Source organism: Pogoniulus pusillus, chromosome Z (genome assembly GCF_015220805.1).
Source record: "Pogoniulus pusillus isolate bPogPus1 chromosome Z, bPogPus1.pri, whole genome shotgun sequence".
Lineage (NCBI taxonomy): Eukaryota > Metazoa > Chordata > Aves > Piciformes > Lybiidae > Pogoniulus > Pogoniulus pusillus.
The window spans coordinates 6,033,830-7,187,262 of record NC_087309.1 but is presented as its reverse complement, the minus strand read 5'-3'; the positions used below and the strand labels follow the sequence as shown (position 1 = coordinate 7,187,262).

Sequence of the window (1,153,433 nt, the reverse complement as noted above, 5' to 3'; positions counted from 1 at the left end):
CGGCATTCGCATCGCAAACAACCAGCTCAAGACTGCACCGTTCCGGACAAGGGCCCGATCCTTACGAGCCCCGGGAGTCAGCATTCAGCTCGACCGGACCCGTGGAGCCTCGGACAACGTGCCTTAAAATCCATAAAGACTTTGAAACTTCTCTGAACTGCATTTGGGACAGTGAGTAATTAATGAACTTCTATTTGAAGCTGAATAACTTCTCAAGACTTCAATGAACTCTCTCATATCATAGACTCTCTTCATTTTAGTCATTCTGTATATTAAATCTCAACTACGAACCAAGAATCTACGCGGGATAATTACAAATGAGTTTGGGGAAGGGGATTTCTAGTGTATAATATTAAATTACTTATACCTTTTTATAAAACATCGGCCTCGCATATCATTACTTCTAAACCTCCCCCCCCCAAACAAACTTTCCCGTCCGAGACAGTCTAGTTGACTGGCTAGGGCTGGGTGCTAGGTTAGACTGGATGATCTTGGAAGTCTCTTCTGACCTGGTCAATTCTATGATTCTACATCTGGAGAAATTAAGAAGGAGAAGGAAAAGAAGAAAAATCTGAGTCATGAAGATAGGATAAGTCATGGAAATTTTTTTTTGCTCCTTGTATTTCTGATGTTTTTATGTGAGACTTTATTAAAGCATATTTTCTTCCTTATGTTTGTTGGTATTAATGCTGGTGCTCATTTCCCAAAGACTTGAACAAGCACCTCATTGTTGGGCAAGGTCTTAAGTAGAGGAGATCCAAAGTTTTGGAAACAAGCACTGATTCGTAGACCAAAGAAATTGCAGTTAGTGTGCAAGCTATGGCCCTTAGCATGCCAGCAACTGGCATGATCCTGACAATCAATTTCACCAGCCAATTACCTCATAAGAAAAAAAGTCCTATCAGGTGAAAGGCTAGAAAAAGAAATAGAAGGTAACCAGTCTAAAAGATGTGTCCTGATTGTCAAAGCAGTCTGAATTACCATAAGTCATTAAAATGTTCTGAGAGTGACGGTTGTTCATGGGTAAAACATCTCTTAACAGGGTAGGCTCTGTGCCCTTGTGGCTGAACTCAGGAAACTGAATGTTTTTGCATTTTTCTATGGGATTGGAAATAAAAGGGCAGTTATTATCAATGACACAGCAACTTCTGCTACTTTAGCACAAGATGGCATTGAATTAAACAACAACAAAAAATTTGTGTTTGCTACGCCTACAACACGAAGCTCTTTTGAAGCCCCTATGACAAGAGGGATGTGCAGAAGCTGAAGCGTGTCCAGAGAAGGGCCATGAGGATGCTCAGAGGGCTGCAGCAGCTCTCCTGTGAGGACAGACTGAAAGAGTTGGGGCTGTTCAGCCTGCAGAAGAGGAGGGTCCCAGGTGAACTTGTGGTGGCATTCCAGTATCTGAAGGGGGCTAAAAAAAAGCTGGGGAGGGAATTTTTAGGCTATCAAGGAGTGACAGAAGGGGGAATGGAGCAAGGCTGGAGGTGGGTAGGTTCAGATTGGATGTGAGGAGGAAGTTGTTCAGCATGAGAGTGATGAGAGCCTGGAATGAGTTGCCCAGGGAGGTGTTTGAGGCCCTGTCCCTGGAGGTGTTTAAGGCCAGGCTGGACGAGGCTCTGACCAACTTCCTCTAGGGTAGGGTGTCCCAGCCCAAGGCAGAGGGGTTGAAACTGGATGACTGTGATACTGTGATACTGTGATCCTTGTGGTCCCTTCCACTCTTAACTGACTCTATGACTCTATAATTCTCTTAACAATGCAGTTTCAAATTATTTTATTTCTGTGGTGGGGAGGTACATATTTCAAATGGAAACTCTTTTTGGTTTTCATTTGCCTTTTTTTAGTTCATCGTCTATCAAATCAACAGAACTGCAGTTGCTCTTCTGCTAATGTTTTTTTTTCTGAACACCACTTCTGGAAGAGAATGCCTTCCAGTATACTTAAGACTAAAACTTCCAAAAAAATGAAGGAACTCAAAATAGTAGCTGGGATCATGGAAAATCATGATTTAATAGGAAAATATATATCATTTTTTTACCTTTGGTCATAGAATCATAGAATCATAGAATCAACCAGGTTGAAAGAGACCTCCAAGATCAGCCAGTCCAACCTAGCACCCAGCCCTAGCCAGTCAATTAGACCATGGCACTAAGTGCCTCATCCAGTCTTTGCTTGAAGACCTCCAGGGACAGTGACTCCACCACCTCCCTGGGCAGCCCATTCCAATGCCAATCACTCTCTCTGTGAAGAAATGAAGAACTTCCTCCTAACATCCAGCCTAGACCAACCCCAGCACAACTTGAGACTGTGTCCCCTTGTTCTGTTGCTGGTTGCCTGGGAGAAGAGGCCACCCCCCACCTGGCTACAATGTCCCTTCAGGTAGTAATATGATCACCCCTGAGCTTTTTTTTTTTTTTTTTTTTTTTCAGCCTGATTATTTTGTGAATGAACTTTCTGTATAGAAAGAAAGGTAATTTCTTTCAAGTCATAGAATCGTAGAATCATAAAATCATAGAATCAACCAGGTTGGAAGAGACCCCCAAGATCATCCAGGCCAACCTAGCACCCAGCCCTAGCCAATCAACCAGACCATGACACTAAGTGTCTCATCCAGGTTTTGCTTGAACACCTCCAGGGAGGACGATTCCACCACCCACTGGGTAGCCCATTGCAATGCCAATCACTCTCTCTGGGAAGACCTTCCTCCTTAACATCCAGCCTAGACCTCTCCGAGTACAACTTGAGACTGTCCCCTTGTTCTGTTACTGGTCGCTTGGGAGAAGAGACCAGCCCATGGACTGCCCCAGGAGGTGGTGGAGATGCCCTCCCTCAAGGTGTTCAAGGAGAGACCAACTTCCACCCAGCTAGTTTCTCTTCAGATAGTTGCAGACAGCAATGAGGTCAGCCCTGAGCCTCCTCTTCTGCAGGCTGCACACTCCCAGCTACCTCAGCCTCTCCTCACAGGGCTGTGTTCCAGGCCTTTCCCCAGCATCGTTGCCCTTCTTTAGACACATTCTAGTATCAAAACATCTTTCTTGAATTGAGGAGCCCAAAACTGGATGCAGTACCACAGGTGAGGCCTGACCAGTCACTGTCAGAAGCTGGTGGAGGTGAGATCGGGGTACTGACGAGTCGACTCAGCTGCTAGCAATGCAGTACATGTTATTAAGGCAGTGCAATACTTTATATACTACTCAGGACAGGCGTGCACAATTAGTTTGGGGTTGGCACAAGTGGACAGTACAGATTGGCTCAGAGTTATGTGTAAGGTACAGACAGGTTGCTCTGTATCAAAACAACCTGAGGTGTCCACCCCAGGGGGCTGGCAGGCTCAGCCCCCTGCAGCTGTGTGTGGGGTGTTCATTGTTTGCAGCTTGGTTTCCTGAGCCAGAGGTGAGCCCAAGGACACTTCCCAGCTCATGTCTTGCTAGCGGGAGAATTCTCCCACAGTCGTTTCTGGAGGTGTTCAAGAAAAGCCTGGGTGAGGCATTTTGTGACATGGTCTAGTTGATTGGACAGAGCTGGCTGATAGGTTGGACTGGATGATATTGGAGGTCTCTTCTAAGCTGGTAGGGTCTATGGTTCTATGATTCTATGATCGCCCAGCCCTGTCCCATCAGGGTTCCTGCATGTAAGTAACTCCCACCAGACAGAAGGCAGGAGGGAGGGGAAAGGAGAACAAATTTGCCTTGCTGCCATCTTATAAAGTGATGGCAGAATTATGGGATTGCATAACAATTGCACTTTCCTGTGTCAATCCTTAGACCCCTCTACTCCCTAGAGGATTTTTTTTAACTCTATAGATCCCAGCTTATGAGTGGAAGAAGCTTAGGATGCATCTCTAGCTCCTCATTCCATAGTCTCTAATTAGTTGTCATTTAAACTGACTGCAATCTAAAGTTTCTAACTTAAGTCCTGTTTGGAAGAGAGATTTGAAAGTGCCAGTTTACTGTTGTCAATAATGAATCCACTACCCAGAGCGAAACCAGAGTCCTACCACCAAATCAACAGGCTTTATTTCCATGACATTGATTTTTTTTTCTGGGCTTACAAACTCAGCTGATTTACCTCCCACATTCAAAACTGACAGAGAGGAACAGGATGTCCCTCATTTCTCCTGCCTACAAAATGAAGCCTTTGCAAAGTTTCAATAAATAAATAAATAAATAAGCCCAGCACAAACCACAGACCACAGTTAGCAGCAATGAATTACTGACCCAGAAAACACTTAGAGAGCTGACAGAGGGTTTTGTGTTAACAACTACTTATTATCAGTTAGATCCATCTAAATTATTATAATCTCTGTGCTCCATCTAGCAATCATGTTTCCTTACAGGGACTACGGTTCTGCAAGTGTTTCAATGATATGCTTATCTGTATGCACACAAGTGGGCTCAGGAAAAGCCATGATACTGTGCATAAAAGATAACCCTGTCAGCAATCAGGTGTTTGATGTTAAATTGCAGATTTAAGAGCTCAACTCGGGCATGAAGGATATTTTTTTGATACTTACTTCATTAAGCATTTTGCTGTAAATTCTGCCGAGTCATTAAGTTCATGTATCAAACTGTGGAAAATCATAAAATCATAGAATCAAGCAGTTTGGAAGAGACCTCCAAGATCATCCAGTCCAACCTAGCACCCAGCCCTGGCCAATCAACTAGACCATGGCACTAAGTGCCTCATTCAGGCTTTTCTTGAGCACCTCCAGCGATGGTGCCTCCACCACCTCCGTGGGCAGCCCATTCCAATGCCAATCACTCTCTCTGCCAAGAACTTCCTCCCAACATCCAGCCTGGATCTCTTCCAGCACAACTTGAGACTGTGTCCCCTTCTTCTGTTGCTGGTTGCCTGGCAGAAGAGACCAACCCCACCTGGCTACAACCTCCCTAAAAATCCAGTTCTGATTCAAATGAGTATACTAAGAGCAATGTTTCCACAAAGTTGGGGGGGGGGGTGGGGTGGGGGTTTAAGTGGATGTTTCAGTGAGCTCAAAACACATGATTTTGATTTTACTGCTATTTCTGATTCTTCCAAGTGCTCATCTGGACAATTTCCATGGAAGATTCAGCCAGCAATAAAAACACATAATTTTGTATTTCTGATGAAAGAGCATTTGAAACACATATAGCCAAATTAATTTGAATTTTAAAGTGGAATAATACTTCGAACTGTTTACTTGTGCCACGTTCTTGGTTTTGAAAAATTATCCACAAGGGCATTGAAGAAGAATAAACAGACTGAACTGTGATCCATCAGAGGTAAGTATGTATTTAGAGAAATAATCAATCAGAATTTCTTACAGTATATCCAAAAATGTTCTTCTGATACAGAAATGATTGCAGTTGAAAACTCTTCCAGTCAAAAGAGCACATATTTCAGCATTCATCTTCAGGATAAAGATATGTATGAGGAATACACAAAACCCATAAGATTTATGATATTTCTGCAGTGAATGTTAGCAGTCAAACTGTCTGCCTGATATAGCTAAAGCCAATACCAGTCTGCCTGGCAATTTTTTGCTAAGCATATTTGATATGAAACCAAACAATCAAAAAGTCAGTGCATTTCAGAGCACTGCTGCCCAGACTCCTGATCTTCCAGGACAGCTGGACTCCTGAAGTGGCAGATGGAATTAGGGACCAGTATAGTCCCCCTCTAATCCATGAGGAAGAAATAAGGGACCTGGTGAGACACTTGGATCCCCACAAGTCCATGGGACCAGATGGGATCCATCTTAGGGTGCTGAGGGAGCTGGCAGCTGAGCTGGCCAAGCCACTCTCCATCATTTATCAGCTGTCCTGGCTCACTGGAGAGGTCCCCAGAGACTGGAAGCTGCCAAATTTGATACTCATTCACAAGAAGGGCCAGAGGGAGGAACCAGGAAACTACAGAGCTGTGAGCCTGACCTCAGTGCCAGGCAAGGTGATGGAACAGGACATCTTGAGTGCCATCACAAAGCACCTACAGGATGGCCAAGGGATCAGGCACAGCCAGCATGGGTTTAGGAAGGGCAGGTCCTGCCTCACCAACCTGATCTCCTTTTATGATCAGGTTCCCTGCCTGGTGAATGTGGGGAAGGCTGTGGATGGAGTCTACCTGGACTTCAGCAAAGCCTTTGACACTGTCTGCCACGAGAAGCTCCTGGCCAAGCTGGCAGCTCATGGCTTGGACAGATTCACTCTGTGCTGGGTCAGAAACTGGCTGGACAGCTGAGCCCAGAGAGTGGTGGTGAATGGTGCCACATCCAGTTGGCAGCTGTCACTAGTGGTGTTCTCCAAGGATCAGTGCTGGGCCCAGTCCTGTTCAATATCTTTATTGATGATCTGGACGAGGGCATTGAGTCCAGCATCAGTAAGTTTGCAGATGACACCAAACTAGGAGCAGGTGTTGATCTGTTGGAAAGTAGGAGAGCCCTGCAGAGGGACCTGGCCAGGCTGGATGGGTGGGCAGAGGCCAATGGGATGACATTTAATAAGGCCAAGTGCAGGGTTCTGCACTTTGGCCACACCAACCCCAAGTAGTGCTACAGGCTGGGGACTGAGTGTCTGGAGAGCAGCCAGGCAGAAAGGGACCGGGGGTTACTGATAGATAGGAGGCTGAAGATGAGGCAGCAGTGTGCCCAGGTGGGCAAGAGAGCCAATGGCATCCTGGCCTGCATCAGAAAGAGTGTGGCCAGTAGGACAAGGGAGGTTATTCTTGCCCTGTACTCAGCACTGGTCAGGGCACACCTTGAGTGCTGTGTCCAGTTCTGGGCCCCTCAATTCAAGAGAGATGTTGAGGTGCTGGAAAGTGTCCAGAGAAGGACAACAAAGCTGGCGAGGGGCCTGGAGCACAAACCCTGTGAGCAGAGAGGCTGAGGGAGCTGGGGGTGTTTAGCCTGGAGAAGAGGAGGCTCTGGGCAGACCTCATTGCTGTCTACAACTACCTGAAGGGAGGCTGTAGCCGGGTGGGGGATGGCCTCTTCTGCCAGGCAACAAGAAATAGAACAGAGAGACACAGTCTTGAGTTGCGCTGGGGGAAGTCTAGGCTGGATGTTAGGAGGAAGTTGTTGCCAGAGAGAGTGATTGGCATTGGAATGGGCTGCCCAGGGAGGTGGTGGAGTCACCGTCCCTGGAAGTCTTCAAGCAAAGCCTGGCTGAGGCACTTAGTGCCATGGTCTAGTTGACTGGATAAGGCTGGGTGCTAGGTTGGACTGGCTGATCTTGCAGGTCTCTTCCAACCTGATTGATTCTATGATTCTAAGACGTGAATGTTCTAAGAAGTGTCTGTATGAACGTGGAATCATAGAATGATAGAAACAGCCAGGTTGGAAGAGACCTCCAAGATCATCTAGTCCAACCTAGCTTCCAGCCCTGTCCAATCAACTAAGTGCCTCATCCAGTCTTGTCTTCAGCACCTCCAGGGACAGTGACTCCACCACCTCCCTGGGCAGCCCATTCCGATCACTCTCTCTGGCAACAACTTCCTCCTAACATTCAGCCTAGACCTCCTCCAGCACAACCTGAGACTGTGTTCCATTGTTTGTTGCTACTTGCCTGGCAGAGGAGACCAACTCCACTTGGCTACAGTCTCCCTTCAGGCAGTTGTGGAGAGCAATGAGGTCTGCCCTGAGCCTTCTCTTCTCCAGGCTAAACACCCCCAGATCCCTCAGCCTCTCCTCATGTGCCTATCTGCAGGCACAAATGATTCTCGTGGAATTGTGGCATTCTCTTTAACATTGATCTCAAAACAAAGAAATCTGCTTCATTCCCACAACCTGTTTACCATGCCTTTCAACTTGCTTTTGAGTTCTGACCCATCATATATTTCTTCTTTCCGGCTAGAAGTGGATGAGATTCATCAGCTACTTTGGAACAGTGAATGTGCACTTTTTTTCACAAGCTGTGTTCTCAGTTTTGGCCATTACTCATATTGTCCAAACAAGTGAAAAGGAGACCCCATTCCATGAATTCACTCCAAATCATTTCAGATTGTCCTGGCCAGGATCAGAATAATTATAGTATAGCTGCTCCAGCCTCTATCTGTGTTGTTTTGATAGAGTTCCTGAGGATTTTGAATTCATGTTTAATGATACAATTCTCAAATTACAGAATCACAGGATATCAGGGGCTGGAAGTTACCCTGAAAGCTCATCCAGTCCAACCTTACTGCAGAACAGGGTCATCTATACCAAATCACACAGGAATGTGTCCAGGCAGGTTTTTAATATCTCCAGAGAGGGATAATCCACAACTCCCCTAGGCAGCCTGTTCCAGAGTTCTGTCACTCTCACAGGGAATAAATTCCTCCTCAGGTTTCCATGGAACTTCCTACGCCTCTGCTTCCACCTATTGCCCCTTGTCCCATCACTGGGCATCACCCAGCAGAGCCTGGCTCCAGTCCTCTGGCACTCACCCTTTGCATATTTATAAACACTAAGGAGGTCTCCTCTCAATCTCCACTTCTCCAAGCTAAAGAGCCCCATCTCACTCAGTCTCTCATAATAGAGATGTAAGAGAGATGATGGGTATGGAAATCACCTGTTTCACTCTCAGAAACACACAGATTATTTACAAGAAAATATGGAATCCAGTTTTATTTAAGAGTATTTTCTCCACATTTATCTTCTTACTAACACAGGCTTTTACTTCTAAAAGTCTAAAATTCTGTCTTAGGAGACAATTAAAGAAGGAAAAAATAATTTCAAAAGAATCTAAATCTTTGCATAAATTGAAGAACATTGGCTAGAAGAGAGAACTAAACAAAATGCAACCTACAAAGTTCTGGAAGAAATAAAAGAAGTGGACACTCTCAGCAAACTGTAGCTTGTGCAGACATGGAGAAGATCTGTTCTTGCCAAAGATAAATGCAGGAAAGGAGGAAATAAAATGCCAAAGTCTTTGCCAAATGTTGCTCAACTTCTTGTAATTTGGGGATTTGACTTGCAAAATATCAGGTCAGTTGTAGAACTTTCTTTTCCTCCAAGATCTTTATAAAGGAACCGCAGCAAAAATCAATGAGTAGAGATTAACTTTAGAGCTTGGTTACCAATCAGGATGTGGTGAGCTCTGTTTATCTGTCTCGGGTGTCTGTTGTTCTCCTATTACATTAAAGATATACTTGAAGCAGCTACCATGACAAGGATTGTGAAATGACTCATCTAATGTGACCTTGGCAATCTCCATCCTGTTCCTATTAGGCCTTTGCAAAAACTTCATTTGTTCTGTTTGACACTCAGTGGAACTTTCTTGAGGTTGCATTTGTCACATTAAGCCAAGCTCCTCTACTGCTTTTGAAAAAGGCATGGGCTGGGGCATAGATTGATACCTTCTCCTTTTGCATTAACATATTGAAGAATGTGTAAGACTTCTGATATGAGAAGTTATCAGAGAAAAAGAACTGCATAAGAAGTGGAAGAAAGGAGAGCTAGAATGAGGGACACATTAGGAAGCTGCCTGAGCACCAACAGACCTGGTTCAAAGACCTACAGCTCAGTTACAATTAAATCCAACCACGGAGATCAAGTGGAACAGCAAAAGTTTGTACAGGTACATTAATGGCAAAAGGGGAAGACTCAGGAAGATGTGGACCCCCTCAGAAAGGAAACAGGAGAACTAGTGATAAGTGATAAGCAGAAGGATGAGGTTCTCAGTGACTTCCTATGTATAAATCACCAGTTTCATTTTACAAGCTGTGAGCAGTCAGTTATAATAGCAAAAAAATAGGGACAAGTGCTGCATAGATAGTAAAGTTCATTTGGAGTCGACCTGTTTTCCCAGACATTTGCTGCATTTTGTTGTTTCATAAAGGGACAGAAAGAATCCAGGACACAACTTACAGGTCCAGTGCTTGACAAATTCCATATAGCAATCAATATGGGATCCATTCTAGGGTGCTGAGAGAGCTGGCAGCTGAGCTGGCCAAGCCACTCTCCATCATTTATCAGCAGTCCTGGCTCACTGGAGAGGTCCCCAAAGACTGGAAGCTGCCAATGTGATACTCATTCACAAGAAGGGCCAGAGGGAGGAACCAGGAAATTACAGCCTGTGAGCCTCACCTCAGTGCCAGGCAAGGTGATGGAACAGGTCATCTTGGGTGCCATCACAAAGCACCTACAGGATGGCCAAGGGATCAGGCCCAGCCAGCATGGGTTTAGGAAGGGCAGGTCCTGCCTCACCAACCTGATCTCCTTTTATGATCAGGTTCCCTGCCTGGTGAATGTGGGGCAGGCTGTGGATGTAGTCTACCTGGACTGCAGCAAAGCCTTTGACACTGTCTGCCACGAGAAGCTCCTGGCCAAGCTGGCAGCTCATGGCTTGGACAGATTCACTGTGTGCTGGGTAAGGAACTGGCTGGATGGCAGAGCTCAGAGAGTGGTGGTGATTGGTGCCACATCCAGTTGGCAGCCAGTCACTAGTGGTGTTCCCCAAGAATCAGTGCTGGGCCCAGTCCTCTTCAATATCTTTATTGATGATCTGGATGAGGGGATTGAGTCCAGCATCAGTAAGTTTGCAGATGACACCAAGCTAGGAGCAGGTGTTGATCTGTTGGAAAGTAGGAGAGCCCTGCAGAGGGACCTGGACAGGCTGGATGGGTGGGCAGGGGCCAATGGGATGAGATTTAACAAGGCCAAGTGCGGAGTTCTACACTTTGGAGACAACAACCCCAAGCAGCACTACAGGCTGGGGACAGAGTGTCTGGAGAGAAGCCAGGAGGAAAGGGACCTGGGGGTGTGTGATGGTTTGGGCTCTTACCCGTCCCCCCCCCCCCCCCACTTTTTGAATTGCCCCAGCTAACTCAGACAGGCTCCAGGAATATAAATGAAGCTATTTATTTACAAGCAGCAAATATACAAGCAGCTATTTACAGTATATACAGTTATACACAGAAATATACAAAGGATAAACAATACAGAAGCACAACTCTCCTCCCAGAAACCTGAGTCCCCAGGAGGGGCTCTCAAACCACCCCAACACCTCCCCTTGCCCTCTCAACCTTACCCCAGTTCTCAGAAAGAAGAGAGGTGCAGCCAAGAGGATAAGGAGGAAAGTTAGTGGGAGCAAGGTTAATGAGAAACAGCTTTGTCAAAGCCCAGAAACAAAGTGAGAGACAAAATGGAGAATGTTTTTTTCTTCTTCCCAGAGCTCTCAGCGTGCCTGTGAGAGGAGTAGACACAACCATGTTTTCATTTCACTGCCCATTATCTAGTTCTTTTACCAAAACATTCCAGCTTGCTTCAAACTAGCACAGGGTGCTGATAGATAGTAGCTGAAGATGAGGCAGCAGTGTGCCCAGGTGGCCAAGAGGGCCAATGGCATCCTGGCCTGCATCAGGAACAGTGTGGCCAGCAGGACAAGGGAGGTTATTCTTCCCCTGTACTCAACACTGGTCAGGCCACATCTTGAGTGCTGTGTCCAGTTCTGGGCTCCTCAATTCAAGAGAGATGTTGAGGTGCTGAAACATGTCCAGAGAAGGGCAACAAAGCTGGTGAGGGGCCTGGAACACAAACCCTATGAGGAGAGGCTGAGGGAGCTGGGCCTGTTTAGCCTGGAGAAGAGGAGGCTCAGGGGTGATCTTATTACTGTCTACAACTACCTGAAGGGAGACTGTAGCCAGGTGGGGGGTGACCTCTTCTCCCAGGCAACCAGCAATAGAACAAGAGGATGCAGTCTCAAGTTGTGCCGGGGTAGGTCTAGGCTGGATGTTAGGAGGAAGTTCTTCACAGAGAGAGTGATTTCCCATTGGAATGGGCTGCCCAGGGAGGTGGTGGAGGCACCGTCCCTGGAGGTCTTCAAGAAAAGATTGGATGAGGCACTTAGTGCCATGGTCCAGTTGATTGGTTAGGGCTGGGTGCTAGGTTGGACTGGATGATCTTGGAGGTCTCTTCCAACCTGGTTGATTCTATGATTCTATGATTCTATGATAACTACCTGAGGGGTGGTTGTAGCCAGGTGGGAGGTGGTCTCTTCTGTCAGGCAATCATTAACAGAACAAGGGTACACAGTCTCAAGTTGTGCTGGGGGAGGTCTAGGCTGGATGTTAGGAGGAAGTTGTTGTCAGAGAGAGTGATTGGTATTGGAATGGGCTGCCCAGGGAGGTGGTGGAGTTGCCGTCTCTTCTAACCTGTTGATTCTATGATTCTATGATTCTAAGAGACCTCTTCCTGGGGATGTCTTCACAGCTTGGTCAGTAGCTGAAAGTACATGAGTATCCATTTCTAATGAAATATAGACATATATAACAACGTTATCTACCTAGCAGTCTGTCTCTTTTTCAAGTATTTCAGTCCTTCCTTATAGAATCTTTGAATCAACCAGGTTGAAGAGACCTCGAAGATCATCCACTCCAATGTATCACCCAGCCCTAGCCAATCAACTGGACCATGGCACTAAGTGCCTCATCCGGGCTTTTCTTGAAAACCTTCAGGGACAGCAACTCCATCACCTCTCTGGGCAGCCCATTCCAATATCAAACCTGTATCCAACTGAAATTGAAATTTCATCTGTGACCAAACCAGGAGCTTTACCTCTTCATCTGGTGATTCAGAGAAAATACAATAGAAATTGTGGATTAAGAATTGTTCTCAGTACTTGAGTGATGTCCTGCCATACTATGTTAAGTAACAGGGTTACAATAAAGCTCAGGGTGCTGTTTCTCTTCTCACGCTTTGGTATTGTGATGTTCTTGCAATTTTTACCTCTCAAATGACTGGTCAAATCCCTGGTGGAATAGGGATGTGCTCTACACAAGCAAATTTTAAACACTGTACAAAGAATAACTCCTAAATTGTCATCAGAAACAAGCAGTTTTGATTACTGCAGAATTGAAGAATGAGAATCTTTTCTGTAGAACAGACAGTATCATCTAAGGAACCAAAATGTCAAGCTGAGATGTAGCTGTACAGGTACTACATCCCAGAGGTTTTGTAACTTCTGATTTGAGTATCAGGGAAAATGAATAGAATCATAGAAGCAGTCAGGGTTGAAAGGGACCACAAGCATCATCTAGTTTCAACATCCCTACCATGGGCAGGAACACCCTACCCTAGAGCAGGCTGCCCACAGCCTCATCCAGCCTGGCCTTAAACACCTCCAGCCATGGGGCCTCAACCACTTCCCTGGGCAACCCATTCCAGCCTTTCACCACTCTCATGCTCAACAACTTCCTTCTCACGTCCAGCCTGAACCTACCCATCTCCAGCTTTGCTCCATTCCCCCTAGTTTTGTCACTCCCTGAGACCCTAAAAAGTCTCTCCCCAGCTTTCTTGTAGGCCCCTTTCAGTTATTGAAATTCCACAAGAAGGTCACCTGGGAGCCTCCTCTTCTCCAGACTGCACAGCCCCAACTCTTTCAGTCTGCCCTCATAGCAGAGCTGCTCCAGCCCTTTGAGCATCCTTGTGACCCTTCCCTGGTCATGCTCCAGTACCTCCACGTCCCTCTTGTAACAGGGGCTCCAGAACTGGATGCAGTACTCCAGGTGGGGGGTCAACAAAGCAGAGCAGAGGGGGAGAATCACCTCCCTTAACCTGCTGGCCACACTGATGCAGTCCAGGCTCTGGTTTGCCCTCTGGGCTGCAAGCTCACACTGCTGGCTCATGTTGAGCTTCTTATCCACCAGCACCCCCAGGTCCCTCTCCTTAGGGTTGCTCTCCAGCCAGTCACAATACTAGGTATCCAAGGAAACACCTAACTGAATGTTTCAAGAAATTTGTTATAAAGTCACTGTTGAGTATTGAAATGCTCCACATGAGACACCAGAGAGTCAGATGCTAGTTCTAGCAGTATTACAAACAAACATAAAGAGCAAATAAGTATAGAAATCATAAAAAGTAAACCACTATCTTTCAAGAGATCCAACCACCAGCCCCAAACCAGCATACTTATGATGGCTTTTATGGGTGCCCCTCATGCTCTTAGTGTGGGCACTGTCCTCCCCTCAGCAGCTTAGCCTCTATAGACAAGATCATTCCTGCTGGAGTTTTGTGACACTTGATTCAATCTAAAGACAAGGCAAAAAATAGATTTTTTTCCCTCCTGCTGGATTCTCCATATCTGAAAATTGTTATCAATTACTGTCCTAATGCTCTCCTCTTCAGCCTGAATAGAGTTGACACCTTCAGTTTCTGTGCATAGGTCCTGTCTCTAGATATTTTTGTGTTACAGAACTTTTGTTCTTTTTCATTTTATGGGTTCTCTTCACTTGCTCCATGATTGTTGAAAAGGGGAGAAAGGATGAGGAAGCAGGAAATTCCCTATATTTCCCTAATGCAGAGGAGATGTTTGAGATGGAGCTTTACCAAGGTCAAGTGAAATTGCTCTGTGACTCTCACAGTCTTCCTGTTCACAGGGCAATTGTTTGCTGTTTTCACAAGAGCATGACGCTGCTGATTCACACCTATTGATGACCTTTTGTTGTAAGCTACAGATGCTTCTCTTCCACGTTTCTCCATAGAGTACTGTACTCCACAATCAGTGGTTCAGCTGATTGTCCTTTGAGAAAGGAAGTCTTGTATTTGGGATAAGTTTGTGATGTCTGATTTTCTCTTCTCAGCACATGTTACTTTAATTTACCAGGACCATTTTGCATGCTAATAGTGTCCTTGAATGCCCTGGCAGTCCCTTCTGGATGTGCACATGGTCAGTCACTTCTAGGCCTTATGAGATCATGATGTGAACAACATAAATCATGAAGCAGAGCATATGCTCTGATGTTTCTCTTTTTCATCTATGTGAATAAATTAAACACACATAGGACTTTTGTCTACCAACTGCGTAGACTCTGTTCACATGAACAGCGTTTGGAGGACCTCTGCTACAAGGACAGAGTGAAAGAGTTGGGGCTGTTCAGTCTGGGGAACAGGAGGGTCCCAGGTGACCTTCTTGTGACATTCCAGTACCTGGGGGGGGGGGCTACAAGAAAGCTAGGGAGGGACTTTTTAGGGTCTCAGGAAGGTACAGAACTAGGGGGAATAGAGCAAAGCTGGAGATGGGTAGGTTCAGGCTGGACGTGAGAAGGAAGTTGTTGAGCATGAGAGTGGTGAAAGGCTGGAATGGGTTGCCCAGAGAAGTGGTTGAGGCCCCATGGCTGGAGGTGTTTAAGGCCAGGCTGGATGAGGCTTTGGGCAGCCTGCTCTAGGGTAGGGTGTCCTTGCCCGTGGTAAGGATGTTGGAACTAGATGATCCTTGTGGTCCCTTCCAAACCTTACTGCTTCTATGATTCTACGACATTACTGAACTCCAGCACACAATACCTACATCCAAATCTTGTATGTATTGGGTCTGACTCTGTACTGGCAACTGACCACTACACAGGGATCACTGGAGAGGGTAACTTCTTTCTCTCCCAGAACTGTGTCACAATTACAGAATCACAGAATCATAGAATCAGTCAGAGTTGGAAGGGACCACAATGATCACTTCTTGGCCTTTTGGCTAAGATCAAGTGTAGTGTAGAACTATATAATTGTCTAATAAGTCTCAGTGCTTGGGAATTTTGTCTAGTTTTCTGTTTAATTTACTACTATGGACTTTACCACACTGTTAGCAGTCAGGCAAACATAATAAAAGTTCTACCCAGGTATCTGAAACCTGATAGCAAACTCTCTGCTAGGAACAAGTCTGCAAGCAAGAACTTTTGTGTCTGAAGACGGTTATCAAGACAAGGAGTTTGTAAAGAGAATGTCTATCTATCTGTCTGCTGACGTAAAGCAGTAAGTTACCCTTTGAATTTCATCTGAATCAAAAGCTTTCTTGAGTGAAGGGGTTAAAAATGGGGAATATTTTAACAGAAAATTTGCAAGAAGGACTGCCCCAGCTAAAGGACTCACTGATCCCAGTTACAGCACAAGTGCAGGGTGTTACCATGCACAAAAACATTTCAGTCACTCAGGAAGAGTTTGTACCAAGAAAGAGATGAAATCCCAGGGCCAATGGGAAACAATGGTTTAAGCTTTGGTATATCTGCTCTGCTATGTTGCTCCTGCTAGATGTACCACTAATTCTGACAGATCATGTTCATGGTTTTCAGCTGAAGGACAGCACAATGCTTCTTCTTTCCCTTGTGACCAATCATTCATCAATGCATCAAACACAGTACAAGATTGGGCATGAGTTTGGCACTAGCAGGGATGTTCTGTAACCTCCAGGGCTGTCATTTGTTGGTTTGTTAGAGACAGGAGACTGTTCTGTTTATTCAGGTTCTTGTACTGGAGACTATGCTGTAACATTTCAGGTTATGCAAGTATTTATAGGCTGAATAAAGCAGCATTTGATAAACATGTTGACTGTGCAATGGGCTTTGGGATCTACTTGCTCATGTGCTACACAGGACTAACTCTGGATTCTGAAAATGCCATCTGATAGCCATGGGGCTTTAAATGTGCTTAAAGATTGCTGCTTTGGGGAAACAACAAAAAACATGTGAGGGCTGGGGAATCTAATCTCCAAGTTTCTCCCTCAGCCTTACCTAAATCATCTCAGGAGCATGCAATACAGTGTATGTTATGGACAGTTTGGCTAGGCTGAGCATGATGCACAAGAAGACAGTATCTCATGTCACCCATCAATCACCCAGGATCAATATGGAGCTTCATAGCTGATAATACTTTGCTCATCTCATGGAGAATGGGATCCTGGAAAGCTCTGTCTCTGAGGAAAAAGGAATTAAACCAAACCAACACAACCCTGAGAGGTTACTGTGAATAGTCTTGCAAACTTTCAGCCCAACTCACATGCAAGCTCTCTGGGGCTGACAGGAATGGCTGACAAATTCCACCTCTCTCACACACATTGGCAAGTGTTTGTGAACTCACCCCTAATCTTAACAGCAGGGGTGTTCAGCTATTTCTGCTTGCTATTTTTGCTTGAATATATCTTATTCATTTTCCAGCTACTCTTTCTTTTCCAGAGACCTAAATGCTAAAGAACTCTGATGTTGAGGAGCCATCTCCCTGTACAAAAGCTAGTTAAGCCTTCCAGGTAGGGGATACCCAGAAACAAGCTACTGCTAATTTCTCCTCCTTCTATGGATTCAACTGCAACTCTTTTATTCTTTAAACAAATGCCTTTACAACAGTGATATATTAGTTTTTTCTTAAACTTAGCTCAATTAAAATTTCTTTCCTAGAGGTAAAAGGGAGCAAGTTCAACAGAATGGATAGAAGAAACACAGCTCTGCCACAGTTCTGCCACAATAGGGTGGCAGAAATAAAGCCTTATGGGGATATTTGCACAGATCCGCCCAGGGAGTGGGAGAATGAGCACCAGCTTCTCAACGCTGTGTCAGATTGCACAGAATGGGACTGTCACCCACTTCCTTCTCCATTATATAAGACAAAATTTCCTTGCTTACTTAATTCTGGGCTTTACCTGACAGAGTGAGGAAAGAGAACAGCGTAATGCAGCACAGGGATTCACAAACAGCTAATGGAATGGCAAGCAGGATAATCATGTCTTAAGGTGTGTCCAAGCCTGCTAGGTTGTCAGTGCTTCACTCTGCATGGCCTTCTCTGAAGTATTTGACAGGCATCTTGGGGATTCTTTAGGACAGTCTGCAGCCTGATGTGCCCTGACTTGTCAAATCATTTGCTTCTAATCATAAAATCATAGAATCAAGCAGGTTGGAAGAGACCTACAAGATCATCCTGTCCAACCCATCCCCCAGCTCTGTCCAATCAACCAGACCATGGCACTGAGTGCCTCAGCCAGGATTTGCTTCAAAACCTTCAGGGACGGTGACTCCGCCACCTCCCTGGGCAGCCCATTCCAATGCCAATCACTCTCTCTGCCAACAACTTCCTCCTAACATCCAGCCTAGATATATATTTCATCATTATTTTCTTTTCAAAAGCAATGATCTAATTTCTCTCATTAGAATATTCCAATTAGCCTCAAACCACTGAATATTCCAATTAACCTCAAACCACCACAAGATGATAACTTGTGTGCATCTGAGTGCTGTAGCAGATCACCCATCACTGCCTTATTTATTGCTATGACCTCATTCTGATTCCCCTCTCTGACTCCTAGTTCAAGAGGTTGAGTGTCCAGGGAAATGCTGATTTAAGTGCTAAAGACTGTTGCAAAGTAGGCATTAAGCAGGCCACTCTCTGAGAGTCTTCCTTTAATTTTTGACTATAAGGTTGTTTTCCTGTCTTGGGTCCTGTCCTTTTTTTTTTCCCTAGAGACATTTTCTCAGCTGTGTTTTGTTTCTTTACCCAGAGAAACCTATGTTTTGTGTCCACCTCTGCTATTTACTAACAAAGTAATCAAGAGACAGAAATATGCTAGATTGGATTTAATTCATGAAAAACATGAGTCAGATGCTGAAATAAAATTAATTGTTTGCCTTTTTTATTGGTTTAGTTTGGTGTGGTTGTATTGTGGTCTATTGCTCAGACATGAACACCTTTGCAGTATCTGGCCTGGAATTTATTTTTTAAATTAAACATTTTGGGTATTGCAAAGCAAGATTAATTCAGGATGTTATATACAGGTCAAGAAATACATTTTTAATGCAACATAATGCAAGTTCTCCACATCAGTTTCTCCATTTCAGTGAGCAAGTAACATTTTGCTTCACTGAAGCTAAAGCAGACAGTCACAAAAGTTGGCTTCACTGCCTAATGCTTCTCATGTCCTGTCACTTTTCAAAGTTCTGCTGTAACCTGGATTTTTTTTGCCCTCTGGAATAAATGAATATAAAAAATCTTTTTGTCAAATGTAAACATTTTCTTCCACTCTATTATGGAAGGCTAAGAGGCCTATTAGACGTCCTGGCTTGCCTCACCCTTCTGCTGATGGGGGGAAGCAAGGGCAGAGGGGGAAACAAAGGTTTGGGCCATTTTGTCCCTTCCGAAAGTGCTGAACAGCTATCCACAGGTGTTTAGGTACTTGTTGGCGTCTTGCCCAAATAAGGGTGAGCAAGCCCTGGTTGCACCTAACATGGTCAGTTTTGCAAATGCCATTTTGATTGGTGAATCTCTGTGGCCAAAGGAGCCTTTGCACTCGGGCAAGTTATGTAAATGGAACTAAGCTGCAAGCAGTTGAGCTGCTTCTGTCTGGCTGCCTCTGCCTCACTGCTCTTGGACAACGTGTTCTGCCCTGCCTTGTGATTCAGACCGTCTTAGCCTTGATGTTTTGGGCTTGAACTACCTGGAAACTTAAGTGCCTCAAGTTTCCCAGGAGAAGGCATTTAAGTGCCTCACAACATGGTGAGAAGTGCCACAGAGTTGGTGCTCTCTGTACATCTGCAAGAGATCCTGCCTGCACCTCTGCAAACCTCTGTGCCAAGAGGAACCAGGATCAGGTCAGAGATCATCTGCCTCTTTCCCAGCACCCTGGGAAGATCTAGAAGCCTCTCAACAGACAAGCATATCCAACACTGCCACAAGGGAGGCAGGGACTATCTTGAAATGTCTATTCCACAGCAGTGAGTAGCAGACTGTCGCTAGGGCTTCAGGCTGCCTATTTGCAAGTGAGGCAAAGCCATTTTGTGGCTAAACTTTTCCAGTTGTCTGGTTCTCATAAATGAATGATTTGCCCATAAGCATCCTTGTGAAAATTTCCTAAACTAATTAGAAACCAAATTTAACTAATTTGTATAAAGTTGTGGGCAGGGCTTTCCAGAAATAAAATTAACTGCATATTTTATAATTCCTGCCTCTTTAATTGCCACAACCAATTCACACTCTCTCAGCTGAAGAAAGAGAAGTTTATATTAATTCTTTTTGCCATTTCCCCCCCTTGTTTCCACCATAGTTGACTGCTTATTAGGCCTCTTATCTGGTGGTTATGTTTATTAGGCCTCTTATCTGGTGAAATTATGTCTACAACTCCCTGAAGGGAGGTTGTAGCCAGGTGGGGTTGGTCTCTTCTGCCAGGCAACCAGCAACAGAACAAAAGGACACAGTCGCAAGTAGTGCTGGGGAAGGCAGAGGCTGGATGTTGGGAAGAAGTTGTTGGCAGAGAGAGTGATTGGCATTGGAATGGGCTGCCCAGGGAGGTGGTGAAGTCATCGTCCCTGGAAGTATTCAAGAAGAGACTGGCTGAGGCACTTAGTGCCATGGTCTAGTTGACTGGCTAGGGCTGGGTGCTAGGTTGGACTGGATGATCTTCAAGGTCTCCTCCATCCTGGTTGATTCTATGATTCTTCACCTTATGTTAAGATTCCTAAGCTGTGCATTAAATTCATTGTGTTTCTGAATCTCTATTAACAGTTGACTTAGAGAAGAATTAAATGTGTGGCCGTATTAATGCAGCTTCATTTGTTCTCAGCTACATTTGTTTGTTGTTATTTTCACAATGAACTATAAGAGCATCCAAACAGACAGAAGTTGGAGAGAGCTGTAAGTGATGCCTGAGGCATGAAAAGTTTGATTTCATCTGGAATATTGATTTTGATTTACTAATTTGATGCTGTTTATTTTTCTACTATAATCTATAGAGCTACTTCAATGTACCATGAGGAGGAGAGAATTCTGAATATCTATACTGTGGATAGCAAGTAGGATAGCATAGTAAGTAGGATAGCATAGCAAGTAAAATTCAAATGTTCAGGAACATTTTCAGTTTGCCCTTTGTAACAAGTAAATAACTGAACAAAACAATTTCTAGAGCAGGAACAAGTAGCTAAATTTAGGTTAGATTGTAGTGAGCTTTTTTGCATCTGTACTTTAGTTAGATGTTGGTTGAATGAGACAACAACCACCAATCAACCAACCAACCAGACAGTAAATCAAACAGTAAACCATCCAAAGAAGAGCCATAGAAATTTCTCTATTCAGGTCTCATCATGTGTATGCAGATAGAATGCGTGTGGAGTTAATCCACCAGTGTCTCCTGATGCTTGTAAACTATGTAACCTTGTAAAGTACAAAAGTACTTACAAATGGAAGATTAGAAAGAGATATGAATGTTACAGAATCACAGAATCTTAGAGGCTGGAAGGGACATCCAGAGATCATCAAATCCAGCTCCCCTGCCAAAGCAGGATCCCCTAGGGTAGTTCACATGGGAATGCATGCAGGTGGGATAGAAAGTCTGCAGATAAGGAAACTCCACCACCTCTCTGTCAGCCTCCCCTCACTGCAAAGAAGTTTCTCCTCATGTTGATCTGAAACCTTCTCTGTTCCACTTTGTAGCTGTTGCTCCTTGTCTCATTGCTGCTGAGCAGTGAAAAGAGCTTGGCCCCAGCCACTCGACACCCACCCCTCAGATATTTGCACACATTGATCAGATCTCCTTTCAGTCTTCTCCAGACTAAAGATCCCCAGGGCCCTCAGACTCAGTTCTTAGAATATCAGAGGAAATTCTCCTCACATGTTTCTCCAGAGAGGAAAGAAAGAAAGATTCTGCCATTCAGAGGTTTTGGTAAAATGAGGCTACACACGGAGGTAGCAGAAGAGTGACGGTTAAGTTTGTAACAGTGCTACTGGGATGCCTTAAAACCTGTGTAGGTTTTCTTTATAAACAGATTTCTATTTTATTCCAAAGTTTTCCCCAGGTCCAAAAGGCAAAGATCACTGAATTTTGATTTGTTTTCCACTTGTCTCCTCTGTCTGTCATAAACAGTATGGTCCTTACCAAAGATTTATGATTTATCAGGGCATATTTCATCTGGACATTGCTCTCTGCTATTGCAGAAGTCCAAGATTTGGTGGACTTCTTTATTGATTGTTTGTTTTGGTGAACTAATACAAATTCTGAGGACAGGAAGAAGGGTTGAAACATTTCATGTTACGTCCTAGACAAATGCATGTGGCATTGAGACTTTCTTTGTGTTTTCACTGTTATATCTGCTTCATTTCTTACATAGATGGTGCTCAAAACAGGGTGTACGTGTGCATGTATGTGCAGTGCTGCAGCATATTCATGTGGCCAGTGTAGCTGACATGGCCTGATTCTAAGTCCCTCCATCTGTGTTCAGAGCAGGAGCATGCAGCCCTGCAACTTCATAGAGTTTTGTCTGGACTGGAGAGGAAAAAGTGAAAGCATTCCTACTGTTGGGAGTGGCAGTCAGAGAGAAAGGCAATGGATGGGCCAGCTGGCCAATATGTTTTTAGATAAATCAAATGGCTCCTGTATGCTTAGGGGCAGTAATTAATCCTGTCTCTGGGACAGAAACTCGTTGCCTTTTTAGAAGAACTGGAAAAACTGTTACTCTTGTCAGCAGTCTGGTTACAGATTTGTAAGGGTATGTTATTCCATTCTTTGCTCCTCCAAGACAGATTGAGGGCCCTAAAGAAAGCAAAAATGTGGATTAGGAGAATTAGATTCAAGACGCCATAAATTATCTCATGGTAGGTTCCAATATCAGGTTCCAATCTGGCAGTGTGGTACACCAAGGATGGATTAAGGCATTCTTTTGAGAGGCTGGGGAATGGGAGTGGAAATCATTTTTCTACCTTCACTTCGGGTAATGTTGTAGGTGTGTCAGTGTTATTTTGTATGAATAGCCTCTGAAAACTGTTACAGACAAGCTTGCACATTAAAAACCCCCAATATATTTTGTACAGAATTGTAACTGTTTATACATCACATCAAAGAACCCTGTTTTTCTAATGATGTCTGTGAAAAACAATAGCTTGCTAGCCTTCTTATGTGAAAAACAATAGCTTGCTAGCCTTCTTATGCTATCATAATTGCAAGCTTTTGATCACTGGAAGAGCTAAAATATTTTGCCTGGTTTCCCTTATACTTTTGAGTTTCCTTTATTTACTCCAGTGATTTGCTCCACTGACATTTGGTATATCCAACTTCAAGTGCTGATGGCCCAGGTCAACACATTCATGTGTGAGTATCACAGGCAGTCCGATGCAGTGGGTTGACTCCTCAGGCACGGTAAAGCTCCACATTCTATTTTCAGACTGTGGTATCTCTATGTTACTTCTGAAATGAGGAGCAGGACTGAATGTACACATTAACTTGGTGTATCACCTTGCTGCAGGACTTCAAACAAAAGGCCCTACAAAGGTTTTGCTGATCTGTTAGGTTTATTAACCTGTTGTGTGGCTCTGGCCAGCCTGATCTAGGGCAGAGTGCCCCTGCTTATGGCAGGGGAGTTCGAACTAGATGATCCTTGTGGTCCCTTCCAACACTGAGCAGAAATCTGTCCTGTCACTTTTAATGTAATGATCTTTCTTCACTACACTCTTCATCTACAGTTCTGATCAATGTGCTGACCTTCATTTTACAAGCCAAATCATCCCATTAATTTCTCATAGAATCAAAGAATGGTTTGGGTTGTAAGAAACCACAAAGATCATCTGATTCTCTGCCATGGACAGGGACACATTCCACTAAACCAGATTGCCTAAGGCCCCATCTAACCAGGCCTTGAACACTTCCAGGAATTAGGCATCTGCAAATTCCCTGGGCAACTTGTTCCACTGTAAAGAATTTCTTTCTAATATATCACTTAAGCCTACCATTTATCTCTACAAGCCCTTGTAAAAAGTACTCCCCCAGCTTTTCTAAGGCCTCCTTCAGGTACCTGAAGGCTGCTATGAGATCTCCCAAGAGCCTTCATTTTTCCAGTCTGCACAGCCAAACTTCTGTAGCTTATCCTCATAGGGGAGATGTTCTCTGATCATCTTCGTGGCCCTCCTTTAGACCTGCTCCAACAGTTCCATGTCCTTCTTGTGATGATCTAGATGAAGGGATTGAGTCCAGCATCAGTAAGTTTGCAGATGACACCAAGCTAGGAGCAGGTGTGGATCTGTTGGAAGGCAGGAAGCCCTGCAGAGGGACCTAGACAGGCTGGATGGGTGGGCAGAGGCCAATGGGATGAGATTTAACAAGGCTAAGTGCAGGGTTCTGCACTTTGGCCACAACAACCCCAAGCAGTGATACAGGCTGGGGACTGAGTGGCTGGAGAGCAGCCAGGCAGAAAGGGACCTGGGGGTGCTGGTAGATAATAGGCTGAAGATGAGGCAGCAGTGTGCCCAGGTGGCCAGGAGAGCCATTGGCATCCTGGCCTGCATCAAGAACAGTGTGGCCAGTAGGACAAGGGAGGTTATTCTTGCCCTGTACTCAGCACTGGTCAGGCCACACCTTGAGTACTGTGTCCAGTTCTGGGCCCCTCAATTCAAGAGAGATGTTGAGATACTGGAAGGTGTCCAGAGAAGGGCAATGAAGCTGGTGAGAGGCCTAGAATGCAAACCCTCTAAGGAGAGGCTGAGGGAGCTGAAGGTGTGCAGCCTGGAAAAGAGGAGGCTCAGGGGTGACTTCATTGCTCTCTACAACTACCTGAAGGGAGGTTGTAGCCAGGTGGGGCTTGGTCTCTTCTCCCAGACAACCAGCAACAGAAGAAGGGGACACAGTCTCAAGTTGTGCCAGGGGAGATTTAGGCTGGATGTTAGGAGGAAGTTGTTGGCAGAGAGAGTGATTAGCATTGGAATGTGCTGCCCAGGGAGGTGGTGGAGGCACCGTCCCTGCAGGTGTTCAAGGAAAGCCTGGATGAGGCACTTAGTGCTGTGGTCTGGTTGACTGGCTAGGGCTGGGTGCTAGGTTGGACTGGCTGATCTTGCAGGTCTCTTCCAACCTGGTTGATTCTATGATTCTATGATGATTCTAAGGAGAGGGAGAAAGAGAGAAAGGGAAGGAGAAAGCGAGGAGGGAGGGAAGGAAGGAAGGAAGGAAGGAAGGAAGGAAGGAAGGAAGGAAGGAAGGAAGGAAGGAAGGAGGGAAGGAGGGAAGGAGGGAAGGAGGGAAGGAGGGAAGGAGGGAAGGAGGGAAGGAGGGAAGGAAGGAAGGAAGGAAGGAAGGAAGGAAGGAAGGAAGGAAGGAAGGAAGGAAGGAAGGAAGGAAGGGAGGAAGGGAGGAAGGGAGGAAGGGAGGAAGGGAGGAAGGGAGGAAGGGAGGAAGGGAGGAAGGGAGGAAGGGAGGAAGGGAGGAAGGGAGGAAGGGAGGAAGGGAGGAAGGGAGGAAGGGAGGAAGGGAGGAAGGGAGGAAGGGAGGAAGGGAGGAAGGGAGGAAGGGAGGAAGGGAGGAAGGGAGGAAGGGAGGAAGGAAGGAAGGAAGGAAGGAAGGAAGGAAGGAAGGAAGGAAGGAAGGAAGGAAGGAAGGAAGGAAGGAAGGAAGGAAGGAAGGAAGGAAGGAAGGAAGGAAGGAAGGAAGAGGTGGGGGGAGAAGAAAGAGAGAGAAGAAGGGAAGGAAGGAGAAGGATGGAAGGAAAAAAGAGCCAGGCAATGAAAAATGTGGAATTACTTTATTATGCATTACTCCCTAAAGCTAAATATTGCTCAAGCTCTCTGCCAACTCCTTTGGCAAGTTAAGTTATTCCAAACAATAATAAAGGCGTACTGATAATTTTCCACTTTATTTGTATTGAATGTCCATTTATTAAATATTTTTTTCCTATCAGTTTCTTTCCAAGAATGCTTAAAATGTGTTTACCTGTATGTGAAGTACTGAACTGGTAGCAGCAAGAGATACCAGTCAACATGGTGATCAGCTCTGGTTTTGCAGGCAGTTAGTGGAGCGAGAAAGCAAGCTTCTGAGTGTTTGCAAGCATCAGATAGCAGCTCTCTGTGCTGTGCCCATAACCTGCTATAAAAGCAGGACAGAGTGGATCCGAGAGGCAGTCAGATCATTTTCTATTTGATTTCTGTGTTTGCTGGAAGGAAACACAAATACACAGCAAATTTTGCTAGTGTAACACTAATGCTGACAGTGAGTATGAGGTTATGTAAAGTAAGGTGAATGTAAAGGTGAAAAATGTAATGGTGGGAAGTGCATGCAGTGGCTGAATGAAAAAAATCAGGATGTTAAGGGAGAGCATTTTTTTTTTTTAAGCTATAAAATGATCTGGATGAAATATGTACATGTTTATAGTTTGGCATCTGGCGTGTGTTACATGACTAACTTTGTTTGAAGAAACTCTGCCAGCCCTTCCAAGTCCCTCCCTATTAATAAGAACTGTAGTTCATAAAAAGGCAGGCTACATGCTGCCAGTTCAAGTGCTCTGAGAAATGTCCTTCAAAATGTCAACGATTTGGATTGCTGCCTTTGTGCTTGAGCCACCCGTGCAGGGGAAATCTTTCCCTATCTGCCTGGGCATGCCTGTGGAACAGTGTCAGCTGCCAGTACCATGGTTGAATCTGCAGGAATACCATTCTAGAACTTGTACCCTCATCTGACTGCTGTGAATTTTCTTTTTGAGTCTTTTTGTGTGCAGGTGAGAACAGTCATTAGAGTAATCTCAATTCTAGCCTGAGGCTTCATCTGGACTATAAGTGAGGACTATATTGCATGATTCAGTTTGATGTAAACCAGTACTACATCAAAACTGGCATTGTCCCACTCACTCTCCTCTTCCACTATGAACTCAAAATGAAATCCTGATGTGGATAGCTATATCATTTCTTTGAACTTTACTGATGATATAACCTTGGTACTGCATCCCTTGGGTCAGTATAGAATTTAAAACTAAGAAATCTCTAAAAATTAAATACAGTGTTGAATTCATGATTCATCTGAATATGGAACTAGACCTTTCCTATGAGCATATTTTCTTGGGTGAGATTTGATGCATGCCAAACAATTATTTTTAAGTGTTGGAGATAAAAGCTTTCAAGGTACCAACCCCAAAACTGAACTTGTAAGAAGTGCACCATGTGAGCTTGACAAGAACATGACATACTTAACACTGGCAAGGCCACACCTTGAGTCCTGTGCCTAGGGAGGTGGTGGAGTTGTCATGCCTGGAGGTGTTGGAGCAAAGCCTGCATGAGGCACTTAGTGCCATGGTCTAGTTGAAGGGTCAGGGCTGGGTGCTAGGATGGACTGGATGACCTTGCAGATAACCACCTCTTCTCTAGGAAGATCTTTCCCATAACATCCAGCCTAATGGCTCTCTTGGCCACCTGGGCACACTGCTGCCTCATCTTCAGCCTACTATCTACCAGTACCCCCAGGTCCTTTTCTTCCTGGATGCTCTCCAGACACTCTGTCCATGGCCTGTAACACTGCTTGGGGTTGTGGCCAAGTGTAGAACCCTGCACTTGGCCTTGTTCAGTCTCATCCCATTGGCCTCTGCCCACCCATCCAGCCTGTCTAGGTCCCTCTGCAGGGCTTTCCTACCGTCCAACAGATCCACAGCTGCTCCTAGCTTGGTGTCATCTGCAAACTTACTGATGCTGGACCCAATCCCCTCGTCCAGATCATCAAAAAATGTATTGAACAGGACTGGGCGCAGCACTGATCCCTGGGGATAAGACTAGGACTCACAGCACTAACATTTTTGGGATCAGGATTAAGTCTGTAAACTTCAGACTGGCTTATTAAAAAGGTACCCAAATAAGATACAGCTTCATAATTCCTGCCCTGCTTCAAATAGAAGGATAGCTTTTCTCAAAAATGTTTCCAAAATAAACTTTCTTTTTCTCTTAATCCATCCAAGCATCATCATGGCCATTCATACTCTGTTCACTCAGTCATTCCTATAACGCTTTTCATGTCCTGTTCTGCAAAGCATTTTATATAATTAAGCTAAAGAATACCTTTAGGCTTGAACACACAGCCTGGGAGCAGGTCAGAACTAGAAATTTTGTTCCAGTATCTCGTCATAAGCAGTAAACTTAAGAGTGTCCTCATATGCCACTGAGCAAGCTAATTGTTCCACTGACACGCCTGTTGCAGGGCTGGGACACTGAAGGCTTTGCTGTTCTTTCTCTTCTTCTGTGTGAGTCCCCCAAAACCTCTTACTTTCACCCATCCCTAATTACTAAGGCAGTGTCTCTAGCCAGTTAAGTCTCCTGTAAGCTAAGCTCTTCTGTCTTCTTGTGTCCAGCAACTGCTTAAAATAACCCCACAACTTTTTTAACTGGAAATGCTTTTTATTTTTCCTCCTGACAATTCCCATCTAGAAGAAGAGGCACACACATAAGATAAAAGCCCATATTCTTGTGTCTGAGCTTAAAATTATGATTTACTCTTGGGGTGATAAAATCTCTTTCTTTTGGACTGTTGACTTTGATGCAGAGATGGGAAGTTGCCGTACTCCCCCCCCCCCAATTCTCATGGTGCCTCTCTGATGGAAATATATCAGCTTCAGCATGCTTGTTCTTCCATTCTTCTTAGGTAATTCCTTTTAAAAGTACAATATGTCCTTTAATGACGGAAGAAACAAAAATCTTACACGTTTCTGACAGTCAAATGAGGAGCAGGAACCCCTTACAACAGGATTCTGTTGAACATGCATGTTAATAAAGCTAAGATGCAAAATGTGCTTACATCTTCCTATTACCTTTTACTGGTTGCAAGGTAACTCACTCTTCTTGCATGACCATACTTAGGGCATTTGTACAATCTACAAGTGAGATCAGGTTCTCTGCCTGTGTTAGTCCATGCTGTGTCACTGACTTCCATGATTCCTTCCAAATAATACCATTTAATGATCTAGTTCAAACCTCTCATAAGTAAAAGGTCATTATCAGGCATTTAAGTCATAGAATCATAGAATCATAGAATCATAGAATCAACCAGGTTGGAAGAGACCTCCAAGATCATCGAGTCCAACCTATCACCCAGCCCTAGCCAGTCAACTAGACCATGGCACTGAGTGCCTCATCCAGTCTTTTCTTGAAGACCCCCAGGGACGGGGGTCCTGTATGTTTCCCTTTCTAGTTAATAGATGGCACTGATGTGCTTCTTCGGAAAAAAAGATTGTATGTATTTTGCATAGTTAAAGTGTTTTAGCCATTTTTACTTTCTCCTAACTGGAACTGTGCTGTCTCCTTACATTGCCTTTGAGTCTTCAAGACTTCAAGACGCTCCACCTTTTCTGCTGCATTGTGTGAAGTGGTCCTGCCTCTGACACACCACTGCACACACCATTTGCTGGGCTTGAGTGGACTTTGCTGAAATGATGGCTTATGGCAGATGTCCAGACAGCTTGCATTAAGATATTCTTCTCGTAAGAGGTGAGATTTTAGGGCTCAGTTTATTTTCTTACACTTACACCTTGTGAGAGAAGGCTGGGCTGATGAAAAGGCTGTCATTCTCTGTGCTTCACAAGATTGCTGTCATCATAGAGTTGTGTAAGGGGACTGCAATTGCTCTCCACCACCTGCTCATGTCACCCAAAAATCAGAACCCTGCTCACCAAAACCAGTAAAACCAGCCACGGGGCACTTTGAGGTGAAGTGAACAAAGGGGATCATTTAATTTGCCTAGGACAACAGTGGATAATAAAGCATGGAAAAGGTGTTGAAAGGTAAAATGATGGTTCTGTTTACCAGTTCTCCTGTGTCACAAAGTACACTCTTATATAAGGTTTCGCTGTTAAAAAAGCTAAACAGACAATTCAAAAACTATTGTGCACTCAGTCAATGCTGACATCCTCACTATGGCTGCCTGTCTCTCTTCTTCCAGTGTCGGGGTCCAGAGGCTGGCAAGACACAGATCGGGGCACTGACAACTCGACTCAGTAGCTTGCTATGCATCAGTACAATTTTATTAGGGTAGTGCAGTGTCTTATATAGTGCTCAGAGGAGGTGTATCCAGCCAGCCTGGGAATGGCACAAGTGGACAGTACAGATTGGCCTCAAGCCACGTGCAGGGTGCAGATAGGTTATCCTGTAGCAAAAACAACCTGTGGTTCCACCCCAGGGGGTTGGCAGGCTCAGCCCCCTGAAGCTGTGCCCGCCACAGGGGCCGGCAGGTCCAGCCCTCTGCAGGTGTGCATGGGTTGATCACAGTCCACAGCCTAGCTTCTCCCATCACAAGGTCTCATGTTTACAGCTCATGCCCCGCTGCGGGAGGACTTCTCCCACATTCCAGGGATAAGTCTTCTTCTGAGACTGGGCAACTTCTGAAGCTTATTGCATTCTTTTGAGATAGTGACTTAACTGTCTGCTGTCAAATCGAGAAAGTGGATGGAAATGACTTTTGTCTAGTCCCTGAGGTTGGGTGAAAAGGACTGCCATTAAAATCTCCTTCTAAAGCAGAATCACAGAATGACAGAATGTCAGGGTCTGGAAGGGACCTCAAAAGCTCATCCAGTCCAACCCCCCTGCCAGAGCAGGATCACCTAGACCAGATCACATAGGAACACAGCCCGGTGGGTTTTGAGTATCTCCAGAGAGGGAGACTCCAAAATCCCCCTGGGCAGCCTGCTCCAGTGTTCTGAACAGTACTGTGCTGCTCAATGGATGTTAAGATCAGAATTAAAGCAATCATAAACAGGTTTAGATGAAGGAGGGTGTGCAATACCATAAGTACATCATATGGAAATTAGTTGTTTGTTTTTTTTTAACTAACCATCTTCCTTTAACACAAGGCTTTCTAATTCAACTCTTCTTGTCACCTGTCCTGGAGTCCTGTACCCCTAAATTCCTCTCCTGCCCGGACTTCGGGGGGAAAGGGGAAAAGCCGCCTGGTTTCCCTCCCCCCTCACCTGCCCTGCAGCCGTGAACGGGGGGAGGACTGCCCCGTGAGTTCCCGCGCTGGAGCCAGACTGGGATTGGCCGTGCGCTTTCGCGCCTAAGGTGTGGTAACTCTGCCCTTTGTCTAGCGAAGGTTATAAATATTGGGGGTCTTCCTGCCTTTGGGGTTCCCGCTTTGGAGTTTGCCTGTGCCTGAGCGTACGAGCCTGCCTGAGCTCATGCACTCTCCTCGCCTTGACTGCAGAGAGACCTTCAAAGGATTTGCTTTCCCATTGATACCTTTGTAAGACCTGAATACCTCTTAACGACTCTTAATCATTCACCTGCAGCCGCTGAAAGGTGGAGAAAGACAGACCGTGAGCAAGCCAGCCCGATCGTGAGTTATTTGGCTCAGCTTAACTTTGGTAAGAAACCGCTATTAATTAATAGCTAAAGCCTTTTCCAACTTCTGACTTCCAAAATAGTCATATTATTGATAGTATCCCTGTAGGTAATTCTCATGCGACCAAATCTGCTAATTAAACTAAATTAATCTTTGTATATATAGTTTTGGGGGCAGGTTTTTGGGAAATAAAATTAACTATTTTTGTATAATTTCCTGACTCGGCCACACATTAATTCCTGCCTCCGCAACATCACCTATTCATGAGGAGTTTGGCAGGCACATGCCAAACCAACTGCTATTTGTTAATAAAGACAAGAAAAGCAAGCAACAGGTTTTGACAGCCTAGTCTCTGACTAACCAAAAACTATGGAAAACCAGGGCTAAGTGTTCCTTTTCTTCTCCTTCCTCACTGCTCACAGAAACCTCTGTGATGATAAACTTGCCTTTTCACAGAATTTAAGTCCCATCACTCTAACATGATCTTATAGAATCATAGAATCACAGAATCATAGAATCAATCAGGTTGGAAGAGACCTCCAAGATCATCCAGTCCAACCTAGCACCAAGCCCTATCCAGCTAACTAGACCATGCTGGTGGATGACAACTTGTCCACGGGACAGCAATGTGCCCTTGTGGCCAAGAAGGCCAATGGGATCCTAGGCTGCATTAAGAAAAGTCTGTCCAGCATATCAAGGAAGCTTCTCTTTCTCTCTACTCTACCCTGCTGAGAACTCATCTTGATTACTCTGCTCAATTTTCACAGTATCACAGTATCACCAAGGTTGGAAGGGACCTCATAGATCATCAAGTCCATCAAACCCTGCTAAGTTGCTGACTGTGATGAACTCTTAATCCGAAACTGAACAACTTCAAAGACTCAAAGAACTCTTCAAAGAACCATAGACTCTCTTTTATTTACCATTTTTTGAAATGTTACTCTAGCCTAATCGAGAATAATTCACGTGTGTAACTCGGTTCTCGGGAGGGGATCTTCACATTTAGCAATGAATCACTTGGTCTCTGCAAGCCACCCTCGCACGTTTTCCCCATCAATTTCTCATGAAACTGCATTCCACGACAGACCTGAGGCTTTTTAGTGGAAGAGAAGACTGAGAGGGGATTTAACCAATGTTTATTAATATCTGAGGCTGTTAGGAAGAGTGGGACAGGCTCTGCTCACTGCCTCCCTGGGATAGGACAAGGACCAATGGGTAGTGCAGGAGGTTCCACCTCAACACAAGGGGGAACTTCTTTACTGTAAGAGTTACAGAGCACTGGAATAGGTTCTCCAGAGAGGTTGCAGAGTTTCCTCCTCTGGAGACTTTCAAGGCCTGTCTGGATGTGTTCCTCTGTGACCTGAGCTAGATTGTATGGTCCTTCTCTGGCAGAGGGGTTGGACTCAATGATCTCTTTGGGTCCCTTCCGACCCTTGACATCCTGTGAGCCTGTGATCTGAGACTTGGCATCCTTCAATCAGATCTTCTCACAAGCCCAAAACCAGGCATCTTTCCACGCTGCGCCTGAGATGTTCCAATGGAATCAGGTTCATATAAACAAGCTGCAATCTTTTTTTTTTGTTTTTGCTTTTGTTTTTTTGGAGTATTTTTACTTCTAAAAAGAGAAATGCTGATGGCATCCCCTTCATTTTTACTCCTCATTGAGAATAATAGTCTAGTAAAAGAAGGATTGGGAGTGGAGAGCTCTAGATTCAACATCTAGTCAGGGTGAAAGTGTTAAAGTTCACATCTCAAATTATGACAGAAATAGGTCTGAAAAACTTCATAGAAAGTGAATGCAGATACTTCCAATGGTATCAGAGTATGAGCTACTGGAACGTGTCCAGAGAAGGGCCACAAAGATGGTGAGGGGCCTGGAGCACAGCCCTGTGAGGAGAGGCTGAGGGAGCTGGGGGTGTGCAGCCTGCAGCAGAGGAGGCTCAGGGCAGACCTCATTGCTGTCTACAACTACCTGAAGGGGGGTTGTAGCCAGGTGAGCTTTGGTCTCTTCTGCCAGGCACCCAGCCACAGAACAAGGGGACACAGTCTCAAGTTGTGCCAGGGGAGGTCTGGGCTGGATGTTAGGAGGAAGTTCTTCCCAGAGAAAGTGATTGGCATTGGAATGGGCTGCCCAGATGTCCTGGAGTCCTGTATACCCCTAAATTCTTCTCCTGCTGTGACTTCGGGGGAGAGGGAAAGCCACTTGGTTCCCCCCACCCCTCGCCTGCCCTGTGGGTGTGAAGGCAGTGAGCAAAGGGGTCCTGCCCGCATGAGGAGTGCCCCGTGCAGTGCCCGCACTGGAATCAGGCTGGGATTGGCTGTGCCCTTTTGTGCCTAAGGTATGGTAACTCTGCCCTTTGTCTAGTGAGGGTATAAATATTGGGGGGCTTCCCGCCTTTGGGGGTTCCCACCTTGGAGTTCGTCCCTGCCTGGACGTTCTTGCCTGCCTGAACCTTCGTGCTTCCCCACAATCTTGCCTCTCCTGGATGCAGAGAGATATTCAAAGACTGCTTCACCCATTGACACCTTTTGTAAGAGCCGAATACCTCTTAACGACTCTTCGACAGCTTCTGAAAAGGAACAGAGGGACAGACCTCACCAGGAAGTCAGCCTGATCGTGAGTTATTTTGGCTCAACTTTATTAGTAAGAAAATGCTATTAACTAATAGCTAAACACTTTTCCAACTTCTGACTTCCAAATTAGTCAGATTATCCATGGTATCCTTGTAGATAATTCTCAAGTGACTGAATCTGTTAATTAAACTAAATTAATCTTTGTATATATAGTTTTGGGGGTGGGTTTTTGGGAAAATAAAACAACTCTATTTTGTATAAAATTCCCTACTCAGCCACACATTAATTCCTGCCTCCACAACACCAGAGAGGTGGTGGAGTCACTGCCCCTGGAAGTGTTCAACCAAAGCCTGGATGAGGCATTCAGTGTCATGGTCTAGTTGACTGGGTAGGACTGGGTGCTAGGTTGGACTGGATGATGTTGGAGGTCTTTTCTAACCTGCCTGATTCTATGACTCTACTGTTCCCAGGAAGTAGGAATCAAAATGGCTTTCCAGTAAGCACATTATTATATGGACAACTTCATGTCTTAATGAGCCTGATAAGAAACCTTCAAATATGTCTTTTTCCATTACTAACTGCTCTCATTGCTCATAGAGTGAGTCGTAACAAAAGTCCCCAAACAGAACTCACATTTAAGTCTGTAGGATTGCAGGTGATATCTTCCTCTGCTTTCACTGAGTCTGGTCTTGCCTGCCTTAGCAAAGCAGCTGTGTTTGTATGGTTAAATGTTCCACTGGTGTCCTGTTATTTTTGGAAACTGAAAACTTTTGGTCAAAAACATTTCCACAGCAACCCAAAACTTTCTCTTTGGGAAGTCTGCCCAGACTCATATTGCCCAGGGAGTCTGCTTGTCCCATGCCACAATACTCTTGTGTTTCTTGGGAAGGGAGAGAGTGTTCTGTGTGATCTGTTAAGGTGATCCTGCTCTGGCAGGTGGGTTGGATTGGATGATCTTCCAAGGTCCCCTCCAGCCCCTGACATTCTGTGAGTCTGTGAGAGTGTCTACATTTTAGCACAAGGTGGCAATAAAAAGGCCTCAATTTTGTCTTCTTGCATCTTCCTCAGGTGTCTGACCAAACTCCAGAGAGAGCTGGAGTGGTTTGCTGTGGAATTTTGGAAATAGACTGCATTAACCTTCACCTTTGTATTCCATCTGCTGGTGTTCAATGCTTGCTGCTCAGTCCACTCAAAACTGTAATGGGCTTGATAAAATGCATGCAGTCTGTGGCTATCTCCTCCTTCAGGTTAAAACTACTTCCTACCTTCTGAGCATGGTCCTGAGAAGAGAACAGAGTCATGGAAGGAGAGACTTGATATACTGTCATCACTTCACCAAGGTGGTAAGTTGGACTCAGTGCTTGAAGGTCTTTTCCAGCCTAATTCTGCCATTCTGTGAAGGGTCATATAAAAAAAAACCAAACGTCTTTAGGGGGTAAGAAGTTTTAAAATGAATGAAAAATGCTATAGTTACTTAAGTGGGTTTTTTTTGTTTGTTTGTTTGTTAGGTTTTTTTTTATATATAAGAAATACCTTTACAGTTTACAAGATTATTGCTTAAACTTAGTTCTCTACCAGCAACTGAAGAGCTAAAGGAGAGTCAGAAAAGGTCTGCTAATGTAGAGGCACTGCTTGAATTGTAACCTAGATTTCCCAGCAGCTTACCCCTTTCAATCTTGGAATACAGTTAAGGTTTTGTGATTTATTTTGACAGACCTGGAATCTGGCCTTCAGATTCACAGTATTTGTAGTCTTTCTCCCAGAAGGACTGTATATCATTTTTATCAACACTCAGAGTTGAAGGTCTCTTTAGAGCCAAGAAAATGACACTTGCAGAGCCACTGCCCATCAAATTTTCATGAATCATGTTGCACTAAATGAAAAATAGAAAAAATAAATTCTGAGAATTAATGCATAAATTTATCTACCTCTGTTTGATTCCCACATGAAGCAGGTACTGAACATCTGCTTGAATACAGCCCAGGTCTTTTTTTCCACACAAAACAAATTCCTTTTACAACAGTTGCAAGGTTTTGCAGTGTGCAGCATATGGGATGTACAACGCAAAACTGACCATTTCCCATTGGAATGGGCTGCCCAGGGAGGTGGTGGAGGCATCGTGCCTGGAGGTTTCAAGCAAAGCCTGGATGGGGCACTTAGTGCCATGGTCTGGTTGACTGGATAGGGCTGGGTGCTAGGTTGGACTGGATGATCTTCAAGGTCTCTTCCAACCTGGTTGATTCTATGATTCTATGACTAAGACTCCAGATATTATTTATGAACTTTAATCCATACTACTTAATATCCTCCTGTCAGCTCACTCCTCCTTCACCTTTTTTTCCCCTTTTCTTTATTTTTTTTTATATAACTATTGGAAACTGCTGCTTTTGCATGTGATGGTTTGGGTGTTCCCTGCCCCCCACACTTTATAAATCACCCAGACTAGACTCAGCTGGCTCTGGAAATGGAATGCAGCTTATATTTACAGCTGACACAATATACAAGGAGATATTTACAGTATCACAGTATCATCAGGGTTGGAAGAGACCTCATAGATCATCAAGTCCAAGCCTTTACCACAGAGCTCAAGGCTAGACTATGGCACCAAGTGCCACATCCAACCTCGCCTTGAACAGCCCCAGGGACGGCAACTCCACCACCTCCCCGGGCAGCCCATTCCGGTGTCCAATGACTCTCTCAGTGAAGAACTTTCTCCTCACCTCCAGCCTAAATCTCCCCTGGTGCAGCCTGAGGCTGTGTCCTCTTGTTCTGGTGCTGGCCACCTGAGAGAAGAGAGCAACCTCCTCCTGGCCACAACCACCCTTCAGGTAGTTGTAGACAGTAATAAGGTCTCCCCTGAGCCTCCTCTTCTCCAGGCTAAACAACCCCAGCTCCCTCAGCCTCTCTTCATAGGGCTTGTGCTCCAGGCCTCTCACCAGCCTTGTCGCCCTTCTCTGGACACGCTCAAGCATCTCAACGTCCCTTCTAAACTGGAGGGCCCAGAACTGAACACAGTACTCAGTATATACAGTTATAGACAGAAATAGACAAGGTAAAAGGTAATACAGAAACACAACAGCCCTCCCATAAACCTGAGTCCCCAGGAGGGGCTCCCAACCACCCCTACACCTTCCTCCTACCCCTCTCAACCTTACCCCAGTCCACGGGAGAACGGAGGTTTGGGAGGGGAGGTTGTCATGGAGGGTAGCAGAAGGCCTTAGCAGGCCTCCCTGTTGTGAAGGTTACAGTGTCTCACATTAATGCCAAGAGCATCGCAAAACCAAAACAGTCCTTCAGTCCCATGAGAAAGTCTCTCCCTGGTCAAGATAAAAGGTAACCAATGGCCACTGTTTTGGTTAGGGGGAAGGGCAGTTCTCATGCCCGCTCCACACCTGGTGTGGGCTGAGCTTGGGGTGGTCTTAGAAATTGTTTTGGTAAGAATTCTCCAGTTGTATAGATTGATTATAACTTTGTGCCAATCTGTAAGAATAACATAAAATAGCCTGGGCTGGAGGGTTACACCTCTTTGAACATTATAAACTGGTGTGCCTGCCTGGATCGGGAGCTTGCTGGTACCTGCTCCTACCTGCTCGCTCGCTCGCCTGCCTGCCTGCCTGCCTCGCTCCTGCCCAGTGACCTCTCACTCCTGATCGGCCCTGCCCAACGAGGGGCCCGCAGAGGCCTGAAACCCGCTTGGGCCCGATCCTGATGAACAAAGGGACACCGCCCAAACTTTGAGTCCTGCTAATCTGAACCGCTGAATCGTGAGTAAACCAAAGAAAGAACTCCTCACCTAAAGACTGAGTAACTTTAAAGACTCAAAAGAACTCTAAGAAAATCACAGACTCTCTTTATTTGCTATTTTCTGAAATGTTATTCTACAACTTCAAACCCAAAGAATTCACCTGGGGAATTTAGTTAGGGAGGGGATCTCCGTGTTTGAGCAATAAATCACTTGAACTATACAAGTGAGCCTTCACGTATTTTCCCCACAACCTCCCAAACTACCTTCCGTGACAGAGGTTAGGAGGCAAAGTCCAAAATGGAGAGTGAGGTTAGAGACATGCAGCTCAGCCAGCAGCCCCAGAGAGAGTGGTGCAGAGTGTTATCTAATGCTTTTATTTCTTGTTCCTATACTTCTCAGCAAGACTGTGAGTGAAGTAGACATCACCATTGTTTTCTTCTCACAGCCTGTAATCTAGATCTTCTCACCAAAACATTCTAGCTAGCTTCAAACTAGCACATTAAGCCATTAAAATATGTTTTTTTCAGTAAGGCATCACAATGAGTAACAACATCCCATTCTTGTAGATGTTTAAGGCCAGTGTAGGGTGTTCCTGCCCATGGCATGGGGGTTGGAACTAGATGATCCTTGTGTTCTCTTCCAACCTTGACTGAATCTATGATTCTGTGATTCTATGATTCAATCCCTAACACAGATATGGCACTTGATACAGGTGTGCTGGTGGCTCATTGTATTTGAGAGGCTTAAATTAACTGTCACTAGCCTCCAAAAAATAGTAATAGCCTCTAACTAACTATAAAAAGAGAATTTTCTTTTAATTGTTTTTTACTCTGCTTCCTGTTGCAGCTTTTTTTTTTTTTTGGCTTAGGCATTGTTTACAGCAAAATGTGCAAAATTATACCAAACAGAAGAGCCTCACACTTGTCTTCCAAAATTTACATGGACATATTTAAGGGAAACAGAGATTGTCAACACTGATACCAGAGAGACTGAGAGCCCTGGAGCTGTTTAATCTGGAGAAGAGAAGCCTGAGAGGAGATCTGATCAAAATGTACAAATAATCTGAGGGCTGGGTGTCAAGTGCTTGGGGCCAATATTTTTTCACTTCCCAGCACCACTAAGACAAGGAGCAGCACCTACAAACTGGAACAGAGAAGGTTTCAGCTCAACATGAGGAGAAACTTGTTTGCAGTAAGGGTGACAGAGCCCTGGAGCAGGCTGCCCAGAGAGGTTGTGGAGTCTCCTTCTCTGAGAACTTTCCAAACTCTCTTGGACACATTCCAGTGCAAACTACCCTAGGGGATCCTGCCTTGGCAGAGGGGTTGGACTCAATGATCTCTGGAGGTCCTTTCCAGCCTGTAAAGTTGTGTGATTCTGTGACAGTCTCTTGAAACAGTAGTACACTCATGTGTTCTAGGGTTACTTAGAAGTGAGGAGGCTCTGGGGTGACCTCATTGCTGTCTACAACTACCTGAAAGGAGGCTGTAGCCAGGTGGGGGTTGGTCTCTTCTCTTAGGCAACCAGCAACAGAACAAGGGGACACAGTCTCAAGTTGTGGCAGGGGAGGTCTAGGCTGGATGTCAGGAGGAAGTTGTTGGCAGAGAGAGTGATTTGCATTGGAAGGGGCTGCCCAGGGAGGTGGTGGAGTTGTGGTCCCTGGAGGTGTTGAAGAAAAGCCTGGGTGAGGCACTTAGTGCCATGGTCTGTTTGATTGGACAGGGCTGGGTGAAACATTTGACTGGATGATCTTGGAGGTCTCTTCCAGCCTGGTTGATTCTATGATTCTATGCTTACACACAGCTGAGTGTGATGTTAGCTTCTGGCTTATGCTACGGCTCTTGCACTGGACTGTTACTATCTGTTGATGGAAGCTCAGAATAAAACACTGATTTCAGTGTAAAGTCTGCATGAAAATGATTACAATGAATAACTCCAGCTACAGTAACTACAAATCTTAGATTTAAATAGCTGCTGCAGATCTGAGTCTTTATGTATTTTTTTATCTAAAACTAACCTCAAATCCAGGGACTGGGACCAATCCCAGGCACAGATACAGGCTGGTTGGGGCATGGCTGAAAGCAGCCCTGAGGAAAAGGACCTGGGGATCTGGAGTGATGAAAAGGTCAACATAAGCCTGCAGTGTGAGTGCAGCCCAGACAGAAACTGTGTGCTGGGCTGCAGCAAGAGTAGTGTGGGCAGCAGGGCAAGGGAGGGGATTCTGACCCTTCATTCTGCTCTCCTCAGACCCCACCTGGAGTACTGTGTGCAGTTCTGGAGCCTCCAACACAAGAAGGACATGGAACTGCTGGAGCCAGTCCAGAGGAGGCCACCAAGATGCTCAGAGGCCTGCAGCAGCTCTGCTATGAGGACAGGCTGAGAGAGTTGTGGCTCTGCAGCCTGCAGAAGAGAAGGCTTTGAGACCTTCCATTAGCCTTCCAGTATCTGAAGTGTGACTACAGGAAGGTTGGGGAAGAACTATTGATAAGGTCTTGTAATGACAGGACAAGGGGTAATGGGTTTAAATTGGCAGAGGAGAGATTTAAACTGGATGTTAGGAAAGAGTTCTTTTGAGTGAGGATGGTGAGACACTGGCACAGGTTGCCCAGGGAGGTTGTGGCTGCTCCTACCCTGGAGGTGTTCAAGGCCAGGTTGGGTGAGGCCTTGAGTGACCTGTTCTGGTAGAAGGTGTCTCTGCCTATGGTGGGAGGTTGCAACTGGCTGATCTTTGAGGTCCCTTCCAAGCTAAACCATTCTATCATTCCAATAAACCAACATGTATGGCCCTACGACTGCTGAGAAATCTGTATCTTCCAGGCCAGGCCAGAATCCTTGATTACTTAGGATAATGAGCTGAGAATCTCCCCCCAGAGCAGTCCATTTGGTCTAAAGCCCAAAAAAAAGGACTGATTTAAATGGCTACTTCTCACATTTTATAACTGGTGAAGCCCTAGTGCCTTCATTTTAAAATGGGGAAGATGCAGCTTCAGTTCTGGCCTTAATCTGTAGCAACTGAAACCTACTGCCCACATAGGAGAAATCTTGCGCCCTGGTCAGGGAGGAGTGTTTGTTACTTCTCCCTGTGGTGGAGGTGCCGTAGGCCTGAAAACAGAGGCCTCCCTATGCCTCTACATGCCTGGACATGTTTTCCTGCCAGGACCCCTGGTAGTAAACAGGTTGTGTAACACACACACACCCAGCCCGTGGATTCCTGGGGTCCACCCATGTGATCCTCATATTTGGGAGGGTCCAGGCAAACAGCTCCTGCCTATTAAGGTAAGGTTTGGCTTACTGCCAGCCTGATTGGTCACTTTGGATGGCCAAAGGACCATGAATCTCAGCCCGCAGTCTATAAAGAGGGGTGCAAAGGTGCACCACGTGTTCAGAGTGTTCAGACTTATCTCTCTGACCCTGCCTGCAGCATAGCTCAGCTCTCTGATCCACATTGCAGCGTCCTGTTGCCTGACTTGCTTGCAAGGCCTAGACATAGAGTCTGGCCCTCACCTACATGCTCACTGAGGCTTAGACCTCGTGCATTGATTTCAATTTGCAGTTAACCTGTCTGTGTACCTTTAGAAGCAGAGCACATTCAAGCCTGCACCTGATACATGTATGGGGAGCCGATAGCCCCTAAGCCTAGAGCCAGATGTGCATGTTGGCCAGCTACTTTGCTTTATCTATGGAGCAGAGACTTCCAGCTTTAGCCTGGTAAGAAGAACCAGGAGAGCACACTTTCTAGATTGTCTCAAACCCACACACACAGCCTTCTAGCTGTGCAAAGGACCCTGCCAGAAACTGCATGGATAACCTCCTTCTTTTGCTCCTGGAATCCTGCCAGCTGATCATCCCTGGACTCACCATATCCAGCAGCAGCATTGAGGCAGAGATCACTTCACCAGGACAAAAGATTAGAGGAAACCTGTTTACCCCAGAGACTGGGAAGATTTATCATCCCATCTCAAGCCAGGAAGATTCCAGCCCCTGGAAGTCCAGACTCTGGGCACAGGCTGTGATGCAACTCTGGGAGGGTGATTAATAATTAAGAGCAAAACTTATAAGAAAAGCTTCAATTCTTTTGTAATATAAGTCACCTCTGCCTTAGAGCAGACACAGTTTTCAGCCCCTGCTGGACATAGCTCCTAAGCGGCATTAAGCCAAAAGGGAAATCTCTTTCTCTGTCTATAGTTGATACTTGACAGTTATTAACCAGACCCCTATATATATATATCATATGCCAATTGTTTCCATGAATTTGCACAAAAGAACTAATAAGTGGTTGGGTTGGCAAGAGTTTGTAAATATTAATTTGAATAAATATATTTCTATAAAAAATTAATACCACCTCAAATTAATTTCTCACCTCCCCCAAGTAAGGGAGGCTAGAGAAACCCCCTCTGTAACACTCCCTCCCTGTAAGGATGTGCTGCAGTGAGTGAGAGATGTGTTGATGTGCTGGTGGTTCAAAATATCAGAGCAGTAGAGGACCATGAGGCTGGCTATGACCCTGCTGCTCCCTGACTTGGGTAGTCAAGATGATCAGATATGGGATTGCAGACTGCCCTAGAGGCTGCAGCACTTCCATGCATATCATCTGTACATTTCTAAGTGCTTGGTCTTTTTGTAGATCATGAGTACTAGTCATCAGATTTTTAACTTCAGTGGAGCAATCCACATCCTTTTGTGATCACCAAAGTACTGAAAAGCTGCTTCATCTGTTATTTCCAATGCAGACAGAAGAACTACTTTTATGTCTTTACAGTGAAGGCACCGGAGCAAAAGAAATGGAGTTATTTTGATTTGAAATTATGAATCAACTCTTTGATAGAGAATGACTGGTTCCTGTGAGTATTGGACCGTGCAATGGTTTCCCTTACTTTTAAAATACAATTTTGTTGTGGTTTCTTCACAAGAAGTTGTTGCAGAGGGGTATTCTGCAACCTACGCCTATTTGGCAGAGGGGAGAAATTAATTAATGCTAGAGGATATTTATAAAAATATATGTATTTATTAACTTCCAATACTTCAACTCTCACCACCCCCAACCACTGAACTTTAATATTGACAGGGTTCTTTACACAGAATATATATATTCTAGGATATATATCTACAGAAAACTTATTCATAACTAGCAAACATTCAAACTATTAACACAGAGAGAGAGCTTCCCCGTGGCTCAATGCCGCCTGAGGACTTATACTGTTTGCCCAGCAAAGCTGAGCTGAAAACTGTTCTCTGTTTTATGGCAGAGATAATAGAAATTACAGAGGCCCCTACTCATGATTCTTATCAATTATTAATCACCCTCCGGGGCTGCGACAGCCTATTGCAAGTGTCTAATTCTTCAGGATCTCTGTCTGTGGACTTCTAGGCTGGAATACTCCGGCGTCAGGAGAAATGGCAGGCTCTGCTCCTTACTGCTGCTGGATTCTGCTGGCTGCTCTCTCCAGGGATACACAGGCAGAATCCCCAGGTGCAGAGGCAGGACTCCATGCAGTCTTAGCACAGGTCCAATGCTTGCTCCTCAGACCAATCAAATGCAGACAAATGGGTCTGCTTCTGGCAACCCACGGCAATGAGCACACCAGGCACTCATACAAAGGCAGGCATAAAGCTGCAAGGAAGTATGCAGGCAGGCAAGCAAGCATGTGGCGGAGCCTCAAGTAATGTGGGGAAGGCTGCACGTGAGCCTGTGCACTCCTATTTATCAAATGTGGGCTGAGAGTTAATGGTCTCATTGGCCACTTGAATAACCAATCAGGTTGGCAGTCAGCCAAACCCTACCACACTCAGTAAAACCCACAGGCCTGGACTCCAGGTATGGGGATCATGTAGGCCCATCACCAGACAGGCCCGAGCTGGGCATGTCTGGTGACATATAAAATCAAGTGTCCCTTTGTTCTTGTTTACCCCTGGTGCAGGTAGAGAGACATGTCCAGGCAGAGCAGGCATAAATAAGCCTGGTTTTGGGCCTACAGGCCCTCCACAACAGAAATTTGGAGGGGCTACACCCAGGACAGTCAAGAGAACCAGCCAGTAGGATATCAACACTGTAACATCACGCCCACTGCATAAAGGGTTCTCTGCCGCAGGCAGCTGGGCTTAAAACCATAACAAAGTCATGGTAGCATTGTATTACAAAGGTAGACAAGGAGGTACAACTTCATGACAAGTGGTGAGAGTAGAACTCATGTTTGTAAAGTGCTAGGTACAGCACAGAATTAAAAACAGACCTCCTGCATCTATAATAGATAAACTAAGGATATAAACGAAAGATAGTCGGATCCTCAATTCAAAAAAGATGTTCAGAAACTGGAACATGTCCAGAGAAGGGCAATTAACCTGGGGGAGGGGCCTGCAACAGAGCCCTGTGAAGACAGGATGAGGGAGCTGGAGATGTGCAGCCTGGAGAAGAGGAAGCTCAGGGGTGACCTCATTGATGTCTACAACTACCTGAAGGGAGGTTGTAGCCAGATGGGATTGATCTCTTCTCCCAGACAACCAGCAAAAGAACAAGGGGGCACAGTCTCGAGTTGTGCTGTGGGAGGTCTAGACTGGATGTTAGGAGGAAGCTGTTGGCAGAGAGAGTGATTGGCATTGGAATGGGCTGCCCAGGGAGGTGGTGGAAGCACCGTCCCTGGAGGTCTTCAAGAAAAGACTGGATGAGGCACTCGGTGCCATGATCTGGTTGATTGGCTAGGGCTGGGTGCTAGGTTGGACTGGATGATCTTGGAGGTCTCTTCCAACCTGGTTGATTCTGTGATTCCATGATACACCAGATTTTCCCTTGGCTGAATTGCCATTGCAAAAGCACACACTAGTGTTCAGCTTTGGCTAAGAGCCTTCCAGAACTTCAGTTCAGTCCCGTACGTTTCTCAGAACCAGATCTATTTTGACCTGTGAGGAAAACAAGTAGCAGAGTGAATAATTTAAAAAAACTAGGAGCATGCCACTTTTCAGCCCCACATTTCATAGCTGCAGGAAGAGCTGAGCATAGGTGTGGTTGAAAGCTCAGATGGCAGCTGCCATGATAATATCTCCAGGTCATTAAAATACAGGAAATGCCAAAAAAAATCTTCGGGGGATCATGGGTTTTGGGATTAGTAAATTAGTTTTATCTCTTTGTAGAATTCAAAGAACTTGAGAACGACTTTGGGGGGATTACTGAGGAAAATTGTATATTTAGACTTCTCAAAATCCCACTGTCAGTTCTCACAAACTGAACTGCCCAGGGATCTCTAGCAAGAGAGAGTTATTATACATCTGGGAAGAACATGTGATAGTTTCCAACTTCCTTCATAACAACAACAACAAAAAAAATCACTTTGCTAAATCATTCGCAACCGAAATGGCTTAGTCTAAAAGATTATAGGGGTATTTTTTTCCACTGCATTGTCTTTCTAACAGCAAACTTAAAGTAATTTTAACTACTACAAGTTTTAATAAATGGCTTCAGAAGGCTGTAGCTATCCAAGACACAGCCTCTTTTAAAACAGAATGGCCTGGGGAAAATGCCATTGTATCACAAAGTTAGTGCATATATTTATATATATATGTATATATGTTGAGGTGCTGGAACGTGTCCAGAGACGGGCCACAAAGCTGGAAAGAGGACTGGAACACAGCCCTGTGAGGAGAGGCTGAGGGAGCTGGGGGTGTGCAGCCTGCAGAAGAGGAGGCTCAGGGCAGACCTCATTGCTGTCTACAACTACCTGAAGGGAGATTGTAGCCAGATGGGGATCAGTCTCTTCTCTCAGACAACCAGCAACAGAACAAGGGGACACAGTCTTGAGTTGTGGCAGAGGAGGTCTAGGCTGGATGTTAGGAAGAAGTTGTTGGCAGAGAGAGTGATTGGCATTGGAATGGGCTGCCCAGGGAGGTGATGGACTCAGTGCCATGGTCTAGTTGATTGGGCAGGGCTGGGTGATAGGTTGGGCTGGATGATCTTGGAGATCTCTTCCAACCTGGTCGATTCTAGGATTCTATTATATACATATATATATATATATATATATATATATATATATATACGCACCAGTAAAGTTATTATCAACATCTGAAGATACACTTCTTCAAATTTCTGGGAATTAAATAGGTGCTTCAATCCATTTCCTTGTTTCCTGGTTTATGAATAGCAGTTACCAGCTATCAGAAAGTCATTAAGTACCTGTTCAATGACTTCATTTGGTCCAGGGCTTATTGTTCTGAACCAGGAAGGCTTCCTTAAACTCTTCAGTAAAGTGACAGAGTTCATGTGGTCTTCTGGTCACTGCACATGTTTAGTTATGTTGTATCATGTGACTACATGGATCAATAGAAAAATAGGGCATTTTTTTCTGCTTATCTATGATGAGTTTGGTCAGCTCTCTGGGTCAACTCCCATTCCAGCTTTAAATCTCTATTACACACACTGAATAGTGACTCGTAATACAACCACACTGTCACACGGTGTTGTCATGGAGGCGATTTCTCTGTTAGGGGGAGGTGAGAAATTAATTTGAGGACGTACTAATTTTTTATTAAATTATTTATTAAAATTAATATTTACAAATTTGTACCACCCCCAACCACTATGTAATCAGGTTCGTTGTGCAAGTTTATGAAGACAGCTTGGGATATATTTACAGGGATTTGATTATTAAATGGAAATATCAAATTATCAACAACTATAGACAGAGAGAAATTCCCTTAGGCTTAATGCCTCTTAACAACTATGCTGTTTGCCCAGCAAGGGCTGAAACTGTGTCTGCTCTTTAGATAGAGGTAACTTATATTACAAAGGATTTGAAGCTTACTTAGGTGTGTTGTTCTTAAGTATTAATCATTAATCACCCTCCTGGAATTCAGTCACAGTGTGTGCCCAGTATTTGGGGTCTTGGTGAAGGCTGGTCTGTCCCGGCTTGCAGGGGAATGATAAGTGTTCCCAGTCTCTGGGGTAAATGGGATTTTCTCTAACCTTCTCTCCTGGAGTGGTCTCTGCCTTGGAGCTGCGGCTTCTGGATGCTGCGCGTGTCCAGGGATGATCAGCTGGCAGGTTTTCCCTGGTGCAGGAGAAGGATCTGTCCTTGCAGCTTCTAACACGGTCTCACAGCTAGCAGGCTGTGTTTGCAGGTTTGCAGACAGTCTGGAAGGGCTGCTGGGCCTGGATCATTCCAGACTTACAGAACAGCTGGCAGTCAGGGTCTATGCCGTGCTGCAGGGAGATGGTCTCCGTAGATAAATGTAAGGCAGCAAACCAGTATGTATGGCTGCTCTAGGCTTAGGCAGGGGCTCTCAGCTCCCCATATATGTATGAAGTGCAGGCGTGCAGGCGCTCTGCTTCTCAAAGGGTTTGCAGACAACTTCACTGCGCCTTGAGATCAGTGCAAGAGGTCTGTGCCTCAGTAATGCTTGCAAGTGAGTAAGGCCTGATCCTGTGTCTAAGCCATGCAAGCAGGTCAGGGCAGCAGAGTGCTGCTGTGGATCAGAGCTGAGTCTGAACGCTCTAAATGTTCTGACCTTATGAACAGTCTGGACGGTCTGACTACGTGGTGCTGCTGTGCACCCCTCTTTATAGACTCTGGGTGGAGATTTGTGGCTCATTGGACATCTAAAGTGACCAGCCAGGTTGGCAGTAAGCCAAACTTTACCCCACAGGCAGTAGGTGTTTGCCTGGAGCCTCCCGGTAGGGGATCACCTGGGCGGACCCCGGGGTACATGGACTGGGTGTGTGTGTGTGTTACACAACCTGTTTACTGCCTCTTGAGTCCTGGCAGAGAAACATGTCCAGGCATGTAGAGGCATAGAGAAGCCTCATTTTTGGGGCTGCTGCCCCTTCACCACAGGTGTATCACCTATGGAGACTTGGAGTCATCTATGGAGATAAACAAGACCAAGTGCAAGGTCCTGCATCTGGGTAAGGGCAATCCCAAGCACAACTCCAGGCTGAGTAGTGGGTGTCTGGAGAGCAACTCTGAAGAAAGGGAATTGGGGGTGCTGGTAGACAAGAAGCTCAACGTAAGCCAGCAGTGTGCACTTGCAGCCCCAAAAGCCAACGAGATTCTGGGCTGCATCAGGAGTAGTGTGGCAGCAGGGCCAGGGAGGTGATTCTTCCTCTCTGCTCCACTCTGTTGAGACCACCTGGAGTACTGCATCCAGTCCTGGAGCCCTCATTACAAGAGCGATGTGGAAATGCTGGAGAGTGTCCAGAGAAGGGCCACTGGGATGCTCAGAGGGCTGGAGCAGCTCTGCTGTGAGGACAGACTGAAAGAGTTGGCGCTGTTGAGTCTGGAGAACAGGAGGCTCCCAGATGACCTTCTTGTGGCCTTCCAGGATATGAAGGGAGCCTACAAAAAAGATGGGGAGGGACTATTTAGTACTATCACGGAGTGACAGGACTAGGGAATGGAGCAAAGCTGGAGATGGGTAGGTTCAGGCTGGACATGAGGAGGAAGTTGTTGAGCATGAGAGTGGTGAGAGGCTGGAATGGGTTGCCCAGGGAGGTGGTTGAGGCCCCGTCCCTGGAGGTGTTTAAGGCCAGGCTGGATGAGGCTGTGGCCAGCCTGATCTAGAGTAGGGTGTCCCTGCCCATGTCAGGGGCATTGGAACTAGATGATCCCTGTGGTGCCTTCCAACCCTGACTGCTTCTATGATTCTATAAAGTCTCCAAACAGCTATCAATCCTTGTCCAGAAAGAAGGTGACTATGGGCCAGCATGCACTCAGAGCATAGAAATGTAACAGTCCCAAACATTTGTTAGCTCAGCTGATGTGCTTCTCCTGCTCCCTTAATTGTGTTAAAGTTAACTGGGACCGTTTATGTCAGTAAGAGCTCACCACAGCACAGAAGTCTTGCAAAATCTGTTCCCCTCCTGGGGAAAGCATGGAGGAGGGTATCTGAGCCTGTGTATGGGGAGCAGATGGCAGTAACAGGAAGAGAAGTCACTGATGGCCAAATATCCAGAATTTAGTCTTCCCCTTTTACAACTTTTCCCTTCCCATTAATTATTTTTAGTCACTCTGTCTACAATTACTTGAGCTTTGTTGGGACTTTGACACTGTTGGTTTCATCCTAGCAGTTAAAAAGACTATGTGCCAAACTTTGAGTCAAGGCACTTCAATGTGGAGCCACTGAAGACTCTACACTAACTAGAAATGTCTTTCCCTATTCGGTGTGCATTGCCCTCACATCTAGACAAAAGCACATTTTTTTAGCTGGTGGAATTCCCAACATATTTCTAGCCAGGCACTATGTGCTGTAGCAGAATTGAGGTCTGAAGGGCGGAGGGCAAATTTCACAAGCAAGGACACATGTGCACAAGCTGCTCTCACTTCTCCTTCTGGCAATGCTCTGAAGTGACTTCACCAAGCAGGCATCCCTCTTGAAAGTCCTGAAGACTGTGATTGTGCTGTGGTAGTAAAATCCATCTGCTGAACCTCAAAGTAAGCAATTTAGTTACAGAATTTAAGGGGGTTTTATATAACAGAAATGTGACAGAAGAGATTTTTCAGTGCCTGGACAAGAAACAGCTTAATATTATGGGGGCTAATAATTGAGTTTTCATTGAAAGAATCTATGAATGAGTGCTGTAAACACAGGGTAGTGTAATCCAAACTGAGGGAAGAGTGTAAATCATAATGAAAGAGGCAATTTCTCCATAAGAGAAAACAGGATGATACTCATAAGGAGTTCAGTTACCTTTGCTAAAAGGGTGGCAAGAGTGGTGGCTATTGTGCAAGTCTCCCCAGACTGCTTCTTAGACTTGGTGAATCTCTTCTAACAGCAAAGGTGCATCAGCTGATGTGTCAGCTCCTCTTGTGCTCTGTGTGTGGTGGTCTCAGTATCTCCTTTTTGCACTGAGGTAGAGGTCAAGGCCTATGTGCCGTTTAAAAGCACTCACTTTTGAATTAATTAAAATAAGAATAATATTGAAAAGTGGTCAGATTGCTTCCTCAGTTGTCATCAGCATATTCAGTCTCTGGAAACTTACATCTTGCAAGCAGGATAACCACGTTTTCCTTATTTCTAGCCTTATCATCACCTCTACAAAGTCCTCTCACAGGTCTTGTTGGGAAAGTGGTGCTCTAGTCTTATTCTAAACAAAACAAAAATAATGCTGATGCCCTGGGCTGCATCCAAGTCTTTCTGTAGGTGCTGTATTTGTGGACTTCTGCATTCGCCCATTTCTCAGCCACTTGATAATATAGTAAGATATAAAAATAATCAGTAAGAAACTAATTTAAGACTAGCAAACACCAGAGGCATACATTTACAGGATTACAGGATATTAAGGGCTGGAAGAAATCCAAAGAGATCATTGAGTCCAACCCCCCTGCCAGAGCAGGACCATACAATCTAACACAGAGGAACTCATCCAGACAGGCCTTGTAAGTCTCCAGGGAAGGAGACTCCACATCTTTTCTAGGGAGCTTTTTCCAGTGCTCTGTCACCCTTACAGTAAATTTCCCCCTTGTGTTGAGGTGGAATCATAGAATCAACCAGGTTGAAGGAGAACTCCAAGATCATCCAGTCCAACCTAGCACCCAGCCCTATCCAGTCAACTAGACCATGGCACTAAGTGCCCCATTCAGGCTTTTCTTGAATACCTTCAGGGACAGTGACTCCACCACCTCCCTGGGCAGCCCATTCCAATGCCAGTCACTCTCTCTGCCAATAACTTCCTCCTAACATCCAGCCTAGATCTCCCACGGCACAACTTGAGACTGTGTCCCCTTGTTCTGTTGCTGGTTTGTCCTGGATTCCTGTATACCTCTAAATTCCTCTCCTGCCATGGCTTGAATGAGAGGGGGAAAGCTGCCTGGTTCCCCTCATCCTAGCCTGCCCTGCAGGCATTAAGGCAGTGAGCAAAGGGGTCCTGCCCGCATGAGGAGTGCCCCGTGCAGTGCCCGCGCTGGAATCAGGCTGGGATTGGCTGTGCCCTTTTGCGCCTAAGGTGTGGTAACTCTGCCCTTTGTCTAGAGAGGGTATAAATATTGGGGGCTTCCCGCCTTTGGGGGTTCCCACCTTGGAGTTCATCCCACTTGGAGTTCGATACTGCCTGAACCTTCGTGCTTGCCTGAGAGTTCTACCCCCCACTCTCGCCTGGCCTGGATACAGAAAGAGCTTCAAAGAACTGCTTCATCCATTGACATCCTTTGTAAGCCTAACAACCCTTAACGATCCACCTGCAGCTTCAGAAAGGGAACAAGAGGGACAGATCACACGAGGAAGTCAGCCTGACCGTGAGTTATTTTGGCTCAACTTTATTAGTAAGAAAAATGCTATTAATTAATAGCTAAAGCCTTTTCCAACTTCTGACTTCCAAAATAGTCAGATTCTTGATGGCATCCCTGTAGATATTCTCAAGCAACTGAATCTGTTAATTAAACTAAATCAATCTTTGTATATATAGATTTGGGGGTGGGTTTTGGGAAAATAAAATAACTCTATTTTTGTATAAAAATTCCTGCCTCAGCCACACATTAATTCCTGCCTCCACAACTTTGCCTGGCAGAAGAGACCAACCCCCACCTGGCTACAACCCCCCTTCAGGTAGTTGTAGACAGCAATGAGGTCTGCCCTGAGCCTCCTCTTCTGCAGGCTGCACACCCCCAGCTCCCTCAGCCTCTCCTCATAGGGTTTGTGTTCCAGGCCTTTCACCAGCTTTGATGCCCTTCTCTGGACATATTCCAGCACCTCAACATCTCTCTTGAATTGAGGGGCCCAGAACTGGACACAGTACTCAAGGTGTGGCCTGACCAGCATTGAGTACAGGGGAAGAACAACCTCCTCTACACCCATTTACTCTCCCTTTTCTTTCATTGTACTTAGTCCTGTTTTTTTTTTTTTCCTCTGTCATCACAGAGCTGTTGTTGGTTGGTTTTTTTGTGGTTTTTTTTTTTTTTTCCAATTCCTATGTGTAGAGACGGCTTTAAAATCTTTGCTTGGGAACAACCAATGGAACACACTTCACTCAGTAGTTTTGATTTCTCTGAGTGTCCGTTTGTATCAGTGACACTTTCACAGTACAAGCAACTGAAAACAGCAGTGAGGAATCCTATAGGAGAAGCATTCTGTTGGGTTTTTTTTCATTGCATTCTGTTGGGTTTTTTTTTCATTGCTTTCTGGTACTTTCTGAATAGCTGGATGCTCTTGTAACTTCTAAAAATACACTTTGAAATTAAGTCTGTGCCCATCTACCAAGATAGTTCATACTGGCAAGAATTGCTACAGTAGAGCAGTTTGGGAAAATCACAGAATCACAGAATGTCAGGGGCTGGAAGGGACCACCAAAGCTCTTCCAGTCCAACCACCCTGCCAGAGTAGGATCACCTAGACCAGGTCACACAGGAACACACCCAGGCAGGTTTTGAATATTTGCAGAGAGGGACACTGCACAACCTCTCTGGGCAGCCTGTTCCAGTGCTCTGTCATCCTCACAGGGAAAAAATTCCTCCTGATGTTTCTGTGGAAATTTCTTTGCCTCAGCTTCCACCCATTGGCCCTTGTTCTGTCATTGGGCATCACTGAACAGAGCCTGTCTCCAGCCTCCTGGCACTCACCACTTACATATTTATAAACACTGATGAGGTCATCTCTCAGTCTCCTCTTCTCCAATCTAAAGATCCCCAGCTACCTCAGGCTCTCCTCATAACACAGATGTTCCATTCCTTTAATCACCTTTTTGGCTCTGTGCTGGACTCTCTCAAGCAGTTCTATGTCTGTCTTGAACTAGAGGGCCCAGAACTGGACACAGCAGTCCAGATGTGGCCTCACCAGGCAAAGTAGAGGGATAGAAGAACCTTTCTTGACCTCCTAATCACAGCCCTTCTAATACACCCCAGAATGCCATTGCCCCTCCTGGCCACAAGACCATACCCTTTGAAATCAAATAATTTTGTACTAATTAATTTATTAGTTTTTCCTTGCACCTGGACTTGGTTTTACTATCAAAGTTTATTTAGTAAATGTAGCAGTTAAAGTCTTTTTAGAATACTCTAATAAGAGAAACTGGTACAGAATCTGAATGAGCAGGGCATTGTTTCTAAAAAGAATAATATTCATGGAATCAACCAGTTTGGAAGACACCTCCAAGATTGCCCACTCCAACCTAGCACCCAGCCCCATGCAGTCATCTAGACCTTGGCACTAAGTGCCTCATCCAGGCTTTGCTTGAACACCTCCAGGCACAGAGACTCCACCACCTCCCTGGGCAGCCCATTCCAATGCCAATCACTCTCTCTGGCAAGAACTTCCTCCTAACATTCAGCCTAGACCTCCTCTGGCACAACTTGAGGCTATTTCCCCTTGTTCTGTTGCTGGTTGCCTGGCAGAAGAGACCAACCCCACCTGGCTACAACCTCCTTTCAGGTAGTTGTAGACAGCAACGAGGTCTGCTCTGAGCCTCTTCACGTCTATATCAATAGCTTGAATTAGGGGGGAGGGGGCTGGGGAGGAGGGGGGGGATGGTGTTTCCAACCCACCATAGTAAAAAATTCCATAAAGGTAGAGATGTGAAGCTGAATCTTTCACTGTAAGGTATTTAATGAATACAAGTTTCATGGCAAAACTCAGACTTAATTCCTTCATAGATCGCTGCAACCCATTTTGAATTTTTAAAAAATCTAAATACAAAACACTGTTTTATATCAAAACTATCAGCTTCTTTCCCTACCCCCACCTCCAAGCTTAAAATCGAGCAAAAAAATAATTGTTTACACTTGATTTGATCACCCGAATTCAAGACCTGTAGTTAGAATAATCTTGAATCATTATATCAGCCTGCAATCTTTTATGAGGTTTGTCAGCTCCTGATCCTGCTGTGTTTAGCATGCAAGTAGTCTCAGCTGCAGTAGAGGCTCCTCTTCTTCCAGCTGATCTTTGCTCCACTAGCAGCTCTGACGGACTATTCCAGCTTTCCTCCCAGATTCTGTTGTTTTAGCTCTCTGAAAGAATGTAACATTGTGAACCGAGACGCGTTATTGCACGCGGGATGACTTTAAATAAATTCTTCTGAATCTTTGCCCCCACGAGACTCTTAAAAAGGTTTTAGTAGTTCATATCTTACAAGAGACAAAGCTGTATTTTTTTTCCCCCTTTCTCAGCTATTATCCTCTGCTAAATGCTGTTGCTCTGTACTAGAAGTGCCAATACGGGTGCATTTCTCTAGGCACTGTTTGAACTGCCAGTTTAAACCCATTACCCCTCATCCTGTTATTACAAGACCTTGTAAATAATCCCTCCCCAGCCCTCCTGCAGGCTCTCTTCAGATACTGAAAGACCACTCCACTGTCTCCTAAAAACCATCTCTTCTGTAGGCTGAAGAGCCCCAACTCTTGTAGCCTGTCCTCATAGCAGAGCTGCTGCAGGCCTCTGAGCATCCTCATAGCCCTCCTGTGGACTTGCTCCAACAATTCCATGTCCTTGTGTTGGGGGCTCCAGAACTGCACACAGTATTCCAGGTGGGGTTTTGAGTAAAGGGTCAGAACCCCCTCTCATGCCCTGCTGGCTATGCTGCTCTCATTAGTAGCAGCATTATCTACGAAAGTGCCCTGAGCTTCAGCAGCAGCTCAGATGTTCCAGATTTGCTCAGCAAGGGAGTGAATTCCTCCTCATGATATTGAGCAAAAGCTGTCATTATGACAGAGACTCATCTCCATCTGAGAGATGGGCAACTGCTCCATGGACACTTTGATTTAGTGTTACAAGGGAGAGCCAGACCCATTACTGGTCAAAGGTGTGGGCTAGTAAATAGTACTAAGTATTGTACTCAGAGCAAAGAAGCTCTACACTGCTTTGTGTTACACTCTACATAGACTAATTATGGTTTATAAGGTTGTATACACTGTTTACATAATGCATATAGTGTGTACCTCACTGTGTTTATATGTAACTTGCTGTGTTTGTATAAGACAGCCTAATCCATATGTGACAAATTTTACCAAGGGGTATCCACTGCCCAAAGAGGCAATATGCTTGTGCCCAAGGTAATCCACACAAGATACTCTGTCCACAGAGGTGTAATTAACACCCCACATTAAAGTGGCCCATTGGCCAGGGCATGGTATTGTCCTGGAAGGCTAAAAGGCCTATTAGATGTCCTGGCTTGACCCATCCTTCTGCTGATGGCAGAAGAAAGGGCAGGAGGAAAACAAAGTCTTGGGCCATTATGTCCCCACCCAAAGTGATAAACAGCTACCCACAAGTGTTTAGGTACTTGCTGGAGTCTTGCCCAAATAAGGGTGAGCAAGCCCTGGTTTCACCTAATATGGTCAGTTTCACAGTATCACAGTATCATCAAGGTTGGAAGAGACCTCATAGATCATCAAGTCAAACCCTTTACCACAGAGCTCAAGGCCAGACCATGACACCAAGTGCCACGTCCAATCTTGCCTTGAACAGCTCCAGGGACGGCGACTCCACCACCTCCCCGGGCAGCCCATTCCAGTGCCCAATGACTCTCTCAGGGAAGAACTTTCTCCTCACCTCCAGCCTAAATCTCCCCTGGCGCAGCCTGAGGCTGTGTCCTCTCATTCTGGCACTGGCCACCTGAGAGAAGAGAGCAACCTCCTCTTGGCCACAACCACCCCTCAGGTACTTGTAGACAGCAACTCTCCTCATAGGGCTGGTGCTCAAGGCCTCTCCCCAGCCTCGTTGCCCTTCTCTGGACACGCTCAAGCATCTCAACGTCCCTTTTAAACTGTGGGGCCCAGAACTGAACACAGTACTCAAGGTGTGGTCTAACCAGTGCAGAGTACAGGGGCAGAATGACCTCCCTGCTCCTGCTGACCACACCATTCCTGATGCAGGCCAGGATGCCACTGGCTCTCTTGGCCACATGGGCACACTGCTGGCTCATGTTCAGGTGGGTATCAATCAGCACCCCCAGATCCCTCTCTGTCTGGCTGCTCTCCAGCCACTCTGACCCCAGCCTGTATCTCTGCATGGGGCTGTTGTGGCCAAAGTGCAGCACTCTGCACTTGGAGCTATTGAATGCCATACCATTGGACTCTGCCCATCTGTTCAGGTGGTCAAGGTCCCGCTGCAGAGCCCTTCTGCCTTCCAACTCAGTCACATCTGCCCCCAGCTTAGTGTCATCTGCAAACTTGCTGATGACTGACTCCATGCCCTCATCCAGATCATCTATGAAGATGTTAAAGAGGATGGGGCCCAGCACTGATCCCTGAGGGACACCACTAGTGACAGCTGCCAGCTGGATGTGGCACCATTCACCACCACTCTCTGGGTCTGGCCCTCCAGCCAGTTCCTAACCCAACACAGAGTGTTGCCATCCAAGCCATGGGCTGACAGCTTAGCCAGCAGTTTGCTGTGGGGGACAGTGTCAAAGGCCTTGCTGAAGTCCAGATAGGCCAGAGCTAGGGATAAAAGCAGCAGCCCAGCTGAAGTGCATGTACACTAATTCACGCAGTACGGGTAGCAAACAAGAGGAGCTGGAAGCTCTGGTGCTGGAGGAAAACTATGATATTGTTGCCATCACTGAAACGTGGTGGGATGGCTCACATGATTGGAGTGCTGTAATCAATGGCTACAGACTCTTCAGGAGAGACAGGCAAGGGAGAAGAGGTGGGGGAGTGGCTCTGTATATTAGGGATGCTCTGGATGTTATGGAGGTAGAAATCAAGGATGATCAAGTTGAGTCATTATGGGTGAGACTTAAGGTGAAGGCCAACAAGACTGATGTCCTGGTTGGAGTCTGTTATAGACCACATAACCAGGAAGAAGAGGTTGATGTATTACTTTTTAAACAACTGGAGGCTGCCTCAAGATCACCTGCCCTTGTTCTGGTGGGCGACTTTAACCTACCAGACGTCTTCTGGGACTTCAACGCTGCAGAGAAGAAGCAGTCTAGAAGGTTTCTGCAGTGTGTGGAAGACAACTTCTTATCCCAGCTGTTACATGAGCCTACCAGGGGGCAGCCCTGCTTGACCTGCTGCTCACAAATAGAGAGGGGCTGGTAGGGGATGTGGTGGTTGGAGGCTGCCTGGGGTCCAGTGACCATGAAATTATAGAGTGTTCAATACATGGAGAAACCAGGAGGGGCATCAACAGAACCTCCACACTGGACTGCCCAAGGGCAGACTTCAGCCTATTTAAGGAACTAACTCAGAAAGTTCCTTGGGAAAGAGCCCTCAGAAACAAAGAGTCCAGGAAGGTTGGACCTGCTTCAAGAAAGAACTCCTGAAGGCACATGTCTTGGGTTAAAATGCAAGTTCCCAGAGACTCTTATAAATTTAATAGACCCAATGACAATTTATAGAATTTTTAGAGTGCCCTCCCCTCTTCCCCCTCCTTTTCCCAAAAGATAGGGAGAGAGAGAAAGGTGGGGACACCCAAATAAATCAATCTCACTCGATTTGGAAGTTAAAAAGGAAAAGTTTAACAATAACTTAGAAAAGGTATTGGAGGTAGGGGAGTTTACAAAGGATAAGGAAGGGAAAACAGCAAAATACAAAAAAGGGATGGATACAACCCGAGCAATGTGATGGTGTCTCTGCCTCGTGGCTGCCACATGGTGTGCTGGTATGCAGTATGAGTGTGTGTGTCAAGAGGTAGCGAAGGAAAAAGAGGGTGAGGAGCAGGAAGTGCTCCTCTTTTATACCACAGGAAGTGGGGGGAGTGGGCTAACCATCACCTGGAGTGTGGCCGACCCCTGGGGAGGAACCGAGACCCCCTAGGGTCAGGTTCAGGGTTACTCCCCCAGGAGTGTTAACCCTGTGCAGCACAGGAGCAGACAGTGCCATTGAGCCAGCAGAGGAGCCGACGAGGGAGGCAGCCAGACTGGATGGGCAGGGAGCTGCTGAAGGAATTAAAGATTAAAAAGAGAGTGTATCACCTTTGGAAAAGAGGAGAGGTGTCCCAGGAGAAGTTGCTAGGTCTTGTAGACGAAAAATTAGAGAGGCAAAAGCCCACTTGGAGCTTAGGCTGGCCATAGCTGTCAAGGAAAATAAAAAGTGTTTCTTTAAATGTATGAATGGCAAGAGAAGGGCCAAGGACAACCTCCAGTCCTTGTTAGATAGAGAGGGGAACATAGTGACAAAGGATGAGGAAAAGGCAGAGGTGCTCAACATCTTCTTTGCCTCAGTCTTCACTAGTGGGACAGGTTGTCTCCAGGACAGCTGGACTCCTGAAGTGGTGGCTGGAGTCAGGGACCAGTACAGTCCCCCTGTGATCCATGAGGAAGCAGTAAGGGACTTGCTGCGTCATTTGGATCCCCACAAGTCCACGGGACCGGATGGGATCCACCCTAGGGTGCTGAGAGAGCTGGCAGCTGAGCTGGCCAAGCCACTCTCCATCATTTATCAGCAGTCCTGGCTCACTGGAGAGGTCCCTGAAGACTGGAAGCTGCCAATGTGATACCCATTCACAAGAAGGGTCGTAAGGAGGAGCCAGAAAACTGCAGACCTGTGAGCCTGACCTCAGTGCCAGGCAAGGTGATGGAACAGGTCATCTTGGGTGCCATCACAAAGCACCTACAGGATGGCCAAGGGATCAGGCCCAGCCAGCATGGGTTTAGGAAGGGCAGGTCCTGCCTCACCAACCTGATCTCCTTTTATGATCAGGTTACCCGCCTGGTGAATGTGGGGAAGGCTGTGGATGTAGTCTACTTGGACTTCAGCAGAGCCCTTGACACTGTCTGCCACAAGAAGCTCCTGGCCAAGCTGGCAGCTCATGGTTTGGACAGATTCACTCTGTGCTGGATCAAGAACTGGCTGGATGGCAGAGCCCAGAGAGTGGTGGTGAATGGTGCCACATCCAGTTGGCAGCTGTCACTAGTGGTGTGCCCCAGGGCCAGTGCTGGGCCAGTCCTGTTCAATATCTTTATTGATGACCTGGACGAGGGGATTGAGTCCAGTATCAGTAAGTTTGCAGATGACATGAAGCTAGGAGTAGGTGTGGATCTGTTGGAAGGTAGGAGAGCCCTGCAGAGGGACCTGGCCAGGCTGGATGGGTGGGCAGAGGCCAATGGGATGAGATTGAACAAGGCCAAGTGCAGGGTTCTGCACGTTGGCCACAACAACCACAAGCAGCACTACAGGCTGGGGACTGAGTGGCTGGAGAGCAGCCAGGAGGAAAGGGACCTGGGGGTACTGATAGATAGTAGCTGAAGATGAGGCAGCAGTGTGCCCAGGTGGCCAAGAGAGCCAATGGCATCCTGGCCTGCATCAGGAACAATGTGGCCAGTAGGACAAGGGAGGTTATTCTTCCCCTGTACTCAACACTGGTCAGGCCACACCTTGAGTACTGTGTCCAGTTCTGGGCCCCTCAATTCAAGAGAGATGTTGAGGTGCTGGAACGTGTCCAGAGAAGGGAGACAAAGCTGGTGAAGGGCCTGGAGCAGAAACCCTATGAGGAGAGGTTCAGGGAGCTGGGGTTGTTTAGCCTGGAGAAGAGGAGGCTCAGGGGTGATCTTATTACTGTCTACAACTACCTGAAGGGGCATTGTAGCCAGGTGGGGGGTGGCCTCTTCTCCCAGGTAACCAGCAATAGAACAAGGGGACACAGTCTCAAGTTGTGCCAGGGTAGGTCTAGGCTGGATGTTAGGAGGAAGTTCTTCACAGAGAGAGTGATTGCATTGGAATGGGCTGCCCAGGGAGGTGGTGGAGTCACTGTCCCTGGGAGTCTTCAAGCAAAGCCTGGATGAGGCACTTAGTGCCATGGTCTAGTTGACTGTCTAGGGCTGGGTGATAGGTTGGACTGGTTGATCTTGGTGGTCTCTTCCAACTTGGTTGATTCTATGATTCTGTGTGACAGTTTGGGTGTTACCTGACCCCCCACTCTTATGAAATTACCCTGAGTAGACTCAGACAGGTGGAAATTAAGAAATGAAGCTTTATATTTACAGTTAGCACAATATACAAGCAGGTATTTGAATCACATACAGTTATATACAGAAATATACAAGGTAAATGTAATACAGAAACACAACAGACCTCCCCCAGGAGGGACTCCCAACCCAATCCCCCTTTCCCCCTACCTCTTTGCCTCCCTTCAGAGATAACCAGATCAACCCACGTATATCTCACATGATAAATCTGGAGATCTGAGGTGAGATGTCAAGAAGACAAGGAGGTTAGAGGAAAAAGGGCCAGATCAGATCAGAGTTAAGGCAGAGGCAGCCACAGAGATGAGACTGCCAGAAAGAAGGCACAGCCAGAAGTGAGAACTGAGCAGTGTGTGAGAAGTGTCGTATCTATTTTTTTATTAGTTGTGTTTATCAGCAGAAGAATGGGTGATGTAGGGCACATGTTGATTTCTTTCTTGTCACAGCTAAGGATTTCATTTCTCTCAGTAAAATATTCAAATTAATCTCAAATCAGCACAAAACTTAAGTGCCTCAAGTTTAGCAGGAGAAGGCACTAAGTCACTCACAATGTAGTGAGAAGTGCTATTGACATGGTGCTCTCTGCACATCTGCAAGAGATCCTGCCTGCACCTCTTCAAACCTCCATGCCAAGAGGAGCCAAGATCAGGTCAGAGATTATCTGCCTCTTTCCCAGCCTCCCGCTAGAGCCTACGGAGATCAGGTAGCCTCTCAGTGGCTATCAAGACACTAAGCAGTTCAAACACTGACACAAAGGAGCCAGGGACTACCTTGAAATTTCCATTTCACCACAGTCAGTAGAACAGACTTTCTCTAAGGCTCCAGATGGCCTATTCATAAGTGGCTAAACTTTTTCCAATTTTCTGATTCTCCTAAATGAATGAATTGCCCATAAGTATCTTTACGAAGGTTTTCCCAACCGAATTAGAACCCAAATTTAACTGCTTTCATAGAATCATAGAATCATAGAATCAACCAGGTTGGAAGACACCTCCAAGGTCATCTAGTCCAACCTATCATCCAGCCCTAACCAATCAACTAGACCATGGCACTAAGTGCCTCATCCAATCTTTTCTTGAAGACCCCCAGGGGACGGTGCCTCCACCACCTCCCTGGGCAGCCCATTCCAATGCCAATCACTCTCTCTGTGAAGAACTTCTTCCTAACATCCAGCCTATACCTACCCTGGCACAACTTGAGACTGTGTCCCCTTGTTCTATTGCTGGTTACCTGGGAGAAGAGGCCACCCCCCACCTGGCTACAATGCCCCTTCAGGTAGTTGTAGACAGTAATAAGATCACCCCTGAGCCTCCTCTTCTCCAGGCTAAACACCCTCAGCTCCCTCAACCTCTCCTCATAGGATTTGTGCTCCAGGCCCCTCACCAGCTTTGTTGCCCTTCTCTGGACACGTTCCAGCACCTCAACATCTCTCTTGAATTGAGGGGCCCAGAACTGGACACAGTACTCAAGGTGTGGCCTGACCAGTGCTGAGTACAGGGGAAGAATAACCTCCCTTGTCCTACTGGCCACACTCTTCCTGATGCAGGCCAGGATGCCATTGGCTCTCTTGGCCACCTGGGCACACTGCTGGCTCATCTTCAGCTTACTATCTATCAGTACCCCCAGGTCCCTTTTCAGAAATAAAATAACTACATATTTTATAATTCCTGCCTCGTGAATTGCCCCAACTAAATCAATGTTAACATCAGGCGAAATGCACATATAGCCAAAAGTGTAGTCGTGCAATTCTGAAAATCACAGAATAAAAGAATCATAGAGCCATAGAATGGTTTGGGTTGGAAAGACCTGTAAAGATCACCTAGTCATAGGATCATAGAATCAGAGAACCAACCAGGTTTTAAGAGAACTCCAAGATCATCCAGTCCAACCTAGCACCCAGCCCTATCCAATCAACTAGAGCACGACAAACATCTTCAACTAGATCAGGTTGCTCAGAGCGCCATCAAGTCTGACCCTGAATCACAGACTCACAGAAGCATTCAAGTTGGAAAGAATCCTCAGGATCAACAAGCCTGACTGAGAACTCTGCTCTAAAAGATTCACCCTAAACCACATCCTCAAGCACCACATTCAAACAACTTTTAAACACATCCAGGGTTGATGACTCAGCTACCTCTCTGGGTAGCTCATTCCAATGCCTGACCACTCTTGCTGAGAAAACAATTTTCCTATTGTCCAGTTTAAACCTACCCAGTTGCAGCTTGAGGCCATTCCCTCTTGTTCTATCACTAATTACCTGTGAGAAGAGACCAGCACCAACCTCTCCACAATGTCCTTTCAGGTAGCTGTAGACAGCAATGAGGTCTCGCCTCAACCTCCTCTTCTCCAAACTAACCATCCCCATCTCCTTCAGTCACACCTCATAAGGATCCTCACCACTTTATTTCACATAATCCTCTGGTTAGCCTTAGGGTAGCTGGAAGGAAGTGCCCAAACAGCTTGTAAAGCTCCAGGCCCTTCCCCAGGCTTCTTGCCCTCCTCTGCACTCACTCCAGCACCTCCACACCTCTCTCGTAATGAGGTGGCCAAAACTGAACACAATACTTGAGGCATAGCTTCACCAGAGCAGAGTCCAAGGGGGCAATCACCTCTCTATTGCAGCATTGCTAATTCCAGCCAGGATGCCATTGGCTTTGCCACCTGGGCACTCTAGTGGCTCATATTCATCTGCATGTCTATTACAACCCCCTCATCCCTTTCTGCCAGGCACCTCTCCAGCCACATTACCCCAAACCTGTAGCACTGCTTGGGGTTGTTGTGGCCCAAGTGCAGGACGTGGCACCTGGCCTTGTTGAAACTCATCCCATTAACATTGGCCCATCCATCCAATCTATCCAAGTCCCTCTGTAGAGCCTCCCTACCCTCATGCAGATCAACACTGCCACCCAACTTAGTGTCATCTGCAAGCTTACTGTTGGCATACTCTATGTCTTCATCAAGATCAGCAATAGAGATGTTAAACAGAAGAGGTCTCAACACAGAGCCCTGAGGAAATGTTTCCAGGGGTGAATCTTTGACTATGTCTCTTGGTCAAAGAGGCAACCTATACACTATCCTCATTGTGAAACTTTTTTTCCCTTGTATTTACTCTAAATCTACCCTCTTTTGATTTAAAACCATTACCCCTTGTCCTATTCAAATGAGTCCTTCTAAAGACTGTCTTCACCTTTGTGATAAGGCCACCTTGAAGTACTAAGATCTCCCTGCAGCCTTCTCTTCTGCAGGCTGCACATCAGTTCCCCAGACTCTCTTCACACATCAGGTGCTCCAATGTTCTGATACATTCTGTGGTGCTCCTCTGTTTCCATTCCAAAGTCCATGCCTTCCTTGTGCTGAGACTCTAGAGCTGGATGCACTGTAACAGGTGAGGTCTCACTAGAGCAGAGGGACATAATCACCTCCCTCAATCTGTTGTCTGTGCTTCTTTAGATGTAGCCCAGGTATGGCTGTTTTCTGGACTACAATTACCATTGTGTATTGACAGCTCATGTCCAGCTTTTTATCCATCAGTATTCCCAAATCTTCCTCTGCAGGGGTACTCCCTATTCCAAGAATAAAGTCATAGAATCATAGAATCATCCAGGTTGGAAGAGACCTCCAAGATCATCCAGTCCAACCTAGCACCCAGCCCTAGCCAGTCAACCAGACCATGGCACCAAGTGCCTCATCCAGTCTCTTCTTGAACACCTCCAGGGACGGTGCCTCCATCACTTCCCTGGGCAGCCCATTCCAATGGGAAATAACACTCTGTGAAGTATGTACTGACACTGAGGATTGCCCCAACCCAGATGCAGGACCCTGCATGTGGCCTTTACTGAACTTCAAGGGGATGGTTCTTGTGATTTTCTAGGTCTCTTTGGATGACCTCTTGTCCTCCAAGTGTGTCTATATATTACCAATATGTTATCCCTCAGGCATGACAAAATATTTACTGCCATTTCTGCATCATCATAGCCAAGAACAGGCTCACCACACTTTACCTGATGCCAGTTCATCTTGATTTTTCTGAAGTATTATCTACGTAAGGAAAACCTGTAATGAAAACAAAACGAAACCCCAGCAATAAAAAAACCCACCCAAACAACAAACCAACCTTCATATGTGGAAAACATTGAGGAAATAACTGAGTTTATCCAAAGTTAGAGTTAAATGCCATGTTTTGATGAGCTCTCTTATTGATTTTTTTCTTTCACTTGAATTATCATAGCTGACATTGTCTCACCATCCATAATATGGTTTATTTAATGCAAGTTCTTTCTAAGAGATAGAGCGTCAGGAAGAGACTGCAAATGTAATTTCATAGATTTGGAGTAAGCATGACCTTAATCTAATTGGGTCCTTAGTTTCTTCTCCTGTAGCTAAAGAAAAGGCACCATAACATTGCATTATTTGATTGTGAGCTCTTTGGTATCTTCCTCTGTGTTTGTACGATGTCTAGTGCCATGGAGACTTCTTCCCACTTAGGGCCTGTGGGTGCTGCTGCAATATAAATAAAAGAGAATAAAGGAAGTGAAATGAAAGAAGAAATTGCTATAGTCATTCTATCTGTGAAGCTGATGTTCTCCCCTTCTAGCAACCCAGGTAGAAATGTAGACATTTCCTCAGAAAATCGTGGTGCAGAGGAATAATTGTCCTTGTGGTTAATCTTCAGGAGAGAATTAGAACAGAATTAGGCTGAGAAACCTGCTTCTATCTAGAAAACTCCAGGACCATATTTATGGCCTGATCTAGGCCTTTTGTCTAAAAAGCAATAAACAGCCATCATGAGAAGTGGCAGAGTCAAGAAGAGTTTAAAGGCTGGAATTTATTAGAACAATGTTTCCTCATACCTAGCACTAAACTTTCCTCCACATAATGTTCATTACATTTCCTTGTTGGAAACAATGAGATTTGCTTTTAAAAAACTATTTGTCCCAGCCCACTCTCTTGTTTAGAAGTTTCCTGTAAGTGCCAAACCTTGTGTATTCCTTTTGGAGCCTTGAACATGGGGAAACACTTATCTGCAGATGATCATACAAGTGAGGCTACAGCATATGCCATTTTGAAGACCTGTTAGCTCTTTCTGAAAAGCTAGAAGCAAACTGGACTCTGAGGTCCTCAGAACTCTGTAAAAGAAGTCCAAGATTTTAAACAGAAAACTTGAAAATACTTTTTTCAGCATCATACCTTTGTTCTTCATCTTCTGGTGTAGTCTTAGTATGCTACCACCCTTACAAGTTGCTTGGGACAGAGAGTTGAACTGAATTAAATGAGTTAATGCCACCAAGCAGTGTAGCTCTGATTGCAGTGGTCCCCTTGAAATCACCTAGGGCACACCTTCCTATTGGAGACCTGTGGGAATAGGAACACTTCAATTCTGTTTGCTCCAAGTAGTCTTGAGTAATCTTCACAAATTTATCACACTGTCAGTGTTGTTTATATATCCCTTGCATTATCCAGTCTGCTTCTAATACATGTGGAAAGACGGCCTGAAGGAGCTCTCCAAAACCCATAGTGGGTGTGTGGCAGACATTAATTTAAAAATTGACCCTTTTTCACCTTCATTTCACACTGCACAGCAGGATCCTGACCACTTTATTTCATGTAATCCTCTGGTTAGCCTTAGGGTAGCTGGAAGGAAGTGCCCAAACAGCTTGTAAAGCTGCAAATCACTTTTTGCTCAACCAAAGAAATAATTCAGCCATACTTGCCTCAAGGCCCTGCGCAGAGTAAGGAAGGGACGAATCATTTTCCTCATGCACAGTCCCTCCAAAATGCAAAGGCTATTACTCAGCAGTAACCCTGTGACAACTAGTTTACATTTTCATACCACTGTGTAAATACACCCCTCCTCCCCATGCCGCTGTGGGGTAGGGAAGTAAAGGTTTGCTATCTTCTTCACAGCTGGGAGAGCTGGTACAACCAGTGTGTAACAGCAAGGCACAGCTCTGAGCTCCTTTGGAAGAGCAAAAAAGAAATATCATAGTTGTAGAAATATCTGTTGGCAGAGAGCTGCCAAGAACATTTAGTTCAACATCCTGCTCTGAGCAGGACTATTTCCAGCACAAGATTCACTCACTCGCGGCTGTATAAATATTAAGTAACCACTGAGATCTGGAGAGATTTTTCATACTGTCACAAAAGATCCATAATCTACCAGTTTGGATTGCTGCAGGATTCTGTGTTGGGTTTCTTTTTCTCCCCTTACAAATCACAGGTATTTGTTTTACAAATGCAGCGCAAGCCGTCAGTATTTATTTTGCTGCCACACATCAGAGGGGCTACCAAACATTGTTCTTCAGTAGGTTAAATCCTATCTGTTTTCTTCTTAGAAATTTATTTTGAGGCACATAGAATCACTTTCAGCAACCTTCTGTAACCTAAGCATATAATTTCTTCTCATCCCACACAGCATGCTAGGTTGGAGGTGTGTCACTGTAAACACAACTCTTCTATGCCTAATGGAATGACAACTTACAATTTTAGCTGTTAACTATTCTCTTCCAACACTATTTTTGTCAGTTTTAAGCAAGGTATGTGCTCCCAGATTAAAGGATTGACAGCAGATTCACACACTGAACAAGACGTGCTTATTTCCTCAAGAAATTCTGATCGGGGTACCCCAAATTCCTCTCTTCTTCCTCTCACTCCATGGGTTTGAATGGGAGAAGAAAGGTGGGAGAATCTTCTTTCGTCCCCTGCCCTGCAGGCTTGAAGTGGGGCAGCAAAAGGTGCCTTTCTGCATGTGGGCTGACCCATGTGGAAGCCTGCACTGGAATCAGGCTGGTGGTTGGTTGTTCTTTTGTGCCCAGTATAAATGTTAAGCAGACACTTTGTCTAGGAAAAGGAGAAACAGAGCAAGGGTTCCTGTCTTAAAGGTTCCCATCTTGAGAGTTCCCATCTTGAGAATCCCCTGCCACTGTGAAGGTTAAGTTCTCCACTTTTGGACGGTTCCTACTTGTTGGAGAGTTTCTTGCTAACAGGACATGAAATGATAAACATGAGCAATCTGTGCTGGGAGGTGTCCTTGAGTCCATCTTGGGAGTTAAGATACCAGGCCCTGGGTAGCACCCCCTACAGGCAGCTGCAGGGGGTGGAGTGCCAGCTGCATGTGGGCAGAGTTAGCCAGCCCCAGAGGCTGACCCTCATATTGTTATGGTATATTACCCTATCCATGCCTTACATGTAACCCTGTACCGTCTATATGTAACCAATCTTAGTTGAGCACGCCTCTTGCAAGAAAGCATATAACTTACTGCATCAAGGTAATAAAATGGACTATGACCATCTAACCATATTGGTGCTCCACCGGCACCTACTCTTCTGTGGCTCTTGGTTTTATCCTGTCTCTGCTTTTGGACAGCTCTCCCCACTTTTGCAGCCTTTTGTGCAAACCTGCAGGCTTGGCAAGCCCTGGGGTCCTTAGAGAGAGAGACAGCGGCATCTGGACTGCTGCCTCTCAGACCATATCAGTAGCCAACTTCCTGGCTGCCTCTCAGACTGGGGGATCCTAGCAGTTTTGGCACTGTTTGCCTTTCACTGTTGGGAAGGCAGCATCGTTCCACAACCATTCCACTCAGGAAGAAGTGCTCAAGACATTTCCAAGTTTGGCGGCTCTGTGACTTGTCTCAAGATTCTATGGTGTGGATCTCTATTATTGGATATTGTCTGCAGCATCAGAAGGCTGCTCCTGCAGAGGAATCGAGCAAGAGATCATTGCTGAGTACCTATTTCACCTTCATGAGTAAGCTTTTCCCTTAATCTTCTGCTCGGCCTGATTGATAGTGGGGTAAAGCTGTGTTTATAGCTTAGCCTTTTTCATTTCCTGGCTTCCTAAATACCAACATTTATCTATATTATCCTTTTTTTGGAAGATATTCCAAATGGACCTGAATCTGTTAATGAACTAAATTAATTTTGTGTATAGTTTTGGGGGTGACGTTCCAGAAAAATAAAATTATTGTATTTTCTGTAATTCCTGACTTGCCCACATTAATTCCCTGCCTCCATGACAAATTCCTGAAGCATTGTATGGAAAGAAGTCAATGAACATGGTGTTACTGTAAAGTGGTCATCCTCCGGACCAGAAGTGAGCAGTGCTAAAGCTGATGAGCAGGGAAAAGGCTGAGACAGTAAAATATACCATGGCACTAAGTATCTCAGCCAGGCTTTGCTTAGAGACCTTCAGGGATGATGACTCCACCACCTCCCTGGGCAGCCCATTCCAATGCCAATCACTCTCCCTGTGAAGAACTTCCTGGTAACATCCAGCCTATACTTCCCCCAGCACAACTTGAGACTGTGTCCCCTTCTTCTGTTGCTGCTTGCCTGGGAGAAGAGGCCAACTCCCACCTGGCTACAGCCTCCCTTCATGTAGTTGTAGACAGCAATGAGGTTTGCCCTGAGCCTCCTCTTCTCCACCCTAAACACCCCCAGCTCCCTCAGTCTCTCCTTATAGGGTTTGTGTTCCTTTCACCAGCTTTGTTGCCCTTCTCTGGACACGTTCCAGCACCTCAACATCTCTCTTGAATTGAGGAGCCCAGAACTGGACACAGGACTCAAGGTGTGGCCTGACCAGTGTTGAGTACAGGGGCAGAATAACCTCCCTTGTCCTGCTGGCCACACTGTTCCTGATCCAGGCCAGGATGCTATTGGCTCTCCTAGCTACAAGGGCACACTGCTGGCTCATCTTCAGCCTACTGCCACTTTTTTCAAAGACACCCTGGTGCTTCATACAGGATAGCACATCCACAAACCCTTGACCAAGGATCCCTGGTCCTTGTGTAGACTGATTTTACACTGCTTCCATTATGCAAGATAATAAAGGTTCCTGTGCCTGCTGTTTTATTTTACTGCCATTCAATTCAATAGAGGAGCTCCTGCTTTGCACTGTGACTGCAATATATTACAGTTGTCATTGAAAGTAATAATTTACTATATAATAATTTTCATCTTCTTGTAAGCAGAAGATCTATAGTATATTATAGAAGCAAATAGGGACAAAACTTTTAGCAAATTATAATTTCTTGGTCTGTAGTCTGCTTAGATTCAGTCATGTTTAACTCATCAAAGGATGCTTCTGTGCTTCTGAAAAGATGGAATTTTCTTCCATAAGCATGCATGAGAAAGTGTAAGGAAATGACATTCCATTAATCTTTATGGCACTTAGATAATATTGTAGTCTATACTAAGCTAATAGATTAGTAAGATAATAATGCAAAGTACCATATACATAAATGACATCTCTTACTGCCATCATAAATGATACAGTAGCAACCATCAAACCCCCCATGACAAACTCCAGCAAAATACCCTGTCAACATCAAGGATGAGGACAAGGAAGTTCACAGTATGGTTTATTTTTGGTCTGTTAGAGCCTGATATATAAGAGATGTTACAAAACAAAAGGTTACAGGAGTCTGATTGCTACCTGTCATTTTGAAAATTGAAATGTATTTCTACTCATGAAAGGCCTCATTTAAGAAAGTAGAACAGACATCAGGAGGGGAAAGTTGTCACACTGCAAGTGACCTGTCCAAGAAGGCCAATGGGATCTTGAGCTGCATTAAAAGGACTGTGGTCAGCAGATCCAGGAAAGCTCTCCTCCCTCTCTAGTCTGCCCTGCTGAGACTCCACCTGAACTACTGCATTCAGTTTTAGGGTCCCCAGTTCAGGAGGGACAGGAATCTACTGAAGAGAGTCCAAGGGAGGGCTAAGAAGATGATGAAGAGGCTGAAGCACTGCCCTGTGAGGAGAGGCTGAGGGACCTGGGGCTGTTTGGTCTGGGGAAGAGAAATATCTGAAGGCTGGGAGTCAAGAGGGAGGGGACAAACTCTTCTCAGTCATGTCTTGGCATAGGACACAAGGACAAGAGATAATGGGTGTAAACCACACTACAGGAAGTTCTACCTCCACATGAGGAAGAACTTCTTTACTGTAAGGGTCATGGAGCACTGGAACAGGCTCCCCAGAGATGTTGTGGAGTTTCCTTTTCTGGAGACTTTCAAGACCCATATAGATGCATTCCTGCACAACTTGAGCTAGATTCTCTGGTCCTGCTCTGGCGGAGGGGAGTGTGTGGTGTGTGGACTCAAAGACCTCTGGAGACCCCTTCCAACCTCTGACATCCTGTGATCCTGTGATGATTTTCAAAGCTGACAACACAAGAATAACACCATATGGACATTTATAGGAACATGAAGGTATCACAGTATCACAGTATCACAGTATCACAGTATCACCAAGGTTGGAAGAGACCTCACAGATCATCAAGTCCAACCCTTTACCACAGTGCCCAAGGCTAGACCATGGCACCAAGTGCCACATCCAACCTTGCCTTGAACTGCCCCAGGGATGACGACTCCACCACCTCCCCAGGCAGCCCATTCCAGTGCCCAATGACTCTCTCAGTGAAGAATTTTCTCCTCACCTCGAGCCTAAATTTCCCCTGGTGCAGCCTGAGGCTGTGTCCTCTTGTTCTGGTGCTGGCCACCTGAGAGAAGAGAGCAACCTCCTCCTGGCCACAACCACCCCTCAGGTAGTTGTAGACAGTAATAAGGTCACCCCTGAGCCTCCTCTTCTCCAGGCTAAACAACCCCAGCTCCCTCAGCCTCACCTCGTAGGGCTTGTGCTCGAGGCCTCTCACCAGCCTCAACGCCCTTCTCTGGACACATTCAAGCATCTCAGTGTCCTTCCTAAACTGGGGGGCCCAGAACTGAACGCAGTACTCGAGATGTGGTCTGACCAGTGCAGAGTACAGGGGCAGAATGACCTCCCTGCTCCTGCTGACCACACCATTCCTGATGCAGGCCAGGATGCCACTGGCTCTCTTGGCCACCTGGGCACACTGCTGGCTCATGTTCAGGCGGGTATCAATCAGTACCCCCAGATCCCTTTCTGTCTGGCTGCTCTCCAGCCACTCCGACCCCAGCCTATATCTCTGCATGGGGTTGTTGTGGCCAAAGTGCAGCACTCTGCACTTGGAGCTATTGAACCCCATCCCATTGGCCTCTGCCCATCTGTCCAGGTGGTCAAGGTCCCGCTGCAGAGCCCTTCTGCCTTCCAACTCAGTCACATCTGCCCCCAGCTTAGTGTCATCTGCACACTTGCTGATGACTGACTCCATGCCCTCATCCAGATCATCTATGAAGATGTTAAAGAGGATGGGGCCCAGCACTGATCCCTGAGGGACACCACTAGTGACTGGCCGCCAGCTGCATGTGGCACCATTCACCACCACTCTCTGGGTCCGGCCCTCCAGCCAGTTTCTAACCCAGCACAAAGCTGACATTTTCATTGTCTGATTGGCCAGAACTGAAAAGCATTCTGGAGCAATCCACTGAAAATATTCAGTCATCAGATTTGGTTTGTTATAGTTAGACAACTTCCACCCTTCTATCAATTCTAATCTGTCTTCTCTTTCTTCATCTTGCAGGGGGAGGAGAGGAGGGAGTGTCTTAGTTTGAAGTCCAGCTGCAGCTGAGCACCACATGGCCACTTCACACAACTCATGTGTTTGGATTTTGGTTTTGGAAACATTGGACAGCATTTAAATCAGTTTTCAGTGTGCAAAATTTCCCCCTGTTTTCTGGCTGCAGTATTTCACTAACCAATCACTTGATTTTGCCTCTAGCTTTAGTAATATTAATGCTTTGCCTAAGAAACATTAAATCTTTGCAACTCTTTAATGAACTAGTGTTACAAACTGTGCTGCTTGTTATAATTGCTTGCTGTGGGCCATGGCTTGAGCCAGGGCTCAAAAGGCCTGCAGACCAGTGTGACCAAGGCCTTGCCATGCAGGACTCCAGGCAATTCAGTGTGCATTATGCCAGAGACATAATATTGTGTTACAGCCGAAATATATACACTCAGCCAGTAGAGCACATGTCTACCCATTAGCAGAATTAGTCAAGGACAAGCACTACATCAGCATAAACCACGCCTTGTTATTCTCGTTAATGAGGTGTCCATTGTCTATCACTTCTGAGATAAGGTAGCCTGCAGCTGGTGGGAAGCTTGTGTGCTAGTTTGAAGCTATCAAGAATGTTTTGATGAGAAGAACTAGATTACAGCCTGTGAAAGGAAAACAAGGGTGATGTCTACTTTGCTCATAGGCTTGCTGAGATGTATAAAAACATAAGTCAAAACATAGATGACACTCTCGGCACCACTCCCACTCAGGCTGCTGGCTGAGCTGCATCTCTCTAACCTCACCCTCCATTTTGGGCTAACCCACTTTGCTTCTTAACCCCCTGGCCGAACCTCCATTCTTCCTTGGGACTGGGGTAAGGTTGAGAGGCATAGGAGGGAAGGTGCAGGGGTGGTTGTGAGCCCCTCCTGGGGACTCAGGTTTCTAGGAGGGCTGTTGTGTTTCTGTATTACCTTTTACCTTGTCTATTTCTGTCTATAACTGTATATACTGTAAATATCTGCTTGTATATTGTGCTAGCTGTAAATATAAGCTGCATTCAAATTTCCAGAGCCAGCTGAGTCTAGTCTGGGTGATTTATAAAGTGTGAGAGGGCAGGGAACACCCAAACCATCACACTTTCTTATTTATCCTTCTTCATTCCACTCCCACAGCCCTTCTGCACTCTGCATTCCCACAAAATGGGATTCAGTGATTACTTGGAGAGTTCAGGAGAGTTCTACTTTTCAGCTTCTAACCTTTTCTTTTCCCATGTAGGATTTCACCTTTTTGTTGTTTTGTGGTATTGGTCTCTTTTGTTTTCCATAGTTCTGCTCAGATCCGCTGCAAGCTGAGTGTAAGAAGAAATGTTTTGTTGTATTGCCTCATGTTGGTTTTTTTTTCTTTATGCCAAAGAGTTCAGCACATCTCTCTTAGTTAAAATTACATATTTTGAGACAGAAAGAACATCAGAGTTGATTCCTAAATTCTTGAATTTTCAAAATTACTTGATGTGCAGTAGTCTACTCATCATGAGTGAAGGATAATGCAAAATTAATAATCTGCATTAATTTTGATATCCAGGCAATGATTGGTAATAGCTATGAAAACTGCTTATTAACATTGAAACTTGCCAGAAACTTATTCACAGGTTCAAAAACTCACAGGTTGGAAATTTATACAGGCAGGGCAGAGGCAAAACCTGAGCACTTATTTCTTACAGTGGCAAACCCAAATGTTGTACTGGAAGAGGCTTTTAAGTGTTTACTCACAAAATTATAGATCAGTCAGTACCCAAAGCAGGTGGGATTCTGGAAAGGAGGACAGACTGAGGACACAGTTGGAAGATACCACAAGGATGATCTAGTTCCAATCTCCCTGACATGGACAGGGACTCCCTACCCTAAAGCAGGCTGGACAGAGCTCCATCCAGCCCAGCCTTAAACACCGCCAGGGACAGAGCCTCAACCACCTCCTTGGGCAACCCTCTCTGGGCTCTCGCCACTCTCATGCTGAACAGCTTCCTCCTCATGGCCAGGCTGAAATCTTTCTACCTCCAGTTTTACTCCATTCCCCCTAATCCTATCATTCCCTGATAGCCTGAAAAGTCCCTCCCCAGCACTTTTGTAGGCCACTTTTTGTAGGCCACTTTTTGTAGGCACCTTATGGAAGGCCACAAGAAGGTCACCTGGGAGCCTCCTCTTCTCCAGACTCAACAGCCCCAACTCTTTCAGCCTTCCCTCATAGAAGATCTGCTCCATCCCTCTGAGCATCCCAGTGGCCCTTCACTGGACACACTTGTCCTGGAGTCCTGTACCCCTAAATGCCTCTCCTGCCCGGGACTTCGGGGGGAAAGGGGAAAAGCTGCCTGGTTTCCCTCCCCCCTTGCCTGCCCTGCAGCCGTGAAGGGGGGGAGGACTGCCCCGTGAGTTCCCGCGCTGGAGCCAGGCTGGGATTGGCCGTGCGCTTTTGCGCCTAAGGTGTGGTAACTCTGCCCTTTGTCTAGCGAAGGTTATAACTATTGGGGGTCTTCCTGCCTTTGGGGTTCCCGCTTTGGAGTTTGCCTGTGCCTGGACGTATGTGTCTGCCTGAGCTCACACACTCCCCTGTGCCTGGACTGCAGAGACCTTCAGGGATTTGCTTTCCTATTGACACCTTTGTGTGCCTAACGACCCTTAACGACCTCTTAACGATTCACCTGCAGCCACTGGAAAAGAAGAAGAACACAGACCGCACGAGTCAGCCGGAGTGAGTTATTTGGCTTAGCTTAATTTAGTAAGAAACTGCTATTAATTAATAGCTGAGTCCTTTTCCAACTTCTGATTTCCAAAATAGTCAGATTATTGATGGTATCCTTGTAGGTTAATTCTCATGCAACTGAATCTGCTTATTAAACTAAATTAATCTTTGTATATATAGTTGTGGGGGCAGGTTTTTGGGAAAATAAAAAATAACTATTTTTGATAAATTCCCGACTCGGCCACATATTAATTCCTACTCTCTGCAACAACGCTCCAGCACATCCACATCCCTCTTGTAGTAGGGGCTCCAGAACTGGATGTAACTGGGGTCTCAACAGAGCAGAGCAGAGCAGAGGTGGAGAATCGCCTCCCTTGACCTGCTGGCCACACTTCTCCTGATGCAGCCCAGGATCTGGTTGGCCCTCCAGGCTGCAAGTGCACACTGTTGGCTCATGTTGAGCTTCTCATCCACCAGCACCCTCAAGTCCCTCTCCTCAGGGCTGCTCTCCAGCCACTCACTGCCCAGTCTGGATTTGTTCTTGGGATTGCCTTTACCCAGATGCAGGACCCTGCATTTGGTCTTGTTGAAGCTCCTGAGTTTGGCTTGTGGCCACCTCTGCAGCCTGTCCAGTTCCTTCTGGATGGATCCCTTCCCTCCAGCCTGTCTGCTGCACCACACAGCTTGGTGTCGTCAGCAAGCTTGCTGAGGGTGCACTCAATGCCTCTGTCCATGGCACCCACAAAGGTGTTGAACAAGACTGGTCCCAGGACTGATCCCTGAAGGACCCCACTTGTCACTGGTCTCCACTTGGACATGGACCCATTGACAGCCACTCTTTGGGTGCTGCCATCAAGGCAGTCCTTTATCCATCTCGTGCTCCATCCATCAAACCCAGGTGTCACCAGCTTGGAGACCAGGATGTGGTGCACGACAGTGCCAAAGGTCTTGCTCAGGTCCAGGTAAATGACATCAGTTGCTTGCCTCACCTATTCATGTTGTGACCTGTTCATACAAGGCCACCAATTTCTGTGCAAACTCTCCTAGGGGATCCTGCCTTGGCAGGGGTGTTGGACTTGATGATCTCTGGAAGTCCCTTCCAAACTCTAAAGTTCTGTGATTGTATGATTTTGTGAATGATGTGAATGTGGTACTGACTAAACAAATGCAAATTTCAGTTCAAAAGTTGGCCAAAAATTCCAAGTACTTCTTGATTTTAGATTAATCTGTGTAAATCCAGGAAGTTAAATGAGTTGATTGAAAAAAAAAAAAAAAAAAAAAAAAAAAAAAAAAAAAAGTGAATTAGTTTCTGACTCTTAGAAAAAAATGTTCCAGTTGAAGCTTTCCAAGAATTAGCACTTATTCATTGTCATCAAATCTAAGGCTATCTGCACAAAAAGTCAGGTATGTGTCAAACTGGAAAGAAAACAAGCCTCATTTGTCTTTAAAATTTATGTTATGACAAGTTCAATGGCTTTTTTACTCTGTGATACCTCAAATTATTTGACAGTCCAACATTTTAGTGTGTGTTAACTTTGGGTATACTGACATCCATGTAAATTGGGAAGTATACTGAATGAGGAAAAAAATTTGCAGAGAGAGAAGCCCAGCTGCTATTGCCTTGAGCATCTGGCACTCAGAAGTTCATACAGTGCTAAAAAAAGTCAGCAGACAATGAGAAAAAAAATGAAAAGCACAGGGATATGTTAACATTCTTGGATCTCCATTTAAGTCAATTCTCAACATACACAGAATGAGTCACCATAACTGTCCAGACTCCTGTCAGTCCCTTGGGCATGGTAGTCAGCTGCATTCAGTGTTTCATTGACTCAGATGTATCAGTTTACTGCTTTATATGCTTTCTTATTTTGCCAAGTTGTCTCCTTTCTGATATCCTTTTTCCCCAGTGGTCTATTTGGGAATCACTGCCTTTGAGTGTTCACACACTGAGATAGCACTTAGTCATCTCTGTGATGGTGTTCATATTACTATGTGAACTTAGTTTCTGGGAATACAGTCATTTGCTCTGCTCTTCAGATAACTGAGAAGTACACTAACCTATTACAGTCTGAGCTTACTCCATGGACTCTTTTTTTTTAAGTGTGCTTGATGTAGCCTCTCTTTCCTCAAGGTCACCTACCCTGATGAGACCTCACCTGGAATATGGTGCTCAGTTTCAGGCTCCCCAGTTCATGAGGAACAGGGATCTACTTCAAAGAGCCCAACAAAAGGCTAGGAAGATGCTGAAGGGGATGGAGCACTGCCCTATGAGGAGAAGCTGAGAGATTTGGAGCTGTTTGGTCTGGGGAAGAGAAGACTTAGAGGGGATTCAACCTATGTTTATAAATATCTGAGGGCTGGGGGTCAAGAGGGAGGGGACAAACTCTTCTCAGTTGTGTCTTGGGATAGGACAACAGGTAATGGATGTAAACTACAGTGCAGAAAGTTTCACCTTACCATGAGGGAGCATTCTTTACTGCAAGAGTGACAGAGCACTGGAACAGACTGCCCAGAGAGGTTGTGGAGTCCTCTTTTTCACAGGTTTTCAAGTACCTTCTGGATGCATTCCTGTGTGACCTGAGCTGGATTCTCTGATCCTGCTCTGGCAGAGGGGTTGGACTCAATGATCTCTGGAGGTCACTTCCAACTCCTAACATCCTGTGATCCTTAGAGCCTGTCACTTGCTTGCTCTTACTTAAGCAACAGTAGTGAATTCAGGTGTCAGTGGGATCCTGGATCCTGCCCTGGTTTGGGAATTCTCTGTGTGTAGTTTGGTTAAGTCTGGAAAGCCAGGGATTTATTAATTTGTATTACTTAGGATGTGGTATGCACCCTTAAAAAAAAAAAAAAAAAAAAAAAAACAAAAAAAAGAAAAAAAAGAGCTGAATCAGAGCTCTTAGAGTGGAAAACTGGAAGATGTCTATAATCTAGTTCATCACTCTGTGACTTCACAAGCCTCTGAACAGGCATGTGCCAGGCATAGCCACATGCCAGAAACCATGGCCCAAAATTTACAAGACATATGACATAGGTAAACAGCTAGAGAGAACAAGAGTTTTGTTTCCATCTTAAGTGTGTGTTATAGGAAGAGAATGGACATGGGATTGCCCTTTTGTGTCCAGTTCTGGGCTCCTCGATTCAAGAGAGGTGTAGAGGTGCTGGAACATGTCCAGAGAAGGGCGACAAAGCTGGTGAGGTGCCTGGAGCACAGCCCTGTGAGGAGAGGCTGAGGGAGCTGGGGGTGTGCAGCCTGCAGAAGAGGAGGCTCAGGGCAGACCTCATTGCTGTCTACAACTACCTGAAGGGAGATTGGTCATGCATAGGCTGGGGTTGCTGCTGGGATCATTATTTTCTCAGACATCCAGGGAGATTTAGAGGTCCAGTGGCAATGTATGAAAGTGAAATAACCATCACAGGAGAAATCATTATTTGGAAAATAAAATTTAGTTTGTGGTTGGTCATCAGAAGATAGGAAAGTCAGCCAAAACCCAGAAAGGAGTATTATCTTCAGTGTTGAGGGGAGATTACTAGTTCGAGTAGAACACTTGGCTGATCTAGGGTTGGACTCGATGAGTCCATTCCAACCCCTGACATCCTGTGATCTGAGATTACACAGTGAGGTTTAACAACCTGTTAACATCCCAGAAAGGAGAATATGTGTCCTGATTTACAGCGGTGTTGTGTGCCTCAGGGACATCAATTCAGAGCAGGAAAGTGATGCTCAATGTATTTGAAAACAAGATCAGTACTTTCAACCAGGAGTAAAAGTCCTGTAGCTAGTTTTGACAGTGACATTTATTTGGTTGATTCCCTTTCACTTCCTTCTGGGCTTGGTGTTTCCAGGTTGAAATTATAGAAGCTGGTATTTTGGCATCTCTTCAAATAAAACAAACATTTACAGATGTACATAACGAAGCATTTTGTGAAATATGAGGCCGGTATATGTAAATATGAATCTATTAAGTGTGTTGGGAGGTCAATCTGCTTAGTCAGAGGTGGGAAATGACCCAAAGAAAAGCTGGGACTTGCCCAGGATCGTGGTGAAGAGGCAGTGTCAGAATTCTCAGTACCTGAGTCATCTACTTGACTGAGTTATCCACACTTCTGTCAGTACATGGCTTCATATACAATGTATCCTGCTCTCTTCCTTTCTCTCACCCTTTATTTGCTCCTAAATTCAGTGCTTCTAACACTTATAATAGGTTCAAATCTCTATGTGTGTCTGTTAGTCAGACTGGCTGTCTCTCTCCTTATTCTTTCTTATCATTCTGTCTTCTCCAGGATTTGTGTCTACCATTTTTCACTGACCAAACCAACTAAAATCATTCCCAGACTGCAAACTTGACATTATTTTGCATTGTCAGGAAAAAGAATGACTTTGTTTACAGCCTGTGGTTGTCTTAATCAGTGAATTGGCACAAGTACAAGTACTTCAATCATTGTCACTTAATCTAGCCCCTGTCTCCATACGAAACTCCACTGCTGTCAAACTGCACATGTCTTACCTGTAGACAGCACCATTTTTGTCTGCAGCTGGAGCCAATCTCATGATGTCATGGGTCAGAAACAAGCAGATAATAGCAGAAAATTATCTTCTCAAAATAATCCCATGATGTGCAAGTCATTTTATGACTTGGGAGATGGGATACTACAGCTGTGCATGGCTGACAAAATGGCAGTATCAGCTGCAGCTGCATTTGCTACAAATGGGAGCATTCTCAACAGTCCATTTATGGCCATATACACAGCATTTTTCCACCAAACACCAAAAGAAAACTAAGTTATACCAGGCAGTTCCTTGACACCTGAAAATGTTCTTTCTCCTTTATATTCAACTTTTTTGAGTGCCACAACTCTGTTTCAGGGTAACACTGGTTAAGAGTTGCAGTGTTTAATTTATAGTTGTATAACACAACAGCACTGCTTGCCTGGAGAAATTATTATAAGCATATTTGGACAATAGTCTCCTGCTTTGTGTTTACACAATGATTACAAGGGAAAATGTAACAGAAGTATGTATTTAATATTCTCAGATTTAAAATTCATGCTACAAGGAGTGTCATCCTGCTGCAGTAGTTGTTACTCATCACTTTGGATCCACAGTCACAATATTAAAAAACACTGTCATCACGTTGGGTAATGTGTAGCATAACTACAGCACCTGGCTTTCAGTGAGGGAAGTCTCAGGTTTTCAGTTGGTTTTGACTGGCTAGCATTAAAATGAAGGCTGCTGGAATCTCTGTGTGGACATGCCCACAAAACCAATGGACATGTCTCTTAATGGGCAAAGAGCAAAGAGCTTTGCAAAAGGCAAAACCAGCAGTCAAACTTCTCGAGTTGGGCAGATAACCTTTGGAAAAATCACAAGAATGGATATTTAATATATTGAAGTTTATGCAAATGAGCCTTCAACACCACCAGCTGCTGATTCAGGATTATCCGTATGTATGAAGCAAGCACAAGAATCATCAAAGCCTCCTCATCCCTCTCTCTTAATCTGTGGTAATTTTGATTTATAATTAAAACTCCTTAACCTTCTCACAAACCCAACAATTTACTGGATGGAACAATTAATATTCTTAGAGGTCATAAAGGCCTGTCCAACTGTGTAGAAGAGAAGAAAAAAAGTGGGTTAGCTTTTAAGTGTGTTGACCAGCAGCTATGTGAGGACATTAGGTGCTGTGGAGAAGCATGATGCAAAGTCTTGCATGCCAGGCAGGGCTCTGTCAGGGCTGGCAGCAGAAACTGCTGAGCACAAGAGTATGCCCAGTGCTGCATCCTACCCTCTTCAGCCTAAGACTCTTTGCACATGGACTACAATCCTAACTTTTTCATGTGAATCACAGAATCCCAGAATCACACAGATTGTTGGAGGCTGGAAAAATCATCTTGGTCAACTTCCATGCCAGCCAGGACCACCTGCAGCAGGTCATGCAGGAACACATCTAGGCAGGTTCTTGAACGTCTCTTATGAAGCAGACTTCACAACTTCTTTGGGCAGCCTGTTACAGTGGTCTGTCACTCACACAGTGAAAAAGTTTTTTCCTTATGTTTCTGTGGAACCTTCACTCCATTCATCTTTGTGGCTCTGCACTTGACTCTTTCAAGCAGATCTCTGTGCTTCTTGAGCCAAGGGGCCTGTAACTGGCCACAATAATCCAAATGCAGCCTCATCAAGAGCAGAGGGGGCAAAGAACCTCACTCAGCCTACTCACCACAGCTCTTTTAACACACCCCAGGATGGCACTGGCCTTCTTAGCCACAAGAGCACATTTCTGGCTCATGGTCATCCTGTTGCCCACCAGGACCCCTAGGTCCTTTTCCCCAGGTTTGTCTGCTCTCCAGCAGATCATCCCTCAACCTATACTGATCCCTGGGGTTGTTCTTTCACAGATGTCAGGCTCTACACTTGGTCTTGTATAATTTCATGAAGTTTCTCCCTGCCCAACTCTCAGCCTGTCCAAGTCTACTTTCTGGTGTGGCAACCACTGCAGTCAGTTTGTGTCATCAGCAAATTTGCTGACAGAGCACTCTGTGCCCTCATCCAGGTCATTGTTGAATATACTGAATATCAGTGGTCCCAGCACAGACCCCTGAGGGACCTCACTAGCTACAGGCCTCCAGCTATACTCTGTTGAAATGACCACAAACTCTCTGACTTCCTTCCTTCAACCATTTCACAATCCACTTTGCTACCTTACCAGGGAAGGATGATGCTGATATTCTTAATCTGATTCAAAAGACTAAATAGAATGTGATATTTTGCTTAAAGGTAGTTAGATATAGGCCCTGTTTTGGATGATAGCTGAGTTCTCAACAGCACCTGGGGAGCTGAGAAGCCTAAACTGAATGCCTTCTTAGCCTGAAGAGATTTAAGCCCATTTGTCTCAATTCATAGAATCATAGAATCACAGAATCATCCAGGTTGGAAGAGACCTCCAAGATCATCCAGGCCAACCTAGCGCCCAGCCCTAGCCAGTCAACTAGACCATGGCACTAAGTGCCTCAGCCAGGATTTGCTTGAACACCTCAAGGGACGGTGCCTCCACCACCTCCCTGGGCAGCCCATTCCAATGCCAATCACTCTCTCTGTGAAGAACTTCCTCCTAACATCCAGCCTAGACCTACCCTGGCACAACTTGAGACTGTGTCCCACTGATTAGGGAAGGAGACTCCACCCTGTCAGGTCCACTTCATTCCTGTGTGGTATTTTTAAATCCCTAACTGTATGCAGCACTGAATTCACATATATTCTGGCAATGCAAGGTGTTTATAAACTATACCTTGGATCTATCAGAGGATAATAAATGTATCCAAAATAACTGACAGGATAAATAATTTCAATAAATCCAAGCCCTTCTCAACTGACTTTCTTAGACCACACCATCAAGTGGAGCTTTAGAGTTTCATGCAATGTCAAATACACAGAGATAAAACACCCTCTTTGGGTAAAATACTACAGTTTCATGTCTCCTGTCACAAGAATTCTTCTCTAATAATAAGAAACAACATATTTATTCATATGTTCCTTATCAGTAAAGTAACAGTGTTTGACAGCTCTCTCTGTTCAACCTCTGTCAGACTGCAGCTTTTTGCTTTCCAAAAAGCTTGGGTGTCTGTTTTCTGCCCGCCAAGTAGCAAGATACAACCACATAGCAAAGTGTCAAAACAGATTAGTCACCTCAACTTCAAAATTTTAGAGCTCTTTTGATCTGCAGATGGAACAACAAATTAGAGGAAGGGTGAAAATATGCGAAGCTGCACAAGATCTACAGGTAGATCTTTGTTATTTCATTCAGCTGTTAATCTCAGCAAATTCTGAAACTTCTACACTTGTAAACCACTTCAGTTGTGCTATGCATTCCATTAATTCCATTGCAGAATATGACATATTGCAGGTGAGATGTTCATATAGGTGGGGAAAATGAAAATATACAAACCATCAGACGTACTGCTCTTAATATAAGGCTTAGAATCATAGAATCATAGAATCAACCAGGTTGGAAGAGACCTCCAAGATCATCCAGTCCAACCTATCACCCAACCCTAACCAATCAACTAGACCATGGCACTAAGTGCCTCATCCAGTCTTTTCTTGAAGACCCCCAGGGACGGTGCCTCCACCACCTCCCTGGGCATCCCATTCCAATGGGAAATCTTAATTGGTAAGGGAGAGAGCAAAATAGAATCATAGAACCAGTCAGGGTTGGAAGGCACCACAAGGATCAACTAGTTCCAACCCCCCTGACATGCCCAGGGACACCCTACCCTAGATCAGGCTGGCCACAGTCTCATCCACTCTGGCCTTAAACACCTCCAGGGATGGGGCCTCAAGCACCTCCCTGGGCATCCCATTTCAGCCTCTCACCACTCTCATGCTCAACAACTTCCTCCTTACATCCAGGCTGAATCTCCCCACCTCTAGCTTTGTTCCATTCCCCTTAGTCCTCTCACTCCTTGAGAGCCTAAAAAGTCAATCCCTGGTTTTCTGCTTTCTTGTAAGCCCCCTTCATATCCTGGAAGGGCACAAGAAGGTCACCTGGGAGCCTCCTCTTCTCCAGACTGAACAGCCCCAACTCTTTCAGTCTGTCCTCATAGCAGAGCTTCTCCAGCCCTCTGATCATTCTTGTGGCCCTTCTCTGGACACACTCCAGCACATCCACATCTCTCTTACAATGGGGGCTCCAGAACTGGATGCAGTACTCTAGGTGAAATTATCAATGACTGCAAGTTACTTGCATGGACAAATAAAAGCCATCTGTTTTCTTCATGACAAAAGACAAGAGAGATGCACAGGGATACATTCCAGACAAGTGTGTACATGGTGACAGGGCTGATCAGGGAAGGAGTTGCAGAGATTCTCCACTCTGTGATGACAGATTATAATGGGTAGTTGTACTAGGGGGGATTTAGCCCTGTTAGCCTCCTTCATCTTCCACATAAATCTTTTACTACAACAGATTTACTTAGCATGTATCTCAGTGATTTACTAAAGGTAATGAGCGATGAAATGGTTTGGCCTGCAGCCAATCTACATTGCTGATAGTTTTAATGTGTTCAGAGCCTGGCTGCTTTTGGAAGAGCACTTTGTACAGCAGTTAGCAGAGTGAAGGCTGAGCTTCCCCAGCCTGCCCAGATTCTTAGGCTCATATGAAGTTCCCTCAGCAGAGCCTTCATGCTTTGCTTTACAGCTTGCAAAATTTGCATACATGTGAATCTGAATAGTTAATTATAGTGATGATGGTAGAGCTGCTTCATCCCTTTTTACATTTTCAGCATTATATCAAAATGGCTTTCTAAGTCAGATTTTCAGATGCCCTTCACCTTATGTATTTATTTCCATCATAGTAAAATAAATCCTTTTTGGCCAGAAAATAGCAGCCTCATGACTCTCTTATTGCTCTCTGGTGAAGCAGCCTGTGTAACTGTGTCACGGAGTTTTCTCACACAGAAAGCCTGATTCCTACTTACAAGAGCCTGAGAGTGAAATAAATTACTCACAGGGGAATATGTAACTTTAGCCTTCAAGAGAAATCCCAAATTTTAGACATGAATGGAATTAATTCAAAGCAAGGGTAAGAAGGTATTGAGTAGGAAGAGCCAGCATGGGCTTCCCAAAAACAAATCATGTCTGATTAGCCTGACAGACTTTAGTCAGAAGATTCTGTGGCCAAGAGGCAGGGGCAGGCAGGGAAAAGCACAGAGGGTGTCAGTTACCTGGCATTTAGGAAGGTTTTAACATCTTTTTCAGTAATATCCTTACAGTCAGACTGATTAGGTAGAGAGCAGATGAGCAGATTATGAGGTGGAAAGTAAACTGTCTGAACCAGAAGACTCAAGAGTGTGAAGTTCGGTCCACCACGTGTGACTGGTCTTGCTTAGGGACTAACAGGAGTGCAATATTTGTTAAGATCTCCGTAAACCTTTTGGAACTAGGAACAGAAGGCATCCTAAACAAGTAAGTCATAGTATCACAGAATGCTTTAAGTTGGAAGAGACCTCAAGGATCATCCAGTTCCAACACCCTACCATAGGCATGGACATGTCGCTCTAGAACAGATCACTCCAGGCCTCATCCAACCTGGACTTGAACACCTTCAGGGAGGGAACATGCACAGCCTCCCTGGGCAACCTGTGCCAGTGTCTCTCCACCCTCACTGCAAAGAACTTCTTCCTAATAGCCAGTTTAAATCTCCCATTTACCAGTTTAAACCCATTACTCTTATCTTGTCATTACAAGACCTTGTCAATAGTCTGTCCCCAGCCCTTCTGTAGGTTCCCTTCAGATACTGGAAGGCTAATAATATAAAGTCTCAAAGCCTTCTCTTCTGCAGGCTGCAGAGCCCCAACTCTTGTAGCCTGCCCTCATAACAGAGCTGCTGCAGCCCTCTGAGCATCTTGGTGGCCTCCTCTGGACTGGCTCAAACAGTTCCATGTCCTTCTTGTGTTGGAGGCTCCAGAACTACACACACTACTCCAGGTGGGTTCTGATAAGTCCTACCTATCCTTAACACAAACCATGCTAGACAGTAGTGCATTCTAGGGGCCATTTGTATGGAAAGCAGCTTTGCAGGAAAGAATCCCGGGATGTTCCATGGACAATGAGTTAAGGATAAAACAGCAGTCTGTCACTGGATCATAGAATCATCCTTGACGGGCATAGGAATCAGAGGATCCTTGAAAGGCACTACATACTGAGTGGCATTAACAAGGATCCAGCTGGCAGATCAAGGGAAGTGATTATTTCCCCTCAGGTAACATTCTTTTGTCCACACCTGGCATACCTTTCAATTTTCCCAGCAGATACTGACAGATAAGAACAAAACACTGAAAGTACAACAAAGGGCCACTGAAATGATTAAGAGCTGAAATTGTTTTAAGGAAAGACTGAGGAGACTAGCTTTTCACAACGTATCTCTCTGGAGAAGGCTAAAGAAGAATTGAATTCTTTTATTCGACTTTGCAAAGGAGAAAGGCAAGCTGTAAAGGAGGAGTCAGACATATCTCAAAACTGCCTAACAATGGATCTAGAACTGCACCTTTCATCAGAAGACATCAAAGAAAATGTCAAGTAAATACAAAAAGAAAAAAAAATCACAATAAGAGTGGCTAAGCAGGTAAAGAGCAGCTTTCCCAGAGAAGCTGTGGTTTCTCATTCCTTGATATTCAGAATTCCATTGGAGATGACCCTAGGTAGCGTAATCTCACTAATCTATCTAAGCATACTACACCAGAAAACCTCTAGAGGTCCTTTTCAACCTAAATTATTTTATGACTCTCTGACTGCCAGTCAAAAGAAGCTCAGGGATTTTGTCTCACTGGAAAGGACAACTGATGTGAAAACCCGATTTTTGATATAATAGGGTTTCAAAAAAGAAGGTCTTAGTTTAGTTAAAATCTGTTTACTTTATTGTGTGGCAGCTAAGAAAAATCAATTGCTAAAACTTACACTCAGAACAATGTACTGCATTTTATTCTCAGGCAGGAGTCACCCTGGCTGAACATATGATGAAAACTACTGAGGTGAAGGTGGTCCTCAACAGATTTTCTAGCAAGCGTCCCAGTCTCTGCATAGTCACAGAGCAGATGACCTTCCAGCTTAGACACTGCTGGTCTTTATTTCCAAAGGTCAGTTACCATTTAGCATATTCTGCTGCTTTCCAGTGCAACATTCAGAGAAATTTTTATATGCATTTGGTCACAATACAATACGCTCCCCATATTTTGCTAGTATAGACACTTGGACTACATAAGTGGTAAAAAAACTTAAATGCAAAACATCAGTGGAACTGAACACCAGGAGGAGGAATAGTCTACTGCATGTCATCACAGAATGTCTAGGGGCTGGAAGGGACCTCAAAAGCTCATCCAGTCCAACCCCCTTGCCAGAGCAGGATGTTCAATATCAGATCACGCAGGAACACGTCCAGGCAGGTTTTGATTATCTCCAGAGAGGGTGACTACACAACCCCCCGGGCAGTCTGTTCCAATGTTTCATCACCCTCACAGGGAAAATATTCCTCCTCTTGCTTAAATGAAACTTTCTATGCCTCAGCTTCCACGCAGTACCCCTTGTCTTGTTGTCAGGCATCACCTAGCAGAGCCTGATTCCATCCTCCTGGCACTCATCTTTACATATTTATAACTATTGATGAGGTCACCACTCAGTCTCCTCTTCTCCAAGCAGCACAGCCCCAGCTCTCTTGGGCTCTCCTCATAACAGAGATGTTCCACTCCATCACCTTTGTGGCTCTGCAATGGACTCTCTCAAGCAGTTTTATGTCCCTCTAGAACTGGGGCCCCCAGAACTGGACACAGTACTCCAGATGTGGCCTCATCAGGGCAGAGTAGAGGAGCAGGAGAACCTCTCTCAACCAATCTAGAGGGGTTGTTTCTTGTTTGATAATATGCTCAATATAGGAAACAGAATAGAATAAATAAAGGGGTGGAATGTGGTAGTTCAAGGGATCCTGGATCTCCCTTAAAAAACCATAGGGACAGAGGCCCACCCCAGGTTGACGGATCTGCTCATTCCAGGATATTGTAATGTGGTTATTCCATTCCATCTTCCAGTATCATAGCTTAAAAGGCTGTGCCTGACTTATAACCCTTCCCTTCTCTTCCCTACCTTTCCTCTCTTCACTTATTCTCTCCAGGAACAGTATACGTTCTTAACTCATGGTTTTTAGGGGAGATGGCTCCTATATGGCAGGGAACTGAAACGTGTCATGTAGCCTGTTGAGACTTTGTAGGCCCTAGATGGGGAGGGCAGTTTCAGCCTAACCTCAGGCCAACCGAGGATGGAAGGGGTGGAGGATTCTAGAAGGCCAGTTTGGGCATAATGAGTTATGTACTTATTCTACCTGATCGCTTTTTGTACACAGGCTCTTGTAAATTGAATTTCTCCTTAAACTTCCAATCAGTGTGCAGTATCCTCATTCTTGCTCTTGAAATTGTTGTAAGAGTCATTTCTATCCTCCAATCCCGGGTAGCTCATGGTCTCAAGCTGGGACAACATTGAATATTACTGACAAGTCAGACCTAGCGTTGAGAGCATTACAACTGCCACAACAGAAGTTTGTTCAGTCTTTCTCCTACCTTGGTGTGTTTACAGATTGTCTTAGCAATACATAAAGCCTAGAAATTGTCTGGGTCTCTTCAGGTCTCCAGAAATGTGCCCTTATCAAAGATTTTTCCACTTCTTCTAGAGAAAGAGTAAAGGACACTTCGTAGTGAGGCTGTGCAAATGTAAAAACAAAATTCAAAACATGTGAAAAAATGTAATTTGGTGCACAGTTGTGCAAAAGCAAGAGGGTCTGTCTTGCTTAGCAGACCATTCAGTCAAAAAGAGAAGACTTGAATTTCAAACAGTGAGAATCTCAGATGTCTTTATCAGGTGCCCAGTTTTCTTGGTGTCCAAATACCTCCTTGGATACATCCATTCATGGCTTCAAAGAAGAGAAAAGTCTTGCTTTGGGCTGCCCATTAACTCAGGCATTAATTAAGTTTCAATTACTTAGTGCTGTGTGCATGACTTCAGTGTTAGGACAGAAGTGAGCTGCAATTCTAGGCATCTGGAGAATATTAAGTTCAAAATTAAGGTAACTACATGGTTAAAAGCATTTGACTTTAGATGGCAATTAAATGAGGAGTTTCTAGACCATGATGCCATATGCAGGCATCTAATTCTACTGTAGTCCTGTTTTGGGAATCTGTGTTGTCTTTGGCACCATGTATTTTAAATGTCCAGTTGAATTTGGTCATGGAAAATGAATGGGAAATGTGCTTTAGAAGCCCTATTTAAATTTCTTGGCAAAAGATTTAACATTCACATAGGCACTACTTTAAATATTAATTTTTTTTTTGAGATTTAAAGAGGAGTATACATACCAAGGGATCTGGGGACAAGTATAGCTGTATGCATAGGCAGAAAACCAGAAACCTTGCTCAATCAAATGCCTTGAAAAGAGGAACACGCTGGTTTCACTTCCAGATGAGAAGCTGAATCCATAACCTTATTAGGATCTAACCACATTTCAAGTTCCACTCACAGTGGTCATGGATTAAGCTTATTACCTAGAAGATTATATTAACTACCAGCTCAAATAGACATTAACATCATTATAAGTATCTCTTTGTTCACTGATCATTAAAAATCATGCAAATTAAGCTATTAAAATAATTGATAGAGTTAATATCTTCTCAACACCTAATGCTCTGTGACATTCCTGAACTTTAAGTGGATGCAACAAAGTCTTTTTATAATGTCTTTTTATCTCTCTCTTTTCAGATATACATATTTCCAATACGATTTATATTCACATATCTATACATAAATACATATATAGATATATTACAAGTCCATGGGACCAGATGGGATCCACTCTATGGTGCTGAGGTGGCAGATGAGCTCATCATTTTTGAACAGTCCTGCCTTACTGGGGACTGAAGACTGGAAGATGCCAATGTGGTGCCCATCCACAAGAAGAGTGGGAGGGAGGAATCAGGAAATGATAGACCTGTCAGCCTGACCTCAGTGCCAGGCAAGGTGATGGAACAGGTCATCTTGAGTGCCATCACAAAGCACCTACAGGATGGCCAAGGGATCAGGCCCAGCCAGCATGGGTTTAGGAAGGGCAGATCCTGTCTCACCAACCTGATCTTCTTCTGTGCTCAGATTACCTGCCTGGTGAATGTGGGGCAGGCTGTGGATGTAGTCTACCTGGACTCCACAACAGCCTCTGACACCATCTGCCACAACAAGCTCCTGGCAAAGCTGGCAGCTAATGGTTTGGACAGATTCACTCTGTGCTGGGTCAATAACTGGCTGGAAGGCTGGGCCCAGAGAGTGATGGTGAATGGTGCCACATCCAGTTGGCAGCTGTCACTAGTGGTGTTCCCCAAGGATCAGTGCTGGGCCCAGTCCTGTTCAATATCTTTACTGAGGATCTGGAACAGAGGATTGAGTCCAGTATCAGTAAGTCTGCAGATGGCACTAATCTAGGAGCTGGCGTTGATCTGTTGGAAGGTAGGAGAGCCCTGCAGAGTGTGGTGGAGAGGCAGCAGCCCCAAAACTGAGGCTTACCCATGCCTCTACATGCCCGGACATGTTTTTCTGCCAGGACCCACAAGGCAGAAAACAAGTTGTGTAACACACACATCCAGTCCGTGTGCCCCTGTGGTCCACCCAGGTAATCTCCTATTGGGAGGTCCAGGCATGTCTCTACTGCCTATTGGGGCAAGGTTTGGCTTATTGCCAATCTGATTGGTCATTTTAGATGTCCAACGAGCCACGAATCTCAGCCCAGAGCACATAAAGAGAGAGGGGTGCATAGCAGCACCACATGGTCAGACAATCCAGAGGTTCAACCCATTCAGAAGCTTAGAGCATTTAGACTCAGCTCTGATCCACAGCAGCATCCTGCTGCACTGACCTGCTTGTATGGCCTAGACACAGGATCAGGCCTTACTCACTTGCAAGCATTACAGAGGCTCAGACCTCATGCATTGATCTCAAGGCACAGCCAAGCTACCTGCAAATCCTTTGAGAAGCAGAGCACATTCATGCCTGCACACCATACATAAGCCTAGAGCTATCTTGATTCATCTACGGAGCTCGTCTCCCTGCAGCACGGCATAAACCCTGCTTGCCTGGCACAAATGCAACTTGCCAGCTATTCTGTAACTCTGGAAAGACCCAGAGCCCAGCAGACCCTCAGACTGTCTGCAAACCTGCAAACACAGCCTGCTAGCTGTGAGACCGTGTTAGAAGCTACACGGACAAATCCTTCTCCTGCACCTGGAATTCCTGCCAGCTGACCATCCCTGTACAGGGCATCCAGAAGAAGCAACAGCTCCAAGGCAGAGACTACTTCACCCCAGGAGAGAAGGTTAGAGAAATACTGTTACCCCAGAGACTGGGAAACCTTGTCATTCCCTACAAGCTGGGACAGACTCCAGCTCACCAAGACCCAAATACTGAGCACATGCTGAGACAGATTCCCGGGAGGATGATTAATGATTAATACTCAAGAGCAACATATAAATAAGCTTTAAACCTTTGTAATATAAGTTATCTCTATCTGAGGAGCACACACAGTTTCAGCCCTTGCTGGGCAAACACTAGAGTTGTTAAGAGGCATTAAGCCTAAGAAAATATTTCTCTCTGTCAATAATTGTTAATAATTTGATATTTTCACTCAATAATCAATCCCTGTAAATATATATATCCAAATCTATTTTCATAACTTTGCATAAGAACCTGGATTTCATAGTGGTTGGGGGTGGTATAAAATTGTAAATATTAATTTTTAATAAATAATTTTATAAAAAATCGAAACTGCCTCAAATTAATTTCTCAACTCCCCCTAATGGAGGAGAAACAGAGAAATCCCCTCCACGACACAGAGGGACCCTGGACAGGATGGATGGGTGGGCAGAGGCCAATGGGTTGAGACTGAACAAGGCCAAGTGCAGGGTTCTGCACTTTGGCCACAACAACCCCAAGCAGTGCTACAGGCTGGGGACAGAGTGGCTGGAGAGCAGCCAGGAGGAAAGGGACCTGGGGGTACTGGTAGATAGTAGGCTGAAGATGAGGCAGCAGTGTGCCCAGGTGGCCAAGAGAGCCAATGGCATCCTGGCCTGCATCAGGAACAGTGTGGCCAGTAGGACAAGGGAGGTTATTCTCCCCTTGTACTCAGCACTGGTCAGGCCACACCTTCAGTGCTGTGTCCAGTTCTGGGCTCCTCAGCACAAGAGAGATGTTGATATACTGGAACGCATCCAGAGAAGAGCAGCAAAGCTGGTGAGAGGCCTGGAACCCTATGAGGAGAGGTTGAGGGAGCTGGGGTTGTTTAGCCTGGAGGGAGGCTCAGGGGTGACCTCATTGCTGTCTCAAATTACCTGAAGGGAGGTTGTAGCCAGGTGGGGTTGGTCTCTTCTCCCAGACAACCAGCAACAGAACAAGGGGACACAGTCTCAAGTTATGTTGGGGCGGTCTAAGGTGGATGTTAGAAGGAAGTTGTTCCTAGAGTGATTGGCATTGGAATGGGCTGCTCAGGGAGGTGTTGGAGTCACCGTCCCTGGAGACGTTCAAGCAAAGCCTGGATGGAGCACTTAGAGCCGTGTTCTATTTGACTGGCTAGGGCTGGGTGCTAGGTTGGACTGGATTATCTTGGAGGTCTCTTCCAACCTGTTTGATTTTATGACCTATGTGTGCCTTATATATTGTGACTCTGATAAAGTGGTAGATCTCGTACAGTTTATGCAGACGATGATCTATCCTGTTATTTAGTCACAGTAAGCACAACTTAAGCCATAAAAAATTTTGGATGGTTACTAGCAAAACAATGATCTTGTTTCTTAACGTCTGCACTGTATTTGGTAGGTCCTGAACAAAACTTACTCCCTTGTTCTAGTGTTATTATTGAAGAGTCACATAGACTCAAAAGGAAGTCTGTTCCTACCAGCCATATCTTAATGGCCATGAACCCAAGGCAAATTTTGCTCTCTGTGTATTCAGGAGAAGATCACAGAATCACAGGATACTAGAGGCTGGAAGAGACCTCCATAAATCCTTGAGTCCAACTCCCCTGCCAGAGCAGAATCATAAAATTTAGCTCAGGTCACACAGGAACACATCCAGACAGGCCTTGAAATTCTTCTCCAGAGAAGGAGACTCCACAGCCTCTCTGGGCAGCCTGTTCCAGTGCTTCATGACCCTAACAGACATGCTGTTGGTGTTGCTGACAACACCTCCCAGCAAACCATGCACTCTGCCAGAGGCTGCTGTGATAACCTTAGGATAGCTCATGTCCTGGGTAAGTCAGCTTTCTTTGCTTCAGCAAACAAGGATGTGGAATCTGGGATCATCTTTTGTCACTGTTGAACATTCTGATTCCCTCAGCAGCATCTATGCCAGATCTGATGTTTGTCTTATGGTGTAATCCTCTCCTGAACATCACAGTTAAATTGCTCACTAGTCCCTTGTGGCTTAGAATCCACAACCACCCTGAGACTGGATGAACAACTGGACAGCCACCTCCCAGAGAGGTGCTGATCTGTGCTACCTCCTGCTTGCAATTTTCATCCACTGCTACTAGCACAGTACCCACTCCCCAAATGTACTAAATAGTCACAAGATAAAGACAAGAGGTAGAGACTGCAACTATACAGTAAGTCCTTTGATTAGAGTTTTTTTCTTTCTTGCCCTGATTTAGAGCCAACAGAGATGAAGTTAAGCAGATCATCTGGATAAGAAAATTAATACAAACTCTTATTGAGCTGACACTGTGGCATGCTGGGTGTTCTTTTAAACAGGTTAAAATGCTGAGCATTAAGCAACGACTTAATCCCATGCTAGTTAGAAGACAACATTTTAAAAGCCCAGAAGTGAAAACTAAAAGAGCATATCTAAATTCAGAAGGAATAATTCCAATCCAAGATTTCTTTGTGCTAAAGTGTATTCCTCTAGCATGAGACACGTAGAGATGTCTCTTTCCAGAAAAAACTATGGCCTCTATGGTCCTCCTCCAGACCTCCTTTAACACCAGTCAGTCTCCCTTCCCCTGCACTGGCAGGGGGGTTGGGACTAGATGATCCTTGTGGTCCCTTCCAACCCTGGGGAAAAAAAAAATATAGCTTGCACTTGGAGTTTATGACAAAGCTGACATTGCTTGTAGGCAGCAGCTGCAAACATTGCAATAATATTTCCATACCTGAGATTCTGAGTTCAGTGGTGGTGGGTATTGCCCTTCATACTCTGTCAGTATCTTAAATATTTTTTTTTGAAGCCCAAGCATTTTTTCTTATATGGGATCTGGCTCTTAGTAACCTGCTTCATAGGGTTAACACTTCAGGGGGAGCAACCCTGAACCTGACCCTAGGGGTCTTGACCCCTCCCCAGGGGTGGGTCTGAACACCACTAGGTGATGCTTAGCGCACTCCCCCCTTCCTATTCCATAAAAACAGGGGAACTTCCTGCTCCTCTCTCTCTCTGCCTCACTCTCTGCATCACTCTGCTCCCTGTATACCATCTGTTCCTGGTTTCTCTACCACGTGGCCATCACCCATGAGGGGGTCAAAGCCACCATCAAAAACTCGGGTTGTATTTATACATTTTGTATTTTGCTGTTCACCCTTCCTTATACCTTTTGTAGACTTCCCTACCTCAGATACCTCTTTTAAGTTATTGTTAAACTTTTCTTTTTAACTTCCAAATCGAGTGAGATTGATTTATTTGGGTGTGCTTACCTTTCCTCTCTACTTCTAACTCCTTTCTTTTGGGAAAGGAGGGAGGAGAGGGAAGGGAACTTTATAAATTGTTATTGGTTCTATCAAATTTGTCTGAGTCTCTGGGAACTTAAATTAGAACCGAGACACCTGCTGTCTCTGAGCATGGAGTGTGTGCGAGTCTATTTTGACGGCTTTTTTTTTTTGAACTTCACTATAAAACACGGGTGAGAAATGTCTTATGATACTTTTATGTATTCAAAGATCCCGAAAGGTGACATACAACACTGGCAGCAATGTCAGCCATAGAAAAAATAAGCTAACTGATACTGGAAATCACAGTAATACAAAGGAATTAGTTTAAGTCTAGCCTGGTGATGAAAATCTCGAGGCCCCAACCTTCATGAGGTAGAATCATAGAATCATAGAATCAACCAGGTTGGAAGAGACCTCCAAGATCATCCAGTCCAACCTAGCACCCTGCCCTATCCAATCAACTAGACCATGGCACTAAGTGCCTCATCCAGGCTTTGCTTGAACACCCCCAGGGATGGTGCCTCCACCACCTCCCTGGGCAGCCCATTCCAATGGGAAATCACTCTCTCTGTGAAGAACTTCTTCCTAATATCCAGCCTAGACCTACCCTGGCACAACTTGAGACTGTGTCCCCTTGTTCTATTGCTGGTTGCCTGGGAGAAGAGACCAACCCCCACCTGGCTACAACCTCCCTTCAGGTAGTTGTAGACAGTAATAAGATCACTCCTGAACCTCCTCTTCTCCAGGCTAAACACCCCCAGCTCCCTCAACCTCTCCTCACAGGATTTGTGCTCCAGGCCTCTCACCAGCTTTGTTGCCCTTCTCTGGACATGTTCCAGCACCTCAACATCTCTCTTGAATTGAGGGGCCCAGAACTGGACACAGAACTCAAGGTGTGGCCTGACCAGTGCTGAGTACAGGGGAAGAATAACCTCCCTTGTCCTACTGGCCACACTGTTCCTGATGCAGGCCAGGATGCCATTGGCTCTCTTGGCCACCTGGGCACACTGCTGCCTCACCTTCAGCCTACTATCCACCAGTACCCCCAGGTCCCTTTCCTCCTGGCTGCTCTCCAGCCACTCTGTCCCCAGCCTGTAGCACTGCTTGGGGTTGTTGTGGCCAAAGTGCAGGTACCAGCATCTTTCCACAAGCATAACTTAATCAGATGGCTATTTATCATGTTGCATTGTTCAGTGATATTCCTTTACCAGAAAGTGATCTGTAGCTCACAGCAACAGCTCCAAACTCTTTCAAACCTATACAAACTGGGCAGATAGCATCCAGAACTATTTGTTTGCCTTGCAACAGTTATTTCACAGACTCTGTGCAGACTGAAATTACCTCAGCTCTACACAGACTGAAACGATACCTTCCTATTCTATTTGTAGGATGGACAAAACCAAACACTTCATGTTGTTTTTACAAAGTACACAACCTGTGCTGGCGTTGCACCCTAGAGTAACAATCTTGGACACCAATATGGTTAGATAATCGTTCTCTGTTTATTTCTGTGTTACAGTGAGTTATTTGCCTTCTTGGAAGAGGTGTGCATAGCTAACTCGGTTTAAGATTGGTACATGTGGAAAGTGCAGGTTGGCTTAAGGTTATGTGTGAGGTATAGATAAGTGAATTTACATAAACAACCTGTAGGGTCAGCCCACTGTGGCTGGCTGACTCTGCCCCCTGCAGCTGCATATGGGGTATGTTATTCACTGTCTGGTTTCCTGCCTCCGAGATGGATTCAAGGACACTCTGCAGCACAGGGTTGCTCATTACTTATCAGTTCATGTCCTGTTAGCAAGAAATCCCTCCACACCATCTGCAAGATATATGTTGAAAGAGAACTGCTAAGAACCCACCCTACACTCGCCATTCTCAAGCTAAGCCTGGAAAGGACTGTGAGGTCCACTAAGTGCATTAAAATGTCTCGTATGTGGTGAAGGTTCATTTCAAAGTACTATTTGTTTTAAAAATGTGAAGTCTAATTATTACTGCTAATTACACAAATGCATACAAAGAAGACTACACATTTCAAAGGGAAAAGTTAATGCTTAAAGTAGCCCACAAGAGCATGCGGTTAGAAAGAACAGATGAGGTTTAATTGCCTTAATGTCTCTGAAATGAAGGACGAAAAGGAAATAATTCTGAAGTTCTTGTAAAATGCTCTGTAAAGTTGCTGCTGATGCTGTAAGCTGTCGAATCTTAGAATCAACCAGGTTGGAAGAGACCTCCAAGATCATCCAGTTGAACGCATTACCCAGCCCTATCCAGTCAACTAGACCATGGCACTAAATGCCTCAGTCAGGCTTTGCTTGAACACCTCCAGGGATGGTCACTCCACTACTTCCCTGGGCAGCCCATTCCAATGCCAATCACTCTCTCGGTGAAGAACTTCCTCCTAACATCCAGCTTATACCTCCCCTAGCAGAGCTTAGAATCATAGGATCAGTCAGGATTGGAAGGGACCACGAGGATCATCATCCAATGCCAATCCCCCTGCCATGGGCAGGGACACCATAGCCTAGATCAGGCTGGCCACAGCCTCATCCAGCCTGGCCTTAAACACCTCCTGGCATGGGGACTCAACCACCTCCCTGAGCAACCCCTTCCAGGATCTCACTCTCTCATGCTGAACACCTTCCTCCTCATGTCTAGCCTGAACCTACCCATCTCCAGCTTCGCTCCATTTCCCCTAGTCATGTCACTCCCTGAGAGCCTAAAAAGTCCTTCCATTTTTTTTGGTAGCCCACTTCAGGTCCTTGAAGGCCACAAGAAGGTCACCTGGAAGCCTTCTCTTCTCCAGCCTCTCCAGCCTAAACTCTTTCAGTCTCTCCTCATAGCAGAGGTGCTCCAGCCCTCTGATCACCCTTGTGGCCCTTCTCTGGACACACTCTAGCATGTCCACATCCTTCTTGTACTGCGGGCTTCAGAATCAGTTAGAATTATGATCACACTGGAGCTTGTACTCCTCTTTGTGTCTCTTCCTTTCATAGAATCATAGAATCATAGAATCAACCAGGTTGGAAGAGACCTCCAAGATCATCCAGTCCAACCTATCACCCAGCCCTATCCAATCAACTAGACCATGGCACTAAGTATTGACTGAGGCTAAAAGAAAAATGAGATTCAATGAAAGACTGATTTATATACAAGGTATTAATATTATCAATGTCAGTGTGTGTGGGATTCATTAAAAAGGGTTTGAGAAGCTATTATCCCTCACACTGGGGCACATAAACCCAACTCTGATTAGAAAGGCAAGGAAGACATTTCTGAGGTCTGTAGAAGCCATGAGCTTCCCAAGCATTTGGTAGCAGGCACACACACAGACAAAACAATAAATTACTCAGATCTCTGTGAAAATTGAATATTGATGTCTTGTGCTCCTGGTTTGAAAAACAAAGAGCATAAAGTAATGACTGCATGGGCCAAGACTTTCTCATGTTTCAGTCAGAGGGCAACAACAACTGCCAAAGTAAAGCTTCAACAAAGGAACTATGCAGCCTTTCTGACTTTGTTTTGTTGTGGGTTTTGGGGTTTTATTGGTTTGTTGTTCGGGTTTTTTTCCCCTAAATGTTATGAATCACAGAGGGAGATAATCTCATTGATCAGGTTTATGAACCTAAGTCCCAAATTAGAATCACAGAATTAACCAGGTTGGAAAAGACCTCTAGGATCATCAAGTCCAACTTATTGTCTAATCTTTCTAATTAACTAAACCATGGCAGTAAATGTCTCATCCAGCTTCCTACTGTGACCCTGTGATCCTGCGCTGGAGCGGGTCCAGAGAAGGGTAGCAAAGCTGGTAAAAGATCTGAAGAAATAGTCTTCTCTTTCTTCTCCCTCTCAAGAGGATGGAGGCACCGTCCCTGGGGGTCTTCAAGAAAAGACTAGATGAGGCACTTAGTGCCATGGTCTAGTTGATTGGTTAGGGCTGGGTGATAGGTTGGACTGGATGATCTTGGAGGTCTCTTCCAACCTGGTTGATTCTGTGATTCTATGATTCTATGATTCTAATCTACAGCTACTTGAAAGCAGGTTGTGGCAAGATTAGTCTTGGTCTCTGCTCCCTACTAACAAGTGACTGGTTGAGAGGAAATGACCTCAAGTTGCACCATGAGAGGATTAAATAGGACATCAAAAGAAACAACTTCCCTGAAAGGATTATCAAACACTAGAACAGGCTCCTTAGGGCAGTGGGTTGACTGTCATCCCTGGAGGTGTTCAAAACCTGCAGAGATGTGATATTCAGGGACATAATTTATCAGCTGACTTGGCAGAGTTAGGTTGTCGTTGGAGGAAATGATCTTTAACTTGTTTTACAACTGAAACTATTCTATGATTCTATGACATTTTGGAAAAATAATTGAATGGAAATGACATTTGTTCTACCCATGTGTGTCAAAACTTTCTGTTTTAAAGTAGAAAAGAAATTTAATTTTGTAGAATCATAGAGTCAAATAGGTTGGAAGAGACCTCCAAGGTCATCCAGTCCAACCTACCACCCAGCCCCGCCCAGTCGACTAGACCATGGCACTAAATGCCTCATCCAGGCTTTTCTATAATGTTTAGGTCTCTAATTTAAAGCCTTAACACAAGATATTGTAGCACTTAACAATTGCCATTTTATCAAACAATCATGGAATCAGGGAATAATGGGGGCTCTAAGAGTCCTCTGAGGGTCATCAAGTCCAGCCCCACTGATAAAGCAGGTTCAGCTAGATCAGGTTGCACAGAAATGTGTCCAGACAGGTTTCAAAAGTTGCCAGACAAACAGACTCCATAACATCTCTGAGCAGCCTATTCCAGTGCTCCATCACATTCCAAGTAAATAAGTTTTTCTTTATCTTTAGGTGAAACTTCTTGTTCTCTAATTTCTGCCCACTGTCCTTTGTCCTGTCACTAGATACCACTCTCTTCACACTTACCTTGACCACTAAGGGTAAAGAGGCCCAGGTCTCTTAGCCTCCCCTCATAAGAGAGATGCTCTAGTCCCTTGATTGTCTTTATAACCCTCCATTGCATTCTCTCCAGTAGTTTTTTGTCCTTCTTGAGCTGGGAAGCCTAGAACTGGACATAGTACTCCAGGTGTGGCCTTACCAGTGGAGAGGAGGAGGAGAACCTCCCTCAAATTGCTTGTCACATTCTTCTTAATGCACTCCAGGATGCCATTGGCCTTCTTGACCACAAGGGTATGTTGCTTCGTCATGGTCATCTTGTCCACCAATCCCAGGTTCTTCTCTGCAGAGATGCTCTCCAGCAGATCAATCCCTAACCTGTACTATCATATGCAGTTGTTCTCTCCCAGTTGCCAAATGCTAGGCTTGTCCTAGTTTAGCTTCATTACGCCCCACTCTGCCCAACTACAGACTGTCCAGGTCTCACTGGGTGCTGGAACAGCCTTTGGTGTGTCAGGCACTACTCCCAGTTTTGTGTCCTCAGCACACATCCTGACAGTACACTTCACCCCTTCTTCCAGGTCATTGGTAAAGCTGAACAAGACTGGAGCCAGGACTGAGCCCTGATAAGTACCACTAGCCACAGGACTTCAATTAGACCATTGACCACAACCCTCTGAGCTCTGTCATTTAACCAGTTTTCAATCCACTTCAATGTTCACCCATCTAACTCATACTTTCTAAACTTATCTATGAGGATGTTATGCAAGACACTGTCAAAGGCCTTGCTAAAGTTGAGGTGGACAACACCCACTGATCTCCCCTCATCTACTCAACTAGTTGATTTATTATTAAAGATCATCAGATTGGTCAATTATGACTTGCCCTTCATAAATCCGTGTTGACTACTCTTGGTAATCTTCTTTTCCTCTACGTGCTTAAAGATGACCTCAAAAATGAGCTGTTTCATCACCTTTCCAGGGGTGGACATGAGGCTGATTTGCCTGTAGTTTTCCAGGTCTTATTTCTTGCCCTTTTTGAAATGCAGTGACATGAGCTTTCTTCCAGTCCTCAGACACCTTGTCTTTTCTCCTTTCAAAAATAAAGGAGAGTGGCTTAGCAGGTTCCTTCATCCTTCATGAGTGCATCTTATAAGGGCCCATGGATTTGTGGGTGTCCAGCCTATCTAGATGTTCTCTAACCCAGTCTTTCTAGGTAGAATCCCACTTCCTCCAGGCGTTCTCTTTTACCTCCTGAAGGTTGGTCTTAACCATCAAGACTGAAGCAAGGAAGGCATTCCTAGAATCATAGAATCAACAAGGTGGGAAGGACCTCCAAGATCATCCAGTCCAACTTGTTGTGGAGGAGCTGAAGCCCAAAACAGAGGCCTCCATGTGCCTCTACATGCCTGGACATGTTTTTCTGCCAGGATCCATGGTAGTAAACAGGTTGTGTAACATACACTCACAATCCGTGTATCCCTGGGGTCCGTCCAGGTGATCCCCTATTTGGGAGGGTCCAGTCAAACTCCTCCTACCTATTAAGGTAAGGTTTGGCTTACTGCCAACCTGATTGGTCACTTTGGATGGCCAAAGGACCATGAATCTCAGCCCACAGTCTATAAAGAGGGGTGTAAAGGAGCAGCACATGTTCAGAGTGTTCAGACTTAGCTGCTCAGACTCAGCTCTGGTCAGATCTGTTCAGATCCAGCTCTCTGACCTTGCCTGCAGTGCAGCACAGCTCAGCTCTCTGATCCACATAGCAGCATCCTGCTGCCTGACTTGTTTGCAAGGCTCAGACCTCTTGCATTGATCACAATTCACAGTTAACCTGTCTGTGTACCTTTAGAAGCAGAGCACATTCAAGCCTGCACCTGATACATATATGGGGAGCCGATAGTCCCCTAAGCCTAGAGCCAGCAGTGCATACCAGCCAGCTACCTTGCATTTATCTACAGAGCACAGGCTCCCAGCTTTAGCCTGGTAAGAAGGGCCAAGACGTCAGACCTTCTAGATTGTCTGCAAACCCATAAACACAGCCTGCTAGCTGTGAAAGGACCATGCCAGAAGCTGCACGGACAACATTCTCCTCTTGTTCCTGGAATCTTGCGAGCTGATCATCCCTGGACATGCAGCATCCAGAAAACCAGCAGAGTCGAGGCAGAGACCTTTCCACGCCAGGAGGACAAAAGGTTAGAGAAAACCTGTTTACCCCAGAGACTGGGAAGGCTTATCATTTCTCCTCACAAGCCGGGAAGATTCCAGCCTCACAAAGTCCAGACACTGGGCACAGGCTGTGACACAACCCTGGGAGGGTGATCAATAATTAATAGCAACACATTTAAGTAAGCTTCAATTCTTTTGTAATATAAGTTGTCTCTGCCTTAGAGCAGACACAGTTTCAGCCCCTGCTAGGCAAACAGCATAGCTCTTAACCAGGCATTAAGCCTGAGGGAAATCTCTCTCTGTCTATAGTTGATATTTAACAATTATTAACCAGATCCCTGTGCATATCATATCCAAATAATTTTCATAAATTTTCACTAGAACTAATCAGTGGTTGAGGGTGGCAGGAGTTTGTAAATATTAATTTTAATAAATAATTTTAATAAATAATTTTAATAAAAAATTAATACCACCTCAGATTAATTTGTCACCTCCCCCTAATAAGGGAGGCATAGAGAAACCCCCTCCGTAACAAACCTAGCACCCAGCCCTATCCAGTCAACTAGACCATGGCACTAAGGGCCTCATTGAGTCTTCTCTTGAACACCTCCAGGGGCGGTGACTCCACCACCTCCCTGGGCAGCCCATTCCAATGGCAAATCACTCTCTCTGTGAAGAATTTCCATCTAACATCCAGCCTATTCAAGTAACTCCACCTATGCCCTTTGTCACCAGGACACCCATCTCATTCAGCACCAGGCTCACATTTTGCTTAGTATTCCTTTTCCTACTGATGTACTTGAAGAAGCCTTCCTTGTTTTCTTTAACATCTCTAATTAGATGTGATTCCAAGAGAGCCTCATCTTTTCCTTATTGAATTCCTACATACTGTGGCAATATTCCTGTATTCCTCCCAAGTGGCCAGTCCCTTTTTCTATGTACAGTGAACTTTCTTATCCCACTTCAGCTTTCCCAGTAGCCTCTTGCTCATCCAAGCAGGTCTCTGGCCTTCTTTTCTTGATTTCTTGCTCATAGGAATGCATCTGTCTTGAGCTTGGTCTCTGAATATTAACCACCTCTCTTGGGCCACTCTACTTTCTAGAACTATTCCTCTAAGTAGGCATCATCCTTGAATAAGAATAATCACTGAGATTTTACTGGTTATTTTGTCTTAAATCTTGCTTAGAAAATTGATGATCATAGAATGGTTTAGGTTGGAAGGGACCTGAAGGATCATCCAGTTCCAACATACACACACACCCCCCATAGGCAGGGACACCTCTCACTAGAGCAGGTCACTCAAGGCCTCGTCCAGCCTGGCCTTGAACACCTCCAGGGAGGGAGCAGCCACAACCTCCCTGGGCAACCTGTGCCAGTGTCTCACCATCCTCACTGCAAACAGCTTCTTCCTAACATCTAGTTTCACTCTCCCTCTGCCAGTTTAAACCCATTACCCCTCATCCTGTCATTACAAGACCTTGTCAATAGCCCCTCCCCAGCCCTCCCGTAGGTCCTCTTCAAATACTGGAAGACCACTCCAAGATCTCCTTGAAGCCTTCTCTTCTCCAAGATGCGGAGCCCCAACTGATGTAGCCTGTCCTCATAGCTGAGCTGCTGCAGCCCTCTGAGCATCTTTGTGGCCCTCCTCTGGACTCGCCCTAACAGTTCCAAGTCCTTCTTGTGTTGGGGGCTCCAGAGCTGTATTTTTATTGAATTATAATATTTGGCCAAAGCAAAAATGTAGATTTTGCAGAGATGTCACTAGGTCACTGCAATCTTCAACAGCAGCCAAGACTCATTTCCATTGAAAAAGAAATGAGGAAAACCAGACAATTTCAATTAAAAAAAAAAAAAAAAAGAGTGCTTTGACAGAATTCCTTTCCAAAATGTTTGCATGGTTCTGTTTCTTTTTTTTTTTTTTTGGGTGTTGTTTTTTTTTTCATCCCAGCTCATAATAAAAACAATTTTTGAAACTTCAACATTTTGTTATGTGCTGGAACTGCTTCTCACTGCCCAACTCTGCTTTTTTTATTGAATCCTTGTGTTCCAACTAATATGCTTTTGGTACTTTTTGTTCCCAAGTCAGAGATCCTGACTGAAAATCTGGATACACATTTAAATATATATTTATTTGGAAACAGGCACATTTCTATTTAAATCTATATTTATTTCTTAGAATCATAGAATCAACCAGGTTGGAAGAGACCTCTAACATCATCCAGTCCAGCCTAGCACCCATCGCTAGCCAGTCAACTAGACCATGCCACTAAGTGCCTCACCTAGGCTTTTACTGAACACTTCCAGGGACAGTGACTCCACCACCTCCCTGGGCAGCCCATTCCAATGCCAATCACTCTCTCTGACAACAACTTCCTCCTAACATCCAGCCTAGACCTCACCCTGAACCACGTGAGACTGTCTCCTTGTTCTGTTGCTGGGTGCCTGGGAGAAGTTACCAACCCCAACCTGGCTACAGCCTCCTTTCAGGTAGTTATAAACAGCAATGAGGTCTGCCCTGAGCCTCCTCTTCTGCAGGCTAAACACCCCCAGCTCCCTCAGCCTCTCCTCACTGGGCTGTGCTCCAGGCCCCTCACCAGCTTTGTTGCCCTTCTCTGGACATGTTCCAGTATCTCAACATCTCTCTTGAACTGGAGTGCTGCTTGGGGTTGTTGTGGCCAAAGTGAGGAACCCTGCACTTAGCCTTGTTCAATCTCATCCCATTGGCCTCTGCCCACCCATCCAGCCTGTCTAGATCCCTCTGCAGGGCTCTCCTACCTTCCAACAGATCCACACCTGCTCCTAGGTTAGTGTCATCTGCAAACTTTCTGATGCTGGACTCAATCCCCTCGTCCAGATCATCAATAAAGATATTGAACAGGACTGGGCCCAGCACTGATCCTTGGGGCACACCACTAGTGACAGCTGCCAACTGGATGTGGCACCATTCACCATCACTCTCTGGGCCCAGCCCTCCAGTCAGTTATTGACCCATATCAGAATGAATCTGTCTGATTTATAGGTGTTTTCCTCAGAGTTCATAGGTGGGAGCAATCCCTCTGTGGGTTAGGTTACCAAAGAAAAGTTTTGGAGTTTTCAATTTAAAAAAAAAATATCCTGCAATTCAGAGCAAAATACCTGACAAAGTTAATATTCCAGTGATGACAGTACTGTGTTTAATGACTATTAGCTTCATGTACTATTCCTCTTTTTTTTCTTTTTTTTTTTTTTTTTTTGTGAATGTATAATGGTTTTAGTATGGTGGAAATGCCTTTATAAACCTCAATTAAAACATGTAAATAGATGATATAAGTATGCATGCATAGAATCACCACATATTGGAGCTTTTTAGACTTTTTAATTCCTCCAGAACCTCATAAAAATCACTTTTGAAGTCTAAATTTAAACAACTTTTTCTGACACGTATAAAAGCTGCACATACAAATTGCCAAACTGCATCTCACCACTTGGGGTTTTGATTTACAGAGCTCTAGCTGGGGACAGTTTAATAAACAAGGGTTGGGAAATCCTAATTACGTCTGTGTGCCATTTATGAAGTCAGTAGTTCTACTTGTATAATGTTTGGCCTAATCATGTGAATTTCATTCTGCCCAGAGTATTACACTCATTTATATAACCACCCCCTTTATTTCTGGTTTCTGCATTTGTTGTAGGAATAGTGAAGCTCTTGAGACTGTTTAGCTTGGAATCTTTCTTGTGACTGCCAATGAATGGATTCTGTTATGTAGAATTTTCTGTTGCATATTTGCTGACAATTATAGCTCACTTCCACATTTGTATTACAGAGAGAATCATGGAATCAACCAGGTTGGAAGAGACCTCCAAGATCATCCAGTCCAACCTAGCACCCAGTCCTGTCCAATCAAACAGACCATGGCACTAAGTGCCTCATCCAGGCATTGCTTGAACACCTCCAGGGATGCTGACTCAACCACCTCCCTGGGCAGCCCATTCCAATGTCAATCACTCTCTCTGACAACAACTTCCTCCTAACATCCAGCCTAGACCTCCCCTGCCACAACTTGAGACTGTGTCCCCTTGTTCTGTTGCTGGTTGCCTGGGAGAAGAGACCAACCCCACCTGGCTACAATGCCCCTTCAGGTAGTTGTAGACGGCAATGAGGTCACCCCTGAGCCTCGTCTTTTCCAGACTAAACACCCCCAGCTCCCTCAGCCTCTCCTCATAGGGTTTATGTTCCAGGCCCCTCAACAGCTTCTTTGCCCTTCTCTGGACATGTTCCAGTATCTCAACATCTCTCTTGAATTGAGGAGCCCAGGACTGGACACAGCACTCAAGGTATGGCCTGACCAGTGATGAGTACAGGGGAGAATAACCTCCCTTGTCCTGCTGGCCACACTGTTCCTGATGCAGGCCAGGATGCCATTGGCTCTCTTGGCCACCTGGGCACACTGCTGCCTCATCTTCAGCTACTATCTACCAGCACCCCAAGGGCCCTTCCTGGCTGCTCTCCAGCCACTCTGTCCCCAGCCTGTAGTACTGCTTGGGGTTCCTGTGGCCAAAGTGGAGAACCCTGCACTTGGCCTTGTTCAATCTCATCCCATTGGCCTCTGCCCACCCATCCAGCCTGTCCAGGTCCCTCTGCAGGGCTCTCCTACCTTCCAACAGATCAACACCTGGTCCTAGCTTGGTGTCATCTGCAAACTTACTGATGCTGGACTCAATCCCCTCGTCCAGGTCATCAATAAAGATATTGAACAGGACTGGGCCCAGCACAAAAAAAAAAGAAAAAAAGGAAAAAAAAAAAAAAAGAGGCACTGCAATACCAGGACAATGTGCAGAGCGGACAGGGCAAGCTCCGGATCCGACTCCCATGCCCAAAAATCTGTTTAATATGAAGTCCTCTCATCAAGGACATATCAGATATTAAACTCACTGAAGGTGAGTGACACATTTAGCTACCTGTAGCATCATTTTTACCATCCTTATTGAAATAACCTTAATGCCACTAGGAAGAATTTATATTTCTTTTCTGGTATGATGAGTTAAGGAACTCCCACACACACAATTGAAATTCACCAGACCAGCTCAGATGGTTTGGAAGTAACATGAAGTTATATTTACAGCTATGTTTACATGAAGTTATGTTTTACAACAAATCCATATTTGCAGCAAAGCTAAATTTACAGGCATATATGCATGATATATTTACAGGTATTTCCAATTATATACAAATTAGAAATAATACAGAATTCCAAATTCCTTCCTGGGCAAAGAAACTGCCCAGAAGGGGCTCAAAGCCAACCTCTGTCTCTCCCAGACAGACAAACAATCAGCAAAGCTTACTTGTTAGAGAAACATAGAACAGTTTAGGTTGGAAAGGACCTCAAAGATCATCTAGTTCCAAACCCCAATCATAAGCAGGGACACTTCCCACTAGAACAGGTTGCTAAAGGCTTCATCTAACCTAGCCAGGGAGGGTGTAGTTGTTAGTGGGAGATATTAGAGTGGAGCAAAGGAGATGTGAAAGGAATAACAGCTCTGAAGCAGAAGAACTAATTGTTTATCTTTTTATCCCTTTCAACAAACCAATGAATGATATAGACCTTGTTATTAATTTCTTTTTACAACCAATGATTTAATTCCTCTCATTAGAATATTCCAATTAGCCTCAAATCAACACATCTGGTTTGTTTTGTTTTGTTTAATTTTTAATTCTTAAATTCTTTTTAAGGAATTGTGATAAGCATGACTTTTGTGAAATCAAGGATGGCAAACAATCAGAACTTCAGACCAACAGAGTTTACGTAGAAGTAAAATGTAAGCATTAGGCAAAAAAATAAACTAAAAAAGTAATCACTCTAGCATGATTCATGACAGTGTCAGTATATCAAAGCAATGTAAATAACATTTAATTGAGAAGGCCAAGAAAGCCAATGGCATCCTGGCCTGGATCAGGAACAGTGTGGCCACTCCTTGAGTACTGTGTCCAGTTCTGGGCTCTTCAATTCAAGAGAGATGTTGAGACACTGGAACATACCAGAGGAGGGTAACAAACCTGGTGAGAGGCCTGGAGCACAGCCCTGTGGGAAGAGGCTGAGGGAGCTGGGGGTGTGCAGCCTGCACAAGAGGAGGCTCAGGGGGAACCTCATTCCTGTCTACAGCTACCTGAAGAGAGGGTGTAGCCAGGTAGGGTTGGTCTCTTCTGCCAGGCAACCAGCAACAGAACAAGGGGACGCAGTCTCAGGTTGTGTTGGGGGAGATTACAGGCTGGATGTTGTTAGGAAGTTGTTGGCAGAGAGAGTGATTGGCATTGGAATGGGCTGCCCAGGGAGGTGGTGGAGTCTCCATCCCTGGAGGTGTTCAAGAAGAGACTGGATGAGGCACTTAGTGCCATGGTCTAGTTGATTGGCTAGGGCTGGGTGCTAGGTTGGACTGGATGATGTTGGAGGTCTCTTCCATCCTGGTTGATTCTATGATTCTATGATTTTAAAATACAGTAGCGTATATACTACATAAAGTCTTAAGTGCTCCAAAGAATTGCTATTGCATCATTCTAGTACACTGGGAATGTGTATAGCTTTCATTAACTGTTCAAAGAGTCCAATTTACTGAAAGTTACATTTGCAATTTATATTCCATTTGTCTCCCTGTCTGTAGTGTGTTGTATGTTTACATGTGAATACATAAGCATGTGCTCTAAGGAATCGTGACCTAAACGCCTGTGCTTTTCAGGTTGCAGGACTTTTGTCAGCAGAACAATGTAGCCCCGCTGAAATGCCAAATATTTTTCATGTCCAGTTGGACAATTTGTTCCCATAATTTCCAGACAATGATAGTACACCTTATAAAATCATGCTTCCTTAATGTTTATCATTCAGGAAACAGAAGGACTGGACTTAGTTGAATAAATAGAGGTTTGTTGTTTCCCTAATTATTAAACTAATACTGTCCTCCGTCCATCATTACAAATTCATTTCTTAAATCATAAGTAAATACTAGTAAGTATAATGGCTTGCACTTTGTAAAGGAAGTAACTAGACAGTTTCCTACATTTGATGCCATTGTAGCCTGTGAAATCATAAGATGTGATGTTTCCAGGCACTGGCTTCAAAGCATTCTTCATATCTATACATCTAAACAAAGGCCAAAGTGCTGCAGAATTGTGTGTGTTAAGAATCATGTTCCTCTGTGTGCTAGTTTGAGTCTAGATGGGATGTTTTAGTGAGAGGAATTAGAATAGAGGCTGTGAAAAGGAAACAGTGGTGGTGTCTGTTTCGCTCATAGGCTTGCTGAGATGTATAAAAACAAGAACATAAATAAAGATAACAGAGTTGTTCTCTGGCTTTGGCTGACTCCCTTCTCTCTCTAACCTGCTGTCTGTGTACCTAATCCTTCTGCTTCCTAACTCCCCTGGCCAATTCTCCAAACTCACCTTGAATGTAAGGCAAAGTCTGGGGTAAGGTAGAGGGGTGGAAAGGAGGTGGAAAGCTGGTTAGGAGCCCCTCCTGGGGACTCTGGTTTCTGAGAAGGCTGTTGTGTTCCTGTATTAATTTTCAACTTGTATATTTCTGCATGTAGCTGTATATATTGTCTATATCTGCTTGCATATTATGCTCAGCTGTAAATATAGAGCTTCATTCTGACTTCCAGGCTTTGCTGAGTCTAGTCTGGGCAATCTCATTAGAATGGGGGTGGTGGAGTGAGTAACACACAAACCATCACACTGAAAAAAGAGTGCAAAGGAGAATGGAAAAGTCATACAATCCTTCTATAGCTGAAGAAACACCAAAACCCAGCATATTTGACCCCAGACTTTACCAACAGTCAAAACTAATTGGTAAGGGAAAAGGGTTTTTTTTGCATTTCTAATTGGCTGATTACCATCAGTGAGTGCGATTATATATTTTCTTCTCCTTTATGTTAGCTGTTATATGAATGTATACATACCAGAAAAGTCATTAAACATAAGCTCTAGTCAGGTATCCAACAGCAGCTACTGCAGAGTGCTTCTGTTCTAATGACAGAGGGAAAATGCAATTGTGTGAGTAATCTGGAGTGCTATTTCTTGGTAGTTTTAGTAGATGAAGAGTTGAAGGAAATGAGTGGTATTGGTAAGCACTTTTATTCCTTTTATGTGGTTTGTAGGAGAACAAGAAATGCTGAGCCAATACTGGGAATTAGGTTCTGAACTCTTCTTGAAGTCACATTAAAGACATTACAGACTTTGAAAGGATGGAGATTTTTAAACCTTATTAAATTGTCTTTTTCAGACTAGAGAATACTAAAGGGTGTCCTGAGGGATATTCTTTGTTGTTGGCATAAAGTGTTTTCAACCTTCAGGTAGTACATTCAAATTCTGCAAAAGGTACTGTAAGTGCTGGCAGTGATAATTCAAGTTTCTTGCTTCAATTCAGAAAGTGATCCACACATTAAAGTGCTGGTTTATGATATTTGTATGTTCACTTGTGTTCCTCTGGGTACAACAAATGTTTTCTTTCTGTAAATTGACAGTGAGGCAATGAGACAACATAAAAATACATCAATACAGTAAAATGTGAAATAAACAATATTCTCAGATGAGGAAAAGAAATTGTATCTTATAGCTAAAGGCTATGGGTTTTAGTCATAGATAAAATGGCTACAAATACCAAATAGAATCACAGAATTGTTGAGGCTGGAATAGACCTCCAAGATCAAGTCCAGCCTATAACCTAACACCACCACATCAGCTAAACCATGCCACCAACTGCCACATCCAATCTTTTCTTAAAGATCTCCAGGGATGTTGACTCCACCACCTCCCTGGGCAGCCCATTCCAGTGCCTAATCATCCATTCTGTGAGGAAGTGTTTCTAATATCTGACCTAAAGCTCCCCTGGCACAGCTTCAGACCATGCCCTCTTGTACTGTCACAAGTTGCCTGGGAGAAGAGCCTGACACCCAGCTGACTACAGCTTCCCTTCAGGTAGCTGTAGAGAGTGATTTGGTCCCCTCTAAGTCTCCTCTTCAGGTTAAACAACCCCTCAGCTCCCTCAGACTCTTGTCATTAGCCTTTCTCTCCAGCCCCCTCTCCAGTCTCATCGCTCTCCTCTGGACGTACACCAGCACCTCAGTATCCCTCTTGCAATGAGGGGCCCAAAGCTGCACACAATGCTCAAGGTGAGGCCTCACCAGTGCAGGGCAGAATGACATCTCTGGTCCTGCTGGCCACACTATTCCTGATACAGGCCAAGATGCCATTGGCTTTCTGTGCCACTGTTGTGGAGGAAGGAATTAATGTGTGGCCGAGTCGGAAACTTATACAAAAATAGTTATCTTTATTTTCCCAAAAACCCACCCCCAAAACTACACATACAAAGATTAATTTAGTTTAATTAGCAGATTCAGTCGCATGAGAATTATCTACAGGGATACCGTCAATAATCTGACTATTTTGGAAGTCAGAAGTTGGAAAAGGCTTTAGCTGTTAATTAATAGCAGTTTTCTTATGAATAAAGTTAAGCTGAGCCAAATTAACTCACAGTCAGGCTGACTTGCTGGCGGTCTGTCTCTCTTTCTCGCTCCCTTTTCAGCAGCTGTAGGTGGATCGTTAAGAAACGTTAGGATCACAAAGGTGTCAATGGGGAAGCAATCCTTTTGAAGATCTCTCTGCAGCCAAGGTGAGGGAAGAGTGTGTGAGCTCAGGCAGACACATACGTCCAGGCACAGGCAAACTCCAAAGCGGGAACCCCAAAGGCAGGAAGACCCCCAATAGTTATAACCTTCGCTAGACAAAGGGCAGAGTTACCACACCTTAGGCGTGAAAGCGCACGGCCAATCCCAGCCTGGCTCCAGCGCGGGAACTCACAGGGCAGTCCTCGTGTGGGCAGGACCCCCCCCCTTTGCTCACCCCCTTCACGGCTGCAGGGCAGGCGAGAGGGGAGGGAAACCAGACGGCTTTCCCTCTTCCCCCCGATGTCCAGGCAGGAGAGGAATTTAGGGGTACAGGACTCCAGGACAGCCACCTATGCACACTGCTGGCTCATGCCCAGCCAGCTGTCAACCAGCACTCCCAGGTCCCTCAGACAGGCTGCCCTCCAGCCACTCATCCTCCAGTCTGTAGTGATGCAAGTATCTTGATATAAATACTACATCTAGGTAGAAATGTCACATCTAGGTGTAGATGTTTCTAGAACTGAAGCACCTGAGTGAAATCCCACACATCCCACTCACCTCCACACAGGCAATGTGGGAGAACTGGAGAGTGAAAAGTCTCAGCCTGTGTCCCACTTTCTATGCCCAGAGAAGAGAGAGAACAGCAAAAGCTGGAGAGGCACATCAGCCTCCCTGAATTAAAGCTATTCCTTGGGATGTGCCTGGAAAGGAATGCCTGCCCCATTTGCTTGGGCCAAGCACATCACAAGGCTGTGCTTGAAGTCTGACCCTTGACATACTCCTGAGCTGAGTACAAAGCACTGTCCCTCCCAGTGAGAAAAGTTGGTTTGGGAGAATTAAAGGCTCTTATGATATGTCCTTCTAATCTGTCTTCAGAGATTGGATAATCAAGGAAAGGGTTATTTAAGTCTATGTTTTACAAGTGAAACTCTAGGCAGAGATTTCTTAAGCTACTGTCAAACCTGCGCTAGTAAATCTTTCCAGAGTAAAGCAAAAGCTTAGTTTATGTACACCTGCAGCAAAGCCAATTTGCACACATCTGTGCCCAACGTAATAAATTTGGGCTGGGTAAGAGATTAGTAAGTGTTCAAAGAACAGGAACAGAGTCCCAAGGTCATATCTATACTATTTCAAATCAAAGGTGGCTTATATGGCAATGGGTTAGGTTTCTCTACACTTCTAGCACAGCAGCAAGAGAGTGAGAGCAGACAGATTCCATTTGCAAACATCTCTTGGACTGGAGTGGAAAAAGCCCTCTGTAGTCCACTGAACAGACACAGATACTTCCAATCCACTATTCCCTTCATGTATTTCAGATTGCCTGGTTTAGGATGATATTAATTGTTCCCAGGTCTGATTTCCTTCTGAGAACAACCTAAAGACACAGCTTTAGAGGTTTCCATCATATTTTTGTTGGAAATGTACAACGTATTAAAAAATTAACCCTGTGCTCTACATCCTTCCAGAATCTGCTGAGTTCTAGCACAGGCTTTAGAGGAAGGCAACAGGTTTGGGTTTCAAAGAGACATTCTAAGAAGATGAAAAGCAAACTTTCAAGGGTTGCTCTGACCATGGAAGAGAAGAGGTTTGTTTTATTTTCGTTTTCATGTAGCATCAAAGGTAGAGTCTTTTTAATCTCAGCAGAATCCAAATGCTCTTCATGAGAAAAAAATGAAGCAATCTGCCATAAAGCTATGCCAGAAAGTGGAAGCAAGCAGATGCAGGTTACTGGAAGATGCTAGTGTAGGACCTGGTGAACAAACACACCGCTGAGGTTGTCATATTGCCTCACATTGAAACTTATGCAAGTATTTCATTACTCTGCATTTTTGTCTGGTTGCAGGCTCCTGTTTCATGGCCTCTTTGTATGCGAGCACACAGCACTGTGGTCTATCAGCAGGGCCTCTCAGCTCTGACTCTGCAAATGCAATTGCATGGTGGCCAGCCTCTGGCAAGAAGAACCACACTTGCATAGAATTGCTGGACCTACAGCTGTGGTCTCCACTGGCTGAAAGGAGTCATGACACCACACAGCTTTCCTGCAGGCCTTTTGTGGCTTGTTTTGAGGCATCTGCTGTGATTTTCAGAGTTGCAATGTGGTATAAAACCAAGGCAGTTTCATACAGTTTCAGGTTTCATTGCTAACCTTCCAAGCAACTCCCTGAGTAAGATGCAGGCAAGAATTTCATGACCTTAATTTCCCATACGATTGACTCATTCTACCTCTTGCTGTAAACTCTTGATTTCTTAATGTATTTTCCTTTCATCTACTGCTTACAGCTGTCATATTTGTTAGAAAATATTACTGCCATTAACACTAGAAGTACTGAGGTAGCTGCACTCCCATTCCCAAGGCAACTGGGAAATTTTTGGAAGTGGTCAGTGTACCACACATAGGCATCATAGAATCATAGACTCATAGAATCATAGAATCAACCAGGTTGGAAGAGACCTCCAAGATCATCCAGTCCAACCTATCACCCAGCCCTATCCAGTCAACCAGACCATGGCACTGAGTGCCTCATTCAGGCTTTGCTTGAACACCCCCAGGACGGTGCCTCCACCACCTCCCTGGGCAGCCCATTCCAATGGGAAATCACTCTCTCTGTGAAGAACTTCTTCCTAATATCCAGCCTAGACCTACCCTGGCACAACTTGAGACTGTGTCCCCTTGTTCTGTTGCTGGTTGCCTGGGAGAAGAGGCCACCCCCCACCTGGCTACAATGCCCCTTCAGGTAGTTGTAGACAGTAATAAGATCACCCCTGAGCCTCCTCTTCTCCAGGCTAAACACCCCCAGCTCCCTCAACCTCTCCTCATAGGATTTGTGCTCCAGGCCCCTCACCAGCATTGTCGCCCTTCTCTGGACATGTTCCAGCACCTCAACATCTCTCTTGAATTGAGGGGCCCAGAACTGGACACAGTACTCAAGGTGTGGCCTGACCAGTGCTGAGTACAGGGCAAGAATAACCTCCCTTGTCCTACTGGCCACACTATTCCTGATGCAGGCCAGGATGCCATTGGCTCTCTTGGCCACCTGGGCACACTGCTGCCTCATCTTCAGCTTATTATCTATCAGGACCCCCAGGTCTCTTTCCTCCTGGCTGCTCTCCAGCCACTCAGTCCCCAGCCTATAGCGCTGCTTGGGGTTGTTGTGGCCGAAGTGCAGAACCTTGCACTTAGCCTTGTTAAATCTCATCCCATTGGCCTCTGCCCACCCATCCAGCCTGTCCAGGTCCCTCTGCAGGGCTCTCCTACCTTCCAACAGATCAACACCTGCTCCTAGCTTGGTGTCATCTGCAAACTTACTGATGCTGGACTCAATCCCCTCATCCAAATCATCAGTAAAGACATTGAACAGGACTGGGCCCAGCACCTATCCTTGGGGAACACCACTAGTGACAGCTGCCAACTGGATGTGGCACCGTTCACCACCACTCTCTGAGCTCTGCCATCCAGCCAGTTCTTGATCCAGCACATGTTCTTATCTACATAAACAAGCAAACTCTAATCACTCTTTTTATTTACAAATTCCACTATAAAAAATGGCTGAGCTCTGTTTTATACGTGGGCTGTTACATGGATGTATACTTCCAGCGCTGCCACAGCAACACCACAGTTACTTTGGTCTCTTGTGTCCTGCCTCTCACACTTTCCTTATGAGGCATGTAAAGCCACAGTCCCAGCTACTGCACAATGCCAGCTTCCTTCCAGTGCCTGCCATCAAACAGCACTAGTTAGCAGATAAGGATGTGATGCTTCTCTGTGTCCTATCTTCATCCCAGGTCTACTTATATCACATTAATTTCCCTCCACACAAACAGCATCCCTACTTTTCCTACCAAAATTCATTAACTCTGCTTGCAGCTTCCATCATTATTTAGGCTTAGTGTAATGACAGCATTTAAGAGCCGTAGCCACCAACTGGGACTCCCACATGCCAGGCACTGCATTAAGAAAAACAAAAAGATAACCAGCTGCCCCAGAATGTTTACAGTGACATCAGTCTGGTTCCCAGACTGATTGCTTCTCTCAGAAAGAAAATAAAATTACAGTGGCCAGCTGTCATTTTGGTTAACAAATCATGAAACTGAAAATTGTAAAAATTGTGTCCAGTAATGTTGTAGGATTTAATTAGCCTCTTTGAGAAGGGCAGAACCATTAGAACTGCTAAAGTGCCAGTTAAGAGATTCTCAGGCTGGGGGGACACGAAACCAGTCATGTGGATCAGTAGCATTAATCAAAGAGGAAGAAACATATTGAAATTCTGCTTTCTACTCTCCCATACGTGACTGATGTCTACTTCTCTTAAAGAAAACTTATAACTCTGGACTTCCTGGTAATGACAGAAGCCATCTTCCAGAAAAGGAAGTAAGAAATCATTTGGTGGACAAGAGCAATGGTCATAGAATCATAGAATGCACATTGTTTAACTAGACCTCTTGAGGTCATCAAGTTAAACTCCCCTACAGTATGTAGGCACTTCCCCAGACGTAGAGTCTAGTGCAGAGCCACAAAGATGCTGAAGGGAGTGGAACATCTCTGTCACAAGGAAAGCCTGAGAGGGCTAGGGCTCTTTAGCTTGGAGAAGAGGAGACTGAGAGGCGACCTCATCAATGTTTGTAAATACATAAAGGTGAGTGTCAGGAGGATGGAGCCAGGCTCTGATCAGTGATGCCCAAGGACAGGACAAGGGGCAATGGGTGGAAGCTGGGACACATGTGGTTTCATTTAAGCATGAGGAGGAATTTTTTTCCCTGTGAGGGTGACAGAGTGCTGGAACAGACTGCCCAGCATGAGTGTGGAGTCTCCCTCTCTGGAGATATTCAAAACCTGTCTGGACGCATTCCTGTGTGATCTGGTATAGGTGATCCTGCTCTGGCAGCGGGGTTGGACTGGATGAGTTTTGGAGATCCCTGCCAGCCCCTGACATTCTGTGATTCTGTGATTCTGTATCAAGTTGCTCCGAGTCCCATCAAGCCTGACGTTGAATGTCTCCAGGGATGGGGCCTCCACCACCTCCTTGGCCAACCTGTTCTGGTTTTCCATCTTCATAGTAAAGACCTTCTTCCTAATGTCCAAATGATTTTATCATACAAAAGTAAATATGACTTGGAAAAGGGAACACATGCTTTTGTACAAATTATCCACAGACATTACAGCAATGATTTTTCTGCTTTGAAAAGAGTGAAGATGCCAAAGCCAATCATAGAATCAACCAGGTTGGAAGAGACCTCCAAGATCATCCAGTCCAACCTAGCACTCAGCCCTAGACAGTCAACTAGACCATGGCACTAAGTGCCTCATCCAGGCTTTGCTTCAACACTTCCAGGGACAGTGACTCCACCACCTCCCTGGGCAGCCCATTCCAATGCCAATCACTCTCTCTGCCAACAACTTCCTCCTAACACCCAGCCTGTACTTCCCTCAGCACAACTTGAGACTGTGTCCCCTTGTTCTGTTGCTGGTTGTCTGGGAGAAGAAACCAACCCCCACCCGACTACAACCTCCCTTCAGGTAGTTGTAGTCACCCTCGAGCCTCCTCTTCTGCAGGCTGCACACCCCCAGCTTCCTCAGCCTCTCCTCATAGAGTTTGTGTGACTCACAGGGCAGTGTGACCCGCATAGAGCACATTGACATCCATTTCAGTTCAAAACTTTAACCAGTTGTGATTGATGTGTCTAGAAAAGGATTTTGGTACCAAATATCTCAATCTGGACTTCATACTCTTTATGGTATCTGTGAAACTCTGTGAAACTCATACTCTTTATGGTATCTGTGGAATATAGTGAAAACTGTATTCCACACATTACAGGAGTTTCTTGCAATCAAGTTAAACAGGCAATGAAACGATCTGAACAATGGAGTACCAGGAGCACTTAAGTGCCTTAAATATAGCAAGGAGATTTCATGGGTGGAGTGGAAATGTTCATTCCTTGGAAATAAGTTGGAAGAGACTGTCTCGAGAGAGAAAATGAAGCTCCAGAAGCCTTGAGAAAGGCCCAACAGACAAAAATTCTACACCAGAGATATTTTTTTCAGGCACTATATTTACGCTAAAAGGGGTGAGAAGGTTAAAGGATGGTACACCAATATTGCAGTCCGTGCTGAAGAGAACAGACCATGGTTCTTCATGCAACACAGTACTAGCCAACTGCTCCCAAACACGCCATGTTTCCTGGGAACAACTTGCTGGAGCAAGTAATATTCATTTTGAGGAATGGGAATGACTGGTGCTTCACTCAGCTGTAAAACTTCCTCAGTCAGAATAAAACTGATAGAAATTATATATATATATATATATATATATATTTAATCCTGATCACAAATGTGCAATATGAGGCTCTGAAGTATCACGCACTACACACTCCATGATGTCAAACATTAGATAAGAAGGATGATATTATTTGTTGTTTTTTTTTTTCTAATGGAGCAATTCCTAAATTTCTTTATCCTTTTTTTTTTTCTCTTGCCAACTGCTCTGTGAACTCAAGAAGTCTAATAGCCTAGTGGTGAATCATTATTCTTTGATTATGGCTTCATAATTATAGAGTATGACACAAGCCCATTGTGATGCAGACTTGGAAGTTATTCAAAGAGGTTTTATCCTTTTTACTTCTTCTTTTTATAGCTACACAGATCCATTTTATAACTGTATTAAGGCACTTGAAGGCTTGCATTACCAAGCCATTATTACACTTCTCAAGTGCCTGACAGTGGAGTGCCGCTCACCTTCTGCCTTACAGAAAGGATGTATTTTATGCAGGTCACAGATAGCATTCTCAGATTTCTCTCTCTGAGGATATCTCATACATTTTGCAGCATGCCTTTAAAAATGGGAAATCATCAAATTTACAGATATCATTCAGTTTCAATACAGATTTTTTTCTGCCTCGCTCACACCCCCCACCCCCCCCCCACCCCCAATAAACTTAGTCTAGAAGGGAAATTGAACTGATCTACTTCTTATCAAACAGAATTTTAATGAAAAAAAGTAACACTCTAATGTCATGCATGTGACATTAATAATATATGTCACAGAATATTTTGTCCACTAGTGAGAGATCATAGAATCAACCAGGTTGGAGGAGACCTCCAAGATCCAGACCAACGTAGCACCCAGCCCTATCCAGGCAACTAGACATGAGGTCCTCAAACTCTTTAAACAGGGGGCTGCTTCACTGTCCCTCAGACACTATTTGGGGCGGGACTATGGTTTGGTTCCAGCCCAGTCCCAGTGGGCGCTTGGGGGCTGCGGAGGCTGGTGAGCGGATTAAGTGGCAGGAAGTGGCTGCTTGGTGTCCCACTCAGTCCCTGGCAGGTGTGTGTGTGTGTACTGTAAATACCGGTGGGATGGATTGAGGACCCTGGGGGGGCGTATCCAGCCCGTGGGCCACAGTTTGGGGACCCCTGAACTACACCATGGCACTAAGTACCTCATCCAGGCTTTGCTTGAACACCTCCAGGGGCAGCGACTCCACCACCTCCCTGGGCAGCCCATTCCAATGCCAATCACTCTCTCTGCCAACAACTTCCTCCTAACATCCAGCCTAGACCTACCCCAGAACAACTTAAGGCTGTGTCCCCTTGTTCTGTTGCTGGTTGCCTGGGAGAAGAGACCAACCCCACTTGGCTACAATGTCCCTTCAGGTAGTTGTAGACAGCAATGAGGTCTGCCCTCAGCCTCCTCTTCTCCAGGCTGCACACCCCCAGCTCCCTCAGCCTCTCCTCACAGGTCTGTGCTCCAGGCATCTCACCAGCTTTCTGGACTTTCCTTCTCTGGACATGTTCCAGTACCTCAGCATCTCTCTTGAATTGAGGAGCCCAGAACTGGATGCAGTACTCAAGGTGTAGCCTGAGCAGTGCTGAGTACAGGGGAAGAATAACCTCCCTTGTCCTACTGGCCACACTGTTCTTGATCCAGGCCAGGATGCCATTGGCTCTCCTGGATACCTGGGCATGCTGCTGGCTCACATTCAGCTCCTATCTACCAGTACCCCCAGCTCCCTTTCTGCCTGTCTGCCCTCCAGCCACTCTGGCCCCAGCCTGTAGTGGCTTCTTGGGGTTGTTGTGGCCAAAGTGCAGAATCCTGCTCTTGGCCTTGTAGTTGTACCATTTTTTTGTACTCAGATTAATTGAGAGAAACCAAGGGCTTTAATTTAATAATACGAAATAAGGAATTATGAAAAGAGACATTAAAAGCAGTCTAGTGAAAATCCACATTTAATAACATACAGCATAGTAAACTTGGCCAACATGTTTGAGGTAGTGATGCAGTATGCAGAACAAATTTCTTGATGACGTAGAAACCACAAAAGTCCGTCCTACTTTTCATTTCATCACGTGCTGGGAAATTCCTGTCTATTTACGTTGACTCTCATTCTGAAAGTTCTGGAAACCTGAAAATTGTCTGAAGGCATCTACATCCCTTCAGAAGTAATTTATCTCTCTGCAGATTGCTGTAGTTTAGATTTTGGGGGAGGGGTTATTTGTTTTATTTGGTTTGGGGGGGGTGGGGAGTTCTTTGTTTGTTGGTTTGTTTTTTCACTTCCTACCTTTTCAGTACCAGACATTCCTAACATTGGTGAGATTGACAGCGCCACAAATATAAGTACTGCATGAGGCACTTAGTGCCATGGTCTTGTTAATTGGACAGGGTGATCTTGAAGATCTCTTCCAACCTGGTTGTTTCTGTGATTCTATGATTCTGTGAAATACAGAAAATCAACAGAGAAAACCAGACACAGAATAACAGAATTAACCAGTTTGGAGAAGACCTCAGGGTCTACAACTACCTGAAGGGAGGTTGTAGCCAGGTGGGGTTGGTCTCTTCTCCCAGACAACCAGCAACAGAACAAGGGGACACAGTCTCAAGTTGTGCTGGGGGAAGCATAGGTTGGATGTAAGGAGGAAGTTGTTGGCAGAGAGTGTGATTGGCATTGGAATGGGCTGCCCAGGGAGGTGGTGGAGTCGTTGTCCTTGGAGGTGTTCAAGGAAAGCCTGGATGAGGCACTTAGTGCCATGGTCTAGTTGACTGGCTAGGGCTGGGTACTAGGTTGGACTGGATGATCTTGGAGGTCTCTTCCAACCTGGTTGATTCTATGATTCTATGACCTTCGAAGTCATCAAGTCCAGCCTGTCACCTAACACATTCTAATTAACTAAACCATGGCACTAAGTGCCTCATCCAATCCTAGGCAACTACCAGATGAAGACAGCTTTTGATTAGCTAAATATTAGCGAACCTGCAGCTCCTGTTTTGTATGTGTCACTGCTACCCAACTCTAGATACTTTGACAAGAAGGAAGAACATCAGGGAACAAGGCATGGCTTACTTTCTGGAGAAGGCTGCAAAATTTTTTACTCAGTAGGTGTAAGAGGAATGATAGCATAAGCAGTTGTGTGCTATGGAAAGAATTCTTTTTAAGACAAGTATCTGACTGAAGCAGCATGCATTATTGGATTGGATCATATCTAGCTGTGGGTGACAGGGAAACACCATGAACTCTCAATTACAAAACCAACTTCCCAGAACCTAAAAGAGGAGTGATATTTATTATATGCTTAGAGAATTAATATGCTGGATGAAATGACACTCACCTGTGATTGTTTCTCTCACCAGGCAGTAGCTGGGTAACAGCAGGCCAACAACAAGGACAAAAAATCCCAGGTTTACATAGCAAGTCAATTTGATTTGTTTTGTGTTTTATATGTAACAGATTTGTTATGAGATTAATCAGATACTGTCTTTCCTTACAGGCTGTGGCAATGCACATCAGTCCTGTGACCTGAAAGCCTCTGAAATGCATATATGAAAGTAGCACTTTTGTCCTGCTCATGCCTCTTTTTGCATCGGAGGTGAGAATGACATTTTTCAGGGGCTTAAGTGACTGTGCTTTTCTGGCATTGCCCCTCACAGTGCTGTTCCTAGTGACAGGGCAGCGTCCAGAGGAGTGGCAGCAGCATCAGAGTGCCTTTGTGCTCTGTTCACAGGTAACCCCTGCCAGAAGACTGAGGTCTGGAAAGCACAGTGCACAGAGCATATAAGCAGCAAGCCAAAAGAAGTAGAGCACTCTGTGGGCTTGCTAAAGATTACAAGGCACATGTATGATCCTGCTCAACCCACCTCCACACAGAAACACTGTAGGGAGATCAGGAATATCTTCAGGCTAATTCAGATTTTTGTCTTGCATATCAGCAGCCATAGGTTAAGCTGTGCCTTAACTGCAGTCCTGGGCTTATCAAGCCGTCAACAGAGAAGTGCTGTTTCAAGAAAAGCAAATCTGGTTGTTTTTTTTTTCACTGTTGTGGACTTGTTTTGGGGTAGTTGTGTTGTTGGTTTTTTTTTAAATCAGTTTAGTAAATAAGTAAAAACCTACTTGATAAAAGGAAAATGTTGTGTTTAAGGACACTGCAGCCCAAACTAAAGTCATCACTACCAGCTTGGTTATGAAGCCTTTATTGTTCAGGTCTGGTTGGGCTTCTGTGCCAGACATTTTGTTTTCTTTCCTGTGGTCTGAGTTAGAAGCAAAATCCAAGTGAAAGAGTAGTTTTGGTCCAGGTGTGGCTATAGAAAGAAACACAGTCATCACCAACCAGATTTCACAGTACCTCTTCAGTGAGCTACCATTTACTAGCTGAGCTAGGGTCACTCTGCATGTGGATTCTTCCTGCCCTAGGCTAAGTAACTCAAATTAGCTCAGCATCTGTGAGAAGAACGAGCTCCTATAAATTCCTAGACATTGTCACAGACAAGCAACAACCAGTTGGATATTGGTAGCACACAGCTGGTGCATAGGAATGTATGTGAGTCCTTACTCTCACAAACCAAATTGCTATTAAACATCATATTATGAAGTGAAGTCACTTACCAGATCAGTTCCTTTTCCTGCCAGTTGCAAAATGCTTGTCAGCTTTACAGGAATAACACCAAGTGCCTAAGTGTGATTTTACTTGACTGCCACTTGGAGTTAAGCACTTAACCATTTTCCCTGAGGTCAGTTAAATCTGTATGTTCTGTTCTCAGGACCTTAAAGGGAGAATTTGCTATTTCTGTGGGGTTCAGTAACTCTTGATAATTTAGTTAGCTAGGATGTATCACTAATGAAAATCTTATGGTGGGCTGATATGTTATTGTTTTGTTTTGTTCTTCACAGCATCTGGAATTAGTAACATGGGGCAAAAATGGTTTTAATTTAAAAGTGATACTTTAGTTAAGCATAGTGGGAGAAAGGTCAAATGATCACACAACACAAATATGACCAGCCTTTCAACTGTGTGCTTTCTTGTGGGCAAGTAATGGAGACAAACATTGTTTCGAACCAAAGGCACTTGGAAGTGGCTGCCCTGAGGAACAGTTATACTTTTAACTGCTGGTGGATCCAACTTTCTGAAATGCAGATACTGATAAAGATAGATAACCTCAAACATCTCCATTTAATTATGATTATCATTAAAAAACAAACAAAAAAAATCCCAACCAATCAAACAATCAAAAAAAAAAAAAAGAACAAAAAGAAAACACCCCCACAATATAAAAATCTCCTAAAGAACCTCATCACTGTGAATAAAGCAGAACAGAAAGATGATTATGGTTTTACAAAATGCTCTTTGTATATAAATATATATATATTTGAAATAAGGAGTGAAAGACAAAAAATCATAGAATCATAGAATCAACTGTTGGAAGAGACCTCCAAGATCATCCAGCCCAACCTAGCACCCAGCCCTAGCCAGACAACTAGAACATGGCACTAAGTGCCTCATCCAGGCTTTGCTTCAACACCTCCAGAGATGGCAACTTCACCACTTCCCTGGGCAGCCCATTCCAATGCCAATCACTCTCTCTGCCAACAACTTCCTCCTAACATCCAGCCTGTACTTCCTCCGGCACACTTGAGACTGTGTCCCCTTGTTCTGTTGCTGGTTTCCTGGGACAAGAGATGAACCCCCACCTGGATACAGCCTCTGTCGTGGTAGGCCTGATAGGCCCAAAATAGGCTTATCCATGTCCTGCCTTGCCTAGCCATGTTTTTCTGCTCCACCAGAGAGGCAAGCACAGGAAACAGACGCAAGGCCTGGAGCCATAGAGTCTGGCCTGCCCAGGGTCCTGTGGTGTAAGGTACACACTTAGCTTGTGCCTGCCTAGTTCCCAAGCTAGGGAAAAGCAAGCCTGTGGCTTTGCCTAATATGGCAAGGTTTGGCTAACTGCCATCCTGAGTGGCTATTCTGTGTCCAAAGGACAATTAATCTCAGCCCACACTGATAAAAGGAGATGCGCAGGTGAACAACCTGCTTTAGCTTCCCTGCTTTGCTCCCCTGCTCTTTGCCATACTCTCTCTGCTGTGCCCAGCCCTGCTGCTCTTGCACACTGCCTTATTGCTTGCCTCCTAAACTCCACTGCCGCCAGTTACCAGGAGCAGACTCTGAATGTCTGCACGCGATCGGCCTGTGTGGCTGATCATACTGTGGCCAGTGTGACATGGTGCTGAGACTGCACCTGAAGGTGCCTCTGCACCTGAAGATCCTGCCTAGAATTCCTGGACATATACACAGATGGTCCAGAAGAAGCCAGGAGAACAAGGTCAGAGATTGTTTGCATCCTGTCCCCAGAAGCTGGGAAGATTCAAGCCTCAACATCCAACAAGACAGAGTCCCCTGAAAGCATCTGGGCAGTGTTTGGACTGTGGCTAGCCCCTGTGAGGGTAAGAGTGAGTAAATGCTCAATGCCTCTCTGTAATTCTCTACTGCCTTCTGCCATAGAGCAGAAAGAGCTTGAGCCCAGCTATTGGGCAAGTGGCATATTGGCCGCAAGCGGCATTTGACCGCAGGAATAATCTCTTCCAGTTAAATTAATGTTTCTATATTTTGCTGGTTACATCAGATGTAGATGTTACCCACAGAATGTTTCCATGACCATGTAAGAACCAAAATATTATTAAAATCAGTGGTAAGGGGTGGCAGAGAGCTCTAAATAGCAACATTAATAAACAATCTTAATTGTGGAAAACATCATCTTACAGCAATTAATTTCCCCTCCCCAACAGCCTCCCTTCAGGTAGTTGTAGACAGCAATGAGGTCACTCCTGAGCCTCCTCTTCTCCAGCCTAAACAGGCCCAGCTCCCTCAGCCTCTCCTCATAGGCTTTGTGTTCCAGGCCCCTCACCAGCTTTGTTGCCCTTCTCTGGACACATTCCAGTATCTCAACATCTCTCTTGAATTGAGGAGCCCAGAACTGGACACAGCACTCAAGCTGTGGCCTGACCAGTGCTGAGTACAGGGAAAGAATAACCTCCCTTGTCCTGCTGGCCACACTGCTCCTGATGTAGGCCAGGATGCCATTGGCTCTCTTGGCCACCTGGGCACACTGCTGCCTCATCTTCATCTCCTATCTACTGATATCTCCAGGTCCCTTTCTTCCTAGCTGCTCTCCAGCCACTCTGTCCCCAGCTTGTAGTTCTGCTTGGGCTCTCCTACCTTCCAACAGATCCACAACTGCTCCTAGCTTGGTGTCATCTGCAAACTTACTGATGCTGGACTCAATTCTCCAGATCATCAGTAAAGATATTGAACAGGACTGGGCCCAGCACTAATTCATGGGGAACACCACTGGTGACAGCTGCAAACTGGATGTGGCATCATTCACCACCACTCTCTGGGCCTGACCTTCCAGACAGTTCTTGACCCAAGATGGTAATCTGCACAAACACAGTACTGCATAGGCTTTCATAGTTTAAAATGAGTTATTGTTTGTATCAATTATAGTTAGTGAATTAACAGTAAATCTTTTGTCTGGGTTGGTCTCTTCTCCCAGGCAACCAGGGACAGAACAAGGAGACACAGCCTAAAGCTGCCTCAGGGCAGGTTTAGGCTGGAGGTTAGGAAGAAGTTCTTTACAGCAAGAGTCATTGGCATTGGAATGGGCTGCCCTGGGACATGGTAAAGTCACCATCCTGGAGATGCTTAAGAAGAGGTTGGATGAGACATTTAGTGCCATGGTTTAGGTCTTTTCCAACCTGGTTAATTCTGTGATTTTGTCCGTGGAGTTTCTTCCATTCCGTTATCTCACCGTTTACAGGGTTGCCTGGAACACTGAATTTTTCTTGAGTCACTGCCCCATGTGCAGAGAGCTTCAATGCTAATTTGTAAACACTTAACATTTAAATGCCTTATTCTCATTAGTAAGACTAGGGTTGTAAACCAGAATAACTGATGTATCTCTAAGATCCATAGTTATGTATAATAACAGAAGTCCACAGAGGAGGCTTTTGCATTAATTCATTCTCCTGTAATTTCCATTCATTCTTAACTATTTCATATTTTTTTACATACAGTCAGGAAGTCAGAAAGAGGTGAGACAGAGCAGAAAGAAGCATTCATACCCAGCTGCATACACACTAAGCAAGTGAATGATATTTTGGAAGGCATATGCCATTCTTCATTGAGCAGTGCCATCTCTAATGTGTGTCTCAGCTCTTAGAATTCCTGACACTTTACAACTATTTGATGCTTACAGGAACACTTAAAATTTGTAGCCTCTTTTAAGCAGCCTTGCCTTTGTCATTTTACCTTCTTTGTGCTTAGCCATTTCATGTGTCTCAGTTCTAATTTTAATTCCCAGAGACTCAAATATATTTGATAGAACCAATAACAGTTTTTTTCAGACTGCCCTTCCCTCTTTCCCCTTCTTTACCAAAAGAAAGAAAATGAGATGTAGAGAGAGGGAAAAGGATAGCACACCCAAATAAGTAATCTCACTCTGATTTGGAAGTTAAAAGTGTTATGGAGGGGTTTGAGTCTGCACTTGGGGTTAGATATGAGGCCAATTTTGAAGGTTTTTAAAATAATTTAATAACATATACAAAGAGAATTTCCCCCAAACTTCTGTGCAGTTAACCCACACAAATTCTTTGTATGCAGTTAGTGAAACTATTTTACAGAATATCTATTTACAGCAGGATTAAGCAATTTGGTAGAGGTTTGGAAAGGTCCTGATCAAAGAGTCTTGTGGCCTAAAGTGCCGCTGGGAAAGTCAATGAAATTTCTTAGCTACTCAAATCGAGAGAGTTCAGTTACTCACTAATTGGAAGTCACAGTCTCTGTGGTCCCAAATATGTGTAGCGAAAGCCACGTAGTTGATCCTCGTGGATCTAAATAATTCAGTTCAAATTTTGGGGCACGCTGAGAAGATTCCATGGGCCAGATCGGGCTGATGCAGCGAGCTGGAGTGGTGGCAGGCTGGAGCAGTGGCCAGCTGGAAACGCCTTGGTCGATTGCCCAAGGATTGGTGCAAAGTATCGTGGGACAAAGAGTCATATATAGCGAATAAAGATAGTGGTCCCAGGCGATGAAGAGGCTAGGAGAGGTGAGCGGAGCATGGTGGCAGGAGGCGAGAGGCACTTTGTTTACCTGAATCACCCTATTTATCAAATGCGGGCTGAGATTAATGGGTCCTTTGGCCATTAGAGTGATCAATCAGTTAGCCAAACCTTACCATAATACGCAAAAGGCACTTGCCTGGACTCTCCCAGATATGGGGATCACATGGACTTGCCCCAGGGAGACACAAGCTGGGTGTGTGGGGGCTTACACAACCTGTTTACAACCAGGGGTCCTGGCAGAAAAACATGTCCAGGCAAGCATAAGCATGTGAATAAGCCTATTTGGGCCTATGTGACTCTCCACCAAAGAAAAGAAAAGTTAACAATAAGTTTTAAAAAAGGTATCTGAAGTAGGGAAGTTACAAAGGTATAGAGAAGGGAAAACAAATACAAAATGTCTAGATACAACCAGACTTTTGATGGTAGGGGGCTTGTCTGCCTTGTGGGTGATGGCCACGTGGTAAAACAAAGAGAACCAGGAACAGGATGGTGATGCTGGTAAGCAGGGAGGCAGGGAGTGCAGAGAGAGAGAGAAGAGGAAGTCCCTTTGCTTTTGTAGACCTTTAGACAGGAAGGGGGAGTGGGCTAACCATGAATCACTTGGTGGTGTTCAGACCTGCCCCTGGGAGGGCTCAAGACAACCTAGGGTCAGGTTCAGTGTCACTCCCCCTGGAGGGCTCTCCTATTGGTCAAGGAATGAGCATGGCCTGACCCCAAACCCACCATCATAACCCCTTGAGTCACCCAAAGGAGAATCTGGTGGGAAGGTCAAAGCTGTCCCTCTCCCAGGCTGCTACCTCCTTCTCCCGGAGACTGAGAAGATCTCATCTTCTGAAAGAGGAACGTGTGTCTTCTGACCACAGCATCATTTTTGGTTTGGCTCCAAGTAAATTAACATTTTAAAAAGCAATCACAGTTTCCCTTTCAACACAATTATGCAAAAAACCAGAACCCTACAAACTTAGCAGAGAAACCATGGATTCCTGAAGAATCTGAAGTGGTTCCTAAGCTACTGCTACATTTTTTTCCCCCAAAGACATCTGCTTCTATTTGTGCATTTCTCCAGATTCTAAAGATAGAATAGAGAGAACTCAGTGTTAAAATCATACGCACAGTTGTGCTGAAACTGCTGCAGCCCTTTTAATGGCCATGTTTCAGATTGAGAGGGAGAAAGACTGGGAGTGACTGGTAGAGATCAGCTTCCTGCTGTGAACATAGTTTTGAGGTTTTGAATATCCAGTATACCAGAAGGGAGTGCTAGCCACTGAAATAACCTGCTAAGTTTCTTAGCAGAGTTTCTAACGCTGTCTCAGTAATTATTTTCAAGGTGTTTTCCAAATATGGCACTTCAGGAATCTGATCCTGTGAGCCCATTTCTGGGAAGGTCTTTGTCTTGGAAGGCTAAGAGGCCTATTAGTCCTGCCTTACTCCACTCTTCTGCTGATGAAGGAAGCAAGGGCAGGAGGGAAACAAAGGCTTGGGCCATTTTGTCCCCTCCCAAAGAGATAAACAGGTACCCAGGGGTGTTTATGTACTTGTTGGTACCTAACAACCCAAATAAAGGTGAGCAAGCCCTGGGTTCACCTAGTATGGTCAGTTTCATAAATGCCATTTTGATTGGTGAATCTCTGTGGCCTTCACACTCGGGCAAATGATATAAATTGAGCTAAATTGCAAGCAGTTGAGCTGCTTCTGCCTCACGGTCACTGCCTCGCGGAGCTGTCTCTGCGTTACTGCTCTTGGGCAATGTGTTGTGCTCTGCCTTGTGCTTCAGACCAGCTTAGACCAGTTTAGCCCTGATATTTTGGGCTTGAACTACCTGGAAACTTGAGTGCCTCAAGTTTCCCAGGAGAAGGCATTTAAGTGCCTCATGATGTGTCAGGAAGTGCCACTGACATTGTGCCCTCTGCACATCTGCAAGAGATCCTGCCCACACCTCTGCAAACCTCCATGTCAAGAGGAACCAGGATCAGGTCAGAGATCCTCTGCCTCTTTCCCAGCACCCTGCTAGAGCCTGGGAAGGTCTGGAAGCCTCTCAATAGCTGAGCAGTTCCAGCACTGCCACAAAGGAGCCAGGCACTATCTGGAGATTTCTACTCCACCACAGTGAGTAGCACAGACTGTCCTTAGGGCTCCAGGCTGCCTATTTGTAAGTGAGGTAAAGCCATTTTGTGGCTAAACTTTGCCAAATTTTCTGGTTCTCCTAAATGAATGAATTGCCCATAAGTATCCTTGTGAAGAGTTTCCTGACCAAATTAGAACCCAAAAGTAGCTAATTAGTGTATAGCTGTGGGTAGGGCTTTCCAGAAACAAAATTAACTATGTGTTTTATAATTCTTGCCTCGTTAATTGCCCCAACTTAATCTTATGTAAATTCCAGGTACAAACAGTAAAAACTGCCAAGTGCCACCAGAATGTTCTGAGGTAAGCATTTTGCTTATTTTCCTCCTTTCTTACAAAAAAAAAATAATAGCAAAGCAGATCACAAATTGTTACACCATGTAGTGCACGCATGCAGGACTCTTCTTATTCATACCTAATATATGACCTTAAAAAGTTGCATGAGATGACCCTTTGTGAAGGTTAGTGTCTCAGTCTGCCATTTTAATCGAATATACCAGGTCAAAGCTGCTATAGATGATCATAAATCTTTAACTGTTCTCTGAAAATATGACCTTCTTAAATGCAGCAGTTAAAAACAACCACACGTTTGAAAAACATGGATTGTAACCCAGGCAGCTGTACTGCTTGATTTGGGAATTTGCAAAGTAGTATCAGGTTTTAGGGATCTGAAAATTGTCTTTTCAGCACTGAAGTATAGTTCAAATTCCAGCAGCAGAAGTCCTATTCAAGGTCACAGAATCACAGAAAACGTCCGGTTGGAAGAGACTTCAAAGATCATCCATGTCCAACCTGCGACCCACTTGAGGTTCAATCCTAAACCATGTACCTAAGCACCAGATCCACACGCTGCTTAAACACCTCCAGGGATGATGAGTCCACCAGTGCCCTGAGCAGACCATTCCAGTGTTTGAGAACCCTCTCTGTGAAGAAATATTTCCTAACATCCAGCCTAAACGTCCCCGGGCACAGCTTGAAACTATTTCATCTAGTCCTGCTGCTTGCCAACGAGGAGAAATGACTGCATAAAGCCTATTTAGTATCTTACTACTCTCTTAGTATTGACTTATCTCCATTGAGCAACCATTTCAAAATTCCCAGAGTTCAGAAATCACAATTTTATGTCATTTCCATCTCTTTGAAACATTCAGACCTTCTGAGGACTAAAACACAAGAGCCTGAAAATTCCTAGACTGCATCCACAAGACCCCTGAAATGTTAACTTATGACCTTGGGATCACTACTGGGATAATCCAGATAAAGACAAGACTCCCAAAATGTGTCAAGAAGTAAGTCAAATTCAGGTGTTTAAATAAACAGAAAGGCTGCCCTGCTTTCTGTCGGAGTGCCATCTGAGTCCAAACACATTCCCACAAAAGGCTCCCAATTTCACTAATAAATATGCTGTGATTGAAATTAGAAGCATGGTGGTAAAAACTCCCCCAATTATTGTTTCTTCAAGTGAGTTTTTTGCTTCTGTCTTTGAAAACCAAAATCTCCTTAATACGAAAGACCACAAAACAGCAAGCGGTAAACCAGCAGGCAGCGATTGCCCTTGTCCTGGTTCAGTGGAGGAACTAATTCACATTTTAACCACTCACTTATCTCCTATGAAAAAAGAGTGAAAGCTGTGGGGAAGGAGTCTGCCAAAACACTTATTATATGAATTATGTCTGTTTAAAAAAGCCTTACTAGAGTTTTTCATTTGTGTTCCCACACAGTGCATGAACCTTTCACAGTGACCTTGCTCTTATGTGGGACGCAGTGCTGAAGGTTGAGGAAGAAAAATGGTGCTGGACTGCTAGGAGATGCTGTAGAAGCATGTTAACATAGGCCTGTTTGAGATCATAGCCTGAAAATCACTTCATCTCTTTTATTTCAACAGGAAAAAAAAAAAAAAAAAGTAGGTAAGATTCACTGTCTGTATTAGAGTTTGTGGTATAGAACATACTAAATATAGTCAAGCTATGTAAAGTGGAGCAGTGATGTTCTTTGGCTCTTTTCCAGGAGCTGTGCAGAGGAAAAGCCAGTTACTTTCAGCTCAGGGCAATGTGAGTCATTTGTCACTGACATATACACTAAAGACAACAAAGATCCTACAGAAACCTGTAAGGAGTGTTACTGAAAACATCTCTGCCCTCTGTGGTGAGAAGCTCCTGACAAGACAAAGACATTTTCTTGAATTCTGACTCATTTTCAGGGATGAATCTTTCCCTTAGAGATTTGGTCTTGGTTTGCCAGTGAAACAGCATAGGTGCAGGCAAATCCTCAGGTGAGTGTGCTGGGTTTCACTTACAGCAGTAAGTGCAGCAAACAGGATTCCTTGCACTCAGTACATTACCAAGGAGACAGCCTCCCTGTGCTCTCCCTCACAAGGCAATCCAGTATGTTCTCACTGCATCACAAATCAATGTACCATAATTGAACCCTGACTCCTGCCCTAAGTAGAGCTATAGAGCAGCATCAATCTTCCTTCTGAGTGAAGCTGACATGCGGGGCTCCTCCACAGCTTCTCAAAGTTGGGCAGACTAATCTGTGTGCTAATTCTCCTTTAGAAAGGGACCAGTAAAGAATGCAAAAGAAAAAGAAGAGCAAAATGAAAGAAAGGAAAAGGAAAAGGAAAAGGAAAAGGAAAAGGAAAAGGAAAAGGAAAAGGAAAAGGAAAAGGAAAAGGAAAAAGGGAGAGGAGGGGAAGGGAAGGGAGGAGAGGGAAGTGGAGGGGAGGAGAGTGAGCTAAGTTTTCAAAATGGGAACTGAAGTGAGGAGCAGTTTAATGATCAGCAGTGTAATCATATGGCCTTTGCTCTTGCTCAGAAGCAATGGAGGGGATAAAGGTCTGGTACCAGTTCCAGCAAGCCAATACAACACAGGTCTGTACTCTTGAGAAGGCTGTGCCTGAAAGACTGGACAGGGCTCAGGTTCCTGCCCTGTGGCAGCCAGATTACAGCAGTTCTCTTTAAAGGAATTGCAGTGTGTAGAAAAATCAGACCTTTTGGAGTCAGGCCTGATCCTGGCAACTCCAGCCCCCCGAGGCAGACAGAGGATGTGCAGGTGATGGCACACACTACTGCAAGAATGGTGGAAGTAAGAGGAGGTCCAGCGAGACCTGGACAGACTGAGATCTGGGCACAGAGGAACCTGATGAGGTTCAACATAGATAAATGCAGAGTCCTGCACCTGGGGAGAAGTAATAAACTGCACCAGTACAGGCTGGGAGGTGATCTGCTGGAGAGCAGTCCTGTGGAGAGGGACCTGGGAGAGCTGGTGAACAAGAAGCTCTCCATAGGACAGCAGTCAGAGAATGATGAATCATGGAATGGTTTAGGTTGGAAGGGACCTCAAGGATCATCCAACTCCAACCCCCTGTCATAGACATAGGGACACCTCCCACTAGAACAATGTGCCCTTGTGGCCAAGAAGGCCAGTGGGGTCCTGGGGTGCATTAAGGGGATTGTGTCCAGAAGATCAAAGGAGATTCTCCTACATTCTGCTCTGCCCTGGTGATATCTCACTTGGAACACTGTGTTGAGTTTGGGGCTCCCCAGTTCAAGAGGGACAGGGATCTGCTGGAAAGAGTCCAAAGGACGGCTATGAAGATTCCAAAGGGGCTGGAACACTGCCCCATGAGAAGAGGCTGAGGGACCTGGGACTTTTTGGTCTGGAGAAGACTAGAAGGGATCTAATCAATGTTCATAAATATCTGAGGGCTGGGAGTCAAGAGGGAGGGTACAAACTCTTCTCAGTTGTGCCCTAGGATGGGACAAGGAGCAATGGGTATAAGCTGCAGCATAGGAGGTTCCATAGGAGGGGGAACTTCTTGACTGTAAGGGTCACAGAGGATCGGAACAGGTTCGACAGAGAGGTTGTGGAGTCTCCCTCTCTGAGGACTTTCAAGGTCTGTCCGGAAGTGTCCCTGTATGACCTGAGCTAGATTGTATGGTCCTGCTCTGGCAGGGGGGGTTGGACTCAGTGATCATGTTGTGTCTCTTCCAGCCCCTAATATCCTGTGATCCTGTGACTTCAAGGGACCTGTGTAAGCAAAAGCCCCTAAAGCCACTGGAAACTGCTTTTATGGCATCCATCCCTGAGAGCATCATGAGTGGGATGTTGTTTTCACTGCTTACTGCTTTTCTACTTCAGCTTTCTCTTTGTTCATGTGAAGTGTGCACACGTGATTATGAACTGCTTGTTGCAAAGATAAGGGAATGTGGGGTGCTGGCCAATTCCATTTTCCATTACTCCTTTGGGGTTTTTGTTTCCTACTTCTATGCTGCTTTTCTGTCTCCTATTTTTGCCTTTTTTTCCATCTCCTTCCTTCTATGGCAATGAGCAGAATACGCTCCTCAGAACATGCCAGCCAGGCCCTGTAGGACTTGCCCTCACTGCTTGAGCAGAAATCTGGGTTATGGGGTGTTTTCTGTTGGTTTGCTGGGTTCTTTTTGTTGCTGTTGCTCTTTTAAAGACAAATAAATCTGATAGAGAAAATCAGTTCATATTAAAACACATAGACACTATGCCTTAACATCAACTTAATATGGAGCCTAACCTGAGACTGTTCCTGTCTCAGTGTCACAATGCATTTGCCTTTTTTTTTGTTTTCCTTCACCTGTGGATATGAATACTTCTGCACAAACTTACATTCAGTTAAAAAAAGATAAAGAATTACTATGATTATGGTTTCAAAGGTATTTTTGTGGACATGTAGATCTCTTTGGAAAGTAAAACGAAGCAAGAATGTTGATGGAAACTGCAGAAACAACTGGGGTGGTACAAAAGACTTCTTTTGCCAAAACAGTGCATTTACTGCCATTTTTTTGACGGAAAATGTGTATGTTTTTCCATGTTGGCCTCATTCACTCTGAATATCTTACATTCCTATAAAATGGCATCCTTCCTAGAACACATCACATTGTGTACCAGAGTGAAGAGCTCCTCGCTGGAGAAATCAGTACCATTTGGTGCTATACTTCCCTTGGGGATTTCTTTATTCTGCTACATTTGTTGATGTTGTTACATCCTTTGGTTGGTAGTAGAAATAGATTTAAGGTTGTTTTCTTAAACCAACCTCACTAAATTCATCAGCTTGTGCTAGAAGCAGGAGTACGTTGTATTTTGGGAAACATAGCAGACTTAAAGGCAGCAGTCTTCATGGATACATAGATGAACGGATACATGCTTGGATTTAGAATCATAGAATCGACCAGGTTGGAAAAGACCTCCAAGATCATCCAGTCCAACCTAGCACCCAGTCCTGAACAATCAAACAGACCATGGCACTAAGTGCCTCAGCCAGGCTTTGCTTGAACACCTCCAGGGACAGTGACTCCACCATCTCCCTGGGCAGCCCATTCCAATGCCAATCACTCTCTCTGCCAACAACTTCCTCCTAACATCCAGCCTAGACCTTCCCTGGCACAACTGGAGACTGCGTCCCCTTCTTCTGTTACTGGCTGCCTGGGAAGAGAGGTCAGCCCCCACCTGGCTACAAACTTCCCTTCAGGTAGTTGTAGACAGCAATGAGGTCTGCCCTGAGCCTCCTCTTCTCCACTCTGCACACCTCCAGCTCCCTCAGCCTCTCCAGGCCTCTCACCAGCACATAAGTGCTGCAAAACACAGCTTGCAGGTTAAACATTTTAAGTTAGTCTGCACTATAAGATACCAGGAATCTGGGCACGGCTGATGGCATTTCTAAGCACCCTAATTCGACACAGGATGAGGCCTGATTGCTTGGAAATGGGGAATGAAAATCTCGCCGACAGTTTCATGGAGAGCAGCAGCAGCAGCTCCCTGCCACCACGCTGGCAGTGACACTGTCTTCAAACAATTGTTCTGGGAATAAATGTGTTTAAATTTGGCCTTTGAACGTGCTCTGCTCTGGTGGCATGGTTCAGAGGGTTAATTTGGTGTCATTCTGATTAAAGAAATGTTAACAATATGCGACTCAGCGTAGAGGTTAACATAGTTGGAAGATAGCCGAGAGAATAGCTTTAACTACAGGCTGGTGAGATCCTGGGGTGTATTAGGAAGAGTGTGTCCAGCAGATCAACTGAGGATCTCCTACCCCACTACTCTGCCCTGGTGAGTCCTCATCTTGAGTACTGCATTCAGTTTGGGGCTCCCCAGTTCAGAAGGGACAGGGATCTTCAGGGCGGAGTCCAACAGAGCACTATAAGGATGATTAGGGGACTGTAGTACTGCCTGATAAGGAGAGGCTGAAACATGGGGCTTTTTAGTTTACAGAAGAGAAGACTGAGAGGGGATCTAATAAATGTTTATAAATATCTGAGGGATGGGGGTCAGGAAGGGTGGGACAGGCTCTGCTCACTTGTTCCCTGGGATAGGACAAGGAGCAATGGATAGAAGCTGCAGCATAGGAGGTTCCACCTCAGCACAAGGGGGAACTTCTTTACTGTAGGGGTCCCAGAGCACTGGAACAGGCTCCCCAGAAAGATTGTGCAGTCTTCCTCTCTGAAGATTTTCAAGGCACACCTGGATGCATTCCTGTGTAAACTGAGCTGGATTGTATGGTCCTGCTCTGGCAGGGGAGTTGGACTGGATGATCTCTTTAGGTCCCTTCCAACTCCTGACATCCTGTGAGCCTGTGATCTGGTTTTACTTTTCTCTCAGTGCCCACAATAGCAATTGAAAGTTCAAAGTATGCACCCAAGAGCAATCTGCTGGAGTTTGACAGGGTGATGCCATTTGTTGTGCATGAGGTTTCAGAAGATTGCCTTCTGGCACTTGAAAACAGGATATTACCTGCTTGATGCTCTCTGGTACCCAAGCATAGGCATCACTCTGAGTACTTTTCCTCTCATCCTTCCTTAGAAAAGCAGAATTGCCAAACCACCATTAAGTAGCAGCTTCACACCGATTGACTGCACTCTGGTGTGAAAGCTGAGTTGGTTTTATACAGTGGATGGAGACGAAACCTGGCCAGGATGGACTTCAGGCTTACACCAGATCTGAGCAAGATGCCAAAAAGATGGTTTGGGAGAGGGGTGGGAAACTGCAGGCACAATGTGATACCTAATTTCTGGAATAGTGTTAGTCTCCTGCTATCTGGATAAGCCCAGGAGAGATACTGTTGGCTGATTGAAATTTCCCTGGTCTTATCCCCAGGATATTGGCTAGCTTCTGACTGATGAAGCAAGCAGCAATCTGTTTGTTTCCTCTTTTCCCTGGCTCAGATACGGCTCAACAAGTGAGGTCCCTTTGGAAAAAACTCCGTGGTTTGGAGATTGCTTCCAGCATTGTGCTCCTTCCACTCTTTCTGGCTAGCTTCTGCCCTGAATAGGTCTTGCAAGCTCTTTCCCTAATCAGACCTGGAGAGATCTTTGGATTCTTGTTGTTACAGGCAGTGTTTTGATCGTCTTGAGCTTAATGACGGTGACGATAGGGTTGAGTGTTCATGGGTAAGAATCTGAGGAAAAGCCAAGAAGGCAGATACCCTGGTGGGAGTCTGTTATAGACTACAAGCCAGGAAGAAGAGGCAGACAAAATACTCTTTAGGCTGATGATTGCTGGCTCTTGTTCTTGGCAGGGAGGGTCCTTTAACTTCCCCTGAAAATATAACACAACAGAGAGGGAGCAGTCCTGAAAGTTCCTATAGTGTAGGAGGGAACCAGCTAGAAAATGTGCCCTGCTGGACCTGCTGCTTGTGAATAGAGAAGTATTTGTGGGTGATGGAATGGCGGCAAACCACCTTGGGCACTGTAGTCATGCAGTGATGTCGATCTCAGTTGTTGGAGAAGTAAAGAGGGGGAGTTAGCAGAGACGATGCTTTGGACTTCCAGCATGCAGATTTTGGCCTGTTTCAGAGACTGGTCAACAGAGGCAGTACTTATCGCTGGAGAGGCCATACCTGGAGTACTGCCGTCAGTTTTGGTGTCCTCACTACAAAAAAGACAGTGAGGTGCTGGAGCATGTCCAGATAAGGGCAACAAAGCTGGTGAAAGGTTTGGAGAACAGATCTTACAAGCTGCCTACCCCAGATGAGGGAACTGAAATTGTTTAGTCTGGAGAAAAGGAAGCTGATGGGAGACCTTACTGCTCTCTACAGCTGCCTGTAAGGAGACTGTAGCAAGGTGCATGTCTGTCTCTTCTCCTTAGTGATATGTGATAGGACGAGAGCAAATGGCCTCAAGCTGCACAAGGGGAGGTTTAAATTGGTTGTTAGAAGAAAATGCTTCATTGAAAGACTTATCAGACACTGAAACAAGCTCCCCAAAGAGGTAGTTGAACCCCTGTTCCTGGGAGTGTTTAAAAGATGCATAGATGTGGTACTAAGGGTCATGGGTTAGCACCAGACGTGAGAAAGTTAGGTAATGATTGGAGTTGGTGATCTTGAAGTTCTTTTCCAGCTGAAATGGTAAACAAACTAAACAAACTCCATTTCCATGTCTTCACATCAACCTGTACAATTCCTAAGGTTATTTCCCAAAAAACTAATAAGAAGCTCCCAATCACTTCTGGTTTGTAGGCTCTAACCCAGACCTGCCACATCTTGCAGTCAAAAGCCCTCTGGTTACTACTTTATCTGCTAGACTTCTCCTGACAGAGAGGTTATCTATATAAATTAAGTCTAGCCATTGCATGGGTACAAATTCAGTTACCATGGCCTTTTAAAACATCTTTAATTAAAAAGAAAGAAATATCATGCCCATCAGCCTCCGCAGTCTGAGGCCTCCAGCCGTCTCTGTCCTGACTGATGAGGAGAAGCAGTGATTGTCTCCTGGCACTGCCATCATCTGAAACACCTCAGCCCTGCCTGTAACCAACGATTTGCGTCATCCTTGTCCAGTCATACTCATCATGCTTTGCTTGAGCCATCCACATGGTCCAACACGGTGAAACATCTGAACTGTCTCTGAATGATGGCAGTTACAAGATTGCAGAATGTTAGGGGTTGGAAGGGACACAAAGAGATCATTGAGTCCCACCTCCCCCTGCCAGAGCAGGACCATATGACCTATCTCAGGTCACACAGGAGTGCATCCAGACAGGCCTTGAAAGTCTCCAGAGAAGGAAATTCCACAGCCTCTCTGGGGAGCCTGTTCCAGTGCTCTGGGACCCATATAGTCAAGAAGTTCCCCTTTGTGTTGAATGGAACCCCCTGTGCTGCAGCTTACACCCATTGCTCCTTGTCCTATCCCAGGGAACAAGTGAGCAGAGCCTGTCCCCCTGCTCCTGACACCCAGTGCTCAGATATTTGCATACATTTATTAGATCCCCTCTCAGTCTTCTCTTTTCCAGTCTAAACAGCCCCAGTTCCCTCAGTTTCTCCTCATCAAGCTGTGCTCCAGTCCCCTAATCATCCTTGTAGCCCTCTGCTGGACCTTCTTCAGCACAGCCCTGTCCCTCTTAAACTAAACTCAGATAAAGCATCAAAATAGTTGTGTTTACACAAAGATTCATCACTTTTCTGTGGACTTCTGTTATTTATTCTGCTTCATTTCCCCAAGACCTTAAAATGGATCCCAAAATTCAGTGCTGGTGTGTCTGTCTTCTACTGCGACTGTGAGAACAGAGCTGTAGCCCAGCCCCATTGCACCAAGTATTCATCACTGGCTGCAACCCCACAGCCACCACCTGCTGTCTGTGTCTGCACTGTACCATAACAACAAGTACTCTGCTTCGTCCAGGCAAGCTAGAAATAATGGCTAGAGCAACTTTAAGCAATCAGCAAAGCTTAAAATTAGCATGACTACGTTAATTATGTTTCAGTGTAAGATTTGGGTTCTACTAATGAAGAAACTACAATGCTGATTGTTGGCCTGGGTCTGTTATTAGGGAGGAGTACACAGATATCACATGACATTTCTGTTCTAAACAGCAGAAATTCTGTAGTGCCATCAAAGATAAGACATTAGGAATACCTTGATATGCTTTGTTTGATTCTAGCCTAATAATGGCTTCTGAAACACTCAAAACAGTGTGTTGGTTTTTTTTTTCACAGTTCAAGGACCAGATGTATCTGGAGTCAACTTGTAGTGGGGACCAAAGATTTAAAATAAATAAACAAATAAAAGAACAACAAAAAACAAACAAGCAAACAAACCAAACCAAAACAACAGCAAAAAACCCTAACAAGTTAACTCTCAGAGATTTCTTTCCTCCATTGCACTAACAACGATGAGATTTGGGCCATTTTGCAGAGAACATCTTTCATTTTGAGTGTTTTGTTTTCCTTTCTTGTTGCTTACATTTTTCCTTTCACCTCAGTGGATGGGAGTGTTGCGGAGGGGATTTTTCTTATTCCTTCCTTATTAGGGGGAGGTGAGAAATTAATCTGAGGTGGCATTATTTTTTTATAAAATTATTTATTAAAATTAATATTTACAAATTTGTACCACCCCCAACCACTATGAAATCAAGTTCTTTTGTGCAAGGTTATGAAAACAGTAGGGATATGATATATTTATGTACAGGGATTGGATTATTAAATGGAAATATCAAATTATCAACAACTATAGATAGAGAGAAAGATTCCCTTAGGCTTAAGGCCTGCTTAGGAGCTATGCTGTTTGCCCAGCAGGGGCTGAAACTGTGTGTGTTCTGAAACAGAAGTAACTTATTTTACAAAGGAATTAAAGCTTGCTTAAATGTGTATTAATACTTAAGTATTAATAATCACCCTCCCAGGATTGTGTCACAGCGTGTGCCCAGTATTTGGGTCTTGGTGAAGCTGAAATCTGTCCCAGCTTGCAGGTGAATGATAAGTGTTCCCAGTCTCTGGGGTAAACAGGATTTCTCTGACCTTCTCTCCTGGAGTGAAGTGGTCTCTGCCTTGGTGCTGCTGCTTCTTCTGGATGCCGTGTGTCCAGGGATGGTCAGCTGTCAGGGTTTCCAGGTGCAGGAGGAGGATTTGTCCATGCAGCTTCTAGCACAGTCATCTCACAGCTAGCAGGCTGTGTTTGTAGGTTACCAGACGGTCTGGAAGGTCTGCTGAGCCTGGATTCTCCAGGCTTACAGGGCAGCTAGCAAGCAGGGTCTGCCAGGCTGCAGGGAGACTTGAGCTCCATAGATAAATGCAGGATAGCAGTCAGTGTGTGCGGCTGCTCTAGGCTTAGGCAGGGGCTCTCAGCTCCCCATATATGTATGAAGTGCAGGTGTGCAGGCGCTCTGCTTCTCAAAGGGTTCACAGACAGCTTCACTCGCCTTGAGATCAGTGCAAGTGAGTAAGTAAGGGCCTGATCCTGTATCTAGGCCATGCAAGCAGGTCTGTGCTGCTATGTGGATCAGAGAGCTGAGCTCGAACCTCTGAACACTCTGAACACTCTGAACACGTGGTCCACCTTTGCACTCCTCTTTATAGACTTTGAGCAGAGATTCGTGGCTCATTTGGCCATATAAAGTGACCAATCAGGCTGGCAGTAAGCCAAACCCTACCTCAATAGGCAGTAGATGTTTGCCTGGACCCTCCCAATAGGAGATTACCTGGGTGGACCCCAGGGGTACACGAACTGGGTGTGTGTTTGTTACACAACCTGTTCACTACCTCGTGGGTCCTGGCAGAAAAACATGTCCAGGCATGTAGAGGCATAGAGAAGCCTCAGTTTTGGGGCTGCGGCACCTCCACCACAGGGAGGAGTGAGGAAGACTCTGATATCTGTGACATCCAACTTGAGCTCTAGACCTCATCATCCTTTGCCATTTCCAAGCATTATGTTTAAGCATTATGTTCCAAACATTGCTGTTAGGAGGAAGTTGTTGCCAGAGAGAGTGACTGGCATTGGAATGGGCTGCCCAGGGAGGTGGTGGAATCATCATCCCTGGAGATGTTGAAGCAAAGCCTGGATGGGGCACTTAGTGCCGTGGTCTAGTTGAGTGGTTAGGGTTGGGTGCCAGGTTGGAGTGGATGATCTTGGAGGTTTCTTCCAACCTGGTTGATTCTATGATTCTATGATTCAAACACATCATAGAATCGTAGGATCAACCTAGATCAATCCTGATCTAGGATATGGTGTCCCTGCCCATGGCAGGGGTGTTGGAACTAGATGATCCTTGTCGTCCCTTCCAACTCTAACTGGTTCTATGATTCTAGGTTGGTCGAGAACTCCAAGATCATCCAGTCCAACCTAGCACCCAGCCCTGCCCAATCAACTACACCATGGCACTAAGTGCTTCGGCCAGACTTTGCTTGAACATCTCCAGGATGGCAACTCCACCACCAACCTGGGCAGTCCATTCCAGTGCAAATCACTCTCTCTGGCAAGAGCTTCCTCCTAACATCCAGCCTAGACCTACCACGGCACAACTTGAGACTGTGTCCCCTTGTTCTGTTGCTGGTTGCCTGGGTGTATAGGGTTAACACTCCAGGGGGAGTAACCCTGAACCTGACCCTAGGGAACTTGGTCCCTCCCCAGGGATGAGTCACACTCCAGGTGATGGTTAGCCCACTCCCCACCACTTCCTGTCCTATAAAGGAGAGGGGCTTCCTGTTCCTCCCTCTCTTTTCTTCACTCTCGCTCTCACCGCACACCACACTCCACACATCTCTGCCTGCATACCAGCACACCACGAGGCAGACACAGCCACCATCACACACACGGGTTGTATTTATACCCTTTGTATTTTGCTATTTTCCCTTCCCTATCCTTTGTAAACTCCCCTACCTCCAATACCTTTCTAAGTTATTGTTAAACTTTTCCTTTTGACTTCCAAATCGAGTGAGATTGATTTATCGGGGGGTGCTTATCTCTCTCTCTCCCTATATCTAATCCCTATCTTTGGGAATGGAAGGGGGAGAGGGGAGGGCACTCTATAAATTGTTATTGGGTCTATCAAATTTATTAGAGTCTCTGAGAATTTGAATTAGAACCCAAGACACTGGGAGAAGAGGCCACCCCCCACCTGGCTACAGCCTCCCTTCAGGTAGTTGTAGACAGCAATGAAGTCACCCCTGAGCCTCCTCTTCTCCAGGCTAAACAACCCCAGCTCCCTCAGCCTCTCCTCATAGCGTTTGTGCTGGACACGTTCCAGCACCTCAATCATAGAATCAACCAGGTTAGAAGACACCTCCGAGATTATCCAGTCTAACCTAGCACCCAGCCCTAGCCAATCAACCAGATCGTGGCCAAAGTGCCTCATCCAGGTTTTGCTTGAACACCTCCAGGGACAGTGACTCCACCACCTCCCTGGGCAGCCCAGTCCAATGCCAATCACTCTCTCTGGCAGCAACTTCCTCCTAACATCTGGCCTAGACCTCCCCTGGCACTTGTGACTGTGTCCCTTGTTCTGTTGCTGGTTGCCTGGCAGAAGAGACCAACCCCATCTGGCTACAACCTCCCTTCTGTTACTTATTCTGTTTCATCTCCTCACAGGACTGTGCTCCAGCCCCCTCACCAGCCCTGGACCCTTCTCTGAACACAATGAAGCACTTGAACATCTTTCTTAAATGGAGAGGCCCAGAACTGGACGCATGTGGCTTGGTGCTTGGCTGTTCATAGAATCATAGAATCATAGAATCAACCAGGTTGGAAGAGACCTCCAACATCATCCAGTCCAACCTATCACCCAGCCCTAGCCAGTCAACTAGACCATGGCACTGAGTGCCTCATCCAGTCTTTTCTTGAAGACCCCCAGGGATGGTGCCTCCACCACCTCCCTGGGCAGCCCATTCCAATGGGAAATCACTCTCTCTGTGAAGAACTTCTTCCTAACATCCAGCCTATACCTACCCTGGCACAACTGTTATTGCTATTCAGCTTTTTAGCCAGTGGAGTCAAGTTCTATGTGAATTTCCCTTACATACTTTGTTAATAATTTCCTTTAAAAAATATCAAAACATAGCAACAAAACCTACAAATCCAACCACAAACCATAATTTGGAGACCTATGAAAAAAATTTACAAGCACATTTAGGGGTCTTAAGAGATAGGTAGATGCCTAACAGACTTCTCTGGGATATTTAAGTGAGGTACACAATTCCTTGTTTAAGGCACCTTTGACCACATTCAAAACCAGAAGTTTAGGTTCTCAAATTGGTCAGAAATTTTACCTAAGTAACAATGAATGTTGTGTAAAGTTTTTAACATTTAATGTAGATTGATTATTCTCATCTGGGGATATCACGGTCCAGATCTTACAGAAACTCTGCCCACTGACTCACTGTCTTGAAATGTTTGTAATCATCTGGAGTTTTTTGTTTAGTTTTTTTTTTAACAGATTCAACATAGAATCATAGATCCAGTCAGGGTTGGAAGGAACCACAAGGGTCATCCAGTTCCAACCCCCCCTGCCATAGACAGGGGCACCTCACACTATATCAGGCCATCTCTCCAGTCAGCCTCATCCAGCCTGACCTTAAACATCTCCAGGGATGAGGCTCCACCACCTCCCTGGCCAACCCATTCCAGGCTCTCACCACCTTCATGCTGAACAACTTCTTCTTAACATCCAGTCTGAATCTATCGATTTCTAGCTTTGCTCCATTCCCCTCAGTCCTATCACTACCTGACAGCCTAAAGAGTCCCTCCTCAGCTTTCTTGCAGGCCCCCTTCAGATACTGGAAGGTCACAATAAGGTCACCTCAGAGCCTTCTCCTCTCCAGACTGAACAGCCCCAACTCCCTCAATCTCTCCTCATAGCACAGGTGCTGCAGCCTCTGCAGCCATCCTCATGGGCCTTCTCTGGACACCTTCCAGCACATCAGGCTTTCTAGATTGAGATGAAATATCAATAAAGGGATAAAACAGGACTTCTTCTCTTTCTAAATAGACATCCCATGGGATTCCTCAAGTAATCATGCTTTTTTTAGTTATGTTAAATCCGTAAAGTCAGATTCTTCAGAGTGTCACATAGCATGACAACAGGGTAGAGAAAGAAGATTAGGGCAAAGTCACTCCAGATGCTGGAGAAATTTACCATAATATATAAAGAAGCCAACCCTTCCCTGAGAGGTATGCTTACATGTGTATTTTATTGCAGACAGCTGGGCTTTTTTTCTCCCAACTGCATTTCTAGCTGGAGATCCAGAAGGAATGTTGCTGAAACCAAGCTGCCTATTCACTCAGGAAATTAGAAGTCTTTGCATCAGCTCTGAGTCACATGTTCTTCAGAAGTTTGTATTTACAGCTTCATTAGTTTCTTGTTTTGACACTGGGATGCTATGACTGAGGCTGTTGTCTCAGTGGTCTGGAAGCAATTCTTGGATTCATATTTATCTGACTTACAGAAGTAGTGATGAAGATGTTCACTCTGATAATGAGAGCCTGACCTCAGTCTCTACAGACTACACTTGCTCAGGTGGTGACTTTTTGATCAGTCATAATGAAGAGGATTCCCACAGAAATATGTGATGGACCAGTTTGATGTGGAGTCATTCCTAAGAAAAGAAACATAATGATAATGAACTGTGGAAAGAACATGTGATGGTTTGGGTGTTCCCCCCCCTCCCCCCCCCCACACACACACACTTTAGAAATCACCCAGACTAGATTCAGCTGGTTCTGGAAACATGAATTAAGCTTATATTTACAGCTGGCACAATATACAAGCAGATATTTACAGTATATACAGTTATAGACAGAAATAGACAAGATAAAAGGTAATACAGAAACACAACTCCCCTCCCAGAAACCTGAGTCCCCAGGAGGGGCTCCCAACCACCCCTGCACCATCCCCCTACCTCTCTCAACCCTACCCCAGTCCCAAGGAAGAATGGAGGTTTGGACAGAGATTAGGAAGCAAAGTGGGTTAGTCCAAATGGAAGGTGAAGTTAGAGAGTAAGATGTTGCTCAGCCAGCAGCCCAAGCAAGAGTGATAGAAAAATGATGAGAGTGTTATCTAATGTTTTTCTTTCTTGTTCCCATACATCTCAACGAGAAAGTGAGAGAAGTAGACATCACTGTTGTTTTCCTTTCACAGCCTGTAATCTAGTTCTTCTCACCAAAACATTCTAGCTAGCTTCAAACTAGCACAGAACATGACCTAACTTTTGAAAATGCAGAATTAGAGATTTATTGGTGTCCATTTACAACGTATCTTTAAGAACTACTTCACTAGACCTCACTGGAGTGTTGTCATTGTTCTCAGTGTGACTGATTACTCTGCTTTCTGGAAAAGGGTAAATCAAAATAAAACCTTTAGCAGTCACTAGAGTGCTGTCCTCATAACAAACACACAATATCAATTTGCTGAGGAGACGGTCAAAAAAAAAAGGCGGGGAAGAAATAAAAAAGTAATGGTGGCTGTGAGAGAGGATTTATCTTGGGTTTTCATAACGCAATAACATCAGAAAACTAGAGCGAGTTGCAACTAGAAAGGCCACATGCTAAAAGGTAATTTCAACAAAAGGCTGCACCCAAAGAGTGGCTGCCAATGGCTCCATGGCCAAGTGGAGGCCAGTGACAAGTGGAGTCCCTCAGGGATCAGCCCTGGGGCCAGTCTTGTTCAACATCTTTGTCAGTGACATGGACAGAGGCAAGTTTGCTGGCCACACCAAACTGTGTGGTGCAGCAGACAGGCTGGAGGGCAGGGATCCATCCAGAAGGAACTGGACAGGCTGGAGAGGTGGGCACAAGCCAACCTTATGAGGTTCAACAAGAACAAGTGCAAGGTCCTGCGTTTGGGTCAAGGCAATCCCAAGCACAAATCTAGGCTGGGCAGTGAGTGGCTGGAGAGCAGCCCTGAAGAGAGAGACTTGGGGGTGCTGGTGGATGAGATCAACATGAGCCAGCAGTGTGCACTTGCAGCCCAGAGGGCCAACCAGAGCCTGGGCTGCATCAAGAGAAGTGTGGCCAGCAGGGCGAGGGAGGTGGGTAGGTTCAAACTGGACTTGAGGAGGAAGTTTTGCAGCATGAGAGTGGTGAGACCCCAGAGTGGGTTGCCCAGGGATGTAGCTGAGGCCCCATCCCTGGAGGTGTTTAATTCCAGGCTGGCCAACCTAGTCTAGGGTAGGGTGTCCCTGCCCATGGCAAGGGGTTTGGAACTAGATGATTGTCATGGAGGGTGGCAAAGCCCCTGAAAGGTCCCCGTGTCATGAAGGTTACAGTGTCTCACATTGTAAGCCAGAAGCATCGTAAAACCAAAACAATCTTCCAGTCCCATGAGAAGTTTCCTCCCTAGTGAAGATAAAGGTAAACATCAACCAATGTTTTCCAGCTTTCAGCCTTGGTTTTCATGCACACTGACCACCTGCTGATGGGCCAAGCTTTGAGTGGTCTTACAGGTTGTTTTGGTAAGAACTGTCCAATTGTGCAGGTTGATTATAACTTTGTACCAATCTGTAAAAATATCATAAAAATTGTCGGAACTGGTGAACACACCTCTTTGGAACATTATAAAATGGTGTGTCTGCCTGGATCGGGGTATGCTTCAAGCTACCAACCTACCAGCTACCTGCCTGCAGCCCATTCAGCCTGCTCCAGCATGGTCGCCTGCTTCGGCCTCAGCCCGGCGTAGGACTGCTGACGCCCGATCCTGGCCGGGGAAAGGGACAACGCCCTAGTAGTGCTTCAAAACCCTGCTAAGCTGCTGACTGTGAGTAGACTGATGAACTCTTAAAATCAAGACTGAACAACTTCAAAGACTCAAGGAACTCTCTAAAGAATCATAGACTCTCTTTTATTTACCATTTTCTGAAATGTTACTCTAGCCTCATCAAAGAATTCACCTGGGTAACTTAGTTTTCGGGAAGGGGATCTTTGCATTTAGCAATAAATCACTTGGTCTTTACAAGCCAGCCTCACATGTTTTCCCCATCAATTTCTCGTGAAACTGCGTTCCATGACAATGATCCTTGTGGTCCCTTCAAACCCTGAGAGATTCTGTGGAGAGCATAAAATGTGGTTTCAGTCCTGAACTTCTCTGTAAGAATACATTTTCATACCCATTTTATACCAGCACGCATATCAGAGAGTTTCTAGAGCTGCTACATGCACCTGAGTCTGGAAGAGACCTCTGAGATCAACCAGTCTGATGCCCCTGCTACAGCAGATTCACCTACAGCAAGTTAACACAAAATTGTCTCCAGGCAAATTTTGAGTCTCTCTGGAGATTCTGCAACTTTTCATGGCAGTCTGTTCAAGTGTTCTCTCATCCTCAAACTTAGACTTCAGTTTACCTTTTCTGCATTTTGAAAAGAACATGGCTGAGTTGAGAGAAAGGGGTGGGAACAAGTTGCTGGGTAAAGAGATGTGTTAGGGGGACAGTATAGGTGAGAAATGTTAGTTTTTTTATGGGAAGGATGGAGGGGTAACCTGTGAACAGGCTGTTGCTCAGGAATCACAGAATCACATAATTTCTTAGATTGGCAAAGATCTTCAAGACCTTCAAGTCCAATCAAAGAATCATAGAGTGGTTTAGGTTGGAAGGGACCTCAAATATCATCTACTTCAGATCCCCCACCATAGGCAGAGACACCTCCCATTAGAACAGATCACTCAAGACCTCATCCAACCAGGCCTTGAACACCTCCAGGCACAGAGCAGCTGCAACCTCCCTGGGAAACCTGTGCCAGTGTCGCACTACCCTCACTGCAAAGGACTTCTTCATAATGCAGTTCTTCTAATTTGTCATCTTTGAAACTGCCAACATGACCAGAGAATTGGGTGATGAATGGACTGATAGTCATCCAAAACACAATTCAGAGTTTTTTTCTATTGTGGGCAGAGAGCTGAGAGGTTTGGGTAGTGCAGACAGCAGAAGCTCTCCCTAACACAGCAACCACAGAAAGGAGGACAGGAAAGCATTTCCACCCAGCACAATTAACTATTACAAAACCAACTACAAGGAGAGTTGACAAAGGCTTCTGTGTAGAGGAAGGGCAGAAGAACAAGGATGCTTGGTAAAGGAATCAAAAGTAGAGAGGAGTGCTGCTAGAGAAGACTTCTCTTGGCAGGAGTATGGAGAGGAGAAAGGAGTTGGATGTTGCATACTTCAGCAGACATGGGATTCAGAATATTAAAGAGGAAATGGCAGCTGATATAGCTCAAAGAGAAGATACCACTCTGAATGCTGGCGGAGTTTCTCATACTCATTCACATGGCTGAGGCTGATAAATATTTGCATTAACAAACTTAGCTCTAAAGGTAGGAACAAATTACATTCTTTATTTGAATAACAAATGTGAGGAAATTAACATGCAAGGCCTGGGAATAAAGAGAAACTTATGATCAGCTGTGAATATCATGAGTGAAAAACCCACAGGTATGAGTTGACCACAGGACAACAATGAAAAATCAAAGCAATGTAGTTACAATAAAAGGCAAGAACATTCCCAGGAGCTGCCCACAGTAAAAACATTCTTTGGTTGTGCAAGGTATTGATGATAATTTGCTTATTTTGTGCTCCAGAATTGTCAATAAAGCCTCAAGACAGACCAAACACAGAGACTGACCACTAAGGTGCTAAAGGACTTCAGTTTTAGGTAAAGTTAGGCTGAATAAATATTAAGACTATGTTTGCTCTAAATAAATTTCTATACTAGTTTGAGCCTAGCTGGGATATTTTAGTGAGGAATTAGATTACAGGCTGTGAAAAGGGAATAATGGTGATGTCTACTGCACTCATAGGCTTGCTGAGATGTATAAGAACAAGAACACAAATGAAGACAACTGTCACAGAGGGGTATTCTGCTGCCTACGCTGATTTTGGCAGAAGGGAAAAATTAATTGGTGTGAGATAATATATGTATTTATTAAACTCAATATTCTGAACTGTCGCCACCCCCAACCACTGTATATTAATATTAAAAGGATTCTATATGGCCATGAAAACATTCTAGGATTAGTATCTACAGTAACTTATTAATAACTAGCAAACACTCAAACTATAAACAGAGAGAGGATTTTTCCCCATGGCAAATGCTGTTTGGGGTCTATATTCTATTTGCCCAACAGAGTGGGCTGGAACTCTTTCTGCTCTATGGCAGAGACAACAGATATTACAGAGGCATTAAAGCATTCACTTATAATTCTTATTAGTTATCAATCACCCTCTGGGGCTACATCACAGCCTATTACTAGTGTCCAAACTTCAGGGGAGTCTTTGCCTGTGAACTTTGAGGCTGGAATCCTCTCAGCTTGAGGAGAAAGGAGATTCTTCCCAATTTCTGGGAAAATGATAGCCTCTGACCTTGTTCTCCTAGCGATGGATGCAATCTCTGCCCTTGTCTCCTGGCTTCTTCTGGATGCTCTATCCAGGAATTGTTAGGCAGGATTTCAGGTGCAGAGGCAGGATGCTGTGCAGTCTCAGCACAATGTAAATCTGGCCAGACAGGCCGATTCCATGCAGACAATTCAGAGTCTGCTTCCTGGTAATTTAGCAGCAGTGGCACTTTCTAGGCAATGATAGGCAGCGGGCATGCAAGGTGTGCATGGCTGCTTGGGAGTCTGCACTCCGTAGGTAAAGGTAGGCAATACAGGATCTGGTCCTGATAGCACAGTGGCGTGCAAGTGTGTACAGCTGGCTGGGAGACTATGGGCTCCACATATATATAGGCAGGCGTAAGTGAGCTCTGCAAGTGAGCAGGGGAGACCGAGCCATTGGGAGAGTCCGAGCTATGCAGGGGCGTCCAAGCACGTTGCTTACCTGTATACCCCTATTTATTGAATGTGGGCTGAGATTGCTGGCCCTTGGCCACTAAAATGACCAATCAGGTTGGCAGTCAGCCAAACCTTGCCATAATAGGCAAAAGCCACAGGCCTGGACTTTCCAAATATGGGAATCACATGGGCTTACCCCAGGGAGACACGAGCTGGGTGTGTGGGGGCTTACACAATGTGTTTACAAACACCTTACACAACACAGACCCTGGGCAGGCCAGACTTTGTGGCACCAGGTCTGTTGTGCCCCTTTTATCCATTTTATGTGTTTACCTCAGGTTTAGGCAGAAAAGCATGTCCAGGCAAGACAAGGCATAAACAAGCCTATTTTTGGGCCTACAGGCCCTCCACAACAACAACTGAGTTGCTCTTGGGCTTTGGCTGCATGCACTTCTCTCTCTAACCTGCTGTCTGTGTAACTAATCCTTCTGCTTCCTAACCCCCCTGGCCAATTCTGCAAACTCACCTTGAATGTGAGGCAAAGTCTGGGATAAGGTAGAGGGATGGAAGGGAGGTGGAAGGGTGGTTGGGAGCCCCTCCTGGGGACTCTGGTTTCTGAGAGGGGTGTTGTATTCTGGTATTATTTTCAGCTTGTATATTTCTGTATATGGCTGTATATAAACCCTATGAGGAGAAGCTGAGAGAGCTGAGGTTGTGTCGCCTGGAGAAGAGGAGGCTCAGGAGTGACCTCATTGCTGTCTACAACTACCTGAAGGGACATTGCAGCCAGGTGCGGGTTGGTCTCTTCTCCCAGATAACCAGCTATAGAACAAGGGGACACAGTCTCATGTTGTGCTAAGGGAAGTATAGAATCACAGAATCACAGAACTAACCAGATTGGAAAAGACCTCTAAGATCATCGAGTCCAACCTATCACCTAACCCTTCTAATTAACTAACTCAGGGCACTAACTAAGCCTCCTCTTAAACACCTCCATTTCCTCTTGTCCTGTTGTTAATTACTTGGGAAAAGAGGCCAATACTAACCTCATTACTGTGATGGAACAGAATGTGTTTTGTTCACTAAAAGTAGGATAACAGGAGACTAGCCACCTGAATTTGGGCAAACATCACATGCAAGTATGTACCTGCTTAATAAGCTTTAAGTTCCAGGAACTCAAGTCAGAGGATCTACCTTACCTGAGGAGGACTGCCCGCCCTCATCGCGACGATCGCCAGGAGGTAGAGGAGGAGCCCTTGGCAACAGCAACACACATGCTCAGAGTATCACAGGGAGGGCACATTAACGGGATAGAGCGGACTATAAAAGGAAGGACCGGAACCGGCTCGGTGCGGCAGTGGGCGGAGCGGAGACTCCCCTGTCACCCAGCGCTGATTTTTGCCTATACCTTGCTTGCTGTAATTAATAAAATTCTTAATTCGGCTATACTGACTCAGCGTGTTCTAAATCTATCACAATTACTACCTCTTTTTAGCTAGCTCTAGACAGATAATAGTGAAAATAAAACATAGATGAAAGCTGCATTAACTCTCTCAGCCATGCCAGTTTCTAAACACAGAATAGAAGTGCTAGAATACAGAATTCCATGGAATATGGCTGGATGTTAGGAGGAAGCTCTTCACAGAGAGAGTGATTTCCCATTGGAATGGGCTGCCCAGGGAGGTGGTGGAATCATCATCCCTGGAGGTGTTCAAGAAAAGCCTGGATGAGGCCCTTAGTGTCATGGTCCAGATGATTGGGCAGGGCTGGGTGCTAGGTTGGACTTGATGATGTTGGAGGTCTTTTCCAACCTGGTTGATTCTATGATTCTATGATATTGTAACTATCTACTTGTATATTGTACTAAGCCTTAAATATTGATTCTAATGTCCTGCTTGGCTGAGTCTAGTCTGTGTGATTTCATAGGAGTGGAGGAGCAGGTGACACCCAAACCATCACAATTTCCAGTGTAAGGGACACTGGGAGAAAAGCAAAGGGTTACTTATGTTGCAGGACAAGACTTGCACAGGAACTAGGTATTCAAAATGGTCACGAGAGCATTTCAGCTGAGAACTATGAATACAAAAAGTGGCTGTGCATTAAAAAATACTATTCCAGCAGCAGTAAGTTTTTGGATGGTATTAAAATATAAGAGCATGCTTGATGTGGTGGTTCTACGTGCTTTGAGTCAACAGATACTGTCATTTTCATTGTGTCTGTGTGGAATTTTCCCCTTTTCACTTTCATCATGTGGCCAGGTGGGGGTTGGTCTCTTCTCCCAGGCAACCAGCAACAGAACAAGGGGACACAGTCTCAAGTTGTGCCAGGGGAGGCATAGGCTGGATGTTAGGAGGAAGTTCTTCACAGAGAGAGTGATCGGCATTGGAATGGGCTGCCCAGGGAGGTGGTGGAGTCACCATCCCTGGAGGTGTTCAAGAAGGCTGGCTGAGACACTTAAAGCTGTGGTCTAGTTGATTGTCTAGGGAGGGCTGTGTGCTAGGTTGGAGAGGATGATCTTGGAGGTCTCTTCCAACCTTACTGATTCTATGATTCTATGATTAAATCTCTATTCAAAACTCACCATCATCTCCAACCTATGTTCCTAGTGTTCAAGTGCTTTCTTCTCTAGGAGATATTTCTTACCTTTCAAATCTAGATAATTTCTGTCATTAAACACTGTAGGCCAGCTTCTATAGCTAATTTTTTAATCTGTATCCTCCACCCTCTGGCCATCTTCCACTGTCACATTAGCTCTTTGTTTGGGTTTTCTTTTGCCTAGTTCCTACTGTTAAAGGGAAAAAAAGACTATTTCCTGAATTCTCATAGTTCTTGCCTCAGCTCACAGTTTGTTTCTGAGGCTCTGAACTAGATCAGCTCTGTCTCTTAGTTCAGGCTTGGCAGCCACTGCCAATCTGCAGTGATCAAAGGCAGGAAGCATCTAGCACACCCTCATCCCCAGAGTTCTGGCCTTGTTGCAACACAATCCCAGCACAGTCCCTAAAGTATGGTTCTCTGGGCTGTGATGTCTTGCACACCCACACAGAGGCTTGTTGACTTCACTGCCTCTCTGTCCATGCATGATATATTATCGCTTTTCTTCCACACTTAGGGCACTTTCTTCAGGAAAAAAAAATCTTCATACTGTTTGGAATTCTCCAGAGGCAGAAAAATGTAAGAACTGGAGCTAGGCAGCCGTTTGTGTCTTTGCAACACATAAAGCTGTGCTGGGACATGTTTGCTTTGGGTTTGAATTCCCCCACCCCCTTCTAACAAGCACAAATCTTCCTTTTTACTTGGTTAGCGTTCTTTGCAATACAAATTCAGGCTTTGCCTTTCTCCCAGGAGCGAGTGATGACAGGAGAACTGCTGAATGGTGATGTCATGATAGACTAGAGAGAATGCAGTTGAGTAATTTGACAGGAAATCTGACTTTTGGTTGGACTGTGCACAGTCCTTAGGGTTTCTCTTACTGTTTAGCCACTCCGATACAGTGACTGATCCTTGTACCATTTAAAGGAAGTCACGAGAGGTCACAATAAAAATCTTTAAAACCCATTAGAGTTTCTCACAAAGTAAAAAAGGAAGAATAAAACTGATTCTCAAAATGGTTCCAAAGGATGTAGACTTTTGCTTCCATACACCGTATGTTTGAAGAGAACCTGGAGTGTATTAGCAAGAATGTGTCCAGCAGATCGAGGTTCTTTTCTCTTTCTACTCTGTCCTGGTGAGACCTCACCTTGAATACTGCATTCAGTCTGGGGCTCCCCAGTTTAAGAGACACAAGGATCTGCTGGAGAGAGTTCAATGGATGGTTACAAGGATGATTAGGGGGCTGGAACTGATGAGGAGAGGCTGAGGGACCCAGGGCTTTTCAGTCTGAAAAAAAGACTGAGAGGGAATTTAACCAATGTTAACAAATATCTGAGGGCTGGGGGTCAAGAAGAGTGGGACAGGCTAGCTCACTTGCTCCCTGGGATAGGACAAGGATCAACGGATGTAATCTGCAGCACAGGAGGTTCCACCTCAGAACAAGGGCAGACGCAGTCAGGGACCAGTAAAGTCTCCCTGTAATCCAGGAGGCAGCAGTAAGAGGCCTGCTGAGCCACTTGGATGCTCACAAGTCCATGGAACCAGGTGGGATCCACCCTAGGGTGCTGATAGAGCTGGCAGCTGAGCTGGCCAAGCCACTCTCCATCATTTATCAACAGTCCTGCCTCATTGGAGAGGTCCCTGAAGACTGGAAGCTGCCAATGTGATACCCATTCACAAGAAGGGTCATAAGGAGGAGCCAGAAAACTACAGAGCTGTGAGCCTGACCTCAGTGCCAGGCAAGGTCACAGAACAGGTCATCTTGAGTGCCATCACAAAGCACCTACAGGATGGCCAAGGGATCAGGCCCAGCCAGCATGGGTTTAGGAAGGGCAGGTCCTGTCTCACCAACCTGATCTCCTTTTATGATCAGGTTGCCTGCCTGGTGAATGTGAGGCAGGCTGCGGATGGAGTCTACCTGGACTGCAGCAAAGCCTCTGACACTGTCTGTCACAAGCAGCTCCTGGCCAAGCTGGCAGCTCATGGTTTGGACAGATTCACTCTGTGCTGGATCAAGAACTGTCTGGATGGCAGAATGAAGGGACACAGTCTTAATTTGGGACGGGGGAAGTATAGGCTGGATGTTAGGAGGAAGTCTTTGCCAGAGAGAGTGATTGGCATTGGAATGGGCTGCCCAGGGAGGTGGTGGAGTCACCGTCCCTGGAGGTGTTGAAGCAAAGCCTGGATGAGGCACTTAGTGCCATGGTCTAGTTGACTGGATAGGGCTGGGTGCTAGGTTGGTCTGGATGAGCTTGGAGGTCTCTTCCAACCTGGCTGATTCTATTATTCTATGATTTCCTTTTAATGTACTCTACACACTTAACCCTCAACTTGCAACTCTCTCATGAATGGGAAGAAGAAAACAAGGTTGCACCTTGTCTGATGGTGGCTGGATTTATATCCTAACACTGGAAATGAATGAGGCTGTGGTAAGACATCTATGAACAAGTATGTAGCTAGAAAAGGAGATGTTGCCTTACATCTCCATATCTCACAGGATATTAGGGGTTGTGAGGGACCCCAGGAGATCATCGAGTCCAATTCCCCTGCCATGGGCAGGGATACTCTACCCTAGATCAGGCTGGCCACAGCCTCACCCAGCATGGCCTTAAACACTTCCAGGGATGGGACCTCAACCACCTCCCTGGGCAACCCATTCCAGCCTCTCATCACTCTCATGCTCAACAACTTCCTCTTCACCTCCACTCTGAATCTCCTCACTTCCGGCTTTGCTCCATTCCCCCCAGTCCTGGCACTCCCTGAGAGCCTAAAAAGTTGCTCCCCAGCTTTTTTGTAGGCCCCCTTCAGATGCTGAAAGGCTACAAGAAGGTCACCTGGGAGCCTCCTCTTCTTTACCCTGAACAACTCCAACTCTTTCAGTCTGTCCTCATAGCAAAGGTGTTCCAGCCCTTTGATCATCCTTGTGGCCCTTCTCTTTTGCAGGGAGCAGGGCAGGTTACTTCACTGCCAGCTGCTGGGTGGGCTGGTGAAAGGGCTGCTCATTGCAGTGGCTAAGGACATGCAAACAGCGTGGAATGAATCCACAAGCCTGAAAAATACTGTGGCATAAAGAAAGAGAAGCCAAACTGCTGGCTCGCTGCAGCTGCAAGACCATTCCTACCCCAGAACAATTCCAGAAAGAGGCTTGCCTGGATGTCCAGATAACAGTTTCTACTAAGGTGCCCCTCCACTTCCTGTATGTGAAGGAAGGAGAAGAGACACCAATAGCTAAAAGGAGAAGAGTGACCAATAGCTGAAACACAACTAGTCAAAAAGAATACACATTTTGTTTATCAAAAGACACAGGCTCGGCTGTGTGAAAGGCCATACGGAAACACAGTCTGACAAACCCTGGGATCTGATCAATTGAAACTGAGCTGTAATATACTATTCAGTTAGCCTCTTTCCAAATAATTCAGTTGATCTAATAAAATAAGCTTTTTTTCTTTATTGAACCACATTATTTTGGGAGAAAATACGATTCAAATTATTAATTTCCTCCCATTAAGTAGTATCAACATTATCCGCTTCCCAGGATAAAGTTTCTATTAGGTGTATTGGATAAAACACTTAGCTTAATTGTCTTTGCTGTCCTTTTCCTTGCTAATAATTTGACCCTCTGTATTCATTTGATATGACTGAAAAAAAAAAAAAAAAAGGTTTTCTTTATTTCTTTCCAATGTTGTCTAAATAAGCCTAAACCTAGTGGATGGAAACAAGCTTGGCTGCAGAGCAGAGAAAAATATCTGAGGCTATACCTCAAAACTACTGCAGCAGTAGAGGCTTGGTCAATGAGTGCTTTGATAGGCTTTAGTCTTCTTGAGCCACACTTTGCATTGTTAGGCACACCAAATATGCAGCAATGCAGGTACTGGATGGGAAGGAAGTGTTGTGAAGGAGGTTGTCTGGGTTTTGGGGGAATGAAATATGAGGCCGAATTTAAAAGGGTTTAAATAATTTAATATCATACACACAAGGAATCCCCCCTTCCCCAAACTTATTTACAGCTACCCCACACAAGTTCTTTGTATGTGGTTGTGAAATTATATTACAGAATGTCTATTTACGGCAAAATTTGGAATTTAGTAGAGGTTTGAAAGGATTTAGAAAGAGAGTCTGTGGCATGAAAGTGCCACTGATAAATTATGGAGAGTTTATGATGTCTTAGATTGAGTTTGCTCAGTTACTCACTGGCAGGAGTCAGTTTCGATGGTCCCAAATATCGTGGGTTTGAATAGTTCAGCTCAGGGGTTATTGGGGCGCGCTGTCTGAGGATTCCATGGGCACAGTCAATCTGGGAGCGGCGGCTGGAGCAGCGGCTGGCCGGGAGTGCCTTGTTCAGTTCTCTGGGCTGATGTGAGATGCCGTGGGCTGGAATCATGCAGCGGCGGTGGCCCCCAAAAGTGGCAAAGCGGCTAGGAGCGGTGGGTGGTAGAGAAAGGCAGTAGAGAGGAGCGAGGGGCGAGATAGCAGAAACACTGAATTGCCCATTTTATGAGGTCTGAACCCAACTGATGGCCCTTAGCCACAATTCTGTCCAGTGAGGGCTTGGCAACAGGCCAAAGCATACCAAATAAGGTGAAGTCCAGGGGTCCGGTACCCCCAAATATGGAGAGGGGTCATGCAGATCCCCACCCTAGGCACGTGAGCTTACATAACATGTTTACTTCGACCTTCAAGCAGGCCAGGCCAGACTCGAGGGCACCAGTTCTACTGTCCCACTTTCTCCCCCTTAACTTGCTTTCCCCAAGTTTAGGCAGGGTAACACCCTTCGGGGGGACAACATGTCCGGGCATGAATAGATTTGTAAACATGGCCATATGGGGCCTGTGCAACCCTCCACCATGGGAAGTCCATTTATGTATGCATTATCTGCTAAAGTTAGGGTAATCCAGGTTTCATCAATCACTACTTCATGAAGAACTGAAGGAATCAACAGAACTTCTGAGCGTGTTTATATGAAGCACACCTTCTACTCTCAGTTATGAGAGTTAGCTTGTATTTGCATTTCATGCTGAACATGGTGTGGTAATGAACATCAGCCTGAGAGCAGCACATGCACGTTGGCAGGCAGCCACACTGGAATCTGCAAAGGGAGCAAGGTCCCAGTTTCCCTTTCCCTGGTCAGCCTCTTTGTATGTACATGCCAGCGTAAGGCGAATGAGTAATGAGCTGCTGTGCATCGTCAGAGAGCTGAGGGAGATAGTTTCATAGTATCTTCACACTCTCAGGTCATGGTTTGAATAAGCAGATTAGAAGCTGTACAGAAGTTTAAGTCCAGGATTGGGTGACCTAGAGAACCATCAGAATCAGCAATATATGATGGACCAAAATCAGGTACATTGGTCATATCTGATGTTGGTCATGTGCTAGTTTGAGCCTAGCTGGGATATTTTGATGAGAAGAATTAGATTATAGGCTGTGAAAAGGAAACAATGGTGATGTCTGCTGCACTCATTGCCTTGCTGAGATGTATAAAACCAAAAACACAAGCATAGAAAGCAGAGCTGCTCTCTGGCTTTGACTGCTTCCTCTCTCTCTCTAACCTGTTAACCCTTCTGCTTCCTAACCCCCCTAGCCAATTCTCCAAATTCACCTTGAGTGTGAGGCAAAGTCTGAGATAAGGTAGAGGGGTGAGTCTGAGTATATTCTGGGTGATTTTCTTAAGGGAGGGAGAGGCGAGTAACACCCAAACCATCACAGGTTGGTAGACTGGCAAGGCATGGGCTGACTTCTTGTTCTTGCTCAGTAGGTGAGCCCTGGGCACTTTCTGTCTCCATTTGCAACACAATAGAAAGGATGCTAATGTTGAATAATAAGTGTGTCCTGTAATTTTAACAGTATTACAGTATTATCAGGGTGGGAAGAGACTTCATAGATCATCAAGTCCAACTCTTCACCACAGAGCTCAAGGCTAGACCATGGCACCAAGTGCCATGTCCAATCTTGCCTTGAACAGCTCCAGGGACGGTGACTCCACCACCTCCCCGGGCAGCCCATTCCAGGGTCCAATGACTCTCTCAGGGAAGAACTTTCTCCTCACCTCCAGCCTAAATCTCCCCTGGCGCAGCCTGAGGCTGTGTCCTCTTGTTCTGGTGCTGGCCACCTGAGAGAAGAGAGCAACCTCCCCCTGGCCACAACCACTCCTCAGGTAGTTGTAGACAGCAATAAGGTCTCCCCTGAGCCTCCTCTTCTCCAGGCTAACCAATCCCAGCTCCCTCAGCCTCTCCTCGTAGGGCTGTGCTCGAGGCCTCTCACCAGCCTCGTCGCCCTTCTCTGGACACGCTCAAGCATCTCAATGTCCCTCCTAAACTGGGGGGCCCAGAACTGAACACAGTACTCAAGGTGTGGTCTAACCAGTGCAGAGTACAGGGGCAGAATGACCTCCCTGCTCCTGCTGACCACACCATTCCTGATGCAGGCCAGGATGCCACTGGCTCTCTTGGACACATGGGCACACTGCTGGCTCATGTTCAGGCGGGTATCAATCAGCACCCCCAGATCCCTCTCTGTCTGGCTGCTCTCCAGCCACTCCGACCTCAGCCTGTATCTCTGCATGGGGTTGTTGTGGCCAAAGTGCAGCACCCTGCACTTGGAGCTATTGAACACCATCCCATTGGACTCTGCCCATCTGTGCAGGTGGTCAAGGTCCCGCTGCAGAGCCCTTCTGCCCTCCAACCCAGTCACATCTGCCCCCAGCTTAGTGTCATCTGCAAACTTGCTGATGACTGACTCCATGCCCTCATCCAGATCATCTATGAAGATGTTAAAGAGGATGGGGCCCAGCACAGATCCCTGAGGGACGCCACTAGTGACAGCTGCCAGCTGGATGTGGCACCATTCACCCACTCCCTGGGTCCGGCCCTCCAGCCAGTTCCTAACCCAGCACAGAGTGTTGCCATCCAAGCCATGGGCTGACAGCTTAGCCAGCAGTTTGCTGTGGGGGACAGTGTCAAAGGCCTTGCTGAAGTCCAGACAGACCACATCCACAGGCCTCCCCACATCCACCAAGCGGCTCACCTGATCATAGAAGGAGATCAGGTTGGAGAGGCAGGATCTGCCCTTCCTAAACCCATGCTGGCTGGACCTGAGCCCTTTGCCATCCCTCAGGGGCGCTCTTATCACCCCCAAGATAACCTGCTCCATCAGTTTCCCTGGCACTGAGGTCAGGCTGACAGGTCTGTAGTTCCCAGGTTCCTCCATCCGACCCTTCTTGTGGATGGGGACCACGTTGGCAGTTTCCAGTCTCCTGGGACCTCTCTGGTAAGCCAGACTGCTGGAAAATGATGGAGAGTGGCTTGGCCAGCTCAGCTGCCAGCTCTCTCAGCACCCTGGGATGGATCCCATCTGGTCCCATGGACTTGTGGGTGTCCAGATGGCTCAGCAGGTCCTGAACTAATTCTTCATGAATTTCCAGGGGAACACACTGCTCCCTGACCCCATCCCCCAGTTCAAGAGGCCACTTGCCGTGAACTCCTCCCTCCTTGCTGTTGAAAACTGCGGCTTTGATGCTTCTCAGCATCAAAGATTGGGTTGGTAGTGAGCTGCAGGTTAACATGTGATGGCAAAAAGTAAACCACAGTTTACTGGTACACTTGGTGTTCAAAAGGACTAACCCAGTGCATGAGGATGTTTTTAAACAGGAAAAAAAAATAGAAGAAGAAGGAATAAACCTCACACAAACAAGCAGAAGTGGGATGGTGAGGAGGGTGCTAGGTGCTTTTAGTGCCCTGGTCTAGACAACTGGATAGGGCTGAGTGCTAGGTTGGACTGGATGATCTTGGAGGCCTCTTCCAATGTGATTGATTCTATGATTCTATTAAAAAACCCACAAAACCAAGGAAACAAACACAAAAGAAGCAGCCAAACAAACAAAGAAACAAAAAATAGCGAGCAGGATTTTAAAATGAAACTTTCCTCTCTGTAACACTTATCTGTGAGAAAATCATGAGGAAGAGATGATCTGTAACTTTTCTACTTTTCTGCAACTTTAATATTGCCAGGAGGTGAAATCCTACATGGGAAAAGGCATACAAATATATTCTCAGCCCATTCTGGAAAACTCTAGGCTGCTGCTATTTCCACCTATCTCCCACTGTGTGCTGGGCTGCAGCAAGAGCAGTGTGACCAGCAGGGCAAGGGGGGGGATTCTGACCCTTAGCTCTGCTCTCCCCAGACCCCACCTGTGTGCAGTTCTGTGTGCAGTTCTGGAGCCCTCAACACAAGAAGGACTTGAAACTGTTGGAACAAGTTTAGAAGAGGCCACCAAGGTGCTCAGAGGGCTGCAGCAGCTCTGCCATGAGAACAGGTTGGGAGAGTTGGGGTTCTGCAGCCTGGAGAAGAGAAGGCTGCCAGGAGACCTTGCAGTGATCTTCCAGTATTTGAAGTGGGCTACAGCAAGGCTGGGGAGGAATTGTTTACAAGGACTTTTAATGACAGGCTGAAAAGTAATGGGTTTAAATTGGCAGAGGGGAGATTTAGGCTGATTGTTAGGAAGAAGTTCTTTTCCAGTGAAAGTGGTGAGAAACTGGCACAGGTTGCCCAGGGAGGTTGTTGCTGCTCCCTCCCTGGAGGTATTGAAAGCCAGATTGGGTGAGGCCTTGAGTAACCTGTTCTAGTGGGAGGTGTCCCTGCCTATGGCAGGGGTTGGAACTGGATGAGCTTTTAGGTCCTTTCACAGAATCATACAATCAACATGTTTGAAAGAGACCTCCAGTCCAACCTAGCACCCAGCGCTGAACAATCAACCAGACCATGGCACTGAGGGCCTCAGCCATTCTTTTCTTGAGCACCTCCAGGGATGGTGACTCCACCACCTCCCTGGGCAGCCCATTCCAATGCCAATCACTCTCTCTGACAACAACTTCCTCCTAACATCCAGCCTAGACCTCCCCCAGCACAACTTGAGACTGTGTCCCCTTCTTCTACTGCTGGTTGCCTGGCAGAACGGACCAACTCCACCTGGCTACAGCCTTCCTTCAGGTAGTTGTTGACAGCATCATCCTAGTATTATTGGTTATTGTCATGTCCTGTCATAAATAAGAGTTTGCAACGACCCACAGGCATTAATCCTACTTCAATGGTATTGTTGCATGAAAGTGTGGTTAAGTTACATGTTCTGCATGAAGAACAGTGTGTGAAATCCTGCAAATAGCTCATTCATATCCCTTGGCTACAGAGAAAAGTTGATGGATTATAAGGGTGGATGATTTATGATTTGTTTCATTAGGCATAAGAATGTTAAGAATCTTGGCATAAGAATGCCAAAGCTATCTGTCAATTAAGAAAAGGAGTATGTTTTGACTTGAGAAGGAAAAGTTTGGAAGAGCAAAGGATATGAGCCTGAATTCATCCTTCATTAACTCATGAAGTGACTGGGTAGAAATGTCCTGCTCCACCTTGAAATTGACTTTTCCTCCCTTTTCTTCATTGCCTGCAAGCCTAGGCTTTAAAGATTGCAGTGCATATCGTGGCTATGATGAGCAGCAAAACAGCTTGCTAGCTACTGCCAGGCAGCAAGGAAACCTTGGGGTAGTAGATACATGCACAGTTTACTTTTATTTCTACTCATCCTTGTCCATAGCTTCTGTAACCATGTTGGCTATGTTTGGATTTTGTAAATAAAATGCTTTTACTTGCTTTTACTCTAACCTGGCCAGGAATAAGGATGACTTCAAAGCATCTGGTGAACATCAAAATGCACCATCCAAGGAGGCATGCAGACCTTTGCATCTGGTGATCACTCACTACTGCAGACTGAAGTGCTCCAATACGTTTCTCCAGGACAGCTAAAACAAGGGGTACAAATTATTTCCATTAAGATGCAGAGGTGCTATTGGAAGTTGGTTTCTATGGCACAGGCTTTACAGAAGAGAGGAGCAGAGACAAATTCTGGTCCTAGCTGTGTCATAAAAATTGCTTGGGCTGTACCAGCTAAGCAAACCCAGACCCTCCTGTTAACAAAGTGAACAGAGACTCCAGCAGGCAACCAAGGTCATCCAAGACATTTGCTGTATAACCTATATGGGATCTTGAGTATATTGGTTTGCATCCTCACACTTAGATATTTGTATGCTGTATTGAACATTGAGAACATGTTGGGGTTTTGGCAAGGGGTAGGTATTTGTTTCTTCAGTTGTTGTTTTGGATTTGACTTTTTTTTCCTTTGTTTTGTTTTTTTCTGTTATGATTTTGCTGGTCCAAGTAAATCAGTGTGAATCATAAGACTAAAAAAAGTGTACTGTGGTTGGTTGAGCATGCTGGATGGCAGGTGCTCATCCAACTGCTGTCTCACTTCCCCCTCCTCAACAGGATGGGGAGAAAATACACTGAAATGCTCATAGCTATAGATACATCAAGGAACATTGCTCACCTATTACCATCACAGGCAAAACAGACAGCTTCAGGAAGAATAATTTGCTTTATTGCCAATTAATAACAGAGTATGATAGCAAGAATTAACACAAAACTAAACTCACCTTCCTCTCCCCTCTTCTTCTCAGGATCAGTTTTACTCCTCTCCTACCTCCTCCTCTGCCTGCTAAGCAGCATAGGGCAACAGAGAATGGGGGTTGTGGTTGGTCCATTACACTTTATCTCTACTGCCCCTTCTTATTTACACTGTCCTCCTGCTCCACCATGGAGTCCCTCCCAAAGTGGATCCCTCATTCATCTGTCCATCATTGGTCCTTCCCGTTGGCTGTAGTCTTCATAAACTTCTCCACCATGGGTTTCTTCCATGATTGTCCTGGAGTCCTGTATACCCCTAAATTCCTCTCCCTCTGTGGCTTGAATGGGAGAGGAAAAGCTGCCTGTTTCCCCCCTCCCCCACCTTGTCCTGCAGGCGTGAAGGGGGAGAGCAAGGGGCCCTTCAGTGCCTGCGCTGGAATCAGGCTGTGATTGGCTGTAGTCTTCGCACCTAGGAAGTGGTAAGTCTGCTCTTTGTCTAGGGAGGGCATGAATATTGGGGACTACCCACTCTTGGGGTTCCCGCCATAGAGATCGTGCATGCCTGAGCATTTGTGCCTGCCTGAGACTTCCCCCTGCCCCCTCACCTGGCCTGGATAGATTCTACAGACAGACCCCAGTGCTCCAGAGGACTGCTTCACCCATTAACACCTTTCGTGCAAACCTGAATACATCTTAACTACCCTCCTGCTGCTTCTGAGAGAGAACCCAAGAAGACAAATAGCAGTCCACTCTTTTCAGGCCACTGGACCAAGTTAGCCTGACCGTGAGTTATTTTGGCTCAGCTTTATTATTAAGTGGGAAACACTATTCATTAATAGCTAAAGCCTTTTCCAACTTCTGGCTACCAAAATAGTCAGATTATCGATGGCATCCTGTAGACCTTCTCAAGGAACTGAAACTGGTAATTAAAACTAAATTAATTTCTATATATATAGTTTTGAGGGCAGGCTTTTGGGAAAATACAATAATTCTATTTTTAATATAAAATTCCTGACTTGGCCACATTAATTCCCTACCTCCACAACAATGAGATATAGTCTTTCAGAAGTGGACTGCTCCACAGGACCTGACAGAAATCCTCCTACTGCAAGGACTCCCCTCCATAACCCATACCTCCTAGAGGGTCCTCCCTGAGCTGTTGCACGGATATCTCTTGTGGCATGTTCCTCCTGAGGTTGCATAGCAGCAGCTAACACCACCATGCTCTTCCTCAGGGGATGAAAATTCATCTCTGCTGTGCTGGGAGCACCTCCCCATGTCCTTCACTGACCTTAGCGTCTGCATATCTGTTTGTCTCACTTGTTCTCACTCCTCTCTCACACACAGATGCTGCATAGTGGGATTTTTTTACTGTTTCTTAAGTATGTTACCACAAAAGAGTGAGCAATGTCATTTTGGCCAGCAGCAAGCCCATGTCTCTTCTCACAGACTCCAACCCTGAAGCCTCCCTGCAACCAGAACTTTGCTGTGTAAACCCAATATCCCCAAAAAGAAAAGTAAAACTTCCAAAGAGTCTCTATATTATCAGAACTGGTCTGTGATGAATGAGTTCACAACTTAAGTATTAACATATTCCAGACCTTTCATCCGTTTTAGAACAGGCTACTGTTCTGTTTTCATAGAATCATAGAATCAGTGAGGGTTGGAAGGGACCACAAGGATCACCCAGTTCCAGCTCCACTGCCATAGGCAGGGACACATCACACAAGAGCAAGCTGTCCAGAGCCTCATCCAGCCTGGCCTTAAACACTTCCAGGGATGAGGCTTCACCTCCTCCCCGGACAACTCATTCCATGCTCTCACCACCCTCATGATGAAGAACTTCTTCCTAACATCCAGTCTGAATCTACCCATTTCTAGCTTTATTCCATTCCCCCCCCAGTCCTATCACTACCTGACATCCTAAAAAGTCCCTCCCCAGTTTTCTTTTAGGCCTCCTTCAGAAATGGAAATGTCACAATAAGGTCATCTCAGAGCCTTCTCCTCTCCACTGAACAGCCTCAACTTCCTCAGTCTGTCCTCATAGCAGAGCTGCTGCAGCCCTCTGATCATCCTCATGGCCCTTCTCTGGACATGCTGCAGCACATCCATATCCCTATTGTAATGGGGGCTCCAGAACTGGACCCAGTACTCCATGTGGGGTCTCACCAGTGCAGAGTAGACGGGGAGGATCACTTCCCTTGACCTGCTGGCCACATTCCTCTTAATGCAGCTCAGGATCTGGTTGGCAGTTCAATCATTCAGCCTAAAAGAGTAAACTGTACCAGCACAGGCCCAGTAACAAATCACCCAGGTCAAGCAATGAACAGCAGTCCAGGTAAGGAAGTCTCAACGAATACCATAACTATAGGGGTTAGACTGCCATAAGAAACACCATTTAAAATTTCTAGCTGTGTCATATAGAAGAGTCAGTGATTGTTTACCAAGGGTGCAACTTGTTATTAACAATCTGTGCACACTCTCAGGTTGTATAATCATCTTAGCTCTTTCATTAACGGGTTAAGAAATGTCATGAGACCCTTGAACTTCTTGCAATGTTTTCAATGTTTTCTACTTTTGTTAAATAAATAAATAAATAAGACATATGAAAATATCTTTCCAACACTGTTTTGGTACTTCTGATAATAGATGCCTGGCACCAGTACAGGTGTAGGGATCCCTTGCTGGAAAGCAGTTCCATGGAGAAAGCCCTTGGAGTGCTGGTGGGCAGCAAGTTCTGCATGAGCCAGCAATGTGCCCTTGCGGCCAAGAGAGCCAATGGCATCCCCTGGGCTGCATGAGGAAAAGTGTGGCCAGCAGGGCTAGGGAGGTTCTTCTTCCCCTCTGCTCTGCCCTGGTGAGAGCACAGCTGGAATACTGTGTCCAGTTTTTGGCTCCCTAGTTCAGGAGAGACAGAGACCTCAGGAGAGAGCAGAGAGACACAAGAATGGTTGGGAACCTTGAGCATCTCCTCTGCAAAAAGAGACTGGGAGCCCTGGGGCTGTTTAGTCTGGAGAAGAGAAGGCTGAGAGGAGATCTGATCAATGTGTACAAATATCAGAGGATTGGGTGTCAAGTGGCAGGGTCCAATCTCTTTTTGGTAGTGAGCAGCAATAAAAAAGGAGCAACAGCTACAGACTGGAACAGAGAAAGTTTCAACTCAACCTGAGGAGAAACTTCTTTCCAGTGTGGGTGACAGAGCCTTTGAACAGGCTGCCCAGAGAGGCTGTGGAGTCTCTTTCTCTGGAGACTTTCCAAACCCTCCTGGATGCATTATAAACATTGATTAGATCCCCTCTAATCCCCTTTCTTGGCCCCTCTAATCCCCACTACAGAAAGTAGCTGCATGAAGCTCATGCAGACCCAAGCTATCTGAATATTCTTTGTCAAAGTCCACCAAGGGCAAATAAGCACAAAACTGAAGCACAAATAAACAAAGGGTAATTAAGCACAAAACTGAAGCAAAAAAAATTAATCAGTTTGGGTCTTGCTTGCTTGTGACACATCAAATAATGGGTGTAAGGGTCTTCTTAGAGCCTCTGGAGAAAACATACTTCTGCAAACAACTTGTTTGTTCCAAACACAAATAGAGTTTCATAAGCTTAGGGAACCTGATCTGAGTTTGGCATGAAAACTCTCCCTCCCCTTAACAAGCTGCTTCTTGAAGGCAAACTGCATGCAGCACTTATTAGTAAGCATGTAGCTGGTTAAAAAGTAGATACAATTCCTCCCACCAGCTCAGCTTTGCAGACCCCCTACAGCACTGTGTTTAAATTTCAGGCTCTCAGCATGAAAAGAGAAAACACTACTAAGCCACAGCAGCCCCAGTGAAGTGCCAGTATATTGGAACCAGGCAATGCCAGGAGAACCCAAGGGAGTTGTGCTTGCTTTGCCCAAAGAGGAGAGGGCCAAGGATGGGACTCTGTTGTATTCAGCTGTGCTGGTTTGGGGCTACTTGAAATATTTTAATGAGAGAAATTAAATCCTTGGCTGTGAGAGGAAAATAACAGTGACACCTATGTTACTCATTCTTCTGAGAAACACAGGTAGTCAAAGTATACATAAGGCACTCCTCACTTAGTTCTCTCTTCTCTGTTGGTCTGTGTATCTGGTTGCATCTTGCCTTAACTCCTTTGCATGAGATCTGTGTAATCCAACCTAACTTTTTTCATCTAACCTCCTTGTTTCTTTTGACATCTCACCTCCAATCACTGCAGATTTATCATGTGAGCTACAGGGAGATTGATCTGGTTATTTCTGAGAGGGGGGTAAGAAGGAGGGGGAGGGGAAGGGGTTGGTTTGGGAGCCTTCTGGGCAGTCTGACTGTTTCAGGAGGGATTTGTACATCTCTGTATTACTTTTAATTTGTATATAACTGCAAGTATCAGAGTATACTGTGTATACATTGATATATATATACACATTTATATACACTTGGAAATTTTGCTAGGCTGTAAATATAACTGAAGGAGCTGGGATTGTTTAGCCTGGAGAAGAGGAGGCTCAGGGGTGACCTCATTGCTGTCTACTACTACCTGAAGGGAGGCTGTAGCCAGTGGGGGTTGATCTCTTCTGCCAGGCACTCAGCAACAGAACAAGGGGACACAGTCTCAAGCTGTGCCGGGGGAGGTCTAGGCTGGATGTTAGGAAGAAGTTGTTGGCAGAGAGAGTGATTGGCATTGGAATGGGCTGCCCAGGGAGGTGGTGGAGTCACCGTGCCTGGAGGTGTTGAAGAAAAAGCCTGGATGAGGCACTTATTGCCATGGTCTGTTTGATTGTTCAGGACTGGGTGCTAGGTTGGACTGGATAATGTTGGAGATCTCTTCCAACCTGGTTGGAACCAGTCTCTTCTTGAACACCTCCAGGGATGGTGACTCCACCACCTCCCTGGGCAGCCCATTCCAATGCCAATCACTCTCTCTGCTAACAACTTCCTAACAACATCCAGCCTAGACCTCCCCTGGCACAACTTGAGACTGTGTCGTCCCCTACTTCTGTTGCTGCTTGCCTGGCAGAAGAGACCAATCCCACCTGGCTACAACCTCCCTTCAGGTAGTTGTAGATAGCAATGAGATCACCCCTGAGCCTCCTCTTCTTCAGGGTGCACACCCCCAGCTCCCTCAGCCTCTCCTCACAGGGCTGTACTCCAGGCTCCTCACCAGCTTTGTCGTCCTTCTCTGGACACATTCCAGAACCTCAACATCTCTCTTGAATTGAGAGCCTCAGAACAGGACTTACTGAAGGTGTGGCCTTGGATATGGCCTTGTTTTGAGCATGTAGTTGGATTAGATAAACTCAGAAAGTCCCTGCTGGTCTAAATTGCTCTATATCCCCATTGCTTCATCAAAAACTAGGATTCTAGAACACAATACTATTTCAGTGCCTAAACAAACTTGAACAACAAACCCCAAATATCTCAAATGTTAAAAATCTTGAGGTCAGGTCTCTTTACTGATGTCTCTTCTCAATCATAAGAGATGTCTTGCAAAGCACTTAAAACTCATTAGCCTGGGGAAAAAAAAAAAGACAAACCAATACAAAGTCACCAGGAAATGAAGAGGAAAGATTGTTTGCTATTTGTCTTCTGTGCTTCTGTGTTCAAGAAAAGGCTGGTTGAGGCATTTAGTGCCATGGTCTAGACAATTGGATAGGGCTGGGTGCTAGGTTGAAGTGGATGAGCTTGGAGGTCTCTTCCAACCTGGTTGATTCTATGATTGCTTGCTATTTGTCTTCTGTGCTTTTGGTGTTGTATTTTTTAATTGATTTTTTTGTTTTCTTTTCTTTGTTGTTGGGTTTGGGTTTGGGTTTTTTTGCACCACACTGTATGCTGAGGTTCTTATTTGCAATCCTCTTAATGTTGTTTTCAAGACCTGAATCTTTCTTTTTCTTCCCAGCAAAATGCCAGCTATTGCAAAACACCACAGTGAAATAAATGCAACACTGAATCTTTGGGGTTTTTTTTCCCTCAGGTCCCTATGCTAAATTGAAATTACAGTTCCAATGTCTTGAGAGCATTAATGTGAGTTAAAAAAAAAAAAAAACTTGAAAGATTGTGGAGGCTTTAGTTAGCTGTTGGAAGGAAACGCTTTGTAGGTGTTACAACAAATATTGTTTTACTGGTTGCTAAGAAGTACTTCTGGAAAATCCCTTTAAATTAATTTAATTTATCTTCATGAGTGCTTCTGTAAAAATGCTGCATTTCTGCACCAGCTGTGGAAATCTGCTGCTGATGTTGCCAAGAGCAGGTTCCATTTAAACAGGCACATGTGCATAAATATTTAAATGTTAATGGGGAGACAACAGCAGCAAAATCATTTCCAGTGCCTTATATTGTGTTTTATGTGATTTAATGTAAAAGCAATACCAGATACCTCTCTTGTTCAGCTTTAGTCCATAAGAAGACGAATGCAAAATGCTCAAAGTCTAATTACCTTTAAAAATAATCATTGCCGAGAGTGCCTGGGGAGCAGCCAGGAAGAAAGGAAGTTGAGGGTACTGGTAGATAGTAACTGAACATGAGCCAGCAGTGTGCTCAGATGGCCAAGAAAGCCAATGGCATCCTGGCCTGCATCAGGAACAGTGTGGCCAGTAGGACAAGAAAGGTTATTCTGCCCCTGTACTCAGCACTGCTCAGGCCACACCTTGAGGGCTGTGTGCAGTTCTGGGCTCCTCAATTCAAGAGAGATGTTGAGGTGCTGGAACATGTCCAGAGAAGGGCAACAAAGCTGGTGAGGGGCCTGGAGCACAAACCCTATGAGGAGAGGCTGAGGGAGCTGGGGGTGTGCAGCCTGCAGAAGAGGAGGCTCAGGGGTGACCTCATTGCTGTCTACAACTACCTGAAGGGAGGTTGTATCCAGGTGGGGTTGGTCTCTTCCTCCAGACACCCAGCAACAGAAGTAGGGGACACAGTCTCAAGTTGTGCCAGGGGAGGTCTAGGCTGGATGTGAGGAGGAAGTTCTTGCCAGAGAGAGTGATTTGCACTGGAATGGGTTGCCCAGGGAGGTGATGGAGTTGCTGTCCATGGAGATGTTCAAGAAGAGACTGGATGAGGGCACTTAGTGCCATGGTCTAGTTGATTTGACAGGGTTGGGTGCTAGGTTGGACTGGATGATCTTGGAGGTCTCATCCAACCTGTCTGATTCTGTGATTCCAGGATTCTATGAGAATAGATAAGTAAACAGAAATATTGGCTTTCAAAATGGGTAAAAAACTAAAGACTTTTACTTAAAGTAAGTCAAGCTGCTCTGGAATGAAGGAATCACAGAATTAACCAGGTTGGAAAATACCTCTATGATCATGAAGTCAAATCTATCACCTAATCCTTCTAATTAACTAAACCATGGCACCACATGACTCATCCAGCCTCCTAAGAAAAACTTTCTGAACACATCTTCTTTCCAAATATGAGCTAAAATAAATAGTGGAAAGTTTGTAGGCTGCCTTTTGGACTATGGGAAATCAGGCTTTTCCCTTCCAGACTCTCCTTCACTCTTTAGGCACCCTGGAAGTGCCCCACAAGTAATTTATTAATTACACTTTATTTCCTCCCACTCTCTCAAAATATTTTGAAAAGCTCAAGTGAAGGTTGGATTCATCTCAGTGACCTTGGCATTACTTTGATTTGATAACAATCCCATCCCTGCCCCCGTACCTCACCCCACCCCACTGCCCCTCTACCCCATATTAAGTTATTCTCCCAAAACTATAAATACAGAAATGAATATGCAAACAGTTAAATAAATAAATTATTTAGTGTGGTTACATGCATAAATTTAGCCAACTTTGTACCTTGCATCAGCTCCAGAGCAAACCCATTGGCTTGTGATTATTGCTAAATATTTTCTACATTTAGGTTAGATGTGGTGGAGTAAAAAAAAAAAAAAAAAAAAGGCAAACAAAACAACAAAACAGCCAAATTATGTTTTAATGCACTTGCAACTTGTTCCTATTTTTAATAGAAAGTTTTGTGGAATGCTTTTAACCCCATGTGTCCTGGTAGGCCTGATAGGCCAAAAATGGGCTTATCCATGTCCTGTCTTGCCCAGGCATGTTTATCTGCTTTTCCCCCTTCTGCTGTGGGGAGAAGCAACCATGGGAAGGAGGATGAAGAACCTGGATCCACTGAGTCTAAGGACTCTGGCTTTTCCAGACATGTTCCCCTGCTCCTCCTCCTTCTGTGTTGGGGGAAGCAAGTGCAGGAAAGGAAAACAAAACCCCTGGCTTCACCTAATATGGTCAAGCTTGAAGAAGTGCCATTCTGATTGGCTAATCTATGTCCAATGTCTCATTAGTCTCAGGCTGTATTGATAAAAATGGATGAGCAAGTAGCACAGAGTGCTGCTGTTGCCTCATTTCATCCTGAAACTGCCTGTAAACTTCACTGCCTTGAGTTTACCAGGAACAGGATCTAACTGCCTGCATGCAATTAGCCTGCATAGCCAGCGTGACATTGTGCCAAGACTGCACATGGCATTGCATCCTGCCTGCCTCTCTGCAAGGCTTCTGCTGAAACAGGAATCAAGAGGAACCAGGTCAGAGGCTATGCCATAGACTCCCAGTTTCCTGAGAAAAGAGCCTGGGAAACTCCAAAGCCTCTAACAGCTTTGAGTCCACCAACAGCAACCCCTCCACATGCTTTGGGTACTGTCATATACTATTTTGTGAGTAAATACTTAAAGCCTCTTGTAATTCCCTAATTGCCTTCTGACATAAGCAGAAAGGACTTTCCTGTGTCCATATAGCAGATAAGCAGCATAATTAACCACAGGTACCTTCTCTTCCAGTGTAATGCTTGCTTTTGCCACTTGTTTCTTAAACAAGTGTTCTGATTTTGCCTCTTCCCTGTGTGTATAATTTTCCAAACTGTGTGTTTTGAACCTTGTGAATGAGTTTTCTGGTGAGATTTGGTGTTAATAAACAGTTTTCATAGTTATTAACAATCTTTGCCTGGATATCAAGATTAATTCAGATTATTCATTTTGCATAATTTGCCACACCCCAAGTGAAGTGTGTTCTCAGCAAATTTATTGTTAATAACAAGAATTTTTCCTCTCTATGGTTAGGTGTTATGAAGTTTATGTCTCAAATGCAAATTACTTGAGGTACAGAGGTTACGTGAACTGTGGCATTGCCTCAATACAACTACAAACCAGCAGGCATCACACCTCACTAAGCACTAGGAAGCTGCATCACTCAATAGATCAAAACAAAACCACAACCTGCTAAAGAATCTTCACAAAACTGATGTATTTTCTTTTTTCTTCTTTTTTTTTTAAAGCTCTCCAACACACCAGGTTTTATGCTATGTTGACTGATAGGCCTGGGTGATAGGATGGACTGGATGATCTTGGAGGTCTCTTCCAACCTGGTTGATTCTATGATTTACTCTGTTCACAAATTCCCCATAACTACTTGATGTATATGCAAAATTATCCCCCAGATTCCCTATTGTCTCTGTTTCAGGGGATTAGAAATCTTAGCCTGAAAGGTGATGAGGATGAATTGTTACAAAAAGCAATGTGTTTGACCCTATTCTGCTCCATGCCAGGCTGTGCCTCGTCTCAGAATTTTTTTTACTCCAGTATTATCCTGCAATATTTGGATGAAGCATGCTGATACTTCAGGATGATTTGCATTGATTTAGAATCATAGGATCATGGAATGCGTTGGGTTGCTAGGGACCTTAATGATCATCTAACAAGGCCAAGTGCAGGGTTCTACACTTTGGCCACAACAACCCCAAGCAGCGCTATAAGCTGGGGACTGAGTGGCTGGAGAGCAGCCAGGAGGAAAGGGACCTGGGGGTACTGATAGATAGTAAGCTGAAGATGAGGCAGCAGTGTGCCCAGGTGGCCAAGAGAGCCAATGGCATCCTGGCCTGCATCAGGAACAATGTGGCCAGTAGGACAAGGGAGGTTATTCTTCCCCTGTACTCAGCACTGGTCAGGCCACATCTTGAGTACTGTGTCCAGTTCTGGGCCCGTCAATTCAAGAAAGATGTTGAGGTGCTGGAACATGTCCAGAGAAGGGCAACAAAGCTAGTGAGGGGCCTGGAACACAAACCCTATGAGGAGTGGTTGAGGGAGGTGGGCCTGTTTAGCTTGGAGAAGAGGAGGCTCAGGGGTGATCTTTTTACTGTCTGCAACTGCCTGAGGGGGCATTGTAGCCAGGTGGGGGTTGGCCTCTTCTCCCAGGCAACCAGCAATAGAACAAGGGGACACAGTCTCAAGTTGTGCCAGGGTAGGTCTAGGCTGGATGTTAGGAAGAAGATCTTCACAGAGAGAGTGATTTCCCATTGGAATGGGCTGCCCAGGGAGGTGGTGGAGGCACCGTCCCTGGGGGTCTTCAAGAAAAGCCTGGATGAGGCACTTAGTGCCATGGTCTAGTTGATTGGTTAGGGCTGGGTGATAGGTTGGACTAGATGATCTTGGAGGTCTCTTCCAACCTGGTTGATTCTATGATTCTATGATTCTATAATCTATTTCTAATCCACTGCCATGGGTAGGGACACCAGAGTGATCATAGCTCCATCCACACTGGCACTTCCAGGATTGGAACCTCCACAATTTCTTGGTGTAACCTGTTCCAGGGTCTCACCATTTTCACAGTGAAGAATTTCTTCTTAATGTCCACTGTAAATCTATCTGCTTCCAGATTGAAGACATTACTTCTGATCCTGTCACTACATGCCTTTGTGAAAAATCCTTCTCTAGATATCCTTCAAATACTGGAGGGCTGCTCTAAAGACTTCTTGAAGACTTCTCCAGGTAGAACAATAGTCTCAGGGTGTCTTCATAGGAAAGGTGCTCCAGCAATCTGATCAGCTTCATGGCTCTCCTCTGGACCTGCTCCAACTGTTTCATGTCCTCCTTGTGTTGAGATCTCCAGAGGTAGACACAATTCAACAACTGGGGTCTCATGAGAGCAGCGTAAAGGGGGAAAATCACTTCCCTTGACCTGCTGGCCACATTTGTTTTCACCTGGCCCAGGATACAGTTGGCTTTCCAGGCCACCAGCACACCTTGCAAGCTCATGTTGAGCTTCTCACCAAGCAGTGCTTTCAAGTCCTCCTCCTCAGGACTTCTTTCTAGCCATTCCCAACACTGCCTCTGTTTGGGCTTGAAATGGCTGTAACTCAGGTGCAGGACCCCTGCACTTAGCTTAATTGGACTTCATGAAGTTGGTACTGGCCACCTCTCAAGCCTGTTGAGGCCTCTCTGGATGGCATCCCTTCCTTCCAGCATGTTGATTGCACCACATTGCTTGGCGTTGTCAGCTAAGTTGACGAAGGTGCACTTCATCCTCCTGTTCATGTCACTAGCAAAGATGTCTGGTGGTTGGACCCTGGCTGGGGGCCAAATGCCTGCCAAAGCCAGTCTGTCACTCCCCTTCTTAGATGGACAGAGGAGAGGGGGAAATATAATGAAAGCAAGTGCTAAGATAGAAGCAATTTAATGATAATGCTAAGCACAAGCAGTGGACTGAGTGTGGAAGCAAAAGCAAAGAGAGATGTTACTCTCTGCTTCCTGCCAGCACATGGTGGGTGCTTACTGTTGTGGAGAGCAGGAATTAATATGTGGCCGAGTCAGGAATTTATCAAAAATAGTTATTTTTTATTTTCCCAAAAACCCGCCCCCACAACTATATATACAAAGATTAATTTAGTTTAATAAGCAGATTCAGTCGCTTGAGAATTAACCTACACAGATACCATCAATAATCTGACTATATTGGAAGTCAGAAGTTGGAAAAGGACTCAGCTATTAATTAATAGCAGTTTCTTACTAAATTAAGCTAAGCCAAATAACTCAGGCTGACTCGTGCGGTCTGTGTTCCTCTTCCTTTCAACACCTGCAGGTGAATTGTTAAATGGTCGTTAAGGGTCGTTAGGCACACAAAGGTGTCAATAGGAAAGCAAATCCCTGAAGGTCTCTCTGCAGTCCAGGCACAGGGGAGTGTGTGAGCTCAGGCAGACACATACGTCCAGGCACAGGCAAACTCCAAAGCGGGAACCCCAAAGGCAGGAAGACCTCCAATAGTTATAACCTTCGCTAGACAAAGGGCAGAGTTACCACACCTTAGGCGCGACAGCGCACGGCCAATCCCAGCCTGGCTCCAGTGCGGGAACTCACGGGGCAGTCCTCCCCCCCTTCACGGCTGCAGGGCAGGCGAGGGGGGAGGGAAACCAGGCGGCTTTTCCCCTTTCCCCCCGAACTCCCAGGCAGGAGAGGAATTTAGGGGTACAGGACTCCAGGACACTTACTCCTGGAAAGCAGGACTTTAACATGTGTAGCAGTTTCTCTGGAGGACAGATGCCATGGGTGAGCATCCCTCACTTCCCTCTTCCACTTAGTTCTCCTGTCTGAGCTGATGTCATATGGCATGGAATATTCCTTTAGCCAGTTTGGGTCAGCTGGCTCAGCTGTGTCCCCTCCCAAGATCTTGCCTATCCCTCAGTGCACTCTTGAGGTGGGGAAATGCTGGCAAAGCACAGCCTGGATACTTGTTCAGCACTAGCCAAAACACTGCTGTGTTACCAGTTACAGCACTGCGAAGCACAGCATTAGGAAGATGCTCTGAAGAGAATTAACTCCAGCACAGCCAAACCAAATACAAGATGTTAAACAGCACTGGTTTCAGAAGCAACTCATGGGAAACACCACTCAACACTCTGCTTAGACATTGAGCCATGGTCTATCACTCTTTGTATGTGTTCAACAAGCCAATTCCTTATCCACTGAGTCATCACAGGATCACAGAATGATAAGGGTCCTAGATGGGACCTCTGGGTATGATCTAGTCCAACCCCTTTGCTAGAGCAGGGTCACCTCAAGCAGGCTGCACAGGACACCATCCAGGCTGGTTTTGAATGACTCCAGATATGGAGACCTCAATACCTGTCTGGGCAGCCTATTTCAGTGCTCTACAGCCCTCAAAGAAGTGCCTCCTCCAGTTCAGATAGAACTGCCTGTGTTCAAGTTTGTGTCTGTTAATTCTTGTCCTGTCACTGGCCATCACTGAAAAAAGATTGGCCATGTTCTCCTGACACCCACCCTTTAAATATCTATAAGCATTGGTAAGATCCCCCCTCAGTTCTCTCTTTTTTAGGCTGAAAAGGCCCAAGTCCTGTAGCACTTCTTCATAAGACAGACGTTATAGTCTCTCATCGTCTTTGCAGCCCTTTGCTGTGCTCTCTCAAGCAGCTTCCTGCCCTTCTTAAACTGTGATGCCCAGAATTTTATGAAGTACTTCAGATGAAACCTCATCAGAGCAGAGTAAATGGGGAGCACAACCTCCCTCAACTTGTTTGCCACACTCTTCTTAGCACACCCCAGATGGAATTGGATTTCTTGTCCACAAAGGCATGTTGATGGCTCATAGTCATTCTGCTGCCCACCAGAACTGACAGGACTCTTTTTCTATATTAGCTCAGCCTCTAAGCTGTATTGGTGCAAGAGTTTATTCCTGCCTAGGTGCAGTACCCCACTCTTGACCTTGTTGAATTTCAAAAGGCTGGTCTCTGCCCAGCTGTCCAGCAAATCCAGGTCACACAGGATGTCAGCACAGTCTTCAGGTGTATCAGCCATCTCTCCAACTTTTGTGTCATCATCAAATGTGCTGAGAGTACAGTCCAACCCTTCCACCTGTCAGATCCATGTGTTTTCCATTTAGAGACCAAAATGTAGGGAGCACCGTCAAATGCTTTGCATAAGTCTGGGTGCACAATTTCAGTTCCTCTTCCCTTGTCCTTAATTTCTGTTACTTCATCATAGAAGGCCACCAAACTTGTCAGGCAGAATTTTCCCTTGCTAAAGTCACAGTGGCACCCACCAATCACCTCCCCATTTTTCATGTGCCTTAGCAGGGTTTCCAGGAGGATGTCCTCTACTCCATGCTGATGAGACTACACATGGAGTATTGGGTCCAGTTCTGGAGCTCCTGTTAAAAGAGGGATATGGATGTGCTGGAAGGTGTCCAGAGAAGGGCCACGAGGATGATCAGAGGGCTGCAGCACCTCTGCTGTGAGGACAGACTGAGGAGGTTGGGGCTGTTCAGCCTGGAGAAGAGAAGGTTCTGAGGTGACCTTATTGTGACCATTCAGTATCTCAAAGGGGCTACAAAAAAAGCTGAGGAGGGACTTTTTAGGATGTTGGGTAGTGATAGGACTAGGGGGAATGGAACAAAGCTAGAAATGGGTAGATTCAGACTGGATGTTAGGAAGAAGTTGTTCAGCATGAGAGTAGTGAGAGCCTGGAATGGGTTGCCCAGGGAGGAGGTGGAAGCCTCATCCCTGAAGATGTTTAGGGCCAGGCTGCATGAGTCTCTAGACAGCCTGCTCTAGTGTGATGTGTCCCTGCTCATGGCAGTAGAGTTGGAACTGGATGATCATTGGGGTCCCTTACAACCCTGACTGATTCTATGATTCTGTGATCTTGTAGGGCAGAGAGGTGAGTCTGACTGCCCTGTAATTCCCTGGATCATCCTTTTAAAACTTTCTGAAAATGGGGATTATGTATTCCAATTTCCAGTTCCAGCAGACAGCCATAACTTGGCAACTTTATCCACACTGGTTGCACTGCTCATAAAATACTAGGCCAATTTCCACTGTATGTCATGGCTGCCAAATACAGAAGATGTTCTCTAATCCTGCTCTGTTCTTTGCCACATTGTCATATACAGGTGTTAAATGTAATATGAGACATCTGAAAAGAAGATTTGTCAGGAAAATATAGTAAAACATAGACTATCCAGAGAGTGCTTGGAGCATTTGTCATAGATTGCAAAAACAGTAGTTGGTTGGGGGCCTCCTGTGGGTTGTATCCTAAAAAAGAGGAGTAGAACAAAACTGGGGCAAGACTATGTGAAAAATAATAAAATGTTTCTTTGAGAACAAAAGAAACAAGAATAGCAAAAGAGAAGTAGTGGCCTCTTGGAAAACAGGCCTTAAAAAGCTGTGGAAATAAGGCTAGAGAAACACTTGTTTACACTTGTAAAGGATTCTGCACTTTGGCCACAACAACCCCAAGCAGTGCTATAGGCTGGGGACAGAGTTGCTGAGAGCAGCCAGGCAGAAAGGGAGCTGGGGGTACTGATACATAGTAGTCTGAAGATGAGGCAGCAGTGTGCCCAGGTGGCCAGGAAAGCCAATGGTATCCTGGCCTGGATCAGGACAGTGTGGCCAGCAGGACAAGGAGGTTATTCTGCCCCTGTACTCAACACTGGTCAGGCCACACCTTGAGTGCTGTGTCCAGTTCTGGGCTCCTCAATTCAAGAGAGAAGCTGAGATGCTGGAATGTGTCCAGAGAAGGGTGATGAAGGTGGTGAGAGGCCTGGAACACAAACCCTATGAGGAAAGGCTGAGGGAGCTGGGGCTGTGCAGCCTGAAGAAGAGGAGGCTCAGGGGGACCTCACTGCTGTCTACAACTACCTGAAGGGAGGCTGTAGCCAGGTGGGGGTTGGTCTTTTCTCCCAGGCAACCAGCAACAGAACAAGAGGACACAGTCTCAAGTTGTGATAGGGGAGGTCTAGGCTGGATGTTAGGAGGAAGTTGTTGGCAGAGAGGGTGACTGGCATTGGAATGGGCTGCCCAGGGAGGTGGTGGAGTCACTGTCCCTGGAGGTGTGGAAGATAAACCTGGATGAGGCACTTAGTGCCATGGTCTGGTTGACTGGACAGGGCTGGGTGCTAGGTTGGAGTGGATGATGTTGGAGGTCTCTTCCAACCTGCTTGATTCTATGATTCTATACAGAAATTACAAAGCTATTAGTCAAATGTAAAAGAAGGAGCAGGATCAAAGCCTTCACTACACAGAAAGGATGCAGGATTGGAGGAGCATTACACTGAGATAGAACACACAGACAAAAGAAATTTTGCAGAAAGGAGAAACTAGGACAAATTGTTAAGAACAAATATAAATAAGCATGCACAGTTAAAACCAGAAAGAACAAGTCACTAAAAGAGTCACAGCTAACAAGAGACCTGAAGATACTTGTTCTGGAAGCAGAAAGAAGCCCCAGGGGAGCACTGACTCAATATTCATTGCTAAATGATGCTGAGAAACCAAAGCTCTTGATGTCTTTTTTGTATTAATATTCACTGTAAAGGTCCACTAAAAAGGTCCACTAGAAGCATCTGTCTAATACCAGTGAGAAAAGGGCAGTATTTCAGAATAGAATCAATAAGAGCAGTTTAGAGACTAGATCATATCCTCCAATAAATTTGTGGGTTTTTTTAAGCCATGGAAGCCTGAAAACTACAATGTGAATAACTGCCCAAAGCAATGTCAGAACTGCTGAGTGCTAAACTCTAAAAGGTCTTGCACCAAAAGAATGACTAAAGCTATACTGGGCTCTTTAATAAAAGCTAGAATGAAGACACATCAAGTTACTGGATTGTTACATATATTCCTAAAGTACTGTAGTGGTTTAGCTGTTCCCCACCCCACCACACTTAAGAAGGTACCCCAGCTAACTCAGTCGGACTCTGGCAATATAAATGAAGCTATTTATTTACAGCTAGCACAACATACAAGCAGCTATTTACAGTATATACAATTATAGATAGAAATATACAAGATAAAAACAATACAGAAACACAACTCCCCTCCCAGAAACCTGAGTCTCCAGAAGGGGCTCTCAACCACCCCTGCACCTTTCCCCGGCCCCTCTCAACCTTATCCCAGTCCTAAGAAGAAAAGAGGTTCAGCCAAGAGGTTAAGAAGCAAGGTTAGTGGCAGTGAGGTTAAGGAGCTGCAGCTGAGTTCAGAAGCCAGACAGAAAGTGAAGACAAAATGGAGAAAGTGTTATCTAATGTTTACTTTCTTGTTCCCATACCTCTCAGCGAGACTAATTCAGAAAGTTCCTTGGGAAATAGCCCTTAGAAACAAAGGGGTCCAGGAAGGTTGGAGCTACTTCAAGAAAGAACTCCTGAAGGCACAGGAGCAGGCAGTGCCACTGAGCCGGAAGATGAGCCGAGGAGGGAGGCAGCCAGGCTGGATGGGCAGGGAGCTGCTGAAGGAATTAAAGATTAAAAAGAGAGTGTATCACCTTTGGAAAAGAGGGGAGGTGTCCCAGGAGAAGTTCAAGGAGGTTGCTAGGTCTTGTAGAGGAAAAATTAGAGAGGCAAAAGCCCACTTGGAGCTCAGGCTGGCCACGGCTGCCAAGGGAAATAAAAAGTGTTTCTTTAAATATATGAATGGCAAGAGAAGGGCCAAGGACAACCTCCAGTCCTTGTTAGATAGAGAGGGGAACATAGTGACAAAGGATGAGGAAAAGGCAGAGGTGCTTAACACCTTCTTTGCCTCAATCTTCACTAGTGGGACAGGTTGTCTCCAGGACAGCTGGACTTCTGAAGTGGTGGCTGGAGTCAGGGACCAGTACAGTCCCCCTCTAATCCATGAGGAAGCAGTAAGGGATCTGCTGAGTCACTTGGATCCTCACAAGTCCATGGGACCGGATGGGATCCACCCTAGGGTGCTGAGAGAGCTGGCAGCTGAGTTGGCCAAGCCACTCTCCATCATTTATCAGCAGTCCTGGCTCACTGGAGAGGTCCCTGAAGACTGGAAGCTGGCCAATGTGATTCCCATACACAAGAAGGGTCGTAAGGAGGAGCCAGAAAACTACAGACCTGTGAGCCTGACCTCAGTGCCAGGCAAGGTCATGGAACAGGGCATCTTGGGTGCCATCACAAAGCACCTACAGGATAGTCAAGGGATCAGGCCCAGCCAGCATGGGTTTAGGAAGGGCAGGTTTTGTCTCACCAACCTGATCTCCTTTTATGATCAGGTTACCCACCTGGTGAATGTGGGGCAGGCTGTGGATGTAGTCTACTTGGACTTCAGCAAAGCCTTTGACACTGTCTGCCACAAGAAGCTCCTAGCCAAGCTGGCAGCTCATGGTTTGGACAGATTCACTCTGTGCTGGATCAAGAACTGTCTGGATGGCAGAGCTCAGAGAGTGGTGGTGAATGGTGCCACATCCAGTTGGCAGCCAATCACAAGTGGTGTTCCCCAAGGATCAGTGCTGGGCCCAGTCCTGTTCAATATCTTTATTGATGATCTGGATGAGGGGATTGAGTCCAGCATCAGTAAGTTTGCAGATGACACCAAGCTAGGAGCAGGTGTGGATCTGTTGGAAGGTAGGAGAGCCCTGCAGAGGGACCTGGACAGGCTGGATGGGTGGGCAGAGGCCAATGGGATGAGATTGAACAAGGCCAAGTGCAGGGTTCTGCACTTCGGCCACAATAACCCCAAGCAGCGCTATAGGCTGGGGACTGAGTGTCTAGAGAGCAGCCAGGAGGAAAGGGACCTGGGGGTACTGATAGATAGTAAGCTGAAGATGAGGCAGCAGTGTGCCCAGGTGGCCAAGAGAGCCAATGGCATCCTGGCCTGCATCAGGAACAATGTGGCCAGTAGGACAAGGGAGGTTATTCTTCCCCTGTACTCAGCACTGGTCAGGCCACACCTTGAGTACTGTGTCCAGTTCTGGGTCCCTCAATTCAAGAAAGATGTTGAGGTGCTGGAACATGTCCAGAGAAGGGCAACGAAGCTGGTGAGGGGCCTGGAACACAAATCCTATGAGGAGAGGTTGAGGGAACTGGGCCTGTTTAGCTTGGAGAAGAGGAGGCTCAGGGGTGATCTTATTACTGTCTACAACTACCTGAAGGGGCATTGTAGCCAGGTGGGGGTTGGCCTCTTCTCCCAGGCAACCAGCAATAGAACAAGGGGACACAGTCTCAAGTTGTGCCAGGGTAGGTCTAGGCTGGATGTTAGGAAGAAGTTCTTCACAGAGAGAGTGATTTGCCATTGGAATGGGCTGCCCAGGGAGGTGGTGGAGGCACCGTCCCTGGGGGTCTTCAAGCAAAGCCTGGATGAGGCACTTAGTGCCATGGTCTAGTTGACTGGCTGGGGCTGGGTGATAGGTTGGACTCGGTGATCTTGGAGGTCTCTTCCAACCTGGTTGATTCTGTGATTCTGTGATTCTGTGACTGTGAGGGAAGGAGACATAACCATTGTTTTTCTTTCACAGCCAATTATCTACTTTCTCTCACCAAAACATTCTAGCCTGCTTCAAACTAGCACAAGTACATAATAACTGAATGAGATACATACATGATCTAAAGACCATTACCAAGTATAGGCAGAACAAGAATTACTGTTGTAGGATCACAGGATGGTAGGGGCTGGAAGGGACCCCAAAAGATCATCCAGTCCAACACCCCTGCCAGAGCAGGACATACAAGCTAGTTCAGGTTACATAGGAACTCATCCAGACAGGCCTTGGAAGTCTCCAGAGAAGGAGACTCCATAACCTCTCTGGGGAGCCTGTTCCAGTGCTTTGTCACCCTTACAGTAAAGTTCCCCCTTGTGTTGAGGTGGAACCTCCTGTGCTGCAGCTTACACCCATTGATCCTTGTCCTATCACAGGGAACAAGTGAGCAGAGCCTGTCCCTCCTCTCCTGAACTCCAGCCCTCAGAGATTTAGAAACATTTACTTAATCTCAGTGTCCTCTTCTCCAGACTAAACAGCCCCAGGTACCTCAGCCTCTCCTCATCAGGCAGTGCTCCAGTCCCCTAATCATCCTTGTAGCCCTCCACTGGACTCTCTCCAGCAGATCCCTGTCCCTCTTAATAGGGGGAGCCCAAAACTGAATGCAGTACTCAAGATGAGGTCTCACCAGGGCAGAGTAGAGGGGAAGAAGAACCTCCCTCAATCTACCGGACATACTCTTAATGCAGCCCAGATCTCATGTGCCTTCTTGGCCACAAGGACACATTGCTGTCCCACAGACAACTTACTATCTACTAGCACTCCCAAGTCCCTCTCCACAGGGCTGCTCTCCATCAGATCACCTTCCAGCTTGTACTGGTGCAGTTTATTACTCCTTCCCAGGTGCAGGACTCTGCACTTATACATCATGACACTACAAAGAAAATACAAACTCAAGGCTGCAGCAATGCAGCTCATCAAATGAGAAACAATACTTAGCACTGACAGGGTCCCAGCACCATGTCTTGTTTTGCTTCACTAGCTTTATGTGAATAAAAAGAGTGCAGAGAGTGGTTAAACACTCAGAAGGTCAGAAAACATGAGTTGTGGACACAAGCCCAAGGAAATCACATTGGTTTGGCTATTGAAGAGGAGCTTGAGAGATGGCACGTGCAGAAAAGACTCTCAAGAAATGAAGGGCATAAAAATCCTCCTTCTCTTCAACAAATAAGACATAAAGGTACCATGCTTTCATTGCCATGAAAACTCAGATGAAACACAAATAAGTGCTGTATAATCCTAAAAACAGAATTCAGACCCTGCACACACTGGAGAGTCATCACCGGACTTTGGTGAGACATTAGAATCATAGAGTCATAGAATCAACCAGGCTAGAAGAGACCTCCAAGATCATCCAGTCCAACCTGGCACCCAGTCCTAGACAATCAACTAGATCATGGTACTAAATGCCTCATCCAGGCTTGTTTTTAACACCTCCAGGAACAGTGACTCCACCACCTCCTTGGGCAGTCCATCCAATGGCAAATCACTTTCTCTGTCAAGAGCTTCCTCCTAACATCCATGGTTGCCTGGGAGAAGAGACCAACCCCCACCTGGCAACAACTTCCCTTCAGATAGTTGTAGGCAGCAGTGAGGTCACTCCTGAGCCTCCTCTTCTCCAGGCAAACATATGTGAGAATTGGCAGAGGTACGGAGGCAGAGTGTTCACGTTTTAAGGTCTATTCTGTCCTTACTTTCCAGTAGTCTCTAACAGATACTGCCATATGTGACCTGGCAAATGCAAAAAAAGGTTGTGTAATCTCAGTACCTCTTATCCACCAGCATCATTCAGCCCTTTTGTTTGTTAAAACAACCAGGCTTTGAAAGTCTCCTTGATGAAAAGCTAGTTTCTTAGAACATTCACTGGAAAGTAGAAATTCAAACTGTTGGGGAAATAGTTCTCTTCAGAAGCCAAATAAAAGAGTTCAGAGAGAAAGTTGGCTGTGGGCAACATCCTGTCTCAGGGAAAGAGCCACATCCAGACTTCTGACTCCCACAAGAGTCATGCCTCAGCTGTGTCAGAGTCACTGTGGTGAGCTGTCAATGGCTTCTTCTAGGAAGCCATCACAAATCCACCTGCTGACATGTACTGAACAGGCAAATGACATCATGGAGCAAAGGAGAATCATGCTCAAGGTTACATGAAGGACACATAAGGATGCGGGTGTAAAATCTTAGTGCCAAACTACAAATTTAGGTTGCTTTTTATGGGGGCTGTCTTGAACCACATCAAGATGTCACAGGATCACAGGATGTTAGGGATTGGAAGGGACCCAAGGAGATCATCAAGTCCAACCCCTCTTACCAGAGCAGGACCTCACAATCTGGCACAGGTTGCCCTCCAGGTTCAAGTGGCTCTTCCAGGTGCCAGTAAAATGGTGCCATGGGTGTATAAAAAAAATCATTTTTCTTCTACACTTGTCAGGATTAATTAATTTCCTACTTTTATATTGCAGATGAAGATAGCTTCCTGATTATTGGGAACCTAGAGCACTATCTGCTCCAAAACCCACACTTTTTTCTCTATTTATCATGCCGTCAAGCACAAAATCTTTGCAATAACCTTTCTCATCCATATATGGGCCTCCAGTGAAAAATTTTGGTGAGTATTTATGCAACATGAATCTATCAAGCCACACCTTGAGTCCTGTGTCCAGTTCTGGGCTCCTCAATTCAAGAGAGGTGTTGAGATACTGGAATGTGTCCAGGGAAGGGCAACAAAGCTGGTGAGAGGCCTGGAACACAAACCCTATGAGCAGAAGCTGAGGGAGCTGGGGGTGTGCAGCCTGCAGAAGAGGAGGCTCAGGGCAGACCTCATTGCTGTCTACAACTACCTGAAAGGAGGCTGCAGCCAGGTGGGGGTTGGTCTCTTCTCTCAGGCAGTCAGCAACAGAAGTAGGAGACACAGTCTCAAGTTGTGCCAGGGGAGGTCTAGTCTGGATGTTAGGAGGAATTTCTTGTCAGAGAGAGTGACTGGCATTGGAATGGGCTGCCCAGGGAGGTGGTGGAGTTGCCATCCCTGGAGGTGTTGAAGCAAAGTCTGGATGAGGCACTTAGTACCATGGCTGGTTGATTTGACAGGGTTGGGTGCTAGGTTGGACTGGATGATCTTGGAAGTCTCTTAATTCTATGATTCTATGATCACTTCTGAGCATAAGACAAAAAGAAAAATAGGTTGTTTCACTTGTAAAAAAAAAAAACAACAACAACAACAACCACAAAATTTAAACATAGCCTGGCTGTACTGCTTTTGTAACACAGCTTTGCTTGTGTAAGATTCAATTTTTAATCAAGGCCAGTCACTGACAGAGATGGCAGCAAAAGTCAGAAGTGACTTGTCCACATTTTTTCCAATCCTCCACACTGTGTTGCTTTCACAGAGGCTCTACAGAGAAATTCTCTGAAGTTGTTGTGGAGAGCAGGAATTAATATGTGGCCGAGTCGGGAATTTATCAAAAATAGTTATTTTTTATTTCCCAAAAACCTGCCCCCACAACTATATATACAAAGATTAATTTAGTTTAATAAGCAGATTCAGTTGCATGAGAATTAAACTACACGGATACCATCCATAATCTGACTATTTTGGAAGTCAGAAGTTGGAAAAGGACTCAGCTATTAATTAATAGCAGTTTCTTACTAAATTAAGCTAAGCCAAATAACTCACTCAGGCTGGCTCCTGCGGTCTGTCTTCCTCTTCCTTTCCAGCGGCTGCAGGGGAATCCTTAAGGGTCGTTAAGGGTCGTTAGGCACACAAAGGTGTCAATAGGAAAGCAAATCCCTGAAGGTCTCTCTGCAGTCCAGGCACAGGGGAGTGTGTGAGCTCAGGCAGACACATACGTCCAGGCACAGGCAAACTCCAAAGCGGGAACCCCAAAGGCAGGAAGACCCCCAATAGTTATAACCTTCGCTAGACAAAGGGCAGAGTTACCACACCTTAGGCGCGACAGCACACGGCCAATCCCAGCCTGGCTCCAGCGCGGGAACTCACGGGGCAGTCGCCCCCTTCACGGCTGCAGGGCAGGCGAGGGGGGAGGGAAACCAGGCAGCTTTTCCCCTTTCCCCCTGAAGTCCAGGCAGGAGAGGAATCTAGGGGTACAGGACTCCAGGACAGAAGTATGTCAGGAAAATAAAGCTGTCATGACTTTGAGTCAGGCTAGAGAGGTTAAAGATGTGTCAGGTGGTCTTTTGGGTCAGATGGATACACAGTTAGAAATTAATGTCAAGCAGAATAAGTTGGTCTTGGCCCCTGGCTTTTGTCTTTCCCCTCAGAGATGGGGATACTATGTCTGAGGATATCTAAGCTCCTCAGGAATCACACCAGGCTCCAACATGATTAGGAGTGAAAGGGAGATGAAATTACAGTCAGCTTATCCCATAGCTCTTGTCACTGTATAGAACAAAAGAAAACACAGTTGATCTATCTCATAGAGGACATGGACATACCATGAGGTCCTTCTCCTCCTGTCGTCTGCCCTGGTGAGACCACACCTGCAATAATGTGTCCACATTTGAGCTCCCCAGTTCTGGAGAGACATGGACCTGCTGGAGAGAGCTCAGAAGAGAGCCATGAGCATGATCTGGGGACTTGAGCATCTCCCCTACATAGAGTCTGAGAGCTCTGAGGTTGTTTAGCCTGGAGAAGAGAAGACTGAGAGGAGATGTGATCAATGTGCACAAATACCTGAGGGGTTAGTGTCCACTGTCTGGGATCAATCTCTTTTTGATGGTAAGCAACAATAAGACAAGGAGCAACGGCTACAAAATTGTATCAGAGAAGGCTTCAGCTCAACATGACAAGAAATTTCTTTGCAATGAGGGTGACAGGGCCCTGGAACAGGCTGCCCAGTTAGGTTGTGGAGTCTTCTTCTCAGAAGACTTTCTAAACCCACCAGGATGCATTCCTTTGAGAACTACCCTAGGGGATCCTGCCTTGGCAGAGGGGTTGGACTGGGTGATGTCTGGAGGTCCTTTTCAACCTGTATGGTTCTGTGACTCTGTGACTTATTTTTATTGTCACCAACTTGGTTGCATGTGCTGAAGAGCTGAGTACCAGACACAGGAGCATAGCAGGATCTTACTTGTATCTCAGCAATGCTGGCTGAGCAATCTCAGCAATGCAAAATTGGTCCTTCAGCTGTTACCGGAAGCTGGCATCTAGGCAGGCTTTGCATGCCCTGGGTTGTGCCCAGGGTTCATCAACTGCTTTTAATGTGTTGTACTGGAAATGCTTCTCAGAGTGTGACCCCTTGCTGGCACATTCAGTCAAGAGATGTTTGTTGTGCTATTTAGATTCAGGACAAAGTTTCTTCTTCAGAAAAAAAACAAATCTCAATTAGAGAAAAGGCTGCTAATTTCCCACTTGAGAGTGGTCTCTTGGTGGTATGTAAAATGAAATGAATCAAGGGAGAATTTATATACCAAGCAGCAATTCCATTGCAGCTATCATGTATGTCTTCAAGAAATTAAAATGCTCTAAAAATTTTGTTTGTTGAAGTGCATAACTCACATTAGTAATCTGCAAAACAATCTCAGTTTGTGGTGAGGTTTCCTGAGCCTATTCAAGATGCCACCTTGCCAATAAGGTCAATTGTGCTAGTTTGAAGCAGGCTGGAATGTTTTGGTGAGAAAAAGTAGATAATTGGCTATGAAAGGAAAACATTGGTGATGTCTCCTTCCCTCACAGTCTCGCTGAGAGCTATGGGAACAAGAAGGGTAAACATTAGATAACTTTCACCATTTTCTCACTCTGCTTTTGGCTTCAGACCGAGCCACATCTCCTTAACCTCGCTGCCACTAACATTGCTTCTTAACCTCTTGGCTGCACCTCCTTTCTTCCTGAGAACTGGGGTAAGGTTGAGAGGGGTAGGGGGAGGTGCAGGGGTGGTTGAGAGCCCCTCCTGGGGACTCAGGTTTCTGGGAGGGGAGTTGTGTTTCTGTATTACTTTTAACTTGTATATTTCTGTATATTTCTGTATATACTGTAAATAGTTGCTTGTATATCGTGCTAGCTGTAAATAAATAGCTTCATTTATATTCCCAGAGCCCATCTGAGTTAGCTGGGTGTTTCTAAAAAGTGGGGGGGGGGGGGGGGGGGGGGGGGGGGCGGGATAGAAGCCAAACCACCACAGTCAATTTACACCAGTATCTTGTGTCATAAGATGTACCCAGTTGTCAATCAACTCTCTATCAAGCTGTCTCAAAACAAGAAAACAGAGAGGAAGAAGTTCACTTTTCTGAAGGAGATAACTGTGAAATAGCATAATTCTGGTTGTAAGATGAATTTTTAGTGAGATGGTGTTTTATCCTCAACATTTCAAGTAGACAAACCAAGCAAGCCAGGACAAATGTCCGGAGCAAACAGACATGTCTCTTTTTTCCTGTCCATACTATAGAATCATAGAATCAACCAGGTTGGAAGACACCTCCAAGGTCATCCAGTCTAACCTAGCACCCAGCCCTAGACAATCAAGTAGACAATGGCACTAAGTGCCTCAACCAGACTTTGCTTGATCACCTCCAGGGATGGCAGCTCCACCACCTCCCTGGGCAGCCCATTCTAATGCAAATCACTCTCTCTGACAACAGCTTCCTCCTAACATCCAGCCTAGACCTCCCTTGGCACAGCTTAAGACTGTGTCCCCTTGTTCTGTTGCTGGTTGCCTGGCAGAAGAGACCAACTCCCACCTGGCTACAACCTCCCTTCAGGTAGTTGTAGACAGCAATGAGGTCACCTCTGAGCCTCCTCTTCTGCAGGTTGCACACCCCCAGCTCACTCAGCCTTTCCTCATAGTGCTTGTAAATAGCTTGTCTTTATTTTTGGCCATTTGGGAAACAAAATGCTGGTCATCCAATTACAGCTCCCTTCTTCCACAGAGGATGACAGGGAACAGTTCCCTCAGCGTTTTCACTTCACCAAGCAGCTAGGAGCAGGATGCATACGTTCTTTCTCAGTAGCCAGCAGGGTTTATTTCCACAGAACATTCTCTTTGTGTGATGTGGTCACACAGGGTTTAAAAAAAAAATAGGAGATACATAAAGATTCGATCTTTTATCAAGCAACATCACCCAGGAAACTCCTTGGTGTTTATAGGTGTAAAGTTTTCTTCTTGTGTTACAGAATCACAGAATTAACCAGGTTGGAAAAGACCTCCAGGATCATTGAGTCCAACTTGTCACCTAACCCTTCTGATTAACTGAATCATTGCACTAAGTGCTTCATCCTGTCTCCAGCCCTGGAAAACAGTAAAAATGATAATGAGTAGTGGTACCTATGAACCTGTGCAGATAAAAGAAAAGCCATCAAGCCATCCAGAACTTCACTATATATCCTGCACACTACGAAAACAAGAACACTTCTCTGATCACAAACTAGTCTCTGATTCTAATTTTATTTTCACTGATGATGTGGCTTCTCAAACCAGTACCCTGCCAAGGAAGCCATCCTCCCAGATTTAGGAGTAGCTGCAGTTCTCTGATGAAAGCAGGGAACCTCTACTCTGTCCTGGTGAGACCTCATCTTGAATATTGCATTCACTTTTGAGCTTTCCAGTTTGAGAGGGATAGGGATCTGTTTGAGAGAGTCCAGTGGAGGGCTACAAGGATGATCAGAGGATTGGAACACTGCCTTGTGAGGAGGAGCTGAAGGACCTGGGACTTTTTAGTCTGGAGATGACTGAGAGGGAATTGATCAATGTTTGTAAATATCTGAGGTCAGGAAGGGGAGACAGGCTCTGCTCACTTGCTCCCTGGGATAGGACAAGGAACAATGGTGTAGGCTGCAGCACAGGAGGTTCCACCTCAACACAGGGGGAACTTCTTGAGTGTAAGGGTTACAGAGCACTGGAACAGGATGCCCAGAGAGATTGTGGAGTCTCCTTCTCTGAAGACTGTCAAGGCCTGTCTTGATGGGTGGCCAGTGCCAGAAAGAGAGGACACAGCCTCAAGCTGCTCCAGGGGAAATTTAGGTTCAAAGTGAGGAGAAAGTTCTTCACTGAGAGAGTCATTGGACACTGGAATGGGCTGCCTGGGGAGGTGGTGGAGTCGCCATCCCTGGGGCTGTTCAAGGCAAGGTTGGACGTGGCACTTGGTGCCATGGTGTAGCCTTGAGCTCTGTGGTAAAGGGTTGGACTTGATGATCTATGAGGTCTCTTCCAACCTTGGTGATACTGTGATACTGTGATACTGTGATGTGTTCCTGTGTGACCTCAGCTACATTGTATGGTCCTGCTCTGGCAAGGAGGTCTCTTTAGGTCCATTCCAACCCTGACTGCGTCTATGATTCTACAATTCTATGATTGTATACACCTGAGGGAATCAAAGGTGCACACACTCAACTATACAAGTCCCACTCAATGTGTCCCCCTTCACCCCCTTCACCCCCTTATCAAGCTGTGGGTGCTATCATAGAATCATAGAATCAACCAGGTTGGAAGAGACCTCCAAGATCATCCAGTCCACACTAGCACCCAGCCCTATCCAATCAACCAGACCATGGCCCTAAGTGCCTCATCCAGTCTTTTCTTGAAGACCCCCAGGGATGGTGCATACACCACCTCCCTGGGCAGCCCATTCCTATGGGAAATCACTCTCTCTGGGAAGAACTTCTTCCTAATATCCAGCCTATACCTAGCCTTGCACAACTTGAGACTGTGTCCCCTTGTTCTATTGCTGGTTACCTGGGAGAAGAGGCCACCCCCCACCTGGCTACAATGCCCCTTCAGGTAGTTGTAGACAGTAATAAGATCACCCCTAAGGCTCCTCTTCTCCAGGCTAAACAACCCCAGCTCCCTCAACCTCTCCTCATAGGGTTTGGGTTCCAAGCCCCTCACCAGCTTTGTTGCCCTTCTCTGGACATGTTCCATGTCTATCTTGTTGGAAATAGGATCTAGGGAGAATTACATTTAAGATCAGACTTTACTTAGCAAAATTCTAGGTGGACTAGGAAAACTCTTTCTGCAAGTAGCACTCAGTTTGTTTAGTTTAAGTTTTGGTAACCATTTAATTCCAGCTGCTAGGAACTGGTACACATTTTGTCACTGGAACTACTGAGTCAAAACACATTATGTCTTTAATGGGGCTTTTGGCAAGCGTGGTATGCTACTATGGAGGCTGAGACAAACAAAACTAATAGTTTATATCATGTTTTACAAATAGAAATCAATGCTTAGGACCAAAAGAAAAAATGCCAGTAGGACAAGGGAGGTTATTCTGCCCCTGTATTCAGCACTGGTCAGGCCACACCTTGAGTGCTGTGTCCAGTTCTGGGTCCTTCAATTCAAGAGAGGTGTTGAGGTACTGGAATTCATCCAGGAAAGGGCAATGAAGCTGGTGAGGGGCCTGGAGCACAGACCCTGTGAGGAGAGGCTGAAGGAGATGAGGGTGTGCAGCCTGGAGAAGAGGAGGCTCAGGGGTGACCTCATTGCTGTCTACAACTACCTGAAGGGAGGCTGTAGCCAGGTGGGAGCTGGTCTCTTGTGCCAGGCAACCAGCAGTAGAACAAGGGGACACAGTTTGAAGTTGTGCCAAAGGAGGTCTAGGCTGGATGTTAGGAGGAAGTTGTTGGCAGAGAGAGTGATTGGCATTGGACTGGGCTGCCCAGGGAGGTGGTGGAGTCACTGTCCCTGGAGGTGTTGAAGCAAAGCCTGGCTGAGGCACTTAGTGCCATTGTCTACTTGATTGTCTAGGGCTGGGTGCTAGGTTAGACTGGATGATGTTGGAGGTCTCTTCCAACCTGGTTGATTCTATGATTCTATACTCTCAGTAAATAATTATTTACGGAGAAATGTAGGGGATGTATTACCCTTCTGTTCATTATACCTGTGTTGAAAACTCATCAACAAAACAGGTGGTGGCTGACAAATACAGACACCACTCAGAAGGGGATACATTTTTAGAAGGTTAGTGAAATCAGTATAAATCTTTCAGTCTGAATTTCCTGCTTTGGAGAGGGTGAGTTCTCTAAATCTTGTGCCTGTTGCATCTTCACTTTTGTGATGGATGATGCAGAATGAATTATCTGTATTAATTTTGATATCCAGGCAATGACTGTTAATAGCTATGAAAACTGTTTATTAACATTGAAACTCACCAGAAACTTATTCACAAGTTCAAAAATGCACAGGTTGGAAATTTACACAGGCAGGGCACAGGAAAAAACCTGAGCACTTATTTCTTACAGTGGCAAACACAAATATTACACTGGAAGAGGCTTTTAAGTGTTTACTCATGAAATCATTATTACTTGACTCACGGGTGCTAGCCACAGTCCAGACAGCACCCAAACGCTTTCAGGGAACTCTGTCTTGTCAGCTGATGAGACTTGATTCTTCCCAGGCTTCTGGGGAAAGGAGGCAGACAATCTCTGACCTTGTCTCCTGGCTCCTCTGGATGATCTGTGTATCTCCAGGACTTCCAGCCTTAGCAGGAAACTTTCAGGTGCAGGCAGGATGTCTTGCCATGTGCAGTCCCAGCACAATGTCACATTGGGGACTATGCAGGCCAACCACATGCAGTCATTTGGAGCCTGTTCCTGGTCAGCTCTCCAGGCAAATTCAGGATGCAAAATGAGGTGGCAGCAGCCCCTGTGTTACCTTCTTATCACTTTTATCCATATCCAGCCCAAGATTAATGGGGCCTTGGACACAGATTAGCCAATTGGGATGGCACTTTGCCAAGCCTCACCGTATTGGATGAAGCTAGGGCTTTCATCCTCCCCTCCCGTGGTTGCCTCCCCCAGCACAGGAGGAGCAGGGAAACACATCTGGGCAAGACAACATGGATAAGCCCATGTTTGCCCTATCGAGCCTACCACCACAGCATTAAAACTTGAAACTTGCTACATCTTTCAAATCAAGCATACTTGGGCCTATTTCTAGCAGCTGTTTGGCTCCAAGTACAAGTTTCTTATTTCATCTGCAAAGCTCAGAAATGACATCATAAATGCATTTTTTAAAATGAGAAATTCCTTGTTCAAAGGGTTATTTGTAATGTCTTCTACAGAGGAAGATGAGAGACTTTGTTAGATAAAGACATGCCTGGGGATTAGGGAACTGGAGAGTATAAAGCCAGTCTCCCACAGAAGCAAACTCTTTCAACACACTGTGCTGACCCAAACTTTGCGTTTGGTAGCAGGTTTTGGATGTCCTGGAATTAATAACTTTAATACATTCCTCTTTCCATTTGAATGTAGTCTATTTATTCAGACTTGTGCCACAGACTATGCGCAAGCAAAGAAAGAAAGAAATGACGTGGCAAAATTGTGTGAAATGAATGCTTTCAAGGGCTCCTGTTGCAATTTCATTCTATACCAATCCCATGTGTCAGTATAGGTTGTGGACTAACCTGCTGGAGAGCAGCGAAGGGGAGATCGACTTGGGAGTCCTGATGGATGGAAAGATGGCCATGAGCCAGCAGTGTGCTCTTGTGGCAAGGAAGGCCAATGCCATCCTGGGGTGTATTGGAAAGGCCGTTGTTAGTAGGCTAAGGGAGGTTCTCCTTCCCCTCTACCCTGTCCTGGTGAGGCCTCATCTGGAGTATTGTGTCCAGTTCTGGGCCCCCCAGCTCAAGAAGGACAGGGAGCTGATTGAGAAAGTCCATTTTAGAGCCACAAAAAATGATTAAGGATGTTGAACATCTTCCTTATGAGGAGAGCCTGAAGGAGCTGGGGGTGTTAGCTTGGAGAGGAGGAGACTAAGGGGTGACCTCACCAATGATTATAAATATGTAAGGGGTGAGTGCCAGGAGGATGGAGCCAGGCTCTGTTGGGTGACAGGACAATGAGCAATGGATGGATGTCGAGGTATAGGAGGTTCCATGTGAGCCTGAGGAAGAATTTTTCCCCTGCAAGGGTGACAGCACTGGAACAGGTTGCCCAGGGAGGTTGTGGAATCTCCCTCTCTGGAGATATTCAAGAACCATCTGGATGTGTTCCAGTGTGATCTGCTCTAGGTGATCCTGCTTTGGCAGGAGGGCTGGACCAGATGATCTTTTAAGGTCACTTCTAGCCCCTCACATTTTATGACCCTATGATTCTATAGCCTTCCCTCTGCTTTTATTCTTGAGTAGGACCATGGCAGGATAGGGACTGGAGGAGCTCAAATCACCCATAGTAGCCATAAGACCTCTTTGCATGGCCTCAACACCAAGCCCCTTCAATCTCTGCTCTCCAGAGATGGGGATCAGGCACCCATCATCCTGCACTGAGACACAGGGATGGTCACATTGATCCTGCAGTGCAACAGAGAAACCATGACTTGAATTTGAACACAGCAATAAGCATATTTCTACAAGGGATATTTGACTTCGGTGGCTCTTGGGATTATACAATTCCAACAGTCATAAATCAATAATACAGAGATTGAGTGGTGAGTATCTGGACAGCAGCCCTGAGGAAAAGGACCTGGGTGTCTGAGTTGATGAAAAGCTCAACATAAGCCTGCAGTGTGAGTGCAGCCCAGACAGCAACCATGTGCTGGGCTGTAGCAAGAGCAGTGTGGCCAGCAGGGCAAGGGAGGGGATTCTGCCCCTTTGCTCTGCTCTCCTCAGACCCCACCTGGAATACTGTGTGCAGTTCTGGAGCTCTCAACTGTCATGGATGGAGTATTTTGTGACCTACACTGATTAGGCAGAGGGGAGAAAGTAAGTAATGTGAGAGATATTTATAAAAATATGTGTATATATATATATATATAAACTTCCAATATTCCAACTCTCGCCACCCCCAACCCCTGAACTTTAATATTAAAAGGATTCTTTTACATGGTGATGAAGACATTATGGGAATATATATCTACAGAAACTTACTGAGCTGAAAGCTGCTCTCAGCTTTATGGCAGAAGCAATAGAAATTACAGAGGTATTTCAGGTATTTACTCACAATTCGGATTAACAAGAAATCACCCTCCAGGCTATGTCACAGCCTATTGCAAGTGTCCAGTTCTTCAGGGTCTCTGTCTGTGCACTTTGAGGCTGGAATCCTCTGGTTTCAGGGGAAATGGCAGTCTCTGACCTTGCTGCTGGCTTCTGCTGGCTGCTCTCTCCAGGGGTACACAGGCAGGATCTCCAGGTGCAGAGGCAGGACTCCATGCAGTCTGAGCACGGGTCCAACGCTTGCTCCTCAGGCCAATCGAATGCAGACAAGTGGGTCTGCTCCTGGCAACCCATGGCAATGTGCACACCAGGCACTCATACAAAAGCAGGCATAAAGCTGCAAGGAAGTACTCAGGCAGGCAAGCAAGCATGTGGCAGAGCCACAAGTAATGTGGGGCAGGCTGCATCTAAGCCTGTGCACCCCTATTTATTAAATGTGAGCCGAGAGTTACTGGTCTCATTGGCCACTCGAATGGCCAATCAGGTTGGCAGTCAGCCAAACCTTACCATACTAGGCAAAACCCACAGGCCTGGACTGTCTGAAATATGGGAATCACATGGGCTTACACCAGGGAGACACGAGCTGGGCGTTGTTGCGGAGAGCAGGATTTGATACGTGGCCGAGTCGAGAATTTATCAAAAATAGATTTTTTTTATTTTCCCAAAAACCCACCCCCACAACTATATATACAAAGATTAATTTAGTTTAATAAGCAGATTCAGTCGCTTGAGAATTAAATCTACAAGGATACCATCAATAATCTGACTATATTTGGAAGTCAGAGGTTGGAAAAGGACTCAGCTATTAATTAATAGCAGTTTCTTACTAAATTAAGCTAAGCCAAATAACTCACTCAGGCTGGCTCGTGTGGTCTGTGTTCCTCTTCCTTTCCAGCAGCTGCAGGAGTCGTTAAGGGTCGTTAAGGGTCGTTAGGCACACAAAGGTGTGCCTAACAGGAAAGCGAATCCTTGGTCTCTCTGCAGTCCAGGCACAGGGGAGTGTGTGAGCTCAGGCAGACACATACGTCCAGGCACAGGCAAACTCCAAAGCAGGAACCCCAAAGGCGGGAAGACCCCCAATAGTTATAACCTTCGCTAGACAAAGGGCAGAGTTACCACACCTTAGGCGCGAAAGCGCACGGCCAATCCCAGCCTGGCTCCAGCGCGGGAACTCACGGGGCAGTCCTCCCCCCCTTCATGGCTGCAGGGCAGGCGAGGGGGGGGGAAATCAGGCAGCTTTTCCTCTTTCCCCCCGAAGTCCGGGCAGGAGAGGAATTTAGGGGTACAGGACTCCAGGACAGGCATGTGGGGGCTTACACAATCAGGTGTCCTGGGCAACTGACTTTATGGCCCCGCTCTGTTTTGCCCCTTTGTTCTCATTTACGCCTGGTGCAGGCAGAGAGACATGTCCAGGCAGAGCAGGCATAAATAAGCCTGCTTTTGGGCCTACAGGCCCTCCACAACACCAACACAAGAAGGACATAGAACTGTAGGAGGCAGTCCAGGGGAGGCCACGAAGATGCTCAGAGATCTGCAGCAGCTCTGCTCTGAAAACAGGCTGAGAGAGTTGGGGCTCTGCAACCTGGAGAAGAGAAGGCTTCGAGGAGACCTTGGAGTGATCTTCCAGTATTTGAAGGGGGCTACAGGAAGGCTGGGGAGTGACTATTGACAAGGTCTTGTAATGACAGGGCAAGGAGTAATGGGCTTTAACTGGCAGAGGGGAGATTGAAATCAGATGTTAGGAAAGGGTTCTTTGCAGTGAGGGTGGTGAGACATTGACACAGGTTGCCCAGGGAGGTTGTGAATACTGCTTCCCTGAAAGTGTTCAAGGCCAGGTTGGATGAGGCCTTGAGTGAGTTCTAGTGGGAGGTGTCCAGTCCTATGGTGAGGGAACTGTATGAGCTTTCAGGTCCCTTCCAACTTAAACTATTCTATGATTCTGTGATTGTATGATATGTTTGCTCTCCTTATCATATGGAGGAAAATACAGCATTACTTTTAGGTCATCACATCGCATGCAACAGATGGTTTCAAGCTGACTGTTTAAGCCTTTGTCTGTTTTTTGTTGCAAAGAAAATCATCGAAGTTAGACCTATATGGGTTATCTATATGCTGAAATCTCTTATTTCAAATACTTCACAAAAAAAAAACATACTAATAATTTAACTTGTACAGAAGTGGGAGCAAGTTCACAGTAATGTCTTACACAGCACAGTAGAATCACTAAATGTGCTGCCCAGGGAGGTGGTGGAGGCACTGTCCCTGGAGGTGTTCAAAAAAGCCTGGATGAAGCACTTAGTGCCATGATCTAGTTGACTGGCTAGGGCTGGGGGACAGGTTGGACTGGATGATCTTGGAGGTCTCTTCCAATCTGGTTGATTCTATGATTCTATGAGATGTTTAAATATAAGAGTCCCGTAGACTACCAAAGCTCCAAGATAACAGAAGAGCTCCATTTCGTTGACTAAACTAACTTGTTTAACATCAAGACCATGTTCTATGGGACTGAAGAAATTCACTCACAGTAGCCTTGTTACAATTTCTATACAGTGGAAAGAATCATAGAATCATAGAATGGTTTAGGTTGGAAGGGACCTGAAGGATCATCCAGTTCCAACCCCCTGCCTTAGGCAAGGACACCTCCCACTAGGACAGAAAGAAACAAGATATGAGACATCCTTTTGAAGGCCCCAAATAATGCAATATCTAGACAGGGATAATCACATGTTGTGAAAATGTGTGTAGTTTACGTCAATATGTGATGCAGCAAGTTCTGCAAGATACTCCTGTAAATCAATTCTTGCTCTTTTAACTTCTCAGCGCTGTAAAAACAGCTTCAGGCTTAACACCCACTACAGCAGCAACTGGACAATGACTAAGAAAGCAAATCTGGTTTGCTTTCCAAGGACTTTCCTCAGGGTAAGACCATTTAGGTTAATAAAACGCAGAGCAGAATAGAAGAAACCCCAACACTGTGATGATGGCATTCAATTGTTCTTCATGCCCAGTGGGAGAAGGAAAATGATTCAGTTTAATTTGTTCTGAAAAAAAAACAAACCCTACCACTGGAAAAAAGCTACCTTTGTTGTTGTTGAAGGAAGTCTTTCTCTAGAGGATCTTAAAACACATAAAATATATTCAGTCATTTTCCAAACAAGAAATTCCTCTGTCGTGCATATTTGGGAAACATGTTTAGATAAATCAGGCAGCTTCAGAGATAAGATGCATGTTGAAACCATTTGTGTAGTGGCTCATCACAGGACGAGGTAAGGGTTTGAATGGATATTTGTGTTCTGTTTGGCATTCAGATTATTTTGTTACTGAAGAGCTGGTGCAAACTTACAGGTTTCAGCTACCTGACATTTTCTCTTAGATAAGATTTTTTGTGCTGTCTTGGGTAAGCAGATCAATTATTTACAAAATAAGTAGAGCCATGAGGATGAATGGGGAGCTTGAGCATCTCCCCTGCAAAGAGAGATTGAGAGCCTTGGGGATGTTTAGTCTGGAGAAGAGAAGGATCTGATCAATGTGCACAAATATCTGAGCTGTGGGTGTCAAGTGGCTGGGGCCAAGCTCTTTTTGGTGGTCAGCAGCAATAAGACAAGCAGCAAGAGCTACAAACTGGAACAGAGAAGGTTTCAGCTCAACATGAGGAGAATCTTCTTTCCAGTCCTCTGAGCATCTTCGTGGCCTCCTCTGGAATTGCTCCTACAGTTCTACAACCTTCTTGTGTTTGGGGCTCCAAAACTGTTCACAGCACTCAAAGTGGGGTCTCACAAGAGCAGAGTAAAGGGAGTAGAGGGTAGCAAGGAGTGCTGCACAGTGAAGAAGAGGTAATGACAAACGAGCACACATGCTCCCATCGAAGACTGATATTTTTAACCCAAATTAAATGCTAAACATGCTGCACTAAAGTGTGTGCTTGAGTGAGAAGTTTTCCAAGTTCACCTGCAATAATATCAAACCACCTAAAGTAAGTGAAAGATGAAGAATCAGATCCTACCTTTCCTTATGGCTAAGGTAAAATCTTTCAAAGACTTTAATGTGAAATTAATACATTTGGACTATGTAGTCCCACTGAGTAGGTTTTACATGTTTGATTCATTATGGCATGTTTTTTGTATTGATATTCAGAGCAGATGATTTATTTCCTTAAAAAAAAATGCAACCCCCCCCAGAAAAAAAAATAACAAAGTTTTGCTTACTGCCTGGTTTCAAAGGAAAGTAAACAGCCTCAACTAAGAGGAAAGGTTCCTTTGGGTGGCCTGGAAATATACACAGTGAAACTAGAAAAGCAAAAGCATTTCACAGACTGTTTATAAGACTCGAGGGGGGGGGAGGGGGGGAGGGGGGAGCCAACAAGGCACTATAAATGTCCTAAGCTTTATTTCAGTTACAACATCAGTTACTTTGGGTGGGGAAATGGTCCCTACAGGATGCAAGACAGACACAGGAAAAATGTGGGATTTGCTTATAGCAAATTAAAACCAGATCAATTGATTATCAGGGGACAGCATTCAGATCTCTGCTCTGCTGAAAGGAAGTGCCATAAAAGTTGCTGTTTCTCGCAGAATGAAAGTCCAAATTGAGGTCCAAGTGTGAGCTCAGTGAGATGCTCAGATCACTTGAGTCTTTAATAATGCAGATAAAAAATGAACAGAGATACGTTCCTGCATGTTTGGTTCATCTAGGAACACTCATCTGCATACCACAGTCTTAGTCCAATGAATTATGCCTCACCAAAGATGTAAGAGGGATGTGCCACCATCCCAGCTGCACGGTGAGAAGGATCGTAGCACAGAAACTCATGATGTCTGAATAGTCTGTCACTTAGTCACTTGTTCCCATTTACACATCTCCATGTCCATAAGATCACCCTTACCCCTAGTGTTACAGAGGACCACCAGCAGCACAGCCCCTGTCATCTCCTTAGCCATCTCACCATGATGGATACGTTTATGTCTGAGCAACTGGTCCTCAGAAAGCCCAGTTCTGTTCAAAGCCTTTCAGAAGAGCCCAACAGCCAAACAGGCAAAGAATAATAACTTGGAGAGTTAATACACAGATGGGGAGCAGACAAGCTGGGGGAAAACAGAGCTCATGGCTCTACTGCTGCATGAACTCTCTGCTATTTTTCCCCCACAGAAGGAGCACAGAGGCAGGAAGGGTTGTGACAGCCTCAGGACCACAATATGCCATAGACAAGGACCCTCTGTGAACCAAGGCAAGCTGACAATATCTCCCTCAGGATCCCACTGGCACCAAACTCAGTGATCTGGGCTTGACCATGACGGGTAGGAGAATTAGTCACAATTGTTTGGCTCTAGACAACGTTAGAATAAATAGCTGCTCAGTCTTCAAGCTGAAGTGCAGATGTGCATCAGCCAGACTGTTACACAAATCTGTTTCTCTTTTCTTGTCCTGAACGCGAACCAAAACCTCCAGAAAGGAAAGATAAAGATTGTCCACAAAAAATAAGCTATCTGTGAACTTCATGGCACACTGCCTGATCTCCAAAAAACTGAACAGCTCTGTGAGCAACAGTGGCATGGATGAAACCTGATTGCCTGCAGCTTTGTACCCGAGGGTTGCTTGGGAATGCCCAGACTCCAGCACTTCTCCACAGATGGTGTTTACATTTATTTTGCTTGCTAGTGCAAGACAAAACCTGTAGAAGTAATGAAGCTGGAGGCAAGCAGGACATGGCATCACTGCACAGCTAGAATAGCTCTATGTTGCACAAGTCATGGTACTAGGGGTTTTAAATCTCACCTGTCAGACATGGGTGAACCTGGCCAACAGCTGAATAGACAGTGGAAGCAGAAAGAGCAGCAGGACAGCACAAGCAAAATGAATCACAGAATCACTGAATGTCAGGGGCTGGAAGGGACCTTGAAATCTCACCCAGACCAACCCTCCTGCAAGAGAAGGATCACCTAGAACAGATCACACAGGAATACATCCAGGTGGCTTTTGAATCTCTCCAGAGATGAGCTGCTGCAAGTGGCCTTCCTCTGAAGCTAAGCTCCCTGTTATGTTAAAAGTGTTTTTACTGCCCCTCAGGATTTTAACCCAGAAGATTCATGGATACACACAGATGTGTGATATTGTTTTGCACAGCAGTGTTTTCTGTTTGACAATGCACTTTCCTTTAACCAATGTTGGTATGGAAAAATGAGCTTTACTGACTATTTACATTGATAAGATTATTTGACATGAAACTATTTGCAGATAAAATATTATGGATAGTTCTATGTTGATTCACTCAGAAGAATAAACCAATATTCACCCACACTAATTAGACTTGAATCATAGAATCACAGAATCAAGCAGGTCTGAAGAGACCTCCAACATCATCCAGTCCAACCTATCCCCCAGCCCTAGCCAGTCAACCAGACCATGGCACTAAGTGCCTCATTCAGGCTATGCTTGAACACCTCCAGGGACGGTGCCTCCACCACCTCCCTGGGCAGCCCATTCCAATGCCAATCACTCTCTCTGTGAAGAACTTCCTCCTAACATCCAGCCTAGACCTCCCCCAGCACAACTTGAGACTGTGTCCCCTTGTTCTGCTGCTGGTTGCCTGGCAGAAGAGACTAACCCCCACCTGGCTACAACTTCCTTTCAGGTAGTTGTAGACAGCAATGAGGTCACCTCTGAGCCTCCTCTTCTCCAGGCTAAACAATCCCCAGCTCCCTCAGCCTCTCCTCAGAGGGCTGTGTTCCAGGCCCCTCCCCAGCTTTGTCGCCCTTCTCTGGACTCCTTCCAGTACCTCAACATCTCTCTTGAAGTGAGGATCCCAGAACTGGACACAGCACTCAAGGTGTGGCCTAACCAGTGCTGAGTACAGGGGCAGAATAACCTCCCTTGTGCTACTGGCCACACTGTTCCTGATGCAGGCCAGGATACCATTGGCTCTCCTGGCCACCTGGGCACACTGCTGCCTCATCTTAAGCCTACTATCTACCAGCACCTCTGGGTCCCTTTCTTCCTGGCTGCTCTCCAGCCGCTCTCTCTCCAGCCTGTAGTGCTGCTTGGGGTTGTTGTGGCCAAGTGCAGAATCCTGTTAAATCTCATCCCATTGGCCTCTTACCACCCATCCAGCTTGGCAAGGTGTCTCTGTAGGGTTCTTCTACTCCCCAACAGATCAACAACTCATCCTTAAAAAATAATGGACAAGTTCTGGTAGCAGCATGAGCTACTCCCATGGCAATTGAATGTGACTCTACAAGTGGATCTAAGCTCAAAGTGGGAGCCTATTCTTTAAAAAACTTTTCTTCAAATAATTTAATTTATGAGTACAGAGGTAGTAGCTGTAAAAAAAAAAAAAAAAAAAAAAAAAAAAAAAAGTGGAAACAGGGAACTGGAGGGTTGTTTTGTTTTGTTTTGTTTTCCCAGTAAAGTGTGGTTAGTATTTCGTGTTTCACAGAACCTGCATGGCTTCCCACAAGATGATACCACCTCATCACAACAAACAGAAATGGGAGGTCTGCTGCAGAAAGTAGCTACTCCATTGCCATTTTGAAAAGCTCTCTCTTCAATTCTTAGCCTGTGTTGCATAGTAGGAAACTATTTCTAACTTTCCTAAGCTATTTTGGCACATGCTCTTTGCCCTCCAGTTCACGAAATATTACAAGTTCATGCAGTGTACTTGCTCTGATTTTCCAAACGTTCCGCATGATTATGACAAAACTTACTCCATAGGCAAAACAGTAAGAAACCTTGCAAAGGAGAATAAGCATCAAAGTGGAAATACAGACCAAACCTTTATAATTAGCACATTAATTATGCCTCAGCTTCTTTGTAGTCAGCCAACAGCTGTGTAGCACTCACTCTGCAGTCAACAACAGGTCCATAAAAAACAGAGAGGTTGCATGGAGCCTTCTGCTTTTTAAAATGTCTCTGAGGCTGTTTCTGAAGAGGATAGTGTTTAAACTATTTTCTCCCTTTCTGCCTCTGCTGTTATCCTGGTTACTGCTTTCCACCAGTGGAATGTATATTAGGTTTGAAACTTTTTTGTTTTACACTTTCATAAACACTCTCGCCTCAGTGTTTTCCTACTCATCAGTTCATGTATGAAGTGGCCTATCTTATTCAGTGCTGGCTTAGCATCTTTAGAGACATCTATAATCTGGTCTGGGCAACTGCTGAAGCTCTCACTACAGTCAAAGGAGAGAGGTGGATAATTCAGAGCATCAAGAGAGGTTATTCTGCTCCTGCACTCAACACTGGTCGGGCCACACCTTGAATACTGTATCTAGTTCTGGGGCCCTCAATTCAAGAGAGATGTTGAGATGCTGGAACGTGTTCAGAGAAGGGCAACACAAACCCTATGAGGAGAGTCTGAGGGAGCTGTGAGTGTGCAGCCTGGAGAAGAGGAGGCTCAGGGGTGACCTCATTGCTGTCTACAACTACCTGAAGGGAGGTTGTAGCCAGGTGGGGGTTGGTCTCTTCTCCCAGGCAACCAGCAACAGAACAAGGGCACACATTCTCAAGTCGTACTAGGGGAGGTCTAGGCTGGATGTTAGGAGGAAGTTGTTGGCAGAGAGAGTGATTGGCCTTGGAATGGGCTGCCCAGGGAGGTGGTGGAGTCACCGTCCCTGGAGCTGTTGATGATAAACCTGGATGAGGCACTTAGTGCCATGGTCTAGTTGATTGGATAGTGCTGGGTGCTAGGTTGGACTGGGTAATCTTGGAGATCTCTTCCAACCTTACTGATTCTGTGATTCTATTATTTGGTCTGGGCAGCTGCTGAAGCTCCCACTACAGTCAAAGGATAGAGGTGGACAATTCAGAGCATCAATTGAGACATCAATACTTTTTGTGCTTAATTACTCTCCACGACAGCACGTTTTCTGCATCCATTGCAAGATGAACTTTCCATGAGTTGATATAGAATTATGTCCAGGCTTTCTACTGTCAGGAAACTTTAAGGACTGAAATTGTGATGGAATGGCTGAATCAACTTCATAATATTAGCAGTTCATACATCCTCATCTGTGATTATATATTCACACTGCTCACAAAGCAATGCACCTCAGCATGGTGCAAGATGAAAAATTCCATGGGATGTTCTGCAGAAAAATAAAAGGTAATAATTGAATCACATTTTTATTTTGTGGAAAAATGGCTGCTGCCACTTTGAAGTGTAGAGGTAAATTTAGAGACCTTTGTTCAAAATGCAAATTTATTTCCATTTCCTTCTCCCAAAAATCACAGAGACAGTAATTCTGTCTAGGCCCTGATTAAGTGCACACTCTGAGTGGAAAAGGCTGACGCATGTACTTGCGTGGGAAGCAAATGGGAGTCTGCTTCAGAAAGAACTTTTTGTTGTGAGCAAGAGTCAAGAGGCATGGAAAGCTGACTACCTCATTAGGTTAATTTTTACAAAGGCCCCATCCATCAATCTGCATTTTGAAAAATTAGATTTATAGAATTTATTTTGATTGTTGAAAGCAGACAGCATGTCAAAGGCAAGCTTCTTGCTTGAAAGATCCGCTCTTACATAGCTCCTCCAATGAATAGTCATGAAAAAGATTATTTTTTCCCCTTCCCTTCAGTAATCTATGAACTAGCACCATGATGCTACCTTGTGTAGGATAAAGGAGACAAGATAAGGGGCACCAGGATAAAGACATGGGTTGGAACTAGATGATCCTTGATTCTACGTTTCTTCCAGGCACCACTGACTAAATTCCAATCATTTCCACCGGACATAGACTCCAGTTACAATTTATTTATACAGGAGATGTTTGTTTCTGGTTGGTTTTGCAAGATGAGTAATTTTCAGATCCTGCTGGAAAACAATGGTGTTTAGAGTATGCTGGTAGGATATGCTGTTAGATATGCTGTTCTGGGCCCCTCAATTCAAGGGAGATCTTGAGATACTGGAAGGTGTCCAGAGAAGGGTGACAAAGCTGGTGAGGGGCCTGGAACACAAACCCTATGAGGAGAGGCTGAGGGAGCTGGGGATGTGCAAGCCTGGAGAAGAGGAGGCTCATAGGGGTGATCTCATTGCCGTCTACAACTCAGGAGCAAAGAAAAAGAAATTGTACTTCAAATTTTATACCTTTCAGCAAATCAATGAACGATACAGACTTTATCATTGTTTGCTTTTTACTACCAATTAGCTAATTTCTCTCATTATTAGCTTGGGGGAGACTGAGAGGTGCCCTCCTCAATGTTTATAAGTATGTAAAGGAGAGTGCCAGGAGGCTGGAGCCAGGCTCTGCTGGGTGATGCCCAGTGACAGGACAAGGGGCAGTGGGTGAAAATTGAAGCATAGAAATTCCATGAAAACATGAGGAGTAGTATTTTCCCTGTGAGGGTGACAGAACACTGGAACAGGCTGCCCAGGGAGATTGTGGAGTCTCTCTGGAGAATCTGCCTGGATGCGTTCCTGTGTAATCTGGTCTAGAATCGTAGAATCATAGAATCAGTCAGGGTCGGAAGACACCACAAGGATCACCTAGTTCCAACCCCACCTGCCATGGGCAGGGACACCCTACCCTAGATCAGGCTGGCCAGAGCCCCATCCATCCTGGTCTTAAACACCTCCAGGGATGGGGCCTCAACCACCTCCCTGGGGAACCCATTCCAGCCTCTCACCACTCTCATGTTCAACAACTTCCTCCTCACATCCACTCTGACTCTCCCCACCTCCAGCTTTGCTCCACTCCCCCTAGTCTTGTCACTCCCTGATATCCTGAAAGGTCCCTCCCCAGCTTTTTTTGTAGGTCCCCTTCAGATCCTGGAAGGCCACAAGGTCACCTGGGAGCCTCCTCTTCTCCAGACTGCACAGCCCCAACTCTTTCAGTCTGTCCTCACAGCAGAGCTGCTGCAGCCCTCTGAGCATCCCTGTGGCCCTTCTCTGGACACCTTCCAGCATGGCCACATCCTTGTAATAGCGTCTCCAGAGCTGGACGCAGTACTCCAGGTGGCTTCTCACCAGAGCAGAGTAGAGGGGGAGAATCACCTCCCTGGATCTGCTGGCCACACTTCTGATGCAGCCCAGGCTCTGGTTGGCTTTTTGGGCTGCAAGTGCACACTGCTGGCTCATGTTGAGCCTCTCATCCACCAACACCCCCAGGTCCCTCTCCTCAGGGATCCTGCTCTGGCAGGAGGTTTCAAGGTCCCTTCCAGTCCCTGACATGCTGTGATTTTGTGATTCTGTGGTTCTGTGTAATATTCCATTTAGCCTCAAATCAGCACAGAGGTGTGAGAGACTAAATTTAGTCTCTCTCCTCTGGCCCAAGACAACAGGAAAAGAGTGTTTTTTCTACTTTTACGTACTTGTGTATGTAAAATCAAGGTAGCCCACAGATAACAGGTTTGGCTACACTTTTACAGGATACTTTCAAGGTACCATTCTTTATGCTGAACAGAACCAACACTTAGAGAACACTAACGTTTTCACATGTCTACAACTACCTGAAGGGTGGTTGTGGCCAGGAGGAGGTTGCTCTCTTCTCTCAGGTGGCCAGCACCAGAACGAGAGGACACAGCCTCAGGCTGCACCAGGGGAAATTTAGGCTCGAGGTGAGGAGAAAATTCTTCCCTGAGAGAGTCATTGGACACTGGAATGGGCTGCCCGGGGAGGTGGTGGTGTCGCCATCCCTGGAGCTGTTCAAGGCAGGACTGGACGTGGCACTTGGTGCCATGGTCTGGCCTTGAGCTCTGTGGTAAAGGGTTGGACTTGATGATCTATGAGGTCTCTTCCAACCCTGATGGTACTACTATGATACTACTACTATGATACATGGTACTTTGTCAGCAGGTGCTATGTGCTCATCCTTTGGATTTTTGTCCTCCTGCCCTTCTACTTGTTTATTTACAGAAAACAGACTTCTGAGGACAAAGTGAGTCAAAAACTTCTGCTAATGCTTTGTTTACGAGTACCTAAAAATAAGAATGATGTTAGTCATTCTGCTATTTAGGGACCTTATCTAGGGTTTGTGGACTTAATCATACAAATCACTGACATTTGGTTCAAGATTAGATTACATTATGCATCTTCTATTACATTTTGCATTATTGTATTATACAACCTTCTCTAAAAAAGAACAGCTTCAACCTCATCCATTTACTTATAGCCAGATTAAGACATAAGGGAGTGGATTGTCCAGGGCATATGAAACCACTGGGAGATCATGAGCTTTTCATACAGGGTTAACATCTTTTGAAAAAAAAAAAAAGGCAAAGCAAACAGTAAAAAACCACTTATATGCTAGAAAGGTTAACACTTTCTTCAATGAATTCTTGCTGTGCTAGTTGGAAGCTAGCTGGGATATTTTGGTGAGAAGAATTAGATGATAGGCTGTGAAAAGGAAACAATGGGGATCTCTGCTGCACTCATAGGCTTGCTGAGATGCATAAGAACAAGAACACAAATATAGATAACAGAGTTGCTCTCTGGCTCTGCCTTCATGCACTTCTCTAACTTGCTGTCTAACTAATCCATCTGCTTCCTAACCCCCCTGGCCAATCCCTCAAACTCACTTTGAACATAAGGCAAAGTCTGGGGGAAGGCAGAGGGGTGGAAAGAAAGGTGGCAGGGTGGTTGGGAGCCCCTCCTGGGGACTCTGGTTTCTGGGAGGGCTGATGTGTTTCTGTATTAATTTTCAACTTGTATATTACTATATATAGCTGTATATACTGTAAATATCTGCTTGTATCTTGTGCTGAGCTGTAAATATAAAGCTTCATTCTTTTTAATTTCCAGCCACTGACTCTAGTCTGGGTAATTTTCTTAAGTGGGGGAGGCATCTAATACCTAAACCATCACACTTGCATGGTAAAAAAACATCTTTCATATGTAAACCTCTTCATGAAGAAATCTAATTAAAATCAGGGATTGGGGATATTTTGTGTGTGCATGCAATTTCCAGTAACTGAGTGTTTCAAGAACACCTTTAATCTCAGTGAAGGCAGAGGCCAACTCTTCCACTCAGCCACAGAAGAAATCATCTATTACTCACATACCCACACCTCTGCAGACCTGGCGCAAGGCCTGGACAGCTATTCCAGAAGCATACAGTCAACAGATAGATAGAAGAATCCTGGCACTGGTTCCTCTAGGATGGCTGTATCCTCAGCAGTGACTATATTACTGATCTCTTAAAACTAGTTAAAAAGACAAATTGGATTGGCAATCCAATTCTTCTCTGGTGTCAGGGAGAAAAGGAGGCAAGTCAGTGCTGACAAGTTTGTCAATCTACTTGCCTTTTTCCTGCACATTCATGCAGACTTTGCATTTCTCTCATCTCTTCATGCAAGAATAAAAGCCAGAAACATAGGTAGTAGCCTCTGGGCTATAATTCATAGAAGCATGGAATGGCTTGTGTTTGAAGGGATCTTTAAAGGTCATCTAGTCCAAACTTGCTTGAATCAGCAGGGCCATCTTTAACTGGATGACGTAGCTTGAAGCCCCATGTCATGGTTTGGGAGTTTCACACACACACATCAGATTAACCAGACTAACTCATCAGGCTGGAAGTTAAGGAATGAGGCTATATTTACAACATGCACAAATATACAAGTACATATATACAAAATATAATCAGATATTTACAATTACATACAAGTTAAAAGTAATACAGAAATTCAAAATCCCTTCTGAACAGTCAGATTGCCCAAGAGGGCTCCTGACCAACTCCCCTTCCCCTCCCTCCACCACCCCAGTACCAATCTCAGAAGTAACCAGATAAATCTCTGTATAGCTTACATGATAACTCTGCAGAGATCTGAGGTGAGATGTCAAAGGCCCACAAGGAGGTTGGAGGAAATGGTGAGATTGGATTACACAGGTTTCATGCAAAAGATGGAACCAGACACACAGATCAAGAGAGAAGTAAGAAATGAGTGAGAGGCAGGTGCCTTATCTCATATTTTGACTACTTATGTGACTCAGCAGAACAAAGGAGTGCTCAGGGGTGACCTCATTGCTATCTACAACTACCTGAAGGGAGGCTGTAGCATGTGGGGTTGGTCTCTTCTTTCAGACAGCCAGCAATAAAACAAGGGCACACAGTGTGAAGTTGCGGCAGGGGAGGTCTAGGCTGGATGTTAGGAGGAAGTTTTTCACAGAGAGAGTGATTGGCATTGGAATGGGCTGCCCAGGGAGGTGGTGGAGTCACCATGCCTGGAGATGTTCAAGCAAAACCTGGATGAGTCATGTAGTGCCATGGTCTAGATGACTGGCTAGGGCTGGATACTCTGTTGGACTGGATGATCTTGGAGGTCTCTTCCAACCTGTTTGAATCTATGATTCTGTTATACTATGATTCTATCTGCTAATAAATGAACTTTCAAAACATGGCACATTTCAGGTGGATCTCTTAATTTCTGCTAATAAATGTGTTTAAGCCAGGCAACCTCACAGACTCAAGAGTGGATGAATTTGCAAACAAAGGTGTTGGGCAAGTGTCCATACGTGTCTGTCATAAAGCCTTTCTGCATCTGTTCTGTTTCACAGGCTATCCCCACCTACATTGTGTAAATTATTTTGCTAGCATAATGACAAAGAGCACAGTTTTGTCTGCTTTTGTTCATTGTGAAGACCACAAATAGCACTGAAAGAGAGAACACAGTGAACTCCTACAACTACTGTGACTGTGGTAGTAGTATTTACATCACATTTCCTCTGCACCATTGCTATTTAATGAGAGTCTACACTAAAATAATTTAAAAAACAAACAAACAAACCAAAAACAGGCATAAAATAACATATTCTACCTCCCAGAAGCCAACAACATCCCGTTCCTCAAATCAGCATCTAATTTAGATATGTGTGTTTGGTTTATGATGTCAATCGAACGTCATTGCTCAATGTTTTTTCCTTTTCAACTCACACTGCAAAAGCTCATGTACATTGTCAGAGAGTACTGTTTAATTAGCCACAGTGACAGGAAAAACAACCTACAAATGCAAGGCTTAAGAGAAATCGAGAGCATAAAAATTGTGTTCCCCCATACATCTTGAATATCAGCCTGAGACATTGTAATTCTGCAGGGAAAGGTAGACTGTAAAAAAAGAGAGAGAGGTGAGACTATGAAAAGAAAAACAATTAATATTCCTCGTTGTTATAGAGGGGTTTGAGTCTGAGTTTGGGGTGAGATATGAGGCCAATTTGAAGGTTATTGAATAATTTATTAATATATACAAAGATAATTTCCCCCAAACTTATGTACATCTAACCCACACAAATCCTTTGATACAGTTGGTAAAACTATTTGACAGAATGTCTATATACAGCCAAATTAATCAACTTGGTAGAGGTCTTAGAAATGTTCTGGTGTCCTGGAGTCTTGTACCCCTAAATTCCTCTCCTGCCTGGGACTTCGGGGGGAAAGGGGAAAAGCTGCCTGGTTTCCCTCCCCCCTCGCCTGCCCTGCAGCTGTGAAGGAGGGGAGGACTGCCCTGTGAGTTCCCGCGCTGGAGCCAGGCTGGAATTGGCCGTGCGCTGTCGCGCCTAAGGTGTGGTAACTCTGCCCTTTGTCTAGCGAAGGTTATAACTATTGGGGGTCTTCCTGCCTTTGGGGTTCCCGCTTTGGAGTTTGCCTGTGCCTGGACATATGTGTCTGCCTGAGCTCACACACTCCCCTCGGCTGGACTGCAGAGAGACCTTCAAGGATTTGCTTTCCTATTGACACCTTTGTGTGCCTAACGACCCTTAATGACCTCTTAACGATTCACCTGCAGCCGTTGAAAGGAAGAGGAAGACAGACCGCACGAGCCAGCCTGAGTTATTTGGCTTAGCTTAATTTAGTAAGAAACCGCTATTAATTAATAGCTGAGGCCTTTTCCAACTTCTGACTCCCAAAATAGTCAGATTGTTGATAGTATCCCTGTAGTTTAATTCTCATGCGACTGAATCTGCTTATTAAACTAAATTAATCTTTGTATATATAGTTGTGGGGGCGGGTTTTTGGGAAAATAAAAAATAACTATTTTTGATAAATTCCCGACTCGGCCACATATTAATTCCTGCTCTCCGCAACATCTGGTCAGAGAGTCTTGTGGCATAAAGTGCCGCTGCTAAAGTTAGTAAAATTCCTTAGCAACTTGAATCAAGAGAGTTCAAATACTCACTAGCTGGAAGTCTCAGTGTCTGTGGTCCCAAAGTATATACAGCGAAAGCCACGTGGTTGATTTCAGGTGGAGCTGATAGGTCAATTCTAATTGGGGCTGTCTGAAAAGATTCCACAGGCACGATTGGGCTGATGCGGCAAGCTGGAGTGGCGGCCAGCCGGGAACGCCTCGTTCTATCATCCACTGGGTCGGTGCAGAGTGTCATGGAACAAAGGGTCATGTAAAGCTGACAAAGGTAGCAGCCCCAGGCAGTAGGCTGTCTGGGAGAGGTGAGCGGAGGAGGTGGCAAGAGCATCTTGTTCACCTGGATTGCCCTATTTATCAGATGTGGGCCGAGATTGATGGTCCTTTGGCCACAATATCATCCAATAGGCTTCTGGCAGTCAGCCAAAACACACCAAATTAGGAAGGGCCCACAGGTCTAGTACCCCCAAACATGGAGATAGCATGGGCCTTACACCCAGTGGGCCATAAGCTAAGCGCATGGACTTTTACAACCACTTACACATCTGCATTACACAACCTGGACCCTGGACAGGCCAGACTTTGTGGCACCAGGCCTATTGTGTCCCTTTTGTCCGTTTAATGTGCTTACCTCTGGTTTGGGCAGAAAAACATGTCCAGGCAAGGCAAGGCATATGTAAGCCTATTTGGACCTCTGTGGCTCCCCACTGCACTCATTGCCTGGCTCTGGTGTTTTACTCAATGCTTTTCTTCTGTGTCCACAGCAGAAGATATGATGCAAACTATCAGAGATGTGAGAAGGATTTGCAGAACAGAGCTTCCGAGACTAAAACAAAGAGGAGAAATAGGGCAGGAAGAAGAGAGTAACAACATGAAGAAGTGCAGTAAATTAGGTAAGAAAGGTCCACTGGGGAAAGACAACATGCTCAATACTCAGGCCATTGTAGAATCATATAATCAGGTCCTTCTGTTTAGCTAAACCAAACCTGACTCTGTACCACCGTAACTCATGTATTTGCATCTTGACAGAAATTTGCATCTTGACAGAAATTTGAACACATCTCCACTACTTTTGCATAATTCCTAACTGCTATTATACCTGACCTTATTTAAAAAGAATCCCAGGTCCACACCGTGTATCAGCAGACAGAAACAGCACAGCAAATCAACTGAAGAACTAAAACTTGGCCCTAGAAGCAAGCTTGCAAATATCCAAGCAAAATGAAGCCTGACTGCAAACTCTTTTGCAAGACACAGTGGCACTAGATTCATCGTACCAAATCTTCATAAAGACAAAAAGTAATGCTATATTTTATATGAAGAGGAAATCTCCCTTGCAGTCTCACTTCCTGAAGTGTCTATGTGACAAAGATAATGCTGCAGAAATACAGGAAGTGGTTAGGCTGTGAAAGGTACAGTACACACCATGCTACAATTTAAACTATTTTTTCACTTAGGAATCCTTTACTAATTTTTACCCAACTTTCTGATAAAAAGCAAATTTATGCCAGTCTACAATCTATCTCAATCTGGAACTGCCTGTCTCATTTTGCTTCTTCTCTGAAGAAGCAATTGTCGCTCTAAAGAAGAATTTTATCATCAAAAATGGAGATGCAATTTTACCATCATAACAAAACCCAACAGAATCTCATAGAAAATCACAAACTCACAGAACTTTAGAGGTTGGAAGGGACCTCCAGAGACCATTGAGTCCAACCGCTCTGCTAAGGCAGGATCCCCTAGGGTAGTTGGAACAGGAATGCATCCAGGTGGGTTTGGAAAGGTCTCAGAGAAGGAGACTCCAGAACCTTTCTAGGCAGCCTGTTCTGGGGCTCTGTCACTCTCACTGCAAAGAAGTTTCCCCTCCTGTTTAGCTGAAACCTTCCTGTCGTGGGGGGTTCGTTTGGGTTTTGGGGGAATGAAATATGAGGCCAAATTTTAAAAGGGTTTAAATAATTTAATATTATATACACAAGGTATCCCCCCTCCCCAAAACTTATTTACAGCTACCCCACACAAGTTCTTTGTATGCGGTTTTGAGATTATATTACAGAATGTCTATGTACAACAAATTAGAAATTTAGCAAAGATTTTAAAGGATTTAGGAAGAGAGTCTGTGGCATGAAAGTGCCACGGGTAAGCTATTCAGAGATTATTCTGTCTTAGATTGAGTTTCTCAATTACTCACTGGCTGGAGTCAGTTTTTGATGGTCCCAAATATCGTGGGTTTGAATAATTCAGGGGTTATTGGGGCGCGCTGCCTGGAGTTCCATGGGCACGGTGAAGCTGGGAACGGCGGCTGGAGCGGTGGCTGGCCGGGAGCGCCTTGGTCAGTTGCCTGGGCTGGTGCCTTGGGCTGTAGTCATGCAGCAGCGGTGGTCCCCAAAAGCGTCTAGAAGCGGCTAGGAGTAGCAGGTGGGTGGTAAAAGGTGGCAAGGAGTGAGAGGCAAGATGCAAGGTAGGTAGGTAGGTAGGTAGCGGGGACACTGTATTGTCCTCTTTTATGAGTTTTGACCCCGCAACTGATGGTCCTTGGGCCACAATTCTGTCCAATGAGGGCTTGGCAACAGGCCAAAACATACCAAATAAGGTGAAGTCTGAGGGTCCAGTACCCCCAAGTATGGAGAGGGCTCAGGTGGATTCCCCACCCTAGGCGCGTGAGCTTATGTAACCTGTTTACTTTGACCTTTGAGGAGGCAACCCAGACTGGAAGGCACCAAGGCTATTGTGTCCCATTGTCCCCCTTAACTTGTTTACCCAAGTATAGGCAGGGCAACACTCTTCGGGGGAACAACATGTCCGGGCATGAATAGATTCATAAACGTAGTCATTTAAGGCCTGTGCAACCCTCCACCACACCTTCCCTGTTCCACTTTGTAGCTGTTGCTCCTTGTCTTATTGCTTCTGACCACCAAAAAGATATTGGCCCCAGGCACTTAACACCCACCCCTCAGATATTTGTGCACATTGATCAGATAATAGAATCATAGAATCAATCAGGTTGGAAGAGACCTCCAACATCATCCAGTCCAACCTATCACCCAGCCCTAGCCAGTCAACTAGACCATGGCACTAAGTGCCTCATCCAGGCTTTGCTTCAACACCTCCAGGGATGGTGACTCCACCACCTCCCTGGGCAGCCCATTCCAATGGGAAATCACTCTCTCTGACAACAACTTCCTCCTAACATCCAGCCTAGACCTACCCCAGCACAACTTGAGACTGTGTCCCCTTGTTCTATTGCTGGTTACCTGGGAGAAGAGGCCACCCCCCACCTGGCTACAATGCCCCTTCAGGTAGTTGTAGACAGTAATAAGATCACCCCTGAGCCTCCTCTTCTCCAGGCTAAACAGGCCCAGCTCCCTCAACCTCTCCTCATGGGGTTTATGCTCCAGGCCCTTCACCAGCTTTGTTGCCCTTCTCTGGACATGTTCCAGCACCTCAACATCTTTCTTGAGTTGAGGGACCCAGAACTGGACACAGTACTCAAGGTGTGGCCTGACCAGTGTTGAGTACAGGGGAAGAATAACCTCCCTTGTCCTACTGGCCACACTGTTTCTGATGCAGGCCAGGATGCCATTGGATCTCTTGGCTACCTGGGCACACTGCTGGCTCAACTTCAGCCTACTCTCTACCAACATCCCCAGGTCCCTTTCTTCATGGCTGCTCTCCAGCCACTCTGCCCCAGCCTGGATCTCCTCTCAGACTTCCCTTCTCCACACTATACAGCCCCAGGACTCTCAGTCTTTCTTCAAGGGCAAATGCTCAAGTCTCCCAATCATCCTCTCCACTGGACTGACAGGTCTTTGTCTCTCTTGAACTGGGGAGCCCAAAAGTGGACACAGTATTCTAGATGTGGTCTCACCAGGGAAGAGTTGAGGGGAAAAAGAACCTCAGAACATGCTAAGTAGGGTTAACTGAGTGACTTTCCACATACCCGCCTGGTGAATGTGGGGCAGGCTGTGGATGTAGTCTACTTGGACTTCAGCAAAGCCTTTGACACAGTCTGCCACAAGAAGCTCCTAGCCAAGCTGGCAGCTCATGGTTTGGACAGATTCACTCTGTCCTGGATCAAGAACTGGCTGGATGGCAGAGCTCAGAGAGTGGTGGTGAATGGTGCCACATCCAGTTGGCAGCTGACACTAGTGGTGTTCCCCAAGGATCAGTGCTGGGCCCAGTCCTGTTCAATATCTTTATTGATGATCTGGACGAGGGGATTGAGTCCATCATCAGTAAGTTTGCAGATGACACCAAGCTAGGAGCAGGTGTTGATCTGTTGGAAGGTAGGAGAGCCCTGCAGAGGGACCTGGACAGGCTGGATGGGTGGGCAGAGGCCAATGGGATGAGATTTAACAAGGCCAAGTGCAAGGTTCTGCACTTTGGCCACAACAACCCCAAGCAGCGCTATAGGCTGGGGACTGAGTGGCTGGAGAGCAGCCAGGAAGAAAGGGACCTGGGGGTACTGATAGATAGTAAGCTGAAGATGAGGCAGCAGTGTGCCCAGGTGGCCATGAGAGCCAATGGCATCCTGGCCTGCATCAGGAACAGTGTGGCCAGTAGGACAAGGGAGGTTATTCTTCCCCTGTACTCAACACTGGTCAGGCCACACCTTGAGTGCTGTGTCCAGTTCTGGGTCCCTCAACTCAAGAAAGATGTTGAGGTGCTGGAACATGTCCAGAAAAGGGCAACAAAGCTGGTGAGGGGCCTGGAGCACAAATCCTATGAGGAGAGGTTGAGGGAGCTGGGCCTGTTTAGCCTGGAGAAGAGGAGGCTCAGGGGTGATCTTATTACTGTCTACAACTACCTGAAGGGTCATTGTAGCCAGGTGGGGGGTGGCCTCTTCTGCCAGGCAACCAGCAATAGAACAAGGGGACACAGTCCCCAGTTGTGCCAGGGTAGGTATAGCCTGGATATTAGGAAGAAGTTCTTCACAGAGAGAGTGATTTCCCATTGGAATGGGCTGCCCAGGGAGGTGGTGGAGGCACCATCCCTGGGGGTCTTCAAGAAAAGACTGGATGAGGCACTTAGTGCCATGGTCTGGTTGATTGGATAGGGCTGGGTGATAGGTTGGACTGGATGATCTTGGAGGTCTCTTCCAACCTGGTTGATTCTATGATTCTATGATACACCCCCCACCCCACCCCCCCCCCCAATATAATTAAATAAGCACCCTAGCCTTAACTATTCTTGTTTCATTGCTGTTTACAGTGCTTATATTTTTCCTTTAATCAAAACTTCAGTCTTATGACATCAACATATTAGAAGTCAAATGATAAAACAAAAGATGCTTTTGCAGTGTTTATTCAAGGGATTAATAGCCTGAATTAAGGCATTTGAGATCTACGCACTGAAATAATAAACTATTTCATCTCTGTATGAAGTCAGGGAGCATATTTTGGTACTCAGTAACTCTGGAAGAGAAGCCACTTAATATGCAAGGATTCAGATAATGAACTTTATATGAAAAATTTAATCGACATTTAAGTAGTGATGCTCTTGCTTCATTTTAGACATGTTTAAAATAAACTTGAATGCGTAAACTTTAACCTGCAGAACAAGTATATATGTCTTCTACTTCATTGTGATTTACAGAACCTGCATCACAGCACATGGTCTTATAACAAAGGGAATGGCTTGGCTACTACAGTCCCTTAAACATAACTGAATCATAGAATCATAGAATCAGTCAAGGTTGAAAGGGACTGCAAGGATTTTCTAGTTCCACCCCCCCAGTTATAGGCAGGGACAAACTACCCTAGATCAGGCTGGCCAGAATAATAGTTGGCAACAATACAAATCCAATGGAGTTACTGGAGGTTTATTCCAGTGTAACTGAGAGGTAAGGTGCAACATTAATAAAAGTAAAAACCCAGAGGTAGAAAATTTGGTAATGCTCCAACTGGGCTTCTGTAAGCCATCAGCAAGTGCTCTATCCCTTCCATTTATTTCCATGCACCCCTGTCTCATTTCCCTGATTGTGCTCCAATACCAAAGATAGGAAGAAGGAGCAGAATCCTCTCCTACTGTAACTGTGGTTGTCATTCTCCCTGCCTGGATGTTATACATTTCAACCCCCACTTTTTTAAGAAAGAGGGGCAAACAACAGATATCCAACAGCTCCATCCTACACTGAAGGTACAGCCTAAATCATAGAATCATAGAATCAATGAGTTTGGAAGAGACCTCCAAGATCATCCAGTCAAACCTATCAACCCAGCCCTATCCAATCAACCAGACCATGGCACTAAGTGCCTCATCCAGCCTTGTCTTGAATACCTCCAGGGACAGTCCTCTACCATCTCCCTGGGCAGCCCATTCCAATGGGCTCTTTCTGTCAATCACTCTCTCTGGCAAGAACTTCCTCTTAACATCCAGCCTGTACCTCCCCTGGCACAACTTGAGACTGTGTCCCCTTTTTGTATTGCTTGTTGCCTAACAGACCACCCCCACCTGGCTACAGCCTCCCTTCAGGTAGTTGTAGACAGAAATGAGATCATTCTGAGCCTCCTCTTTTCCAGGCTAAGTAACCCTAGCTCCCTCAGCCTCTCCTCATGGTAGGGAACATAAAGGCATTAATAATTAACAGGTGATGACTTAATGAAAAGTATTCACAATTATGCCCAGTGACAGGCCATGTAAACCTAATTTCTCAGACACTGTTGCTTTTAAGTCTGGTAATATCCTATTGTCTAAAAGCAATGTCTTAGTGTATCATTAATTGATGATAGTGTATTTCAGTGACTAGACATTGTTTCAAAAATATAAGTTAATGTTACCTTGGGAATGTCAACAACTGACATCCTACAATAAATCAAGTCCAAATATTCATGTGTGCCGTATTAGCAGACAATGGAAGGGATTGTTTTCCTTCACATGCTGTAACATATGAGTTTGAAATAAGACTTTTGTCATTTAGTTATTTCAATTTTTTTTTCATGCATTATTAAACTTTCAGGCTAAGAGAATTCAAGTTCTCAATCATGAATGAGAGTAAATTTCAACTCACAACTCTGAAACAGCAGCCAAAGAGACATCAACTCGTGCCTATGCTGAATTTACACTTCCAGAAGACAGATAGCACTGATACCAGTCCCAGCACAAGGTCCTGTGGACTTCACAGCATGCATAGAATGGTTTAGGTTGGAAGGGACCTCAATGATCATCCAGTTCCTACTCCTTGCCATAGGCAGTGACAAGTCCCACTAGAACAGGTCACTCAAAGCCTCCTCCAACCTGGCATTGGACACTTCCAGGGAGGGAGCAGCCACAACCTCCCTGGCAACTTGTGCCAGTGTCTCACCACCCTCACTGGAAACAATTTCTTAGTAACACCCAATTTAAATCTCCCCTCTGCTAGTTTAAACCCATTCCTCCTCATCCTGTCATTACAAGACCTTGTCAATAGTCACTCCCCAGCCTTCCTGTAGCCCTCTTCAGATCCTGGAAGGCCACTCCAAGGTCTCCTCGAAGCCTTCTCTTCTCCAGGCTGCAGAGCCCCAAACTCTCTCAGCCTGTCCTTAGAGCAGAGCTGTCGCAGGCCTCTGAGCATCTTGGTGGTCTCCTCTGGACTGCCTCCTACAGTTCCATGTCCTTCTCGTGTTAGGGGCTCCAGACCTGCACAGAGTACTCCAGGTGGGGGCTGATAAGAGCAGAGTAAAGGGGTAGAATCCCCTCCCTTGCCCTGCTGCCCACACTGCTCTTGCTGCAGCCCAGCACACAGTTGCTGTCTGGGCTGCACTCACACTGCAGGCTCATGTTGAGCTTTTCATCAGCCCAGACCCCCAGGTCCTGTTCCTCAGGGAGACCCTCAGACTTTCCCCACCCAGCCTGGAATTGTGCCTGGGATTGCACCGACTTAGGTGCAGGACCTTACACTTGGCCTTGTTGAATGTTATGAGGCTGGCCTGGGCCCACCTCTGCTGCCTGTCCAGGTCCCTCTGGATGGATCCCTTCCCACTAGCAAGTCGACTGCATTTCTATTCAATCTCTACCACTGATTGCAAGTGTTAGCCAAATCTATGCCACATAAAAGTAGTAAAAAAACAGTCAGTATTTACTACAAACTTTCAAGGACTTTCCCAGTTCCAGAAGATACTTTTCTTGACTGTCGACATATCAAAAAGACATCAAGTTTTTTTCCAGATGCTAAAAGCATAAAAGAGAGAGTTGAATAGTGGTGCTTCTAGTTACAGAATCATGGAATCTCCTTATTCTGTTACTGGTTTCCTAGCAGAAGAGTCCAACCCCACCTGGCTGCAGCTTCCCTTCAGGTAGCAATGAGGTCACCCCTCAGCCTCCTCTTCTCCAGGCTAAACACCCCCAGCTCCCTCAGCCTCTCCTCATAGCGTTTCTGTTGCCCTTCTCTGGACACCTTCCAGCACCTCAACATCTCTCTTGAATTGAGGGGCCCAGAACTGGACACAGCACTCAAGGTGTGGTATGACCAGTGCTGAGTACAGGGGAAAAGTAACCTCCCTTGTCCCACACTGCAGGAGAAAAATTAGAGAGGCTAAGGCCCAGCTAGAACTTAGGCTGCCACCTCTGTGAAGGATAATAAAAAGCACTTTTATAAATTCATCAATGCTAAAAAGAAGGGCAAGAAGAGCCTCCACGCCTTACTGGAGCAGGAGGGGAACACTATAACTGATGATGAGGAAAGGGCTGAGGTCCTGAATGCCTTCTTCACCACAGTTTTCAACAGCAAAGAGGGAGGAGGAGGCAAGTGGCCTCTTGAACTGGGGGATGGGGTCAGGGAGCAGTGTGTTCCCCTGGAAATTCATGAGGAATTAGTTCAGGACCTGCTGAGCCACCTGGACACCCACAAGTCCATGGGACCAGATGGGATCCATCCCAGGGTGCTGAGAGAGCTGGCAGCTGAGCTGGCTAAGCCACTCTCCATCATTTTCCAGCAGTCCTGGCTCACTGGAGAGGTCCCAGGAGACTGGAAACTGCCAACGTGGTCCCCATCCACAAGAAGGGTTGGATGGAGGAACCTGGGAACTACAGACCTGTCAGCCTGACCTCAGTGCCAGGGAAACTGATGGAGCAGGTTCTCTTGGGGGTGATGAGAGCGCACCTGAGGGATGGCAAAGGGCTCAGGTCCAGCCAGCATGGGTTTAGGAAGGGCAGATCCTGCCTCTCCAACCTGACCTCCTTCTATGATCAGGTGAGCCACTTGGTGGATGTGGGGAGGCCTGTGGATGTGGTCTATCTGGACTTCAGCAAGGCCTTTGACACTGTCCCCCACAGCAAACTGCTGGCTAAGCTGTCAGCCCATGGCTTGGATGGCAACACTCTGTGCTGGGTTAGGAACTGGCTGGAGGGCCGGACCCAGAGAGTGGTGGTGAATGGTGCCACATCCAGCTGGCGGCTGCCACTAGTGGTGTCCCTCAGGGATCAGTGCTGGGCCCCATCCTCTTTAACATCTTCATAGATGATCTGGATGAGGGCATGGAGTCAGTCATCAGAAAGTGTGCAGATGACACCAAGCTGGGGGCAGATGTGATTGGGTTGGAGGGCAGAAGGGCTCTGCAGCAGGACTTTGACCGCCTGGACAGATTGGCAGTGCTGGGTGCTGCACTTTGGCCACAACAACCCCATGCAGAGATACAGGCTGGGGTCGGAGTGGCTGGAGAGCAGCCAGACAGAGAGGGATCTGGGGGTGCTGATTGATACCCACCTGAACATGAGCCAGCAGTGTGCCCAGGTGGCCAAGAGAGCCAGTGGCATCCTGGCCTGCATCAGGAATGGTGTGGTCAGCAGGAGCAGGGAGGTCATTCTGCCCCTGTACTCTGCACTGGTTAGACCACACCTTGAGTACTGTGTCCAGTTCTGGGCCCCCCAGTTTAGGAGGGACATTGAGATGCTTGAGCGTGTCCAGAGAAGGGCGATGAGGCTGGGGAGAGGCCTTGAGCACAGCCCTACGAGGAGAGGCTGAGGGAGCTGGGATTGGTTAGCCTGGAGAAGAGGAGGCTCAGGGGTGACCTTATTGCTGTCTACAACTACCTGAGGGGTGACATGGTCACCTGGTGCCATGGTCTAGCCTTGAGCTCTGTGCTAAAGGGTTGGACTTGATGATCTGTGAGATCTCTTCCAACCCTGATGATACTGTGATACTGTGATACTGTTCCTGATGCAGGCCAGGATCCCGTTTGCTCTCTTGGTCACCTGGGCACACTGCTGGCTCATCTTCAGCCTACTATCTATCAATACCCCCAGGTCCTTTTCTTCCTGGCTGCTCTCAGCCACTCTGTCCCCAGCCTGTAGCGCTGCTTGGGGTTGTTGTGGCCAAAGTGCATAACCCTTCACTTGGCATTGTTCAATCTCATCCCCCGGCCTCTGTTCACCTATCCAGCCTGCCTAGGTCCCTTTGCAGGGCTAGAGTACTCTACCTAGGTGTGGAAACCTGTTTATATTGTAGGTTCTGATTTGGGAAATCTGGAATTTGCAAGCATCACTTTTTTCTAGCTTCGGTCCCATTTTACCACTGAAAATGTTTCAATGTTTGTGTAGCTCAGAAATATCATGTCTTAAAATTAATTCTCTTTACAGAGGCATCATTTTTTATGTGGCAATGTTATTTGTAGCTGGGGTGTTCAGATTCAGGCATGACAGCCCAAAATTGTTGGGATTTGCAGAAACTTTACCTTTATCTTTTGATCCTGAAAAAAAAGATTTTAAGAAATTGGGTGTGGGAATATGTAGGTCTTAGCAACATGGTAGAGACCTGGCAGTGCTGTGAGATCTTGTCTCCATGCATCTGCCTTTATGGAAATGAATTTTTTAATCAGACAGATTTTTTTTTCACCTAAGTGGCAATTCTTTCTTAACTGTGTCAGATCTGTATGCAAATGTAGAGACAAAAAATGGGCAGATGCACAGGGAGCCCTTTTCTGATGAGGCAACACAGCTGCAAGCATGGATAGAAACTCCCTTATATGGTCAGAGGCACAACCACCTGTGAGGCACCTGCTTGTGAAACACTATGTGAAAGGCAGAAGCTCAGAGGCATTCCGCATGAGCCTGCTAGATTGGAGGAGACTCCTGCCCAACTGCAAAGGTGTGCCTCTGTGTAATAAGACTGAAAGTAATTGATAAGGTAAAGCAGGGCATGCAGAGGAATGTGCAACCTTGAAGTTCACCAAACAAAGCTTTCTCCATGGAGAGGGAAATCCTGAGTGTTGCTCCCTGTTCCCAGGTTGATCAGGCATTTTGCAAAAGCTCAGCAATGAATCCTGAAAACCCAAGAATCTTCTTTTCCCCCTCCCTTTTCCTAATGTGTATAAAAGCCTGCACCGAGGTACTCAACCCCTGTGCTTCATCAGAACAAGGAAGGTTTCACTAGTTAGAATTTACATTTTTACACCAATTTAAGCAGTGATTTTTTTTTCCTAACTGTTCCCCTATACTGACTCGCACATTCACATCTTGTCTCTGTTTTGTTGCAAGACAACTGTTCAAATCTGTGGCTTAAAGGTTTAATCTCACCTTCAGTCCATCTCCACCAACATTTGTCAGCCAGAATAATCCTCTTCTATCAGAGCAGACAGCCCAGGATGCATATGTCCACTCAGAGAGTCTGGAGGACTAGCTCTGCATACACTGTTTCTTATGTCTTAATTCTTACTGAGGGACTCTACTCCATAGAACTGCACGAAAATGTAGCTGCTCTTGTTTCTAAAGACTTTTCTTTCCTAATGCAGAGAATTTGGCCTACAGCTTAAAATCTTTTCTCATCCTTTTAATAAATTCATTTCAGTCTTAAAGCCTACCCCCTCTGTTATTACGATGAGCCCAACCAGTGTTACAGGTTCCTCTGCAGAGTCACAAAACTTGTAGTTCTTGTTCTTTTTCTTGAATTGGCTCACAAAGGCTACCCCTGCTCCCTGAGGGTCACAAGGAGTTTGAAGCTCTTTGAGTATCAATAAGTACACAGCAGTGATTTCTGGGGAGCTACATCTTGCCACTCACTGCCACTGTGTTGGCATGAAGATCTGGGAGTGGAAGATCTACCCAGACTGATAGTATGACCTTGGGAATACATTCTCAAAAGGTATGAGACACTTACATGGTATTTTGCTGTTCCTGCTCCTCTTCATTCCACTCCCAAATTTCGAACTCAGAAGAGCTCAAAATCTCAAAACAAAATTATCCACTTTAAACTCACAGACAGATTCTCATGAACAGACAGAGCAAAGCTGAAGCACACAGCTTGCATCCTTGCCACGTGGAGATAAACAGAATGATGGGTGGGGTGTTTTTTGTTCTGATGCCTTTTCCTAGGTTACCGTTGAGTCAGCATCCCAGATGCACATCTGTCAGAATCAGTGATAACATAAAGAGGGACAGGGATCTGCTGGAGAGGGTTCAGCAGAGGAATGCAAGGATTATTAGGGGACTGGAGTGCATGGCTTAGGAGGAGAGGCTGAGCAACTTGGAACTTTTTAGTCTGAAAAAGAGAAGACTGAGTGGGGATTTGATAAATGTTTATAAATATCTGAGGGCTGGCCAGGAGCAGGGGACAAGCTCTGCTCACATGCTTCCTGTGATAGGACAAGGAGCAATGGGTGTAAGTTGCAGCACAGGAGGTTCCACCTCAACAGAGGGGGGAACTTGTTTATTGTAAGGGTCCCAGAGCACTGGAACAGGCTCCCCAGAGAGGTTGTGGAGTCTCCTTCTCTGGAGCCTTTCAAGGCCTGTCTGGATGTGTTCCTCTGTGATGTGTGTTAGATAGTATCGTCCTGCTCTGGCAGGGGGGTTGGACTCGATGATCTCCTTGGGTCCCTTCCAATCCTTAACAGCCTGTGATCCTGTGTGATCCTGCCAGTTGTACACTCAACATTTAAGATCCTTACCTCATAGCTTTTATTTTTTTCTCCTGTATAAAAATGGACATAAATCTACCCTATTATCTCAGTGAGATTTCCCAGGGCCATAAAGATGATGTTGACAGCTGGAAAGTGAATCAGATAACTAACTGGAGATTTGGGAATATAACTGTAACAGCCTTTTATATAATTTTGGCCACACTGCTTAAGGTGCTTCTTGAAATATAAATGTTTTTACACATCAAAGTTGTTGTTATTATTAAAAAAAGAAAACAAGACTGTTGTATTTTGCTGCTGTGCTACACATGTCTGGTTTACTGGGCTACATAGTAGAACATATGATCACATCTGTTTTCTCTGCTTTAACACTGAAAAAGGATGCTTTCCCATTTTACATGTTGAAAATGTGTTGTGCTGCATGGTTATTATACTCATAATGGGGAGTGACCTCATTGCTGTCTACAACTACCTGAAGGGAGGTTGGTCACTTCTCCCAAGCAACCACCAATAGAACAAGGGGACAGAGTCTTAGGTTGTGCTGGGGGAAGCATAGCCTGAATGTTAGGAGGAAGTTGTTGGCAGAGAGAGTGATTGGCATTGGAATGGGCTGCCCAGGGAGGTGGTGGAGTCACCATACCTGGAGGTGTTCAGGAAAAGACTGGATGTGGCACTTAGTGCCATGGTCTAGTTGACTGGCTAGGGCTGGGTGCTAGGTTGGACTGGATGATCTTGGAGGTCTCTTCCAACCTGGTTGATTCTATGATTCTATGATTCATCGAAACAGCAGAACAAGAAGGCCTGGAAATGGTGTTGTCATGTTTTGTGGTTTCTTTCAAATAGCAAGCTTTCTGGATGGTGCAAATGTTTATCACTCATATGGTTTGTTATCTTCTGTGGCCATATCCTGGAGTACCCCAAATTCCTTTCTTCTTCCTTCCCCTACGTGGGTTTGAATGGAAGAAGAAGGTGCAAAAACTGATTTCCCACCACCACCCTGTGGGCTTGAAGGGGCAACAGCAAAAGCTGCCTTTCCACACATGTGCTGGCCCATGTGGAAGCCTGTGCTGCCCATCGGCAGATGGACACTTTGTCTAGAAAAGCAAATAGAGCAAGGGAGAAGGCTAAAAGGTTCCTATCTTGAGAGTTCCTGCCGTGAGAGCCTCTGCAGTGAGATTTCCCCGCCTTCAGAGTCCCTGCCTTCAGAACATCAACCTTAAGAGCCCTGCCTTGAGAGCCCCCACCTTGAAAGGTCCTGTCTTGAGAGTTCCCTGTCTTTACAGAGTGCCTGACAGGACAGGTTCTTGTCATGAATGGACCATCCCTATGTTTTGTATGACTCTTGGTTTTACCCTGTCCCTGCTTTTGGATGGTTGTCCCCACTTTTTCACTCTTCTGTGCAAACCTGCAGTCTTGGAAAGATCTGGGGTCCTTTGAGAGAGCCACTGGCAGCATCCAGATCAGCCCCACTTAGACCATATCAGCAGCCAACTTCCTGACTTCCTCCTGGACTGGGAGACCCTAGCAGTTTTGGCTCTTCCCTGATGCTGTGAAGGCAACATTGCTCCATGATCATCCCACTTGTGTAAGGAGTGCTCGAGATATTTCTGAGTTTGGTGGCTCTGTCACTCACCTTGGGATTCTGCTGCACGGACATACACTAATACACTATTGCATATTGCCTGCAGAGTCAGGTGGCTGCTCCTGCAGAGGAATCCAGCAAAGGATCATTGCTGAATGCCTATCTCACCTCTGTGAGTAAGACCTGCTGTTCCCCTAATCTTCTGCTCAACCTGATTAAGAGTGGGGTAAAGTTGTGTTTATAGCTTAGCCTTTTCCATTTCCTGACTTCCTAAATATCTAAATTTGTCTATGATGTCCTTTCTTTGAAGAAATTCCTGAGCAAACTGAATCTGTAAATAAACCTAAACTAATTCTTGTATATAGTTTGAGGGCAGGAGTCCCAGGAAAATAAAATAATCCTATTTTTATAATTCCTGACTCAGCCACGTTAATTCCCTGCCTCCCTGACAGGCCATGACACAGAAATTGTTTGGCCAAGAGGGCATTTCACATAATTAATTCCTACTGAGGATCAAATTGCACCACTATAAATAAATAAACAAACAAGTAAACAAACAAATAAATGTGAAAATATCTTAAGTATAAGGAGTGAAATAAAAACTATGTCAGCCCTCCCTTAGATTAACCTGTTACTTATTTAACAAGAACAGCTGAGAATGTAAAGTGTTTTCTTTCTATCCAAATAAGATTGTATGCTTAAAAAACACCTTTGGCAGAGGGAAAAGTGGTGGATCAAACACCATTTGCAATGTTGGCAGGCCCAGAGCAGAGACCTCTTATAGCTCCACCCCAAGCAGGTGGGTTAGAATCATAGAATTAGTCAAGGTTGGAAGGGAACACAGGGATCATCTAGTTCCAACCCCCCTACCATGGCCTGAGACACCCTACCCTAGAGCAGGCTGGTCACAGCCTCTCCCAGCCTGCCCTTAAACACCTCCAGGGACAGGGCCCCAACCACCTCCCTGGGCAACCCATTCCAGCCTCTCACCACTCTCATGATGAGCAACTTCCACCTCACCTCCACTCTGACTCTCCCCACCTCCAGCTTTGCTCCATTTCCCCCCAGTCCTGTCACTCCCTGATAGCCTAAGAAGTCTCTCCCCAGCCTTTTTGTAGGTCCCCTTCAGATACTGGAAGGCCACAAGAAGGTCACCTGGGAGCCTCCTCTTCTCCAGACTGCACAGCCCCAACTCTTTCAGTCTGTCCTCACAGAAGAGCTGCTCCAGCCCTCTGATCATCCCAGTGGCCCTTCTCTGGACATGCTCCAGCACCCATAGGTTTCACTTAGAGAAATTTAAGGTACACATTGGGCATGTCCTGCAGATCTGGAAGATCCGAGGCTACTCTCCTTTTCCACCATCAGGTAAAACCATGACATTTTTACATTGAAACATTTCCACGTGGTAAAAAATTGGAAAGAAACAGAAGAGAGAGTTCATAAATGGCACATTCAGACCCAAGTATTACACCATTGCAGTAAATCAATGTCAAAGCAACAGAAAGTGAAATCCTCTTAAATCAGTCAACACAAAGAGAGACATTTTTGTGCACATGTTCTAAGATGAATTTTGAACATAAAAAAAATGCATGTGGAATCTTAACATTGAATCATAGTATGGTATGGGTTGGAAGGGACCTCAAAGATCTTCTAGTTCCAACTCCCTGCCATGGGCAGGGACATTCTTCCACTAAACCAGGTTGCTCAAGGTCCTGGACAACCTGACCTTGAGCACTTCCAGGCAGGGAGCATGCACAACTTCCCCAGTTAACCTTTTCCAGTCTCTCATGTCCCTCATTGTAAAGAATTTCTTCCTAATATCCATTCTAAATCTATCCTCTTCCACCTTAAAGCCATTAATCCTTGTCCAATCACTCCAAGTTCTTGGGTGAAGTCCCTCCCCGGATTTGTTGTAGGGCTCCTACACTGGAAGGCAGCTATAAGATCTTTCCAGAGCCTTCCCTTCTGCAGGCTCAATAGCCTCAATTACAGAATCACAGAATTGACCAGGTTGGAAATGACCTTCAAGATCATCAAGTCCAACCTAGCACCTAACACCTTCTAATTAAGTAAACCATGGCACTGAGTACCTCATCCAGTCTCCTTTTAAACACCTCCAGGGACAGTGACTCCACCACCTCCAGCTCTTCAAGTGCGAACTGGACACAAGGACACCCTCAGGACTAAGTCAAAGCTCCAAACTAGTGCCCTGTGGGTTGATTTCTGCTCTAGACACTGAAGTATTCCTTGCTAGGTCCCTCCTGCATGCAAGGCTTCAAGGAAAAGATATGAGAAAGTGCTTCAGATCACTGATCATCTTTGTGGACCTCTCCTGGACTTGTTTCAACAGGTCAATACACTTAGTTTGGGGGTCCCAGAATTAGATGCAATATTCCAAGTTTTCAGGATATCAGAGAGTGACAGGGCTAGGGGGAGTGGAGCAAAGCTGGAGTTGGGTAGGTTCAGGCTGGCTGTGAGGAGGAAGTTGTTGAGCATGAGAGTGGTGAGAGCCTGGAAGGGGCTGCCCAGGGAGGTGGTTGAGATCCTGTCCCTGGAGGTGTTTAAGGCCAGAGTGGATGATGTTGTGGCCAGCCTGATCTAGGGTAGACAGTCCCTGCTCATGGCAGGGGAGTTGGAACTGACTGATCCTTGTGGTCTCTTCCAACCCTAACTGATTCTATGATTCTAAGTGGGGTCTCACAGGATTTGAAATTTGAGTCCCACTCCCTCAACACTTGAAAATAAAAACAGTCCTGTGCTTGTCTTCATGTTGTACATGGTAGCAGTTCTCAAGTCTTGATCTATGTTGCTATTATTTTTATTATTATTCTCAGGCCATGTATGTCACAGAATCACAGAATGTCAGGGCCTGAAAGGGACCCTGAAAGCTCACCCAGTCCACCCCCACTGCCAGATCAAGGTCACCTATACCAGATCACGCAGGAATGAGACCAGGTGGGGTTTGAATATCTCCAGAGAGAGAGACTCCACAACTCCTTGGGCAGCCTGTTCCAGTGTTCTGTCACCTTCACAGGGAAAAAAAATCCTCCTCGTGTTTGAATGAAACTTCCTATGCCTCAGCTTCCACCCATTGCCTCTTGTCCTGTCATCGGGCATCACCTAGCAGAGCCTCGCTCCATCCTCCTGGCACTCACATTTCACATATTTATAGACACTGATGAGGTCACCTCTCAGTCTTCTCCAAGCTAAAGAGCCACAACTCCCTCAGGCTCTTCTCATTAGCAAGATGTTCCATTCCCTTCATCATCTTTGTGGCTCTATGCTGGACTCTCTCAAGCAGTTGTATGTCCCTGAACCAAAGAGCCAAGAACTGGACACAGTACTACATATGCAGCCTCACCAGGGCAGAGTAGAGGGGCAGGAGAAACTCTCTCCACCTACTAACTACAGCCCTTCTAATACACCCCAGAATGTCATTGGCCCTCCTAGCCGTGAGTGGACATTGCTGGCTCATGATCAAATGTCATCTCATTATTTTTGATGCCAAAAAAAGTGACAGAGATTGGCAAGAAGAGGATCAGTTTGGCAAATGTAACGAAAAGAAACCCTTAACTGTTGATCTAGTACAAGCTTATCTCTTGTTACTCCATGAAAATGAAAATGCTGGCTGTTGCTTTCCAGCATTATCAAACAGAAGTTTCTTACAGCACATTAAGTTCAAGACAGATGGTTTTTGCATATCATTATTGCATTTTTAATGTCACACACTGTACATGCATGCACTAAAAACAAGCAGATAAAAATTGTTCTTCATTCATGTATGGTTTTGTAATTCTCTATAATTTATTATGCACTAAAAAGTATTCACACAGAAAATAAAGCACGTGTGCTATATTGCCCCCTCACAACAGAGGAATATTCTATGCACCTGAAAAGCTAGAATACAAATAGCTGTGCATAAATCAAGCCCACCAAGCAATAGGTTTTCAGCAAAAAAAAAACAATAGCTCTTTGAGAACAGATAAATTAATATGGTATGAAGCTGAAATCCTCTTGGATACTGCTTGCCGTTTGGATATCCTCAAAACCAGTAACAAACGAGAAGCATCCAGGCTTTTACAATTGGCATTATTCTTGTGTTTGAATAAACATTTCCTTTTCTAACCACAGTCCACTCATTTATTTGCTTGTGCTCTTATTTCCTTTGGAATCTCTAGCTGTTATGGAAAAATCCACAGCCAAATGGGAGGCATGAGGAAAAAATGACAAAGTTTCCACATAGGGCTGTGTCACTGGTATGGCATGTTGAAAACCTGTGGGTCTCTCTGGATCCACCACTATCACCAGTATCAGGTCTATCTGCAGTATTTATAGCATGCTGATTGGTATCTCAGCAGCAAAGAAAACATTTTTAAAGGGGTAGAGAGGTGTTAAAAATCAGCTGTAGGATCATCCTCTTTGCAGTTGAATGCTAGAATCTGGAGGCTTTCCCTCATCCAGTCTGTCTCTTTCTCTTCCAGTTTTCACCTAGAGACTTTGGTGATAGGTTTACTGGGGAAAGAAACTGAATTTGCCTTTAGCTGTGGAAAGAAACAATCCAGGGTTTGTCCAAACCTCCCTGGCAAAGATACACTAGAAAGTCTTACTTGGGAGTTCTCTGGCTAACACAGAATTGGGAACATTTCTTCTTAAGAGAATTCACCTCATCCCATGTCATTTTATAAACTCATTTTAAATAGTTGCAAAGAATAAACGTGTTTTTTAAATGGTAATAGCAATGTGGACTTTATATCTACTTGCCTATGTGTGTTTGCGTGTTTCATGTGTTCCCTCATAGGAAGAAAGAAAAAAAACTGCTTTCTCCTGCTTTCTCAAAACAATCTTCATCCTTTTCCCATGCATCACATCCTAAAAAGAGCACAATATGATGAACTATTACCTCACTCAGAAAAGTTCTCAAGAAGATAATAGAAAAGCTTTTAATGCAATTTGGCTTCCCAAAGGATATTTCTACATGGGTAGATGCTTTTCAAGACAGCCTGGCCCTGACACAAGATGCATCAGAAGGATCTAGAAAAGATGCTTCTCCCCGGACTGGGCTCAGTTTTGGTGCCTTCTGCTCCTTAAATACGGAATTTGCAGCATCATTGTCCAAGCAAATTTGTTGGGTTTTTTAGCTTGTTTTTTTGACAAATCTCTGGTATTGTTTTAGTACACTATTGTTTCACAGTAAAATGTAAGGCAGAAAACCTTCTTGCAAAGGTTTTGTGGAAGTTTGTGGTATCCTTGCCTGGATCAGGAACAGTGTGGCCAGCAGGACAAGGGAGGTTATTCTGCCCCTGTACTCAGCACTGGTCAGGCCACACCATGAGTGCTGTGTCCAGTTCTGGGCTCCTCAATTCAAGAGAGATGTTGAGGTGCTGGAAGGTGTTCAGAGAAGGGTGACAAGGCTGGTGAGGGGCCTGGAGCACAGCCCTATGAGGAGAGGCTGAGGGAGCTGGGGGTGTGCAGCCTGCAGAGGAGGAGGCTCAGGGGTGACCTCATTTCTATCTGCAGCTACCTGAAGGGAGTCTGTAGCCAGGTGGGGTTGGTCTCTTCTGCCAGACAACCAGCAATAGAACAAGGGGACACAGTCCCCAGTTGTGTTGGCGGAGGTCTAGGCTGGATGTTAGGAGGAAGTTGTTGGCAGAGAGAGTGATTGGCATTGGAATGGGTTGCCCAGGGAGGTGGTGGAGTCACTGTCCCTGGAGGTATTCAAGCAAAGCAAAGCCTGGATGAGGCACTTAGTGCCATGGTCTAGTTGATTGTCTAGGGCTTGGTGCTAGGTTGGAGTGGATGATCTTGGAGTGGAGGTCTCTTCCAACCTGGCTGATTCTATGAGTCTATGATTTTAGTCTTGATACTATTTATTGTTGCTCCAGAGGCTGTGATTAGCATAAGGCACTGTAAACAGTAGCACTGTCAAGAAATTATTTTTTTAAGGATATCCAGTGTGATTTGCACCATGTGCATCAAAGCTCATACAGAAGGACAGTAACATAAATCTGTGTGATTTTAGAAGGACTATGTTAGAGATGTGCATTTCAAAATACTTGTAGCTTACTACTTGTCAGCACTTACATTACAAATTTCTTCTCTTTTGATGGACAACTCAGATTCTAGTGAAGGAGTTGTGAAGATGGTGTCTCCACTGTGATTTGAAGGATAAGAGTCTGGCCGCAGATGGAAAGAGGTGTTTGCTAGCATGGAAGAGCACTCCATGTTGAAAAGGAAACCCAAACCATTTTGAACATTTCTCACATGTCCAGTTAGCATCTTTTCATATTCTCATTGCTACACCTGCAGGCTCTCCTAGGCTGTCAGGGGCACTTTCTCCTTACAAACCCCGTGCTCTCGCAGGACTGGGAACACTAGCTTGGCAGTTATGTATCCTGCTCTCCTCCTTTGGCAAATTGCTTTGCTATGAATTTTGGAGGTTAGTACTAAAAATCTTGACTTGTTAAAAGGCTTCAGAAAATATTTTGTGAATAATGGACTGCAGAAGGTTGTGATGCACAAGGAATTTTTCTGATGTCTGTGTGCAAGGCATGGACTCTTGCTGCTGAAGCACACTGTCTCCTGGACAAAGCACTGGCTGGACAGGAGGACCCAGAGAGTGGTGGTCAATGGAGTTAAATCCACTTGGTGGCCAGGCACTAGTGGTGTTCCTCAGGGATCTGTGTTGGAACCACTTATCTTTAACATCTTTATTGATAACCTTGATTCAGACATAGAAAGTATCAGCAGTAAGTTTGTAGGTGACACCAAGTTAGGTGGCAGCATTGATTTGCATGAGGGTAGGGAGGCTCTCCAGAGGGACTCGGATAGGCTTAGATCAACGAGCCAAGATTAATGGGATGAGTTTCAACAAGGCCAAATGCCAGGTCCTGCACTTGAGTCACAATTCCAAGCAATGCTACTGGCTTGGGAAAGTGTGGCCTGGCAGAAAGGATCTGGGGGCTGTAATAGACAGGAGCTGAATATGAGCCAGCAGTGTGGCCCAGTCAGCAAGGAGAACCAATGACATCCTGGCTTGTATTAAAAATGCTGTGACCAGCAGGAATAGGGAGGTGATTGTGCCCTTGGACTCAGCTTTGGTGAGGCCACACCTTGAGTATTGTGTTCAATTTTGGGCACAACAACACAGGAGAGATGCGGAGATGCTGGAGCAGGTCCAGAGGAGGGCAACAAAGCTGGGGAAGGTTCTGGAGAATGAATCATATGAGGAGCAACTGAGGGAGCTGGGGATGGTTAGTTTGGAGAACAGGAGGCTGAGGACAGACCTCACTGCTGTCTACAAGTACCTGAAGAGACATTGTGGAAAGGGTGATGCTAGTCTCTTGTCACAGGTAATTTGAGACAGAACAAAGGGTAATGGCCTCAAGCTGAGGCTGGGGAGGTTTAGATTGGACATTAGGAAAAAGTTTTTCACAAAGAGAGTGGTCAGGGACTGGAATGAGCTGCCCAGGGAGGTGGTGGAGTCACCAACCATGGATGTGTTTAAGGGCCACTTGGATGTGATGCTTAGAGACATGGTTTAAGGTGAGTCATGTAGAGTAGAGTTCTAGGTTGGACTTGGTGATCTTGAGGGACTTTTCCAACCTGGGTGTTTCTGTGATTCTGTGAAGCCATTTCCAATCTGAAGTTACTATGCCAACTTGGACACTTAAATATTTATTCTAGTCTTCAGTAAGTGTTGACTGCTGTTAGTGTCTTGTTGGCTGAAATAAATTAGCTTTGCAGTGAGAGTTGTGTTGGTTACCTAGATTAGTTTCCAGGAAGTGAAGGTATACTCTGAGGTTTGTGGTCCCTAGAAGATGGGTTGTTTCATAAACTGGACTCCTGGTATCTGAAGTCAACACTAGGAATTTTGGCATGTATTTTGTGTATCTTTTCCCAACTATGATGAAATCTCAGTCATCTTTTTTGCCCCTTGATCCTTAGCATCCCTTTTTAAATTACTATTTATGACATTCTGAAACCTTTGTTGTCTTGCTCTGCAAAGAAATATTTATGCAGTCAATAGAAAGACCTATTCTTCAGGAGTTAGTGAGTTTCCTGCAACTGCCAAAGCACAGGATTGCAGGATATTAGAGGTTGGAAGGGACCCAAAGAGATCATTCAGCCCAACCCCTCCTGCCAGAACAGGACCACACGATCTAGCACAGATCACAGAGGAACACAACCAGACAGGCCTTGTAAGTCTCCAGGGAAGGAGGCTGAAGCAAATGCAATGTTCTGCACACAGAAGGTTTATTACTAGTAAGACAAAAGACCAATAGTCCCATCAAAGAGGGGGATCAAGTGCAAGCTGCTTTAAATGACAGCACTTAAACCAGGAAATAATGGGATTTTTACAAGGCTAAGCCACAACCGACTTTCATAGAAAGACTTATCAAAGTTTAAACATATAAAACACAAACATGCTCATGAATTCCAGGGTAGTCTTTGATCTTAGCTGACATCCTTGGTATGTTTGTCATTTAATGCCTTCAAGAAAAGCAACTTTCCCACTAGTATAAAAAAAAAAAGGCTGCTAGTGCTGCCATATTCCCTTGCAATTATACATAAATGCAGTTAATTGGCTTTTTTCTTCTGGGTGTAGTAACTCTTAAATAGACCTCTGGATGGCAGAGCCCAGAGAGTGGTGGTGAATGGTGCCACATCCAGTTGGCAGCTGGCACTAGTGGTGTGCCCCAGGGATCAGTGCTGGGCCCAGTCCTGTTCAATATCTTTATTGATGATCTGGATGAGGGGATTGAGTCCAGCATCAGTAAGTTTGCAGATGACACCAAGCTAGGAGCAGGTGTGGATCTGTTGGAAGGTAGGAGAGCCCTGCAGAGGGACCTGGCCAGGCTGGATGGGTGGGCAGAGGCCAATGGGATGAGATTGAACAAGGCCAAGTGCAGGATTCTACACTTTGGCCACAACAACCCCAAGCAGCACTACAGGCTGGGGACTGAGTGATTGAGAGCAGCCAGGCAGAAAGGTACTTGGGGGTACTGATAGACAGTAGGCTGAAGATGAGGCAGCAGTGTGCCCAGGTGGCCAAGATAGTCAATGGCATCCTGGCCTGCATCAGGAACAGTGTGGCCAGCAGGACAAGGGAGGTTATTCTGCCCCTGTACTCAGCACTGGTCAGGCCACACCTTGAGTACTGTGTCCAGTTCTGGGCCCCTCAATTCAAGAGAGATGTTGAGGTGCTGGAAGGTGTCCAGAGAAGGGCAACAAAGCTGGTGAGGGACCTGGAACACAAACCCTATGAGGAGAGGCTGAGGGAGCTGGGGTTGTTTAGCCTGGAGAAGAGGAGGCTCAGGGGTGACCTCATTGTTGTTTACAGCTACCTGAAGGGAGGCTGCAGCCAGGTGGGGGTTGGCCTCTTCTCCCAGGCAACCACCAGTAGAACAAGGGGACACAATCTCAAGTTGTGCCCGGGGAGGTCTAGGCTGGATGTTAGGAGGAAGTTCTTCACAGAGAGAGTGATTGGCATTGGGATGGGCTGCCCAGAGGGGTGGTGGAATCGCTGTCCCTGGAGGTGTTCAAGCAAAGCAAAGCCTGGATGAGGCACTTAGTGGCATGGTCTGGTTGACTGGCTAGGGCTGGGTGCTGGGTTGGACTGGATGATCTTGGAGGTCTCTTCCAACCTGGTTGATTCTATGAATCTATGACTTTGAACCATTAAATAACTTTCCAAATGCTAGTTGGTAACATTACGCTCGTAGACTTGGGGAAATCCAAGGGCTGGGAAAGTGATGCCAAAAGAGGAGTTAATTTTTGCCTTGACTTCCCTATGTGGGCTGTGTTTCCCTGCACTTACTCTACACTGACTTTTATTTGCCACCCCTATTAAGATAAGCAAGGGAGAGACAAGTGATCGGAATCCACACTCAGGGTGAGTCACAGCTTCTTGCCACATGAAAAGAGAAGTAAGCACAGAGAAAGAGGAAATGAAGTTTTCCACTTACAACATGTCAAAGTTCTTTAAAATTCAATCATTTGGGTGTAAAATACTTTTCTGGTTGTCCGGCACCCTCAAAAATGATAAGATGCTTAAAATGGCATCTGTTCTGAAGGCTCTCATATCAAAGCCCAGGATAGGAATCAGCAAATGACAGCTGTTTCTAAATTATATGTCTTTCCTGAATTAAATGTGGATGCATTTATCTATATACATATCTAGAGATACCATCAAAATAAATTTATTTACTCGTGTATTTGAAAGACCAAATTGCCAGCAAAGGATACTGCAGCAGCAAAGTCTTATTTCATAACAAATCCTCCCTGATTACCACACAATAACCTATTGGACATTAGAGAATATTTTTAAAGGGTCACTAAGCCCTTTTGGAGTTCATGGAGTTCATGAAGTTTCAGGTATGATTAATATGGAGTTAAGCTCTGAAGTTTTGTAGCTGGGAACCAGTGTTAGAAAATTCCACAGACCGTTTCCTATCAGAAAACTCATAGTCAACCTATGATGAAAAGAGTACCAAAAATAGTTGTTTACTGTTTTATCCTCAGCAGCAGTAAGGACCCATTTGTCAGATGCTAGAGGAGTCTGCAGGAGACAGCAGCACAGTGTGTCAGCTTTCACAGCAGTTGGCAGACCACAGGATACTCCTCTGTTGTAAAAGCAGGTTTACTGAAATCCTGCAAGCTGCTACAAGCAAGTTTGATTACCATGTGAAGTCACCATGAGGTCAGTCACAATCGGTTGCAACCCCTGCCTGTTACTGAGTCCAGGTAAATAGCAACAAGCTGTGTCTCTATTAGACTTAATTGGAGGTTTAGCTACTTGATCTTTCTCTGATCTCACCCAATGGTCCTAAAATAAGCTAACATCAAAAGCCTTTAAGGAACTTTTGCATGATTATGACATACAAGCCAGTAACTCCATTTTATTAGCATTTGCATGCAAAACTTGTTCATGACATATAGAATCACAGAATCAACCAGGTTGGAAGAGACCTCCAGGATAGGTCCAACCTATCTCCCAGCCCTAGCCAGTCAACTAGACCACAGAATCATAGAATCATAGAATGATAGAATCAACCAGGTTGGAAGAGACATCCAAGATCATCCACTCCAACCTAGCACCCAGCCCTATCCAATCAACTAGACCATGGCACTAAGTGCCTCATACAGTTTTTTCTTGAAGACCTCCAGGGACGGTGCCTCCACCACCTCCCTGGGCAGCCCATTCCAATGCCAATCACTCTCTCTGTGAAGAACTTCCTCCTAACATCCAGCCTAGACCTCCCCCAGCACAACTTGAGACTGTGTCCCCTTGTTCTGTTGCTGGTTGCCTGGGAGAAGAGACCACCCCCACCTGGCTACAATGTTACTTCAGGTAGTTGTAGACAGTAATAAGATCACCCCTGAGCCTCCACTAACCCACCCCAGCTCCCTCAGCCTCTCCTCATAGGATTTGTGCTCCAGGCCTCTCACCAGCTTTGTTGCCCTTCTCTGGACATGTTCCAGCACCTCAACATCTCTCTTGAATTGAGGGGCCCAGAACTGGACACAGTACTCAAGGTGTAGCCTGACCAGTGCTGAGTACAGGGGCAGAATAACCAACCTTGTCCTACTGGCCACACTGTTCCTGATGCAGGCCAGGATGCCATTGGCTCTCTTGGCTACCTGGGCACTCTGGCTGATCTTCAGCCTACTCTCTACCAATATCCCCAGGTCCCTTTCCTCTTGGCTGCTCTCCAGACACTCAGTCCCCAGCCTGTAGTGCTGCTTGGGGATGTTGTTGCCAAAGTGCAGAACCCTGCACTTGGTCTTGTTCAGTTTCATCTCATTGGCCTCTGCCCACCCATCCAGCCTGTCCAGGTCCCTCTGCAGGGCTCTCCTACCTTCCAACAGCTCCACACCTGCTCCTAGCTTGGTGTCATCTGCAAACTTACTGATGATGGACTCAATGCCCTCGTCCACATCATCAATAAAGGTATTGAACAGGACTGGGCCCAGCACTGATCCTTGGGGAACACCACTAGTGACAGCTGCCAACTGGATGTGGCACCATTCACCACCACTCTCTGAGCTCTGCCATCCAGCCAGTTCTTGATCCAGCACAGAGTGGATCTGTCCAAACCATGAGCTGCCAGCTTGGCTTGGGGCTTCTTGTGGCAGACAGTGTCAAAGGCTTTGCTGAAGTCCAGGTAGACTACATCCACAGCCTGCCCCCCATTCACCAGGCAGGGAACCTGATCATAAAAGGAGATCAGGTTGGTGAGACAAAACCTGCCCTTCCTAAACCCATGCTGGCTGGGCCTGATCCCTTGGCCATCCTGTAGGTGCTTTGTGATGGCACCCAAGATGACCTGTTCCATCACCTTGCCTGGCACTGAGGTCAGGCTGACAGGTCTGTAGTTTTCTGTCTCCTCCTTACGACCCTTCTTGTGAATGGGAATCACATTGGCCAGCTTCCAGTCTTCAGGGACCTCTCCAGTGAGCCAGGACTGCTGCTAAATGATGGAGAGTGGCTTGGCCAGCTCAGCTGCCAGCTCTCTCAGCACCCTAGGGTGGATCCCATCCAGTCCCATGGACTTGTGAGGATCCAAATGATGCAGCAGGTCCCCTACTGCTTCCTCATGGATTAGAGGGGGACTGTACTGGTCCCTGACTCCATCCACCACTTCAGGAGTCCAGCTGTCCTGGAGACAACCTGTCCCACTAGTGAAGATTGAGGCAAAGAAGGTGTTAAGCACCTCTGCCTTTTCCTCATCCTTTGTCACTATGTTCCCCTCTCTATCTAACAAGGACTGGAGGTTGTCCTTGGCCCTTCTCTTGCCATTCATATATTTAAAGAAACACTTTTTATTTTCCTTGGCAGCCGTGGCCAGCCTGAGCTCCAAGTGGGCTTTTGCCTCTCTAATTTTTCCTCTACAAGACCTAGCAACCTCCTTGAACTTCTCCTGGGACACCTCCCCTCTTTTCCAAAGGTGATACACTCTCTTTTTAATCTTTAATTCCTTCAGCAGCTCCCTGCCCATCCAGCCTGGCTGCCTCCCTCATCGGCTCATCTTCTGGCTCAGTGGCACTGCCTGCTCCTGTGCCTTCAGGAGTTCTTTCTTGAAGCAGCTCCAACCTTCCTGGACCCCTTTGTTTCTAAGGGCTATTTCCCAAGGGACTTTCTGAATTAGTTCCTTAAATAGGCTGAAGTCTGCCCTTGGGCAGTCCAGTGTGGAGGTTCTGTTGATGCCCCTCCTGGTTTCTCCATGTATTGAACACTCTATAATTTCATGGTCACTGGACCCCAGGCAGCCTCCAACCACCACATCCCCTACCAGCCCCTCTCTATTTGTGAACAGCAGGTCAAGCAGGGCTGCCCCCTGGTAGGCTCATGTAACAGCTGGGATAGGAAGTTGTCTTCCACACATTCCAGAAACCTTCCAGACTGCTTCTTCTCTGCAGTGTTTAAGTCCCAGCAGATGTCTGGTAGGTTAAAGTCGCCCACCAGAACAAGGGCAGGTGATCTTGAGGCAGCCTCCAGTTGCTTAAAGAGTAATAAATCAACCTCTTCTTCCTGGTTGGGTGGTCTGTAACAGACTCCAACCAGGATATCAGCCTTGTTGGCCTTCGCCTTAAGTCTCACCCATAATGACTCAACTTGATCATCTTTGATTTCTACCTCCATGACATCCAGAGCATCCCTAATATACAGAGCTACTCCCTCACCTTTTCTCCCTTGCCTGTCTCTCCTGAAGAGTCTGTAGCCATTGATTACAGCACTCCAATCATGTGAGCCATCCCACCACGTTTCAGTGATGGCAACAATATCATAGTTTTCCTCCAGCACCAGAGCTTCCAGCTCCTCTTGTTTGTTACCCATACTGTATCACAGTATCACAGTATTATCAAGGTTGGAAGAGACCTCACAGATCATCAAGTCCAACCTTTTACCACAGAGCTCAAGGCCAGACCATGGCACCAAGTGCCACGTCCAATCCTGCCTTGAACAGCCCCAGGGACAGCGAGTCCACCACCTCCCCGGGCAGCCCATTCCAGTGTCCAATGACTCTCTCAGGGAAGAACTTTCTCCTCACCTCCAGCCTAAATCTCCCCTGGCGCAGCCTGAGGCTGTGTCCTCTTGTTCTGGTGCTGGCCACCTGAGAGAAGAGAGCAACCTCCTCCTGGCCACAACCACCCCTCAGGTAGTTGTAGACAGCAATAAGGTCACCCCTGAGCCTCCTCTTCTCCAGGCTAACCAATCCCAGCTCCCTCAGCCTCTCCTCGTAGGGCTGTGCTCAAGGCCTCTCCCCAGCCTCGTCGCCCTTCTCTGGACACACTCAAGCATCTCGATGTCCTTCCTAAACTGGGGGGCCCAGAACTGAACACAGTACTCAAGGTGTGGTCTAACCAGTGCAGAGTCCAGGGGCAGAATGACCTCCCTGCTCCTGCTGACCACACCATTCCTGATGCAGGCCAGGATGCCACTGGCTCTCTTGGCCACCTGGGCACACTGCTGGCTCATGTTCAGGCGGGTATCAATCAGCACCCCCAGATCCCTCTCTGTCTGGCTGCTCTCCAGCCACTCCGACCCCAGCCTGTATCTCTGCATGGGGTTGTTGTGGCCAAAGTGCAGCACCCTGCACTTGGAGCCATTGAATGCCATCCCCTTGGACTCTGCCCATCTGTCCAGGTGGTCAAGGTCCTGCTGCAGAGCCCTTCTGCCCTCCAACCCAGTCACATCTGCCTCTAGCTTGGTGTCATCTGCAAACTTGCTGATGACTGACTCCATGCCCTCATCCAGATCATCTATGAAGATGTTAAAGAGGATGGGGCCCAGCACAGATCCCTGAGGGACACCACTAGTGACAGCTGCCAGCTGCATGTGGCACCATTCACCACCACTCTCTGGGTCTGGTCCTCCAGCCAGTTCCTAACCCAGCACAGAGTGTTACCATCCAAGCCATGGGCTGACAGCTTAGCCAGCAGTTTGCTGTGGGGGACAGTGTCAAAGGCCTTGCTGAAGTCCAGATAGACCACATCCACAGGCCTCCCCACATCCACCAAGTGGCTCACCTGATCATAGAAGGAGATCAGGTTGGAGAGGCAGGATCTACCCTTCCTAAACCCATGCTGGCTCGACCTGAGCCCTTTGCCATCCCTCAGGTGCGCTCTTATCACCCCCAAGATAACCTGCTCCATCAGTTTCCCTGACACTGAGGTCAGGCTGACAGGTCTGTAGTTCCCAGGTTCCTCCATCCGACCCTTCTTGTGGATGGGGACCACGTTGGCAGTTTCCAGTCTCCTGGGACCTCTCCAGTGAGCCAGGACTGCTGGAAAATGATGGAGAGCAGCTTGGCCAGCTCAGCTGCCAGCTCTCTCAGCACCCTGGGATGGATCCCATCTGGTCACACGGACTTGTGGGTGTCCAGGTGGCTCAGCAGGTCCTGAACTAATTCCTCATGAATTTCCAGGGGAACACACTGCTCCCTGACCCCATCCCCCAGTTCAAGAGGCCACTTGCCCTGAATTCCTCCCTCCTTACTGTTGAAAACTGTGGTGAAGAAGGCATTCAGGACCTCAGCCCTTTCCTCATCATCAGTTATAGTGTTCCACTCCTGCTCCAGTAAGCAGTGGAGGCTCTTCTTGCCCTTCTTTTTAGCATTGATACATTTATAAAAGTGCTTTTTATTATCCTTCACAGAGGTGGCAGCCTAAGTTCTAGCTGGGCCTTAGCCTCTCCAATTTTTCTCCTGCATAATCTGGCTACCTCCTTAAACACGTCAGGAGAAGCCTTCCCCTCCTTCCAAAGGTGATACACCCTCTTTTTTTCCCCCAATTCCTTCAGGAGCTGTTTGCTCATCCAGGCTGGTCGCCTTCCCCGCCGGCTCATCTTTCGGCACATGGGAACTGCCAGCTCCTGTGCCTTCAAGAGCTCCTTTTTAAAGTAGGTCCAACCATCCTGGACCCCTTTGTTCCCAAGGACTGCTGCCCAGGGGACTTTGGAAATAAGTTTCTTAAGCAAATTAAAGTTTGCCCTCCGAAAGTCCAAGGTGTGGGTTTTGTTGCAGTGTCTCCCTATCTCCCTGCATATTGAAAACTCCACTATCTCATGATCACTATACCCCAGGCAGCCTCCCACTGTCACATCTCCTACCAGCCCTTCTCTGTTGGAGAGCAGCTGGTCAAGCTGAGCTTGACCCCTAGTAGGCTCACTTAACAGCTGGGTAATGAAGCTGTCCTCCATGCACTCTGGAAATCTGCATGCATTAGTGTACATGCTCTTCAGCTGGGCTGCTGCTTTTACCCCTAGCTCTAGCCTACCATCCTCAATTTCCTGTGATTTATCTCTGGTGCTGTCATGTTTAACCCCCTCCCCCTCCATTCTAGTTTAAAGCCCTCTCAACAAGCCCAGCCAGGGTCCTTCTCCCCTTCTGTGATAGTTGTATCCCATCTGTTGCTTGCAGACCTGTGGCAAGATGAAGTTCCCCAAGATCAAAGAATCCAAAGTTATGTTGGAGGCATCAATCTCTGAGCCACTTGTTCATCAAATGCACTTTCCTATTCCTCTCTGCATTCCAACCTTTGGCTAAGGGTATAGATGAAAAGATTACCTGTGCCCCTGCTCCCTCAACTGCTTTCCCCAGTGTCTTAAAGTCCCTTTTGATAGCTTTTAGCCCTCTGTTATTAATCTCATCATTCCCTGCCTGTATGACTAATAAGGGATAGTAATCAGAGGGCTGCACTACAGTAGGCAGCCTCCTGGTAACATCCCTGACCCGGGCTCCAGGGAGGCAGCAGAGCTCCCTGTGGAAGGGGTCTGGCCGGCATATGGGGCCCTCTGTTCCCTGCAGAAGGGAATCACCAATAACAATCACCCTCCTCTTTTTCTTCTGGGTACTTGTTCTGATCCGAGGGGGCAACTGATTTGTTTCAGTTGCCCTCCCAGCCGGTGATGCTTCTGCCTGCTCCAAGATCACCTCATCCTCGACCCCTAGTGCCCTATATCTGTTATGTAAGGGCAGCTGGGGATGTGAGGATGGCTGGAAGGGTTTTCCCTTGCCTCTTCTGGCAGGCACCTGCATCCATTCTTCTTGGCTGCTTAGTTCATCTCCCTCTGGCAAGGGGGACTGCAGAGCATGTTGCTCTCTTTTACATTCCCTTTCAGCCTTCGTTCAGCCACCAGGTTAAGCAGACAATCAATCTGCTCACACCTAACGCAGCCAATGCCTGTGCCTCCCTCGACTTCGAGTGCCAGGCTCCAGCACTCCTCACATCCAGTCCTCTGCACACCTGCATTCCTACAGGTGGGCTCTGTTTGGGTGCCCACAGTTTTACAAGTATTGTACAGCTTGGACCTAGTTTGCACCATGTCTGGCTTTCTTGGAAGTCTGATGGGAGTTGTTGGGTTGGGGTTTTCTTTTTGTTTCTTTTTTTCTTCCCCCCGGCGCACGCTGCGCTGGGCTCAGCAGAGACAGCAGCGAGCTCCTCATTTGAATCTGCCACTTCTCGTTGTTTAAATCTGCCGCTCGCCAGGCACCGCCCCCTGCCTCACCTTCTGGTGAGCACTTAGCCTCTGCCACCTCCCTGCCACCTTCTGAGGTCCTTGGATCGAGAGAGCTGCAAAATGGAGGAGAAAAAGGCTTCGAGAAAGCGCGTTTCAGCTGAGCTAGCCTCGGTCTTGCTCTCTTGCCGAACCAGGCTGTGGCTTCGCCTCTGCCGCTCCTCGTTTAAATCTGCCGCTCGCCAGGCACCGCCCTCTGACTCACCTTCCTGCGAGCACTTAGCGCCTGCCGCTCCCTGCCTCCCTCTGGGCTCCTCAGATCGAGAGAGCCTCAAAATGGAGGAGAAAAAAGGCTGCGAGAAAGCGCGTTTCAGCTGAGCTAGCCTCGGTCCTGCTCTCTTGCCGAACCAGGCTGTAATTACCGTTTTAAAACAGATAAACATTTCAAAATGCTAGAATGCAACAAAAGAAAAACATTTAGTCTTGAGAAGATAAGGCTGAGAAGGGATCTTTTCAACATCTACAAATATCTGAGAGGTGGGTATCAAGATGAAGGTGCCAGTCTCTTTTCAGCAGTGCCCAGTAATAGGACAAGGAACAACAGGTACAAGGTGGAACACAGAAGGTTCCAACTCCACACTAGACAACGTAACTTTGCAGTGTGGGTGATGAAGCACTGGAGTAGGCTGCTCAGAAAGGTTGTGGTTCCTACTCTGGATACTTTCAAGATCTGCCTGGATGCATTCTTGTATGGCCTGCCCTAGGTGATCCTGGAGTGATAGGGGGTTGGACTAGATGATCTCTACAACTCCTTTTCAAACCCTAATAGTCTGTGATTTTGCAATTGCATTTGTGGTTGAACATGAGGCAGCAGTGTGGCCAGGTGGCCAGGAAAGCCAGTGGTATCCTGGCCTGCAACAGGAACAGTGTGGCCAGCAGGACAAGGGAGGTTATTCTGCCCCTGTATTCAACGCTTATCAGGCCACACCTCGAGTACTGTGTCCAGTTCTGGACTCTTGAATTCAAGAGAGATGTTGAAATACTAGTACACGTCCAGAGATGGTCAACAAACCTGGTGAAGGGCCTGGAATACAAACCCTATGAGGAGAGGCTGAGGGAGCTGGGGGTGTGCATCCTGCAGAAGAGGAGGCTCAGGGCAGACCTCATTGCTGTCTACAACTACCTGAAGGGAGGCTGTATCCAGATGGGAGTTGGTCTCTTCTGCCAGGCAAGCAAGCAGCAACAGAACAAGGTGACACAGTCTCAAGTTGTGCCGGGCGAGGTCTAGGCTGGATGTTAAGAGGAGGAAGTTGTTGTCAGAGAGAGTGATTGTCTTTGGAATGGGCTGCCCAGGGAGGTGGTGGAGTCACTGTCCTTGGAGGTGTTGAAGAAAGGCCTGGCTGAGGCACTTAGTGCCATGGTCTGGTTGATTGGCTAGGGCTGGGTACTAGGTTGGACTGGATGATCTTGGAGGTCTCTTCCAACCTGGTTGATTCTATGATTCTATGATTCATGGAATTATTTGTCTTACCTGGATCCTTCAGATTACAAATGTTTCCCAAGACCTATGCTTTCTGTATTTGACTTAACAATCCTAAATATTTCACTGTTGTCAACACTTCACTAGCAACTTATCTTGTCTATCTTGAATATTGTGTCACTCCAAGAGCCTTTCTGCTGACACCCTGTTCTGCCAGAACAGCCTTTGCAGGCTGACAGCAAGCAGTTTTATCTTATTGAGCCGTATGCACTGATAACATTGGAACCATCCTCAAAGTGAATGAAACTGAAAACTGAGGAATCTAGTAATGAGTAATACCCAAAAGCTACACAATAGTTTTAAAGACTTTTGGAAGAAAAGGACATATGTGAAAGTAATGTATATCCAAAACCAGATCTGCCTTATTAGTAGCCTCTGATAAGAGCTGCTGCTTTTATTCAAAATGTGGAGCAAAAAAAAAAATGACAGTGAAAATGTGTATCAATAAAATAACCTTGATTGATAAAGTCTTAATTGCTTATCTCTCAAAAGCTAAGCAAACAACTCTTTGAAGATCAGAATGAAACACGGAGATCCCTGCAGCTTGAAAGGCTTGCACCTTTCCCTCACCAGTTTGTATCTCTCTACTACTAGTTTTAATATTTTATGCTATTGAAAAGCCTCAAGGCATGAAATAAAATCCCTTGGAGTTCATTGGCAATTTAAAACAAACAAATAAATAAAGGACAGTTCCCACCTTGGGAACCTGTTAATCTAAGTAGACAACAGAGACAAAAGGTAGCGAGAAAGGAGATATTATAGAATCATAGAATGTCAGGGGCTGGAAGTGACCGCAAAAGATCATCTGATCCAGCCCTCCTGCCAGAGCAGGATCACCTAGGGCAGATCACACAGGAACACATCCAGATGGTTCTTTAATATCTCCAGAGAGGGAGACTCCACAACCTCCCTGGGCAGCTGGTTCCAGTGCTTTATTATTATGGGCAAGTTAAGGAGAAAAACTATCAAACATTCTTAGGTCCTAAAAACTTACTTTAAATATCACTCCTAGATTTGTAAATACCTATCTGTGTATGACTCCTGCCTGTCTACAAAAGTACAACCATAGGTGACTTGGCCAAAGTTATGGAGAATGCCTATAGATAAACCAGTTGTGGGACCCTGATTTTTATAGTGTCAATCTGACTGAATCACTTCATTGCATTACTGTTTGTTGACATCCTTATTCAGAAACCATGAACTGTATATTTATGTCACAGTAATTTGGGTAAAGTCCTGTCTACATCATGTCTTTGGAGGATCTTACACCTTGTTATGGCCCTAGCCTCAGTCAGGGTCACAGTATCACAGTATCATCAGGGTTGGAAGAGACCTCACAGATCATCAAGTCCAAACCTTTATCACAGAGCTCAAGGCTAGACCATGGCACCAAGTGCCACATCCAACCTTGCCTTGAACAGCCCCAGGGACGGCGACTCCACCACCTCCTCAGGCAGCCCATTCCAGTGTCCAATGACTCTCTCAGTGAAGAACTTTCTCCTCACCTCCAGCCTAAATCTCCCCTGGCACAGCCTGAGGCTGTGTCCTCTCGTTCTGGTGCTGGCCACCTGAGAGAAGAGAACAACCTCCTCCTGGCCACAACCACCCCTCAGGTAGTTGTAGACAGCAATAAGGTCACCCCTGAGCCTCCTCTTCTCCAGGCTAACCAATCCCAGCTCCCTCAGCCTCTCCTCGTAGGGCTGTGCTCAAGGCCTCTCCCCAGCCTCAACGCCCTTCTCTGGACACGCTCAAGCGTCTCAATGTCCCTCCTAAACTGGGGGGCCCAGAACTGAACACAGTCCTCAAGGTGTGGTCTAACCAGTGCAGAGTACAGGGGCAGAATGACCTCCCTGCTCCTGCTGACCACACCATTCCTGATGCAGGTCAGGATGCCACTGGCTCTCTTGGCCACCTGGGCACACTGCTGGCTCATGTTCAGGTGGGTATCAATCAGCACCCCCAGATCCCTCTCTGTCTGGCTGCTCTCCAGCCACTCCGACCCCAGCCTGTATCTCTGCATGGGGTTGTTGTGGCCAAAGTGCAGCACCCTGCACTTGGAGCTATTGAACGCACCCTAGCAAATCTATCCTTTTCACAAAAAGATTAAAGACTCCCCGAGTGCTTTGACCTCCTGCACATTTGGGTTTAATTATGACTGAAACACAGTGAAAATGTAGCCTTTCACATGTAAGACAAGCTGCCCTGTAAAATGATGGATTTTAGATGTGTATGTTCATAAACAGTCCAGGAAGGAAACTGTGGAGACCAAAGAAGAGTGGTGTAGGAAGCAAACCAGTAAACAACAGTTCATGTGCATTTCATTTATATTTTGTTCTCTCTATAAACAGTAAATTATATCAAGGCTGGGAGCCAGAAAGGACAGGCAGGAGTGATGGCACCTTGAGTTTTGAAAACTAAAAACTTATTTGAAACCTGAGTTTTCCCAGGAAAGGCTTCAGTATTACTTTATTTTATAAGCATTATCTGGGATCATATTTTGCTTGATTCAATTTGTATTTTTACAATATAGCTGAATATTAAAACCTCAGAGTAATGGTTTAGAGGGGTGTTTTCGTTTTGCATTCCTCCTTTATTGCTTTTCAAGAGATTCTGTGAAGTTGCAAATGAGCCTGTGAAGGATGGAAAACTGGTTTGCTTTGCAGTTATATTTGTCTCATAACGTTAACTCCCTTCTAACCTGTGTAGTGCTATCTCCTGTAGCCTCAAGCAATAAAGCCTGCTATTCTGGTTTTCAAAGGTCAGGCTAAAGGATTTTGTGTATTTGCTTCTACATGGGACTTGCAACTCAGGCATGTAGGGAATGATACTCCTCAGAGGTCTTGCAGTGACCCTTCCACACCTTGGGAAGGGCTGGTGATGGAAAACAATCCTAATCAGATTTATGTTCATGCTCCAGGCAAAAGGAAACCACACAATTTTACTGAAAGAGATGTGAAATTGAGGTGCCTACTAACTATGGCAGTCTCATTAACTCCCTTGTTCATCTGAAACAACAGCATAAAGTAGTGCATAAAGCATATGCATCACTGCACACTTCCCTGCAGAAAACACCTGGTGGAACTACCCCACACTACACAGGGAAGGCAGGGACTGTGCTGGCATTTGGTGATTTTGTGGTGGAGGGAGACAGGCGTTAAAATCTGGAAGTACTCCTGGCAATGTGCAGTCTGAAGTTTCCCCTCTGCCTGATTTTCCAGCCCTGCAATGAAGCAGGATGAACCATCAGCAGTTTGGTACCTTTTATGGCCAAAGGAAGACTTGTTGGTTTCTAGCACAGAAAAAACTCATGGCTCATGTGTTTTGATCACTGTAATCCCACCTGTGAACAAGATTTAGCCTGGAGAAGAGGACGGTCAGGGGGGACCTCATTATTGTCTACAACTGCCAGAAGGGAGGTTGTAGCCAGGTGGGGTTGGTCTCTTCTGCCAGGCAAGCAGCAACAGAAGAAGGGGACACAGTCTCAAGTTGTGCCAGGGGAGGTCTAGGCTGGATGTTAGGAGGAAGTTGTTGCCAGAGAGAGTGATTTGCATTGGAATGGGCTGCCCAGGGAGGTGGTGGAGTCACCATCCCTGGAGGTGTTCAAGAAAAGAGTGGATGAGGCACTTAGTGCCATGGTGTAGTTGACTGAATAGGGCTGGGGGATAGGTTGGACTGGATGGTTTTGGAGGTCTCTTCCAACCTGGTTGATTCTATGATTCTATAATTCTATGACTGGCTAGGGCTGGGTGCTAGGTTGGACTGGATGATCTTGGGGTCTCTTCTAACCTGGTTGATTGTATGATTCTAAGATTTTTGCACTGGCATGCCAGATCAGACCTACTTGCAGCTGCCCAAATAGTCCTTTAGGCAGCTTCTGTACATGCACTTCCAAGAAAGCATTCGGGTAGTGTCCTTCTTGGCACTGGCTGGAAACATTCCTACTCACAAGACAGCAAAATCAAGTACCAATTCATAGTGAGAACTTTCTTTATTGGGCATGGATATTTAAAACTCTCCTAAGCTCTGTTGTGAGCAATGACCCAGGCAGGGAAGTACTGAAAAGTTGGGGTTTATAGAACCTTGCCATTGCAGCAAACAACTGACAAAAAAATCATATCAAACATCCTCCATGCCCAAAATCCTAAGTAATCAGGAGAAGATAAAAACCATTTCTGGTTTCAATATCATAGCTCTAGATCAGAGATAAAGCATAAAATTCCTGAACTTAGGTGTGCTGGCTTGAGGCTAAATGCAATATTTTAATGGTATAAATCAGATCATTGACTATGAAAAGAAAATAATAGTGATGTCTGTATCACCCATTGGTTTTGTTTAGGGATATAAAAATAAGAATCAATAACAAAGTTTCTCAGTCTCTGGCTGATGCTTGCTATTGTTGCAGAGGGGGATTCTCAGTACCTATGCCTATTTGGCGAAGGGGAAAAATTAATTGGGGCAATATAAGTTTTATATAAAAATATAGATTTATTAAATTCAATATTCTGAACTCTTGGCATCCCCGACCACTGTATATTAATATTAAAGTTTGTACACAGTTATGAAAACAATCTATGAGAAAATATGTACAGGGAATTTGTTATTTAACTAATGAACATTCAAACTATAAACAGAGAGAGGAGTTTTCCCTGAGGCTTAATGCCACTTGGGATCTTTATGTTATTTGCCCAGCAGAGCGGGCTGGAACTCTTTCTGCTCTATGGCAGAGGTGACTTATATTACAGAGGTATTAAAGCCTTTACTCACAACTCTTATTATTAATCACCCCCTGGGGCTGCATCACTGCCTATGTCTAATGTCCAGACTTCTGGGGTCTCTGCCAGTGGACTCTGAGTCTGGAATACTCCCAGCTTGAGGTGAAAGGATAAATCTTCCCAGCTTCTGGGGAAATAGGTTTTCTCTAACCTTTGTTCTCCTGGCAAAGAGGCGATCTCTGCCTTTGGTGCTGCTGGCTTCTTCTGGATGCTTCTGTCCAGGAATTCTCAACTGGCAGGATCTCAGGAGAATGTTGTGCTGTCCCTGGCACAGTTGTTCACAGCTTCAAGCCATGTGTGTGTATGTAGACAATCCACAGTCTGCTTCCTGGTTATCTCAGCAGCAGTGGCTTTTACCAGGCAATGATACACAGCGGGCATGCAAAGTGTGTGCGGCTGCTGGGAGTCTGAGCTCCGTAGGTAAAGCAATGCAAGAACTAGTCCTAATAACACCATAGCATGCAGATGTGCACAGCTGGCTTAGGAGGCTATGGGCTCCTTATATATATATGTGTGCAGGCTTAAATGAGCTCTGCATCTAAGGTACGCAGGCAGGTGAGCTGCGAATGAGTCAAAGCATGAGGGTCTGAGCCTCTGAGCATTGAAGCTATTCAATGGCATCCGAGCGTGGGGGTTTGAGTGGCTGAGCACTGCAAGCGAGGGTGAGAGCTGTGTCTGAGCCGTGCAGGTGAGTCAGAGCTGAGCTGAGCTGAGCTGCGGGTAGGGTCAGAGCACGTTGTTTACCTGTGCACCACTATTTATTGAATGTGGGCTGAGATTAATGGCCTCTTTGGCCACTAGAATGTCCAATCAGGTTGGCAGTCAGCCAAACCTTACCATAATAGGCAGAAGCTCTTGCCTGGACTTTCCCCAAATATGGAGATCACATGGATTTACCCCAGGGAGACACAAGCTGGGTGTGTGTGGCTTACACAACTTGTTTACAAGCAGGGGTCCTGGCAGAAACACATGTCCAGGCAAGGCAAGGCATAAAAGAGCCTCTTTTGGGGCCTACAGGCCCTCCACAACAGCTATATGAACTGTCTCTGCTTGAATCTGTGTAATCCAACCTAATAATTCTCCTCCTAACCTATGGTCAGTTTTTTCTGCATCTCACTCTTGCACATAAGCCTTCTGAGATAAGGAAGGGGGTAGGAAGAAGAAGGGGCGTTAGTTCAGTGCCCTCTTGCTTTTCAGGAGGGGTTTAGAGTTCTGTTTTTCAGGAGAGGTTTAGAGTTTATTACTTTTAACTCGCATATGATTGCATGTAGTTGTAAATTTCTGTATACATAACTTGTAAATATGTTGTGCACTGTGAAACACAGCTTCATCCTTCCAGTTAGATGAGTTAGTCTGGTGAATCCTGAGGGGAGAGAACTCCCAAGCCACCACATTATGTTTCAACTGGCAGCTTTAATTCATCAGTGTCTACAAATAACCCTTCAAAATCATCATCCAACACAAGTGGTAGTCTGCATTTCAGCTGTTTCAGTTTCGCAGCGTTTACACTGACCACAAGAACATGATCTTTTAGCATCTTGTTAATCAGAAGATGATCTTTTAACACCTTGTTCATCATTTCTGCAGTCTTGATCCCTAGGTCATTCCCTAATAGTTTCAAAGCATTGCAATAGACCCTCTGTAAATGATTCATTATGACAAGCCACAGCCACACTAACTACTTATACATTCTAAACTGTGCTGTTCCCAGGAATCTCTGGATGTTGTTACCGCCATATAACACAACTCTGCAGAAGAGTTAATGGGACTACAGTCACATTTCAGGGAGCACACCTTCAAGGCCACACCTTGAGTACTGTGTCCAGTTCTGGGCCCCTCAATTCAAAAGAGATGTTGAGGTGCTGGAATGTGTCCAGAGAAGGGTAACAAGGCTGGTGAAGGGCCTGGAACACAAACCCTATGAGGAGAGGCTGAGGGAACTGGGGGTGTGCAGCCTGCAGAAGAGGAGGCTCAGGGCAGACCTCATTGCTGTCTACAACTACCTGAAGGGAGGTTGTAGCCAGGTGGGGTTGGTCTTTTCTGCCAGACAACCAGCAACAGAACAAGGGGACACAGCCTCAAGTTGTGCCAGGGGAGGTCTGGGCTGGATGTTAGGAGGAAGTTGTTGTCAGAGAGAGTGATTGGCATTGGAATGGGCTGCCCAGGGAGGTGGTGGAGTCACTGTTCTTGGAGGTGTTCAAGCAAAGCCTGGATGAGGCACTTAGTGCCATGGTCTACATGACTGGCTAGGGCTGGGTGCTAGGTTGGACTGGATGATGTTGGAAGTCTCTTCCAACCTGGTTGGCTCTATGATTCTACGATTCTATGGAAAGCAAGGTCTGCTGCAGGAGATCTGAAACAAGAGACAGTGAGATGCTTTAAGCCTCCAAATTTAAGAAACAATTTGAACGTATTTTGAGATACAGGTAAGAATAGAGTGCAGAGGAGAACTTAGGGGCATTGTAATGCAACCTAAATTCCTGTAGTTCAATGCAGAAAAGCCAGCACAGGCCCTGAAAGGTATTTTGCCACATTGTCAAACAGCACTTTTCCCAGTAAAGCTACATTTTTTAACCCAGGGCGAGGCCGATTTGGCTACACATTCCAGTTGTTGGACTAGCACCTTTTCCTGCTGTCGTGTAAGTCTAAGCACTGGGTTGTTTCATAGGGCTCTCTCTCAGGGAAAGTCTTGATGCCCTCAGAGAGGCTGCCAAAAGATACGAAAGGATGAGACCATTGCATGATTCATGTCTGAAACTTCCCACGATCACCTTATAAAGCAAGAGTATCAAGGACAGAAGCCCTAAGACTCCAGGATGTGTTCCTAATATCCTTATTTGCAATGCTACTAGGTGTTCTACCTACATGCCATGCACATCCCACACTGCTTCCAGAAGATTAATTTTTTTTATCACCAATTAAATGTTAATAATGGCTTGAGCTAAGCAGTGTCAGTATCTGTTATGCCCAAGTGACATACTTCTGACAGTATACATACACATCTGCAAGTGTTCCAGGGTGTGTGCTAATGCTGAAGATGGATGGATGGGTGGGCTGGATGGGTGAGCAGAGGCCAATGGGATGAGATTGAACAAGGCCAAGTGCAGGGTTTTGCACTTTGGCCACAACAACCCCAAGCAGCACTACAGGCTGGGCAGACAGTGGCTGGAGAGCAACCAAGAAGAAAGGGAACTGGGGATGCTGGTAGATAGTAGGCTGAAGATGAGGCAGCAGTGTGCCCAGGTGGCCAAGAGAGCCAATGGCATCCTGGCCTGCATCAGGAACAGTGTGGCCAGCAGGACAAGGAAGGATTTTATTCCCCTGTACTCAACACTGGTCAGGCCACACCTTGAGTACTGTGTCCAGTTCTGGGCCCCTCAATTCAAGAGAGATGTTGAGGTACTGGAATGTGTCCAGAGAAGAGCAACAAGGCTGGTGAGGAGCCTGGAACACAAACCCTATGAGGAGAGGCTGAGGGAGCTGGTGGTGTTTAGCCTGGAGAAGAGGAGGCTAAGGGGTGACCTCATTGCTGTCTACAACTACCTGAAGGGAGGTTGTAGCCAGGTGGGGTTGGTCTCTTCTCCCAGACAACCAGCAATAGAACAAGGAGACACAGTCTCAAGTTGTGCCAGAGGAGGTCTAGGCTGGATGTTAGGAGGAAGTTCTTGCCAGAGAGAGTGATTTCCCATTGGAATGAGCTATCCAGGAAGGTGGTGGAGTCACCATCCCTGGAGGTGTTGAAGAAAAGCCTGGATGAGGCTCTTAGTGCCATGGTCTACTTGACTGGCTAGGGCTGCGTGCTAGGTTGGACTGGATGATGTTGGAGGTCTCTTCCAACCTGATTGATTTTGTGATTCTGTGATCTAGAGATTTTGGGTATTAAGTGGAGTCCTTCCATTGAATTCCATAGACATCAAATACTTCATTCTGTGAAAAGCACATTGCCAAATGTATTTATAGGAAGACTTTTCCCCTCTATTATTTAACACCATCACTAAAATCTAAACAATGGTTGTGTTTTCATCAGTTTTATGCAGTGGAAAGTAGAGTCCACACTTGCCAAATTAATTCTGGCTTTACTGTAATGTCTCTTGAGAGTCATGGCTGGCAACATGAATCAACTAAGGGCTAATTTTCACCTTCTCTGCACTGCCAGAAACAGAAAATCATCCAAAAAACTACCCATTTTACCAGCACTTAAAAAAAAAAAAAAAAAAGTTTGAGGAATAAAACATGAGAAAAATAGAACATTCTTGTAGATGAGTGTTCACTTCAGTGAGAGGTCAAATTTTTCCTCTGTGAAATGATCACACGACATCTTATCATGTGCTTGTCCTTATGTGTGCGCTGCTTGAAGAAGTGAAAGTCATTATTTCTGCTGCAACATTTGCCTTCTGGGTGGGACAGTCCCCAGACTTGTGCCGATGACTGCTCTCTGACCACTGCCTTTCTGGGACACTGTTCAGTCAGACTTCTTAAGGGCTAGAGATGGTGTTTTTTTCTTTAGTCTTGTATCATATAAACAGGTCAGTGTTGTGAAAGAGTTTTACAGCCCTCCACCATAGTCAGAAATTACCTTTGGAGACAAGTGTTATGCCTAGCAATATCTTTTATTATACGTAAGGAGTGACTGCCATCCACTTCAACAGATGTAATCATCGTGCTCGAGTTTTGCCTAAGGGCTGCATGTGGTAGGTTTAAAAGACTTGGCTGTAATACCTGAAGAGAAGTGTTAGAGCACACCATAAGCTCATTCACTACTTTTCCCTCCTTTTGCAGAGAAGCTAGCCAGCATCTAAGCTTATGCATCAGTGAACAGTTGTGTGTTGTATCAAAGAGTGTTCACCTGTAAATACTGAAAGTGAACTCTAAACTATACTTCAGCCAATGGCACAGTTCTCTTTGGAGCTGATTTAGATGTGTCCTGAATGGAAAGTGGAGAAGACAGAAGGGAAAATACTGAAAGGGAGGCAGCACAAAGAGAAGAGAAAGCTGAACTGCTTTGGATTTATAATGTCAGTAAAATGCAGATTTGGATCAGAGCCACACTAAGTATCAGTTCCCTACAGCTCAGGCATCAAAATGATCTTGCCACAATTGACCCAGCTGTGGATCAGGTTCTTCCATTTCAAGTGATTTTCCCTCCTTGGCACTGTTGTGTACCCTCCATGTCCCACTGCAGTCTTTCCCTCTACTTTTTGTGATTCCAGCTCACCTAGACATGGGGAGAGATAATGTCAAGGTCATCACATTAAACACTACACCATAGAATCATAGAACCAACCAGGTTGGAAGGGACCTCCAAGATCATCCAGTCCGACCTAGCACCCAGCCCTAGCCAGTCAACCAGACCATGGCACTAAGTGACTCATCCAGTCTTTGCTTGAACACCTCCAGGGATGGTGACTCCACCACCTCCCTGGGCAGCCCATTCCAATGCCAATCACTCTCTCTGCCAACAACTTCCTCCTCCTAACATCCAGCCTATACTTCCCCCTATCACAATTTGAGACTGTGTCCCCTTGTTCTATTGCTGGTTGCCTGGGAGAAGAGACCAACCCCCACATGACTACAATGTCCCTTCAGGTAGTTGTAGACAGCAATGAGCTCTGCCCTGAGCCTCCTCTTCAAGCTAAACAAACCCAGCTCCCTCAGCCTTTCCTCATAGGGTTTTTGTTCCAGGCCCCTCACCAGCTTTGTTGCCCTTCTATGGACACGTTCCAGCACCTCAACAGCTCTCTTGAGCTCAGGATTGTGCAGTCTGAAGGAGTACAACTTGAGGATTTATCTTCATAACACCCTTTCTGTCCCATTGAATGTGCTCCATTGCACTTAAAGTAAGCAAGGGCAAGCACTGGATACCAGAAAATACAGAGTGGCTTCAGCTCACAGGATTCAGGCTGTGGGAGGCAACAAGCAGACCTTTTGCTTTTCCTGAAAATGGAATTTCCCGAAAATGGAATTTCCCATCTTGCTTGTTTCCTGCTGGTACAGGAAACAGTAACACAGGGCAATACATTTCAAATGAAACTGTAGTTCTCATTAAAACTCTCTACTCAGTACTGCATTGTACCAAACAACATGGACAGGGTAGCCAGGATAATTGTCAGTGCTGTAACAAGTTGTGTAATAACATGTAAACCTTTCTGCATAAAAGGAATTATGTCATAACACAGTTGGCTTGGCTTTTGCACAAAGTTCTGCACCTGAGATGAATCACTTTGGTCCACAGTCTTGTAGCACTCTCTCTTTTTGCAGTGTGCTATATAAATGCTTCTATCAGGTGCAGCTAAGCCACAAACACTGTGAGAGCTGAATGTCCAGTGAGGGCTGAATGTCCAGAACACCTCAGTGTGTCATGCTCCACTAAGAACATGTGCAAGTGAAAGCAATATCCAGTATGCCAGCAAAGATTTGCTTGGCCTTGGTCAAACAAAGGGGTAATTAGCAGAAGTTAACATCAGTATGATTTTAGCAATAAAGTCTGTGTGAATCTTCAGAATGGGCAGAGCCCTTTGAAGAGAGTCAGAAAGTGTGTCTGTGTTGTGCAAGCATGTGCAAAGAGGAAATTCTGAGCTAGCACATACCCAAACTGGTATATCTACATGGCATAGCAGAATTCCAGGTTACCAGCCTGTGTCTTGGAAGCAGGATAACAGCATCAGTGTGATACCGCACCCATGTAATGAGCTTGGCATCACTGTGCTGACATTGTGATCCTCCCCTGGATTCCAGGACTCCATTAGCTCAGGAATCCATGCAACGTGCTGCACTGCACAGAAGGGACAGGCTGCAAGTTACATGGAGCTTTGGACCATGTGCAAAATGAAGCCTTCAAGGGAACCAAGAAAAGCGGCACTTGAAGTATCAGAAGAAGAAGATGAAGAGTATTAGATGTGACTTCAAACAAGGAAAGTCAGGGATAGAAAGTTAATAAAAGAATTAGTATGAGGAGACAAATCAAATCTACAGTTGCCCAGCACAAAACATGTGCATGCAAAAAGCAGCTCAGTAATATCTGGCCTTGTGTTAGCTCAGTGCACTGAGGTGAGCTTCACACCAGAAGAAACAAGGAATTAAACCACTCAGCATAATTTAGCTGTAACATTTGGATTCAATAGGTATGAGAAACCTGGGCTTCATTCTCTGTTGCTCATTCTGAAATAAAAAATTTGCAATCCTACCTCTTAAAAAAAGGCTTTTTCAATTGTCTCGTGGGAGATCTGATTTTTTGCACAACACTGCAGAAGTCTAGGGAACTTAAAACTCCTAATTCTTTCCTGCCTCATTCTGAGAATCTTGTTTTGCATGAAACATAAGATCCCTTATATAAACTATCTCTAAAATACTGTGGCTGAAAACAGATCTCACTGGTTGGTACAGTTTTATGAGCTGATTAAAACAGTATTTAGATTATGGAACATCCGTTACAGAAATGAATGCCAATGCACCCAGTGGATGTTGAAACCACTTTGTCAAAAGAGTTTTGATAGTCTCTCCTACCATGCAACTAACTCTGAGACAAAACCATCAGGAATATGAGTAGGTAGTTCTATTAAAAAAACAGAGAAGTTAAAAATTCCCTCAGCATTGGTTTTGGATATAAACCAGCAATACATTGGCTGTAAAGCAGACATTCTATTACTTAATAACTACTTTTATCTTATATTTTAAATCAGCCTCTTCTATAACAGCACAAGCAGCATGAATATTCCTGAAAAGCCTAATGTTTGTCCTTGTATCAGCATCTCTGAGTTTAACCATGTCTGAAAATTAGAGCAGATTAAGTCATAGAATCATAGAATCAGCCAGGTTGGAAGAAGCCAGGTTGCTTTAAATTCATTAGTGCATTTTGGATGCTCTTTTGACAAACATGAATGCTGGCTATACTTCAGCATTATCTGCTGTACTTCACTCATAGAATCATAGAATCACAGAAGCAACAAGGTTGGAAGAGATCCCCCAAGATCATCCAGTCCAACCTATCACCCAGCCCTGTCCAATCAACTAGACCATGGCACTAAGTGTCTCATTCAGGCTTTGCTTGAACACCTCCAGGGATGGCAACTCCACCACCACCCTGAGCAGCCCATTCCCATGCCAATCACTCTCTCTGCCAACAACTTCCTCCTAACATCCAGCCTAGACCTCCCCCTTGCACAACTTGAGGCTGTGTCCCCCTTGTTCTGTTGCTTGTTGCCTGGCAGAAGAGACCAACCCCAATCTGGCTACAACCTCCCTTCAGGTAGTTCTCTCTTCTTTGCTAGCCACTTTAAAGAATTAAGAAAATCCAACATTTTAGCACATCTCATTCCCTGTCTTCAGGCCAGTAAATGTAGTGTCAGCACAGAACTGCTGTACCATTATGCTAAAGGTCATATTTTCACTAAAGGAGAAAGGCTGCTCCCACTAAACTCCCTGAAGCACTCTTCCTACCAACAGGTTGGAGTCTCCATATCCTTGATAAGTTTCACGTGGCCAAACTGAATCTGCTACCAGCAGAGACTTGAACATGACAAGGCTGCTGCATTCTCTCTGTTAATGAAGTCAAGGTTGTATCTTTTTGCTGCAAAACGTTCTTTCAGAAGGAAGTATGAAATCAAAGGTCACCTCTCCATCTGCACTGCTTCGTATTTGTCACTTCTTATGTTACTTCCTCTTGCGATCTATTTATAACTTCCTTGTATGAGCTGTCACACCACAAATTTGTATGACCCAGTTAACACATACACAATTGCTTCACTGATTGCATTATTAACCATCTTGGTTTTCTAGGTCATAAATTCAGATCCTATTTGTGCATCTGCATTTGCCCTACTTTAGAAAATGACCAATCCACTTGAAGCTGAGTGTGTAAAACACGCAGATGGCTGTAATCTGCTTTCTGCATGACATGCAGTGTTTAAAGGGAGTATCTGAGCAATGTGATGCCTCCTTAAACACAGCTTCACTGCATTCTCACTTAAAATTCATTACCTATGAAACATGTTGAGGGCAAGACAGAAGCAACCAAAGGTATCGGTAACCAAAGCAGAGGACAGTGATCTTGTTAAAAGCTTGATCTAATGTAAAGAGCTGGTAGATCTGACAAACCCACACATCCACAGCCAGGGCGAAACTTTGGCAGAGCAAATTCTTCTGCTGTCTAGCTCTAGACATTCCTGCAAGGTTTCCATCATCACTTTAGTGTCATCTTCTCAAGTTTTCTTTCAGAGAACCTGTAGAAAATCTGGCTTAGTGTTCATACCTATCATTGAAATGTACTTCGAAGGTTCTACTCAAAAGGGTATGTCTTAGTGATGAGCTGAGATTGGATCTGCCCTTAGAAACGATACAAATAACAGGTGCCTCAAGGTCATCTCACACTTGGTTAAAGCTAACTTTACTACACCTTATACAGTGCAGTAGAAACTTCTACCCCAGCAGAAGTTATTTCCAACCTCTGAAAACACAAGACCTTTATTTTATTCTGTATCAAACTATTCACTCAGATATTACATGGCCCTTAGCAGAATACTATATTTGAATTTTTGATGGCCACTTTGTCATATTTTTTGAAAACATTCATGTTTCTGCTTGAGAGTGGAAGTGAACTTTATACTACTTCTATGCCATGCCAAAGAAATGTGATTATTTTCAAGCAAATTTCCCAGTGAGTTTTTAGTTTTTTTTTTCATCTATTAGGTATCAGGTTGCAATTTCATCTATATAAAAGCATTTGCAAGATTGTTATCATGTATTCTATGATTCTATTTGTCATAGAATCAATCAAGTTGGAAGAGACCTCAAAGATCATCCAGCCTAACCTACCACCCAGCCCTAGCCAATCAACTAGACCATGGCACTAAGTGCCTCATCCAGACTTTTCCTAAACACCTCCAAGGATGCTGATTCCGCCACCTCCCTGGGCAGCCCATTCCAATGCCAGTCACTCTCTGCCAACCACTTCCTCCTAACATCCAGCCTTCTTAGAAAGGAAAGATCATTCAGAACAAATAAGAAGGAACAGAACTGTCCTCCACTACAATCTGTTCTTCAAATGCTTATGTTGCAGATAGCAGTCTTGCTCTTATCTCTTCTCCCAGGATTCAAAAATGTTGTACTTGCCTCTCTTACTCATTTTATCTGTTACAATCTGCCTTGCTTGTGCCTCCCCCAGACAAAAGCATATTCAGGAAAAAAAAATGTTCATGAATATGCTGAACATTCTTTTTGATTATTTGAAAGCTTAAATGTGTTACAACAGTGGATTTACCTTTTTTTTTTTTTTTTTATGTACAGAATAAAGTTGAACCCAGATATCCGTTTTCTTTCCTTCTTCCCAACTTAAGTTAAAAGCATATGTTTTCAAACTCACCAGAAATGGCACATTCTCTAAAAAAGGTTTCACTTTTCTACAGTAAACTAATAATTTGGGGGTAGTATTTTTGATAATCAAATGTCCTAGGCTATTTATTGCCTCCCATCTAGTCATAACACAGAGTGCAGAATCATACAGACTTTGGTCACAGATAAACCAGGTACTTGAAAGAAATAGAGGTCAGGAAGGACAGGCTCGTGAATCTGGTGGCTAAAGAACAACACCTATTAATACAAATATACAATATCAACATAAAAACATATATTAAGATACAATCCTCAGAGTGTTTAGAGCGGAAACAGAGAGGAGTCCCCTCAGGCATCAGCCCCATGCTTGTGATCCCTTGTTTTCATATAATATTGTGTTTTGGAAAGTAGTATGGTAAATACTTTGAGATTAAATCCTCTCTGGTGAATCAAAACAAGAGGCTGGGACAGCCTGACCCTTAATTTAATCAAGGAACTTTATGATGCTATAAATGCCCTCACAAAGCCTGATTCTGCTCTGAGATACATTAACTTCGAAATCATTCACTATAAATTCAGGGCTATAGCTGATAACAGCTATAGTTAGGCTCATTATGCACAAGTAATATGCATTGACCTGTTACACACCTAATATGTTATATCTGATAATGATAAAATTCCAAGCATAAGGACAGAATCAAGTAAGCAGATTTAAATGCAAAGTCTATACCCTATGGAGCTATGCAGAAGTTTCTTTACACCAACAATTTCTCTAATTTACACCACCAGTGCATAAACACAGTTCCACATCTACCAACTACTGTTGCAGTCTACCAATGTGAACAGTGTTTTGGGGGTGTATTATTTGGATCCAGCTGACAAACCAAACTTACAGTAAACCAATGTAGCATAATGACTGAATATACTTCATAGATTTTTCAAAGAGTGTAAAGAAGTCCTGATCTGAGAAAGATGAAAGCTAGCATTTTTCAAAGAATCAAAAGTAAGTTTGCAGATGACACCAAGCTAGGAGCAAGTGTGGATCTGTTGGAAGGTAGGAGAGCCCTGCAAAGGGACCTAGACAGGCTGGATAGGTGGGCAGAGGCCAATGGGATGAGATTGAAGAAAGCCAAGTGCAGGGTTCTGCACTTTGGCCACGACAACCCCAAGCAGCACTACAGGCTGGGGACAGAGTGGCTGAGAGCAGCCAGGCAGAGAGGGACCTGGGGGTACTGGTTGGCAGCTGAAAATGAGCCAGCAGTGTGCCCAGGTGGCCAAGAGAGCCAATGGCATCCTGGCCTGCATCAGGAACAGTGTGGCCAGCAGGACAAGGGAGGTTATTCTTCCCCTGTACTCAACACTGGTCAGGCCACACCTTGAGTCCTGTGTCCAGTTCTGGGGCCTTCCATTGAAGAAAGAAGTTGAGATGATTGAATGTGTCCAGAGAAGGGCAGTAAGGCTGGGGAGGGACCTGGAGCACAGCCCTATGAGGAGAGGCTGAGGGAGCTGGGGGTGTTTAGCCTGGAGAAGAGGAGGCTCAGGGCAGACCTCATTGCTATCTGCAACTACTTGAAGAGAGTCTGTAGCCAGGTGGGGTTGGTTTCTTCTCCCAGGTAACCAGCAACAGAACAAGAGGACATAGCCTCAAGCTGCACCAGGTAGGTTTATCTGGATGTTAGGGAGAAGTTCTTCATGGAAAAAGTGATTGACATTGGAATGGGCTTCCCAGGTAGATGGTGGAGTCACCATGCCAGGAGTTTAAAAGGAGAGCAGATGAAGCACTTAGTGCCATGGTTTAGTTAATGAGAAAATGTTGGGTGCTAGGTTGGACTCAATGATCTTGAAGGTCTTCTCCAACCTGGTTAATTCTGTCGTTCTGTGAAATTCTGGAGAACACTTAACCTGATTTCATACAGATTGCAGTAGACATCAGATGTAAGTGCTTTGCAAGAATGCTAAGCTCCAAAAGTACCCACCTGGAGTCTTTATAACCCCGCACTTAATTCTTGAACTACAAAAAATTGAGTGGAAAAAATGAGTAGGGGAGGAAAGAGGTCTGTATGGATGACCAAGTTGCTGCTGGGAGAAAATCATGTGGAAGAAAGGAGTTCACAGGATGTGGAAAAATAGACTGATTGCTTGGGAGAATTGTAGTACACTGTCAGGGTGTGTAGGAATGCAACAAGGGAGGCCAAAGCCATCTTAGAATTAAATAGGGCAAAGGAAGTGAAAGAGCACTAGGAGGGCTTCTTCAAATACATCAGTAGTAAAAGGAATATCAGGAGAAATGTGGGCCTACTGCTGATTGAGGTGAGCCCTGGTCACAGGGGATGAAGATGGAGTTACTGAATGCCTTCTTTGCTTCAGTCTTTACTGTTAAGAGCAGCCTTCAGGAATCCCAGACCACGGAAGTAAGAGATGGGAGGAAAACTGGAACATCTGTCTTATGAGGAAAGGGTGAGGGACATGGGGCTATTTAGTCTGGAGAAGACTGAGATGAGATCTTACTAATGTTTATAAATATCTGCAGACTGGATGTCAAGATGAGGACAGCCTCCTTTTGGTGTTGCCCTGTGGTAGGATATGGGGCAATGGATGCAAACCAGAACACAGGAAATTCCATCTCAACACAGCACCAAACTTCTTTATCATAAGGGTGATGGAGCACTGGAGCTGGCTGCCCAGAGAGGCTGTGAAGCCTCCTTCTCTGAAGACTTTCAAGAACCATCTGGATGCATTCCTGTGTGACATGCTTTGGCAAGGTGGCAAGGACAGACTCAATGCCCCTCAGAGGTCCCTTCCAACTCCTTCTAGTCTACAATTCTATGACTCTATGATAATTCTGTTTTGTATAAAATTTTTAATAAAAACAAGGATTTCACTTCCATTATAATGTGGTCTGGTCACTTTAAGTTCACAGGATCACAGGATGCCTGGCTTTCTGCCTAAATACAGAACAATTCTTACTACAGAATAAGAAGTGAAAAGAGAGTGGTCTATCTTGCCTTGCTTAAGAAAGTTTATGTAGCAGGTTAAAGTTAAGGACAAGAATCAACAAAGCCTATGAAGGAGAAAAGATTTTTCTCTGCTGCAGTGTGCACTATTTCACATTGTGTAGGTCCTACAGAATCATAGAATGGTGAGGTTCACAGGATCACAGGATGTCAGGGGTTGGAAGACACCTCCAGAGATCATCGAATACAACACCCTTGCCAGAGCAGGACCATGCAATCTATCTCAGGTCACACAGGAACGTATCCAGACAGGCCTTGAAAGTCTGAAGAGAAGAAGACTCCACAACCTCTCTGGACAGCCTGTGCCAGTGCCCTGAGACCCTTACAGTAAATGTTCCCCTTGTGTTGAGGTGAAACCTCCTGTGCTGCAAGTTACACCCACTGCTCCTTGTCCTATCTGAGGGAGCAAGTGACCAGAGCCTGTCCCCCCACTCCTGACCTCCATCCCTCAGATAGTTATAAACATTGATTAAATAAATTCCCTCTCAGTCTTCTCTTTTCCAGAATAAAAGCCCCAGGTTCCTCAGCCTCTTCTCATATGGCAGTGCCCTCCAATCCCCTAATCACCCTCCTAGCCCTCCACTGGACCCTCTCCAGCAGATCCCTGTCCCTCTCAAACTGTGGAGCCCAAAACTGAATGCAGTATTCAAATGAGGTCTCATCAGGGCAGAGTAGAGGGGAAGGAGAACCTCCCTTGATCTGCTGGACACACTCTTCTTAATACACTCCAAGATCTCATTAGCCTTCTTGGCCACAAGGACACATTGCTGTCCCATAGCTAACTTGTTATCCACCAGTTGGTTGTTTTTGGCAGCACAATAACCTCTAGGAAGTTGATGCAAAACCTAACACTATGCCTTTCACGTCAGTGCTGCAAATATAACAGAGTCCCCTCTGATACCAGATCATTTCTCCAAGATCCACATGTCTAAAATATAACCTTCTGTTCAACAGCAAGAAAATATGATTCACACTGAGATAACACTGATGGAGCTGCCTCAGTATAAAAACAACCTTCTTGGAACACAAGAAGTGCTGCGAGAGAGATTGATGCAAGTGTTTCCAGATAAGAAAGTTGTACCAATCGTAGATGTACTGATTTACTTGAGTATTTTGTAAGGAACATGGTGATTTATTCAAATATCATAGCCCCAGTGTTTGAAAGCTTTACAATCATGTACATTTATGGGCATCTTTAAACATGTGTAGCAGGATGAGTTGTCCATCACATAACTACATTTTAAGTTTATTTCTTTAAAAAAAAAAAATCCAAACAAAAAGGGGGAAACAAATAAAGCAAACAACAACAGAAAGAAAAATTAAAAGCCAAACATATTGAGCAGAGCACAAGTAGCATGATCAGAGAGTCAGTCAGGTTGGAAGAGACCTCCAACATCATCCAGTCCAACCTAGCACCCAGCCCTAGCCAATCAACCAGACCATGGCACTAAGTGCCTCATCCAGGCTTTTCCTGAACATCTCCAGGGACAGCAACTCCACCACCTCCCTGGGCAGCCCATTCCAATGCCAATCACTCTCTCTGCCAGCAACTTCCTCCTGACATCCAGCCTAGACCTCCCATGCCACAACTTGAGATTGTGTCCCCTTGATCTATTGCTGGTTGCCTGGGAGAAGAGACCAACCCCACCTGGCTACAAGCTCTCTTCAGGTAGTTGTAGCCAGCAATGAGGTCACCCCTTAGCCTCCTCTTCTCCAGGCTAAACAACCCCAGCTCCCTCAGCCTCTCCTCATAGGGTTTGTGCTCCAGGCTCCTTACCAGTTTTGTTACCCTTCTTCAGACAAATTCCAGCACCTCAACATCTCTCTTGAATTGAGGAGCCCAGAACTGCACACAGCATTCAAGGTGTAGCTTAACCAGTGCTGAGTACAGGGGCAGAATAACCTCCCTTGTCCTGCTGGCCACACTGCTCCTGATCCAACACAGGATGTCATTGGCTCTCTTGGCCACCTGGGCACACAGTTCCAAAGTTAATTAACAGGAAAAACACTTGGGCATGTAGGATATCCACTCGTGTGTGGAAAACAAGGTCACATTTCCTCTGAATCACAAAATACACCAGGTTGGAGAAGACCACTAGGCTCATCAAGTCCAACCTCTCACCTAATCCTTCTAATTAACTGAACTATGGCACTAAGTGCCTCATCCAGCTTCCTTTTAAACACCTCCAGGAATGGCAACTCCACCACCTCCCCAGGAAGCCAATTCCAATGCCAACCACTCTTTCTATGAAGAATTTCTTCCTAATGTCCAGGCTAAACCTGCCCTGATGTAGTCTGAGACTCTGTCTTCTTGCCAATGGCATCCTGGCCTGCATCAGGAACAGTGTGGCCAGTAGGACAAGGGAGGTTATTCTGTCCCTGTGCTCAGCACTGGTCAGGCCACACCTTGAGTGCTGTGTCCAGTTCTGGGCCCCTCAATTCAAGAGAGATGTTGAGGTGCTGGAACATGTCCAGAGAAGGGCAATGAAGCTGGTGAGGGGCTTGGAACCCAAACCCTATGAGGAGAGGCTGAGGGAGCTGGAGGTGTGCAGCCTGGAGAAGAGGAGGCTCAGGGGTGACCTCATTGCTGTCTACAACTACCTGAAGGGAGGTTGTAGCCAGGTGGGGGTGGCCTCTTCTGCCAGGCAACCAGCAACAGAACAAGGGGACACAGTCTCAAGCTGTGCCAGGGAAAGTATAGGCTGGATGTTAGGAAGAAGTTCTTCGCAGAGAGAGTGATTGGCATTGGAATGGGCTGCCCAGGGAGGTGGTGGAGTCACCGTCCCTGGAGGTGTTCAAGAAAAGCCTGGATGAGGCACTTAGTGCCATGGTCCAGTTGACTGGCTATGGCTGGGTGCTAGGTTGGACTGGATAATGTTGGAGGTCTCTTCCAACCTGATTGATTCTAACAAGGAAAATTGGTACACAGCCTTTGCACAGACTACTGCAGTTAGGTCATCTGCCCAAAAAGTATCATACAAAGACTCAAGCCTAGGCTTGAATCTCTGAAGGTAATGTGGGGAAAAGTCCATCTGAAAAGCAAGCCACTGTTGTGTTACCCCTGTGAGATGAATATACTTGCGAAAAACACCTCAGCTTAGGCTTTAATGATTTGTTTTGTTTTACTACAGCTTAGGGTTTTTTTTCCCTCTTTGTAGAAATTGATTCTACCTTCAGCTGAAGTTTTTTTTTTCTATTTCTAATCAAAGACAAATTCTCCTGGACCTTGGCAGGTTCACTTTTAAATATAAAATGTTAACTAAAGTAAGATAAATACTTAGAACAAACAATTCTGTCTGCCTTGATGAAACACTGGGCTGTACTGTGAGGCTGCGCAGTACATACAGAACATTTTCTTCCATTCATAGGTAGCTTTTTCTATGCAGACAAAACCCACAGCAAACCTAGGCATGTGCTACAGCACACACAGTGCACAGCAGCAGAGCAGACAGAACTTGGTTCTTATTGCTGCTTCACATTTTTTAGATTAGGCAAGGCCCCAAGCTTTCTTCAATCAGTATGCTGTGGTTTGGGTCCTGCTCCAGATGACTAACATCTTGGTGGAACTATTTTCAGTTAAGGGATTATTTGTATACTCCCTCCTGAATACTGATCCTACCACATCCACTTTGTGTCACAGCCCTAAACAAAAGGAGAAGAACTGCTGCCAGTGTTTCTTCTGTGATCTTTGCGTGAGCACCCTTGTCCACATTGCTGCCCACTCACTCTTCCTGGCACTGAAAGACTGCTGTGGGAATTGCACAGCCATTGAGATGGCACCTTCACACACAAACCAAACACAGCTTCTGTTTCTTCATGCCTGATTTCAAACATCATTCCATTCGCTTGTTATTTTTCTGGGGAGGACCCCCTCGGCTTTCCCTTGCTGTTAAAGTACTTGAGCAGTGCAAAAGAATTAAAGCCTGTGCTAATAGGGTGTCAACGCACTCGACAAGCAGCTTCACTAGTGTTATGGGTACACAGACTTACTAAGGAAATGAGAGAAGCAACCTATCTTCTTCCATTTCAGAAACAAACACAATGCTTTTGTGGACAATTCATTACTAGGACATGTATTATGCATAGAATCATAGAATCAATCAGGGTTGGAAGGGACCACAAGGATCATCTAGTTCCAACACCCCTGCCATGGGCAGCGACACCCTACTCTAGGTCAGGACACTACCCTAGATCAGATTATTGTTGTTTTAGCATTCAACAGCAAGTGGCTGTATCCATTTGCTACTTCAGAATACTGTGCTTCTCAAGACTTTCCCACTTGTGATGCAGATGGGTCCTGCTCGATGTGCTGCTATCTTATGAATCTGTCTTTGAGGATCCTGTTTCTTCTTGTGCATTGCAGAAGGAACCAAGGGCTTTGGATTCCACTGCAGGGATTATGTACCTAATCACCCAGCCCTGCAAGCCTCAGCACTGCAACACTTAAATTCCCATTTGGATGGAGTCCTAATTTACTGTACAATTCCTCAAGTCTGGAGTAGTACATTGGCAATGCATTCACAAACAGTGATCAAATTGCTTTGTCTGACATAAAGGACTTCTCCCTGGGAGAATGGTCTGAACTTTCACAGAAGGAACCCTGGCATGTTTCCCCTGTTTAGGATTTAGAACCACACAGAGATTTTTCTTCTGGACTTCAAGAAGATAAGTGGACCTAAAAATGTTGTCTGTCCTTCTATTAGTGGTAGGAAACTGTACACCATGTCCACATTCATACGGATAAGGCACAGGCAAAGTAACATGCTTGTTTAAGAGCTGTAGGTGCAGTGCAGTGTGAGATCAACAGCACTGTGACCTCGATGCACTCTGCCCTCCTCAGCTGAGGCAGTATTCTGCAGAGCATGCTGGCTGTTGTGGATTTTATCTTCATGTGCGTGCTTCCCTCTGTTCAATATATGCAAAGCCTTAGAGCCTTAATGAGGGTTAGAATGCAAGCAAGCAGCAGAGCATGGTGGTCTAAATTTCACCATCTAATCGTAGGAACCTTTCTGACACATAAACTGGCACACTAATCAGTCTTCACCCTCTGCACAGCCAAAGGAGTCACTTAAGTGTACCTGCAGGGGATCAGCCATATCCCAAGTGGGCTGAACTACCTTCCAGAGCTGCTTACTTGCCCCCAATTGGGCAAGAAGGCAATGTAAAGCAAGCTCCTAGTTTAGACACCTCAGACAGATGTTGCATTTTAAATTAGATGAATCCAGGCCCATGAGCTGTACCAGGCAATGCTGACAACACACCCAACTCTCACAAGGAAGTGCAGAATGTTATGCAGCATTTGTAAATCAGCATCCTGACATCTCTTTCCCTTCTATGGCTCTGCACTCAAGAAGCTGATTGTGATTTACCTTGCTGCAACAACTGATAAGTCCACATCCAGGTTGCCTTAATTAAAAGCAACTATGTTAGATAAGCACAAGTAGAGACACATCAGATTAAAAAAAAAAAAAAATCAGAACAATTTTAAATACACCTCAGGTTAAAATTACTCTGAAAAGTGCTAAGTAGGCTAAGTGTGGACTTCTTTTCTGTTGTTCCTGTAATATGATGACAAAGTTTTAGTTCCTAGCTCCTTGTCTGAGAAAAGTCACCTCCTTCCTTTTGTCTGTCTGGTACTCCAAGCACTTGCAGACATTTGTCGTTGGTAAGCTTCTTGAAGCTAGCTACTTGAAATTGCATTTAACTTGATACTACTTCTGTATTTCACACTGGCTGGCTTTCAAAAACAATTGTAAGAGTTTAGGAATATTTCCCCTAGCCAAACCAATGCTCTTGCATGAATAACTGATTGTTCTCTTTTTCCTTCCCTGAAAGTTGTTTGCTCAATATAAACAATCTTCTCTGAGGGACTTCCATGAAGAAATTTGATTTGGCAAGGCTCTGTAGTGACTGTGTTGGAGAAAGATACTCTGACTTCCCTTGCATGAGCTATGCAAGCTAAATCTCCCAGGATTAAGTAGTTTCATATCTACAAGCAGAAAGGGAACTCAAGCATTGTATACACAGTGTATTTCTCCTGTGGAGGATCAGGACCAGCTCTAGACGAAGGTGAATTAGGGCAGTCACTTAGGGTTGCTTTCTGCAGTGGTAGGCAGAGAAGCCACAGACTCACAGTGCACTGGCAAGGTGAATTTAGCAGTCTTAACACCACCACAGAATCAGAATCAAATATTGATGAGGAACACAGAGATCTTTTTGAAAGCAAGATCCCCTTTCTCTCTTCTCTGCACCTGCAGCAATGTGAGTAGCAAAACAGAAGCTCATTTCATGCACATCCTGTCTTGGCTTTACTGCCTCCCTGATAACAGCAGGATAAGCCTAGCCATGGCTTGCCATCCTTTCTGTGGCAGTTCTGCTGGGCCCACATGGCTGAGATATCTCAAAGCACTTCTGCCTAGAACTTTCTGCTTGCTGTGGAGGGCATTGGACTAGATGACGTTCAAAGGCCTGTTCCAACCCAAAGCGTTCTATTACTCTAATCTCATTTATGTGAATGTCCTGGAAGTCCTGTGTACCCCTAAATTCCTCTCTCTCCATGGCTTGAATGGGTGGGGGAAAGCCGCCTGGTTCCCCACCTCACCTGCCCTGCAGGCATGAAGGGGGTGAGCAAAGGGGTCCTGCCCGCATGAGGAGTGCCCTGTGCAGTGCCCGCGCTGGGATCTGGCTGGGATTGGCTGTGTCCTTTCACGCCTAACGAAGTGGTAACTCTGTCCTTTGTCTAGCAAGGGTATAAATTGGGGGGCTTCCAGCCTTTGGGGGTTCCTGCCTTGGACTTGGTTACTGCCTGGACGTCGATGCCTGCCTGAGACTCCCCCCCCCCCCCCTCGCTCGCCTAAGGTGAATACAGAAAGCTTCAAATGATTGCTTCCCCATAGACACCTTTGTAAGAGCTGAATACCTCTTAACAACTCTCCCACAGCTTCTGCAGGAGAATGAGAGAGACAAACCTCACCAGGAAGCCAGCCTGACTGTGAGTTATTTTGGCTCAACTTTATTAGTAAGAAACCTGCTATTAATTAATAGCTAAAGCCTTTTCCAACTTCTGGCTTCCAAAATAGTCAGATTATTGATGGTATCCCTGTAGATAATTCTCATGCAACTGAATCTGCTAATTAAAGTAAATTAATCTTTGTATGTATAGTGTTGGGGGTGGGTTTTTGGGAAAATAAAATAACTATTTTTGTATAAAATTCCCGACTCGGCCACACATTAATTCCTGCCTCCACAACAGTGAGTATGGAGGGGAGAAATAAAGTTTTAAGAGTAAAATCAGAGTCCAGAGCTAGATCTGACAAACAAGAGGGAAGGAGCCACTGTGGTAAAAGACGGGGAAGTGTCAGAAGAGGTGCTGGTGAAGGAGAGGACTCACTACACAGAAGGAACATAGAAACCTGGTATTCCAGAGGTATGACCAAAGAAATGTCTGATTGCAGAACTGTCTAGGCTAAGGCAGAATTTGGGATTATCAAATGTGAGGATTAAATATCTTGGTTCAGCATCTGGAGACAAAAACACATGTAAGATCTTTGGGAAAAACATGGTGTTAAATGCACATCTGCTTCTATGGACTTAGAATCATAGAATTAGTCAGGGTTGGAAGGGACCACAAGCATCATCCAGTTCCAACACCCTAGGGACACCCTACCCTAGATCAGGCTGGCCAGAGCCATTTCAGCCTGGCCTTAAACACCTACAGCCATGGGGCCTCAACCACCTCCCTGGGCAACCCATTCCAGCCTCTCACCACTCTTATGCTCAACAACTTCCTCCTCATGTCCACTCTGACTCTCCCCACCTCCAGCTTTGCTCCATTCCCCCCAGTCCTGGTACTCCCTGATCACCTAAAATGTCCCTCCCCAGCTTTTTTGTAGGTCCCCTTCAGATCCTGGAAGGCCACAAGAAGGTCACCTGGGAGCTTCCTCTTCTCCAGACTGCACAGCCCCAACTCTTTCCATCTGCCCTCATAGCAGAGGTGCTCCAGTCCTCTGAGCATCCTTGTGGCCCTTCTCTGGACACATTCCAGCACATCCACATCCTTCTTGTAATAGGGGCTCCAGAACTTGCAAACCACATGGAGACACTGTCTTGACAACTTCTCCAAATCACAGAATTACACAGAATTAACCAGGTTGGAAAAGACCTCTGAGATCATTGAGTCCAACCTATCACCTAACCCTTCTAATTAACCAAAGCATGGCACTAAGTGCCTGATCCAACATTCTTTTAAACACCTCCAGGGATGATGACTCCACCACCTCCCTGGGCAGCCTATTCCAAAGGTCAATCACTCTTTCTGCTATCATCTATATCCATGCAGGTTCATTCGTCTTAGAACTCCTGTAGGCTGCTGTTGTGGAGGCAGGAATTAATGTGTTGTTATTTATTGTTAATGTTGGAAAAGGCTAAGCTATATATATATTAATAGGTTACTAAATTGTAAGGGGGATCATCTATCACTCAATTTCTAGACAAAGATGCTCATTACCACCTGGGTGGGATTGTCCTGGAGTCCTGTATCACTAAATTCCTCTCCTGCCCAGACTTCAGGGGAAGAGGAAAAGCCGTCTGGTTTCCCCCCCGCCCCCCTCACATGCCCTGCAACTGTGAAGGGGGGGAGCAAAGGGGTCCTGCCCACATGAGGGCTGCCCCGTGAGTTCCCGCGCTGGAGCCAGGCTGGGATTGGCCGTGCGCTTTCACGCCTAAGGTGTGGTAACTCTGCCCTTTGTCTAGCGACAGTTATAAATATTGGAGTCTTCCTGCCTTTGGGGTTCCCACTTTGGAGTTTTCCATGCCTGGACGTACGTGTCTGCCTGAGACTTTCTTCCCCTACTCTCCCCTCACCTTGGCTGCAGAGAGACCTTCAAAAGCATTGCTTCCCCATTGACACCTTTGTAAGAGCTGAATACCTCTTAACGATCCTCCTACAGCTGCTGAAAGGTGAACGACAGAGGCAGACTGTGAGTGAGTCAGCCTGATCGTGAGTTATTTTGGCTCAATTTATTAGTAAGAAAAATGCTATAATTTAATAGCTAAAGCCTTTTCCAACTTCTGACTTCCAAAATAGTCAGATTATTGATGGTATCCCTGTAGATAATTCTCATGCGACTGCATCTGCTAATTAAACTCAATCAATCTTTGTATATATAGTTTTGGCAGCGGATTTTTGGGAAAATAAAATAACAATTTTTGTATAAAATTCTCGACTCGGCCACACATTAATTCCTGCCTCCACAACAGCTGCCTAACTAAGTACATTTATGATACAGCTTCCGAATTTCAGAAATGATATGTACTCAGGAGACAATTAGAATTTGAATAGTTGCACAAGCAATCTGTTCCCAGACCTGCAATTCAGTAGATTGCTGAATTAGGAGACTATTTCTATGAACAAGTTCTTCCACTAAATCACACAGGCATTCATCAGCATATCATAGCATACAAGCTTCAGAAAAGTGTATTGGCCTAAGAAAATCTACCCAAAGCTTACTGATCAGACAAAAAGAGGGTCAGTCTTTCTAGAAAGGGCTTGCATGCTTGGCAGCAAAAGGCTTTACAGTTATGGAATGCAACAGTGAAACACACATGTAAATGATGCATAGGCAAACACATCCTCATTTCAATAACCTTAATTGAAGTTTGATTGCATGTGAGCTAGATAAACACACATCTGTTGCAGTTAGCTGTATTTACAGTATCACACAGTATCACAGTATCGTCAGGGTTGGAAGAGACCTCACAGATCATCAAGTCCAACCCTTCACCACAGAGCTCAAGGCCAGACCATGGCACCAAGTGCCATGTCCAACCTTGCCTTAAACAGCTCCAGGGACGGTGACTCCATCACCTCCCCGGGCAGCCCATTCCAGTGCCCAATGACTCTCTCAGGGAAGAACTTTCTCCTCACCTCCAGCCTAAATTTCCCCTGGCGTAGCTTGAGGCTGTGTCCTCTCGTTCTGGTGCTGGCCACCTGAGAGAAGAGAGCAACCTCCCCCTGGCCACAACCACCCCTCAGGTAGTTGTAGACAGCAATAAGGTCACCCCTGAGCCTCCTCTTCTCCAGGCTAACCAATCCCAGCTCCCTCAGCCTCTCCTCGTAGGGCTGTGCTCAAGGTCTCTCCCCAGCCTCAATGCCCTTCTCTGGACACGCTCAAGCATCTCAATGTCCCTCCTAAACTGGGGGGCCCAGAACTGAACACAGTCCTCAAGGTGTGGTCTAACCAGTGCAGAGTACAGGGGCAGAATGACCTCCCTGCTCCTGCTGACCACACCATTCCTGATGCAGGCCAGGATGTCACTGGCTCTCTTGGCCACCTGGGCACACTGCTGGCTCTTGTTCAGGTGGGTATCAATCAGCACCCCCAGATCCCTCTCTGTCTGGCTGCTCTCCAGCCACTCCAACCACAGCCTGTATCTCTGCATGGGGTTGTTATGGCCAAAGTGCAGCACCTGGCACTTGGAGCTATTGAACCCCATCCCATTGGACTCTGCCCATCTGTCCAGGCAGTCAAGGTCCTGCTGCAGAGCCCTTCTGCCTTCCAACTCAGTCACATCTGCCCCCAGCTTAGTGTCATCTGCAACCTTGCTGATGACTGACTCCATGCCCTCATCCAGATCATCTATGAAGATGTTAAAGAGGATGGGGCCCAGCACAGATCCCTGAGGGACACCACTAGTGACAGCTGCCAGCTGCATGTGGCACCATTCACCACCACTCTCTGGGTCCGGCCCTCCAGCCAGTTCCTAACCCAGCACAGAGTGTTGCCATCCAAGCCATGGGCTGACAGCTTAGCCAGCAGTTTGCTGTGGGGGACAGTGCCAAAGGCCTTGCTGAAGTCCAGACAGAGCACATCCACAGGCCTCCCCACATCCACCAAGCGGCTCACCTGATCGTAGAAGGAGATCAGGTTGGAGAGGCAGGATCTGCCCTTCCTAAACCCATGCTGGATGGACCTGAGCTCTTTGCCATCCCTCAGGTGCACTCTTATCACCCCCAAGATAACCTGCTCCATCAGTTTCCCTGGCACTGAGGTCAGGCTGACAGGTCTGTAGTTCCCAGGTTCCTCCATCCAACCCTTCTTGCGGATGGGGACCATGTTGGCAGTTTCCAGTCTCCTGGGACCTCTCCGGTGAGCCAGGACTGCTGGAAAATGATGGAGAACGGCTCTTATCCTCATTTACTTGTAATAATTTAAATAATGAGCCGGCAGTGTGCCCAGGTGGCCAAGAGAGCCAATGGCATCCTGGCCTGCATTAGGAACAGTGTGGCCAGTAGAATGAGGGAAGTTATTCTGCCCCTGTACTCAGCACTGGTCAGGCCACACCTTGAGTACTGTGTCCAGTTCTGGGCTCCTCAATTCCAGAATGATGTTGAGGTGCTGGAATGTGTCCAGAGAAGGGTAATGAATCTGATGAGGGGCCTGGAACACAAAGCCTATGAGGAGAGGCTGAGGGAGTGCAGCCTGGAGAAGAGGAGGCTCAGGGGTGATCTTATTACTGTCTACAACTACCTGAAGGGAGTCTGTAGCCAGGTGGGGGTTGGTCTCTTCTGCCTGGCAACCAGCAACAGAACAAGAGGACACAGTCTCAAGTTGTGGCATGGGAGGTCTAGGCTGGATGTTAGGAGGAAGTTGCTGGCAGAGAGAGTGATTGGCATTGGAATGGGCTGCCCAGGGAGGTGTTGGAGTCACCATTCCTGAAGGTGTTCAAGAAAAGCCTGGCTGAGGCACTTAGTGCCATGGTCTGTCTGATTGGCTAGGGCTGGGTGCTAGGTTGGACAGGATGCTCTTGGAGGTCTCTTCCAACCTAGTTGATTCTATTCTATGATCCCTTCCAACCTGAACCACTCTATAAAATCCTCTGATAAACAGAAGTAATTAGCCATCTGCAATTTTCCTGAGTGATGAAAGAAAGTTAGCACTTCAATGGCCTCAAATTTGGCAGTCACTGAGGCATTTCTTGAAATAATTATAGATATTCATCTATGTCATAGTCATCTTACACAAAACTGCTTTGTTTCTCAACATGATCACTACACAGGAACTACAAATTAGTCTATCAATTTATGAGACAGATAAAGGGAAAGGTTCCTTAATGCTTTTTATGTCATTCCATTAATCTGTTTGGTTTTTTAAACACCATATATGCAGTTTTATTTAAATTACAACTTATTTTGTACCAGTTAGTATTCAGCTGGCAGTTTAATGCAATAAATTAGCTTGTAGCAGTGTAGAAATATGGTTGGTTTTAGGCTAAAATCTTAAGGAGTGCATTTGGCAGAGAACTATGTTGTGATTTATGTTCCTTGGTGTGAGCAAAGACACAAGGAAAAGACAAATACTCTTTTTCAATAAGAGTGCTAATAACTGTATTTCTTAGCATTATAGTAGCTATAAATAGTGAAGTATTATTCTTTGCTGTTTATCTGTTACTCCTGGGCAGGAACTCAAGTGGAAGATGAAAGATGTAGTAGAAGCTTTTGAACAAACGCAGTAGAATTTAAGGCCTTTTTTGAAACAGACATTTTGAGGCAAGAAAATTTGGCAGTCTTGACTTTTTCCTCCATGGGAAGACACTAAATACTTGCTTCGAAGAAACATGCCTAGAGTAGACACTTGATACCACCTATGCAATGTCCTTATACTCATCAAAAACTGTTTGAGGGAGGATTCATTATCACAGCTGAGATAATGTAGTTTCAGTTCCCAGTCCCACTGCTGACCACTTAATTTTCTTTATTGTAGAAAGGTTTTCAGGTTTTGTTTCAGTTTTGTTTGATTTCATTGTACTGCATTTTGATCTCATTAAAGCATTTCAATTATGAAACTATTTGCTTAGTTAATTAGCCCTCTGACACTCTTTACCAATAGGAGAACTCAACACACTAATGGCAATTAAATTACAAATCAAGAAAATAATACTAAAGGAAAAAAAAAACAAATCCAATTAAAAACTCTCCTGTACTCCAGTTTCTGATGGCATATGCCTAAGAATTTGGGGAGAAGGTTGTTGGTTGGTTGTTATTTTTTGAATTAACAATTGCTTTATGTCAGCATATCAGATTTGTCCCTGATCTAGGGTAGGGTGCCCCTGCCCGTGGCATGGGGGTTAGAACTAGATGATACTGGTCAGCAGGAGCAGGGAGGTCATTCTGCCCCTGTACTCTGCACTGGTTAGACCACACCTTGAGGACTGTGTTCAGTTCTGGGCCCCCCAGTTTAGGAGGGACATTGAGATGCTTGAGCATGTCCAGAGAAGGGCGACGAGGCTGGGGAGAGGCCTTGAGCACAGCCCTACGAGGAGAGGCTGAGGGAGCTGGGATTGGTTAGCCTGGAGAAGAGGAGGCTCAGGGGTGACCTTATCGCTGTCTACAACTACCTGAGGGGTGGTTGTGGCCAGGGGGAGGTTGCTCTCTTCTCTCAGGTGGCCAGCACCAGAACGAGAGGACACAGCCTCAGGCTGTGCCAGGGGAAATTTAGGCTGGAGGTGAGGAGAAAGTTCTTCCCTGAGAGAGTCATTGGACACTGGAATGGGCTGCCCGGGGAGGTGGTGGAATCGCTGTCCCTGGAGCTGTTCAAGGCAAGATTGGACGTGGCACTTGGTGCCATGGTCTGGCCTTGAGCTCTGTGGTAAAGGGTTGGACTTGATGATCTGTGAGGTCTCTTCCAACCCTGATGATACTGTGATACTGTGATCCTTGTGGTCCTTTCCAACCCTGACTGATTCTATGATTCTATGACTCTGTGATGCATTTTTAATTCTTCTTCAATTCTTTTTAGTTTTGATGGGGAACAAAATCCAGAGAGTTGGATGCAGGATCTATTTTTTTTTTTTTTTTAATTTACAGGTTAGTTCTAGAACGTATCTGCAAATATTTAGACATTTTATGAAGTGAAATAATGATTTTATAAGTTAAAAACAAATCATAGGTTTCTGCAAATCATGGAATCACAGAATCATAGAATCAGTCAGGGTTGGAATGGACCACAAGGATCATCTAGTTCCAACCCCCTGCCATGGGCAGGGAAACCCTGCCCTAGATCAGGCTGGCCACAGCCTCATCCAGCCTGGCCTTAAACACCTCCAGCCATGGGGTCTCAACCACCTCCCTGGGAAACCCCTGCCAGGCTCTCACCACTCTCATGATGAGCAACTTCCTCCTCACGTCCCGCCTGACCCTGCCTGTCTCCAGCTTTGCTCCATTTCCCCTACTCCTGTCACTCTCTGATAGTACTAAAGAGTCCCTCCCCATCTTTTTTGTAGGCCCCCTTCAGATACTGGAAGACCACAAGAAGGTCACCTGGGAGCCTCCTCTTCTTCATTAAGTATGAAACTGCAAAGAAATACTGTATCTTTAAATATTAAGCAGCCTTGTTATTGTGCTCTCAGAGTAAATTCAACTCTCTAAGCAACACCATCTGGCAAGTAAGTTATGTTGACAAGGTTTGCTCACAAAGCCTGAGCTCAGTCCCCACTTCCTTGTTTCTCAGGCTCTGATTTACCATTTTCCCTACAGCTGAAATACATCAACTGGCTGAAATGCTGGGCCAGATCCTGAATTCTGCTGAGACTGGCTAAGTAGCTGCTTGGCAAATACAATGGAAGAGGAGAAAGAGTTGATGGTGGAAGCATGGATTAAGGGAAATAGGACAGACTAAAGGCCAGCAGCATGATCAGACTGTGGAGTCTGTGAGGAGACTCAGCTGAAATCCAGCAGTCCCACAGCTGTGGTGAAACAGAGCGTTCATACCTCCTTTCATCAAGATCTGATGCAACGCGTGTCCATGTTTCAATTGATAATGCTTAGTTTTGCATAGAGAAAATACCAACAAATCTCTTACTCAAATTCAAATTAAAGGACCCACAAGCAGTCGACAGGAAGATAATCAGAATTAATTCAAATGGGATCCTCTCTTGCCAACAGACAAGCCCACTATAATTTCTTTTATTCCTCCATGAACAACTTGTGAACTTTCATGACAGTGAAGTTAAAAGACTTTTGATAGATCCAGGGAAATACAACTGCCTGTTATCCCCCCTTCATTCAGTCCCCTGCTGGAAGCTATCCAGTTGTTATGAACCTAGCAATGTCCAGAGAAACAAAAACATCTGCAATTACTAAAAACCAAGACCAGACTGTGCCTCACAGCCTAGCAAATCAGAACACTTTGAGAAAAGCCAGCATACTGCTGTAAGTGCAAATCACACAGCTATCAATATTATTATGCTGCCCCACTGCAGAAGGATTAGTTCATTGTGCTTCAGCTGTGCACAGTAAAGCTGAACACTCTATGATGCTTTGTGCACACTAATACCAAGATCAGAAGAGGATCTCATGACACCATGCAAAACATCATGCTTCCCTGTCCTTGTTGGGTGACAAGTTACTTTCAGTAAGTGCTGCCAAAAACTCACGCTGGTCACCACCAGACAGTAGTAGTTTTTCCTCCTCTTCATTTCTGCTTTCACCATATTGAGAGCTAAACATGTCCTTTGATGAAATGAGAGATGAGATTTCAAAAACATGAAACAAAACTTGCTGAGGAGAAAAAAACAGAACAACAAACCCAAAAGTAGAGAAATCTAAAATCAAAACCAACCAACATGTCTTGATGTAGTAAGACAATCAGTGTGAATTACACATCGTGCAAGATTTTATTGCAACTATTAGCATGATTCCTTTTTTCTTTGGTTGAAAAGTCAGTATAAGGCCTTGCAGTGAACTGCTTTGTGATGCATTTTAAGTATGTCACAAGTTCATGAGTACTGGATAAATAAGACCGGTAGCGTAACAGTATAGGTTAGCTTAGATCTTTTGTATATGTGTGTACTGATCCGGCATAATAGAGGCACTGGGTAAACATGTGGCAAGGCAGAATACAATGCAAACCCTATGAGGAGAGGCTGAGGGAGCTGGGGGTGTGCAGCCTGCAGAAGAGGAGGCTCGGGGGGATCTCACTGCTGTCTACAACTACCTGAAGGGACATTGTAGCCAGGTGGGGGTTGATCTCTTCTCCCAGGCAACCAGCAACAGAAGAAGGGGACACAGTCTCAAATTGTGCCAGAGAAGGTCTAGGCTGGATGTTAGGAGGAAGTTGTTGCCAGAGAGAGTGATTGGCATTGGAATGGGCTGCCCAAGGAGGTGGTGGAGTCACCATCCATGGAGGTGTTCAAGAAAAGGCTGGCTGAGGCATTTAGTGCTATAGTCTAGATGTCTGGCTAGGGTTGGGTGCTAGGTTGGACTGGATGACGTTAGAGGTGTCTTCCAACCTGGTTGATTCTATGATTCTATGATTTAGTTATCCAGCCTTTTAGTAAGCACTGGAAAGCAAATATCAGACATCAGCTTTCTTCCAAAAAGTAACTCATCATTTAGCCAGATTTGGAAATGTGAGGATGTGAATTGTTGAGAACTAAGCACTTATTACCAGTGTATTTGATTTTCAGATGCCTAACTCCTAGCTTTTCCTAAGCGCATCCCCATTCAGAAAAAAAGTAACTGCCTCAAGCCATTTAAAACAGCCAGTAGATAGCTGAATATGCTCCTCCCGCATGAATGCTGATGATTCAAATGAGAGGGCACATGGAGCACAGGGAAGTCAACAAAATGTGCAATAATACAACTCTCCACAGGAAGGCGCTATGGAGAAAGTGCAGACTTGGAGCTGAAGGAGAGTCCTGGAATGGACTTCATTGCACAAAAGTCAAGGAGCAGCTAAGCTTTCTTCTGCTTCCAGATGCTTTGAGTCATCAGCAGGGCTTTCATCCTCTGGCTTTGTTTCAAGACTCGTAGCATGCAAATTGCATCTTCTGAAACAAACTTTTCTAGTGAGTCCACTTAACAACACTTTTCCTTGTCAGGGTATGCTTGCCTTCTTTCTCTCTCTTTTGCATTTAAACTGACTGCATTCTTCAGGATTTTAAGTCCTTTGCACAGATACATATACATTTTCTTCTTTTTTTCATATTTTACAGTGCTTTTGAAAGGAAACTTGCTGGGGAGAGGGAAAAAGAAAGGCTGGTAGCAAAACCTCACTCAAGCATTGGCAAAATATGGATGAAACAAACCTTCAACTGGAAAGGGTATCTTCTTTCAAATTAAAGACCTCACATTGTGCCTCCTGTTCCATTAGGTCACTCTGAGTTTCCAGGATATCAGCTCACAAAGCAGGACTGCGAGATTAAGTTTTCATTAAGAAGATGTCATGACAAGTGAAATGCGTTCTGACAGAAGCACCCCAAGATCCTGAATGATGCAATCATTTTTTTTCCCACCTTCTGTGGTAGAGTACATTTTGAATTGCTTATCTTCTTTATCCAATCTGAGTCATTGATGATGCCTTTTATTTATTAAAGGGAGTAATTTTTACTGAGAGATAATATGAAACTGGAAAAGGGAAACAATCACACACTCTCAGAGGGCCTCACTGTCTGACATTCTTTGGACAGGCAGAGTAAGCTGCTGCTAAACTGCTGTCCTGCCCTGAAATCCTGGTGCAAGGAGGTGCCATCTCCCTGGAATTAGGTCATCACAGCAGATCTCGGCTAGTGTAAACTCTGCAGCTAGTGTAAACTCTGTGCACTCTTCAGCCAAATTCCCAGCTAGGAGTGACTGTTTGTCCAGTAGTATGCAGAAACAAAACTTTGCCCTGCTTTCTCATGCAGCAAAGGGCACAAAGAGTCCTTTTCCTCTTTTACAAGGACCTAATAGCCACTTTCTTTTCCTTAGGAAGAAATATTAAAGCTGAGCGCGCTACACACATTTACTGTAGACTGAGACTAAGCAGTGACCCTTGAAAAGCTCTGAAGATCAGCTGCAAAAACCTCAATGCTTGTGCCACTGCTTTTCCACATATTCTGCCACATATGTCCCTGTTACAAGCATTACAGCAGGAGCCACCTATATTTGCTCACAGCTGTGTTCTGTAGGAGGCATTCCTAAATTCATGGTTCTCTGACAGTGAGAAACGTAAAGACTTTAATCTCATTTCATTCAGACAGTTGAATAATTCCTCTATAGGTTGCTTGGGATGGTAGAATAAAGATGTATCAATAGTCTTCTAATTGCTTTTTTTTAAGTTTCATTTTTCAATTAATTCAGAGAACCATAGAATGGTTTAGGTTGAAGGGACCTCAAGGATTATCCAGTTCCAACTCCCCTGTCACAGGCAGGGACACCTCCCACTAAAACAGGTTGCTCAAGGCCTCATCCAACCTAGCCTTGAACACCTGCAGGGAGGGAGCAGCCACAGCCTCCCTGGGCAACCTGTGCCAGTGTCTCACCACCCTCACTGCAAAGAACTTCCTAACATCTAGTTTGAATCTCCCCTCTGCCATTTTAAATCCATTACTCCTTGTCCTGTCCTTACAAGACCTTGTCAATAGTCCCTCCCCAGCCTTCCTGTAGCCCCCTTCAGACACTGGAAGGCCACTATACAGTCTTCTCGAAGCCTTCTCTTCTCCAGGCTGCAAAGCCACAATTCTCATAGCCTGTCCTCATAGCAGAGCTGCTGCAGCCCTCTGAGTATCTCCTCTGGACTGGCTCCAACAGCTCCCTGTCTTTCTTGTGTTGGACATATAGATAAAGAAACTAGCACTATATTTATTTTTCTATTTGGAACCTTGGTACAAGCTTTTGAGAGAAGATGAAGGGATTGCAGACAAGATAGGGAGGTTCTTGAACACCTTCCCTGGAAGTGTTCAAGAAAAGCCTGGATGAGACACTTAGTGCCATGGTCTAGTTGATTGGACAGGGCTGGGTGCTAGGTTGGACTGGATGATCTTGGAGGTCTCTTCCAACCTGGTTGATTCTATGAGTCTATGATTTAAAGCACTTTTGTTTGTGCATAAGCTCTCCAAACGGTGTAAAAACACAAGGAAAAGAAGGCATGAAAGGACTTGTCCAATTTCACAGAAACTATGGAAGCAACTGCAATGAGATGTCCCCAGCATACCAGCCTGGAGTGCTAACTTGTCCTAGAGTCCTGGATACCCAAAATTCCTCTCCCTCTGTGGTTTGAATGGGAGAGGGAAAGGCATGAAAAGACCTGTTTTCTCCCCCTGTCCTGCAGGCGTGGAGGGGGGAGCAACGGACCCTTCCAGCATGAGGGGTGCCCGTGCAGTGCCCACGCTGGAATCGGGCTGTGATTGGCTGTGGTCTTCACACCTAGGCAGTGGTAACTCTGTTCTTTGTCTAGGAAGGGTATAAATATTGGGAGACTTCCCACCTTGGGGTTCTCACCTTAGAGTTCTCCCCCCGCCTGGGTAGATTGTGCAAGAAAGAGTCCCCCGGCACTCCGAAGGATAAGCTTCTGAGGGACAGGACCATCCCTGCTTTGGGTGGTTTCCACCATTAGCACCCTTTATGCAGGCTCAATAGTTCTTAATGATCCTTGGACTGCTCTGAAAGAGAGGGAGGGGACAAGCATCTGGACCGCTTCCTTTCAGCCAGCCTCACTCACCTGTGAGTTAAAAAAAATTTAAAACTAAATTAACTTCTGTATATAGTCTTGGGGGCAGGTTTTTGGGAAAATAAAATAACTCCATTTTTCCATAAATTCCTGACTTGGCCATGTTAATTCCCTGCCTCCACAACATAACTGTGAAAGAATACTGCTTCCCGTTTAACACCTACTCTTCATAAGTATTGTATTTAATCTCTCTATCTTCCTGTCAACAAGTAGTAAACGACATATTGCTCATAGGAAATTATAAGCTAGGTTTGTGTATTATGTGTACACAAAGTATATCAAACATAATAATTTAGTGCTTGCCATTTAGTTCAGTACTTCCAAGAAACATGGAAAGTGACTTAGAGCAATGCCAGCTGAGCAGGAACTGCATAGAAGGTGAACTGCTCTCCAAACAGGGAAATCTCTCTGCCAATCTTTTTGAAGGCACTTCCTTCTCTCACTGTTACTTTTCCTTCAGCTCAGCTTTCAAGATTATCGATTACCTCACACAGAAGTTTTGAACTGAGCTCTGAACTGGCAGTGAGATTCACTTACAAAGCAGTAGCTTGCCGGCTTCATGTGAACTGTAGTCCAATTTTATTGATTCTTGAAATGTTTACATTTTCCATGACATTTTTCTCACATTTAGAACTGTGCTAACAACAGAATAATAAAATAAGATAAAACAAAAGTGCTTTTCCTCAATGTGAAGGGAAAAAAAAAAAAAACCACCATGCTGTAGTTCCACCTAAACCTTTTCCTGTTAAGGATTGGTCATGCCTGATGTTTCTGATTAACAACATTCTTTCCTTGGGAAAAAAAAAAAAAAACCCAAAACTTTCTTTTATTATGCAAAAAAATCATGAAAGTCTTAAATCAACAGATACAACATGGATTTGATTTTGTTCTGTCATGCTACAAAGATTGGCAAGAAACTCTAATTAAAGAGTCAATGGCTCAGTGATGAAAGCTTCCTTCCAACAGCCAGCATTGTAAGCGTACCTAAATGGGAGACGTTTTTTCTCTCAGAGATACAGAATGATAGGAACATCACTGGATCTATTTTTAAACTATTTTTCAACCATTTTAAAGCCATAATTTAAGTGACTATAGTTTAAAAAAAAAAAAAAAATAAAAGGCAAAAGCAAGCAACCAAGCAAACAACAGCAACAAATAAAGACAGGAGTTGAAGATGGGAGTTGAAGATGGAAACAAAGGCAGACTAACTGACTGACTTCCAGAACTAGGCAGTATCATGTAACTTTCTGGAAATGACCTACAATAACGAGAGTTGCATTATACAAGATTCAAAGACATAAAAACCAGACGTACACTTTGATGAGGATGAGAAAAAACTGGCACTAACCATAAACAACATGGATAAATAGCACCTCTCAACCTTGTAAACTCAGAACAGAGAAATTTTGTAAGAGCTTTACTTGCCAGAAACTATAATTTCCACAGCATCTTTAAATTAATGTTGTTGCAAAATGTAGAATCTCTTCATATCAGTTCTTTGTTTTAAATTCTATTCCTATGAGTCAATGTTTTAATTTTTTTTTTATTTAACATGAATTTTAAGAGTCAACAGTAATTTCAAAATAGACTTTTTGATCAAAGCTGTATTGTGCCATAATGTAAAACAGTTCTCTCCTTTTTCCTCTCCAAGCACAAGGACAAAAGCTTTTATAAAAGTCTTTCAAAGATGATTCTGACATCTTTTTTTTTTCTTTTATGTTTAGAAATTCTCAGCTAAAATACAGATCAGAAGATTTACTGAATAAAAGTCAATGTTTTCTTAAATCATAGGATTGTTTGGGTTGCAGCCTCCAAGATCATCTAGTTTCAATCACTCTACCACAGGCAGGAACACCTCCTTCTAAACCAGGTTGCTCAAGGGCCCATCCAAACTGGCTTTGAATGCTGCTGGGGCTGGAGCCTCTATAACTGTTCTGCATAACCTCTTCCAGTGCCTTACCACCTTTGTGGTGAAGAATTTCTTCCCCATGTCTAATCTAAAGCTATCTTCTACCAGTTTGAAGACATCAATGCTTGTCCTGTCTCTACATGACTTTGTAAAAACCCCCTCTCTAGCTATTGTGTAGGACCTCTTCATATACTGGAAGACTGTTCTAAGGTTTCCCCAGAGACTTCTCTTCTCCAGTACAACCTCAACTCTCACAGCCTGTCCTTACAGGAGAGATGCTCTCCTCCAGACTTATGCTAACAGTTCCATGTCCTTCTGCTGGGGGCTCCAGAGCTGGACACAATAATCCAGGTGAGGTCTCATGAGACAGGAGTAGAGGGGGAAAAATCACCTCCTTTGATCTGCCAGCCAAGCATCTTTTGACACAACTCAGGATACAGCTAGCTTCCTGGGCTGCCAGAGCAGATTGCTGGCTCATGTCAAGTGCCTCATCAACCAGCATGCCCCAAGTCTTTCTCCCCAGGACTTCACTCTATCCATTCTCCACACAGTCTGTGTTTGTGCTTGTGATGGTTTGGGTGTTCCCCGCCCCCCCACACTTTAGAAATACCCAGACTAGTCTCAGTCGGCTCTGGGAATATAAATGAAGCTATTTATTTACAGCTAGCACAATATACAAGCAGCTATTTACAGTACATACAGTTATAGACAGAAATAGACAAGGAAAAAGTAATACAGAAACACAACTCCCCTCCCAGAAACCTGAGTCCCCAGGAGGGGCTCTCAAACATCCCTGTGCCTTCCCCCTACCCCTCTCAACCTTACCCCAGTCCTAAGGAAGAATAGAGGTTCAGCCAAGAGGTTAAGAAGCAAAGGTGAGTGGAGGGTGTGTTAGAGAGATGCAGCACAGACAGAGCCCAAGGCAGAGAGTGAGACAAAGAATGGCAAGAGTGTTATCTAATGTATTTGTTTCTTCTTCAACAAAACTCTGAGGGGAGTAGACATCACCATTGATTTCCTTTCACAGCCTATGATCTAGTTCTTCTCAGCAAAACATTCTACTGCGCTTCAAACTAGCACAGTGCTTGAGACTACCTTGACACAGGTGCAGACCTTTGTACATGTCTTTGTTCAACTTCATAGGGTTATCACTGGCTCACTTCTCAAGCCTGTCAAGGTCACCTGGAAGGCATCTCTTTCCTCTAGCAAATGTGCTGCACCACACAGCTTGGCATCAGTGGCAAACTTGTTGAGGGTGCTCTTGATCCCACTGTTCATATAGCTGACAAAGATGCTAATCAGCACTGGTGCCAGCACTGACCCCTGAGGGACATCACTTGTCTCAACTTGTCTCTATGTAGAGTGGTGGAGCACGTTCATCAAGCCGATTCCTTACCCACAGAGTGGCCCATGTCTTTTCCATGTAGAGAATGAGGGACAGTGCCAAATGCTTTGCACAAGTCAGGGTAGAGTCTTCCAGTTACTATTCCATTGTCCATCACCCCTGTTACCCCATCATAGAAGGTCACCAAATCTGTCAGGCACAATTTGCTTTCAGTGGAACCACGTTGGCTGCCAACTGTCACCTTCTCATTTTTCATGTAACTTAGAGCTTCCAAGAGGATGTTCTCTGTTATCATCCTGGGCATTGAGATGACCTGTGGCAACCTGGGTCTTCTGTTTTTTCCTCCTTGAAAACGAGGGTTATGTTTCCCCTTTCCCAGTCAGTGGGAACTCCACCGTGACTTTTCAAATATAATGGAAAGCAGATTAGCAAGTTCATCGACCAGTTCCCTCAGGATCTGAAGATGGATCCAGTCAGGTTCCATGGACTTGTGTTCCTTCAGATTCTTTAGGTGGTCTCAAAGCTGATCTTAAGTTGCAGTGGGCAGGTTTTTTGGTTGTTGGTTGTTGGGGTTTTTTTTCCCCCACTTCCTTCTGTTACCGTCTGTAAAGTGGACATTATGGTTAGAGTTCTTGTCCATGAAGACTAAGGTGAAAAAGTTGTTGAGTACCTGTCCAAAATGCAGATGGTTTATATAAAACAAGTAATTAATAAAATACCAACATTCCTTCAGAAGCAATCACTTGTGTAAAGTGCTCAACCCATCTCAAACTTACAAACATAGAATCAACCATGCTGGAAGAGATCTCCAAGATCAGCCAGTCCAACCTAGCATCCAGCCCTGTCCAGTCAACTAGATCATGGCACTAAGTGCCTCATCCAGGCTTTCCTTCAACACCTCCATGGATGGCGACTCCATCACCTCCCTGGGCAGCCCATTCCAATGCCAATCACTCTCTCTGTGAAGAACTTCCTCCTCACATCCAGCCTATACCTCCCCTGGCACAACTTGAGACTGTGTCCCCTTGTTCTGTTGCTGGTTGTCTGGGAGAAGAGACCAACCCCACCTGGATACAACCTCCCTTCAGGTAGTTGTAGACATGTAGACATGTTTCTCTTATTCCTCCTCTGTTAGGGGGAGGTGAGAGATTAATTTGAGGGGGTATTAATTTTTTATGAAATTATTTACTAAAATTAATATTTACAAATTGGTACCACCCCCAACCACTATGTCTGTCTACAACTACCTGAGGGGTTGTGGCCAGGAGGAGGTTGCTCTCTTCTCTCAGGTGGCCAGCACCAGAACAAGAGGTCACAGCCTTCAGGCTGCGCCAGGGGAGATTTAGGCTGGAGGTGAGGAGAAAGTTCTTCACTGAGAGAGTCACTGGACACTGGAATGGGCTGCCCGGGGAGGTGGTGGAGTCGCCGTCCCTGGGCTGTTCAAGGCAGGATTGGACGTGGCACTTGGTGCCATGGTCTAGCCTTGAGCTCTGTGGTAAAGGGTTGGACTTGATGATCTGTGAGGTCTCTTCCAACCCTGATGATACTGTGATATTGTGATACTGTAATCAGGTTCGTTGTGCAAGGTTATGAAAACAGGTGGGATATATTTACAGGGATTTGATTATTAAATGGAAATATCAAATTATCAACAACTACAGACAGAGAGAAAGATTCCCTTAGGCTTAATGCCTCTTAACAACTATACTGTCTGCCCAGCAAGGGCTGAAACTGTGTCTGCTCTTAAGACAGAGGTAACTTATATTACAAAGGAATTAAAGCTTGCTTAGATGTGTTGCTCTTAAGTATTAATTATTAATCACCCTCCCGGGATTGTGTCACAGTGTGTGCCCAGTATTCAGGTCTTGGTGAGGCTGGAATCTGTCCCGGCTTGCAGGTGAATTGATAAGTGTTCCCAGTCTCTGGGGTAAACAAGATTTCTCTGACCTCTCCTGGTGAAGTGGTCTCTGCCTTGGTGCTGCTGCTTCTTCTGGATGCCATGTCCAGGGATGATCAGCTGGCAGGATTTCCAGATGCAGGAGGAGGATTTGTCCGTGTAGCTTCTAACACGGCCTCACAGCTAGCAGGCTGTGTTTGTAGGTTTGCAGACAGTCTGGAAGGTCTGCTGGGCCTAGACTTTTCCAGGCTTACAGGACAGCTGCCAAGCAGGGTCTATGCCGGGCTGCAGGGAGACTTGAGCTCCATAGATAAATGCAGGATAGCAGCCAGTCTGTACGGCTGCTCTAGGCTTAGGCAGGGGCTCTCAGCTCCCCATATATGTATGAAGTGCAGGCGTGCAGCTGCTCTGCTTCTCAAAGGGTTCACAGACAGCTTCACTGCGCCTTGAGATCAGTGCAAGAGGGCTGAGCCTCAGTAATGTTTGCAAGAGAGTAAGAGCCTGACTCTGTCTAGGCCATGCAAGCAGGTCTGTGCTGCTATGTGGATCAGAGAGCTGAGCTTGATCCTCTGAATGCTCTGAACACTCTGAACACTCTGAACACGTCGTGCACCTTTGCACCCCTCTTTATAGATTCTGAGCCGAGATTCATGGCTCATTTGGCAATCTAAAGTGACCAATCAGGCTGGCAGTAAGCCAAACCTTACCTTAATAGGCAGTAGCTGTTTGCCTGGACCCTCCCAATAGGGGATTACCTGGGTGGACCCCAGGGGTACACGGACTGGGGGTGTCTGTGTTACACAACCTGTTTACTGCCATAGGTCCCTGGTAGAAAAACATGTCCAGGCATGTAGAGGCCTAGAGAGGCCTCAGTTTTGGGGCTGCTGCCCCTCCACCACAAGACAGCAGTGAGGTCACCCCTGAGCCTCCTCTTCTCCAGGCTAAACACCCCCAGCTCGGTCAGCCTCTCCTCATAGACTTTTTGCTCCAGGGCCCTCAACAGCCTTGGTGCCCTTCTCTGGACACATTCCAGTGCCTCAACATCTTTCTTCAATGGAGGAGCCCAAAACTGGACAGAAGACTCAAGGTGTGTCCTGACCAGTGCTGAGTACAGGAGCAGAATAACCTCCCTTGTCCTACTGGCCACACTGTTCCTGATCTAGACTAGGATGCCCCTGGGAACCTGACCTGTGACAGGAAAAATGTGGCTGGTTAATTAGTAAATGCTTGTTTGAGCTGGGTAATTCAGCACCTTAAGAATTCTGAGCATACTGTGAGGTTCTAAACTGCAGCAGGACTTTGAAAACTCCAACCACTGCAGGAAGTGTTCAGATCCCAGCAAAATACTGGGTTTGGAACTTCATACTTGCTGGTCTAGTGCTGGATTTTATTGGTTTTGTTTCCATTAAGGGAGGATAATCTCAACTAAGCCACTGATAGCTTAAAGTGCAGTATTTTTTTCAGTGCTTCTCTACACCAGAATACTCTTACTCTCCTTCAGAGGTTTAAGTCAATGCATATACTCATGATTCCAAAGTACTCATTATTAAGAACAGATTAAAGTGTTGCAGTTTCTAAACTTATTTCTTAGTTTTAAGGTGGTGTGAAATCAAAAGGAAAAGCAGCTGAAGGGAGTTTAAACAAGCAATGCTAGAAGCTGTTTGAAAGCTCCCTAGAGCTGTAGAAAAGCTCCCTAGAGCTGTAGATGCTGTTTAGAAATTTATCCTGCCACCTTTTGTGGCTGTAAGCAACCCTTAACTGCTTCAGCAATGACATTGGACATGTAAAAGAATTTACAGGATCGGGGCCAAACATTGCAATTGATTATTCTTTCTGCATCTCCAAATATAAAATAAATATTGTTGTGCAACAAATCACTTTTTCACTTCTTTTTTTTTTTTTTTTTTTGTTCTCATTTTAGGGGGAACAAAGTCAGGTCTTAAAAGCTAAAACAAAAAGAGTAAAGAAATTGCATTAAAGGAAGCTAAACAGAGTGATGTTTTGGTGGAGTTAACAACTGAATTGTACTCAGGTCACTTGACAAGATACCCAGAATTTCTCATTTTAGAGCTGCTAAGCACAGAGAACTATGGCCAAAACATACAGAAAATATATTGGCATGTGTTAGAAAATTGCTGGGTTTTGGAAGGGATTGCCTGGTTTTTGTCAATTATAGTTTTACTTTTGTTTGCTCATTATTTACAATTTCTGCCCTATTTCTATGTGCAGAACAGAAGAATTACAGACTTATTGATGGGAGTTTAAGTTCAGAGTAGCCAGGCAGAGACAGACCTGGGGGTACTGATTGGCAGCTGAACATGAGCCAGAAGTGCCCAGGAGACCAAGAAGGCCAATGGCACCTTGCCCTGGATCAGGAATAGTGTGGCCAGTAGATCCAGGGAAGTCCTTCTGCCCCTGAACTCAGCACTGGTCAGGCCACACCTTCAGTACTGTGTCCAGTTCTGGGCTCCACCATTGAAGATGTTGAGACACTTGAATGTGTCCAGAGAAGGACACCAAGGCTGGTGAGAGGCCTGGAGCACAGCCCTGTGAGGAGAGGCTGAGGGAGCTGGGGGTGTGCAGCCTGCAGAAGAGGAGGCTCAGGGCAGACCTCATTGCTGTCCACAACTGTCTGAAACGAGGTTATAGCCAGGAAGGTTTGGTCTCTTCTGCCAGGCACACAGGGACAGAACAAGACACAGCCTCCAGCTGTGCCGGGGCAGGTTTAGGCTGGATGTTAGGAAGAAGCTCTTTACAGCAAGAGTGATTGGCATTGGAATGGGCTGCCTGGGGAGGTGGTGGAGTCACCATCCCTGGAGGTGTTTAAAAGGAGACTGGATGAGGCACTTAGTGCCATGGTTTATTTAATTAGAAGGTGCTGGGTGATAGGTTGGACTCAATGATCTCAAAGTTCTTCTCCAACCTTGTTAATTCTGTGAGTCTGTCATAATTTGGTCTCGAATGATATTTATTTATGTTAATTATTAACTTGCAGTAGCTTCTCCTTTAGCTTTTAATATATTCTGCAGATTATTTCTTTGGGATAAATAAAATTCACAGGGGAAATTTAGGAGACATACATGAGCTGGGAATTGGGTTTGGCCATTCCAAACTGATGTATGCATCAGTAACTGCAACACCAGAAATTCCAGAGATTACAGATTTCAATTCATGTGGTCCTCTGTGTGCACATCAGTAGATTTCCCACGGAGACAGAGGCTTATGGTTATATGATTCTATGATACTTCCTTTCAGAGGAGACGATTTATGGAGGACCAATACTGTCTGGGAGTTCCTGCTGCCTTGAACAGTGAGAGCAATTAGTATGGCAATTATGAGTTACAGCTGGGCTGTTTGCAATGCTCAAATTAAGTGCTAGTTAGTATCTATTCAGTGTCTTCAAAAGAGTTTAACTACATGGTTTATTAGAAAAACAGGGGTAGCTATGTCAGATAATTAGGGGAAGTCAAACAGAAATTGTCTCTGTGAAGCAGAACAAAATTTTAAAAAGGAAATTATCTGAATCACAGGTCTTTAGGGGTTGGAAGGGACCTCCAGAGATCATCAAGTCCAACTCCCCTGACAAGGCAGGATTCTCTAGAGTAGTTCACACAGGAATGCATCCAGCTGGGTTTGGAAAGTCTCCAGAGAAGGAGACTCCACAACCTCTCTGGGCAGCCTGTTCCAGGGCTCTCTCACTGGAAAGAAGTTTCTCCTCATGTTAAGATGAAACCTTCTCTATTTCACCTTGTAGCTGTTGCTCCTTGGCTTATTGTTGCTGACCAGTGGAAAGAGATTGGCCTCAGCCACTTGACACACACCCCTCAGATATTTGTACACATTGATCATATCTCCTCTCAGCCTTCTCTTCTCCAGACCCAACAGCCCCAGGGCTCTCAGTCTCTCTTCATACAGGAGACGATCAAGTCCCCCACTCATCCTCATGACTCTCTTCTGGACTCTTTCCACCAGATCCCTGTCTCTCCTGAACTGAGGAGCTCAAAACTGGACACAATATTCCAGGTGTGGTCTCACCAGGGCAGAGTAGAGGCGGAGGAGAATCTCCCTAGACCTGATGAGTATCTTCTTACTTCCTATATTTTATGTAGAGCACTTGAACGAGATATTTTTGTTTCTGAAGTTAATGGGTAATTCTGGAGGTCCATAGTGAGCTTAAAACTGTCACTGCTCTCCACAGTTTTAGTTTTGAAGTTTATTACTTTTAAGTTTATAATTTAGTTCAGATAATTCCCCAGAGTTCAGCTAGCACAGAAATGCAGCCTGGCCTCAGTTGCAGTTCTTCGATGTACAGTGCTGTGGAGGCAGGAGTCGCCGTCCCTGGGGCTGTTCAAGGCAAGATTGGACATGGCACTTGGTGCCATGGTCTAGCCTTGAGCTCTGTGGTAAAGGGTTGGACTTGATGATCTGTGAGGTCTCTTCCAATCCTGACAATACTGTGTGATACTGTGACAATGTGTGGCCGAGTCAGGAATTTATACAAAAATAGTTATTTTATTTCCCAAAAACCCGCCCCCAAAACTATATATACAAAGATTGATTGAGTTTAATTAGCAGATTCAGTCGCATGAGAATCATCTACAGGGATACCATCAATAATCTGACTATTTTGGAAGTCAGAAGTTGGAAAAGGTTTTAGCTATTATAGCATTTTTCTTACTAATAAATTGAGCCAAAATAACTCATGATCAGGCTGACTCGCTCGCAGTCTGCCTCTGTCGTTCACCTTTCAGAGGCTGTAGGAGGATCGTTAAGAGGTATTCAGCTCTTACAAAGGTGTCAATGGGGAAGCAACGCTTTTGAAGGTCTCTCTGCAGCCAAGGCGAGAGGACAGTAGGGGAAGAAAGTCTCAGGCAGACACGTACATCCAGGCATGGAAAACTCCAAGTGGGAACCCCAAAGGCAGGAAGACTCCAATAGTTATAACTGTCGCTAGACAAAGGGCAGAGTTACCACACCTTAGGCACGGAAGTGCACGGCCAATCCCAGCCTGATTCCAGCGTGGTAACTCACGGGGCAGTCCTCGTGTGGGCAGGACCCCTTTGCTCACTCCCTTCACAGCTGCAGGGCAGGTGAGGTGGGGGGGGGGGGGGAACCAGGCGGCTTTGCCTCTTCCCCCGAAGTCCGGACAGGAGAGGAATTTAGGGGTACAGGACTCCAGGACATACAGTTATAAGCAGATGTCCTGGTCAAAAGGACTTGACCACCTATCACTAGGGAAACCCTAAGATCAGCCACTCAGTGTGATCATGGAGTCATAGAAGGGAGTTCAAAAAGCGGGGGAAAGAGAGGAACCAGGAGACACAGCACACATAATTTTCTACTATTTCTCTTGAGGAAAGGACCTCTGAACAAACTCATTCAAAACACTTATACCACTCCTGGCATGAGCAAAGCCCAGTTCCTTAACGTTAAAAAAGGGAAGTCCTCAGAGGATCACAGGATCATAGGATGTTAGGGGTTGGAAGAGACCCAAAGAGATCATTGAGTTCAACCTCCCTGCTAGAGCAGCACCGTACAATCTAGCTCAGGGCACACAAGAACACATCCAGACAGGACTTGAAAGTCTTCAGAGAAGGAGACTCCACAACCTCTCTGGGCAGCCTGTTCCAGTACTCTGTGATCCTTATAGTAAAGAAGTTCCCCTCGTGCTGAGGTGGAACCTCCTGTGCTGCAGCTTATATACATTGTTTCTTGTCCTATCTGAGGGAGCAAGTGAGCAGAGCATGTCCCCCCCTCCTGACCTCTAGCCCTCAGATATTTACAAACACTGATGAGATCCCCTCTCAGTCTTCTCTTCACCAGAGCAGAAAACCCCAGGTCCCTCAGCCTTTCCTCACACAGCAGTGCTCCAGCATAAAATATTATCTGTTCTTTGCTACTCTCATGTGAACTCATCAGAATCACAGTGAAACAGAAGGATGCACTTACTGAAAACAGTGCAAAAAACCTAGCTGGACTTCCTAAAAGCATGAACTCACATCATCTTCTTACATAGGCTGCAGTATGGAAGATCTGGTGGAAAAGCTACCTGAAGCTTAGCCAGGTGGGGTTGGTCTCTTCTCCCAGGCAACCGGCAACAGAACAAGGGGATACAGTCCCAGGTTGTGCCGGGGGAGGTCTTGGCTGGATGTGAGGAGGAAGTTGTTGGCAGAGAAAGTGATTGGCATTGGAATGGGCTGCCCAGGGAGGTGGTGGAGTCACTGTCCCTGGAGGTGTTCAGAGAAAGCCTGGGCGAGGCACTCAGTGCCATGGTCTAATTGCTTCTCTAGGGCTGGGTGCTAGATTGAACTGGATGATGTTGAAGGTCTCTTTCAACCTGGTTGATTCTATGATTCTTAAGTTTGATTCTATGTAGGAAACATTTCATATCATAGGTTCAACCCAGGATATATTATTTTTAAAAAGTTGTATGCAGCTACTCCTATTTAGCTACACAACAGAGAGCTGAACACTTGTGTTGAATGCTGGAGCATTCGTACACCTTATCTCACCAAACTGCTTCCAAAGATACATTGAAGAACAATTGTGACCCAACTGACATCCTCAGTAGCCTATAGCACAAACCCAAACTGCATCCCTGGCTCTGTTTTGTCTTTGTACTGATATCCTCACAGACCACCAGCAGGCCAGTGAGAGAAGAACTCCTTTTGCAGAAGCCATGGTGACTTCTTCCCAACAGGCTGTGCTCGTTCAAGAAGACGCCGCACCAGAAAGACACCTGGAGCAGCTCTGCTACGAGGACAGACTACAACAGTTGGGGCTCTGCAGCCTGGAAAAGAGAAGACCTTGGAGTGCCCTTCCAGTACCTGAAGGGGGCTACAGGAGTCCTGGGGAGGGACTATTTACAAGGTCTTGTAATGACAGGACAAGAAGTAATGGGCTTAAACTGGTAGAGAGGAGATTTAAACTGGCTGTTAGGAAGAAGTTCTTTGCAGTGAGGGTGGTGAGACACTGGCACAGGTTGTCCATGGAGGCTGGGGATGATCTCTTCCTGGAGGTGTTCAAAGCCAGGTTGGACGAGGCCTTGAGCAACCTGTTCTAGTGGGAGGTGTCCCTGCTTATGGCGGGGGGTTAGAACTGGATGAGCTTTGAGGTCACCTCAAACCTAAACCATTCTATGATGCTATGATTTTGTTTATTATAGACTTCAGCATTTAACCAGGTATGGAAACAGGTCTGTAGTTCCCTGTAGTCCTCCACAGCCTTCTGTGCACACGGGATTGCAATGGACCCTGCTTTGGAGCTAAAGCTGTTTACAGGTCTTGGGCAGCCATTCTGCAGCTTCACATCAGAAACCCTCTGGTGCTGCCAGCAGAACAAGACACCCAGTTTACCTGCTTTGTCTAATACTTCCTTAACACTCACCTCAAATTCACCTAGCTCCTCTGACCTATTGTAAAGGGTTAACACCCCTGGGGGAGTGATCTTGACCCTGACCCCTGGTCCTCCTGACTCCTCCACTGCAGTGGTCCTGAGCCTTACTCCAGGTGTAGTGTTTAGCCCACTCTCATGTACTCTATAGCGCCCTGCAAAAACAGAAGAACTTCCTGTTCTCTCTTGTCCTGCTTCCTTGCCTGACAGCATCAGCTTCCTATTCCTGCTGCTCTTTGCTTCACCACGTGGCCATCAATCCACGAGGCAGACAAAACCCATTGCCATCAATCTGGTTGTGTGTATATATATTGTATCTTGTTTTCCCTTCCCTATACCTATTTGTAACTCCCCGACCTTAAATACCTTTTATTTTTCTCTTTTAACTTATAATTTAAACTTATAATTTTTTCTCTTTTAACTTCCAAATCAAAGTGAGACTATTTATTTGGGTCTGTTTTACCTTTTCCTCTCTACATCTAATTCCTTTTCTTTGAAAAAGGGGGGGGGGGGGGGGGGGGGAAGGGAAAGGCATCCTATAAATTGTTATTGGCTCTATTAACTATATTTGAGTCTCTGGGAAATTTAAACTAGAATCAAGACACCTATCTGCTACAGCAAGAATAATAGAATCATAGAATCAACCAGGTTGGAAGAGACCTCCAACATCATCCAGTAAAACCTAGTACCCAGCCCTAGCCAGTCAACTAGACCATGGCACTAAGTGCCTCATCCAAGCTTTGCTTGAACACTTCCAGGGACAGGCTTTGCTTCAACACCTCCAGGGTTGGCAACTCCACCACCTCCCTGGGCAGCCCATTCCAATGCCAATCACTCTCTCTGCGAAGAACTTCATCCTAACATCCAGACTATACTTCCCCCAGCAGAACTTGAGCATCATGTGTGCAGAAAATCTTCCCAGTTATTTCCCCAGCCTGCCAGAAAAGTGTCTAATATTGTGATAGAAGCTGTCAGTTTTTCCTGTGGTTTAGCAAGCATTTCCTCTTTCAAACATACAATTAAACATTTGATCTAAAATTCTCTTGCCTCTCTGAAGAAAGGAGCATTCCAGAGAGTGTCTTAAAGGTTAGTCTAGGATCACACCACACAGTTAAATGTAGCATTTATCCCTGCATATCATTTTAACAGAGAACAGTATCTGCAACGGCAGATATATGTACACCAGGAAGAAAATACAAGGCACACTTTTAAAGGGTAAGAAGAAAACCTGCAAGACTAATAAATGGGCAAATATTAGCTTTCCATTTCCTATTGAAAATAAAAGCCACCCAACCTTGTAATTCATAACAGTACATCTTGTAACACAACATCCTATGATTCCCCACTATTGCTTCCTGGATTCTCTCTTTATATTTGAACTGCCATACACTCATCCCTGCTTGTGGTTTGCCAGGAAGAAAGAGAGTAAATAGCTTAGATGATGAGGTTATCTGAAAAGATGTACTTTTGTCTACCAGAGATTCTTTCTGTCTCAGACTCACCAAGCTACGATTTTCACTAAGATTTTCAATTCAAAACAGAAAAGTAAAGAAATCCCTCCCTGAAGTGAAGCACACTTTATTCTGCAGAGCTCATTTTGCTTACATGTTTGCCAAACAAGAGTTTAACCAGACAAACCTCCTCTCTGTAAATCATGAGAAATCCATCATCTCTTGGGAAAAAAACAGTCACAAGTAAATTTTCTAGCCATCACAAGTTACTTTAGAAACCTACTTTCATTATTAGACATATGAAGGTGTCATTTTACTCTCTGAATTAAAAATTATTTTTACTGTTGCTTTGCTAATAGAATAACCATTCTCAGATTAGATTCACGGAATCATAGAATCATAGAATCAACCAGGCTGGAAGAGACCTCCAAGATCATCCACTCCAACCTATCACCCAGCCCTGTCCAATCAACTAGACCATAGAATCATAGAATCAACCAGGTTGGAAGAGATCTCCAAGATCATCCAGTCCAACCTAGCACCCAGCCCTGGCCAATCAGCGAGACCATGGCACTAAGTGCCTCAGCCAGGCTCTGCTTCAACACCTCCAGGCACACAGACTCCACCACCTCCCTGGGCAGCCCATTCCAATGCCAATCACTCTCTGTGAAGAACTTCCTCCTAACATCCAGCCTAGACCTCTCCTGGCACAACTTGAGACTGTGTCTTCTTGTTCTGTTGCTGCTTGTCTGGGAGAAGAGACCAACGTCACCTGACTACAGCCTCCCTCCAGGTAGTTGTAGACATTTTAGACAAATTACCTCAGATTTTTTTTTTTTTTGCTTTTTTCCAAGCCTCTCTTTAACTTTATAAAAATCCAAATAATCAATACAATACTGGAAGCTTGTGCTACCTTTGAATCAGAAAAGCCTAGGAAAGTTAGATGAATAAAAAATCTGCTTTTGCTAGCTTAAACAGTCATAACTGGTTGTTTATGGAACTCCTATTCATTTGAAATTACTGCCAATAGAATGAGTATCAACTAGCAGAACACCAGCTTCTGGACCAACAAATTTTATATCTGTTGTACCTAAAGTTTTATATGTCAGCCATTCAAGTCTATGTTGTCTTGGATGGCAGAGTGAAACCTTAAGACCTGCTAACCTGCATGATGATTCTTTGTAAAAGCATGAGGTTGGTACACAGATTTAAATGATCTATTTTTAATAGACAATTGTCAGTTTTAACTGACATTGAATTAGCTGGTAAAGTGAACCCTTAAGAAACCAAAACTAACATCACATAATGGCTTCAAACATCTCAGAAGAATGCCTTCAATGCTAGGATTGTTGTTCAAGATTAGGGTCTCATATCAGGAAGCTTGTGCTTGCATGATAAGTCATACTTGTTTTACAGCACCAAGATTATCTGGTAACTTATGATCATGTAAACACAAAAAGGATCTTCATGTTAATAATCCCACTGCTGTTCCCAACTACCCTATCTATATTAACTGAAGATAACAGCACCTGGAGATCATAAAATAAAACATTTTATTATTTTTTCCTGGTCTTCCTTAACATTCAATATGTTAACATGCATGTGTGCAGGAAGAGCATTTTAATACTTCTCTGGCTCGTATAATTATGGAGAGATTGAAAAGGGAAATCTAAATTCTGAGACTCTTCAAAGAACTTGAAAGTTCATAGAATCATAGAATCTTAGACTCATGGAATCACAGAATCATAGAATCACAGAGTGATAGAATTGTGGGGGTTGGAAGGGACCTCTGGAGATCATCGAGTTCAATCCTCCTGCTGAGGCAGAATCAGCTAGGGCAGGTCAAACAGGAGCACATTCAGATGGGTCCAGAAAGTCTCTAGAGAAGGAGACTCCTCAACCTCAATGGGCAGTCTCCTCCTGGTGTTAAAATTGGAACACATAACAAGAAGACAAACAGCATCCTGGACTGGATCAGGAATAGTGTGGCCAGCAAGGCCAGGGCAGCAACTGTCCCATGTACTTGGCACTGGTGAGGACACAGCTTGAATATTGAATTCAGTTTTGGGGCGCTAACTCCAAGAAAGACTTTGAGGGACTAGAATGTGTCCAGAGAAGGGTAAAGAAGCTGGTGAAGCATCTGGAAAGCAAATTTGTTGAGAAGCAGCTGAGGGAACTGCGATTGCTCAGCATGGAGAAAAGAGGATTAAAGCGCATGGACTCAATGAGCCCAGAGTTCTGCCAACATTGCTCATAGGATCCACACAGCCCCACACCCTCACCAACTCTGCAGATTAAAGTTCCAAACACCCATGTTCTTAGTCTTCAAAACTGAAACCAATTCTGTAACAAGATACATTATGATGTCTGAGAAAGGGAGAAGAATAAAAACAGATCCAGCAGAGAAAGAAATAGCTGAGTGTCTCTTCACTGCTCTGATTGCCTTTAGCATTCTGCACTAGGGCGTAATTTGGACACACTTTCACAGAGATCAATGCTTATGTTTCCAATTCCTCAGATCTCAGAGCTGAGTCTAGATTATCTGGTGGAAAATATGAAGAAAAAAAAAAGTAAAAGAGGGCACATTTTTAAGTCTTGCTCAGCTTTGTCTATAGGTTATGCTGTACATTGTACAATGGTCTCAGAATCACTCATGATGACTTCTCATGAAAATGGCAGTTGTTAGTCTGCCAAAGGAGGCTTAGGGGTGATCTCATTGCTCTCTGCAACTACCTGAAGGGAGGCTGTAGGCAGGTTGGTCTCTTCTCCCAGGCAACCAGTGACAGAACAAGGGGACACAGTCTCAAGTTATGCCAGAGGAGGTCTAGGCTGGACGTTAGGAGGAAGTTCTTCACAGAGACAGTGATTGGCATTGGAATGGGCTGCCCAGGGGGATGGTGGAGTTGCCATCCCTGAAGGCATTCAAGAAAAGCCTAGATGAGGCATTCAGTGCCATGGTCTGGTTGATTGGATAGGGCTGGGTGCTAGGTTGGGCTGGATGATCTTGGATGTCTCTTCCAACCTCATTGATTCTATGATTCCATGATTCTATTGTGCTAGTTTGAGGCCAATTGGGATATTTTTAATGAGAAAAATTATATCATTTGTTATGAAAAGAAAATAATGATGAAGCCTCTATCAGTCATTGGTTTGCTAAACAGACTGCCTCTTCTCTGCAGTATTAAAGTCCCAGCAGATGTCTGGCAGGATAAAAAGCCAAAGTCTAAACAATTTGTCCCTCTTTTCTCTGAGACATTTCTTTTATTCACTTTTCCCTTGATATCTTCCACTAACAGATAACAAGTAAGATTTGCTGATTGTTTCATCTGTCTGGAGGGGAGAGAAAGAGAGAGGCTTTGAGCCCCTTCTAGTCTTCTTTTTTTCTGTCTGAGAGGGAGTTTGAATTTCTGTGTTACTTCTCAATTGTACGTAATTGTAAACACCTGTAAATATGCTGTGCATATATGCTTGTAAATTCAGCTTTGTTGTAAACATAGCTACAATTCAATTCAGGAGAGATGTTGAGGTGCTGGAACGTGTCCAGAGAAGGGCAACAAAGCTGGTGAGGGGCCTGGAACACAAATCCTATGAGGAGAGGTTGAGGGAGCTGGGCCTGTTTAGCCTGGAGAAGAGGAGGCTCAGGGGTGATCTTATTACTGTCTACAACTACCTGAAGGGGCATTGTAGCCAGGTGGGGGTTGGCCTCTTCTCCCAGATAACCAGCAATAGAACAAGGGGACACAGTCTCAAGTTGTGCCAGGGTAGGTCTAGGCTGGATGTTAGGAAGAAGTTCTTCCCAGAGAGAGTGATTTCCCATTGGAATGGGCTGCCCAGGGAGGTGGTGGAGGCACCGTCCCTGGAGGTGTTCAAGAAAAGCCTGGATGAGGCACTCAGTGCCATGGTCTAGTTGACTGGATAGGTCTGGGTGATAGGTTGGACTCGATGATCTTGGAGGTCTCTTCCAACCTGGTTGATTCTATGATTCTATGATTCTTTATCTTACTTGCAAACTGTCTGAGCTGGTCTGGTAATTTTCATTTGGGGGGTGGGGAGGGTGGAGTGGGGTATGTGATTTTTCTCAACCCACCACATACATGCCAAGTACTGCTAGAAACCTGTTGTATTTGCTATGTGCTTGCCTTTATTGGGTGTTAAAGGCTTCCCCGACTTGTTGACATAACAAGGAAACAATACTCAGTTTCCATTTCAGAGGATGAAATCCTGCAGGTCTCTCTGTGAGTACTGCAAACAGCAAGCCTGCAAATTGCCCAGTAACCTTCAATATAGAATCACAGAATTAACCAGGTTGGAAGAGACCTCCAACATCATCCAGTCCAACCTAGCACCCAGCCCTAGCTAATCAACTAGATCATGACACTATGTGAGGGCCAGGGCCTAGAAACAAAGAAGGATTTAGCCAAATCATCTGCTTGTCACAAGAGCTCCCCAAATCCCAAGCAGAGTTTTTCAGACTCTGACCTCCACTCCTTGGTCCAGTCCCATAGGTGACTGCTGTTGCCCATACAGAAATCTTTCTAGTTTCAGCCTAAAACCAGTGTAAAAATTAACCTAGCAAAAAACAGGTTCAAAATAAACAAAGTCTGTGATTACAAAACAAGTAACCAGGGCATGAAATTGCTTGACAAAAGATGTTTAGGATGATGAGAGTTCAAATGGATTTATGTCACCAGGCAGATTTATAATGAAGATTACTACATAGAAATGCTCATGAAGTCTCAAATATGAAAATGTTTATTGGACTATATGATGGTATGAAATCATGTCAGACCTATGTGCTTAGTTCTTACACTTTTCTGACCCATACTCAACTTGTGGTCAGTACTGGCACACAGCACACACTGAGGAGGTGCCTCCTTTACACCTGAAATTTGTCTCTCTTCTGAGAAACAATCCATAAATGGTTTTGGGAGATCCACACACCTAATAAAAGCAACTGGAAGTTGACTGCATTTCCTCCCTTTTAATGTATTAAAGCATTCTTCTCAGGCACAGACAAATCAAGTCCAATTTCCTTCCATGCCTAAGGGGAGCAGATTCTCCCTGCCAAGATAAATGTTCTAAGCATAATGATGTAAACTTGTTCCCATGTGTAGCTCCTTTAATCTCATCTGATTTTTTTTCCTGCCTTCTAATATTCAATTAAGTATTCATTAATTCAATAAAATTTAGTTCTCACTCCTTTTTGCAATGAGTGTTTAATAAACCTTTACAGAAGCAGGCTGTTGAGGTATGTCGTGAAGGGTCCTCCGTAACAAGATCATGGAATCATAGAATCAACCAGGTTGGAAGAGACCTCCAAGATCATCCAGTCCAACCTATCACCCTGCCCTATCCAATCAACTAGACCATGGCCCTAAGTGCCTCATCCAGGCTTTTCTTGAAGACTCCCAGGGATGGTGCCTCCACCACCTCCCTGGGCAGCCCATTCCAATGGGAAATCACTCTCTCTGTGAAGAACTTCTTCCTAATATCCAGCCTACACCTACCCTGGCACAACTTGAGACTGTGTCTCCTTGTTCTATTGCTGGTTACCTGGGAGAAGAGGCCAACCCCCACCTGGCTACAATGCCATTTCAGGTAGTTGTAGGATTTACAGAATCTCTTGTCTTCCCTCTTTCATTAGTCACTGTGCACTGTAACTACAGTTGTGGGTTCCCCTAGAAAGCAGGATGCTGCAACCTCCAGCAGTGCAACATCTAAGCCTGCTGGCTCTGAGCAACTACTGACCCCAAGCATCCCTTACAGATGGATGACAACTGTACACAGCCTCCCATCACTCCACAACTACCTGGACTCTCCAAGCTCATCCTTGCCATGCCACAGTTGCTGTTGTAAATTCTTGAGCCTGTGTTGCTAGAAACTTCATTGTGTGCCATTGTGGCAAGCAGAAGGTCACAGGCCTGCATTTTTATTGCCTAATAAAAGGAAAGAGTGAGTTCTGCAGAAACTCTAAATGCAAAGTTTATACTACAAAGATGCACATTTTCCATAGCACATCAACTTGCCAGTCTTAGAAAAAGGACAGGCAAAAAAACCCTGTTTGTCTTCCAGACTCAGCCCCCTCACTTCTACAGTGTTCAGCTTGTGGTGATGTAGCCTGCAAGGGCTAAGTAATGCTACGGATACTTGATTCCTGTACCTGAACTGAAAGAAGAACATTGTTGTGCTTTTTTCATCCAGTCCAAAACTAAATACCATCAAGATTTCCCATGAATCATGAGTGTTCTAAGCTTGAAGAGAAAAACTCAATATGTATAGGACTGTCTCATATAAGATTATCCTTAGGGATAAGCCTTGTTTATGCGTTTTGTCCAAGAACAGATTAAAGTGAATCACCAACAGAATATGAGTCAACAAAGTAATACTCTTGCAGAAAAACAGGCAAACGCCATACTCAGATGTTTATCCACAAGTATTGCTTTCTGCACTGCTGATCACCAGTCAGGCCTTTGGGAGAGTAACACATTCAGTCTTCACAGCTGCCCTTCAGAAAAAAAAATTGTGGATTACCTGCACAGGGCACACAAGAAATGAACTAATATTTTCAGAGCTACAGAAACAATAAGTATGCAGAAAAGACAGAATTGAGAGGATTTTACCCATAACATAGCACACTGCAGCTGCAAACAATCTTTAAACACATATCAACTTGTCTGCAAAAAGAAAGAGCATAGTATGTTTTCACAGTCAGAACAAATAACACAATATATTGGGTTGGGAAGTTTCCCCCCAGCAACTGAAATTTACCAGACCAGCTCATAAGTCTTGGAAGTAAGATGGAGCTGTATTGACAGCAAAGTTAGATTTACAAGCATATATACGCAATGTATTTACAGGTATTTACAATTATATACCACTGAGAAATAATACAGGAATCCAAACTTCCTCCTCCCCAGACAAAGAAAAGAAGCCTAGAAGGGCCCAATGCCACCCTCCCTCTCTCTCCCAGACAGAAAACAACCAGCAAGGTTAATGTGTTATCTATTAGTTGAGGTTAGCGGAAGATATTAAAGTGGAGCAAAGAAGTGAAGAAATCCTTTGCCCCAGAGCAAAGAGGGGCAAACTGTTCATACTTTGGCTTTTGATTCCTTTTATCAAACCAATGAATGGTATAGACTTTACCACTATTATTCTTTTACAACCAATGATCTAATTTCTCTCATCAGAACATTCCAATCAGCCTTAAACCACTACAATCCACCCCTCTGTTTCATTCAGTGTTTTGCGTAAAGTTATCTGCCTGGTCTAAAATGATGTTTAGGGTGATGAATAGTAAAGTCCATCTTTTCAGTTCATTCTTCATTCAGACTATCTCAGATGTAGATCATTCAAAAGCTCAGAAAACAAGAAACAGTTTCTCTCTTCACAGATGAGATGAAAACAGGAAGTCCCCCAGATGACTCAGGGTTCATGGTCATGTGCCACAGAGTCCTCATGGATCCTTCCTTTGGGTGTTATGTTGTACCTGAAACCAAATCCTAACAGTTTGTGTTATACGCTCTGAACTTAAACTGTCTCAGCTAACGTTACAATACACTGGATTTAACCATTCTGCTGCATTACCCAGTAGGTGTGACCAGGACCTTCAGCAGACACCACCCCTCGGACAGGTTTCCCTTGGCCCGAAGGAGAAAATACCCAAACAGTTTTCCCTAACAGATTCTTTTCACGTACAACAGGAGCTTTATCACCGTCTACTGTTTGGACCAAGTCTGATTGTGCAGGTCCTGCTTTGTTTACAGAACCTCTACTATTTACCAACCAGGTAGCTTGTGCTAAATGTTTGTCCTGTTTTTTTGAAGTTCCATCCCACTACCCCCCCCCCCCCCCTTGCCTTCTAGGGTGGTTTTCAGCAAACCATTGTAGCATTCAATCTTTCTTGAGGTTAGTGCATAGTAGGGAATGTGGTAGACCCACTCAGTACTGTGCTCTTTGGCCCAGTTTTTTTACAAGATTGTTTTTGAAACGAGTTCCACTGATTTAATTCTCTCTGGAATTCCATGTCTACACATGATTTGTTCAAAGAAATGCTCAGGATGAATACTGGGTAGTTTCAGACTAGACATTAGGAAGAAATTCTTTACCGTGAGGGTGGTGAGGCATTGGAACAGGTTGCTCAGGGAGGTCATGGATGCCTCTTCCCTGAAGGTGTTCAATGCCAGGTTGGATGAGGCCTTGAGCAGGATGGTCTAGTGGAAGGGAGTTGGAATTAGATGATCTTTAAGGTCTCTTTCAACCCAAACCATCCTACGAATCTAAGAATCTTTCTGACATCTGGGACAATGAAACATTGGAGTAAGCTGCAGAAGGAGATAATGAAGTTTCCAGCTTTTAAAAATAGACTGTAGGCATTTATGTCAAGAACACAAAATAACCTGCCTCCTTGATATCCCTACCAACTTCCTTTGTAGCCAAGTGGTCACTTAACTGAAAAGTGAAAAATCACTGGATTTTGATTTTTCTGATGGGTTGTAAAGCAGCTTTAGGTGAGCTGGCAGGTTACTGTACCCTGCTGTGGGGTAAGAACAGTAGTTTTAACCTTTTCTCAGTGGAAGAAACAGTTACATCTCTCACACACTGTAGAACTATGACTTCTAGGCTGTTGCAAACAGCTTTAACAGTTCTTTTAGTAAAGTTGTTATAGAATCATAGAATCAGTCAGGATTGGAAGGGACCACAAGGATCAACTAGGTCCAAACCCCCTGCCATAGGCAGAGACACCCTAGATCAGGCTGGCCAGAGCTTCAGCCAGCCTGGCCTTAAATACCTCCAGGGATGGGGCCTCAACCACCTCCCTGGGCAACCCATTCCAGCCTCTCACCACTCTCATGCTCAACAACTTCCTCCTCATGTCCAGTCTGAACCTACCCACCTCCAGCTTTGCTCCATTCCCCCTAGTCCTGTCACTCCCTGAATGCCTAAAAAGTGCCTCTCCATCTTTTTTTTTTAGGCCCCTTTCAGGTGCTGGAAGGCCACAAGAAAGTCACTTTGGATCCTTCTCTTCTGCAGACTGCACAGCCCCAACTCTTTCAGTCTGTGCTCACAGCAGAGCTGCTCCAGCCCTCTGAGCATCCTCATGGCCCTCTCTGGACACACTCCAGCATCTCCACATCCCTCTTGTAATGGGGGCTCCAGAACTGGATGCAGTACTCCAGGTGGGGTCTCAGCAGAGTGGAGCAGAGGGGGAGAATCAACTCACTCGAAACGCTGAAGCATGAGTGTGAAGCCAGTCTATAGGATACTTCCTTGAAGCCCTGCATGCTGCCTTCTACGTCTTTCCTCTAATAGCCACTTAACAGTGAATGTGCAGTAGAAATTATCCCTGTCATGCACATAGCAGAAATCAGTCACCACTTCTAAATAGAGAGGTAAAAAATGACATCTGGTGAAAAAGAAATCCCTTTTACTCCAGTACCTCAGAGTCTGATTTTCTGTTGCCTTACATGTGCTGAAGTTGGTATGCATAGCCTGGAGTTGAAAGGTCTCCAGGACTAAGAGTATGGCAGGAAGCATTCTTCAGTGTCTCCTTGAGTTTTCAGTTAGGTAAGGCGGTTACATTTCATGCTTCTCTAGGTGGAAAAGATGTAGCTTTGGTCCTCTGGCCTCCACCCACAGAGCCTTCATTCTGTCCAAGTCTGCTCTGAAGAACTGTGGGCTGAATGGAAGGAGGCAGCAAAGGCTGAAGTTGGCCCGGTCCTTCCACAGGTGGCAATGAGTGGGTAAAGGAAGCTAATTATATCCTCCTACCAAAACTGAGCATCTTTTTAAGAGCTGGCACAGTCTAGACCTTACAAGCCTTCCTGTCCTACTCTGTGTCATGCTTAACCCAAAAAAAAAAAAAAAAAAAAAAAAAAAAGGGAGAGAGAGAGGGAGAGAAATAACATTTGCAGATGTTTTGAGGGTTTTTTTTGATCAACAATATTCTACTTTATTAACTGTGAGGTTGGTCTCATGTTTCCTCAGATGTGTCATGTTAATTCTTGCCACACTAGATTGCACAAATCATGCTGGCTTGCTGGATCAGACACAAAGTGAAGTGGCTGTCCTAATTATGTGTAATATCCACAAGGTCTTTTAGACATTTTACAGACTAAAAGTTTCAGCAGTAGAGTCACACTGCCAAAAAACGTGGGGGAGGGGAGGGGGAAGCATTCCAGAATGCTGTGAGTTTAAGTTTGAGTCAGTGAGAGTTTCAAGGATACTGAAAGAAGCTGGAGCCTCCTGGGGTTTAGTTTTGTTTTAATTGTTTCCATAGGAAGGTATCTCTTTCTAAACTGGAGATCAACTGCACAGAGACATGTCTGCAGAGAACTTTGCTGCTCTCTCAGTGGCACTCCACAAGAAGATATAGAGGACCTTTCTGTACTACTGTATACAGCTATGCTGGTGGACTGCCCGTGCCATAGCAAACGTAGCTATTGGTCTCACTGAGCGAATTTGGACCAGAAAGGTCAGGTTCAGACACAGCCACACAAGGTTAATTGTACATAACACCTAAGAGGCAATAATTGGGCATCAATCAGTGCATTCAGTGTTTGAAGATATAGACCTGTTTCTGAAAGCAGATAAAAATGCAAGCCCAGTAGCATTTATTTCCAAAGTCAGTGGCTATATCTCTCAGCCCAACACAGTTTGTTTTTTCTAACTGATTTTCAAAAGACTGAATAAAATGAGTCAGCAGGGAAGGTCATTATGAGCTATACAAACATCTAGCTGGGGCAAGCATAGAAGCAATGACTCAAACACAGCCCTTAGCAGAAGTACCTGCTATGCAGAACGGAGTATCTCAGTCAGATATAGCAACTCCAACAGGATAAAGAACAGAAGTAAAATAAAAATTTCAAAATCAGCATGAATTATGAGAACTACTGCTCCACACTGGCTCTAGCTACAAATTAAGTTTCACAGGGTCACTCTTCCTTACAGCTGATTTCCTAAAGGGACAGATCTGAAACAGATCTGAGTTGAGTGCAGGTTATGGGAGGCCACAGAGGGGTCTGCAGCACAAGTAGCACTTTGCTTATACCAGACTTTCTTCCTGTTCTGTAGTAAATCACAGCTGTGATTAAAGAGGCTAGCCAAAGACCACATAAATTTAGCATGCAACGTGCTGGGTGCACCACAGGAGATGTGTGGTTGAAGTCAACTGGTTCCAGACTAGCAATTGCTTCTTCAGGAGTTATTCCCTTCTAAAGCTCAGCCCTCCTAGCCTTATGGTGAGCAGAGTAGGCATGACAGAGAAATTCTTGTTTAATGCTGCTGGAAAACTTAAGGGCTTTCCTTCTATTTCATTATCAGAAAGCAATGCAACATGCATGCATAAGGGTATAGTAACACACCAACCTACAAGCCTGATATTGAAACAATGCACATCTCTTAGCCACAATCAAACGGGAAATATTTGCATTCCAAATAAAAGGAGAGGGGAGGGAAGAAGGGAAGGGCTTGGAAGGCAATTTAAATTGAATGAATTAATAGGAAAGTAAACGGTGCTTACAACCACTTCTCTGCAGAATATGCCTGATGTTAATCTCGTTCACTTGGCTGACTCACCGACTTGAAGTTAAGCATGTGCCGAACAGGGATTTAAATCACTGTAATGTCAAAATCCTAACTGACGTCATTTGTGAGAGTTCCTTTACTTATGTTGTCCAGAGCTTGATATATTGTATTGATTCATTGTTCTTTGGCCGACTCTGTGACCCAGACTCTGGCTGGGAAAATCATTACTGCTTCAAAACATTTTCCTCTTTAAACTCTTTCCTAACACAGATAGAGGGTCTAGTTCTTTCCTTTTTTCAGCTTACCCAAAGCTACCTCCTGTACTTTAAACTGATTTCTTTTCTGTGCTGCTGTTGAGAGAAATTTAGCTTGCTTGTGATTGTGTTTAACATAAGTCAATAATTACTTTTCTGGTGAGTCTCCTATGCTGATAGGACGAGGTCAAGTGCCAGAATCCATTGTTAATGGAACAATTTTTAAATCGCTGAGAGTGGAATTCAGGCGTTAAACAAGAGCTTGGTCATACAGCCAACAGGTATGCTCTTAAATTAGACATCTGTGATGGACAATCCTAGAAAGAACTCACTTGCCTATACTTTTACTGTCTTGGCTGTTTCATGCAAGCTAGTGCTAGAGAACAATCTCAGCAGTTTAGTGTACTCATACACATTTGTGCAACAACAAATTTTATCGACCATATATTCATCTTACACATTTTTAGGCTAAAAGCAAGGACTAAACTTGCAAGTAAAGTTCACATGAACAGGGACAGTATAAATGTTCAATAGTGAGTTGACCTGTCTGGATGTGTTCCTCTGTGATTTGTGTTAGATAGGATTATCTTGCTCTGGCAGGAGGGGTTGGACGCGATGATCTCCTTGGGTCCTTTCCAACTCCTAACATCCTGTGAGCTTGTGAGCCTGTGACATATTATGTACAATTTTGTTTCTTAATAGAACTGTGATGGGTATAAATAAACTAATAAGATATCTCATTATTACCTGTGCAAGGTAATAAATCTTTATGGTATATTAAGTAGAAAATAGGGTTAAGGGTTTCTTTGAATATTTATTAATATAATATTATAATATATGGTAATATATATTATATATAAACACACATATATATTATATTATTTATTAATATAAATATTTTCTTTTAACTCTCTCAAGCAAACAGAAGAATTACTGGATGTTATTTTACCACAAGATAACTGAAAAGGAGTTAGGCAGCTTTCAGAAGTATTTGAGAGTGCCACTGAAGACCATAAAAGAATTTCAACAGCTGTAGAAAAGTACAGTGGCTGAATCTTCTGATTCATAAATCAATAATGTGACAAATAAAGCAAGCAGATATAGATGGAAAAAACTCGCTGTAAGAAATGCTATGAAAAAAAATTATTTAGTAATTTTTGTTTCAGTTTTTCTTTTTCCTGTATTAGGAAAACAAAGAAAGAAAAGGAAGAAGGGAGCAAGTGGGATGGACAGACAAATTTTAACTCTGTCCTCCCTTTTACCTACTGCAGCTTGGGAACTAGAGCATGATTAGCTACTCCAATTCACACATTGAATCATAGAATCAACCAGGTTGGAAGAGACCTCCAAGATCATCCAGTCCAACCTAGCACCCAGCCCTGTCCAGTCAACTAGACCATGGCACCAAGTGCCTCATCCAGTCTCTTCTTGAACACCTCCAGGGATGGCAACTTCACCACCTCCCTGGGCAGCCCATTCCAATGCCAATCACTCTCTCTGGCAAGAATTTCATCCTAACATCCAGCCTATACTTCCCCCGGCACAACTTGAGGCTGTGTCCCCTTGTTCCGTTGCTGGTTGCCTGGGAGAAGAGACCAACCCCACCTGGCTACAGCCTCCCTTCAGCTAGTTGTAGACAGCAATGAGGTCACCCCTGAACCTCCTCTTCTCTAGGCTAAACAACTCCAGCTCCCTCAGCCTCTCCTCATAGGGTTTGTGTTCCAGGCCCTTCACCAGCCTTGTTGCCCTTCTCTGGACACCTTCCAGCACCTCAACATCTCTCTTAAATTGAGGGGCCCAGAACTGGACACAGCACTCAAGGTGTGGCCTGACCAGTGTTGAGTACAGGGGCAGAATAACCTCCGTTGTCCTACTGGCCACACTGTTCCTGATGCAGGCCAGGATGCCATTGGCTGTCTTGGCCACCTGGGCACACTGCTGCCTCATCTTCAGCTACTATCTACCAGTACCCCCAGGTCCCTAAGTATTTACTTGAGTAAAATACTTAGGAAAGCAGTGTCCTGAAAGAGACTTCCCTGGATTTTGAATAAATTTCAGATAATGAAGAGTTGGAATGTGTAAAGCTTCCTCTTGTCTCCCATTTGTTTCTTTAGGGAAAGAAAAGCACGTGCACCAAGAGACTAGAAGTTACCCAAATCTCTTACTATACTCCATACTTTGTTCTGCCAGGACGAAATTATGATGTAGTCAAAGAGTTTTGTGCCAAGCAAAACCATAACACATGCATTACCACTTGCATAGGAACACTAGTTCAGAACTCCTGTCTCTGAGGTCAATGGATGTGATACAGAAGAATAATACCCCTGGTGCTTTATGCAACAGTGTCTAAGCTAATTCTCAAGCTATTCCAGCCAAAACCACACATTCAACATTCTCAGCCAATGAAACATCCTAAGTGGGGCTGTAAGACAGCAAGACTGCCATTCTAATGTAAAGACAGACCTAGGGTATAGAAATTACTTTCATAACTGATTGGTCATTACAGAGTATTAAATTACTGAAAGGAAAAATGCTTCTTTCTTCTTTTGAATCATATGTGGATAAGCATACATAAAGCATAACATTTAATCTCACTGGCCTTGGAAAGATGAATCAATTTAAGAATGGCCATTTAAAGCTGATTTATGCAACTGCAGTTACAATGTGGTCTAAAGCATTAGCTGAACTAATAGAAACCAGACTTGTGAAGGAATTAATTAGCTATTTTTGAGGAATAAATTTTGTGTGCTTATGCCAAGAACCTAAAAGATATGTCAGAACCTATGGACCTATATTTCAGCCAAAGAACTTGTTAATTGATTTTTCTTTTTGACAAAAATATGGGGAGGGCAGAGGGGAGAGGGTGTGGAATGTGAGAGGATACAGATAAATTCCACAGAATCACAGAAGCACCCAGGTTGGCAAAGCCCCTCAGGATCACCAGGTCCAATCTAGAACTCTACAATGTTCACCTTAAACCATTTCCCTGAGCACCACATTCAAACGACCCTTAAACACATCCCTGAGCAGCTCATTCCAGTCCCTGACCACTCTCTCTGCGAAAAACTTTTTCCTAATATCCAATCTAAACCTCCCCAGCCTCAGCTTGAGGCCATTCCCCCTTGTTATGTCTCAAATTACCTGTGAGAAGAGACCAGCAGCAGCCTCTCCACAATGTCCCTTCAGGTAGTTGCAGACAGCAATGAGGTCTCCCTCAGCCTCCTCTTCCTCAAACTAACCATACCCACATCCCTCAGTCACTCTTCATAAGATTTATTCTTCAGGCCTTTCCCAGCTTTGTTGTCCTCCTCTGGAACCACTCCAGCACCACCACATCTCTCTTGTATTGTGGTCCCCAAAACTGAACACAGTACAGTATTACAGTATCACAGTATCACAGTATCATAAAGGTTGGAAGAGACCTCACAGATCATCAAGTCCAACCCTTTACCACAGAGCTCAAGGCCAGACCATGGCACCAAGTGCCACGTCCAATCCTGCCGTAAACAGCTCCAGGGATGGCGACTCCACCACCTCCCTGGGTAGCCCATTCCAGTGTCCAATGACTCTCTCAGGGAAGAACTTTCTCCTCACCTCCAGCCTAAATTTCCCCTGGCACAGCCTGAGGCGGTGTCCTCTTGTTCTGGTGCTGGCCACCTGAGAGAAGAGAGCAACCTCCCCCTGGCCACAACCACCCCTCAGGTAGTTGTAGACAGATATAAGGTCACCCCTGAGCCTCCTCTTCAAGTGTGGCCTCACCAAAGCTGAGTCCAAGGGGACAATCACCTCCCTACTCCTACCACAGCATTTTTAACACAAGCCAGGATGCCAGCCTAAATAACACAGCAGAGTTTTGTTGTTGTTGTTGTTGTTGTTGTTGTTTTTTAATGAGGGGATTTCACTGCTAGAAAGAAAAAAATCATGATGGTAAATTATTTCTAGGCGTAGTGAAAGAGAAGCACATGTGATAAGCAGAGAGCTCCGGAAGAATGAGGAGTTTGCTTTTCTCATTAAAGTCTTTCTTATCTTGTGCAATAAGCTCATTTACTAGGAAAATAAAGACTGCTATAGACATGTACAGTGCCTGAAGCTTGCTTGAGTTGTGCAAGATTAAACAGCCTCTTCGATTCCAGATATCCTTTTCAAACAACTTCAGAAACTGACCAAAGAATTTAAATTATTATTGTTAGCATTTATGGTAATATTTCACTTTTATATGTTTTCTTTTTAAGTTTTCAGAACCACTTACACCAGCAGCTGTGCATGTATTGGTTTGGATGAATAGACAGGAAACAGTACACTGCTGTCTGGAATTTTATGGGGGTGACAAAATAACATGCACAGGACTGCGGCACAAGAAGTAGTACTATGTAACCAGAGAGCTATTTTCATTCAATCCATTGTATCAGCATTTACTCTGAATTCCATCTTATATGAGAGCCTCCTATCTTCAACTATCTTGTGCACATCACATATGCTTAATACTAACAGTCTGTTGTATATGAGTGTGTGTGAAGTTTCTTAAAGGCTGTTACGAGACCTTTAGAGTAGCAGCAAACAGCCAGTACCTGTATATGGTGCTTCAGCATCAAAGCCATGAGGCAAGAGGATTAAAATTAAAAGCCTGCTCTTTAATACATGCTGACAAGTTTAATGTGCCATTAAAACATGCAACACAATTCATAGAATCATAAAATCAGTCAAGGTTGGAAGGGACCACAAGGATCATGCAGTTCCAACACCCCTGCCATGCCCAGGGACACCCTACCCTAGAGCAGGCTGCCCACAGCCTCAGCCAGCCTGGCCTTAAACACCTCCAGCCATGGGGCCTCAATCACTCCCTGGGCAACCCATTCCAGCCTCTCACCACTCTCATGCTCAACAACTTCCTCCTCACATCCAGTCTGACTCTATCCACCTCCAGCTTTTCTCCACTCCCCCCAGTCCTGTCACTCCCTGAGAGCCTAAAAAATCACTCCCCAGCTTTTTTGTAGGCCTCTTTCAGATTCTGAAAGGCCACCAGAAGGTCACCTGGGAGTCTCCTCTGCTCCAGCCTGCACAGCCCAAACTCTTTCAGTCTGTTCTCATAGCAAAGCTGCTGCAGCCCTCTGATCCTTCTCGTGTCCCTTCTCTGGACACATTCCAGCATCTCCACATCCCTCTTGTAATGGGGGCTCCAGAACTGGACACAGTACTCCAGGTGGGGTCTCAGCAGAGCACAGTAGAAGGGGAGAATCACCTCCCTGGCCCTGCTTGCCACACTTCTCCTGATGCAGCCCAGGATCTGCTTGGCTTTCTGGGCTGCAAGTGCAAACTGCTGGCTCATGTTGAGTCTCTCATCCACCAACACCCCCTAGTCCTTCTCCTCAGGGCTGCTCTTCAGCCAGTCAATGCCCTGTCTGGATTTGTGGTTGGGATTGCCTTGACCCAGATACAGGACACTGCACTTGGTCTTGTTGAGCCTCCTCGTGTTGGCTTCTGCCCACCTCTCCAGCCTGTCCAGGTCCCTAAGGATGGATCCTTTCCCTGCAGCCTGTCTGCTGCACCACACAGCTTGGTGTCGTCAGCAAACTTGCTGAGGGTGCACTCATTGCCTCTGTCCATGGCACCCACAAAGATTTTGAACAAGACTGGTCCCAGGACTGATCCCTGAGGGACTCCACTTGTTCCTGGCCTCCACTTGAACATGGATGTGTTGATAGCCACTCTTTGGGTGCAGCCATCAATCCAGTTCTTTATCCATCTTGTGGTCCACCATCAAACCCATGTGTCACCACCTTGACACTGTGACTTGATTACTTGTAATTAAATACTCTCTTGGTTCTTAAATGTTAAAATGAATTTTTTTTTGTTAACTGTATATTCTTTTATGGTTAAACAAGCTAGAAATCCCTGCTCCCCTGTTGTTATTTATATTATGCCAAGAGTGAGCCATGCAAGCTACAGCCCTGAAAAGCTAGGTGACCAACATCTAATGGAAAGTTTCCTTCAAGAGTATAATATTTATTTCAGTATAGGTCAGCAGGAGCCTTTCTGTTGCATTCCATTAAATTGCTCTAAAGTGCTTTTCTAATTATGCAGCATCTTTATGCAGATGAAAATCGTGCTCTTTCTATGCAGTTCTACAAGTTCTGTCCTCATAGGAGAGCACTTTTTTAAAAAGGCACTTTGCTTGTTTTCCACACAAACTCTCTGTCTGCCCTGTTATATAAACCTCAAAGAATTCAGATGCCTTGTGCACTAAGTGTGAAAGGATTTCCTTCTTACACTCCTCCAAGAAGGGGTTTGACAGCTACTCCCAAATAGGCCTATTTGGTCTGTTGGGTTTTAAAATTAATTGCTGGTTACTTTCTTTTTTTAATTGTAATTCTCTGTGTCCTCTGCTACAACAGAAATGAATCTCAGTTAAAATTCTGTTCCAGTGATTAACTTCTCCCTCTTTAAGATTCTCATACATAAAATTACTTTGGCTGCCAGGGTGCTTAATGATAGAGATACAGCATCAAGTGATTTACACTTCCCATAATTCTCCTTGATGTTGCTTTCTTCAAAGTGTTTTATTTTCCATTCATTCCAGATGAAAAAAATGCAAATTAATGGTTCAAAAATGGGATCCTTTTATCTTTACCAAGACTGAACGTGTCAGAGTAAAAACACTGACATAAAAACTTCATTACAATTAAAATTACAAAAAGACTGATGCTATTTCTTTACATACCCTAATTATTTACTTAATCAGTTTATAAAACAAAATGTTTTTCTACCACATGCTGAACAATGTGAGATAAGCTTTATTTATCTCTAAGCTGAAGGGAGGTTGTAGCCAGGTGGGGGTTGGTCTCTTCTCCCAGACAACCAGCAACAGAACAAGGGGACACAGTCTCAAGTTGTGCCAGGGCAGGTCTAGGCTGGATGTCAGAAGGAAGTTGTTGCCAGAGAGAGTGATTGGCATTGGAATGGGCTGCCCAGGGAGGTGGTGGAGTCACCATCCCTGGAGGTGTTGAAGAAAAGGCTGGATGAGGCACTTAGTGCCATGGTCTAGTTGACTGGATAGGCCTGGATGATAAGTTGGACTGGATGATCTTGGAGGTCTCTCCAATCTGGTTGATTCTATGATTCTAAGTACTTCAATTGTATAACAAATAATACATGTATTTTACAGGCAAAATGTTTATTTACCTTCATACTACATCACTAACCTTTAATATATACTCTCTCTAATTCCTAAGGACAAGTGTCCATGACACAATAGACACTTGACACAGCTAGCAATAACTTCCTATGAAATCTAATGTATAATCAGTCAAGGAACAATAGTTATACACAGATATCCTGATAATCCCTTATATAGGATTTCTGTCTTTCTGTTTACTAAGGTATATTCACTCCCTTATTCTGATCTCTCTGGTTTTTCTGGGCCACTACATCTAAGAAAGATGTTGAGGTGCTCGAAGGTGTCCAGAGAAGGGCAGCAAGGCTGGTGAGTGGACTGAAGCACAGCCTGTGAGGAGAGGCTGAGGGAGCTAGGGGTGTGCAGCCTGCAGAAGAGGAGGCTCAGGGCAGACCTCATTGCTGTCTACAACTACCTGAAGGGAGGTTGTGGCCAAGTGGGACTTGGTCTTTTCTGCCAGGCAACCAGCAACAGAATAAGAGGACATAAACCTGCACCAGGGCAGGTTTAGACTGAATGTCAGGAAGATCTTCACAGCAATAGTGATTGGCATTGGAATGGACTGCTTGAGGAGGTTGTGAAGCTACCATGCCTGGAAATTTTTAAAAAGTGACTGGAGTGCCATGATTTAGTTAATTGGAAGGTGTTGGGTGATAGGTTGGACTCAATCATCTTAGAGTTCTTTTCCAACCTGGTTAATTCTGTGATTCAGTTATCTTCTTGCAACTCAGACTTGAGTTTTCGGTGTCATTAGTTAAACATTTTGACATTTAGGTCCTGAACACCAAGACTGCTCAAATCCAGCAAAGCAGTTACATACATGAATAGTTTTAAGCCCCTGATCACCCCTAGTGTTACTTATTGGGAAATCAGAAAAAAAAAAATCAAAATGAGTTAAAATTTCAGTCTTCCAGAAGATCATGCATTTGCCGCACAGCTGAATCATGTGTGGTCTCTCCTCCAGGCAAGCAGCAAGAGAACAAGGGGACACAGTCTCAAGTTGTGCCAAGGGAGGTCTAGGCTGGATGTTAGGAGGAAGCTCTTGCCAGAGACAGTGATTGCCATTGGAATGGGCTGCCCAGGGAGGTGTGGAGTTGCCATCCCTGGAGGTGTTCAATGAAAGACTGGATGAGGCACTTAGTGCCATGGTCTAGTTGATTGGACAGGGCTGGGTGCTAGGGTGGACTGGATGATCTTGGAGGTCTCTTGCAACCTGGCTGATTCTATGATTCTATGAAATGAGTTTCAAACATTGGGCTCAAACCTGTAAACAGTGTACCTACTCTGAAACTTCATGAATGGTTTATGAATAGGCACCAGTTTATGATACAGTTATTGATCATTCCAATTTGTTCACGATATATTGCCATGTTAAGGCTTATTAACTTCTTCAGTCTTCTTCTGATAAGATAGCAGCATTTATCTTTCATCTGGAATAATCAGTTTGTCTCTCCTTGATATGTATTGGCTCCCAATAGAAGATTTCCATCTCTTCCATGAAGAGACTGGGATGACATGGAAAAATGTCAGAGGTTATAAACTGGTCAGAAAGGGAGAAGATTTGGAGAGGTACGGGGACATTCACCTGCTATGCCCATAAATGGTAAATACAACTCACCATCTTTGACAGAGGCATAGTCCAGATTTGGGTCCTGGTCTGTCTGTGATACTGAGGACAGGACTTACCTGACAGACATATGCTGATATCACCATGGTCTTCTCAAACTTCTTTTGATCTGGAGTTGGTTTATTTTCATACTTAGATGTAAAAAGAGGTCACCACTGTTCTATTCATCCTACTTGAGGTTAGAGTATGTTGTGGAGGCAGGGAATTAATGTGGCCAAGTCAGGAATTATAAAAATAGAGTGATCTTGTTTTCCTGCAACCCCATCCCCAAACTGTATACAAAACTAGTTTAAGTTTATTTAAAATAATTTAAGTTTATTTACGGATTCTAGTTCAATTGGGAGTTCTTCAAAAGGATGCTATGAACAAATGTAGAGATTTATGAAGTCAGGAAATGGAAAAGGCTAAGCTGTAAACACAGCCTTACCCCACTATCAATCAGGATGAGCAGAGAGTTAAGGGAACAGCAGCTTTTACGCACAGAGGTGAGATAGGTATTCAACGATGATCCCTTGCTGGATTTCTCTGCTCTCAGCTGCGTCCTGATGCTGCAAGCAATACCCAATAGTGCAGATCCACACAGCAGAAACCCAAGACAAGTGGCAAAGCCGCCAAAATCAGAAATGTCTCAAGACTTGTCTGCCACAAGACAGGGATTTGTGGAAGTGATGCTGCCTCAGCAGCATCAGGGGAGAGACAAACTATTAGCATCTCCCCAGTCCAGAAGGCAGCCAGCAAATTGGCTGCTGATATGGTCCAAGAGTAGCTGGTCTACGTGCAGCCAGCAGCTCTCTTAAAGGACCCCAGGGCTTGCCAAGCCTGTAAGTTTGCACAGAATTGTGCAAAAGTAGTGAGAACCTTCCAAAAGCAGGGATGGTGTAAAACTAAGAGCTGTGCAAAAAAAGTAGAAGCCATCCAAAAGCAGGGACAGCCAAAAATGGGAATTCTGGGAATTCTGTCATGACAGGAACCTGTCCTGTCGGGCACTCTGTCAAGGCAGGAGCTCTTTCAAGGGGTAAACCACCTCATGCCCTCTCCCTTGCTCTATTTATGCTCTTCTAGACCAAGTGCCCATTTGCCATTTTATAGTGGGCACAAAACCCAGCCAACCACCAGCCCAACTCCAGCATATTCTTCCACACCAGTGAGTGCATGTACAGAAAGGCTCCTCCTGCTGTCCCTGCCTCAGGCCTGCATGGTGGGGGTGGGAAGCAGGTTTTGCACCTTCTCCCCATTGAAATGCAGGGGGGTTGGGGGAGAGGAGAAGAAAGGAATTTGGAGTACTCCAGTGTGGGAATGCAGAGTGCAGAAGAGCTGTGGGAACAGAGTGAAGGAGAATAACAAGAAGTGGATTCTGACCTTGATTCCCACCATCTGCAGACTACCTTATCTCAGAAGGGACAATGGACACCTCATTAACGAGAATAACAAGGTGTGGTTTATGCTGACATAGTGGGTTGTCCTTGACTAATTATGCTAATGGGTAGGCATGTGCTCTACTGGCATGGATAAGGCAGTCTGTCAGAGCCTGTGTTTCTCTTCTGGCTGGATCCGTGTAACTCAACTAATCATTCTGCTTCTAACCCCCCTTGTCAATCCCTGCAACTCCCCTTGCACATAAGGCAAACTCTGGGATAAGAGAAGGGGGTGGAAAGAAGGTGGAAGGGTGTTTGTGAGCCCCTGCTGAGGACTCTGATTTCTGAGAGGGGTATTGTGTCTCTGTATTACTTTTAACTTGTATATTTCTGAAGGTAGCTGTAAATACCTGCAATATATTGTAAATATCTGCAATATATTGTAAATATCTGCTTGTATATTGTGCTAAGATGTGAATATAAAGCTTCGTTCCTTAACTTCCAGCTGGCTGAATCTAGTCTAGGTGAAGTCACTGGGGAGGGGGGTGGATTGGGCAACTCACAAATCAACTAAGCTGGGGGCAGATGTGACTGGATTGGAGGGCAGAAGGGCTCTGCAGCGGGACCTTGACCTGCTGGACAGATGGGCAGAGTCCAATGGGATGGGGTTCAATAGCTCCAAGTGCAGGGTGCTGCACTTTGGCCACAACAACCCCATGCAGAGATATAGGCTGGGGTCAGAGTGGCTGGAGAGCAGCCAGACAGAGAGGGATCTGGGGGTGCTGATTGATACCCACCTGAACATGAGCCAGCAGTGTGCCCAGGTGGCCAAGAGAGCCAGTGGCATCCTGGCCTGCATCAGGAATGGTGTGGTCAGCAGGAGCAGGGAGGTCATTCTGCCCCTGTACTCTGCACTGGTTAGACCACACCTTGAGTGCTGTGTTCAGTTCTGGGTCCCCCAGTTTAGGAAGGACACTGAGATGCTTGAGCGTGTCCAGAGAAGGGCGACGAGGCTGGGGAGAGGCCTTGAGCACAGCCCTATGAGGAGAGGCTGAGGGAGCTGGGATTGGTTAGCCTGGAGAAGAGGAGGCTCAGGGGTGACTTTATTCCTGTCTACAACTACCTGAGGGGTGGTTGTGGCCAGGAGGAGATTGCTGTCTTCTCTCAGGTGGCCAGCACCAGAACGAGAGGACACAGCCTCAGGCTGCGCCAGGGGAAATTTAGGCTGGAGGTGAGGAGAAAGTTCTTCCCTGAGAGAGTCATTGGACACTGGAATGGGCTGCCCGGGGAGGTGGTGGAGTCGCCGTCCCTGGAGCTGTTCAAGGCAGGATTGGACGTGGCACTTGGTGCCATGGTCTGGCCTTGAGCTCTGTGGTAAAGGGTTGGACTTGATGATCTGTGAGGTCTCTCTTCCAATCCTAACAATACTGTGATACTGTGTAATACTGTGATACTGTGACTTTATCAACATAAAGGTAAAATTGTGTAATGTGTCATTGCATCAGGATCAGTCTGAAAGTGGCAGTATTATGCTCTTCAAGCATTTGTAAAGAAATCTGTAACAAACTCTGTATTAGTTTAGGTAACAGTATCTGCCTTTTGTTCAAACACAGAGAGGTTTCTGAAATGAAAGGCTTTGTACAGAAAGTTTTTTTTTACTTAGTTTTGAAGACGATCAGTGTCAACTATTGTCAAAATTCAACTTTTATTAGCATTCTGGGAAATTCATTTATCTTTCATTTTAGACCCAAATGTTCTTAGCACTTTGCTTCATTCAATATTTGGTTTATTGCTTGTGTGCATCCAAATTGGTTTTCACTTAAATACAGAAGTATACTTTGGTACCATGTACAGACTTTTCATTTCATTACTGCAGAAGATCACACACACTCATAGTAGTAATCAAGCATTATCAGATATAATTATTAAACTATACAATTAAGCGTGATGGTTTGGTTGTTCCCCAGCCCCCCACACTTTGGAAATCACCCAGACTAGACTCAGCCAGCTCTGGAAATGGAATGAAGCTTGTATTTACAGCTAGCACAATATACAAGCAGATATTTACAGTATATACAGTTATAGACAGAAATAGACAAGGTAAAAGGTAATACAGAAACACAACTCCCCTCCCAGAAACCTGAAACCCCAGGAGGGGCTCTCAGCCACCCCTTCACCTTCCCCCTACCCCTTTCAACCTTACCCCAGTCCCAAAGAAAAATGGAGGTTTGGCCAGAGGGTTAGGAAGCAAAGTGGGTTAGCCCAAAAATGGAGGGTGAGGTTAGAGAGTAAGATATAGCTCAGCCAGCAGCCCAAGAGAGAGTGATGCCGAGTGTGTTACCTGTGTTTTGACTTATGTTTTTATACCTCTCAGCAAGCCTATGAGGGAAGTAGACATCACCACTGTTTTCTATCCACAGCCTGTAATCTAATTCTTCTCACCAAAACATTCTAGCCTGTTTCAAACTAGCACATTAAGTCACACCAAATTCTGTGCAAGTTCGACATCTCAGTGAAGGAGGTAGTTCTACACAAAGAAATTAACAATTTAAGTTTTCATGTTGAGTTGTAGTCTTGAGAACCAACATAAAAATCTTACATAACTGACAAAAGAACAGAGAGAAAAGTTACAGGGCAGTGTGTGCTAGCTTGAGCCTAGCTAGGGATATTTTGATGAGAAGAATTAGATTACAGGCTGTGAAAAGGAAACAGTGGTGATGTCTGCTGCACTCATAGGCTTGCTGAGGTGTATAAGAACAAGAACATAAACATAAATATTGCAGTTGTTTGCTCTCTGTCTTCGGGGCTGCACTTTAACCTAACCTGCTGTCTGTGTGACTAATCTATCTGCTTCCTAACCTGCCTGGCCAACCCTCCAAACTCACCTTGAACATAAGGCAAAGTCTGGGATAAGGTAAAGGGGTGGGGAGAAGGTGGAAGGGTGGATGAAAGCCCCTCCTGGGGATTCTGGTTTCTGGGAGGGCTGTTGTGTTTCTGTATTACTTTTTAACTTGTCTATTTCTGTATATGCTGTAAATATCTGCTTGTACATTGTGCTAAGCTGTAAATATAGCTTCATTCTTCAATTTCCATCTCATTTGACTCTAGTCTGCACAATTTTCTTAGGTATGGGGGGGGGGGGGGGGGGGGGGGCAACACCCAAACCAAAACACAGTGCCTAACAAATGAGGGAGACTGCATAGATTTTAATAAATACTTTGTGTACATGGATTTGAGGTTGGAATCTCTGAACAAACTGACAGCTTAGGATTCTGGTCGAGAGACTCTCATATTTCCCACCTCTCACTGTTGTAATGGCAAAAGACCCTCAGCATAACCACGTGGTAAATTCCTTATTGGCACCTACACATAGGGATAATTTATCATCCAGCCTTCTTCTACAATAATTCCATTAAGAATCATGCTCAAAATGTATGGAAAAAATCTTCTATAAAGACTAATTAAAAAAAAAAAAAAGATGGCTCCCATGTCTTTTATCAGCCTATGTGATTCAGACTCTCTGTCTTAAACAAGGCATGTCTTTTGATCAAGAAAAAGCAAAACTTGTTTAGATTTACCTGGGGGTACTGATAGATAGTAAGCTGAAGATGAGCCAGCAGTGTGCCCAGGTGGCCAAGAGAGTCAATGGCATCCTGGCCTGCATCAGGAACAGTATGGCCAGTAGGACAAGGGAGGTTATTCTTCCCCTGGACTCAGCACTGGTCAGGCCACACCTTGAGTACTGTGTCCAGTTCTGGGCCCCTCAATTCAAGAAGGATGTTGAGGTGCTGGAAGGTGTCGAGAGAAGGGCAACAAAGCTGGTGAGGGGTCTGGAACACAAATCCTATGAGGATAGGTTGAGGGAGCTGGGCCTGTTTAGCCTGGAGAAGAGGAGGCTCAGGGGGGAATCTTATTACTGTCTACAACTACCTGAAGGGGCATTGTAGCCAGGTGGGGTTGGCCTCTTCTCCCAGGTAACCAGCAATAGAACAAGGGGACACAGTCTCAAGTTGTGCCAGGGGAGGTATAGGCTGGATGTTAGGAAGAAGTTCTTCACAGAGAGAGTGAGTGGCATTGGAATCACTCTCCAGGGAGGTGGTGGAGGCACCGTCCCTGGGGGTCTTCAAGAAAAGACTGGATGAGGCACTTAGTGCCATGGTCTAGTTGATTGGATAGGGCTGGGTGCTAGGTTGGACTGGATGATCTTGGAGGTCTCTTCCAACCTGGTTGATTCTATGATTCTATGATTCTATGATTTGATTACAAATCTCTTAATAGAGTTTAATTCTTCACAATGGCTGACAGAAGGTCTGGGACATCTGCATTTACCTCAGGCTTGATAGATCTGCAGCTAACTGATCCAGGAAGCGATCTAGGAATTCAACCATTATGAATCTTCCATTTACCCATGCCCATTGTGACTAATCACTGAACTTCTCCTACTACCATTCCTCTTTCACCCAAACACTCTGCCTTTTTTTTTTTTTTCCTACCTTTTCCAGGACAGCTTATCTTTTCCTTTCCAATTCTTTCCCTTTTACTTTTCAAGCTGTTCAGCCAAATGCCTAGTACATGTTCCATCGTCATTTCAGTTGCGGATAAGGTCTCATTGTATTCCACCCAGACAAGAACTGCTTTCTGAAAACAGTTCACATTTGCAGTCTCTTCCAGTCTCCCTTAGCATTAAAATTTCCCTTACTCACTGTCTTCATGTGGTTTTTCCCCTATAGAAATGACTGTTGCTGGGTCTCAGGAGAGCGCAGTTGTGCCGCAGCACCTTTTTCAGCTTGCGTCACTAGAACATCATAGTCTGGAACCGGTTTTCCATCTTGCGGTTCACCCATTTTATTTCCTCTGCTCTCTCTCAATTCTCAGCAAGGAGATTGTATTTTTTTTTTTCTTTTTTGGTCTTTCTTAACTGTGGGGCTTAAGGGATCACTCTATTGCAGTTACTTGTGGCTTGGCATTCTCTCTGTTTCTCTCGTTTTACAACACTGCTCTCCCACCATCTCAAAATTCTAAGGTAGTTAGTTCTCCCCAGTTATGAAGCCAATAAAAAAAAAAATAGAAAGGAAAAAAGGAAAACATTTTTCTTTCTACCACTTTCTGTTTTCATTTAGACTTAGTAATTGAAGGGCCATTGCTGCATCTGGAAACTAAGAGATGCCACTTAATCCTGATTACCTTCATTATCTGCAATCACAAAAGAAGTCACAGTCCATGTATGCACTAAGGCTGCTAACATATTAAGCTCTCATCAATGGCATTTTTTGCACTTGCTGAAGTCAAGTTTATCTTCAGTGTTGGGACTGAATTTGAACTGTGTAGAACATTCCCCGTGTAAGAAAGTAGTAGGGAGTAAATTGCTTATTAAATGCATTAATCTTTACATATAATTGTTATTACATATGGATTACATTTTCACCTTTCAGCGCTTTCACAAGAGCCTATTTAAAGACATTCTCCACCAAATACTAATGCAAAGGCAATCTCTGTGTCAGCAAACTCCACAGATATAATGGTCTTAGTATAAATTGTGACAGAACATATTCCATAACAATAATGAAGGTAGTAAAGGTTTTACACATCTGTGTTCCTTAACAGAGTTCATTTTAAAATGCTCTACTCCTTATTACAGAAATAACTAGTTTGGACTTGCTAAAATGAATGTATACCAAGTTTCACATGTATCCTAGGTATAATAGAGAGGCTGAGGGAGCTCAGGGTGTGCATCCTGGAGAAGAGGAGGCTCAGGGGAGACCTCACTGCTGTCTATAACTACCCAAAGGGAGGCTGTAGCCAGGTGGGAGTTGGTCTCTTCTGCCAGGCAACCAGCAACAGAACAAGGGGACACAGTCTCAAGTTGTGCCAAGGAAGGTCTAGGCTGGATGTTAGGAGGAAGTTGTTGGCAGAGAGAGTGCTTGGCATTGGAATAAGCTGCCCAGAGAGGTTTATCATAGAAGGGATTTTATCATAGAATCAACCAGGTTGGAAGAGACCTCAAAGATCATCCAGTCCAACCTATCACCCAGCCCTAGCCAGTCAACTAGACCATGGCACTAAGTGCCTCATCCAGTCTTTTCTTGAAGACCCCCAGGGACGGTGCCTCCACCACCTCCCTGGGCAGCCCATTCCAATGGGAAATCACTCTCTCTGTGAAGAACTTCTTCCTAACATCCAGCCTATACCTACCCTGGCACAACTTGAGACTGTGTCCCCTTGTTCTATTGCTGGTTACCTGGGAGAAGAGGCCAACCCCCACCTGGCTACAATGTCCCTTCAGGTAGTTGTAGACAGTAATAAGATCACCCCTGAGCCTCCTCTTCTCCAGGCTAAACAGGCCCAGTTCTCTCAACCTCTCCTCATAGGATTTGTGTTCCAGGCCCCTCACCAGCTTCGTTGCCCTTCTCTGGACATGTTCCAGTACCTCAACATCTTTCTTGAATTGAGGGGCCCAGAACTGGACACAGTACTCAAGGTGTGGCCTGACCAGTGCTGAGTACAGGGGAAGAATAACCTCCCTTGTCCTGCTGGCCACACTGTTCCTGATGCAGGCCAGGATGCCATTGGCTCTCTTGGCCACCTGGGCACACTGCTGGCTCATCTTCAGCTTACTATCTATCAGTACCCCCAGGTCCCTTTCCTCCTGGCTGCTCTCCAGCCACTCAGTCCCCAGCCTATAGCGCTGCTTGGGGTTATTGTGGCCGAAGTGCAGAACCCTGCACTTGGCCTTGTTAAATCTCATCTCATTGGCCTCTGCCCACCCATCCAGCCTGTCCAGGTCCCTCTGCAGGGCTCTCCTACCTTCCAACAGATCAACACCTGCTCCTAGGTGGTGGAGTCACCGTCCCTGGAGGTGTTCAAGGAAAGTTTGGATGAGGCACTTAGAATCATAGTATCAACCAGGTTGGAAGAGACCTCCAAGATCATCCAGCCTAACCTATCCCTCATCCCTAGCCAGTCAACTAGACCATGGCACTACGTGCCTCATCCAGGCTTTTCTTGAAGACCTCCAGGGACAGTGCCTCCACCTAGTGCCATGGTCTAGTTGATTGGACAGGGCTGGATGGTAGTTTGGACTGGATGATGTTGGAGGTATCTTCCAACCTGGTTGATTCTATGTTTCTATGATAATACTATCTACAATTAATACAGCCTCAGTTATTCTGGCATCATTTCAGTCTGATTAGAAGTACACTCATGGGAGAGCAGCATTAGGTGAACATCAAGGCCACAGAAAGCAAATGCAAACATTAACTTCTGTAATACCCAGCAGATGTCAAACAATTTTCAATCTAATGATAAATAAATAACTGTGGAATTGCTTTGCCAATCAATTACTGTAAATTACCAAGCTTCCTTCTAGTATCTTGATGTTATTTTCTTTTCCTCAACAATTAACACAGACTACTATGCTAATGCACCTACACTGTTTTATGAGGAAAGATAGACTCAGTTTCTTACCGTATTTTAAATACCAAAACCTTTGTATTTATGGTGGATTATAACCTTATTTTAACAAGATAAAATGTTCCCCACATTTATCTGAACTATGCAGTCTGCTTAGTCATACGATGAAGAACTTAAATCAAACCTTTAGAATGCCACACTCGAAGTGGACTCTTGACTAGGCTTTATCCTTGGAAATACATCCACTCAGGTAGTTCATTTACAGCAATAAACCTTCTCACAGCCAGTTACATTTCTCTCTTGGCTTCAATGTGGTTGGACCACATGCTTAAAGGTAATAATTACAGAAAATGGATTGTGTCATAACAAAAAGAGTGCAGCAGGGATGGATAGCCCTGCATACCCAGCCACTCAGCCAGTAAGGAAAAACACGTGCACATCTTCCTGATGAATTATGGGATATTGTTGTCATTGCTTCCAGGAACAAAATGCAAAGGGCATAGCGACTGCTACACCGCAAGTAAATAAGAAAACAGTGATTATCTCATCAGCAAAGCTTCTAGGTTCTGGTGTGTAATGCTTGCACTCTTTTAAATGCTCTTTCAAAATCCTTTGTTTATTTTTTTTTTCCTGTAAGCCATCAAATGATGCTTAGAAAAGAGTTGACTTTTTCTTCAGTCTGAGGATTATTTCCTGAATTCAGATAAGCTGTGAATTGCAATAAATTTCAGAACAAAAGATAAGAAGACTGCTACCCATGATAACAGAATACCCAGGGGTCAGTCTCTTCTCCCAGGCAACCAGCAACAGAACAAGGGGACACAGTCTCAAGTTTTGTAGGGGAAAGTATAGGCTGGATGTTAGGAGGAAGTTGTTGGCAGAGAGAGTGATTGGCATTGGAATGGGCTGCCTAGGGAGGTGGTGGAGTCACTGTCCCTGGAGGTGTTCCGATAAAGCCTGGGGGAGGCACTTAGTGCCATGGTCTGGTTGCTTGTCTAGGGCTGGGTGCTAGGTTGGACTGGATGATCTTGGAGGTCTCTTCCAACCTGGTTGATTCTATGATTCTATGAAATAGTGGTTTTCATATTAAAATATGTATTGCCCAGGTGGCCAAGAGAGCCAGTGGCATCCTGGCCTGCATCAGGAATGGTGTGGTCAGCAGGAGCAGGGAGGTCATTCTGCCCCTGTACTCTGCACTGCTTAGACCACACCTTGAGGACTGTGTTCAGTTCTGGGCCCCCCAGTTTAGGAGGGACATTGAGATGCTTGAGCGTGTCCAGAGAAAGGCGACGAGGCTGGGGAGAGGCCTTGAGCACAGCCCTACGAGGAGAGGCTGAGGGAGCTGGGATTGGTTAGCCTGGAGAAGAGGAGGCTCAGGGGTGACCTTATTGCTGTCTACAACTACCTGAAGGGTGGTTGTGGCCAGGAGGAGGTTGCTCTCTTCTCTCAGGTGGCCAGCACCAGAACAAGAGGACACAGCCTCAGGCTGCGCCAGGGGAGATTTAGGCTGGAGGTGAGGAGAAAGTTCTTCACTGAGAGAGTCATTGGACACTGGAATGGGCTGCCCGGGGAGGTGGTGGAGTCGCCGTCCCTGGAGCTGTTCAAGGCAGGATTGGACGTGGCACTTGGTGCCATGGTCTAGCCTTGAGCTCTGTGGTAAAGGCTTGGACTTGATGATCTGTGAGGTCTCTTCCAACCCTGATGATACTGTGATACTGTGATTCCTTGTCTATAAATCAATCTGTGAAGGTCAGACTGGTATCTTTTCTTCTACAGAATATGAAAATTTTCCAGAGAGCTCCATATTAAGGTGCATGTGGTCTTTGCAGAAAGCTGTACTGGATGCACAAAACCACAAGTTCCAAAGCAATTATTTCTGATGTGATATTGGTGTTTTTAAAAGGCAGGAAAAACACATCTTCTCATGGAACTATTTTGACTTTCCTGTACTTGTAATAATGCACTCTGAGGTTGGAACAGGGGAATAAAATACCTTTGCTCTAGGACTCTGTGCTAATTTGAAGCAAGCTAGAATGTTTTGGTAAAAGAACTAGATAACAGGCAGTGAAATGAAAAAAAATTGTGTCTTCTTCTCTCACAGTCTCGCTGAAAACTCTGGGAAGAAGAAGTAAAACTTTCTCCATTTTGTCTTTCATTCTGCCTTTGTCTTCAGACCTAATCACATCTCATTAACCTTGCTCCCACTAACCATGCTTCCTAACCTCTTGGCTGCACCTCTCTTCTTCCTGAGAACTGGGGTAAGGTTGAGAGAGCAAGGGGAGGGGTTGGGGTGGTTTGAGAGCCCCTCCTGGGGACTCAGGTTTCTGGGAGGGGAGTTAAACTTCTGTATTGTTTATCCTTTGTATATTTCTGTATATAACTGTATATATTGTAAATAGCTGGTTGTATATTTGCTGCTGTAAAATAAATAGCTTCATTTATATTCCCAGAGGCTGTCTGAGTTAGCTGGGGCAAATCCAAAAGTGTGGGGGGGCGGGTTAATGCCCAAACCATCACATTTTTAATTGGCACCCAATGTGGGGCTAAATTTACTTGAGTGACTGTTCATTGGCTCTAGGAATTAAAATGGAGGCTAATAAGGCAGCTATTGTACTTGTGTGGGGCATTATTCTGGTCTGGTTTTGTTTTCTTGGCATTTAGTTGGATAAAGGCTCAAATTGTTGCTTATTTCATTGATTTAGCTTATAAGAAGGCTAAAGCCAAAGTTTCAAGCATGTTCTTGGCCTGGGGTGATTTTATCCTTGGTTATGCTGGTTTTAATGTCTCTGAAAACCTTACCAGTAATATTACAGGAGCTCTCATCAATAATGTTACAATCAATCGAAATTCTGCTTTATCCACTGCTCTTATGAGGGTCATCCAGCCCCAAACTGAAATGCCAAGTCCATGCAAGGATTTTTACAGAAAAGAGACCATGGAGGGATTGATGTGCATTAATCTGGCTCTTATGATTTTAATATTCATATTAATTTTGGCATTATTTGTGAAAAATTCAAAACCAGCTTCTGTAAGAACTAGGAAAAATTCTGTGTCTCAAATGCAGTCTCTTTCACAGCAAAACAAGGGAACACAGTTATCTGCTTCCCCCCTGCCAGCCTCTCCTCCCTCCTCTCCAAATTCTGGGAACATGGCCAATGTTCCTGCAGGTAATATAAACAGTAATAAGGACAACAATAACAATGGGCAGAGTTTGGCAGGAGTCCCAGGAGCACGGGCAGGTACCCAAAATCAGAATATTCCTAGCAACAATGATAGCACGTCAGGGTTGGCAGGCATCCCAGGAGGACAGGCAAATAATCCCACTAATGCTGGTAACGCTAGCCCAGTCAGTCCAAATCCTAATGACACCAGCTCAGCCAATTCGAATCCCCAGCCAGCAGACCAGAATCAGAGTCTTGTTAAAAGTAAGGCAGATTTGAACTCACAAGCTCCCAGTCAGACCCCCAATAATTAAAACCCTCCAGCAGACACGTCCAAGTCTGTTGCTGTTCAGGCCCTTCTAGCACCTGCTAAGGCAAAAGCTAAGACAAAGTGTGGTTCACAGGAGGATGTAAGAGAGGGGACCTCTGGTGATCAGCAGCAAGAGGAGGAAGAGGAGATAGTTAGTCTGCGAGACCTCGCAAATGTGCTGAGACATCAATACTCAAATGAGAAGAGTGCTGTGAGGTTGGCTGCCAAGAGAGAGGATGGTTCCAATGAGTTTAAGAGTGCTATGAGGAAGGTTCTGTTAGGCCAGGGACAACCAGATCAACAGGAGGATGAGGAGGACGATGACATCCAGGACTCCAATGATCCACTCAGAGAGGTCAGGGAAGTTAGAAAGGAATACTCAAAGGAATCAGGTGAGCCAATCTTAAGCTGGCTAGTGAGATGCCGTGGCATTGGTGTTAATGCCCTGCAGGTAGGAGACAAGTCTGCCAAGCAGCTGGGACCACTCACTAAGGAGAGTGGAGTGGACAAATACCTGGCAAGTCCTCTTGGTAAGGTTAGCTTGTGGACACGCCTTCTGTTGGCTGTGGCTATGAGATATCCTTCCCGAGATGATCTTCCCTGGGCTGCCAAGAAGTGGAACACCATTGAGCAGGGAATTAAGCTTCTGAAGGAGTTTGCTGTGAAGGAAGTGCTTTATGGAGATCATGGCACTCATGAGCCCGATGATACTCCTTTGGGAACAGGTCTGTCCTGGAGTCCTGTACCCCTAAATTCCTCTCCTGCCCGGACTTCGGGGGGAAAGGGGAAAAGCCGCCTGGTTTCCCCCCCCCCCTCGCCTGCCCTGCAGCCGAGAAGGGGGCGGCGACTGCCCCGTGAGTTCCCGCGCTGGAGCCAGGCTGGGATTGGCCGTGCGCTTTCGCGCCTAAAGTGTGGTAACTCTGCCCTTTGTCTAGCGAAGGGTATAAATATTGGGGGTCTTCCCGCCTTTGGGGTTCCCGCTTTGGATTTTGCGTGTGCCTGGACGAGTTCGCTCACTCTCCTGTGCCTGGACTGCAGAGAGACTAAGGACTTGCTTTGGTGTTAGGCACACACCTTTGTCTGCTTAACGACCCTTAACGACCCTTAACGACTCCTGCAGCCGCTGGAGGAGGAAGACAGACCGCACGAGCCAGCCTGAGTGAGTTATTTGGCTTAGCTTAATTTAGTAAGAAACCGCTATTAATTAATAGCTGAGGCCTTTTCCAAAAACTGACTTCCAAATATATATAGTCAGATTATTAATGGTATCCTCGTAGAATTCTCATGCAACTGAACCTGTTTATCAAACGAAATTAATCTTTGTATATATAGTTGTGAGGGCGGGTTTTGTAAAAAATAAAAAATATCTATTTTTGATAAATTTTCTTCTCGGCCACGAATTAATCCTGCCCTCCGCAACAAGGTCTCATGAGGAAGCTTATTAATCTTGCTCCTTCATCCTATGCTAACATCTTGGCTAGCAAATTTCTAGCAAGGAGTGATAATGGAAGGTCTTTCACTGTTGGTGAATCCACTGATCAGCTCAGGCAGATTGAGGACATACTCAAAATCTTTTATGTCTTTGAAATGAATGTTTTCATCTTCATGTATTCAAGAAACAGCAGCTTGATATTTCCAGTTGTTAATCATAGAATGCAGTAGTTGGAAAGGACCTCTAAAGGTCATTTATGCCAACCCCCCTGCAGTAAGCAGGGACACAGAATCATAGAACCAATCAGGTCAGAAGAGACCTCCAAGATCACTCCAACCTATCACTCAGTCCTGTCCACTCAATTAGACCATGGCACTAAGTGCTTCGTTCAGGCTTTGCTTCAACACCTCCAGGGACGGTGACTCCGCCACCTCCCTGGGCAGCCCATTCCAATGCCAATCACTCTCTCTGACAACAACTTCCTCCTAACATCCAGCCTAGACCTCCCCCAGCACAATTGGAGACTGTGTCCCCTTGTTCTGTTGCTGGTTGCCTGGCAGAAGAGACCAACCCCCACCTGCCTACAGCCTCCCTTCAGGCAGTTGTAGACAGCAATGAGGTCATCTCTGTGCCTCCTCTTCCCCCAGAATCCATACATCTCCATCTAGATCAGATAGCACAGAGACACAGAGACTCATCAAGTCTGGCCTTGTGTGGTAGTCTGAGGCATCACAAGTTTCCTTAAGAAAACAACAGAGACAAACTCCTGTCTCAGGGGGCAGACCTGGTGGTCCCAGGATATTGTAACACTGTTATTCTATTCTGCTCTCCAGTATCACAGCTTACAAGGCAGTGCCAGGTTGATGTCATTCTCTTCTCCTCCCTGCCTCTCCTCCCTTCACATCTCTCTCTGAGTAGAGCGTGCGTCCCTCCTTATCTCATGGTCTCTGTTTGGGACATGCCTCTAGCTGGCAGGGAATTTAGAGCTGCCTGCTGAGCCCTTGTAGGCCTAAGATGGGGAGGGCAGTTGTGGCCTATCCTCAGGCCTGCTGTGGGTGGAAGGGACGGAGGATTCTGGATGGTTTTAGTCCAGGAGACTTGGCTTAGCTTGTGGATGTATCCATTCTACCTGATTGCTTTTTGCGTATATGCACCGGTAAATAGAATCTCCATTTAAACTTCCAATTGGTGTGTACTATATTCATTCTTACTCTTCAAAGGGAGTAAGAGTCTTTTCTGCCCTCCAGTTCTGGGTAGCTCCTGGCCCTAAAATGGGATGCCTTGAAAGTTTCCAGGGATGGGGCATCCACCATCACCCTAGGATCACAGGATCACAGAATGTTAGGGGTTGAAAGGCACCTCTGGAGATCATCGAGTTGGGGACTGATGTGATGGAAAACAGGAAAGGGGAAAAGGTCCTGGAGGTCCTAGTGGACAGAAGGTTGACCATGAGCCAGAAATGTGCTCTTGAGGCCAGGAGGGCCAATGCTACCCTGGGGTGTATTAGAAGGACTGTGGTTAGTGGGTCAAGAGAGATTCTCCTGCCCCTCTACTCTGTCCTGCTGAGGCCATGTCTGGAATACTGTGTCCAGTTCTGGGGCCCCCAGTTCAAGAGGGACATCGACCTGCTTGAGAGAGTCCAGCACAGAGCCACAAAGATGATTATAGACTCATAGAATCATAGAATCAACCAGGTTGGAAAAGACTTCCAAGATCATCCAGTCCAACGGAACATCTCTGTTATGAGGAGAGACTGAGGGAGCTGGGGCTGTGCTGCCTGAGGAAGAGGAGACTGAGAGGTGACCTCATCAATGTTTAGAATTATGTACAGGTGAGGAGGAGGATGGAGCCAGGCTCTGCTGGGTGATGCCTGATGACAGGGCAAGGGGCAGAGAATATTTTTTTTTCTCTGTGAGCATGACAGAACACTGGAACAGGTTGCCCAGGGGAGTTGTGGAGTCTCCCTGTCTGGAGATATTCAAAACCCTGGAGTCATTCCCATGTGATCTGAAATTAGGAGATCCTGCTCTGGCAGGGGGTTGGACTGGATGAGCATTGGAGGTCCCTTCCTGCCCCTGACATTCTGTGATTCTGTTAGTTCAACCTCAGTGCCAGAGCAGGACCATAAAATTTAACTCAGGTCACAGAAGAACACATCCAGACTGGAAAGTCTCCAGGGAAGGAGACTCCACAGCCTCTCTAGGCAGCCTGTTCCAGTGCTCCATCACCTTTACAGTAAAGAAGTTTCTCCTTGTGTTCAGGTGGAATTTGCTTTGCTGTGGTTTACATCCGTTGCCCCTTGTCTTATCACAGGACACAAGTGAGAAGAGGCTGACCCTTCCTTCTTGACACCCAACCCTCATGTATGAATCAGCTCCTGTTGACACACCAACTCTTCCTTCACTGAAGGTGGGTCTGTGTTTGCAAGTTTTGCTCTCATTGTCTGGGACCCAGCAGTGTTGGTAAAGGCAGAAGTGAAGAAGGTGTTGAAGACTTCTGCCTTTTCAGCACTGTAGGTGTCTAGTTCAGCTCCCCTGTTTAATAGTGGGTCTGGAGTATCTTTCTGCTTGTTGTTGATGTAGTCAAAGAACCCTTCCTTGAAGTTTTTGACATTTCATGAGGTTTCAAAGTTTCTCAACAATTTGTTAAGATGGATAATAGGACTGCATCAGTCACCACTGAGTAAGTCTGCTCATTTCTTTGTTGCACCACATGCCCTCTAACTTTCAAACTCTACTCCACAAGCCCATTGTACTGGCATGATTTGGTACTGCTCTCAAAATAAAATGACCTGGTCCTTCTGTCACTGACTCCTTTCAAACTGCATGCCAGCTTCATTACAGCACCACTGGTTGCACATCAGCACAGCCACAGGCTAAAGAACTGATCCAAATGAAATGTCACCTTTTAATTTTTTTCTGAGCAACAGTCAATACAGGAAAATTGATAGAGGATGCCCTAAGAAGCACCTCTCACTTATGCCAGACTAAAATCATAGAATCATAGAATCAACCAGGTTGGAAGAGACCTCCAAGATCATCCAGTTCAACCTAGCACCCAGCCCTGTCAAATCAACTGGACGTGAGGAGGAAGTTCTTCACCATGAGAGTGGTGAGAGCCTAGAATGGGTTGCCCAGGGAGGTGGTTGAGGCCCTGTCCCTGGGGTTGTTTAAGTCCAGGCTGGATGGGGCTTGTCCAGCCTGATCTAGGTGTTGGGGAGGGGAAATTAATTGCTGCAAGATGATATTTTCCACAATTAATACTGTTTATTAATTTTGCTACTCAGAGCTCTCTGCCACCCCTGACCACTGATTTTAATAATATTTGGTTTTTACACGGTCATGGAAACATTCTGTGGCTAACATCTACATATAATGTAACCAGCAAAATATAGAAACACTAATTGATCTGGAAGAGATTATTCCTGCAGTCAAATTCCGCTTGCAGCCAATATGCTGCTTGCCCAGTAGCTGGGCTCAAGCTCTTTCTGCTCTATGGCAGAAGGCAGTAGAGAATCACAAAGAGGCACTGAGCATTTACTCACAGATTATTATTATTATTATTATTATTATTATTACCCTCACAGGGGCTGGCCACAGTCCAGACAGTGCCCAGATGCTTTCAGGGGACTCTGTCTTGTGGGACATTGAGGCTTGAATCTTCCTGGCTTCTGGGCACAGGACGCAGACAATCTCTGACCTTGTCTCCTGGCTTCTTCTGGACCATTTGTGTATATGTCCAGGAATTCTAGGCAGGACCTTCAGGTGCAGAGGCAGATGTGGTGCAGTCTCAGCATGGTGTCATGCTGACCACACAGCGAATGCATGCAGGCATCCAGGGTCTGCTCCTGGTAACTGGCGGCAGTGGAGTTTAGCAGGCAGCAATAAGGCAGTGTGCAATAGCAGCAGGGCTGGGCACAGCAGAGAGAGCAGGCACAGAGCAGGGAAGCAAAGCAGGGAAGCAAAAGCAGGTTGTTCACTTGCCTATCTCCTTTTGTCAGTGTGGGCCAAGATTAATTGCCCTTTGGACACAGAATAGCCACTCAGGCTGGCAGTTAGCCAAACCTTACCATATTAGGCAAAGCCACAGGCTCACTTTTCCCTAATTTGGGAAAAGCACAGGCCTTGCACTAGGCAGGCACAAGCTAAGTGTGTACCTTACACCACAGGACCCTGGGCAGGCCAGACTCAGTGGCTCCAGGTTCTTTTGTGTCCATTTCCCATGCTTGCCTCTCTGGTGGAGCACAAAACCATGCCTAGGCAAGGCAGGACATGTATAAGCCTATTTTGGGCCTATCAGGCCTACCACAACACTAGGGTAGGGTGTCCCTGCCCATGGCAGGGTTTTGGAACTAGATGATCCTTGTGCTCCCTTCCAACCCTGACTGATTCTACGATTCTAATCTATGACTCAACTTGAAGAAACCTCCAGAGACCATCTAATGCAACCTCCCTGCCAAAGCACCTAGGGTGCCTCGCACAGGAACACACCCAGGCAGGTTTTGAAAGTCTTCAGAGAAGGAGACTCCACAACATCTCTGGGCAGCCTGCTCCAGTGCTCCACCACTATAATTTCTCCTTATGGTGGAAAATGTAAAGGATACACATACTTTATTATGTCAGACAAAGTGAGAAGATTCCTTTTGAAGTGAATCTCCCAGCTGTTGCCAGTTGCATTCTGGCTGGTGTTATAGGGTGTTCTTAAAGTTCATATACTGGGTTTCCTCCAGATTAAATGGTGCTGAAGATGTACTTCAGGAGCACAATGAGTAACTCCAACTGTAAATGGGAATTCTGCTCATGAGAAGACTCTAGAGTTACTCCTAAGTAAACTTCTGACACATATGCAGTGTGACTGCATCCTCCAGGCCAATTAGTTGAGTTTCATTGTCCCACTGAACTGACTTGCCTCTGTTTCAGCATGTGACTTGCCAAAACAGACACAGTGAGGGAGAGATAAATGAATGACGTACCCAGCTCCCGGCAGTCTTTCTGCTCTTCAATAAAAAAATCATTCTTCAGTTGATCTCTCCAAGTGCCTGTTTAATGTTTTGCACAATACAGGAAAACTGAAGCATAAGGTCTCAATTCAGTGCCAACATACAGCATGATCTCGTGATGAGAATGCAGTTTCAAAAGGGTAAACTTTGCTTTCTCTCCAGCAGCTTAGGCAGCTCTGTGCAGTTGGCTGTTTTCATTCTGTTTATGTTTCTTAAAAGCACATGAAATGAAACCCAGTTTTCTGCTCTTCTGTGAGGAAAACAAAGAGGGGGAAATTATTTAGGCATCAACTACTTTTTCCTGACTTTTTATTAGCTGAACCTAAAATATGAAATATTTGCATTGATTTTCCCCAGCAATTGTCAATTCTTTGAGATCATTGAGCCCAACCAATCAGCCAAGACCTTCTAATTAAATAAACCATGGCATAAGTGTCTCATCCAGTCTCTTTTCAATTACTTCCAGGGATGGTGACTCCACCACCTCCCTGGGCAGCCCATTCTAGCACCAATCAGTCTTGCTGTGAAGTGCTTCTTCCTAACATCCAGACTAAGCCTGTCCTGGCACAGCTTGAGGCCATGTCCTCTTGTTCTGCTGCTGGGTGCCTGGCAGAAGAGGCCACCCTCCACCTGGCTACAACCTCCCTTCAGGTAGTTGTAGACAGCAATGAGGTCTGCCCTGAGCCTCCTCTTCTCCAGGCTTCACACCCCCAGCCAGCAGTGTGCACTTGAAGCCTGGAGGGCCAACCAGAGCCTGGGCTGCATCAGGAGAAGTGTGGCCAGCAGGGCCAGGGAGGGGATTCTCCCCCTCTACTGCACTCTGGTGAGACCCCACCTGGAGTACTGTGTCCAGTTTTGGAGCCCCCATTACAAGCAGGATGTGGAAATGATGGAGTGTGTCCAGAGAAGGGCCAGGAGGATGCTCAGAGGGCTGCAGCAGCTCTGCTGTGAGGACAGACTGAAAGAGTTGGGGCTGTTCAGTCTGGAGAAGAGGAGGCTCCCAGGTGACCTTCTTGTGGCCTTCCAGGATCTGAAGGGGACCTACAAAAAAGCCAGGCAGGGACTTTTGAGGTTATTGGAGAGTGGCAGGACTGTGGAGAATGGAGCAAAGCTGGAGATGGGTAGGTTCAGAGTGGATGTGAGGAGGAAGTTGTTGAGCATGAGAGTGGTGAGAGGCTGGAATGGGTTGCCCAGGGAGGTGGTTGAGGCCCCATCCCTGAAGGTGTTTAAGGCCAGGCTGGAATGGGCTCTGGCCAGCCTGATCTAGGGTAGGGTGTCTCAGGCCATGGCAGGGGGATTGGAACGAGATGATCCTTGTGGTGCCTTCCAACCCTGACTGATTCTATGATTCTATGAAAGTAGTTCTGTGGGGTAATGATGCCCCAGCTATATAAGGAACATCAACACATGGATATGCACAATGCAGTCTAACTCCATAAAGACATCAGACTACATGCTGGGCAGTTAGGGGAATGTATGAAGAAAATGGAAAGAAGAGTCACAGCTATTCAGCTGGTTTGAATGTTCATGAGACCTTGTGAAGGAGTCTCTTTTCCAACCTATATGAATCCTAATACCTTGAAACTACCCCAACATGAAGAAGAACTTGTTTACTGTAAGGGTGATGGAGCTCTGGAACAGGTGGCCCAGAGATGTTGTGGAGTCTCCTGTGAAGACTTTCAAGACCTGTCTGGACACATTCTTTTGTGACCTGCCCTAGGCATGTCTGTTTTGGTGAGGGGGTTGAACTATGTCTCAAGAAAGCCCTTCCAGCCCCTACAATACTATGATTCTGCAGTTCTATGGTATTTGTTTTGCCAGTGCACAAGCCTTACCCAGGTGGCAAGGCTACAATGCATTACCCACAAAGGCCAATGGAATGATGTTCATTATCTTAGCCCTAGAGCCCTAAGGCTCCAACTAACAGCTTACAGCATAGAGCTTAAATTTCCATCTAGATGGTTATATTAATATAGGAACAACTTATGGCATCTGAGCGATCACAGTGGAACCCATGTGTGCTAGTTTGAAGCTAGCTAGAATGTTTTGGTGAGAAGAACTAGGTCACAGGCTGTGAAAGAGAAACAAAGGTGATGTCTACTTTACTCATAGGCTTGCTGAGAAGTATAAGAACAAGAATCCAAACATAGATGCTCTTCGTCTGGCCTCTGAGCATCTTCTCTCTAACAGCACCGTCCATCTCTTTGATTAAACCACTTGCTCCCTAACCCTCTGGCCAACCCTCCATTCTTCTTTGAGGCACAAGACAACATCTGGGGCAAGGGAGGGGGGTGGGAGAAGGTGGAAGGGCAGTTGGGAGCCCCTCCTGGGGACTCAGGCTTCTGGGAGGGCTTTGTGTTTCTGTATTATCTTTTACCTTGTCTATTTCTGTCTATAACTGTATATACTGTGAATATCTGCTTGTATGTTGTGCTAGCTGTGAATATAAGCTTCACTCAAATTTCCAGAGCTGGCTGAGTCTAGCCTGGGTGATTTCCAAAGTGCTTTCTTTTGGCCTCCAGATGCACGAGTTCCTCTATCATAATAAACTAGTATCTTGATATATCCAGTGTACAATTTGTTAAGGTCATGAGCAGAAAAACTACATAGTACATGGTGCAGAGCCCTGCCAAAAAGATCCAGAACAGCTCTTCACAAACACTAGATTAAAAGTTCTGAAACAGTGATTTTCTTATTGATATCAGCAGGTTTGCAGATGGCACCAAGTTGTGTGGCACAGTCCACTTGGAAGAGGGCAGGGATCCATCCCATCCAGAGGGACCTGGACAGGCTGCAGAGGTGGGCCCAGACCAACCTCATGACATTCAACAAGGCCAAGTGTAAGGTCCTGCACCTGGGTGTGTGCAGTCCCAAGCACAACTCCAGGCTGGGTGGGAAATGGCTGAGAGCAGCCCTGAGGAAAAGGACCTGGGGGTCTGGGGTGGTGAAAAGCTCAACATGAGCCTGCAGTGTGAGTGCAGCCCAGACACAACCATGTGCTGGGCTGCAGCAAGAGCAGTGTGGGCAGCAGGGCAAGGGAGGGAATTCTGCCCCTTGGATCTCATAGAATCATAGAATCAACCAGGTTGGAAGAGATCTCCAAGATCATCCAGTTCAACCTATCCCCCATCTCTATCCAGTCAACTAGACCATCTGCTCTCCTCAGACCCCACCTGGAGTACAGTGTGCAGTTCTGGAGCTCCCAGCACAAGAAGGACATGGAACTGCTTGAGTCAGTGCAGAGGAGGCCGTGAAGATGCTAGAGGGCTGCAGTAGCTCTGCTATGAGGACAGGCTGAGTCCGGAGAAGAAAAGGCTTTGAGGAGATCTAGGAGTGGCCTTCCAGTATCTGAAGAGAGCCTACAGGAAGGCTGTGGAGGGACTACTGACAAGGTGTGGTAATGACAGGACGAGGAGGAATGGGGTTGAACTGGCAAAGGAGAGATTCAAACTAAATGTTAGGAAGTTCTTTGCAGTGAGGGTGGTGAGACACTGGCACAGGTTGCCCAAGGAGGCTGTGGCTGCTCTCTCCCTGGAGGTGTTCAAGGTCAGGTTGACTGAGACCTTGGGAGACCTATTCTAGTGGGAGGTGTCCCTAGCTGTAATGCGGGGTTGGAACTGGTTGAGCTTTGAGGTCCCTTCTGACCTAAACCATTTTATAATTCTATGATCTACTCCTGGGGGGAAAAAAGCTGCCTATTACAAGAGATAGAATCATTGAATCATAGAATCATAGAATAATACAATCAACCAGGCTGGAGGAGACCTCCAAGATCATCCAGTCCAATCTAGCACCCAGCCCTAGCCAGTCAACTACACCATGGCACTGAGTGCCTCATCCAGGCTTTTCTTCAACACCTCCAGGGACGGTGCCTCCACCACCTCCCTGGGCAGCCCATTCCAATGCCAGTCACTCTCTCTGTGAAGAACTTCTTCCTAACATCCAGACTGTACTTCCCAGGCACAACTTGAGACTGTGTCCCCTTGTTCTATTGCTGGTTGCCTGGGAGAAGAGGCCACCCCCCACCTGGCTACAGCCTCCCTTCAGGTAGTTGTAGACAGCAATGAGGTCTGCCCTGAGCCTCCTCTTCTCCAGGCTAAACAGGCCCAGCTCCCTCAGCCTCTCCTCATAGGGTTTGTGTTCCAGGACCCTCACCAGCTTTGTCGCCCTGCCCTGGACACCTTCCAGCACCTCAACATCTCTCTCCAATTGAGGAGCCCAGAACTGGACACAGCACTCAAGCCCTAGCCAGTCAACTAGACTATGGCACTAAGTGCCTCATCCAGTCTTCTCTTGATGACCTCAAGGGACGGTGCCTCCACCACCTCCCTGGGCAGCCCATTCCAATGCCAATCACTCTCTCTGCCAACAACTTCCTCCTAACATCCAGCCTAGACCTACCCCAGCACAACTTGACTTTTTACTTTCAGCAAGTGATAGTATAAGAATGGACCAAGGCATGATGTTTTAATTAAATATCTGAAATAGTTTTCTCTGTGCCTATGTCTATGGACTACTCATGTTTTTACATGAATTTTAGGGCACCCATAGCCCTAACTAGCACACTACAAGCACAGAAGTTGCATTTTCTTCTCAAAAATAAATACAGTCAAATTTTAGACATGGTAGAAGCAGGAAGCCTTTAAAGAACTGAAAGAAATGAAGGGTGAGTGAACAGTAGGTTAAAGACTGGTGATTCCAGAAATCCATTACAGTCAACTGCTCTTTAAACCTGTTACCCTCAATGGTTGGCTCAAGACACTCTTTGCTTGATTATAAATCTTTTGAAAATTCACTGTATTTCCTAAGACTTTGACCATCTAAACACTCTAAACAGAATTAATATCTCTGTAAAGCCTGCTGCAAGCTCCAATGTAGGTGGATCTACATGAGTGTACATACTCACAAGCTTTATACCTCATTATTTGTCTTCTAATCTTTTTATTAATTAAGCAACTTCATGTCATATTTTTGGCATGCATATAAAATACTTGCACTTTCTTCAATTAAATGTACAGAAAGCCAGGCTGACTTACATTGCTAAACTGTAGGGTAAGCTTGACCCACTTAAATGGCATCAGTTTCCCTTGTCTCAGTACAACTAGAACCAAACAGGAATGACACTGGCAAGATAAAACCTAACTACAGAATGCAAACAGATACTCATTATGTGTATATTTAAATATGAGTGAATCCTGCTCAAGGAATGAGCTGAGAAATTTAATTCCTCTATAGGGTTGTCATTATTTGCCGTGCAGAAGGAAAATCATTGCAGAGCTCAGAAGAGCTAATAGATACAGCAGAAGCTTATCAGCATTGTGGTAGGAAGTCAATTTGCATAAAGCATGTGACAGCGAGCTCCAGTCATATTTCTCACCCTAAATCAGTATTACAGAAGCATATATTGCCTTTAAAGACTCCACTTATACTAGAAATATGCCCCGTTTATGTCTCAGGAACAAGGAGCAGACATGAACCTGGCAGTAATTTAAGTTAAAGTAAGCTGACTCAAAGGCCAAAAAATGGGACTAACATCTTCTTTTGTCACTCTGTAAAACTGCTATAGCCCAGTCCTCTTGAAGGGCTTGATGTCTTAAAAAAAAACAAAGGTCATGCACATGGTGGACTTGGACTGGCAATATCAATAGTTGGACTCAATGATCTTCAAGGTCACTCCCAACCAAAACAATTCTATGACTCTATGATTCAATGTCACAGAATCATAGAATGGTTTAGGTTGGAAGGGACTCCAGGGATCACCCAGTTCCAACCCCTACCATAGGCAGGGAAACCATTCAATAGGACAAGTCACTCAAAGCCTCATCCAACCTGGCCTTGAACACCTCCAGGGAGAGAGCAGCCACAACCTCCCTGTGCAACCTGTGTCAGTGACTCACCACCCTCACTGCAAACAACTTCTTCCTGACATCTAGATTGAACTACCTTGTTCTGTCATGACAAGACCTTGTCAATAGAATCATGGAACCATAGAATCAACCAGGTTGGAAGATACCTCCAACATCATGCAGTCCAACCTAGCACCCAGCCCTAGCCAGTCAACCAGACCATGGCACTAAGTGCCTCAGCCAGGCTTTTCTTGAACACCTCCAGGGACGGTGCCTCCACCACCTCCCTGGGCAGCCCATTCCAATGCCAATCACTCTCTCTGGCAACAACTTCCTCCTAACATCCAGCCTAGACCTCCCCTGGCACAACTTGAGACTGTGTCCCCTTCTTCTATTGCTGCTTGACTGGGAGAAGAGGCCACCCCCAACCTGGCTACAGCCTCCCTTCAGGTAGTTGTAGACAGCAATGAGGTCTGCCCTGAGCCTCCTCTTCTCCAGGCTGCACACCCCCAACTCCCTCAGCCTCTCCTCATAGGGTTTGTGTTCCAGGCCCCTCACCTGCTTCATTGCCCTTCTCTGGACATGTTCCAGCACCTCAACATCTCTCTTGAATTGAGGGGCCCAGAACTGGACACAGAACTGGACATAGTCCCTCCACAGCCTTCCTGCAGGCCCCCATTAGATATTGGAAGGCCACTCCAAGATCTACTCAAAGCTTTCTCTTCTCCAGGCTGCAGAGCCCCAACTCTCTTAGCCTGTCCTCATAAAGGCTGTTGCAGCCCTCTGAGCATCTTGGTGGCCTCCTCTGGATTTGTTCTAACAGTTCCATGTCCTTCCTGTGTTGGGGGCTCCAGAACTGCATACAGGACTCCAGGTGGGGTCTGAGCACAGCAGAGCCAAGGGGCAGAATCCCCTTCCTTGCCCTGCTGCCCACACTGCTCTTGCTGCAGCCCAGCACAGGGTTGCTGTCTGAGCTGCACTCACACTGCAGGCTCATGTTGAGCTTTTCATCACCCCAGACCCAATAACATTCAACAAACTCCCCTCATTTATGCCCTTCTGCAATCCTCACTGGTGCCAATTCTACTTGCAGAAGATTGCAGTGGTTCACAAATTACCCTTTCTGATCCCTCACAAACCTGAACAGCACCCACAAGGGCTGCTTCTCCCAGTCTAGCAAGTTTGTCTTCAGGTACACTATTTGCACACTGTCCCCAGTTGTTACTGCAGTCATTAGTACATAATCTGAATTATCTGGTACATGGATGTTTTGATTGCTTCTCATGACCAGTAGTCTAGCATCAGAACAGATATCAATGAGCAGATCAGGACCTTTTTTTTCCCTAAGGAAGAAGAATGAATTTTGCTGTCTCAGAACATTATTTCCTGAACTGATGGCTCATCCTCAGCCCCAGACTTCGTCATTCCATTGTCTGAAGAGATTTGCTTAAGAGAGAATTTCTGCCTTACTTTCCCAAATTAGTCTTAGAAATATGGGCATCTGCCCTAATGAGAATAAAACAAAAGAAAAAGCATCCACAGGCAGCATCGTGTGACTGATGACATGTGAGCATAATGGTACAATAGAAAAGGAGTAAGTCCAAAAATTCAGTTGCTGCTGTGTGAACTGTACTCATTGGGGAAAAAAAAATCACTTGGTATTATCATGGCAAAAGGCACAGAGAGGAAAAGTAATTGCTCAAACCTGTAATTTAATTTTTTTTCCCCATGGGCATTTCTTACCTCTGAGTATTTCTGTAAAAGGCATGGATTTTGCATGTGAGCTATAGTAGCTTACAGCATCCTCACCATAAGCATTTGCAGCATGATTTATCTTGGAATATGTTGGGCAAAAATTATTAGCAGATGAATGGGTTTTACACAAACATGAGGTAATAGCTGACATATGACAGCATAAACACTCTTTCACATATCCACAGGATGTGAAAGGATTCTCTCTCCCAGGAGTGTGATGGTTTGGTTGTTCCCCAGCCCCCCACACTTTGGAAATCACCCAGATCAGACTCAGCCAGCTCTGGAAATTGAATGCAGCTTATATTTACAGCTAGCACAATATGCAAGCAGATATTTACACTATATACAGTTATAGACAGAAATAGACAAGGGAAAAGGTAATACAGAAACACAACTCCCCTCCCAGAAACCTGAGTCCCCAGGAGGGGCTCTCAACCACCCCTGCACCTTCCCTCCTATGCCTCTCAACCTTACCCCAGTCCCAAGGGAGAATGGAGGTTCGGACAGGGGGGTTAGGAAGCAAAGTGGGTTAGCCCAAAATGGAGGGTGAGGTTAGAGAGTAAGATGCAGCTCAGCCAGCAGCCCCAGCAGAAGCAAGAGGAGACTTCTTTATCTATGATTTGCTTTTATTCTTATACCTCTCAGTAAGCCTATGAGGGAAGTAGACATCACCACTGTTTTCCTTTCACAGCCTGTAATGTAGACCTTCTCACCAAAACATTCTAGCTGGCTTCAAACTAGCACACAGGAGACATGGAGAAGCAGACAGTAGAACAGGTTGGGAAGCACTGACTGAGCAAGGGATTGAAAGCAAGTTTACCAGAGGGATGTAAGAAATGTGTTTCTACAAACAAATGCAGAGAGAAATGAAATACCTCCACGTGAGCTAGCACCAGTGCTGAAAACAGTGCACTGCTCTAGCAGAGTGCTCTTCAAGGCAAGGTTCTACTTCATACCAAGCTAATAATCATGGGCATTGCTATGCTAATGGCTTCCCACCTAACACCCTTAGATGTGGCTTATCACGCCTTTGGACAGTACTCTTTTGCACGGTCATTGCAGAGGGCTCTTAGTACACAGAGGTGAGTTTCAAGAGCACAGCCTGACAAGGCCAGCTGCTGAAAGCTGCTTGTAGGAGAGAAAACAAAAAGGCATAAGCAGGCTCCATAAGCCAGTCATCATCTGAAAAATGAGTGTTGAATACCTTAGGTCATCTCTTTAGCAACTGTAAGCTGGCACAAAGCCACTGAAATCTGAGAGCTTTGCAAAACACTAGCAGTTGGGACACGGGCACAAAATTAGTTCCAGTGCTGAGTATTTACTTCTGAATGTGTTTACTTGTGCATTATGCACTGGATCCTCCTTTCTTAATTACAGCAATCATCTGTGTACTTACCAAGCTGCCTTGTATAACTATGTTCTTTGGGCACAAATGTCCCCCTTCAGAAAATGTTGTCCTAAGGGTGAGAAATAGATGCAGAGAGCCAATATTCACAGATGCTCACTCTGGTAAAAAACGTGGGAATTTTATCTTTGAAAAGGCATCTATGCCTATTTACTGGCAGCTGATAGGTGATAAAATCAATTCTACAAGTTAACAAGACTAACAGGATATGTTTAGAAAAGGGAGTGGAGAGTCACACACAGAAAACCAAGCTGCCAGCTAAAACAATTCGCTGGTTCTTGGACAGCTACATCACCTGGCTTTGCAAGGAGTAAAACAGATGGCAAATGTTAGCACAAATGATCTTACAAACAGCATTTCATAAGGGACAAATATGTACTGTCTAGTATATGCAAAGGATATCTAACCTTTATTATCCAAGCTGCAATAGTGGATAACTCTGGCTATAACCTTGCTCTTGGCCTTCTCATACCCAAGTCATGTGAGCAAAGTTTTTTGCACGTCACTTGTAGCTGAAATAACAGGAAATCAGTAGCTACCTATACCAATTTATTCCATATTGACCTCACTGGAATCCTTTGATGGTGCTATCATCCATTCCAAGTTCTATGGTATGTTCTATATTCTATGCTATGCTCTACGGTCATCCATTCCAAGTCCATGCTATCATCATTCCAAGTTCTTCATGTTTTTTCAGACTGCATTTAAAAGATTGGTTTCAGCCACTGTAGCTGGCTTGGAAATATGTAGAACACTGATTTGGGTAGGGAGCTGCATAATGGTAGCTGGTGTGCCAGTCTGAAGCTAGCTAGGATTTTTTGGTGAGAAGAATTAGGTGATAGGCTGTGGTATGGTAATGGTAATGTCTGCTGCACTCAAAGGCTTGCTGAGGTGTATAAAAATAAGAACAAAAATATAGATACCAGAGTTGCTCTCTGGCTTTGGCTGCATGCCCTTCACTCTAACTTGCTGCCTAACTAATCCATCTGCTTCCTAACCCCTCTGGCCAACTTTCCATACTCACCTTGAATGTAAGGCAAAGTCTGGGATAAGGTAGAGGGGCGGAAAGGAGGTGGAAGGGTGTTCAGGAGCCCTTCCTGGGGGACTCTGGTTTCTGGGAGGGCTGTTGTGTTTCTGTATTACTTTTTTAACTTGTATATCTCTGTATACAGTTATATATACTGTAAATATCTGCTTGTATATTGTGCTAAGCTGTAAATATAAAGCTTCATTCTTTAATTTCCATCTGCTGAGTCCAGTCAGGGTGATTTTTTTAAGTGGGGAGGTGGGTACACCCAAAGCATCACAGCTGGTCACTTGAGTTTTACACAGTTTTGCATACATGCACTGCATTGCATGTTCCACAGTAGCAGAGTTCTATGCTTGTCCACATCAGAACTACTTCATTCAGGTTGGGCATGTTGGTGTGAATTGCTATCACACCTAAGACTTCAAGACAGGTACTTCCTCCTCCCCACAAGAAAGCCTGAAAAACAACTGGTGAAACTCTAGAGATTAGGGCCAAATAACCTCGGGCAATTCTAAAATGCTTGTTGAGATCTGAATGGTGACAAAATACTAATTCTGTAAGTAAACATTTGAGAAAAGCTTTATATGAGCAATCAGAAGAAGTCTGCAGATAGGTGGAGTGGCTGATAAACCATGGGCATGGTAAAGATTTGAAAGCAAAGCACATAGAAAAGTGTAACCCACGAATAAAGGTGAAGGTGGGATATTCAACCCTGCAAACCACAGTGAGTCATTCAAGAAAAGTAACAAGCAATGCAAATAGCAAAATCTGCAGATGGCACAGCTTTGCCACAAGTAATCGGGATTAAAGGCTGTGAGAAGAATCAGAATATCTTTACATGGCCAAGCACATTGGGAGAAACAAATAAAATTCAGGACTATGCCATTCAAAGCAAGGAAGTTCTTTACAGTGAGGGTGGTGAAACACTGGCTACAGGTGGCCCAGGGAGGTTGTGGATGCTCCCTTCCTGGAGGTGTTCAAGGCTAGGTCGGATGAGGCTTGCTGTAGTGGGATGGGAGGTGTCCCTGCCTATGGCAGGGGGTTGGAACTAAATGATCTTTGAGGCCACTTCCAACCTAAACCTTTCTGATTCTATGGCCTAATCTGAACATTTTTAGGTTTCAGCTGTCATTCACCAATGAGCAGGTAGCTAAGAATGCTGGTCAGTGTGTAAAAACGTCCCAAAAGGCAAATGAAAGGCAAAGATGCTCAAATAAATATTATTATCTCCTTAGAGAAAGCATCAATGAAAGACACTGCTCAGTCCTTTTTACCTAGTTGCAAAATTTCAAAAAACTGAGAGCTGTAGGACAAACACAGAAAGCTTAGTCAAGTCTCATTCTTGTTTCATCCTCCCTGTGTGGGCTAACTAACAGTTTTGCCCAGGCAAGGGATAATATTCATGTGATGAACTCAGAACAGCATTGGACTGCCAAACAATGCACACAATGGCCCATCACTCAGGATCAGAGCAGTGTTCAAGTTGTGCCAGGGGAGGTCTAGGCTGGCTGTTAAGAGGAAGTTGTTGTCAGAGAGCATGATTGGCATTGGAATGGGCTGGGTCTGGTTGATTGGCTAGGGCTGGGTGCTAGGTTGGCCTGGGTGATCTTGGAAGTCTCTTCCAACCTTGTTGATTCTATGATTCCATGATTCTAAACAAAGGTAAACATTCTGAGGCTATTAATGCCACCTCTACCCAGCAAGTGAATTTTTCATTGCTGATGAGCCAAGCCCCAAAAGACAAATTGAGTTTAAAAGATCTCAGCTGATGACAGGCATCTGGGAACAGCAATATTGGAAGCGTGAATGGAAAAAAGCAGCAGATTTGAGATTTGGGCTTTCCTGCTCTTTTGATGAAATGTTTTTACATGACTACCTCTTTTGGCCCTGCTCATCATTGAAAATGTGTCAGCTATGTGCTGTCTATGGAACTACATTTTACAGGAGCTATTGTCACTGTTTTTTTTAAAGAGATCTCTCAGAAATTAAACTGAATTATATTTAGATAGAAATACAGAGATTTACACTACAAAGCAATTATCCTATCTATGGCAAACCCCCTTGAATTTTTCCCCGTCTCCAAAAAAACTAAATCTACACTCCCCAGTGCTCCAATCCTCCCTGCCTCCCAATGCCTCCACCATCCAAAGAGGCCTAAACAAATCTCTGGAGGCCTACCACTTACATGTTCTTACCAATAAAGTATCTTTACACACACACACAGGGCAGAAGGAGGAGGAAAGGAGAGCATGCTGACCTTGTTGTGAGCTTATAACAAGATAGCAGAATTATGGGACTGAATAACAATCTTCTAGTCCCCAGAAAATTTTTTAACCCTATAGCCTCAACCTTGGACAGTTATATATGAACAAGAAATGGTAGAGCTTGGAACAATAATAATTAGAAACCTAGGAAGAAGCATCTGTGAAAAAAGGAATGCCTACCCTTGGAAAGAGAAAAGTGAAGATGGAATCTAAAAACAAACTGCAGATATTCTCTGTCCTGGCAGGGCATAAATGATGCCAGGCAGGTTTAACCCTGGATCTCCTCCTTCTGCTGTTCTGGAGTCTGGAAGAGAGCAGGTGAGCAAACAATAAGGGTTCCCCCCCCCCCACACACACACACACCCTGCAAAGCCTTGCGGGCTAGAGGGCTTAGCACCTCGTGTCAGGTATCTCTTGTGCTGCCCTCAATGTGCCTGTATAGTTGAAGGAGGCGTGATGCTTTGAATTCATTGGCCAGAACAATGGTGCTAGTGCCTATTGGCCAGTTTGGTTTCAAAATCGAGTATATACAGGGGGATGATTTAGAAAACTGCGCTTTTCTACAACAGACTTTCTGCAATTAGCCTTTCTGCACCATGCTTTTCTCTGCAGGGAGCATCTCCTCTTTTGCATCTTGTTAACAGGTGGCCACATGTATGCAGCTCACACTAGTGGCTTAGTGGCATCTCCTTCCTCCTCTGCCTAAAATATTTGTATTTTACCCTGGGACCATCACGACTGTGAAAGCACTTTTCATACAGTGACTTATTCAGGGACCAAAGGCTTTGTGAGCGTTGAGGAGGGGAAATTAATTGCTGCGAGATTATATTTTCCACAATTAATATTGTTTATTAATGTTGCTACTCAGAGCTCTCTGCCACCACCACCCCCCCACACACACACTGATTTTAATAATATTTTGGCTCTTACACAGTCATGGAAACATTCTGTGGATAATATCTCATCTGATATAACCAGCAAAATACAGAAACATCAATTGAACTGGAAGAGACTATTGCTGTGGTCAGTGCTGCTTGCAGCCAATATGCTGCTTGCCCAGTAGGTGGGCTCAAGCTCTTTCTGCTCTATGGCAGAAGGCAGTAGAGAATTACAAAGAGGCACTGAGCATTTACTCACAGATTATTATTATTATTATTATTATTACCCTCACAGGGGCTGGCCACAGTCCAGACAGTGCCCAGATGCTTTCAGGGGACTCTGTCTTGTTGGACATTGATGCTTGAATCTTCCTGGCTTCTGGGCACAGGACACAGACAATCTCTGACCTTGTCTTGTGGTTTCTTCTAGACCATCTGTGTATATGTCCAGGAATTCTAGGCAGGACCTTCAGGTGCAGAGGCAGATGTGGTGCAGTCTCAGCACGATGTCACGCTGGCCACACAGGCCGATTGCGTGCAGACATCCAGGGTCTGCTCCTGGTAACTGGCGGCAGTGGAGTTTAGTAGGCAGCAATAAGGCAGTGTGCAACAGCAGCAGGGCTGGGCACAGCAGAGGGAGCAGGCAAAGAGCAGGGGAGCAAAGTAGGACAGCAAAAGTAGGTTGTTCACCTGCATATCTCCTTTTATCAATGTAGGCTGAGATTAATTGCCCTTTGGACACAAGAATTGCCCTCTTCTATGACTGCCACTTACTCTGCTACTAAACTGCCAGAACTTGAGGGTTGGTTAATATTTTTCCCACCACTGAAAAATATGACAAAGGGATAACAAATAGAGAAATAGATGTAGTCAGCACCTGTCTGAGAAGCCAGGAGGACTTCATGTGCTACAAATCAATACGGTACTGTTGTGGATGCAGGGAATTAACGTGGCCAAGTCAGGAATTATAAAAAACAGAATTATCTTATTTTCCTGGAACCCCACCCCCAAAACTGTATACAAAAATTAGTTTAGTTTATTAACATATTCAGTTCGCTCGGGAATTTCTTCTGAAAGGATATTATAGATAAATTTAGGTGTTTAGGAAGTCAGTAAATGGAAAAGGCTAAGCTATAAACACAGCTTTACCCCACTATCAATCAAGCTGAGCAGAAGATTAAAGGAATTGCGTGTCTTACTTATAGAGGTGAGATAGGCATTCAGCAATGATCCCTTGCCAGATTCCTCTACAGGAGCAGCCTTCTGACGCTGCAGGCACTATCCAATAATAGAGATCCATGCCACAGAAGCCCTTAGGTGAGTGGTAGAGCTGCCTAACTCGGAAATGTCTTGTACATCTCTTCCCACGTGGGATGGTCATGGAATTATGCTGCCTTCACATTGGTAGAAGAGAACCAAAACTGCTAGGGTCCCTAGTCTGGGCGACAGCCACGAAGTTGGCTACAGATAGAGTCTGAGAGAAGGTGGTCCAGATGCTTCTGGCTCTCTCTCAATGGACCCCAGGGCTTACCAAGCCTGCAGGTTTGCACAGAAGGGTGCAAAGTGGGGAGAACTGTCCAAAAGCAGGGACAGAGCAAAAACAAGAGCTGTACAAAAGGTAGGGGCCATGTGAAAGCAGGGATGGTCCAGTCATGGCAGGAACTTGTTTTTCACAGTGGCAGGGGACTCTCAAGACGGGAACTAGACAAAATGTTCATTTACCATTTATACTAGGCATGAAAACCCAGCCAACCACCAGCATGATACCAGCACGGCTTCCACATGTGTCAGCCCATGTGCAGAAAGGCACCCCCTGCTGCCTTCACAGTATCACAGTATCACAGTATCATCAGAGTTGGAAGAGACCTCACAGATCATCAAGTCCAGCCCTTTACCACAGAGCTCAAGGCTAGACCATGGCACCAAGTGCCATGTCCAATCCTGCCTTGAACAGCTCCAGGGACGGCGACTCCACCACCTCCCTGGGCAGCCCATTCCAGTGTCCAATGACTCTCTCAGTGAAGAACTTTCTCCTCACCTCAAGCCTGCAGGGCAGTGGGAGGAAAAGCAGTTTTTGTGCTTTCTTCTCCCATTCAAACCTGTGGAGGGGGAGGGGGAAGGAGTTCAGGGTACCCCTGGACAAGTGCAGAACACATAAGCTGGCTCATAACCTGATAATAATTAATAAAATAAAATAAATCAGACTTCAAAGAAGTCCCTTTTAAAATGCCAGCAGAGAAACAATATATTGAATATATGAGGTGTGAATTACTGCCCTATAAGAAAATTGTCTAAGGCACAAAAACAAAGGACAATAAATAGTCAATTTATTTATTGAAGAACTAAGTTGACCACGGTAAGATCAAGCTGCTTGTTTCTTTTTATGTACAACTGAAACATAAGTGGAACAAAGGCTGACTAGTAAGCAAGAAAAATCTGCAGGTGCTTCGATGTTATTTAAGGTGGTCAAGTCCAGACAGGACTGTGAGAAGTTTACAAGAGTAACCATCAAGTAACCACTAAAATGGCAAATGAGACTCAATGTTAGTACACACAAAATAGCCCATATTGGACAGAGGAAAAAGAGAGCATACTTTCATCATCCTAATTTAATTGTGTGAACATGTGAAAATAGTCTGGTATCACTGCAGAAAACTCATTAAAGATCTCAGCTTGGTGCTGAGCTGTGGTAAAAAAAGCAGACATGATGTTGTGAAGGATAAGACATTGGATGGTGAATAATACAGAAAGTATTGTAATGCCATGATATACATCAGTGGTGGAGTCTCATCTGGAATGCTGCATGTGCTTCTGATTACCCAGTTTCAAAAAGGCTACTGCAGAACTAGGCAGGATTCAGAGAAAAGCAATGCAAATGATCAAAGGACTGGAAGACTCACATACAATAACCAGAAAGGGTGAAAAAAACCCTACTTGACTTCTGAAAGGAATATATTGTCAAGTAACAAATGTGTCCTATGATGAAGCACGGAGAAACCAAATAAAGGTTCTCCTTCTCCCTGCCGTGTGACACATGAACGAGCTCATCACCTGACATGAAAACATAACAGATTGAAAAACAGAAAAGGAGATATTTCACATCTAACACGTAATTAATCTGTATTAAGCAGAAGCACGATTAAAGACAACTACTTAGTCACTTTCTTTCTATATGTTATGAAGCAATTCTAAAGAAAACAATTAACTACAGAGAGCTAACAAAACTTAGGTGGAACAGCTAATGAATTTGGGATAAGGAGTAAGCCAAACCTAGAAGGCAGATTACCCTCTGGTTTACAAGCAATATTGTGTACTACCTCAGCTACCTGGCAGTGGCCAAGTTTGACTGCACCTTGCTGAACTAAATCAGCCACAAAACAGATCTGACTTCGGCCCCTTCCCTGCACCTGTGAGAGGTAACGGAGTGGTGTGCCTTGTACACCAGCAATGAAGACAGTGCAGACAGGAGTCGTTCAGAAAAGAGCACACCACCACTGAAAAGACACAGTGAAAAGCAATTTATAGGAGATTATCAAAACCCATTCATCAGAGCTAAATTTAAGAATGAGAGGAATGCTAAACTAAACCGGCTGACCATGGAAGAAGCAAGGATGCCCTGAACACAATTATAAGCTCGATGTAAACAAGGTTAAAAGGTAACTTTACTAAGGCAGAGATGTGAATACACGACTGACAGAAATCAACCTAGAGTCAGAAAGCTCTTTCTATGCCTCTTCTAGCACCAAGTAACCAACTCAATAGTGGAAACATAACAAATTATGCCACATGGCAGCGAAGGTGTGCTGGCACAAGCCTCAGCAAAGGCATGCTTATGAGCTTTACAATTGAGTTAATGTATTATAAACAGCTGGGAAAGCAGAATCTCAGTCTGGAAAGTGACTCTAAGAATGACTGTAGCTTGAAATATCACAAAGACACATATTTCTAAGCATGCATCTGAGGAGACTTTTAGGCACAAGTTTCAGTGATGCTAAGAGGAGTTATGCTTTTAGGTCCTGTTGATAGTCAAAATAAATTGTTAATTGTCTATGCAGCTTTGCATATCTCCTCTTGATAGTAATAACATTCTGTGGCTGTATATATGTGTGTGTGTGTTTGCTTATACAAGCAAATTTCTCCCTCTCCCTCTCTCCCTCTTTCTCTCTCTCTCTCTCTCTCTCCATATATATATATAAAAATATATATATATGGATATACAGGCAAAATTAAAATGGCCAGGACCATTTTCTGGCATGGGTCATGAACAGATTTGGTCTCTACAACAAAAGTGCCTTAGACTGCAAAATAGAGAAGGCACAACCTAGCAATAGATCATAGAATCACAGAATCAACCAGATTGGAAGAGAGTTCCAACATCATCCAGTCCAACCTAGCACCCAGCCCTGTCCAATCAACCAGACCATGGCACTAAGGGCCTCATCCAGGCTTTGCTTCAACACCTCCAGGGACAGCGACTCCACCACCTCCTTGGGCAGCCCATTCCAATGCCAATCACTCTCTCTGCCAACAACTTCCTCCTAACATCCAGCCTAGACCTCCCCTGGCACAGTTGGAGGCTGTGTCCCCTTGTTCTGTTGCTGGTTGCCTGAGAGAAGAGCCCAACCCCACCTGGCTACAACCTCCCTTCAGGTAGTTGTAGACAGCAATGAGGTCACCCCTGAGCCTCCTCTTCTGCAGGCTGCACAGCCCCAGCTCCCTCAGCCTCTCCTCACAGGGCTGTGCTCCAAGCCCCTCACCAGCTTCGTTGCCCTTCTCTGGACACGTTCTAGTATCTCAACATCTCTCTTGAATTGAGTGGCACAGTACTGGACACAGTACTCAAGATATTGAATAGCATCATCTCCCAGGTTTTGCCAATGAATTGCCTGGGAAAGGAGCAGCTGGCTTGGGAGAACACAAAGCAGTGTCTCTTCTGGCAATGCAGAAGCAGAGAAGACCCAGTTCTAGGGCCAGATGTCCTAGTACTGCTTGCTAGCACAAAGCAGCTTTGAACTGATGCACCTGATACAAGCATCTGAGCGGTGACTGTTTGGTTGCTCTTTGTGTTTCATCTTTGTGTTTGAGCTTTGCTTGTTTTTTTGGGGGGTTTTTGGGGGGTTTTGTTTCATTGTTCTGTGGAGTTTTTTTTTTAATTCTGGTGGTAAGTTTTTGGGTTTTTTTCTTTACAATAGAAAGAACACAAAATAAAATGAAATTCATTATTTTTCATTGATGTCACTACAGGAAGACCAAAGTGGATTATTTTCCTCTCCTGAAAAAAACAAAGCAAAACAAAACAAAAACATAAAAACAATGCACTTGGATGCTCTTAGTTCACACAAAGTGAAATGCATGTGATATTCACATGACACTGGAGCCAGAACACGGCAACAACATAAAAGCCATATATGGGCAAGGAGGCAGACTGCTGCCTTCTACCATGCAAGGCCTTATGACAACATCATACTGTGGGATCTGCATGACTAAAATTAGGCAAAGCAATATTCTCCCTGAAAGAAAGGCAAGGCAGCCTGTAAGCAGTAGCCAGAGGCAACTTTAGACGTGTCAATTCAGCTGTGTAAAGAATGTGCCAGTCTCACTGCTGGAATAGTTTCCAGACTTAATATACAGAACTAGTCATTAAAAATGAGGGGGAGTAACATGAAAGGGTGAGGCATATGGCACACAGTGTGCTACCACAGCATACCATATATACCAGATAATAGGGTGCATTAGAAAATCCATTTACACTTTCACTGCTGACAAGTACAGCCACTGCCAATTAACCTCTCTCTCCACCTCAACCTCAGCTTCTGTTTCAGGGTAAATTCCTAGCCCTAATGAATCAACAGGAAATTTGCCATAAAAATTAGCAAGAACAATATTTACTTGTTCTGCAAGTGTTTATACTCTCCTAGTTCAGATAAAGTGTTACAGATTTTAATACATACCCCTTGTTTCACAACCCTGCCCCCACGCACACATTGGTGTCCTTAAATTTTTAAGATTCCTCTTTTTCACTATTATTTTGGAATAGCAGCAGCAGGAAAACATTCAACCACTCAGATTACTGTCAGACTCAAAAGAGCTGGGTAGGTGTCGAACAGCACACCTCTCTTTTCGTGGTAAGAGAACGTCATCTCATTATGTCTAGAACATCTCATTTCTAGTTCCAAACACACTTCCATCCTTGTTATGAGTGGGTCCTCCATACAGTGAGCAAGCTGAAGTGTAAGCAACATCAGCCATCTCAGTTAAGTGCAGTTCTGCATGGCACCAGGTCAAAGCTGATACCACTAGTGGAAGACTCTGCAATGCCAATCACTCTCTGATGGCTCAGAGCCTAATACTGCTCCATGAACACCATATCATAGATTCATAGAATCAACCAGGTTGCAAGAGACCTCCAACATCATCCAGTCCAACCTACACCCAGCCCTAGCCAGTCAACCAGACCATGGCACTAAGTGCCTCATCCAGGCTTTTCTTGAACACCTTCAGGGATGGCGACTCCACCACCTCCCTGGGCAGCCCATCCCAATGGCAAATCATTGTCCCTGTACAAACCTTACCATCACCTTCTGTCGTAACAGTATTTGACCCTCCATCACAAGTGACATCCCACTACTTTCTGTTAAACCATATGATAAAATATTAGTAACCTAAGGGGTCTGAAGAGATCTGCCCCAAAACAACACAAGAGGGTAACGTGCCACTCTAGAGGAACTGTGCAGCTTACTTTTCCATAAACAGAGTGCACGGATCAACGTTGGTGACTGACAAACACTGACAGTGAGGAGCTACACGCACCATGTAAAGCATTCCAATGCAACAACAGGTCACTTTGATCCATTACACAAGAAAACACTGCTGAGCTCACTCAGGAAAAAAAGAGAGAAAGATCATGCAGAAACCTGTTTCGGTTTTGAGGCTGCTTGAGTTAATATTGTGTAATGCACTTAAAGGCTCTGTGTGAACTCAGAGCTACTGAATGAACTGATGAAGCTGACGATATGCGCACAGAGAATTTCTGAAAGGAGAAGGTGAGCACAACATTAAAACAATTAACTTGCATAACATACTCCATAGTCCGGGACAGTTCAGTTTAGACAGAAATTAATGCTGAAATACTCTCTTTGAACAAATTCCAACACTTTTCACCATTGCAAAGTCCATCTGTAGCACACTTTCTGACACTGAATAGTCAGCCCCCACTGATAACCATAGAATCAAAGAATCAACCGGCTTGGAAGAGACCTCCAACATCATCCAGCCCAACCAAGCACCCAGCCCTGATCAGTCAACTAGACCATGGCACTGAGTGCCTCATCCAGGCTTTCCTTGAACATCTCCAGGGACGGTGCCTCCACCACCTCCCTGGGCAGCCCATTCCAGTGCCGATCACTCTCTCTGCCAACAGCTTCCTCCTAACATCCAGCCTAGACCTGCCCCAGCACAACTTGAGAGTGTGTCTCCTTCTTCTGTTGCTGGTTTTCTGGCAGAAAAGAGCAACCCCACCTGGCTACAGCCTCCCTTCAGGTAGTTGTAGACAGCAATGAGGTCCTCCCTGAGCCTCCTCTTCTCCAGGCTGCACTCCCTCAGCGTCTTCTCACAGAGCTGTGTTCCAGGCCTCTCACCACCTTCATTGCCCTTCTCTGGACACGTTCCAGCACCTCAACATCGCTCTCCAATTGAGGAGCCCAGAACTGGACACAGTACTCAAGGTGTGGTCTGACCAGTGCTGAGTACAGGGGAAGAATAACCTCCCTTGTCCTACTGGCCACACTGTTCCTGATGCAGGCCAGGATGCCATTGGCTCTCTTGGCCACCTGGGCACACTGCTGCCTCATCTTCAGCTACTGTCTACCAGCAGCCCCAGGTCCCTCTCTGCCTGGCTGCTCTCCAGCCATTCTGACCTCAGCCTGTATTGCTGCTTGGAGTTATTGTGGCCAAAGTGCAGAACCCTGCACACATGGTCTTGTTAAGTCTCAGCCCATTGGCCTCTGCCCACCCATCCAGCCTGTCCAGGTCCCTCTGCAGGGCTCTCCAACCCTCCAACAGACCCACACCTGCTCCTAGCTTGGTGTCATCTGCAAACTTACTGATGCTGGACTCAATCCCCTGCTCCAGATCATTAATAAAGATGTTGAACAGGACTGGGCCCAGCACTGATCCCTGGGGAACACCACTAGTGCCAGCTGCCAACTGGATGTGGCACCATTCACCAACACTTCTCTGGGTCCAGCCCTCCAGCCAGCTCTTGATCCATATCAGAGTGAATCTGTTCAAGCCCTGAGCTGCCAGCTTTGCCAGGAGCTTGTTGTGGCAGATGTTGTCAAAGGATTTGCAGGAGTCCAGGTAGACTACAATCCAGATCGACTACAGGATGATCCAGTCCAAACTATCAGTACTATCCACAGTTCTATACATGTTATGGCACTGTTCAGCATAGGAAATGCTACAACTCAGCTTTGTCTGCACTTTTCACTACATTGAGACACCAATAGAAAGGGAGTTGCATGAAGTTTTAAGGGCTGTCCTCTTCTCCCAGGCAACCAGCAACAGAACAAGGGGACACAGTCACAGGTTGTGCCGAGGGAAGTACAGGCTGGATGTTAGGAGGAAGTTCTTCACAGAGAGAGTGATTGGCATTGGAATGGGCTGCCCAGGGAGGTGGTGGAGTCACTGTCCCTGGAGGTGTTCAAGAAAAGCCTGGACGACGCACTTGGTGCCATGGTCTAGTTGACTGGCTAGGGCTGGGTACTAGGTTGGACTGGATGATCTTGGAGGTCTCTTCCAACCTAGATGATTCTATGATTCATAAATAGAAATAGTATGTAAAAGGCCACAGGAAGTCCACCCACTCTGAGATGACTTTACACTACATTCATACTGTAAGAGATATTTCTAATTAATTTCCTGTGTGACATTCTGCCATTTTGGGAGATTTAATGACAATTTTTAAAAGCAATTCACCTTCTGGGTGAAAAACCTTCCTTTACCCAACACATAGGTCTTAGGTACAATGTCTAAGAAGGAAGGAGTTACTGCATCCAGTTCTGGAGCCCCTATTACAAGAGGGATGTGGAGATGCTGGAGCATGTCCAGAGAAGGGCCATGAGGATACTCAGAAGGTTGGAGCAGCTCTGCTGTGAAGACAGACTGAAAGAGTTGGGGCTGTTCAGTCTGCAGAAGAGGAGGCTCCCAGGTGACCTTCTTGTGGCCTTTCAGTATCTGAAGGGCCACAACAATGCTGGGGAGGGACTTTTGAGGCTCTCAGGGAGTGACAGGACTAGGGGGAGTGGAGCAAAGCTGGAGGTGGATAGAGTCAGACTGGATGTGAGGAGGAAGTTGTTCATCATGAGAGTGGTGAGAGCCTGGAATGGGTTTCCCAGGGAGGTGGTTGAGGTCCCATGGCTGGAGGTGTTTAAGGCCAGGCTGGATGAGGCTATAGCCAGCCTGCTCTAGGGCAGAGTGTCCCTGCCCATGGCAGGGGGGTTGGAACTGGATGATCCCTGTAGTCCCTTCCAACCCTGACTGATTCTGTGATTCGACCATTTGTTTTGTCCACAAGAAACATTTACTATAAAAGGAGAATGGAACAAACAGCAAACTCATCTTAGTGCAAAGTTTGTATACCTGATGTATACATGATTTATTTGTCATGTATTCATTTGTATACAGGCTTTATTTGGCAATCTTCTTTCCATGGTGGTTTAGTAGTTCTCCAAAACGGAACACCAATGAAGCAATGTTAATAAAAGCAGTTGTCCAAACAAGTGGGACCATCAAAATACATTTGTATTACTTAAGTTAAACTGACTCCTTTATTGCATTCATCCAAGCTCTTTTACTATGGGGACACTGTCCTCAGCTCAAGTACAAAAAGATAAAAGTACTACAGCAATCCAGCGGTCAAGTGAAACAATAATGTACTAACCTAGTAAAACAATTTCATTCCAAAATAGCAAATGATATATTAGAAGACAAAATATCAACTCCTCTTACATACAAACATGTCCAATGATTTGTACATTTTTGTACCTTGGTGATCACTAACAGTGTTACCAGCCAAAAATGGCGTTAACTCAGTATAGGAGATCAACAACCACTACCTTAATCAAAACTCATTGTGGGAACATTGTGGCCAGTAGGACAAGGGAGGTTATTCTCCTACACTCAACACTGATCAGGCCACACCTTCAGTACTGTGTCCAGTTACAGGGCCCTCAATTCAAGAGAGATGTTGAGATACTGGACTGTCTCCAGAGAAGGGCAATGAAGCTGGTGAGGGGCCTGGAGCACAGTGCTGTGAGGAGGGGCTAAGGGAGCCTGCAGAAGAGGAGGCTCAGGGCAGACCTCATTGCTGTCTACAACTACCTGAAGGGAGGTTGTAGCCAGGAGGGGTTGGTCTCTTCCTCCAGACAACCAGCAACAGAACAAGGGGACACAGTCTCAAATTGTGCCAGGGGAGGTATAGGCTGGATGTTAGGAGGAAGTTCTTGGCAGAGAGAGTGATTGGCATTGGAATGGGCTGCCCAGGGAGGTGGTGGAGGCACCATCCCTGGAGGTGTTCAAGAAAAGCCTGGATGAGGCACTTAGTGCCATGGTCTGGTTGATTGGACGGGGCTGGGTGCTAAGTTGGACTGGATGATGTTGGAAGTCTCTTCCAACCTGGTTGATTCTATGATGCTATGAAAGGCAACCTAAGAAATTAATCACATAACTTAAGATAAAGGTGATCAATATTTATTTCTAAAACAACAACAAAAATGGCTTCTTGTATACAAAATCTTCCATATTTATCATGTGTCAAAAATGGTTTATAAACAAGGGAAGTACATATCAAGAATATTGCCATGCAGCATAAAGAGGATGAAATACACCCTGGAATGTTCAGGTCCAGAGCCAGAATAAACTGTTATCTTTATGTTCCACTTCAGCCTTTGTGCTGATTTCTAGTAAAATTCATTTTTGAGAAGAATTTTAAGATGGTTCTAAGTGGGAAACTTACTCCAAGTGGATGCTGATGTTGAAATTCTGGTCCCACCACAGTTAACAGCTGTGGCTGCTGCTGACTTCAGTTAAACTAGGCTTTCAAACAGCTTTTGTAGAGGTATTTCTACCTGTCAGGACACGATCTTTTCAGGAACAGCACACACAAATGTCTCAGGGTACAAAAAGGTAACACATTCTGGGATTTAATGAAGTTACTCCCTTACTATGTATAGAATAAAGCAGACAGATTTTCTGCTGTTAAAGAAATAGCTAACAAAATTCCTTCTTTCTTCCACAGAACAGTCACACATATTTTAACACCACTTGAAGCAATGGAACTTCATGTGCATGAAGAAACTTAGTCTAAAAATAGCAATTTCTGGTAAATTCATAAGAGAATTCTGCTGACACCAAATAAGATGAACAAAAATTTAGCTCTTGTAGATAACTTCCTGAATAAATGATTTTAGCAGGGCCAGTAGATGTTTGAGAGGAGTCTGGGCAAGAAAGACTTAATTCAGCATTTCCACCTGAAGGACAGACTTTTAAAACATTGTCTTTTGATACTGAGATAATGGTTTTGGTGATATATGTTTAATACCAGAGGACATTGGAAAGAAAGCCTAGAAATAAATAATCCCTTTGCACCCTGGCATAGTCCTCATAGTATTTTATCACTACAATTATTTTCATCTCACACACTCATTTTCCATTATTTCATTGTATTACCCAGTCCTTCAAGGAAGTTTCATTTCCCTTTAGTGTGGTGAAAATACAAAGCTCTTGAGTAATTGTCTTCAGGTCAAAAGCCAGCGTTTTAAGCCTCTTGTTTCCTTCACCAGAATAAGCAAGTGAAAACAAGAGCTAAAGCACATACAGAGAGTTTTACCCCCACTGCAATGAACAGCATTCAACCAAAAGAAAGGTCCATACAAAAACTTTCCCTACTGACTCTCTTTTGGTTCCTTGAAATGTGTTTGCAAGCTAAAGCTCAGTCCTGATTAATGTGTAATGTCAAACTAGAAGGGCGACGAAGCTGGTGAGGGGCCTGGAGAACAGCCCTATAAGGAGAGGCTGAGGGAGCTGAGGGTGTGCAGCCTGCAGAAGAGGAGGCTCAGGGCAGACCTCATTACTGTCTACAATTACCTGAAGGGAGGTTGTAGCCAGGTGGGGTTGGTCTCTTCTCTCAGGCAAGAAGCAACAGGACAAGGGGACACAGTCTCAAGTTGTGCTGGGGGAAGTATAGGCTGGATTCTAGGAGGAAGTTCTTCACAGAGAGAGTGATTGGCATTGGAATGGGCTGCCCAGGGAGGTGGTGGAGTTGCTGTCCCTGGAGGTGTTGAAGCAAAGCCTGGTTGAGGCACCTAGTGCCATGGTCTGGTTGACTGGCCAGGACTGGGTGCTAGGTTGGACTGGATGATCCTGGAGGTCTCTTCGTCTCTTCCAAGCTGGTTGATTCTTTGATTCTATGAATATCTTTACATTGTTAGGATTTCTTGCAAAAGTATACCATGTAATTCTGCTTTATTCATGGTGACTGAGGTACTGTCACCCTCCTACAATGACCACAATGATCTCCACTGAGGAGAATAAAAAGACTACTGTTTGTAAACTTTTCTTGTAAAAGCACATCAAAGAAAGCAAGCTCACAAATTTCCCTTCTATTAATTCAGCATATCTTGGATGTTTCTACAAGTTCCTAGGCAAAAGGTAAAAGGAAAACAACCCATCTGGGAAATTAAACCATATTCAGTGGGGAAAGAATATCAAGAGACATGAAGAGACTACAGGAAAAGCAGGAACTATGGATATCTGAACTAACAGTGTGGTGTTTGCCCATTAAACTCAGAGATAGTAATACTAATGGTATTGTGTTCCATATTAACACACAACATCAATACACAGAGTAAGGGCTCATTGTGAACTGTGACACACATTGTTTAGTTTTCCTGTCATAGTGTTGTTCATATGGGTAGCAGTTTGTAGAATCAAACCCATCCACCTCAGTTTCATTGGAAGGAAACCTACATTACAATAAAATCTTAATTTTGTTTGAAACATGATTTAGAAAAAAAATCAAATCACTTAAGGTAAAGAATGAAATCAACTAAATGCAGCTCCACTGAAATTGTGCTTTCAGTTGAAACCAACTGAATTTATTGCCATAGTTAAGCGGAATCAGTAGATTTAACTTACAGAATAAAGCTGCAGGCAGCAAGGGATAGCCACAGAATCACAGAAACATCCAGGCTGGAAAAGACCTTCAGGATCACCAAGTCATGGAATCAATGAATCAACCAGATTGGAAGAGACCTCCAACATCATCCAGTCCTACCTAGACACTCAAGTAGACCATGGCACTAAGTGCCTCATCCAGGCTTTGCTTCAACACCTCCAGGGATGGTGCCTCCACCACCTCCCTGGGCAGCCCATTCCAATGCCAATCACTCTCTCTGCCAACCACTTCCTCCTAATATCCAGCCTAAATCTCCCCCAGCACAGCTTGAGGCAAGCAGCAAGAGAACAAGGGGACACAGTCTCAAGTTGGGCCAGGGGAGGTCTAGGCTGGATGTTAGGAAGAAGTTCTTCACAGAGAGAGTGATTGGCATTGGAATGGGCTGCCCAGGGAGGTGGTGGAGTCACTGTCCCTGGAGGTGTTCAAGAAGAGACTGGATGAGGCACTTAGTGCCATGGTCTGGTTGATTGGATGGGGCTGGGTGCTAGGTTGGACTGGATGATCTTGGAGGTCCCTTCCAACCTGGCTGATCCTACGATTTTATATAAGGCCTTGTTAATGCCAAGGATATACAGGTAGCTTTGCCAGAAGACAAACTACAAAATTTAGGCCTTGAAGCATCCCAAAGAACAAGACAGTATTACATGAAGTTTGACAGTGCCACAAGTTTCAGGGACAAAGTGAAGATCAAGTGGCAAGGGCAAGCTGAAAGGCAATGAGCAAGAGTAAGAGTGTATACTCCTACTGGGAAGCCAAATTCTACCTAGGTCAGAGCTTCCTTATGAAAAACTAGCAGCAACATCTTATAGTGTGCTCTACAAACATAGTTCATTAACACTTTTAAACTGGCAAAAAACTGCACACCTTAGTAGCCCTCCAAACCTGAAGCTTTAACCCACACAAGCAATATGCTGGAAAATATCTGCTGGAAAAAGAGCTGCTTAATTGTTCATTTCCCTAAACCATTCATCACTGTCAGTCTAACTCTCTTGTGCAATATTTGAGCCTTCCACTTACTGTAACAGCAATTTTAGCTTTCAGAAGGCTTCCCCTTCCTCTTAAAGACTGAAATTCATTTTGCAATTCTGTTCATTTTATTTATAAATATTTAATTTTCATTTGCCTCCTTAAAATTTGTTCTGAGTGGATAGTAACATGAATTTATTATGAAGTGCATTTATCTTTCTGTACCTCATTAGTGCTCGAGAGTTCTGTTGCCTCTACTAAGCATTCTGCTAAACAAACTTACAGAGGCCAAATTCAAGCACATGAAGGAAATTGAGTATAATTGTAGGATACAGTTCTTCTTTTCTGCCCCTCTGAAACCTCCCTCAAAACCACATTCAGAAATGGCATTAATGCTAGCAACCTGAACACAGGAGGTCAGGTGGCCAAGAGTGCCAATGGCATCCTGGCCTGCATCAGGAACAGTGTGGCCAGCAGGATGAGGGAGGTTATTTTGCCCCTGTACTCAGCACTGGTCAGGCCACACCTTGAGTACTGTGTCCAGTTCTGGGCTCCTCAATTCAAGAGAGATGTTGAGATGCTGGAATGTATCCAGAGAAGGGCAACAAAGCTGGTGAGGGGCCTGGAACACAAACCCTATGAGGAGAGGCTGAGGGAGCTGGGGGTGTGCAGCCTGGAGAAGAGGAGGCTCAGGAGTGACCTCATTGCTGTCTCCAACTACCTGAAGGGAGGCTGTAGCCAGGTGGGAGTTGGTCTCTTCTCCCAGACAACCAGCAACAGAACAAGGGGACACAGTCTCAAGTTGGGCCAGGAGAGGTCTAGGCTGGATGTTAGGAGGAAGTTGTTGGCAGAGAGAGTGATTGGCATTGGAATGGGCTGCCCAGGGAGGTGGTGGAGTTACCGTCCCTGGAGATGTTCAAGCAAAGCCTGGATGAGGCACTTAGTGCCATGGTCTGGTTGACTGGCTAGGGCTGGGTGCTAGGTTGGACTGGATGATGTTGGAGGTCTCTTCCAACCTGGTTGATTCTATGATTCTATGATTCTATGATCTTGACTAGTTTTCACTCCCCTGTTCCCTATATAAATTGCATCAACATCATTTCCAGGAATAACCCCCAAGTAGAAGTTGCTGGGTGAACACACACCCAGCATTAAGAAAAAGGTGGAAAAAAAGTCAGTCTTTCAAATGAAAGAAGAAACTCTGACTCGTGGCTTGTAGTCATTATCCAATATTAATTGATACTTGCTATTATCCAGTATCACTTAACATTAAGTTTAATCACTGTTCACATTTCTCTGAGACATTAACACTTCTGAATGAATTGGACACTTCAAATGAAACTGGAGGCTGCTTGAAAAAAATCCCCAACATGCAGCTTGTCAGTGAGAGAATAACTGACATTGAAAAAACGGAACTTATAACCCATCTGCTCATCTCATCATGACAACACCTGACGACGTTTTCAGTGGGCCTTCACTTCAACCACAGCTAGCAAATATTCTGACAACATAAATGTGATGAAAACACCAGCCAGGAACAGCAGAGATTATCTTGATCTCTTCTTGCTTTAGAAGAAGAGGAGGCTCCGAGGTGACCTTCTTGTGGCTTTCCACTGTCTGAAGGAGGCCTACAAAAAAGCTGGGAGGGACTTCTGAGGCTCTCAGGGAGTGACAGGACTAGAGGGAATGGAGGAAGGCTGGAGGTGGGTGGGTTTAGAGTGGAGGTGAGGAAGAAGTTGTTCAGCATGAGAGTGGTGAGAGGCTGGAATGGGTTGCCCAGGGAGGTGGTTAAGGCCCTGTCCCTGGAGGTGTTTAAGGCCAGGTTGGCTGAAGCTCTGGCCAGCCTGATCTAGGGTAGGGTGTCTCAGGCCATGGCAGGGGGATTGGAACTAGGTGATCCCTGTGGTCCCCTCCAACCCTGACTGATTCTATTCTATGACTCTTTCACAAAGGTGCATCACTACAGTTTCATAGGAACTGCTTATAATAAATCACAGGATCACAGAATTTTATCTGTCATTTTAATGTGGAATTTTATTTGTCATTTGAAAACTTTTATGATGCAACTTTCTTGGCTAACTATCAGAAAATCCTCTGACCTCTTCCCTGGTAGGGGGAGATTATAGAGAAGTTAGCAAATGGCGACACTAAGCATATCTGCAGAATTTTTCCCCTAAGACCAGCACCACAACAACTTTATGTGCTATCAGTAAGACCACCAAGGAATCAGATTTTCTCATCAGTACAATTTTTCTCATCTGGAGAGAAAAAAAAAAAAAAAAGTAAAAGCAGTTAATTTAGTTTTGAATTATTATATAAATCATTGCAGTAAGTACTGTAGCTGAACACACAGAGAGAGTGTCTTGCCATTGTAATGGGATGCCCAGGGAGGTGGTGGAGTTGCCATCCCTGGACATGTTCAAGAAAAGCCTGGATAAGGCACTTAGTGCCATGGTCTGGTTGACTGGACAGGGCTGGGTGCTAGGTTGGATTGGATGATCTGGCTTGATGGCCACACTCAAAGAGTGGCTGTTAACAGGTCCATGTCCAAGTGGAGTCCCTCAGGGATCAGTCCTGGGATCAGTCTTGTTCAACTTCTTTGTGGGTGCCCATGGACAGAGGCACTGAGTGCAGCCTCAGCAAGTTTGCTGACGACACCAAGCTGTGTGGTGCAGCAGACAGGCTGGAGGGCAGGGATCCATCCAGAGGGACCTGCACAGGCTGAAGAGGTGGGCAGAAGCCAACCTCAAGAGGTTCAGCAAGACCAAGTGCAAGGTCCTGCATCTGGGTCAAGGCAATCCCAAGCACAACTGAGCCGTGATTGGCTGGAGAGCAGCTCTGAGGAGAGGGACTTGGGGTGCTGGTGCATGAGAAGCTCAACAGGAGCCAGCAGTGTGCACTTGCAGCCTGGAGGGCCAACCAGAGCCTGGGCTGCATCAGGAGAAGTGTGGCCAACAGGTCAAAGGAGGTGATTTTCCCCCTCTACTGCACTCTGGTGAGACCCCACCTGGAGTACTGGAGCCCTCATTACAGGAAGGATGTGGATGTGCTGGAGTGCTTCCAGAGAAGGGCCACTGGGATGCTCAGAGGGCTGCAGCAGCCCTGCTATGAGGGCAGACTGAAAGAGTTGAGGCTGTTCAGTCTGGAGAAGAGGAGGCTCCCAGGTGACCTTCTTGTGGCCTTCCAGGATCTGAAGAGTAGGCTATCAGGGAGTGACAGGACTAGGGGGAATGGAGCAAAGCTGGAGGTGGTGAGGTTCAGAGTGGATGTGAAGAGGAAGTTGTTGAGCATGAGAGTGGTGAGAGGCTGGAATGGGTTTCCCAGGGACGTGGTTGAGGCCCCACCCCTGGAGGTGTTTAATGCCAGACTGGCTGAGTCTGTGGGCAGTTTGATCTAGGATAGGGTGTCCCTGCTCATGGCAGAGGGGTTGGAACTGGATGATCCTTGTGGTCCCTTCAAACCATGACTGATTCTATGATTCTATGATCTTGGAGGCCTCTTCCAGCCTGGTTGATTCTATGATTCTATGCTATCCTTCTGAATGGAAACCACCTACAATACTGGTATTGCTAGCTTAATGCAGTACAGAAGGAAAAAAATGGAGTAACACTGCAAACATTTAACAAAATTATTAAAAGACTAAGAGCTTCTTACTCTGCACAGATAAAAGGGCTAGATAATATATGTTGGGCCTCAATGAAAATGCATTATGCTCTTAAATCAGTGGGGACGCATACAGGCAAAACTACCTCTGCTGGTGCTCTTGACTGCCATGATGATGCATTTTCTTTAAAATGGAATGATATTAATATCTGTGCGTACCTCAGATAAAACAAGCAGCATTTTGAAAAGTCCATGCTGATCTGCTAAAACAGGCAGTGCAGTTCTCTGTATCACTAAAGTACCCATTAATCTGCCATGCTGTGATAGTTCAGATCTCTAACCAGGTTTCCACCCCCCCTTAAATAATGAACTTTAAACCAGGTTTTGTAGTTCATAGAAGATTAGGTATTGCTCTAACACATTCTCTTCTTATTCCCAGACAAAACATAATGCTTAGGGTAGCCACCAAGGTCCTACAATAACAGACATACTTTTTCAAAATACTATTCACTACAGATTCTTCTGGCACTTAAGTTTCCTTAATAGGAACTAGTCCAAAAACTGCTGTCTACAACATCAGATTTGTAAGAACAGACCCTGGCCTGTATCAGGAACAGTGTTGCCAGTAGGACAAGGGGTATTATTCTTCCCCTGTACTCAATATTGATCAGGCCACACCTTCAGTACTATGTCCAGTTCTGGGCTTCTCACTTCAAGAGAAATGTTGAGTTGCTGGAACATGTCCAGAGAAGCATGACAAAGCTGGTGAAAGGCCTGGAACACAAACCCTGTGAGGACAGTCTGAGGGAGCTGGGGTTGTTGAGCCCGAAGAAGAGGCTCAGGGCAGACCTCATTGCTGTCTGAAGGGAGGCTGTAGCCAGGTGGGGTTGGTCTCTTCTCTCAGACAACCAGCAACAGAACAAGGGGACACAGTCTCATGTTGTGCAAGGGGAAATATAGACTGGATGTTAGGAGGAAGTTCTTCACAGAGAGAGTGATTGGTATTGGAATGAGCTGCCCAGGGAGGTGGTGGAGGCACTGTCCCTGGGGGTGTTCAAGAAACGCCTGGATGAGGCACTTAGTGCCATGGTCTGGTTGACTGGACAGGGCTGGGTGCTAGGTTGGATTGGATGATCTTGGAGGTCTCTTCCAACCTGGTTGATTCTATGATTCTATGAGTCTGTAGTCCTATAATCTGCATAGATCCCAAATGCTGGAAGAATTCAGATCACTGATAAAAATGACTGGCACAGATGATTCTTACTGTCTAAAATGGTGTGCATTTGCATAACATACTGGATGAGCCATCAATCACTCAGGAGGTGACTACCAATTATTATCCACTAATCAATAAAAACTCGGATAATAATTCAGATAGATTGCTTAGTTCCTATAGGAAACAAAAAGGAAGCATTAAAAAAACACTCATTCTATTACAGAATGTTAGGGGTTGGAAGTGACCTTGAAGGTTCAACCAGTCCAACCCCCCTGCCAGAGCAGGATCACCTATAGTAGGTCACAGAGGAACATATCTAGGTGGGTTCTGAATGTCTCCAGAGAAAGGGACTCCACCACCTCTCTGGGGAGTCTGTTCCAATATTCTGTCACCCTCACAATGGAACCTCTTATGCTCCATCTTGCACCTTGCTCCTTGTCTTATCATTGGGCACCACCGAAAAGAGCTTGGCTCCAATCTCCTGACACTTGTCCTACATATATTTATAAATATGAATGAGGACATTTCTCAGTGTCCTCTTCTCCAAGCAGCAGAGCCCCAGCTCGCTCAGCCTCTCCTCATAAGGGTGATTTTTCACTTCCTTAATAACCTTTGCGATTCTGTGCTGGGGTCTTTCAAGCAGCTCCTGTCCTTGAACTAAGTGGCCCAGATCTGGATGCAATACTGTAGATGCAGCCTCACCAGGGCAGAGGGTGAGGAGAATCTCTCGTGATCTGCTAGCCATTGCCCTTAGAATCATAGAATCATAGAATCAACCAGGTTCGAAGAGACCTCCAACATCATCCAGTCCAACCTAGCACCCAGCCCTAGCCAGTCAACTAGACCATGGCACTGAGTGCCTCATCCAGTCTTCTCTTGAACACCTTCAGGGACGGTGCCTACACCACCTCCCTGGGCAGCCCATTCCAATGCCAATCACTCTCTCTGACAACAACTTCCTCCTAACATCCAGCCTATATTTTCCCCGGCACAACTTGTGACTGTGTCCCCTTGTTCTGTTGCTGGTTGCCTAGGAGGAGAGACCAACCCCCACCTGGCTACAGCCTCCCTTCAGGTAGTTGTAGATAGCAATGAGGTCTGCCCTGAGCCTCCTCTTCTCCAGGCTAAACAAGCCCAGCTCCCTCAGTCTCTCCTCATAAGGTTTATGTTCCAGGCCACTCACCAGCTTCTAATACACCCAGGATGCCACTGGCCTTCTTGGCCATAAGGGTACACTGCTGAATCACAGCCATCCTTCTGTCCACCAGGGCCCTCAAGGTCATTTTTCCATATACTGTTCTCCAACAGATCAGTCCCCAACCTATACTGGTATGTGAGGGTGTTCTTTCTGAGTTGCAAGACTCTATGCTTGTCCTTGTTGCATTTAATTCCATTTCTCCCTGTCCAGCTCTCCAGCCTGTTCAGGTATCTTTGTCATACATTAGCCAAGTTGGTTAATATAGCAGAAAGCATTCCAATAATGAAGTGACAAAAGCTTAAAACAACCTGCTGGAACTACTAACAAGAAAATAAGCTTTAAACAGATACTTGGAACTGAGAAATTCTCACAGGAGTAAGCGGCATCATATATGGAAAAGAGAAGCCACAAAAACAGGAGACACAAAGAGAAGGTTTGAGGGATACATGCAACACAGAAAGATCAAAGCAGTGACAGCAGCACAAGAGATTATGTGGGATTTTACAAATACTTTATGTTATCATTGGTATTCATGGTTAGATCTGTGTAAGTACACTACACAGAGAATTTAGGTACTTTATTTGGTGGTCAAGTTCCAAAATTAGATACTCAGGCATCAGCACGATTACTTAACCCTGAATATCAGCACACTCAGCTGCTATTGCTCAAGATAGCTGACAAGTCTAGTACCATCTTAATTCTAATCAGTTTCACTTCTGTTGGTATCTGTGGATAGTTCCATGTGTCTGCTGCCCTCAGCTATGACAACCTAATGAAGGATATCCTCAGAAAAATAAACTGAAGACAGACAGCAAGACTAATGATAAGCATTCCCTGGAGCTAGAGGCTTAAAACCTATTTCTCTTTATTCTGAGTAGTGTGAGCTAATCCAGGAACTGATCTTTTGCACTTCCAATTATTATTTAATTATTCCACAGAAAGCAAAACACTTCAAAAGGAGACATTGCAACCATTCCACCTCAGAGTATTTTATAGCCAGGATACTTTCCTGGAAGATAGGAGACACTGATTAGAGCTCCCTCAGGCAGAGGAAGGAACCAAATGCAAGCCTGCTGCCTTTTAACTGCTGAGCTAATGCATAGCATGCACTGGGAGTGGCAGGCAAGGAACAGAACAGTAGGAGGGTTTGCACCAAAAAGGCTGTGTGGCTGATTTCAGAAAAGGAATCCTGAGATGAAGGAGATTATGGTATCCCAGGGCCAGACGACACTGCTTCAGGCACTGTCCTATCTGAAGTTCTTTTCAAGATCTCTCCGAAGCAGGTCTCCATTCAGCCTGTTAGGCTTTGCATATAACTTTCCTTTTCATAGCAGCTGCCTAAGCAGCTCACCTTAATGATGTTGATTTACTAATCCTGAGTAGGTATCACAAAGCTAAAGGTTGCAGCAACTTGTGTGCTGCTTTGTGAGTGTGGCGTTCAGCAAGCTAGAGAAGAAGTCAGGGAGCAAGGTGTCACTGCCATTGTGGGGAATACATTGATGTGATGACTTGGGCAGCAGAACAATTCTGGGTGGGCACCCGGCAATAGACTTAAAAGTGAACAGCCCAGACTGTATGCACTTACTGCAACTGAATAGAAAGTCACAAGGAAATGAGAGAAATCCTTTTGGGTGTACAGTAAAGCTCAGACAAAAAGCACCTACAAAACAAGATTTCTTCAACTCCATTTTTCCAAATGCTCTTGTTGTGTTCCTTTCTTCCATCAAGTCTTAGCACTAAGCCTCTCACAATTTGCATGCCGCACTAGCTGCCTTCCTGAAAACTACCATCTTTCCACAGCCTCACAGATAATATCCCTTCCATCATCACATTAATAACATTAACATGATTAACCATTAATCATTAAAATAAAACATTCTATGTGCATATGTCTCCCTGAACACACATAAAACTACTTTGGATTATTTGTAACACAGACTAATTTCCCCTAATTAGGGATACTGGATTAGATTCCCAGTTGTGATATGAATCAGTACATTTCCAAGAAACTATCTGATTTACATCACATGTGTATGTCGCTTCTTTAATTAGTATGCATCAGGACATTATTCAGGAATGCTTTCCACATGGCATACATATCCATGAACTGAGTGATACATCACATAACATGCATTTCTTCCAGATCTGAGATGTCAGAGATGGTGTCCCACAACACTGCTATACTTGCACCTGTTCAGGTAGGTGTGGCTGAAGCATTACTACAATAAGCATATTACAAATATATATGCAGGAAGAAATTACATGCAAGGAGGTATAAACCTTAGAGATTTCAATAGATCGTTATCACCCAAGAAGAAACACTAGTCTTTTGCACTGTTTGCACAGGACCACAGCATGTCAGGGCTTAGAAGGGACGCAAAGAGATCATCCTGTCTAACCTGCCTGCCAGAACAGGACCATACAATCTAGCTCAGGACACACAGGAATGCATCCAGATGTACCTTGTAAGTCTCCAGAGAAGGAGACTCCACAATCTCTCTGGGGAGCCTGGTCCAGGGCTGCTTTGATCCTTACAGTAAAGAAGTTCCTCCTTGTGTTGAAGTGAAACCTCCTGTGCTGCAGCTTACACCCATTGCTTCTTGTCCTGTGACAAGGAGCAAGTGAGCAGAGCCTGCCCCTCCCTCCTTACCCCCAGCCCTCAGATGTTTATAAACACTGATATCCCCTCTCAGTCTTCTCTTCTGCAGACTAAAAACCCCCAAGTTCCCTCAGTCTCTCTTCATCAGGCAGTGCTCCAGTCCCCTAATCATCCTCATAGCCCTCCATTGGACCCTCTCCAGCAGATCCCTGTCCCTCTTAAACTGGGGAACCCAAAACTGAATGCAGTATTCAAGATGGGGTCTCACCAGGGCAGAGAAGAGGCAGAGGAGAACCTCCCTTGACCTGCTTGACACACTCTCCTTAATGCACCCCTTTGTTTCTTTCTCTCTTGTCAACACATCTGAAGGAATCTCCCACAGCACAGAAAGAGTTGGAACAAAATTGATACATCCTGAAGTACCATTTTTCTAAGAACCACCCCATCGTTTCCAGGATTAGATAACTCATGTCAAGCACATTAAAGTCAGTTTATCTAAGAAAGGATGGAAAGCACACGGGCACTTCATTTACCATGCTAAAGCAAACAGTCCTAAAATCCTTCACATGACATGGTGGCAGCTTCCTCCTCCTCAGATTAAATAAGGACTGCAGTCACTCCACTTCCTACATCTATCCTGAAGTTCTTAAATAAGTCTGCAAGCTGAAGTACATCATCATAATAAAAAGAATATAATAACAACAAAAACAACCGTGAAGCGCTCTAGAGACAACGACAGAGCACTTAAGCTTTTTATCCTAAGCAACTAGGAAAGAATCACATAGAGTTCCTTGAAAATGTTTAGACCTCAGCAATCAACAACCTTTCTAAAATGAATACCAGGCTCAGCAGCACTGCACAAGATATCACAAGCCTGTATGATCACAGGTAATTACTCATACTCGATGCGATTTGAGCTTTCATCACAGTATCAAAACTGTTACAGCTGCATACAGTAGCTGTAGCAACTGAATGTTTAGTCAAGAATACTTAGATTATCTCATGTCTCATCTGAAATGTGCACACATGCAAAACTCAGCTACAATTTAGTGATACACATGCTGAAATTACATAGAAAAGAGAGCCAACAATGCCAGGGTACATACACCAAGGTTTATCTTGTGGAAAGTTACAATTCCTGTTGACATGTGGAAGTTCAGGCTGTTGCAATCAAAAAGGCGTGTTTGCAAGTCTTGCATTCATAATTACACAAACATTCCTCCACCCTTAATGTCAAACACACTGAATGCCTTTCCAGCAGTGAGGGAGGCTTTCCAGCTGGTGAAGAAGACAGCATCATGAGCTCAATTTGTTTATCATTTGAAACTATTATCTATCTACATTTCTAAAGAGAATGGATTTTTTTTTTGTTAGTCTGCTCCTCTACCACAACCAGATGCTATAATAATGGATAAGATACATACATACTAGATGAAGATTCACTTACAAACTGCTCCAAAATGTTACTAAGCTAATGCATACCTTTAATAAATGGTGAGTTCCTTATTATGGAATGCAGTGGTTCAAAGTTTACTTATACCTATTTAAAGTATCCTAATTGCCATCATATAACATTATTCATCTGTGATAAGGTTACGTTCTGAATTAGCCAGATGTTATCCTTTTGCAAACTGCTTACTAGTGGAACAGTATAAAGTTCAAACTAAATATATCAAAACAACCCTAAAGGAGTCTGTCTCTTCTAGACAAAGATATTTCTACTGAGACTACAAGGGACAGCCAAGTAACAATCGTGGTACTAACCAGACTACTTTGCCTTAGTGTTCACTGGCAAGGGATTCTAACTCCACCCCCCAGGCTCCAGAAAATGAGGCTAGGGAGTGGGAATAATAGAATCATAGAATCAACCAGGTTGGAAGAGACCTCCAACATCATCCAGTCCAACCTAGCACCCAGCCCTAGCCAGTCAACTAGACCATGGCACCGAGTGCCTCATCCAGGCTTTTCTTCAACACCTCCAAGGGACAGTGACTCCACCACCTCCCTGGGCAGCCCATTCCAATGCCAATCACTCTCTCTGTGAAGAACTTCCTCCTAACATCCAGCCTATACCTACCCCAGCACAACATGAGACTGTGTCCCCTTGTTAGAATCATAGAATCATAGAATCATAGAATCAACCAGGTTGGAAGAGACCTCAAAGATCATCCAGTCCAACCTAGCACCCAGCCCTAGCCAGTCAACTAGACCATGGCACTGAGTGCCTCATCCAGTCTTTTCTTGAAGACCCCCAGGGACGGTGCCTCCACCACCTCCCTGGGCAGCCCATTCCAATGGGAAATCACTCTCTCTGTGAAAAACTTCTTCCTAACATCCAGCCTATACCTACCCTGGCACAACTTGAGACTGTGTCCCCTTGTTCTATTGCTGGTTACCTGGGAGAAGAGGCCAACCCCCACCTGGCTACAATGTCCCTTCAGGTAGTTGTAGACAGTAATAAGATCACCCCTGAGCCTCCTCTTCTCCAGGCTAAACAGGCCCAGTTCTCTCAACCTCTCCTCATAGGATTTGTGTTCCAGGCCCCTCACCAGCTTCGTTGCCCTTCTCTGGACATGTTCCAGTACCTCAACATCTTTCTTGAATTGAGGGGCCCAGAACTGGACACAGTACTCAAGGTGTGGCCTGACCAGTGCTGAGTACAGGGGAAGAATAACCTCCCTTGTCCTGCTGGCCACACTGTTCCTGATGCAGGCCAGGATGCCATTGGCTCTCTTGGCCACCTGGGCACACTGCTGGCTCATCTTCAGCTTACTATCTATCAGTACCCCCAGGTCCCTTTCCTCCTGGCTGCTCTCCAGCCACTCAGTCCCCAGCCTATAGCGCTGCTTGGGGTTATTGTGGCCGAAGTGCAGAACCCTGCACTTGGCCTTGTTAAATCTCATCTCATTGGCCTCTGCCCACCCATCCAGCCTGTCCAGGTCCCTCTGCAGGGCTCTCCTACCTTCCAACAGATCAACACCTGCTCCTAGCTTGGTGTCATCTGCAAACTTACTGATGCTGGACTCAATCTCCTGGTCCAGATCATCAATAAAGATATTGAACAGGATCGTTCTAGAAAACTCCTGAAATAAAATGCTGACAGATAGTTTTGACCCATTAAATTCAGTACATCTTAATTTTAGACTGTACACATAGTGTTCAATGGGAATTTGTTGTGAAAGTCCAAAATAGGCCTCAGCATAAGGACATGGAACGACTGGAGCAGGCCCAGAGGGCCATGAAGATGATCAGAGTGTTGGAGCACCTTCCCTGTGGAGACAGGCTGTAAGACCTAGGGCTATTCAGCCTAGAGAGAAGGCAGCTCTGGGTAGTCCTTACAGAGGCCTTCCAGTAGCTGAAATGGACATACAATAAAGTTGGGAAGGTACTATTTACAAGAAAGAATAAACAGAGACTGGAGGAGGACAAATTTAGACTAGATATCAGAAAGAGATTCTTGCCAGTGAGGGTCACGAGAGCCAGAGCCAGGTTGCAGAGGGAGGTCGTGGATGCCCACTGCCTGGAGGTGTTTGATGCCAGGCTGGATGAAGCCTTGAGCAATCTGGTCTAGTGGAGAGTGTCCTCGCCTATGGCATGAGGTTTGAGAATAGATTATCTTTAAGATGCCTTTCAATGCAAACCATTTTATGAATCTGTGAATCTGTTGTGTGACTTTGGAAGACCTATCATGGATTCCTCCACCTTCTTTTATATAATGGTGTTTAAACAGACAACAATCTTGGATCGGTACTCAGGCCTGCAGTCATCCTAAATTAGCAAGATTACTAACCAAAGTGCCTGCATAATTGGTGGAGATCATGATAAAAATCTTCTGCTGGTCCATATAAAAGCACTTCTGTATTCCTTTGATCATGTAGAATATGGAGTTAGAAACTGAATCGAGGTAATTGGTTTTATCTGTATTGCTCCAAAGTAAAGAAGTTAGATACATTAATCATCCCTCCTATAGTCTGAGGGGTTTATTCCAATAAACAAAAAAACCCTAATAATATATTATATCTGAAGAAAAGTCAAACCCAGAAGACTTACTGGACTACTTGGCTTAGACTTACTTTAAAACAAGTTTTTAAAAAATCATGAGGAGATGAAATGCTGCTTTGGATGGAAACAAATTCTGAGCAATGAGGCTTCATTGAACCATGGCAGCAGAATAGCTGCAGATCTGCACATCCTTCCTGTTATCCATTAAAAGATTCAATGATCACATCAAGGTTGCTTCGGCTGCTCTTCATGACTAACAGATGCAGAAGCTTACTAGCAGGACTGCTCCTGAATCATAGAATCATGGAATGCTTTAAGTTGGAAGGGACCTCAAAGATCATCCAGTCTCAACCCCCTGCCATAGGCAGAGACACCTCCCACTAGAACAGGTTGCCTCATCCAATCTGGCCTTGAATACCTCCAGGGAGGGAGCAGCCACAACCTCCCCAGGCAACCTGTGCCAGTGTCTCACCACCCTCACCGTAAAGAATCCTTTCCTAACATCTACTTCAAATCTCCCCTCTTCCAGTTTAAACCCTTTACCCCTTGTCCTGTCATTACAAGACCTTATAAATAGTCCCTCCCCAGCCTTCTTGTAAAATAAGAGAGCTCAGAATGAGTTGTCTCCAGAAACTCTCAGCAGTTTGTGTCTCACCACCACAACTAAGATACCCTTCCCTAAAGTGATAAGGCACAACTGCATTGTTTCAGATGTCAGAGTTTTTAAGCAGCTATCAACAAGCCAAATACTCTTGTTCTTCAACTAGAAAAATTTTAGGCATCCATAAAGTTTCACGTTGAATCTCCCGTACTAGGTAACAAATGAAAGTCAATTAGCTCTTAATTGTTGGGCTGTTATTACAACTGCTCTCAGCACAAGCAAACTGCAGTAATTCTTGAAGGGCAAATGAAGTGCTTGGTAGCAGGACAGGAATGAGTCTGTTGCTGAATTTGGCTGCCTTTTCCAGTTCCGGCCTAAGCACATACCTTAGCCTAACAGTATGTTTCAGCAGTTGTTAATTTGATGAGGTCAGTCTGGTGAAGCTAATTTTTATTGCTCTATCTCAAATAAAAGGAAATGGGAATCATTAAGTTACCTTCCCTGACCATCCCTTGAACACACCTAGCTTCCTAGAGGATAAAGTACCCTCTACTGGAATAACGGAGAATTTACAGGCAAGAAAACTTCTCTGCAAACTTTTTGCACATCTTCTTCTAGGCATTCAGGTGCAAATGCAGTGTGACAGTTGTTGAAGGCTTACTAAAGCTTGGGTTTATACCAGTATCCTCTTAGTGAAAGAGGACTCACCTATTGCATTAATCATTCCCACAAAATCAGTCTTTTTTTTTTTTCCGACGACCTTCAGTATTTTTCTATGAAGCAAGCTGCACTTGAGCAAGAGAGCATCCAGCAGCTTGTTTGTTTGCATTATTTTTCTTGGTCTTGGAATCTTTCAGAATTAAAAGCTTAGTGTGATATAATTTATCCTGTGCAAGATTTGATTACATACAGTAGATACACAGTCTACAAACACTTCCTGAATAACTGCAATTGCAAGCACTTATAAAAAGGAAAAACCTTTCCCAAAGAGCCCAGCCTCAGCACTTATTAGGAGAATTCTTCCACCAAGTAACGAAAGAGCCACTGCGTTGCACTAGTAATTGTTCATTCATCCTGACAGCTGGAAATGCTTTCAAGCCCAGCCCCACAGTGGGCAGGATGGTACAAGAAGCAGCTTCTATTAAACTTTCAGCTGATCATAATTCATGTCTATCCTTAAATCACATGCCCAAGCAGAGGCAACCTAAAGCCTCAGCATATACAATAAAAGATTCTGCTCTTTTTCCAAAGATGGTCCAGGTGCTCTACACAGAAGGAAACACATTTTATCTCTAAAATTACTGACATCTCTTCCAGGGATGCTTCATCAGGGTGAAAAGAGAAAACACAATTTGTAAAAAGGCAGGATATTTTGCAGGGAATTTACAGTTCATTTTACAAGGAGGTGTTGAATAAAAAACAAAGCCAAGTATGACAATAAAGAAAGGAATGCTACAAAACTATTATCGTAAGTTAAGCCACTTCCAGGACTATTAATCCAGCTACAAAAATTACTGGTCCACTGATTTCATCACAAGTGTCTTCAGTACACAGCCTTTAACACTTGATAGAAGTTTCAACTTTCAAACTGAGCTGCAGAGTTTCAGTTCTTTCTCCAAAGCTACTGAATATGGCTGTTTAAAACACTCTCAGGTCCCATTATCACACTTCAAGAAAAAAAAGAAAACATAAAGAAACAAGAAATTCTGCTACTTTGCTGACATTTCTGGCACAGTTACCATCAGAGAGTTACAATAATCAGAATCCTTGGAAAGAGTGTTTAGCCTTCACATCTCTCAAGGAGAGCTAGGCTCAAATAGGACCTGCCAGATAACTACTTCCTGTGCAATGCTGGGCTGTTTCTGCTTCCACCACAGCTGCCAATTACCTTACCTTGTCACAACAAAATGAATCACCACATGCAGCCAACTACAGAAAGCTAAAACAACAGCTTCTCCCAAGCAACCAGCAATAGAACAAGGGGACACAGTCTCAAGTTGTGCTGGGGGAGGTCTAGGCTGGATGTTAGGAGGAGGTTCTTCACAGAGAGAGTGATTGGCATTGGAATGGGCTGCCCAGGGAGGTGGTGGAGGCACCGTCCCTGGAGGTGTTCAAGAAAAGACTGGATGAGGCACTTAGTGCCATGATCTAGATGACTGGATAGGACTGGGCGCTAGGTTGGACTGGATGATGTTGGAGGTCTCTTCCAACCTGTTTGATTCTATGAACACCAAAATTTCCTATTTACAAAGCACATTTTGTAAAACCAATACACCATACGTCCTAAAAAGGCATTCACTGAAGGTGCCTCAGTTGTGCCCGAGGAATTTCATCCACATCTTTTTTTGCACAGGGTGACAGGTAATTCTTGGTGCTTTCTGTGAACTTCTCTTTCATACTGCAAGCTACTGAAAGGCAAATGAGAATTGTCAAAATTAAAAAAAAAAAAAAACAGGGGAAAAAAGCATAAATAATGGTTGAGGAAGCTAATATAATCTATACTGCTCAAAAAATGATTGGGGAAAAATAAATAAAAGAATTTTAACTGTTAATGCAGACTCTGTAATTGCTAAAATGGAACTACATATTGCTGCAAAGACAAATGTTATTGCAGAGGAAAAAGTCATTCAGTGTACTATAAAATTTAACAGCATCGCTTCAACAGGAAAAGAAACCCCAAACTTCAGTAGCATGATTGACTAATATGGAACACATGACTGTGGAGTAAATTAGAGAGCTGTGTTTTTTGGCAGGACAGTGTCCTGCTGGAGTGCAGAGGTGCCTTGCATGCCAGCTCACCATCACATCCCCTGGCAGTGACGGCATGCAGCATACTGCTAGGCAAGCATGCAGCAAGAAGGGCCGAGATGGACAGACATGGATGTGACACTGCTGTCAATCTCCAGAGAATTTCCTCACCCAGGGAAATCCCCCATTCATCAAGATGTTCTATCAGATACAATGGAAATGTGCCAGAAGTGCTGGTAATATTGCTAGTCATACTAGCAATAGCTAGAACTCCTAAAATAAATCTAATACTGTTACTGAGATTATTCCATAGGAAAATACATGGGCCAGAAAATGCATTACTTTTTTAACTTACTTACAGTGCTATTGCTATCCCAATTACATTACAGAATTCCCCACTTTCCTTTAAATATCTTTTCAATATACTCCTTGCATTATTTTTTTTCTTTGCTAATGATTAATTAAATAAATATTACTATCATAGAATCAGTCAGGGTTGGAAGGGACCACAAAGACCATCTAATTCCAACCTCCCTGCCCTGGGCAGTGACACCCTACCCTAGACAGGGCTATGTTACATACTAACATTTGGTTTGGTCTCTTTCCAATGTGTATTAAATAATCATAGAATCAACCAGGCTGGAAGAGACATTCAGGCAAACCTAGCACCCAGACCTAACAAATCAACTAGACCATGGCACTAAGTTAATGACTTTAATTTGGTGTAGAGAATTTAGTCTAATGGCTGGGGTTTTGGTTTTATTTCTGACAAATTTCATGTGTCAGAGCATGCCAGGTGAACAAAACTCAAATAAAAAAGGCATCAAGAAAGTTTTCCCATAACCATATTTTACCCCAGGAAAGGGAAAATGTTGACAAACTGTTGAGTATTTCAAGAATGTTACTAGACTTCAGGTATTTAATGTGAGTTTAAATATGAAGAATTTTTCAGGCCTGCAGTACCTCAAGAGCAGCCTAAAGCTTCCGAAATTGGCTGTATATCGAGTTTTACTGCCTGTTGAATACACCATTCCTCAGGAAGTGGAGCTCATAGAAGTGCCTCCAGAAGATACCCATCGACTCACATGCCTGCATAGGCATTTTGATGTTAAAAACAATTCTATGCAGCAGTGGGACCTTAGTGTAGTTTATTTGTCTACAACTACCCAAAGGGAGGCTGTAGCCAGGTGGGGGTCAATCTCTTCTCCCAGGCAACCAGCAATAGAACAAGGGGACACAAGTTGTCAAGTTGTTCCAGGGGAGGTCTAGGCTGGATGTTAGGAGGAAGTTCTGCACAGAGAGAGTGACTGGCATTGGAATGGGCTGCCCAGGGAGGTGGTGGAGTCACCGTCCCTGGAGGTGTTGAAGAAAAGCCTGGATGAGGCACTTAGTGCCATGGTCTGGTTGACTGGACAGGGCTGGGTGCTAGGTTGGACTGGATGATCTTGGAGGTCTCTTCCAACCTGTTTGATTCTATTCTAGCTGATCCTGAGCAACAAAGGTAAGGTTTCGGAACAATCAGACAGCTAAAGGAGCTTTATAATGGATCTCATGTGGCAGCTGAGAAATGATGCATAAATACAAGCTTTTTACTACACCAAAAAAGGGGGCAGGAAAATCAAGTACTTTAACTGAAATCTTCCAGCAAGCTAAAACTATGACCACGGATAGTTACACAGCTAAACTCATCAAGCTATATCAGTTGACTCACATATTTCAGAACTAATATTCTAAAACTTGAAACATTAAAATCAGAAAAAGTTTACTCTCAGCCAAGTTCATCCTCATAATTTTCAGTGTCCATGTTTTCTAACACAGTACTTTTAAATCAAGCTAGGTTCATTTAAAAATTAACACAATTACCATTCCAAGGCTTTCATTCTTCCTTTGTGATACTTTGACATCTCAGCTAAAGAATTTCCACATGAAAAGACGTTGTTTGGTGGGTACTCACGTGCTACAATGTGTGACAATTGTGCTATGACAGCATGACTACTCATGTTTCAAGTGGAATTTCTTCAGCTTTTCAGTTCCACTTTTTAAAAGTCTCTTCTTTGCTCTGAAGACTGCAGCTTCTGTGTGATTATGCTTTTCATCCTTCCTAGAAGTTCTATATGTCAGAATCATTAAAGGGAAACTCCCAGAAGTTATTGGTTTACTTTCTAGTTAGTAGCTCTAGAAGTTTTACACAAAGGGTAGATGCAGTAAGTTCACATGCAAACTTCTCCACAGTTCTGTGGCAACTTTCTATCATATTCACTGATTAAAGAACTAACACTGCATCACAGAAATTTGCTTCCTATTCTTTCAGTCAAAACTACACTTTTGTTGTTCCTTCATTAATTTTCGTGGCTTACCTGCCTTTTTTTATTGTTTTTCTTTTCAGACATGTCCCTTATAAGACAGGTATTATGGAACAAAAATAGCACTCGTGGCTTCACACTTATGCACATGCATACATAACCACAGAAGGACATGAACACCCTTTGCTGTAGACTGAGGTTTCTGAAGGCACACAGCCTGTTACGACATGGTCAAAACACCCACTAAGACTTAATCTGCAGATAAGGAAAAAAAAAAAAAAAAAGGCAATACAAAAGGCAGCAATAAAAAAGCACAAATAATTTCCTCTGCCCTTAGTCATTAAAAATCTTTTGCAGGGCTTTAAGGAAGCAAGGTAATTTTTTTCCCCGTATAGTAATGACTACTGCACCTGTGTTAACATAATCCCACATTATGGCTTGTTAATATCAGAGCATGAAGCCTCAGTGTAGAAAAGACTACTAAGACAGCATGGGCAATTACACTGACTGAATTCAGAGCTAGCTCTGCACTTGGGTCAATTCCCCTGGAACAGCTGGAAAACTGTTTTAAAAAGATAAGACAAAAAACAACCTTTGTGCTGTGCTTCCTTTTGAAAGTATTTTGAAGTGCTTATAATGCGCTTCTGACAATTAAGCAAACCTCATTGAGCAACTTCTACTCCCACATGCAGCTTTGTGCTTGTGGGAGAACAATTTTCCAGTTTTGTAAAACGCAAAGACCTGTCAATGCAAGCAAAACATTTTAAAACGTTCTGCTTATTCTCTTGGTGCAGACTAGATCACCACTACTACTAAGGTGCCTTTATCTTGTTGTTATTTCAAAATGAGCTATTTTTTTCTTTCCCAAAATTGAATTTTAGTTTTCAAGGCAGTTAGACAACAACACTAAAAAGCCAGTTAAAAAAAACCCAAACAAACAAAAACAAAACCACCAACAAAACTTGCTGTCTTTCGTGTATTTTGTTCTGTCAGCACTTTTCCTGTCAGTATATCATGATTATTATTGTGACTTTACCAAATGCTACTAAGTCCACAGGCATCATTTCCACAAGCTTTTTAAAAACAAACAAATGAAAACCAATGACAACAGAAAAGTATAGCAAGCATGAAAAAAAAAACAAAAATTCAGACATTCATAGTATTGTGTACCAGAGAAGAGGTTCTTGTAAGGATATGTCATGCTTCAGGGTACAGGTTTTGCATCCTTTGTAGCACCCAATGTACAAGAAAGGATGCTAGTCTGGCTGGATCCGGGTGTCTAGCAGAAGGGTGTGAAGCTTCAATCCCCGACCCAACAGCATCAGCACAGGTCACTAAGCCTTTCCGCTCTGGCAGCAACACTCATGCATGTTCCTGTTGTGGTAGCAGGGGTTTGTGACTATTTCTGAATTAGGGACTCCACCATTACCACCAGTGGAGTGAAACTCACCACACAAGCAACACAAGAAAGTGGCTGCTGTCCCTCTGCCAGCCTGAAGGCTGAACTGTAACCGTGAGGCACTGCCAGCATGTGTAACCCTCTTTCCAATTCAGACACGATCATCTCATGTCAAGACAAAACAAGTTCATAAACACTTCCCTCAAACGCGTCCACCTCCTTCCTGTGTTTAGTAACCTAAAACATGCCAGATACAGGCAGTACATCTGAGATCTCTTCGGCAGCAGGAGACACCAGTCCTGTTTGTCTGATGCGAAAGCGCCTGCTGCCAGCCTTGCTGCACCTGCGCTTATCTTCGTGAGAAATGTCCTGGCCACACTCTCTCTCAGGTGCTGCTTGCGAATCAGCAGCCAGTGAAGCGACTGCGGGGCACCAGCCCCTTCCTCCCGGGACAAGGCGCTGACACCAGACCACCCCCGCGCCAGGCCGCGTCCGGCCGAGGCCGAGACCCCCTCCAGGATTCCGCGCTGCAACATGGCGGACCTGACCCGACCTGCGCCAAGCCTCGGTAAACACGGCTCCCTCAAGGCGCCGTCCACCAGTGCGCCTTCGCACCCCATCCATTACAACCGAGGGACGGGCCCTGGGGAAGCACGGCCAAGTTGGCGCTGCGCGAACAGGTGGCGCCGGCCGGGCCTGTGCCCGCTGACCGCAGACCAACTCGCCACCGAGGGCCACCGCATCCCTCCGGCACCGCCCCGCCTCGCCCCTCAGCGAGCCCCGGGCGGAGGCACTCGCGCCCGGCCCCGCGCAACCTGCCCTCCACGGCGCGGCCAATGGGACACGAAGAGGGCGGGGAGGAGCGGCAGGAGCTGCCTTCGCCGCCTCCGCCCTCCGCGGCGAAACTCGGCGGGAGCGCAGCGGAAAGTTAGACGGCGTCCGCGCCCCGCCACACACCGCACCGGCGCGAGGGGATGAGCGGCAGCCACCGCCGCGCTCCGCACTTGCCCACGCCGCCCCCGGGGACGCTTCAAGCCACCGCCCGCCTGCCCAAGGCCCCCCCAGCGCAGCGCTGATCTCTCCCCGGCGGCGGTGCGAGCGGCGGTGAGGCGGCTCCGTTCGGCCCCGCTCTCGCGTTTCCCCGGTCCCGCTCCGAGCTGGGTGTCGGAGCGCTGCGGTCCGCGCGGGGAAGTAGGCGGCAGGAAGAGGTAGCTTCGCCTCCCCGCTTGCAGTCGGTCGCTGCCGGACGGCGCCCGGCTTCGGCGCCTTTTTAGGACTTTTGGTTTTCTTTTTTGAACCCTACATCAACTTTTTTTTTTTTTTTCGTTTTTATTTCTTCCTCGTTTAAGTTTGTTGTTTTCTCACTAGATTACCCCCTCCCCTCTTTTCACTCTGCCTTGCGTTTTTGGACTCGCTTTTGCCTTCGCACGAAGCTCCCCATCGGCAGCGTGGGCATTATGTCCTTCAACCCCACCATCATGCCCCCTGCGAACGGCTCTGCCAATGGGACTGCCAGTGGGGCTGAGGGCGGGAAGCCCCCCACTATCCCCACCGTCATGTTCATCTTCGGCGTGGTGGGCAACCTCATAGCCATCGTGGTGCTCTGCAAAACTAGGAAGGAGCAGAAGGAGACCACTTTCTACACGCTGGTCTGTGGGCTGGCAGTCACCGATCTGTTGGGGACCTGCCTGGTGAGTCCAGTCACTATTGCCACTTACCTGCAGAACCGCTGGCCGGGAGGACCAGCGCTGTGTGAGTACAGCTCCTTCATCCTCCTCTTCTTCGGACTTTCTGGCCTCAGCATTATCTGTGCTATGTCTATAGAGAGGTACCTGGCCATCAATCATGCCTATTTCTACAACCACTATGTAGACAAGAAGCTGGCAGGACTCACACTCTTTGCCATCTATGCTTCCAATGTGCTGTTCTGCGCCCTCCCCAGTATGGGGCTTGGCAAATCTACCTTGCAGTACCCTTACACTTGGTGTTTCATAGACTGGCGAGCAAAGGAGGCCACCCATGCAGCATATTCCTACATGTATGCTGGCTTCAGCTCCTTCCTGATCATGGTCACCGTGGTCTGCAATATCCTGGTGTGTGTGGCACTCATCCGCATGCACCGCCAGTTCATGCGGCGCACATCCTTGGGGACAGACACTACCTCCAGCCGCTTATCTGACTTTCGCAGACGCCGGAGCTTCCGTCGGATGGCCGGAGCAGAAATCCAGATGGTTATTCTGCTCATTGCCACTTCCCTGGTGGTGGTCATCTGCTCCATTCCTCTGGTGGTGAGTAACATTGTGCAACCCTTCTTTTCCATCACCCACACCACTTAGTCTTTTCTCTTCCTACTCTCCACTTGTAGGACAGACTCCTATGTAGCTGGTGCTTCAAACCTAGAACAACTTTAGAGGCTGTTGGCATGCATACCTGGTGAAAATTGCGTTGACTTGTATTTGCAAGAAAAGAAACATGCTTATCCCAAGTCCTGGGCTCCTTTTTGATCAAAGCACAAGCACAAAAAATTTCCTAGTAATTTTTCCCTGTTCATCTGGAATCTGCACAGCAGAAACAGTAGCTGGAGCTAAAGGCACTTTATGAGGTTCACTTCCAAAAATCAGTTTGTGATGAGTGAAGTTTTTTTAGTCTGGCCTATGTTTCTGGATGTTTGTTTTTTAAAACTGTGTGTGCTGCTGTTGAAAGGTACAGCAGTCCTTTTTGCTAGGGCAGAGCTCTCTTCACCTGGCATCAACAACATGCAGTGCTGCACACTCAAAACCCGAGCCAAGCTTTCCCTTCCTGAGGGATTCACGTGCTATCTCTGGGCTAGATCCCTTGCAGACATCCCTCCAGCAGCTCCCTGCTGTGGGAGGAGTACACTCGTTGGAACCACCTGTCAGTGTAATGCTCAGTTAAATGACAGTTGGAGGAATCTGGCCCACATAAACCTAGAGATCATACTGAAATGTTAAATAGCATTACCACTAAGCATTTGCTAATTTTCTGAAATGGCTGATACAATTAGTGTCATTAAATTGAATATGCAGGCTCCACTAAATTCTATTCTTCCACCTTATCTCCAAGGAAGGAAGAGAAAAAAAAATAACTGACAAAAAAACCCTACCAAAATCCATCAGCTGGAGGCTTAGCTCTTGTTTGCCACCCACCAAAATAGAGCTTGGCAGACTTCTCTCCTCTGGCTCAGAGGCATTAAACAAATACCTAGCTTGCCTTACTCGCCATGTTCTGTGACACAGCCAAGCAGTGGTTGTCAGAAAGTGTTTGGGGAAGGATTGTTTTAAGGGAGTTCACTGTCAGTAGGGTGATCCCTCTGTCACACAGGGGCTACAGTGTATAAGAAATATATCTGGACTGCTGGGGATGCAAAACAAATAGTGTATACCATTGTAGGAGAGTCTAAAGAAGTACACGTGAACACAACTCCAGAGGTCAGTGGGTCCATCGCCTTGCTTCAGAGGAGCTATAATCCTGAGGCCTGGCCAGTTTTGCCACATTACTAACATAAACAGGAGCCAGTGAAGTGTAGCTGTGCTGGAGCACCAGGGTCCCAGCTGTCACGGAGGCTGTCTCCCGTTGTTCGGCATTATCACTTTGGTCTGTCATGGCATGATTGAGCACAGTGTTGTGTGTTCATTACATGACACCTGAAGGAAGCTGAGAGGTGCTGAGCTGCATGCAGGCTGTTTCTGGGAGGTGCACGTGCATTAGCTGTGGGACCTCTGCACAACCTGCCTTGCAGTCCAGCCCCAGAAAGTGCAGCGATGACTTGCTGAACTGGGGAGGCATCAGGTTATGGAGTGGGCAAAACCCTGGCAGCATTGTGAGTTGACAGTACTTAGGCTGATTAGTATTAAAATAGATACTTCACCAAAAAGAAAAAAAAAAAAAAAAAAAAAGATGCTGGTAAATGAAGAGGGGAGGTTCTGGGAATTAAATGCAGGGCTGTAACGTGATGCAGCCTATCAGCTGATGGACTTCACCATTTTCAGAAAAAAGCCAAACCTTGTCCTGTGGTGGCACAGCTAAAGGAAAGCTGAGTAGTATCAATGTGAAAGGAAATTGTTCATAGCCATTTGGAACTAGGTAGCCCTTTGCAGAATATTAAGAAGAAAAATCAAGAGGTGAGCAGAAACGGTTGTTGACAGTTAGTGAAGATGGGTTTGTTTAAACAGCTAGTGAAAAACTTGTGCATGGCAGAAGGTATGTGAAGGTGCAGATGATGAAGTTGTGTACCTTTCTCAGACCTTGGTTTGACTGCTTATACAATAGTACCTCAAGATGGTTCACATAAAGCAGTACATCTTTTCTTTATGTAATGTGAGGTAAGAGAACTATCATTTCATTTAGATGGATGACTAAGGAAAAAAGCTTTCTTTAAAAAAAAAAAAAATCAACCACCACATATCTACGCATCATCAAAATCTCCACTGTGGTTTAACTTTTTCGTTGTAAAGCAGCTCTTACAAGTCATCTGCCTTCTCCTGTGGGAATAAGCTATATCCGTATGTGCTTTTTTTGTGCCACGATGTACTGCAGTGTACACCACTGTATAAATCCTTCTGGTTGCATATAGAATGAGATTAACAACTCAGAGCAGTGATGCTTTTACACTATAAATCCCTAGAAAGAGCCATTAGCAGAGATAGTCTACTAATACAGTTGTGCATATTCATGACTCAGAGGAGTTTTAGGAAGACTTCACTGAGATAGAGGCTCATCTGTAAGAGGACAGCCTGGCAGTCATCAAGAACATACAAGTGGTAAGGTGGTGCTAGCAGCATGATTCAGATACACAAAGTAGACTCAAAGGGTGCTTTGTGACTTACTTTTCCTGATGAATTGACTCCCTAGTGATGATTTCAACTGACTAAACTATTACTTTAAATCAAAAGTAGAGCAACTTCTGAAAGGGAGCCATAAACCATCTTGGAACAAACACTTTCACAACATAACAAAACAGCAGGCAGAGGCAATCCTGCAGGCTACGTTTATTAGGGTTAGACATAAAAAAAAAAAAAGTTGTCATGAAATGTTAAATATCCCTGAAGTAATAAGAAAAGACTTGTCTTGATTTAAAAAGTGGTTAAAGAACAGCAAGCTGAGTCACAGAGAACAGCAGTTTTTAATAACGGGATGTTCCAGCGCTCAGTTTACAAATAAGGTTGTTTAGTGTCTTAATGATTAATTAATAGGATTGGCAAAATTTTACAGTGACAACAAGTGCTGTAGCAAAATGATAGGTGATAGTGTAAGAAACTGAATGCAGAAATGAAGGCTGGTCAGATTTATCAAGGAAAGAAAAGTTGAAGGGAAGACATTAGTGGAAGTAAACTGCAGATATAACCTGATGTGTTCTCAGTGTCCAGAAAGTGATGTGAGATACACGAAGAAGAATCTGACAATAGTTTAAAAAAAATCAATAAGGAAAATACATAATTCGTGTGCTGACTCTTGGCTGCACTCCACACTGGTTATCTCATCTTTTAAATACTGCATGTGTTTAGAAAATAGAATTGGATAGAGTTACAAGTAGGGAATAAGTTATGCTAAGAGGAATTTATCAAGAACAGAGTAGAAATTGCTATTTGGTCTTCAAAAAACTCAACAAACTCTCAAGAGCAAGCAGGCATACGGTACTCAAAGTCTGTAGTTCACTCCAGCAGTCTGTCAGATACTGCTAAGTGTTTTAACTGCATGATCTTTTTCTGATCCTTACCTACCAAACATTTTTGTTAAATTACAGTGGAGTGGGGAAAAAAAAAAAACCAAAAAGTTTCAGGCTGTCCATTTGGTTGGTCACATGAAATGAAACAGGTGTTTCTAACTCAGTATTTTAATTGCTTTTTAAAATTAGGATTTTCTTTGGGCTTGGCTGGTTTTGACTTTGTTCTTTTGAAGTATCAGCGGCTGTCTGCAGCCAATGGCAAGGTGGTGGACATGATTTCTGAGCAATGGAGTAGACACTGAGCAGATACCAAGCCCTTGAAGGGCAAAGGTTATTGGCTTGCAGAGCTGAAAAACTTGTTCCTGCACACTGCCTTACAGTTTTTCAGATTTACTCTAGTATGTTATGAGATTTTGAGGGCAGGTGGAAGTTAAGAAGACAATTACCAGCGTGACCGTAATTATGCAAGTCACTTCATAGTACTTCATAAGATTAGAGATCCTGATTTGCCTCTCTAATTAGTAAAAAGGAAAAGCAGCAAAGGGCACAAGGACTCTGATCCTACAAGCACCTATCACGAGCATAAGCTCAATATACCTCGGAGCTATGTGCTTCTTAACACAACTGCAAACAAACTGCTAGTACTTTTAAGATAAATTGCCTGAATTCTACAGCTATAAAGCTAAAGTATGGAAATCATTCTTTTGAACTTTGAATTGTTCTGGTTTCCTGCTTTCTTTAATTAGGATTTCAAACTGCACAGATTCAAGCATTAGATTTAGCTAACTTAGTAGTGGATTCCACTTGGCACACACTTAGAAGAAGATGCAAGGCAGTATCCTTTACCATGCTACCTCTGGTAGAAGACCTGTAGCCAAAAGGGGGGACATCTCTATCCTTGTAGAGGATAGATTGCTCTATGCTGTTTTACCATAATGAAAAAAAAAAATACATTCCAACACTGATTAACCTTAACCTGATTGTAATTCAGATGTAGCCCCAGCAATAGGTCTGAATTGATAAATGTGTTTGATATTCTGGAGGGTTTCTGTGAAGTGAAAACAGTTTTGTACAGTCCACAGATTTCATTAAATAGGCCTGTTATGAATTTTACGTGCCACACTTCTATCAAAAGGAGATAGAGCATACAGAGACAACATAAAGCCAACTGCACTGTGCCATTAGTGGCTGTGCTTTACAACCACGGAGTCAGATTTGAAGGCATTTTTGTCTTTATATGAAGTCTGCCAGTTAGAGAAAAGTGAAACTTCACATGCTGCTTATCAAAGGAACAATCCCACTATTAAATCACCGGTGTGTAACTATATAGCTCCAAGTTGGGGTGGGGGGGTAGAAGTCAGGTCTCCCAAGGTCGACAGTGTACTTCTTCAGCTCTCTTCAATGTGTGCCTTCTGGTTCTGTAGTCTAGATGAATTTATCAGCAAATACACCTGTCACACCTCTAATCTTCCCGGTGGTGACGTTTGGTTGCATGAGCTGAAGGAGCACGGCCTCTGCTCCTCCAACGCCGTTCTTTGCACTCATGGCTGTCTGAGCTAGTACCTGTCCAATGATAGCTTGTCACATGCACAGACCACCACCTGCACAGCCTTGCCGGGTGCCTTCCCGCTTCGTAAGGGAAGTTTCAGTGCAGAAAAAGAAAAGGGGCACTTGTTACGGCACAGGTTAAATTCCCTGGTGAAATTTGACCTTTGTATATTTATACGTTTGACCTCATGTCATTTTGGAGGGGAAAAACATCTCAGACAGGTATTTCAAGAAGACGGTTTGGCCAAGGCGTCGATTGTTTGGCCTCCCGGGTTCCCGATTCCCAGCTGCCGCTCTCCAGGTTCAGCCCCGCTGTGGCGCCTGGCAGCTTTACTAGCACAGGGCCAATCCTTTGAGCCACAGAAGCTCTCTCAGCCGCGAAGCCTCCCACTGCTTGCCCGGTTCCGCCGCCGGGAGCCCGCGGCCACTCCCGAACCTGCGGAGCCCCCGGCTGATGTCCCACGGCGTCTCCGCGGCAGCAGCGGCAGCCCTCGCAGCGCGGCGCGGCGCGGCGCAGCGCCTCCAGGGCGGGACGCCCGCGCCACCTAGCGGCGTGCTCGGGACAGGTGTCCCCGAGTCAGCGACGCGGCCGGCAAGCGGCGGGAGGGTTTAACTGGAGGGTGCTTAAGGGCCCATCGGTGACGATCAGCCAAGACATAGGTATTTACAGATTCCGGCCCCTGAGACCACTGGTCTTCTCTCCGCCAGTGGTGTATGAGGACAGCGGATAGGAGACAAATCGATCAGGGTTGGAAGGGACCAGTAGCATCATCCAGTTCCTGCCCTCCTGCCATGGGCAGGGACACCTCACACTACATCAAGCTGTCTAGAGCCTCATCCAGCCTGGCCTTAAACACCTCCAGGGATGAGGCATCCACCAACTCCCTGGGCAGACTGTTCCAGGGTCTCACCACCCTCATACTGAAGAACTTCTTTCTAATATCCAGTCTGAATCTACCCATTTCTAGCTTTGTTCCATCCCCCCAGTCTTATCACTATCTGACAGCCTAGAAAGTACCTTCCCAGCTTTCTTGTAGCCCCCCTTCAGATACTCAAAGGTCATCTGGGAGCCTTCTCCTCTCCAGGCTGAACAGCCCCAACGCTCTCAGTCTCTCCTCACAGCAGAGGTGCTCCAGCCCTCCAATCATCCTCGTGACCCTTCTCTGGACACCTTCCTGCACATCCATATCCCTCTTACAATAGTGGCTCTAGAACTGGATGCAGTACTCCAGGTGGGGTCTCACCAGTGTGGAGTAGAGGGCGAGGATCACTTCCCTCGACCTGCTGGGCACACTTTTCTTGATGCAGCCCTGGGTCAGGTTGGCTTTCTGGGCTGCAAGGGCACACTGATGGCTCATATTGAGCCATCATATACAAATATACTCATGTACAAAGTAATAGTGGAAAAAATGTCAACTCAGAAAAGGTTAAGAAAACCCTGTAACAGTAAGTGCAATATGCATAGGAACACTCTTCAAAGTACTTGAATTGCAAGTTTGTCTTAGAAGAAAAATAAGCTAAATAAATTAGTTGAAAAAAAACCACACCTGCAGTATCAGAAATCATCATGAAAGTAACTGAGAATAAAAATTGGCTCAATATATTGCTACATAAATGTTAGATTTGAAATCTGTGGGCAAATTTTGTTACTCATAAATCTGGAGAAACGCACTTAAAAAATACAGTCAATCACTGATTGTGGCAGTTGATTTGAGAGGGACTCTCTGCAGAGGAAGAGGGACTCGGCCTTAGTTCAAATGTACATCACTGACAGCTTTGGGCACATTCAGTCTCTGAATCCTGACAAGCCAAATGCCACCACACTGCCTTACTGCAGGGAGATTTCTCCAAACATAATTGTGATTCTTTTTTTACCAGACCTTGATGGTTTTGCATGCAGAACTCCTAAAAAAAGGGCTGCTCTAGTTTGGCTCGGTTATTTAAATGCTTGTCTGCCTCCTTGTCACAACCTCCTAGCTAGGCAAGAACTGATTCATTTCAGGGAGTTAAGGGCAAGATTATAAAAACCTCGTCATTTTGCTAGATTTTTACTGTCTCAGGTGAGAAGATAATGAAGGGATTTATGTTGGCTTACCTCAAGGAATAAAAAAAAAACCACCATCTTCTATTATCAACTCCCTTCAGTGGCTTGCTTAGCCTTCCTGTAACTGGAGGCTGCACAGGTCTTCCTAAAATGGAGAAGAACCATTTGAGACCGATCAGCATAACAAACGCCTACAATCCTCCTTAGCGACACTGGCAAGATAACAGCTCACTAACGGCAGCATTTGCAAAAGTGGCTTTTAAACCAGAAGAGGGACTAGCTTACTGCCTTTTTCACTTAGATTCAAAAGAATTAGACATTCTTGTGTAGAAGACAGGATCCTTTAGTCTGAAATTTTGTGCATGATAAACTAAAGTTGCTAATTAACGTCGCTTTGTGCAGCACCTTCAACATCTTAAATTCTTGGCTGCTTTTGTAAGTAGAACCACAATGCTGTCTACTGTAGGAGGAAAACACTCTAGTCCAGTACTGAAATCATCATCTTGTCATCCTGACCATTCCTTTTTTCCTTTTTTTTTTTTTTTAATTACTTTTTTTTTCCCCAAATCATGCAGCAAGCAAGTAGTTGAGGATATGCAAACAATTCCAGAAAGGACAGGTGCCAACAAAATACATTTCTAAGTTTGGGAATAGAATAGAATCAGCCAGATTGGAAGAGACCTCCAAGATCATCTAGTCCAGCCTATCACCCAGCTCTGTCCAATCAACTAGACCATGGCACTAAGTGCCTTATCCAGGCTTTTCTTGAACACCTCCAGGAACAGTGACTCCACCACCTCCCTGTGATGCCCATTCCAATGGCAAATCTAGTTTGCAGTCTACTGTACTTGGATTAATCTGACTTTCAGTTTGTTTCCAAACAAACAATTGAGCTGATTGTCCAGTCTTCTCAGTCAAGTATCTCTTTGCAAGCAACATGAGACTCAAGGTGTATACCAAGGAAGCGGGATACAGGTCTACATCTTTGCTGCTGAGTTCTTTCAGGGAAAAGGAGTTTTTAAAAATATCAGCCAAAAGTTAGAGGCTCAAGAATTAGTTAAGAGGGGAATGAGGAAGGAAAAATAAGACTTTCCTTTCCCACCTCTGGCAGGGCAAATTTACAGTGGATTATTTTCTCTGAGTTTTTGTCTGTTTCCACAAACAGGCTCATGGCAGCCAATCTGAGATGCTTGCCTCTGCCAGCCTCTTCTCTTCTTGTAGTTTGCAGCAGCAAACTTAGATCTGTGCTATGAAATGTGAGCTTTGATTTCCTGATGTAATTGTGTGCTTGTGTCTTTTTCTTCCCTCATCTGCTTGGGTAGGTCCGTGTCTTCGTGAACCAGCTGTACCAGCCAGAATCAGTGAAGGACATGAGGCAGAACCCTGATCTGCAAGCCATCCGCATTGCCTCGGTTAACCCCATTTTAGACCCATGGGTCTACATCCTCCTTCGCAAGACTGTACTCAGCAAAGCCATTGAGAAGATCAAATGCCTCTTCTGCCGCATCGGAGGGGCTCGGAGGCAGCACTCAGGGGGCAATTTCAACTGCGTGGATGGTCGCAGGACCTCCTCTGCCATGTCAAGTCAGTCACCCTCCTTCATCTCCCGTGAGCTAAGGGAGATCAGCAGCACCTCACAAACGCTGCTTTATCCTCCAGAATTAAGTGAAAGCAGTGTTGGGGGTCGTGTGCATCTTCCAGGCCCTAGTGCCAGCTTGGCTCAGTCTGACACCACGTCAGTAAGGACACTGCGTAGCTCAGAGACCTCAGACTCTTCACAGGGACAGGACTCAGAAAGTGTCTTCCTGGTGAATGAAGGCAGGTCTGGTGGTGGGGCCAGCTCCACATCCAAGAGCAGCCCCCTGCAGGTCACCTTTCCCACAGAGACACTGAGTTTATCAGAAAAGTGTATTTAGATAGAGATAGCCGTGAAAGGCATCCACCCTGGGGATATTTCCTGATACATTGGAAAAACTGGTGCAATAGATAGGTATACTGCCTATGTGAGGGGTGAGGGGTTCAGCTGTGCTCCAAAGGGCTATTTTTCACTTGCCACGTGATGGGTCCGTTTCTTTTAGACTACTGAGGACTGTGTAGAACCAAGGGCAGTTGGGCCCTGTCATCAGAAGTGCTAGAAGGCAGGTCTAATGAGACTGGAAACATGAACTGCCGTGTCTTGTTTTGGGACACAGGAGAGCTACTGGGCCTTTGGGAATAGAAAGACTCATCACTTTGTTCTTGCTTTCTTGCCCTTTCCAAATCTAGTAGAACTGTGTTTTCTCTCCCCATGGTTGCTCAGCTATCCTATGTTTAAGCTTCTAGGACTAGTGCTGAATGTGAGGCAGCTGCTAGGAACTGGACACAGCTATTCTGAGAGCTGCCTGGGGTAGAATTTTAAAGTGTCTCACTAAAGCATGAAAATGTGAATTTTTACTGTTGTGTGTGTATATATATATATATATGTATGTATCAGAATTGAAAATATTTAAAAGTGTATTCTTCTCTATGAGAAGGTCTATTATTAATACAAGGTATATAGAAATGATTGCCAGCCTCCTCTTCTCCCAGTGTTTCCTGCTGATAAGAAGACATTCTTGGTTTGGGTTCATTGTCCATGCTAGATTCACAGCTGGTTAAGGTAATTCTCTAGCTGAGAATACGCAAGCACTTTCTGAGTGAAATGGGAATATATGCGCTATTAAGAGAGAAAAACACATCTTTTCAGCTAATAATATTCCTTTTCAGCATATGTACATATTAAAAAAGCCAGATTTTATTTATGTGCTGGGAATGTTTCTCTGTATAACGCATCCGCGCCTGAATACTTTGGCCCACAGTCCGCACACTTAAGCACACAATTAACACAGCCTATAGGAGCAGTCCCTCTGCTGCCAGGGAGACTCTGTTCATGTAAAGGTAAGGATCTATAGAAGTGCTTTCAGCATTGGGGCCTAAACCTGTCAAACCCTGGTTAATAGCCTTAATATTCACTTTAGTTAAAGCATCACCGATGTAATAAAGGTTTTGTTTCTTTCCTAGCATTTATCATTTTACTTTAAATAGTAAATAGAACTTTATGACTGTGTAATCTGATACTCCATCAAATAAATGTACAAAAACCATGGAAGCAGAATCTTCATTGAAAAGCATACGCTGTATAAAACCATATGCTGGTCTTGAACCCACTGAAAATCATTTGTTCCTAGAGTTTTCATGGCAAGCACATGACCAAAAATCAGCTGTTAACCACTGACAAAAAGGAATTTTTTGTTTTCTGTTGTAAGAGTTAGATCTTGTTCCAGAAACACTTTGTCAAAATAATTATGTACAGATATTCAGAGAATGTTTTGTCAAATACTAAGCATGTTATGCTGCTTAAAGTGTTTTCATGTGAATGCTTTATTGTAATGAAAATCTTGAGCCTTATGTTGATATGTTTAAAGCAGTTGTACTGACCAAAGTAATTTTGGGGATCACAATTAAATGCAAATGTTCTGCTTGATCTCAGATGTTTATACGAGTCTGCCATTCAGTGCCAGCTCCTCACCTTAAGAAGCCTAATATCTTGGAACACTCTGCACTTAGCTACTGTCAAAATATACTTTCTCCAGTAAGTTTCCAAAACACCACAGCACAGTGACCATCAGCAAGAGGCAGCCATCTTCAGAATTTTCCCTGAGAGCAGTGACACAGAGACATCAAAATTCGTTATGCAAATAAAAATCAAAGACATTTTCCTTTAACATGGGAGCAGTTGAACTTCTTTGCCTTGACATATGTAGAAAGAGAAATTAAATCTCTACACAAGCATTTGCAGCAGAAGCCAATTTTCCACCACTTAAGCTGAAGAACAGTATTACTCAAGTTCCCACTGCATCTGCAGATGATCTGCCTGAGTTCTTTGCAATTAAACTACTTAACTATAATCTGCTGCTTACTAGTGACCAGCAGAATACACTCATCATACTTCCCAGGACAGGAAATGGTACCTGGCAGAGCGGGAAGGTGGGACTGCCACCTGCAGATATACCACCTGTTGCAATACTGGACCACACCTTCACAGCTGGCCCAAAGCAGCACACCAATGTTATTCATATTCTGTTCAATGACAGTGACAGAATTAATATAAACAGTGTGCAATAAGTATTTAAATAAGGGCTTAATTTTTTAATAGTTTATGTATTCTTAGTATGTTATTACTACTTTTTATCGTTACTGATGAGAAGTACAGGTAGCCTGGTAAAGCATTAAGTGAGAACAGACCATCCTAAGCAGATGACCTTCTAGCTTTCCTTAGCAAACGCCTGCCATAAGCCTGGGGTGTTCCTCCTGCCCACAGCATTGCTGGTGTGTCAGTAGCAGGCAGGACTTGCAGCACACATCATTGACAGAGCTCCTTCAGTAATGAACTCAAAGGTTACACAGAGTACAAAGTCTCCTGAGCAGTACTGGATTTGCCTGCCACAGCTCAGTGGCAGTACTACCCCAAGATGAAAACAGGGAATGTCTGCTGCATCATCTCATGGATCAGCACTCAGCAGCCTGGCTGAAAGGACTGGCCAGTGTGCCTTTGGGGGTGACAGATTATGGAGCAAAGCTGGAAGTGGATAGGTTCAGGCTGGACGTGAGGAGGAAGTTGTTCAGCATGAGAGTGGTGAGAGGCTGGAATGGGTTGCCCAGGGGAGTGGTTAGGGCCCCATCCCTGGAAATACTCAAGCTCAGGCTCATCAGGGCTCTGGACAACCTGCTCTAGTTGAGGATGTCCCTACTTACTGCAGAGAAGGTTTGACTCGATGTCCTCTGGAGGTCCCTTTGAATCCAAATCATTCTATAACTGATAATTTACAATATTACAGTCCTGATCTTCAGAAATTCAGACTGAAACAGACTTCCACATCTACATCCACATTCCCCAGCCCTCTTGTGTTCGCATTTCCAGCTTTAGTGGATCTGGAAATAACTGAAATCTAAAGCATCTGCCTTCTGAACCCAAATAGTAAATCCATTTTACACCTTCAGTCTTTCCCCTTTGTCATTGACTCTCAGAGCTCTCAGTTACACCTCTTAGAAAATCAGCCCTCAGAGCCAGCCCAGTATATCTGTCAAGATCCAGCAATTATCCATGCTCATGAGCTTCTAAACTAGCCTGCTCTCTGGAGATACAGGCCAAGGACTCAAAGCTTTCCAAGAACATAATGTTAACATGCTACTGACCTGCAATAAACATACACTGTCTGTAACCTGCCAATAAACCAAACCCACATGCTTCTGTTTTCCTGTGCCCCAATCCCAACTATATGTATAGCTTATAGCTATAGTTTCATAGCTGTTATGTGATTTTATAGATGGCAGAGAGCACCTGCACCCAAGACTAGTTGTTACCTCTTTCCCCTTGGTTTTAGAGTTTGGGAGCACTTAACCTCGTGTGGCAAAATCAGTTTCCAGTGCTACCTCTCTGTTGTGGAGGGCCTGTAGGCCTGAAAATAGGCTTATTTATGCCTTGCCTTGCCTGGGCATGTTTTTCTGTCCAAACCAGAGGTAAACACATTAAATGGATAAAAGGGGCACAACAGACCTGGTGCCATAAAGTCTGGCCTGCCTAGGGTCTATGTTGTATAAGGTGGTTGTAAACATGTTCTGTAAGCCCCCACATGCCCAGCTCATGCCTGCCTAGTGTAAGGCCCACATGATTCCCATATTTGGGAAGTCCAGGCCTGTGGCTTTTGCCTATTATGGTAAGGTTTGTCTGACTGCCATCCTGACTGGTCATTCTAGTGGCCAAGGGGCCATTAATCTCGGCCCACATTTAATAAATGGAGGCACACAGGTAAGCAACGTGCTGAGACTCCCTGCATTGCTTGCCTGCCTGCATACTCACTTGCAGAGCTCACTTAAGCCTGCCTGTATTTATGTGGAGCCCATAGACTCCCAGGCAGCTGTGCACACTTGCAAGCCGCTGCGGTGAGTTATCAGGACCAGACCCTGTATTACCTACCTTTACCTATGGAGCTCAGACTCCTGAGCAGCTGTGCACCCTATTGCATGCCTGCTGCCTTATCATTGCCTGGTAAGTGCCACTGTCACTGAGTTAACCAGGGGCAGACCCCACTTGTCTGCATGTGATCAGCCTGCTAGCCAGCGTGAGACCGTGCTCAGACTGCACAACATCCTACTCCTGCACCTGAGGTCCTGCCTAAGAATCCCTGGACAGAGGGTCCAGAAGAAACCAGGAGACAAAGGCAGAGATTGCATCCTTTGCCTGGAGAATAAGGTCAGAGACAGTCATTTCCCCAGAAGCCAGGAGGATTCTCCTTTCCTCTCAAGCTGGGAGGATTCCAGCCTCAAAGTCCATGGGCAAAGCTCCCCTGAAGTTTGGACACTAGGCATAGGCTGTGATGTAGCCCCAGAGGGTGACTGATAATTAATACGAATTGTAGATGAATGCTTTAATGCCTCTGTAATTTCTGATGCCTTCTGCCATAGAACAGAAAGAGCTTTCAGCCCACCTGCTGGGCCAGCAGCATATAGACCCCCAGGCAGTATTTGCCACAGGGAAACTCCTCTCTCTGTTTATAGTTTGAACTGTTTGCCAGTTATTAACAAGTTATTAATCCTAGAATGTCTTACATAACCATGTAGAATCCTTTTAATATTAAATTACAGTGGTTGGGGGTGGCGACAGTTCAGAATATTGAGTTTAATAAATGTATATTTTTATACAATAATATCTCACACCAATTAATTTCTCCCCTCCACCAATGTGATTCCCATACACAAGAAGGGTCGTAAGGAGGAGCCAGAAAACTACAGACCTGTGAGCCTGACCTCAGTGCCAGGCAAGGTGATGGAACAGGTCATCTTGAGTGCCATCACAAAGCACCTACAGGATGGCCAAGGGATCAGGCCCAGCCAGCATGGGTTTAGGAAGGGCAGGTCCTGTCTCACCAACCTGATCTCCTTTTATGATCAGGTTCCCTGCCTGGTGAATGGGGGGCAGGCTGTGGATGTAGTCTACCTGGACTTCAGCAAAGCCTTTGACACTGTTTGCCACAAGAAGCTCCTAGCCAAGCTGGCAGCTCATGGCTTGGACAGATTCACTCTGTGCTGGATCAAGAACTGGCTGGATGGCAGAGCTCAGAGAGTGGTGGTGAACGGTGCCACATCCAGTTGGCAGCCAGTCACAAGTGGTGTTCCCCAAGGATCAGTGCTGGGCCCAGTCCTGTTCAATATCTTTATTTATGATCTGGATGAGGGGATTGAGTCCAGCATCAGTAAGTTTGCAGATGACACCAAGCTAGGAGCAGGTGTGGATCTGTTGGAAGGTAGGAGAGCCCTGCAGAGGGACCTGGCCAGGCTGGATGGGTGGGCAGAGGCCAATGGGATGAGATTTAACAAGGCCAAGTGCAGGGTTCTGCACTTTGGCCACAACAACCCCAAGCAGCACTACAGGCTGGGGACAGAGTGGCTGGAGAGCAGCCAGGAGGAAAGGGACCTGGGGGTACTGATAGATAGTAAAGCTGAAGATGAGGCAGCAGTGTGCCCAGGTGGCCAAGAGAGCCAATGGCATCCTGGCCTGGATCAGGAACAGTGTGGCCAGTAGGACAAGGGAGGTTATTCTTCCCCTGTACTCAACACTGGTCAGGCCACACCTTGAGTGCTGTGTCCAGTTCTGGGCCCCTCAATTCAAGAGAGATGTTGAGGTGCTGGAACATGTCCAGAGAAGGGCAACAAAGCTGGTGAGGGGCCTGGAACACAAATCCTATGAGGAGAGGTTGAGGGAGCTGGGCCTGTTTAGCCTGGAGAAGAGGAGGCTCAGGGGTGATCTTATTACTGTCTACAACTACCTGAAGGGACATTGTAGCCAGGTGGGGGGTGGCCTCTTCTCCCAGGCAACCAGCAATAAAACAGGGGGACACAGTCTCAAGTTGTGCCAGGGTAGGTATAGGCTGGATATTAGGAAGAAGTTCTTCACAGAGAGAGTGATTGGCATTGGAATGGGCTGCCCAGGGAGGTGGTGGAGTTGCTGTCCCTGGAGGTGTTGAAGCAAAGCCTGGATGAGGCACTTAGTGCCATGGTCTGGTTGCTTGGCCAGGGCTGGGTGCTAGGTTGGACTGGATGATCTTGGAGGTCTCTTCCAACCTGGTTGATTCTATGATTCTATGATTCTATAAATAGGTGTAGGCGGCAGAATAGCCCTCTGCGACACTCTCTAATCTTGACCCTCAACACCAACAGATCCTCAGACAACTTTCAGGAGCCGGAAAAGTAGAGGAAACTGACACATTTGCTTTTTTCCCTTCCATAATTACTTTTAAAATGCAATCAAAATCCAATAAGAACATAAAACTGTGGGACCAAGTCCAGAGGAGGGTCACAAGTATGGCTGAAGGGCTGGAGCACATCTGCTGTGACAGGCTGAGGCAGTGGGCGTTGTGCAACCTGAAGAAGAGAGGAATCCAGGGAGACCTTATACCTGCCTTCCAGTACCTGAAGGGAGCCTACAGAAAAGCTAGAGAGAAACTTTTCATTAAGCATGTCTAGTGACAGCACAAGGGCAAATGGCTTTAAGTTGAGAGAGAGTAAGTTTAAACTGGATTTTAGGGAGAAGTTTCTCAGAATGAGGGTGGTGAGACTCTGGAATAGGTTGCCCAAAGTGGTTGTGGATGCTCCCTCCCTGAAGGTGATTAAGACCAGACTGAATGAGGCCTTGAGCAACTAAGTCTAGTTGAAAGGTGTCCCTGCTCATGGCAGGGGGTTGGAGTGGATGATCTATGAGGACAGGCTACAAGAGTTGGGGGTCTGTAGCCTGGAGAAGTCATTGAGGAGAGCGTACAGTGGCCTTCCAGTATCTGAAGTGGACCTACAGGAGGGCTGGGGAGGGGCTACTGACAAGGTCTGTTAATGACAGGATGAGGGGTAATGGGTTTAAACTTGAAGAGAGGAGATTTAAACTGGCTGTTAGGAAGAAGTTCTTTGCAGTGAGGGTGGTGAGACACTGGCACAGGTTGCCCAAGAAGGCTGTGCCTGCTTCCTCCCTGGAGGTGTTCAAGGTCAGGTTGGATGTGGCCTGGAGTGACCTGTTATAGTGGGAGGTGTCCCTGCCTATGGTGGGGGGGCTGGAACTGGATGAGCTTTGAGGTCTCTTCCAACCTAAACCATGCTGTGATTCTATTATTCAGGAAGAGTGTGGCCAGTAGGACAAGGGAGGTTATTCTGCCCCTGTACTCAGCACTGGTCAGGCCACACCTTGAGTGCTGTGTCCAGTTCTGGGCTCCTCAATTCAAGAGAGATGTTGAGATGCTGGTGAGGGGCCTGGAGCACAGCCCTGTGAGGAGAGGCTGAGGGAGCAGAGGGTGTGCAGCCTGCAGAAAAGGAGGCTCAGGGGTGACCTCATTGCTGTCTACAACTACCTGAAGGGAGGTTGTAGCCAGGTGGGGGGTGGCCTCTTCCTCCAGACAACCAGCAACAGAAGAAGGGGACACAGTCTCAAGTTGTGCCAGGGGAGGTCTAGGCTGGATGTTAGGAGGAAGTTGTTGCCAGAGAGAGTGATTGGCATTGGAATGGGCTGCCCAGGGAGGTGGTGGAGTTGCCATCTCTGGAGGTGTTCAAGCAAAGCCTGGCTGAGGCACTTAGTGCCATGGTCTGGTTGACTGGCTAGGGCTGGGTGCTAGGTTGGACTGGATGATCTTGGAGGTCTATTCCAACCTGGTTGATTCTATGATTCTTGAGGTCTCCCAGTCTAAAACATTCTATGATTCTATGGTCTCTGAGGTGCCTTCCAACCTAAGCCATTCTATCAATTAGGGTACTGTCAGAGCCACTGTTGTGTTACCTGATACATACTTTCTTTACCCTCTAGTACTGTCAGAAAAATACGTTTTTCAAAGATACTTATCTCCATCTGTCTGGGTACAGTTAAATGCCCTGAGTCAGCATTTGATGTTAATTAGCAGTTAACCTTCTCCTTCATTTGTAGTCAATGGAAATAATTAGGCACCCTGGGAGGCTGATTCAACTCTTCGATACTTATCTAACACAAAACATATGAATGGGTACTCTGGGGCTGTGTATTTCTTTCCACTACCTATAAAGAGATTCAAAGAGGGAAAAAAATTAAATGTTTTAATTGTAGACTTAGGGAAAACTAATCCACCTAATCTACTGTTGAGTTTTCCCCTTTGAAACACTACAGTATTTTCCTATGTGACTGATGTGGAAAGCAAACAGAAAGAAGTTTCTGCAGCCACTGCAATTAGTGATGAAGATCAATAAAAACAAATGCCTGACAACAAAGTGGGATGGATATCCTATTTTTCATAAGAATCATAGAATCAACCAGGCTGGAAGAGACCTCCAAGATAATCCAGTCCAACCTAGCACCCAGCCCTGTCCAATCAACTAGACCATGGCACTAAGTGCCTCATCCAGGCTTTTCTTGAACACCTACAGGAACAGTGACTCCACCACCTCGTGGGCAGCCCATTCCAATGCCAATCACTCTCTCTGTGAAGAACTTCCTCCTAACATCCAGCCTATACTTTCCCTGGCACAGCTTGAGACTGTGTCCCCTTGTTCTATTGCCGGTTGCCTGTCAGAAGAGACCAATCCCAGCTTTCTCCTTTGAGTTCTTCTCATTGGGATAGCCCTTAGAAGTTTAAAAGCACTGAGTACTACCTTGTATTAAACAGTTTTTTGCTGAGATGTCTTTTTTCTTCTTAGTGTAGTATACCAACATATTCTCTAGAGTCAGAAGTCAACTGATTAGGTGAGTAATATTACAGTATCACAGTATCATCAGGGTTGGAAGAGACCTCACAGATCATCAAGTCCAACCCTTTACCACAGAGCTCAAGGCCAGACCATGGCACCAAGTGCCACGTCCAATCCTGCCTTGAACTGCCCAGGGACGGCGACTCCACCACCTCCCCGGGCAGCCCATTCCAGTGTCCAATGACTCTCTCAGTGAAGAACTTTCTCCTCACCTCCAGCCTAAATCTCCCCTGGCGTAGCCTGAGGCTGTGTCCTCTCGTTCTGGCACTGGCCACCTGAGAGAAGAGAGCAACCTCCTCCTGGCCATTATTCTAGGTAATCCTTGCTCTCATTATACCCAACACAACAAACATGCATCACTAAGCAGCAGAGAAGACAGTATTTTATTTGAAAAGATCCAAAAATATCCCATACATGCAGAACATGGCATGCTGTATGAAAAAACAATGTTGAAATGGTCCATTTCTGAACTTCTTTCCAGTTTGAGAAGAACAGTGTCAGGAGAACTTACCTTCTTTACGGTGCTTTACAAAACACTACCATCCAGACAATACCTAGAGCTCATAACCTAATCTAATCGGAGCATGTTTAGTACAAGGGATGGAAACAACTGAGCCTTGAACTTAACATGGACATTCTACCTGATGGTGAATGTTCACAGGTTTGCCTGTGAATGTTCACAGGTTTGGCCCAACAGTGCTGAAGACAGCAAGAATTTTGTGCATCGTTTCAGTGGGAGCAGATCCTGTGGAAACACATGAACATACACCTCTGAAAGGAGGGAGGCAGTCCTTCCTGTATCACTAAATACAGAACAGCGGTGGAAGCATGAAACACAAAGACAGGAATGATGTTGGATCATAGCTAACCTCCTTCAAAATGAAAACATACCTTACAGCTTCTCACACATCTTCTTCCCTAGCCAGAGAATGCCTCATCTTGAGTGAATCTCTCTAAATCTTCCCATGCTGATTCTTCCTTGTGGTTGAATTGACTGTATTTATTCGAGTTAGAAAAAAGCAAGGTGAAGAAATTATTGGACTGAAACACATCAAACTGTCTATCAAACCAAACTTGCCTATTCAGCAAGCATTTTAGATTGATTTCTAAACTGTCTCACCAACCTGATCTCCTTTTATGATCAGGTTCCCTGCCTGGTGAATGTGGGGAAGGCTGTGGATGGAGTCTATCTGGACTTCAGCAAAGCCTTTGATGCTGTCTGCCACAATAAGGTCCTGGCCAAGCTGACAGCTCACGGTTTGGACAGATTCACTCTGTGCTGGGTCAAGAACTGGATGGATGGCAGAGCCCAGAGAGTGATGGCAGCTGTCACTAGTGGTGTTCCCCAGGGATCAGTGCTGGGCCCAGTCCTGTTCAATATCTTTACTGATGATCTGGATGAGGGGATTGAGTCCAGCATCAGTAAGTTTGCAGATGACACCAAGCTAGGAGCAGGTGTTGATCTGTTGGAAGGTAGGAGAGGGACCTGGACAGGCTGGATGGGTGGGCAGAGGCCAACGGGATGAGATTTAACAAGGCCAAGTGCAGGGTTCTGCACTTTGGCCACAACAACCCCAAGCAGTGCTACAGGCTGGAGACAGAGTGTCTGGAGAGCAACCAAGAAGAAAGGGAACTGGGGGTGCTGGTAGATAGTAGGCTGAAGATGAGCCAGCAGTGAGCCCAGGTGGCCAAGAGAGCCAATGGCATCCTGGGCTGCATCAGGAACAGTGTGGCCAGTAGGACAAGGGAGGTTATTCTGCCCCTGTACTCAGCACTGGTCAGGCCACACCTTGAGTGCTGTGTCCAGTTCTGGGCTCCTCAATTCAAGAGAGATGTTGAGGTGCTGGAACATGTTCAGAGAGGGGCAACAAAGCTGGTGAGGGGCCTGGAGCACAAATCCTATGAGGAGAGGCTGAGGGAGCTGGGCTTGTTTAGCCTGGAGAAGAGGAGGCTCAGGGGTGGCCTCTTCTCCCAGGTAACCAGCAATAGAACAAGGGGACACAGTCTCAAGTTGTGCCAGAGTAGGTATAGGCTGGATATTAGGAAGAAGTTCTTCACAGAGAGAGTGATTGGCATTGGAATGGGCTGCCCAGGGAGGTGGTGGAGGCACCGTCCCTGAAGGTCTTCAAGAAAAGCCTGGATGAGGCACTTAGTGCCATGGTCTGGTTGACTGGCTAGGGCTGGGTGCTAGATTGGACTGGATGATCTTGGAGGTCTCTTCCAACCTGGTTGATTCTGTGATTCTATGATTCTATATCTTCAGGAAGAATCTTTCAGAAATGAATTGAAACTTCAAGCACACTATGACAATTAATCTTTTGAAAGCGATTTATTTTTTTTTAAAGACTAAGTGTTCTCTTAAATAAAAGTTACTCAGATGAAAGAATGGTCTGAGAAATTTTTCTACAACTTCTATTGTAAAAATTGCTATGCTTCTTCATGAACATGATTTCCTTTTACAGTAACTTCATTTGAATACAAAGCAGATGCTAGATGTATCACACACAAGCAAAATAATAATCCATCTCTGCTCCATTGGAAGCTTACTCATAGAAAAAGTAACCTTGGTGAAAGGAAATACTTCTGATAACAGAATTCACACTTTAAATATCACAGAATCACAGAATGGCTCAGGTTGGAAGAGACCTTAGAGATCATCTACCCCAACCTCCCTGCCATGGGCAGGGACACCCCAACTAGATTCAGCTGCTCAAGGCTGCATCCAGCCTGGTCTTCAACAGCCCCAGGCAGGAGGCAGCCACAGCCTCCTTGGGCAGCCTGTGCCAGAGTCTCACTACCCTCATCCTGAAGAACTTCTAATATGAGAAATCTAATGCTAATAAACAGACATTGAAATAGATTTTTTTTTAATCTCTTTTTCTTTTAGGGTTTAAATAAAAGCTTCTTAATTACTCAGAAAAAAAATGCAGACATCAACTTGTACAATTATGAGAGACATAAAGATGAAAGCTGCTGTTTGACTACAGCTAAGCATTTTAACACTACATTTGTTTGTAAGATTTTTTAGAATCAGCTCTTGGCTTTCCTCTCCAAAATATGGATGGAACAACTTGGGACATTGCTTTTTTCAATGTGCAAGACAAAAAATAACCTCAGTTCTTTAACTTTGGTGGGTTCTCCCTTTGCTTTAAAAGCAAACAAACAGAAATAAAAAACAACAACAAAAAACCCAAACCAGAACAAAAAAAACCCACCATACAATAAATAACTCTAGGTCTTAAAATGGCATAACAACCCAGACAGCTGCCCTATCGAGCTCTGATGAAAAGGGTTTCATCAGGAGTTGCAGGACAGTTCTCCTTCTCAGTGACAGTCTGTACCGTGCCTGAGGCAGACACAATCACTGCCGTTTTGGCTGCTGAAAGAGCTTTCTCCTTCTCTGCAATGGCAGCACAGACTGCCACAATTTCATCGCTTTCAAAATCATAGTCTGGGATGGAATCTTCTGCAAGCTCTTTTTGTTTTGCCAGTGGTTGCACTGCCTCAGTCTTTGTTGCCTTCTGCTGTTCAAGTAGTTTTCTTGCCCAGGAGAGGTCTTCTTTCCATACCTCAGGGTTCATTGGAAAGATGTGTAAGGACACTTGGAAACTTCGGATTGCCTACAAACAGAAGGGGGAAAAAAACCAAGGATTAGACACTTTAAAGACTGCATATTTCATTATAGAAATTAAAAACAATAACAAACAGAAGTATGTTTAACATTCAAGAAAAGACAGAAGCAACTCTACTCCAGTCTCTCTTCAGTGGAACAATCCTCCCTCAGCTGTCAGTTCAGTAGCAGTGTTACTTGCAAACAACCGTGTGTACCTGTGTCTGAAAGTACCAAGAATGCAAGAACAAATCAGCTACCTGGCAACAAGGGCTTATATGTCAAAATTAAATAGGTAAAAGCAAACCCACAATTTCATTTTGATGGTTTTCAAGGCAGGATTGGACATGGCACTTGGTGCCATGGTCTAGCCTTGAGCTCTGTGGTAAAGGGTTGGACTTGATGATCTATGAGGTCTCTTCCAACTCTGATGATACTGTGACACCATGATACTGTGATATCTCACTTTCCTTCTGTCATCAGATGAGCAGAAAGGTAAAAGCAGACAGGTACAGTTTAAAGAAATACAGGAAAAGGATGACTTGGATTTGAAGTGTCATTAATATTGCAGCTTACTTCACATGCAGAGCAGATGCTACAGTAATCCTGCTCCTGTGATAAGCAGTTTCTCTACGAAGTTTGTGATTGCAAACACACATAACAGAATGGGCAAGAGTATAGAAATGAATTCTTCACTTGTGGAGTTGCTCTAAGAAAGAACTCCTGTAATCTCATAAAGTATGTATTGTTAATACAATTGAGTATAGTTAACACTGTTTCTTCTGTCTTTCAGCTCAACTGAGAAGGTCTCTCAACTGCAAACATTCAACAGAGGAGCTGTTATACATAAAAAACATTACTATCTAATCCAAAAGATGGGATGTTTGGCAGTAAGAAGAGATGTCCTAGACCATAATGACAACTTCATTGTGTTTATAGTTATATTAACTACAAATTATAAGGTAAAAATTGACCTTACCTACTCAGACTTATGTACACATACACACAGATGTGTGTGTATTTCACATTTATAATCATTTGGCCAGTTATGGAAATGTCTACCTGAGTGACTAAACCCTTGTGTGACAATGTACAGAAGCCTTCCTGCGAGGTGGCAAAAGAGTGGTAAGGATACGAATTGTATTTAGGAGGAATTCTAGCAGCACACATAGGATGACTTGAAAGACATACAAATGACCATCAAATTCCATATTCTGTTGTAATTCATAACCACCTAAAACATTCAAATGAACCCAAAAAATCACAGTTTTTCATTTATCTGGGCTCCTCAATTCAAGAGAGATGTTGAGATACTAGACTGAGTCCAGAGACAGGTGACAAAGCTGGTGAGGGGCCTGGAACACAAACCCTATGAGGAGAGGCTGAGGGAGCTGGGGGTGTGCAGCCTGCAGAAGAGGAGGCTCAGGAGGGACTTCATGGATATCTACAACTACATGAAGGGAGACTGTTGCCAGGTGGGGTTGGTCTCTACTCTCAGGCAAGCAGCAACAGAAGAAGGGGACACAGTCTCAAGTTGTGCCAGGGAACATCTAGGCTGGATGCTAGGAGGAAGTTCTTGCCAGAGATAGTGATTGGCATTGGAATGGGCTGCCCAGGGTGGTGGTGGAGGCACCGTCCCTGGAAGCGCTCAAGCAAAGCCTGGATGTGGCACTCAGTGCCATGGTCTAGCTGATTGGCCAGTGCTGGGTGCTAGGTTGGACTGGATTATCCTGGAGGTCTCTTCTAACCTGGTTGATTCTATGATTCTAAACTGCTAATTCATCCTTCTGCTGGCACAGAGTAATACACAAACTCCATACGGTGTGAACTCAGCAGAGAAGAGATACGAATCAGATTTAGGAAATGCTGATTGCACTAGCAGTATTAATGCTGTTGCAAAAGGCAGCCTTTCAGTTCCAGGAAAAAAACAAATAAAACAAAATACTTTACTATTGGTCCACAGCCAGCTCTGAAGTGTAGGAGCATGCTGAACTCTAAACAGAGGCAGCGTGAAGTCTAATTCTTGCTAAACAGTGTAATTTTATTCGACTTTGCTAGCTTTTAATTTCCAGGGATAAATGAGCTAAAAGGAGACAATAAATACTCTTCTGTTCTATTTTGGTTGATATAGATATCGATAGGGGTCACCTGATTTTAAGTTCTCTATTAAACTAAAGCCTGTCTCTATAGTTATGTTAGTAGGTGGAGAGAGGTTCTCCCGCCCCTCTACTCTGCCCTGCTGAGGCCATATCTGGAGTACTGTGTCCAGAACTCGGCCCCCTAAGTTCAAGAGGGACATAGAATTGCTTGAGAGTCCAGTGCAAAGCCATGAGATGATGAAGGGAATGGAACATTTCTGTTATGAGGAGAGCCTGCGGGAGCTGTGGCTGTGCTGCTTGGAGGAGACTGAGAGGTGACCTCATCAGTGTTTATCAATATGTAAAGCTGAGTGCCAGGAGGCTGGAGCCAGGATCTGCTGGGTGATGATCTTGGAGGTCTCTTCCAACCAGGTTGATTCTATGATTCTATGATTCTATGCCCAGTGCCAGGACAAGGGGTAATGGGTGGCAGATGAGGCATAGGAAGTTTCATGGAAATATGAGGAGGATTTTTTTCCCTGTGAGGGTGACAGAGCATTGGAACAGGCTGCCCAGGGTGGGTGTGGAGTCTCCCTCTCTGGAGATATTAAATACCTGCCTGGACACGTTCCTGTGTTATCTGGTATAGAATCATAGAATCAACCAGGTTGGAAGATACCTCCAAGATCATCCAGCCCAACCTAGCACCCAGCCCTAGCCAGTCAAGTAGACCATGGCACTAAGTGCCTCATCCAGGCTTTTCTTGAACACCACCAGCGATGGTGACTCCACCACCTCCCTGGGCAGCTCATTCCAATGCCAATCACTCTCTCTGCCAACAACTTCCTCCTAACATCCAGCCTATACTCCCCCTGGCACAACTTGAGACTGTGTCCCCTTGTTCTGTTAATAGGTGATTCTCTCTGGCAGGAGAGCTGGACTGGATGAGCTCTCAAGGTTCCTTCCAGCCCCTGACATTCTATAATTCTATCTTCATGTTCAATAAGCAACATTCAACATAATAATGAAATATAAAGTAACATTTGATAATCTTAGAAGCTGACTTGATGATTCATGCCACATAAAATAAGCATCTTCTTTCTGTGTGATATATTTAAAAATAACAACAATAACTATTATTATTATTATCATAATTATCATTACCATAATGATTATTATCATTAAGAAATATCACAGAATCACAGAATTAACCAGGTTGGAAAAGACCTTCAAGATCATCGAGTCCAACCTAGCACCCAACATCTTCTCATTAACTAAACCATGGCACTAAGTGCCTCATCCAGCCTCCTTTTAAACACCTCCAGGGACAGCGACTCCACAACCTCCCTGGGCAGCCCATTCCAATGCCAATCTCTCTTCTGGAGATTACTACAAAATGTAATGCAAGACATTCTCACTTGCTGAACAAAACCACAAAATCTTCTACTACTATTGTAAAATATTTTGCAATTCACTGTAGAATATTCTGCAGCAAAAAAAATCTTTCATTTATTCCATGAGTAGAATCTTTTCTGCTGGATTGCAGAGACATTAAATGTGAATAGCAACTTTCATCAGATTACACTGCATATGTTTATTGTTTTATGCCTCTGTGGCCGAGAAGGCCAAAGGGATCCTAGGCATTAAGGGGAGCATGGCTAACAGATCAAGGGAGGTTCCCCTCCCCCTCTACTCTGTCCTGCTGAGACATCATCTGGAATATTGTGTTCAGCTTTGGGCTCCCCAGTTCAAGAGGGACAGAGATCTACTGGAGAGAGTCCAACAGAGGGATAAAAAAATTATGAAGGGTCTGGAGCTGTGAGTTTTTACCCTGGAGAAGAGGAGGCTCAGGGCAGACCTCATTGCTGTCTACAACTACCTGAAGGGAGGCTGTAGCCAGGTGGGGTTTGTCTCTTTTGCCAGGCAACCAGCAACAGAAGAAGGGGACACAGTCTCAAGTTGTGCCAGGGGAGGTCTAGGCTGGATGTTAGGAGGAAGTTCTTCCCAGAGAGAGTGATTGGCATTGGAATGGGCTGCCCAGGGAGGTGGTAGAGTTGCCATCCCTGGAGGTGTTCAAGAAAAGCCTGGATGTGGCACTTAGTGCCATGGTGTAGTTGACTGGACAGGGCTGGGTGATAGGTTGGACTGGATGAGCTTGGAGGCCTCTTCTATCCTGGCTGATTCTATGATTCATTCTGTCTCAAGTTTGACAAAACCAAAACAAAACTAATCATGGTCTTGGGTTTTTTGGGGTTTTTTTTTGTTCTGTCCATACAAAATTAATACATTATGTAGCTCGTTGTGTAAACTTCATTTGTTTGGAAGCTGCATCTGAGACAAGAGAAACTTGGAATTCAGATACAACAATTTTTTTTTCCTTAAGAGAAAGTGCATAATTCATTGCAAAGTAATAAAAATACTTTGAACAGACCATTCCACAGGATGTGGGTACTGAAGACAGATATCAGTAGGGGAGAAATGAAACAAAGAAGCTGAAACTGCTCTTGAGAAGAGTAGTAACTCCTAAATATTAAGAGAAAAAGCCCTGACACTTAACTTTTAGCAGGCTTCTTAGCTTTGCTTTGTGAAAAACACCTAGCATAGTGAAAATTTAGAAAATCATGGAAATGGGAGGTCTTGAGCTCGGCTAGGATGAAGTAAATTTTCTTCACAAGAATTTGGGAGGGGACACACCCAAGATAGTTATCTGAGCCAGCCAGTGTGATATTTGATATCACACTGTGTAAGGGGAATGCTTTCAGCACACAGCAAGTGTCACGTGTTGGCAGTGTCCAGTGAACCATTAGTGTGTTCCATCACTTCCACTATATTTCACTGAATTAGTAGTCCTATTATTCCTGTTATTCCTTCATTCTCCATCTTGTTCTATTAAACTTTCTTTATCTTCTAGCTGGATTTTGGCATTTTGCTCCAAATCTCTCCTTCCCATCCCAGCAGGGGCAGGGGGCAGCTGTGTAAACACCTTGTGGTGGAGGAGCAGTAGCCCCAAAACTGAGGCTTTTCTATGCCTCTGCATGCCCATACATGCTCTTCTGCCAGGACCCACGAGGCAGCAAACAAACTGTGTAACACTCACATGCCCAGTCCGTGGACCCCTGGGGTCCACCCAGGTAATCCCCTATTGGGAGGGTCCAGGCATGTCTCTACTGCCTATTGGGGCAAGGTTTGGCTTACTGCCAACCTGATTGGTCATTTTAGATGTCCAATGAGCCACGAATCTCGTCCCCAGAGCCTTTAAAGAGGGGTGCACAGCAGCACCAGGTGGTCAGACGTTCAGTCCTGTTCAGTCTGATCAGATGATCCAGACTGTTTACCAGTTCAGAAGCTTAGAGCATTTTAGACTCAGCTCTGATCCACAGCAGCATCCTGCTGCCCTGACCTGCTTGCATTGGCCTAGACAGGATCAGGCCTTGCTCACTTGCAAGCATTACGGAGGCTTAGATCTCATGCATTGATCTCAAGGCACAGCCAAGCTATGTGCAAGCCCTCTGAGAAGCAGAGCACCTTCATGCCTGCACCATACATATATGGGGAGCCGAGAGACCCCCTGCCTAAAGCCTAGAGCTATCTTGATCCATCTGCGGAGTTAAACCTCCCTGCAGCACGGCATAAATACTACTTGCCAGCTATGCTGTAGCTCTGGAAAGACCCAGAGCTCAGCAGACCCTCAGACAGTCTGAAAACCTGCAAACACAGCCTGCTAGCTGCCAGACTGTGTCAGAAGCTACACAGACCAAATCCTTCTCCTGCACCTGGAATCCTGCCAGCTGATCATCCCTGGACACACGGCTTCCAGAAGCAGCAGCTCCGAGGCAGAGATCATCCCAGGAGTGAAGGTTAGAGAAAACTCAATTTACCCCAGAGACTGGGAAAAGCTTTATCATCCCTTGCAAGCTGGGACAGACTCCAGCTCACCAAGACCCCAATACTGGGCACACTCTGAGACAGATTCCCAGAAGGGTGATGTAATGATTAATACTTAAGAACAGCACACATAAGTAAGCTTCAGTTCCTTTGTAATATAAGTTACCTCTATCTGAGGAGCACACATAGCTTCAGCCCTCGCTGGGCAAACACTAGAGCTGTTAAGAGTCATTAAGACAAAGAAATATTTATCTCTGTCAATAATGTTAATAATTTGATAATTCCATTTAATAATCAATCCCTGTAAATACATCCCAAAGCTATTTTCATAACTTTGCAAACAAACTTGAATTTCATAGTGGTTGGGGGTGGTACAAATTTGTAAATATTAATTTTATTAAATAATTTCATAAAAAATCAAAACCACCTCAAATTAATTTCTCACCTCCCCCTAATAGGGGAGGAATAGAGAAATCCCCTCCACAACACACCTGTGTGGGACTATGATGATTTGAGTGTTCCCCATCCGCCCCACACTTTGGAAATCACCCAGATCAGACTCAGCCAGCTCTGGAAATATGAATGAAGCTTATATTTACAGCTAGCATAATATACAAGCAGATATTTACAGTATATACAGTTATGGACAGAAATAGACAAGGTAAAAGGTAATACAGAAACACAACTCCCCTCCCAGAAACCTGAGTCTCCAGGAGGGGCTCCCAACTGCCCTTCCACCTTCTCCCACCTCCCTACCTTGCCCCAGACATTGTCTTGTGCCTCAACCTTACTCCAGTCCCAAGGAAGAATGGAGGTTCAGCCAGGGGGTTAGGAAGCAAAGTGGACTAGTCAGAAAGACGGCAGAGAAGCTAGGGAGAGATGCAGCTTGGAGCTCCCCAGCAGGACTCCCTTATCTATGTTTGGATTTTTGTTCTTATACCTCTCAGCAAGCCTATGAGTGAGGCAGACCTCAGCCTTGTTTCACTTCCACAGCCTATAATCTAGTCCTTCTCCTCAAAACATTCTAGCTAGGCTCAAACTAGCACAGCAACTTAGCTACTGGATGTGCCTAAATAGGCAGCAGAAGGCGAATGAGAAAAGGCTAATTACTAGTGAGCTGTAGGCAAGCCAGGAGGCTTCTGGAGTGCACTGACAATAACTTCTCCAGAAAAAGAACAGACCTCCCTACCTGAGGGGATGTGATACTGGAATTGTTGGCCACCAGCGTGGGCGAGCTCATCAGGAAGGTGAAGACTGGAGGCAGCCTGGGCTGCAGTGGTCATGCACGAAGGGACATGAATCAGTCAAGGAGCACAGTCAGGACCCCAAATTTCAGAAAAGCAAACTTGCAGCTCATCAGGGAGTGAGTCCATAGGACACCCTGGGAAATGGTTGTCAAGGCCACGAGGATGCTCAGAGGGCTGCAGCAGCTCTCCTATGAGGACAGACTGAAAGAGTTGGGGCTGTTCAGTCTGCAGAAGAGGAAGCTCCCAGGTGACCTCCTTGTGGCCTTCCAGTATCTGAAGGGGGCCTACAAAAAAGCCTGGGAGGGACTTCTGAGACTGTCAGGAAGTGACAGGACTAGGGGGAATGGAGCAAAGCTGGAGGTGGGGAGATTCAGAATGGACGTGAGGAGGAAGCTGTTGAGCATGAGAGTGGTGAGAGCCTGGACTGGGTTGCCCAGGGAGGTGGTTGAGGCCCCATCCCCGGAGGTGTTTAAGGCCAGGCTGGATGTGGCTCTGGCCAGCCTGCTCTAGGGTAGGGTTGGAACTAGATGATCCTTGTGATCCTTTCCAGCCCTGACTGATTCTATGATTCTAAGGACAAGGGAGCAGAGCAGAGCTGGCAGATCTTTGAGGACATGTTCCACAAAACACAAGAGGTCTTGATTCTTATGTGTAAGAAATCAAGCAAGGAAGGGAGAGACTAGTGTGGCTAAGCTGAGACTTGCTGGTCAAGCTAAAAGGCAAGGAGCTGCACATGCAGTGGAAGCATGGAGATGTATCCTGGGAAAAGTACAGTGATGCTGCCCAATTGTGTAGGGATAAGGTCAGGAAGGCCAGGGCATGGTTGGAGCCGAACTTGGCAAGGGATGCAAACAATATCAAGAAAGAGTTCTACAGGTACATCAAAGAAAAAAGGAAAGTTAAAGAAAACATATGCCCCCCCAAAGAAGAAGAATGGTGAACTAGTAACAACAGATGAGAAGGCTGAGGTTCTCATTTTTTTCCTGTTTTCCCTGGCAACCTCTCTCCCCACACCTCTCATGTTAATAAACCACAAAGTGGGGACAAGTGCTTCCCACTGTATGCACAATGATGTTTGTGACCACCTGAACAGACATCAGCCTAGGAGACTCAATGAGATGCATCCCAGAGTCCCGAGGGAACTGGCTGATGCAGTGGCCAAGCCACTCTCCACAATATTTGAGAAGTCCTGGCAGTCAGATGAATTCTCTGGAGACTGAGAGAAGGGAAATGCTGTGCCCATTTTTAAAAAAAGGTAGATACAAGGACCCTGGAAACTACCAACTTGTCAGCCTTGCCTCTGTGCTTGGGAGCATGGCTGTACAGCACTCCAAATTCCTTCCTTCTTCCTCTCCCTCTTCAGGGGTCTGAATGGGGAGGAGAAGAAGGTGTGAAAAAACACACTGCAGGCTTGAAGGGGAAACAGCAAAAGGTGCCTTTGTCCACACAGGTACTGGAACATGTCCAGAGATGGGTGACAAAGCTGGTGAGGGGCCTGGAACACAAACCCTATGAGGAGAGGCTGAGGGAGCTGGAGGTGTGCAGCCTGCAGAAGAGGAGGCTCAGGTGGGACTTCATGGATATCTACAACTACATGAGACTGTTGCCAGGTGGGGGTTGGTCTCTACTCTCAGGCAAGCAGCAACAGAAGAAGGGGACACAGTCTCAAGTTGTGACAGGGAACTTCTAGGCTGGATGTTAGGAGGAAGCTGTTGTCAGAGTGATTGGCATTGGAATGGGCTGCCCAGGGAGGTGGTGGAGGCACCATCCCTGGAGGTGTTCAAGCAAAGCCTGGATGAGGCACTCAGTGCCATGGTGTAGTTGACTGGCTAGGGCTGGGTGCTAGGTTGGACTGGATGATCTTGGAGGTCTCTTCCAACCTGGTTGATTCTGTGATTCTCTGATTCTATACCCATGTGGAAGCCCGCACTGGGAACTGGCTGGTGGTTGGCTGGGTTTTTTGTGCCCAGTGTAAAATGGCAAATGGACATTTTTTTCTAGAAAAGCATAAACAGATCAAGAGAAAGAGGTGCAGTGCTCCTACTTTGACAGAACTCTTGACAGGACAGGTTCCTGCCATGACAGAGTTCCCATTTTGGACCATCCCCATTTTTGCACGGCTCCTACCTTTTGCACAGCTCCCAGTTTGCACCATCCTTGCTTTTAGATGTTTCTCCCCACTTTTGCACCATTCTGTGCAAATTTGCAAGCTTGGCAAGTCCTGGGGTCCGTCTAAGAGAGCTGCCGGACCCAGCTACTCCCAGACCATACCACAGCCTTGATTTCCTGGCTGCCATTCCAAACTGGGGAGACCCTGAGCAGTTTGGCTCTCCCCTGCCACTGCTGAGGCAGCATTGCTTCCATGAATCCCTGTCTTGTGGAAGCGGTGTCTTGAGATATTTCTGAGTTTGGCAGTTTTTCCACCTGCCTTGGCCTTCTGCCACATGGATCCAGACCATTTGATATTGCTTGCAGCATCAGAAAGCAGCCAAGCCACACAGAATTCCAGCAAGGGATCATTGCCAAATACATGTCTCGCCTCTGTGACTAAAGCCTGCTGTTCCTTTAATTCTCTGCTCAGCCTGATTGATAGTGGGGTGTGACAGTTTGGGTGTTACCCATGCCCCCACACTTTGGAAATCACCCAGACTAGACTCAGCCAGCTCTGGAAATATGAATGAAGCTTATATTTACAGCTTAGCACAACATACAAGCAGCTATTTACAGTATATACAGTTATAGACAGAAATAGACAAGGTAAAAGGTAATACAGAAACACAACTCCCCTCCCAGAAACCTGAGTCCACAGGAGAGGCTCCCACCAGCCCTTTCAGCTTCTCCCCCCACCAGTCTACCTTACCCCAGTCCCAAGGAAGAATGGAGGCTTGGCCAGGGGGTTAGGAAGCAAAGTGGAATCAGAGACACAGAGGATGAGGTTAGAGAGAGAGATGCAGCTCAGAGCTCCCCATAAGGAGTATCTGTGCCTTATCTATGTTTGGATTCTTATTCTTACACAACTCAGCAAGGCTATGAATGAAGTGGAAATCACCACTGTTTTCCTTTCACAGCCTGTAATCTAGTCCTTCTCACCAAAACAATCTAGCTAGCTTCAAACTAGCACATGGGGTAAAGCTGTGTTTGTAGCTTAGCCTTGTCCATTTTTCTGACTTCCTAAATCTCTACATTTGCCCATAGCATCCTGTGAAGATTTTCCCAATCAAATTGAGCCTGTAAATAAACCTAAACTAGTTATAGTTTATATATATATAGTTTATCATAGTTTTTATATAGTTTATTAATAGTTTATATATATAGTTAATATATGTATTTTTTTATATATATTATAGAGCAGGTTCTCCTAGAAGCTCTGAAAAGGCACATGAAAGCCAGAAAGGTGATCCAAAACAGTGAACACGGCCTCAGTAAGGGCAAATTATGCCTGATGAACCTAGAGGCCTTGCACAATGGAGTGACTACATCAGTGGACAAGGGACAGCCTTTGGATGTTATCTATCTTGACTTCTGCAAGGCCTCCACAACATCCTAAAAGCCATCTTGGAGAGATAAGGATTTGATGGGTGCATTGTTCAGTGGATAAGGAATTGGCTGGATGGTTGCATTCAGTGGGTAGTTGTCAGTGGCTCAAAGTCCAGACAGACATTGGTGCACCTGGGCCAGAATAATCCTCATTATCATACAGAATGGGAGATGAGGTGATAGAAAGCAGCCTGTGGAAAAGAGCTTGGGACTTCTGGTGGATGAGAAGCTGGACATGAGCAGACAGTGTGCACTTGCAGCTCAGAAGGCAAAGCACATCCTGAGCTGCATCAAAAGAAGTGTGGGCAGCACATCTAGAGAGGTAATTCTGCCACTTTGCTCTGCTCTGGTAAGAACTCACCTGGAGTACTGCATCCAGGTCTAGAGCCCTCAGTACAGGAAGGACATGGACCTGATGGAGCAGGTCCAGAGAAGTACCATGAAAATTATCAGGGTTTGGAACACCTCTCCTGTAAGGACAGGCTGAGGGAGCTGAGATTGTTCAGCTTGGAGAAGAGAAGACTCTGGAGACACCTTATAGTGACCTTCCAGTACCTGAAGAGTACAAGAATGCTAGAGAGAGATTGTTTACATAAAGGCCTGTGGTGATAGGATGAGGGGCAATGACTTTAAATTAGAGTAGATTTAGACTGGATGTTAGGAACAAGTTCTTTACCATGAGGGTAGTGGAACAGGTTGCCCAGGGAGGTGGTTGAGGCTCCATCCCCGGAGATATTCAAATTCAGGCCTTGACAAGGCTCTGGACAACCTGATCTAGCAGGAGATGGCCTTGCTCAGTGCAGAGAGGTTGGACTAGATGACCTGTGATGATCTCTTCCAATCCAAACCATTATATGACTTAGATGACCTGATCAATAAGCCTTCTTGAGTCCAATAGTTAGGAAATAATTAGAGCTTTAAAGACTCTTCCAGTCTCTAGCTTTTGAGATTCCTTAAAAATGGCTTGGTTCAAAAATAAAAGTGAGCACCAACTGCATTTCAGAATAAATAACCAAGTTCTTCTCTGTACCTAAGAACATACTCATCAGAAGGCAGGTTCATATGCCCTCAAGTCAGAAAAGCAAAAAAGTAGGAACAGCACTAAAGCACTGGGGACACCAGTAAGAGCTTAACCTACCACCAGTGGTAGCTCCTCCACCCTTTCTCTTCACAGACAAAAAGGTCAATATAACTATTACAGGAGTGCCTACTGCAGTGTTTTGTTTCAGATGAATAATACGATTTGATCTAAATCTCTGACTGTTTCCACTTAAAATGCTTGGGTTTGCATCATGGAATAGTCCCAGACTACATAAACTAGACTGCTTTCTGATTAAGCTTGACAATGCACTCCAAGAGAGCACCTGAATTGCTGCTCTGAAGTAAAACAACATGAAAATAGCATGAACAAGACATCCACTCCTGTTGGTGTGATGTGGCTTGCCAATAAAGACAAAGCTTATGAGATGTGGTGAGCAGACCTGGTGGTAATACTAGCTTGGGTATGCCAATACCTATAATTCACATGACAGTAACTACCATGTTTTACTGAATAAACAGTACCAGTTACCTTGGTTCCTTGTGGGGAATAAAAATGGGAACTCTAAGAACAGTGAGTTTTAACATGTCAGATATAATTCACAGAATCACAGAATCACAGAATTAACCAGGTTGGCAGAGACCTCCAAGATCATCCAGTCCAACCTAGCACCCAGCCCTGTCCAATCAACTAGACCATGGCACTAAGGGCCTCATCCTGGCTTTTCTTGAGCACCTCCAGAGATGGCGACTCCACCACCTCCCTGGGCAGCCCACTCCAATGCCAATCATTCTCTCTGCCAACAACATCCTCCTAACATCCAGCCTAGACCTCTGCTGGCATAACTTGAGACTGTGTCCCCTTGTTCTGTTGCTGGTTGCCTGGGAGAAGCGATCAACCCCCACCTGACTACATCCTCCCTTCAGATAGTTGTAGATAGCAATGAGCTCTGCCCTAAGCCTCCTCTTCTGCAGGCTGCACACCCCCAGAGCCCTCAGCCCCTCCTCACAGGGCTGTGTTCCAGGCCTCTCACCAGCTTTGTCACCCTTCTCTGGAACTTGCAAAAAACAACAAAGCAGAAGGAAGACCAGAGACAAATAACAACAATCTTCTTCCTTGCCTACTTTCAGGTTGCACAAGGATATTTAGTTGCCTTGCTATTTCTGTACTTTCATTCTCTTACATACAATTCAGAGGATGTGGTTTACAAGCCTAGCATATTAATGTTGTTCATTTTCCTACCAGTGCTATCTCTCCCAATCCAAGCTGGGCACGTCCCAAAGTCTGCCAGGCATCCCAGGAACGTGGGTTTCTCTGGACAGCCATTTCTGCTGCATGCACAGCTGGGAACATTTCATGCAGAGACATTAGGACCTATGACAGAATAACAAAAACAAGGGGGATAAGAATAAGTGAAACTGAAAACAGATTTAAGTTTTCTGTGATGACTCTTGTTTTGATAACCAAGGATGGGTTCATCTTACATAGCTATTTGTAGTGTAAAAGTTAGTTGTCTAATCCCAGATAGTCACCCAGTCTCATTCCATAGCCCACAGACAGAAACAAGCATGCTAGAGAATGACTCACCTGAACTATTTAAGCAACTCTATTAGAAGTAGATTAATTGCTTCTGAAGGTGTTCTTCCTTCTCCCTCCCTTCCCACAAACCCCACACCCTGCAACAGCACAGCGGAATACACTGAAGGAGACGTGCATTGAGAATTAATCACAGTAGATAAGCAAGTATTGTTGAAAAACTCCTGGGTTGTATTTTGTCTTTTTAATAGAAGACTGGGATCTACCAAATTCAGCTGCAGGATACATGATCAATATAAACAAACCATGAAATTCTGCACTGAAACTGCCCTTACCAAGGCCTATTGTATTTGGAGAGTAAGCATTCTGCAATAGCAAAGCCTAAATCAAGTTGTGCTGGGGGAAGTATAGGCTGGATGTTAGCAGGAAGTTCTTCACAGAGAGAGTGATTGGCATTGGAATGGGCTGCCCAGGGAGGTGGTGGGGCCACCATCCCTGGAGGTGTTCAAGCAAAGCCTGGATGAGGCACTTAGTGCCATGGTCTGGTTGACTGGATAGGGCTGGGTGCTAGGTTGGACTGGATGATCTTGGAGGTCTCTTCCAACCTGGTTGATTCTATGATTCTATGAACTTAGACATGAAGTCATTTACACTTTAAAGAAAAACAACAACAACAAAACCAAACCAAACCAACAAAAAAACCCCAAACAAACAAAAAAAAAACCACCCCAAAACCACTAAAGCAAACCAAAGAAACAAAAAGTGGTTTCAGAATATGGAAATCTCTTTTACTCAGTAGTATCAAACTATTACCATAGAATTTTACTTCTTGAACTGAAACTTCATAACTAAGCCTACAAATCATAATTAATGATACATAATGTGTCTCAAAGCTTGCCTTATTTTTCCAAGACCACTGTGAGATTGGCACATTACCTGAAGATCTGCATCACTCTGAGATCATGACTTCAGACACCCACATGCTATGGTGACAGATACCAGTACATGAAACAAATGACAACCTCATTCCTATGGTATGATGAGAATGTCAACCACAAGAGTAAGACTCATGTGTGGGCAACCACTTTCATCCCAACTCACCCACAAGCATGATGAATAATATTAGAACAGATTAAGACTCTTGCTGAAGTGTAAAAAGCATTTATTTAACCCTACTGTTCTATGACATATTAAATAGATAAATACAAGCGTGGAGTAGAGCAGGATTAAAATGCAACAATGCTAAGTATTTAACTAACAAAGTATTTGCTTCACTACAGAAAATAATCTTGCACTCAAGAAACACAGGAAACATAGCTTCAAAAAAAATTCCATCTTTGGGATCCATACTCCTGCTGATTTTGTAAGACCAAACTTTTCTAAAGACTAGTTTTATGCTCAGGCCACCCCTTCAGTACTGTGTCCATTTCTGTGCTCCTCAATTCAAGAGAGATGTTGAGGTGCTGGAACATGTCCAGAGAAAGACAACAAAGCTGGTGAGGGGCTTGGAACACAAACCCTATGAGGAGAGGCTGAGGGAGCTGGGGCTGTTTAGCCGGGAGAAGAGGAGGCTCAGGGGTGACCTCATTGCTGTCTACAACTACCTGAAGGGAGGTTGTAGGCAGGTGGGGGTTGGTCTCTTCTGCCAGGCAACCAGCAGTAGAACAAAGGGACACAGTCTCAAGTTGTGCCAGTGGAAGTCTAGACTGGATGTTAGGAGGAAGTTTTTGCCAGAGAGAGTGATTGGCATTGGAATGGGCTGCCCAGGGAGGTGGTGGAGTTGCCATCTCTGGAGCTGCTCAAGAAAAGCCTGGATGAGGCACTTAGTGCCATGGTCTAGTTGACTGGATAAGGCTGGGTTCTAGGTTGGACTGGATGACTGGAGGTCTCCCCCAACCTGGCTCATTCAATGATTCTATGGCTGTGCTTTGTAACGCACACTATGTATTTTGCCAAAGCTTTCATTAAATCTGCATTTTTGTGCCCCTTTCTACAGCACATCTGTAAACTGGATCAAACATAGGTGTGCATCCTACCAAGATTAAGTTGTTCTGCATCTAACAGCTGTTTTTTACATTAATCTCTTTATGGGTTCATTCTTATGAGAGAAAACAAATCCAAGCATAGTCACCTGCACATTTTATGCATCCTGAGCATTCAGTTTTTCCTACCAGTACTTTCTACTGAAACACAATTCAGAAATTCAGAAACACCTATGTTAGTTCTTTATGAAATTTTTCCAATCAATTTTACTGCTTTGCTTACTGAATATGAAATTTTTCCAATCAATTTTTACTGCTTTGCTTACTGAATTGTGACCTCACTAACAGAAGACAATTACTCCATTTTCATCTGTTCAGGACTAAATTAGAAACTTCTTTTCCGAATGCTCTTCCAGATTATGGTGGTCAATACTGTGTTAGAATCATAGAATGGTTTAGGTTGGAAGGCACCTCAAGGGTCATCCAGCTCCAACCCCCTGCCACTGGCAGGGACACCTCCCACTAGAACAGGTCACTCAAAGGCATCATCCAACCTGGCCTTCAACACCTCCAGGCAGGGAGCAGCCACAACCTCCCTGGACAACCTGTGCCAGTGTCTCAACATCCTCACTGCAAAGAACTTCTTCCTAACATCCAGTTTAAATCTCCCCTCTGCCAGTTTAAACCTATTACTCCTCATCCTGTCATTACAAGATCTTGTAAATAGTCCCTCCCCAACCCTCCTGTAGCCCCCTTCAGGTACTGGAAGGCTACTCCAAAGTTTCCTTGAAGCCTTGCCCTGGCTGCAGAGCCCCAGGTCTCCTAGCCTGTCCTCATAGCAGAGCTGCTGCAGCCCTCTGAGCATCTTCATGGCCTCCTGGACTGGCTCCAATAGTTCCATGTCCTTCTTGTGTTGGGGCCTCCAGAACTGTGCACTGGTAACTATGACATCAGCTTCCCAAGGTAGGATGAAACAGATACAGACTTGAACCTATGTGTATTTTGTCCACTGCTGGTGGTTTTGAGTTGCTACAAAATGACTCAGCTATACCCATTGGTTACATAGCAGAACAAAGCTGTTTATGCACGCTGTTTTCCCACACTTTCATTTTCAAGTGACATCATTGAAAGGAACAGATGAATTGCTACAGCCTAATCTTGGGTTACTCTACCTGTGACATTAATAGCACTTTAATAAAATACCTCTGCATACTAGATACTACTGCTACTTGAAAATCGGATCAGCAAACAGCTATTCTGCATCTGCAAAGTCATGCTGAAAAAGGAATAAGAAATGCCACTAGCACAAAGTTTTCTTAGGCATGCATTTAACAAGAGGTATATATTTGCTCACCTTCCTCCACGTGAATTTAGCCTGCATTTGCACCTCCTCTAAGAGCAAACTCATTTGGTTACCTGCACAACTACTTTCGTTGTCTCATGTACTATTTATCACTGGTTTCCTTTATCCCTACATATAGAGTCACAGAATCATAGCATGGTCTAGGTTGGAAGGGACCTCAAGGATCATCCAGTTCCAACCCCCTGCCATAGGCAGGGACACCTCCCACTAGAGCAGGTTGCTCAAGGCCTCATCCAAGCTGGCCTTCAACACCTCCAGGGAGGGAGCAGCCACAACCTCCCTGGGCAACCTGTGCCAGTGTCTCACCACCCTCACTGCAAAGAACTTCTTCCTAACATCCAGTCTAAATCTCCCCTCTGCCAGTTCAAATCCATTACTCCTTGTCCCGTCCTTACCAGACCTTGTCAATAGTCCCTCCCCAGCCCTCCTGTAGGCCTGCTTTGGATACTGAAAGGCCACTCCAAGGTCTCCTCAAAGCCTCCTCTTCTCCAGGCTGCAGAGCCCCAACTCTCATAGCCTGTCCTCACAGCAGAGCTGCTGCAGCCTCTGATCATCTTCATGGCCCTCCCCTGGACTGGCTCCAACAGTTCCATGTCCCTCTTGTGCTGAGGGCTCCAGAACTGCACACAGTACTCCAGGTGGGGTCTGAGGAGAGCAGAGTAAAGGGGGAGAGTCTCCTCCTTTGCCCTGCTGACCACACTGCTCTTGCTGCAGCCCAAGACACAGCTGCTGTCTGGGCTGCACATGCACACTGCAGGCTCCTGTGGAGCTTTTCATCAGCCCAGACCCCCAGGTCCTTTTCCTCAAGGCTCCTCTCAGCCATTCACCACCCAGCCTGTATCTGTGCCTGGGATTGCACCGACCATCACAACACAATGGATGAAAGTCTGCCTGACTATAAAACATCAGGCATGTTTTATAAATATCAATAAATATCTTGTTCAAAGTTTTGCTCCCTCTTTTGACCACATACAATTTGTTTTTCGTGACCTTATTGCTGTCTACAACTACCTGAAGTGAGGTTGTGGCCAGGAGGAGGTTGCTCTCTTCTCTCAGGTGGCCAGCACCAGAACAAGAGGACACAGCCTCAGGCTGCGCCAGGGGAGATTTAGGCTGGAGGTGAGGAGAAAGTTCTTCACTGAGAGAGTCATTGGACACTGGAATGGGCTGCCCGGGGAGGTGGTGGAGTCGCCGTCCCTGGAGCTGTTCAAGGCAGGATTGGACATGGCACCTGGTGCCATGGTCTAGCCTTGAGCTCTGTGGTAAAGGGTTGGACTTGATGATCTGTGAGGTCTCTTCCAACCTTGGTGATACTGTGTGATACTGTGATACTTGTTTCTTTTTATTTACCTCTTTTTGAATAACTGTTATTAGCTTCAACATGGCATCAGCATATTGGTCCATTTTTCTGACTCTTACAAAGATGCCTACAGGTCTTATTTCAACACAGATTGGGGTCACTTCTGTTTAATGTCTTTATTAATGATTTGGATGAGGGGATCAGCATGTTTACAGACAACACTAAGCTGACTGGGAATGCTGATCTGCTCAAGGGTAGGGTACTGCAGAGAGATCTTGACAGGTTAAATTGATGGGCTGAGATCAACAGAATGAGGTTTAACAACACCAAGTGCTGGGTCTTTCACTTCAATCACAACAACCCCAAGCAACACTGCAGGCTTGGGGGAGAGTGGCTGGAATGCTGCCTGGTGGAAAAGGATCTGGGGGTGTGTGGTAGACAGCCAGCTGAATGTGAGCCAGCAGTGAGCCCAGGTGGCCAAGAAGGCAAATGGCATCCTGGGCTGTATCAAAACTAGTGCATGCATCAGGAGAAGGGAAATGATCATGCTCCTGTACTCAGCCCCGGTGAGGCCACAGTTCAAGTACTGTGTTCAATTCCCACAGTGCAGGAAAGGCACTGAGGTCCTTAAGCATGTCTAAGCTGCTCAAGGGTCTAGAAGGCATGTCAGATGAGAAGAAGCTGATGGAGCTGGGATTGTTTAGTCTGGAGAAGAAGAGACTAAGGGCAGATCTTACTGCTTTCTACAACTATCTGAAAGGAAGCTGTAGTGAGGCTGGTGTTGGCCTCTTTTCCCAAGTGACTAGCAATAGGATGACATGAAATGGGTTGAAGTTGTGCCAGAGGATTGGCCATTAGGAAAAACTTCTTTACTGTGGGAGTGATGAGACATTGGAACAGGCTGCTCAGGAAGGTGGTGAAGTCGCCATCTCTGGAGGTATTCAAGAGTCATGTAGAAATGTGGTGCTTCAGGACATGGTTTAGTGGCCATGGTAGTGGGGTTATGGTTGGACTTAATGATCTTACAGGTCTTTTCCAGCTGTAGTGACTCTATATGCTTGCAATATTTGAGCTAATAGGAAAAGTATTATTTTGTTGAGATATGTAACTGAAAAATTAATCTGGCAGCCAGCAGCAGCCTCTACAGCCAATATGAACACAATGCTTGCTGCTACACACAGCCTCAGGCTGCGCCAGGGGAAATTTCGGCTCGAGGTGAGGAGAAAGTTCTTCACTGAGAGAGTCATTGGGCACTGGAATGGGCTGCCTGGGGAGGTGGTGGAGTCGTCGTCCCTGGGGCAGTTCAAGGCAAGGTTGGATGTGGCACTTGGTGCCATGGTCTAGCCTTGGGCACTGTGGTAAAGGGTTGGACTTGATGATCTGTGAGGTCTCTTCCAACCTTGGTGATACTGTGATACTGTGATACTCTCACCTTTGCCCATTTTTATCTCATTTTCACAGCCATTTATTTCCTTTATAGGTCTGTTTACACTTATTTGAAATAATTACTTTGTAGAAAACAGAATGAATAGAACACAGGCCCAAGAGCTCCCTCCAAAATAAGCATATTTGATTTGGTTGAATTCATTCCACAAAAAGGAAGGTGATGTCCTGTGTTGGCAGTGTTTCTTGTTGGGAACCCTACTGTACTTAATATAACAGGCTCTGGACTCTTTTCATCCTCTTTAGACTACTACAATACAGTTTAATCTAAGCTGCAAACCATCACCAGCATCAATCCAGATCTGCATTCAATTATACTACTTCATCAGTAACTCTGTGGAACCTCTTTTGATTCAAGTTGCCTTCACACCGATTTCAGTGTGGTTTTTGGGTGGGGTACTTTGACAGCAAAGTTAATTGCCACCCTCTGCTAGTAACTTCCTGCAAAAGACTCAGATTACCAGTAAAAATAGGATCAAACATCAGCCACTTCTAAAAGGTCACAGCATATTACAGTACTTATAGACATGAGATTTCTTTTTTAAACAGATGCTTAATTATCAGAGAAACTAATTTAGTTCCATTCAATGATAAGATAAATAGCATGACCTTCACAGAGGAACCATGTTATCACTGAAAACTCCATTTAAATCCCTGTTCCTCAAGGCTGTAGCCTCACCTGGTTGATTCTATGATTCTATGAAAAATGCACAAATATAACCTTATTGTTTGAGAGATACTAGGATATGAAGAAACTAAGCTTTCACTCATCAAAACTGTGGTGGGGAAAATCTTCGTAAGAGACACAATCTTGCCAGCAAAATAAGCCTTTAATGCAAAGGCAGCTATGACAGAAAAGGTCTATTTTGCCAGAATCACCCAAGACAAAGAGAAACATGTGTGGGTTTGCTTATGAACACTCTGTGATGGTTTGGGTGTTACCTGCTCCCCCACACTTAAGAAAATCACCCAGACTAGACTCAGCCAAGCTGGAAAATTAAATGAAGCTTTATATTTACATCTTAGCACAATATACACACAGGTATTTACAATATCTACAGTTATATACAGAAATAGAGAAGTTTAAAAGTAATACAGAAACACAACAGCCCTCCCAGAAACCTGAGTCCCTAGGAGGGGCTCTCAATCACCCTTACACCCTCTTCCCGCCCCTCTACCTTACCCAAGACTTTGCCTTATGTTCAAAGTGAGTTTGGAGATTTGGCGAGGGGGGGGTTAGGAAGCAGAAGGAATAGTCCCACAAACAGCAGGTTAGGTTAGAGAGAGAAGTGCAGCCCAAAGCCAGAGAGCAAACTATGTTACCTATATTTATGTTCTTGTTTTTATACATCTCGGCAAGCCTTTGAGTGCAGTAGACATCACCACTGTTTCCTTTTCACAGCCTGTAATCTGATTTTTCTCACCAAAACATTCTATCTAGGCTCAAACTAGCACACACTCTTTTTAAGAGCTGACACAGTAAGATTCTATTCCTTTCTTGTTGCTCTCAAATTAATTTTTCAGACACATTCTCTTGGCAAACTTCATTAGCAGGATGGCACTCAAATTTCAGTTAAGTAACCTCACTGCATATTTGATTTTTTTTCCAGTAATAGTAATAACACTGCATTAGATAACACTCATAATGCTCACCATACAATTATGAACACCAAAAAACCCTTACATCTCAAGATTCTCATGTACTAACACATATTAAACAATTACTAGAGTCAAGGAGTCAGCATTAAAACACATTAACCATATCTGTCCAGCCAAGAAGATAGTCACTTTTATTCAGAATAGAGTTACATCTTTAAATAAATAAAATTAATTAAAAAATAACAACAACAACAACAACCACCATGTGGGTACCACTTTCACATCTTGACAGAATTTCTTTACCAGTGGAGTTAAAAATTACATGTACGAATTAACAGCTACGTAAGTTAGAAATCTTTGAAGCAACCTGGAAAGCTGCAAATAAAGCAGAATTACAGTATTTTGTCTTTTCTAATAGTGCATAATTAAGAACGGGAACTCCTTGGCACATAGCTCTGCAGATGCTAAAAGTGTGCTTGAGAGCAGAAAGCAATGAGACAAATTTGTTGGAGCAAAATATTTTCAGAATTTTTAAACACGGAAGTCCCAGAGTCAAAGCTTGTTGGAGGCTTGGAAAAACAGCATGAGTGGAAGTACTACTACATGCTTATACCATTCTTCTAAGCCATCAACTGTTGGAAGGTGTCAGGCCACTAGGCTAGACAGCTCACAGAAACACAGAATGTTAGGGGCTGGAAGGGATCTCAAAACTCATCCAGTCCAGTCTGCCACCAGAGCAGGATCACCTGTACCAGATCACACATGAACGTGTCCAGGTGGGTTCTGACTATCTCCAGAGAGAGAGACTCCATAACCCACCTTGGGCAGCACATCACTAGTGACAGCTGCCAACTGGATGTGGCACCATTCACCACCACTCTCTGAGCCTGGCCCTCCAGCCAGTTCTTGAGTGAATCTGTCCCAGCCAAAGCTGTTCATTATGACTGACTGGAACAACATGAATTAAAACAGTACTGCTAAGACACTTTGCTGTGTTAGGAAAACTGAAAAACCTGAATTGTGCTGCAGATCATGTGTTCAACAACTACACTACGCTGCTTCAAAATGTTTTCTAAACTGATAAAGAACTGTCATGACTTACCTGTGATTTCATCTCGTAAAGTGTAGCATCCTCTGGAGTTAACTGAATTGCTTCATCCCACTTGTGAATAGCCTCTCGGTACCTGTAGTTAAAACAATATTACAGTCTCACTAGATTAAAAGAGATTTAGAAACTTCTATTCATGTCCTGGCATTATCCTAAATAAAGTGCCACGGCGTCCCTTTAGCATCAGTGAGTTTTTCTAACCACTTTCCTGTAAGGCATGCTCAACTCTTTTCAGGAACTATTTGTTCTTCTGACCAAAAGGATGCCCAGTATGACTGTTCTACATGCCTCAAGTGAATTTACAGGTCAGTACAGGAAACTGATGACAGAACAAATTACTTTAGACTAGGAATCTTGAGCTAAGTCAAATTCTCACTACTGTAAAAACCATCTTTAAGCACAAAGAATTACAACCTGAGCAAACGTGTTCTGCCACAGTCACAATTTAGTATTTCTTTTCACTATTAAAAGGTTGAAACACAGCAGCTGATCTCTTCCCTTTCTGTACTGTGAACAGCTACAGTGAGATCACTCAACTTTGAGAGGGTCAACACTCTTCATAGAATCATAGAATCATAGAATCATAGAATCAACCAGGTTGGAAGAGACCTCCAAGATCATCGAGTCCAACCTATCACCCAGCCCTATCCAGTCAACTAGACCATGGCACTGAGTGCCTCATCCAGTCTTTTCTTGAAGACCCCCAGGGACGGTGCCTCCACCACCTCCCTGGGCAGCCCATTCCAATGGGAAATCACTCTCTCTATGAAGAACTTCTTCCTAACATCCAGCCTATACCTACCCTGGCACAACTTGAGACTGTGTCCCCTTGTTTTATTGCTGGTTACCTGGGAGAAGAGGCCAACCCCCACCCACCTGGCTACAATGCCCCTTCAGGTAGTTGTAGACAGTAATAAGATCACCCCTGAGCCTTCTCTTCTCCAGGCTAAACAGGCCCAGTTCCCTCAACCTCTCCTCATAGGATTTGTGTTCCAGGCCCCTCACCAGCTTTGTTGCCCTTCTCTGGACATGTTCCAGCACCTCAACATCTTTCTTGAATTGAGGGGCCCAGAACTGGACACAGTACTCAAGGTGTGGCCTGACCAGTGCTGAGTACAGGGGAAGAATAACCTCCCTTGTCCTACTGGCCACACTGTTCCTGATGCAGGCCAGGATGCCATTGGCTCTCTTGGCCACCTGGGCACACTGCTGCCTCATCTTCAGCTTACTATCTATCAGTACTCTCAGGTCCCTTTCCTCCTGGCTGCTCTCCAGCCACTCAGTCCCCAGCCTGTAGTATGTTGCCCTTCCCTAGAAAGCAGAACAAAACAGAAGAGTTGACCAAAACTGATAAAAATTCAGTCTTTGTCTTGAAAAAAAGAGTTCAAACTTGGACAAATGCACAGTAGGGTTTTGAACCATACTGAAGAGCTGTAACAGCAAAATAAAATGCAGTTATGGGACTGCAGCCTTTCAGCTCTAAAGGACACCTCAGATTAACATTAATGAGTCTGTGGGTATCATACATTCAGAAATTGCATCAGGTTGGAAGGAACCTCCAAAGGTCATCTTGTCCAGTTCCCAGCAGCAAGCAGAGATACCTCCAACTAGATCAGCAAAAGCAGCTTAAGTCAAACTCCCATTATGATTCAATTGTATTATTTGATTATTCAATATATCATGATTTCTCACAGCATCCTCCTAGAGAAACTGGCTGCTTGCCAGTGGATGGGTGGACAATTCATTGGGTTAAGAACTGGCTGAGTGGCTGAGCCCTAAGAGTGGTGGTGAACAGAGTTAAATCCAGCTGGCGACCAGTCCACAGTGGTGTCCCCGAGGACTCAGTATTGCGGCTGTTGTGTTTAATGTCTTTATCAATTACCTCACTGAGGGAGTAAGTAAGTTTGCAGATGACATTAAATTGAGTGAGAGTGTGTGAGAGTCTATGGTCTCACTTGCACCTTAATTTCACAACATGGAAATCTGTAAGAACTGATCTTGCTCCTCTGGACAGAGGTATCTCTGGACCTTGACAGAGTGCTGATCTGTTTGAGGGTAGAAAGGCTCTGTGAAGCTGGACAAGCTAAGTTGATGGGCTAAGGTCACTTGTATGAGGTTTAACAAGACCTCAGAGCACAAGCTGTGGCACAACTGATGCATAGTAACATGGCTTTGAATCTCATGTCCCTTCAGAAAAAGAAGTATGAAACTCATCACTTGAAAAATAGCACCTCAGAAACAAGGAGACAAAAATCACACATTGGTCCAATGATAATGCTGTAAACCTTCACAGAAACTTCTGATTCTTGTCCAAATGAATAATCCCAGCTCATGGGAAATTAGCTTTGTATATAGAATACCTGGGAATCCCATGGGATAAGAAGTTGAACATTGCCAGCAACGTGCCCTGGTGGTGAAGAAGCCAAACAAACAGCCTGAGCTGCCTCAGTGTCACCAGCAGACAGAGAGAGATGGCCTACTTCAGTTCTGGTGAGACACCTGGTGTGTTTGGTCCAGTTCTGGGCTGCCCAGTTAAGACAGAGCCATGGGCATACTAGAGTGAACCCATTAACAGTCTATAACAATGATTAAGGGCTTGGAGCTTCTGTCTTAAGGGGATCTTATCAAAGCATAAAAACATCCAATCTAGAAGAGGGGCAAGGAGTAAAGGAATATAGAACCAGACTGCTTTCAGTTGCCCTCAGTGACAGGACAAGAATCAACAGGCACAAACTGAAGCACAGGAAACTGTTTAAATCATTGGAGATATCCAAAACTTGGCTGGACAACATCCAGAGCCACTTGACTGAGCAGGAACTGGAGTAGAAAATTTCCTAGGGTTCCACAGGATTATAAAGTATCAGCAACCTCAGTTATAAATTACTCAGGATTAAATAGGATCATCTCTTGTCCGAACTGAAGTAAATTTTAAGTAAAATATAATCTTATGAATAGACTCAATTTTTAGCTATTTTATGAAAAGCTTCTGTAAGTCACAGAATAAGGTCAGACTGGATGATCTTGGAGGTCTCTTCCAACCTGATTGATGCTATGATTCTATGATTCTAAGTTTGTACATTTTGATTTTGCAGAATATCAAATCAGTACTCCCAGCAAAAGTCAAACCCTCATCTGCATATAATGTAACTAAGCATCTAAACCCCAGTAAAATAAAGCATTTAGGAATAAAAATACTATCATGACTTGAAATGTTGAATTACTATTTACATCAGCATGAAGATGCACTGAATTCTATCTGCTCAGAGTGATTTCAATAACACAGTGCACAGAACTTAATTATAATTGTCTCTCCTTTACTGCAATGTCATAAAAAGCGAATAAATTATTGAGAACTAGACACATCTGGTATGGCTTCATTGTAGAAGACTTGATGGATATTGCCAATTTTTATTTAACTGCATATCCCATAGCTCCCCTAAAGTACTAAAACTGCTCTCCTCAGACACATTACTGACCATCTGGGAGATATGCAGACTTGGCAAGCTTTATTACAGCTTGATAAACTTTTTAAACAAATAGCTCATGCTTACACTTCACTTTTTCACCACTTCTGGGAAAACAGGATCTCTTGAACTCTTAAAATCATTAAAATCAATTCCTATTTCCATAATGGGTTTTCCTTTCACCCAGAATCCTCCAACTAAAGGAACAAACCCTGTTCAAGTTAACAGAGAGATTGGGCTTTGAACCAGATAAGCTGGAGTCCCTGAGGGTCAGTGTGACATCTTTGTCAGTGACACAGACAGAAGAATTGAGTGCACTCTCAGCAAGTTTGCAGATGACACCAAGCTGTGGGGCACAGTTGGCATGCTAGAGGGAAGAGATCCATCCAGAGGGACCTGGACAGGCTGCAGAAGTGGGCTCAGACCAACCTCGTAACATTCAACAAGGCCAAGTGTAAGGTCTTGCACCTGGGTTGGCACATCCCAGGCACAACTTCAGACTGGGAGGGGAATGACTGAGAGCAGCCCTGAGGAAAAGGACCTGAGGGTCTGGGGCGATGAAAAGCAACTGTGTGCTGGGCTGCAGCCAGAGCAGTGTGGCCAGCAGGGCAAGGAAGGGGATTCTGCACCTTTGCTCTGCTCTCTTGAGACTCCACCTGGAGTCCTGTATGCATTTCTGGAGCCCCCAACACAAGGACATGGAACTGTTAGAGCAAGTCCAGGAGGCCACGAAGATGCTCAGAGGGCTGCAGCTGCTCTGCTGTGAGCATAGGCTACAAGAGTTGGAGCTCTGCAGACTGGAGAAGTCTTCAAGGAGACCTTGTAGTAGCCTTTCAGTATTAAAGGGGGCTACAGGAGGGTTGGGGAGGGACTACTGACAAGGTCTTCTAATGACAGGAGGAGGAGTAATGGGTTTAAAATGGCAGAGGGTAGACTTAAACTGGATATTAGGAAGAAGTTCTTTGCAGTGAGGGTGGTTAGACACTGGCACAGGTTGCCCAGGGACGTTGTGGCTGCTCTCTTCCTGGAGGTGTTGAAGGCCAGGTTGTCTGTGGCCTTGAGACCTGTTCTAGTGGGAGGTGTCCCTGCCTAAGGCAGGGGGTTAGAACTGGATGAGCCTTGATGTCACTTATAAACTAAACCATTCTGTGATTCTATGAATATAAAATGCTAAAAAACATTACTGTAGATCACACAGTATTGCACTCCTACAGCTTTACCCCAATAAGCTTGCCACAACTGGTGGTTCAGAAAAAAGCAAGACAGGGCACACTCACAGAATCATAGAATCAGTCAGGGTTGGAAGAGAACACGAGGATCATCTAGTTCGAACACCCCTGCCATGGGCAGGGACACCCTACCCTAGATCACTCAGAGTGAGACTGAAAATACGTCAAAATATGCTGAAGAGATAGTATCAAGTTAAGTCAAAATGAGATAGGCTTTCAGGACAGAGCACAGGACAACAGTGACAGGAGGAAGCTGAGCTCCTGGGAATTCTTAGAGACCTGGGTGGACACTCATACTATCAGATGAATACCAGTGGTCAGTGACCTCATAGATCATCAAGTCCAACCCTTTACCACAGAGCTCAAGGCTACACCATGGCACCAAGTGCCACGTCCAATCCTGCCTTGAACAGCTCCAGGGACGGCGACTCCACCACCTCCCCGGGCAGCCCATTCCAGTGTCCAATGACTCTCTCAGGGAAGAACTTTCTCCTCACCTCCAGCCTAAATCTCCCCTGGCACAGCCTGAGGCTGTGTCCTCTCGTTCTGGTGCTGGCCACCTGAGAGAAGACAGCAACCTCCTCCTGGCCACAACCACCCCTCAGGTAGTTGCAGACAGCAATAAGGTCACCCCTGAGCCTCCTCTTCTCCAGGCTAACCAATCCCAGCTCCCTCAGCCTCTCCTCATAGGGCTGTGCTCAAGGCCTCTCCCCAGCCTCGTCACCCTTCTCTGGACACACTCAAGCATCTCAATGTCCTTCCTAAACTGGGGGGCCCAGAACTGAACACAGTACTCAAGGTGTGGTCTAACCAGTGCAGAGTCCAGGGGCAGAATGACCTCCCTGCTCCTGCTGGCCACACCATTCCTGATGCAGGCCAGGATGCCACTGGCTCTCTTGGCCACCTGGGCACACTGCTGGCTCATGTTCAGGCGGGTATCAATCAGCACCCCCAGATCCCTCTCTGTCTGGCTGCTCTCCAGCCACTCCGACCCCAGCCTGTATCTCTGCATGGGGTTGTTGTGGCCAAAGTGCAGCACCCTGCACTTGGAGCTATTGAACCCCATCCCATTGGACTCTGCTCATCTGTCCAGGCGGTCAAGGTCCCACTGCAGAGCCCTTTCCTGTTGCAGACCAGGATGCCACTGGCTCTCTTGGCCACAAGGGCATATTGCTGGCCTATGGAGAACTTGCTGCCCACCAAGGGCTTTCTCCATGGAGCTGCTTTTTCAAAGAATTACTTGAAGTCATTTAACCCACAGAATCCTTATGCTTCTGAATCCTGATTTGTAAAATTAATTCTTCCTTGTATGACTCAAATCCTATGCTCTTACCTAGCAGGGACAATCTACAGAGTTCTGGAAGTACTCCCTTTCCATTAAACTACACATAGATTTACAACAACACTCCCAGAAAAGTAAACAGGATGACAGACAAGAGTTTGTTGAAATAATGCACACAGCTGTAATGCATCTGTGAACTCGAACATTCCTCCAGAAGAAAAGAAAAAAGAAGGAAGCAGCCAAAGATTCATTTATTCATTGCTGCATCTGAAAAAAGGATCCATGTTTCAATTAATTATAAGATCATGCCCTTTAATGTATCTTCCTTACTACTTTCTACCTTTAAACATTGAGTTAAGCCCATTGATTAGATAAATATAACTGATTTTATTAACTTCTTGACTGAATAGGGCTGGGTGCTAGGCTGGACTGGATGATCTTGGAGGCCTCTTCCAACCTGGTTTAGTCTATGATTCTGTGACAGGACTAGGGAGAATGGAGCAAAGCTGGAGGTGGGTAAGTTCAGATTGGATGTGAGGAGGAAGTTCTTCACCATGAGAGTGGTGAGAGCCTGGAATGGGTTGCTCAAGGAGGTGGTTGAGGCCCCATCCCTGAAGGTGTTTAAAGCCACCCTGGATGAGGCTCTGGACAGCCTGACCTAGGGAACTGTGATGGTTTGGGTGTTCCCCGCCCCCACACACTTTGGAAATCACCCAGGCTAGACTCAGACAGCTCTGGAAATTGAATGAAGCTTATTATTTACAGCTTAGCACAAGCAGATATTTACAGTATATACAGTTATATACAGAAATACACAAGGTAAAAGATAATACAGAAATTCAACAGCCCTCCCAGAAAACTAAGTGCCCAGGAGGGGCTTCCAACCACCCTTCCACCTTCTCCCACCCCTCTCTACCTTAGCCCAGATGTTGCCTTATGCCCAAGGAAAAAAGGAGGGTCAGCCAGGGAGGTTAGGAAGCAAGTGAATTAATCAGAGAGAAAGAAGGTGAGGTTAGAGAGATGCAGCCCAGAGCCCGGACAGAGAGTAATTACTTCATGTGTGTTTGGATTCTTGCTCTTATACCTCTCAGCAAGCCTATGAGTGAAGTAGACATCACCATTGTTTCCCCTGCACAGCCTGTAACCTAGTTCTTCTCACCAAAACATTCCAGCTAGCTTCTAACTAGCACACGAAGGGTGTCCCTGCTCATGGCAGGGGGGTTGGAACTAGATGATCGTTGTGGTCCCTTCCAAGTCTGACTGATTCTATGATTCTATTCTATGATTTGCAAAACCCTTTTTCTGGATTTGACAAAAGGTACCATCCACAAACACTAATAAGAGTGTCAATGAATTTCATTCAGACCCAAAAGTATACTCATTTCAGTGGATTTCTTCCCAGTTATGCTCAATATTTAAAATTTCTCATTCTCAATCTATTATCAGAAAATGATGACCACAGCTAAATAAATTAGGCATTCTCATAATCAGTTAAAAATCTATTCAAAATCTGCAAATTACCCCCCAAAAAAGAGCAAGGTTAAATATTTCTCCCACACATAATGCTCCATGTAACAGGTCACAGAAGCATAGAATCAACCAGGTTGGAAGAGACCTCCAAGATCATCCAGTCCAACCTAGCACCCAGCCCTAGCCAGTCAACTAGACCATGGCACTAAGTGCCTCATCCAAGCTTTTCCTGAACACCTCCAGGGATGGTGACTGCACCACCTCCCTAGGTGTTTATACTAGTAATTTACATAAAAATCTCTAAGGTTTTATGACATCAGTTTATTCTGTATATTAATTAGGGCATTTTAATATTGAGGATTCTAACTTCAGTGTTTGTTTCTGTAAGTCAACAACGCTCCCAAAAACTTTCTCTGCTATTGCTTGGAATTCCTTTATCTTTGTGAATTCCACCAAAGGAAAAAAAAAAAAAAAATCACCTACTAAAAGAAGCAATTTCTGAAGCCTCATTGACTCATTTCCACCCATAATACAGAAGCATTGGAATTCTGCCACATTTTTTTAAAGGCAAATACAAATGTTCTAGCCTAAATTTGTAGTCATTGTAAGCAACTCAAGACTCATTCTGCATCCTCACCTCAGTCTATGGTTTTGTGCCTGCTTTGCACCAGTATAAAAACTTCTGACTTTTAAACCAAGTGAACAATATAATCCAGGTTATGACCTATCCAAACATTACTCTGTTTTCAATGCCAAGCAGCTCCTCAGTGTAATTCTCCTTTCGGCTATACAAACACAACGAGCACAGCTTTATTTAGGCAGCAACGACACTGCTATATTGTAATGGTTACCACATGATAACTAAACTTTATCATCTCAAGTGTATGTCTGGATGCTGGACAAGTTCACAGTCCTTACTTTACTAAAAAAGACAAATGTTGTGCTAGTCGTGAAGCTGAACACATTATTAACAAGTGGCATCTTCAGCAAACCTTTCCACCACCTTCATACTAAGAGGTCTACGAAAGGATTTTTCAGTTTGGCAGTGAAAGATGGTCTAGCATGGGCTGACTAAAATAAAACCTGTTTTCTATGTTGGAAAAGTTTTATTTCAAATCTCAACATGTCACCTTGCCTCCCAGAATCCTTTACACAAACCTTTTCTTCATTAAGCTCCTATGTAAGTCCTTTTTGAAGTCTCAATAAATATTAACCAAATTCGGATCAGAAATGCTCTTTGAAAACCGAAATTTGAAACACTTCAATAAACTAAACTCTGTTTTAGATCATGAAATACTTCAAATAATGTCAAGGGAAATTATGTATGAGCAATACCAGGGAGAGCTAACCTTTTGACAAACAGAAGAGTTTCACTGTCAGACTGGATTAAAGACAATTAAAAACATCTACGTCAACATCCAAATTCATTTCCTTGTAATTTATCAACTGCCAGGAAAGCAAAGCCTGCATTAAAGTTTCCACATAAATACAAATGTAGGTTGAAATCTCAGCTGCAGAACTCCTTTCAGTAAGTTCATACTATTTAACAAATTTAACAGCTGACTTCCATTTTTAATGCTAAAACAGAGTTGTGGAGCTGACAGAATACAAACCCCTGCTCTTCAGCAATATAGTTTGAAGAAAACAAAAAAATCCACAACTACAAACTGAATTTTGTTTTAACTGTCATTTCTTAAGTTTTGCAGAAGACAAGCAGCTTAAGCCACCATCTACCACATTACACGTTCTGACAGGTCAAAGACAAAGCAAGTAACATTTTCAAAAATATGCCATTTAGTTGCTAGATTCAGCAGAACTCCAGAGACTGACATTAAAATAAAGTACTAAGAGTGGCATCCCATAAAAATAGTTAGTTTGAACTGGCTTCAAAATAGCAAACTCAGGCTCTTTATGAAAATTAAATTTCTGGGATTGTCATAGAATCATAGAATGAACCACGCTGGAAGAGACCTCCAAGATCATCCACTCCAATCTATAAGCCAGCCATAGCCAAATCATGGTCTCATGGCACTAAGTGCCTCATCCAGGCTTTTCTTGAGTACCTCCAGGCACAGTGACTCCACCGCCTCCATGGGCAGCCCATTCCAATGCCAATCACTCTCTCTGGCAACAACTTCCTCCTAACATCCAGCCTAGACCTCCCCCAGCACAACTTGAGACTGTGTCCTCTTGTTCTGTTGCTGATTGCCTGAGAGAAGAGATGAACCCCCACCTGGCTACAGCCTCCCTTCAGGTAGTTGTTGACAGCAATGAGGCCTGCCCTGAACCTCCTCTTCTCCAGGCTAAACACCCCCAGCTCCCTCAGCCTCTCCTTCACAGGGCTGTGCTCCAGGCCCCTCACCAGCTTTGTTGCCCTTCTCTGGACACCTTCCAGCACCTCAACATCTCTCTTGAATTGAGGGGCCCAGAACTGGACACAGCACTCAATCTGTGGTCTGACCAATGCTGAGTACAGGGGAAGAATAACCTCCCTTGTCCTACTGGCCACACTGTTCCTGATCCAGGCCAGGATGCCATTGGCTCTCTTGGCCACCTAGGCACACTGCTGCCTCATCTTCAGCCTACTATCTAGCAGTACCCCCAGGTCCCTTTCCTCCTGCCTGCTATCCAGACACTCTGTGTCCAGCCTGTAGTGCTGCTTGGGGTTGTTGTGGCCAAAGTGCAGAACTCTGAACTTGGCCTTGCTAAATCTCATCCCATTGGCCTCTGCCCACCCATCCAGCCTGTCCAGGACCCTCTGCAGGGCTCTCCTACCCTCCAACAGATCCACACCTGCTCCTAGCTTGGTGTCATCTGCAAACTTACTGATGCTGGACTCAATCTCCTGGTCCAGATCATCAATAAAGATATTGAACAGGATCGTTCTAGAAAACTCCTGAAATAAAATGCTGACAGATAGTTTTGACCCATTAAATTCAGTACATCTTAATTTTAGACTGTACACATAGTGTTCAATGGGAATTTGTTGTGAAAGTCCAAAATAGGCCTGAACATGTCCTGGCTTGCCCAGACATGTTTTCTGCTCTCCCTCCTTCTGCTGATGGGGGCAGCAACCATGGAAAAGGAGGACAAAAGGCCTGACATCTTCAAGTCTCCTTCTCTCCTTCCAAACCTGCAAACAGGGTACGCTCATGTGTTTATACACTTGTCTGTGTTCTGCCCTAAAAGGTAAAAGCAAGCCCTGACTTTACCTAATATGGTTAAGTTTAGCAAAGTGCCATTCTGACTGGCTGATCTGTGGCCAAAGACCCATTAGTCTCAGCCTGCATTGATAAAAAGAGACGTGCAAGTAAACACAACCTGCTCTGCCATAACTGTGCTTATGCCTCACTGCCCTTGCATGCTGCCATGACCTGCTAAGCTGTAAGCTAGCCCTGATACATAATAACAAGCCCTGATACTTTGGGTCTGTCTACCAAGAAACTGCCTTGTCTCAGTTCACCAGAAGATTGGCATTAAGTGCCCTCACAAAATAGGTTTGCTTAGCCAGTGCGACACTGTGCCTGACTGCACCTGAGCAAGCCTCTGTGCCAAGCCTGCACACCTGCAGGTCTTCTGCTGAGACTGGGAGCCCTGGAAGGGACACAGAAGAGGAATCAGGATCAGGTCAGAGATTGTCTGCCTCTCTCCCAGCATGCTTGTTAAAGATTGAGAAGATCAACAGCTATCAAGACATTGACAGAACTCCCTGCAAGTATTTGAGTACTGCTGGGAAACTGCAGTTAGCATCAGGAATCTGGAGATTTTGTTAGTAAATACTTGAAGCCTCTTTATAATTGAATCCAAATTACTTCTCCCTTAAGCAGAAAGGAGCTTCTCAAGTCCTTTCAGTGGGCAAGTGGTATAACTGATGGCAAGAACTTTAAGTTCTAATGGTTTAAAGTTTGTATGATTGTTAGCTATTTCTTAAGTGTCCTAGATCCTCTGTTCTCATCTGTGAAACGTTTTTATGACCACTGCAAAGAGCCCATTATTAAAATTGTGGCCAGTAGTGAGACTCCTGAATATTAAAATTGATAAACTACATCAATTCTGAAAAATCCTTGAACCTGTCTACAGAATTGTCCAAGGGAGCTTGAATTGTTTCAAAACTAAACTCCATGAACATAAAGATAGCTAGAGCCAAGGGTGTGGAGAGGAATGTTATCTTTGTCAACAACAACAGCTAGGCTTTAGAGCAACTGGGAAATTGCATTGTTAGCCTGCAGTTTCCACTGTTAAGAGAAACATTATGAGAGGATGATTTCTACAGTAAGGCTTTAATTATTCAAGTAAAAGCAACTAGGTTTGTTTAACAGTAGATCTGGAGCCATAAACTACACCATAGAAGTGTACCTTCCAAAAAATTATGTGCAATATTTTATGGTATCCAGAGTACAGGAAACCACAAGATCACCGGATGTCAGGAGTTGGAAGAGACCAAAGAGATCACTGTGACAGCAATGCTTCAGTAGAGTAACATTTGCCAGTGTCTGTCAGTCAAGGGATGTGGAAAAGGCCTCAGGCTGTTATTGCTCTGCTGAAACTGCTTAAATTATTAATGCAAATTACTAGATTTTGCTTCTTTATATGCTAGGTATATAGACAATATAAATAATACAACTCACTGCACCTAAGGATTGCATTATTACAATGTCTAACTGGGTTAGAAAAAAATCTCTTAGCTTAAGTCAGAAACACAGTCTTTAACTTGCTAGATAAGACTTTGGTACTATTTACATGAATCTCTGGTAGATACCAGCACAGACTTGCTGGCAGGAACTAGTTGCTGCAGGATGGCAGCTGCCAGCACTTGTTTTGCTGCCACTTTGTCTACCACTTGAAGAGATGGTTCCTGTCCCAGACAATTTGTAATGGTAGTGTGTAGCAAGATAAAGGGAATTAAGATACTTTCAAGGATCAACTCTGAAAACAGAGAAGCCAGTTGTGAGAAACTCACAATGGAGAACTTAATCTCAACACAAGACTTAAAAGGAAATGGAAATGCACAAGGTGCACTCTGCTATATGCACTTATTATCCCCCATATGCAGCAAAATGTTCTAAGGTTTTACTGCCTACAACTACCTGAAGGGGCATTGTAGCCAGGTGGGGGGTGGCCTCTTCTCCCAGGCAACCAGCAATAGAACAAGGGGACACAGTCTCAACTTGTGCCAGGATAGGTATAGGCTGGATATTAGGAAGAAGTTCTTCACAGAGAGAGTGATTTCCCATTGGAATGGGCTGCCCAGGGAGGTGGTGGAGGCACCGTCCCTAGGGGTCTTCAAGAAAAGACTGGATGAGGCACTTAGTGCCATGGTCTAGTTGATTGGATAGGGCAGGGTGCTAGGTTGGACTGGATGATCTTGGAGGTCTCTTCCAACCTGGGTGATTCTATGATTCTATGATTCTAAGTGTTGCCGAAAAAAAAAAATCTCAAGGGCTGCACAGCATCCACAGATCAGACTCCAAGAAAGTCACACTATCAAAAAAAAGAAAATTAAAACAAAGGTAAAAAGAATCAATAATTCCACTTATGTACAATTCATAAGGCTGAAAAATATGCCAGCATGTGGATTTTCATACATTTTTCACTAGTTTTTCAAGCACATCTATGAAGACTGTCAGAAGTTAAATATAACAGGTAACAAAAATGACAACAAAACCAGCAACAATTTATGTCATTTCTTTACAGTCCATTATGTTATTTAGCTCCTTATAGGTCCTAAGTAGTAATACAAAGTTTGAGATTAGATGGAAACATTCTACTTGGTTATAAAACATAAGCTGCAAGGAGAAAGTAGTGCTAGGAATTAAACAGAAGCAACAGAAGCAGTTAGCAATGTGAAAATTCAGAAACTATCAATTTCTGCCCTGCTGATTAAGAAGGAAACCCATTTTTAAAAATTAAATGTAAAAATCAGAGTCAAATATTATTCTGTAGTAGTTTTGCATGCATTAGAATCACAGAAGATACCTTTAAGATCACCAAGTCCAACTGCGCCCCTAGAGCTCGTAGTTCCACCACTACTGCTAAGCCTATGATAGAAGAAAGCTAACTGTCAAGCATGACTCCTCTACGTAAACATACTAATATATAAAAACAATTAAAATATGATGATTAACTTTTACTTAGGGAAAAAATATCTTCATTCTTATACAACTCCAGTAACATACTCTTGTGTACTTAAATATAACAGATACATTTTCAAAGAGTTCATTTAAAACAAAAACAACACTGCAGAGCATAGGTGCAGTGAATACAACAGATTTTTCCCTTACAATATGTAAACCATATTTCAGGCACAAAAGGAACAAATTCTCTAATCTCGAATCCTAAAACAGTTTAACACATAGGTTGGACTGGATGATCTTGGAGGTCTCTTCCAACCTGGTTGATTCTATGATTATCGTTCATCTCCAAACAGGTATTAGCAGATAGACTTAACTTATCCCACATAAATTTAAGTACTGAACCTGAGGGATTTACAGGAAGACTTCAGTGACCTACTGCCACATAGGCTGCATCTGCGCTAGCATACTCTGTGTCAGGGAATGTCTTGAACAGTGCTACTCACAGGCTTACAAAGTGGTCCTTGGCATGCCCCTGCCAGATAGTCCATAGCTATTCTGTCAAGTAAGGCAAATGGAATAAAAGTAGTCCTGGTACAGGTTATATAATATGCACACAGGATTAACAGTGAGCATCAAGAACCTCCAAACTCCTTTAAGCTCTCAAATAAATTACTGTGATTTCCCTTTGTCCTTACATTTCAAAGAGATCTTGAAGAAATTCAGACTCACATCTTGGCTGGTTCTGTAAGTGCCTAAAGTTATATAAAGATGATATAGAATCACAGAATCAGTCAGGATTGGAAGAGACCACAAGGATCATCTAGTTCCAACTCCCCTGACACGGGCAGGGACACCCTACCCTAGACCAGGCTGGCCAGAGCCTCAACCAGCCTGGCCTTAAACACCTCCAGGGACAGGGCCTCAACCACCTCCCTGGGCAACCCATTCCAGGCTCTCATCACTGTCATGATGAACAACTTCCTCCTCATGTTCACTCTGCATCTCCTCATCTCCAGCTTCACTCCATTCCCCCTAGTCCTGCCTTCCTGTAGGCCCCCTTCAGATACTGGAAGGCCACAAGAAGGTCACCTTGGAGCCTCCTCTTCTCCAGATTGAACAGCCCCAACTCTTTCAGTCTGCTACAGCCCTCTGATCATCCTCATGGACCTTCTCTGGACACACTCCAGTAAGTCCACATCCTTCTTGTCATAGGGGCTCCAGAACTGGATGCAGTACTCCATGTGGGGGTCTCACCAGAGCGCAGTAGAGGGGAAGAATCACCTCCCTTAACCTCCTGGCCATGCTTCTCCTGATAAAACCCAAGATCTGGTTGACCCTCCAGGTTGCAAGTGCACACTGCTGGCTCACGTTGAGCTTTTCGTCCCTGTCCTCAGGGCTGCTCTCCAGCCAGTCACTGCCCAGCCTGTACTTGTGCATGGGATTGCACATTGATCCAGATGCAGGACCTTGCACTTGGTTCTTGTTGAACTTCATGAGGTTGGCTTGTGCCCACCACTCCAGTCTGTCCAAGTCCCAAATAAGACGGGCACCAGTATATAAAATATCAGTATATAAACATATAAAGGCACCAATTAAATTATGTCTTCTGCTTAAGGAAAGTATAAATATATGTCTATATAAACAGCTCTGCAGTCTGCAGTTGTTCCATGAATATTCTTTCTGCTTCTATTCACATATACACACCTATATAAATACACATACATTCAACTACAGGTGCATACTACAATGTCATAATTCCTCCTCATCAGGATGAACTATTCTTAAGGCTGAAGGAGATAATATGAAAATAGAATTTAATCATCTCTCTTCCCCCTAATATAACCCACTCCTTCTAAACTACTCCATAATGATACATATTGTGTTAAACTGCCAAGATGTTTCTGCCAAAGACAGCTGCTGAATCTCCTGAACATGATCTTCTCCTCATTAACACTGTATTATGCAAGTAACATCTGATTTATTGACTGAAAACTGAAAAGCCATTACAACACAATGATCTCTGCCATGTTACTTGCATCAAAACAAATTATCAAGATAATCTGAAAGCAATTTTATTACTTTAGCACTTTCACTGTAACTCATTAGAACAACATTGTTACTGTTAGTTATTAGTAATCAAGTGCTTATCATAATCTAAACCTGGAAGACATGGCTAAAATGAACAAACATTACAAGAACATAACAGAAAGGCTTTTCAATTTTATTTAAATGGACACTACTCTTCCGCTCTACCTGCTAAAATTTTTTGATCATAAAGCGTTAGGGATTGGAAGGGTCCTCTAGAGACCAAGAGTCCATCACACCCAGCCAAGACAGGATCCCTGAGGGCAGGCCACATAGAAATGCATTCAGGTGGGTTTTGAAAGTCTCCAGAGGAGACTCCACAACCACTCTGGGCAGCCTGTTCCAGTGCTGTATCACTCTCACCATAAAGAAGTGTCTCCTCTCTGCTGAGGTGGAACCTCCTGTGTTCTGGCTTGGACCCACTGATCCTTGCCCTATCACTGGGCACCACTGAAAAGAGGCTGGCATCTTCACCTTAATACCAATTAATTCTGAACTACACCAAACACTTTTCAAAGGAGTGTGCCTCATCATCTGACACTGACACTTTAAACCGTTCAGTGAGAAAAACACACTCAATTACAGCTGATACTGCTAAGGAATCGCAAAACCACACACATCAACATGATACTGCATATTAGCATCATCAGAAAAAAGTCTCAGCTGCTAAGATGTTGAGTAAGTTGCACTTCACTACCTGAAGGGAGGTTGTAGCCAGGTGGGGTTGGGCTCTTCTCCCAGGCAACCAGCAACAGAACAAGGGGACACAGTCTCAAGTTGTGCCGGGGAGAGTATAGGCTGGATGTTAGGAGGAAGTTGTAGGCAGAGAGAGTGATTGGCATTGGAATGGGCTGCCCAGGGAGGTGGTGGAGACACCGTGCCTAGAGGTGTTCAAGAAAAGCCTGGATGAGGCACTTAGTGCTGTGGTCTAGCTGATTGGATAGGGCTGGGTTATAGATTGGAGTGGATGATCTTGGAGATCTCTTCCAACCTGGCTGATTCTATGATTCTACGATTCACAAAAATTATTTTTTCATTTCAAACAGATGAGAAAATGAAACTAAGTAATTCTCAAAGATTAATTCCTCTAGAAAAATAAACTGTTCTGTGAAAATTGACTTCTTAGCTACTCTCAGCATGGCACTTTGACATGTCCTTATTTAATCTGCTCTTGCAAAACCTAAATGAAAGAAAGAATAAAACCTTACCAATCAGTTCAATTTACACATCAAGGGACAAAGTGATAGAATTATTTATTTCCACATAAGTCAATCTCTATAAAGCCAGACAAAACGTAAGTGTTGCAGTTGAAAACGTGAAACATGATCTTCCCAAACCAGTATCAACTTAGAGGTTGAGATTTTTTTTTTTAGAGCAATACAGATGAATTTGCAAACAGAACCCAGGTCAGTACTAACTTTCATTTACTAAAAATAAAATACAAATTTATTTGCTTAGTCTGGAAAAGAGAAGGCTCAGGGGTGATCTGCTGTCTACAACTACCTGAAGGGAGGCTGTAGCCAGGTGGGGTTGGTCTCTTCTTCCAGGCAATCAGCAATTGAACAAGTGGACACAGTCTCAAGTTGTGCCAGGGGAGGCATAGGCAGGATGTTAGAAGTTCTTCACAGAGAGAGTGATTGGCATTGGAATGGGCTGCCCAGGGAGGTGGAGTCATCGTCCCTGGAGGTGCTGAAGCAAAGCCTGGATGAGGCACTTAGTGCCATGGTCTAGGTGACTGGACAGGGCTGGGTGCTAGGTTGGACTGGATGACCTTGGAGGTCTCTTCCAACCTGACTGATTTTATGATTCTATGATTCTAAGTATTTAGAGGAGGGTTTCTGGCAGATCTTCAGGGTACACTGAGAAGAACTCTACCTCCACCTACTGGACTACCTCTTCATAGTTTGAAAACAGCAGAGAAAAAAAAACTGCCTACACCAATATGCAACTCAACCACATTGAGGACACTAGTCTAAAAATAATTTTTTCTTCTCCTTGCTGCTACCTCTCTGCATGCTATATGTTTACATTACCCACTGCACTGATTAACGTCACCTAAAGCTTTTCTTAAGCTTGTGTCTACAGCCAAAGACCGCCTATCTACCATTCAAAATACACTACCACTGCAAACCACTGTGCTCAAAATACTGGGTCTGAGCATACAAACTTCTCTCATTTCGGATTATGCTGGATTTAAAACAGTACAGGACTATCAACACAAAAAACAAATGAGGAAAAAACCACACACACCCCCCAAAAAAAACACACATCTACAAACACAACCCCCTGACACAGATTATGGCTTTTGATTTCTGTGGGTATTAATTCTAGCGCACACAGGCACGTCCAAACTGTTGCTGAAGCTGAATAATCCACTAGCATTGTAAGTTTCATAGAAAGCAAAACTGATTTTCCCCCTGAAGTATTCTCCATTTCTCCACCAACAGATGATACTGTTTAATGAGGGCCTACTTGTATGCTTGCAAATGTTTAATTGCTTCCCACGCACATCACAATAGTATGCAAACAACATTTCTTCCACCTATCTGCCATTTCTTTCTGTTCCAAAAGCAACATCACTGATTCACAAGTCACCTTGAGAACTGTCTACTGCTCAGATTGATTGGTCACAATTTCCTAAAGCATGTGTTCCACAATAACAGGCCCACCAGGATAATCAACCTACTTCAACACTTTTTTTCTGGTAGTGTACCCATCTTTCTTCCTATCCCACAAGAAGATTAAATTCTGGATCAGAAGCTGTTCCCTTCAGTGTCCCTTTTCTTCTCCATGTGTCTAAGCCCCAGTTTGTTCTGTTCTCTCTCTGCATGAGCTCTCAGGTTCATGCATACTTTAGCAAATACAAAAGCTGAAAACCTACAAAGGGTTGTCACCTCCTCCAAAATAATTCACTGATGCTACTTCTGAGCTTGCCAGTAGGCAAGGAAACTAGGCTGTATATATTCAGATCTTTAACAAGCCCGTTCATCATTTCTTCCCTCAAGAAGCACTGAGACTTTGTAGTAGGTTTGAACTGGGCTGAGCTGGGGTTAATTCTCCTCAAAATATCTTTCCAATGCTGTGTTTTGTAGTGCTGTAGCTGAGCACTGATAACACACCAGTGCTGTAGCTGCTGCTAAGCTGAGTACCACTCAGGATGGGCTTTTTCCCAACATCTCCCTACCTCAAGATGCTGAGAGGACACAGCTGAACCAGCTGATCCAGACTGGCCAAAGGGTTATTTCATGATGTATGACATCAGCTCAGATATAAAAACGAAGTGAAAGAAGGAAGTCTGGGAAGATTCGTCCATGATGTCTGCTCTCTGAAGGTAACTACCAAGCACAGAGCCCTGCTTCCTGAGACCAAACACGGTCCTGCTGATGGGAAGTACAGATTAACAGCTCGCTCTCTCTGCTTCTGCTTCCACGCCACCTATTGCTTTGCTTGTTGTCATTATTAAATTGCTTATATCTTGTGAGCGGCTTTTGTTATATTTTCCCCTTTCCCCTGTCTATTTAAGAGGGAGAGGGATAGAGCAGCTTTGGTGGGCATTTGGCCACCACCACAGATTAGCTTTACAAGCACAAATCAAGGAGATCTTGCTTACCCACAGAAACACTTACTGCACACAGAAACTAGTACAACCTTTCTGGAGGTGTAACATCATCATTGCCTTCACTTCCCAGAAAAATAAGCTATTGGACTAACAAAGTAGAAAGGTGGCAACCACTACTCTCTCTAGATAATAGTGGATTTCCTTATAAAATTCACCACATTAATTTTGCTGTACAGATTAACTTCTACACAGAAAGTGACTTTCTCTTCCTTGCTTTATTCTCTCGTTTCTTCCCAACTCTGTTCTTTTTCAGGATCTCTTTCTCACTACTCCACAAGTAATGCCAGCTGAGATATCACCTTAGTTACTCTTCAGTGCTCAGTCTTTGCTTGAGTTTTTGCAGTGAGGATACTATCCTGTTACCTATATACTACACAATCCACCTCAAACTTTTTTTTCCTGTCATTATGCTTTGATATTTCAGGATACAATCTACACTCACCATTTAATTATTTACCTGAGTCTCCTTGCATTGTACAAATGTATATTCTAGAAGTAGGCTGTGTAAGTTTGAAACAATTACAGCAACTATTTTCCACTGGAGAGAATCAATACTCCATTCCTGAAGCTCCCTATAGTAGTGTGTCAACTATTCCTCCTGTGTAATAGATTCCAGATGAAATTCAGTCAGAGTTTCTATTTGACTTCTTTTTTTCCAGGAGTATCTGTCTGAAACTTACATACCCTAACCTCACCATATTACATAACTGCTCTAACAGTACAGTGTGCAAGTAACTGATGAATCATAAAATCAGAGGATGGTAGGGATTGGAAAGGACCTCTGGAGGTCATGGAATCCAACCCCTCTGCAAAGCAAGATCACATAGGGCAGCTCACACAGGAATGAATCCGCCTGGATTTTGAAGATCTCTGGAGAAGGAGACCCCACAGCCTCTCTGGGCAGCCTATTCCATTGTTCTGTCACACTCACAGTAAAAGGTATTTTTCTCATGTTGATACAGAATTTCCTGTGATTGAGTTCATGCCCCTTGCTCCTCGCTGTACCACTGGGTGCTCATGAGACTGTTTCCATCCTGCTGACAGCCATCCTCTAGGTATTTGCAGACACTGAGAAGGTCTCCTCTCAGCCTTCTCCTCTCCAGATTAAATAGCTCCTGCTCTCTCAGTCTTTCCTCTTATGAGAGATGCACCCATCCCTTAACAATCTTCATAGTCCTCTGCTGAACTCACTCCAGTAGTTCCCTGTCCCTCTTGAAACGAAGAACCCAAAACTGTACACAGTATTCCAGATGTGGTCTAACTGGAGCTGAGTAGAGGGGAAGGAGAACCTCTCCCAACGTACTGGAAACGCTCTTCTTAATGCACCCAAGATAAGCCTCTCAATAGCTGCATTTCATATTGTTTCTCATGCAGTTTATCTCAGTAGCTCTTAGACAGCACCTCCAATGAGACCCGGTTCTCATTAAACTCATTAAAAACTCTTATGCTGCCATTTATGGACGGGTTAAGGTTCTGCACTGTTGTCTGACTGACAGAAAAATGAAAGCTCAATCTCTTAAAACCAACTCAAGACACTAAAAGCATAAAAAACTACCTGCTGCTCAAAAACAACAAACCAGCAGTCTGTATCTCCCTGCCCTAAATCACATATACAATACAATATTTGGTGCTGTTCAAGTTATATTGCACTTTGCATAATAGAATCATAGAACCAACCAGGTTAGAAGAGACCTCCAACATCATCCAGTCCAACCTAGCACCCAGCCCTGTCCAATCAACTAGTCCATGGCACTAAGTGCCTCATCCAGGCTTTGCTTCAACACCTCCAGGCACAGAGACTCCACCACCTTCCTGGGCAGCCCATTCCAATGGCCCAATGGCAAATCACTCACCCTGTGAAGAACTTCCTCCTAACATCCAGCCTAGACCTGCCCTGGCACAAATTGAGACTGTGTCCCCTTGTTCTGTTGCTGATTGCCTGGCAGAAGAGACCAACCCCCACCTGGCTACTGTCTCCTTTCAGGTAGTTGTAGACAGCAATGAGGTCACCCCTGAGCCTCCTCTTCTCCAGGCTAAACAACCCTAGTTCCCTCAGCCTCTCCACACAGGGCTGTGTTCCAGGCCTCTCACCAGCTTTGTCACCCTTCTCTGGACACATTCCAGTATCTTCAGAGCAGATCTCTAAACGTGACTTTCCAAAAGCATTAGAGGGATCAGCATTCCATTAGCTGCCTTGCAGCATTTGCACAGGCGCTGTACACATACAAATAATCTTACTGTTAATAAAAGACACATTTACAAGAGAGGAGAAAGTCTACCAGAGTAGCAAAATAATTACTTTGTGTGTGGCTTGCCTCGGTGAATGTTATTTACCTTCTGAAACCAATTAGTCTCCCATGTACCTCCTTCTGTCATTTCTATATTATGTGAACACAGAAAAGGGAGCTGGAATACAGATCACATTTCACAGCTGCCAGCATCACCAAAGCAAATAACTACTTAGTACCACTAATTAAAGCATTATAGAAATTATTTTTTTAAAAATATGCAAATGCAGCTGCTATTTAAATTACCTAGTCTTTGAAGAAGGGATTAAAACATCATTCAGCAGTTATTCAGTCAGTGAAAAAAAAGAGTAAGATAGCATTCATACCTCCTATTTTCAGCTAAATTTGCACCTTCATCCTTCAGCTCCTTACTTTTCTTTACACAGTCTTCTAAGAGAATTTCCTTTCTTCTCTTAGTTGCATGCACCCAGTTCGCATCATCATCATCAGCCAGATCCTTGTCATCTGCAGCTTCTGCTTCGAATTGCTGAGAAGTAGCTTTTGACACTTTCTCACCAATCTTTCTCTTCCATCCAAAAGAAGCCATTTGGAGAACTAGAGAAAAAGGTGTTTTCAGGAGGCAGGTAATTTAGCTGTGTAGTGAACAAAGAAAAAAGACATTTCTAAAGCAGTGACACGGAGCAGACTGCCTCTCCTCCCACACAAATACTGTCCGCCGGCTTCAGCAGATGTTTGTGGGGCAATTGCCATTTTGAGTCCAGTCTGAAGCTGTTCTCGAAGGCGGGGGGGGGGGGGGGGGGGGGGGAGGAAGAAAGAAAAAGAAGGAAAAAGGGGAAAGGGAAAAGAACTCTGAATGATAGAATCAAACAGGTCAGAAGAGACCTCCATGCTCATCCAGTCCAACCTAGCACCCAGCCCTGTCCAATCAACTAGTCCATGGCACTAAGTGCCTCATCCAGGCTTTGCTTCAATACCTCCAGGCACAGAGACTCCACCACCTCCCTGGGCAGCCCATTCCAATGCCAATCACTCTCTCTGCCAACAACTTCCTCCTAACATCCAGCCTAGACCTGCCCTGGCACAACTTGAGACTGTGTCCCCTTGTTCTGTTGTTGGTTGTCTGGAAGATGGGACCGACCCCCACCTGGCTACAGCCTCTTTTCACCATAAAGCCTTAAAATGTCTGAGGCCCACACACCAGAGACCAGACAAAACCACCGGTATAGGTCGGCGGTGGCCACTAGCAGGGACCGCGGCGAGCTGCGCGGGGCGTGCAGCCCTCCCGCCACACAGCCCTCTGTGCCCGCGGCCTGGCCGCCTGCCCGCAAGCTCCTCGGCAGGGCCGCTTCTCAGCCGGCAAAGCGCCCCCGGGACGGGCACCTTCGGCGGGGCACGGCGCACTGCTCAGCCCGCCCGGGAGCGAGGCCTAGCACAACCGACATGGAGGCGGCAGGAGCCGAGGAGGGCTGAGGGACGCCGTGCCCTCAGCCGGCTGAGCCCCGTCCTCCTCCAGCCTTGCCGCGGAGAAGGCCCCAGCACCGCGCCGCATTCCCCCGCGGTTCCCCAAGCAAACAGCCACTACCTGCCGCTCTCCTCCGGCAGCCTCTCCTCTGGCTAGGAGGACCCTGCGCCCCCTGACCCCCAGCCGGCAGGAAGCGGAAGGACGTGTGGCAGCCGCCGAGCGGAGACGTGAGGGGATGGAGAAGGGGAAAAGGGAAAGAGCTGGGGAAAGGAAGGGAACCAGCAGAGACTACCGCCGCTCGCCGCGCCCGGGACCGGTCCCACGGAACAGACCCCGAGCTGTGGTTCTGCCGGCAATGGCCCTCACCCCGCAGGCCCCGGATCCGGCCGGGCTGCGAGGCCGCCAGGGTGTGGGTGAGTGCCGGTGGAATCCCGCTTTGATGTGCCCACCGGGAGACATGCGGCCACGGCTGCGCTGTTCCCTGCGGAACGGAGGATTTCAACAGCATCAGCTCAGCGCACCCCGCAGTCCCCGCAGAGGGACCACGGGGCGGCAACACACACGCCGCCGTTTTTACCCACTTCAGTGGTGCCCAAGTAACCCAGCAGAACAGGCGAGGGGAGACAGGAACAGCACCCGTGTGTCCGAAACCACTCGACGGTACCGACTGCTCTAGCCCTCAGGCAGCAAGTACCACGAGGAGAAATGACCGTGGCTTTAAAGAAGAGTATTTTCCCCAAAGGGGAGAAAAATTTGATAGGCTACAGCTTAAAATTGCTCCCTAGTCACAGGGGCAAACGAACCATCTACAGTGCCTGAAAAGAGCAATGTGGAAGATGCAAAATAAGGCAAGTGACACCAGAACAGGACAGAAGGGAACAGTCCTCAGCATCAATGCAGACTTGGGATTAAGGTGACAGCAGACCTGGGGAAAAGGACTATCTCCGGGATAAAGCACTGGCTGAAGAGGAGGGCCCAGAGAGTAGTGATCAATGGAATTAAATCCATTTGGCAGCCAGGCACTAGTGGTGTTCCTCAGAGATCTGTGTTGGGAACGCTTCTGTTTGACATCTTTATTGATGACCTTGATTCAGGTGCAGAGAGTATCAGCAGTAAGTTTGCAGGTGACACCAAATTAGGTGGCAGCATTGATTTGCATGAGGGTAGAGTGGCTCATCAGAGGGACTTGGATAAGCTGGATCAATGGGCTAACATTAATGGGATGAGTTTCAACAAAGCCAAATGCCAGGTAGGTCCTGTCATAACAACCCCAAACAACACTACAGACTTGGGGCAGTGTGGCTGGAGAGCTACTGGCAGAAAGAGGTCTGGGGGTTGTAATAGACAGGAGCTGAATTTGGGCCTGCAGTGTGCCCAGGCAGCCAAGGCCAAGGGACATCTCGGCTGGAATTAAAAACGCTGTGAGCAGCAGGAGTAGGGAGGTGATTGTCCCCTTGAACTCAGCTTTGGTGAGGCCACACTTCAAGTATTGTGTTAAGTTTTGGGCACTGCATTACAACAGAGATGTGGAGGTACTGGAATGGGCCCAGAGGAGGGCAACAAAGCTGGGGAGGGGTCTGGAAAATAAATCTTATGAGGAGAGACTGAGTGAGCTGGGAATGGTTAGCATAAAAAGAGGAGACCTCATTGCTGTCTACAACTACCTGAAGAGACATTGTGGAGAGGCTGCTGCTGGTCTCACAGGTAACTGGAGACATAACAAGGGGGAATGGCCTCAAACTGAGGCTGGGGAGGTTTAGATTGGACATTAGGACAAAGTTTTTCACAGAGTGGTCAGGGACTGGAATGAGCTGCCCAGGGAGGTGGTAGAGTCACCCACCCTGGATGTGTTTAAGGGTCATTTGTATGTGGTGCTCAGGGAGATGGTTTAAGGTGAACCTTGTAGAGTAGGGGTCTAGGTTGGACTTGGTGATCCTGAGGGGCTTTTCTAACCTGGATGTTTCTGTTGGGGATACTGACGGATGAGAAGCTGGAAATAAGCAAACAGTGTGCACTTGCAGCCCAGAGAGCAAGTCACATCTTGAGCTGTATCAAAAGATACGTTGCCAGCACATCCAGAGTTGATTCTGCCCCTTTGCCCTGGAGAGACCTTAAGTAATGTGTCCAGGTCTGGAGCCCTCACTAGAGGAAGGCCATGGACCTGATGGAGCAGGTCCAGGGGAGGGCCATGAAAATGACCAGGGGGTTAAAGCACTTCTGCTACAACGACAGGCAGAGGGAGCTGGAGTTGTTCAACCTGGAGAAGGCTCCAGGGAGACCTAATAGCAGTCTTCCAGAACCTGAAGGGGGCCTACAAGAAGGCTAGAGACTGTGGTGGTAGAATGAGGGGCAATGACTTCAAATGAGAGGAGAGTTTAAGATTTAGATTGTATGTTAGGAACAAGTTCTTTAGCATGAAGGTAATGGAACGCTGGCACAGGTTGCCATTGTTATGGTGAGGCTCAACAGGGCTCTGGGCAACCTGTCCAGTTGAGGTTGCTCCTGCTGACTGTAGAGAGGGTTGGACTAGGTGGCCTTTGGAGGTCCCTCTGGTCACAGGCCATTCTGAGATTCTGTGATTTCACACCAAATACAGTGTTCCTTCCACCTCAACTTCTTTTCTTGCAAGAAACAGTGAGCCAGGTTCAGACAGTTCATGGCCCAGCTTACCTATGTGGGAAGTCTGGAGAATGTTGACCTATTGCTGCTTATTATAAAATCCTAGTTACTGTTGCTTTTAGATAAGGACTATTAAAGGTATCTTGTTAATTTATAACACGCCTAACAGTAGATGATAGTACACACACAACCTCAAAGAATGCTGTTTCAGTTTTCCATATTTATTTAGTTTTGAAAGTTTAAAAAGTTATACAGTTATAAACAAGCATTTTTGCCATTCAGCTTTGTCAAAAGAAATTAACATAGGAAGTAGGCACATCTTTGTTAAAAGAACAGGACTTCATATCTTACAACGGTAATCAACTGGTAAAATAAACTTTATTTCCAAGTCTGTATTAAACACTTGTATCAAGACAAGCATGAAAGTTTTTTTTTCATATTGCACAACCAAGATGAGTTTTATCCATTACCAGGTGAGTTATATTGCATATGGACAATTCAGGTTCATCTGTGTTTTTGAAAAAATACAATACAAAGGCAAGATAATTCAATGTACTCCAAGAGGAGCAAGCAAGGGCATAGAGTAACATAACTGACCAATCTGTGTATTTGCATAAGCTGCCTCCTTACAGCCCTGGCAGCTTTCTTAGTGAAATTTTCTTTTACAGGCTATTGGCAGATATTAGCGTGATGCTTAAAAGAAGGCCTGCAAGATCAGTAGGAACATGGAGAAAGCTATTTCAACAGCAAGATCTACAAAGCACGGGAAAGTCACACAACAGACAACTGTTCAACGAGGCTGCCAGTCCCCCTTTCTCCTCCCTTATCCCCTATAAAAATCTCACTTCAATGAGAAAACTTTTGGCCACCAAAAGTGATGTGATTTATCATACCAGTAAGATTAACTTTATTTAAAACTACACATGGTATGCTTGTGCCAGAAACTTACTCTAACCTCCAGATAATAAGACAAAGGAAAAAAAAACCAACACAGTTCCCTTAATGCACAAGAGGGCCAAAAAATTATATAAAAATTAAATGCTACCTGCACCTTGACATCCTGCATGTGTGGTCAGCATACAAGGAGCATATATCATGTACAAGTACTTAAACATGCAAGAGTGATCCCAAACCAATTCCAGATGAGAAATTACAGTTAAAAACCTGTGCGTTTATTGTATTTGTACAAGTGCAATACTTAACTTTAAAAGGGTAACGAAAATGAACACAGCGATTGACTCAGTACCTCAGAACCAATTTGTACAAGACTAAAAACATGACTTATACTTCTAAGTTGCAGCTGGTCCCTCCTGTTGACATCTCAGTTTCAGGAGTTTAAACCCAAAGCTTTACCTAAGGAAAGCCTTCCAGTCTGAGGTACAGTAATACAACCTTGCATTACACAGACCATGTGTGACATTTGAAGATAAAGAAATGAAGTTGTAACTTTTTAACAACATACCAGACAGAACACATAATTGCCCAGTTCAGAATGCAGTTTACAGCAGTTCGAGGGCTTAAAGCAGCTTTGTTTCTTCAGATTCTGTGAATGTTCGTAACAGACGAATTTCTGGGCTGAAGTCTGTTGGACTGGATTAAACTGTTCTTTTATCTGCTCAGTCAATGGCAAGAATCCCCATTCACTTTTAACAGTACAGGTCTCATTGTTCACAGTAATGCCCTGATTTTCAATCTCTCCTTGGGAGAGCAACCTTTGAAACTGAGTAAGTCATGAAGTTTAAAGAAAGTTATTGAATGCAAAACTAAATGTATCATGACATATTTTACTGTTTATGATAGATGAAAATGTAAGTTAGCTAATTAAATTTAAAGGAGATTAAATGTTTTTTTTCTGAAAGTACTAGCTGTGATTTTTAACATATGGGTCAATTTTCTTCCTGAAATGCTGCAAAAAATAAATGCAGAAGGCTTTGTGGTACTGGCAATTGCAATCTACTGTTGAAAACATTTTGAATGCTAGCGCTGCTCAAGTTCTCAAAATCAGTTTTTCAATGTTCAGCTGAAAAAGTTGAGACTACTTAATTTTACAATTAATTTTAATAGCAAAGTTCCTATGAAGGTGGCCTAATAAAACCTAACCTATATATGTAGTTTCAACTGCAAAGTGAATTCTACAGTGCATGCTAAGTTAATGTGATAAACAGCTGCATCAAAGTATTAACATACTTTAAAACATCTATTTCAGATCCTGGAACAGCATGCACCACCCCTTAACTACAAGCACATTTCTGAGTAAAAGGATTCTCAGCCTGCAGTAGCAGTGGGGAGCTGCTGTGCTGCAGCCACACACTAAAGTTTAAGTGCACCGACCAGGAGCTTGCCCACAGTTTTTACTTCACAAAGCAACAATGTGCTTTAGCCCACAGGGCACCAAGTCTTCTTAGCATTAAGTCTCTCACCATTGTTGTGGACTCGAATTGTTCTACTCACAGGCAACCAAATTTCACACCTTTAGTGCACTACAGAGCACCTACATGCATGGATTTGCATGCATTTAATCAGATTTATCAGTTGTTAAAAGTACTACAGTGCAACACACGAAAATATTTCTCATTTACTGCCAAATCAGGGGCAAGAAACACAGCAGTTTTAACACATTACTGTTAGAAGATGATAGTTCCCACCAGCTGAGGCACAACTGTAGAAGGCGACCAACTAGTTATACTTAGGTCACTGTACTAGTAAGTGTATATTTACTTAGTGCATTGAATGTATGTATTACTAGTGAAAAAAGCAAGAAGGTTCATCTAACTTAAATGTTGTATGCAGCTTAATGTGCACTCAGTGTAAATTATTATTAACACTGCCCCAAGGGCAGGATTTTTCCTGTACCTTTACTATGCTATTGAACAGCAGACAATCAGAATTCACTCCAGCTTCAAAATAATGTGTTAATTGCCAATAATCATTTCAATCCCTGTGCAAATTGCTTTCTTGTGGTTAGCTTTTTCATCGCCTTAGTTAATTTAATTTGATTACAACTGAAAGCATCTGACTACAATTTAAGCAAGCTTATTGCTATAAAAGAAATAAGCCCATCTTCAAAATTACTGTGCAAGTATTTTAATAAGGTTTGCACACATCTCAAAGAATTCTATTGTATGACTCCCTGGTCTTGGAGTTAAGTCAGCTGTGGAAGAGTCAAGAGAAGAACTCACTGATGAGGTAAGGGATGTATCTGCAGATTTTCCTTGTGCATCACCATCTGCTTCTTTTTGACAGGATCTATAGTTGCTCACAGACCCTGACCTCTGTGGAGTTGCAGTCCCAGACTTTGCTTCAGTGATTTCCTCTGGGCAACAAAAGAAGAGAAGGAAGATTAGTTATCACTATCAAATCAGTTATAGGGACAGCAGACATCTTTCCCTTCTCACACTTCTACATCTTGGGGATTTTTGAAATATTAATACTTTTAACAGATTTTGCAAACTGTGCACACCTGATACATAATAAAAACCTATCCATATTGTAACACAGAAGTGTTCTTATGCAAACTGTCTCTATAACCATTTATATCTAGTTTAGACCAGAACTCGACATATTTTTAATTAACATAACTCACTGGGTAATGGTTCAATTTAGGTTACTGAAAACAAAACCCAAGCAGCATCATATGGTTTAATTCCAGTAACAATTCAAACATTTTGCAGATTGGTTTACTAGCAACTACTTTACGTTTAGTCAATTTTTGCTTACTTTGGTTTATTATACCTTGTTGTTATTCAAATTTTAATTACAATTCAGTGATAATCATTTATTTCTAACATCTACATTAATTTATCCCTCATAAGTGGAGGTTTTCCTCTGTAGCATGTTGTACATTTGGGCAACAGCAGTATAATTTTACTTGCAGTATGAGGAGGATATATTTTCATCTTAGAAGTAACGTTCTGCTGAGGTTATCTCTACTCTTACTTTAAACACATAACATTATTTTGACTCTCACCTAGCACCAGAAAAGTTATTTCCAGGAGAAAATAGCAAACAAGAGAGACTGCCTTGTCACATCAAAGCTACTTTAAAACTACAGTTCGGTAAGAGGAAGAGAGAACAGTTAACTGTGATAGAGAAAAGAATGTCAAGTCAGTTTCACAGTTGGAAGAGAGATGGAAAACTCCATGCCTCGGGTTGGATTTTCTCAAGACTTGAAGCCAGGACTGCAGCAGGCTGCCCTCCTCCAGCTGCATGGCTCCGAGCATGCACCTCCCCCACAACAAGGATGGTGTTTGTCCTAGACTACGGGATGGTCAGTACAGGAAAGTGGTCAGTCCTCAGGTACCACTGGGTCCAAGAAAGCAGCTGTATCATCAGAAGGAATGAGGCACAAACTGCATTGCCCAAGTCAGACCAGATCAAACTGTCATGAAACATGACTTCAGCCTATACTGTAGCCCAGTCACTCTCCAGTAAACCTTTTTTTCTGTTCCACATGTTTTCTCAGGCATGTCATCTACACCACTGGCTGTAGGGAACTCTGCTTTAGTCTACTATGCCCATTCCCAACAGGATTTGTATACTGGCTTACTGTCACTATATATAAAAAAAATATTTTTACAAGTTAGACCATCTGATTTCAAGACTTAAGGTACTGCAAGCTTACAACTCCTATTTCATTTTATCATCTACTAGCATGACCAGGTTGACTGTGCCTGACAGCCAACAATTGAACACAATGGGAAAGGAAATTTTAAAGGCAGAAATTGGGAAAACTCCTTGGTAGAAATAGTTTAGTAAGAGCAAAAACATTAATAGTAATAATAAAATTATATATATTAAGTGATGCAAAGGCAACCACTCACCACTTCTCAAAAGTGGTATGATGCCCAGACAGTCTCAAGGCTACCTTCCTTAACTCACAACCCGTCAAATTCTTTGCTAAACATAGTATTACATGGCATGGAATATCCTTTTGGTCAATCTGGTTCAGGTCTCTAGGTTGCAGCCGCGCCATCACCTTCTTGCCTACTAACTGGGCATGACAGAATAGGAAAAAGGAAAGGCTAGAGTCTATGCAAGTCCTGCTCAGCAATAATGGAATGCAGGCCAGCAGATTGAGGGAGGGGATTCTTCCCCTCTACTCTGCTCTGCTGAGACCCCACCTGGAGTACTGCATCCAGTTCTGGAGCCCCTATTACAGGAGGGATGTGGACATGCTGGAGCATGTTCTGAGGACTATGAGGATGATCACAGGGCTGGAGCACCTCTGCTATGAGGACAGACTGAAAGAGTTGGGGCTGTGCAGTCTAGAGAAGAGGAGGCTCCCAGGTGACCTTCTTGTGGCCTTCCAGTATCTGAAGAGGGCCTACAAAAGAGCTGGGAAGGGACTTTTTAGGCTCACAGGGAATGACAGGACTAGGGGGAACGGAGCAAAGCTGGAGAGATTCAGAGTGGAGGTGAGGAGGAAGTTGTTGAGTGTGAGAGTGGTGAGAGACTGGAATGAGTTGCCCAGGGAGGTGGTTGAGGCCTCATCCCTGGAGATGTTTAAGGCCAGGCTGGATGGGGCTCTGGCCAGCCTGAACTAGGTAAGGTGTCCCTGCCCATGGCAGGGGGGTTGGAACTCGATGATCCTTGTGGTCCCTTCCAACCCTGACTGATTCTATGATTCTATTAGTGCTGGTTTAGTCATAGATCTAAAGCACAGCTCTATATAGGCTGCTATAGAGAAAATTCACTCTCAGCCAAACCTAGTAGAGCAATATATAATTCAAATCAAACACAGAGATACCAAGCTTTATCTTCACTAGGAAATGGTATTCACATGCTCACTTCAGAGCTAAATCAGTGTTTAAATATGGGAGTGAGGCTCTGAAGTCAGCCCTGTTTCCTTCTGCACTAGTGGTATTAGTGCTGGTTGAGATAAAATGGGAGTGAAAAAGAAACACTAATATGGATCTATGCTGGCTAGAACTAATAAAGTGCAACATTTAATTTATTTCTAAACAAGTAAATGAAAACATGTTTGCATTTAGAATAATTTTCTTAATTTATGTTAAGTCTTCACATACCATCAATGCTGCGAAAGTCCAGTAAATACGTCCTGCTGTCCACCTGATACAACTGTAGACTCATTTTGGAATATGCACTTGTTACTGGATTCTTCCTTCGGACACGGAGGTAGTAGGGATTTACAACCTAGTGCAAGAGATATGACTTAGTTACACAAACTGCTCAAAAAGCATTGCATAGTGTTTTTGTCGTCTCAACTCACTCATGTTATCACGTCATTTCAGGCTTACGTGCTGAAGTTGTGGGTTTTAAGGTGGGGTAAAGGATTTTTTAGCATTTGCAAGGGATATTGTTTGGCTGGGTTTGATTGTGGTTTTGATTTTTGTTTGTTTTGCCTTTTTTTTCCCCTCGTTTTGTTTGTTTGGGGTTTTTAACCTAACAGAAAAACATCACTACAGCCCCAGCAGAAAAGTTAAACACGTTAGCAAGTCTATTTTCTCACTCGGCATAAACAGCCTCCCCAAAAGCCATCCTGCACAACAAGCACAAGCAATCAGCACATGCACATGAGATTATTTTTCACCACGAGAGAAGTTTTAGGCTTCTAGGTTATGCAACCACACAACTCAAATGAAAATGTACTGTCATCTACGGTAAAGAGTCTTTACTCTTTTACCTTCCATTCGTAATCCAATTGTTTGATTGCCCGACAAACTTCAGCCATGATATCATTTGGTCGACTCTGACTCCGTATGCCCAAATGCCACTTAGCTCTTCTTACACCTGGGTGTTTTGACTTCTGTGGATTCAGCTCGTCAAGAGTGTGACGAGGACGTGGTGCTTCTGCTACTAAAAATGGCACTCTTTCAGGATGAGGACGAGAAAGATGGTGATCATCAAGAAAAGAATCTGGTGGGCTAGTAGCCAAGTAAAAGTCTTTGGCCTCATTCATTATTCTTCTATTATCTATAATGAGGTGATAAGCAACCGCTAAAGGGTCCTGATGATTTCGGCTGTATAGACAGCTTAGCACTTCCTCTTCAGTGCATTCAAACTTCTCACATACTTCTTTTAAGGCTTCATCATCAATCATGGTGGAGCTATAGGATGGATCTTCAGGAAACAAGTATTTTGGAAGGTCCTGCTTAAACCATTCATGTTCCCTAGATTTAAAGATTGAAAAAGCAAAACTTTTTAATATTGAATTACTTAAAAAAGAAAATTATTTTTAGCCTGTACAAAAAGAATTCGTTGTCAGTTCAAGTACCTTTCTGTTCAGCAGAGACAATAAACAGAATGTAAAGGAAAGTAATTCTCACATTGTAAAGATAGAGGTAGGCATTAAGACAAAGACTGAAAAACAAAATCCTCCTTCCTCTAAATTTATCAACTACCTAATTTCCAGGAGTATCTTTTACACATCTCAAACACCAGCTTTTTATATAAATGGTATATATGTTTAGTATCACCATGTATAGTTTTATTTTCAACTGAAATTCTTGTACCACCTACTTGAGTTGTCCCTCCCCAGACAGATACATGGCAAGATGAAGAAATGTCAGTGATGGGTTATTTTTTTGGTGGGAGTTCAGACATGGATTTCTGAACACTGAAGTCACATGCTTCCCACTTTGAACAAGCTGCCTATCATTTATTTCATGCAGAAGACCCTCAGGTGTCTCTTAAAAGGGTTGAGGAAAGCTACAGAAGGGTCAATCTGTACCTCTGTACTCAGGAGCTGGCATTTGTAAATGAAGAGATACAGAAGGATCCTCATAGGATAGGAGCCTAGAGTAAGCTGCTTAACCAGACAAAGTGTATGATATGACAATGACTTGGAAAGCTTGAAGATTTTCTATAGATTTAAAAGCAGCTACATGGATGTCACTGTTTAACCCCAGCCAGCAGTTATGCACCAGACTCAGTCACTCTGCCACAGTGGGATGGTAGGGAGAATCAGAAGGGTAAAAGGGAGAAAGAAGTATGGTTTCTCTACTGCAGAGATACAGGCCCATAAGGAGGAAGCAAGATTCTCTAGTTCTCCAGGCTGGCTGGCTAATCCACCCACATCTATCTATCCGCACTTCCATCACCAGTGCTGAGTGGAAACAAACAACCACATCCCTGGACTCACTGAACACACTACTCCCTTATCACAGTATCACCAAGGTTGGAAGAGACCTCATAGATCATCAAGTCCAACCCTTTCACAGAGCTCAAGGCTAGACCATGACACCAAGTGCCATGTCCAACCAGAGCAAAGTATATTTGAATATCTGAATATGAGAAACACATTTTTCTCCCCTCAAGGGGTGAATTATTTTCCAGCCTTTGCCAAAACATCAGGGTTTCGCAGCATCTGTGTAGAATTTCTTGTAAATGAGTGCACTATAAGAGAAGATAATTTAAATAGAGTGCAGAAAATCTAAATTAGCAAACAAAAAAAACAGACAGTGGTGAATCCTCACTCCTCTCATTGTCTGTTCTTGGAAAGCAAATTTCAAACACTTCAAGCCCAGACACCCTTGGCCTTCTTGGCCACCCAAGTACACTACTGGCTCACATTCAGTCAGCTGTCAGTCAACACCTCCAAATTCTTCTGTCAGGGAGCATTCTAGTTATTCCTCCCTAAATCTGTAGTGCTGCATGGGGTTGTTGTGGCCCAAGTGCAACTTGACCTTGTGGAACCTCAAACAATTTGCCTTGGCCCATATATCCAGATCTCTTTGCAAAGTCTCCCTGCCCTCCAGCAGGGAGGGCACACTCACCAGATTTGGTATCATCTGCAAGCTTACTGCCGGTGCACTCGGTCCCCTCATCCAAATAGTTGATGAGGATTTTAAACAGAACTGTCACCAGAACTGGCTACAAATCCATTCACTATAACTCCTTAGGACTTGGCTATTCAGCTAGTTTTTCACCCAAAGAAGCATACACCCATCCAAGCCATGAACAGCCAGTTTCTCCAGGAGCATGCTGTGGAAAACTGCGTTGACGACCTTACTAAATGCCAGGTATATAAAAAACGTCCTTAAACTTTTCCTGGAAATTGAATGAAGCTTATATTTACAGCTTAACACAATAATATACAGGCGGATATTTACAGTATATACAGTTATAGACAGAAATAGACAAGGTAAAAGGTAATACAGAAACACAACAGCCCTTCCAGAAACCTGAGCCCCCAGGAGGGGCTCCCAATCACCCTTCTGCCTTCCTCCCACCCCTTTAGTTTACCCCAGACATTGCCTTGTGCCCAAGGAAGAATGGAGGGTCAGCCAGGGGGGATAGGAAGCAAGAATCAGAGAGCAACTCCCTTATGTATGTTTGGATTCTTGTTCTTATACATCTCAGCAAGCCTATGAGTGAAGTAGACATCACCACTGTTTCTCTTTCATGGCCTGTGATCTAATCCTTCTCACCAAAACATTGTAGGCAGCTTCAAACTAGCACAGAAGCTTGTGATGACGTAAAATTGTTTAAGAGTTGTAAGGAAAAGGATAAAAAAGAAACACAAAGCAAAGGAAGCCTCAGGAAGGACAACTGATGCAAACAAAACAAATCGCTCACCACCAACTGATGAACATCCAGCCAGTCTCAGGGTAGGAGCTCCTCTGCCAAAGCAGACAGGCCTTGATATTGTTTTAGTTACTATGGAGCAGTTACACAGCAATGTTGTCGTCAATACTGTTTCCAGGACTAACCCAAAACACAGCCCTATACAAGATACTATGAAGAAATTTGACTCTATCCTTGCTAAAGTCTGTACAGTACACCAAGCTCTAGTCAGTGTGATCCTGAAAACATGCCTCAGTACAAATATGTTGAGCAAAATAAGTTTTCATCAGAAGCAACCATTTACTCTGGAAACAGAAAAAGCATTTTCTATATCCCTACAAAGAGCAACCCTAGCTGCATGGCTGAACACAGGGGAGTATTTTATTACTACTCCTTGCAGTCAGCCTCCTCCATGTACACACCACCCTCCCCCCCCAAGAAATTTAAGGCATCCAACTCAGTTTGTCCTTTAAACTGTAAAGTGGCACGTCTTATGGCTAATAGGAGAGAACTGTTGAAGACTGAAAATCCATACATGCTCTGTAATTCAACGTCAGTTTCACACCACTTCACTTCTGGAGTTACTTAGTGTGACTGACATAAGACACATTCCTATCTACTGAAGTTTTACAATGATTACCGCTTCTCACAGGGCTTTGATTTCTGCAAGTACTTCACAATGTAATGAAGGAGGAAGAGCTAAGTCTTCATTTTTTTTTGTTTCTGAAAAAAACCACTAAGTTCCTAACTTCTAAGCCTAAAAGAAGAGACATTTTCACTAGGGTAGTATATCAGCGTTCTTCCTCTAGAGTTTCTCACAAAATGGGAAAAATCTAACTAAGCTGCTGTTCTAAACTGGAAACCATAGAGTAAAAAATCCTCAAGAGACTAGAGGGAGTGGACACAGAAAGTGTAAAATTGTTATTCAATCCCATAATTCTGCTATGTCTTTATAAGCTGGCAGCAAGGCCAACTGTCCTCCTTTGCTCTCCCTCCTGCCTGCTGTCTCTGGCAGAAGCTACTTATCTAGGTAAACATATAAGAAGTAGGCTTGTTTGTAGCCTCCTATGGGTGGCAGAGGTGCTGGGGAGGAAGGAAAGGAGCATTAGGGGTTGTAGATTAGTTTTGGGCTGGGGGAAAATTTAAGGAGGTTGCTATATATCTTGTATATTCTCTCTATTTTTTCTGTATCTTTCTTTTCAAATATAATGCTGTATTTCTCTCCAATTAATTCAAGAGCAGCTCATTCTGTCTCCTCTTTATAAAAACATGACAGCTGCTTCATAGAGTACAGATCCATCAGCGACCAATTATTTTTAATTTTATCCACTGCACCCTTGTCAAAGAGGAGTCACCTTCCCTAGAATGTCCTCTTGGAACCTGGAGCCCATGCCTATCTGTTCTTACAAGCTGTCATTTATCAGCATTTGATGCAGCAATTATCACTCAGTAATTATCACTCTTACCCAAGTTCATGCCAAAGCTGCAAAGCTAGAAAGTCGAACCGGATGATCTTTGAGGTCCCTTCCAACCTAAACCATTCTATCTCACACGCAGAATGTCTTAACAGATGATATTTCAGTCTGGATAAATATGATTAGAAGTAGTAGCTATCAGATTAAAGAGTCTGAGGAAGTTATGACACTTGTAGTACAGTGGTTCTCAACAGCAAAGGCTTTTTTCTAATGAAGTCAAGAGAGTGCAGCTTCTGCAGAGCATTCTGTGGGTAAACATCTTAGCTACAGCAGTTTTGAACACAGACTCATTCTGAATTTCTGAAATAAATATATATATATATATAATGTATATGTAATGTGTATAATTCCATTTACTATGTGTGCTGGTTTGAGTGAGGAGAAAGTTCTTCACTGAGAGAGTCATTGGACACTGGAATGGGCTGCCCGGGGAGGTGGTGGAGTCGCCGTCCCTGGAGCTGTTCAAGGCAGGATTGGATGTGGCACTTGGTGCCACGGTCTAGCCTTGAGCTCTGTGGTAAAGGGTTGGACTTGATGATCTGTGAGGTCTCTTCCAACTCTGATGATACTGTGTGATACTGTGAGTCTAACTGGAGTATCTGAATGAAAGAAATTAGATCATTGGCTATGAAAAGAAAAATATAGTGATGTATAAATTACCCATTTGTTCTGATGAGACATATAAAAGCAAGGACACAAACACAGATAAGACAGTCTCTGCCTGGCTTTTGCTGTATTAACTCTTTTTCCTGACCCTGCACATTTTCCACCTTATCATTCTGCTTCTAATCCCCCTTGCTGACCTTTCCATCTTACCTTGCACGTAGGAGATCCAGAGATAAGGGAGAGGGTGGAAAAAAATGTGGAGGAGTGGTTGGGAGCCCCTCCTGGGCACTCTCTCTGCTGGGAGGGGGTCTTGTATTTCTGTATTACTTTTAACATATATATTACTGTATATGGTTGTAAGCAGTTGTAATATATCACATATGTATGTTTTTAAGTTGTGCTAAGCTGTAAATACAAAGCTTAACTCCTTACCTTCCAGCTGGCTGAGTTTAGTCTGGGTGAGTCCTTGGCTGGGGAGAGGGTGAAGGGAGGGGCAGGTGACACCCAGAACCACTGCACTATGATTTCTAATGCATATCTCATTGGAGGTCAAAACTTTAAGACCTATATCACCAGAAATTGATTTTTTATCTCAGACTATAAAACACAAACAGGTTGTATGATTATTTCTTTGTTCTGTGTACATGTACTGAGATTATCATTCCACAATCCTCCATTAGACAGCAATTACTTTTTTACCTAATATCTCTGATTGTTGCTCTCTTCATTGGATCCACTTGCAGCATGTGCTTCAAAAGAGTAATTACAGACGGATTCAGGTACTGAGGGGTATAAAAGATACCATCACATATCTTCTTGAAAAGGGTTGGCACATGATCATCATCAAATGGAAGCGTTCCACATAACAAAGCATAGAGAATAACTCCACTGCTCCAAATATCTACTTCTGGGCCTGCATACAACCTAGGGAAAAAAAATAACTGTTAGTGATTAATATTTTTTCTCTATTTTCTCACATTGTATCACCGTATTTTTCCCTCTTTCTTGTATTGTATGGCAGTAAAAGCATATCAGTGTGGGACAACTAATCTGAAAGTACTGCTATACCCTTTCAGGTCAGTGTCATGCCTTCTCCCAACTTTAGTGTCCCTCTTTTCAAATATGTAACAGAGTACAAGTACATAGTTATCTTCTCTAGCGTAATAATCCACAAATGGAATTAAAGACAACGGTAAACTTAAACTTTCATCTACTACTAGGAAACCACATGTTATACATGGTTGCCACTTTTTTAGGGGAATCTGTGCAAAGTCATTTATCTCTCAGATCTGAAAGGTTGAAAAGTTTAAGAAGAGGCCATATGGCAGAACTTGTCACATAGTCTGTGCTATTGTCTATATAAATAGACATCTAGCCTCCCATCAGCAAGACGCAGTATTATGATGAGCAGCTTAAAGCAGCAGATTCAATGGTCATCTAGTACAAAAAAAGTTACCTCCAGACTGAACATTATTCTGTAGCAAATATTTCACTGATACACAGCCTCACAGCACACACTGTAATTCTGATTGCAAAGTCTGAGCTGTGAGCAAGATTTTTAAACCCAGAAAGGCATGACAGATTTGAAGCATTAGATGAGGAACTATTTAAAGATAGCTCATTGAAATCTTAAAGACTCATAAAATGCTACCAAAACAATTAAAAGTTCCAGTCACAGTTTTAATTGACCTAATTTTGTAGCCTTTAGAATCAAGCAGCAAAATGGCTTAAGTACATGCACACATGTATCCAATATAAAAGAAACTACCTTCCTGAAATTACTTCTGGTGCAGCATAGTTAGGGGAACCACAGCTTGTTCTTAAAAATTCTCCATCTGACATCATATTTGATAGACCTGAAAGTGCATAAGAGCATCTACTAAAAATTCAGAGAGCAAAGTGATTTCATAGTGCATATACCATCTAGAACAAATCAATAGTAATTTACATCAGAAAATGAACAAAAACTTATTAAATAAGTAACATTGCTCTGGACTACTGAGCATGCCATATAATTCCCCCATTTAGTTTACCAGGAACTTCACTAACATCAACTCATTTTGCACACAACCTAGAAATATTTGACAACATATTCATTAAGAGAGGAAAAAAAGAGTCCAATTTAGGTGACGAGCATGGTAAGAGAACAGTGTAGGAAGATAGGATTTTGGTCATTACCAAGAAAGTCTTAAAAAACACATTTGCCCCTAAATGTTGAAATGGGAGATGCTACCACAGAATTACCTAGAATTCTGAAAGAGTTTAATACAGATATATACATATATATATAACTCTGTACGTTATACAGAACAAGGCAGCTGAATGCACATGACTTCACCACAATTTAGACACCTACACAGTTCAGCTGGTTCCTGAATTACTGCAGTTCAGTGATTTGATCTTAGATATTCTGTAATTAAAGTGTACTTCAGAACTAGGCCATCTTCATTCACCATCCCTCAGTACAGTCTAACATCAGTAAAAGACCTATCACTTACTCTAGAGTAGCTGTAGAAAAACAGCATTTAGTTTCATCAGCAGAAGTTGCATGAACAACAGTGCCATAAGCCAGAGAACTTTGCTTCCACGAAGGAATCATGCTCTTTTTTGAAGGGAAGGAAAGATGAGAGAATACAGCTTGGCTAATTTCCACTTTCTAACACAAAAAAGCTTTTATTAAGATCTTGGTTAATACACTAGTCACAATTAACAAAGTGCTACAACTTTGCTGATGTTCAGATTACAGGAAGATTTTTTTAATAAGCTTTTGTAGTTAATTTGTTCACCACGTGTGAGAGTCTAAATCTTCTCTCTCGTTCATCAACAAAGATAAAGATTGCATCGTCTCTCCTTAATCAACAAAGATAAAGAAGATTGCATCATCTCTCCTTAATCTTGTTACTTCTGGGACTCAAATTCGGTGCTTGGCCCAAAGCTCAGGGATGCAAATCAACAGACAACACCTTCGAAACTCCTGGTCCTCAGCCTGGCTGGAATGCCCAGGAGGCCTACATCTTATCTCAGCTACCCCCAAGGGAAAAGGTTTATGTGTATGCAGTGTGTGGACAGGTGCAGCCAGGGAGGGGGCGGAGGCCCTCTCCCCAGTGGCGCCGGACCCCTGCGAATGTGTGAGAATACACAGGAAGATGCCCTGGGGGGCTGCAGCTGGACACTGAGCAGAAAACTGTATAAAAAGGCAGGAGAAAGGCCTGCCAAAGTGCGGCACCTCCATTGGACCACCAGTGGCACTCCCATTGGACCACCAGTGGCACTCCCATTGGACCACCAGTGGCACCTCCATCGGACCACCGAGGGCAGACCATCACCAGACCACCAGAGCTGCGCATCACCCGAAGAACCTCTGACAAACTCCACAGCAGATCATCCCTGGGCCACGCACCCCTCTCTCTCTCTCTCTCTCTCTCTCTCCCCTCCATCTGCGACTGAGGGTAATATGATCACAGCTTTTTTCCTTCCCTGCGCCTTCGTCTCTTCTCCATCGTTCTCTTTCTCTCTCTCTCTCCCCCTTCTCCCCTTTCTCCCTCTGTTTTGCCCAACCTTATCCTTTAATAAATAGTTTCGTGGTGATATATGGTCTCGTTTGCACCTTAATTTCACAACACAGAAATCCATAAGAACTGGTCTAGCTCCTCTGGACAGAGATACTGTTCATCTCTGTTCTCCAGACCTTGACACCACGTAAGCCATTTCACTCAAAGCATTTTCCATATACAATAAATCAGCTGATCAACAGTGACTACATACTTGAATAATATCCTTTGGATACTATGAATTACCTAGCACCTTTCAAAGTGCTTTAAATGGGTGAGTGCTACCCACCATGCCCACAAGAGACATCATGATGATACAGAAGTATGCCTTTCTTACTACACTTACATAGTGAGGTTTGCTGATTCAGAGTTTCCAAAACTAGCAGCCAACATTCTCAGCAGCTCTGCTCATAAATAGTTAGCACAAGCAATTAAACTCCTGATAAGATAGGCAAACACACAAGAAAATCACGAGTTTGCATGATCTGCTGTTTTGTAACTTATATATTTAGGCCTTAATTACACTGTTTGAATCCCATCTTTATAGTTTTGGAAGTGAATATAGAGTAGTTTGCCAGAAGGATTAGTATACTTCAGTATATCAGTGTAGTCCTTAAACATGATTTGTTTTTGCATTGTACTTCCAAGACAGCCACATATTTAGATTTTGAATGCTGTGAAAAAGGTATGAAGTCTATTTTTTGAGTGGAAAGGCCAGAAACTAAGTCTACTTAGTATTTTAAAGAAAGCATTGTTAAGGAAAACCAAACAACTCGGATCACAATTTTACCCAGTCACAAAAAAAAAAATCTGAAAAAAAAGTATGAGATGAAAACAAGTTCTACAAATGGGTATCAGTGTAAAGCAAAACTACATTCTTGCACTTCAGGTTACTCCATTGTTTCTCACCACCCAGATACTCAAGTATACACAATTCAATAAATAATTGCTATAGCAATTGTGAGTGTCTAAACATCAGATATAAAACAGTAATGCTTACCAAAGTCAGCTATCTTGGCATTCATGTGTGCATCAAGCAGCACATTTTCAGGCTTCAGATCTCTATGTACTACCATATGCCTGTGACAGTAATCCACACCAGAGAGGATTTGCTGGAACAGACGTCTACTTTCCTTCTCATCAAGCTAAGGCAGACACAGGTTTAAAACAATTATGATACAGTGAAAGATGACTTGTTTCTCATTTATCTGAGTTAAAGGAAAACTTCCAGTGACTTAAAATTACCATTTTACAGTTCTGAGATGACTTAAATGTCTACACGACAAAAAATATCTAGACCAAGACACAGTCTTTGACTCAAAATCACTTAAAAGTTCTCAATCACACTTTTAAAACTGATTAGATGGATGCTGCATACTCAACACTTCAACAATAAACTTCAAAATTTAAGCACAGCTGTTACCAGGCTGCTTAATCTCTTCCTTACAAACCTTGGAAGTCCCAGATACCTGGCCAACCGAGTGGTGGCGATGACTCCATCACAGAACAGGAAAGTGTAACAGCAATGAGAGCACTGCTGGCAAAAATCAGTCAAAACCTCTGCTGGACAGCAAGACCTGTGACCTTTCACTGGCTAGAGACATGTCTACTGTCCTCTGCTTCCTCTGAGGACTGAGTGTCTTGTATTCCCTCATATTATTCTTGAGACTAAAGTGTCATTGTTATATTTGTACAGCAAACTGTGTGTTAAGATTTGACCCATCTGTGGAGCTCACGGTGATTAGATACCATAAGCTGTCTTTTAAACTCTACTATTACATTGATTTTGCTTGCACAAATCCTGTGTAACCATAAATTCCATGCTACACTAATCATAATGCACTCTAAGAGCGCTTTCATTATATTGTTCTGCCAAAGATCCACAAAAAGAATCTGTCTGTCCCCTCAGCATTGGGTGATGCCAGGAAACAGTCACAGAGTGCAATTTATTGATTTGTAGAGTTGAACTACTTCTTACCCTTCCATTTTTACAGATATAATCAAACAGTTCGCCTCCTGAAACATACTCCATGACCATGAAAATGTCAGTTGGTGTACTGATGACCTGGTACCTGTAAGAGAAGGTACTGATTAGTCTACACACTCAGTAAAAGTTGCTATTGACATTTAGTTAGAAGGAAAAGTTGGGCAAAGGGTCAAATAAAAATACATTTTAAAAATCCATCAGCCAATCTACAGCTATTGGAATGACAGTATTCTTCAGAAGCTATCTCCCCTACTTTCATCATGTGATGCTGTCATGTCCAAGACTAGCAGATTATTTGTATTTCCCATCAGAAATATCAGTATTTGTACCTTCAGAGAGGTAAGCCTAGTCCAAATGATTTCTTTCAAGTTATTCACAGTGCTGTCTCACACAGCTTGTTGCTGGGAGGAAAGAATTCAAAAGGACTTTGCTAGTGTCTCCAAAATTGCAGTTTTCAACCTTAACATGCAAAAACCTTGACATGCCATAAATGAAAGAGTGTACTTCAAGACAAGAAAAAAAATGCTCTTAATTATTAATATGATCTTTTACAAAGACAACTCGATTTGTCATAAGTATTTAAGATACAGTATCAACACTGGTTATTATGTTCTTATCATTCTTTTTCATTTACACTAAAAAAAAAACAACTTTTGAAGTTTTAAAACAAATGGGAAGATTGACCATGAACTAGTTAAAACATTTTTTGTTCTACCTATCCTTAGAGGAAGTAAACAGTGACAACAGAAAACCAAATATTACAATGAGAAACGAGGAGACAGTGAATTGAAACATTCATTTTCACCCAAGGTACAACACCTAGGCATGCAAGTATCTGAACTGTAATTCATAACTGAATCCACACACACTGCAGAATGGCAATGTTCTTCAAAACGTTGGTTTCAAGAAAAAGAGGAAAACAAAATGTGCTGCTGCTTAGAGAAGTTATTCTTGAACTACAGACAGCAATGACTTCAGACTATACAGCTTAGTGTTGCAGGGTAACACTTCAATACTCTTTCAAAGCAGTTCCATCATGGAGATCTTCAAAATGATTTACCTTTACTGATTCCAATGCCCTAACTGAAAGTACCTCATGTATTTACATGTCAACATTCCAAAACCATGACTAAAGACACTACAACACAAATAGTATTTTAATCTTCCCAACCCAAAACTTACAGCCGTGTTTCTCTACAGCCACTTCATTTTTCTGTTTATGGAAAAGGAGGTTGTGGAATAGTTACACACACATAGTGTGAATAAAATTATCAAACCACACAGCACAGAAGACCAGAATGCAAAACCAAGAAATTTTATGTAGGAAAAGAAGATGCATTCTATTCCTACAGGTTAAAAATCACAGGACTTAAAAACTCCAGAGACTTTGATTTTTAAAGCACAGTTTAGAAAGAAAAACCTTATTGCAACAGGCCTGCATCTGTGCAGCTAAATATGTGTATGAATTTTTTCATAAAGCACAATGTCTGTTTTGCAACATTAAATTGAAAATAGAAAAAAAATCAATTTATCTTATCTCCAATATCTTAAATTGCTCTTTAGCAATTAGTCCAGATCCTAACAGCACAAGTAGCATGACCCTGAATTACCAGCAATCAATCTGTACAACATCAGTTGATCAACTGAAAAGTTGTGGATACAGCAGTTTCTCCATTGTCTCCTACATCTTGTCCCTTTTCCCTACATGCAGGATTAAAAATTCTGCTCATTAGTTCTGGAGAAAGAAACTGTCATCTAAAATGCGTTAAGATGACTATAGACTTAGTGACATCAGAAATATACGTCCCTATATCTCACTACAATGAGTCTTTCTATTTTGTTTTGGCTACAAGTACGTCCTTTAGATTAGTTGATGAACTCTTAACTGGCAGCACTAGCAATTTTGCAGCTCAATTAGCTCAATAGCCTTCTTAAAACTAACCTACTGAAGTTAGTCATTTGATTTTACACAATGCAATCTAGCTACCGCCAAATTAAGGAGAGCCTACAGGGACATTTGTCAGTGGTAGTAGGGTCTTAAGACAAAAGTCTGCCAAAAGGGAGGGAAAAAACCCTGAAAAATGCCACGACTGAAGTTGACACCACAGTTAAAACAGTGGAAGACAATGGAAGTCATTCACACTCTGGAGGTGCACCTTAACCTTATAGGAAACAAAAGTTAAGGGGAGTGGGGGGAAGGCATTTACAATTCATTTCCTTAGACCAGACCCAGATCTACTCTGAGCCATATGCAACTGTATTCTGAACTTTACTGAAGAATTCTGGTCAAATAAGAGATCTAAACAGGCTATTTATAAATGCCACATTTAGACAAGTGGCAGCATCTATACTGAAGAATTCTGAAATACTGCATTTAATGAACTGCATATCCTTAACACCTAAGAATCTCAGAGTGCCACCTATATTGCAAAACATTTCAAGTAAGAAAACACAGTAAACTTACTATAGAAATGCCTACTATAGTCCTGTCCTTAATTTGTTTTCTAAGCAGAAAAATGATCAAATGTAACTAGAGAAAGAAAACTGAAGTCATAGCTAAGAATAGAGACTGATGCTACAGGAAGTATCTACCATGCCACTACCTTTTATACATCTGTCCAAATAAGCAAAGACCTAATGGAAGCTCTGCAGCAAGCAGAGATGATCAATTTTGTGAAAATGTGTTACAAGGGATGCTGAAAACGGCTGCATACTTGGAAGCTGGTCATAGGACATTGCCAGTATTGCCTTTCAAACGTTTCACAACAGTGAGACCAAAAAAAGGTTAAACATATTTGATTATAGCAGGCAAAACTTACAGCTTAATTATGTGAGGATGCCTGAAGAGTTTAAGGTTCTGGATCTCTCTGCGGATTTTTCCTACAACATCAAGGCTGCGGATCTTTTGTCGATTCAGAATCTTCACTGCAACTTTATGGCCAGTCAACTCATGTTTGCCAACTGCAAGGAGCAAGGAAGAATTCAGTCAGGATTTTCAAATGCCCTGTAAAGGCATCAATTTGTTCATTCCAACTGTAGCCAAGAAATACATACCCATGATCTTCGCTGAGGTTGAAAATCAGACAGCATGTAATTTCTTTTGTCATACTCTGATTTCTCTCACAATTCTATTATCAGTATAATGGAGTAGGCAAAAAAAACTTGAACTCTCAAAAGTACTTCAGTCTGACAAAATTACAGAATTAATCAGGTTGGAAAATACCTCTGAGATCATGAAGTCCAACCTATCACCTAACAACTTCTAACTAATTAAACCATGGCACTAGGTGACTCATCCAGCCTCTTTTTAAACACCTCCAGGGATAGCGACTACACCACCTCCCCAGGCAGCCCATTCCCATGCCAAACACTCTTGCTGTGAAGAACTTCTTCCTAACATCCAGCCTAAACCTGCCCTGGCACAGCTTGAGGCTGTGTCCTCTTGTTCTGCCCCTGGTTGCCTGGCAGAGACCAATCCCACCTGGCTACAACCTCCCTTCAGGTAGTTGTAGACAGCAATGAGGTCTGCCCTGAGCCTCTTCTTCTCCAGACTAAACACCTCCAGCTTCCTCAGGCTCTCCTTACAGGGCTGTGTTCCAGCCTCCTCACCACCCCTGGTGCCATTCTCTGGACACCTTCAAGCACCTCAACATCTTCCTTAACTGGACAGGCCCAGAACTGGACACAGTACTCAAGGTGTGGCCTAACCAGGGCTGCGTACAGGGGCAAGAGGACTTCCCTGGTCCTGCTGGCCGCACTATTCCTGATACAAGCCAGGCTGCCATTGGCCTTCTTAGCCACCTGAGCACATTGCTGGCTCATGTTCAGCTGACAGTCAGCAATCTCAGGTCCCTCTCTGTCTGCCCTCCAGCCACTCTGTCCCCGGCCTGTAGTACTGCATAGATCTGTTATGGCCGAAGCACAGAATCCAGCACTTGGACTTGTTTAAACTCATGCCACTGGATTATGCCCATCTGTCCAGCCTGTCCAGGTCCCTCTGCAAATCAGTCCTGCCCTCTAACAGAGCCACACTTGCTCCAAACTTGGTGTCATTTGTAAATTTAGTGATGTAGGATTCAATCACCTCATCTAGCTCATCAGTAAAGATGTTAAACAGAACTGGGCCCAGCACTGATCCCAGGGGCACACCACTCATGACAGTTGCCAACTGGATGTGGCTCCATTCACCAACACTCTCTGGATCTGCCCTTCCAGACAGTTCTTAACCTAGCAGACAGTGTCCCTGTCCCATCCAAAGGCTGCCAGCTTGGCCAGGAGTTTGCTATGGCAAAGGCCTTACTTAAGTCCAGGTAGACCACATTCACAGCCGGTCCCACATCCACCAGGCAGGTCACCTGGTCATAAAGAGATCAGGTCGGTCAAAGAGGACCTGCCTCTCCTAAATCCATGATAGCTGGGTCTGATCCCTTGGCCATCCTGTAGGTGCCCTGTGACTGCACTCAGGATGGTCTGTTTCATTATCTTGCCTGGCACTGAGGTCAGACTGACAGGTCATAGCATACTTGGTTTAAGCAATTCTACAGCTACAGTACAACTATTGGGTTCTGATAAGCACAGTGTTATAGTCTCATCAGGTAATCTGTTTCATTTACGAATTATCAGTCTTAGAAAATAAAAATTTCATTAGAACTCAAAGGAATTTCAGAAAGTAATTACCTACAATATCTATTCAGTATGCAAGCCATGTAAGAAGCATCTTTCAAAACATGTCTTTCATTCAAAGAAATTCAACAATAACGTTTTTGGTCAACCAAAACTCACTCTAGCTTTCAGAACCTTCAAGATTGCAAGCCTCAAACCTCAGTTTTATTCAGTGACTGAAAGAAAAAAGACTTCTGCATGTCAACTCTGCTTCCCAGCTTTGAGTTAAGTACTGTAGTGAAAAATTGTTATGGTTTTGTGTCGGTGCAAGATCATTTTCTCCAGTAATTATTACCTCTCTTTTCAAATTTAAGATTATAACACAGCCAGCTTTTTAAAGACTCCAATAACCATATACTTGACAAAATAAAACTGTTTTCTTGGATAGGGTTCAAGGTATTTGCTATTAATAATACAGCAGACACTAAATGGTAACAGACTGCCGACTACTTCTGAATTTGGCATAAAGACAGAACTCAAAGCAAGAACTCAGATTGATAACACCACTTAGAAAAGTAGCAGCCAGCATTATCTTCCCAAAAGCTACTTTGTATTACCTCTTGACAGGAGTTTTACCTATAAAAGCAAAGGCTCACAAATTTGAAGTAATCAAAACACATTAGTCACCTTAATCCTCAGCCAGCTATCACTCCTTCAAAAGAATCATTGCAAAGAAAAAATGATTTTACAGACCAAATATTTCTCTATTAATTTCTATTACTAAAACAAAGAAACATCTTCACTACAGCTGTGCACAGCATCAAGATTTCTAAGACACTGCCAGTGTCAAAGCAGCAGCAAGTTATTTAATCTGTAGAAGTGCAGAAGCAACAGTCTCAAAATTCACTTCACCAGCTCTTCGATAGGAAAACTGATTACAAGGCCATTCAAAGCACATACAGTAACGTTCTTATGAAGTACAGATACCAATCATGGAGTTGGTAGAAAATAAGCTGAACAAGCTTCGGTTGTACTCAATGAACCATTTCTGCAGTAGGCCAAAAACCCAACCTGGGGCTCAAAGGAAATAAGTATTTAAAAACAGTGAGCTAAGCAACTTTGTTTCTTATGTTAGTGAAAACAGGTCAATACTGTGCAAAGGCATATTCCTTCATAACATTAGATAGCAAACTGACCTTCACCACCCATTTCCAATTTCTTAGCACCTCCTTGAACAAGAAGGCCTATTTACATCAACTTAAAGTCCTGCACAGACCACAGTTTTTAACTTATTGTCACAGGCTTGAGCACAACTATTGCATATTCACAACCTTCAGTTGTATCCCTCATTTTCTCAGTACTATTCACTGGAATTCTGACTACTCCTCCTTTTATGAAAGCTAATTTTATTTCCAAAAATTAAAGTTTGCACTTCGTTTCAGTAGTAAGCATCAGCAGCATCTGGGTTTTGTCTGTTTGTGGAGTTTTGTTTGTTTTTTAAATGGAACAATTAACAAAAATATGGATAGATGTTTTACACTGAATTATGTCTCAATTGATTTAGGTTCACCACTCTACTGCACCACAGCTGTTCACTTATGTGGCATTTTAGGTTTGCCTAGGCTATCTGTTAGGAATAGATGTCTCCTCTATGACTGCCCACCTGAGGAACAAACGAGTTGTGCCAGCCATCTTGTTAATTCAGGCTAGCAGGGACAAACAAACAGCTAAACTGGAATGTGTGATGAAATCATCACACCAGTAACAGTTACCTGTAAAAGAAAAAGCCTAGTAGCAGGGTGAGTTAATCTGACACACAGTTTGGCAGCAGTAACTTAATAATCAATTATTAAGTTAAGCATTGTTTTTAAAGTTCAGTCATACAAGGCTGCTAGCACTGTTAAAGACCCACTTCAAAGAAGGCAGATGCCTGACCTTGTACATCACATGAAAAAAATAATTTTTTAAAAATTGAACACAATTGTTACAGTTTTTCACCTTTCTGATGAAACCATATATGATTACTAGAGAAGAAAAAAATACCATTACAGGAAAACAACCACACAACTGCTATTCAGCGAAGAAAATGAGCCTGCAGGAGAAAAAATAGTGCCACACAGGTGAAAGATGTCCTTTACTAAGTACAGGCAAAACACAGTGCATAATCTAGGGCCAAGAAAGATCATGCACATAAAATGTCTTAAAAACAACCTGTATGTGGGAATAGAGCACTGGTCCATGAACACTTATTTGCTTTCAGATAAGTAAATTCTCAAACCATTTACAGCAGGTATGTAGGATGAAGTATGTTGCCTATCACACCCTTAAAAAAAAATGGTTATACATACATTTATGTACTTTTCACATAACCAATAGCTTCAAAGCAACTTGAACACCCAGTGTCAATCAAGCAAGGCAGACAGTACTATGAAAATAGTATGTGACAGTTTGGGTGTTACCTGCCCCCCCCCCCCCTTATGAAATCACCCAGACTAGACTCAGACAGATGGAAATTAAAAATGAAGCTTTATATTTACAACTTAGCACAACATGCAAGCAGATATTTACCATATATACAGCTATATACAGAAATAGACAAGGTAAAAGTAATAGAGAAAGGCAACATCCCTGCCAGAAACAATCACAGATGCCAGGAGGGCTCCCAAATCAATCTTCCCTTCCCTCTCCCTCTTTGCCTCCCTTCAGAAGTAACCAGACTACGCCACATATATCTCTCAGGATAAAACTGAAGATCTGAAGTGAGATGTCAAAAAGACGACAAGGAGGTTAGAGGAAAAAGGACTAGATCAGATTAGAGTTAAGGCAGAGGCAGCCACAGAGATGAGACTGCCAGAAAGAAGGCACAGCCAGAAGTGAGAACTGAGCAGTGTGTGAGAAGAGTCTTATCTACTTTTTGGCTAGTTGTGTTTATCAGCAGAAGAATGGGTGATGTAGGGCACATGTTGTTTTCTTTTCTTCCTTCTCACAGCTAAGAATTTCATTTCTCTCAGTAAAATATTCCAATTAGTCTCCAACCAGCTAATTGCACAGAATTTTCCCCCACTGTTTCAAGCTAACTGTATTTCATTAAATATTAACAGGAGAGATGCTTAATAACATTAAAATTGTAATTGCAGCTCCACAAATTAACCATCTTTCAAGGTTTCAACTTCAGACAAGTGTTTGCCAATACAGATTAAGAACAGCAAGAGTAGTGCAACAGTGCGCTCTGAAATCTATAAGCATATAAACACACTTATGGGTATGCCAACCTTAGTTTCTTGCAGTGCACTGGAGGCTAAAAAAAAAGGTACCCATCTTTGACAACTCCTCTCATCCATGTAATACCTCCTCGAGGTAAATCTGAAGCCTGTCTTATGCCTCACCTCATTTCCTCTCCATTCAAGGAGGTGCTAGGTTCCAAAAGAAAGGAATAGTACTCCAGATGCCAGTTAGGAGTCACTGCTCTCAAGCAGCTGGGGAAGAAAGTGTCACTTTTTAAGCTTGCTTTGAAAACTGAAAATTCAAAGGCCTATACTCTCAAAATACTTTGTGCTGCTTTCCCATGTATTCTGAGAGACCAATACTCTATATCATTTTTTTATTCAGACCATGCCCAGAGCTGAAAGAGTTTGTGCAGAGAACGTGCTACAGTGAAAAGAGATATACTGAAAGTCAGCTAGCACACTGGATACAACGGGTAAAGCATGGGGTTTATGTTATAATCATAACCAATCCATCAGGTTAACCACAAAAAAATCCCCATCAAACCAAATTTTAACAAAAAGAAATCCGAGTCTATCCGAGGACTCATTTCAGGAGGAAAGGATGCTTTCAAGTTGCTTGTGCCAATATCTGAGCATATCTCACAAGCACAGCAGGAACGGTATAAAGAGCAAGTTTTTCCACCTGTGGTGGGCAACATCAAGAGAAAGTTTAATTTCTATTTCATTTCTACAAGGTTTCAGACTTTCAGTGCAGCATCCTACACTACTCCTGGGAAAAGCTTTTTTTCAAAGTCTGAGTTGTAAAAAAATAAACCCCAAACCTTTGATAACCACTTGTCAACCTGACTTACTGTAAAGTCTTTCCACACTGGTGTGTCAGACTGTGCCTTGAGCTCTGTGGTAAAGGGTTGGACTTGATGATCTGTGAGGTCTCTTCCAATCCTGATGATACTGTGTGATACTGTAATTCCAAACTTACTCTTTATGCTTATTTCCCTCACTGTAGAGAGAGAAATCCTACTTTCCTTAAAAGGCCATCGAGTGTTAGTACTTGTGCAGCAACATACAATGTAGTGACACCTCAGGGCCTAATGATCATTACACACCAGTGGTACTTAAAATAAATGAAGAGATGTTACCTTCCAGTACTTACTTCTGCAATTACGGATGAGAAAACAGTTTTTCCCCCTGCCATTATCTCCCGCTAGGAGTCTGCAAGTCCCGCCCCCAGCAAGTCAACAGTCAGTGGCCTCTTTGCGAGCGCCATTCGCTTTACACCAGGCACTCTTTCCACAATACCGCGGTCGACCGCGATCCCCGGCCGCAGCCATCACCTTCTGCCGTGCTGCGGTCCTACCCCCGATCCTCGGTCCTTCCGCCCCCATCGGACCGCGCTAGCAGTACTGCTGCAGCTCAGTGACTCACCGGCGCAGCGGGAACGGCGGAGCAGCGCCCAGCAGCTCAGGTCTCCCAGCGCTGCGCCCCCTCCTCCCCCCGCGCCGTGAAGTCTGGCTCGGTGCAGCACTGTGGCCCGAAGGCAGAGAGGAGACTAGACCGGACTTTGGCGACGGCGGCCAAGGGCCTCGCACACCTCCGCCCTCCCAGCTCCTCAGCCAGGCTTCGGCGACCGCCCAATCCAGTGGACCGGCCGCCATGAGACGACTGCTGGCGAGGAGAGACCCTGGCTCAACCCGACACACCTGCCCGGTGCGCTGCTCCCTCCTCCCCGCAACCCATTGGGGATGTGCCGCTCCACGGGGCAGGCGGCAGCCCCGCTCCCCACCGCTCACCTTTGACTTTGCCGAAGGTACCGACGCCGAGCGTGTCGCCCAGAATGTAGTGCCCGATCTTCACTCGCCCATGCTCGTGCTTCTGTTTATCCGCCGCCGCCATCTTAAGCCAAGGCCCGCGTCTGCGCATAGTGCCCGCCCGCGCTACGGCGCCGGCGAGCCAGGAGCGAGCGGACGGCGCCTGCCCCGAGACCCGGAAGCCAACGCCGCGCTTCTGCCGCCCTCCCGTCGTCCCCGAGCGCAAACCGTCCCGGTCGTGGGGGCGGGGCTGGCCGGGCTCGGTGGAGCGCTGAAGGGTGTGGCTGCTCCCGGTGGGGAGAGGCGGTGGAGTGGAGCAAGCAGCCCCTAAAGCAGCTGTGGAGCAGAGCGATGGGCTGGGAGACGGCCGCGTTTTTACACCCACCTACCCGGCGTTAGCCCGGGTTTGGACACCGAGCTTGAAGACGGGCGCCGGCCTGGCTGCTTAGCAGCGGTGGCAGTTCCTTTCTGCGCCGCCGCCGGTGCGGAGGGCGGCAGAACCAGCGAGTCTGGAACGACACTGCGGGAAGCTGAGCGCCCCGGTGTTGCCAGGTGGCACGACCATCGCCGCGGGACTTGTCCCTTGTGGCGCCAGCGTGCGGAGTTGTGGGCATCACGCGTGTGAATTAAGAAATCACGCAGTTGTGAGGAGGTGGCTCGCTTGGCTGCGTTACCACAACCGCGGCGCGCCGGGCGGTGTGCGGGGCCGCCTGCCTGCAAGGTCGGCAGCTGAGCTCCCTGGGGCGGCAGGTGACCACCGGCAGGCTGCTGCTGAGCACTTCCGCCGGTTGTTTCGCTACCGGTGGATGCCATCCGTCCCTGTAGGTTCTTGTATGCCTTCAGAGGTGCAGTTGGTCACTAACCATCTCCTCTGGGAGTGTGGGGGCATCATTCTGATAGGATTAAGGTGGGTGGTGCCTTTATGAATGAAGAATTGTGGAGAGAGAGTTGAAATAACAGTAAAACATGGTTCACCTTACCTATGTGTATGTAAATCACAATGGACCTCTGCTAAGGGCCTTGTGTGGGTCTTCACAGGATGTCGGGGGTTGGGACCTAAAGAGATAACCAACCACCCTGCCAGAGAAAGACTGTACAATCTAGGTCAGGTCACACAGGAATGCTTCCAGACAGGCCTTGAAAGTCTTCAGAGAAGGAATCACAGAATCAGCCAGGTTGGAAGAGACCTCCAACATCATCCAGTCCAACCTAGCACCCAGCTCTATCCAGTCATCTACACCATGGCACTAGTTGAGTCATCCAGCCTTTTTTTGAACACCTCCAGGGACAGTGACTCCACCACCTCCCTGGGCAGCCCATTCCAATGCCAACCACTCTCTCTGCCAACAATTTCCTCCTAACATCCAGCCTAAACCTCCCCTGGCACAACTTGAGACTGTGTCCCCTTTTTCTGTTGCTGGTTGCCTGAGAGAAGAGACCAGCCCCTACCTGGCTACAACCTCCTTTCAGGGAGGTTGATCCACAGCCTCTCTGGGGAGCCTGTTCCAGTGCTCTGGGACACTCCCCCTTGTGTTGAGGTGGAACCTCCTGTGCTGCAGATGCATCCACTGGTCCTTGTCCTATACCACGGAGCAAGTGAGCAGAGCCTGTCCCTCCATCTCCTAACTCCCATCCCTCAGAGATTTATAAACATCGATTAAATCCCCTCTCAGTCTTCTCTTCTGCAGACTAAACAGTCCCAGGTCCCTCAGCCTCTCCTCATCAGGCAATGTTCCAGTCTCCTAATCATCCCTGTAGCGCTCCACTGGACCTTCTTCTACTTGTAGAAGAATTTCCTCTTCTTTTTAAGCAGTTGAAGCCAAATTAACTTCCAGCTGGGCTTTGGCCCTTTTAATTTTCCTGCTCTGTAGCCTTGTGACAATGTTAATAGTCCCTTTTTTTCCAACAACAGTAAGCTCTGCTGCCTGAACTGCAACCAGCTCTCTCATTCAGCTAGGCTAGCCTTCTTGACCACTGGCTCATCTTTTGGCCTGTGCCTGCACCTCTTAAGACATCCTTCTGTCCAGACTTGCTGGACTCCTTGGCCATCCAAGACTGCCTTCCAAGGGAATCTACTGACAAGACTCTGAAACATGCCCAAATCTGCCCACTGGAAGTCCAAGGTGGTTGTTCTACTAGCATAAGCAAAGACCAGTCTTTCTTTAGAGTAATTCAGGAGTGTAAACTGCCAGAAAATCAATTCTACTAAAAATAATAATAGGAGATATGATAAGTGTGAGAAATATATATTTGATCTGATCAGTTCTTGGCAAGAGGCCACAGACAGGGAGGAAGGGGGTTTTGAGTGGAGCTGCACTCCTCCTTGCGCAGCCATCGCAAGAGTATACACTTGGCTTAAGATAACAGCAATAAATAATAGGAACTAGAAAGGTTGGTGGAGGAGGTAGGCAGGTGGAAGAGACAGCCTTTGCGCATGGGCAAACCAAGGAAGAGTCATACAAAGGACACTACTAGTTTGGAATCCTTATTTCATCACTGCAAGACCACCAGATGGACCACCGGATAAAAAGAGACATGCGTGGAAGAGACACCTCCCATTCTTAGAACTGATAAGGAAAACCCAACCTTTTCTTAGAATTAGTAATGAATATGTAATAGAATGGGATATAAAAAGAGACAACTGAAAACAAAAGGTGTGTGTTAGGGTAGAGCTCAGCCTCACCGTGCACCCAGGCCTGTACATTGCTTGATTCCTGCAACTCTATTAAAGCCTTATTTTGCATGAACACAAGTTTATGCCTGTTATTTATGACACAAGGAAACATAACCACCCTCAAAAACTAGAATTCCCAAGTCTCTAATCGATTTTATAAATTGAAGTTAGGTTATTTGTTAGTTCTTCTCCTCCCTTCCTATCCTCTGGTCAAAATCCAGACTCTTAGGGCCACAAAGATGCTCAGAGGTCTGGAGCACCTCTGCTATGAGGACAGGCAACAAGAGATGGGGCTCTTCAGCCTAGAGAAGAGAAGGCTTCAAGATCTTGGAGTAGCCTTCCAGTATCTGAAGGAGGCCTACAGGAAGGCTGGGGAGGAACTATTTACAAAGTCTTATAATGACAGGACAAAGAGCAATGTGTTTAAATTGGCAGAGGAGAGATTTAAACTGGATGTTAGGAAGAAGTTCTTTGGAGTGAGGGTGGTGAGACACTGGCACAGGTTGCTCAGGAAGGTTGTGGCTGCTCCCTCCCTGGAGGTGTTCAAGGCCAGGCTGGTTGAGGTCTTGAGTGACCTGTTCTGGGACATGTCCTGCCTATAGCAGAGGACTGGAACTGGATGATCTTTGAGGTCCCTTCCGTCTAAACCATTCTATGATTCTATGATTATGGGAATGCAAAGAGAAGCAGGACCTTCTCAGCTTCCACCGCTTTGACCAGATAACCTATTGTAGCATCTATCTTGCCAACTTACTCACTCACATTGTATCAGGCCAGTATCCTTCCTTCTATTAGTGGATTGAGTGTTTTCTGTTTAACACACATTATGTTCTTTTATGGTTGGGGTTTTTTTTTCAATCTCTTTCCAATTCTGCCTTCAAATAAACAGATGAACCTGGAGAAGGAGTGAGAATTGGATTAATGTTTTAACATGGAAAGATCAACTAAAGAAGAATGTTACAGCAACTCCCATCTATTCACCTCCTTTTCCTAGTTCTCCAGGCTAAGTGAATAATACCAACTAAAGTGGTTTCTCTTGCCTATGCTAAGAGTAGCTCCTGAATGTGTTTCCAAATAGATATTACAGAAACAATATAAAGATTTTTAACTGTGCAGACATCAGGAAGTTAAATAAAAATGTTTTGCAGTAACAGTCCTAAATCTAATTCGGAGAATCACAGAATCACAGAATCAACCAGGTTGGAAGAGACCTCCAACATCCAGTCCAACCTAGTACCCAGCCCTAGCCAGTCAACCAGACCATGGCACTAAGTGCCTCAGCCAGCCTTTTCTTGAACACCACCAGGGACGGTGCCTCCACCACCTCCCTGGGCAGCCCATTCCAATGGCAATTACTCTCTCTGTGAAGAACTTTCTCGTAACATCCAGCCTATGCCTCCCCCTGGCACAACTTGAGACTGTGTCCCCTTGTTCTGTTGCTGGTTGTCTGGGAGAAGAGGCCAACCCCCACCTGGCTACAATGTCCCTTCAGGTAGTTGTAGACAGCAATGAGGTCACCTCTGAGCCTCCTCCAGGCTGCACACCCCCAGCTCCCTCAGCCTCTCCTCACAGGGTTTGTGTTCCAGGCCCTTCACCAGCCTTGTTGCCCTTCTCTGGACACATTCCAGCACCTCAAATCTCTCTTGAATTGAGGAGCCCAGAAAGCATTCAGTATTAGTTATGTTACAGATATTTAACAGAAAATTGGAAAATAGGAATTCTGATCCACGGAAAATCATTATATTTTAAAGCATCCCTCTATCCTAATGGTGAAAATTGAAACCCATCTGTTTATTAGTATGTGTTGTGGGTTAGGACTGGGCCAGCTGCTAAATGTGTTAACAGAGGCTCTGTATTAACCTCACTCCCTTCCTAAAGGGCAAGAGAAAGGAAATAACAGAGAGGGTCCTAAGAACTGGAAAATTAAAACTAATGAAAATAATAAAACTAATTAAAAATAATGGGAAAAAAAGAAAATAAATAATACACAAATGTATACAAAACAAATATCCAACCCAATCCTTTTGATGGCAATTAAGTCACTCTCAGCATGGATGCGGTGGCAGAAGTCCCAGGCTGGACTCAGTGGTGGATAGGAACCAGATTCAGGAGCTGGATTCTGGAACTGACTGAGCTGGATTCAAAGGCAGAACTCATGAGGATCATTGATCAGAGAAAGTGACAAGTGTTCAGCCTGTACTAACGACCAGTATCATAATATGAACATAATAAATCAGTGAAAAAAAAAATCATGTATTCATAGAATGGTTTGGGTTCAAAGAGACCTTAAAGAGACCTTAAAGATCATCTAGTTCCAACTCTGCTTGCATTGGCAGGGACACTTCCCACTAGAACAGGTGACTCAAGGCCTCATCCAGCCTGCCCTTGAACACCTTCAGGGAAGGATCACTCACTACCTCCTTGGGCAGCTTGTTTTAGTGTCTCACCACCCTCACTGTGAAGAACTTCTTTCTAAAAGCTGGTCTAAATCTGCCCTCCTCATGCTTCAATCCATTCTCTTTCATCCTATCGCTGTAAGTCCTTGTACAAAGTCCCTTCTCAGCTTTTTCTCATAAGCCCTCTTCAAGTACCGAAGGCCACTCTAAGATCTCCACAGAGGCTGTCTTCTCCAGGCTGAAAGCCCCAATTTTCTCAGCCTGTCCCCATAGGGCAGGTGCTGCAGTCCTCTGATTGTCTTTGTGGCCCTCCTCTGGACCTCCGCCAGCAGTTCCATGTCCCTATGGTGGGGGCACCAGAACTGGATGCAGTACTCCACGTGGTGTCTTGTGAGGGCAGAGGGCCAGAATCACTTCCCTTGTCCTACTGGTGCAGGACAGAGTTTGGTGCAGCCCAGGACACATCTGGCCTTCTGGGTTACAAATGTGCATTGCCAGCTCATGTTGGGTTTTTCATCATCTGATGCCCCAAGTCTTTCTCCTCAAGATGACTCTGGAGCCATTCTTTGCCCAGTCAGTGCCTGTGTTTAAATTGCCCCAACATGTGGGACCTTGCACTTGGCCTTGTTTACCTTCTTGAGGCTTGTGCTAGTTTGAAGCAAGCTGGAATGTTTTGGTAAAAGAACTTGATAACAGGCAGTGAAATGAAAACAATTGATGTCAACTTCTCTCACAGTCTCGCTGAGAGCTTTGGGAAGAAGAAGTAAACTTTCTCCATTTTGTCTTCTTCTTCTGCCTTTGCCTTCAGACCTGGTCACATCTTATTAACCTTGCTCCTACTAACCTTGCTCCCTAACCTCTTGGCTGCACCTCTCTTCTTCCTGAGAACTGGGGTAAGGTTGAGAGGGCAAGGGGAGGTGTTGGGGTGGTTTGAGAGCCCCTCCTGGGGACTCAGGTTTCTGGGAGGGGAGTTGTGCTTTTGTATTGTTTATCCTTTGTATATCTCTGTATATAATTGTATATAACTGTATATATTGTAAATAGCTGCTTGTAAATTCTGCTAGCTGTAAATAAATTGCTTCATCTATATTCCCAGGGTCTGTCTGAGTTAGCTGGGGCAAATACAAAGTGTGGGGGGTGGGCAAGAGCCCAAACCATCACAGGCTGGCTCAAGCCTGTCCAAGTCCCCCTGGATGGCATCCCTTCCTTCCAGTGTGTCAGTCAGACCACACAGCCTGGTGTCATCTGCAAACCTGCTTAGAGTGCACTCAATTCCACTGCCCCTATAACTGACAAAGGTGTTACATAACACTGGTCCCAGTATCGACTCCTGAGGGATGCCACTTGTCACTGGTCACAGTATCACAGTATCACAGTATCATCAGGGTTGGAAGAGACCTCACAGATCATCAAGTCCAACCCTTTACCACAGAGCTCAAGGCTACACCATGGCACCAAGTGCCACGTCCAATCCTGCCTTGAACACCTCCAGGGACGGCGACTCCACCACCTCCCCGGGCAGCCCATTCCAGTGTCCAATGACTCTCTCAGTGAAGAACTTTCTCCTCACCTCCAGCCTAAATCTCCCCTGGAGCAGCCTGAGGCTGTGTCCTCTCGTTCTGGTGCTGGCCACCTGAGAGAAGAGAGCAACCTCCTCCTGGCCACAACCACCCCTCAGGTAGCTGTAGACAGCAATAAGGTCACCCCTGAGCCTCCTCTTCTCCAGGCTAACCAATCCCAGCTCCCTCAGCCTCTCCTCGTAGGGCTGTGCTCAAGGCCTCTCCCCAGCCTCGTCGCCCTTCTCTGGACACGCTCAAGCATCTCAATGTCCTTCCTAAACGGGGGGGCCCAGAAATGTACACAGTACTCAAGGTGTGGTCTAAGCAGTGCTGAGTGTAGAGGCAGAATGACCTCCCTGCTCCTGCTGACCACACCATTCCTGATGCAGGCCAGGATGCCACTGGCTCTCTTGGCCACCTGGGCACACTGCTGGTCTCCATTTAGAATCATAGAATCAATCAGGGTTGGAAGGGACCACAAGGATCATCTCGTTCCAACCCCCCTGCCATGGGCAGGGACACTACTCTAGATCAGGCTGGCCAGAGTCACATCCAGCCTGGCCTTAAACACCTTCAGGCATGGAGCCTCAACCACCTCCCTGAGCAACCCATTCCAAGCTCTCACCACTCTCATGCTCAGCAGCTTCCTCCTCATGTCCACTCTGAATCTCCCCATCTCCAGCTTTGCTCCATTCCCCCTAGTCCTGTCACTATCTGATGTCCTCAAAAGTCCCTCCCCAGCTTTCTTGTAGATCCCCTTCAGATGCTGGAGGGCCACAAGAAGGTCACCTGGGAGCCTCCTCTGCTCCAGACTGAACAGCCCAACTCTTTCAGCCTGTCCTCACAGCAGAGCTGCTGCAGCCCTCTGACCATCCCAGTGGCCCTTCTCTGGTCACACTCCATGATGTCCACATCCTTCTTGTAATGGGGGCTCCAGAACTGGATGCAGTACTCCAGGTGGGGTCTCAGCAGAGTGCAGTAGAGAGGGAGAATCACCTCCCTCGCCCTCTGGCCACACTTCTCCTGATGCAGCCCAGGATCTGGTTGGCTTTCTGGGCTGCAAGTGCACACTGCTGGCTCCTGTTGAGCTTCTCGTCCAGCGGCACCCCCGAGTTCCTCTCCTCCGGGCTTCTCTCCAGCCACTCACTGTTCAGCCTGGATTTGTGCTTGCCTTGACCCAGATGCAGAACCTTGCACTTGGTCTTGTTGAACCTCCCGAGGTTGGCTTGTGCCCACCCCTCCAGCCTGTCCAGCTCCCTCTGGATGGATCCCTGCCCTCCAGCCTGTCTGCTGCACCATACAGCTTCATGTCAACAGCAGACTTGCTGAGGTTGCACTCATTGCCTCTGTCCATGGCACCCACAAAGGTGTTGAACAAGACTGGTCCCAGGACTGATCCCTGAGGGACTTCACTTGTCACTGGTCTCCACTTCGATGTTGACGATTGACAGCCACTCTTTGGGTGCACCATCAAGACAGTCCTTTATCCATCTTGTGCTCCACCCATCAAACCCATGTGTCACCATCTTGGAGACTAAAGTCATTTAGACATTGAGTTGTTGACCACAACTCTCTGAGTGTGGCTATCTGGCCAATTCATTACCCAGTGAGCAGTTCATCCCTCAAGTCCAAACTTCTCCCATTTTGTGACCAGTATGTCATGCAGGACAGTATGAAATGCTTTACAGAAGTCCAGGTAGAAGATGTTGGTTATTCTTTCCTTATCCACTGCTGGTGTAACTCCATCACAGAAAGCCACCAAGTTTGTCAGGCATGATTTTTCCTTGGTGAAGCCATGTTGGTTACCTCAAATCACCTGTTCTTCATGTTCTGTATGATTTATCAAGGCCTACAGTAGGAAGTAGGATCTGTGTCATGATCGTGCCAGGCATAGAGGTGAGACAGGCCTATAGTTTCTGAGGTCTTCCTTTTTTTCCCTTGTTGAAGATGGCTGTTACGTTTTCACTTTTCCAGTCAGCAGGGACCTCACCAGGTTGCCATGACTTTTCAAATATGATGGGGAGTCTTGACAACTTCATCTGCCAGTTCCTTCAGGACCTGTGGGCAGATCTCAAACCTGATCCTCACTTAACAGTGGGCAGATCTTCCTTTTCCCACTCCACCCCTTTGTTTTCTGGAGCTTGGGTGGTGCAGCTAGAGTTAATGCCAGTGAATGCAGGCAAAGTAGTTGTTGAACACCTCACCCTTTTTCATACCTGTTCAGACCAGGACTCCATTTCACTTCTGGAGATGGGGAGGTTCTGTATCTTCCATAGACTTCTTTTTGTCACTGAGGTACCCTAAGAAATTCTTGTTACTGTTTATGTCCCTGGCCAAGTTTAATCCTGTCTGTGCTTTTGCTTTCCTGACCTGATACCTGGCTGCTTGAACAATTTCTTTGTAGTCCTCCCACATGGCCTGTCCTCACTTGCATTGGTTATAGACTCCTCATAGCTTGACAATAGCTCTTCTGACAGGAGTGCTTACACATGGCAGGAACTGAGAAAAGGAATGAGAGGAAATGGTGAAAACCCACTATTAAATTTATGATACTACTCCTGCTGGTGACATATGTATAATGAATTAATTATTTGGCTGCTACCAATGTAATGAACTCCATGTAGTGAAATAGACATGCACTGTAGGTACCTTGGTCACTTTTTTACTTTTCTTTCTTTCCATCTTTCCTTAATGACAGCTGGGGTCGAGTTTACAAACCCTCCCAGCACCACTGTAACTTCAGTCTCTGACAGCTGCAATCAAATTCCTATTTTTCTAACTGATGAAACTGCTGTAAGTGAAATGGTGAATCATTGCAGCAGGAGCAGAACTGAAGGGATTACTGTTTGAAAATACCATGATTCTTGATCTGAAAGAGCCAATAAAGGCAACTTATCAGGACTTGTTGACTGGCTAGGGCTGGGTGATAGGTTGGACTGGATGATCTTGGAGGTCTTTTCCAACCTGGTTGATTCTGTTCTATGACTGATATCAACTGATAAGGAACCCAAGGAAAGCAATTTCTTTTGGCTATGTGGCAACTATAGAGGTTGCCTAATTTTTCTGGTTGAACCTAAACCACATTGTTTAAAATAATGTCAAATGTTACTTTGCTGATATCTCTCTCACAAGACATCTCACCCTGCACCAACTGTTTGAGAAGTACTCAAGGCAAGCTGCGACAACATCATTACATTTCACCCTGCTGCTCGTCAAACAAGGAATCTGCAGAACTGTGGGTACTTGTTAATCCTGTGACAATGCTAGGACCATTTTCTTTCATTCTTCTTCTAGAAAAAACAGCTACTTGACTCCACTGACAGCAGTGCACTGTCCTGAGTCCTGTGGAGTCCAATTAAAAACTAGGTTGGTTTCCAAAACACTGTTAAGAACATATCACAGTATCACAGTACCACAGTATTATCAGGATTGGAAGAGACCTCACAGATCATCAAGTCCAACCCTTTACCACACAGCTCAAGGCCAGACCATGGCACCAAGTGCCACGTCCAATCCTGCCTTGAACAGCTCCAGGGACGGCGACTCCACCACCTCCCCGGGCAGCCCATTCCAGTGTCCAATGACTCTCTCAGTGAAGAACTTTCTCCTCACCTCCAGCCTAAATTTCCCCTGGCACAGGCTAAGGCTGTGTCCTCTTGTTCTGGTGCTGGCCACCTGAGAGAAGAGAGCAACCTCCTCCTGGCCACAACCACCCCTCAGGTAGTTGTAGACAGCAATAAGGTCTCCCCTGAGCCTCCTCTTCTCCAGGCTGAACAATCCCAGCTCCCTCAGCCTCTCCTCATAGGGCTGTGCTCAAGGCCTCTCCCCAGCCTCATTGCCCTTCTCTGGACACGCTCAAGCATCTCAATGTCCCTCCTAAACTGGGGGGCCCAGAACTGAACACAGGACTCAAGGTGTGGTCTAACCAGTGCAGAGTACAGAGGCAGAATGACCTCCCTGCTCCTGCTGACCACACCATTCCTGATGCAGGCCAGGATGCCACTGGCTGTCTCGGCCACCTGGGCACACTGCTGGCTCATGTTCAGGTGGGTATCAATCAGCACCCCCAGATCCCTCTCTGTCTGGCTGCTCTCCAGCCACTCCGACCCTAGCCTGTATCTCTGCATGGGGTTGTTGTGGCCAAAGTGCAGCACCCTGCACTTGGAGCTATTGAACCCCATCCCATTGGACTCTGCCCATCTGTCCAGGCAGTCAAGGTCCCGCTGCAGAGCCATTCTGCCCTCCAACCCAGCCACATCTGCCCCCAGCTTAGTGTCATCTGCAAACTTGCTGATGACTGACTCCATGCCCTCATCCAGATCATCTATGAAGATGTTAAAGAGGATGGGGCCCAGCACTGATCCCTGAGGGACACCACTAGTGACAGCTGCCAGCTGGATGTGGCACCATTCACCACCACTCTCTGGGTCCGGCCCTCCAGCCAGTTCCTAACCCAGCACAGAGTGTTGCCATCCAAGCCATGGGCTGACAGCTTAGCCAGCAGTTTGCTGTGGGGGACAGTGTCAAAGGCCTTGCTGAAGTCCAGGTAGACCACATCCACAGGCCTCCCCACATCCACCAAGTGGGTCACCTGATCATAGAAGGAGATCAGGTTGGAGAGGCAGGATCTGCCCTTCCTAAACCCATGCTGGCTGGACCTGAGCCCTTTGCCATCCCTCAGGTGTGCTCTTATCACCCCCAAGATAACCTGCTCCATCAGTTTCCCTGGCACTGAGGTCAGGCTGACAGGTCTGTAGTTCCCAGGTTCCTCCATCCGACCCTTCTTGTGGATGGGGACCACGTTGGCAGTTTCCAGTCTCCTGGGACCTCTCCAGTGAGCCAGGACTGCTGGAAAATGAAGGAGAGCAGCTTGGCCAGCTCAGCTGCCAGCTCTCTCAGCACCCTGGGATAGATCCCATCTGGTCCCATGGATATCAGAAGACAAAGGTTTGAATTTATTATCATGAATATCAAGCTTGTCTCCTCATGTGTGGCAAAACAGTGTGAGAAGAAAGTAAGCCACAGACGAGCCTCTGTCTAGCAGGAAGAAAGAGTGTCCTTGCAATATGCATAGACTACAGGAGCTGGCACTGGTGAGACATGCATACCAGTGCCATCTGGCAAACTTTCTGAGCCAGCTCTGCTTTGTGTCCAGCTCACTTGTTTTCCATGAGACACTTGGGACTTGATGTTCCCAAGCTTGTGACATCTCCATATCAGACAGGCAAACACACAAAAGTGCTTTTGCTCTTTTGTTTCAGCATTACCCAAGTGTGGCGGACAAGAATTTAGATTGGAAGAAAAGACAATTTTGCGTGTGATAAAATGACTAATCGATATATAAAAATGTTCAGCCTTCTGATGCCTTCTGACAAAGTATATAACTCCTGTATGTTGCCTAATAAGGTCGGAACTTAGCTTGCATCAAGCTGTCTCCCTGTCCCTTCGTCGCAGCAAATGGTGACCACCGATGTGATATCGGCATTGAACGTCTGAAAGAGCACAGCCGCTGCGAGTCTCTGGGAACCTGGAATTCTGCTGAAAGAAGCAGGGAGCCGGCCCGCGGCTGGTCACCTCCTCGAGATTGGCAGGTGAGCCCAGAGAAACTGAACATGGGAAACCAGAGCTCCCATGAGGAAAGGGACGTTTATAAACTTACATCAGAACCACGGGACGAAGCAGGGGTCTGTTTGTCGGATCTCTTAAGAAAAGGAACAGTGTTTGAGGCTGTTAAGGAACAAGAGGGTAAGTCGGGTGAGTCACGGAAGAAAGGGACAAAACTGCCACCTGTACAGCCCTCTGCCCCCCCGCACCCCTCTACTGCCTCCATCAGTCCACCCGTGCCAGTGCCTAAACCCCGTATACGATCCCGTTTTGCTGTTGGGGTTTCGCGAACGGCACCCCCGAGTGGGGATCCCTTCCAGCCTGATTCATTCGACCCCGAACGAGATGTGGAGCTGTTCAAGGCGAGATTGGACGTGGCACTTGGTGCCATGGTCTAGCCTTGAGCTCTGTGGTAAAGGGTTGGACTTGATGATCTGTGAGGTCTCTTCCAACCCTGATAATACTGTGACACTGTGATACCGTGAGATCCCCTATGACGATACTGACACCCGTGCCGTATGGGCTGCTGTAAGCCTTGGCAGAAGGGGATGTTGATAAGAAAGAGACAAAAAGAGCTCTGAACTTTTCCTTTCTATGAGAGACATTTAAGCTTTATTTTTGCAATACAAAAAGTCTGCTTTTTAATTCACCTGAGACGTGGTGACAAGAGCTCTGAAGAGAGAGCTCCAAAAGGCTCGTGAATCTGCCGATAAGAAAAGATGCAGAAAGAAAACAGAGCAAAAGCAACAGAGTTAGCCGCTACAAAGGCAGCTGAACGTCGAAAAAAATCTTACGGGATTAACTGCAGACTCCTGGAAGCGTCTGCGCCTCCAAATTTGTAGGACTGCAAGCAGCAGAGAGGCAGGAAAGAAGCGACGAATCTGCTGAGCTGTAGCAACTCTACTTGGGACGCCGTGGCAGCACACCGGGACCCCTGGAAGTGGCGTCCCCGCAGAGGACCCGCCGCCACCGACATCGCCGCTTGGGCGCTGCTGCAGGATGCGGTAGCCTCCCCGCCCCCTCGCCTGCCTGCCGGCTGGCCAGATTTAACCTGGTTGACAAGGCTTTCAGCTTGATTACTGATTCTGCTTATGTTGCAGGGATTGTTATGTTTCTAATTTCCAGCTTTTTCATCTACTACAGACATTGATTTTTCTTTTAAATAACTTGATTCTTCCGCCCATGTGCTAGATACAAACTTTAAAAGGACCTTTGCCGAGAAACATGATTGGTTTGATTTTGGGAAGATCGTCAACTAACTTTAACAGTTCTTTTTGTGCTGCCCGGGGTTGTTCATAATGATGCTAAAGAAGTAAAGCTAATGGTCTGAACGCCGCCCCCACCCTGTATTTGCATTTCCAAAAGAAAAAAAAAAAAATACAAAGAGTTGAACCTTGGCAATACTTCGGATGGAAAATAAGGGCTCAAACAATAATACCTCAGAAGGTGCCGCTTCAAACTCAAATAACCAATTGTAACATGATGTTCAAAAATTACTGAGACCGACCTCTTCTGGGCATTCCCAATTCTGATTTAGCTAAAAAGAGACCCTAGCCTGACAGCTCCCAGATGCTTATCAAAAACAGCTGAAGGAGCACTTTGAAAAGGTTTGTGAGGCCATTCAGTCGCTGCAAACCCAAAGGTGGGACCCTGAGCTGCGCAATCTCTAATCAAACTATGGACGATGTGAAACCCTTAGGCCTTATCTTTCAATGGGATTCCAATCTAAAGGACCCGTCGTTACAGAGGCGGGGTGACCACCTTCTCCTAAAGTTTTTTTTTCTTTACAGCGGCTTGGAAGAACAAGCGCCTTTCTTAAAGGGACCAGACTGAATTTGTAATAGATGCCTTGCAAATTAAAATCCTGACACTGTTTCTAGTTTTCACAGTATCACACAGTATCATCAGGGTTGGAAGAGACCTCACAGATCATCAAGTCCAACCCTTTACCACAGAGCTCAAGGCTACACCATGGCACCAAGTGCCACGTCCAATCCTGCCTTGAACAGCTCCAGGGACAGCGACTCCACCACCTCCCCGGGCAGCCCATTCCAGTGTCCAATGACTCTCTCAGTGAAGAACTTTCTCCTCACCTCCAGCCTAAATCTCCCCTGGAGCAGCCTGAGGCTGTGTCCTCTCGTTCTGGTGCTGGCCACCTGAGAGAAGAGAGCAACCTCCTCCTGGCCACAACCACCCCTCAGGTAGTTGTAGACAGCAATAAGGTCTCCCCTGAGCCTCCTCTTCTCCAGGCTAAACAATCCCAGCTCCCTCAGCCTCTCCTCGTAGGGCTGTGCTCAAGGCCTCTCCCCAGCCTCGTCGCCCTTCTCTGGACACACTCAAGCATCTCAATGTCCCTCCTAAACTGGGGGACCCAGAACTGAACACAGGACTCAAGGTGTGGTCTAACCAGTGCAGAGTACAGGGGCAGAATGACCTCCCTGCTCCTGCTGACCACACCATTCCTGATGCAGGCCAGGATGCCACTGGCTCTCTTGGCCACCTGGGCACACTGCTGGCTCATGTTCAGGCAGGTATCAATCAGCACCCCCAGATCCCTCTCTGTCTGGCTGCTCTCAGCCACTCCGACCCCAGCCTATATCTCTGCATGGGGTTGTTGTGGCCAAAGTGCAGCACCCTGCACTTGGAGCTATTGAATGCCATCCCATTGGACTCTGCCCATCTGTCCAGCAGGTCAAGGTCCCGCTGCAGAGCCCTTCTGCCTTCCAACTCAGTCACATCTGCCCCCAGCTTAGTGTCATCTGCAAACTTGCTGATGACTGACTCCATGCCCTCATCCAGATCATCTATGAAGATGTTAAAGAGGATGGGGCCCAGCACAGATCCCTGAGGGACACCACTAGTGACAGCTGCCAGCTGGATGTGGCACCATTCACCACCATTTTGATTGTAATACATCTTAGAGTTTTAAGAGTTTACTGGATAAGTTGTTAATTGCAATAGGATAAGTTTAGGAATAGTTTTAGCAGAATAATTGTAATATGGGCCTGTTTAGCCTGGAGAAGAGGAGGCTCAGGGGTGACCTCATTGCTGTCTACAACTACCTGAAGGGAGGCTGTAGCCAGGTGGGGGGTGGCCTCTTCTCCCAGGTAACCAGCAATAGAACAAGGGGACACAGTCTCAAGTTTTGCCAGGGTAAGTATAGGCTGGGTGTTAGGAAGAAGTTCTTCACAGAGAGAGTGATTTCCCATTGGAATGGGCTGCCCAGGGAGGTGGTGGAGGCACCGTCCCTGGGGGTCTTCAAGAAAAGACTGGATGAGGCACTCAGTGCCATGGTCTGGTTGACTGGCTAGGGCTGGGTGCTAGGTTGGACTGGATGATGTTGGAGGTCTCTTCCAACCTGGTTGATTCTATGATTCTATGATTCTATGACTTAAGTAATTAAAATAAAGTAATTAGGATAAAGTATATTAAGTGGTAGAATATAACGGAATATTATGGTAAGAATTGTTTTGTAAGTGTATCTGGTTTTGTGATTTAAAGTTTCTTTTCGTTTTCTGAATACCAGGGTATTTTCAAAGAACCTCCATGAATGTATCATCTTCTTAGATTTTCTTTGCTTTTTCCTCAGTAATGATTTACTGGTTTAGGCTTTTAAAGTTGATAATATAGTTAAGGTTAAGAGTTTATAATAGAATATTATAAAATATTTTTCTTAATTATTTTCTGTATATTAATACAGCATTGTAGGATAAGGGTTATATAAAAATAAATTTAAAAAATAATAAAAAAGAGGGGATATAAGGGGCAGCTACCCTGAAGAGGGACTGCAATAAGAAAACCTTATAAATTTTCAATTTTTAAACTGCTTTCTTATGGATAACAACACCTGATTATCAGAAATTTTAATGCAAATGGTTCTTTTGAGAAAAGAGAGGGAAGGAAAAGATTGGAAAAATCTTTGGTTACATCACACAGAGAGATTCACCCCCGGGATTTTTCTTCTGATTTTATGTGATTGTTCAGCCATGTTTACAGGCTTCTGATGGGTACCAGCTCAGAAGACAGATACTGTGGCAAGAACTTGAATGCTGAGATAATGGTTGTGTTTATATGTGTGTTTGCATAGGTATAGGTTTTGACCATGCTTAATCTAGTATTTTCATGAGTTTCCAACGATTCCTACTCATAGGTGAAGATGGGAAACAACAGTTTTATTGACAATATTTAAAGTGCTGTACTTCTTATCTTTTGGTAAAAGGCGCCTTACAGAAGGATGAAAAGCACTGCCTTTATTTTTAACAAAACAAACAAATGCTACCAGCGTGGCACTCCCCACGTCTCCTATTAGATATAGATAGTGTTAAACATGCTACCTTGCAAATCGGGCTGCAATTGATTTTTTGCTTTTAGCTCAGGGACCTGATTGTGAAAATTTTGAAGGACTAAATGTTTTGTTATGTTGTAATTGTAGTACTCTTACTGCTTATGTTATTACTATGGGTTTTTTTTTGCAATGTATTCTGAGACAGAATTTTTTTTTTTTACAACAAAAAGGGGGAAATGTGGGAACGCAGGTCATTATTGAAGAACAATGGTCAATCAGGGTCAGTGGCAACACAAGCCTTGGGCACAAGCTATCGGAGTCAGAGTGATCTGATTAGGAGAGGCAAGGAGTCTGTCCTGCCATCTGATGAATATGCCTGTCCTTATCTGATGAATATGCTAAGACCGCTGCTCCACGGGAAGCAGATGTGGCGGACAAGAATTTAGATTGGAAGAAAAGACAATTTTGTGTGTGATAAAATGACTAATCAATATGTGAAAATGTTCAGCCTTCTGACGCCTTCTGACAAAGTCTATAACTCCTGTATGTTGCCTAATAAGGTCGGAACTTAGCTTGCGTCAAGCTGCGGCCCCGTCTCTTCATCACGGCACCTAAGAAGTAGACCTGGTGGTATTTTTTGTCTTACAAGTACTCATTACTGCTTTCTGTCCAGAAAATGAGATGATCTTACATGGAACTTTGACCTTACTAGTACTGCTGCTAGATTTTCCTTCTTTCTGTGCACGTTCCCCTCAGCAGTCCTTGGGCAGCTAAGGTCAAGCTCCCAGGCTCATTTACTCTTCTTAGTTCATGTATCTTTTTAACAAAAGACATTAAAATTAATTTACTTTTCATATCCACCTTGAAAGTAAGGGCAACAGTATGCAGAAAAGCTGAGTCTGAAAGATATTTTCCTTCTGAGGAGATTACAGCATCTCTGCAGTTCTGATACCATCACATAACAGAATGCAAAGCATTCGATTAGCATCAAACCCAGCTACAAAATTCTTCAGCAGCTTTGGTCTTTATCTATTTCCAGCCCCTAAACCCATGCCCCCATTTTACTGAATTCTTCCTTAAAACTAGGAATGATGGCATTGAAAACACTAAGGAAGACACTGGAGACAAATGAAGTGCCTATTAGCAGATGAAGGAAAGCAGAATCTAGCATTTCTGTAATTAAAACAGAGCAGATTAACATGAGGAGACCAAGTCTCATCCAGCCAACTCACACCCACAATTCAACTGAGCGTGTTTGCAAGGTTTGAATAAGTTATTTAGTGTTGGTGTTGTGCTCACAGATTTGTTCATTACAGCTCTCAGTGCCTGACCCAACAGCCATCAGAGGATCTTCCCCAGCTCTGCCTGTTTCTGGCATTTGGGACACCCAGGAGTGCTTACAGCAGCAAAAATTAGCTGGGTGGGTAAACCTTACATTGTGGTGCTGGAAGGATTTCCTTCCGAAGAAGCCTGGACATTTCTTACACCACTCCTTGGACCAGCAAAGGATGGTGGCCTCTCTTCCCTTTCTAGTGTGATGCTGCTGTAGCACCAGCTAAAGAGGGAGCAGCTTGACGCCCCAGCTCCCCTAGCAGCCCATTGCAGCACATGGAGAGTGCCCTAGTTTCAACAATTCTGCTCAGTGGTTTTGCTTTTCAGCTCAGTCTCTTCTAAATAATCACATTTTCTGAAGTTAGCATTGCATTTTCACAGACAGTTTGCTTCTAGTACTGATAATGCTCCATGTTTGTAGTTAGTACCAAGGACTGGTACAGAGAAAGGCTCTTGCTTATAATCTGTCCTGCAAAGACCAAGTTCACTGCTAAATTTTGTATACCATGCTGAGGGTGCAGTGCAGAAAATACATCTGCACCTGCAGGGAGAGGCAAATAGGACAGGTGACTCAGAACTGACCAACAGGATAATCTATTCTGTACATGGCATATTCAGTACACAGCTGAGGGATCACAAAGGTCAGGCTCTCTTCTTCAATGGCTGGTGTCCAAGGAGGACTCTGTCCATTCTCCCTTCAGTCCAGGCTTGTGTATTCCTCAATCCAGTACCAGAAACCAGCTGTTGAATCTGGCTCCTGTCTGCTGCTAAGTCCATCCTGGATCTTCCCCAGTGCCTGCCAACAGCCTTAATGGTAAGGGTGACATAACCAGTGTTGAGGTGGTTAGGTTTGATAATCATAGAATCAGCCAGGTTGGAAGAGACCTCCAACATCATCTAGTCCAGCCTATAACCCAGCCCTAGCCAATCAACTAGACCATGGCACTAAGTGCCTCATCCAGGCTTTTCTCAAACTCTTCCAGGGACAGCAACTCCACTACCTCCCTGGGCAGCCCATTCCAATGCCCATCACTCTGCCTATGAAGAACTTCCTCCTAACCTCCAACCTCTATCTCCCCTGGCACAACTTGAGACTGTGTCTCCTTGTTCTGTTGCTGGTTGCCTGAGAGAAGAGACCAACCCCCACCTGGCTACAACCTCCCTTCAAGTAGTTGTAAGAGAGCAGTGAGGGGTGCCCTGAGCCTCCTCTTCTGCAGGCTGCACACTCCCAGCTCCCTCAGCCTCTCTTACAGGGCTGTGCTCCAGGCCCCTCACCAGCTTCATTGCCCTTCTCTGGACACGTTCCAGTAACTCAACATCTGTCATGAACTGAGTGGCTCAGAGCAGTTTTGTATATATTTGTACACATTTTATTTTGTTATTATTTTCATTAAAGCAGTTTTAGGTCTCTTTCCCAGTCCATATCCCTCTCCCTTATTCCCTCTCTTCCCCTTTGGGAGGAGAAAGGGATTAACAAAGATCCTCATTTACTGTCTGGCCCAGCCCAGCACGTGACAGATCTACCGGCACCAAATAAACTACAGGACTTGATTGGAGCTCTGACAGATTGTCCAAATGGTTTGAATTCTGACTTGCTGGTTGAGAAAGCACCACACTTGTTTGAGAGCCTTTGTGGATGGGAAACAAAAACATGTTTACAGCATGTCATTGCTGACAGCAATGTCATACTGTGTCTTTTTAGAGTTGGTAGCAGGTGTTGATCTGTTGGAAGGTAGGAGAGCCCTGCAGAGGAACCTGGACAGGCTGGATAGGTGGGCAGAGGCCAATGGGATGAGATTGAACAAGGCCAAGTGCAGGGTTCTGCACTTTTGACACAACAACCCCAAGCAGCACTACAGGCTGGGGACAGAGTGGCTGGAAAGCAGCCAGGAGGAAAGGGACCTGGGGGTGCTGGTAGATAGTAGGCTGAAGATGAGGCAGCAGTGTGCCCAGGTGGCCAAGAGAGCCAATGGCATTCTGGCCTGCATCAGGAACAGTGTGGCCAGTAGGACAAGGGAGGTTATTCTGCCCCTGTACTCAGCACTGGTCAGGCCACACCTTGAGTGCTGTGTGCAGTTCTGGGCTCCTCAATTCAAGAGAGATGTTGAGGTGCTGGAAGGTGTCCCGAGAAGGGCAACAAAGCTGGTGAGGGGCCTGGAACACAAACCCTATGAGGAGAGGTTGAGGGAGCTGGGGTTGTTTAGCCTGGAGAAGAGGAGGCTCAGGGGTGATCTTATTGCTGTCTACAACTACCTGAAGTGAGGTTGTAGACAGGTGGAGTTGGTCTCTTCTGCCAGGCAACCAGCAATAGAACAAGGGGACACAGTCTCAAGTTGTGCCAGGGAAGGTCTAGGCTGGATGTCAGGAGGAAGTTCCTGCCAGAGAGAGTGATTGGCATTGGAATGGGCTGCCCAGGGAGGTGGTGGAGTCACTGTCCCTGGAGGTGTTCAAGCAAAGCCTGGCTGAGGTACTTAGTGCCATGGTCTGGTTGACTGGATAGGGCTGGGTGCTAGGTTGGACTGGATGATCTTGGAGGTCTCTTCCAACCTGGTTGATTCTATGATTCTATGGCTCTATGAAATGCTATCCTATTCTCTTATCTACACACGTGTTGCATTACAGTTTACTTGTTCTTACTGTTTATCTGAAAGCCATCTGTCCTGAGTGCTGGGCAAAAGACACTGCTTTATTGTGGCCTGAGCTGAGAAATACTGAGCAGTGAATGCATCTACGCATCATCACAGGCATCACATAGTGATGAGCACCACATAGCTTGGGAAGCTCTGTTTCTCCTCATTATGCTGGTCTGATTCCATGAGCTTCTGGGGTTCCACTAGATCGTAAGGATTGTGCACAGGGTTATTACAATTAAAAAAAAAAAAAAGTTATTTTTATGGTTGTAACTGATCTGTGTGGTGTCAAATTAAACTTCGGTGCAGGTGTACGTGGCGGGCAGTCCCCTCAGCTCACAGAGTGTGTGCTGCCCCGGCAAAAGGCACTGCAGTTACTTAGCCTTTGCAAGGTTTTATGACATGCACTACTCCCACCCCGTGAGGGCCCTTAATAAGCAGTGACACTGCAGCGAGCCCACTGCAGCCTCCGGGGCCACTTCAAAGAGCACTGCAACTATCTCAGCTCCTGAAAAGGGTACTGCAGCTACTCCAGCTCCCACAGCGCGTACAACAGAGCTTAGGAAGGCCACGGCTGCCGGCCGGGTGAGCACCATCGCTTCCCGCCCGGGCTGCCACGCAGCCGCGCCCTGGCTGCCGCCCACCGCCCGTGTGCCCGCCCTGGCCGCGGTGCTCGCCGGGGCTGCCGCGCTGGGCGGCAGGGGCTGGACGCCGCTACGGCTGCGCACTGCTGCGCGCTGCCGGTGGGCCTGTGTGTTCTGAGGTTTCACGGGCTCCCTTCGCCGCCATCGCCCTTCCCGCTACCGGCGTGCCTGGAGAGCTTTTCGCCTCGACGAGCGGCGTGTCCTGCGTGTCTCAAGAGCTTCCCGGTGAGAAGTTAACCGGCAGCTGCCGCAGCCAACAGCTAAGCACTTCCCCCTACAGCAGGGTGTCACGCTTGCAGGTCAGCGGCGCAGGCTGTGCAGCACCCAACCCTCACACTACACTAAGATTTTATAAGACTTTGCAGGGGCTTCTTTCCATAGAAATGCTGTACCACAGTCCAGCTGCACCACTGCTCACCAGTCCTCGGAACACTGCTGATCTATTTTGACACACATTTACAGGCTACCCTTGAGAGTAACAAAACGACACATGCAGGAGTACTTTCTGCAACATTTAAGTCTTTCCCCCTACATCATGAGAAAAAAAAAAAAGATCTGATACAGTTCTGAGTCCTCAGAATACATGTAGCACGAGCAAAGGTTGTTTTAACAGCTTCACCACCATTTCCCAGCTCTCGGAAGACCGGCTGAAAGCAGAGCAAGTACAAACGATTTGTACAAGGCAGCTTTTTCTTGAGGAACAGCCCAAGCAGCTTAAATTATCCAATAAGTATAAACTGTACTTAATTTAAAAATGGAAGACAGCGCCATAAGGTGCACTCACACTTTTGCCTGCGTGAAGATTCTCCAGTGATTTACCTAAGTTGATACATTAGCTGATAATTACTCAAGACCAAGACACCTGTAAGCTGCTTCTCTAAGTTCATGACAAAACCTAAGGAATCACACTCAAGAACAGCCTCGTGAGCATAAAGCATAATCTTTGGGTGATTAAATATTTCATCTTCAAAGCATCTGAAAATTCTCTAAGCCTTTGCAGTTATTACTGCAATTCTCCAAACTTTCTTAACAGTACTTTACGATCACTTCTTTAAAGCAGAGTTCAACAGCCAAGTGAGTAGCCTAGTAGCACACTATGTGACTCTTATGTAGCCTTAAGTGACTTCAGTATTACACTACCTACCTCTTACTTATATCCAGCATAACTATATCAGATCTCCCTGACAGCTTTCCACATCCACCCCCCCAGACTGTTTAGGCAACTTCTGTCCCAAGTACAGATGTCCAATCTCTGTGCAGCATCCATACTTTGGGCCCAAGTTTCTTACTGCCCAAGCAGCAAAGAACCATTGAAGAAGCAGCACTTGTGAAGGTTTTTTCAGTGCCACATAACAGTGAATTATGACTACATCCGGAAATCAGGAGGTAAAGCCATATTCAAGTGACTATCTTTAAGCTAAAATTCTGACACTTGGTGCTAGGGCACAATGAAACTCAAGGGGCAAGCAGGGCAAGTCCGTGGTGCCAATATTCCACTTCTCTTGCAGGTTAGTTCTTCTGATAAAACACATACAAGTCAATTAAAGGATCAGTTTTAATGAATTGCTTCAACGCCTACCATGTAACTGTGTGGATACACGTGTTTTCAGGAATCCTGAATTTCACTGAAATAAAGCGTGTATGAAAAAATATTTTCTGGATAAGACCATTTATTTTAATAAACAAATGAATCTTTATGATGAACTGGAGGCTGCAACGGCTGCTCTCTTGGGCTTCGGCGTGGTTCCCTCACGGAATCCATTCCTGCAGGCAGATAAAAGGTTATCACATTTTTTGAAAAGATGACTTCTGCTCCATGTCATTTTCCAACAAGTAATATTATAGATCACCAGCATTTTTTCCAGCTTACCTAACACACTTGAAATCACTAAAGAGTTCCTATGTGAAGTCATTTTCACTAAGAAACGTCTTAAACATTTTAAATAAGCAATAAGGATTTTAGATTCTTCTGAAGGGAATTTGATATATTCCGACAGAATATATAAAATATATTTTGTAACTGAGTACACTCTGTAACTGAGTGAGCACTGCAAGACTGTACCAGTAACAGTACACTTTCTGAAGGCAAGCTTCTACTATACACATCCAAAAAAAATCCTCTTTCTGAAGTGCAAGGTAACTTCTGTAATAAGTCCTTCGTGCCTCCAACCAGAGACTGAAACACGAAGGGCAAGAGAGTAAGCACAAAGCTTCCTTCTGCAGCATTTCTACTTCAGCAATACCAAGTGAAAACAAGACAGAGCTACAAGCTTTAATGATTTTTTTGGTGGCAACTGCTGGGGAACACTGTGCTCTCCAGAGCAGATGAATGGATTCCTCAACTACATCCAAGTTTTGGACTTAATAGATTTCTACTTTTCAATAGTAAATCCAGTCTGTATTTTTATAACAAGAGTTGTAAAATTACTTAGCATTTTTCATCTAGTTTCCTTATGTGCACTAAGACCAGGAGCTACATTAACTCAGTTTTAAGAACAGGGAGACCACACGAAAGAAATTTTTAATGAGTTTTAACAGTACATACCTTATTGAGTATGTCCCCCCATTCTCTCACAACTCAAAGCTTTGTAACAAATTCTAGAAACTTAAAACTCTGCATCTGAAGTTATGCTCCCTATTCCTAAGAAAACTCCAAGACTGACTACTGAAGTTTCTCCAGTCGTCAACTTTTTCTGGGCAAAAGGGGATTTGAATGCACTTCAAAACTCATCTCACACAGAAAGGTCAGTTTTTGCAAAATCAATTAAGTTGATTCACAATACTATGCAGAGACTATTTTTCAAAATGCTGGCATTTTATTACCTCTATATTCTGCGCTATCTAGACTTAATAAAAATACCAGAGCTTGTTTAACATCTTATGTATTAAGGTGTTTTTTACCCTCAGAGGAACATTCAGACAATCATATAAAGCACCATTTTCTATTAAAGGAAAGACCACACACACACCCCATGAAGCATACTGAACAAAAAAACTTAACTTCGAGCGATTAACATTTTAATTAAGATACCTCTGAGAAAGATTTTTCACACAACACTAGTTTGTAATAAAATGTTATACCTGAATCGACGGTAGACCTTTTTCAGGTGCCTCATGCGACCAGTACCCGTGGTGTTGCGTCTTTTCGCCTTCGCACTCCAGTTATCTGTAACATATGAGTTACTGTCACTCATCTGCATCAAACAATTAAGTTACATATTGTACCTGTATAGCATAGTTATTCAATCTGGCAGGAGGAAAAAAATAATTATAACATCAACAGATTTCTGTAATTGTAGCATCAACAGATTTCATGTGCATGTGGTACTGCACATGAACTAACTATGCTTAAATCAGAATTCATTTGACAGACGCTCTAAACCGTGGAAGAAGGGTGCAGTATTTCACCCTGGATGGCAAAAAATAATCAGGATACTGAAAAAAAAAAAAAAAAAAAGACCAAGTAGGACACATTTTTAAATTTAAGCCAGCAAAAAGTTTGTTACTTACACTTCCTCTTGCGCTTAGCGGGATACCCACATTTCCCGCAGGTAGACTTCTGAAGATGGTAGGCCTTGGACCCACATCGACGGCACAAGGTATGAGTCTTATTTCGTCGCTTACCGAATGACGATGTACCCTTCGTCTGAAAAGCATTTCAAGACACGGCATGTTGAAGACATTACCAGCACTTGCAACTAAATAAAAGCATTAAGCTCCTCTTAAAAAAAACAAACCCACAGAGTTCTGCGAACACTTGGGAGGCACACAGAACTCTGAAGCAGCAACTGTTCCGCATGCAAGCGGCCTCCATTTTAAGAAATCTTTTCCTCACTCCTCCCTTCGCCATTTCATATCCGCTCCCCTACGCTGAAATAAAAGTCACAGCGCAGCTACCTCCGGCTCCTTTATCTCCCTCAAGCTCACCATCGATAAACAGCAAGGAGCTCTTTCCCGAGGAAAGGCTCTCTGCTGCACACACCAGGCCCACAAGTGCCAGCGGCCTGGGGGACCGAGGCCTCTCTCGCTACATTACCGACACTGCTGTCCTAGCCCGCCCAGACCCGCAGCAGGCAGACGAAACCCCGAAAGAAGTCCTCCGGCGGCGGCCAGGATGTAGCACGGCCCCGCACTCCGCCGCGGCTTCCCCGGCCAGCACGCCCCTACCCGGGCCAGCAGCAGCTTCGGCCACTGCCGGGCCCTTGGGCTTCAGCCCAGAAGCGGCCGCAAACCGCAGAACAGAACCACCCCGCGCCCCAGACAAGATCCATGGCCCCACTGGGCCCCCCACGCCGGCGGATGCCGGCGGATACCCCACGCCCGTGCCCCGGCACCCACCATCTTCCCCGGCCGCCAGCACCAAAGAGACCAAGCCCCGCCCCGCTTCCGCTAAGGCCCGGCAGCTGCTTCCGGGGGCGTGGCGGCGGCGGCGGCCTGCGCGGCGCGGCTGTGGGCCTGGCCGTGGCTGTGGGCCGCGCGTCCCGCCCCGTGTGCCGGCAGGCTCCTGCCCCCTGAGGTGCCTGAGCGGCCACGGCGTGCCGGGACGGACCCTTGGGGTCCCGCGCCCTGGAAGCTCGCTTTCACTTGGTGACACATCCCGAAACCGGTAACTGAGCTGTCACAGCCCTAGGCTGCTTCTAAAGTAACGGCGAAGAGGTGCACAAATGTGACTCTGCCTGGTAAAGACAGCGTTTAGGGCACCCTACTGGCACATCGGTTTTAACTAATGCCGCTCTTCTGCTCTTCAGAGGTGACCCCAGCTCTGCGCAGCAAGTCCTGGCCCTACCTGTGCCTTCAGTGAGAGCGCTTTTCTTGAGTGCCCAGGGACAGCATATCCTTGGATGCCGAAAACATACCTTCAAAGTGGGCTACCTTAAAGGATCGGCAGCCCCTCCTGCACTCTCTGCTTGCCATGTGTTCCGGCCTGCCCTTTCTTCCTCCCCTTCCCCTGTTGCTGTCCTCCAGATACCATGTGGAGTCCAAAGCATCGCGGTGCACACCTTTGGTGTGGGACCACGTCTTCTTCAAGTGCTCCGTTTAAATCCTGACATGCCATAGTGCTCAGAGGGCTGCAGCACCTCTGCTATGAGGACAGGCTGTGAGATTAGGAGCTCTGCAGCCTAGAGAAGAGAAAGCTTCCAGGAGACCTTATAGTGGCCTCCCAGTATCTGAAGGGGACTTACGGGATGGCTGGAGAGGACCTATTAGCAAGGTTTGTAATGACAGGATGAGGTTTAAACTGGCAGAGGGGAGATTGAAACTAGATGCCAGGGAAGGGTTCTTTGCAGTGAGGGTGGTGAGACACTGGCACAGGTTCCCCAGGGAGGCTGTGGGTCACAAAATCACAGAATCGCATGTTCTGTAATTCTGTGCTCCACAACCTCCCTGGAGGTGTTCAAGGACAGGTTGCATGAGGCCTTGAGCAACCTGTTCAAGGTGTCCGTGCCTGAGGCTGGGAGGGATTTGGAACTGGATGACTTTGAGGTCACTTCCAACCTAAACCATTCTATGATTCTATACCTGCCTGCCACATGTTTTCATTAGACCCACAATCTGAGACAATTTTGTCTTAGAAGATAAAATTGCCTGGAGGAGGCTCAGGGGTAACCTCATTGCTGTCTACAGCTACCTGAAGGGAGATTGTAGCCAGGTGGGGTTGGTCTCTTCTCCCAGGCAACCAGCAACAGAACAAGGGGACACAGTCTCAAGTTGTGCCAGGGGAAGTATAGGCTGGATGTTACGAGGAAGTTCCTGCCAGAGAGAGTGATTGGCATTGGAATGGGCTGCCCAGGGAGGTGGTGGAGTCACTGTCTCTGGAGATGTTCAAGAAAAGCCTGGACGAGGCACTTAGTGCCATGGTCTGGTTGATTGGCCAGGGCTGGGTGCGAGGTTGAACTGGATGATCTTGGAGTTATCGTCCAACCTGGTCTATTCTATTCTATTCTAGCTTGGGGGAAATAACATGTGCAGGTAGAAACTGAAGGAATTTGTATTTGTCTTACCATCAGTTCAACACCTTGCCATGACACTCAAAGTCAGAAATTAATAAGGCCAGTTCATTTGTCTTTGATGTGGAACTATATAACCTTGTCTAACAGCTCTTGATAAAAGTACAAATTTATCTGGCAGGTTAGATCTCACTGTTCTGCTTCTGATTTACTGACTAAAAACACAGTTATTAAAAAATGCAGCCTGCCACAGGCCAGCAAACAGTGAGAAACTCTCCCATGTCGAACACATGGACAAATAAAGTTCTGTAATATAAAGGTGTGGTAGCTTAAGGCTTATTAGAATGTTCCAATAGGAGAAATTGAGACTTTCCTGAAAGCTCAGTGCAGAATCTAAATACCTTAGATCACAGGATGTGAAAGAATAATAATGATAAAGTCTACAACTACCTGAAGAGAGGCTGTAGCAGGTAGGGGTTAGTCTCTTCTCCCAAGCAACCAGCAACAGAACAAGGGGACAGAGGTGGTGGAGTTGCCATCCCTGGAGATATTCAAGAAAAACCTGGATGAGGCACTTAGTGCCATGGTCTAGTTAGGATTATAGAATCAATCAGGGTTGGAAGGGACCAGCAGTCCTGGCTCACCGGAGAGGTCCCAGGAGACTGGAAACTGCCAACGTGGTCCCCATCCACAAGAAGGGTCGGATGGAGGAACCTGGGAACTACAGACCTGTCAGCCTGACCTCAGTGCCAGGGAAACTGATGGAGCAGGTTATCTTGGGGGTGATAAGAGCACACCTGAGGGATGGCAAAGGGCTCAGGTCCAGCCAGCATGGGTTTAGGAAAGGCAGATCCTGCCTCTCCAACCTGACCTCCTTCTATGATCAGGTGAGCCGCTTGGTGGATGTGGGGAGGCCTGTGGATGTGCTCTGTCTGGACTTCAGCAAGGCCTTTGACACTGTCCCCCACAGCAAACTGCTGGCTAAGCTGTCAGCCCATGGCTTGGATGGCAACACTCTGTGCTGGGTTAGGAACTGGCTGGAGGGCCGGACCCAGAGAGTGGGTGAATGGTGCCACATCCAGCTGGCAGCTGTCACTAGTGGTGTCCCTCAGGGATCAGTGCTGGGCCCCATCCTCTTTAACATCTTCATAGATGATCTGGATGAGGGCATGGAGTCAGTCATCAGCAAGTTTGCAGATGAGACTAAGCTGGGGGCAGATGTGACTGGATTGGAGGGCAGAAGGGCTCTGCAGCGGGACCTTGACCGCCTGGACAGATGGGCAGAGTCCAATGGGAGGGGGTTCAGTAGCTCCAAGTGCAGGGTGCTGCACTTTGGCCACAGCAACCCCATGCAGAGATATAGGCTGGGGTCGGAGTGGCTGGAGAACAGCCAAACAGAGAGGGATCTGGGGGTGCTGATTGATACCCGCCTGAACATGAGCCAGCAGTGTGCCCAGGTGGCCAAGAGAGCCAGTGGCATCCTGGCCTGCATCAGGAATGGTGTGGTCAGCAGGAGCAGGGAGGTCATTCTGCCCCTGTACTCTGCACTGCTTAGACCTCACCTTGAGTACTGTGTTCAGTTCTGGGCCCCCCAGTTTAGGAAGGACATTGAGATGCTTGAGTGTGTCCAGAGAAGGGTGATGAGGCTGGTGAGAGGCCTTGAGCACAGCCCTATGAGGAGAGGCTGAGGGAGCTGGGATTGGTTAGCCTGGAGAAGAGGATGCTCAGGGGTGACCTCATTGCTGTCTACATCTACCTGAGGGGTGGTTGTGGCCAGGAGGAGGTTGCTCTCTTCTCTCAGGTGGCCAGCACCAGAACGAGAGGACACAGCCTCAGGCTGCGCCAGGGGAGATTTAGGCTGGAGGTGAGGAGAAAGTTCTTCCCTGAGAGAGTCATTGGACACTGGAATGGGCTGCCCAGGGAGGTGGTGGAGTCGTCATCCCTGGAGCTGTTCAAGGCAGGATTGGACATGGCACTTGGTGCCATGGTGTAGCCTTGAGCTCTGTGGTAAAGGGTTGGACTTGATGATCTGTGAGGTCTCTTCTAAACTTGGTGATACTGTGATACTGTGATACAAGTATCATCTAGTTCCAAACCCACTGCTCTGGTCAGGGACACCCTACACTAGACCAGGCTGGCCACAGACTCATCCAGTCTGGCCTTAAACACCTCCAGGCATGGGATCTCTACCAACTCCCTGAGCTACCAATTCCAGGCTCTCACCACTCTCATGCTCAACAACTTCCTCCTCACATCCACTCTGAACCTACCTATCTCCAGCTTCATTCCCTTCCCCTAGTCCTGTCACTTCCTCCCCAGCCTTCCTGTAGGCCCCCTTCAGATATTGGAAGGCCACAAGAAGGTCACCTGGGAGCCTCCTCTTCTGCAGACTGAACAGCTCCAACTCTTTCAGTGTGTCCTCATAGCAGAGGTGCTGCAGCCCTCTGAGCCCTTCTCTGGATACACTCCATCATGTCCACATCCTTCTTGTAATGGAGGCTCCAGAACTGGATGCAGCACTCCAGGTGGGGTCTCAACAGAGCGGAGATTCACTTTCCTCGACCTGCTGACCACACTTTTCCTGATGCAGCCCAGGATGTGGTTTGCCCTCTGGGCTGCAAGTGCACACTACTGTTGACTGGACAGGGCTGGGTGATAGGTTGGATGTCTCTTCCAACCTGGTTGATTCTATGATTCTATATTATTCATTGGTTTGGTAATTGGTATAAAAAGCCAATAGTATTCATAGCATTGCATAGTATTGAAGTTTGAATTTCAGGTTTCTGAATTTCAGGTTTCTGAGTTTTTCTGGCTTTTTCTAACTCTAACTTTTTCTGACTCTGATCTCTGGTTTTGGCCACTTTGTTTCCAGACACACAAAGGTGTGTCCTAGACTGTTCACTCAACTCATTCATTTTGGTTGGCAGTTTCTGTCATCAAAGTTAACACCTAAGACAGAGGTTTTTATTTGCATTTGTTTTACCTGAACAAGCAGTGTGCCCAAGTGGCCAAGAGAGCCAATGGCATCCTGGCCTGAATCAGAAGCAGTGTGGCCAGTAGGACAAGGGAGGTTATTCTGCCCCTGTACTCAACACTGGTCAGGCCACAGCTTGAGTGCTGTGTCCAGTTCTGGGCTCCTCAATTCAAGAGAGATGTTGAGGTGCTGGAAGGTGTCCCGAGAAGGGCAACAAAGCTGGTGAGGGGCCTGGAACACAAACCCTGTGAGGAGAGGCTGAGGGAGCTGGGGTTGTTTAGCTTGGAGAAAAGGGGGCTCAGGGGTGACCTCATTGCTGTCTACAACTACCTGAAGGGACATTGTAGCCAGGTGGGGTTGGTGTCTTCTGCCAGGCAACTAGAAACAGAACAAGGGGACACAGCCTCAAGCTGTACCAGGGGATGTCTAGGCTGGATGTTAGGAGGAAGTTGTTGTCAGAGAGAGTGATTGGCATTGGAATGGGCTGCCCAGGGAGGTGGTGGAGTCACCGTCCCTGGAGGTGTTCAAGCAAAGCCTGTCTGAGGCTCTTAGTGCCATAGTCAAGATGACTGGCTATGGCTGGGTGCTAAGTTGGACTGGATGATCTTGGAGGTCTCTTGTAGCCTGGTTGATTCTATTCTACTCTCTTCTAAATGCTGACATGAAGTGTGTTATATAAACCGCTCATATCTCACTTTATGATCTTTAAGCTCAAATGTTTCCTCTACTACATTATGTGCTGTAAGGTGTCCAGAGTAGGGCCATGAAGATGATCAGAGGGCTGGAGCTGCTCTGCTATGAGGAGAGACTGAGAGAGATGGGGCTGTTCAGTTTGGAGAGGAGAAGGCTCTGAGGTGGCCTTATTGTGACCTTCCAGTATCTTAAGAAGGCCCTACAAGAAAACTGGGAAGGGACTTAGAATGTCAGGTAGTGACAGGACTGGGGGGAATGGAACAAAGCTAGAAATGGGTAGATTCAGACTGGATGTCAGGAAGCATGAGAATGGTGAGAGCCTGGAATGGGTTGCCTAGGGAGGTAGTTGAGGCCCCATCCTTGGAGGTGTTTAAGGCCAGGCTGGATGAGACTCTAGACAGCCTCATGTAGCGTGAGATGTCCCTGTCTGTGGCAGGGGAGTTGGAACTAGATGATCCTTGTGGTCCCTTCCAACCCTGAGTGATTCTCATCAGGCTTGGAAGAGACCTCACAGATCATCAAGTCCAACCCTTTACCACAGAGCTCAAGGCTACACCATGGCACCAAGTGCCACATCCAACTCTGCCTTGAACAGCTCCAGGGACGGCGACTCCACCACCTCCCCGGGCAGCCCATTCCAGTGTCCAATGACTCTCTCAGTGAAGAACTTTCTCCTCACCTCCAGCCTAAATCTCCCCTGGCGCAGCCTGAGGCTGTGTCCTCTCGTTCTGGTGCTGGCCACCTGAGAGAAGAGAGCAACCTCCTCCTGGCCACAACCACCCCTCAGGTAGATGTAGACAGCAATGAGGTCACCCCTGAGCATCCTCTTCTCCAGGCTAACCAATCCCAGCTCCCTCAGCCTCTCCTCATAGGGCTGTGCTCAAGGCCTCTCACCAGCTTCGTCGCCCTTCTCTGGACACACTCAAGCATCTCAATGTCCTTCCTAAACTGGGAGGCCCAGAACTGATCTGTGAGGTCTCTTCCAGCCCTAATGATACTGTGATACTGTGATTCCATACCTTACCTGAAATTCCAGATGTTTACCCCATCCATTGTCTCACTGTGGTTAAATAGAAAAGTTACATGGTCCCAAAGGGCAAATCATCCCTTCTTAAAGTGTCTAAAGTAGACTGTAAAAGTCATCCTTGGGAGGAGTCCTTCCCTTTCCTTTAGTTCTAACAGGAGCCTTGATAGACACCTTAGCCTAGGTACATAGATGGCTGGAGTTAGGTAAAGTTAATTTTGCCCTGACTTAAAGAAAAGATTTTTGTAATGTAGAGTCATAGAATCAATCAGGTTGGCAGAGACCTCCAAGATCATCCAGTCCAACCTAGCACCCAGCCCTGTCCAATCAACCAGACCATGGCACTAAGTGTATCATGCAGGCTTTTCTTGGGCACCTCCAGGGACAGTGACTCCACCACCTCCCTGGGCAGTCCATTCCAATGGCAAATTTTGTCTTCCTTGTCTAAAAACCAAAAGACAAAACTCAGTGCCCTGTGGATGAAATGGCATACAGAAAACAAAGAAATAAAGAAACATATCAAAACCACAGCAAAATACAAACCAAACCAACCCCAAAAACAAAACAGTGATTGACTCGAACAGTTTTAATACATTCTACAGGCTACACTCGAGTCATATTTCTCCCAGCAACCTCTCCACATCTTTTAAGTAGTGCCTCTTTTCTCTTTCTTCCTTGTTAGATTTCAGAATTCTGGAAGATGCTGCTAAGCATTGGACAGATGCCATGGCAACAGCCTCCAAAGGAAGTATGTTGGTTTGGCTGCCTGCAAGGATGCACAGCTATAAGAATAATTCTTGTCTTTTGTAAGATAAAAATAATCTTGCTCATTTACATGTCTTCAGGGCTGTTAGGAAAGAAAACCTTTTGGTATCATCCCGCATCTTTAGTGTTCAGGTGCACTGGGATTGGTCAGAGTTGTGGCTGATCCAGCACAATCCCAGAGGCTCTTAGCCCCTATGCAAGTCGTGGGTGAGGACCCAGTTCACCACCCACAGTGAAGTCAAACGTGTTCAAAATGCACAAGCTCCTGTATAGGGAGTTGCTGAATGGCACCAACCTAAATTCATAGAATCATAGATTAGCTTAGGTTGGAAGAGACCTCAAGGATCATCCAGTTCCAACTCCCTGCCACAGGCAGGAGCACCTCTCACTAGAACAGGTTGCTCAAGGCCTTATCCAACCTGGCCTCAAACACCTTCAGGGAGGGAGCAGCCACAACTTCCCTGGGCAACCTGTGCCAGTGTCTCACCACTCTCACTGGAAAGAACTTCTTCCTAACATCATTTAAGTCTCCCCTCTGCCAATTTAAACCCATTACTCCTTGTCCTGTCATTATAAGACCTTATCAATAGTCCCTCCCCAATCCTCCTGTAGCCCCCTTCAGATACTGTAATGCCATTATAAGGTTTCCTTGAAGCCTTTTCTTCTCCAGCCTACAGAGCCCCAACTCCCTCAGCCTGTCCTTGTAGCAGAGCTGCTGCAGCCGTCTGAGCACCTTCATGACTTCCTCTGGACTTACTCCAACAGTTCCACTCCTTCTTGTGTTGGAGGCTCCAGAATTGCACACAATACTCCAGATGGGGTCTCAGGAGAGCAGAGCCAAGGGGCAGAATCCCCTCCCTTGCCCCACACTGCTCTTGCTGCAGCCCAGCACATGGTTGCTGTCTGGGCTGCACTCACAATGCAGGCTCATGTTGAGCTTTTCATCACCCCAGACCCCCAGATCCTTTTCCTCAAGGCTCCTCTCAGCCATTCCCCACCGAGCCTGAAATTGTGCTTGGGGTTGCACCCACCCAGGTGCAGGACCTTACACTTGGCCTTGTTGAATGTCATAAGATTGGCCTGAGTCCACCTCTGCAGCCTGTCCAGGTCCCTCTGGATGGCATCCCTTACCTCTAGCAAGTCGACTGTGCCACACAGCTAATGGCAGTTGCCAAGCAGTCACAAGACACCTAACTTCATCTGTATAGCATCCTTCCGTTTGAAAACATTGCGTGAATTCCACCACAAGGTGCCAGCATAGTCCAACCGAAGCTCAATGGACACTGAGCAGGAACACTTCACACCAGCAGCAGAAAATACGCTGCTGCCTGCTGCTAAAAGACTAATGAGTAAAGTACAAAAGGCTTTTTTCGTGATTAAGGTGAAAATGGGTAGAAGACAATTAAGCATGTGCCACTAACTTAGGAAACCAATTGTTGCAATATAGCATAAATTATAGATACATGAGAGTGTATATATATATATATATACACACACACACACATATGTAAAATGTTCTGAAAACTATAAGCTTATATAACAAAGCTTATACAATGTGTCTGTAATGTATTTGACACTTCTGCTTCCCCTAGACAGTCCTGAAATGGAAGGCAATAGCTTCTTTATCACAACTACATACTCCTTCTATGCAATGAGACTCTTCCATTAAAACTATCACCAAACATGACCTTACATATAGCACATAGAAATCAATACTAGAGTTTAAGAGAAACCTCACTAGAACCTCTCTTCTTTATTCCATCTATCTAGAAGAACGGGGACAGCATACCTGCTGGGAGACACTTGCCACACAGTGCAACAGCATAATTCGTGGTTTTAAATTCCCCCCTTTTAAAATAATGCTTATAGTTAGATGAATATAGTTTTGTAATCTATCGTGATGCCAAAGCAATATGTCTCAGAGGAGATTTTATTTACTACCCTCAGGCTTGCAGAGGTGATTGTGCTGCAGTTTGGGCTGAGCGTAGAGTGCATAGGAGAGAGCTACAGATTCCTTTACCAGGTGAAAGCCATTTTCTTTTCTTGACAGTTATATAACAACTAAATATTCTTCTCTTATTAGTATTATTCTTTACAAAACACAACCTACACCAATCTTGCTTTACTTGATACTGTTGTCTTAAACCCCTGTTGCATTATTCATGCACACACATATGCATGCACAGACGTATGCACACATAAAATTTCCACTGGAGATGCACTTTGAGCCACCATAGTCTGAAACTGTAGTTTCCATCTCATCCTCAGTGCTCCTAACCACATTTCCTTTACATTGCAGCAGAAAATATTTCTGTCAGTCTTTAGGAAAATTTTTGTGCTGGTACAGACTACAAAGAACTGAATTTTTGTTTTGCTTTAGATGATTCTGGAGGTTTGGAGAAAAGACTGGGCAAATGCTTATCTGAAATGGCTTAGGTGTAGCAGATCTTGTCAAGCAAAGGCAAATTTGCTGGATGAGCTTTTGAGGTTTCTCCCAGGCATGCTTCTGTGATGCTGTGGTTTTGTAAGAGGCCTCTCAGTATAAACCTCTAATCTCCCTGGTTGTCATGTTCTCAGACAAACTCATTTGACCAATTTTGTACTTGTGAAGAAAATAAAAAGAAGGTCAGATTCTCACGATTTCTGCCTTCAGATTTTGTCTGCTTTTCCCATTGTGGTGGTTGGCTAAATAAATGGTATGGCCTCTGTCTTACAAGCTTGCCTTGCAAGCTGACAGGCCTGAATTTTAAGCATCCACCCCCTCCTAGAGTGATGAAGGTCACTGATTTGCATTTTCAGAATCATTCAAAAACATATTAAATCCAAAAGATTTATTAATGAACAGAACAAAAGAAAATGTTGCCCAGTCATAGGTGTATATAGTGACAGAATCAGAGTCACTGCTTGGAAAAGATCTTTAAGATCATCAAGTCCAATTATTATCTGACTCTACCAGGGCCACTACTACATCATATCCTTGAAGACATACATAGATGGCTTTTCAGTGCATTCAAGAATGGTAATTCAACCATGGGCAGCTTGTTCCATGGTATAGAATTTTTAACCTTTCAGTACAGAAATCTTTCCTAATGTCTGACCTGAACCTCCCCCAGCATAACTAGATACCATTTCCTCTTGTACTATCAGCTGTGACTTGTGAGAAGAGACCAACACCAACCAATTTCCAACCTTCTTTCAAGTGGTTACAGAGAACAAGGTCTCACTTCAGCCTCTTTTTATTCAGACTAAAGAATCCCATCTCTCTCAGCCACTGCTCATAGGACCAACTCTCAAGACACTTCACCAGCTTCATTGCTATTCTCTGGTCTCTTTCCAGCACCTTGATGCCTCTCTCATACATATGCTCAAAACTGAGCACAGTACTTAAGGGGAGGCCTCACCAGTGCTGAGTACAGTGAGACAATCACCTTTCTACTCCTGATGACCACACTGTCTTGATACAAATCAGGATGCTATTTGTCTTCTTGGCCACCTGAGCACGCTGCTGGCTCATCTTCAGCCGGCTGTCAGTCAACAACCCCAAGTCCCTTTCTGCCGAGCAGCTTTCCAGCTACCCACTTGGCAATACTAGCAATGTTTTCTCAATGCTTTCTTTCCCTTTTCTTTTTAACTTAAAAAATACCAAAAATATCTCTGTTTCATAGCTAGGCACAGCCTGTATCCAAGCCTAGACATTATAGCGGAAATTTGCTCACTTGGAAGCAAAGTATCTAAACATAGATTTACTATGTCAATTCTTCTCACACTTCCATATGTTCTGATATTAATGATGCATGAATGTACCCTTTGGAAAAGAAGTGTAATTTCAACTGGTAGGAAAGAGACCCTTTCCAGTAGAAATCTTGAACTAAAAGTCTTTTCCAGAAGCTAAGGAAAGGAATTAAATTTTAAGTTAGAGTTGTCCCTCTTACTCCCTCAGTTTTCTCACTTTTTATGTGGAGTTATATGCCTGCCTAGTATATCTCTGCCATCACATTCCCTTGACTCAGCTATGATTCAAGCACATATGTGAATGATTTTATCTTTAGTAGAAGTATGTGAATGATTTTAGTTCTCACCAGCTATGCCTTAAAACTTGACTCAGTGTTGTTCTCATCCTGGAATAATTCTGGGTAGCTGGAGAAATGCATGTGCATGCTTTGTGGTACTTTCTGTCTCCAAAGGTAACCAGGTGATTGAGTCATACCAAACCCACCCTGGTTTGGCACGTGTTAGTGATAACAGCACTGGTACATCATGTAAATGGTACAGCACATTGTCAGATTTCTCATCTCTGTTGCAATTAGAAGTATCCAAATGAATGAATAAATACAAAAGTGTTCACAGAGAGGCCTGAAACACAGCCCTATGAAGTGATGCTGAGGGAGCTGAGGGTGTGCAGGCTGGAGGAGGGGAGGCTCAGGGCAGACCTCATTGCTGTCTACAACTACCCAGATGGCCAAGAGAGCCAGTGGCATCCTGGCCTGCATCAGGAATGGTGTGGTCAGCAGGAGCAGGGAGGTCATTCTGCCCCTGTAATCTGCACTGCTTAGACCACACCTTGAGTCCTGTGTTCAGTTCTGGGCCCCCCAGTTTAGGAGGGACATTGAGATGCTTGAGCATGTCCAGAGAAGGGCAACGAGGCTGGTGAGAGGCCTTGAGCACAGCCCTGCGAGGAGAGGCTGAGGGAGCTGGGATTGGTTAGCCTGGAGAAGAGGATGCTCAGGGGTGACCTTATTGCTGTCTACAACTACCTGAGGGGTGGTTGTGGCCAGGGGGAGGTTGCTCTCTTCTCTCAGGTGGCCAGCACCAGAACGAGAGGACACAGCCTCAAGCTGCGCCAGGGGAGATTTAGGCTGGAGGTGAGGAGAAAGTTCTTCACTGAGAGAGTCATTGGACACCGGAATGGGCTGCCCGGGGAGGTGGTGGAGTCGCCGTCCCTGGGGCTGTTCAAGGCAGGATTGGACGTGGCACTTGGTGCCATGGTGTAGCCTTGAGCTCTGTGGTAAAGGGTTGGACTTGATGATCTATGAGGCCTCTTCCAACCTCTAAGGTTCTCTGATTTTGTATTTATTTTGCTCTGGGACTACTAGAAATGACCTACTTTCCCTGGTCACTCAGTCCCTTCTCTAGAAATAAAAATACATGCTCACTTTAAAGTAGAAAAGCCTGTCACTTGCACAGCACTCTTTACTCTGCATGAAATTCTGGAGTTTGCCTTTAATATTGAGATGTGACACATAAGCTGTAAATAAAATAGTCTCTGCAGTGGAGTAAGGTGATTAAATGCAAGTTTTATATTTATTGAAGATAGAGCCTGTCTCCCAGAGTGGAATAAGTTTACCTTCCTTCATCAAAATAGCATTGCATTTTATTGTTTTCATCAGCCAAGAACCTTTCCTAAGTACAAATACTTTGCTTACAAGGGTCAGGTCAACTCTGCAGTCACAAGTGTTCTGTTTATTCTGGAATGCATTTTCACTGTATCAGGCATTTTCAGCTTTGTGTTTACTGGAACTAAGGCATGCTGGTTCCATCAGGGAATATGCCTAATATCCATGCATGATTTCTCTTTGACACTATTTCATTTAATTACAAATATAATTAAAAAGAAAAAAGAACCAAATATTGCCCAGGTTTATTACTAGGTGCAAAGAGGAAACAACAGCAACAACAAAACAAAACAAGCAAACAAACAATTAAAAAAAACAAAACAAAAAACCCCCAAACAAACCAAATAAATAAACAAAAAAAAAAAAAAAAGTACTTTTGAACTTTTTCTTATCTCTTTGCAATGTGGATGTCACAGCCCTGTGGCCACAAGACCATCATTAGAGACCTACATTGTCAGAGGCCAAGGGAATGAGATTTAACAAGGCCAAGTGCAGGGTTCTACACTTTGGCCACCACATGCCCAAGTAGTGCTACAGGCTGGGGACAGAGAGACTGAGAGCAGCCAGGAAGAAAGGGACCTGGGGGTACTGGTAGATAGTAAGCTGAAGATGAGGCAGCAGTGTGCCCAAGTGGCCAAGAGAGCCAATGGCATCCTGGCCTGCATCAGGAACAGTGTGGCCAGTAGGACAAGGGAAGTTATGCTGCCCCTGTACTCAGCACTGGTCAGGCCACACCTTGAGTGCTGTGTCCAGTTCTGGGCTCCTCAATTCAAGAGAGATGTTGAGGTGCTGGAATGTGTCCAGAGAAGGGCAACAAAGCTGGTGAGGGGCCTGGAGCACAAACCCTATGAGGAGAAGCTGATGGAGCTGGGGGTGTGCAGCCTGGAGAAGAGGAGGCTCAGGGGTGACCTCATTGCTGTCTACAACTACCTGAAGGGAGGCTGTAGCCAGGTGAGAGTTGGTGTCTTCTGCCTGGCAACCAGCAACAGAATAAGGGGACACAGTCTCAAGTTGTGCAGGGGCAGGTCTAGGCTGGATGTCAGGAGGAAGTTCCTGCCAGAGAGAGTGATTGGCATTGGAATGGGCTGCTCAGGGAGGTGGTGGAGTCACCGTGCCTGGAGGTGTTCAAGTTAAAATGGGATGAGGCACTTAGTGCCATGGTCTAGTTGGCTGGCTAGGGCTGGGTGCTAGGTTGGACTGGATGATGTTGGATGTCCCTTCTAACCTGCTTGATTCTATGATTCTGTGAGTAGCAAATGTAGCAGAGCCATTCTTCTGGAGGGGAAGACTGCACCAGGCACCAGGGCACAGGGAGATGCTGTTTCTGGCCTGCCTGCCAAAGCAGCAGAGATGTAGGAAAGTTTTCTACAAATATTCAGTTAATTAGCTCCCTTTATTATGACTGGAGCTACATCTTAGCACCTTTCCATCTCTGAAAGGCTGCCTTGGGAGCAGACAAAACTCAGCTTCACTGGTGCTTAAATCAGCAGTGGAGAACATGACAAAACTTATCAGTTTAGATTTGGTTTATCAAGTCAGTTAGTACTTGTTAACCAATTTGCTGTAAATCAGAAATTGTTGTGATTTTTTTTTTCAGTTGTGCTTGAACATATTTTAGGAAGAGACATAGCCTGAAAAGTTGCTGCTTGAGGAGTGAAAAATGCCTGAAGGAATGCTGCAGTGTAAGAAGTTCACAAAATGGTGTAGACTCCAAGTCTACTTATTCTGTCTTACTGTATTTTAACAGCAGAACACTTTTTGTAACTCTTGAAGCAGCAGTATTGATGGTTGATATTTTCTGCTGAGTGACTCAATCATTCAGCAGTGTTTGCTGTTGACTTCAGTCAAGACCATTAACCAGCTTTTCTCAAGATCCCCTTCTCATAGCCAATGCATTTTTTTTTCACATGGCAGTATTTCTCTGCCCTGTGAATTCACTGTGTATAGTTATCCTGGGTTCAGTTGAATCTGATGATGATGCTCAATGCCATGCTGCCATCATGCCGGCTTGAAAATGAAAGTGCTGGCTGGAGCAGAGTGTCATGCGGCTTGGAATTCAGATTGAACATGAGAGGCTTCCTGTTACCATTGCTGCTTTTAGTTTCTGCATTTGGGGTGCTGGTCTTTCATGCTCTGCTGGCTGCTGGCGTGCTCCGTGGGACTGCTGCTGCTTCTGCTTTGTGCTGTGCTGTTCTGTGTGAAAGGCTACAGCAATTACACATCTCATTAAACTCCTTGTCTCAGCCCAGAATCTCTTTCTGTATTACTTCTCCTCCTGTCTGTGTGTCAGGGGAGGGCTCCGCTTGGGGGATGACTGTGAAACCAGGACAGTTCCCCACCTTGATGTGCGTGTGTGGCTTGCTTGTAAGAGCAGGTTGTGTTAACCCAGGATAATAGGCAATAAATGGGCAGAAAGGTGTACATCTCTTGCTATGAAACTGTGGAAAGGAGAATATGAGAATCTTCTTTGTCTGTTGCTACCACAAGCCTTACATTTTGCATCTTCTTGGAATGAAAAGTATTTATCTCTTTTTAGCAGTCATTTATAAAAACATCAAAGCCATTTACCATCTCAATAAAGGTCTGGATATTGCTGTTTGCTGAATGCTTTTTCCTAGCTATTACATGTTCTACAGAGCCTCTGCCAATACTAGAAACACCATACTTTTAATTACTCTCATGATGGACTTTCCATGAAAGAAGCTTAGAAAGGGATATGTTTACAGGCTAATTAAGAACAAATGCCATCTCCAGAGATGCAGGTTTTTTCAAAACAACCAGATAAAAGCATTTCCTGCTTAGAACAAGTCCAAATCAACCTTCTCCAGACTGATCAAAACTGGTATATACCAGTAAGTAATTTCGTGGTACCATAGCAGAAGTTGTCTGAGAGTTTTATTACTGAATGTAACAAAGTACATCATTAATATGGGCCCATTTATATGGGCACCTACTAAAAAAACCCAACCAATCGAAAGAAACACCAGAACATGTCTGTCTGTCTGTTTCTCTCTCTCTCTCTTTATCTCTCCGTCTGTCTATCTATGTAAACATATCACAGAATTACAGAATTAACCAGCTTGGAAAACTCCTTTGAGATCACTGAGTCCAACCTATCACCCAACAACTTCAAATCATAGAATCAACCAGGTTGGAAGAGACCTCCAAGATCATCCAGGCCAACCTAGCTCCCAGCCCTATCCAGTCAACCAGACCATGGCACTAAGTTCCTCATCCAGTCTTTGCTTGAAGACCTCCAGGGACAGTGACTCCACCACCTCCCTGGGCAGCCCATTCCAATGCCAATCACTCTCTCTGCCAGCAACTTCCTCCTAACATCCAGCCTATACCCACCCTGGCACAACTTGAGGCTGTGTCCCCTTGTTCTATTGCTGGTTGCCTGGGAGAAGAGACCACCCCCCACCTGGCTACAATGTGCTTTCAGGTAGTTGTAGACAGTAATAAGATCACTCCCAAGCCTCCTCTTCTCCAAGCTGCACACCCCCAGCTCCCTCAGCCTCTCCTCATAGGGTTTGTGTTCCAGGCCCCTCCCCAGCTTTGTTGCCCTTCTCTGGACATGCTCCAGCACCTCAACATCTTTCTTGAATTGTTCTATTGCTGGTTGCCTGAGAGAAGAGCCCAACCCCACCTGGCTACAACCTCTCTTCTGTTCAGAAGTCTTCTGTTCACAGTTTGCTTCTTCAAGCATTTTAGCTTTCCAACTAGTTGCAGTAATAATGCTAAAATATATCATTTGCATACGCAGCTGGTTCAGGAAGAAACAAGAGTATAGATGTATGAGCAAGGTTACTAATGGCTGACATTTGGCATTCTCTTCAGTCTGCAAGGAACAATCAGAGGTGATATTTTGAAAAGCACCGAGACATCAGGCTAAAAGAGACCCTCTGGGTCACCAGCTGAAGGTATTGCTGTCTCAGCCAGCCAGATAAAGCTACTTATGAATTTATTAAAATGTATGTGATCTGCTCTAGGTGATACTGCTCTGGCAAAGGGGCTGGACCAGGTGATTTTTTGAGGTCCCTTCCATTCTATGATTCAATTAATTAAATTCATAGTTACACAATACAAAAGGAAAAAAAAAGCCACAACAAAACAAACCAAAACAAAGCCCAATCCAAGAAACGCATCCCCCTCCCTCAAAAAAAAAGCCCAAAACCAACCCAACAAAACACTTCAATGATTGCATACTTCTGAAAAATTGACCTTGTCTGGGTCTAAGAATCAACTGCTTGGAGTGGGTTCTGCAATCCTCCATGTGATTTAACCTCTGGTACCCATCTATTCAATGTGCATGGGTTTATGTCACTGTTAACACAAATGCAGTAACCCTTCCACTTCAGCCTGTTTCATGTGGCTCTTTCTGTTTTAGCTTTAAGTTGCTCAAACCATGAGGCAAGAACTTTGCTTCCAGAAACTATTTTTTTTTCTATGTGTGAGCCTCCCTGTTGCTGGGCATGCATATGAGAGTTTATCACAGTATCACAGTACCACAGTATCATCAGGGTTGGAAGACACCTCACAGATCATCAAGTCCAACCCTTTACCACAGAGCTCAAGGCCAGACCATGGCACCAAGTGCCACGTCCAATCCTGCCTTGAACAGCTCCAGGGACGGCGACTCCACCACCTCCCCAGGCAGCCCATTCCAGTGTCCAATGACTCTCTCAGTGAAGAACTTTCTCCTCACCTCCAGCCTAAATTTCCCCTGGCGCAGCTTGAGGCTGTGTCCTCTTGTTCTGGTGCTGGCCACCTGAGAGAAGAGAGCAACCTCCTCCTGGCCACAACCTCCCCTCAGGTAGTTGTAGACAGCAATAAGGTCACCCCTGAGCCTCCTCTTCTCCAGGCTAACCAATCCCAACTCCCTCAGCCTCTCCTCGTAGGGCTGTGCTCAAGGCCTCTCCCCAGCCTCGTCACCCTTCTCTGGACACGCTCAAGCATCTCAATGTCCTTCCTAAACTGGGGGGGCCCAGAACTGAACACAGGACTCAAGGTGTGGTCTAACCAATGCAGAGTACAGGGGCAGAATGACCTCCCTGCTCCTGCTGACCACACCATTCCTGATGCAGGCCAGGATGCCACTGGCTCTCTTGGCCACCTGGGCACACTGCTGGCTCATGTTCAGGCGGGTATCAATCAGCACCTCCAGATCCCTCTCTGTCTGGCTGCTCTCCAGCCACTCCGACCCCAGCCTGTATCTCTGTATGTGGTTGTTGTGTCCATCTGTTGTGGACACTACCTCTGCTTCTGTCTGCAGCTGGCAGAATCCCATATCCCTCTGAGCTCTCTGTGCATGGATTTTCAGGTTGAGAAGGACTTGGTGGACCTAAGCCTGCTCCCAACTCTCTCTGAACCCACTGAAAATCTCAGTTATATTCACCATCTGTACTTTGGTTGCAGTCATCTCCACAGAAAAAAATGTTCTGAGACTTAGCAATCAATTAATTTCAATTAATGCTTAAATGAGACCTGTCTGGGCAAATGACCACTAGACAGGATGGTGAATTTGGATTACACTGTCCTGTCCAGGGGAGTCCTGTGAAGTAGAGTAATAGGTTAATGCCTGAGTATGTGTCAACCTGTCTGTTTCCCCCAAAACAAAAGTGATAGAAAAGTGTTGCAGAGGCGGATTTCTCTATGCCTCCCTTATTAGGGGGAGGTGAGAAATTAATTTGAGGTGCTATTAATTTTTTATAAAATTATTTATTAAAATTAATATTTACAAACTGTTGCCACCCCCAATCACTGAATAGTTCTAGTGCAAGATTATGAAAACAATTAGGATATGATATATTTACAGAGATTTGATTATTAACTGGAAATTATCATCAACTATAGACAGAGAGAGATTTCCCTCAGGCTTAATGCCTGCTTAACAACTATACTGTCTGCCCAGCAGGGGCTGAAAGCTGTGTCTGCTCTAAGGCAGAGAGAACTTATATTACAAAAGAATCAAAGCTTACTTAGATGTGTTGCCCTTAGTTATTGATCACCCTCCCGGGATTGTGTCACAGCCTGTGCCCAATGTTCGGGTCTTTGTGAGGCTGGAATCTTCCCATTTTGCAAGGGGAATGATAAGTCTTCCCAGGCTCTGGGGTAAACAGGTTTTCTCTAACCTTCTCTCCTGGTGTGAGGTGCTCTTTGCCTCGATGCTGCTGGTTTTCTGGATGCTGCGTGTCCAGGGATGATCAGCTGACAGGATTCCAGGTGCAGGAGAAGGATTTGTCTGTGCAGCTTCTGGCATGGTCTTCTGTACAGCTAGCAGGCTGTGTTTGTGGGTTTGCAGACAATCTGGAAGGTCTGCTTTCCCTTAGGCTACAGCAGTGGGCATGCAATGTGTGCCTGGCTGCTGGGAGACTGAGCTCCGTAGATGCATCAAGATAGCTCTAGACTTAGGGGGCTGTTGGCTCCCCATATGTATCAAGTGCAGGCGTGAATGTGCTCTGCTTCCCAAAGGTACTCAGACAGGATAACTGCGAGTCGAGATCAATGCAAGAGGGCTGAGCCTCAGTGAGTATGCAAGTGAGGGCCAGATCCTATGTCTAGGCCTTGCAAGCAGGTCAGAGCTGCAATGTGGACCAGAGAGCTGAGTCTGAACAGCTAAGTCTGAACAGCTAAGTCTGAACCTCTGAACACATGGTGCTCCTTTGCACCCCTCTTTATAGATTCTGGGCCGGGATTCGTGGCTCTTTTGGCCATCTAAAGTGACCAATCAGGTTGGCAGTAAGCCAAACCTTTACCTTAACAGGCAGTAGCTGTTTGCCTGGACCCTCCCAATAGGGGATTATCTGGGCAGACCCCAGGGGTACATGGACTGGGTGTGTGTGTTACACAACCTGTTTACTGCCACGGGTCCTGGCAGAAAAACACGTTCAGGCATGTAGAGGCATAGAGAGACCTCTGTTTTGGGGCTGCAGCCCCTCCACCACAAAAAGTAACACATAAAAAACTCCAGGTTGAGATAGAGTGAGGTGAGAGTTTAATGTATATGAGATAACATAAACGCACAAATACCTTAGCTGATAATACAATGTGTGATTACCTTACCTTAGTCTACTTGCAGAGAAAAGCACAGCAAAATACAGAAAAAAATTCAAAACCAGCATAAAAGAAACCCAAGAGTGCTACCCAGCTCCCACCCATATCACTGCCACCCCAGCAGAGGAGAACCAGCATCCAGAGCCAGAACCTGAAAGCAGTAGCAACAGGAACAGGAAGCCTCTCATGGCAATCTGGACTTCAAGCCCCATAACACTTGCTCCAGCCAGCACTCTGATTTTGAAGAAGAGCATTAGGAAAAGTTCTACTTAGCCTGTGACAAGCAGTGAGCAGTGGGGTGGTCTGTGTCTGCTAGTATAGGTAGGATGAGCAGCAACCAGGAGAGTTTGTACAAAGCAGTGATAGGGCAAGGAGCAGTGGATGTAAGCTGCAGCACAGGAGGTTCCACCTCAACACAAGGGGGAACTTCTTTACTGTAAGAGTCACAGACATTGTAGAGTCTCCTTCTCTGGAGACTTTCAAGGCCTGTCTGGATGTGTTCCTGTGTATCCTGAGCTAGATTGCATAGTCCTGCTCTGGCATGGGGGTTGGGCTGGATGATCTCTTTGGGTCCCTTCCAGCCCTTGACATCCTGTGATCCTGTGAAAGCAGCGTTTCACTGACACTTGAGCAGACACATTGGCTGGCTGCATCTGTGATCAGAAAGCTCTCTTGCTGCCCTTTCTCACTTCCCACCTCCTTCTTTCTCTCCCAAAGCTGTACATTTTTTTACCCTCTCCCATAGGCTGTCACCCACCAGACCTTCCTGGGAGACTACCTCATTAAACCATCACAAAACAAAAGTTCCAAGGTGTTTTTCTGGGTTTATTTTCTGTGACTGTACTGTGATAAATCAGACTGGCTTACAGAGAGGACCAAAGTGTGCAGAAGTCAGCACCAGGGGTGCAGAACACTCACATGGTTGGGATTTGAAGTCAAAATAGGGAAAGATGCGAGAAGACCCAGAACAGTAACTCACCATATGGGGAAGTTTCAAGCTGCTAAATTTGTTCACTGTGTCTTGTGTCCTAAGATCCAAACCTAATTTTAAAGGACAGCATCTGTTTGTCCAGCCATGACATTTGTGTACACACAGGCTGAAATGTCTGTGGTGTAGGCCAGTCTGATATTTATTACCAATATACTACTAAATCTATCTCAGTTTTGAATGATAATAATGTGGCTTTTTCTCTTACCACCCAGCTCACCCAGACTCAAACTCTCACAGCCCTTCTTTGTTTGGTGTAGCTTCTGCAGCATATTGATTCCAGGCAATATCCTTCTCTAAGGCCCCCTGAGAGAGAATCATTTGCATTACAGTTAGCACAGTGTTAATGCTATTTGACATATTTCATAGAGATACATCCCAAGGCATTATCATTAATCCTTGAAACATGACAAAGGCATTAAAAGCAGAACAGGCAATTAAAATGTCCTTTTCTTTATTTTTTTTAACATAAAAAGGCTGAGATGGCATTAGCAAACAGAAATACATCCAAAAACCTCTTCACTTCAAGTCAGTTTCACAATTTAAAACCATAATGACAGGATATTATTTTTCCACTCAGTTGTCACTAGATCCTTGACATTTAGGGCAGTCACAGAGCACAGACTGTCTTTAGGGCTGTAACACATAATGAACTTGGGCAATGAAGACACAAGAGTATTTAAAGCCTGGTAAGCTATTGAATAACCTTAGCATCAATCCTATGAAAGACTGGAAGTCTACAGGGAAATATTGCTGATATAATTATATTCTGGCTGACCTTAGTCTGAAGCAGAATACAGACAATACCATTTCACACTGTTCTCAGATCAGGGAGGATATTCTTAGCCCAGCAACTGAAGCATTGCATTAATCATTCTTGTGCTAGAATTATCATTCGGTGCAGGGCAGGAAATGCCTTGCCTTATGACTAACCCTTTGCATGCCTTCTCTTTTATCCTTCCCCCCCCCCCCCCCCCCCCCCCCCCCCCAAACATTGGTTTAAGTCATGTTGCCTGAATAGACAGTGGGAATATTTAGCAAGAATATAAAGCTGCTACGATAAAACTCAGTTCCAGAAAGTGAAGAGTCAAAAGAATCATAGAATGTCAGGGGTTGGAAGTGACCTCGAAAGGTCATCTCATCCAGTCCCCCTGCCAGAGCAGGATCACCTAGAGCAGATCACACTGGAACACATCCAAATGGTTCTTGATTATGTCCAGAGAGGGAGACTCTCAAGATCCACAAGAGCCTCTCTATGGAGCTGCTTCCCAGCAAGGAAGCCCCGACCTATACTGGTATCTGTTGTTATTCCTTCCCAGGTGCAGGACCCTGCACTTGTCCTGATTGAATTTCATGTGCTTAGCCTTTGTCCAGCACTCAACCTGTCCAGATATCACTGGATGGCAGCACAGCCTGATGGGGTGTGAGCACCCCTCTCAGTTTTGTATCATCAGAAGAAAGGTAAGAAGGGGGAAATGCAGATGAAGAAGAAGGGGGAAGTGCACAATAAGGAGTGGAAAATGCAGAAGTGGTGAGAGAAGAAGTGGAAAATACAGAAGAAGAGGAAAATGCAGGCAAAGAAGGGGTAAAGGCTGAAAAGGAAGTGAAAGAAGAAAATAGAAGATGACAAGGTGAAGAAAGATAAATCGAGGTGCTCTTCCTTCTGCACAGAAGGCCAGTTGTTGACATATCATTGAAATTAGGGACTGTGTAAAATCTTGCAAATCTTCAAAAGGTAGGTCCACGACAGAAGTGGCCAAAATTTGCATTCAGATCCAAGAGATGATTTTCAGTGTGAGAAGTGGTACACAAAAATCAGCGTGACTGCAGAAGTGGAACCTGATGGTTAGCATCGAAGTAAAACCTTAGCAACGTTCCTATTGAAACTGGAAACTCAGCTGCAGTGTAGTATAGGTGACACCAGGACTGGCATCTCTGAAAAGTGTTGCTCAGAGGAAAGAAACTATGGGAGAAAAGATGTGGAAAAGGACAGTGTTCTTCCAGTAAACACTCTTCACAGCTTTGTGCCAGTCACAGTCAGTACTTCCAAGCCCTGATTTATAGGTCTTGAAAACACTGAGCAGCTCCCAGAGTCCCTGGAGAGAACTAGATGGGTTAAGATTAAAATTCTTTGGCAATATTCAGCCCTTTTTAGGGGAAGGAAATCAGAATAGCAAGACAGAGTGAGAAGAGACAAAAAGGAGCAGACAGACTGACTGACTCCTTTTGCTGCTGAATAGAAGTGCATTTTCCCTGGTAATTGCAGGATATTTAAGTACTTCATCTACCATGGAGGTAAGACAATTGTTTAATTAATTTGTACTGATGAAGTGAACATGGGAAGTGTGATGAAATATTAATTTATTTGGAGACAGCTGGAAATGTAATTGGGCAGCATTGCAAGAAAGAAGAAAACTGAAAACTAGCAGCCTGCAGAACAAAGCTCATGAAACCGAGTGTGGCAAGTCTCTTTTATTCCTTAGCTGACTAGTGGAAAGATTGTGAGAAGCTAGAACAGCTGCATAGGCTGATGTAAAGTGTAGAAAAGCAATGTAAGTTTGCTTTTTGCTTCTCCTTGTATTTTTTTTTTCCAGGTTCTGGGGATTTTTCTGCTGCTGGAAGTTTCAGGCTTCTTTTCCGTTCTTTCCAGGTGAATATGTCTTTAGTAAATTACACGCTGAAGGCTAAACGTGTGTAATTTGAGAGAGAGCTTCTGGTACGTGGCATGGGGCAGGGCTTAAAGAGGTCTTCAGACACGTTTCCTGGGAGAGGAGATACTTTTCGGTGGCAGCATTATCGCTGCTATAGGTGGTGGTAGGAGTGAGGCATTGTGCTGTCCCTTACCTCCGTGAGGAGGAGTCAGCTGTGCTTCAGGAAAAGGGCACAGTGTGAATGCATCCGTGCACATCTGTGAAACACACAACTTACCCCACGTCATCCTGGATCACGAGACAGATAACACCTTCAGTACCTCCCTTTGGCAAACTGGGTCTCCGGGAGCTGCCATAGGATGCTCTTCTGTGCACCACAGCACACGTGTCCCCTGGCATCTCCCTGCCGATCTCCATACGTGGTCTGACCTCTCCCTGCTTTGTGGTGTGAAGCTGGTCTTTGAAGCTTGTATTATGGTTGCAAAAAGTCCTTGCTGATCTTCAGGCTAGGCAAACGTACCTAGTTTTGCCTTTTCAGTGACAAGAAAGCCTGACCTTGTATTCATGCTTACACAAGAAAAGCAAATCCAAGTGGTTTGAAGGAAAGCCTAATCATACTTCTGTAATTGAAGGCCTGCTTTGCTGTTTAGAAAAGCTCTGCACAAATGCTTTGGATGGACATCTCTGATTATTTTTCCCCTCTCTCTCTCTGTCTCTCTCTGTTTGTTTTGTTTTTAATGCAAAAATAAAAATACTGCTGGAACAGCCCTTCCTCTCCAGTCCATTGCCACTGGAATTCTTTCGGCCCGTGGTCTGAGTGTGATGGCTGTACTCAAACCCAGGTATAGACAGACACACCTTTTCTGTACTCATGAGTTCATAAGCATTTGTGTTTCCCCCAGTAAACAAGGGGCCACACCACCTTCAAAATCCCAGAGTAAGTGTCACACAAAAGCCCTGGAGGAAAAAGAAGGCTGAAGGACAACGAACTCAGAAGGGAAATCCTCCAGTCTGTCCCAAACTTTTTCTACTTCAAAGTTATGATATTCAAGTTGTAAAATAATTTCTGCACTTTTTATTTTGGTGATTGCTTTAAAAAAAATTAAAATCAGCTGAACTTGGTAAACTGAGATATTCCTCCTACAGCTGATGCTAGTTTGTACCAATTCCCCTGATTTTTCGTTAGTGGAGCTGTATCTCAAGGGAAGAAAACTTGGTTGCAAAGTGTTATCCTCAAAGAAAACAAGTTGATGATATTTTCACAAGGCAACTCTATTGATGTGCAAGACATTTGCTTTTGCTTTTGCTCTTCTTTCTCATTTACTTTGATGTTGCACCAGTCGGGGTGAGATTAGTTAAAACTAAAGATGTGCCACGAGGAAGTACTCATTTGTTATTTCAGAAGCAAAAAATAGACCATTTGATGTTAGATTTTTATCATCTTCCTTAATGACATTGTTTACTTTGAAGAACTTTAGCAAATTCATACCAGGCAGGATTGATCCTATTAAAAATGTGAAATGAAACTGAAAACTGGCAGCAGCTTTGTCTTGGTTTCAATTAACCTTTTAGATTTTTGATCAAACCAGTGAGGCTTATGCATTAGTCTGCAGATCTTACAAGGAAATTAGCTGTCTTTCTAATAGCTTGGGAGTTTGTGATAATAGCCTGCAGTTGGTCTCAGGAAGAAAAAAGGAAGTGAATGTTTCATTTACTCACAGTAGCAGAGTGGTAGCATTGGCTTGACAATAGTAAACTGTTCCTGCTTTGCATTCAGATTCGGAGACGGACAGTAGCAGTTTATGGCCAGTATGGGGGGAGACCCTGCTCTGGGGATGCCTTTGAAACAAGACCATGCGTCCCCACAAGAGGATGCCCGACGGGGGATGGCTGTGGGGATCGGTTCAGATGCTCCTCAGGTACCATCCAAGATCTCTTTTTCACCATTTTCCAGTCATAAAGCTAAGAGGATGATTTTGTTACCTTTGAACTTTAGTAAATGGGCAGTGGCTTTGCAGAACCCTTGACCTACAGATAACTCTGTTTTAGGAGGGTGCTGCTTTTTTTTCCCTAGCCTCAACTTCACATTTTTTTAACTTCACCTCCAGCATTGCAGAGCTTTGCAGACAATGTGCTGTAGCCCTGGAAGCCTCTTTAAGTCGTTCTGCATTACTACCTTGCTCCAGAATAAGTGTTTTTTTTTTTCTCATTTCAAGAAGATAATTAAGGAATGAAGCCTTAGACATGGTTGTTCAAAACTGTTCTAGGCTCTATACAAACATCTCATAAATCACCTGGGTCACAGAAACTATTACTCACTAAAAAAGTCTTTGTATCCAAGCAACTTCCATGACCTTCACAAAATCCCCACATCATCTCAGCAGCTGTTTATGTGAACGGGTTTTGGAGCTACCAGAGAGGTAATCAGTGTTAATCAGAAATGATAGTGTCAAAGGATGAAAGCTCAGGGTTAAACAAGAGATCAGTTGTTGTATTAACACATCATAACCCTTAAATAGCTGTGGTTGCCTTAAGTGTCCTATACAATATTTCTTCATACTATATATTTATAGTTGTTTCACAAGCCCTCCCGGGCACAGATGGTTCATCACAGGAGTGAGCGAGCTAATTACTGTAGTAGATAAATGGGACTTCTACTTTGATTTTGGGTGATTTGTTTTTGAAAGGACAAACACTCCTCCTTTGTGTTTCTGCTCTTATTTAGGTCAGTGCATTAGCAGATCTCTTGTATGCAATGGTGATCAGGATTGTGATGAAGATGGTGCAGATGAAGATCAATGTGAGGAGAGGATAACTGTGTGTGATATTGATAAGACACCTCCGAACTCAGAACTCACGGGAAAAGGGTAATATTCGGTGCCAGGCTCAGTAATATTAGTGACAAACACATTCACATTTTTTGGTTGTATTTACAGGCTCTGGCTGTACAATCTTCCTGGGGCTGTGGTAAAATGTCCCTTATGTGAAAGTATTGAGTGCAATGACTCAGCACAGCCAGGTGGTACAGGTTTTGTGATCCCAAGCACAGAGTAATGCTTTTTGTATGCTGTCATGGAGAAACATCTTTGAGGATAGAGAAGTGATCACAGAAGAACCTTGTGAGGTTCAATAAGGCCAAGTGCAAGGTCTTGTGCCTAGGTTGGGGCAGTTGCTGGTAACAATACAGTCTGGGGGTGATGAGAGTGAGAGCTGCCCTGCAAAAAATGGCTTGGGGTTATTGGTGGATGAGAAACTGGATGTAAGCCAGCAATGTGCACTTGCAGCCCAGAAGGCCACTTGCACTGTGAGATGCATCAAAAGAAGTGTGTACAGCAGTCAGGGAAGGTGATTTCACCATTGTCGCAGAGGGGTATTCTGCTGCCTACACCGATTGTGGTGGAGGGGAGAAATTAATTGGTGTGAGATAATGTTCTATAAAAATATGTGTTTATTAACATCTATATTCTGAACTCTCACCACACCCAACCACTATATTTAATATTAAAAGGATCCTACACAGTTATGAAAACATTCTAGGATTAATATCAACAGTAACTTGTTAATAACTGGCAAACAGTTCAAACTATAAACAGAGAGAGAAGTTTCCCCACAGCAAATACCACTTGGGGTCAATTAGCTATTTGCCCAGCAGGTGGGCTGAAAGCTCTTTCTGCTCTATGGCAGGAGGCAATAGAAATTACAGAGGCATTAAAGTATTCACTTACAATTCTTATTATCAATCACCCTCTGGGGCTATGTCACAGCCTATTACTAATGTCCAAACTTCAGGGGAGTCTTTGCCCATGGACTTTGAGGCTGGAATCCTCCCAGCTTCAGGGGAAAGGAGAATCCTCTCGGCTTCTGGGGAAAGGATGCAGTCTCTGAGCTTGTTCTCCTGGTGTCGGATTCAATCTCTGACTTTGTGCTGCTGGCTTCTTCTGGATGGTCTGTCCAGGGATTCTTAGGCAGGACCTTCAGGTGCAGAAGCAGGATGTCGTGCTGTCTCAGTATGATCTCATGCTGGCTAGCAGGCTGATAGCATGCAGACAGGTGGAGTCTGCCTCTGGTTAACACAGTGGCAGTGGCGCTTGCTGGGCAATGATAAGGCAGCAGGCATGCAATAGGGTGCACAGCTGCTCAGGAGTCTGAGCTCCATAGGTAAAAGCAGACAATACAGGATATGGTCCTGATAACTCACCGCAGTGGCATGCAAGTGTGCACAGCTGGCTGGGAGTCTGAGCTCTGCTAAGCCTAATAATGAGTGATCAAGCAAGGGAGCCTGTGCAAGCTAGTGAGCAATGTAGGGGAGCCTGAGCACATTGTTTGCCTGTGCACCCCTATTTATTAAATGTGGGCCGAGATTAATGGCCCCTTGGCCACTAGAATGACCAGTCAGGTTGGCAGTCAGCCAAACAATACCATAATAGGCAAAAGCCACAGGCCTGGACTTTCCAAATATGGTAAACACAACAGGCTAGCACCTGCTGAGCATGAGCTGGGCTTGTGGGGCTGACACAACACGTTTACAAACAGGGGTCTTAGGCAGGCCAGACTTCATGGCACCAGGCCTATTGAGCCCCTTTGATCCATTTAATGTGTTTACCTCTGGTTTGGGCAGAAAAACATGTCCAGGCAAGGCAAGGCATAAATAAGCCTATTTTTGGGCCTACAGGCTCTCCACGGCAACCATTCTACTCCGTTCTGGTGAGACTTCACCTGGAGTACTGTGTCCAGCTCTGGGGTCTCCAGCACGAGAGAACATGGATCTGCTGGACCACGTCCAGAGGAGGGTCACAAAGATGATCAGAGGGCTGGAGCATGTCTCCTGGGAAGGCAGGCTGAAATAGTTGGTGTTGTTCAGCCTGGAGAAGAGAAGGCTCTGGGTCAAACTTACAGCAGCATTTCAATATGTGAAAGGGACTTGCAGGAAGGCTAGGGAAGGACTGTTTAGAAGGGTATGTAGTGATAGAGCAAGGGGCAATGGTTTTAAACCAGAGCAGGATGGATTGAGGCTGGGCATATGGAGGAAATTATTTAAAATGAGAGTAGTGAAATACTGGAAAAGGTTCCCCAGAGATGATGTGGAGGCCCTGTTCCTGGAGACAAAGTCAAGCTTGATGTGGCCCTGAGCAACCTGATTTAGTTGGAGATGTCCCTGCTTACTGCAGGAGGGTTAGGTGAAATGACCTTTGAGAGTGCTATCCAACCTAATGCATTCTGTGATATGAAATGCCCACCAATAACACATTATCACCAGCAGTGAAAATATGATCCAGCAGCCCTCGTTCTTTTTGTTCATTGCTGTTACGTTTTGTAGTGTGGATCTATAGGGATTTCTGTTTATGCATCCCATCTACAACCTAACAAAATAATTACCTTGTGTTTCTTGAGCATAGCTGCATCCCTTGGTGTGCCATGTAATTCAGGTGTAGGACAAAAAACATTTTTGAAGTGAATGCCCTGTGGTTTCTGTGTTACATGGATTGCTGGAAGAAGAAAAATCGATAACATGGGTTGTTATAGACACCTGTGTCTTAATAGTAAGAGATGCTGATACATGTTTCTGCTAGTTTGAGGCTAATTGGAATATTTTAATGAGAGAAATTCGATTATAGGCTGTGAAAAGGAAACAATGCTGATGTCTGCCTCACTCATAGTCTTGCTGAGATGCATGAGAACAGGAATACAAACATAGATAAGAAAGAATGTGTGTCTCTGTCAGAGTCGGTGTCCCTGCTTTTCTCCTTGGGCTCCTTCTGTGTAGTAATCCTTCTGCTTCTAACCCCCCCTTGCCAATCCTCCAAACTCACCTTGCATGTGAAACAAACTCTGGGATAAGGTAGAGGGGTGGAAAGAAGGTGGAAGGGTGCTTGGGAGCCATCCTGGGAATTCTGATTTCTGGGAGGGCTGTTGTGTTCTGTAACACTTTCAAAGTATATATTTCTGTATATAACTGTATATATTGTAAATATCTGCTTGTCTATTGTGCTAAGCTGTAAATATAAAGCTTCATTCCTTAACTTCCACCTGGCTGAGTCTAGTCTGGGTCATTTCATAAGGGGGGGGGGGGGAAGGTAACTCCCAAACCATCACAATGTTCCTTTTTGTTGACAAATCAAGAACAAAATTGTGCTTTGCATGCTGGTCCATGCTTCGCACACAGCACTTCTGAAGGTTTAGAAGTTTCTCAGTTGCTCTGCCTTTTCTTGGGTAAATCAGCTTGTGATCTGAGTCTGCAGATAGAGCTTTCACTTACAATGGCTCTGTAGTTTCCATTTCCTGTAAAATAATTCCCTATCTCTCCCTATTAATGATCTTTCCTGCTTTTCTTCCCACAGCTTTGATGCCATTACTCAGGAGACCAGGGGAAATGTCATTCATACAAAAAGCTTTGGAGGACAATGCAGAAAGGTCTTTAGCGGTGACAGCAGAGACTACTACAGGCTGAGTGAAAGCATTCTTGGTTATACTTTCCAGGTATGTTTCCATGAAGCACAGCTTTATATTTAGAGTCATGATTAAAACTAGGACAATGATGCAAAGCCTGCATGTTTTCTTGGCAGGCAGGTTTCTCTAAATGCAGCTCAATGACTCCCTGCAGTCACTTACTGTTTTGAAAGAGAAAAATTGTAATTCCTTGAATGTGAATTCTGATTCTCTCACAGTTAGAATGAGTGTAAAAACACTTCCTTAGCCCCACTAATGGCACACTCTGAGAAGTATTTATGTGCACAAGGCTGTGCAGTGCTTTGTGGAGATCTTCTACAGGTATGTTTTGTTTGAAGTCACTGTTTCAGAGAATTTGTTTAACATTTATCAAAAATATGCCAAGCAATCCTTAATGTACTTCATAACATTAACACTTACTACGTAAGTATATATTATAAACAACAACAAAAAAAAAAGATAGAGAAAAAAGGAGAGAAAAAGAAAAAAAGAAAGAAAAAAATTAAAAATAAAAAATAAAAAAAAAACAAAAAGAAACAGAACAAGAAAACGAAAAACAAAAAGAAAAAGAAAAAGAAAAAGAACAAGAAAAAGAAAAAGAAAAAGAAAAAGAAAAAGAAAAAGAAAATAAAACTAAAAATAAAGAGAAAAAGGAAAAAAAAGAAAATTAAAAAGAAAACTAAAGTAAAAATAGGAACGAGAAAGAAAAAGAGAAAGAAAAAATAAAAATAAAGGGAAAATTAGAAACAAAAAGAAAAAGAGAAAGAAAAAGAAAATTAAAAATAAAGAGAAAAAGAAAAAAACAGAAAATGAAAAAGAAAATGAAAAAAGAAAAATAAAAAGAAAAAAGAGAAAGAAAAAAAGAAAGAAAAAGAAAACTAAAAATAAAGAGAAAAAGAAAAAACAGAAAATGAAAAAGAAAATAAAAAGGAGAAAGACAAAGACAAAGAAAAAAAATTTAAAATAGAGATAAAAAGGAAAAAAAAACATAAAATGAAAAAGAAAAAGAGAATGAGAAAGAAAAAGAAAATTAAAAATAAAGAAAAAAAGGAAAAAAGAAAAAGAAAATGAGAAAAACAAAATTAAAAATAAGGAGGAAAAAAACCATAAAATGAAAAAGAAAAAGAAAATTAAAAAAAAAGAAAAAGAGAAAGAAAATCAAAATTAAAAAATAAAGAGAAAATGAAAAACAAAAAGAAAATGAAAAAAATAAAAAGAAATAATGAAAAAAGGAAAATTAAAAATAAAGAGAAAAAAGAAAAGAAAAAGATAAGAAAAAAAGAAAAAGAGAAAGAAAAAGAAAATTAAAAATAAAGAGAAAAAAGAAAAATAAAAAGAAAAAAGAAAAAAAAGTAAAAGAGAAACAGAAAGAGGAAAAGGAAAAAAGGAAAAAAAGGAAAAGGAAAAATGATGCTTTTTCAAGTGTCCAGTACCTTTTTCTGAGATCTGAAGTGGATTTAGCCTGGAGAGCAGATTAAGGAGGCATAAATTAGCATCTTTAAAATTACTTGTTTACGGAATTCTATCTTTTATCTTCTAGGTTAAAGTTCAGAATGATTTCAGTTATGAGTTTTTCAACAGTAGCTGGTCCTATATGCAACACAGAGAGAGGTATGAAGATGGAACCAGTGGACACAGTTACTCACAGAAAAAAGATGAGGATTACAGTCAAAAGGTATGTAAAAGCTGTCACTGCTGTTTACTGTTTCTGCATAAACGTTTTTGTCATTCCTTTCGTGTGCTTCTGTAGCCAGATGCAAATACTTATTTTATCCAGGTACTCCTGGCACAAAGTGCATCACAGAAAAAGAATCCACAAAACTTTTACAAAAAGGTCATTGCTTTGGTTTGCAGTTGAGAAGGCTTGGCTGCTGTTTTCACTTTCTTCATTTTACCTCTTTATTAGTGATTTATTTACTTGCTGGCTGTCTTACCCCATACTGAAGGAATAAAAATATTACTTTCCCATAATTGATTAATATTTTCCATTTTGTTCTGATGATTTACTGTTCTATATACACACACACACACATATATATATATATATGGCCCAGCCAACATGGGTTTAGGAAGGGCAGGTCCTGTCTCACCAACCTGATCTCCTTTTATGATCAGGTTCCCTGCCTGGTGAATGTGGGGAAGGCTGTGGATGTAGTCTACCTGAACTGCAGCAAAGCCTTTGACACTGTCTGCCACAAGAAGCTCCTAGCCAAGCTGGCAGCTCCTGGCTTGGACAGATTCACTCTGGATCAAGAACTGGCTGGATGGCAGAGCCCAGAGAGTGGTGGTGAATGGTGCCACATCCAGTTGGCAGCTGGCACTAGTGGTGTGCCCCAGGGATCAGTGCTGGGCCCAGTCCTGTTCAATATCTTTATTGATGATCTGGATGAGGGGATTGAGTCCAGCATCAGTAAGTTTGCAGATGACACCAAACTAGGAGCAGGTGTGGATCTGTTGGAGGGTAGGAGAGCCCTGCAGAGGGACCTGGCCAGGCTGGATGGGTGGGCAGAGGCCAATGGGATGAGATTGAACAAGGCCAAGTGCAGGGTTCTGCACTTTGATCACAACAACCCAGGGTGGGGCCACAGTGACTGAAGACCAGCCTGGCAGAAAGGGACCTGGGGGTGCTGATAGATAGTAGGCTGAAGATGAGCCAGCAGTGTGCCCAGGTGTCCAGAAGAGCCAGTGGCATCTTGGCCTGTATCAGGAGCAGTGTGGCCAGTAGGACAAGGGAGGTTATTCTGCCCCTGTACTCAGCACTGGTCAGGCCACACCTTGAGTGCTGTGTCCAGTTCTGGGCTCCTCAATTCAAGAGAGATGTTGAGCTGCTGGAACATGTCCAGAGAAAGGCAACAAAGCTGGTGAAAGGCCTGGAGCACAGCTCTGTGAGGAAAGGCTGAGGGAGCTGGGATTGTTTAGCCTGCAGTAGAGGAGGCTCAGGGCAGACCTCATTGCTATCTACAAATACCTGAAGGGAGTTTATAGCCAGGTGGGGGTTGGTCTCTTCTCCCAGACAACCAGCAACAGAAGAAGGTGACACAGTCTCAAGTTGTGCAGGAGGAGGTGTAGGCTGGATGTTAGGAGGAAGTTCTTTCTGGAGAGAGTGTTTGGCATTGGAATGGGCTGCCCAGGGAGGTGGTGGGTCACCATCCCTGGAAGTGTTCAAGAAAAGCCTGAATGAAGCACTTAGTGCCATGGTCTAGTTGACTGGACAGGGCTGGATGCTAGATTGGACTGGGTGATCTTGGAGGTCTCTTCCAACCTGGTTGAATCTATGATTCTATATACACATGTATTTATGTATATATATATATATATATATAGATATATATATGACATATATACACTCATATATATAAGAGTGTGGATATATATATACTCTGTCAATACCTTGGAGGAAAGGAAAAAAAATATATGACTAATGTGTATTTATTCTATTATACAAAATCCATTCGGAGAACTTCATTATGAGGGAGATCTGGTATCTTAAACCATCAAGTTGTCTCAGTGCTTATGCCTCTGACTTACTAAAAAAGGAAAACTAGTTAAATAATTTGAGACTAACTCTGAGTTTTGAAATATAACCCTTATCTTGCAGCAAATTAAGTTGCACATTTATCCATTTGGTGGCTCCCCCGACACGATAAAAGACGAGCTCATTTTACCACACTAACAATGACATGTTCTGAGATTTAGCATAACAAAAGCAACTTGGAGAGGCTCAGGTGAACAATATTATGTTGGCATAAAAGATTTTTTAGTTCAGCAGCATACTCAATGTGCCTGCAGTCTCTTGCAGAGAAAGGCTCCTCTGGTCAAAACAGAGTGCAAAGAAGATCTTTCTTGTGCCTCTTACTTGCTTTCAGATAAGACTTGTTAAGCTGCTACTGCTAGCTTTCTGGTGTTGGAAATGCCATTGGCCTCAAAGAGTGATATTTTCACAGAATCACAGAATGTAAGGGGCTGGAAGAGACTTCCAGACCTCATCCTGTCCAACCTCCCTGCCAGAGCAGGATCTCCCATACCAGATAACACAGGAATGCATCCAAGCAGGTTTTGAGTATCTCCAGAGAGGGAGACTCCACAACCCCCTTGGGCAGCCTGCTCCAGTGTTCTGTCACCCTCACAGAGAAAAGAAAATCCTCCTCGTGTTTACATGAGTCTTTTCTGTACTTCAATTTCCAGCCATTGCCCCTTGTCCTGTCACTGAGCATCAACCAACAGAGCCTGGCTTCATCCTCCTGGCACTCACCTTTACATATTTATAACCATTGCTGAGGTCACCTCTCAGTCTTCTCTTCTTCAAGCAGAACAACCCCAGCTCCTTCAGGCTCTCCTCATAACGGAGATGTTCCATTCCCCTCGTCATCTTTGTGGCTCTGTGCTGGGCTCTTTCAGGCAGTTCTGTATCCTTCTTGATGTGAGGGGCCCAGAACTGGACACAGTACTCCAGATGTGGCCTCAGCAGGGCAGAGTAGAGGGGCAGGAGAGCCTCCCTTGACCTGCTGACCACAGCCCTTCTAACACACCCTACAATGGCATTGGCCCTCCTGGCCACAAGAACACATTCCTTTCTTATTTTTCCTTACCCTATCTTTCAGGTTTATAGAAGGTAAAGAAAGATCTTGCAGCAATTATAAAAAAAGATCCAAAAGCTATTTTCTAATTTCTGAGTATCCTTTTTCCATTTTCTAAGTTGCTTAGACCTATCTATCAGCTCTGTAAAGCTGTGGGTTCCTGGCCAAAATAGCATGTGTGTCATCTGGCTACCAGGAACTTACTCTGGCAGTGCCAATGGAATGTGACTGACATCTTTTCCTTCCCCTAGAGTAGGCAGCTGATGGTTATTGAGAACAGTGTGGAAGTTGCTCAGTTTATTAACAACCACCCAGACTTTCTCACTCTCGCGGAGCCCTTCTGGAAGGAACTGGCCAACCTTCCTGTCGTCTACAATTACGACATCTACCGGAGATTCATTCAGCACTTTGGGACTCATTTCGTACAATCTGGATCTCTGGGAGGACATTACAAAGTCATTTTTTACATGGATACTGTCAAAGTGAAAGAGAAAGGTAGAGTACTAGAGTATTTGTGACAAGAAGCAATGTGAATAAACAGGAATACGAATCCATTTGTGCATTCTCCAAGCTAAGATATAGATTGAAACAAGTAACTTCTGTTAGTTGCTATGTTCTCTTTGAGGTCAAACCCAAAAAGCATTAGAAAAAGTGCTCAAACCACAGCACTTAGTTCTAGGTTCACCTCTGTCACCTTCATTGCTCTGAGTAGCCAAGATTTGCTATCTGGTTCAGGACTTCATCAGGCTAAACCTGAATTCTGGTGCTATCCTAAATCTCAGTTATCAAAGCTGAGAAGTTACTTGGAGATGAAGGTTGGGTGAAACTCTATAAAGCAGAATAAATGACAGAGCAAATACCAGAGAGACACATATGATGATACCCAGTGTGCAGCAATGCTGTAGAATCCTGCTCCAGGGTAGGATGTCCCTGCCCATGGCAGGGGGGTTGGAACCAGATGATCCTTGTGGTCCTTTCCAACCCTGACTTTTTCTATAATTCTAATTAGTGACTGCTGTTTGAGAGATGAAAGAAACAATGAACTATTTCCAGGTACACACTCCATCTCCCAGCCCCAACCCATAGGCTTTAGAAATGTGTGGACCTTACAGCAGGACATGCTAGTTAGTTGCCTTCTAATTTAGGTATAATCATAGAATCATACTTCATGGCATCTCAAGTCAGTGGGAAAGCCAGAAAGGAATGCAAAGGAACTTTTCTGGGCAGTATGGTTAATGGATTCATTATCTGCAGGTATGAGCATTACTGACATGAACCAGTGCACTACATCAGGCTGGAATATATTCTTTATTAAAAGCAAGACAAAAGAATGCTCCAAACTTGATGATCTGCTAAAGACTTCTTCAGGTAAATTGTTCAACAGCGACCTGCACAGTTGCAATGTCTCAATCTTTCTTCTTGTAAAGAGCTGTCAAAATGAAGAACAGTGGTAGATAGATTGTCTGAGCTCTACTATAACAGGCACCAAGTGCCTGGTTTTAAAAGCCTCTCCAACACTCATCAGTCATTGCTGATGCTTTCTGAGTAAGTAGTACTTTTCTGAACACCCAAAGTCCAGGCTGCCAAGACATCATTTAATATCCACCTGGGATAATAAATTTAGGCACAGGTGATTAATCTGCACTGAGTCCTTCCACTACTTGTTAGCATAGTTTTTTTTGCATGCAATGGTTCTATTTCCACTTATCAATATAGGAATGCTGGCATTTTCTCCATTTCTCATCCTGAATCTACAGGAAGCAAAGATAATAAGATTAATGGAGATCCCTACATAGAAGGAGGAAGCCCAGGTGCTGTCGCTGGCCTTAGTTACCTAGACCTGAATAATCCTGCTGCAAACAGTCAGAGATACTCCTCTTGGGCCGGATCAGTGACTGACTATCCCAGAGTAATTAAACGAAAGGTAAGGCTATTTTCCTGAAGCAGAGATGAGCAGATGAGATGACCTCAAGGGGAGAAATGATTAAGCTATAGCTGGTGACTAAGCAGGCTGTAGTCTGCAATCATTTTGTTTTCAGATCGCTTTACAAAAAATTAAAGTTCATTGGAAGGAAATGTCTTGACAGTGACACAGTCAGCTGCATCAGGCATCCTTTGACAGGTCAATACCTACCATCTAGCCGGGCTTCAATGACTTCATTTGAGCTCTGCTTAAGAACAAAGGGTCACCCTAGCATTGGAGAAAGCCTTGATTTGAGATAACCCCTTTCCCAAAATCTCTACTGGCAGCTCTATGCAGCTTGTCTGTGTCCCTTTTTGTCCTTCCTCTTTCTCTCTGCATCCAGAAGTTTAATATAACTGGAAATTCTGGAAGTCAGACACTTCAAAGCTGCGCATCCATATGGATTCCTGGCTACTTTCCTTCTACCACTGCTGAATGAAATAACAGGGTGGTTTGCCCAGCTTTTTAGACTGGGAATAACTGGGTAAGAATTTGGCTTACTGTACATCAATGACCCATGTTACACACTTATTTCAACCGTAATCTCATTGCTCAGGTATATTTTAACATGACTAATCTGCCACTAGCATTAAGGGATGATGTTAAGCAGAGCAGTTGGATTTTTTTTTTCAAGAAAAGGCTAATATTAAACACAAGATTTTTAGCTACCTGCCTGGTAAATCATCTGTCAACTTCCACATGCAGGAACACACATGCAAAATAATCTTATATAATTAAACATGTTTATAAACTGTTATATCCCAATTATATCTCTTTAATGTAAATGTGTTTTTTTCCTCTGTGTAGCTAACACCATTATACGAACTGGTAAAGGAAGTGCCCTGCTCCTTAGTTAAAAAGCATTACCTAAAACAAGCCATTGAGGAATATATGGCTGAAAATGATCCCTGTAAATGTCGGCCTTGCCAGAATGGTGGTGAAGCAGCTGTGGAAGGAACTCAGTGTGTGTGTCACTGCAAACCTTATACCTTTGGAAGAGCTTGTGAGTTAGGAACTCTTGTGCAAGATCACCCAGGTCAGTAGTCTGTAAACTTGAGAGTTTAGAAGTGGCAAAATCCACTCCTGTGTTTCTGGAGTCTGTTTATCCTACTAACAGTCTGACTGACTGGCTGAGGAGCAGTAGCTGCTTGGATCAGATATTGCTGCAAACTCACAGCACAAAGAGAGTCTTCTTGCTGGGCCTGATTCTATCCTTGACATGTACAAAGATGTTCTTTATAAGGAACTGGGGTTTTGTTATTATTGTTAAATGCAGTGGACAATAGTAACCTTACAAAATGTAACCTTCTATAAATAGACGTGTGTGTGTGTGTGTGTGTATTGTTAAATATTTTATATTATAGCTATAATATAAATGCATATTATATTTATATGTATATTAAATGAATGAATGTCAATAGCTTCTAAGATTTTTGCTTTTCAGTTTTGCAATTAGCTGTAACCACTAGCTTTTTTTGTGTAACCAAGGTTGATAACTTGTAAACTCTCTGGAATTACACTTGTGTAAAAGGCAAGTCTGGGAAAGGTGAGAAACGAAATCATTACAATCTGGAAATCTCTGTAAGGGCACAGTTCAAATCATAGTCATATTCCCCTGTACTCAGCACTGGTCAGGCCACACCTTGAGTACTGTGTCCAGTTCTGGGCTCCTCAATTCAAGAGAGATGTTGAGATACTGGAATGTGTCCAGAGAAGGGCAACAAAGCTGGTGAGGGGCCTGGAGCACAGCCCTGTGAGGAGAGGCTGAAAGAGCTGAGGGTGTTCAGCCTGCAGAAGAGGAGGCCCAAGGCAGACCTCATTGCTGTCTACAACTACCTGAAGGGAAGCTGTAGTCAAGTGGGGGTTGGTCTCCTCTCCTAGGCAACCAGCAACAGAAGAAGGGGACACAGTCTCAAGTTGTGCCAGAGGAGGTCTAGGCTGGAAGTTGTTGCCAGAGAGAGTGATTGGCATTGGAATGGGCTGCCCAGGGAGGTGGTGGAGTCGCCATCCCTGGAAATGTTCAAGCAAAACCTGGCTGAGGCACTTAGTGCCATTATCTGGTTGATTGGATAGGGCTGAGTGCTAGATTGGACTGGATGATGTTGGAGGTTTCTTCCAACCTGCTTGATTCTATGATTCTACGATATCTAGCTTTGAAGCAACTATGCCTTTTAACCACCAACAGAGTGGGTTATCATGAAGTATCCCTGACTGTTGCATAGGTGGTGTTGATGGACACTGGAGCTGCTGGTCTTCCTGGAGTCCTTGTTCAGGGGGAAGGAAATCAAGGAGTCGAGCCTGCAACAACCCCCACCCAAGTCAGGGTGGGAAGGCCTGCATAGGAGAGCAACATGAAAGCAAGTTGTGTGAAGATGAAGACTTACAACATATTCGGTAACCCAAACATATAGAGCACAACTACAGGAAGATTTAATAATTCATTTCAGAAGAATGTCTAAGCTGTTGGATTGGGGGAGAAAGTCACTTACTGAGTTTTTATATTGAAGCTGAAACAAAATGAAATTCAGAAGCTGTCAATCTGATACAAGAGAAGGAAATGGGCTGAGCCAGTAAACTTGACACCATCCTATTTAACATTTCTCAGATAGCCTGGCACTGCCTCTTTAAGTGTAATTGTGATGTAAATGGGACATGTAATGGTCTTGAAAATGTGCTTCCTGGAGAAGTGTAGGATTTTGAAAGGAAGTGAGACTAAATTCAAACCAAATCATACTTTTCTTTGCTTCATAGCTTCATGGAACCACACTGTTTTGATTTATCCTTGACACCTACAGAATTCTGTTCACCTCCGCCTCGCTTGGAAAATGGATTTGTTCGAGTAAGTTGTTTCTATTACTCTGTTGTCCGTCCTATCCCTGGCTGAAGTGTCTCTATTACAGTTAATACAGATATTCACTTGCAGATTTTTGATTATCTCAGTGACCTTAGTATCACAGAATCACAAAATTAATCAGGTTGGAAAAGTCCTTCAATGTCATCGAGCCCAATCTATCACCCAACACCTAATTAACTGAACTGTGGCACTAAGTGCCACATCTTTTTAAACACCTCCAGGGACAGTGACTCCACCACCTCCCCGGGCAGCTCATTTCAATGTCAATCACTCTCTCTGTCAAGAATTTCCTCCTAACATCCAGCCTAGACCTCCCCTGGCACAACTTGAGGCTGTGTCCTCTTGTTCTGTCATCTGAAACCTACCCCGCCTGGCTACAACCTCCCTTCAGGTAGTTGTAGAAAGAAATGAGCTCTGCTCTGAGCCTCCTCCTCTCCAGACTAAACACCTCCAGCTCCCTCAGCCTCTCCTCACAGGGCTGTGCTTCAGCCCCCTCACCAGACTCAGTGCCCTTCTCCCACATCCTCAAGCACCTCAACATCTTTCTTAACTGGAGTGGCCCAAAACTGGACACAGTACTCAAGTTGTGACCTAACCATTGCTGAGTACAGGGACAGAAGAACTCTGGTCCTGCTGCTTTCACTGTTCCTGATCCAGGCCAGCATGCCATTGACCTTTTTGGCCATCTGGGCACACTGCTGGCTTAGGTTCAGTTTCCCATTTAACCAATGCCCCCAGGTCCCTCTCTTCCTGGCTGCTGTATAGCAGCTCTTTGAACATTTCTTCCTGACTGAAGTTTACATGACATTAACCCAGCCTTACTAAAATTAAAAGAAAACAAAAAATGCCCTACCCCCAAACCTAGAAGAAAATATTTGCTTTTCTGTACCATGTTACTTATAGAAAAAGAGTAATTTACTTATCCTTTACCTTATGCATAAAGTAAAAATTTTATGAGCCACATGAAATACATATTAACACACAAGAAATCTTATTAATTAGTTCTTAAAGCACAGAAAGATGGAGAAAAAAAATAACAACAACAACAAAAGCACACAGAAAGTAAACTGTCCAAGGCCATGCAGCAAGCCCATAGCCAAACTATAAGCAGATCCTAGGATTCTTTACTCTGTACTCTGTGACTCAACTTTGCACTTTAAAGCATAGAATCACACTTTCTTGTTCCCTGGTGAAAGTATGATCTGGAAAATTATTTGTCAGACTGTAACTTGGGCTTCTTTAACAAGCAAGACTAAATTCCTCCCTTGGAGGAATGGATTATGCTTTCTCCATGTTATAAGGCTATTTAGAGTCTTTTTGCTCAGTAAACAGGCAAAAGGACATAAAACCAGAGGAGACCTCTGCCTTCAAATCAAGTTGTTTTGAGTAACCACATCACAATAACATTTATGAAGTTGGTAACACACTGTCTTAAGAATCACCAAAGCCTAGTCCCCTTGAAAGGCTATTCAAGAGCTTACATTTCCCCTCTGGTGCTTGGTAACAAACATATTTGTAGTCACCTTATACACCAGCATGAGAGCCCTGTTCCATCACTGATACCCCACTGCCAGACCGCTGTCACAAGGCACCTTCAACTTTTTCCCTCCTTTCGTTCAGTTAAAATGGCCCAAATACTTATTTGCAGCAGCATCTCTATTTTGATCACGCTTACTGGCTGTTGAAAACCAGAATTGTTCCCACTATTCCAGACACTCTCTCATCAGTGCACTGCAGAGTGGCTTTTAATACTTCTCAGTCCATGGCTGATGTGCCCTAGAATCAAAGGGACTTTGACTCTCCTGGTGATTCTTAGATGCTATATAGAAAATTTGACCTGTTCTTTTCTTTCAGAATGCTGAAAACTTGTACCCTGTTGGGAAAAGCATTGTTTATGCTTGCAGACATGGATATTCACTTGTTGGGGATCCCATTGCTAAGTGTGGTAGTAATTTACAATGGCAAGTTGGAGACATACATTGTCAGGGTATGTATAATTCTCATTTTGAAATACAACTCCATTCCTAAATTCCATTTCTCCTTCTCCTTCTCCTTCTCCTTCTTCTTCTCTTTCTTCTTCTTTTTTTCCACTTGTTTTTTTTTTCTCTTCTTTTTATATTTTTTCCTTTTCCCCCTTTTCTTCTTCTTTCTTTCTTTCTTTCTTTCTTTCTTTCTTTCTTTCTTTCTTTCTTTCTTTCTTTCTTTCTTTCTTTCTTTCTTTCTTTCTTTCTTTCTTTCTTTCTTTCTTTCTTTCTTTCTTTCTTTCTTTCTTTCTTTCCCCTCTTCTTATTCTTCTTCTTCTTTTCTCCTTTTTTTATTTCATCCTTCTTTCTTTCTTTTTTTATTTCCCCCTTCTTCTTCTTCTTCTCTTCTTCTTCTTCTTCTTCTTCTTCTTCTTCTTCTTCTTCTTCTTCTTCTTCTTCTTCTTCTTCTTCTTCTTCTTCTTCTTCTTCTTCTTCTTCTTCTTCTTCTTCTTCTTCTTCTTCTTCTTCTTCTTCTTCTTCTTCTTCTTCTTCTTCTTCTTCTTCTTCTTCTTCTTCTTCTTCTTCTTCTTCTTCCTCTTCTTCTTCTCCTTCTTCCTCTTCTTCTTCTCCTTCTTCCTCTTCTTCTTCTTCTTCAGACCTGCAGTTCAACACCATCTTTTCCTCCTTCCAACTAGGACTCACTGCCCATGAATGCTAGTCCACACTGTTTAAATGACATCTTTTTGTGTACCTGTACATGGTGTCCCAGGGTCCTGTATGTATGAATCTCTCTCTACTAGAATGTTACTCTCTAGAATGAGCTCTCAGCAGAAGCATGGGTCCTAAGAACAGAGAAGCTTTTTTCAAGCAAGGGCTGGACCTGAAAGCAGTAGAAGATATTGTCACTCTGTCCTTGGTATTGGGTGTTTTGCTGGTGTGATGAGGTAGTATCCTGTGCTAGCATGGTCGATACATTTACTATGGGAAAATCATCCAATCTTACCATTCACTTTGTAAGGGATTTAGAAGGTAAAATATAGAACTGCTTTCTGCAATCTGCTTATTCACTACGGCTATCTTGAATGCTTCAATCCTTAGAAACTGCTTGTCTCTTGCCCATCCTGGAGGGGGTGTTGCAAGGAAAGCCATGGAAACCTACATATGAGATTGGTGAGCGAATTACTCTGTCTTGTCCGGATGGCATGCACTTAGAAGGGCCACAGTCTCTTTTGTGTGAGCCCAGTCTCAAGTGGTCTCCAGACATGAAGTCTATTCAGTGCAAAAGACTAGGTAAGTCATGGCAGATTCTTTCCTGAACAGACTATGCATGGTGCAGACGAGATACAGACAGAGTTAGAGCTGACACAGTGACAGAGAAGCCAAACATAGCGCTAGCAGGAAGCACAGAAAACATGAGCATGTGTTTGCTGTGGGCTGTTCAAACGAGGTGCCTTAAGAAGTTTCTTATGACGTTTCCTTATGGCTTTTTGCTTCCCACTCCCCTGTTGCTATCAAGTATTGTCACTAACAATATTTTAAGAGGTTGCCTGGGATGTAAGCTGCCTATCCTGCCACCCAAGTATGCTTCACTTTCCACTCGTGTAACACTACCACCATATGAGCTGCACCTTAGCAATACAACTTTTCTATCCAAAAGCTCTTCAGTGCACCATAGCCCTCTCATGGCAGAGAACAGGGCTGGATGATTCCTTTTGCCAGTTTTAATATCTTTGTTAGTAATTTGGGTGAGGAAACTGAGTGCACCCTTAGTAAATTTGCAGACCACACCAAATTGGGTGAAAGTGTTGATCTGGTTGAGGGTAGAAAGGCTCTGCAAAGGGGTCTGGACAAGCTGGATTGATGGTCTGAGGTCAGTTAGGTTGGACTCAGTGATCTCAGAGGTCTTTTCCAACCTGATTAATCTTGTGATTCTGTGATTCTATGAAGATTAACAAGGCCAAGTGCCTTGAGGCCTTGAGTCCTGTACATGAGTTGTAAAAACCCCACGAAACATTACAGGGCTGGAGCAGAGTGGCTGGAAAGCTGCCTGGCAGAAAAGGAGCTTGGGCAGGCAGGAAGGATGGTTGACAGGCAGCTGATCACAAGCCAGCAGTGTGCTGGGGTGGACAAGAATGTCTACAGCATCCTGGCTTGTGACAGGAATGGTGTGGCCAACAGAAGCAGGGGAGTGATTTTCCCCCTGTATTCATCACTCACCTTGAGTACTGGTCTGGTTTTGGGCCCCTCACTGCAAAAAGGACATTGAGGTGCTGGAGTATGTCCAGAAAAAGGCAATGAAGCTGGTGAAGAGCCTGAAGAACAAGTCTTATGAGGAGTGGCTGGGGAAACCGTGATTGTTTAGTCTGGAGAAAAGGAGGCTGAAAAGAGATCTCATTGCTCTCTACAACTACCTGAATGCAGGTTGTACTGGGATGTGTGGCTATGGTATGTTGTTAGTCTCTTCTCTCACACTAGAGAGAAGAGACTAGACTAGACTAGACTAGAATAGAATAGAATAGAATCAACCAGGTTGGAAGAGACCTCCAAGATCATCCAGTCCAACCTAGCATCCAGCCCTGTCCAATCAACTAGATCATGGCACTGAGTGCCTCATCCAGGCGTTTCTTGAGCACCTCCAGGGACAGTGACTCTACCACCTCCCTGGGCAGTCCAAATCACTCTCTCTGTGAAGAACTTCTTAGTAATATCAAGTCTAGAATGAGGACATGACCTTGAATTGTGCCAGGGGAGGTTTAGATTGGATATCAAGGAAAATGTTTTTACTGAAGTAGTGGTCAGGCATTGGAACAGGCTGCCGAGAGAGGTGATGGAGCCACCGTCCCTGGAGATGTTCAGAAAACAGGTAGGCATGGCACTTCAGGACATGGTAGTGTTAGGTCAACAGTTGGAGTCTCAGAGCTCTTTTCCAACCAAAACAATGATATGGCTTTGTGCACAGGAAGTGTAAGAGTTTTGTCAGGAATAACGTAACTGCATAAACAGTTCACTGCCTGTGAAGTGTTAAAGTACCTGTGCTAAAGTACTCTTATAAATTACTCCTTAGGCTTAGCCTAGTGGCTGTTTTTCATTGGGTTCTGTTACAGCATATATTCAAATTCCAGTAGTAATTAGAACTTGTTTCAAATGCTTCTGTCTTTAGAAACAGCTTGTCCCTGGCTGCAGGAGAGCAGTTCTGTGAATGGCTGAGCGGAACTCAGTAGTTGGTGGAGCCTGAACCACAGCAATGCAGAGTCATGAACATTCCCCATGAATCACTGCAGCTTTTGTTTTTAAAGTTTATGCAGATTGAGGACATAGAATCAGAGAATGGTTTAGGTTGGAAAGGACCTCAAAGATCATCCTGTTCCAACCCCCTGCCATAGGCAGGGACACCTCTCACTAGAACAGGTCACTCAAGACCTCATCCAACCTGGCCTTGAACACCTCCAGATAGGGAGCACCCACAATGTCCCTGGGCAACCTGTGCCAGTGTCTCACCACCCTCACTGCAAAGAACTTCTTCCTAACATCCAGCTGTTATCTCCCCTCTGACAGTTTAAACCCATTAACCCTCATCCTGTCATTACAAGATCTTGTCAATAGTCCCTCCCCAACCCTCCTGTAGCCCCCTTCAGATAATGGAAGGCTACTGTAGGGTCTACTCGAAGCCTTCTCTCCTCCAGGCTGCAGACAGCTGCAGAGCCCTAGCTCTCATAGCCTGTGTTATGAAGGGGATAATTAATTAATGTGAGATTATATTTTACAAAATTAATATTGTTTATTAATTTTGATATTCAGAACTCTCACCACCCCCAACAACTAATTTTAATAATAATGGGTTCTTCATATGGTCATGGAAACTTTATACAGAGGAATAACTAGATCTAGAAATAACCAACAGAAATATATAACATTAATTGAACTGGAAGAGAAGATTCCCGTGGTCAAATGCCACTTGTCCACTAGATGGATTCAAGTAGCTCCTTTCTGCTTATGGCACAAGGCAATGGTGAATTACAAAGAGGCTTTAAAAAAAAGCTCACAAAATATTGTCTCCTGACTCATGGGGCTAGGTACAGCTTCAAATAGTACCCAGAGATGCTTTCAGGGAATTCTGTTGCTGTCTTGTTGCTGAGGATTCTGATTCTTCCCAGGCTTCACAGAGTGGTGGGAAAGGAGGCAGACATTCTCTGACCTGATCCTCTGGATGATCTCTGTGTCTCCAGGACTTCCTGTCTTGGTAGGAAACTTGCAGGCGCAGGCAGGATATCTTGCAATGTGCAGTCTCAGCACAATGTCACACTGGCTATGCAAGCTGATTGTGTGGAGACATTTAGAGCCTGTTCCTGGTAAACTCAAAGTAGTGGAGTTTCCAGGCAATTCAGCAGAGCTAGCTTAGAGCTTTAGCACAATCTTGCTGAAGGCTGAAGACAGTAAGGCAGTAGCAAGCCAAGAACAGAGAGCAATGGCAGCAGGCAGTAGCAAGCATGAATACAATGGCAGAGCATGTTGTGTTTACCTGCATATCTCTTTTTATCAATACAGCCCGAGACTAATGGGCCTTTGGACACAAAATAGCCAATCAGAATGTCAGCTTGACCATATTAGGTGAAGCCATAGGCTTGCTTTATCCAAATCTGGGAAAAGCATAGGCTTGCACAAGGCAGGCATAAGCTAAGTGTGTGTACCTTGTTTAGCACAGGAGCAAACCAAGTCTGAGCAGGCCAGAGTCCTTAGACTCAGTGGCTCCAGATTCTTTGTCCTCTTTCTCACTGTTGCTTCTCCCCAAAGCAGAAGGAGAAAGAGCAGAAAAAACATGTCCGGGCAAGCCAGGACATGTATAAGCCTATTTCAGCCTATCAGGCCTACCATGACAACCTGTCCTTATAGCAGAGCAGCTGCAGCCTTTTCAGCATCTCTGTGGCCTTCTCTGGACTGGCTCCAACAGTTCCATGTCCTCCTTGTGTTGGGGGCTTCAGAACTGCACGGAGTACTCCAGATGGGGTATCAGGAGAGCAGAGCAAAAGGGCAAAATTCCCTCCTTTGCCCTGATGGCCACACTTTTACTTTGTGGCTTTCTATACCATCACTGTATAAAGACATTTAGGTTCACACTTCTGCGTAGGACCTTGGAGCTTTTCTAGAGACAATAGTCTGGAACTTTTCTAGGGACAATACTTAAGTCAGTAACTCCAAAAGCCAGTGATAAAGCTGTTACCTGGAAAAGTTTAGCAGAAGCAAACAGGTGCTGCAGAAAGCAGATGAATGTTTAAGCTTGAGCAGAGTGGCTATCTCCTTCCATCTGACTCATGACCTGTGGGTAAATTACTGAGCAGAAGCTATGTGAAGCATACTGTATCTTTTAATAGCATTGATTCCTTCCACTCAGTAGATACTTCTACTGAACGTGCAGGATGTGACTTTATGTCATGGTTGTATAATTTAGTGGCTTTAAGGTCAACTGATAGGATAATTTCATAGCAGACCTTTAACAGCCCTTGTTTTCCTGACCCTTAATAACGCTGTCCGTGTTCTTCTACTTCAGTGCCCAGTGTGAAACCAGAAGTGACAGAGCCTAAATGTCAACCATGGGAGAAAGTGCATCAGCTGCAATGTGTATGCAAAATGCCCTATGAGTGTGGGTAAGTTCAGGCTGAATTTGGCAATCACTTTTTCACTTTGTTCAAGACCAGTTTTTCCTCTTAAGTCTTTAGTCCATGACAGATGAGAAAGCTTTACTCATATGAGAAGGAGCTATTGTACTGTGCTTGCTTTACAGCTCAATCAGTGAGCTGCTTAGCACTTACTTGCCTTGGCAGAGCTGTCAGTGGGTTTTGGCAGTGGTGGAATTTGATTGGATGACAAAATGTGAAGGGATAATCTGTGGAATAGATGGAAAAAGAGAAAATCATATTTTCAAGATAAAGAAAATTCAGGAGAAGTTAGAACAGAGGCTCTTGGGACATAAACCATTGAAGCAGTAATCTAGTGAAATAAAGTGAATTTCCTTTCCCTCCCAAGAGACTGGAAGGTTATGAAAGGCACAGTAATCCAATCTCCCATCTACACTGCAGTTCACACAGACCAGTCACATCACCCTTTCTGACATCATAACTTGCAGGCCAGAGGGGTTTTTTCTGTCTTGTATCTAAGCCTACATTCTGCAAAAAAAGGGATGGAGGAGAAATTTAAGGAAATTAATAACTCTCGGTTCTCTGCTAAACATGGAGGTAGCAGAGACAAAGCAGAAGGGTAACAAGAAGGCATCTGAGGTCATCAGGCACTGATGACCAGCTGTGCCTCAGAGCTCAGCCTTCCAACATCTAGACTGGTATTCACAGGCTGGATGAAGCCCTCACAGTGGGTGTGAGCTGCAGATGTGAAATCTGGTGAGAGTTAAGCCACAGCAGATGCTGAGCAGCCTGGTAATTCTAGGAACTCAAAGCTAAAATTGGTGATCTTAGTTCAATTTTTTTATAGACCTACTGGACACGTACCTGGGTCTGAGAACATTGTTTTGTAGGCAAAAATAAGAGCCAAATTTCTAACAGCTCTACTAAGACTCCACTGATGTCCTGAAACACTGATTTTTAAAATAATTGGATGACTGGAGGACTTGAGCATCTCCCCTGTGAAAAGAGACTGAGAGGCCTTGGGCTGTTTATCTGGAGATGTGAAGACTGAGAGATCTGATCAATGTGTGCAAATATCTGAGGGGTGGATGTCAAGTGCCTGGGGCCAAGCTCTTTTCGCTGGTCAGCAGCAATGAGACAGGGAGCAACAGCTACAAACTGGAAGAGAGAAGGTTTCAGCTCAACATGAGGAGAAACTTCTTTGGTGTGAGGGTGCCAGAGCCCTGGAGCAGACTGCCCAGAGAGGTTGTGGAGTCTCCTTCTCTGGAGACTTTCCAAACCCACAGGGATGCATTCTTGTATGAGCTACACTTGAGGACCCTGCCTTGGCAGAAGGGTTGGACTCAATGATCTTTGAAGGTCCCTTCCAACCTCCAAGGTTCTGTGATTCTGTGATTCTACTCTTTTTGTCTCAATACTCATTGAAGTGAGACAACAACCCCTTCTCTAGTTCATCAGAAGTTAGTTATGAGAAGGATGAGGATAATCCACAATGCTGGGGAAGGCCTTGGGCAGAGTCACAATAATCTTAGCAGTGAATCACTTTCAGATTGGCATTCAGGTTATAATTAATCTATTAATTGCATGTTTCTGTCTTCTTTTTTTTTTTTAATTTATAACTATGATCAAAATGACAGAAAGATAGATAACAGTAATTTCTGTTACCTGATGCCATCTTTTCACTCTGTCTTGAAATAACACATCTAATAATAGAAGGATAAATCATCAACTGTCAGCACAGATTAATCTGCCAGCCTGTGAAGGCTGTAGGAGTAAGACATGTAAAGCAGATCGTGGTCCTTCCTCAGAGAGCAGAAGTAAGTTGGTTCGCTTTCCTCTGGCAGTGATTTTCAGCAGCAACCTGAGTTGGAATAAAGAGTTGGTGTGGGAATTCAGGAACAGCACAGTTCCAGACCTGTGCTTCGTCATTTTCCAAGAGACTTGCAATTGAGACTGCCAGAAACATCATGAGAACACTGCAATGGACTGGTGAGGACAATTTGTCCCTCATGACATGGTGCCTTAGGCTATATCTATCCTCAGTAATTAGAGCCAGAGAACAATCCTAGGCACCAGAGCTGCTAAACTGCTAACACAACTCTTGGCAGAGCGTTGGCAAGAGCCGGCTCCCAAATAATTCCCAGGCATGGCACAGGAGTTACTAGGCTCACACATAGTTCCCAACAGGCAGTTTGATGCAGTCTCCATCTTTTGGATGCAAAGAGGATTTAACAGTGTATGGTGATTTAATAGGTTGTGTGAATTTGTCCTAGTGCAAGTTAGGAGACAGCACAGTTCACAGGATCACAGGATGTTAGAGGCGGGAAGAGACCTCTGGAGATCTTTAACTCCAACCTCCTTGCTAGAGCAGGACCATAGAATCTAGCTCAGGTTGCACAAGAATGCATCCACGTGGGTTTGTAAAGTCTCCAGAGAAGGAGACTCCACTACCTCTGGGCAGCCTGTTCCAGTGGTCCTTACAGCAAAGAAGTTCTTCCTCATGTTGAAGTGGAACCTCCTGTGCTGTAGTTTATATCCATTACCCTTTGTCCTACCACAGGGTATAACTAAGCAGAGTTTGTCCCCTTCCTCTTGACCCCCAGGCCTCAGATATTTGTAAACATTGATTAGATCTCCTCTCAGTCTTCACCAGAACAAACAGCCTCAGGTCCCTCAGCCTCTCCTCACAGGGCAGTGCTCCAGCCCCTTCATCATCTTCGTAGCCCACCCTTGGACTGTCTGCAGTAGATCCCTGTCCCTCCTGAACTGGGGAGCCCAAAACTGGATACAATATTCCAGGTGAGGTCTCACCAGGGCAGAGTAAGGAGACAGAAGAAGCTCCCTCAATCTACTGGCCACACTCCTCTCAATGCAGCCGAGGACCCTATCGGCCTTCTTGGCCACAAGGGCAGATTGCTGCCCCATGGAGAGCTTCCTGTCCACCAGCACTCCCAGGTCCTTCTCCACAGGGCTGCTCTCCAGCAGATCACCTCCCAGCCTGTACTGGTGCAGTTTATTGTTCCTTGCCAGGTGCAGGACTCTGAACTTAGCCTTAGAATCATAGAATCAACCAGATTGGAAGAGACTTCCATGATCATCCAGTGCAACCTAGCACCCAGCCCTGGCCAGTCTTGTTGAACCTCATCAGGCTCCTCTCTGCCCAGCTCTCCAGTCTGTTACTGTGTTAATGCAGGTGAAACCTCAGTCTGCAGTACTTAAAGACTATCTCTATGGTCAAACATGGGATTTGATAATTTTTAAATACTATAATTTCCCTTTTTTTTGTCTGCATTTCCTTGTGTGTTATCTCAGTCTCTCCTAACAGTTCTTGGCCTGTGTCATATTAAAGCTCATAGAATCATAGAATCATAGAATCACCAGGTTGGAAGAGACCACCAAGATCATCCAGTCCAACCTAGCACCCAGCCCTATCCAGTCAACCAGACCATGGCACTAAGTGTCTCATCCAGGCTTTGCTTGAAGACCTCCAGGGATGGTGACTCCACCACCTCCCTGGGCAGCCCATTCCAATGCCAATCACTCTCTCTGTGAAGAACTTCCTCCTAACATCCAGCCTATACCTACCCCAGCACAATTTCAGACTGTGTCCCCTTGTTCTACGGCTGGTTGCCTGGCAGAAGAGGCCACCCCCCACCTGGCTACAACCTCCCTTCAGGTAGTTGTAGACAGTAATAAGATCACCCCGGAGCCTCCTCCTCTCCAGGCTAAACACCCCCAGCTCCCTCAGCCTCTCCTCACAGGGTTTGTGTTCCAGGCCCCTCACCAGCTTTATCGCCCTTCTCTGGACACCTTCCAGCACCTCAACATCTCTCTTGAATTGAGGAGCCCAGAACTGGACACAGTACTCAAGGTGTAGCCTGACCAGTGCTGAGTACAGGGTCAGAATAACCTCCCTTGTCCTGCTGGCCACACTGTACCTGATGCAGGCCAGGATGCCATTGGCTCTCTTGGTCACCTGGGCACACTGCTGCCTCATCTTCAGCTACTATCTACCAGTACCCCCAGGTCCCTTTCCTCCTGGCTGCTCTCCAGCCACTCAGTCCCCAGCCTATAGTGCTGCTTGGGGTTGTTGTGGCCAAAGTGCAGAACCCTGCACTTGGCCTTGTTCAATCTCATCCCATTGGCCTCTGCCCACCCATCCAGCCTGGCCAGGTCCCTCTGCAGGGCTCTCCTACCTTCCAACAGCTCCACACCTGCTCCTAGCTTGGTGTCATCTGCAAACTTACTGATGCTGGACTCAATGCCCTCATCCAGATCATCAATAAAACTACTGAACAGGACTGGGCCCAGCACTGATCCTTGAGGAACACCACTAGTGACAGCTGCCAACTGGATGTGGCACCATTCACCACCACTCTCTGGGCTCTGCCATCCAGCCAGTTCTTGATCCAGCACAGAGTGAATCTGTCCAAACCATGAGCTGCCAGCTTGGCTTGGGGCTTCTTTGACACTTGTGGCAGACAGTGTCAAAGGCTTTGCTGAAGTCCAAGTAGATTCCATCCACAGCCTGCCCCACATTCACCAGGTAGGGAACCTGATCATAAAAGGAGATCAGGTTGGTGAGGCAGGACCTGCCCTTCCTAAACTCATGCTGGCTGGGCCTGGTCCCTTGGCCATCCTGTAGGTGCTGTGTGATGGCACTCAAGATGACCTGTTCCATGACCTTGCCTGGCACTGAGGTCAGGCTCACAGGTCTGTAGTTTCCTGGCTCCTCCTTACGACCCTTCTTGTGAATGGGTATCACATGATCTTGAATATAATTTTTAGAAGTTACAACACTTTCCACTGTGCTGAATTTTTCATTTTTCAATTTCACCAAAAATTGCCTGCTTCTTATTGTAGGTGAAAGGGAGAAGTATTTACAGACTTTGCAGGCTTACATCTGCTGTTTGATTTTTCACATTTTGTGCTTTAATGGAACGTGATAGGACAAGGAACAATGGATGCAAGCTGCAGGACAGGAGGTTCCACCTCAACACAAGGAGGAACTTCTTTACTGTAAGGGTCACAGAGCACTGGAACAGGCTCCCCAGAGAGGTTGTGCAGTCTCCTTCTCTGGAGGCTTTCAAGGCCTATCTGGATGTGTTCCGTGTGACCTGAGCTAGATTGTATGGTCCTTCTCTGAGAGGGGGTTTGGACTTGATCTCTTTGGGTCCCTTGCATCCTGCAAATATCTAGTTGAAATCTCCCCTCTGCCAGTTTAAACCCATTACCTCTCATCCTGTCATTATCAGACCTTGTAAATTGTCCCTCCCCAGCCCTCCTGTAGACCCCTTCAGATACTGGATAATGATGGCTAATTAAAAATTAGACTGACATCCTATGATCCTGTGTGAACCTGTGAAAGCTTGTTCATGCCTGGACCTTCTTTTTCAGGTGAAAAGTCTTGAGTTCCTCACATTCACTTTACACAAAGATTCTTCTTTGCCTCTAATAGTATTTTTTGCTGCACTGCTGTGATGCTCCCAGCCCTGTGATATCCTTTCTCAGCAATGAATACAAATGAATAGTTTATTTTATGAGTACAGATTAGCCTTTTTTTTTTTAATTATTATATATATTTTGCAAATGAACATGTTGCTTTGCATTGGCTTTTTCCCAGCTGACCCAGGCATAACAAATGTTTAAAGCACTCTCAAGACGTCTCAAGGGATTACACTTTAGCAGGAGATTGGTAACGTGGATTATGAACTCCCTGAGTTCAAACTCTGTCAGCTGGTTAGGTCAGATTCCTGCCCTTGATGGAGTGTTGCCCAAATGGCACAAAGGAGACAAATCAATGCAGCTATGCCTGGCCTTAACCTTTTCAGATAAATTAAGATGACTGGTATACAAGATTTTTGACCTTGAGACTCAAATACTGAGATTTATCACTTAGGCAAACAGGGAAGGCCTCTGAACAGTTTCAAACATCATAAACAAGTCGAGTACAAATAGGATATTTTCCCTGGATCACACTTTGTTCTTCCAAATTTAAGGTGAAACTTAGAATCACAGAATCAATGAGGGTTGGAATCATCTAGTTCTAACTCCCCTGTCCAGGATGTGGACACCCTACTTTAGATTCAGAGTGGATGTGGGGAGGAAGCTGTTCAGCATGAGAGTGGTGAGAGGCTGGAATGGGTTACCCAGGGAGGTGGTTGAGGCCCCATCCCTGGAGGTGTTTAAGGCCAGGCTGGATGAGGCTCAGTCCAGTCTGCTCTAGGGTAGGGTCTCCCTGCCCATGGCAGAGGGGTTGTAACCAGAGGATCCTTGTGGACCCTTCCAACCCTGACTGATTCTATGATCTCTAAGTATCCCACTATGTTGGGCAAGAATTGCAGCAATTTGAAGTCGTACCTTCTAGAACAAGATGATTATGTCATTGGCTGCACTTCTGCACTATAACTTAGGTTTCATCAGGGTGGAATACAGAGCATTTGAATCCCATGAACTTGAATTCTAGGCTGGCCAGAGACTCATCCAGCCTGCCCTTAAACACCTCCAGGGACGGGACCTCCACCACCTCCCTGGGAAACCCATTCCAGGCTCTCACCACTCTCATGCTGAAGTTTCTCCTCATATCCAGTCTGAATCTAAAGCAGTGAGAGTGGTGAAATACTGGAAGAAATTGCTCAGAGATGTGGTGAAGGACCTGCTCCTTGAGTCACTCAAGTTCAGAGTCCTTGTGACCTTGGGTAGCCTGCTCTAGTTGGAGGTGTCCCTGCTGACTGCCAGGGGTTGGACAAGATGATCTTTCAGGGTCCCTTCCAGCCTGATGCAATCTGTGCACCTATGAAACTCAAGTGATGACTTCCTGAAACTGTCTGCAAAGCAAACTGTGTATGGTTGTCCAAGAACTGTTATCAGTTGTTATCAAGAGCTTTTGGAAGCTCTTTTGTGTGTGTGTGTGGTAGGACAATCTGTGAGTTTCAAGAAATAAATGAGGAAATTCCCTGGGTGAGTAGAGCAGATTATTTTTCATGAAGTTTCTGTGGAGAAGCACACATATTTGTGGTCATTGTGGTCAGCAGGAGCAGGGAGGTCATTCTGCCCCTGTACTCTGCATTGGTTAGACCATGCCTTGAGTACTGTGTTCAGTTCTGGGCCCCCCAGTTTAGGAGGGACACTGAGATGCTTGAGTGTGTCCAGAGAAGGGCGACGAGGCTGGGGAGAGACCTTGAGCACAGCCCCACGAGGAGAGGCTGAGGGAGCTGGGATTGGTTAGCCTGGAGAAGAGGAGGCTCAGAGGTGACCTTCTTGCTGTCTACAGCTACCTGAGGGGTGGTTGTGGCCAGGAGGAGGTTGCTCTCTTCTCTCAGGTGGCCAGCACCAGAACGAGAGGACACAGCCTCAGGCTGTGCCAGGGGAAATTTAGGCTGGAGGTGAGGAGAAAGTTCTTCACTGAGAGAGTCATTGGACACTGGAATGGGCTGCCTGGGGAGGTGGTGGAGTCGCCGTCCCTGGAGCTGTTCAAGGCAAGACTGGACGTGGCACTTGGTGCCATGGTCTGGCCTTGAGCTCTGTGGTAAAGGGTTGGACTTGATGATCTATGAGGCCTCTTCCAACCTTGGTGATACTGGGATACTGTGATATTTCCAGAAATATCTTTGGTCTCTCATTTTGGATCGTGACATTTTCTTAGTAAAAGCTGAGGCTTCTAGAGAGCATCAGAGGAAAGGTCTTTAAGTATATTCTAATGTGTTATCATTAAGAAATACTTACAAATTAGTTTAATATGTGTCTAGATGTGTCTATGTCATTTCATATATAGGAAATGCTCTCTGTATATGCTCCTGGGAGCATACATGTACAATATTATAAAGAAACATTGGGATTCGAACCCTTCTTAACCAGAGTCTTGCTCTCATTTCTACTGGGGATAGTGGCAAATACCCACATCCTTCACCTGGTTGGCCTGGTTCTACTGAGGGGCAGCATCCTGTGGAATAGGAAAAGCTTTGCATTATTCATGTCTGTGTGTTAAGCTCCCTTGCTGCAGCCTGAAGATGTACTTCAATGAACAGGAAAATTGGAACTGGACCCTGAACTGGAACTGGACTCCCTTAGCTCTTTTTTAGAAACACCAAGATAAACACATCGAAGTAACTTGATCCTTGTGTTTGTTTTCAGTCCTTCCCTGGACATCTGCGCTACAGATCAAAGAACTAAGCGGAACACATCTTTAACTGTTTGCAAGATGCTTGTCTTGGAGTGCATGGGCAGGAAATATTCTCTTGCTGATGAGGAAAACTGCAAAACACCTCAGGCAGCTGAAATACCATGTGGATCATGCCGGTCATGGGAGAAATGCGACGGTAAGAGATTCTTCACATTTGTCAGCAATATTGTTCATAGGTTTTACCTGGGGTCTGGGGTGGTGCAAAGCTGAGCAGGAGCCTGCAGTGTGAGTGCAGCCCAGGCAGCAACCGTGTGCTGGGCTGCAGCAAGAGCAGTGTGGCCAGCAGGGCAAGGGAGGGGATTCTGCACCTTTGCTCTGCTCTCATCAGACCCCATCTGGAGTCCTGTATGCAGTTCTGGAGCCCCCAACACGATAAGGAAGTGGAACTGTTAGAGTGAGTCCAGAGGAGGCCACGAAGATACTGAGAGGGCTGCAGCAGCTCTGCTATGAGGACAGGCTGAGAGAGTTTGGGCTCTGCAGCTTGGAGAAGAGAATGCTTGGAGGAGACCTTGGAATGACCTTCCAGAATCTGAAGGGGGCCTACCAGATTGCTGAGAAGGGATAATTTACAAGTTCTTGTAATGACAGGATGAGGAGTAAGGAGTTTAAACTGGCAGAGGGGAGGTAATAACTGGATGTTAGGAAGTTCTTTGCAGTGAGGGTGATGAAACACTGGCACAGGTTGCCCAGGGAAGTTGTGACTGCACCCTCTCTGGAGGTGTTCAAGACCAGGTAGGATGAGTCCTTGAGTGACCTGTTCTAGTGGGAGGTGTCCCTACCTATGGCTGGAGGTTGAAACTGGATGATCTTTGAGGTCTCTTCCAACCTAAACCATTCTATGATTCTATGACGTTAGTTGCAGATTAGCAATAGGTCTGTCCTGGTATGGTATCTCCAGACCCTCTCAGATGCACCTGCTGGGCTGGTTCAAAGCATCAACCCCCAGTGTCTGCTGTCCAAATATGGGAGCAAGCTGCAACTATGGCAAGGGCATTGTAACAAAATGTACAGAAAAAGCTTGTTCCTAGTTCTGTTGGAGTGAGTTACCATCTTGGTCCTCTGGAAGTTTTGGGTGAAACTCTTCCCAGACTCCCTTTTTATGGTACCCACCTGTTTTAAATTCCTTAACACAGTAATTGTGGGAGTCCTTATGGCCCACAGCAGTAGCTAATCCTTTCCTGATATTTGCCAAGCAGCACCCGCAGGAGCATCTCGTGGTAAGGAATTGCAAATATTGTTCTGTACTGCCTAGGAACAGCACTTCTGTTTGTGCTTCACTGCCTAGGCCCAGTTTCTCCTGTTTTGATCAAAGATGGATGTGTCTCCAGTCAGAAAAATTGTTCCAGTCTTTTACAGTCTGCCTGCAGTGGAGGTGTTTACAAATTCCCTGATCTCATTTCCCTGGCTCTCTTACACTACACTGCCTTTAATGGAGGGGAAGAAGTGGAAAGATAAAGTAAATGAGGTTTTTAGAAGCGCCCCAGATTAAGACATGGTTACTGCAATATCTTTAAAATAAAGAAGGTTCTCTGTGATGAACAACACCAACTCCCTCAGCCTGTGCTCATAAGGAAGATGCTCCACCCCTCCAATAATTTGTGTGGCTCTCCTCTGAACCCACTCTAACAGATTTATGTTGCTTTTGTACTGAGCATCCTTGTGAAGGATTATGCAAAATTAATAATCTGCATGAGGAGAGGCTGAGGGAGCTGGGGGTGTGCAGCCTGCAGAAGAGCAGGCTCAGGGCAGACATCATTGTTATCTACAACTACCTGAACAGAGGCTGTAGCCAGGTGGGGTTGGTCTCGTCTCCCAGGCAACCAGCAACAGAACAAGGGGACACAGTCTCAAGTTGTGCTGGGGGAAGTATAGGCTGGATGTTAGGAGGAAGTTGTTGTCAGAGAGAGTGATTGGCATTGGAATGGGCTGCCCAGGGAGGTGGTGGAGGCACCATCCCTGGAGGTGTTCAAGCAAAGCCTGGCTGAGGCACTTAGTGCCATGGTCTAGTTGACTGTATAGGGCTGGGTGCTAGGTTGGCCTGGATGATCTTGGAGGTCTCTTCCAACCTGCTTGATTCTATGATTAATTTTGATATCCAGGCAATGATTGTTAATAACTACGAAAACTGTTTATTAACGTTAAAACTCACCAGAAATTTATTCACAGGTTCAAAAACTCAGAATTTGGAAATTTATACAGGCAGGGCACAGGCAAAGCTAGAGCACTTTTTTCTTAAAGTGGCAAACACAAATATTCCACTGGAAGAGGCTTTTCAGTATTTACTCACAAAATTATAAATCAGACACCAGTACCCAAAGCATGTGGAACCCTGTATGATTGGCCACTGAGACTTGACTCTTCCCAGGCTTCTGGGGAAAGGAGGCAGACAATCTCTCCTGGCTCCTCTGGACGATCTGTGTATCTCCAGGACTTCCAGTCTTAGCAGGAAACTTTCAGGTGCAGGCAGGATGTCTTGCCATGTGCAGTCTCAGCACAATGTCACACTGGGGGCTATGCAAGCTGACCATGTGCAGGCATTTGGAGCCTGTTCCTGGTCAGCTCTCCAGGCAAATTCAGGATGCAAAATGAGGCAGCAGCAGCCCCTGTGCTACCTGCTTATCTCTTTTATCCATATCCAGCCTGTGACTAGTGGGGCATTGGACATAGATTAGCCAATTGGAATGGCACTTTGCCAGGCCTCACCATACTCGGTGAAGCCAGGGCTTTTGCCCTCCTCTCCAACGGTTGCTTCCCCCAGCGCAGGAGGAACAGAGGAACATGTCTGGGAAGCCAGCATGGATAAGCCCATGTTTGCCCCATCTAGCCTACCACCACAGCCCTCCAGAAGATTAGTCTGAACCGTACAGTTTTGCTGGAAGTGCAGTGGTCTGGGTTCTGTTGATCTGGATGCCATCACAAGTGTTTTTCCTGTGTGCTTTTGCTTAGAGCAATCCAACACCTGTGTTTGTGACGAAGACAAGCTGTGTGAGGAGGAAGGCATCCAGGTCTGTGCTGAAGTGAGCGGCTCAGCTGCCCACCAGACCATGACAGAGTGTGAAGCCGGGCGGCTGAGATGCCGGGGGGAGACTGTCACCCTTGTCAGTATAAGACCCTGTGACACTCAGAGCAAATAAGATACGTTACGGTTCGTTTTGCTTGTTGCCGTGGGAAGTGTCAAATTCTGTCAGCTCCTGGGCACGACATACTTCAAGTCTTGCTCTACCAAATATAAGTTCTGCTGTGAAGTCCACTGCTGCTGATGACACTGCGTGCACTGGCTCTGCTCTGCACCAAATCAGGGCCCAAGGCTCTTCTTTAGGCAAAGCTGCACTCACTGCCATTGCTTATGACAAGGCTCATGCTTAGGCTCTGGACCTAGAATTGGCAAGTCTACTCTGCGTTTCCACTGGAACTAAAAAAAACATTGCTGAAGTGCAGATAGCAACGTAGCATTTCTAATGATGGATTACTGTGTCTGACATTGTAAACATGTTTTTGTTAAAGCCACACAAACATATGCATGCACTGAGTAGATATAGATTGAAAAAAATAAACTAACCTAGACTCTGCAAAGTAAGATGTGTGATTCTTCTCTTTTTATACATTGGCTTCTTTCTTTTGTGGCTAATAGCCACTTGAACAGAATAGTATGCACTGCCCTGAACCTGCCCTGTCCTGACTTGAACATGTCCTGTCCTACCTTGGCAGTGGGGTTGGACTCAGTGATATCTGGAGGTCCCTTCCAACCTCTAAGGTTCTGTGATTCTGTTGTGGAGGCTGAAACTCTTAACAGCCAAAATTACATGCTTTAATAGTTAAGCCATCTTAAAGTAACAAGAAGGCTGGACAGATGGGCACAGTCCAATGCCAAGAGTTTTAACAAGTCCAAGTGGTGGGTTCTGCACTTTGGCCACAACAACCCTGTGCAGCGCAACAGGCTGGAGACAGAGTGGCTGGAGAGCAGCCAGGAAGAAACGGACCTGGGGGTACTGCTTGGCAGCTGAACATTAGCCAGCAGAGTGCCCAGGTGGCCAAAAAGGCCAATGGCATCCTGGTCTGGATCAGGAATAGTGTGGCCAGTAGGATGAGGGGGGACCTGCAGAGGTCCCAGTAGATAAACCTACTTCACTGCAAACCCTGACCATCTATTGTTTCCTCCTTTTCATCTCAAGCCACTATTTCTGTCAGTGCAAAGGACCTCTTGCTTCATCCCAGAGATACCTATTTTCTTTAGAGCCTTTCACGAGGGACTTCAACCAAATGTCTTTCAGAAAGTTTAGCAGTTGATAGCAACATGGATCTTCCTTATTTATCATTTCAAGCAGCATTAGTAGCTTTGCGAGTCATGATCTTCCTTAAAAAATGAAGTACCCCCCTGACATTGTGACCTTTCCTCTGTATATCATATTTAATAATGTATTCACTAACTTTATTCCTTACTGCACTCCCTATTAAAAGTCAGGAGCAAAAAAAGGCCTGATAATACTACCAGTAAGAAAGGGAGAATTGTGTTTCTGGATGTGAATGTATTTAGCTGAATGTGCTAGCACTGACCTTTTTCAGTTCTCATTTACTTCATGCCTGTTGTCTTTATTTTCTCAACTGCTTTAGCCTTGTGCTCAGTATAAAAATGATTAGCACAATTGGGGGGGTAAAGGGTTGGACTTGATGATCTGTGAGGTCTCTTCCAATCCTAGTAATACTGTGATACTGTGGGTTATTCTGTCCCTGTACTCAGCAGTGGTCAGGCCACACCTTGAATACTGTGTCCAGTTCTGGGCCCCTCCAGTTAAGAAAGTGTCGTGGAGGGGTTTCTCTTGTTTCTCCCCTGTTAGGGGGAGGTGAGAAATTAATTTGAGGTGGTTTTGAGTTTTTATAAAATTATTTATTAAAATTAATATTTACAAATTTGTACCACCCCCAACCACTATGAAATCCAGATCCGTTATGCAAGTTTATGAAAACAGCTTGGGATATATTTACAGGGATTGGTTTTAAATGGAAATATCAAATTATCAACAACTATAGACAGAGAGAAATTCCCTTAGGCTTAATGCCTCTTAACAACTCTAGTGTCTGCCCAGCAAGGGCTGAAACTGTGTCTGCTCCTCAGGTAGAGGTAACTTATGTTACAAAGGATTTAAGGCTTGCTTAGATGTGTTGCTCTTGAATATTAATCATTAATCACCCTCTTGGGATTCTGTCTCAGTGTGTGCCTCAGTATTGGGGTCTTGGTGAAGCTGATATCTGTCCCGGCTTGCAGGGGTGATAAAGGTCCCCAGACTCTGGGTTAAAGAGGATTTCTCTAACCTTCTCTCCTGGGGTGAAGTAGTCTCTGCCTTGGAGCTGTTGCTTCTTCTGGATGCTGTGTCCAGGGATAATCAGCTGGCAGGATTTCTCTGGTGTCCGTGTAGCTTCTAACACGGTCTCACAGCTAGCAGGCTGTGTTTGCAGGTTTGCAGACAGTCTGAGGGTCTGCTGGGCCTGGATCATTCCAGGCTTACAGAACAGCTGGCAAGCAGTATATGCCAGGCAAGCAGGGTCTGCCGGGCTGCAGGGAGACTTGAGGTCTCCGTAGATAAATGCAGGACAGCAGCCAGTGTGTGCGGCTGCTCTAGGCTTAGGCAGGGGCTCTCAGCTCCCCATATATGTATGAAGTGCAGGCGTGCAGGCGCTCTGCTTCTCAAAGGGTTCACAGACAGCTTAACTGCGCCTTGAGATCAATGCAAGAGGGCTGAGCTTCAGTAATGCTTTCAAGTGAGTAAGGGCCTGACTCTGTGTCTAGGCCATGCAAGCAGGTCAGGGCAGCAGGGTGCTGCTGTGGATCAGAGCTGAGTCTAAATGCTCTGTATGCTCTGAACAGTTTGAACGGTCTGCCCACATGGTGCTGCTGTGCACCCCTCTTTATAGACTCTGGGCAGAGATTCATGGCTCATTGGACATCTAAAGTGACCAATCAGGCTGGCAGTAAGCCAAACCTTACCCCAATAGGCAATAGAGACATGCCTGGACCTCCCAATAGGAGATTACCTGGGCGGACCCTGGGGTACATGGACTGGGCGTGTGTGTGTTACACAACCTGTTTACTGCCTCGTGGGTCCTGACAGAAAAACATGTCCAGGCATGTAGAGGCATAGAGAAGCCTCAGCTTTGGGGCTGCTGCCCCTCCACCACAGAAAGATGTTGAGGTGCTTGAACATGTCCAGAGACAAGCACCAAGGCTGCTGAGGGAGCTGGAGCATCTCCTCACAGGGAGAGGCTGAGGGAGGTAGGGGTGTGCAGCCTGGAGAAGAGGAGGTTCAGGTTAGACCTCATTGCTGTCTGCAACTACCTGAAGGGAGGTTGTAGCCGGGTGGGGTTGGTCTCTTCTCCCAGGCAACCAGTGAGAGAACAAGAGGACACAGCCTCAAGCTGTGCCGGGGCAGATTTAGGCTGGATTTTAGGAAGAAATTCTTGCCAGAGAGAGTGATTGGCGTTGGAATGGGCTGCCCAGGGAGGTGGTGGAGTCACCATCCCTGGAGATGTTTAAAAAAGAGGCTGGATGAGGCACTTAGTGCCATGGTTTAGTTAATTAGAAGGTGTTAGGTGATTGGTTGGACTTGATGATCTTGAATGTCTTTTTCAATCTGATTAATTCTCATTAAGAAGACTTCTTTGCTAGCATCTTCTTGTACACAGAACAATTTAATGAAAAAATACCATTTTAACTTGTGGTAACTGTCACCATGAGCTACATTTGTATGCACAGACAACTCACTTGCATCTGTCATATGCATTAATTTGTGCCAAGACCAGTCTGCTTACAGACCTTTGCACCTGGAGGCCTTCCACCACAGCAGAGCTTTCACAAAGGCAGCTGTTGGGGAAAATGTATCTTCACAGAAGTGGAGACACTCTGCATGCAGTCCCCCTGGAGATACTTTTGAACAACCTCCTAAGGCTGTTCTCCAATAAAGGAAGTCTCTTGCACTCTTTCCTTACACAGCTAAATGTACTGTCTAAAAATGCGTTTGAACAGTGGCACCTTTGAGCACTTGCGGTGCACCTTGCAATCTGTTCAAGTACCCGACCTGACAGCCTGATCTGACTATTATTAGATGCAAACAAGAGCTGGATAGCAACTAGGTGGTCAAACAAGTTCTGTGCCATCAGCAAGAAATGTGTGCTTTTTAACCCACAGAGTTTTGGATTTTGCTATCAATAAATACTTACTGGGGGAAAGATCTCTCTCAGTTGTCATGTAGCTTCCTCACAGAAATGCTGCCCTCAAGGGTAAGCTTTGCTTTCTGTTGTGCTGGCATTGAGGATTAAACCTGTGTGGGAGCAGCATGCTTTCCCTTGGAGGCTTCCTCTTCTAGGGGCAGCTGTATGGGAGGGGAAGGACATTGCTGCATTAACTGAAAGGATCTCCTGTACTTCATTGTGTCTGAAACTCAGTGGTACTTTTTGGGGTTGTGATGATTTGGGAGTTACCCACACACACACACAAAATGAATTCACCCAAACTGGACTTAACTTGATGGAAGTTAAGGAATGAAGCTATATTTACTGCCTAGCACAATACACAAGCAGGTATTTACAATATATTACAAAGATTTACAATTATATACAAGTTAAAGGTAATACAGAAACACAACAGCCCTCCCAGACATCAGAGTTCCCAGGAGGGGCTCCCAACCACCCTTCCACCTTCTTTCCACCCCTCTACCTTATTCCAGAGTATGCCTTACCTGCAAAGTGAGATGCAAAGATTGGCAAGGGGGTTAGAAGCAGAATGATCAGCTGGGTTATACAGATCCAGCCAGAAGCCAGGGAGAAACACAGACACCGACAGATTGTCTTATCTATGTTTGCGTCCTTGCTTTTATACATCTCAGCAAGCCTATGAGTGCAGCAGACATCACCACTGTTTCCTTTTCACAGCCTATAATCTAATTTCTCTCACTAAAATGTTCCAATTAGCCTCAAACCAGGACAGCTTATGAACACAGTGTAAATGTTCTTAAACAGCTTAACAGAAGAAAGCAAGCAGAATGGAAGCCAAACGAATGCAATCAGCTATTTGGTCTGTATGATTTGCTCAGGAGTAGCACGTTTGGATAGAATTGGGGTTTTGCCCCTTGGTTACTCCCAATTATCTTCTCCACAATTTCTAACCTTTTTTTCTTAGGGCAGCTGGCACAACTTGTGGACTGTGAACCCACTGAGTATCAGTCCTGGCCTGTATCAGGAACAGTCTGACAAATAGGATGAGGGAGGTTATTCTGCCCCTGTACTCAGCACTGGTCAGGCCACACCTTGGGTGCTCTGTCCAGTTCTGGGCTCCTCAATTGGAGAGAGATGTTGAGGTGCTGGAACATGTCTAGAGAAGGGCAGCAAGGCTGGTGAGGGGCCTGGAACACAAACCCTATGAGGAGAGGCTGAGAGAGCTGGGGGTGTGCAGCCTCCAGTAGAGGAGGCTCAGGGCAGACCTCATTGCTGTCTACAACTACCTGAACAGAGGCTGTAGCCAGGTGGAGGTTGCCCTCTTCTGCCAGGCAAGCAGCAACAGAACAAGGGGACACAGTCTCAAATTGTACCGGGGGAGGTCTAGGCTGGATGTTAGGAGGAAGTTGCTGGCAGAGAGAGTGATTGGCATTGGAATGGGCTGCCCAGGGAGGTGGTGGAGGCACCGTGCCTGGAGGTGTTGAAGCAAAGCCTGGATGAGGCACTTAGTGCCATGGTCTAGTTGAGTGGCTAGGGCTGGGTGCTAGATTGGACTGGATGATGTTGGAGGTCTCTTCCAACCTGGTTGATTCTATGATTTGATGATTCTATAAATGCCTTCCATGGCTGCTGGAGGAAAGGCAAAATGAGCTGGAAATTTCCTGAGAGAACAGAAACACCCGTGACCTGGAGATTCATGTCTTCAAACACAGTGATGCATATGAAGCCAGCATGTGGCCTCAATATTGAGAGTTCCTCCTTAAGAAACAGTCAAAAAGCCAGATATGTTTGCCTGATAATTGTGTTGATACATCATCAGGAAGAGATCTCCCCATTTGTAAAATAAATTAGTCTGAGATAAGATGAACAAAATATTAATGAAGACTGCATTTCAAATGCTTCATCCAGTCCCTGACATCTCATTGTTTATCTGACCCAGCTAAATCATTACGGGGATCCTTTTTCTTTCTAATTACACACTCCATCTTTTCCCTCTCCTACATCTCAGCCCAGCCAGCCCTACAGACATCTCATAGATCCTTTCCTTCTTAGCCACCTGCCTACAGGTGTCCATCAATAGTCTGCTCTCCTTTGCACTGTGACACTGGAGTCCATTCCCTGACTTACTTTTGTTTTCAGCTCTGTGTTTGGTGAAGTCAGAAAGCACCTCAATTCCACCCTCTCTTATGAAAAGTTAGGTGAGCAGGTAGAAGTTTTCCTCAAACAAGTATGACTACTTAATGAAGGAAAAGCTAGTTCTTACATGACCAGTGGCTGGGATTGGTATTTGTCTGACCATTCTTTCACCCTTGTCATGTGCATATCTGCTGGCCACACTTATAGAATCATATAATCATGGAATCAACCAGGTTGGAAGAGACCTCCAAGATCATCCAGTCCAACCTAGCACCCAGACCTATCCAGTCAACTAGACCATGGCATTAAGTGCCTCATCCAGGCTTTTCTTGAACACCTCCAGGGATGGTGCCTCCACCACCTCCCTGGGCAGCCCATTCCAATGCCAATCACTCTCTCTGCCAACAACTTCCTCCTAACATCCAGCCTATACTTTCCCCTGGCACAACTTGAGACTGTGTTCCCTTGTTCTATTGCTTTCAGCACAGAAGCATCCCCAGTCACTGTTATCCCTCTCTTCATCATGCCAAACTAACAGGGAAATGCATTTTTTTCTTGGTGAGAAAATGAAGACAGGTGAATTGGTATCAGATGAGAAGAATAAAGAAGGGACCATCATTTGGTGGAATCAATCAGCTTAGCAAAACTAGCTGGCAGAGAGTAGAAAACATGTTTGTTTTACCTGAACTGAATGAGGACATGCTTCTTTTGGGTGAACATTTGCCTCATCAGCATGAGTCAGAATACTCAGCATGGGTTGCCCAGGGAGATGGTTGAGGCCCCATCCCTGGAGGTGTTTAAGGCCAGGCTGGATGAGGCTCTGGTCAGCCTGCTGTAGGGTAGGGTGTCCCTGCCCATGGCAGGGGTTTTGGAACTAGAGTATCCTTGTGGTCTTTTCCAACCCTGACTGATTCTATGATTCTGTGTTTCTATATGCAAGTAGACTTTTTGTCTAGGGAATATTACAAATAGAGTGAAGAAAGAAGCTTGGGGTTTGGGAAGGTAAAGTATGAAGAGCCAAAATCAGGATCTGCAGAACACTCCCATGGACAGATTATGAGCTTTTTTGAGAGCTGAGCTCTTTTAAGCTACTGAGTGCATCACTCTGCCATCATTGTGACATTTCAAAGTCTATGATGCCACATCCAATGAGACCTGCAATGTATACATATAGAATCATAGAATCAACCAGGTTGGAAGAGACCTCCAACATCATCCAGTCCAACCTAGCACCCAGCCCTAGCCAGTCAACCAGACCATGGCACTAAATGCCTCATCCAGGCTTTGCTTGAACACCTCCAGGGACACTGACTCCACCACCTCCCTGGGCAGCCCATTCCAATGCCAATCACTCTCTCTGCCAGCAACTTTCTCCTAACATCCAGCCTAGACTTCCCTCGGCACAACTTAAGACTGTGTCCCCTTGTTCTGTTGCTGCTTGCCTGGCAGAAGAGACCAACCCCACCTGGCTACAGTCTCCCTTCAGGCAGCTGTAGACAGCAATGAGGTCTGCCCTGAGCCTCCTCTTCTGCAGGCTGCACACCCCCAGCTCCCTCAGCCTCTCCTCATAGGGTTTGTGTTCCAGGCCCCTCACCAGCCTTGCTGCCCTTCTCTGGACATGTTCCAGCACCTCAACATTCTTCTTGAATTGAGGAGCCCAGAACTGGACACAGCACTCAAGGTGTGGTCTGACCAGTGCTGAGTACAGGGGCAGAATAACCTCCCTTGTCCTCCTGGCCACACTGTTCCTGCTGCAGGCCAGGATGCCTTTGGCTCTCTTGCCCACCTGGGCACACTGCTGCCTCATCTTCAGCCTCCTATCTACTAGTACCCCCAGGTCCCTTTCTTCCTGGCTGCTCTCCAGTCACTCTGTCCCCAAGAGCAAGCATCATAGTGTTCATGCAGTACTGTAAATATATGCCTCTGTTATCAATGACATGAGATCCCTCAAGAGATATATAGAGATACAAATTGTATGAAGAGAAAGGAGAAAGAATGAAAGAGAAAACTCAGAGCAAAGTTTTGCAAATCACATTTAGCTGAAAAAAAGAGTAATAATCTGTAAGAAAGCTGCTAAGACACATCAACCACCTGGGAAATGGAGCAATGCTGCGGCAGGTTAAATTTAACTCAGGTCACAGTATGGTAAACTTGTTATCTGGAGTGATGATCCAGACTCATGGGATCACCTGAGGCCAGTGGCTGGAAAGGTATCATCACAAATTGCTCAGTAAAAAGGCTTGCCTGGTGCAGAGCAGCATGCACAAGGGAAGACTATAGAGACCTTTATGAAATAGTAATGCTGAAAAAATCCATTGTAATTAAACCTACCTGGTAAACTGTATCAACATATGGAGTGAATTCAGCCTTGGTGGTTTCTTTACAAAGCAGTGGTCCCTTGAGCACCAGCACTGATAAGACCTAGTTTTTTATGAATTAGGGTTTTTTTTAATAGGTACTGTGATTAATAAGAGCAAGTAGTGACCTCAAGGATGACATCACTGCTGTCTACAACTACCTGAAGGGAGGCTGTAGCCAGGTGGGGTTGGTCTCTTCTGCCAGACAGCCAGCAACAGACGAAGGGGACACAGTCTCAAGTTGTGCCAGGGGAGGTCTAGGCTGGATGTTAGGAGGAAGTTGTTGGCAGAGAGAGTGATTGGCATTGGAATGGGCTGCCCAGGGAGGTGGTGGAGTCACCATCCCTGGAGGTGTTGAAGATAAGCCTGGATGAGGCACTTAGTGCCATGGTCTAGTTGATTGTATGGGGCTGGGTACTAGGTTGAACTGGATGATGTTGGAGGTCCCTTCCAACCTGCTTGATTCTATGATTCTACTGAAGAAAGCAGAAGAGTTGTGTCTGACTAGCAGAGGATGCTGTTGGCACCCCTAAATCTTCTAGCCAAATTCAGGGGACATGCTAAATGTTGAGTGCTCAGCCCCCAGGCCCTGCTCTTCTTTAAATGTTCTTTAGGCTGCTGTTCTCATTTTTTGGCATTTAGGGTCCAATGGGACAGCAGGTAAGAGCAAACTATCAACTAACTTTAGTACTTCTCTAAACAGATTTTTTTTTACAGGCAAACCAGTAAGAACTGTATTAAATGGGAATATGTGAACTAAAACTCAGCAAGAGGGAACCAGTGGCAAAAAGCTGCAAATAGTGATTTAGAGTAGAATTCTAACCAGAGAATGTCACAGAGGCTGGAAGGGACCTCCAAAGCTCATCCAGTCCAAGCCCCCTACCAGAGCAGGATCACCTAAAGCAAATCATATAGGAATGCATCCAGGTGGGGTTTAAACATCTCCAGAGAGGGAGACTCCATAACCCACCCTGGGCAGCCTGTTCCAGTGTTCTGTCACCCTCACAGGAAAAAAATCCCCCTCAAGTTTCCATGGAACTTCCTATGCCTCAACTTCCAATGCCACCCATTGCCCCTTGTCCTGTCATCGGGCATCACCCAGCAGAGCCAGGCTCCAACCTCCTGCCACTCACCTTTACATATTTATAAACACTGATGAGATCACCACTCAGTCACCTCCAATTTAACCAGTCTGGTTCACTGGTTTCTGGTAAATCAAGACTGTGGATTTCTATTTTACTGTTGACAGCAATTACATGGAGACTCTTATGGAGATTGTAATATTCCCTTCCTGCATAATTACACAATGTATGATGATAACTGAACTTGTTCATCCTAAGGAGGTCTTATGGGCACCCAAAGAACACTTAGGACAAGGAGAGCCATGTTAAGTGCTCTGTGTAGTCTATTTGTGACATCAATAGCAGCTCACATTAGTAGCAGCAAAGGCTACTGCAAATACTCCTCAGATAGACAAGGGTGCCAAGGCTGACAGCTCTTGAAGGAGAATGAATTTATTTGGATTATCTCCTGGGGCATGTGCATGCTAATATTTCCCTGAAAACAGGTTTGCCCTTTTTTTTTTTTTTTTTTTTTTTTTTTTTTTTTTTTTGCTTCCTCTGTTCATACAATTCCTTCCAGCACACAAATGCTGGATCCTGTCTTTCATAAAATCATAGAATTGTAGAATCAACCAGGTTGGAAGAGACCTCCAAGATCATCCAGTCCAACCTAGCACCCAGCCCTAACCAATCAACCAGACCATGGCACTAAGTGCCTCATCCAGGCTTTGCTTGAAGACCCCCAGGGACGGTGCCTCCACCACCTCCCTGGGCAGCCCATTCCAATGCCAATCACTCTCTCTGTGAAGAACTTCTTCCTAATATCCATCCTATACCTACCCTGGCACAACTTGAGACTGTGTCCCCTTGTTCTATTGCTGGTTACTTGGCAGAAGAGGCCACCCCCCACCTGGCTACAGCCTCCCTTCAGGGAGTTGTAGACAGCAATGAGGTCAGCCCTGAGCCTCCTCTTCTCCAGGCTAAACAACCCCAGCTCCCTCAACCTCTCCTCATAGGGTTCGTGCTCCAGGCCCCTCACCAGCCTTGCTGCCCTTCTCTGGACACCTTCCAGCACCTCAACATCTCTCTTGAATTGAGGAGCCCAGAACTGGACACAGCACTCAAGGTGTGGCCTGACCAGTGCTGAGTACAGGGCAAGAATAACCTCCCTTGTCCTACTGGCCACACTGTTCCTGATGCAGGCCAGGATGCCATTGGCTCTCTTGGTCACCTGGGCACACTGCTGCCTCATCTTCAGCTACTATCTATCAGTACCCCCAGGTCCCTTTCCTCCTGGCTGCTCTCCAGACACTCAGTCCCCAGCCTATAGTGCTGCTTGGGGTTGTTGTGGCCAAAGTGCAGAACCCTGCACTTGGCCTTGTTCAATCTCATCCCATTGGCGTCTGCCCACCCATCCAGCCTGGCCAGGTCCCTCTGCAGGGCTCTCCTACCTTCCAACAGCTCCACACCTGCTCCTAGCTTGGTGTCATCTGCAAACTTACTGATGCTGGACTCAATCCCCTCGTCCAGGTCATCAATAAAGATATTGAACAGGACTGGGCCCAGCACTGATCCTTGGGGATCCTTTCCTCATGTCTTTCCCCACCAAGATGCAATCGGAGTGCTTCTACCCCTTGGAACACATGCTGAGGCAAAGGGAGGAGATGTTGTGACTCTCAGTGGTAAAATTTCAGGGCAATATCTACAGAATAGCTGGAGTTTTATTCTCAGGTTTTATGGAGGCTCACCAATAAAATGCCTTTCCAAGAAGGTCAAATCCCCATAAGTCCCAAAGATGGCCTTAGGCTAAACATATCTACTCCCTGCACTCTTTAAACCATGTCTAGACACAAAACAACCTGATCTGGGGACCATCCAGCTGCACTAGGGTAATTCAGTGGCAGAATGAATAAATCCTGTGGGAGACCAGGATGGATTAACTTGAGCACAGCACAGTGCTTTTGAGACTTCAGAAGGCTTTTAGGTTGAGAAAGAGTGGCACAAATGCAATGCCAGAGCCAGCAATTGCATCTGGTGTGGACTGGCTGCCTATGCTGTTTTATTACTACACTCAAGATGGTTTTGTATTTACAAATCCTGCTGATTTTGGAAAGAGAGAATGTATATTGTAAGGCTGAAAAAGAACATGAAGTCCTGAGACAGAGGCTGTTACCTACAAGGACAAAAAATGATTATACGTCTGGTCTCTCTGTGTGCATGCCCACATTGAGTCCAGCATCAGTAAGTTTGCAGATGACAGCAAGCTAGGAGCAGGTTTGGAGCTGTTGGAAGGTAGGAGAGTCCTGCAGAGGGACCTGGCCAGGCTGGGTGGGTGGGCAGAGGCCAACGGGATGAGACTGAACAAGGCCAAGTGCAGGGTTCTACAATTTGGCCACAACAACCCCAAGCAACGCTACAGGCTGGGGACAGAGCGTCTGGAGAGCAGTCAGGCAGAGAGGGACCTGGGGTTACTGGTAGATAGTAGGCTGAAGATGAGGCAGCAGTGTGCCCAAGTGGCCAAGAGAGCCAATGGCATCCTGGCCTGCATCAGGAGCAGTGTGGCCAGTAGGACAAGGGAGGTTATTCTTCCCCTGTACTCAGCACTGGTCAGGCCACACCTTGAGTGCTGTGTCCAGTTCTGGGCTCCTCAATTCAAGAGAGATGTTGAGGTGATGGAACATGTCCAGAGAAGGGCAACGAAGCTGTTGAGGGGCCTGGAGCACAAACCCTGTGAGTAGAGGCTGAGGGAGCTGGGGGTGTGCAGTCTGCAGAAGAGGAGGCTCAGGGCTGACCTCATTGCTGTCAACAAGTAACTGAAGGGAGGTTGTAGCCAGGTAGGGGTTTGTCTCTTCTCCCAGGCAACCAGCAACAGAAGAAGGGGACACAGTCTCAAGTTGTGCCAGAGGAGGTCTAGGCTGGGTGTTAGGAGGAAGTTGTCAGAGAGTGATTGGCATTGGAATGGGCTGCCCAGGGAGGTGGTGGAGTCTCCAACCCTGGGGGTGTTGAAGCAAATCCTGGCTGAGGCACTTAGTGCCATGGCCTGTTTGACTGGCTAGGACTGGGTGCTAGGTTGGACTGGATGATGTTGGAGGTCTCTTCCAACCTCGCTGATTCTATGATTCTATGATTCTATGTGCAGTCTGGCTGCAGCCTAAGCAAGGACTGCTATATCCATGTCTCTATCAGGCACACGGTGGTACCAGCTCGTCAGTGCTAAAGCATTTTCAGACCCTCCAGTAAAGCCTTGTCTTCCCACGTGTGACAAACAGACACAAGCACATCCATCAAGCCAGCAAGGAATGCAGCTGCTTCCCAGCTTTTTTTCTTGGCAGGGCTCTGCACATTTTGTCTGCCAAGAAAAAAACCCACACACATTTACGGGAAAAACTCTCCGCTGTTCTCACCCTGCCACACAGTAAATACAAGCATTGCACAACGAGTGTTGACACACAGCTCTCACAGGAGTTTGACAGACTGAAGCACCATCTATTCACACATTATTAAGAAAATAAACTGGGATTTAAAGTTTCCTTATTAATAAATGACTCCCTAGTGGACTAAATGAAGAGCATCACACGATTAACATAAACCTTCTCACATCTGATGCCTGATGCTGTCAGATAGTTCACTTCAGAGAACTTGAAGGAACATAGAGAGTATTGCTTGAGGTTTCAGTCTCAGTACTAAAAAAGTTTCTTCAATCATCCCAGGCCCATTTAGAGGTCCCAGAAGGCTCAAATGCTACTGACATCTTTATTCTTCAAAAGTAGGAACACTTTCCCAGCCCTGGCCATGGCCCTTTGTACTGTTGCCTGTCCCTAGTGCATGCTGGAAAGTTTCAAAACAGACACAGGCATGTGAATAAAGTCAATTAAGTACAGGAATTACTGGGAAAGAGCAAATCACCAGTGCATACAACAGTAAATAAAACTAGATAGGCCTCATTTTACAGTCCCAGAGGCAAAGGGGTGTAGGTCAGTTCACATCCAGTCAGCTAACCCCTGCCACAGGAAGAGTTGTCTTGCTGGAAGCAGGCATTGGCCCACGAGAGTGGCTGCATTGGACTCAAATGCTGTCCAGGGGAGGACAAGCTGCCACGGGACAAAACCACGTTAAGTAATTCAACAGAAGGGTAATCAAGGCCCCTCTTTTGAAGCCTGTGACCTTGGGCTTAAGCAGCATGGTCTCAAACAGTCTGCTTAACAGAGGAAATGAGCAGCTGCAGTGTTACAGTGACCCCAGATTGCTGCATTTGCGGACGCAGGACTTTAAATGCTCCACGGAAGAAATACTGTGAGCATACATGAAATCCCAAATGCAACTGCTGAGTAAAGTAGCAGTTCTGAAATAATTCCATCTAATTCCTCAGCTGGGCTGCTGAGGTCCAGCTATAATCTGACATTTATTGGACGATTGCTGCTAATATCTGTAGGTCCCCCAAAATGCTTTCATACAAGAAACAGATATTTACTTACAGAGGGGTAAGTAGGTAAAACAGAAGCTATAGCCCTAAACTAAGCAAGACAAGGAATTTATCTGCTGCTTCCCATCAGCTAGCAGGTGTTCAGCCATCCTCAGGAAAGCATGGCTCCATCATGCATAATCATAGAATCATAGAATCAACCAGGTTAGAAGAGACCTCCAACATCATCCAGTCCAACCTAGCACCCAGCCCTATCCAGTCAACTAGACCATGGCACTGAGTGCCTCATCCAGTCTTTGCTTGAAGACCCCCAGGGACGGTGCCTCCACCACCTCCCTGGGCAGCCCATTCCAATGCCAATCACTCTCTCTGTGAAGAACTTCCTCCTAACATATTCAGCTACTATCTATCAGTACCCCCAAGTCCCTCTCTGCCTGGCTGCTCTCCAGCCTGTCTGTCCCCAGCCTATAGCGCTGCTTGGGGTTGTTGTGGCCAAAGTGCAGAACCCTGCACTTGGCCTTGTTCAATCTCATCCCATTGGCCTCTGCCCACCCATCCAACCTGTCCAGGTCCCTCTGCAGGGCTCTCCTACCTTCCAACAGCTCCACAGCTGCTCCTAGCTTGGTGTCATCTGCAAACTTACTGATGCTGGACTCAATCCCCTCGTCCAGATCATCAATAAGGTTATTTTGGAAGTAAAAAGGCCATCACTCCCAGTGTTCCCTGTTTCTTTCTTATTCCCCTCCATTACAAATGCTGAGAATGATGACCACAAATGGAATACCTGTTTGGGCAGTTCACAGAACCACAGAATTAACCAGGTTGGAAAAGGCCTTTGAGATCATCGAGTCCAACCTATCACCCAACACCTTCTAATTAACTAAACCATGGCACTAAGTGCCTCATCGATTCTCTTTTTACATATCCAGAGATGGTGACTCCACCACCTCCCCATGCAGCCCATTCCAATGCCAATCACTCTCTCTGGCAGCAACTTCCTCCTAACATCCAGCCTGAACCTGCTCTGGCTGTGTCCTCTTGTTCTGTCTCTGGATGCCTTGGAGAAGAGACCAACCTCCACCTGTCTACAACCTCCTTTCAGGTAGCTGTAGACAGCAATAAGATACCTGTCAGTCTCATCTCTGCCTTTCAACCCCCTGAAAATAAAATCAGCAAGTCACTGTATGAAGCACAAAGCTTTGTAGCCATCAGCCACAGAACTTCAGTGAATCCCAGGACTGACCATTAAATCGAACCTTAAAATGTGAGACCTAAACCAAGGTAGTCAAAAACTGTTATCTAATGCTTTTCACAGTGGTAGCAGGTGCTATACCTGCAGGGCTGTTTCCTTCTAATCCTCACTGAAGGCTCTCTTATTTTTTTCTTTATTTTCAATAGCCTAGTTTGTGTCACTGTCATAATTACAGGGACTGTGACATGGAAAGAGGGCTTGCTGGGTATCTAGGCTTTTTCACTCAAATGCTGGCAATGTGGTCTCTTCCATTCTGCAGCTTTGACAAGGACACATATATCTCTGGAGCTGTCACTGTGAAAGCAGAAAAAACGAAGGAGAAAAATTGCTTCCTTCCCTAACTTGATGAAAAGCACGAGGTGTTTGGACTGGATGAGCTTTGGATGTCTCTCCCAGCCCCTGACATTCAGTGATTCTGTGAGTTTCTTCCTCATGTTAAGAAGGGCAGGTCCTGTCTCACCAACCTGATCTCCTTTTATGATCAGGTTCCCTGCCTGGTCAATGTGGGGCAGGCTGTGGATGTAGTCTACCTGGACTTCAGCAAAGCCTTTGACACTGTCTGCCACAAGAAGCTCCTGGCCAAGCTGGCAGCTCATGGCTTGGACAGATTCACTCTGTGCTGGGTCAAGAACTGGCTGGATGGCAGAGCTCAGAGAGTGGTGGTGAATGGTGCCACATCCAGTTGGCAGCTGTCACTAGTGGTGTTCCCCAAGGATCAGTGCTGGGCCCAGTCCTGTTCAATATCTTTATTGATGACCTGGATGAGGGGATTGAGTCCAGCATCAGTAAGTTTGCAGATGACACCAAGCTGGGAGCAGGTGTTGATCTGTTGGAAGGTAGGAGAACCCTGCAGAGAGTTCTGCACTTTGGCCACAACAACCCCAACCAGCATTACAGGCTGGCGACAGAGTGCTGTGTCCAGTTCTGGGCTCCTCAATTCAAGAGAGATGTTGAGGTGCTGGAAGGTGTCCAGAGTAGGGTGACAAAGCTGGTGAGGGGCCTGGAACACAAAGCCTGTGAGGAGAGGCTGAGGGAGCTGGGGGTGTTTAACCTGGAGAAGAGGAGGCTCAGGGGTGACCTCATTGCTGTCTACAACTACCTGAAGGGAGGTTGTAGCCAGGTGGGGTTGATCTCTTCTCCCAGACAACCAGCAACAGAACAAGGGGACACAGTCTCAAGTTGTGCCAGGGCAGATCTAGGCTGGATGTTAGGAGGAAGTTGTTGTCAGAGAGAGTGATTGGCATTGGAATGGGCTGCCCAGGGAGGTGGTGGAGGCACCGTCCCTTGAGGTCTTCAAGAAAAACCTGGATGAGGTACTTGGTGCCATGGTCTAGTTGACTGGATAGGGCTGGGTGCTAGGTTGGACTGGATGATGTTGGAGGTCTCTTCTAACCTGGTTGATTCTATGATTCTAGTTAGATAGGAAAGAAGAGAAGAAAATAGAAAAAAACCCCAAACATTTCTGCCATTAATTTGATTTGTGATGCCAGACAAATGATTCCTCTGAGGTCATCTTCTAATTTCTGCTCTGCTGTTCATGGTAGTTCTGTCTCCAGACTGGTGATCTGAAGCTATGACCAATCGTTGCCATGTTGTGACAGAAAGCCTCCATGAGATACAAGTAAGTAACCAGTGAGCTGAGGAAGCTGCAGACAATCAGTGCTATTTTCTCCTTCAGTGGGTTTTAACACTCAGGTCACATTGACCATGGCCTGAAGTCTGCCAGGCAGCTATTTGACAAGACCTACTTGTTCATCAGGGGGCTGAAATTCCCATTTAGTGTCTACTTGCCCTCAGTCACTTGTGTGTGATAACTTTAGTGGCTGATTTGTCTCTGAAAAGTAAGATATCATCAAGGAAAAACATAAGACCTTCCTATCAGCTGTGATATTTATACCATGCTCACAGAGAGGTCTAATGAAAGGGGAAGACTGTTTTTACTATTTTAGCAAGCTCTCAGCAGCAAAGAGATTTAGAGGGAGAAAGTCTCTGGTCAGTGTTTTTTATAATCAATTGAAAAACAAATAGTCATTGAAATTTTGCACTTGCCAGTCCTGTTCAACATCTTGATTGATGATCTGGATGAGGGGATTGAGTCCAGCATCAGTAAGTTTGCAGATGACACCAAGCTAGGAGCAGGTGTGGCTCTGTTGGAAGGTAGGAGAGCCCTGCAGAGGGACGTGGCCAAGCTGGATGGGTGGGCAGAGGCCAATGGGATGAGATTGAAGAAGGCCAAGTGCAGAGTTCTGCACTTTGGCCACAACAACCCCAAGCAGCACTACAGGCTGGGGACTGAGTGGCTGAGAGCAACCAGGCAGAGAGGGACCTGAGGGAGGTGGTGGATAGTAGGCTGAATATGAGGCAGCAGTGTGCCCAGGTGGCCAAGAGAGCCAATGGCATCCTGACCTGCATCAGGAGCAGTGTGGCCAGCAGGACAAGGGAGGTTATTCTGCCCCTGTAATCAGCACTGGTCAGACCACACCTTGAGTGCTGTGTCCAGTTCTGGGCTCCTCAATTCAAGAAGGATGTTGAGGTGCTGGAATTTGTCCAGAGAAGGGCAACGAAGCTGGTGAGGAGCCTGGAGCATTAACCCTATGAGGAGAGGCTGAGGGAGCTGGGGGTGTTTAGCCTGGAGAAGAGGAGGCTCAGGGGTGACCTCATTGCTGTCTACAACTACCTGAAGGGAGGCTGTAGCCAGGTGGGGGTTGATCTCCTTTGCCAGGCAACCAGTAACAGAACAAGGGGACACAGCCTCAAGCCAGGGGAGGTCTAGGCTGGATGTTAGGAGGAAGTTCTTCACAGAGAGAGTGATTGGCATTGGAATGGGCTGCCCAGGGAGGTGGTGGAGTCGCCGTCCCTGGGGGTGTTGAAGCAAAGCCTGGATGAGGCACTTAGTGCCATGGTCTGGTTGATTGGCTAGGGCTGGGTGATAGGTTGGACTGGATGATGTTGGAGGTCTCTTCCAATGTGGTTGACTCTATGGTTCTATGTTTATGGCTTCCAAATAAATGTGCAACATCTTTACCTTCCTACCAGGGTGCTGCAGAGGCTTGGGGTTCCTGGGGATTCCCACTGCAGCAAGCAGATATATTACATAGTTTAAATATATAAGTTATTACATTTAAAAAAGATATTATATATATATTATATTTATTTATACATACATATATATATATATATATATATATATATAAATGAAGTGTTAGGATTAATTTAATCCAATTTTAGAGATCTATAACATAAATATTTCCTTTTGGCCAATCACCTCCAGCTCCCTTCAGAGTTGACAGAGGAAGACAGGCACCTTTAGGGCATGACTCACTCAGACTCTTCCTAGATGTCTACCTGAGATGACAGAAATCTTGTCCTCTAAAGGACAGTTCCTCTTCTTCACTGATGAAAAGGGCAGACAAAGATGATCAGCGTGGATGCAGACATGCACCTTTAGGGAAATCTCACTCAGATCAGCTTACCCAACCCCTTCCACATCTGCCCACACATGAACACTCTTTGGAGCCACTCGAAAGGCCTCTCACAGTAAATTGACACCTCCAAGCAGAAAGTTTACTAAATCTAGTTAAGTTTTAATTATTAGATAACATAATTTGCAGCATTTTTATCCTGCAACACTTCACCAGCAGGGTTGAGTCAGCTCTTTACAGATACAGCTGAATCCTCTGATTCCTGAAACAACTAGCTGAAGGCTACTGCTCAGGAGAGACATGATGGTCTTAGACTGAACACACTGATCTGGAGTTATGCCACAAATTATGCTGCTGCTGCAGATCTATCCCTGTACTTCCTGAAGTGCAAGCCGTGGTGTGTGTTGGACAGCAGTGAGCTCTGTAGGAACCCAAAGGGAAAACACTGGTTGCAATTGCCTCTGGTTTATCACTTGCTGGATTGTGAAATAACAAAAGCTCTGGTACCCATCTACTACTGTGCTTCCATCTGCTGTTGTGATCACTGCATCTAGCTACTTTGCATCTGGTAATCATAGCTGTAATTTGCACTGAATTCTTAAACTAAGAGAAGCACAGAATGTCAGGGGCTGGAAGGGACCTCCAAAGCTCATCCATTGCAACCCCCCTGCCAGAGCAGCATCACCTAGACCAGATCACACAGGAATGTATCCAGGCAGGTTTTGAGTATCTCCAGAGAGGGAGACTCCACAACCCCCCTGGGCAGCCTGTTCCAGTGTTCTGTCACCCTCACAGGGAAAAAAAATCCTTCTCATTTTCCCATGGAACTCCTATGCTTCAGCTTACAGCCATTGGCCCTTGCCTTGTCATTGGGCATCACTCAGCAGAGCCTGGCTCCAGCCTCTTGCCACTCACCTTTACATATTGATAAACATTGATGAGGTCACCTCTCAGTACCCTCTTGTCCAAGCAGCACAGCCACAGCTCCCTCAGGCTCTCCTTGTAATAGAGATGTTCCATTCCTTTCATCATCCTAATGGCTCTACACTGTACTCTCTCAAGCAGTTCTATGTCCCTCTTGAACTGGGGGGCCCAGAACTGGACATGGCACTCCAGATGTGGCCTCAGCAGGGCAGAGTAGAGGGGCAGGAGAACCTCTCTTGACCTACTGGCCACAGCCCTTTTAATACAACCCAGAAAGACATTGGCCCTCCTAGCTACAAAAGCACACTGCTGGCTCATGGTCAACCTTCCATCCACTAGGACCCCCAGATCCTTTTACTCTTCACTGCTCTCAAACAGGTCAGTCCCCAACCTATCCTGATCCCTGGGGTTCATTGAATCATAGAATCAACCAGGCTGGAAGAGACCTCCAAGCTCATCCAGTCCAACCAGACCATGGCACCAAGTGCCTCATCCAGGCTCTGCTTGAACACCTCCAGGGATGGTGACTCCACCACCTCCCTGGGCAGCCCATTCCAATGCCCTCCTGAGGACTTTGATTGTTTCTGGGAGGGGTATTGTGTTTCTGTGTTACTTTTAATTTGTATATAACTGTGTATTTGTGTATATCTGCTTGTATATTGTGCTAAGCTGTAAATACAACTTCATTCCTTAATTTCCAGATGTCTGAATCTAGTCTGGGTATCTAGTCTGGGTGATTTTCTTGAGTGGAGGGATGAGGAAGGGAGGGGGATGTAACTCTCAAACCACCTCAGAAGCCCACAACAGCAGCTGCTGATTGTCTAGCTTTAAATTGTTCTTCAGCTGCCTGACAGCAGTAAGTGCATTCCACATATGCATCACATACTCTTTTCCTAGAGGAATGCTAGATATGCTGGGATGTTGTATGGACCTTTGTGTCAGTGAAAAGACTCATTACATGCATTTTGGACAATGCCTCCTGCCTGATCTTAGCAAATAGATGAGGTTTTCCTGTGCACTAGGCAACATGCACTGCTGAGAAATCTGTCCTTTGAGAATCAGTTAGGTCTCTGTGACTCTGGTTACCTTGACAGATTCAGTTCAGGTTTACTTCATCTTCACCAACTGTAATTCATGACCCCAAGGTAAAAACACTACTTGGAACTTAAAAAGGCCAAGGAAGGATGTCATTCCTGACACCAGTGAACAAGAAAGCTCTGCCATTACCTTATATAAGTTAACAGAGTGGAAGAGAAGAGCTTGTTCAAGAAAAAGATAAATGGTACAGGAAACATCAGAAGAGCCTTTGATGTGAGAATTGGGGACCCCTGTGACAGAGCACAGCAGAAGCCCCAGAGTCCTTGCAAGTGCAGTCTTTGCCCTACTAAAGCCAACAGCGGAGCTCCCATTAATGTCCTCAAGCTGAAGACTTCCTCTGGATTCAGTTTATGGCTGAATCACCACCTCAACAGTGGGTGGCAGATGATCGCAGAATTAACCAGGTTGGAAGAGACTTTTGAGATCATCCAGTCCAACCTACCACCCAATATCTTCTAATTGACTAGACCATGGCACTAAGTGCCTCATCCAGGCTTTTCTTGAACACCTCCAAGGATGGTGACTCTGTTACCTCCCCAGGCAGCCCATTCCAATGCCAATCACTCTTGCTGAGAAGAAGTTCTTCCTAACATCCAGCCTAGACCTGCCCTGGTGCAGCTTGAGACTGTGTTCTTTTGTTCTGTTGCTGGGTGCCTGTCAGAAGACCAACCCCACCTGGCTACAACCTCCTTTCAGGTAGCTGTAGAGAGCCATGAGGTCACCCCTGAGCCTCCTCTTCTTGTCCAGGCTGAGTACTCCCTCAGCCTCTCCTCGCAGGGCTGTGCCTCAGCCCCCTCACCACCCTTGGTGCCCTTCTCTGGACACATTAAGGCATCTCAACATGTTTCTTAACTGGAGACTGTGTCCTCTTCTTCTGTTGCTGGTTGCCTGGGAGAAGAGGAGATCAACCCCCACCTGGCTACAGCCTCCCTTCAGGTAGTTGTAGACAGCAATGAGGTCACCCCTGAGCCTCCTCTGCTGCAGGCTGCACACCCCCAGCTCCCTCAGCCTCTCCTCATAGAGTTTATGCTCCAGGCCCCACACCAACTTTGTCACCCTTCTCTGGACACCTTCCAGCACCTCAACATCTTTCTTGAATTGAGGGGCCCAGAACTGGACACAGTACTCAAGGTGTGGTCTGACCAGTGCTGAGTACAGGGTCAGAATAACCTCCCTCATCCTACTGGCCACACTGTTCCTGATGCAGGCCAGGATGCCATTGGCTCTCTTGGCCACCTGGGCACACTGCTGCCTCATGTCATAAACATTTGAGACTTTGATTTAGTTGTGGCAATTAATGAGGCAGGACTTACAAAAAATGTAGTTAATTTAATTTCTGGAAAGCCCCACCCATAACTATGTACTAATTAGTTAGATGTGGCTTCTAATTCAGTTGGGAAACTCTTCACAAGGATGCTTCATTCCTGATCCAGGCCAGGATGCGATTGGCCTTCTTGTACACCTAGGCACACTGCTGGCTTGTGTTTAGTTGCCTGTCAACGTGTACCCCCAGGTCCCTCTCTGCCTGGGCACTCTCCGTTCTAATATCTCCATTCTGTGTCACAATGCTCACCTGTAAAGCTGAAAATACAGGAATTATCCCCACTATCAAGAGAGAGCAACACAAGCTGTAATGTGAGCACACAGAGTGCATGCATCCACCCCTGAGACTGGAGGTGCTGGTGAAATAGGCACAGGCAGGAGGCTCTCTGCTGCCCTCAGTTTGGCAGGAAATAACTTAAGCTGAAAGTTTGTCCTGGTGAGAAGTGCCAGGGGAAAAAGTTTATCCTATCAAAAACACTGCTAGGTGGTCACACTGGAATTAGAGTTCTGTAAAGAAAACCCAATCAGAGGATCAGAAGTAAGAATTTTTTATTGCTTGTTAAGAGTGCAGCAGGCACACAGAGGCATTCTAAGTGATTATTCCCCCATGGAATGCAACCAGCAAGAAGAAAGAGGAGCACTAAAAAGAAATCAAATTTAAAAAAATCTGGGGACAAAAATATTTGCAGCCTTCTCTCAGACCATCACTAACATATTGGTGTGCAATGTATCATAGAAACACGGACTCATAGAATCATAGAATCAGTCAGGGCTGGAAGGGACCACAAGGATCATCCAGTTCCAACTCCCCTGCCATGGGCAGGGACACCCTACCCTAGAGCAGGCTGCCCACAGCCTCAGCCAGCCTGGCCTTAAACACCTCCAGCCATGGGGCCTCAACCACCTCCCTGGGCAACCCATTCCAGCCTTTCACCACTCTCATGCTCAACAACTTCCTCCTCACCTCCACTCTGAACCTACCCACCCCCAGCTTTGCTCCATTCTCTCCAGTCCTGTCACTCCCTGACAGCCTCAAAAGTCCCTCCCCAGCTTTTTTGTAGGCTCCTTTCATATCCTTGAAGACCACAAGAAGGTCACTTGGGAGCCTCCTCTTCTCCAGACTGAACAGCCCCAACTCTTTCAGTCTGTCCTCATAGCAGAGCTGCTGCAGCCCTCTGAGCATCCCAGTGGTCCTTCTCTGGACACACTCCAGCATCTCCACATCCCTCTCGTAATGGGAGCTCCAGCACTGGATGCAGTACTCCAGGTGGGGTCTCAGCAGAGTGCAGTAGAGAGGGCGAATCACTTCCCTGGCCCTGCTGGCCACACTTCTGCTGATGCAGCCCAGGCTCTGCTTGGCTTTCTGGCCTGCAAGTGCACACTGCTGGCTCCTGTTGAGCTTCTCATCCACCAGCACCCCCAAGTCTCTCTCCTCAGGGCTGCCCTCCAGCCACTCAGTGCCCAGCCTGGATTTATGCTTGGGAGTGCCCTGACCTAGATGCAGGACACTGCACTTTGTCTTGTTGAACCTGATGAGTTTGGCTTATGCCCACCTCTCCAGCCTGTGCATGCCCCTCTGGATGGATCCATTCCCTCCAGCCTGGCTGCTGCACCACACAGCAAGTTTTTTAGCAAGCTTGCTGAGGCTGCACTCGGTGCCTCTATCCATGGCATCCACAAAGATGTTGAACATGATTGGTCCTAGGACTGATCCCTGAGGGACTCCACTTGTCACTGGCCTCTACGTGGACATGGAGCCATTGACAGGCACTCTTTGGGTGCAGCCATCAAGCCAGTTCTTGATCCATCTTGTGCTCCACCCATCAAACCCAGGTGTCACCAGCTTGGAGACCAGGATGTGATGCAGGACAGTGCCAAAGGCCTTGCTCAGGTCCAGGTAAATGGCACCATGTCAGCCAGAGGAAAGAACTATGCAGGCAAACCTATCTCAATGTCTTTATCATAAGTTTTGCTACACATTTTAAGCAAGAAAATTACAGAACATTGCAGAAATTAACAGCAGGATTAATTTCTTCTTTTCCTTGAGATTCACCCAGTTGAGACTAACTGCTGATTTAGGAAGCTTGGCAACATCCCCAACTCAGGAATCTGATACCTCCTTGAAGGAAAAATAACCATTTCACATCCAGCCTGCTCCCACCTCCCAGGTGACTCTTCCCAGCCCCTGACAAGGTGTGACACGTCAGCCCACAGGGCAAGCTATTCACCAATGGACACTTGGTTTTCCCCTTCATTTTTGTTATTCTGCTGAGTGTCAGTGGGGGAGAAGAGAAAGAAAAAAGTGACTTTCTCCTTTCTCCCTTTTGAAAGGCATGTTTCTAGTTATCAGTTTTGTAAAATTCTGAGTGTTAAAGGAGAAAAAAGTCTAAATGTAACCACTCAGCAGTGGTGACTTTTGACTGGGGAATGATTTGGCACAGAGGGCAAGCAGAGCCAACCACAAGAAGGGGCAAAACATCCTGGGTGCAGGAAAATGCAAGGGAAAGAATGACTCCTTGCAAGGGAATGAAGCTCTCCTTGGCCGTGAGATAGGAAGCAGCCTTGTCCTTGTCTTGTGGCCAGCCTGGAATGGGAGTGTGCAGAGGCCAGGCTGAGATGTGCTGTGCAACTGATCTCAGGATTAGTGCTGGTGCGAGCATACATAAGTGACACATCTTGGCAGACTCCGTGTGTGGAACTATCTGTGTGCTGCGGTAAGACTCTGCACAATGCACTGCTTGTTAACACTTTCTTTTATGTTTAAGTGCAAATGTGTCTTTAATTCACCTCAAGGGGTACCATAAAAATTCCCAAAGAGTGCTTAAGGCTCAAAACAAGCAAACAAACACTACATAAAGCAAACACTGTAGTTGCTGTGATGAAAAATTATCAGCTTTCAAAGACTTCACTTAATCATTGCATGTTTGTGATTTTCCAGTATTTCATGTTGCACCTTGATTTTGCACTGTGAGTGTCTGTGCAGGTAGTCTCCTTCATGATCTTCTTAGGTGACAGAGGGAGTATACAATGCCTAGTCTGCCTATGTGGATGACCAGGGAGACAAGCACAGCAGTCACAAATACAGGGAAATAGCTACAAAGGGCTGAGGAAAGAAGTCTCATCTGGTGCTAAGGGAGACCAGAGGCAATGCTCTCCCTTCCTATATGCTCCCCTTCCTCCTTCTGCAAATCCACAGCATTGCCATCAGTGAAATGAGACCCTGTTCCTCACACTCAAGGTCATTTTTAGATCAAAAAAAAACATGACTACCTCCCTTCTAAAAAAAAATCTCTGCACTGAGCTCTGTTTTAAATTTGAGGTGCTTTGAGTTTTTTGTTTGGGGATTTTTGGGGAGGGGCTTGGTTGCTTTTTTGTTTTGTCTGGCTTTGTTCCTTTTCATGATTTGGTTTTGATCTACTTGCTCTTTCATAACCAGCCATGTTCTTCCCAGGATGGCCCAACCTGTGCATGGTAGAATGATCACAGTGGCTGCCAGGAGAGCTCCCATGTTATGCCAGGCAGCCCTCCTGCTCCAGCACCTCCAGTCTGATACCAGCACACTTCATGGCTGCCAGCATGCAGTGACTGACTGTCCTTCTTGTCCCTGATGACTTCATCTGAATGCAGTGAGGGCGGCTCTCTTCTTTGGGGCACTGGTGAGGCATCAGGCAATAGCACTGGGTCTGAGTTTCTGGAAATGAACATGTTGGAAGTTTAGATCACAAAATCATAGAGTGTCAGGGGCTGGAAATGACCTTGAAAGATCAGCCAGTCCAACCCCCCTGCCAGAGCAGCATCACCTATACCAGATCACACAGGAACACATCCAAGCGGGTTTCAAATACCTCCAGGCAGGGAGACTATGCAACCCCCTAGGCAGTCTGTTCCAGTCTTCTGTCACCCTCACATGGACAAAATTCCTCCTCATGTTTCCATGGAACTTCCTATGCCTCAACTCCCACCCACTGCCCCTTGTCCTTTCATTGGGCATCACCCAGCAGAGCCTGGCTCCAGCCTCCTGGCACTCACCTTTACATATTTATAAACACTAATGAGGGCACTCCTCACTCTCCTCTTCTCCAAGCCAAAGATGTAAATGTTATGACTGAAAGCATGCTGTAGTTGGACAGCATTGCAAATTCCAGTAGGGAAAACCATGATTGTAGATTCATTAGTTAACAAAAATCTGCAGTGCATACCCTAGATGACAGAGAGTTAGGAATCTCTATTCCTAACAATTGCAGCTTTAAATAACAGGTTTTATACCAGTGGTCCACACAAAAGCAGATATGAAGTATCTAACTATTTTTATCCACTGGCTTTCTCTGACCTTTCTTCTAAATAAAAAGACATTATGTTGACTTTCTGCTCCCAGTTATCCTTGAACACAATGTTCCTGCGAAATGGAGTCTTAAGGTCTGTATTTTATCAGCTCCTATTTCATTAAAGCTCCCTCCATGAGCGCTAAGCTACCTGACACTGGCTTGTGGTAAAGCTCAATTGCACCAGTTATTTCATTACCTCTTTCTGATATAATCAGATGCTGACCTTTTATGCTCCTTCCCAGAAATTCCCTAGGCAGGAAACAAAATTTCTGCCTTCCCTTTCTTAGAACACATGAAAAATGTGTGTTTTCCCTCCATTTAGCTGCTCTCACATGGTACTGCAGTGTCTCCTGCCTCTGTGTTCATAGAATCAAAGAATCATAGATTCAAGCAGGTTGGAAGAGACCTCCAAGATCATCCAGTCCAACCTAGCACCCAGCCCTATCCAATCAACTAGACCATGGCACTAAGTGCCTCTTCCAGGCTTTTCTTGAACACCTCCAGGGACGGTGCCTCCACCACCTCCCTGGGCAGCCCATTCCAATGCCAATCACTCTCTCTGTGAAGAACTTCTTCCTAACATCCAGCCTATACCTACCCTGGCACAACTTGAGACTGTGTCCCCTTGTTCTGTTGCTGGTTACCTGGGAGAAGAGGCCACCCCCACCTGGCTACAATGTCCCTTCAGGTAGTTGTAGACAGCAATGAGGTCACCCCTGAGCCTCCTCTTCTGCAGGCTAAACAGGCCCAGCTCCCTCCCCCTCTCCTCATAGGATTTGTGCTCTAGGACCTCTCACCAGCTTTGTTGCCCTTCTCTGGACATGTTCCAGCACCTCAACATCTTTCTTGAATTGAGTGGCCCAGAACTGGACACAGCACCAGAGCTTCCAGCTCCTCTTGTTTGTGACCCATACTGCGTGCATTAGTGTACTGCACTTCAGCTGGGCTGCTGCTTTTACCCCTAGCTCTAGCCTACCATCCTCAATTCCCTTTGTTTTATCTCTGGTGCTGTCATGTTTAATCCCCTCCCCCTTCCATTCTAGTTTAAAGCCCTCTCAACAAGCCCAGTTGATAGCAACTACTCATTCTTAGGGAAACCAAAACTTCCATTCCCTGAATGTTTGTGCATAACTGGTGAGAAAGAGGATTTTTTTGCAGAGACAGTGAGGAGGAAAGTCCAACTCAAACCTCTAGAGCACCACAATGAAAGCTTATTATATTTCATGTATTTTCCCCCTTTCTATCTCTCTCTCTTTTTTTTTTTTTTTCCTCAGGGGAGGACTCCTCTGCAGGCTTTTGAGAGAAAAATATTGAGGAGCTGGCAAAGGATCCAGCTGTAAGCCACTTCCACAGTGGGATTAGATCTAGGCTTCTTAAGGGCTCTGGAAAAAAAAACCAGCCAACTATTTTTCAAACATAAATCCATCTTTCCAGGAGCCCAGGGTGCACTCCCACAGCATGTCCCTCAAGAGGCACAACTAATCATGCCCCCTGCTTCAGCCTCACAAGGAGCAACATCTCATTGAATAATTTTACAGCCACTTACTTCAAATCCTGCGCTGCAGAAATCTTACATCTCCCAAAGAGGGTTTTAGGATTGCACAATGCTGCTGCTTTATTTACCATAAGTAGATAAGGTGTGATAAGGATCATGTTTGTCTCTGGAAGCAGCTGAAGGAATTGGGTATGGCTGCTGCTTAGCCTTTCCTGGCAAGGGCTTGATATGTACTGAGCCAGCCAGCACCCCAGACATTTACAGGAAAACCCACTGCTCTTATCAGGAAGTCACACAGTAAATAGCCAAGTTGCACAAGAGTGTTCATAAAATAATCCTCTTAGGGATTTCATCAGCTTAGCCAGTTCATTACAATTCTTAGTAAACACAGTTTTCACATATGGGTATTTGCAAATTCTAGCATTAAAATCCCATTAAGCCTGATGGCCTCAGTCTTGCTTTTAAAGCAGTATAATGATTTAATTTCATAATTTAATTATATGCTATTGAGAGCGTGGCCCACATTAACTCCTGAGGTACAAACTAGTGCTGATAGCAGCCTTGCAGTAATCTGCTGACTATGTTTTTGTGATTAAAGAATGTTTATTCTCCTGAAACAGTTCCCTTGATCTCCAAGTTGCTTTTCTGCCTTAGTGGCAATGCTACACCAGATGTACCTAAGGGAAAGGGCACACCTGTGAGTGCAACACTTTGTAGTAGGAATGCAGGACCAACTGTAAATCGTTCAGATGAATCACAGTGCCTGTAGACCCCATTCTTGGGATCTACAGGCACTGTGATACCTCTATAAGGGCTTGTGCTAGTTTGAAGCAGGCTAGAATGTTTTGGTGAGAAGAACTAGATCATGGGCTGTGAAAGGAAAACAGTGGTGATGTCTACTCCCCTCAGAGTCTTGCTGAACAAGAAATGAAAACATTAGATAACACTCTCACCATTTTCTCTCACTCTGGCTTGGGCTGCTGACTGAGCAACATCTTACTCCCTAAACTCACCTTCCATTTGGCCTAACCCACTTTGCTTCCTAACCTCTTGGCTGAACCTCCATTCTTCCTTAGGACTGGGTTAAGGTTGAGAGGGGCAGCGGGAAGGTGCAGAGGTGGTTGAGAGCCCCTCCTGGGGACTCAGGTTTCTGGGAGGGGAGTTGTGTTTCTGTATTACCTTTTCCCTTGTCTATTTCTGTCTATAACTGTATATATGTAACTATCTGCTTGTATATTGTGCTAGCTGTAAATAAATATCTCCATTCATATTTCCAGAGCTGGCTGAGTCTAGTTTGGGTGATTTTTAAAAGTGGGGTGGGGGGGTGGGGAACACCCAAACCATCACAGGGCTGTAAGGTACCTCTATAAGGGCTAGATAAATCCCACTCCTCAGAAGCCATACCTGAACACTTCTCCCAGTCATAGCAGGTGTCATAGCCACAGGGCACTTTCTTCAAGCTGTTTGCAGAGAGCTTTGCCCTTTCAATAGGCCAGCCAAGGTTGGAACTGCTGTGGCAAGGGCCAGTGTGCAAGAAATGAAGTGACTGGTTTCCGAGGCACACTTCAGCTGAATACTGGCAGCTAGACTTGGTCATAGTCTGTTCAGAAGGAGCATGTAGCACACAGATGTCTTCTGAATAGTGGCTGCCCCAAGGGAAAAAAAAACAAAAATCATTTCAGCATGCCATGGAACAGATTAGCTTCTGAATGACCCACCTACAGTGGGTGAAACACAGCAAAGCTGCAGCCAGCTTGGATACTTGTCTAAAGAACTAAGGATATCCCAGCTGCTGCAGAACCTGGATCAAAGTCCTGTTCAACAACTTTATTGATGATCTGGATGAGGGGATTGAGTCCAGCATCAGTAAGTTTGCAGATGATACCAAGCTAGGAGCAGGTGTGGATCTGTTGGAAGGTAGGAGAGCCCTGCAGAGGGACCTGGACAGGCTGGATGGGAGGGCAGAGGCCAATGGGATGAGACTGAACAAGGCCAAGTGCAGGGTTCTGCACTTTGGCCACAATAACCCCAAGCAGTGCTACAGGCTGGGGACAGAGTGTCTGGAGAGCCATCAGGAAGAAAGGGACCTGGGGGTACTGATAGACAGTAAGCTGAAGATGAGGCAGCAGTGTACCCAGGTGACCAAAAGAGCCAATGGCATTCTGGCCTGCATCAGGAACAGTGTGGCCAGTAGGACAAGGGAGGTTATTCTTGCCCTGTACTCAACACTGGTCAGGCCAGACTTAGAGTCTTGTGTCCAGTTCTGGGCTCCTCAATTGAAGAGAGATGTTGAGGTGCTGGAACATGTCCAGAGAAGGGCAACAAAGCTGGTGAGGGGCCTGGAGCACAAACTCTATGAGGAAGGCTGAGGGAGCTGGGGGTGTTTAGCCTGGAGACCTCATTGATATCTACAACTACCTGAAGGGAGGTTGTAGCCAGGTGAGGGTTGGTCTTTATTTAGAAGAAAGGCTGGTTGTTAGGAGGAAGTTCTTCACAGAGAGAGTGATTTCCCATTGGAATGGGCTGCCCAGGGAGGTGGTGGAGGCACCATCCCAGGAGGTGTTCAAGAAAAGCCTGGATGAGGCACTTAGTGCCATGGTCTGGTTGACTGGATAGGGCTGGGGGATGGGTTGAACTGGATGATGTTGGAGGTCTCTTCCAACCTGCTTGATTCTGTGATTCTGATTCCCAAAGAGACAGAGCTGACCTTCTGTTTGTTCCTGAGTCAAGCTTATACATTTATCCAACAAAACCTCTATAGGATAATTCACTATTCACTCAGAGGCTTGGTGGTCTGCTCATGGTTATGCAAAGAGACAGTAAATCCAAGTCTTACGTATTTTCATATGATCTGGAGCCTGAAACAGTGCACTTTGCAGCATGTTCATCTGAGAAGAGTGAATCTCAAGCACATGGACCTCCTTCAAGATGATGACAGTGAAAATACAGAAATTAAGTGGAAAGAGTTGTGATCTCCACTAGTGGATGGTAATGTAGATCAAAAGGATGCACCATGGTGTGCCATTTGGTCAATGTCATTGTTTGTTTATTCCACAGGGCATAAATGGAGCTCTAATTTGGATACTGAGGCATTTGGATACTGACTGGCATCTTAGCAGAGAGTAGCAATGGATTGCTGCTCTCTTTTGCTGCTCTGGGTTGTTTTGCACTTGTTTTGTCACAATGGACTCTTTGTCTATCAGTGGAGAAATTTCTGCTGGATTTTTTTGTATGTTGTTTGTTGGTTGGGTTCACAGGATCACAGGATGTTAGGTGTTGGAAGGGTCCTCCATAGGTCATCGAGTCCAACCCCCTGCCAGTGTAGGACCATAGAATCTATCTCAAGTCACACAGGAACTCATCCAGACAGGGATGGAAACTCTCCAGAGAAGGAGACTCTACAAACTCTCTGGGCAGCTTGTGTCAGTGCCCTGTCATCCTTACAGAAAAGAAGTTCTTCCTCATGTTGAGGTGAAACTTCCTGCTCGCTGTGCTGTAGTTTATAGCTTGTCCTACCCCTTGGTTGTTTGCTTTTTGGTTGACTGTTTTGTTTTTTTTTCCTTATTGGGCTGTTTGGTTTGTTTGTTCTTGTTTGATTGTTTGGTGGTTGTTTTTTTTGTTGCCTTTTTTTTGTGTGTGTGTGATTATAGTACTTAACTTACCCACAGTCCTCCTCCGGGGACATACAAACACAGTGAGATCCAACCTGCTTTTGTCCTGGATTGCAAACACCTCTACTTTCAGCTTGCACATCTGTAACAGAAAATCTAGAGTTATTGTAACTGGCAACAAAGCAAACAGAAATATCTTAGGCTCTTGTAAAACTTGAAACTGATTCAGTTCTGTTTATCTCATATTATTTATCTTCAAAAGCTATGGTTGCGATTCCAGTAGCATACACCAGGCTTTGTGTGATGGTTTGGGTGTTACCCCCCACACACACTTTGGAAATTACCCAGACTAGACTCAGCCAGCTCTGGAAATATGAATGCAGCTTATATTTACAGCTAGCACAATATACAAGCAGCTATTTACAGTATATACAGTTATAGACAGAAATAGACAAGGTAAAAGGTAATACAGAAACACAACTCCCCTCCCAGAAACCTGAGTCCCCAGGAGGGGCTCTCAACCACCCCTGCACCTTCCCCCTACCCCAGTCCCAAGGAAGAATGGAGGTTCAGCCAGGGGGTTAGGAAGCAAAGTGGGTTAGCCCAAAATGGAGGGTGAGGTTAGAGAGATGCAGCTCAGCCAGCAGCCCCAGCGAGAGTGATTATCTATGTTTTTATTTCTTGTTCCTACACATCTCAGCAAGCCTATGAGCAAAGTAGCCATCATCATTGTTTCCCTTTCACAGCCTCTGATCTAGTTCTTCTCACCAGAATATTCTAGCTAGCTTCAAACTAGCACACTTTGAAAAGAAATTACCAGAAAATCCAATACAAGAAGAGATGCTGAAGTTTCAGTGGAACACTTTCCCCCACTTTGCTTCCATAAAGCCTTGTTAACAGATGTAGACTTTGTTTCACAGAATCACAGAGCATCACGAGCTGGAAGGGACCTCAAAAGATGATCTAATCCAACCCCCCCTGCTAGAGCAGGATCACTTTAAGAAATTTTGAACAAAGCAGTTTCTATATCTCAGTTTCATAATTAAAATGTTCAGTACGTTGCACCCCAAAATCCTGAATACAGTGCAGAAGTATGGGGTTGAAACTGTGTGGCACAAGGCAAAAGCAAATCCAATGAACACTTGCTAACTTGTCTTAAAATCTTCTGCCTCCTGGCTTTGTTCAGCTAAAAGAGGTTGTGTAGTTAATACTGGAAGTACAGAAACAGTGAAGTGTCTACAGGCATACTAACCTTTTTCACAAGTAATAGATCTCAAAATAGAGGGCATCCAGGACAGGTCTTCCCAACAGGTATACTGTGTTGGACCAGACACTATAAACCCAGCTGCACAGCTCAGTTCAACCTTTTCACCAATGCTGTAGTGTTGCTTGAATGGGGAAATTGTGACACCTTTAGATGTTGGCAGCCTGAGGCACATTGAAGCTGTAACAAACAAGAACAAAGAGCGATTCTTGGTTTTGTTGTATATGGGTATCCACGTCAAGTCATGCTGCTTCCTCTGGATAGCCACCAGCACAATGTGCCATGCTGGATCACAGATTCAGAAAGTCACAGAATCATAGAATCAGCCAGGGTGGATGAGACCTCCAACATCATCCAGTCCAACCTAGCACCCAGCCCTAGCCAGTCAACCAGACCATGGCACTAAGTGCCTCAGCCAGGCTTTTCTTGAACACCCCTAGGGACAGCGACTCCACCACCTCCCTGGGCAGCCCATTCCAATGCCAATCACTCTCTCTGACAAAAACTTCCTCCTAACATCCAGCCTAGACCTCCCCTGGCACAACTTGAGACTGTGTCCCCTTCTTCTGTTGCTGGTTGCCTGGCAGAAGCGACAAACCCCTACCTGGCTACAACCTCCCTTCAGTTAGTTGTAGACAGCAATGAGGTCAGCCCTGAACCTCCTCTTCTGCAGGCTGCACACCCCCAGCTCCCTCAGCCTCTCCTCATAGGGTTTGTGTTCCAGGCCCCTCACCAGCTTTGTTGCCCTGCTCTGGATACTTTCCAGCACCTAAACATCTCTCTTGAATTGAGGAGCCCAGAACTGGACACAGCATTCAAGGTGTGGCTGAGTACACTTGATTGTCATTCAAAACTAATAAGCATTTAACCCAAGCCTGCAAAATTTCAGTGCACAGCAATGGACTTTTAAAAAACACTTTTCAGTATCCAATGACTACATGATTACAATGTTATTTCTAATGTAAGTCCATTTTAGAGCTTAAACATAACCAAAGTGGTGTTAACAGGATGTTTTCTATATTTCTTTTGTACATGAAACTACTAACAAAAGAATTAAAAGGAATAGCAGTAGAAATGCTCCTGAGTATATACTGGTGATTGTTCAATCATAGAATATAGAATCAAGCAGGTTGGAAGAGACCTCCAAGATCATCCAGCTCAACCTAGCACCCAGCCCTATCCAGTCATCTAGACCATGGCACTAAGTGCCTCATCCAGGCTTTTCTCGAACACCTCCTGGGACGGCGACTCCACCATCTCCCTGAGCAGCCCATTCCAATGCCAATCACTCTCTCTGTGAAGAACTTCCTCGTAACATCCAGCCTAGGGTTGTTGATTTACTGTGGTGATTTTCAAGGCAACCTGGCATCATCGAATCATAGAATGGTTTAGGTTGGAAGGGACCTCAAAGATCATCCAGATCCAAACCCAGGGAACCCCTGGGAAGCAGAAATACCTCCCACTAGAACAGGTGGCTCAAGGCCACATCCAATCTGGCCTTCAACACCTCCAGGGAGGGAGCAGCCACAACTTCCCTGGGCAATCTGTGCCAGTGTCTCACCACCCTCACTGCAAAGAATCCTTTCTTAACATCGAGTTATTATCCTCCCTCTTCCAGTTTAGAACCATTACCTCTCCTCCTGTCATTACAAGACCTTGTCAATAGTCCCTCCATAGCCTTCTTGTAGACCTCCCTCAGATACTGGAAGGTTACTACAAGGTATCCTCAAATCTTTCTCTTCTCCAGGCTGCAGAGCCCCAGTTCTCATAGCCTGTCCTCGTAGCAGAGCTGCTGTAGCCCTCTGAGCATGTTCATGGTCTCCTCTGGACTGACTCAAGCAGTTCCATGTCCTTCTTGTGTTGAGTGTTCCAGAACTGCACACAGGACTGCAGGTGGGGTCTGAGGAGAGCAGATCCAAGGGGCAGAATCCTCTCCCTTGCCCTGCTGGCCACACTGCTCTTGCTGCAGCCCAGCACAGATTGCTGTTTGGGCTGCACTCACACTGCAGGCTCCTGCTGAGCTTTTCATCAGCCCAGACCCCCAGGGCCTTTTCCTCAGGGCTGCTCTCACCCAGCCTGCATTTGTGCTTCGGATGGTGGTGGTAATTAGAGACACATATTCATTTAGCATTAAAAATAAAGTAGAACAAAATCCTCTAGGAACACTTCTTTTCAGCATAACTGTCATCAACTTAAAGATATCTGTATTAAGTCTGGAAACAAAAGTTGAGACCTTCCATTAAAGGTATTTAAAAGTAGAGAAGACCCTCACAGCATTCCATCTGAGGTTTTTCTATAGCTCTGAATATTACAATACCCTCACAAAGCACATAACAGTAGCAATCCTGAATTGAAAGAGGAATGATGTGGTGACTCAGTAGGTTTTTACCTTCTCTACATGAAATACCTTCTTAAAATTCTATCTTTTCAGATGCCAATAGATACTCTTTTGTTAAAGCCTGTATTAAAATCCATTATGTTTTTTTTCCTTCCACTTCTCTTTTGTGGCTGGTCTAAATTACTTTTTCTTACGTTGACATTCAACTGGTTCCTGTGTCCAAGTTTGATCTGGCAGACACCGAAGGAATTGATAACCTCTGGGGACATAACCACTCACACAGACAATTTCAGCTTCTTCCCCAACAGCATATTGTGTCTTTTCATTCTAAAAACAAAAAACAAAAACAACCAGAAAGACATTAAAAAAATATACAGTAATATGACTGGACACTGTCAAAATCAGCAATGATAAAAGCCTGGTGAGAAGTTGCATTGAGTGCATGCTTTTGCTGCTCTGAAAAATGAGTCATCTGCTCACCTATGTGTTTTTCCAGCTAACTGGTGTCATGGTTACAAAACAGGTATTTGAGGACCATTCCTTGAAATGGATTTTACCTTCCCTGTGATTTGGTTCCTGGTGGAATTTGCTGCAGAGTCCCATAGCAATAGAACCATAGAATCATAGAACCATAGAATCATAGAATCAGTCAGGGTTGGAAGGCGCCACAAGGATCATCTAGTTCCAACCCCCCTGACATTTGCAGGGACACCTTACCCTGGAGCAGGCTGGCCAAAGTCTTATCCAACCTGACCTTAAACACCTCCAGAGATGGAGCTTCAACCACCTCCCTGGGCAACCCATTCCAGCCTCTCACCACTCTCATGCTGAGGAACTTCCTCCTCACGTCCAGCCTGAATCTCCCCACCTCCAGCTGTGCTCCATTCCCCCTAGTCCTGTCACTCCTTGATATCCTGAAAAGTCTGTCCTGGAGTCCTGTATACCCCTAAATTGCTCTCCCTCTGTGGCTTGAAATGGGAGGGGGAAAGCCACCTGGTTCCCCCCCCCTCGCCTGCCCTGCGGGTGTGAAGGGGGTGAGCAAAGGGGTCCTGCCCGCACGAGGAGTGCCCTGTGCAGTGCCCACGCTGGAATCGGGCTGGGATTGGCTGTGCCCTTTCATGCCTAAGGAAGTGGTAACTCTGCCCTTTGTCTAGAGAGGGTATAAATATAGGGGGGCCTCCTGCCTTTGGGGTTCCCGCCTTGGAGTTAGTTCCTGCCTGAACGTTGGTGCCTGTCTGAGAGTTCTCCCCCCCCTCACCTCGCCTGGCCTGGATACAGAAAGAGTTTCAAAGGACTGCTACAGCGATTGACATCCTTTGTAAGCCAACGACCCTTAACGATCCACCTGCAGCTGCTGAAAGGGAACGAGAGGGACAAGCTGCACAGCAAGTCAGCCTGATTGTGAGTTATTTTGGCTCAACTTTATTAGTAAGAAACCTGCTATTAATTAATAGCTAAAGCCTTTTCCAACTTCTGACTTCCAAAACAGTCAGATTATCGATGGCATCCCTGTAGATATTCTCAAGCAACTGAATCTGTTAATTAAGCTAAATCAACCTTTGTATATGTAGTTTTGGGGGCGGGTTTTGGGAAAATAAAATAACTCTATTTTTGTATAAAATTCCTGCCTCTGCCACATTAATCCCTTGCCTCCACAACAAAGTCCCTCCCCAGCTTTTTTGTAGGCCCTCTTCAGATACATGCACAGCAACATCCTGACTAGTGCAGTAGCTAGCCTGAGTATCAGACACATGTAGAAAAGAAGCTATAAAACTTGCCTGCTCTGCAAATACTTCTGCATCACTTGTTTTTCTTTCTTACCCTGATAAAGCCATTTTCCGGTGGATCTGGCCTGGAGCATCCAGATTCAGGTTCACCAGTCGACACATGCTCTTCTCTTCTGGCTTCATCATCATTTATACAATCAGCACCACTGAAAAGTAAAACACTGCTGGTAATGATGTACCTTAAGCATTGGCATCACCAGTGAACAATGGCAGAGTAGCAGGAGTTTTGGCTAGGAATGCTGTGTGTGCCATCCTATCTCCTGTGGTAAAAAACCTGCATTGCCAGTTGCAGGTGCTGATAGGAAGGGAGATTGTGGAAGCACTGAAAAAGCATAGAAGTAGGTCTACAATTTTATAACTACCAAATATTTTTAGAGTAAGAAAAAGAGTCTCTAAGTAATTTGGTTGGATTTAAGATAGCATAGCCAAAACTTGTTTGTTGCCACCCATCAATGGTTAAAGGAGGTTGATTCCTGGAGCACGGAGGTGTCTGAGATGGATAACAAGGAATTGAGGACCCATTGCTTTAAATCCTCTCCAATTCACTCCAGAAACTCTGTAGTCATTCCAGAAGGAATGATGAACAATCCTGCCTACATCTTGCTTCCAGCAAACAAAAATGTCTGAATCTGTACAAACCCTTGCTCTCAAAGCAGCAAGAAAGAGTCATTTTGTGCTTGGAATTAGGATATTAAGCCAAAACCATGCAAAATTGGTGTATCAGACATGTCCGAAGCAGCAACATTAAGAGCTTTATAGTTTCGGAGAAACTCTTTCTGAGTTCAGACCTAAGCCTCTAAGAGAGTAGGATGTATCCAAAACACAAATAAATAAAAATTGGCTTTTTATCCCTTTTAGCAAACCAGTGAATGATATAGACTTTATCATTATCACAGAGTCATAGAATCATAGAATCAACCTGTTTAGAAGAGACCTTCAAGATCATCCAGTCCAACCTAGCACCCAGCCCTGTCAATCAGCCAGACCATGGCACTAAGTGCCACATCCAGGCTTGAACACCTCCGGGGACAGTGGTGTTCCACCACCTCCCTGGGCAGCCCATTCCAATGCCAGTCACTCTCTCTGCTGAAAACTTCCTCCTAACATCCAGCCTAGACCTCCCCCAGAACAATTTGAGACTGTGTCCCGTTTTTCTGTTGCTTTTTGCCTGGGAGAAGAGACCAACCCCACCTGGCTACAGCCTCCCTTCTACTAATATTTCATATTCAATCATAGAGGCACAGAATATTTTGTCTGGAAGAGACCTTCAAGTCCAACCATTAACACAGCACTGTGAGGTCATCACTAAATCATGCCCCTAAGCAACACATCTACACAGTCTTTTCAATCCCACCATGGATAATGACTCCACCACTTCCCTGTGCCAGAGGTTGACACACCTTTTGGAGAAGAAACTTTCTTCACAATGTCCAATTCAAACCTTCCCTGGTGCAACTTAAGGCTGTTTCCTTTCATCCTGTCACTTGATGCTTGGGAGAATAGACAATTCCCTGCTCACTCAAGTTCTGCACTGAGCTTTCAGGAAAGTCCTGTTTTCTCTTATATTCCAATAAGCCTGGAACTACCACAACCACAGAAATTAAGACAGAAAACCTGCCTGGTGTTTCTCCTTGGTAGTCACAAAGACATTTGGGCATCCTTAACTCCACCACACCACAAGAGAGATGTTGGTAGAGGGCAAGGAACCATGCAGAGGGACCTGGACAGGCTGCAGCGGTGGGGCCAGGCCAACTTCATGACATTCATCAAGGGTAAGTGTAAGGTCCTGCAGCTGGCTGGGTGCCATCCCAAGCACAACTCCAGGCTTGGTGGAAAATGGCTGAGAGCAGCCTTGAGGAAAAGGACCTGGGGGTCTGGGGTGATGAAAAGCTCCCCAGGAGCCTGCAGTGTGAGTGCAGCCCAGACAGCAACCTTGTGCTGGGCTGCAGCAAGAACAGTGTGGGCAGCAGGGCAAGGGAGGGGATTCTGCCCCTTTACTCTGCTCTCCTCAGACCCCACCTGGAGTCCTGTGTGCAGTTCTGGAACCCCCAACACAAGAAGGACATGGAACTGTTGGAGTAAGTCCAGAGGAAGTCATGAAGATGCTCAGAGGGCTGCAGCAGCTGTGCTATGAGGACAGGCTGAGAGAGTTGGGGCTCTGCAGGCTGGAGAAGAAAAGGCTTCAAGGAAACCTTGTAGTAGCCTTTCAGTATCTGAAGGAGACTACAGGAAGGCTGTGGAGGGACTATTTACAAGGTCTTGTAATGACAGGACAAGGGGTAATGGTTCTAAAGTGGCAGAGTGGTGGTTCAAAGTAGATGCTAAGAAAGGATTCTTTGCAATGAAGGTGGTGAGACACTGGCACAGATTGCCCAGGGAGGTTGTGGAGCATAGAATCACCCAATGTGATCTTTGATCACGTTGGGTGATTCTATGCTCCACAACCTCCCTGGAGGTGTTGAAGGCCAGGTTGAACGGGGCTTTGAACAACCTGTTCTAGTAGGAGGTGTCCTGCCTGTAGTGCAGGATTGGAACTGAATGGTCTTTGAGGTCCCATTCAACCTAAACCATTCTATGATTCCACGATCTTCGTACTTGTCTGTAAACAGTGTGATGGAACAGTCCTCCACTTCTTCCTTGTCCCCCTCACAGGGTTTCCCTCCTTTCAAGGGAGAAGGGTTATCACATTTCCGGGTCCTTGTTCTTCTGAAGGAAGCATCACATGAAGTCCATTCAGACCAGCACCCCCAGTGGCCATCTACAGCATCTGTAAGAGATAAAGCAAACCCATTTTTCATAGAACCATGGAATCAACCAGGTTGGAAGAGACCTCCAAGGTCATCCAGTCCAACCTAGCACCCAGCCCTACCCAGTCAACTAGACCATGGCACTAAGTGCCTCATCCAGGCTTTGCTTGAACACCACCAGGGACGGCAACTCCACAACCTCCCTGGGCAGCCCATTCTAATGCCAATCACTCTCTCTGACAACAACTTCCTCCTAACATCCAGACTAGACCTCCCCCGGCACAGCTTGAGACTGTGTCCCCTTGTTCTGTTGCTGGTTGCCTGGCAGAAGAGACCAACCCCACCTGGCTACAGCCTCCCTTCAGGTAGTTGTAGACAGCAATGAGGTCACCCCTGAGCCTCCTCTTCTGCAGGCTAAACAACCCCAGCTCCCTCAGCCTCTCTTCATGCAGATCTTTACATAGATCTGTACCATACCTGTCTCTTAAAGACACATATGGAAGGAATGGTGCTAAATTTGTAACAGCCAATTTCAGATTAATACAAATTATTACTCTTCAGAGAGCAGATATGTGGTGGATTGGGAACTCTCTCCCACACTATTTGAAATTTACCAGACCATCTCAGATGGTTTGGAAGTAAGATGAAGCTATATTTACATCATGGTAAAATTTACAAGCATATATACACAATATATAGGAGTATTTACAACTCGATACGAATTAGAGATAATACAGAATTCCAAACTCCCTCCTGAGCAAAAAATACTGCCCAGAAGGGATCAAAGCTACCCCCTCATACTTTTTTCTTCCCTCCCATCTCTATCTCAAGCAGGCAAAAAAACAGAGCAGAATCTAGCAGCAGCAGCCAGCAAAGCTAAAGTGATAGTTGCTGAGATTAGAGGTGAGATATCAAAACAGATTGAGGTTAATATGAAGAAATCAGATCCAACAACACAGACCAGACAGACAAAAAAACAGGGCAACATCCCAAGACAGAGTGAGAGGACACTCCTCACTTCCAGCCTGAATCTCCCCACCTCCAGCTTTGTTCCGTTCCCCCTAGTCCTGGCATTCCCTGAGAGCCTAAAAAGTCCCTCCCCAGTGTTCTTATAGGCCTCTTTCATATCCTGGAAGGCCACAAGAAGGTCACCTGGGAGCCTCCTCCAGACTCAACAGCCCCAACTCTTTCAATCTGCCCTTATAGCAGAGCTGCTGCAGCCCTCTGAGCATCCTCATGTCCCTTCTCTAGCCACACTCCAGCACATCCACATCCCTCTTGTAATGGGGGCTCCAGAACTGGATGCAGTACTCCAGGTGGGGTCTCAGCAGAGCAGAGTAAAAGGGGAGAATCACCTCCCTCTCCCTGCTGGCCACACTTCTGCTGCTGCAGCCCAGGCTCTGCTTGGCTTTCTGGGCTGCAAGTGCACACTGCTGGCTCCTGTTGAGCTTCTCAACCCCCAGTAACCCCAAGTCCTTCTCCATAATGTTGCTCTCCACCCAGTCACTCCCCAGCCTGTACTTGTGCTTGGGATTGCCTTGACCCATATGCAGAACCTTGCTCTTGTTCTTGTTGAACCTCATGAGGTTGGTTTATGCCTCATTGCCGAACAGCTCATTTCCTCTTACCTTAATTATGTAGCTAAGGTATCTTTTACCACATCTCAACATTTCTCCTGAGCTGTGCCTGTTTAGTTTGATTCTTTATTTTTAATCCTATCTTTATTCTTACATGTGCTGACCACAACCATGTGGTTCTGTTAACCAAGTGTTCTGGATTTAGCATGGGAAGGTTGTGTCAGGTTCACCTTTGACAAACAAATACTGGAAGGAGCATATTTACATTTTGGCAGTATCACCTCAAATACCTGATTGGTAACCTGGAGCTCGCTTCTCACAGTTTTTGCCATAGGTGCCAGCCTGGCACACGCAGAGGCACTCCATCCCAGAAAGCACAGGCCTGCCATTGTTGGAGCATGGGGCACACTGGCAAGGGTCAAACCTGCGCATGTATTCTGTCAGGGCTCTCCTCAGGTTGCGACGTTTGGTCACAGCGCATGGAATGTTCTTCACCAGATCCAAAATGGGTGACACCTGTTAAATATCTGTTCAGTAAGCAGTCATAGAATAGAAACATACAAGAATCATAGAATCAACCAGTTTAGAAGAGACCTTCAAGATCATCAAGTCCAACCTAGCACCCAGCCCTGTCAATCAACCAGACCATGGCACTAAGTGCCCCAACCAGGCTTGAACATCTCCAGGGACAGTGGTGTTCCACCACCTCCCTGGGTAGCCCATTCCAATGCCAATCACTCTCTCTGCCAACAACTTCCTCCTAACATCCAGCCTAGACCTTCCCTGGCACAACTTGAGACTGTGTCCCCTTCTTCTGTTGCTGGTTGTCTGGAAGAAGAGACCAACTCCCACCTGGATACAACCTCCTGTCAGGTAGTTATAGCCAGCAATGAGGTCAGCCCTGAGCCTCCTCTTCTCCAGGCTAAACAACCCCAGCTCCCTCAGCCTCTCACAGACACAGATGGTCCTGCTGAATTTCAACCCATGCAGGATTTTAAAGGCACCGGGGCATTTACATATTGAAGATATGTCACATAGGAGTCAGGTATGTTGGACGTTATACATGCTTTAAAGGCCATGACAGCTCTATACCTCTATACTATACTGTCTATACAGCTCTGACTTCCTCAATTTAGGGCTTTGTGAGCCAGAGGAAAACTCAGTAAAGTGAGACACCATATCTGAAATTTCAGGACATCACAGATGCAGTTGGCTTTGCTTATGCTCGGTCTGTGCCCTGTGAGACAGCCTTACACTGCTTCAGGAGCTCAGCAGCTGCAGTGAGAGCTCATCGCATGCTGTGCTCAGGCAGGCTGTGCTGCTACTGCTAAGCCAGCCAGGGAGGAAGGCTTTAATGCTAGCAAAATGCATGAAAAGAGCAGGACAGAGATGCCAGGAAAGCACTGCATGGTATCTGTTTAGCTATGTGCCATACCTCATATGTGCCTGACAAAGGAAAAAGAACAGGGAAGAGTCTTCCTAGCACCATGCACTGCTTTTATGCAGAGTAACTGCTGCCCACTTGCAAGCTCTTGCTGCTGCTGAAGTAATTAATTTGTATTCACAGAATCACAGAATGTTGGGGGCTGGAAGGGACCTTGAAAGCTCATCCAGTACAGTCCCCCTGCCAGAGCAAGATCACCTGTACCAGATCACACAGGAAAGCATCCAGGCAGGTTTTGACTACCTCCTGAGAGGGAGACTCCTCAGCCCCCCTGGGCAGCCTGTTCCAGGATTCTGTCACCTCTCACAGGGAAAAAGTTCTTCCTTATATTTCCATGGAATTCCTATGCCTCAGCTTCCACCCATTACCATTTGTCCTGTCATTGGGCACCACCAAGCAAAGCCTGGATCCATCCTCCTGGCACTCACTCTTTACGTATTTGTACAGATTAATCCCCCTTACTCCCAATATCCTCGGATGATGCAAGCCTGGTATGGCTTATAAACTGACATGCACAAGAAATAGTTCTAGTAAATGATTTGTAAGTTTATGTTATGTCCATAAGTTTATGCCTTCCTATCACGGACCATCGTCCCCATTTGAAAGACAGAACAGCTGCAGAACTCTCTGAAGAGCTGTTCACTGCTGAGTGCGTTACTAGTTCAGTGGTTTTCTTGTTCTTCTCTTACCTGAAAGTCAATCACTACAGGATTGTCCTTTGTTGACTCCAGCCAGTTGGTGTAGACTGTGTGTCCTGGAAAAGATCCCTTTTTCTCCCAGGCCAGAGCTGCTGCATACTCTGACCTTCCACCTTTTACCAGGGAGATTGACCTTTCTGATGACTGCAACATGGAACCTGAAAGGAGATTTAATGAGACACTCCTGGAAAATGCAAGGGATACAGCAGGCTCCTCCTGCAAGGCAGGATCATTAGTGCCAGCTGTAGATACCAGAGTAACAGAAATTGATCATAAAATGACAATAACATTCTAAAAGTGATTCAGTCCCTGGCCTTAGTTATGCAGAATATGATTCTTGCCATTCTTCCAGAAAATGCATCAACTTTATCCAGTTCCTGGGATACACTTCTGGCATTGCTAGGAAACCCATGGACCTAGATGTCTACTCGGCATGAGGAAGATGGGAGGATAAGTAAAGAATGTTATTACTGCCTTGCTTTCTCAATGAGCAGCTCTAAAAGAGGATCAGTGACTCTATCATAATCCCATGTTTCTAGTTCAGCATTCCTGACCCTTGGTCTAGGGACACAAGAGAATGTTCATCAGATCCATGAGTTACCAGAAAAGCCAGTGCTACCAAACTCCCAGTGATAGTGCTGCAGAGTGTGGGGAGAGGGCCCCTGCATGGTAATGTCTTTTGCAAGCAATGGGATTATTTCCATGAACACAGGCTCCTCTAGCAGCGATAGAAGAGCATCTGCAGTTTAACGCAGCTGGCAAGTCACCCAGGACACCTAGCTATCCCTCAAGCCAAGTAATGGACATGGGCCTTTGTTCTTATCACAGTCACCTTCGTATTTCTCCGTCAGCCTGTTAGTAGTACATCTGCTATGGACTTTCGTGAACGTCAGGAAGAGCACACGGGTTTTTGTTTCATGTCGGACACACTCAGTTGATTCATCCACCGTCAGGCCTGGAAATACCACAGGACAACAACATCATCATCATGACCATAATACATGACAGCAGCACACCCTGCTTTTTTCACAGAATCACAGAATTATTTTGGTTGGAGAAGACCTTTAAGGTCATTAAAGTCCAACCATTAAATAACTACCAAGTCTGGTGGTAAACCACATCCCTTAGCACCACATCTCTGCATGCCTGGCCTTATCCGTTGGGACAGGATCAGGGGAAGAAAATCAATCAGCACAGATACTGCAGAATAGGTTCTTAATTTGTAGGTACTTTAAGTGATCCCCTGGATGGACAAACTATCCTGGTATGTCAGTGGAGGTCCAGTTTGAAGTGTCATGTTGGAATAGCTGAGAAGCAAGAAGTCCAGTCTTTTGGGTGCTAGATACCAAGTTGCCCCCTTCCCTTTCCCCCTTTGAGCCAAAAGGCTGCTGTAGCAGCTTTGATATATCTGGTGCATCAGTAACAGGCTACTAGCTGTGCAAACTCAACAGCCTGATCCACTGAGACAAAGGCAAGGAGTAGAAAACATAGCCCCCCCGGCAGATCCATGGGTTACACTATCCTGCAAACAAAAAGACTTCTACCAGAACATGTAACTGGCAATGACCTGTGCCAGTTACTTTCCTCATGTGTAAACAGGGCCCACCTTGAACAATGTGAACCAGAAAAACCTCTAGCGCCACGGAACTCGTTTGAATTTTAACCTAAACAAGGCTACAGATGTATTCTTGAAACTACCATAACAATAAAATACCCTGACTAACGTTTTTAAACAATATCTCATGTGGAGGTGAGCAGGTATCACTGCTCCTCACCCACCACTAGATGTGTCACAAGCCTAAAGGTCTTCTCTGCTGTTGAAGAACTTTGTGGTATTTATAGACATGTAAAGGGTGAGTGCCAAGGGGATGGAGCAAGCACTGCTCAGTGATGCCCAATGACAGCACAAGAAGCAATGAGTGGAAGTTGCAGTGGCAGGATGAGGGGCAATGGGTTTAAACTGGCAGAGGGGAAATTCAAACTAGGTGTGAGGAAAGGGTTCTTTGCAGTGAGGGTGGTGAGAAACTGGCACAGGTGTCCAGGGATGCTGTGGCTACTCCCTTCCTGGAGGTGTTGAAGGCCAGGTTGGAAGAGGCCTTGAGCAACCTGTTCTAGTGAGAGGTGTCCCTGCCTATGGCAGGGGTTTGGAACTGGATGAGCTTTGAAGTCCCTTCCAACCTAAACCATTCTATGATTCTATGTTGAGGCATAGGAAGTTGCATTTAGACAAGAGGAGGAGTTTTTTCACTCTGAGAGCAACACCACAATGGAGCAAGCTGCCTGGGGGGGTTGTGGAGTCTCCCTCTCTAGAGATATTAAAAACTCACCTGGCCACATTCCTGTGTGAGATCTTATTGCTGTCTACAACTACCTGAGAGGTGGTTGTGGCCAGGGGGAGGTTGCTCTCTTCTCTCAGGTGGCCAGCACCAGAACAAGAGGACATAGCCTCAGGCTGTGCCAGGGGAGATTTAGGCTTGAGGTGAGGAGAAAGTTCTTCCCTGAGAGAGTCATTGGGCACTGGAATGGGCTGCCCGGGGAGGTGGTGGAGTCGCCGTCCCTGGAGCTGTTCAAGGCAGGATTGGACATGGCACTTGGTGCCATGGTGTAGCCTTGAGCTCTGTGGTAAAGGGTTGGACTTGATGATCTATGAGGTCTCTTCCAACCCTGATGATACTGTGATCCTGTGATACTGTGAGAGTTGGACTGGATGAGCCTTTGAGGTCCCTGCCAACCCCTGACATTCTGTGATAAGACCTAAAAACAATTATAAGAAAAGGTGGCAAACAGACCATTGTATTTTCCTATTAAAGACTACATACCTGAGTTCTTCAGCTCCTCGGAGCTGTACTGGTAAAGCAAGTCATAGGAACCACCCATCTTCCCAGAGGCGTAGTAATGAGTGCCAAAGTCATCAAATATTCTGCTGTACGAAGCATAGTTGTACTCCAGGGGCAGCTGGTTGAGTGCCTTTAGAAAGGGATCTGAGAGCTGCAGGTCTGACTGTTTAACAGCAAATTCTGCCACAGAAATTACTTTGCGGACTCTGATAAAATTGGAATTCTAGAAATAAGAAAAGGGGAGTCTTAGCACCTTCATAGGCAGTTCACTGCAGAAAGTGGGTGAGCAAACGTTATGTCCTGAGATACACTGCAAGAGCCAATCACTCCTGTGAGCCATGCTGCTTTAACCATGAGAAAAACGAGCCCTGTGTTTTCCAGCTGTGAGAATCTTGAGGCCAATGCTCATTACCCCTTTACTCTGTGGGAATATGAAGCGTTCCAACAAAAAATTAGGGGGCCCAGAGCGTCTGCCAAACAGAAAGTAAAAGGATAACAGCTTGCCATGACAAAGACATCAGAAATTGATGAGACAACCAGAAGCTTCGGGGAAAAGGCTTCAGCTTATAATTATATGCATGAGGGGTGGTGGATTAAGAAACTCACCACCACCACTATTAAAATTTACCAGACCAGCTCAGATGGCTTGCAAGTAGGATAAAGCTATATTTACAGCAAAGCTAAATTTACAAGCACATATAGACAGCAAAGATATTTTCAATCATATACAATGGAGAAATAATACAGAAATCCAAACTTCCCTCCTGCCCAGAAGGGGCTCAAAGCCAACCTCTCTCTCCCAGACGGTGAAGCTTACTTGTTATCTGTTAGGCAAAGTTAGTGACAAGATTAGAGAGGAGCAAAGGAGAAGTGAATAGATCCCATGCTTAGAAGCGAAGAAGGCACAAGAGGTTAAATTGTTTGCATTTTGGCTCTTTATCACTTTTAACAAACCGATGAATGATATAGACTCTATAATTATTTTCTTTTTTACAACCAGTGATCTATTTTCTCTCATTAGCATGTTCCAGTTAGCCTCAAACCAGCACAAGGTCTTGCATCTGGGTTGAGACAATCCCAAGCACAAATACAGGCTAATCAGTGAGTGGCTGGTGAGCAGCCTTGAGGAAAGGGACTTGGGAGCGCTGGGGGACAAGAATCTCAACAGGAGCAGTGTGCACTTGCAGTCCAGATAGCCAACCAGAGCCTGGGCTGCATCAGGAGAAGTGTGGCCAGCAGGGTGAGGGAGGTGATTCTGATTTCTTAATCTATAGATAGGCCAGGGAAAGGAGTGGTTGTAGTGGTTTGGTATTCCCTGCCCCCCCACACTTTAGAAATCCCCCAGACTAGACTCAGCCAGCTCTGGAAATTGGAATGAAGCTTATATTTACAGCTGGCACAATATACAAGCAGATATTTACAGCATATACAGTTATAGACAGAAATAGACAAGGGAAAAGGTAATACAGAAACACAACTCCCCTCCCAGAAACCTGAGTCCCCAGGAGGGGCTCCCAACTGCCTTTCCACCTTCTCCCATACCTCTCAACCTTACCCCAGTCCCAAGGAAGAATGGCAGTTTGGCCAGGGGGTTAAGAAGCAAAGTGGACTAATCAGAGAGATGGCAGAGAGACTAGAGAGAAAAATGCAGCTTGGAGCTCCCAGGCAGAAGAAGAAGACTTCCTTATCTATGTTTGGATTCTTGTTCTTACACCTCTCAGCAAGCCTATGAGTGAATTAGACATCACCCTTGTTTTCCTTTCACAGCCTGTAACCTAGTTCTTCTCACCAAAACATTCTAGCTAGCTTCAAACTAGCACAGTGTCTTACACAATTTGATAATCCCAGATCTGTGTTTTCTGCATTAAAACCAGAAAAAGCTCCTCCTTCATTACAGAAGATATGTTACAACCACCATACCAGAAGTATCAGAAGAGGAACTTTTTAACATGTACTTCTAGTGTTTACAGGTATTTTAAGTGTGATGCCAATGCCTTGGTAAGGGAAAGAAGCATTTGATAGCTCAGTTCAGAAATAAGCAGACAGAAATAGAATGGAAGGGAGAAATTTGAGGCAGCATACAATTACCTTTTCATGTGAGGCAAGAATGGCTTTCTTAAAGGAGGAATGTGAGCTGCTTTCAATCTTTGTCTTTCTTGAGAATAAAATTGGGATTCTAAAAGATCCACCACTACCGTGACTGGATGAACCACTTCTATGAACGTTTTCACCCAAGGAAGTTAGATCATTGTAGAAATCTGATTCTACATCATCCTCTTCATTTGTTACCTGGAGATTCAGTAAAACAAACCACATTCACTCAGACAATAATCTGAAGCATAGATCTATCAATCAACTAATCCTTGATTTTTTTTTTTTTTTTAATGGAAGAAACAGGTCTGGTTATTTGAATCATGGCAGTCAGCTGAGGAGAAAGAAAAACAAAAGAGGCTGAATAAGGTTAATAGGAGAGATGAACACACGACAGGTTAACTTGGATAACAAGTTACCCATGGCACAGCAATGTACCCTTGTGACCAAGAAGGCCAATAGGATCCTGGGCTGTATTAGGAGGAGTACGTTCAGCAGAGCAAGGGAGGTTCTCCTTCCCCTCTACTGTGCCCTGGTGAGACCTCGTCTTGAATACTGTGTTCAGTTTTGGGCTCTCCAGTTTAAGAGGGACAGAGATCTGCTGGAGAGGGTCCAGCGGAGGACTATGAGGATGATTAGGGAACAGCAGGGCATAGCTTATGAGGAGAGGCTGGGAGTAATCAGGAATCTGGAAGGGGCCACAGACAGAACATCTGACTCTAACAGCTGTTGGTTGACAGGAGGCTCAACATGAGCCAGCAGTGTGCCCAGGTGGCCAAAAAGGCCAATGGCATCCTGGCCTGGTTCAGGACCCATGTGGCCAGCAGCATCAGAGAAGTCTTTCTGTCCCTGTACTCAGCACTGGTTAGGCCACACCATGAGTACTGTGTCCAGTTCTAGTCTCTTTCAGTTAAGAAAGAAGTTGAGGTGCTTGAATGTGTCCAGAGAAGGGCACCAAGGCTGGTGAGGGACCTGGAGCACAGCCCTGTGAGAAGAGGCTGAGGGAGCTGGGGTTGTTTAGCCTGGAGAAGAGGAGGCTCAGGGCAGACCTCATTGCTGTCTACAACTACCTGAAGGGAGGCTGTAGCCAGGAGGGGGATGGTCTCTTCTCCCAGGCAACCAGCAACAGAACAAGGGGACACAGCCCTGTGCCAGGGCAGGTTTAGGCTGGATGTTAGGAAGAAGTTGTTGCCAGATATAGTGATTGGCATTGGAATGTGCTGCCCAAGGAGGTGTAGAGTCACCATCCCTGGAGGTGTTTAAGACAAGACTAGATGAGGCACTCAGTGCCATGGTTTAGTCAGTTAGAAGGTGTTAGGTGCTAGGCTGGACATGATGATCTCAAAGGCCTTCTCAAACCTGGTTAATTCTGTGGTTCTGTGAACTGCCCAAACAGTTTCATTTGTGGTCATCATTCTCAGCACTTGTAATGGAGGGGAATAAGAAAGAAACGGGGGACACTGGGAGTGATGGCCTTTTTTCTTCCAAAATAACCCTTATGCATGATGGAGCCATGCTTTCCTGAGGATGGCTGAACACCTGCTAGCTGATGGGAAGCAGCAGATTAATTCCTTGTCTTGCTTAGTTTAGGGCTATAGTATCTGTTTTCCCTGTTAAATCACCTTTATCTCAACTCACAAGTTTTTGCTACCCTTCCAGTTTCCTCCCCCATGCCACTACGGGGTGAGCAAGCAAGCAGCTGTGTGGTACTCATTTGCCAGCTGGAGTTAAAACACTACAGTATGTAACACACTCTTCTAAACATTCCCTGCCTCGAGTTGCAAAGCTTAGAAATAATTTGCAACACAATTTTGAAAGACTCTCAGACCTTCATGCTGGATCCACACTATGACTAAGTCCCAGTGCTATGACTTCTTTACCATACAAGAGAGAGAGACTGGTGTTTTCCATCCTTTCCTCTTAACTCCTTGCTCGAGAAATTACCAAGTTTCAAGAAGGGAGTCTTAGGATATACTTTCAATGTTAACAAAAGTGCTGCTTGAAGGACAGGTGGAAAATAACCTGCTGAATTTGGTAAACCTCAGTAGTGCTCCTGTAGAAAGCACCAGGGAAACTTCAGCACCAGTTCAGACTTTACTCACTTCTCAAAATTCAGGTAGAACCCTGTGGGTGTTTGACCTGGGACTGCTGGTGGATGAGAAGCTCAATACAAGCTGTCACTGTGGTCTTGCAGCCCAGAAAGCCAACCAGAGCCTGGGCTGCAGCAAGAGAAGTGTGCCCAGCAGGGTGAGGAAAGTGATCCTCCCCCTCTGCTCCACACTGGTGAGACCACACCTGGAGTACTGCATCCAGTCCTGGAGCCCCTGTTACAGGAGGTATGTGGATGTGCTGGAAGGTGTTCAGAGAAGGTCCATGAGGATGATTAGAGGGCTGGAACTGCTCAACTATGAGAAAAAACTGAGAGAGTTGGGGCTGTTCAGTCTGGAGAGGAGAAGGCTGTTTTTTTCAGTATCTTGAGGGACCCTACAACAAAGCTGGGGAGAGACTTTTTAAGATGTTGGGTAGTGATAGGACTGAGGGGCATGGAACAAAGCAAGAAATGGGGAGATTCAGACTGGATGTTAGGAAGAAGTTCTTCAGCATGAAGGTGGTAAGACTCTGGAAGGGGTTGTCCAGGGAGGTAGTTGAGGCCCCATCCATGGAGGTGTTTAAGGCCAGGCTGGATGAGGCTCTGGACAGCCTGCTCTAGTGGGAGATGTCCCTGCCCATGGCAGTAGGATTGGAACTAAATGATTCTTGTGGTCCCTTCCAACCCTAAATGATTCTATGATTTGATGTAAGCTCTTTCCCTCCTCTAGATCTGCTTAATTAATGGGGCTACTAAAGACCTTGGGGGGCAAGATCAGAAAATAGTTTCAGTTGAAAAAGACCTCTAAGGTCATAGAGTCCACCCATCAACTACCTCCACCATGACCATTAAACCATGAATGCCTAAAAAAAGTATGAAATATCATTGACAGTGTCTTAAAGTGATACAAGCTAAGAGCTTTTTGTCATTGAGCTATTCTGCAGGTCCCCTCTCCAGTCTGTGTGTTCTCTTGTTCTCCTGCCTCAGGATCAGGATCTGCCTCCTCTCCTTACTGCTCTTTGGAGAGACTTGGTGCAGCAAACAGGCAGGACTGAGAGGTTGAAATGGCTCAGAAAGGAGCTGTGCCCTATGGCTGCAATTGACTAGAAGGAAGTTAGGACAACCACTGGTACTGTGAGGATACAGTAGTGATTCTGAAATGAGTTTTGGACTTGACTGAGCCTCCAGCAGAAGGGTCATGAATAAGGCCTTTGGTACCAAGTTAGAACAAAGACATAGGCATAGCCATGCAGCCTTCCAGTACCTGAAGGGAATCTAGAAGAAAGCTGGGGAGGGGCTGATCACAAAGTCATGTAGCAAGAGGACAAGGGGCAGTGGTTTGGAATCAGAGAAGGGTAGATTTAGGAAGAATCATAGAATCAACCAGGTTGGAAGAGACCTCCAACATCCTCCAGGCCAACCTAGCACCCAGCCCTGTCCAATCAACCAGACCATGGCACTAAGTGCCTCATCCAGGCTTTGCTTGAACACCTTCAGGGACAATGACTCCAGCACCTCCCTGGGTAGCCCATTCCAATGCCAATCACTCTCTCTGCCAACAACTTCCTCCTAACATCCAGCCTAGACCTCCCCCGGCACAACTTGAGACTGTGTCCCCTTGTTCTGTTGCTGGTTGTCTGAGAGAAGGGACCAACCCCACCTGGATACAACCTCCCTTCAGGTGTAGAAGTTCTTTAGTATGTAGTTCTTTATTACAAGCATGGTGGAACACTGGAAGAGGTTGCCAAGGGAGGTGGTGGAGGCCCCAGTCTTGGACACATACAAAGTCAGGGCTTCATGGGGTTCTGAGTGACCTGATTCAGGTGGAGATGCCCCTGCTTAATGCAAAGGAGTCAGACAAGATGACTTCTAGGGTTCACTCCAACCCAGTGCTTTCTCTGATTCTGTTATGTGGTGAGTAAAAACAGTTCTGAAAGGCATGAGTAGAGCCACTTGAGTGCTCAATTTGTCACATTTCCACCCATCACCTGCAATCTTGTTCTGAAACACATAACAAGCTAGGAGTTGAGCCCAGAACTTGGGCTGTGGTTGTGGCAGTATTTTTTCAGCAATCAGTTGCTGCTTGAGAATACCTGAAAGCTGACAGACTCCAGGTTTGCAGGAACACGATATGACCTCCTGGTTTCATTGCGCTTCACTGTTCTGCATTGTCCTCCATTGAACGAGTTGCCAAGGACTTCCCCTCTGCTCTCTCCTGCCAGAATGTGAAATCTAGCAACAACAACAACAACAACAACAACAACAACAACAACAACAACAACATTTTTTTTTCCAGAAACTAAACAATCTCATAAAGACATAGACTTGAAGCAGTTAACGACATATAGCTGCACTGAAGATTTAGTTGCTTTGAATGGAACAGTAGGCTCTGGCCAGCCTGATCTATGGTAGGCTGCCCTTGTCCTTGGCAGGAGGGTTGGAACTAGATGATCCTTGTGGTCCCTTCCAACCCTGACTGATTCTATGATTTTGTAATTCTATGATTCTAGTATGAGCATCTGCAGTACATTACTGCTTTGAAAGAATTTACAAGAGCTTTTTATTTACACTGAATTCACCTGAGAAATGCTGCAGTCGAAATCCTGTTCCCCACCTTGTTACAAATTATACACAACTAATAATGGATACTAATTTTGATATCCAAGTGAAGATCATTAATAACAATGAAAATTGTTTATTAACATTAAACCTCACCAGAAAACTTATTTACAGTGTTTGAAACTCACGGTTTGGATATTTACACACACAGGGAACAGGCAACCTAAACCACTTAAGAAACACTTAAGAAACACTTTAAAAAGTAGCAAATATTTCTATTTCTAGTCAGAACTGGAAAGAGGTTCTTGTGGTCAATTATACCACGCTGTTGTGCCAGGGGAGGTCTAGGCTGGATGTTAGGAGGATGTTGTTGGCAGAGAGAGTGATTGGCATTGGAATGGGCTGCCCAGGGAGGTGGTGGAGGCACTGTCTCTGGAGGTGTTCAAGAAAAGCCTGGATGGAGCACTTAGTGCCATGGTCTGGTTGATTGGCTAGGGCTGGGTGCTAGGTTGGCCTGAAGGATGTTGGAGATCTCTTCCAACCTTGTTGATTCTATGATTCTGTACCACTTGCCCACTAGCAGAATCAGGAGTCTCCTTTCTGCTGCTAAGACAGAAGGCACAATAGAATCTAGTTACAGAATTTCTTACAGAGCAGCTTTGAACATTTACTCACAAAATAGAATCAGACAGTACGCAAACACTTGAAGGGAGTTCTGTTGGTGTCTTGAAAGTTGCTGCAGGCAAAGCAGAGCATAGTGTGGTAGGGCAGAGCAGGCAAAAGCAAAGGCAAAAGCAGGCACTTGGCAAAAGCCTGTTCATTGTTTGCCTGAATATAATGGCCCATTTGGCCACAGAGATTCACCAATCAGAATGGCACTTTGCCAAACCTGATCATGTTAGGTGAAGTCATAGAATCATAGAATCAACCAGGTTGGAAGAGACCTCCAAGATCATCCAGTCCAACCTAGCACCCACCCCTATCCAGTCAACTAGACCAAGGCACTAAGTGCCTCATCCAGTCTTTTCTTGAAGACCCCTGTCAGGAGCTTGCTTTCCTTTATTTGAGAGGAACAAGTCTGGGCAAGTCTTGGACCTTCAAGGTGGGTGTCTCCAAGCCTTTTGTCTTCTCCCTGTGCTTTGGTTCCCCTCCCCACCCTCCCCATCAGAGGGAAGGTGACCATGGGATCATGCCTGGGCAAGCTAGGACATGTATCTTCCATGACATACCTTCCACCGTCACATTATCTGTCCTCTAGATAATCCCAATACCAGGAGGAGACAATCACAGAACCACAGAATGTCGTGGAATTGAAGTGACTTCTGAAAATTGAGTCTAATCCCCCTGACAGTGCAGGATCACCTGTCATGGAGGGCCTGCAGGCCTGAAAATAGGCTTGTTGATGCCTATTTTCCTGCCTGGACATGTTTTTCTGCCCAAACCAGAGGTAAACACATTAAATGGATAAAAGGGACACAACAGACCTGCTGCTACAAAGTCTGGTCTGCCAGGACCCCTGGTTGTAAACCTGCTGTGTAAGCCCACACATACCCAGCTCGTGCTTCCCTGGTGTAGGCCCATGTGACCCCCTTATCTAGAGAAAGTCCAGGCCTGTGGCTTCTGCCTAGTATGGCAAGGTTTGGCTGACTGCCAACCTGACTGGTCATTCTAGTGGCCAAGGGGCCATTAATCTCGGCCCACATTCAATAAATAGGGGTGCACAGGTGAACAACGTGCTCAGACCCCTGCGTAGCTCAGACCCTCATGCTCTGACCCACTTGCAGCTCAGACTCCCCCTGCACAGCCCAGACTCCGTGCATTGATTGCCTGCCTCTGTGCTTAGTCGCAGATCTCACTTAAACCTGCCTATGTATTTGTGGAGCCCATAGTCTCCTAGGCAGCTGTGCACATCTGCACGCCACTGTGCTATCAGGACCAGATCCTGTATCACCTGCCTTTAGCTACGGAGCTCAGTCTCCAAGCAGCCACGCACACCTTGCATGCCCGCTGCCTATCACTGCCTGCTAAGTGCCATGGTTGCTGAGTTAACCAGGAAGCAGACTCTGAATTGTCTGCACACGATTGGCCTGCTAGCTGCATGAGAATTGTGCTGAGACAGCACGGCATCCTACTCCTGCACCTGAGATCCTGCCTCTCTAAGAATCTGTGGGCAGAGCTGTGGTGGAGGGGCTGTAGGCCCGAAAACAGAGGCCTTTCTTATGCCTCTGCATGCCTGGACATGTTTTCCTGCCAGGACCCCTGGTAGTAAACAGGTTGTGTAACACACACACCCAGCTCGTGTATCCCTGGGGTCCGCCCAGGTGATCCTCATATTTAGGAGGGTCCAGGCAAACAGCTCCTGCCTATTAAGGTAAGGTTTGGCTTACTGCCAGCCTGATTGGTCACTTTGGATGGCCAAAGGGCCATGAATCTCAGCCCAGAGTCTATAAAGAGGGTGCAGAGGTGCACCACGTGTTCAGATTCAGCTGTTCAGCTTCAGACTCAGCTCCCATCAGATCTGTTCAGATTCAGCTCTCTGACCCTGCCTGCAGTGCAGCTCAGCTCTTTGATCCACATTGCAGCGTCCTGCTGCCCTGATTTACTTGCAAGGCCCAGACACAGAGTCTTGCCCTCGCTTGCATGCTTTCTGAGGCTCAGACCTCTTACTTTGATTTCAATTTGCAGTTAACCTGTCTGTGTACCTTAGAAGCAGAGCACATTCAAGCCTGCACCTGATACATATATGGGGGGCTGATAGCCCCTAAGCCTAAGCCAGCCACCTTGCTTTATCTACAGAGCACAGACTCCTAGCTTTACCTGGCAAGAGAGCCAGGATGCATTCCTTCTAGACTGTCTGCACCCACAAACACAGCCTGCTAGCTGTGAAAGACCATGCCAGAAACTGCACAGACATCCTTCTCCTGTTCCTGGAATCCTGCCAGCTGATCATCCCTGGACACACGATATCCAGAAGCAACAGCATCGAGGCAGAGACCATCCCTCTCCAGGAGAACAAAAGGTTATCAAAACCTGTTTACCCCAGAGATTGGGAATATTTATCATTTCCCCTCAAGCTGGGAGGATTCACCTATTTTCCCTCTCAAGCCGGGAAGATTCCATCCCCTGGGAGTCCAGACACTGGGCACAGGCTGAGACACAGCCCCAGGAGGGTGATTAATAATTAAGAGCAACACTTATAAATAAAGCTTTGATTCCTCTGTAATATAAGTTATCTCTGCCTTAGAGCAGACAGTTTTCAGCCCCTGCTGGACAAACAGCATAGCTCCCAAGAGGCACTAAGCCTAGGGGAGGTCTCTCTCTCTGCAAATAGTTTATAACTGGATGTTTTGACAGTTATTAACCAAATCCCTGTATATATCATATCCTAATTATTTTCATACTTTGCACAGAACTAAATATTATTACACAGTGGTTGAGGGTGGCAAGAGTTTGTAAATATTAATTTTAATAAATTAATATTTATATAAAATTAATACCACCTCAAATTAATTTCTCCCCTCCGCCAAACAGGCTGAGGCATAGAGAAACTCCCTCCGTAACAAGAGTGTCCAGAAGAAGCCATCAGAATAAGGCAGAGATTGCCTTCGCCAGGAGAACCACACCAGAGACAACCATTTTCCCCAGAAGCTGGGAAGATCCTCTTTTCCCCTCAAGCCAGGAAGATTCCAGGCTCAAAGTCCACGGGCAAAGCTCCCCTGAGATTTGGACACTTGTAATAGGCTGTGACATAGCCCCAGAGGGTGACTGATAACTAATAAGAATTGTGAGTTATTGTTTTGATGCCTCTGTAATAATCTTTTGTCTCTGCCATAGAGCAGAAAGAGTTTCCAGCCCACTCTGCTGGACGAATACAGTATAGACCTCTAGCAGCATTAAGCCATGGGGAAAAATCCTCTCTCTGTTTATATTTTGAATGTTTGCTAGTTATTAATAAGTCATTGTAGGTATTTTATCCTAGCATGTTTTCATAACCATGTAAGAATCCCTTTAATATTAATATACAGTGGTTGTGGCCAGGAGGAGGTTGCTCTCTTCTCTCAGGTGGCCAGCACCAGAACAAGAGGGGATAGCCTCAAGCTACGCCAGGGGAAATTTAGGCTGGAGGTGAGGAGAAAGTTCTTCACTGAGAGAGTCATTGGACACTGGAATGGGCTGCCCGGGGAGGTGGTGGAGTCGCCGTCCCTGGAGCTGTTCAAGGCAGGATTGGACGTGGCACTTGGTGCCATGGTCTAGCCTTGAGCTCTGTGGTAAAGGGTTGGACTTGATGATCTATGAGGTCTCTTCCAACCTTGGTGATACTGTGTGATACTGTGATACTGTGAGAGTTCAGAACATAGAGTTTAATAAATATATATTTTAATAGAATATTATCTCAACCCAATTAATTTCTTCCCTCTGCCAAAATCGGTGTAGGAGGCAGAATACCTCTCCACAACATCACCTAAAGCAGATCACACAGGAATATATCCAGGCAGGCCTTGAAAGTCTCCAGAAAAGGAGACTCCACCACCTCTCTGGGCATCCTGTTCTAGCGTTCTGCCACCTTCAAAGTAAAGCTCTTTCTTATGTTTAGATGGAACTTTGTGTGTTGAAGTTTATGCTCACTACTGCTTGTCCTGTAACTGGGAACCACAAAGAGCCTGGACCTGTCTTCCTGACACCCACTCCTTAAATATTTGTAAACACTAATAAGATCCCCTACTCTTTAACAGAGAACATGCAAAAGTGTCCTAGGGAAATGAATAAGCATCCCTCCCTTTCTACAATAAGAGAGCTACCAGAGTGCACTGAGTTCAAAATTCCATTAAAAATGCAAGACTGTCTGGGCCTGGCATCTTATGCTTAGGTTTTACACCACTTAAATCAATATCCTGAAAGAGATGATGGTTGGTATGGCACAAAACCAGTTCCAGGAGGGCATAGAATTACCTGAGAGAATCCAGCACAGAGCCACAAAGATGATGAAGTGGAACATCTCTCTTATGAGAAGAGCCTGGGAGAGCTGTGGCTGTGCTGCTTGGAGAAGAGGAGACTGAGAGGTGACCTCAGCAATATGTAAAGGTGAGTGCCAGGAGGACAGAGCCAGGCTCTGCTGGGTGATGCCCAATGCCAGCATAAGGGCCAATGGGTGGAAGCTGAGGCAAAGGAAGTTCCATGTAAACATGAGGAAGAATTTTTTTCCGTGTGAGCATGACAGAGCACTGGAACAGGCTGCCCAGAGGGGCTGTGGAGTTCCCTTCTCTAGAGATATTCAAAACCTGCCTGAACACATTCCTGTGTTATCTGGTCTAGGTGATGCTGCTCTGGCAGGGGGGTTGGACTGGATGGGCCCCTGACATTCTGTAGCTCTGTGAAAATGTATCACAGACTAAAAAAAACCCAAACAAACCACAAAACACCCATAGAGGAATATCCTCAAAATTTCCAAACAACCTGGCACAGCTGAGCTGGAAGTTGCCAGCACTCAGTGGTTGCCCTGAGGCAGGAAGGGTCACTCAGGCAGCAGTGCTTCTTGACAGCTCTTTAGCATCAGTGCACGACTGGCAGATGAAGTGAGAAAGTCCTAGCCTGATGAGTTGCTTACAGCTTTATCATTTCTTGTTAGTTTGAATTTGGGAGTTTGGGGCTTTTTGGGGGTTGTGAGGGTTTGGTTTTTTTATTTGTTTGGTTTTGTTTGTTTGTTTGGGGTTTTGGTTTGGGTTTTTTTTTGTTTGTTTGCTTGTTTTGTTTTTACTGGATATTCTCACATGCTAATTGGAGAGGTTTTATGTAAATCAATGAGACAGCAATCTCATTGGGATGAGATTTAACAAGGCCAAGTGCAGGGTTCTGCACTTTGGCCACAACAACCCCAAGCAGTGCTATAGGCTGGGGACAGAGTGGCTGGAGAGCAGCCAAGAAGAAAGGGACCTGGGGGTGCTGGTAGATAGTAAGCTGAAGATGAGGCAGCAGTGTGCCCAGGTGGCCAAGAGAGCCAATGGCATCCTGGCCTGCATCAGGAACAGTGTGGCCAGTAGGACAAGGGAGGTTATTCTGCCCCTGTACTCAGCACTGGTCAGGCCCCACCTTGAGTGCTGTGTCCAGTTCTGGGCCCCTCAATTCAAGAGAGATGTTGAGGTGCTGGAACATGTCCAGAGAAGGGCAACAAAGCTGGTGAGGGGCCTGGAGCACAAATCCTATGAGGAGAGGTTGAGGGAGCTGGGCCTGTTTAGCCTGGAGAGGAGAAGGCTCAGGGGTGATCTTATTACTGTCTACAACTACCTGAAGGGGCATTGTAGCCAGGTGGGGGTTGGCCTCTTCTGCCAGGCAACCAGCAACAGAACAAGGGGACACAGTCTCAAGTTGTGCCAGGGTAGGTCTAGGCTGGATATTAGGAAGAAGTTCTTCACAGAGAGAGTGATTTCCCATTGGAATGGGCTGCCCAGGGAGGTGGTGGAGGCACCGTCCCTGGGGGTCTTCAAGAAAAGACTGGATAAGGCACTTAGTGCCATGGTCTGGTTGACTGGTTAGGGCTGGGTGCTAGGTTGGACTGGATGATCTTGGAGGTCTCTTCCAACCTGGTTGATTCTATGATTCTATGATTCTCAAGTTAATGAAAAATAAGCAAAGCTGTCTTACCCACTGGCGATTAACTCCACACCTGGGATGACCTCATACTTTCTGTTACACACAGTCTTTTTCCTAGCACAGTTTCTTTCATCAGAGTTGTCCCCACAGTCATTTTCTCCATTGCATTCCAATTTTTTTTCAATGCAGCGACCTACATGAGAGGAACAGCAGCAGTAAGTAACTTGAAGCAATTATTCATGATGTCTGGATGCAGAAAAGGGCAGTCTGCCTTTTTCCCTGCTAAAGGTATGAACTTGCCTTAGGAATTAGCAGTGAGGCAATATCATTCCTAGATTATTCCAAAAATAAACAGTTGTTTCAGTTCTACCAATTTTTGGCTTTTTTTGAAGGTGCAAAGCCTTGATTTAAGGTTTATCAAAAGGATATGTGGATGAAGTTATTTTGAGGCTAATCAGATAGGTTTAAATTAAAACAAACAAGAAGTACCTGCAAATATAACAAGAACTGGAATGGGCTGCCCGGGGAGGTGGTGGAATTGCCATCTCTGAAAGTGTTCAAGCAAAGCCTGGATGAGGCACTTAGTGGCAAGGTCTGGTTGACTGGATAGGGCTGGGTGCTAGGTTGGGCTGGATGATGTCGGAGGTCTCTTCCAACCTGGTTGATTCTATGATCCTATGAATTGAGCCAGTTCATTTTCAGACAAACTCTATGATATGTTTGCACATGAAAAGTCCATGCGGAGAAATACTCTTGTCTAGCCATTGCAGTAATACTGGCATCCCAGGCTAGAGATTGCACTTGAGTTACTTTCAGTCACAGAATAAACCACTACTAATAAGCTGCTACTAGTGCACATGATGTCCTTGAGCAGTCTTTTCTTCATGCTTCTTTTTTTCTGGAATTTGTGCATGCAGTATACAAGATCTGGATCACAAAATCACAGCACCTTAGAGGTTGGAAGGGACTTCCAGAGATCATCAAGTCCAACCTCCCTGCAAAGTCAGGATCCCCTGGGATAATTTGCCCAGGAACGTATTCAGGTGGGTTTGGAAGTCTTCAAAGAAGGAGACTCCACAACCTCTCTGGGCGGCCTGCTCCAGGGATCTGTCATCCTCACCATGAAGAAGTTTCTCCTCATGTTGAGCTGAAGTCTTCTGTGTTCCAATTTGTAGCTGTTGCTCCTTGGCTTATTGCTACTGACCACCAAAAAGAGCTTGGCCCCAGGCACTTGACACCCACTCCTCAGACCTTTGCACACATTGATCAGATCTCCTCTCAGCCTTCTCCAGACTAAACAGTTCCAGGGCTCTCCATAAGGGAGATGCTCAAGTCCTCCAGACATTCTCGTGGCTCTCTGCTGGACTCTTTCCAGCAGGTCCCTGTATCTCCTGAACTGAGGAGCCCGAAACTGGACACAGTATTCCAGCTGTGGTCTCACCAGGGCAGAGCAGAGGGGGAGAAGAACCTCCCTAGCCCTGCTGGCCACACTTTTCCTGATGCAGCCCAGGGGATGCCATTGGCTCTGCTGGCCACAAGGACACATTGCTGGCCCATGCAGAACTTGCTGCCCTCCAACACTCCAAGGGCTTTGGATCTTTTTTTATGTCAGAGTCTAATCTTCTAACTATCTAGTAAAGCAGCAGTTATTGAGAGAAGATTTTCATTACCACTGTCACACTTGAATTTATTCTTGCAATTAACTTCCACTATGTTGCAGGTCTTAGTTGGGAAGCATGGGCGGGAATCCACCAGAGGCTCAGTACAGGCCTGACCCCCAAACTGGGATGGCTGCAGGAGTGCCCGAACACGAAACTGAAAGGCATAGGAAACAAAAGCAGTGTTGTTTGTGTGAAAGGTTTTAGTGGCTAAGTGCTCCCTGAGGCAGAGCCACATGCCTCAGCGCTGCCCAATCTTTATAAGCAGCAGAGTCCTGAAGGAAATAATTGGTTATTTTTTTTGTCCTTAATTCCTAGTTCACCTTTATCCCAGATAAGGCAGGTATGGAACAGAAATCCAAGAGTCTCAATAGCCCTGAAGGAGCATATAAAGTTAAACACTTGACAACCTGGCTTATATCACTGCAGGAATGAAGTTCAATCCCTGTATCTTGACTGTTAAGGATATAATAGGAAATGGTGGGTGAAAAGGCTTATGGAGATTTTTCATTTTCTTTATCTTCTCTGTTGAAATAGAAATACCTTGACAGTAGTACATATCCCCACTCCCAAACCAGCTGGCTTGTCTCCCAACACATGAGGCCTCTTGTCTGACAGACACAGGATGACTTGGGAGGATAAAAATGGCTTTCTTGAAAGTTTATGTTACTAAAGAGGAACTGGGAACAAAATCAGGAGCTTGATGGCTTTTCATTCTCCTACTCAGTACTCTCTATGCAGAATAACAAAACTAGAGGCTGCTAGACTGATCACTTCAGATGTTTTCCACTCCACTTCAAGGGGCTGCTAGTTATATGTGTTTACATGCAACTGAATGAACAGTTCCTCCTCTGTGGGCTTTTCCCAGCTGGAAAAGTAGAGTTGCTTGCAGACTTCTGTTGCTTCTTCTTCCTACAGACACATTCTGGAGTCAAACAATGCAGAATGATGTCCAGTGAAAATTAGTAATGGAGTAATTATGAAGTGAGAGTGTGAGAAGCAACACCAGACCATCTGAAAGCTTTTAAGTTCAAAATGGTGCTTCCTTCTGTACTATTTGTGATCCATAACACTCACTACGTTATTTATGTAAGCTTTTACCTCTTCATCCCTCCTCCTCACAAGGAGCTTGCTTACTACTCTTCACACTTGTCTTGAAAGTCATGACCCCTGTTCTGATGGTTGTTTACACTTATACAAGCCCGAAGAAGTGATTTTTTTCCCTTCTTTGAGGGAAAAATGGTCCACAAAGGCAGATTTGTGCTTGAAGCAGCAAGTATGCTGCATTGATATTTTAAGTCAGTAAAAATGAAGAACACTTCCACATGTGGATGTGTAGGTAAGAAACTCACCCACGTAGGCAGATACTGATTACCAAAACAAAAACAAAAGCAGTTCAAATGAGAACAATATCCTCTTTCACCTCTTGTTTGCTTATCTCTCTTTCTCACTGTTTCTCCCTGCTCAGCTCTCGTACTGTGCACCACAGTTGCAGAATGGTGACATCATTCGGTGATTCACATTTCACACCTAGAACAGATTCTTTGTGTCCTCCTTCTCCTGCATGGGTATCAAAAGTTATGTATGTTTATAAAGACAAAACTTCCAACTAGTTTTTCAATGTTTATTTCAGACATGGGTGTCAGAAGCTGAGCTGTAGGCTATCTGCACAGAAACTCAGAGCTGCTGTCGTGGTCAGCATCAAAGCTGAGATACACCAACCACATAGCTGCACCCTGCAGCTCTCTGCCTCCTTCAACCTCACATTTGCCAGGGCTTGGCTTCTTTAAGCCAAGTCTACTTGAGCCTGACTTTTCACCTCTTCCCTCTCTGACATTTGACATTTATGTCTAACATCAGTCAAGAGATACAAGATCAAGAGGAAAATGCATCATCCAGGGGCTTTTTTCCCCAGGTGTTAAGCACATCCACCTGGTTTTGAAGTAGCCTATAAAAGTTGGGGAAATTATGCTTTTAGTCCTTACAGCAATCTCAAATTGATCCTGCCTGACTATCAGTTTAAGATACAGCCTGAGTATTTCCAGCCAGTGGTGGTTAGGATTTGATGCTTAAGTCTTTTTAATGAGGTATTTGCTTCCATTTTTCTTGCCCAGAACATAGGGAATGCTGTGTTAAAGACCTTCTCCTGCTTAAACAGACATGCAAACTCTTCAGCTTCATTTATCCTTTATGTAGAAAAATCATTTTTGTGATTATAGACCTTTGGAATAAAGTTCTGCTAAGCAGATTTGCTCTATTAAATCACCTCTTTCTGTTTCAATCTGCTTATTTTAACTTCTTGTCTCCATCTTCTACTGTCGCAATGCGTAACTAATTTCACATCTTAAAATGCCATTTTACAGGTAAGCTGCCATTAAACGTTTGAAACAAACAAACAAGTTCTCTTAAGCATAACTTACTGGTTTTAAACTCAAATAGTAAAATTTCTACCTACTTGCTTATTAATGCATGGATCACATTCTGACCAAGGGCCAAAGTCCCCAAGCTGACAGTTGATAGGACATGCATGCTGGTTACACACACGAGTTTCCCGCTTTGAGCACAGCCGGTCACAGAAGTTTTGTCTATAGTAATCATCAATTCTGATATGCCTACAAAAATGGAACAAGTTAGGCTTAGGGAGAAATCACAGACAGATCATAGATGCTTTTAACTCAGAGTGAAGGCTGGGAATGGATATTGTGCCCAAGGGGTGTGTGTGTGGGGGGGGAGAAATAATAATAATAGGTAGTTGTAGAACATTGATTAAAAGAAAAATCCAAATGTCTCGAGCCTACAGAGCAATTAGTTTTGATCCATGTCACTTCAGTGTCCCAGGGACTAGCTAGGAGCCAGGATGAAAAAGAAGGTAGTTCTTACAAGTTTATAGTATATCACTTAACTGTATCTAATTTGGTACTGCTGAATATTTATTTCGTTTTAGTATGGTCCTAAATCACAGAATCACAGAATATCAGGAGCTGGAAGGGACCTCCAAAGCTCATCCTTTCAAACCCCCCTGCCAGAGCAAGTCCTCCTATACCAGATCACAGAGGAACACAACCAAGCAGGCTTTTAATATCTGCAGAGAGGGAGGCTCCATAATTCCCTTGAGTGGCCTGTTCCAGTGTTCTGTCACCCTAAGAATTCATTATGCAAGGAGGAACTTGCTGTAGGCTTGCCATGCTGGAGCTCACCCTTCCTATAGCATTGCTCTTCACTGGGCAGAGCACCTGGAGTGGGACACTGGGCAGTGGTGCTGCGTGCACACTGCTGACAAGGGTGTCCTAGGACCTGGTTGTTCTCTCCTCATAAAGTGTGTCGGCAGATACAGCTTCATTTGGGGACACTGTGATGCTCTACATAGTTAATCTTGCAATTTTAAAATGTTGCAGTTGAATTATAATCTATTCATCTGGTAAACACTTGGATGTGACAGTTTTTCTCAGTGTATTACAGACACTGGGCTTTGAGACACATGTCCCCCTCCTCAGAAGTGGTGTGACCTCAGGGAGTAAACAGAAACATAGAAGTAGTGAGACCATTTGGCCCTACCTTTGCCTGGTCTGTGTGCCATAACTGCAGGTTTGTGAACAGGTAGACCACGAGCTCCATGGGTAATGATCACAGTAGCACCCCTGGCTGCTCCCAACTGCCAGGCTGAGAAGGATTAGGTGCATTAACATGGTCTTGTCCACAGCAAAGGTGTCCATCTACAGCACATGGACAGGTAAAAAACACTCAATAAACTATCACTTGCAGAGATAATTCATCTAGTGTACATTCTGTACCTTCACTTCACAATACAAAACTGCTGAGCAGTGTACCTGGAAATGGATAAGTAGTGCATGATGTGCATTTACCAACAATTCAGCCAATATTTTAAGGATGAGAAGTTTGGCCATTTATCAGGGGTGCTGATTATAACTGCACATTATTTGTGCTTAACAAGTTGCTTATAAATAATTATGAATGAGAAATAAAGACCTGTTGTTGCTCTTCATTGCTTAGAAATATTCTCCAGAATATTTTCTAGGACATCTCCTAACACATGTAAAACAAAAAGCAGGAACTTAAGAGCAAGCAACTCCATCTATTACTCTGTAACCAGTTAATTTTCACATGGCTATAAATCCCTTTTGCGTGTGTTTTGCTTCAGCTTTTCATTGTTCTGACTATCTTGTATGTACTGCAAACTGTCACTGTTCAAAGATGAACTGAAGGCAGATCAGCTTAGCTGTATTTCTCACTCTAGTGATTTATTTGGTTGGGCAGAAGGTGATAGGCAGTCATCAGAAAGTCACAATCCTTAGTAAACTTGGAAAAAAACAACATTTCCCCATTTATTTATTGAAAAAAGCATAAGATTTTTATCCTCCACCAAGAAAGTGAATCAACTCTAAATTTGATGTGCTGTTAAGAGTAGAGCATTATCACTTTCTTCTCCCTCAAAAAAGCCTCAAAACCCAATAGGAAGCTTTAAGAGCACAATATTTATTTTAAAATGCTACTCCAAAAATATTTTGTTTTGAAAATCTGAAATAAAATGTGGAGCTCTTTTCTGGTTTATGTTTTTACCCATGTGTGCTACTGTGGATTTCTTTCATACCTTGCTTTGTGTTGATTCAAAATGTTGCTTTGTCCTTTAGTAGAGAGAGGCATTAACTCTGTGCACAGCTGTTTAGTGGGAACTTCTAGGTCTTTTCACACAATAGTTCATCAACTAACAGGCTCTCCAGAGAAATTTAAGTATAATCAGACCCAAAATAATAACATCAATAAAACAAAATGAAACAAAGACAAAGTAGTCAGCGTTTGTGTTAATGAATCAAGAGAGAGGATGTTGCATCTTTCTCCTTACCTGAGTTCCTGGCTCCTTGCACCAACAGAGGTGGCTTAGAAAAGAGATGAAGCCCTATGGAACATCTACTTAGCTCATTCCTTCACTGTAGTTGTGCACAGGTGGACACTCCTTGCTCTGGTCTGTGAACAAAACTCCAATCAACACATCAGAAATAGAGCAACAGTAAATTGATACGCAAACGCATGAGAGATTGACCCAGTATTTTAGTGAAAGCAAACAGCTATTGAACACTCCCCCACAGGTTCTGTAATGTGTGCCCTTTAAAGTCAACAAAAAGACATCCTCCCCATAAACTGACTGTAGGACCATTAGCTGCAAGCCAGCTTTGCAGATTTCTGTGACCCAGGCATGGTTTGCTGCAGTCTCTTAGATGAAAGATTGCAGGGTTTGTTTGATTTGGTTATCCATTAATGAAAGCAGATCTGGTCTGTTGTCAGAAATGGCCAGAACAAAATGGCCTGTCCACCAGCACCTCTGGAAAGACATGTTCTGGAGAAATGTGGAGGTACAGCTCTTTCTTACGGGAGATGAGAGGAATTAAAACAGCTCTGTGTTAGGCCATAATGGCTTAGTGCACCACAGGTCTCCTTGTGCTGCCTGATGGAGCAGTTTGAAAGTGAAACTGTAAGAGTCTAGTAAGGTGGCACATGCTCATAGTTAGTTTTTTCTTTCACTAGGAAAACAGGTGACAGAGTCCAGGCCAGGGCAAAGCACCTCTCTTCGGCAGCACTCTCTCTGCAAGGGGCTCTGAGAGAGTCTCAGAATCACAGAATTTCTTAGATTGGAAGAGCCCTTCAAGCTCATTGAGTCCAATCATTAGTTTCACACTGACAAGTCCTTGACTAAACCAAATCTCTCAGCACAACATCTAATCACTATGGATTGCTATGGTTGGATTGGATCATCCAGTCCAACCTTCATCCCAGTATCCTTCATCACCAGACCATAGCCTCAAGCACCACATCCACTCTTCCCTTAAACACCTCCAGGGATGATGATTCCACCACCTCCCTGAGCAGCCTGTTCCAGTGCCTGACCACCCACTCAGGAAAGAACTTCCTCTCCCAACAGCCAACCTAAACCTCTCCTGATGCAACTTGAAGCCATTTCCTCTGGTCCTATCATTAGTAACTGGGGAGAAGAGACCAGCTCCAGCCTCACTACAGCCTCCTTTTAAGTAGTTGTAGAGGGTAATAAGGTCCCCTCTCAGCCTCCTCTTCTCCAGACTAAACACCCCCAGCTCCCTCAGCTCCTCCTCATAGGTCATGTCTGCCAGACCTTTCTCCAGCCTCGTTGCCCTTCTCTGCACCTGTTCCAGCATCTCGATGTCCCTCCTGTGCTGTGGTGACCAAAACTGGACACAGGACTCAAGGTGTGGTCCCACAAGTGCTGAGTACAGGGGCACGATCACCTCCCTCCTCCTGATGGACACACCATTTCTGATTTCTCCTCTCTCAGAACAAGAATCCAAATGCATTTGTAGTTTTCATGCTTGTTTGTTTTTGTTTTTTTCCTCCTGTGTTGAGCTGTGGGCACACAGAAGCTGCTGAGAAGTGCAGCCAGAAGATATGAACCACTGCAAGTCTCTGCCCTGCAACACAGGTGTCAATACACAAACTAAAGAAGATTACTCTAAAAAAATAATCAATGTCTGGTAACTCACCCCAAAGCCCTCCTAATCACCCAGTGTGCATCTCCTTCAGAGGGAAATACTGCACTGAACTCCAATTCACTCCAGATAAGTCCTCAAAATATGTTTCCCAATTTCTTGGGGCCAAAGTTCATACCCATCCTTCGAAAAGAAAACTCAGAGCTTCCTGCATGGCTCCGTTTTTCCATTTGCCTTTCTAGTTTTGGAAGGCTTCATGTACATTTTTTTTGGCTGAATTTAGCCAAGGAAGTGTTGTTACACAACTTGAAGACACAATTTGCAAGCTGCTGTTCTGCCAGATCCTGATTACGCTGTGTAAACTTGTCATAAGAATCAAAATAGTCATCACTCTGCCTGCACGGTTCCTGCTGGGTGGCATTTGCAAACCATGTGAAGAACACTGGTTTCTGCTTTTCAGAGGCAATCCCCTAACCCTCAGCACTTCCAGCTCACTGAGGGCAGCCTCACTGAGGGCAGCCTCTCCAGCCTCAGTGGGAAACCATCCAAACAAGAGAGGCCTGGCTTCTGCCAGGTTTGTAGGAACAAACCACAGCTATGAGCTGCAAGTCAGTGCTGATAGCAATGCAATGCAGATGGCTAAAAGGTTTTAGCTGAAAAGCTACTTCTACTGTTTTTCCTAAGAAGGAAACAAGGAGTTACTTAAAAAGTTTATGCATTTTAAAATGATTACAAGGAAAGTGTGCAGTCTGCAAGCAGTCTATGCCATTCATAGTAAATAAGCTAGAAGAGAAGCACCACAGTTAGGTGGAAATGGGGAAATGTTAGGTGAAGACTGGCCTTGGTAGACTCCAGAGCAAAGTCAGGGCTGAAGGGCAGCACAAAGGCATCCATTTTGAACACTTAGATGGTGATTCATCTGACCCTAAGATTGTCTGAAGCTGACGTGTTCCAAAAGCAAAATCCACTGCTTAGGATAACTCACATCTCAGCAAGGCTGTATGTTCCTGCTGATGTTGTCCCAGGAGGTTGTCAACTCATCAGCAAGCAGCCAGGCTGGTCAGGGGAATGAAGGGTCTGTATCAAGACCACTATGATGGCACTTTTGTGACCAAAGTGACTGGAGAAAAGAGATTTTCCTGCGTATGGCAGCTCACATTGTGATACTGCAAGACTGCTCTTTGGGCATATACATAGCAGTACACTTGCAGATGACACCAAGGTAGGAGCAGGTGTGGATCTGTTGGAGGGTAGCAGAGACCTGCAGGAGAACCCTGACAGGTTGGATGTGTGGGCAGAGACCACTGGGATAAGATTGAACAAGGCCAAGCACAAGGTTCTATACTCTAGCCACAACAACCTCAAGCAGTGCTACAGGCCAGGGACAGACAGGCTGGAGAGCAGCCAGGCAGAAAGAGACCTGGGGGTACTGGAAGATAGTAGCTGAAGATGAGCCAGCAGTGTGCCCAGGTGGCCAAGAGAGCCAATGGCATCCTGGCCTGCATCAGGAGCAGTGTGGCCAGCAGGACAAGGGAGGTTATTCTTCCCCTGTACTCAGCACTGGTCAGGCCACCCCTTGAGTGCTGTGTCCAGTTCTGGGCTCCTCTATTCAAGAGAGATGTTGAGGTGCTGGAACATGTCCAGAGAAGGGTAATGAAGCTGGTGGGGGGCCTGGAGCACAGCCCTGTGAGGAGAGGCTGAGGGAGCTGGGGGTGTGCAGCCTGCAGAAGAGGAGGCTCAGGGCAGACCTCATTGCTGTCTACAACTACCTGAAGGGAGGTTGTAGCCAGGTGGGGGTTGATCTCCTTTGCCAGGCAACCAGCAACAGAAGAAGGGGACACAGTCTCAAGTTGTTCCAGGGGAGGTCTAGGCTGGATGTTAGGAGGAAGTTCTTCACAGAGAGAGTGATTGGCACTGGAATGGGCTGCCCAGGGAGGTGGTGGAGTTGCTGTCCCTGGAGGTGTTCAAGCAAAGCCTGAATGAGGCACTTAGTACCATGGCTAATTAATTAGAAGGTGTTGGGTAATAGGTTGGTTTCAATGATCTTGAGCGTCTTTTCTAACCTGATTAACTCTGTTTTGTGCATCTGTGATACAGCCCTGCAGACTGTCACACACATAAGATGTTGTGCATTACCAATTCTTTGGCCTCAACCTCTGGTGCAATGTTACCCAAAGACCAAAGCACAGTCACTGGAATCAAACTGGGAGCACCCAGAGAGGTCAGTGTACAGATACAGACCATTTCACAACACTGAGACTTTGTGGGTGTCTATGCCCATACCCATGCCCTCAATTTCATTATTTCTATGGGAAATACTTACCCATAAAAACAATCATGACATCCCTTCAGCTTTGCTGAAGTGTGGTTATAGAAGATAATATTTCAAAGACATGGGGAAATGCTATCTCAAAGGGAGTGAAGAATTCCAATGAGTATCCTGTCTGATATTGCAACTTTTCTAGCTGGCTTTCACTAGGTTGTGCCTTATCTATTTCATTCCATATCTAATTTCTACTACTCAGACATATTATTCTTCCAACTCAACCTCTAACCCCTCTCTGGGAGCAGGCTATATTCTCACTTCAAAGTTCTTCCCAAGGGAGGAGTAGAAGTGAAAAGAGGAAAGAGCAGAGGGAAGAAGGTGAACACCACATTTTCTCTGAGGTAAGCAAAGCAGAAGTCAAACAGCTCTTCAGTACATCTGACCCCTCCATGGAATTTTCCATATCCCCTAGGATCAGCGACTTGGGGAGGGAGGAAATAAAACAAACATTCATTTTGCCCCATGATCAAAGATCACTTTGGGTGATTCCCTGCTCCACAACCTCCCTGGAGGTGTTCAAAACCCAGGTTGGAAGAGACTTGTTCTAGTGAGAGGCATCCCTACCTATGGCAGGGAGCTGGAACTGGATGATCCTTGAGGACCCTTCCAACCTAAACCATTCTGTGATTCTGTGATAAAATTCACAACTGTGAACCTACTTCCAGTTCTTTGCAGGTGGTGTAGTAAAGCTAAGCAAGGAGAAGATTAGGGCAGCCAAAGCACAGCTAGAGCTCAAACTAGCTACAGCCATTAAGGATAACAAGAAATGTTTCTACAAATTCATTAACAACAAAAGGAGGACTGGGAAAATCTCCATCCTGTATTGGATGTTTTTTAGCCTGGAGAAGAGGAGGCTCAGGAGTGACCTAATTGCTGTCTACAACTACCTGAAGGGAGGCTGTAGCCAGGTGGGGTTGGTCTCTTCTGCCAGGCAACCAGCAAAAGAACAAGGGGACACAGTCTCAAGTTGTGCTGGGGGAGGTCTAGGCTGGATGTCAGGAGGAAGTTCCTGCCAGAGAGAGTGATTGGCATTGGAATGGGCTGCCTGGGGAGTTGGTGGAGTTGTTATCCGTGAAGGTGTTCAAGCAAATCCTGGATGAGGCACTTAGTGCCATGGTCTAGTTTACTGGGTAGGGCTGGGTGCTAGGTTGGACTGGATGATCTTTGAGGTCACTTCCAACCTGGTTGATTCTATGATTCTATGATGAGGAGAAAGCTGAGGTACTTAATGCCTACTTTGCCTCAGTCTTTGTTACTGGACACCCAACATCATGAAGTAGGAATCAGGGAGGAGAACCTGTTATGATTTATTGATATTAATTTTGATATCCAGGCAAATGTTAGTAACAACTATGAAAATTGTTTATTAATACTAAATGTCTCCAGAAAACTTATTTGAAAGGTTTGAATGCTCAGTTGGGATATTCACACACACGGGGAAAATAGGCAATTTAGAACAATTAAGGAAACTAGCAAAAATAAACACTTCAAAGAGTTGGGAAGAGGTTCATGTGGTCTATACTCCGTTTGACCACTAGGGGAACCCGAGAGACTCCTTTCTGCTACAGCAGAAGGCACAACAGAGTTTAGTTACAGGATCAAATCAGAACTTCAATTGCAAAGAGGCTTTTTAGTTTTGGACAGATTCACTCTGTGCTGGATCAAGAACTGGCTGGATGGCAGAGCCCAGAGAGTGGTGGTGAATGGTGCCACATCCAGTTGGCAGCTGGCACTAGTGGTGTTCCCCAAGGATCAGTGCTGGGCCCAGTCCTGTTCAACATCTTTATTGATGACCTGGATGAGGGGATTGAGTCCAGCATCAGTAAGTTTGCAGGTAACACCAAGCTAGGAGCAGGTGTGGATCTGTTGGAAGGTAGGAGAGCCCTGCAGAGGGACCTGGACAGGCTGGATGGGTGGGCAGAGGTCAATGGGATGAGATTGAACAAGGCCAAGTGCAGGGTTCTACACTTTGGCCACAACAACCCCAAGCAGCAATACAGGCTGGGAACTGAGTGGCTGGGAAGCAGTCAGGAAGAAAGGGACCTGGGGGTACTGGTGGACAGTAGCTGAAGATGAGGCAGCAGTGTGCCCAGATGGCCAAGAGAGCCAATGGCATCCTGGCCTGTATCAGGAACAGTGTGGCCAGCAGGACAAGGGAGGTTATTCTGCCCCTGTACTCAGCACTGGTCAGGCCACCCCTTGAGTGCTGTGTCCAGTTCTGGGCTCCTCAATTCAAGAGAGATGTTGAGGTGCTGGAACATGTCCAGAGAAGGGCAACAAGGCTGGTGAGGGGCCTGGAACACAAACCCTGTGAGGAGAGGCTAAGGGAGCTGGGGGTGTGCAGCCTGCAGTAGAGGAGGCTCAGGGCAGACCTCATTGCTGTCTACAACTACCTGAAGGGAGGTTGTAGCCAGGTGGGGGTTGGTCTCTTCTCTCAGGCAACCAGCAATGGAACAGTGGGACAGAGTCTCAAGTTGTGCTGGGGTAAGCATAGGCTAGATGTTATGAGGAAGTTGTTGTCAGAGAGAGTGATTGGCATTGGAATGGGCTGCCCAAGGAGGTGGTGGAGTCACCGTCCCTGGAAGTGTTCAAACAAAGTTGGATGAGGCACTTAGTGCCATGGTCTGGTTGACTGGCTAGGGCTGGGTGCTCGCTTGGACTGGATGATGTTAGAGGTCTCTTCCAACCTGGTTGATTCTATGATTCTATGAAGAGGTGATTTGCTACAGCCAGCATGGCTGCACCAAGGGCAAATCCTGCCTGACAAACCTGGTGGCCTTCTATGAACAGGTCACAACATTCATAGCTGAGGGACAAGCCACTGATGTCATTTACCTGGACCTGAGCAAGGCCTTTGGCACTGTCCTGCACCACATCCTGATCTCCAAGCAGCTGACACCTGGGTTTGATGGGTGGGGCATGAGAAGGATAAAGAACTGGCTTGATGGCCACACCCAAAGAGTGGCTGTCAATGGCTCCTTGTCCAAGTGGAGACCAGTGAGAAGTGGAGTCCCTCAGGGATCAGTCCTGGGACCAGTCTTGTTCAACATCTTTGTGGATGCCATGGACAGTGGCACTGAGTGCAGCCTCAGGAAGTTTGCTGACCACACCAAGGTGTGTGGTGCAGCAGCCAGGCTGGAGAGCAGGGATCCATCCAGAGGGAGATGCACAGGCTGCAGAGGTGGGCACAAGCCAAACTCATCAGGTTCAATAAGACCAAATGCATTGTCCTGCATCTGGGTCAGGGCAATCCCAAGCACAACTCCAGGCTGGGCAGTGAGTGGCTGGAGAGCAGCCTTGAGAAGAGGGACTTGGGGGTGCTGGTGGATGAGAAGCTCAACAGGAGCCAGCAGTGTGCACTTGCAGGCCACAAAGCCAAGCAGAGCCTGGGCTGCAGCAGCAGAAGTGTGGCCAGCAGGGAGAGGGAGGTGATTCTCCCTCTCTACTGCACTCTGCTGAGACCCCACCTGGAGTACTGCATCCAGTTCTGGAGCCCCCATTACAAGAGGCATGTGTAGATACTGGAGCATGTCCAGAGAAGGACCACTGGGATGCTCAGAGGGCTGCAGCAGCTCTTCTATGAGGACAGACTGAAAGAGTTGGGGCTATGCAGTCTGCAGAAGAGGAGGTTCCCAGGTGACCTTCTTGTGGCCTTCCAGGATCTGAAGGGGGCCTTCAAAAAAGCTGAGGAGGGATTTTTCAGGTTATCAGGCAGTGACAGAACTAGGGGGACAAACTAGCTGCTAGTGGCTTGGACAAGTACAGCTCTGCTGGATAAAGCACAGCTGCGTGAAAGGGTCCAAAGGATGGTGGTCAGTGGAGCTAAATCCAGCTGGCAGCTGGGCACAAGTGGTATTCCTCAGATCTCAGTGCTGTCACCACTTCTGTTTAACATCTGTATTGATGACCTTGATGCAGACACAGAGTGTGTCAGCAATGAGTTTGCAGATGACACCAAGTTGGGTGGCAGTCTTGATCTGCAGGAGGGTAGGGAGGCTCTATGGAGGGACTTGGATAGATTGGATGGATGGGCCAAAGTTGATGCAGTGAGTTTCAATAAGGCCAAGTGCTAGGTCCTGCACTTTGGCCACAATAACCATATGCAGTGCTACAGGCTTGGGGCAGTGGGGCTGAAAAGATGTCTGGCAGAAAGGGACCCAGGGTTGTAACTGACAAACAACTGAATATGAGCAAGCAGAGTGCCCAGGTGGCAAAGAAAGCCAATGGCATCCTGTCATGGATTTGAAATGCTGTGTCCAGAAGCAGTAGGGAAGTGATTGTCCCATTGGACTCAACTCTAATGAGGCCACACCTTGAATATTGTGTTCAATTTGGGCACCTCATTAGAAGAAGGAGGTGCTGGAGTGAGTGCAGAAGAGGGCAACAAAACTGGGTAAGTGTCTGGAGAATGAATCCTACAGGAGTGACTAAAGGAGCTGCGGATAGTTACTTTGGGGAAGAGGAGGCTGAGAGGAGACATAATTGCTGTCTACAGTTACCTGTGGATGTAGTCTACCTGGACTGCAGCAAAGCCTTTGACACTGTCTGCCATAAGCAGCTCCTGGCCAAGCTGGCAGCTCATGGTTTGGACAGATTCACTCTGTGCTGGGTCAAGAACTGGCTGGATGGCAGAGCCCAGAGAGTGGTGGTGAATGGTGCCACGTCCAGCTGGCAGCTGTCACTAGTGGTGTGCCCCAAGGATCAGTGCTGGGCCCAGTCCTGTTCAATATCTTTATTGATGATCTGGACGAGGGGATTGAGTCCAGCATCAGTAAGTTTGCAGATGACAACAAGCTAGGAGCAGGTGTGGATCTGTTGGAAGGTAGGAGAGCCCTGCAGAGGGACCTGGACAGGCTGGATGGGTGGACAGAGGCCAATGGGATGAGACTGAACAAGGCCAAGTGCAGGGTTCTGCACTTTGGCCCCAACAACCCCAAGCAGCACTACAGGCTGGGGACTGAGTGGCTGGAGAGCAGCCAGGCAGAGAGGGAGCTGGGGTGGAAAGTAGGTGAAGATGAGGCAGCAGTGTGCCCAGGTGGCCAAGAGAGCCAATGGCATCCTGGCCTGCATCAGGAGCAGTGTGGCCAGTAGGACAAGGGAGGTTATTCTGCCCCTGTACTGAGCACTGGCCAGGCCACCCCTTGAGTACTGTGTCCAGCTCTGGGCCCCTCAATTCAAGAGAGATGTTGAGGTGCTGGAACGTGTCCAGAAAAGGGCAACAAAGCTGGTGAGGGGCCTGGAACACAAACCTTATAAGGAGAGGCTGAGAGAGCTGTGGGTGTGCAGCCTGGAGAAGAGGCAGAGAGAGTGATTTTCTGTTGGAATGGGCTGCCCAGGGAGGTGGTGGAGTCACCGTCCCTGGAGGTGTTAAAGCAAAGCCTGGCTGAGGCACTTAGTGCCATGGTCTAGTTGACTGGACAGGGCTGGGTGCTAAGTTGGACTGGATGATGTTGGGGGTCTCTTCCAACCTGGTTGATTCTATAATTCTGTGAGAGGACCTTGTGGAGAGATTGGTGATGGTCTCTTTTCACAGGTAATAACAAGAGGGAGTAGTCTCAAGCTGTAACTGTGTCGGTTGACATTGGACATGAGAAACTTTTTTCCTAGCAAGAGTGGTCAGGCATTGGAATGAGCTGCCCAGGGAGGCGGTTGAGTCACCAACCCTGGATGTGTTTAAAAGTCATTTGGATGTGGTTCTTGGGGATATGGTTTAAAGTTGAACCTTGCACAGTAGGGTTATCAGCTGGACTTGGTGATCCTGAGGGTCTTATACCACTGGAATGTTTCTGTGAATCTGTGGATGGTGAAGAGCAAGAATTCACAAAACTGCACTCCTCATGTCCCACAGATCTTGCAGACATAACTTCATCTGCCTGCTCTCCAAGAAAATCTGGACATTTAAGAGCATAAACTGACACTATTCATTAGATGACTTTTTCCCTGTGAAAATCTTCCTGGAAAAAAAAAGTACAGGAGAAATCTTTAATCCCTAGGTGACAGATTAAAATTCAACATCAGGTTGAACTGGGAGGAAAGCACACTTTCCATTTATTTCAATAATTCAGTGAAGTGTATTTCCTCCTTTTAAAACATTTATCACCCTATATGCCCCCTCCCACCATGTGAAGGGATAGTGAAGGAAAAAAATAAAGTCATTTGAAGCACGAAAGGCTGTCTGTGGCTTCAGTACTGAGCTGCTTTGACATGTGGCAATCTGAAAAGTGAACCATAAAATATCTTATTTACTCTGCCTATCACTAGGCTGCAGGGTGATAGGGGTGGTGCTGCCATTGGCGTGGTGCAGCAGTGGAAGGCAGCGTTGCCTGCAGCCAGACACCCATCACTTCTGATCTGCATCACCTCTGCCTCCTCCTTGCCTCCCACCACCGATATGAGGGAGGAATGGGATTGAAGAGCAGAGGAAAAGGCTTTGAGAAGAGAGCTTGTATCAGCACAGAGGATTCTGTGAGATGGCAGCACCTCTGAAGAAGAATAATTTATGTCCAAGGATTCTGTTAGCAGATTCGTATTTTATGCTGCAGGATTTGGAAGTGCCAAGTTGTATCCACCCTCTCGAGCTGCTTTGTCAAGCAGTCAGACATTCTCTCTTTTACAGAGAGGTGAGAGGCCTGGAGCACAAACACTGTGAGAAGAGGCTGAGGGAGCTGGGGTTGGTTAGCCTGCAGAAGAGGAGGCTCAGGAATGACCTCATTGCTGCCTACAACTACCTGAAGGGAGACTGTAGCCAGGTGGGGTTGGTCTCTTCTCCCAGACAACCAGCAACAGTGAAGGGGACACAGCCTCAAGTTGTGCCAGGGGAGGTCTAGGCTGGATGTTAGGAGGAAGTTGTTGGCAGGGAGAGTGATTGGCATTGGAATGGGCTGCCCAGGGAGGTGGTGGAGTCACCATTCCTGGAGGTGTTTAAGTAAAGCCTGTCTGAGGCACTTAGTGCCATGGTCTGGTTGACTGGATAGGGCTGGGTGCTAGGTTGGACTGGGTGATGTTGGAGGTCTCTTCCAATCTGGTTGATTCTATCAGTGTATGAGTTCTATGAGAAGTTGCTGCTCCTTGACTTTAACATTAACAAGCAGGAGGTACTCGGTGCATCAGCAGTAACCCGGGGCTGAAGGACTTCTTTGTGGTGGGGTTCTGCACTGCGATTACACCAGAGCAAGTGGTAGGCAAAAGCAGCCCTGCTTCTGAAATCACATGCAGGTAGTTTTGCTCCTAATCAGTCACAGTTCAGCTGGTCTTGCTCTGAGGAGCACGTTCACTGCTTGCCTCACCAAGAAGACACAATGCAAGTCCTGCTTATTGAACCTCGAAACTGTTGCTTGCACTGCATACTAATGGTTAGGCAGGAGCTAAAGAGGGAAACCCCAGAATGATCCCTTCCTTCATTTCCATGCTTTCAGGATACTCTTAGATGATACTCCTTCAGGACCTCAGAGCTCATCCAGAACCAAGCCCCTGCCATAGGCAGGGACACCTCTCACTACAACAGGTCGCTCAAGACCTCATCCAACCTGCCCTTGAACACCTCCAGACAGGGAGCAGCCACAACTTCCCTGGGCAACCTGTGCCAGTGTCTCACCACCCTCACTGCAAACAACTTCTTCCTAACAGCCAGTTTGGATCTCCTATCTGACAGTTTAAACCCATAACTCCTCCTCTTGTCATTACAAGACCTTGTCAATAGTCCCTCCACAGCTCTCCTGTAGCCTCCTTCAGATTCTGGGAGGCCACTCCAAGGTCACCTCCAAGCCTTCTCTTCTCCAGGCTGCAGAGCCCAAACTCTCTCAGCCTGTCCTCAGAGCAGAGCTGCTGCAGCCTCTGATCATCTTCATGGCCTCCTCTGGTCTTTCTCCAACAGTTCCATGTCTTTCTTGTGTTAGGGGATCCAGAACTGCACACAGGATTCCAGGTGGGGTCTGAGAAGAGCAGATCCATGGGGCAGAATCCCCTCCCTTGCCCTGCTGCCCACACTGCTCTTGCTGCAGCCCAGCACAGGGTTGTGTCTGGACTGCACTCACACTGCAGGCTCATGTTGAGCTTTTCATCACCCCAGACCCCAGGTCTTTTTCCTCAAGGTTCCTCTCAGCCATTTCCCACCCAGCCTGCAGTTGTGCTTGGGATTGCACCTACCCAGGTGCAGGACCTTACACTTGGCCTTGTTGAATGTCATGAAGTTGGCCTGAGCACATCTCTGCAGGCTGTCCACATCTCTCTGGATGGATCCCAGCACATGGGACAGCAATGAGGTCACCCCTGAGCTTCCTCTTCTCCAGGCTAAACAACCCCAGCTCCCTCAGTCTCTCCTCACAGGGTTTGCATTCCAAGCCCCTCACCAGCTTCGTTGCCCTTCTCTGGACATGTTCCAGCACCTCAACATCTCTCTTGAATTGAGGGGCCCAGAACTGGACACAGCACTCAAGGGGTGGCCTGACCAGTGCTGAGTACAGGGGCAGAATAACCTCCCTTGTCCTACTGGCCACACTGTTCCTGATGCAGGCCAGGATGCCATTGGCTCTCTTGGCCACCTGGGCACACTGCTGCCTCATCTTCAGCTACTGTCTACCAGCACCCCCAGCTCCCTTTCCTCCTGGCTGCTCTCAGCCACTCTGTCCCCAGCCTGTAGTGCTGCTTGGGGTTGTTGGGCCAAAGTGCAGAACCCTGCACTTGGCCTTGTTCAGCCTCATCCCATTGGCCTCTGCCCACCCATCCAGCCTGGCCAGGTCCCTCTGCAGGGCTCTCCTACCTTCCAACAGATCCACACCTGCTCCTAGCTTGCTGTCATCTGCAAACCTACTGATGCTGGACTCAATCCCCTCGTCCAGATCATCAATAAAGATATTGAACAGGACTGGGCCCAGCACTGATCCTTGGGGCACACCACTAGTGACAGCTGCCAACTGGATGTGGCACCATTCACCACCACTCTCTGAGCTCTGCCGTCCAGCCAGTTCTTGATCCAGCACAGAGTGAATCTGTCCAAGCCATGAGCTGCCAGCTTGGCCAGGAGCTGCTTGTGGCAGACGGTGTCAAAGGCTTTGCTGAAGTCCAGACTTGTGCACATTCGGATTCCTTAGGTCCTCACCAACATGATCTTCAATTACAGTGGGCAGATAATCCCTCTCCCAGTGTTTATGTTCACACTCTGGGACTTGGATGTTGTGTTTGGAGCCCTTGCTGTTGAAGCCTGAGGCAAATAAATCATTGAGCACCTCAGCCTTATTCACATCCTTTGTCACCAGCTCTCCATTTCCCTTCTGGAAGAGTCCCACGATTTTCCTAGTCCTCCTTTTCTCACTAACATACCTGAACAAGTTCTTCTTGCTCCACTTACTGTCCCCAGCCACATTTAATCCTATCTGTGCTGTAGCTTTCCTAACCTGAGCTCTGGTGGCACAGACAGTTTCTTTGTATTCGTTCCAGGTTACCTGTCCTTGATTCCACTCCATGCAGGCTTTCAGGAATTCACAATGAGGATTTATTAGTGCAAATCCAGCCTGCAAGACTTTGTTCATCAGCTCAGATTATTTTCTGTACAGTGTCTGGAGGAGTATGAGGGCAACAGAGACTATTTTTTGGCTTAACTGACATTGCTCAGAGGCAACACTGTTATGTTTGGCTCCCTGTGCCACAGGGATCTGTGTCACTTGGCTGCATGCAGCTATTTTGTAAGCAAAAGTAAACTCGTGGCTGTGGGATTTCATCCTCTCAGATATTTCTCAAGTTGGTAAAGTTCATCCCAAGAGAGGCATGGGTTGATGCCAGGTTGGCACTCATCAAAGTCCATTTCAGGTGCTTACGGGAAGAGAGCCACAAAGCCCAGCACAGGGGATCACTACCTCATTGGCAGCTGCACCCCACCTGCTGCTGCAACTAGGCTCTGGGAAAGGGTTTGAGAGAAAAAAGATTCTCCATGCCCTCTGTGTGTGCATGTTTATATGTGTGTCTTACAGACTGAGCTGGTGCCTGGCTTTCTGCCTAAATACAGAACAATTCTTACTACAGAATAAGAAGTGAAAAGAGAGTGGCCTATCTTGCCTTGCTTAAGAAAGTTTATGTAGCAGGTTAAAGTTAAGGACAGGAATCAACAAAGCCTATGAAGGAGAAAAGATTTTTCTCTGCTGCAGTGTGCACTATTTCACATTGTGTAGGTCCTACAGAGTCATAGAATGGTGAGGTTCACAGGTTCACAGGTTCACAGGATGTCAGCAGTTGGAAGGGACCCAAAGAGGTCATGGACTCCAACCCCCCTGCCAGAGCAGGACCATACAATCTAGCTCAGGTCACACAGGAACATATCCAGACAGGCCTGGAAAGGCTCCAGAGAAGGAGAACCCACAACCACTCTGGGCAGCCTGTGCCAGTGCTCTGGGACCCTTACAGTGAAGAAGTCCCCCCTTGTGCTGAGGTGGAACAGCCTGTGCTGCAGCTTACATCCACTGGAAGTAAGTTCCAACCCCCTGCCATAAGCAGGGACACCTCCCACCAGAACAGGTCACTCAAGACCTCATCCAACCTGGCCTTGAACACCTCCAGAGAGAGAGCAGCCACAACCTCCCTGCTCAACCTGTGCCAGTGTCTCACCACCCTCACTGCAAACAACTTCTTCCTAACAATCCAGTTTAAATCTCCACTCTGCCAGTTTAAACACATTACTCCTCCTCCTGTCACTACAAAACCTTGTCATTAGTCCCTCCCCTGCCCTCCTGTAGCCCCCATCAGATATTGGGAGGCCACTCCAAGGTCTCCTCCAAGCCTTCACTTCTCCGAGATGCAGAGCCCAAACTCTCTCAGTCTGCCCTCAGAGCAGAGCTGCTGCAGCTCTCTGAGCACCTTTGTGGGCCTCCTCTGGACCTGCTCCAACAGTTCCGTGTCCTTCTTGTGCTGGGGGCTCCAGAACTGCACACAGGACTGCAGGTGGGGACTGAGGAGAGCAGAGCCAAGGGGCAGAATCCCCTCCCTTGCCCTGCTGCCCACACTGCTCTTGCTGCAGCCCAGCACAGGGTTGTGTCTGGGCTGAAGTCACACTGCAGGCTCATGTTGAGCTTTTCATCAGCCCAGACCCCCAGGTCCTTTTCATGAATGCTGCTGTCAGCCATTTCCCACCTAGCCTGCAGTTGTGCTTGGGATTGCACCGACCCAGGTGCAGGACCTTACACTTGGCCTTGTTGAATGTTATGAAGTTGGCCTGAGCACATCTCTGCAGCCTGTCCAGCTCCCTCTGGATGGATACCATCTCTGTGGCCTCCTCTGAACTCTCTCCAACAGTTCAATGTCCTATGCTACATGAAAGTGCAGCCTTGCAAATAGTCACATGTGGGAATGACTTTATACCCTCAAAGAGGCTGTTTAAGGGACTTAAATTTAAAGCAATTAAGTCATGAAGTTGCACAACCGTTGATTCTTTTTTTTTATGTCGAGCAAACTTCACCACTAGAGAGCACCAACAGTTTTTAGAGTTTTTATATACTGAAATCAAACTGCAAATTTAAAATACAGAATGCATTTAACACTGACACGATTTTAAATTGCAGCTTTCCAAGACTGCCTACTGAGAAACTTGATGAATCAGGAGGTAATGGGACAAGAGATTTTAATTTATTTGACCATTAAGCAGGGTCTGCAAATTGGTACCAATCAAGAGTTTTGATGATTGATCTCTGCAAGTCATGGATATGTTTTTTTTTCCCCTGAGTTTCTGCATGATTGATAACTTCATAACAAAACAACAACAACAAAAAGACAAATGCTAGGCACCAAAGGATTCTCTCTCCACAAGATATAAACCATCTAGGTTCATTCAAATTCAAAAGTACATTGCAGAGCCAAGAATCATAGAATCATATAATCATAGAATGGAGAGACCTCCAAGATCATCCAGGCCAACCTAGCACTCAGCCCTAGCCAGTCAACCAGACCATGACACTAAGTACCTCATCCAGGTGCTTCAACACCTCCAAGGACAGTGACTCCACCACCGCCCTGGGCAGCCCATTCCAATGCCAATCACTCTCTCTGCCAACAACTTCCTCCTAACATCCAACCTAGACCTCCCCCCAGCACAACTGGAGACTGTGTCCCCTTGTTCTCTTGCTGGTTGCCTAGGAGAAGAGACCAACCCCCACCTGGTTACAGCTTCCCTTCAGGTAGTTGTAGACAGCAGTGAGCCTGAGCCTCCTCTTCTCCAGGCTGCACACCCCCAGCTCCCTCAGCCTCTCCTCACAGGGTTTGTGTTCCAGGCCCCTCGTCACCTTCATTGCCCTTCTCTGGACACGTTCCAGCACCTCAACATCTCTCTTGAATTGAGTGGCCCAGAACTGGACACAGCACTCAAGGTGTGGCCTGACTAGTGCTGAGGACAGGGGCAGAATAACTTCCTTTGTCCTACTGGCCACACTGATCCTGATGCAGAGAGCTAACTTCTTTGGCTTTTTTTTGAGAGTGTTTGTTTATGACTCAGAGGCAGGTGGAGCTGTAGCTCTCATCCCAGTTTTAGTTGTTCCACCCCAGCAATGGAACCAGCCAGGTTCTGTGGGGACATACAGGAGCCTCAGGATGTTAAAGTGAAGGTAAAGCTCAAATCAATACAACCTAAATGGCTTTGTGAATACAGAGCAAAGTATATAACACACTGGTCATTAATAATAGAATCAACCAGGTTGGAAGAGAGCTTCAACATCATCCAGTCCAACCTAGCACCCAGCCCTAGCCAGTCAACCAGAACATGACACTAAGTGCCTCATCCTGCCTTTGCTTGAATACCTCCAGGGACAGTGACTCCATCACCTCCCTGGGCAGCTCATTCCAATGGCAAATGTAAGATTTCACATTTTATTTCCTGCTTCTATCACTAGGAGATGGGATTAGTATTCATTATTCAGTGATTCAGGAGCCACCCAATTGCAGGGAAAAAGATTTAGGGGTCCTAGTTAACAGAAGGTTGACAAAGAGCCAGCAATGTGCTCTTGTGGCCAGGAGGGGCAATGCCATTCTGGGGTGTATTAAAAGGGCTGTGGCTTGTAGGTTGAGAGAGATTTTCCTGCCCCTCTACTCTGCCCTTCTGAGGCCACATCTAGAGTACTGCGTCCAGTTCTGGGGCCCTCAGTTCAAGAGGGACATAGGCTTGAGAGAGTCCAGTGCAGAGCCATGAGGATGATGAGGGGAATGGATCATCCCTCTTATGAGGAGAGCCTGAAGGAGCTGTGGATGTGTTTCTTGGAGAGGAGGAGACTGAAAGGTGACCTCAGCAATGTTTATCAATATGTAAAGGTGAGTGCCAGGAGGACAGAGCCAGGCTCTTCTGGGTGATGCCCAGCGACAGGACAAGGGGCAATGGGTGGAAGCTGAGGCATAAGGAAGTTCCATGTAAACATGAGGAAGAATTTTTTTCCCTGTGAGGGTGACAGAAGACTGGAACAGGCTGCCATGGGGGGCTGTGGAGTTTCCCTCTTTGGAGATACTCTAAACCTGCCTGGATGCATTCCTGTGTGATCTGGTATAGGAGATTCTGCTCTGTAGAGAGGTTGGACTGGACGAGCTCTGGAGGTCCCTTCCAGCCCCTGACATTCTGTGGTTCTGTGATTCGTAGTATTGTGGTGGAGGGGCAGCAGCCCCAAAACTGAGGCCTCTCTATGCCTCTACATGCCTGGACATGTTTTTCTACCAGGGACCTATGGCAGTAAACAGGTTGTGTAACACACACACGCTCAGTCCGTGTACCCCTGGGGTCCGTCCAGGTGATCCCCTATTGGGAGGGTCCAGGCAAACTGCCACTGCCTATTGGGGTAAGGTTTGGCTTACTGCCAGCCTGATTGGTCACTTTAGATGGCCAAACGAGCCACAAATCTCGGCTCAGAGTCTATAAAGAGAGGTGCAAAGGAACACCACGTGTTCAGAGTGTTCAGAGTGTTCACAGTGTTCAGAGGACGAAGCTCAGCTCTCTGATCCACATAGCAGCACAGACCTGCTTGCATGGCCTAGACACAGAGTCAGGCCTCACTCTCTTGCAAGCATTACTGAGGCTCAGCCCTCTTGCATTGATCTCAAGGTGCAGTTAAGCTCTCTGTGAACCCTTTGAGAAGCAGAGTGCCTGCACGCCTGCATTTGGTACATATATAGTGTTGTGGAGGCAGGAATTAATGTGTGGCCGAGTAGGGAATTTTATACAAAAATAGTTGTTTTATTTTCCCAAAAACCCACCCCCAACACTATACATACAAAGATTGATTTAGTTTAATTAGCAGATTCAGTCGCATGAGAATTATCTACAGGGATACCATCAATAATCTGACTATTTTGGAAGCCAGAAGTTGGAAAAGGCTTTAGCTATTAATTAATAGCAGGTTTCTTACTAATAGAGTTGAGCCAAAATAACTCACGATCAGGCTGACTTCCTGGTGCTATCCTGCATTTATCTACAGAGCTCAAGCCTCCCTGCAGCCTGGCACACTGCTTGCCAGCTGTCCTGTAAATCTGGAAAGATCCAGGCCCAGCAGATTTTCAGACTGTCTGCTAAACTACAAACACAGCCTGCTAGCTGTGAGACGACTGTGTCAGAAGCTACACGGACAAATCCTTCTCCTGCACCTGGAAATCCTGCCAGCTGATCATCCCTGGACACACAAGGCATCCAGAAGCAGCAGCACTGAGGCAGAGACCACTTTGCCAGGAGAGAAGGTCAGAGAAATCCTGTTTACCCCAGAGACTGGGAACACTTATCATTGTCCTGCAAGCTGGGACAGATTCCAGCTTCACCAAGACCCAAATACTGGGCACACACTGTGACACAATCCTGTGAGGGTGATTAATGATTAATACTTAAGAGCAACACATCTAAGCAAGCTTTAATTCCTTTGTAATATAAGTTACCTCTGTCCTAAGAGCAGACACAGTTTCAGCCCTTGCTGGGCAAACAGCATAGTTGTTAAGAGGCATTAAGCCTAAGGGAATCTTTCTCTCTGTCTATAGTTGATAATTTGATATATCCATTTAATAATCAAATCCCTGTAAATATGTCCCTGTAAATATTTTCATAACCTTGCACAACGAACTTGATTACATAGTGGTTGGGGGTGGTACAAATATGTAAATATTAATTTTAATAAATAATGTTATAAAAATTTAATACTGCCTCAAATTAATTTCTCACCTCCCCCTAACAGAGGAGGAATAAGAGAAACCCCTCCACAACAAGTATTTCTTTTCCCCAGCAGCTAGGATGTGCACTCATGGCAGTTCTATCAATTGGGAAAGAAGTTCTTGCACATCCTACACAGAGTCCTACAAAACAGAAGAGTTTGTCTGGAGACTGATGTACAGTCACTGCTGATAGGCATTCTCCTCCATGGCTGGAGACTTGATAGCAGGGAAATTCTCCAAGCAAGTATTCACATGCTGTAGCTCCCAAAAGATGCAAAATGCAGAACTCTGCAAACACTATGGAGTGGATGATGGCACACAGAGCACTCTTACAAAACCCCCTGTGGTTATAGGGTATGGAAACTAAACTGCATTCATCTAGACTGCTATGGTAGCCCATTTCCAGTTGGATTAAGGGTCTTTTCCTTTTTCCTGAGGCATGTTATTCCATATCCTGTTCTTCCCAGTAGCCATATCACTGCAGTGAATGTGCTCTAAATGCAAAGAGAAGGTACAATTTGATTCAGTAGGAAAGCTCTTGTTCACTTTTACACTGCAGTGACATGTAAGGTGACATTTCTGACCACATGCAAAAAACTGATGCTGCACCCCAGATGGCAACTCAGTCCACCTGGGCAAAGGAGATGGGGGCAGAAGTGGGGCAGCTCGGATGAAACTGAGCTAAAGACAGCAGATAAATGCTTCAGTTATTCTTGGCATGCTCCATAAATTTGGACAGAGAAATCACACAGAAGGCAAAACTCTTCAGGGTTGCTGGGCATTGTATAGGCTGTACAGTGCAGGGAGAAGCAGCTGCCTTTCAGTGAAAGAATAATTATCCTGAATATTATATCTTATAGGCCAATTTTTTGACCACCCTTTATAGTTACACCACCCACCTAAAGGTTGACTCTCCAAAATGTCTTGCAAGCCATACACTTACTGCTGAAGCTTGATGACGGGCAAGGGTGCATGAAAAGGGCTATGAGACCTGAGGGACCTTCATGTGTATGCTGCAATTCTGCCGTGCTTTGGCCACTGATACTTCTGAGCAGACCTAAAGATCAAGCTGTGGTTCTTCTCAGCTCAAGTGCAAATGTTTAACACCAAGGCTTATGAAAACTGTTAGTCTGGAAAGCTTTTCCTCTAGCTGATTGGTACACACATGATGCAGCTTCTTTGCCCTTTCATTGCAGGGCAGTGCTGCCTACTAACAAGCTGAAGATCATTGTGAGCTTTGCACAGAGCCCATGCTTATCTAACAGAACTGTTTGCCCTTCAAGATTCCAAAGGCAGCAAATTTATCTTCAGCTAGCTGGGAAGTGAACTACAAGGTGAACGTGCATGCTATCTTACCTCTACTCATTTAGACTCGTGTCCTGAAATACCCATACATACACTAATACTGCTTGCAGTGATTTAACCAGGTCAAGTGCAGGGTTCTACACTTTGGCCACAACAACTCCAAGCAGCACTACAGGCTGGTGACTGAGTGGTTGGAGAGCACCCAGGAGGAAAGGGACCTGGGGTTCTGGTAGACAGTAGCTGAAGATGAGCCAGCAGTGTGCCCAGGTGGTCAAGAGAGCCAATGGCATCCTAGCCTGTATCACGAACAGTGTGGCCAATAGGGCAAGTGAGGTCATTCTGCTCCTGTACTCAGCAGTGGTCAGGCCACACCTTGAGTACTGTGTCCAGTTCTGGGCCCCTCAATTCAAGAGAGATGTTGAGGTACTGGAATGTGTCCAGAGAAGGGTAACAAAGCTGATGAGGGCCCTGGAACACAAACCCTATGAGGAAAGGCTGAGGGATCTGGGGGTGCACAGCCTGGAGAAGAGGAGGCTCAGGGGAGACCTCATTGCTGTCTACAACTACCTGAAGGGAGGCTGTAACCAGGTGGGGGGTTGGTCTCCTCTGCCAGGCAACCAGCAACAGAACAAGGGGACACAGTCTCAAGTAGTGCTGCGGGAGGTCTAGGCTGGATGTTAGGAGGAAGCTGTTGGCAGAAAAGTGATTGGCATTGGAATGGGCTGCCCAGGGCGGTGGTGGAGTCACCATCCCTGGAGGTGTTCAAGCAAAGCCTGGCTGAGGCACTTAGTGCCATGGTCTAGTTGACTGGCTAGGGCTGAGTTGATAGTTTGGACTGGCTGATATTGGAGGTCTCTTCCAACCTGGTTGATTCTATGATTCTATGAAGCTACTGGCACCTGCTAGCACTTGCTATGTTGACCTTATCCAAAGGACACAGCGGACAGCATCTTTCCAAGGACATGAGTTCCTGTCTCCTGCATCTCTCCCAGTGAGGTCAGTGAAACTGGCTCAGGTGAAGCTTTTGGCTTGTCTAGGCCACTCGTGGTTCTATCCCAGCAGCAGGAGTTAGCCCTCGAATTATCAGCTGCAGCAGGATCTGCATTTCAGACAAAAAGCATGGGAGACCACGATCTGGTGCTAATGCACTCCGTAGCAAACATTCTTTCAGCTGACATTTTTACTTTGTGCTGGTGCGAGCGGGAAATGCTGAAGTCTGATGTGCTTGGAGCAACTGACAGGCTCACAAGTTGACCAGGAGATATCCCACTGCCTACCTGAGACACGTTGTTAAAACCTAGCTTACAGCAATCAACCCTTCCTTAGAGGCTTAACGAACTTAACAATCCCAGTAGGCCAATGCTGACTTTACAAAAACAGCCCCAGAGGACAGACAGTGAATTCAGGTAGGTTTCAGCCAGTGAAGCTAGCCCTGCTGAAGGCAGAAGATGATTTATGGTGTACCCATCCTGTAGATAAACAGGAGTCTGGAGGCACTTCTGTAATTAAGCACTGAGCCTCCTCTGGAAGCAGTAGCTGTTTTCATACCGCAGCCTGACAAAGGAAATGTTACAGGCATCTGTGCTTTGTTTATAGCTCCATTAGCCCTTCTTGAACTGTAAATTACTTGGCAAAGACTGAAACAGAAAAAAAAAAGGAAAAGGCAGGGCTGGGTTCCAAACAGAAAGTTTGAAGTCTACAGCTAATTGAGGTCTTCTAGATTTTAGTGCCTAAAGTTATAATCCCTTCGAATAGTTACTCCACAACTACAAAACTCATTAGTGGAAACTGGCATATTTAGTATGTGTTTAACTGTAGAACTGACTGCTGCAAAATGTACTTATATATATATATGTATAAGTTCTTCATAACACTTCAACTACAACAATTTTCCATGGCAATCTTCTTACTCATCTTTGGGCAGTGAATAGAAAAGGTCTGCTGACAGCTGGGTTTGATGTCTGCTTAGCACATGTGAAATCTTCAGAGTGAGGGGAGTTAGGAGCAATAAGAGGCTGTACTCTTCTCCCATTCCCAGCCCCCTAGTTTAGCCACAATGACAAGATGAGTAGAACATAAAGGCACAGCCCGCGAGAGCCAACAGCAGGAAGCACAGCGCCGTAATGGCATCTGGAGCATTATCAGCACCACAGTTGTGAGTAATTGCATTAATTGCCTTTAATTACACTCTGTGACCTGAAACAGGCTGCTTCCAAGAAAAATGACACACTACCAATCACAAAGGATTCAGACACTAACTTGAACAAGTACGTGGTTAAATCTTTGTAATTAGAGACACAGCTGGAAAGACAGATGTGTGCATGTGTGTTTGTGTGTTTCTTTCACAGGTCACCCACAACAGAAGTAGAGGAGCAAGCAGCAGGTCCTTCTTCACATAGGCAATCCCACATGAAGTATTCCCAGAAGAGGGGCACACCTGGAAATGTTGCTTTGCTTTGCTTTCCCTGGGACCAAACAGCATCTCTGTCTTCTGCTATTGGTGTCCCCGCCCTTACAGAGGGGTTTTAGAGAGTTTCAGTTACACCACAGCTCCTGCAGGATGCTAACTTCTCTGCTGTAGGCATGATGACAGCTGTAAGCTACCACAGATTTCCACAAATCCTGAAAGGAATTTGGTCTCGAAGTCTGCCCCTTTTTTGGTTACAGTTCTGTGAACGTGAGTAAACATTCACATGTATTCATTTTGGAGATGAAGTAATTCTGTGCAATGCTGGACAAAACTTACTGATGAAACCCAAAAGTCATTGGAGGAGTTGCATTAGGAAGGCCAGCTCTCAGCTCTCCACTCAAGCCTTGGTATGGACATAAACTCCCAGCCCAGCATCCCAAGCTCAGAGTGAGGAGCTGTGGGTGTAGACTTACCTAATCATGCTTTGCAGGCACACGCATGCCTCCATGGCAGGAAGATGGGCTCCTGACACAGCTCTGCTAATGGAACTGACACAACTGTTTCTCTGTCACTTCCCATGTCCTGCACTTGAGATAGAGTTGGTGGTGTTCTCTGGAGACTTTCCAAACCCACCCGCGTGTGTTCCTGTGCAAACTACCCTGGGGGATCCTGCTTTGGCAGGGGGAGTGGCCTCAGTGATCTCTGGAGATCCCTTCCAACCTCTGAGGTTCTGTGATTCTGTGTTGCTATGCCATCTTTACATCGCTCACCTATGATTGTGTGAGCTGTGCTCTTCTTCATGAGTCAGAATGTTTTATTCATGATCCATTTATGACAAGACAAAACACAGGGGACTTTGATGATACTGAAACTCCTTCGCATACCAGTGGGAATGTTTTCAGCTCTGGGTCTCTAATTCTCACACCTTATGCTATCTGCGTCTGAAGGAGAGTTGCATGCCAAACTTGCCTCATGCCTTCACCTGCATTTGACCTGCATGCAGAGCACAGCTGCCTGTGCAAATGTAATGTGCATGTCTGTATGCAAGGATAATTGCTTGAATGACAGCTGCACAAAGCTGGGAGCAAAATGATACACTACATCATCTGACTCAGGCAGTCGTTCTGCCAGACACCTCCCTTTTCATTCTTCCCACTGAACTACTCCAGAGTCTGTGGTGGGACCCCTGGTCTCACCCAGCTCGCAGCTTAGCCACATCTGGCAGCCTTAGTCTCTTGAGCTACACTAAGAATCCATGTGTGTCCAGAAAACTGTGTTACAGACACGGTTGGAAACTCAGACAGACTGATAAAGATGGAAAACTGATTCTTTCCTCTCTCCTTGCTGTGGATGTCCATGGAGTTACAGGCTGTCCCTGACCCTGCCCAAGGTGTCAACAAGTCCTAAGCGAGTAATTTCTGAGTTTATGTACTTCAGCTGTATCTATATTAACACATTTTGCAGCACTCAGGAGGTGTATTCAATAGGACACAGTGACTTTGTTGTCATAGTGATTTTGTTGTTATAAGTCTACCTGTAACACAACTCTTAGTTTAGTATTTTTTATTATTGTCTTAAAAACATACTAAAAGATTACAACAATCAACTGATGACTCTACCAGCATCCTCCTCTTTTCCAATCAGGGGGCAAATAAAAGAACTTCAATTTCTGTAAGCCATAATTTATAATTGCCTGAGATCTTGGCTTTCCAGTAGGTTTTATAGATGAAAAGCATAGCTCTAGAGACCAGTGATGAGTGTCTGACTCCCACAGCTGTTCTTGGAAATCCCAGCCTGTCTTGCTTCTCTTCCCCTTGAAATAAGTATGTTAATGAAACTCAAGATAGGGCAGCAGAGGGAAGTGTAGACCAGACAACCAAACACAAGGTTAAGAACTGAAAATCCATGTCTTCTTTTCTATGAATTATGTAGAGTCACTTACTTTTCTTGCCCTATTTGTCACCCTATTTTTAGACCCAGGGGTTTATTCACCTATTAGAAAAAAGAGAGAGAGATTTGTTCACCTCTAAATCCACATGATCTTGAAGTTATCCATTTTCCTGGATGAAGACATCACTGACATCCAGATCTGCTTCTCATCATGCACAACAGCACAGCCGTGTGCAGCCTGGTCTCCCCTGGTCTCTGCCCTCTGTCAGCTACACCAATTCACGCTGCAGGGAGAGGAGAGCACTGTGCAGAGTGGGGGAATGTACCATATGGGGATTCATTCTGCAGTTGTGGGCTGTGAGGATGCAAGGAGGCTGCTGATGGAGGGAGCTGGTGAAGATTTAAGCCCACACTGCCCTCTGGGATTTAAGTGCACAGGAAGGAGGTCTCATGACTGATGCACAGTGCTTAGGCTCCAGATGTGTCAACATTTCTAATTGCAGGCATTTTGAAGCCTGTTTTCCCACTCACCGTTTCTCCACTAAATCTTCCTACTCCCAGTGCTTGGTTCTCACCTTCTTTGTACGTTCCCAGTACATAGCCCTCCCAGATGTGACACTTGGCTTTGCTTATCCAGTTTACATTACAGCAATGACCTGCTGCCACTGCCCTCCACTGGGACTGTTGTCTCCATCCACTCATTCATGCATCCATTCATCCTCACATCCACTTAGCCGCCCTGTTAACATCGAGTTGTGGCAGTAATCTAGACTGCTCTGGATATGGTTTCTCCTCTGGAGGCTATTCTGGACTGCCTCTGTATCCCTCTCTGCTGAGGAACCACAAACTGCTTCATAACTAAGCAAAGGGGCATGTAGGCTTTCTGATGGCTGTGAAAGGGAAACTCCAAGATCACAGAGTTGAGTGCACAGTTGCCCATTTTGACATTTGAAATCAGTCTTGGTGAAAGAACCTGGAATGGACTGAACACTTAGTGCAGCATTAGCATATCGCAGTTGCCAAACCAACAGCACGAACAATTGGTTAATACCAACTTAATACCACCTTTGCACTGTAAATATACTCAAAACGTGAGGTTTTCCAGGACCTGCTAATGACAGTGAGCCTGTTAAAGAAAGCTGGCTGTAATTTAGCCTGAGGGAGCCTGTGGAAACAAATTAAGCAACATATTTGGGTGATCGCAAACAGAGTGGTGATCAAGGGCACAATGTCCACCTCGAGACCAGTGCCAAGCGGTGTCCCTAAGGGGTCAGTGCTTCCACCAGTGCTGTTTGACATCTTTGTCAGTGAGAAGGACAGAGGAATCAGTGCACCCTCAGCAAGTGTGCAGGTGGGACCAAGCTGCGGGACACAGTCGACTTGCTAGAGGGCAGGGATCCATCCAGAGAGACTTGGACAGCCTGCAGAGGTGTGTTCAGGCCAATCTCATGACATTCAATAAGGCCAAGTGTAAGGTCTTGCAGCTGGGTCGGTGCAATCCCAAGCACAAATACAGGTGAGGTGGGGAATGGCTGAGAGAATAGAATAGAATAGAATAGAATAGAATAGAATAGAATAGAATAGAATAGAATAGAATAGAATAGAACAGAATATAATAGAATAGAACAGAACAGAACAAAATAGAACAGAATAGAATAGAATAGAATAGAATAGAATAGAATAGAATAGAATAGAATAGAATAGAATAGAATAGAATAGAATAGAATAGAATCAACCAGGTTGGAAGCAGCCCTGAGGAAAAGGACCTGGGGGTCTGAGTTGATGAAAAGCTCAACATGAGCTTGCAGTGTGAGTGCAGCCCAGACAGCAACCCTGTGCTGGGCTGCAGCAAGAGCAGTGTGGGCAGCAGGGTAAGGGAGGGGATTCTGCCCCTTGGCTCTGCTCTCCTCAGTCCCCACCTGCAGTCCTGTGTGCAGTTCTGGAGCCCCCAACACAAGAAGGACATGGAACTGTTGGAGCAAGTCCAGAGGAGACTATGAAGATGATCAGAGGAGTGCAGCAGCTCTGCTATGAGGACAGGCTGAGAGAGTTTGGGCTCTGCAGCCTGGAGAAGAAAAGGCTTGGAGGTGACCTTGGAGTGGCCTTCCAATATCTGAAGTGGGCTACAGAAGGGCTGTGGAGGGACTATTGACAAGGTCTTGTAATGACAGGAGGAGGGTTAATGGGTTTAAACTGTCAGAGGGGAGATTCAAACTGGCTGTTAGGAAGAAGTTCTCTGCAGTGAGGGTGGTGAGGAACTGGCACAGGTTGCCCAGGGAGGTTGTGGCTTCTCCCTCCCTGGAGGTGTTCAAGGCCAGATTGGATGATGTCTTAAGCAACCTGTTGTAGTGAGAGGTGTCCCTGCCTATGGCAGGGGATTGGAACTGGATGGTCCCTTCCAACCTAACCCACTCTATGATTCTATGATATCAGAGATTTAGCCCTCTTTATTTTTTTCCCCCTGCTATTTACCTCAGCCAAGGAGGTAAATGCAAAATACCTCCCATTTCATTAAAGGCAATTTAAGTCATTAATGTCCAGCTGATACTGTAGTGCTAATTCTGCTCTGAAAGGATAAGAATATAGTCAGTGACCTGAATTTTCTGAGCTGTGTAGACACAGCACCTTTGCCATTACAATGATACTGCCATGGTCTGCTTCATCTCCAGGTGTAGGTCATTCCTTCAGACAAAAGTCAGAAAAGGTCAAACTCAAAAGCAAGGTCACAAGCAGAGCATTGGGAAGAACAGCCAAGGACTCTTCATTTTGAGATTATTTTGTGATCATAGTGGTTGGAGCCTTTTTTTTTTCCACTTAAAGGATAACATGAAAAGCAAATCAGGTGAGAAGCTTCTCTTGGGTGAAATGCCAGAGAGATTCAGCCTGGAGAGGGGAAGGCTTTGAAGGAAGGCTGTTTCAGTATCAGAAGGGAGCCTACAAGAAAGCTGGGGAAGGACTTTTTAGGATGTCAGGTAGTGATAGGAATGAGGGGAAACGAACAAAGCTAGAAATGGGGAGATTCAGACTGGGTGTTAAGAAGAAGTTCTTCAGCATGTATGTGGTGAGACTCTGGAATGGGTTGCCCAGGGAGGTGGTGGAAGCCTCATGCCTGGAGGTGTTAAGGCCAGGCTGGATGAGGCTCTGGACAGCCTGATCTAGTGTGAGGTGTCCCTGACCATGGCAGGGGGGTTGGAACTAGGTGATCCTCGTGGCCCATTCAAACCCTGACTGATTCTATGATTCCATGACTCAATGAGTGTTACAGCAGGTGGCTGTGCAGAGGAGGTACTAGTGTTGTCCCAGATCTGGATTGTTCACCCATTGTGCAAAAGCCAGCTGACACACAGAGTCAAGGTGTTTGTTTTATTCCAGCTTTGCACATAGAGGGCTGCTAGGTGATGATTTTACAAAGCTAACACATTAGTTCCAATTTGTTGTGGATATTTGAACCGCAAACATATTAGCTACGCCTGGTGCCAACATCTACTTGCTAACCATTGGCTGCTTTCACGTTTGTGCCCTCTTAAAGATACAGCTACCCTCAAATTCACTGTGCACGCTCAGACAGGAAGGGGCCTACCTGAAATATTTGGGTAGGGGGCTTCCCCAGCTAGTAGGTGTGGGTTTTCACATTGTAATAATATTACAATAAGGTTAGTTCAACATCAAGGGCTTTGCTGACTTTACCTAACAATGTTAATCCTCAAGGATGCAGGTCCAGTGTTTTGGTTTGACTTTTCTTCCTTGGTAAGGCTCTCCTGGAACCAGTTATCTCAATATACTCTTGCCTGAGAGTAGATAGCATCATTTCATCAATTCCTCTTTCAGACACTATCTTATTTTAAGGCAAGCCATGTCAGTCTAACTTCTAGTCAGTCATCATTATCCAGTATCTGAAGAGGGTCTACAGAAGGGCTGGAGAGGGACTATTTACAAGATTTGGTAATGGCAGGATGTGAAGAAATGTGTTTAAACTGGCAGAGGGGAGATTTAAACTAGATGTTCACAGGATGGAAGGGATCCAAAGAGATCGAGTCCAGCCCCCCTGTCAGAGCAGGACCATACAATCTAGCTCAAGTCACACAGGAACACATCCAGACAGGCCTTGAAAGTCTCCAGAGAAGGAAACTCCACAGCCTCTCTGGGCAGCCTGTGCCAGTGCTCTGTGACCCTTTCAGTCAAAAAGTTCTCTTTTGTATTGAGGTGGAACCTCCTGCACTGCATCTTACAACCATTGCTCCTTGTTCTATCACAGGGAACGAGTGAGCAGAGCCTGTCCCCCTCCCTCCTGACCCCCAGCCCTCAGAAATTTATTGCTTCAGTCTTCTGATCATCCTTATAGCCCTCTGCAGAACCTTCTCCAGCAAATCCCTGTCCCTCTGAAACTGGGGAGTCCAAAACAGAATGCAGTGCTCAAGACTGGTTCTCACCAGGGCAGAGTAGGAAGAAGCTCTATGCAGTGAGGGTAGGGAAACACTGGACAGATTGCTCAGAGAGACTGTGGCTGCTCCCTCCCTGGAGGTGTTCAAGGCCAGGCTCCATGAGGCCTTGAGTGACCTGTTCTAGTGGTAGGTGTCCCTGCCTATGGCAGGGTGTTGGAACTGGATGAATTTGTGGTCCCTTCCAACCTAAACTATTCTATGATTCTATTAGTAAAGAGGGCAAAGATGGGAATTTGGAGAAGAACACATAGAAAAGAGGATCATGTTCTGTATGGCCATGCCCATGGAGAAACGTCAGCTGGTTTTGAACAAGATGGCAGTGAGGCTCAGGGGTGACCTCATTGCCATCTACAACTACCTGAAGGGAGATTGCAGTCAGGTGGGGGTTGGTCTCTTCTCTCAGGCAACCAGCAACAGAAGAAGGGGACACAGTCTCAAGTTGTGCCAGGGGAGGTCTAGGCTGGATGTTAGGAGGAAGTTGTTGGCAGAGAGAGTGATTGGCATTGGAATGGGCTGCCCAGGGAGGTGGTGGAGTCGCTGTCCCTGGGGCTGTTCAAGGCAGGATTGGATGTGACACTTAGTGCCATGATCTAGCCTTGAGCTCTGTGGTAAAGGGTTGGGCTTGATGATCTATGAGGTCTCTTCTAACCTTGGTGATACTGTGGTACTGTGATACTGTGAAGAGACTGGATGAGGCCCTAAGTGCAATGGTCTAGTTGATTGGCTAGGGCTGGGTGCTAGGTTGGGCTGGACAATGTTGGAGGTCTCTTTCAACCCGGTTGATTCTATGATTCTATGATAAAATACTTAAAAGAAAAAATGTTGTTATCATCACATTAACTCAGCTCCATTTTTCTTACGGAAGAGGTGAGAACGTTGAATATGTGCTACTAAAATATCACTTTTCAAATATCACTTGAAGCCTAATTGCACTATTCACTTGAGAATTTACAGCCATGAGCAAGAACTGATGTTTTTCAAATCTGTCAGTAATTACATCACAGCAGAATCTTATTATCAGCATTTGGATGACTGATTTGCAGCTGCATCGTCTCCCTTGTAAAGGCAGACAAACACTGCCGCAGCCTTCGGATTCAGCCCTGAGACCAAGGGTAACATACATTGAGACTGTGTGGGTCAGTGTTGCAGTTAGAATTACTGCATTTTGTTATTTCAGGACAATACAGTTTTAAGAGGACAACAGTGCTGAATCAAGCAGGAGAGGCTTACAAAACAAGTCATTCCACTCTTATCTAGTGATTAGCACTGCAAACAATACACTGAGCACTGGCAGAGCAGTAGTGGTGCACCCCAGGATGAAACAAGCATATCACACATTGCATGTGTTTGGTTTCTTAATGTAGGATGTTGTAAGTTGCTAAGCTGCTATAAAGCACTCATCTTGATTCAACTCTGAATGGTTTGGTGGCACTAAGTTGCTGTCTGCAACTACCTGAAAGGCGGCTGTAGCCAGGTGGGGGGTGGTCTCTTCTCTCAGGCAACCAGCAATAGAACAAGGGGACAGAGTCTCAAGTTGTGCCAGGGCAGGTCTAGGCTGGATGTTAGGAGGAAGTTGTTGGCAGAGAGAGTGATTGACATTGGAATGGGCTGCTGCAACAGCAGTGGAGGTTCTCTCAGTGCCTACGCCTATTTGGAGGGGAGAAATTAATTGGAGTGATATAAATTTTATATAAAAATATAGATTTATTAAATTCAATATTCTGAACTCTTGCCACCCCCAACCACTGTATAGTAATATTAAAGGTCATACATGGTTATGAAAACAATTTAGGATAAAATATGTACAGGGAATTTGTTAATTAACTAGCAAACATTCAAACTATAAAGAGAGAGGAGTTTTCCCCACGGCTTAATGCCACTTGAGGTCATATGCTACTTGCCCAGCAGGGCAGGCTGAAACTCTTTCTGCTCTATGGCAGAGGCAACAGATATTTACAGAGGTATTAAAGCTTTTACTCACAATTCTTATTAATTATTAATCACCCTCCGAGGCTACGTCACAGCCTGTGTCTAATGTCCAATTCTCCAGGGTCTCTGCCTGTGGAATTGGAGGCTGGAATCTTCCCAGCTTGAGGGGAAATAGGAATCTTCCCAGGTTCTGGGGGAAATAGATTTTCTCTAACTTTTGTTCTCCTGGTGAGGGATGACCTCTGCCTTGGTTCTGCTGGCTTCTTCTGGATGCTTTGTCCAGGCATTATCAGCTGGCAGGACCTTCAGGAGCAGTAGAATGATTGTTCATGGATTCAGGCCATGTGTGCAGACAATCTGGAATCTGCTTCCTGGTTATCTCAGTGGCAGTGGCTTTTACCAGGCAATGATAGGCAGCAGGCATGCAAAGTGTGTGCGGCTGCTGGGAGTCTGAGCTCCGTAGATAAAGCAATGCAGGATCTGATCCTGGTAGCACAATAGCGTGCGGATGTGCACAGCTGGCTTAGGAGGCTATGGGCTCCTTATATATAAATGTGCAGGCTTAAATGAGCTCTGCATCTAAGGTACGCAGGCAGGTGAGCTGTGAGTGAGTCAAAGCATGAGGGTCTGAGCCTCTGAGCATCGGAGCTATGCAATGGCATCTGAGTGTGGGGGTTTGAGCAGCTGAGCACTGCAGGTGAAGGTCAGAGCTGTGTCTGAGCTGTGCAGGTGAGTCAGAGCTGAGCTGAGCTGTGGGTAGGGTCAGAGCACGTTGTTTACCTGTTCACCCCTATTTATTGAATGTGGGCTGAGATTAATGGCCTCTTTGGCCACTAGAATGTCCAATCAGGTTGGCAGTTAGCCAAACCTTACCATAATAGGCAGAAGGCTCTTGCCTGGACTTTCCTAAATACGGGGATCACATGGATTTACCCCAGGGAGACACAAGCTGGGTGTGTGTGGCTTACACAACTTGTTTACAAGCAGGGGTCCTGGTAGAAACACATGTCCAGGCAAAGCAAGGCATAAGCCAGCCTCTTTTCAGGCCTACAGGCCCTCCACAACAGCTGCCTAGAGAGGTGGTGAAGTCACCGTCCCTGGAGGTGTTCAAGAAAAGCCTGGATTAGTGTCGTGGAGGGGTTTCTCTTATTCCTCCTCTGTTAGGGGGAGGTGAGAAATTAATTTGAGGCCGTATTAATTTTTTAAAAAATTATTTATTAAAATTAATATTTACAAATTTGTGCCACCCCCAACCACTATGAAATCAAGTTCGTTGTGCAAGGTTATGAAAACAGCTTGGGATATATTTACAGGGATTGATTATTAAATGGAAATATCAAATTATCAACAACTATAGACAGAGAGAAATTCCCTTAGACTTAATGCCTCTTAACAGCTATACTGTTTGCCCAGCAAGGGCTGAAACTGTGTCTGCTCTGAAGACAGAGGTAACTTATATCGCAAAGAAATTAAAGCTTGCTTAGATGTGTTGCTCTTAAGTATTAATCATTAATCACCCTCCCGGGATTGTGTCACAGTGTGTGCCCAGTATTTGGGTCTTGGTGAAGCTGGAATCTGTCCCAGCTTGCAGGACAATGATAAGTGTTCCCAGTCTCTGGGGTAAACAGGATTTCTCTGACCTTCTCTCCTGGGGTGAAGTGGTCTCTGCCTTGGTGCTGCAGCTTCTGGATGCCATGTCCAGGAATGATCAGCTGGCAGATTTTCCAGGTGCAGGAGAAGGATTTGTCCTTGCAGCTTCTAACACGGTCTCACAGCTAGCAGGCTGTGTTTGCAGGTTAGCAGACAGTCTGAAAGGGTCTGCTGGGCCTAGAATTTTCCAGCCTTACAGGACAGCTGGCAAGCAGTATATGCCAGGCAAGCAGGGTCTGCCAGGCTGCAGGGAGACTTGAGCTCCATAGATAAATGCAGGATAGCAGCCAGTGTGTGCGGCTGCTGTAGGCTTAGGCAGGGGCTCTCAGCTCCCCATATATGTATGAAGTGCAGGCGTGCAGGCGCTCTGCTTCTCAAAGGGTTCACAGACAGCTTCACTGTGCCTTGAGATCAATGCAAGATGGCTGAGCTTCAGTAATGCTTGCAAGTGAGGCCTGATCCTGTGTCTAGGCCATGCAATCAGGTCAGGGCAGCAGGGTACTGCTATCAGAGCTGAGCTTGAGTCTCTAAGTCTGAATGCTTTGAATGCTCTGGACTTCTGAACAGTCTGAACCTCTGACCACGTGGTGCTCCTTTGCACTCCTCTTTATAGACTCTGAGCCAAGATTCGTGGCTCATTTGGACATCTAAAGTGACCAATCAGGTTGGCAGTAAGCCAAACCTTACCCCAATAGGCAGCAGCAGTTTGCCTGAACCCTCTCAATAGGGGTCACCTGGGCGAACCCCAGGGACACACAGACTGGGCATGAGTGTGTTACACAACCTGTTTATGCCTCGTGGGTCCTGGCAGAAAAACATGTCCAGGCATGTAGAGGCATAGAGAGGCCTCAGTTTTGGGACTGCTGCCCCTCCACCACAATTAGGCACTTAGTGCCATGGTCTGGTTGACTGGGAAGGGCTGGGTGACAGATTGGACTGGGTGATCTTAGAGGTTTCTTCCAACCTGGTTGATTCTATGATTAAGGTACGATCTCCCTGCAGCCTCCAAGGTGCCTACACTGCACATTCTTTGTCTGTGTTCAAACTGACCATTTTAATTTGATTTGGTCCTTGAGCAGCATTGTGAAAGGAATTATCACAGACTGATGCAACCCAGATCCTCTAACTCATATCAACCTGGCTGCATCTAGGTTTCAGAAGCACTTTTTCAGGCACAGGTGGAGTGGGAAATCATGACAACACTGCCCTGAAAGTGGCTGTTTTCTTTTTTCACTGTCTGCACTCCCTCTCCCCCAAAATATAATAGCAGACTTTAGTATCTGAAAACAGAATGACCAATAGAGGCCCCTGGAGACAGCTTACTTCACAATCAAACATTGCAAAATTCCTGTAAAACCCTCAATATCAGTGTAACATTCTTTGCAGGACTTGCAGGTCAACCAGAGTGGCAGTGTTTTGAACTCTTGCTGACTCCCAGGGGGGGTCTGGATTCACTGTGAACAAGCACAAATAAGTGCCATAAACATAGATGGGAGCTAGGCAATAAGCTGGTACATATGCTGCCTTAGTACCTGCAATGGGATCACATGGGTTGATGATAATCAAGAGCAGAGCCCTTAAAGGCTGAGGTTTATCCAAGCCCCAGAGTCAGATGTCTCTCCTGAATTTCCTGAAAGTTCTTCTTTTTCTTCAGTATGCAAATGCCCTCAGAACTGCACAATCTATCACCTGCAGGGCAACAGGATTAGTGCTGCCTGCAGGCAGTGTTCTAAAAGAAGTATTCTATCTGCCATCTGGATGCACAGCTGCAATACAGGAGCACTTGGACATGTTATGGAGCCATGCTTACATTCTGACATGTCATGGGATTGCCAGAGAAGTGTCAACCATACAAGAGAGCCAGCTCCATGTTTGATGACAAACTCTGAGATATAGCAAAGAAATGGAAGAGCTATTCCCATCTATGCTAAAAATGAAACTAATGGGATCACAGAATTGCACAGAATCACAGAACCTCAGAGTTTGGAAGGAACCTCATTGAGTCCAACTTCCCTGCCAAGGCAGGATCCCCTGGGGTAGTTTGCACAGGAATGCATCCAGCTGGGTTTGGAAAGTCTCCAGAGAAGAAGACTCTACAACCTCTCTGGGCAGGCTGCTCCAGTGCTCCATTGCCTTCACAGAAAACAGATTTTTCCTCATCCTGAAGCAGAGCTTCCTGTGTTCCAGTTTGCATCCATTGCTGCTCATCTTATCACTGGGCACCAGTGTAAAAGACTGGCCTGTTCCTCCTGGCCAAGCTGGCAGCTCGTGACTTACACAGATTCACTCTGATTTGGGTCAAGAACTGGCTGGAGGGCTGGGCCCAGAGAGTGGTGGTGAATGGTGCCACATCCAGTTGGCAGCTGGCACTAATGTTGTTCCCCTAGGATCAGTGCTGGGCCCAGTCCTGTTCAATATCTTTATTGATGATCTGGACGAGGGGATTGAGTCCAGCATCAGTAAGTTTGCAGATGACACCAAGCTAGGAGCAGTGTGGATCTGTTCTTATTTGTTGGAGGGTAGGAGAGCCCTGCAGAGGGATCTTGCTGGGCTGGGTGGGTGGGCAGAGGCCAATGGGATGAGATTGAAGAAGGCCAAGTGCAGGGTTCTGCACTTTGGCCACAACAACCCAAAGGAGGTCTAGGCTGGATGTTAGGAGGAAGTTGTTGGCAGAGAGAGTGATTGGCATTGGAATGGGCTGCCCAGGGAGTTTGTGGAGTCGCTGTTGATGGAGGTTTTTCAAGCAAAGGCTGGATGAGGCACTTAGTGCTGTGGTCTGGTTGATAGGACAGGTCTGGGTGATAGGTTGGGCTGGATGAGCTTGGAGGTCTCTTCTATATCTGTAAATATTTGTATATATTGTTTACATATGCTTGTAAATTTTGCAGTGCTGTAAATACAAATTCATCTTACTCCCAGAACTTAGTCTGCATAACTCCAAATAATATGTGTCTGGGGAAGGTTCCAACCCATTACAAGGAGTCAGCTAATTTCCCCAACCATTCCCTTAATTTTGACTTTGATTTTACTATATATGTCCTAATATCCCAGTGTTTGGACTAAGCAGTCAGTGCTTACGGTGGTGCTGCTAAATTCTGCAAGCAGGGTTTTGAATGGAGGTCCTCCCCATTCCCTGTTGTACACAGACTCACTGTGCACACATGCAAAAAGCTTCAGCCAAGTTTGGCTTGCACACTTACCTGTTACAGTGAGGAGAACACACATTACTTGATTTTTTTTCCTGGCAGAGTAGATTGTCTGCACAAACAAATACATGGAGGAACAATCCTGACATTACAAAAAGAGCACATTATGTGACCATACTAGAGCTTTAGGACTGCAGTAATTCAAGTAGATGACAAAGTCACCCCTAAAAGATTTGATTGTTTGGAGCCCTACTATTCTGTACAAGTGCATGAGCTGTGAGTATGATTACCTCTGTGTAATCATACTCTCAGCAGAGAGCAGTTAGGCAGAGTGGGATCTGGGGGTACTGGTTGACAGCTGAATATGATTCAGCAGTGTGTCCTCCCACCTGAATGTAGGTTGCAGCCAGGTGGGGTTGGTCTCTTCTGCCAGACAACCAGCAACAGAACAAGGGGACACAGTCTCAAGTTGTGCCAGGGGAGGTCTAGGCTGGATGTTAGGAGGAAGTTTTTGCAGAGAGAGTGATTGGCATTGGAATGGGCTGCCCAGGGAGGTGGTGGAGTCACCATCCCTTGAGGTGTTGAAACAAAGCCTGGATGAGGCACTTAGTGCCATGGGCTAGTTGATTGGATAGGGTTGGGTGCTAGGTTAGACTGGCTGATCTTGGAGGTCTCTTCCAACCTGTTTGATTCCATGATTCTATGAAACAGCAGCTCCTAAGCACCCACCCAGCCCATAGCTATTCATGGCTAAGGAACTCCTGGAGATGCATCTCCTGCCTATTTGGTAACCTCTTTTTGTTTGCTGTGAGCACGTCTCCAGCAAGATTCAAGCTGGTACCTCCTCCTAATTGTGGGCTACCACAGTCCCTCTTTTCCATGCCACTTATGGTTTTATACCCATCATACCTTTTTGTGTCAGCCTCTTCTCCCATCTGAAGATACCTGATCTAGTCTTCCTGAGGTGGAAGTTAGAAACAACTTTGCTTATGCTTGTTACCCTTCTCTGAGTTTGTTTGGCATCTTAACACCAGCTAACCAAACGGCAGTACTCAAAGTGGTGTTGTTATTGTGGTGGTTTGGTTGGTTTCTTTGTTTTTCTATTTCTTTGCTCACAATCCCTGCTCTGCTTTGCTTTTTTTGGCCATCAAAGAAAATCAGTTTAATTCCTCCATAATTTATAATTTGTCTCAGTGCTGTTGCTGTACACTAGAGGATGGAAAGGTAGACAGATAACAAACACATTTCTCAGTAGTCTGATATTCACTGATATTTAATTTCAGTTAAATATAAAATTAGTTATTCTGAAAACAATCCATTGCCAATGGGATTATTAAAATACATCATCCACTCTGGGAGCTTGCAGGGACACTATATGAGCTACAAAGCTTGAGCATTGGTTGGTCTGTGAGGTAGGTTGAAAACTGCTCAACAACAGAGTTCAGAGATGTGGAGGCCTGTGGCCAGTGCTGTTCCCAGGGATCAGTACTGGGTCCAGTTTTGTTCAGTATTTTTATCAACAACCTGGATGAGGGCACTGAGTGCACCCTCAGCAAGTTCCTGATGATACAAACTGGGGGGTGGGGGTGGCTGACAGCCCTCAGGCTGTGCTGCCATCCAACCAGAGCTGGACAGGCTGAGAGCTGGACAAAGGCTAAGCACATGAAGTTCAGCAAGAACAAGTGCAGGGTCCTACACCTGGGCAGGAATAACAACAGGCACCAATACAGGCTGGGGCTGCCCTGCTGGAAAGCAGCTCCATGGAGAAATACTTTGGAGTGTTGGTGGGTAGCAAGTTCTGCATGGGCCAGCAATGTGCCCTTGTGGGCAAGAGAGCCAACGGCAGCCTGGGCTGCATCAGGAAAAGTGTGGTCAGCAGGGCTAGGGAGGTTTTCATCCCCCTCTGCTCTGCCCTGGTGAGACCACACCTGGAATACTGCGTCAGTTTTAGGCTCCCCAGTTCAGGAGAGACAGGGACCTGCTGGAGTCACAAGGATGACTGGGGGACTTGAGCATCTCCCCTATGGAGAGAGACTGAGAGCCCTGGGGCTGTTTAGTCTGGAGAAGAGAAGGCTGAGAGGAGATCTGATCCATGTTTACAAATATCTGAGGTGTGGGTGTCAAGTGCCTGGGGCCATGCTCTTTCTGCTGGACAGCAGCAATGAGACAAGGAGCAACAGCTACAAACTGGAACAGAGGTTTCGGCTCAACATGAGGAGAAACTTCTTTGCAGTGAGGGTGAGAGAGTCCTGGAGCAGGCTGCCCAGAGAGATTGTGGAGTCTCCTTCTCTGGAGACTTTCCAAACCCACCTGGATGCATTCCTGTGTGAGCTACCCTCAGAGATCCTGCCTTGGCAGGGGAATCAGACACGCTGATCTCTGGAAGTGCCTTCCAACCTCCAAAGTTCTGTGATTCTGTGATTTGAAAGTGCATTCAGTATGTTTTATTTCTGACAACTTCTCATGCTTTCTATGTTTTAGTGCTGTAACTAGAGGAAAAGCAGTGGTGAGCTTTATGGGGTAGCAGATAGATGACATAGTGAAAACAGAGTTTGCTCAGATTTTGGGTCAAGCATTTTAATGAACACGGGCAAATATTGCCATTACTGTAGGGAAATAAATGGTGGTTTGCTATCAAGAAACCAATCCCTAGAAACCTTTTGCAAGACCCTTGACAACTCTGGTTAGATGACTGTCAGGTTGACAAGAGCACCACTGGAGAAAGAGGAAGGCTCTGAACAGTGGCTGGCATCAGTGCTCTCCCCCACAGCACCTCATCTACAGAATTGATGTACGCTGGGGCAGGCAGGGCATGGAAGCCCAGGAGTAAATTATTTAAGTACCACCTAAAACCACAATACATCAGTTCTCCTGCATTTCAATGCAAGCTGAGAGATGGAGATGCCTTTTTTTCTTTCCCCTCCCCCCCCTTTTTTTTTTTCTGAATTAGCAGAAAAACAAAGCCAGAGGACTTGGACAATTGGCTAACAATAGGCTTTTGCACTCCAAGGAAGATTGTTCTGGCTGTTTCATCCATATGGTAATACTCATGCTAAACTTACCCTGAGGCAACTCAAGATTGTTCACTCCAGTTCTATCCTTTGATAGTAGGGAGAAGACACAAACATCCACCTCAATACAACCTACTTTTGAGCAGCTGAAGAGAACAGGTCCTCCCTGGGACTCCTTCTTCTCCAAATTAAACAATCCAGTTCCCATAGCTGTTCATTTTCAGACTTGCTCTGGAGACCCTTTACCAGTTTCACTGCCCTTCTGTAGATCCAACCCAGCAGCTCCATGTCCTTTTTGTAGCAAGGGTCCCAAGACTGAACACAGTATTTGAAGTGCTGCCTCACCAGTGCCAACTGCAGGGGCATGATCACTTCCCTGCTCCTGCTGGCTGCAGAATTGCTGATGTAGGCCAGGATGCTGTTGGTCTTCTTGGTCACCTGAGCACACAGTTGACTCATGTTCAGCTACTGTCAATCAGCACCTACAGGTCATTTTCTGACAGATTTCCAGCCACTCTGTCGCAAGCCTGTAGCTTTGCTTGGGGTTGGTGTGATTCAAATACAGGACCCAGTACTTGGCCTCACTGAAATTTATACAGCTGACCTCAGCTCATCAATCCAGCCTATCCAGATCCATCTGCAGAGCCTTCCTGCCCTAAAACAGATCAGCACTCCCACCCAATTTGGTGTCACCTACAAATTTACTGAGGGTGCACAGTCCATTTCCTCATCCAATCACTGATAAAGATGTTAAATAAGACTCATCCCAAAACGGAGCCCTGGGAAACACAGGCTCATAGAACATTAGGGACTGGAAGACACCTCTGGAGATCTTCAAGTCCAACCCCCCTGACAGATCAGGACCATAGCCTAGCTCAGGTCACACAGGAACATATCCAGACAGGGCTGAAAGGTCTCCAGAGAAGGAGACTCCACAACTTCTCTGGGCAGCCTGTTCCAGTGCTCTGTGACCCTTACAGTGAAGAAGTTCTTCCTCATGTTGAGGTGGAATTTCCTGTGCTGTGGTTTCCATCCATTTCCCCTTGTCTTCTCCCAGGGCAGAAAGTGAACAGAGACTGTCCCTGTCCTTTCCTTCCTGACCTCCAGCCCTCATCTATTTATAGGCATCGATTAGATCCCCTCTCAGTCTTCTCTGCAAGCTAACCAGCCCCAGGGCTCACAGCCTTTTCTCGTCAGGCAGTGTTCCAGTCCCTTCATAGAATCATAGAATAGAATCATAGAATCAACCAGGTTTGAAGAGACCTCCAACATCATCCAGTCCAACCTAACGCCCAGCCCTGTCCAGTCAACCAGACCATGGCACTAAGTGCCTCATCCAGGCTTTTCCTGAACACCTCTAGGGATGGAGATTCCACCACCTCCCTGGGCAGCCCATTCCAATGCCAGTGACTCTCTCTGTGGAGAACTTCAACCTACCATCCAGCCTGTACCTCCCCTGGCAGAACTGGAGGCTGTGTTCCCTTGTTCTGTTGCTGGTTGCTTGGCAGAAGAGATGAACCCCACCTGGTTACAACATCCCTTCAGGTAATTGTTGTCGTAGAGGGGTATTCTGCTGGCTACGCCGATTTTGGTGGAGGGGAGAAATTAATTGGTGTGAGATAATGTTCTATAAACATATGTATTTCTTTAATTCAATGTTCTGGACTTTTGCCACCCCCAACCACTGTATATTAATATTAAAATGATTCTACACTGTTATGAAAACATTCTAGGATAAAATATCTACAGTAACTTATTAATTACTATCAAATATTCAAACTATAAACAGAGAGAGGCTTTTTCCCTGCGGCAAATGCTGTTTGGGGTCTATATGCTATTTGCCCAGCAGAGTGGGCTGGAAAATGATTCTGCTCTATGGCAGAGACAACAGATTATTACAGAGACATTAAAGCATTTACTCACAACTCTTATTAATCATCAATCACCCTCCGGGGCTACGTCACAGCCTATTACTAGAGTCCAAACTTCAGGGGAGTCTTTGCTTGTGGACTTCGAGGCTGGAATCTTCCCAGCTTCAGGGGAAACGACTGTCTCTGACCTTATTCTCCAGGCAAAGGATGCAATCTCTGCCTTTGTGCTGCTGACTTCTTCTGGATGCTCTGTCCAGGGATACATAGACAGGATCTCAGGTACAGAAGTTAGATGTTGTGCAGTCTCAGCACTGTCTAAAGCTGTTTAGCAGGCCAATCATGTGCAGATGATTCAGAGCCTGCTTCCTGGTAACTTGGCAGCAGTGGCACTTACCAGGCAATGATAGGGCAGCAGGCATGCAAGTGTGCCCAGCTGCCAGGAGACTATGAGCTCCACATATATATAGGCAGGCTTAAGTGAGATCTGCAACTAAGTACGTAGGCAGGCAATCAATGTGCGGAGTCTGGGCTAACAAGGTAGTGTGAGCAGGGGTGTCCGAGCATGAGGGTCAGAGCACATTGTTCACCTGTGCACCCCTATTTATTGAATCTGGGCCAAGATTAATGGCCCCTTGGCCACTCGAATGACCAATCAGGTTGGCAGTCAGCCAAACCTTACCATAATAGACAAAAGCACTTGCCTGGACTTTTCCAAATAAGGGGATCACATGGCCCTACGCCAGGGAAGCACAAGCTGGGTATGTGTGGGCTAACACAATATGTTTACAACCAGGAGTCCTGGGCAGGCCAGACTTTGTGGCACCAGGCCTATTATTCCCCTTTTATCCATTTAATGTGTTTACCTCTGGTTTGGGAAAAAAAACATGTTCAGGCAGGGCAAGGCATAAATAAGCCTATTTTTGGGTCTACAGGCCCTCCACAACAATTGTAGACAGTAATGAGGTTAGCATCCTTGTAACCCTCCATGGTACTCTCTCTACCACTAGTGACCACCTGCCAACTGTATTAAATTCCATTCACCTCCACTCCTGGGGCTTTGCCATCCAGCAGCCAGTTTCTCCAGGAGGATGCTGTGAGAGACAGTGTTGTATACTAAAGTCCAGATAACCAACACCTCCAGCCCTTTCTTCATCCACTAAGTGGGTCACCTTGCTGTAGACAAGAGATCAGGTTCACCATGCAGGACATGCCCTTCATGAACCCATGCTGACTGTGTCTGGCCATCTGGTTACACTGTACATGCTGCATAATGACATTCAGTATGGCCTGCTCCACGACTTGCCCTGCACAGAGTTCAGACTGACAGGTCTGTAGTTCTCTGGGTCCTCTTTTCAGACCTTCTTGTGGAGGGGCACTGCATTTACCAGTCTCCAGTCATTGTGTGAGGCAGTAGTAACCTTGCAGTTAGGCCATTAGGCCATGTATGTGCTTTGTGGTTAAGAGAAGTGTTGTGGAGAGCAGGAATTAATATGTGGCCGAGTCGGGAATTTATCAAAAATAGTTATTTTTATTTTCCCAAAACCCCACCCCCACAACTATATATACAAAGATTAATTTAGTTTAATAAGCAGATTCAGTCGCTTGAGAATTAATCTACACGGATACCATCAATAATCTGACCATATTGGAAGTCAGAAGTTGGAAAAGGCCTCAGCTATTAATTAATAGCAGTTTCTTACTAAATTAAGCTAAGCCAAATAACTCACTCAGGCTGACTCGTGCGGGCTGTGTTCCTCTTCTTTTCCAGCGGCTGCAGGTGGATCGTTAAGAGGTCGTTAAGGGTCGTTAGGCACACAAAGGTGTCAATAGGAAACCGAATCCTTGGTCTCTCTGCAGTCCAGGCACAGGGGAGTGTGTGAGCTCAGGCAGAGACATACGTCCAGGCACAGGCAAACTCCAAAGCGGGAACCCCAAAGGCAGGAAGACCCCCAATAGTTATAACCTTCGCTAGACAAAGGGCAGAGTTACCACACCTTAGGCGCGAAGGCGCACGGCCAATCCCAGCCTGGCTCCAGTGCGGGAACTCACAGGGCAGTCCTCCCCCCCTTCACGGCTGCAGGGCAGGTGAGGGGGGAGGGAAACCAGGCGGCTTTCCCCCTTTCCCCCCGAAGTCCGGGCAGGAGAGGAATTTAGGGGTACAGGACTCCAGGACAAGAAGGAACAAATTCTGCCAGCATAGAGTGGTTTGGAACACACTGAGGAGGATGGATGGCTCTTGCCCCTTACCAAGTTTGCTTATCTCCAACAGAGATAATGAGGCTTGCTGCATACTGTGCAGAGGGAAATAAAATGCAGGGTCTCTGCACCCCCCAGATCAGCTGGTGGGAACTGTTCATGCTGCCCTTTCACCTTGGTGCCTGTATGCTTCAATAGGTGTCACCTCCAGTGCTTCCCATGCAAATTAAGGGACACATCATAGAATCATAGAATCAACCAGGTTGGAAGAGACCTCCAAGATCACCCAGCCCAACCTATCACCCAGCCCTATATCAAGGCATGAAGCAGCACTCCTCTTGACAGGGAACAAAAAGGACTTTAACACACTGACAGGTGTACACCCACCACCAAAAACCCAAGTAATGGTCCAGGAAGGACAGTGCTGGAAACTTGTGTGGTGATCTAGATCTTTACTTATTCTCTCTCTTTCTCTTAGATCACACATATCCACATACAACTTGAGACAAGCAGCTAACAATTAAATCTGTTCTCATATGGTACCATGGTGTAAGTCTCCATGTTTTTACCCAAAGTAATCACTGAATCTGAGTCCTCCCTTTACCTTTCTACCTCACTGGGTCAAGTGGGACACGACATCAACATATTTAAGATGCATCCCAGCTCAAGCCCTCTTTGAAAGTAGTACAAGTTTTGTTTCAAGCTTTATTGTTTGAGAGTTTCAGAAATATGATAGCTGCTTAGAGTGGAAGTGTTTTGGTCAGACAAATTTTGCTAATGAGGATGATGCTTACTCACCTGAGAATGTGATAGGACAAGGAGCAAAGGATGTAAGCTGCAGCATAAGAGGTTCCACCTCAACACAAGGGGGAGACTTCTTTACTGTAAGGGTCACAGAGGATTGGAACAGGCTGCCCAGAGAGGTTGTGAAGTCTCCTTCTCTGGAGACTTTCAAGGCCTGTCTGGGTGTGTTCCTGTGTGACCCAAGCTAGACTGTATGGTCCTGCTCTGACAGGGGGGTTGGATTCGATGACCTTTTTGTGTCCCTGACACCCTGTGACTCTGGATAGATCATGTAGCATGAAGGGAGGTTGTGGCCAGGTGGGGGTTGGGCTCTTCTCCCAGACAACCAGCAATAGAACAAGGGGACACAGTCCCAAGTTGTGCCAGGGCAAGTCTAGGCTGGATGTTAGAAGGAAGTTCCTGCCAGAGAGAGTGATTGGCATTGGAATGGGCTGCCCAGGGAGGTGGTGGAGTCACCATCCCTGGAGGTGTTCAAGAAAAGCATGGATGAGACACTTAGTGCCATGGTCTAGTTGACTGGACAGGGCTGGGTGCTGGGTTGGACTGGATGATCTTGGAGGCCTCTTCAAACCTGGTTGATTCTATGCTTCTATGATTAATGAGTGAGGACCTCCATACCTCATGTAAATCATGCACAGGCATTTGTGTCCTTTTATAAAGCTCTCTTCTTTGTAATCTGAGTGCTGTGAGGAAGCAATGGCTCTCCTGAAGCCCTGCAGCTCCTGTCTGCCCATAGCTCATTGCTCAGCCTTAACACATACATTTTTGTTATTTACATGGCTCAGTCTGGCTCTAACACACTTACTCAGAGGTGAAGGTGCTCAGGCATGTCATTCAGGCCATACCGCTTAGGCTGAATTTGTGCCATCAGCCAGACATGGTATTGACATCTGTGTCTCCCACAGACACAAAGCACCTGGAGGTTTACTGCGGTATTCTACAGATCAGTAAACCCAGCCCTTTCCCATGTGATGCCTCCTGAGGCAGTAATTACTCTCTCAGCTGAACAAAGCCTGCCTGTTCTTGTATTTTCCCACTTTCTCCTTGACCCTCCCAACATTAAATTTCTTTCTCCCCACACCATAGACCCCTAGGACATCCCATTCAGAGCCAGCCTGTCAAAATCAACTCCTGTTTTGGATCTCTTCCAGATGATCAGCTCCTTCATTTTGTGCTATTTCCACTGCTCTCCTCTCCACCAGCACAAAAGTCAATTTCTCTCTCTCTTCTAAGATCTGAAGATTGTATTCCAGCTGCCCTGTTTTTTGGGGGCATGTTTGCTAGCTGTTAATGAATCTATGAAGGTTGGTATCACTCCCACCATTCTAAAGGAGAAGTTTCTTTCTTAATTGATACTGAACCAAATAAAAGCTTACACTTGCTTTGTTCACACTGAAAAAAGGACAAATATGAAAAGCTAAAACAACTCTAACAAACAAGGAATAAACTTCCTTGAAGGCATTGACTTCTTTGGCATGTAGGACCTCTGTAGCAGAAATCAATAAAACTTCTCTCTCTTTAGTTTAATACAACAATTACCTTATTGAAAAAGTGAAACAAATTGGGTTAAAAGCCAGGGACACTTCTCTTTTCTGTTCATCTAGACGAGGCCCTTAGTGTCATGGTCTAGTTGACTGGCTAGGGCTGGGTGCTAGGTTGGACTGGATGATCTTGGAGGTCTCTTCCAACCTGGCTGATTCTATGATTCAAGAGATAGTCTTACACAAATACTTCAATTCTGTGATTAATGATTCTATATGTGATTTGGGGGCTTTTTGGTCCAGAATTAATAACACAATTTGATACTTAAAAAAAAAAAATCCTGTTCAATTCCTTAACTGTAGCTTTAAAATTTACTGTTTCATCTGATAAATGAATTTCTGTACATTTCAGGGGAAATTGAAATCTATTGATACAGATTTTCTTTGGCATGCAGCATATTTAAGCCTGGAGAAGAGGAGGCTCAGGGCAGACCTCATTGCTGTCTACAACTACCTGAAGGGAGGCTGTAGCCAGGTGGGGGTTGGTCTCTTCTGCCAGGCAACCAGCAACAAAACAAGGGGACACAGTCTCAAGTTGTGCTGGGGAAATTGTAGGCTGGATGTTAGGAGGAAGTTCTTGGCAGAGAATTGGCATTGGAATGGGCTGCCTGGGGAGGTGGTGGATTCACTATCTCTGGAGGTGTTGAATAAAGGCCTGGATGAGGCACTTAGTGCCACGGCTGGTTGATTGGACAGGGCTGGGTGCTAGGTCGGGCTGGATGAGCTTGGAGGTCTCTTCTCCCCTGTTTGATTCTATGATTCTATGACATTTAGCTCCACTTTTTTTTTTTTTTTTTTTTTTGCAATTAGCCATAGTATGGATATCCTGTGTGTTATCTGCTTTAATCATCTTCAGCATTCAAAAAAATAAAGAATTATTTAGTTAAAACATAACTTTTCTGTTTCCTCATGAAAGATTCAGAAACAACATACACGACTGCTTTACCAGAGAAAGAGTGGTCATGCCTGCACCAGGGAGCTGGTTGAGTCACCAACCCTCAATGTTTTCAGAAGGCATTTGGATGTTGGCCTTGGGGGTATGGTTTAGGGTGAACCCATGTAGCTACTAAACCAGGACTTAATGGTTATCTGTAAGGTTTCAAGGAGACCTTATAGCGGCCTTCCAGTATGTGAAGGGGGCCTACAGGAAAGCTGGGAAGGGACTATTGACAAGGTCTTGTAATGACAGGAGGAGGGGTAATGGGTTTAAACTGGCAAAGGGGAGATTTAAACTGGATATTAGGAAGAAGTTCTTTGTAGTAAGGGTGGTAAGACACTGGCACAGGTTGCCCAGAGAGGTTGTGAATGCTACTTCCCTGAAGGTGTTCAAGGCCAGTTGCATCATAGAATTGAATGATTCTATGATGCAACCCACCCTTGGACACCTCTAGGGAAGGAGCATTCACATCTGTGGATTAGGTCTTGAGTGACGTCTTCTAGTGGGAGATGTCCCTGCCTATGAGGAGGGGTTGGAACTGGATGATCTTTGAGGTCCCTTCCAACCTAAACCATTCTGTGATTTTCTGATTCTGTAAGGTGTGTTCAAACCACAAAATGCTATGAAAAAACAAAAAAAAAAAAAAAGGGGGGGGGGGGGGAGTAGAGGGAGGTAAAGACTAAAATTAGTTATCCAAACTGCATTTTGTACTTGAAAATTTAAACCCAATTAAGATCAACTATCCAAATTAATTTCGATCAATTTGGAAAGTTGGTCACTCTGTGCTGGGTCAAGAACTGGCTGGATGGCAGAGCCCAGAGAGTGGTGGTGAATGGTGCCACATCCAGTTGGCAGCTGTCACTAGTGGTGTTCCCCAAGGATCAGTGCTGGGCCCAGTCCTGTTCAATATCTTTATTGATGATCTGGATGAGGGGATTGAGTAAGTTTGCAGATGACACCAAGCTAGGAGCAGGTGTGGATCTGTTGGAAGGTAGGAGAGCCCTGCAGAGGGACCTGGACAGGCTGGATGGGTGGGCAGAGGCCAATGGGATGAGATTGAACAAGGCCAAGTGCAGGATTCTGCACTTTGGCCACAACAACCCCAAGCAGCACTACAGGCTGGGGACAAAGTGTCTGGAGAGCAGCCAGGAGGAAAGGGACCTGGGGGTACTGATAGATAGTAGCCAAAGATGAGGCAGCAGTGTGCCCAGGTGGCCAAGAGAGCCAATGGCATCCTGGCCTGGCTCAGGAACAGTGTGGCCAGCAGGACAAGGGAGGTTATTCTGCCCCTGTAATCAGCACTGGTCAGGCCACACCTTGAGTACTGTGTCCAGTTCTGGGCCCCTCAATTCAAGAGAGATGTTGAGGTGCTGGAACATGTCCAGAGAAGGGCAACAAAGCTGGTGAGGGGCCTGGAACACAAACCCTATGAGGAGAGACTGAGGGAGCTGGGCCTGTTTAGCCTGGAGAAGAGGAGGCTCAGGGCAGACCTCATTGCTGTCTACAACTACCTGAAGGGAGGCTGTAGCCAGGTGGGGTTGATCTCTTCCGCCAGGCAACCAGCAACATAAGAAGGAGACACAGTCCCAAGTTGTGCTGGGGTAGGTATAGGCTGGATGTTAGGAGGAAGTTGTTGGCAGAGAGAGTGATTGGCATTGGAATGGGCTGCCCAGGGAGGTGGTGAAGGCACCGTCCCTGGAGGTGTTCAAGAATGGACTGAATGAGGCACTTAGTGCCATGGTCTGGTTGATTGGCTAGAGCTGGGTGCTAAGTTGGACTGGATGAGCTTGGAGATCTCTTCCAATCTGGTTGAATCTACAGTTGTATGAATACATGTACAATGCCATTAATTCCTACTTGGAATTTTCATAGATGCTGGGACAGATAAAAAAAAGAAAAAATAAGAAAAGGGGGGAACAAAGGAGAGCAAAACCAAATGAATAATGCCAGAAAGCACAGCTAGAGCCCTAAGGAGCAAGGAACTGGGCCAAGAATGTGGAAGTCCTATTTATCCAGTAACACTGTGCCTATGCCCTTAAAATGCTTATTTCTGTAAAAATTATTTAAGATAGACCTCCTGAGAGAACAGCTGCATTCTAATGGAACTCTCTTATCAAACTGAAAACACGAAAAGATTTCCTATCCCCCGAATTTTGTGACTTAATATAAATCAGTCTGAAATTCAATGATTTAATGTAAACTTACTTTTGGGAATCAGAATCATTTACTAACTCCCTGTCTTACCTAGTGTTACACATGCTTTCCTAAAGACATCAGCATCCCACGTATCACCAGATCAGCACATTAACAACTAGGACTGAGGCAAACTCTATTTGGCATAAAGTAACTATTGCAACAGCAGGATGATGCTGGTTTAATGAGTCTTTTGATGGAGTTTTTTAGGAGGAAGAAAAAGAAGAAAGGACGAAAAATAAAGAGAGCATTTTTGCAGAGAGAAAAATTCATTTTGTATGTGGAGCATCTCACAGGTCTCTGTTAGTAAGACAGAATCATAGAATCACAGAATCAACCAGGATGGAAGAGACCTCCAAGATCATCCAGTCCAACCTAGCACCCAGCCCTAGCCAGTCAACCAGACCATGGCACTAAGTGCCTCATCCATGCTTTTCTTGAACACCTCCAGGGACGGTGACTCCACCACCTCTCTGGGCAGCCCATTCCAATGCCAATCACTCTCTCTGGCAGAAACTTCCTCCTAACATCCAGCCTAGACCTCCCCCTGCACAATTTGAGACTGTGTCCCCTTCTTCTGTTGCTGGTTGCCTGGGAGAAGAGACCAACCCCACCTGGCTACAGACTCCCTTCAGGTAGTTGTAGACAGCAATGAGGTCTGCCCTGAGCTTCCTCTTCTCCAGCCTGCACACCCCCAGCTCCCTCAGCCTCTCCTCACAGGGCTGTGCTCCAGGCCCCTCACCAGCTTCGTTGCCCTTCTCTGGACACGTTCCAGCACCTCAACATCTCTCTTGAATTGAGGGGCCCAGAACTGGTCACAGCACTCAAGGTGTGGCCTGACCAGTGCTGAGTACAGGGGCAGAATAACCTCCCTTGTTCTACTGGCCACACTGTTCCTGATGCAGGCCAGGGTGCCATTGGCTCTCTTGGCCACTTGGGCACACTGCTGCCTCATCTTTGGCTACTCTCTACCAATATCCCCAAGTCTCTTTCTTCCTGGCTGCTCTCCAGCCACTTTGTCCCCAGCCTGTAGCACTGCTTGGGGTTGTTGTGGCCAAAGTGCAGAACCCTGCACTTGGCCTTGTTCAGTCTCATCCCATTGGCCTCTGCCCACCTATCCAGCCTGGCCAGGTCCCTCTGCAGGGCTCTCCTACATTCCAACAGATCCACACCTGCTCCTAGCTTGGTGTCATCTGCAAACTTACTGATGCTGGACTCAATCCCCTCATTCAGATCATCAATAAAGATGTTGAACAGGACTGGGCTCAGCACTGATCCTTGAGGGACACCACTAGTGACAGCTGCCAGCTGGACGTGGCACCATTCACCACCACTCTCTGGGCCCAGCCCTCCAGCCAGTTATTGACCCGTATCAGAGTGAATCTGTGCAAGCCACAAGCTGCCAGCTTGGCCAGGAGCTTGTTGTGACAGTATCTGTAGGGTAGAAAGGGGACAGGAAACAATTACAATTAGTAGGCAAATTGAATTCATGGATTTCTACAGGGAGGCACTGACAGAGAGGCTTCCTTGTTCCTCATTTTCCATGGCACTTTCTGCAACCCTGGTAGCCTCTGCCTGGCTCCTTGGCTTCAAGCCGGGCCAACTGAGAGAGTATGAAGGGTGACAAACCAGAGCACTTGGGATAGATTTGCCTGTAACTCCTCAGGGAGGTGAACAGAAGAGGTTCGTTGTGGGCTCATTAGGAAGGGAAAGCAATACAAACCTTAAGCTGGAAGCTGTTGCCATGCAGAAAGCCTTTTGCTTCCAGCATGACACATTTCCTTTGCAGGATGCTGCAAATCTCAGTCTTATTGACCATGCTCCTATGTGCAGAAAACTCTTGGTGCTGGCTTGCCTGCATCTTGATTTGAGGAATAGGACCCTGAGCCCCACAGGAGACACCAGGGAGATGATGGAGGGAACTCACCTGCTGGCTGACGCATTCTGGAGCTAGGCTTATGGCAGTGGCTTGTGTGCTCTGCCAGGACCTGTAGGCAAGCTGAGTTTGTATCAGTGACAGATATTTCTCACTGTGCCTATTTAAGGTGTAGGCTGCAGTGCTGAGAGGGCACAGGGAAGAAACAGGACAACCAACATTTGAGAAGGCTAGTCCCTGCTTTTCATCTCTGTGCAACAGCAAGAGTAGCAGCATGCAGGCTACAGAGCTGGGTCATACACTTTGGTGCTTCAGGCAAATTTGGGCTAGAAAGCTTTGCCATAGAAAGAGGCAGTCCCTGGCAGCAAAACACATCACAGCACACTGTGACATTCAAAGGTTCCAGAATAGCCAGGTGGAAATGGTACTCCCACTGCAAAGCCCTCATGGGGCAGTTTATGCATGCTCCTAACATAACAGCACATCTGGTTCCACCCCCCGCCACAACAGTGTTTAAGAAGCCTCCTACAGGTAAATGTTTGAATGCAGCAATAAAGCTATGAACCAAGAATACAGGTATGAGAGCTTTATTAGATGTTTCACTGAATACAAAGAAACTGGGTTTTTTATTACTCCTTTTTTTTTTTTTTTTTACATTAAATACACATTCTTGTCATAAAAATTCACATTTGTTATACAGAACTGTAGGCATTTTTTACACAACATTTATTAAATTACCACTCTGAAGAGATCCTAAAGAGAAGGTGCAGCTGTGTGAAACTTTGTGGGCACAACACAGGGAGCTTCACGTTCTTAGTGTCATGCAATTGTTGTCCCAGCAAAGCAGAGAAAAGGAATTCAAATGCATTAAAGCTCATTGGGAATAATAAGGCTTCTGTACAGAGACTCAGGACAGTGTAGAAGTTAACAACCCAATCATCACCAACACTGTTCTAAAGCTACTGATGACTGAGGCAAAACTTAACAACAGTCCTGGCAAGCCCAGATTTTTCTTCCTACCTTTACCTACATATTTGTGTTTTCAATAATAGCAATTGCACATAAACCCAGGACTCTGCTTCAAGGATTCCACCTTCACAGCAAAACTGATTTTGGTTACCCAAGGAATCTCTCCCAATCAGACTGACTTTTGTTGGACCCAGAGCTCAAGGAAGAGACTGGTACCTGTCATCTCACTGCAGAAAAGTGTACTTCCATCTTAGGAGATACTTACTGGCACATCACTCAAACCTGTTCTTAATTTGGAGAAAGAGTATTTATAACTGAATTATTACTAGACAAGGGGTTGTGTGGCTGATCTAAGAGGTTGTGTGTACATCACTGGAGTGTGGAGATAAACCACCCTGGGACATCAGACATTGAACACTGCCATCTTTTTTAAACCCTGCACTTAACTTCTTATAAGAAACTGGGTTGTTGCAGTGTACTCAGGATGACAAACCTGTCAATACTCACTTTGAGCAGTGTTGCTCGTAGCTGGCAGTTAAAGGGATATGTATGGGGAAGCTGAAATAAGGAGCAGTCAGCAGAGGTGAAGAAGAAGAGTGGGAAGATCCTGCATTTTAACTACATAAAGAAAACAGAAGAGGATCTGAAATCAGACTTCTGCCCTTCTCCAGTCGCTGTTCAAGTGAGTTTCACTGAAGCTGAAGTTTCACACAAAACATACCATACTGTAGGCAAGCCCTACCTACTCCTTTCTGACTAGCAAGACAAGAGGTGCACCCTCTCTGTGTTCAGCATCTTCGAGCAAAGGCATGTCAGAGAAACTATGAAGTGGAAAAAAAGACCTGTCTGTGAGAGTGGTAGGGAAGTGCATACATGTGGGCAATGTAGAGATTTCCAAGTAGAGCCCTCGGTCCAGTGAGTCATTGGGAAATTACTACACCTTTTTTCAATTAAAGCTGCCACAGATCCTGAAAGCAGAGTGCTGCACATGGGCAGGGCAGGCCAGGCATTTATCATTTTTAGATAAGGAATTTTTTACAGTCCAGCCTAGACTGGAGCAGATTTCAAAGCTCTTCCTGTGAATTTGCAGATACATTCCAGCACAGGACATAAGCAGTATTGCATAGCATCCAGGCACTTTCCCAAAGCCAGGGTATCACTACCCTTGTATCACAATTGTATCCCAGGATATGAATTTTACATCATTCAAACACATGATTGGAATTCCCACTGGCAACAGCAGTAGCTATTTGTGCACAGAAGTGATTTGGTCTGTATCAACACTGGAAACCATGTCTTTCCCACCTTCTACAATCAAGGGAATTCACTCTATTCATTATCTACCAGTACGATTGATTGCTTCTATGATTGAATACGTAAAGTGAGCTCCAAGTAACTTCAGCTGCTGCGACTAACTCCTCATGCTGCAGAGTCAGTCCTACGGACACTCCTCAGCAATGTTTTAAACCCAAACTGCTAACTATGGGATTTAAACAGTATTATGTGAATATGTAAGGCAGGTTACATAACTGCCCTTTTCCTTTAGGATTACGTCCTCAGAGATATTGTACTCCCATACACACATACACTTACAAAACAGCGGCACGCTTAAGAACTAAGATCACAGAACTCCAACATACTTGTAACCAACACATTGCACATACTATACAGCATATTTTAACATCATCATTGGGTAAACACACACAATTCAGAACAATGCTGACCGCATGTAACACAGAAGCTAACCACTGAGATATGGCAAATATATCATATACACTATTAGCTTTTACCTCACTGAAAAGAAGTTTACAAGTTTAAAATGGTGTTACCTGAACGCTTGATATCCCCAAATAGCCTACTCAGTTGCTAATACCTAGTGCTCCATATACAATATTAAAAGTAAAGAGCACTGGAGCTGTGTTTTCAGGGCACTCCACACTTTTTTTTTTATATTGTGGAGTTAAGCTCCAGAACTTTAAATCTGCTTTGCAACACAGTGTATACTTACTACACAGTGACTACCTGCCCCCTCTCATCCCAGGGTAAAGGTTTAACAACTGCTATGGAAGTGTGTAGAAATTCTATGTGTATCAGTATGACAGAAAGATTTAGCTCAGCATAGATTCCCTCTCATGCACATCAAGTGCATGCACGTTAAGTATAGACTCACACATGTGTATGTCTGAAAGAACGGCTTGAAATAGCAGGACCTGCAAAAGCAGCGCAGTACCCAGGAGCAAGAAAAACAAACAAATGCAAGTAACCCACTGATTTTAAAACTAAGCTCCTGCAGTCTGAGCATGACCTTATCCTTCTCCACACAAGGCAGGGATCAGACCCTGGGACTAGCTGCTATTTGGTCCAAATCACTGCAAGTCGGACCAGTACCAAAGACAACTCAGCTTCTGTACGCTGAGAAAATGGAGCCAGGCAGGTTCGCGTCAGCTCAGACGCTGCACTGCACTGCACCTGCAATATTTTGAGTATGACTAGAAAGAAAGGCTCAAGGAAACATGCGAAAGCATCAGGGAGCAACGCAACTTGATGTGTATACCATGAATGTAGCGAGGGAGAAAACAAGCGCAGGAAGGAAAAAAACCCCAAATGTTTCAGTGGAGAATGACATGACAGTTCCAGCAAACAGACGCTTATGAAGATCAATAGTGTAGACAGGTATTTTTCCTCTGATGGGCTGATTACAGTAATCAAATTTCCCATTCAGATTCCTCGTAACAAACGTGTAGAAACCTCCCAGAACAATCAGGTCAGAACAACTCCTGTGACCCAACCTCCACAAGCACATTTCTGTTTGGAATCAAATATTGAGTTTCAGCTGCATAAGGGTGGCAAAACAGAGCTCTTCAATGGTCCAGTTGTGCTGCATAGTCCCTTCTGGCTTCTTGTTTTCTGACAAGACCTCCCAAACAACATCGGCAGGGAGCACATCCCTTGCAGGATTTAGTTTGGGGCCTCGCAGATGAAAACTGCTAGAAAAGCATGGATAATATGTCCCCATACATGCTTTTTTTTGTTTTCAGTAATTAAGATTAAGGCAAGTTTGTTTACCTGTCCCTTAACACAAAGTGCTGCACTTCTCCAGCAGAAAGGAGACTGACAGTTGAACAAAACCATATTTTTTTCTGATCAAAATTTAACATTTTGCTAAGACTCCCCCCCCCCCACTAATGGAGAAACTTTTATGATTTGTCTATTATCCTTCTTGTCAGAGGATTTGGTGTTTGTTGTTGGGTTTTTTTTTTTTGGTTGGTTGGGGTTTTTTTTTGCTTTGCTTTTATTTTCCAGCACCCAAATGACAATTAGAACTGATGCTAAGCGAACATCTCATAACAGCGCTGACAAGGCTCAAGATAGCTCTATATTTATTAATAAGTGCAGGCACACACACACACACCACACACACATTTCTTATACAGCAAAACATTTGCTTTGACTACATCTCTGTGTAAAGCAAAAAGCTTGGCGTGTCTGGTGTGTACTTGAGCAGGGGAGGGGTGTGCTAGGAGGAACCTGCTGCTGTTGATGCTCTCAGAGTCAAGAATTTCAACCAGATGCAAGCACAGGTTAAAAGGACAGGTTAACTCTCCTGACAGCACTTGCAGAGGAAGATAGGAAGGGTCTGAAAACAAAGGAAATCAGATAAATGGGAAAATTACAAGACCATTTCACACCACACCATCACTAAATATGCAAACATTTTCCTGTTTCTGTGTGAGAGACCCACACAGAATGTTTAAAAAAAAACAAACAACCCCCAAACATGCTCATGTTGCATTTTGTGCCTGTCAATTAATTTTGCTTGGAGAGCCTGTAGAAACCAGAAACAAAGTGCAACAACCACCCTATATCTTTCATAGGGGTGGGTGAAAGCACTGGAGTCCTACCTTCACCTTGCTGAGTGCAAAGATGGGCTGTGACTCAGTAAAGTTTTGTGGCAGTTCAGGTTGAGTTTTAATGTTGTACAAAACCTAACTGGCTTAGAGCACAGACTTCAGTGCCAATGAATCTTATAGTCCTAACCTAGAGAGAAGAAAAACTGCTACAGAAGGAGGCTTTGTCACTTCTTAATAGCTGTTTTCTTCCATCCGAATTTATAGACCTCCTGTCCAGAAACCTGCATATCACTATGAAAGCATGCATGGATGTCTGTGTGTCATATGCATTCATTTAAATGTGTCATTATATTATACATACACTTACATGTTTCTTCACACCACACACACACATACACACACACACACACACATTTTCCAAGGCACCCTCTCACTACAAAATAGCAGCAAGTGTTCATTTTATTCTACTTCTTCCTAAACTTAAAAAAACCCAAACAACCCAAATAATTCCAACAAATGCCCTATAACCCTCCCACAACCCACCTGGATGAGAAGAACATTTTCATTGTTCTAAACTTGGATAGTAGATGGTAGTGATTCTAGTCCTATGATTCTAGTCCTTCTCACCCGACAGAAAACAGCAATGGACCATATGATGCCATCCACTTCTCCCACTCAAACAAAAGTTCTAGTTATATCAGCAGAAACTTTGATCTTCGAGTCTTATCCCCTAAAGCCCTGTGATATTTCAAAGAACATTTGCCTCCAGAGCAGATATTGTAGCATCTACTGTTTTGCACAAATGGAATGTTTTGCTTTCCAGAGTTGTGTGCCTGTGCATTGATGTGTCCAGAAGTGATAGGACTGATTGCACTGTACCCAGTTAGGTGTCATACAGTGGTGATGCTCACACGTTGTAAATCACTATGTCTTCCATAGATTTGAGCTCTACATATGTTTCATTAAAAGTACAATGATCAGCAATTCTGCTGCTGGAACAGAGCCATTAAGCATACTTACAACCTTGTGTCATGCAGGATTACCTCCCACAAACAGGGGGACTAAAAAGTATTGTTATTAACCATAAACAAACTGCTACACTCTCCAGTGCAGCCATTTTTCACTGGTGAAAACTGGTGCTGATTTTCTTTGCAACTGGCAGAGAAGTACTGCATTTGTAGCTGCCTTAAAGAGAAGCCTGGACAGCACCTGTTTTTCAATAAATGCAGTTTTAGTCCTGTAGAAAGCTGGTTTCCATTACGGCATAAAATCCTCCCCACTTCACAATTCATACAATTTAGTGATCATTGTGCCAAATCCAGGCTAAACTCAGGAAAATGTCTTATTAAATTCAGTTGATGTTGGATCAAGGTCTTATGTAAGATTAATCCTGTGAGAAAATGGTGCTGTAAAGTGTCCTTTGTTCCTGCTAGAACCAGGGAAAATATGCACTGAAAAGCTCCTAGTATAGAGTTAGGCCAGTAGCTACTTGACCTGCAGAGACATCAGAAAAACTCATTTTGAGGACGCAAAGCAAGCAGGATTTAGTCATTGCTCTGTGCAAGCTACGTAGAACACCATGTTTACTGTCCACTGATTACGTACGTGTTAGAGACATGACTTTGGATTTACTTCACAAAAGGCATTTAAACCTGTAGCTCACTGATAAAACACTGTCAGTGTTAAACTACATAAAAGATAAAGTGTAGAGGCATCAAATTTTCAGGCCAGATACACTGCTCTCAGTTTCCCCATGTAACACTCACACACCATCAGGAACTCTGCTGTGTGTGGGCAGGCAGAGGGCAACATACTGTCCCACTCTCTGAAAGCAGCGGATTTCTTGGCACTGTTCAGAACCACAGAAGACATGTGAAGCACATCTGGTACCTCATGGAAAACAAGTAAATGGCCTTCTTTAATCAAACACTGTAAACACATTTTAGTTTTGCTCTTCACATGAAACACAAATGTAAAAAAAAAAATTAAAATCATCATAACTGATTAAAACATTTCCCCTACATCCACCCACTAAAGCCCTAAACACTTCAGCGTGTTACAGGAAGATTAGTGTTGTACAAGGTAATTATTTTTTAAAATGCAATCTTTTTTTGTTGTTGTTGTTGTTGATTTTTTTCCTTTTTTTTTTAATTCTCCTTCCCCCCTCCCCTCTCTTTTCAATTCTAAACAATGCAGCAACACGCATATCGCAATCTTATCAAGTAGTGTCGTCTTCACCTTCATCCAGGACGTAGTTGAGCTTTATGACTGTGCTGATAAAGTCACCAAGTTCTACAAAATCTGCAGTGATAATATTCACACCACTTTCTCCTGGTTTCTGAGTTCGGACCCACTGCATCATTGCAGGAAGAGCCCTAAGGAGAAAACAGGAAAAGGAATTACTCTTAAAGCAGCAAGATAAATACACTGAAGAAGGACTTACTGACAATGACTCCCACTGAATCTATTGAACAAACCCCATGAGGAGAGGCTGAGGGAGCTGGGGGTGTGCAGCCTGCAGAAGAGGAGGCTCAGGGCAGAGCTCATTGCTGTCTACAACTCCCTGAAGGGAGTCTGTAGCCAGACGGAGTTGGTCTCTTCTGCCAGGCAACCAGCAACACAATAAGAGAATACAGTCTCAAGTTGTGCCAGGGGAGGTCTAGGCTGGATGTTAGGAGGAAGTTGTTGTCAGAGAGAGTGATTGGCATTGGAATGGGCTGCCCAGGGAGATGGTGGAGTCACCGTCCCTGGAGGTGTTCAAGAACGGACTGGATGAGGCACTTAGTGCCACGGTCTGGTTGACTGGCTAGGGCTGGGTGCTAGGTTGGACTCGATGATCTTGGAGGTCTCTTCCAACCTGGTTTATTTTATGATTCTATGATTCTATGATATTCAAACCAAAGAGTCCCAGGCCACTCTGTAAGCTTTCTGAAAATCTTTCATTTCATGATTTCCAATTGCCATGGAAATAATACATTGATTGCATTTATATTTCTTAGTAGAAAAGAAAAAAAAGAAGGATGCTCTGGAGCCCTCAGCACAAGAAGGACATGGAACTACTAGAGTGAGTTCAGTGGAGGCCATGAAGATGCTCAGAGGGCTGCAGCAGCTCTGCTATGAGGACAGGTTGAAAGAGTTGGAGCTTGGCAGCCTGGAGAAGAGAAGGCTTCCAGGAGACCTTGGAGTGGCCTTCCCCCACCTTCAGGGGAGGGACTATTTATGAACTCTTGTAATGGATGAGGAGTAATGAGTTTAAACTGGCAGAAGGGAGATTTAGACTCAATGTTAGGAAGAAGTTCTTTGCAATGAGGGTGGTGAGACGCTGGCGCAGGTTGCCCAGAGAGGAGTTGTGGCTGCTCCCTCCCTGGAGGTGTTCAAGGCCAGGTTGGATGAGGCATTGAGTGACCTTGAGTGACCTGTTCTAGTGGGAGGGGGGTTGGAACTGGATGATCCTTGAGGACCCTCCCAGCCTAAACCATTCTATGATTCTACTTTAAAAAGCAACGTAGGACAGAAAACCACCCAAGCAGGTATAATTAGCCCCCCTCTATGATTTAGAGAAGAATGCACAATACCAAGGCTTTGTTTCAGAAAAAAATGTGCTTAAATTCACCATAAGATCCACATTTAAGCCCAGCAACACGTTTTTGTTTCACTCATTGATTTGATGTGACTCAGGTGCATGTGTGTGCACATCAGCTCACAAACAGCTCTGCTAGGTAAAAACCCAGCCATCATCTTTAGACTTAGGCTTATTAATCTTGAAAAGCTGTGCTCCTTGGAACTGTTAACTGGCACAGGCCAGGTGTTAAATCTCCAGCAATATCAGGAATGTTGGAAAGGATCATGAGCAATCCCAACTAGGACACATCTCACTGAACAGCAGGGACCATCAGGGTGATAAAAGGCAGCTCAGAGCAGCTGAAAACTCTACTACATCTCCACATGCAAGAGATTAGTTAAATGGGTTATTTACATTTTACTGGTACTTCACAGAAGGACACAGAAGCAAATTGTCAGGTGCAATCACAGCAATCTTTTGTTCAGGAGACCAGACAACATTCAAAGATCTGTCAAAGAATGAGTCAGAGTACCCAACCTAAAGCCTACTTGCTTAACAAAGCCAAAGAACACATTCCCGTGGGGGTGAAAAGACCAAACCAAACAACAAAACCGAACCTGAACAAAGGAGTCCACTGCCCTTAAGGATCTGATCTAGGCTATGCAACCACTTAAGACAGGAAAAAACCTCACACAGATCACCTTCCTCCCATTGTGCCTGTGCTAGTTTGAAGCAAGCTGGGATGTTTTGGTGAAAAGAACTAGATAATGGGCTGTGAAAAGGAAAACAATGGTGATGTCAACTTCTCTCATAGTCCCGCTGAGAAGTCTGGGAACAAGAAAGTAAACATTAGATAATATTCTCCATTTTTTTCTCACTCTGCCTTTGTCTTCAGACCTAGCCACATCTCCTTAACCTCACTGCCACTAACCTTCCTTCTTAACCTCTTGGCTGCACCTCTATTCCTTCTCAGGATTGGGGTAAGGTTGAGAGGGGCCAGGGGAGGTGCTGGGGACTCAGGTTTCTGGGAGGGGAGCTGTGCTTATGTATTAGAGGACACAGTCTCAAGTTGTGCCAGGGTAGGAATAGGCTGGATATTAGGAAGAAGTTCTTCACAGAGAGAGTGATTTCCCATTGGAATGGGCTGCCCAGGGAAGTGATGGAGGCACCGTCCCTGGGGGTCTTCAAGAAAAGACTGGATGAGGCACTTAGTGCCATGGTCTGGTTGACTGGCTAGGGCTGGGTGATAGGTTGGACTGGCTGATCTTGGAGGTCTCTTCCAACCTGGTTGGTTCTATGATTCTATGATTACTTATCCTTTGTATATTTCTGTATATAACTGTATATATTGTAAATAGCTGCTTGTATATTCTGCTGGCTGTCAATAAATAGCTTCATTTATATTCCTGGAGCCCTTCTGAGTTAGCTGGGGCAAATTCAAAGTGTGGGGGGGCGGGTTAATGCCCAAACCATCACAGTGCCATAGAGAAAGTGGATTACATCAGTGCCTGCAAGCAATGGCAGGTTGCTCAGTTTCAGTACAAATATCTCACACGCTCACAGTAATTACTAGAACAAGGCTGCTTTAACATTCCTCAGAGTGTCTTTGTGATAGCAGCACAAACCTCGTCCGACCTTCCTTGTAATTTCCAGTCTCTGCATGCTTCAAATTAGTAATCGTTCTCATTAAGGGTTTTAGTCAGAGGAACACAAACCATGCTGTGTGGCAGCCACCTACATGCCTGTACTCATAGAAACTCAGAACCGTGGTCGCCATGGATGTTCTTGCTATGTTAGTAAGAAATGGTTCTGTGTGTGAGCATATGCAAGCCTCTCAGGCTGCAAACCTTAGCAGCATCACTGTCTCTGTGTTAGGTAGGTCCTGACCCTCTTACTGAGGATGTTGATGTCTGTGCTGAAGGGTCTTATTGAAGTTCTGACATCAGTAGTTCAGATTCCAGCCCTGCAAGGACTGAGGACAGGCCACACATGAAAGTACAGGCCACACTTGGCTGGAAAAGACTTTTAAGACCATTGAATCCAACCATTAATCTGACACTACCAAGTCAGCTACTAAGCCACATCTGCACATCTTCTAAATACCTCCATCACCTACCTTGGCAGCCTCTATCAGCACTTCACAGAGAGAGTGATTGGCATTGGAATGGGCTGCCCAGGGAGGTGGTGGAGTCACCATCCCTGGGGGTGTTGAAGCAAAGCCTGGATGAGGCACTTAGTGCCATGGACTAGTTGACTGGCTAGGGCTGGGTGCTAGGTTGGCCTGGTTGATGTTGGAGGTCTCTTCCAACCTGGTTGATTCTATGTGCCAGGGTGAAAAATTTGACAACTCTTTCAGGGAAAAAATTGTTTCCTAATGTCCTAACTAAACCTCCCCTGGTGCAAGCTCAGGCCATTTCCTCTTGTCCTGTCACTACTCAGAGAAGAGACCAACACTCACCTCACCACACCCTTTCAGATACCTGTAGAGATCAATAAGGTCTCCCCTCAGTCTCCTCTTCTCCTGACTAACCAACACCAGTTCCTTCAGCTGCTTCTTATGGGACTTGTTCTCTTAGACCTCTCACCAGCTTCACTGCCCTTCTCTGCACCTGCTCCAGCACCTCAGTGTCTTTCTTGTGGTGAGGAGCCCAGAACTGAACACAGTACTCAAGGCACTGTCTCACCAATCCTGAGTATAGGGGAATAAACACCCCTCTAGTCTTGCTGGCCACACTGTTCCTGATACAGGCTAGAATGCCTTTGGTCTTCTTGTCCACCTGAGCACACTGCCTCTCCTATTGAGCTGGCTGTCCACAAACACCCCAGGCCCTTTTCTGCTGGGCAGTTTCCCAGCCACTCTTATCCAAGCCTGTACGCTGCATGGCATTGCTGTGACCCAAGTGCTGGACTCAAGAACTTGGCCTACCGGGTGTAGGGCCCATGCTCTTCCCATATTTGGGTTACCAGACTTGTGGGCCCTTCCCAATTTGGTGTGTTTTGGCTGACTGCCAGAAGCCTATTGGACAATATTGTGGCCAAAGGACCATCAATCTCAGCCCACATCTGATGAATAGGGTGATTAAGGTGAACAAGATGCAGGCCAGGATGCCATTGGCTCTCTTGGCCACCTGGGCACACTGCTGCTTCATCTTCAGCCTACTATCTACCAGTACCCCCAGGTCCCTTTCCTCCTGGCTGCTCTCCAGACACTCAGTCCCCAGCCTGTAGTGCTGCTTGGGGTTGTTGTGGCCAAAGTGCAGAACCCTGCACTTGGCCTTGTTCAATCTCATTCCATTGGCCTCTGCCCACCTATCCAGCCTGGCCAGGTCCCTCTGCAGGGGTCTTCTGCCCTCCAACAGATCAACACCTGCTCCTAGCTTGGTGTCCTCTGCAAACTTACAGATGCTGGACTCAATCCCCTTGTCCAGGTCATCAATAAAGATATTGAACAGGACTGGGCCCAGCACTGATCCTTGGGGAACACCACTAGTGACAGCTGCCAACTGGATGTGGCACCATTCACTACCACTTTCTGGGCACTGCCACCCAGCCAGTTCTTGACCCAGCACAGAGTGAATCTGTCCAAGCCATGAGCTGCCAGCTTGGCTAGGAGCTTCTTGTGGCAGAGTGTCAAAGGCTTTGCTGAAGTCCAGTTGGGAAAGGACTGTGGTCCAGCCCCAGCCACTGCATCTCAGAGGCCAGATACACTCTGCCAATCCACATTGTCCAGCAGCCTGCTACAGAGGCACTTGGAGCAGCCAGAAGTCTTCACAAGAAGGGGCAGCAGGGATGCACCTACACTGACAACACAGTGCCATGAGAGAGATTTAATGTGGCTGTATTTCCTCTGAGACCAAAGCTTTTCTCTAGGAGGCACTTCACCAAGTCAGCCAGAGGTACTAATCATTTGGACATGGCTTGGGTATTGGGGTGGCTCAGCTCACTCACGCAAACATACTCCACCATCAGAGGGCTGCAGCAACTCTGCTATGAAGACAGCCTACTAGACTTGGGGCTCTGCAGTCTGGAGAAGAGAAGGCTTCCAGGAGACGTTGCAAAGGCCTTGCAGTATCTGAAGGGGGCTACAGGAAGGCTGGGGAAGGACTACTTACAAGGTCTTGTAATGACAGAACAAGGAGTAATGGGTTTAAACTGGCAGAGGGGAGATTCAAAGTAGATGTTAGGAAAGGGCTCTTTGCAGTGAGGGTGGTGAGACGCTGGCACAGGTTGCGCAGAGAGGCTGTGGCTGCTCCCTCCCTGGAGGTGTTCAGGGCCAGGTTGGATGAGACCTTGAGCAACCTGTTCCAGTGGGAGGTGTCCCTGCCTATGGGAGGAGGGGTTTGGAACTGGGTGATCCTTGAGGTCCCTTCCAACCTAAACCATTCTGTGATGATTCTACGACCACCGCTTCCAGCCTCTATTTTTCTGTTGAGAAGGCACTCACTTTCTCATACGGCATTGCTACAGCGATTTTGATTTACAACCAAGCAAAGTCCAGCCCCAGCTTTCATAGCTGATTTCATTACAACATTTCACTATTATCAGAAGCCAATTTCTGATGCACTAAAGAACTCCACAGATAAACGCTGCCCTAAACTACAAAATAAAAACAACCTTGTTGTGGAACACTCCAAACTCCATTTCCCCCTCTGTCTGTGGAGGTTTAAATGGGGGAAGAGGAAGGTAAGAAATTGCTTTCTCCTCCCCCTGTGGGCTTGAACCAGGAGAGGCAAAAGGCCTTTTCTTGCTGCTCCCACGTGAACTCTCTTGTGGGAAAGCCTGCCCTGGGACCTGGGATTGTGATTGGCTGGATTCTTCACACCATTATATACTGGCACTGGACGCACAGTCTAGGAAAGACTTAAATAGAGTGACTAGAAAGCACACACAGGTCCATAAGGTCCATTTTGATCCATTTGAGAGATTTCTCTGTGACACCAGACCTGGCTTCCTCTCAGACTGGCACACCCTGACTTCCTGCTCCCTACCCCAAGCTGGACAGACTCTGCCTCTGCTGCAGGCTGCTGTGTCTGTGCTGCTAGAGCAGTGCCGCTCCATGCGCTCTGCCTCATGGCAGCTGTGTCTGCAGACACTTTGACTTCGGCAGGTTCCACTCACACTGGATTTATGCTGCATGGTTCCCAAACTGGACTGTAACTTGCAGTTTCCAGAGGCTGCTGCAAAGAAGATCCAGGGAGCGTCTCCAGAGTCTTACTCTGCCTTCGTTAGTACATCAGAGCTCCCTCAGCTTTTCCCTAGGGCTCTGCTTGCCTCTGATTTCGAAGTGGGGTAAAGCCATTTTGTGGCTTAGCCTTCTCCATTTCCTGATTTCTCCAAATTACCAAAATTTGCCACAAGCATCCTTGTGGAAATTCCCAACTGAATTAGAACCTGTAAATAAAATGTAGCTAGTCTTGTACATAGTTTTGGGAAGAGGCTTTTGGGAAAGTAAAAAATAACTACATTTTTATCATTCCTGCCTCATTACATTATCCCCAAATCAAATCAAACACCTTTTCCAAGGCTACTGAATTTCCAAGACCTTTTTATTAAGCAAACAAACAAAAAAAAAACCAAACCCCAAAACTATCCCAGATCTCAAGTGCACTTCAGTGGTTTTGAACTTTGTTTAAAATAGAATAAATAAACATTCAATTAGCTTCATTCATGCAGCAAAACTGAGTCCCATTGTGAGCTTTCAGATAGGAAATATGACCTAGTGTTGTGGAGGGCCCATAGGCCCAAAATAGGCTTACACATGTTTACCAATCAAACCGACACAAAGGGATACAAAGGGCTTGGCACCATAAAGTCTGGCCTGCCCAGGGTCCTGTGGTGTAAGGTACACACAGTTAGCTTGTGCCTGCCTAGTGCAAGGCCTGTGCTTTTCCCAAACTAGGCAAAAGTGAGCCTGTGGCTTTGCCTAATATGGTAAGGTTTGGCTAACTGCCATCTGGATTGGCTATTCTGTGTCCAAAGGGCAATTAATCTTGGCCCACACTGATTAAAGGAGATAGGCAGGTGAACAACCTGCTTTTGCTTCACTGCTTTGCTCCCCTGCTCTTTGCCTGCTATCTCTACTGTGTCCAGCCCTGCTGCTATTGCACACTGCCTTATTGCTTGCCTCCTAAACTCCACTGCCACCAGTTACCAGGAGCAGACCCTGGATGTCTGCACATGATCGGTCTGTGTGGCCAGCATGGCATTGTGCTGAGACTGCACCACATCTGCCTCTGCACCTGAAGGTCCTGCTTAGAATTCCTGGACATATACACAGATGGTCCAGGAGAAGCCAGGAGAACAAGGTCAGAGATTGTCTGCATCCTGTCCCCAGAAGCTGGGAAGATTCAAGCCTCAATATCCAACAACGCAGAGTCTACTGAAAGCATCTGGGCACTGTTTGGAACTGGCTAGCTCCCTCCAGGGTAATAATAATGATTTGTGAGTAAATGCTTAAATGCCCCTTTGTGATTCTCTACTGCCTTCTGCCATAGAGCAGAAAGAGCTTGAGCTCAGCTACTGGGCAAGCCCCATATTGGCCGCAGGCAGCATTTGACCATTTGACCACGGGAACAGTCTCTTGCAGTTCAATTAATGTTTCTATGTTTTGCTGGTTACATCAGATGTAGATGTTAGCCATAGAATGTTTCCATAACCGTGTAAGAACCAAAATATTATTAAAATCAGTGGTTGGGGGTGGTGAGAGCTCTGAATAGCAACATTAATAAGCAATATTCATTGTGGAAAATATCATTCACAGCAACACCTGGCTAACTGCATTAAAAAGTGTTCCAAAAGCTTGCTCTTAAGCTACCACAGTCCAGAATGCAGTGGTTTGTTGTTGTTGATTTGGTCTGAGTTTTGTTGTTTATTGCTTGTTTGGGTTTTTTGTTCATTTATTTGTTTGTTTTTGTTTTTAATGCCTGAGTCATCAAAGCCAAAGAATATGACAGAAGACAGGACCTCCAACAGCTAAGCAGGCATTGCCTCAAGGCAGAGCTTTCAAGGAAGAGAAGGATAAAAAGCAGTTTCATAAACATGAAACAAAAGGGTTGCTCACTGTTTAAAGAGTTTGATAACAAAAGGCAGAGAACAGGTTCTCTTTTGGAGTGTAGAGAGTCAGAGCCAGTACAACCTTTGCCATTGGAATGGGCTGCCCAGGGAGGTGGTGGAGTCCCCCACAGCAAACTGCTGGCTAAGCTGTCAGCCCATGGCTTGGATGGCAACACTCTGTGCTGGGTTAGGAACTGGCTGGAGGGCCGGACCCAGAGAGTGGTGGTGAATGGTGCCACATCCAGCTGGCAGCTGTCACTAGTGGTGTCCCTCAGGGATCAGTGTTGGGCCTCATCCTCTTTAACATCTTCATAGATGACCTGGATGAGGGCATGGAGTCAGTCATCAGCAAGTTTGCAGATGACACCAAGCTGGGGGCAGATGTGACTGAGTTGGAAGGTAGAATGGCTCTGCAGCGGGACCTTGACCGCCTGTACAGATGGGCAGAGGCCAATGGGATGGGGTTCAATAGCTCCAAGTGCAGGGTGCTGCACTTTGGCCACAACAGCCCCATGGAGAGATACAGGCTGGGGTCAGAGTGGCTGGAGAGCAGCCAGACAGAGAGGGATCTGGGGGTGCTGATTGATACCCGCCTGAACATGAGCCAGCAGTGTGCCCAGGTGGCCAAGAGAGCCAGTGGCATCCTGGCCTGCATCAGGAATGGTGTGGTCAGCAGGAGCAGGGAGGTCATTCTGCCCCTGTACTCTGCACTGGTTAGACCACACCTTGAGTCTTGTGTTCAGTTCTGGGCCCCCCAGTTTAGGAGGGACATTGAGATGCTTGAGCGTGTCCAGAGAAGGGCGACGAGGCTGGGGAGAGGCCTTGAGCACAGCCCTACGAGGAGAGGCTGAGGGAGCTGGGATTGGTTAGCCTGGAGAAGAGGACGCTCAGGGGTGACCTTATTGCTGTCTACAACTACCTGAGGGGTGGTTGTGGCCAGGGGGAGGTTGCTCTCTTCTCTCAGGTGGCCAGCACCAGAACGAGAGGACACAGCCTCAGGCTGTGCCAGGGGAGATTTAGGCTGGAGGTGAGGAGAAAGTTCTTCACTGAGAGAGTCATTGGACACTGGAATGGGCTGCCCGGGGAGGTGGTGGAGTCGTCATCCCTGGGGCACTTCAAGGCAAGGTTGGACGTGGCACTTGGTGCCATGGTCTAGCCTTGAGCTCTGTGGTAAAGGGTTGGACTTGATGATCTGTGAGGTCTCTTCCAACCCTGATGATACTGGGATACTGTGATACTGTGAGTTGCCATCCCTGGAGGTGTTCCAAAAAAGCCTAGATGAGGCACTTAGTGCTATGGTCTGGTTGATTGGCTAGGGCTGGGTGCTAGATTAGACTGGATGATCTTGGCGGTCTCTTCCAACCTGGTTGATTCTATGATTCTATGAACCTAATCCAGAAGGAGAAACTGGTCTCATCCACAGAGTGGACACCACCTAGCAGTAAGTGCCCATTACCAGTAACACCAGTGAGAACACGAGAAGATTCACTTGCTCACTTTTTCCCTCTCCAGTGATGCGCACATCCTGCCTCCCTGCAGCCTTTTGCACATATCATGTTACTGTTTGAAAAGCCAGTGCTTCTTTCCAGAAGGATGTATTCACATTAGCCTAAATTCTTACACACCTGTGCTGGTTTGAAACTAACTGGAATATTTTACAGAGAGAAATTAAATCTTTAGCTGTGAGAAGAAAACAGAAACCCAACATGTACTGTATATCACCCATTCTTCTGCTGAGAAACGCAGCTTGGCAAAATATAGATAAGACACTCACATCTCACACACATCTCAGCTCTCACTTCTGGCTGTGCCTTCTTTCTGGTGGTCTGGTCTCTGTGGTGGCCTCTGCATTAACTCTGTAATCCACCTAGCCCTTTTTCACATCTTAGAATCATAGACTCATAGAATCAACCAGGTTGGAAGAGACCTTCAAGATCATCCAGTCCAACCTAGCATCCAGCCCTAGCCAATCAACTAGACCATGGCACTAAGTGCCTCAGCCAGGCTTTGCTTGAACACCCCCAGGGACGGTGCCTCCACCACCTCCCTGGGCAGCCCATTCCAATGCCAATCACTCTCTCTGGGAAGAACTTCCTCCTAACATCCAGCCTAGACCTACCCCGGCACAACTTGAGACTGTGTCCCCTTGTTCTGGTGCTGGCAGCCTGGCAAAAGAGACCAACCTCCACCTGGCTACAACCTCCCCTATCATGTGATATATATGTGGGTTGATCTGGTTATTTCTCAAGGAAGTGAAAGAGGAAGAGGGATGAGGGTTTGGATCAGGAGACCTCCTGGGGCATTTGTTTCTGGAAGGGTTATTGTGTTTATGTATTGCATTTAACTTGTATATAACTGTATATATTTGTGGATATATATGCTTTTATATTGTTCTAAGCTGTAAATATAGCTTCATTCCTTAACTTTCAGCCAGCTGAGTCTAGTCTGGGAGACTTTCTTAAGTGGGGGGGGGGGGGGGCAGGTAATTCCCAAACCATCACAACACTTGAACCTTCCTTGCCTTGCATCCAATTTTACCCACATCTGCAAGAACAGTGATTAATTCTGTAGCTGTATTTCAGCACATGCTGACCTTGGCTTTTCAAGGATGCTGAGAATTCATCACCTCTCCAATGGGAGCAATGGATGTCGTGCATGTCACTGAGTCATAAAAACCATGACTGGGAAGAACAATGTGCTCATGTTCATCTGATCCACCTTGGTCAGGGTCAGCTACACAAAGATAATTGATACAAACCATTCCTGGTAAACGTTTAATGTAATCAGTACTCAGAATGATGGAGAAGCCACAACTTTCCTCAGTTCAGAAGATCTCTACATATTTATACTTGCACATCCCCATTAGCTTCAGCTGGGCTTCCCACAAATAAAATCCAACAAAAATAATGGTGTTAAAGTGTGCTGCTCGCCATGTCCTCACTCTGCTCCCTCTAAAGATTTATTGTTCACCAGTAAACAACCTTCCCTGCAGAACACGAATCTTAAGTACCATTCTACAGCACATTATTCTGTGGCAAAGCTGCTTTATGTCCTCTTCCTTTACATGTCAGCTCTTTTGTTTCAGCTCCATGATCAAAATTTACAGTTCGCTCGGTTGTACAAATAGACCTGTAGGGACTAAGGAAAACCCAGCACACAGAAATGGCCATTTTTGCTTTTTCCATCCAACATGGACCAGTGGGTGATCTTGGAGGTCTCTTCCAACCTGGTTGATTCTATGATTCTATGATTATGATTCTATATTTTATTTATAACAGGACCTCCCAAACTGCTGAATTGGCAGAGCCAAGGAACAGATGCACTGAAAAAACACGAGCTCAGCATGAATGGACTGTAAAGGAACTTCCTTGCCCCTCGGATGGTCTCAAGGCAGCAGTACTGAGGTGATAACACTGGGACTACCAATTGATCAGACTGAAAAAAATGGGAAAATTTGGGCAACACTGGGTGAAATTTGGTTACTAACATTCTTGAAGGCACACAGAAGGGAGTTCCCCTGCCCATATTCTGAATGGACATTACACAAGCTGCCATGCTACAAGAACTACCTACATTAACATCCAAGAGTCCTGAATTTGTTCTTCTGAAATGCTTACCTAGAATTCAGCCATGTCCAATTGCCCTACACAGTTTGGTAATGCATTTAATCAGATGACACAGACCTACTGTGCTGGAGTCAGATGAATATTTTAACATAATTGATCATAGCACTATCCTCTGCAGTCACCAGGGGCCAGATGTCTTTGTTCTCTTATTGAGCTGCTGTTGGCTTTCTGGGTTTTACTTTTAATGGAAGGCAGAAAGAAGCTCAGAAGGACTTTTTCAATCTTTCCTCCATGGAACATTTCAGCTGAATACATCAAACCACCTCTACACTTGTACAAAAAAGCAATGGGATATTTAATAGCACCAAATGATGGCTTTAGAGGTGAATAAAGTTCAGCACCCTCTTTTGCCCTGTTGTGCTCATTGTAGCTTTTTGACCTAGGATATTAACTAATAAGCCCTAGGAATGCAGACAGCTGGAAAAGGTTCAGTCAACCCTGTAGTACAACATACCTCATTAATGAGGGAACTCTAGTATTTTTGGTTACTCTCTTGGACAACGTAGTGGAGAACTGAAGTGGGCAATACCAGAGCTGAAAGGCAAAAAAGGCAAGGAGGAAGACCCAGGTAATTACAGACTGGTCAGCCTCACATCTATCCCTGGAAAGGTGATGGAGCAGCTCATCCTGGAGGTCATCTCTAACCACATGGAAGTAAGAGGATTATCAAGAGGAATCAACATGGATTTACCAAAGGGAGATATTGCTTGACTAACCTGATAATCTTCTATGATACCATGACCAAATGATGAAGGCAGAGCATTTGGAGCTACCCTGCTGGAAAGCACCTCCATGGAGAAAGACCCTGGAGTGTTGGTGGGCAGCAAGTTTTGCATAGGCCAGCAATGTGCCCAGCAATGTGCCCTTGTGGCCAACAGAGCCAATAGCATCCTGGGCTGCATCAGGAAAAGTGTGGCCAGCAGGGCTAGGAAGGTTCTTCTCCTCTACTTTGCCCTACTGAGACCACACCTGGAATACTGTGTCCAGTTTTGGGCTCCCCAATTCAGCAGAGACAGGGACCTGCTGGAGAAAGTCCAGCAGACAGCCACGAGGATGACTGGGGGACTTGAGCACCTCCCCTGTGGAGAGAGACTGAGAGCCCTGGGGCTGGTTAGTTCTGGAGAAGAGAAGGCTGAGAGGAGATCTGATCAATGCACCATAGAATCATAGAAAGGTTTAGGTTGTAAGGGACCTCAAAGCTCACCCAGTTCCAACCCCCTGCCATAGGCAGTGACACTTCCCACTAGATCAGGTCACTCAAGGACTCATCCAACCTCATCTTGAACACCTTCAGGGAGGGAGCAGCCACAACCTCCCTGGGCAACCTGTGGAAGTGTCTCATCACTCTCACTGGAAAAAAACTCTTTCCTAACATCTAGTTTAAATCTCCCCTCTGTGGGGTGGGTGTCAAGTGGCTGTGGCCAAACTCTTTTCACAGGTCAGCTGCACTAAGACAAGGGGCAACAGCTACAAAATAGAACACAGAAGGCTTCAGCTCAACATGAGGAGAAACTTCTTCACACAAAGGGTGACAGAGCCCTGGAGCAGGCTGCCCAGAGAGGTTGTGGAGTCTCCTTCTCTGAAAGCTTTCCAAACCTACCTGGATGCATTCCAGTGTGAACTAGCCTAGGGGATCTTGCCTTGGCAAGGGGTTTGGGCTCGATTATCTATGGAGATCACTTCCAACCTGTGATTCTGTGGTTGGTCTTGATGATCTCTGGAGGTCCACTCGAACCTCTAATGTTCTGTGACTCTGTGAAAGCATGAACTGCTATCTATATGCTCTCATGAGACTGTACCTGGAGAACAGTGTTCAGGTCTAAGGTCCTGAGGATAAGAAAGACATGAACATGGTCAATCCAGTTCAAAGAAGGGCCACAAAGGTGATCCTTCCTTATCAGCACAGGCTGAGAGAGTTGGGGCCATTCATCCTGTAGAAGAGAAAGTGTCAGGGAGACCTTATAGTGGCCTGCCAACACTGAAAGAGAGTCTTACAGGAAAGATGGGGAGGGACTCTTTATCAGGGAGTAGAGCAATAGGGTGAGGAGTAAATAGATTCACACTGAAAGAGAGCAGATTTAGTTTAGGTATCAGAAAGAAACTATTTACTATGCAGGTGGTGAGACACTCACAGAAGCTGCCCAGAGAAGCTGCAGGTGCCCCCTCCCTGAAGAGATCAAGCCAAGTTAGAACAGGCTTTGAGCAACCTGACCTAGTAGAATGTGTCCCTGCACATGGCAAGGATGGCGCAACTAGATGATTTGTATGGCCTCTCCAAACCTACACCATCTATGACAATTAGTCTTCTCTCTGGAGGTCACACAAAAAAGAATCATCTCTTACTTTTGTAATGGTGGTACAAGTCCCTAAACTATAAAACTGGAGAGCAACACAGAGATTTGAAGGCTGCACAGATATCATTCTTTTCAAACTTCAGTGACCCAAAGAAGCCTGAATGCTCATTTACACAGGTGCTCAAATGTAGTATAGTTTACTTGCCTGAAACAGTCAGTTCTGGTCCAAGTTCCACACAGAAATTTGACTATTCAAGAAATGTCAAGAAATTCAAAGAATATCATAGAATCACATCATAGAATCAACCAGGTTAGAAGAGACCTTCAAGATCATCCAGTCCAACCTATCACCCAGCCCTAGCCAGTCAACTAGATGTGCTAGTTTGAAGTAAGCTGGAATGTTTTGGTGAAAAGAACTAGAAAATGGGCTGTGAAAAGGAAAAGAGTGGTGATGTCAACTTCTCTCACAGTCCCGCTGAGAGTTCTGGGAAGAAGAAGGAAAACATTTGATAACATTCTCCATTTTGTCTTTCATTCTGCCTTTGTCTTCAGACCTAGCCACATCTCCTTAACCCCACTGCCACTAACCTTCCTTCTTAACCTCTTGGCTGCACCTCTGTTCTTCCTGGGAACTGGGGTAAGGTTGAGAGGGGCTGGGGAAGGTGTTGGGGTGGTTTGAGAGCCCCTCCTGGGGACTCAGGTTTCTGGGAGGGGAGTTGTGCTTTTGTATTGTTTATCCTTTGCATATTTCTGTATATAACTGTATATATATATTGTAAATAGCTGCTTGTATATTTGCTGCTGTAAAATAAATAGCTTCATTTATATTCCTGGAGTCCCTTCTGAGTTAGCTGGGGCAATTCCACAAAGTGAGGGGGGGGGGGGGGGGGCAGATAAGAGCCCAAACCATCACACTAGACCATGGCACTAAGTGCCTCATCCAGGCTTTTCTTGAACACCCCCAGAGATGGCAACTCCACCACCTCCCTGGGCAGCCCATTCCAATGGGAAATCACTCTCTCTGTGAAGAACTTCCTCCTAACATCCAGCCTATACTTTCCCCAGCATAACTTGAGACTGTGTCCCCTTGTTCAATTGCTGGTTGTCTAGGAGAAGAGACCAATCTCTCCTGGCTACAGACTCCCTTCAGGTAGTTGTAGACAGCAATGAGGTCACCTCTGAGCCTCCTCTTCTCCAGCTTAAACACCCCCAGCTCCCTCAGCCTTTCCTCATAGGATTTGTGTTCCAGGCCCCTCACCAGCTTTGTCGCCCTTCTCTGGGCACGTTCCAGCACCTCAACATCTCTCTTGAATTGAGGAGCCCAGAACTGGACACAGCACTCAAGGTGTGGCCTGACCAGTGCTGAGTACAGGGCAAGAATAACCTCCCTTGTCCTACTGGCCACACTGTTGCTGAGCCAGGCCAGGATGCCATTGGCTCTCTTGGCCACCTGGGCACACTGCTGCCTCATCTTCAGCCTACTATCTATCAGTACCCCCAGGTCCCTTTCTTCCTGGCTGCTCTCCAGCCACTCTGTCCCCAGCCTATAGCGCTGCTTGGGGTTGTTGTGGCCAAAGTGCAGAACCCTGTACTTGGCCTTCTTCACTCTCATCCTGTTGGCCTCTGCCCACCCATCCAGCCTGTCCAGGTCCCTCTGCAGGGCTCTCCTACCTTCCAACAGCTCCACACCTGCTCCCGGCTTGGTGTCATCTGCAAATTTACTGATGTTGGACTCAATCCCCTCTTCCAGATCATCAATAAAGACATTGAACAGGACTGGGCCCAGCACTGATCCCTGGGGAACACCACTAGTGACAGCTGCCAACTGGATGTGGCACCATTCACCACCACTCTCTGGGCTCTGCCATTCAGCCAGTTCTTGATCCAGCACAGCGTGAATCTGTCCAAGCCAGGAGCTGCCAGCTTGGCTAGGAGCTTCTCATGGCAGACAGTGTCAAAGGCTTTTCTGCAGTCCAGGTAGACTACATCCACAGCCTTCCCCACATTCACCAGGCAGGTAACCTGATCATAAAAGGAGATCAGGTTGGTGAGACAGGACCTGCCCTTCCTAAACCCATGCTGGCTGGAAGTTACAGTAACTGTGGACTAGGGTGCATCTGGTTTGGCTGAGCTGGAGTTAATTCTCCTCAGAGCATCTTTCTAGTGCTGTGTTTTGCAGTGCAGTAGCTGGGTGTTGATAACATACCAGTGTTTTGGCTGCTGCTGGACTGGTACCCAGGCTGCACTCTTCCAACATTTCACAGAATTACAGAATGTCAGGGGGTATAAGGGACCTCCAATGCTCATCCAGGCCAACCTCCCCAAAGAGCAGGATCACCTACACCAGATTACACAGGAATGCATCCAGGTGGGTCTTGAATGTCTTCAGAGAGGGAGACTCCACAACTGCCTTAGGTAGCCTGTTCCAGTGTTCTGTCACCCTCACAGGGAAAAAAAATCCTCTTCATGTTTCCATGGAACTTCCTATCCTCAGCTTCCACCCATTGCCCCTTGTCCTGCCATTGGGCATCACCCAGCAAAGCCTGGCTCTATCCTCTTGGCACTCACCTTTAGATATTTATGAGGATTGATTGGGTCACCTCTCAGTCTCCTTGTGCTGGTATGACAGTTTGGGTGTTACCTGCCCCCCCACTCTTATAAAATCACCCAGACTAGACTGAGCAGGACTGAAAATTAAGAATGAAGCTTTACACTTACAGCTTAGCACTTAGCACAATATTCAAGCAGATATTTACAATATATACAGAAATATACAAATTAAAAAGTAATAAAGAAACATAACAGCCTTCTTGGAAACCAGAGTCCCCAGGAAGGGCTCCCAGCTACCCTTCCACATCCTTTCCACCCCTCTACCTTATCCCAGACTTGGTCTTACGTTCAAGGTGAGTTTGTAGAATCGGCCAGGGGGGTTAGGAAGCAGAAGGATTAGTTACACGGACAGCAGGTTAGAGAGAAGAGAGCAGACAGCCAAAGCCAGAGAGCAACTCTGCATTATCTGTTTGTATTCTTGTTTTCATACATCTCAGCAAGCCTATGAGTGCAGTAGATGTCATTATTGTTTCCTTTTCACAGCCTATAATCTAATTCCTCTCACAAAAATATCCCAGCTAGGCTCAAACTAGCACAGCTAGTTCTAGAATATTTTACTGAGAGAAATTAATTCCTTAGCTGTGAGGAGAAAAAAAAACCTAACAATGATCTACATCACTCATTCTTCTGCTGAGAAATGCAACTAGTCACAATATAGAATCATAGAATCAATCATAGGTTGGAAGAGACCTCTGAGATCATCCAGTCCAACCCAGCATCCAGCCCTAGCCAATCAACTAGACCATGGCACTAAGTGCCTCATCCAGGCTTTCCTTGAACACCTCCAGGGGTGGCGACTCCACTCACTTCTCACACACTTCTCCGTTAATTGTTCTCCTTCTCTCTTGCAGTCTGTGTGGTTTCATCTGCCTTAACTCTCTTTAATCTGATCTAACCTTTTTTCCTCTAACCTCTTTGTCATTTTTTTTGGCATCTCACCTGAGATTTATCATGTCCAGAGAAGGGCACCAAGGCTGGTGAGGGGCCTGGAGCACAGCTCTGTGTGGAGGCGGCTGGGGGAGCTGGAGTTGTTCAGCCTGGAGAAGAGGAGGCTCAAGGGAGACCTCGTTGCTGTCTACAACTACTTGAAAGGAGGTCGTAGCCACATTGGGGTTGGTCTCTTCTCCCAGGCGCTCAGTGACAGAACAAGAGGACACAGTCTCAAACTGCATCAGGGCAGGTTTAGGCTGGATGTTAGGAAGAAGTTCTACACAGCTGTGTAGAGTCACAGAGTGACTGCCCATTGGAACCAGCTGCTTGGGGAGGTCGTAGAGTCACTATCCCTGGAGGTGCTTAAGATGAGGCTGGATGAGGCACTTAGTGTCCTTGTTTAGTTAATTAGAAGGGTTAGGTGATAGGTTGGACTTGATGATCCTAGAGGTCTTTTCCAACCTGGTTAATTCTGTGTGATTCTGTGTAAGATATATGGGGATTGACTGTTATTTCTGAAGGGAGGGAAAGAAGGGAGGAGGGGAAGAGGTTTGGGTCGAGAGTTTCCTGGAGATCTGACTGTCTGGGGAAAGATTTTGTGTTTCTGTATTACTTTTAACTTGTATGTAATGGTAAATATCTTTATATTGCATATACATGCTTGTAAATTGTGCTAGGCTGTAAATATAGCTTCATTCCTTAACTTCCAGCCAACTGAGTCTAGTCTGGGTGAACTTGTGGAGTGGAGTGGGTAACTCCCAAACCTTCACATTCCTCCAAGCAGCAGTGTCTCAGCTCCCTCAGGCTCTCCTCATAAGAGAGATGTTCCACTCCCTTCATCATCTTTGTGGTTTTTCACTGGTCTCTTACAGTACACTTACAAGAGTGGGCCACACCTCTGCCAAGGGGTGGGCAAGATCCTGGGAGGGGACACAGCTGGAACAGCTGACCCAAACTGACCAAAGGGGTATTTCATGTTATGTGACATCAGCTCAGATATATATGCCAAGTGAATGAAGAAAATGTGAGGCCAGCCACTGATGGCATCTGGCCTCCAGAGTAACTGCTATGCATACAGACCTGCTTCCCAAGAGAGACCAACCATCAAGTCCTGATGGGAGGTAAAGCATAACATCTCTCTTAGCTTTTGCTTTTCATTATTAAAATTTCTTCTGTCTTATTACAGGCCTTTGTTATATTTTCCCCTGTCCATCTAAGAAGGGAAGTTATAGAGTGGCATTGGTGGGAATTTGGCCCTCAGTCAGGGCCAAACCACCACATATGGGAATAGAATCATAGAATCATTGAGCGGTTTAGGTTGGAAGGAGCCTCAAAGCTCATCCAGTTCCTACCCCCTGCCATAGGCAGGGACACCTCCCACTAGAATAGGTTGCTCAAGGCCTCATCCAACCTGGCCTTGAACACCTCCAGAGAGGGAGCAGACACAACCTCCCTGGGCAACCCGTTCCAAATAGGAACTGAACTTGATCCACTGCCTATGAAATAGGGAAAACATTGCTTTATTTAAGAAAGCTACAGGTTTGGGGCTTTTTTTCCTCCCTATATTCCAATAATTAAAAGAAAAAGAGTACCATTTATTCATACTCTCATTACATTTGAATCACTGCATGAAACCATTCAAGTTAGGTGTAACAGTTGACTGCAGAGGGAGAACTGTTTTGTCATAGGTGTATGCTGTAAGCAGTACTCGACTATTCACAGCCAAGATTTAATCCACCACACTCAGCCAAGCCCTTCATTTTCTCTGGGTGTCATCACAGGATCTTTCAAAAAAGATCTCCTGCTGAGGAACTTGGTAGGGGGACTCCTGGTATGGAGCTGCCCAGCTACCCTACCTTGCAGTTTAACTTGCTGCTGGTAGTTCAGCCCATCACAAAACTCACACTCTTGAGTATAGTGACAGGACTAGAGGAAATGGTTACAAGCTGCAACTAGGGAGGTTCAGGCTGGATATTAGGAAATGTTTCTTCAATAAAAGGATTATGGAACATTGGAATAGTCTGCTCAGGGCAGCTGGGAGCACCCAGAGCATTCAAGCCAGGTATAAACCTGGTGCTTAGGGACATGGTTTAGTGTTGACCCTTCAATGCTGGGCAGAGGGTTGGACTGGATGATCTTTGAGGTCTCTTCCAATCAGACATACTCTGCTGTTCTGTGAAATATTCCAAAATGTAATACGGACGACAATGAAACAGAGTCTACAACAGAACAAGGGGACACAGTCTCAAGTTGTGCCAGGGGAAGCATAGGCTGGATGTTAGGAGGAAGTTCTTCACAGAGAGAGTGATTGGCATTGGAATGGGCTGCCCGGGGAGGTGGTGGAGGCACCGTCCCTGGAGGTGCTCAAGCAAAGCCTGGCTGAGGCACTTAGTGTCATGGTCTGGTTGATTGGATAGGGCTGGGGGATAGGTTGGACTGGATAATCTTGGAGGTCTCTTCCAACTTGGTTAATTCTATGATTCTATGAATAAACAAGACTTTTACACTAGTGTTTAGACCTGCCCAGAACCTTGAAACACAGAGAAATTAGCAGAGCAATTCTGAGAAAAATCTCACTTTTTATTAACTGGAAAAGTTACTAAAAATATATGCGTTACTATCAAGGAAAGCAGAGCAGCTAGGTGGAAGGCAGTTTAAGAAACTCCCAGCTGCCAGCACTATCACTCTGCTGTAATGGAATTTCAAGCATGATTACACAATTTCCACTGAAACAGACACTACAATAAATCTAAATTGCTTAATTAAATAGGTAAAAAGATGTTTTGGTTGTTTTAGTATGGCAGTGCAGCCCGTGAAATGAATGTTTTCTTCCTGAAGGTACTTCAAAGTTAAACAAAATCTCACTTATTTTTGAATCCTTTGCTACTGAGCGCAGAGCAAAGCAATTTCCATTTTCTTTGAGATAAACAGCTCTAAATAGTTCTAATTTTCTTGTTTCATCCAGTGAAGATACAGTGTCAGTATGCGGTGGAAGAGAACAGACAACCGAAGTATATGAAACCGCACACAGCTGCTGCTGTACGTTGCCATAGTACCTTGCTTGGTGCATTCCACAACACATTACTCAGACAGACATACTGCAGAAAATTCATATTGAATGTAACATTGAAAATGCAAAGAACGTAACCATCTTGCATCAGAGAAAGTTGCAGGTCAAGAGATGAGTCTTGCAGCACCCCCAGGAATGTAACACTTTCTAGTTCTTCACAGGAGGTGGAAATCTGCTTCACTTAGAATCATAGAATCATAGAACCAACCTGTGGTGGTAGGCTTGACGGGGCAAACATGGGCTTATCCATGTTGGCTTGCCCAGACATACTCCCCTGTTCCCCTGTTCCTCCTGTGCTGGAGGAGGCAACCACGGGAGGGGAGGGAGAAAGCCCTGGCTTCACCTAATATGGTGAGGCCTGGCAAAGTGCCATTCCAATTGGCTAATCTATGTACAATGCCCCACTAGTCACAGGTTGGATATGGATAACAGGGATAAGCAGGTAGCACAGGGGCTGCTGCTGCCTCATTTTGCATCCTGAATTTGCCTGGAGAGCTGACCAGGAACAGGCTCCAAATGCAAGACATCCTGCCTGCACCTGAAAGTCTCCTGCTAAGACTGGAGGTCCTGGAGATACACAGATCATCCAGAGGAGCCAGGAGCTAGGGTCAGAGATTGTCTGCCTCCTTTCCCAAGAAGTCTGGGAAGAATCAAGTCTCAGTGGCCAACAAGACAGAGTCCCACGTGCTTTGGGTACTGCTTGATTTCATAGAATCATAGAATCAACCAGGTTGGATGAGACCTCCAACATCATCCAGTCCAACCTAGCACCCAGCCCTAGCCACTCAACCAGACCATGGCACTAAGTGCCTCATCCAGGCTTTTCTTGAACACCTCCAGGGACAGCAACTCCACCACCTCTCCGGGCAGCCCATTCCAATGCCAATCACTCTCTCTGACAACAACTTCCTCCTAACATCCAGCCTATGCTTCCCCCAGCACAACTTGAGACTGTGTCCCCTTGTTCTGTTGCTGGTTGCCTGGGAGAAGAGGACACCCCCCACCTGGCTACAACCTCCCTTCAGGTAGTTGTAGACAGTAATAAGATCACCCCTGAGCCTCCTCTCCTTCAGGCTAAACAAGCCCAGTTCCCTCAGTCTCTCCTCATAGGGTTTGTGTTCCAGGCCCCTCACCAGCTTTATTGCCCTTCTCTGGACACCTTCCAGCACCTCAACATCTCTCTTGAATTGAGGAGCCCAGAACTGGACACAGCACTCAAGGTGTGGTCTGACCAGTGTTGAGTACAGGGCAAGAATAACCTCCCTTGTCCTACTGGCCACACTCTTCCTGATGCAGGCCAGGATGCCATTGGCTCTCTTGCCCACCTGGGCACACTGCTGGCTCATCTTCATCTACTATCTACCAGCACATCCAGGTCCCTTCATTCCTGGCTGCTTTCCAGCCAGTCAGTCCCCAGCCTGTAGCCCTGCTTGTCATTGTTGTGGCCAAAGTGTAGAACCCTGCACTTGGCCTTGTTCAATCTCATCCATCGGCCCCTGCCCACCCATCCAGCCTGTCCAGGTCCCTCTGCAGGGCTCTCCTACCTTCTAAGAGATCAACACCTGCTCCTAGCTTGGTCAAGTCTCAGTGGCCAATCATACAGGGTTCCATATGCTTTGGGTACTGGTGTCTGATTTATAATTTTGTGAGCAAATACTGAAAAGCCTCTTCCAGTGGAATATTTGTGTTTGCCACTTCAAGAAATAAGTGCTCGAGCTTTGCCTGTGCCCTGCCTGTATAAATGTCCAACCTGTGTGTTTTTGAACCTGTGAATAAGTTTCTGGCAAGTTTTAACATTAATAAACAGTTTTCATAGTTATTAACAATCATTGCCTGGATATCAAAATTAATACAGACTATTCATTTTGCTTAATCCCTCACACAACCAGGGCGGAAGAGACCTCCAACATCATCCAGTCCAACCTAGCACCCAGCCCTAGCCAGTCAACTTGACCATGGTACTAAGGGCCTCATCCAGACTTTTATTCAACACCTCCAGGGACACTGGCTCCACCACCTCCCTGGGCAGCCCATTCCAATGCCAATCACTCTCTCTGTGAAGAACTTCCTGCAGTGATGCACTCTACCCAACAAAGTTTAAATGGAAAATTATAACAAAAATAATTGCCCTTGAAAAAAAGGTACAGGGACACAGTAACTCTTCATCATTCCTGCTATGCGGAAAGGAAGCAGAAAATACACTAAAAGCTGCAGGCTGCACATCCAAGTAAGAGAAATTGGAGATAATTACAGCTCTGATTTGAATTGCAAGTAAACCAAATCAGGAAAGGAAGCAGTAGGTGAAAAAAAAAAACAACCAACCAAAACACAACTGTATAGGAACACAGCAGTTTTCAGTTAATTAAAAAAAAATAATTAAATGAACATTAGGGTTCGGTGCAGAAAATTAAACATTCTTTTCTTTTTAATCTTCTTTTTAATTTACATAATTTTAAATTAGCTGTCATTTAAAAACATAATTTTGAAGCTGTCAAAACACTTCAACGTTTCTAAAAGACTGTTAGAAAATATCAAGATGGAATGTTTATCTACACGCTTTCCTCAAGTACAATTAGTCATCAGGTCTGACCCAGTTTCACAAACAGCATCAACAGTGCTAACAAATCTGTTTATCAGAAAAAAAATATATATGCTTAGCATGAAAATTCCTCCCTGCTGTACCCCTCTCAATCTGAAGTACCACTTCTTCTGCTTCCCACTGTGGTTTCCCATGATTGTACTAGAAACGCTTTTCTGTGCAGACCTAATTCCCCCCACCGCTTTCTCCACCAGCCCTTCATGAGCAAAGCTAGTTCTGCAATTTCCCTTGTAAGGTGTGTTTTAAGCAGATTGTCGTGGAGGGGCCATTGGCCCAAATAGGCTTATTCATTCCTATTTTCCTGCCTGGACATGTTTTTTCTGCCCATAACCAGAGGCAAACACATAATGAGCATAAAAGGGCACAACAGGCCTGGTGCCATAAAATCTGGCCTGCCCAGGCTTTAAGTTGTGTAAGTGGTTGTGTAAGCTCCACATGCCCAGCTCGTGCCTGCCTAGTGTAAAGCCTGTGTCATTGGACACTGGAATGGGCTGCCCGGGGAGGTGGTGGAGTCGCCGTCCCTGGGGCTGTTCAAGGCAGGATTGGACGTGGCACTTGGTGCCATGGTCTGGCCTTGAGCTCTGTGGTAAAGGGTTGGACTTGGTGATCTGTGAGGTCTCTTCCAACCCTGATGATACTGTGATACTGTGATACTGTGTCATTCCCATATTTGGAAGGTCCAGGCCTGTGGCTTTTCCCTATTATGGTGTGGCTGGCTAACTGCCAACCTGATCGGTCATTTTGGTAGCCAATGGGCCATTAATTTCGGCCCACATTTGATAAATAGAGGTAGTAGGTAGACAACATGCTTGATTGCTCTCATTATTGTGCTTAAGCTTGCCTGTATCTATGGAGCTCAATCTTCTGTGCAGCCGAGCACCCTGTTGCATGCCCACTGCCTTACCATTGCCTGGTAAGCTCCACTGCCACCAAGTTACCAGGAAGCAGACCCTGCATAGTCTGCATGTGACTGGCCTGTGTGGCCAGTGTCAGACATGCTGAGACTGCACGGCATTGTACTTCTCCTGAACCTGAGGTCCTGCCTCAGAATCCCTGGACATACACACAGATCATCCAGAAGAAGCCAGGAGGACAAGGTCAGAAGTTGCATCTTTTCCCCTGAAGCTGGAGGATTTCAGCCTCAATGTCCACGGGCAGACTCCCCTGAGGATTGGACACTTGTATAGGCTGTGACATAGCTCTGGAGGGTGATTGATAATTAATAAGAATTTGTGAGTTAAATACTTTAGTGCCTCTGCAACTCTCTACTGTCTCCTGCCATAGAGCAGAAAGGGCTTGGGTCCATCTACTGGGCAAACAGCATATTGACCCCAAGCAGTATTTGCCGCTGGGAAAAATCCTCTGTTTATTGTTTGAATGTTTGCTAGATATAATAGTTACTGTTTGATGTTATTCCTAGAATGTCTTTCATAACCGTGTAGAACAAATATTAACATTAAATTCAGTGGTTGGGGGTGGCGAGTGTTCAGAATATTGAGTTTAATAAATATATATTTTTATAGAATATTCTCTCGCACCAATTAATTTCTCCCCTCCGCCACAGTCAGCGTAGGCGGCAGAAAACCCCTCTGCAACACAGATACACAGCAGCAAGTATCTTCAGGGCCACAAAAATGGTCAGAGCAAAGGAGCACCTCTCCTGTGAAGAAAGGTTAAGAGTGTTAGGGAGGTTCAACCTGGAGAAGAGAAGGCTCTGCAGAGACCTTCTTGTGGCCTCTCAGTATTTAAAGGTGGGGACAGATTTTTCAGTCAGGCCTGCAGTGACAGGAGAAAGGGCAATGGTTTAAAACTAAAGAAATCATAGAATCAACCTGGTTGGAAGAGACCTCCAACATCATCCAGTCGAACCTAGGACCCAGCCCTAGCCAGTCAACTAGACCATGGCACCAAGTGCCTCATCCAGGCTTTTCTTCAACATCTCGAGGGATGGTGACTCCACCACCTTCCCTGGGCAGCCCATTCCAATGCCAATCACTCTCTCTGACAACAACTTCCTCCTAACATCCAGCCTAGACCTCCTCTTGCACAACTGGAGACTGTCTCCTTCTTCTGTTGCTGGTTGCCTGGCAGAAGAGACCAACCCCCACCTGGCTACAATGTCCCTTTGGGTAGTTGTAGACAGCAATGAGGTCACCCCTGAGCCTCCTCTTCTCCAGGCCAAACAACCCCAGCTCCCTCAGCCTCTCCTCACAGGGCTGTGCTCAGAGCCCCTCACCAGCTTCGTTGCCCTTCTCTGGACATGTTCCACTACCTCAACATCTCTCCTGAATTGAGGAGCCCAGAACTGGAGACAGGACTCAAGGTGTGGCCTGACCAGTGCTGAGTACAGGGGAAGAATAACCTCCCTTGTCCTACTGGCCACACCATTCCTGATACAGGCCAAGATGCCATTGGCTCTCCTGGCCACCTGGGCACACTGCTGGCTCATCTTCAGCTACTATCTACCAGCACTCCAGGTCTCTTTCTGCCTGGCTGCTCTCCAGACACTCTGTCCCCAGCCTGCAGTTAGCCTGTAGTTCTGCTTGGGGTTGTTGTGGCCAAAGTGCAGAATCCTGCACTTGGCCTTGTTCAATCTCATCCCATTGGCCTCTGCCCACCCATCCAGCCTGTCCAGGTTCCTCTGCAGGGCTCTCCTATCCTCCAACAACTAAGAAAGCATTTTTTTTACTGTGAGGATGGCAAAACACTGGACTAAGATGCCCAGAGAGGTGGTAGATGCTTCATCCTGGAAACCAAGGTCAGGTTGGATGTGGCTCTGTCCAACCTGATCTAGTTAGATATATCCATCCTTGCTCACTGCAGGGAGGTCAGACTAGATATAACTTTTAGAGGTCACTTCCAAATTGTAACATTCTTTGATTCTGCAATTCTTGCTACTCTGCTGTCACTTCCACCTATAGTTTTGCCATTGGCACTATAGCCACAGGCTACCTGGGTTTAGGGTTGCCACACAACCACTACCCCACCATGACTGCTTCATCTTACCAGGGTGGGAGACTTAGACTGCTTATTATTCTTTACATATTTTCTGGCTTCTAGCTCTGGCCTAGCACAGCTAAACTAGCTCTGTTAATCAGCTGGATCCCAGAGGCAATATCCTCCTAAATAGCATCCTGGGCATTGCTGTGAATCATTCACCAGGAGAAACCTTCCCTGAGCTATTTCTTGTTCCTTACACTTGCTTCCCTCACAATCAGTATTAACAAGCTCACAGCATTCAGCTGATAAACTCCGTATTACACTAATTGTAATTACACCAAAAACAGTACTCAGGAGATATTACAGAATAGCCAATGATCTTTCACAGTGAGAAATGTTTGTCCTGGCTACAGATGGAAGAGACATGCTTAACCAGGCTGTCCCTGCCAAGGTGGTCTCATGTCAGAAGGATGTGTCCCCTGAATAAAGACATCCCTGACTCCTCACTAACCACTGGGACCATTAAGGAATACCACAACAGCATCTGCTTCCCCATCACCAGACAGTGGCATTCCATGTGCCTTGAGACAAGAATGCTCCTGTGGCTCTCACAAAGAACCTAGCAGGAGAGCAGCACTGCAGCATGTGTTGCGGATGGGGTTTCTCTATGACTCCCTTATTTGGTGGAGGTGAGAAATTAATTTGAGGCAGTATTAATTTTATATAAAAATCATTTTATTAAAATTAATATTTACAAATTCTTGCCACCCCCAATCACTGTTTAGTTCTTTTGTGCAAATTTATGAAAACAATTAGGATATGGTATATACAGGGATCTGGTTAATAACTGTCAAAACATTCAATTATAAACTATTTGCAGAGAGAGATTTCCCTCAGGCTTAGTGCCACTTGGGAACTATGCTATTTGCCCAGCAGGGGCTGAAAACTGTCTGCTCTAAGGCAGAGATAATGTATATTACAGAGGAATCAAGTTTTACTTCTAAGTGTTGCTCTTAATTATTAATCACCCTCCTGCGATTGTGTCACAGCCTGTGCCCAGTGTCTGGACTTCCAGGGGCTCTGTTGGGCTGGAATCTTCCCAGCTTGAGAGGGAAATAGGTGAATCCTCCCAACTTGAGGGATAGTGATAAATCTTCCCAGTCTCTGGGGTAAACAGCTTTCTCTAACCTCTTCTCCTGGTGTGAAGTGACCTCTGCCTCGACACTGCTGGTTCTTCTGGATACTGCGAGTCCAGGGATGATCAGCTGGCAGGACTCCAGGAACAGGAGAAGGATGCCTGTGCAGTTTCTGGCACGGTCTTCTGCACACAGATCCAGGCCGTGTGTGTGTGGGTGAGCAGACAATCTAGAAGATCTGTGTCCTGGCTCTCTTACCAGGCTAAAGCTGGGAGTCTGAGCACTGTAGATAAAGCAAAGTAGCTGGCCGATGTGCACAGCTGGCTCTAGGTTTAGGGGGCTATCGGCTCTCCATATATATGAATGGGTGCAGGCTTGAATGTGCTCTGCTTCTACGGTATGCAAACAGGTTAACTGCAAATTGAATCAATGCACGAGGTCTGAGCCTCAGTGAGCATGTAGGTATGAGAGGCTGAGAGCTTTGGGTGCAGGTCAGAACTATGGCTGATCCTTGCAGGTGGGTCAGAGAGCTGAATCTGAATCTGAACAGCTGAGTCTGAACACCTGGTGCTCCTTTGCACCCCTGTTTATGGACTGTGGGCCAAGATTCATGGCCCTTTGGCCACACCAGAGTGACCAATCATAGAATCATAGAATCAACCAGGTTGGAAGAGACCTACAACATCATCGAGTCCAACCTAGCACCCAGCCCTATCCAGTCAACTAGACCATGGCACCGAGTGCCTCATCCAGGCTTTTCTTGAAGACCTTCAGGGACGGTGCCTCCACCACCTCCCTGGGCAGCCCATTCCAGTGCCAATCACTCTCTCTGCCAACAGCTTCCTCCTAACATCCAGCCTATACTTCCCCCAGCACAACTTGAGACTGTGTTCCCTTGTTCTGTTGATGGTTGCCTGGCAGAAGAGACCAACTCCACCTGGCTACAGCCTCCCTACATGTAGTTGTAGATAGCAATGAGGTCACCTCTGAGCCTCCTCTCCTTCAGGCTAAACAACCCCAGCTCCCTCAGCCTCTCCTCATAGGGTTTGTGCTCCAGGCCCCTCACCAGCTTTGTCACCCTTCTCTGGGCACGTTCCAGCACTTCAACATCTCTCTTGAATTGAGGGACCCAGAACTGGACACAGCACTCAAGGTGTGGCCTGACCAGTGCTGAGTACAGGGGAAGAATAACCTCCCTTGACCTACTGGCCACACTGTTCCTGATGCAGGCCAGGATGCCATTGGCTCTCTTGGCCACCTGGGCACACTGCTGCCTCATCTTCAGCTACTCTCTACCAGCACATCCAGGTCCCTTTCCTCCTGGCTGCTCTCCAGTCATGCAGTCCCCAGCCTGTAGCGCTGCTTGGGGTTCTTGTTGCCAAAGTGCAGAACCCTGTACTTGGCCTTGCTCAATCTCATCCCACTGGCCTCTGCCCACCCATCCAGCCTGCCCAGGTCCCTCTGCAGGGCTCTCCTACCTTCCAACAGCTCCACAGCTGCTCCTAGCTTGGTGTCATCTGCAAACTTACTGATGCTGGACTCAATCCCCTCGTCCAGATCATCAATAAAGATGGTAGTAAGCCAAACTTTACCTTAGTAGGCAGGAGCTGTTTGCCTGGACTCTCCCAAATATGGGGATCACATGGGCGGACCCCAGGGATACAGGGGCTGGGTGTGTGTTACACAACCTTATTCACTACCAGGAGTCTGGGTAGAAAAACATGTCCAGGCATGTAGAGGCATAGGGCCTTCAGGTCCTCGATGACACCATGAAGTGCTGTCTTCCCAACCCAAGTGACAAAAAGTAGCATAGATTAAAAAAAAAGCCATGCACATTTGCCTTTGGAAAGGTGGGCTAGCAGCCTTGGTATTCTCCCACTGAAGGGGTCCTGGGAGGAATCCACGAGGGATGCCTGCTTCTCTTTCAAAAGTACAAGAGTTGACAAAGCCCATCATAAAGCAGTGAGCTTTCTTACTCCTGCTCTTCCAGCTCCTAAGAACGTTGGAAAATTTTACTATTCCAATGGCAGGGAGCCCTCCTCTCACTTCCAGCCTAAATTTATTTAGGCAATGTGTAGCTGCTGCTCCTGTGAGAACACTGGCCTTTGGCCTAAACTCTTCTCTCCTCTATGTGGTATTTATTCCCCTGTGGTATTTATAGACATGAATCACACTGCCTCTCAGGCTTCATTGTGCTACACAAGACAACCTCTCTTGATGTCTTCAGCAATTCATCCCCTGATTATCCTAGTTAGCAGGCCTTCTCTGGATCTGTGCCAGTTTTCATTCCTCCCAGAACATACATGATCAGGATTGCACAGGGTATCCAAAAGGATATCCTACCTGCACTGTGGGCAGTGCTGTCACCACCTCTCTGCACACACTGGAGATGCCTCAGTGCATTTCTAGAGGTCTCTGCTCTTTCTCCCAGGTGCTTTCCACCGAGGGCTCAGCTTTAGCATCCTTCTTTCCTGGCCTCCCTGCCTTACTAGAATGTGCTCCCATTGTTGTGACCTTCCATCTTATACTGCCAAATTTCAGTTCCATTTCTAAACACTAAAAGCATCCAGTTCTTGCTGTACATTACCCCTACGCTATCTGCCGGGGTTTGAGCAGAATTGAGCAGTCTGAAATAAAGGAGAGTAGGCAGGGTAATGTTAGGTCATTCTGATAAGGAGCACAGCTGCAGGGAAAAGCAGCCTTGGGAAGGCTGGCAGAGAAGCTGTGAAAGTTAGTTGTTGTCTGCAGCTAGCTGCGCAAGGGGATTAAGGGGGGCAGGTCGCCCAGATCTGCCTCTATGCATGTGGACAGCCCACATTCTGCTATGTAACATGTTGTATTAAGCCACTACATAAGCATCACTCTTAGTTTCAACCACATACATCACATTGATGTTAACGTGTCATGCTGGTTTCCCTGCATGGATTCGGATCCTGAAGAGAGGAACACACTGGGCAGCTATATTCCGTTATGATGACAGTTTCTCACTTTGTGTTATCAGCAAACTCCATTAGCAATCTCCTACAGCTGAATCCAAGATCTTCCATGGACATATTAAAGAATCATAGAATCATAGAATCATAGGATGGTTTAGGTTGGAAGGGACCTCAAAGATCATCTAGTTCCAAACCCCTCATGCCATAGGCAGGGACACCTCCCACTGGAACAGGTCGCTCAAAGCCTCTTGAGTGTCATCACAAAGCACCTACAGGAGGGCCAAGGGATCAGGCCCAGCCAGCATGGATTTAGGAAGGGCAGGTCCTGTCTCACCAACCCGATCTCCTTTTATGATCAGGTTCCCTGCCTGGTAAATGTGGGGCAGGCGGTGGATGTAGTCTACCTGGACTTTGGCACTGTCTGCCACAAGAAGCTCTTAGCCAAGCTGGCAGCTCATGGTTTGGACAGATTCACTCTGTGCTGGGTCAGGAACTGGCTGGATGGCAGAGCCCAGAGAGTGGTGGTGAATGGTGCCACATCGAGTTGGCAGCTGGCACCAGTGGTGTTCCCCAAGGATCAGTGCTGGGCCCAGTCCTGTTCAATATCTTTATTGATGATCTGGAAGAGGGGATTGAGTCCAGCATCAGTAAGTTTGCAGATGACAGCAAGCTAGGAGCAGCTGTGGAGCTGTTGGAAGGTAGGAGAGCCCTGCAGAGGGACCTGGACAGGCTGGATGGGTGGGCAGAGGCCAACAGGATGAGACTGAAGAAGGCCAAGTGCAGGGTTCTACACTTTGGCCACAACAATGACAAGCAGTGTTACCGGCTGGGAACAGAGTGGCTGGAGAGCAGCCAGGAAGAAAGGGACCTGGGGGTACTGATAGATAGTAGGCTGAAGATGAGGCAGCAGTGTGCCCAGGTGGCCAAGAGAGCCAAGGGCATCCTGGCCTGCATCAGGAACAGTGTGGCCAGTAGGACAAGGGAGGTTATTCTGCCCCTGTACTCAGCACTGGTCAGGCCACACCTTGAGTGCTGTGTCCAGTTCTGGGCTACTCAATTCAAGAGAGATGTTGAGGTGCTGGAATGTGTCTGGAGAAGAGCAACAAAGCTGGTGAGGGGCCTGGAGCACAAACCCTATGAGGAGAGGTTGAGGGAGCTGGGGGTGTTTAGCTTGGAGAAGAGGAGGCTCAGGGCAGAGCTCATTGCTGTCTCCAAATACTTGAAGGGAGACTGTAGCCAGGTGGGGTTGGTCTCTTCTCCTAGACAACCAGCAACAGAACAAGGGGACACAGTCTCAAGCTGTGCCAGGGGAGGCATAGGCTGGAGGTTAGGAGGAAGTTCCTGCCAGAGGGAGTGGTATTGAAATGGGCTGCCCAGGGAGGTGGTGGAGTCACTGTCCTTGGAGGTGTTGAAGCAAAGCCTGGATGAGGCACTTGGTGCCATGGTCTGGTTGACTGGCTAGGGCTGGGTGCTAGGTTGGACTGGATGATGTTGGAGGTCTCATCCAACCTGGTTGATTCTATGATTCTATGATTCATCCAACCTGGACTTGAACACCTTCAGAGGGGGAGAAGCCACAACCACCCTGTGCAACCCGTGCCAGTGTTTCACCACCTTGACTCTCAAGAACTTCCTAACATCTACTCTGAATCTCTCCTCTGCCAGTTTAAACCCACTACTCGTCATCCTGTCAGTACAAGCCCTTGTCAACTGTTCCTCCTCAACCTTCTTGTAGGCCCCCTTCAGATACTGGAAAGCCACTCCAAGGTCTTCTCCAAGCCTTCTCTTTTCCAGGCTGCAAACTCTCAAACACCTGTATTTGTAGCAGAGTGGCTGTAGCCCTCTGAGCATCTTCATGGCCCTCCTCTCGTCTCACTCCAACAGTTCCATGTCCTTCTTGTGCTGGGGGCTCCAGACCTGCACACAGTACTCCAGGTGGGGTCTGAGGAGAGCAGATCCAAGGGGCAGAATCCCCTCCCTTGCCCTGCTGCCCACACTGCTCTTGGTGCAGCCCCGCACACAGTTGCTGTCTGGGCTGCACTCAGACTGCAGGCTCATGTTGAGCTTTTCATCAGCCCAGACTCCAAGGGTCTGTTCCTCAGGGCTCCTCTCAGCCATTCCCCACCCACCCTGGAATTGTGCTTGGGATTGTGCCAACCCAGATGCAGGACCTTACACTTGGCCTTGTTGAATGTCATGAGGTTGGATTTGGCTCACCTCTGCAGCCTGTCCATGTCCCTCTGGATGGCATCCCTTCCCTCTAGCAAGTTGACTGCCACACAGCTTGGTGCCATCTGCAAACCTGCTGAGGGGGCTCTGATTCCTCTGTCCATATAAAGACAGCCATGCACTTTGTGAATACTGTAATTACCACTCTTCAGAGTCGTGCTTCCAACCATGCTCAGCTCCACTTCTGATTTCCAAATTCCATTTGGTTAACATCCTACTTAGCACTTTAACAGCTGCATTACTCAAACCCAACGTTCCCCTGTAGATTTTCCACAGAATGAGTTACAAAGAGATGAAGCTTGTTTGACACCATCCACTTCCGGCAGAACCTCCTCAACATTTATCCTACTTTCCATTAACCTCTGCATCTTTAGCAATCACTTTTTTTCAAGTCAAGCAAGCCTTGCCCTCTCCTCAAAGCGTGTGGGGGGCTGAGACTGTTTCCCTGCCTCTTTGGGATAAAGGGCTTCTGTTTGATGTTCTCCACTCTAAAGCACTGTTTTCATGAGTTTGCTTTAACATGTGCAATGTTCATGCCAGTGCCCCAGCAGTTCTGCTATGCAGATTAGATAGATGTCATAGTTCGGATAGCAACTGAACCTTACAGTGTTGCTCACTCACTGTCCCCCCCCATGCCTCTGCCCCCCATGGGAAGAGAAGGATAACAGGGAGAAGAAGAAAAAGCCTGTGAGTTAAGGAGAGTTTAATAGAAGAACACAAAGAGAGAAGAAACACTGGGATTAACAATAGCAATAATGTAGTACACAGACACAGCGCTTGTCCTGAACTCCCATGCAACAAACCTGTGTCCCTGCCCACACTACCTTGCCCATTATATATGAGGCAGGATGTAAATACAATGCCACATGGACAGAGGCACTGAGTGCAGCCTCAGCAAGTTTGCTGATGACACCAAGCTGTGTGGTGCAGCAGACACACTGGAGGGAAGGGATGCCATCCAGAGGGACCTGCATAGGCTGGAGAGGTGGGCACAAACCAAACTCATCAAGTTCAACAAGACCAAGTGCAAGGTCCTGTGTCTGGGTCAAGGCAATCCCAAACACAAACACAGGCTAGGCAGTGAGTGGCTGGGAGGCAGCCCTGAGGAGGGACTTGAGGATGCTGGTGGATGAGAAGCTCAGCATGAGCCAGCAGTGTGCACTTGCAGCCCAGAAAGCCAACCAGGGCCTGGGCTGCATCAGGAGAAGTGTGGCCAGCAGGGCCAGGGAGGTGATTCTCCCCCTCTACTCTGCTCTGCTGAGACCCCACCTGGAGTACTGCATCCAGGTCTGGAGCCCCCATTACAAAAGGGATGTGGAGATGCTGGAGTGTGTCCAGAGAAGGGACATGAGGATGCTCAGAGGGTTGCAGCAGCAATGCTATAAGGACAGACTGAATGAATTGGGGCTGTTCAGTCTGCAGAAGAGGAGGCTCCCAGGTGACCTTCTTGTGGCCTTCCAGTATCTGAAGGGGGCCTACAAAAAAGCTGGGGAGGGACTTTTGAGGCTATCAGGGAGTGCCAGGACTGGGGGGAATGGAGCAAAGCTGGAGGTGGGGAGAGTCAGAGTGGAGGTGAGGAGGAAGTTGTTGAGCATGAGAGTGGTGAGAGGCTGGAATGGGTTGCCCAGGGAGGTGGCTGAGGCCCCATGGCTGGAGGTGTTTAAGGCCAGGCTGGCTGAGGCTGTGGCCAGCCTGCTCTAGGGTAGGGTATCCCTGGGCATGGCAGCGGGGTTGGAACTGGATGATCCTTGTGGTGTCTTCTAACCCTGACTGAATCTATGATTCTAACACAAATCTGAAGACAAATAAAATTAATAGAAGTACAAAGTTGAACTGTTTTGACATGAACTATTTGGCTAAATCAGGCTTCTCTCTGGAGAAAAACATTGGAAGATGCATTCCTGTAAAGCAGAGTCAGCTCTGAGGTACCTAGAATTGTAGAATCAGCCAGGTTGGAAGAGACCTCCAACATCATCCAGTCCAACCTAGCAACCAGCCCTAGCCAGTCAACTAGACCATGGCACTAAGTGCCTCATCCAGGCTTTGCTTCAATGCCTCCAGGGATGGTGCCTCCACCACCTCCCTGGGCAGCCCATTCCAATGCCAATCACTCTCTCTGCCAACAACTTCCTCCTAACATCCAGCCTAGACCTTCCCTGGCACAACTTGAGAATGTGTCCCCTTGTTCTGTTGCTGGTTGCCTGGGAGAAGAGACCAACCCCACCTGGCTACAGCCTCCCTTCAGGTAGCTGTAGAGAGCAATAAGGTCACTCCTTCTCCAGGCTGCAGTTTTCAGTAAGCAGATGCAAAAAGAGCAAACGTTTTTTTGTTTGTTGCTTTGTTTTTAGCTGCTGCTGAAACAATTTACACAAACATTTACTTGCTGCCACGCCCATACAAAACTAATGACTGTAGACCAAACTCTTAACAAAGGAAATAAAATATTAACAAGAACAGCACCAGCTTTAAAACCCAACATGTCCTGATGATGTGGAGAGCTCTTACTGGTTCTGATCAGAACTAAAAATAAGCAGATATTGTGAGAAGCTTCTTATTTCCGGCACTACCGGCAACTTCTGAATTGATCTCATATTTTATTCAGTGAGAATCCCGCACTGGTGAAGCAGGGTTTGCTACATCACAAATTAAATAAACCGCATCACAGACCACTGGGGAGGAGGCAAGACTAAAAACTGCATTTTATAGCTTGTAAAAATACAGCCAGGGACCGGGGAGGGTATATCATCGATAAACTAAAACCCTCCTGGAGGGAAGCCAGAACAGATATTTTGTTGAGATACACCATAACAAAGAAGTAACAGAATGTTTTGGGTGGGAAGTGACCTTTAAAGGTCATCTATTCCAGCTTCCCTGCAATCAGCAAGGACATCTTCAACGAGGTTGCTCAGAGCTCCATCCAAACTGACCTTGAATGCTTCCAGAGATGGGCCATCTACCACCTTTCTAGCCAACTTAGTCCAGTGTTTCAACCACCCTCTGTATAAAAAATTTCTTCCTGCTTTCTAGTCTGAATCTACCCTCTTTTAGTTTAAAACCATTACCCCATGCCTCATTGCTGCAGCCCTTACTAAGCAGTCTGTCCTCATCTTATTGGCCCACTTTATGTATTGAAAGGCTGCAGCAAGGTCTCCCCAGAGATCTCTCCTTCAAGCTGCACAGTCCCAAGTCTCTCAGCCTGTCTTTGAAGGGAGGTGTTCCAACGCTCTGATGATTTTTGTGGCCTTCATCTGTACCTGCTCCAACAAGTTCACATTCTTCTTGTACTGAGGACTCCAGAGCTGGGCACAGTACTCCAGATGGGATCTCCGGAGTGCAGAATAGAGGGGCAAGATCACTTCCATTGACCTGCTGGCCATGATTCTTTTGACACAGTGCATGATATGGTTGTTTTTTTGGGCTGTGGGTGCACATCACCATGTCACATCCACCTTTTCATCCATCAGTACCCCCAAGTTCTCTGCACAGCTGCTTCGAATCTCATCATCACCCAGCCTGTACTGATACCAGAGACTGGCCTTCTTGAACCCCATGAGGTTCACTTCTTCAGACAGAAAACGTCCAATTGGAAGGGACCTCAAAGATCATCCAGTCCAACCTTTGACCCAGCACTGAAAGGTCAACACTAAATCATGTCCCTAGGTGCCGGCTCCATAGGCTGTTTGAACACCTCCAGGGACCTGCAGACACTAAGCTTTGTGATCAGTTAACTACAGGATCACAGGATGTTAGGAGTTGGAAGAGACCTCCACGGATCATTGAGTCTAACCCCTCTGCTGGAACAAGACCATGGAATCTAGTTCAGGTCACACAGGAATGCATCCAGACAGAGCTGGAAAGCCTTCAGAGAAGGAGGCTCCACAACCATTCTGGGCAGCCTTCTCCTGGGCTCTGTCACCCCTGCAGTAAAGAAGCTATTCCTCATGTTGAGGTGGAACCTCCTGTGCTGTAGCTTACATTCATTACTCCTTGTCCTGTCACAGGATGCAACTGAGAAGAGTTTGGCCATTCCCTCTTGACCCCCAACCCTCAGATATTTATAAACATTGACTAGATCTCTTTTAGTCTTCTCTTCACCAGACCATAAAGCCCCAGGTCCCTCACCCCGTGAATTATTTCCAGTTACCAGAGAATAAAGTCCTGCCTGGGATGGAAAGGATTTTTCAAGCAACAGCTCACCTATAACTCTCAAAAGAAATAGCCTAGGAGGAAAACCACCCCAGATGTTCACCATGTGGATTACTGTTTCCACAAATGTTCCTGAGACTGCAGACCTCAAAGGAGGGAGCTTTCCACCAAAACAAAACCATTCCGCTGGATTTACATCTCTCCTGTTCTAGCAGAGCCAGACGGCAATAGCACTGAAACATTGTCTGCCCGAGAGGAAGCCAGCAGCAAAAGCCATTAGATTAGATAGATCATTATTAGGCAAATGCTCTCTGAGCTGAGAGCAACAGCAGGCTCAGAAGAATTTAATGTGCCTGGTGTAAGAGCAGGGTGCGAGCATGGCTCCCCCTTCCAGTGCTGCAGAAGTGACCAGTGCACAGAGGCGACCTTACTCCTCTTATCTGAGTGCTGCCAAGTATCCTTGCAGAAGGATACTTGACAGATGGACCAGTCTCAGATAACACACAGTACCTGGATGACCTTCCAACGATTAGCTTCAAGATCAGCTGCCTAACACCCTGTCACAGCCTGAAAAGGCATGTCTGGGTATTAAATGTCCTTTCCTGATTCCTCCCGTGTCAAGTCCAAAGTCACACTCTGGTTTCAGATTTAATTACTTCATCTTTAGTATGCAAATCCTAATCATCATGCAGCTGAAGCAGCCCTGACGTGCTGACTGCCTGCAACAGGCTGCAAGAAGAAACGGAAAGGAAGTAAGAAGGGTATATGTGGGAGGAGAGATGGTGAAAGGTGGTCACAAACCCTGTGCAGACAATGGCTCAGCAAGGAATCATAGAATCATAGAATCAACCAGGTTGGAAGAGACCTCCAACATCCTCCAGGCCAACCTAGCACCCAGCCCTAGCCAGTCAACTAGACCATGGCACTAAGTGCCTCATCCAGGCTCTTCTTCAACACCTCCAGGGACGGTGCCTCCACCACATCCCTGGGCAGCCCATTCCAATGCCAATCACTCTCTCTGCCAACAACTTCCTCCTAACATCCAGCCTAGACCTCCCCCAGCACAACTTGAGACTGTGTCCCCTTGTTCTGTTGCTTGTTGCTTGGGAGAAGAGGCCACCCCCCACCTGGCTACAATGTCCCTTCAGGTAGTTGTAGACAGTAATAAGATTACCCCTGAGCCTCCTCTTCTTCAGGCTAAACAACCCTAGCTTCCTCAGCTTCTCCTCACAGGGTTTATGTTCCAGGCCCCTCACCAGCTTTGTTGCCCTTCTCCAGACACATTCCAGCACCTCAACATCTCTCTTGAATTGAGGAGCCCAGAACTGGACACAGTACTCAAGCTGTGGTCTGACCAGTGCTGAGTACAGGGGAAGAATAACCTCCCTTGTCCTACTGGCCACACTCTTCCTGATGCAGGCCAGGATGCCATTGGCTCTCTTGCCCACCTGGGCACACTGCTGGCTCATCTTCAGCTACTATCTATCAGTACCCCCAGGTCCCTTTCCTCCTGGCTGCTTTCCAGCCACTCAGTCCCCAGCCTGTAGTGCTGGTTGGGGTTGTTGGGGCCAAAGTGCAGAACCCTGCACTTGGCCTTGTTCAATCTCATCCCATTGGCCTCTGCCCACCCATCCAGCCTGCCCAGGTCCCTCTGCAGGGCTCTCCTACCTTCCAACAGATCAACACCTGCTCCCAGATTGGTGTCATCTGCAAACTTACTGATGCAGGACTCAATCCCCTCGTCCAGGTAGTAAGGATTAGAGTCCTTGCTGCCGAACAAAGGAGTGGTCTTGTTGGTTTCTCCTTTGTGTTGTAGCTCAGAGAATAAAACATTTCAGTGGCAAAGTGCATCTCACTGTAGCTTAATACTATTTTATAATATAATTCATTCTGGATGACAGTTGCTTAGTTACAAAAACTCTCAGATCAACAGCTGCAATGCCAAGGTCAAATCCCACTGTATGATCATTCAGTGTGCTAAAGACACTTCTTTTCTTTCTTAGGGTATGAGCTAAATAGTGGAAGACATTGCACTGTAATAGGCTGTGTTCTGTTGAAACAGCTCTTTAACCTAGGACAATACAGGCAATGTTATTAGTATATAAAACCTTTTATTACAATCTCTGACTACATAACCTTTTTATCTCTTAGACTCTCCCTTAAAAAACTCAGTCCTGGAAGAAAAATTAATTATGAAGTATTTTCTTAGGATTAAAGTTGTAGAGAAATGATCAATAAAATGAAGTTACACGTTTCCTAGCTTTAAGAACGGAAGAAATTCAAACAAGCTTTGTGTTGTACAAACCCAGCACCTTTCACAATGACAGTGGCTCTGTAACAAAGAAGTGATGCCAGAGTTGAGGCTGTTCAGCCTGGAGAAGAGAAGGTTCTGGGGAAACCTTACAGCAGCCTTCCAGCATCTGAAGAAGGCCAGGAGGGGACTTTTTACAAGAGCTTCTTGTGCTAGGATGAGAGGGAATGGGCTGAATCTTTAGGGGGTTAGATTTAGACTAGGTATTCTTTTTCCTTGGAATTTTCTTTCTTGGAAATTCTTTGTTAGAAATTAGAAAGGGTGGTGAGGCACTGGAACAGGCTGCCCAGGGAGGACATGGATGCCCCCTCCATGGAGGTGTTCAAGCCCAAGCTGGATGCAGCCCTGAGCAATCTGGTCTAGTGGAAGGTGTCCCTGCCCATGCAGGGAGGTTGGAACTAGATGATTTCCCTTCCAACCCAAACCACTTTATGCATCTAGGAAGTGCACTGCATCCCACAGACACTGCTGGATTCCTAGGTAATAAAATTTAATACCTCTGTTTTAATAGAGGAAAAACATGATCATTTTTATAACCTGTGCTCTGCCTCATGCAGAAGGTGGTACATCAACAAGACCTTTAGTCTGGATGCTCTGCCTAATGACAAGTCCTTCTCCACTCCTTCTGTTCCAGCAGTTTCTTTTGTAGAAATGTGGCACCAGGTTGCCAGGATCTCCAACTGCTTCCCGCTGTGTGCTTCACCCAGCATTACTGTGGCTATAGCCAGCACACCTAACTGCTCATCCAGCCCACAAAGCCTACCTGCCTGTAAGCATGGGGCAGTGTTTTATAAAATGAATGCTAGTCTTGGTGTACCTTCTGACAATGACTCCCAGGGGCTTTTGATACCTGAAGCTGTCTTACTTTACCATCCAAGTAGAGACAGACACTGCAGAAACTGGGAATATGCAGGTGACTTCTCTAGATTACAACTGAAAGCCCTAATATGGCTCTGGAGGATAATGAGAATTGCCCAAACCCATCAGAAGTGATACAGCACATGAAAAATTCCAAACATTTAATGACTGTATGATACTTCACAGAATCACAGAATCATAGAATCAACCAAGTTGGAAGAGACCTCCAACATCATCCAGTCCAACTGATCACTTAGCCCTATCCAATCAACCAGACCATGGCACTAAGTGCCTCATCCAGGCTTTGCTTAAACACCTCCAGGGACAGTGACTCCACCACCTCCCTGGGCAGCCCATTCCAATGCCAATCACTCTCTCTGGCAGGAACTTCCTCTTAACATCCAGCCTATACTTCCCCTGGCACAACTTGAGACTGTGTCCCCTTGTTCTGTTGCTGGTTGCCTGGCAGAAGAGACCAACCCCCACCTGGCTACAGCCTCCCTTCAGGTAACTGTAGACAGCAATGAGCTCTGCCCTGAGCCTCCTCTTCTCCAAGCTAAACACCCCCAGCTCCCTCAGCCTCTCCTCATAGGGCTGTGTTCCAGGCCTTTCACCAGCTTCCTAATCCTTCTCTGGACAGAACTATTCAGTTCTCTCCTTAAAAACTTGTGCCTATAGATCTACTTACTCAGACAGTTAAGTAAGACTCAGACAATAGCTTGCAGCACACAAATGCTAATGCAACACGGAGATAATGGATGCTGTCACACCTGCTGGGTTGATATTTGCTTGAGTTTGCATTAAATGTCTTTGTATTACAATGAGTCATTTCCATCTTGAAAGTTACCTTGTGAAAAAAATACAGAAATGCTTGTGTGTGTAAACCTTTGTGCTCACTTTGTGCCTACAAATGAAGCTTAAAGGGACCAACCTGGAAAGGAACACAATGAAGTAAAAGCAGCAATGGAGACTCAGGTTCAGCGTCAACAAATGCCTTTCACCTCTGGGCAGCACATTCTAGCATCAGCTGCAGAGAATCGTTTATAGTGATCTAAGCAATGTCAGAAAGATCAATGCAAATCTTATTAACTTAATAACCCATCTGCAGTTTCACTAAAGCAGCTGTGCAGGTTGAAGCATGGAATCTTTGAGACAAGTAGACATTAGTGACAGCTTACAGCAGTGGTGCTCAGGGAGTGAGCATTTCCTCTTCATGATGAAAAGCACTTGCTGCTATCCGTATGTGCAGGGTCAGGCTGTGATCAGTCTGTGATGGATTGTATAAAACATCTTAACACAGCACACACTGTAATCACAGGTAGGTGCTGTGCATAGCATGACAAAAGCTAAAAGTAGGCCAAGTCAGGAAGAGTGTGGCCAGTAGGACAAGGGAGGTTATTCTTCCCCTGTACTCAGCACTGGTCAGGCCACACCTTGAGTGTGGTGTCCAGTTCTGGGCTCTTCAATTCAAGAGAGATGTTGAAGTGCTGGAACGTGTCCAGAGAAGGGTGACAAAGCTGGTGAGGGGCCTGGAACACAAACCCTATGAGGAGAGGCTGAGGGAGCTGGGGTTGTTTAGCCTGGAGAAGAGGAGGCTCAGGGTTGACCTCATTGCTGTCTACAACTACCTGAAGGGACATTGTAGCCAGGTGGGGGGTGGCCTCTTCTGCCAGGCAACCAGCAACAGAACAAGGGGACATAGTCTCAAGTTGTGCTGGGGGAGGTCTAGGCTGGATGTTAGGAGGAAGTTGTTGGCAGAGAGAGTGATTGGCTTTGGAATGGGCTGCCCAGGGAGGTGGTGGAGTCACCATCCCTGGAGGTGTTTAAGCAAAGCCTGGATGAGGCACTTAGTGCCATGGTCTAGTTGATTGACTAGGGCTGCTTGCTAGGTTGGCCTGGAGGATGTTGGAGGTCTCTTCCAACCTGGTTGATTCTATGATTCTATGATTCTAAGTTCAGGAAGAGACCATGAGACACACCTGCCCCTGCCAAGAAAACACCAAGACAACTATCCAAAACAAACACCACAAGGCTAAGTCACCAACAGTGCTGATGGTCGTAGACCTGGTGGTCACCACAGAGTTATAGAATCATTAAGGCTAGAGACAACCTCTAAGCTCATGAAGTCCAACTATCACCTCAACACCACCACCAACACTAAACCCTGCCCCACAGTGCCACATCTGAACATCTCCAGGGATGGTGACCACCACCTCCATGGGCAGCTTGTTCCTGACCACTTTTTCAGGGAAAAAAAATCCTAGTATTCAAATTAAACCTTCCCCAGAGCAACTTGAGGCTGTTTAGTCTCATTGTATCACTTGATACTAGGAAGAATAGATCAACACCCACCTCACTACAACCTCCTTTCAGGTAGTTTCAGAAAGCCTCCTCTTTTCCAGGTTAAGCAATCAGTTCCCTCAGCCATTTCACCTAAGACTTGTGTTCCCAGCCCTTCACCAGCTCCACTGCCCTTTCCTGGACATGCTCCAGCCTCTTGATGTCTCTTATATGTGGTGCCTGAAAATGAACACAGTACTCAAGATGAAGCCTCATCAGTGCTGAGTACAGGCACAAGTTTCATGAGAAACAGCTGAGAGAGCTGGGATTGCTCAGCTTGGAGAAGAAGCAGTTCAAGGCAGACCTTATTGCTCCCTACAACTGACCTGAAAGAAGGCTGTGGCCCGGTAGGGTTGTTCTCTTCTCCCAGGCAACCAGCAACAGAACAAAAAGACACAGCCTCATGCTGTGCAAGGGCAAGTTTAGGCTGGATGTTAGGAAGAAGTTCTTCACAGCAAGAGTGATTGGCACTGGAACGGGCTGCCAGGGGTGGTGGTGGAGACACCATCCCAAGAGGTGTTTAAAAGGAGGCTGGATGAGGGACTTAGTGATATGGTTTAGTTAATTAGAAGGTGTTAGGTGATAGGTTGGACTTGATGGTCTTGAAGGTCTTTCTGATTTGCCACTGGATTGGGCTGCCCAGGGAGGTGGTGGAGTTGCTGTCCCTGGAGGTGTTCAAGAAAAACCTGGATGAGGCACTTAGTGCCATGGCCTAGGTGACTGGACAGGGCTGGGTGCTAGGTTGGACTGGATGAGCTTGGAGGTCTCTTCCAAACAGGTTAATTCTGTCAATGTGACCAGATGGGATCCACCCTAGGGTGATGAGAGAGCTGGCAGCTGAGCTGGCCAAGCCACTCTCCATCATTTATCAGCAGTCCTGGCTCACTGGAGAGGTCCCTGAAGACTGGAAGCTGCCAATGTGATACTCATTCACAAGAAGGGTCGTAAGGAGGAGCCAGAAAACTACAGACCTGTGAGCCTGACCTCAGTGCCAGGCAAGGTCATGGAACAGGTCATCTTGAGTGCCATCACAAAGCACCTACAGGATGGCCAAGGGGTCAGGCCCAGCCAGCATGGGTTTAGGAAGGGCAGGTCCTGCCTCACCAATCTGATCTCCTTTTATGATCAGGTTACCCGCCTGGTGAATGAAACACCCAGTTTTCTATGGTAGCAAAACAAGGTGCATATACTTGTTTATGCATGGCCTGTGTTTTCCCAAATATGGGTAAAGCAAGCCTGGGCTTCATCTAATATAATCAGTTTTGGCAAAATACCATTCTGATTGGTGAATCTCTGTGGCCGAATGGAGCCATCAGATTGGGCAACTGAGACATATATATGAGTGCAGTTGTAAAACAATGTGCTTTGCTCTGCCTCGTTTTGCTCTGCCTTGCCATGGTGCCATGCACCAGACCAGCTTTGCTGTATAACAACAAGCTTTGATGCTTCAAGCTTGCCCATCTGGAAACTTTGCTGCACCTCAGTTTACCAAGGAGAGACATTAACTGCCTCCATACTGTACAAGAATTAGCCACCAGCAAGACATCGTGTCTGCCTGCACACCTGCAGATCAAATTGAGAAGTCCAGAGCCCTGGAGAGGACACAGGCTGCTCAAGAAGGGACCAAGAGCAGGTCAGAAACCGAGTAAAACCCCAGCACCCTGTGAGAAGAGCTCTGAGAAAAACTTCAAAAGCCTCCAATGGCCACCATACCACCAACAGTATCACAGTATCACAGTATCACCAAGGTTGGAAGAGACCTCACAGATCATCAAGTCCAACCCTTTACCACAGTGCCCAAGGCTAGACCATGGCACCAAGTGCCACATCCAACCTTGCCTTGAACTGCCCCAGGGACGGCGACTCCACCACCTCCCCAGGCAGCCCATTCCAGTGCCCAATGACTCTCTCAGTGAAGAACTTTCTCCTCACCTCGAGCCGAAATTTCCCCTGGCGCAGCCTGAGGCTGTGTCCCCTTGTTCTGGAGCTGGCCACCTGAGAGAAGAGAGCAACCTCCTCCTGGCCCCTCCAGCTGGAGAACTGTGACTAGCAGTGTCCCTGGGAATCAGTGCTGGGGCCAGTCTGTCACAGAGGGGTATTCTGCCGCCTACGCTGATTGTGGCGGAGGGGGGAAATCAATTGGGGTGAGATAATATGCTATAAAAATATATATTTATTAAACTCAATATTTCGAACTCTCACCACCCCCAACCACTGTATATCAAGATTAAAATGATTCTACATGGTCATGGAAACATTCTAGGTCTAATATCTACAGTAACTTGTTAATAAACTGGCAAACAGTTCAAACTATAAACAGAGAGAGGAGTTTTCCCCGCGGCTTAATGCCGCTTGGGGTCTGTACACTATTCGCCCAGCAAAGTGGGCTTGAAACTCTTTCTGTGCTATGGCAGAGACAACAGATTATTACAGAGGCATTAAAGCATTTACTTACAACTCTTATTAATCATCAATCACCCTCCGGGGCTACGTCACAGCCTATTACTACAGTCCAAACTTCAGGGGAGTCTTTGCCCGTGGACTTTGAGGCTGGAATCCTCCGGTTTCTGGGGAAAGGAGATTCTTCCTGGCTTGTGGGGAAATGACAGTCTGACCTTGTGCTGCTGGCTTCTTCTGGATGCGCTGTCCAGGGACAGCTGGGAGGCAGGACTTCAGGTGCAGGAACAGGATGTTGTGCTGTCTCAGCACGATATAACGCTGGCCAGACAGGCCGATTGCATGCAGACAATTCAGTAACTCGGTGGCAATGGCGCTTACCAGGCAATGATAAGGCAGCAGGCATGCAAGTGTGCACAGCTGGTTGGGAGACTATGGGCTCCACATATATATAGGCAGGCTTAAGTGAGCTCTGCAAGTGAGTACACAGGCAGGGGAGTCCGAGCAGGGGGCCTGAGCACATTGTTTACCTGTGCACCCCTATTTATTGAATGTGGGCCAAGATTAATGGCCCCTTGGCCACTAGAATGACCAATCTGGTTGGCAGTCAGCCAAACTTTACCATAATAGGCAAAAGCCACAGGCCTGGACTTTCTCCAAATATGGTGAATCACATGGGCCTTACACTAAGCAGGCACAAGCTGGGCATGTGGGGCTTACACAACATGTTTATAAACAGGGGTCCTGGCAGACCAGACTTTATGGTACCAGGCCTATTGTGCCCCTTTATCCATTTAATGTGTTTACCTCTGGTTTGGGCAGAAAAACATGTCCAGGCAGGGCAAGGCATAAATAAGCCTAATTTTGGGCCTACAGGCCCTTCACAACACAGTCCTGTTCAACATTTTCACCAGCGACATTGATGAGGGCACAGAGTGTCTGCTCAGCAGGTTTGCTGACGACACCAAGCTGGGAGGCTTGGCTGAGACAGCTGAAGGCTGTGCTGCCACCCAGAGAGACCTGGACAGGCTGAGAGCTGGGCACAGAGAAACCAGATGAGGTTCAACAAGGACAAGTGCAGAGTCCTGCACCTGGGGAGGAATAACAAACTGCACCAGTCCAGGCTGGGAGGTGAGCTGCTGGAGAGCAGCCCTGTGGAGAGGGACCTGGGGGTCCTGGTGGATAACAAGTTACCCATGGCACAGCAATGTGCCCTTGTGGCCAAGAAGGCCAATGGGATCCTGGGGTGGAATAGGAAGAGTGTGTCCAGCAGAGCAAGGGAGGTTCTTTTTTCCCTCTACTCTGCCCTGGTGAGACCTCATCTTGAATACTGTGTTCTGTTTTGGGCTCCCCAGTTGAAGAGGGACAGGGATCTGCTGGGGAGGGTCCAGCGGAGGGCTAAGAGGATGATTAGGGAACAGCAGGGCATGGCTCATGAGGAGAGGCTGAGGGAGCTGGGGCTGCTCAGTCTGGAGAAAAGGAGACTTAGAGGGGATTTGACAAATGTTTATAAGTATCTGAAGGCTGCCAGGAGAGTGGGGACAGGCTCTGCTCACTGCTCCCTGGGGTAGGACAAGGAGCAGTGGGTGTAAGCTGCAGCACAGGAGGTTCCAGCTCAACACAAGGGGGAACTTCTTTACTGTAAGGGTCACAGAGCACTGGCACAGGCTCCCAGAGAGGCTGTGGAGTGTCCATCTCTGGAAGGAAGAGAGTAACTCCACCATTATCTATGTTTGTGTTCTTAGAATCATAGACTCATAGAATTAACCAGGTTGGAAGAGACCTCCAAGATCATTCAGTCCAACCTAGCACCCAGCCCTATCCAGTCAACCAGACCATGGCACTAAGTGCCTCATCCAGGCTTTTCTTGAACACCTCCAGGGATGGTGACTCCACCACTTCCCTGGGTGGGAATCTTGCATCTTCTTGGGAGCTTCCCAAAACCCCACAAAATAAAAACAAACAAACAAACAAAACTAAAAAAAAAAAAAAACCCACCTTTTTTTTAAAAGGGGAGTGGGGAAGGAGGGAAAAGAAAGAGGAGGGGAAGAAAGGGGATAAAAAAAAGGAGGAAAAAAAAGGAAAAAAAAAAACAAAAGAGAAAAAACCCCCATAAGACAGTCTCCTCCAAAATCAAAAACAGTGAAGATAGGCTGAAGGAGCTGGGGTGGTTCAGCTTGGACAAGACAAGACTCTGGGGAGACCATATAGCTGCTTCCAATACCTAAAGGAATCATACAGGAAGGTTTTAGAGGGACTTTTTACCAGAGAAGGTTGGAGCTGATGATCTCTAAGATCCCTTCCAACCTAAGCCATTCTGTGATTGTACCAAACAGATCACTGAGGGACATGTTTACCCTTGCCTCTCAGCAGTTAATGACCTGACACACCACCTATGCTTCTGTGGTGTTACAGAATCATAGAATCAGTCAGAGTTAGAAGGGATCACTACGATCATCTAGTTCCAACCCTCCCTGCCATAGGCACAGACACCTCACACGATTGAATCAGGTAATTAGAGCCACATTCACAGAATCATAGATTCAGTCAGGGTTGGAAGAGACCACAAGGATCATCCAGTTCCAACCCCGCTGCCATGGGCAGGGACACCCTACCCTAGAGCGGGCTGGCCACAGCCTCAGCCAGCCTGGCCTTAAACACCTCCAGCCATGGGGCCTCAAACACCTCCCTGGGTAACCCATTCCAGCCTCTCACCACTCTCATGCTCAACAACTTCCTCCTCACCTCCACTCTGAATCTCCCCACCTCCAGCTTTGCTCCATTCCCCCCAGTCCTGGCACTCCCTGAGAGCCTCAAAAGTCCCTCCCCAGCTTTTTTGTAGGCCCCCTTCAGATCCTGGAAGACCACAAGAAGGTCACCTGAGAGCCTCCTCTTCTCCAGACTGCACAGCCCCAATTCATTCAGTCTGTCCTCATAGCAGAGGTGCTGCAGCCCTCTGAGCGTCCTTGTGGCCCTTCTCTGGACACACTCCAGCATCGCCACATCATTCTTGTAATAGGGGCTGCAGTACAGGATGCACTCCTGCAGCCCATAACAGAGAAAGACATCAAGGTTAGAACTATAGAATCAACCAGGTTGGAAGAGACCTCCTCGATCATCTTGTGACACCTCCAGGGATGGCAACTCCACCACCTCCCTGGGCAGCCCATTCCAATGAGGCAGCATAGATGATCAGGCAACAGCAAACTACAGTTGCTAGAGTTGCTATTTCTGTTGTTGATTTTCTTTTTCAAACAAAATAGTTTGAGAATGGCATCAGTCAGTACCAAGAGTGGATCAGAGTTATCACCAAATCCCACTCCTCCAGCAACACAGAAACTCTCAAAAATATAGCCATCTGAGAAGCAGCTTGGAAAATAAATTCAGTCTCCCTTAAACATATAAAAAAACCCCAACCCTCTTCTTGCAACTTCAGAGATTATTTTTCATATAATACCCACCTATTTGCTAGCTAAATCTGACCCTGCACCCAGAGACAGCTTTTCTCCAGACAGCTACTGTGGCCTAGTTACCACCACTGCTTTTTGTCAGTAGTGTGGCTGCTTTGCCTCCACTTCAAAGGTTCATTCTCATGTGCAGGATTTTTTTCTTTTTTTCCTAATATATTTTTTAATTTGCTTTGGTTGCTAAGGGTGAAGCTTCGGCACTGTAGGCAAGGATTTAGTCACATGCTAGCTACAGGGAACATTATCCTTAGAGATTAATTTGGAAATCAGGTGTCAGTTGACTGGATACATGCTACAGCCTATTTCTCAAAAGGTTTAAAACTGCCACAGGATTTCTCCATCCTCTAAAGGAAATTTCCCCCCTCCCCCCATCCCCTTCTATATTATTCAAACTCAGAGACAGCAAACAGAATATCATGCTTGCCTACACTGTCAGGGATAAAAATAGCAGTTTCACTGCAAATCAGAAAACAAGCTAGATTAACATGAAGAACAATTCTACACTCACTAAAAGATTGCTTCACAACTGCCTTTCAGATGTAATAAAGGCAGCTGCTTCACTACAAAGTTAATCCGATAAGCAGGAGGAGCCCAATTCATTTGGTGTGCACTGTTTGCTAATCAGAAAGTGTCTCTGGGCATCCAAACTGCACATGACAGAATTCTGAAAGCATTTTGTTACTCTTCAAACTTTTTAATCAAACCCAAGAAATGTGGTAGTGATTCTCCTCGTTCCAGTAATGAAGACGAAAGCCACAGAGTTTTGTAATGCTGAGCTCCTGTTCTAGGAAGAGCTTATGAAAAATTACTTTCCCCTCTTGCATTTGTGCAGGATAGAAAAGGTGATAACTTACTGATCACAGTGTCACAGTATCACAGTATCATCAGGGTTGGAAGAGACCTCACAGATCATCAAGTCCAACCCTTTACCACAGAGCTCAAGGCTAGACCATGGCACCAAGTGCCACATCCATCCTTGCCTTGAACAGCTCCAGGGACGGTGACTCCACCACCTCCCCGGGCAGCCCATTCCAGTGTCCAATGACTCTCTCAGTGAAGAACTTTCTCCTCACCTCCAGCCTAAATCTCCCCTGGCACAGCCTGAGGCTGTGTCCTCTTGTTCTGGTGCTGGCCACTTGAGAGAAGAGAGCAACCTCCCCCTGGCCACAACCACCCCTCAGGTAGTTGTAGACAGCAATAAGGTCACCCCTGAGCCTCCTCTTCTCTAGGCTAAACAATCCCAGCTCCCTTCAAATTATTGTCCCACAGAGCATTGCCTGGGATGGCAGCAAAGCCTGTGAGCAAGCATTAGCAATAAAAAGAATTTAATCCTGGTATATCTTTGTTGCTGGTCGTGCTGCCTGCTATCATCTCTGCTTGCTGTGGGAGTCATGGTAAACAAGCCCATAGACCAGTATGGTGTTGAGCCAGCTGCGAGGGTCTCCAGATGATTCAATGTGAATTATGCAGAAGCCACTTTTATTGATGATTACAGCCTGAATTTATGCACTCAGCCAGTAGAGCACAGGCCTACACATCAGCATAATTAGTCAAGGACAACCCACCACATCTGCATACACATGTGCCTTGCTATTCTCATTAGCGAAGGTCCATTACCTACCCCTTCTGAGATCAGGTGGCCAGCTGCATGTGAGAACCAAGGTCTGTTACTGCAAGGATCTGCCTGTTGTCTCTTCTCTTCACTCCGTTCCCACAGCTCTCCTGCACCTGCACCCCACAACTCTTCTGCATTCTGCATTCCCATATATCTTCCACTAAATTCAGTATTAGAAGCATGAAATTAGATTTTTTTTCTTTTAATCAGGGTTACCATGGGCCAAGGTTGCTGTACCTGTGCTGCAGGAAACAGGCTGAGAAGTAACATTGGTTCTGGTGCCCCCAGCAAAAGAGGGGCATGCAGCTGCTGGAGCAGGACCCAGAGGAAAGCCACAAAGATGATCAGAAGGTTGGAGCATCACCCTATGGAGACAGGCTGCAAGAGCTGGGCCTATTCAGCCTGGAGAGAATAAGGCTCCAAGGAGACCTCACAGTGGCCTTCCAGTACCTGAAGGGGACTTACCAGAAAGCTGGAAAGGGACTTTTTACAAGAGTTTGTAGTGGTAGGACAAGAGGGAACAGACAGACAGTTGAGGAGGACGGATTTAGACCGGGTATTAGGAAGAAATTTGTTGCAGTGATGGTAGTGAGACACTGGAATGCATTGCATGTGGAGGTTGTGGAGACCCCTCTCTGGAGGTGTTCAAGCCCAGGATGCATGAGGCAGGGGTGCTGGAACTCGATGATTTTTAAGATCCTTTCCAATCAAAACTATCTGATGAATCTATGAACATCACTTCTTGTCCAATTTTGTTCAATCGAGCTCAAACTGTGTCCAGTTTTGGGCTCCCCAATTCAGGAGAGAGACACCTGCTGGAGAGGGTCCAACGGAGAGCCACGAAGATGACTGGGAGACTTGAGCATCTCCCCTGTGGACTGAGAGCCCTGGGGCTGTTTAGTCTGGAGAAGAGAAGGCTGAGAGGAGATCTGATCAATGTGTACAGATATCTGAGGGGTGGGGTCAAGTGCCTGGGGCCAAGCTCTTTTTGGTGGTCATCATCAATGAGACTGTCGTGGAGGGCTTGTAGGCCCAAAAGCAGGCTTGTTTATGCCTTGCCTTGCCTGGACATGTTTTTCTGCCAGGACCCCTGGTTGTAAACAGGTTGTGTAAGTCACACACACCCAGCTCGTGTCTCCCTGGGGTAAATCCATGTGATCCCCATATTAGGGAAAGTTCAGACAAGAGCATTCTGACTACTATGGTAAGGTTTGGCTGACTGCCAACCTGTCTGGTCATTCTAGTGGCCAAAGGGGCCATTAATCTCGGCCCACAGTCAATAAATAGGGATGCACACATAAACAATGTGCTCAGACCCCTGCACAGCTCAGCTCAGCCCCTGCACAGCTCAGCTCAGCCCTGACTCACCTGCATGGCTCAGACATGTGCTCTGACCCTCAGTTGCAGTGCTCAGCCGCTCAGACCCCCATGCTCAGATGCCATTGCATAGCTCCGATGCTCAGAGGCTCAGAGCCCTGCACATATATGTATAAGGAGCCTGTAGCCTCCTAAGCCAGCTGTGCACATCTGCACGCCATTGCTATCATTGCCTTTGCCTACAGAGCTCAGACTCCCAGCAGCTGCGCACACTTTGCATGCCTGCTGCCTACCATTGCCTGGTAAAAGCCACTGCCACTGAGATAACCAGGAAGCAGATTCCAAATTGTCTGCACACACGGCCTGAAGCCGTGAACAACCGTGCCAGAGACAGCACCAATATTCTCCTGAAATCCTGCCAGATGATAAGCCCTGGACACAGCATCCAGAGGAGCCAGCAGCACCAAAGGCAGAGATAGTCTCTTGCCAGGAGAACCAAGGTTAGAGAAAACCTATTTCCCCAGAAGCTGGGAAGATTTATCCTCTCCCCTCAAGCTGGGAAGATTCCAGTCTCAAAGTCCAGAGGCAGAGACCCTTGAGAATTGGACATTAGGCACAGGCTGTGACACAGCCCCAGAGAGTGATTAATAATTGATAAAGAGTTGTGAGCAAAAGCTTTGATACCTCTGTAATATAAGTTGCCTCTGCCATAGAGCATAAAGAGTTTCAGCCTGCCCTGCTGGGCAAATAGCATAAAGATCCCAAATGGTATTAAGCCGTGGGGAAAACTCCTCTCTCTGTTCATAGTTTGAAGGTTTGCTAGTTAATTAACAAATTCCCTGTACATATTTTATCTTAAATTGTTTTCATAACAAAAAAGAGAAGAGTTGTAGTTGTCGGGGACTCCATCTTGAGGGGGACAGAGGGACCCATTTGTCGTCCCGACCCATCTCACAGGGAGGTCTGCTCCCTTCCTGGTGCCCGGGTTAGGGACATCACCAGGAGAATCCCTAACCTAACCCAGCCCTCTGATTATTACCCCTTGTTGGTAATACAGGCTGGCAGCGATGAAATTGAAAAGAAGGGGACCAGGGCAATTAAAAAGGAATTTAAAGCCCTGGGGAAATTGATAGATGGGGCAGGAGCGCAGGTGGTGTTCTGCTCAGTTCCCTCTGTGGCAAGGGAGTTCACAGAGAGGAACAGCAGAACCTCTGACATCAACAAATGGCTGAAGGGATGGTGCCAGCTGCGGCGTTTTGGCTTCTTTGACCATGGGGGAACTTTTACTGTGCCGGACCTGCTGGCTTGTGATGGGGTGCAGTTATCTGGGAAGGGCAGGAGAGTCCTGGCAATGGAGTTGGCAGGGCTCATTAGGCGGGCTTTAAACTAGGTCTGAAGGGGGTGGGTGAGGAAATTACTCTCTCTGAGAAGGAGAGAGATGGAAGGAAACTAAGGACAATTGAATCGAGAGCCCAGCTGAAGTGTATCTACACCAATGCACGCAGCTTGGGTAACAAACAGGAGGAACTGGAAGTCCTGGTCCACCAGGGGGACTACGATGTAGTTGCCATTTCAGACACTTGGTGGGATGACAGGCATGACTGGGCTGTTATACTGGAGGGATATAACCTTTTCAGGAGAGATAGGCAAGGGAGAAGAGGAGGAGGGGTGGCCCTGTATATTAGGGAGTCACTCCATGCCATTGAGCTTGAAGTGAGGGATAAAGGGGTAGAGACCTTGTGGATTAAAATCAGAGGGAGGACTAATAAATCTGACATCCTGGTTGGAGTCTGTTACAGACCACCCAACCAGGATGAGGAAACAGATGAGATATTTTACAAACAGTTGGAGGCTGTCTCAAGATCATCAGATCTTGTCCTTGTGGGTGACTTTAACCTGCCAGATATCTGCTGGGAACTTAATTCAGCAGAGAGGAGGCAGTCCAGGAGATTTCTGGAGTGCATGGAGGACAGCTTCATGACCCAACTGTTAAGCGAGCCTACTAGGGGTCAAGCTCAGCTTGACCTGCTGCTCTCCAACAGAGAAGGGCTGGTAGGAGATGTGATAGTGGGAGGCTGCCTGGGGTGTAGTGATCACGAGTTAGTGGAGTTTTCAATATACAGGGAGGTAGGGAGGCACTTCAACAAAACCTACACCTTGGAATTTAGGAGGGCAAACTTCAATTTGCTCAAGGAACTTATTTCCAATGTCCCCTGGGCAGCAGTCCTTGAGAACAAAGGGGTCCAGGATGGTTGGACATACTTTAAACAGGAGCTCTAGAAGGCACAGGAACTGGCAGTTCCCACGTGCCGAAAGATGAGCCGCAGGGGAAGGCGACCAGCCTGGATGAGCAAAGAGCTCCTGAAGGAAGTGGGGGAGAAAAAGAGGGTGTATCACCTCTGGAAGGAGGGGAAGGCTTCTCCTGATGTGTTTAAGGAGGTAGTCAGATTATGCAGGAGAAAAATTAGAGAGGCTAAGGCCCAGCTAGAACTTAGGCTGCCACTTCCGTGAAAGATAACAAAAAACACTTTTTTAAATTTATCAACGCTAAAAGGAAGGGCAAGAGGAGCCTCCACTGCTTACTGGACCAGGAGGGGAACACTATAACTGATGATGAAGCAAAGGCAGAGGTCCTGAATGCCTTCTTCGCCTCAGTTTTCAACAGTAAGGAGGGAGGAGTTCAGGGCAAGTGGCCTCTTGAACTGGGGGATGGGGTCGGGGAGCAGTGAGTTCCCCTGGAAATTCATGAGGAATTAGTTGAGGAGCTGCTGAGCCACCTGGACACCCACAAGTCCATGGGACCAGATGGGATCCATCCCAGGGTGCTGAGAGAGCTGGCAGCTGAGCTGGCCAAGCCACTCTCCATCATATTCCAGCAGTCCTGGCTCACCAGAGAGGTCCCAGGAGACTGGAAACTGCCAACGTGGTCCCCATCTACAAGAAGGGTCGGATGGAGGAACCTGGGAACTACAGACCTGTCAGCCTGACCTCAGTGCCAGGGAAACTGATGGAGCAGGTTCTCTTGGGGCCAATAAGTGTGCACCTGAGGGATGGCAAAGAGCTCAGGTCCAGCCAGCATGGGTTTAGGAAGGGCAGATCCTGCCTCTCCAACCTGATCTCCTTCTATGATCAGGTGACCCGCTTGGTGGATGTGGGGAGGCCTGTGGATGTGCTCTATCTGGACTTCAGCAAGGCCTTTGACACTGTCCCCCACAGCAAACTGCTGGCTAAGCTGTCAGCCCATGGCTTGGATGGTAACACTCTGTGCTGGGTTAGGAACTGGCTGGAGGGCCGGACCCAGAGAGTGGTGGTGAATGGTGCCACATCCAGCTGGCGGCCAGTCACTAGTGGTGTCCCTCAGGGATCTGTGCTGGGCCCCATCCTCTTTAACATCTTCATAGATGATCTGGATGAGGGCATCGAGTCAGTCATCAGCAAGTTTGCAGATGACACTAAGCTGGGGGCAGATGTGGCTGGGTTGGAGGGCAGAAGGGCTCTGCAGCGGGACCTTGACCGCCTGCACAGATGGGCAGAGTCCAAGGGGATGGTGTTCAATAGCTCCAAGTGCTGGTGCTGCACTTTGGCCACAGCAACCCCATGCAGAGATACAGGCTGGGGTCAGAGTGGCTGGAGAGCAGCCAGACAGAGAGGGATCTGGGGGTGCTGATTGATGCCCGCCTGAACATGAGCCAGCAGTGTGCCCAGGTGGCCAAGAGAGCCAGTGGCATCCTGGCCTGCATCAGGAATGGTGTGGTCAGCAGGAGCAGGGAGGTCATTCTGCCCCTGTACTCTGCACTGGTCAGACCACACCTCGAGTACTGCGTTCAGTTCTGGGCCCCCCAGTTTAGGAAGGACATTGAGATGCTTGAGCGTGTCCAGAGAAGGGCGACGAGGCTGGGGAGAGGCCTCGAGCACAAGCCCTACGAGGAGAGGCTGAGGGAGCTGGGATTGGTTAGCCTGGAGAAGAGGAGGCTCAGGGGTGACCTCATTGCTGTCTACAACTACCTGAAGGGTGGTTGTGGCCAGGAGGAGGTTGCTCTCTTCTCTCAGGTGGCCAGCACCAGAACGAGAGGACACAGCCTCAGGCTGCGCCAGGGGAAATTTCGGCTCGAGGTGAGGAGAAAGTTCTTCACTGAGAGAGTCATTGGGCACTGGAATGGGCTGCCTGGGGAGGTGGTGGAGTCGTCATCCCTGGGGCAGTTCAAGGCAAGGTTGGATGTGGCACTTGGTGCCATGGTCTAGCCTTGGGCACTGTGGTAAAGGGTTGGACTTGATGATCTGTGAGGTCTCTTCTAACCTTGGTGATACTGTGATACTGTGATACTGTGATACTGTGATACTGTGTACCAAACTGACTATTAATGTACAGTGTTTGGGGATGGCAAGAGTTCAGAATATTGAATTTAATAAATCTATATTTTAATATAGAATTTATATCGCCCCAATTAATTTCTCCCCTCCGCTGAATAGGCATAGGCACTGAGAACCCCCCTCTGCAACAGAGACAAGGAGCAACAGCTACAAACTGGAACAGAGAAGGTTTCAGCTCAACAGGAGAAACTTCTTTGCAGTGAGAGCAGGCTCCCCAGAGAGGTTGTGGAGTCTCCTTCTCTGCAGACTTTTCAAACCCACCTGCATGCATTCCTGTGTGAACTACTCTATGGGATCCTGCCTTGGCAGTGGTGTTGGACTCAATGATCTCTGGAGGTCCCTTCCAACCTCTGAAGTTCTGTGGTTCTATAATTTGGTGATGGTTTGGGTGTTCTCTGCCTCCCCACACTTTGGAATTAACCCAGACTAGACTCAGCCAGCTTTGCTTGTATATTGTGCTAGCAGTAAATATAAGCTTCATTCATATTTCCAGAGCCGGCTGAGTCTAGTCTGGGTGATTTCTAAAGTGTGGGGGGGGCAGGGAACACCAAAACCATCACAACAAGAAGACATTTACAATATATACAGACATATACAAGGTAAAAGGTAATACAGAAACACAACAGCCCTCCCAGAGACCTGAGTCCCCAGGAGGGGCTCCCAACCACCCTTCCACCTTCTTTACCACTCCCCACACCCCCACCTTACCCCAGTCCCAAGGAAGAACAGACGTTTGCCCAGGGGGTTAGGAAGCAAAGTGGATTAATCAGAAAGATGGCAGAGAGGATAGAGAGAGAATTGCAGCTTGGAGCTCCCCAGCAGAAGTGAGAAGTGAGTTATCTGTTTGGATTCTTGCTCTTATACCTCTCAGCAAGCCTATGAGGGAAATAGACATCATTCTGTTTTCCTTTTTACAGCCTGTAATCTAGTCCTTCCTAGCAAAACATTATAGCTAGCTTCAAACTAGCACAGATGCTTTTGAGAAGTACTGCGTTAGGATACTGCTGTACTGCAGTTTCAACATGTGGACCTTCACCACCACAAGCAGCTGCAATGAAAAGCTACTAAATCAGTCATCTTGGCTATGGCAGAATGTTTCATGGTGCTCTTTCACACCATGAGTATAAAGCAGCAGAAAGGAACATGGATTGAATCATAGAATCAACCAGGTTGGAAGAGACCTCCAACATTATCCAGTCCAACCTAGCACCCAGCCCTAGACAGTCAACTGGACCATGGCACTAAGTGCCTCATCCACGTTTTTCTTGAAGACCTCAAGGGACAGTGCTTCCACCACCTCCCTGGGCAGCCCATTCCAGTGCCAATCACTCTCTCTGCCAACAACTTCCTCCCAACATGCAGCCTAGACCTACCCCAGCACAACTTCAGACTGTGTCCCCTTGTTCTGTTGCTTGTTGCTTGGGAGAAGAGGCCACCCCCCACCTGGCTACAGCCTCCCTTCAGGTAGTTGTAGACAGCAATGAGGTCACCCCTGACCCTCCTCTTCTCCAGGCTAAACAGGCCCAGCTCCCTCAACCTCTCCTCACAGGGTTTGTGTTCCAGGCCCCTCACCAGCTTTGTTGCCCTTCTCTGGACACATTCCAGCACCTCAACATCTCTCTTGAATTGAGGAGCCCAGAACTGGACACAGCACTCAAGGTGTGGCCTGACCAGTGCTGAGTACAGGGGAAGAATAACCTCCCTTGTCCTACTGGCCACACTGCTCCTGATGCAGAGGCAACAGATATTTACAGAGCTGTGTCTGCTTGCAGTTTTCCTGGTCTGACTTATAACAAGGTTTTCCTGGTAAGGTAGCCTCTGCTCTTCAAATTGCAAATAATCTCAGGACTAGCAAACAACTCCAGAGACCAAAACCTGGTTATGTTTTATTTGACCTGAAAGGATCTAAACTTTGTTCTATTTTTAGAATTAAGTCACTATGCAAATAAAAATGGCCACTGTGCAGATGGAGGAAGACACAACTGCAGGTTTCATTTGACAATTTCAAAGGAACACTTCTTAGATGCAGCATTTAATTCAGGGGAAGAACCACCCACACCAGAATTTCATTTGAAAAATCCAAGCTTATCCCACATTTGTATTCTTACCTTTCAAAATTCAATGTGAGGGACAAACTCCACCTGAGAATAGTTACAAAACTGATGCCAAAACCCAGACACTGCTGTGTTCAGTTCTGGGCCCCTCAGTTTAGGAGGGACATCGAGATGCTTGAGCGTGTCCAGAGAAGGGCGACGAGGCTGGGGAGAGGCCTTGAGCACAGCCCTATGAGGAGAGGCTGAGGGAGCTGGGATTGGTTAGCCTGGAGAAGAGGAGGCTCAGGGGTGACCTTATTGCTGTCTACAACTACCTGAGGGGTGGTTGTGGCCAGGAGGAGGTTGCTCTCTTCTCTCAGGTGGCCAGCACCAGAACGAGAGGGGACAGCCTCAAGCTACGCCAGGGGAGATTTAGGCTGGAGGTGAGGAGAAAGTTCTTCACTGAGAGAGTCATTGGACACTGGAATGGGCTGCCCGGGGAGGTGGTGGAGTCGCCGTCCCTGGGGCTGTTCAAGGCAGGATTGGACGTGGCACTTGGTGCCATGGTCTAGCCTTGAGCTCTGTGGTAAAGGGTTGGACTTGATGATCTGTGAGGTCTCTTTCAACCCTGATGATACTGTGATACTGTGATACTGTGATAAGTGAAAATCTCCTTACTAAGCATTTACTAACAAGCAGGAACCGGTATAAAAAGTTTGCACTGTCTACTTGGACACAATGATGGGATCTGAAGTGTGCCATTTGATCATTTCACAAATAATAGTGATGTGGTTCAAAGCAACAAATACATAGAATCATAGAATCAACCAGGTTGGAAGAGACTTCAGGATCATCCAGTCCAGCCTATCACCCAGCCCTAGCCAGTCAATCAGCCCATGGCACCAAGTGCTCCATCAAATCTTTGCTTGAACACCTCCAGGGACGGCAACTCCACCACCTCCCTGGACAACCCATTCCAATGCCAATCACTCTCTCTGGCAAGAATTTCCTTCTCACATCCAGTCTAGAATACACAGCCCAGCTGGAACATATCCCTTGGCTCCTTTAGCACAAATTATGTACTTTTATTTACTGAAACATTAATGAAGCAACGTTGAAAAGACTTTCTGAAAATGCTACCAATTGTTTATCTATTTATTTTTTGTAGCAGCATCATCACCAAATGAGGAGCAGTTCTGACTACAGTTGACACTTACCTCCAGAGCAGTAGTTTCTATGCACACAAACACATGCTCCAAGCCTGTGCTCTCTTACAGTGTACTTGTAAAATAAAAATACACAGAAGCCAAAGTTTGAAGACTATATACTAGCTTTGGAGATAATTTAAGACGTCCCTTTAGAATCACAGAACCAGTCAGGATTGGAAGGGTCCACAAGGATCATCCAGTTCCAACCCTGTGCCATGCCCAGGGACACCTTACCCTAGAGCAGCCTGACCACAGCCTCAGCCAGCCTGGCCTTAAACACCTCCAGCCATGGGGCCTCAAACACCTCCCTGGGTAACCCATTCCAGCCTCTCACCACTCTCAGGCTCAATAACTTCCTTCTCACCTCCACTCTGAATCTCCCCACCTCCAGCTTTGCTCCATTCCCCCCAGTCCTGGCACTCCCTGAGAGCCTCAAAAGTCCCTCCCCAGCTTTTTTGTAGGCCCCCTTCAGATCCTGGAAGGCCACAAGAAGGTCACCTGGGAGCCTCCTCTTCTCCAGACTCAACAGCCCCAACTCATTCAGTCTGTCCTCATAGCAGGACAGACTGCTCCAGCCCACTGAGCATCCCAGTGGCCCTTCTCTGCACACACTCCAGCATCTACACATGCCTCTTGTAATGGGGGCTCCAGAACTGGATGCAGTACTCCAGGTGTGGTCTCAGCAGAGCAGAGATGGAGAGAATCACCTCCCTGGCCCTGCTGGCCACACTTCTGATGCAGGTCCGGATCTGTTTGTCCCTCTGGGCTGCAAGTGCACACTGCTGGCTCATGCTGAGCTTCTCATTCACCAGCACCCCCAAGTCCCTCTGCTCAGGGCTGCTCTCCAGCCACTCACTGCCCAGCCTGGAGTTGTGCTTGGGATTGCATTGACTCAGATGTAGGACACTGCACTTGGTCTTGTTGAACCTGATGAGGTTGGTTTGTGCCCACATCTGCTGCCTGTCCAGGTCCCTCTGAATGGACCCCTGCCCTCAGCCTGGCTGCTGCACCACACAGCTTGGTGTCGTCAGCAAACTCAATGCCTCTGTCTATGGCACCCACAAAGATGTTGAACAAGACTGGTCCCAGGACTGATCCCTGAGGGACTCCACTTGTCACTGGCCTCCACTTGGACATGAAGCCATTGACAGCCACTCTTTGGGTGCAGCCATCAAGCCAGTTCTTGATCCATCTTGTGCTCCACCCATCAAACCCAGGTGTCACCAGCTTGGAGACCAGGATGTGATGCAGGACAGAGTCAAAGGCCTTGCTTAGGTCCAGGTAAACAACATCAGTTGCTTTATTTTGCAATGGTTAAAAGAGCTATTCAGAGAATGGCAAAAATAGTCATGCAGCAGATGTGAATACATGCTAGAGGATTAGGTGAAAAATCTCAGATGCAGTCTGGAAAAATACTTCCAGGTACTTCAGACCAATTATTTAATGACATTTCAAGATAGTCATACTCAAAATCTGTTGCTGATAAAGGCATTCTGAGAGTTCAAAGGCTCAAGCAATTCAGTACTTAAACATATCCTGGATCTATCTGAAGATTCTGTTTTTCCAAACAGCTTCAATGAAGCACATTATGAGCCAGAGAAAACAAAGAGTTCTTTAATGGCTATTTAACTGATGCCGCAAGTTTTAAGCAGAACCTGGTAGTTTCTTGATTGTGCTACTTCATGTCCTAAAGAATGCTCAGAAAAATGTCTGCCAGGAAAAACAACAAACCCCTGAACAACAAGGTGAGTGCTTAACAGGAGAAAACACCGTCAAAGTAGTGCTGCAGTATGGAGAACTGCTCTTTGGACTCCAATGGAGTCTACAGAAATGTAGGCAGAGGATATTCCAACAGCTGCAAATGCAGTCGTGCAGGCACTCCTGGAACACACTGCATGGCTTATAAACCCTTCTGTGTCAGTGTTTTACCATTTCAGGTAGATATTTTTTCCCCTGTCTTTTTTTCCCCCTTCCTTTCAAGTTAACAGTACCTCGGGAAGGCTGGCATAAAAAAGACTCACTGTTTGTCAAAACTGAAGCACAGTTTCTTTGCAAGTGGCAGTGTCACAGGCACTGTCATTCATCTTGTAAAAGGGGCCACTAGACCTTTCTGGCACAGGCACATCCATGAAAAGAGAAGAATATTAGCAGGCCACTGACCTTCATTACGAATTATTTACACTCTGCAACACTTCTGGTTTCTTCAAGGGATCAAAAAAAAAACAAACTCTTGTTCTTGTGTCTTGGCATTACATTCCATGTTTCCTACTAAGTTGTCAAGAACACAGTCACACATACACACCTTTAAGCTAAAAGCTGGCTGTGATTTTTCAAAGTCAGAATGGTATAAATAATGCATGTCCTGAACAGATAGCTTTTTTTTGGTAGCCTTAACAACTAATGGCCTGTCAACATAGCAGTCAGTGTACAGAGCCTTTACAATTAACTCTTTCCTGTGCGATAAACAAAGGCCTGGTAGGAGGCAAATTCAAAGCATCACAGAAGCATTCAGGTTGGAAAAGCCTCTCAGGATCACCAAATCACAAATGATACTGTGATACTGTGAAATCCAAACAATATCTCTGCTCTACAATGTGCACCCTAAACCATTTCCCTGAGCACCACCAAGTCCAACCTATAACCCTACTCAACAAGATTCACCTTAAACCATATCCTTAAGCACCCCATCTAAAAGACCCTTAAACACATCCAGAGTTGGTGACTCAACCACCTCCCTGGGCAGGTCATTCCAGTGCCTGATCACTCTTGCTGGGAAAAAACTGTTTCCTAACATCCAGTCTAAACCTACCCAGTGGCAGCTTGAGGCCATTCCCTCCTGTTCTATCGCAAATTACCTGTGAAAAGAGATCAGCACCAACCTCTACACAAGGTCCCTTCAGGTAGCTGTAAACAGCAATGAGGTCTCCCCTCAGCCTCCTCCTTTTCAAACTTATCATCTCTAGCTCCCTCAGTTGCTCTTCATAAGATTTATTCTCCAGGCCCTTCACAGCTCCTCTGCACCGACTCCAGCACCTCCACATCCCTCTTGTAATGAGATATCCAAAACTGAACACAATACTTGAGGTGTGGCCTCACCAGATCACACTAATGGTATCCTGAGACCTATAATACAACATATAATGGCATGCATAAAGAAAAATAATGCATTGTTAAGGTGTGTAGAAGTAGCTAAAAATACAAATCCTTTAGTATCAGGCTTTGCTGATGTGAAAGCAATTATTTACCCAGCACCTGAGGCCCACTGCATAAATAAACACTTAAGTGATCTCAATCACTCAGATAGATTTGTCAACATCCAATAAAGAAACCCAAGGCAAAATATGCAGCGCCCATGGTAAGAAATTGTATTTGAAAACCAGAACAAAACCCCCAACATCCAGAAAAAGTCTAAGCAAATCCCCTAAGATCTTATTAGGCTGTAGTGACAGGACTTTCTTTCAAGATACAAAAGCTTCTCCTTCAGTGTGTTTCCTTTTAAGCATCCTAGGATTATCCCCTAATGAAGATGATCAGAGGGTTGCAGCAGCTCTGCTATGAGGACAGACTATGAGAGCTGGGGCTCTGCAGCCTGGAGAAGAGAAGGCTTCCAGGAGTCCTTGGAGTGGCCTTCCAGTATTTGAAGGAGGCTACAGGAGGGCTGGGGAGGGATGATTTATAAGGTCTTGTAATGACAGGACAAGAAGTAATGGGTTTGAATTGGCAGAAGGGAGATTTAGACTTGATGTTAGGAAGAAGTTCTTTGCAGTGAGGGTGGTGAGACACTGGCACAGGTTGCCCAGGGAGGTTGTGGTTGCTCCCTCCCTGGAGGTGTTCAAGGCCAGGTTGGATGAGGCCTTGCATGACCTGTTCTAGTGGGAGATGTCCCTGCCTAGGGTGGGGGGTTGGAACTGGATGAGCTTTGAGGCTCCTTCCAACAAAACCATTCTGTGATTCTATGTTCCAAAGATACTCATTCTTCAGTATCTTGCACGACAATAGGCATCTGAGTAGGGGCAGATCTCCCCTGTGTCTTCACCAAGGGGAAAGGATGCAGTGCAGACTTGCTCTTATTAATCACAGTACCTATTAAAATAAACCCATTCCAACCTAAACCATTCTATGATTCTAGCCCAGAGTCGCACGGAAGAAACACAACTACTGAAGTTTCAGTGGGGGCTAGAAAAGCAGCGTTGCCAACACACACATTCAGAACAGTCCATACAACTTACTCACCAGAAACTTACCTTTCTGTGATTGTCTCTCTGAGACCACTAGCAACACCTTTCACCACCGTGCTAGCCTTTGGTGTCAGCACTACTTGAGAGATGAAAAAGGAGCCTTTCTTTCTTCTTTCAGTGATTGACGCCTGGAGGAATTGAATCAGTTTTTCCGGATCTGTTGTGTTTGCCCAGGGGGCTGGCATCATCTGGCCTGGCCAAAGAAACGGTACTTCAAGAGCCACTGGGCTATGGTAGAACACCAGCACTTGGTGTTCCTTTTCCCATAGGTACTGGAGACTTACTTCATGGGCAAATATAGCAGGACACATTTTGTTGCCGTATGTATCTTTGAGCATCTGAACAAGCTTTTCATGATGATATTTCTGCATCCCATAGAAATGATTGAAGTCCAAGAAGACCACTTCCTTTGGGTGCTCAGCCAGAAATGCATTGATCTCTTCCAGGCCCTCCTTCACTTTGGCACTGAATAAGCCATGAGCAAAGTAGAGTTCGTTGTCCGGGTCTCTGGGCTTGGTGGAAATTCTGAGGTCGAAATACCGTATACCTGCCCCGAGCTGGCTGGTGAAGTTCATGGTCTGCGTAGCCAACCACTTCCTCATCAGCTTTTTAGCCACAGTCCCAAAAACAGACACAAAATTCTGCACCGTTTCTGGCTGTTCAGGCCCAACTGGAGAGGCTTCATCGATGTAGAAGCTAAATGAGTCATGAGACCCTAAAAACACAACGTAGGAAAGCGATCAATATTGCATTCATACACTAAAAACGCATTAATGATTCTTACCTGGTAAATGTGACCTGTATCAACATTCACCAATGCAAACCCCCCTGCCCTGTGTCTCAACAAATGACATTTATCTGGCAGCATTTACCCCACATCAGCACCTCAGAGGAACTTGAAGGAACAGCAACACCTATTGTACCACTTGTCTATATTCCCTCACTCTCTTCCAGCTCTTCCTTATGCCTTTAAGCTCTGACTACAAACAACAGGCTCTGAATGTCACAGGATATTAGAGGTGGAAGGGACCCAAGGAAAGCACCGAGTCCAACTCCCCTGCCAGAGCAGGACCACACAATCTAGCACTGATCACAGAGGAACACATCCAGACAGGCCTTGAAAGTCTCCAGGGAAGGAGACCCCACAACCTCTCTGGGTAGCCTGTGCCAGTGCTCTGTGACCCTTACAGTCAAGAAGTTCCCCCTTGTAATGAGCTGCAACCTCCTGTGCTGCAACTTACACCATCTCTCCTTGTCCTATCCCAGGGAGCAAGTGAGCAGAGCCTGTCCCCACACTCCTGTGCTGCAGTTTGTCTCCATTACCCCTTGTCCTATCCCAGGACAACTGAGAAGAGTTTGTCCCCTCCCTCTTGACCCCCAGCCCTCAGATATTTATAAACATTGATTATATCCCCTCTAAGTCTTTTATTCCCCAGGCCAAACAGTCCCAGGTCCTTCAGCCTCTCCTCACAGGGCAGTGCTCCAGCCCCTTCAGCATCTTTGCAGCCCTCCACTGGACTCTCTCCAGTAGATCTCTGTCCCTCCTGAACTGGGGAGCCCAAAACTGAACACAATATTCCAGGTGAGGTCTCAGCAGGACAGAGTGGAGGGGGAGGAAAACCTCCCTCGATCTGCTGGCCGCATTCCTCTTAATGCAGCCCAGGATCCCGTTTGCCTTCTTGGCCACAAGGGCACATCATGGTTGCTTTGTCAGGGACTTGCTTTATGGAGAGATATGCTGACAGTGGAATATGCTTATCACCCCTGTCTACCACCAGCCCCCTGAACATCTGGTGTTCAAATCTGGCACTTTATGCAGAAACGCTGCAGTGATGCAGGCAGAGCTGCACTGCCCCAACCAGAGGGGATGCTTCTGGACAGAATCACCACAGCAAGCACGTCTGCCCTTCAGTCTAGGTCACACTGGTTGCAAAATTCCTTCAAGGTTGGCAGTACTTGTGCTTCTGAAACAGACTGTAGCACTGGGCCCCCAGAGACCTAAATCCTAGCACCAAAACTGGTTCAGAGCACAAGTCCTGCCAGCTACTTCTGGTTTTGTAGGTGCTTTTCAAAACTGCTTACAAAAATTGCTTTCCAAAGCATGCACACTGTGGCAAGTAAGTACCACATAAATGAAATCCTGCAAGTCAGTCATTTCTGATGGCAATGCTATTTTAACTGAAGTGGAACAAACCCTAGTAACGGAAATGACAGCTATAACATTTTCCTCTTAACAATAAATGGAGTCACGACAAAACCATCCCATGACTCTGGCTTAGGATCTAGCTTTGTTTCAGCTGCAAAAATCTCCTCTGATTTTGTATGCCTTGCTCTTCATCTTTGCCTCTTTGAGTTGCAATTTAACTGCAGATGAATTTTCCCTTTTCGATGAAGCTTTCTACTGCTAAATGCTGTAAGCAAAGGCATATTCCTTGCAGAACCTGATTAGTATCTGGTTACACATCGATATCCCAGGAGACCAGATCTGCATACAGAAATTTTAATGGTAAAACAAATCATTAGAGCAGTGACTTGTGTTCCCACAGTGTTACAGGGAAAATCAATGAGAACATTAAATGTTGTGTTCAGTGTAATTTGCAGTAATCTAAAAATCAAAGTAAATTCAGTCTTGTTTAAAACAAGGCGTAGCTACTGGTATTAGAAAGGGCTGGATCTTGCAAGCTCTCACTTTGTTCAAGGAAGTGGCTTTTATTTCAGTAGGAGTTTACGTGAGAGTGTGAACAAAAAAAGATTTACAGACTGCATCAGGTTGGAAGGGACCCTCAAAGGTTATCTTATGAGCTCAGCAGGGACACCTCCAACTAGATCAGGCTGCCCAGGGCCACATCAAGTCTGATCTTGAATGTTTCCAGGGATGAGGCTTGAACCATATCCCTGGGCAACCAGTTCCAGTATTTTTCAATGTTCATTATCATAGAATCATAGAATCAGTCAGGTTGGAAGAGACCTCCAAGATCATCCAGTCCAACCTAGCACCCAGCCCTAGCCAGTCAACCAGACCACGACACTAAGTGCCTCATTCAGGCTTTGCTTCAACACTTCCAGGGACGGTGACTCCACCACCTCCCTGGGCAGCCCATTCCAATGCCAATCACTCTCTCTGACAACAACTTCCTCCTAACATCCAGCCTAGAACTCTCCTGGCACAACTTGAGACTGTGTCCCCTTGTTCTATTGCTGGTTGCCTGGCAGAAGAGACCAACCCCACCTGGCTATAGTCTCCCTTCAGGTAGTTGTAGACAACAATGAGGTCTGCCCTGAGCCTCCTCTTCTGCAGGCTGCACACCCCCAGCTCCCTCAGCCTCTCTTCATAGGATTTGTGCTCCAGGACCCTCAACAGCTCCATTGCCCTTCTCTGGACACATTCCAGCACCTCAACATCTCTCTTGAATTGAGGGACCCAGAACTGGACACAGTACTCAAGGTGTGGCCTGACCAGTGCTGAGTACAGGCGCAGAATAACCTCCCTTGTCGTACTGGCCACACTCTTCCTGATGCAGGCCAGGATGCCATTGGCTCTCTTGGCCACCTGGGCACACTGATGCCTCATCTTCAGCCTACTATCTATCAGTACCCCCAGGTCCCTTTCCTCACGGCTACTCTCCAGCCACTCTGTTCCCAGCCGGTAACACTGCTTGTCATTGTTGTAGCCAAAGTGTAGAACCCTGCACTTGGCCTTGTTCAATCTCATCCCATTGGTCTCTGTCCACCCATCCAGCCTGTCCAGGTCCCTCTGCAGGGCTCTCCTACCTTCCAACAGATCCACACCTGCTCCTAGCTTGGTGTCATCTGCAAACTTACTGATGCTGGACTCAATCCCCTCGTCCAGATCATCAATAAAGATATTGAACAGGACTGGGCCCAGCACTGATCCCTGGGGCACACCACTAGTGACAGCTGCCAGCTGGATGTGGCACCATTCACCACCACTCTCATATTATAAAGAGCTTCCTCCTTATGTCCAACCTAAGTCTATCCTGCTCTATTTTAAAACCATTGCCCCTCATCCTGACACTATATGCCCTTTTAAACAATCCTTCCCCAGCTTTCCCACAGGCCCCTTTCAGATTTGAAGTGTAGTTAGAATGTCTCCCTGGAGCCTTCTCTTCTCCAAGCTGAACAGCCCAAATTCGTTCAGCCTGTCTTTGTAGATGAGGACTCAGATCATCTGTGTGTCCCTCCTCTGGACTCAGTCCAGCAGATCTATGTCCTTCTTGTGTTGGGGATCCCATAGCTGGACACAGAAGTCCAAATGAGGTCTTTGCAGAACAGAGTGGCAGATTCACTTCTCTCGACCTGCTAGCCATGCTTCTTTCCATGCAGTCCAGGAGCAGCAAACAGATTTCTGGGCTTAAAGTGCATGTTGCTGGCTCATGTCCAGCTTCTCATCCGTCAGTACCTCCAAGTCCTCTTCCACAAGACTTTTTCTCAATTTCATCACTCCCCAACCTATACTGACATCAAGGATTGCTCCAATCTTGGTACAAGATAGCCTGCACTTTGCTTCATGGAACATCATGGGATTCTCCTCAGTCCACTTCTCCAGCCTGTCCAGGTGCCTCTGGATGGCATCCCACCCTTCAGGAATTATCAATCACACCATCAATAAACTTAGAATCAGAGAATCACTCCAAGTTGGAAGGGACCACAAGGATCAGACAGTTCCAACTCCCCTGCCATGCCTAGGGACACTCTACCCTACAGCAGGCTGCCCACAGCCTCAGCCAGCTTGGCCTTAAACACCTCCAGCCTTAAACACCTCCAGCCATTCCAGCCTCTCACCACTCTCATGCTCAACAACTTCCTCCTCATGTCCAGCCTGAACCTACCCATCTCCAGCTTCACTCTCTTCCCCCCAGTCCTGTCACTCCCTGAGAGCCTCAAAAGTCCCTCCCCAGCTTTTTTGTAGCCCTCTTCAGATACTGAGAGGCCACAAGAAGGTCACCTGGGAACCTTTTCTTCTGCAGAGTGAACAGCTCCAACTCTTTCAGTCTGTCCTCATAGCAGAGCTGCTGCAGCCCTCAGAGCATCCCAGTGGCCCTTCTCTGGACATGCTCCAGCATCTCCACATCCCTCTTGTAATGGGGGCTCCAGAACTGGATGCAGTACTCCAGGTGGGGTCTCAGCAGAGTGGAGCAGAGGGGGAGAATCACCTCCCTTAACCTGATGGCCACACTTCTCCTGATGCAGCCCAGGCTCTGGTTGGCTTTCTGGGCTGCAAGTGCACACTGCTGGCTCCTGTTGAGCTCCTCATTCACCAGCACCCCAAGTCCCTCTCCTCAGGGCTGCTCTCCAGCCACTCACTGCCCAGCCTGGAGTTGTGCTTGGGATTGCCTTGACCCAAATGCAGGACACTGCTCTTGGTTTTGTTGAACCTGATGAGGTTGGCTTGTGCCCACCTCTCCAGCCTGTCCAGCTTCCTCTGGATGGATCCCTGCCCTCCACTCTGTCTGCTGCACCACACAGCTTGGTCTCATCAGCAAACTTAAGAGTGCACTCAGTTTCATTGTCTGTATTATTGATGGAGATACTGAACAGCACTGCTGTGCTGGTTTGAGGCTAACTGGAATATTGTACTGAGAGAAACTAAATCCTTAGCTATGAGAAGAAAGAAAATAGCAGTGACCTATATCACTCATTCCTCTGCTTAGAGAAGCAACTGATCACATACATACAAAGCACTCACTCCTCACACATTTCTCAGTTCTCCTGGTCTGTCGGTCCGAGTGGTTGCATTTGCCTTAACTCTCTTTAATCCAATCTAACCTTTCTCCTCTAACCTTTTTGACATCTCCCCTCAGATCTCTCCAGATTTATCATGTGGGACATGTGGGGATTGGTTTGGTTATTTCTAAGGGAGGGGAAAGCGGGGAGGAGTTTGGGGCAGGAGCCTCAAGGGCAGTCTGACTGTTTCAGGAGGGATTTTTTTGTTTCTGCATTACTTTTATCTTATATATAACTGTAAATATTGGTACATTGTACACATATATGCTGGTAAATTGTGCTAAGCTGTAAATATAGCTTCCTTAACTTCCAGCCAACTGAGTCTAGTCTGAGTGAATTCATTGGGAGGGGAGGTAACTCCCAAACCATCACAAATGGTACCAATACAGACCCTTGAGGGGATACCACTTGCCACCTGTCTCCATTTGGATATCAAGCTGTTGACCCCTACCCTTTATATACAATATCTAACCAATTTCTTATCCACTGAACAGTTGATACATCAAATCCCTGTCAAACCTCTCCATCTTAGGGAAGGATGTTGTGGGGAACTGTCAAAGGCTTTAGAAAACAGATGACATCTGTTGCTGTTCCCCTGTCCACCAGTGCAGTCCCTCCACTGTAGAAAGCCACTAGGTTGGTCAGGCAGGAATTGCCCTTGTGAAGCCATGCTAGTTGTCTCAAATCACCTCCACGTGCTTCAGTACAGCTTCTAGGAGAATCTGTTCCATGATCTTCCCAGGCACAAAGGTGAGGCTAACAGGTCACTCATTTCCAGGGTCCTCTTTTTCACCCTTTTAAAAAGTGGGTGTAACATTTCCCTTCTTTTAGTCTCCAGGGACTTCACTTAACTGCCATGATCAGACATTGCAGCAGCAGGCTCAAAAAAGTATTAATCAAAGCATTTGTCCTTTACTGTCTGCTCTACATCCACTGGCAACCTGAAGTTGCAGACAAGGTAGTTAAAGTTGACCACTGGCAAATATACACCACAATGCCAAAAAAACTGCTTAGAACTACTTGAGTGAGGCAGCACAATTCTCACAGAAGAGAACTAAGGTGAACTGCTTGTCAGGAGGTACCTTTTAACTACTGGGAGTGCAAAACAGAGAAGATACCAAGTTATTTCAACAGATTGCTTAAATACAGATTTTCATTCCAGTTCTGGAACCCTCTTACAAGAAGGATATGGGGATGTTGGAGTGTGTCCAGAGGAGGGCCATGAGGATGCTCAGAGGGCTGCAGCAGCTCTGTTATGAGGACAGACTGAAAGAGTTGGGGCTGCTCAGTGTCCTGGAGTCCTGTACCCCTAAATTCCTCTCCTGCCCGGACTTCAGGGGGAAAGGGGAAAAGCTGCCTGGTTTCCCTCCCCCCTCGCCTGCCCTGCAGCCATGAAGGGGGCGACTGCCCCATGAGTTCCCGCGCTGGAGCCAGGCTGGGATTGGCCGTGCGCTGTCGCGCCTAAGGTGTGGTAACTCTGCCCTTTGTCTAGCGAAGGTTATAACTATTGGGGGTCTTCCTGCCTTTGGGGTTCCCACTTTGGAGTTTGCCTGTGCCTGGATGTATGTGTCTGCCTGAGCTCACACACTCCCCTGTGCCTGGACTGCAGAGAGACCAAGCATTTGCTTTCCTATTGACACCTTTGTGTGCCTAACGACCCTTAACGACCCTTAACGACTCCTGCAGCCGCTGGAAAGGAAGAGGAAGACAGACCGCACGAGCCAGCCTGAGTGAGTTATTTGGCTGAGCTTAATTTAGTAAGAAACCGCTATTAATTAGTAGCTGAGACCTTTTCCAACTTCTGACTTTATTCAAATATAGTCAGATTATTGATGGTATCCTCGTAGATTAAATTCTCATGTAACTGAACCTGTTTATTAAACTAAATTAATCTTTGTATATATAGTTGTGGGGGCAGGTTTTTGGGAAAATAAAAAATATCTATTTTTGATAAATTCTCGACTCGGCCACGAATCAATTCCTGCCCTCCGCAACACTCAGTCTAGAGAAGTGGAGGCTCCCAGGTGACCTTCTTGTGGCCTTCCAGGATCTGAAGGGGGCCTACAAGAAAGCCGGGGAGGGACTTTTTAAGCTACCAGGGAGTGCCAGGACTGGGGGGAATGGAGCAAAGCTGGAGGTGGGGAGATTCAGAGTGGAGGTGAGGAGGAAGTTGTTGAGCATGAGAGTGGTGAGAGGCTGGAATGGGTTGCCCAGGGAGGTGTTTGAGGCCCCATGGCTGAAGGTGTTCAAGGCCAGGCTGGCTGAGGCTGTGGTCAGCCTGCTCTAGGGTAGGGTGTCCCTGGGCATGGCAGGCGGGTTGGAACTGGATGATGCTTGTGGTCCCTTCCAAGCCTTATTGATTCTATGATCATGCACTCATGTACATTTCCTTTTGCCTTTGTGCTGACCTAATCTCCTAACCAGCTTACTCATGCCACTCAAGCAAATTAAAAATCTTTACACTTGGCAGAGCAAATTAGAGCATGATCATGCCCATGTCATGCCCCAAATCACTATGTGACTTAGTTGTGGCAATTAATGAGGCAGTAATTATAAAATATGTAGTTAATTTTACTTCCAGAAAGCCCTGCCCACAACTACATATGAATTAGTTACATTTGGGTCCTAATTCAGTCAGGAAAATCTTCACAGGGATGCTTATGGGCAATTCATTCATTCAGAGAATCACAACACTGGAAAAATTTAGGCACAAAAATGGCTTTGCCTCACAAATAGGCAGCCTGGCGCCCTAGGGGCAGTCTGTGCTACTCACTACAGTGGAGTAGAAATTTCAAGGTAGACTCTGGCTCCTTTGTGGCAGTGTTGGAACTGCTCAGCCATTGAAAGGCTTCTAGATCTTCCCAGGGTGCTGGGAAAGAGGCAGATGATCTCTGACCTGATCCTGCTTCCTCTTGGCACAGAGGTTTGCTGAGGTGCAGGCAGAATCTCCTGCAGATGTACAGAGGGCACAATGTCAGTGGCACTTCTTGCCACATCATGAGGCACTTAAATGCCTTCTCCTGGGAAACTTGAGGCACTTGAGTTTCCAGGTAGTTCAAGACCAAAATATCAGGGCTGAAGCACAAGATTAAGCAGAACACATTGTCCAAGAGCAGTGAGGCAGAAGCAGCACAACTGCTTGCAGCTTAGCTCCATTTATATTACTTGCCTGTGTGCAAAGGCTTCTTTGGCCACAGAGATTCACCAATCAAAATGGCATTTGCCAAACTGACCATATCAGGTGAAGCCAGGGCTTGCTCACTCTTATCTGGGCAAGTACCTAAACACCTGTGGGTGCCTGTTTATCACTTTGGGAGGAGACATAATGGCCCAAGCCTTTGTTTTCCTCCTGCCCTTGCTTCCCCCATCAGCAGAAGGGTGGGGCAAACCAGGACATCTAATAGGCCTTTTAGCCTTCCAGGTCACTAGGCAACTAGTAATGAGAGAATCCTGTCTGAGCTTACACTTGTTTTTAGCAGCCATGTTTCCTTCCAGCTTTGTTTTCCTGTATGGTGGTATTCCTATCCTACTCTGCCTCTAGGAAGTAGACTTGCAGGTTTGTGTCACAAAACCTCAGCTCCCATGAAGACACAATGCAAGGTACATTCAGAAATACTAAATAAATGATGCTTTTGGAAGGTAGCAGTGCTTGCACATCAACTATCTTTGTTATAACAGGACAAGGAACACACTGACCTGATGTGTGGGACAGTATCACAGAAACTTCAGTCTGAGATACAGGAAAGCAAAGAGAGGGGAATGATCTGTCACAAGTTACACAGGGAGAAGGAGTAAGCTGATATTCCAACTGTAATTAAGAGGACCATTTTGCTACGAGTACTAATTGTCTAGCACTTCCTATAATCTTTACACACAGTTTTCCCACTGTTGCAGCAATACATCGTTGATCCAAGGAGGCAAGGATGAAGATTCATATATCACGTGGCGAACAGAGGGGTAAAGGCAGTGTGCATAAGCTACAGACTGTCAAGTCAAGAAAACAAAGTGGGTAAAGCCACTTTAAACAAATGGAAGACACCTCACAATTACAGGTTTTATTTCATGGAGAATTTTGAGACGCGTGCTGGAAGAGCAGAACAGCAGGGCACAGGCAATCTGGAAAGCATCAAAGACTCTCTCCTTCTGCAAGGCACCCCTTTAAGCAGAGGAGGAACACTGCTGGACATGATATGAATTACAGAACAAATGGGTAGAGATGAGAAAGGCTGAAGCCAGCCTTAGCCTGAGTGATTATGGGGTGCTACCAGAGTTTAAAATACTGTGGCAAGCAAGAGAAGCAAACAGCATAACAAAGATCCTGGATTTCAGAGCAGCAGTCTTAGCTGCTTCAGGAAATTGGTACCTGGTAGCCCACAGAAGAATTACCTTAAACAGCAGAAGACTCAGGAGAAATGGTTGAACTTTCTTGAAAGACAACCTCTCTAAAGTATAGGAACAGTGTACAAGGAAACAAGGAGGCAAGGCAGGGGCAAGTTTGGCTAAGTGCATAACTCCTACGTGAGCTCAAATTGAAAAAGTGCAGAGAGTGTAAGCAGGGGCAGACTCCCTGCAGGGAACAGAAGGGCTGCAGGGAACTGGGAAGGGCATAGCTTGGTTGGAGTTCCTAGAAGTGTCAGGATAGCTGCATGGGATGGGAAAAGCAATAGACAGATGTAAGTTGATATGACAGGACTCACTTGAGCACACAGAAGGCACAGGCCAAGATCACTGTAAGGCTGCCCTCTCTCATCTTTGACAGATCACACTGCCCAGAGAAGGTAAAAGTGACACCTCTCTTCAAAATGCAAATGCAGGACAGCCCAGGAAACAACAGGAACAGTGTGGCCAGTAGGACAAGGGAGGTTATTCTGCCCCTGTACTCAGCACTGGTCAGGCCACATCTTGAGTGCTGTGTCCAGTTCTGGGCTCCTCAATTCAAGAGAGATGTTGAGGTGCTGGAACATGTCCAGAGAAGGGCAACAAAGCTGGTGAGGGGCCTGGAGCACAGCTCTGTGAGGAGAGGCTGGGGGTGTTTAGCCTGCAGAAGAAGAGGCTCAGGGCAGACCTCATTGCTGTCTACAACTACCTGAACGGAGATTGCAGCCAGGTGGGGTTGGTCTCTTCTCCCAGGCAACAAGCAACAGAACAAGGGGACACAGTCTCAAGTTGTGCCAGGGGAGGTCTAGGCTGGATGTTAGGAGGAAGCTGTTGTCAGAGAGAGTGATTGGCATTGGAATGGGCTGCCCAGGGAGGTGGTGGAGTCACTGCCTCTGGAGGTGTTTAAGTAAAGCCTGGCTGAGGCACTTAGTGCCATGGTCTAGTTGACTAGATATGGCTGAGTGCTAGGTTGGACTGGATGATGTTGGAGGTCTCTTCCAACCTGGTTGATTGTATGGTTCTCTGATAAGTTTCACTCCCAGGGAAGACTACAGAGCAGGTCCTAGTGGAAACCATTTCCACCTTACAAATAGTAAAAAAGGTGACTAGGATCAGCTACCATGGATTTAGCAAGAAGAAACACTGACTGACTAACCTGATAGTTTTCTAGGTGCAATGACTGGCTTTGACACAACCAAAAATTTCCTTTTACTTCAGCAAGGTCTCCCTTAGTATGCCTGCAGTCTAACTGGGAAGACACCAACTAGGTAAGTGCACTATAAGGTATGTGAAAAATGGCCAGGATCATCACACCCAAAGGGTTGTGGCTGAAGGTTCAAATTCTAATTCATACCTGATTAGAATCCAATTCTGTTTAACATCTCTATCAGTGACACAGACATTGTGATAGGGAACACTCTCAGCAAGCTTTCAAGTGAAATCCAGTTGGAGGAAGAGGTTAATGCTGTGGGGAGGAAAGCAGTTAGTCAGAGAAACTTCTGCACAGCAGAGAAGCTGGATCACAGTAATCTTAAGAAGTTCAAAGGCAAGATGGACCCAGGACTGACAACCCTTTTCAGTAGCACAACTGGAGACCAACTGGGTAAACACAGTCCTGCAGAAAAACACTTGTTCACCTGGGCATAAGGGAAAAACAACTTCCCCACAAGAGCAGGCAAGCCCTGGAGAAGTCCAGCAGGCCTGAACACTGCGTCCCTGACTCTGAACATCTGCCTCAATAGCCTCCTCTAACTAGGAGTTAGCTCTTCTTTCAGCAGAGGATAGACCAGATGATTCCTGGAGCTCTTTTCCAATATAAATTATTCAGTGTCTGTTTATTTGCTGCTCTCTCGAGATAAGAAAGATTCATTTCTTGGCTCTCAACCTTAGAAGCAACTACCAAGAGACACTGAGAATGTCTGCCCTAGCAAATATCCAAACCCCAAAAGTAGCCAGTTTCAACCACCAAGATATTAAACTTTCATGAACTTAGATGCAGCCAAACATTATTCAGATATTCAGGAGTAAAATGTGCAGTATCAGTTAGACTGAGAGAAAACAGCTCTAGTAATTTTACTAGGGAGAACAGTCTCCTGTTTTCCTTACTGAATCCCTTTAACAGGGCAATCAGGAATACATAACCCAATGCAGCTCAGCTATGGACATATTTATGGCTTCCCTGGAGAGCTAAGCCCCTACTTAAAAAATAATTTGGCTCAGTGCTAAAAAAAATTCCTTGGGGAAAGTGTTTCAGTACGGAATCATTTCTTCAGTCCCATGGAGATTTACACAGAAGCACAGTGAAGCTACTATTTTTAGTGACTAAGCTTTAACTTACCATTCATAAAGTGGGAAAGCAGAGCTGAACTTCTCTTTGCCTTCCTCTTGCCTCACAGTCGGCTAACAACAGTCCTGTAAACAGCACCTAGAACTGAGGTACTAAACTGAATGATGTTGTTCAGCAAATTCCTGACGTAGCAATCACACCTTGAAGATCCACAAGTCACAGAACACCCACAAATAGATAGAAGAAAAGCCTCACTGTTTCTGGTATGCTTTACTCTCTTCTCCCTCTCCCATAGGTCTCAAGCTCCCCTGGTCTCCGTGCTAGAAGTTATCAAACAGCCCTCAGGTGTCATTAAAAGCTTTACCTTCTGTTGTCTTTCTATATTTAAGAGATGCAAGCCTTGAGGACTATTGCTGAAATGTCACATGCAGTGCAGCCTAACTATGTTGAAAACACCCTTGTCAGTGGGGGCTCCATGGCGCCTGACAGCTGATCACAATGTGTTTCTTGGATGTTGTGGAGAATTGCTAGAACAAATCCCACAACCTCTACCACACAGGATAACAATGAAGATTTTTTCATAGTGATATTTCATCTGTTCTCATTGTCTACACAGCAGCCCCAAGCAGTGTTACAGGCTGGGGACAGAGTGGCTGGAGAGCAGCCAGGCAGAAAGGGACCTGGGGGTACTGATAGATAGTAAGCTGAAGATGAGGCAGCAGTGTGCCCAGGTGGGCAGGAGAGCCAAAGGCATCCTGGCCTGCATCAGGAACAGTGTGGCCAGTAGGACAAGGGAGGTTATTCTTGCCCTGTACTCAGCACTGGTCAGGCCACACCTTGAGTGCTGTGTCCAGTTCTGGGCCCCTCAATTCAAGAAAGATGTTGAGGTGCTGGAGCATGTCCAGAGAAGGGCAACAAGGCTGGTGAGGGGCCTGGAACACAGCTCTCTGAGGAGAGGCTGAGGGAGCTGGGGGTGTGCAGCCTGCAGAGGAAGAGGCTCAGGGCAGACCTCATTGCTGTCTACAGCTACCTGAAGGGAGGTTGTAGCCAGGTGAGGTTGGTCTCTTCTGGCAGACAACCAGCAACAGAACAAGGGGACACAGTCTCAAGTTGTGCCAGGGGAGGTCTGGGCTGGATGTTAGGAGGAACTTGTTATCAGAGAGTGATTGGCATTGGAATGGGGTGCCCAGGGAGGTGGTGGAGTCACTGTGCCTGGAGGTGTTGAAGCAAAGCCTGGCTGAGGCACTTAGTGCCATGGTCGACTGGATTGGACAGGGCTGGTTGCTAGGTTGGACTGGATGATCTTGGAGGTCTCTTCCAATCTGTCTGATTCTATTCTATTTTACTCTTACTGTATTCCTGTATTCCTATTTTATTCTATTCCATTCTTTTGTCTGAAAAAACGAACTAAGCAAGGAAAAAGCCCTAGATTAATCTTTATCTAGTGGCATTGCAATTTCCAGCCCAGAAATGAACACTTGAGTTGGTGCACCAGAGTATCATGCTTCATATTGTTTTTTAAATGGCTGAGTGCTGTTCTCTCCATCAAACCCACAGAACATCTCAGGAAGTCAAAAGGTGCTACTAAGAGCAATGTAATTACCTTTAGCATTCAAACTGCTTGTGTGACACAAGTAATGTTTGATAAAAAGATTACCCAGGAGAGTTAAACAAAAACAACTGGGGAAAAAAATAAAACCAAACCAGATTACAGATCATGCAGTGACTCAGCTTCCTGACAGAACTGCCTTGCTCATTGCCTCCAGTGTTCATCTCCAGTTATGTGCCCCTGAAACCATCTGAAGGTCACAGAGCTTAGCCACACAAACACACTCAGCAGTCCATGACCCTAAGGCATTGGAACAGAGGCAGACACAATCTCAGATAGTGCAAAAATCCAGATCATGAAAAGGTCAGACTCAGAACATAATACATGTATGACCACTCTTGTATACATAAACACTCTATGTACACATTATGGTTTAATGTGTACAGACAATATTCTACTACCCAGGAGAAAAAAGTCTATCTAAGCCTATAAACTCTGTCAAAATCTTACACAAAGCAACTTGGTTGTCCAAGTACCACGCTGCTCTTTCTAAGTAAACCAGTTAAAAGATACAGAGGCAGTCACAAGCAAGTAAGAGTATAACTGGTGAAGAGGAACTAAGAAGCCTAAAACTGCCCCCAGGAAGAGATACCTGGAATCTTTCTCACTGCAAGCTCCAAAACCTTTTGTTTTGTATCTGTTTGGACCAAGAACCCTGCAGAGATGGAGCTGGCCACTTCTCAGGTGTCACTCACTCAAACCTTACGGCCACAATGAGTCAAACCACCCCTGTTAGCTAAAGGTGCAGGTACCTGACAAGGAAGCTCATCCAGAGTTTCATTCCTCATCCAACAGACACATGGGATTTCTGAACTGCCCACCAATCCGCTAAACTCTACAGGTAAGGTTGTCTGTAGCACCAGCAGAACTGTGTCTACATTTTTGTCTTTCTGAAGGCTTAGGAAACCTTCTCAATGGGAAGTCATAGCAGCAGGTGCTCTTCCCACAGTCCTAGACAGACAAATCAGGCTGTAACTTGGTCTTGAGTCTGGAAAATGGGACTGTTATTAAAGATAAAAAGTTGGCCTTTCCTTTATAAGAGAGGAATATATTTCAATATGTATGAATATTTGGGTTCGTGCTGGTTTGAGGCTAAGCGGAATACTTTCATGAAATAAATTAGATCATTGTTTTACTCAAGTGAATTGTCTGATCAGAAAGCAAGAAAAAAAAAACATTTTATAGGCATGAAATTTATAGGTGGTGATTTAGGTCATACATAACAGAAACCACATTCAATCAGCCCCTGTCAAGCAATGAAAACAGCAGAGCTGTTTCGCTTTCTGTATATAAAGCCCCAAAGCTCCTATTTGAAAACAGACATAAGCCAAAATCAAAACTTTTTTTATTATAAGCACATGAAACAAGCTTGAAATCTCTATGAAGTAATACGAACACAAATCACTCCACCTTTTAAAATCAAATTATTTTTTCCAGGTCATCTAGCACAAACAACTTGTATCCAGACAGTAAATTCTTCTGAAGTCAACAGTTTTAACTTGTTAAGTAAGCACTTTAATGCTTTGGAACTACAGGGACAAATTAACCTTGGCTTTCAATGGAAGATTAGCATTAAAGTACAAATCCAGAGCCTATTCTGAGCACATTTAACTGTTTGAATTATGTTAATTATGAGCACTGATGTCTGCAGCAAAGAGCCCCATTTTGCTTTAGCTACTTTCAGACGAACAGAATTCCAAATTGCTTTGGAGTTGCATTCACACCAGATAAATGGAAGTCGTCAAATACCAGGGAGCACAAACAGGCAGGCAGTGATAAAAGAGAAAATGTATGCTTTTCATGTTTGAGAAGGTAAGCAAAAAAAAAAAAAAAAAAAAAAAAAGATGGCAGAAGTGACAGCAAATGAAGCTGTTAAAGCAGTATTTGCTACGCTACTATTAACTCCGACTGAATTTAGATGCTGCAGATTGCCCATTCCCCAGTCTGGACACGTCCTCAGTGCATATCCTGCCACCTCCAACAAACTCTTCTCTTCCCCCACTTGTACCTCTTTCTACTTAGAAGTCCTCCATGATAACATTGGAACAAAAAAGGAAACATTTGCTTCCTTCCCTCTCGGTAGTCTCCATCACCCCCATCCTCCCCTCCTGCAGTAGTCAAAGGTGCATTTCCCCTTTGTCACTGTGTCCTGCACCAGCCATCAGAACTGCAGGTAACCATAACTTGGACCTCAGTCACATGCTTAAGGACTGTGCATCAGGAGTCTGCACAGTGTTGCCACACCAGGACCACTGCTGCAGGCTGTGACAGTTTAGTAGCTACCCACCCCACAACCATAATGAATTCGCCCAGACTAGACTCAGATGGCTGGCAGTTAATGAATGAAGCTTTATATTCACAGCTTAGCACAGTATACAAGCAGATATACAAGCAGTCCTCCAGTATACAAGCAGTCCTCCAGTCCTTAATAGATAGAGAGGGGAACATAGTGACAAAGGATGAGGAAAAGGCATAGGTGCTTAATACCTTCTTTGCCTCAATCTTCACTAGTGGGACAGGTTGTCTCCAGGACAGCTGGACTCATGAAGTGGTCGATGGAGTCAGGGAGCACTATAGTCCCCCTCTAATCCATGAGGAAGCAGTAAGGGATCTGCTGAGACATTTGGATTCTCACAAGTCCATGGGACTGGATGGGATCCACCCTAGGGTGATGAGAGAGCTGGCAGCTGAGCTGGCCAAGCCACTCTCCATCATTTATCAGCAAGTCCTGGCTCACTGGAGAGGTCCCTGGAGACTGGAAGCTGCCAATGTGATACCCATTCACAAGAAGGGTCGTAAGGAGGAGCCAGAAAACTACAGAGCTGTCAGCCTGACCTCAGTACCAGGCAAGGTGATGGAACAGGGCATCTTGAGTGCCATCACAAAGCACCTAAAGGAGGGCCAAGGGATCAGGCCCAGCCAGCATGGGTTTAGGAAGGGCAGGTCCTGTCTCACCAACCTGAGCTCCTTTTATGATCAGATTCCCTGCCTGGTGAATGTGGGCAAGGCTGTGGATGTAGTCTACCTGGACTTCAGCAAAGCCTTTGACACTGTCTGCCACAAGAACCTCCTGGCCAAGCTGGCAGCTCATGGTTTGGACAGATTCACTCTGTGCTGGATCAAGAACTGGCTGGATGGCAGAGCTCAGAGAGTGGTGGTGAATGGTGCCACATCCAGTTGGCAGCTGTCACTAGTGGTGTTCCTCAAGGATCAGTGCTGGGCCCAGTCCTGTTCAATATCTTTGTTGATGATCTGGATGAGGGGATTGAGTCCAGCATCAGTAAGTTTGCAGATGACACCAAGCTAGGAGCAGGTGTGGATCTGTTGGAAGGTAGGAGAGCCCTGCAGAGAGACCTGGACAGGCTGGATGGGTGGGCAGAGGCCAATGGGATGAGATTGAACAAGGCCAAGTGCAAGGTTATGCACTTTGGCCACAACAACCCCAAGCAGCACTACAGGCTGGGGACTGAGTGGCTGAGAGGAGCCAGGAGGAAAGGGACCTGGGGGTGCTGATAGATAGTAGGCTGAAGATGAGGCAGCAGTGTGCTCAGGTGGCCAAGAGAGCCAATGGCATCCTGGCCTGCACCAGGAACAGTGTGGCCAGTAGGACAAGGTGTGGTGGAGGGGCAGCAGCCCCAAAACTGAGGCCTTTCTATGCCTCTACATGCCTGGACATGTTTTTCTGCCAGGACCCATGGCAGTAAACAGGTTGTGTAACACACACATGCCCAGTCTGTGTACCCATGGTGTCCGCCCAGATAATCCCAGATTGGGAGGTCCAGGCATGTCTCTGCTGCCTATTGGGGTAAGGTTTGGCTTACTGCCAGCCTGATTGGTCACTTTAGATGTCCAATGAGCCATGAATCTCGGCCCAGAGCCTATAAAGAGGGGTGCAAAGGAGCACCATGTGGTCTGAGGTTCAGACTGTTCAGAAGTTCAGAGCATTCAGACTTAGAGGCTCAAGATCAGCTCTGATAGCAGCACCCTGCTGCCCTGACCTGCTTGCATGGCCTAGACACAGGATCAGGCCTCACTTGCAAGCATTACTGAGGCTCAGCCCTCTTGCATTGATCTCAAGGCACAGTTAAGCTCTCTGTGAACCCTTTGAGAAGCAGAGTGCCTGCACGCCTGCACTTCATACATATATGGGGAGCTGAGAGCCCCTGCCTAAGCCTAGAGCAGCTGCACACACTGGCTGCTATCCTGCATTTATCTATGGAGCTCAAGTCTCCCTGCAGCCCGGCAGACCCTGCTTGGCAGCTGCCCTGTAAGCCTGGAAAATTCTAGGCCCAGCAGACCCTTTCAGACTGTCTGCTGACCTACAAACACAGCCTGCTAGCTGTGAGGCCGTGTTAGAAGCTACACGGACAAATCCTCCTCCTGCACCTGGAAATCCTGCCAGCTGATCATCCCTGGACACACACAGCATCCAGAAGCCACAGCACCAAGGCAGAGACCACTTCACACCAGGAGAGAAGGTCAGAGAAATCCTGTTTATCCCAGAGACTGGGAACACTTATCATTGCCCTGCAAGCCGGGACAGATTCCAGCTTCACCAAGACCTGAATACTGGGCACACACTGTGACACAATCCCGGGAGGGTGATTAACAAGAACAACACATCTAAGCAAGCTTTAATTCCTTTGCAATATAAGTTACCTCTGTCTTAAGAGCAGACACAGTTTCAGCCCTTGCTGGGCAGACAGTATAGTTGTTAAGAGGCATTAAGCCTAAGGGAATCTTTCTCTCTGTCAGTAGTTGTTGACAATTTGATATTTCCATTTAATAATCCAATCCCTGTAAATATATCCCAAGCTGTTTTCATAACCTTGCACATACGAACTTGATTACACAGTGGTTGGGGATGGGGTGGTACAAATTTGTAAATATTAATTTTAATAAATAATTTTATAAAAAATTGATTTCTCACCTCCCTCTAACAGAGGAGGAATAAGAGAAACTCCTCCATGACACAAGGGAGGTTATTCTTCCCCTGTACTCAGCACTGGTCAGGCCACACCTTGAGTGCTGTGTCCAGTTCTGGGCCCCTCAATTCAAGAGAGATGTTGAGGTGCTGGAAGGTGTCCAGAGAAGGGCAACAAAGCTGGTGAGGGGCCTGGAACACAAACCCTATGAGGAGAGGCTGAGGGAGCTGCGGGTGTTTAGCCTGCAGAAGAGGAGGCTCAAGGCAGACCCCATTGCTGTCTACAACTACCTGAAGGGACACTGTAGCCAGGTGGGGGTGGCCTCTTCTCCCAGGCAACCACCAATAGAACAAGGGGACACAGTCTCAAATTGTGCCGGGGAAAATATAGGCTGGATGTTAGGGGGAAGCTGTCACCAGAGAGAGTGATTGGCATTGTAATGGGCTGCCCAGGGAGGTGGTGGAGGCACCGTCCCTGGAGGTTTTCAAGAAAAGATTGGATGAGGCACTCAGTGCCATGGTCTGGTTGATTGACTAGGGATGGGGGATTGGTTGGACTGGATGATGTTGGAGGTCTCTTCCAACCTGGTTGATGATGAAGAAAAGGCTGAGGTCCTGAATGCCTTCTTCACCTCAATTTTCAACAGTAAGGAGGGAGGAGTTCAGGGCAAGAGGCCTCTTGAACTGGGGGATGGGGTCGGGGAGCAGTGTGTTCCCCTGGAAATTCATGAAGAATTAGTTCAGGACCTGCTGAGCCACCTGGACACCCACAAGTCCATGGGACCAGATGGGATCCATCCCAGGGTGCTGAGAGAGCTGGCAGCTGAGCTGGCCAAGCTGCTCTCCATCATTTTCCAGCAGTCCTGGCTCACTGGAGAGGTCCCAGGAGACTGGAAACTGCCAACGTGGTCCCCATCCACAAGAAGGGTTGGATGGAGGAACCTGGGAACTACAGACCCGTCAGCCTGACCTCAGTGCCAGGGAAACTGATGGAGCAGGTTATCTTGGGGGTGATAAGAGCGCACCTGAGGGATGGCAAAGGGCTCAGGTCCAGCCAGCATGGGTTTAGGAAGGGCAGATCCTGCCTCTCCAACCTGATCTCCTTCTATGATCAGGTGAGCCGCTTGGTGGATGTGGGGAGGCCTGTGGATGTGGTCTATCTGGACTTCAGCAAGGCCTTTGACACTGTCCCCCACAGCAAACTGCTGGCTAAGCTGTCAGCCCATGGCTTGGATGGCAACACTCTGTGCTGGGTTAGGAACTGGCTGGAGGGCCGGACCCAGAGAGTGGTGGTGAATGGTGCCACATCCAGCTGGCAGCCGTCACTAGTGGTGTCCCTCAGGGATCAGTGCTGGGCCCCATCCTCTTTAACATCTTCATAGATGATCTGGATGAGGGCATGGAGCATCAGCAAGTTTGCAGATGACACCAAGCTGGGGACAGATGTGGCTGGGTTGGAGGGCAGAAGGGCTCTGCAGCGGGACCTTGACCGCCTGGACAGATGGGCAGAGGCCAATGGGATGGGGTTCAATAGCTCCAAGTGCAGGGTGCTGCACTTTGGCTACAACAACCCCATGGAGAGATACAGGCTGGGGTCAGAGTGGCTGGAGAGCAGCCAGACAGAGAGGGATCTGGGGGTGCTGATTGATACCCACCTGAACATGAGCCAGCAGTGTGCCCAGGTGGCCAAGAGAGCCAGTGGCATCCTGGCCTGCATCAGGAATGGTGTGGTCAGCAGGAGCAGGGAGGTTATTCTGCCCCTGTACTCTGCACTGGTTAGACCACACATTGAGTGCTGTGTTCAGTTCTGGGCCCCCCAGTTTAGGAGGGACATTGAGATGCTTGAGCGTGTCCAGAGAAGGGCGATGAGGCTGGGGAGAGGCCTTGAGCACAGCCCTACGAGGAGAGGCTGAGGGAGCTGGGATTGGTTAGCCTGGAGAAGAGGAGGCTCAGGGGTGACCTTATTGCTGTCTACAACTACCTGAGGGGTGGTTGTGGCCAGGGGGAGGTTGTTCTCTTCTCTCAGGTGGCCAGCATCAGAACAAGAGGACACAGCCTCAGGCTGTGCCAGGGGAGATTTAGGCTGGAGGTGAGGAGAAAGTTCTTCACTGAGAGAGTCATTGGACACTGGAATGGGCTGCCCGGGGAGGTGGTGGAGTCGCCGTCCCTGGAGCTGTTCAAGGCAAGACTGGACGTGGCGCTTGGTGCCATGGTCTAGCCTTGAGCTCTGTGGTAAAGTGTTGGACTTGATGATCTATGAGGTCTCTTCCAACCTTGATGATACTGTGATACTGTGATTCTATGTTTCTATGATTTACAATATATTTACAATATATATAGCTATATACAGAAATATCTAAGTTAAAGGTGTTACAGAAACACAACAGCCCTCCCAGAAACCAGAGTCCCTAGGAGGGGCTCCCAACCATCCTTCCACCTTCTTTCCATCCCTCTATCTTTTCCCAGAGTCTGCCTTATGTGCAAGGTGAGTTGGGAGGATCGGCAAGGGAAGGTTAGAAGCAGAATGATTAGTTAGGTTACACAGATAGAGCAGAGCAGAAAAAGCCCAGGGATAAAAACACAGGCACTCAACTCTGAGAGACAGAGACACTGTCTTATCTATGTTTGTGTCCTTGCTTTCACACATCTCAGCAAGCCTATGAGTGCAGCAGACATCATCACCATTTCCTTCCCACAGCCTATAATCTAATTTTTCTCATTGAAGTATTCCAACTGGCCTCAAACTAGCACGCAGGCAAAGGTGCATGTTCAAGAGACAATTGAAGAAACCAGAGTGGTGTGCTGCAATTTGCATGCAAACATTTTAACATGGTCTGCTTGTAAGGGTTAGCAGAACTACTTTGTATTGAAAATCACTTTAGTGTTGTATTTTGGCAAAGTCTACCAGACATGGTTTTTAATACCACTTCTGCCACAGATGCAGTCCTGCATTTCTCAGCGCAAACGTGTCAGCCAGAGTGTCTCAACCCACATTGAATATCAAAACATAACTGCAACATATGCACCACCTATGGGATCAAAGGACACATCCAAAAGATGCACATGACAAAGTAGAACGCATTCAGAACCAGCATAAAGCAAGTGCTTTTTGATTGGTATAATACAGAACAGAAAGTTTATCTTTCAGAGAATCACAGAACAGTTAAGTTCTGAAGAGACCTCTGGAAGGTCTGGATGTTAGGTTGGATGTTAGGAGGAAGTTCTTCACAGAGAGAGTGATTTGGCATTGGGATGGGCTGCCCAGGGAGGTGGTGGAGTCATCGTCCCTGGAGGTGTTCAAGAAAAGCCTGGATGAGGCACTTAGTGCCACAGTCTAATTCATTGGATGGGGCCAGGTGGTAGGTTGGACTGGATGATCTTGGAGGTCTCTTCCAACATGACTGATTCTATGATTCTATGATTCTAAGTCATCTGCTCCAATCTCACCTTTTCCTGAATCCAAACAGAAGCACATGAAAGACAGAAAAATATTTTCATGGATTACTATACATAATTTAAGACTGCTCAAAAAAGACCTGCCTGAACCAGTGTCTCAGCTAGGTAGAGAGAAGATCTGGTAGTCCATCATCAGTTTGGGTATAGTGTCCTCTATCTAGTTATCATCTTTCAGATCTGGAGTGACTATGTTTTTGTCCTCCCTACAAATAAAATTCTAATGCATGAGAAAAGATTTTAACTAGCTACTTAATGTCATTCCTCTGGCATCTCCTTACCACCTATGAAATGCTCCTGAGGACCATTTTGTGTTGTGCTTCAGAACATGGCTACAGTTTCCTCCAAGTAAAGCCAGTACCAGTAATCTCCATGGCTGTGACAAGCTGTGCTTGACTCAGGCAGAAGCTGTTACCATTTTAAGTTGTTTTCTAAAAGAGAGTTTGTGCGCTATGGCAGTGCCTGCACTGGAGATGTGTTTCTGGTCACCAGACTGAGCCAAGATCAGTACCTCATGTAAGCACTGCTTCTTTCCCATAAGGAAGTCCTACAATCAAACAGGTTGGAAGTTGGGGAATGATCTTTTTGGCTCTAAGGCCTAACACAAGTAGCAATTATCAAAGTACAAAAGGCAAACCTGGCTAGAAATCTGTTTAGGTTGCCCATTATTCAACTCATACTACCACGAGCACTGTACCCAAAAGCAGTCTTGTTCAGTCTCCTACAGCTCCCACTTGGAGATGCAAAGACCAGCTCTTCGAACAATACACCAGTCAGTTCCTCATTCCATATTCCCAGAGCTCCACTGAGGAGTAAAGTAATAAGAAAAACACATCCAGGTTGTAATGGTATGCGTACCTCTCCAAACTGAGTGAGTATGTTCACAACTATGGACATCATATGGCAAATCCTGCTAAGGAAAACTGTTAACAGAAAATTTACCCATGCTGCCCCTCCTGAGAGCAGATTTCCCCTCTCACGTATTAGTTACCTTACTGTCCTATAATTATTTGTGTAGGAGGAGGTGCCGTAATGCTTCCTGAGACACTGAGAACCATAGAAAGCCTCCTACCTCTTCCCAGTCAAACCACCTCCAGATACATTTCCTTGCAGACTTCATGCAGACAGCATACAGAAAACAGCACGGTGCTGTGGTATGTGAATCATGAGGGCTTTCCAAGAGACCAGAGTACTATGCTCTAAAAGCCTACTGTTAAGTGAATTATTACTTTCATCAAACACAGGTTTTTAAGTAAGTCGATCTTTACTCAGAGAAGTATAAGATTAACACCACAGGAAATCCCCAAAAGAGCTGCAAGATCAGGTCACAATGCAGAGCAGAGCACTCTAATTGTCACCTTTAATCAGCTCAGTGAACACTAAGCCCAATGCTGAGCCAGCAGCAGGGCAACCTCTGGGCAACAGCATCACTCACAACCTCTCCCCATCCCTTCAGCCCCTAGAGCCATACCTGGCTACTCTGATATGCACAAGTCAAGCCACCAGATTTCCTGCAGAGGCCTAAACTTGAAACAGTGTGGAGGGCATTTCACTTTATAAACACAGAAGCAGAAACAGTCATGTTGAGGACTGACTCAGCTCAAGTGCCTTCCCCACTATTTTTTCCCCAAAGGTGTGTTGGATATAGTAATATTAAATGCAGTGATTTTATAGAATTGTCTGACTGGTACAGCTACTGGAGTATTATACAGTGGAACATAAGCCATGGACAGGTGAGACTGCATGAGTTCAGAAGTACTGATCGAGGGTTGGAATGACCTTAGAGAATGGTATAACAAATATAAGCAAATATAAGGCTGGAGTCTGTGGTTTTCTCCTGTCATTGCCAAGACACAACGTATGTGTTGTTGAGAGAATATGAAGAATGTCTGTGCTAATCAGAGTGTAATCCTAACATAGTCCTAATGCAAGTGTATGTAACCAATTGGAGTCTAACATGATTTGTTATCCTGTTATTTAGCCTTCTGATAGAAAGTATATACGCCCATGCTTGGGGTCCAATAAATGGATTTGGATTTGGTGCTTGTATCAAGCTTTCTCCCTGTCTCTTCTGATACCCTGTGGTGGAGGGGCAGCAGCCCCAAAACTGAGGCCTCTCTATGCCTCTACATGCCTGGACATGTTTTTCTGCCAGGACCCAAGAGGCAGTAAGCAGGTTGTGTAACACACACACGCCCAGTCCGTGTACCCCTGGGGTCCGCCCAGGTAATCCCCTATTGGGAGGGTCCAGGCAAACAGCTACTGCCTACTAAGGTAAGCTTTGGCTTACTGCCAGCCTGATTGGTCACTTCAGATGGCCAAATGAGCCATGAATCTCAGCTCAGAATCTATAAAGAGGGGTGCAAAGGTGCACCACGTGTTCAGAGTGTTCAGAGCATTCAGAGGATCAAGCTCAGCTCTCTGATCCACATAGCAGCACAGACCTGCTTGCATGGCCTAGACACAGAGTCAGGCCCTTACTCACTCACTTGCAAACATTACTGAGGCTCAGCCCTCTTGCATTGATCTCAAGGCGCAGTTAAGCTCTCTGTGAACCCTTTGAGAAGCAGAGCGCCTGCACGCCTGCACTTCATACATATATGGGGAGCTGAGAGCCCCTGCCTAAGCCTAGAGCAGCTGCACACACTGGCTGCTATCCTGCATTTATCTATGGAGCTCAAGTCTCCCTGCAGCCCGGCACACTGCTTGCCCAGCATATACTGCTTACCAGCTGTCCTGTAAGCCTGGAAAGATCCAGAGCCAGCAGACCTTCAGACTGTCTGCAAACCTACAAACACAGCCTGCTAGCTGTGAGACACCCATGTCAGAAGCTGCATGGACAAATCCTCCTCCTGCACCTGGAAAACCTGCCAGCTGATCATCCCTGGACATGCACAGCATCCAGAAGAAGCAGCAGCACCAAGGCAGAGACCATTTCACCCCAGGAGAGAAGGTCAGAGAAATCCTGTTTACCCCAGAGACTGGGAACACTTATCATTGTCCTGCAGGCCGGGACAGATTCCAGCCTCACCAAGACCCAAATACTGGGCACACACTGTGACACAATCCTGGGAGGGTGATTAATGATTAATACTTAAGAGCAACACATCTAAGCAAGCTTTAATTCCTTTGTAATATAAGTTACCTCTGTCTTAAGAGCAGACACAGTTTCAGCCCTTGCTGGGCAGACAGTATGGTTGTTAAGAGGCATTAAGCATAAGGGAATTTTTCTCTCTGTCTATAGTTGTTGACAATTTGATATTTCCATTTAATAATCCAATCCCTGTAAATATATCCCAAGCTGTTTTCATAATCTTGCACAACAAACTTGATTACATAGTGGTTGGGGGTGGCACAAATTTGTAAATATAAATTTTAATAAATAATTTTATAAAAAAATAATACTGCCTCAAATTAATTTCTCACCTCCCCCTAACAGAGGAGGAATAGAGAAATCCCCTCCATGACATACCCATGGTATTGAAGCCTGTGGCAAAGGTGATCTAAACATCTTGGCTATAGCACATTAGAAAAGGTAGAAGAAGAAGACAGTAATATGGCCTGTGCATGTATCAAATGCAAAAAGACCACTGTTGGACTTCTGTGTGCTGCACTGAAACATTTAAAAGGTGTGCAAGCTTTCAAACTTAAAAAATGTGCTGTACAATAAGCCACTGAAAAGTTAACTTTTTTGGTCACTCAAGTGAAATGGGAAGAAGGAGAGGGGAGGGGAGGTGAAGTGAAGGGAAGGGGAGGGAAAAGGAAGGGGATGGGAAGTGGAGAGGAAGGGAAGTTCAGGGAAGTTCAGGGAAGTTCAGGGAAGGGGAGGGGAGGGGAGGGGAGGGAAGGGAAGGGAAGGGAAGGGAAGGGAAGGGGAAAGGGAAGGGAAGGGGAAAGGGAAGGGGAAAGGGAAGGGGAAAGGGGAGGGGAGGGGAGGGGAGGGGAGGGGAGGGGAGGGGAGGGGAGGGAAGGGAAGGGAAGGGAAGGGAAGGGAAGGGAAGGGAAGGGAAGGGAAGGGAAGGGAAGGGAAGGGAAGGGAAGGGAAGGGAAGGGAAGGGAAGGGAAGGGAAGGGAAGGGAAGGGAAGGGAAGGGAAGGGAAGGGAAGGGAAGGGAAGGGAAGGGAAGGGAAGGGAAGGGAAGGGAAGGGAAGGGAAGGGAAGGGAAGGGAAGGGAAGGGAAGGGAAGGGAAGGGAAGGGAAGGGAAGGGAAGGGAAGGGAAGGGAAGGGAAGGGAAGGGAAGGGAAGGGAAGGGAAGGGGAAAGGGAAGGGAAGGGGAAAGGGAAGGGGAAAGGGAAGGGAAGGGAAGGGGAAAGGGAAGGGAAGGGAAGGGAAGGGAAGGGAAGGGAAGGGAAGGGAAGGGAAGGGAAGGGAAGGGAAGGGAAGGGAAGGGAAGGGAAGGGAAGGGAAGGGAAGGGAAGGGAAGGGAAGGGAAGGGAAGGGAAGGGAAGGGAAGGGAAGGGAAGGGAAGGGAAGGGAAGGGAAGGGAAGGGAAGGGAAGGGGAAAGGGAAGGGGAAAGGGAAGGGAAGGGGAAAGGGAAGGGAAGGGGAAAGGGAAGGGAAGGGGAAAGGGAAGGGGAAAGGGAAGGGAAGGGGAAAGGGAAGGGAAGGGGAAAGGGAAGGGAAGGGGAAAGGGAAGGGAAGGGGAAAGGGAAGGGAAGGGGAAAGGGAAGGGAAGGGGAAAGGGAAGGGAAGGGGAAAGGGAAGGGGAGGGGAAAGGGAAGGGGAAAGGGAAGGGGAGGGGAAAGGGAAGGGAAGGGAAGGGGAAAGGGAAGGGAAGGGGAAAGGGAAGGGAAGGGGAAAGGGAAGGGAAGGGGAAAGGGAAGGGAAGGGGAAAGGGAAGGGAAGGGTAAAGGGAAGGGATGGAAGGGAAGTGCAGGGAAGGAAGGGAAGGGAAGCGCAGAGAAGGGAAGGGAAAAGGGAGAGGAGGGGAAAGGAGTGGAGGAAAGGGGAGGGAAGGAAAAGGAAGGGAGGGGAGGGGAAGGGAACAGGAGGGGATGGAAGGGAAGATCCTTCACTTATCAGGCTAAAACCAAGCAGGATTTATGGAAAAAGAAGTCCAACCAAAACCTACAAAAATGAGCAGATCAGCTCTTATTTCTGACACGGCATGAGTAACCACCAGTTTTTTAAAGAACTCTTTAAATCAGAATTTACCAAAAATACATCATTTCAGATAGACAAAAGTTACAACATCAGCAGCAGATGGGACATGACACTATGGCTTGCACAACACAAATAAAGCACTTATGATGTGCAGACTGCCATGGCCTTCTCCATTTATGAACTTCACTGGGCATATGAATTGAATAGACTGTATCTAATATATCAAGTTGTGCCAGGGTAGGTATAGGCTGGATATTAGGAAGAAGTTCTTCACAGAGAGAGTGATTGGCATTGGAATGGGCTGCCCAGGGAGGTGGTGGAGGCACTGTCCCTGGGGGTCTTCAAGAAAAGCCTGGATGAGGCACTTAGTGCCGTGGTCTAGTTGATTGGATAGGGCTGGGTGCTAGGTTGGACTGGATGATGTTGGAGGTCTCTTCCAACCTGGTTGATTCTATGATTCTATGATTCTAATTAACAAGCATCACACAGGACCTTGTATTTCGCGGACAATTATAATCTGAAGAAGAATTAGCTATCTAATCACTTGAAAATAAATCACTTTTGAGGCTGAGTCTGTCGCAAACATGGCACAAATTGTAATTGTTTCAAAGTTTTCTCTATTTTTTTTTTTTTGGAGGGGCATGCTGCAAATAAATCTATTTTGCTACTTCTCCCTTTTGAATCTCACTGCTGCATGTTCAGATGCATCAGAGACCTCTGTCCCGTCTGACATTTTAGTTAAATTCTAGTCTCAGAAGCATCCTATTAGCTGTTATTCCTTTTAATTCAGGGACTAATGTAGAAGAATGTGAATGTCTCAGGGAGGAAAAGTAGTAAGAGAGCTATCTGATTCTAGGCATAAAACTCACGTGCCAGGAATAGTTTCTGAGACCAACTAAGTCTAACTATGTCATCAGCATCCAAGCCATACTTCCTGCGGCAACCATCAGCACTTGAATTGTGAGCCAATAGCTTCGGGACTACGGAGAATCTGCGATGATCACTGGCAGCTCACCCACAGTGAGCCTTTAGATCATAATTCCTGTTCATAATTTGAATGCTGCTACAGACAGGGCAGCCTTGAAGGACAGCATGCAACTGAGAAGAGTTGTTAAAAAGAGAGCAGGCTGCTGATTTGTTCAGATCTCTTCCTCTCCATCCATACAGATAGCACTGCTTATGTACAGCCAAGCACAAGTAATTCAGGGTTCACACTGTAAAGGAAGATCAAATCAGACAACCTTTGCATCTCTTGTGTTTTTTCTTCATTTGATTTATTTTAACAGAAAGTGTCCTTTAATACTCTTAAGATCAGAAATTTCCCTTGAAATAATTGCTCCTGATTGCACAGATTTTGTGTCTTGCCACTTACTGCATCTTTTCAGCAACACAGAATGTCTTGGTTACTTGATTTTACACTTCCCCTACCTCTTGCTTCTCTCTCTGCTCTTCTTTAACCTACACTTTTTTTCTTTGCTAGACACTGTATAACCTTTCCTAACTCAAGCTGTACTGATGCAGGTACTAGCCTCGGTACAGACCTTATTTCATTGTACTCCTTCTTTTTTAAAAACAATCAAAAGCAAAACCAACCAAAACCTAATAGAACACCAGTGCACAGTTCTTGTGACCTTGCAGCTGACAGAATTTACCTGCATAGCATATACACGTTCTGCACATTTACCCATCATTTTATGGCCAAGAAAAACAAAACCATGAGGTATGTCTGAATAAAATGAGACTGCATGGAGAAAACAGTGGAAGAATGATTCCTTAAAATTGGTTTTGTATTCCTTTCAAGACGTGGCTAAGAGAAATCCACTGCCATCTGAAATGGGTCCCCATAAGAACTTCAAGAGACAACATTTTTCAATTGTTTGTATAAGCATCAAACTCTGCTGCAAGGACACCTGTGATGCAGAGAATAAGGACTCCTCTTGCACTGTAATGAGTGCACTGACAGTCAGTTTATCATCACTCCAGGATGAGCTGTCCTGGGGATGATACTGGTAGAGTTTTTTATTACCATGCAAGAAATCCAGGCTAGATACCTCTTCATTTTCTCAGTCACTGAGCTTGAAAAGTTGAGACAAATCTGAGCAATTCATCCAATCCTTTTGCAAGACAGCTGGGAAAGCAGGTGGGGGGAAAAACTTTTCTCTGAGTCAGTTCATATATAAAAGCTCTTAAAAGAGCACTTCGAGTAAATAAACTTAGCTGACTGACCATATCAAGGTTGAGACATAAGAAAAGGATGTAAAATACTGCAAAGAAAGGGAAGGAAGAGGAAAGTATGTAAGGTGCTATATTTGATCATTCTTCTCTCTCTCTACCTTTCCTAATCCTTTAGTTTTCTCAAATCTTCACATCAGACATTGGTCCACTTCTGTGCATTGCTTGGCACATTTAAAGGGCAAGCAGCAATAGAAAAAGGGGACACAGTCTCAAGTTGTGCCGGGGGAGGTCTAGGCTGGATGTTAGGAAGAAGTTCTTCCCAGAGAGAGTGATTGGCATTGGAATGGGCTGCCCAGCGAGGTGGTGGAGGCACCATCCCTGGAGGTCTTCAAGCAAAGCCAACCATGGTCTGGTTGACTGGCTAGGGCTGGGTGCTAGGTTGGAGTGGATGATCTTGGAGGTCTCTTCCAACCTGGCTGATTCTATGATTCTATGAAATAAAGTAACTCCCTTAGCCACTGTTCTGAATGGAAGACATGTCTCTGAGATGAGGTGCTTTAGAGTTAAGTCTCTCTCACATGTCTACTCAGCTATATGCAAAGGCACTTTCATGTTCAATTAGGGCCCTCAGATGTAAATGAAAAACATTAAGGCAGCTTTGACAAAAACACTTATTTCCCACATGTGCTAGTTTGAGACTAGCTGGAATATTTTGGTGAGAAGAATTAGATCTAGGCCCTGAAATGGAAACAATGGGGATGTCTGCTTCACTCATAGGCTTGTTGAGATGTATAAAAACAAGAACACAAAACACAGACAACACAGTTGCAATGGTTCTCTGTTGCAGCTGATGCCAGTATTTTTCTCTCTAACCTGTTTTTCTGTGTGACTAATTCTTCTGCTTCCTAACGCCTCTGGCTGATCCTCCAAACTCACCTTGCACATAAGGCAAAGTCTGGGATAAGATAGAGGGTTGAAAAAGAGGTGGAAGTTTGGTTGGGAGCCCCTCCTGGGGACTCTGGTTTCAGGGAGGGCTGTTGTGTTTTCTGTATCATAGAATCATAGAATCATAGAATCAACCAGGTTGGAAGAGACCTCCAAGATCATCCAGTCCAACCTAGCACCCAGCCCTATCCAATCAACTAGACCATGGCACTAAGAGCCTCATCCAGGCTTTGCTTCAACACCTCCAGGGATGGTGCCTCCACCACCTCCCTGGGCAGCCCATTCCAATGCCAATCACTCTCTCTGTGAAGAACTTCCTCCTAACATCCAGCCTATACTTCCCCCGGCACAACTTGAGACTGTGTCCCCTTGTTCTGTTGCTGGTTGCCTGGCAGAAGAGACCAACTCCTCCTGGCTACAGCCTCCCTTCAGGTAGTTGTACACAGCAACGAGGTCACCTCTGAGCCTCCTCTTCGGCAGGCTGCACACCCCCAACTCCCTCAGCCTCTCCTCATAGGGTTTGTGTTCCAGGCCTCTCACCAGCTTTGTCGCCCTTCTCTGGACACCTTCCAGCACCTCAACACCTCTCTTGAATTGAGGAGCACAGAACTGGACACAGCACTCAAGGTGTGGATCAATTTTAACTTACATATCTGTGCTAGTTTGAAGCAGGGTAGAACGTTTTGGTGAGAAGAACTAGATTACAGGCTGTGAAAGGAAAACAATGGTGATGTCTACTTCCCTCATAGGCTTGCTGAGATGTATAAGAATAAAAGTACAACATAGATAAAGGAGTCTTTTCTCACTTCTGCTGGGAAACTGGCTGAGCTGCATCTTAGTCTCTAACCTCACCCTCCATTTTTCTTTGGCTGATCCACTTTGCTTTCTAACCCCCTGGCTGAACCTCCATTCTTCTTTGGGACTGTGGTAAGACTGAGAGGGCTATGGGGAATGTGAAGGGGTGGTTGAGAGCCCCTCCTGTGGACTCAGGTTTCTGGGAGGGGAGTTGTGTTTCTGTATTACCTTTTCCCTTGTCTATTTCTGTCTATAACTGTATATACTGTAACTATCTGCTTGTACATTATGCTAGCTGTAAATATAAGCTTCATTCATATTTCCAGAGCTGGCTGAGTCTAGTCTGGGTGATTTCTAATGTGTGTGGGGGTGGGGAACAACCAAACCATCACAATATCTCTGTATACAGCTGTATATATTGTAAATATCTGCTTGAATATTGTGCTAAGCTGTAAACATAAAGCTTCATTTCTTAATTTCCATGTGGCTAAGTATCGTTTGGGTGATTTCATAAGAGTGGGGGGAACAACACCCAAACCATCATACCACAAAAGAAAAACAGCCTCAGAAGTCTGACCTTAAGGAAATCATCCCTTTTTGACATGGGCTACATCTCAGCAGAGGTTTAATAGCCCTTTAAAGAGAAGTCTGGGAGAACCTGCCATTCCTTTTTTCCCACAGGTATAAAGCCTGTCTTCAGAAGAAGGCCAAGTCCTAAAATATGAGCTTCAATAGCATCCTTTTCAAAGCTTTTATGTTTTTAACTCTGAACATCTCCCTATACACAGGACTGACATGTTTCATTTTGGACCTTGAAGGCCAAAAGATATGACAAAAGAACAGAAAACATGGCAAAAGACCAAAAGTTTAAGGAAAGGTCTTGGTCTCAACCAATAGGCAGCAAAGGGCCTAAAAAAAGCTGTGGGGGATTTTTAAGGCTCTCAGGGAGTCACAGGATTAGGGGGAATGGAGTGAAGCTGGAGATGGGTAGGTTCAGACTGGATGTGAGGGGGAAGTTGTTCAGCATGAGAGTGGTGAGAGCCTGGAATGGGTTGCCCAGGGAGGTGGTTAAGGTACCATCCGTGGAAGTGTTTAAGGCCAGGCTGGATGGGTCTGTGGCCATCCTGCTCTAGGGTAGGGTTTCCCTGCCCATGGCAGGGGGGTTGGAACTAGATGATCCTTGTTGTCCTTCCAACCCTGACTGATTCTGTGATTGATTCTAAATGGGACTCAGGTGGGCGCTATTTTAGCTAGTAACTAAATAAAAAAGCCCAACACCTTGCAGTACAGGCAACTATTGCAAGTGCTACTGTTGGAAGGGTCTTTGCCAAGATTGCAAGATATGTCTATGAGCCACATCCCGTGGTGCACATCCTTTCTGGACAAGGAACACCGAGAAATCAGTAATTTCATTTTACCAACATAACAGTCACAAACGACACACAGAGAAGAGAGGATTCAAGCTGTCAACACCTGCCTTTCTTCTGTTTCTCCTAAGCATCACTGAACAGGCAATATAAAGCCTCACAAGATTAATCAACCTGGAGTTCCATCAAACACATTGCACAGCAATCCAATTTCAGTCCAGTTCTTCTTGCATTATTTCTTGTTCACAGACCTCCTGCTTGATTCAATACAGCGATCAAATAAACCACTTGTATGGTCACTGTGTTGTAATACTGAGGACTATGAATTAAACAAGTTACAAAACAGCAGTATTCCATTTCCTAAATCCCCAATCTATAGTCCACATTAGATTCCCAGTTGGTATTTATCAGTGCAACTCTAATGACCCATTAGGCCAATTTAGACTGCTGCAGGTCTGGCTGTTAGTGTTTGCCATTTAGCATCAAGAAAACACAGGCAGTACTATTGATTAACTGAATGAACCACCAGTTGATCTGCACTTTGTCCAGGGTCAGGATACATCTGATTTACACTGAATGTGCTCATGTCCTTAAAAATAATAATTAGTCTAGCTGTTTCATACTAACATGGTGTGGTCAGCAGGAGCAGGGAGGTCATTCTGCCCCTGTACTCTGCACTGGTTAGACCACACCTTGAGTACTGTGTTCAGTTCTGGGCCCCCCAGTTTAGGAGGGACATTGAGATGCTTGAGTGTGTCCAGAGAAGGGCGATGAGGCTGGGGAGAGGCCTTGAGCACAGCCCTACGAGGAGAGGCTGAGGGAGCTGGGATTGGTTAGCCTGGAGAAGAGGAGGCTCAGGGGTGACCTTATTGCTGTCTACAACTACCTGAGAGGGGGTTGTAGCCAGGAGGAGGTTGCTCTCTTCTCTCAGGTGGCCAGCACCAGAACGAGAGGACACAGCCTCAGTCTGTGCTAAGGGAAATTTAGGCTTGAGGTGAGGAGAAAGTTCTTCACTGAGAGAGTCATTGGACACTGGAATGGGCTGCCTGGGGAGGTGGTGGAGTCGCCGTCCCTGGGGCAGTTCAAGGCAGGATTGGACATGGCACTTGGTGCCATGGTCTGGCCTTGAGCTCTGTGGTAAAGGGTTGGACTTGATGATCTGTGAGGTCTCTTCCAACCCTGATGATACTGTGATACTTTGATACCATGTCGATACAAAATTTCATAACAACTTCCCAACATCTAACTGGATGCTACTTTGATCCTCCCTCTAACTTATTTCAGCTGCTTTCATCCCTCTGCTTAAAAAAATAACTTAGTAAAAGTACTTTCAAATAATTACAGGCTTTCAGTCTTGAATTTGTCCCACAAAAACATTTTTTCTGAGCATCATGACAATGACTGTAGTCCACTCCAGACTTCATTTTGACTTTACTGTGACACTTTCTCAGGTTCTAAGTTACTGTTATCTACAACAACTGCACAGATGGTGACAGTTGATGACACTGCTGAAGCTGATGCCAACCTATGATTCTATGATTACTGTGCCCACCTCTGCACTCCTCAACTCAAGATAGATGCTGAGGTACTGGAATGTGTCCAGAGAAGGGCAATGAAGCTGGTGAGGGGCCTGGAGCACAGCCCTGTGAGGAGAGGCTGAGGGAGCTGGGGGTGTTTAGCCTGAAGGAGGCTCAGGGTAGACCTCATTGCTGTCTACAACTACCTGAAGGGAGGCTGTAGCCAGGTGGGGGTTGGTCTCTTCTGCCAGACAACCACCAACAGAACAAGAGGACAGTCTCAAGTTGTGCCAGGGGAGGTCTGGACTGGATGTTAGGAGGAAGTTGTTGGCAGAGAGAGTGGTTGGCATTGGAATGGGCTGCCCAGGGAGGTGGTGGAGTTGTCATCCCTGGAGGTGTTGAAGCAAAGCCTGGATGAGGCACTTAGTGCCATGGTCTAGATGACTGGACACGACTGGATGCTAGGTTGGACTGGCTGATCTTGGAGGTCTCTTCCAACCTGGTTGATTCTATGACACGGTGCAGTAACGATGCCAGCAGAAATTCTTTCATGCTTCCTTTGAATTCTCTGGTCACTTCTGTGTCATCTTTTTCTTCTGAGATTGCCCTTACTACTCAGGAAGGAATATCTACCTCAGCATGCCCTTCCCCTGCACTCTTTAGCTCTACACACCCTGAATTATTGTAAGACATTGGAGAGGACTTGCTCAAGACAACTTATTCATAATCCAGTTGTGAAAGGGTGTGTCTTGTGTGAAAGGAGATCCTTTGTTTTAAACCCATTAAGTAACTCTAAATGGAACTGACAGAAAGCACCTGGGATCAACAGTTCCACACCACAGCTAAATACAACTGGAGCTGTTCCACACTGCTATTACTGCCATTTTTCAGGAACACAGTGAAAGCTAAATCTTTATCAGACAATGTCTTTTTCTTTAACTCCCTGCCTTTATTCCCATTAGAGACATATATATTAATTTAGGAATTTTTCAAATCTTGAATAACTAAGATCTTCTTGTGGGGGGTGGGTGGAAATCATTTTAGGAACAGCTGTAGCTCCTACAAGCTATAAGAGTGGGGGGGAAAGAGGGAATGGGTGGGGAGTCCTCCTGGGGACTCTGATTATTTCTGGGAGGGGTGTTGTGTTTCTGTATCACTTTTAACTTGTATTTAACTGTATATATTTGTGTATATCTGCATGTATATTGTGCTAAGCTGTAAATATAAAGCTTCATTCTAATTTCCAGATTGGCTGAGTCTAGTCTGGGAGATTTTCACAAGAGTGGGGGGGGGGGCAGGTAACACCCAAACCATCAGACATATTTAACTCTGTTTAAAATATTTTTTTTTCACAAGCTAAACTTCTCTGATGCAGAACTGCTCTCCTGCTGGAACATCACTGAAGGCAACTGAGCATCTGGAGCCAAAGACAGTGTGATAGTAGTAGGTATGAGATAGGATTTCCCCCAAATTAATATAGTTTATTGATTTTGATATTCAGGACTCTTGCCTTCTTGCCCAGTATTTATAATAATTGGTTCTTTACACAGTCATGAAAAACATTACATAGATGGAAATAAAGGCTCTAGAACAACTAAGAAAAAAATAGCAATATACAAACATTAAACCATGAGAACTGGAAGAGAGGTTCTTGTTCTTGTGGTCGACTACACCACTTGTCCACTGGAGGGACTCAAGAAGCTCCTTTCTGCTAAGACAGAAGGCTTGGATTTAATTAGAGAATTTAGAGTTTCACTAATAGGCTTTTGAGTATCTACTCACAGACACTACCCAAATACTTGCAGGGAGTTCTGTCGACGTCTTCTTAGCCTTCTGCTCTTCCCAGGCATTAACAAGAGTGCCAGGAGAGAGGCAATCGCCTCTGATTCTGGTTCCTCATAGACTCCAGATTCAGCACAGAGGCTTGCAGAGAGGTGGGCAGAATGTCTTGCAGATGTGCAGATGGACACAATGTCACACTGGCTAAGCAAGACTATCACATGGCAGGCTTTATGCCTTCCCCTGGCAAACTCAGATAAGGCAGTTTCTGGGTATACAAACCCAAAGTATCAGGGCTCGTTATTATGCAGCATGCAGACTGTTGCAGAGCATGGCAGGATGCAACAGCAGAGAGCAATGAAGCAGATCACTGCCAGCAGCAGAGAGAAAGTTGTGTTTACCTGCTCATCAATTTTTATCAATGCATTCTAAGACTAATGGGTCTTTGGTCACAGATCATCCAATCAGAATGGCAGTTTGCCAAGTTTAACCATATCAGGTAAAGTCAGGGCTTGCTTTTTACCCTTTTAGGGCAGAACACAAACAAGTGTAAAAAAACGTGTGGGTACTCTGTTCACAAGTTAGAAGAGTCATCATGGTACCAGGCCCTTTGTCTTCCTTTCCTGTGGTTGCTTCCCCCATTAGCAGAAGGAAGGGGAGAAGAAAACATGTCTGGGCAAGCCAGCATGTGTATAGGCCTAATCTGGCCTATTCTGGCCTTCCACGACACTCTATCTCTTCGACACACAGCTGACCCAGAGAGGTGGCGTGAAGACAAACTCAGCATTTAGCTTTGGAGGGAATCTCTTCATAACTCAACTGTCATTTCTGCAAAATGGAGGATATTAATACACTTTATTATACAGTACTTTTGTAAAATACCATTAAAAGTCTTTTAGAAAGAAAAAAGGAAAACCACTATGTAGGAACGTCGAGACTTTGCTGAATGCTCAATTGAGGCAGAACCTGGTGCAAGCAGTCAGTGGCATAACGCTATTTTCGTTAATGCCTGTCATGGACAACATTGATACTGCACTGCAGCCCTCCACCCTGCAAACCTGCAAGACCAGCCAGGCCACACCTTGAGTACCGTGTCCAGTTCTGCACCCTTCAATTCAAGAGAGATGTTGAGATGCTGGAATGTGTCCAGAGAAGGGCAATAAAGCTGGTGAGAGACCTGGAACACAAACCCTATGAGGAGAGGCTGAGGGAGGTGAGGCTGTTTAGCCTGGAGAAGAGAAGGCTCAGGGGTGACCTCATTGCTGTCTACAACTGCCTGACAGAAGGTTGCAGCCAGGTGGGGGTTGATCTCTTCTGCCAGGCAACCAGCAACAAAACAAGGGGACACAGTCTCAAGTTGTGCCAGGGGAGGTCTAGGTTGAATGTTAGGAGGAAGTTGGTGGCAGAGAGAGTGACTGGCATTGGAATGGGCTGCTCAGGGAGGTGGTGGAGTCACCATCCCTGGAGGTGTTCAAGCAAAGGCTGGATAAGGCACTTAGTGTCATGGCTTGGTTGACTGGCTAGGGCTGGGTGCTAGGTTGGACTAGGTGATGTTGGGGGTCTCTTTCAACCTGGCTGATTCTACAATTCTGTGATTCTATGACATGGGCCACCAGGCAGTCCCTCAGCACTGCTGCTAGTTCAGTGAGCAAAATACAGCCACAACGGCATTTGGAAAGCCTCTATCATCCAAGTCACACAATGCTGCAGATGGTGCCACAAGAAGGACACCACCCTTCCTTCCTGCCCTGCTAGCATCATCACCAGTAGGACCGGTCCCATGTAAAACACAAGAGGCCTTTCTTGCAGCAGCATGGTTTTGTGCTGTGCTCACAGCCACAGAACGTTCGCCCCCACATCGAGTGAATGTGTTCAATATTATAAAAACAAATTATCAGAACAGATGCAAGGCAAATTATTTCTCACCTGTCGCAAACACTTAGTCCATAGTCTTCTGTTACTAGCAACAGCACTGACAAATAAACACAGAATAAACACCTCTCATCTGAGGGCATGTTTAGAAATCTTAACATGTTCATCAGAAACCCAGAGTTTCAGGAAGCTCTTAAACCTGTTCCCGCAACTGGCAATCAGCCATTTTGTACATTATGATACTGACATACTTTAATTAGCTTCAATTCACACATGGCAATCACTGTCTAGAGAATTTGTGATGTACTTGTTACAAAGCAGGTTTGCATCTTCATCAACATACAGCTGCTTTCATCTCACAGCGTTTGCTAACGCAACAAGGATGATCTCTTTTCGCGGTGTGAATTATGATACCCCTGTCTTCCAATTAAGTACCCTGGTTTTGTGAAAGTCATTTGCAAACTGATAGCTAAAAGTATTAAAATCTCTCTTCACTGAATAAAGAAAAGAAAAAAGGAAGAAATAATTTCCTTGGCTACAGGGACTAGTGTTCTGATTGCTTGCTTTTTAAACAGGTTTCAACAGGGCAGAGAGACTAATTTTCTTTGGTTCTTTGGAAAAACTCTTGGAACAGATAGGTCTCTGTCTTCCCATTTCCAAGCATTTTTGAAACTCTGACCCACAAGAGGCTACTTCTGGGAGTCAGTAACATGACTTCCAAGTGAGACAGACAGTGTCAAGCTGCATCAGGAGCAACTGAGGGAGCTGGGGATAGTTAGTTCGAAAAAGAGGAGGCTGAGGGGAGACCTCATTGCTGTCTACAGCTACCTGAAATTACATTGTGGAGAGAGTGGTGCTGGTCTCTTCTCACAGCAAAATAGAATCATGGAACCATAGAATCACAGAATGGTTTAGGTTGGAAGGGACCTCAAAGCTCATCCAGTTTCAACTCCCTGCCATAGGTAGGGACACTTCCCACTAGAACAGGTCACCCAAGGCCTCATCCAACCTGGCTTTGAACACCTTCAGGGAGGGAGCAGCCACAACCTCCCTAGGCAATGATGTCAGGGTCATCTTTACAAGTTCTTTATTACTCAGTTACATTTACGTTAAACATTCTTTTTCTTTACATATAAGCTTAGCTCTCAGCTTACAATCCATACCAAATCTGCACTGTGCACATATCTCTGTGCATGGGTGCTGGATCACAGTATTTGTTCCCATTAGTTAGGAAAAGATGCTTTAATGTGCTTATCTATTACACATGCAAAACTGCACAACTCTTTGAACAACATTCATCCCTCTCTTGTTCCAGAGGAGGCTTAAATCTGTATGCCAGGATTCTTTCGGATAGGAAAATGTCTTTTCCTTGCTGGATGAAATAGGGAAATGACAAGAGGGAATGGCCTCGAGCTGCAACTGAGTAGGTTTAGACTGGACATTAGGAAAAATGTTTCCACAGCAAGAGTGGTCAGGTGTGGGAGAATTCTCCTGCTAGCAGGACATGAGCTGGTAAACATGAGAACTTGTGTTGGGAAGTGCCCTTGAGCTACTGCTTGCTCAAGGAAGCTAAGCTGTAAACAGTGAGCAACCCACACACACCTGCAGGGGGCTGAGCCGGCCTGCCCCCTGGGGTGGACACCACAGGTTGCTTTGATACAGGGCAACCTATCTGTACCTTACACATCACTCTGAGCCAATCTGTACTGACCACTTGTGCCAGCCCAAGGCTGACTGTGCACACCTTCTCTGAGTACCATTTAAGCCATTGCACTGTCCTAATAAAGTGTACTGCGTAGCTAGCTGCTGAGTCGACCTGCCAGTACTCTGATCTCTCCTCCACCAGCTTCCCGCTGACCACAGTCAGGCACTGGAATGGGCTATCCAGGGAGCTGGTTGAGTCACCAATTCTAGATGTCTTTAAAAGTCATTTGGATGTGGCGCTTGGGGACATGATTTAGGGTATCACAGTATCACAGTATTATCAGGGTTGGAAGAGACCTCACAGATCATCAAGTCCAACTCTTTACCACAGAGCTCAAGGCTAGACCATGGCACCAAGTGCCACATCCAATCCTGCCTTGAACAGCTCCAGGGTCGGCGACTCCACCACCTCCCCAGGCAGCCCATTCCAGTGTCCAATGACTCTCTCAGTGAAGAACTTTCTCCTCACCTCCAGCCTAAATCTCCCCTGGCGCAGCCTGAGGCTGTGTCCTCTCGTTCTGGTGCTGGCCACCTGAGAGAAGAGAGCAACCTCCTCCTGGCCACAACCACCCCTCAGGTAGTTGTAGACAGCAATAAGGTCACCCCTGAGCCTCCTCTTCTCCAGGCTAACCAATCCCAGCTCCCTCAGCCTCTCCTCGTAGGGCTGTGCTCAAGGCCTCTCCCCAGCCTCGTCGCCCTTCTCTGGACACGCTCAAGCATCTCAATGTCCCTCCTAAACTGGGGGGCCCAGAACTGAACACAGTACTCAAGGTGTGGTCTAACCAGTGCAGAGTACAGGGGCAGAATGACCTCCCTGCTCCTGCTGACCACACCGTTCCTGATGCAGGCCAGGATGCCATCTAGACCTTGTAGAGGTGGGTTATCGGTTGGACTTGGTGATCCTGAGGGTCTTTTCCAACTTGAATGTTTCTGTGTGATTCTGTGAAGCCTACCAGTGCTTAACCACAACATAGGGTATCATTGCTACTGCAAAAGTAGGAGTACAAACTCAAAATAAAGATTTCTATGATTCACAATAGTGACATAGCTGTTGCCATTGAAGCTGAAGTCTTGTTACTTAACAGCTCTTCAACATCCACAGACGTTTTCTGAACTCTGGCCCAGGCAGGTTTCATGCAACCTAGTTGTCAAGTTCAAAGTTTTATGAGTTTTGCTATGTGAACTGAAATTTCCCCATAGTAGAGAGAATAAAAAAGCAAACCTGGTGCAACTGAACGAAATCTAAAGGAATAACCAGCACAAAACCTTGAGAAGGAAAGCTTTTTGTCAGAGCACAGGCTTGCAATACAATAACTTCTTTATTTGCTGCAGTACACTTCAACCATAGGCACTTCTCACTGCAGATGCTTATCTGTCCTAAATAAATAAATAAATAAAGCCAGATCTGCACTTGATCCCCAAGCAAAAGACAAATTCTGCCTTTTACCTTATTTCACTAACATGCCTCCCTCTGTGCAAAGGTACAAACCCACATGAAGGGCTGTTTCTCTTTGTCCACAAGTCAGCCTCCTTTGAAGAATGTGAGAAACAAGACCACTCAATTTTGCATACAGAAAGCCAGGCACGGATTGATTTCCACCAGGCAACCAACAACAAAGAGGCATGGCAAGAGCATTACACTTCAGTTAGTAAATAAAGTTTTCAAGGATGATGAGGCAAGTGTGAATGCAGGTGCCAGGCATGAATTGGTGTATTGATGTCGCATATAAATGGCCAGTAAGGAGAAACAGGAGGCATACAGCAACCAATCCATGCTGGAATCCACTCTCTGTCCAGTGCACAATCTATTCAGTGGCTGCGTACAAGCACACCCAAAAGCTTGCACATTCTGTGCAGAAAGAGCAGCTGCACTGGAGGCAGAATCTGCCCCTCAGTGTAGGAGGAAAATGAACATCAAGCAGAACAGCAAGCATAGAATCATAGAATCAACCAGGTTGGAAGAGACCTCCAAGATCATCCAGTCCAACCTAGCACCCAGCCCTAGCCAGTCAACTAAACCATGACAGAGTCATCCAGCTTTTGCTTCAACAGCTCCAGGGGCAGTGGCTCCACCATCTCCCTGGGCAGCCCATTCCAATGCCAATCACTCTCTCTGTGAAGAACTTCCTCCTAACATCCAGCCTAGACCTCCCCTGGCACAACTTGAGACTGTGTCCCTGTGCTACTTTGAAGCAAGCTGGGATGTTTTGGTAAAAGAACTAGATAATGGGCAGTGAAATGAAAACAATTGTGTCTCCTTCTCTCACACTGAGAACTCTGGGAAGAAGAAGTAAAACTTTCTCCATTTTGTCTTTCATTCTGCCTTTGCCTTCAGACCTGGTCACATCTCATTAACCTTGCTCCCACTAACCTTGCTCCCTAACCTCTTGCCTGCACCTCTCTTCTTTCTGAGAACTGGGGTAAGGTTGAGAGGGCAAGGGGAGGGGTTAGGGTGGTTTGAGAGCCCCTCCTGGGGACTCAGGTTTCTGGGAGGAGAGTTGTGCTTCTGTATTGTTTATCCTTTGTATATTTCTGTATATAACTGTATATACTGTGAATAGCTGCTTGTATATTTGCGGCTGTAAAATAAATTGCTTCATCTATATTCCCAGAGGCCGTCTGAGTTACCTGGGGCAATTTTAAAAGTGTGTGTGGGGGGGGTGGGTAAGAGCCCAAACCATCACAGTCCTCTTGTTCTGCTGCTGGTTGTCTGGTACCTTGAGTGCTGTGTCCAGTTCTGGGCTCCTCAATTCAAGAGAGATGTTGAGGTACTGGAGCATGTCCAGAGAAGGGCAACAAAGCTGGTGAAGGGCCTGGAACACAAACCCTATGAAGAGAGGCTGAGGGAGCTGGAGGGTGTGCAGCCTGGAGAAGAGGAGGCTCAGGGGTGACCTCATTGCTGTCTACCACTACCTGAAGGGAGGCTGTAGCTAGGTGGGGGTTGGTCTCTTCTGCCAGACAACCAGCAACAGAACAATAAGGGGACACAGTCTGAAGTTGTGCCAGGGGAGGTCTAGGCTGGATGTTAGGAGGAAGTTGTTGGCAGAGTGATTGGCATTGGAATGGGCTGCCCAAGGAGGTGGTGGAGGCACCGTCCCTTGAGGTCTTCAAGAAAAGCCTGGATGAGGCACTTAGTGCCATGGTCTGGTTGATTGGACCGGGCTGGGTGCTAGGTTGGACTGGATGATCTTGGAGGTCTCTTCCAACCTGGTTGATTCTATGATGATTCTATGATTCGTTTGAGTATCATAAAAGAAAGATCCTTAGAATAATTACTGATGTTAATTTGTACAGTACTTTGCAGAGCATGCAATTCTGATTGGCATTTTGGCTGGAAAAGGAACCTTAGTAATCTCTGTTTGCTGAATTAAACCAAAAATACAGGCAGTTTGATAAAAGTGATGTCACCCTATTTGAAACCAAGCCAAGGGAAAGAAATACTTCTGATGAATTCACTCCTGGCAATGCACAGTAATATCTAGACATAGAGACTTCAAGAATCTCAGTATGGGTGACACTGAGTGCTCAGCATTAACAATTAAAAATTGTGGGAAATCTCTACAAAATGATAGCATTAAAGCTGCCCCCAGCTGAGCAAGTGTTGTTTGAAGGAGCAGCAGTGCACCAGGCAATTCATTTGATCACTGGTCCAAGTTTAGCACCTCGGTCAGTCCACACTATTGTAGTTGCTTGAAATTAAGCTTCTCATCTAACTCAGAGAATCACAGAGCATTAAGGGTTGGAATGGATCTCCACAGATTACTGAGTACAACTGCCCTGATGAAGCAGGATGACCTAGGGCAGGCCAAACAGGAGCACATCTACATAGGTTTTGAAAGTCTCCAGAGAAGGAGACTCCACAACCTCTGCGGGCAGCCTGATCCAGAGCTCTGTCACCCTCACCATAAAGAAGTGCCTCCTCATGTTGAGGTGAAACCTCCTGTGTTCTAGTTTGTACTTGTTCCTTGTCCTGTCACTGGGCAGTACACACTGGCACTTTTGTCTTGATTCCCATCCCTCAGATATTTATAAACAGTGGTCACCTGAATTACTGAGGAGATTAGAGAGAGACACCTCTAGTGTGTACAAGCCTTGTCCAGATACAGGTGTCCAATGTAAACTGGGATAATTCACCAGTGGAGATGATTCTTTTTATATGCTCTTTCAAAGAGACAAGCAACTCACTTCAGGCAGATAAATTTAGGTGAGATGAATCCCAGCAGACATATACCCACTATTAATGAATGCATCTTGAAAAGGAATGAATCACACAGTCAAGCAGGTTGGAAGAAACCTCTGAGATCATCCAGTCCAACCTAGCACCCACCCTATCCAGTCACCCAGACCATGGCACTAAGTGCCTCAGCCAGGCTTTGCTTCAACACTTCCAAGGACAGTGACTCCACCACCTCCCTGGGCAGCCCATTCCAATGCCAATCACTCTCTCTGACAACAACTTCCTCCTAACATTCAACCTAGACCTCCCCTGGCACAACTTGAGACTGTGTCCCCTTGTTCTGTTGCTGGTTGCCTGGCAGAAGAGATCAACCTCACCTGGCTACAGCCTCCCTTCAGGTAGTTGTAGACAGCAATGAGGTCACCTCTGAGCCTCCTTTTCTCCAGGCTGTACACCCTCAGCTCCCTCAGCCTCTCCTTATAAGGCAAAATACTATCCCTGTGTTGCTAATGGGCAAGTTAAGGTCTCAGGAGGCTGAAAGCCATACCTCAAAAGAACGTAACATCTATCTGCATTGAATTTGGAGGTTTAAAGTCTAAATGATGCTGAGAACCCCTTCATGTCAGACAGAGAGCAGAAAGTCTTACTTCTCACCAAAGTAATGTCCAAGCAATTAGAGCTGCCCAGAAATGAGTCAGTTTCATGGGTGAGCAGCTTGGTGCCCAAATGGCATATAAACCCCATCTCAATACAGAAACTTGTGCATTTCACCATGAGAGTGGTGAGAGGCTGGAATGGGTTGCCCAGGGAGGTGGTTGAGGCCCCATCCCTGGAGGTGTTTAAGGCCAGGCTGGATGAGGCTGTGGCCAGCCCGCTCTAGGGTAGGGTGTACCTGCCCGTGGCAGGAGGGTTGGAACTAGATGATCCTTGTGGTCTCTTCCAACCCTGACTGATTCTATCATTCTATGAAACTGAAAGGATCCTTTCTCTAAGTCCCCAGTATGGACAAATCTATGAGTATGCACAAGAGAACATCAGCAAGACCTGAAGGTGCTCAGTTAAGTCCAGGTATCAGGGCACACAGTCCAGAAGGAGTACGGTTAAGGGATCTGAGATTAAATTAAGACAATGCATCCTCACAAAAGAAAACTACTGCACCAGAGATGAAAGATGTCCTTTATTTAAAGCAGAGCTAAATTAAATACAGAGAAAGCAGGCAGAGGAGAAGAGGGGGTGTTGCCCTCTACATCAATGACCAGATGGAGTCCAAGGAACTCCATCTGGAGAAGGATGAGGAACTGTCTGAGAGCTTACAGGTTGGAATTAAAGTGAAGCAGGGGAAGGTGATATTGTAGTGGGGCTCGGCTACTGGCCACCTGATCAGGAGAAACAAGTGAATGAGGTCCTCTGTAGACAGACAGGAATAGCTTCACATTCACAAGCCCTGATGCCCATGGAAGATTTCAACCACCACAACTCTTGTTAGAGGAGCAATACTACAAGGCATCAGTAGTCTAGGAGGTTCCTGGAATGCACTTCTCCAAGTGGCAAAGGAGCCAGAAACGAAGTGTGATATACTGGACCTTGATCTCAAGAATGATGAAGCAATGTGAAGCTCAAGGGCAATTTTGGCTGTAGTGATTATGAAACGGTTGAATTCATCATCCTCAGGACAAGGATGGTGCACAGCAAGCTCTCTGTCCCAGACTTCAGGAGACCAGATTCTGAATTTTTCCAGGACCTGCTTACAGTGGGACAAAGTCTGAGAAAAGTTAATTAGTATTCAAAGATCACCTTCTCTCAGCCCAAGAGCAATGCATCCTGACAAAGAGAAAGGTGGTCAAGAATTCCAGGAGGCCTGAATGGATGAACAGGGAGCTCCTGGGAAGTATCAGCTGCAGGGAAAAAATGGGTCCACAGAGGGTGCAGATAGTATTACTAGTTCCACACAAATTCACTGTCTCAAAGTAAGCTGGATTAAGCTATCTGATCCTAAGATATCTGAACCACTCAACCTCTCTAGATAGGTTTACAGTGAGGGGGATGAGACAATGAGACAGGTTACCTATGGAGGTTGTGGATATCTCACCCCTGGAAGTGTTTAAGACTAGGTTGGGTGAGGCTTTGAGCAACACGCTCCAGTGGGAGCTGTCCCTGCTGTAGTGGTTTAAGGCTTAGCTTACTTTTTGTGTCTAACTGTAAACAATGAATAGAAGCCTTCCAGAGATGCTGAATTAAAAAAAGGTAAATAATTAGCTACCAGATACAGAAAGAATAACAAAAATAAATCTATATCACAGAGTCATAAAATCAACCGGGTTAGAAGAGACCTCCAAGATCATCCAGTCCAACCTAGCATCCAGCCCTAGCCAGTCAACCAGACCATGGCACTAAGTGCCTCATCCAGGCTTTGCTTCAACACCTCCAGGCACAGTGACTCCACCACCTCCCTGGGCAGCCCATTCCAATGCCAATCACTCTCTCTGACAACAGCTTCCTCCTAACATCCAGCCTAGACCTCCCCTGGCACCACTTGAGACTGTGTCCCCTTCTTCTGTTGCTGGTTGTCTGGCAGAAGAGGCCAACCCCCACCTGGCTACAGCCTCCCTTCAGGTAGTTGTAGACAGCAATGAGGTCACCCCTGAGCCTCCTCTTCTCCAGGCTGCACACCCCCAGCTCCCTCAGCCTCTCCTCACAGGGTTTGTGTTCCAGGCCCCTCACCAGCTTTGTTGCCCTTCTCTGGACACCTTCCAGCACCTCAACATCTCTCTTGAATTGAGGGGCCCAGAATTGGACACAGTACTCAAGGTGTGGCCTGACCAGTGCTGAGTACAGGGGCAGAATAACCTCCCTTGTCCTACTGGCCACACTGTTCCTGATGCAGGCCAGGATGCCATTGGTTCTCTTGGCCACCTGGGCACACTGCTACCTCATCTTCAGCTACTATCTACCAGCACTCCCAGGTCCCTTTCTTCCTGGCTGCTCTCCAGCCACTCTGTCTCCCGCCTGTAGTGCTGCTTGGGGCTGTTGTGGCCAAATTGCAGAACCCTGCACTTGGCCTTGTTCAATCTCATCCCATTGGCCTCTGCCCACCCATCCAGCCTGTCCAGGTCCCTCTGCAGGGCTCTCCTACCTTCCAACAGCTCCACACCTGCTCCTAGCTTGGCGTCATCTGCAAATTTACTGATGCTGGATTCAGTCCCCTTGCCTGGATGAGGCACTTAGTGTTATGGTCTGGTTTATTGGACAGGGCTAGATGCTAGGTTTGACTGGATGATCTTGGAGTTCTCTTCCAACCTGCTTGGTTCTGTGATTCCGTGACCCCCAGGTCCTTTTCCCTAGGTCTGCTCTCAGTCATTCACCACCCAGCCTAGAGTTGTGCTTGGGATTAGCCTGGCAAAGTCCTCACTGAAGATGCAAGTTAGATAAATGTCTACAATCACATGTTACTGACAGTCTGTTCCACTGCAAGGATCTAACCATCTGCAGATAAAAAGAAATGCACAAAGTAGAGACAAAAATCGAAAGAGGGAAGCTGAAGGCAACACTAAGGTAGTAACTACCAACATAAAAAAGGTCAGAGTTCATCAACTACTTGTTAAGCACTTCATGTTCTTACATCCATTTTAGGATAAAATTAAAATGAGACTTTCATTCTGAAAGTGTATTTCTCTCAGACAGAGATAGAAGAAACAAGAGGTGTAAGAGAAAACACAGTGGTGCTGTGGGAAGTGCTGACTCACGTTCAGGAGAAGGGGCCATCACTACAGGAACACGGCCAAGAACCAATCCTCCACAGCTCCCAGCACTCACCATTTGGCAAGATGGGCTCTGAAAGCAAGGGTGAGCAGTCTGTGTTTGACTTGACAGATAGGGAGGTGAGGACAGGGAGACAATGAAGGATGCCTGCAACACCCATAGGGAGGTGCACTGTTCTCCTTCTCTGCTCTCACCAGGTGGTGTACAGTGGAAGATGTGTTGCCATAAAGAGCCCAGAAAGACCTACCACAAACCCTACCTGAGCTCTCTCTCTGACCTACAGAGCCCCAACTTTCACATCTTCCTTAGGAAGAGAGCCTGAGGGAGCTGGGGCTTTTTATCTTGGAGAGGAGGAGACTAAGGGGTGACCTTAGTGCCAGGCACCCAGCAATAGAACAAGGGGACACAGTCTCAAGTTGTGCCGAGGGAGGTCTAGGCTGGATGTTAGGAGGAAGTTGTTGTCAGAGAGAGTGATTGGCATTGGAATGGGCTGCCCAGGGAGGTGGTGGAGTCACCATCCCTAGAGGTGTTTAAGTAAAGCCTGGATGAGGCACTTAGTGCCATGGTCAAGTTGATTGGACAGGGCTGGGCAATAGGTTGGACTGGATGATGCTGGAGGTCTCTTCCAACCTGGTTGATTCTATGATTCTATGACCTCATTCATGTTTATAAATGTGTTAGGGTGGGTGCCAGGAGGATGGAGCCAGGCTTTGCTCAGTGATGCCCAATGACAGGACAAAGGGCAATGGGTGGAAGTTGAGGCTTAGAAGGTTCCATGTGAACCTGAAGAAGATTTTTTTCCCTGCGAGGGTGACAGAACACTGGAACTGGCTGCCCAGGGAGGCTGTGAAGGCTCCCTCTCTGGAGATAGTCAAGAACCATCTGAATGCATTCCAGTGTGATCTGCAGGGCGGCTGGACCAGATGATCTTTTGAGGTCCTTTCCAGTCCCTGACATTCTATGATTCTATGATACAGGACATCCTATAGGGAAAACCATCATATCTCCACACAATATTTTGTGTTGGACAAACCAAAATTACACAAGCCATGTTCAGATCCCTCTCCCCACAACACCAGAACTGTGCCCAGATGGTCAACCCTTGGATGTCCAAGGGAAAAGTATCTTCTGGGATGAACTCAGCACAACCCAGGCTAGTCTCCATGTAACACCCAGCCACGTTTCACAGAATGAGCTACGCAGACTGTGTTTATTCTTAGATGGCAGTAGCATTAATGTCAGGTTGTATTTTTGTACATGAAGTCTGCTGCTTGCATTTCAGGCCTGGAGAAAGGTTTCTGTATATAAAGGTTTACCCAACATTTTCCAATTATAGCTGCCAGTCTTCAGAAGACACCAGTTTTTTTTTCCTATATGCCTGTGACTGATGCAGCTGTAAGGAAAACTACCAACAGCCTATGATCTACTTTTTCTAACCAAAACATTCTACCCTGCTTCAAACTAGCACAATCACAATATTGGAAGATACTGATTTTGGAGTATGAATGGAGATTGCCCAAAATGAAGAAAAATGAAGGCACATTACTGTTTATTACTCAGCTTTACACACTATACCCACAAGACTTATACCCCAAGACTTCAATGTGTTACTCATTTTTAACTACCATGTACAGCTAGGTAGAGAATTTCAAACACTGAGAAATCACCTCCTTCACTCAGTTACTCAGCTGCACAGGAAATAACTGAAAAAAGAAACGTGCTCCAACACACTAAATAGCCATTCCTGAAACAAAACCAAATACTACACAGCACACCCCAGGAGGCTGGCAAAATAATCTGCACACAGACAAAACAAGAAAAAAAATGTTATGGGTTGGAGGGGACCTCCAGAGATGACTCAGTTCTACCCCCCACCTTGCCAAAGAAGGACCACCTGGGGCAGGCCACACAGGAATGCATTCACACAGGTTTCAAAACTCTCCAGAAAAAGAGACTCCACAACCTCTCAGGGCAGCCTGTTCCCCTCTCAAGACTCCACAGATCCAGCTTTCTCAGTCTTATTTCACAGCAGAGATGTTTGACTTCCACCATCACAGAATCACAGAATCATAGAATCATAGAATCAACCAGGTTGGAAGAGACCTCCAAGATCATCCAGTCCAACCTAGCACCCAGCCCTATCCAATCAACCAGACCATGGCACTGAGTGCCTCATCCAGGCTTTGCTTGAAGACCTCCAGGGACGGTGACTCCACCACCTCCCTGGGCAGCCCATTCCAATGCCAATCACTCCCTCTGTGAAGAACTTCTTCCTAACATCCAGCCTATACCTACCCTGGCACAACTTGAGACTGTGTCCCCTTGTTCTATTGCTGGTTGCCTGGGAGAAGAGGCCACCCCCCACCTGGCTACAATGCCCCTTCAGGTAGTTGTAGACAGTAATAAGATCACCCCTGAACCTCCTGTTCTCCAGGCTAAACAGGCCCAGCTCCCTCAACCTCTCCTCATAGGATTTGTGCTCCAGGCCCCTCACCAGCTTCGTTGCCCTTCTTTGGACATGTTCCAGCACCTCAACATCTCTCTTGAATTGAGGAGCCCAGAACTGGACACAGCACTCAAGGTGTGGCCTGACCAGTGCTGAGTACAGGGGCAGAATAACCTCCCTTGTCCTGCTGGCCACACTGTTCCTGATGCAGGCCAGGATGCCATTGGCTCTCTTGGCCACCTGGGCACACTGCTGCCTCATCTTCAGCCTACTATCTACCAGTACCCCCAGGTCCCTTTCCTCCTGGCTGCTCTCCAGCCACTCTGTCCCCAGCCTGTAGAGCTGCTTGGGGTTGTTGTGGCCAAAGTGCAGAACCCTGCTCTTGGCCTTGTTCAATCTCATCCCATTGGCCTCTGCCCACTCATCCAGCCTGTCCAGGTCCCTCTGCAGGGCTCTCCTACCTTCCAACAGCTCCACACCTGCTCCTAGCTTGGTGTCATCTGCAAACTTACTGATACTGGACTCAATCCCCTCATCCAGATCATCAATAAAGATATTGAACAGGACTGGGCCCAGCACTGATCCTTGGGGAACACCACTAGTGACTGGCTGCCAACTGGATGTGGCACCAAGTTGGAAGAGACCTCTAAGATCATCCAGTCCAACCTGGCACCCAGCCCTAGACAGTCAACTAGACCATGGCACTAAGGGCCTCATGCAGTCTCACTGCTCTCTGTTAGACTCTCTCCAGCAGGTCCCTGTCTTTCTTGCATGGGAGGAGCCCAAAACTGGACACAGTATTCCAGGTATGGTCTCATCAGGGCAGAGTAGAGGGGCAGGAGAACCTCCCTAGCCCTGCTGGCCAGACTTTTCCTGATGCAGCCCAGGATGCCACTGACTTTCTTGGCCACAAGGGCACATAGCTGGCCCACAGACAATCTGCTGCCTACCAGGACTCCAAGGTCTTTCTCTGTGGAGGTGCTGTCTGTACTGGTGCCTGGCGCAATTCCTCCCCAGATGCAAGACTCTGAACTCATCTGTACAGCACTTCATGAGGTTCACCTGTGCCAGCCTGTCCAGATATTGCTGGATGGCAGCAGAGCCTTCCAGTGTGTCAGCCACACTCAGACACACACACCCCTCCCTCAGTTTCTGTCCTGGAGTCCTGTATACCTCTAAATTCCTCTCCTGCCATGGCTTGAATGGGAGGGGGAAAGCCACCTGGTTCCCCCCACCCCTCGCCTGCCCTGCAGGCATGAAAGGGGTGAGCAAAGGGGTCCTGCCCGCACGAGGAGTGCCCTGTGCAGTGCCCACGCTGGGATCTGGCTGGGATTGGCTGTGCCCTTTCGCGCCTAAGGTGTGGTAACTCTGCCCTTTGTCTAGAGAGGGTATAAATATTGGGGGGCTTCCTGCCTTTGGGGGTTCCTGCATTGGAGTTCATCCCTGCTTGGAGTTGGTTACTGCCTGAACCTTCGTGCCTGCCTGAGAGTTCTCCCCCTCCCTCGCTGCCTAAGCTGAATACAGATAGCTTCAAAGAACTGCTACAGCCATTGACACCCTTTGTAAACCTAACGACCCTTAATGGTCCACCTGCAGCTGCTGAAAGGGAACGAGAGAGAGACAGACCCAGGACCAAGTCAGCCTGACCGTGAGTTATTTAGGCTCAGCTTTATTATTAAGTGGGAAACGCTATTAATTAATAGCTGAAGCCTTTTCCAACTTCTGACTTCCAAAACAGTCAGATTATCGATGGCATCCCTGTAGATATTCTCAAGCAACTGAATCTGCTAATTAAACTAAATCAATCTTTGTATATATAGTTTTGGGGGCGGGTTTTGGGAAAATAAACAATTCTATTTTTGTATAAAAAATCCTGACTCGGCCACACATTAATTCCTGCCTCCACAACAGTCTCAAATCATCAGCGAACTTGCTGAGGGTGCACTCGATGCTCTCATCCAGGTCACTGAAGATAATGAACAAAACTGGAACCAGTACTGGTCCCTGGGGAAACACCACTGAACACAGGCTTCCAACTAGACTCTGCCGTGCTGGTGACAACACTTTAAGCTCTGTTGCTGAGCCAGTTTCCCATCCACCTCAGGGTACAGTCATCTCATCCACTTCTCTTGAGTTTACCCATGAGGATGTTATGGGAGATCACAGAATCATAGAATCAACCAGGTTGGAAGAGACTTCCAAGATCATCGAGTCCAACCTATCCCCCAGCCCTATCCAGTCAACTAGACCATGGCACTAAGTGCCTCATTCAATCTTTTCCTGACCTCAGGGAGGTCTAGGCTGGATGTTAGGAGGAAGTTGTTGGCAGAGAGAGTGATTGGCATTGGAATGGGCTGCCCAGGGAGGTGGTGGAGTTGCTGTCCCTGGAGCTGTTCAAGCAAAGCCTGGATGAGGCTCTTAGTGACATGGTCTGGTTGATTGGACAGGGCTGGGTGCTAATTTGGACTGGATGACCTTGGAAGTCTCTTCCTACCTGGTTGATTCTATGATTCTATAATTCAACGACACATTCAGCAACTCTGCCATCCCTGTGTCACCTCTCACCATGTCTTCCACCTCATTTAACAATGGACCCACTCTTTTCCTGCACTTCCTTTTTAATATTGATTCATTCAGTGAAATTCTTCCTGTTACCTTCCACTGTCCTGGCCAGGTTTATTTTCAAGAGAGCTATGGCGTTCTTTGCTGCACCTCTGTGCTTGTTTGAGGCTAATTTGAATATTGTAATGAGATAAATTAGATCATTGGTTGCACCTCTGTGCTTGTTTGAGGCTAATTTGAATATTTTAATGAGAGAAATTAGATCATTGGTTGCACCTCTGTGCTTGTATGAGGCTAACTGGAATATTTTAAAGAGAGAAATTAGATCACTGGTTGTGAAAATAAATTAATGATAAAGTCTGTATCACTCACTGGTTTACTGAAAAGGATAAAAAGCCAAAATGTAAACAATTTGTATGACCTTTTAACTCACAAGGTTTCACCACAAGGTTTCACCACAAACAACCCTTAATTTCCTTAAAGTGTTTTCCTATTGGCTGCTACTACATCAGAGCCACTCAGCCACCTCAGTGAGACTCTGGGCACACTAGTGCCTCCAGTATAATTCAGGGCAATGGGCTACAGATCTTCTCTAGTCCCCCCTTCCACCATCCCCGTGTGTCATCCCACGTCTTGTCATGTAAAACACTTCTAACACACCCCAAAATAGCACTTGTCTTCTTGGCCACAAGAGCACACTGCTGGCTCATAGTCAACCTGCCGTCCACTAGGACTCCCAAGTCCTTTCCCTGTCATTGCTCTCCAACAGGTCAGTCCAAAACCTGTCCTGATCCCTGGGGTTGTTCTTTCCCAAGTGCCAGACTCTACACCTGTCCTTGTTGAGTTGCATTCAGTTTCTCCCTGCCCAGCTCTCAGCCTGTCCAAGTCTGACTGAATGGCAGCACAGCCTGTTGGTGTGGCAGCCACTGCAGCCAGTTCGTGTCACCAGAAAACTTGCTGACAATGCACTCTGAGCCCTCATCCAGATTGTTGATGAATATGTTGAACAGTACTGAGCCCTGAGGGACTCCACTGGTCACAGGGCTCCAACTAGACTCCATCTGACTGACAACAACTCCCTGACTCCTTCCCTTCAACCAGTTCCCATCCACCTCACTCCCTGATCACCCAGACCACACTGCCTCAGTTTAGCCAGAAGGATGCTGTGGGAGGCAGTGTCAGATGTTAAATGCATTACTGCAGTTGAGATAATCCACATCCACTGCTCTACCATAACCTATCCACCTGGTGATTAGCTCTTTAGCATTGACACTAGCCCATGTTTTCAAAGCTGGCCTCCTGTGTATTATTTGCTTTCACGTACAGCACTGTGGCAAGCAGGACAAAGGAAGTTAACCTTCCCTTGTACACAATGCTGCTTGGCCACACCTTGAGTGCTGTGTCCAGTTCTGGGCTCCTCAATTCAAGAGAGATGTTGAGGTGCTGGAATGTGTCCAGAGAAGGGCAATGAAGCTGGTGAGGGGCCTGGAGCACAGCCCTGTGAGGAGAGGCTGAGGGAGCTGGATGTGTGCAGCCTGGAGAAGAGGAGGCTCAGGGGTGACCTCATTGCTGTCTACAATTACCTGAAGGGAGCTTGTAGCCAGGTGAGGTTGGTCACTTCTGCCAGGCAACCAGCAATAGAACAAGGGGACACAGTCTCAAGTTGTGCCAGGGCAGGTCTAGGCTGGATGTCAGGAGGAAGTTTTTGGCAGAGAGAGTGATTGGCATTGGAATGGGCTGCCCAGGGAGGTGGGGGAGTCTTCATCCCTGGAGGTGTTTAAGAGGAGGCTGGATGAGGCACTTAGTGCCAAGGTCTAACTGATTGGACAGGGCTGGGAGATAGGTTGGACTGGATGATCCTAGAGGTCTCTTCCAAGCTGGCTGATTCTATGATGCTATGATATCCATTAACTCTTGATCAGCAGGTAACCAACTTAGCTGCAAAAATTACTGATCAGGAGACAGAATGTGGCAATCCATGGCAGTAATTTACCTTTTTCTCTGCCAAGTAAATAACTGTTCATCTCAGAAGAGTCCAATATCTAAGGCTTCACCATTAAGATGAGAAAGACACCCCAGAAGACATAGTAATTATCTTGATATGCAGGTAAGACTTTCTCAAAAGCAAAGTCCCTTCCCTGTGAGCTACCTTCACAACTCATCCCTGCACAGAGAATCACAGAATCATAGAATCAACCAGGTTGGAAGAGACCTCCAAGATCATCCAGTCCAACCTAGCACCCAGCCCTAGCCAGTCAACTAGACCATGGCACTAAGTGCCTCAGCCAGGCTTTGCTTGAACACCTCCAGGGATGGTGCCTCCACCACCTAGCTGGGCAGCCCATTCCAATGCCAATCACTCTCTCTGACAACACCCAGCCTATACTTCCTCTGGCACAACTTGAGATTGTGTCCCCTTGTTTTCTTGCTGGTTGCCTGGCAGAAGAGGCCACTCCCCACCTGGCTACAATGTCCCTTCAGGTAGTTGTAGACAGCAATGAGGTCACCCCTGAGCCTCCTCTTCTCCAGGCTTAAACAACCCCAGTTCTCTCAGCCTCTCCTCATAGGGTTTGTGCTCCAGGCCCCTCATCAGCTTTGTTGCCCTTCTCTGGACACATTCCAGCACCTCAACATCTCTCTTGAATTGAGGGGCCCAGAACTGGACACAGCACTCAAGCTGTGGCCTGACCAGTGCTGAGTACAGGGGAAGAATAACCTCCCTTGTCCTGCTGGCCACACTGTTCCTGATCCAGACCAGGATGCCATTGGCTCTCTTGACCACCTGGGCACACTGCTGGCTCATCTTCAGCCTACAATCTCCCAGTACCCCCAGGTCCCTTTCTGCCTGGCTGCTCTCCAGCCACTCTGTCCTCAGCCAAAGAAGACAAGCAGGTCACAGCCACAAGATAAGAACTATATCTATAAATAAAAAGCATTACACGTAGGTAATGTGCTGACATCTTACCTACATGCTTCTTTCAACCTGATTAGGAATCAATTTTTCTCTTTTTTATTTAGTTGAAAGAAAGCCTAGTAGCTCAGCTCAATCTTGTGCTTTCTGTGGATTGCATTACCTGACTCAATTGCCAAACATAGTTTAGCATCTCTAAATATAGCCTCTCCATGTCTTTTTCTGCAGCCTCTCAGCGGACACAAATTTGGTTGTCTCTGTTCCCAAAACCAATTATGCTCGGTAGCACATCCCTTCCTATGCACTCGCCCTGCATCCCTCTCTGCCTCCTCCACCTTCTCCTAGCAGCAAAGGAACATGACAAGAGGAGAATGTAACAAACACCAGGTACATTTCAACTGAAGCCTGTTACAGCGTTTCCCCATACATCTATCAATTGCGTCCTAATGACCATTTGTGCATTTGCACTCAAACAGACAATAGTTTCTGTCACAAAAAGGAGTGCACCAAACGGACAGAAAACTACGTGGTCTCTTAAAATGGCTGCATCCCTGCTGCAAAAGGCTGCACATCTAACAGGCCTTGGTTTTGCAGAACACAATTATGCAAGGGTAAAACAGCGAAGTGAAAGGTCAGTCTGACCTTCACTTTGGCAAGTTTTAGACATTAAAGGCTAACATTCACAAAAGATCTCAGTTCCATCTCTAAGACCCCTTTCCAAGCACTCTTTTGTGTACAAAACCAATGTTTCTGCATAGGACTGTTCAGGTTATTGTAGACCAAGTCCAAGTGTTAAGGTGTCACTGCTAAGCCCACTAGAGTGGCACGAGTACAAGTGAGACTTAAAACGGTATTTTAACCAGCTTCAGAAATCAATGCAAACCTCTCAGATGACACCAGTTGAAGCTGCCAGATGCTGTACAGGATACTGTGTCTACACACTGCATTCCTCTCTGCCCACCCTGGGGTGATCTGTCTTGGACAGCAAGCTTCTGAGGACTGCCACTTGACAGACATCAGCAGAGGAGATGCTGCTCTCAGGTGCCATTCAACCCCAACATGTTCCTATCTTGAAAGAGAAATGATCTCATTAGTGATGCACTGTAACATTTCTCTGGACTAGGGTTCATCTTTTCATTATGGAGTTGGTAATTGGTTAATGAGGAGGAACTGCTGCTGTGAAGACTAAAGTGTAATGCAAGGACTCAGCTGGCATGAACTGCATTTCAAAACCTGAGTGCAGCCACGTATATCTGTTGTTTAAGGGTGCACTTTGCATCTCTGCCACACTGAAATGTCTGCATTCGATAGCACAAAGTTCATGCATCTCTTCCTTTGCAGCTCCTACCCAGTAATATGTACCTCCAAAGGAAATAAGGGATCAGTTCTCAAAGACAGCTGGAAATTTAATTCCACAAATACAGAGAAATTGGGAATAGAATGTTTTTAACTAGGTAATACTCATAAGCCAGTACATTGACAAAGACATATTGGAAACTGAAGGCTCCAAAACACATTTTTGTTCTAAAATAAATGCAGCACTATTTAATTACCTCACCAGTTTCTCTTCTGGCAAAAGCATCACCTAAGTAAATAAAATATTTCAGAGTAGAGCTGTGATTTCTTATCACTCTGGCTTTGGCCAGGTTGACAAATAAAACTAGCATAAACCTTAAAACCTGGGAGGCAAACTGTTATCTCATTGAAGTGCAGCACATTAACTTGGAGCCATCAGTTCTGCTGCATGCTGTGCTGTGAACAAATTAAATGTGAATTCAGAAGAGTTCTGGCTGGCTCTGTCAGACAAGCTTTATTATCATGCATCCACCAGCAACCATCTCCCTGGTTTTGCCCAAAAAAAAAAGACAACAGAACATTAAGGAGACAAGAGTTAAAGTGTCCAAGTTTATCTCGTCTGGCAGTAGAGTGGCTAAGCTCATAATGGTACTGGTAGAGAGTAGCTGAACATGAGCCAGCAGTGTGCCCAGGTGGCCAAGAGAGCCAATGGCATCCTGGCCTGGATCAGGAACAGTGTGGCCAGTAGGGCAAGGGAGGTTATTCTGCCTCTGTACTCAGCACTGGTCAGGCCACAGCTTGAGTGCTGTGTCCAGTTCTGGGCCCCTCAATTCAAGAGAGATGTTGAGGTCCTGGAAGGTGTCCAGAGAAGGGCAAAGAAGCTGGTGAGGGGCCTGGAGCACAGCCCTGTGAGGAGACACTGAGGGAGCTGGGGGTGTGCAGCCTGGAGGAGGCTCAGAGCAGACCTCATTGCTGTCTACAACTACCTGAAGGGAGGCTGTAGCCAGGTGGGGTTGGCCTCTTCTGCCAGGCAACCAGCAACAGAACAATAAGGGGACACAGTCTCAAGCTGTGCCAGGGCACTTATACCTATAAGCTAGGTGTTAGGAGGAAGTTGTTGTCAGAGAGAGTGATTGGCATTGGAATGGGCTGCCCAGGGAGGTGGTGGAGTTGCTGTCCCCAGAGATGTTGAAGCAAAGCCTGGATGAGGCACTTAGTGCCATGGTCTGGTTGATTGGCTAGAGCTGGGTGCTAGGTTGGCCTGGATGATCTTGGAGGTCTCTTCCGACCTGGTTGATTCTATGATTCAAGAGATGGTCTTGCATAAATACTTCAACGGCAAACAGACAAATGGAGAGAATCTTTTGATAACCCCTAGTGAAGTAGGTATTTTGATGATCTATCATTAGCTGCTTCTCTTTATGGACACAGCTCCTGAAATAGCTGTTGCATATGCAAACACTCTGTGCTCAAACAGACAATGCAATCTGAGCACCAACTATGTTAGATTTTGACTCAGCCAGACATGTACCACCACAGGAATCATGAATTAATATTTCTTTTCCATTCTACTCAAGAAGGGGAGTCAGCAGACCTGCATGTTTAAGTAAGGAGCTGCTGAGTAAAATCAAGTGGAAGATGAATGTCCACAGATGGTGGAAGGAGGGACTGGGCACCTGGGAGATGTGCATCTTATGATGGTTGCCAGAGGATGTAGGGAGGCCACTAGTAAGGCTAAGGCCTCCTTGGAATTCAGTCTTGCAAGGCAGGCCAAAGACAGAAGGGGTTTCTGCAGGCAGAACCAACACTAAAGGCAATACAGGCCCACTGCTGAATGGGATGGGTGCCTTGCTGACAGAGGATGCAGATAAGGCAGAGTCACTGAATGTCATCTTTGTCTCTGTCTATACAGAGGAGCACCATGCCCCTGAGTGTATGGAGGAAGACAAGGTTAAGGGGGAGGCTTTCTTGGTTGATGAGGAGTGTGCTAGGCAACAGTTAAGTTTCCTTCCATCAGTCCATGGGTACTGATGGGATGCATCCATGGGTGCTGATGGAGATGGTGCCAGATCAGTGTCAACCATCTTCATTAAGTCATGGTGGACAAGAGAGGTGCCTAGGGTCTGGAGGAGGGCAAACATCACTCCAATCTTCAAAAAGGGTAAGAAAGAAGACCCAGGTAACTCTAGACTGGTCAGCATCGCCTCCATCCCCGGAAAGGCAATGGAGCAGCTTATCCTCAGCACTGTGCTTAGCCATACCAAGGATAAGAAGGTCACTGGGAGCAGTCAGCATGACTTTACAAAGAGGCAGTCATGTTTGACCAACCTGGTAACCTTTTATGAGGACACAACTAGTTGGATAGATGATGGTAGAGCAGTGGATGTGCTTTACCTTGATTTCAGTAAAGCATCTGACACCGTCCCCCACAGCATCCTATGATTGTTATGATGCATTGCATGAGCTCTTGAAGACCTTATGGTTGGATTAGCTCATGGAAGTGACAACAGTCAAAGAATATGCAAAAGCAGAATTTGGGCCATTGGCATAACTATAAATAGACACACAAAACAATTTGCTTCAATCAAATCTAACACTTTTGCCTCTGGGAAAGCAAAATCCTGTAGCTCTGTGCTTATTTAAATGCACAGACACACAAACCATATAACATCAGAAAGTCTCCTGCACAAGCACATTGAATTTCTATTAGTTCAGACTGATGCAGAATTAAAAATTAACCTTTTATTCATCAATATTTCAAAGCTCTATTACGTTCCATTCAGGAAAGAACATCCTTAGCATGCATCCAGCAGCGTCCTACAGAACAATCACAGCAAAGCTGGGAAGAATGACAAGTATTTAAACTGAAAAAAAGTAGGAGGACATGGAGTTCACCTAAAGCCTCCAAAAGCTTCCAATTCTACATCTGTATTACACACTTGGAAAGGTTTTTCTCATCTCTAATGAATCCCAGAAAGCAAGGCTCCTGTGTCTATTTTCTTTGTTCTACACATGCAAAACTTTCACTTCAAAAGCAGCATCAGAATGAAACTCCTCCTTCAGTCCAACTGCTGATAGGGACAGTTAGAGAAAGCTTCCATTTCAGCTTGAAAATGTGGTTCTTTTTAGTTTCTGACCTAGCACATCTTCTTTAGGACATTTTCCCTAAAGAATCATAGAATCAACCAGGTTGGAAGAGACTGCTTTCTCAGCAGGAAGAAAGGGAGCTGGGGGTACTGGTAGAGAGTCTCAAGTTGGGCCAGGGGAGGTCTAGGCTGGATGTTAGGAGGAAGTTGTTGGCAGAGAGAGTGATTGGCACTGGAATGGGCTGCCCAGGGAGGTGGTGGAGGCACTGTCCCTGGACGTGTTCAAGCAAAGCCTGGCTGAGGCACTTAGTGCCATGATCTAGTTGACTGGCTAGGGCTAGGTGCTAGGTTGGACTGGATGATCTTGGAGGTCTCTTCCAACCTGGATGATTTTATGATTCTGTGATCTCTAAAGCACTTCAAATTCACCAGAAAAACACTGGAACAAACTGTGGCACCAGGTGAATGTGGGCAATCTGGCTGCATCTTCCTGCAAATTCCCATCTCACTGTAGTATCTCTCTGAATTGCTTTTAACCTTTATCACATGTCTCTTTTCTTAAGAAGAAAGATGAAATAGCTGTGTGTCTGTCCAGCAAAAGAAATTACTGATCCTTGACAATCACAACTCCTGGCAGAAGATGACTGTCTTGCTAATGATTCCTAATCACTGCATCAAATACTCAGCTGCTGTGAGTAGAAGGGGGGTTGGGAGTAAAAAGATACTGAAAATTGCAACTCATCAGTGGAAAACCTAAAACCTTTAAATAAAAGAAATGAAGAGGCAATGCAACAGAACAGGTCATTGGTATCAGAAGGAAACAGACAAGAACAGAAGATAAACCTGTGCAAGTGGACAGAAATAGAAACAGTCGTAATAACCTTGTCTAGAGTGCAGGAGATTTTCAGCAGAGCCAAGGATTTATGGGGGACGTTTCGCACTGAGGCATTTGTTTTGCTTCAGGTCAGCCTTGCTCTAGGATACAGGTGAAATACACCCGACCAAGGACAGCTTCTGTGTAAAGCAGCTGCTAATGGTCAGAGCCACAGAATCACACAGAACACTAGAGGTTGGAAGGCACCTCCAAACATCATAGAGTTTAACACACACACACACACACCCCCCCACCCCCCCACCCCCCCGCCAAGGCAGGATCCCTGAGGGTAGTTCACACAGGAATGCATCCAGCTGGGTTTGGAAAGACTCCAGAGAAGGAGACTCCACAACCTCTCTGGGCAGCCTGCTCCAGGGCTCTGTCACCCTCACTGCAAAGAAGTTTCTCCTCATGTTGAGCTGAAATCTCTGTTCCAGTTTGTAGCTGTTGCTCCTTGTCTCATTGTTGCTGAGCAGCAAAAAGATTGGCCTCAGGCACTTGACACCCACCCCTCAGATATTTGCACATATTGATCAGATGTCCTCTCAGCCTTCTCTTCTCCAGACCAAACAGTCCCAGGGCTCTCAGTCTCTCTCCACAGAAGAGATGCTCAAGTGCCCCAGTCATTTTCGTGGCTCTCTGATGGATTCTCTCCAGCAGGTCCCTGTGTCTTTTGAACTGGAGAGCCCAAAACTGGACACAGTATTCCAGGCGTGGTCTCAACAGGGCAGAGTAGAAGCAGAGAAGAACCTCCCTAGCCCTGCTGGCCACACTTTTCCTGATGCAGCCCAGGGGATGCCATTGGCTCTCTTGGCTACAAGGGCACATTGCTGGCCCATGCAGAACTTGCTGCCCACCAACATTCCAAGGTCTTTCTCCATGGAGCTGCTTTCCAGCAGGGCTGCCCCAACCTGTGCTGGTGCCTGTTGTTATTCCTCCCCAGGTGTAGGACCCTGCACTTGTCCTTATTGAACTTCATGTGCTTAGCCTTTGTCCAGCTCTCAGCCTGTCCAGCTCTGGTTGGATGGCAGCACAGCCTGAGGGCTGTCAGCCACCCCCACCCCCCAGTTTGTATCATCAGGAACTTGCTGAGGGTGCACTCAGTGCCCTCATCCAGGTTGTTGATAAAGATACTGAACAAATCTGGACCCAATGCTGATCCCTGGGGAACAGCACTGGCCACAGGCAGTGCCATTGATTACAATCCTCTGAACTTTGTTGTGGAGCAGTTTTTGATCCACAACACAGACCAACTACCATGGGCACATCTCCTGAGCTTTTATATCAGGAAATCACAATCAGTTCAGAGAGACTTCAGGACCTTAGGGCAGCTGCTAAAGGGATCAGGAGTGCAAGTTGTGTTCTCCTCTATCCCTCTAACATCAGCAATGGACAAGGGAACATGTAGGAAGAGCCAACAGCTCAATTCATGGCTCCAGGGCTGGTGTCATCAACAGGAGTTTGGATTCTACAGCCACGGCTCAGTTTACAAGGCACCAGAGCTACAAACAAGTAGCCTGAGGGAAAAAGGGATCCTGGGGCAGGAATTGTCAGGGCTCACTGATAGGGCTTTAAACTAGATTTGAAGGGGGAAGGGGTTAATATTCTCCTGCTGGCTGGTGACAAACAGTGGGGCAGCTCACTGGAGGCAGAGAGATGGAGAGACAATGAGGGCCCTTAACTTGCTGCCCTGAAGCAAGCCAGGGCTGACCCAGCAGGACAGTCTGAGGAAATCAAGGGGACTTGGCACAAGAGGAGGCCAGGGGCAGCTCAGCTGAAGTGCCTCTATGCAAATGCACAGAGCCTGGGCAACAAACAGGATGAGTTCATTGCTGCTGGGATGCCATGGCATAGTGGCCATTGCTGAAACTTGGTGGGAAGATTCCCATGACTGGAATGCAGGGATAGGTGGGTACAAGCTCTTCAGGAAGGATAGGCAGGGAAGGAGAGGAGGAGGCATTGCCTTCTATATCAGTGACCAGCTAGAATCAGTGGAGCTCCACCTGGGGTAGGATGCTGAGCTGGTTGAGAGGGTATGGGTTAAAATTAAAGGGGTTAAAATCAACGGGAAGACAAGGGAGGGTGATGTTTCTGTAGGGGTCTGCTACAGGCCACCTGACCAGCAGGACCAAACAGATAAGGCCCTTCACAAGCAAACAGAAGCAGCTTCCAGATCACAAGCCCTGGTCCTCATGGGGGATTTCAACCACCCTGACATCTGCTGGAGGGACAACACAGCAAGGCATCAGCATTCCAGTATGTTCCCAGATTGCATAGATGACAACTTCTTCTTCCAAGTGGTAGAGGAACCAACAAGGAAAGGTGCTATGCTGGACCTTGTTCTCCCCAACAGGAAAGGGCTGGTGACTGACGTGAGGCTCAGGGACAGCCTTGGCTGCAGTGACCATGAGGCAGTTGAATTTAAGATCCTCAGGGCAACCAGAAGGCAGTATTCCAAGCTTACAACCCTAGACCTTAGGTGTGCAGACTTTGATCACTGCAAGGGTCTGCTGGCCAAAGTACCATGGGATGAAGCTCTACAGGGAAGAGGGGCCCAGGACAGCTGGTCAGTGTTCAAGGATCACCTCCTCTGTGTGCAGGAGCAATGCATACCAACAAAGAGGCAAGCAGGGAAGAATGTCAGGAGGCCTGCCTGACTGAGGAAGGAGCTCCTGGACATGGTGTCACACAAAAAGAAACTCTACAAGGAGTGGGAGAAAGGACAGCTGGAATGGGGGTATATAAGGAAGCTGCCCCAGCAGCTGGAGATCTGGTTAGGAAAGCCAAGGCAGAGTTTGAATTGAATCTAGCCAGGGCAGTCAAAGGGAACACCAAGAATTTCTACAGGCATATTGATGGTAAAAGGAAGCCTAGGGAAGGTTGGGCCCCCTCAGACAGGGAACAGGTGAAATGGTCACAAGTGACATGGAAAAGGCTGAAGTTCTCAATGACTTCTTTACCTCGGTCTTCGCTGCAAAGGCCTCCAGACACACTCCTGCAGCCATTGAAGATAACGGCAGGGATTAGAAAGTGGACTAGTAGATGGATAAAGAACTGGCTTGATGGCCACACCCAAAGAGTGGCTGTCAATGGCTCCATGGCCAAGTGGAGACCAGTGACAAGTGGATTCCCTCAGGGATCAGGCCTGGGACCAGTCTTGCTCAGTATCTTTGTGGGTGCCATGGATAGAGGCACTGAGTGCAGCCTCAGCAAGTTTGCTGATGACACCAAGCTGTGTGGTGCAGCAGCCAGGCTGGAGGGCAAGGATCCATCCAGAGGGAGCTGGACAGGCTGCAGAGGTGGGCACAAGCCAAACTCAGGAGGTTCAACAAGAACAAGTCCTGCGGCTAGGACAAGGCAATCCCAAGTACAACTCCAGGCTGGGCAGTGAGTGGCTGGAGAGCAGCCCTGAGCAGAGGGACTTAGGGGTGCTGGTGGACCAGAAGCTCAACAGGAGCCAGAAGTGTGCACTTGCAGCCCAGAAAGCCAAACAGATACTGGGCTACATGAGAAGTGTGGCCAGCAGGGCGAGGGAGGTGATTCTACCCCTCTGCTCCACTCTGCTGAGACCCCACCTGGAGTACTGCATCCAGGTCTGGAGCCCTCATTACAAGAGGGATGTGGAGATGCTGGAGTGTGTCCAGAGAAGGACCACTGGGTTGATCAAAGGGCTGCAGCAGCTCTCCTATGAAGACAGACTTGAAAGAGTTGGGGCTGTTGAGTCTGGAGAAGAGGAGGCTCCCAGGTGACCTTCTTGTGGCCTTCCAGGATCTGAAGGGGGCCTACAAAAAAGCTGGGGAGGGACTTTTTAGGATATCAGGGAGTGACAGGACTGGGGGGAAGAGAGTGAAGCTGGAGACGGGTAGGTTCAGGCTGGACATGAGGAGGAAGTTGTTGAGCATGAGAGCGGTGAGAGGCTGGAATGGGTTGCCCAGGGAGGTGGTTGAGGCCCCATCCCTGGAGGTGTTTAAGGCCAGGCTGGATGAGGCTGTGGGCAGCCTGCTCTAGGGTAGGGTGTCCCTGCCCATGGCAGGGGTTGGAACTGGATGATCCTTGTGGTCCATTCCAACCCTGACTGATTCTGTGATTCTATGTTACGGAGACAGTATCAAAAGCCTTGCTGAAGCCGAGGCAGATGACATCCACAGCTCTGCCTTTGTCTAGCCATTTGGTCATAGATCATAGAAGGCTATCAGGTTGCTCAAGCAAGAAGAGCCCTGAAGAAGCCCAGTCTGTACTGATGTCCGCATACAAAGCTTTGCCAAAGGTGTGCTGGTGCTACTGAGAAGGCTTCAAGGCACAAAGATGGCACTTGACCTGTCCCATTCTTGGTTCCTGAGCTTAAGTGCAATGTTTCAAACACGCAAGACCAAAGCAGCAAGAGCTGCTGCAAGTGCCCCATAGTCAGCTGCAATGGGAAGGTGGGCTGCAGTGCTCACACACAGAGAGGTGTGCTTCCTCCCAACAACTTTTCCCAGACAAACCAGACAGGTCATGTGCAAGCACTGGGGAAAATAATTTGACACAACAAATACACTTTTTCTTTGTCAAACAGTATAGCAATCATCACTACAGAGCCTCTGAGCAGACACTGCTAGTGTATGTTCTCTGAGACTTCTCACAGCACGTCCTGTCAGAGCAGAACGAGTACTGCTGCTTCAACGCTTCCGTGCCACCCAGTGAAGCGTGCCCATGCTTTCATGCTTTCATAGAGAGAACAGAACTGCACAATCATAGTCACAGAATCAGTCATGGTTGCAAGGGACCACAAGGATCAGACAGTTCCAAACCCCCTGCTATGGCCAGGGACACCCTACCCTAGAGTAGGCTTCCCACAGCCTCATCCAACCTGGCCTCAAACACCTCCAGCCATGGGACCTCAACCACCTCCCTGGGCAACCCATTCCAGCCTCTCACCACTCTCCTGCTCAACAACTTCTTCCTCACCTCCACTCAGAATCTCCCCACCTCCAGGTTTGCTCCATTCCTGCTAGTCCTGTCACTCCCTGGTAGCCTAAAAAGTTCCTAAAAGAAGACAGTGGCCATGTTTACTGTCAAAAAAACCCTGTTCAGCTTTGAAGGGTTGCCTCCTCAGACATAAGGACATTCTAAATAAGTCTTTCTTTTCTATCATGTTTATCCATCACTTGATTTGTCCCATGTGTTTTGTGCAGCTTGCAAAATTAGTTCTAACATCATCCCTTTTGAACTTTCATCAGGGAACTGTCACCTGAATGAACACAGGAAAACATGTGTTCACATATAGGAACACAAACACACACATTGGAGTCAATGCAATGAATACTGCATATTCAAATTAATTTACCTACTAACCAAGTAATTACTGTCATAGAATCATAGACTCAACCAGGTTGGAAGAGACTCCCAAGATCATCCAGTCCAACCTAGCATCCAGCTCTAGCCAGTCAACCAGACCATGGCACTAAGTGCCTCATCCAGGCTTTGCTTCAATATCTCCAGGGACGGTGACTCCACCACCTCCCTGGGCAGCCCATTCCAATGCCAATCACTCTCTCTGACAACAACTTCCTCCTAACATCCAGCCTAGACCTTCCCCCGGCACAACTTGAGACTGTGTCCCCTTGTTCTGTTGCTGGTTGCCTGGCAGAAGAGACCAACCCCACCTGGCTACAGCCTCCCTTCAGGTAGTTGTAAACAGCAATGAGCTCTGCCCTGAGCCTCCTCTTCTCCAGGCTGCACACCCCCAGCTCCCTCAGCCTTTCCTCATAGGGTTTGTGTTCCAGGCCCCTCACCAGCTTTGTTGCCCTTCTCCAGACACGTTCCAGCACCTCAACATCTCTCTTGAATTGAGGAGTCCAGAACTGGACACAGCACTCAAGGTGTGGCCTGACCAGTGCTGAGTACAGGGGCAGAACAACCTCCATTGTTCTGCTGGCCACACGGTCCCTGATGCAGGCCAGGATGCCATTGGCTCTCTTGGCTACTGTCCTGGAGTCCTGTATACTCCTAAATTGCTCTCCCTCTATGGCTTGAATGGGAGAGGAAAAGCTGCCCGGTTCTCCCCCCCCCCCCCCCCCCCCCCCCCCCCGCCTTGCCCTGCAGGCGTGAAGGGGCTGAGCAAAGGCTTTTCCTGCACAAGGAGTGCCCTGTGCAGTGCCCGTGCTGGAATCGGACTGGGATTGGCTGTGCCCTTTTGCGCCTAAGGAAGTGGTAACTCTGCCCTTTGTCTAGAGAGAGTATAAATACTGGGGGCTTCCTGTCTTTGGGGGTTCCTGCATTGGAGTTCATCCCCGCTTGGAGTTCGTTACTGCCTGAACGTTGGTGCCTGCCTGAGAGTTCTCCCCCCCCTCTCACCTGGCCTGGATACAGAAAGAGCTTCAAAGGACTGCTTCATCCATTGACACCCTTTGTAAGCCTAACAAACTCTTAACGACCCTCCTGCAGCTGCTGAAAGGGAACAGCGGGACAAGCGGCACGACAAGTCAGCCTGATCGTGAGTTATTTCGGCTCAGCTTTTGTCGTGGAGGGGATTTCTCTATTCCTCCCCTATTAGAGGGAGGTGAGAAATTAATTTGAGGCGGTTTTGATTTTTTATGAAATTATTTATTAAAATTAATATTTACAAATTTACACCACCCCCAACCACTATGAAATTCAAGTTTGTTTGCAAAGTTATGAAAATAGCTTTGGGATGTATTTACAGGGATTGATCATTAAATGGAATTATCAAATTATTAACCATTACTGACAGAGAGAAAGATTCTTAGGCTTAATGCCTCTCAACAGCTCTAGTGTTTGCCCAGCGAGGGCTGAAACTATGTGTGCTCCTCAGATAGAGGTAACCTATATTACAAAGGAATTGAAGCTTACTTATGTGTGCTGTTCTTAAGTATTAATCATTAAATTACCCTTCTGGGAATCTGTCTCAGCATGTGCCCACTACTTGGGGTCTTGGTGAGCTGGAGCCTGTCCCAGCTTGCAAAGGATGATAAAGCTTTTCCCAGTCTCTGGGGTAAATTGAGTTTTCTCTAACCTTTTCTCCTGGGGTGATCTCTGCCTCGGAGCTGCTGCTTCTGGATGCCGTGTGTCCAGGGATGATCAGCTGGCAGGATTCCAGGTGCAGGAGAAGGATTTGGTCTGTGTAGCTCCTGACACGGTCTCACAGCTAACAGGCTGCATTTGCAGGTTTGGAGACTGTCTGAGGGTCTGCTGGCTCTGGGTCTTTCCAGAGTTACAGGATAGCTGGCAAGCAGTATTTATCATAGTATCATCATAGTATCATAGTATCATCAGGGTTGGAAGAGACCTGCTGCAGGAAGATTTAACTCCGCAGATGGATCAAGATAGCTCTAGGCTTTAGGCAGGGGGTCTCTCTGCTCCCCATATATGTATGGTGCAGGCATGAATTTGCTCTGCTTCTCAGAGGGCTTGCAGATAGCTTGGCTGTGCCTTGAGATCAATGCATGAGGTCTGAGCCTCTGTAATGCTTGCAAGTGAGCAAGGCCTGATCCTGTGTCTAGGCCAATGCAAGCGAGTCAGGACAGCAGGATGCTGCTGTGGATCAGAGCTGAGTCTAAATGCTCTAAGCTTCTGAACTGGTAAACAGTCTGGATCGTCTGATCGGACTGAACTGGACTGAACAGGACTGACCACCTGGTGCTGCTGGGCACCCCTCTTTAAAAGCTCTGGGGACGAGATTCGTGGCTCATTGGACATCTAAAATGACCAATCAGGTTGGCAGTAAGCCAAACCTTGCCCCAATAGGCAGTAGAGACATGCCTGGACCCTCCCAATAGGGGGCTACCTGCCTGGATCTCAGGGGTACAGGGGCTGGGCGTGTGTGTGTTATGCAACTTGTTTGCTGCCTCGTGGGTCCTGGCAGAAAAGCATGTCTGGGCATGTAGAGGCATAGAAAAGCCTCAGTTTTGGGGCTACTGCCCCTCCACCACAGCTTTATTATTAAGTGGGAAACGCTATTAATTAATAGCTAAAGTCTTTTCCAACTTCTGACTTCCAAAATAGTCAGATTATCGATGGCATCCCTGTAGATATTCTCGAGGCAACTGAATCTGGTAATTAAAACTAAATTAATTTCTGTATATATAGTTTTGGGGGCAGGTTTTTGGGAAAATAAAATAACTCTATTTTTGTATAAAAATTCCTGACTCGGCCACATTAATTCCCTGCCTCCACAACAGCTACATGGGCACACTGCTGCCTTATCTTTAGCTACTATCTACCAGTACCCCCAGGTCCCTTTCTTCCTGGCTGCTCTCCAGCCACTCTGTCCCCAGCCTGTAGTGCTGCTTGGGGTTGTTGTGGCCAAAGTGTAGAACTCTGCACTTAGCCAGATACAAGACTCATGAGAATTGCCCCTAAAGCTTCCCCCCAAGCAAACCAAACCCACCAGACCCTGGTGCTCATTTTCTCCCACCCCTCATCGTCTCAAGTTAGACCCAAGCAGGCCAGGTTCCCTGGGACCACAGACACTGAGACTTCCAACTAGTGAGTATTTGAACTCTCTTGATTCAAGTTGCTGGAGAATTTTACTAACTTTACCAGCGGCACTTTATGCCACAAGACTCTGACCAGGACATTTCCAAAACCTCTACCAAGTTGTTTAATTCGGCTGTAAATAGACATTCTGTCAAATAGTTTCACCAATCACAAAGAGTTTGTATGGGTTAGCTGTGCATAAGTTTGGGGAAAAACCTCTTTGTATATATTAATAAATTATTTAATAACCTCCAAATCAGCCTCAACTCTCACCCCAAACTAAGACTCAAACCCCTCTGTAACAGGATTTCAGAGCTTGTGTTGGGGGTGGGTTTTGGGAAAATAAACATATGTTCTCTTCACCTTTTACTGACCACATATGAAAAAGGTTCACTGCCTTTATGTGGCTTATAGTTTGGGTTTTTTTCATTATCTTGTAGCTCAGCTGTTCGTGTTTCCAGTCTTTGCACATATTCTGAGCACACAGATTCATAGATTCATAGAAGATTGGTGTAGTTAGGAAGGGGTATTCACCATGGTCTAGTTGACTGAATAGGGCAGGGTGATAGGTTGGACTGGATGATCATGGAGGTCTCTTCCAACCTGGTAGATTCTATGATTCTATCATTCTAAGATCATCTAGTTCCAGCCCCCCTTGCATAGGTGGAGACATCTCCCACTAGACCAAATTGCTCAAGACCTCATCCAGTCTGGCCCTGAACATCTCCAGGGAGGAAGCATCCACAGCCTCCCTGGGCAACCTGTTCCAGAGTCTCATCACCCCCACTGTAAACTTACCTACACAGGTTGAGCGGATTGCATAGCTTAGTTCAGTTTGCTTTGAAACAGTGAATTTGGCTGGGGCTAACAATACTGTCTGCATTTTGCAGCCTATTTATGAGTCAGATTCATCATTTTATTTCTCCTGTGACTAGTGGTGAGCGAACTCCCTCGGATTAGCGTCACGCACATAATTGCTACTCATAAGAAAAGTTGAGTGTTTGTGGAAGTTTACTGGGTCACTGCATTCAAAAAGCATTTTCAACTGATGACAACCCACATGTTTTTAACCTGCAGAACGAGGATCACAGCCACACTGTACTCAATTAATATGTTGACTTTTGTGTTTCATAGAATCATAGAATCAATCAAGTTGGAAGAGATCTCCAAGATCATCGAGTACAACCTATTCCTTTTGAAGATATGGGTAAGTTTTCAGAATCCAAGTCTTTATATAGCATCTTGAGAATGACAGACACTCTACATAAGAAACTCTGACACTGGAAGGATTACACCCTAGTAAGAAAAACTGAATATGTCTATGCTGAAAACAATGTGTTTTTTCATTACAACACCTTGCTCTGTCTACCCGAAGCTGCCCCAAGACAGTCTGTGTTTATGAATGCATTCAGAAATATTCACTATTGTGAAAGGCCTTCTTGTGGCCTTCCAGTATCTGAAGGGGGGCTCCAAAAAAGCTGGGGAGGGACTTTTTAGGCTCTCAGGGAGTCACAGGATTAGGGGAAATAGAGCAAAGCTGGAGGTGGGGAGATTTGGGCTGGATGTGAGGAGGAAGTTGTTGAGCATGAGAGTGGTGAGAGGCTGGAATGGGTTGCCCAAGGAGGCAGTTGAAGCCCCATTCCTGGAGGTGTTTAAGGCCAGGCTGGGTGAGGCTCTGGCCAGCCTGATCTAGGGTAGGGTGTCCCTGCCCATGGCAGCAGGGTTGGAACTAGATGATCCTTGTGGTCCCTTCCAATCTTGACTGATTCTGTGATTCTTCAGACCTTAACTGCACTGAAGAGAAGATACACATCTAAAACCTCACCCAGCCCTTACTCTTAGTTGTCAAAGAAAATTAAGTAACTAATTATGATACTAGAAAGTAATGGTTTTCTTAAAAAACACTGAAGATTAAAAATTCTATAATGTCAAAAGACAGGAGTAGTAAGGAAAGCAAAAGTCCTACAAGTCAATGGGATTGCACAATCTCCTGTGTAAGTCAAGTGAGTCTAATGGCTATGAAGGAAGAAATAAAGTGATAAAAAAAATCTTGTTATAATCATTGTTGCCATGATTAACTGTGACACAATTACTGCTCCTTGTTCAGTCTGTTCAATCCTTGCTGTATCAGCCCATATATTCTCTGGATGTTGTCTAAATGAGTATTTTCAGGTACTGCTGCCATTTTCTGGGTCCTAAAATCCAAACTTTTGCTCCCAAGAGATAAAAGCCACCTGAGTGCTTTGGGGCATGTAGAAGTAGCCCAGTCATTTAGTCATCCAGGTAAAATTCCTCCTGAAGCAGACAGCACAATTGCCTCTAGAGTGAGATATTCCTTCATAACCTTCTTGGTAGCAGCCTCCGCCTATTGAAGGATTATTATTATTATTATTATTATTATTATTATTAATTATTATTATTATTATTAAAGTGATAATGGTTTAGTTTCTGACAGAGATTTGAGAATCCTCTGCAAAGAAGTGATGCTACCACACTCTCAAGATCTTGCAGAGATAAGAGAAGAAGGATGCCCGAGTAGAAGTCAGTGATAAGTGGAGTCCCTCAGGGATCATTCTTGGGACCAGTCTTGTTCAGAATCTTTGTCAGTGTCATGGTGCCATGGACAGTGGCACTGAGTGCACTTTCAGCAGGTTTGCTGATGACACCAAGCACACCCTGGAGGGAAGGGATCCATCCAGAGACAGCACCTGGACAGGCTGGAGAGGTGAGGACAAGCCAAACTTATCATTTCAAGAAGACCAAGTGCAAGGTCTTGTAGCTGGGGCAAGGCAATCCCAAACACATATCCAGGCTGGGCAGTGAATGGCTGGAGAGCAGCCCTGAGCAGAGCGACTAGGGGATGCTGCTGGAGGAGAAGCTCAACAGGAGCCAGCAGTGTGCACTTGAAGCCCAGAAAGCCAAACAGAGCCTGGGCTGTATCAGGAGAAGTGTGGCCAGCAGAGCCAGGGAGGTGATATTCCCCCTCTATTCTGTTCTGCTGAGACCCCACCTGGAGTACTGCATCCAGGTCTGGAGCCCCCATGACAAGAGGGATGTGGAGATGCTGGAGCATGTCCAGAGAAGGGTCATGAGGATGCTCAGAGGCTGCAGCACCTCTCCTATGGGGCCAGACTGAAAGAGTTGGGGCTGTGCAGGCTGGAGAAGAGGAGGCTCCCAGGTGACCTTCTTGTCCCCTTCCAGGATCTGAAGAGGGCCTACAAAAAAGCTGGGGAGGGACTTTTTAGGCTATTAGGGAGTGACAAGATTAGGGGTAATGGATCAAGGCTGGAGGTGGGGAGATTCAGGCTGGACATGAGGAGGAAGTTGTTGAACATGAGTGGTGAGAGGCTGGAATGGGTTGCCCAAGGAGGTGGTTGAGGCCCCATCCCTGGAGGTGTTTAAGGCCAGGCTGGCTGAGGCTGTGGGCAGCCTGATCTAGGGTAGGGTGTCCATGCCCATATCAGGGGGGTTGGAACTGTCTGATCTTTGTGGTCTCTTCCAGCCCTGACTGATTCTGTGATTATTTTGTTAGACCTAAGCTAATAAGACAAGCTTCCCCTTTCATAAAATGCTTTCTGTTACTTAAATCACAGACAATCACAGAATCAACCAGGTTGGATAAGACCTCCAAGATCATCCAGTCCAATCCATCACTAAGCCCTGTCTAATCAACTAGACCATGGCACTAAGTGCCTCATCCAGGCTTTTTTACATTTCAATCTCTTTCCAATACTTTTAAACGTCTATACTTCTAGAAGAACAAGAACAAAAACCCAAACCAACCAACCAAGAAAATATCCAGCTTTAGTTCCTACTGTGACCTTAATCTATTCAACATTCATAGTTTTATTACAGAATGGTTTGGCACTTACCATTTTCAATCGTTTCTTAGCATAATATCACAGAATCATAGAATCAACCAGGTTGGAAGAGACCTCCAAGACCATCCAGTCCAACCTATCACTCAGCCTTATCCAATCATTTTTCATGTGTGACAGTCATCTATCAGTTGAAGCCCAGATGTGCCGTTGTTCAAGAATGACTGCAAGGTATTACTATATTAGATGAAACCAATCTTACATGTTCAGTTTACAGAATAGAACCACCCAAAGGAATCAATAGACAATTATCTACAGATTCACACCTAAATCATATTAGAACTTGACACTGACTGTTCAACAAAACCAGCCTACAACAGCCAGCTCTACACGAGATGTGTATTTAAAACACTGAAGGCAGAAAGCTCCTTGATTCTCAAGTATTTTCAGCACATCTTGGCTGTTTGCCAAGAGTTTCCATCCTACGAGTCCTCCTTGTGATACAAGCCCACACTCAGCAAAATACAACACAGAAAGGGAAACTTTCAACAAAAGATATGTTCATTTTTTAAAAACAGCTTTAAAATAGGAGCTTAATATGTGTAGGTTTGGTGGATTACAACATTTTATACAGGGGCATTCAGATCTCTGAAAATTAATCCACCACAAGAAGTGCCCTACTTGAAAAAATTACCCAGAGAGAAGTTAGAAAACCCTCAAAACATAGAAAAACTCACAGAATAAAAAGGTACTTTGACCTTAGAGGCTTTTGAATAGAATGAGCTGAATTTTTCATGGTCTTGAAAAAAAGTCATGCATCTCCACATCCAAAGATTTTTAAGATACACAAGTATTTCACTGCAGCAAAACCAAACTTTATGCCCTTTCTAGTGGCTGGAAACTTTACACAAAGGAAGTATCATAGAATCAATCAGGCTGGAAGAGACCTCCAACATCATCCAGTCCAACCTATCCCCCAGCCCTAGCCAGTCAACCAGACCATGGCACTAAGTGCCTCAGCCAGGCTTTTCTTGAACACCTCCAGGGACGGTGCCTCCATCACCTCCCTGGGCAGCCCATTCCAATGCCAATCACTCTCTCTGACAACAACTTCCTCCTAACATCCAGCCTAGACCTCCCCTGGCACAACTTGAGACTGTGTCCCTTTATTCTACTGCTGGTTGCCTGGGAGAAGAGACCAACTCCGACCTGGCTACAACCTCCCTTCGAGTAGTTGTAGGCAACAGTGAGGTCTTCCCTGAACCTCCTCTTCTCCAGGCTACACACTCCCAGCTCCCTCAGCCTCTCCTCACAGGGTTGTGTTCCAGGCCTCTCACCAGGTTCACCACCCTTCTCTAGACACCTTCCAGTATCTCAACATCTCTTTTGAATTGAGGAGCCCAGATAGCTCCTCAATAGAGCCAGTAGATCTGCTTGCCTCTGTTCTTGCTCTTCCCCACAGCTCTGCCCATGGTCGCTGCTGGATTGATGGGCAATGAGGGGACAGGTAGGGGTTGGTCTCCTCTCACAGACAACAACCAGCAATAGAAAAAAAGGACACAGTCCCAAGTTGTGCCAGGGGAAGTATATAGAGAGAGTGATTGGCATTGGAATGGGCTGCCCAGGGAGGTGGTGGAGATGCCATCCCTGGAGGTGTTCAAGCAAAGCCTGGATGAGGCACTTAGTGCCATGGTCTAGTTGACTGGCTAAGGCTGGGTGCTAGGTTGGAGTGGATGATCTTGGAGGTCTCTTCCACCCTGATTGATTCTATGATTCTATTTAGATATGGTCCCTTAAACAAAACATCTTGGTTTCAAATAAATCCTTACGCTTCAGTGTTTCTTGCCATTAATGAGTTAAACATTTTAATTGGCTCACGGCTTAGGTATAGAACTATGGAATACTTTGGGTTAGAAAAGACCTTTAAAGGTCATCTGCTAGTCTGAGTAAAACTTGTTATTTTTGAACAAGAAAATGTCTGTTTTTACATCCTAAATAAAGTTTTCCTTTTTCACAAGCTCTTGTCACCTGATGATGAAGAAAAGCAACTATTAATTTCCTTCTCCCAGTAATATGGAACGTACTCAAAAACCAACAATGGCAGTCTTAGGTGATTAGGCCACAACAGGTAATGGTTATTTCTGCTTGACTGCTGCACAGCACAGAAGAAATTGACTCAAGCCACATAATAATATAATTCAACACATTCTACAGTGATCCCCAAAACCTCATGCTGAGACAGAGTGCTGTTTTTTTCTCTGGAAAGAACTCTAATCTCAGGCTAACAGACTTCACTTCTTGATCTACCCATTGTGCCAGCAGCCTCACTGGTAGAAATGCACAGCTAATTCTGAGCTCAACACATAGGGAGTAAAATTGACATTTGTATTTCACTTCTTGACTACCCTCAGAGCATACTGTGATAGTTATGTTCCTACTGGAGAGTCATCTTGTAAAAACATTGCTCATATTCTTTAATCAGACTCAGAAACATTTTCATACTCTGCAGAAAGAGCCTGTTCCATCAAAAATATGACTCTCTCAGGACCTCTAACACCAACCCTCTTCATGGCATCAAATTATCTCCTCAGGATTTCATGAGTTCTAGTGTCAGAATAAAATGTGTCATTAAAAGCTCCAAAAGGGCAGCTCATGGAATAATTTATGGGACATAATCTTCGACCAACTCCTGAGGCTACTGAGACTAAAATGCACAGAAGCAGCAAAGACTTCATAAGCTGCTTCTCCAGACACCAGCAGCTTCCCATCTCCTTCCTTTAGCTCAGGTAAGCAACCCCTCACCATTTGCTTTTCCTGAGGCTTTTAAATCCTATTCCAGCATATACAGCAACACCTTGTTCTTAGGCAACTGGAGAACTGCATTTATGGAGCACAGCAGAGCTAGAAATACACTTTTATACAGAATAAGGCTACAACATACCCAAACCTCAAATACAGAATGTCTTTATAAGACATTTTTAGGGTAAAAAGACTTTATATATATATATATAAAGACTTTATAAGGTAAAAAGAAGACTGTAGTAAGTCTGAAAGGGCTGTTCAACCTGTATGAACAGAGTAACACTGTGATAACCATGAATGTTTTGACTTAGTTCTCTCTTCCCTCTGCAGGTTCAGCAACAGCTCAGAAAAATCAGCATCACTCTTTAAAGGACAAGAGGGTAATTTGGTATCATGCAAGCTTCCTGCTAGGCATTTCAGCATTTTAAATGCACACATTCAGAAACAGTGTAGGGTAAAACTAACAGAAACTCTTTTTAAGCTTCATGAAGGAGTCACTAGTTATTTTTTACATGCTACCAAACCACTGGTTTACCTTCATCAGAGGTATTTCTTCAACACAGGATACAACTACTACTCCAGAATCACACATGAAGAGTTCAGATTTTCAAGCTGCTTGCATCTTGTAGGGGTTCTTCCATGTGGTTGAGGCCAAAAAAATGCTGGCAGAGTAGCAACGACAGTGTGGGCAGTAGCAAAAATAACAGTTCAGCCTGCCTAGCTCAAGACTGATGGGAAGTGAGCTACAGGTAGTGTGCCTGTCAGAGAACTGCCCTGGCACAATGTTGGTTCGAGACAGTCAATCTCAAAAGTACCACAGGCTCACAGGATGTTAGGGGTTGGAAGGGACCTCCACAGACCATCAAGTCCAACTCCTCTACCAGAGCAGGACCACACAATCTAGCACAGATCACACAGGAATGCATCCAGACAGGGCTTGTAAGTCTCCAGGGAAGACTTCATAACCTCTCTGAGGAGCCTTTTCCAGTGCTCTGTGACTCTTACAGTAAAGAAGTTCCCCATAACAGACTGAGAGCTGGGCACAGAGGAACCAAATGAGGTTCAACAAGGACAAGTGCAGAGTCCTGCACCTGGGAAGGAATAATAAACTGCACCAGTACAGGCTGGGAGGTGAGCTGCTGGAGAGCAGCCCTGTGGAGAGGGACCTGGGGGTCCTGGTAGATAACAAGTTAACCATGGGACAGCAATGTACCCTTGTGGCCAAGAAGGCTAATGGGATCCTGGGGTGAATTAGGAAGAGTGTGTCCAGCAGATCAAGGGAGGTTCTCCTTCCCCTCTATTTTGCCCTGGTGAGACCTCATCTTGAATAATCTTGAATACTGTGTTCAGTTTTGGGCTCCCCAGTTTAAGAGGGACAGGGATCTGCTGGAGAGGGTCCAATGGAGAGCTGTGAGCATGATGAGGGGACTGGAGGGCATGGCTCATGAGGAGAGACTGAGGGACCTGGGGCTTTTTAAACTGGAAAAGAGAAGACTGAGAGAGGATTTATTACATGTTCATAAACACCTGGTCAGGAGAGGGGGGACAGGCTCTGCTCACTTGCTCCCTGGGATAGGACAAGGAGCAATGGGTATAATTTGCAGCTGTACTTTTGTGGTGGAGTGGCAGCAGCCCCAAAACTGAAGCTTACCTATGCCTCTACATGCCCAGACATGCTTTTCTGCCATGACCCATGAGGCAGCAAACAAGTTTCATAACACACACACGCCCAGCCCGTGTGCCCCTGGGGTCCGGGCAGGTAATCTCCTATTGGGAGGTCCAGGCATGTCTCTACTGCCTATTGGGGTAAGGTTTGGCTTACTGCCAACCTGATTGGTCACTTTAGATGTCCAACGAGCCACGAATCTCGGCCCAGAGTCCATAAAGAGGGGTGCACAGCAGCACCAGGTGGGCAGTCCGTTCAGACGGTCCAGAGGTTCAAACCATTCATAAGCTTAGAGCATTTAGACTCAGCTCTGATCCACAGCAGCATCCTGCTGTCCTGACCTGCTTGCATGGCCCAGACACAGGATCAGGCCTTACTCACTTGCAAGCATTACAGAGGCTCAGACCTCATGCATTGGTCTCAAGGCGCAGCCAAGCTATCTGCAAGCCCTCTGAGAAGCAGAGCACCTTCATGCCTGCACCATACATATATGGGGAGCCGAGAGACCCCTGCCTAAAGCCTAGAGCTATCTTGATTCATCTGCGGAGCTCGTCTCCCTGCAGCACAACATAGACCCTGCTTGCCTGGCATAAATACTGCTTGCCAGCTATTCTGTAACTCTGGAAAGACCCAGAGCCAGCAGACCCTCAGGCAGTCTGCTAACCTGCAAACACAGCTTGCTAGCTGTGAGACCGTGTCAGGAGCTACACGGAAAAAATCCTTCTCCTGCACCTGGAATCCTGCCAGCTGACCACCCCTGGACACATGGCTTTCAGAGGAAGAAGAAGCAGCATCGAGGCAGAGATCACCCCAGGAGAGAAGGTTAGAGAAAACTCTATTTAACCTAGAGACTGGGAACACCTTATCAATTTCTCTGCAAGCCAGGACAGACTCCAGCTGCAAAGACCCCAAGTAGTGGGCACATGCTGAGACAGATTCCCGGGAGGGTGATTCATAATTAATACATAAGAGCAACACGTAAGCAAGCTTTGATACCTTTGTAATATAAGTTATCTCTATCTAAAGAGCAGACACAGTTTCAGTCCTTGCTGGGCAGACACTAGAGTTGTTAAGAGGCATTAAGCCCAAGAAATCTTTCTCTCTGTCTATAATTGTTCATAATTTGATATTTTCATTTAATAATCAATCCCTGTAAATATATCCCAAGCTGTTTTCATAAACTTGCAATACGAACCTTGATTTCATAGTGGTTGGGGGTGGTAAAAATTTGTAAATATTATTTTTTAATAAATTATTTTATAAAAATCAAAACCGCCTCAAATTAATGTCTCACCTCCCCCTAACAGGGGAGGAACAGAGAAATCCCCTCCACGACAACCTTGGAAAGTAATACTGTATTTATATTAATTAAATATATTAGTTATTTCCTTAGATCCTCACTGCTTTAGATTTTCTTCTAAGACAACATGTTTTGATTCCAGCAAAGTATCAAGGTGTGAACTGTCACAAGGATCACATCCAGGACTAGTAAGGGCTCAGCTACAGCTGTCATTCTCTAGTTGGTAAGATGCTTCTTAAGGTAGAAACAGGCCTACCAGTGGGCTTGTACATGTAAAAAAGCTTGTAGAAGAATTCAAAATGTGCTTCTTGATTAGAAGAGATTTGTGTATAACTATCAGGCTATGCTTCAGCTGGTTATGCTCTGCCACACACACAACCACATAGAAGGGAGCTCCATGGTCACAGCTCTTAGGTCTTTACCAGATGGAGCTACAGACATCACTGCAAAGAAGCACTTCATTTTGACAGAATTCAAGATGCCCTTCACAGACAAAAGCTCAGAAAGCAGGTCAAGTCATGCAAGAAAATTCACTCTTCCAGTGCATGTCCAGACTGTTCATATACCATGACAAAACCAAATTTACCAAGGCATTGGCAGCACCAGTTCTTATAAAGTAACAGTTCCATCTGTGAGTCCTGAGAAAGCTGGCAGAGGAATTTGCCAAGCCACTTTCCATCATATTTCAACAGTAGTATGGTAAAGTTCCTGCTGACTGGAAAAGAGGAAGCACAAACCTCATTCACAAAAAAGGAAAAAAGGAAGACCCAGTCAGTCTCATCACTGTGCCCAGCAAGATCATGGAGCAGATCCCTCTGGAAACACTGCTAAGGTGCATGAAAAATCAGGAGGTGATTCTGAGCAGCCACTGTGGCTTCACCAAAGGGCTTAAGGGTTGTTCGTCTTGGGGAAGAGAAGGCTCTGGGGAGACCTTACAGCAGCCTTCCAACATTTGAAATGGGATAGCTGGAGAGGGACTTCTGACAAAGGCATGTAGTGATAGAACAACAGGTTCAAAGTGGAAGAAGATAGATTAAGATTAGAGATTAGGAAAAATTTCTGACCCATAAGGCTGGTGAGGACTGGAACAGGTTGCCCAGAGGAATTGTTGAGACTCCAAATTTGGAAGTGTCCAAATCCAAGTTGGATGAGGTCTTGAGCAACTTGGTCTGGTCCAGTAGAGGTGTGCATGCCCATGGCAGAAGGGCTTGAAGTAGATGACTTTTAATGTCCCTTCCAAGCCAAACCACTCTGTGATTCTATGATTCCAGTAACCCACCCATAGTTTGCACTAACAGTAAGCTCTGAATTTACAGTATCCCTCCAATCCTGTCCCTAAGGAAGAACTATAAAAGCATCTTAATTGCAGCTCTCTAAACTGCTATTTTACCAGAAGGTGATCTCAATTCAAATTACTGAGGCATGGATGAACATTTTTCATCTCTTAAGAAGCTCCTACAAGCATTCCAGAGGTTTCCTCATGTGTAAGCCATCACTGGCATAGTGCCAACCTGCAGCAGAAAGTCCTGCCCAGCTAGTGACTGGTGCTTGGTGCAACCTATCTGACATTACCCACCTGCAGCACAACCTCTAAAGCTGATGGAGAAAAGTGAGATTTCGAGACAGCTATAGGTGAAGATGTCCCAAAACACAGCTTCAGAAAGACTGCATGAGTTTGTTCCTCCAGGAATCCTCAAGTCTTTACATGAGCTACTGTGATTTCTCGTTCCTACAATCAAGGCTGGTTGGAAGAATACGAGATTTCAACTCAGATTTCCTGACATAAGTGAAGGACTGGAAGATTGGGTTTCTCATGTCAGGAAAGGTACCCACCAAGTAACATGGTGACTTTGTTTTACTGTGAGGCTCTCCTCTAATCCACGTTTAAAGCAGCTCACAGGAATCATAACTCCTTTCTTTGATTCATGCAATAAATTGATCCACCACTGATACATTTTCCTGTTGCTGTCACCACTTACTGATTCCAACCCCACTTCCAGATTTTTACCCTGGTGCTTCACTACTCCTCACACTGATACACACTACCTCAAAGAGCATTGTCACATCACTTTCAGCTTCCACTTCTGCCTGTATTTCCAGTAATGATAAGTAACATACCTCATTTGTGGCCACACCACACAGCCATCTCTATGCTACACTTCATGCTTCTTATGAGCATGTGGCTGAAGCCTGCAGTGGTGATTTTAGGAGATCAGGTAGTGACAGGAGTAGGGGGAATGGAGCAAAGCTGGAGGTGGGGAGATTCAGAGTGGAGGTGAGGAGGAAGTTGAGCATGAGAGTGGTGAGAGCCTGGAATGGGTTGCCCAGGGAGGTGGTTGAGGCCAGGCTGGATGAGGCTGTGGCCAGCCTGAACTAGGGTAGAGTGTCAATGGTCATGGCAGGGGGGCTGGAACTAGATGATCCTTGTGGTTCCTTTCAACTCTGACTGATTCTATGATTCTGTTCTATGATTTCTCCCTAGCTGCCTCACTGACCAAGATTTCTTCCAACCACTGCCACCCCTCCAGGTCTCCTCCTGAACCACCAAGTTTTAAATTTCTCTTCTGAAAACACAACTGCATTGTGAATAATTCCCTATTCTGTGAAATTCCAAATGAAAATTGTTTCACTGTGTTGCAATATGGCCTTCCTCATGTGCTTATTTCAACAGTTATTACTCACATACTTCCACAATTAGCCTGTTCTCATTGAGATTATTAATGGAAAACAGGAAACAGAAGCCAAACATTGCAGCAATGAAGAAAGCTCCCCACCCAGAACCCATTCTGACCAACTCAGTGCTGTCTCCACCTGAAAGCTACTCACATTGATTGCATGCAGACACTACATCCAAGATTGTATTTCACGGGGAGGGTTCTTTTAGCAAATGTCATATACAATCTGACAACAACAAATAACAACACATTTTAACCTGTGGTTTTGCCAAAGTAATTTATCAGCTTATCCCCAAAATAAATTACTCGAAGCTAATTCTCTGAAGTCAGCATGAATTCACTGTCACAGGCAGCAGCAAGAAGCATGTAACAGCAGGTACAGGCATACTGGCAAACATCACTGTAGGTCTTCAGCAGCTCCATATCCTAATTCAACTAAGCATCATGCAGCTGCTCCCTCAGTCCTCCCTCCACCCTCCCCCAGTGGTATGGGGAGGTGAATCAGGGGAAAAAATGTAAGTAAAACTTGTGGGTTGAGTTTAAGAATTGAATTGAAATAAAACATAATAGTAGTAGTAGCAATGAAAAGGAAAGTAACAGGAAAAGGGAGAAATAAAACCCTAGAAAAACAAGTGATGCACAAAGCAATTGTTCACCAGCTGTCCTCAAGCAGAGATAATCTCCTCCCAACTATCTTTGTGCAGTTTATATACTAATCAGGTGTGCTAGCTTGAAGCAAGCTAGAATGTTTTGGTGAAAAGAACTAGATAATTGGCTATGAAAGGTAAACAATGGTTGTGCCTCCTTCTCTCACAGTCCCGCTGAGAGTTCTGGGAAGAAGGAAAACATTTGATAACATTCTTCATTTTGTCTTTCACTCTGCCTTTGTCTTCAGACCTAGCCACATCTCCTTAACCCCACTGCCACTAACCTTCCTTCTTAACCTCTTGGCTGCACCTCTCTTCTTCCTGGGAACTGGGGTAAGGTTGAGAGGGCAGGGGAAGGTGTTGGGGTGGTTTGAGAGCCCCTCCTGGGGACTCAGGTTTCTGGGAGGGGAGTTGTGCTTCTGTATTGTTTATCCTTTGTATATTTCTGTATATACTGTGAATAGCTGCTTGTATATTTGCTGCTGTAAAATAAATAGCTTCATTTATATTCCCGGAGCCATCTGAGTTAGCTGGGGCAAATTCAAAAGTGTGGGGGGGTGGGTAAGAGCCCAAACCATCACATCAGGATATTCTATAGCATAGAATATCTCTTTGGTTAGTTTGGGGCAGCTGTTCCAACTATGCTGCCTCCCAGCTTCTTGTATCACAGAATCATACAATCAACCAGGATGGAAAAGACCTCCAAGATCATCTACTCCAACCTAGCACCCAGCTCTATACAGTCAACTAGACCATAGCACTAAGTGCCTCATCCAGGCTTTTCTTCAATGCCTCCAGGGAAGGCAACTCCACCACCTCCCTGGGCAGCCCATTCCAATGCCAATCACTCTCTCTGCCAACAACTTCCTCCTAACATCCAGCCTAGAACTCCCCTGGCACAACTTGAGACTGTGTCCCCTTGTTCTGTTGCTGGTTGCTGGCAGAAGAGACCAACCCCCACCTGGCTACAACCTCCCTTCAGGTAGTTGTAGACAGAAATGAGGTCTGCCCTGAGCCTCCTCTTCTGCAGGCTGCACACCCCCAGCTCTCTCAGCCTCTCCTCACAGGGCTGTGCTCCAGGACCCTCACCAGCTTTGTTGCCCTTCTCTGGACACCTTCCAGCACCTCAACATCTCTCTTGAATTGAGGGGCCCAGAACTGGACACAGTACTCAAGGTGTGGCCTGCCTAGTGCTGAGTACAGGGGAAGAATAACCTCCCTTGTCCTACTGGCCACACTGTTCCTGATGCAGGCCAGGATGCCATTGGCTCTCTTGGCCACCTGGGCACACTGCTGCCTCATCTACCAGTACCCCCAGGTCCCTCTCTGCCTGGCTGCTCTCAGCCACTCAGTCCCCAGCCTGTAGTGCTGGTTGGGGTTGTTGTGGCCAAAGTGCAGAACCCTGCCCTTGGCCTTGTTTAATCTCATCCCATTGATCCCTGCCCACCCATTCAGCCTGTCCAGATCCCTCTGCAGGGTGCTTCTACCCTCCAACAGATCCACACCTGCTCCTAGCCTGGTGTCATCTGCAAACTTACTGATGCTGGATTCAATTCCCTGGTCCACACCATCAATAAAGATACTGAACAGGACTGTTCTCTAATTTATATTCAGATCATAAACAGAGACAATGGAATTTTCTTACAAGGCTGAATTGCAAACATTGGGATTTTTCATTTCTGAGAGACTTTTTCCTTTCATGTAGCTATTTAGTAGTGGTTCACTTAAAGACTGGAAGTAACATAATCTGGTACTCATCCTCCTGACAAATTACTTGCACTGGTTATTTTAGAGGGCAATATTCAAGCCCATCATTTAATCAGCAGTCCTTTCTTCAGTTGCTCAGAGACATTTTTTTCATGAAGGGCTAACCAAGGCAGGCTCAGCTCCACATTAGATAGCACACAAAGTAAAAATACATTACTGTTGTCATTTAGTGACATTTCATACAGATCTCCATTTACAAAATGATACAGGGTAGTGGAAAACCAGGAAAGCTCTGACTAATGTCAATTTTTTTCCTGGCTGTTGGTGAATTCAATTATTCAATAAACTGTCCCAAACAAAATATCACCCAAACTTAACTGTGAACTCAGTTCAATTGATGGAAAAAACTTACTCAGAGGTTGGACTGGATGATCTTGGAGGTTTCTTCCAACCTGGTTGATTCTATGATTTTATACTTCGGGTCCAATGTTTCCTTCTCTCCCTCTTGGATTTTTCTTGGTTTGTCTGTAGGTTTGTAGGAGCTTTGAAAACACCTTATTTTGCCAGCTAAATTTAAAGGTGTTCAACAACTATCATCTAAGACAGAGATAGATGATTGACAAGCCAAACTGGATTTACTTTTAAACATGGCTTCTGTGTTAGAAGAATAGTTCTCCACACTTCAGTTAGCTTTATATATAGACTGAGAGGAGATCTGACCAATGTGCACAAATATCTGAGGGTTGGGTGTCAGGTGCCTGGGGCCGATATTTTTTCAGTAGCAATAAGACAAGGAGCAACAGCTACAAACTGAAACACAGAAGATAAAACCTCAACATGAGGAGAAACTTCTTCAGAGTGAGGGTGACAGAGCCCTGGAGCAGGCTGCTCAGAGAAGTTTTGGAGTCTCCTTCCCTAGAGACTTTCCAAAACCACCTGTATGCATTCCTGTGCATCTACCCTAAGGGATACCGCCTTGGCCAAGGGTTGGACTGGATGATATCTGGAGGTCCCTTCCAAACTCTAAAGTTCTGTGATTCTCTAACAAAGTATTTCTGGTCTGTATCCCTCACTTGAAACAGAGTTGAAATGACACCCAAAGGAAAGTGTGACGTAAAAGAGCCTGAGTTTAGCTTTTTGGCTTCTGTATTTATAGAACAGCATGCTGCTGTAGACAATGGGAATTTCAAAGGGAAAGGCTTGACTTGGAAAGCTGCTTTCAGGCACTGAATTTGTTTATCTGCACTTCCGAGTATCATTCAGAAATACAAAAAACATCTATTGTTGAAACTTTAAAATCATAGCAGGAAAAAAAAAAACACTATCTCCTCTTTCTCTGATAAAATTCAGGCCAATTCATGGTCTAGAAAGGTGCTTTGAGGATTAAGAAACCTTATATCTCTTGGCACATCAGGGAAAGCAATGCCAAAGGAAGATAAAATCCAGTTCTGAAAATTACACTGGTGGTTTATTGTTGCCTGCAGACTTACTTGAGAAGCAGGCTGGGCTGGAAAGAGGCCACTACATATGTTAGTTCCTCTAGAGTAGCTGGCATAATTCATGGAATTCAGAAAGATGTGCTCTTCCTCCAGAGCAGAGAAATGTTGCTTTATATGGATTTCAAATAGCCAGAAACTACTAAACATTGAAAGAGTGAAAAGGATGTCCTTCGGCCATGCCCCTAGATCTCTACAACACTAGGTGAGATTCATATGCCCAAGGAGACCACAAACAAGATGGATAGCTTGGCTCAGCTAGGAAGGAGGCATTCAGGCTATACCTGTTGCCCCCAGTGCAGGCTCTGTTGCACTAAGCCAGCTCAGAAGTCATGGCCCAAACTTGTTTCAGTTCTCTTGTTCATCACATTCTCCTGTGACTGGCCCAGAGTTGGAAGCCTTCTTGTGCCCTCTTTCCACAGCTGAATGAACCACAGAATCTCCAGCAGCCAAGTGGAATAGGATAAGACCCTACTTCAGCCTCCTTTACAGAGCAAGGCATACATCTCTCCCTTGAAACCTGTTGGAAAAGCAGTCTGTCAGGGGTTATATAGCGTAAGAATACGGATGCAACCTTTTGGCTTAAGAAATCCACATGCCAGAAGAGTACAGGGGTATGTGTGGGGAGAAACACTGCTTTATGCTCACCTCGTCCTTAAGCCCTTTCACTGACACAGGCCAGAGAAGATGCCAGAGCCAGGGCATTAAATTAATCTCCCACATATGTAACCCTGCCTCAGTGTAATCCTCGTAGTTACTTGTATACCTATTGACAGGGCTCCTGTTGTGGAGGCCCATAGGCCCAAAAATAGGCTTATATATGCCTTGCCCTGCCTGGACATGTTTTTCTGCCCACACCAGAGGGAAACACATAAAGGGGTACAATACACCTGGTGCCATAAAGTCTGGCCTGCACAGGGCCCCTGATTGTGTAAGGTGCTTGTATAAGCCCACATGCCCAGCTCATGTTTACTAGGTGCTAGGCCCATGCTATCCCCATATTTGGGAGGTCCAGGCTTGTGCCTTTTGCCTATTATGGTACGTTTGGCTAACTGCCAAGCTGATTGGTCATTCTGGTGTCCAAAGGGCCATTCATCTCAGCCCACAATTGATAAACAGAGGCACACAGGTAAACAAAGTGCTCACTCGCTCTCATTATCCTGCTTAGACTCACCCACACTGCTTTTTGTTTATGCCTGCCTGCCTAACTGTTCACCCGCAGTGCATCTACTTTATTCTACGCAGACAGAGTCTCCCATGGGCTCCCAGCCAGCTGTGCACACCTGCACGCCACTGCGGTGAGTTACCAGCACCTGATCCTGTATTGCCTGCCTCTACGGAGCTCAGTCTCCCATACAGCCATGAACCCTATTGCACGCCTGCTGCCTTATCACTGCCTGGTAAGCTCCACTGCCACGAGTTATCAGGAGCAGACCCTGGACTGTCTGCACGCAATTGGCCTCTGTGGTCAGCATGACACTGTGCTGAGACTGCACGGCATTGTACTCCTTCTGCACCTGAGGTGCTGCCTAAGAATCCCTGGGCAGAGCGTCTGGAAGAAGCCAGGAGAATAAGGTTAGAGACTGCCCTTTGCCCTGAAGCCAGAAGGATCCCAGCCTCACTGTTCATAGGCAGAGCCCCTGAAGACTGGACACTTGTATAGGCTGTGACGTAGCCCCGGAGGGTGATTGATAATTAATAAGAATTTGTGAGTAAATGCTTTAGTGCCTCTGTAATTCTCTACTGCCTTCTGCCACAGAGCAGAAAAAGCTTCAGCCCACCTGCTGGGCAAGCAGCATATTGACCCCAAGCAGTATTTTCTGCGGGGAAATCTCCCTCTGTTTACAGTTTGAACGTCTGCTAGTTACAAACAAGTTATTGTTTGGTATTATTCCTAGAATATCTTTCATAACCAAAAAACATGTCCAGGCAGGGCAAGGCATGTTTAAGCCTATTTTTGGGCCTATGGGCCCTCCATGACAGCTCCTCTACTGAACTGAACTCACTTCCCCACAGCACAGATTACTTCTGGGTTTGGAAAGGATGCAGCCTCAAAGGAAGCTTTAAGAATTCTGTAAGACCAAAAGTATACTAACGAACAGCCAGGAATTGAAATCATAAGACAGCCCAGGCCAGCCAAACTTTCAGTCGCATGTTCTGATCCCTGCAGAGCCAGGACAAACACAGTGTCATAAACAGCAGACAGTTTCTCTGCAGTACTGCCACTGCATCATCCTGAGCACTCAGACAAGGCAATACCTGGTTTTATCAGTTCACAATAACACAATTTACAGCCAGATGAGACAATTCATTAAAACTGATCCCAGAAATCCCTCTTTTCTCCATATTCCATACTACAACTTCTAAAGGGATTCCTGCCTCTTGCATACTAGAAGCAGCAGCATTCATGTATGCATGAACTGTTACGTCCTTTCACAGTGTTCCTTGGCTTGTTTCCCCTGTAAGAAAGCTACATCCAAAAATTACTGAAGCTGGCTTGCTTTCTCCTTATTTATTGTCAATTTATGTTTCCCAAAACACTCACTAGGCACATGCACTAAATAACAATGTCTAATGGCATGAGTCCAGCTTCCTGCTGCAGCAAGACCCTGCACTACTAGATAAGCCTTGCAGCACAACCAGGTTAAAATGCATATGGTCCCCATTCTCATCCCAGCAAGGACTCTTCTGAGGCAAACTGTCAATTTTGCAAGAGAAGCAATACTTTGAAGATTAAAACTCATCAAAACCAAGTATCTCCATGCCACTGGAAAAACCTGCCCTCTGAAGATGGTGACAGACTGTATCAATTGGGGGATGAGTTGAAGCATTTGAAAACAAACAAATAACATTAAAGAAAAAATAAATACACCAGTCAAACCTGAAAATTCCAGACATGGATTCACACAGTTAAGTAGTCTACAGAGTTGTAAACTTAAGCGTGCAGTTTGGTGACCAAGAACATGCACTGCTGACTCCTGTGGTGTATTCTAAGTCCTATTACGCAAAGGCAGTAAGCAAAACTAATTCCAGTGTGCACCTGCTGTAAAGAGGTTGAGGGACTGTGCTAGTTTGAGCCTAGATAGAATGCTTTGGTGAGAAGAACTAGATTACAGGCTGTGAAAGGAAAACAAGGCTGATGTCTACTTCCCTCATTGGCTTGCTGAAATGTATAAGAATAAGAATCAAAACATAGATAAGGTACTTCTTGCTCCTGCTGCTGGGGAACTGGCTGAGCTGTATTTCTCCTTAGCCTCTCTCTGTCTTTTTTTTCTTTCCTAATCCACTTTGCTTCCTAACCCCCTGGCCAAACCTCCACTCTTCCTTGGGACTGGGGTAAGGTTGAGAGGGGTAGGGGGAAGGTGAAGGGGCAGTTGGGAGCCCCTCCTGGGGGCTCAGGTTTCTGGGAGGGCTGTTGTGTTTCTGTATTACCTTTTACCTTGTCTGTTTCTGTCTATAACTGTATATACTGTAAATACCTGCTTGTATATTGTGCTAGCTGTAAATATAAGCTTCATTCATTATTTCCAGAGCCGGCTGAGTCTGGTTTGGGTGATTTCTAAACTGTGGGGGGCAGAGAACACCCAAACCATCACAGTGATCCAAAGATGCAACCCCCTAAATGAACTTTCATTAGTGCAGTGAGAATATGGAGATGAACACAGACAAAACACAGCATCCACTAATCAATGTCCAAGGTCTCTGCCTTCAGGGGAGCTTCCAGACAGCACCCTCCTCCCACTTCCTGTGCATCATGGTCACGGGCAGAAGACAGACATGACTGTGGGAAGCAAACTTAATCCAATTTAAATATCACCATCAGCAGTTTGTCCATCAAATCAGAGTAGGATAAAGAGAAGTAGAGCCAGGTCTTAAAAACACAATCCCTCAACCCCTTCTCTCTTCCTAGGGTCATGTCTACTCCCAAATTTCCACCTCCTCCCCTTCATCACTGAGGGAGTCAGGAATGGGGGTTGAAGTCAGTCTGATCCATGTTTTTTCTGTCACTCCTTCCTCCTCAGAAGAGTAAAACCCTCATAGTCTCCCACTGTGTCCCTCCCACAGGAGGCAGTTTTCCAGAAACTTCTCCTACCAGCATAGATGTCTTCTGTGGGCTGTGATCTTCCCAGTGATGGACTGCTCCAGCACAGACTTCCTTCAGAGCCATGGGCTTCTTAGGGAGCAGCCACCTGCTCCTACACGGTGTCCTTCACAAGCTGCACAACAGGATTCCACCACACAATTGATCTCTTCGCGCTGCAGTGGAATTGCTGTTCAGTGCACTTCCCTGCATCCTTCACTAACTTCATAGAATCATAGAATCATAGAATCAACCAGGCTGGAAGAGACCTCCAAGATAATCCAGTCCAACCTAGCACCCAGCCTTAGCCAGTCAACTAGACCATGGATCCGAGTGCCTCACCCAGTCTCTTCTTGAAGACCTCTAGGGACGGTGCCTCCACCACCTCCCTGGGCAGCTTCAGTGTCCACATAGTTGTCTCTTTCATGTTCCACTCCTGTTTAGGACAGTCCTAAAGAAAATAACCTGTCCAATAGGTTTTTCCTCTCTTAACTGTGAGATTGCAGAGGCATTGATTGTCTTGTTCTTGACCAGAGGTGGGTCCCACTTGGATGTGAGAGAGCTTTGTGAAACTTCTTACTGGAGCCACTCCAGTAGCCTGCTCCATACCAAAACCCTTACACACAAAAACCCAACACACTGGGCCAACAATGTGCCCTTGTGGCCAACAGAGCCAATCGTACCCTGGGCTGCATCAGGAAAAGTGTGGCCAGCAGGGCTAGGGAGGTTCTTCTCCCCCTCTACTCTGCCCTGCTGAGACCACATCTGAATACTGTGTCCAGTTTTGGGCTCCTCAGTTCAAGAGAGACAGGGACCTGCTGGAAAGAGTCCAGCAGAGACTACACAAACTCTCTGGGCAGCCTGCTCCAGGGCTCTGTCACCCTCTCTCTGAAGAAGTTTCTCCTCATGTTGAGCTGAAACCTTCTCTGTTCCAGTTTGTAGCTGTTTCTCCTTATCTTACTGCTGCTGACCAGAGAGAAGAGATTTGCCCCAGACACTTGACGCCCACCCCTTAGATATTTGTATAGATATTTGATCAGATCTCCTCTCAGCTTTCTCCTCTCCAGACTAAATAGCCTCAGGGCTCTCAGTCTCTCTTTATAGGGGAGATGCTCAAGTTCCCAGGTCATCCTTTTAGCTCTCTGCTGGACTCTCTCCAGGAGGTCCCTATTTCTCTTGAATTGGGGAGCTCAAAACTGGACACAGTATTGCAGGTGTGGTCTCACCAGGGCAGAGCAGAGGGAAGATGTATAAATATATCATTTGGCTTTGAACATGTAGAGTAGCTTGAAGCATGCTGTTTTGAAGAATGATAGTTTTAATAAAAGGATTTAGAAAAACAACAAACTAATACATTTTGAGAACCTAAGCCAATAGTCTGATTGCAGTTCGTAGAATTTTCCTTTGCCCTTCTCCCACTGAAGTCCTGGTTTAGACCCCTTTTGTACTTGAAAACCAAGCTGCACAGGTGTCAAAGTACAAATACATGTCAAATGTCTTTAAACATTTGTATGTACATATACATATACATATATATATATAAACATACAAATGTATATGTAGAATCACAGAATCAGTCAGAGTTGGAAGGGACCACAAGGATCATCTAGTTCCAGTCCCCCTGCCATGGCCAGGGATACCCTACCCTAGATCAGGCTGCCCACAGCCTCATCCAGCCTGGCCTTAAACACCTCCAGGGATGGGGTCTCAACCATCTCCCTGGGCAACCCATTTTATATATATATATATATATATATATATATATATATATATATATATATATATATATATATATATTTAACCCATTATATATATTTAATCCATTATATATATGTAACCCATATGTATATTTAAAATCTTCTATCAAAACACAAGCACACTGTGACTGATAACACAACAATGAAAAGTATGCCATAGATCATAGAACCCATCTATCTCAATGGGTTTTCCTGTGCAAAAGAACACTGAACCTACAGAATTTAAAGGCCAGGTTAGTTCAGTGCCATTTATCCTGTTTTTTAAAAACTCAAAAGCCAGGCTTATAATCCAATAAGCTTTGCAGACAGGTCTTTGCCTCCATAGAAGCACATCATACATCTACATTGTCTGAAACATCCTGACACACAGAGAGAAAAGTGAAGTCTGGAACCACAACTAACACAGTCTATTTTTCCTTCCTTTTCTTTCTCTTTTTCTAGCTATTCTATATGGGCAGAGTCCAATGGGATGGGGTTCAATAGCTCCAAGTGCAGGGTGCTGCACTTTGGCTACAACAACCCCATGCAGAGATACAGGCTGGGGTCAGAGTGGCTGGAGAGCAGCCAGACAGAGAGGGATCTGGGGGTGCTGATTGATGCCTGCCTGAACATGAGCCAGCAGTGTGCCCAGGTGGCCAAGAGAGCCAGTGGCATCCTGGCCTGCATCAGGAATGGTGTGGTCAGCAGGAGCAGGGAGGTCATTCTGCCCCTGTACTCTGCACTCGTTAGACCACACCTTGAGTACTGTGTTCAGTTCTGGGCCCCCCAGTTTAGGAAGGACGTTGAGATGCTTGAGTGTGTCCAGAGAAGGGCGACGAGGCTGGGGAGAGGCCTTGAGCACAGCCCTACAAGGAGAGGCTGAGGGAGCTGGGATTGGTTAGCCTGGAGAAGAGGAGGCTCAGGGGAGACCTTATTGTTGTCTACAACTACCTGAGGGGTGGTTGTGGCCAGGGGGAGGTTGCTCTCTTCTCTCAGGTGGCCAGCACCAGAACGAGAGGACACAGCCTCAGGCTGTGCCAGGGGAGATTTAGGCTGGAGGTGAGGAGAAAGTTCTTCACTGAGAGAGTCATTGGACACTGGAATGGGCTGCCCGGGGAGGTGGTGGAGTCGCCGTCCCTGGGGCTGTTCAAGGCAGGATTGGACGTGGCACTTGGTGCTATGGTCTGGCCTTGAGCTCTGTGGTAAAGGGTTGGACTTGATGATCTATGAGGTCTCTTCCAATCCTAATAATAATACTGTAATACTGTAATACTATTCTGAAATACCTTTTTTTGTAGTTGAAACACTAAGATGAAGTATTTATGCATGAGGTATGCAAGATGAGATGAAGGAAAGATTAAACTTTATTTAATATGAACAGTGATGCTTTAAAGGTGGCAAATCATATGAGAAACATTCTAATCATAGAATGTCAGAGGCTGGAAGGCACCTCAAAACAGCTGGTCCTGCCCCTCTGCCAGAGCAGAATGACCTAGAGCAAATCACACTGGAATACATCCCGATGGTTCTTGAATATCTCCAGAGAGGGAGACTCTGCAACCTCCCTGGGCAGCCTGTTCCAGTGCTCTGCCCCTCACAGTGAAAAAAATCTTCCTCGGGTTTACATGGAACCTCTTATGCCTCAACTTCCACCCATTGCCCCTTGTCCTGTCACTAGGCATCACCAAGAAGAAGATGGCTGTATCCTCCTGGCACTCACCCCTTACATATTAATAAACACTGATGAGGTCACCCCTTAGTTTCCTCCTCTCCAAGCAGCACAGCCCCAGCTCCTTCAGGCTCTCCTCATAAGGAAGATGTTCAACTTCCTCAGTCATTTTTCTGGCTCTCAGATGGACTCTCTCAAGCAGCTCCTGTCCTTCTTAAGCTGAGGAGCCCAGAACTGGACACAATACTCCAGATGAGGCCTCACCAGGGCAGAATAGAGAGACAGGAGAACTTCTCTCAACCTACTTACCACAGCCCTTCTAATACACCCCAGAATGATGCCATTCTTGTAGCCATCCTGGCCACAAGAGCACATTGCTGGCTCATGGCCATCCTTCCATCCACCAGAACTCCCAAGTCCTTCTTCCCTTCACTGCTTTCTAGCAGGTCAATTCCCAATCTACACTGATATATGGGATTGTTTTTTTCCCAGGTAATGTTCCCAGCTAATTATTTGTTTTTAATTAGACCATAGTGAAAACTTCAAGATAGCTTAAAAATAGGCTGAAAAAAAGACAAACTCTGTACTTCCAAACAGAGTAAATACTGATTTCATTTCACCTCAGGAAACATGATATTTAAGTGGCTATTAACTTCTGCCACAGTAGGAATATCTCTCAGTGAAGATGCTCTTTAGATACTTGGACTTGAGCTGATAGAAAACTGAGAACTCTCAGCTTCCAAGAGAGCTGGCAGCACTCAGCAACTTTTAACATTGAGTCTCCATCTACCAGGCATTAACCTAAGAGGGAAGAAAGATCTTCAGCTTGCCTCAAGTAATTTAGACATAGGACAACTTAAGGAGGGGTTACTAATAGTATAAAAACCTGCCATTTATTTTTTGTTGTTGTTTAGCTGTTCTTCCATGTAGTCCATGGTAGGAAAAAAAAAATATTTCAGAACTTTAGATTAACCAATCACTTCACAGCACAAATTATTTCCTTGCTACTTATGTCCAATAAGGAAACAAAACCCTTCTGGGCTACTCAATTCAAGAGAGATGTTGAGGTAGTGGAGTGTGTCCAGAGAAGAGCAACAAAGCTGGTGAGGGGCCTGGAGAACAGCCCTGTAAGGGAGAGGCTGAGGGAGCTGGGGGTGTGCAGCCTGCAGCAGAGGAGGCTCAGGGCAGACCTCATTGCTGTCTACAACTACCTGAAGGGAGGCTGTAGCCAGGTAGGTGTTGTTCTCTTCTGCCAGGCAACCAGCAATAGAACAAGGGGACACAATCTCAAGTTGTGCCAGAGGAAGTATAGGCTGGATGTTAGGAGGAAGTTCTTCACAGAGAGAGTGATTGGCATTGGAATGGGCTGCCCAGGGAGGTGGTGGAGGCACCGTCCCTGGAGGTGTTCAAGAAAGCCTGGATGAGGCACTTAGTGCCATGGTTTAGTTGACTGGCTAGGGCTGGGTGCTAGGTTGGACTGGATGATCTTGGAGGTCTCTTCCAACCTGGTCAATTCTATGATTCTAAAAACATGAAATACAACTTCACATAGTCTAGTTGTGCAAAACATGCAGCACTGGTACAGGTTTCTGTCAAAAGCATAAATATATTAAAATAAAATACACAATGATAAAATCATTTAGGTTGGGAAAAAAAACAGACCTTTAATAGCACTGAGTCCAATCATTAATCTTACACTGCCAAGCCTACCAGTATCTCTAAGCACCACATGAATGTGTCTTTTAAATACCTCCAGGGACGGTGACTCAACCACTTCCCAAGGCAGCCTGCTCCAATTCCTGACAACCCTTTTGGTGATTTTTTTCTAGATATCCAATCTAAACCTCTCTTGGAGCATCTTCAGGCTGTTTCCTCTCATCTTATCACTTGTTACTTGTGAGAAGAGACCACCACCTAACTGTCTACAACCTCCTCTCAGGAAGCTATGAAGCAATAAAGGTCTCCCCTCAGCTTCCTCTTCTCAGGGCTAAACAACAGCAGTTTCCTCAGCTGCTGCTCAGACTTGTGCTCTAAGATTCTTTACCAGTTTTATTACCCTTCTTTTGGACATGCTTCAGCAGCTCAGTATCCTTCAAGTAGTGAGGGGCCCAAAACTAAACAGTATTCTAGGTGCAGCATCACCAGTGCTGAATACAGGGGGTTGACCACTTTCCTAGTCCTGCTGGCCAAACTATTTCTGATACAAACCAGGATACTGCTGGTCTTCTTGGCCACCTAGGCACACTGCTGACTCATATTCAGCCATCTGTCCACTGATAATCCCAGATCCTTTTTCACTGGGCAGCCTTCCAGCCACTCTTATAGAATCATAAAACATTTTGTTTGGAAAAGACCTTTAAGGTTATCTACTCCAACCATTATTTAACTCTACCAAATCTGGTGCTCAGCCCTTCAGCATCACATATATGCATTTTTTAAACATCTTCAGGGATGGCAATTCAACTACCTCCTCGGGAAGCATATTCCAGTGTTTGATAACCCCTTCAATGAAGAACTTTATTCTAACATCCAATACAAATCCTTCCTCAGGTCAACACTCCCATCCATCTGTCATCTGCAGACTTGCTGAGAGTGCACTCAATCCACTGACATGGATCATTGATAAAGATATGAAACAAAATTGGGCCCCACACCAAACCCTGAGGAACACCACATGTGGCCAGCCATCAACTGGATTTCATAGAATATAGAATCAGCCAGATTGGAAGAGACCTCCAAGATCATCCAGCCCTAGCCAGTCAACTAGACCATGGCACTAAGTGCCTCATCCAGGCTTTTCTTCAACACCTCCAGGGACGGTGACTCCACCACCTCCCTGGGCAGCACATTCCAATGCCAATCACTCTCTGTGAAAAATTTCTTCCTAATGCCTGAACCTGCCCTGGCACAGCTTAAGACTGTGTCCTCTTGTTCTGTCCCTGGGTGCCTGGCAGAAGAGACCAATCCCCACCTGGCTACAGCCTCCCTTCAGGTAGTTGTAGACAGCAATGAGCTCTGCCCTGAGCCTCCTCTTCTGCAGGCTGCACACCCCCAGCTCCCTCAGCCTCTCCTCACAGGGCTGTGCTCCAGGCCCTTCACCAGCCTTGATGCCCTTCTCTGGACACCTCCCAGCACCACAACATCTTTCTTAGATTGAAGGACCCAGAACTGGACACAGTACTCAAGGTGTGGCCTGACAAGTGCTGAGTCAAGGGGCAGAAGGACTTCCCTGGTCCTGCTGGCTACACTACTCCTGATCCAGGCCAGGATGCCATTGGCTCTTCTGTCCACCTGGGCACCCTCTTGGCTTATGTTCATTAGTGATTCCCACTTCTGGCAGGCTATGTGAGAAGGGAAAGAAATGTTCCACAGCAGTTGTTTACATTGATCTACCCCAGCATTTCCACTTTTCTGTACAGGTACTAGCTGATACCATACAGCTGCTCAAGATAATGTAAAAGATAGGATTAAATCAAGACATGCTGGGAGGGGAGGAGTGTTATCAAACCAACAAACAAACAAAAGAAAAAAGTCTTCAGATTTTTAACCAGATTTCTTCCACATTAGAGTCTTCATAGTGTCCTATGAGCTTTAGTCTAAGGACTGCATAAGAAGATCTGTCCATAAATTAGGCATCTATAACCTGTGCCTCCTTTGAAGAAAGGGTAAGATGGGCATGGATGCTCTTTTCCCTGGAAATGGTTGCCCTTTGAAGAGAAGAACTATTAAACACAAGTCTGTTTATTAAATCTCTGCTAAAAGCACAAAACAGTGGAAAAGTGTCAAAAATATATTAGCCATAAACACATAATGATTGAGAAAGACACACGGACTGGGGGGAGATGAGGTGTCTCTGCTGTCACACCTCAGGATCACAGGATGTTAGGGGTTGGAAGGGACCTCCAGAGATCATCAAGTCCAACGCCCCTGCCAGAGCAGGATCATACAATCTAGTTCAGGTCACACAGAAACAAATCCAGACAGGGTTGGAAAGTCTTCAGAGGAGACTCCACAACCTCTCTGGACAGCCTGCCCCAGTGCTCTGTCAGCCTTACAGCAAAGAAGTTCTCCCTCATGATGAGGTGGCACATCCTGTGCTGTAGTTTACACCCATTATTGCTTGTCTCAGCACAGAGTGCAACTAAGAAGAGTTTGTCCCCTCTCATTTGACCCCCAGCCCTCAGATGTTTATAAACATTGATTAGATCCCCTCTAAGTCTTCTCTTCCCCAGACCAACCAGCCTCAGGCCCCTCAGCCTCTCCTCACAGGGCAGTGCTCCAGCCTCTTCATCATCTTTCTAGCCCTCCCTTGGACTTTCTCCAGTAGATCTCTGTCCCTCCTGAATTGGGGAGCTCCAAACTGCATGCAATATTCCAGGTGAGGTCTCACTAGAGCAGAGTAGAGGGGGAGGAATGGAAAGGAAGGTGGAATTGTTGGAGGCCTAATCTTATACTGAGTGGGTATGAGGGCTCATTCCTTGCTTGCTATGAGCAAATGGCTTGTGGAACCACTAATGGAACAATGACTTGAGTACAACCTCAACCTCTGCATTCTAACTAATAGTAGATATGAGGTAAGAAGTATTACTCCAGTTTCCTATCTACAGTAAGGACAGGATTTTCAGTGCCAGAGTCTGCCTTCCTTGCTTCCTCTAAGAAGGGAGGTTTTTTGGGTGAGAGTCGCTGCATTGACCAGATCTCAGCTACACCTGAATTACTGCCCAGGAGATTTTAAGCCTATAATTATAAACACATTTCAAGGCTTTAGAGGTGTTTGCAGTTTAGTATATTTATCTCCATCAATCTTAAAGAATTAGTGCATGATGCACGTAAATAAACCACATTTGTGCATCTGACTGCTTCTTTTGAATGCAGCTGGACTGGTTGGAGCAGAAGGGCTGTTTTCTGCATCTGGTGTTGGGCCACAGTCATGGTATTAAAGATTAAATTGGCATATCTATTTAAGAGATAGGTCCAGCCACCCCCAGCTCCTCTAATCTCTATGGGCAGGCTAGAAGGCAAGTGGATTAATCTCTTAAATCTATCCCTCATTAAATACAACAATCCAGAAAGTGTTTCTTAAAGACACACAATCATTTTCAAATTAAGTAGCTAAAATGTTAATATCTCTGTGCCGAGCAGCAAGAGCAATTACATAGTCCTCTTAGGGGGCTGAAGTGCAGTGTACATACCTTCACCTACTTTGCACCTGCATTTTTAATTACTTGCACAGTTGAGTGTGTCCAAGCATATTCAGAGCAAGCATCCTTTGGTATGAAAAAGCATAGTGCAAGCTGCACAGTAGTAGGAACTATAGAAAGTTTCCAAGCCCAAGAAAAATACCAAGCACAAAGTTAAAAATCATTGGAAGGTAAAGGCAGTTTGGATACACAGAACAGCTGAGATGTTTTCAGCCAAGAGATGAAATGAAACAGAAACTCAGTGAGGTGAAAAGAGAGGGATAATTCTAGAAGGCAATAAAGCTGTTCCCTCTGCCACACCTGCCATGGTGGCACAATGTAAGACAAAGTCAGAGAAGAAGCCATCTCTACCAGAACTAAGACTCAGGAGACAGCATGGACAGAGATTGCAGGATTAAATAAACAGCTCCTGTTGGGAAACCAAGCAAGACCAGTTTCAAATTACTTCTTGTGGCAGAAGTAAGTGAAGGGCTTGGGCTGTTTGATTTTTAAGGCAGTGAGGAACTGAACAGCATCATTTTGTGCATAATATAATAACATGTCACAGCAAGGGAAATTAATGGTGAGTGCCACAGGAATCTAGCAGACAGAAATATTTCTGGAAAGGTTGGAAATGACACATTAGCATGTGCAGGACCAGTGAAAGGCCATTCTGTGGATAAAAAATAATGTTAGAAGGCCACCATCAATAAGGAAGAAAAGAATCATCGTATAGAAGTGACAAAGGTCAGTTACAAAGGTATTTGCTCATTTCCTGAGCAGAAAATGAAACATAAAGGTACTTATTTCAGACAGCAGAGCACTGAAATAAGAGTATAGGGTGCATCACATACTCTGTCTTGTGAGTAACTAGTAAGTAACCTGCAATGTAAGTTTACTTGCACCATTAGTTTACAGTTCTAGGTAGAGTTAATTCTGTACAGAATAGGACAGCAAGTGTTCAAGTCAATGGGACAGGATAGGATACACCCACAGCTGCTGAGGGAACTGGCAGATGGGGTTGCTAAACCTCTCTCCAATATATTCCAAAAGTCCTGGCAGCCTGGTGCAGTCCCCACTGACTGGAAAAGGGAAACAGAACTCCCATTTGCAAAAAGGGTATGAAGGAGGAGCCAGGGAACTCCAGGCCAGTCAGTTTCACCTGCACAGTGAGATCATGGAGCAGATCCTCCTGGAGGCACTACTGAGACAGAAGGATAGTGAAGAGGTGACTGGGTACAACCAGCATGGCTGCACCAAGGGCAAATCCTGCCTGACAAACCTGGTGGCCTTCTGCGAACAGGTACAACATTCATACACAAGGAGTGAGCAACTGATGCCATTTACCTGGACCTGAGCAAGGCCTTTGGCACTGTCCTGCACCACATCCTGGTCTCCAAGCTGGTGACACCTGGGTTTGATGGGTGGACCATGAGATGGATAAAGAACTGGCTTGATGGCTGCACCCAAAGAGTGGCTGTCAATGGCTCCTTGTCCAAGTGGAGGCCAGTGACAAGTGGAGTCCCTCAGGGATCAGTCCTGGAACCAGTCTTGTTCAACATCTTTGTGGGTGTCATGGACAGAGGCACTGAGTGCAGCCTCAGCAAATTTGCTGATGACACCAAGCTGTGTGGTGCAGCAGCCAGGCTGGAGGGCAGGGATCCATCCAGAGGGAGCTGGACAGGCTGCAGAGGTGGGCACAAGCCAACTTCATCAGGTTCAACAAGACCAAGTGCAAGGTCCTGGGGCAAGGCAATGCCAAGCACAAGAGTGTGCACTTGCAGCCCAGAAAGCCAAGCAGAGCCTGAGCTGCATCAGGAGAAGTGTGGCCAGCAGGGTGAGGGAGGTGATTCTCCCCCTCTGCTCCACTCTGCTGAGACTCCACCTGGAGGACTGCATCCAGGTCTGGAGCCCCCTTTAAAGGAAGGATGTGGACGTGCTGGAGCGTGTCCAGAGACGGGCCACGAGGATGCTCAGAGGGCTGCAGCAGCTCTGCTGTGAGCACAGACTGAAAGAGTTGGGGCTGTTCAGTCTGGAGAAGAGTAGGCTCCCAGGTGACCTTCTTGTGGCCTTCCAGGATCTGAAGGGGGCCTACAAAAAAGCTGGGGAGGGACTTTTCAGGATATCAGGGAGTGACAGGACTGAGGAGAATGGAGCAAAGCTGGAGATGGGTGGGTTCAGGCTGGACATGAGGAGGAAGTTGTTGAGCATGAGAGTGGTGAGAGGCTGGAATGGGTTGCCCAGGGAGGCCCCATGGCTGGAGGTGCTTAAGGCCAGGCTGGCTGAGGCTGTGGCCAGCCTGCTCTAGGGTAGGGTGTCCCTACCCATGACAGGGCAGTTGGAACTGGCTGATCCTTGTGGTCCCTTCCAACCCTGACCTATTCTATGATTCTAACCGAAGCAGAGATGGGCAGATAAGCATGAAATAGGTCCAAAAATTAACCTTCCCACAGACAATTCCTCTTCACTTGGCAAATATTCAATTCACTGGTTATTGAAGATCAAAGAGAGTCCTCATACCATTTAAAGAGTGAAAGTGTGGCGTATCAGTGTAAGCAACAAGGAAGTATTACTAGCCATTTTCGAGACGGAATAATTTCCCTGTGGGGCTGAGAAGTGTCTGCCCAGCAAGTAACGACTGGAACATTCGCGAGGTATTGAAACAGGAAACAGTAATTCAAATCATTTGAAACAGAGCTGTTACGTTACCTCTCCACTTAGAACACTCCAACTACGGCAGCACGCGTGCCTTTGTGATCTCTTTAATACGTCTTTGACACTAGGACACATTCTCCCCCTTTTTCGTAAACTATTACCCTAGGAGGTCTTGCTTTTGCTTTTCAAAGCCTGATGATACTGTGAAATACAAAATTCCAAGTCTCAGAGCCTCTTTCTGAAGACAGATACCATGAAACATTGCACCTGCAAACAGCTTCTTATTTAAAATGAGCCAACTTTGACTCTGCTGCATCTAATAATTGCGTTCTGGCTCACAGACTTTATAGGTCAAAATACAAACCCAAAATAAAATACGATCTGAGAAGCCAGTCAGGTCTTGTATATTCCTCTTAAGGAGCTAACTACATTAAGCAAACACAGCTGCCAAGCTGGTACACTGTGAAAATAATTTTCACTGAGAATTGTATTGCTCCCAGTGAAACCATTCAGTGACAAGGGCACATCACAAGGCCAATAGTTTCATCTGCTCAAAGAAAGCACTGAATTCTCCTATGAAGCAAAAGTCTGAAGAGTTATGACTCTCAAAATTCAGTATTCAAGGGTTATTTTTGGTCTTAAATTCATCCAGAACATTTTGTCTACACTATACGAAGGACAGAAACATCCGTAGCACGAATCAGGACTGCTCACATGGCAGATTGAAGCTATCAAGTATTATGGGGGAGCAATTAGTCACCTGGGGACGAAAATATTGTTTTCTACCAGAAATTATTCTTATGCATTTCTCATAGGTTTGGAGTATTAGCTCCAGGGAGTAAAGAAACGTGTATTACACGCTATTTGTACACAAACTTGGGCTCATAGAAGGCAAAATACATATTTATGGACTGCCAGCAGGAAAATAATTGACCAGTAAGTGGGTCAATTCAGAAGGAAATGCTGCCTACTGATGTCTAGTTAACTGTATTGCACATAGCACACTCCTCAACCCAGACGAAGGTGGTGACATTCACACAGCAAAACACATCGGTTCTCTGCACCTCACTTTCTAGCTGCAACTTGGAGCCACAAAGATTTCAGTTCTCTAAATGTACATTATCAATAAACAATACCTCTTTGGGTCGAAGAGGCACAGGCTTGGAGCAAAGCTACACTTTACCAGAAGACATCCACCCTAACAACAACAATAAAAGCAATTCTCCACGTTTTTCTTAGCCAGACTGCTGTGAGTTTAGCCAGGCAGATCTTTTAACATTAAGAGGCAGTTTGCAAACATGAGGAGACTGCAAATGCTAAGAACACTGGGCTATACACTAGGAATGTGTCATTTTGCTGTGCTAATTGTCATAGCAATAGAAGTCTAAATATGTGTGAAATTTTCTAGAAACTAAGAGATGATTTTCTTTTCAAATAGTAGGTACTGTTATTTGCTACTGGTATCCTTCAAGTGAGGAAAACCTGCCACTGCAATGCAACAGAGCACAACAAAGAAAAAAACATCACGGTATAACACTTCATCCTCATATTTGTAACAAACAGAGAGAGAAAAGTTTAGAATCATAGAATCAGTCAGGGTTGGAAGGAACCACAAAGATCATCTAGTTCCAGTCCCCCCCCCAACCCCAACCTGGACATGGGCAGGGACACCTTACCCTAGAGCAGGCTGCCCAGAGCCCCATCCAGCCTAGCCTTAAACACCTCCAGGGATGGGGCCTCAACCACCTCCCTGGGCAACCCATTCCAGCCTCTCACCACTCTCATGCTCAACAACTTCCTCCTCATGTCCAGCCTGAACCCACCCATCTCCAGCTTCACTCTGTTCCCTCTAGTTCTGTCACTCCCTGATATCCTAAACAGTCCCTCTCCAGCTTTTTTGTATCCCCCCTTCAGATACTGTTTCTAATTGACAATGCTGGCACAAGTTCTGTTACAGCCTTCTGCCTCACCTACTGGACTGAGTTGTCTTAGGAAAACAAAAGTACCTTGCTTGGACCACAGATAATGGAATTAGTAAATCTATTTACTGCAATACCAACAGAATCCACCACTGGGTGTGGAAGCATAAGTGGTGATAAACACTGTAAATCTGTGCCTGCGTAAGCTCCGCGACTGACCAGTTACACGAAAATTTCTGAAGTACACGTGATCCACCATGGTTTTAAACATAACACAAGCATCACACCCCTTCAAAAGCACTGTTAGCATGGCCTTTGTGCTTCCCTTCACAACACTTAAAAATACTACATGCACGTCTACGCCAAAACAGTGCTGTGTATCATCTCAGCTTCAAGCACTTCTTCTGAACGGCGGGCAATGTACCGCCGATTTTAGTAGAGCGACAACATTTCACCCTGCATGTAGCAAAACATCCTCTGTATCAGTGTGATACATTCATTTGGAAAACTCATTCTAGTATCACAGAATGCCAGATTGGGAGGGACCTCAAAGATCATATGGTCCAGGGACCTCAAAGATCATACGGTCCAGGGACCTCAAGGATCATACAGTCCAACTTTTCTAGGTGATGGTGTAGTTTAAATGAGATCACCCAGCACCCTGTGGAGCTGAGCTGTAAAACTGCCCAATGTAGAGGAATCCACTACTAAGTGCTAATTGTTTTCTTCAACATTAGCATGGGACAGATACTTTGACTCTGGAATCAAGCTTGCTGAATTAAGGATAACATCAGTATTCTTACTGAGCAAAGGAAATCCATAACCTGCTGGAACCAAAATCAAGATTGTACTGTGAGCTTCTCTTGGTAAGGGGGGGAAGAGAGAAAGAAAAAAGCAATGGAAACAAAATGCCACTTACAAAACAACAGTGGTGACTCTACAAATGCATTAGCAACTAAATCTTTGTTTCCAAAACAGTTACAAACTCACAAGTTAAAACTACAAAGCTTTGTCACAGCATGGTTATGAATCCTCTTCCTTCAACAGCAGTTTTGGAATTCCTCTTATTGACTACTTCAGTAATAGTTTTATGCCAGTAACTATTGCTCATGCTTAGCATCAATTTTGAGCTACAGTTGTATGGGAGGACGCTTCCAAATAAACATTATAAACATCTAAAAGGTGATTTCTTCTTAAAAGATGAAAACAGTCTTAGGTTTGCCTTTGCACAACTACTGTAATTACCACAGTGTATGCTGGATATAATAATAAATATACTATTAAAAGATAATGTTTGAACTGTACTGATAGGCACAGCTTGTGTACCAGGCTCCCTAACTGACAAAATCATATGAAATATATTGTCCCCCACCCCTTCCCATAAGGCTCCAGTTACCAAAGCTCCCATTTTAAAAGTAAAGACTGGCAAGGAAGCAAGGTCTCTGTCCATTTACAAGGATAGAAGGGCAAACTTCAAAGGTCTTACCAATAAATTGCTCAGATCATAGCAGTTTTGTTGCTAATTTTAAGGGGGAAAAAAAGACTGTGTGCATGGCTATTAAATGAAAAAAACTCCTCTGCAATGTAAGGGGTCTGTCTCTGCACCTGGAGGCTACAAAATTTGCCCACTGCTTAACGCTGTATGGGGATTAACCTGCATTTACAGTTCCCTGTAGGTTTCTGTGTGCTCGTTTGGTTTTGTTGAGGGTTTTCTTGTTCGGTTGTTTTAATGTAAACATGTTAACAAAGAGTGAAATTGGTGTAGTTTTTCAGAGCCAAAGCTCTGGAAAACGTTCACCGTGAAAATCAGTCATATATCCTTCACAAAGAAGCTCCGAAAAAGTAAGAGATCTTGGTCAGACTGATGCAGCAGTAACTGCCTCAAGGTGCTTCAGACAAGGGAGCCAGTTAAAGGTGATTGATACCAAAGGCAGCGCCTTGCATCTAGAAGTGAGTTTGATCGTGACTGCCTCAAAACCACAGAAAAAAAAAAAAAGTCTCCAAAATTATATGTTTAACTCTAAAGGCCCAAACAGACCAATTTCTCATCGTAGCCTGTATTTTACAAGAGCATCCCTCAGCTTGTCAGTTAAGGAAAAGTTAGTAACACCAAAAGCTTTTACAGCCCTAAAATAATTTGGCATAGCAGTTACAGAGGCTAGATTCCTGTGCCTCAGAGGGACAGTTTTATACACGATGTATTCAACTAATAGCAAAAAAAAAAAAAACCAAAAAAACAAAAAAAAACAAAAAAAAACCCAACCCCAACAGTGCAGCAAGTAAAATACTAAACAAAGCTAGTGTAAACTGCAAGAAACTAAGAGGCAGATGACTGTAAAACAGCACACCTCTGTTTAAACGAAGCTATAGAAAAACGCATCCTAGCACATAGCCGTTGAAACTACATTGTCTTAAAAGTATCTTTTCACTAGTGCTATAAAAATTGCTCTAACACAAGCAGCTGCTACAAAAACTCTCAAGAAGTGAACATTCTCATAAGAAGCTTAGGAGACATTATAGCGTCAGCATCTCTCAAATCTCATTCCCGTTAGACATCTCAAGAGCGGGTGGGATGCTGGTAAAGACGTCTTGCAACCCGAGGTGGTCGACCGAACCACGAGTCATTCGAAATTATTACTGGTTTAGCTTCTGACAGGTATTTTGCCTATGTCTGCAGTTACAACGAATACCTGAACCAAACGAAAAAAAGGCAGCGAGCGCAGAAGAGTGCACAGTTAGAGCACCATGATGTGCCGTTCCTCATCGTACTTAAATTAGCACCGAGACCGAATGTGCTCTGAAGGTGCCTGGAAATGCAGTCGCACTATGGTGCAGCCTGTCTGCATCGCTCCCCGGCTCCCCAGCAGCTCAGACTCCACCTCGAGACCCAAGTTTACGAGCTAACAGGCAATCCACGGCATGCTGGCCGTACGTGGGGTCCAGCGAAGCACTACAGGCACACGCAACTCTTCCACGCACACAACAGATCCAGCCTGCGCATTCTACCAACGCTGTCTCCTTTGAGTTCGTTACAGTTTGGGGCCACAAGAGCCTCCCGCGGGCAGCTCTCCGCGCATCTGCCCCGCTCGCTCACATGTGACGCAGCGCCCGGGAGCACGACGAGGTGCCCGGAGAGCCGGGGCAGCACAGCTCGGGGCTTGCCGCCTCCTCAGCAGCATGGAGAAGCGCTAAAAGCTCCGCTCTCCTCTCCGGCGCACCTCAGCCGGCGGGGAGTGCAGATGGGAGCACCTACCTGGGATGGCCAGATTGGTGAGCGGGGTACGGTGGATGCTGCTGGGCAAAGCTGCCATCCAGTCGGCGAACCGCACCTCGTTCTTCCCTTGCGACGAAGCCATACCGTCACCGCCGCTGCCTCCGCCGTGCCCCAGCCGCTCGCTCGCTCGCTCGCTCGCTCCCGCCGCTGCCGCTCGCTCCAGCCCGCCCGGCCCCGGCCCAGCACGGCCCGGCCCAGCCCCGCCCGCTTGTCACCGCCTCCCCACGCCCCGCCGAGCCCGGGTGCTGGCCTCGGCCGCCTTTCCCCGCCCCGCCAAGCTTAGGAGCTGCTCTCGGCCGCCTGGCTGGGGGTGCAGCGTTGGGTTCCATCAACCCTTCCCGGCGGCCGCCGGCGGAGTGTCCTCTCTCAGCGCCCTGTACTGGCGGGGCCGGACGGCATCACCACCGGCCCCGGGGTGGTGAAAGAGGGAGCAGGGTCACAGCTCAGGCCTCGAGCTGGAGGCTGATGTCCGCTGGGCCCTCGCACTCAGCAGGTGCCTTGCCCCCGGCCCGTTTGGCCAAGCCGCTGGCCAGCAGAGCCCAGCCAAGAGCTCGACCAGGGCCGGGGAGCCCCCGGGGTGGCGTGCAGGAGCACTGGCTGGGGTTTGTTCCCCTGCCTAGCCCCGACGCCTTGCCAGGCGTTCGGGTGTTAGTTTGTTGAATCCTTCTCAGCTGGGACACCTTGCAGCTGCCTGCAGAGCCAGGCTTGCCTGCCTCTGCTGCAGATTTCTCCTTTCGCAGGGGGTTACTCACATTTAAAAACAAACAAACAAGTAAATAAAATCAGATCATTACTTCAACACTCCTTGGAGACCTGTAATCTTTTGGCAATAGCTTCTTGCTGTCTTTTAAGGGTGATCCAAAGGACTACCTTTCATTAGGAAGAAGTTCTTCACAGAGAGAGTGATTTCCCATTGGAATGGGCTGCCCAGGGAGGTGGTGGAGGCACCGTCCCTGGGGGTCCTCAAGAAAAGCCTGGATGAGGCACTTAGTGCCATGGTCTGGTTGATTGGTTAGGGCTGGGTGCTAGGTTGGACTGGATGATCTTGGAGGTCTCTTCCAACCTGGTTGATTCTATGATTCTATGATTCCCATTCCAAACCTGCCTTTGGAGAAACATCTTAAACGTTTGCATTAGCAAAGTGTTAATGTTACTGACACCAGATCAATCAGTGAATGAATCTGCTAAAGCTCAGTGAGCCATCTTGAAGTGCTACCACAAGCATGATCTTTCAGCTTCAGAGTGTTTGTGTTTTTATCAAAGTTGTTGGTATGCATGAGATTTAACAAGGCCAAGTGCAGGGTTCTACACTTTGGCCACAACAACCCCAAGCAGCATTCTAGGCTGGGGACTGAGTGTCTGGAGATCAGCCAGGCACAGAGGGACCTGGAGGTGCTGGTAGACAGTAGCTGAAGATGAGCCAGCAGTGTGCCCAGGTGGCCAAGAGAGCCAATGGCATCCTGGCCTGGATCAGGAGCAGTGTGGCCAGTAGGACAAGGGAGGTTATTCTTGCCCTGTACTCAGCACTGGTCAGGCCACACCTTGAGTACTGTGTCCAGTTCTGGGCTCCTCAATTGAAGAGAGATGTTGAGGTGCTGGAATGTGTCCAGAGAAGGGCAACAAAGCTGGTGAGGGGCCTGGAGCACAAACCCTATGAGGAGACACTGAGGGAGTTGGGGATTGTTTAGCCTGGAGATGAGGAGGCTCAGAGGAGACCTCATTGCTGTCTACAATTAACTGAAGGGAGGCTGTAGCCAGGTGAGGTTGGTTTCTTCTCCCAGGCAACCAGCAACAGAACAAGGGGACACAGTCTCAAGCTGTGCCAGGAGAGGTCTAGGCTGGATGTTAGGAGGAAGTTCTTCACAGAGAGAGTGATTGGCATTGGAATGGGCTGCCCAGGGAGGTGGTGGAGGCACCGTCCCTGGAGGTGTTCAAGAAAAGCCTGGATGAGGCATTTAGTGCCATGATCTAGTTGACTGGATAAGACTGGGCTGGATGATCTTGTTTGGATAAGTTGGACTGGATGGATAGGTTGGACTGGATGATATTGGAAGTCTCTTCCAACCTGACTGTTTCTATGGTTTTACAATTCTATGTAGAAGCTTACCTGGTAGAGCTGTCAAAAGTAGTGCATGGAGAGAACCATGCCTGAGCAGATATCAATTATCAGTTCACTTTGAGTTTCTGAGAGGGTCAGCTGTGATCTAGTAGTCTGTGTTCTCACTCAACATCTTCTGTAACAGCCAGCTTTGAAAACAAAAATGCAAGGAACAATTGATAGCAAACCTCTTCTCTGTCGCAGGTTTCCAGAGCGATTTTGAAGAGAAGATCACTCTTGAGCCAAAACATAATGGAACAATTTCTTGGAAAGCAAGTGAATATCTCTGAGATACTTAAATGAAGGAATTTTTGCTGATTCACTTTTTGCAATAAAGTTTAGCTCTGAAGGTGGGATTTAACTGTGCAAATGTGAACAGATGGTTGATGTGGTACATGAAAAAGGGGGAGGAGTAAGTAGTTACTGAGACAGGTTTAAGTTTTTCAGTACTATGTCCTGTTATTAGGGTGTAAATTTGTCACTTCCAAAATCAATGGTGTTACTAAACATGAGGGAGAAAAAAAAATTAAATAAAAAGAAAAAAATATTAATCCACATTTAGGATGCAAAGGCATAAAACACACTAATGACCAAGCCATGGCAGGTGTTACTTTATAAAATCATAGAATAGGTCAGGGTTGGAAGGCACCACAAGGATCATCCAGTTCCAACTCCCCTGACATGGGTAGGGACACCCTACCCTAGAGCAGGCTGCACACAGCCTCATCCAGCCTGGCCTTAAACACCTCCAGGGACGGGGCCTCAACCACCTCCCTGAGCAACCCATTCCAGCCTCTCACCACTCTCATGCTCAACACCTTCCTCCTCACCTCCAGTCTGACTCTCCCCATCTCCAGCTTCACTCCATTCCCCCAAGTCCTGTTACTCCATCATAGCCTAAAAAGTCCCTCCCCAGCTTTCTTGTAGGCCCCTTTCAGATCCTGGAAGGCCACAAGAAGGTCATCTTTTCTCCAGACTGCACAGCCCCAAATCTTTCAGTCTGTCCTCACAGCAGAGCTGCTGCAGCCCTCCAAGCATCCCAGTGGCCCTCCTCTGGACACACTCCAGCATCTCCACATCCCTGTTCTAATGGGGACTCCAGACCTGGATGCAGTACTCAAAGTGGGGTCTCAGCAGAGCACAGCAGAGGGGGAAAATCCTCGCCCTTGGCCTGCTGGCCACACTTCTCCTGATACAGCCCAGACTCTGCTCGGCTTTCTGGGCTGCAAGTGCACACTGCTGGCTCCTGTTGAGCTCCTCATCTACCAGTACCCCCAGGTCCCTCTGGTCAGGGCTGCTCTCCAGCCAGTCCCTGCCCAGCCTGGAGTTGTGCTTTAGATCATCTTCAAAGGACAGGGAGAAATTATAGTAAAAAATATCACCAAGATTTCTAAAGAGCAGCCAAGTAAGGCATAATGAATGTTTTTATCCACATGATTGGACCAACTTAGTTTAAGTGACAAAGTTATTACTGGATTGCACCAGTTACCTGGAAAACTGCTGCCAATTTTTTATCCACTCTGCTAATGTGTTCTCTCTTCTCTGAGATAAAACTTCCAGAAAGCTTTTAGAAAGGCCAAAGATACTAATACTGTTGTGGTTCTCATGCAAGCAAGCTTTTTAAGCTGTGAGTCAAGCTCAGGTCAAAATAAAACAAATATGTACCAACTTTTTTCATTTTAAAATATCTTACTGTGTAAAATAATGCCTAAACTGTGTGATGTCCTATCAGGTCTGTCAGTAATACTTTCTGCTTTACTGGAGATCTGTAAATGTCCCTCTCTGGTTGGCCTTTGCTCTAATTAGAGCTTCTCTATCTTCTTTTTTATGCTCAAAGACAGGCTAGATTCTTCGTAGTCTGGATTTTCAAACCATGGATACTCTGCTTTGTGAAACTCACTCTTCTCCAACATACCTCATACTAATCATGTTTGGAGAGGTTCGTTTCTGTTTCTAGTGAGTGGTGACTGCCAAAATCACAGGCATAAAATCTGACATTAGGTCTCTCTGAAGTTGAGGGAACCCAAGTTTAAGTAATTTGGAGGGAAATGGGACAGGAGAGGAAGCTTTTATAGAGCACTCAAAGTACTCAAAGAACACTGTATGTGGAAGCTTTGTCTTAAGAGAAAAAAGTGGGGCTTTGGAGCTTTTCAGTGCTTTGAAACTTCAGCATTTGTCTGCTTATCTATTTGGGAAGAGTTTAATGAAAAACAGAGCCTGTAAATGAAAAACAGAGCATCTGTGCAAACTTTTGTTCTGATTTGAAAAGAGTGGAAAAAAACACAGAATCACTTTTTTTTTTCTTTTTTGGTCAAATTACTGAGATCTCCACACATAACAATTCTGGACTACCAAAGAAAGTGGATTCCAGGAATCAAATACATTAAAAGCTTAAGAGAGACCAGGTACAATGAAAAATGAAAGGCAGTGCCAAGACACTGGAAAGTATCATCTTTGCTTTCCTATTCACAGCTATGCTTAGCTAACTGGAGATGCCACAAAGAGAAGGAAAATTGAAATTGTATTATCTGTTCATCAGGTATTGTATTCTCGCCGGTCTGTAGCTGTAACAGCATGGATGAATAGTGACACCTCTGCTTCTATGGAACAGAAAAACAGAGTAATTTAACCAGTAGGAATGTAATTTCAACACTCACAATTAATTTCTTTGTTATAAAAAAAAAAAAAAGGCTTTCTGTTGTTTTTATTCTCTTAAAAATTAGCATCTTAATGGTAAATATTCGCTATTATGCTTTGTCATTGTAATAGTCAAATGCTTTGCCTTTTCATATGTCCTTGGCATCTATTTTAATTCTATGAATAACAAAGGAGTAACACGATCTTTTTCTCTAAATTACATAAAGTACACTCTGCACTGAAAGATAAAAGAAAAATGGCTTAATGGGGCATTGTATCTCTGTAATTTTCCCATTATATCTCATTTATTTACAGGCTACTCTAAACCTGTTAATTAATTCAGAATGAGCCTTTGAATGGAAGGATTACCACAGTTGAAATATTTGAAGGTTTTCAGTGGATTTTACTTGTGAAGTTTAGTTTCTTCCTCCTTCTTGATACTTGTTGCTATTAAAAGATTCTTTTCCAGAACAAACCCTGGCTGCCATCTCATGTTTGCAGCTTTGATAGCATCGAATGATGCCATCAGTAACATTTGGGCAGCAAAGCCCTTCCAGTTGTCTGCACTTGAGTTCACAATTATTTACTTGTTACCTGAGTATGCAGTGAATCCATATTATTCTCAGCTTCGTTGCTCTTCATGGCTAGCAGGTGTAAGCAGTCATTTTTATCTGCAAGACAAGCACATAGAACCCTAGAGTCAAAGTAAGTGGATTGACTGAATGAGAAGAGATAATTTTTTACATGACCATATGGGTGAACTGAAGATGAAGCAGGTATTTTTGTTGTCGTTCATTTGACCATATCACCTTGCATTCATTAGGCAATCTATTTAGCAGTATTCGTCCTGTAAACGTATTGTCAAAACAACTTACAGAAGCTCTGAGTAGACAGGAAAAAAACCCAACAACTTGTAGGGAGAAGGTAAATAGTATTTTCCTCTTTTCTCCTTTTCAACCAAATGGAAGTGTTGTTTATTCTTCACTCTAATTTGTTATTCTCTCCTAAGAAAATCTTTGCATCCTTGCTTGGGACCAGTACTGAATCAAAGAAGGAGATGTATTTGTTCTGGACAGCTGACTAGCATCAAGATGTCAACTTTATCCCTGCTCATTGTTACTGTGAACTGCAGAGACTGTGAACATGATGGGTTAATAAAGATATAATATATCTTTTTACTTGCATACTTTATAACCGAAGGAGAGTGTTGGGAAGGGGAAATTAATTGCTGCAAGATTATATTTTCCACAATTAATATTGTTTATTAATGTTGCTATCCAGAGCTCTCTGCCACCTCTGACCACTAATATTAATAGTATTTTGGTTCTTACACAGTCATGGAAACATTCTATGGATAATATCTACATCTAATGTAACCAGCAAAATATAGAAACATTAACTGAACTGGAAGAGACTGTTCCTGCAGTCAAATGCCGCTTGCGGCCAATATGCCGCTTGCCCAGTAGCTGGGCTCAAGCTCTTTCTACTCTATGACAGAAGGTGATAGAGAATTACAGAGAGGCACTGAGCATTTACTGACAGATTATTATTATTATTATTATTATTATTACCCTCACAGGGGCTGGCCACAATTCATACAGTGCCCAGATGCTTTCAGGGGACTCTGTCTTGTTGGACGTTGAGGCTTGAATCTTCCTGGTTTCTGCGGACAGGACACAGACAGTCTCTGACTTTGTTCTCCTGGCTTCTTCTGGACTATCTGTGTATATGTCCAGGAATTCTAGGCAGGACCTTCAGGTGCAGAGGCAGATGTGGTGCAGTCTCAGCACGGTGTCACGCTGGCCACACAGGACAATTGCGTGCAGACATCCAGGGTCTGCTCCTGGTAACTGGCGGCAGTGGAGTTCAGCAGGCAGCACTAAGGCAGTGTGCAAGAGCAGCAGGGCTGGGCACAGCAGATATAGCAGGCAAAGAGCAGGGAAGCAAAGCAGGGAAGCAAAAGCAGGTTGTTCACCTGCCTATCTTCTTTTATCAGTGTGGGCCGAGATTAATTGCCCTTTGGACACAGAATAGCCAATCAGGATGGCAGTTAGCCAAATCTTACCAGATTAGGCAAAGTCACAGGCTCACTTTTCCCTAATTTGGGAAAAGCACAGGCCTTGCACTAGGCAGGCACAAACTAACTGTGTGTATCTTACACCACAGGAACTTGGGCAGGCCAGACTCAGTGGCTCCAGGTACTTTTGTATCTGTTTCCTGTGCTTGCCTTTCTGATGGAGCAGAAAATCATGCCTAGGTGTCATGGAGGGGATTTCTCTATTCCTCCCCTGTTAGGGGGAGGTGAGAAATTAATTTGAGGTGGTTTTGATTTTTTATAAAATTATTTATTAAGATTAATATTTACAAATTTGTACCACCCCCAACCACTATGAAATCCAGGTCTGTTATGCAAGTTTATGAAAACAGCTGGGGATATATTTACAGGGATTGGTTATTAAATGGAAATATCAAATTATTAACAACTATAGACAGAGAGAAAGATTCCCTTAGGCTTAATGCCTCTTAACAATTCTAGTGTTTGCCCAGCAAGGGCTGAAACTGTGTGTGCTCTTCAGATAGAGATAACTTATATTACAAAGGAATTAAAGCTTGCTTAGATGTGTTGCTTTTGAATATTAATCATTAATCACCCTCCCGGGATTCTGTCTCAGTGTGTGCCTCAGTATTGGGGTCTTGGTGGAGCTGATATCTGTCCCGGCTTGCAGGGGTGATAAGGGTCCCCAGTCTCTGGGTAACATAATTTCTCTAACCTTCTCTCCTGGTGTGGCCTCCACCTCACAGCTGCTACTTCTGGAAGCTGTGTGTCCAGGGATGGTCAGCTGGCAAGATTCCCAGATGCAGGAGAAGGATCTGTCCATGTAGCTCCTGACACGGTCTCACAGCTAGCAGGCTGTGTTTGCAGGTTAGCAGACTGCCTGAGGGTCTGCTGGCTCTGGGTCTTTCCAGAGTTACAGAATAGCTGGCAAACAGTATTTATGCCAGGCAAGCAGGGTCTGTGCCGTGCTGCAGGGAGACGAGCTCCGTAGATAAATCAAGATAGCTCTAGGCTTAGGCAGGGGTCTCTCGGCTCCCCATATATGTATGAAGTGCAGGTGTGCATGCGCTCTGCTTCTCAAAGGGCTCGCAAATAGCTTGACTGTGCCTTGAGATCAATTCATGAGGTCTGAGCCTCTGTAATGCTTGCAAGTGAGGAAGGCCTGATCCTTTGTCTAGGCCATGCAAGCAGGTCAGGGCAGCAGGGTGCTGCTGGGGGTCAGAGATGAGTCTGAATGCTCTAAGCTTCTGAACGATTTGAACGGTCTGGACCGTCTGACCACATGGTGCTGCTGTGCACCCCTCTTTAAAGGCTCTGGGGACGAGATTCATGGCTCGTTGGACATCTAAAATGACCAATCAGGTTGGCAGTAAGCCAAACCTTGCCCCAATAGGCAGTAGAGACATGCCTGGACCTCCCAATAGGAGATTATCTGGGCGGATCCCCGGGGTACACAGCCTGGGCGTGTGGGTGTTACACAATCTGTTCACTGCCTCGTGGGTCCTGGCAGAAAAACATATCCAGGCATGTAGGGGCATAGAGAGGCCTCAGTTTTGGGGCTGCTGCCCCTCCACCACACTAGGGAAGGCAGGACATGTACAAGTTTATTTTGTGCCTATGAGGCCTACCACAACACAGAGGAATTGCAGTCATATACAAAAGGTGCAAGAGAGTATATGTGTCTTAACACAGATAAAAATCAAGTCCAAAATTTACTATTGACTATTGGAACGTGGCAGGGGGAATGATAATATTTGCAACTAGTGGATATCAGGTGGAAATGCATTTCACAGAATCACAGAATTTCTTAGGTTGGAAAAGACCTTCAAGCTCATTGAGTCCAATCATTAGTTTCACACTGACAAGTCTGTGACTAAACTAAATCCCTCAGCACAGCATCTAATCACTATGAATCACTATGGTTGGAGAGGACCACCAAGATCATCCAGTCCAACCTTCATCCCAGCATCCTTAATCACTAGACCATAGCCTCAATTTCAATTAACTATTCCTTTCTGAAGAGCGTTTCTCAATTTCATGGAGCAAAGGTTGTTTAAGATTGCTTTGTTTCTTTTTTACCTTTGTAATGCAGAGCCATGTTTGTGTCTCACCATTTACTTGCTTAAAAACACACTTTGTTAGCTAGTTAAAAACAAGAGAGTTTGATTTTTGTTGGCATTCCTGCAGGGACTCTGCTGGTATTATGGAGAGCAGCTGTGGCAGAACAGGAAAAGCCTAATTTTTGGCAAAGTACACAACTTTGGCACAAGCAATAGTGTGAGAGAGGTTGCTATTTATTTTTATCTGTTTTGCTTTCTTTAGATTGCATTTATTTTTATATTAATATAAATCTACTTTTATTCATGTATTAACAGTTGTATTATATACTTATATTATTTGTATATATATTTATTCATCTTGCATCATTATATATTATATATCTATATTCATAGAATCATGGAATCACAGAATCAACCAGGTTGGAAGAGACCTCAAAGTTCATCCAGTCCAACCTACCACCCAGCCCTAGCCAGTCAACTAGACCATGGCATTAAGTGCCTCTTCCAGGTTTTTCTTGAACACCCCCAGGGATGGTGACTCCACCACCTCCCTGGGCAGCCTATTCCAATTCCAATCACTCTCTCTGTTAAGAACTTCCTCCTAACATCCAGCCTGTATTATTTCTATTTATTAATTTTGCTTTGTTTTATATTATATATATGTTTTATTTCTATTTCTACTTATTCATTTTGCTTTGCTATGTATTATATATCTACTTTATTTCTATTTATCACACAGTATCACAGCATCACCAAGGTTGGAAGAGACCTCATAGATCACTAAGTCCAACCCTTTACCACAGAGCTCAAGACTAGACCGTGGCACCAAGTGCCATGTCCAATCCTGCCTTGAACAGCTCCAGGGATGGCGACTCCACCACCTCCCCGGGCAGCCCATTCCAGTGTCCAATGACTCTCTCAATGAAGAACTTTCTCCTCACCTCCAGCCTAAATTTCCCCTGGTGCAGCCTGAGGCTGTGTTCTCTCGTTCTGATGCTGGCCACCTGAGAGAAGAGAGCAACCTCCTCCTGGCCACAACCACCCCTCAGGTAGTTGTAGACAGCAATAAGGTCTCCCCTGAGCCTCCTCTTCTCCAGGCTAACCAATCCCAGCTCCCTCAGCCTCTTTCTATATACTATATATATGTTTTATATCTATTTCAATTTATTCATTTTGCTTTGCTATATAGTATATATATTTTATTTCTATTTCTATTAATTTTGCTTTGTTATATATTATATATCAATTTTATTTCTATTTCTATTTATTCATTTTGCTTTTTTTTTAATTTCTAAACAGACTTAACAATGCTTTAAAAAATTTCTGTGAAAACTTATAGGCATTCTTTTTGCAAACAAATATGTCTCCGTGATAGGAGCCTTGTATTTAGTTCAGTAAGAAGGGTTGATTCAAGCATTTGAATTTCAGGACATTCCCACAGTAGGGAGAATGTTTGTTATTTTAAAACGGAGCAGTGTGCCCAGGAGGCCAGGAGAGCCAATGGCATCCTGGCCCGGATCAGGAACAGTGTGGCCAGTAGGACAAGGGAGGTTATTCTGCCCCTGTGCTCAGCACTGGTCAGGCCACACCTTGAGTGCTGCGTCCAGTTCTGAGCTCCTCAATTCAAGAGAGATGTTAGGGTGCTGGAAGGTGTCCAGAGAAGGGCAACAAAGCTGGTGAGGGGCCTGGAACACAGCTCTGTGAGGAGAGGCTGAAAGAGCTGGGGGTGTGCAGCCCGGAGACAAGGAGGCTCAAGGCACACCTCCTTGCTGTCTACTACTACCTGAAGGGACATTGTAGCCAGGTGAGGGGTGGCCTGTTCTCCCAGGCAACCACCAATAGAACAAGGGGACACAATCTCAAGCTGTGCCAGGGAAAGTATAGGCTGGATATTAGGAGGAAGTTCTTCACAGAGGGAGAGATTGGCATTGGAATGGGCTGCCCAGGGAGGTGGTGGAGTCACCATCCCTGGAGGTGTTGAAGCAAAAGCTGGATGAGGCACTTAGTGCCATGGTCTGGTTGACTGGCTAGGGCTGGGTGGTAGGTTGGACTGGATGATCTTGGAGGTTTCTTCCAACCTGGTTGATTCTATACTATTCTATTCTAAAAGCTGAGTGAGGGATTGAGTGGTGAAGTTACCAGAGGCAATAGAAAAAACAAGCTCCAGCGGTGATCATAATCCACGTAGCCATCCAAACTGCTGTTGACATGGTCACAAAACTTTATCAAAATGAAAATAACTGCCTCTGGTTAAAAAATTAAGACAATTTGAAAGCCCCAAACAAAGATGAGCCAGCAGTGTGCCCAGGTGGCCAAGAGAGCCAATGGCATCCTGGCCTGCATCAGGAACAGTGTGGCCAGTAGGACAAGGGAGGTTATTCTGCCCCTGTACTCAGCACTGGTCAGGCCACACCTTGAGTACTGTGTCCAGTTCTGGGCTCCTCAATTCAAGAGAGATGTTGAGGTGCTGGAACATGTCCAGAGAAGGGCAACAAAGCTGGTGAGGGGCCTGAAGCACAAATCCTATGAGGAGAGGCTGAGGGAGCTGGGCCTGTTTCGCCTGGAGAAGAGGAGGCTCAGGGGTGATCTTATTACTGCCTACAACTACCTGAAGGGGCATTGTAGCCAGGTGGGGGGTGGCCTCTTCTCCCAGGTAACCAGCAATAAAACAAGGGGACACAGTCTCAAGTTGTGCCAGGAGAGGTATAGGCTGGATATTAGGAAGAAGTTCTTCACAGAGAGAGTGATTGGCATTGGAATGGGCTGCCCAGGGAGGTGGTGGAGGCACCGTCCCTGGAGGTCTTCAAGAAAAGCCTGGATGAGGCACTTAGTGCCATGGTCTGGTTGATTGGATAGGGCAGGGTGCTAGGTTGGACTGGATGATCTTGGAGGTCTCTTCCAACCTGGTTGATTCTATGAAATCTCTACTAATTTTAAACTTTTCTAGAAGGAAAAAAAAAAAAAAAAAAAAAAAAGGAAAAAGATGAAAAATAAAAAAATTCAAAGTAGCCTGATAGTCCCATAACATTACTTAGTTTTATCAGTAAGCAGCCCCTCGTTAATAGAAATTTTTGACTTACAATAGGAAGTTTAGTCAAAGATCTTCACTAAAAAGTAGTGTGATAATAGTTAACAAACTCCATGGCAATTCAGATTGTCTGGGTGAAGAGTTCTTACCTCTGGGGTTTCAGCTAGCATAGACAAATTAGGAATGATCCAGACAGGGTTAAAACCTGATAATAATGCAAGACAGAGGCAAGTCAAGGGGAAAAGGATACTTTTGCTGACAGTATTTATTATCACACAGTGTTAAGAAAAGACAAATCCATGCACAGAAGAATTAGTGAAGGAAGAACAAAATGGATGAGACAATCAGGCATGGATTTGACTTGCTGATTTTGCAGCAGACCACAAGAAACAGAAGATGCAACCATTTTGTGAGAGTATGTCAGCTGTTTAAGATGCAGTTCAGACCTTCCAGGCAGGGAAGAGAAAAATAATGTTTCTAAATAGGCAGTAAAGTACTTTTCAATTTGTTATAGTATGGTAAATTAAGTGCAATAAAAAGGGGCTCAGATTTTACAAGTGGTTCTTTACCATTAAGATGTTAAGGATGACATCTTGTAGTTGATCTTGGCTATGACTGAGCAGCACATATGCACTGTTTTCTTTGCTGAAAGCAAATGCATGTATAAAGGCAGCTTAAGCAGTTAATGTAAGCCTGTATGTGTGTGTGGTGTGTACGTTTGCGCCTGATGGAGAACAGTTCAAAATCACTGAAGGTAATGAAAATACTTCACTGAATTCGATGGTATTTGGATACCTTGAATGGAAAACTAACAGTTGGTGAACAGCTGATGCAACCACAGCTAATACCCACAGCCACTGGAATTGAAAGGTCTTTTCTGTTTTTACATAAAAAGGATGATGGATGACACAGAGGCTTTCCAACAGGAGCTGCAGAGAGCGATGGTCAGTCCCACTCTTGGCGATTGGAGTCATGTGTCATGAATGATACATTTCTGCGTCCTGGATGAGGTTTTCCCAACATGCTCTTGCTGATTGCATGGTAATGAAGCACTCCCAAAAGGTGTTGAAAATAGTCAGCAGGACTAATGAGATTTCAGCACGCTGAATCAGTATGCTAGCCACACTTCACAGGCTGCAGTCATTGTCTGCTGGGGGCATGAAAAGTAATGTTCCTTTTTAATTACACACCTTCCATGATTGCTGTGTGCAGTGAAATTGTTCCAGCCTGGCATTTGGAGGTCGGGTAGTACAAGAGGCAGGGCAGTGTCTCAGCACTAAAGAAAGGGGTGGTGAGTCTGGCTTCTCCAGAGGAAGGAGTAGAAAAAGGTCAGCAGGGAGAAATAAACATGAAAGCTAATTGTGGGAAATCAGCATTTCCATGGCATGCTCCGCTCCACCTTGTGATAACATAGAACCATAGAATCACAGAATCAGTCAGAGTTGGAAGGGACCACAAGGATCATCCAGTTCCAACCCCCCTGCCATGGGTGGGGACATCCTACCTTAGATCAGGCTGCCCACAGCCTCAGCCAGCCTGGCCTTAAACACCTCCAGCCATGGGGCCTCAACCACCTCCCTGGGCAACCCATTCCAGCCTCTCACCACTCTCATGCTCAACAAATTCCTCCTCACCTCCAGTCTGAATCTCCCCACCTCCAGCTTTGCTTCATTCCCCGGAGTCCTCTCACTCCCTGATAGCCTGAAAAGTCCCCCTCCCCTGCATTTTTTATGCCCCCTTTAGATCCAGGAAGGCCACAAGAAGGTCACCTGGGAGCCTCCTCTTCTCCAGACTGTGCAGCCCCAACACTTTCAGTCTGCCCTCATAGCAGAGCTGCTCCAGCCCTCTGAGCATCCCAGTGGCCCTTCTCTGGACACACTTCAGCATCTCCACATCCCTCTTGTAATGGGGGCTCCAGAACTGGATGCAGTGCTCCAGGTGGGGTCTGAGCAGTGTGCTGAGAATCACCTCCCTCCACCTGCTGGCCACACTTCTGATGCAGTCCAGGATCTGTGTGATGATTTGGGTGTTCCCTGCCCTCCCCACACTTTGGAAATCACCCGGGCTAGACTCAGCCAGCCCTGGAAATTGAATGAGGCTTATTATTTACAGCTTAGCACAATTTACAAGCAGATATTTACAGTAAGTACAGTTATAGACAGAAATAGACAACGTAAAAGGTGATACAGAAACCAGCAGCCCTCCCACAAACCTGAGTCCCCAGGAGGAGCTCCCAACTGCCCTTCCACCTTCTCCCACTCCTCAGTCTTACCCCAGACTTTGCCTTGTGCCCCAAGGAAGAATGGAGGGTCATCCAGGGGGGTCCACAGTATCACAGTATCACAGTATCATTAGGATTGGAAGAGACCTCACAGATCATCAAGTCCAACCCTTTACCACAGAACTCAAGGCTAGACCGTGGCACCAAGTGCCACGTCCAACCTTGCCTTGAAGTGCCCTAGAGACGGCGACTCCACCACCTCCCCGGGCAGCCCATTCCAGTGTCCAATGACTCTCTCAGTGAAGAACTTTCTCCTCACCTCCAGCCTAAATCTCCCCTGGCACAGCCTGAGGCTGTGTCCTCTCGTTCTGGCGCTGGCCACCTGAGAGAAGAGAGCAAACTCCTCCTGGCTACAGCCACCCCTCAGGTAGTTGTAGACAGCAATAAGGTCTCCCCTGAGCCTCCTCTTCTCCAGGCTAACCAATCCCAGCTCCCTCAGCCTCTCCTCGTAGGGCTGTGCTCAAGGCCTCTCCCCAGCCTCGTCACCCTTCTCTGGACACGCTCAAGCATCTCAATGTCCCTTTTAAACTGGGGAGCCCAGAACTGAACACAGTACTCAAGGTGAGGTCTAACCAGTGCAGAGTACAGGGGCAGAATGACCTCCTTGCTCCTGCTGACCACACCATTCCTGATGCAGGGCAGGATGCCACTGGCTCTCTTGGCCACCTGGGCACACTGCTGGCTCATGTTCAGGTGGGTATCAATCAGCACCCCCAGATCCCTCTCTGTCTGGCTGCTCTCCAGCCACTCCGATCCTAGCCTATATCTCTCCATGGGGTTGTTGTAGCCAAAGTGCAGCACCCTGCACTTGGAGCTATTGAACCCCATCCCATTGGACTCTGCCCATCTGTGCAGGTGGTCAAGGTCCCACTGCAGAGCCCTTCTGCCCTCCAACTCAGCCACATCTGCCCCCAGCTTAGTGTCATCTGCAAACTTGCTGATGACTGACTCCATGCCCTCATCCAGATCATCTATGAAGATGTTAAAGAGGATGGGGCCCAGCACAGATCCCTGAGGGACACCACTAGTGACTGGCCGCCAGCTGGATGAGGTCCATTCACCACCACTCTCTGGGTCCGGCCCTCCAGCCAGTTCCTAACCCAGCACAGAGTGTTGCTATCCAAGCCATGGGCTGACAGCTTAGCCAGCAGTTTGCTGTGGGGGACAGTGTCAAAGGCCTTGCTGAAGTCCAGATAGACCACATCCACAGGCCTCCCCACATCCACCAAGTGGGTCACCTGATCATAGAAGGAGATCAGTTTAGAAAGGCAGGGTCTGCCCTTCCTAAACCCATGCTGGCTGGACCTGAGCCCTTTGCCATCCCTCAGGTGTGCTCTTATCACCCCCAAGATAACCTGCTCCATCAGTTTCCCTGGCACTGAGGTCAGGCTGACAGGTCTGTAGTTCCCAGGTTCCTCCATCCGACCCTTCTTGTGGATGGGGACCACGTTGGCAGTTTCCAGTCTCCTGGGACCTCTCCGGTGAGCCAGGACTGCTGGAAAATGATGGAGAGCAGCTTGGCCAGCTCAGCTGCCAGCTCTCTCAGCACCCTGGGATGGATCCCATCTGGTCCCATGGACTTGTGGGTGTCCAGGTGGCTCAGCAGGTCCTGAACTAATTCCTCATGAATTTCCAGGGGAACACACTGCTCCCTGACCCCATCCCCCAGTTCAAGAGGCCACTTGCCTCCTCCTCCTTCCTTACTGTTGAAAACTGAGGCGAAGAAGGCATTCAGGACCTCAGCCTTTTCTACATCATCAGTTATAGTATTCCCCTCCTGGTCCAGTAAGCAGTGGAGGCTCTTCTTGCCCTTCCTTTTTGCATTGATAAATTTATAAAAGTGTTTTTTGTTATCTTTCATGGAAGTGGCAGCCTAAGTTCTATCTGGGCCTTAGCCTCTCTAATTTTTCTCCTGCATAATCTGGCTACCTCCTTAAACACGTCAGGAGAAGCCTTCCCCTCCTTCCAGAGGTGATGCACCCTCTTTTTTTCCCCCAATTCCTTCAGGAGCTGTTTACTCATCCAGGCTGGTCGCCTTCCCCGCCGGCTCATCTTTCGGCACATGGGAACTGCCAGCTCCTGTGCCTTCAAGAGCTCCTGTTTAAAGTAGGTCCAACCATCCTGGACCCCTTTGTTCCCAAGGACTGCTGCCCAGGGGACTTTGGAAATAAGTTTCCTAAGCAAATTGAGGTTTGCCCTCCGAAAGTCCATGGTGTAGGTTTTGTTAAGGTGTAGGTTAAGAAGCAAGTGGATTAATCAGAGAGATGGAGGGTAGGTTAGAGAGAAAAATGCAGCCCAGAGTTCAGGCAGAGCCCTGTCATCAAAACTGCCTTACTTATGTTTATACTCTTATTCTTATACATCCCAGCAAGCCTATGAGTGAAATAGACATCACCTTGTTTCTCTTTCACAGCCTGTGATCTAATTCTTCTCACCAAACTAGCACAATCTGCTTGGCTTTCTAGGCTGCAAGTGCACACTGCGGGCTCAGGTTGAGCTTCTCATCCACCACTACCCCCAAGTCCCTCTCCTCAGGGCTGCTCTCCAGCCACTCACTGCCCAGCCTGTAGTTGTGCTTGAGATTGCCCCGACCCAGATGCAGCACCCTGCACATGGTCTTGTTGAGCCTGATGAGGTTGGCTTGTGCCCACCTCTGCATCCTGTCCAGCTCCCTCTGGATGGATCCCTGCCCTCCAGCCTGGCTGCTGCACCTGAGGGCTGGTTGTGGCCAAGAGGAGGTTGCTCTCTTCTCTCAGGTGGCCAGCACCAGAACGAGAGGACACAGCCTCAAGCTGCGCCAGGGGAAATTTAGGCTGGAGGTGAGGAGAAAGTTCTTCCCTGAGAGAGTCATTGGACACTGGAATGGGCTGCCCAGGGAGGTGGTGGAGTCGCCGTCCCTGGAGCTGTTCAAGGCAGGATTGGACGTGGCACTTGGTGCCATGGTCTACCCTTGAGCTTTGTGGTAAAGGGTTGGACTTGATGATCTGTGAGGTCTCTTCCAATCCTAATAATACTTTGATACTGTGTGTGATACTACTACTCAAAGGTAGTCCTGTGCAACAGTATGAAACTTCTCATCTGAAACTAGGGTTATTTTCTCTTCCCTCACAAGAAAAGGAGGTGAGAAAGAGAATCAGAACAGGAAAAGTGCATAGTGAAAAAGAGAGGAAAAGAATCCTTCTAGGGCATGAAGAAAATTGATATTAAAAAGTTAGTGGTTTCAAGAGGTTAAACATCAACATCTAGGGCCTATCTCTTCCCCTGAACCTCCATCCTCTTAGACAATGAGATGGAAGAGCTGATCTCACCTTTCCTTCAGAGAACATCCATCCCTCTGCTCTCCAGCTCCACCTCATTTCTGTGGACTTGGCTCTGCTTCTCTCTTCTTGTAATTGCTTCCTTGTCCTTGACTTACTTGGCAGACTAAATTGTGCACCTAATTGCCTGGCAGCACTGTACTTAAATAAAAACCCAAACAAACATTTCAAAAGGCTGTAAATACTGCTATCTAGAGCTTGGAAATCAAGCACCAGCTTTCTGAAGGTGTTTGGCCCCAAGTGCTGTGCATTGCAACTTGCTAAGAGAGTGAAAAGTTGTTAAAAGCAATTTCATTAAATGCAGTGCAGCTCTGGATTATAGAGATAATTAAGTCTGCAAGTGTAAAGGTCCATATAAGCTTGAACAAATAAAAGATATGAGAAACTCATAATAAAAATACAACCCCCCCTAATATTAGAAGTCACTATTTTTGCAATATAAAGCCACATATTTTATACACTAGGCTGTAAAATATTTGCCAGATTCTCCTGGCAAGGACCAGAGATAAAAATGCTGTCAGGGACTTCTGCCCATGTACAAACTCAGAGGGCCAAAGGTTCAGTCTGTCTCTGTACAGATTTATGCCACTGCTCTTGAGCAGGTAGAAGAGCCTGCAAACCACCCTCCAACATGCTTCACGTGTGGCATGCTTCCAGCACCTCATGCAGATTGCATCTTTAATACAGTGCTTCTCACAGCTTAGCAGTATTTTAACTGTATTTTCTCATTTTAACTGTTTTACAGTATTTTTCACTGGATGCAGTAGCTTGGAAATCAGAGTAAGACCTCAATCCACTGAAGCACCTACACAGAGTAGTAGTCTAACAAAGAGAATTTCAGAACCTACTTTTTGGAATCAAGAGCTTAAATTCTGATTACGTTTTCCTGACCTCCACATTTCCCCAGGGGTCAAAACTGAGTCTAGCCTTGTTCAACATCTTCCTCAGTGACCTGGATGAAAGGATTGCATGTGCCTTCAGCAAGTCTGCTGTTGATACAAAGTGAAAGGAGTGGACGAAGGCTGTGCTGCTATCATTGAGACCTGAAGAGGCTGAAGAGTTGAGTAAAGGAGAACACAGTGCAGTTCAACAAGGGCAAGCATAGAGTCCTGTACCTGGGAAGAAATAACCCCTTGCACCACTACAGGTTAGGGGTCAACCTGATGGAAAACAGCTCTGCATAGAAGGACCTGGGGGTTCTGGTGGACAACAAGTGCACCATGAGCAAACAGTATGCTCCTGTGGCTAAGAAACCAACTGATACTCTGGAGTGCATTAAGAAGAGCATGGCAAGCAAAGCTGAGGAAAGTTTCCCTCCTCCTCCTCCTCTCCTCTACCCTAATGATGCCACATCTGGAGAGTAGTGTTCAGTTCTGGGCTCTCCAGTTCAAGAAGGACAGGAAACTACTGGGGAGGGTCCAAAAGAGAGCTACAAAGATGATGAGGGGCCTAGAGCATCTCTATTATGAGGAGAGGCTGAGAGACCTAGGGCTGTTTAGCCTGGAGGAGAGAAGACTGGGAGGGGATCTTCTCAAAGTTTGTCAGTATTTAAGGGGTAAGCAGCTGCATACATGGCTCTGTGGGTGGTGTCACTACCATAAATTTGGGTTCTTTGACAATGGTAGGATCTATACAGCACCAGGGTTGTTGATACCAAGCAGGAGACACCTTTCTCAAAGGGGAAAGAGGGTCTTTGTGGAGGAGATCATAGAATCATAGAATGTCAGGGGCTGCAAGGGACCTTGAAAGCTCATCCAGTCCAACTCGCCTGCCAGTGCAGGATCACCCATACCAAATCACACAGAAACACATCCAGGTAAGTTCTGAATATCTTCAGAGAGGGAGGGTCCACAACTCCCCATGGCAGCCTGATCCAGTGTTCTGTCACCCTCACAGTGAAAAAATTCATCCTCATGTTTAAATGAAGCTTCCTATGACTCAGTTTCCACCCATTGTCCCTTCTCCTGTCATTGGGCATCCATTGTGGGGTCATTGACAAGGCTTTAAATGGAATGTGAAGGGGGGAGAGGAATAATGTCATCAGGCTTCCATGTGGCAAGCTGTGGGAGGATACACCAGTGTGAGAGCAATGGGGGACTACTAAGTGCTCTCACCCTGCTGCCCAGATTCATACAGTCAAAGTCTTGCAGGGATGAGCCAGATCCCCTTCAGGTAATAGCTGCCAACAGGGAAACATCACGTGGTAATACACATGGTAGTGACGACATCAGGGGTAGAGATAGATTCATAGCTACTGAGGTGTCTGAGAATGGATAGGTTGGGTCTGAGCCTGGAGTTGAAGTACAGACTGAGAAAAGAGTGCCCAAATTATGAGGTAAAATCAGTAAGTCATCTCCAGTAGAGGCACAACTGAAATGCCTCTACAGTAATGCAAGGAGCATGGGGAACAAACAGGAAGAATTGCCAATCTGTGTGTGGTGGAGGGTTGCACGGGCCTCAAATGACTTTGTTTACAAACCTATTCATGCCCAGACGTGTTATTCCCCCCCCCTCAAAGGGTGTTGCCCTGCCTATACTTGGGGTAAACAAGTTAAGGGGGACAATGGGACACAATAGCCTTGGTGCCTTCCAGTCTGGATTGCCTCCTCAAAGGTCGAAGTAAACAGGTTACATAAGCTCACGCGCCTAGGGTGGGGAACCCACCTGAGCCCTCTCCATACTTGGGGGTACTGGACCCTCGGACTTCACCTTATTGGGTATGTTTTGGCCTGTTGCCAAGCCCTCATTGGACAGAATTGTGGCCCAAGGACCATCAATCACGGGGTCAAATCTCATAAAAGGGGACAATACAGCGTCCCTGCTACCTACCTACCTACCTACCTACCTCGCATCTTGCCTCTCACTCCTTGCCACCCTTTACCACTCATCTGCAGCTCCTAGCCACTTCCAGCTGCTTTTGGGGACCACCGCCGCTGCATGACTACAGCCCACAGCACCAGCCCAGGCAACTGACCAAGGCGCTCCCGGCCAGCCACCGCTCCAGCCGCCGTTCCCAGCTTCACCATGCCCGTGGAACTCCAGACAGCGTGCCCCAATAACCCCTGAATTATTCAAACCCACGATATTTGGGACCATCAAAAACTGACTCCAGCCAGGGAGTAACTGAGCAAACTCGATTTAAGCCAGCACAAACTCTGAATAGCTTACCCGTGGCACTTTCATGCCACAGACTCTCTTCCTAAATCCTTTCAAACCTTTGCTATATTCCCAATTTGTTGTACATAGACATTCTGATGATACTGTGTGATACTGTGATAATCTCAGAACCGCATACACAGAACTTGTGTGGGGTAGTTGTAAATAACTTTCGGGCAGGGGGGATTCCTTGTGTATATAATATTAAATTATTTAAACCCTTTTAAATTTTGGCCTCATATTTCATTCCCCCAAAACCCAAATGAACCCCCCACAACACTGTGCAAGCCTACAGGGTTATGATGCCATTGGCGCCACTGAAACATGGTGGGATGGAGCTCACGATTGGAGCTTGGGGATAGATGGTTATAGACTCTTCAGGCAGGGGAGAAGGGGAGGGGGTGTTGCCCTCTACATCAATGATAAACTAGAGTCCATGGAGCTCCACATGGGGATGTGCAATGCAAAAACAGAGAGCTCATGAGTAAAGGTCAAAGGGAAGGCAGGAGAAGGTGACATCATAGTAGGAATCTGCTACAGACCTCCTGATAAGGAAGGTGAAGCGGATGAGGACCTTTACAAACAAATAGGAGAAGCCTCACACTCACAGGCCCTGGTCCTCATGGGGGACTTCAACCACCCTGACATCTGTTGGAAGAACAAAACAGCAGAGCACCAGCAATATAAGATGTTCCTGGAATGCATTGATGATAACTTCCTTCTCCAGTTGGTAGAGGAACCCACAAGAAAAGTGCTATGCTGGACCTAGTCCTCACCAACAAGGAGGGGGTGGTGAGTGAAGTGAATCTTTAGGTCTGCCTTGGCTGCAGTGACCATGAAATGGTAGAGTTTAAGACCCTCAAGGCATCAAGGAGGGTGCATAGCAAACTCAATGCTCTGGACTTCAGAAGAGCAGACTTCAACCTCCTCAGGGACCTCCTTGTCAGGGTGCCATGGGAAAAAAACTCTGGAAGGAAGAGGGTCTGGGAAAGCTGGTCAGTGTTCAAAGATCACCTCCTCCAGGTCCAGGAGCAATGCATCTGAGAAAAGAGGAAGGCAGGTAAGAACGCCAGGAGGCCTGCATGGTTGAATAGAGAGCTCCTGGACATGCTTAGATGCAAGAAGAAAGCCTGCAGGGAGTGGAAACAAGGACAGGGAACCTGGGACAAATACAAAGAAACTGTCTGTACCCCCAGAGCTCAGGTTAAGAAAGCTAAAGCACAGCTAGAATTAAATCTGGCTAGGGACATTAAGAGGAACAAGAAGAAGTTCTTCAGGAATATTAGTGAGAAAAGGAGGACTAGGGAGAATGTGAGACCCTTCCGAAAGGGAAATAGAGAGCTGGACAAAGTATATTGATAAGGCTGAGGTGCTCAATGACTTCTTTGCCTCAGGCTTCAACAGCAAGGGCTCCAACCACAGCGTCCAGAGGACAAAAGTAAGCACTGGGGGAGGGAATATCTGCCCACTGTAATTGAAGGTCATGTTTGTGAGCACCTAAGGAATCTGGATGCACACAAGTCCATGGGGCCTGACGAGATCCACCCACGGGTCCTGAGGACACCGGCAGATGAAGTTGCTAAACCACTGTCCATCACATTTGCACGGTCATGGCAGACTGGTGAAATTCCTGCTGACTGGAAAAGGGCAAACATAACACCTATCTTCAAGGAGGAAAAAGAGAATGACCTCGGGAACTACAGAGCTGTCAGTCTTGCCTCTGTGCCTGGTAAGATCATGGAGCAGATCCTCGTGAAGGCTTTGCTAAAGGCAAATGGAAAGCAAAGCAGAGGTGACTGGTGGCACCCAGCAATGCCTGCTCCAAAGACAAATCCTGCCTGACAAATTTGGTGGCTTTTTATGGTGAAGTCACAGCAACAGTGGACAAGGGAAGGGCAACTGACATCATCTACCTGGACCTGAGTAAGGCATTTGACTCTGTCCCAGGTGGCATCCTGGTCACCACGCTGGAAAAACACAGACTGGATGGGTGGAGCACTGCTGGAAAAGGAATTGGCTGGGTGGTGGCACACAGAGAGTGGTGATCAAGGGCACAATGTCCACCTGGAGACCAGTGCCAAGTGGTGTCCCTAAGGGGTCAGTGCTGGCAGCAGTGCTGTTTGACATCTTTGTCAGTGACATGAACAGAGGAATCAGTGCACCCTCAGCAAGTGTGCAGGTAGGACCAAGCTGCAGGACACAGTCAACTTGCTAGAGGGCAGGGATCCATCCACAGAGACATGGACAGGCTGCAGAGGTGGGCCCAGGCCAATTTCATGACATTCAACAAGGCCAAGTGTAAGGTCCTGCAGCTGGGTTGGTGCAATCCCAAGCACAACTCCAGGCTGAGCAGGGAATGACTGAAAGCAGCCCTCAGGAAAAGGATCTGGGCTGATGAAAAGCTCAACATGAGCCTGCAGTGTGAGTGCAGCTCAGACAGCAACCATGTGCTGGGCTGCAGCAAGAGCAGTGTGGGCAGCAGGGTAAGGGAGGGGATTCTGCTCCTTTACTCTGCTCTCCTCAGACCCCACCTGGAGTCCTGTGTGCAGTTCTGGAGCCCCCAACACAAGAAAGACATGGAAGTGTTGGAGTCAGTCCAGAGGGGGCCATGAAGATGCTCAGAGGGCTGCAGCAACTCTGCTATGAGGACAGGCTACAAGAGTTGGGGCTCTTCAGTTTGGAGAAGAGAAGGCTTGGAGGAGACATTGGAGTACCCTTCCAGTATCTGAAGGAGACTACAGGAGGGCTGTGGAGGGACTACTGACAAGGTATGAGTATGAGGAGTAATAGGTTTGAGCTGTCAGAGGGAAGATTTAAACTGGATGTTAGGAAGAAGTTGTTTGCAGTGAGGGTGGTGAGACACTGCAACAGGTTGCCCAGGGAGGTTGTGGCTGCTCCCTCCCTGGAGGTGTTCAAGGCCAGGTTGGATGAGGTCTTGAGTGACCTGTTCTGGTGGGAGGTGTCCCTGCTTATGGCAGGAGGTTGGAACTGGATGAGCTTTGAGGTCCCTTCCAACCTGAATCATTCTATGGGTCTCTAAGTGTGAAGAGGATGTGGGTGGTGTCTTTTCAGTGGTGACCAGTGATAAGACACATGGCAACAAGTGCAAACTGGAACACAGGAAGTTACATCCACAAGGGTCGGATGGAGGAACCTGGGAACTACAGACCTGTCAGCCTGACCTCAGTGCCAGGGAAACTGATGGAGCAGGTTAGCTTGGGGATGATAAGAGCGCACCTGAGGGATGGCAAAGAGCTCAGGTCCAGCCAGCATGGGTTTAGGAAGGGCAGATCCTGCCTCTCCAACCTGATCTCCTTCTATGATCAGGTGACTGCTTGGTGGATGTGGGGAGGCCTGTGGATGTGCTCTGTCTGGACTTCAGCAAAGCCTTTGACACTGTCCCCCACAGCAAACTGCTGGCTAAGCTGTCAGCCCATGGCTTGGATGGCAACACTCTGTGCTGGGTTAGGAACTGGCTGGAGGGCCGGACCCAGAGAGTGGTGGTGAATGGTGCCACATCCAGCTGGCAGCTGTCACTAGTGGTGTCCCTCAGGGATCTGTGCTGGGCCCCATCCTCTTTAACATCTTCATAGATGATCTGGATGAGGGCATGGAGTCAGTCATCAGCAAGTTTGCAGATGACACCAAGCTGGGGGCAGATGTGGCTGGGTTGGAGGGCAGAAGGGCTCTGCAGTGGGACCTTGACTGCCTGGACAGATGGGCAGAGTCCAATGGGATGGGGTTCAATAGCTCCAAGTGCAGGGTGCTGCACTTTGGCTACAACAACCCCATGCAGAGATACAGGCTGTGGTTGGAGTGGCTGGAGAGCAGCCAGACAGAGAGGGATCTGGGGGTGCTGATTGATACCCACCTGAACATGAGCCAGCAGTGTGCCCAGGTGGCCAAGAGAGCCAGTGGCATCCTGGCCTGCATCAGGAATGGTGTGGTCAGCAGGAGCAGGGAGGTCATTCTGCCCCTGTACTCTGCACTGGTTAGACCTCACCTTGAGTACTGTGTTCAGTTCTGGGCCCCCCAGTTTAAAAGGGACATTGAGATGCTTGAGCGTGTCCAGAGAAGGGCAACGAGGCTGGGGAGAGGCCTCGAGCACAGCCCTACGAGGAGAGGTTGAGGGAGCTGGGATCGGTTAGCCTGGAGAAGAGGAGGCTCAGGGGAGACCTTATTGCTGTCTACAACTACCTGAGGGGTGGTTGTGGCCAGGGGGAGGTTGCTCTCTTCTCTCAGGTGGCCAGCACCAGAATGAGAGGACACAGCCTCAAGCTATGCCAGGGGAGATTTAGGCTGGAGGTGAGGAGAAAGTTCTTCACTGAGAGAGTCATTGGACACTGGAATGGGCTGCCCGGGAAGGTGGTGGAGTTGCTGTCCCTGGGGCTGTTCAAGGCAGGATTGGACGTGGCACTTGGTGCCATGGTCTGGCCTTGAGCTCTGTGGTAAAGGGTTGGACTTGATGATCTGTGAGGTCTCTTCCAATCCTAATAATACTGTGATACTGTGATACTGTGATCTGAGCATAATAGAAAGAAATTAGAACACTGGAACAGATTTCTCAGAGAGGTTATGGAGTCTCTTTCTGTGGAGGTATTCAAAACCCACCTGGATGCATCCCTTCATAACCTTTCTCTAAGTGAAACTGCATTAGCAGGGTTGGACTACATGACCCCCAGAAGCGTCTTTCAACAACTACCATTTTGTAACATCAAAATCTGGTTACTTTTCCCTGATGAAAAAGACACGTTGAGCAAATTAAAATCATCCCCTCAATCATTCCTTTACCTGGGACAATGGGAAGACAGATCCCAGCAGACAGCGGTGGGAGGAATGGGGCCGTTTGGGATGAACAGCCTGAGGGCAAGGCAGTGCTCATAGACGCTTATAAGCAGAACTGTCCCTGTGGCAGGGAGGGTGGCTGCGTGCATTAGCCTCACAACACCTACTACGAGCATTAGAGATCTGCTTTTGGTTGGTTGGTTGGTTGGTTGGTTGATTTTTCTTCGGGGTAGAAAGACACCTCATCAAGTGTGGAGTCTAAATTTATAGTGTCATTTGTAAATCCTAAGTGCCACTCTAATGACAAAACAGAGCCCAAGTGCCTCCCATAACAGCTGGGCTAGCTCCTTTCTTTGACCCATACCCTGAACTCAGCATACCATCACTTTAATATATGTCTGATCTTTCTGTTATCCTGCTTTTTTTTTTTTTTTTTTTTTTTTTCATTTGTTTCTTCCCCTACCTCCTCCCTACCAAATACTCTCATGATAATTCTTTGGGGTAAGAGGTAAAAAAAAAAAGTCCTTTGCAGCTGCTGTCAACATGTTTTCACAAGGACTGAGCAGGTTTTATCACAGTATCACAGTATCATCAGGGTTGGAAGAGACCTCACAGATCATCAAGTCCAACCCTTTACCACAGAGCTCAAGGCCAGACCATGGCACCAAGTGCCACGTCCAACCTTGCCTTGAAGTGCCCCAGGGACGGCGACTCCACCACCTCCCCGGGCAGCCCATTCCAGTGTCCAATGACTCTCTCAGTGAAGAACTTTCTCCTCACCTCCAGCCTAAATCTCCCCTGGCACAGCCTGAGGCTGTGTCCTCTCATTCTGGTGATGGCCACCTGAGAAAAGAGAGCAACCTCCTCCTGGCCACAACCACCCTTCAGGTAGTTGTAGACAGCAATAAGGTCACCCCTGAGCCTCCTCTTCTCCAGGCTAACCAATCCCAGCTCCCTCAGCCTCTCCTCGTAGGGCTGTGCTCAAGGCCTCTCCCCAGCCTCGTCCTCCTAACATCCAGCCTAGACCTCCCCTAGGCACAACTTCAGGCTGTGTCCCCTTGTTCTGTTGCTGGTTGCCTGGCAGAAGAGACCAACCCCACCTGGCTACAGCCTCCCTTCAGGTACTTGTAGACAGCAGTGAGGTCACCCCTTAGCCTCCTCTTCTGCAGGCTGCACACCCTCAGATCCCTCAGCCTCTCCTCACAGGGCTCTGTTCCAGGCCCCTCACCAGCTTTGTTGCCTTTCTCTGGACATGTTCCAGTACCCCAACATCTCTCTTGAACTGAGGAGCCCAGAACTGGATACAGCAGTCAAGGAGTGGCCTGACCAGTGCTGAGTACAGAGGAGTAGTAAACTCCTTTGTCTTGCTGGCCACACTGTTTCTGATGCAGGCCAGGATGCCATTGGCTCTCTTGCCCACCTGGGCACACTGCTGCCTCATCTTCAGCTACTACCTACCAGCACCTCCAAGTCTCTTTCTTCCTGGCTGCTCTGCAGTCACTCAGTCCCCAGCCTGTATCACTGCTTGGAGTTTTTGTGGCCAAAGTGCAGAGCCCTGCCCTTGGCCTTGTTAAATCTCATCCCATTGAGATGAGGCTTCTCTCAGACCATTTCAGCATGGCTGTGCAGTTTGGCTCTCCCCTGCCACTGCTGAGGCAGCCTTTTCCGTTTCCTGACCTCCTAAATCCCTAAATTTGTCCACAACATCCTTTTGAAGAATTCCCAATTGAACTAGAATCTCTAAATAAACCTAAACCAGTTTTGTATCTAGTTTGGGGGGCAAAGTGTTCAGGAAAATAAAATAATTCTACTTTTACAATTCCTGACTCAGTCACATTAATCATCTGCCTCCACACCAACCACTGTTATGCAGCATCTGTTGTTCCTCATGTTATCCCAAGGCCCTGTGGAGGTCAGTGGTGGGTTCCATAGACAACAAATTGTGTAATGATTCTGTAGTAAATCTGCATGCAGACTTACAAACTTCATTGGAATACCCTTTCTTGTGTGGGTGAAGCAAGAGATTTCCAATTTCTGCTGCTGTGCAAAGAAGAAAGTTAATCCAGACAGTGAACATGCTGTTTTCTCTCACCCAAAGTGAAATCCAGGGTGTTGTCTTTGTGGTATTTGCAGCTCTGTGAAGCCCACATACCTGAGGGTGAATCCAAACTAATCTCTGGAGGAGACTGGCAGGAGTGGTGCTGAGAATGTTGGTGTCAGTGCAGAAAATCTTAGTATGAATCATAGAAACAAAACTCATCCAGGTCCTACCCCCCACCATAGGCAGGGACACCTCCCACCAGAACAGGTCACTCAAGGCCTTGAAAACATCCAGGAAGGGAGCATCCACAACCTCTCCCTGGGCAACCTGTGCCAGTGTCTCACCACTCTCACTGCAAACAACGTCTTCCTAACATCCAGTTTAATCTCCCCTCTGCCAGTTTAAACCTGTTACTCCTCATCCTGTCATTGCAGGACCTTACAGATCTTTACAAGACCTTCCCAGCCTTCCCACAGGCCCCGTTCAGATACTGGAAGGGCACTCCAAGGTCTCCTCAAAGCCTTCTCTATGCTGGAGAGCCCCAGCTCTTGTAGCCTGTCTTCATATCAGAGAAGAGAGAAGGCTCCTCGAGTGCTAGAACTGACATGAAGACTGGGTCTGGAGAGCCAGGGCATGGCTGGGGCTGTGTCCATAGCTGCTGCCAGGGCAGACCCTAGTGACAACAGAGTTGTTGTGAAGTGTAGGAAGCCCAGACAGACTTGGAGAGGAGGAAGAAGCTGAAGAGAAAAAACAAACAAGCAAACAAAAAAACCCCAAGAAAAACCAACAGTGCTTGGTTTCTTCATTGTTCAGACAGATAAAAAGACCTTTCTGAGCAGAGCACAGTAGCAGATCACAGCAAAGCATTTATGTAGTGTTAAATAGGGTAATTTTGACTGCTGAGCTAAATCTGAAGATTTTTGAGTAACGATGGGTATTAATGATGCAAGAAGGTACTTGCCAAAATTAATATTGTTTATTCATTTTGATATTCAGGAGTCTCACTACCCACCCAATAATTTTTAATTATAATTGGTTCTTTGCAACGATCATGGAAACATTATAGAAAGGAATGACAGGATCTAGAACACTTAAGAAATAACTAGCAGTAATATAACAAACATTGCGGTGGTTTGAGAGTTACCACCCCACACACACTTAAGAAATCACCCAGACTCGACTCAGCTGGCTGGAAGTGAAGGAGTATGTTGTGGAGGGCCTGTAGGCCCAAAAGCAGGCTTATTTATGCCTGCTCTGCCTGGACAAGTCTCTCTGCCTGCACCAGGGGGAAACGAGCACAAAGGAGCACAACAGAGCGGGGCCATAAAGTCAGTTGCCCAGGACACCTGATTGTGTAAGCCCCCACACACCCAGCTTGTGTCTCCCTGGTCCTGGGCCCACGTGATTCCCATATTTGGGATAGTCCAGGCCTGTGGGTTTTGCCCAGTATGGTAAGGTTTGGCTGACTGCCAACCTGATTGGTCATTCAAGTGGCCAATGAGACCAGTAACTCTCGGCTCACATTTGATAAATAGGGGTGCACAGGCTCAGGTGCAGCCTGCCCCACATTACTTGTAGCTCTGCCACATGCTTACTTGCCTGCCTGAGTACTTCCTTGCAGCTCTGTGCCTGCTTTTATATAATTATCTGGTGTGCACATTGCCACAAGTTGCCAGGAGCAGACCCATTTGTCTGCATTCGATTGGCCTGAGGAGCAAGCATTGGACCCGTGCTTAGACTGCATGGAGTCCTGCCTCTACACCTGGGGATTCTGCCTGTGTACCCCTGGAGAGAGCAGCCAGCAGGAGCCAGCAGCAAGGTCAGAGACTGCCATTTCCCCTGAAACCAGAGGATTCCAGCCTCAAAGTGCACAGACAGAGACCCTGAAGAACTGGACACTTGCAATAGGCTGTGACAAATCCTATGAGGAGAGGTTGAGGGAGCTGGGCCTGTTTAGCCTGGAGAAGAGGAGGCTCAGGGGTGATCTTATTACTGTCTACAACTACCTGAAGGGGCATTGTAGCCAGGTGGGGGGTGGCCTCTTCTGCCAGGCAACCAGCAATAGAACAAGGGGACACAGTCTCAAGTTGTGCCAGGGTAGGTATAGGCTGGATATTAGGAAGAAGTTCTTGACAGAGAGAGTGATTGGCACTGGAATGGGCTGCCCAGGGAGGTGGTGGAGGCACCGTCCCTGGGGGTCTTCAAGAAAAGCCTGGATGAGGCACTTAGTGCCATGGTCTAGTTCACTGGATAGGGCTGGGTGCTAGGTTGGACTGGATGAGCTTGGAGGTCTCTTCCAACCTGGTTGATTCTATGATTCTATGATTCTTATTAATCTGAATTGTGAGTAAATAATTGAATGCCTCTGTAATTTCTATTGCCTCTGGCACAAAGCAGAGAGCAGATTACAATGTAAGACCCCAGGCAGCATTAAGCCGCAGGGAAAACTCCTTCTGTTAATAGTTTCAATGTTTGCTACTTATTAATAAGTGTCTGTAGATATATATTCCCACAATGTCTTCATAATCTTGTAAGAATCCTTTTAATATGAAAGTTCAGTGGTTAGGGGTGGTGAGAGTTGAAAATATTGAAGTGGACTTTGAGGCTGGAATCCTCTGGTTTCAGGGGAAATGGCAGTCTCTGGCCTTACTGCTGCTGGCTCCTGCTGGCTCCTGCTGGCTGCTCTCTCCAGGGGCACTCAGTCAGGATCTCCAGGTGCAGAGGCAGGATGCCATGCAGTCTGAGCATGGGTCTAATGCTGACTAAAGGCAGGCATAAAGCTGCAAGGAAGTACTCAGGCAGGCAAGCAAGCATGTGGTAGAGCCACAAGTAATGTGGGGCAGGCTGCACCTGAGCCTGTGCACTCCTATTTATCAAACGTGGGCTGAGAGTTACTGGTCTCATTGGCCACTAGAATGACCAATCAGGTTGGCAGTCAGCCAAACCTTACCATACTGGGCAAAACCCACAGGCCTGGAGTATCCCAAATATGGGAATCACGTGGGCTTACACCAGGGAGACACAAGCTGGGTGTGTGGGGGCTTACACAATCAGGTGTCCTGGGCAACTGACTTTATGGCCCCGCTCTGTTGTGCCCCTTTGTGCTCGTTTCCCCCTGGTGCAGGCAGAGAGACATGTCCAGGCAGAGCAGGCATAAATAAGCCTGCTTTTGGGCCTACAGGCCCTCCACAACAGTGATACAGGGTACTGTTCTTTATTTTTCTTCTTTATTCTCACAGCAAAGGATTTAGTTTCTCTCAGTAAAATACTCCAGTTAGCTTCAAAACAGTATAAACATTAAACTTAATTGGCTTGGAAAGAGATTCTTTCAGTCAGTGATATTGCTTGCCCACTAGATGGACTCTGGAAGCCCCTTTCTGCTTAAGACAGAAGGCTAGGATTCATTTACAGAGGTTTACAGAATTCTACTAAGGAGGTTTTGGGTATTTACTTACAAAAATTAGCTCCCGGGGTGTTAAAGAGAGGTTTGAGTCTGGCATAGAAGTGAATTGTAATGAGGCAAATATTAAAAAAAAAATTAAATAGTTTATTAAATACATAAAGAAAATTACCCCCAAACATAGAATCATAGGATCAATCAGGGTTGGAAGAGACCACAAGGATCATCCAGTTCCAACTCCCCTGACATGAGTAGGGACACCCTACCCTAGAGCAGGCTGCCCACAGCCTCAGCCAGCCTGGCCTGAAACACCTCCAGCCATGGGGCCTCAACCACCTCCCTGGGCAACCCATTCCAGCCTCTCACCACTCTCATGCTGAAAAACTCAAGCATGTTTGCTGCACCACACAGCTTGGTGTCGTCAGCAAACTTGCTGAGGCTGCACTCTGTGCCTCTGTCCGTGGCACCCACAAAGGTGTTGAACAAGACTGGTCCCAGGACTGAACCTTGAGGGACTCCACTTGTCACTGGCCTCCACTTGGACAAGGAGCCATTTGCAGCCACTCTTTGGGTGCAGCCATCAAGCCAGATCTTTATCCATCTCATGGTCCACCCATCAAACCCAGGTGTCACCTGCTTGGAGACCAGGATGTGGTGCAGGACAGTGCCAAAGGCCTTGCTCAGGTCCAGGTAAATGGCATCAGTTGCTCACTCCTCATGTGTGAATGTTGTACCTGTTTGCAGAAGGCCACCAGGTGTGCCAGGCAGGATTTGCCCTTGGTGCAGCCATGCTGGTTGTACCCAGTCACCTCTTCACTATCCTTCTGTCTCAGTAGTGCCTCCAGGAGGATCTACTCTGTGATCTCACTGGGCAGAGAGGTGAGACTGACTGGCCTGGAGTTCCCTGGCTCCTCCTTCATACCCTTTTTGCAAATGGGAATTCTGTTTCTCTTTTCCAGTCAGTGGGGACTGCACCAGGCTGCCAGGACTTTTGGAGTAGAATAGAGGGGTTTAGCAATTATTAGCAGTTAACACACACACAGACAGATTCTATTATGCGGTTGGTAAAACTATTCTTGCAGAATACATATACACAGTCACACTGAATTTAAACAATTGTAGGAGAGGCTTTAGAGAATTTAAACAACTGGAGACTCTTGCAGCACAAGCTGCTGCTTAAAGGTTAAACATAAACTGTCACAAACTTTAGGAAGTGAGTTTACTCACTGGTTGGAGTCTCAATATTTGTAATCCAAAAGTATACGTAGAAGCATAAACAAGAAAAAGATATAGTCCCAGCCACCTGGTGGCCTTCCACGTGGTGATGATGGGGTGGGGGCTTTACTGCTTGCGTAGCTCAAATCGAGCACAAGGCAAATCCTTTGTGGCTCTCGGGAGGTCGTTGGAGTGGTCAGCCACCTGGGTGAAGCAGGATCCATGTCTAGGGTCTGGAGCAGTCCAACTGGGTGCAGTGTGCGGGGCTGGCCCTGTTCAAGATCAGCCAGGAGCAGGTCCTCGATGTCGCAGCTTATTGCTAGGCTGTTGCTAGGTTGTCACCTAGGCTTGGCCAGAGTCAAATGGACTCTGGCTTGGCAGAGCTCAAGTGGGCAGCTGTATGCCAGCACAGAGCAAGCCACTCCAGTCCCTTGGCTCTGTGTGGAAGACGGGCAGGATCAGGTCTTCCTTCTATGGGAGAAAGAGGACTGGTAGCAAGCAGCAAAAGAATAAGTTGGCCAAATTTTTAGGCATTTTGATGAGTGTTTTTAACCAATAGCAACAGATAAAAAACCCCACCAGAACCAATCCTAGGTTATTTCACAAAAAAAATGGGAGAGGCACATGCCTAGCACCCATGACCCATGTTTACCAAAAACAAAGCAAGGTGCAAAATGAGACCAAATATTGTGTCACTGTGGCAGACTGAGAGGCACCAAGGCTTTTGTCTATTCAACCCCAAGCAGCGCTATAGGCTGGGGACTGAATGGCTGGAGAGCAGCCAGGAGGAAAGGGACCTGGGGGTACTGATAGATAGTAAGCTGAAGATGAGCCAGCAGTGTGCCCAGGTGGCCAAGAGAGCCAATGGCATCCTGGCCTGCATCAGGAACAGTGTGGCCAGTAGGGCAAGGGAGATTATTCTTCCCCTGTACTCAGCACTGGTCAGGCCACACCTTGAGTACTGTGTCCAGTTCTGGGGCCCTCAATTCAGGAAGGATGTTGAGGTGCTGGAGTGTGTCTAGAGAAGGGCAACAAAGCTGGTGAGGGGCCTGGAGCACAAACCCTATGAGGAGAGGTTGAGGGAGCTGGGCCTGTTTAGCCTGGAGAAGAGGAGGTTCAGGGGGGATCTTATTACTGTCTACAACTACCTGAAGGGGCATTGTAGCCAGGTGGGGGGTGGCCTCTTCTGCCAGGCAACCAGCAATAGAACAAGGGGACACAGTCTCAAGTTGTGCCAGGGTAGGTATAGGCTGGATGTTAGGAAGAAGTTCTTCACAGAGAGAGTGATTGGCACTGGAATGGGCTGCCCAGGGAGGTGGTGGAGGCACCGTCCCTGGGGGTCTTCAAGAAAAGCCTGGATGAGGCACTTAGTGCCATGGTCTAGTTCACTGGATAGGGCTGGGTGCTAGGTTGGACTGGATGAGCTTGGAGGTCTCTTCCAACCTGGTTGATTCTATGGTTCTATGATTCTATGATTCTTCCACCCGGAAAGAAGAAGGAGGGAGAGGCAAGGTGGGTATTCAGGTAGGCGTTTAGGGCATGTTTTGGATGTGTATTTTAGGTATAATTTGGACCTTCCACCACATGGGGCTAACTACAGCTTCCAGACAGTGCCCAAACACTTGCAGGGAGTTGTGCTGGTGCTTAGATAGCCTTCTTGGCTTCTAGTTCTTCCCAGGCTCTAAGGAGGGTGCTGGGAGAAAGGCAAACAGTCTCTGACCTGATCCTGGTTCTTCTTGTCTCCAGGCTTGACACAGAGGCTTGCAGGTGTAGGCAGGATGTCGCGTGGATGTGCAGACTTGGCACAATGTCATGCAGGATAAGCAAGCCTGTTGCATGGAGACGATTAAAGTCTACCTTCTGGAAAACATGAGCACAGCAAGTTTCCATGTAGACAAACCCAAGGCATCAGGGCTTGTTATTATGCAGCAGGACTAGCTTATAATTTAGCAGAGCAGAATCAGAGAGCACATTAAGGCAAAAGCAATGACTGCAGCATGTTGCCTTTTCCTGCTCATCTCTTTTTATTAATATAGCCCAAGACTAATGGGTCTTTGGACACAGATCAGCCAATCAGAATGGCACTTTGCCAAGCTTGACCGTATTATGTGAAGGGCTTGTTTTTACCCTTTTTGGACAGAACACAAACAAGTGTATAAACACAGTGCCCTCACATATTTACAAGTTTAGAAGGAGAGGGGAGACTCTGAGGCACCAAAGGCCTTTGCTTTCTTTGCCTCAGTTGCTTCTCTGATCAACAGAGACAGGGAGAGCAGAAAACATGTCTGGGCAAGACAGGACATATTTAGACCTAATTTTGGCATATTGTGGCCATCCACAACAGTAATCTTTTGTTTTAAGAAGATTTTTTTTTATCCTGAAATGTGGTCAGATCCAGTTGTCCTGGAGTCCTGTATACCCCTAAATTCCTCTCCCTCTGTGGCTTGAGTGGGAGAGGAAAAGCTGCCTGTTTCTCCCCCAGCCCCCATCCTTGCTCTGCAAGCATGAAGGGGGAGAGCAAGGGGCCCTTCCAGCACGAGGCGTGCCCCGTGCAATGCCCGCACTGGAATAGGGCTGTAATTGGCTGTGCTCTTCGCACCTAAGGAAGTGGTAACTCTGCTCTTTGTCTACAGAGGGTATAAATATTGGGGGACTTCCCGCCTTTGGGGTTCCTGCCTTGGAGTTCATTCCTGCCTGAGTGTTCGTACCTGTCTGAGAGTTCTCCCCACCTCACCTGGCCTGGATACAGACAGAGCCCTGTGCTCCAGAGGACTGCTTCACCCATTAACATCCTTTGTGCAGACCTGGGTACCTCTTCACGACCCTTCTGCAGCTTCTGAAAGAGAGTGAGAGGGACAGGCCGCAGGACCAAGTCAGCCTGACCATGAGTTATTTTGGCTCAGCTTTATTATTAAGTGGGAAATGCTATTAATTAATACCTAAAGCCTTTTCCAACTTCTGACTTCCAAAATAGTCAGATTATTGATGGCATCCTGTAAGACCTTCTCAAAGAAACTGAATCTGGTAATTAAAACTAAATTAATCTCTGTATATAGTTTGGGGGCAGGCTTTTGGGAAAATGAAATAACTCTGTTTTTGTATGAAATTCCTGACTTGGCCACATTAATTCCCTGCCTCCACAACACCAGTTCTAGGTAAACCAACAGGATATAATGCAAATGTCCATATGTAAGCACATCAAAACCAGACAATACATATTTATGAATGGAAGCAAATGTACACTGATTTGGCAAATAAGCATTGCATTGAAAATCTCTGTGTGGAAATAACATGGTGCATTCAACAGCAGCTGAACTGTAAGGAATAGATTGATAATGTCTCTTTGCTCTTAACTTTAAGCATATACCATCTGAAAAACCAGGAATGACGATGTGTTATTTTACTATGAATTTAAAAAGTCAGCAGGACTTGGTCCCATTTTTAGCATTTAAGTTTTGGAATAGTTTTCTACTGCTGAAAGAGAAGAGACAGCAAGAGGTTTGTGAATGTCTGGATGATAAACAGCTCGAATCACGCCCAGACTGAGGAGACACAGTGGGTAAAATCCTCATACCTTTGAAGCAATGTGGGGCTCAGTGCCAAACATAAGGGTGCCAGCCTTCACAAGTGCTGTTTTGGCTTTCCCTGGGATGTTGCAAGAGGTTTGCGCTTAACACTCTTGGCTAAACAGCCAGAGCATTGTGGAAGGAGGAGGAAAAGCAGAAGCTACTCTCCTCACATTGCAAATGAGAGACAGAAATAGGCACAGATCTCCTGCACTATTCTAGTTCCCTGGAAACAAACTTGGGTTCTCACGATCACAGAATCATAGAATCAACAAGGTTGGAAGAGACCTCCTAGATCATCCAGTCCAACCTACCACCTGGCCCCATCCAGTGAATTAGACCATGGCACAAAGTGTCTCATCCAGGCTTTTCTTGAACACCTCCAGGGCTGATGACTCCACCACCTCCCTGGGCAGCCCATTCCAATGGCAAATCACTCTCTCAATGAACATTTTCTTGACCTCTGTTGAGAATATAATTATTCTTCCAAACCAAAGGCATCCTAGAAGTCAAATTAAGTACTTTTAAATCCTGCTGCTTCCAGCATGAGCAAAGCCATTTTCAGAAAAGAGCTTCACGCATGCACACTTGAAGTTGGAAGTCCAGCTGGAGCAGGGCTCATCACACATACTAGGGGAATTTTGACACTCTGAGACTAAAGTATTTATCAGTCACCACCCCACATCTCTTCTCCATAATTCTCATTATATTCTAAAACTATTCCAGAAATCCTTTTTGCTGGTAGAAGCCTTTTAAGTGACTTTCACAGAGTTAGAGAAATTCAGGTGAGAATGCCGCCTTTTCTTCTGCTGCATGGAGAGGTGCTCTAGGACAATTAAGAGGGATAATTAAGAGAAAAATGAAAGCAAAGGATTTTAGAAGTTATATGTGTGTCAGCAGTGGATAAGTGGTTTGCCAACCAAGGAATAATACCTTCAGGGAAAAAAAAAAGTCCTCATCAAAGTACTTTGGTATAATCTGAATGTCCTTTTGCTGTGCATCCAATCCTTGGCAAAAAGAAAAGAAAAGAAAAGAAAAGAAAAGAAAAGAAAAGAAAAGAAAAGAAAAGAAAAGAAAAGAAAAGAAAAGAAAAGAAAAGAAAAGAAAAGAAAAGAAAAGAAAAGAAAAGAAAAGAAAAGAAAAGAAAAGAAAAGAAAAGAAAAGAAAAGAAAAGAAAAGAAAAGAAAAGAGAAAAGAAAAGAAGAGAAAAGAAAAGAAAAGAAAAGAAAAGAAAAGAAAAGAAAAGAAAAGAAAAGAAAAGAAAAGAAAAGAAAAGAAAAGAAAAGAAAAGAAAAGAAAAGAAAAGAAAAGAAAAGAAAAGAAAAGAAAAGAAAAGAAAAGAAAAGAAAAGAAAAGAAAAGAAAAGAAAAGGAGGAAAGAAAGTCTCACTAGAAAGTGAAGGAAATTCTGTCACTTCGTGTACATCCATAAGGAAAATATTTAGGAATATAAGTATGAAAAGGCAATTAATCTCTCTGCTAAAACTGACTGTGTCCACGAGCGATAAGAGAGAGAGAATTGTAATTTCTCTTGAATTTCTCTTATCATCCAGTTACAATACAGCACCTACTGAACACCTTGAAAAGGCTGGGCAGATGCTTTGGCAGCACTGTGTACTGCACTGATCCTCACTATTTCCACACCTTTCCCTCTCCTTTCAATTAGCTTTCTTTACAACAGTAGCAAATTCTTCAACTAGCTCAGATGTTGCTCACAGCAACTTGCTAGCAGGGACCTCTACCCACTAAGGCAGTTGTGATGGGGTTAAAATTATCTCCCAGAATAAAATCACCAGACTAGCCCAGAAAGTTTAAAGCAAGATAAAGTTATATATTTACAACAAGCTAAAATCTAAAAGCATCTAGTACAATGCATATGTATGAAATATACTTTCATATATTAACAACTACTTACAGTTTAGAAATAGCAGAGAGATCTCCCCCTGGACAAACCCAGAAGGGGCTAACAATCACCTTCTTCTTCTCCCTGTTGTGGCAGGTATTGTGTGAGATTTTTCTTTTCTTTCCAAAATGAATATAATTTATTTATAATTTATTAATTTTGCTATTCAGGTCACAATTTTAATAATAGGTTAATTAATAGTATTACACAAATGAAAACAGAGGATCTCAAACACTTAGAAATTACTATCAATAGTACAACAAACATTAAACAATGAGAACTGGAAGAGAGGTTCTTGTGGTCATTATGCTGCTTGCCCACTAGAGGAACTCCAGAAGCTCCTTTCTGCTTGAGGCACAAGACTGGTGAAGGGCTTGGAACACAAATCCTATGAGCAGAGGCTGAGAGATCTGGGGTTGTGCAGCCTGGAGAAGAGGAGGCTCAGGAGTGACCTGATTGCTGTCTACAACTACCTGAAGGGAGGCTGTAGCCAGGTGGGATTGGTCTCTTCTGCCAGGCAACCAGCAACAGAACAAGGGCACATAGTCTCAAGTAGTGCCGGGGAAGGTCTAGGCTGGATGTTAGGAGGAAGTTCCTGCCAGAGAGAGTAATTGGCATTGGAATGGGCTGCCTAGGGAGGTGGTGGAGGCACTGTCCCTTGAGGTCTTCAATAAAAGCCTGGATGAGGCACTCAGTGCCATGGTGTAGTTGACTGGATAGGCCTGGGTGCTAGGCTGGACTGGCTGATCTTGGAGGTCTCTTCCAACCTGGTTGATTCTATGATTCTATGATAAGGCACTTGGAATTAGATACAGAGTTTTACAGAGTTTTGCAAAGAGGCTCTAGAGTATTTACTCACAAAAAATATCTCTATTCTTGGGGCAAACTACAGTTTCCAGGCAGTACACAAACACTTGCAGAGAGTTCTGTCAATGACTTGATCTTCCCAGGCTCTAACAAGAGTACTGGGAGAGAGGCAGACTATCTCTGACCTGATCCTGGTTCCTCTTGGGTAGTCTATGTCCCTTCCAGGGCTCCCAGTTTTGGCAGAAGACTCACAGGTGTGCAGTCTTGGCATGATGTTGTGCTGGCTAAGTGAGCCTGTCACCTGAAGTTACTTAATGCTGTCCCCTGGCAAGCTTGATACACAGGAAATTTCCAAGTAGACAAACCCTTGGCTTGTTGCTATGTAGCAAGCAGAATGCTGCAGTGCACAGCAGGATGCACTGGCAGAGAACACGATAAGGCAGAAGCAATGGCAGAAGGATGTTAAGCCAGAGCACATTGTGTTTACCTGCTCATCTGTCTTTATCGATGTAGCCTGAGACTAATGGATCTTTGGCCACAGATCAGCCAATCAGAATTGCACTTTGTCAAAACTGATCATATTAGGTAAAGCCAGGGCTTACTTTTACTCTTTTAGGGCAGAACACAAACATGTGAGGTACTCTGTACAAATTTGGAGGAGATATGGAGGAGACTCAAAGGCACCAGGGCCTTTGTTTTCCTTTCCTGTGGTTGCTTCTACCACCACCAGGAGAGAGGAGGAGCAGAAAACATGTCTGGACAAGCCAGGATATGTTTAGGCCTATTTTGGCCTTCCACAACATCCCCCCAAGAGAAAACCAGGCCCCACTGTTTATCTACTCCACCAAAGTTAATGTAGTGTGGTAGTTTGAGGGGTTCCAGGTCCTGCTTAAACAAAACCAGAGGGACATGGAATATGTAACCATGCAAGATCAGCCAATGCAGGGACAAGAAGATGAGGAGAAGGCAGGAAAAGGAAGAGAGAGGACAGGTTTATGCAACAGATTATATACTAGTCCAGAAAATGAATGAGATTATATAAACTTATTTATTGTTTTTCTTTTATAACCAACCCTCCGTTTTATTTACTTTATATTAAAAAATGTTCAGAAAGTTCCTATTTCTTGTTCATAGTTTAGGATTCAGCCAAAGTGTTAGCTATAAACCACTGCAGTAGTACAAGCTGATAAATGCAGAAATTATTAGCATGAAAGTATTCAGGTGGTTACACGTGCATGCATGCTGGTTTGAGGCTAACTGGAGTATTTTACTGAGAGAAATTAAATCCCTAGGAATGAGAAGAAAGAAGAAAAACAACAGTAATCTATATTCCTCAGTTTTCTGCTGAGAAACACAACTAGTCTAAATATAGATAAGAAACTCACTTCTCACACGCTTCTCAGCTCTCACTTCTGGATGTGACTTACTTCTTTCTGGTGGTCTAGTATCTGTGGTTGCCTCTGCCTTAACTCTAATCCAACCTAACCCTTTTTCCTTTAGCCTTCCTTGTCATCTTTTTGACATCTCACCTCAGATCTCTCCGTATTTAGCATGTGTGTTGATCTGGTTATTTCTGTGGGAAGGAAAAAGAGGGAGGGGGGAGGGGATTTGGGTCAGGAGCCTCCTGGACACTCTTTTTCTGGGAGGGGTATTGTGGTTTTAACTTGTATATAACTGTAAATATTTGTATATATATATATATATGTTTGTATATTGTGCTAAGTTGTAAATATAGCTTCATTCCTTAGCTTCCAGCTATCTGAGTCTAGTTTGAGTGATTTCATAAGTGGGGAGGGGATAATTCTCAAACTGTCACAGAGTGTGAGATCCTGGATGAGTTTTTGCTCTGGTGTTTCTGCACTTCAGTGGCTCTCACAACTCCAAAGTCTCCCATGGTGGGGAAAGCTGCAGGATGCGTGACCCACCTGATCCTCCACTGACCATCACCTCTCCATGCCATCAGTTTTGCCCAACATCAAATGAGAGGAAACACTGGGAAAGATTTTGTTTGTTTGATTGACACTTTTTCTTAAAGAAAGATATTCCAGTGAAGCCTCCAAAGCCCAGGTGTGTTTCCTCAATTTGGAAGGCAAAACTATTTGGGGGCATAAAAAATGGACATTTAAACTAAGGCCTTTAAAAGATTGATGAGAAGGAATAAATACTGATGCTTGTCTGATAAAGCTTGGAAAGTTTACAGTGCACCTTCAAAGTTATGAGGACTGCTTGGGGACAAGGACAGGTCCTTCCTCTATTGGTTGTACAACTCAAAATAAATAAATGAGGCACAGGAGAACTAATTACGTGATCTGTAAATCAGTGACTGTACTGGTAACAGACTCCAAAATGTTTAGGTACCTCTAAATCTCTTAATACCTCTCAAGAGTAAAGTTTCTAAGGGTTTGTTTCCCTATAGTGATGGATTTTGTTGATTAGGGATTTACATGGGTTTTGCTAAGGATAAAGGATGAGAAAGTTTGTCTTGTTTGAAAAAGACCAAGATACCAAATGCTGCATTTTGTGGCATTGTTTGTATAAAGAGGGCTATTTGCACAGTGCTTTCACCAAGAGGAGAGGATAATTCAGATCCGAGGACACCATATTCCTTCCTGCTGCTCTGGCAGACCAGCAGGAGCAACCAACTGTCTTTCATGCTCCTGAGAAGAAAGTGGGAAGCGGCATGAAAGAAGCCTAAGGGAAAATTGAGCGAGACAGGAACTTGTTTATCCACTGTTTCCTAAGTGTATTTTCTTAGCTAATGCTTACCTAACAAGCATTTTCTCAAAGACAACTGAAATATACACCTACAATCCTCCATTACCTTTATAAATTAATTGCTTTTGTGGTGTTTTGTGGTCTTCAGCAGGAGAGTGATGAGAGGCTGGAATGGGTTGCCCAGGGAGGTGGTTGAGACCCCATCCCTGGAGGTGTTTAAGGCCAGGCTGGATGAGGCTGTGGCCAGCCTGCTCTAGGGTAGAGTGTCCCTGCCCATGTCAGGGGAGTTGGAACTGGATGGTCTTTGTGGTCCCTTCCAATCCTGACTTATTCTGTGATTCTGTGTTGCTGAGGCAAAAAAATAGTTCCTCAAGTAATTCTAATTCTCACTCCTACAGTAAAGCTTATGTTAGGAGAAAAAAAAAATCCAACAACTCCTTGCTGTTTTTCTTTGGAGCTCCATAAACATTAAGGCAAGCTGCAGGCATACTGCTCTGTGAGTTTAAAAACCCTCCAAAAAAAGTTTGAGTCTTTATGCCCCAAATCCAGATTGTGTCTATTTATTCTTTTCCGTCACACCATGTGCTCTAATCCTGTGCTTCCACTGATCACCTCCCAGAAGAAGGAAAATGCAGTATTTGTTCACCACAAAAGCTGTTGCAGACATGCATTATGCAGTTCCCTTCTCACTTTTGTTAAATTAAAGCAATATTTACATATCCTGAATACGAATTATGTTTGCCTCTCATATTACAAGGCCTAAAGGAAAAGCGGGAGACGGTCTTATTTCCTTAGCAACAGACTCAGGTGTGATTTATGCCACTGTGCATCCCTGCAGCTGTCTCCAAGCAACCAACCAAACTGCAGTGCCAACTCTTGTACATACAACATAGGGAGGATAAACTCTGGACCCCAAATACCGTTCCCTGGCATCAGATAGAGGCAGAGCTGGACAGGTACTAGGTTGTTGTAGAAATGGAAATCAAACAATCTAATCATCTCAGTTCAGCTTGCCAAATGCTCAGTATGCAAAGAATAACCTATTTTAAGTCAGTTAGTACTTAGGTGGCAGCTGTTGATGTGTATTAATACTTTACCCAGGCTTTGCCTTAGCTTATGGAAGTGGTATCACTGTGTCTGAAGTCCCTGAGCTGGCTCAGCAAGAGTTTTCATGGAAAACAGAGTAATTGTGTAGCCAAAAAACCCAACCAAACAACCAAGCAAAAGAACCCCTCAGAACCAACCAACCAACAACAATAATGACAAAACCCAAACAAAAGCTCCCAGCGTTTATGGTAATAATTCACTGTTCAAATAGTTGCCAGCATTTGCCAAACTTCATTTTCCATTTCAAAGCTGTTTCCTCTTTGAAAAGATAAAAAGAGAGACTGTGTCGTGTTGGCAAACATTGCATTTCTAAATGACACCTGTGGAGCTGGCGAGGCTTGCCAAATCCAATCGTGACAGCACCGTTCTCTGCCCTGAAAGAAATTACCGTCCTAGCTGAGGTGAAATTTGCTTTGGAAAGTGAGGTTTTGCTAATGGAAGATGCTCTTTATCTATCAGCCTCCCTATGCTAGGAGCAGGTGTGGATCTCTTGGAGGGTAAGAAAGCCCTGCAGAGGGACCTGGACAGGCTGAATGGGTGGGCAGAGGCCAATGGGATGAGATTGAACAAAGCCAAGTGCAGAGTTCTGCACTTTGGCCACAACAACCCCAAGCAGCACTACAGGCTGGGGACAGAGTGGCTGGAAAGCAGCCAGGAAGAAAGGGACCTGGGGGTACTATTAGAGAGTAGCTGAAGATGAGGCAGTGGTGTGCCCAGGTGGCTAAGAGAACCAATTGCATCCTGGCCTGGATTAGGATCAGTGTGGCCAGCAGGACAAGGGAGGTTATTCTGCCCCTGTACTCAGCACTGGTCAGGCCACACCTTGAGTACTGTGTCCAGTTCTGGGCTCCTCAATTCAAGAGAGATGTTGAGGTTCTGGAACATGTCCAGAGAAGGGCAACAAAGCTGGTGAGGGGCCTGGAGCACAGCCCTGTGAGGAGAGGCCTGGAGAAGAGGAGGCTTTGGGGTGATTTCATTGCTGTCTACAACTACCTGAAGGGAGGTTGTAGCCAGGTGGGGGTTGGTCTCTTCCCTCAGACAACCAGCAATAGAACAAGGGGACACAGTCTCAAGTTGTGCCAGGGGAGGTCTAGGCTGTATGTTAGGAGGAAGTTCCTGCCAGAGAGAGTGATTGGCATTGAAATGGGCTGCCCAGGGAGGTGGTGGAGTTGCTGTCCCTGAAGGTTTTCGGAAAAAGCCTGGCTGAGGCACTTAGTGCCATGGTCTGGTTGACTGGCTATGGCTGGGTGCTAGGTTGGACTGGATGATGTTGGAGGTCTCTTCCAACCTGGTTGATTCTGTGATTCTGTGACTCTATGCCAGTGCTTTTCTGATGCTTTTCAGGCACTGGGGACACGTAAAGTGAGGAAGCAAGCACTCCCATGTGTAAACATTTCATGCTCACCTGATTTAGTTGGAGCAATTAACGAGTCAGAAATTATAAATTGCTCACCCTTATTTGGGCAAGACACCAACAAGTACCTAAACACCTGTGGGTACCTGTGTATCACTTTGGGAGGGGACATAATGGCCCAAGCCTTTGTTTTCCTCTTGCCCTTGCTTCCCCCATCAGCAGAAGGGTGGGGCAAGGCAGGATATCTAATAGGCCTCTTAGCCTTCCAGGACACCACCTCTAGCTTGTTTTTACTAGAAATCCATAAAGCCTCTCAAAGGCCAATATTCATTCCACTGCTGAAAGACAGATCCTGTAACACTGAAATCAAGGTACAATCTTCTGACCAACAGGTGAGAATGGAGTGTGGAAATTCTGGGAAGTCCCCAGGGATCACCATCTGCTGGTGCTGGAGCAATACATCCATGCTTCAGACCTCTGAGCACATGCTGCCCGTGGTATGCCTAAGACAGAGGCAGAGCAGGCAGAGTGCATTGCCTCTCCCTGGCCTATCACTGCCACATCAGCATCAGGATGAAATTTTGATCAGGGTTTTTTTTTTCGGTGTTACCAAGATGGAAAACACTTCCAGGACAGTGCCTCCTGTGCAGGTGGTTTGGGTGCAACACCAGCATCTGCAGCTTGGAAATATCAGTAAGCAGAAGGGAAAGGCCACTATCCCAAATTGCAGTGATGAACTTGGTGCATTAAGGTTCCTATAGAGCCAAGTGACCTGGGTTAGGGTTGTACTCCTGTTGGAGTCCAATTAACCACCGTTCCTGCCTTTCTCAAGCCAGAATTCATTTCACCATTCATCATCCTTTAAGCTTACAAATTTTCCCTTCTTGGAGTGCTACTACTTAAGCATTTGTATTCTTGAGCCAATCCATCTAATTTCAGCACATAGCTGCCTTGCCTTGTCTTTGCCGAAGTTTCTGAACCATTTGTGTTTTCTTCACTTGCATAGGTTTGTCCCAGATTGTTTCCTGTTTGGTTGGTTGATTTTTTTAGGGTATTTTTTGGCTTTTCTTTGGGCCTCAGTAAGTCAGACAGTAAAGTCTTAGTGCGTGCAGAGCATTTCTTACTTATTAGGCTATCCTCCTTTGCCTCATATTCTTGTCCTGATTTTAAAAGCTATCTTCACTTAAAACTTTTTATGCTAATCTACCAAAATTATTATCAGCTGGGCAGTTGTTCTGTAATTTAAACAGAGCATAAAACTGTAAGGCATAATGCTGATTTTTTTTTTTTTTTTAATAGCATGCCCTGAAGTGATAAATTCTTGCAGTAGCTTAAGGTCAGATTTGTGCATCAGAAATACTTCAGGATTTGTTACCTGGCTGCAGATAAACTCTCCTGTTGCCACTGCTTCTTCAGCTTAGGTCTCACTGCAATTTTGGATATTCAAAAAGAAATCAGAATTTGCCTTTGAGATCAAATGCAGTATAAAAATCAGGCTTGTTCTCCCATTCCCATTTTCTTAATCAAACACATATTTTTACATCAAAGACCAGGACTGCAGAAGTTCAAGCAATGCTAGCTAGTTACACCACTACAAAATAGCTAAATGTGTCTAATTTCTTTTGAGTGATAGAAAAGCTTTACTCGTGGTCACAGAATCACAGAGTGTCAGGGCCTGGAAGGGACCTCTGCACCGGTTTGAGGCTAATTGGAATATTTTAATGAGAGAAACAAGATTATTGGCTGTGAAAGGAAAATAACGAAGATATCTGTGTTATCCATTCACTCTGCTGAGACACATAAAAACAAGGACACAAAGAAAGAGAAGTGAGTCTGGTTTTGGCTATCACTATATTAACTCTTCTACCTGAACCTGCATATTCCCAACTAATCATTCTGCTTCTAACACGTCTTGCTGGCCTTCCCAGCTCAACCTGCATATAAAGGGGATTTTGAGGTAAGGGAGAGGGTGGAAAGAAGGTGGAAGAGTGGTTGAGAGCCCATCCTGGGCAGTTCACTGCTGGAGGAGTTTTGTATATCTGTATTACTTTTTACTTGCATATTACTGTATATATCTGTAAATATGTCTGTATATATTGTCTATACTTGTAACTTGTGCTTCATTCCTTAACCTCCATCAAGCTGAGTTTAGTCTGGGTGAATTCCTAACCTTGTGAGGGGATGAGTAATTCCCAAACTACTACAAAACTCATCCAGTCCAACCCCCCTGGCAGAGCAGGATCACCTAGACCAGATCATACAGGAATGTCTCCATGCTCGTTTTGAATATTTCCATAGAGGTAAACTCCACAGCACCCTGGGCAGCCTGTTCCAGTGTTCTGTCACCCTCACAGGGAGAAAAACTCCTCTTTACTTTTTCATTGAAATTCCTATGCCTCAGCTTCCACCCACTGCCCCTTGTCCTATTGTTGGGTATTAGAATCATAAAATCAAGCAGGTTGGAAGAGATCTCCAAGATCATCCAGTCCAACCTAGCACCCAGCCCTATCCAGTCAACTAGACCATGGCACTAAGTGCCTCATCCAGGCTTTTCTTGAAGACCTCAAGCCTGGCTCCAGCCTCCTGGCGCTCACCTTTACATATTGATAAGCATTAATGCAGTATCACTAAATCTGTGGTACTAATTGCACACCTGATGCTATCAACAGGCTTAAATATCTTTTTCTTTAACTTGGAATGCAAATTTTGTTGACTTTATCTGTCATGCACCTGTCTGCTCCTCTCTGCAGAGAGGCAAGCTGCTTCCTCCTGTGAAGTGGTGCAAGGTGTCAAAATCAAGAAGTTAATCCTCTAAAACACAAGGAGAGGCTGTCTGGGTGACACTCAACCTGATGTCTTTAGATTCTTCTAGCAAAGATAAAAACCTGAATGAATGCCCCTCATTATAGGCTGGATGTTAGGAGGAAGTTGTTGGCAGAGAGAGTGATTTGCCATTGGAATGGGCTGCCCAGGGAGGTGATGGAGGCACCATCCCTGGAGGTGTTGAAGCAAAGCCTGGCTGAGGCACTTAGTGCCATGGTCTGGTTGATTGGCTAGGGCTGGGTGCTAGGTTGGACTGGATGATCTTGGAGGTCTCTTCCAACCTGGTTGATTCTAGGATTCTATGCAAATACACTGATGTGAGTAAGGTTTTTTCTGGTATGAAACGTCTGCAAAATAGAGACCTAGACCTGTGGGAAGCACAGAATTATTTCAGTTGATTTAATGTTTACCTGCTTATTATTTGCATAGGTGTTTTTTACAAATGTGTGAATTTATGCTTCTAACATGAAGTTTGAAAATATTACCATGGAAATAAACCTCTGCATATTATCCTTTCCCTGGACTGAAAATTTTTGTATTTGAGAGGTTAATATATATATATATATATATATAAAATTCAAGGTACCTAGAAGTATCAAAACTTCTGTCATTCATCTTTAGTCTGACCCTTTTATTAGCCATTATGCCTTGTGTGCACTTGTTTTCTCCCGGGAAGCTCGTTTTAAATGCCACAACTTCATTTGGGTTTGTTATTTTAATTAAAAGAAGCAGCCTGTGATTGTTAGAGGAAAGGTTTTGCCTTACTCTCTTGCCCTTTAGCTTGTTCATAAATAAGAATTTCTTCAGTATCCTGGTGAGGCTTCTCATGGTTTTTCAGCAGAGTCCTGCGGAGAGAAGCAGACAATGTGATAATAAAAGACTGATTTTGGTACTGCCTTGCATTAGTCCCAGTAACATTAATTAAATACAGAGGTGGAACAGGCTGTCATTGGGTCTGTATGTTGTAGTGTCATGAGTAGTTGGAGGCAATATTTTCTATCAACGCTTTGCAGTAATGCTTCAGTTGGAGTTAGGACATCCAAAATCATAAAGATTAAATCCATAGTCTGAGAAGCCTGAGAGAAAGATGGATTTAAAGAAATCTAGACACAGCCAGGAGACTGGTATGCAATTTGTGGTGCATAGGACTGGACAGCATCTGCTGGAGACTCATTACACCTCAGGAAAGAACCAGTCACAGGCTGCACTGATGGAGCCCTCAAGACAGATCATTATTGGGTTTTTTTTTTATGCCCTTAATGCTACAGTTTCTGCTTTTCCTTTCTTTCTTATTGCCATGGAAAAGGAAAATCCTCTGTGAAATGCCTATACTTGATGTTTCTGAGATCAGTTTCCAACCCTGGTAGTCCTCCTCCAGCAGCAGTTACATATCTCTTTGTTTTCCTGTGGCCTCTGTTGAAGTGTGTTGCAGAGTTGCATGTTTCTCTCAGTGACATGCATGTTCTTTCCCAAACGATTTTAGAATCTCAGAATCACAGAATGGTTTAGGTTGGAAGGCACCTCAAAGACCATCCAGGTCCAACCCCCTGCCATAGGCAGGGACACCTCCCATGAGAACAGGTCACTCAAGGCCTCATCCAGCCTAGCCTTGAATGCCTCCAGGGAGGGAGCAGCCACAACCTCCCTGGGCAACCTGTGCCAGTGTCTTACCAGTCTATGTGACCTGAAGGAATGCCTAATGAAATGCACTTCTCTGCCTGTACTCTGCACCAAAACCACACACGTTAGCCCTAGAGGCACCAGTTCAACATGCAAAACCCATCCACTTCTTTACTCACTCTCCAGAAGAGTCATTTCTCACTCCCTGATGAGGGTTTAACCAGAAAATGATCACAGTGGCCCCATTTAGAATTTCCCTAAACAGCAATAAAAAATTATTAATCCCTGCCTCATCTCTGGTCCCAGATCACTAAGAGCCATCATAAACACAGCAAACTGGGCTATTTGTCTATGCTTCAGCTCATGCAGGAACAATTTTCTCTTTGGTTCTTCGACCATATCTGCAGACTTCCCATCAGCTGCCTTCTTTTATCCTCAGCCCACACAAAGCCAGTAAAATTGCCATCTTTTAAAAACAAATATTGTACCTTCCCAGTTACAGTTTCACTTAAAAAAAAAAAAAAATCAATACAGCTTGCAACTGATAACCAGATTATGATTGCTTTTAAGATTCTGCTATCTGCCCCGTGAGATAATCTGACAGGACAATAAACTACGTCTGTTTATTACAAGGATCACATATTCAATTGGCCTGTCTTAGAAGAGACCATAAATGAGATTTGGGATTTTTGATAGCCTGGATGACTTTCCTTCCTTTTAATTGCTAGCTGCTTGGGTTTTGTAAATCCTTCTTCTCTGAGAGAACAGTTCAAGAATATATATGTGTGCATATATATATATATATATATAAAGTGCACTTATGCACAGACACACATACCTCTACCTGTACAATGAAGCCAGAAACATATTTTTATACTTGCACAGAAACTAAAAGGAGATAATTTTGTTCCCTGCAAAACCCACCTGAGTATTTTCCTTTCTGCATTGTCCCTGTTGCCTTCCTATAAACTTCACCCCAAGCCTTAACACAAGCGCTGATCCCTGCCTTCAAAACCTGCTCGGCAGCCCACCCAAAAGCAGAGGCAAAGAGTGTCACCAAAACATTTATATCCAGCAATATCCTGGCATTCTTTGTCTCTCAGTGTGGGGCCATTGTGTTTTTCACAATACAAGGAAAATCTTCTTTTTGCCCTATTTTGGAAGTGGAAAGTGTAAGATTTGCCTCACCTCCTGGGAAATACTGAGCAGTATTGCAGTCCATGAGCAGTATAACTACTGCACAGATCACTCTGAGTTTATGCTTTAACACTAAAAAATACTGAACTGGGGGTGACAGTGAAGGAAAAGCTGCCCAGGCTGTGCCTACAGGCTCATGCCCTCACAGGAAAAGCAATTCTAGGCAAGAAGCACTCCTTGGGTTGGTAATTTTAACCTTCATAGCCTTATTTTTATATTGCCATTTAAAAAGGTTATGTTTAACTGTTAAAACCTCAGTATGATGGAGGCATCATGATCAGGGAGGTGAGATCTCCAGGATCTGTGCCCTGGAAGAAGGAGAGACTCTGCAGAGCAGAGCCATAGCCCATGCTGAGCGAAGATGCAGGAACCTGTGTGCTGGCAGAGAGCAGTAGCAGCCAGACCTCTAAGTATTTGTTTTGCTCAGAGGGAGAAAAAGCTACCGACACCAAGCTTGAGTGCCATTACCAGCACATAAGCAAATAGGCAGCAGGTGCTTGTGTGTACCTAGATGTGATATTTATTGTATGACAGCACACAAATATAAGTGAGATGAGGCAAATATTGCTTCTACTGCTGGATTAAAACCCATTTAACACCCTTGTTCCAAAAGACCTCAATAATGTGGTTGTTGTGTTCCTGTTGTGCTGGAAATCTGGACAAGAGAATGGAGGAAGGACAGCAGTGCTTTTCAGCAAGGTAAACTACATCTTCCATCATGTTCTTCAGTTTATGGACCTGGAAGTGCTGTCAGGTGAAATAAAACAGTTGCACACAACTGCAATGACATCTTAAAAAGCTTGAATTCCCATTACTCACACGTAAACAAAGCCTGATAGTGATGTTAATTTTCAGGTTTTCAGCTGGTTCTGGCTTCTTTACAAAATTTTAGGGCTTCTGAGATTACTGTCTAAAGCAACTGCTGAACACAACTGTTGGACTTGACTCAGCACCATGTTAGCAACTGCTTAAGGCAAAGGAAAACCTGGATAAACAGCAGCGTGTTTCCATCTAACACCCAGGTGGTGACCAAGTCCTGGCCTTCATCCTGCTTTGGAGCATTCCTTGAGTGAGTCCAGGGTGGAGTTCTCAACTTCTTCCTGCCCACATATGGGTATCCTTCAGAGCCCTGTGACAGAATACAACCTGCTTGAGCTTGTCCTCCCTCCTGAGCACCAGGCTGCATGGCTAGCAACCACCATGCTTCATCTTTCTTGAGAGGCACTGCTGCTGCAATCCTCTGAGCATCTTTGTGGCCCCCTCTGGTGTGCTAGTTTGAAGTTAGCTAGAATGTTTTGGTGAGAAGGACTAGATTACAGGCTGTGAAAGGGAAACAACAGTGATGTCTGCTTCACTCATAGGTGGTGGAGGGGCTGTAGCCCCAAAACTGAGGCCTCTCTATGCCTCTACATGCCTGGACATGTTTTTCTGCCAGGACCCATGGCAGTAAGCAGGTTGTGTAACACACACACCCAGTCCATGTACTCCTGGGGTCTGCCCAGGTAATCCCCTATTGGGAGGGTCCAGGCAAACAACTCCTGCCTATTAAGGTAAGGTTTGGCTTACTGCCAGCCTGATTGGTCACTTTAGGTGGCCAAAAGGGGCCACGAATCTCAACCCACAGTCTATAAAGAGGGGTGCAAAGGTGCACCACGTGTTCCAACTTAGCTGTGCAGACTCAGCTCTCTGATCCACATTGCAGCTCTGACCTGCTTGCAAGGTTTAGACATAGGATCTGGCCCTCACTTGCATACTCACTGAGGCTCAGCCCTCTTGCATTGATTAGGGGAAAAAAAGAGGGTGTATCACCTCTGGAAGGAGGGGAAGGCTTCTCCTGACGTGTTTAAGGAGGTAGCCAGACTATGCAGGAGAAAAATTAGAGAGGCTAAGGCCCAGCTAGAACTTAGGCTGCCACCTCTGTGAAGGATAATAAAAAGCACTTTTATAAATGTATCAATGCTAAAAGGAAGGGCAAGAAGAGCCTCCACTGCTTACTGGACCAGGAGGGGAACACTATAACTGATGGCAAGGAAAAGGCTGAGGTCCTGAATGCCTTCTTCGCCTCAGTTTTCAACAGTAAGGAGGGAGGAGTTCAGGGCAAGTGGCCTCTTGAACTGGGGGATGGGGTCAGGGAGCAGTGTGTTCCCCTGGAAATTCATGAGGAATTAGTTCAGGAGCTGCTGAGCCACCTGGACACCCACAAGTCCATGGGACCAGATGGGATCCATCCCAGGGTGCTGAGAGAGCTGGCAGCTGAGCTGGCCAAGCTGCTCTCCATCATTTTCCAGCAGTCCTGGCTCACCGGAGAGGTCCCAGAAGACTGGAAACTGCCAACGTGGTCCCCATCCACAAGAAGGGTTGGATGGAGGAACCTGGGAACTACAGACCTGTCAGCCTGACCTCAGTGCCAGGGAAACTGATGGAGCAGGTTATCTTGGGGGTGATAAGAGCGCACCTGAGGGATGGCAAAGGGCTCAGGTCCAGCCAGCATGGGTTTAGGAAGGGCAGACCCTGCCTTTCTAAACTGATCTCCTTCTCTGATCAGGTGACCCACTTGGTGGATGTGGGGAGGCCTGTGGATGTGCTCTGTCTGGACTTCAGCAAGGCCTTTGGCACTGTCCCCCACAGCAAACTGCTGGCTAAGCTGTCAGCCCATGGCTTGGATGGCAACACTCTGTGCTGGGTTAGGAACTGGCTGGAGGGCCGGACCCAGAGAGTGGTGATGAATGGTGCCACATCCAGCTGGCAGCTGTCACTAGTGGTGTCCCTCAGGGATCTGTGCTGGGCCCCATCCTCTTTAACATCTTCATAGATGATCTGGATGAGGGCATGGAGTCAGTCATCAGCAAGTTTGCAGATGACACTAAGCTGGGGGCAGATGTGGCTGGGTTGGAGGGCAGAAGGGCTCTGCAGCGGGACCTTGACTGCCTGGACAGATGGGCAGAGTCCAATGGGATGGGGTTCAATAGCTCCAAGTGCAGGGTGCTGCACTTTGGCTACAACAACCCCATGCAGAGATACAGGCTGGGGTCAGAGTGGCTGGAGAGCAGCCAGACAGAGAGGGAACTGGGGGTGCTGATTGATGCCCGCCTGAACATGAGCCAGCAGTGTGCCCAGGTGGCCAAGAGAGCCAGGGGCATCCTGGCCTGCATCAGGAATGGTGTGGTCAGCAGGAGCAGGGAGGTCATTCTGCCCCTGTACTCTGCACTGGTTAGATCACACCTTGAGTGCTGTGTTCAGTTCTGGGCCCCCCAGTTTAGGAGGGACATTGAGATGCTTGAGCTTGTCCAGAGAGGCCTTGAGCACAGCCCTCCGAGGAGAGGCTGAGGGAGCTGGGATTGGTTAGCCTGGAGAAGAGGAGGCTCAGGGGTGACCTTATTGCTGTCTACAACTACCTGAGGGGTGGTTGTGGCCAGGAGGAGGTTGCTCTCTTCTCTCAGGTGGCCAGCAGCAGAACGAGAGGACACAGCCTCAGGCTGTGCCAGGGGAGATTTAGGCTGGAGGTGAGGAGAAAGTTCTTCCCTGAGAGAGTCATTGGACACTGGAATGGGCTGCCCGGGGAGGTGGTGGAGTCGCCAACCCTGGAGCTGTTCAAGGCAGGATTGGATGTGGCACTTGGTGCCATGGTCTAGCCCTGAGCTCTGTGGTAAAGGGTTGGACTTGATGATCTGTGAGGTCTCTTCCAACCCTGATGATACTATGATACTGTGATACTGTGATCTCGACTCGCAGTTATCCTGTCTGAGTACCTTTGGGAAGCAGAGCACATTCACGCCTGCACTTGATACATATGGGGAGCCAATAGCCCCTTAAGTCTAGAGCTATCTTGATGCATCTACAGAGCTCAGTCTCCCAGCAGCCTGGCACACATTGCATGCCCACTGCTGTAGCCTAAGGGAAAGCAGACCTTCCAGATTGTCTGCAAACCCACAAACACAGCCTGCTAGCTGTACAGAAGACCATGCCAGAAGCTGCACAGACAAATCCTTCTCCTGCACCTGGAATCCTGCCAGCTGATCATCCCTGGACACGCAGCATCCAGAAAACCAGCAGCATCGAGGCAAAGAGCACCTCACACCAGGAGAGAAGGTTAGAGAAAACCTCTTTACCCCAGAGCCTGGGAAGACTTATCATTCCCCTTGCAAAATGGGAAGATTCCAGCCTCACAAAGACCCGAACATTGGGCACAGGCTGTGACACAATCCCGGGAGGGTGATTAATAATTAGAATCATAGAATCATAGAATCAACCAGGTTGGAAGTGACCTCCAAGATCATCCAGTCCAACCTAGCACCCAGCCCTAGCCAATCAACTAGACCATGGCACTAAGTGCCTCATCCAGTCTTTTCTTGAACACCCCCAGGGATGGTGCCTACACCACCTCCCTGGGCAGCCCATTCCAATGCCAATCACTCTCTCTGTGAAGAACTTCTTCCTAATATCCAGCCTATACCTACCCCAGCACAACTTGAGACTGTGTCCCCTTGTTCTGTTGCTGGTTGCCTGGGAGAAGAGGCCACCCCCCACCTGGCTACAATGCCCCTTCAGGTAGTTGTAAACAGTAATAAGATCACCCCTGAGCCTCCTCTTCTCCAGGCTAAACACCCCCAGCTCCCTCAACCTCTCCTCATAGAATTTGTGCTCCAGGCCCCTCACCAGCTTTGTTGCCCTTCTCTGGACATGTTCCAGCACCTCAACATCTCTCTGGAATTGAGCGGCCCAGAACTGGACACAGTACTCAAGGTGTGGCCTGACCAGTGCTGAGTACAGGGGAAGAATAACCTCCCTTGTCCTACTGGCCACACTGTTCCTGATGCAGGCCAGGATGCCATTGGCTCTCTTGGCCACCTGGACACACTGCTGGCTCATCTTCATCTACTCTCTAATAGTACCCCCAGGTCCCTTTCCTCCTGGCTGCTCTCAGCCACTCAGTCCCCAGCCTGTAGAACTGCTTGGAGTTGTTGTGGCCAAAATGCAGAACCCTGCACTTGGCCTTGTTCAATCTCATCCCATTGGCCTCTGCCCACCCATCCAGCCTGGCCAGGTCCCTCTGCAGGGCTCTCCTACCTTCCAACAGATCCACACCTGCTCCTAGCTTGGTGTCATCTGCAAACTTACTGATGCTGGACTCAATCCCCTCATCCAGATCATCAATAAAGATATTGAACAGGACTGGGCCCAGCACTGATCCTTGGGGAACACCACTAGTGACAGCTGCCAACTGGATGTGGTACCATTCACCACCACTCTCTGAGCTCTGCCATCCAGCCAGTTCCTGACCCAACACAGAGTGAATCTGTCCAAACCATGAGCTGCCAGCTTGGCTAGGAGCTTGTCGTGGCAGACAGTGTCAAAGGCTTTGCTGCAGTCCAGGTAGACTACATCCACAGCCTGCCCCACATTCACCAGGCAGGGAACCTGATCATTCATCAGGTTGATGAGACAGAACCTGCCCTTCCTAAACCCATGCTGGTTGGGCCTGATCCCTTGGCCATCCTGTAGGTGCTGTCCTGGAATGCTGCCCTGTGCAGCTCCAACACAAACAGCCTGAGATGTCCCCTCCCTGGGCACAGTGGTGCAGCTTGAGATGCAAATAAGCCATCTCCACTTCTCTACACAGCACCTTTCAGCCATATGGTGACATTTGTATCTTCATCCATCACTCAGCATAATGAAAATGCAGCCTTTATTTTTTTTTTAATCCCTGCAACACTTGCCTTCCATGAATGTCTTAACATTTATGTACCACCCAGAGACATGATGTTATGTCAGGATTTCGTTCTTGTGACATTATCTACCCTAATTAAGGCTATCCTTACCTGCTTTGCTTCAGCCATGCAGTGGAGTAACGATGAGGTTGTCTTAGTTTCTGAGGCTTTTGAAGTTGATGCCAGGAAAACAGAGACTTCATCCTCACTACAGCCTGCCTCAGACACTGCTCAGTGCCACGCAGTAAAGATCTCCATCTTGTGTTCTGAGAAAACCGGTGTCCTCAGCTCCAGCTGGCACCACCAATGTGTCCAGAAGCCCCAGAACTGGAAGGAACACTATTCTTGCCCACCTCTGCTATTCTTATGTCTGTCAGCTCCTATAAAACAAAAGAGAAGTCTTTTGCAAAGACAGCTTTCTGGAAAACTAGGAAAGGCCATGTTCAAAGCAGCCTGAACAAAAGGGAAAGCATTTGCAGGCACAGGCATACAGGCAGTGTCCCATGGGTGCATATAATTTTTTCCTTGTCCCAGTCTCCCTTTCCTGGTGTGGAGCCTGGGCAGGCAGTGAGGCAGTTAATAAATGAGGCAGCAGCACACAGAAGGTTCCACCTCAACACAATCAGGAACTTCTTTCCTGTAAGGGTCCCAGAGCCCTGGCACAGCTCCCCAGAGAGGTTGTGAAGTCTCCTTTGGAGACTTTGAAGACCTGTCCAGATGCAGTCCTCTATGACCTGAGATAGATTGTATGGTCCTGCTCTGGCAGGGGGATTTGACTCGATGATCTCTTTGAGTCTCTACCCCTAACATCCTGTGATGCTGTTGGAATGCCACAGGAATGATTCAAGGCTGCAGCACCTCCTGCAGAGTAGCCAGGTGCCATCTACTGCCAGTTGTTCACCTCCAGCTTCTGCCATGTGTTGCAAGCTAAGTCCTCTCCTCTAACCTCCCTGAGGTGCACCAGGGCTGGACCATAAAGCCACATGGAGGTTGTAAACCTCGTGGATCAATACTGAACAGCTGTAATATCTTGTGATGGTTTGGGTGTTTCCCGCCCCCCCCCCTCCCCCCCCCCTCCCACATTAGAAGTTACCCAGACTAGTCTCAGCCAGCTCTGAAAATATAACTGAAGCTATTTATTTACAGCTAGCACAATATACAAGCAGATAGTTACAGTCTATACAGAAATATAAAAAATTATACAAGGTAAAAGGTAATACAGAAACACAACTTCCCTCCCAGAAACCTGAGTCCCCAGAAGGGGCTCTCAACCACCCCTGCACCTTCCCCCTGCCCCTCTCAACCTTACCCCAGTCCTAAGGAAGAATAGAGGTTCAGCCAAGAGGTTAAGAAGCAAAGGTGAGTGGCAGGTGAGGTTAGGGAGATGCAGCTCAGTCAAAGCCCAGCCTGAGAGTGAGACAAAGACGGCCAGAGTGTTATCTAATGTTTACTTTCTTCTTCAGCAAGACTCTGAGGGGAGTAGACATCACCACTGTTTTCCTTTCACAGCCTATGATCTAGTTGTCCTCACCAAAACATTCTACCCTGCTTCAAACTAGCACACTTATTAGCATGATTTTCCCCATGGATTTAAACATTGTTGTTGGGAGAAAATGAACCACAGATGAGGAAGAGGAATCATTTCCTCTTTCCAGCTTTTACAAGTTTTGTCAGACTGCAGGGCAAGAACATATTTCTCCTCTATGCAAAAAGAAGCAGTTTCCTCTAGCATTTGTGAAATCACCTTTTATGCAGTGCATGCATCTACCTGCATATAGACATACCTATCCACATAGATATTTACAATTCCTGGATGCTTAGAGTAAGAGTCGTCAGGATTTAAGCACAATGAGTGAACAGAGGCTTCAGCAGCTGATTAATTTTTACTGGAGTAGGTTTGTATTAAGGAATTATCCCTCAGCCGTGGAGGCCCCTAACTCAGACAAGGTGACAAGTGACTTGAGGGTGCCCTTCCATGGCCTCTCTTACCAGACATGGGTGAGCAGTGCTGCACTGTTACCATTGAAGCTTTCCCAGAGCTCACAAGCCCAACAGAACAAAATTTAAGATGCCTCCCCCTGACTCCTTCTCCCCTTTTAGGCAGAAGGGTAAAAGGGGTCAAACAGCCAAAGAACAGCCTTAAACTGATTTGGAAGATATAAAGAACTTGTAACAATAAATAAAAGGTATTTAAGGTAAAGGAGGGTTACAGAGATACCAGGGAAGAGAACAGGTACATACGCATATGCACGTACAATGCTTTCAGTAAAGCGTTTGATACTGCTCTCTCACAGCATCCTTCTGGCTATACTGAGGCAGTGGGACCACTAGACCATGGCATTAAGTGTTCAACAGAACAAGGAGACACAGACTCAAGTTCTGCCAGGGTAGGTCTAGGCTGGATGTTAGGAGGAAACTGTTGCCAGAGAGAGTGATTGGCATTGGAATGAGCTGCCCAGGGAGGTGTTGGAGTCACCATCCCTGGAGACGCCCAAGAAAAGCCTGGATGAGGCACTTAGTGTCATGGCCTAGTTGACTGGCTAGGACTGGGTGCTAGGTTGGACTGGATGATCTTGGAGGTCTCTTCCAACCTGATTTATTCTATGATTCTATGAAAATGAATATTGATTTTTTTAATTTTTGGTATTTATATCCAGGAAAAAAAAATAAACTGTGAAAATTGTTTATTAATGTTAAATCTCATCAGAAAACTTATTTACAAGGTTCAAATGCAGGGTTGTCTTCATATTCATACAGGAACAGGTAAATTAGAGCAGTTAAGTAAAAAATAGAGAGTCAAACAATTTAAACTGTAGGCTCCCAAGTTTAAGTGGGACAGAGATCTGCCTAAGAGAGTCCAGTGGAGGGCTACAAAGATGATAATGGGACTGGAACACTGCCTGATGACGAGAGGCTGTGCCATGGTCAGAAAACCATGGCTAATAGAAGAGATAGGGAGAAGGCCTGATACAAGCCAAGCCAATCCAATCATAGTATCATAGAATCATAGAATCAGCCAGGTTGGAAGAAACCTCCAAGATCATCCAGTCCAACCTAGCACCCAGCCCTATCCAATCAACTAGACCATGGCACTAAGTGCCTCATCCAGTCTTTTCTTGAAGACCCCCAGGGACGGTGCCTACACCACCTCCCTGGGCAGCCCATTCCAATGCCAATCACTCTCTCTGTGAAGAACTTCTTCCTAACATCCAGCCTATACCTACCCCAGCACAACTTGAGACTGTGTCCCCTTGTTCTATTGCTGGTTGCCTGGGAGAAGAGGCCACCCCCCACCTGGCTACAATGTCCCTTCAGGTAGTTGTAGACAGTAATAAGATCACCCCTGAGCCTCCTCTTCTCCAGGCTAAACAGGCCCAGCTCCCTCAACCTCTCCTCATAGGATTTGTGCTCCAGGCCCCTCACCAGCTTTGTTGCCCTTCTCTGGACACGTTCCAGCACCTCAACATCTTTTTTGAATTGAGTGGCCCAGAACTGGACACAGCACTCAAGGTGTGGCCTGACCAGTGCTGAGTACAGGGGCAGAATAACCTCCCTTGTCCTGCTGGCCACACTGTTCCTGAGCCAGGCCAGGATGCCATTGGCTCTCTTGGCCACCTGGGCACACTGCTGCCTCATCTTCAGCTTACTATCTATCAGTACCCCCAGGTCCCTTTCCTCCAGGCTGCTCTCCAGCCACTCTGTCCCCAGTCTGTAGTGCTGCTTGGGGTTGTTGTGGCCAAAGTGCAGAACCCTGCACTTGGCCTTCTCAAATCTCATCCCATTGGCCTCTGCCCACCCATCCAGCCTGGCCAGGTCCCTCTGCAGCGCTCTCCTACCTTCCAACAGATCCACACCTGCTCCTAGCTTGGTGTCATCTGCAGACTTATTGATGCTGGACTCAACTCCCTCATCCAGATCATCAATAAAGATGTTGAACAGGATTGGGCCCAGCACTGATCCTTGAGGAACACCACTAGTGACAGCTGCCAACTGGATGTGGCATCATTCACCACCACCCTCTGGGCTCTGCCATCCAGCCAGTTCCTGACCCAGCACAGAGTGAATCTGTCTAAACTATGAGCTGCCAGCTTGACTAAGAGCTTGTCGTGGTAGACAGTGTCAAAGGCTTTGCTGCAGTCCAGGTAGACTACATCCACAGCCTTCCCCCAATCCAAACCGTTTATTGCATTGCAAACATGTGTTTCATCAGAAGGCTACAAATTGTGTTAAACTGCAATTGGTTACATGTACTTGCATTAGAAATGACATACTAATTAGCATAGACATTCATCATATTCTCTCACCAACACACACATTGTGTCTAATCATTCTAACTCAGCAGAGACAGGCGAAAACCACAGGCTCCAGCCTTACACTTGTTTATATTTGTTACACCATTCTCTAAGGTCATTCCAACCTTCTACTTTATCTCAACTCAGCACTTATTGAGCTCATACACTCTCGCCTGTCCATGGCTTATGCTCCAGTGTATCAAATTCCAATAGCTGTACCATCTGCCCAGGGAGGTGGTGGAGTAAATGTCCCTGGAGGTATTCAAGAAAAGCCTGGATGAGGCACTTAGTGCCTCACTTGACTGGCTAGGGCTGGGTGCTAGGTTGGACTGGATGATCTTGCAGGTCTCTTCCAACCTGGTTGATTCTATGATTCTATGATTCCAACATTTCTATAGAATCACTGCATTTAATATTACTATACCAAACATTTCCCCTTTTCTGTTTGGGTTTTTTTTTTTTTTTTTTTTTTTAGAGTAAAGGCAGTGCTTCCTATATCCCTGCAAGGCTCCTTTTGCAAGAAAATAGCAAGCACAGCACTTTAAACATCGCTTACAAAATAGTTGCTCCCCATCTTTGCCTATGAGTGGGAATTGTTGGAAGCTCATGAAAATACCTAGTTATCAAAACCTATCACCTGTGCAAACACCACCATTATTCCTTTCAAGTTCTTGCCACAGTATCTGTCCTCTGAGCTGGTATCCACCAGAAGCCTGTAAATATGCATGAACAATCTCATAAACCAGAAAAAGAAAACACATTGATTCCCTAGGCCCTATTAGCCTTCCCTAGGGTGAGCCTCTCTGTATGATGTGTCCAGAGAATTTTCCAATTTGTTTCTTCTCTCTCTTTTCTCAAAAGAATCATTGGCATTAAAATTTCTATCAGGGGTTGTTATCCATAAGAAAGTAGTTAAAAAAATTAAAAATATATAAGGTTTTCTTTTGCAGTCCTCCTTTCAGGGTGGCTGCCCTTATTGCCCCTCTTCTTTTATTTTTTTTAAATTAATTTTAATTTGTTTTTATATAATCCTCATCCTATGATAAGGATCTTGGAGGTCTCTTCCAACCTGGTTGATTCTATGAATCTATGATTCTATAATGCTATATTAATATACAGAAAAAAATTAAGAAAAAACACTTTATAATATTCTATTATAAACTCTTAACCTTAACTATATCATCAACTTAAAAAATCTAAACCATAAAATAAAATCATTACTGAAGACAAAAAAATAAAGAAAATCTAAGAAATACCATGGTATTCAGAAAAATAAAGGACCTCAAATCAGCACAAAAGAGATAATCATTAGCCTATACACTCACAAAACAGATTCTGTACTCAGCACTGGTCAGGCCACACCTTGAGTGCTGTGTCCAGTTCTGGGCCCCTCAATTCAAGAAAGATGTTGAGGTGCTGGAACATGTCCAGAGAAGGGCAACGAAGCTGGTGAGGGGCCTGGAACACAAATCCTATGAGGAGAGGTTGAGGGAACTGGGCCTGTTTAGCCTGGAGAAGAGGAGGCTCAGGGGTGATCTTATTACTGTCTACAACTACCTGAAGGGACATTGTAGCCAGGTGGGGGTTGGCCTCTTCTCCCAGGTAACCAGCAATAGAACAAGGGGACACAGTCTCAAGTTGTGCCAGAGTAGGTATAGGCTGGATGTTAGGAAGAAGTTTTTCACAGAGAGAGTGATTTCCCATTGGAATGGGCTGCCCAGGGAGGTGGTGGAGGCACCGTCCCTGGGGGTCTTCAGGAAGAGACTGGATGAGGCACTCAGTGACATGGTCTAGTTGACTGGCTAGGGCTGGGTGCTAGGTTGGACTGGCTGATCTTGGAGGTCTCTTCCAACCTGGTTGATTCTATGATTCTATGATTCTATGATTCTATTCCATTATATTCTACCAGTTACATAATATACTCCATTTTAATTACTTAAGCCTTATTACAATTATTCTGCTAAAGTTATTCCTAAACTTACCCTGTTGCAATTAACAGCTCATCCAGTAAACTACTAAACTCTAAAAATGTATTACAAGGAAAGCTAAAAAACATTATCAGTATTTTAATTCACAATTCAGAAATGCAGTCTGGTTCCTTTAAGAACCAAAGGCGCTTCTTCAGAGTGGCTGTAAGGAAAAAAATTAGGAGAAGGCTGGGTAAGCACCCACAGCTCCAGCAGGCAGGTGAGTGGGGGGGCTCCCCTTGAGCTCCCTGCGTCCCACACAGAGTTCCCAGACCCCGTCCATACTCAGCCTTCTGGGGTCTGCCAGGAAGATATTTTAGCTGTGCATCAACCAGCCCCATGGGATTTGCCATCCCTGGAAGGTGAGCTGCGAAGTGTGGGGAATGTTGTGACTGGAGGAAGGCGGTGAGCCGAGCCTCTTATCGCAGAGGGGTATTCTGCTGCCTATGCTGATTGTGGTGAAGGGGAGAAATTAATTGGTGTGAGAGGATGTTTTATACAAATATAAATTTATTAACTTCAATATTTTGAACTCTTGCCACCCCCAACCACTGAACTGTAATATTAATATGGATCTACACGGTCATGGAGGACATTATGGGAATATATCCAATTTTAACTATTATAACAACTAGCATACATTGAAACTATTAAACACAGAGAGGAATTTCCCTGAGACTTAATGCCACTTGGGGTCAGCATACTGCTTGCCCAGCAAGGGTGGGCTGAAAGCTCTTTCTGCTCTATGGCAGATGCAATCGAAATTACAGAGGCATCAAAGCATTTACTCACAGTTCTGATTAATCAGTAATCACCCTCCGGGGCTATGTCATAGCCTATATTAGTGTCCAATCATCCTTTGGAAGTCAAGGCTGGAATCCTCTGGCTTCAGGGGAAACAACAGTCTCTGACCTTGTGCTGCTGGTTTCTTCTGGATGCTCTCTCCAGAGATATGTAGGCAGGATCTCAGATGCACAGGGAATACAATGCTGTGCAGTCTGAGCACGGTCTAATGCTGGCTACTCAGGCTGATCATGTGCAGACAAGTGGGTCTGCTCCTGCAACTTGTGGCAGTGGGCGTGCAATGGGATGCACAGCTGCACGGGAGTCTGAGCTCTGTACAGGCAGGCATAAGCAAGCTCTGCAAGTGAGTATGCAGGCAGGCAAGCAGTATGGGGGACCAAGCACATTTTTACCTGTGTACCCCGATTTATTAAATGTGGGCTGAGATTAATGGCCCCTTGGCCACTAGAACGACCAACCAAGTTGGCAGTCAGCCAAACCTTACCATACTAGGCAAAAGCCACAAGCCTGGACCTTCCAAATATGGGAATCACGTGGGCCTTACACTGGGCAGGCACGAGCTGGGTGTGTGTGGGCTTACACAACCGCCTGACACAATCAGAGGTCCTGGGCAGGCCAGACTTCATGGCACCAGGTCTGTTGTGCCCCTTTGTGCTCATTATGTGTTTACCTCTGGTGCAGGCAGAGAAACATGGCCAGGCAAGGCAAGGCATGAATAAGCCTATTTTAGGGCCTATGGACCCTCACAACACCACTTCACTGCGGGAATGGTGTGCAGCTTCCTGTGTTCGGCTTCTGAAAGAAATTCCCAGCTCTCAATCGCTTCCTCTTCTGTTGTCCTCTGCTTTGTCCCCCAGTGCTCCACATTTGTAACTTGAAAAGAAAACTTCTTAAGCAGGCACTTTTTTGAGCTGCAGACTCTTAAAGGAGTTGGCAATTAATCACGTAAGGAGTTTTATGGCATTCAGCTTATGAGAAATCCTTCAGATACCTTTGTGGCTGTTAACTGCTCACTCTCTGCTGCTTTCCTCTGTTTTGCCTTTTGCATCTTCCCTCATTGGCAGATTTCTGAGCCCTTTGAAGCTTTTTTCAGAGCTTTTCTGACCGCATCTCAGGTGATCTTAAAAATCAGACTTTTTGCACAGCAAAGATAACTTTTAAACCACATCTCTCACAGAGAGGAAAAATTCAGAGCTCTCCTTTTTTCCCTGTCTCTTCCTTTTTCGGACTTAGCATCAGACTTACGACTTTCCGATATTTATCGCTGTCATACATCTTCTGCTTTTTTTCAGACCTCTGTTGTTAAAACAGCTGGCTTAAATCCATTAGAAGTCTGAAAGAGTTCATAATAGCAACTTGCCATGCTTCTTAAAGAGCTCTTTTCACAAGTAATACATCTCTTTCAACAGAAGAAACTTAATTCCTCATAATTCTCCACTTTAAGTTCCACCTCCAGCTCACCTGAATTATCGTCCAGTGATTCAGGTGTCAATTCAATTTGATTCCTTTCAGCAGCTCATGCTCCGTAGGGGCCCTGTGGCTGGTCACCTACATGGTGATCACTTTCCCCATCTGTGAGAGTCTGATCCTCTCTCTTGTTAATCAACAAAGATAAAGATTGCATCATCCCTCCTTAATCAACAAAGATTGCATCATCTCTCCTTAATCTTGTTACTTCTGGGACTCAGACTCTGTGCTTGGCCCAAAAGCTCAGAGATGCAAATCAACAGACAATACCTTTGAAACTCCTAGACCTCACCCTCGCTGCACTGCCCAGGAAGCCTCCATCTTATCTCTGCTGCCCCCAAAGGAGGTGTATGCAGGGTGTGGATAGGTGTAGCCGAGAGAGGGCGGAGGCCCTCCCCCCGACAACGCCGGACCCCTGCGAATGTGTGAGAATGCACAGGAAGATGCCCTGGGGGGCTGCAGCTGGACACTGAGCAGAAAACTGTATAATAAGGCAGGAGAAAGGCCTGCCAAAGTGTGGTATTCCCATCAGACCACCGGTGGCATCCCGACCACCAGTGACATCTCCACCCGTGGCATCCCCACCAGACAAAGCGTGGCACCTCCATCGGACCACCAGTGACATCTCCACCCGTGGCATCCCCACCAGACAAAGCGTGGCACCTCCATCGGACCACCAGTGACATCTCCACCCGTGGCATCCCCACCAGACCAAGCGTGGCCTTCCCATCGGACCACGCGTGGCATTCCTAGCGGACCACCATCCTCACTGGACCAAGAGTGGCACCTCCATCAGACCACCGAGGGCAGACCATCACCAGACCACCAGAACTGCACACCACCTGAAGAACCTCTGACAAACTCCGCAGAAGATCATCCCTGGGCCACACACCCGTCTCTCTCTCACTCCTTCATCTGCGACTGAGGGTAATATGCTCACAGCCTTTTCCCCTTCCCTGCTCCTTCTTTTCTTCTCCATCGAACTCTTTATCTTTCTCTTTCCCCCTTCTCCCCTCTCTCCCTCTGTTCTGATCCTTCTCTCTCCCCCTTCTCCCCTCTCTCCCTCTGTTTTGCCCAACCTTATCCTTTAATAAATAGTTTCGTGGTGATATCTGGTCTCGTTTGCACCTTAGTTTCACAACATGGAATCCATAAGAATTGGTCTAGCTCCTCTGGACAGAGATACTGTTCATCTCTGCTCCTCCGGACCTTGACACCATCACATTGGGGTACACCATTTGCCACAGACTTAATACCATGGTTATCAGAAGAGATGGGGAGAAGGCCTGATACAAGTCAATCCAATCCAATCCATTTATTGCATTGCAAACCTGTGTTTTTATACCTTTCATCGGAAGGCTACAAATGGCATTAAACTGCAATTGGTTACATGTACTTGCATTAGAAATTACTTACTAACGCAAGATCCATCATATTCTCTCACCAACACACACATTGTGTCTAATCATTCTAACTCAGCAGAGATAGGCGAAAACCACAGGCTCCAGCCTTACACTTGTTTATATTTACTATACCATTCTCTAAGATCATTCCAACCTTCCACTTTATCTTAACTTAGCACTTACTGAACTCGTGCACTCTCACCTGTCCATGGCTTATGTTTCAGTGTATCACATTCCAATAGCTGTACCATTCCAACATTGCTATACAATCACTACATTTAATATTACTATACCAAACAGACCTGGAACTGTTTAGTCTGGAGAAGACTGAGAGGAGATCTACTGGATGTTTATAAACACTTGAAGGCTGGGAGTCAGGAGAGAGGGGACAGGCTATCTTCTCTTGCTCCCTGTGATAGAACAAGGAGCAATGGATGGACGCTGCAGTGCAGGAGATTCCACCTCACAGGAGATTTCACTTCAACATAAGGGGGAACTTTACTGCAAGGGTCATAGAGCACTGGAACAGGCTGCCCAGAAAGGTTGTGGAGTCTCCTCCTCTGGAGACTTTCAAGATCCATCTGGATGCATTCCTGTGTGACCTGAGCTAGATTCTATGGTCCTGCTCTGACAGAGGGGTTGGAATCAATGGTTTATGGAGGTTTCTTCCAACCCCAACATCCTGTGATCCTGTGATGCCTATTGTTAACCTTGCTCCTCCCTTCTGTGTACATGTATCTAATGAGGACTGCATAGATTTTACATAGGTTTCTACAGAATCCTTACTAATACAGTTGTACTTCAGTCAGGCATGGGCCACTCTGTAATATGTCCTCAGAGGGGAAAATGTAGCTGCAGAAAAAACATCTTACTCTAGAAATACTTCTGTTTAAATTTGAACCTTTTTGAGCATCAGACCCTATTAGTTTTATGGTGGCTATAACAGAAAGTGGTGAAACCAGGCTGGGTCATTTGTGAGGATGAGAATAAACCTCTCACATGGATGGTGATGGTAATAACTCTCTTCATCAAAGCTCCCTAGCAGCAGCACCATGAAAAAGACACCGACATCAGACTAATCTTTTTCTTCTTGCAGATAGGCAAGTAGGAGTCAAGCCTTCCTCAGTCATAGAATCATAAAATCATGGAATCACAGAATCAGTCAGGGTTGGAAGAGACCACAAGGATCATCCAGTTCCAATCCCCCTGACATGGGCAGGGACACTCTACCCTAGAGCAGGCTGCACACAGTCTCAGCAAGCCTGGCCTTAAACACCTCCAGGCATGGAGCTTCAACCACCTCCCTGGGCAACCCATTCCAGCCTCTCACCACTCTCATGCTCAACAACTTCCTCCTTACTTCCAGCCTGACTCTCCCCACCTCCAGCTTTCCTCCATTCCCCCCAGTCCTCGCACTCCCTGATAGTCTAAAAAGTCCCTCTCCAGCTATTTTGAAGGCATCCTTCAGATATTGGAAGGCCACAAGGTCGTCATCTGGGAGCCTACTCTTCTCCAGACTGAACAGCCTCAATTCTTGGAGTCTGTCCTTATAGCAGAGCTGCTCTAGCTATGAGTGGCCCTTCTCTGGACACTCTCCAGCACCTCCAAGTCCTTCTTGTAGTGGGGGCTCCAGAACTGGATGCGGTACTCCGGGTGGGGTCTCAGCAGAGCACAGAAGAGGGGGAGAATCACCTCCCTCGACCTGCTAGCCATGCTACTTCTCGTGTAGCCCAGGATCTGGTTGGCCCTGCGAGCTGCAAATACACACTGCTGGCTCATGTTGAGCTTCTCATCCACCAGCACCCCCAAGTCCCTCTCCTCAGGGCTGCTCTGCAGCCACTCATTGCCCAGCCTGGATTTGTGTTTGGGATTGCCCTGACACAGCTGCAGGACCTTGCACTTGGTTTTGTTGAACCTCCTGAGCTTGGCTTGTGCCCACCTCTGCAGCCTGTCCAGCTCCCTCTGGATGGCATCCCTTCCCTCCAGCCTGTCTGCTGCTCCACAGAGCTTGGTGTTGTCAGCAAGGTCTAAGCTCCCACTATCCTTGTCTATCGCTTTCTGCTTCCCCACAGGCATGTCTGCCAAGAGCCTCTTCAACATGCAGTCTTGCCCACGTATGTCATAATTTGAAATGTTCCAGGTTAATCCAGATTTCCTAAAAAAAAACAAGATCTGTCCCAGGGGATGGACTAGTCACTCCCAGGTGTCATAATTTTGTTATTCCAATCCCATAATCCTGCAAACACTATAAAAGTAAGCAGATAGGTCAATTATTTATCTTTTTTTCCCCTGCATTTCCAGCTCTCCAGAGGGATTCTTATCTAGGTGTCATGGTAGGCCTAAATATACACACCCTGGCTTGCCCAGACATGCTTTTCTGCTCCTCTTCTTTTGCTATGGGGAGAAGCAACTGTGGGAAAGAGGGCAAAGAACCTGGAGCCATTGTGTCTGAGGACTCTGGCTTGCCCAGAGTTTTGCTCCTGTCTACATCCTGTGGTAAACAAGTTACATACACTTGGTTTGTGCCTGCCTTGTCAAGGCCTATGTTTTTCCCAGATTTGGATAAAGCAAGCCTATGGCTTCACCTAATACAGTCAGGCTTGTCTAATAGCCATTCTGATTGGTTATTCTGTGTCAAAAGGCCCATTAGTCTTGGGCTGTAATGATAAAGAGATGAGCAGGTAATACAACATACTGTGCCTTTGTATTCATGCTTGCCTGCAGTTGCCTGCTGCCATTGCTCTCTGCTTCTGGCAGTGTTCTGCCTCACTGCTGCTGCATCCTGACATGCTCTACAGCATCATGCTTTGTTAAGCTGTAAGTTGGCTCTGCTGAACTGCCTGGAAACTCCACTGCCTTGAGTTTACCAGGAACAGGCTCTAAATGCCTCCTCATGTTTAGCCTGCACAGCCAGCGTGACATCTGTGCTGAGACTGCATATCGCAAGACATCCTGCCTACACCTGCAAGTCTCCTGGCAAGACAAGGAGCCCTGGAAGGGACACAGAAATCATCCAGAGAAACTGGGACCAGGTCAGAGATTGTCTGCCTTCTTTTCCCAGCACTCTGTGAAGCCTGGGAAGAGTCAGAAGTTTCAGTGGCTGACAAGTAACAGAATTCTCTGAAAAGCATTTGAGGTACTGTCTGAAGCTGTGGCTAGTCTCATGAGTCAGGAGACTCATATTTTGTGAGTAAATACTTAAAGCCTCTTGCAATTCACCTTTGCCTTCTGCCATAAGCTGCATCCAGTTCTGGAGCCCCTGTTATGAGAGGGATGTGGAGATGCTGGAGTGTGTCCAGAGAAGGGTCACGAGCATGATCAGAGGGCTGCAGAACCTCTCCTATGAGGACAGACTGAAAGAGTTGAGGCTGTTCAGTCTGGAGGATGCTCTGAGGTGACCTTATTGTGGCCTTCCAGTATCTGAAAGGAACCTACAATAAAGCTGGGGAGGGACTTTTTAGACTATCAGGGAGTGAAAGAAATAGGGGGGATGGAGTGAAGCTGAAGGTGGGGAGATTCAGACTGTCTGTGAGGAGGAAGTTGTTGAGCATGAGAGTGGTGAGAGGCTGGAATGGGTTGCCCAAGGAGGTGGTTGAGGCCCCATCCCTGGAGGTGTTTAAGGCCAGGCTGGCTGAGGCTGTGTGCAGCCTGCTCTAGGGTAGGGTGTCCCTGGGCATGGCAGGGGGGGTTGGAACTAAGTGATCCTTGAGGTCCCTTCCAACCCTGACTGATTCTGTGATTCTGTGATAAGCAGAAAGGAGCTCCTTGAGTCCATCTAGTGGAGTTGACTGCAAACGGTGTGCTGACTGCAGGAACTTTCTCTTCCAGTTCAATTAATGCTTATGTAATTTTGCTAGTTATTCCTAGATCTAGTTATTCCTCTGTATAACATTTCCATGACCGTGCAAAGAATCCATTATTATTACAATTAGTGGGAGGGAGGAGGGCAGGACAAGGCTCTTGAATATCAAAATTAATAAACTTTTAATTTTGAAGTAAATATCATCTTGCATCAATTAATACCCACTCCATTACACTAGGTAGTTATGTAGGGGTACCCCGTGGGCTATGACCTTCAGGGCTGCTGCTGCTGCAGTGAATTTTGGCCCATTTGAGGCCTAAGTGGGAGACAAGGGTGGGGAGGGAAGAAAATGAGCACTGGGGTTTTGGTGGTTTTGGTTTGACCTGGGGGGAATTCTCATGTGTCCTCTGTCCATATTAGGTGTTAAGGATTCATGGATGCCATATATTTTCCTGCACATTTTAAAATACAGCCTTTCTGTGTTCCTGTCCAATTCAGTGAGAGCCTTCTTTTTTTACTGCCCTTTTTTCTTTAAAAAGAGTAAAGCAGAGTAGTATCAGTCTGCCGTGCTCTTAAACAAGAAACTACAACAATCATCCAGACTGAGAAGCACTTGGATGGGTACAGTGGGCTCAGATATTTCTCAGTGAGGTTTTGTCATGGAAAACTTTGCTTTCATTATGTGGGGAGGCCCATGGTGTCCATAGAGCCTTTCCAGGAGGACAGCAGAGACACAGGGTATTATTGATGACACTGGCACAGGTTGCCCAGGCAGGTTATGGTTGCTTCCTCCCTGGAGATGTTCAAGGCCAGGTTGGAAGAGGCCTTGAGCAACCTGTTCTAGTGGGAGGTGTCCCTGCCTATGGCAGGGGGTTGGATCTGGCTGAGCTTTGAGGTCCCTTCCAACCTAAATCATTCTACAATTCTATGAACCAATGTGGCAGGTGAGAAGGTAGAGGGTTTGTACTAGTTACTTTGTACCCTGGAGTAGCACATTGGTAGTTTGGGGGCTCCAGTGATGTGCTGAAGCTTGAGCCATTCTCCCAGCTCATGGACATCAGTCCAGCTATGTCAACCTGAGCATCTTCAACTCTTCTGCAAAACAGCAGAGCACAGGGAGCCTGATCTGCGGCTGTCTACCACAGGTTGGAAACTCTCCAACTTTCTTCTCTGGAAGCTTTGAAAACCTTCCTGGGTGCACTCCTATGCGTACTGCCCTAGGGCATTCTGCTTTTGGCAGGGGTGGGGGGTTGGACTTGATGATCTCTGGAGGTCCCTTCCAGCCTCTAAGATTCTGTGATTCTGTGAAAGGCATGGATGCCAGGGAAAGGATTTTTGATGCACCACCACCACTAGCAGGAGTAACGTCACTGAAATGAGTGACTGGTTCAGTATTACCTGGAATACTTTTGTAGAAACCATGACAACAGTCTTCCTCAAAATGATAGCAGCTTTGCTGTCTGGGAGCTCATCTTGCATTTGCTTAAGCTGTTACTTGTGGCTAAGCCCTTTCCTGTGTTGGGGCTATCTGGGAGGTGAAACCAAGTACCTGAGTATTTTTTTGAGAATTTGGTTATTTGAGAGTTGTGGCTCCAGAAGAAGAGCTTGGGAGTAACTTTTTCAGTGAGCTCTCTGTGTATGGATATGAATTTACATGTCTATGTATAATTTCCTCCCAGATAAGTTTAAGGTATTGATGTGTAAAAGCTCTCACAGTTTGCTGCTCGTCCTGCATTGTTCTTGTGCATGGACAAACCACTCTTCAACAACAACCGTTTGTCCAAACAAGTATTTATGCCCTGGGGAAGGTCTCATTTCTCATTATGTTTTATCATTCTGCTTTATACTAGTTACAAAGTAGGACTGTGTGTTTATTTACTCAGGCCATAGTGTTTTGGCAGTATTTCTGGGTGCTCTGCAAGGCAATGAGAGGAGTGCTGCTCCCAGAGACAGCTTACAGGGCTGCCAGCACTACAGATCTTTGGAGGAACATGCATTTTGCTGCTTCCACCAACTTACGTGTATTGATGTCCTTTAACTGAGGGCTCCTAAGGACTGGTTTGATCTCAGAGATGCTTTATTTGATGAAGCCTGTTTCATTCATTCGGACACTGGAATGGGCTTTGGACACTGGAATGGGCTGCCCGGGGAGGTGGTGGAGTCGCTGTCCCTGGGGCACTTCAAGGCAAGGTTGGACATGGCACTTGGTGCCATGGTCTAGCCTTGAGCTCTGTGGTAAAGGGTTGGACTTGATGATCTGTGAGGTCTCTTCCAACCCTGATGATACTGTGATACTGTGATTCAGTGAGGTCTGTAAGGAGCATCTTGGAAGTTCTCATGCAAGCATCTCATAAGGCACAACAGGGGCCATACTCTGGCACCCTGGGGCTGTTTTGTGCCTTCAGGGCTGTATTGTGCCTTCGAGGTTGTTACAGAGCATGTGCTGCTGCATGATGCTGTAGGGTGGCTGTGTGAGGGCAGCTGGGCAGTGCCATGGTAACTTTTGTGTTTGTCACCAGGCTCCTACAACAGTACCAAGTACCTAGGGAAGACATTGGGGAGGAGAATATGAGCACCTGGTTTTTCCTCCCTGCTTCACTACAGCCTCCCATGCGGCTTATCTGTCCTGCTAGATTGAGCACGAACAATAGTAATAGCATGGGGTATTTTTTCCCTCTTCCCAGAGATTTCTGATCTGTACCTGCTACATTCAAATGGGAGAATAATTAATAAAAATGAACACAAGCATTCCAAGCCCATACTTCTTGTGTTTCTCGTGTTAACATGAACCACTGAACACAGTTATTAAACTAAAAATCTGTATTTCTAGTTGCTGTAAGCAAAGCTGATGTTTCATGGCAATTCTTTCAGCTGCAGCTGCATAAAGACTGCTGCTTCATTTTCTCTCTCTCTCATTTTTTTTTCTGAAGCAGAGTGTGCCAGGCTTTGAACAATATATTAGTACAAAAGGGAAGTCTCATAATTTTGTTGCTTGATACAGTGATCCGTCTGTAACTCAGTATCACCCATTTTATATCAAAGGGTAATAAAACCATTGTGAGCCGAGTTACTAATCCAATGGTTATTTTTTCTGAACTGAGTGGAGACCTTTTTGGTCATTTTAGGGAGCTCTTCCTTGCTAGAAGTGCAGAAATTGCTTTTACCTGATCCAATTTCACATTAGGGCAAAGAGTAAATTTCATGTTACATTTCATTTTCAGATATAGGATATAAAATGACCTACAAAAGAAAGCCTTGTACTGTTCACTGTTCTTTGTTTCATAATAAAGCAACAAAGAAAAAGTGCGGAAAGAAACAAATATTCTGAGGGAAATATGTTTCACCACGTAGGGGTGAAATCAAGAATCCATGCACCTTCCTGTAACATTGAGTTGTGGCTTTATTTATTAAAGGAGCAGTGATCTACCCTCTAGAAGGTGAGCAGATTACATCTTCTGCCTGGCTCAGTTCCTGCCTGAGGTTAGTACTGAACGCACAATCTTTCATTTGCTGCTCTGAGCAGCTTACTAATGGATATTAAGGCTTACGTTAGCTGGAAGAGACCTTCAAAATCATTGAGTCCAACCATTAACTCAGCACTGTGACATCACCACTAAACCATGTCCCTCAGCACCACAGAGAGAGTGATTGGCATTGGAATGGGCTGCCCAGGGAGGTGGTGGAGGCACCGTCCCTGGAGGTGTTCAAGCAAAGCCTGGATGAGGCACTTAGTGCCATGGTGTAGTTGACTGGCTAGGGCTGGGTGCTAGGTTGGAGTGGATGATCTTGGAGGTCTCTTCCAACCTGGTTGATTCTATGATTCTATGATTCCACCTCCACAGATTTTGTATCCCTCCAGGGGTGGGACTCCATCACTGTCCTGAGCAGACTGCTCCAGGGCTTGACAACCCTTGAGGGCTGTCAAAGAAATTGTTACCCATGTCTAACTTAAACCTTCCCTGGTGCAGCCTGAGTCCTTTTCCTCTCTCCTATCACCTGTTCCTTGGAAGGAGAACAACCCCATTCTGGACCCACCCCTCTCCAGATGGAAGATCGCTCTGGCTATTTAGTCTGACCAATATGCTGTGTGCTATGAAGATTCACTGTGGCCCACAGTCCCATGATTTATTTGTCAGAAAGAAAACTCAGTCCTGATTTGGAGAGACTAAGTGACAGCCGAGCATCAGTGTCTCTTGGTGCTTTGTTCTATCTGCCAGCATCTTCGTCTGCCAGCATCTTCATCTGCCACTATTCATGTCCTCATATCTCTAAGGTGGAGATGTCTGCCTCAATTCTTGGTATTCATAACCACAAGATAGCTTGACTGAAGGTTGATTTTCAACAAGCAGCAAAAGGAGACCTTTTGTCAGCTTCAGAACTCTACACCTTTTAATCCAACCAAAAAAAGGAAAGTATAGTACTTTTCAAATTGTATAGTTAACATATTATTCTAAGACAATCTAGTCAGATTGTCTTTATCCCTTATCTTTGGTTGAGGATTAAGCCTCAGAAACAGGAGAGCTATCAGGTATCAAAGACAGTTCAGGTAAGTGACCTTTTCTTTGAAGGCCTTGAGAGAGCACATTGCTGGAAAAACATCATTTGAGCATTTTAAAACAGCATGGAAGAAAATTCCCTGCCAGAGAAATCAGCGTGTTGCTACAGATGAAATACTACAAATTCTGACTGCATCAAATCCAGCCACATATCTCCTTCAGTAGCCCCACATAAATAATCTCTTACCCAGGCACAGCTGCATCAGACAAATGCCGTCCTGTGTGATACACAGGTAATTAATTAGTCTGGGCTGTTAGCTGTGCTTCCATAGATTCTCTTCTTGTTTCTAAGGTGAAATCAGAGTGGCTTTTGCTTAGAAGTAAAAAAAAACCAACAAATACTCCTATTGAAATTTAGACCTGCCCTCTCAAAGTCTAGATGTCAGGAGGAAGTTCTTCACAGAGAGTGATTTGCCATTGGAATGGGCTGCCCAGGGAGGTGGTGGAGTGGTTGTCCCTGCAGATGTTCAAGAAAAGCCTGGATGAGGCACTTAGTGCCATGGTCTGGTTGAGTGGCTAGGGCTGGGTGCTAGGTTGGACTGGATGATCTTGGAGGTCTCTTCCAACCTGGTTGATTCTATGATTCTATGAGACAGGAAACTCAGAAGGCTGTTTGTGGTATAATGAATTTCAGTTTGTCCATAGTATGAAGACCACATGATCATGTGGCTAAGAGCACCAACGACTCTGTGAAAGCTGTGATTGACCTGCCATAAGCAAACCTGTAACTGTCACTGTACAGAGCCAGTACCAATGACCACCTGCACTGCCCAGAACCTAAGTGCCATCCCTGCCACAACTACAGCCAAGTGGAAACTAGTGTTCTTCTTTTGATGTGTGTTTGCTGGTGTCGTGGTTTAAACTTGCTGCTCACCTTAACCTACAATCAGAAGGTGTTTTGAGAGGCTTGTGGCAGGCTTTTGATATCAGTGAGTGTTAAAGGCCTATAAGGGGATTTGCAGACCTGCATGCACAGAGGTGTAACCTCTGGGACCTGGTTAGGCAACTATTTCTTATACATACCCTATGTAGGTCTGCATATTAATGACTCAGGCTCTGCTTCACCTGCTTTGTTTCCTCCCTCTCATCATTCATCCTCAAGGAGCTTGTGAGACCAGACATATATGTCATACTTCCATAGAGATAGCAATAGCTTTTCATAGAATCAACCAGGTTGGAGGAGATGTCCAAGATCACAGTATCACAGTATCACAGTATCACAGTATCACAGTATCACAGTATCACAGTATCACAGTATCACAGTATCATTGGGGTTGGAAGAGACCTCACAGATCATCAAGTCCAACCCTTTACCACAGAGCTCAAGGCTAGACCATGGCACCAAGTGCCACGTCCAATCCTGCCTTGAACAGCTCCAGGGACGGCGACTCCACCACCTCCCCGGGCAGCCCATTCCAGTGCCCAATGACTCTCTCAGGGAAGAACTTTCTCCTCACCTCCAGCCTAAATCTCCCCTGGCACAGCTTGAGGCTGTGTCCTCTTGTTCTGGTGCTGGCCACCTGAGAGAAGAGAGCAACCTCCTCCTGGCCACAACCACCCCTCAGGTAGTTGTAGACAGCAATGAGGTCTCCCCTGAGCCTCCTTTTCTCCAGGCTAACCAATCCCAGCTCCCTCAGCCTCTCCTCGTAGGGCTGTGCTCAGGGCCTCTCACCAGCCTTGTCACCCTTCTCTGGACATGCCCCTCCTTGGACAAGATCATCCAGTCCAAACTATCACCCAGTCTTATCCACTCAACTAGACCATGGCACTAAGTGCCTCATCCAGGCTTTGCTTCTACATCTCCAGGGACAACTCCAGAGCTTGGGACACCTGAACTGATGGTAAGAGAGCAGTGGATAGAAATTTTACCCAGCCAGGATGAGTTATTTATAGTTTTGTACTAGGACTAGGAAATGCTTTAAGTTTCAACCTCATCTTTTAGTCTCACCAGTATTTTAAGCACTTTGAAGCAAGCTAGCAGAGTAGAGTATAACATTGTGCTTGTGGTTTGCTCAGAAAGTGTTCAGGTTGCACAGAAACAAGTCCCTCTACTCATCAACATTCCTGTCATGTGTTGTATAGACTCTCTCAATGTCTTTTTCCTCTGTCTCAATATGAGCACTTCAGGAAGCCTGTGATGTACAGCATGCAGCTACATGCCTCATAAAAATGATGGCCAATATATGAGCAATTCACATCTGTGCTTTGCTAACTGTGTTTCACCCACCTCAATTTCAGAACATAGTTCAAAATCATCATCATCATCAAAATTACTGCTGGAATAATAATGAATTCTCCGCTCTAAGAACTTCTCCATCATCCAGAAGGTATCATGCTTCAGGGAAGATAATACTTTCGGGGCAGGCTTTTCATTGCTTGAAGCACACAGGACATCTTCAATTGAGTATCCCAGGCAAAAAAGGGCAGAGTTAGCTGAGCATGAGCTTGGCTGTGAAGTATACAGCACATTCTTCTTTAAGACTAGGAAGTGATGACAAAGCCAGCACCATGGAATGAGAGGTGGGACTGGATAACCCTGAAAATTCCTTCCATTCCAAATAATTCCATTGTTCTAATCCATACTGAAACAAACAGACAAACCAATCTTAAAAAAAAACAAACAAACAAACAAACAACAAACAAAAAAAACCAGAGAGATCAAAGCTGCTCCAACATATATTCATGCTCTGCTGCTGGGCAAGGGAATGGGCCAGGCAAGGGGGAAGATGGGATGACCTGTTACAAAGGCATTGCCGTGAGTCTTTACCTCTAGGCACTGCTTCCCTCACTGTTTAAATCTTTCTGGAGCTTGATATCTTGTCTGTAAAATGATGTCTTGAAATGCTGCTTTTGTATTTTATCCAGATAGGATGAAACTATGTTAATGACTGATTGCAAGAGATAATATGGTGGATAATACGGTGGTGATGACGATGGTGATGATGGGGAAAATGCATTCCTCTTTTGAATCTGTGGTTCTACTTGGATAAAATGAAATTTAACAACTTGAGATTGCTTAGCCCAGAAGGGGAGGCTCAGGGGTGATTTCGTTGCTGTCTACAACTACCTGAAGGGACATTGTAGCCAGGTGGGGGTTGTTCTCAGACAATAGAATAAAGGGGATACAGTCTTAAGTGCTGCCAGGGGAGGTCTAGGCTGGATGTTAGGAGGAAGTTGTTGGCAGAGAGAGTGATTGGCATTGGAATGGGCTTTTCAGGGAGGTGGTGGAGTCGCCGTCCCTGGAGGTGTTGAAGCAAGCGTTGGTCCTGTCTCACCAACCTGATCTCCTTTTATGATCAGGTTCCCTGCCTGGTGAATGTGGGGAAGGCTGTGGATGTAGTCTACCTGGACTGCAGCAAAGCCTTTGACACTGTCTGCCACGACAAGCCCTTAGTCAAGCTGGCAGCTCATAGTTTGGACAGATTCACTCTGTGCTGGGTCAGGAACTGGCTGGATGGCAGAGCCCAGAGAGTAGTGGTGAATGGTGCCACATCCAGTTGGCAGCTGTCACTAGTGGTGTTCCCCAAGGATCAGTGCTGGGCCCAGTCCTGTTCAACATCTTTATTGATGATCTGGATGAGGGAGTTGAGTCCAGCATCAATAAGTCTGCAGATGACACCAAGCTAGGAGCAGGTGTGGATCTGTTGGAAGGTAGGAGAGCCCTGCAGAGGGACCTGGACAAGCTGGATGGGTGGGAAGAGGCCAATGGGATGAGATTGAACAAGGCCAAGTGCAGGGTTCTGCACTTTGGCCACAACAACCCCAAGCAGCAATATAGGCTGGGGACTGAGTGGCTGGAGAGCAGCCAGGAGGAAAGGGACCTGGGGGTACTGATAGATAGTAGCTGAAGATGAGCCAGCAGTGTGCCCAGGTGGCCAAGAGAGCCAATGGCATCCTGGCCTGCATCAGGAGTGTGGCCAGCAGGACAAGGGAGGTTATTCTTCCCCTGTACTCAACACTGGTGAGGCCACACCTTGAGTACTGTGTCCAGTTCTGGGCCCCTCAATTCAAGAGAGATGTTGAGGTGCTGGAATGTGTCCAGAGAAGGGCGATAAAGCTGGTGAGGGGCCTGGAACACAAACCCTGTGAGGAGAGGCTGAGGGAGCTGGGGGTGTTTAGCCTGGAGAGGAGGAGGCTCAGGGGTGATCTTATTACTGTCTACAACTACCTGAAGGGAGGTTGTAGCCAGATCTGGGTTGGTCTCTTCTGCCAGGCAACCAGCAACAGAACAAGGGGACACAGTCTCAAGTTGTGCTGGGGGAAGTACAGGCCAGATGTTAGGAAGAAGTTCTTCACAGAGAGAGTGATTGGCATTGGAATGGGCTGCCCAGGGAGGTGGTGTAGTCACCATCCCTGGAGGTGTTCAAGAAAAGACTGGCTGAGGCACCTAGTGCTATGGTCTGGTTGACTGGCTAGGGCTGGGTGCTAGGTTGGACTGGATGATGTTGGAGGTCTATTCCAACCTGGTTGATTCTATGATTCTATGATCTTGAAGGTCTCGTCCAGCTTGGTTGATTCTGTGATTAATGCATAAATATTGAAAACTGTTTTCCAGAATTACAAACAAGAGCAGTGCAAGATATGTTTGTGTAAAGCTTATTTAGTTGTGGCAATTAATGAGGCAGGAATTATAAAATACATAGTTAATTTTATTCCTGGAAAGCCCTGCCCACAACTATGTGCAAATTGGTTACATCTGGGTTCTAATTTGGTCGGGGAAATCTTCACAAGGATTGATTTATTTAGGAGAACCAGATAACTGGAAAAGTTTAGCAGAGAAATGGCTTTGCCTCACTTGCAAACAGGCAACCTGGAGCCCTAGGGACAGTCTGTGCTATTCACTATGGTGGAGTAGAAATTTCAAGGTAGTCTCTGGCAGTTCCAACTCTCTGGCAGTGTTGGAACTGCTCAGCCATTGAAAGCTTCTAGATCTTCCCAGGGTGTTGGGAAAGAAGCAGACAATCTCTAATCTGATCCTGGTTCCTCTTGGCATGGTGGTTTGCAGAGGTGCAGGCAGGATCTCTTGCAGGTGTGTGGAGAGCACAATGTCGGTGACACTTCTCACCATGTTGTGAGACACTTAAATGCCTTCCCCTGGGAAGCTTGAGGCACTTAAGTTTCCAGGTAGTTCAAGCCCTAAACATCAGGGCTAAGCTAATCTGAAGTATGAGACAGAGCAGCACATGTTGTCCAAGAGCAGTGAGGCAGAGGCTGCCAGGCAGAAGCAGCTCAAGTACTTGCAACTTAGCTCCATTTGTATTACTTGCCCAAGTGCAAAGGCTCCTTTGGCCACAGAAATTCACCAGTCAAAATGGCATTTGCAAACTGACCACGTCAGGTGAACCCAGGGCTTGCTCACCCTTATTTGGGCAAGACACCAGCAAGTACCTAAACACCTGTGGGTACCTGCTTATCACTTTGGGCTGGGAGCCTTTGTTTTGAACCCACCCTTGCTTCCCTCATCAGCAGAAGGGTGGGGCAAGGCAGGACATCTAATAGGCCTATTAGCCTTCCAGGACAAAAGGCCAAGGACAGCTTAGAGGAAAATCACTTAAGTTTATTGTGTTTCTTCACTGGACTGAGGAGTAGCTGCTTTCACAATGTTTTTGTTTTCACTAAGCCTTACTTTCCTCAGAGACATGCTCAATGCTTTGATATTGTTTCCTGCTTAAACGAGGAGACCATTGTTTCTATAAAATGGCACAAACCCAGAGCACATGTCCCACTTCTGCTTGTCTGGAAAGCTATCACAGTGTTGCCGTGCCATGCTTACAAATGTGATCAAGCCATTGCTGCCGGCAGCAGACCATACTCTGTTTAAACCTCAAATAATAACCAATGCTGGAAAAGCTGCTGAAGAAACTCCCCCATCACACTGATCATCACAAAGCAAAGCCATTAGATCCTGTTTTACATGGAGCAGCAATAGCAGTGTGTTTCAAGGCAGTGATGATACTCAGCTCCTTTTACTTTTGTCTTAGAAAATCCTGTTGTAAGGGATTACTTAGTCCAGCTGGGATTTAATAAAGCAGTTCTAGTCTATTTCATATTGTGGAAAATTGTGTTGAAGGAAGAACATATTCAGTGGGAAAAAGGCTGTGTCCTTTCCTGATGGCTGGAAAAGTAAAGAGGGTTGCTGACTGTGCAGACTTGCTGTTCCATCACTCTCCAGGAGCTTTCACGTCATGGCTTTTGGTACTATTAATGAATGGGAGTCACTTCTCAGTTTGAAAGCTGCTGGCTGTAGGAAATATGCAGCTCATTCCATCCCTTCCTCTCTTCACCGTTGTTTGTAATTTTGTGAATGACTGTGACATATGGAAAATGAGACCTCACAAGATGCAGAGTGTTATCAGGAAAGATATGTTTAATCAGCACTGGGTGACAAGGGGAGGTCATCCTCCCCTTGCACAACTTCACCTTGTTCAGGTAAAATATTTATGCCACAAAATCATACATACTCAGTGCAGGGGTAGGGTTACTACAATCAGTTCTAGAAATAGGTGGAGTTATTACAAGCAGTTCCTGGAACTCATTTCCATAATGTCCCAGCTCTTTACGCAGGCTCATTGCCACCTGGTGGTTGCCTTTTGGGGTCTTCTTCCTCAGTGTGACCTCTCTACCTTTTGTCCACCTGGCATCATTTGTGGGTCACATTCTTGGCTGGAGTCTCCAATGTTGTCCAATGGAGTTTCGAATATCCTCAATTCAAGAGAGATGTTGAGGTACTTGAATGTGTCCAGAGAATCACGACAAAGCTGGTGAGGGGCCTGGAACACAAAACCTGTGAGGAGAGGATGAGGGAGCTGGGGGTGTGCAGCCTGCAGAAGAGGAGGCTGAGGGGGTGACCACATTGCTGTCTACAACTACCTGAAGGAGGATTGTAGTAGGGTGGGGGTTGGTCTCTTCTGCCAGGCAACCAGCAATGGAACAAGGGGACACAGTCTCAAGTTGTGCCAGAGGAGGTCTAGGCTGAATGTTAGGAGGAAGTTGTTGGCAGAGAGAGTGATTGGCATTGGAATGGGCTGCCCAGGGAGGTGGTTGAGTCACTGTCCCTGGAGGTGTTCAAGAAAAGCCTGGATGAGGCATTTAGTGCCATGGTCTGGTTGACTGGCTAGGGCTGGGTGCTAGGTTGGGCTGCATGATGTTGGAGGTCTCATCCAACCTGATTGATTCTATGTTCTCATCTTTGCATACAGTGTTCTTTGTCTCCATGAGAGTATTTCACAGTATCACAGTATCACCAAGGTTGGAAGACCCTCTCAAGCTTAACCCACTGTCTCGGTTCTAATTTAAATTTTCAGAGACTCAGATAAATTTGACAGAACCAATAACAATTTTATAGAGTACCCTTCCCTCTTCCCCTTCTTTCCCAAAAGAAGTGTGCCCAGGTGGCCAAGAGAGCCAATGGCATCCTGGCCTGCATCAGGAGTGGTGTGGTCAGCAGGAGCAGGGAGGTCATTCTGCCCCTGTACTCTGCACTGGTTAGACCACACCTTGAGTGCTGTGTTCAGTTCTGGGCCCCCCAGTTTAGGAGGGACATTGAGATGCTTGAGCGTGTCCAGAGAAGGGCAATGAGGCTGGGGAGAGGCCTTGAGCACAGCCCTACGAGGAGAGGCTGAGGGAGCTGGGATTGTTTAGCCTGGAGAAGAGGAGGCTCAGGGGTGACCTTATTGCTGTCTACAGCTACCTGAGGGGAGGTTGTAGCCAGGAGGAGGTTGCTCTCTTCTCTCAGGTGGCCAGCACCAGAACGAGAGGACACAGCCTCAGGCTGTGCCAGGGGAAATTTAGGCTGGAGGTGAGGAGAAAGTTCTTCCCTGAGAGAGTCATTGGGCACTGGAATGGGCTGCCCGGGGAGGTGGTGGAGTCGCCGTCCCTGGAGCTGTTCAAGGCAGGATTGGACGTGGCACTTGGTGCCATGGTCTAGCCTTGAGCTCTGTGGTAAAGGGTTGGACTTGATGATCTGTGAGGTCTCTTCCAACCCCAATGATACTGTGATACTGTGAGGGGGAGAGAGAAGGAAGTAAGCACACCCAAATAAATGAAATCTCACTTGATTTGGAAGTTACAAAGAAAAGTTTAACAATAACTTTAAAAGGTATCTGAGGTAGGGAAGTTACAAAGGGTACAGGAAAGGGAAAAGCAAATATAAAATGTATAAATACAACCTGATTGTGATGGCTTTGTCCACCTCGTGGGTGATGGCCACGTGGTGAAACAAAGAGAAACCAGGAACAGGTGGTAATGGTGGTAATCACGGAGGCAGGGGGTGCATAGAGAGAGTGAAACAAGAAGTCCCCCTGATTGATGGGACAGGAAGGGGGAGTGGGCTAACCATCACCTGGTAGTGTTCAGACCCACCCGTGGGGAATGGTCAAGACCATCTAGGGTCAGGTTCAGGGTTACTCCCCCTGGAGTGTTAATCCTATACACCCACCCCCTTTGTGTTTATCTGATTGATGATGCTTTATATCAGTGCTCACACAGTTAAGGACTTAACTAGTTTCCTGCACTCTATGTTCTCTAGCCCTTTTCCCATACCAACTGCAATTACTATTTTGAAATCAGCAAGCTCCAAAATCATCAATGTGTGTACCATCACAGTTTGGTTGGTTGGGCTTTGGTTTTGTTTTGTTGGTTTTGGTTTTCTATAAAGAGATACAAATGTAAAGAAGCTGGTGCTGGTAAAAAACACAATGGTGGAAAATAAAATCAGTTCTGTTAGTAGTAGAAATTCTGCCATGATTTTCAAAGGAACAGAAAGTCACAGAATCACACAGAATCACAGGATGTCAGGGGCTGGAAGGCACTCAAAGAGTTCATTAAGTCCAAGACCCCCTGCCAGAGTAAGACCACACAATCTAGCTCACGTCACAGAGGAATGCATCCAGACAGGCCTTGAAAGGCTCCAGAGAAGGAGACTCCAAGACTCCACTGCCAAGTTGGCAGCTCATGCCTTGGAGAGATTCACTCTGTGCTGGGTCAAGAACTGCCTGGATGGCAGAGCCCAGAGAGTGGTGGTGAATGGTGCCACATCCAGTTGGCAGCTGTCACTATTGGTGTGCCCCAGGGATCAGTGCTGGGACCAGTCCTGTTCAATATCTTTATTGGTGATCTGGATGAGGGCATTGAGTCCAGCATCAGTAAGTTTGCAGATGACACCAAGCTAGGAGCAGGTGTGGATCTGTTGGAAGGTAGGAGAGCCCTGCAGAGGGACCTGGCCAGGCTGGATGGGTGGGCAGAGGCCAATGGGATGAGATTGAACAAGGCCAAGTGCAGGATTATGCGCTTGGGTCACAATAGCCCCAAGCAGTTCTACACACTGGGGACTGAGTGGCTGGAGAGCAGCCAGGAGGAAAGGGACCTGGGGGTACTGATAGACAATAAGCTGAAGATGAGCCAGCAGTGTGCCCAGGTGGCCAGGATAACCAGTGGCATCCTGGCCTGCATCAGGAACAGTGTGGCCAGTAGGACAAGGGAGGTTATTCTGCCCCTGTACTCAGCACTGCTCAGGCCACACCTTGAATGCTGTGTCCAGTTCTGTGCCCCTCAATTCAAGAGAGATGTTGAGGTGCTGGAATGTGTCCAGAGAAGGGCAACAAAGCTGGTGAGGGGCCTGGAACATAAACCCTGTAAGGAGAGGTTGAGGGAGCTGGGCCTGTTTAGCCTGGAGAAGAGGAGGCTCAGGGGTGACCTCATTGCTGTCTACAACTACCTGAAGGGAGGCTGTAGCCAGGTGGGGGTTGGTCTCTTCTGCCAGGCAACCAGCAACAGAACAAGGGGACACAGTCTCAAGTTGTGCTGGGGGAAGTACAGGCCAGATGTTAGGAAGAAGTTCTTCACAGAGAGAGTGATTGGCATTGGAATGGGCTGCCCAGGGAGGTGGTTGAGTCACCATCCCTGGAGGTGTTTAGGAAAAGCCTGGATGAGGCACCTAGTGCCATGTTCTAGTTGACTGGCTAGGGCTGGGTGCTAGGTTGGACTGATTGATCTTGGAGGTCTCTTCCAACCTGGTTGATTCTATGATTCTGTGATTCTCTCAGGAGCCTGTTCCAGTGCTCTTTGACCCTTATAGTAAAGAAGTTCCACCTTGTATTGAGCTGGAACCTCCTGAGCTGCAGCTTACCTTCATTGCTTCTTGTCATATTCCAGGGAGCAAGTGAGCAGAGCCTAACCTCCAGCCCTCAGATATTAAACCCCTTCTCAGTCTTCTCCTCTCCAGACTAAACAGTCCCAGGTCCCTCAGCTTCCTCATCGGGCACTGCTCCAGTCCCCTAATCATCCTCATAGCTCTCCGTTGGACTCTCTCAGACATATCTCTGTCCATCTTAAACTGGGGAGTCCAAAACTGAATGCAGTAGTTCAGAGTTTATTCCCAATTGATTTGATATAGACATCTTTAATTCCCTTTGCTGTACACACTGGCAGTCTCTGCATTAGCCAACGAAATTAAGCTATCCTTCAACCTGAAGACTGCTCCTGTATGCAGTTTAATATGCTGATATGAACAACGTGGTCTCCTGGTGATGACTAACTAGGGTCATGCTGGGATGTAATGGGCCAAGGTGTGCACAGACAAAAAAAAAAAAAACAAACACCCACTTCTGGTCATTAATCCCCAGGATCAGCATGTTCTGATTATTACTGTGTAATTAGTTAATAAAGCTGCTTTCAAAGTGGAAAGGAACTGCTTTTTCTGAGCGCGATGTGCATTCATGGTTCATTCATTCTGGATGAATCCCATTCTCATTTAGGAGGATGTATTCCAGGAACTTAACATCCCTGTTCTGATGTTTCTGTTGTTTCCAACACTGCAAAAATAAAAGACAGTAATGATTGCTAGCTGTTTTAATCTGAAGCAAGTTTTTAAGCAGCAGCTTACACGGGGGACAGTGCTTTGAGCTTGGTGTAAAACAGCAGAGGCAAAAAGGGAAACTGATCTTTCAGAAAGAGATATTTGCATGTGCGAGTTGGAGAAGATGATGTACAACCTGAACAATTATTTTAACTTTCTGTTTTTCCAGGAATTGAATTATATTGGTTTTATTATTTACTATTAAATTACTTTTTAGTAATAAATTCTAGTGGGAAATGCCCCTACCTATGGCAGGGGGTTGGAACTGGATGATCTTTGAGGCCCCTTCCAACCTAAACCATTCTATGATTCTATGATTCAATTAGTTTTTTAATTACTGCTTTGAAGAGTAACTATTCTGCAGAAAGTACTATCTAGAGCTGTTTTAATTTAACACATATGTTGCATAGCATTTAAACACAAGTTGCCAGGCCAAAGGCTTTGAAACTCAAAACATTAGTGTTTTCCATGTCAGATCATAAAGTAAAATCATTGAACAGAATATTCACATAACCAAATACATATCAACCTCATATTAGTCAGGTGAAAATATTGTAAGGTATTAAATTGATATTAACAGATAACAGCAGTGTTTTCTTCTGTTGTGTTGTGTTTTGTTGTATTGTGTTGTGTTTGGCTTTCTTTGATTTGTTTTCTTTTGTTTTGCTTTGCTTTGCATTGTTTTGTGTTGTTTTGGTTTGCTTTGCTTTGTTTTGCTTTGTTTTGTGTTGTTTTTATTTGCTTTGTTTTGTTTTGTGTTGTTTTGTTTTGCTTTGCTTTGTGTTGTTTTGTTATGCTTTGTTTTGTTTTGTGTTGTTTTGCTTTGTTTTGCTTTGTTTTGTGTTGTTTTTATTTGCTTTGTTTTGTTTTGTGTTGTTTTGTTTTGCTTTGCTTTGTGTTGTTTTGTTATGCTTTGTTTTGTTTTGTGTTGTTTTGCTTTGGTTTGGTTTGGTTTGTGTTGTTTTATTTTGCTTTGCTTTGTTTTGTGTTGTTTTGCTTTGCTTTGCATTGTTTTGTGTTGTTTTGTTTTTCTTTGCTTTGTTTTGTTTTTCTTTGTTTTGTTTTGTGTTGTTTTGTTTTGTTTTGCTTTGCTTTGCTTTGTTTTGCTTTGCTTTGTTGTGTTTTGTTTGGGTTTTTTTTTGCTTTGTTTTGTTTTGCATTGCTTTGTTTTGCTTTGCTTTGTTTTTCACAGCAGTCCTTAGCTCAGGCTGGCTGATTACCTTCTCAAATCAGAGAACAGATCCTTCCCCTTCCTCTGTGAAAGTCTGATGAATTTTGTTGCTATTCAGAAGACAGAGTGCAAATCAAACCCAGACAAATTTGTCTCAATCCTTGATCAGTAGCAGCCTGATCTTCATTACTAATAGGGTCTTTTTCCAGATACAGATAACACCGTCACTGGAAGTGTTCAAGAAAAGCCTGTATGAGGCACTTAGTGCTATGGTCTGGTTGAGTGGCTAGGGCTGGGTGCTAGGTTGGGCTGGATGATCTTGGAGGTCTCTTCCAACCTGGTTGATTCTATGATTCTATGATACCATCATGTAAAGGGAAAGATGATCACTTTACTAGACACTACTAGACCAGTGGAGCTACTATGTGTTCATATGAGCAATAAACATTAAAGTTTCTCTCCTAATGCCATCATATCAATGGTACTCTATTTTAATTTTAAACCTCCACTAGAAAACCAATGTGAGTAACTTGCTAGACTCTGAGTAGAATCACAGAATCATAGAATCAAGCAGGTTGGAAGAGACCTCCAAGATCATCCAGGCCAATCTATCACACAGCCCTATCCAGTCAACTAGACCATGGCACTAAGTGCCTCATCCAGGCTTTTCTTCAGCACCTCCAGGCACGGTGCCTCCACCACCTCCCTGGGCAGCCCATTCCAATGCAATCACTCTCTCTGGCAGGAACTTCCTCCTAACATCCAGACTAGACTTCCCCTAGCACAACTTGAGACTGTGTCCCCTTGTTCTATTGCTGGTTGCCTGGGAGAAGAGACCAACTCCACCTGGCTACAGCCTCCCTTCAGGTAGTTGTAGACAGCAATGTGGTCACTCCTGAGCCTCCTCTTCTCCAGGCTGCACACCCCCAGCTCCCTCAGCCTCTCCTCACAGGGCTGTGCTCCAGGCCCCTCTTCAGCTTTGTTGCCCTTCTCTGCACATGTTCCAGTACCTCAACATCTCTCTTAAATTGAGGAGCCAAGAACTGGACACAGGAATCAAGGTGAGGCCTGACCAGTGCTGAGTTCAGAGGGACCTGCTGGCCACACTGTTCCTGATGCAGGCCAGGATGCCATTGGCTCTCTTGGCCACCTGGGCACACTGCTGCCTCATGTTCATCTACTCTCTACCAGCACATCCAGGTCCCTTTCTGCTTGGTTACTCTCCAGCCACTCTGTTCTCAGCCTTTAGGACTGTTTGGGGTTATTGTGGCCAAAGTGTAGAATCCTGCACTTGGCCTTTTTTTAATCTCATTCCCTATTTCTTGCACAACAAAACCCAAAGAAGAGTTTGATTAGGTGGAGTTAGCTCAGTGGACTGCCATGAGGATGCTCAGGTGCTGGATCACCTTCTCTGCAAGGGCAGCCTGAGGGACAGGCCTGCTGCTGCCTAGAGAAGAGAAGGCTTTGGCAGCAACTTCTAGTGGCCTTTTCCTTTTTACAGTCAGATCATTGACAAGGTGGAATCAGGCTCTCCACAGTGTTGCAAGATAGCAGGATGAGACTGTGTGTCTATATATAAAGGGAAAGTTGTTTTTCCTTCCCTGTGGGGATGGTCCAGAGTGGAGCAGGATGGCAAGAGAGGCAATGGGGTCCATGTTCTTGCAGCTTCTCAAGATCAGGCTGGAGAGAGCCTCAAATGCTATTATGATCTGACCTTGTTGCTGCTTTTGATGCACCGAGAACTTCCTTCCATCCTTTCCATCCTGAGTTACCCAAGCTCTTTAGAAAAGAGTGCACCCCTATAGAAAAGAGTGTCACACCTATTTGTTTAAACTGAGGCGTGCTGAAACTGATAAGCCATGCAATCTCCTCCAGTGATACACATGTAAAAGTTTTATTTATTCTTTTTTATTTTCATTCTATTTTTCAAACCGAGCTTATAGTTTGAAACCCTTGATAGGTCTTTTCCTGTTGGAGAGATTCTTGCTAGCAGAGGACACAAAATGATAAACGTGAGCAACCCATGCCGGGAGCATCCTTGAGTGTATCTTGGAAGTTAAGATACCAGGCGCTGGGTAGCACCCCCCACATGCAGCTGCAGGGGGTGGAGTGCCAGCTGCATGTGGGCAGAGTTAGCCAGCCCCAGAGGCTGACCCTTAGATTGTTATGGTATATTACCCTATCCATGCCTTACATGTAACCCTGTACCCTCTATATGTAACCAATCTTGGTGGAGCCTCTTGTAAGAATGCATATAAGTCTCTGCATCACGGAAATAAAGCGGACTGTGACCATCTAACCATACTGGTGAACAAAGAGTCATTGTACCCAGGGGCTCCACCAGACATTTCCCATTCAATGTCTGCCTTTCCCTGTGACACACTCATGCCACACTTTTACCTATCAGCACACCCCCCCCCTCCCCCTTTTTAAGTGATGATTCTCTTTCACATTCTTAGAAGGTAATTAAGAGGTTTTGGTGAGTATTTCAAACAGTCATTCTGTTACTTATCCTTTTTCTGTACACACCTGACTATGCAACATTCTCCTCCTTTAGGTGCGTCAGTATAAGCAGCCTTTAAAAGTCATCTGGATCCCTGGCCAAAGGAGAACTCACACATTGTCGTGGAGGGCCCCCACATGTTTACCTATCAAACGGACACAAAGGGACTCAAAGGGCCTGTCGCCATAAAGTCTGGCCTGCCCAGGGCCCAGGCTGTGTAACACAGTTGTGTAAGCCCATGTGCCTAGCTTAGGGGCTACTAGGTGTAAGGCATATGCTGTTCACATATTTGGGGGAGCCAGGCCTGTGGACCCTGCCTAATATGGTAAGGTTTGGCTAACTGCCATCCTGATTGGCTATTCTTGTGTCCAAAGGGCAATTAATCTCAGCCCACATTGACAAAAGGAGATAGGCAGGTGAACAACCTGCTTTTGCTTCCCTGCTTTGCTCCCCTGCTCTGTGCCTGCTCTCTCTGCTGTGCCCAGCCCTGCTGCTGTTGCACACTGCCTTACTGCTTGCCTGGCAAACTCCACTGCTGCCACTTACCAGGAGCAGACCCTGGATGTCTGCATGCAATTGTCCTGTGTGGCCAGCGTGACATCGTGCTGAGACTGCACCACATCTGCCTCTGCACCTGAAGGTCCTGCCTAGAATCCCTGGACATATACACAGATGGTCCAGAAGAAGCCAGGAGAACAAGGTCAGAGACTGTCTGCGTCCTGTCTGCAGAAACCAGGAAGATTCAAGCCTCAACGTCCAACAAGACAGAGTCCCCTGGAAGCATTTGGGCACTGTCTGGACTGTGGCCAGCCCCTGTGAGGGTAATAATAATAATAATCTGTGAGTAAATGCTTAAATGCCTCTTTGTAATTCCTGCTGCCTTCTACCATAGAGCAGAAAGAGCTTGAGCCCAGATACTGGGCAAGCGGCATATTGGCCACAAGCGGCATTGATTGTGGGAATAGTCTCTTCCAGTTCAATTAATGTTTCTGTATTTTGCTGGTGTATAGAGTTAACACTCCTGGGGGAGTAACCCTGAACCTGACCCTAGGGGTCTTGGCCCTTCCCCAGGGGTGGGCCACACTCCAGGTGATGGTTAGCCCACTCCCCCCACTTCCTGTGGTATAAAAGAGACAGGAGCTCCCTGTCTCCTCCTCTTTTCCTTCGCTACCTCTTGACACACACACTCACACTGCATACCAGCACATCATGTGGCAGCCACGAGGCAGAGACACCATCACACAGCTCAGGTTGTATCCATCCCTTGTTGTATTTTGCTGTTTTCCCTTCCTTATCCTTTGTGAACTCCCCTACCTCCAATACCTTTTCTAAGTTATTGTTAAACTTTTCCTTTTTAACTTCCAAATCGAGTGAGATTGATTTATTTTGGTGTCCCTACCTTTCTCTCTCTCCCTGTCTTTTGGGAAAAGGAGGGGGAAGAGGGGAGGGCACTCTATAAATTCTATAAATTGTCATTGGGTCTATTAAATTTATTAGAGTCTCTGGGAACCTGCATTTGAACCCAAGACAGCTGGTTACATCAGATGTAAATATTAGCCATAGAATGTTTCCATAACCCTGTAAGTGTGGGAATGCAGAATGCAGAAGAGTTGTGGGGTGCAGGTGCAGGAGAGCTGTGGGAACGGAGTGAAGAGAAGAGACAACAGGCAGATCCTTGCAGTAACAGACCTTGGTTCTCACATGCAGCTGGCCACCTGGTCACAGAAGGGGTAGGTAATGGACCTTCACTAACGAGAATAGCAAGGCACATGTGTATGCAGATGTGGTGGGTTGTCCTTGACTAATTATGCTGATGTGTAGGCCTGTGCTCTACTGGCTGAGTGCATAAATTTGGGCTGTTATCGTCAATAAAATGGGCTTCTGTATAATTCATATTGAATTGTCTGAAGACTCCCACAGCTGGCCCAACACCATACTGGTCTATGGGCTTGTTTACCATGGTCCCACAGCAAGCAGTGATAGCAGGCAGCGTGGGAGTATTATTGTTAAAATCAGTAGTCTGGGGTGGCAGAGAGCTCTGAGTAGCAACATTAATAAACAATATTAACTTTGGAAAGTATCATCTTGCAGCAATTAATTTCCCCTCTGTGACACACATATGCAAAGTTTGCATTTCTAGTTAGGTGAGGTGAACGTTTCTTCTTCAGTGACTGAAGCTGCTCAGCTTGGGTATTATCTGAGGGTTGTCTTGTGCATATCTGCTCTTTGCTGGTTTCTCAGCTGCAATGTACCTTACTTACAGTCTTCCGCTGCTACCTTGAGAATTTTCTGTATAATTGAATTTGTTTCATGTTTTTAGCTCATTGCTTAAGTTAGGAGCAGGCTGCTGTGCACCAGAGCTCTAGAAACAATCACTGATGATGAATTTTCAAACACTGTGCTATTTTTTCCCCTCTATTATCTTATAAGAAACATTCCAACCCATTGACCAGTTCGTGTGCTTTGAAGATATTTTAGAGCACTCATTTTTCAATTATGAATCTGTAAAGAACAAAGTCAAGTATGTTGCCACCATTCAAGACTTCAAGCCAGTTACCCTCAGCCACTCAATAAATTAAATCAACTGACTGGCAAGACTTGTCCTCCATAAAATCACATTTTCTCAAGTTAATGATTGTCTTCCTCTAATTCTTTATCAATTAACCCCCTATGATAGATTAGATAGAATTTTCCTAATAGCAGTCCATAAAGACTCAGTGAATAAACTGTTTCTCCATCTACAACTAAAGGAAACAAAGAAATAAAAAAAGGAGGACAAGTGGCACAAAAAAGACAGAAATCTGGGGCCGAGGTAAATATGCCCCTAGCCTTTGAGATTAGCTGTCCCTCCTTGTCAGCAGAGCTCAACATCTGGGCAGAATAAAGAGCAGCAGTGGCAAACATGTTGCCATGGCAGATGTAAAATGGCATTTTCTGTGCCTGAATCTCTTACAATTGATTGTTTGGTTTCCCACTACTTTGCCTGAGATTTCTATCAAATTAAGCCACCATCTGTCATTCCATTTGCTCCTACTGAAGTGTGGACAACACTGCAGCTCTTTCAGTCATCAGGTATTTACTCTGGCCTCTCCTTAGATTTATTTTCTATGGAAAATCACCTGTCTAGAATGTTCCTCAGAAAATTTATTTCATGGCTCGTGAAAAGTCTGTCCCTCACTGTTGGCTCAAGTGTTTATCCTCTCTGTGCAGCTTGGTGTTTTTACTGCCCGGGGAATCTTTCGTCATTTCATCAGGTACCTTGTCTGGACTTTTCCAGATATAAAATGGCAAATATTTTTAGAAAGGGTGTTACTGATGAGGCAAGAAGACCTGTTAAGCAAAGAGGTCACAGAATCATAGACTGGTTTAGGTTGGAAAGGACGTCAAAGCTCATGCAGCTCCTATCCCTCACCATAGGCAGGGACACCTCCCACTAGAACAGGTCACTCAAGACCTCATCCAACCTGGCCTTAAACACCTCCAGGGAGGGAGCAGCCACAATCTCCCTAGACAACCTGTGCCAGTGTCTCACCATCCTCACTGCAAAGAATTTCTTCCTAAACAGCCAGATTAAATCTCCCCTCTGTCACTTTAAACCAATTACTCCTCATCCTGTCATTACAAGACCTTGTCAGTAGTCCCTCCACAGCCTTCCTGTAGCTCTCTTCAGATACTGGAAGGCCACTCCAAGGTTTCCTCCAAGCCATTTCTTCTCCAGCCTGTAGAGCCTCAACTCTCATAGCCTGTCCTCATAGCAGAGCTGCTGCAGCTCTCTGAGCATCTTCATGGCCTCCTCTGGACTGGCTCCAACAGTTCCATGTCCTTCTTGTGTTGGGGGCTCCAGAACTGCACACAGGATTCCAGGTGGGGTGTGAGGAGAGTAAAGGGGCAGAATCCCCTCCCTTGCCCTGCTGCCCACACTGCTCTTGCTGCAGCCCAGCACACAGTTGCTGTCTGGGCTGCACTCACACTGCAGGCTCATGTTGAGCTTTTCATCAGCCCAGACCCCAGGGACTTTTCCTGAGGGCTGCTCTCAGCCATTCCCCACCCAGCCTGGAATTGTGCTTGAAATTGTGCCTGGGTGCTTGCTGACTCAGGTGCGGCACCTTACTCTTGGCCTTGTTGAGTTTCATGAGCTTGGTCATCCTACTTTCATTTTTTTTTTTGTTAAAACACTTGAATGGAAGTTCCTTCATTCTTTGGCCTACCTCCCATGGATTTTAATTGATGATTTCTAACTTTCTTATTACATCTTTGTACACTTTAAGCTAGACATCATCTTCAACTTATCTATTCCTGCTTGTCTCGTTATTATGCACCTAGCTTCTGTTTGGTATTCATTTATCCAACAGAAACATTTTCTCTCACTTGATTGTAGCTTCATGACCATCTAAAACACCTCCCTAAAACCTTATTCCTTCCCCTTTGTTGGCTCTTTTCTTTCAGATGAAGCTGCCTAAATCTTTCCCCATATACAAGAAAATAATTGTCTCCTTTTGATCAGTACTGATACTAAACCATGAATCTCATCTTACAGGATTCAGAAACAACTGAAACAGGGAAAACTTTTAGACCTTTAAAGCCTTCCAAGCAGGATGTAAATAAAGTCAGGCCACACGTTGAGTGCTGTGTCCAGTTCTGGGCTCCTCAATTTAAGAGAGATTTTGAGGTGCTGGAGCATGTCCAGAGAAGGGCAATGAAGCTGGTGAGGGGCCTGGAACATAAACCCTATGAGGAGAGGCTGAGGGAGCTGGGGGTGTGCAGCCTGCAGAAGAGGAGGCTCAGGGCAGACCTCATTGCTGTCTACAACTACCTGAAGGGAGGTTGTAGCCAGGTGGAGTTGAGCTCTTCTTCCAGGCAACCAGCAACAGAAGAAGGGGACACAGTCTCAAGTTGTGCCAAGGGAAGTCTAGGCTGGATGTTAGGAGGAAGTTGTCACCAGAGAGAGTGACTGGCATTGGAATGGGCTGCCCAGGGAGGTGGTGGAGTCACTGTGCCTGGAGGTGCTGAAGAAAAGCCTGTATGAGGCACTCAGTGCCATGGTCTAGTTGACTGGCTAGGGCTGGGTGCTAGGTTGGACTGGATGAGCTTGGAGGTCTCTTCCAACCTGGTTGATTCTATGATTCTAAAGGAGCTTTTGGAAGAAGGAAAAACAACTTGTACAGAGATCTTCTGACACCAGATTAAAATTAATGACTATGTGCAGAGAGCTTTCTTTATATAAAAAAGCCCCACCAGAATACCAGTTAGCAGTCCGAAGGGAAGAGCTAACAAGGACAGGATCCAGCAGCATGCCAGGTAGCATCCAAGTCAAAGCTGCACATTTCAGAATAGCAACCTGACTAAGAGAAGTCTTATCTCCTATATATACACACACTCTGCTAATTGGTTTACCGTGTTCAATCTACTCATGTGTCAAGTAAGGAAAAAGAAGAGCTAAAAAGAGAATCATCTTGTAGGTGGTATAACCATCTTTCAAGCTTCTGTCCACTCTTCTGTTTTTTGTTGAGGGTTTGGTTTATTTTGGTGTGTGTGGCTGCGGTTTTGGGTTGCTTTGGGTTTTTTTCTGGCTGTGTGTGTTTATTTTGACTATTTTTGTTTGTACCCTGGACTGTTGTTTGAAGTCCCTACATCCCTATATGAGATGAATCTTCCACCTACAGTATACCTGCTTTATTCCCCTTAATCAGGTTAAAGGAATGTTTTTTAACATTGCAGACATGCAGTTCCTCCCACCAGGTTCCTTGTAATGCCAATTATATTTAATGTCTTCTTGTAAATGAGAAATTTCCAATTCCTTTTGCTTCCAACTGCAAGTTCTAGGAATTGGAATGCTACTTCTTTGCACTTTTTCTGTCATTGCAGATCATTTTGTTCATTATCATGACCTGCTGGAAAGCAGCTCTGTGGAGAAAGACCTTGGAGTGCTGATGGGCAGCAAGTTCTGCATGGGCCAGCAATGTGCCCTTGTGGGTAAGAGAGCCAATGGCATCCTGGGCTGCATCAGGAAAAGTGTGGCCAGCAGGGCTAGAGAGGTTCTTCTCCCTCTCTACTCCGCCCTGCTGAGACCACAGCTGGAATACTCTGTCCAGTTTTGGGCTCCACAGTTCAGGAGAGACAGAGACCTTCTGGAGAGAGTCCAGCAGAGGGACACAATGATGACTGGGGGACTTAAGCATCTCCCCTGTGGAGAGAGACTGAGAGCCCTGGGTCTGGTTAGTCTGGAGAAGACTGAGAGGAGATCTGATCAATGTGAACAAATAGCTGAAGGGTGTGTGTCAAGTGCCTGGGGCAAATCTCCTTTCACTGGTCAGCAGCAATAAGCAAAGCAGCAACAGCTTTCAGCTCAACATGAGGGGAAACTTCTTTGCAGTGAGGGTGCTGGAGCCCTGGAGCAGCCTGCTCAGAGAGGTTGTGGAGTCTCCTCTGGAGACTTTCCAAACCCATATGGATGTGTGAACTACTCTAGGGGATCCTGCCTTGTGGGGGAGTTGGACTTGATGATCTCTGGAGGTCCCTTCCAACCTCTAAGGTTCTGTGACTCTGTGATTCTGTAATTATTTGCTGAGTTGATGCCTGTGCTATGTCTGTTTCCTTTGCACACTCCCTTACTCTTTGGGAGTACTACCTGCCTTACGGCTCTGCTTGCCTCCGCTCCTAATAATTACTGCAGCAATTCAAGTGACGCTGATCACCCAGTCCCTCAAAAACCTTCTGCTAAGGCTCTGCAAAAAACAAAATCCATTGCACTGTAGTAATATGAGTAATAGTGTGTCTCCATTATTTCTATCCTGTTCCTATCTCACTCCTGGGGACAGAAAGAGTGCAGACAAATCTTTTTCTCTTATCCATCTAATTTCATTTAATGTCATCCTGATCCCGGGGTGTATCATCACTAGAGCAGTTTTCTGGGCATCTTTATAGCTCTATATAGTTCCTGCAGTTCAAGTGAAAAAAAAAAAAAAAAAAAGTCAGTATTTGTCCTTTTCTCCTCCAAGGAAGCAGCATGCAGTGTCCTGTTGTTCTTGTGCTGCTGAGAGGAATGATGTATGATTTCACTGCTATTAATGGTTTTTATGTAATATTGACACTGCTGAAGGACTTCCCTCAGTTGATGCTTACTTTCTTTCACAAAGGTATCTTGCATCCTGTTTAGCTGCCTTTTGCTTCTTTTCACAGAGTCATAGAATCAACCAGGTTGGAAGAGACCTCCAAGATCATCCAGTCCAACCTAGTACCCAGCCCTAGCCAATCAACCAGACCATGGCACTAAGTGCCTCAGCCAGGCTTTCCCTGAACACCTCCAGGGATGATGCCTCCACCACCTCCCTGGGCAGCCCATTCCAATGCCAGTCACTCTCTCTGGTGACAACTTCCTCCTAACATCCAGCCTAGACCTTCCCTGACACAAGTTCAGACTGTGTTTTTTAGCAGATGACTTACCAACCATCTGATGGCCATTTGATGTCTTCAGTCACACAAAAAAACCTGTTTCTATTTCTCATCTTTGGCTAGCAGCCTCCAGCCTGCACTGCACCTGAGTTCTGGAGTATGTCAGACAACAGTGGCTTTTTTCCAGTTTTATAGAGAGTCTGGAAATCCACCAAGAACCTGAAATGACATTATTTTTGCATTCCAATTAGCTGTTCACTGAAAGATTCATTTGACCTGGACCAATATTGGTTTCTGCTTAGTTTTGTAGAGCAAAGAGCACCTTAAAAACTGATAAAGAACTCAGGCTAACTTTCCTCAGTCATATTTTTAGTATCAACAGACCAAAAAAAAAAAGGCAGGCTGATATGTAAGACTTCAACCCTGGACTCTAAGAGTTCTAACTTTGCCCTCTTCAAAACTCTACTTAGAACTATCCAGTGGGCCAGAGCTCTATATTCAAGCATTGCCTCCTCTAGGCTCAAGAAAATTGTATTCCATTGAAAAAAAGTTAACGAAAGTAAGGGAGGCAGAAGAGCTGCATGGATAAACAGGGAGCTCTTGGGAAAAACTCAGAAAGGAAAAGGAGGTTTACAATGTGTGGAAAAAAGGTCGTTTGGGAAGATGATAGAAATAGTAGCAGAGAATGTAGAGAAGCAACAAGAGAGGCCAAGGCCCCCTTGGAGCTGAGTCTTGCCAGGGAGGTGACAGCAAACAAGAAGAGCTTTTTCAAGTACATCAATGACAAAAGGAAGATGAGGGAAAAGGTGAGGCCACTGTGGAACAGTGTGGGAGATTGGTAACGTGATGCAGAGATGGCAGAGATGCTGAATGCCTTCTTTGCCACAGTCTTCACTGCCCTCAGGAACCTCAGTCTCTGGAAGCAATAGAGTAGAACTGGAGAGAAGAGGACACTCCACCAGTCAGTCAGGACTGGGTTAGAGATCTCTTGTGCCAGCTGAAGACACCCAAAGCCATGGACCCTGATGGGCTGCATCCACGAGTGCTGAGAGAGATGCTACCGTTGCTGAGCCTCTCCCCATTGTGTGTGAAAATCCGTGGAGAAGAGCAGAGGTGCCTGGGGGCTGGAAGGGAGCCAATGGCACTCCAGGCTCCAAAAAGGCAGGCAGGAAGACCCAGGCACCTCCAGACCAGTCAGCTGCACCTCCACCCCTGGAAAGATGAGGGAGCAGCTCGTTCTGGAGGCCATCTCTAACCACATGGAAGAAAAGAGAGTTATCAGCAGTGGCCAACATGGATTTAGCCAGGGGAGATTTTGCTTGACTAACCTGATAGCCTTCTATAGTACCCTGACCAAGTGGGTAGGTGAAGGCACAGCTGTGGATGTCAGCTGCCTTGACTTCAGCAAGGCTTTTGTTGCTGTCTCACATAACATCTTCACAGATAAGCTCAGAGATGTGCCCATGATGGTTGGTCTGTGATGTGGATCAAAAACAGCTCCACAACAGAGTTCAGAGAGTTGTCATCAGTGGCAGAGTCAAGGTGGAGGCCTGTGGCCAGTGCTGTTCCCAGGGATCAGTACTGGGTCCAGTTTTGGTCAGTATCTTTATCAACAACCTGGATGAGGGCACTGAGTGCACCCTCAGCAAGTTCCTGATGATACAAACTGGGGGGTGGGGGTGGCTGACAGCCCTCAGGCTGTGTTGCCATCCAACCAGAGCTGGACAGGCTGAGAGCTGGACAAAGGCTAAGCACATGAAGTTCAATATGGACAAGTGCAGGGTCCTGCACTTGGGCAGGAATAACAACAGGTACCAGTACAGGTTGGGACTGCCCTGCTGGAAAGCAGCTCTGTGGAGAAAGACCTTGGAATGTTGGTGGGCAGCAAGTTCTGCATGGGCCAGTGTTGTGGAGGGGATTTCTCTATTCCTCCCCTGTTAGGGGGAGGTGAGATACTAATTTGAGGTGGTTTTGATATTTTATAAAATTATTTATTAAAATTAATATTTACAAATTTACACCACCCCCAACCACTATGAAATTCAAGTTTGTTTGCAAAGTTATGAAAATAGCTTTGGGATGTATTTACAGGGATTGATTATTAAATGAAAATATCAAATTATTAACAATTACTGACAGAGAGAAAGATTCTTAGGCTTAATGCCTCTTAACAGCTCTAGTGTTTGCCCAGCGAGGGCTGAAGCTATGTGTGCTCCTCAGATAGAGATAACTTATATTACAAAGGAATTGAAGCTTACTTATGTGTGCTGTTCTTAAGTATTAATCATTACATCACCCTCCTGGGAATCTGTCTCAGGTCTTGGTGAGCTGGAGCCTGTCCCAGCTTGCAAGGGATGATAAAGCTTTTCCCAGTCTCTGGGGTAAATTGAGTTTTCTCTAACCTTTTCTCCTGGGGTGATCTCTGCCTCGGAGCTGCTGCTTCTGGAAGCTGTGTGTCCAGGGATGGTCAGCTGGCAGGATTCCAGGTGCAGGAGAAGGATTTGGTCTGTGTAGCTCCTGACACGGTCTGGCAGCTAGCAAGCTGTGTTTGCAGGTTTGCAGACTGTCTGAGGGTCTGCTGAGCTCTGGGTCTTTCCAGAGTTACAGGATAGCTGGCAAGTAGTATTTATGCCGTGCTGCAGGGAGGTTTAACTCCGCAGATGGATCAAGATAGCTCTAGGCTTTAGGCAGGGGTCTCTCGGCTCCCCATATATGTATGGTGCAGGCATGAATGTGCTCTGCTTCTCAGAGGGCTTGCACATAGCTTGGCTGTGCCTTGAGATCAATGCATGAGGTCTAAACCTCTGTAATGCTTGCAAGTGAGTGAGGCCTGATCCTGTGTCTAGGCCAATGCAAGCAGGTCAGGGCAGCAGGATGCTGCTGTGGATCAGAGCTGAGTCTAAATGCTCTAAGCTCTGAACTGGTAAACAGTCTGGATGGTCTGATCAGACTGAACAGGACTGAACATCTGAGACATGTGGTGCTGCTGTGCACCCCTCTTTAAAGGCTCTGGGGATGAGATTCGTGGCTCGTTGGACATCTAAAATGACCAATCAGGTTGGCAGTAAGCCAAACCTTGCCCCAATGGGCAGTAGAGACATGCCTGGACCCTCCCAATAGGGGGCTACCTGCCTGGATCTCAGGGGTACACGGACTGGGCGTGTGTGTGTTACACAATTTGTTTGCTGCCTCGTGGGTCCTGGCAGAAGAACATGTCTGGGCATGTAGAGGCATAGGAAAGTCTCAGTTTTGGGGCTGCTGCCCCTCCACCACAGCCAGCAGTGTGCCCTTGTGGGCAAGAGAGCTAATGGCATACTGATCTGCATCAGGAAAAGTGTGGCCAGCAGGGCTAGGAAGGTTCTTCTCTGCTTCTACTCTGTCCTGTTGAGAGCACATCAGGTATACTGTGTCCAGTTTTGGGCTCCCCAGTTCAGAAGAGACAAGGACATCCACAAGGATGACTTGGGAACCAAGAACTCAGCTGAGCTCTCAAACTCTTCTCTTTCACCAGAACCAGAATTTTGTTCTCACAGTACCATAAGGCGATTCACAGCACTATAAAAGACATTATACTGTCAGCTCAGACTATTGTTCTCAACATATTTTTGTCATTACGGATATTAGAAGTAAAAACTTCATTCTTGTGCTCTTGACTCTATCTAGAACTGGAGACAAGTGTCTAAACCAGCTGGTGAGAACTATGGCCAAATCCACGAGATACCAAACAGTCAACTTACCATTGATACTAGAGATAGATCAGGTGCCTTGGCACTATTGCAGATCTCATCTAATTTCTAGTTTGCTTTAAAGTTATTGACTTTGCCAGTGCAACACTGAGTAATGCATTCCTCTATGTGCCAAATATACACACAGGAACATGTTGTGAGGTAATCTCTGCTCTCATAGGGATTAGTCCCAGTCTCCTTTGCCATTTGGAATGAGCTACATCTGTTCTTTCCCTTGAACATGAATCCAGGAGGGCAGTGCAGAAATGACTGTCACAGTCTATTATAAGTCTGTTCCTTTTTGCATGCTTCCCAAATGTGATGGTTTTGGTGTTCTCTGCCCCCCCCCCCCCCACTTTGGAAATCACCCAGATCAGACTCAGCCAGCTCTGGAAATATGAATGAAGCTTATATTTACAGCTTAGCACAATACACAAGCAGATATTTACAGTCTATACAGTTATAGACAGAAATAGACAAGGGAAAAGGTAACACAGAAATGCAACTCCTCTCTCAGAAACCTGAGTCCCCAGGAGGGGCTCCCAACCACCCCTGCACCTTCCCCCTACCCCTCTCAACCTTACCCCAGTCCCAAGGAAGAATGGAGGTTCAGCCAGGAGGGTTAGGAAGCAAAGTGGATTAGTCAAAGAGGCTAGAGAGAGATGCAGCTCAGCGAGTTCCCCAGCAGAAGTGCCTTTATCTATATTTTGATTATTCTTCTTATATCTCTCAGCAAGCCTATGAGTGAAGTAGACATCACCATTGTTTTCCTTTCACAGCCTGTAATCTAATTCTTCTCACCAAAACATTCTAGCCAGCTTCAAACTAGCACACCAAAATATTGCTACATTGTCCCATCATACCCTTAACAAAGCGCTGAACGCGCTGGCTGTAAATGCCCTGCGTGCAGCTGGATTCGCATGCAGCTCTGTGCCCGGGCACAGCTGTGTGCGCTCCAGCTGCTGCGCTGACAGGGCTTTACCTCTCCCACTGCAAGCAGTTATTCTGCTTTTCCTTCTTGGCTATCTCTTCGCCTGTTTTACTTCTTTGTGTTACAGCTTCAGATCAGTTCACTTGCTATTAAGTAACTTCCATTTAAGTTGGCGAAGAGCTCACTGCAGGTAACTGCACATAGCGCTCTGATTAGGTTAACCCCTCTGCAGCAGGAAGGCTTAGGTCAGACACTGGCCTTTTTCAGTCCAAATGTCATTTCCAAGAATAATTTTCCCTGGTTGCTTAACAACTTCTCTTAATCTTTCCTTTCCCTCATTCATAACAATATCCAGTCTCTTGGCCACACAGCAAAGCTTGGGCATCCTGCCTCTGGCTTGCTCTTTACAGTGTCCTGGTAAAAACAGTTACAAAGTCACTGAGATCCATTTTCATTGCTTTTCACCCCAGTAGAGTTGCTCTTAAGGTTGGCTTGCCTGAGGAATACATCAGGCACAAGATTTGCAGGAAATGTAGAAACAGATCTACTGCTGAGTTTATCCACTGAGGCACAGGGGTCTGACTCTGTTTCAGGCTGGACAGAGAATCATAGAATCAAGCAGGTTGGAAGAGACTTCCAAGATCATCCAGTCCAACCTAGCACCCAGCTCTAGCCAGTCAACTAGACCATGGCACTAAGTGCCTCATACAGGCTTTTCTTGAACACCTCCAGGGACGGTGCCTCCACCACCTCCCTGGGCAGCCCATTCCAATGCCAATCACTCTCTCTGACAACAACTTCCTCCTAACATCCAGCCTAGACCTCCCCCATCACAACTTGAGACTGTGTCCCCTTGTTCTATTGCTGGTTGCCTGGGAGAAGAGACCAACCTCCACCTGGCTACAATGTCCCTTCAGGTAGTTGTAGACAGCAATGTGGTCACCAGAGGTTGTTTGTTGCTCTGTTCATAAGCAAGCACAAGATCACAGGATCACAGGATGTTAGGGGTTGGAAGGGACCTCCACAGACCATTGAGTCCAACTCCCCTGCCAAAGCAGGACCGCACAATCTAGCTCAGGTCACACAAAAACACATCTAGACAGGGCTTGGAAGTCTCCAGAGAAGGAGACTCCACAACCTCTCTAGGGAGCCTGTTCCAGTGCTCTGTGACCCTTACATTGAAAAAGCTCTTCCTCATCTTGAGGTGGAGCTTCCTGTGCTATAGTTTATACCCATTACCCATTATCCTGTCACAGCATGCAACAGAGAGGAGTTTATCCCCTCCCTCTTGACCCCCAGCCCTCAGATATTTATAAACGTTGATTAGATCTCCACTAACTCTTCTCTTCACCAAACCAAACAGTCCCAGGTCCCTCACCTTCTTCTCACAGGGCAGTGGTCCAGCCCATTCAGCATCTTTGCAGCCCTCTTTTGGACTTTCTGTAGTAGTTTCCTGTCCCTCCTGAACTGGGGAGTGCACAACTGAATGCAATATTCCAGGTAAGGTCTCATCAGGGCAGAGCAGATGAGGAGGAGAACCTCCCTTGATCTGCTGGCCACACTCCTCTTAATGCAGCCCAGCACCCTATCAGCCTTCTTGGCCACAAGGGCACATTACTGCCCCCTGGAGAGTTTCTTGTCCACCAGCACTCCCAGGTCCTTCTCCACAGGGCTGCTCTCCAGCAGACCACCTCCCAGCCTATACTGGTGCAGTTCCTTGCCAGGTCTGCACTTATCCTTGTTGAACCTTATCAGGTTCCTCTCTGTCCAGTTCTGTCTGCCCATGTCCTGCAGAATGGTCTCACAGCCAAGCCTCCCAGCAAACTTGCTGAGCAGACTCTGTCTGTCTCCTCTTCAGTGGCACTGATAAAGCTGTTGAATAAGACCTGAGGAGATCTTCACACAATCATGTAGGGATAAGCTTCAAGCTCCTAGAGAGTTCCTGTGTCTCTCTGGGGCACTTGCTGTTTTATACTCACAATTGCACAATTCTTTCCCTTTATTTTCTGTAATGCTCAAGACAGGTAGTGCTGCAATATCACAGTTTTCACACTAAGTAACCATAGGTCTGTCCTGGAGTCCTGTATACCCCTAAATTCCTCTCCCTCTGTGGCTTGAATGGGAGAGGAAAAGCCACCTGTTCCCCACCCCCACCCCTGCCTTGCCCTGCATGCGTGAAGGGGGAGAGCAAGGGGCTCTTCTGGCATGAGGGGTGCCTGTGCAGTGCCCACACTGGAATTGGGCTGGGATTGGCTGTGCCCTTCACACCTAGGTGTGGTAACTCTGCTCTTTGTCTAGGAAGGGTATAAATATTGGGGGACTTCTCGCCTTTGGGGTTCCTGCCTTGGATTCGTTCCCGCGTTGGAGTTCATTCCTGCCTGAGCATTCATGCCTGCCTGAGAGTTCTCCCCCACCCCTCGCCTGGCCTGGATACAGACAGAGCCCTGTGCTCCAAAGGATTGCTTCACCCATTACCATCTTTCGTGCAGACCTGGGTACCTCTTAACGACCCTCCTGAGGCTTCTGAAAGAGAGTGAGAGCACAGCCGCGGGACCAAGTCAGCCTGATCGTGAATTATTTTGGCTCAGCTTTATTATTAAGTGGGAAACACTATTAATTAATAGCTAAAGCCTTTTCCAACTTCTGACTTCCAAAATAGTCAGATTATCAATGGCATCCTGTAGATTTTCTCAAAGGAACTGAATTTGGTAATTAAAACTAAATTAATTTCTGTATATAGTTTTGGGGGCAGGCTTTTGGGAAAATAAAATACCTCTGTTTTTGTATAAAGTTCCTGACTCGGCCACATTAATTCCCTGCCTCCACAACAAGGTCTAAGCTTCTCTCATACACCCAGGTACAGGTCAGAATTCAGTGAAGGTGGTGTCATATGAACTGCAGTCAAACTTGCCCTGTTGTCTTAAAACCTTAAATGTTATTAAAGTTCCTTTCTCTGAACAAAGTATTTTCTCTTCAGGGTATTTAGCAGCCGTTGCCCAAATCATAGAATCATAGAATCAACCAGGTTGGAAGAGACCTCCAAGATCATCCAGTCCAACCTAGCACCCAGCCCTAGCCAGTCAACCAGACCATGGCACCGAGTGCCTCATCCAGTCTTCTCTTGAAGACCTCAAGGGACGGTGCCTCCACCACCACCTGCCATTGGAATGGCAGCCCATTCCAATGCCAATCACTCTCTCTGGCAACAACTTCCTCCTAACATCCAGCCTAGACCTACCCCGGCACAACTTGAGACTGTGTCCCCTTGTTCTGTTGCTGGTTGCCTGGCAGAAGAGGCCAACCCTACCTGGATACAGCCTCCCTTCAGGTAGTGTAGACATCAGTGAGGTCTGCCCTGAGCCTCCTCTTCTCCAGGCTAAACAACCCCAGCTCCCTCAGCCTCTCCTCATAGGGTTTGTGTTCCAGACCCCTCACCAGCTTTGTCACCCTTCTCTGGACATGTTCCAGCACCTCAACATCTCTCTTGAATTGAGTGACCCAGAACTGGACACAGCACTCAAGGTGTGGCCTGACCACTGTTGAGTACAAGGGCAGAATAACTTCCCTTGTCCTACTGGCCACACTGTTCCTGATGCAGGCCAGGATGCCATTGGCTCTCTTGGCCATCTGGGCACACTGCTGGCTCATCTTCAGCTACTATCTCTCAGAACTCCCAGGTCCCTTTCCTCCTGGCTTCTTTCCAGCCACTCAAAATACAGGAACTTAGAATATTTCTCATCTTTCCAACTGCACTAGCATATCCACTGGCAAGAACAAAAGAATAACAACAAAATATCACTATAGCCTCATATGGTTTGGTATTTAACTCTGCTGGCATCTGCCTGTTTGCTTATGCATAAAAAACAAAGGTGTACCCTGCAGTTTTGCATGTGGCTCTGCACTGACACCTTAGGTTTCTCTAGCTTCAGGGAAAAAATGTTACCTTCTGTTTTAGAGGCATTTGAGGTTTCATTTGGGGTTAGATATGAGGCTGATTTTGAAAGTTTTAAAATAATTTAATGACCTATACTAAGAGAATTTCCCCTAAACTTCTGTACAGTTAACCCACACAAATTCTTTGTATGCAGTTAGTGAAACTGTTTTACAGAATATCTATTTACAGCAGGATTAAGCAATTTGGTAGAGGTTTGGAAAGGTCCTGGTCAGAGAGTCCTGTGGCATAAGTGCCACTGGGAAAGTCAATGAAACTCCTTAGCTACTCAAATCGAGAGAGTTCAGTTACTCGCTAATTGGAAGACTCAGTCTCTGTGGCCCCAGATATGTGTAGCGAAAGTCATGTAGTTGATTCCCGTGGAGCTAATAGTTCAATTCGGATTTTGGGGTGCGCGATCGGGCTGGTGCGGCAAGCTGGAGCAGTGGTGAGCTGGAATGGGAACACCTTGGTCGATCTCCCACTGGATCGGTGCAGAGTGCCATGGAACAAAGGGTCATGTGTAGCGAATAAAAGCAGTGGCCCCAGGCAACAAGGAGGCTAGGAGAGGTGGGCAGAGGAGGTGGCAGGAGGCACTTTGTATACCTGAATTGTCCTATTTATCAGGTGTGGGCCGAGATTGATGGTCCTTTGGCCACAATATTGTCCAATAAGCATCTGGCAGCAGGCCAAAACACACCAAATAAGGAAGGATCCTTAAGTCTGATACCCCCAAATATGGGAAGAGCATAGGTGGGCAGCACACTAAGCATGTAGGCTTATACAACCTGTTTACATCGACCTTGTATAACCAGGGCAGGTCAGACTCTAAGGCACCAGGGCTTATTGTGCTCCTTTTGTCTGCTTAATGTGTTTACCTCTGGTTTGGGCAGAAAAACACGTTTGGGCTGGAAAACATGTCCAGGCAAGCACAGGCACATGTATAAGCCTATTTGAGCCTATGTGGCCCTCCACTACACCTTCTTCTCCCCAGACATATCAGAGAATCAAAACTTCAGAGGTTGGAAGGGACCTCCAGAGTCCAACCCCCCTGCCAAGGCAGCATCCCCTAGGGTAGTTCACACAGGAATGCATCCAGGCAGCTTTGCAGAGTTCCCGCAGAAGGAGACTCCACAACCTCTCTGGGCAGCCTGCTCCGGGGCTTTCTCACCCTCACACCAAAGAAGTTTCTCCTCATGTTGAGTTGAAACCTTCTCTGTTACAGTTTGTAGCTGTGGCTCCTTGGATTATTGCTGCTGACCACCAAAAAGAGCTTGGCCCCAGGCACTTGACACCCACCCCTCAGATATTTGCACACATTGATCAGATCTTCTCTCAGCCTTCTCTTCTCCAGACTAAACAGCCCCAGGGCTCTCAGTCTCTTTCCATAGGGGAGATGCTCAAATTCCTCAGTCATCCTCATCCTCGTGGCTCTCTGGATCCTCACTCTTCCATTCCTAATTTAACCATGTTTTCTTTCTGCAACCAATTAGTCTAGTTCCATATTTTTGGACAAGTAATGTCAAATTTTGTACCAGCTGGAATCAAGAAGTTAATCTTGCACCCTTTCTTTAGCATCTACCTTTGCACTGGTGTAAAAGGACTGTATCAAAACAGATTATGAGATCTGAAGAGCATGGATGCCTCTTGTAAACCCACTGAAGTCTGAGGTAGTTGACTTTTTTGTTATGGAACAAAACCATCAGCATTTGCAAGGAAAAGCACACCTTAAAAAAAAAATCTCTGTAGTCTGGCTTCAAAGATGATCTTAAGAATTGGTAATGTCTAAATGGACTATCACACTCTCATCTCCTTTTGCTATCCCTACAGCCTCAAAGATAGACAAGAGGAATTGGCAACTCTGATCTCTGGAGCTGAGGTTGTTTAGCCTGGCGAAGAGGAGGCTCAGAGGGGATCTCATTGCTGTCTGCAACTATCTGAATGGAGGTTGTAGCCAGGTGGGGGTTGGTCTCTTCTCCCAGGCAACCAGCAATAGAACAAGGGAACACAGTCTCAAGTTGTGCCAGGGGAAGTCTAGGCTGGATGTTAGGAGGAAGTTGTTGCCAGAGAGAGTGATTGGCATTGGAATGGGCTGCCCAGGGAGGTGGTGGAGGCACCGTCCCTGGGGGTCTTCAAGAAAAGACTGGATGAGGCACTCAGTGCCATGGTGTAGTTGACTGGCTAGAGCTGGGTGCTAGGTTGGACTGGCTGATCTTGGAGGTCTCTTCCAACCTGGTTGATTCTATGATTTCTTGCTTACCTACCTTCTACTTCAGCATATGTTGTATGTTTACATGTCTGCTGCGCTAAGAATAAGAATGCCCAACAGAATGTGGCTACTGTTGACATTTGAAAGTATGTCAAAACCCTGAAATATTATGCAGTGGGTACGTATCTGGGGGAGGAGGGGGAAGTTTTAGATATTGGTGCAAATTTTGACTGAAATAACTTCACTTGCATCTGCAGAGACTGTCCTGGAAGGCTAAAAGACCTATTAGATGTCCTGGATTGCCCCACCTTTCTGCTGATGGGGGAAGCAAGGGCAAGAGGAAAACAAAGGCATGGGCCCTTATGTCCCCTCCCAAAGTGATAAACAGGTACCCACAGGTGTTTAGGTACTTGCTGGTGTCTTGCCCAAAAAACGGTGATCAAGCCCTGGGTTCACTTAATGTGATCAGTTTTGGAAATGCCATTGTGATTGGTGAATCTCTGTGGCCAAAGGAGCCTTTGCACTCGGGCAAGTAATATAAATGGAGCTAAGTTGCAAGTAGTTGAGCTGCCTCTGCCTGGCTGCTTCTGTCTTGCTGACTCTGTCTTGCTGCCTCTGCCTCACTACCTCTGCCTCATGGAGCTGCCTCTGTCTCACTGCTTTTGGACAGTGTGTTCCGCTCTGCCTCGTGCTTCAGACCAGCTCAGCCCTGATGTTTAGGGCTTGAACTAACTGGAAACTTAAGTGCCTCGAGTTCTCCAGGAGAAGGCATTTAAGTGCCTCACAGCGTGGCAAGAAGTGCCACCGACATGGTGCTCTCTGCACATCTGCAAGAGATTCTGCCTGCACCTCTGCAAACCTCTGTGCCAAGAGGAAACAGGAACAGGTCAGAGATCATCTGCCTCTTTCCCAGCACTCTGGGAAGATCTAGAAGCCTCTCAAGGGCCGAGCAGCTCTAACACTGCCACAAAGGAGCTGGGGACTATCTTGAAATTTCCACTCCACCACAATGAGCAGAACAGACTGGGGTCCAGGGCTCCTAGGGCTCCAGGCTGCCTATTTGTAAGTGAGGCAAAGCCATTTCGTGGCTAAACTTCTCCAAATTATCTGGTTCTCCTAAATGAATGAATTGCCCATGAGCACCCTTGTGAAGATTTCCCCTGGCGCAGCCTGGAGAAGAGGAGGCTCAGGGGTGATCTTATTGCTGTCTACAACTACCTGAGGAGTGGTTGTGGCCAGGAGGAGGTTGCTCTCTTCTCTCAGGTGGCCAGCACCAGAACGAGAGGACACAGCCTCAGGCTGTGCCAGGGGAAATTTAGGCTGGAAGTGAGGAGAAAGTTCTTCACTGAGAGAGTCATTGGACACTGGAATGGGCTGCCCGGGGAGGTGGTGGAGTCGCCGTCCCTGGAGCTGTTCAAGGCAGGATTGGACGTGGCACTTGGTGCCATGGTCTAGCCTTGAGCTCTGTGGTAAAGGGTTGGACTTGATGATCTGTGAGGTCTCTTCCAACCCTGATGATACTGTGTGATACTGTGATACTGTGATTTCCCCGACCTAATGAGAACCCAAATGTAACTAATTAGTATATAGTTGTGGGCAGGGCTTTCTGGAAATAAAATGAATTATGTATTTTATAATTTCTGCCTCATTAATTGCCACAACTAAATCAGAGACTATCTGCCGTGGGCTTCAAAGCCGTGGGCATAAGAAGAAGAGATGGGGCAATGCTTAGCGTAGGCAAGTTCCAATCCGTTTATTGCCTTCCAATCATGTGTTTTTATACCTTTCATCAGAAGGCTACAAATTGCATTAAACTGCAACTGGTTAAATGTACTTGTGTTAGAAATTACTTACTAATTAGCACAGGCATTCATCATATTCTCTCAGCAACACATACATAGTGTCTAAGCAATCTAAGTCAGCAGAGATAGGCAAAAATCACAGGCTCCAGCCTTACACTTGTTTATATTTGTTACACCACTCCCTAAGGTCATTTCAACCTTCCACTTTATCTCAACTCAGCACTTACTGAGCTCATGCACCTTCTCCTGTCCATGTCCCAGTATTTCATATTTCCAATAGCTGTACCATAATCAGACAATTCTGTAGAATCACTGCATTTAATATTACTATTCCAAACAACTATCCTCAGTTAGTTATACCAGAAATTATTTCCCTCAAAAATGGAGGGTGTTAGGTGAAGGAAAACAAAAAGTAGGCAACCTTGTTTTCCAGTTTACAACTGAAAACAAAGTGTGGAAGAGATATTTATTGGTTCTAAATTTCTGAAGGATGCAGCCAATGGGAACAACTTGTTCAATCCATTGTATCCCTTAATAAATCATTCTGTAATACAGAATATGATTTGATAAGCTTATTTTCTCCTTTGTGCCCAGCAAATGCAAGGCAATTTAACAAATAAAACTACTCTTAAATTCTGCTGCCTGCATTTTAGCTGACTTCTAATTTCCATCTAAATGTTGCTTTGGCATATCACAAATAGGAAGTTTCTTAGAGGCAGGGCACACGCAGTTTGCATTTGTCTAAGCAGCTATTGAGCTGTAAATGGTTATGTAGCTTAATGTAGTTATTCAGTCTTATTTAATCTTGTGAAGATGTTGTATGCTTCCTTCTGTTATAAAAGAATCTGGTGAAAGAGCCGCGGTAGTTGGAAGAACTACAGCGGTTGAAAATTCACATATAATTACAGCTTCACAACATGAATCAACTTTTCTTCAGGAAAATAAAAAGACAGCAAGATTAAAATGCGTGACAACACGAATGAAGACCTCTCCTGTGGTCTCGGTATGGCATTTTGCATCGATTCACCCTGAAAATACCGTGTACCTCAGCCTCTTGAGTCAGGCTGGCATACCTTGAGAGCTCTGAAATGCCAGCTGCGCTAAAGGTGGCACTACGGGGTGCATTGTTGCCGTTGCTGAGTAGCAGTCAAAGGTACCCAACACCACTAAGAAGCCAGAAAGCCAAAGCAAGCATTGAAAGCTAAAGGAAGAAAAGGGCTAATGGAATTGGAGTGTCTGCATATCTCACATCAAAGAGTTGCCTCTCCTGTCTCAGGGCACTGCAAGCGTAGGGCTTCTGGCAGTACAGCTGCGGCACATGCTGTCCCCTGCCTCACACAGCCAGTGAGCTGCGTTGGGTACAAACCATCACAAATCCGAGTTCAAAATGCTACAAAACTGCTAGAAAAAAAACAAGGCTGAAGCAGCTTTAATCTTTGTTGTTGTTTTTAAATGCATTTATTTCTTTATGATTAAGCTAATCCCATGAAAGGTATGGATATAAAAGTAGCTCAAATCCTGCTCTTGGTCAGTGCCCTATCAGCCCCAGGCAGCAGTGCAGGGAGGGGATGAGCCAGCAGCAATACTGCCTTTGCCTTCCCTCCTGAGTTTTAACAACACAGGGGCTGACTTGGGCCAAGGAGCAGCGCCAGGATTGTCTTAATACATACAGCTCATATTTTTTACCAGCAGAAAGTGTGTTCTGACTGCTTCTGTTCTAGCTGGGCCATTGAATATAAGCAGCTTAACTCTGGGCTCCTCTCTGGCACTGAAGATGTTTCTCGTTGCAGAGAAACCTGCTTCCAGAAGGGTGGGATTTTTGCCTTTTCTGACATCAAGACTGCAGGTGCCTACAGCCACATCTGTAGTCATAAAACAGAATAATATGTCTTTATCCATTTAAAGCACCATGTTTTTTTCAGCAAGGTCAGCAGGCAGAACCAAGAGTCTGGTGTTTATTTTGTTTCATAACTGTAAATGTTGTGCTGTCCAGAGACATAGTTCAGTGCCATGTGGCAGTCCTGTTTGTTTGTCCCTGCCAGAGAGATCAAGGAACTGGAGAGTCACAGGCCAAGTGTTGGTGGGATGGTGAATATCTCCAGTCAGTATCCATGTGGCCACAGCAGGAGATAACCACAGGCATAAGGTCACCATCTGAGTCTCTGTCAGTGAAATGCTGTAGCATCACAGCACTAAAAATAAAGCACTTCAGACTTAACTCATTTTTGATGACAAAAACCCCCAGTGAATCTGTGTGTGTAAAGACAACCCGAAACACCCAGTGAATGAACAGTGTTTTAAAGGAATGTTTTAAAAATGTATTTGCACACATCTGCCACTTGCTTTTTGTGCCATTAGGGTACCTAAATACGCACTCAAGATGTTGACAGCAAAGTTACACTTCACACACAACAGAACCGTAGCTCAAAACACCATAGCTGGTTTCTCAGGAGGCTGTAGCCTGCTGGCTGTGCTGGCTTGGGGGATCGCAGCCATGAGCAAGCTCTCCAACAGCCCCGTTTGGTGTTCAGCTGCAGTAACTGCCTGCCTTCAAAGCTCTGCTCTGGCATTCATGTCTTGTAGCCTGTCCTCACAGCAGAGGCTTGGAGAAGATCTTGGAGTGGCCTTGCAGTATCTGAAGAGGCCTACAGGAGGGCTGAGGACAAGACCTATTGACAAGGTCTTGTAATGACAGAATGAGTAATGGGTTAAAATTGGCAGAGGGAGATTTAAACTGGCTGTTAGGAAGAAGTTCTTTGCAATGAGGGTGGTGAGACACTGGCACAAGTTGCCCAGGGAGGCTGTGGCTGCTCCCTCCCTGGAGGTGTTCAAGACCAGATTGGATGAGGCCTTGAGCAACCTGTTCTAGTGGGAGGTGTCCCTGCTTATGACAAGGGTTGGAATGAGATGGTCTTTGAGGTTCCTTCCAACCCAAACCATTCTATGATTCTATGGCTCACCCATCCAATTTATCCAAGCCCTTCTGTAGAGTCTCTCTACTCTCCTGCAGATGGCCACTGCCAGCCAACTTGATGCCATCTGCAAACTCACTGCTGACACACTCTGTTTTCATCAAGGTCATCAATAAAGACGTTAAACAGAAGTGGCCACAGTACTGAGCCCTCAGGAACTCCACTTCTGCCAATCCAGTAGCTGGATTTAACTCCACTGATCACCACCTTTTGGGTCATAGAAGTCATAGAATCAACCATGTTGGAAGAGACCTCCAAGATCATCCAGGCCAACCTAGCACCCAGCCCTAGCCAGTCATCTAGACCATGGCACTAAGTGCCTCAGCCAGGCTTTTCTCGAACACCTCCAGGGACGGTGCCTCCACCACCTCCTTGGACAGCCCATTCCAATGCCAATCACTCTCTCTGTGAAGAACTTCCTCCTAACATCCAGCCTATACTTTCCCCAGACACAACTTGAGACTGTGTCCCCTTGTTCTATTGCTGGTTGCCTGGGTAAAGAGGCCACTCCCCACCTGGCTACAATGCCCCTTCAGGTAGTTGTAGACAGCAAGGAGGTCACCCCTGAGCCTCCTCTTCTCCAGGCTAAACAACCCCAGCTCCCTCAGCCTCTCCTCATAGGGTTTGTGTTCCAGACCCCTCACCAGCTTTGTTGCCCTTCTCTGGACACCTTCCAGCACCTCAACCTGACACAGCACTCAAGGTGTGGCCTGACTAGTGCTGAGTACAGGGGCAGAATAACCTCCCTTGTCCTGCTGGCCACACTGTTCCTGATGCAGACCAGGATGCCATTGGCTCTCTTAGCCACCTGGGCACACTGCTGGCTCATCTTCAGCCTACTATCCATGAGTACCTTCAGGTCCCTTTCTTCCTGGCTGCTTTCAGCCACACTGTCCCCAGCCTGTGGTGCTGCTTGGGGTTGTTGTGGCCAAAGTATAGAACCCTGCACTTGGTCTTCTTAAATGTCATCCCATTGGCCTCTGCCCACCCATCCAGCCTGTCTAAGTCCCTCTGCAGGGCCTCAACCCGTGTGCAGAGGACTGTGCCAGAAAGTGCATGGACATTCTCCTCCTGTTCCTAAAATTCTGCCAGCTGATCATCCCTGGACTCACAGTTTCCAGAAGCAGCAGCATCGAGGCAGAGACCATCCCTCGCCAGGAGAACAAAAGGTTAGATAAACCTGTTTACCCCAGAGACTGGGAAGATTTATCATTTCTCTCTCAAGCTGGGAGGATTCCAGCCCCATGGAGTCCACAGGCAGAGCCCCTGGGAGTCCAGACACTGGACACAGGCTGTGACACAACCCCAGGCGGGTGATTAATAATTAAGATCAACACTTACAAGTAAAGATTCAATTCCTTTGTAATATAAGTTGCCTCTGCCTTAGAGCAGACACAGTTTCAGCCCACCCTGCTGGGCAAATAGCATAGTTCCTAAGCAGCACTAAGCCAAAGGGAAATGTCTCTCTCTGCAAATAGTTTGAAATAGTTTTGCCAGTTATTGACCAAATCCCTGTATATATCATAGACTAAATTGTTTTCATAACTTTGCACAAAAGAACTAAACAGTGGTTGGGGGTGGCAAGAGTTTGTAAATATTGATTTTAATAAATTAATTTTTATATAAAATTAATACTGCCTCAAATTAATTTCTCACCTGCGCCAAATAGGCGTAGGCACTGAGCACCCCCTCCACCACAACAACTTATCCTCTATGCTGTCCTTAGGTACATCAAGGACATGTCCAGAGAAGGGCAACAAAGCTGGTGAGGGGTCTGGAGCACAAATCCTATGAGGAGAGGTTGAGGGAGCTGGGCCTGTTTAGCCTGGAGAAGAGGAGGCTCAGGGGTGATCTTATTACTGTCTACAACTACCTGAAGGGGCATTGTAGCCAGGTGGGGGGTGGCCTCTTCTCCCAGGCAACCAGCAATAGAACAAGGGAACACAGTCTCAAGTTGTGCCAGGGTAGGTATAGGCTGGATACTAGGAAGAAGTTCTTCACAGAGAGAGTGATTTCCCATTGGAATGGGCTGCCCAGGGAGGTGGTGGAGTCACCGTCCCTGGGGGTCTTCAAGAAAAGCCTGGATGAGGCACTCAGTGCCATGGATAGGGCTGGGTGCTAGGTTGGACTGGATGATCTTGGAGGTCTCTTCCAACCTGGTTGATTCTATGATTCTATGATTCTATGATAAGAGAGTCATTAGGAGCAGTCAGCATAGTTTAACCAAGGGGAAGTTCTGTTTCACCAACCTAATAGCCTTTCATGGGGGCATAAGCAGGTGGATTGATGATAGAGCAGTGGATGTGGATTTTCTCAATTTCAGTAAAGCATTTAGCATCTGACACTGTCTCCCACAGCATCCTTCTGAGTAAACTGAGGCGATGTGGTCTGGGTGATCAGGGAGTGAGCCTTCCCATTGGTCACAACTCTCTCCAGCCAGAGAGTTGTGACCAATGGGAAGGAGTCTGGCTGGAGGCCAGGATCCAGTGGAGTACCTCATTGTTTGGTACCTGGATCTTGAATTCTCTTCAATACATTCATCAATGACCTTGATGAGAGCACAGAGAGCACTGTCAGCAGGTTTGCTGGTAACACAAACTTGGTGCAGTAGCTGCCACATCAGAAGGCTGTGCTGCCATTCAGCCAGACTTGGACAGGCTGGGAGTTGAGCAGCAAGAAACTTCATGAAATGCAACAAGGGCAAGTGTAGAGCCTGGCATCTGGGGAAGAACAACCCCAGAGATCAGGATAGGTTTTGAACTGACCTGTTTGAGGTCGGTGCCATTCTGGGGTATATTAGAAGGGCTGTGGTTAGTAGGTCTTCTGTCCCTCTACTCTGCCCTGGTGGGGCTGTATCTGGAATATTGTGTCCAGTTCTGGGCCCCTCAGTTCAAGAGGGATACAGAACTGTTTGAGATACTCAAGCTCTCAAAAAAAATCACAAAAATGATTACTGGACTGGAACATCTTTAGGATGAGAAACTGAGGGAGCTGGGGCTGTGCTGCTTAGAGAAGAGGAGGCTGAGAGGTGACCTCATTAATGTAAAAGGAGGGTGCCAAGAGGCTGGAGCCAGGCTCTGCTGGGTGATGCCCAATGACAAGACAAGGGCCAATGGGTGTAAGCTAAAGCAGAGGAAGCTTCACCTAAACATAAGGAACATTTTTTTTTTTTCACTGTAAGGGTAACAGAACACTGGAATAGGCTGCCCAGAGGAGTTGTGGAGTCTCCTTATCTGGAAATGTTCAAAACCCACCTAGATGTGTTCCTGTGTGATCTGGTCCAGGTGATCCTGCTCTGGCAGGGTTGGACTGTATGAGGTTTTGAGGTCCCCTCCAACCCCTGACTTCTGCAGTTCTGTGAAACATCCAGGAACAGGAAAAAAAAAAAAAAGGTCTGCCTTTTCTTCAATCACAAAAGGAGGTGCTTAAAACAAAGGAGTAGCCTCCTGATGATGCTAAGAAAAATGCTGCAATATAACTTAAAGAAAACAGACTACAACCCCACATTATTCAAAGCCAATTTCTGTGAAAAGCAGAGTGCTCATCAGCAGCCACCTTAGGCAATAAATGGATGATTACAAACAGTAATCAGTTTCTGGTTTTCTCTTAAGAAATGACAAATTGGACCAGAAAACCCTGTAATTTAGAGATGTTAAAACAGACTCATTAAAATAAAAATAAATAAATCAAACCTTTTCTTACTAAGCATAAATGACATCCATTCCTTCATCAAAGGATGATGCTTTACTCTGCTCCTGACAGTCCGTCCCCACCTGGAGTACTGCATCCAGTGCTGGAGCCCCCAACACAAAGACAGAGGAGGCCATGAAGACGTTCAGAGGGCTGCAGCAGCTCTGCTATGAGGACAGGTTACACGAGTTGGGGCTCTGCAGCCTGGAGAAGGAAGAGAAGGCTTTGAAGAGACCTCACAGTGGTCTTCCAAACACCAGTTGCCAGAAGGCAACTACAGGAAGGCTGTGGAGGGACTATTGACAAGGTCTGGTAATGACAGGACAAGGGGCAATGGGTTTAAACTGGCAGAGGGGAGATTTAAACTGGCTGTTAGGAAGAAGTTGTTTGCAGTGAGGGTGGTGAGACACTGGCACAGGTTGCCCAGGGAGGTTATGGCTGCTCCCTCCCTCGAGGTGTTCAAGGCCAGATTGGATGAGGCCTTGAGCAATCTGTTCTAGTGGGAGGTGTCTCTGCCTATGGCGGAGGAGGTTGGAACTGATCTTTGAGGTCCCTTCCAACTTAAACCATTCTATAATTCTTCCAGCAATGCCCCACACTGTTCGGAAACTGCAGCATAAGAATCTGTTTTCAAAGTAGGTGATTTAAAAGCAGTATTAAAGCAAGGTACAGCCAAACAGCTGATTTTCTTTCCTCTAAAGGAGCCAAGGTCAATCTTCCTTACAGTCAACATTTTAGTCTTTAATGCATTTATTTTCTTAAGATTTTTTTTTCTTCTTAGAATTGGACAAGACTGTTTTTTTGCAGCTAATACTGTCCCAGAAAGCAAACCTTTCTGACTTCTTTCTCCTGCTTCTGTAGGTCTCCAGAAAGAAGCACCTTCCTGCAGCACTTGCACATGAGCATGGCTGTGAGGTCTGTGTGCAAGACAACTGATTAATGAAATAGATTCAAGGTAGTCAGAAAGGAATCTGGGGGTGCTGATTGATACCCACCTGAACATGAGCCAGCAGTGTGCCCAGGTGGCCAAGAGAGCCAGTGGCATCCTGGCCTGCAGCAGGAATGGTGTGGTCAGCAGGAGCAGGGAGGTCATTCTGCCCCTGTACTCTGCACTGGTTAGACCACACCTTGAGTGTTGTGTTCAGTTCTGGGCCCCCCAGTTCAGGAGGGACATTGAGATGCTTAAGCATGTCCAGAGAAGGGTGACGAGGCTGGGGAGAGGCCTTGAGCACAGCCCTACGAGGAGAGGCTGAGGGAGCTGGGATTGGTTAGCCTGGAGAAGAGGAGGCTCAGGGGAGACCTTATTGCTGTCTACAACTACCTGAGGGGTGGTTGTGGCCAGGAGGAGGTTGCTCTCTTCTCTCAGGTGGCCAGCACCAGAACAAGAGGACACAGCCTCAGGCTGTGCCAGGGGAGATTTAGGCTGGAGGTGAGGAGAAAGTTCTTCCCTGAGAGAGTCACTGGACACTGGAATGGGCTGCCCGGGGAGGTGGTGGAGTCGCTGTCCCTGGAGCTGTTCAAGGCAGGATTGGATGTGGCACTTGATGCCATGGTCTGGCCTTGAGCTCTGTGGTAAAGGGTTGGACTTGATGATCTGTGAGGTCTCTTCCAACCCTGATGATACTGTGATAGTCTGTGCTAAGTCACACACCCAGGTGTACGGGAACACAGTTCAAATTTTGCTCACTTCCAATAAGCTGGGTTTATCTGTAGACAGCTTCATACCATCCAAGGCAGAAAATGGTTTGTCAAGCTGGTTGTGTCCCACCAAAGAGAAAGGCAAGGTACCCTTTGAGGATATGGCCATAAGAGCTGAGGAGCACAGGAGCCTGTGAGAAACAAGTGAAGCCTGCATAAAGTGAGCAAAGTCTGAAAGAGAGTACCAGTCTGCAGGGTGTAGCAGGGAGCTAAGGGATTTTGGTGGGTTTTTTCTTTTGCTTTGCTTTTCTTGTCTTTGTGGTCTGTTGGGTTTGTTTGTTTGAGTTTTTGGTTTTGTTTTTTGGGGGAGGAGGGGGTGTTTGGTTAGTTTTCTTTTTTTGTAGCTCTTATTTCTGTTCTGTCTCACTTTGAGGTTTGTCTTCGTTTTTCCAAGTCTGTTGCTCAAGCTCTGGGTTTCAAGGCTGTCATGGAGGGTAGCAGGCCTCTGTTGTGCATGTTACAGTGTCTCACACTGAAGACCAAAAGCAATCGTAAAACCAAACCAATCTTTCTGGTACCCATGAGAAGATTCCTCCCTAGGAAGGGTAAAAGGTAAACATTGGCTCTGTTTTGGTTTTGGGGGACTTTGGTTCCCATGTCCGCTCAACACCTGTTGAGGGGCTGACTCTGGGTGGTCTCATGGGTTGTTTAGGGTAAGAATTGTCCAGTTGTATGAGTTGATTATAATTTGTGCCAATCTGTAAAAATAACGTAAAAATCGCCTGAACTGGTGTGATGGTTTGGGCTCTTACCCGCCCCCCCACACAGAATTATAGAATCATAGAATCAACCAGGTTGGAAGAGACCTCCAACATCATCCAGTCCAACCTAGCACCCAGCCCTATCCAATCAACCAGACCATGGCACTAAGTGCCTCAGCCAGTCTTTTCTTGAAGACCCCCAGGGACGGTGCCTCCACCACCTCCCTGGGCAGCCCATTCCAATGCCAATCACTCTCTCTGTGAAGAACTTCTTCCTAACATCCAGCCTAGACCTACCCTGGCACAACTTGAGACTGTGTCCCCTTGTTCTGTTGCTGGTTGCCTGGCAGAAGAGGCCACCCCCCACCTGGCTACAATGCCCCTTCAGGTGGTTGTAGACAGTAATAAGATCACCCCTGAGCCTCCTCTTCTCCAGGCTAAACAGGCCCAGCTCCCTCAACCTCTCCTTATAGGATTTGTGCTCCAGGCCCCTCACCAGCTTTGTTGCCCTTCTCTGGACATGTTCCAGCACCTCAACATCTCTCTTGAATTGAGGGGCCCAGAATTGGACACAGTACTCAAGGTGTGGCCTGACCAGTGCTGAGTACAGGGGAAGAATAACCTCCCTTGTCCTACTGGCCACATTCTTCCTGATGCAGGCCAGGATGCCATTGGCTCTCTTGGCCACCTGGGCACACTGCTGGCTCATCTTCAGCTTACTATCTATCAGTACCCCCAGGTCCCTTTCCTCCTGGCTGCTCTCCACACTTTTGGAATTGCCCCAGCTAACTCAGAGGGGACTCCAGGAATATAAATGAAGCTATATATTTTACAGCAGCAAATATACAAGCAGCTATTTACAATATATACAGTTATATACAGAAATATACAAAGGATAAGCAATACAGAAGCACAACTCCCCTCCCAGAAACCTGAGTCCCCAGGAGGGGCTCTCAAACCACCCCAACACCTCCCCTTGCCCTCTCAACCTTACCCCAGTTCTCAGAAAGAAGAGAGGTGCAGCCAAGAGGTCAGGGAGTGTCCCAGGTTTGGGCTGATCCCTCCCCTGGGAAGAAAATTCACAACACAACCCCCTTTTTTTTTTGAAAGTCAGGGAAAGATGAAATTGTATTTTCTTTTAGTATAAGTATAACAATGTAAAGAGAGATAATAACTAGAGAAGGAAAGAAGGGGGAAAAAAAATACAATAACCTTAGGGGAGATGGGGGAGGGGTCAAGCGGCGGCGAAGCAGCAAAGCAGCCAAACAGCAGCCAGGGGATGACAGGTGAAGCTGCAGCAACAGAAGCCAGCAGGAGAAAAAAGTTGAGAACAAATTGTGCTTCTAGACATTAAGTTCTTGATGCTCCAATGAAATTATATTAATTTATCTATTGTTGCCATTTATGTGACCTATCCCTGGAATGTTCATCTCTCCCCTATGTCTGAGCTAGAGGATCAGCTCAAACGGCCACAGGGAGCTAGGTTAGTGGCAGCAAGGTTAATGAGATGCAGCTTTGTCAAAGCCCAGAAGCAAAGAGAGAAACCAAAATGGAGAATGCTATCAAATGTTTTCCTTCTTCTTCCCAGAACTCTCAGCGAGACTGTGAGAGAAGTTGACATCACCATTGTTTTCCTTTTCACTGCCTCTTATCTACTTTTTCTCACCAAAACATTCTAGCTTGCTTCAGACTAGCACAACTGGTCAAGCACACCCCTCTTAAACATTATAAAAATGGTGTGTCTGCTTTAATCGAGAGCTCCTGCTCTCTAGCTCCTGCGCTCCTGTTGCTCCTGCGCTTGATCTCTCAACCCTGCTGAACCTGCTCGGCACAGAATCAACAACGTCCATGTGATGGTTTGGGCTTTTACTCACCCCCTCACACTTTGTCTTTGCCCCAGCTAACTCAGACGGACCCTGGGAATATAGATGAAGCAATTTATTTACAGCTAGCAGAATTTACAAGCAGCTGTTTACAATATATACAGTTATATACAATTATATACAGAGATATACAAAGGATAAACAATACAGAAGCACAACTCCCCTCCCAGAAACCTGAGTCCCCAGGAGGGGCTCTCAAATCACCCCAACACCTCCCCTGGCCCCTCTCAACCTTACCCCAGTTCTCAGGAAGAAGAGAAGTGCGGCCAAGAGGTTAGGGAGCAGGGTTAATAGGAGCAAGGTTAATGAGATGTGACCAGGTCTGAAGGCAAAGGCAGAAGGAAAAAAAAAAAATGGAGAAAGTTTACTTCTTCTTCCCAGAGCTCTCAGCGAGACTGTGAGAGAAGTTGACATCAATTGTTTTCATTTCACTGCCCCTTATCTAGTTCTTTTACCAAAACATTCCAGCTTGCTTCTAACTAGCAAAGTCCAAACCTGCAGGGGGCCTGGACAACGCCCTGAACTCAATAATGCTTCAAGGCCTGTTGAACTGCTTTGAACAGTGAGTAACCAACCAACTTTTGCTTAGAGACTGAGCAACTTATCAAAACTCAAAGAACCCTCTTAAAATCACAGACTCTCCTTGTTTTGCCATTTTCTGCATCTTTACCTGTGACCGCGGATCAAAGAACTTTCATGGGATAGTTTTAGACAAGTCTGGGAAAGGAGATTTTAGCAATGAATCATTTAGTCTTTACAAATTAGCCTCGCATGTTTTCCCCCATAAATTTCCCCAAACGACATTTTACGACAAAGGCCTTTGGGTGTCCCTGGCAAACAAAAGGTGCTGCAGCTGCCCTCAGAGTAGCCTCTAGTCAGAGGACCCACCACAGCCATTCTCCAGAGGGAAAGGGGGATTGATCCATAGAGCAGCTCATTTTCACTCAAAGGCAGTATGAAAGAACTTAAATACTAGGAAGAGTGCCAAAGGCACATAATTTGTAATGAGGTGATAAAGAAACCTCTGGAAGTCATGTTGCCCAACACCCACACTCAAGCAGGTCACTCAGAGCAGATTGTTCAGAACAACATCCAGTCAGGTTTTGAACCTCTCCGAGGATGGAGACTGCCTATCCTCTCTGGGCTGCCCAAGGCATCAGGCAGGAACATTTTGGTGTTTTTTGTTATTCTTATGTGGCTCTTTATTCTGCGGTGTTTTGTTTTGTATTGCACTTCACTGAAAGTAACAATCTACTTCATTGAAACAAAATGTTCTAAATGGTTGACATCAAATTAATTGTCTTTTATCTTCCCCCACCTCCCCATTTAGTAAAGGAAACTTTGATGCTTTGGGCTTCCCACACACATGTATTTTGCTATGAATACAAACAGCAACATTTTTTGAGCTTTCAAAGTAAAAGGAGTACTGAATTTCAACCAGATCTTGTTGGAAAATCCCAGCTCTTATATCTGCAAGCATTGGGATTGCAGAGCTTTATCCCCACCTTTACAAACAATTTTGTTGGGTTCATTTTTTTTTCCTGGAGTTAGCAAAGATGTCGTGATCTAGAGATAGAGGCTGGGGAAGAATCTAATTTGTTGCTTCATAATGGTACAGATGTGAAACATTACCTACATCCCTATTTACAGCTAATAGCAAGATAACATGCCCAAGAGACAAATCACAGGCAATCATAGGCTCTTTTAAGTACATGTTAGCTCAGAAACACAGCACCCCACAGCATTCAGCAAGCAACAAAGGTTTGCAAAGGCATTGTTGAGCCTATTGTTAGAGAGTAAAGATGATATGAATGGACACAGGACTATGAATAATATGATTTCATGAAAGGGCACCAAGAGAACAAATTTGAGCTGACATCTTTGCAGCATGACCACAAAATCAAATAGCAATGAAGTCCTAAGGAGGGTGATGGAGGAGGGTCCTGAAGCAGCTGCTCTGAAAGAGCAGCATGAGGGTGCTCCACTGCTTCAGTAGCCCTTCACAAAAGGAAGAAATGGTCTGAAATCACATTTCTTCTCCTTCAGTACTTGTCCCCAGGTTTTTTATCAGGCTTGAAGTTTCCCTGGTGAGTATTTCTTTGTTTCTGAAGGGCATCCTGGAGAAGCACAGGATGTTGAGGTGGAGGGTCTGCAGGAGTGGCAGAGGCAAATTAAGTGATGCACCTTTGGCAGGGCAGAAGGCTTTTGGGCTTGATATAATCACAGAATCATGGAGTCAACCACTTTGGAAGAGACCTCCAAGCTCATCCAGTCCAACCTAGCACCCAGCCCTGTCCAGTCAACCAGACCGTGGCACTAAGTTCCTCACCCAGGCTTTTCTCCAACACCTCCTGGGGCGGTGCCTCCACCACCAGAATTCTTTCTATTTCCTGCTGATATCATGCTTGGTTTGCATGACCAGAGCACTTCTCTCCTGTGTTATGTTGTGGCAAAGCTGGTCCCTCCTCTGTGAGAAGCTTTGCTGATGATTCAGGAACACATAGCTCTCCTCAACTGTCAAGAAGTACTCCCCTGTGGCCCAAGAATGCTCTATATAGCAGGATAAGCTCCAAGAAGTAGTCATGCAACACCCTCAGCTTTTTCAAGGGCTTGTTGAACACTTTCTGTTGCAAGAAGCCAAGGAAGGTATCTTGAACAACACTATCCTGTAAGCTATCAAGATACAAAGAAGAGAAATGAGATTGTTGGGAGATGAGTCAAGCCTGCACCACACCTTGTGGCTGCACTCCTGGAGCAGGTTTGCTCTCATCAAAAGAATGGTTGCATTGAAAATCAGCTCTTGTGGCAGAATTACCAGCCCTGGGAGAGTTACCACATAACTTGTTATGGAAAGAGGCTTTAATAAGAGAAACATACAGATGATAAAACCTACATTAAGATTATTAAGAGCTGAAGCAATGTGAGAGGATGAACTTTTAATGATCTCTCTCAGATGAGAGGTAAAAAAGTAACTTTTCTGGTACCAAGAAAACTACCACCACTGGCCAAAAGTTTTCTTTAAAACTATTCAGTCTGGAGCAGAGGAGGCTCCCAGGTGTGGTGGTTTGGCTTCTATTTTGCCCCCCACACACTTTTAAAATGCCCCAGCTAACTCAGATGGACTCTGGGAATATAAATGAAGCTATTTATTTACAGCAGCAGAATATACAAGCAGCTATTTACAGTATATACAGAAATATACAAAGGAAAAGTAATACAGCAGCACAACTCCCCTCCCAGAAACCTGAGTCCCCAGGAGGGGCTCTCAAACCACCCCTGCACCTTCGCCCTACCCCTCTCAACCTTACCCCAATCCTGAGAAAGAAAAGAGGTGCAGCCAAGAGGTTAAGAAGGAAAGTTAGTGGCAGCAAGGTTAATGAGATGTTTTTCAGTGTAAAGCCAGAAGCAGAGTGAGACAAAATGGAGAATGTTATCTAATGTTTACTTCTTGTTCCCATACTTCTCAGCAGGACTGTGAGAGAAGAGACACAACCATGTTTTCTTTTCATAGCCAATTATCTACTTTCTCTCACCAAAACATTCTAGCCTGCTTCAAACTAGCACACCAGGTGACCTACTGTGGCTTTCCAGTGTCTGAAAGGGGACTACAAAAAAGCTGGGGAGAGACTTTTTAGGCCATCAGGGAGTGCCAGGACTGGGGGAAACAGAGCAAAGCTGGAGGTGGGTATGTTCAGGCTGGAGGTGAGGAGGAAGCTGTTCAGTATGAGAGTAATGAGAGCCTGGAATGGGTTGTCCAAGGAGGTGTTTAAGGCCAGGCTGGATGGGGCCATGGGCAGTCTGCTCTAGGGTAGGGTGTCCCTGGCCATGGCAAGGGGGCTGGAACTAGATGATCCTTGTGGTCCCTTCCAACACTGACTGATTCTATGATTCTAATTTTGCCCAGACATGGGCAATGAATAAACTGCTCTCCTGGTCTTGGCAGTATGGGAACCAGCTGTTCTCATTTTTAAGTGATCTGATTCTCCTGTGTATTCTCATGGTTTATTTGGTTTTTTTTTTGTTTTTTTTTTTTTTTTTTTTGGCTGGTTTTTGTTTGTTTGTTTGTTTGTTTTTTCAATTGTACCACAATCATCTGGGGACTACTCCAGAGCCTGATCAAAAGCCTTGATTGAGCACACACAGAGAATCCTTACCCCAAAACCTGGCTACAGGCTCAGCTGTTCCAAGAGACCTTGAGTTCACATTGGTGTCCCCCAGCCCTGGTGTAGTGGTTTGAGGAACTCCCACACACACACTGTTGGAATTTACCAGACCAGCTCAGAGGGTATGGAAGTAAGATAAAGCTGTGTTGACAGCAAAGCTACATTCACAAGCATATACACACAACATATTTACAGGTATTTACAATTATATACAACTGAGAAGCAACAGAGAAATCAAAGCATCCTTCCTGGACAAACAAACCGTCCCTGGAGGTCTTCAGGAAAAGACTGGATGAGGCACTTAGTGCCATGGTCTAGTGGACTGGATAGGGGTGGGTGGATAGGTTGGACTGGATGACCTTGGAGGTCTCTTCCAACCTGGTTGATTCTATAATTCTATGAAAAAAAAAAAAACAGAAGGGGCTCAAAGCCACTCTCCTTCTCTCTCTCCCTCTTTCCCAGACAGAAAACAAAACAACCAGCAAAGCTTACTTGGTTATCTGGAAATGTTAGCTGGGTTTAGTGGAAGAGATCAGAGAGAGCAGTGAGTAGATTCAATGTGCAGAAGTGAAGAAAACCAAATGGTTTACACTTTGTGTTTTTACCCCTTTTAGCAAACCAATGAATGATGTAGGCTTTTGTGCTACTTTGAATCTAGCTAGAATGTTTTGGTGAGAAGGATTAGATCACAGGCTGTGAAGGGGAAACAATGGTGATGTCTACTCATAGGCTTGCTGAGAGGTATAAGAATAGGAGTATAAACATAGATAAGGTATTCACACTTTGCGCACAGGCTGAGCTCTAAGCTGCATTTCCCTCTAACCTCACCTCCATTTCTCTGATTAATCCATTTGATTCCTAACCCCTGGCTGACCCTCAATTCTTCCTCGGGGAACAAGGCAAAGTCTGGGGTAAGGTAGAGGGGTGGGAAAGGTGGAAGGGAGGTTGGGAGCCCCTCCTGGGCACTCAGGTTTCTGGGAGGGGAATTGTGTTTCTGTATTACCTTTTACCTTGTCTATTTCTGTCTATAACTGTATATACTGTAACTATCTGCTTGGATATTGAGCTAGCTGTAAGTATAAGCTGCATTCAATTTCCAGAGCAGGCTGAGTCTAGTCTGGGTGACTTCCAAAGTGTGTGAGGGGGAGGGGAGCAGGGAACACCCAAACCATCACAGCTTTATTATTATCATTCTCTTACAACCAATGGCCTAATTTATCTTGTTAGAATATTCCAATGACCCTCACACCAGCACACTTGGCATCACACACATCACACACGTTGCCCATTTTGTAATCAGAAATAATTACTTTCACGTGTCAAAAAAAAAAAAAAAGACCCCCAAGCCATATCAGAACTGGGGGAAGTTAGTGACATCTCCATTACTGAAAGCAGATCTTGCCTTGCCAGCACTTCAGGTGCTTTGTCAGCTCTAGAGTTGTCCAAAATGCTAATAGGCAAACTCTCTGCTCTTGGGTTATGTAAAAAGCTCTGAAACTGAACATTTGCCTGCTGCCTCACTACTCCCTTTTATGAAGTAGCTAATAGCAAACCATAGGATTTTCAGGCAGTTGTTGTGAAGGGGTTTGTCTGGGTTTTGGGGGGATGAAATATGAGGCCAAATTTAAAAGGGTTTAAATAATTTAATATTACATACACAAGGAACCCCCCCCCTTATCCCCAAACGTATCTACGGTTACCCTACACAGATTCTTTGTATGCGGTTGGGAAATTATATTATAAAATGTCTATTTACAGCAAAAAATCACAAATTTGACCACCTGGACAGATGGGCAGAGTCCAAGGGGATGGCATTCAATAACTTGAAGTGCAGGGTGCTGAACTTTGGCCACAACAACCCCATGCAGAGATACAGGCTGGGGTCGGAGTGGCTGGAGAGCAGCCAGACAGAGAGGGATCTGGGGGTGCTGATTGATACCCGCCTGAACATGAGCCAGCAGTGTGCCCAGGTGGCCAAGAGAGCCAGTGGCATCCTGGCCTGCATCAGGAATGGTGTGGTCAGCAGGAGAAGGGAGGTCATTCTGCCCCTGTACTCTGCACTGGTTAGACCACACCTTGAGTACTATGTTCAGTTCTGGGCCCCCCAGTTGAGGAGAGACATTGAGATGCTTGAGCGTGTCCAGAGAAGGGCGACAAGGCTGGGGAGAGGCCTTGAGCACAGCCCTACGAGGAGAGGCTGAGGGAGCTGGGATTGGTTAGCCTGGAGAAGAGGAGGCTCAGGGGTGACCTTATTGCTGTCTACAACTACCTGAGGGGAGGTTGTGGCCAGGAGGAGGTTGCTCTCTTCTCTCAGGTGGCCAGCACCAGAACAAGAGGACACAGCCTCAAGCTACGCCAGGGGGGATTTAGGCTGGAGGTGAGGAGAAAGTTCTTCCCTGAGAGAGTCATTGGACACTGGAATGGGCTGCCCGGGGAGGTGGTGGAGTCGCCGTCCCTGGGGCAGTTCAAGGCAGGATTGGATGTGGCACTTGGTGCCATGGTCTGGCCTTGAGCTCTGTGGTAAAGGGTTGGACTTGATGATCTGTGAGGTCTCTTCCAACCCTGATAATACTGTGATACTGTGAAAGGTTTTAGATAGAGAGTTTGCAGCGTGAAAGTGCCGCTGGTAAAACTACTGACGGTCTATGCTGCCCAAGTTGGGATCGCTCAGTTACTCACTGGCTGGAGCCACAGTCTTGGTGATCCCAAATACGTGTAGCAAAGACATGTTATTGACCCTCATGGGTCTGAATAGCTCAGTTCAGGTGTTATTGGGGCGCACTGTCTGAAGGCTCCACAAGCATGATCATGCTGGGAACAACAGGCTGGAGCGGCAGCTGGCCAGGAGCGCCTTGGTCAGTTCCCTGGGCCGGCGTGAGGTGCCGTGGGCTGGAATCATGCAGCGGCGGTGGCCCCAAAACGCGGCAAAGCGGCCAGGAGCAGCGGGTGGAGGAGGGTGGCAGGACACTGAGTTGCCCCTTTTATGAAATCTGTGCCCAAGATTGATGGTCCCCTTTGGCCACAATTCTGTCCAATAAGGGTCTGGCAGCAGGCCAAAACATGCCAAATAAGGTGAAATCCACAGGTCTGGTACCAATAGAACAAGGGGACACAGTCTCAAGTTGTGCCAGTAGAGATCTAGGCTGGATGTTAGGAGGAAGTTGTTGGCAGAGAGTGATTGGCATTGGAATGGGCTGCCCAGGTAGGAGTCACCGTCCTTGGATGAGTTCAAGAAAAGCCTGGATGAGGCACTTAGTGCCATGGTCTGGTTGATTGGACAGGGCTGGGTGCTAGGTTGGACTGGGTGAGCTTGCAGATCTCTTTCAACCTGTTTGAGTCCATGATTCTATGATGAGCAGCCAGGACTGGTAACAAGACAGTGACCTGGCCAAACAGATTTGAAATTATCCTTGAAACAAGCCACTTGGTGTCACTTCAATGTGTGTGACTGCTATCACATCCCCAGTTATCTTACACTCATACAGATGCACGTGTGCTGAGGATCCTGAGACTATCATGTTAGCACATGTGGAAGAAAAGGTACACCACTCCAACCTCCACCCCCAGAATTAAATCTCTTGTTAAAAGGAAAACATTTAATTTACTTTTTAGAATCATAGAACCAGTCAGGGTTGGAAGGGACCACAAGGAGCAGACAGTTCCAACCCCCCTGACATGGGCAGGGACACCCTACCTTGGATCAGGCTACCCACAGCCTCATCCAGCCTGGCCTTAAACACCTCCTGGGATGGGGTCTCAACTACCTCCCTCAGACAGGCCAAAAAGAGTGAAAACCATATATTATTTTTGAATATGACTGAGGGGGAAGAAAAAACATGAGGGGAATGGCATGGGAGAACCATCTCTGTCTGTGCTTTTTGGAGAAGGTCTTCAGCTGCAGGGGCTTTTTGTGTTAGCTTATAACAGGCTTACCAAGTATCTCAGCCATCCTGTTTTGAACCACTCAAGCAGAAGAACTCTCTGCTCTGAAAAATCTCTCTGCAACAGCTCAGTTTCCTACAAAAGTACCTCTAATGTTTTGTGATGCCTTAGAAAAATCATAATGGCAACAAAATCAGCAGAAAGGTACGGGTGGGATTCTCTCCCCCCTGCCACAGGGACCCTCATAACCAGGAGCATCAACAAATCCTGGGACCCATACCCCCTTCAGCAAACCATGCTTTGGAGAGGGATCATTGCTCATTTTAGCCACCAGTTAAATTCACCTAAGAGCACATAACAGCTTTCCTTCTCTTTGGTCCTGGAGTTTCATAGCAGAAACCAACTAAGCATTGACCTTTCTCTCCTGTCATTTCAGTCCATTTGGATATTACCCCTCTGTGGGTGAGGATGTGTTGAATGCATAATTTCCATCTGTCTTTTCAGCTCTCTCATCACTCATCCAGGTGATTGCAAAGTGCCTGGGCATCAATCCCTCCTCCTGCCCTAATACAGAAGCAATAAAGATTTGCGTTTCTGAGGCAAGAAAGTCTTACAGAACCATCAAATATAATTGTGAGGTGATGTGTTTATTAGATTATTTCTAGATTACAGTGCCTCCCTACCTCGATGCTTGCAAGCTGCAGGCTTAAGACATTTACTGACCCAATGGTGAGAGCACACACCTGGGAGCACAAATCCTGGCATCCTTAGGCCACAAACTCACTAAACTGATAGATGTGGCTATGGCTGGGTGATAGGATTGACTGGATGATCTTGGAGGTCTCTTCCAACCTGGTTGATTCTATGATTCTGTGTTTTGTAGTTAATGCTTAATTGGCTAAAACTGCAATAGGCAATCTCCCCCCTCAACTCCATCCCCCAACCCCCCACCCCATCTGTGCATGGGTTTGTCTGGTACTAAGAACCGGTCTCCTTGTGAGGTAAAGCTGTTAACTACTGCCAAAATGTGGCATCTTAGAAGAGCTGTTCCACATATTACAGCTTCCAGATGTGCTCCAAACAAGCACAGGGTTCAGCACTCAGCAGCATTGCATAGCACTTCCCAGTTCCTCTATCCCACTGTCGCTGGCTCTGCCCTAAGCATAGCTCTGTGTCCTGCACATGCTGCAAACGAGCAGCCTAGCCTCTGGCAGGTCCCGCCTGGCCACTTTCTAACACAATCAGAAAGCCCCTTTCAGGTCAGGATGCCTGTTGGACTTCACAGTATCACAGTATCACAGTATCATCAGGGTTGGAAGAGACTTCAGAGATCATCAAGTCCAACCCTTTACCACAGAGCTCAAGGCTAGACCATGGCACCAAGTGCCATGTCCACTTCACCTCTAAGCCTGTGATCCTGAAGGTTCCCCAAGTGCATACTTAAAGTTGAGTAGTTTTGAAAGACATACACTCATAGAGATCAGCCGAAAGAGGATCCCCCCAACCCCCGCCCCCAAATCAATATCCATGAGCAGTGACCTCTTAGCTGAGTTCACTGACCAAATACCAGTGGCTTCACGATGCAATGGGAGGGGCTATTTAGCTGCAAGATCTCTGTCTGCTGTGCTTGGCTTGTATTTAGTTCACCTGGCTTGTATTTGCTGCTTCCTGGTCCCTTTACCCTTATCAGATCCACCATGAAAATAATCTGCTGCACAATTAAAATCCCCATAGAAACAAGCCCTCAGGTTGAGATATGTTCTCAGAGGGATTGTCTTGCAAAGGGTCAGACAGCTTGTTAGGTAGAGACATACAGCGGCAGTAATTTGGGTAATGAATTACTGGCCATGACCTCCCAGGCTTTTGAAGAGAACCCTGAGTGATTCTCACCATTTCCCCACGAGGACACAGATAACCTCCGGGGTTTCATCCTTGTTGGCACCTGGAGACTGCTTTCAGAGTGGATCACTTTTGCAGCTGCACACCCAGACTGAGGGTTTTGGGGGTTTTTTTTTGTGACTATTGATCTGCCAGCACACTGAGGATTACTTTGCTGCAAGACTGCAGGCAAGTTCCTCAGAAATTATAAATGGGATATTGCAAAGCTGTGGTTTATTTTATATTGATCTTCAGCCTCTTCTCCTCGCTGCAGCAGTTAACATGCCCTATAAACGCTGAATTGCTCTTGATGAGAACATGGATATGTTGTTGCAGACTTTGGTTTTACAGCTAGCAGATTTATGCAGTTAGCTCCCCCTTCCTGTCTCCCTCTCCCTTCCAAGGCTGCAGCTTGTCTGAAGAAGGGAAGAATCTGAAAATGTCAGTGTTAATCAATACCACAGCAGAGAATCAGCAAATAGCACCCACTAAACCCAAAGGGGAAGGATCAACAAAACTACAAGAAGCATCTCTTAGCAGAAATCAAGTCTCAGCACCAGTGCTGCCACAGGACTGAGAAGAGCTTTTGTGCCTTTCAGTCTGAGATGTCGGCTCCGAAGAAGTCTGTCACCGTTCTCAGCACACAGTGGTACTGCCCTGATGCTGTAAGAACACCTGGGATCTGAGAAGAGTTGTGTCCCAGCCTGGTGTGTTTGCCATTGCCACAGTGGACATTGCAGCCAGGAGGACAGACAGCACTGGGGCTGCTTAGCCTCGGCCGTCCACAGGACCACAGAAATGTTCAGGTTGGAAATGATCTGTAGGGCAACAAAGCTGGTGAAGGGCCTGGATCACAAACACTATGAGGAGAGGCTGAGGGAGCTGGGGGTGTGCAGCCTGCAGAAGAGGAGGCTCAGGGGTGACCTTATTGCTGTCTACAACTACCTGAAGTGAGGCTGTAGCCAGGTGGGGTTGGTCTCTTCTCCCAGGCAACCAGCACCAGAACAAGGGGACACAGCCTGAAGTTGTGCGAGGGGAGGTCTAGGCTGGATGGTTAGGAGGAAGTTGTTGGCAGAGAGAGTGATTGGCATTGGAATGGGCTGCCCAGGGAGGTGGTGGAGTCACCATCCCTGGGGGTGTTCAAGAAAAGACTGGATGAGGCACTTGGTGCCATGGTCTGGTTGACTGGATAGGGCTGGGTGCTAGGTTGGACTGGATGATCTTGGAGGTCTCTTGAGAGTGGCGATGAGGCTGGGGAGAGGTCTTGAGCACAGCCCTACGAGGAGAGGCTGAGGGAGCTGGGATTGGTTAGCCTGGAGAAGAGGAGGCTCAGGGGAGACCTTATTGCTGTCTACAACTACCTGAGGAGTGGTTGTGGCCAGGGGGAGGTTGCTCTCTTCTCTCAGGTGGCCAGCACCAGAGCAAGAGGACACAGCCTCAGGCTGTGCCAGGGGAGATTTAGGCTGGAGGTGAGGAGAAAGTTCTTCACTGAGAGAGTCATTGGACACTGGAATGGGCTGCCCGGGGAGGTGGTGGAGTCGCCGTCCCTGGAGCTGTTCAAGGCAGGATTGGACGTGGCACTTGGTGCCATGGTCTGGCCTTGAGCTCTGTGGTAAAAGGTTGGACTTGATGATCTGTGAGGTCTCTTCCAACCTTGGTGATACTGTGATACTGTGATACTGTATCAGTATAGGTTGGGGATTGACCTGCTGGAGTGTAGTGAAGGGGAGAAGGACTTGGCAGGCCTGGTGTGTGGAAGGATGGCCATGAGCCAGCAGTGTGCTCTTGTGGCCAGGAAGGCCAATGCCATTCTGGGGTGTATCAGAAGAGTTGTGGTTAGTAGGTCAAGGGAGGTTCTCCTGCCCCTCTACTCTTCCTGGTGAGGCCTCATCTGGAGTACTGTGTCCAGGAGTGCCCCCCTCCCCACCAGCTCAAGAAAGACAGGGAGCTGCTTGAGAGAGTCTGAAAATGATTAAGGAAGTTGAATATCTTCCTTGTGAGGAGAGCTTGAGGGAGCTGGGGCTGTGCTGCTTGGAGAGGAGACAACTAAAGGGTGACCTCGTTCATGTGTATAAATATGTAAAGGGTGAGTGCCAGGAGGATGGAGCCAGGCCCTGCTCAGTGGTGCCCAGTGACAGCACAAGGCCAACGTGTAGAAGTTGAGCCATATCCTTCCATGTGAACCTGAGGAAGAATTTTTTCCCTGTGAGGGTAACTGAGCACTGGAACAGGCTGCCCAGGGGGGCTGTGGAGTCTCCCTCTCTGTCTGGATGTGCTCCAGTGTGACCTTCTCTGGGTGATCCTGCTCTGGCAGGTGGCCTGGAGCAGATGATCTTTGGAGGTCCCTTCCAGCCCCTGACATTGTGTGATTCTGTGATTAACCTAGCACTGCCAATCCCACTACTGAACCATACCCTTAAGCACCACCACTACCTGTCTTTCAAATACCTGCAGGGATGGTGACTCAACTGCTTCTCCAGGCAGCCTGTCCCAATAGCTGATAAATTTTCACTCACTCACAATCTAAGCCCCCAGTGGCACAACTTGAAGCCATTTCCTCTCCCTCTATCACTGGTGGCTTTGGAAAAGGCACTGACAAACACCTTGCTGCAACTGTGAAAACACAGCCACTTCACAGAAGTGAGAGGAGGTGAACGAGTAGCAGTGCATTAGACACAGGCTAGGAAACCAGATGTGCTGATGCTCAGCTTTAGCTCTGCAAAGTCATTCCTCAGCACCGTCTCTGTCCATGCCATCCATCGCAGCTGCGTTTCAGCTGAGTGCGGCCGGAAGGAGCAGCTCCCCGCTGACGCCCTGCGTCCAAGCACAGCACGCACCAGCTCTGCTCTTCTGCTCTCAGCAACTCTTGTGCCGTGGCTTGGCAGACACATGGACACATGCTTCTTCTACCTTCAGCTGAGGACAAGTCTGGACACACAGGGAGACCACTGAAACTTGAGCTAATCTGTTAGGATTGGAAAGGTTCCAGTAGGAGGAAAACACAAATGATGGGTTTTATTGGAGCAAATGCAAGGTGGAAGCAGACAGACATTATTAGCAAGCCAGAGTGCCTAGCTGCAGCCAGTCAGTCTTACTTCCATGCCCAGTGAGATCATGGAGCAGATCATCCTGCAGCCACTACTGAGACAGAAGGATAGTGAAGATGTAATTGGGTACAATCAGCATGGCTGCAGCAAGGGCAAATCCTGCCTGGCACACCTGGTGGCCTTCAATGAACAGGTCACAACATTCACAGATGAGGAGTGAGCAACTGATGCCATTTACCTGGACCTGAGCAAGGCCTTTGACACTGTCCCACACCACATCCTGGTCCCCAAGCTGGTGACACATGGGTTTGATGGGTGGACCATGAGATGGATAAAGATCTGGCTTGATGGCTGCACCCAAAGAGTGGCTGTCAGTGGCTCCATGGCCAAGTGGAGACCAGTGAGAAGTGGAGTCCCTCAGGGATCAGGCCTGGGACCAGTCTTGTTCAACACCCTTGTGGGTGCCATGGACAGAGGCACTGAGTGCAGCCTCAGCAAGTTTGCTGCTAACACCAAGCTGTGTGGTGCAGCAGCCAGGCTGGAGGGCAGGGATCCAGCCAGAGAATCATAGAATCAACCAGGTTGGAAGAGACCTCCAACATCATCCAGTCCAACCTAGCACCCAGCCCTATCCAGTCAACCAGACCATGGCACTAAGTGCCTCATACAGGCTTTGTTTGAACACGTCCAGGCACAGTGACTCCTCCACCTCCCTGGGCAGCCCATTCCAATGCCAATCACTCTCTCTGCCAACAACTTCCTCCTAACATCCAGCCTAGACCTCCCCTGGCACAGCTTGAGACTGTGTCCCCTTGTTCTATTGCTGGCTGTCTGGCAGAAGAGGCCAACTTGTAGACAGCCGTGAGGTCACCCCTGAGCCTCCTCTTCTCCAGGCTAAACAGCCCCAGCTCCCTCAGCCTCTCCTCACAGGGCTGTGCTCCAGGCCCCTCACCAGCTTTGTTGCCCTTCTCTGGACACATTCCAGCACCTCAACATCTCTCTTGAATTGAGGAGCCCAGAGCTGGACACAGCACTCAAGGTGTGGCCTCACCAGTGCTGAGTACATGGGAAGAATAACCTCCCTTGTCCTACTGGCCACACTGTTCCTGATGCAGGCCAGGATGCCATTGGCTCTCCTGGCCACCTGGGCACACTGCTGCCTCATCTTCAGCCTGATATCTACCAGTATCCCCAGGTACCTCTCTGACTGGCTGCTCTCAGCCACTCTGTCCCCAGTCTGTAGTGCTGCTTGGGGTTGTTGTAGCCAAAGTGCAGAACCCTGCACTTGGCCTTGTTCAGTTTCATCCCATTGGCCTCTGCCCACCCATCCAGCCTGTCCAGATCCCTCTGCAGGGCTCTCCTACCCTCCAACAGATCCACACCTGCCCCTAGCTTGCTGTCATCTGCAAACTTACTGATGCTGGACTCAATCCCCTCGTCTAGATGATCAGTAAAGATATTGAATAGGACTGGGCCCAGCACTGATCCTTGGGGCACACCACTAGTGCCAGCTGCCAACTGGATGTGGCACCATTCACCACCACTCTCTGGTGGTGAATGAAGCAACTTCCTTGAACTTCTCCTGGGACACCTCCCCTCTTTTCCAAAGGTCATACACTCTCTTTTTAATCTTTAATTCCTTCAGCAGCTCCCTGCCCATCCAGCCTGGCTGCCTCCCTCCTCGGCTCATCTTCTGGCTCAATGGCACTGCTGCTCCTGTGCCTGCAGGAGTTCTTTCTTGAAGCAGCTCCAACCTTCCTGCACCCCTTTGTTTTCAAGGGCTTTTTCCCAAGGGACTTTCTGAGTTAATTCCTTAGGCTGAAGTCTGCCCTTGGGCAGTCCTGTGTGGAGGTTCTGTTGAGGGACCTGGACAGGCTGGAGAGGTGGGCACAAGCCAACCTCATCAGGTTCAACAAGACAAAGTGCAGTGTCCTGCATCTAGGTTGGGGCAATCCCAAGCACAACTCCAGGCTGGGCAGTGAGTGGCTGGAGAGCAGCCCTGACCAGAGAGACTTCAGAGTTCTGCTGGACCAGAGGCTCAACAGGAGCCAGCAGTGTGCACTTGCAGCCCAGAAAGCTAATCAGAGCCTGGGCTGCATCAGGAGAAGTGTGGCCAGCAGGGCCAGGGAGGTGATTCTCCCCCTCTACTGCGCTCTGCTGAGACCCCACCTGGAGTACTGCATCCAGTTCTGCACCCCCCATTACAAGAGGCATGTGGAGATGCTGGAGTGTGTCCAGAGAAGAGCCACTGGGATGATCAGAGGGCTGCAGCAGCTCTGCTGTGAGCACAGACTGAAAGAGTTGGGGCTGTGCAGTCTGGAGAAGAGGAGGCTCCCAGGTGACCTTCTTGTGGCCTTCCAGGATCTGAAGGGGGCCTACAAAAAAGCTGGGGAGAGACTTTTCAGGATATCAGGAAGTGCCAGGACTGGGGGGAATGGAGCAAAGCTGTGATGGGTATGTTCAGGCTGGATGTGAGGAGGAAGTTGTTGAGCAGGAGAATGGTGAGAGGCTGGAATGGGTTGCCCAGGGAGGTGGTTGAGGCCTCATCCTTGGAGGCTGGATGAGGCTGTGGGCAGCCTGCTCTAGGGTATGGTGACCCTGCCCATGACAGGAGGTTGGAACTAGATGATCCTTGTGGTCCCTTCCAACCCTGGCTGATTCTGTGATTATAACGTTTGCATTTTTAGCAATATGTATTGGAAAACTCAGCTTTGTCTGCTGTAGCCTCACACATCTTGCTTTATTCCTGGACAGATCTGAGAGAGAGCATTAACTGCTCATAATTAACAGCCATAACTTCCAAAGGGCTGGGGGAAGTATCATTTGGCAGGATATGGGTCCCACATCCAATTCACAATTTTTATTCACTCACTGCCTGAAGAGATGAGACCGATTCTATCCTAGAATTAATATAGAATCACAGAATCAGTCAGGATTGGAAGGGACCACAAGGATCAGCCAGTTCCAACTCCCCTGCCATGGGCAGGGACACCCTACCCTAGAGCAGGCTGCCCACAGCCTCATTCAGACTGGCTTTAAACACCTCCAGGGATAGGGCTTCAACTACCTCCCTGGGCAACCCATTTGTTCCTCACTCTGAATGCCAGTTAGTTAACCACAAAGGGAGCTGACTGCAGCACTGATGTCTGCCCCTCAGACGGTAAATCCAGTGGCTCAACCTTAAAACAGCTTGAGACAATTAGCATGTAAAAACAAGTAAGCCTGCAGGTGGTACCAGTTCAACTCTTCTGTGGCTTCCCTTCTAATTTTTGGAGGTGAGATGTAAGTTTGGTTTTGCTCAGGTTTTTTTGTAAACCACTCTCCTTCTGATTGCAGCTTTTGTGCTTCTTGTTTGCCCTGCATCTACAGAAGTTTCAAATGCCCTTTTCTACCTGTCTATTATGTTCTTTCCAGCTGACAGAACCAAAGGTAATGTTTCAGAACTTACCAAAAGCAGTTAATGCAGGCACTTAGGAGACTATTTAGGTGCTTTCCTGGGACAAGAAAGATGTGCTTTGAATTCTCCTGTACCAAACCACAACAAACACTCTCCTTGCTGAGTTAAGACAGGGAAAGAAGCAGCATCACTTGTTTTGCAAATCAACTTTATCTGTGCCACTTCAATACAGAAAACTGCATAAGCCTACACAGAATCATAGAATGGTTTAGGTTGGAAGGGACCTCAAAGCTCAGCCAGTTCCAACCCCCCGCCATAGGCAGGGACACCTCCCACTAGAACAGGTCACTCAAGCCCTCATCCAACCTGGCCTTGAACACCTCCAAGGAGAGAGCAGCCACAGCCTCCCTGGGCAACCTGTGCCAGTGTCTCACCACCCTCACTGCAAAGAACTTCCTACTAACATCCAGTTTAAATCTCCCCTCTGCCAGTTTAAAACCCATTATCCCTCCTCCTGTCATTACAAGACCTTGTCAATAGTCCCTCCTCAGCCTTCAGATACTGGAAGGCCACTCCAAGGTCTTCTCCAAGCCTTTTCTTCTCCGGGCTGCAGAGCCCCACTCTTATAGCCTGTCTTCATAGCAGAGCTGCTGCAGCCTCTGATCTTCATGGCCTCCTCTGGGCTGGCTCCAACACTTCCATGTGTTGGGGGCTCCAGAACTGCACACTGGACTCCAAGTGGGGTCTGAGGAGAGCAGAGTAAAGGGGCAGAATCCCCTCCCTTGCCCTGCTGCCCACACTGCTTTTGCTGCAGCCCAGCACACAGTTGCTGTCTGGGCTGCACTCACACTGCAGGCTCATGTTGAGCTTTTCATCAGCCCAGACCCCCAGGTCCTTTTCCTCCGGGCTGCCTGGTGAGACCCTCTAGCAGTCAGGTGTATGGACACCAGATTACTAGTCTCGTTTGGGCACAGGCTTTGTGACAAAACGTGTTGACTTGTGCTGCACTGAAGGCAGCAGCAGCAGCAATGCCCAGAAGCACTGCGGCAGCTGCAGTCTAAAGTATCACAGCTCTGCACAAATTTTGCAGTGAAGCTCTGCTCCAAACTGCCCGCTCAGGGGACAGCTTTAAGAGCATGGAAATAGAAACTCTCGTTATAGGTTCTACTACTCCCACAAGCAAGTGATGTGGTCCTTGTTATTGCAAGCCACTACAGAAATAAAATACAAATACCATAGGAGACAGATGGGAGAGGACCAATTGGTCTTGAAGGCAAAACTTCTTTCATGTTCTCATTTCTTCTAAATATGTCATGTGAACCAGGCACAGCAAGTTTCTCCAGCACAGGCACAATGCCTGCTTTTTACCTTTGCTGTAGCCTCTAAGTCTGATGTTTTGTAAACACCTTCAGGAAAGAAATTTCATCCCTGCCCCCTCCACTCAACATTTCTCCTGCCGTGGTTCCATTAAAAGCTGCCACAGATTCTGTGCTGCAGGTATATTCTGAGTCAAGACCCTGGTCTACAGCAGTGAATAGGTATGTGCAGAAGAGGGACTTGGAATGCTGCAATGCATGAAAGAAATGAAATATTGCATGAGAGGCAACAGAAAATACACAAGACACTGCTCAGATATGTCTGTGCCCAACTGTTCTATTTCTCATTGTGCTGGTTGGAGGTGTATTGGGATATTACAGTATCACACAGTATCACAGCATCACAGTATCCCAGTATCATCAGGGTTGGAAGAGACCTCACAGATCATCAAGTCCAACCCTTTAGCACAGAGCTCAAGGCCAGACCATGGCACCAAGTGCCACGTCCAATCCTGCCTTGAACTGCCCCAGGGACGGCGACTCCACCACCTCTCCGGGCAGCCCATTCCAGTGTCCAATGACTCTCTCAGTGAAGAACTTTCTCCTCACCTCCAGCCTAAATCTCCCCTGGCACAGCCTGAGGCTGTGTCCTCTCGTTCTGGTGCTGGCCACCTGAGAGAAGAGAGCAACCTCCCCCTGGCCACAACCACCCCTCAGGTAGTTGTAGACAGCAATAAGGTCACCCCTGAGCCTCCTCTTCTCCAGGCTAACCAATCCCAGCTCCCTCAGCCTCTCCTCGTAGGGCTGTGCTCAAGGCCTCTCCCCAGCCTCGTTGCCCTTCTCTGGACACGCTCCTAAACTGGGGGGCCCAGAACTGAACATAGTACTCAAGGTGTGGTCTAACCAGTGCAGAGTACAGGGGCAGAATGACCTCCCTGCTCCTGCTGACCACACCATTCCTGATGCAGGCCAGGATGCCACTGGCTCTCTTGGCCACCTGGGCACACTGCTGGCTCAAATTATATTCCAATAAGAGAAATTAGTTGTAAAAAGAAAATAAGGATAAAGTCTGTCTCATTCATTGGTTTGCTAAAAGGGATAAAAAGCCAAAGTGTAAGCTATTTGTCCCTCCTTTGCTTCTGAGCTCTGGATCTGTTTGTTTCCCTCTCTAATCTCTTCCACTAACCTTGGCTAACAGGTAACACAAATTTTGTTTTTTTGTGTTTGGGGAGAGAGGGAGGGGGTGGCATTTGGCCCCTTCTAGGCTTCCTTTCTTTGTCCAGGAAGGGAGTTTAGATGTCTGTTATTTCTCAATTGTATATAGTTGTAAATACCTGTAAATATATTGTGTGATAAGCTTGCAAATTTAGCTTTGCTGTAAATAGAGCTTCAGCTCACTTCCAAGCCCTCTGGTAAATTTCAGTGGGGTAGGTAAATTTCTATGGGGTGGAGTTTCCTGAACCCATTACTATCTCACTAGTTCTGGCACTTACCTTGTAGCCCACTTCATCTAGGTGACAGACTGTTGGATTTTGACCATGCAATATACATTACCAAAAAGCTCGGTTTCAGAGCAAATCGTTGAGGTTTCTTTATGACCCTAAACATTTTCCTTCACATTTCTCTACCTGCTTTCCAATGATACAGAAGATAAACTGATGCTGTGAAATAATTAATTGTGACACTGGTCAGGCCACACCTTCAGTCCTGTGTCCAGTTTTGGGATCCTCAATTCAAGAAAGATGTTGAAGTCACTGTCCCTGGAGGTGTTCAAGGAAAGCCTGGATGAGGCACTTAGTGCCATGGTCTGGTTGACTGGATAGGGCTGGGGGATAGGTTGGACTGGATGATCTTGGAGGTCTCTTCCAACCTGGTTGATTTTATTATTTTATGTTCTACTGGAATGTGCCCAGAGAAGGGCAACAAAGCTGGTGAGGGGCTTGGAACACAAACCCTATGAGGAGAGGCTGAGGGAGCTGGAGGTGTGCAGCCTGGAGCAGAGGAGGCTCAGGGCAGACCTCATTGCTGTCGAAAATTACCTGAAGGGAGGCTGCAGCCAGGTGGGGGTTGGTCTCTTCTCCAGAGACCAAAGAACAAGGGGACACAGTCTCAAAGCTGGATGTTAGGAGGAAGCTCTTCACAGAGAGTGACTGGCATTGGAATGGGCTGCCCAGGGAGGTGGTGAAGTTGCCATCCCTGGAGGTGTTCAAGCAAAGCCTGGATGAGGCACTTAGTGCCATGGTCTAGTTGAGTGGCTAGGGCTGGGGGATAGGTTGGACTGGAGGATCTTGGAGGTCTCTTCCAACCTGGGTGATTCTATGATTCTGTGTCTTTGGGCTCACTGAAAACGAAGTCATCACAAAAATGAATGTGGATCCAGCTGGTAGCTGAGTTTTGAGCTTCATTATCTATGTTTATGAAATCTCTCCGCCTTCAGCCACGATTTCAAGGCTTTGTGTGTACTGAGGTGTGACATACAGGTCCCACTGAGCTGAACACAAGCTATTCCTTTACTGCCACCAATGGCAGAACAGAACACCATAAAAAACAGCAACAAAATGAAACCTGGCATATCCAAACTTTATTTCACTGATCTTTTGCAAAATCACAGGCTTTGACATTAAGTTTGCAGCGCTTACAGTACAACTACATTTTCTACTAATAATTCTTTTTGGGTTTTTTTTTTTTTTTTTTTTGCTTTTCCAGGGATAAAAGTCAATAAAACATAAAGTGAAGTACGTCCAATGTGATAATGTAGTAGAATCAATGTGATAATGTAGTAGAATCATCATTTTCTTCAGGACAAAGAGTATCAACTGTCCATTCCTTGTGAAATGCAGGGGATGATCTCAGTGATGTCCTAATAAACCTTCATCTATAACATCAACCACTAAAGGAAAATGAGAGGCTCTCATCCCTGTAATTTCGGTCATTGCAACTACTGCTCAGAGTACACCTCATCTGTGAACCACACCTGAGCCCACAGAGAGGGAAATACTTAGGAATGCTTTAATTTCAAATCCTACTTTACAAATCAATTAAAAAAGTGGAGTCACAGCTTGCTGCAGTGAGCTTGTGTGGACATGTGACATTTCCCTAACAATACCAATGTTCCACTATGACTGTAATGTCCTCAAGATAAAGAAGTTCAAGTGTGACATACAGGTATTTGCATCACTGCTGTGTACAGAGAGAGCCTGTTCTCCTTTCTTCCTCTGTTTTCATGTTGACTTTTGCTGTCTTGCATTAACATGGATACAAATAAGAGAAGACACAGAACTCAGCTATCCTGCATGTATGACAGTCTTCAAGTACTCTTCCACACTCTTGACCAAGTGTGATCGATCCCCAAGCTGAAGAGAAAAAAAAGTAACCTGCTGCACAGACTTTAGCTGGTTATTCCTCACAACATCCCTGTGAGGTAGGATGACAGCTTTTCCAGTAACCAGAGACAAGGCAGAGAGCACAGATGACACTTCTCAAGGCAGTAAGTGGAGAACCAGAGAAGCTGAAACTCAGGAGTTCTTGACTCCTAATTCTTTGCTTCAGAAACCAAGGTTCTGAACTTCCAGACATTACTGGGTCATTAGTCTATTTACAGCCATATGTCAATTACAACTATGGCTTCTGTGCGTACGCCAGCAAAGCATAGTTCTACAGCGGCAGCAACATTCACCCGAAGCTGCCCCCAGGTACTTCTCCTGTACTTTATATATGTCAATAAAAGTTTGCTGTAATTAACTAATCAGCCCTACAACTAATGTAGCATAGGTAACTGTAATAGACTGACATTTCATTTATACATTTATTTCCCAGCTATTTCTTTCCTGGCTAGTAACTCACTTCCCCTTCATAGTTGTTCTTATACTCCACCCCTAAACTCAGCATCCATTCTGGGTTCTCTCTGTGAGGCCTCTAAGTGACAATGAACAAGACACCTTGAGAGATCACAGCCATCCTTGGCACTGAAGGCAAAAAAGTCAGACACCACAAGGAAGGGTCCAGATTGTCACTGAGGTGTCTATGGACTGGGGAAGAGGCCTCTTTCCAACATCAAAACTGTTTCAAACTGAGCTAAAATTCTCCTCTTTTGTTGTATAGGCTTTTGATCTGCAAAGCCACCATGAGCAGAATTTCAGCCCACCTCCACAGCAATAGAAATAGCTAAACTTTAAGAAGGAAACTTGTTTGGAATGAGTGAATAACAGAGGCAATACTTTAAACAGAGAAAACAGGTGAGAACTAAAGCTATCTAAAAACTAACTTGTGCTAATCATAGATTAAGATGTCCTGAAGCACTTTGATCGTTGTAATTTCAAGTCTTGCATTCAAATCACCTACCACCAAATCACTGGTGTATGTTTAATCATGAAGTCAGTGCTTTCCCATGGGTCTTGCCTACAGGTTCAGGCTACAACACAGCCTACCACCACCCATCAACCCCCATGAGCCCAAGTCATACAGTTTAGGATACTGGGAGTACTTTTGTTCAAAGGCATTTAGTTTATTCCTCTGTGGGAAGAAGAATAGCCTGGTTTACTGTAGGCAAGAGGTCATAAAAGAATTGCTTGGAGTAAGTGCAATTAAACCAAATAGCCTCTCTAAGCAAAACAGTTTTACTGTCATAAAACCTATGTGTGGATCAAGAAAAATCTTGTAACTGTCCCATAAACAAGAAGCACTTCTTCAGAATGAAAAAAAAACACAGTACAAAGGCTAGGTGCAGGAGCTAAATACTGCAGGATTTCCCCATCTAATTCTGGAGCAGTGTGTTGCACTCCTTACACAACACACACTGACTATGGTGAAAACCTCATCCACCTATCCTCAGAATGCCTTTCCATACCACATCCCAGCACTGCTTATCACAAGTACAATAGTCAACTGCATGTATTTACTTATGCAGCTGCATTTTGCATGACTTTCAGCTACTTAATCTGCTTCAGTGCCAATGTCAAACATTGCATCATGAATTACTTTCACTGAAGCACTTAAAGTGTTCCTATTAACTAGAATTACAAAACCCACCATACTTTGAGCATCAAACACTAGTGGTGTTTTTTTTTTTTTTAGTAAATGTATATTTTCCAGTCAGTTCATGCTTGGCATAATAAAGATATACTGTGATGATTTGAGACGTGAGATCTAATCTGTCATATTGCCTATTCCCAAGAGTAACAGTCGTTTTGTAATTAATAATAGGGAAAGGAAGATCTTTATCAAGTAGCAGAACCACTATGACAACGATTTCAGTTGTCTGATGGCTTTTCTTCTGGTTACCATGAGTTTGGGTTCCACATTCTTTAGTTTTTGCAGATGCCTTGGTTGGGAAATGGTGCATACTTATAGCTTTTACCATTAATCAACCGCAATCCCTTTGGAAGAAATCTTCAAAGTGCCCCCAGCATTTTCCCACTTTGTGTCTCTATGTTAACACTGAGAGAACAGACCTCACAGCAGAAACAATCCTCATTGCCTTTGAATGGATGCTGAGTAGAAGGATTTTATCTGGGAAGTCAGAGTGGCTCCTGTGGGCTAAAGATGCAGCTACCAGCTGCATGGGGATGGAGACTTCTTAATCTCCTTCATACGAGCCACACTCCAGTTTGTATACAAGAGGTCAGAGTTGGACTTTGGGAGTGTAGGCTTCTTAATGCCAGGAGACATATACCATGGAAACAGCAGATACATTCAGGCCTAAGGACCCAGTAATTTCCACTATGTACTTTTGTCAGTCTCACTAAAAGGATCAGGAAAAGGGAAGACCATACTCCTGATGTCTCTAAAGCTATGTACATTTGCTATATGAAAAAAATCCCCATACCTTTACAGGAGAATGGACATGGTAAGTGCTGTAGTTACAAAGCAATGGAATAATTTGTAAGTTTAATGACAACAGAAAAAAGCAGAGGCAATCTCCTAAGTTTTGCATGGTCATTTTCTGAAACTGTAAAAAAATGTAGTATTTGGCAGAGAAACTACAAGGCATTTTTAACAGTCTTCATTTACATTTTAGTATAACATAATTCAAATCTTGGAGAATAAATTCACCCTTCCATTAAAATTGGTAATATTATGAAAGCAAAATCCATTTTAAGATTAATGTCACAGGTTGAGTTTAACTATCTGGAAATGACTTACAAAACCCGTGAAATAAAAAAAAATCAACAAACAAACAACAGCAACAAAACATTAATTGAAAAGCAATCATTGATTTCTTTTCAGTGAGCTCCCATCTGGAAACAAGCTTTCTGGCAAGTTGAGCCCAGTCTGCATTTCATGTTTAAATCTGCCTCATTGGTATTAGTTTTGGAGAAACCTAGTAAAGAGGAAGGAAGAAAACACAACAGTTGGCATACAGATGTAATCATTCCACCATTCACTTCCACCTCTATCAACAATGTGCCAATGAAGACTAGAGTCACTGTATTTAATCAAACAGATGTATTTGCAGTATTTCAGAGACAAACACACCCACAACTAAATTCTCAGATGCTGGATAAAAGATATATGTGTGATGCTTTTACCCAACCTCTCACCTTCATTTATTTTGAGTTGTGTTACAGTTTTAAGAATGCAAGCAGATTAAACTTGGACAGCTGAATATGTACTTGCCCCTGCTAATGTCATGGTCTTCTCAGATGGCTTCTGAGGCCAGTAGAAAGGATAGCTGAACTCAAGTAAAGCAGCTCCTCAACTACACAAAGTGAAAGACAGCACATGAACATAATACAAAAAATAGGCCATGGGTTAAGTTAATACACTGGTCTGTGAATGGTCAGTTTGTGTACAGTGGGGCTGCACATGCTATGGACAGCAATAGGAGAGACAGCTGCAGATGAGCAATGACTTCAGCCATCACCTTCTAATCCACTTGCATTCACGTATCAATACGCTGAATGATGTAGGGGTAAGAAAACAGATTACATTCAATACAAGATTAAACTGGCACTGAAGTATTGAAGCAAGCATGCCAAGGAGTCTTAAAATTTATGAGTTTCCTTCTTTGCACAATGGCCAACTGCCTTTTTCTTCCCACTCATCAGAAGACAAAAGACTGTCTACCAGTGCTAGGACTGTGCAAAAGCAAGCAACTCATTTTTGCAGCACACATATTCACAGGGGATACACGATGTATACATGTAGTGTACACATACTGCATCTATAGTATCTGTATGCTTTCAATTTTTTTTATGATGATATAATTAAATGTGTCTGATTTAATCTATTTTTTAACTTTCCTTCTTCCATTCATATTCATTTTATTGTTTGGCAATGATACAGTTCTATATTCTAATTTTGCCAGTTTTTGGACTTGCCTTTTCCATTCACATTCACCTCTGTGTGAAGACACACTTAGGTATTCTATCGTTTTAATTGCATATACTCATACAAATCGACTAGTGATAGTGTAAGACATCCATCAGACCAATAGAACTCCAAAACAACAGGCCTAAACAAGAAACTACATGAGACTTTGAAGAACATCAACAGCTAACACTTGATTGAATCCTGACTAGACATGTACACAAACACTCTGTGGAAAAGTTTCCCAACAGGAGATCCAAGCTTATTTAAATATCTCCAGTTCTTAGCACAGGTGCCCCAGGAAGAAGATCAAAAATAACTCACATGATATTACTCATTCAGGATGGAAAACAGTTCCACAGATAAGCTGGCTCCTAGTGGATCAATGCGTCTCCCTGAATCATCACATTCCTTCTACCCCCTTGCCCCACCCCACCTGTTCCAGTTAATGGTACTGAGCAGACTAATTCATGAAGGAATGACAGATAAGGGCCTTTCAGGCATTAAAGCCTCTTTCTTTCAGAGGTACAGGGCTTTATTTCCTGTACCAGTGAGATCTCTGTATTATCCTCCCTTCAGCAACTACATATCATCGTTTATAACCTTCTGACAATAGCCACCAAGGAAAGCTCAGTTTTTGAAGAATGAGTCTACTTTATCAAATGGTAACAGAACATTTTCAGTGGATGAAACTGTTTATTGATTTTTTCAAAGTTGTTGTGTGAACTAGGACAATAAACAGATGTAACAGGTAGAGGTGGTGGAGGCACCGTCCCTGAAGGTCTTCAAGAAAAGACTGGATGAGGCACTTAGTGCCATGGTCTAGTTGATTGGATAGGCTGGGTGCTAGGTTGGACTGGATGATCTTGGAGGTCTCTTCCAACCTGGTTGATTCTATGATTCTATGATTCTAAGCAAGGAGAAGTTGGAGTAACTTGCACCATTCCTAGACCAGTTCCAGAAACGTTTCAACATTTCTGGCTCTAAGTGTCTATGTGTCTTGGCTAATTTGGGCCTATTTCTGCCTCACCCAGGAATGGTTCTAGTCAAGTAAAGGTGAAAACTGGAGGAAGAGGATAGTATCATTAAATTCTGTGTTCTGCAAATAATGACAAAAGGCAATTACAGGAGGAGATGATTGTTTTGCTGCTGCTGTAGATTTTGGTGCCATCAAAACCTCAAGTGTTTACATTCAAATGAGCGCATTGCGTTAAATGTCTGCACATCTGATGCTAGCAGCTGTCATTTGCCTCTGCCACTATCCACTTCAGAAAGGGCCTCATCCCTGTTGAGTGTTGAAGTGCCACAATGCCTGCTGTAGGTAACAAAGATGGCAAGGCTCCAGCACCACTCAGAACTGGATGTAAATACAACTGTTTGCTTTAAATAAAATGTGATTATACAAGCAGAAAAATGCTAATGTAACAAAAGTGATGGTTTGTGCTGGGAAAAAGGAAAGAAGTAATCAAGTCTGAAATGCAGAAGGTCCCTAGAGTCCACTGATTTCAGTCCTAGTGGAGTCAGCCAATTTGGTCACATTTTGTGCTAAAAGCACAGCACTTGGTGAGGGCTGAACATGCTAATGAAGACTATTTTACAGTACACTGCTGGAGAATTGTTACTTTCTAACAGCAGCTCCTAAATATCACATTCTTAATATCATTTCACTTACAGTTTATCTTGAAAGCTTCAAAATACTTTGCTAATGTTGAACAGGTAGGTTTACTGAGAGCAACTGGCTTGGGCAGTCCTGTATGGAGCCTCATGTGGCAAAAGGGGACAACCTGCTATTCAATGCTGGTGACTCTCTGATTCCCCAAACCAAACTACCCTTTCAGCTACACAAATGGCCCTCTGTTTATTTCATTGTGTTCCATTACAGCAAGCAGTTCTTTCACAGTTGGATTCTGAATGATGCATACTCTTAACAACTCCCTACCAGGTGTGCAAAACAAAGTTGTTGTTAAAAAAAAAGTAGAAACAGCCCCTCAAAATGAGCCAAAAAACCCCCACCCCAACAACAAAAAAACCTCGACCTTGAAAAAACTCACCAAAAGAAAAAGATAACCAGCATTAGCACAATCAAAAGTTGCCTATCCCTTAATAAATCCTAATTATTTGAAATAGCAGATAAAAGAAAACCACAATTCCAACACTAGCTTTTGCAGTGGGGCTGACTGACTGGGAAAAAAAAACACAGCATCCATTTGAAAATTAACTCAATCCTGCAACAGCCTGTTTCCTCTAAGGACAATGCACCTCCAGAAAACAAAACTGTATCCTCTATTATTTTGTACCCACTGGCTTGAACTTGGACAGTCACTAGTCATTCAACAACATAATGTTTCCTTGGCACAGGATTTGCCTAAGCTCCATGTTTTCTTTTAAGATAATTTTGTAAAAGTGAGCTTTTGCATTAAGAAAGCAAAGCAAAGCAAAACAAACCCAAAACAAACAAATAACAAAAAACCTCACTCATACAAAAACCCCAGACTATCAAAACAACAAGAAGCACCAAAAAAATAAAGAGAGGAAGGGGCATTTTCATAGAATCATAGAATCAACCAGGTTGGAAGAGACCTCCAAGATCTGCCAGTCCAACCTAGCACCCAGCCCTAGCCACTTAACCAGACCATGGCACTAAGTGCCTCAGCCAGGCTTTGCTTCAACACCTCCAGGGACGGTGCCTCCACCACCTCCCTGGGCAGCCCATTCCAGTGCCAATCACTCTCTCTGTGAAGAACTTCCTCCTAACATCCAGCCTATACTTTCCCTGGCACAACTTGAGGCTGTGTCCCCTTGTTCTGTTGCTGGTTGCCTGGGAGAAGAGACCAACCCCACCTGGCTACAGCCTCCCTTCAGGTAGTTGTAGACAGCAATGGGGTCACCCCTGAGCCTCCTCTTCTGCAGGCTGCACACCCCCAACTCCCTCAGCCTCTCCTCATAGGGTTTGTGTTCCAGGCCCCTCACCAGCTTCGTGGCCCTTCTCTGGACACGCTCCAGCACATTTGGTTTAGTTCAGATCATTCTCTGCACCCATTAAAGAGCTGCTAGAAAAAGGGTCAAGTAATTATTCACCTGCTGGTTGTGTGTCACACTAACAAAACATAGGAGGCAAAACCTCTGCTTTTTACTGTAGCAACAGAGTATCACTCAAGTTCCTGTCAAGAAAAAGGCAGGAACAAGATGTCTCATTCAGAGAACATAAATAATCACAAGCACAACTGCTACTCTTGCGAGGAAGCCGCAGGCAGCTCCGAAAAGTGGAAAAACGACCGAGGCTGCTGATTTCTTAACAAGCGCTTATTGCAATGCCCAAACCTCTGTGTCCTGAGCTTCAGTACTAAGTGAAGGAGCTGTAAGTATTCACTGCATATGGAAATCAGCCCATCAAGGGTCCAACAGTGCCTGAACCTTGCTGATACAGATTGCAATGTTAAGTTCTGGTAAGGATTTCAGTGAGAGAATAGGGTCACATTGTCCTGGAAACACTCTTTGTGGGGGCAGGGGAAGGGAGAAAAGAAAGAAAAAAAGGAAGGAAAGCCTCAGCTTTAATAAAGAAGTAACTATGCTTCATATTTCCAGCTGCAGTGCTATGGAGATTTCAGGTATTTTTGGATCTAACAATCAGCAAGGAATGCTGACCTCCAGGCATACGTTGGCAGAGGTACATGCTTAGCAAGCGAGCACTGCGGTGCAAGCATTTATACCAGTCACGTTTGCAAGGCAAATAGATGAAAATGCATAAACCAAGAAGCATCTACATTTTCAAGCCCACAGCTCCTTCAGTGCTGCTTGTGATTTCATGCATGACCACAGAAACCATATAAAGCAGAATCACAGAATGACAGAGGTTGGAACAGATCTTTGGGGATTGTCTAATCCAACCCCCCTTGAAACAGGTTCATCTAGGACAGGTTGCACAGGAACGTGTGCAGGCAGGTTCTGAAAGTCTTCAGAGAGGAAGACTCCAGAACATTGCTGAGCAGCCTGTTCCAGTTCGAAGGAAATAAGCTTTTCTAGTGGAATTTCCTCTGTTCTAGTTTGTGCTGATTGTTCCTTATCCTATGATTGGGCACCACTCAAAAGACACCAACTCCTTCATCTTTGACACCCACCCTTCAGACAGTGATAAGCACTGATAAGATCCACTCAGTCCTCTTTTCCAGGCTGAACAGCCTCAGGCCTCTCAACATCTTCTCCTATGACCATTTTTCCCAGTCCTCTCATCATCTTTGTAGCACTATGTTGGACTCTCTCCAGGAGTTACTGACTGGCCTGTTGTTTCCTGGGTTCTCCCTCTTTCCCTCATTGAAGACTGGAGTGACACTGGCTTTCCTCAAATCCTCAGGCACCTCTGCTTCTTCTGTGCAACCTTTCCAAACTACAGGCTATGCCAGAGTTCAGCAGAACTAGGAAACAGTGCCCTTGGAGTGTCCCTTCCTGATTCAAGTGAAGTAGACCATGGAGATCTTCATGATGAATTGTTGCTGTATCAGTTGCTAACTTTCAGCTAACCTAAAGATTCAAAATTTATACTGCTGCTTTGCAACAATTAGAGAAAAGCACTAAGAAACAGTGAGGAGTGCTCATCCTTCCTTTGGTCCTAATAATCTTGCCCTGTGATACCCCAGTTTGCTGCTGCAAAGTTGAAGGTGATAGCCTATCATTTTATGCTTACTTGGTCTTTATCAGAACTATTTGATGGCTTCTGTTTTCATTGCATTAATCACAGACTCTTGGACTTCACTTCAGGTACCATATTCTCAGTTAGTTACATACTAACTGAGAGGTCACTTGAATGGAACTGAAACCAATTCCTTCCAAACAAGCATGTTTGGACTGAAGTCTTCTTACAAGAGAAGTCCTTCCCCATAGATTCAGTCTATTTACACGCTTAATAAACATAACCCCTTCAAATTCATCATGAAGTTAATCGCCTAAATAAATATCTAAGGATCACAGAATCAGCCAAGGTTGGAAGGGACCACAAGGATCATGTAGTTCCAACCCCCCCTGCCATGGGCAGGGACACCCTACCCTAGATCGGGCTGGCCACAGCCCCATCCAGCCTGGCCTTAAACTCCTCCAGCAATGAGGCCTCAACCACCTCCCTGGGCAACTCATTCCAGCCTCTCACCAATCTCATGCTGAAGAAATTCCTCCTTATGTCCAGTCTGAATCTCCCCACATCCAGCCTTGCTCCATGATAAACAAAAGGTTTATCCATGATAAACCTTTTACAGCAAATTTGATCAAGAAAATTTACACATCCACTCTTTTGTTTCTAAGTGTAGGCCTAGTACTCAGATAAACTCCATGATAAAGGCTCCATGATAAACTCCAGGATAAAACAAAGTGACTGACCACAACAGATACAAATCGGTGTTGTCATTTTTATGTCTTCATTTTGGGTCAGTCAAAGAAAAAGAAGCCCTGAAATTAATAAAAATCTTGAAAATTTATGCATTTTTTCAAAAATCACAGGTAGAAGCTGAATGAATATTTTTCTGCACACAGAATTGCTGAATATGGAAGGCTGCTTCCACTGCAAACTAAAAAACAATAATGTTTCCCATAAATTGTTACATGGGAAAATTAATAATGGACCAAACTGATTTCACAGCAGTTTTCTATGCCTTGCAGTTGCAGTCACTCATCTTCTCTAACTGAACGTTTTATGTCAGATAAACCAATGTATTTTTGAAAGTTCTTTATTTAAAACAATTTAAACTCCACAAGGAAAAAAAATGCACTTTTATATGCAGCTATTGCAAATGCTTTCTTATGTACACAGGAAGTGAATGAAAGTGCACAGGCTCATTGCTCAGAAAGTTTTACTTGCTGCCTACAGTATGCTCAAAGCCCTAACAAAAAAAACCCTTTTTTATATACTAACTGCTCTGCAACCTTTCCAGTCCAACCTAGCACCCAGCCCTAGCCACTCAACTAGACCATGGCATTAAGTGCCTCATCCAGGCTTTTCTTCAACACCTCCAGGCACACAGACTCCACCACCTCCCTGGGCAGCCCATTCCAATGCCAATCACTCTCTCTGGCAGGAACTTCCTCCTAACATCCAGCCTAGACTTGCCCTGGCACAACTTGAGACTGTGTCCCCTTGTTCTGTTGCTGGTTGCCTGGGAGAAGAGACCAACCCCCACCTGGCTACAGCCTCCCTTCAGGTAGTTGTAGACAGCAATGAGGTCCCCCCTGAGCCTCCTCTTCTCCAGGCTAAACAACCCCAGCTCCCTCAGCCTCTTCTCATTGGGTTTGTGTTCCAGGCCTTTCACTAGCTTGTTGCCCTTCCAGCACCTCACTACTGCATCTATTTTTACAGTGCAATTTCTACACTGTCATACTCAAATGTGCTCACCACAGGTAGGCTGACCTGCCCAAAAGACCTTATGATAAAGAAGAAAGAAAAACCCTAACTTACTTGTATGAGAAGGCCATGACAACACCATATGTGATTAAACACACATATGCAATTAGTTACAACCCAGTGTGCTACAGTTTCCAATTAACAAATCAATTTTGTGTTAGCATTAAGTGAGGCTTCAGAATGAATGCAAAGGTCAAAAGGCATGGGCTTTCTTCATTAATGCAGAGGCTCAGTGTGCTAGTTTGAAGCAGGCTAGAATGTTTTGGTGAGAAGAACTAGATTACAGCCTGTGAAAGGAAAACAATGGTGATGTCTACTTAACTCATAGGCTTGCTGAGATGTACAAAAGCAAGAATCAAAACACAGATAACCACTCTCACTTCTGCTGCTAGTGAGCTCTGAGCTGCATTTTATTCTCTAACCTCACCCTTCCATTTTTTTTTTGACTAATCCACTTTGCTTCCTAACCCCCCTGGCCAAACCTCCATTCTCCCTTGGGACTGGGTTAAGGTTGAGAGGGGTAGGGCCTGTTTAGCCTGGAGAAGAGGAGGCTCAGAGGTGATCTTATTACTGTCTACAACTACCTGAAAGGGCATTGTAGCCAGTTGGGGGGTGGCCTCTTCTCCCAGGCAACCAGCAACAAAACAAGGGGACACAGTCCGAAGTTGTGCCAGGGTAGCCATAGGCTGGATATTAGGAAGAAGTTCTTCACAGAGAGAGTGATTGGCATTGGAATGGGCTGCCCAGGGAGGTGGTGGAGGCACCGTCCCTGGGGGTCTTCAAGCAAAGCCTGGCTGAGGCACTTAGTGCCATGGTCTAGTTGATTGGATAGGGCAGGGTGATAGGTTGGACTGGATGATCTTGGAGGTCTCTTCCAACCTGGTTGATTCTATGATTCTATGATTCTATGATTCTATGAAGGTGAAGGGGTGGTTGGGAGCCTTTCTTGGGGACTCAGGTTTCTGGGAGGGGAGTTGTGTTTCTGTATTACCTTTTCCCTTGTCTATTTCTGTCTATAACTGTATATACTGTAAATATTTGTTTGTATATTGTGCCAGCTGTAAATATAAGCTTCATTCTTATTCCCAGAGCCAGCTGAGTCTGGTCTGGGTGTTTTCCAAAGAGGGGGAGGGGGAACACCCAAACTATCAGACTAAGTTTCATTCATATGAGACAACAGGAGAGTAAAACCAGAGAGATCAACAGTGTAATATTTACTTGGTGCTGGTAGCACAGAGTGGACATGTGTAGTCACTGCTGTTGAGAAGACTCACAACCTCACTTAAAGATTGAAATGTAGCAACAACAAGTTAGATAAACTATTTAATACAGCGGAAAAACAAATACTCATCCATTTCTCAGATTACAATCAGGTCCACTCTTCAAAGCACCATAGAAGTTCCCTTTGCATGTTTCCCTTTCTTAGTCATTTCTCTTCATTTTCCCTAGTTTCTAAGGCTTACAATAGATTCCTAATAGATTAGCCCTAAATGTACTTCCTATTTCCATTGTTAAGTACCAATCTGCTAATCCACCCAGTCCTCTCCTACAAGGAGGAAACTTAACACATCTGCAGACCTTCATGTGATGAATATTTGTGTAGAGTACCTGTTCTGACAGCAGATTAGCTGCATTTGTTTGTAAAATGACTTACCGTGAAGTCACAGCCAGTGCTTTTCTTGATATCATCCACTGTCAGCCCTTCCCAGATTTCCACAAGGGTCAATCCCTTCTTCTTGTCCACATCAAACACAGCCTATTAGGTTCAAATAGTAGACAATTAATTTTTTTATATCACAGCACAGAATGAGTATGTTACTAGTAACAGACGGAGTCCTGCAGTAACAAAAGATGCCATTATCAGTTAGTTCAAAACCTGCCTGGATGTGTTCCTGTGTGACCTGCTCCAGGTCATCCTGCTCTAGCAGGGAGAGTGGACTCAATGATTACTCAAGGTCCCTTCCAGCCCCGTACATTCTGTGATTCTGTGTAAAGCAACTAGATTTGCCAAGTGGTGACAGATAGATTTCAGTTTGTTGTTTATTTTCTATTGCTCCTTTTCACTCTTATTTCCTTGCACCTTACATCTGTATGTGACCAGTGAGCAGAAAACCGGAAATATGTCCACATTTTCATTTATGTTCCCTTACTTTGTGGAGAAAAAAACTCTTTACATTGCAGTTGCAATATACCACTAGGAAAAAGTACATTCTCCTTCAGTACCTTTGATGCATTCTATTTAGCATGATACGTGGCTCACAGAGGAACTACTCTAAGCCCTTAAAAATGTGAGCAATGATAATAAAAGGAGTATGATTACAGCGAAACCCTTTAGTCATTTATCCTTTGCTGCAAAAATCTGCTAATGTACTTTGAGCAGCAGCAATGTAAGATGGTCACATGTACTTGCACTGGACAACAAACAGCTTCACAAATGAAATTAAGTAAGAAAAGAATTAAAAACCAGCAACAGGTTGTGTTTCTCTCAAAGACTCTTTAGTACACACCAAGGAAGCCGTTGATCATCTGACATATATATGCTGCCCAGTTGCCACTCTTGAGGAAAAAAAAACAAAGCAAGCTGTGATTACAGCTGTATTGAATCATAGAATCATACAATCAACCAGGTTGGAAGAGACCTCCAAGATCATCCAGTCCAACCTAGCACTCAGCCCTAGCCAATCAATCAGACCATGGCACTAAGTGCCTCATCCAGTCTTTTCTTGAACACCTCCAGGGACAGTGACTCCACCACCTCCCTGGGCAGCCCATTCCAATGCCAATCACTCTCTCTGCCAACAACTTCCTCCTAACATCCAGCCTAGACCTCTGCTGGCGTAACTTGTGACTGTGTCTCCTTGTTCTGCTGCTGGTTGCCTGGCAGAAGAGGGAGAAGAGCCCAGCCCCACTTGGCTACAACCTCCCTTCAGGTAGCTGTAGACAGCAATTGGAAGATTTGTATCTCACACAGTAAATTTTCAGGCATACTTCGGGGAAAATAGGAAGATGCACACTTTTCATACTTCTCATACGTGGCATTTTTGCTCTGAAAGTGGCAGCTCATGGTTTGGACAGATTCACCCTGTGCTGGATCAAGAACTGGCTGGAAGGCAGAGCTCAGAGAGTGGTGGTGAATGGTGCCACATCCAGTTGGCAGCTGGCACTAGTGGTGTGCCCCAAGGATCAGTGCTGGGCCCAGTCTGGTTCAATATCTTTATTGATGACCTGGACGAGGGGATTGAGTCCTGCATCAGTAAGTTTGCAGATGACACCATGGTAGGAGCAGGTGTGGATCTGTTGGAAGGTAGGAGAGCCCTGCAGAGGGACCTGGCCAGGCTGGATGGGTGGGCAGAGGCCAACGGGATGAGATTGAACAAGGCCAAGTGCAGAGTTCTACACTTTTGCCACAACAACCCCAAGCAGCACTACAGGCTGGGGACAGAGTGGCTGGAAAACAGCCAGGCAAAAAGGGACCTGGGGGTACTGATAGATAGTAGGGTGAAGCTGAGCCAGCAGTGTGCCCAGGCGGCCAAGAGAGCCAATGGCATCCTGGCCTGCATCAGGAACAGTGTGGCCAGTAGGACAAGGGAGGTTATTCTTCCCCTGTACTCAGCATTGGTCAGGCCACACCTTGAGTGCTGTGTTCAGTTCTGGGCCCTTCAATTCAAGAGAGATGTTGAGGTGCTGAAAGGTGTCCAGAGAAGGGCAACAAAGCTGGTGAGGGGCCTGGAGCACAAATCCTGTGAGGATAGACTGAGGGAGCTGGGGTTGTTTAGCCTGGAGAAGAGGAGGCTCAGGGGAGACCTCATTGCTGTCTACAACTACCTGAAGGGAGGTTGTAGCCAGGTGGGGGTTGGCCTCTTCTCCCAGGCAACCAGCAACAGAACAAGGGGACACAGTCTTACGTTGTGCTGGGGAAATTGTAGGCTGGATGTTAGGAGGAAGTTCTTCACAGAGAGAGTGATTTCCCATTGGAATGGGCTGCCCAGGGAGGTAGTGGAGGCACCGTCCCTGGAGGTGTTGAAGCAAAGACTGGATGAGGCACTCAGTGCCATGGTCTAGTTGACTGGCTAGGGCTGGGTGCTAGGTTGGACTGGATGACGTTGGAGATCTCTTCCAACCTGGTTGATTCTATGATTCTAATGTGTCTAACTGTATGGCCCATCATGGCTAATGACAATGATGAAAGACTTAGAAGGAAAAAGACGAGACTCCTGAGCTCTGGGAGTGAACTCCAAGGGAATCTTTGCCCTTCACTGGCGACAGACACAGAATACATTCTTCATTTTTACTAAGCTTCATGACTTTTACTGAGTGCCCGTTCTTAGGGAAGGAGAAGGAAGTATTGACAAGGATTCAAGAGCAGTACCTTACCTTCTCTGTAATGATGCGGTTTACGCATTGTTTCCCGGTAAGTGGCAAACTGCACTTTTCCAAGATTTTATGGACGTTGCCCTGTGTTTAGCAATACACAAACAAACATTAATTTTCAAAACCAACACAACTTACCCAAAATTCAAATATGTAAATGGAAGTCACAGCTGCAGCCATTCAGTTCCATTGAAACATTCACTGTACCCAGAGCATTCTTTGAGCTCACTGCTATACCAGGTTACAGCTATGGTTATTTGGGGCAGTTATTACTGAAATCCCATGCATGGGGAGGTGAATAATAAGAATTCTCAGCATACCACTGAGAGGGCTCCTGAGTTAATAAGTTCTTCATACTTCTGCTTCTTAATTTGTCTTTCCTGTTGCAATGTGATGATAAGATCTACATGTGACCTCACTGATGACACATAAAGGACAAAAATTAGGGAAAGACATTTCACACCTGATATTTCTCTGCTTTACACTTTATCAAGAACAGTATGAGCAAGGTCAGTCATACACAGCCATTTCAGAATCAAGGGCATAGTCATGTTCTGGAAACAGTAAATCCACATTCTTAACCCACATTGTATTCCCATTCCCTCCATGTAAAGCCCAAATGCAGATTTAAGAGATGAGTGCAATATGCTCATCTACCCATGCCACAAAGTTACACCATCTTTCTTTTATGCAAATATTGAAGAAAAGAATCTTGAAGGGGAAAAAATGCATGTATATAAAATAGGATTTATTTTAGGTTACCTCCCTTTCCGAGGCATCAAGCTACTCTAAATATTACCTAAGAGAACACTTAGCTTCCAACAGAAAGCTGGGCAGATAAGGTTTGGGTGGTGATTTTTTTGCTGGGTTTTTTTTTTTCCCTTCCTCATTCTTTTTTGCCTTCAATTTTCTAAAATAGGAGTTCACAAATAGCTTTAGATCCTGCTAAATGTATGTAGGTTGCAAGAGCTGTCAATGGATATAAAATAGATGGATCAGTACATTTTTAGTATTTGTAGGCGTTCTACAGAGGTAGCATTAAGTGAGCATTTCTCCCATTATCACACACTTTTACTTTTTATATGATTATTAATTTTCAACCATGCACTTCAAAACTCTCAGAGTTGTATGTCTTAGATGTCTTATTTAGCCATCTGAATGCAATATTTTTAAAGTTTACAATCATCAGTTTGCCTTAAAGATTAATATAAACTCGGGAACCACGCTCAGCCAGTTTGATTCCTGACTGATACAAAATGAACAACCTGTGTGCTCCTGAATTTATCTTTTCCTGTGAAGAACGACTTCTTCATTCCAATTCTAATTATACTGGCAAGATCCATATCTGGTATCAAGGTAAACATGCTGATGAAACTCACTCACTTAATGAAAATAATTACTTCGAACAGTGTTACTTTAAACTGATCTGCTTGCATCTTGTCCATCTGGAGGACCTTGCCATGAACTGTGCCTGTGATTAATCCATGCTATTTGTAATACATTCAATAACACATCAGGTATACTCAGCCACATGAAATAAAATGTCTCTTCTTGATAACTAGTTGAGACAGAAATGCATGGACTTGCAGAAGTGACACTTGAGTGGGTCCTGTACCTCTGAGAACTGACACAGTTCAGCTTCTCAAAACACTCAAGTTGAAGATTATTCTATTATGTTAGCATTAAAGACAACTCTTAGACGATATCCATCAGAACATGAATCCAAATGGCACTGCAGGAGTTTATGTAGGATTTGTTCAGATAAAAGAAGACTGTTGTATAAATACATAAACTCTTAATGTGTTTCAGTCCAAGTAATAAATTCTGTTGTGAAGAACGAAAAATGTCCTCAATCTTCCACACCACTTAATAATCAAAGCTATTCACAATGAAAGAAAGGAGTTTTGAATTCAGCACTCCATGTTCCAGTAATGTCCAAACCAAGAGTTTCCATTCCAAACCACTAGTTTCTATTCTGTTTTTCTGGATGATGTAGACAAGTTATTCCACAGTATGGAACAATTACCAGCTAGTACTTTGATGTGTTTTGCAAAACATATCAATGATAGTACAGGGTTGGAATTTGACTTTTGTCAGGCAGTGATTAGTAGATTAGGCACAGATGCACAGTGACAGTCTAAGAGATTAAATAACAATCTCACATTCTATTACTTTTTTTTGTAGCTGTGAACAAAATAAAAGTAATTCAGAAAAAATACATTAGTATATGCCACAACAAATTAGACTTAAGGTCGATATGCCACATGTCTCATTGCAGCCTAAGTATATGGAGCAAAAATTCAGTGAACCTTCCACAGATATGCCCTTCTGGGTCCTGACTCGCTGTGATGTATAAACTTCCTGAGCTCAGACTGCTCCTGGGCAGTGTGGTATTTAATTGTCACTGATGGACTTAATCTCATAAAACAGTTCCTTTCATACAGCCTTAATTCTTTGAGCTACTGCATCAACCTGCTGATTATCCACAACTTCATTAGCTAGCTATAAAAAAATACTCCTTGTTTGAAAACATGCTGGTGGCTAATTTCAGTTGGCCACTCTTTCTTTCATAAGGCAGGGACTAGCCATTCTACATTCACTTCCTTTATTTTGTGTATTTCTATGTTTCCTTCGTAAGTGGTGTTTCTCAAGCTGAAGAACCTTCTTCAAAACTCCATCATCTTTCTTCTGCATCCTTTGTTTTTCATGACATGTAAAGAGTTGAGTCATTAAAAATGTAAATAGTTTGGGGCAGAATGTATTTAGTTTTACTTGTAATAACTGCATACCAGATTCTAAAAGTTAATTCTTTGAGTACATGAGTACTGAGACAGGTACTAGTTTCACTCTCATAATTAGCTGTAAATTATATTTTGCCTGTGCTTCAAAGACTCCGCAACTTAAAGCAGAATTCACTTTTAAACTCTTAGAAAACTTATTTTACTATTTAGCAAGCCATTATCATTGCACTAAAAATCCTGAAGATCACAAATCAGACAAAAACTGACTGCAGAGGCTACCTATTACAGCAGCCCTTGATCATATCCACTGAAGGTACTGTGTATATCCCAAGCCTTCCACTGTATTTCATTTCATCTCATCTTGACTGCATTTGATTTTCAGGGGACTCTGGCATCTAATGATTTATTATTTATTTGGAGAATAAGACAAAAAAAACCAACCCTCCCTATACTAAAATGCCTGTGGGCACAGCTGAGTGTCACAGTACATGCAGATGTTCCTTTCACTCAGTGGCACACTGGGCTTTGAGAAGGCCAAAAGATAGCTCCTTTGAAGCACAGAAATACGTGAAATAAGTTTGTGAGAAAATCTTTGGTATAAAAAAAAGCTGTTAAGATAAAATCAGCTCTAAAAGAATTAGTCACATCAACAAATGCTTTCTCACTTCCAGAACTGGTCTCATCTGCTGTATTTGCATGTGTATTAAAAAAAACTCAACCAACCAACCTAAAAAGAACCCCAAAAAACAGAGATCACATGAAAATGGTAACAGCTGCTTTTGATTTCCACATATTAGAGTCCCATATTTCATCATCATTTTTGCGCAAGCAAGAAGAAGCAACATGAAGACCCCCAAAAAAAAAGGATAAATAAGAAGAAAGAGTGCCAAGTATATCCTCCACTTTAAAACAAGCATAAAGTGAAAAACTACACCCATAATTCACAGTGCCATCTCATGAAAGCAGAAGTGATTTATGAAAGTCTCTAACTGGCTCTCTAGAAGTGCACACCAGGCACCTCATGTATGTAAGAGCCCACATTATGTATATGCATACCAAAATAGCTAAGTCTGTTCCTGGAATATAACAGTGCTACACTGAATCTATCCTAGTTTCTATCTTTCTCAGGTTGCAGTGTCCTCATGACAAAAGTTAACATTTAAATAATTTCCCAAAGTTGTACTGAATAAAAGATTTTGGTAATAGTGCTTCTAAATGAAAACCTGTCATGAATAGCTACACTGTGTGTGGACTCTGAACCTTAACCAAATTCCACAGCAAGTAGAAATTTAGAACATATATTTATTCAGATTACATTAATAGCTGAAGTATGCATCTGAGTAAATGGCTAATTACACATCCAGGTTTTGGAAGGCTGTGACTGAGATGTGATTAATGTAGATTAGTTTGCTTTGTACTTTTGTTTACTTATTTGCACATATGCATGTGAAAACTACTGTGTCAGACTCAGCCAAGTTAGCAAAAATGAGCCCCTTGAGATCACAGTTTAGCATAAGTTGTGAAACTGTTGCATTGTTTTTATAGAACTGTTCCTAAAGTGAAAATTTGCTCTTCACACATTTACAAAATACAAAGCTGCTAATATATTTCATTCTTATATGTATGTATTTACTACTGTTCACCATGCAAATTTGTTATGCTTGCCCTTATGCATCCTGATAAGGCTGTTATCTCGAACAACACACAACTGATTTTTACTGAATTCTTACAGCAAATTTGGAATAAGAAAAACATGGAAATTAAGCAGAAAGTTCATTTCTAAACACTCAGGATAGTTCCCCCCAAAAAAGAGAATTTTGTCCTTCTGTACATTGTTCTCATATGTTGGCCAGTCTCACTTTCAAGTTTAAAATAACATGTTTCCTATGATCTTTTGTGGGAGACTGTTAATAACTACAAAATTCCCATGCCAAGAGACATCTAACTGCTAACCTCTAACCAATAGTGATGTAAGGCTGTATCCTGTGTATGGCTAGGATAGGGTTAACTTTCTGCAAGCAGCTGGAAGAGGCCACAGCCAAGATAGCCAACCAAATCAGCCAATGTCACAGTCTATGCTGTACTGAAGTTGTGCCTCCTATATAAAGGGAGGGTGGCCAGGCAGGAGGGGATGTTTTGAGCAGGTGGCTGTGGTGGGGCAGGATCAGGCAGGTAAGTCAGGCTGTCACAGTCCTGCATCTTGTATAACTTGCTTTATGTGTTGTTTCATTAATATTATTGTAATTCCTGTTGATTCTTCTCCTTTTGTTCCATTAAATTCTCCTTATCTCAACTTGCATGGTTTGGCCTTTTCCTACTGATTCTCCATCCCATTCCACTGGCAAGTCGAAGGGCAGTGACCAAGCAGCTGCATGGGGCTCAGCTGTTGGCTCTTATCTGAACAAAACCAAGCAGCTCTGCCATCATGACGAGAAAAATCTGTTCTGCTATGCTGTCAGTATCAATTTGGCAACCTAAAACCTAACTCTCTTTCCATCACAGCAAGTATTTAACTACGGGGAAGCTAATTTTTCAAATTATTCTGAGTCAGAGAGCAAGACCTCTGGGGTAGCACCTACCACAGGTCTGACACTTGATACTCTCATTAAATTTGCATGGAGTGACTGAATATGGTGTACAGCTTTTAAAAGTCAAATCAGTATTTCATTTTTTTTCCTTGTTGGAAAGAGGAAAGGAAGTAAATTAGGCTAGCTTATAACAGACATTCATAATAACTGACAGCAAAACAGCTGAACTCTCACAAAGTAAAAGAATAAACTTAAGATGTCTTTTTCCTTCTTCTTCTGTATGGTTTTGTATGGCATAAAACACTTAACAGAAAAGAAGTGTCAGAGCCTTACCTTGGCTGAGTGCTCCATAGTGACAACCACTTTGGTCTGTGCACTGGATACCAGGTCCATGGCACCCCCCATGCCTTTCACCATCTTACCCTAAAATTAAATTTTGATGATTACTGAATCATACACAAAACAAAAACAATAAACCAACAAAAGATATAATCTATTGTTTGCAATGACAGCACAAGATATTCATCTCCTGCTGCACTGAAACTCCATCTATTTCATCAATCCTGAGTACAAATACTAACAGATCTTCACCAGAGTGAGAATAGCTGTCTCATTTTAGGCTCCATATGACAGGAGGAAAATGATGAGTTGAGTAAGAACCCACTGCAATAGTTGGTGTTCTGAGATGTAACTTAAATCTGAGTACTACAACTGGCTTAATAGAAGCCCTTGACACTAAAGCACAGTGAGTTTACTTTCAGTGGTTCTGACACTGGAAAAGTGTTTTTTTCTTGCTGATAGAATGTCATTATTTCCTCAAAACAAATATTTGCTTATTGTCCTGCGTTAACACAGCCCACTCACATAAGCTTTCTAAGTTCTCTACCCCCCATCTTCTCACTGACTGAGGAGAGGGGGAGGGGAAAGGGCCTGAGAGGCAGAGCTGTTAGTTGAGACCAGGACAATTTACTATTCTGTTGCAGGGATATCAGAATGCATGAAAGAAAACAGGAAGAAAAGGTACTAACTAGACAGAACACCATCATGAATGTAAAACGAAAACAGAAACAAAATGGGACAAAACCCAGGCCAGAAACTGGGGAAGAAACATAAAAAAACCTGGACCAGGGAACTTGACAAACCATAGAATACACTGCAATTCCCCTAAAACCCAGCAACCCCTTTCCTGTCATGGAGTGAGTACAACGTTAAGCACCGTGTGGAAAATATGCTCTAGCTTGCCCTACTGCTCTCTGCCACTGTGGATGAGGCAGGGTCCTGTCTCCCTGTGCCGCATCCCTGCTAGTGGGGCCAGTCAGCTTAAACCAAAACACTTATGCGATGTAGTACATCACAGAACTCTCCCACTGCCAGCAATTGCTCACATCACTGTTACCAGCACAAGCAGATTTTGTGTTCCTTCCCAGATGTCTGTGGATGTTATACTAAAACACGGGCAAATAAACTAACATGTATCAGTATTCCCACACGTTTCTCTTGGTCCAAGCATAGCTTTCTGCCTTGGCTATTCAGCAACAGGTGTCAAAATATCATAACACGTGTTATGGCTCAGTGTTAATCTATACTTTTACTTTCTGTAATGCTGCAGCATTCAACCTTTGCTTGCTTCCACCACCTTAAACTGAACATGTGGCCCTGCTTACGTCATGCTGGTTGGACTAGATGAGCTTTAAAGGTCCCTTCCATCCCAATGCATTCTACGATCTATGTCTCATCTCAGAAGAGGTGACACGCTTCTGATGGAATTCGACTGTAAGTACAAAGTTCTATCTGTGTAAGCAGAGTCGTCACTTCTGGACAACAAGTGCTGGACCACAAAACTCAAACAAGGAAACACCATCACATGTTACTCTGGAGTTACAGAGGAGGGCAGCAATGATAACAGAACATCTATGTGATAGAGGAGGTTAGCAGGAAACACACAGCAAACAATTTTACAGTCTAAAATTCCCCTAGAAGAGCAAAGATTCAAACTAGATGACAGGAAAGGGCTCTTTACAATGAAGGTGGTGAGACACTGGAGCAGGCTGCCCAGAGAGGCTGTGTCTGCTCCCTCCCTGAATGTGTTCAAGGGCAGGTTGGATGAGCCTTGAGCAACCTGTTCTAGTGGGAGGTGTCCCTGCCTGTGGTGGGCGGGTTTGAACTAGATGATCTCTGAGGTCCCTTCCAATCTAAATCATTGAGTGCTGTGTCCAGTTCTGGGCCCCTCAATTCAAGAGAGATGTTGAGGTGCTGGAATGTGTCCAGAGAAGGACAAAGAAGCTAGTGAGAGGCTGGAACACAGCCCTGTGAGGAGAGGCTGAGAGAGCTGGCGGTGTGCAGCCTGGAGGAGACTCAGGGGTGACCTCATTGCTGTCTACCTGAGGGGAGGATGTAGACAGGTGGGGTTGGGCTCTTCTCCTAGGAAACCAGTAACAGAAGAAGGGGACACAGTCTCAATTTGTGCCAGCAGAGGTCTAGGCTGGATGTCAGGAGGAAGTTGTTGGCAGAGAGTGTGACTGGCATTGGAATGGGCTGCCCAGGGGGGTGGTGGAGTCACTGTCCCTGGAGATTTCAAGCAAAGTCTGGATGAGGCACTTAGTGCCATGGACTTTTTGATTGGATAGGGTTGGGTGCTAGGTTGGACTGGATGATCTTGGAGGTCTCTTCCAACCTGGTTGATTCTATGATGCTATATGATTAAAATAAATTAATTTCTGTCTCAAGTGTTTCATGTTTGCTCTATTCTGAGTGATTATTATTTGCAATTAAAATAAATTAAGTACAGTAATAGGATGCACACTCTTTTACGTATAAAACCTAAAAAGTATATGGTTAATTGACTGGAAAACTTCCTAGTATAAAGCTTTACTCTTACACTTTTATTAGCTGTGTGATTCATGACCTTACTAGTATCAGTACCTATGCTCCATAATATAAAGCATATGGGAGAGACTTGCCTCATTAAGGTGCCAGGCCCACAAACTGCTGTTCTCTTGAGCATAATAAAGGGACTACATGCACATATATGCTCCCCAAAACCTCCTGTTTTCTTACTGTTTGGAGAGTGAAGAATAAATCAAATCTCCCTCTATCTACAAACAACTCCTTTGGAACTTCTCAGGTCATATAATTATTTGATAACAGTCTCTGACTTTAACTTCCTGGTAACACTCAGAACATTTTCCAACCTACCTGGAAACACAGAGAATCATAGAATCATAGAATCAACCAGGTTGGAAGAGACCTCCAAGATCAGCCAGTCCAACCTATCACCCAGCCCTAGCCAGTCAACTAGACCATGTCACTGAGTGCCTCATCCAGTCTTTTCTTGAAGACCCCCAGGGACGGTGCCTCCACCACCTCCCTGGGCAGCCCATTCCAATGGGAAATCACTCTCTCTGTGAAAAACTTCTTCCTAACATCCAGCCTATACCTACCCTGGCACAACTTGAGACTGTGTCCCCTTGTTCTATTGCTGGTTACCTGGGAGAAGAGGCCACCCTCCACCTGGCTACAATGTCCCTTCAGGTAGTTGTAGACAGTAATAAGATCACCCCTGAGCCTCCTCTTCTCCAGGCTAAACAGGCCCAGCTCCCTCAACCTCTCCTCATAGGATTTGTGTTCCAGGCCCCTCACCAGCTTCGTTGCCCTTCTCTGGACATGTTCCAGTACCTCAACATCTTTCTTGAATTGAGGGGCCCAGAACTGGACACAGTACTCAGAGCTATTACATAGGCAGCAGTGACCTCTCACCTGCCTGCCAGAGGCTTACTGAGTAGATAATGCAGAGGAGTTGAAGATGATGGGTTACCTTCCCAGTAATTCAGAGCACATTTGTATTGAGGATTATGCTATTGGCACATCTGTCCTGATAATGCCCTCAGTTAATTTCTCAGCCCTTGTAGTTCTACTAAGAGCAGACCTACAGGAGATAGAAAACAACTGAAGAAATAAGTGCCAATGAAGGACAATGGCAAATCTGTTGGAGAAGCTGTCACAGAAGACTAAGAGAAGAGACTTTGTGTATGCATAAGCGTGAAAATGATGTCAAGTTGAAGAGAAAGCATAAGGACCTTTAAGTTGCTACATCTGCTCCTCTTCTTTTAGGCAAGCATATTCATCACTGCAGGATGCCATGTAAAGAAAATAAACTAAGCATTAACTCCAACTAGCCAAGTAGTTACATCCTTTTCTTTGAGGAATATCCAAAGCATAACAGCCTTACATCACTGTTTTATTTTAGTACTTTGTATGAAATATGCAGTCTGCCAGCAATACACAATCTGGCATTATTGTGTATTGCTGGCAGACATTTTCTCCTCCTGAAGACCACTTGCAATAGACACCTCTACAGTGGAATCTGAAAAAACAGAGGTGGCTTTGCAGTGAATAGTAGCTGAAACGGGAAACTTACATTTCACTACAGTCTTTCTTTTTTTATGTTTCCAGAGCAAACTGCAAACAGTAGGACTGTTCACTCTTGGTGTCTTGATAAGGAATTTTGGTATAATCACAGAATCACAGAACTTTAGAGGTTGGAAGGGACCTCTAGAGGTCATTGAGTCCAACCTCCCTGCCAAGGCACGGTCATCCAGGGTAGCTCACACAGGAACACATTCAGGTGTGTTTGGAAAGTCTTCAGAGAAGGAGACTTCACAACCCCTCTGAATAGTCTGTTACAGGGCTCTGTCACCCTCACCGCAAAGAAGTTTCTCCTCATGTTGAGCTGAAGTCTTCTCTGTTCCAATTCATAGCTGTTGCTCCTCGGCTTATTGCTGCTAACCACCAAAAGGAGCTTGGCCCCAGGCACTTGACACCCACTGCACAGATATTTGTACAGACTCTTCTCCAGACTAAACAAGCCCAGGGCTCTCAAATTCTCTTCATACAGGAGACACTCAAGTCCTCCAAGTCATCCTCGTGGTTGTCTGCTGGACTCTCTCGAGCAGGTCTCTGTCTCTCTTAGAATCATAGAATCAACCAGATTGGAAGAGACCTCCAAGATCATCCAGCCCAACCTAGCACCCAGCCCTAGCCAGTCAACCAGACCATGGCACCAAGTGCCTCATCCAGGCTTTTCTTGAACATCTCCAGAGAAAGCAACTCCACCACCTCCCTGGGCAGCCCATTCCAATGCCAATCACTCTCTCTGGCAGGAACTTCCTCCTAACATCCAGACTAGACCTCCCCCTGCACAACTTGAGACTGTGTCCCCTTGTTCTGTTACTGGTTCTCTGGGAGAAGAGACCAACCCCCACCCGGCTACAGCCTCCTTTCAGGTAGTTGTAGACAGCAAGGAGGTCACCCCTGAGCCTCCTCTTCTGCAGGCTGCACACTCCCAGCTCCCTCAGCCTCTCCTCACAGGGTTGTGTTCCAGGCCCCTCACCAGCTTTGTTGCCCTTCTCTGGACATGCTCCAATACCTCAACATCTCTCTTGAATTGAGGAGCCCAGAACTGGACACAGCACTCAAGGTGTGGCCTCACCAGTGCTGTGTGCAAGGGAAAAATGACCTCCCTTGTCCTGCTGGCCACACTGTTCCTGATCCAGGCCAGGACGTCATTGGCTCTCTTGGCCACCTGGGCACACTGCTGCCTCATCTTCAACTACTACCTACCAGTACCCCCAGGTCTCTTTCTTCCTGGTTGCTCTCCAGACACTTTGTCCCCAGCCTGGAGTGCTGCTTGGGGTTCTTGTGGCCAAAGTGTAGAACCCTGCACTTGGTCTTGTTCAGTCTCATCCCATTGGCCTCTGCCCACCCATCCAGCCTGGCCAGGTCCCTCTGCAGGGCTCTCCTACCTTCCAACAGCTCCACACCTGCTCCTAGCTTGTTGTCATCTGCAAACTTAGTAATGCTGGACTCAATCCCCTCATCCAGATCATCAATAAAGATACTGAACAGGACTGGGCCCAGCACTGATCCCTGGGGGATAACACTAGTGACAGCTGCCAACTGGATGTGGCACCATTCTACCGCAGGCAGTTAACCACCAGAAAGACGGTTAACACCAGCAAAGACATTTAACATGGCAAGCAGCAGCCACAGACTGACAAACTTTGTTATTGTTTCTTGCTTTTAAATCCATAAGCAACAAGGTGGGCAAGGCAGTAAAGATACTTTTCAAGAAAATGTGAAGCTTTTCCACAATGGTGTCATAGGCCAGAATGATGCTACAGCAACTGGGGAAGTATTTCTAAGGAAATCCTAAAAGATTAGGGGAAGTGGCTGAGAAAAGAGGAAATCTTAGCAGCCTTCAAATACTGCTAAGGTCCTGAATCAATGCTGGTGCGTTACATCTTTCCTCTCTAATCCCAGGGTGAAGGACTTTGCCACTGAATCTTACAGGTGCTCCCTACATTTTGGGATAAAATACATCTGAACAGAACTCTTTATGTTACAAGTACAAACCTTTTGAAACAAACACACATCACATCAACAGTACAACAAAGCATGTGCTAATGACGTGTGAGAAACTGTGAAAAGTCACCAGTGGTAAATGCGGAGTTCGGAGGATTAGAATGCAGATGGAAACAAAATCCTGAATAATTCCATTTAAAACTGAGTATCAAAAGACAGCCAAGCTGAAAATGTACACTCACTTCAAAAGGAATTGGGCTACTTCCTTTTTATGGATTCTGGCCCATGTTGCTAAATGACCTAAAACTGTATTAAATAGAAGTGAGTTTAAAGACCAATTACTGGCTTAGAAGTGAAGCCTTTTGGAATTTCTGACACTATCATAGAATCAACCAGGTTGGAAGAGACCTCCAAGATCATCCAGTCCAACCTATCACCCAGCCCTAGCCAGGCAACCAGACCATGGCACTGAGTGCCTCAGCCAGTCTCTTCTTGAACACCTCCAGGGATGGTGCCTCCACCATCTCCCTGAGCAGCCCATTCCAATGTCAATCACTCTCTCTGTGAAGAACTTCTTCCTAACATCCAGCCTATACTTCCCCCAGCAAATACAGACTATTTAGCCTAAATCCTTCCATTAAATAACATATATGCCTCACACTATGCCAGAAGTTAGTAAGACTGCTACTTAAAAACTCTATCAGAAGAATGCTTCCAGTTTAAACTATAGTCTTCATATAGACTTCCCATTCAACCTGAATTTTTAGGCACCCCACCTAGAAGACCTTGAACAAGCCACCTAGGGTGAGGAGAGTAAAGATATGAAGAATGTCACTATCATCTCTTATGGCAACAGATGCAAACAAAGTGGCAGGTACAGAATCCATTTGCAGCTTCTTTGTGGAAGGAAATAATTATTAATGTGCTAGGGAGAGATACTAAACTTCAGAGCAGTAGAAATAGTGTGAACTCCACATGGAAAAGTACAAGTTAAGGTAATGTAGTTGATAAAAGATACCTTCCACTGCTATTATCAAGACTGATAATGTTGCAGTCAAAAGGATGAACTTAGGACCCCTTTAAAACATTTTGCTGTTCCCACCTCTACAGCAGTGTGTATGCACTGTTAACATATATTGGTCACAGTTCTCTCACCCTGTATAGGTACTGTCTGTCTTTACAGATGTGCCAGCCTCAAATTACACTCACAGCACAAGTAATGAGATCATCAGAGCCACACGTACTTATTTAAAGTAAATACCCGGAACAAAGGTGGAGCATAGAAGGTTTCACCTCAACATGAGGAGAAACTTCTTTACAGTGAGGGTGAGAAAGCACTGAGACAGGCTGCCCAAAGAAGTTGTGGAGTCTCCTCTGGAGACTTTCAAAACTCTCCTGGATGCATTCCTGTGTAAACTACCCTGGGCGATTCTGCCTTGGCAGGAAGGTTGGACTCAATAACCTCTGCAGATCCCTTCCAAACTCTAAAGCTCTGCAATTCTGAAATCTCATCATTTGTTGTGGAATTACATGTGCTTGGTTTAGGGGTTTTTTGTGTTTGCTTGGGAGAGTGCATATTAGCACAGACCTTAACTTTGTACAAAAAACACACCCGTCAGAAGGCAACGTTTACAAAATGCATCTGCATAAAACTACTCTAAGTACACAAAAGTGTAGGTGGCAATCTCTGCCAACTGCTAGCAGTCCTGTCCAGTGTTTAAAAGAAATATAAACTTATAGTTGACTCTAAAATGAAAGCCACAGCACTTACAGGTATCATTCTTCCTTTCTTCATTGAAGAAGACTTGATAAAGACAGTATCAAAGATGAGTAAGGCTGACTGTTATGCTGAAACATACTTCCTTGTCCTATTATCCACTGATTTAATGTTCTTATATAGCACAGTTACAGATATATTGTAATCACACCATCAAATGGACTTTTTACAAGGGCATGTAGTGAAAGAGCAAGGGGTACTGGCTTTAAAATGAAAGAGGGTAGATTAAGATCAGATGCAAGGAAGAAATTCTTTACTATGAGGATGGTAAGACAGTGGGAACAGGTTGTCCAGAAAAAGCTGTGGATGTCCCACTCCCTGGAACTGTTCAAAACCAGGTTAGATGGAGCTTTTAGCAACCTGATCTAATGGAAGCTGTTCCTATCTGTGGCAAAGGAGTTGCAACTAGATGTTCATTAAGGTTCCTTCCAACCCAAATCATCCTATGATTCCATAGTTCTATGATGATGACGGCTAGGTTAGATTTCATTCTGCCTAACAAAGCTGGCAGCTCCTGGCTTGGACAGATTCACTCTGTGCTGGGTCAAGAACTGGCTGGAGAGCTGGACCCAGAGAGTGGCGGTGAATGGTGCCACATCCAGTTGGCAGCTGTCACTAGTGTTATCCCCCAGGGATCAGTGCTGGGCCCAGTCCTGTTCAGTATCTTTATTGATGATCTGGATGAGGGGATTGAGTCCAGCATTACTAAGTTTGCAGATGACAACAAGCTAGGAGCAGGTGTGGAGCTGTTGGAAGGTAGGAGAGCCCTGCAGAGGGACCTGGCCAGGCTGGATGGGTGGGCAGAGGCCAACGGGATGAGATTGAACAAGGCCAAGTGCAGGGTTCTGCACTTTGGCCACAACAACCCCAAGCAGGTCTACAGGCTGGGGACAGAGTGGCTGGAGAGCAACCAGGAAGAAAGAGACCTGGGGGTACTGGTAGGTAGTAGCTGAAGATGAGGTAGCAGTGTGCCCAGGTGGCCAGGAGAGCCAATGGCATCCTGGCCTGGATCAGGAACAGTGTGGCCAGCAGGACAAGGGAGGTCATTTTTCCCTTGCACACAGCACTGGTGAGGCCACACCTTGAGTGCTGTGTCCAGTTCTGGGCTCCTCAATTCAAGAGAGATGTTGAGGTATTGGAGCATGTCCAGAGAAGGGCAACAAAGCTGGTGAGGGGCCTGGAACACAGTCCTGTGAGGAGAGGCTGAGGGAGTTGGGGGTGTGCAGCCTGCAGAAGAGGAGGCTCAGGGGTGACCTCCTTGCTGTCTACAACTACCTGAAAGGAGGCTGTAGCCAGGTGGGGTTGGTCTCTTCTCCCAGGGAACCAGCAACAGAACAAGGGGACACAGTCTCAAGTTGTGCCGAGGTAGGTCTAGGATGGATGTTAGGAGGAAACTGTTGCCAGAGAGAGTGAGTGGCATTGGAATGGGCTGCCCAGGGAGGTGGTGGAGTCACTGTCCCTGAGGTGTTCAAGCAAAGCCTGGATGAGGCACTTGGTGCCATGGTCTGGTTGACTGGCTAGGGCTGGGTGCTAGGTTGGACTGGATGATCTTGGAGGACTGTTCCAACCTGGTTGATTCTGTGATTCTATGATTCTACAAGTCTACTAAGAAATACTGTGAAATCATTAATTGCATTTTTGAATCAATAGAATTGATAATATAGCAGCACAACAAGGAGTTAATTCTGGTTGAATGCAACAAAGCTAAGCACACTTTACATGTGCAACAGGGTGAAGATATTTTTTGAAGGATGTCCAAAATGACAATTTAGCTGTATGTCTTATGAGTACAGAAAATGACATAATTTCCAAGACAATTGTTCAAGTACCCCCTAAAACATACACACATAATGAAAAGCAAAATTAAAAATTAAATGTATTTTTTGAAGAGCAGAACACAAAAGCTCTTGAGCAACTAAACCTTCTTGTCAACATTTGTTATTAACACTTCCCTAAAAGGTAGCACACACAAATATATGAATTAACATTATTAATATTTTTGTTTTCCCTTACATGAAAATGGATTCAACATAAAATATGTGCAAAGAAAGTTGGGTCATTTTTTTATTCCTTTATTATCCCTTGAAATAACCATTGGCAATAGATCTGAATGACTGACTGAAATTCAAATGAATGCACTGAGAAACCACATCTTGGGAGCAACTCAAAACAGTCTGACATGCTTCATTGAAATGGATTTGCTTTGAGGTGATGAATGTTATTTCACTGTAATAGGACAGTTAAGCCTTCAATTTACCTTCGCATACTGTGTTCAAAACACTCAGCATAGCATGTCATAATTAGAGATTACTGCCAACAAAATACTACTCTTGCTCGAAAGTGATGGTTCCATAGCGTAGTCACAACTGTTACCACTAACCCACAGAGCAGGAGTCTTTTGACTTAGGCTTGTATTTTTGACACAGGCAGAATTCCTTCAGCAGCTCTCATCATGCAGCTGCCTAATGCAGATCTGCCACTTCCCACACTAAAATTTTAAAAGATTATGAATAAAACACCAACAGTGAGCTCCCACTCATTCCACGCAGTCTGCAGAGAAACAAACACAAATAATGGTGGATAGAAACACCCCTCCAAAAGGTGGAAGAAGTAAAGCTAGCATGATACACTTCCTTTCTCCTTTGAGGGTCCAGGACTCTTCCAATGGTGGCAATTACGTGCTGCAAGGGCTTGTTTCGGAGGGGGATTCTCAGTGCCTACGCCTATTTGGCAGAGGGGAGAAATTAACTGGGGCAATATAAATTTTATATAAAAATACAGATTTATTAAATTCAATATTCTGAACTCTCACCACCCCCAACCACTGTATATTAATAGTCAGTTCAGTACACAGTATCACCAAGGTTGGAAGAGACCTCACAGATCATCAAGTCCAACCCTTTACCACAGAGCTCAAGGCTAGACCATGGCACCAAGTGCCACGTCCAATCCTGCCTTGAACAGCTCCAGGGACGGTGACTCCACCACCTCCCCGGGCAGCCCATTCCAGTGTCCAATGACTCTCTCAGGGAAGAACTTTCTCCTCACCTCCAGCCTAAATTTCCCCTGGCGTAGCTTGAGGCTGTGTCCTCTTGTTCTGGTGCTGGCCACCTGAGAGAAGAAAGCAACCTCCCCCTGGCCACAACCACCCCTCAGGTAGTTGTAGACAGCAATAAGGTCACCCCTGAGCCTCCTCTTCTCCAGGCTAACCAATCCCAGCTCCCTCAGCCTCTCCTCGTAGGGCTGTGCTCAAGGCCTCTCCCCAGCCTCGTCGCCCTTCTCTGGACACACTCAAGCATCTCAATGTCCCTCCTAAACTGGGGGGCCCAGAACTGAATGCAGTACTCAAGGTGTGGTCTAACCAGTGCAGAGTACAGGGGCAGAATGACCTCCCTGCTCCTGCTGACCACACCATTACTGATGCAGGCCAGGATGCCACTGGCTCTCTTGGCCACCTGGGCACACTGCTGGCTCATGTTCAGGCAGGTATCAATCAGCACCCCCAGATCCCTCTCTGTCTGGCTGCTCTCCAGCCACTCTGACCCCAGACTGTATCTCTGCATGGGGCTGTTGTGGCCAAAGTGCAGCACCCTGCACTTGGAGCTATTGAACCCCATCCCATTGGACTCTGCCCATCTGTCCAGGCGGTCAAGGTCCCGCTGCAGAGCCCTTCTGCCCTCCAATCCAGTCACATCTGCCCCCAGCTTGGTGTCATCTGCAAAGTTGCTGATGACTGACTCCATGCCCTCTATGAAGATGTTTAAGAGGATGAGGCCCAGCACTGATCCCTGAGGGACACCACTAGTGACAGCTGCCAGCTGGATGTGGCACTATTCACCACCACTCTCTGGGCTCGGCTGTCCAGACAGTTCCTAACCCAGCACAGAGTGTTGCCATCCAAGCCATGGGCTGACAGCTTAGCCAGCAGTTTGCTGGGAGGGATATGGTTATGAAAACAATTTAGGATAAAATATGTACAGGGATTTGTTCTGACTAGCAAACATTCAAACTACAAACAGAGAGAGGAGTTTCCCCTGTGGCTTAATGCTGTTTGGGATCTTTATGCTATTTGCCCAGCAGAGTGGGCTGAAACTCTTTCTGCTCTACAGCAGAGGCAACTTATATTACAGAGGTATTAAAGCTTTTACTCACAACTCTTATCAATTATTAATCACCCTCCGGGGCTGAGTCACAGCCTGTGCCTAATGTCCAGACTTCAGAGGATCTCTGCCAGTGGACTTGGACGCTGGAATCTTCCCGGCTTGAGGGGAGAGGATAAATCTTCCCAGTCTCTGGGGAAATACTGTTTTCTGACCTTTGTTCTCCTGGTGAGGGATGATCTCTGCCTTGGTGCTGCTGGCTTCTTCTGGATGCTGTGTCCAGGGATTATCAGCTGGCAGGATTTCAGGAGCAGGAGAAGAATATCCGTGCTGCCTCTGGTACGGTTCTTCACCACATCACGCCGTGTGTGCAGCTGCTAAGAGTCTGAGCTCTGTAGGTAAAGCAATGCAGGATCTGGTCCTGATAGCTTGCAGATGTGCACAGCTGGCTTAGGAGGCTATGGGCTCCTTATATATATATATTATATGTGCAGGCTTAAACGAGCTCTGCATCTAAGGTACACAGGCAGGTAAGCTGTGAATAAATCAAAGCGTGAGGGTCTGAGCCTCTGAACATTGGAGCTATGCAATGGCATCCGAGTGTGGGGGTTTGAGTGGCTGAGCACTGCAGGTGAGGGTCAGAGCTGTGTCTGATCCATGCAGGTGAGTCAGAGCTGAGCTGAGCTGCGGGTAGGGTCAGAGCATGTTGTTTTCCTGTGCACCCCTATTTATTGACTGCGGGCTGAAATTAATGGCCTCTTTGGCCACTAGAATGTCCAATCAGGTTGGCAGTTAGCCAAACCTTACCATAGTAGGCAGAAGCTCTTGCCTGGACTTTCCCAAATATGGGGGTCATAATGGATTTGCCCCAGGGAGACACGAGCTGGGTGTGTGTGGCTTACACAACCTGTTTACAACCAGGGGTCCTGGCAGAAAGACATTTCCAGGCAAGGCATAGGCATAAATAAGCCTCTTTTTGGGCCTACAGGCCCTCCACAACAGGGCACTGCTGGGCTTCCAGGCACATATTTGTTGGGCGAGAAGCAGTAAGATGATATACTACTGTGAGCTTTGTTCCAAGACACATCTACAAGAAACTAGTATATCTTCATAATACTCCACTGAAATGTGGATTTTCAAGAAAAATCTACTTAACAGCAGGTTTTCTCCTTTTTTCAACTACTGTTGTGTAAGGCCTACTCAGTCATGTTCCAGACATCAAAAAACTTCACATTACCACTAAGAGAAAGACAGTTATTGAAAGCCATGAGCCTGCTGCTGTGGAGGGCCTGGAGGCCCAAAAATAGGCTTATTTATGCCTTGCCTTGCCTGGACATGTTTTTCTGCCCAAACCAGAGGTAAACACATTAAATGGATAAAAGGGGAACAACAGGCCTGCTGCCACAAAGTCTGGCCTGCCAGGACCCCTGTTTGTAAACATGTTGTGTAAGCCCACACACACAGAGCTCTTGCCTGCATGGTGTAGGCCCATGTGATCCCCATATTTGGGGAAAGTCCAGGCCTGTGGCTTTTGCCTATTATGGTAAGGTTTGGCTGACTGCCAACCTGATTGGTCATTCTAGTGGCCAAGGGGCCATTAATCTCGGCCCCCATTTAAAAAAGAGATGTACATAGGTAAACAATGTGCTCAGACACCCCTGCTCACGCTGCCTTGCTAGCTTGGACTCCCCTGCATAGCTCGGATGCCATACATCCGATGCGTACTTAGTTGCAGAGCTCATTTAAGCCTGCCTATATATATGTGGAGCCCATAGTCTCCCAGCCAGCTGTGCACACTTGCACGCCACTGTGTTATCAGAACCAGATCCTGTATTGCCTGCCTTTACCTACAGAGTGCAGACTCCAGAGCAGCCATGCACACCTTGCATGCCCATTGCCTATCAGCATTGCCGCTGATAGCGGCATTGCCGCCGAGTTACCAGGAAGCAGACTCTGAATCGTCTGTATGCTATCGGCCTGCTAGCTGCATGAGAACCATGCTCAGACTGCACAGCATCCTACTCCTGCACCTGAAGATCCTGCCTAAGAATCCCTGGACAGCGCATCCAGAAGAAGCCAGCAGCACAAGGTCAGACTGTCATTTCCCCACAAGCCGGGAAGAATCTCCTTTCCCCTCAAGCCGGAGGATTCCAGCCTCAAAGTCCACGGGCAAAGACTCCCCTGAGGGTGACTGATAATTAATAAGAGTTGTGAGTAAATGCTTTAATGCCTCTGTAATATCTGTTACCTCTGCCATAGCGCAGAAAGGAGTTTTCAGCCCTCTACTGGGCAAATAGTATACAGACTCCAAGTGGCATTACGCTGCAGGGAACAAATCCTCTCTCTGTTTATAGTTTGAACTGTTTGCTAGTTATTAACAAGTTACTGTAGGTATTTATCCTAGAATGTTTCCATGACCATGTAGAATCCATTTTAATATTAATATACAGTGGCTGGGGGTGGCGAGAGTTCAGAATATTGAGTTTAATAAATATATATTTTATAGAATAGTATCTCACACCAATTAATTTCTCCCCTCTGCCAAAATCGGCGTAGGTGGCAGAATACACCTTCGCAACACCTGCACATTTCCTTTTCAAATGGAATTCAGTTAATTTGTAGTGCTCAATAAATTTTACAATTGATAATTGAAATATGGTTCTGAAACTTTCTTGTAACGTTGCACAACCTGAAATGAAACACTGACAGCTTGATGCTTGATGCAACAGAAGTAACAGGAAAAGAGAGTTAGCAGACAAGTGTGCCGTGGGAGACAGTGTCAAATGCTTTACTAAAGTCCAGGTTAACAACAGCTACAATCCTTTACTCATCCACAAAGTGGATCATCTTGTCACAGATGGAGATCAGGTTAGTTGAGCAGGACTTGCCTCTCTTTAACCTGGTTGTCCTGCACATGTGATGGCACTCAAGATGATCTGCCTCATAACCTTCCCCAGTACCAAGATTACATTGACTGGCCTGCAGTACCCCAGATCCTCCTTCTAAACCTTTCTGTAGGATGGCCATGACATTTGCCAACCTTCATCCAGATAAGATCTCCTCAGTTAGCAAAGACTGCTGGGAAATGATTGGAAGTGTCTTGGTGAGCAATTCCATCAGCTCCCACAATACCTTTAAATGAATCCCATCCAGCCTCACAGACTCATGTCTAATGGTGCAGAAGGTTGCTGAGAATTTTCCCTTGAGCCATGGGAGCTTCACTTTGCTCCTTGTCCCTGTCTTCCAGCTCGGGAATCTCAGTATCCCCAAGAGCAACTGGTCTTACTATTGAAGACTGAAGCAAAGAAGTTGTTAACAACCTCAGACCTTTTTAAACAAGGTTTCCTCTTGCATTCAATAAAGAATAGGGATTCTCTTTAGTCCTCCTTTTGTTGCTAAATATGTTTACATAAATATTTTTAATATTTTTTTCCTGCAGATTAAGTTTCAGTTGAGCTTTGGCCGTGCTCATTTTCTTTCTGTATAACTCATGACATCCTTGTAGTTCTGTTTAGTTTGTTACTCTCTTATTCATGACATGCATTATAGTTACACATGTCACCCGGGACAGACATTTCATTCATTGTGCTTTTTCAGTTTCATGAGCTTCAAAATGCAGGACTTCTCCACCAGTGGTTCACTGTTTTTTCTGCTGATACAGCATGTCAGCTGTATAAGTAGTTTTATTATCAGCATTGTCTAATGGCTAAGAAACATGTATTAAAGTGACAGAGAATCTAGTGCCAAAGAGAAACATTTCAGAAGTTCTCGTGTTTCCTTTTGACCTATGCCCAGCCTTTGATACATGTCACAAAAGCAACTGGAGTCATGTACCTCTCATTAGGAAGGCTGCAGAAAACAAAGCAGGGCACTTCATAGTAAGGTGTAGGGCAGTAGAAACTGCCCTACAGAAATGCTTCTGTTCTGAAGGTCTCAAAAGGTCATCAGTAAAAAGGAGCTACAAACACAGCATACACCTGCAGGAAGATGTGCACTCAATCCCTCAACTTTTAAAAGTCCAAGTGAAACAATACAAGCTGCTACAGAAGCCAGGACAGGTGTGGCAGTACAGGTTCATGCTGCTGTTCAGTAGATGCAACAGTTTTTCATTGTGGCTTGAGACACACACAGGTCAGATACTGTGCCCTTCACTCATGAAGTGAAATGCGGCTCCATCCAGTAGCTCCTGGCAGCCAGGAGCTCTGAGTCTGCTCTGTCTGCCCTACTCCATGGCCATCTCCTTGGTGTTTCTCCTCTAGTGATCTTGGCCACCTTAGAATCATAGAATCAACCAGCTTGGAAGAGACCTCCAAGGTCATCCAGGCCAACCTATCACCCAGCCCTGTCCTATCAACTAAGTGCTTTTCTTCAGCACCTCCAGGGATGGCAACTCCACCACCTCCCTGGGCAGCCCATTCCAATGCCAATCACTCTCTCTGGCAGCAGCTTCCTCCTAACATCTGGCCTAGACCTCCCCCGGCACAACTTGAGACTGTGTCCCCTTGTTCTGTTGCTGGTTGCCTGGCAGAAGAGACCAACCCCCACCTGGCTACAGCTTCCCTTCAGGTAGTTGTAGACAGCAATGAGGTCACCTCTGAGCCTCCTCTCCTCCAGGCTGCACACTCCCAGCTCCCTCAGCCCCTCCTCATAGGGTTTGTGTTCCAGGCCCTTCACCAGTCTTGTTGCCCTTCTCTGGACACCTTCCAGCACCTCAACATCTCTCTTGAATTGAGGGGCCCAGAACTGGACACAGCACTCAAGGTGGGGCCTGACCAGTGCTGAGTACAGGGGCAGAATAACCTCCCCTGTCCTGCTGGCCACACTGTTCCTGATCCTGGCCAGGATTCCATTGGCTCTCTTGGCCACTTGGGCACACTGCTGGCTCATCTTTACCCTACCATCTACCAGTACCTGCAGGTCCCTTTCTTCCTGGCTGCTCACCAACCACATTCTCCCGGCTGCACTCTGTCCTAAGGGACTACTTGGAAATTTGCCATCTCCTTCTCCTTTCCCTCTTCACAAACCCTTTTGTTTGTTGAGGAAATAACGAAGGAAGGAAGACAAAAAAAAATAATAACTAGTAATGCTTAATGGAATAAAACTACCTATAAATGCCAGTGTTTGGGAAGTAACTTCTGCCTAAGCAAACAGCATTCTCTAGTGCATGTAGGTAAAATATTTTCCCTTTTCTCTTACTTTTCTTATGAGATTTTCCTCTCCATTGGAAATTAGCAGATGAGAGCAAAGAAATGGCTGTAATTGTTGCAATGAGCCTTCCTCAGATTAATTCCTAACAGGAAGTGCAGGTAAACAAACATATGGACACACTGGGGCTACAGTGTTATGAAGCTCTTATGGGAAAGAAAGAATACCTTCATGATGGCATTTTTTCAAACCACAAAATCTAGTGTTATCACTTGTCTGTGAAATACATGGCAAACATCATCAATCCATGAACCCAAAAGTTATAAGGAATCCTTCAATTAAACTTAAATACAAAGTGAAAAACATATACAGCAAATACAGCTTGAAGTTTCCTTAACACTATGAGCTTTTGGCAAAGCTGATCTTTGTATCATCCTATGCAAATTTTGTAGCTAAAATAAAGATTCACCTTGCTCATAACTCAACTTAACTGACAAATAACACACCACCTTATTTACAGGAAAAGGGGGAAGATCTGAAAGCCAAAGTGCTGGTTAATGCCATTTAAAAAATCTGCGCTGTAGTAATAACACATAAGTAAAGAAGATTAAGAATCATCTGCACTGACAGGTCTCAAAACAAAGTAACCAAAGGGAAATGATTGCTACTGGAAAGGCTCCTGACTGGCTTTATGGGGGCTCTTTAGACATCTTTACTCACTGTGGTGGAGGGGCAGCAGCCCCAAAACCGAGGCTTTTCTATGCCTCTGCATGCCCAGACATGCTTTTCTGCCAGGACCCACGAGGCAGCAAACAAACTGCACAACACACACATGCCCAGCCCGTGTGCCCCTGGGGTCCACCCAGGTAATCCCCTGTTGGGAGGGTCCAGGCATGTCTCTACTGCCTATTGGGGCAAGGTTTGGCTTACTGCCAACCTGATTGGTCATTTTAGATGTCCAACGAGCCACGAATCTCATCCCCAGAGCCTTTAAAGAGGGGTGCACAGCAGCACAACGTGGTCAGACGTTCAGTCCTGTTCAGTCCTGTTCAGTCCGATCAGATGATCCAGACTGTTTACCAGCTCAGAAGCTTAGAGCATTTAGACTCAGCTCTGATCCACAGCAGCATCCTGCTGCCCTGACCTGCTTGCATTGGCCTAGACACAGGATCAGGCCTCACTCACTTGCAAGCATTACAGAGGCTTAGACCTCATGCATTGATCTCAAGGTGCAGTCAAGCTTTCTGCAAGCCCTCTGAGAAGCAGAGCACCTTCATGCCTGCACCATACATATATGGGGAGCTGATAGCCCCCTGCCTAAAGCCTAGAGCTATCTTGATTCAGCTATGGAGTTAAATCTCCCTGCAGCATGGCACAGATATTGCTTGCCAGCTATCCTGTAACTCTGGAAAGACCCAGACCCTTTCCAGATGGTCTGCAAACCTGCAAACGCAGCTTGCTAGCTGCCAGACCGTGTCAGAAGCTACATGGACCAAATCCTTCTCCTGCATCGGGAAAAAACCTGCCAGCTGATCATTCCTGGACACGCACAGCTTCCAGAAGAAAGGCAGCACCGAGGCAGAGACTACCTTCACCTCAGAAGTGAAGGTTAGAGAAATACTGTTACCCCAGAGACTGGGAAAATCCTTATCAATTCCCCTTGCAAGCCAGGACAAATCTCCAGCTCCATCAAGTCCCCAGAGACTGGGCACACGCTGAGGCAGATTCCCGGAAGGGTGAGTAATGATTAATACTTAAGAACAGCACACATAAGTAAGCTTTAATTCCTTTGTAATATAAGTTGTCTCTATCTGAAGAGTACACACAGTTTCAGCCCTTGCTGGGCAAACACTAGAGTTGTTAAGAGGCATTAAGCCTAAGAAATATTTCTCTCTGTCAATAATTGTTAATAATTTGATATTTCCACTTAATAATCAATCCCTGTAAATATCCCAAGCTATTTTCATAAATTTGCAAACGAACCCTGGATTTCATAGTGGTTGGGGGTGATATAAACTTGTAAATATTAATTTTAATAAATAATTTTATAAAAAATCAAAACCGCCTCAAATTAATTTCTCACCTCCCCCTAACAGGGAAGAATAGAGAAATCCCCTCCACAACACTCACAATGAAGACTAACTGACTGCAAAAGACATTTGCAGACAAAGGTTAGTAAGAGTGTCAAATGAGTGTAGAAAAAAATCACAAGGGCCCATGTGGTAGAAATCAGTCAAAAGATACACCTCAAAGGTAAGAAAAAGACAGCTGAAAGCTACCCAAAGCTCTATTTTATAGCTTTGTTCTACTTTATAACTTCATGTTTTGAAAACATACCTGTCAATGATAACTTTGGAGATGAACATAAAGAAGGGGCATCTTTATAAGCAAAACAATCAACTCCAGATATGGCAAACAACACCCTTGACATGGATGCAAAAGCAAAATCACCATCTTGTAGAGAATATAAAGCAATGAAGGAAGGAATATGCAAGTCTACACAGTTCTGAGAAAAAAACTTAGAAGATAATCTTCGAATGCAAATTCCTGACTTCCTCTTTTGATAGGTCAGATATCAAAACAGAAGTCACAAAATTAGTCAGGGAAAGAACGAGGCAAAAAAGTACTCTGAAATAGAAGTGTAAATAGCTGCTGGAAAACTTAGCATTACTCAATCTTTGAAAGCATTGCCTGGTGTTGTAGGTATTATTTGTGCCTGAAGTTTCTGTGAGTACTGAGTTTTTAGAAGTTTAGACAAATGTTTTGTTCAACAGAGATGTTACTAGCGAATTGAAAATAACACAGAAAAATAATTCTGACATTTTCTAATTGTGATACATCTTTGGAAACTGATGCTAAAAGGAATCAAATTCTGGTCAGTCAACTTATCTATCATAGATCCAGTCAGACCTAACAATTTGCCCTAGCCAATCAATTAGACCATGGCAGCAAGTGCCTCATCCAGGCTTTGCTTCAACACCTCCAGACAACGGTGACTCCACCACCTCCCTGGGCAGCCCATTCCAATGCCAATCACTCTCTCTGGCAGGAACTTCCTCCTAACATCTGGCCTAGACCTCCCCCGGCACAACTTGAGACTGTGTCCCCTTCTTCTGTTGCTGGTTGCCTAGCAGAAGAGACCAACCCCCACCTGGCTACAGCCTCCCTTCAGGTAGTTGTAGACAGCAAGGAAGTTACCCCTGAGCCTCCTCTTCTCCAGGCTACACACTCCCAGCTCCCTCAGCCTCTCCTCATAGGATTTGTGTTCCAGGCCCCTCACCAGCCTTGTTGCCCTTCTCTGGACACCTTCCAGCACCTCAACATCTCTCTTGAATTGAGGGGCCCAGAACTGGACACAGCACTCAAGGTGTGGTCTCAGCAGTGCTGAGTACGGAGGAAGAGTAACCTCCCTTGTCCTACTGGCCACACTGTTCCTGATGCAGGCCAGGATGCCATTGGCTCTCTTGCCCACCTGGGCACACTGCTGCCTCATCTTCAGCTACTTCAGTACCCGCAGGTCCCTTTCTGCTCTCCAGCCACTCTGTCCCCAGCCTGTAGCACTGTTTGGTGTTGTTGTGGCCAAAGTGTAGAACTCTGTGCTTGGCCTTGTTAAATCTCACCTCCCATTGGCCACTACCCGCCCAGCCTGTCAAGGTCTTCACAAACTTGAAGTTTATCTAAATACAGCAAAATTTGAATTTTCACCTGTTTGTATAAGGACAGATGAGGAAAATTTTTTTATTCAATACTTAAACAACATCAAAATATACTTTGTTTTATGAAATATAAATCCATGTTTATCAAGTTTGGAAAATGTTGGTAAGCATGACTAAATTTTTCAAAAATAGGAAAGACAGGATGATGAAAACAAACAAAAACTGGCACGTGAAAATGGCAATACATGTTGATTTTAACTTCAGGTTGCTTTTTTTTTAAAGGCCTGCAACTCTATTGACAAATATTATAATGAATAACTCCAAACAATGCTAAAATACATTGAAACATAGCAGGAAAATCCTACGAAGAGAGGACTGGGGGGAGGTACAAGGAAAAAGTGAAATAGAAAGAAGAAGAAAAAGGAAAAGGAAGAGGAAAAGAAAAAAAGAAAAGAAAAAGGAAGAGAAAAAAAAGGGATAAGAAAAAGGGGAAAAAAAGGAAAAAAGAGGAAAAGAAAAAGGAAAATAAAAAGGAAAAGGAAGAAGAAAATAAAAACGGAAAAGGAGGAAAAAAGAAAAAAGGAAAATAAAAGGGAAAATGAAAAGGAAGAGGAATAGAAAAAGGAAAAGAAAAAAAGGAAAGAAAACAGGAAAAGGAAGAGGAAAAAAGAAAAGGAAGATGAAAAGAAAAAAGGAAAATAAAAAGAAAAAGGAAGAGGAAAATGAAAAGGAACAGAAAACTGAAAAGCAAAAAAGCAAAAGAATTAAGAAAAGAAAAAAAAGGAAAAGAAAAAAGGGAAAGGAAGAGGAAAAGAAAAAGGAAAAGGGAAAGAAAAGAAAAAAGGAAAAAATGGATAAGGAAGAGGAAATGAAAAAGGAAAAGGAAAAAAGGGAAAGAAAAGCAAAAAGGAAAAGGAAAAGAAAAAGGAAAAGGAAAAGGAAAAGGGAAGGGAAAGGGAAAAGGAAAAGGAAAAGAAAAAGAAACAGAAAAAGAAAAAGATAAAGAAAAAGAAAAAGAAAAAGAAAAAGAAAAAGAAAAAGAGAAAAAGAAAAAGGAAAAGAAAAAGAAAAAGAAAAAGAAAAAGAAAAAGAAAAAGAAAAAGAAAAAGAAAAAGAAAAAGAAAAAGAAAAAGAAAAAGAGAAAAAGAAAAAGAAAAAAAAAGAAAAAGAAAAAGAAAAAGAAAAAGAAAAAGAAAAAGAAAAAGAAAAAGGAAAAGAAAAAGAAAAAGAAAAAGAAAGAAAAAGAAAAAGAAAAAGAAAAAGAAAAAGAGAAAAAGGAAAAGAAAAAGGAAAAGAAAAAAAAGAAAAAGGAAAAGAAAAAGGAAAAGAAAAAAAAAGAAAAAGGAAAAGAAAAAGGAAAAGAAAAAGAAAAAGAAAAAGGAAAAGAAAAATAAAAAGAAAAGTAAAAGGAAAAGAAAAAAGAAAAGTAAAAGGAAAAGAAAAAAAAAGAAAAGGAAAAGGAAAAGAAAAAAAAAGAAAAGGAAAAGGGAAAGGAAAAAAGGAAAGAAAAAGGAAAAGGAAGAGGAAAAGGAAAAAGAAAACCGGAGATAGCGCACAACGGTCTTAAAAAAAAATAACAGAACCAAACCCAAATAACAACAACCACCAAACAAAAAAAAAAACAACACCAAAAAAACCTCGACAAGCCAAAAGCAAACAAAAGGACACAAATTCCTCTGGCCCACCTCAAGTTAAACAAAACCAAGCAAGAAAACAAGTGGTAATTTGTCTGGCTCATTATGCTAGTTTTCAGTAATGACTGCACCAGTGAATAGGTTTTAGACTTAGCACAGATGTAACTGCATGAAGTTCTATGTCCTGAGAGACCAAACATGGTCAGCTGAAATTGCTGGGATTAAAATCTATCCACTGACTTTTCAGGAATGCCTTTTTTCAAAAATGTCAGCTTTGTGAGCTATCACTAAAGGTACATTTTTCTGGTTTACGTGGAATACTTTAGAGAAGGAATCCATATCTATTACCTGTTCACTCAGGTAGTTTGAAGAATACTCGTCTTGCCACTTCAATTTACAAAAGAAACGAGAAAGCAAACAGCAATTCTTCCCACCTACAATTCAGCCACCCTCCTCCTGATTTCTAATAGTCCTTTCGGAAACAGATTGAGTAAACAGAAGACTTTACCAGGTGCAGAAACATTTAACAGTGCTTTCGCAGGACCATAGGACTGCCAAAGAAGAAACTCTCAGGAGCTAAGCAATCTGGAATATAAATGATTGTCTAGGGACATGCTTATATAATAATTTCCCATTTGAAAAAGCATAAAAAGAATGTCAGCCTAAGGCAACTGAGCTAAACAAAACCTAGAATTTATCTGACAATTGAAATAAAAGAATTATTGGATTAAAATATACTTGAACTGTGCCTGTAAAAAAAACATCTACAGAATTTAACCAAAAAGTATTAACTTTATGCTGTAACAATTTACCTTTAAGTATTCTTTCAATCTATCTTCAAAATTTTGACAGAGAATGTAATAATTCAGAACCCTTTTCCATAGCCACTGTGTAAACAAATAATTTCTGCTTGTGTGTCACAGGCACCACAAGTTAACATGAAGGAAGTACTTTCACAAAAGCAGAGATACTTTGTCCAGTGAAAGAGAAGAGTAATTCCTAGATTGACATGAATGAAAAAATTTCCCACTCAGCTTGTCAGTGACAGATGCCTGCAGTACTGAACTAACAGTGTACGGTACTTAAATTTAGTTATGCCAATCACCTGCAAAAAAAACATAGTTTACTCTGCTCTTCTCAGACCCCACCTGGAGTACTGTGTGCAGTTCTGGAGACCCCAGCACAAGAAGGACATGGAACTGTTGGGGCGAGTCCAGAGGAGGGCCACGAAGATGCTCAGAGGGCTGCAGCAGCTCTGTTATGAGGACAGGCTATGAGAGTTGGGGCTCTTCAGTTTGGAGAAGAGAAGGATTTGAGGGGACCTTATAGTGGCCTTCCAGTATCTGAAAGGGGCCTACAAGAAGGCTGAGAAGGGACTACTGACAAGGTCTTGTAATGGCAGAACAAGGAGCAACGAGTTTAAACTGGCAGGGGGGAGATTGAAACTGGATGTCAGGAGGAAGTTCTTTACAGTGAGAGTGGTGAGACACTGGCACAGGTTGCCCAGGGAGGGTGATGCTGCTTCCTCCCTGGAGGTGTTTAAGACCAGGTTGGATGAGGCCTTCAGCAACCGGCTCTAGTGGGAGGTGTCCCTGACTGCAGCAGGGGGTTGGACCTGGATGATCCTTGAGGTCCCTTCCAACCTACACCATTCTATGATTCTGTGAAATATAAGAGTTTTTTAAAATTTAAAATACATCATTTGAGCTTGGGTGACTTATCCTACATTTATGCCACAAAGCCATGGCTAAAACAAGTGAAGTTTTATTTTAGTTACCTAAGGTTTCAGCTGCTTAGAAACTTACACTGCCATACTTTTGCCTTGGCTTAAATGGCAAGCTTAAGGTTAAAAATGTAATTTGATTTATCCTTTACATTTCAAAGTGTGCACGGGTTCCTACATAGAGGTTGATTTCATTATTTTGCATCCTAGTGACAAGTTCCTAGTTATAACTCAAGACAAAAACAAGAAATTGGAACTGGACAGTACAATACTATTATTACCTTAATGCACATCATATTTGGATGCCTACAGTATGCCTGACCATCAGATTACGTTTAAAACACAGAGTATTATAGAAAGACATAAAACAGCAATAGAAGATCAAACACAGGCTTCCAGAGTGGTGTATTAATAGCAGCATTAATTTCCAGACCTCATTTTTCACAATATTAACTGTATGACACTGCAATTAGGAAAGTCTTGAAAAATCTAGCCTTGTATTAGTGGGGTCTGAAATGATCCAGCCGGCACGAGTTCATCTGTTCTCAGTTGTGTGGACATAAAACCAGGTTGTGCTGTGAGAACACCTAAGCAAGACTGCTTTCTTATGGATTTATCTCCTATGTGCCATATTCTAACCTCACTTTAACCCTTCACATCCATCCTTACAGCCACTCATACAGACTCCAGGAATGGTGCATCAGATAATCCTTTCTCCCACATCTGCCTGTACAGACTCTGTCTTTTTCCCCTCTGGCTAAAAAGCAGCCTACACTTCATAGAATCATAGAGTCATAGAATCAACTAGGTTGGAAGAGACCTCCAAGATCATCGAGTCCAACCTAGCACCCAGCCCTAGCCAGTCAACTAGACCATGGCACTAAGTGCCTCATCCAGGCTTTTCTTGAACACCTCCAGGGACGGTGCCTCCACCACCTCCCTGGGCAGCCCATTCCAATGCCAATCACTCTTTCTGTGAAGAACTTCTTCCCAATATCCAGCCTATACCTACCCTGGCACAGTTTGAGACTGTGTCCCCTTGTTCTGTTGCTGGTTACCTGGGAGAAGAGGCCACCCCCCACCTGGATACAATGCCCCTTCAGGTAGTTGTAGACAGTAATAAGATCACCCTGAGCCTCCTCTTCTCCAGGCTAAACAGGCCCAGCTCCCTCAACCTCTCCTCATAGGATTTGTGCTCCAGGACCCTCACCAGCTTTGTTGCCCTTCTCTGGACATGCTCCAGCACCTCAACATCCTTCTTGAATTGAGGGGCCCAGAACTGGACACAGTACTCAAGGTGTGGTCTGACCAGTGCTGAGTACAGGGGAAGAATAACCTCCCTTGTCCTACTGGCCACACTGTTCCTGATGCAGGCCAGGATGCCATTGGCTCCCTTGGCCACCTGGGCACACTGCTGGCTCATCTTCAGCTTACTATCTATCAGTACTCCCAGGTCCCTTTCCTCCAGGTTGCTCTCCAGCCACTCTGTCCCCAGCCTGTAGTGCTGCTTGGGGTTGTTGTGGTCAAAGTGCAGAATCCTGCATTTGGCCTTGTTCAATCTCATCTCATTGGCCTCTGCCCACCCATCCAGCCTGTCCAGGTCCCTCTGCAGGGCTCTCCTACCTTCCACTTCAGCCACTGCTCCACACATGTGCATTCACAGCCTTCAAGAGAATTCACATAAACTGTTGGGATGAGCTAATACTTCTCCAACAGACAGGGTATGAATTTGGAGTTTTTTTAATCCTACACCCAGCTTTCAATCTTCAAAGACTTTCCTGAGACCTTTAGCACTGCTTATACACATAGAAATATGCCTGGCATATTTCTAGACATCACTGAATTGAAAGCCACTGAAAATATCAAACTTGCAAGCCAAGAAAGATAGATATATATAATTTAATACTAAAACATAAAACACATTCTTTGTGTTCAAATAATGGATTAATGTCTTCATCTGCTTAAATAACATTGGGATTATCTTATATGTTTGCAAGCTATAGAGCTATTTGGGTAAATACAATAGTATTGTCTCCTTCTAGATGTATTCCAAATGGAATGTTGCAATCATCTGACAGAAACACTGTGAAAAATAATGCAGGCATTTTAAAGATAATTTTACAATGAGGTACTCGTCATAATATCATCACTCTTTGCAAAGTAGGTTGTAGAGAGTTGGGAGCCAGCTTCTTCTCCCAGGTAACAAGTGATAGGAGAAGAAGAAATGGACTCAAGTTGCACCAAGGGAGATTTAAATTAGATAGTAGGAAAAATTTCTTCAATGAAAGGGTCATTGGGCAATGGAACATTGGGCTGCCCAAGGAAGTGGTGGAGTCACCATTCTTGGAGGCGTTTAAAAGATGTTTGGATGAGGAGCTTAGAGACAGTCTAACAGCTGGGTACCAAAGATGTTAGGTTATGGTGGGAATCGATGATCTTAAGGTCTTCTTCAATCAGGCGATTATATGACTCTATGATGATATTTTACACCCTCTGTCAAGTTCTTGCTCCAGGTGCAACTACACAAGAGTTGTCATTCTTAAAAAAAATCACTAGTCTTCAGCAAAAAAAAAGGTGCTATTTCAAAGGCACAGACCCAAAAGGAGGAAAAAAGCTTTCATACATCATGTCTAGATTTTAATGATATTTACTAAAAGCATCACTCTAGAGGGCCAGCTCCTGATAAATGATTGTTTACTGTTCACAGTATGCAAGAAAACCTTCTGACCTTAAAGCTGAGCATACCTACCCTCTATTTCAATGCTTTGAGCTTCACAATCTCCATTCTGCTTCAGTACTTTCCTCCTTTGTCTGACCCTCAGTTACAGTTTTATTACTCTAAATACAGTGTACTGACAGTAGCCCAAACACATACTTACAGGAATCATCCAGTTGGCCAGGTCACCATACTTAGACACCTGCATGGCTCCAAGCATTGTCAAATCAACGTGGCCTCTGGCAACAGAAAGTGTGTAATTAGCATAGCATGTTCAAGTAACAAGCCACAAATCTTAACAAGCTTTTGTTCACATTCTCAGTACATCAATGTAAAAACAGTGGCACTACACTGACACAGCAACTATTTTGTCACTCGTGTAAGCTGGCAGATTTCCCCTCCCAGATGTATCACTGATGCAAATTTTTTCTGTCTGCCTACTAAGCCTCCAAAATGACACTACTTCTGTTTTCTTTGGGTTTTGGTTAATTGCATGCACAGTCAATCAGCTCTGAACTCATACTTTTAAGTGCACTCCTTCACATATTTACATGCACTCATTATCTTTTCAGAGCCATTAGGATTTAGTGCTTGTTTGCATCCAACCTCCTTCCTGAAAGCCAAATAAAAAACAGGTGCAGACAGTGAATTTCCATTAGGGAGGTGGAATGAGGATCACAGTAGCAAGCTGAGCAAAACCAAAAAAAATACACAAAGTGCAAGTATAGATTGGGTACTTGGAAATGACCAAAACCAAGTTGCTAAAACAGAGTTATAGATATATTTGTATATGACCAGGTGGAGGTAGACATGAACATCACTATGGTATCTGCTAGTTGTGGTGGTTTTCTATTTCCAAAAGCTAGACCTAATCCTCTGTAAATCAACACTGATTAAGTCCAGGCTGTTAAATGTTAACCACATTCATAGAATTGCTAATGTGCTCAGTCACTGACTCAGTTTATTCTTTTCATGTTTCAAAAGATCAGTTTGTGTTGTTACATACCCTCTTATCATTGCAAATGATTCATCGCTAGAAAAATAGGAAGAACCTGGAAGAACCGTGACTGTCTCCTTACCTGCAAAAGAAATAAGCTATAGTAACTATTTTATTTCTTTGACATAAAAGTCATAGTCATTAACCAAGAACAAGGGTGGCTTATCAAATTCCTTTAGATTCTGTAAAACTGTTGAACTGATCACACTTACTACATCATCATGAAGCAGTTTGTTACAGTTTTCAACAAAAAGGATTGCCCACTCTTTGACCACAGGCAGTTCCAGCTGAGACACTGACATCAGAGACTAAGAAATCCCTGCCAACTTCAGCTTTCTGCTCTATCCACAGGAAAAGTGAGAGGTAACTCATCTTTTGAAACAGAGGAAAAGCACATTCAGGAGACACAGAGGTTGCAAGGAAGAGTGTGCAGACAAGATTAAATAGTCTAGAGTGACAATGATGTAGAATACATTTTAAAACGATGGATATATTCTGCTCTTGCTTTGTTAAAGTGCACAAGAAAGTATGCTGTTCTTTGCAGAGTGCTCTGATCAAGCAACAGAGCACACATGGAAATGTCTTATTTTGCCCCTGTCCAGAGTCCTCTCTCCCTTCTCCTGCCAGAACTTTTAATAAGTTTAAACCTCTGGAAAGACATAAGAGACATAGCTGAAGGTGAAATTATAAACCATGCATGGGAAATTTGAGAGGGAAAAAAACACACACAGAAGAACTGAGCACTAGACAACACTAGGAGAAAAAAAATTAATGCAAGAAGAAAAAAGAAGAGGGATGAGACATCATTAAACACTTTCCAGAAAACAAGGAAAAAGACACAAAGAAATTAAATAAGAGGATGAAAAATGGGAAGGAAGCACTGCAGCAAAGCTAAAGGACAAACCTGATTTAATCTGCTAAGTTCAGTTGATGTGTATTACATGACCTGGCATTGTATGGAAATTAAATTTTGACATACAAAAAACTATAGAATTAAGGTCATACAAACAATCTTGAAAGTCAGATCACAGAAATTCACCATGCCAACACTCAGATCAGCTGTAAGAACGCCTGAACTGCTTTTCCCTACCAGGTAGTTATCTAAGGCAGTGAAAGCGACAACACAGCCTACGGACAGCAACACCGAGTGAGAGCCCTGGGATAAAGTGACAAGCTAGGGCACTGCTAAGGAAAGAGAGGTGAAAGCTGAGGATCACAGACCAATGTGACTAGAGCACCATATTACCCACTACTCAAAAATGCAGCCCAGAAAACACAGAATCAGAGAGGTAAGGGTCGGAAGGGATTCCTGGAGATCATCTAGGCAACCTGCCCTGCTACAAAGCAAGTTCATCTAACACAGGTTGCACAAGAGAATGTCCAGGTGAGTCTCTAGATTATCTCCAGAGCCTCTTTGGGAAGCCTGTTCCAGTGCTCTGTCACTTCTGTAATGGAGTTTTTCCTCATGTTCACACAGAAGATCCTGATTTCCAATGTGTGCTCATTGTCCCTTGTCCTGTCTTGACAAAGACAGGTGTCTCTCTGTATGTGTATATATGCAAATGTCTCTGAAATATGTATGTGGGGTCTCTCTGTTCTCTCATTTTCTGAAAGTCTCACATAAAGCTTATCATCACAGTAACTGAAAGATAAATGTGTGTTTTACAGCAGAAGTACCTATTCTATATATATATATATGCATACATACACACAAAGACATAGATACTGATAAGCAAGTTCCCTCTTAGTCTTTTCCAGCCTAAACAGAAACAGGTCTCTCAGCTTTTCATGGCAGAACAGATGTTCCAGTCCCCTCATCATCTTTGTAGCCTCTTTGTAGTTCCTTGTCTCTCTTGAACTAATGAGCCTAGAACTGGACCCAGTACTCCAGAAGTGAGCTCACTAGGGCAGACCAAAAGTGAAAGGGAATCTCATTCAACCTGCTGGCCACAATCTTCTCAATGCACCTCAGAATACCATTGGCCTTCTCAGCCACAAGAGCAGATTGATGGCTCATGGTCAACTTACTGTCCATCAGGACTTCAAGGTCCTTCTCAGCAAAGCTCAGTCGGTAGTTGAAAAACTGCTGTAAAACACAAGTCTATTACTCAGTTACTTTGACAGTTAAAACTTTATGGGAGACATTCAGAAAATGGGATAAACAAAAAACCCCACACATATATTTCAGAGAAATTTGCAGACAAAAACTTGCTGAAAGCCCAAATGGGTCTTGGGGGAATATGCTGGACTGTTTCAGTCAAGGAATGCGAATTGCTATTCCCTTGCTATTTAGCTTCTCTTTTATTCAGATGGTTTTACAAAGTTGGCTAGAAAGTACCTAGAATGGTCTTAATCCAAGTAAACATCAGGGACATTTAGCAGCTTCTGTCTGTTTTAGCAATGATAATAATAATGACTTTGGTGGTATAGCACAGGTTTACCTATCCTGTGTCCTATCTACTGCAGTTTCAAAGGAAGATGTGAAGGTACTCAGCAATTAATTACCAATACTAGAATGTTTTCCACACTGCATTCTGACCTCTTGTGTTATCTTCATCCCTGCAAAATTATCTCTTAAAAAATATTTATCAAGCATAAATAACAATTCAAATTCTTCTTGAAGTCAACATAAAAGCACAATTTTCCATATATCAAGTTCTTACTTTTCTCCATTGTTGCTCTCTTAATGTGTTTGTTTCTAATGCACCCATATTAAAATCTGTGTTCTAATGCACATAATTTTACCACTTATAATAAATAGCTTTTATTATAAGTAGTTTTTCATTCCAGTGAGACCTTCAATATTTTTTACTACTTTTTCTTACTAAAAAACATCACCTCAATTTCAGTTGAAGCACTAACATAGACTCATATGCCTCTGACATTTTCCTTCATACTATATATCACAACAGTTATCTCATGAAATGTTGGACTCAATGTCTTAATAATTTCTTATTCAAAATCAGAAGATGGCCTTGAGTGACTTCTTATTTAAAACACAATAGTGAAATAGGGCAATAATGTAGCAGTATGAAAATTATATCAATTAGTTAAGCCAGGTAGCAAATGTTTCAAGTCAGTGAACACTTGCTGCACTGCACCCGTATATTACATTGAAAGCTTGTTTGATGTCAGTGCTTTATCTCCTTTGACTTTTCAGAGTTTAATTGTACTTGCTAACAGCTGCTAGGAAAGGTAATGTCTTTAGAGACACATGTACACACCCACACATGTGGGTGCACCCTTGACAGCATTAGGTTAACTGTTGGACTTGTTAATCTTCTCCAACCTAAATAAATCTATGATCCCGTGTAGGTATCTGTGCATGCATATATAAATAAAGAAATGGGCAGACGTCAGCTGTGGGTCTGTAACCTATACCATTAATATCAATGAGACTACTTCTTTTGTCACAATATGTAAGTGCAGTTTTACGTGGAAAGAGAGAATGGACGCAGACACAATCTTCCACGGAGTAAACAGAAATCAGACAGATGCACTAAACCCTAAAAGATCAAGTTTTTATATCGCGTGGCTGCCTTGGAGGTAAAACACCTCAAAACACCTGGGTGAAATTTCTGCGTGGGTACTGGCATTCCTCTCCTGAAGTGGCAAAAGCAGAGCCCACCAGTGTGTCAGCTCCCACTCTGGAAGCTCCTTCCCCTTACCCTGGCTACTGGTCCCTCTTCAAATAAATCAGCTGCATTTCTGGCAACTCGGTAGCCAGAAATAAACCAGGCTATTACACACAGGACATTTTAAAACGTGTTCCAGACATAAACCATTGAAAATAATTTTCTAGAAGACACAAGATGAAAACTAGCTGTATATAGGCTTCACAAAACAACCTCATTTCTGAAAAAGCATAGTTGACCCTTTACTGCCTGGCCTGGAAGATAGTTTTATTCAGTAGCTACAAAAACATTGTAACTAGAATATTAACCACCTCCTGATCCAAATCAAGCTTCACATAAAAAAGAATACAAATACATTAATATTTGTAAGTAAATAAAACAGGAGTTTGGGTTCAAATACTGAATGAAAATAATGTTTTTATATTAACAATGCATGATAGTTTCCCATAAATTAAGATTATTTAAAAGATTTTACCTGCATTAATCAGGTCTGGATCTACTTCATTTTCAAGTGGATAAGGACCCTGACAACAACACAGACATATGACAATTTTATATTAAGATATCTTTCAGATGCAATTCATTACTGAAAAGAGACCATCACAGGCATGCATATTTTTTATCAGAACACCTCTGATGATACAAGCTACAATAATACACATCAACTAATGCATCAGGACTGATGGATACACTGTTAGAGGCTGTTAGAAATATAAATAATCATGAAGTGGCAGGTTGGTCTGGATTTTGGGTGGGTCTTTTTCTTATTTTTAAGCAAAGTGAGGGAAGTTTTTCAAAACAGGTACATAGGTGCAACTTCATAAAGCCATGCCGTCCCTGGAGCTGTTCAAGGCAAGATTGGATGTGGCACTTGGTGCCATGGTCTAGCCTTGAGCTCTGTGGTAAAGGGTTGGACTTGATGATCTGTGAAGTCTCTTCCAACCCTGATGATACTGTGATACTGTGAAATAATATTCACTTAAGCTTTATAAGGTTTACAAGGCTTGTTCTTGAGAACTACTTAAGGTTCTGACTTCTTACAGCAAAGTATGCGCTCAAAGAATGTACTTAGCAAAGTAGTCCTATAACCCTGAAGTGTGAATTTTCTTAATAACTTCCCTGCACTACAAAGAGGAATTTATGATCATGCAATGTGACTTATATCTGAGCATGATTCTAAGTAAAATTAAATAATTAAGTTAGGGCTGGGTGTGGAACACAGCACAGCCACTGCAAGGATAAGTACACTGCAATAAAGATCAAGAGACACTCTTACCAAACCCAGGACTCCATTTTCACTCTGTAAGTGTACAGTTATGTCTGGACTGATGAAGTTACTGGCCAATAGTGGGATTCCAATACCCAGATTGGCTGAAGAGAATTGGTTAAGGCACAAGTAAGAACATATGTACTGCAAACTAGTACACAAAACTCAAGAAATCATTGTATTATGATTAGAACTGTGTTCTTCACAAATACTTTCATTTTCAGTTATACACTTCATATTTGTAATTAATTATTTCATTACTTGGACTGTCAAATGTCTTTACATGATAAAAACTTCACAAGTAAGCTTCATTTCCAATGCATGTATCTTCTCCAAGAAATCCTTCCAAAACATTCAACTGCTAACAAGCCCTCCAGATACACCTGAATAAAAAATCCAGGCACATTATGTGCAGAGCTCTACACCTTGGCTATAACAACCCCAAATAGTGCTACAGGCTGGGGACAGAGTGGCTGGAGAGCAGCCGGGAATAAAGGGACCTGGGGGTACTGGTAGATAAAAGCTGAATATGAGGCAGCAGTGTGCCCAGGTGGCCAAGAGAGCCAATGGCATCCTGGCCTGCATCAGGAACAGTGTGGCCAGTAGGACAAGGGAGGTTATTCTGCCCCTGTACTCAACACTGGTGAGGCCACACCTTGTGTTCTGGGCTCATCAATTCAAGAGAGATGTTGAGATGCTGGAATGTGTCCAGAGAAGGGCAATGAAGCTGGTGAGAGGCCTGGAGCACAGCCCTGTGAGGAGAGGCTGAGGGAGCTGGGGGTGTGTAGCCTGGAGAAAAGGAGGCTCAGGGGTGACCTCACTGCTGTCCACAACTGCCTGATGGGAGGGTGTAGCCAGGTAGGGGTTGGTCTCTTCTACCAGGCAACCACCAATAGAACAAGGGAACACAGTCTCAAGTTGCGCCAGGGGAGGTCTAGGCTGGATGTTAGTACAAGTTCTTTACAGACAGTGATTGGCATTGGAATGGACTGCCCAAGGAGGTGGTGGAGTCGTGATCCCTGGAGGCATTCAAGAAAAGACTGGATGAGGCACTTAGTGCCATGGTCTAGCTGATTGGACAGGGCTGGGTGATAGATTGGACTGGATGAGCTTGGAGGTCTCTTCCAACCTGGTTATTTCTATGATTCTATGTCTTATAATAACACCTACTTCAACAGAGCGTTAATAAAATGAGGGAAAGACAAGGTGCAAGGTAAGCAACCTCTCTTCAATGAAACAGCTGGGGTTGTTATTCTAGTGAGTCATCACTTTAACCTATATACAGCACAGCTAAAGGATACCATACATGCCATCTTCAAACTCTAAAGCAGCCCGTCTGATGATCCTCTCCCTCAGATTGTCTCCTTGTTTCTGTTTGGCTTTTGAATCTTCAGGCTTTCGAACTGATAAGCGCTGCAAAAGAAGCAATCGTAAGGAAAGGTAAGAATCCAGATTCTTGCTTCTCAAGACAGGGAAGTGTGATCAGTTGGGTGTTACCCACCTCCCCACACTTAAGAACAATCACCCAGACTAGAATCAGACAGCTGAAAGTTAAGGAATGAAGCTATATTTATAGCTTAGCACCAGATACAAGTATATATACACAGATATATAGTTATATACAAGTTAAAAGTAATACAGAAATAAGATACCCCTCCTAGAAACAGAGTCCCCAGGAGGCTCCTGACCCAAACCCCCTTTCCCCTTCCTCTTTCCCTCCCTTCAGAAATAACCAGATCAACCCATGATTACCTCATGTGATAAATATGGAGATTTGAGGTGAGATGTCAAAAAGATGACAAGAAGGTTAGAGAAAAAGGGTGTGAGGTCAGATTAGAGTTAAGGCAGAGACCAGACCACCAGAAAGAAGGCACAGCCAGAAATGAGAGCTGACATGTGTGTGAGAAGTGAGTGTCTTTATTCCACATTTTGACTAGCTGTGTTTCTCAGCAGACGAATGGATGATATAGGGTACTGTTGTTTTTTTTTTCTTTCCTCTCATAGCTAAGGATTTAATTTCTCTTAGTAAAATATTCCAATTAGCCTCAAACCAGCACAGAAAGCCTGATTTGTGATTACATGGAGATACTTGGTCTAAGAATATTGCTATTTCTATGAAACACAGCCTTTTATTCTACCACTTGAAGCTTATCTAAGCCAATGGAGTCATCAAATATCCCCAATGATAGCCTCAGAGCAAAATGTTATTTCTTTGCCTGTATTGCCAAGGCTGAAAGAGCACATGATAATAGAAAACTGGTTAAGAAGGCACAAAACTGCAAATACTGAAAATTAAAATAGTAATTACCCAGAGATACCAGAATATATTTGCTAAATGCCAACCTAAACCAAAAATGTGTCTGCCCTGCATTCATTCTGTTCAGTGCTGGTATTCTAGATTTATATGCTAGAGACAGAGCTAAGCAACTAAGGTTTAGAATTTAAACCTGTATAATCTTGCATAAATCTGCCTGAAGTTGTTTCCTAAGACTTTGCAGCCTTAAAATGATGCTTTCTAAATCACACCTAGGTGAAAATGCCATGACATTCAAGAAATTTGTAAGACATTTTCTATACATTATTGTTCACACAGACTATGTTCTTTGTGTTTCTCTCCCATGCATGGAAAACTGATCTGGTCAACGTTTTGTCTTCATAAACCTTGCTGCTTCAAGCCACTACAAACACAACATGTAAATTTCTCCTCTGTTCCCTTTCACCACCATGTAAGAATTTTTGCAGACTTTTTTCCCCATGTTAGGAGTCACTTTCTTCTTAAGAAATAGTCAGGATCAATCCTCTTGAATTTCCCAGCAACTTTCCTTTCACACTGTGGCTGCTTTCCCCAGAACTGCTTCTATTTCCAAGTTATGGAAAGAAAAAGTACAATCACAGAGGGTTTCTCTGCAGCAAAGAGAAAGCTGGATAGAAAGTATAACTAGCATTAGAGGAACCTCAGATACACTAGGGAAGAACTGCTACTCAAAACAGATAAAAATTATGACTGACTAGCTTCTCTTTATTCTCTTTATTTCTTATCTCTCCTCTTAACCATCCTCAATGCATTTTATGACCACCTCTGCCATATGTGACTTTTTATAAAAGAGTAAATAAAACTGTCATTTCCTTCCTATACTTTTATTGAGAGGTGCCACTGTAATTTTGAGTTACAAAATCACACAAACAAAACCAAGCTCTTTGCTGCACAGTTTATAGCAGCTTATATTTTTTTCCTCCCCTTTCACTTCCTTATACCCACCTGAACAAGAGCCAGCAGTGTGCCCAGGTGGCCAAGAGGGCCAATGGCATCCTGGCCCGCATCAGGAATGGTGTGGTCAGCAGGAGCAGGGAGGTCATTCTGCCCCTGTACTCTGCACTGGTTAGACCTCACCTTGAGTCTTGTGTTCAGTTCTGGGCCCCTCAATTTAAGAAGGACATTGAGATGCTTGAGCATGTCCAGAGAAGGGCGACGAGGCTGGTGAGAGGCCTTGAGCACAGCCCTATGAGGAGAGGCTGAGGGAGCTGGGATTGGTTAGCCTGGAGAAGAGGAGGCTCAGGGGAGACCTTATTGCTGTCTACAACTACCTGAGGGGTGGTTGTGGCCAGGGGGAGGTTGCTCTTTTCTCTCAGGTAGCCAGCACCAGAACGAGAGGACACAGCCTCAAGCTGTGCCAGGGGAAATTTAGGCTGGAGGTGAGGAGAAAGTTCTTCCCTGAGAGAGTCATTGGACACTGGAATGGGCTGCCCGGGGAGGTGGTGGAGTCGCTGTCCCTGGGGCTGTTCAAGGCAGGATTGGACGTGGCACTTGGTGCCATGGTCTGGCCTTGAGCTCTGTGGTAAAGGGTTGGACTTGATGATCTATGAGGTCTCTTCCAACCTCGGTGATACTGTGATACTTAAGCATATAGGGAAGGGGGCAGTTGACTAGGTAGGTGTATCCAGTTATGCAGCCACTGCAAGAAAAAGCAAGTGTTTCTCTGCTCTGGACAGACACTTTTTCATCCACTGCTAAACTGCAACAGGAATAGTAGTTCAATAAAGGCAAAATGTATTTCTCTAATTAAATGTAACAGATTTTTTTGTGAGATATTGTATCCATTCAGAAGAAAGAAACAGGTCAATAACTGCAGCCTAATACAACATGCCCAAAGGGAAAAAAGAAAGCCTGACACATCTGTTTCCAGTTCAATACTCAACGAAGTGCAATATGCTTTTTCAGGATGAACAGATGGGAAAAAAAAGTTCCATTTGTTATCTTTAACACCCGTAAGAGTTTACTTGTAGAAAATGCCTTGTATGACTTTTCCTAGGACTTTGTGACTTGATTTTAATAATAGAATTTTAATTATTATAATTTCCTTATTGCACATCTTTCTTCAAGATATCTTTCTCATTGTGTCACATTATATTCCCCTCCACCAGCTCTTCTGATGACATTTTGAGTTAATTCTCACCTCCAGAGCATGGAGACACTGGAAAACTACAGAACTCTAAATCGCACTTTAAGAGCATTGTCATGTCACCAGTATGAATATAGGGACATAGCTTGAGAGAGGAAAAGACACAGAAACACAATAATCATTTTTCTTGAATATTTCTAGAGATGGAATGTTATTGCTGCTATTTTTAATAGCTACTGACATCTACTATTTTTATTTGGATCAGAAAGCATAGAATCAGCCAGGTTGGAAGAGACCTCCAAGATCATCCAGTCCAACCTAGCACCCAGCCCTGTCCAGTCAACCAGACCATGGCACTAAGTGCCTCAGCCAGGCTTTTATTCGACACCTTCAGGGATGGCAACTCCACCAACCCCCTGGGCAGCCCATTCCAAAGCCAATCACTCTCTCTGACTACAACTTCCTCCTAACATCCAGCCTAGACCTTCCCCAGCCAACCCCACCTGGCTACAGCCTCCCTTCAGGTAGTTGTAGACAGCAATGAGCCCTGCCCTGAGCATCCTCCAGGCTGCACACCCCCAGCTCCCTCAGCCTCTCCTCACAGGGATGTCTTCCAGGCCCCTCATCAGCCTTGCTGCCCTTCTCTGGATAAGTTCTAGTACCTCAACATCTCTCTTGAATTGATGAGCCCAGAACTGGACACAGCACTCAAGGTGTGGCCTCACCAGTGTTGAGTACAAGGGCAGAATAACCTCCCTTGTCCTACTGGCCACACTGTTCTTGATACAGGCCAGGATGCCATTGGCTCTCTTGGCCATCTGGGCACACTGCTGGCTCGGGCACACTGCTGGCTCATATTCAGCTTCTATCTACCAGTACCTCTAGGTCCCTTTCTGCCTGGCTGCTCTCAAGCCACTCTGTCCCCAGCCTGTAGTGCTGCTTGGGGTTGCCACTGACTAAAATCGTGCCTTACAAAAGAAAAGGGAAGAAAGGTTCCAAGACCTTTACAGTGCAATGTAATTCAATACCTGTCACAAAGCGTGCTGAGACTGGCCCTACCTGCCAATTGCTAAAGGTTTCCAGTAGAAAGAGCATCTAATTATCCAAGACAACTCACTGTCTAGATGTTCCTCTTGTTTTGTCTAGAGAAAGTGAATTGAGACAAGGAATTGAGAAAGTAGCATTTTCCATCAAATTTTCAACTGCATCAAAGACATCCAGGACTATAGGCATTTGCTCTAAATTATTAAGTTATTGAAAGAGAGAGGCTCAATTCCCAGACCCCCAGTTAACTGCTAGCTATGTAAGTACCTACCTAAGCTCCACTTGACAGGTCCTTGTGACATTATTTTCTCAGTGCTAAGACTTGATGGCTAAAGTAAAAACCCTGTAAATTCTAAAATACACCCCAAGATTAAATATGTTGTGAGTCATAGCTGAGCTACTTACTTCAATTCTCTTTTCAAACTTCTCTCCCTTTATCAGGCGATCAACATAGATTTTGGGAACATGAATGTCTTCTGGGGCAAATGCTCCTATATCAACAATTTCTTCCACCTGCAGAGAGAACAGAGAAGTTAAAATATTTAGGAAGAAAATACTAAAGAAGAGATTTTATTACCAATGAAGTTTCCAATATTAAATATATAGTAGACCAAGATAATAAAGGAATAGGACAATATATATATATATATACTCTTTAAAATTGGATGGTTTAGATGTTTATCTTTCCTCCTCTTTCAAAGGATATTTCCATATGTACATGAAAAACAGTTTATGTTTCTGCAGCCCGATTTGTACACTTACCTTGAAGAAATGTACAGCTATATCAGAATTACAAATAATTTAAAGCCAATCAGGAGGAAACAATAATGCTGGCTACAAAATGTCAGACTATGAGGCAGAAATATGAATTTTCATGATACAAAACCAGAAGCTGAATTGATTTGAACTGTAATAACTGATGGTAATGATCATGTGAAGATCTAGAACTCTCTACAGTTAGTGAAACAGACATTTAGCACACAGCATTTGAAATGCCTGTCTATTTGGAGCCTGACAGACAATAGGGATTTCCTTCCTTCTCTGTCCAAGTTCAGGATAGTCTTTCTTTCTGGAGATCCTGCTATGGCTGCACAGACTCTCAGCCGTGCCTTCTGCCTAGTTCCTGACAAATTTCAGGTACAGAGTGCACACCTCACTGTGACACAAGACACTACTGTAAGGGCTGTGTTTGCATCCAACAACAGAGAACATGTACAATTGTAAAGCAATAGAGTTGAAGCCAATAATCTGAAACAATCTATTAGAAAAGAAATTGAATGTTTCCAAACTGCTTTATAACCAGGAACTACTTTCAGTAATATCTGAAGTCTAAGAACTCCAAAACAAGATCCAAGGTATGACATAAGCAGGAGTACATCACTTAGCAGCCATCACTAAGGAAGCAACATTGGAGAGCTTAAAATTCAATTTGACATCCCTACTGCTACTGCACAATGTGATCAATAATAAAATGTATTGTACCTCTCATAGAGAGTTACCTTCTCACTGCGCCTTTAAGTGTGACAATAAACAAACAAGCACATCTATCTTAAAAGCAGAAGAGGAAGAGGAAAAATTAACAAACTAAAGACCAGAAAATGTTTCAGGTGATGTCTTAAAAAAATCCCTGAGGTGAAGAATCAGGAAGAGACAAGCTCTGACATCTATAAAGCAAAGGTGTTAAGGAAGAGGCAATAACAGTCACAGTGACACCAGCCTCAGTGTTCATGGAGAGCAGAATCACACATCCAGAAAGTACTTATCCACAAGTTAAGGACAGACAATCAAATCAATATTTTAAAAATCCACACTATATTCAATAACAAATGGTACAATTGCATCCCATCCACACCCTATCTCACCTGAGTTTACTATTTTATACATGAATTTCAACATTAATACAGAGATTAAGTCAAACACAATGCAAAATGAAAAAAATCCTGAAGAAGAAAACTGAAGCACACTGCACTCTCTGTCAGAACATGCTCAATAGGAGGAGAAGGAGACAAGGCTTTTCAAAAAGATTTTTCAACTCAAGCATATGACTTGTGACCAGCAGAATTCCAAAATTCACCTTTTCTAATTAAATTAATCTTCACTTACCAGGTGAAAAGTTAGGCCTGGGGAATAGCAATTGCTACAGATTTGAACTTTCTCATAGAAGAATGACATTTGCTGCAGTAGCAGAGCTTAAAAAAAACAAAATATTTGCTGGCATAATTCAACCAACATCAAAAAAATTCAACACACAGTCTCTCTCCCCACTCAGAATAAATAATTCATCTAATAATAAATCACTGCTTTTGTTATTAGTTACCCCATTCCTTTAATTAGTAAGTATTTTGTCTCTTTAGAAAGAGCAGTTGGCACGAGAGCTTTTCCTCACAAGAACCATCAACACAATTATTTATTATTGCCATGTATTATCGTAAATAGATGTAACACAAACAAACTTTATTTTGCCTCAGAGGTTTCATATAAACCTAAATGTCTCCACAGTCTGGAATACTTTTGCGTTCACAGGGAGCCCCTCACTATTCTTACTTGTGCTTTGTAATTTACATGTTCATAGAATCATAGAATCAACCAGGTTGGAATAGACTTCCAACATCATCCACTCCAACCTAGCACCCAGCCCTGTCCTATCAGCTAGACCATGGCACTAAGTGCCTCATCCAGTCTTCTCTTGAACACCTCCAGGGATGGCAACTCCACCACCTCCCTGGGCAGCCCATTCCAATGCCAATCACTCTCTCTGCCAGCAACTTCCTCCTAACATCCAGCCTAGACCTACCCCGCCACAACTTGAGACTGTGTCCCTTGTTCTGTTGTTGGTTGCCTGGCAGAAGAGACCAACCCCCACCTGGCTGCAGCCTCCCTTCACGTAGTTGTAGACAGCAATGAGGTCACCCCTGAGCCTCCTCTTCTCCAGGCTGCACACCCCCAGCTCCCTCAGCCTCTTCTCACAGGGCTGTGCTCCAGGCCCCTCACCAGCTTTGTTGCCCTTCTCTGGACACCTTCCAGCACCTCAACATCTCTCTTGAATTGAGGAGCCCAGAACTGGACACAGTACTCAAGGTGTGGCCTGACTAGCGCTGAATACAGGGGCAGAATAATCTCCTTTGTCCTACTGGCCACACTGTTCCTCATCCACGCCAGGATGGAACTGGTTCTCCTGGCCATCTGGGCACACTGCTGCCTCATCTTCAGCTACTATCCACCAGTACCTCCAGGTCCCTTTCTTCCTGGCAGCTCTCAGCCACTCTGTCCCCAGCCTGTAGCACTGCTTGGGGTTGTTGTGGCCAAAGAGTAGAACCCTGCACTTGGCCTTGTTCAATCTCATCCCATTGGCCTCTGCCCACCCATCCAGCCTGTCCAGGTCCCTCTGCAGGGCTCTCCTACCCTCCAACATATCCACACCCATTCCTAGCTTGGTGTCATCTGCAAACTTACTGATGATGGGCTCATTCTACTGGTCCAGATCGTCAATAACGATATTGAACAGGACTGGGCCCAGCACTGATCCCTGGGGCACACCACTAGTGACAGCTGCCAACTGGATGTGGCACCATTCACCATGTCTCTCTGGGCCCAGCCCTCCAGCCAGTTCTTGACCCATATCAGAGTGAATCTGGCCAAGCCAGGAGCTGTCAGCTTTGTTCTACTACTCCGTGAAATAAGCATAAAATGTAATTAAGCCTGTTGAAATACCCACGTAGCATGGAATTCTGAAAAGAGATTAAAAATTTGCATGTCATGTCTACAAGATTACATACCATTCAGTTCCATAAGGAAACTGATCCACATGTTTTTATGCAAAATAAAAAACTCACACTGGGCAAGTACTAATATCACCTGATATTTTCAACTCTTACAGAGTGCTTGATGATACTGCAGCTGAGCTGCTGAGTTGCTGTCAGCAGCCTCCACTGCCAGCAATGCTACCACACAAAACAGGAAATCTGCTAAGTTATAGGAATCAGCATCTTAACTTTCTGTGACCACTGCAAGACATAGCCCACACACCGTTCTAGATAAGAAAAATAATGCTAAAATAAATGGCTCCATTCCTGGACATATTCACTTCCCTTCAAGGTTTCATGCTGTTCTATGAGTCTTTTCCATAACAGAACCACAGCCAAAGCCTCAATGAGACATGTAGCATTTATATTTGCATTTAGAGGTATGTGTGTGAGTTTTCTTCCTGATCTGCTCTCCTTATCTATCCTTCCGTTTGTGCTAGTTTGAAGCAAGCTAGAATATTTTGGTGAGAAGAACTAGATTACAGGCTGTGAAAGGAAAACAACAGTGATGTCTACTTCACTCAGAGGCTTACTGAGAGGTACAAGAAGAAGAAACAAAACATATATAAAAGTACTTCTCTTGCTGGGGAACTCTGAGTTGTGGCTCTCTCCCTAACCTCACCCTCCATTTTTCTTTCCTAATCCACTTTGCTCCCTAACGCCCTGGCCAAACCTCCACTCTTCCTTGGGACTGGGGTAAAGTTGAGAGGGGTAAGGGGAAGGTGAAGGGGCGGTTGGGAGCCCCTCCTGGGGACACAGGTTTCTGGGAGGGGAGTTGTGTTTCTGTATTACCTTTTACCTTGTCTATTTCTGTCTATAACTGCATATACTGTAAATATCTGCTTGGATATTCTGCTAAGCTGTAAATAGTAAGTTTCACTCAATTTCCAGAGCCAGCTGAGTCTAGTCTTAGTGATTTCCAAAGTGGGGGGGGGGGGGGGGGGGGCAGGGAACACCCAAACCACCACACTGTTCTTCTCTCTTGCTTACCTTGCCTCAGGCTTTATTGTGTCATATACAGAAGAATTCCTATAAACATCAAAGAACATTATATGGCACTCAAGAGACATAAAGTCAGGCAAAGCACAAAGAGGGAACTAACCTGGCAGGTAACTAATGCAGATGGCCACCTCCTGCACTATTTTTAATCAGCAAATCAAAATACTGTGGCTCATTTAGACTGCCTCAGTCACATGAGATCACTTTAAATCTTGACTTCATCAACATTCTAAAAGATGGAAAACGTTTGCAACTTTTCCACACAAGTAAAGTTGAAGACTAATTTTAAGAAACAGTATGGGCTGAGTTCTCTTTTCTGAGGAGGTTCTGGTGGGTGACTCAAAATTCTTTCATTGTTTCAAGAGTTTCACAGTACTGGTTTTCCTCCCGAGAATAAATCTTGGGTGATTGCTGACAATGAGAGAAGAATAAATAAATTCAGTCATTTCTGAACATTGGTTTATCTCCAAGTACACCCAGAACATAAAAGCTATCCTCTGCTATGATTCACAAGAGCCTTCTGCCATTCCTTTTGGTATCAGCAGTCATAGAATCAATGGTCATTTGTTTCAAAATATCACTTCTTTCTGTAATTTACATCTAGTATTCCCTTTTAAAAAGCAGCTGGATGGATTACTGCTTCTACAGTTTAATCTCAGAACTTAGGAAGTACAGAATTTCCGAATCCTTCCAGAGCATTGAAACCTCAAATGTTATGGACTTCTAGCAAGAAAGATAAAGAAATAAGCATGGAAATTACAATGACAGCTTCATTCATGCTAAAATACTTGAAAATAAAAAGGCCTTTCCTTTGAGTATGTACCTCTTAACGATTTTCTACAGCCTAATTAGGTGCTTCATAACAGGGAGATGAGTTCCTGTGTGAACTAGCCTAGGTGATCCGGCCTTGACAGGGAGGTTAGACTTGGCTATCTCTGGAGGTCCTTTCCAACTTCTAAAATTCCGTGATTCTGTGATTCTGTGAAATGGAGGGCCTTCTAAGTTCATTTCTATCTTTTTCTGCCTCTAAGGTCAGCCAGACCATGAAATTTTTACTCCTGCCAAACTCCTGAGGTAATGAAATCACAGTCAGTCAATAGTCATCCTGAAGAAGAGATGTTTACAACTTTAAAAAGGAAGCATCTACCAAGTAGTCTCATAAAGGCACATCTTGGGTCAATAACCACCATGTAATGTGGCTACAGATCCCCATAATTTAAGATCTCCTGCCACATTATATGTACTTGACTTTTATTTTCTCTGTTCTAAATCTCCTCAGCTCCACCTCCAGTTATTTAATCTCTTGCCTCACTCATCTCTGCACCTGATGCCCATTTCCTCCAAACATGCCTTTCTTTTCCATGCATTTAACTTCTTTACCCCCAAGCTGTACTGCTGACAGCAAAGAAAAGAGACTGCTCCCGTACTCAGCACTGGTTAGGCCACACCTTGAGTACTGTGTCCAGTTCTGGGCTCCTCAATTCAAGAGAGATGTTGAGGTGCTGGAAAGTGTCCCGAGAAGGGCAAGAAAGCTGGTGAGGGGCCTGGAACATAAACCCTGTGAGGAGAGGCTGACGGAGTTGGGGGTGTGCAGCCTGGAGAGGAGGAGGCTCAGGGGGGATCTCATTGCTGTCTACAACTACCTGAAGGGAGGCTGTAGCCAGGTGGGGGTTGGTCTCTTCTCCCAGGCAACCAGCAATAGAACAAGGGGACACAGTCTCAAGTTGTGCCGGGGGAAGTATAGGTTGGATGTTAGGAGGAAATTCCTGCCAGAGAGTGATTGGCATTGGAATGGGCTGCCCAGGGAGGTGGTGGAGTCACTGTGCCTGGAGGTGTTCAAGCAAAGCCTGGATGAGGCACTTAGTGCCATGGTCTGGTTGACTGGCTAGGGCTGGGTGCTAGGTTGGACTGGATTATCTTGGAGGTCTCTTCCAACCTGGTTGATTCTATGAAATGCAAAGAAAAGAGGAAGCATACTTGATTATCTGTAAAAGGTACACACAGATAAAGCTGCATGCATGCACAAAAGAATATGAAAAGTTTAACCAGTGGCCTCTGAAAAAGTCCTGCCAGGCACATAGAACTGCACTTCAGAAATTTTTAAGCTAGTCACACATTAGCACAACCAAGATACACAACATTCTTAAGTTTCGAGAATATGTTCATAGTCAGAAGGTACTGAAATTTCTCAAGGGAATATAAAATAACTTTTTTTTTTCTTTCTTCCAACTGGACAATTTTAGCCCAAATGAAAACTCACAGAGGCAGACTCACTTGAATCAGAACAGGGATTATTTCATAAAACAAGTGCTTACTTTGACAATAAGTGCTTGCTATCAGCCTTGACTATGAATATGTACTATAAAAATGTATTCTGGAAGGATGAACTGAAACCAGCAGGTTTTTCCTCAAGATGTTTGCAAAGTAGATCACAAATAAAAAAGCAGAATCTATTAACTATTATTGGTCACTGAAGTTACTCCATTAAACTGATGGAATTCCTTGTTCCATGATTTGCATAGGTAGGTCTATATAATTCTGTGCATGTAAACAACAGTGATAAATTATAGCAGTTTTCTTGCATCCTTAAACACATTGATTTGGACTTTTCTACTGCAAAATTGTATCAATACAGAATCACAGAAACATTCTGTTTGGAAAAGACCCTCAGGATCACCAAATCCAACTGAAATCTCTACTCTGTAAGGCTCACCCTAAATCATACCCTCAAGCATCACATCCAAACGACTTTTAAACACATCCAGGGTTATGACTCAATCACCTCTCCTTGGGCAGCCCATTCCAATGCCTGACCACTCTTGCTGGGAAAAAATGTTTCCTAATGTCCAGTGTAAACCTTCCCAGTCATAGCTTCAAGCCATTCCCTCTTGTTCTATCGCTAATTACCTGTGAGAGACCAGCAGCAGCCTCTCCACAACGTCCCTTCAGGTAGCTGTAGACAGTGATGATGTCTCCCCTCAGCCCCCTCTTCCTCACACTCACCATACCCAGCTCCTTCAGTAGCTCCTTATAAGATGTACTCTCCAGGCCCTTCCCCAGCTTCCTTGCCCTCCTCTGCATTCACTCCAGCACCTCCTCATCCCTCTTGTAATGAGATGCCCAAAACTGAACACAATACTCAAGATGTGGCCTCACCAGAGCCAAGTCCAAGGGGACAATCACCTCTGCTCCTGTTGGACACAGCAATTCTAGTTCAAGCCAGAATGCCATTTGCTTTCCTTGCCACTTGGTGCTCACTGCTTGCTATTATTGAGTTGTTTGTCTGCTACAACCCCCAGGTCCCTTCCTGCCAGACAGCCACACTAGCCCAGTCCTGTAGCACTGCATAGGGTTGTTGTGACCTAAATGCAGGACCTGGCATTTGGTCTTGTTGAAGCTCATCCTATTAACATTGGCCCATCCATCCAATCTATCCAAGTTCCTCTCTAGAGAGATTACTTTAAGATCCAATAATCTACTAGTCCAAATATTGCAAACCAATCCAGCCTACTGCAGCACACAGTTCTAAGTAGTGATTCTCTCCTAAACTCCTCTTAAAATATGGTTGGTTTTGTATAAGCCACCAATGAACTGATGCTAGCTGTGACCACATTTTGTGACTTGCACTTCCTTGATGAAATTAGATGAATTCTTAGGGCTCACTGCTTAATTTTACTGTGCTTAACTGGATTACAGTAGTGACAACAAAAACTGGAACCAAATTCTGTTCTTGCTTTTTAATTATAAAGTGCCCAATTTGTATTCAGCACCTAAGTCCTTAACACAACAAAATGCAGCCATTCACATGGAATAAACATGCAATTGCCTTCTCAGATCTGGAAAAGTCAGTTTTGAAAACATTTTTATAGATTACTTCATGCATTTTTTTTTCCAATCAAATAATTAAAATAATTGAAAAGGAGACAGGAAAAAAACCAAACAACCAAAAAACCCACCCACAACAACCTTCATCTGTTAAGGGCTGGCTAATGGAAAAAGAACTTTCATAACCCCTACCTCTGCTGAATAAGGTTAACTGACCAGGTGACCTGCCTGGTGGATGTGGGGCAGGTGGTGGGTGTAGTCTACCTGGACTTCAGCAAGGCCTTTGACACTGTCTGCTATAGCAAACTCCTGGCCAAGCTTGCAGCCCTTGGCACTCTGTGCTGGGTTAAGAACTGGCTGGAGGGCCAGACCCAGAGAGTGGTGATGAATGGTGCCACATCCAGTTGGCAGCTGGCACTAGTTGTGTGCCCCAGGGATCAGTGCTGGGTCCAGCCCTGTTTAGTATCTTCACTGGCGATCTGGATGAGGAGATTGAGTCCTCCATCAGGAAGTTTGCAGATGACATCAAGTTGGGAGCAAGTGTGGATCTGTTAGAGGGCAGGAGGGATCTGCAGAGGAACCTGGAGAGGCTGGACAGATGGGCATTCCAATGCCAAGTTTTAACAAGTCCAAGATACAGCAACCCCAGGCAGTGCTACAGACAGGGGACAGAGTCGCTAGAGAGCAGCCAGGCAGAGAGGGACCTGGGAGTACTGTTTGGCAGCTGAATTTGAGCCAGCAGTGTGCCCAGGTGGCCAGGAAGGCCAATGGCAACTTGGCCTGGATCAGAAACAGTGTGGCCAGCAGGACCAGGGAAGTCCTTCTGCCCCTGTACTCAGCACTGGTTAAGGCACACTTTGAGTACTGTGTCCACTTCTGGGCCCTTCCAGTTAAGAAAGCTGTTGGGGTGTTTGAAGGTGTCCAGAGAAAAGCACTAAGGCTGGGGAGGGGGCTGGAGCCTGTCCCTGTGAGGAGAGGCTGAGGGAACTGGGGGTGTTCAGCCTGGAGAAGAGGAGGCTCAGGGCTAGACCTCATTGCTGTCTACAGCTATCTGAAAGGAGGTTATAGCCAGGTGGAGTTGGTCTCTTCTGCCAGGCAACCAGCAATAAAACAAGGGGACACAGTCTCAAGTTGTGCTGCGGGAGGTATAGGCTGGATGTTAGGAGGAAGTTGTTGTCAGAGAGAGTGATAGGCATTGGAATGGGTTGCCCAGGGAGGTGGTGACTACAGTGTCCCTTCAGGTAATTGTAGACAGCAACGAGGTCACCCCTGAGCCTCCTCTTCTGCAGGCTGCACACCCCCAGCACCTGAACATCTCTCCTGAATTGAGGAGCCCAGAACTGGACACAGCACTCAAGGTGTGGCCTGACCAGTGCTGAGTACAGGGGCAGAATAACCTCCCTTGTCCTGCTGGCCACACTATTCCTGATCCAGGCCAGGATGCCATTGGCTCTCTTGCCCACCCAGGCACACTGCTGCCTCATCTTCAGCTTACTATCCACCAGTACTCCCAGGTGCCTTTCTGCTTGGCTGCTCTCCAGCCACTCAGTCCCCAGCCTATAGTGCTGCTTGGGTTGTTGTGGCCAAAGTGCAGAACCCTGCACTTGGCCTTGTTCAGTCTCATCCCATTGGCCTCTGCCCACCCATCCAGCCTGGCCAGGTCCCTCTGCAGGGCTCTCCTACCTTCCAACAGATCCACACCTGCTCCTAGCTTGGTGTCATCTGCAAACTTACTGATGCTGGACTCAGTCCTCTCACCCAGATCATCGACAAAGACATTGAACAGGACTGGGCCCAGCACTGATCCTTGGGGAACACCACTAGTGACAGCTGCCAACTAGATGTGGCACCATTCACCACCACTCTCTGGGCTCTGCCATCCAGCCAGTTCTTGATCCAGCACAGAGTGAATCTGTCCAAACCATGAGCTGCCAGCTTGGCCAGGAGCTGCTTGTGGCAGACAGTGTCAAAGGCTTTGCTGCAGCCCAGGTAGACTACATCCACAGCCTGCCCCACATTCTCCAAGCAGGTAACCTGATCATAAAAGGAGATCAGGTTGGTGAGACAGGACCTGCCCTTCCTAAATCCATGCTGGCTGGGCCTGATCCCTTGGCCATCCTGCAGGTGCTTTGTGATGGCACTCAAGATGCCCTGTTCCATCACTTTGCCTGGCACTGAGGTCAGGCTGACAGCTCTGTAGTTTTCTGTCTCTGCAAACAAAATGTTTATGCCTTAAATACATAATTCTTTTACTTCATTGACTATTTTCAAAATACATTAGATGGAAAAGCTTGAACTTATTAGAAGGTAAGAAAAGGAAACTGACTTTTTTTTTTGTTGTTAAAATTATTATTACCAAGATACATTTAAAAGAGTAATATCAATTTTAAATTCAGTAAAAGATTTTGTTTTATTAAGCATATGAAAGCAATGAGAAATTAAAAGCAACTGGAAGAGATCTCATCTCCTATGCATTTGAGGAAATGCAACTTAAAGGTGAGCAAGCTTCAGAAAAACAACTAAGAGGAATTTAAGTGACACAGAATCATAGGAGGGGCTGGAAGTGACCTGAAAAGCCCATCCAGTCCAAGCCCCCTGCCAGAGCAGGACCTCCTATACCAAATCACACAGGAATGTATCCAGGCAGGTTTTGAGTATCTCCAGACAGGGAGACTCCACACCCACCCTGGGCAGCCTGTTCCAGTGTTCTGTCACCCTCACAGGGAAAAAAAAGTCATCCTCATGTTTGCATGGAACTTCCTATGCCTCAGCTTCCACCCTGTGCTAGTTTGAAGATAGCTAGAATCTTTTGGTGAGAAGGATTAAATCATAGGCTATGAAATGTAAATCAGAGTGATGTCTACTTAACTCATAGCCTTGCTGAGATGTGTAAATAGGAAAAGCAAAACACAGATAACACACTCAGCATCACTCTTACTTGGGCTGCTGGCTGAGTGCATTTCTCTAACCTCACCCTCCATTTTGGGCTAATCCACTTTCCTTCCTAACCCTCTGGCCGAACCTCCATTCTTCCTTGGGACTGGGGTAAGGTTGAGAGGGGCAGAGGGAAGGTGCAGGGGTGGCTGAGAGCCCCTCCTGGGGACTCAGGTTTCTGGGAGGGGAGTTGTGTTTCTGTATTACCTTTTAGCTTGTATATTTCTGTCTATAACTGTATATACTGTAACTATCTGCTTGTATATTGTGCCAGCTGTAAATATAAGCTTCATTCATATTTGCAGAGCCAGCTGAGTCTAGTCTGGGTGATTTTCAAAGTATGAGGGGGTGGGGAACACCCAACCCATTACACAACCACTGCCTCTTGTCCTGTCACTAAGCATCACCCAGCAGAGCCTGGCTCCAGCCTCCTGGCACTCAGCTTTACATATTGATAAACACTGATGAGGTCACCTCTCAGTCTCCTCCAAGCAGTACAGCCACAGCTCCCTCAGGCTCTCCTTGTAACAGAGATGTTCCATTCCCTTCATCATCTTTGTGGCTCTGTGCCAGACTCTCTCAAGCAGTTCTATGCCCCTCTTGAACTGGGAGGCCTGGAACTGGACACAGTACTCCAATGTAGCCTCAGCAGGGCAGAGTAGAGGGGCAGGAGAACCTCTCCTGACCTGCTGTGACGAAGGGACTGGGATACAGCTTGATGCAAGCTAAGTTCCAGTTTTATTAGGCAATATACAAGGGTATTTATACTTTTCAGAGAGCATCAGAAGGCTTAACATTTTTACATATTGATTAGTCATTTTATCACATGCAAAACCGTCTCTTCCAACCTAAATTCTTGTCTGCCCCATCTGCTTCCTCGTGGAGCAGTGGTCCTAGCAAATTCATCAGATAAGAAGGACAGGCATATTCATCAGACGGCAGGACAGACTCCTTGCCTCTCCTAATCAGATCACTCTGACTCCGATAGTTTGGCCACGGGCTTGTGTTGCACTGATTGACCACTGTTACATTAATCCCACCCTGACCTACTAACCATAGCCCTTTTAATCCACCCCAGAATGGCATTGGCCCTCTTGGCCACAAGTGCACACTGCTGGCTCATGGTCAACCTCTCATCCACTAGGATCCCCAAATCCTTTTCCCCTTTGCTGCCTTCCAACAGATCAGTCTTCAATCTATCCTGATACTTGGGATTGTTCTTTCCCAGGTGCCACTCTACACTTGTCCTTGATGAATTTCATTAAATTTCTCCCTGCCCAACTCCCAGCCTGTCCAAGTCTGGCTGAATGGCAACACAGCCTTCTGCTGTGGTAGCCACTGCAGCCAGTGTGTGTCATCAGCAAACCTGCTGACAGTGCCCTCTGTGCCCTCATCCAGGTCACTGATGAACATATTGTACAGAACTGGTCCCAGTACTGACCCCTGTGGGACCCCACTAGTCACAGGCCTCCAACTATACTCCATCCCACTGACCACAACTCTCTGGATTCTTTCCTTTGAACAGTTCCCAATCCACCTCACTACCTGATCATTCAGACCATCAAAGTATTGAAGGAAGAAGTAGAAAAAACCCAACATTTTAAATTAAAAGCTGAGAGTTTTCATTGCACCAAGCAAAGCAAAGCAAAATTCTTTTTTATTTCCCAGGCTATGCAAGTCCAACTAAGCTACCTTCAAATTCAAGGAATACCTCTAAATAAAGATCAAACCAGATCATGCAAAGCAGCAGACAGAGAGGAAGGTAAGCAGTATTACATAACGAATTCAGTTGCAGGTTCTCTCTGGTAAGGAAAAGACACCTGCAGCTATTCCTATAAAGACAATGAAAAGATGTATGAGTTCTCATTTCAGACAGTCACTGTATACAGTGGTCTGAAAGGCTGCAAAGTTTACAGTTTATATGTATCCTGAAAATTGCTTTACATGCTACCACTTTCTTTCTCAACAAGGGATCATTGTGGTCCATTTCACTTTAAAAAACATAGCAGATATAACAAAACATTCAAGATCAGTGTATTTTTTCCGCAGTGATAAGGAAGAAGGTAGTCACAGCATTTTTCAGGCAAGGACTGGAAGGAAGAAAACAACTCCATGGTAGTATGTCATGCAGCTGAGACACTTTCAACAGATTAATAAGAAACCACAGAAATGCAGGTATCAAGAGACTCTAAGTAAAAAAGTTCTTACACTTAACCATTATCCTTTCTGAAAGCTGCCTGGGAAAGAGAGCACTAGATTTATATGGAGATAAAAAACAAGAATAAAGTCCTTCACTAAACCAGAAACATCATGTGACACTGAAACTGACAGAAACAAGTTAAAATCAATCTTTCATACCACAAAAATCAAAGGATTTCCTTATCACAGCCTAATGACAAAATTCTGATTTCTTTCCCTCCAGTAACAATTAAAAATTGTCAGCACACAAGGAATTCAAAGTGATAACAAGTATGACCTCTAATCTCCTGATCTGCCTCTGTACTTAACAATCAGGGTAAATAACCACTGAAGCACATCGAGCCAGTATCATCTGGCTTAAAGCTTTCCCATACTTAGCTAAAGAAAATCAAGGAATAGTCTATTTTGGTGTGCATTTGGAACAGGAGTCTTTTCTAATTGCTGGTAGAAAAGCAAACACAAAACAAGTAATCTCTCCTAAATGTCTTACAGAAAATGACCAAATACCACCATAGCAGTAAGAATGTGCTGCTGTCCAGGTCAGGAAGTCTACTTCTCAGCTGCCCTCACCCCAGGATAAAAAATCAACATGACTTTACAAAATACACATGAGAAACACAATCAACAAACCCCCAAACCCCTAATAGCACAAAGCAAAGAAGCAATGGCATATAAAAACAAACGTAATTAACTTAAAAGAACAAGGGACAGACCAATGTAACTTCTGACAGCTTGGAATTGCAATAGGCAAACATTCTTGCATAAAAATGTAAGTTTCTTCTTTGAAGGTACTGTGGGGGGAAAAATGGATACCTGATACTATTTTTATTGAGAAATTTAGTTTACCAAAAATACTAGTTGCTAGAGACATTTATACCTTCACTTGCAGCTCTTGATGCTCAGAGTCTTTCAGAAATTAAGCACTTTGGGAGCTGGGGGGCTCAAGCACTTAGTGCATTGCTGACACAGGCAGTTGGCTATGCACTTTGCCTGTTTTGATTTGGAGTACATCTCAGTCCTCCTCTCTGTCTCTCCCCACATCTTTTCAGTAGGAAAAATCAAAACAGATGCAATACATTTGACTTACTCCAAAAGGTAACACAAACCCTAAATGTTCCTGGTTTGCTATGATTTAAAAAAAAAAAACAACAAAAAAAACCAACTAAATATCTGTTTAAACATTAAGTTATTTTAGCATTTTTTTAGGTATTTCTTTCTACAGCTCAATCACAAAGGTCAAATTAAGGTAATCATCATCTAATTCATAGGAATATTAATGGGAGTACATTACCATGCACTTCACTTCATGAATGCAGGTTTTCTATTATGCAATTTAACACAGTTGAGGAAAGAAATGGAGGCAACTTTCAAATAAAGACCCAGAAATATAAAACAAGTCTATGATTCTCTTCCACTCTTTTATCACCACCTGCAGCCTGAAAATTCAGCATGATCTGAGACAGGGCTATGTTAATATCTCAATTCTTAACATTTCTTTAAATCCTCACTTTCTTCACTAAGTAAATTCTGCTCTATAGCTTCTACAGGGAAGGATACTGAGAGAGAAAACTAAAATATGAGCTACTGATTCACATGATTAAAATTGTCACTGCAGCAATAGTCACAAGGCTGCAGATTTTCCAATCTCAATGTTCTGACCACCTGAAAAAAAAATCATTTGTTTCATGTCAGTAGGCAATTAACTCACATTGTAAATTCTCTGTAGATTTTCAGATTGGATGTCAAAGGTTTTCTCATTTTGTACTGAAAATCTGCGTCAAAGACGTTAACAGTGCAGAGCACAAATTGTTACTTGAAAACACATAAATAAAAGTATACATGCATACAAATTCCTTGAGTCATGCCCTAAACTCTCTGCACAATACAATCATGTGTGAATCTAAATGCAAACACTGATCAATCACTGATTAACACATCATACAAAGCAGAACGTGTGAGTTATTATTAGTTTATTGTGCATAAATAAACTGTAAACACAATCAAAAGTTAGAGTATTTGAAATTCTATTGATTTTCAAATTCCCATGATGCAGCGCTCCAGGCTGGGGACAGAGTGGCTGGAGAGCAGCCAGGCACAGAGGGACCTGGGGTTGCTGGTAGATGGTAGCTGAAGATGAGGCAGCAGTGTGCCCAGGTGGCCAAGAGACCAATGGCATCCTGGCCTGCATCAGGAACAGTGTGGCCAGCAGGACAAGGGAGGTTATTCTGCCTCTGTACTCAGCACTGGTCAGGCCACAACCTGAGTGCTGTGTCCAATTCTGGGCTCCTCAATTCAAGAGAGATGTTCAGGTGCTGGAAGGTGTCCAGAGAAGGGCAACAAAGCTGATGAGGGGCCTGGAGCACAGCCCTGTGAGGAGAGGCTGAGGGAGCTGGGGGTGTGCAGCCTGCAGAAGAGAAGGCTCAGGGCAGACCTCATTGCTGTCTACAACTACCTGAAGGGAGGCTGTAGCCAGGTGGGGTTGGTCTCTTCTCCCAGGCAACCAGCAACAGAACAAGGGGACACAGTCTCAAGTTGTGCCGGGGGAAGTCTAGGCTGGATGTTAGGAGGAAGTTCCTGCCAGAGAGAGTGATTGGCATTGGAATGGGCTGCCCAGGGAGGTGGTGGAGGCACTGTCCCTGGAGGTGTTGAAGATAAGCCTGTATGAGGCACTTAGTGCCATGGTCTGGTTGACTGGCTAGGGCTGGCTGACAGGTTGTGCTCGATGATCACAGAGGTCTCTTCCAACCTGGTTGATTCTATGATTCTATTAATAATAAATACTTTAAATGCACACTGTATTAAGATTTCTACAAATCGTTACAAAAAAAAACCAACCAAACAAACAAACAAAAAAAAAACCCACCAAATTTAGCTTTAGGAGCTAACAGAGGCTTTCCATCAGTTTCCTCAGCACACTGACTTCCTGGCAATCTGCTGTATCTCCTGAACAACCATAGATTTGCTTTTAACTTGTTCTTTTTTGAATGTCATATTTGTTCTTAACATATGTGACAAGGATAAACCAAGTTTTTACATTGAATATAATACTCGTATCTGCAGTGAACTTCTGAAACTCATGACACTCATTCAAGAAAGTATCACTTTAGAAAGAAACCAAATGTAAGAGTCAGACAAAAGAAAAAGAAATTCCAATCTACCAGTGCAATATTCTGTGTAGGAATAGCAGTCAGCAACAATTTGATCTGCTATGAATTGTAACCACTTAATATTCAATACTCCAGCAACAAAGTGCCATATCTGAACCCATATCATTAGAGGTTATATATAAAAGTAACCATAGGAGACACACAAAAAAAAAACCCCCCACACAAGACCAAACGACTAAATTAACTACTGAAGATGTTTACTCCCCTGAAAATCAGAAGCATGTTAACTAAACGAACTACCTTCTGAACTCCCCTCTAGCCTGGTCTAATTGTCACAAGATGGCCTGCAGAACATCTGTAAAAATATTCTGGTTTTCTGTTGCATCTTTTAGTAACCACATGCACACACAGAAGTAAGGGACCTGGTATATAGTAAAGGAAAATAAAAACGACCAAAGACTGTCCACATTTGGTGGTGGCCTTTGTGGAAAAACATAAACTACTGTGCCAAGGGTCTGTAAATATATCCAGAAACTGCTTTTCCAAACTACTACTAGTAATCCCTGGGTTTCAATTCCAATCCTTCTCTGACTTGCTCTTTAACCTTCTATGACTGGTGCCATAATAGCCACTAAACTGCTTTTTATTATTGCTGAATGTTGAGGCAGAAAAGCCATTAAACTCTTCAGCCTTCCTTCCACTCTGCGTTGCTAGTTTCCCTTGCTTCATTAAGCAGTGATCATCGACCTCCCTGGTCTCTTAGCCACTATGCATGCATTCATAGAAAGATCTCCTGCTACTTTCAAGTCTTCTTTATTATGTACCGGGATTTCGAGGTTTGTTCCTAAGTGATTAAGTTTGTTTGCTTGGGATTTGCAATGCTGAGCCTCAGACATCTGACCTCAGTATCACTTTCTGTCCTTGTTTTGCATGTGTTTGAGATTGCAATGATTTTGATCAAGGTCCAAACTCCTGCTGCCATTCTAATGCTTTTTTCCATGCTGAAGAAGTTTATTCTCCAGATTTTAACACAGTCTTTCCATACCATCATTTCTTCTTACCTATACTACATAAAAGCCTTCATCTACCAAGTCTTTGAGCTCACAAAATTAGTCTTCTTAAGAGGCATTCCCAGTATTTTGTAGAATCATAGAACCATAAAATCAACCAGGTTGGAAGAGACCTCCAAGATCAGCCAGTCCAAAGCAGCACCCAGCCCTAGCCAGTCAACTAGACCATGGCACTAAGTCCCTCAGCCAGGCTTTGCTTGAACACCCCTGGGGATGGTAACTCCACCACCTCCCTGGGCAGTCCATTCCAATGCCAATCACTCTCTCTGGCAGGAACTTCCTCCTAACATCCAGCCTAGACATTCCCTGGCACAACTTGAGACTGTGTCCCCTTGTTCTGTTGCTGGTTGCCTGGCAGAAGAGGCCACCCCCCACCTGGCTACAGCCTCCCTTCAGGTAGTTGTAGACAGCAATAAGCATTCCTCCACAACTGCTCACTCAAATATTTTATCTGAGGTTCCCTTTGGAAAAGTTAATGCAGTGTCTATGTTCTATAATTGAAATACAAGCATTTCTGATTCAGATTTAAGCAAAAACCTGAGCAGTCCGATCATACAGCCAAAAGCCCTGGAAAACCACCAAGAAGTTTAAGATGCAATAATTTCTGTAATTATATTGATTATTTTTGTATGTATACTTTCCCTATATTCTGGCAACTAGAAATCTGCTGTTATTTGTGCCAAAAACTGCTGGTAAGATGGTACTGTGTCCAGTTCTGGGCCTCTCAATTCAAGAGAGATGTTGAGGTGCTGGAACGTGTCCAGAGAAGGGTGACAAAGCTGGTGAGGGGCCTGGAATACAAACCCTGTGAGGAGAGGCTGAGGGAGCTGGGGGTGTGCAGCCTGGAGAAGAGGAGGCTCAGGGCAGACCTCATTGCTGTCTACAACTACCTGAAGGGAGGCTGTAGCCAGGTGGGGGGTGGCCTCTTCTGCTAGGCAACCAGCAACAGAACAAGGGAAAACAGTCTCAAGTTGTGCCGTGGGAAGTCTAGGCTGGGTGTTAGGAGGAATTTCTTGTCAGAGAGAGTGATTGGCATTGGAATGGGCTGCCCAGGGAGGTGGTGGAGGCACCGTCCCTGGAGGTCTTCAAGCAAAGCCTGGATGAGGCACTTAGTGCCATGGTCTAGTTGACAGGCTAGGGCTGGGTGCTAGGCTAGGGCTGGGTGCTAGGGTGGACTGGATGATCTTAGAGGTGTCTTCCAACCTGGTTGATTCTATGATTCTATGATTCTATCCTGTGCTAACGCGATTCTAGAAGACAACATTCACTCAACTGCAGATCCCTGGAACAACTCAGCAACCATTCTGCGAGTGCATATGGAGTGCACTAAGCAATTAAATGATATTGGAAAAAGCTACAGCAACACACCAGTTCAGTGGTTACATCATTTGCATAGAAGAATATAAATTCTGTATCCTTCTTAGCCTCAAATTCTGATCTGTAGTTTCCCAGAAAGACATCCTAATGTGAAGCCTGTGATCATCCCAAATCTAGAAACACTTCCTGTATCAGAGTTCAGGTTCAAGTTCCATAACTGGGGCACCCAGGTAAGAAAAGATATTCTTTTAGGTTATTTTTGCAGGCTTTTCACAGTAAACTGTCACTATGCTTAAGCACTGATGTATTTCTCAGAGCACGGCTACGCAGCTGAGGGAGGTTTTGCCATAGTTAAAGCACTTGGAGGGATGGACACCAAAAGAAAGTTCATTTTCTAGTTTCCTCAATAAAACACAATGCCATGATTTAGCACAGATAACAGGATACAAATAGCTTATTCCAGTCCGCTTCTGTCCCTCAGTGCAGTGCAGCTCATTGTACCTGAGATAATGGCGCTCACTGACGTGGCTGTGTTGTTACTAGGCAACCAGAGATAAAACGCAGGGTTTAATGATTTTTATTTGATGCATTTTTATGAGAAAGTACATTCTCTCTTCTCCTCTTTTGATTTTACTTGAGGTGGAAATGCTGTTTACACAGGGAGACACATTTAGCCATCCTTTGCAACCTGAACAAGAAAATGATTCAAACTGGACTTTCAAACAGTCAGTCATATTAAATATACTGACCACTACTGTCATCACAGAATGATATAATGTTTTGGGTTAGAGGGGACCTTGAAAGGTCACCTAGGCCAAATCCCACTATCAAACACACCATAGCAGTTTCTGAGATCTCAAATCACTTCACTTTATGTACTCCTCCACGGCAGACAGCAAGAATCATAGAATCATAGAATCATAGAATCAACCAGGTTGGAAGAGACCTCCAAGATCATCCAGTCCAACCTATCACCCAGCCCTAGCCAGTCAACTAGACCATGGCACTGAGTGCCTCATCCAGTCTTTTCTTGAAGACCCTCAGGCCCAAGCCTGTATCACCCTTAACCTCTCCCATGATGTCATGACACACACACCTTGCAAGGCAACATAACATTTCTTCCTGTGGATTTAGGTTGCCTTCATTTTCTCCAAAAGAGAGGCATCATCATCATCAAAAGCTATCCATCCCAGCAAGGCTCTGTTACGGAACGGAGTTTAGGGGAATTTTGGGGAATAACATGCGAGGCCGACTTATAAAAAAGAAAGTTTAAATGATTTATTACTAAACACTAGAAATCCCCTTCCCCAAACTGATTTATAATTATCCCATGTAAGTTCTTGGTTTGTGGTTGCAGATTAAAATACAGAATGGTAAAAATGAAGAGAGTCTGTCATGGAGGGTAGCAAAGCTCCCTTGCAGGTCCTCATGTTGTGCGTACCAGTGTCTCACATTGAAGGCCAAAGCATTGTAAAACCCAAAACAATCTTCCAGTCCCATGAGAAGTTGCCTCCCTAGTGAAGATAAGAGGTAAACATTGGCCATTGTTTTTTCCAACTGTCGGCCTTGGTTCTCATGCACGCTCAACACCTGGTGTGGGCCGAACTTGGGGTGGTCTCAGAAGTTGTTTTTGGTAAAAATTGTCCAATTATATGGGTTAATTATAATTTGTGCCAATCTGTAAGAATAATGTAAAATTAGTTTGAATTGGTGGGTTACACCTCTTTAGAAACACTATAAAACAGTGTGCCTGCATGGATCAGGAACGCCTTTTGCCTGCGTGTCTGCTCGTCTGCTCGCTTGCCTGCCCGCCTGCTGCTCCTGCCCCGGTGACCTCTCACTCCTGATCGGCCCTGCCCGACGCAGGGGCCGCAGAAGCCAGAGGCCCACTTCAGCCCGATCCTGACAAAGGAAGGGACACCGCCCAAAACTTCAAATCCAGCTGAACTGAATTGCTTCACAGTGAGTAAACCAAAGAAAAGACTCTTTTACCTAAAGACTGAATAACTTCGGAAGACTCAAAAGAACTCTAAAAATCACAGACTCTCTCTTTTATTTGCCATTTGAGGTTACTCTGCAGCCTCATATCAAAGAATTCACGTGGGTGATTTAGTTCGGGAGGGGGATCTCCGTGTTTGAGCAATAAATCACTTGATCTTTACAAGTTAGCCTCACGTGTTTTCCCCACAATTCTCCCAAACTACCTTCCACGACAGAGTCTGTGATTTTAAGAGAGTTCATTCGAGTCTTGAGAGATTATTCAGTCTCTAAATAATGAGTTTGTCAGTTACTCACTGTCCAAATGCAGTTCAGAAGAGTTTCAGAGTATTATGAATTTCAGGCGCGTTGTCCAAGCCTCTGCGATTCTGGGCCGAACTGAGCGCTGGCTTTCCGAGGCTAACGAGGATCGGGCGCTGCCGAGTTCGTGCCGTCTCGAACTGGCTGTAACTGTTAATGCTGCGGTGTTAATGCCAAGTGATACATGAGCAGGCAGGGTATCATTCAGAAGGAGAGCAGGAGGACGAAGGGCTCTCAATTAAGGCTAATGCAGCATTTTTATAGTGTTCAAAAGAGGTGTGTTTAGCCAGTTCAGGTGACTCTACGTTAATTTTACAGATTGGTACAAAGTTATAATCAATTCATACAATTGGACAATTACAGTATCACAGTATCATCATCAGGGTTGGAAGAGACCTCACAGATCATCAAGTCCAACCCTTTACCACAGAGCTCAAGGCTAGACCATGGCACCAAGTGCCACGTCCAACCTTGCCTTGAACTGCCCCAGGGACGGCGACTCCACCACCTCCCCGGGCAGCCCATTCCAGTGTCCAATTATTACCCAAAACAACCTGTAGGACCACCCAGGGGTCAGCCCCCAACAGATGTTCATCGGGTGATGGGAACCAAGGTCTTTGTCCCAAAACATAGCCTATGTTTACCTTTTATGCCCCTCTAGGGGACAAATCTTCTCAGAGGCTCTGTAGCTGCTGGGACAACAGATAGAAATATTGCTTTGATTTTGCAATAGCTTGGCCTTCATGTGAGCCACGATCCTGTGTACAAATGGGGCCTGCAAAAGGGCTCTGCTACCTTCCATGACAGGCTCTTCCCACATAAGACTATATGAAGATGTGCATCTTAGGAAGCACGCTAACCCTTTGCCCTGGCAGCCTAGGAGACCTGCCTGTAACTGCAAGCAGCTACACATCTCATTCCCTATTCTACAATTCAATGGGCTGTTGAGGAGCCTGATGGCAAAGCACGTCCCTTCAGCAGGCATGCCCTTCCTTCAAGAGAGCATTAGAAATACTTCTACACCTACAAGACCACAGAAGCTCTCGAGTTTCTTCGCATGCCAAGGTGTTCTTCTGCAACTTTACAAGCACTTGTGTCTCATATATAACTTGTCAGCACTGAACTCTTTTTAGATCTCATGACTTCCTGCCTCTCCTGCCTTTGCAGTAAGAGCAAGAAAGAATCCATGTATGTGAAAATGAACTGAAAGCCTTAGGCAAAGGGCATGCTGATGGCTCGTGCAAACAAAGCTACAGTTCTGACTGCATACTTCTGCAAGGTTTGCAAGATGAGGTGAAAAGATGAGCACAGGAGGTTTGGTTTTTTTTTTTAATGCAACATTGTAGAATAGCTAAAAACAACAAACTCCTGCAAAGTTTTGCATTCACAGATAGATAATCCCAACATAACTAATGCTGCCAGAACTCACAGGATAACTAATTGAGTTCAAACCCCCTGCCAGAGCAGGACCATTCAATCTTGCCAGACAGGCCTTTAAAGTCTCCAGGGAAGGACACTCCACAACCTCTCTGGGGAGCCTATCCTAGTGCCCTGTGACCCTTACAGTAATGAAGTTCCCCCTTGTGTTGAGGCGGAACCTCTTTTGCTGCAACTTACACCCACTGCTCCTTTTCCTATCACAGGGAGCAAGTGAGCAGAGCCTGTCCCCTGCCTCCTGAACAGCCCTCAGATGTTTATAAACATTTTTTAAATCGCCTCTAAGTCTTCTCATCTCCAGAAAAAAAGGTCCCAGGTCCCTCAGCCTCTCCTCCTAAGCCATGCCCTCCAGTCCTCCTATCCTTGTAGCCCTCCACTAGACCCTCTCCAGTAGATCCCTGTCCCTCTTCAACTGGGGAGCCTAAAACTGAAGGCGGTATTGAAGATAAAGTCTCACCAGGGCAGAGTAGAGGAAAAGGAAAACCTCCCTTGCTCTGCTGGACACACGCTCCTTATACACCCCAGGATCCCAATGGCCTTCTGGCCACAAGGGCACATTGCTGACCCATGGATAACTTGTTATCCACCAGCACTCTCGGGTCTCTCTCCACAGGGCTGTTCTCCACCAGATCACCTCTCAGCCTGTACTGGTGCAGTTTATTATTCCTTCCCAGGTGCAGGAGTCTGCACTTGTCCTTGTTGAACTTCACTGGGTTTCTCCATGCCCAGCTCTCCAGTCTGTCCAGGTCTCACTGGGTTACTTTATCAGGTTATTTCACATTTTTTCTCTGCCAAGGTTACCTTCAGTTAACAGGAATCATGCAATTCCATTTAAAATGTCTCTTTGCCCCTTAATATTAGTCATCTTCAAATTAAAATAGACATTCCAGTGGATTTTTACAGACCATTACTATGTCTAAATATATATCCTCATTACTACGATTGTTATCAGGTTCTACTTGATATCACTTAGGTAACAAAATAAATGCATGCAAAGGTTCAAAATAGTTGTGCAGGTCAATAAGCACCTCTTGCATTTTATTAGAAGTTTTAAATCAGTGTGCTTCTGATCCCCAAAACAGTGCTGAACAGCTACATCTGAACATTTGCCCAGTCAAAATAAACAAGGTTGAGGGTCAGACACTTTACTCTGAAGTATGTTGTAGGGAAATTTTGAAAATCAGTAACTTGCCACAGTGTGTCACAGTCATAACTGGTAACAGTATAGACTGGATGAGGCACTTAGTGCCATGTTCTAGTTGACTGGATAGGGCTCGGTGATAGGTTGGAGTGGATGATCTTGGAGGTCTCTTCCAACCTGGTTGATTCTATGATTCCTTCAGAAGCCTCTCCACATACACCCAGCTCCCTCCTCATAACACAGAAGCAGGCAATAGATATAATTCAGTGGATTTGTGAGATAGAGGGGTTTTGTCTCTACTTTTACCCTCCACATTTGAAAATGTTGCAAAGTTCTCACATCTCTGAATCGTCACAAAAATTGTCTGTTCATACTTCTGCTGAGAGAGTGCAAAATGCCACAACGACCCAGAGACTTTATACATTAAAGAGAGCTTTAATATGTTGTGCTTTTTTTTTCTTTTAAAGTCTTTTACTCTGTATGCATGTCAGATTTCACAGCACCTTGGGTTAATTTAGAAGGATAGGCTAACAAATGCAATTGATTCCCAGTGCATTTCCCACTTTCATGAAGTTCACAGATATCTTGAATTTGGATTTGCAGTAGTTTTTACGTGCTTTGATATGGATCTTAACATTGCCAAGTGCCATTCTGTACTTCTATCAAAATCTACAATGAATCTGGGGAAAGTCTGCTGAAATAATAAATCCTAAGAAGAAAGCAGCAGTACCAGACACAACAGGCAGAGTGGGTCTATTCAAACACAATGCAGCAGTGTTACAATGCTGAAGATTCACGAGCTGCTCACAATTGCGACAGAGCAAGGCAGACATCAAAAGGAGAGCAGAAGAAGATGTTTTACAGTTAGAATTATTAAGACCTCAATGGGTTCGCCATATCAAAAGCACTGAGATACCACTTAGTGGGAAGGAAATATTAGCTGTAGAAAGATTTTTCATAATAGCAGACAAGAGTAAAAGCACTGCATGACACTGAAAGCCAAACTAATTGCAGTAAAAAGACATATTTGTACCTGTGAGGGTGATTAACCACTGCAGCATGCACAAATAGAATGATGGTTTTCCATATCTTGCTTTGTTTGCATCAAGGCAGGATAACTTTCTGATTAAATCTGTCTTCCAAAATCCCAATCATAACTGATTAAATGTACTTACTGAGCTTAACAGTAGCGTAAGTGAATAGGCTAGCAACTCTCCTTTTTATGTAAAGTTTAACAAATTAAGGTCCCTTCCCATAAACAAGATTGCTTCTAAAAGGCTGGTTAAAAATACATGTATACAAAAAAAACCCAAAAAACTAATAACCCATCAGAGTGGCTATGAGGAACAACTTTAATTTTCCTTGTACTGACAACATTAATTTTAAAGGAAAAACGTCAGCCACTCAAAAAAGAGAAAAACAAGACACTATTTTTTTGCTAGTTACTGGCCTCAGCTTGGTGGCTCATACTAGACAAGTTGATGCTAGCAGTATTTGTCTGGTTGCATAATGTGTACAAAGCTTCATATTCACAAAATGGGGATAGGAGAACCAGACTGACAAACTACAGTCCTGCAAATCTCAGTAAATCACTGCATGACTCAGTGTCCTGAATGGAGCCAAGATAAGGTTAATTTTCACAAGAAGCTGAGAGGAACCACACCTGAGATAGTTAACCAAACCAGCCAGTGGGGTATGTGATGCCATCCTGACCGCTATACTCAGGGAGAGGAGGCAAGGTGCGTGGGAATTTGCACATGGCAGGCGTTCTAGTGAGCACCACATTTTATTTGACTCATTTTATATATTATTTTATTAGCATTATTGATATTTCTTTGTTTCTTTTATCTTCATGCTGTTCTCTTAAAACATCCTTATCTCAGCCCACACTCTTCTCCAATTCTCCTTCTCATCCCATTGGGTGGAGGAGTGTGACCAGTGAGCAAGTGGCAGCCTGGGGCTCAGTTACCAGCTGGGACTAAATCGTGACACTCTGAAGACAAATCTGACATGCATCTTGATGAAAAGGAGCAGGGATGGCTTTAAAATCCTACTTCTCAGACTGTCTACTTGAAGTAAGTTACATGGTAACCGGCCAAAAAAATGGAACGGAACAGAGCTTGGAACAGACAGGGGAATTCAGAAATCCCAAGAGCCAAGATAGTATCTGATTGACTACTCTACACAAATATTTTTCTTCTGTCTCTAAGCGGGATTAAAAATTTCTCTTTTTAGTCTCCAACACCTTTAATTAAGGAGTCAGGCAAAACCCATTTCAGTTGCCTCAGTTCCCTCAGAATTAGCACAAGACTGCTACGAGCTTATGACACTCAGTATCAAGGATGTACTAAATGCTATAATGAGATACCTCTCTCTGTTTCCCTGAGCCTGAACTCTCAAACATAAATACAACATTCTTCATTCTGCTTTGGAAGAAAGATGCTTAAAAGTTAAGACAATGAGGCATTGCATTTGGTTCACAAGACTTATTTGTCCTAAATCTCTGGTTATGGCTCTTCAGCCATTAATTCATCCACAAAAGCTAGAAAGGTAAAGTGATTATTAATGTGCCATCCTACAAAAAGCTTGCCAGTTTTCAAATGGTATTCACAACACAACAAGACTCATGGCGGACGTAGTTCACAGTAGATCTACTAAAGACTGTTAAGTGGAATTATAGCAAGAAGGATGTCACTTAACTGCCGCTCACTGACAAGAAAATTCTAACCTATCACATGTGGATAAAAGAGCAAAAAGAGAGAATGAGATGTAATGTAGGTGGAAGACTTTGATCTACCTAAATTCTCTGAATGTGAGACTGAACAAAGTATGAAGGGAAAGTGACTAGGAGGAAAGGGAATGATGAAAGCTTCTTTATGTCATCTTTACATGTAAAAAAGATTCTAAACTTTACTTAAAAATCAGCTGTGAGAATTCATGTACTGTTGCTGAATTCTCATGGTAAGTCATGTGAAAAATTCCATGTTTTTTTTTTTGCCATTGTTCTGTAAAACAGAAGGAAATAGCACTGTCTCCTAAATATATTCAGAGATGTTTATATAACAAAGATACTTTCCAGATAAGATTTTAGGAAAACAAATTAAAACCCAACACACAAACATTAAGAGAGAAAAAAAAAAACAACAAACCAACAGAAAAAAAGCTACACAAACAAAACAAAACCCCTGAAGAAATACAAGCCTCTTCCATTTAGAATTTACTAGAAACAGACAAGATTTTTCTTGATCTTACTGTCAAACCACACTTAGCTTGTATCAGCATGTAAGAAAACTTCACCAGAGAGTGATGGAAAGCTAATAGAGCAGTTCACCTTTTAGATATTGTTACACTCTATCAACTCTCCAGTCACCAAAATATATTTCCAGGGTAGACTGCTCCATGTTCTCAAACATTACCATTTTAGACAAGGAAAAAACCTTGGAGGATTGGAAGAAATTTCTAAATCATCCAGACTTTTTTTCACGGTACAACTAAATGTCTGTGTTTCATTCTGGATTCGTATTTATATAATTTATTAAATTTCAGAGATCACAGCAGTGATAGCTCCACAATTTGCCCAATCTACCCTCATTATCAGGAGGTTTGCATAAGGTCTACTGTGAATCTTCTCAAGCACAGCCTTAACCTACTGTTTGCTCTTTCATCCACATATTTAACAAATTTGAAAGCTGCTGTCGTGTTTCTCTTTTGAAGGCTGATCACAGCAGAAACAAAGTCTGGCCAGGATTACATGCAGCAGAAAACTGAATAACCAAAACAGAGCATAGTGTTAGGAGCAGGCAATCCAAGGAGAGAGGTTAGATCACTGTCGCTGGCATGCAATCCCCAAATGAGACAAGAAAATGAGAATTTTGTCCTTAGGATACCAAGCAAAACCAAACTGTTCGTTGACTACAAGGATATGTGGCTTATGATGTTTCAATTCCCTACCTCTACCACAGTTGTCTTGGCAGCCTTGCACATAGGTTGGTTGAAGTTTCGTGCAGTTTTCCTGCAAAGGAAAAGAAAATTAGCAAATATGACAAGCTGCAATAGGACTTCCCAGAGATAAGCTACTAGAAGTATCTCTGTAATAAAAACATCACAAATCTTTTTCACCAAGCAGACGACTGGTAAAAAAATATGAGGGAGGAAAAAACATTATGGAATTGTATAAGATGCATGAAATCACCACATTTTACTACATCAGAAAAAATTATTACAGCTCTTTTGACTTCTAATCAGCACAATGTTTAATTGAAATTGTGTGGGCTACTGATATCTCCATTTACCAGATCCAAGGGCAGCAGCAAGTTGGACTTTCTACAATGTACATTACCATTATTTCACTCCACAGAGAATAATCTCCATGGAGGGATGGAGAACAGAGTTTAATGACCTCTCATGTCCCACATATAGTTTCATAATATTCAGACTAGGACTTGGTATAGCATAGAATCATAGAATCAACCAGGTTGGAAGAGACCTCCAAGATCATCCAATCCAACTTATCACCCAGCCCTGTGCAACCAACTAGGCCATGGCACTAAGTGCCTCATCCAGGCTTTGCTACCATACCTCCAGGGATGGCGACTCCACCACCTCCCTGGGTAGCCCATTCCAATGCAAATCACTCTCTCTGACAACAACTTCCTCCTAACATCCATGTCACATGTAGTGAATTTAACTCAATTCTCTTGCTTTAAAAAAGCAATGCCAGCTTTGGCTCTCACTGCAAAACTCTAGCATTCATCCTAAGTATTCCCACACAGTATTTTGGTAATAAGGACAAAGATCCTCTAGGCAATAAAAGTAACACATGGCATTATCACCATGCTGGGATCAGCCTAGCAGACACAGGGAAAAACAAGTGACCTGTGTCAGCCCCTCTTTGTAATTTTCAGAAAGTCAACAAAACTGTGTGCCATAATATTTAAGAAAAATTACATTTGCTGAAGTTTAGTTCCATTGAAAGCTTCTTAGCATTTTTCTCTTTTAAAATGTAGAATTCTTTAAAAAATAACCAATCATCACAATGAAACGACAGTTTTGAACAGGTCAATACCTCCTTCTCCCTGTTTCACAGAACAGGGTTTTTTTCCTGACCATCCTTGTTTCCCAGTATTTCTTCGCCCTTTTGCCTGATGACTATGTCCAGTGCCATATCCATGCTGAACTTCAAGATTCTGCTGCCACCTCGTGACTTTATGGAAGGCAAGGCAAGGCATTTATACGACCTAATCCTGAGACCACTTGGCAGTTATAACAAGATTTCTAGTGCAGGGATTTACAGAATCAAAGCTATGTGCAAAGACACACATTTCAGGGAAATCCTGCTTTAATGGCATACTCAGAAGCTGTAAAAACTCTAACAGAGACAGACTGCATCCAGTTCTGGAGCTCCCATTACAAGAGGGATGTGGACATACTGAAGCATGCCCAGAGAAGGGCCACGAGGATGCTCAGAGGGCTAGAGCAGCTCTCCTATGAGGACGGACTGAAAGAGTCAGGGCTGTTCAGTCTGCAGAAGAGGAGGCTCCCAGGTGACCTTCTTGTGGCCTTCCAGGATCTGAAGGGGGCCTACAAAAATGCCATACTCTTTAGGCTATCAGGGAGTGACAGGACTGGGGGGAATGGAGTGAAGCTGGAGATGGGGAGATTAAGACTAGATGTGAGGAGGAAGTTGTTCAGGATGAGAGTGTTGAGAGCCTGGAATGGGTTGCCCAGGGAGGTAGTTGAAGCCCCGTCCCTGGGGGTGTTTAAGGCCAGGCTGGATGAGGCTGTGGGCAGCCTGACCTAGGGTAGGGTGTCCCTGCCCATGGCAGGAGGGCTGGAAATAGATGATCCTTATGGTCCCTTCCAACCCTGACTGATTCTATGATTCTATGATCTTTTGTCTATGGGTATCCCTGTGAGCTGTGTAAAGATGAAATGTATGTTAAAATGAGGGAACCTTGAAAAACAAACAACAAACCCAGACTTGAATTCATATTCTTCTCTTAATAAGAGAGAATTACTATCCTGGAAGAATGCAATACTAGCTGCTAGTGATTTAGGGAAAACTATTCTAAACTAAGCAGAAAATAAGAAGAAAAACAGAAGTTAGAAAAACAGAAATAAAGTCACAGAAGAACAGATACAGAATGAGCAAAGGCAGATTTCAGTAGGTCATCCCAAGTGACTGGCCTCCTGAGCCAAAGACTTTCTCAAGATCATAGTAACCTGTCTGTCAGTAAAAGAATCTAGTATAAAATTAATTTAACATAGGCAAAAGTATAAGAGCTAATGAGCTTGGCTCTATAAAAACTTATGCAGTTTCAAATGTTCTTGCATTAGTAAAGTTGTTCAGAAGCAGCAGACTTGTACAAGATGAAAAGTGTTATTTCTAGAGAACAAATGATCCAGCAGTGCAAAACAAGGAAACACTACTTTTCCAACACAGAATAATGTTCAGGTTTTTGTAGTATGAAACTCATAAACTGGCTAGCTAAGTCTTTATTTTAAGACAGCTTTCTGGAGATCTAGACACAGCACTGGAAACTGTTCCAGTGATAGGTACTAAACTGACACAAAGATATGACAACAATTTACAGCTGTTCTCCCAAAGGCAGAAGACAGCAAACTAGTTCATGGCAGAGTGAACCAATTAATTACATCTGCTGCCTATCTAATGTTGTAGAGATGAAGAGACAACTCAGATATGAGCAGAATTTGCTTATTGCAGAAAACACTTGAAGCCTTAGAACATGACCCAGTCTTTGACAACAGGGGGAACTTGACTCAAATTATACCTTCACCAGCTCTGTTCTTTGTCAAGAATGTACATTCATGGCACAAACCACATCTCTGCCTGTAAACTGGAAGCACACTGGGAAGCAGGTTCACAGAATGGAAGGGGCTGGAAGAGAGATTACCTCCCTGGAGATCTGAAGGTCTTCTAGTCCAATCCCACCTGCTAAAGGAAGTTCATCTAACATGAGTTTCATGGGAATACATCCAGGTTGGTTCTGAAAGCCTCCAGACAGGGAGATTCCACAGTCAGTCTGGGCAGCCTGTTCTAGTGCTCCATCACCCTCAAAGGAAATAATTTTCTCCTTAATTTCAAGTGAAACCTCCTGTGCTCTGGTTTGCACCTGTTGCACCTTGTCCTATCAACTGACCACCACTGAGAAGAGCTCAACCTCATCCTCACAACTTCCCTTTAGATATTTATATGCATTTATAAGATCCTCTCAGTCTCCTTTTTATTCCTGTCTGAACAGGTCTCTCCCTTCACTCAATTTTCCATACTGTCCAGGACTCTTAAATGGCACTTCTGTTGTGCTTTGCAAGGTCACTCAGCAATCTTGGGTGCATACGATCAGAGCACATGGATCACTGGGTGTCCAGTTTGTCTAGATAACCTCTAACTCTGGCCTCTTCTACTAAGAGAGAGTCTTTCTTCCTCCATACTTTCTGTCTTACCTCCAGGGAATGGGATTCTTGAGGGCTGGTCTTAGCAGTAAAGACTGAAGCAGAGAAGGCATCTAGGATTCTGTCACCTCGTTCAGCAGCAGGTCCATATTTTGCTTGGTGTTTCTTTTCCTACTGATATACTTAAAAAAGCCCTTTCTGTCATTGTTTACATCCTTTGCCAGATTTTACTCCAAGAGACTCAGTTTTCCTCACTGCCTCCCTGTATACTCTGGCAATGTTCTCATATTCCTTCCAAGTAGTTGGTCCTTTTTTCCACACATTGGAAAATTCCTTCTTCCATTTCAGTTCTTCCAGAAGCTCTTTGCTCATCCATGTAGGCCTCTCTTGTTGCAATCCTACTCCATTCTCGCATCATTCTTAACACCACTATCTCATGGTCACTGCAGCTAAGGCTGCCTCCAACCTTCACCCCTCACAACTCCAGACAGATATTCTTTGTTCATTAGCATGAGGTCCAGCAGCACATCTCTCCTCATAGGGTTAAAAAGTGATCATCAATGAACTGCAGGAACCTCCTTGACTGTACTGTGCCTCACTGCGTTGCTCTCCCAGCAAATACATGGTGGCTGAAGTCCCACATGATAACCAGGGCATGTGGGACTACTGCTGCAGGACAAGGCTACTTTAAGCTGTCTGTGGAAGGTCCTCATCAACTTACTCTCACGGATTGGGTGGCTTACAGTAAATACCCACTACCATGTCACTCGTATTCGGCTGTCCCTTACTTCTTACCTAGACACTTCCAACACATTCTTCTTCCCCTTCTAAGAATGGTGCCAGATGAAAAGGAGGAGGAGACGAAGGAGAATATCCACAAAAAGCAGTGGTACTCCCTGCTGTTGACCCTAAAGAGCAAAGGTCTAAGGGAGCTTAAGATCCAGAGACACTGTTCTGGTAAGCAGATCCAGTATTTGCATCAGACTAATGAAGTGAAGCCCCTCATGTGTGCATTGTTTCAGCACACATGAACAAGGTAGGATTAATTAATTTTATTTGAGGGAGACTAGGATTATTTGTCTTGGTAATGGTACACTACACCCAGGAATTATTATCTACTGGGCCAGACACAGATCTCAGGAGATAAAAAGATGCCTGTATGGAAAGCAGCTACAGCATATGCTGTATGGAGCTAGGAGACATAAAATATCACGCAGAAAACTCTCTTTAAAAAATTGCTCTCTAAGAGCCTGGTGCCATTCCAGATCCCCAAGAAAACACTATAGTTGCCTGTATGAGAATAGACAAAAACTTCATGCTGGCCCACAGTCAGAACAAGGCAGAGCCTAGATCTACTGAGGCACACCTCAACAAACTAAACAGAAATCACTAAATAAAATAATACAGAAGGAATCCCAGTGGCCAGGAATACATATAGTGAATATGTAAAAATGTCAGAAATGCATTTTTGTTTTGCTTCTGTCCATCACAGAAATATTGTGGTTATTTACTAAATCTATTAAAATTTCCTCCTTTGTTGTTTGCTGCAGGGTATGGCACGAGCCAGTGTTTCTCTGTTCTACGTAATCAGGTAATCTGAATGGGTCACTGCTTATTATGAACAAATTCTTCTAAGCTAGCAACATTCCACATGCAATAGAACACTGGAAGATGATGTTTCCATCTTTGATTAACTACACTTAAAGTCAATGTTTTTAGGTCTACTCCAGGTGGAGGTAGCATATGGTATCAATTGTATTGTGTGAATGTGGGACACATAGGAAGACTTCCAAAAGGAACAGGAGTATCAGGGAAAGATATAAAGAGAGATCAACAGGAATAAAGGAAGCAAGGTGGAAAAGGAAAAATGCAAGCAGTCTGTTTCTGTGGACAACAAATGAATTATTCAGAGGTAAGTAAGCATCAGTAGATATATACAAGGTAAAAGAGCAGACAATGGGAAATCAAGATCAAACAAAGACAAGCCCAAGAGGGAAGACTGTTTCCTGCACTTTATGTCTGAGAGACTAAGAAAATCAGTGTAGCAGCCATCAAATTCACTTACACACATACAAGAAAGTTCAATCAGAAACCATCTTGTCCTACCAGTGAGCAAGGCAGGATATCTAAAGATGGGTAAAATAAAAAAAACCCTCAAGTATTATAACCTATTATTATTATTATTATTATTATTATACATACAGAAACCTGTATATATATATACCTATATATATATATACACACAAGAAAAAACATGACTTTATCAGTATTATTTTATCTGCCTGTTTTTCAGTTACCTTTTCAACTCTGTTTGTTTTAATACAGATAAAGGCAGGCTGCATCACTCAGCATTTTCTTGTACTAAACTGCCACTGGTTAAAACACTTACCTTTTCATCTGGTAGCCATAAAACAAACAAATAAAAACCATATGTTAAATACAGGCAAGCCTCTCCTGCTTTAGCTCAGGATAAACCAGAGCACAAATACAGTAAATCAGTAATGCTATCACTAGTGCAAATATTTTCCCTGCAGAAAATGTTTACATTCATATGATGCCTCTCCCTACACTACTGAGATGAAATCATCTTTTAGTACACTTGTCTGTGGACAGAATCAAGTCTTCCCACCACTGACTGGCTAGGAGACTCATGCAGCTCACTTCTCTCCTGACATACATGAACCTGCACTTCTTGGGTCAGCCTTCAATTGCTTGAGGAAAAGGAGCCAAGTTAACATGAAAATTGAACAGAATGTCACTACAATTTTACAGTCATTCCATAGCTATTTTTCAGTTCTCAGAAGTCACTAGAAAAAGAAATTGTATTTTGTTTTTATATCAGTGTAATTTGACAGTAGGGAAAGGCAATATGAAAGAAAGCAAAATCAGTAAAACATTACTTTGCCATCACACAGAAGACAGGATTCTCCTGTTCCATTACCTAAGCCATTAAAGAATTTCTTCCCACTTGTAGAGAAGTCATACCTGAAGATGATGTTTCCTGCACGATCAGCCTTCCACGCTTTCACAAGAGCAAAGTCTCCTGTGATTGACTTCTCCAGAATGAAGTGACGGCCATCAAACTCTCGCACCTACAGAAAAAAGTACACTATGCAGGTTTCTTCAACAAGATCCCCCATGTAATATGGGTTTGAGTTTACATACTCTTAACATTCAGACTTCTTTTTGTACCAAAAGCTTTATCCAAAAAACTGTAGGTCAGCTGCATAATAACAGGGAAGCTCAGAAAGGCTGTAAACTCCAGTTTTGTCAGTGTTTCTGTTTAGTGAAACAGAATGAAAATCAGAGCTATAACCCTGTTGCTCCATCTAGTGGAATTAAACATACTTTTTTTTCTGCATGTCTGCAAGCTAACCAAAAACTGAAGAGGTAAAGCTGAAGAAGTTTGAGGCCCTGTACTCAAATCACATCATCTGACAGACTGAATTACATTTGATTTTCTTTACAGCAGTATTTGTAGTTATATTGTACCTCAAGCCAGAACATGTAACTGACAGACAGCATTTTAATCCTGTATGGAAAGGTTTCTTTTAACAATGGAGAAGGTGAGAGTGTACACAAATAATACTGGAGAGCTATTTGTAATTTCTGAGAGAAGGAGGAAATAAGACAAAAGTGCATCAGATGTCAGTTTTACAATACTATGAAAGGAAATTTGAGCTTTTATAAAATGACACTTTCATTAGAAATGGTTTTTGAGATTGGGTTTGATCAAATTTAGTTTGAAAAATGAGAGGCTGAGGGGAGTGTGGTGGAAGGTCCAAAGCATGCCTAGAACACATATCTATTACATGCCCTAAACGCTTGCCCAAATACCCACCCTGGGCCGCGCTTCCCACTTCTTCCCAGAAGAAGAAGGAAAGCAGACAAAGGCTTTGCCATCTCTCAGTCTATCACAGACTACATATCTGGGTTTTTTTTTCAGCTTGCTCTGTTTAAGATAAACACAGGTCAGGATCCTAGGCCTGTGCATCTGCCTTTTTTGGAGCAATAACTCAGGACTGGTTTCAGAGGTGGTTTTACCTGTTGCTATTGCTGAAACACGCTCGCCAAAATCCTTCAATCCCTAGAAACTGCTTGTTTGTTGCTGCTGCTTTTGGTTTGTTCGCTACCTGTTTGCCTTACTGGCACGTGTCCAGAGAAGGGTGACGAAGCTGGTGAAAGGCTTGGAACACAAACCCTATGAGGAGAGGCTGAGGGAGGTGGAAGTGTTTAGCCTGGAGAAGAGAAGACTCAGGGGTGACCTCATAGCTGTCTACAACTACCTGAAGGGAGGCTGTAGCCAGGTGGGGGTTGGTCTCTTCTCCCAGGCAACCAGCGACAGAACAAGGGGACACAGTCTCAAGTTGTGCTGGGGGAAGTATAGACTGGATATAAGGAGGAAGTTTTTCACACAGAGAGTGATTTGGCACTGGAATGGGCTGCTCAGGGAGGTGGTGGAGTCACTGTCCCTGGAAGTGTTCAAGAGAAGACTGGATGAGGCACTTAGTACCATGGTTTAGTTGACTGGCTAGGGCTGAGTGCTAGGTTGGCCTGGATGATGTTTGAGGTCTCTTCCAACCTGGTTGATTCTATGATCAATTCTATGATTCTCGGTGTGCCACCACACTTTGCATCGAGCATAAGTGGGGACTTGGCCTATGACAGGCAGCCTGACCCTGCCTCGTCAAGCCCAAATACAGGTAACAGCCCAGCAATGACCTAGCAATGAGTTTCGACCTTGGGACTTGCCTGCCCACTGCTCCAGCCCGCCGCGACAGCCCGAGGGCCACCTCCTTGCTGTACACAGAATCATAGAATCATAGATTCATAGAATCAACCAGGTTGGAAGAGACCTCCAAGATCATCCAGTCCAACCTAGCACCCAGCCCTCTCCAGTCAACTAGACCATGGCACTAAGTGCCTCATCCAGTCTTCTCCTGAACACTTCCAGGGATGGTGACTCCACCACCTCCCTGGGCAGCCCATTCCAATGCCAAATCACTCTCTCTGTGAAGAACTTCCTCCTAACATCCGGCCTAGACCTACCTCGGCACAACTTGAGACTGTGTCCCCTTGTTCTGTTGCTGGCTGCCTGGGAGAAGAGGCCAACCCCCACCTGGCTACAATGTCCCTTCAGGTAGTTGTAGACAGTAATAAGATCACCCCTGAGCCTCCTCGTCTCCAGGCTAAACACCCCCAGCTCCCTCAGCCTCTCCTCATAGGCTTTATGTTTCAGGCCCCTCACCAGCTTTGTTGCCCTTCTCTGGACACGTTCCAGCACCTCAACATCTCTCTTGAATTGAGGAGCCCAGAACTGGACACAGCACTCAAGGTGTGGCCTGACCAGTGCTGAGTACAGGGGCAGAATAACCTCCCTTGTCCTACTGGCCACACTGTTCCTGATGCAGCCCAGGATGCCATTGGCTCTCTTGGCCACCTGGGCACACTGCTGCCTCATCTTCAGCCTATCTATCAGTACCCCCAGGTCCCTTTCCTCCTGGCTGCTCTCCAGCCACTCAGTCCCCAGCCTATAGTGCTGCTTGGGGTTGTTGTGGCCAAAGTGCAGAACCCTGCACTTGGCCTTGTTCAATCTCATCCCATTGGCCTCTGCCCACCCATCCAGCCTGGCCAGGTCCCTCTGCAGGGCTCTCCTACCTTCCAACAGATCCACACCTGCTCCTAGCTTGGTGTCATCTGCAAACTTACTGATGCTGGACTCAATCCCCTCGTCCAGGTCATCAATAAAGATATTGAACAGGACTGGGCCCAGCACTGATCCTTGGGGAACACCACTAGTGACAGCTGCCAACTGGATGTGGCACCATTCACCACCACTCTCTGGGCTCTGCCATCCAGCCAGTTCTTGATCCAGCACAGAGTGAATCTGTCCAAACCATGAGCTGCCAGCTTGGCCAGGAGCTTCTTGTGGCAGATAGTGTCAAAGGCTTTGCTCAAGTCCAGGTAGACTACATCCACAGCCTTCCCCACATTCACCAGGTAGGGAACCTGATCATAAAAGGAGATCAGGTTGGTGAGACAGGACCTGCCCTTCCTAAACCCATGCTGGCTGGGCCTGATCCCTTGGCCATCCTGCAGGTGGTTTGTGATGGCACCCAAGATGACCTGTTCCATCACCTTGCTTGGCACTGAGGTCAGGCTCACAGGTCTGTAGTTTTCTGGCTCCTCCTTACGACCCTTCTTGTGAATGGGTATCACATTGGCAGCTTCCAGTCTTCAGGGACCTCTCCAGTGAGCCAGGACTGCTGATAAATGATGGAGAGTGGCTTGGCCAGCTCAGTTGCCAGCGATCTCAGCACCCTAGGGTGGATCCCATCTGGTCCCATGGACTTGTGAGGATCCAAATGACGCAGCAGGCCCCTTACTGCTTCCTCATGGATTAGAGGGGGACTGTACTGGTCCCTGACTGCAGCCACCACTTCAGGAGTCCAGCTGTCCTGGAGACAACCTGTCCCACTAGTGAAGATTGAGCAAAGAAGGTGTTAAGCACCTCTGCCTTTTCCTCATCCTTTGTCACTATGTTCCCCTCTCTATCTAACAAGGACTGGAGGTTGTCCTTGGCCCTTCTCTTGCCATTCATATATTTAAAGAAACACTTTTTGTTTTCCTTCACAGCCGTGGCCAGCCTGAGCTCCAAATGGGCTTTTGCCTAATTTTTCCTCTACCAGACCTAGCAACTTCCTTGAACTTCTCCTGGGACACCTCCCCTCTTTTCCAAAGGTCATACACTCTCTTTTTAATCTTTAATTCCTTCAGCAGCTCCCTGCCCATCCAGCCTGGCTGCCTCCCTCCTCAGCTCATCTTCTGGCTCAATGGCACAGCTGCTCCTGTGCCTTCAGGAGTTCTTTCTTGAAGCAGCTCCAACCTTCCTGGACCCCTTTGTTTCCAAGGGTTTTTTCCCAAGGAACTTTCTGAGTCAGTTCCTTAAATAGGCTGAAGTCTGCCCTTGGGCAGTCCAGTGTGGAGGTTCTGTTGATGCCCCTCCTGGTTTCTCCATGTGTTGAAAACTCTATAATTTCATGGTCACTGGACCCCAGGCAGCCTCCAACCACCACATCCCCTACCAGCCCCTCTCTATTTGTGAACAGCAGGTCAAGCAGGGCTGCCCCCCTGGTAGGCTCACGGAACAGCTGGGATAGGAAGTTGTCTTCCACACATTGCAGAAACCTTCTAGACTGCTTCTTCTCTGCAGTGTTGAAGTCCCAGCAGATGTCTGGTAGGTTAAAGTCGCCCACCAGAACAAGGGCAGGTGATCTGGAGGCAGCCTCCAGTTGCTTAGAGTAATAAATCAACCTCTTCTTCCTGGTTGGGTGGTCTGTAACAGACTCCAACCAGGATATCAGCCTTGTTGGCCTTCGCCTTAAGTCTCACCCATAATGACTCAACTTGATCATCTTTGATTTCTGCCCTCACGACGTCCAGAGCATTCCTAATATACAGAGCCACTCCCCCACCCTTTCTCCCTTGCCTGTCTCTCCTGAAGAGTCTGTAGCCATTGATCACAGCACTCCAATCATGTGAGCCATCCCACCACGTTTCAGTGATGGCGACAATATCATAGTTTTCCTCCAGCACCAGAGCTTCCAGCTCCTCTTGTTTGTGACCCATACTGTGTGCATTAGTGTACTGCACTTCAGCTGGGCTGCTGCTGTTACTCCTAGCTCTAGCCTACCATCCTCAATTCCCTTTGATTTATCTCTGGTGCTGTCATGTTTAACCCCCTCCCTCTTCCATTCCAGTTTAAAGCCCTCTCAACAAGCCCAGCCAGCTCATGTGCCAGGGTCCATCTCCCCTTCTGTGACAGTTGTATCCCATCTGCTGATTGCAGACCTGTGGCAAGATGAAGTTCCACAAGATCAAAGAATCCAAAGTTATGTTGGAGGCACCAACCTCTGAGCCACTTGTTCATCAAATATGCTTTCCTATTCTTCTCTGTATTCCAGCCTGTGACTAAGGGTATAGATGAAAAGATTACCTGTGTCCCTGTTCCCTCAACTGTTTTCCCCAGTGTCTTAAAGTCCCTTTTGATAGCTTTTAGCCCTCTGTTATTAATCTCATCATTCCCTGCCTGTATAACTAATAAGGGAGAGTAATCAGAGGGCTGCACTACAGTAGGCAGCCTCCGGGTAACATCCCTGAGCCGGGCTCCAGGGAGGCAGCAGAGCTCCCTGTGGAAGGGATCTGGCCAGCATATGGAGCCTTCTGTTCCCTGCAGAAGGGAGTCACCAATAACAATTACCCTCCTCTTTTTCTTCTGGGTACTTGTTCTGATCCGAGGGGGCAACTGATTTGTTTTAGTTGCCCTCCCAGCTGGTGATGCTTCTGCCTGCTCCAGGATCACCTCATCCTCAACCTCTAGTGCCCTATATCTGTTATGTAAGGGCAGCTGGGGATGTGAGGATGGCTGGAAGGGTTTTCCCTTGCCCCTTCTGGCAGGCACCTGCATCCATTCTCCTTGGCTGCTCTGTTCGTCTCCCTCTGGCAAGGGGGACTGCAGAGCATGGTGCTCTCTTTTACATTCCCTTTCAGCCTTCAGTCGTTCCACCTCTCCCTTGAGTTCAGCCACCAGGTTAAGCAGACAATCAATCTGCTCACACCTAATGCAGCCATTGCCTGTGTCGAGTGCCAGGCTCCAGCACTCCTCACATCCAGACGTCTGGACACCTGCACTCCTACAGGTGGGCTCTGTTTGGGTGCCCACAGTTTTACAAGTGTTGTACAGCTTGGACCTAGTTTGCACCATGTCTGGCTTTCCTGAAGGTCCGATGGGAGTTGTTTGGTGGTTTTGGGTTTGGTTTGGTTTTGGGTTTTTTTTTCCCTCCCCCGGCGTTGCGCTCGGCAGAGACCTCTGCCGCTCCTCGTTTAAATCTGCGCTGGGCTCGGCAGAGACCTCTGCTGCTCCTCGTTTAAATCTGCCGCTCGCCAGGCACCGCCCCCTGCCTCACCTTCCTGCGAGCACTTAGCGCCTGCCGCTCCCTACCCCCTTCTGGGCTCCTCGGGTCGAGAGAGTCTCAAAATGGAGGAGAAAAAAGGCTTCGAGAAAGCGCGTTTCAGCTGAGCTAGCCTCGGTCCTGCTCTCTCTTGCCAAACCAGAATTCTATGATTCTATGATTCTATGTATGGGAACAAACTGCCCAGGGCGCTGTGGAGTCTCCCTCTCTGAAGGGACCCTCCCGGATGCATTCCAGTGTGATCTGGTATAGGTGATCCTGTTCTAGCAGGGGGATTGGACTGTATGATGTTTCAAGGTCACTTCCATCCTCTAACATTTAGTTCCCCAAGAGACTGAGGAAAGTAAGAGAGACTTTCCTACAACATTCCAAGAAAAATGTTGTCAAATTACAGGCTACTAAAAAAACCCCATTCCTTCCATTGGTAAAAAAAAAATCATAATATTAGAAGCAAAATAAGGAGAAAAGAAGACTAAGCTAATGATCAGATAGTGAAAGCAGACATGTACAAAATACATAGATAACTGCTTTTATTCCAGCAGTGTTCTTGAGGCAGAATTTAATGCCATTCACGGCCTACAGCACTAGCCATTTCTTCAAGTGCAGTTACAGCACTGAGAAATCTCTTCCCTTCTCCAACTTCTACATCCAGTTTCAACGTGAAGCCCTCATTTCTCACTTAGAAATAGCACTCTGGGTTTTTTTTTATTTGTAATTTCAAATACTCAGACTAAATTGCATTTCAATTCTTGGAAAATGAATTTCCTAAAAGTTAATGTAAACTGAGCTTTTCTCTATTTTACAGGAATATGTCTTATATCTTCTAATGGTAAAATGCTGCAGGACTTGGGATGAGATTGAACAAGGCCAAGTGCAGGGTTCTGCACTTTGGCCACAACAACCCCAAGCAACACTATAGGCTGGGGACTGAGTGGCTGGAGAGCAGCCAGGAGGAAAGGGACCTGGGGGTACTGACAGATAGTAAGCTGAAGATGAGCCAGCAGTGTGCCCAGGTGGCCAAGAGAGCCAATGGCATCCTGGACTGGATCAGGAACAGTGTGGCCAGTAGGACAAGGGAGGTTATTCTTCCCCTGTACTCAGCACTGGTCAGGCCACACCTTGAGTCCTGTGTCTAGTTCTGGGCTCCTCAATTCAAGAAAGATGTTGAGGTGCTGGAACATGTCCAGAGAAGGGCAACAAAGCTGGTGAGGGGCCTGGAGCACAAATCCTATGAGGAGAGGTTGAGGGAGCTGGGCCTGTTTAGCCTGGAGAAGAGGAGGCTCAGGGGTGATCTTATTACTGTCTACAACTACCTGAAGGGGCATTGTAGCCAGGTGGGGGGTGGCCTCTTCTCCCAGGCAACCAGCAATAGAACAAGGGGACACAGTCTCAAGTTGTGCCAGGGTAGGTATAGGCTGGATATTAGGAGGAAGTTCTTCACAGAGAGAGTGATTTCCCATTGGAATGGGCTGCCCAGGGAGGTGGTGGAGGCACCGTCCCTGGGGGTCTTCAAGAAAAGACTGGATGAGGCACTTAGTGCCATGGTCTGGTTGATTGGATAGGGCTGGGTGATAGGTTGGATTGGATGATCTTGGAGGTCTCTTCCAACCTGCTTGATTCTATGATTCTATGATTCTATATCACAATATGTAAGGAGTACCTGTCCCACTAATAAGGGTTTTTTATTTTTCAGGTCATTATCATACACTGCAGGGGCCTGGTGCAAACTTTTGTTTGAATACACAGTGAACCTTGTCAGACAACTGTCAACTGAAGAGAAATTGAGGAAGCTGGGATTTCATATGAATGATTTCTTGATGCTAAGCCCCCTTAAGGCTGTAAAAAGTCTTCTAACACAAAACAGAGGACAGAAGTAATCAGTGGGAGGAAAACTTATGTGGCTGGTAGCACAGACATCCTGTTAATGCAATACACTGAAGTTAAACTTTTCCAGGAGGTGCTTAAACTACAGTTTAATTTGCAATACTTAAGAAATGCAGTTTTCAAAACAGAAGGCTTCCTAGTAACATACTGACACCTTACCTCTCTTGGCTGGCTGGCAATGGCAATTGTGCCATCTGTGTTGTATTTGATAGGTGCACCCCCTTCCTGCACCAGTGTCCCATAGCCAGTGCTAGTGTAAAATGCTGGGATTCCTGCTCCTCCTGCTCTAATACGTTCTGCAAGTGTGCCCTGTGGGAAGACATATTTAAGAAGTAGTCATGAGCAATTGTCATAAACAGCTTGAATGAACTTATTGTTAAATCCTGTCATTTGGAGCATTTCCTTCTGAATTGAAGAGTCCATATCATCTATTTCTTCCTCCCATATAAGCCCTCCTTTGAGGGACTGGTACTGTGTATGATTCACACAGTAACACAAGTTACTCAACAGCTCGCTGTCACACAATTCCATTTTAACTCCCAAGCCCCAACACTTTGCTGTGTTTCCTCTCCTTCAGCTTGTTTCCCAGTCCAAGAGTTCTTCTCTTTTCCACCTGGACATATATGCAAAAAGGTTTTTCGAAGAGTCCTACATATTTATGCTTCACTTTCCACCATCTTAAGAAAAACTTCATAACTCACTCCAAATTGAAAGAGCCATGCATAGCACATTGAGAAAGGAAGAGGGAGTCCAGTGATCTGGGTTGCTCATGCTGAGAATACTAAGAAGCTGACAGAACACTGTTTCTACTCTGACCACCCCATCTACATCCTGCTTTATGTCCAGCTGCACCACAGACATCAGCAGTGCAAATTCTTCATCAGCCTTAGGTATGGACATACAGCAAAAGATACATCTCCTGCTTTTCATTAGAGTCCTTTCTCAATTTTCTTCTTACTATTTTTTTTAAATCACAGCAAGGCTTTCAAGCCTGGTACACTGTCAGGGTCAATTACCTAGCATGAAAGCCTCCAGAACATAGGCTGCCTTTCCCCTGGTAATCCTGCATGAAATGCAATGATTTCTTAGAGGTGTGAAAAATGGCAGCAAGAGGCAGAGGTGAACCATGCAGTGATGCCAAATCCTGTGTTCCAAACAGCCTTAGCATTTCACATTGCTGTGTAATGAGGATGCCTAAGTCCCTGCTTTTGCCTGAAGTCATAACAAATTTGAGAAGCCTTTTCCAAAAGGCTACTTTATCTTGACACAAATATTTCAAATCCCTGCATCTCCTAGCAACTCCTCAATTCACCTTACTGTTTGCTGTTGCACACTGCAGACTCAGTATTAGCACAGTGAATCTGCATAGCTTGTCTGTCTTGTCCACCAAGTCAATTACTTGTCTGAGTTCTAGGTCTTCTAAATGAAAGCACTGAACATTACATAAGAACAGGGAAAAAACAAATCATGAGGTGATAGAAAGGTAAGATTTGTGGCTTTTTAAACATCTCTGACATGGAGCCTAAGATTCTTCTCCATAAAAACATAAGACTCCTGCTTTTCCCAGAGAATTAAATCAATAGCTGTTTAAAGCCCAAGGATTAAGTACCACCTTTGGAAATGCAGCACACAAACATCCTGCAAACCTTTAGAGCACTAATTTCACAAAACTAGATGTCAACAGAACATGACTGATACAATTTTAGGATCTCACTGCATTTGGGCTATTTCTGTAGCTTGGCAATGCTAACGCAGCTAAAATTGTGGTGCTAAAAGATAAAGGTTTAAATATTGTTTCATAATGCTGCACAAAGATCAATTTAGTTAAGATGAAACGTACAAGCTACTTCAAAATGAACTGAAATTTCCTAACTTGGTTCCTGCCCACTAGATGGCAGACCGTGTACAGGCAACAGCCCGAAAAAGCTGCTATCCACAGTGGCAACTCAGCAACTCCCTGAATATTTTGCCCTTATATGGGCCACAGTAGTGATTGCACTTCCCAGGTTTTTCTAGTGTCTGCGAGAAACTGTCCAAAACTCTAGCTCCATAGAACAAAATATACATATCTATCTATCCGTCTATCTCTACATATAACATAATGTAACAACTCATAATAGGAATTCAGACTATAACCAGTCTGCAGCATAGAACTCATGATCCCAAGATGGCAAAGTGCCATCTGTCTATACTGGGCAAAACACTGTATTGCAAAATAATTTTGTAAGAGCAAAATAATTTTGTAAGAGCACTTCATAAGAGGGAAGATTCAAACTAGATGTTAGGAAAGGATTCTTTCCAGTGAGGGTGGTGAGACACTACCACAGGTTGCCCAGAAAGGTTGCAGCTGCTCCCTCCCTGGAGGTGTTCAAGGCCAGGTTGGATGAGGCCTTGAGCAACCTGTTCTAGTGGGAGGTGTCCCTGCCTGTGGTGAAAGGGGTGGAACTGGATGATCTTTGAGGTCTCTTCCAACCTAAATCATTCTATTCTATGATTCCAATCAGTATTTTAGATGAGAATCGTTGAGTCTCCTAGAGACACTCCTTACCTGAGGTGTAAGCTCAACTTCAAGCTCGCCAGATAAATACTGGCGTTCAAATTCAGCGTTCTCTCCAACATACGACGAGACCATGCGTTTAATCTGCTTAGTCTGAAGCAGAAGACCAAGTCCAAAATTGTCAACACTGTGCAGAAAAAGCCAGATAATACTCAGCATTTATAACAGTTTTGTTGTATTCAAATCACTTGCTAAACTTAAGAATGTAGAAAAAAGTAATCTCTCCCCACTTTAGACAATATGAAATTTGAGACAAAAATCAAATTCCAGTGTTCAGACATCATCTCTTCAAAATCACTGATTATATCCAAAGCACAAACACTTCACATATGGCAGCTATAAATACCAGCTTTGGAACCAATGTTATTTTATGTTTATGCTGTTTCTAAAGCCAAACAATAAAATGCCACACATGGCACAGCCTACCTTTAAGTGAACAAATATTTACTTTTTTTGTTTAAAACTCTGATCCCCAGGAAAAAAAGACAAGTGATTGCTCAGCAGCTGAAGAAGAAAGGCACATTCACATGTATAGTGCTGTCTTGTAAGGTAAGATAGTATTTGTACTTAAATTTTCTTATTACAGCAAGTAAATCACTTCCTTATTAATAAATTGCCTACTCCAGCAAAAGAGAGCAATGCTTCAGTCAAGATTTTGTTTGTCATAACATCAGCTTAAACTGAATGTCAAAAATAGCATTCAATGTTTTTCTTGTGCCAGTTCTTCTAAATTCTGATATCCTAGAAATATTCTTCTCTATCAGCCTTTAGCATTTTTGTGATGTTTGTCACTCTACATTGTGGATTGATCAGGCAAGAACATATTTCAGGAGTTACTGTAAGAAAAGGACTCCATTAAAAAAAAAAAGCTATTTCAATTTGAAAAAGCAATGATAAGCTATAGAAAAGTAAATAAAGAGATAATGTGTTATAAAGGCATCTTTCTTTCACATTTCCCACATGCTATGCAGAATATTGTCAGCCTGGTACACTTGTTCCAAGGTCTTCTACATTTATGTTGGTTTCTGCAGCATAGAAGTGGAAAACTCAGACCCTCCACACGGGAAAGACACCATGATTTACAAGAAGTGATGCATATCCATGCAATGGCCTGAGATTTCAAGATAAGAAACACTGAAAAATATTAAAAGAATCTTTCAGGAAACCAAATCCAGTGCCCAGCATCCTGTAATGAGCATGCATATGTGCTTGCTGAAAACACTATTCCTGAAGAAAAGCTCCAAAAAGATTGCCTGTATTCCCTAACTCTAGTAATAGCCTTAATAACAGACAGCCCTTTCAAACATCAATCTCACTCTCTTGGTATTTTGAGACCAGTCTGTACCCAATACTGCTCCCTTCTCTAGTTACTATCAGAAATTAACTCTCTTTCCACAAATGACCAGATGTAATGCATCCATCTGCTTTCTCTCTATTTTCCCTCCTTATCATAGAATTGACTAGGTTGGAAGAGACTCTCAAGTTCATCCAGTCCAACCTAATACCCAGCCTTGTCTAATCAACTAGACCATGGCATTAAGTGCTTCATCCAGGCTTTTTCTGGACACCTCCAGGGATGGCAACTCACATCACCTCCCTGGGCAGCCCATTCTGAAATCATCAGTAAGTATATTCTCTAACCCTGGCTTTAGAAGCTATGCTGAAAAGGTTAAAAAAATAATATAAAAGAGACATGCAGGTCCTGTAATATAAGCCTATACTCCCCATACAAAAAATACTACTCTAAGAAAGGGAAGAAAACTCCTGAGTTAAACACCAAGATATGATCCTGAGTGAGCTGGAAGGCATATGTTTTTCTCAAAAAATCAGTGAAGATCAGAGAAAAGAAGCCACTGAGCCACAACCAGTCCTTACTTGTTCTATGTCAAGAGAGATGTTAACATAGTGGAATGTGTCCAGAGAAGGGTGACAAAGCTGGTGAAAGGCCTGGAACACAACCCTGTGAGAAGAGGCAGAAGGAGCTGGGAGTGTGCAGCCTGGAGGAGGCTCAAGGGTGACCTTATTACTGTCTACAACTACCTGAAGGGAGGCTGTAGCCAGATGAGGGTTGGTCTCTTCTCCCAGACAACCAGCAAGAGAACAAGGGGACATAGTCTCAAGTTGTGCCAGGGGGAAGTCTAGGCTGGATGTTAGGAGGAAGTTCTTCACAGAGAGAGTGACTGGCATTGGAATGGGCTGCCCAGGGAGGTGGTCGAGTTGTCATCCCTGAAAGTGTTGAAGCAAAGCCTGGAACAGGCACTTAGTGCCATGGTCTGGTTGATTGGACAGGGCTGTGTGCTAGGTTGGACTGGATAAGCTTGGAGGTCTCTTCCAACCTGGTTGATTCTATGGTTCTAAGATAAATATTGCACTATCCACTATCGATCAGGTGCAACCAGAATTCGGGTTTCTTGTTAAAATAACCCTTTTCTTTCCTACAAGCCCTACAGAACCTGATAAAGCAAAGAACAGAATTTTGTATTCTTACGCTGAAAAAAAGGAGACTAACACCCTACTCTGGCGAGAGATATAAGATGGATTTGAGATTTTTGAGTAAAAGGAGGCAATTAGACTTTCTTCTCTTTCTGCCTTTGTAAAGACATTCATAGGGTCTAAGAACACTGAAAGTAGTCAAGACAGCCAAGCTACTCTTACTGAGAGCACTGGAAACCAATGTTGAACTGCATCAATTAAAACATGCAGCTACAGGCTACATCTCTTAAAGATAAGTATTTTTCTGTACTCATTGTTAAAGGATTCTCCAGGACCTGGAGAATATTCCTGGCATATTTCACCAAGACCAGAAGTCAGTGGTAAAGATCAACATGAACATGTCAGATTAGGAGAATTAAAACATGTAGGAGAACTACAATATTTTGCAGCTACCTGATGTCCTTTCTACCTATCCTTTTTCCTCTTAATTTGGGGATTGGAAGTATGAGAGGATAACTACATCATCCCTGAATGCTACAGATTGAGAAAGAAAAGCATTTAGTAAGAATCCTGGGGCAAGGATAAGATAAAAACCATTTTCCTGCAATATGCTGTTGCTGCAAAAAAAGCCTATTTATGGTTGGTCCTGCTCCTGGAGAATGCGTTATGTACAGACATCAATCTAAAAACACCTCTGATACATGAGCAGTCTCTCTAAGCACTTGGCAGGTCTATGCACTGCACAACTATGCATGAAACTTGGTAACAGATGGACCTGTTCCAGAGTTAGAGATTTTCCTGGCAAAGGACTAGAGTGGGAGAGCGAAACAATTTTATTATTCTCCATACTTAAAGGAGACTTCACCTCATCTCTTTTTCTTCGTAACATCAGCTTTTCAGACTTCAAAAGGATGTGTTCCATGCTACATGCAACTACATCTTCAGTAGGTCCACACTTGGCTAGAGAAGTCTACATATGTCGCTCAAGTAAAAGGAATGCATCAGTCACTACCTATTTGGCATCGTGTAGTAACATAGCTACAGGTTTTCAAGCTCACAGGAGTGTCTGACTGTAGCAACGGCTTTTGGCCACTCCTCCCAGTTTTTTATCATCTGCAAACCTGCTGAGAGTACACTCTCTTCCTTCATACAGGTCACTGATGAGTGCTGAACAAGGCTGGACCCAGTACTGACCCCTGGGGACCACCACTAGCCACAGGCTTCCAACTATACCCTGCACCACTGATCACAACTCTGTGCTCTGTTATTCATCCATCTCTCAATCCACCTCACTATCCATACTTTTAACCCACACTTCCTAAGCTTCCCTATGACTATATTATAGAAGACAGTGTCAAAATCTGATGATTGATAATCATCAAAGTGATAACTCATTTATTCTCTTTTTCAGACCACCACTTCCAGCAGGGTACATAGAATGAGGGTAAAGCAAGGAATAGGAGTCAACTAACAGATACAAAAGAGAGCTCATAGGAAGGTGAATTCGTCAGAAACAGTGTTTATGTGCTCTCCTGATTCTTGAGACACTGTCTTCAGTTGCCTTTTTTCTTTCCCTTTTCTTACAACACTTTCTCATCTGTCCTAATGAGAATTGCTTAATAGAAAGAAAAGAAAGGTAGAAGCTCTCTGAGCTGAGAAAAGAGGAGGAAGCGAGATATGCGGGTGCTGCCAAAACAGTTCTGGACCAGAAAAGGAAGAGGTAGAGGAGAGAAAGGGGCATCGGATCACAGATCCAAAAAAACACAGAAATTGTCTTGCCACCCCTTTTCACCCCATATCAAAGGACAATGGAAACAGTGCACTGAATCACTCTTCAGCTTAGCACTCTGGGACTTCCTCTGCTTTGAGGAGAGAAAGGATAAAGAAAATACAGGAGCTCATGTTTCTGGGAATCACACAGCCCTGCGTAACTGAACCTCAAACTCCCTCTGCTGCTTCTCTGAAGCGTCTGCACTACACTCCTTGCCTCACTACTAAAGCCTTCTTATGGGAAGTCTATTGTCTCTGCTAACTTCATCTCCACTCAAATCTCACAGCAAAACAGAATTCTTCCTCTCCCGTCTTCCTCCAAAAACAGTGTTTCACTCTTACAAGAGAGAGGTGTGGGTATATAGGCCAAGTCCATCAAAAGGTTGCAAAGTCAGTTTTTGAAGAGGACAAGTACTGTACTTTGTGTGGTTGCATCAGCAGTGAAGTCTTCTCTTTCCATTCTGCTATGAAAAAGCATGTTGTGCTTTTTATTACAATTCTATTCAGAAATTTCAAAATGTACTGTATCTTTCCTTCACAGTGAAGTTATAAAGTATAATCTGGTAAATACTTGAATTTCTACCACGGATGCATGATATTGCAAGAGTCTCCTGGCTGAAACCTAGGTTTAACTTCTATTGTCACTTTGCTAAAAACAAGTTGACACAGGTCCTCGATCATACTGAGTTATACACCTGTGTTGTACTTGTTTCTAATCACAACCACAACGTGACCTGCACAGCTAACAGTTCCATGCAGTGCAGTATTTTGTACAGTTTGCCCTGACAAAATCCTAAATAACCTCCACACTAAAATTAGCAAGATCACCTGGTCTGATTTTCCAGGGATTTGCAGTTCACGCAGTGTCACCAATTTACCAAGTGTAATGAAGCATCTGATTAGATTCTTTACAAAGGATGAAGATCATGAATAAAATAAAGTAAACTGCTTCAAGCATTCAACACTGAAAATACATACCTTGCATCATAATTTTGGAAAGTTCACATGTGCAGGATTTTACCTATCTCCATGCACTTCAACATAAAGATAAGAGTTACTACTGACAATCTGTTTCACTTCTGAAAGTGTATTTAACTTGGAATATTTAAATATTTTCTTATGCATATATAAAAATGACACACATAGTGTAGGATAATCTGAGCATCACCTTAATCATACCTTTGTGGACAGACAAGCTGTTTTATCAGGTCTTCATAAACTTTTAAAGTATCACAACCTCACAGTATCACAGTATCACCAAGGTTGGAAGAGACCTCATAGATCATCAAGTCCAACCCTTCACCACAGAGCTCAAGGCTACACCATGGCACCAAGTGCCACGTCCAATCTTGCCTTGAACAGCCCCAGGGACGGCGACTCCACCACCTCCCCGGGCAGCCCATTCCAGTGTCCAATGACTCTCTCAGTGAAGAACTTTCTCCTCACCTCCAGCCTAATTTTCCCCTGGCATAGCCTGAGGCTGTGTCCTCTTGTTCTGGTGCTGGCCACCTGAGAGAAGACAGCAACCTCCCCCTGGCTACAACCTCCCCTCAGGTAGTTGTAGACAGCAATAAGGTCTCCCCTGAGCCTCCTCTTCTCCAGGCTAACCAATCCCAGCTCCCTCAGCCTCTCCTCGTAGGGCTGTGCTCAAGGTCTCTCACCAGCCTCGTCGCCCTTCTCTGGAAAGCTATCTTTTAGCTCTCTAAACCAAGGAACTCTCAAACTTAGGCCATTAAAAACCACCTGACACCTTATCCTATGTGAAAAAACTTACCAACTTCCTCTGAATTTTAAAAGCAAGTTCCACCTGACAGTGTTTCTACAGATGTCTATGTATAAAACTAATAAACACATAGAAGTATATGTAACATATAATACATACATAAAATATAGATATAGATACAGAGACATGGATAGATATATAGAGATAGAGATAGATACATATAAATAATGAAGTAGTAAGGATGGAATCAAGCTCTAAGAGCTACATATGCAAGAACAGAGAGTCTGTCAAAGATAGCAGACATTTTAACAGAAACACAAAAGTCTAAGCAATGACTGAAAACTGAAATAATCTTACAGTTAACAGATATAAAATTTCTTAATCCTGCTTTAATTCAAAATACATCATTTCTAAGAACATAGAAAAACTTTTTCTATAGAACACAGAGGAGTCTTTTTTTGCTTTCATGTGTTAGGTTCATTAAGTTTGCCATTGCATCTGATGCTATGTGGTAGTGGTGCCTTTCCTGAAAATTTGGCAACTCCAAATGGCTCATTAGGAAAACTGCATTATATTCGACAGAATTGAGTAACAGTACATTCAGGCATCGTGACCAACAGTTCAAACGTTTATCTTAAAGCTACTTTCTCCTTTCTAATGTGTAACCTTGTAACATAATTTCTTCAGTAAGAGCACAGAGACTAAACATTGAAAAAACTTGGTGATAACACTTCAAGCATGAGACAGTCTGGACCTGTGATAATCTCACAGCACGCTGTCAATCTCTTTTTAGACGATTACCAAAGTGATTAGTAATTAACTATAGACTTCCTTCTTTCTACTGTAAGTGAAACCACACTTCTCAACACTATTGTATTAAAAAATACTGTATAATTTAAGTCACCAAAGCAGGCAAAGCCCAGAGAGAGGAAGTTCATTTGATACATCAGTCAGATCACATATGCAACTTCTAAAAGTAATGGACTTCTTTTTAAGTGCCGTCAGCCTACTGGGGTGGTAAAGACAGAATGAAAGCACTGATGTCAGAATCTGATTATAACCAAAATTATTTAACCATTTCATTAAGCAAAACTAATTAAAAATAATCATTAGGTGACAATTTCTTTATTTTTAAATATTTGGCTATATTGACAAGAACATATTTCTTGTTGTGACACAGATCCTGAAAAAATAGGTCTGATTACTTGCATTAGGGAAGTCTTAGCACAAATTGACCTAAAAGGTCCACATTCACTGTAACTTGAAATCAGCATGCAACAAGGTACTATGAAGCCACAGTCAGATGAAAAAACAGCAATGCCAAAGAAGGTATTGCATGCTAACCACAACTATGTTGGGAAATTGCTGAATCAAGTTTATAGTAAGGACCTACCGACACATGTAGAGCAAACCAGGTATTTATTTACTTTATTACTTAAACAATAATGTGGCAAAAGTTTAATAAAACAGAGTGCAGAACCTTACTGAGACAGAGTCCTCTAAATTTAATGGGCTTATTATAACATAGTGTACAGGACGTATTCAAAATATAAATGCAGGCAAAATGAGTGAGTTACAAGGAAAGGTCTGAGACACTGTATTCTAGAGGTACACCCACCTACCATGTTATCTTCCACTATCTCCCCAGTTCACAAGCTCCAGTTTCCCCCACAGCAAGTTATGTAAATTCCATAGATAGTGAGTATTTGTACTGCTTCCCTTTCAAACACCTTGCCATGTTTGGCTTAGCAAAATAGTAACTACCCTTAAAGTTGCCTTTTCACGAGCTAACATACAGCATAGGAACCAGAAAAACATACAGCATCGGATAGTGACTTCAGAAGCATAACAAGGGTGCCAAGAGCAGCCCATACACTACTGTACAAACTGTCCTTGGCAAGCCTTTCAAAGGATAAAACAAGGGCTTCACCTGCCAGTAACTACATGATCTGAACAAGAATTTGCAGAATTCTCCTCCTTAGTACACTGCAGTACAGAAGAGCAAGGTGTGAACTTATGAACATCCAACACCTTTGAAGTTGTTTACAAACATTTTCAATCATTTATAGACTTTGAAGAACATTCATTCCAGATAAAATAAAGTTAGTAAGTTCTTTTCTTCCCAATTACTCTGTTCCCCTAGGTGTAGTACTGTCTCCGCTGCCATTTAGTTATTAGCAGATAACTCTGTTGCACATTTTGCAATTCATACATACTGAAAAATGTGACCTAAGATGTGACATGGGTGGAAAGATGAGGCATACGAAGTTTCATGGAAACATGAGCAGGAATTTTTTCCCTGTGAGGGTGACAGAACACTGGAACAGGCTATCCAGGGGACTTGTGGAGTCTCCCTCTCTGGAAATATTCCAAACCTACTTGGATGTGTTCCTGTGTGATCTGGTATAGGTGATCCTGCTCTGGCAGGTAAGGTGGACTGGATGAGCTTTTGAGGTTCCTTCCAGCCCCTGACATTTTGTGATTCTGTGACTCTGTGATCCCTATAGTATGCTCTGCTCTGCCAAACAAGTTGTCTGCCTATGTACTTGGTTGCCTCCCTATTCCAGTTAGAAGTTGCCTGCGAACCCCACTACAGGATTAGAAAACTTAATCATAATCAATTATGTCCTGTTTGCTGGAAGAGCTGGGGAAGCTGCAGCCATGATGACTGAAGAAAACACAACAGCACAACAGCACCAAAGCAAAACACACTGAATCCTAAGGCATCTTGGAAAGTGGCAAATTATTCAACCCACAAACTACATGACATCTTGTAATTACAAGAACATCTCACCCTTGGAGTACTACTGCTGCAGGTATATGAATGCTGTGCTACCTCAGTTTTATTATTGCAGTATTTGATAATATCACTACACTTTTTTGACATGGCATTAGAAGATTCTTAAATGATTATCAATTGCTGTAATGAGGACTCCAACTTGAATAATGATGACATCTGTGCTTTAATCTGGTTGCCAAACTCTGATGAACTATAGAAGGCTAAGTTGATACAATAGTCATATGAAAAATAAGGACGTTAGGTAAGACAGTATTTTATAATTAATTTAATTTCAAAATAAATTACACTGTTCAATATGAGAGCAAAAGCAGGATTTTTACAAACTAGACTTTATAAAAAGCCTGGGTGCCCTTTGGTATTTTCAAATCATCACACTGTACTGTGAGAGGCTTACCTGATGTCTGTAAATATTAATGGAACACTAGTTTAAAGAAAAAGGGAATTTTGCTTCCTCAACAGCCAACTAAACAATTTACAACAATTACTCCAGCCTCAAAGTTCAAAGACTTTTCAGAAAGTCAAAGTCAGCATTATTTCAAGTAAAATTAATGGTAACCTGTAACATCACCAACCAAATGCACAATATAATACAAAATGTCATCTTCTTCGTTCTATTCAGCAACACCTTTCTTCCCCTTTTTCCTCACATTTAAATCCTCACTTTCCTCTAAGGAGTATCTAGGCATTTGTGTTTACACCTCTACTTGTAGTGACAGTTCTTTCCACTAACAATGATTTCTACCTTTTTCCTGTCTTCTTTTTGTCATCCAGCAGAAACTGTTTCCCAGAAGAGTTTTACTGTATATGTGTCAAATATCAATACAAATCACACCTGTTATCCTATGAATGCAATGTCAAGCAGGGAGCATTGAAAAAGCTTGAGATCAACAGATCATAAACTTCTGCCTTGGAAGCATGGAAAATGAGTAGATACAAATAGATATACACATATATATATGTGTGTGTGTATACATATATATGTATATACACACATATATACACAGAGAGAGAGAGAGATAATAAATATGTGGGGTTTGAACGGTATCCTGGTTTTAACTTATGTGAAATACAATCAAGTTAAAATCAAAACAGGCAAAGTACATGGAAGATGCAATGATGCAGCTTGAAAATAGCACAAAGCATTATTAGATAAATCCCACCTAATTCACTTCTTTGGCAAGGCTGCAGGAACTGAAGGAGCAAGGTTTGTCACCTATTTTCATTTTGTACCAAGAATGACATTCATTATACCCAAACAACCTTTCTGGCTCACATAAACTTGTCTCCCTTTTATTGTCACATAGGTACAGAAGCGAGTGTCTTCCCAGTGACACTTTTTTCCCTTACAACTCTTGTTCTGCAATTGGTTAAAGGCTGAACTGCTACAGAACTTACACAGGACAGATGGGAGACTTCCAGCATAGGGACTTCTAAGTGCAAGCATAAATGAAGTTCCATGAAAATAATATAAAAACCTCACTATTACATCACAGTATGCTACAGTAAGAAGTTCACCAAAAATGAAGTAAACACACATACTAGCATTTGCTGAAAGTAAGCTATATTATTTAAAAAAAAAAATCAAAGCCTTACAGGAAGAAGGCTTACAATCTTCCTTACCAGTATGTTAAGTATTATGTTAAGTATGTAATCCCAGTACCTCCGTCTATCAGAAGACTCTTATTTCACAAGGCAATAGATTTTAGGATGACCTCCCTAATCAAAGTAAATTTGCTAAAGAAACTGCAAAGCCACTAGGACTTACTAGTCTTCTGATAATCTTTAAATCTACAATGAACTCAATTACACTAAAAATTATTATGTTGCCAAGGGTGACATTTAATAAGATAAGTCACTGAACCAAAGTTAGGGACACCTGCAGATGCTAGTCATCCAACAACACTACAAGGAACAGAATATTAATCTTATCGACCAGGCTGATTTCAAACAAGGGTTATTATAGTCTGCATATCAATGTTTCTACTTCATTTCTATTTTATCAATGCACATCAATAGAAGTGACTGTTCATATATATACATCTATATATGAACATCATTAGCTATCGCAGAGTCTACTCCAGTGACCAGCCCATGTGTATCAGCCCTAATGACAAGCTGAGAAACTACAAGTAAAGATATAAACCATCACAATACCACATGAATTTCTTAGCAGGAAAACACTAAAAAAAATTTAAAAAAAGAAATTCAAATACTTTTTAAAGAAGCTCTCTGTTCTTTCATTACAAATACTCTCCACTGTTCTGTTGTTTGTGGTTTGTTTTTTTTTTTTAAGTAACAAATTCACAATAAGATCAGACTGTGCTTAAAAATGCAAATCCTTATTTAGAACTTCAAACAAACAAACACTGATATTTACAGCATCTAAGTCAGAATTTGCAGTTACAATTAACCAGTTAAAAATATATAAATATACAAAATTGCAACTGCCTCTAAGAGTGACAACTTCTTCCTGACAAAGCTGAGTATTCACGCAGTACTATACCTTCTGGGCTCATTCCAAAACTAACACATTCAAAGAAAGCTGTGTGGTTCACATGAAAATTCTTATGATGAAAAGTAAGATTTTTTTTCCAGCATTAGCTTTTTAGCATGAATAGAGTATTTAAACCATTCTTAGTAGACAAGAGAGATATGAATACCTACCCTGCATTATTACTGACTGCTGTTATTCCCTTTACTCCAGTCTTTAGTAACCCCCCAATGAGGTTCTCAGGGATCCCACACAATCCAAACCCTGTGCAAAACAGAAGAAAATTGAGCATGTAACAAGTGTTTGAAACAGATTAATCAGAAAATAGAGAATGTGCATTGCTTACTTAATTTTTTGAGTAAAACAGGCTCCTTAGTTGACTAAATAAACCAACATTTCTGGAAATAGTTGCACCCCAGCACTGGAATCTCCCAGTTACAAGCTGCTTCCCAGTTTGGATGAAAACCATCTAACCATCAGAGATCTACTATCACACAAATGACCACTGGAGAAGGACGGCAGGACCTCAGCTCTCCTGATGCGTGTCCTAACCACTGCACTCATTATTCTTCCTTCTCCTTCTACCAAGTTAACCTTCAGTTCTTTGCTGTACATAACAATGCCAAACAGGAGAAGAAAGGGGTTGTCTCAAACAGCTTAGCCTATAATTAGGTGATGAAAATCTGGGAAACTTAATACCCTCAGGAAGAAGAGCAACTGGAAGCACAGTAACCCAGATCTCCACCCACACTGAGATGCCTCCCACTCTCACCTATTTTGCAAGAACCCAGTATGTCTAAAACAGAACACCATGCCACATCTGAGGCTGCCTGAGTTTCAGGCCAGACTCACACTACAGTTACTACCACATCCTTCCCAGCTTCTTATCTTCAGATACTCTTGTGTTACAACAACAACAAAATTACAATAATTCTTCCTAGAACACATTTTGCCCTACTACACATCTCAAATGAGCTTTCCCATGTTTTACACCATTACATCACTTACAATCCACTAAACAGAGACACTGCCCTTCTTTCAGTAGACTGACCAGCACCAAAGTGTGGAAATCATACAGAATATTCAAAAGCTCAAAGTTGCAGTGAAATTCAGCATGATAAAACTTCTTGGCTCACCTGGAAATGCTATGCATAGCCATTCAGTGTAATGTAGGTAAATATTACCTTCTCTTTCTACAGCCAAAACCAGGATATGTAATTTGCTCAAAATCACAGAGACCCAGTGGCTAGGCAGACACAGAGTATGAATAACCAACCAAAATTTAATCTACCATCTGAAATAATAATGCTAATTCTGCATTAAAACTAGCACAAGTAAAGTCTAATGCTTCATTTCTGGGGGAAGAAAAATATTTACATATATGATAATTATTTTCCCCTCTCTCCTCTAAAAAAGCCAAAAATTATTTTCTCACTGAAAGTGTCTTCCACTTATTAAGAGAACAGGAAATCACTCATTTAAATACCCATACAAGCTGGGTCGATTCTCAAAGTAGTTAGAAGAAACACAGTGAAATAATTAAAGGCATCTCATTAGCAGAACATGTGACTGCAACCATAAAGAACTTAAGTATTTACCACCAACAAGTATAGTTGCCCCATTAGGTATATCTTTTACAGCTTCGACAGGATCAGTATAAAACTTGGTGTTGCGATGACAGCTGGTAGAAAAATAGCATCCAGAAATCTGTAAAAATATTAAAGGGAACAAGTGAATTAATAAAAAGCATTACACAGTAGTTTTATGATGATGACCATTTTTCTGGCTCCATAAGTGGAAAAGTATTTTTAAAAAATATATTGCTACTGTAAACACTAAACATTGAAGGGGAGGGGGAAAGAGATGGGTTCAGGTCTCCAAAACAAGGGTTTTATTGCCCTATTGTTTCACTATACCACACATTACTCAGGTTTTATGACATGCAATGAGTAATATGACAGTTTTAGGCTTAACATGAGCTGCATCGATTTGACAATATCCAAACAGATTTCATATTCCTGAATTCCATCCTAAACTGCTGACAAATTGTGTCTTACTGTGAACAGATTCACAAACGCAATTCCTCAGCAGGTGTTAGAGCAACCCAAACACTGCTTTAACCTATTATTGATACTATTTGCTTCAAAGACATCCAGACTGTCTGAGTTTGAATTAGAATATAACCAATTATGTTTAGTTATTTTACTTTTCAGCTCAGACTCTTGTAAATAACTGCACTTTTGGAGTTAATGCCTATGTATCCAGACATTGTTTGTTTCTAGAAGTGATAACTCCTGATATTTATAGTTACTACTAAGGATTGGTATGCAGCAAGGTTCTTGCTTAAACTTCCAAGGTCACTGCTAAACCTTGTGTGCCATGCAGGGGTGGGCAGAAAGTAAAAGAGCACCCTTTGGGGAGGAATGGACATGACAAGTGAACCTAAGCTGATTAACAATGTTTTCTGTTTAATACATGCGTTATATTCAGTATAAAGCTAATGGATCACATGAGCCAAGCTCTTTTCTTCAATGGCCAGTGTCCGAGGAGGACTTCATCCATTCTGCCTTTGATCTCAATCCATGTGCTCCTGAACCCAATTCAAGAATACAGATCCTGAATCCTAATTCCATCTGCTGCAGAGTCCAATCTGGGCCTTCTCCAGTACCTACCCAGAGCACCAGTAGTGACAGTGACATAACTGCCATCAGGCGTGGGGGTACTGAGGGAGGTGTAGGTGGTGTGTTAAAGACTGATTTTACATTTATTTGTATATATCTCATTTTACTATTTTCATTCCAGCTCTTTCGGTCTTCCAGTCTGTAAGCCTCTGTCAAGGAAGGCCAAAATAGGCCAAATTAGGCCTAAACAGGTTCTGGCTTGCCCAGACATGTTTCCCTGTTCCTCCTCTCTCTTGTTATTGGAAGAAGCAAGGGCGGAAAAGGAAGACAAAAGGCTTGGTGCCTCCATGTCCCTTCCAACTTGTAAACAGGGTACCTCATGTGTTTATACACCTGTTTGTGTTCTGCCCTAAAAGGGTAAAAGTAAGCCCTGACTTTATCTAATATGGTCAAGTTTGGATAACTGCTATTCTGATTGACTGATCTGTGGCCAAAGAGCCATTAGTCTCGGAACTCATTGATAAAAAGAGATGAGCAGGTAAAGACAATGTTCTTTGCCTTATTGTGCTTCTGCCTTTGCTCTGCCTTATTGTGCTCTGCCTCACCATGCTTCTGCCTCGTTGCTCTCTGCCACTGCATCCTATCATGCTCTGCTATATTTTGCCTGCTGCATAATAACAAGCCCTGATACTTTAGGTTAGTCTACCTGGAAACTTGCCATGTCTCAAGCTTGTGTGAAGGCATGGAGTGCCTTCACACGATACTCAGCTATCATGACACTGTGTCCATCTGCACATCTGCAAGACATCCTGCCTGCCCCTCTGCAAACCTCCATGCCAAGACTGCATACCTGCAAGTCTTCTGCCAAGTCTGGAGTCACAGGATCACAGAATGTTAGGGGTTGAAAGGGACCCAAAGAGATAATCTAGTCCAACCCCCCTGCCAAAGCTGGACCACACAATTTAGCTCAGGTCACACAGAAACACATCCAGACAGGCTTTGAAAGTCTCCAGGGAGGAGACTCCACAGCCTCTCTGGGGAGCCTGTTCCAGCACTCTCTGACCCTTACAGTAAATAAGTTCTTCTTCTGTTGAGGTGGAACCCACTGTGCTGCAGCTTACAACTCTCTGAGCTCTGTCCTTCAGTCAGTTCTCAACCCAGCTCACTGTCCACTTACTTGACCACACTGCCTAAGCCTCCCTATGAGGATGTTATGTGAGATAGTGTGTAAATCATTGATGAAGTCAAGGTAGGCAACACCCAGTGCCAGCCCTACATCTACCCAGTTGGTCACTGGTGTGGCCACTACAATCCCTACAATCCCTACAATTTCCATTAAATCCCTAGAAACTCTCCTTTTCTCCTCTATGCAAAGGCAAGGTTGTTGTCCAAAAAGGAACCAGCATCAGGACAGAGACTGTCTCTCTCCCAGCACCCTGTTAGAACCTGGGAAGATCAACAACTACCAAGATACTGACAGAACTTCAAGTGTTTGGGTACTGTCTGGAAAATGTAGTTAGCCCTGGGAATCCAGAGATACAGCTTTTGTGAGTAAATATTCAATAGCCTTTTTGCAAAATTCTGCAAGACTTTGTAAGAAATTCTCTAAGTGAATCTAAGTGTCTTCTGCCTTAAGCAGAAAGGAGTTTCTCAAGCTCCTCTAGAGGGCAGGCAGTATAATCGACCGCAAGAACCTCTTTCCAATTCCAATGGTTTAATGTTTGTTATATTGTTGCTAGTTATTTCTTAAGTGTTCTAGATTCTGCCTTTTCATTTGTGTAATGTTTTCATGACCATTGCAAAGAACTTATTATTAAAACTGATGGCCTGTGGCAAGAGTCTTGAATATCAAAATTAATAAGCTTGTACCACATTACCTGCCATTACAGCCTTTCACCCTTATATCCTTTCTCTTCCCCTTTGGGAAGAGGGAGAGGTTAATAGACAGTGTCTGTCACCCATGTAGTGGCTGGCCCAGCCCTAACTCTTGACACAGACACTAAACGTAACCAAAAATTGCTAATGCAGAGATCCAACACTATCACAATATCTGACTAGAGGACAAGGCACAACAGGAAGTAGAGGGTTGTGCTGGCAATGCAATAGGCAGTAACTCCTTTGACCAGGGTGAATCTTCCAGTAGCTTCCCAATGCAATCTTAGAACTCCATACTGTTGATGAATGGCCCAGAATATGGGAGACTCCAATAAAATGACAAATGTGGGAGGGCAAGAGGGAAAACAGTATAAATCCCACGCTCAAAACTACACTTCACACTGACATTCCAAAGCTTTGATGAGCTAAAGAAAAAAAAATCACCATGTGGGTCATCAGGGAGAGGACAGGTAGGAAAGACTGCAAAGGCTTACTCATGCTCGATTATACCACGACTACTGCTTTCAGAAACATGTTTTCATAACAGTGGTATGGCTGCAAAGAGTGCGTCTTCTGGTAGCATTTGGCAGGCATGCAAAAAAATTAGTGTTAAGTGCTGGCAGCCTCTGGAGTCTCAGTACAACAGAACTGCATGCAGGCATGAGGGCCAGGGCTGGAGGAAGGCCAGGTCACTGCTGTGTCCCTGTACCCACTTAAAATAAGATTACATGGTACCTTGTCCACTATCTTCCCAGAGGTCTGTTAACAGCAGGGAATCGAACAACATGTATTACATATTTGTGCACCCCCTGGCTGGATGTCTCTGATGAAGCTATCTGCCCTCCTAATATCAAATGTGCTTTCCAATCCTCTTCCCACCTATTTTGCTCTTTGAGAGCCACAGACTTTATAGAACACCAGATGTCAAGAATAACTCATGCTCCCCTTGTACACCAAGACTGCAAGCTATGACTTTAGGAGCCAGCTGTAATTCTGGCAGCCCAGGTTTAAGAGCGAAATAACATGGGGACAGATGAGCTTCTAGAATTATCAACAAAAAGGAAGCAAACATTATAGAAGAGTGAAACATAATTTAGCAAAACAAAGGTTGAAACCATAAGATACTATTATCTGTCCATAAAGACATCAGGAAGAACAAACATGGGCATAAAGAGGTCAGATAAGCTGTTTAAAATAAAACAAGCCAAGGAAACCATTACGGAAGAATGAGACAAAAATTAACATGCAGGCTCTATTGGTAAGGTCTGAGAGAAGCTTCTCTTAGGAAGTGGGCTGAACTCCACGCATCTGTGAATACCAATACATGGTGGAGCACTCAAGGAGCTGTGCTCTTCTTGCCTGCACCTGCAGCCCACGTTTAGGAAAGCCTGGTGTGGTGAAAGCATGATTGTAACATACAGTAATGTACTGCAATTGTGCTGCGATTTCAAATGCAGAGGACATTTTACCAAATTAAACCTCAAAGACAAATCTCTAGGCCGGCCCCCCCAAGGTCATCGCATCCCAACACACTGCTAGGCCCGGGGCCGGGCCTGCCTCGGGGCCAAGCTCCACTCTCCACGCCGCCGCCCGCCTTCCGCAGCGCCCACGGGCCTCCTTCGCGCCAAACCCGTCAAGCCAACAGAGGAAACTAAAGCTAACTAACTAAACACAAGGGCAAAACAAAGCCCATCGACTGCCGGCCGGGGCGGCCCACCCCTGGGCTCCGGCAGCCCGTTCCCGCCCTGCGCGCGTCTCCGCGGCAGACATCGACTGCCACGGCGAAGACGGCACCGACCGCGGTCGGGCGGCGGCCGATGCCCAGTCAAGGTCACCGCCGGCTGGGCAGGCGCGGCGCTGGAGAATGCCCGGCGGGCAGAACGACTTAGACCGGGATGCGGACTGCCGGTGGGGCTAGCGGCTGTGCGGAAGCGCGGGTGACGGGTGATTCGAGGGTCCGGTCGCTCCCGCCCCTTTACTTTACCTCAGCCACGGCGCCCCGCACCCGCGCAGCGGGAAGGAGGATGCGGCGGCTGAGCGTCGGCAGGAGGAATTTGTACGCCGCCATCTTCGCGCTGCGAGTCTCTCGGGGAAGGGGATGCGGAGGGGCTGCGGGCTGGTCCGAGGCGGCAGTTGCTGCTGTCCAACGCCGAGGGAGCGGAGCGAGAGCGGGCAGGACAGCCGACTCCGCGGGCCGGGGGAGGGTGGGGGGCTCGGCCCTGACGTCCACTGACGTCGGCTGCGCCCGAGGCGTGGCTGTCGACAGTGGGTAGCCGCCAGCTGCTGGAGCCCGGGCGGCTGTGGGCTGTGCTCGGTGAGTGGCCCCGCACAGGCGGTGGCCCAGGCTGGAGCGCGGGAGAGCTGTCCAGCCGCCCCGCGGCTACCGAGTCCAGGCAGTCCGTCCCGGGCGCTGTCCCGCGAGAGGGGGCGGCGGCAGGGCCAGGCAGGGTGAGGCAGCACCCGCAGTCCTGGAGCCTAGGGGAGCCGAAGCGGTCCCGCCATACTGTGGGACGCTGACAACACCGACTCAGCGTCATCGGGTTTGTCCCTAAAACCCCTCAGACACAGAAAACAGTCATGGAGAAACTCGTCTGTATTACAGTCACTTCAGATGTAAATGGAGAAGGAGTGTCCCTGCTTTCCTTCTAATGCTCTACTATTTTCGTGGACGGACAACTCAGATGTGCCCTTCCAAATGTCTCCTAGTGAAATTAAGGTGGCTTAAATGTCCCTCTTATCACTTTGTGAACGAGGACTAATGTAACAACGATTAAAGTCAGGACAGAGGCTTAATGGTTAAGTTTCCAATGTGCAGCCCCCAGGGTGAGCCAGGCTCCAGTAAGCACATGGTCTCCACAGGCTACCTGGATGCTATGTTTGGGTGGGAAAATCTTACTAGAATAGATGCATACTTACTTGAACAGCCACATGATGTGATCTGCTGCTGCTAGGAGGAAAATTCAAAGCATGCCTCTGCTGTTCTTTACACTTGCTAAAAATACTCCAAATGGGCAGCCCGTGCCAAATGATGCCCTATGGAACAGAAGGATTCACAGAAAAATGTGGAGGCTCTTCAGATGCAGGAAAAGATAAACTGCTCTCATGCACATGACAGGTCACACTTCTTGCAGGTCACACTGCTCCTCATCTTGTTTCCATGTTGCTTCCAATGCAGCTGCCAGCCTCACTGTACTTTGCCACCCCAGTATGAACAACAAAGCAGGATAATTTACAACACAGAAGCCAAGGTTTTAAGAGTGTGCTGCCAGTCCCCAGAGTGTGCACTTCCAGTCCATTTTATTCAGAGCAACGCTCCATCCTTGCAGGTGCTGGGCTGTGGCCCCTTTTCATGACAGTATTGTTCCTTTCAAAAGTTGGTGGTACCTGTATTTACAGCTCACGTAACAGTCAAACACTGCATTTGCCAGTGAAGCAGAACCATACTCATTGTTGGGAAGGTTTGGAGCTGATTTTTTTTTCCAGCTAGTCAGCTAAATCTAAGACAGTGCCAGGTGAAAAAAGCCACAAATTACAAGGGCTTAATGAGCTAAAAAACAAAAAGCACAGCTCATATTATTCTAGGATTAAGCATAAAAGTTTTAAAGTACTGGATTTCTGAATCTCAATTCTACTCTAATATAAATATCTCAATTCCTTAAGTCACATTTCCGTTCATGAAAAAAAAACTCCCTCATATTTATTGATGATTTGTACCAGGGGATTGAGTCCAGCATCAGTAAGCTTGCAGGTGACACCAACCTAGGAGCAGGTGTAGATATGTTGGAGGGAGGAGAGCTCTGCAGAGGGACCTGGACAGGCTGGATGGGTGGTCAGAAGCCAACGGGATGAGATTGAACAAGGCCAAGTGCAAGGCTCTACACTTTGACCACAACAACCCCAAGCAGCACTACAGGCTGGGGACGGAGCAGCTGGAGAGCAGCTAAGAACAGGACCTGTGGGTACTGGAGGATAGTAGCTGAACATGGGCCAACAGTGTGCCCAGGTGGCCAGGAAAGCCAATGGCATCCTGGCCTAGATCAGGAACAGTGTGGCCAGCAGGACAAAAGAGGTTACTGGTGAAAGGCCTGGAACACAGCCCTGTGAGGAGAGGCTGAGGGAGCTGGGGGTGTGCAGCCTGAAGAGGAGGCTCAGGGGTGACCTCATTGCTGTCTACAACTACCTGAAGGGAGGCTGTAGCCAGGTGGGGTTGGTCTCTTCTGCCAGGCAATCAGCAACAGACCAAGAGGACACAGTCTCAAGCTGCTAGGGGAGGTTCAGTCTGGATGTTAGGAGGAAGTTCCTGCCAGAGAGAGTGATTGGCATTGGAATGGGCTGCCCAGGGTGGAGTCACCATCCCTGGGGGTGTTCAAGGGAAGCCTAGATGGGGCACTTAGTGCCATGGTGTAGTTGACTGGCTAGGGCTGGGTGCTAGGTTGGACTGGATGATGTTGGAGATCTCTTCCAACCTGGTTGACTCTATGATTCTAAGGGGGATAACTGCATGCAGTAGGTATAGTGCATGTGTATTAACACCTCCCTGGAACATCTATTATTATTGCTTTAGTAGGGGCACTGAAGTAGATGATATTCAGAGGTCACTTCCAACCTCTACCATTCTTGATTTTGTGGTTATACAAAAATGGTAATCCTACTTCCACAAATTACATTTTCTGAACTAGGATGTAACTTTCCCTTCTCGGGTACTATGGATTATCTATACTCAAAATTATTCCTAAAAAATTTTTGCAAAACACACATGCTTTGGACTTCAGGCCTCTTATTTTTGCTTAGAAAACCTCCAAACATAATTGAATGAGTAGATAAAAGAATTTGTTCTAGAGTAGTTTAGAAAGAATAGTGGATCACCTAATTTATCTTAATTTTCAAGATGTCTTAAAGCTCTTCACAGAGCAATGACTACAGCTAAGTAATCAGCATGAAACAAGTCTCTATGATCTTATTTAATTCACTGAAGTAAATTACATAGCAGTGCTAGCATTCAAGCCAAAAACTTTCCATGTTCAATAGCATTTACAAATGAGTAGTGGGAGAGGTTTGAGCCCTTAGTGCTAAAATCAAGTCAGCAGGTAGGCATTCTAGAGCTATCACGCGTTAATCATTACATACACTATATAACACCAGCTTGTTTATACTACTGCCAAGCATAATAAGATGTCAAAGTCAGCACTCCAATACAGTGAAATTATATTTCCCAAAGAAGTGACCAAAAAGCAAGCAGAATTTTTTTATATGTTTGATTCACCTACATAGGGGGAAGAACCAGAACTCTGAGAGTAACAACTTTGCTTATAGACAAGTTTCTTAACATTTGTTTATACTTGATGCAGATGCCAGATGATTAAAATGTAGCAATTTACCCTTCTTTCAGATCCATTGGAATTTGACATTTCTCAGTTATGAGATGACCTAAACTTACCTTCAGCATGTGAATAGTACCCAATTCCGATACAAGCTGTTAGTGTTTCAATAGTCCTGACTATTGCTCACTATACTGAAGTTTTTCTTGTATCAATCACTTAAGACCACATGAAACTCATCTTTGGAAAAAGTAGAATGAATGTAATTCCCTATATATGGAATAAAAAGTCAAAGAAAATTCAAAGATCATTTCATAGCATCTACATCTTCCTGTAAAAAGGGAGTGCTACAGGAAAAACAAATTAAGGAAGGATATAAAACTTACGGCACAGACCTAAGGGCATTATAAATTATGTATTTATATTACATAAAAATTAAGTATTCCAGTTGAGACATAAAAACAATTACAAGTTCATACACAATATATTCACCAATTTTAAGATTAGCTCACAGCATTTATAGGAAGTTTATTTGACTAGGGAAAGTCAAAAGGGCTTTTAGCTGCTTTTAGCTGCACCACCAAGGAGTACACTAGTAAGCCACGTGAACTTAAATATGCAATTTATTAACAAAGTTCAGGTGAAAGGAAGGTCATTTCAAAGAAAAATGGGTATTCACAGGTCTAGTGAAAACTATACATGTAGTGCTTTGGCAACTGGAAGATTATGTATAATTAAACATAAATACTACAGACATAATTAACAACCCACAACTCGAACCCCAAAGCCATCTTCTAGACCGTCAGGGAAATGCAAAGCAAATGAGAGAATCACAGAGACAACTTTTTTGAAGGGAACAACCTATGGAGCTGTTGAGGGAATCCCTTTGCCAACTAACTCTGTCAAGATATTCTTTTCACAGTCCTAAGCTGAAGATCAAAGGGGCTACCAAACTATGAAAGGATCCTGAGGCTACATAATAAGGAAGAATCAACAATCATTTGTCAAGAGCAGTTCTTTATCCTTGAAGGACCTCTTGAGCAGACAACAGAAAATATTTTTTTTTCTGTATTCTTTTTTAAACAAAGAATACAGGAACTCACCTGATTAAGAAAATAAAAATCCCTAACTGGATGAGAAGGTTTGTACTCCACAAAACAATCGTGAGGATTTTGTTTGTTTGTTGCATACTATTCTAGTTTCTGTTACAGCAGACCCATATTTTTAGACAGGATGCCCTGCTTTCATATATATGATACGGAAGTTTCTATATCACATCATTATTGCAAGCTAGGATAAGCAACTATGCAGAACTATGCAGAAGACAGTGAACATCTTACACTTGGTCAAAACTGGAGCTTTGGAGTTACAGCAGCAAGTTATTCACTTATTAACCTTGACAGCACTGAGAAATAGCCACTGAAATACCAGCAGTTAAATTAACAGTTAAATAGTTACTCCGGTTTGGTGGTCTTAAAAATACAAAAGTTTAGATTTTTCAAACACTCCAAATGCTGCACCTCAATCCAGACCCACAGTATTTACTGGGTGTAATTATACTTAACATTAAGGCGTTGGTTTTGTTTAAAAAGAACCACAAGTTCTGTTGCTGAGCATGATTCTTGGCACTTCTATTCATGTTCACAAACTGTGTATTTAGTAACTGCCATCAACACTGTCTAAATTAGTTAAGTGTGATAACCTTCCACAGTGACAGTCAGTGTACTGATCTGGAGAAAGCATAAGTGTCTTATCATTTCATTACAGCAGGAGCGAGGAAAACAAAACGCCTGTTCATCAGATCTTTGCAGACATCAGCTGTGCAAGTTCTGCATGTACTGGTATTTATGGAGGCTAGTTTAAATTCTTACTCAGAAAACCCTACTAATCTCTTATTCCTCCTCTTTGCCAGGCAAGAATGTGACAGAACAGGAAAGTGATTTTCTTCCCTGCACTTGCCAAGCTGTAAGAATGGAGGTACATTCCACAAAAACAGTCCACACCAGTAGTGTTGTAAGAGTAAAGGTAAACATAACAAAGAGGCTACAGAAACAATAAACTGAACAGTGATCCTGAGCAGCTGTCACGCTGCAAGTCAGTTCATGTTTGGTAGCACTACCGTAACAGGATTTTCTGGATTCTCCAATGCAAAGTTACATATGTAAGCCATACAAGGTACTTTCAAACAAACCTTATCAGCAGCTCAGTGTGCTTTAAACTCAGAACCTGGAAGGCCTGTGTAAAACCACCAGTGGGTTTTACACAGGCCTTGTTTTTGATGCAGAAATTACACAAACAAATGCAGAGCTTTAGGATGATAATGCAAAAGTCTGTTGGCAGACGTTTACTGCAGTAAGCAGCTCTCTCTCTTACACACATACCACACCCCACCTCATACCTCACTGTGGCTAGTGCTGCACAATAAGACTACAAGACAGCCACCAGGGCTGGAAATTAAGAAAAACACCTGTCTGGCCTGAAAGTTTCGCCTGTAACTGTGTTTCCTTTTTTAAACTTGGACTTTGTCAACCATTTTATGGGTGTGAAGCATAACTGTCAAGCAGCATTTATTGGATACAAGATCGCATGCAAATCCATGTGTGCAATTCAAGCCTCTGTACTTATTTGCCAGAGGCTAGGCATCAGACTATCAGCCAGCTCCCAGTGCGTGCTGACAAAGCCAAGTGGCAATCCATTCTCACATGAATTGCTCTGCCCAGTTTTTCTAGTCCACCCATCTGCTTGGAGGAACAGCTGTCTGAGGTTCAAAAAGGCTTCCTCCTACAGTGGGCAGCTCATAAATGTCACATTAATGTTTCTAATGGTCCAAAAATTACACATCTATTGGGAAAAGCAGGGAGTCATTCCATGTGACACAATAAAATAGATGAGAGAGAAGTTAACTTAGCTTTCACACAAGAGTGAAATCTGTCACAATATGAAACTTGTGTTGTTAATTTCTTAAAAGGAGACTTAAAATTAACCTCTACCATGCACGCCTCTTTTTAAAATGCCTCAGTGTCGCAGAGGGGTATTCTGCCGCCTACGCCGATTGTGGCGGAGGGGAGAGATTAATTGGTGCAAGATAATATTCTATAAACATATATATTTATTATCTTCAATATTCTGGATCTTGCCACCCCCAACCACTGTAATTTAATATTAATATATGTTCTACACAGTTATGAAAGACATTCTAGGGTTAATACCACACCATAACTTATTAATAACTGGCAAACAGTTCAAACTATAAACAGAGAGAGGAGTTTCCCCGCAGCTTAATGCCACTTGGGGGGTCTATATGCTATTTGCCCACCAGGTGGGCTGAAAGATCTTTCTGCTCTATGGCAGGAGGCAATAGAAATTACAGAGGCATTAAAGCATTCACTTACAATCCTTATTAATCATCAATCACCCTCTGGGGCTACGTCACAGCTTATTACTAGTGTCCAAACTGTAGGGGACTCTTTGCCCGTGAATTTTGAGGCTGAAATCCTCCCGGCTTCAGGGGAAAGGAGAATCTTCCCAGCTTCTGGGGAAAGGATGCAGTCTCTGACCTTGTTCTCCTGTCAAAGGATGCAATCTCTGCCCTTGTCTCCTGGCTTCTCATGGATGCGCTGTCCAGGGACTGTTGGCAGGACCTCAGGTGTGGAGGCAGGATGCTGTACTGTCTCAGCACAATGTAGCGCTGGCCAGACAGGCCCATTGCATGCTGTGATGGTTTGGGTGTTCCTTGCCCCCCCACACTTTAGAAATCACCCAGACTAGGCTCAGCCAGCTCTGGGAATATAAATGAAGCTTATATTTACAGCTAGCACAATATACAAGCAGATATTTAAAGTACATACAGTTATATACAGAAATACACAAAGTAAAAGGTAATAAAGGAACACAACTCCCCTTCCAGAAACCTGAGTCCCCAGGAGGGGCTCTCAACCACCCCTGCACCTTCCCCCTGCCTCTCTCAACCTCACCCCAGTCCTAAGGAAGAATAGAGGTTCAGCCAAGAGGCTAAAAAGCAAAGGTGAGTGGAAGGTGAGGTTAGATGTTGCTCAGCCAGCAGCCTGAAGCAGAGTGCCACAAAAATGGCGAAAGTGTTATCTAATGTTTTCCTTTCTTCTTCAGCAAGACTCTGAGGGGAGTAGACATCACCATTGATTTCCTTTCACAGCCTGTGATCTAGTTCTTCTCACCAAAACATTCTAGCTAGCTTCAAACTAGCACACATGCAGACAGTTCAGAGTCTGCTTCCTGGTAACTCGGCAGCAATGGCGCTTACCAGGCAATGATAGGGCAGCAGGCGTGCAATAGGATGCACGGCTGCACGGGAGTCTGAGCTCTGTAGGTAAAGTCAGGCAATACAGGATCTGGTCCTGGTAACTTACCGCCGTGGCATGCAAGTGTGCACAGCTGGCTGGGAGACTATGGGAGATTCTGTCTCCATCATAACAGTGCTGGGGAGTCTAAGCCTAATGATAAGCAAGTGAGCCTGAATGAGCAAGTGAGCACATGCAATGGAGTCCGAGCACATTGTTTACCTGTGTGCCTCTATTTATCAAATGTGGGCTGAGATTAATGGCCCCTTGCCCACTAGAATGACCAAACAGGTTGGCAGTCAGCCAAACAATACCATAATATGCAAAAGCCACAGGCCTGGACTTTCCAAATACGGGAATCACATGGGCCTTACACTAGGCAGGCACAGCTGGGCGTGTGGGGGCTTACACAACCACCTGACACAATCAGGGGTCCTGGGCAGGCCAGACTTCATGGCACCAGGTCTGTTGTGCCCCTTTTATCTATTTAATGTGTTTACCTCTGGTTTGGACAGCAAAACATGTCCAGGCAAGGCATAAATAAGCCTATTTTCGGGCCTACAGGCCCTCCACAACACTTAGAATCAGCTAGTTTTAGAATTTCAGAGTATCAGGTCTCTCCTGCTTTTGTTAAAGCACACCCATCTGATCTTAAACCTGGTTCTACAAATACACACTCAAAGGAGCTTGGAAGCCTGCTAAGCCTAAGCAGCTTGTTGCAAAGCTCTCGGGCCTCTTGCTCTCAATTTCACCAGATCCAAACATCTCGTCAAAGATTCATGTGGTTTATTTTGGGGGCCAGTTTGAAACCATACCCTAAGAACTCACTGAAGACTTCCATATTCTGCTTTTTTGTTTTGCAAGGTTTCAGGGAACACAACCATTTCAGACTGACATCACTACCACGAAAGCAGTCCAACATCAGCTGAACACTGGACTGTCAAGCACACTGGTGACACCCTGTGGCATCCTGCTGAACTCAGACGGGGCTCTCTGGAGATATTCAAGACCTGCCCAAATGCATCACAATGTGATCTCGTAGAGATGATCCTGCTCTGGCAGAGGGGTTGGACTGGATGAGATGCCTTCCATCCCTTAACATTCTGTGATCCTGTGATTAATCACCTAAATCACCTATGCGGTAACCTGTAACAGTTGGAAACTAGGGCGAAGATTGCTGTAAGCAAGTTCTCACAGAACAGGAGTCCACAAAGAGGAGATGTGGCACACACAGGCATTCTTCTGGACTAAGGTGTCCACGATTCTTTGATTATTAACCATATAAAAGAAAAACATGAGTTTCCCTGCAGCAAGTAAAGTCTTTCAATCCATTATAGAAGATCATATGCTTTATACTTGCTCCATCTCTCCCTCAGCAAGAAGCAGTTCCTATTTCTCAGTCCTTAATGATCCCTTCTTCTAGAAAGGTCACTTTAGAAGACAGCAAGCAGTTCCAATATCAAAGTTCAGTGTACACCGCCTCTAATAATTAAAAATCAAACTGCTAAATCATCTTTTATGCTTGGAACCTATTTAAATGTGAATCAGGTACCATGCTGTCCCAGCTGCAGGTGACCACACTAATAAACCAACTGGTTCATATTTCATCAGGGCACCACCTGAAGTACACACAGAGTAGAAAGCAGGTAGAACAAAGAACTGTTCCTGCAAGGGTAGGCAAATAAAAATATGACACACCCACAATATCTACCAATACCTGGCACTCATGTGCCTCTGCAGAAGAAATATATTGACACAGAGGAAAAATTCCATTACACATCACTCTTATGCCCTGATTTCACATTTGGCATCAACAATATCAAATGCTCTGGCTTAGAAGTATTCTAGAATGAATACACAACCTTACTTAATGGAGACTGACAGAATGTGATACTTTGTTCAATGTTATGACATCACCCACTATTGCACTGAATTCTGGAAATCAGTTCATAGTGATTAATCCTGCTAATATGGACGAAATCTTTGATACTTATCTTCCCCTTTCTAAGCATTATTCTGAATAACCTGCAGTTTTACACCCCTTCCCTGGTAACTGCAAAGCCACACAGTGAAAGACCTGTGTTTTTTTGAGAATCCCAGGCAGAAGTGTTGCCTCAAATAATATAGTGATGAGAGATATGTAAATAACAATATATTCTGTATTTTAATAAATTCAGTTTCAGATACTTACATAAATGCTTCTTACATTCCTCAGCTAATACAGTTCATGGTGTAAGTCTGACATCTAACACTAAATGCAACAATTCCTTTGTTACTGAGGCAGCTCAGGTGAGGTGCACCACAAAACAGACTGTAGAGATGGTATATCCCTTCAGTACACCTCTTTGTTCTGTTGCAGAGAGGAAATTAATTGCTGCGAGATGATATTTTCCACAATTAACATTGTTTACTAATGTTGCTATTCAGAGCTCTCTGCCACCCCCCACCACTAATTTCAATAATATTTTGGTTCTTACACGGTTATGGAAACATTCTATGGCTAATATCTACATCTGATATAACCAGCAAAATATAGAAACATTAATTGAACTGGAAGAGATTATTCCTGTAGTCAAATTCTGCTTGCGGCTAATACGCCGCTTGCCCAGTAGCTGGGCTCAAGCTCTTTCTGCTCCATGGCAGAAGGCAGTAGAGAATTACAAACAGGCATTGAGCATTTACTTAGAGATTATTATTATTATTATTATTATTACCCTGGCAAGGGCTGGCCACAGTCCAAACAGTGCCCAGATGCTTTCAGGGGATTCAGTCTTGTTGGACTTTGAGGCTTGAATCTTCCCAGCATCTGGGGACAGGACGCAGACAATCTCTGACCTTGTTCTCCTGGCTTCTTCTGGACCATCTGTGTATATGTCCAGGGATTCTAGGCAGGACCTTCAGGTGCAGAGGCAGATGTGGTGCAGTCTCAGCATGGTGTCATGGTGGCCACACAGGACAATTGTGTGCAGGCATCCAGGGTCTGCTCCTGGTAACTGGCGGCAGTGGAGTTTAGCAGGCAGCACTAAGGCAGTGTGCAATAGCAGCAGGACTGGGCACAGCAGAGGGAGCAGGCAAAGAGCAGGGGAGCAAAGCAGTGAAGCAAAAGCAGGTTGTTCACTTGCCTATCTCCTTTTATCAATGTGAGCTGAGATTAATTGCCTTTTGGATACAGAATAGCCAATCAGGCTGGCAGTTAGCCAAACCTTGCCATATTAGGCAAAGCCACAGGCTTGCTTTTCCCTAATTTGGGAAAAGCACAGGCCTTGCACTAGGCAGGCACAAGCTAAGTGTGTGTATCTTACACCACAGGACCCTGGGCAGGCCAGACTCTATGGCTCCAGGTCCTTTTGTGTCCATTTCCTGCACTTGCCTCTCTGGTGGAGTAGAAAAACATGCCAAGGCAAGGCAGGACATGTATGAGCTTATTTTGGGCCCATGAGGCCTACCACAACATGCTCATTAAAGCTCATCAGCTGATGCAAACTGAGTCAAGATGGGCCTGAAGCGGACTTTAGATTTATTTTGAGCACGGGAGACAAGCACAGCTAAACTTCACTAATATATATAAATAAGTAAAAAGATTTTTTGTTTTAATATAGTGCTCCTTAGTTACTAGAGGTACAGCAAAACAGCAAACTCCCATCTCTAAGACAGCTAAAGCAGCATAACGCCCACCACAGGCACACATATGCTGATCAAATCATGAATTCACACTACACCAGACAAAATGGAGTTTGGTGCTTCTCCTCTTTGTTAATAAAAAATGTGCTTCAGATTGAATTAAAAATATATTCCTAAGTGACTTACCAGAGATCAAATACATCTGTGAAATTTATTGTGCAGCTGAATAAGTCTATTTCATATGTCCCATGTTCAACTCCCATCTACCTCAAGTTATAATTAAATTTAGAGACAGCTAACACTTAAATTACCCATAAAAATTCACAAGATCACAGATTATTCATACTTGCCAAATTAAGGCACAAATCTGTTCTTGAAATGATGGCAATCTAATGTCACTCTAAGATGATGTAAGAAATGAAGTATCATAACTCCTCTCCCGTTCTTACAGACGTGAAGCATGCTGCTGCAAAATCAAATTAGCAAAGTACATCTGTTTTAATACCCATGATGTCTTTCCTGTTCATTTTGAAAGTGGTTTTGACCACAGACTCTAAAACCATTATGGATCTGCTAGGTAAGAGATAACATTTGATGTATTTTAAATCTTGTTTGATCAGGTCTAATCTATTTTTTTTCCATCTCCATCTTTCCATTCCACTCTTCCCTTATTAGTTCCATCTCCACACACACATTTTGTTGTTCTTGTTGCTGCTGTTAATACATTGAGATGTTAGCTTTTTCCAGACAGGTAAACAAATGGACAAAGTAGAGAGGCAATATAGGGAAATACAGGATTTTTATAACTACACAATATAAAATAGTTGATGATTTGATGATATTTTAGGCCATTCAACACTTAAAGGGGGCCTATAATAAAGGCAGGATCAGTCTTTCCCTTTTTTGGCAGAGCTTGCTGTGACAGGGCAACAGTTTTAAACTAAAAGAGAAGATATCAGATTAGATATAAGGAAGAAGTGTGAGATAGAATCATAGAATAAGTCAGAGTTGGAAGGGACCACAAGGATCACCTAGTTCTAAGCTCCCTGCCATAAGCAAGGACACCCTACCCTAGATCAGGCCGGCCAGAGCCTCATCCAGCCTGACCTTAAACACCTCCAGGGATGGGGCCTCAATCATCTCCCTGGGCAACCCATACAGGCTCTCTCCACTCTCATGGTGAAGAACTTTCTCTTCACGTTCAGTCTGAATCTACGCAACTTCAGAATTAATTACAGAATACATCTGGTTGGAAGAGACCTCAAAGATCATCCAGTCCAACCCTTGACCCAGCATTGAAGAGTCAACACTAAACCATGTCCCCAAGCACCAGGTCCACAGGCTGCTTAAATACCTCCTGGGATGGTGACTCCACCACTACCGTGGGCAGAACATTCCAATGTTTCAGAACCCTTTCAGTGAAGAAGTATTTCCTAACATCCAGTGAGAACCTCACTGAAGCCTGAAGCCATTTCCTCTGGTCCTGTTACTTCATTCCAAAGAGCAGAAGCTGACCCCTCCTCTCTCCAACATGCTGGCAGTGTGCCCAGGTGGCCAAGAGAGCCAATGGCATCCTGGCCTGCATCAGGAACAGTGTGGCCAGCAGGACAAGGGAGGTTATTCTGCCCCTGTACTCAGCACTGGTCAGGCCACACCTTGAGTGCTGTGTCCAGTTCTGGGCTCCTCAATTCAAGAGAGATGCTGAGGTGCTGGAAGGTGTCCAGAGAAGGGCAACAAAGCTGGTGAGGGGCCTGGAGCACAGCCCTGTGAGGAGAGGCTCAGGGAGCTGGGGGTGTGAAGCCTGGAGAAGAGGAGGCTCAGGAGGGACCTCATTGCTGTCTACAACTACCTGAAGGGAGGCTGTAGCCAGGTGGAGTTGGTCTCTTCTGTGAGGCAAGCAGCAAAAGAAGAAGGGGACACAGTCTCAAGTTGTGCTAGGGAAGGTCTAGGCTGGATGTTAGGAGGAAGTTGTTGGCAGAGAGAGTGATTGGCATTGGAATGGGCTGCCCAGGGAGGTGGTGGAGTCACCATCTTTGGAGGTGTTGGAGCAAAGCTTGGATGAGGCACTTAGTGCCATGGTCTGGTTGATTTGACAGGGCTGGGTGCTAGGTTGGACTGGATGATCTTGGAGGTCTCTTCCAATCTGGTTGATTCTATGATTCTATGATCTTGCTCCATTCCCCCTAGTTCTGTCACTACCTGATAGTTCCTTCCCAGCTTTTTTGTAGGCTCCCTTCAGATCCTGGAAGGCCACAAGAAGGTCACCTCAGAGCCTCCCATTCTCCAGACTGAACAGCCCCAACTCTTTCAGTCTGTGCTCACAGCAGAGCTGCTGCAGCCCTCTGAGCATCCCAGTGGCCCTTCTCTGGACACACTCCAGCATCTCCACATCCCTCCTGTAATAGGGACTCCAGAACTGGATGCAGTTCTGCAGGTGTTGTCTTACCAGAGTGCAGTAGAGGGGGAGAATCACCTCCCTTGACCTGCTGGCCACACTTCTCCTGATGCAGCCCAGGTCCTGATTGGCCCTTCAGGCTGCAAGTGCACACTGCTGGCTCATGCTGAGCTTCTCGTCCACCAGCACACCCAAGTCCCTCTCCTCAGGGCTGCTCTCCAGCCACTCACTGCCCAGCCTGCAGTTGTGCTTGGGATTGCCTCAACTCAGATGCAGGACCTTGCACTTGGTCTTGTTGAACCTCTTGAGGTTGGCTTGTGCCCACCTCTCCAGCCTGTCCAGCTCCCTCTGGATGGATCCCTGCTCTCCAGCCTGTCTGCTGCACCACATAGCTTGGTGTCATCGGCAAGCTTGCTAAGGGTGCATTCAATGCCCCTGTCCACAGCACCAACAAAGATGTTGAACAGGACTGGTTCTGGGACTGATCTCTGAGGGACTCCGTTTGTCACTAGCATCCACTTGAACATGGAGCCATTGACAGACACTCTTTGGGTGTGGCCTAGCTAATGATGGGATAGGTATGCAGGTTAATCTAGTGCATTTCAGGAGGAAGGTGAGATGCTTACAACCAAGAGATGTTTGTATTATCTTCTGCAATGAAGATTTGTGAAGCTGGTCTGACAAATGGCTAAAGGAGAGAGGCTGGTGAAGAGAATCCTGCCCCATTTCAGCTGCATCTACTGAAGTAAGGGTAACATAAAAAACATGCTGCTTCTAAACATACTTCAAATGCTATAATGCCCACGTGAAGACCTTTGCCTAATTAACTGTAATTTTAATATTGAAGTTAACACCCCTCAGCATGATAATAATCCAAATGAAGTACATGCTAAACATGTATGACTATGTTACTCATCTCTTCTCCTACCCAAATCATGCTAAATGTCACCTAGAAGGGAGAGACAAGTGGAGTTATGGTATTAAAAAAAACACAAGAAGACCATATCTAGGGGGAAAGACAGGGGATTTAGCAGAGAGGATGGGAGTTGGCGGGCTGCATTCCTTTCCCTCGACACAAGACAGAGACACTTCCTTGGTATGAATTGCACATTCAGCATACAGCTTAACTTTGCCTGCATTTCTGGGCTTTTTAATTAGCACTTTTGCAAAGCTCTGCACCTCCAACTTTGTTGGATGTGTGCTGGTTTGAGGTTAATTGGAATATTATAATGATAAATTAAACTACAAGATGTGAAAACAAAGGTGATGTCTATTCCACTTATAAGTTTGCTGAGACACATAAAAAACAGAACACAAACATAGACAGTGGCTTTATGAACTTCAGCTCAATCACTTGCAGCCAGTGCATGTCGTGGAGGGGATTTCTCTTATTCCTCCTCTGTTAGGGGGAGGTGAGAAATTAATTTGAGGCAGTATTTTTTTTAAATTTTTTTATTAAAATTAATATTTACAAATTGGTACCACCCCCAACCACTATGAAATCAGGTTGGTTATGTGCAAAGTTATGAAAACAGCTTGGGATATATTTACAGGGATTGGATTATTAAATGGAAATATCAAATTATCAACAACTAGAGACAGAGAGAAAGATTCTCTTAGGCTTAATGCCTCTTAACAACTATACTGTTTGCCCAGCAAGGGCTGAAACTGTGTCTGCTGTTAAGACAGAGGTAACTTATATTGCAAAGGAATTAAAGCTTGCTTAAATGTGTTGCTCTTAAGTATTAATCATTAATCACCCTCCCGGGATTATGTCACAGTGTGTGCCCAGTATTTGGGTCTTGGTGAAGCTGGAATCTGTCCCGGCTTGCAGGACAATGATAAGTGTTCCCAGTCTCTGGGGTAAACAGGATTTCTCTGACCTTCTCTCCTGGGGTGAAGTGGTCTCTGCCTTGGTGCTGCTGCTTCTGGATACCGTGTCCAGGGATGATCAGCTGGCAGGATTTCCAGGTGCGGGAGGAGGATTTGTTCATGTAGCTTCTGACACGATCGTCTGTACAGCTAGCAGACTGTGTCTGTAGGTCAGCAGACAGTCTGAAAGGGTCTGCTGAGCCTAGAATTTTCCAGGCTTACAGGACAGCTGGCAAGCAGTATATGCCAGGCTGCAGGGAGACTTGAGCTCCATAGATAAATGCAGGATAGCAGCCAGTGTGTGCGGCTGCTCTAGGCTTAGGCAGGGGCTCTCAGCTCCCCATATATGTATGAAGTGCAGGCGTGCAGGCACTCTGCTTCTCAAAGGGTTCACAGAGAGCTTAACTGTGCCTTGAGATCAATGCAAGAGGGCTGAGCCTCAGTAATGTTTGCAAGAGAGTAAGGGCCCAACTCTGTGTCTAGGCCATGCAAGCAGGTCAGTGCTGCTATGTGAATCAGAGAGCTGAGCTTGATCCTCTGAGTCTGGATGCTCTGAATGCTCTGAATGCTCTGAACTTCTGAACACGTGGTGCACCTTTGCACCCCTCTTTATAGACTCTGAGCCTAGATTTGTGGCTCATTTGGCCATCTAAAGTGACCAATCAGGTTGGCAGTAAGCCCAAACCTTACCTTAATAGGCAGTAGGTGTTTGCCTGGACCCTCCCAATAGGAGATCACCTGGACAGACCCCAGGGGTACACGGACTGGGCGTGTGTTTGTTACACAACCTATTTACTGCCATAGGTCCCTGGCAGAAAAAATATGTCCAGGCATGTAGAGGCATAGAGAAGCCTCAGTTTTGGGGCTGCTGCCCCTCCACCGCAGTGCATTTATGATTAGCAATGCCAAATTTGTTTGATCTGTCACTTTAATAAATCCAGTCTACTAATTATTTTAACATTCAGATCCTTTGTCAGTAGAATTCCGTATTGAGACACTGGAAAGAAACAATGTGAACGTTAACATTGTCGAACAGTTCTAGTAAGAGTCCTGAGGCTCTGAGGCAAACAGGCATCAAGACCTTACCCACAGATACCCAGGAAGGTGCTAGATGCCTCTCCCCTGCAAACACGTAAGGCCACATTGGATTAGGCTCTGAGCAACCTGGTCTAGGAGAAGGCACACCTGCTCACTGCAGGGGGACCAGACTAGATGACTTTTAAAAGTTCCTTCCAACCCAAGGCATTCTATGATTTGCTGCCCATAGCAGTGAGATTTTGGTCCAATATTGCCCTCATAAACATAAGTCTTTTAGAACTCCTGAATTTCATGAAACCTTCTATTTAAAGTTTGCAAAAAAACTTGTGAGCACAGGTCTCATTCCTCCAACCAAAGCTAAGCAGTTTCAACATGATTAAACTTCAATTCTAGAGTTATCATAGTATCAACCAGGTTGGAAGAGACTTCCGACATCATCCAATCCAACCTAGCACCCATCCCTAGCCAGTCAACCAGACCATGGCACCAAGTGCCTCATCCAGTCTTTTCTTGAACACCTCCAGGGACAGTGACTCCACCACCTCCCTGGGCAGCCCATTCCAATGCCAATCACTCTCTCTGACAACAACTTCCTCCTAGCATCCAGCCTAGACGTGCCCTGGCACAACTTGAGACTGTGTCCCCTTGTTCTGTTGCTGGTTGCCTGGCAGAAGAGACCAACCCCACCTGGCTACAGCCTCCCTTCAGGTAGTTGTAGACAGCAATGAGGTCTGCCCTGAGTCTCCTTGTCTCCAGGCTAAACACCCCCAGCTCCCTCAGCCTCTCCTCACAGGGTTTGTGTTCCAGGACCCTCACCAGCTTTGTTGGCCTTCTCTGGACATGTTCCAGTACCTCAACATCTCTCTTGAATTGAGGAGACCAGAACTGGACACAGTACTCAAGGTGTGGCTGACCAGTGTTGAATACAGGGGAAGAATAACCTCCCTTGTCCTACTGGCCACACTGTTCCTGATGCAGGCCTCTTGGCCACCTGGGCACACTGCTCACTCATCTTCAGCTACAATGCACCAATACCCCCAGGTCTCTTTCTTCCTGGCTGCTCTCAGCCACTCAGTCCCCAGCCTGTAGCCCTGCTTGGGGTTATTGTGGCCAAAGCGCAGAACCCTGCACTTGGCCTTGTTCAATCTCATCCCATTGGCCTCTGCCCACCCATCCAGCCTGGCCAGGTCCCTCTGCAGGGCTCTCCTACCTTCCAACAGATCCACACCTGCTCCTAGCTTGGTGTCATCTGCAAACTTACTGATGCTGGACTCAATCCCCTCGTCCAGATGATCAGTAAAGATATTGAACAGGACTGGGCCCAGCACTGATCCCTGGGGCACACCACTAGTGACAGCTGCCAGCTGGATGTGGCACCATTCACCACCACTCTCTGGGCTCTGCCATCCAGCCAGTTCTTGATCCATCACAGGGTCAATCTGTCCAAGCCAGGAGCTGCCAGCTTGGCCAGGAGCTTCTTGTGGCAGACAGTGTCAAAGGCTGCTGTGTATTAAGTAATCCAGTACCAAACTGTAATTAACCAACCCCCCACCCTCCCCAGTGAACATAAATTAAGAAAATCGTTTGTGTCTTGAAGAACCCCACTGTTTTCAGCATTCATTTCCATGCACTTCTGCACACCACCTACTTCACACTGAGGCTGCAGGTAGTGCTTGATGTTGGCAACACAGGGACATGCAAAGGACTCGCCCTAAGGACCCTGATACAGATCTGCAGAAGTGGTACAGAACGGCTTCAAAGCCACAGAAGCAGAATGGTTTAGGTTGGAAGGGGGAATCAAAGCTCATCCAGTTCCAAGACCCTACAAAGGCAGGGACACCTACCGCTAGAACAGGTTGCTCAAGGCCTCATCCAACCTGGCCTTGAACACCTCCAGGGAGGGAGTAGCCACAACCTCCCTGGGCAACCTGTGCCAGTGTCTCACCACCCTCACTGCAAAGCACTTCTTCCTAACGCCTAGTTTAAACCTCCCCTCTGCCAGCTTAAATTAAAGTTGAAGTCCCAGCCTTCAGAGTGCATATGGCTTGCTCTGTTGAAGTAGCAGGCCCAGCCGGCACCAGATCGCAGTGATCGCACGCTGCCTTATGCAGCCCCTCCGCCAAGCCACTGCACCCTCGCCGTGCCCCGGCGGCGCAGGCGCCGCACACCGCCGACAGGCTCCCTGCGCGCCCGCGCCTGCGGCTGCTGCGCCTGCGCACCTCTCGCCCCCGCGGCCCCCGCCCAGCAGCCGGCGCCGCCAGCCGCCTGCCCCTCCCCGTCACGCTGCTCCGGGCCGGCCATGGCGGAAGCTGGGGCTGTGGAGCCCGGGGGTGTGGAGCTCCCTCTGCAGCGGCGGCTGGCGACGCTTGGCCGGCGGCTGGCGGCGCTGAGCGTAGCGGGCGGTGACGGTGAGAGGCCGCAGGAGGGAGGGGACAGGGCTGGGCGCTCCCCGGCGCTCCCGAGTGCCCGCTCCGCCCTCTGGTGCCGTGGCGCCGGCGTTCTGCGGGCTGCGGGAGCGGGCCTCGGGCAGCAGGCCCCCGGCGGCTTGGGAACTGTTGCTCTGCTTCTCGTTTTCCCCGAAAACAGACTCTTCCCGGGAGCTGGTGCTGGCTCAGGCTTCTGTCCACACGCTCCGACCGGAGACACTGTTGTGAAGCAGGACGGCAGGGGCCCAAAATGCTTCCCTGCGTGTCAGCAGGTTCCGTTGTTGGTGTATGACATATTCACCAATGCAGTACGTGGAAGTGGTTTTGAAACATCACAGCACAACAGTGAATGCCTTTAATTTAGCCGTGAAAGGACCAGCTTAAATGCTGCCATCACTTACCTTCTCTTGTAGATCCTGAAGGTGGATAAAACCAGATGAGGTGAAAAGAGAGAGTAAGCGAGGATGTTGCTGGATGCTTTCCAGTGCTAAAGGAGCATTCTGTTTTTTCCTTTAGATACCTTCTTAGCAAAGGGCTCAGCTACTCTGGAGAAATTGAAGGACTTCTGTAACAATGGGAAAGGACATCCGTCCATGCTTTTGCAGCAGTATACACAGGTAGTGTGTTTAAAGCAAGAAAGTCTGTGCCAAGGGTATGGAAGAGAGCTGGGTGTGTAGAAAAGCCTGGCGAAGAGATCTCTGCTGTGCGTTTGTGGTGAACGTCAGTGAGGTGCAGGGCTATGCTTACCTGGATTAGAAAATGGTTTAGAATTGATAATGGTGCTGTAATGGCAGAGTTTTGAGTGTGCATTAACTATCAGCACTCATAGAACACTTAAAACTTGCAGCTTTTGTAAACTAAATGCTAATACCTTAAAATTTCTGTGTGAGCTGTGATAAGCTTGTGTGTTGCTGTGCATCACCATATGGTTATTTTGCTGGAAGCACTTTTCACATTGTGTACCTTGTCTTCATAGGCTGTCTTAGACATTACATATTTTGAGGAAAACCAGCTCGTGGATGAAGATTTTCCAGAAGAATCTTCCTTGCAGAAAGTGAAAGAACTTATTTGTACCCTTTCAGAACCAGAAGACTTATGGAGGGAATGCAACATGAATGAAGAAGTGAGTACTTATTCAGCTAGAGAATTAATTATTTCATTATTTAAAAAAAAAGACGTATTTGTCTATTTGATGGGCAGAATCTGGGCCCCTCAATTCAGGAGAGATGTTGAGATACTGGAACATGTCCAGAGAAGGCCAAGGAAGCTGGTGAGAGGCCTGGAGCACAGCTCTGTGAGGAAAGGCTGAGGAAGCTGCGGGTGTGCAGCCTGGAGAAAAGGAAGCTCAGGGGTGACCTCATTGCTGTCTACAACTCCCTGAAGGGAGGCTGTAGCCAGGTGGGGTTGGTCTCTTCTCCCAGGCAACCAGCAACAGAACAAAGGGACAGTCTCAAGTTGTGCTTGGAAAGGTCTAGGCTGGATATTAGGAGGAAGTTGTTGGCAGAGAGAGTGATTGGCACTGGAATGGGCTGCCCAGGGAGGTGGTGGAGTTGCTGCCTTTGAAGGTGTTCAAGAAAAGATTGGATGAGGCACTTGGTGCCATGGTCTAGTTGACTGGCTAGGGCTGGGTGCTAGGTTGGACTGGATGATCTTGGAGGTCTCTTCCAACCTGGTTGGTTCTATGATTCTGTGATGGTTCTATCTTGGAGGTCTCTTCTAACCTGGTTGGTTCTCTGATTCTGTGATGGTTCTATCTTGGAGGTCTCTTACAACCTGATTGGTTCTATGATTCTGTGATGGTTCTGTCTTGGAGGTCTCTTAGAACTTGATTGGTTCTATGATTCTATGATGGTTCTATCTTGGAGGTCTCTTCCAACCTGGTTGGTTCTATGATTCTGTGGCCTTTTGGAAAATTTTCAAGTCTTAATTGTATTTAAATAATGATTCTTAAAAATATTTTTTTAAATGGCTTGTCTCCAACTCAGAATTATTCTTGCTGACTTTTCACCATTCCTTGTCCTTTTGGCAGTTTAAATCTGAATTATTAAGCTTGTGGCTGTGGCTTAAAGTACAGACTCTATAAAGTTAAGTACTTAATACCGTAACACTGTTTTCATGTGTAAGTGTGCACCTGCATAGTTCAGGTTTACTTTCAGGTTACCCGATTTTGTTGGATTTTGTTTCAGACCATCAGTATCCTTGGTGCAGAGTTGTTAGAATGTCTTTACTGGAGAAAAGGAGCCCTGCTTTACATGTATTGTCATACAGCAAAAGAAAGGAGTGAGTGGCTACGAGAAAACATTGCTGTATTTAAAAAGGTAAAGGAAATAAAAAAGTTCTATGTGCATGAGAATACAGTTCTGAAGTTTGGCTTCTCTATCAAAGTACAGATTGTTTTCTGCCTTTTAGGGGTTTTGGAAAATTTCATTGCAAGACTGACTATCATCAAATTACATTGAACTTAATAAACTAAAGTTGGGGTTTTTTTCCCCTTTCTTTTTTAACTTTATTCAGTGTCTTAATGATGGAGTTAATTACTTGATGAAGATGCTTAGCTTTAGATGCCCTGTGCAGCTAAACGAAGATGTCTCACCTCACGATAAAGACACAGCTAGATTACTCAATGAAGGTAAACAAAAAAAACAGAAGTCCAAAAACCCTACAACCCACTTTTCTTAACAACTGCTCTCATTATTGGGATTATTGGTTATTTTTGTTTGTCTTCATTCATATTCAAAACCTGTCGCATTTTAGAGTAACAATAACGAAAAAGATGACAAAGATAAGCAGGCAGCCTGCAGAATTGGTTACATTTGGCAAACTTTTATTCTGTCTCCACTTTATGTAGCTCTCTGTAAGTTGCATTACATGAGCATCTGTGTGACACAGGTAGAGTGATAAAGCAGGAGGGGATTTTTAAGCTGGTGCTGAGGGTGTGATGTCAGTGCTGTACACACTGAAAACCAGCTCTGCTCTGGATTGAGCACCTTCTTGCTTAATTTAATTTGGACATAGTGTTGCTCCAGTTGAACTCCACAGGACAAAGCTTAAGTTCAGTGGCTGATTTGTACAGTGATTCAGTGGAACCCTATTTGATTTTAGTGAACACACATGTTGCTTTCTATTCAGGTACTAAAGCTGCTGGTGGTTAATTTCAAAGAATACTGAAGTAGCATCTTCTTCCCAGCCTAAATTCTGGGAGACACAGAGGTATTCTGATACAACTACATTTAATCATGCCTGCAGTCAATAGATTGTAGAGAAATACTGAAATTTTCTAATATAAATAGGCATACACATATATATATATACACATCAGAATATTTTTTATGTGGCAATCTTAAAGATTTTAGCATTATGGAGAGACAAAAGGATAGAGTAATGAGCAAGGCCTTGATCCAGGTTCTCTTGTGGGTCGTGTCAGTCATTTTACAGCTAAAATTTGGTTTTGTGGAGACTTCAGTAGGCTTGCACTGCCGTTGGGTTTTTTTTTCCCCCAGTTATCACTGACAAAAACCCAAACATGTTAACAAGCCATATACTTGTTTAGGACTAATAAAGCACTTGATCTAAATTATTTTTGCAGGTGTATTTAGTGACACTCACTTACTCGCGATGATGTACAGTGGAGAAATGTGCTACTGGGGACTGCAGCACTGCGGAGAAGCGAAGCAGGAAGGCCTTGAGACTGTAGGTTTTGTGTCCGACAGTGACCCGGGCTGTGGGTTACAGAGCACATCGCTGGATTTCCGAGAAACGGGAAAAAACATGTTAAAAAAGTACGTGGCTGTATGTGAGGGACCTCTGAAAGGCCAAGGGTGGAACACAACAACTGCAAAACAAATGTTGTGCTGTTTCGTGGGATCCCACAAATAAAATGCACCACTTTGGCTATCGCTGGAAGACTCCTTTTGCTCCGGGAGCACGCTCAGGGACACAGTCTTTGCTTCGGTCTTCTTCTCAGAAGGATTTGCATTCGAAAAGCTTTTAGAACACAAGTCGGAAGTGTAACGAAGCTTTTCTGTAAGGAAGCCCCACCTGCCTCACGCCGGGGATGACTTGGCTCTCTCTCCGCCCAGCCTCTTCCATGAGCGCCGGCGCACTGGATGCGGGGAGCGGCCACGGAGCTCACCAACATGTCGGCCAGCGCAGCGGAGGAGCGGGGCGGTTTGGAGGCTGCGGTGCTGGGTCGTCTCCGTCTGCTCCGGGAGCGCTGGATGCGGGGGCCCCGAGAACGCGGTGGTACTGACCCCTTTGCAGGTCCCCTGCCTCCAGCGCGCCCAGAGGACGCAGAGGAAGTGATCACCCTGCAGATACTGCCGGTGCGTGGGGCCCTCTCGCAGGGAGGCGCGGTGGGAAAGGCGCTCGGGCATCCCGCTGCTTGCCTCTTGCTGCACAGTTCCTGAGTCGTTAAACCGCTGCTCTCGACTGTTTTCAGATTGATGTGCAGCTGCACATCATGTCCTTCCTTTCACCCCAAGATTTGTGCCATTTGGGAAGCACGAGTTGTTACTGGAGGGCAGCTGTACAAGATCCGTTGTTGTGGAGGTATTTTCTCATGAGGGATCTCCCCTTTTGGACATCCATTGACTGGAAATCGCTCCCAGATGTGGAGATATTTAACAAAGCCTTTTCAGAGGTCAGCGATAATGAGCTGTATGATTACATGGCAATGTAAGTATCTTCAAATTCTCTTACAGCCTGTTCAGCATTAGTATTCAGCCTACAGGCATGGTTTATGTGTATAGCAGTAACTGCTGTAAGCAGCTGCTTATATTTTAGTGTGTCTCAAGTCTTGTTTTTATTTGGGAATGACAGTTTGGTCAGATGTTTCTGTAAAAGAACTATTGTTACAAATCAAAGTATTTAGTAAACTGCAGGTCTCCTGTGTCACGGAAGTACAGCAATCTCTGCATACTGGTGATCTTGGTAAAAATGTGTCCTTTGCTCTCAGCACAATGAACAGATTACTTCTTACTTTAATAAAAGTACTGATAAGTTTTCAAACTACAATAAATAGAATGTGTCTTTGGTGTTTGTTTTTTTTTCATCTTACCTGAGAGGCCTAGGAAAGAAAGGGTTTTTTGAGTGTGCACAAGAGCAAGTAGTATTGCTTTAACTGTGATGGTCAAAGGCCTTTAAGACAAAGGTGGTGGTTTCAGCTCGTGCAGTTGGAAAGCATAGAGACACTCATGATGTGTTTAAATGACTGAGAAGCACTCTTAAAAGAACAGGTTAATATGGAATTTTTATTTATATTTTGTTCAAATCCATTTAATTTGCAGCTTTTTTTTAAAATTATTACTCAAAGTTTCAGAAGGTGGTTTCATGAAGCTGCTTCCTCATAAGTGCAAAAAGCTACCATCTCTGTGGCCTTTATCCTCGTTTTACAGACAGGAAAGACACACCCAGGATTTGAAGTGCAAAATATCTCCTGGTTTTGAACATTGGATTTAAACCATTTCAGGTCTGAATACTTCAGAGCATCACCACCTATTTGATACCACCTGTCACTGATTTCCTTTGTGTCTGTGAGCACTCATGGTTTTGCTGATCTCACAGAATCACAGGATGTGAGGGGTTAGCATTTCAGTTTGAGTATAGGGGACACATGTTTAATGGTTCCCTAGAATGATTTGTCTAGAAGCAGCCCACCATGACCACAGAAGAAAAGCCTGAAGCTGGTTCTCAAGGATGTCTGTCATTTCTTTGACTATGAAGTACTTCTTTCCCTTGATCACCAAAGTCTTTTCGTGCCTCTGCATCAAATGAGCAGACAACACCTGTCTGTGTTCACAGCATGCATTCTCTGTGCCTATAGGGGAGATGGTCAATTTCAGGTGGAGTTAAAGTTTCATATTTAAAAACACATGAGCAGTCTAAAATTTGAACTGCCCTCTTGTCTTACATTTTTCATATATGTGAATTCATGTAATACCTGACTTTCCTATGATGCTATTTTGTTAATACCGAGTGTCCAGTGAGACTGGGCAAAGTTTTGTTGTATTTTTTCAAAGTCATCTGCAGGATCAATGGATGGAGCTGTACTGAGGTCCAAAAAGTCAGTACTTGAAGGGACTGATGCTTTTAGCTGCTTTATACTGGTGTTTGAACCCCTCAGTTCGTAATTTTTGACCTGCGTTTGAATTGTACCATTAACATAGCATGAGAAATGTGAGACCTGAATCAGTTTTGTGTTGCTTGATTAATACCTCATTTGTGTTTAATTTCTAGTTGTGCCTGTTTTACACAGATACAAGAAAAGCTGTCCTCAGAACAGAAGAAGTTTGAAATCGAGCCGTCCCCGGTATGAGGCTGTGACTTCATTTTTGCAGTCGCTGGTCACTCAGGCAGAGCCTCGCTTTGCTATGTTTGGGCCAGGTTTGGAGGAGCTGGACAATTCCTTAGTGCAAAAGATGATGACATGCCCAGATATTCTGCTGGTAGCTGGACTACCTCAAAGACAAATTCATGGTAACCCTGGGTTTTTTTTGCTTTCTTCTTATCATACACAGAACACAAAAACAAACATGGAGATGCTTTTTCTGTCTTTGAAACTCAGTAGCATAATGATAAAAAAAACCTTAAAATACTTCACCTTCTTGTATTCAGAAAAATAAATGCAATGAACATTTGAGATAAGGTTGTAGTGGAGTGAAATTATGATTGAATTTACACAATGTTATTTTTTTTTTCCATGTAGGAATTGGATCAGGAGTCAGTTTCCAGTTTAATAACAATCAAAAATTCAATATTTTGACATTGTACTCAACCACCAGGTAAGACAGGTGGACAGGTTACTCCAATGGGCCAAGCCTAATTGTATGAAGGCCAGGTGCCAGGTCCCACACCTGGGTCACAACAACCCCATGGTAAGCTACAGACTTGGGGATGTGTCATTGGAAAGCTGTGACTGTCAGAGAGTCCTGGGGGTTCTGGTTGACAGTCGATTAAATAAGAGCCAGCAGTGTGCCCAGGTGGACAAGAAAGCCACTGGCATCCTGGCTTGTATGAGAGTCACTGTAGCCAGCAGGAGCAGGGAGGTGATCATCCACCGATGCTCAGCACTGGTGAGGCCACACTTTGAGTATTGCATTCAGTTCTGGGCCTCTCCCTACAAGAGGGACATTGAGGTTCTGGAGCATGTTCAGAGGAGGACAAATAGGCTCTTGAAGGGCTTGTAGCACATGGCCCACATGGAGCATCTGAGGGAGCTGGGGCTATTCAGTCTGGAGAAGAGGAGGCTGAGTGGAGGCCTCATTGCTCTCTACAACTACCTGAAGGTATGTTGGAGCCAGGAGGGAGCAGCCTCTTCTTGGTGGCAAGTGACAGGACAGGAGGAAATGCTTTCAAGCTGCACCAGGGGAGGTTCAGGCTGGATGCTAGGAAGTACTTCTTCAGAGAGAGGGTTATCAAACACTGGAATGCTCTGCCCAGGGCAGCAGTGGAGTCACTGTCCCTGGAGATGTTTAAACAGGCTGTGGAGCTGGTGCTCAGGCACGTGGTTTAGTGTTGACCCTTCAGTGCTGGGTCAAAGGTTGGACTGGATGATCTTTGAGGTTTCTTCCAACCAGAGGTTTTCTGTGGTTTGTTCTATACACACACACCCCCCACAACAAAAACCTCAACAAGACAAAAAACAAAGCAAAACCAACAACCAAACACTTCAATATTTCTCTTCTTGAGTTACGTGATTTTTATGTGTATACTCACATGAATGGATAACTATAGAAAGTGAAACTTCAATGCATGTATTTTCTTTGTCTCTATGTCTCTCCTGCTCTTTTTCTCCCTCTCTCCCCTCCCTCTCTCTTCCTGTCTTCGTCTCACAGGATCACAGGATATTAGGGGTTGGAAGGGACTCAAGGAGGTCATCAACTCCAACCCCCCTGCCAGAGCAGGACAATACTATCTAACACAGATCACAGAGGAACACATCCAGACAGGCCTTGAAAGTCTCCAGAGGAGACTCCACAACCTCTCTGGGCAGCCTGTGCCAGTGCTCTGTGACCCTTACAGTAAAGAAGTTCCCCTTGTGTTGTGGTGGAACCTCCTGTGCTGCAACTTACACCCATTACTCCCTGTCCTGCCCCAGGGAGCAGTGAGCAGAGCCTGTCCCCCCTCTCCTGGCAGCCTTCAGATACTTATAAACATTTATCAAATCCCCTCTAAGTCTCCTTTTCTCCAGACTGAGCAGCCCCAGCTCCCTCAACCTCTCATCATAAGCCATGCCCTGCTGTCCCCTAATCATCCTCATAGTCCTCCGCTGGACCCTCTCCAGCAGATCCCTGTCCCTCTTCAACTGGGGAGCCCAAAACAGAACACAGTATTCAAGATGAGGTCTCACCAAGGCAGAATAGAGGGGAAGGAGAACCTCCCTAGGTCTGCTGGACACACTCTTCCTAGTCCACCCCAGGATCCCATTGGCCTTCTTGGCCACAAGGGCACGTTGCTGTGCCATGGGTAACTTGTTATCCACCAGGACCCCCAGGTCCCTCTCCACAGGGCTGCTCTCCAGCAGATCACCTCCCAGCCTGTATTGGTGCAGTTTGTTATTCCTCCCCAGGTGCAGGACTCTGCACTTGTCCTTGTTGAACCTCATCTGGTTCCTCTGTGCCCAGCTCTCAGCCTGTCCAGGTCTCTCTGGGTGGCAGCACAGCCTCCAGCTGTCTCAGCCAAGCCTCCCAGCTCGGTGTCATCAGCAAACTTGCTGAGCAGACTCTGTCTATCTGTGCTCTCATCAGTGGCATTGGTGAAGATGTTGAACAGGACCAGTCCCAGCACTGATCCCTGGGGGACACCACTAGTCACAGCTCTCCAGCTGGACCTGACACCACTGATCACCACCCTCTGAACTCTGTCTTGTAACCAGTTCCTAACCCACCTCACTGTCTGCTCTTCCATCCCACACTTCCTCAGCTTACTCACTAAAATGTCATGGGAGGTGGTGTCAAAGGCCTTGCTAAGGTCAAAGTAGACTACATCCACTGGTTTCCCTGACTCTACCCATTCAGTTGTAGCATCATAAAATGCTATCAAGTAAGTTAAGCACAACTTCCCCTTGGTAAATCCATGCAGACTACTCCTGATAACCTTCTGCTCTTCCAAGTGCCTTGAGATGCCCTCCAGCAGGAGCTGCTCCATCATTTTTCCAGGGATGGAGGTGAGGCTGAGTGGTCTATAGTTCCCTGGAACCTCTTTCTTGCCCTTTTTGAAGACTGGAGTGCCATTGGCTCTGCTCCAGTCCTCAGGCACCTCTCCTGTCTGCCACGATTTGGCAAAGAGATGATGGAGAGTGGCAGAGCAATAATATCAGCCAGTTCTCTTGGCACCCTTGAGTGCATCTCATCAGGGCCCATTTGTGTAACTGATCCCTCACCCAGTCTGCACTGACCAGTGGGGAGCATTCCCTCCTCCAGGCTTCCTCTCCTTCATCCTGGGTCTGGAGTGCACAGGGAAGTTCAGCCTTAGGTGCAAAGACTGAAGCAAAGAAGGCATTCAGCAACTCTGCCTTCTCTGCATCCTGAGTTCTCAGAATGCCTTCTCATTCAGTAGTGCCTCCACACCTTCCCTGGGCTTCCTTTTTCTACTGATGGATTTAAAGAAGCCCTTCTTGTTCTGTTTTACTTCCTTTGACAGCTTCAGCTCCAACAGGGCTTTGGCCTTCCTTGTTTTCCTGCAAGCCCTGACTACTCCTCTACAGTTCTCCCAAGTGACCAATCCCTTCTTCCATGAATTGTAAGATTCCTTCTTCCCTGAGATTTCCTTCAGGAGCTCCTTGTTCAACCATGCAGGTCTCCTAGCACAGCTACTTGACTTTTTACTCAGGGAAACACCCCTGGCCTGGGCTTGGAGGAAGTGGTCTTTAAAAATCAGCCAACTTTCTTGGGCTTCTTTCCCCTCCAGAGCCTTATCCCGTGGGATTTCTGCAAGCATGTCCCTGAAGAGCATAAAGTTAGCTCTGCAGAAGTCCAGGGCTGTAATTCTACTTGTTGCTCTGATTCTACCCTTTAGAATACTAAACTCCACCATGTCATGATCACTGTCTCCGAGGCTGTTCCCAACCTTAATGTCCTCAACCAGTCTCTCTTTGTTAGTTAATACAAGGTCCTGCAGTGCAGCTCTCTTTGTTGGTTCCTCCACTACCTGCATCAGGATCACTGATACACTGCAAAGAGCCTTTCGGACTGTCTGTGCCTGGCTGTGTGAGCTTCCCAGCAAATATGAGGGTGATTGAAGTCTCCCATGAGTACCTAGGAGTTAGCTCTAGAGGCTACCTCCACCTGTCTGTAGAAGGCCTCATCAACGTCTTCCTCGTAGTCTAGTGGTCTATAGTAGACTCCTACAACAATTTCTTCTCCTTTCCCACATCCCCTAATTCTTACCCACAAGCTTTCAACCTGCTCTGCCCCCTGCCTTGGACAGAACTCAGCACATTTCAGTTGCTCTTGCACATAGAGGACAACTCCCCCACCTCGTTTTGCTGGTCTCTCCTTCCTGAACAGTACAGAGCCATCCATGGCAACATTCCAGTCGTGGGAGCTGTCCTACCATGTTTCAATGATGAAACACTCCTCACTCTCCCCACTCCTCTCCCTTGCCTCATCTCCCTCACCTCCTCTCCCTTGTCCTCTTTCTCCTCCTCTCTCGGATGCTGAACTACTGCATTCTCAATCAACTGCTGTTAACTACTGATATGTTGATACTGAAATATTGAAATACCTTTCAGTGCAGAAAGAAGGAGAGCAAGAGAGGAGCAAGCTGTTGCTGTGAATAAGATGTTCTACCAAGAGAACCAAGGGAATCAGCAAGCTGTGCAGTACAGTGTAATAGATCAAGTGAAAAAGGTCTGCGAAGTAGTTGATGGATTCATTTATGTTGCTAATGCAGAATCCCATAAAAGTAAGAGGTTTCTCTTTATTCATATTTTGTGAATGACTGGGTTCATAAAAGATTGCAAAGAGTATGCAAGACATGAAGATCTTTGTTTTGACTCTTTGAAAATGTGCTTAGTTAGTGCTGTTTCTTCATGACTTACCCAATCAAAGAAGGTCCCTAGCCTAGCCTTGCTCCTTCATACCATTTGAGGGGATTTATGGTACTTTTGTTTCATTTATGATGGATACTGATATGGTTACAGTCTTAAGTTACGTGTGGAAAATAATCCAGGTTTAAAAAAACAAAGAAACAAAGATCCAAACCCCTGGCATGGGTACTGACAGAAGCCTCATATGCACTGATGATGTTGATGTCATACACTGGAGACAGAACCTTCAGCAGGAAAACTGCAGTGAAAGATGCAGTCAGTTTGAATCAGGATAGTCCTATGAGAGCATAATCTGAATATATATTATAATTGTCATCATGTTTATCAGTTTTAAAGGGGATAAAGGTAAAAAAAAAGTGAAGGAATATACTAAGGAGAAAAATATGTCCAGTAGACTGCAGTGTTGTGACTATGTCTTAATGGCTTCTTGCAGCTGTGATCTCTGTAAGGTACTTGAAAAATCCTTTGATGTTAAGGGCTGGAAAAGGTTGCCTGTAGAGTCTATGGAGATCTTAAAATATCATCTAAGTGTGATGCAGACATCTCTGTGATGCGGGTGTGGATTATCCAGCCTTGCAATAAGCAGAGCTAGATGATATGTCCATGTGTCTTCAGGCCTCTGTTTCCTCATCTCTGAAATCTTAAGTCTTTGAAAAGTCAACAGACCCACTCACTCCCCTACGCCCACCCTCTGGTTCTCCTTGGCATTTGCATATACATAAATCTCATCTATTAAAAATTGTTTCTTAGAGCATGATCGTCAAGAGGAACTGGCTCGCATTTTGGCCATGATCGATCCAGCCCTTGGACCTGGGAACAGACCTCTGCTGGTTCTGTCTTGTGTCTCTCACGCTGATGTGAAGAGAATTCCGTGTGTTTACATGGCACATCAGTTGCAACTAAGTCTGATACATCAGCCCTGGATGGTACTTGCTTTTAAACTTTTCTTTTATATTTCTCTGTGGCTTAAATTTAGGCTCATGGTAGTTCCTGAACAGTACCTACCTAAGCAAGTGTGCAGCTTTCAACACTAATATAACCTCTCCTCCTCAAGTGAAGAATTCTGTTTTTCTGATCCCTGGAAGGTGAAGCATCTGAATATGAGGACAGGCTACAAGAGCTGGGGCTCTTCAGCCTAGAGAAGAGAAGGCTTTGAAGAAACCTTGAAGGGACCTCCCAGTATCTGAAGGGGGCTACAGAAGGACTGTGGAGGGGCTGTTTACAAAGTCTTGTAATAACAAGACGAGGAGGAATGGGTTTAAACTGGCAGACGGGAGATTGAAACTGGCTGTTAGGAAGAAGTTCTTTACAGTGTGGATGGTGAGACATTGGCACAGGTTGCCCAGGGAGGTTGTGGCTGCTCTCTCCCTGGAGGTGTTGAAGGCCAGCTTGGATGAGGCCTCGAGCAAATCTGTTTTAGTGGGCGGTGTCCCTGCCTATGGTGGGAGTTGGAACGGGGTGATCCTTGAGATCCCTTCCAACCGAAACCATTCTGTGATTGATTCTGTGAAAACAGGGAAGCTAAGTGGCTTGCTCAGGAGCACATACAGGAGGCATCATATGGACACAGAATGTAAGCAAGGATGCAATGCTGGTTTTAATGGAGTAAGGAAGATCCAGTGAATTTAAATTTTATGAGTCACTCCCTAAGACCTTAGGTAGAATTTTCTGCCATTCCAGGAGAGTGTTAACTGCCTCTTGATATATTGATTCTTCGATAAATCATTTTTTTACCTAGCACATGTCATCCTGAACTTGTTCTCTTTGCTTGGCAGGCACAGTTTACATCAGTATGGCTTAGCCACACGCAACTTATTTTTGTGGTAGTGTGTAGCTGAAGAATGAGAAAAACAATATCCTGATTTGAGATAATTCCTTTATTATCATAAGGAAAATGTTTACAGGCTTTTTATAAAAACCATGCCACTTGTATATGCCACTTTATAATACATTTTAAAACCTGGTAGTTAATAATCTGCATTGAATTTTAAAGCTAGCAGCATTTACAAGACGACGTTCCAAGTAGATTCTCATCCATAAAGTATAATGTTCCAGGACAGTCAATAGAATGATTGCAGTAAAAATTCCCCTTGATACAAAGAACGAAAGACTTTCCTAGTGGAAAATTCTTACAATCCATTTCTAAAGAGCAGTGTTTTCTTTTTGTACCTTACACTTCAGGAGCTTTTCTTTTTTGTCTAAAAGACCTTCAAATCAGTGATAAAAATTGAGATTTGGTGTAAATACTTTTAACTTTAGACATGGAATCATGCTAAAATGCTGTTAGATCTGGTTACCTATTATTTCCTAGTACATTAGTTTGTTGATATTTTTTTCCTTTTTTTTTTTACAGGTGCAGGACACCATAGCTGCAACTTTAGCTGGATTGGTAAATGGAATTGAATGGCTTCTGGAAGAAGCAAATTGTAAAAATGCACAGTAATCTGCCTGTGCGTTGCTTTATTGTACAGAGACTGATGTTATTCAGTTGGGGTGAAGGAGTGAATCTAGTCCTGGCAGCAGAGAGATTTAAAAGGCAAATAAGCATATATATCTATATAACTCATATATACATTGTTCCAGTGAGCTCTTTGGGATCCAGGAAGTGCACACACGCATGGGTACCCCTCTCTGGGTACAGTTTCAGCAATTTGTTATAGCTCAAGTACTAAAATAATTAGGAGATGCACTGGAAACTACAGTGGTGAATAAGATACAGCAATGCCAAGTAATTCTGTTGATCAAAGAGCAGGTTATAATCATCCTATCCAATTAACCAGCAATACTCCTGACATGTGTAGATCGCAGAGCCGGCAGGCACTTTTCTTGGATGGGCGTCCCCATCAGGAACTGCACTATCATGCAGGCTAGATGTTAGGAGGAAGTTGTTGCCAGAGAGAGTGATTGGCATTGGAATGGGCTGCCCAGGGAGGTGGTGGAGTCACCGTCCCTGGAGGTGTTCAAGAAAAGCCTGGATGAGGCACTTGGTGCCATGGTCTGGTTGATTGGATAGGGCTGGGGGATAGGTTGGACTGGATGATGTTGGAGGTCTCTTCCAACCTGGTTGATTCTATGATTCTTTAATTCTAAGACTGGTGCTGCTCCAACCCAGATACCTAGATTCTTGGTATGTATGGGTTCAGAATTCTGTGACATATGGCCAGGATGTCTCAGAAGGCCAAACTAAGGAGAATGGAGCTCCTGTTTTACTTTGCAATCTCTAAATTAACATCTTCCCTTACTGCTCATGCACACAGTTGCAAGCCCTGTTTTCCACAGGTCTTATCCCTGGCAACCTAGTGACTGTTGTAAATTCTGATCAAACACATACCAACTCTTACATATATATACATATATGTATATATACACATACATGTATATAGATATATACATATGTGTGTGTGTATATGTAAAAAATATATATTTATATATATAAATATATCAGTTTTACATATATATATATATACACATATATGTATAGGATACATATTTATAAATACGTATGAGTTAAATATATCAAAATGTGTATATATATACACACACATTTTCATAGAATCAACCAGGTGGATTCCATCCAAGATCATCCAGTCCAACCTAGCACCCAGCCCTAGCCAATCAACCAGACCATGGCACTAAGTGCCTCAGCCAGGCTTTTCCTGAACTCCCCAAGGGATGGTGACTCCACCACCTCCCTGGGCAGCCCATTCCAGTGCCAATCACTCTCTCTGTGAAGAACTTCCTCCTAACATCCAGCCTAGACCTCCCCTGGCACAACTTGAGGCTGTGTCTCCTTGTTCTGTTGCTGGTTGCCTGGCAGAAGAGACCAACCCCACCTGGCTACAGCCTCCCCTTGGATAGTTGTAGACAGCAATGAGGTCACCCTTGAGCCTCCTCTTTTACAGGCTGCACACCCCCAGCTCCCTCAGCCTCTCCTCACCAGCTTTGTCTCTCTTCTCTGGACACCTTCCAGTATCTCAAAACCTCTCTTGAATTGAGGAGCCCAGAACTGGACACAGCACTCAAGGTGTGGCTTCACCAGTGCTGAGTACAGAGGCAGAATAACCTCCCTTGTCCTACTGGCCACACTGTTCCTGATGCAGGCCAGGATGCCATTGGCTCTCTTGGCCACCTGGGCACACTGCTGCCTCATCTTCAGCCTACTATCTACCAGTACCCCCCAGGTCCCTCTCTGCCTGACTGCTCTCCAGCCACTTTGTTCCACCCTGTAGCTGTTGTTGTGGCTCTGCACTTGGCCTTGTTAAATCTCATTCCATTTGCCTCTACCCACCCATCCAGCCTGCTCAGGTTCCTCTGTAGGGCCCTCCTATCCTCCAACAGATCCACACCTGCTTCTACCATGGTGTCATCTGCAAACTTACTGATGCTGGATGCGGTCCCCTCATCCAGATGATCAGTAAAGACATTGAACAGGTCTGGGCCCAGCACTGATCCCTGGGGCACACCACTAGTGACAGCTGCCAACTGGATGTGGCACCATTCACCACCACTCTCTGAGCTCTGCCATCCAGCCAGTTCTTGATCCAGCACAGAGTGAATCTGTCCAAACCATGAGCTGCCAGCTTGGCCAGGAGCTTGTTGTGGCATAGTAGGTTTGACCATTTGCAGATGCAAAGTGTATTTAGCTTGACATTTTCTGCAAAGTTCCAAATATTTTTGTAAAAAAAAAAGCCAAACCAAAACTTTTTAGAGCTGGAAATGCATTTCCTATAGTGGTATAATTTGGAATAGTCCTAGTCTTTTGTCTTTTTAATATTTTGTAACAGAGAAGACACAGATTAATGAGATAGTGTATGTGTTTTTTCTGCACTGATGGGACAAGGGGCAGTGGATGTAAACTGCACCACAGGAAGCTCCACCTCACCACAAGGAAGAACTTCTTTACTTGTAAGGGTCACAGAGCAGTGGAACAGGCTGCCCAGAGAGGCTGTGGAGAGGGCATTAACTGTGCACCTGAGGGATGGCAAAGGGCTCAGGTCCAGCCAGCATGGGTTTAGGAAGGGCAGATCCTGCCTCTCCAACCTGATCTCCTTCTATGATCAGGTGACTGCTTGGTGGATGTGGGGAGGCCTGTGGATGTGGTCTGTCTGGACTTCAGCAAGGCCTTTGACACTGTCCCCCACAGCAAACTGCTGGCTAAGCTGTCAGCCCATGGCTTGGATGGCAACACTCTGTGCTGGGTTAGGAACTGGCTGGAGGGCCGGACCCAGAGAGTGGTGGTGAATGGTGCCACATCCAGCTGGCAGCTGTCACTAGTGGTGTCCCTCAGGGATCTGTGCTGGGCCCCATCCTCTTTAACAGTATCACAGTATCATCAGCTGATAAGGTGTCAGGTGGTTTTTAATGGCCTAAGTTTGAGAGTTCCTTGGTTTAGAGAGTTAAAAGATAGCTTTCCAGAGAAGGGCGACGAGGCTGGGGAGAGGCCTTGAGCACAGCCCTACGAGGAGAGGCTGAGGGAGCTGGGATTGGTTAGCCTGGAGAAGAGGAGGCTCAGGGGTGACCTTATTGCTGTCTACAACTACCTGAGGGGAGGTTGTGGCCAGGAGGAGGTTGCTCTCTTCTCTCTGGTGGCCAGCACCAGAACGAGAGGACACAGCCTCAGGCTGTGCCAGGGGAGATTTAGGCTGGAGGTGAGGAGAAAGTTCTTCCCTGAGAGAGTCATTGGACACTGGAATGGGCTGCCCGGGGAGGTGGTGGAGTCGCCGTCCCTGAGGCAGTTCAAGGCAGGATTGGATGTGGCACTTGGTGCCATGGTCTGGCCTTGAGCTCTGTGGTAAAGGGTTGGACTTGATGATCTGTGAGGTCTCTTCCAACCTTGGTGATACTGTGATACTGTGTGATACTGTCTCCTTCTCTGGAGACTTTGTAGCCCTGCCTGGATGTGTTCCTGTGTGACCTGTGCTAGATTCTCTGGTCCTGCTGTGGCAGGGGGGTTGGACCCAAAGATCTCCAGAGGTGCCTTCCAACCCCTATCATCCTGTGGTCCTGTGATTCCCTGATGACTTCTGTGTCAAAGGTTGAATGCAGCAACCTGCTGCTATTTTAGCTACTACAAATGCAGAGGTTTATGCAAGATCCTTGTTCTGCTTTCTTCATAAGGAATAAATTACTTTCTAAGAAACTGTATTTACAGTCTTCTGTGATCTGCCCTGCATGCCTGCACATGCCTGTGCACACACAATACAGTGTCTGCAGTCATGGCAGATAAAGTATCATTAGCCTTTATTGCACAATGCTCTATGTTGCCTGCTTCACAGAGACTAATTCACTGTCATTTTTTAAAGGACAAAATAATGTAGAGAAGCTAATTTGTCTTAAGCTAGAGATCAGCTATTAATGATAGGATAACCTTTTGAATTGTGGGTTCAAGGATGCAGCCTAAGAAACACACAGTGGGAATCAGAAGTCCATGTTTTGATAAAGCTCCAGATCATAGGCATTGCAGAGCTCGTGGCGGTGTAGCTTTTGTGACTACTGTGGTTGATCAGTACAGGGAAGAAAGGTGTGTGTTTGTGCTGTGCAAAGGAACATCCTCGAGCTTAGAGCCACAGAAGTGTGCTTTGGCAGAGGCAACCTGCCTATTGAGGATTCTTGTGCCAAATAGTTGCAGAGATACTGTGTGGTTTTCACTTAGCACTACCATCCTACTGTTGAAATTGCTGAATCTGTTGAGTTTAGAGGAGTACTAGGTCAGTTCATCCTGTGACTTAAGTCGTTGAGAACAGTAAAGTCTCCCCTCAGCGTTCTCTCTTCCAGACTAAATGTATAGGGTTAACACTCCTGGGGGAGTAACCCTGAACCTGACCCTAGGGGTCTTGGCCCCTCCCCAAGGGTGGGCCACACTCCAGGTGGTGGTTAGCCCACTCCCCCCACTTCCTGTGCTATAAAAGAGGAGCACTTCCTGCTCCTCATCCTCTTTTCCTGCGCTCCCTCTTGACCACACACCCATACTGCATACCAGCACACCACATGGCAGCCACGAGGCAGAGACACCATCACACACTCAGGTTGTATCCATCCCTTGTTGTATTTTGCTGTTTTCCCTTCCCTAGCCTTTGTAAACTCCCCTACCTCCAATACCCTTTTCTAAGTTATTGTTAAACTTTTCCTTTTTAACTTCCAAATCGAGTGAGATTGATTTATTTGGGTGTCTCTACCTTTCTCTCTCTCCCTGTCTTTTGGGAAAAGGAGGGGGAAGAGGGGAGGGCACTCTATAAATTCTATAAATTGTCATTGGGTCTATTAAGTTTATTAGAGTCTCTGGGAACCTGCATTTGAACCCAAGATACTAAACAATCCCAATCCCCTTGGTGCTCATCATAAGACTTGTTCCCCATGCCCTTCACCAGCTTTAGTGCCCGTACCTTGACCGCCTGCACAGATGGGCAGAGTCCAATGGGATGGGGTTCAGTAGCTCCAAGTGCAGGGTGCTGCACTTTGGCCACAACAACCCCATGCAGAGATACAGGCTGGGGTCGGAGTGGCTGGAGAGCAGCCAGACAGAGAGGGATCTGGGGGTGCTGATTGATACCCGCCTGAACATGAGCCAGCAGTGTGCCCAGGTGGCCAAGAGAGCCAGTGGCATCCTGGCCTGCATCAGGAATGGTGTGGTCAGCAGGAGCAGGGAGGTCATTCTGCCCCTGTACTCTGCACTGGTTAGACCACACCTTGAGTGCTGTGTTCAGTTCTGGGCCCCCCAGTTTAGGAGGGACATTGAGATGCTTGAGCGTGTCCAGAGAAGGGCGACGAGGCTGGGGAGAGGCCTTGAGCACAGCCCTACGAGGAGAGGCTGAGGGAGCTGGGATTGGTTAGCCTGGAGAAGAGGAGGCTCAGGGGTGACCTTATTGCTGTCTACAACTACCTGAGGGGAGGTTGTGGCCAGGAGGAGGTTGCTCTCTTCTCTCAGGTGGCCAGCACCAGAACGAGAGGACACAGCCTCAGGCTGCACCAGGGGAGATTTAGGCTGGAGGTGAGGAGAAAGTTCTTCCCTGAGAGAGTCATTGGACACTGGAATGGGCTGCCCGGGGAGGTGGTGGAGTCGCCGTCCCTGGGGCTGTTCAAGGCAGGATTGGACGTGGCACTTGGTGCCATGGTCTAGCCTTGAGCTCTGTGGTAAAGGGTTGGACTTGATGATCTGTGAGGTCTCTTCCAACCCTAATGATACTGTGATACTGTGATACCTGGACATGCTCCAGCACATCAATGCCCTTATTGTAGTGAGGGGGCTGAAACTGAACATGAGATTCAAGGTGTGGCCTAAGCAGTGCCAAGTACAGGTGCACAATCACTTCTCTACACCTACGCACATTGTTCCTGCCAGAGAAGGTATTAGAGACCTCAGCCTTTTCCTCATCCTTAACCAACATGTGCCCCCCCTTGCCTCCAACAAAGGACAGAGATTTGTCTTGATCCTCCTTTTGTTGCTGATGTATTTCTTTCCTGTAACGGATTAAGCCAAATTAGTTTCCAGCTGCACTTAGGCCCTTCTGATTTTCTGCCTGCATAACGTCATGATTGAGAGTGTGATTTGTCATTGGAATGGGCTGCCCAGGGAGGTGGCAGAGTCACTGTCCCTGCACGTGTTCAAACAAAGCCTGGATGAGGCACTTAGTGCCATGGTCTAGTTGATTGGACAGGGCTGGATGACACCAAGCTAGGAGCAGGTGTGGATCTGTTGGAAGGTAGGAGAGACCTGCAGAGGGACCTGGCCAGGCTGGATGGGTGGGCAGAGGCCAATGGGATGAGACTGAACAAGGCCAAGTGCAGGGTTCTGCACTTTGGCCACAACGACCCCAAGCAGCACTACAGGCTGGGGACAGAGTGGCTGAGAGCAGCCAGCCAGAGAGGGACCTGGGGGTGCTGGTAGGTAGTAGCTGAAGATGAGGCAGCAGTGTGCCCAGGTGGCCAAGAGAGCCAATGGCATCCTGGCCTGCATCAGGAACAGTGTGGCCAGCAGGACAAGGGAGGTTATTCTGCCCCTGTGCTCAGCACTGGTCAGGCCACACCTTGAGTGCTGTGTCCAGTTCTGGGCCCCTCAATTCAAGAGAGATGTTGAGATACTGGAACATGTCCAGAGAAGGGCAACAAAGCTGGTGAGGGGCCTGGAGCACAAACCCTGTGAGGAGAGGCTGAAGGAGCTGGGGCTGTTTAGCCTGGAGAAGAGGAGGCTTACGACAGACCTCATTGCTGTCTCCAACTACCTGAAGGGAGGCTGTAGCCAGGTGGGGTTGGTCTCTTCTGCCAGGCAAGCAGCAACAGAACAAGGGGACACAGTCTCAAGTTGTGCCAGGTGAGGTCTAGGCTGGATGTTAGGAGGAAATTGTTGTCAGGGAGAGTGATTGGCATTGGAATGGGCTGCCCAGGGAGGTGGTGGAGTCACCACCCCGGGGGGTGTTGAAGATAAGCCTGGATGAGGCACTTAGAATCATAGAATCAACCAGGTTGGAAGAGACCTCCAAGACCATCCAGTCCAACCTATCACCCAGCCCTATCCAGTCAACCAGATCATGGCACTAAGTGCCCCATCCAGTCTTTTGCTGTAGACCTCAGTGCCATGGTCTAGAT

At 45.5% G+C, this 1,153,433-nt stretch overlaps 10 protein-coding genes across 20 annotated transcripts; 4 read left to right on the top strand and 6 right to left on the bottom strand.

The window, feature by feature from the left end:
• Nucleotides 1–380,380: 380,380 nt before the first annotated feature.
• On the top strand, nt 380,381–391,002 carry PTGER4 (prostaglandin E receptor 4). Its single transcript, XM_064176842.1, has 3 exons — nt 380,381–380,482; nt 380,624–381,562; nt 389,875–391,002. Exons 2-3 carry the CDS (start codon nt 380,732–380,734, stop codon nt 390,466–390,468), a joined length of 1,425 nt encoding a protein of 474 aa, XP_064032912.1. The 5' UTR covers nt 380,381–380,482; nt 380,624–380,731; the 3' UTR covers nt 390,469–391,002.
• A 10,163-nt stretch (nt 391,003–401,165) lies between these two features.
• On the bottom strand, nt 401,166–448,121 carry TTC33 (tetratricopeptide repeat domain 33). 4 transcript variants are annotated; one of them, XM_064140380.1, is made up of 5 exons: nt 448,104–448,121; nt 446,887–447,153; nt 425,044–425,125; nt 415,961–416,092; nt 401,166–402,942 (listed from the first exon to the last, which is right to left on the bottom strand). In XM_064140380.1, exons 2-5 carry the CDS (start codon nt 447,105–447,107, stop codon nt 402,592–402,594), a joined length of 786 nt encoding a protein of 261 aa, XP_063996450.1. In that variant the 5' UTR covers nt 447,108–447,153; nt 448,104–448,121; the 3' UTR covers nt 401,166–402,591. The 4 variants fall into 4 exon arrangements, with proteins under 4 accessions (XP_063996450.1, XP_063996451.1, XP_063996452.1 ...); XM_064140381.1 differs by having other exon boundaries at nt 446,887–447,115; nt 448,104–448,115; XM_064140382.1 differs by lacking the exon at nt 448,104–448,121 and adding an exon at nt 447,902–447,917 and having other exon boundaries at nt 446,887–447,115.
• A 2,681-nt stretch (nt 448,122–450,802) lies between these two features.
• PRKAA1 (protein kinase AMP-activated catalytic subunit alpha 1) lies at nt 450,803–477,574 on the bottom strand. The gene is made up of 9 exons (XM_064176725.1): nt 477,366–477,574; nt 470,566–470,707; nt 467,738–467,831; nt 466,760–466,904; nt 463,977–464,064; nt 462,908–463,132; nt 457,246–457,732; nt 456,629–456,755; nt 450,803–453,915 (listed from the first exon to the last, which is right to left on the bottom strand). Exons 1-9 carry the CDS (start codon nt 477,493–477,495, stop codon nt 453,671–453,673), a joined length of 1,683 nt encoding a protein of 560 aa, XP_064032795.1. The 5' UTR covers nt 477,496–477,574; the 3' UTR covers nt 450,803–453,670.
• A 22,585-nt stretch (nt 477,575–500,159) lies between these two features.
• On the bottom strand, nt 500,160–972,989 carry RPL37 (ribosomal protein L37). 5 transcript variants are annotated; one of them, XM_064140594.1, is made up of 4 exons: nt 972,986–972,989; nt 502,018–502,154; nt 501,589–501,673; nt 500,160–500,271 (listed from the first exon to the last, which is right to left on the bottom strand). In XM_064140594.1, coding segments are annotated over exons 1-4 (294 nt in total). In that variant the 5' UTR covers nt 972,988–972,989; the 3' UTR covers nt 500,160–500,201. The 5 variants fall into 5 exon arrangements, with proteins under 5 accessions (XP_063996664.1, XP_063996665.1, XP_063996663.1 ...); XM_064140595.1 differs by lacking the exon at nt 972,986–972,989 and adding an exon at nt 871,467–871,470; XM_064140593.1 differs by lacking the exon at nt 972,986–972,989 and adding an exon at nt 839,964–839,969.
• C7 (complement C7) lies at nt 525,546–561,170 on the top strand. The gene is made up of 18 exons (XM_064176562.1): nt 525,546–525,643; nt 525,943–525,998; nt 526,766–526,841; nt 527,777–527,918; nt 528,725–528,866; nt 532,338–532,476; nt 533,987–534,121; nt 537,275–537,518; nt 538,278–538,391; nt 538,781–538,947; nt 539,794–540,022; nt 541,209–541,380; nt 541,738–541,825; nt 543,695–543,827; nt 544,903–545,094; nt 549,350–549,446; nt 557,571–557,755; nt 560,566–561,170. Exons 1-18 carry the CDS (start codon nt 525,638–525,640, stop codon nt 560,751–560,753), a joined length of 2,505 nt encoding a protein of 834 aa, XP_064032632.1. The 5' UTR covers nt 525,546–525,637; the 3' UTR covers nt 560,754–561,170.
• Nucleotides 586,331–625,642, bottom strand: C6 (complement C6). The gene is made up of 17 exons (XM_064176836.1): nt 625,485–625,642; nt 624,385–624,541; nt 621,942–622,086; nt 620,323–620,464; nt 613,218–613,356; nt 609,033–609,233; nt 606,927–607,167; nt 604,940–605,062; nt 604,099–604,265; nt 602,256–602,481; nt 600,237–600,408; nt 597,676–597,787; nt 596,049–596,181; nt 593,505–593,696; nt 592,304–592,394; nt 590,046–590,287; nt 586,331–586,512 (listed from the first exon to the last, which is right to left on the bottom strand). Exons 1-17 carry the CDS (start codon nt 625,640–625,642, stop codon nt 586,331–586,333), a joined length of 2,823 nt encoding a protein of 940 aa, XP_064032906.1.
• PLCXD3 (phosphatidylinositol specific phospholipase C X domain containing 3) lies at nt 682,290–853,215 on the bottom strand. The gene is made up of 3 exons (XM_064140591.1): nt 853,032–853,215; nt 747,192–747,900; nt 682,290–684,274 (listed from the first exon to the last, which is right to left on the bottom strand). The coding sequence occupies exons 1-3, from the start codon at nt 853,132–853,134 to the stop codon at nt 684,118–684,120; spliced, it is 969 nt and encodes a 322-aa protein (XP_063996661.1). The 5' UTR covers nt 853,135–853,215; the 3' UTR covers nt 682,290–684,117.
• OXCT1 (3-oxoacid CoA-transferase 1) lies at nt 971,917–1,113,977 on the bottom strand. Of its 3 annotated transcripts, none has more exons than XM_064140588.1 (17): nt 1,113,803–1,113,977; nt 1,108,921–1,109,029; nt 1,107,496–1,107,586; nt 1,096,097–1,096,232; nt 1,093,708–1,093,857; nt 1,085,678–1,085,784; nt 1,079,231–1,079,291; nt 1,051,555–1,051,662; nt 1,047,007–1,047,118; nt 1,045,715–1,045,809; nt 1,044,914–1,044,962; nt 1,040,813–1,040,885; nt 1,039,970–1,040,045; nt 1,013,029–1,013,118; nt 1,007,430–1,007,510; nt 1,004,710–1,004,811; nt 971,917–972,001 (listed from the first exon to the last, which is right to left on the bottom strand). In XM_064140588.1, exons 1-17 carry the CDS (start codon nt 1,113,884–1,113,886, stop codon nt 971,954–971,956), a joined length of 1,572 nt encoding a protein of 523 aa, XP_063996658.1. In that variant the 5' UTR covers nt 1,113,887–1,113,977; the 3' UTR covers nt 971,917–971,953. The 3 variants fall into 3 exon arrangements, with proteins under 3 accessions (XP_063996658.1, XP_063996659.1, XP_063996660.1); XM_064140589.1 differs by lacking the exon at nt 971,917–972,001 and adding an exon at nt 991,922–995,681; XM_064140590.1 differs by lacking the exons at nt 971,917–972,001; nt 1,004,710–1,004,811; nt 1,007,430–1,007,510; nt 1,013,029–1,013,118 and adding an exon at nt 1,022,553–1,023,555.
• Nucleotides 1,113,978–1,132,641: 18,664 nt separating this feature from the next.
• On the top strand, nt 1,132,642–1,136,911 carry RIMOC1 (RAB7A interacting MON1-CCZ1 complex subunit 1). 2 transcript variants are annotated; one of them, XM_064140069.1, is made up of 6 exons: nt 1,132,642–1,132,786; nt 1,133,321–1,133,421; nt 1,133,781–1,133,927; nt 1,134,991–1,135,122; nt 1,135,319–1,135,433; nt 1,136,391–1,136,911. In XM_064140069.1, the coding sequence occupies exons 1-6, from the start codon at nt 1,132,678–1,132,680 to the stop codon at nt 1,136,678–1,136,680; spliced, it is 894 nt and encodes a 297-aa protein (XP_063996139.1). In that variant the 5' UTR covers nt 1,132,642–1,132,677; the 3' UTR covers nt 1,136,681–1,136,911. The 2 variants fall into 2 exon arrangements, with proteins under 2 accessions (XP_063996139.1, XP_063996140.1); XM_064140070.1 differs by lacking the exon at nt 1,134,991–1,135,122 and having other exon boundaries at nt 1,136,391–1,136,680.
• On the top strand, nt 1,136,911–1,146,786 carry FBXO4 (F-box protein 4). The gene is made up of 7 exons (XM_064140068.1): nt 1,136,911–1,137,126; nt 1,137,243–1,137,478; nt 1,139,058–1,139,278; nt 1,139,508–1,139,583; nt 1,143,534–1,143,706; nt 1,144,602–1,144,777; nt 1,146,205–1,146,786. The coding sequence occupies exons 1-7, from the start codon at nt 1,136,911–1,136,913 to the stop codon at nt 1,146,292–1,146,294; spliced, it is 1,188 nt and encodes a 395-aa protein (XP_063996138.1). The 3' UTR covers nt 1,146,295–1,146,786.
• Nucleotides 1,146,787–1,153,433: the final 6,647 nt, after the last annotated feature.

Coding starts and splice junctions, on each gene's coding strand:
- PTGER4 (XM_064176842.1), top strand. CDS start 380,732: ATGTCCTTCAACCCCACCATCATGCCCCCTGCGAACGGCTCTGCCAAT. Junction 381,563..389,874: donor TCTGCTCCATTCCTCTGGTG/GTGAGTAACATT, acceptor CTGCTTGGGTAG/GTCCGTGTCTTCGTGAACCA.
- TTC33 (XM_064140380.1), bottom strand. CDS start 447,107: ATGGCTTCTTTTGGATGGAAGAGAAAGATTGGTGAGAAAGTGTCAAAA. Junction 425,126..446,886: donor AATTTAGCTGAAAATAGGAG/GTATGAATGCTA, acceptor TTTTAACTACAG/GTACCGAGAGGCTATTCACA. Junction 416,093..425,043: donor TTTACGAGATGAAATCACAG/GTAAGTCATGAC, acceptor ATTCTGTCATAG/GTCCTAATGTCTCTGCATGA.
- PRKAA1 (XM_064176725.1), bottom strand. CDS start 477,495: ATGCGCAGACGCGGGCCTTGGCTTAAGATGGCGGCGGCGGATAAACAG. Junction 456,756..457,245: donor AATTGGATTACGAATGGAAG/GTAAAAGAGTAA, acceptor CTCTTGCACTAG/GTTGTAAATCCCTACTACCT. Junction 453,916..456,628: donor GGACTTTCGCAGCATTGATG/GTATGTGAAGAC, acceptor TTTGTTGCCCAG/AGGAAATCACTGAAGCAAAG.
- C7 (XM_064176562.1), top strand. Junction 532,477..533,986: donor TTCTTGGTTATACTTTCCAG/GTATGTTTCCAT, acceptor TTTATCTTCTAG/GTTAAAGTTCAGAATGATTT. Junction 534,122..537,274: donor ATGAGGATTACAGTCAAAAG/GTATGTAAAAGC, acceptor TCCTTCCCCTAG/AGTAGGCAGCTGATGGTTAT.
- C6 (XM_064176836.1), bottom strand. CDS start 625,642: ATGGACACCTTTGCTGTGGACAAGACCATGTTAATGCACCTAATCCTT. Junction 620,465..621,941: donor TAAATTCAAGTGTGACAGTG/GTAATGAAAATC, acceptor CCTCTCATGTAG/GTCGCTGCATTGAAAAAAAA. Junction 593,697..596,048: donor GGAACCAGTTGAATGTCAAC/GTAAGAAAAAGT, acceptor TGTTTGTTACAG/CTTCAATGTGCCTCAGGCTG.
- PLCXD3 (XM_064140591.1), bottom strand. CDS start 853,134: ATGGCTTCGTCGCAAGGGAAGAACGAGGTGCGGTTCGCCGACTGGATG. Junction 747,901..853,031: donor CACCAATCTGGCCATCCCAG/GTAGGTGCTCCC, acceptor TTGTGTTTTTAG/GGTCTCATGACTCATTTAGC. Junction 684,275..747,191: donor AGAGAGACAATCACAGAAAG/GTAAGTTTCTGG, acceptor TTTTCTCCTTAG/GGCTCTTCCTGCAATGATGC.
- RPL37 (XM_064140594.1), bottom strand. Junction 501,674..502,017: donor CGCTAAGCGCAAGAGGAAGT/GTAAGTAACAAA, acceptor CATATGTTACAG/ATAACTGGAGTGCGAAGGCG. Junction 500,272..501,588: donor AAGGTCTACCGTCGATTCAG/GTATAACATTTT, acceptor ATCTGCCTGCAG/GAATGGATTCCGTGAGGGAA.
- OXCT1 (XM_064140588.1), bottom strand. CDS start 1,113,886: ATGGCGGCGTACAAATTCCTCCTGCCGACGCTCAGCCGCCGCATCCTC. Junction 1,079,292..1,085,677: donor GCAGGAAACATCATCTTCAG/GTATGACTTCTC, acceptor TTTCCTTTGCAG/GAAAACTGCACGAAACTTCA. Junction 1,047,119..1,051,554: donor AGTTTGAAAAGAGAATTGAA/GTAAGTAGCTCA, acceptor CTTCTTTTGCAG/CGCTTATCAGTTCGAAAGCC.
- RIMOC1 (XM_064140069.1), top strand. CDS start 1,132,678: ATGGCGGAAGCTGGGGCTGTGGAGCCCGGGGGTGTGGAGCTCCCTCTG. Junction 1,133,422..1,133,780: donor TTTTGCAGCAGTATACACAG/GTAGTGTGTTTA, acceptor TTGTCTTCATAG/GCTGTCTTAGACATTACATA. Junction 1,133,928..1,134,990: donor AATGCAACATGAATGAAGAA/GTGAGTACTTAT, acceptor ATTTTGTTTCAG/ACCATCAGTATCCTTGGTGC.
- FBXO4 (XM_064140068.1), top strand. CDS start 1,136,911: ATGCGGGGAGCGGCCACGGAGCTCACCAACATGTCGGCCAGCGCAGCG. Junction 1,139,279..1,139,507: donor ACCTCAAAGACAAATTCATG/GTAACCCTGGGT, acceptor TTTTCCATGTAG/GAATTGGATCAGGAGTCAGT. Junction 1,143,707..1,144,601: donor TAATGCAGAATCCCATAAAA/GTAAGAGGTTTC, acceptor ATTGTTTCTTAG/AGCATGATCGTCAAGAGGAA.